The sequence below is a fragment of the Lissotriton helveticus genome, chromosome 12, assembly GCF_964261635.1.
Source record: "Lissotriton helveticus chromosome 12, aLisHel1.1, whole genome shotgun sequence".
In the NCBI taxonomy this organism is placed as follows: Eukaryota; Metazoa; Chordata; class Amphibia; order Caudata; family Salamandridae; genus Lissotriton; species Lissotriton helveticus.
In genome coordinates, this window is record NC_136073.1 from 558,547,013 (window position 1) to 559,645,767 (window position 1,098,755).

The window sequence follows — 1,098,755 nt, forward strand, 5'->3', positions numbered from 1 at the left end:
CAGCCATCAAAAGGCATGTCCATGAGAGTGCTCTGGACATCCCTTGAAAAGTTGGTGGACCTCTGCCAGGCATGATGACGAGTCGATACCGTCGTTGCAATCGCTCTGCCCAGCCCATCCGTGGTGTCAAGTCCACATCGAATAGAGTACTGTGCAGCATCCCGCCCCTCAGCAAGAGCCTGGGTGAGCTGTGTCTTGGCCTCCTCCGGACAATGGGGCAGCACGTCTGCCACCGCATCCCACAGAGAGTGGGTGTAACGGCCCAAAAGGCATGCAGTATTAATGGACCGCAACCCTAGACTGATAGAGGAAAACAGTTTCTTGCCAAACTATTCCAGCCTTTTGGATTCCCGGTCCCGGGGTGCGGTAGGGAATGCGGTTTGGGACATGGAGGCCTGGATAACCAGGCTCTCAGGGGTGGGGTGGGTGGACTGAAAGCAGGGGTCGCCCGGAGCTGGGTGGTGGCACCGGGCCACGTTCCGATCCACAGGAGGAACTGTGGTGGGCTTGGACCAAGTGCCCATCAGAACATCAGTGAGGGCCTCATTAAACTGCAGCAGAGGGTCCGAAGAGCTTACTGGTGGTTGAAGCACCTCGGTGAGGAGGTTAGTCCTCACGACCGCTGCAGGGAGCTCGAGGCCCAGGGCCTTGGCCGCCTTGCGCAGCACCACAGCATAAGTTGCCCCCTCCTCCGTAGCCATGGAAGGAGGAGAGAGAAAACCAGTGTCAGGCAAAGTGTCCAGAACACGGCCTCCCCTAGCTCCTCTGTCCAGTCCTGACTTAAATGGCACTGCTGTGCCAGAGGGTCCTCAGACCTTTCCCAGTCCTCCCCTTGGTCCATGTCCTGATAAACAGGCACAAATGATGGAGCCGGGGCATAGGTCAAAAGCTCACCAGTAGGCGCTCAGACGCCGAGCTGGGCTGGGGCTGAAACCAGGGACGGCTTCATCAGAGGACGGCACTGGAGGTGGCACAGAGGGGGTTGGTGCCAGCGGAGGAGTCGTAAGGTCAACTGGCACCAACCGGGATCCAGGCCTGGGGTGCTGCGGCGCTGGGACCGAAGTCGCCGGCGGCGCTGAGGACGAAGCCGCTGGCAACACAGGGCTAGAACCCCCAGTCGGACCCGCGGGCCCGAAGGCGCACCTGCGAGTCTCGATGATGGAAAGAGAGTCCTCATGGCCACGAGGAAGTCTTTGATCTGCTCTGGAGTCGCATCGAGTCCAGGGACTGGAGGGTGTGGGTCTGGATGCGACTGCGCAGGCCCAGCTCGAGCCGCATGGGAGGTGCCACCCGAACCCTCGTTCGAGTTGCATGACCTGTGAGGGGAAGTCGAAGAGCGACGATGCTACTTTGACTTTTTTTGCCATGCCTCAACTTACCCAAATGTGAAGACTTGGATCCAGACGATCGATGATGACTGCGGCCCCGCGACCGGTCCCTCGACCTCCTCCTCGACTGGGACCTCGAGAGGTGCAGATTCGACAGCCGGAGCTCAAGGAGCTTACAAGAACGCTCCCACCTAGCCTTCAACGTCAAGGCCCGGCAGTCGGGGCACAACTTTTCATGGTGCTCAGCCCGTAGACAGTAGAGAAACCGGCATTGGGGGTCGGTAACCGACATCAGTCGGTGACAGGCGTCACACGGCTTGAAACCGGGCATCCCTACTGGCACCAGGAGTCGAGAAGACTCGAAAAAGATAGACAAAAATGTCCAAAAAGTTAGTCAAAAAATGACTACGGGTAAGCTCTTCCCAGATCTGCGCTTGCTGGTGCGGAACAAAGAAGAACGGACGTCAGCGCACGAGGGCGGCGTCTAAGTACTCCAGCGACGTCAATCTGGTGATCACAATCCCGACGACGGCGGATGCGGAGCCGCAGGACGACGCCTACCGACGCGCAGGGGTACTGCCGACGAAAACTTTCCAGATCCAGTCTGACGCCTGGGGATATTCTAGGGTAAGGAATCTAACACTAACATGTTTCTTTCAGATTTTTATTATTTTAAAATAAATAAAAACTAATATTAAAATCAATACTGTACTGTTCCAAAAAAATAAAAAATATACCTTAACAAAAAACGCCTACCTAAATCACTTACCAAAATACTCATTGTAAAGGCATGTGTAGTAATAGCATATGCGTTGTCATAGCATGTGTTGTAATGGCATGCGTTGTAAAAGATGCATTGTAATGGTATTAGGTTGTAATGCTTGCGTTGTAATGGTAAATTCCCCAGCAGAATACATCTGTTTTCTACTCCCTGTCCAAGAGAACTGAAGGAAATATATTGCCTACCTGCCTACAAGAACAAGATGCCTGGATTACTCAGCCTTCAGGTCCCATTGTCACCTCGGTATGGATAAAGGTCTAAGGGTTCCAAATCTGTTCCAAAAAGGTAATGTATCTTTTATTTACATTCCTACTCTTAAAGGATCCTCTGTGCCTCTCTTCTTGACCTGTTCGGTGGCATTGTTTCAGCGCTGTGCCTGGCACAAGAGGTAGAAGTAGTGGTGGAGTTGGTTGACGTAGTGGCAGCCATGGCATACAAGGGTGCAGTGTGGTGTACCTCAAAGCCGGTCCAAGGGCAGAGGAGCCGGCATTGGTCCAGACAGAGTGGATCTGATCAGCCTCAGGGCCAGAGACTTGGACAGCAGGAAGGTGTACAGTGCTAAGTGGCCTGAAGGGGTGCCTGGGAGGTGCCGACACTCTGGATAGTGTTGAGAAACACCGCCAGGTCCATGCATTGTACTGTCACTCATAATTACACTCAAATTATAAGATGTCACGCATGGCAACCTGCAACTGGCAGTATGCGGACTGGCGCAAACACCCCTGCATCGGAGATAGGATCAATGCTGAACAAGTGAGTGTTCATGTTAAGTAAACCAATGCCATATTGAGCGGCCTTGGCGTGCCCCGTAGACAAAGTTAGCGCTAGCAAAGGTGGATTGTTCCCAAATGTTTTGTTTACATACGAATCGACGAATTTCTTTCATCATCTAATCTACTAAATTGTAGGCAGACATTCTTCCTGGCATGAAACTGCTACCCAGGCTGTACTTAAGCACACAAGCACTGTGTTACACCAGAGAATCCTTCATGGATCCACAAGTTTGGGCGGGCGATTAGGGGTGCAGCAAAATCGGCATGCCAAGCTTGTCCGGCAAACACGTCACCCTGAGTGGGGCTCTACAGGTGGTACGCAATACATGCCAGACACCCAGGCACTAGAACAAATGTACAGAGGCAGCCATGACGCTTGTGCAAGCGCAAAGGTAAAACAACACGTGAAAAATAGCATACGGTGTGTTCAGAGAGAAGTGGTTGGCATGCACCTAAGGGTAACAAACACAGGTACAAGGATGGCAAACACTTAAACTGAGAACTGGGAATGACATTGACGGTTATGGGCATCCGCTAGCCGGCCCTAACCAGTCACAAATAATTATCTTGCAGTGATCTGCCAGGACAATCACTGTCATGATTATTGATGCACCATGGCTCATGTAACCAAGGGCGCGTCTTAAGACCCGTTTAAGAAATTTCCATAAGTGGTGTGGCCGATGTGATTGAGAGCATCAGAACTATAGCAAGAAACCTTGATTGGCCGGGACGGATACGGTGGGAAATAGACTTTGATGAAGTGCACTAAACAGCAACCTAAGTAGCTAGTTGGTGGGGGGCTCTGTCATCGACGGGGGCCTCCTCCAGAGCTGTGGCGGAGTACAGGGCGATCTGGAAGCAGATGGACAGTAGGGGTACCTCTGCGGCAGAAGGATACAGTCAATACCTCTGCCTGGCACAGTAGGGGTGCCTGAGCCAAGAACCTGGAGCCGAGGGGGTTCCAGGAAACAGCGTCGGCGCCCCGTTAGTCCTTCGGGCGGTCGGGGGGCCTGAACCGACCGGGGGTGTGCCTCATCGCTCCGCCCTGACAGGGGGGGCGGGAGTAGATCGAAATAAAGTGATAATGTACTGCACCGTCAGAGCATCGACTCGCCGTGCAAGATGGCTCGTTAGGCATGCGGGTCAGCGAGGGGCTGCCGCATTGGATCGCCTGTAAGATGACCCACCTTATCTGCTACTTGTTGTGCGAAATAAACCTGCACCACTGCTTTCCCACAAATATGTCTCGTGAGTTTCCTTGGTATGTAAGTGTTATGGTGCACAATGTGGAGCGAGCGCTGGCGGTGTGGGCACTATGAAGAGCGAGTTCCAGATCTGTGTCGAAGACATGGAAGAAAAGGGAACCTACATGGTTGCACCAAGGTGGGTGCTATATGGGTTCGACAAAGTCATTTGTCTTCTGGTATCGACATGAAGCCAGCACTATAATAATAAAATACATTTAAAAAAGATATATATTTTAGTCCAAATGCCCTAACGCTCGAGAGTGCACTCGCCGCTTGTTCTTCCCCTCAGGGATTTGTCACCTCACAGCAGCTTTCCACCTTTTCGTCCTCAATTGTCACATGCTCGACGCGTTTAGAGGTACCCCGCCTCTTAATCATGAGCCAACATACAGGGCACAGCAAGGCTTTGCCTGTGTCTTCATTTTATTTATTGATTTGGACCGCCTTTAGTGGGCGTGGCATACCATGATAGTTCATTGCATGCTGGATATTGTAGTTTCACAGGTAGGTAAATTGTACTTCCTCTAGTAGGCTCCATGCCTCTGTATGGTCTTGACGCTTTAATTAAAACACCTTTAGTAGGAAAGGATTTCGGGGAAGGCGAGCTATTTTCATCCTGGAACAGTGTGCTTCTAGAAGGGAAACATTGTCCTACACAGCCCTTCCGATCTTTCAGGAGTGGTGCGCATCTCGTTAACGCGGCTCGGGCAGTCGCGTCATATGTTTAGTCCAAACGCCCTCACGCTATATATATATATATATATATATATCCTAACTTCTGTTACCGTCCTCATCAGGATGAAGGGTTGCTCATAATGAGGCCCTCACAGTATTACAGATGTGTCTATGGGCCACCTATTAGAATGGTTCAAGTGTTGCTGACTTATTAAGTGATGATCTCACAAGGAGGCCAAGAAGTAAAAGAAAGCACTAGGGATCTCTGAAGACCTATTTTATCGACAATGAAGTGCTATCTTATTTGTAACTTTTAAGAATAAATACAATTTTGTGAGGGAGTTTAGCCTTTTGATGTTTATTCTGATGGTGCACTAGCCTGTATATTTCTTAATGCATTAGTGAACTGAACTTTAATACAATGTTCATGTTCCCAGAGCCACTTATTTTTTGTTTATTAAATATCACTTATTATTGCCACTGAATATTTTGGTAACCCTGACTGCAACTGTCATCTACTTCAAAATAACTGTTATGCCCATGAAAAGCAATAACCTTTAAAAAAAAGCAGTTACTTACTACATTGTACTTGTAGTTAAAGAGACTGATGTGAAAATCAAAAAACCTTATTTCGATCACTATAGATCAAAAAAGTACTACACAGAACAAAGCACTTACAAACACAAATGATACAACATAAAACTTTTGAATACTCTTTGTCGGTCCATTACGCAATCTACAAATGCATCCATAACTACTCCTCATACCTGGCCTCAAAACCACACAGCCCACAAAGTGCCTGTGGGTTTGTCAGCTAATGTGGCTAAACCCAGATCTGTGACTGGGGGTGAATGTTTTACCATTGTGCAACATTCCGTCCATCATCTTGTGTGTTTTGCTTTTCACCCTATGTGGGAAGGGTATGTCCAGACGTGGGTCCCGTGCTCACTACACCACTGGAGTCAAGCTATCTTGGCTGATGAAGGCTGATAGCCAGAAACCGGTTCTAGGATGCTTGATTCCGGTCCAGGGAAGACATGGCTTGGCAGTTCAGTCTGGACTGTTCCGATGAGGCACAGGGTCAAGACTGATTTGCATATGGCCATGTCTGAACTGGGGTGGCTTGGTGAGCAAAATAACGATGGATTAAACCCAGATCTGTGACTGTGGTGAATGTTTTGCCATTGTGCAACATTCCGTCCATCTTGTGTGTTTAGCTAATGTGGCCAACCTGCTCCCGCGGACTGCACGTAGGGTGACCAACCGTCCATAAATTTCACAGACCATCCGTCATTTTGGTGTGATGTCCGTTATCCGTAATCATTCCTTTTACGGACGCCTTTTATCTGTAATTTTGGAGATTAATTACAGCGAGCTGTACTGTTCCCCTGCAAGAGGCCCCAAAAGATTAAAGGTTCTCAGGGGCCAGCTCCCACTTCTCCTTTGAACTCCAGAGGCTGCAGCAGCCCCTCACTGAGCTCGCACAGACGGTGGACAGGCCCATTGTTATTCTGACTGATGCTGATTATTCCCTTTCGAGTGACAATGCGCCATCTTCCTTTAGCATATCATGCGGGAGTGAGTGCATTGGAGGCCAGTGACTCACTTGGAGCCAGTAGATCGTAGTTAGTGATTACAGAGGAGCTTTCCCCAAACAAAGTACTGTAGGGGAACGTGTAACTTTGTGCAATTTGCCTATGTTGTTCATTGAGAGTGATGGGGCAGGAGCAGTGACGGGACAGGGAAGGCGACAGGGCAGGAGAGGTAATGGGGCAGGAGAGGTGACAGGGCAGGAGTGGTGACGGGGCAGGAGTGGTGAAGGGGCAGGAGAAGTGATGGGGCAAGACAAGTGATGGGGCAAGACAAGTGATGGGGCAAGACAAGTGACGGGGCAAGACAAGTGACGGGGCAGGAGCGGTGATTAGGCATGAGCAGGAGCGGTGAACGGGGCAGGAGTGGTGAACAGAGCAGGAGAAGAGACAGGGCAGGAGAAGAGACAGGGCAGGAGAAGTGACGGGGCAGGAGAAATGATGGGACAGGAGAAATGACGGGACAGGAGAAATGACGGGACAGGAGAAGTGACGGGACAGGAGAAGTGACGGGACAGGAGAAGTGACGGGACAGGAGTAGTGACGGGACAGGAGAAGTGACAGGGCAGGAGCGGTGACAGGGCAGGAGCGGTGATCGGGCATGAGCAGGAGTTCTGACCGTACAGGAGCAGTGAACGGGCAGGAGCGGTGAACGGGCAGGAGCGGTGAACGGGCAGGAGCGGTGAACGGGCAGGAGCGGTGACGGGGCAGGAGCGGTGACGGGGCAGGAGCGGTGAAGGGGCAGGAGCGTTGACAGGGCAGGCAGGAGCAGTTACGGGACAGGAGAAGTGACGGGGAAGGAGAAGTGACGAGGAAGGAGAAGTGACGAGGAAGGAGAAGTGGCGGGGCAGGAGAAGTGGCGGGGCAGGAGAAGTGGCGGGGCAGGAGAAGTGACGGGGCAGGAGAAGTGACGGGGCAGGAGAAGTGACGGGGCAAGAGAAGTGATGTGGCAGGTGACGTGATTAGGCATGAGGAGTGACCGGGAAGGAGCGGTGACCGGGAAGGAGCGGTGATCGGGCAGGAGGGGTGAGCGGGCAGGAGCAGTGAACGAGTAGGAGCAGTAAATGGGCAGGAGCAGTAACGGGGCAAGGGAAATGACAGGAAAGGAGCGGTGATCGGGTATGAGCAGGAGTGCGGACCGGACAGGAGTGGTGAACGGACAGGAGTGGTGAACGGGCAGAAAAGGTGATGGGGCGGTGACGGGGCAGGAGAAGTGAATTGCCAGAAATAGTGATATGGCAGGTGCTGTGATTAGGCAGGAGCAGTGACGGGGCAGGAGCAGTGACTGGGCAGGAGCAGTGACTGGGCAGGAGCAGTGACAGGGCAGGGGAAATGACAGGTAAGGAGTGGTGATTGGGCAGGAGAAGTGACCGGGCAGGAGGAAGTGACCGGGCAGGAGAAGTGACTTGCACTTATGTTCTTTACCTATTTATTTATATACTTTTGCATGACATCCACTGATGTGTCTTTAAAGCATACCTTTTGTTTCGACTTTTTGTCCTGAATTTTGACCTCCTGTCCTGAATTTTAGTCATGAATTTTGACCCTTTGTCCTGAATCTGCGCCCATGCCAGTTTGGCAACCCTAATTGCACCAGGCAGTCCAGATACGGTTCCTTCCTGTGGATTCACCTCGGTGATGTTTACAGAGTGGAAGGGACCCTGCTAAGAAACAGAAACTCCTCCTGCACAGCAGGCACGGCACATGACAGGCAGTTCATGGCCACACGTTAAAACGGAACAATGTTAACAGCTGAAACAAGATATTTAATTAAACAAAATGTTCATCGCCAATTGCGTAAATATGGACAATTAGCAGCGGTGAATGATATTTTCCTGAGCGGCATAAAACACGCGTAAATAAATGGAAAAACAATCAAGGGTATAATTAAAATTCGAAAACTGCACCAGGAGAAAGGTGCCAAGTAGAAGAACACAGAGAATTAATTAATATCAGTCACCGAGGAAGGATATGGGTTTATTTACATAAGATATCAGAGAGAAATCTGTGCAGGTGAAGAGAAGAGTGCAAGGTCTAAATTGAACCTTTTGGATAAATATGAAGACGTATAAAACACCTGGGAAAGAAAGTAAGTGTTAGGAAGACATCTGCACATATGTCGAGAAGGGAAGTGGTTGAATGTGAGACCCAAGAAAGCATATCCATCCTTCCTTGCTCCAGCACAACTGAAAATTCTCTATGAAAACCTCACCTTTGATCCCGTTTTAGAAGCCTTCTAGCAAAGCAACACGATGTAATACACCTCTCTTTCTTTACAATATTTAATAATACACTACACACTGGATAAAATAGTGCATAAAACAAACAAATAATTAAAAATTGACTGACAATGTTCCACAGTTATCTGTTGATGTAATGAAAATTGTTATTCTAAGACAGCACTTTACAATCCTGTGAAAATAGTTTGGTCCACTATTTTATCAGGTTGTTGAGAGGTTGTTTTCAGATGATGCTGCAAAATCGTTTGAATTGGAAAGATGAGGTACACAAAATGTTCTAGATCTAATCCACACTCACCCACAAGAGTTGCTCCTTGTTATCTGTCCCAGGGAAGGAAACCATGTACCAAGGAATGTCCTTCTTAGTTAAGCAGGTCTTGTGCGAAGGATGTGAGTCTGGAGGATGTGTTGAAAAGAGAGAAAGATGGTCATCACGTTAGACATGAAAAGAGGACTGGCTGTAAAAAGAAAGTATATTAAATTAGGCATTGGGTTCGTGTCATAGAGGGGATAGCACTACAGGAAAGAGGAGTATCCACTCCAAAGCGAGTGATCAAGGTTCAATAATAATTCTGTAGCGTAACAAGAAGGTAAGAAGAGGAATGTATGCATCCTGCCTCAATGTAGTGCTAACGAGGTACGTTGTGGTGCTAAGGAGGAACATTAAAGCGAGGAGCGACCTACAGGGAAGTCGGTACATGAAGAAGATACCCGGTACCCGAGGCACACGTCAATATTGAGAGAAAGAAGTCATGTGCCTTGTAAGTTATCTGATTTGAGGTCAGTAGTTAGTAGTATTTATGTATGCATTATTTAAGGTAATTGTTGTATTTGTTGCCATTATTTATGTTAAAATAAGCCATCTTGGTTTGTCCACGTTATTGTTTGTTTTATGCACTATTTTATCCAGTGTGTAGTGTATTATTAAATATTGTAAAGAAAGAGAGGTGTATTACATCGTGTTGCTTTGCTAGAAGGCTTCTAAACGGGATCAAAGGTGAGGTTTTCATAGAGAATTTTCAGTTGCGCTGGAGCAAGGAAGGATGGATATGTTTTCTTGGGTCTCACATTCAACCACTTCCCTTCTCGACATATGTGCAGATGTCTTCCTAACACTTACTTTCTTTCCCAGGTGTTTTATACGTCTTCATATTTATCCAAAAGGTTCAATTTAGACCTTGCACTCTTCTCTTCACCTGCACAGATTTCTCTCTGATATCTTATGTAAATAAACCCATATCCTTCCTCGGTGACTGATATTAATTAATTCTCTGTGTTCTTCTACTTGGCACCTTTCTCCTGGTGCAGTTTTCGAATTTTAATTATACCCTTGATTGTTTTTCCATTTATTTACGCGTGTTTTATGCCGCTCAGGAAAATATCATTCACCGCTGCTAATTGTCCATATTTACGCAATTGGCGATGAACATTTTGTTTAATTAAATATCTTGTTTCAGCTGTTAACATTGTTCCGTTTTAACGTGTGGCCATGAACTGCCTGTCATGTGCCGTGCCTGCTGTGCAGGAGGAGTTTCTGTTTCTTAGCAGGGTCCCTTCCACTCTGTAAACATCACCGAGGTGAATCCACACGAAGGAACCGTATCTGGACTGCCTGGTGCAATTAGGGTTGCCAAACTGGCATGGGCGCAGATTCAGGACAAAGGGTCAAAACTCATGACTAAAATTCAGGACAGGAGGTCAAAATTCAGGACAAAAAGTCGAAACAAAAGGTATGCTTTAAAGACACATCAGTGGATGTCATGCAAATGTATATAAATAAATAGGTAAAGAACATAAGTGCAAGTCACTTCTCCTGCCCGGTCACTTCCTCCTGCCCGGTCACTTCTCCTGCCCAATCACCACTCCTTACCTGTCATTTCCCCTGCCCTGTCACTGCTCCTGCCCAGTCACTGCTCCTGCCCAGTCACTGCTCCTGCCCCGTCACTGCTCCTGCCTAATCACAGCACCTGCCATATCACTATTTCTGGCAAGTCACTTCTCCTGCCCCGTCACCGCCCCATCACCTTTTCTGCCCGTTCACCACTCCTGTCCGTTCACCACTCCTGTCCGGTCCGCACTCCTGCTCATACCCAATCACCGCTCCTTTCCTGTCATTTCCCTTGCCCCGTTACTGCTCCTGCCCATTCACTGCTCCTACTCGTTCACTGCTCCTGCCCGCTCACCCCTCCTGCCCGATCACCGCTCCTTCCCGGTCACCGCTCCTTCCCGGTCACTCCTCATGCCTAATCACGTCACCTGCCACATCACTTCTCTTGCCCCGTCACTTCTCCTGCCCCGTCACTTCTCCTGCCCCGTCACTTCTCCTGCCCCGCCACTTCTCCTGCCCCGCCACTTCTCCTGCCCCGCCACTTCTCCTTCCTCGTCACTTCTCCTTCCTCGTCACTTCTCCTTCCCCGTCACTTCTCCTGTCCCGTAACTGCTCCTGCCTGCCCTGTCAACGCTCCTGCCTCTTCACCGCTCCTGCCCAGTCACCGCTCCTGCCCCGTCACCGCTCCTGCCCGTTCACCGCTCCTGCCCGTTCACCGCTCCTGCCCGTAGCCACTTGTTTCCAGCAGCAATTCACAAATGCTGGTGAAGTCCAGTGGTCCTGGGACTTCGGTCAGCTGGCAAGCTCTCTTCCAAGCCCTTGGAGATCTTTTGCACACGTTGAAAGTAAAGTCCACAAAGTTCTTTCTCCTCTCTTTGGCAGCCAGGCAACCACTGCAGGTCAATCCCCCAAGCAGCACTTCAGCTTGGGAATAGTCTCTCCTCAGTTTCTTCAGGTTCCTTCTCCTCAGCAGAGGTTTCGTCTTGTAAGTCCAGAAGTGATCTAATTTCTTGCGATCAGGGTCCAAAATCCTTTGTTCTCTGAGGGGAGAGGGGCCTGTGCCCAGTTCAAGTCAGTTCTGACGCACTCTGTTTACCAGACATCTCCTTCCGTTTCACAGCACAGGGCAGGCACATCAGACGCCCCACAGGAGGTGGAGCCAGCATTGTGGAAGGCAAGCACAGTCCAGGAGCACTTTGTGGACAGTCTTCCTTCTCTTCTTTCAGTGTGCAGGGCAGAGACATCAGATGCACCACAGGAGGTGGAGCCAGCTTTGTAGAGGGAAGGCCCAGCCCTATTCAGGTCCCAGGTGCAACTCCTCCCTCCCATCTAGAAGCAGATCTCCTATTCACCACCGGGCTGCCCCGTACTGTCTCCTGGAATTCCCCAGCCCTGTCACACGCAAACCCAGACAAGGAATACACAACCTCGCAGAGGCAGGCTCAAATGGTTAGGCAAGCAACTACCTACTTTCTAAAAGTGGTATTTGCAAACACAGAATATTAAAATAAACTTCACTAAAAGATGTATTTTATTATTCTGAGTCCAGGCATACTAAACTCGAAGTTCTACCATGTTCTCTGAGTCTGCTAGGATTATAAAGTGAAATAATTCTAACAGCCCATTCTGGCCTATGGAGAACAGGTAGCCTTGCAATAGTGAAAAACGAAAATGGCTGTAATTCACTATTAGGACATGCCACACACATCAGGGCTTGTCCTACCTTGTTCTTACAATGCACCCTGTCTGTGGGCCTACCATAGGGGTGACTAATATGAAGTCAAGGGAAGGTTTAGGTACTGGCAAGTGGGTACACTTGCCCAGTCAGCATGACAGTACCAGACTGCATGCAGGCTCTGCAATGGCAGACCTTAGACACATTTCACAAGGGTGGGTGGCACAACCAGTGCTGCAAGCCCACTAGCAGCATTTGGATTTACACGCCCTGGGCACACTCAGTGCACTGTAGTAGGGTCTGACGAGTAAACCAAATATCCAATCATGGAACCACTAATCAATACATCAACTTACAGTAGGGAGCACTCGCACTGTGGCACTGGACAGCAGTGGCACAGTGCCCAAAGCATCAAACGCCAGCAAAACACACGAGGCAGCAGCAAAAAATGGAAGGGAGACCCACACCAATGGTGCCAGGTCTAACACGTGTCCCCTCCAGCTGAAATGTGAGGAGAACTACCCTACCTCCTGGGAGTTCTCATCACTAAGGCGGAAAAATCTGGACAGACCATCGGGGTTGGCGTGTTCTGTACCAGGGCGGTGTTCCACCATAAAGTCCATACCCTGTAGGGAAATGGACCACCTCAACAGCTTTGGATTCTCACCCCTCATCTGCATCAACCATCTGAGGGGCCTGTAGTCTGTCTGAACCCGGAAGTGAGTCCCAAACAGGTATGATCTCAGCTTCTTCAGTGCCCAGACCACAGCAAATGTCTCACGCTCAATAGCACTCCACCTCTGTTCCCGTGGAAGTAACCTCCTGCTGATGAAGGCTACAGGTTGATCTAGGCCCTCTTCATTCATCTGTGACAAAACAGCCCCCACACCATGCTCTGAAGTGTCTGTTTGAACAATGAACTCTTTGGAGAAGTTGGGTGCCAGGAGCACGGCCGCCGTGCACATAGCTGCATTCAGGGCCTCAAAAGCTTTCTGACAGGTGTCAGTCCAAATCACTTTCTTGGGCTGCTTCCTGGAAGTCAGCTCTGTCAAGGGTGCAACAATGTTGCCATACCCCTTGACAAACTTCCTGTAGTACCCTGTGAGTCCTAAAAAGGCCCTCACCTCCATCTGGGTTTCGGGGGGCTCCCCAGCCAGGATGGTTTCAATTTTGGGTTGTAGGGGCACCACCTGGCCGCTCCCAACTTGTTGTCCCAAGTACACCACAGAACCCTGCCCGATCTGGCACTTACTCGCCTTGATCGTGAGGCCTGCTTTCCGCAGTGCCAACAACACTTCCCAGAGGTGGCGCAGATGTTCCTCCCAAGTGACACTGAACACTGCCATGTCATCCAGGTAGCGGCACTGAACTCATCGAGTCCAACCAACACCTGGTTGACCAACCTCTGAAAGGTGGCAGGGGCATTCTTCACCCCAAAGGGCATAACACGGAACTGAAAATGCCCATCTGGTGTGGATAATGCTGACCTCTCCTTTGCTGTTGGTCAAGGATTCCTTTCAAATGTAAAACACTACTTCTTGTATGATTCAATTCTTTTTTATTCAATATGTATTTTCATTTTCTTTATGAAATTACTTTCATTTCATGTCTTTTGTTTCATATGCATTCAATTGACATCATAGCTTCTTATTTGTCCAATGCATTTCGGGCATTGTTTGCCCTTCATCAGGGAGCATGTGCTAGAAAGATTAATCAAAAATATATTCACAAATATAGTAAACATAAAAAGTATACATAAAAAGATTCTAATTCACTCCATGAGTATATAACGTGCTCTCAGTGCTCGTGAATGTGTTGTGCCCAATGTTATCAGTGTTTATGGGGAGGTAAAAAAATGATACACACGAACGAGCGTAAACTTACATGTCAGGGGTGGAATAAACTTCCACCAAGTTAAAGGTATGGCGAATCACGAGAATTGATGGGACTGTAAAGTAAAAATGTGGTTATGAGCATTCTCATAGTAACTAGAGTGCCATGTCGTTGCGCGGACCCCAAAGGTCCGTTCTGTAACTTACTGTGAAGACGCGTGGCGTCTCTTCCTTCTCATCAGATTCACGTGTAAATGTTCCCGGAGTGTGTCTGCTATACTGATCTTTGTCTACTTCCTAGTAGCGAAGTGAAATAATTCTGATTGGCTGGCGAGTGCCGGTCACGTGATAATGAAAATGGAGGAAAGACTAATGGATCTGAAGTGGGTCACTCAGATCAAGATAATAAAACGATCGAACAAAAGAAAAAAAGTGGCGAGCAGTGAAAAAAATAATAAAGGAGTAATGTCAAAGTGTATGATCAATGTAAAAAAATGTAAAGAAAATGAATGTGAGTAACAGAAATTAAAAAAGCATGGTGATGAATATACCAAGCTTCGGAACAAGATCAAGGAGTATCGCAACAATTAATATTTAGTTGACATATCATGTTATAAATAACACGCAAATTCAATACGATCATTTAAACCGAACGGTTTACTTGAGTTCATAGTATAGATCCAACTGTTCTCTCTCAGGAGTAAGTGTTTGTTGTTGTCCAAACCTTCTCTCCTGCAAACATTCTCTAAGATGAGAAATTGTTGTTGTGACTCATTATGATGTTCTTCGGTGAAGTGGAGTGCTACTGATGATTTCTGATTGTGAGTTCTTATGTTGGATTTGTGTTCGTTAATCCTCGTTTCAATTTTCCACTCTGTCTTCCCGACGTATACTTTGCCGCACGGGCATTTCAACATATATATTGCATTTGAAGTGTCACAGGTTGCATTGACACGTAATTTGATGTTGTGTCCCTTCATTGGGTGAGTTATTGTGGTGCCTCTTATAATGTTATTGCAGTTGCCGCAATGTAAGCATGGTCTGGTTCCTCTGTATGTAGTGGATCTTAACGTTTGAGTTTTGAGAAGTTCACCTAGGTTTTTACCTCTGGTGTATGCGAAGAAAGGAGGGTCGTCAAAGATGGCATTGAAATCCGGTTCTGCTTTCAGATTCCCCCAATGGTTTTTGATGATTTTTTTGAAATTCATACTGGATGTAGAGTATTTGGACACAATGGCTGTTCTTGCCTCATCGGTTCTTGTGTGTGCTTTAAGTAGATCATTTCTTTTCATCTTGTTCACCCTTTGTTTGGCTGTAGTGATTATCTCGTCTGGATAACCTCTTTTTGCGAATCTTTCTCCCATCTCTTCAAGTCTTAAAGTTGCTTTGTTGGGGTCTGATGTGATCCTTTTTACTCTCATCATTTGTAAGAGGGGAAGATGTTGTTTGAGAGCTGTTTGATGAAAGCTACTGTAATGTAAGGTGTTGTTTTTATCATTAATCTTTCTGTAAATGTCAGTTTCAATACCTTTTGTGGATATGGTAATTTGAACGTCTAGGAATGTGATTGTTTTGTCAGAAATCTCCCATGTGAGTTGAATCATTTCATCAACTGTATTGAGATTTGTCAGCGCTTCTTCCAATTTTTCTTTTGAGTTGGTCCATATGATGAAGATATCATCAATGTATCTTACTAGCATTCTCAGGTTGGACGTCCAGTTTGGATTATTCAGAATGTTAGTCTCTTCATACGTCTTCATAAAGATGTTCGCATACACAGGGGCTGCGCAATTTCCCATGGACGTCCCCACGAGTTGCTGATACCATTTGTTGTCATATTTAAAATAGCTCTGGTATAGAGTGAAGACCATAAGTTCCATCAAGAAAGTTTGCATGGGTAAATCAAGATCTGTTAATATCGCTTGTTCTATGGCTTCCAATCCTGAGCCATGCGGAATGGAAGTGTATAGTGACTTCACGTCAGCTGTACACAGAATTAATTGTTCATCTTCTTTGACCTCTACCATGCTGAGTCTCGTTAAGAAATCTGTGGTGTCTTTGATATAGGTGGTCATTTGTTTGACCGTCGGTTGTAGATATTTGTCTATGAATTGGCCAATGGGTTCATGCAGACTACCTCTTGTGGAGACAATGGGTCTTAATGGTGGGTCCTCCAAGTTTTTATGTATTTTCGGCATCATGTAAAAGGTGGGACTCTTAGGATTTTGTTTTATTAAAAAATTCTTTGTCCTTTCATTTATAATACCGTTATCTTTGGCTCTGTTGATAATCTGTCAATGTCTTCATGTATTCATTGGTGGGATTATTCTCCAATGGTGCATACGTAGTGGAGTCTGATGTATGTTCCAAAATCTTCATTTCATACATGCTAGTGTTCATAATCACTAAGCCTCCTCCTTTGTCAGCTTTAACACAGGTGATGAGTTTATTGTTTGCCAATTTTTTAAGTATACTCAAATCTTTGTTGGTGATGTTTTTTCTAGTCTGCATGAACCCATTGGCCAATTCATAGGTAAGTTATCCCACACTCCTGCCACAGGGACTTCATATACTTGGAAATTAAGTTGGTGCCCCAGTCAGACACAACCTCTTGAGGTAATCCTACTCTTGAGAAAATTCCCATCAGTGCTCGTCCCACCACGGGGGCCGTCACTGTCCTCAGAGGTATGGCTTCCGGGTACCGGGTGGCATGGTCTTCCAAGACCAGGATGAACCTGTTGCCCATGGCTGTCTTGGGGTCCAGTGGCCCCACAAAGTCAATCCTCACCCGCTCAAATGGGGTACTGACCACAGGGAATGGCTGGAGAGGAGCCTTCTGCTTCCTCCCACTCTTTCCACTTGCCTGGCAAGTCTGACAGGTCCTGCGCATTTGGGGCCAATGAAAGTGGGTGACAAGCCTCTCAAAGGTCTTGTCCTGCCCCAAATGTCCTGCCAATGGCACATCATGAGCCAGCCCCAGTAAGAAGGCTCTGAAGCGCTGGGGTACCACCAGCACGCGGGCTGACCCAGGCTCAGCAACCTTAGGCTCACTATACAGGAGACCATTCTCCCAGTAGATCCAATGTGACTCAGACTGATCACCTGCTGCCTGGCTTGCAGCCTGTTGCCGCAAGCCCTCAAGAGAATGGCATTCTCTCTGCTCCCTGCAGAATTCTTCCCTGGAGGGGCCTCCTTCTTGCTGCCAATCGGTCAGCTCAGGCAGGTCCCCCAGTTCAGCTACCTGTTCCCCGGTAGGCTTCAGGGCATCCCCCTCAGGGTCTACCTCCTCCTGGGCCGTGGGAACTTCGGGGGCCGGTTTCCTGCACCCCTCCCTCTTCTCTCTAAGGCAGGTTCCTGGGCCTCCCTCTCAGGCTCCAGGTCCTCTTGAGCACCCCTAATGGCTGCCATTGACCGGGTGGTCCCGCACGCCCAGTCAGGCAGACCCACCATCCTCAGGTGAGTACTCTTCTCCACCTTCTCCCAAGGTGAGCTCTCCAAATCGTTCCCCAACAAACAGTCAACAGGCATGGCGGGCCTCACAGCTACCTGAAGAGTACCCCCGCCCCCCTCCCCCCCCACTCAAAGGCAACCTGAGTCATTGGACAATGGCTCTCTGTGTTGTCGGCGTTAACAACTCGGCAGAATGCATGTGGGACAACCTGCTCTTGAGACACCAGGTGACACCTGCCCATATTTCTTAGTGTTACTGGGCAGTTGGTTCTCTGGGACCACCTCACAGTCTCCTAAAGAGACAAGGGAGATTTCTGCTGGACCCCACCCACTTTGGACTTCAATCTCCTCCCCAAAGCCTACACTAGCCATCTGCCGGGGCGGAGCACCAGTGGGTGCTGGTTTTACAAATAGGCGGCACCTGGGATCACTCGCCTTGTGACCCGGCTCCCCACATTTGTAACATCTCAGGGATCCCTGTGGAACAGTATTACCTGTCGGGACCACTGGCTTTCTCTCAAGGGGAGACTGGGGACCTTTCCCTTGGTTCCCTTGTGAATTACTTTGGGGCTCTATGCAGAACTCCCTCTGTTTACCCTTGTCCCTCCCACTCTTCTGCTGGGGACTCTGCCCACCTTTGGCTGAGTCTACCAAGTGACCCTCCTGGACCCTGGTACTGACCCAGCGGTCCGCCTCCTCAGCAAGCTTTCTAGGGTTAGTCAGCTTGCTATCAATCAGGTGCTGGCTCAGCTCTGGAAAACAATTATCAGACAAGTGCTCCCATGCAATCAAATCCAAGAGACCTTGAAAATCATTAACTTTGCTGCCCTCACCCAACCATCCACTGCTCTGCAAAAGAAAGTGGCATACTCTACCCAGATACTATTTTCTATCTTCTTGCACTTCCTGAACCTCTGCCTATAGAGTTCAGGGGTCAAACCATACCAAGTCATGAGTGCCTCTTTCCCGTGGCTATAGGAATTATGGACTTCAGAAGGCAAGTCCAACAGTGTGTCACGCCCCTCACTAAGGAACCTTCCCCACAACCCCGCTCCCCAATCTCTCTCAGGGACTCGGTGGGAAGAAATGGCTACCTCATAGGCTCTGAACCACTGCCCAATATCATCATTCTTAAAAAACTCCTCTACCACATCTTTGGGGATGTACACTCTACCTTCCCCAGGTGCTGACGGCGTGCTGCTTCCAGAGGGAGTAATCTCTAGGCTCCAGGCTTTCAGATCCAACTCCTTCAAAACTTTGTCATGCTCCAATTGCAATCTCTTGTCCTCTAGAGCCATCAATTTGAGCTTGGCCATCTCCATTTCATGCATCCTGTTTTCCTTCCTGTCTGCCAACTCTTCTGGGGAAAGACCTTGGGCAGAAACACTGCTACCCACTGGGGAGGGGGAGGGCGCACCCCTCCTCTCAGGACCCAGTGGCCCACCAAGCTGCTCCTCGGCATCCTCATAATTCACTAAATCACCAGGGGCATTCCTTGACTCCACCCAGGCCTTCAGCGCCTTGTGGTATTGCTCCTTTTTGGTGATTCCGGCCGTGGAAATTTTAAACTTCCTGCAGAAGCTCTTGAGCTGCTTGTTGGTGTAGCTTTCTATTTTCTCCTCCTCCCAATCACGGTCAACAGATGCAACAGAGGCTGTCTCCTCCACGATGACTGAATCAGGCATGATTTAAAAAATGGAGATCTCGTGGCAAAAACAAGTATCAGAAGTACGTGGCTGCGTTATGGTCTGCACTCACTAAGTAGTGTTCACCAATCACTGTACATGAGTCACAAATGCAAATTCGGAATCCCTTCCGCTTGAATTCCAATGTTAGAATTGGGGGTCACTAGTTTGCACAGGTAGGTTCTTGTGTCAAATAGGGACCCTCTCCTCGAGTCAGAGTAAGAGGGATTACACTCCTAAAACAACCCCAGCTCACCCTCTAGGTAGCGTGGCGCAAGCAGTCAAGGCTTATTTCAGAGGCGGTGTAAGTTAAGCATTTATGACCATATACAGTAACCCAGTGACAACACTACAAATGGACACCACATAGGTTTTATATAAAAAAGAAGTTGTACTTTATATAGAGTTACCACAAGACCAATAAAAAACAAAAAGAATCCACAGTACTATCAGCTTTCAAGATTTCTGGTTAAAAGGCTTAAATCAAGGTTCCGTGCGAGTCGGTAGCCTTGTCCGGCTACAGCGTTGTTGAAAATAACAGAGTCTAGAAAATCCAGCGGACCGCGTCGGTACGGGCCCACTCAAATGTCGACAGACTCAGTCACAGTACCCTGTACTTGGGGGGGCCGGCACGGATGTGCGAGCTGGTTCCGGTGATCGTTACGGTGCAAAAAGGAAGCATTGCAGGATGTGTTGTCCCTCAATGCGGTGCGGGCAGTTGCCCGATGACAGCGTCAGTGGATCCAAGGCTTGCGTTGCAGGGCGAGACGGTGCTTCGATGCCGTGCTTGCAGCTTGCGGTGCGGCGAATGAGCCGAAGTTCGGAAGCTGGCGTCGATCAGTCCGGACAGTGGTGCAAGTCGGGCGGTGCATCGCAATGCGTGCGAGGCGGTGCCCAACTCCGGTGCGGTCACAGGACTCGAAGTCAGCAGCAGTGACCACGTCGGTCAGAGCAGTTCGATTTGGTGTAGCGAGGCGTTGCACGTCGCGGTGTCCTTACAGTCGCGGTGCAGGCTACGGCTCGTTGACGGAGTTGTTCGAGGCGGACGTTGCTTGGTGCGGTGCCTACAGGACACCGGGCCGGTCGTGAGAGTCGGTCACAGCTCCCTGCCTCTGTAGCCACTTGTTTCCAGCAGCAATTCACAAAGGCTGGTGAAGTCGCTGGTCCTGGGACTTCGGTCAGGGGCAACCTCTCTTCCAAGCCCTTGGAGATCTTTTGCACACGTTGAAAGTAAAGTCCACAAAGTTCGTTCTCCTCTCTTTGGCAGCCAGGCAACCACTGCAGGCCAATCCCCCAAGCAGCACTTCAGCTTCGGAATAGTCTCTCCTCAGTTTCTTCAGGTTCCTTCCCCTCAGCAGAGATTTTGTCTTGTAAGTACAGAAGTGATCTAATTTCTTGGGATCAGGGTCCAAAATCCTTTGTTCTCTGAGGGGAGAGGGCCCTGTGCCCAGTTCAAGCCAGTTCTGAGGCACTCTGTTTACCAGACTTCTCCTTCCCTTTCGCAACAAAGGGCAGGCACATCAGACGCCCTAAAGGAAGTGGAGCCAGCATTGTGGAAGGCAAGTACAGTCCTGGAGCACTTTGTTGACAGTCTTCCTTCTCTTCTTTCAGTGTGCAGGGCAGAGACATCAGACGCACCACAGGAGGTGGAGCCAGCATTGTAGAGGGAAGGCCCAGCCCTATTCAGGTCCAGGTGCAACTCCTCCCTCCCATCTAGAAGCAGATCTCCTATTCACCACCGGGCTGCCCCAGCCGGTCTCCTGGAATTCCCCAGCCCTGTCACACGTAAACCCAGACAAGGAATACACAACCTCGCAGAGGCAGGCTCAAATGGTTAGGCAAGCAACTACCTACTTTCTAAAAGTGGTATTTGCAAACACAGAATATTAAAATAAACTTCACTAAAAGATGTATTATATTATTCTGAGTCCAGGCATACTAAACTCGAATTTCTACCATGTTCTCTGAGTCTGCTAGGATTATAAAGTGAAATAATTCTAACAGCCCATTCTGGCCTATGGAGAACAGGTAGACTTGCAATAGTGAAAAACGAAAATGGCTGTAATTCACTATTAGGACATGCCACACACATCAGGGCTTGTCATACCTTGTTCTTACAATGCACCCTTCCTGTGGGCCTACCATGGGGGTGACTAATATGAAGTCAAGGGAAGGTTTAGGGACAGGCAAGTGGGTGCACTTGCCCAGTCAGCATGACAGTACCAGACTGCACGCAGACTCTGCAATGGCAGACCTTAGACACATTTCACAAAGCCGCTTCTGTGGGTGGCACAACCAGTGCTGCAAGCCCACTAGCAGCATTTGGATTTACACGCCCTGGGCACACTCAGTGCACTGTACTAGGGTCTGACAAGTAAACCAAATATCCAATCATGGAACCACTAATCAATACATCAATTTACAGTAGGGAGCACTCGCACTGTGGCACTGGACAACAGTGGCACAGTGCCCAAAGCATCAAACGCCAGCAAAACACATGAGGCAGCAGCAAAAAAAGGAAGGGAGACCCACACCAATGGTGCCAGGTCTAACACGTGTCCCCTCCAGCTGAAATGTGAGGAGAACTACCCTACCTCCTGGGAGTTCTCATCACTAAGGTGGAAAAATCTGGACAGACCATCAGGGTTGGCGTGTTCTGTACCAGGGCGGTGTTCCACCATAAAGTCCATACCCTGTAGGGAAATGGACCACCTCAACAGCTTTGGATTCTCACCCCTCATCTGCATCAACCATCTGAGGGGCCTGTAGTCTGTCTGAACCCGGAAGTGAGTCCCAAACAGGTATGATCTCAGCTTCTTCAGTGCCCAGACCACAGCAAATGCCTCACGCTCAATAGCACTCCACCTCTGTTCCCGTGGAAGTAACCTCCTGCTGATGAAGGCTACAGGTTGATCTAGGCCCTCTTCATTCATCTGTGACAAAACAGCCCCCACACCATGCTCTGAAGTGTCTGTTTGAACAATGAACTCTTTGGAGAAGTTGGGTGCCAGGAGCACGGCAGCCGTGCACATGGCTGCTTTCAGGGCCTCAAAAGCTTTCTGACAGGTGTCAGTCCAAATCACTAAAATATGTATTTTAATATTCTAAGTCCAGGCATACTAAACTCGAATTTCTACCATGTTCTCTGAGTCTGCTAGGATTATAAAGTGAAATAATTCTAACAGCACATTCTGGGCTATAGAGAACAGGTAGCCTTGCAATAGTGAAAAACAAAAATGGCTGTAATTCACTATTAGAACATGCCACACACATCAGGGCTTGTCCTACCTTGTTCTTACAATGCACCCTTCCTGTGGGCCTACCATGGGGGTGACTAATATGAAGTCAAGGGAAGGTTTAGGGACAGGCAAGTGGGTGCACTTGCCCAGTCAGCATGACAGTACCAGACTGCACGCAGACTCTGCAATGGCAGACCTTAGACACATTTCACAAAGCCGCTTCTGTGGGTGGCACAACCAGTGCTGCAAGCCCACTAGCAGCATTTGGATTTACACGCCCTGGGCACACTCAGTGCACTGTACTAGGGTCTGACAAGTAAACCAAATATCCAATCATGCAACCACTAATCAATACATCAATTTATAGTAGGGAGCACTCGCACTGTGGCACTGGACAACAGTGGCACAGTGCCCAAAGCATCAAACGCCAGCAAAACACATGAGGCAGCAGCAAAAAATGGAAGGGAGACCCACGCCAATGGTGCCAGGTCTAACACTTGCACTGCCTGCCAAGGTGAAGTTCCGTTAACTTGACCCTTCACACTACAGAATCAAACGCTCCTGAGGGGCGCCACCGCGACGCTCAGTTCTGACCGTTTGCAACAACAGGATCTTTGCGCTACAGTGACGACCGCCTGCAATGCTAGGCCTACTCTTCGAGCTACATCGACAACCGTTTGTGATGCTTTCTAGCTCCTTGCGGCCCCCTCCTTCATGAATGGGACTCTTTGGTTGGACTAAAAAGGTAACTTTTCAGCAGGACTAAACTGGTCCCTGTATCCAACCCACCCTTCATCAAGTTCGACCGGAAATTGTGACTGTCTCCTTGTAGTGCACGACCAGATTGCCGCGAGTGGCATTTTGGGCTTTTTAGTTCTATCTTCACTTAAATACCGAAAATGGATTTCTCCATTCTTCTGATTGGATCTTTGTCATTTTGGTCTTTTTTTTATTTTTTTATTTACTCTACATTTCTAAATTGATGTGCAAGTTTTCTTGTGTGGTGTTTTCCCTTTATGCGTGCTTGAAGTGCTGCATCAATACTTTACACACTACCTCTAAGTTAAGCCTGAATACTCTGTGCCAAGCAACCAGAGGATTGAGCACAGGTTAATATGGGGTTTGCTTGTGATTTCTGCCTGACAAGAATTGTGGTTGCTGCTTGAGTAGGGATTCACTCCTCCCAACCAGTAACCCAATTTCTCACACCGGGCATCTGACTTTGAATTTGAGGGATGGCACTCCATCCAGCAGGATGACAGATTACCTGATGGGCTACTATCTATCAAATTTAGAGATTACTGTTAACCCAGAAATCATCTCCGTACTCTGAAAGGACCAGCCACTATACTGTTTTTTTTTATTTCCAAAACATTTTGTGGACAGCTGTAGTCGGTTTTAACGGTTGTTCACCAAACCTTTAAAATCATTTTGGTTTTTCAGAAAGAAAATAATCCCAAAGTGGAAGTTTGTTGCAGAAATTGAAAAACTAATGACCCTCCATACTAAAGGAGTTTTCTCCCAGGGTGTTGGATTCCTTAATATTTTTACAGTCATTCACTACCAAATTTTCCTTGGTGGGACGGGAAGGAAAATAATTACACTGTGTACCCTAAATACGGCAGGTGATGTAATGCACTTCTACTGACGGCACCTAGTCTGGCGGAGGTTGATTTCATCAACACAACCAGTCTAGGCTCTGTGAATGAAAAACGTATGATGCTCCTGTCTCTAAATGAGTCAGGAAGACCGTTGGGTTGGCGGACCTGGTAATTCATCGCGTTTGTACAAATTAATTGAGACATAATTGCCTCTTCATTTCCAAGTTCTCCTGTACTTTGTCTTTCAACACACTTTTGTTAATAGCTCCCCCACAAGACTCTTTAACATTTGCTGCCAAACATTCCTCTTCCTAAATAACATCACCTTCTTCAAGGAGTAAACTAGGAAGGCCATGAACATTCACATTTTTACTGTCTGCACATATTTAATCACACGTGTGAATTTCTGCACATAAAATAACCACTTGGCTAATCTTGGTATGGATCTAGCTACTCCTTTTCTAGTAAACATATCTATCAATGCCTGATGACATGACCAAATCTCGAACTCAATGTCCCAAATAAATAGTTGCAAATGCTGTACCACCAACCAACATGCTAATGCTTCCTTTTCAATAACTGTATAAAAGCACTTGGCATCTTTAAATGTTCATGAAGCAAGACAGTATTCTCTCTTTACCCACTCTAACACTCAGACAGTAGGTACTAGCATTGTCCCTATTACAGGTTTTTTTCTGTAGGGTCACGCACATTTCAGAATAGATGGCTGTTCTATGTTTTTCTTGACACTCTGGAACATGTTCTCACATTCCTCTGACCAAGTATAAACTACATTCAACTAAAACAAATGTCATACTCCCTAAACTTATATGAGAAGTTTTCAATACATTTTGCATAGCAATTGGCTAGCCCTAAAAAAACAAAAAAAACTGTTTATGATAGATGGCCTTGTAGCCCCTCAATACTTTTCGTTTAACTCCTTCTCCTGAAATGGTATGACCAACACAATCAACCTCCAAAACTTCAATTTTGCATTTCTGCATGCTAATGGTTAATCCTGATTCCTGTAACTTGTCCAAAACCCTTCTTCATACTTTGCCACATCCCAATCTGTCTTTATATCACACTAGAATATCTTCTTGCAAATAAGTCAATTGTCCTTGCCCTTCAATTTCTACATAACCCTTTGAAAAAGAGTAGATGCTGATACACGACCATAAAGCATCCTCAAATACCTAAAGGCACTGTGGTATCGTCCACTTACTGTTGTTATGGTACTTCCCACCACCCTCCGGTTCCACTGTACGCATTGGAATACTCCGTGGTGATATCACTTCGAATGTCACCACTGCGAGCATTCCAAGGCGAGCGCCGGAGCTTTGACACGGGGAGTTGAGATGCCTGGTCAGCTGTGGCTGAGGGCGTCGTGTTCTCTACGTAAAGAACTCCACCAATAAAGACCTTTGCTGGTAATTACTTTGTCTCTCTATTCTATGAGGCAATGCTACACTGGCGACGAGGGTGAAAAGAAGAAAGGAAGAACACGACCTCAACACGCGAAAGTAAGCGGGAACAAAAAAGCTATTAGCAAGCAGTCACTACGTACAAAATCTCCAGCTGTCGAGTAAGCGGAAAGGAGGAGAAAGAAAACAGTCCCCTCACTGCAGCGCAAAAGGACTTAAATGGTGAGTGACATTGTGAGGCACAATGACAATAGCCTAAGCGTAAACTCAGGGTTTGCGGAGCACATTTGGACAATCGGACTTCGAAATAATACATCTGCAAAGGATTTTGGTGTATCCGTACTGCGCGTGGTAAATTGTAAACAGAGGAGGAATATATATTTAGCAAACCGCCTGCATGTGAGCACCATGACCATTCATCTGAGTCTATGAATAGAGGCTGGAGTATGGAAAAGTTAACGTAGAGTGCGGCATGGTGATTGTGTGATGGCGCGACCAGCAACAGAGGATTACAGCGCGGGAGGCGAGCAAGAATTTTGTCGAGTGAGCGAGTGACAGGATAGACCCAAAGGAGGTGGCAGAAACGTAAGAAGAGATTGTGGGCTCGCACACTACAGGAAAACAGCGAGGGTGAACCACGATTGCAAGACTGTGAGACGGAAAAACTATTTCGTGTACATTTTGATCAAGTCGGGGCTGTGGTGAAGCACGAGGAACTGATTTTTTTTTCTTCTTGTCGCTTTGCAATGACAGCCTGAGGTAACATGCAGCATTCACCTCATCATCTGGGGGCATTTCCGGTCACACGGTGAGCAGGAAAAGAACTGGTTTGCGATCTAAATGAACGAGACTCTGGCTGAAAGTGAACACAAAGAGTAACAGTGCCATCTTGTGGGCTCCAGAGTGCACTACCCCTATTTTCTACATTAGGGTGTGAATGTCCATTGGGTAATAGAGAGAACTGCTTGTTATTTCTCCTGTGTCATCACCCTGTGTCACACAAACGTATTTATTCGTGGATAGAGCTACTAGCAGAATACTGTGGGAAGCATGCAAAATGTAACGCCACCCCCTATGTTCCTATTGAGTCCAGGAGATCCTGCAATACAGTAGAAAAAATTGAATTTTTTTTATGAACTATGCAGTTGTATGCGGGCCAAATCTAGGGTTGGAAAGAAAAGTGGCTTTATTAGCGTATGATTTGGGGGCGGAGGGAGAAGAAGTGTTAGAGCATCTCCCAGAGCTAGGCGCACAAGAAGCTAGAGGGCTGAATGAATTTGAAATTAGCATAAAAAAACTAGATCTACACTACCTTCCAAAAACGAGCACTATAATGGAAAAATACCACTTTGGTAAAAGAGGACAGAAGGAAGGGGAATCAATAGAAGACTTCGTTTCTGATTTACGCACGCTAGCTGCGCCGTGCAAGTTTGGGGGTGCTAGTGAAGAAAGAATCAGGGACCAGTTTGTGTTAGCGTGCAGAACTGAACGTGTACGTGAGGAGTTGTGGTTAAAAGATGATCCACCACTAAGAGAGGTACTTATAGTTGCTAAGCAGGTGAAAAAGATGATGCAATGTGTAAGTGAAATAAAACAAGATACTGAAAGCAAAGCCAGCGAGGGCAAGGTTAAGGTGAGTGAAGTGGTGGCAGAAAGTGACAGTGTGTTGGAAGTCAAAGAACAGAAGGTGGGGCACAAAGAGCAGAAGGAGAGCAAAGCAGGATTGTCTTTCAAAGGCAATTGCTATAGGTGTGGGAAGCAAGGGCACATGGCGAATGATAAGGATTGCCCTGCGCTCAAGTACACATGTAGCAAGTGTGGTAGGAAGGGTCATTTTAGACAGTACTGCAGGAGTGGTCAAGGCTACAAGAAGCAAACTAGGGACAACGCAACCAGCGTGTGTGATGAAATCGTCCTGCAGGTTCAGAGTGGTCAAGTCAGCAATCCCAAAGACACCATAAAAATTGAGGAGACTGGTATAGAAGCTATGTTTGACTCATGCTCTAAACTTACGATCATCAATGCCAAAGAATTTGAAAGGGTGGCCAAAGGTAAAATCAGGTTGAGCAAAAAGGATGTTAGGCCGGGGGGCTATGGTGGACAACCCATTAGCATGAAGGGCTATTTCTGGGGCACGGTAGAATATAAAGATAGACTGACTGTGTCTAAGGTGTATGTGTCCTCCTCGGGAGACAACATGCTGGGATGGCAAGCCCAAAAGGAATTAGGTATATACCTTAACCCAAACAAAACCCCACAAATTTTTGTACAGGAGATGGATGGAACTTGGGACAGCATAGAGACAGAATTCAAAGAGGTGTTCAGTGGTGAATTGGGGTGCCTGAAGAATTACTCCCACAGGATAAAACTGAAAGAGCACGCAGTACCAGTTGCAGCCAAAGTTAGAAACCTTCCTATAGCAATACAGGAGGCAGTCAGAGCCGAACTAGAAAAGTTATGCAACCTTGGGGTCATAGAACCAGTGGAAGCAACAGAATGGCTGGCGCCGATCGTGGCAGCAAGAAAAAAAGATGGATCGGTTCGCCTATGCATCGACCTCAGGGCACTTAACAAGGAGGTCGTGGTCGACAAATCACACAAATGATGAGCATGTTGGAAGGAGCAAAAGTGTTCTCAACACTTGATCTGACATCGGCCTAATACTAAATCAAACTCCACGAAGACTCGCAGGAACTTACAGCGTGCGTGGCGCCAATGGGAGCGTTCAAGTTCAAGAGGATGCCCTTCGGGTTAGTCTCGGCTGCAGCCGTATTCCAAAGGATCATGGGCAGCATACTGAGAGACATTCCCGGCGTCTTGTGCTACCAAGACGATGTATTAGTGTTTGGCACAGACAACGAACAACACAAAGCAAGGTTGAGACAAGTGTTAGCGAGATTTAGAACACAAGGGCTCACTGTGAAGAGAGAAAAGTGTAAGATCGGTTGCAAAGAACTAGACTTTTTGGGACACAAGGTGACACCAGCAGGAACTTCGCGGGCAGGACATATGCCATACGCCGGTTGCTGAAGAAGGATGTAGAGTTTGTCTGGGACGAGGAGTGCCAGAAATAATTGGAGGATGTGAAGACAGCACTTGCAGTTGCACCTAGCCTCAAAGCATTCATACCCAGAAGAAAGACAGTAGTAACGACCGACGCGAGCTTGAAAGGGCTTGGAGCAGTACTGATATAAGTTGGGACGCATGGGGAGGAGACAATAGCCTTCGCATAGAGATCCCTGCGGAAGTCCGAGATAAACTACTCCGTAATCGAGAAAGAGGCCTTGGCGGTACACTGGGCCATGAATAAATTCAGGGATTTCATCTGGGGAACAAAGTTCATTTTGCGAACAGATCACAAGCCATTGGTCGAAATATTCAACAAAAAGGGACTCGACGCGATCTCGAGCAGAATCAGGCGTTGGGTCGTAAACCTCCAAGAATATACATTTTGCGTGGAATATGTGCCCGGGACAAAGAACCTAGCAGCAGACTGCCTCTTGCGACTAGTGGAAGGAAAAGAAGAGGATGAGTCCAGCGACAATAATGGTGAAGACAGGGAGGATTTCCAGAAAGAGAACGTCTGTGTGATTACTCAAGGGGCCATTGGAGAAGAATGTTGGAAAGAAGCCCTTAAGGAAGACGACTTACTCAGGGGAGTGTGCGAGAGAGTTAAAGGAAAGTGGAGACACAAAGATAAACAGGACGAAGCCCTACGCTCATTCTGGATGGTCAGGGACGAACTGTCCATTATTGACGAATGTCTATTCCGCGGAACAAGGCTTATTCCACCCAAAACTGTGTGAGAACATCTGGTGGACTTGGCCCATGACGGACACCTGGGCATCACCAAGACCAAGCAGAGGATGCGGGAGGACTACTGGTGGCCGTGTATGGACCATATAATTGAAAGGAAAGTAAGAGACTGTATTCCGTGTACTGTTAGTGACAAAGTCTTGAAACAGCATACCCCTCCCATGCTGTGCAGACCGCTCCCTACAGGGCTGTGGGATGAAGTGGCATTGGACATATTAGGCCCACTGACAGGAGAGATACGCACACCGTATATCCTGTGCTTATGGATCTATACTCGAGATGGCCAGAAGTAAAAGTGGTACCAGAGATCACCACGAAAGCAGTCATCGAGTTCCTACGGGAAATATTCTCCAGGGAAGGATTACCTTGCAGTCTGTTGACGGACAACGGTGTGCAATTGTGCTCAAAGGAAATGAGACTTCCTAGAGAAGTGCGGGATTGAACACAAATGTTGCGCGCTCTACCACCCAGAGACCAGTGGGATGGTCGAGCGGTTCAACAAGACACTCAAGGAAAGCATCCAGTTAGCGAAAACCAATGGACTGAACTGGAGGGAAGAAATTGCGAAGCGTCTGGAAGCTTACCGTTTGACTCCACACCAGACGACGGGGGCTACCCCGTTTGAACTGCTCCGGGCAAGAAGAGCCAATACTAAACATTCACCGGGGTGGATGGGTTGGCACAAAGGATGGACAGATAACTCTAGGGAATCCAAAATGCTAGACAGGCAGAACAAGGCCATGTTAGAGAGGAAAGAAAGGTTTGATAAATTGCACTCCACGCAAAAAGCAAGGTTCAAGGTATGAGATGATATCAAAATCAAGGCGCCCACAGGCAGAGCGAGTTGGTCTGAGTTCAGCGAACCCACTATGATCACCAAAATATTTAGAAATGCAGTGAAAACTCAGGAGGGGAAGATTTGGAATCTAGGAAGAGTAGTCAGGTACCACCCTCCTAACGAAGACACAAACCTTGAGGAGAGGAGGGTAGTCAAACCCCAGGTGAGAGGAGAAATGCCAGCCAGGGAGAGCTGTAGGACGCCCCACTCTGCCATCAGAACTAGCCAGAGAGTGGTTAGACGTCCCAGACACCTAGAGCAGTATGTAACGAAATAATTCGACCTTTGTACTGTTACTGTTTCAATGTTGCTTATTCTCTGTTTTGTGTAGGGAAGGGGGATGTGTGGTATTGTCCACTTACTGTTGTTATGGTACTTCCCACCACCCTCCGGTTCCACTGTACGTATTGGAATACTCCGTGGTGACATCACTTCGAATGTCACCACTGCGAGCATTCCAAGGCGAGCGCCGGAGCTTTGACACGGGGAGTTGAGATGCCTGGTCAGCTGTGGCTGAGGTCGTCATGTTCTCTACGTAAAGAACTCCACCAATAAAGACCTTTGTCTCTCTCTTCTATGAGGCAGTGCTACAGACACCTTCCGGTGTCACGAACGAGGTCAGATGTCATAATTGAAAGTGTAATTTCATCTGGTTCTGGAAAAATCTACTGGGGTAAAAAAGGTCAAGTTACTTAGCTTCGGTAACGCTTTATCTGGTAGCGGCATTATCTAGCCGTAGATTCCTTACAATTGAACTTCCAGGCGCCATGCTTTATCCAGAAACATTTTCTTAGCACTACCTCTGCGTGCCGGTAGGTGGTGTTGGTCAACTCTGCGTGACATTGCCTGGGTCGTGGTCGGCGTTGTTCTGACTTTTCACTACTTTCCACACCAGAAGCACGGAGCCATGAAGTGACTGACCATGGTGTGTTGAAAAAGAACAGCTAGGGCACTGAAGGGGAACATCCCTGACACTAAAAACAATACCGCAGTGTGGGGAGGATGGGTGTCGGTAAGGAATCTGCGGCTAGATCATGTCTCCATCAGATAAGGCATTACCGAAGGTAAGTAACTGGTCCATCTGAGAGAATCCTTACCTTTGACCAGATACCCCAGCAATACCTTCCCTGGAGGAGGGACTGTGTAAAAGTTTTATACCAGAAAATCCTTCAGAACAGAGTGGGCAAACAAGCCCTCCCTGTGACCCTGAGAATACAGGCAATAGTGTCTGGCAAACGTGTGCAGAGACGTCCACATGGCGACTTGACAGATATCAGCAATCGGAACCCCATGCTGGAGGGCCGTGGTGGCTGCCTTCGCCCCGGTGGAATGGGCTCTAAGGCCTTCAGGAGGCGTAACAGATTTTTATACAGAGGATGACCCAACGAGAGGCGGTCTTCTTTTGAACAGCACGCCCCTTCTTTGCTCTCACATATCCTATAAAGAGTTGGTCGTCCACCCGGAACTCTTTAGTGTGATAAAGATAGAATTATAATGATCTTTTTGGGTCCAGACGTTGGAGATGCTCCTCTTCCTTCGAAGGATGTGAAGCTACATAGAAAGTGGGCAGAGTAAATGACTGTCCCAGATGAAAGGGAGTTACAACCTTGGGCAAAAAGGACGCCCTGGTTCTTAGCTCCACATTTTACGAAAAGACTGTCAGGTAAGAAGGCTCTGATGACAGTGCTTGCAGTTCACTCACCCTCCTAGCAGAGGTGATTGACACTAAGAATGCTGTTTTGATGGTGAGCAACCGTAAAGGGCAGTTGTGCATCGGCTCAAACAGTGCGCACATCAAGAAGGTGAGGACCAAATTAAAGTCCTATTGTGGCATAAGAAATGGAGATGGGGGGGAACAAGTGGGTTAACCCCTTCAAAAACCTCTGCACCAGAGGGGACTTGTATATTGAAGGCTGATCTGGTAGCTGAAGAAAAGTTGAAAGGGCCGAAAGATAGCCATTCAAAGTGCCCAAGACAGAGAGCCCTGTTGGGCCAATCAAAGGATAAACAAAAGGATATCTGGCAGGGATGCAGACAAGGGGTCAATGAACTTTTCTGTACAAAATGTACAAAATGTGTTACATCTGAAGGCGTATACCGATTTCGTTGAGGTACGCCTGGCTGCCAGAATAACCTCAAGGACTTCAGGAGGGAGGTCAAAAGCTGTCAACTGTCACCGCTCAATCTCCACACAAGGTGGCGGAGAGTGGACAGGTTCGGTGGAGGAATCTCCCCTGCTGCTGTGACAGAAGATCCTCCCAAAAGGGCAACCTGATCGGAAGATCGATGCTCATGTCTGGAAGCTCAGGATACCACTCTCTTCATGACCAGTCCGGAGCCACAAGAATAACTTGTGCCCAGTCGCTCCTGATCTTCTTGAGCACTCTGGGCAGGAGTGGCATGGGCATAAAAGCATATAGGAGGCCTGAGCTTCACTCGCAGCGAAAAGTGTCGCTGAGCGAGAGCCACCTTGGAAACTCCAATGTGCCAAACTGCTGACAATGCACGTTCTCTTCGGAGGTGAACAGATCTAACCAATGATATCCCCACTGCTGAAAGAGTCCTGGTGCCACCTCAGAATGGAGACGCCACTCGTGAGCCGCAAGGCACCTTCGGCTGAGCTCGTCCGCCCTGGCGTTCAGAGAACCAGCCAGGTGTTGAACCACCAGGAAAATGCCCTGTTGTCAAGTCCAGAGACGCAGGGTCTCTTGACAAAGAGTCCACAACCCCACTCTACCCTGTTTGTTGCAGTACCACATGGCGGTAGTGTTGTCCGTGAACATCTTTATCAGCCTTTCCTTTATGGACGATAAAAATGCTTTCAGTGCCAGTCGGCTCACCGGAAGCTCCAACAAATTGGTATGGAGCCTGGCTTCCGCCAGAAACCAGATTCCTCTGATATCCACCTTTCCCAGATGGCCACCCTATCCGAGAAGTAAGGCATCTGTCACTACTGTGAGATCTGGGTGGGGAAGGGAGAGGGGTCTGCCCTTGATCCAATCGCAGTCTGTTAGCCACCTCTGCAGGTCTTTCCCAGTGCCCTCCGAAATCTGAACCAGGTTGGTGAGATTTCCTTGATGCTGTGCCCATTGAAACTGCAGGTCCCACTGCAGAGCCTGCATGTGCCACCGTACATGGTTCACTAGCTTCAGGAAGCCATGAGGCCTAACAGCCTCAGAATCATTCTCACCAATATCTAGGAGTGAGGCTGAAACATCCGTATGATAGCCTGAATATCCTGGACTTGCCGTTTGGGAGGATAAGCCCAAAACTGCATAGTGTCCAGAACAGCTCCAATGAAAAGGAGCATCTGAGAGGGGGTCTGGTGTGACTTCGGCATGTTGATATTAAACCCCAGCGAATGTAAGAGGTTCGCTGTAGTGTGGAGGTTGGAGACAACTGTTTGGGACGAGCCCTCCTTCAACAACCCTAGTAACAATTGGGGCCAGCTCTAATCAGTAAGGCTGAGCCAAATAGCTAAACAACAAAAGAAGGGTGCCAATACTGATACTTGATTTCCAAACAAATAAATTCCCAATGTAAAGATCACAATTCAATACAAGTGGATGCTAATGAATAGCTATTTATTTTGAATTTTTTTTGGGGGTTTATACACATTTTTTGAATTAATGCAGTAGTTCAAAGAAGCAATTATATAAGAACAATCGAGATAAGGACACAAAGAGTGAGATAAAAACCTCATACATACCATCACTCATAATTCTTCAAACATATCACAGTCAAACCTCTTACATTCCAACATTCAAACAATGTACTCAGCACAAACTGGAGGCTCAATAAACCAGTTGGTGAGGTACTAAGTCTGCTTATACAATTCCAAGGAACTTTCCTATAATTCTAAACAATACACTACAAACAATGCATTTTTAAACCATATAATTTAAATCACAATTATCAACATTAGAGTGTAAAGATGCAGGTCAGGATGCGAAACCATTAGGCACCCAGACTCAAAAAGCAGACCAACAGGCCTACACGTTTCGAATCCTTGAAGGTAACAGGATTCTCATCAGGGCCAATAAGCTCTGTGAACAGAAAAGAGACAAATGTCTAATTCTAATATTAAAGAATCAAGAATCGTGAAGGGTGCTACTACACCATGGTACCCAGCCAGCTTACCGATTAGTCCTTTTGCCAACAGATGTCCTATTTATAGAGATGGTCTCCTGCAAAAGCGGTGAGGGGAGACAGGAAAAAGCAACAGAAAAAGAAGAGGGGAGGGCAAGAATTAATTAAGCGCGCACTCGTTAAATGCCCTAGAGTCCTAAACGTGGACGCAAATTGAGGAATAATTGGTGGCTTACCTCAGGGCGAGAGCACCGTATTCTACAATTGCTGGGGTGTGGTCTTTAATTAGATGAAATGAATCTGGCGTATTGTAGAACCTGCAAAGGTAAACATTGTCGCCACAAGCATGATGTTTGGCGGCGACTAAAATGCCATAAGTATACAGGGCAAGCAGGGGGAAAGCAACGTGTTCTTACCAAATTGGTTGGGGATCGACCATGCGAGGAGAAACTGTGCTGAGCCGATAATTCCGGCGTAGTCAGCAAACGAGGTCACTGGAGCATAGCGCTAGGCGGAGAAACAAACACGTATTTGCAAAGTCCTTAGAGCCAATTTGAGGGTTGAACGGAAGGCGATGTTAAAAGAATGGGGAAAACGACACTTACCGGTAGCTATACCGGGAGGGCAGCCGGGTTCTAGATTCAATCAAAGTGGATCGTACTGCGCAAGCGTTCGCGCAGTCAATTCTGGGTAAAGTAGTCTCATAGCTCTGGAGGCTGCGCACGCACATACTGGTGTCGTGGTGGTCATGGGTGATGTAGTCTCCAAGGGTGGCGCTATGACGGGACTGAGATCCGCAATGTAATTATTGGCGGTCGAAATGATGTGTGGGTTTATTTCTACAGTGATGGCCATGTGGACTGATTCTTTTCTCTCGAAGCGGCAAAACGTAGGAATTGAAGTGAGGCATGTTTTATCGGGGGGCATTGGAAACGCAAGATGCGGAAAAGGGGGACACGCTTAGGGAAAGGGCCGGGATTGGCAGGATCTAGTCACAAGGCTGAAGCAGGGTATGGTGTCACATGAACCTGAAGAGATGTAGCGGGCTGGCAGGTCTAAGCTGCTGGTCCAATTCATTCAAGACTCTATAATTTATAGATCTCCGATAATTCGTTTAGGCCTGATACAGCCGAATCAAACTTGACGATCAGAAGTGCCTCCCTTTTTGATAGTTTTAGATCCTGATCACCTCCACGCGGATCTTTTTCAACTTTGGAGATAACTGTCCATTTTAGGTCACTAATCTGGTGTTTTAATCTTGTCCAGTGATTCACAAGGGGTGCTGTTTCCACTTTATTTTTAATTTTAGATTTATGTTGGGAAATTCGTTGGTGGATTTCCTGATTCGTCTTGCCAATGTAAAGAAGCCCACATGGACACAATACTCCATAGACAACGTATTTGGATTTGCAGTTGCTAAAGGCGTCATGTTTCCTTGAAATTCCTTTGTGTTGGAACAATGACCCTTCCATGGTGTGTTCGCAACTTACACAAGTACCGCATTTGTGGTGGCCCACGACAGGTCTTAGGCTCATTAAATGTCTCAATGTTGGTTGGACTTCCCTAGGTGCTGCAGCTCTTACTACATGATTAGCAATGTTACTCTCTTTTTTGAATGCAAAGAGAGGTGGTTCATGTAGGTTTTCCTCCAAATTTGTAATGAGATGCCAGTTTTGGCCAATGATTTTTTTTGAGTTTGTTGGCGTTGAGCAGAAAGTAGTCACGCAAACTTGACGTTTCATTTGAGGTTTAATTCTGCGTTCCAAAAGACACTCCCTTGGGGTCCATCTCGCTCGTTTCTTTGCATTTCGCACCAATTTTCTGGGATATCCGCGGTCGCATAATTTAGTTACCAAGTTCTCAGCATGCAGATCGTAGTCATCATTAAATGAACAATTCCTGCGAATACGCAAAAATTGGCAGAATGGCAGGTTTTCTTTCATGCTTCGAGGGTGGTTGCTTGAAAACATTAGTGCCTTATTCCTGTCCATTGCCTTCGTAAAGAGTGAAGTGGCTAATTTGCCTTCATCAGGGAACACCTCCACGTCTAGGAAGGATATTTTGTTGGCCGAGTGCAAAATACTGAACTGGATATCAACTGTCCTAGCATTTAGCCACTTGTAGAAGAGTAAAAGTTTCTCCTCGCCGCCTGTCCAAATCATAAAAACGTCATCAATGAAACGAAGCCATGTTCCAATGTATTCTTTGAATGGATTATTGTTGTGAACAAAAGTGTCTTCATACAAGGACATAAATAAAACCGCCAGCTCCGGGGCGAAAGGACACCGCATAGCCACCCCTTTCCTTTGGAAAAAGAATTCCTTGCCGAAACAAAAGTAATTCTTTCTAAGAGCAAAGGATGCCAAGTCTACTACAAACTGAGTTGGTACCTGGACTGGTCTAACTCTCAAGTCCAAATAGTGGGAAAGCACTGCCACTGCTTCATCCTGGGGAATTGAGGTATAGAGGGAAGTTACATCCATTGTGACTAGTAAATCATTCCCTCTGTTGGAATTGGCGTTATCAAGTTTGTTAATGAAATCAGTGGTGTCTTGTAAGTATGAGACCACAAGATTCATAAATTCCTTCAAGAAGCAATCAACATATTTGGCGATCGGTTCGAGGAGTGAATCGCAGCCTGCCACAATAGGTCTTCCCGGGGGCGTGGTTTAGTTTTTATGAATCTTGGGCAAGATGTAAAATATAGGTATCTTAGGATGTCTGTTTTGTAAAAATTCGTATTCTTTGGGGCCTAGGAAGCATTGTTCAAACCCTTCCTGTATAATGGAAAACAACTGGTTCTGCAGTTCGATGGTGGGATCTTTAGCAATTTTGCGATAACACGCAGGGTCATTGAGTTGCCTCATTACCTCAGGGGTGTATGCAATGGTATCCCAAACAACGATAGACCCGCCTTTATCCGCTTGCTTTATAGTAACTGTCGGATCATTCCGTAGAGTGGTTAAAGCAATAGTCTGTTCCTTAGAGATGTTGTGTTTGACATACTTTTTTTGTTTTTCCATCTCAGAAATAGCGGACAAAACAGTCTTTTCAAAGAAAATAATTTCTTTAGGTATTTTATTGCCTGGAGGGCAAAAGGTGGATTTTTTCCGTAGTCCAGTCACTTCAGATGGTATTATAGATGTGTTATCAGCAAAAAACATAATTAGTCGTAGTTTGCGACAGAATTCGATGCCACAACAACAACAGGGCTCAACTTCCAACTCTTTTTTAGGGAGAGGCCAATCCAGACCAAGAGCAAGGGTGAGGTATACACAGCCGTGGGAAATGACAACCCGCCGCCAACATTACAAAAATTTGCGGCGTCCCCCGATCTTCAATTTGTCCAAAAGAATTCTAACCAGTGCAGAAGAGAGTGTCCTCGCCAAAGGATTGTCATTTGTGCCATCCAAAAAAACTGATTTCGTAAAGATGAAAACAGTATTCATCATCGAATTCTGTCGCAAACTACGACTAATTATGTTTTTTGCTGATAACACATCTATAATACCATCTGAAGTGACTGGACTACGGAAAAAATCCACCTTTTGCCCTCCAGGCAATAAAATACCTAAAGAAATTATTTTGTTTGAAAAGACTGTTTTGTCCGCTATTTCTGAGATGGAAAAACAAAAAAAGTATGTCAAACACAACATTTCTAAGGAACAGACTATTGCTTTAACCACTCTACGGAGTGATCCGACAGTTACTATAAAGCAAGCGGATAAAGGCGGGTCTATCGTTGTTTGGGATACCATTGCATACACCGCTGAGGTAATGAGGCAACTCAATGACCCTGCGTGTTATCGCAAAATTGCTAAAGATCCCACCATCGAACTGCAGAACCAGTTGTTTTCCATTATACAGGAAGGGTTTGAACAAGGCTTCCTAGGCCCCAAAGAATATGAATTTTTACAAAACTGACATCCTAAGATACCTATGTTTTACATCTTGCCCAAGATTCATAAAAACCAAACCACGCCCCCGGGAAGACCTATTGTGGCAGGCTGCGATTCACTCCTCTAACTGATCGCCAAATATGTTGATTGCTTCTTGAAGGAATTTATGAATCTTGTGGTCTCATACTTACAAGACACCACTGATTTCATTAACAAACTTGATAACGCCAATTTCAACAGAGGGAATGATTTACTAGTCACAATGGATGTAACTTCCCTCTATACCTCAATTCCCCAGGATGAAGCAGTGGCAGTGTTTCCCACTAATTGGACTTAAGAGTTAGACCAGTCCAGGTACCAACTCAGTTTCTAGTAGACTTGGCATCCTTTGCTCTTAGAAATAATTACTTTTGTTTCGGCAAGCAATTCTTTTTCCAAAGGAAAGGGGTGGCTATGGGGTGTCATTTCGCCCTGGAGCTGGCGGTTTTGTTTATGTCCTTGTATGAAGACACTTTTGTTCACAACAATAATCCATTCAAAGAATACATTGGAACGTGGCTACGTTTCATTGATGACGTTTTTATGATTTGGACAGGCGGCGAGGAGAAACTTTTACTCTTCCACAAGTGGCTAAATGCTAGGACAGTTGATATCCAGTTCAGTATTTTGCACTCAGCCAACAAAATATCCTTCCTAGACGTGGAGGTGTTCCCCGCTGAAGGCAAATTAGCCACTTCACTCTTTACGAAGGCAACAGACAGGAATAAGGCACTAATGTTTTCAAGCAACCACCCTCGAAGCATGAAAGAAAACCTGCCATATTGGAGTTCTGGACTTTTTGGTTCCGTCCAGAGGTGTCAGGGATAACACCCGAAGACCCCGGAGTTCCACCTGTCTCGGTGCACAAAACAAACAGAAACACGGGCTTCTCGATGGTGGCGTCAAAGACCAAAGGTTTATTACTGCAGGGACACAGAAGTCACAGAAACTACACATGGGCAGTATCTAGGAGCCTGTTCAATTTGTACAAAGAGGGTTGCTCCTTATATACTAAATATTGGGCTTCAGGCAAATTCTTTACATGTTACCACAGTTCTAAACATTCGTGTCTTAAACAATAAATATTTGGCGTTGCACAGGAATCGTCAACAGTATCTGATGTCAAAACATTACGAATGAGGGGTTCCCACTAGTCCATCATAATCCCATGTCAATTCTTCATTCAAGACCCGGACCGCCTCATCGTAAATTTCGTTACCTCCCCCTAATAAAGGCCCAGAAGGAAAGGAGCAGAGCCAGGTGTGGAAGATAGAAAGACAGGATAAGAGATGTTTGTGGGTCGTAAATGGGCACGGTTACCAGCTTCGGCCGCTTAATCATGATCAGGCCAACGAACACAAGAACCAGTATAGCAGGACTGGCCTCAGGCTGGGGAGGCAGTTCTTGCCGAGTCATGCTGCCACAGCGTTGCTGGCCTAAGGTGCACGTGTCACTAGCAAGGTGAATCGCCGGTTAAAGCCTACGTGTCCTTAAATAAGAAGAAGTCATTGCGTGTCCATTGACTATGTGAGGGCAAGGAATACAAAATGGCTTCCGTGTTCTAAGATGGATGCCATGGGTAAATCACAAATGTGTTGGTAACAGGAGTGCTCTTGCTCGTAGCATAGCGAAAACACCAGGATATACTAAATGGATCATTTGCGGTTCACTGATACCAAAATTATGTATTTACGACAATGTTACAAACACGTATAAAATCGTCACGGAACCTCAGACCCTCCTTTTGCCCTTACATAGGCAATTACTCAGTCTATATCAGAGTCAGAGTCTAATTCTATGCTCATTAGGTCAGTGACATGTTGTTGTATCATCATCCTGTCTCGTGCCTTTTCTCCTAATGCAGGTGATTTTCTGAAACAGGCTGCAGCACAGAGACTACACAGAGCGGGACCACATTGGATAATAAGGCAGCACGAGAACAGAAATACTAGGATGACACCAATGACCATCAGAACCTTCCATCCCCACGCTGATACCAGAGTCCAAAACCACTCCATGAAGGACCAGTTTCCCTTATCTACGTGTATAGAGTCGGAAATCTTATGTAGCTTAGAGATTGCTTCATAGACTGTTGGAGCATTATTTGGAATAAAGACACAGCAGCTTGATTGGATCATTCTGCATACCCCACCTCGATCTGCAAGTATCACGTCTAGAACCATTCGGTTCTGTAACATCATGAGACGATCCGCCTGAAGCTCAGCTGTTAAGTTACTAAGGGCACCTGCAGTTTCTGTAATAGTAGATTCAACTACCCGTGTTAGTTGACGAAGATTTCTACTATTGGCCATAGGCCCCCAAAACGGAAGGAAACCTTTGAAAAAGTCTCCAGCTTCTTGACCAGCGGTATCTTCCTTGCTGAAGACACCTCTTGCTACTCTGGTTTTGTGAAAATCTGAAGAAGCAGTGTATGTCGGGGGTAACAATCGAGCAATATAACATGAACCTGAAAAGTCAGCAGGCAGCCATGTATATGCTCTGTCCTGACAAATGAAGTAGGTACCCCTAGCAGTCAGAAAGGCAGGGGAGGAGTTAGACGGAAATACGTAAGTCTCAACGCACTCACTCCTCCCTAGCTGAGCTCTCGGATTTCTCCCATTTCCTTGCAAACAGACCTGACCTCGGTGAGGCACGACCCAAACTGAAGTGGAGCTTTTACGCTTGCTTTCTCCCAAACTAAGGCGATACTCTGTAGAGTTCCAACTCAAATACACCCGTAATTCATCTCTAGGATAAGATGGAGTATTATTGACGTCTTTAATCATGTCAATAATTCCCTGGACTAACGCTTTGTTGGCTGAGTTGTATTTAGTGGACCGTGGTGGACGCGGAGGATAGGTTTCAAGGGCATATGAAAAAATGGTCTGAAAGGCCTGAAATGATCCATTATAGCTGAAAGGCAAGACTAGATAGGGAATGCCTTTATCCATAGTGTGGGGTATCAAGCCACACACCCAGCAGTCTGTAGTATTAACTATCAGTTGGTGTTGATGCAAGAGCTGTACAAATGTATTGTTAATAAATTCTGAGCGTCGAGCTTGTTCGTGTTCAGGAAATGAGTGAAAAGAATGCATAGAAGAAACCGTAGAAGTAGTAGGATCAAGGGGAGGTACTGTAGTTACTGGCATAAAAATCAAATGTACACCAAAGATGATTCCACCCACCAACGTTATCAAAACAATTAAAAATGTAACTGCACATTGCATTAGAAAGCATCTGCTGTGAAGTATTCTGTACAGTCTATTTCTGCGAACATAAATTACATTTTCTCGTTGTAGCTCAGGAAGCTCCATCTTCTACGACCGTTCGCGACCACTGATGATGTGTACGTAGATGAAAATGCCTCTATCAGCCCTGGGAGTTCCCAGAACTAACAGAAAGATCGACCTTGTGTCTGACCCCCGCAGATTCAACTAGGCACACAGCCACGACCCTACGGCTACCCAGACGGCAAGGCAATTTTAAAACAAAAAGAAACAATACAAAGTATTAGCAAACTTCCTGGCTGGAGGCAATGTATAGCAAATTCAAATCTGAAAATAGGCAGTTTCCTGCTTTATTTGTCCATATTGCGAGAACGTAAGTTGTATCTCAGTTTTGCAGGAGCTGTCTGATCTGGAAACAATGTATTTTCAGCTGACGTTGCAATGTTCACGTTCGCCGATGGCAAATGTTCATTGGGTGTGGATGACAAATGTTCAGGATTCAAAAGAGCAGTTTCAGGAGGAGAGTCAGAATTTGGTGAATCCGTGATTAGTTCTGCATCGCTGAAAGGTATGAACCTGGGGACTTGTTCCGTTTCAGAGGTACCGATTCCTTTCTTTACCCAGTTGTCGTAAGGAAGTGGCAGAGGCACACGTTTAGCATGTGTCGTATGGATCCAGTTTTTCCTTCCGGCCACACGAATAGCAGTTCTCGTTGCTAGCAGGACTTGGAAAGGGCCAATAAATCTGGGCTGAAGATTTTTTGTTCTTGCAAAATTTTTGATGACCACCTGATCACCTGGTTTCAGCTGATGGCCTGGACTCTCCGGTGGCTTTGGCAATGCATCGAAAACCTGTTGGTGAATAAGACTCAATTTAGCAGTCAAGTCGAAAAGGTAATCAATTAACATTGGGTATTCCAGCTGCTTAAATTCTTTCGGTCTAGGTACCCCCCAAACATTTGCAGGACGGCCAAAAACTATTTCATAAGGACTAAGCCCTACTCTAGAATGTACGGTTGCTCTTGTTGATAGCAAAGCCAAAGGCAATGCGTCTGGCCAGGACAAACCCGTGGATGCTTGTATCTTAGCAAGTTTCAGTTTAAGGGTGCCATTGTAACCCTCGACTAAACCCGCGGACTGGGGATGATTCGCACTATGAAACTTCTGTCTAATCCCTAGGCCGGCACACACACTCTGCATAACTTTCCCTACGAACTCACTTCCGTTATCTGACCATACAATCCGTGGCATTCCGTATCTGGGGAAGTATTCTTTAAGAAGAATTTTGGCAGTGGATAAGGCAGTATTGTCCTTCAGTGGGTATGCTTCGATCCATCTGGAGAAAGCACAAACTACCACTAGGACGTATTTCAGATTATTGCAACGATCCATGTGAATGAAGTCTAGTTGGATCACTTCAAAGGGGCAGGAAGGAGGAGCGAAGTGACCTGCAGGTGTGGGGATTCCCTTGCCAGGATTATGCATCAAGCATACCATACAATTTCTCACCACTCTCTCTGCACACTTACTAATCCCATCATTCTTCCAGACCGGAGCCAACATCTTACAAATCCCTTTTGAACTGATGTGTGCTGTTCCATGTGCCATCGTTACTACTGCAAGCACATACGCATCAGGCAACATCCAACGCTGTTGATCCGACAAATCAATCCAACACCCACTCGAGTCCAATTTACCCGTGCTCTCTCTCCATGCAAGTTTTTCCTCCTCCGTCGCCTCTTTCTGAATTTCTTTCACGCTTTCTACTGTGTCCTCACACATTCCAGACTCAGAAATCCATCTTGCAGACGTTGCAACATACATTCTACTCATCATATTTCTAGCTGTCTGTTTTGCAATCTCATCAGCAAAAGCATTCCCACGACCAACATCATCCGTGATTGCTTTATGAGCACTGCATTTCACAATTGCAACTTCAGTCAGCAAGGTTAGAGATTCCAACAAGTCATTAACTAGCTGACCATGTTGAATCTTAGTCCCATGGGACGTAATGAAACCTCTTTCTTTCCACAAACGGCCAAAACTATGGGCCACGCCGAACGCGTACTGACTATCTGTGAACACATTCACTCTCTTTCCCTTAGCTAAAACGCACGCTCTTGTTAGCGCGATCAACTCTGCAGCCTGGGCAGAATTCTGACTCACTCTTGCAGTCTCCACAATCGTACTCAAAGTCGTTACTGCATAAGCAGCAGTCATATCACCATTCTCCAATTTGAAGCAAGACCCGTCAACATACAACGTGCCATCTGGATCTGACAACGGAGTGTTTTTTAGATCAATTCGTCCTTTTGTTTCTTCCTCAGTTTTGAAACAACAGTCGTGTGGTTCGGAATCACTCGACTCTTGGCTAGTCGGCAACAATGTTGCTGGATTCAATACATTGCATCTTTTGATCTGAATATGACTAGCTAACAGTGTCAGTTCATAACCTGATAATCTAGCACTGGTAAGGTGTTGCGTCTTGGTTCGGTTCATGAGTGTATCCACAGCATGAGGAACCATAACTACTAGCATGTTGTTCATTACTAAACCAGCAGATTGTCGAATGGAAGCTGCAGCTGCGGCTGTAGCTCTCAAGCAACTAGGCAACGCTCTAGCTACTGGATCTAATGTTGATGAAAAATACGCACAAGGGCGTTGTTTATCACCAAATTTCTGCGTCAAAACACTCAATGCACAACCTTCTCTCTCGTGGACATAGAGCGTGAATGGCTTACTGTAGTCGGGTGTACCCAATACAGGTGCTGAACACAGTGCATTTCGTAATTCAGAAAAACTCTGCTGACATTCAGCAGACCATGGTACCGGACTCGGAACACCTTTCCCAGTCAAGGCTACCAATGGTTTTGCTAGAAGAGAAAAATTTGGGATCCATTGCCTACAATATGAGGTAATACCTAAAAAGGCACGTACTTCTCTCTGCGTGCTAGGAACATTCATCTGTGTAATTGCTTTTATTCTCTCTGGGGTCAACTTCCTTCCCTCCTTTGACAAGAGATGACCTAGGTAGGTCACTTCTTGGCAGCAGTATTGCATTTTTGAAGGTGACACCTTGTGATTCAAATCTGACAAGTGATGCAATAAAGAAATCGTAGCTGTTTTGCAAGTTTCCTTGTCATCGGCAGCCACTAGAAGATCATCGACATACTGTACTAAAGCAGAACCACGAGGAAGTACGAAGGAATCTAACTGGCTTTTTAATGCTTGACTGTAAATGGATGGGCTTTCACAATAGCCTTGTGGAGCGCGTTTAAACCTAAAGCTTCGTCCTCCTAGAGAGAAACCGAAGATATCTCTGCTTTCCTCGGCTATCGGAATGCTGAAAAAGGCATTTTTCAAGTCGACAACCGAAAACCATGCTGCTGTAGCAGGAATCAACGTTAACAATGCAGTAATGTCTGGAACCACAGGAAACTGTGGGATCACAATTTTATTAACCTCTCTAAGATCAATTACGAACCTATATACTGGAGGCTTTGTTGGGTCAGTTCGTTTCAAAATAGGCAGTACAGGACTATTACAGACATTACCTCTAGTTTCTTCTATAACGTCTTTCTTGATCAGGTCTTGTACTATCAGTAGGAGCGCACGCTCACCTTCACTAGAGATTCTATATTGTGGAATTCGTGGAAGTTTGACATTTGCTTTCAAAGTTACTACATAGGGTGGAATTTCCAATAGACCTACATCATTAGGACCAGTCGCCCAAAGAGTATCAGGGAGTGAACGCAGCTCTGGTGGGAGCGCATCCATCGACAAGTACATCGGGGAGATTATTCTTTTACCCAACGTAAGCTGTACTCCTGCTGGAGAACAGTACAAAGTCGTGTACAGGCGTTTTAACAAGTCTAAACCAAGCAGATTTTCGTTACAACCTGTCGTCAAAATCAGGGGTGCTTTCAATTGACGGGGTCCAACAGAAATAGACAAAGGACCAGAAACAGGGTTGTGAACAGGGGCGCCCGAAAAACCTACTGAAACGTTTGTTGAGCCAGACAAAGGTGCGCCAGGGAGTTTCGCATGTATGATAGAACTTTTTGCTGCACCAGTATCCAACAGAAACGGTTCGACTACACCTGATGTTGCTACTGCGACATAAGGCCCACTCTGATCTACTGGTACTGATACTACTCCCTCTCTTTGTCCATGGCTGTCCTAGTACTCACTTTGCTGAACTTCCTCACTAGTTTCATAATAGTCTTCAACATGATATTGTGGAGACCTATTCTGTTGGGCAGATTGTCCATTTCGCTGGTCGAAATAATTAGAGGGGCGATCACTCGTCTGCGGAGGCATAGTACCTCGTCCTCGACCTCTAGAGTTTTGCATAGAACTACCACGACCTCTCTGAGCTGCCGCAGCATTATTTTGCGTTCGAACTGGACACTCACTTTTGTAATGACCTTCCTTTTTGCAATAAGCACATTGATTCCATTGGTATTGTGGCCTTTGAAAATTATAATCCGTTCTTTGATATGACCCTTGCTGCATATTAGTCTGATTCGTGCGAGGCGGATAAGCTTGCTGTAAAAGTACTTTAGTTTTTAAATCTTTCGTCTTTTTATCTGATTTTTCCTTCTCTTCTTTATCCCTATTTTCATAGTACTGAGCAGTCGCAAGTATTTGCGCAGTCGTAGAGACAGCCCACGCACTTTCAGAATTCTTCAATTTACCACTAAGTTCTGGCAACAGATTGTGCACAAATTTATCAACAAATAATCTCTGGCCTCCTTCTGTGCTCATATCCTGACCACTATGATCCACGAACGTCTCTTCGAATCTTGTGAAAAAGTCGGAGACGCTTTCGTCTTTCTTCTGTTTGCACGCGGACAATTTGTCCCAGTTAACGCGCAATGCTGGCATCAAGGTTTTCATTAAATCGATTATTCTACCAGGCAAATTAGCAATTAAAGGTTCAGGTTTGGAACCACCTATTTGTTGACCATCCGCTGCAATTATAGCTGCCCAGTCACTACCTAGGGCAACTGGATGATTCTCTTTACGAATTTTAGCCCAAATTGGTTGCGGTACTACATTACCAAATAGCAGATCTATGTCAGCAAGATTCAATACACAAGCGTCAACCGTTTGAGCCAACTCTTTGTAGTACCCTGCAGGATTTTTACGCGGATCTGGCAAGGCCTGTTTTACTGCTAACACTTCAGCTCGCTTCCATGGAATATGTATCTATACTCTCTGGAATTGGGCCGGAGCGGCTGCAATACCAAGGTTTGCGTTAGCTTGCACAGCTTCACGCCAAATTGGTGGAACCTCTCTCATTGGGTATTGACGATTTTGTTTCGTACTACGTTTCCCTAACTCTCTTGGTGAACGAAGGGATGGGTCATTCCTGTAACTTAAAATCAGTTCCATCGCTTCTTTTATATTTTGTCCAACTATCATACCTGCAGCAAACTCTTTCTGAACATTAATTAATTCTCCTAGATTTGATTCAGGGTCATCCTCTTCCAATTCCTCACGTAGAAGGAAACACATTTCATCGAACACATATCGTTGTGTCGGTTCGTTCCATTGCATAAATGTATCTAATACATTTTGTACATTATATCTTCCAACTTTCGAAACCCATCTAAGAGCAGTGGAATCTAATATTCCTCTTTCTTCAGTACTGGGAAGCTGACTACGCCTCTGCACAGAGTCAGAGGTAGGAGTCTTAATCAGAGTTTTATAGAAGGGAGATAGAATATTGGAGACAGAATCAGTGATTCTTCGACGAACAGAAAGCGGAGTCATAATATTAGCAGAAGCAGTAAATAGAGTAGCAGTTGGAACAGATAGATCAGGAACAGTAGGAGTAGCAGGCAAAATAGCTTGTGAATTAGCAGGTGTTAGCGACACAGGCATAGGTAAAGAAGCCGGCAACCCTAGAAGAGGGGTTGTCGAAGGAACATTAATATTGACCACAGGAGGTACAGGAACTTGATTCAGGTGTGCGGGAACAGGGACACCAGGTTGTCCAGCAACCGGTAATTGAACATTCGGTATAGGTGGAGCCGTAGCACCCTGTGCATACGGTGGGGGTGATCGTAACAAGTAAGACAACAGGGGATCCTTTTCAGGGTCCTCTACTATCTTAGCCGTACTCGATGGCAAAGCAGGATAGCACTTGTCTATCGCTAAATTACGCTCTCTATCGGCCACCTCCATCGCTTTCTCAGACTCGTTGAGTTGCAGCTGCCTAGCAGACTGTTCTAAAGTCAACTCTTGCTCTTTCTGTTCTTTCTTCAACTTTTTAATTTCTCTCTGTTTAGATTCTTTTCGCCACTAACGGAAAGAATCAAACATTGCCGGCCGGGCTTTCTTCTTAAACAACCTTCTTTCTAGATTATCGAGAACTTCAGGTTCGAAACTACCATGTAGTGGCCAACTAAGGACACCATCTTTCTCTGTGTAGCGGATCCATATCTCGTTATAAGAGATAGGGCCCACACCAAATTTGCAATATAGATCATAAAGGGGAGTTCCAATCGGAGGAACCAAACACGAGTCCTCCAACTGGGAATCACTGTTGCAACTAAAACAAGACAACATACAATTTTTCCGACTTACCATTTTATAATCCGGCACACAAAACAAACAAGACACAAACAGAAAAAAAAAAATGCGCACTCGAACCAAGAACTTAGGCCTACCAGAACTGACAAATGTATCGATACCTGAACTGAACAGAATGATTATCGTAACCAGAATAACCAGTGATAATCTTACAGAACTGAACTGAACTGAGAACTAAAAGGATTATCCAAACAGGAGCAACCCTCACAAAATACTTAACTGAGGTACTGAAGACATCACCAAGGAGAAACCCGTCACGTTTCGCCGTACTGAGGACTGCACCTCGGGTCCAAGACAGGGCGACGGTCAAGGCAACGGACCACTGCAGCCGTCTGAACGGGAACCCTCGTGGAAGAGAACGTCGGGGCCACTTTTGCGATATGCCGGGATCGATGAAGTGGGGCGCCTCCCTCTGAAATCTTCACACGAAGCTCCTCGAACTCTTCAGGCTTTTGGACCGGTACCGAATGACGTCGCCCCACATTGGGCGCCAATTGGAGTTCTGGACTTTTTGGTTCCGTCCAGAGGTGTCAGGGATAACACCCGAAGACCCCGGAGTTCCACCTGTCTCGGTGCACAAAACAAACAGAAACACGGGCTTCTCGATGGTGGCGTCAAAGACCAAAGGTTTATTACTGCAGGGACACAGAAGTCACAGAAACTACACATGGGCAGTATCTAGGAGCCTGTTCAATTTGTACAAAGAGGGTTGCTCCTTATATACTAAATATTGGGCTTCAGGCAAATTCTTTACATGTTACCACAGTTCTAAACATTCGTGTCTTAAACAATAAATATTTGGCGTTGCACAGGAATCGTCAACAGTATCTGATGTCAAAACATTACGAATGAGGGGTTCCCACTAGTCCATCATAATCCCATGTCAATTCTTCATTCAAGACCCGGACCGCCTCATCGTAAATTTCGTTACCTCCCCCTAATAAAGGCCCAGAAGGAAAGGAGCAGAGCCAGGTGTGGAAGATAGAAAGACAGGATAAGAGATGTTTGTGGGTCGTAAATGGGCACGGTTACCAGCTTCGGCCGCTTAATCATGATCAGGCCAACGAACACAAGAACCAGTATAGCAGGACTGGCCTCAGGCTGGGGAGGCAGTTCTTGCCGAGTCATGCTGCCACAGCGTTGCTGGCCTAAGGTGCACGTGTCACTAGCAAGGTGAATCGCCGGTTAAAGCCTACGTGTCCTTAAATAAGAAGAAGTCATTGCGTGTCCATTGACTATGTGAGGGCAAGGAATACAAAATGGCTTCCGTGTTCTAAGATGGATGCCATGGGTAAATCACAAATGTGTTGGTAACAGGAGTGCTCTTGCTCGTAGCATAGCGAAAACACCAGGATATACTAAATGGATCATTTGCGGTTCACTGATACCAAAATTATGTATTTACGACAATGTTACAAACACGTATAAAATCGTCACGGAACCTCAATATGGCCAATTTTTGCGTATTCGCAGGAATTGTTCATTTAATGATGACTACGATCTGCATGCTGAGAACTTGGTAACTAAATTATGCGACCGCGGATATCCCAGAAAATTGGTGCGAAATGCAAAGAAACAAGCGAGATGGACCCCAAGGGAGTTTCTTTTGGAACGCAGAATTAAACCTCAAATGAAACGTCAAGTTTGCGTGACTACTTTCTGCCCCAACGGCAACAAACTCAAAAAAATCATTGGACAAAACTGGCATCTCATTAAAAATCTGCAAGGAAAGCCTACATGAACCACCTCACTTTGCATTCAAAAAAGAGAGTAACATTGCTAATCATGTAGTAAGAGCTGCAGCACCTAGGGAAGTCCAACCAACATTGAGACATTTAATGGGCCTAAGCCCTGTCGTGGGCCATCACAAATGCGGTACTTGTGTAAGTTGCGAACACACCATGGAAGGGTCATTGTTCCAACACAAAGGAATTTCATGGAAACATGACGCCTTTAGCAACTGCAAATCCAAATACGTTGTCTATGGAGTATTGTGTCCATGTGGGCTTCTTTACATTGGCAAGACGAATCAGGAAATCCGCCAACGAATTTCCCAACATAAATCTAAAATTAAAAATAAAGTGGAAACAGCACCCCTTGTGAATCACTGGACAAGATTAAAACACCAAATTAGTGACCTAAAATGGACAGTTATCTCCAAAGTTGAAAAAGATCCGCGTGGAGGTGATCAGGATCTAAAACTATCAAAAAGGGAGGCACTTCTGATCGTCAAGTTTGATTCGGCTGTATCAGGCCTAAACGAATTATCGGAGATCTATAAATTATAGAGTCTTGAATTAATTGGACCAGCAGCTTAGACCTGCCAGCCCGCTACATCTCTATAGGTTCATGTGACACCATACCCTGCTTCAGCCATGTGACTAGATCCTGCCAATCCCGGCCCTTCCCCTAAGCGTGTCCCCCTTTTCCGCATCTTGCGTTTCCAATGCCCCCCGATAAAACATGCCTCACTTCAATTCCTACGTTTGCCGCTTCGAGAGAAATTAATCAGTCCACATGGCCATCACTGTAGAAATAAACCCACACATCATTTCGACCGCCAATAATTACATCGCGGATCTCAGTCCCGTCATAGCGCCACCCTTGGAGACTAATTCACCCATGACCACCACGTACCAGTCTGTGCGTGCGCAGCCTCCAGAGCTACTGAGACTACTTTACCCAGAATTGACTGCGCGAACGCTTGCGCAGTACGATCCACTTTGATTGAATCTAGAACCCGGCTGCCCTCCCGGTATAGCTACCGGTAAGTGTCGTGTTCCCCATTCTTTTAACATCGCCTTCCGTTCAACCCTCAAATTGGCTCCAAGGACTTTGCAAATACGTGTTTGTTTCTCCGCCTAGCGCTATGCTCCAGTGACCTCGTTTGCTGACTACGCCGGAATTATCGGCTCAGCACAGTTTCTCCTCGCATGGTCGATTCCCGACCAATTTGGTAAGAACACGTTGCTTTCCCCCTGCTTGCCCTGTATACTTTTGGCATTTTAGTCGCCGCCAAACATCATGCTTATGGCGACAATGTTTACCTTTGCAGGTTCTACAATACGCCAGATTCATTTCATCTAATTAAAGACCACACACCAGCAATTGTAGAATACGGTGCTCTCGCCCTGAGGTCAGACACCAATTTTTCCTCAATTTGCGTCCACGTTTAGGACTCTAGGGCATTTAACGAGTGCGCTCGATTAATTCTTGCACTCCCCTCTTCTTTTTCTGTTGCTTTTTCCTTTCTCCCCTCACCTCTTTTGCAGGAGACCATCTCTATAAATAGGACATCTGTTGGCAAAAGAACTAATCGGTAAGCTGGCTGGGTACCATGGTGCAGTAGCGCCCTTCACGATTCTTGATTCTTTAATATTAGAGATTAGACATTTGTCTCTTTTCTGTTCACAGAGCTTATTGGCCCTGATGAGAATCATGTTACCTTCAAGGATTCTAAACGCGTAGGCCTGTTGGTCTGCTTTTTGAGTCTGGGTGCCTAATGGTTTCGCATCCTGACCTAAATCTTTACACTCTAATGTTGATAATTGTGATTTCAATTATATGATTTAAAAATGCATTGTTTGTAGTGTATTGTTTAGAATTATAGGAAAGTTCCTTGGAATTGTATAAGCAGACTTAGTACCTCACCAACTGGTTTATTGAGCCACCAGTTTGTGCTGAGTACATTGTTTGAATGTTGGAATGTAAGAGGTTTGACTGTGATATGTTTGAAGAATGAGTGATGGTATGTATGAGGTTTTTATCTCACTCTTTGTGTCCTTATCTCGATTGTTCTTATATAATTGCTTCTTTGAACTACTGCATTAATTAAAAAAATGTGTATAAACCCCCCAAAAAAATTCAAAATAAATAGCTATTCATTAGCATCCACTTGTATTGAATTGTGATCTTTACATTGGGAATTTATTTGTTTGGAAATCAAGTATCAATATTGGCACCCTTCTTTTGTTGTTTAGCTCCTTCAACAACCAGCGGTAGAGATAGGGGAAGACTGGAACCCCCAATCTCTGCAAATGGGCTGCGACCACTGCCAGCACCTCTGTGAACACCCGAGGGGTGCTGGTGAGGTCGAAGGGAAGCACTGCAAATTGAAAGAGCTCGTGGACCACCATAAACCGTAGGTAGCGACAATGGGCAGGCAGGACAGGGATATGAAAATAGGCACCCTGTAAGTCCAGCGCTACCATCCAGTCTCCCGGGTCCAGGGTAGACAAGACCTGAGCTAAGGTGAGCAACTTGAACTTCTCCATTTTGAGGAAGTAGTTGAGGGCTTTGAGGTCTAAGATAGGACAAAAGCCTCCGTCCTTCTTTGGGACCAGAACATGACGGGAATAACACCCACAGCCGATTTCTGGCCCAGGAACCCTATCTATAGCTCCCTTGGCCAAGAGAGTCTGGAGGCATAGATGGAGGGGTAGTCTCGGAGGGGAGGGAGTAGCCCTGTTGGACTATTTGCAACACCCACCTGTCCGTTGTGATGCTTCGCTAGTGGTGGAGATGATAGCATACTCTGCCACCGACTGGCTGTGAATGTTCTTGGGGTAACTAGAAAAGTTTTGCGGTGGAGGAGGGGATCGCGACTTGGCTAGATTTCTGGTCTCCTGACCAATGGGGTCGGGGTGAACTGTGTCCACAGAAACGTAGGGGTTGCTGAACTTGCCAGGCCCGCTGACCAGAATAAGGTTGGCGCTGTAGGTAGCCCCTTCCATAGCCACGAAAGGAGCGAAAAGCAGATGCGGGCTGGGAAGTTATGGTGAGGCCCAATGACTTGGCCATGGCCCACGAGTCCTTGAAACGCTCAAGGGCAACATCTGCTTTCTCTGCAAAGAGATGGGAGATATTGAAGAGCATGTGCAGGAGGTTAGCTTGGACATACCCCGAAAAACCAAATGTTCTCAGTCAGGCATGGCAACGTACAGCCACCATTGTGGAAATGCTCTGCCCAGTGAGTCTGTCATGTCCAAGCCACATCTGATGGTGAACTTTGCTGTATCTCACCCGTCTGAAATAGCTTGGGAAAGTAGAGCCTGCTCCTTCTCCAAGACCTGGGCAGCACCTGCGCACCGATGTCTCATATCGAATGGGAATAACAGCCCAAAGGCACGCAGTGTTCACCGATCGCATTGCGAGACTGGCGGAAGGAAATATTTTCTTTCCAAAACTTTCCAGTCTCCTGGATTCCCTGCCCGGGTGTGCGGAAGGGAACACGCCCCAGGAAGTGGAAGCCTGGAGCACCAAGCTTTGAGGGGTGAGCGGTGAGGAAAACTGGGTTGCCCGGTGCAGGGCGGTGGTGGCAGGCAATCGTCCTATTCATAGGAGCCCTTGTGCTGGGTTTGGACCAGGTGCCCAGAAGGACGTCCATTAAGGCCTCATTAAAAGGCAGTAGGGGTTCCAAGCGGGAGACTCCAGGATGCAAGACCTCTGACAAAACGCACCACCATAGCAAATGATGCCCCCTCCTCTGTAGCCAGGGTAGGCAGAGACAGAAAACCAGAGTCTGGGGAGGTGTCCAAACCACTGGCATCACCCAGTTCCTCGTACCAGTCCATAGCTTGTGGGTGTGGGATTTCTAAGGGATCCAGTTGCCCCCTCCCAATCGTCTTCATCCATCCCTAACACTTCAGACTAGGACAGGTTGAACTGCATGGAGCCATACGGCTCAGTCGGATCCGGTCTCGGCATTGGGGGATGCCCGACTGGCTCTGTGTCATCGGGAATGAGGATAGGGGAGGCGCCACCGGTGTGCATCAGCGAGGACCTCTGTACCACAGAAGGACGCTGTGGAGATGCGACTGGTGCCGGTCCGAACCCGGGAACGGGTCTAATCGGAGGCTGAGGCACTGGAGCCACAGGCGCGGAACCCAAAGGGACTCCTTAATCATCTGAACCTGCAGGGCCTAAAGGTGCGTCGGCAGGATCAGGCCGCCCAAATATGGCGCACATGGCATCATAGAACTCCTTAAGCTGGGGGGGTCACTCCCGGACTCGGGAAGGCAGGGAAATGCGGAGTCGACCCAGGTACCCGCTCCGCGAAGCGGGGCCTCGAAAGCAGAGGTTCCTCCACCATGCCGTGGGACAGGCAGAGTCAAGTCAAAGCACGCTTTGACTTCTTGTGTTTCTTGTGGTGCGTCTTACCGGACTTAGACGAAGAGTACTTCGATTCACCGGAGCGGTGCTCGGACCTTTCTCTCGACCGAGACCTGGACCAAAATCGAGATCGACAAGGCAACTGACGTGGTGCCGGATAAGGGGTCACGTGCAGATTTAGATGCTGCTCCCTCAATCCTTCTGCACCATGGCCCGGCAGTAGGTGCACAACTTCGAGTCATGGTCATGCTCCAGGCACCAGATACACACTAAGTTGGGGTCCATGACTGACATGGAACGGTTACAGGCACTGTACAGCATGAACCCCGAAGTCTTTTACTTGACATACTACACACCAAAAGAAGTCGGCAAATGTCGAAAAAATGACAGGGTTAGCTCTCTTGAACGGATCGGCACTGGCTGGCTCAGAAAGAAAAGAACTGACATCTGCGCGCATGAGTGTCAGTTATATTGACACGGACATCAGGACGCGGACGAACACGACGCCAACTATGTCACGTGGAGTCGACCAATGCCACCTACCAGCATGCAGGGGTACGCCTGGAATTTCAAAAGAAAGGAATCTGAGATTAGATGTCTCTATCAGAATCTTTCCTTTACTCACTGTTGACATTTAGTTGATAGTAGGTAGAAGGATGGTGATCAACCTAGATGTTTTTATTTAAATTGCATAGATCAACATACATCCTTACCTTGTCACATGATTTCCACACTGAGACTAGTGGGCTGAGCCACTAAGATGTTTCTTTGGGCTCTATTTCACCCTCTTCAGATCGGCTGGGTAACTCTGGTTTTAAATCTTCACACAATACCACTGGCACATTCCTCAACTCATGTACAATCAGAATAGTATTCTCCCTTTGAAGAATGCAATATGAAAATCCTCTCAAGCAACTCCACTTGTTAGAAAAAATGTTGGAGTATGGCCGTTATTAAATAGCAATGTCATTATTCAGTGTCAACAACACATGTTGAAGGTGAATGGGATTCGAAATCTGTCAGGCCACATTCAACCATTTAGGAGAGCATACACCTTAGCCATCGTCTTCCTGTTCTTAAAGAAAAAGTTCATAACTTTTGGTAACAATTTTTGGGTGGATACTCTATTTACCTGCAGATTCCTCATCTGTAGAATATAGGGCACTGACTCCGTATCAACGCCTGACGTGAAGGAGGGGGACCTCACCAAAACATATAGTTCTCATCCCAGCACAAGTAAGTCAATTTACATCCATTTTTCCAAATCTTCAAGGTGAGTGGATGGACTGGCATTGAGAATAGGTAGCGCTTTATAAATCTTGGATTGGGACCTTGCTAAACTTTTCCCTATGCCACACCCACTAAACGGGTAGATGATCAGGGACGAATCAGCAGGTAGATATTCACAAAAAATTATGTAACTGCAGGTAAGTAACTTTTCCTTCTGAGGGATACTTCTACCTGCAGATTCGTTACCTGTAGAATAGAATCCCAAACAGTGCCAGAGACCCTTACGGGTGATTGTGCGCTTTACAAATGTGGACTTTACTTTTTAGGTGGAGGACTGATAGATGATTAAATGAGGAAGTCCTGCAGGCCAGCCCTGAGGAAGTGGCCATCTCAATGTACTTCAGAATCAAGGCAGTAATGGCTTGCTTAAAGTGTGTAGGGATGTACACACATCAATTGATAAATGACAATTCTGGCATGTTGGAATGAACCCGGATTCCTTCTTGGGATCTATCTTGGACAAGGCATAGCATGTCTTGATGCAGAGAGTGATCCATCAGGACTGCATCTGCTTGGGGACCAATTTGCCTTTCTTGGGGAGCTTCCTTCCAGCTGGATGTCCTATGTCGTTAGTAATTTATAGATACAAGCTTACACTGCTATGAAGCTGCTCCTCCTCTATATGATGGGCATGGGAAGGAAGGTTGATAGCATGATGGATAAGTGAAAGGTTCTCACCAGTTTTGGCAGGAACGTTGCCTTGGTTTGCAACACTAATTTGTCAGCTAAAAATAGGGTGAATGGCAGACAGGAGCTTAACTTACCAACTCATCTTGCTCAGATCATTAACACCAAAAACACTGTTTTGAGGGGTTACATTCGCAACTGAAAGCTGTGAAGGGGTTTAAACAGAGACCCCATCAAAAATGTCCAAACAAGATTAAGGTCCCCTGGTGAACAACAAAGGGAGCTGGAGGGTACAATTTGGTAAATTCCTTAATATAAAGCATCACAATAAAGTTGTTGTCCACGCACCATGAAACAAAGCTGTTCTATCTCCCAGTGTAAACAGATTTTGCGGAGGGGCAAAGATCTGACAGGATTACGTTGACCACCTCCAGTGCCAGCTGAAAGGATCTTATCTCTCCTTGCTCAATCTCCATGCATGAAAGTGGAGGCCTCGGAGATTGCACCATTCACCCAACTGTTAAAGAAAGCCAGGTCCAGTATTCAATTCAATATTTATTCAAAATTCGGATCTCCAATGAGGTCCACATAAAATATACACACAATTATTACATAAAACACATTAAAATACCAACTCAATTCATTGCCATCGTGGGTAGAGTAAAATATTAAACAAATTCATTTCCAGTGAAATCGCTTCAAAATTCACTGAATCACAGAATTTATAACTACATAACAATGGCAGTTTTAGATTCAAAGCAGCCCATCATAAAGAAATCATGACCCTTCATAGCCATTTCTAAAATCTCCCTGACGTGGCAAAATAGAAAATTTACAAGCAAATGGAAACAATCAATGGCACCGGATGAGCAATGGAAAATAAGAGTATTCACCATTTGACAAAGGGCAAATTACAATACTAAAATTAAGTCCTTTACCACGACGATTAAGACATATTTAAATACATATACAATTTGTAAATACTGAGATACTATACAATAGCAGCTTCCAAATCCAAATTGAAAAAAGTGTATCATGTAGCAGCAAAGAGTTATAAACAGAAACAGATTCTAAGAAGATAACTAACACATTTGTGACTAACAACTACCTTTCTTTTGGCAGCAGTAAATAGCAGCAACATAAATTCCAATTTTGTGCTAAGAGCATTTAAGTAGCAACTATCAACAACTACTTTTTCCTTGGCAGCAATAAATAATAACAAACTAAATCCCAATTTTATGCTAAATGCATTTAAGTAGCAGCAAAGACATGTGTAAACATTAGAATAATATGTATAGCAGCTTCGTAAGGGGTCACATTTTTAAATAAAGTGCATCGTGTAGCAGCAGAAAATTGTTAACCGAAAGAGGTTGTAAGGAACAGACTAATAGATTTATAATTAACGTTTCAATTTCCCTTGACAACAATGGATAAAAGAAGCAGCTAAAAAAGGGACCAGCATAAGAAGGGGTAGTGAAAACTAAAATATATTAATATACTCCTTAAAAAAATGTACTAATATTGTACACACTATTTAATTTTTGGGATAAAAAGGAAATACACGCGCCGATGATACATTTTTGATACTATTTTGTAAAAACATTGATCGAAGCCATCGAGGACGAAACTCAAAATAGGATCAAGGTTCTGAATGCCCAGATTACATAAATTACAGGTTTTTCCAATTTTCACAGCAGGGTACCAGTTAGCTATTAGTTTGTTTATTGTCAAAAGATTCATACGGCATAATATAAGCCAATGTCGAATACCATGTTCTAAATTCCAGGATAGGAATCTCAGGGGGACCTTTGGTGTATTTGACATGGCTATTATCTTCAGCCTTTCTGTTGATCTGTAATACCTAAAATTTCTCTGAAAACTAACCATACAATTTGTGTTTTTTAAAAAGGATTTAAATTCGAAAAGAGTGAGAGAAGTCAATGACTGCTCCTTTATGCAAAAGTAATTCAGTGCTAAGGAGAAGTCGCGGGAGAAGGAACGTTTGTCTGTGGATCCTTCAAAGATTTCCTGACACATGAAACCCCTTAATGTGTATAACTCGCGATTCTTTAGCTGGTATTCACAACACAATATCCTGGCTAAGCCTTGAATAAATGAACTTATCAGACCAAATTCCAGTCTAATATTGGGACTAAAGTTTTAAAATTATATAGTTTACGTAAAATATGGCCTTCAGTCTTATCTAGAAAACGCCAGTCCTGTACTGGGATAGTTTCAATAGCATATAGCAAAGTGGGAAGGATTTTTGCTTTAAAAACTGTAAGCAGATGTAAAAAGTGCCTTCGACCCATTGTACTATAAAATATGCGGAGGCCATTTGCATGTGTTACCGCTTTACAAGAACTGTGTTCATTGTGTGGCTTATTCTTTGTGTTACCCGTTATTACTTCCCCATGATAAATAAAAGAATCTACCATCTCCAGCTTTTCGGGACCGATTTCCAATTAAAATTGCCACATTTTTTACTTCTGCTACATTTCATAATCAGGACTTCACTTTTAGAAACATTTATCGTCAGAAACTGTGCCATTGTATATTTCTGTAAAGATGCCAACTTTTTATTCAGCCCCTTAGGAGTCAAGTCCATGATTGCAATATCGTCTGCATACATAAGGCATGCAAAGGGACGGCCGCCTATCTTTGGGGCATCTCCTTCTAAAGGAAAGCATTAGGGTAAATTAGTTATATACAAAGAAAAAAGTAACGGGCTAATAGAGAGCCTTGCATCAGTCCATTTTCTGTGGATATTACTGTTGACAGGCCTTGATTTCCCCCGGTCTGAATGGCAGCTTGAGCGGTGTATATAGGGAGATGTACAGAAGGTCTGTATAGCACACACTCCTTGGCCAATCCTGGGAAATTAGAATCACTTGGCCCTGTTCTTGGAGAATTTACTACAGAAATCGAGGAATTGTGGGGAAACCGGAAATGCATCTAAGTTCCACCTTATACCCTTTCTATGATCTGAAGGACCCTCTGGGTGTGAAATAATTGCATTCCTAGCTGGCAGAAAGGAGCACATCTGCCCCGCCACACAGACTCTGTGGATTTGAAAACGCAAACTAGACGTGCTTTTCCGGTGGTCAGAGGGAGGAAGAGGAGGATGACGTTTAGAGTTGCTGGAGGGTTGTGCATTCCTTAATTCAGGCTCTATCCTTGTATTGCTTGATCATTGGATCCTGGGGTGGCCTAACCTGGGGCAGAAAGGGCTAACGTTGGCAGAGAGCCCTCAGAAGCCTTGATACTGGGGATAGTCCCAGGTCGGCAGGGGCTATTGGAGTCCCAGGACAGGGCTGTGGCCTGACTCATCTTGAAGGGTTCCAATGCCGAGTCAGCTGTGTCCCCAAACAGGTGTGCTCTGTTGAAAGGCACATCCGAAGAGAACCTGCAAGTTCGAAACCAGTAATGTCACCTCAGAGAGATGAGGTACTCATGGCATATGCCACATCATCTGTGAAGTCTAGGTCAGATTTTAGGATGTGAAGAGATGCATTTTGTCCATCTTTCACAAAACAACAGGTGGCATTGTTTTGTGCAAATTTGTGACGGCTGAAAATCTTTTTTTTCCCACATGCTTCCAAATATTTTGACTCCATGTCTGCAGAGACTGAAGGGAAAGTGGCGGCTGACTGTCCAGATGAGATGGATGCTTAAATAACCAAGTTTTCTGGCAGCAGGAGGCACAGAGAAAAGATGGATCCTCTGGTGCTGGATAGCAGAGCCATACCACCAGCCGATTGACCACCAGTGCAGAAGTGAGCTTCTCCCAGGCTGCCAATATTCAGTCCAGCAAAGCCTCGTTGAAGTCCAACAGGGGTTCTGACATTGGTACAGCTGGAAAGAGGACCATGGTGAAGAAATTTGTTTTGACATACATCATCTGGGAGCTGCAGCTCCAGCAGAGCAGCAAATTTCTTACTTAACCTTTGAGTGGAAGGAAGTCACTTCTGGAACAGAAGGCCCTGTAGAGAGCTCCATTTGTATCTCTAGGGGAGGCGTCCACTCCACTGGCCAATGAGAGACCTACCAGCTGGTTTGATCTCCACATCATCATCGCCGCAGGCATAAAGATTCAAAAGAATCAGAATCCGATCCAAAAAGGTCATGGATCAAGTGCCTGTACTCTTCCTCCTCCAAGAGTCTTTAGGCCTCCCTTCTCGACCTGTTTAGAGGTATAGTCTCAGGAAAAGGAGGAGCTGGCGCAGATGGATCCATGTCCAGTACCGGAGGTGGCAGTGACAGCAACTATGTAAATGGCTACAACGTACTGTAGTGGAACACCGCAGAGAAAGATGGAAGTACCAGATCTAAAAAAAAACAATTTTGAAAGTCAATAGGTCCAATGAGCAGCTGTCAATTGTCTCAAAGGTGGGGGCATGTGAAAAACATCAGGACCAAATTAAGATCCCACTGTGACGTCACAAACAGTTTGGGAGGAGACGTGTATCAAAACTGCACCACAACAGGTGATTTAAACAAGGACAATAAGTCTAGAAAATGCAGAAAGGCCAAAAGGGTCAACAAACAACCTAAATTAGCGCCCCTTGGAAGATTCTGCTGGACCATAGATAAAGCAAACAATAAAACATCCAACAGTTTGGCTTGTAAGAGATCTGTGTTGTGGACTCCACACTAGGCCACAACTTTGACCCAGTGCCTGGCCCAAATGGTCTTTGTGGGGGGAAGCCTTGCTGCAAAGATGACATCCAAAACCTCATGTGGTAGATTGAACGCCATCAAGAGCTGACTCAGCCTCCACTCATGGAGGTATGGAATGCACAGGTTCGAGTGGAGAACCCTGCCTTGCTGCTGCACCAGAAGATCCTCTTGAGGTGGCAGCTGGTCAGGAGACAGATGCTCATGTCCACAAGTTCTGGGTACCAGATTGTCCCAGAACAATCCCGACCCTCTAGGATGACATGGGCCCAGTTGTTCCTGATTGTTCCCAGCACTCACGGCGAGATAGGCAGTGGCAGAAAGGCAAATAGGAGTCCCGTGTTCCACTCTGGCCTAATTTAGTCTTCTTGAGATAGTGTTCTTGGGAACTCCAAAGTGCAGAGGTTTTTACACTGGACATTCTTGACTGCGGCGAAAAATCCAGACATGGTCCTCCCCACTGTTGGAAGATGCCCTGTGCCACATCGGGTCGCAACCGCCATTTGTGATCCACAAAGCGTTGCCAACTGAGCTTGTCTGCCCTGGCCTTTAAAAATACTGCCAGCGGATTCCCAATTAGGGAAAGGCCCTAACACTCAAACCAATACCAGAGGCAAAGCACCTCTTGGCACAGGAACAAGTACCCTACTCCATCCTGGTTGTTACAAACCATGATGGTGGTATTGTCCCTAAGTACCTGGACCAAGCTTCCCCTGGTGGACGGAAGGCCTCCAATGCCTGGAAAATGACCTGCAGCTTCAACAGATTTATTTAGAGACAGGTTTCTGTCAGAGACCAGAGCCCTCTGATCTCCACCTCTCCCAGATGACCTCTCCAAACCAACAAGGGTCTGCTGCTGGTCAGGTAGAGCTCGAGCAACCACAACTGCAAATCTTGTGCAGTCTCCTCTGAAACTTGGATGATATTTACCAGGTTCCTTTGGTACTGGGCCCGCAGAGACTTCAGATCCAACTGTTTGGCATGCATATCCCACCTGGAGAAGTAGAAGAGCTGCTCTCAATGAGATCCAGGACATTGAAACACTGCATTCATATCCCTTAACCTGAATGTACTGGACTCGATGCGGTGGTGAAAAGGCCATGAACTGCATCCTGCAAAAGGCAGTTCCTACAATAGTACATTTGCAAACAAGTCAGGTGTGACTTTGGCTCGTTGATCGATAACCCCAACTAAGTGATGAGGTCTATGACTGACTGTGGCAAGCCTGCCTTCAACAGCCAGTCGTCTGTGACATCTGGCCACTTGCCTGTTCACTTGTGGGAAAGAGCAAGACTTAGCCCAAGTGCCCATAAGGGTGTCAGTCAGGTCTTCATGAAATAGAAGTAAGGGCTATGCGTAAAAAACAAGGACCCCCTGAAAAAACGGATACTACAAGTCCTAGGTCAGGGATAAATAGCGTGTGAAATAACAACCATGGCACTTGAACCAAGAATAAATTCTAATCAGTTAAATAAATTAAAGAAGAGGTAGTAGGTCTGTACTAATTTATTATTGACCTTGTTAAAATTAACAGTCACAAGACATACATACTAACCATCAATATAGACAATATCAAAAATATTCATACATTCAATGGTACATAATCAGTATATATAAGAAATAAACAAATCACAATTTAAAAGGTGGCATAACAGTTAGTTCTCTACGCGCGTTTCGGCGACCAGCGCCTTCTTCTGGAGTAGCCACGTGTAACATATATTTGCACGCACTTAGTTGCAAAATAACCCCAAGCATAAATTATTGTCTGATAAAGCTGAGGGGGTGAAGCAGGATAAGCTGAATTAATATTGCCAAATCCGCTTCCTGTTTATGTTTTGCTAAAAATATCTAGTCTTGACACTCATTTCAGTTCTGATCTAAAAATGTTAACCATTCAGCCTCGCTTCACAGTTTATGTAGTTGATTGCCTGAGAGTCTACATCACCCATCTACGGTCTCGTCCGCCGTCCCAGCTGTCACATGTGGCAGTTTCAAGCTTCCAGCATCTGATCGACCATCGTCCTCTTCCAAAGACCCCCCGCCGATGTCCGTTCGCGCCGGAGAAGTGCCCCCTTCCGCTTGAGAGATAGCCATGACTGCCTGCAGAGCAGCTGACCTTTCCTTCTCCATTTGTGTCTCTGTCTGCTTCAGGGCCGCTGGTTGACGTCGCCGATTATGCCTCAGTCTGCGCGGGCGAGGTCCCTCCGCTCCAGCACCCACGCCACTCCCTGATTCTCCAATACCCGCTTTATACATCTCCAGCCAGTCCCAAGCCTCCTCCGGGCTGTCATGAAAGGGCATCTTGCCATCTACTGCAATCTTCAAACGCGCTGGGAACATCAGAGAGTATTGAATACCCTCATCCTGAAGTGCCCTCTTGATTGCCACAAACGACATTCTGTGGTGCTGAACCTCAAGCGTGTAGTCCGGGAACAATGTCACCTTACTATTGTCCACTGTGTATGGGCCCGCCATCTGTGCCTTGTTCAATAGGAGATCCCTATCTTTGTAGTGAAGAAGCCTGGCCACCACAGGCCTCGGTGGTCTCCCAGGGGCCAAGGGCCTGGCAGGCACTCTGTGGGCTCTCTCCAGAGTGAAGAAGGATGACAGTCCTTCCTGCGCGACAGCCTCTTTTAACCTAACTATTCCTCCAAGTAGTCCACCATGTTGGTTCCTTCCACCCCTTCGGGCAGCCCCACCATTCAGATGTTGTTTCTTCGGTTTCTCCCTTCGGCATCCTCTGCCCGCCTCTCCAGTGTCTGCAGCCTATTTTGAAAATCTGTCATCTGTGCTGCCATCGACTTCTGAGATGGTTCTAAAACTTCTATGGCCGTCCCTGTTTGTTTCACCCTATTGGCCAATTTGGCGTGGTCCGCCTGGAGCAGCCCCAGGCCCTGTGTCATGTGCAATGTCCAGCTGCAGGGCCTCCCTAGTGTCCGTTATGGCCTTTAGTATTTGGTCGACCTGTTGCTGGAGCATCCCCTCCTGATGCATTTGCGGACCCTGCTGCGCCTCTCCAGAGGCCACCTCCTCTTCCTGCTCCTCTGGCGCTCCCGCTTGCTTCCCTCTCTGCTTACCCATGTTCCCTCGGGTCACCAACTCTGCAGAGCCTCCGGATAGCCTCCTATTAGTCGCAGCTTCTCAGCAGGGTCTCAACTTGAGGCCACGCCTCGGGTGGAAATCAGCCCGCTTCTCGCCGCTTTTGCGCCGTCGTACAGAATCACACCCCGAATAGGGCCACCTTCCAAGCTCGGCCTGCCCCGCTGCCTCAGCCTCCGGATCTAACCACTCCCCAGCTGGGTGTAATTGGCTCACCTCCAATAATGGCCCCACTAAGGGTCATCTGATGTCAGCCACTGTGTCCGTCACGTCATAGGTTTCCACGGGCCCCAGCCTCAAGGGTCAAGGGCAGCAGACCTCCCCTCCAATGCAATGTCCACCCTTGCCAATCCTTCAGCGCGACAATGCTTCCGGGTCTACTGCCGGGATGCTCCGCCTGCTGTTCGTGCCAGCCCGTGTCCTCTCCTGTGGTCCTGCTCAGATTATCACCTACCGATGCCACACGCCGGTGGTTCTACTCGCGGCCTCCGTCAACCACTTGTACGCTTTTCCCCCTTCTAGGGCTTGCCAACTTGCCAGGTACCCTCATATTGTCAATCCTCCATGCTCAGTGGCAACAGCTGTCAGATCCCCCAGGAAAGGGGAGGGTAGGGGGACTCACCGGTAAGCACCCCTAGCTCCTCACAGTTATCAATTCCCTCCAGTCATTGGAGGCCCCGCTATGGCAGTACTGTCTTCAAGCGCTCCTCCTCCCCATGAGCAGCCTCAAGCACTTGCAGTCAGAGTGTCTTGCCGGTTCCACCACAAGGCTGGCACCTCTCATGCATCACACCTCCAGGATCTCACACAGCCGCTGCTCTCCCCACCCACTGACCTCCATCACCGTCATGGGTGCACGCAGTCCCAGGGCTCCAGCTCCTGTGTAGTCTCTCCAGGTTCCACCACCTGTTGCCACTTCAATTGCCCCCTGCGTCCGGTCGTCTCCAGGCCGCTCCAATTCACCGAAAGCAGGGCGCCTCCTCAGCTTATTCCGTCTGCCAGCTCCGCCGCAATCATCAGCCCGCAACTCAAGGCAGTTCTCTTGGAGCCCGCTGTCCTCTTTCCCTCCAGGGCCTCCGCAGTGCTGCTAGGCGTCCAGATCAGCCGCGGCACCTTCCGCGTCACTCACAGTCCGCCGGCGGGCCCAAGCGTCCCCCTGCTACATCTGCTGGTTTTCCCGGGTCACCGCGATGCCGCCAATTCCGCCCTCAGCGAGAGAGAGAGAGTGGAGGCGCCAGCCGCTAAGCGCTCTCCTCTCCCGGCCGCGCCACGGCCTGCCCCCACAGGCCCCCAGCAGGAGTCCCAATCGCCACAACGGCAGTGCCACCCACCAGCACCACTCGTGGCTTCAGATCGCCTCCGCCACGGATCTTTACCGGGCGCTCCCGCTACCATTTTGTTGCCTTGCACCCTTCGAGGTTGTCGGTGCCCCAGATGCTCTTAATTCCGGTGCACCCACTCTTCCCCCAGCAACGCTCACTCCGAACTTGCAAGAGGCTTGTCCTGCGTCCTCAATGGCCTCTATCAGTCCTCACTGGCCGCACCGCCCCCGCAACCAGCCGGAGCTCGGTGCCCTCGTACCACCATTTTAGGTCCGCTCTTCGGCTTGATTGCCTTTCCACAAACCCCCAGTCCGCACTACTGCAGGCTCAATTTTCGGGAAGCTGGTGCCTCCAAGCCCCCTCTGTGTCCTCCCGGGGATTTGGAGTGTTCGTTTACACCCCTGTGCAGGATAAATTATGGGGTTGGCGCGGAGCTCCCAGCTCACGCGTCCATTCCCATCAGCTTTGTGGCCACACACCCCCTCCTGAACACACCATGAGAAGTATCAAGCATCCCAATTATATTAATAGTAGTATCATATTAGGTTATCATTGGCTACCCTCAACACAACATAAGATGTCTTATTTATCACAATGTTGCAGTTCAGCCACAACATCGTCTAGTCAAGCCTATTTTCCTGTCAAAGCACTCAAATAAGCTATAGATACATCCAAATTTAGGCGTGGCTCTTAATATTGTGAAAAAGAATATCTACGAGGGAGTCTGTATCAATGAATATATTGAACTCTAGAAACAAGCAAAAACATCAAAAACAAAACACGCTGTCTCAAGGGCTGTCATCGGGACAAGTGTAGTACGGTCATGAGTCAACAAGGTGGCCTCAACAGAGTCAGTCGATTGTCTACCATTGTGGGGCCGCCGTGTCAGATCTCAAACCACCGTCTAGTCAGTAGGAAGAAAAGCGGTGGATGTGGGGTATAAGGACTGGACCTACAACAAAGCTCAGTTTCTGCGCTCGGGATGAAATGCGCCACCCTCAGATAGTACAGTCAGTCATACTACTACAGTGTGCATCTACCTCCTCCTCAGTGTCCCCAACGTTTTCATTCCCTGTCTCACCTTCTGAGTGCCCTGGGTCTCCTCCTCAATTTCTGTACCTTCTCCTGGGTGTTCCCAGGACTCCAGTATCTCGATCCACAGATACACAATTGCCCTTCATCAGCCCAGGCCATAAAATCCCTTACCCATAGCTCGACCCCCCCCCATGGCTGCCGCAGTTTTCTACTTCATTGTTATATGACTCCTGGCCAGAGTCAGCACTAAGTCTGCGAATCTAGAGCCCACTTACCATTTCTGGGGTCTGTGAAACAGTCCCAGCAGGCAGGTGCCCAAGGTGCATGCAATGGTGCGGCCCAGAACAGTCTGGAGAGTCTGCACCACCGTCTCTCAGAATGGCTGCAAGTGGGGGACAACTCCAGGTCATATGCCCAAAATCTGCATACTGGAGGGCACATCTGAGGCAGTTCCGAGGTTCCCCTCCATAAATTACCTGGAGTCTGTGGTGGGGTCGGGTATGTCATGTGGACATAATTAAATTGCTTGTGCTTAATCTCATGTTTCAAGAAACACTCTAGGGATAAACCAGGAATTTTCTCCGTTCTGAAACCGTAAGATCACTTCCCAACAGTATGTTCCACCTACCTCTGATGGACACCAGCGGTTTTCAAGACATACCCGACAGTGCCCTCTAAAACCATTTCACCAGGTGGCTTGCCGAGGCCATAGACAGCAGTAGCTGTAGGCCTGCTTGTGTCTTTGGTTCCTCTTAGCCTCTAGAACATAGTTCCCCAAAGGTGCAGGTCAGGAATTCATACATTAAGAACTGACCTGGGGGTAAGTCGTGGTGCACCACTAACTCATCTAGCGGAAGCAGTGTAACCCTCTGGTAGCAATCCCGTTACTAATCCAGAGTCTGTCCAAGCAGCCAAATGCACCTCTGTGAAAAGAGAGGGGGGCTCCCTGTGGGACTCCCATAATGATAGTGCCTGTACCTAAAGGGAAGTCCCTGCTGCCCTCTGCAGCACCTTCTCCAACATTTCATCACCACTGTCAGAAGGACACCAGGCTCCGGAATCTCCACTTCCTACAGAGCAGTTTTGCTAACAGGAGACCCTGATGGTCGGGCAGGCCCGCTGGGCCCAGCTCCTGTTGATGCACGCCATCAAGACACTGAGTGATGAGGGCTGCTAGGAAATAAAGTTCAGAACCAGGGGCACCCAAACCCCCATCGTCTGGAGGGCGTCTGAGGACCTCTGGAGAAACCCTATGGTGGTCTCCATCCCACATCAGCTCTCTAAGGAGACTGTCCAGTAGCTTAAACCAGGAACCCGACACCTTCACTGGGGGGTTAGTAAAAAAGTAGAACGTGTCGGGAACATGACCATATCGAATACCGACATCCAGTCCATGATGGGCAACTTCATTGACTACCAGAAGGGAACAATAGATGTAAGGGATCAAAGATCATTACCCAAGTTACCTTCCTGTAGCTCTTCAAGTCAGTGGAACACTCGGATCGCTAAGCACCGGAAGGCTTTTAGCGACCACGTCAGACCCAGTGGGAGGTACCCAGGTTTCTGCGCCCCTGAGGACATGAGAAACATGCAGTTCTTGGATATATTAACCCGGGGGCCTGAAAGCGTGTCAAATTCTTCCGGCAGACTCAATGTGTTTGGGGCTCCTATCGGACAGTCATCGAGGTAAAGCAGTAAGTCGTCTGCATATAGAGATATTATACCATTATCCCATAGCCCGCCCTTTCTGTCATAAATGTTTTGCCAGCCGCTCAATGGACAGGGCAAACAGGCTAAGAAGATAAACGGCATCCCTGCCTAGTACCCCTGCGGACCTTGCATTAGGCCAAGAAGATTTCCCCCTTTTGACCCGTACAGTGGGGATTGAATACAACAGTCGGACCCATCAGACCCGGCTTTCACCGAAACTCATCTTACGCACAAATTAAAAAACCCCAACCCCCAGCCCTCCCGGATCCCTCCCCCCCCGCACGGTATCAGCCAATGTCAGCAATTTGTATACACACATCTACCGGCACAGCACGCTGATACATCCAATGTCGGGTCCTGTTCTGGCGGAGGCTCGAGCCAAATGCCCCTGAAATCAGCCCAACATTTCCAGATCTTATAGTGTTTCCGAGGACAGCCCCGGGCGAAAAAGATGGGCTTCTCCATCCCCATAGAAAAATCTATCCCCCTCTTCAACGCTACCAATGTCGGAGCCCTCGGGTCCTTCCACGCCTGCGCTATATCTCGTTTGGCAACTGTAAGTCCCAGTAACAGTAAATGCCTCTTGTAGAGGTTTCCCCCCACTCCATCCAACAAATGCAACAGGCCCAGGCGAGGCGTGCAGGGGAGCACATTTTAAATATTTTGAATTATTACTTTTTATAAACTAGTAAATTAACAGAATTTAATTTAGAGCACTGTAACCAATTAAATGTGCACCACCATATTATATATATATATACCAACACGAAGCGCTCCTTCTGAAATCAGCGGATCCGTGTGGAAGTGGTGCGTGTGCCGGCAGAGCACACCGGCAGTCTCGATATCGATTTTTCGCTTCCGTATACACGCACTTTCAGAGTGTGTGTTTACGGAGGTGACGAATAAATAAATATATACACACACATACACTTAATGTTAAGGTTAGGGAAATTAAATCTTTAAGAAAGTAACTTACTTGCGAAGAAAAGCTAGCAAAACGTGCATGCCAGGTAATGACATCCAGTTTAACTCCTGGAATTTAATGACTCCTGAAGTATGGCTTTCGAAGTAATGATGGAAATATACCTTCATTAATGTTCTATCTGATGGATGGTTCGGCTCTTGCAAATTACTTACATGAATCTTCTTTCTATGCACCAGATTGGACTCCTAAAATGTATGAGCAGTAGCCGGTAACCATCACCCACGGACCCACAAGGACACCAGACTAAACATCAGCACTATATATTTTCTTTGTTGATGATTGAGATGCAGAGGAGGGAGATCTAATGATAGCCATGAGAGGTGTCAGGAGAAGTGTTTACTGCCAGGAGAGGTGGAGGTAGAGAATTAAGGAATCTGTGGGAGCTGAATCATCTATCAAAAGGATGTTGCCTAAGCAGGGTAACTTGGTCTTCTAAGGGATACTTTCTCTCACAGATTTCATACCTGAACCACTTCTCTACCATCCTTTCAGGAGGAGGGATTAGAATACTAAACGGCATTCTGAAAATCAGAGGACAACCCTATCAATTTAAGCAATAATATTTAGTCAAACGATGCAGAGAGGACCAAGTAGATGCGTTGTGTATCATCTGAACTAGAATATACTGTAATAAGGCTGATGTAAATGCCAGTGCTGTTTAAATTGGGCCCATAATCATTCTGGTTAGGACATGTCGTGAGATAGTAACAACGCTTCACCATCAGATATCCTTCTAGAAACGGTTTGTTTCATGACACACTTGTCCAGCTTACACTACTCCAATAAGATGAATAAGTCATTAAAATGAAAGTGCTGGATTCTATGGATGTAGTAGTTAAGAGCCCTTTCTCTTCTTTGTACAGATAAGGTGGAGAAAGAAGGAAGGCAAAAATGAATATGCTACTTACCAGTATGCATCTGTTCTTGGCATGTAGGGCTGCTGACATTCATATCTATAGCATAGATCGCCGCCTAGTGTTGGGTCCGGATGTTTGCACATTGTTGTCCTGGAAGAGTCTTCGAAGTATCACGAGATAGGTGGCTCCCTCCCCTGGACTACAGTGCGCATGGGCATCGACTCCATCCCCAGATTGTTTTTAGCCATTGTGGCGAAGATGGAGTGTAACAGTGTGAGCGATGACCATGCTAAGAGTAAGTGTAAATTCTGCAGCCGCTACAGGCGCCGGGGAGGAGGGTGGGCGATATGAATGTCAGCAGCCCTACATGCCAAGAACAGATGCATACTGGTAAGTAGCATATTCAGTTCGAGGCATGTGGGCTGCTGAATTCATGTCTATAGCATAGAATATATAGCAGTCCCTCCATTATCGGCGGCCACCTGTGCCAGCTGCAGACGTTTGAAAAAGTGTCTTTAGAACAGCCTGCCCTACAGCTGCCTGCTGTTTGGAGTGCACATCTACACAGTAGTGGTTCGTAAATGTGTGTGGGGTAGACCATGTGGCTGCTCTACAAATGTCTTCCAAAGGGATATTACCAAGGAAAGCCATGAAGGCCCCCAACTTGCGGGTGGAGTGGGCTCTGGGTGGGACCGTTAAAGTGCGCTTAGCCTTCTGATAGCAAATCTGAATACACTTAACGATCCACCTGGCTATACCTGCTTAGGAAATGGGGTTGCCTTTGTGCTGGGCAGAAAAGGCAACAAAGAGTTGTTTTGTCTTCCTAAAATCTTTGATCCTATCGATGTAGTACATCAAAGCTCGTTTGACGTCCAGAGTGTGGAGCATTCTTTCGGCTACTGTCTCTGGGTTTTGAAAGAACACAGGCAGTTCAATAGCCTGATTGACATGGAATTGTGAAACCACCTTAGGAAGAAATTTAGGGTAAGTGCGCAGCACCACCCTGTTTGAGTGAATTTGTATGAATGGCTCTTGCACGGTGAGCGCCTGGAGCTCACTAACACGTCGCAGAGACGTAATGGCTATTAGGAAAGCCACTTTCCAGGTTGAGAACTGAACCTCGCATGAATGCAAAGGCTCAAAAGGTGGGCCCATCAGCCTGGTGAGGACCACATTAAGGTTCCATACAGGAGCTGGCGGGGTCCTGGGAGGAATGACCCGTTTCAGTCCCTCTAGAAAAGCTTTAATGGCAGGTACTCTGAAAACCGAGAGGTGCTGCCTGTTTTGGAGATAAGCTGCTATGGCGGATAAGTGTATCCGAATGGAAGCATATGCTAGATTGCATTTGTAAAGATGTAACAGATAACAAATGATGTCTTGAGTAGATGCATCCAGCGGGTTGATGTCGTGTTCAGCACAGTAGACGACAAACCGCTTCCATTTTGCTGCATAGCAAGCTCTGGTGGTGGGCTTCCTCGCCTCCCGTATGATATCCATGCAGTCGGGAGGCAAGTTAAGGTAGCCAAATTCTAAGACTTCAGGAGCCAGATCGCCAGGTTGAGCTGTTGCGGATCTGGGTGCTGAATGTCGCCATGGCTCTGCGTCAAAAGTCTGGGTGTGAGATGCTGCCTTTGATGCGGTACCACGGAGAGTTCTAGAAACGTGGTGTACCATGGTTGGCGTGCCCACGTTGGAGCAACCAGGATGAGTGTCATCGAGTGTTGCTTTAGTTTTCGTGCCACCAGCGGTATGAGAGGTGCTGGGGGAAAAGCGTACGCAAATCTGCCTGACCAGTTCATCCATATCGCATTGCCTTGCGACTGTGGGTGAGGGAACCTGGCGGCAAAGCTTTGGCATTTTGCGTTTTCCCTTGTGGCAAACAGGTCTATCTCTGGATGACCCCACTGCTGGAAGTACGGGCGGAGTACTGATGGATGTATCTCCCACTCGTGCATTTGGTGGCTGTACCTGCTGAGCAGATCCGCCATCTGATTGTCCTTGCCCGGGAGGTGTTCCGCCATGAGGAAGATGTTCCTCTGAATGGCCCACTTCCAAATGCTCTGAGCCAGATGAGACAACTGTGGAGAGTGTGTACCTCCCAGCTTCTGAATGTAGTACATCGCCGTCATGTTGTCCGTCCGGATCAACACCACTTTGTTGCACAGATGTACCTTGAATGCCTTCATTGCCATGAAGATTGCCATCAGTTCTAGGTAGTTGATGTGCATCTTCTGTTGCTGTGTCGTCCATAGTCCCTGCACTGTGTAGTGGAGGACATGAGCTCCCCATCCCTGGAGAGATGCGTCCGTCGTCAGGATAATCTGTGGCACAGGCTCCCGGAACGGTCAGCCCTTGCAAAGGTTGTGTGGAGTCCACCAATGCAGAGAGCTGTATGCCCGACCGGTTACCAACACTAGGTCTTTTAACTGTCCGTGACCCTGATTCCACTGACGTGCCAAGCACTCCTGAAGCAGACGCATATGGAGTCTCGCGTGCGGGACTATGAAAATGCAGGAGGCCATCATGCCTATCAACTGCATGAACACTCTTGCTGGAAGCGAGTGTTGCGGTCTGAGCTTCTGGATTAGCGACTGAATGCTGTCGATCCTCACAGAATTGGGCTGAGCCGTGGCTGCCAGAGTATCTATAGTCGCGCCCAGATACTTCCGCACATGGGCTGGCTGAAGGTGCGACTTTGGATAATTGAGCGAGAATCCCAGACCGTGAAGAAGGTGAATGGTGTGGGACATGTTGGCAGTGCACTGCTGGGCCGACTTCGCTTGGACAAGCCAGTCGTCCAGATAAGGGTATACGTGAACGTTCTGCCTCCTGAGGTGCGCAGCCACTGTCGCCAGGCACTTTGTGAAGACCCTGGGCGCTGTGGTCACCCCGAAAGGGAGGACCTTGAATTGATAATGCTGATTCTGAATGGTGAATCTGAGGTATTTTCTGTGTGACGGATGTAGGGGAATGTGAAAATATGCATCCTTGAGATCCAAGGTTGCGAGGAAGTCTCCCTGATTGAGCAACGGAAGAACCTGCTGCAGCGTCAGCATGTGAAAGTGTTCCGATAGAATGTACTGGTTCAGGGGTCTGAGGTCCAGTATGGGTCTGAGGGACCCGTCCATTTTTGGGATTAAGAAGTACAGGGAGTACACCCCTGTGCCTTCTTCCTCCACCGGCACGAGCTCGATTGCCCCTTTTTGCAGCATGACAAGTACTTCCTGCTGCAATAAGTGCAAATGCTCTGTGGACATAGGACGGTGTTTTGGTGGTATGTTGGGTGGAGTGGATGTTCACTCCAGACAATAGCCGTACTGGCCAGAAAAAACAAATGGTTGGGGTTTTGACGTACCAGTAAATAATTGGGGTAGTAGTAGGGACGGATATGACCAACCATCACGACCATATCACACAGATCCCCATTATTTCAATATCCCCACTTCCAATAGGTATGATATTTTCTCTGTGGAGGGTGGGCTGGACGGGGTTGAATGACTACCAAAAGACGTAGGCATAGTGAATGTGAATACTTACAGTTCTGTATTTCCTACTAGTCCACCTGCAAGAGAGAACTTGAACGGAACACAATGTGGACGTCAAAAATGTGTGGAGGGACTTATATTGTTATCATGGAATATAGCTGGACTTTCTGATAAAATGATAAAATGCAAGATAAAGACTGGCTGCACTATGTTAAAAAATATTCTATAATATGTCTTCAAGAAACCTGGGTAGTAGGGAAAAACCTGTATATTGAGGGATATCAGAGCTTTATGATCCCGGCAATACCATCTGCAAGTGGAAGAGCTAAAGGGGGTTTGGCCATCTTTGTCAGTTTGTCGCTTATATGTCACAAAATTGAACACAAATCTGGTAATAATAACATACAGATTTTGGAATTCAGAAGGGGTAAAACTAATTTTGCACTGATTAATTTTTATAATTCTGTGAATCAGGCTGGAGATTGCAATATAGAAATTTTGCGTGGTCTGCTAGGGGCAATTGATAGTTCTCTGCCCTGCTCAAAAATTTTAGTAGGTGATTTTAACACACATTTATGTGGGAACCCAAGCGTGGAACCTGTTGGACAATTGGGTTGTAACAGTATGGAGGGAATACACTTCGAACACTCGCGGAGGGGTACAGGGTTAAATGAGTTAATGAATGAAAACAATCTATTCACGGTAATGTCGACAGTACCTGATCGAACTGTATTCCCAATCCCTACTTTTAAGGGCCATGCCACAGGTACATATATAGACCACATTCTCATTTCAGCTGACTTTGTTAATATCACCGAGGATTTTAGGATCCTCATGAGTATTTATAGCGACCACAACCCTTTATGCATCACTATGGGCATGAGTCTACTTGAAAAACGCAATCCCCGAGAGGACCGTGGCCACTTAAAATGCATTAATGGGAAGCGCCGCCTAAAATGGGCAATGGTGGATTGCGATCAATTTTATACCTCTATTAGTGCAGTTTGTAATCAAGAATTAATGATATGTACATCTCCTGAATCAGCTCCGTCGCAAATCTTGACATCATTTAAGGAGATAGCTAATAAGGTGGAGTTATTTCTAACGGTACCCAATAAGGGGAGAATAAATTTAAATTGCAATCCAAAATGGTTTGACAGTGATTGCTCAAAGGCTAGTCGCGAGCTAAAGAAAGCTATAAAAACAAATCCGAGAGATCCACTGATCATTAGGGGTTTGCGGAATGATTATAAGAAATCATTGGCTATTCGGAAGCGAGCAGTTAAAAAAAGTGTATGGGAGTCACTTCTAGAACCCGAGACTTTAAAAAATAGTTCGAAGTTTTGGGAGATAATCAACAAACCAATATTTGATTGCCCTACCATCCCAAACGTGGGCACAAATATATCAGAGGACGAATGGATAGATCATTTCAGTTCTATTTTTATAAATAATGAATCACAGGCAGAACACAACTCAGGTACAGGTAGAGATATCTCTCTATGTTTTACAAATGAGGAGATAGTTAAAGGAATTAAAGGTCTGTCAAATAATAAGGCCCCAGGTCCCGATGGACTTCCGCCCGACCTCTTTAAGTCACGCGAAGCACTATGGGCGCCGGTACTCACAGCAGTACTTAATGCAGCTGTGTTATGTGGATGCCCAAAATCATGGGGGGTATCTACAATAGTCCCCATATTTAAGAAAGGAGACCGTAGCAGCCCGGCCTGCTACAGACCGATATCGTTAATAAATTCTGTGGCAAAGGTGATAGGAGGAGTCATTTTAAATAGATTGACTAGTTGGTCAGAGGAAAATAATATATTATCTCCAATCCAGTATGGTTTTAGGCCTGGACATTCTACCATTTCCCAATGTCTGAATTTGTATCTCATTGTAGGGAAGTACACCAGGGCTCGAAGAGGAACGATCCATATGGCGTTTATGGATCTCTCTTCGGCCTTTGATTGTGTGAACCGTGGGAAGCTCTGGGGTGCCATGGAAAAAATGGGCGTGGACAAAAACCTAGTAAACTTCCTAGAAGATATACATTCAGATACTAAAGCGAATGTCAGATATACCCAGGACCTAAAAGTGACCAAAGATTTTGGAGTGTTTCGGGGCGTCCGGCAAGGATGTATTCTGGCCCCGTTCCTCTTCAATCTTTATATTAATGATCTGGAAGAGACCCTTTTAAGTACCAACACAGACTATCCATACATTCGTCGCAAAGGTCTGCCGGTTTTACTATACGCGGACGACGCAGTCCTTTTATCGAGAACGGCCAATGGACTCCAAATTTTACTAGATTCCTTTTACACATTTATGAAGACCAGAGATTTAAGTATTAATAACACTAAATCCTACATAATGAAGGTTGGTCAAGGATTTAAAAAACCAAACCACCTAAATGTAGCTGGAGTGGCAATACCTGTTACACACACATTCTCCTACCTCGGGGTCCTCTTTGACAGTCAACTTAAATGGGGACCCGTGATTCTGAAAAAGAAGGGAGATGTCTCAAGGGTAAACGCGGCTATATTGGATTTCTCAAAAAAACTGGGAAATAGCCCAGTTGCCGCTCTACTCCAACTATATAGGGCCAAAAGTGTAACCACAGCCTGTTACGGCAGTGAAATATGGGGATACGTTCCCTTGGACGTACTCCAGATAGTTGAAAATAATTTTTTAAAACAGATTTTAAGGGTTCCGAGGGGTACAGCAAACTATTCTGTGCATGAAGAACTGGGGGTTCCGTATGTTAGCGATAAAATTGCATTGAATCCCATGTTATGTTGGATGAACAGCTGGTTAAATGATAATATCCCCCTGACCAAGCTTATTCTAAGAGAAGCTCTTACATGGGATAACAGGTTGGAGGTTCCCTGGCTTAAATATTTATTTAAATGTTTTTCTGATTTAGGCCGTCCTGAACTTTTTTTATGCCCGGAATCCATCACTAAAATGGATCTTATTACGGTCAAAAATGCTTTCATTGACTCTAGACAACAGGAAAGGGAATCATGTGAACTAAAAAAGGAAAGTGTACGCAATCACATACTAATTAAAAGCACTTTGCTTATGGAACCCTACCTGACATGGCAAATGTCGAGTTACGACCGTTTTTTGTTAACAAGGTTCAGGTTCAACCTGTTTCATCTTTTGCTGGCGGTACCTAGGGGTTCTCATCGAGGTCAAGTGTTGCCGGCTTGCGGCTGCGACGATAAGTCTCCGCAAGACCTGGCACACTTTTTGTTTTTCTGCCCCTTTTATGCTGTACCAAGGAAGCTATGCTTGAAACCCTGTTTGAAAAAATTGAACTTCCAACAATTTCGTCCTGCACAATATTTTTTACAGCTGCTAAATTATGATTACACCTTGTTTATATGTAGTTTTTTAAGAATGGCGATCAAATTTAGAAACAGTATGGAAGGATAATAATACTGATACTGTCATTTATAATTGTTGTTAAAGGAATACTATTTTTTAAACGGTCTTCAATATCTTGATACAGTGCTGTATTTTTAATTCTGTGATTTTTATCTGCAATTGATTACGCTCTTTTAAGATTATGTGTATGTCATGTTATTATCTGTAATGTAAATACTTTTATGGTTGTCAAATCGAACAACCGAATAAAGTTACTTGACTTGACTTGACTTGAATAGCCGTACTGGATAAGTTGTGTGACCCACCTGTCTGTGGTGATGGATTTCCAGACTGGCAGGAACTGCTGGAGTCTCCCCCCGACAGGTGTTGTATGGTCGGGGGCAGTGACAAGGCGTCACTGTTTGTTGGTGGCGGAGGAGCGGGAGTTGTTGTTTCCACGACCTCTGCCCTTGGTGCCGTTGCCCCGATAGCCTCCTCTACCCTGCTTGTTGTAAGAGGATTGCGCCCCACCTTTAGTGTACTGTGTTTGCTGGGACATCTGGCCTCTGGAAACACCTCTATTACTTGAGCGACGAAAAGTGCTGCCCCTGAACTGCTGGGACTGGAGAGCTCCCATGGACTTAGCAGTCTCGGTATCTTTTTTGATTTTTTCCAGGGTGGTATCCACCTCAGGGCCAAATAATCGATCAGGGTTCACAGGCTGATTGAGGATGGTGGTCTGTATCTCCGGTTTGAACCCGGAGATCCTGAGCCAGGCCCGACGTCTCAACATCACACTTGTGTTAATGGCTCTGGCCGCTGTGTCCGCTACGTCCAGTGCACATTTAATAGAAGCGTTTGAAATGAGCTTCCCTTCCTGAATGAGCATCTTTGCTGCCTCTTTATACTGATCTGGCAAGTGTTGTACCAGGGTCTCTAGTGTATCATAGTGTGCCCTGTCGTATCTGGCCAAGAGCGCCTGAGTGTTTGAAATACGCCAGATATTGGCCGCTTGGGCCGCCACCCGCTTCCCTGATGCTTCTAGCACTTTAGATTCCTTGTCAGGGGGAGGAGCATCACCCGTTGTTTGTGAATTCGCCCTCTTCCGGGCATTAGAAACAACCAGAGAGTCCAATGGCAACTGGCCCTTGATGTAGGTAGGGTCGCCAGGTGCCGGCTTATACTTCTTCTCAATCCTAGGGTTTATAACCCTGGCACGTGTGGGTTCTTTAAAAATGTCAGCAGCATGTTTCAGAACCCCTTTTAGCATAGGGAGTGTCGTGACAGTTTTTTCAGAGGTGGAAAAGGTATCAAATAGAAAGTCCACTTCAATAGGGTCAGCATGTAGCTGGACGTCGTGGTTTTTAGCTGCCCTCTCAATTAGAGCATTAAATGCTGCCGAATCCTCAGTAGGAGAGGTCTTGACATTGTACACCTGAGTGTCCTGGGCAGTGTGTTGATCCCCAGGGTCCCCTGCATCTGCCCATGAGTCCTGGTTATCCTCCGGATCAGTGTCGGCAGGGAAGTTGTACTCCTCATCATGCCCTTCACCAGTGTCCACGTCTGAATAAGTGGGTGAGGGTGGTGCAATGGTTTGAGTCCGAGGATTGATTGGCTCAACCAGAACCGGGGAATCCGTAGAAGGCTTCTTGCGCTTCAAAGGAATAGTGTAGGACTCCATAGGCTGTGCCGGTGTGATCTTTCTCTTATAGAGGGTAAGTTTCCCGGTGTCGGCGTCAAAAAAATGTTCCGACTGCTCCTCCATCAGGGGTTGTCGATGCTTCGAGCTCAACAGCGGCTGGGAAGGCTTCGACCCCGTAGACACCTTTATGGGCGCTTCGTCGACCGATCTGGGTGCAAACGCCTTCGGCGCAACCTTCGGCGGCAGCGTGAACAAGAGGGGCGCTGAGGACTTTGGCGTCTTGGCAGCCTGCTTCGGGGTGGAAGTATCCTTCGGATCGACCGCGGAAGCCTTGTTCTTGATACGTTGCAACGAGTCTGACACCTGCTTCGTGAAGGATGCGGACGGTTTTGTCGACCCGACAGACGTTCTCGGTCCACCAGCATGTGCCGACTCGAGCGCCGATGTCTTGGCTTTGTCCGGCCGATGTGCAGGATCAGCCCCTTTCGGTGTGCCGTGTCCTTTTTCTGTGACGACGGCCTTCGGCGCCGACGGTTTCGGGTCGGCGGCCTTGACAATGGTTTTTGTTGCCCCAGTCTTCGGCTCGACGCCCTTGATGGACTTGGGCTCGACGCCTTTGGTGGACTTCGGCTCGACACCCTTGTGCGACTTCACCTGGTCGACACCCTTCTTCGGCTTTGGCTGCCCCGACATGTCGGAAGACGAGGAGGCGACCGGAGCGACAGACATCTTCTGTTTCGATGGAGTCTTTATCACTTTCGTTTTCGTCGACACCGAAGCCGTCACTTTCGGTTTCGGTTTGACCAACGGCGGCTCCGTATAAGTGTCCTTAGCCGGGCCCGTAGGCGAGGCCGTGGATCCAGGTGGAAGATCTTGGGTAAGGCCATGTGGCGATCCCTCGACCTGAGCCTTAGTGATCGTACGAACGGGGCATAGCTCTTCTCCTGAGCTATCTTCCATGGCCCCATAGGCCTCATTGTCGTCTCCTACCTCGTCGACGACTTCTTCTGTATCGAGCACTTCGACGGGTGCGTCGTAGTCATAGTCGATCGCCACCGCTGGAGTCGAAATCGGGTCTTGATCTTCTTGCTCGTCTGCTTCTTCCCACTCGAAAATGTCCACCGGTGCCGGGGCCGACTGCTGGGCCTCCTGGCGCGCCACGCGCCGAAGTCCAATCGTCTTCTTGGAGCGAAAACGGGAACAAGCCATACAGTTGGCTTCATCGTGATCCAGCAACAGGCACTTGTTGCACACAGGGTGAACGTCGATGTTGGGATACTTTGAGTTGCACACGGGACATCTCTTGAACGGGCTCCGTTCCATGATGTGTCATCGAAAGTCTGGTTGCGTTGACTGGGCCTCAAGCACCGAAGAGCCACGCGACTCCTCTGGATGTCCAACTCGGGAACTGAGCCGGAACAGAGCTGGGCACCGGAACGCAAGACAATACCGACGCTATAGGAAAAGGCCTTTGGGCCTTAAGGAAAGAGTATATAGATTCCGAACTGGAGATATCGAAAATGCATCCGAACCCAATGGCGGAAAAAAACAATCTGGGGATGGAGTGGATGCCCATGCGCACTGTAGTCCAGGGGAGGAGCCACCTATCTCGTGATACTTCGAAGACTCTTCCAGGACAACAATGTGCAATCATCCGGACCCAACACTAGGCGGCGATCTATGCTATAGATATGAATTCAGCAGCCCACATGCCTCGAACATCAGGTTTGGTATAACAATCTGAAGCCACTTTCAGGAGAAAATTAGGTTTGATCCTAAGACTTGCTTCATATCTTGAGCAGGTAGTGACGGTTGGAGAGGCTGAAAAGACTTATCAATCAAGGATGCTTCTGACGGACATCATTGTGAGCAAGATTGCCATTTTTCTCAACAGCACGTGTTGCAGCCAAGAATGCAACTGTTTCAATGCAAATCCCATCAAAAAAACAGAACCAGATGTATGTCTTATGAGGGGACTTACAAGGCTGTAGGTGGAAATGTACTCAGTAACTCTTTCAAAAATCTTGAAACTTTGTGAAGTTTAAATAACGAGCTTTGATCAAGCGAGAAAATGTAGACTGCTAAGTAGCCCTCATCTATGCTACACTTAGGCCTTTTTCCTCTAGCGAAGCAGTATATGAACAATATTTGCTTGACGGGGAACTGTGGACTCACTATGCCACCATAACACATAAACCTGCCACCTTCTTAGAGTGGTCTTGTCTAGTGCCACCTGGCCATGAGGAATACCTCAATTTACTTCTGTAGAGAGTTTATATGACAGTAAGACTAGCCTTTCACAGTCCAGGCGTGCAAGCCTTCCTCAACGGAAAATGATAGAGAAACAGAAATGCTCAACTCATTTAGGTAGGTCAGAGTACCATGGTTATCTGGACTTATCAGGGGCATGTGGTAAATAAATAATTAAATACCGGTACTATTTTTGAATATATTAACAATAACAGATAGCTCAATAAATAAGAGGCAGGATCCGATGTATCCGAGTTGAACAGGCTTTATTCAGGCAAAAGGGAAGGGACTGGATCGGGACAGCCTGAAATAAAATGGAGAGGCAGCTGCAGCGCACTTCATCAACAGTTCAACATATATATATATAGTGAAACATTTCAATTACATTACATACAGTAGGCGTAACTAGTGACAAGCGTAAGATAAGAAGACATGGGCGTGAAAAGAAGGCGTGCACAGGGCGTGCACGTAGACATGTGATGAGAATGTCACAGAAGTGTCATGAATGGGCGGAAACATGGAGGGGGCTACCTGAGCAGCTGGGACCTTTAACCTAGTGGTGCGCGCAAACGGACAATGACGTGTTACCGGGGAGAACTGGGGGCTATGACTTCTGCACTAGAAGAGGAGACGAAAGTCTGCGATGTCAGGACGACATGTACCTATAGCATATCTGGTATCTCGTGTTTGGAGTACTTGTTGATAGAATCTAAAAGTTTATCAGGGCAAAGGCTACTTGACACTAAGGCTGGTGCATGCATATATTCTACATGTATTGCGTGTGCTATGAATCTTCTATGAATATTAATACAGTAATTCTCTGACATGGAGACAGAAAGACTAGACTATAGCTGAAACTGTTTATGCGGTTCAGTAGCTTAGGAATGTGAAGAAGGAAAGCTGGACTGATAACTGGAAGCATAACATATTCTTTGGCAGACAGGCAGGCAGAGCCAGGCCGGGCACCGCGCTGCTTGGCAGGAAGTAAGTGAAGGGTCAGGGATGCAGGTGGGGGCTGTATCGCTCCTCGGAGTGGGTTCAGGAGACTGGAGCTTGAATCTGGTGTCCGGGCCCTTTTGAGGCCTAGAAACGGGGACAATGCGGGGAATATAACGTGCACACTGTAAAACGTGGCAACATAGGCCTAATACTCGTTGCTTTCACGAGAACTGGATACTGGCATACTAGAGTTGGACACAACTATAATTGCGTCTTTAATCGATCATAGGGGGATATATGCATATCGATCATGCACATATAACATAGGATGGGGAACACGTAGGCACATATGACAAGGCAAAATTCAATTTTCCACATTCCCTCCTTGTGCCCTACGTTTCCATCAGGAAACATCAATATTCATGATACCATCTATCTGTTCATATAGCATCATTTGCTCGTCTCGAATTGTCTGGGAACGGGACTTAGGACTAGGAATACAAGAGGTAGCACACAAGCCGCAAATCGCAGGGCCACATTGTAAACAGAGGCAGCAACTGAATATGATCATTACTGCTATACCTAGGAATGACAATACCTTCCATCCCCAGGCAGATATTATACTCCAGAGCCAACCGGACCATGTCCAGGTGCCTGGGCAATTTTATGAAGTCTGGTTATAGCTGAATAAACAGACGGCGCGTTATTAGGAATGAAAATGCAGCAACTAGATCCGATGACTCTACAAGCTCCTCCTCTATCGGCCAGTATGACGTCAAGAACGAGACGATTTTGGAGCACGACAAATCTCATAGCAGATTGTTCTTCAGTTAAGTTACCTAGAGCGGAAGTAGTCTCATTCACTACTGCTTCAAGGGTTCTGGTTAGCCTACGTATTAACTTACTATTCTGGACAGGACCTATAAAGAAAAAGAAACCTTTATTGAAGTCTTGATATTGTTCTAGAGCAGTTTCAGTTTGATCGACAATTGGGGACTCAGTCTCCCTAATATGTCTAACGTGTACTAGATGTGTGTTTCTGTGATAATCGGATGGGGCTAGAAAAACTGGTGGCAGTAGGAAGGCAATATAACATGTTCCATCCCAATCTAGGGGCAGACGAACATATGCGGTCTGACCACACACAAAATAAGAATGACGTGAGGCTTTGAAAATAGATTTCCCACTGGCACTATACTTGATTACAGTAGTACAATCACTATGTCCTACATGTGTGGAACCATTCTTTCTGACACATAATTCGCCTTTAAAGGGTAGAACTGAAATAGCAGGCAAATCTGGAGTAGTTTCGGACTGAACATTCAAAACCATGAAATTCGAGGAATAATTACCTAGATCATATACTTCATTTTCTAGATCTAACCCTGTTCTATGGGAAAGACCTTCCTTGTCTGGGAAACATGTTCTATTCAGAAGGGACATATCAGTTGAGGATGACGTTAACGTGGACCATGCTCCACACGAACCATTATGTGAGAATGGATAAGGAAAGAGTGGCAGAACTCCCTTCTGTGTCTGGAAAGGGGGGAGCCGACCACACACCCAACAATTAGTGGCATTGCTGGTCTGGTGTGAATAATGCAGCATTCGGATAAAAGTATTATTACGCATAGCAAGACGATAGGATAACTCGTGAGGAGGCAGGTCACTAAATGTGTGCTCTACTGTAACATTAGAAAACATATGTACATGTGAAATAGGAAAACATAAATGTAAAGCATAACTTATGCATGTAACCATAAGACTCAGAAATAATAGAAAGAACAGAGTAATGATACATCTCTTAGAGTTTTGACTAACTCTCTCACTGTGTGGGTCTATCTCATACATGTCAGGAACCTGTCTAACCGTTTCACTCGAGAGGGACTTAGACAATTAAACTGGCTGACTTACTAGACCTCAATTTCTGTTTATACTCCTGCTGCAGAGTTTTCTCTATCAGGGGAAGTTTAGATTCAGTGTCTGGGCAGTCCTTGAGAACGGGGCAGTCCTTAAGAAAAGTCTTTGGTTTGAGTCCATGAAACTTCTTTACATGGCTGGAGTGCAGCCATCCTTTTCTGTTTTCTACTTTCACTGCTGTCCGGGTGGTGAGAAGAACAAGGCGGAGCTCCTTCCAGCGGGGCTCCAGCGGACTTGAACGATCAAAGTTCCTAATCAAAACGAAGTCACCCGGAACGACCTCGTGCGGTTTCACTTCGGTATTGTCTGGAAAAGCAGCGGCAACCTGTGAACGACAAGATTGTAGTGCAGACATCAAGGAGGCAAGGTAATCTGTCAGCATATTACTGTCAACATCTGTAATTGTACGTGGTCTAGGTGTACCCCACATATTTGGGGGGCGACCGAACACTATCTCATACGGAGATAGACCTGAACGGGAATGAGCAACCATTCTCATATAAAAAAGGGCGACTGGCAGGGCTACCATCCAATCTACGCCTTTCTCTGCGCATACTTTGGCAATGCGGATTTTCAGAGTCTGATTATGTCTCTCTACGAGACCGGCTGCTTCAGGATGGCGTACACAATGGAACTTCCACTGGTACCCTAACAGAAGGGATACTTGTTTCATGAGCTCGGATGAGAATGGCTGGCCGTTATCTGAATACACGACCCTAGGTAATCCATAGCGGGGAAAATACTCGCGAACCAACTGCCTGGCAGTGGTCGCGGCTGTGTAATCTGGAACTGGATATGCTTCTGTCCACCTGGACAAAGCGCATACAACTACGAGAACATACTTGAAACCTCGACATCGCTCCATCTGAATATAATCCATCTGGAGGACTTCAAAAGGGTGGTCGGGAGGATGGAATCCACCTTGTTCCACCGGGACACCTTTACCTGGATTGAACTGACAACATATCATGCAGGTACGCACTTTCTGTTTGGCTGCTGCTCGTAAATGCTTGTTAAACCAGAGGTTCTGAATACTGTCTAACATGGCTTTTTCTCCTAAGTGTGCTGGACTATGTGCGGTGTTAATAATGACTTGAACCATAGAGTCGGGGAGAAACCATGTGGCTTTTCCCTTCGTCAACCATCCTTGATCTGTCTGGACCCCTCCTTGTTCGGACCATTTCTTGATTTCATCGGGAGTAGCATGTAACTGTATATCTATTACATCTTGTGTAGGGTCCTTAACTGTCATACAAGTAGTCTGATCTGAAATGAGTGTCTGTGTCGTGTTAACTGGAATGTCTGGAGTCTGAGCTGTAAGCTTGGCTGTTCGATCTGCTAGATCGTTACCCTGGGAAATGATATCAGTGGCTTTCGTATGTGCCTTGCACTTCATAATAGCGATAACTGTCGGTAAATGTATTGCATCTAACAGAGCTTGAATGAGGGGGCCATGCTGAATCTTGGTTCCATGAGAAGTCATAAAACCTCTTTCTTGCCAGAGCACTCCAAAGTCGTGTACGACTCCGAATGCATAACTTGAATCTGTGTATATATTTACTTTCAGGTTCTTCGCTCGTATGCAGGCTTGGGTCAGAGCGACAAGCTCTGCTGCTTGTGCAGACAGGGTATCAATACGATGTGTTTCTATAACTTCGGTGTCAGTAGTCACTGCATACGCGGCTACTAGTTCTCCTGTACTTGTTCTCATACATGGACTATCCACATAAAGTGTCAGGTCGGGATCAGGTAATGCAATGTCTGTCAAGTCTTGTCTTGGCTTTGTCATGGTGTTAACAACTTCCACACAGTCATGTGTGGCAGGATTTGAGGTAACTGATGGTAACAGTGTAGCTGGATTTAAAATGTTGCAGCGTCTGATTTCTATGTGTGGCTGAAACAGTGTCAGTTCATAACCTGTTAAACGTGCAATTGTCAAGTGCTGAGTCTGTGTTCGGTTTAAAAGAACTTCCACGGAGTGTGGAACTTGTACTGTCAGGGAGTGTCCTAACACTATGGAATCACTTTGTCTGATAGCTAGAGCTGTGGCTGCAACTGACTTGAGGCACGCAGGCAGAGCCTGGGCCACCGGATCTAATGTGCTAGAAAAATAAGCACAGGGCTTGTATTGTCCTGCTTGATCTTGTGTCAGAACAGATAATGCAGTACCATCACGTTCTGTAACAAAAAGTGTAAAAGGCTTACTGTAGTTCGGTGTTGCTAGAACAGGTGCTTGGCATAAAGCTTTCTTTAATTCATTAAAAACAAGTGTATGTTCTTGGGTCCAAGGGAGGACAGTCGATACGGCTGCCTCCTGTGTCGTTAACTGTATCAGTGGCTTGGCTAGAAATGCGTACTGAGGAATCCATTGTCTGCAGTAAGAAGTGAGGCCGATAAAAGCTCGTACCTCCTTCTGAGTCTTGGGCTGTGGAAGATGTGCTATTAACTGGATACGGTCTGGTGTCAACTGCCTACCCCTCTTGGACAGTAAGTGTCCAAGGTAGACCACTTGCTGGACACAGAATTGCAGTTTCGAAGGGGACACCTTGTGCCCCATCTCGGCCAGGAAATACAAAACTGTAAGTGACGCACGTTCGCAGTCACGTTCAGAACGGGCTGTGATCAATAGATCATCGACATACTGGAGCAGGGCAGTGTCAGTTGGCATGTGAATACTGTCTAGTTGTCTTTTAAGTGCTTGACTGTAAATGCTAGGACTTTCTGTGAAACCTTGAGGAGCTCGTGTAAATTTATAGCTTCTTCCATTTAAACAGAATCCGAAAAGGAACTGGCTGTCTGGATGAATGGGAACACTAAAGAATGCGTTCTTGAGATCGATAACTGTAAAGAACGTAGCTTCAGAATCAATTGCTGTCAATAGGGACGAAATATCTGGGACCACTGGGTACTGGGGTATAATACATTTATTAAGTTCTCGAAGGTCAATCACTAATCGATAAACTGGAGGTGCATTTGGATCAGTACGTTTCAGGATCGGAATGATAGGAGAATTACATACATTGGAGTCAGTTTCTACAACTACTCCTTGAACAATAAGCTCGTCAATAATTTTGGATAAGGCTGCTACAGCCTCAGGTGGCAATTTGTACTGTCGGATTCGTGGTAATACAACACCTTTCTTCAGAGTGACACGATGGGGTGTGATGTGCATACAACCTACATCAGTTGGACCTTGCGCCCATAAATGCTGTGGTACATTCAATAATCTTGGATCAGAATCACGTAATACATAATGACCTTTAAAATCACGCAGGAACAGTCGTACCCCTTCTGGGGAGCAGCATATTACTGCTCCTAATTCTTTCAGAGTTTTGATGCCTAATAAATTTTCTGGACATGATTTCGTGAGTAACAAGTCTGTAGTTCGGGACAATGGACCAACTTCTAGAGTAACTGGTTTCGATATTTCATTAACAATAGGCTTTCCTGAAAATCCAAGGGAAACATTTCTAGAGCCTGAGAGCGGAGCCCCTGGAACCTCGTCATGACTGATGGTAGTCCTACTTGCCCCTGTATCAATCAGAAACTTTCTGTCTCTCCCTAATACTTGACTGTGTACATAGGGACCCTCTTGATCTACAGGTATCTCGATGAGAGGCAAGCCAACCTCCCTCTCTAGGCTGTTTCATGAATACGGCTGATATTCTGGATACTCTGACTGTGCGTACTGGTACATCTGCTGTGTAACCTGTTGTGTTGCAGCTATAGGCTGCGGTACTGTAATTGTCTGTTGTGCATTCTGTGGTGGCTGGGAATTCTGTGAAACTTGCTCTTGCCTAGGCGGACGTGGTCTTTCTTTAGTTTTACCAGTAGCTATGTTGTGTTTCAGAACTGCACATTCGTTTATATAATGACCTGGCTGTTTACAGTAATTGCATGTCCCTTTAACGGGAGCTGCAGGATGACTGGCTTGATTCGGACCCCTCTTCTGACTGTCTTGCGGAACAGACTGTGCAACTAGTACTTTCATTTTCGTGTCTTTCATACGTCTCCTTTCATGTTCCTGCTCCTCCCTGATTCTGTTCTGGTGATACTGGAGCATCTGGAGCATCTGTGACGGAGTATTAGCTTGCCAGGTACTCTCGACTTTCAGTACTCGATTTTTAACTTGTGGACTTGAATTCTCGACTAGTTTGGTAACAAAAAGATGGGGATACGACTCACTACTTGTTTTCAGACCACTATTAATAATGAAACATTTCTCAAATCTAGAATAAAAATCACTAGTATCTTCGTCTTGTTTCTGTTTACAGGCTGAGATGGCATCCCAATCTTCCTTTTTCGTGGCTAGTAATCTTGGCAAAACTTGTATTAACAATTCGCAAGACGACTGACGCTGCATGACGTAGCGTTACAGCGTACGCCAAAAGTGACTACATACACAGATCTCAAGCGACTCCTTACTGACTGTATATATGATCCAGTTCCAGGCGAAGATCACATGGTATTATATTCAGTACGTTTAAGACGGGTTGCCAGCTTTCTGGCCACCCTGCCCGACATGAAGGAACATCTAGACAGAATATATCATTTCGTCCGTACAGGAGAGAATCCAGGAAGTATTCACGAAGCTATGTCACAAAGGAAAGCCGAGGTTCAACTTATGATTTTAAAGTTCTTGATTAACTGTTTAATAAGAGAGCAAGATTATCCAGATAAAGACCAAGACGAGATGAAAGCCCTGACCAGGTGGAGTGACAATATAGCCGAGGGAAAACACAAGACACAAGGTAGTGTAGAGAGTATGTACAAGAAAATTCGTAAGGAAATAATACGTATACACCAGAAAGAGGAAGCAAGAAGAGCAACCGAGAAAGAGAATGACTCTTCTAGTGAAGAGGTAGACAGCGAGAATCCCTCCAGAATAGCGTATGTAGGTAGAACTAGACTTTCCGACCGACATTCACGCCTAGATTACAAGAAAGCTTTTTCTCCTCCAGCACCAGAACAGTGTTCTCTTGAGCAAGTATTCCAGGCCACCGATCAAATTCTGAAATCACGAATAGGTTATAGCGAGCTTAGTACTATACATGAACAAGAACTAGCCCGATCAGCAGTCCGATGGACTAGTGATTCTGCCACGTTTCCAGATGAAATAGTGGCCCAGACGTTTCTGAAACTGCCCCCAGCCGAGCAACGTCTGGTGGGTATGTATATGATCCAGCACCTCATTACACTGTATGAGGAACAGCATTCTGATCCAGGTCCTTTATATGATGTATTGAGCGAGTTACTCCAAAACAGATGGAAAGGTCTAGGTACCGATTTAATTAGTGTCATATTAGAACAGCGCCACAAATACAGAACGTTTCTGAATCCACATTTTGTTCCCGTCTCACCCCCAGAAAGAAAATCATTCTCGTTCACCTTCTTCGATTAATTCCCTTTCTTGGGCTCTTTCTGAGGATTCCCTACTTGATTCTGTTTTTCTGAATTCTTTTTCGGTTCTTTTATGAGATTCTTTGCGCCATAACTCGATGGCATCTTTCTGGGACTGTCTGGCTTTCTTTTTCCATAATGCTTCTTCTACTCGCATGATGCACTCGGCATCCCATGTACCTGATACAGGCCATCTATATTTCTCTTCAAGATCTTTAGTATAATCCGCCCATAAATCTAGATACAATATGGCATCTAGGCCATGCTTGTGATACATAAAATGTCCAGGACTGTCCCTAGGGGGGACAGGAACTGCTTCTTCGAGTAACCCTTTTCTGGTCTTTAACTGACGTAATTTCGAGAACAGAGGCATTTCGGGAATCTACTTGCGAACACAATACACAAAAATCACATTAATGTAATGGCAAACAAATCACTCATACCACGACATAAAAACACATTAATAACAGTTCGAACAGAATACTACCTGATACACTGAAAACATAACACATGAATTTCTCGAGAATGCAGGGGCGGTGGGTGACATTTGAAAGTGGTGGGGCGCAAAGTGATTTGCATACAGCACCGTAGCGAGCGAGCGGAGCGAGCGAGGCCGAACCCCAAAAGGGGGATTTGGGGGGATAACCCCCCCCAAGAAAATTTTGAAAAAAAAGAAGAAAAATCGTGCATTTTCAAGCAAATTTAGGAAAGCAGGAAGGTTAATAAATCAATTGTGAAAGTGCAGTTATTACATTAATAGATGGCATAACATAGGTAGCTGCTTATTCAGTATAACCACAGAGCTTCATACATTCCGTCCTATTACGCTCAGGTGCTGAATTCAGACTGTAAGACTTTCATGAAAATCTCAGCTCTAAGAGTAGAAGAAGTTGCATCAGGTACATGTTTTTTGCAGCAGGCACATTAACCTTCTGTGCTGCCGCCTGCTGCTATTTCACTACTGGGACCACAAACATAGGCTAGCTCTGCCAGACTGCCAACGCACCTACATATATAGGCCAACAACTGATGTTTCTATTTTTTGTTTTATATAACGAACTTGACCCGAGACATCGGGTATCGGAGCACTTTACATGAGCACCAGTTTCGTTACATTACCATTAATGCCTAAATAAACCTTAGAATAAAGCTTAAAATACATGCTGGGGTAATTTGCCCCAACATTGTCCGGAACGTGAAAACCACCATTTCCACAGACCGACCAGTGCAAAAACAACATTTCTGCCGGTTGGTCAATATTGATGCAACGTCAGAACAGGAAGGTATGAAAAATGCTGGCATGCATCTCTGGACTTATAACAAAACCCCTGAAGGACCGGCTTTTTCAATGTTTTCCACCTTATAAGAAATAGCTGTGATTAAATTGTTCCACAAATTCTGCTGCATGCTGTATCCCCATTATTACCAGTCAATCATCTATAATGTTGTGTGACATATATTAAAGCAGATTGCTATTGCTGACCATAGAGGTTTTTGCTGATTCACAAAGTATCACCCCTGCAACGTTACTCTTAAGTTTGTGACATATTCCTGACTTTCTTGGAACTCACAAAGAATTCCAGGTGTAAGGCCCAGAAGCTGAGTACTCACATGCATAAATATTTACACATTCCGTAATATAACATGCATTTTTCTAAATGCTTACGATAAATTGCATCAATGTAATTGCTATTTTATTTTACATCTAGCCCACATGAAAACCATTTATTTAATACCACTTCTAGCAATTTCAACATGTTCCTCCCCTTTCTCACCCAGAAAACGTTTTTACTCCAATTTACTGCACTCCTTGACAGGAGTGAATCTGATTCTAATATTAAGGTGGGAAACTACCTGCAAATGGGTTCTGAATGGCCGCAAACTTGTGTTTAGTAATTTACCTCATTTTGCAAGGACATCCACCCCTTTAAAACCGTTCACTACTCAACCCTGTGAAGAAATTCACTTACATTGATAACATCATACTGATATTTACTGTGCACATGTGTGAAAACATTTACCAGTGCAAATGTGTGGTTTGTGATTCACAAATTCCCACTAGTAAAACATGTCATTTACGCACATCTGGTGTGCAAACAGCTCCGTGACACTGGCTTCTGGGCGGTAGGTAAAGAGATCCTCATGATAACGATAATGTGCAGATAGTAAATTTTGTTAACTCGGCCACCAGTTTGAAGTCAGCGGTCTATACCAAAGTTCTCCAAAGTTGGCCCTTGAGGGCTGGATCCATGCCAGATTTGAAAGATAACTACATTTATCTAAATGGGGATATGCTACAAAATCTGGCATGGATCCGACCTCCCAGGACTGACTTTGGAGGATCCTGGTCTATATTACAAGCTCGGTCTTATGTCTGGCTGATGAACATAACGTTTGAAAGGGGTGAGGTTACTTCTCTGTGGTAACTATTCGCTGCTAAAATCCTCTGGGTTTCCCTGCACAGTAAACAAATGTGGTGTGGTTTGAGTGTACGTTTCTTCCTGTATCTTACCCGAGTAGGTACGGTTGGAGGTGGACTCACATTCCAGATTGTAACCTCCAAAGCCTTTGACCAAGTGAACACTAGCCACCTCGCATTCTGCTACTCTGATCGTGATTCAGAATGGCTTTACCATGGGCATAAAGTCACAAGTAACCATTCCGACATGGCAAACAAAGGGTATCTGTGAACAGATAGCTTCTTCTGGAACAAAAACTGAAAAGTGCTGGTAGTGCTAATGGAAAGTTCTATTTTCTACCACTGGTTGCTTAATAGTCATATAGTGTGCCCATAAATCAAAACAGTGTGTGGTGCTGATATACAGGACCAGAGGGGATTATGAGAGTCATCTGTAACCAGACAATTTTCACCTAATGCCAAGGATTGTTTACTAAGCACTTTGAAGATTGTCTTGCACACCCAGTCAGCTTGCCCTCATTACGCAGTCTCTCTCCCAGCATTATGGCTGTTCAATATAGACAGTGTGGGTATCTGAGGTAAGTGCCTCTACACTCTACCAATGGGCTCTGTCTCTACTATGCACCGTTTCTCACAACCATAAGAACATTTCTAGCTCCAAGTCATTCTATTCTAGCCCTACATACATCTTGATTGACGAGAACTGGATAATTGCAGCCTCCCTGGTGACAAAGTGCAAAGAAAGTGTGGGACACCAGGACAAACCACATATCATAGAAACATACATAGACAAATCTGACTTATATCAGGTGGTGTGGCTTTCTGAGAGGCAAGGGATGCGATGAGTCTATGAGGGACAGTGTGTCCGCCTTAGAATAGGTTGTTGCTGTAGAATAATGAAAGCCCATCAGAGAGCAGAAGGTAGGGATGCAAGTATTGACACAGTCTCAGAGAGGGGTACTGCTACCACATTAATGTAAGACGTCACTTGCCAAAATGTCAGAGAGGGATCATAGAGAGATCTGGGCATAGAGGGACACTACTTTGGAACCACCTTCTCCGTTTATGTGGTCATTAGCACCTACTGGAGGTTATAGTACTGAGGTGGGTGTTAAATTGCTGTCGGTTTAGTGTGTGAAAATAGAATAATCATGGCATTTTGGGACACTGCACCACCTTAGGAAAAGTGGACACTGGAGTCTAGAAGCAGTAACTAATATTAACCACAGATCCAGAGTTGGTGACTTGGTGTGTGGGGGGGGCGGTAAGACGAGCAATGTCATGTGTTCATAGATTGAACTAGAGTGACTAGGACGGAGAAGTAGGCTGACCATCAAAGGAAACACTGGAAGACAACAAGACCATGGAGCCACCTTCTACTACAATGGAACCACATGATGGTCAGGAGCCCATCAGGCGCTGCTTTGGCCATGCCAGTACAGTCAAAGATAAATCCTTTAAGCCGAGGATCCCTATGTGTCCACTGTAAGCCATCATAGACAGAAGCACTGCACCCTTTCTTTGCCTCTTCGATGCCCCTTTGTCAAGAGTAAGGAGACTCCCTGATCAGTCTTCTCTATGAAAGATGCTAGATTCTTGGTAAATTAGCTTACCCTGGACTGCACTGGTACTAAAAACTGAGTGCCCGATTCGAAGAGCCTCGCACTCTGGATGATGAAGACCCTGTAGTCGTGGTGGTGAGCCCGCACTCATGGAAGTGGCCCACAAGAGGTGGGTTGATCCTCTATGACCAACAAGTGTCATGGATCCTCAGTAGGTGTTTCACGTAGAAGGCTGAAACGTGTCGATCACCAGTGAAGTTAAAAGACTCCCCAAATGTTTTAGTTCACCACCAGAACACCCCAATACATAATAACCAATCCTACCAAAATGTAATTTTAGCCCACTTCTGTGATTTCTTCACTTTATCTTTAATGTGAAAGTTAGGCGCAGTGTGTCCCAGGAATTTATGTCTCTTTGATAGTGTACCTCATTCTACATTCCATTAGTAGTAAAGTCACTTTATATTCCCACTAAAATAACTCCTGCATTATTAAGGTGAACCTACCATAGCATGTGACAGTACATGCGGGTGAGGTGGCAACATCCTCTCCTTACGGTAGGTGGGAATGGAGTTGTGCTTAATTGGTGAAACTTGTGGCAGAGAGGTACAAACTCACCAGTTTCCAAGTTTACTAAAATGAGATGCAAGTAGGTCCATGGAGAAAATGGCCATGACAGAAAGTTTAAAAACACACACACACACTTGAACATTTCAATAAACCCACACACCACACCCAACCAAACATTTAAAACGTGGAAATAAAAATGACTGACAAATTCATAGTTATTGTAGTAAGTCAGTGTTAAGAACGACACGGTAAGAACTGCTGAAGAGATATTGTGGAGACTTTTTATACATTTTGTGACTAACAAGCGCAAACCATTGTGCAGAACCTTCAGTTCTTCCAAAGCCCACGGGTTGTTAGTCATTCAAGAACAAGGAACCACCAGGACACGAACGCCTAGATTAAAAAGGCCTGAGGCAGCAGTTCCTTCTACAGATTGCAATGAACACAACCATTGCCTTGTAATTGGAAGCCAGCCGCGTACTTTGGAAGCACAATGTGTGCCAGGCCCGATTAACACACTGAACACGAAGGATGAGTACATGTGCACAGGAGGGCAGGTCTGCTTTCACGTCTTTGTGTTCACGTCTAGCGGAAGGGACTGACCACATACAGACTCCCGACCAAACCAGATTCTTACAGAACTAGACACAGAAACCGCCTTGTTCTCCCTGGCCAGGCAATTTTAAGTAACATTAACTCATCCTGCCACTGTAGAGAGTTTCAAAATGAAACAAAGATAAAGCACAGGAAAAATATACCTTCAGTAACTATTACTTTTTTTAAATTTTATGGAAGAATTGGCTCTCGCTCTCATAAAAAAAAATAATGCATAGTAACAAATGTGTTAAAGTTTATTCGTCATTAGCATACCGGAGGGACCAAACAAGCAGCGTTCCTTCATAATATTATTTAAGTCCAATGCACGCATGGTCAAACTTCATTTTGGACAAGCAGTTTAAAGTCATTGGACTCTTGTAGGAGATTGAGGGCTCTGCATTTAATTTATGAGAAGTCGTTTTAGCCCTCATAAAAAAATTTATAAAAAAGTATTAATCACCCTTTTCTGGCCCTGTGCACCATGTTAAAAACCATGGTATGTAATAGTAGGCCCGGGCCGCCGCCTACTAAGACTGATGCTGAGTTTTTAAATGCACTGATAGGAGTCAGAGCCACAGATATAACCGATTCAAAATCCTCCCACGCAGTTTAATACTTCAAAACCTGCCTCTGTGCTCAGCGTTGAACCATATGCATAATATCCAGCACTCAAATTACTTTCATGTTTCACTATACTAATTTACAACTAATCCTCTATGGGTCCCGGAGTAGCATGCTACTCGCCGAAAAAAGCGCTTTAACACCCCATCAGGGGTAACAAGCACTATATAAATGCAAACCTTTTTCCCTCTTTTATCTATCTCACCGCTATCCTTCTGAATCCAAATGACTGACTAACCTATCCACAACTCAAATTTCTTTCCTATTTCACTATACTAATTCAACACCAATCCTTTATGGGTTCCAGAGTAGCGTGCTACTTGCCAAAAAAGTGCTTTGACACCTCGTCAAGGGTAGTAAGCGCTATATAAATGCAATTACAATACAATATGCAAACTGCAGAGAGGTCTTACTAGCCTCTAGTACATGGCCTGTAATCAGGTTACCTGGCCAGTCTTTCATGAGGATGCTGCGCTCTAGTCGTTCTTGGTTTTTATTTCACATCCCAGTGCATTCTGCTGGAGACGCAGTCCTGGTACCCTGCAGTTGATCCAATGGAACTCAAACCCTATCTTGGTGAGGAGATTTCGAACAGTATATCCTTAGCAGTGATATGATTATTGTGTATTGGTCTGTTGAACTTTATTAATTTGTTTAATCAAAACTTGGACACTTAAAAACTATGGTTTGTTACCAAAGCGCCGAGGAATGGAGCGTTGCACTCTTGAAACTTCAAGCTATATGGCAGCCTTGGCTATCAGCTGGTGGCAAATTACATTTTTATTTAAGATATTTGGCTGCAGCGTGAGAAAGTGCTGGAGGAAGTGGTGGGTCTGCATACAGACGGAGAGTGTAATATGCAACTGTACATATTTTGAATGTATTTTTAAAGTCGTTTTATGTAGCGTAAAAGAGGCCCCTGTGGGCATCAGAGCACTATAATATGAATGGGCAGACGCACAAGGTATGTGAACCTAAATAGAACAGGAAAAACAGTCTGCCCTTTCTAATATATCTCAAGGCTCAACGCGAGTCCTTTATTTAAATACGCAGTGTTGGGCTCACTGAAACAAAAAAGACATTAAGACATCAACTCATTGGTAGAAGCGATTTTCGTAATTTATTTCATTCCTTTTTATAGTTATACAAATACAGTCGTTATCAATACACATTATACAATAGCATTAACAAATCAGGAAGAATTGAAAATCTTAACAAAAACGGTAAAAGTTCAATGACTTATTCGTGATCTGTGCTGTGGCCTTACCTGGTAGTGTAGTAGTAGGCGCAGTGGACTCGCAGACAGAGCACGTGACGAGTCACGATAACAGCAGTGACAGGCAGCAGGCAGGCACACTCAGCAGCACAGAAACTTTCAGGAAGTCGGGCGCCTCAGGCAGCAGGAGTCACGATCTGCCCACGAGGCGAGTCACTACAGGCAGGCTACAGAGGAGAGTAGCAGGGACTGACATCACAGGCAGGCTCACAGCGCCATGGCCAATCACTGCATGGCTTCACATGAAGTCACACAGTGATTGGCCATTGCAGGGCGGCATCCAATAATGGATTGCCTGCCCTGCTGCGTGGGTGGACCAGCCAATCCTGATTGGCTGGGGGGGCCCACTGACTCCTCGCCCTGGCACCTTTCTAAACCACGGGGCCCGGCTACAGCAGCACCCCTCCCCAGCTCCTTCATTCCCTCTGAGCATTTACCCTAACGCGCATGCTCGGGCTAGGTGCAGCCCGAAATTTCTATGCGCACCTAGTGTCTTCCAGGCCTGCTGCTGTGCTGACGTCTGCAGAGTGCAGACTGTCACTCAGCAGACCAGCCAGCCAGCCCCACCCCCTGCGCACTCCCTAGTCAATCGGGTGCGTCCCGCAACCCGGATTGAAGGGCTGCAGCTGAACATTATATTAATTGCTGCTTCTCTCGTGACTTGCGAGGTGCGTCCAGGGGTTAGAGGGGCTACGCCCCTACGCCCCAATGGACGCACCGCTGCTGCGAGAATGGACTTACTAGAATTACTGGATGCACTGCTAAAACAGTACAGAACATACCGGTCCCATAAAGAGACACGTCATACCGTATCCACCTAGGTGAATACTTCGGACTGGATCTGTGTACCCAAACCCAACGGACCAGGATCAAACTAATGACCCTGTCTAGATACTTCCCCCGCAACGGTACTCACCGGGAAGCAGAAACTGGAAGGCCTCGGACTGGACTGGACTGCTACGACGTCGGACTACGAACTTCGGACTTCAGAAACAGGTGGGCCTCCGGATACCTCGGACCTTGCTCTCTCGGCTTGGGCTCTGGTCGGGACGAACCGCATTCCACACCGCTTCGTCTGGATGCCGGACCGCAGTCTCCGTCTCCTCCGTGGGCCTGAGGGAGACTTGAAGCAGAAATATCTGCACGTGCACGGTATAGTTCCGTCACGGCTGCAGAGGGTCAGGGGACCTGCGTAACATCGCCAGCGCGTGAGGAAGGGGTAAGTCCCTATTCAGGCGCCATTATGTGGTAAATAAATAATTAAATACCGGTACTATTTTTGAATATATTAACAATAACAGATAGCTCAATAAATAAGAGGCAGGATCCGATGTATCCGAGTTGAACAGGCTTTATTCAGGCAAAAGGGAAGGGACTGGATCGGGACAGCCTGAAATAAAATGGAGAGGCAGCTGCAGCGCACTTCATCAACAGTTCAACATATATATATATAGTGAAACATTTCAATTACATTACATACAGTAGGCGTAACTAGTGACAAGCGTAAGATAAGAAGACATGGGCGTGAAAAGAAGGCGTGCACAGGGCGTGCACGTAGACATGTGATGAGAACGTCACAGAAGTGTCATGAATGGGCGGAAACATGGAGGGGGCTACCTGAGCAGCTGGGACCTTTAACCTAGTGGTGCGCGCAAACGGACAATGACGTGTTACCGGGGAGAACTGGGGGCTATGACTTCTGCACTAGAAGAGGAGACGAAAGTCTGCGATGTCAGGACGACATGTACCTATAGCATATCTGGTATCTCGTGTTTGGAGTACTTGTTGATAGAATCTAAAAGTTTATCAGGGCAAAGGCTACTTGACACTAAGGCTGGTGCATGCATATATTCTACATGTATTGCGTGTGCTATGAATCTTCTATGAATATTAATACAGTAATTCTCTGACATGGAGACAGAAAGACTAGACTATAGCTGAAACTGTTTATGCGGTTCAGTAGCTTAGGAATGTGAAGAAGGAAAGCTGGACTGATAACTGGAAGCATAACATATTCTTTGGCAGACAGGCAGGCAGAGCCAGGCCGGGCACCGCGCTGCTTGGCAGGAAGTAAGTGAAGGGTCAGGGATGCAGGTGGGGGCTGTATCGCTCCTCGGAGTGGGTTCAGGAGACTGGAGCTTGAATCTGGTGTCCGGGCCCTTTTGAGGCCTAGAAACGGGGACAATGCGGGGAATATAACGTGCACACTGTAAAACGTGGCAACATAGGCCTAATACTCGTTGCTTTCACGAGAACTGGATACTGGCATACTAGAGTTGGACACAACTATAATTGCGTCTTTAATCGATCATAGGGGGATATATGCATATCGATCATGCACATATAACATAGGATGGGGAACACGTAGGCACATATGACAAGGCAAAATTCAATTTTCCACAGGCAGAAAGAATCATCTGGGCCTTCTGACGTATCTTCTGAAAAAGGGGTGTGAGGAAATGCCTAAAGATGCTTTCAGAACCAATGTGGACCCTAGAGGTACATCTCCAAACAAGTCCTAATTGGGAGACCCAAGTTAACAGAAAAGACTGCATTACTTGTTTCGTTTGGTGGCCATGTAATTTATCTGTGCAATGCCCAAAAACTGGAACTACAGGTTTACCACTTCTTGCACTTCTCATTGTGATTGTGGGTGAAGAGATAACTGAGGAAGTCCTCTGTTATGTTCTCTCTCCCTCTAATATAAGCTGCCGACAGGTAGCCGCCTATGGCCATGTCCTACAGTTCTACTACTTCACTGCCTGGCTGTCATGTCTTCAGGTAAAACATTCCTTACTGGTATTTCTTAATTCTGTGGAATAGAGTATTTTTCAGGTGCAAAAAAAACTATATATGCTAGTTTAACTCCACTCCACTCCAATAACCTGGTGTAGTAAGTTGCACATTTAAGTGGCCAGAAGACATGGATGTCAGTTTCTCTTGATGGGCAACCCAGCACTGTACCAAAGCACCCAAGGCTATTGTAAGGAGATGTGAGGGAGGTCTAAAAGGTTGACCAACTAATTGATTTCTGCAACTATCAATCACTTCATCAGCTGCCACTGAAGGAATATCACATCATTTAGGAGCCTTTTAGAAGATGTTCTGTTGACTGTAAAACCACCATTGTTAGGATTTCGGCCGGGCGCAAGGAACTACGAAGAAGCATGAGAACATTAGCCCCAGGAGACATTACATGGCTTTCTCAGTTTTGTGAGGAGGACTTTTGAAGCCCGTTGTAGTGTAGTTCATACAAATTCCATATAATGAGGGAGATACACATGCAATTTCATTGTTCCTATGAACTTGATAGAGCAGAAATTACATCAAAAGGATTTTATGACAAAGAAATGATCTATGACACCTTTGCGCAAGAGAATAGTAAACGTGTGCAAACTACACGTAATGAGAAATTACACTATTATACAAAATATAGTTACTGCATCCTAAAAGCATGCAGAAAAAAGGTATATAATTAAATTATATCATATTTATTAACATGTGTTAGAAATATGTAAAATTGTAAATTCTCATGTTCCGGAGTTTATCGTTAAACAACTTGATATTCATATAGGAGTATGAACATTAATAGGATTACATTGAAATTAGTATGAATTAACTTGATTTTTGTGTGAAATATTAATGGGACATTTCATTTAATAACGTGTACATCAAAAATGACAAAATAAAAGTAGGCGTTGCACAATCAGTTGGACCTTGCTCTGTGCTGAGAGGGGTTAGTTAGATATTTGGGACAACTGACAGTTACCCGGTGAGGACCAGGAATGAGGCCTACATGAATTTAAGCTAATATATTAGCTTAAATTCATGTAGGCCTCATTCCTGGTCCTCACCGGGTAACTGTCAGTTGTCCCAAATATCTAACTAACCCCTCTCAGCACAGAGCAAGGTCCATTGGAGGACCAACTGATTTAGTAAAGTAAGTAAAGGGACCAGAAAATGCTATAGCAGTAATTCTGGTAGCATTTCGGATGGTTTACTGGTTGACGAAGTTAGGATATATGTGGGATGTCTATTGAGGTTTACTTCCCATAGGGCTGTCCCATGGCTCAAGTCCAGTAAAGGTGATCAAGTGCCTGCCCTAAAGAAGTACAACAAGATGATGAAAACTGTGGTATATTAATAAGGTTGCATGTTGCTGTTGCTTAAAGTTTAGATTTCGGTAATATGGTTATGCAAAGTTTTTAGTGCTTATGCTTGAGCTCGGTACCTTCTGTTGGTAAGTTGAAGTTGTTATTGGGTCCGAAGGGACCTAAGATCCCTGCATTTACACCTACGTGTGGTTTCAGTGTGGCATATGCTGAGTAAGACTGTCTGCTGTGGTTTGAGGGGGCTGCGCGCGAGACATCATCGGCAATACGACTAGAAAAGGGAACTTTGCGCGGGTGAGAAATTACAGCTATTGCAGTTGTTCTCAGTGCACAGAGAATAATTGTAAGGATTCAAGTGAGGTCGCGCTGGTCGAGGCTTTGCTGGGTTGTGTGGTAGATGAAGTTACTTTTGAGTGCCTGGAAGTCTATAAATTTCCTTTTAGTGGAGCAGACAAGAGTTTATTTGAAAGTTTGTCTCTGATACTGCTGCTTTGTACACCTCTTTGTGACATTATGCGTTGACCACAAATTTTTGGGGGAGAAGTGCGCGCTGCAGACATTGTAAAGGAGGGGCAACTGGCGCAAGGACGTGCAAGACGTCACAGTATTGCGCTACTATTGGTTGGTTGGTGTGAAGTCTCACTGGGATAGGCTGACAACATCACAATGAGCCACGCTGGTATTGGTTGTTTGAACGGAAACAAGGAAGCGTACTCTAGAGTTGTTCAGAGAGATATTTGTAAAGAACAATATCACATATTCTCGAGGGAAAATACATTTTTGGAAAAATATGAAAACTTGAATACAGGGAGAGTAGGGGTACCGATACCACCTTAGGGTACACCAGCTTTATACATGACTCAAGAGCGAGGTTATAATACATGTAAATGGTTAGCGAATTGGATAAAATACAAAGAAAAAAGACTTCCCTTTAGCATTTCCACAGTAAGGAACCTTGAATATTCAAATTCTTAAAAATTTGAAGAGGCATCTGTATGACATTCCCTCCACTAGCAAGGAAACTCTACCTCCAGGTATGGCACCTTACCTGTAAAATCATTCACTGAAAGATGGCATCAGGGAAATGGTCCATATAATGATCTGTATGCACGCTGTGAAGGATGTTCTGAATCGCTTACCCTTTTTCTGTTTTTTTGCCCCATCTATTAACGCATACGTGCAAAATGGACTGTTCCTTGTGCAAAAATGACAGTTGTAGGGAGTTCCAGGAATCATTTAGATTATTGGAATGTGACACTAGTCAGATCGTGGTTTTATGTCTAGCTATGTTTTTAACGGCATTTTGGATTAAGCGTGCAAAACGTGTACAGTCAGCTACTGATCTATGAAAAGTCTCCCTTGATGTGTGTGATGAAAAATGAGCTGCCTTCTGAAGTTTACTTTTGTTTAATGCAATTCCTTTGGAATGTAACTTATCATGCATAAGAAAGACCCAGAGTGACATTAACACCTTTATTTGGGCCTCCAAAGGTGTTAGGATAGCATGGAGTAAGCGTTGACAGAAGAATAACCGAGGAGGAATAGCTAGCCCAGATCTTATGAAGTATTATAAAGCTTTTCATTTTAAAAATGTAAGACATCTTTTTCGAAGTCATGGGACCTAGCCTGCCTATTGGAAGGCAATTACTAACCACAACCATTGCCACTACAAATTTGGCCATCAAAAGTACTTAAAAAAAATTAAGCTGAAGGTACCAAGAGCAGCGTTTAAACTATGGTCAGAGATAAGGAAGATATGGCACTTCCCATATTATAGTCTCCAAGCACCAATCTGGAACTCTCCTGGAACTCCTGAGCGTATGAAAGACTTATTAGCAGCTCCATTGAAAAAAGCAGGGATCGATAAATGGGGAGATCTTCTGGAAAATGGGAAGCTAATACCTTGGGACGTTCTAGCCAATAGAACCAACAACGAACTCTCTAGGTTCAAATACTACCAGTTGGTTAGTTGGTCAAGATCCCAAGAAACAACATCAGACCACATTGGGAACTTAGAGCAAGAAATTCATAAAGAGTCAATGCGTAAAGAAGTATCAAAGTGGTACTGGTCTCTCGTGGAGAAGAATGAAGAAGATTTCGAAACCTCAGACCTTATATGGAGGACGTTTTTTCCGGCTCAAGATTTGAAGCATCTCTGGCAAGTATCCTGCACTTTTTTATGGCACATTATAATTTCTGCAACCCTTAGGAAAAATCATTGGTTTACTTTGCACAGATCCTACTGGACGCCTGAAAAACTTTCAAAAATGAATAATCAGGAGATAAAAAAATAACCCTAAATATGGCGAGAGGAAGGCAAATGATATCTACATGTTTTATACATGCCCACACCTTGATGCATTTTGGAATGATGTTGGTAAGATAATCGATAAGACTTTAAATGTCAGCATCAAGGTAAGCGCCTTTGTTATTATTTTTGGTATAATGGTTGGTGATGATTCTAACACTATTTTAACTAAAAATCAGAAATATCTTTTATTCACATTTATGTTGCTTGCCAGACGTGAGGTGTGTATAAACTGGATCCTTCCATCTCCTCCAACAGTGGAGAACTGAGTTCGGGCAGTAGACAAGTTTAGGAATCTGGATAGGTCCAGAAGCGAGAGTAAGCGTACCAATAATTGGAAACTATGGGACAATAGTATTAGGTAGGGTAGGAAGGGACGTCCTATGATTTAAATTATGCGATGAATTAACTCTTGAGTCCCTATGTGCAGACATGTCACAAACTCAAAGAAAGTGTTGGTTTGTTAAGACATGGTCTCTACCTTTTCTCCACGGGGACCCCAAAATAAGAGGTGACCGTGTTGCTATAACCATTAAGATCACACAAATGAGGACAAAAATAAAAAATGTACAAAAAAATAAAAGTATTGCGCTACTATTGATTGGTTGGTGTGAAGTCGCACTGGGATAAGTTGACAACATCACAATGAGCCACGCTGGTATTGGTTGTTTGAACAGAAACAAGGAAGCGTACTCTAGAGTTGTTCAGAGAGATATTTGTAAAGGACAATATCAAATATTCTCGAGGGAAAATGCATTTTCGGAAAAATATGAAAACTTGAATACAGGGAGATGTGTCCGTACCCACAAGAGTAGGGGTACCGATACCACCTTAGGGTACACCAGCTTTATACATGACTCAAGAAAGAGGTTATCATACATGTACATGGTTAGATAATTGGATAAAATACAAAGAAAAAGACTTCCCTTTAGCATTTCCACAGTAAGGAACCTTGAACATTCAAATTCTTAACAAGCATTTACAATGCAATAGGTCTCCCAGCACTAAAGTTTGAGCTATTGGCATTGTATATTACAATGTGTTACATTAATTTGTTATCAAACTCTGAATTGTTGTATAAAAATCATTTGCAAACTGTCAAATGTTGCTGAATAGTAAGCAACGTTGTGAATAATATTGTTTGCTAGTCATCCTTGGGTACCAGAGTACTTCACTTGAGGCAGCTCACTACTCTGCACTCACTACTCTGCACTCACTACTCTGCACTCACTACTCTGCACTCACTACTCTGCACTCACTACTCACTACTTTGCACTCACTACTCTGCACTCACTGCTCTGCACTCACTGCACTCACTGCTCTGCACTCACTGCTCTGCACTCACTGCTCTGCACTCACTGCTCTGCACTCACTACTCTGCACTCACTACTCTGCACTCACTACTCTGCACTCACTACTCTGCACTCACTACTCTGCACTCACTACTCACTACTTTGCACTCACTACTCTGCACTCACTACTCACTACTCTGCACTCACTACTTTGCAATCACTACTCTGCACTCACTACTTTGCACTCACTACTCTGCATTCACTACTCACTACTCTGCACTCACTACTCACTACTTTGCACTCACTACTCTGCACTCACTACTCACTACTCTGCACTCACTACTCTGCACTCACTACTCTGCACTCACTACTCTGCACTCACTACTCACTACTCTGCACTCACTACTCTGCACTCACTACTCTGCACTCACTACTCACTACTTTGCACTCACTGCTCACTACTCTGCACTCACTGCTCACTACTCTGCACTCACTGCTCACTACTCTGCACTCACTACTCTGCACTCACTACTTTGCACTCACTACTCACTACTTTGCACTCACTACTCACTACTCTGCACTCACTACTCACTACTCTGCACTCACTACTTTGCACTCACTAATCACTACTCTGCACTCACTACTCACTACTATGCACTCACTACTCTTCACTCACTACTCACTATTCTGCACTCACTACTCACTATTCTGCACTCACTACTCTGCACTCACTACTCACTACTTTGCACTCACTACTCACTACTCTGCACTCACTACTCTGCACTCACTACTCACTACTCTGCACTCACTACTCACTACTCTGCACTCACTACTCTGCACTCACTACTCTGCACTCACTACTCTGCACTCACTACTCACTACTCTGCACTCACTGCTCTGCACTCACTACTCACTACTTTGCACTCACTGCTCTGCACTCACTGCTCTGCACTCACTGCTCTGCACTCACTGCTCTGCACTCACTGCTCTGCACTCACTGCTCTGCACTCACTACTCTGCACTCACTACTCTGCACTCACTACTCACTACTCTGCACTCACTACTCACTACTCTGCACTCACTACTCACTACTCTGCACTCACTACTCAGTACTCTGCACTCACTACTCTGCACTCACTACTCTGCACTCACTACTTTGCAGTCACTACTTTGCACTCACTACTCACTACTCTGCACTCACTTCTCACTACTCTGCACTCACTACTCACTACTTTGCACCCACTACTCTGCACTCATTACTCACTACTCTGCACTCACTACTCACTACTCTGCACTCACTACTCACTACTCTGCACTCACTACTCTGCACTCACTACTCTGCACTCACTACTCTGCACTCACTACTCACTACTTTGCACTCACTACTCACTACTTTGCACTCACTACTTTGCACTCACTACTCACTACTCTGCACTCACTACTTTGCACTCACTACTCACTACTTTGCACTCACTATTCACTACTTTGCACTCACTACTCTGCACTCACTACTCTGCACTCACTACTTTGCACTCACTACTCACTACTCTGCACTCACTACTCACTACTCTTCACTCACTACTCTGCACTCACTACTCACTACTCTGCACTCACTACTCTGCACTCACTACTCACTACTTTGCACTCACTACTCACTACTTTGCACTCACTACTTTGCACTCACTACTCACTACTTTGCACTCACTACTCTGCACTCACTACTCTGCACTCACTACTCTGCACTCACTACTTTGCACTCACTACTTACTACTTTGCACTCACTACTCACTACTTTGCACTCACTACTCTGCACTCACTACTCACTACTCTGCACTCACTACTCACTACTCTGCACTCACTACTCTGCACTCACTACTCTGCATTCACTACTCTACACTCACTACTCACTACTCTGCACTCACTACTCTGCACTCACTACTCACTACTCTGCACTCCCTGTAGTGTGCTGTCTCCCTGTAGTGTGCGGTCTCCCTGTAGTGTGCTGTCTCTCTGTAGTGTGCTGTCTCTAGTGTGCTGTCTCCCTATAGTGTGCTGTCTCCCTATAGTGTGCTGTCTCCCTATAGTGTGCTGTGTGTATGAGACTACAGTGAGTGTTGATGGGCTATGTAAAACGAGGAAGGGGCTAAACAATTGGATTCTGTAAAAGGACAAAGGTATATACTTTTACATTAGATCTTAAATAATTGTGCATATTATTTTTTGTGTGTTGGTTGTGATTATTATCATTAATGCTTATCTGTCGAGATGTGGCTATCACTTTTGTGTTTGTCTTTATATATGTAACAATAAAAGGACCAACCCGAGAGTTCACAGGATAATATAAGGTGTATGGGCCAACAATAAAGAATCTATCGAAGGGTAAAGAGGTAACTTCTTAGCAACTCGCATCCCAGAAATATTGGAGAGAACTTCATGAAAATTATTATGGTTTTGAAATACATATACCTACACCACCCTAATAACTCAGCTTTAATATGAGCGGCTTCCACTCGAGAAATCGTTTGTCTTCCCCAAACACACCACAGTAAGTCTGTTCGCCTGCCCCATCAAAAGCTGAGTATTCAGATTCAATAACATCTTCCTGTAACTTTCACTTCAAGCTTGTGCAGCTGGGTTACCCTGCCGAGAATGAGGAGAGATGTGTACTTTACTTCCTTCATGTTTTATATCACACGTATTGAATCTTCTCTATAGACTATTTTGCTCTCCTTAATGCTTCGGAAGACAGTGATGACTGTGAAACCATCACCGCTCCCCCTCTAGACCCTTTGGCGTGGACTAGGAAAGCTTTGGACGGTACTGTAATGTCTCGCGAGTGCCTTATTGAAAAGGAAGCGCCTGCTGTTATTCTACAACAAAACAGGCCTGCACTTTCTCCCAGCACTGGAAGTTCACATGTAGGTTTATTAGACAATAACAGACAACTCTCAATGACATCCAACAACCACAGCCGACTTCTGTACTATTTGAAACTCATCACTGCTATTAATTTGACATATGCTGACAATTTTACTCTTTGCCATGCAAATTAAAGCCGCTGGTTTACTCCGAGTTTTTGAAATCGTCATAAACCGGACATGTCGTTGGGCTACAGGTCTCCCAAGAGGATTACTCACAGCATCATAATTCAGCACAAACCTCCAGAAATGTTGGTATCATCAATGCTTTAGTGCAGTATCTCATCGTGTAACAGTAATGTACAAAGGACAGCGGAACGAGACGGGAGAAGCCCCGAGCTGCTGACACGGAGGACGACGCTACTGCGCGCGCACTCCTAAAAACGAAACCTATGGTGGGGGCGGGACTTCCGTTTTGTGAAGCCCGCGCCCACGGAGTGCCTGGAGGAGCAGTGGTGACGCGGGGCTCCCATGCCCGAGGGAGAGCCCCGCGGTCGGAGGCTGCAACCGTCCTGAGTGCCGGTGAGCGAGGAAGGGGGGGATGCCTGTATGTGTGCGTGTGTGTGTGTCTGTGTGTGCGACGGCGGAGGGGTGGGGGGGATGTCTCTCCGTGCGTGTATGTGTGCTTGTGTATGTGTGTGCGCATGCATGCAGTGGGAGGTGTGCCTGTGTATGTTTGCGCTTCCCAGGAGACAGCCACGGCGAGCGCGTTCGCGCGCGTGGCCTGCGCCGATCGCCTTTTGCGAAATGCGCGCGGCCAGGTGCTGTCTCCTGGGAAGCAGAGTCAGTAACAAAAGATCTCCTGGCAGACACAGCGCTGATGCGCTGTTAAACGCCAGGAGACCTAAAAATGGGAAGAGGCATCTGTATGACATTCCCTCCACTAGCAAGGAAACTCTACCTCCAGGTATGGCACCTTACCTGTAAAATCTTTCACTGAAAGATGGCATCAGGGAAATGGTCCATATAATGATCTGTGTGTAGGCTGTCAAGAATGTTCTGGATCGCTTAACCTTTTTCGGTTTTTTTGGCCCATCTATAAATGCATACGTGCAAATTGGAATGTTCCTTGTGCAAAAATCATGGTTGTAGGGAGTTTCAGGAATCATTTAGATTATTGGAATTTGACACTAGTCAGATCGTGGTTTTATGTCTAGCTATGTTTTTAACGGCATTTTGGATTAAGCGTGCAAAACTTGTACAGTCAGCTACTGATCTATAAAAAGTCTCACTCGATGTGTGTGATGCACTGTGGTGGGACATTTAATATTGCTGTAGATCTCAATCATGATTTCAGTATTCCTATGCTTTTATACAGTGGTTTGTGTTATGAAATTTGTGGTTTTATATTGTTCTTTTGATAAAATGCTAGCTGGATCTTTTTATATATTGATATAACCTTATTTATTGATATTTATATTTGCATTTGAATGCACTGTGGCTGTTTTGTTTGTCTATACTTTTATGATCCATAGAGATCGAAATAAAGTTCTCTGATGATGATGATATTAAACCACCCCGCAACCTATGCAATTCAAATTTCTCGGAGAATGGGAACATGTTGCCCATCAAAAAGATAAACAGAAATATCTGGGAAAGTACAAGAACACCTTAAATCGGTATGTTGAGGCCAGGTGGGATACACAAGAGAAAGCTTGGAGAACAGACATTGCAGAATGAAAACAAATGTATCCTGTATTGGTTGCAAAGAAGGGGAAAAGTGTAAGGAAAAGAAAAACATCCTGAGGATTCTGAAGCATTGACATTGACTGAAGAGAGTGAGACTGAAATAGATAATGACTTTTTGAATAAAGTATTGTTAAATTGCCCCTCCCCCTATAATTAGGACCAACCCAAGAGCATACCAAATTCATGTACATGAATAGCACCAGATGTACCTACTATGTCCATGAGTCCCAATCCACAAAATCCTTTTCTATCTGGAATGGGGACTCCAAGAGGAGCAGAGCACAACAATCCTATGACACTGAGTACTCCTGGTGCCCTTTCTGTCCCAGTAATGATAGGACCTGTAGTCCAAATTGATCAACCTGGGAGTTGAGGTTAACTTACACATTCATTGACCATCCCTATTGGGATGAGTGGAACAGGAGCCATTACTAGAGACTCAAGTGTAGGACAGATACATCTAACGCCAATGATTCCCAATTCTGATAAGGTTTTTAAAGATATGGGATCAAATGTGAATTTAGTTCACCCAAATAAATCAAATGGTCAATCAAGACCTAACCCAATTTCAGATTTGGTTAAGTTATGATAGGGAGAGCTCTACAGTTAGGCACACAAGACTTTGAATTGCCTTCTACCCCTTGTTCAGTAGGACGGAGTGGAGGATTGCAAAGGAATACATTGGAAAGACAGATAGAACCTACACCACAAGAACTTGATTGGATTACGGAAATAGCTCCATCTACACTTGATAAAAATGCAGGTGCTAAGGGAACAGTTCCAAGAGATCAAATGGTTAAGTCACTCGATGCAGCCAAACTTAAAGTAGAATGGAAGAAATGATCATGGGTATCATTAGTCCCGCTAGAATTATTGAACTATCAGGATGATGAATTGTTATTTTTATGCAAGGACATTACTTGACGAGCTAGAAATACCCATGATAAATTATCTGAATTGGCACAGACATATGGGTGGACATACTGAAATCTAAACCACGACGGAAAACTCAGACTAGATTTTAATGATAAGGACAATGAAAACATGAAGCCATCAGGGAAGAGATAACAGATTAAGGAATTGTTAACCACTTTCAGAAAGTGGGGTGAATTGGAAAAATGGGAAGGCAGATGGGCTAAAAAGAAGGAAGTGAATAAAATGGTAATGCTGATATATCCATTTGAAGAGGAAGAAAGATCAGGGGTGAAAGTGCTTCCTATGAGAGAGGTACCTGGAGGAGGGTATGTACATGTTTCATGGGCAACACCAGATATATTGTCTTTTACAAATGATTTCCCAAGATTCAAAGAAAAAACCTGTTAAATGGCACAAGCAAGTTGAGAGGTTTGGGAAGGTTTCGAACGTTTTATTGAAGGATTTGGATACATTATTTGATATTGTGGCTCCGAGTGATTTGTAGGCCGAGTTTTAAATTGATATTGATTGGCCTGAGACTGCACCTGCTAGACACCCACGAACTGGTGCACCATCACCTGAGATAATGAAAAAATACAATCAAGCAGTTACCTATTTGAAAGGAAAAATCTCTCCTAAGGAATTTGAATGGGTAAAGATCGACAGGACAACACAGGAATTGAAGGAGACAGTGCATGCATATTAGGAGAGACTTTTGCAGGCATTTAAGCAGTACAGTGGTATGGAGAATGTGACCGGAAAGAATATAGGACCTTTTGTATATCGGTTTGTATATGGTCTGGGACCTGAAATTAATCATATGATACAGCACTATTTAATCTTCTGGCAGACAAATCGATAGACAAAGTTCTCCGATATGCCAAATATTGTGGGGATGAATTAGAAACCAAACATAAGAGACTCACAGAAAAGTTGATGTTGGCTCGGATGAAGGATGCAAAGAGAGGTTACAGTGGTGCTGGTGGAAATGGCACAAATATAACAGGGAAATGTTTACGCAAATTTTGGAAAACGAGGAGCAGGAGGTGGAAAGCAAAAAGGTATGCAGATGCAAGGCAGAGGTAGAGGTGGGTCAATTGAACTGTTGAAAAAGATTAATCCATGTCACATTTGAGACAAGTTTGGGCATTGGAAGTGTGAATGTCAAATTAATCCTCTTAATCAAATGAATGGACAGACATCACAGGGTGGGAATGTACAGTCACAAGGGAATGATGTGATGCAGAACCTGCAGACTCAAAGACAGAAAAATCTAAACCTAAATGTGTCTCAAGCCCCGATGCCCCATATGAATGGTCAAGTTCAGAGATATAATGAAAATCAAAGATTCCACACGAATACTCAAGTTGATTCAAATTCCAATATTACCCAGGAATATTTGATTCAAGGCGATGACACAGACTCAGATTTGTCACAATGATGGTGCCTGAGAGAGGAGGAGGAATGCATGCTTGGTGCATGCTTGTGGTAGACCAGAGTGGTCCTTATGTGGATGGCAAGGTAAATGGGACTCCTGTCTCGTTTCTTGTTGACACTGGTGCTACCCGTTCCACTGTGTGAACAGCAGAAGTTCTAAACCTACCCCTCTCGGGAGAAAGAATCCAAGTATTAGGAGTTTCAAATCGACTACTGTCCAAACCAGTGACCAAATCCTTCACTGTACAGATTGGGTCTTTTAAAGACTTGCACAAGTTAGTAGTGTGTGACTCAAGTCCAGTAAATCTACAAGGTTGAGACTTTCGGTGCAAACACAATTGGCCCATTTATTGTACACCAAAGGAAATTGAATTTCACACCAATGATGAGGATGTTGTATTTAAATTGAATAAACACAATTCTGAAGCTGAAGGCTTATTTCCAATGCCGACAAGTGGTGATTTACCTTTGGAGTTGAGGGACACTGTGTCACCTGAGGTTTAGGATTTTACAGGAAAAGATATTGGGCTAATTAAAGGTGTTGCTCCAATATGAATCACAATAACCCCGAATGCAGAGTTTCCTTGTATCCCTCCATACAATCTGAGTCCAGAAACCACTGCAGGGATTACACCATTAATTGAGTCACTGATCGAACAAGGAATTTTAAAAGAAATCATGGGGAGTCCATGTAATTCTCCTACTATGGGAATTCAGAAGCCCAATGGCAAGTATCGAATATTGCAACATTTGCGCCGAATTAACCTGACTGTAATCCAAATCGAGCAGTGAGACTTTACCAGATTCCATGTGAAGCTAAATGGTTTTCTGTCAATGATTTGTGTCAAGATTTCTTTTCCATTCCCTTGCACCCGGAAAGTCTTGGTTAGTAAACCAGGTCTTGGCATGGTGCTGAGTTCCACAAGGGTATACAGAAAGCCCCTCAAGCTTCAATCAGATCCTGAAAAATAATTAGGAGTCATTAGTAATGCCTAATCACTCTGTTTAGGTTCAGTACATTGGCGACTTATTAGTAGCGTCAGGTACTCAGGAGGCTTGCATATTCAAAACCATTGCATTACTAAATCTTTTGGAAGTGAATGGACATAAGGTGTCACCATCAAAATTACAATTTTGCAAAAGAGAAGTCCTTTACCTGGGATATCACATAGAGAAAGGAGCCAGAAAAGTGTCACAAGATAGGATCACTGCAATTCTGCAGATGAATCCACCAAACACACAAAAGGAGGTTCACATGTTCCTGGGAATGGTTGGCTATTGTCGACAGTGGATTCCAAACTGCTCATTAACAGCCAAAACCAATTCAAAAGCTTACACACAAGGATGTATCAGATCCAGTCCCTTGGAATGATGAATGCATGCACTCTTATAATGAACTCCGGAAGAGTCTTTGTTGAGCTCCAGCATTGGGAATGCCAACTTTAACAAAAGCTTTACTCTGTTCTGCAGTGAGCGCGAAGGTTGCACATTATCAGCACTGATGCAGATGCATGGTACTGTACGGAGACCTGTTGCATATTTCTCAGCTACTTTTAATGCCCTAGCCACTGCTTTTCCTGGATGCCTTAAAGCTGTTGCTGCAACATTTGTGACCTAGGAATAGTGCAAATGAATTGTGATGGGTCATCTGTTGAAAATGCATGTGTCTCATTCAGCTGAGATATTGCTAACTCTTTCTCGAACACATCATCTCACTAGCAGTTGATTGACTAAGTATGAGCAGGTCATTTTGGGTGCTGGGAATGTGGCTGTAGTGCGATATACAAGTATGAATCCTGCTACTCTGATGCCTTTGCCTGGGAATGAAATTGTAATTGATTAAGCAAATCATGACTGCTTGGATGTGCCTGAATTATGCACTAAGCCTCGTCCAGATATCCTGGATTTCCCTTTGCCTGAATCGGATCATGTGCTGTGTATGGTTGGATCATGCTTACGAGACCATGGAGGAAACTTGAGAGCTGCGTATGACATCTGCACAGTTGTGGTTGTGGTGGAAGCTTCCTGGTTGCAGGGAGTGTATTCTGCACAGTTGGCGGAATTGATTGCCTTGACAAGGGCTTGCAGCATTACTGATCAATTGAGAGTTACTATCTTCACTGACAGCCAGTGCAGCTTTAGAGTCGTACATGACTTTGGGAGGTTGTGATCACAGTGGGTTTATGACCTTATCAGGTTCGCCCATTAGATATGAGCAAAGCGTGAGGAACCTACTGCTGTAATTACAACTGCCTGCCCAAACTGCTGTGGTTAAATGTTCTGCCTATCGACAAGGAAATGATTATGTAACAGTCAGCAACAGCTATGCAGATGAGACTGCGCGCTATTGCGCTCTAAATTTGGATATTTTCAAAGGAGATCCCTTGAGTGAAAAATCTGATGTGTCAGAATAAAGGCTGATGTTGTCAACGGTGGAGACTTGGGAGGAAGTATAAGCATTACAAGATGAGGTACCAGATGCAGAAAGACAGGATTGGATCAGAGCTGGGTGTACTCAGAGGCAACAAGATGAGGTCTTCATTTACGCAGATGGGAGACCAGTATAACCAGATAGTATGCTGTAGCCTATGGCACATCACTATCATGGTCCTGTACACGTTGGGAGAGATGCCATGTTGTGTCTCTTTCGTTAAACATGGTTCAATCAGAGTATTAGAGCTTTTGCAGAAGTGTTGTGTAAAGGTGCATGGTGTGTCAACAACAAAATGTGGGAAAGAAAATTCTGTTTACATGAGTTATGTAGATGCATCCAGAGGACCATTTAATCTGATGCAACTTGATTTTATCAAGATGCCTCCTGTAATGGTCTACAATATGCCCTTGTAATTGTGTGTATATTTTCCAATTGGGTTGATGTATACCCAACTAGGCGAAATGACCGCTTAACTGTGGCAAAGTGCTCCTTCGAGAACTCATACCACGTTTTGGGTTAGCGACTTCTTTGGAATCGGATAGAGGGACTCATTTTAATAATGAGGTACTAAAAATGTTATGTGCAGCATTACAGATTGAACAGAAACTACATCGTGCTTACCGACCAGAAGCATCTGTGTCTGGAACATAGCTGGCGTGGGCCATTCCAAGTGATTCTGGTAACTACAACTGCTGTTAAATGTGATGATCTTCCAAACTGGGTGCATATCGCCCATAGTCGCTGTGTCCTACATCCCCTTGGAGATGAGGTACCTGTAGCAGATGTGCCGGTGCTTACAGTGAGACACACGACTTTGGTCAGTCAAATAGTAGAGAGGGCTTAAGCTCCAGGGTCTCGAAGCACTGGTTCAAGAAAGGGTCCAAGAGAGCCAGCTCTTATAGGTATTGAGGGTCAAAGAGAGGAAGAGTTGACTAGGCGAGTAACTGACAAAATTGAAGAGAACAGTGCAGTTGAAACAGAGACCGTTGGCCCAAGAGAACAGGCCAATTGAGGCAAATTCTAACTTAAGACAAAGTACCTCCAACTGTTATCGAAGTCTGAACAAAGTGATACTGATGATGATAGACTGTCAGTAAGAAGGTTCTAATAGAGCCAAGGTACCAAATCGAAAACACGCTGCACCTGAGTGGACTTACTTTGCAGCAACAAACGACTGGGAGAAAGCATATCATGCTTTTTGTTTCAACAATCCAAGCTCAAATGAAACACCTTGAGGAACTGTTGTAAACAGACTGAATTATCAAAGCAGATTAAAGAAAAAAGGTCAACAACCCAAGAGATGAAAATACAGTCATCTATGCCATATAGGGACTAAACGTGCAAAGCTGTGAGTACCTGTGAACTGCAACATTGAAAAAAAAATGAAAAACACTTATATGTTTTAACGTAACTCTTGCTGCAAATGCCAATTAACATTGAATACAAATTTAAATAGAGTCATGAAGTCTAGTTCTGGAAAAGTCATGAACCCAAAACTGGTATCACTGAAACGCAAACAGATATGTGCATGTCTATTATTATTATATTTCTAGTTATTTTAAATCTACCTCAGCATATATATGTAGAAAGGCTTAAACCTACGTCTAATCCTAAACTGTCGTCAGGAAGAAATAATGAAATCGAGTTAAACATGATAGCTGACACAACTTTTCATGTAGATCAATCCACTAGGGATGGTTCCTTAAATGTTTTGTACTAAATTGCTTTACAAGTATGTGGAGTCAAGGGATGCTCGAAATTGTTATGTGCGCATGCAGTTAGCTACTTCTGTCTCTGAAGGGGTAGCATATACTCATTTACCTGTTACCTCCGACATTTCTTGCAATGTTATTGCCAGTCTGTTTTATTTCACAGGACAGTTTCTATTAGTCAGTCTTTTCTGAAGTGCCTGTTCGAAAACACATGAATGTTGTACCTGATACACAAACAGCTGAGATGATGGGTGAATTCTTCAAGCCCACTCAAAGCCTAGATATAGCTTATAACCATCGGTACAATGTAACCTGCCTCTTGCATATTGTAGAGAAAGAACTCATTAATTCAGTTGAGGACACAGAACTTTTAGCCCGTACAGAAGTGGGCCTCCAGCGGCTTCTAGACGCCTTCGGGACTTTTATGAACTCTTTGGATTTAATTGTGAACGGAAAGTCACATACTATGACAGTAGGTTGCAGAGTTAGGAAAACATTCTATTGTAATGGATTGGAAGTTTCTTCCGTGTCCACCTTTACTTATCTTGGAGTCCTTTTTGATGACAGGTCTTCCTGGGTTATGCAACAAAAAGTCAAAAAGAATGCAGTTATACGTGCTTCCTCATCTCTTTTAGGGTTTGCAAAGCGATTGGGGGCTAGACCGATAGAGGCTATCTTAAGGTTTATAAAGCCAAGTGTTTGGCTATTGCGGCATACGGATCCTCTATCTGGGGCTATAAAGAACAGGTTGGGATACAGAGAGCTGAAAACAAATTCCTACGAAGCCTCCTGTCTATTCCACAATCTACCCCATCGTATGCTATACACGAAGAGCTAGGGTTAGGCTACGTTACTGATACTTTGAACACAGCTCCGTTGCTCTGATGGCTCAAAACCTGGCTGAACCCCGATTTAACCCTGAATCATGGGATTTTACGGGACTGTTTGAAGTTAGATAAGTCCCTAAAAATCAAATGGCTCTCGTATGTTAAAAGCATGTTTATTAAAATAGGACGGCCAGAACTTTGAGGAACCGGAGAAGATCAGGAAGGAGGATGTGTTGTGGGTAAAATTGAATTGTAATAAGGTTTTGATGTTGGAACGGAAAGAACAACAGGGGTGTGGAATTTATTAAAAAATCTACTTGTCCATGGGGCAGGTTGCTTCATAAATCTACTTGTCCTGTAACAAAATCCACTTGTCCCTTTGGTGCCATGTAGTGCGGCGACAAATTATGGCAGCAATCTCATTATATAAGAGCTCTTCTATAGCCTCTCTGATTATGCAAGGGCTCATACCATGGTAGTGTTTGAATACTAGCAATTCCTTTATGTTGCCATGTTTCGGCAGATCTACATACTGGGCCTGAAGGTAGTGGTAAGCAATAGTTTCAGGGTTGGAATGCCCTTTTCAGTCTGTGCAAACCTACTAACCTGCATGTTTAAGGGTTTTCAACAACTCTTTTCTAATCTTGTCCCATACTGAGAAATGTTGGAAATGTACTCCTGATAATGGCAGACACAAACCTTCCAGAGTTAGGAAAAAAGTGGTTGGAGGGAAAATGAACTTGCAAACACTCAGGTTTTCGCATGAGCAAATCTACACATGCACATATTGCTCATGCTAAAATGCAGTTCACAAATATTTTCTAGGACTACAATTTCTTGTCCTACTTCTGTAAATTCTTGTGAATTCACGAAAACTATATATCTAAACATAATGCAAGTACATATACCAAGGGTGCACTTTTGAGACTTTCTTTAATAATTGGGCCCCTAATTTTGTCTGGCCTTAACCATGACCTTTTGGGTTTATTGAAATTCTCTCTCTCTCTCTCTCTCTCTCTCTCTCTCTCTCTCTGTATTTGCTGGCTTCACTGTGAGTGACAGCATTCTGCTCTTTCACAAGGAACTATATAGTTTTGTTCAGTGCCAATAACTAATTTTGCTTTTGGCAATGTTTGTTGTAATGGTGAGGGCCCGGCAGCTCTCACATCAATAGGGTTTTACAAAAACAATGCCAAAACAAGTCACGTATTTCTAAAACTAAAACACTGACTAGCAATTTCAGACCTACTGGCTTTGCCAATGCTTGTTTATTTTTATGTTTTCCATAATCTTATTGATACTGGTTACTCTGATTTTCCAATATGAATATCTTTGGGAAATACTAGCATGCATCAACACATTTTTACTAAATGATGCTGCAAAGAAATGGTACCTGAAATTTTACAGTAGTTTAGCAAAATGTTTTTTTCCCTACTTTCATTTAGGATCATTGTATATTGAAAGCTAAGAATCATTAATCTTGCTTTCAGGCTTCTGCAAATATTTGCATCTAATCATAGAGCATTCTGGGAGCATTATGCATAGCTTCATATTGCTAAACTTTGAAACTGTGTGTATACATTTTTATACTGGAACCACTGTCAGTAGTGCAGTCAGAATTTACATTTATTTAGAGTGTTCACCCTAATAATAAAGGCTTTAAATTAATGAACCATGAATACAAAGTTAAACAGCATTAACATATGCACACAAATATTAACTTGACTGCAGGCAGTGCCCTTCCCTGACCTTTAATGTGGTACTGCAAACTGGCAGCCAAAGGGTTTGTGCTGCAGGGGGTTGGGCCTACTTGTCCCAAAGACAAAATACACATTAAAACTTGTTGCCCTTGACCCCAAACAATATGTCCTGGGCGTCGGGCTATAGGAATTCCACATCCCTGGAACAAGAGCTACGTAAACCATTAGTTAGGGCCCATTATCTGGTAAAAACATCAATTAAATTGGAACCCTATTTAACAATAGTTAATAAACCTTACCATCGTTGGCTCCTAACTAGGTTCTTCTTCAATCTGATCCATTTCACATTGGGGGATTATCGGCAATGGTGTAATCCTGTTGATGCCGAACCCTGCAAATGTGATAATTTCTCATCCCAGGACACATTGCACTTCAGGATGTTTTGTGATTTTAATTCCAATATTCGTTCGAGATTTCTGGTCCCTATCCTGAGAGGCAGGGGTTTCACTCAGGTAAGACCGGCATTGGTCTTCCTACAGTCTTTGTGTAACCCTGGGGATATTTTTAATATTGCATCTTTTTTGGCAGCTGCTGTGAGGCTAAAGAAACAAATAAACCTAAAGATGTTTCCTCCCTAAGTAAGGTTGTAATTTTTATTGTAATTTTATGGGACAAGGGGTATGATCTTGTCTGTGCATTTTAATTTCAGTGTACAGAAATCTTGTCTGTGCATTTTAATTATAAAGTCAAATGTATTTGTTATATTGTCTATGTTTGTGGTTTGTCTTTTGTACTTTTATGATTTTAATTAATTGAATAACGTGGATTGACTGACTGACTGACTGACAGTTGAGGACAGACCAGGAGAAATAAAGAAAACATCAGAGAGTCATTCAAAGGCTCCTCCACCTTAGGCACATAAGGACAATTAAATTAAAAAGACTGATACACAAGCTGCAAAGCTCTAGATTGGCAATATAAAGGAAAGTTTTGAACATTGTGACGCAAAACTGAATATAACAGTAAATGTGTTGGTTCTATTGAATGTGACCACACCCTAGGTGGGTGGGCTTTGTACTTGGGAGGTCTAGATCCTGTTTTTACAGGGATTTATTACATTTATGGGAAAAATGATTATTAAAGGCTGCCGAAACAATGGTATGGATGCTGCTGCTATATGGGAATAGTGTTTCCAACAATTTACCATGTGGATCAATCAGATGGAACCAATGAAATAAAACACACATGCTTAAAAAGGGGTGCTACTGCTGCTGAAATATTAGGTGATATATTTGGTGCAATAATTCCGTCAGTTGGGGTAATTCTAAATTCGTACAAAATTTTAAAACTTTCAACTGTGGTTGATAGGTTATCAACCGTTACGGCTGGAGGATTCCTTGCAATAGATACTGAAATGGTTGCTACCCGATCTATGGTGCTTCAAAATCGCCTTGCATTAGACGTCCTGCTTGCAACAAAAAAAAAAGGTGGGTTTTGCTGGATGCTGAAAGTTAAACAATGTTGCTTGTATATTTCTGATCAAAGTAAAGATTTAGAAGGGTATATTACCAACAATACTCACCTGGAAAATGATTTGAGTGGACTGAGAGCTGATGGTGCTTGGGAATCAATTAGGAAGGGATTCTCTGTAGTGGAACAATTCTTCACTGGTTTGGGAAGTTGTTTAGTGGGGATAATACTAACTCCAGTACTAACAATTTCTATTTGCATACTAATGCTAATCATTTTTATTAAAATCTACAAACGCATGAAAACCAAGGAAGAGGCAAGGGGGGATGAAAAGAAAGACATCCGAAATAGAACTTGAAGACAGACAATGTGAATATTATGACAAATTAAAAGCTCTAGAACAAACTAGGCTAAAGCTTTAAAGAAGAACAGCACTACAACGTGACATCAGATGAGATAAAGATACAAGTGTGAAGGCTAGATTCACCATCAAAGGGGGACTTGATAGAGCAGAGATTACATCAAAAGGATTTATGACAAATAAATTATCGATGACACCTTTTTGCGAGAAAATATCAACCGTGTGCAAGTTACAGGTAATGAGAAATTACACTATTAAATGAAATATAGCAGCTGCATCGTAAAAGCATTCAGAAGAAAGGTAGATATAAGGTATTCATTCAAATAATATAGTTGTGATTTTATTAATGAAAATATATCATATTTATTAACATGTGTTAGAAATACGTAAAATGGTAAATTATCACGTGATGGAGTTTATCGTAAATCAACTTGATATTCATATAGGAGTATGAACATTAATCAGACTAAATTGAAATTAATAGGAATTACCTTGGTTTTAGTGGGAAAAATGTATGTAATGACATCATGTAATAAAGTCTTCACCGAAAATGACAAAAGAAAAGTAGGTGTTGCACAATCTTAAGTAAGCATGCTTTTATGAAACTTCTTTAGAATGTATTTCACATTTATATTAATGCTAAAGATTATAAACAAAAAAGTTTAGACAAAATATTAGTTATATGAACACGTTGCCATATTCACATTTTTGAGCACTCAATACTTACATGCATTAATTTCAAACATATTGAAATGATTATTAGCTCATCAAAGATATAATTGAACTTAGATGCTTTAATATTCTTTTAAATGTATGATTCACAATTAATATGACTTTGCTGTACATTAGCTCAAATTCATAAAGGCCTCATTCCTTAAGTGAAATTGCTGACTGCAATAACCAAATCGAACGAGAACATTCCACAATATTGCCAGGGTAATAATTGTTTCCTTTGACTTCTTCTGTACTGCGCAGGGCACTTGTTACAATCATTGCTACAATTCAGAGAAGCTGCCTGGAAAAGTGCCCTCCTGAACTTTCTATATCTTTTCCTCAATGTACCATTGTTCAATGTGCTGCATAATGAATAACTTAAGGAACTGCGTAATTGAAACAACTTTTCTTCGGGATTTTGTGTCTTCTTTACTGTCGCTTCACACTCATCCTATATAAACTGACCAATGGACTGAGTGGTTTGACAAACTGAAGTGATACGAGGAAGAGTAATCCTAGAACTGACCGAGTATAATTGCCTACCTTAAGGGATTTTTGTGGGCTTGAAGCAGATCCGAGCATGTGGAGTGAAGGGTCCCACTTGTGTTGCTGTGACCCTTGCTGTCAGATTTCTGCATTAACGGACTGGACTACAAGCCTTTGCGAAAGGTTTACCTGGCCACCTATTCATACCACCGCATACGCTGTATGTGCTTGGGGGTCTACCTTGGCTGAGGGAGACTGCCCCTCTCTGAATTTCCTTACCTTTCCTGAAATCCAGGGTTTTGGTATATAATTTCAAATTCTATGGTATCTAAATTCAAATCTGAATGCTAAATTGTTTCCATTTAATCTGATTAACTTGATTTGACTCTGCTATTCTGACTCATAGTTTCTTGTGAGCGTGCATTTGTTTTGGGCTACCGTATGACTAAATACAACTGCAAAGGGAAAGTTTCTGATCATCAGATCTTAATGCTATTATTCTTTATTGCTATAACGGAACTTTTGGACTGTATGATCCTTGCCCTCCTACGTTTCTTTAAGAGAATAGGGTTTGCACTGATCATATTTTATATCTATGGTATTTTCATGAGATTTAAATTGGAGTCTGTAAACAGTTATCCTATCCCTGGTCCTCATTGGGTAACTGCCAGTTCCCCCGAATATCCATCCCCTCTCAGCACAGAGCAAGGATCATTGGAGGACCAACTGATTTAGTAAAGTAAGTAGATGGCCCAGAAAATGCTACAGCAATCTACATATGCAGGCCTAGCTCCTTCTGAGAGGCACCATTGAGTTGGAGAAAAAGTGAGTGGCAGCCAAGAATCTATGCAAGGGGTAAATAAAAAGGACCTCACGGTGCAAATGTGACACCACCACTTGCTATCATCTTTGTGAAAACTCTTGCGGCTGAGGCCAGACAGCGAGGCTGGCCCATAAAATGCTAAAGTTCATCTCCCATTAGAAATCTGAGAAAGTTCCTTTACTATGTAGATATCGAAATAGTAAAGTAAGCAAGCTGGAAGTCAATTTATACTATCCAGTCTTGTCCCTGGATTGCTTTTAGAATCTGCTGAATTGTTAACATTTTAAACTTTCCTCACGGATCTCTGGAGGGGGAATTAGCTTGCAGGGGAAACTAGCTTGTTCACCTATTTTGACAACCAAAATATTCATCATTAAGATGTTTGCATGAAGAGGGAGAATTTAAAGTTCACATGGGGTTTCTTTCAGAAGAGAATAACCTTGAATCTGAATGACACATGTTCGAAGTTATTTCAGTTCGAGCCTAAAGAACTGGGCAGCATATGCCACAACTTGAGAACTTTGCATCAGAAACATCAAATCCTTGGTGAGTATATGTTCGTAACAGAGTTCACGAAGAAAAGGAGAGGGGTGAAAGAACTTGCCTAAATCCATCGCGTCTGCCAATACAAGGGGAAAGGTATGTAATGGAAGCGCCTCCAGTTTCAAGTTCGGGGTTGAATTCTCAGTTTCAGCTGTGATCTGGGAGATCAGGTCCTGCTCAATTAAGAAAGCAACTTTATTTGCAGCTTCAAATGAACTGGGATAGAAGATGACACAAAGACTGAAGTCATTGGTACCATAGCAGGCTCTGTAAAGGCAAAAGGGCTCATTTTCACCATGATGGCTCGAGAATCAAATATTACTAACATGGCTTTTCTTAAAACCACTTGGGTAAATGCAACACCAGAGCTGGTTCATAACAAGAACAGCACTCCTTGGACTACTTATGTACCTTTTGAGAAGATCTAGAAAAATGTGTTTTATTTTTTTATTGCAGTGGTGATATAGGGAGTGACTCCGGGAACGGTATGTGCAGCAAGGTTTCCTCCTAGATGGAGATTTTAAGTTTGACTTTTCTTTGATTATTTGTAGCATAAAAATACAATATACATACTTTCACAGATACATGGAGACAATCAACAGCTTTACTGCTGTCTCTCTGACTGCCTAACGGTGCATAACGTTTCCTAGGTTACGAGACAAGGTTTCATGAAACTTCCATAGGTACTAGAGATAGCCAGTGTGGGGATCATTACTTTATGGCAGTATTACATGGGTTGAAGACAGAAGATATAGGAGGAGGTATCCTGTTCAAATGAGAAAATAAAAAACCTTGGAAATTTTTGAAATCCAAGGAAAATTCAGACAGGGCTTCAGTATACATTCTGATGAAGGCACTTAAATAGGTACAGCTATCAATAGCAACCGTATAGCACATCTGACATCATTTCCAGGGTGCTCAAAGATCCACGCACAATATCACCAGTGACACCTACTGCCAGTGACCGGCTGGTACTGAAAAACTTCTGGCCCATTCTGGAGCCTGCAGAGAAGGTTCATGTACAGAATCTGTTAAAGCAAGCATCTATTAGAAAAGCCCAGTTGCCAATGGGACGCATAAACTATAAAAGTGAAGGGTCTCAAAAGGACACACAAGGTTTTATTTTTTTTAACCCGGTATGCAGGAAAGGTACCCCACAGGCACAAACGCTCCAGTATTCTTCTGTGTATGGGTGGCATCAACAATGGCAAAGTATTAGACCTCAAAAAACGAAATATGAGGTTTCAGGCAGAAATATCCCCTAAACAAATGACCTTTATAACTTGATCGAAGTGCGTTGTTCTCCACTTCTGTCCCAAAAGCTCAACAGCAGCATCATTCAATAACAGAGAATAAGTAGTAGCCAGAGACATGCAGTTCATGCCCTCTGTTGTTTAGGCACACCCAGACAATAAAGACAGTATAAATATTGCATCAGAAGCTGTTTAATGTTACATGTGGATAAATAATTTGAATATCTCCTACAGCTGACAGTCATTCTACTTTAAATGTTCCAGTTAACAGATCACTTAATTTTAAAAACAAATAAAAGACGTAGTAGCATGAAAACAAACATCCAAAATAACAAAATCTAAAATATAACAAATCCAACGTGAAAGCATCTCATACGTCAAAATGGACAATTCACTCAGTGTATATGTTGATAAGTTTTTGTTTTTGCAAATAAAACTTTAACCCTTATCAATGACAAGCCACTGGCAAGAACGTATGTTAGCCCCCACTACAACAACAGCAAGACTACGATTAGCCACGCTTTTAATCTATGATTGAACAGACATAAACCTATCTATGTTTTAATACCTCAATTAAGTTAGAATTTAGAGAACAGCAGCACAGGAGGTATCCAAACAATAAGGATCTAAAAATTAAAACATTAAAATAATTCTGGGAATAAAGAGAATGGCTGAGAACGTTTTTTAGTTAACTATGTAACACTGCATTGGGTTAATCAGTAAATCTCAGATTTGAGAAAATAGGTGCAACCATTTGTAGATGTTTATGATCACTCAACACGACGTTCTACACAATATATTAAATTACAAATTACTAAGGGCCAGATGTACGATGCTTGTTTGCATGTGAAAACAGGTTTGCGACCCGTTAGCGCATGCAAAAATCCCAATGGGTCATGTACAAACCCAATTTAGCGAGTGTAATTTATTTACGACTCACTAAATAGGATTTGCGACTCGCTATTAGGAAGGGGCGTTCCAAGGGCGTCCCTTCCTAATAGCAACTCACTACCCTATGTACGAATGGTTTGTGACTGCAATTGCGGCCCTCTTCAAGAGGGTGGTAAAGTACTTGCAAAAGGGAAGGCTTCCCCAGGGGACCCCTTCCCCTTTGTGAATGTAGGGGAAAATAAATTTATAAGGGGCAGGCATTGGTCCCAAGGACCAGTACCTGCCCTTAAAAAATGAAACAAAAACGTTTCAAGCTTCTTTTATTAAATGCATCCCATTTTCCTTTAAGGAAAACGGGCTGCCTTTAAAAAAAAACCTGCTTTATTTAAAAGCAGTCCCAGACATGGAGGACTGCTGAGCCCAGCAGGCCACCATACCTGGGAGGCCCAGCCATTCACAATCGGGTCGCAATTTGCGAGTGCCTCGTGAATTTTGATGAGACATGCAATTTGCGACCCTATTGGAAACGCAAACAATGTCTCTGACACTGCTGTACATTGGCATTAGCGACTGACTATTTTTTGCAATTTGCAAGACACTAATGCCAATGGTCGCACATCTGGCCTTAAATACGGTCTGCTCCAACTACAGAGGAGTACAGGGTTAATCTGGCACAACGTCGTTTTTAAAGGGAAGCACAAAACCTAATTGCCATATCTAAAGAAATAGTGGTGAGACTCCCACGTTCCGAAGTCATCACACTAACTTGACTTTATGCCTTAATGGATGATTGTTATTGAGAAATAGCCACACAATACTACAGAAATATGCCAATGCTTTGGTGCAAATATCTGGCAGGGATTTCATTGTATCGAACTAGTCCTAATACCTTAATATAAAGCATAATGCTGTTGGTTGGCCAATACATCATAAGGACCCCGGCAACTACAACAGTTTATGGCTATAAGACACACTTGTCCACATCTAGACTTTACATTTCACAGAAACAATGACGGTCTACGTCCGGCTGCTTGTAGCAGCACACTATTTTGACTGGGCAGCTTCACAAACAAGCCAATAGTATATACACACACACAATAAATTGCATTAGAACAAATCACCCAGTGACAAAGTTTTAGAAATATCCAGGCTGTAATTCAGAGAAATAATATTCTTAGATAAAGCAAATATTCTGATAAATTTAATTATTTTCCTTCATGAAAAGTAATTTAGCAATGACTCCAGTACTCCTACTGAGAAGGATCTCTCCTACACTTAAGTTGATGAAAAGGTTGTCACATGTGGTGGGAGTGAAAACTGCTTTTTAAGTTGTAGTTGAATTTTTATTTTTTACTAGCGCACATTTTTTGTGTTCACCATTTATGTCCCAATTTCTACACAATCTTCAGTTCCAGAAGTTGATATTACTTGAAGTTATGCAGCACAGACAGGGGTGGGTGTTGGCAAGATGCATAGCAGAGTCTGTGGACTAAAGACAGCATAATCGTTGTCCAGGAAACCTTTTATACTTTTACATCACCACTCTAATACAAACGTTTCAAAGTCATAATGAAACACAAATTTTGGGAGGTACCAGCATCAATGTTTAACGTCACTCTAAAACCAAACAAGTTACAACAGACGTCGGAAATCACCAAAAGAATTACTAGTGCTGAAAGCCTGTATGTCGCCCATATGGCTACCTCCAATATGCCAATAAAAAAACCATACATCTGCAGATCCACAAATGTTGTGCTGTCTCTGTTGTAAACAATGTGAATACCTGTTGGAAAAGGAGCTACTTCGATTTATTAGCAATATAAACAGTATGACATTAACAACGGTTCGACAGAGACCTTGGAAGCATGTCTGTCCGTGGCACTGCCATCATCTGTCATGTCTGAGTGGAGGTATACTATGCTCTTTACTATCAAACTAAAATTCAATGGCTTACACAGTTCACGACTGCTGTCATCCTGTAGGGCACGAGACCGAAGAAAGAGAATGAGTGGAGTGAATCTACAAATTTCCAATGAAAATCCAAGACAACCTTACCAATGAAGAGTATGACTGGTAATCTCAACTAGTCTTTGTAAAAGACTGTTTATGACCTAGAATCAGAGTTTGCCTGTAGCGCTCCAATCTTCCTATTAAATGTAATGGCTACTAAAGTCTTTGGCTTGCAGATAAAGGTCTTTACGCTGCTTGTAGTGAGGACTTTAAATATAATATTCAAATATGATTGCGAGCAAATCACATCAGAAGATCCAACAATGAGAAAAGTCTGCATTAGTATAACAAAATGATACTTTAACTATGAGATGACAAAACAGAATTATACAGAGTATTGTTGGAAGCCAAAAGCAGGTAGCATTGGAAGAGTTAATATGGTTGCCCTTTTCTGCTACATGACTTGTAAAGACCATAAGATTAAATCAAACAAGATTGTTAATCCGATGTTCAGTCCCCAATACAATAAACCTTTACTACATGCTGTTTCCGCTGAGCCAGAGTAGAATCTTCTGCATCTGCAGATCAGCTCCATGTATGATTGAAACATGTTTAGGTACCAGAGCCAATGCAGACTAGGACAGATTTAGACTTCATGATCAGCAATAGTAAAGAGAACTGTTGAATTAGTTCTTTCTATGAAAATAAATAGTTACCTCCTTTTGGAAATGCTCTTTCTGGTAGAGACACAATCTAGCTGCAGATTCCTCACCTTGTGAATATGCCCGAGGTGTCAGAAGTGAAGTGTGGGCCTACAAAGGTGATATTCCTGAAAGTTTAGGTCAGTTGCTTTTGAGACTGGTCACTTCTCCAGGCGTGGAGCCCCAAAAACATTTCTGAAGACAAGTGGGCATCTTCCTAGACATGGGATCCTATTAATTAATAGAGTCTAAACACAAAACAGGCAGGATGGGAGAGTCAGTGAGGTATCTGCGGCTAGAGTCTCTACCAGAAAGAGTGTTACCGAAGTTAAGTATCTTGTTCTTCTGATAGAGACTTCTATGAGCAGAATCCTTACCTTTTGAAAAGATACCAAAGTAGGACCTATTGAGAGGTGGGCTGTGTATAGACTCTTGCAGGACAGAGCAGGCAAAGTGCCCTTCTCGCCGGACCTGGCTATCCAGACAATAGTGCTTTGTGAACGTTTGGTGGGACTGCCTAGCAAATGTTTAGCACAGGCACTCCACATGCTAATGTAGTGGTAGCAGTTTTGGTCCTAGTGGAATGGGCTTGCATGCTCTGAGGCCGCCTCTTCGCCCAAAGTGTAGCAGATCTTAATGCAGAACACAATCCAGCATGAGATGCTATGCTTCTGAACAGTCTTGTTTTTCTTTGCAGCGGTGAACCCCCACAAAGAGCTAATTTGTTCACCCGGTGATCTTAGGTACAATCAATGTAGAAGCTGAGTGCTCTTTTGGGGTCCAAGCGATGGGAGTCTCTCCTCCTCCTTAGAGGGGTCATGCAGAGCATAGAACGACAGCAGGGAGATGGTATGACCAACGTGTACCAGCATAACAACTTTTTGTAGAAAAGATGCCCTAGTTTGCAAAACCAGCTTGCCAGGGAAAAAGATGGTATATAGTGGATGAACACACAGAGCCTTGATGCTGAGGTGATGGTAATGAGGAACACGATTTTGAGGGTGACGAGCCGGAGGTGCCAACTGTGGTGCGTCTAGCATGAAGTACAAATTAAGTAGGTAAGGATAAGATTGAGGTCCCATTTGGGTAACACAAAAGGAGAAGGCGGAAACAGATGCGCCAGCCCTTTCAAAAACCTCATCACCACAAAAGGAGAAGGAGGAAACAGATGCAACAGCCCTTTCAAAAACCTCATCACAACCAGTGATTTAAATAACAAATGCAGACCAGGCACTCGCAAGAAGGCTGAAAGGGCAGAAAGATAACCTTTAACATTTGCTCAAAGCAAGGCCTTGCCATACAAGGGATAGAACAAACAGCAGACAATTGGACTGCGCTGGAGGGGTAAAGTTTATATGCACCACACTGCACCACAAACTTGTCCCAGCGACAGGCGCATACAGTGTTTGTTGAGAGATGCTTGGCTGCCCACATGACATCAATTAACTCCAGGGGAGATCGAAGACATTCAGCTGGTGCTGCTTAATCTCCATGCATGAAGGTGGAGATTGTGAAGGCCTGGATGGGGAACACAACCTCTCTGCTGCGACATTAGAACCTCCCTGAAAGGCAACCTGGTCAGAGGGCAGAGCTGCTCAAGCTCAGGAGTTTTGGATACCATACTGTCTGTGGCCAGTCTGAAGCAACTAAGATGACTTGGGCCTGGTGGGTCCTGATCTTCCTGAGAACTCCTGAGCAGAAGTGGTATTGGTGAAAAGGCATACAAGAATCCTGCTCGAGGTGAAACGCATCTCCGAGTGAGCTGTACCTGTGCTGACATTGCACGTTTTCTGCAATGGGGAATAGATGGAGCCAGGGTTCCCCCCAATCTCGGAAGAGACCTTGCGCCACCTCCGGGTGTAAGCGCCACTCTTGATCCACATTCAGTGAGCCCGCCAAGTTGTTTGCAACCAGGAAGATTCCTGGATGGTCCAGCCAGTTCCAGAGGCAAAAGGCCTCTAGGCAGAGAGTCTGTGGATACCAGCTTGCCCAGTTGTTTACAGCACCACATGGTGGTGATGTCTTTAACACCTGTACCAGCCTTCCCTTGATGGATAACTCCAGAAGATTGATATAGAGCGGGGACTCCACCAGAAACCAAAGGCCTCTGATCTCCACCTCTCCCAAACGGTTGTCTGAGCCCAGAGAAGATGCATCGGTCACCACTGTTGGCTCTGGGTGGGGAAGCCAACCAGCAGGATGCAGGAGGTCATCAGTCCAAGCCGCCTAAGAGCCGACCTCACTAAAATCCAGGACAGAGACTGAATGATCGGGATCATAGCCTGAATATCCTTAACTCTCTTTCTGGGAGGAAGGCATGAAACCGTACCACGTCCAGAATGGCTCAGATGAAGAGGATCAACCAAGATGGAGTGAGGTGTGACTTTGGCAAGTTGATAGTGAACCCCAAAGATGACAGGAGGTTCACAGTAGTCTGGAGGCGGTTGACAACTAACTGGGGCGTGCCGGCCTACAACAGCCAGTCATCGAAGTAGGGGGAAGTCTGGCGCTCTAGACCTCCGAAGATGAGCTGCAAATACCACCATCACTTTCGTGAACACCCTGGGACACTGGTGAGACCATACAGGAGCCCAGCATACTGAAAATGCTGCTCTCCCATCACAAACTGTAGCGTCTTTGGGCCAGCTGGACGGGAATATGGAAATAGGCATTGCAGGTCCAATGCCACATCCAGTCTCCAGGGTCAAGAGCAGACAAGACCTGGGCCAGGGTGAGCATTTTGAATTTCTCCTTTTGGAGGAAAGCATTGAGAGGGTGCAGATCTAGAATAGGCAGAAGACCTCCGTCCTTCTAGGTCACCAGAAAGTAGCAGGAATAACAATCATGTCCTATTTCTGGTGCTGGCACCCTCACGACAGCCCCTTTGGCCAAAAGGGCTTGAACTTCCTGCTGCAAAATGGAGAGATGGTCCTCCATCAGGCACTTGGTGGGCGGTGGAAAATGCTGTGCAGCTAGGATGAAAGGAAAGGTAAGGCATAACTTTTGCGGATGAACTGCAGGACTCACAAGTCCAACATGATCGCTCGCCAACCCGGATAGAATGGGTGGGTTCTGCCTTCCACAAGGTGGCTGTGACACAGTAAGGGTACACTACAAAGGTTTGGTGAGTTGGGCTGCATGGAGGCCATGGTCTAAACAGCATGCTGATATTGGCCCTGTAGGCGATGGGCACCTCACTATCTCCCACAAAACTGCTGAGTTCCCTGCTGGGGTGAGACAGGGTACAGTCAGCCGTGCCCCAGAATAGGCGAGTCCCATCAAAGGGCATGTCCATCAGCGAGGTCTGGACTACACTCGAGAACCTAGTCAATCGTAGCCACACATCCCAGACCTGGTGTCTATAGCTTGCCAAAAGGAGTCAGTGGTGTCCAAGCCACACAAAGTGTGAACTTGGCCACATGCCAACCATCTTGAATCGCATGCAAAAGGGCAGGGCAAAGGTCTTCCAGTACACCAGGGAGGGCTTGTGCCACAGAGCACTAGAGGACATGAGTGCAATGGCTCATCAAACAGGTGGCGATAAAGGAATACAGGGTCAAACTTGTGGAGGAGAAGAGGCACTTCCCAAATTTCTCCACTCGCTTCGACGATTCCCTGTTGGGGGAGTGGTAGGAAAGTTGTTGTGGTTGGTCCGACCAGTGGAGCCCAGCACCACAAGGCTCTCCGGAGAAGGATGCTGCGACTAAGAGGCAGGGCCGCCCACAGCAGGGTGATGCTGCCTGGCAATTTGTCTGCTAACTGGGAGGGCCAGAGCAAGGCTTGGCCCAAGCCAATAGAAGGGTATCTGTCAGTGTCTCACTAAAAGGGAAGAGGGGCTCAGAAGCAGTCTTGCCCGGTTGGAGGAAATCAGTCAATACACTTTTGTTACCTCCATGGTTGGAAGCTGGAGGTCAAGGACTTCAACTGCCCTGTGCATTGCCATGGCATAGGAGGCAGATTCTTTTATAGTTAGGCCGGAAGGGAAGAAGAAGGTTGTCTCTGGGTCGGAATACAGTCCACTACCATCCTGCAAGCCCTCATACCAATTTTTTTTGCCATAGGGCTAAGCGAACTCATCAACCTGGTAATAGTCACTATGGCGGCCAGCCGTCGCAGACTATGGAAATCAATGCAGCGGTTGACGCTTTTAACACCTGGATGGCGAACGGCTCGGCAGTTTCCTTGCAGAATAATCGTATCTGCCGACCTCGCTTCTTGCCTTCCCAGCCCTGGTTTACCCATGGGTTACGGGAGCAGAAGTTGAAGTGTAAGAAACTGGAGAGGGCATGGAGGCTTGACTATTCGCCTGAGGCGAAGAAGCTGCTGCGCTGCTCCCAAAAGGAATACTACAATGAAATTAAGGCGGCCAAAAGTAGCTACTATGCTGGACGTATTGAAAAAGCCAGTAATAATAGTAAAGAAATTTTCCCCATAGTCCAGAGTTTTCTTTCTCCTAGAGCCGCGCTACCTACTCTACCTTCTTCCAATCAATGGTGCGAAGAGCTTTCAAATTTCTTCTCCGAAAAGATTCTGAAGATCCAGCAGGATCTCCAAACTGCTTTGAACAAGTCCCAGACATCCATTTCACTGCCTATATTGACAGCTGCTCCGACGGAGGGTTTGTTTACTTCCTTCTCCCCAGCTTCTGAATTGGATGTTCTGTCAATCCTGTCTGCCCTTAAATCTGGATCGCCCTCCGACCCCTGCCCTGCTAGAGTTCTGGGAGGGGTGTCGTCTATAGTCTGCCAGGAGGTAACTAGGATTGTTAATTTATCTCTTTGTTCGGCTTCCGTGCCTCTGAGTTGGAAGCAAGCCAAGCTCCTCCCGTTATTGAAAAAGTCCAGCCTGGATCCGGCTGTGCCCTCCAGCTATCGGCCCATATCTCTTCTGCCAGCTTTGGCGAAAACATGTGAAAAGATTGTTTTTAGACAACTTGAAGGGTTCATTGAGTCTTCTCACGCGCTCCATCCTGCCCAATCGGGGTTTAGAGCGGCCTATAGCACCGAAACTGCATTAATTGAGGTTTCAGAGGCTATTCGGGAGTGCCTGGATGGAGGTGGCAGGGCGGTTCTGATTTTACTAGACCTCTCTGCCGCCTTCGATACGGTGCCCCATTCGATGCTTCTGGCCAGATTGGGTGCCATCGGTATCTCAGGCTGTGCTCTGGACTGGGTGACCTCATTTTTGAAAGATAGATCACAGCAAGTGTGGATGCCCCCCTATGCATCCAAGGTTAAGGAACTAACCACAGGAGTTCCGCAGGGGTCTACCTTAAGCCCTTTACTTTTTAATGTTTATGTGACCCCCCTGGTCTATCTAGCTGAGCAGCTGGGTGCCAAAATAATGGCTTATGCTGACGATACCCAGCTGCTCTTCACTTGGCCAAAAAACCACTTAGACCCCTCGACCGTTCAGAGTTGTTTGTCGCGAGTTTTCCGTTGGCTGGCATTGGCCCAACTTAAATGTAACGAGGAGAAGACAGAGATCCTTCTCTATGGATCTTTCCCGGATAATTTCAGGGAACAAATCTGGCCCTCCGATCTACCCTGTCCGAACTCAACAGGAGACCCTGTAAAGAACCTAGGTGTCTGGTTCGGGCAGGATTTAAAGTTCGGGGAGCATATTAAGAAACTAACCGGTTCTTGCTATGCCACTCTGAAGACCCTCAGAAGGTTTTTCCCCCTCATTCCTGGTGAGGCTAGAGAGACTGTGCTAAGAGCGCTGATCTTGTCACGCTTGGACTATGCAAATGCACTCTTTAGCGGCCTACCAGACTATATGGTTCATCGACTCCAGGTGATTCAAAACTCGGCAGTCAGACTGATGTTTCAATTACCCAGGAGATCCAGTGTTCGTGGACATCTGCGTAGTCTCCATTGGCTACCTATTGCCAATCGAATTCTGTTTAAAATTCTGGTTTTGGCCTATCGTGCTATCCACCAGTTGGGTCCAGTATATCTGCGGAATAGATTTGCTCTTTATGTTCCTAAACGGGCTCTCCGCTCCGCCAACTTGTGCCAGATGGTCCAGCCTAAGTTTAAGCTTTCAAGAACAGGAGGCAAATCCATCTCTGTTAAGGCAGCCAGAGCATGGAATGCTCTTCCCTTGGCTCTTCGCACTGCTCCCTCACTTTCTCAGTTCAAGAAGGGACTCAAAACACATTTGTTTAATATCACTCTGTAATTTCTTTATTTGTTATGTTGGCTGCTCCGTTTTTTCTCACTTACTCACCGCGCCAGGATACTCCTGAGTAATAGAGCGCGTAATAAAAGGCTTTATAACATATAACATAACATTGGAGTGAGTCCCAAAAAGGGAATGTAAAGAATGTAGACACTTGCCAAAGTCAGACCAGAGTCGAATCGGCATTGAAGAGGACAATCCAGGCCACCTCTTCGGGCAGTGAGGTTTGTTTCAACATCAACGTTCCCCGGCCCAGCGTGGTTGTAGGAGTTGGCAATGTCGTTGGAACTGGAGCATGGGCAGAAGTGGCTTTGAAGGTTTGCTGGCGCCGCAGGTGATTACGCCAACAGTAGTCTAGGTGGAGGGCCTCTCTGCTCCGTGGGGCACAAAGGTGCACCAGAGGGAGCTGGCAGAGGTCGAAGAGAAGGAGCACAGCACCATGGAACTATTTAATCTGGTGCAGCATGGCGAAGGCCCCGAAAACTCAGGTTGTGCTGGAACCAACTGCAGAATCAGCTCCGAAGTCAGCCGACTTTGAGAGCTGGAACGTGACAGGATGGGCCCACGCACATCAGGGGAGTGGGAATGGCATGGATTGGGTGAACTCCACTTCAGCTTCTTGTGTTTTTTGTGCTTACCGGAGAACTTGGGTGAGATAAAAACTGCCTTCTAGAGCGGCTCGGAGGACTCCGGAAAGAGAGCAGGACCAGGATTTGGAGCGGTCCTGACGCTGCATCTTCTTGTGCTTGGCGACAACATTTTACCTTGTGTCCTTGATGAGCTTCGGGTTCATCATCGCGCAATCCCTGCATGCCTTGGAGTCGAGCTCCGACCCCAGGCACAACAGGCAAACCTGGTGGGACCTGTCAGACATCTGCTTGCGGCAGTCCTTACAGGGTTTAAAACCGGTCATCCTAGGGGGTGACATACCTTGCATTCTGTATCAATTTTTAAAGAAAACTAAAAGAAAAGTCTCTGGGAGGTGAGAGAAGCTCCAGATCAGAGTCTGGTGGCACAGAAAGAAAGTAAGGAACTAATTTCATTTTGTGGGAGTTTGGCAATTATAGACTCCAAATGTCACGTCCGGAAAAGAAAGTCAGCAGTGTGAAGTTGCACAGTGCCACCTTCCGGCACGCAGAGGTACAACGAAAATAAATTCCAGATCCAGTCTGACGCCTGGGGGATATTCAAAAGGCAAGGAATGTGTGGCACAAAGTCTCTATCAGAACATACTGTGGGCTATGACGTGCAAAAACTAATATATCAGAACTGGTATGTTTTTGGACTTGTTTCAAGGCGTCTGTGAAACTTTGTGTATCAATAAAAGAGGAAGACTATCAGAACATAGCTACCCTTTATGCGTTCATTCTCTGTGGCACTTTCCTCTTGTTTCTGAATGAGTTTCATCTGAAGCATACAAACTTCTTTTTCTGACAATTAACTGTGTTACTGAAATGCTTCTTTCAGATATCGACGTCAGTCGGAGAAAGTCAGGGTGAATGTAGCGATACTCATTTAGGTAGATAATCGACTGCAAGGATTTCAGTATATGGAATCCCTAAAAATTCAGACATGTAAAATTTTGCCTTCTTCGCAATAGAGCCAGTGCATGACAAGGGTGATGCAACGGCTTCAATACTAATCTCTATGAAGTTGATGGTGGTGAAGGCATGAGTGAATACATTCTGAAAGGGATACCTTTATGGAGATTTAAGGACAATGTCCATCAAGATAAACTTAAGTTACGCCTGCTAATATCAAAAGTCTTTTCTCCTTCTAATAGGTGATTTTGATTTGAACCATTCTTCTCAGAAGAGACAACATCTTATAGTATTATACAGACCACAGAAAATTCTTTAGCACATTCTACATCTGGCTTGCAAGCCACATGGGGTGGAACTCTTGTTGGCTGAGTACTATTTGTACAACAATACTGCAAATCGTAAATATACCCGAGTGTGAATAATGCTCATTCGATAACGCATTTGACGAAAACAGAAATAAGAACATATTTTCAAGGGTATTTTCAAAACCGTGTTATTTGTTCCAGAAAACTAGTATATCTTCAATTTTGGTGTGTATATTCATGAGAATATTTAAACAATCTTTTTATCAGCCTGGCATGAGGAACAACAGAAACGCAAGACCATGAAATGCAGAAATCCACCAAATGTATTTGTTGGGAACCAGAAAGCTGATCTTTGATTCCTAGATGGCCTTAAACCTCCTATGGTAGGGGAAGAGGAAGCAGATGTGAAGGCGAGTGTAGAGATTGAGGGATGGTTTTGTGCACCGCGATACCAACAAAGACTCATATGACTGCAGTGGTTTACAAGAGCACATCACACATTTTAGTGAGCTAGTGAAGAGTCCCAGCCTGAAGAAGGTAAGTGTATCAAAGGCTGAAGAGCACTGGCTTTGGAGAAGACCTCAGATTAGTTTTATACATATACATATAGCTACAGCCATGATTATGGGCAAGATGTTGGAGCCACAATAAATCTGAAGGGTGGGGATGTACTGCTAAAGCTGCCCCCTCCCACTAACTGGACATCTGGAAACTGAAAGGAATGTGGAAGTAAGTATTCTGTAAATGTACTACGAAAAACTGCATCCCCCGACATGTTGCATTTATTGCTTTCAATTAGATAACTGATAGAGGTGAGAGGTCTACAATCTTTTTATTTCCTGATGTACCAAGAGTAATGATCCTGCCACTAAAGTTCCACCAGCACCAATGTCGGTGGCACACCAAGAATAGCTTTTTGACATTTGACAATCACGAGGATTCATTTAGAAACTTGGTAGAGATGAGCGGAGTCCGGTGCAAGGTGGAAAGTGAAACTGGTTCTAAAATGACTACCCATGAAACCAATGGTTTCATTTTCCAAGTAATGGGAAAAAGGATAACAAATTATAAGAACTAAGATGAAGTGACAACCCCCATCAAAAGATCTGCTCCCCTGCTTTTTATTTAAATTTGATCTCACTATTCACTTTTTAGACTTCTAGATAATTTGAAGTTCACCCTACAGCAGATTTTTGATATGGTCAGCGATATCGCTGGTTAGCTGTACCTATAATAAAGCAGCTCAGAAGCTGGTCAGCTTGTCCAAATGCAACTAATAAAGCAGCTTCTCGAAACCTGTAACTACTCTACGACTTAATTTGATTGGAAGGAACCTATGACGAGATGTAGGGTGGTGGGCCGAGCTGATGACAGACGATTGGCATTGAGTAACAATGATGCTTCTTCCTGTTTTTGAAGAACTCCTTAGCCCTAACCTATGCAATTGAAACTCTGTGGGTAGGGACTTCCGAGTGGCTGCCAATAAGTTTGAAACTTGGTAGATACTCCAAATATAGTGTCACATTCTTTAGGATTAGGTATCTTTTTGTCTGTGTTTAATATTGATAAAGGTGGCCCTGGATGTTTCCTTTATTTTCTTGAGTATAGGAGGTTTTCTGTACCGAGCAGGCCATTGATAGTAAAAGCAAACCCTATCGACATTTGAATTCCACATAAGGCAGGCTTTTTCCCTGGCCAGAAACAGAGAATACTCTAGTGAGTACTCTGCACTGATCAGTTGCTTTAGTTTTAGTGCATTCGCCTTTCAGGTAAGCATTTTGTGAGCCGGGGGATGGGTTGAGCAAAAACTGAAACATGTTTTCTGCTACTTTACAATCGGGTGAGTAAAATGCTTAGAGAGGAAGTTGGGGCATGCATGAATCGTTAGGACTGGAAAGCTGCTTGTATGCCACCGCTCTCTGTGGGGAACGGGGAACATCCATAACAACGCGGTTGTTACACCGCGCTACCATTACAACGCGGGCAATACAACGCAAGTCGTTACCACGACTTGCGCTGGAGGGCGCTCTAGGCTAAGGAATAGTAGATTTACTATTCCAACACCTTCCCTACTGTACGTAGGCTGGTGTTGAAATAGTATATTTAACTATTCCTAAGTCCAGCACCCTACAGCGCAAGTCGTGGTAACGACTTGCATTGTAAAGCCCGCGTTGTAATGGTAGTGCGGTGTAACAACCGCGTTGTATTGACATACAACCGTGGGGAACAGGCAACACAGCAGATGAGGAGCACAACACTGGAGGGCAGAACCAGACAAACAGAATTTATTACACAATTTGGTTGTGTACTATTTAAAAAAGTTTAAAGGGTCCCACAATTTTGGAATGGCAGATATATGAAAGCAAGAGCTGAGTGGAGAGAAAGATTTCTAATTGCATCCATGGTTAACAACATTCAAAATGACCTCGCAGAAGTGGCAAAGTATCAAGAAAATAAAAGAGTGCCCGGGGGCACATGTGACACAACGTGAAAGGCTTATCCAGTTATTTGTCATGATTAATGTTAAATTGATTCACAAATACAGTATTGCAGCAATTCTCTGTGGTTCAGAAATTGCACAGGTGGAATTATTTTGAGGGTTTTCTTAAATGGGGTAGTTTCTTTAAGTAAATATCGAATAGAAAAGGGAGTATATTAACAGCAAAACCTAAGACCCTCCGGAAATTCTATAAATTCCTGAAATCGGAAGGTACGATAAATATAGATATCTTCCTGCCTTCTACTTTCACAAAAGAAAAGAAAACCGCTGTGACTCAACATAAATACACATTGTTAATTAAAATAAAAATAAAAAAGTACAATGAAATTGAGTCTTTTTTTCAAACAATGGATTTGAATTGCATGCCAATCTCTCCAGTCTTCGGGTTAAAACAAATAGAGTATGCAACCTCGCTGGGACAGGCCAGTTCCACCTCGGACTCAAGAACGGAATTGAAGAAATAGACAGCCTGCTTGCGGTGAGGACTCCATTGGCAATACCCCTGAAGAGAAGACAGAAAACAGTGAGCTGGTTCATTTAATTTTTACTATAATGATTTTTTTAAAGCAATAATCCAACCAATGGGTGCTCCCGATAGCGGTTATGAATTATAGTCATCCCAAACCTCATCTTACTACTATGATCTCCCAATAAACACTTCCTACACTCTTCCCTTTTCTATCCTCCAAGTATCCTTGTCAATCCAGCTAACAGACTCACATGTTCACCGCTCAAATTAACTCAAATTCTACTATACTAATCCACCACTAATCCTTTTTATGTTCCGGAGAAGCGCGTTACTCGCAAAAAAAAATGCTTTGATGCTTCGTCAGGGGTAGTAGGCGCTATATAAATACCATTTTAGAACAATACAATGAATGAGAAATTAAAAGCCTGCAGATTGTACAGAACCCGGCGGCCAGATTTGTTCTGGATGGCCCTAGACTTTCTTCTGCCACATTAGCCAGGAAGAGCTTGCACTGGCTACCCATCCAGGCTAGGATCTCTTTTAAGATACTCTGCCTTGTTCATGGGGCCCTGTATGGAGCAAGCTCTGAAGGCATAAGATCTCTGCTAGTTCCTTATTCTCCTAGCAGAGCCCTTCGCTCCTCCAACAAAAATCTTTTGTCTGTCCCCCGGGTTTTCAGAGCCAGGTGGGGAGGGAGGGCTTTCTCCTCTTTCGCCCCGATACTGTGGAACACGCTTCCTCCGGAAATGAAAGGGCAACCATCTGCCACGCTCTTCCGGAAATCTTTAAAACCCTGGCTCTTTGCAAAGGCTTATCTATAATCTGGCATCGGCTCATACCACAAACTATACCATCCTCTGGGCGCCTTGATGCCCTTAGGGGTTAAGTTGCGCGTTACAAGACTGTATTCATTCATTCATTCAAAAGGAACTTTCTGAAAATATGGTCGCTATCCATGGTCATCAATAGAGCTTGCAACACAAACATCCCTAGAGAACCCCTGAAAGAATACTTTTCAATTTATTTCATGCCAGGCCTTTTCAACGGAGACAAGATTGTTCTTATTACTGAGGCCGATGGAAGGCCATACTAACTAAAAGGTATGCAAAGAAAATCTAAGGGCAGCCAAGAAGAAGCTCCATTACTGTGGGACAGTTTGAACTGAACCCGCCCCCCCCTCACCGGCCATACTGTGTAGGTCATTACACAAAACATCAACCGATCATAAACGCATAACTAACTGTTTAAGAAAGGCACAGGAACTCAAGAAACGAAAATACAGTTTTTGGCGGGCTTCCTAGTGAGACAATCATCTTCTTCCCGTTACTTCATGAACATAGAGAAAATACAGATGCAGGATTGGAGTGGGGCAGAAAGTAGGAAGGTGGGTGGTTGGTTTCCAAGTAAAAACCGTGGTCCCTACATGACAACCATTTTAATTTCTGAGTCTTAAGAATGCACATACATTGATTATGCAATCACAAAGGAGCCAGGAAACATTCGAGGCAAAAGAAGAAAGATGAGTTTGTGAAATAGCAGTATGGTTCTAGTTACCTTTTGTAAATGTCGTATTTCCGGGCTTCAGCATTTTATTTATGACATTAAACGATGCACCAAAGAACAAAACATTTTAAGGGCTCTGTCTTTAAAAGGTCAGGAATAAACACTTACGGAGAAAAACAAAAATAAGAGGACGAATGTCATGAGCGGATTAAACAATTGCAAAGAATGTTCAAATAATCCGACATTCAAATACAATTTCCTGGTAAAGCATCTTTAAAGGATGTAGGTTAATTATACGGAAAATCTGGCATTACTACTATCAAGGTTTACCAGCACCATTTGTACTGCCCAATTATGCTCCACTTATACTTTTTGGTTGCTCAACCATATACTATGAATGGATTTTTCGAGGACTGTTAGCACGTTTTGATTTATAATTTTCTGCTATTTCTTGGTAACACTCCTCCACACTTTCTCTGTTCCTTCCCGGCAATCCATTTTACTAGCGGCATTTTTCCTTTGCTGTGGTCCACTCATTAACATGGCACCTCATTCCTACTGCCTGCTTTCCTTCCCATCAATAAGCAATTTCTAAGCAGCTGCTTGGCTTGATTCTTGGGAGGTACATTCTTTAATCAGTGGCCTTCAATTTTTGGGAAGATCCGACTACAGGTTTCAGGTTACACGTATGCTAGCTCATGTTCTTAATCTTTAATCAAGTTTTTCATTTGAAATGAGACTCTGAGTCATTGTAGTCACATTAACTCCATAACCACTATCTGCCTCAAGCTCCTCAAAACATTCACACGCTTGCTTGAGGGGTTACCTTGTCATAAGTACAAATTTGACATTCAGGCACTTAAAATGATCTAGTGCAGTGAAGTGGCCAGAAAATTAAAACAGCTCCCACTTTGAACTAAAGCGCTGATGTCTCCAAGCAAACAAAGCAAGTGAGTTGAAGCCTTCCTAGAACAGCTTCCTTGTCCTTCGATCCATGCATCTGTCTACTCATTTCCCCCTGCCATCCACCTACTGATATCCACTATTTCAAAGTAGCATTCTGTCATCCATTTATTCTTTCATCCACCGTTCAGTCTTTCCCCATTTCATCCATTCATCCACTCAGTATGCCATACATCCATCCACTCTGCCATGCCTCCATCCACTCTGCCACCCATCGGTCCATCCATTTTGACATCCATCCATCCTCTGGTATCTATCCATCCACTCTGCTATCCATCCATCCCTATAGTCTGCCATCCACCCATCTTTCCATCCACACTGCCATTCATCCATCCATCACGATTCATCCATCAACTCTGCAATACATCCATTCACTCTACCATAAATCCATCATCGATCCACTCCTCCATATATCCACGCATCACTTTTTCCATCCATCCATCCATCTACTCTGCCATTCACCCATCAATCCATCCACTCTGCTATCCAACCATTCATTTATCCACTCTGCCATGCATACATCCACTCGTCATCCATCCATTCTTCATCCATCTACTCTGCCATACACCCATCCTGTCATCAATTTGTCTACTCTGCTATATAATCATCCAATTATTCCGTCTGCCATCCATCCATTCAGTCTGCATCCATCCATTTATCTTGCCATCAATCCATTCCTTCTGCCATCCATCCAATGTACTATTCACCCATCCACTCTGCCATCCATAAACTCTAACCATGCCATCCATCACCAACCCGCTCTGCCATCTCTTCACTCATCTTTTCACTCACTCATCCCTTTACTCTGCCATCCTTTCACCTCTCCCTCCACCTATCCAATTCAATTCAGTTTACAGTTTTTTTTTTAAACGCATGGCTACCCGAAACGGGCTTCCCAGCGCTGCAAGCCCTTGAATGAGCAGAGATCGTTTAGGTGAACAGATAGGTTTTAAGTTGACATATAACATCAAACACTTTCTGAGAATGAACCATTGTAAACGTTTGCATTGTTTTCTAACACAGAATGGCAAATGACTACTTTGCAAATATTGTTTTACTGTGATCGCTAGTTTGCTTTATTGCTATCATGAGTTTTGCCACATATTTATTTTTTATAAAGAAAATTGTATTCAATGTTATCTTCTTATACAATGACATAACAGACCGGCATCATAATATGTAACAAGATTTTGGCTCAGGCTCTTTGTATTACTGGTCAGTCGGGAACCTTATGTGCCATCCATTTCCCCCATACCTTTCCATTCTTTTAGGGACATGCTTTTGACTTGTAAATTAGCTCTTCAAGTTCCGCGTATCAGTTCATTGCAGCCCTCCAGCTCGCTATCATGGAGGGCTGGGGGAGCGCCCGCATCTGGCTATGCCCCGCTTGGCTAGTACGATCCCAGTACCACGGAGAGTGAGATCCCCCTTCCGTCCAGCATAGTCCTCCAAGGTACCAAGCAGAGCTATTCTTGGAGAAGGCTCCACAGTATCTCCATACATCTCGATCTCCGCCAACACCCTTCACCTCTACCCCTGAATAATGGGACAGTTCTATGCAACGTGGTAAAATTTGGCCTCTGTACTTTGACAGTAATTACATATCGGTGAAGCCAGCTTGTCAGCCCGCCAGAGACGTACCGGTGTGAGATAGGTCATATGCAGATAGTTGCATTGGATGATCCAGAGTCCGGATAGGATCATCAAGACTCTCTGGGACATGCACGTGTCCCTCCAGTCCGGCTCATCAAGAGAACCCACCCAATGTTCCCATTTGACCTTTATATACTGAAGAGAGATAAAGGGGTTATTAATTAGGGGGTTGGTATATCCGAGAGATCCCTCCCCAAGCTGCAGGAATCATAAACTTGTGCCTGTATTCTGGTGCGGACTCTAGGAATATGCAATGGGGTGGAGTGCATGCTGCACCAGTGGATATTGGTAGAATTGAGAATAATGTAAGCAATATTCACCTTGGAGCTCGCTAAAAAATGTAAAATGTTCCGTAACCTATTCCGCCCACCTTGGTAATCCCGATGAGGTCCCATTTCTGAAACTCTTGCAATCGAGCAGTGTTGGGTAGCCAAGTACTTACCCATTGGGGTGTTTCAAGTGTAATTTTCTGGTCCCAGCCCATCCATTTCAGGCAGAGTGCTACAACTCAAGGACCACTCTGGTGGTGTTAGGTAGGGTCCGCAGGATTGAGCCAACATACAAAAAAAAGAATTGATCCTGACCAATTTGGACCACTCCAACCCGGACCGCCGGTCTTGCCATCCCCCACCCATTCAGCCAGTTGTTTATATATGAAGAAGTTAGGCAGCCTAGTAGTATAACAGGATCTCTCTCCCGCCCAACCCCACCATCGTAGGTAGACTGCACTTAGGTACCATATGCCACACAAAGGTCTATTCATCTACAGGAAGGAGTGGATCTTAGCTGTCGTTTTCTGGAACGAGGCCTGTGGAATTGGGTGGGTAAGTCTTGGATCATGTAAAGGATTGACAGGAGCATAATCATTTTGAATAATGCCTCCCTACCCAGTATGTTTAATGGGAGTTTAGACCGAGCGCAAGGGCCAATGATAGCTTAGACTCAAGAGGGGTCAAGTTCAGGCTTCATTGTAGGGTTGGCTCTAGGGAAATATGCACTCCTGAGTACTGAAAGCTTAACGGTCGAATCTGTAATTGCACCGCCAGTCCACAACACTCAAGTCGCCCTTCAGTGGAACCAGTAGAGACTCAGACCAATCCATCAGCATACCTCTCATACAGGGGCAGCATTTGAAGGAGGTGAGGCCCCATGAGGGATGGCTGTATGAGAATCAGGAGAACGTCATATTTGTAAAGTGCTATTCTATTCTCTACTACAAATCCCCATTCAAACTTCCATATCTAGGGCACTGTATCGGATCCACGTTGCCAGAAGCTCCATGGTTAACACAAACAAGAAAGCAGGCATATCTAGCAAGTACCCAGCCTGATCGGAAAGGGATATGAGAGAGTACTGTTGATTCTGACGTGCACCTTTGGGTGTGAATATAGGACCTTCACATAGAAGTGGATACTACCAGTGCCTGTCTAGTAGAGTGGGGCAGGGACCCTGAAGACAGCGCTGCTTTATACAAGCTCTCTAGAAGCGGCACCACAGAGTGTCCGAAAAAGTGGCAAAGAATTCGGCCGGGAGGCCATCTAAGCCTGGGGCCTTATTCCTGGGTAGGGCCCTGATGGCTGCCTTAACACCTTCGCTGCTTTGACTTTTCCCCTCCTGTGCTGAGGGTCAATACAAATGGGTGTGGTCATGACGAGCTCAGCTCGTCATGAGCACACGAGCACCGTGCCTCATGACGAGCTGAGCTCGTCATGAGCACCGAAGGGGTTAATTTCGGCCTTCATAATAGGGCCAGAGAGAGCATCCTGTGCTGATTTGTCCAATTGCAGGAACTGTACATCAGCTAAGAATACATCCAGAGCCTCTTCCACCAATAGCCCAATACAGGGCTTGATAATATTCACAGAAGGCCATATTAATTTTCTGCTGGGTGTTCACCGTGTCCCCACCGCTAGTGACAATTCCATGGATCGGGGAATGTGGGGGATCATCCCCGAGTATGCGTGCTAGTATGTCTGCATCGGCATGTTTCACGTGCGTATAGGCGGTATAGTCTATGTGCCTAAGCATGTCTAGCAACTCTGTATGTCGTATTCGGGCGTCTTGTAGAAGCAATTCTACTAAATTGGTAACAGTTATATTGGAGCGCACAGCGTGTATAAGTAAACGTAAATGCAAATAAAGTATAATTGGTGCTCAAAGTGGAAAAAGTAGGTTACCACTACTTAATTCAGCGTCAAATTGACTAAACATTAACAGTTATCCACCAAGCACTCTTCTTAAATTTGAGTAACACAGAATCAATGTTCATATATCTTTAATTTCATCTGTTCATCAGATTCGTCATCAGATATCTTCATCCAATGTATAACAGTGTAACAGCCAACACGTGTTTCGTCTAGTCAGTCTATGACATACAGACTTCTTCAGGGCTGTAATTAATACAGTAACCAAAATTACATAACATAAACCTTAACTTAATATTCACAGTTATATACACCGAGTAAGTGTATCCAGAAAAGTACAACAAGAAAGTCCTAGTCACCAAGAATAAAGCGAGAAATACCCAAAGTGAAACACTAATACGTTTAATGCCCAGAAAAGAGCACTCATTCACACTAGATTGAAGTATAAGGGGAAGAGTAACATACCTAACTTCAATCCAGATGTTGTCAAAATTAGTAATAATCATTAACCTGAAAGACCAAATGGGACACAGTCACCAACTATACCAACAGATAGGTCATCGTAATATATACAAATTGTAGAAGCATGCCCTTCGTGGGGTCAGTCGCTGCAGCCTGTTCGAGACTGTTCAGTGAGTTTTCTATCTCTTTCAAGTTATTATGTATTGCCTGCCGTGCTCCTGCTGTGGTGCTGATAGCAATCCCCCTGTTCACTGTCTTGAACGCATCCTGCTCCACCTGGGGTGTGGATGCGGAACCAGCGTTCTCTGCGAAGTAATGGTCTATGCCAGTCGCCAGTGCTTCCTGGAACACTGGGTCCTCAAGCATCAGGGGCCACAATTTCCAGGAAGGAACCGGAGTTGGGATTCTACCCCAGCTAAGGGAAACCTCCAGTGGGTTATGGTCAGAAAGAGTTTTACCGAGATATGTTGCATGCGTCACTTGGGTTGCGATGTGGTTGGAGCAAAGGATTCTATCTATGCGGATATGAAGTTGGTGCGGGTGGAAAAAAAATGTATATTCCCTACTGGTGGGGTTTTTCGCACGCCAGACATCGCCCAGACACCAGCCCTCCACCCATCTGCATAGTGCCTTAGTTTGTCGGATGGTGTTTGCTCCCCAAAGGGGTTTGAGATCTGTCAATAGATGGGTCCAATACAGCATTATAATCCCCTCCCAGTATCCATTGGCAGGTAGCCCACGGTTCCAAGATCCGATTGAGGCTTAAGAGGTATGCATCCTGCTCAAAGTTGGGCGAATATATACTGGCAAGGACAATCTGCGCGCCATCCAGTGTGGCCCTAACTAATACATATCTGCCCAAAGGATCTATCCGCTGCTCCAGCGCCTCAAAGGGGACCCTATTTCTGACCCATATGGACGCGCCCCTCGCAAATGCAGAGCAAGACGTGAAGATCTGACCCCTCCATTTTTTGCGAAGGTTAGTCGCCTCAATTGCTGTCAGGGGGGATTCTTGTAGAAATACTATGGGCGCATGCCGCCTGTTTAGCTGTGCATGTACCCTGTGCCGTTTGTGAACCGACCCAAGTCCCCTGACATTCCAGGTAATCACGTTGTAGCTATTCTGTATCTATATCTAAGTGACCATGTAGTGCCTACGCAGCAAAGTGGGAGAAACAGTTATCGGCAAGCACAAGTGGTGGGCCAGAATCTTAAAGTAACAGAACTCCCATCTACAATACTCTGGCCAGCTGTTGGAATTTTGCTGGCTAGACCCAATGCACAATTGTGAAAACTAAAAAAATTGGGCATGTTGCATTCGCTATGGGTGGGTGCATGCCTACAGCTAGTGCAGCTGAGCTAGAGCGTCACAGGCTTCATACAGCCCTGCCCGCCGTTGTTACCTTCTTGTGTCGCAGTTTCGGCACTAGAGGTATGGCATACTGCAGTCGAGTGCAAAACAGTAGGGGACGTGGTCAGTAGGTATCTCACCACCGCACAATACGGGAGCCACCATCACCCTAAATAACCATCAGCAGTCTGGGGTGTAATGTTGCTGAACAAATTAATACTGGATCCTGAGTCTGAGTGGTGTGATGCCTCATCGGAGGAGTCAGACAGAATTGGGTGGGCTTCATCCCTGAACCTGATGGCTGCCTCCAGTGCCTCAGCCTGGTCCCTTAAGGCCTGTTCCGGTGCGGGAACATGATTTCGATCCATTCTGCCACCTCATCAAGGGACTCAAAGAATTGTGTCTTGTGGTCATGAATCACTTTCAGCTTAGTGGGGAATAGCAGTGCATATTTGACATTCAGTGTCCTGAGCTTGGCCTTCAGATCCTGCTAGTGGGAGCGCTGGCGCTGGACCAGGGTAGTGTAGTCCGGGTATAGGGATATCCGCTGATTCTTATACTGTATGTGGGACAACTCCCTTGCCTTTTGTAACAGGACATCCGGTCTCTGAAGTTCAATACTTTGACGATCAGGGGCCGAGGGCGGGCTCTAGCCACTGGTCTACCTGTCGGCACCCTGTGCGCCTTTTCCACGCAAAAAAGATCTGAGAGGCCCTCCGGAGACACATGTTCCCTGAACCTCTTCTCCATGAATCCGGTAGCTTCAGAACCCTCGCATCGCTCAGGCAGACCTATGACGCGGACGTTATTGCGCCGGGCACGTCCTTTCCGCATTGTACGCCCTCTCCTGTAGACCCGCAACCGGTTTCTGGAGCACTGCAATCTGTGCACCATGTTCTTTGTGTTGTGGCACCACCTCTAATAGTGCAAGTTTGTATTCTTTGACAACCGCAGCAAGTTTATCGCGATCGGCTTTTAGGAGTGTGAACCCAGATGTCAGAGACCCAAGCTGTTTCTCAATGGCCTCAATGGCTTGCTGCGAAATGCAAACCTCCGCTAGGATAAGGTCCAGCTTGTCCGGGGGGGGGGGTCCCCAGGTCAGGGGGCGGGTCGCCAGTAGGTGGTTGCGGGGCGGGCATAGAGTCATCAATCTGCTGACTGTCACTAGCGCCAGTATCCCCTTGGCTCTGGGGCGGCCCATTGCGATGTATGGAGCTAGAGTGGTCCATGGGTCCAGGCAGGTCGGTGGTGCCGGTCACAGAGGCCAGTGAGTTCCCCAAGAATCGGCAAGGGCACCTTCCCCGCCAGTCACATGCAGACCAAGTGTGCGCAATGGACCACCATCAATGAGGAGGGACACCACGGGCCCAGGCAGAGTGACACCATCTACACCAGGCAGTACAGTGTGCAGACGAAGAGTGAGTGTAAGAATGAGAATGGGGGTTCCACGTCCTTTAGGAATCGCAGAGTCCTGTGTCCTCCATCCCTCATTGTGAAAGCCCCTGGGACCCACTACCCGAGCCCTGGGGTCCAGTGAAGTCCATCCCTGGGTCCACTACATCATTAACATTGTCGCCTATGACCATAATGCCTGGGGTAGCTCTAGAATCAGGTCTCCAAGTTTCACTAATTTATCATTACATAGGAGCGGATAGACATAAAGTCCCTCCAGTGCACCTCCACCACTACATAACCTAAATAGCTACCCGAGTATAATTCAAGAGACTACATATGGGAATGTTTTGTGTAAAAGAATCACTATCACCTGGGGTACTTATGTGTACCCAGCATGGAACACTCTATTGTATCTACAGCAGGCAAAGAGAAGGCATATGTTACCCAACAAGTGGGTTTCTCGTAACAGTAGAACCGCTGGGAATACCTTTTGACAAATTTTAGGACCACTGTGCGTTTAATATGTTGGATGTGGGGCCCCATAACCTCATCCTGCGGGTTGTAAGCAGGGAGCTAATAAGTGTGGTGCTCTGAGAGAGGGACAATGGTCGGTATAAGTTTAACACAAACAAAAGAGAAACATGTAATAAAGAACAGACTCAATTGTGTTAACACGAACAACCCCCTCCCAGAAGCATCTGTCGCCCCTTAAACAGAACTAGATATCTTAATCGAGTCTCCCCAGCATGGACCAGGCACTGGCATCTTATCAATGGCTATAGTGGTGCTGAAGACTAATTGCTATAGCATTCAATCTACTGCTTTCAAGTTTGTGGAGGTCTCCGAATCAGATAGGCGAGGGGTTGGCAACTCCGTTGGCAGTGCCGCATTATTCAGGGTCATAGTTCGGTCTAACTGGTTGTCATCTATCATGGGTTTTGTTAATTTTATGTCCTAAAACATGTACAGCTTGCTATTGTGATTGAGAGTCCCCAAGGGTTACAGGACTTGAGTTTGGCTGCAGTTAACGGAGAGGAAACACTTGTCAGCAAAGACTGGTGCAGTCCAGTGCATCCAGCTTCACATGTTTTAGATGAGGACTCCCTTCTTGTTAATGTATAATTCACTGTCAAATCAAAAACACAGCTGCACTTACATGCCATCGACTATTATCAGTTTTGAGACTCCAATTAATCATATATATGCATCAGACCAGTTCTCAGAACTGCCCTTCCCAGTTACACCTGTAAACACCCACAAACTATACAGGGATTTTGGTGTTCCATGGACGATAGAATTTTGCCACTGGAGTATTTCATCTTGATAAAACAAGAATTTTCTGGGTCTGATCTTGCTGTTTGGCTCCACCAGTGGTCGAACTGTAGAAATTATGCCTTTACTGCACCAACGGGATCCGCCCAATCGTCTTTACACATGCACTACTATTATTACTGATTGCTTTTGGCAATTCTCTTGATTGATTATTTATGTTTAACCTCTTCGGTGCTCAGGACAGCCCCCGGCCGTCTGACCTCACGGTGGGTGTGTGCTAAGGAAGGCCAGGGTCCGTGCGAATCCCGCCCACTTATTCATTCTCCTGCAGAACGGGAGAATTCGCGCAGCGCCGAAGGGGTTAAAACCACAATTAAAAACAATGGAGGACAATGCTCATAGTGTGATAAAAATAATTTCAATGCACTGAATACCACGGTTTTGATAACGAATGGGCCAGATGTAGGCAAATATCATTTACAGATTCTAAAATACCGAATTTTACCGATTCGGTATTTTAGAATGGTTAAATGGTATGTAGGTATTAATTCTGTAATTTATACCGAATCTGTAAAATTCGGTCGGAATTTTCCCAATCGGTATTCCCCATTTATTCCTATGGGCCTCCAGGCCCATAGGAATGAACGAATCCTTACAGGTGAAAAGCACTCACTTGAGTGCTTCCTACATTTCAGATTCGGTAATTTACCGAATCGGTATTTAAGAATTTGGTAATTTACCGAATTCTTAAATACCGATTTGGTAAATTACCGAATCTGAAATGTAGCCACCTAGGGCCCGATGTAGGTAAATCCCATTTACCGATTTTGAAATACCGAATCTTACCGATTCGGTATTTTAAAATCGGTAAATGGGATGTAGGTCCCAACATCTGGATTCGTTACCGAATCCTTAACAATTCATTAATTACCGATTCGGTAAATACCGAATCGGTAATGCCCATTCTTTCCTATGGGCTTTGAAGCCCATAGGAATGATTAGGCATTACCGATTCGGTATTTACCGAATCGGTATTTAAAGAATTCACAAGGGTGCAGGGGGTGTCACTTTGACACCCTCTAGCACCCCCAAAACGGCCATGTGTGCAATGTGGCACACAGACATGCCCTAAGGGCACGTCTGTCTGTCACATGGCACATGTGTACATGCACAGATGTGCATGTACACAGGAATCGGTTTTTTACCATGGATTTGTATTCCATGGTAAAATACCGATTCTGTAAGCCATGTGCTGCCGGAACATAGGCTACCTACATCACATTTTCGGTAAATTTACCGAATCGGTAATGATAACGAATCGGTAAAATTACCGAAAATGTGCCCCTACATCTCCATGGCCCTTTACCGATCGGAAACGGCCGAAAATCGGTATTTTCGGCCGATTCCGATCGGTAAAGGGCTACCTACATCGGGCCCCTACATCCCAAATGCCTAATACCGGTCGGTAACGGCCGAAATTCGGTAATTTCGGCCGTTACCCACCGGTATTAGGGTTCCTACATCTGGCCCATACTTACATAGGTTATGCTGACTGAAGAGCTGTCTATTGGAAAACAAATCCCTACATCTCACATTTGCCAATAACATTACGATAAACACATTAGGGCCAGATGTAGGTAATCTCGATTTACCTACTCTTAAATACCGATTCATACCGATTCGGTATTTAAGAGTAGGTAAATGGGATGTAGGTAATTTCTCTTTTTAAATTACCGAATCGGTAAGATTTGGTAATTACCGAAACGGTATTTACCGATTCGGTATTTGGGGGAAACATTGAAGGGTGGCAGGGTGTCACTTTGACACCCTGTTGCACCCCTCAATCGTGTATGGGTGCACATGTTGCAGACATACATGCCCTAAGGGCATGTATGTCTGCAACATGGCAGCGTTTGAAAAGCAAAAAAAATGCTTTTTCAAGGCTTTTCATTATTTACCACCAACTTCTAGTTGGTGGTAAATAACGAATTCTTAAAGCCCTTTAGCACTGATTACAGTGCTACCTACATCTCATAATACAGATTCGGTAATTTTAAAGAATCGGTAATTTTACCGAATCTGTAAAGTTACCGAATCTGTAAAGTTACAGAATCTGTATTTTAGGCTGCCCTACATCTCATTTTCCAAATACCGGTCGGTAACGGCCGAAATTACCGAATTTCGGCCGTTACCGACCGGTATTTGCCTACCTACATCTGGCCCATAAGAGAGAACCGATACCGGACCCCTACATTTTTGGCAAAGTTCCAGGAGAGCCAAATTTGATTAAGATGTTGAAATGATCAAAACTCCGAATATGCAAACAATGTGGATCCTGACTCCACGTCTGCCATGAAACAGATCTGGTGACAAGTTATAACCCAGACGTGGCTCTGGTTATCAATACTGTTGTAATCAGCCGCTTTGGCACAGTTTACAACTAGATTATCCAGCTGCCTGGAGGCACTTCTATTATTCTATTATGTACCACCTCTCTTTCACAGTAGCAATGGCAAGTTTACTTGAAACTACTTTCCCCAGAGGTTCTGCTTTGAAGCACTGCCCCAGGCGAATGATCTTCATTTAATTCAGCTTTCTATGCTGGGTTCTCATCTTTCTTTGCTGTTCTTCCTACACATTAAGCAACGACCCCCCTGGGTTGTCTTTTAGCAGTTTAGAGTGGATTAGATATGGTTTAATTTCGTAGCTAAGGTAGATAGGAAATGTTAATAGAGTGTGGTCATCATATTAGTAAATGCCTTTTTCCCGCTATACAATATCTGATGCACTAAAGTTAGTGTCACCTTGGCACAGTAAGAGTGAGCATATTTGTGGCCTTATACGCGGTACACTACCAGTGCGAAAGAAGTAAAAGTGTCCCCCCAAGTGTCGCTTGAATCAGCAAGAATGTAAGGAACCTGAACCAGGTGTTGAGACGATGAGAGCACAGTATTTATCACTGTGCACCAATCCCGGGTCATCCGTGGCTGGAGTAACAATTCCCATTCTACTTTTTGCAGATGACACCTTATTAGTGTCCCAAACACCAAGTGGGCTTTGCTCCATGTGTGGGTTAGTTGTCAACACATCTAAAACTAAGCACATGGCAATAACCCAACGTAAATCATACAAGGGAAAGATGACAATGGGAGGGGTTGTGCTGGTAAAAAGTTGATACCTTTGAATATCTAGGGATTAAGTTATTGAGTGAAATGTCATGGTAAATGTCTGTTGACAAAAGCGCTTTAAAACTCAAGAAAGTTGTGGGTGCCATATTGAAATACCATAATACATCTTACAGTAAGCAATCACCCCTGCTTTACAGAGTTACGATTCTGCTCTCTCTGCCACCGAGATCTGGGGCTATCACAATTCATCGGACATGGACAGAAAAAATAAATAAATTTGGAAGGCCTTTAGTGTCCCTCCCCTCAAGCACTCTACCCGCTAAACCTTTACATGGGGAGGAAATCGATTACAAAGAAAAAAACAGACCAGTCTAGTTCTGGAGGAGGCTAAGAGCCACCTGTCTATGCTGATCCTCTAAAAGACAGTAAAGCAAGACAGATTTCACAAAATAGACTGTTTCATTTAAACACTGAGGATATGCCCAGACCCACCTGGCCTCGGGAAGTGGCAGAAGGGAGTAGATTGGTGCGCAACCCAAGAGAAAACCCTGTGCGGCACGTGGATGCCCCAAGAAGTACCGTAGGGTGTGGGGAAATTGGTTGGGTACTGTCGAATGATTGTAACACCTGGTTCAGTAACCGTATCTGTGTATACCTTTGGAGGTCTGGACTCATGAGATGTTATGTACCTGTAAATGCTGATGATTTACTATTCTCCGTGTCTAATGCTGATTCGCTGCATGTTCTTCAAAACAATAAAAAGTTGATTATCAAAACAAAAAAAACTGAGGATAATTATTGTGTGGGGGTTCCACGAATTCGGTCAGAAAAATGCTTCAAACCGGTAGTGTGGTATCTCCCACCTTTGTTTCCCCCGGCGGCTCCGCGTGTAATGGAGCTGCTCGCGGTGACATCACTTCGAATGTCACCGCGACCAGCATTCCAGAGCGAGCGCCAGGGACTGTGTGAAGAGGATCCTGGCGAGAGGCTGTGGCTGAGGTCGACAGATTACTACTAAGCAAGGGCATCTTGCCAATGATAAAGTATGTCCCGCTTTGAGGTTCACATGTAACAAGTGTGGGAAGAAAGGTCATTTTAAGCAATATTGCAAGACTGGACAATTGTTCAACAGAAAGAGTAGGGACAGGACGAACGTAGTCTGTGATGAATTTGTGGTGCAGGTCAAAGAAACTCAGGCCAAATGCCAAAATGACACTGTGTGTGAAGAAATTGTAGTACAGGTTGAGGAGGGGCAGGTCAGTAGCCCCAAAGACACCATAAAAGTAGGGAACACTGAGTTAGAGGCGTTGTTCGATTCCTGCTCCAGAATAACAATTATTAATGCTAGGGAGTTCACCTGCGTGTCCAAAGGGAAGATAATCCTGAGGAGAATGGATATGAGACCCGGAGGGTATGCTGGGCGCCCCATCTCCATGAAAGGGTATTTCTGGGGCAAAATAGAATACAAGAACAGGTCAACAGTGTCCAAGGTGTACGTGTCCACTGTCGGAGACAACATTTTGGGGTGGCAGGCACAAAAGGAGTTGGGAGTATATCTCAATCCCAACAGCAAACCACAGATTTTAATACAGGAGATAATCTCACATAAAGATGATGTAGTGTCTGAGTTTAAAGAAGTATTCAGAGAAGGAATAGGATGCTTAAAGAATTACTGCCACAAAATCAAGTTGAAGGAAAACGCCAAGCCTGTTGTAGCCAAGGTCAGGAAGCTTCCTATTGCCATCCAAGAAGAGGTGAAATCTGAACTGGAGAGACTATGCAAAGCAGGGGTCATCGAACCAGTGGAAGCGACGGAATGGTTGGCACCCATTGTGGCCGCAAAGAAAAAGGATGGGTCGGTCCGGCTCTGCATTGATCTGAGAGCGCTCAACAGAGAGGTCGTGGTTGATCGATTCCCCCTTCCGAACATCGCCCAAATGATGAGCTTGCTTGAAGGGGCTAAGGTGTTCTCCACCCTCGACCTCACCTCTGCATACTTTCAGATCAAGCTGCATGAAGAGTCACAAGAACTCACGGCGTTTGTGACACCCATGGGCGCGTACAAGTTCAAAAGGATGCCTTTTGGATTGGTCTCGGCGGCCGCCGTGTTCCAGAGGCTCATGGGGAACATTTTGAAAGGCATCCCAGGCGTCATATGTTATCAAGACGACGTGCTGATATTCGCTAAAGACCACAAAGAACATGATGAGACTTTGAGACAAGTGCTAGGAAGGTTCAGGTCACAAGGGCTAACTCTAAAAGAAGAAAAATGCGTCTTTGGCTGCGCAGAATTGAATTTTTTGGGACACAAAGTGACAGCTGAAGGAATATGGCCTAAAGCAGAGCTCCAGAACACTATTGTGAGTTTGATGCCCCCCACAAGCAAGGATGAAATCAAGTCATTCATGGGTATGTTGGAGTTCTATGGGAAATTTATACGGAACCTTGCAGCAAGGACCTACGCCATCAGGTTGTTGTTGAAGAAAGAGTCAGAGTTCAACTGGAGTAAAGAGTGTCAAAGGGAGTTTGAAGATGTAAGAAAAGCACTGGCAGAAGCCCCCAGTTTGAAGTCCTACATACCCAACCGGGCGACAGTAGTCACCACCGATGCTAGTGCTAAAGGGCTGGGAGCGGTCCTCACACAAATGGGCAGTGGCGGAGAAGAAACCATTGCGTTCGCCTCTAGATCACTCCAGAAGTCCGAAAACAACTACTCAGTTATTGAAAAAGAGGCTCTGGCAGTTTCCTGGGCACTGGGCAAATTCAGAGACTTCCTGTGGGGCACACAATTCACACTGCGTACTGACCACAAGCCACTAGTCGAAGTCTTCAGCAAGAAGGGCCTAGATGCCATCTCCAGCAGGATCAGGCGATGGGTGGTCAGTCTTCAAGAGTATACCTTCTGCGTCGAGTATGTCCCTGGTACGCGCAATTTTGCAGCGGACTGCTTGTCAAGACTCGTGAATGAAGAGGAGGAGAAGGAGGCGGACGTTGAAGCGGATGAACACCAGATGGAGAATGTCTGCGCTATCCAGAGGGCAATAGGAGAAGAAACATGGAAAAACGCTATGAAATCTTGGAGAAGGTGTACAACAGAATAAAGAGCAGGTGGAAGCAAGAAGACAAAAAAGAGGAGAGTATGCGGCCGTACTGGATGGTCAAAGATGAGCTCTCCATGGTCGATGAATGCCTGTTCAGGGGAACAAGGTTGGTACCGCCTGCGTCGGTGAGAGAAAGCCTAGTCGAAATAGCCCATGAAGGCCACATGGGTATCACCAAGACGAAGCAAAGGCTGAGAGAGAACTATTGGTGGCCAAGTATGGACATTGCAATTGAAAGGAAAATTAGGGACTGCATTCCGTGCTGCAACAGTGACAAAGTCTTGAAGCAAATGACACCACCGATGGTATGTAGGCCACCCCCGTCAGGACCCTGGGAGGAGGTGGCACTGGACATTGTGGGTCCATTGACAGGAGAAGTACGCACCCCGTACATTCTAGTGCTCATGGACATGTATTCTAGGTGGCCGGAAGTGAGACTAGTGAGCGAGGTCACGACGAAAGTAGTCATTGAATTCATGCAAGAGTTATTTGTCAGAGAGGGGCTACCCAGCAGCCTACTCACAGACAATGGGGTGCAATTGTGTTCCAAAGAGATGGAAGACTTCCTGGAGGGAAGAGGTATCACACATAAACGTTGTGCCCTGTATCACCCTGAGACTAACGGCATGATCGAACGTTTCAATAAAACCCTCAAGGAAAGCATCCAACTCGCAAAAGCCAGTGGTCTGAGCTGGAAGGAAGAGATGTGGAGACGCGTGGAAGCATACAGGTTCACCCCGCATCAAACGACGGGGGTCACTCCTTTCGAGTTGCTCAGGGCAAGGGTACCCAACACCAAGCTATCCCCAGGATGGATGGGGTGGCACAAGGGATGGTCGGATCACTCAAAAGAAACTAAAAGCCTACAGAAACAAGAAGGAGCCATGAGGGAAAGGAAAGAAAGATACGACCGTCTCAAATCTACGCGGGAGGCTGAGTTCAAAGTAGGAGATAACATCAAGATCAGGACACCTACTGGTAGGGCAAGTTGGTCTGGATACAGTGGTCCAACCAAGATCACAAAACTGTTCAAGAACGCTGTGAAGACTCAGGAAGGGAAAATATGGAACTTGGGAAGAGTAGTGAGGTTTCACCCACCCGGAGAAGACTCCAATAGTGAGGGGGAGGAGAAAAGTGATGTGGGAGGTAACGATTGTCCCAATGCTAGGAAGCCGTTGCCGGTCTCACACCCAGGTGTTAGGTCTAGTAGGAGAGTGACCAGGCCCCCCAGACACTGGGATCAATATGTCATGATGTGATTCCCTGCATACTGGACTTAGGTCAATATGTCATGATGTTAATTCTGTACACTGTTGTTCTTCTTTTTATTCTCACTTTTCATTCCGCAGGGGAGGGGGATGTGTGGTATCTCCCACCTTTGTTTCCCCCGGCGGCTCCGCGTGTAATGGAGCTGCTCGCGGTGACATCACTTCGAATGTCACCGCGACCAGCATTCCAGAGCGAGCGCCAGGGACTGTGTGAAGAGGATCCTGGCGAGAGGCTGTGGCTGAGGTCGACAGATTACTACTAAAGTTTAATAAACAAGTTGGTACACTTCACGAACCGTCTTGTGTGTGTGTTTAAGCACATCTCCACAGGTAGGATCTACAATCAACCAAAAGCTCTGTATTATTCCCCCTTCCCCTTTTCTATCCAGACTAGTGAGGGCATTGATGCTTTTTCCTCCTCTGCAATCGTAAATTGGCCACTCTGCCTAATCCCCCATCAGAAAAGTCTGCTTCAGTGCTTCAAAAGAGAGGAAGCAGTCTCTGTGTCAGATAAAGTGCAGAAGGCCTTTCCTGGGGTCACAGGTTACTGTCATAAAAACCCAGACCACATTTTAATCTGAATGATTTACGCTTCAACCCTACCTGGTGGGAACACGTGCCAATTTGTCTATCAAGAATCCTATTGGTATTAGAAACATGGTACGCCAGATTTGACATCAAGGCCCTCAAAGATGCTGTACACCGAGTAAATACTGAAGTGCTGTATTTACAAGGTGTGTAATCTGTGCATTTCCCTAAATGTCAGATGGTAGAATAAGAGATAATATACGAACCGTGCATGCTTTCACCATTCTGAGGTGTGCAAAATCGGATTTCACAATTTTATCACACCATTTTTTCCAGTTTCTACTTGACATAAATCACGCAGGTTAAACACCTATGGCGTGTGCACTGAGTATTGAAATTTAAATCTTGATTCAGATGCAAACCCATGCTTGCAGATGATTCAACATTTGCACAACCATCAGAAGGAGGGGCCCTACTGGCAGCAGATACTAAAGGTTGAAGGAAACTCTTTATATCCCGCAAGAGACCGGAATATATCTATAATGGGAGTCAATTTGCATTAAAAACTTTTCAAGGCTTTCTTGAAGAGCAGTCAACGTACCACTCTCATGGCCGCCCACCTAAAGGAAGACCAAGAGGGCAAATCTGAAGGTGCGCACAGCACATCAGAGGGTACTGAAGGCCCAGGTCACATTGATGACGCTAGGTGTAACATTGACTGTTGGTGGGATCCTTCGGTAAAACAACTTTTACAACGCAAACCATTACAACGCATTGCGCTGGGGGGCGCTCTAGGATAGGGAATAGGTTTAATGTACTATCCAACACCTTCCCTACTATCCACGGGGACTGGATTTGGAATAGTAAATTAAACTATTCACTATCCAGCGCCCAAAAGCATTATGCGTTGTAATGGTATGCGTTGTAAAACTTACGATGTAAAGGTAGGCGTTGTAAAAGTATGCGTTGTAACGTCATACATCCAGCAATGGCAAGTTTACTTGAAACTACTTTCCCCAGAGGTTTTGCTTTGAAACACTGCCCCATGCAAATGATCTTCATTTAATTCAGCTTTCTATGCTGGGTTCTCATCTTTCTTTGCTGTTCTTCCTACACATTAAGCAACGACCCCCCTGGGTTGTCTTTTAGCAGTTTAGAGTGGATTAGATATGGTTTAATTTCGTAGCTAAGGTAGATAGGAAATGTTAATAGAGTGTGGTCATCATATTAGTATGCCTTTTTCCCGCTATACAAAATCTGATGCACTAAAGTTAGGGTCACCTTGGCACAGTAAGAGTGAGCATATTTGTGGCCTTATACGCGGTACACTACCAGTGCGAAAGAAGTAAAAGTGTCCCCCCAAGTGTCGCTTGAATCAGCAAGAATGTAAGGAACCTGAACCAGGTGTTGAGACGATGAGAGCACAGTATTTATCACTGTGCGCCAATCCCGGGTCATCCGTGGCTGGAGTAACAATTCCCATTCTACTTTTTGCAGATGACACCTTATTAGTGTCCCAAACACCAAGTGGGCTTTGCTCCATGTGTGGGTTAGTTGTCAACACATCTAAAACTAAGCACATGGCAATAACCCAACGTAAATCATACAAGGGAAAGATGACAATGGGAGGGGTTGTGCTGGTAAAAAGTTGATACCTTTGAATATCTAGGGATTACGTTATTGAGTGAAATGTCATGGTAAATGCCTGTTGACAAAAACTCTTTAAAACTCAAGAAAGTTGTGGGTGCCATATTGAAATACCATAATACATCTTACAGTAAGCAATCACCCCTGCTTTACAGAGTTACCATTCTGCTCTCTCTGGCACTGAGATCTGGGGCCATCACAATTCATCGGACATCGACAGAAATAGAAAATAAATTTGGAAGGCCTTTAGTGTCCCTCCCCTCAAGCACTCTACCCGCTAAACCTTTACATGGGGAGGAAATCGATTACAAAGAAAAAAACAGACCAGTCTAGTTCTGGAGGAGGCTAAGAGCCACCTGTCTATGCTGATCCTCTAAAAGACAGTAAAGCAAGACAGATTTCACAAAATAGACTGTTTAATTTAAAAACTGAGGATATGCCCACACCCACCTGGCCTCGGGAAGTGGCAGAAGGGAGTAGATTGGTGCGCAACCCAAGAGAAAACCCTGTATGCGGCACGTGGATGCCCCAAGAAGTACCGTAGGGTGTGGGGAAATTGGTTGGGTACTGTCGAATGATTGTAACACCTGGTTCAGTAACCGTATCTGTGTATACCTTTGGAGGTCGGGACTCATGAGATGTTATGTACCTGTAAATGCTGATGATTTACTATTCTCCGTGTCTAATGCTGATTCGCTGCATGTTCTTCAAAACAATAAAAAGTTGATTATCAAAACAAAAAAAACTGAGGATAATTATTGTGTGGGGGTTCCACGAATTGGGTCAGAAAAATGCTTCAAACCGGTAGGATCTACAATCAACCAAAAGCTCTGTATTATTCCCCCTTCCCTTTTTCTATGCAGACTATTGAGGGCATTGATGCTTTTTCCTCCTCTAAAATCGTAAATTGGCCACTCTGCCTAATCCCCCATCAGAAAAGTCTGCTTCAGTGCTTCAAAAGAGAGGAAGCAGTCTCTGTGTCAGATAAAGTGCAGAAGGCCTTTCCTGGGGTCACAGGTTACTGTCATAAAAACCCAGACCACATTTTAATCTGAATGATTTACGCTTCAACCCTACCTGGTGGGAACACGTGCCAATTTGTCTATCAAGAATCCTATTGGTATTAGAAACATGGTACGCCAGATTTGACATCAAGGCCCTCAAAGATGCTGTACACCGAGTAAATACTGAAGTGCTGTATTTACAAGGTGTGTAATCTGTGCATTTTCCTAAATGTCAGATGGTAGAATAAGAGATAATATACGAACCGTGCATGCTTTCACCATTCTGAGGTGTGCAAAATCGGATTTCACAATTTTATCACACCATTTTTTCCAGTTTCTACTTGACATAAATCAGGCAGGTTAAACACCTATGGCGTGTGCACTGAGTATTGAAATTTAAATCTTGATTCAGATGCAAACTCATGCTTGCAGATGATTCAACATTTGCACAACCATCAGAAGGAGGGGCCCTACTGGCAGCAGATACTAAAGGTTGAAGGAAACTCTTTATATCCCGCAAGAGACCGGAATATATCTATAATGGGAGTCAATTTGCATTAAAAACTTTTCAAGGCTTTCTTGAAGAGCAGTCAACGTACCACTCTCATGGCCGCCCACCTAAAGGAAGACCAAGAGGGCAAATCTGAAGGTGTGCACAGCACATCAGAGGGTACTGAAGGCCCAGGTCACATTGATGACGCTAGGTGTAACATTGACTGTTGGTGGGATCCTTCGGTAAAACAAGGCAGTGGCAGGGTGCTGGAGCTGCAGCACCAAGGCCACAACTGACCTTCCAGAATGGGAGAGGAGCTGAATATACCGTGTTGAATGACGAGAAGCTGAATACCCTTTGATGATTCTAGAGAACATGGTTAAACTCAGCTCTTTGAAATTGGTCCAGTTTTCTCATGTGGCAGAGTATTACTTTGAATTTAGCAGGTAAGTAACTGTTTTCGGCTTGAATGCCACAGGCATGATGTGCATAAGAGGAGGCCAGGCACCTTTGAAATAAATCCTCATAGGAGGCAATGAACAGATTATTGTTTGCTTGCTAGGATAAACTACTTTGTATGTCAAGCCCTGCAACAAGATTTGGGAACTGGCAGTAGAAAAGGCTTCAGGCACACGGATATATCCAGATATCCTGACTGGTAGGACCCAAAGGACAGCATGCCTTTTAGACAATGTCAACTGCACTATCTGTTCTGTGAGACACAAGGGCATACTGTTAAACATCAACTTGAAATTAGGTCAACTTGCTATCCTTCAAAGACTAAAGATAAGACATCTGAGGAAAGGTATGTCATGCACAGACAATGCCTCTGTGTTGCCAGAGGCCCTAATGGAGCTATAATGATGTCTGTTAATTATAAAAGCTAGAAATGGATAAGACATTCAGAATTACCCCACAGAGATATCATCTCTACTGTATCTTCAACAACTGGGGAACTTTAGAGTGTATAAACCTGTTCTCTAAACTCTTTAAACATACCAAAGCTATGTCTTACATGTACCAAGCACTCCCAGCGCAACAACATGTCACTATTATACGTTAGACTTAATCACTCCATATATAACTATCAAAACAATATTTATTTATGAGTTCCTGGTAGAAAACTGGTTTACAAGTTAGAGATCAATGGTTTGATGACTTGCCGGAGCCTCTTTGCCAGCCCAGACGTGAATAAAGTATAATTAATATTGCACTCTCTGCTTATCCATTTTTAGGATGTATTAGCTTTCCTTGCATAATAAAAAAATGAAGGAAAAAGAATATTGTAATTTGTGCCATAACTTAGCTGTGTGTAAATTCAAATTGTGTACGCGGAATGAAAGTACAGACGTCCCCTCAGCCACCCAAGAGTAGGTTAAACTTAAACGCCAATATAAATCTGTCGTGCAGATGAAAAAAGCAGCCGTTTACCTTAGTAAATGGGATGAGATGCAGGAAATCATATTATTAAATGATCAGCAAACATTCTGGACAAAGGTTAATGAGTTTAATGGCCAACACAGGGGCATTTGATTCCGGAAGCTCTGTGGGCTACTTATTTGACAGACTTATATAGGGGACCTTCTGATTCAGATGGACCTTCGAAAAATTTTGGGCAAACTCTTACAGTTAATATGGTTCTCAGTAAAGGAAGTAAAGGCTGCTATTGAGAGAGTAAAACTCTCCCAGGCCGCTAGCCCTGATAACGTCCCAGCAGCAATAATTAAACCAAATAGTGTCTGGCGGGCCACGATCTATTCTTCCTTGTTCAGTTGGATTGCTATGTCTGGCCTTTAACCTTCTTCCTGAAAAGGGTCTATAGTGAAACCAATTTTAAAAAAAGGGAGTGGTACATACCCTACTCACTATAGGCTTATTAGCCTCTTGGATATTTCACTAAAGATCTTTTCCAAGATTATCCTAGCTAAAATCGAACATTGGGCCATTGAAACTAAGAGAATCCCATTAGAACAGGGGGCTTTCGTGAGGGTCATTCCACCATAGACCACTGTTTTGCCCTATGGGCCATTATGCGAAAGGCTCTGGAGGAAAATCAAAGGCTATGCTGTTGCTTTGTTGATTTTCGGACAGCCTTTGATTCTGTGGACAAGGATATTCTGTGGGGAAAACTTGCACTTGGAACCTTCCACCAAACCTTCTTGGGGCACTTCAATCCTTGCATTCTGGTAATTGGCCCAGGTGGGGTTAGATTAGTCGGGTTGGTTATCACAAAGAATTTCTATTGACAGGGGCCTGGGTCAGGGGTGCATTTTAGCACCCGTGCTTTTTAGTCTATTTTCGGCCAACCTCCCAACCTTTATTCCCCAATGTAAATCCTTTTCGCCAAAAATTGGGAACCAGCATATCGCCTGTCTGCTTTATGCAGATGACTTGGTATTACTGGATTATACCCCAATTGCTCAATGGTTAGAGCGGCAGACCCTGATGCAGAAGTCTAGACCGGGACCAGGGTTCAATTCCCCGCCTCGGCGGGTCTTGGGCTCAAAATTCCACGGACCTGATCATTCTCGCCTCGGTGCCTATTCCAATCATTGAGTCCCACTCTGCAACTCTGGGCAATAGCTTGCTTAATCTCCACAACGGCCCCCACAACGCTAAGGATGCCTGGCCTCCACCTTGGGGGTGCCCAGGAGTGGACACCTCACAGGGAAAGCCAGGATGGGCTCCACATCGGTATTCGTACAAGCGCCTTGAGACCCTTGCGGGTGAGTAGTGTGCTAAACAAGTATCAATTTACGTGTACATTTCAATTTACAATTGGTCTGCAGAGGAAACTCAATGCCCTGGATATTTATAGTAAGCAGAACCAGCTCTGTATCAATCTGGAAAAGAACAATATCATGATCTTTGGTAAAAAAGTAAAGAGTTTTTCCTGGTATCTAGATATGCAGGTGGTGGAGAAAGTTGATCAATATAAATATCTGGGCTTCATTTTTAGGAGGAACCTGAATTGGGGTGTGCATTGGGATGCCGCTAAGCAGAAGGCCCTATTGCAGGCCAGCTGTCCGTCAAGATTCAATGGTAGGTTTGGGGGCTCTCATATACTCCATTATTAAAGGCTTATGAAGGGAAGATACCTCCGCTAGGCTTGTATGGGGGAGAGGTTTTCTCCCTCGATCGAACCTATGAATGGGATAGATTGGAAGGAGTAGTGCTTAAAAGACTCCAATCTCCCCCAAGGGACCATGGTTCAGGCCATAAGGAGAGAGTGCAATCTGGTCTCTTGGAATATGGTGGCCTCTACTCGGGCTCTAACATACTTTAACACATTGTTGGAGGATGATGAGGTGGTTAAAGTCTCCACATTGTGTTGGGAAGAGATCCGAAACAGTGAAAGGGTGTGGGCAAAGGCCGTAAGAACCAGAATAATTGCACTTTGAAACCGCCATTTAAATAGTGGTACAATTATATCTTGGCTCCCCTTTCCAGGCAAATGTGCATTGAGAGAATCTATTGCTATGGCGTCTGAATCGATTGACCTACTGTATCTAAGGATGAAATCATCCATTAGCTTCTTGATTGTTACACTGGGCAAGGATAATGTTTTTTCTTATGTATCACATTTACCAGACCCAGGCTTGAGAAATGAAATAATAAGGGCTAGGGTGGGATGCAATCCAATCTACGCATCGTGTCCACACAGGATTAGGGTGCAGAATAATAGTGCTCTCTGCCCCTGAAAGTTAAATGCTCCCTTACGCGTATTCTTATCGACGTCTTTTATAGTGCAAAATCGAATCAAGTTTTTAAGACCTCTGTTTTTTAAATATGATGGCTCAGGAAGAAAGCTGTGGAGCTATTGTCAGAAATGTGTTATTTAGATGTGGCAGTTGGAATCGCTTGGTTTTTATGATCTGTTATACAGAATTTTTAATAATGTAATGGGTTAGGGGGGCTGGGTAGCTAGGAGGGGGTTGCTTTTAAAGTGATTTAATTGTTAAGTAAGATTTTGTTTAGAACGTTTTATGGACAAATTGTCTAAATAAATGTATTTCTGAACCTCCTCCTATTCGAGTTAGATAAAATGAAGAGCAGAAAAATATGGCAAAGGTATCAATGTAACTTCTTGACTTGTATATTCTATGTGCCCTCAGAACTGAGCTAGGCTTTCTCTAGCGATTGTATCCAACTCTTTTTCCATTGTCGTAGATGTGTAACCCGGAAATACCTGTTCATCAGAGATCTGCAAAAGCCCTGTGCTGACAGTGATATCCTCTGTCAGATGGTACTCCATCCAAAGAACAGCTCCATGACATTTTCCATTCCTGTGAAGACACACATACTTTGAGTTATTCATCTACTCAACTAAAGCTCTAATCTCACACTAATATTGTTTTACAAACATTGTACAAATAATACTACTCATGTTGTATCTGACAAAATCACTATATAAGACAGTATGAAAACCCCTAAGTTTAAAACCTCATTAAAAGTTCTTAGTTCATCAGCAAGTCAAAGGGAAATCCCTGGAGTACGCTCGTTTGCTTAATGTATGTACACCATAGCAGTTACACTAGAGCATTTAACCAGCGAGTTGCTATACTCTACTATGCTATAGTGTCAGATTAATAATAATTTCCACAGAGAAATAAAATTTGTTAACACTCTATTTAAAAAAAAAAGGATATTTATTTTTCCATACAACAATACAAAGGACGTAATGTTTAAAATTTCAAAGCAATATTCTTTGAAAAGTAAAAAAGACATACAATCAATATCTCATGTGTACAATAATTAAAAATACAGAGCAAAAAAATACATATATCACACAATCGTAATTCATAGACAATAAGAAATATCACAAGAACACATTGTAAAGTAAAAAACCCCTATTATAACTGTGGCTCGTGGATGTTCTCGCCACTATAGATTTCTAGATCCTTAGTTCATCAGCTGCATATCTATTTACTCAAATGAATTATCGAAAGTCACAGTCAAACCTGGAGAACAAAATGCCCCACAAAGATGGAGACAGGAAGTGTTAATATTTTTCAATCGATGATCTGCGGTCCACAGCTGGTTTTGCCAAGTTTTTGGAATGACAGCTATTTGGTAAAATTGTCCTTTTTGCACTGTTTTTAATTTGCTTTGTGAAAGACAAGAATAAAAATAGGGTCTCTCATAACTCAATTTTAATCTTCACTTTTCACCTGTGCACTGCACTTAGTTCCCATACACTCCACTACTCTCATCTGATAGGAGTCACATAAAAACATCCTCGGGCTCCACTTCACTATGATAGGGTTGTAGCCCTTAGGGTCACCAGTGCGACTGTAAAGAGGAGACCCAGATGATGAAGCGTGTCACCATCTTGGTGAGTGATGGGAATTCGGAAAATTAGTTAATATTTCTCTAGTTTTTTCCTTTTAGTTGCGGCGAGTGTCTCAGTGATGTGTTGTCCCTACAGATCTGGCAGTATACTGTAGAGTTGTGTAGACCCGTGGATACTATTTGTATATAAGTTTTTGGAAGTGCCATAAACCTCTCTGTATCTAGAACTGTGGGTATTAATGGGGAAAGGCAAAATAATACAGCATAATCCTGAGTCACTGATCAGAAAGACATCCCATAGGGGCCATGACTCTTCCCCTATCAGGGGAAAAACCAATGCCACTTGTAGATCCCTATGACAACAAGGCTGAAGTGTGAACCTGAAGAAAGCCTCAAATACTGAGGAGTCGAGTGTGTCAAGCTCATACTCAAATGGATTTTGGTCACTTCAGTCCTCCATAGTTTCACTCCTGGTTGATGGACAGTATCAAACAAGATGTGTTCAATAGATAAAGGCTTTAGACTTGTAAATTTGAACTGCTTCCTAAAGCCTGAGTTCCTGGGCAAACCTGAAGGACCTAGGGTCTTGATAAAAGGTACATGCGCCAAGTGCAATTCATGCTTCATCAGTATTGGTCTCAGTGCACAGAGCCCAAGCTGGAACAATTGTAGTACAATTCTGCCACCCATATGAAAGCAAACATGTAGCAGAGGTGAGAAAAATAATTATCCCTGGGTATGGCTCCTCTTCCCTTTATCTGGAAATTATTTAGGTTAAATCGGTCAATGTTTCAACATTAAAAGGTGACCTGAAATTGAAGGTTTTTATTTGCTTTCTTTCCTATGACTATTTTAGGAGAATAACTGGTCACTCAAGTAACTTAATCGAAACTGGTGTATTTAAGGGAACATCACTGAACATAATCCTTTGTGCCTTGTGTATTTCTCTACTGCAAGTCTGACTATAAAAGGAAAAGATCACCAACAGATCATTTGTCTCTAACTAAAGAGGGCAGAGGACTTTCTGACAGCAGTTATAAACCATGGCTGACCGTCGACAATTCAAAATCCATTTCCACTGAAGTCAGAAAAGGAGACCTCAGTTCAACCTCCTTCCAAATCTGTCCAAACATCTTGATGGGTACAAGTTGCAGGTAGTGAACATAAAAATTATTAAAAAGAAGGGCATGAACAACTGACAGTATAGAAGTAGACAAGCGGTTCAGTTTTAAAGTTTCTCAGAAAATCTATGCTTTAAGTGTTGGAAAGGACAATAAATAGCCGTTCAATTTACACAGAATGGGTACTTTAGGTATTAGTTTACTTTTCCCTATACTGTATGGTTGGGTTTCCTATTGCCATCTCCACATTGTATTAGGAGTCCACTCATGTGCGTGCATTAGGTCACTAATTTGATCACTCACTGGTTACTCGTGTATTTATTTGCTTTGCTGCATGGTAACTAAGTGTTTTCTTTTAATCCGCAAGAATACATGTACCCTTGCTACTGAGGAGTGATTTGCAGTAACACGCCATGTCCAGGTAATGAAGCACCATTCCAGGCCACATTGCACTGATGTGTGAATTTGTCAAAACACTTAGGACGTTGAACCTTCTAGCACTCAAAATTTGCATCTCAGGTGTAGAATGCCTGCGGTCAGACAAGATGCATAATAAACTGTACATTTTTTCTCAATCTGCTTTAGATTTGCCTTTCTTTTGTCCTCGTCACCAATGTAGAGAGAAGTCATTGAACAGGATGTTACTTTTTTTATTCAGTAACATAAATGATCCACATGAGGATGGAAACAGGGAGCACATATGTTCTTGAATGTCTCCTATCAACCTCAAAACATGTGAAGTACGACCCTGAGTCTTTCCAGGTATTCTAGACTCCACCTCCTTTTCCCTCAGTAACAGAGCTGCACCACCCACTCGGGTACAAAAGGAACAACACAGGTACCAACTCTAACTTCAGTACAGCTTATCAATACACAGATAAAGTACAGAAACAAACGTTATCTAACAGAGCTAAACAGGACAACTGTTTTGGCACCGGGGCAGTGACGAGAGTGGTCAGAGTGGGCTGTTGGCCCTTGACCCGATGGCCATGTGACAAAATATATTTATATTATACAAAAAGGCTTTGGTAAAGTCGATAGATTCAGCCTTAGCTGGGATGGTGGCTACATTACTTTATTTATTTCTATTACAAGCATATGCCACAAAGGAAAAACAATAGGAAAATATGCTGCTGCCTTAATATGGCAGCCAAATGTTTGCAATAGAATTCTTAACTTAAAAACTAAAAAATAACCATTACGTATACGTTTAACAGAACAATGCAGGTACTTCCTAGCAGGAAGATGTACTTGGAATAGATACAGACCATTTTTAGTTTTATGTTACTTTTATGTGATGTTATATCCAATTTGCAAAGCGCAATAAACCACACCCGAAGAACATACCCCTCTTGTCAAGACTACATGACTTTTCATGGTCAATTTTTAAATCTAGGTTTTTTGCTGACTGGTGCAGGGGGCAATTCCCAATCCCGTGGGCCACCAGTCAGGGGACCAGAAAGGTGGCGCTTTACGAAACAGCAAAACCTTCTCTTCTCATTATTCAACTGAAGATAATTCCTGGACATCCAGGCAGTAATATCTCTCATACAATTTTGAAATACATGCCTAGTACCCTCAATGTCCTATCCTATAGAAATTATTAGGTGCGTATCATCGGCATACAAAATTACTGCGAAGCTGTTGGTTTTAACAATCTGCGCCAAGGAAGCAACATCGATATTAAACCATTTTGGGCTCAGTGAAGAGCCTTGGGGTACTCCATTGGTTAGAGGGACCGCCCAAAATTTAAAAGGGCACAGTGTGGTGATTTGGGGCGTATCTTCTAAAACATCAGCTAACTACTGCAGGACAGTAAAGCTGCCACCGATCTCATGCGGCCTGCTAATCAGAACTGCATGAGAAACTGTGTCAAAAACTAGCAAGAGATCCAGTAACACAAGCATGGCAGAGGCACGACCATCCAAAGAGAGACGGATGGAATCACTGACTGCCACTAGTACTACGAGCTGCTCTGAATCCAGATTGAGAGGGTTCAAGAATCGCATGATCGTCCAAAAAAACGACATTAGCTGTTTGTTTACATAACTTTCAAGTACTTTCCCTAGCAAAAGGCAGAAAAGAGACTGGGCGATAATTACCTACATTTTTGGGGTCTGCATTGGGTTTGTTCAGAGTGGGGAAATTAAAGCAGTCTTTCAAGCCATTGGAGCATTTGCAGATTCAAGAGATGGAGTGAATAAAAACAAAACCACAGGGGTTAACACCGCTGATAAAGTGTCTGCGGTTCTGGAGGCACAGATATCCACCAGGGAGCCTGATTTACATTTAATCAAAGATGTCGCAACTTGGTCTACAGTAAGAGGCTCAAACCTATCCCAAAGTGGCGGAGAGTTATTATAAGGCGACTTTGAAAGGATGGAATTGGTCTGCTCCTGATTAGTCGGACATTTTCTATAAATCACCTCAACATTGTCTTCAGTTTTTCCTTTTTATAGCTCAAATAAACATCACAGGAAAATATGATTCTATTGACACAAAGAAATGGTACTCTTTGATGTTTAAAAAAACAAGAGGGACTTAAAAAAAATAAAACCAGCATTGGCAAAGCCTTTAATGTCTTAGCTGTAAAAGGTAGGGTTATTTTCTTTATCAATCCTTTTTCCAAATGTGTGTGTGTGTATGCATGGCCTGCAATCGTGCAAAGTTTTTTTATTTATTTAAGCAAACCCATATCAAGATGGTAACCCATGCATGTCCTGTGATGTGACGTGTACAACAGCGGGCTCATGGCAGCAATTTTTTATTTACCATTCTGACATGGCAGATGGCCACATTAGAACGGTAAATTAAAATGTATGTAAAAATAAAAAAGAATTGCATATTACGCGAAAAAAAGTACCGAACAGTACAACTGCACTTTGCAACAGTGGGGCCCTCATAAAAAAGAAACACCGAAATAAAAAATAAATAAACGAAACATGTAATACAGCTAGTGGTAAGAAGTATGGGATTGGGAGAGGGGTAGGAAGCATCAGATGGTGGGAAGTAGTGAAAGAGAGGATGCGGGTGGCAGGGATAAAAAGGGAAAAGAGGAGACAGCAATGAAACACATTCACTTCTAAGAGTCCCTTAGGTATGCAGAAGATAAACCTCATCCAATCACACACTGTGAGAACAAAATACACCTTCCAAAGGCTAAAAACAAGACGAGGGAGGAAAGACACTGAATTCCAAGCATACGACTGTGGTAGAGGACAAAGTCATCTAATCACGAGGAAAGGAGTGACTCAAAACAACTCCAGGTTTATATTATGCATTGAAAATAACAGGTCTACCTACAGGCAGCCATATCTGTCCATAGCAGAGACTTAAAAAAGATTTTTTTTTAAAGTAAAAAAAAATATTGACCAATTAACCCACCAACCCACCCACCAACCCTGGAACTGAAGTACACTTCTTTTTAGGTGGTGTGCACATGCGATCAGATAAAATGCTCTGTTGGAAATGATCATCTTTTCATGGTGTACTCCCAGATTTTTGCCGTGACTGATATTGCAGGCTGCAGAACTCTGTGCACTTTACCCCGGCTAACCAGAGGTAAAGTGCCTGTGCTCCCCTTTTAAACTTGATGAAATTGCTTAGATTATGGGAGAGTCTCTCCATTGCCAGAATGTGCCACACTCTCATGAACCAATGAGCCACGGAGGGGGTGAAGTTTGTTTCCATGTGCATGCTATAAGCTGTCGCACTGCTAGAAGTAGATGGCTGATGAGGGCCAAGTCCGCCCGGGCATTGGCGCAAGGGTAGAGGGACGTATCCCTAGCATTGCCACGTGGTGCACGTGTGGAAGCGGGTATCCCACGACGCCCTTGATATGCCCCATGTCCTCCTTCCAAAAGGTGGCTTTCACCTGGCATGACCACCATATGTGATATAAAGTGCCTTCCTCTTTCTAACACCCCCAGCAGAGACTATATATATAGTATAGGTATATAGCAGTCAGGCGAGAGGGCGTATAGTGTCATTGAAATATTAGCTTATATGCAGTTTCACGGGAGGCTAGGCTACGGTATGTTTTGTGAATGTCTTGCCACAGCTTGTCCCACTGTTTGGGAGTGAGCCCCCCCGGGGTTGCGTCCTGCCAGGCAGTCTGATATTTGTCAGTATGAATCAGGATCGAGTGCTGCAACACCTGGTAGGTTGTAGAGATCAGTCCCCTAGTGCCCGCACCAATTTCTCGAAATAGAGTGAAGGGGCGTACCGCCGCTGCACGGAGCTCGGCATACCTGCAGGTATCTAATGTCAATGTCATCTCCTATAAATAGGTCGCAGATCGTCCGGTACTCTCCGTTGTCCCATCTACCGAATGCCTGTTTTGGTAGGCCCAGGCGGAATTCCGGATTGCATGCGATAGGGGTATTCGGGGACGGAAATGTGGTTAGCCCCTTTTTAACCGCTATTCTATCTCAAATATCAAGGACTTTTTTGTTTGGGGTCGCGACATATGCACTTCGGGGTCGGGCATGTTTAGGTAACCAGACAAGATCCCACATTAGCCGGCACACCATCACACGGTCCATGTGAAACAAATGCTTCTCACTTTCACGCACGACCCACTCCGAAATATATCTCAGATGGGCTGCCCAATAGTATTCCAATAGGTTTGGGCATGCCAGGGCTCCTCTATCCCGCGGGTGCATAAGTAGTGAGTGCGCTACCCGTGGTCGCTTACCATTCCACACGAAGGCGCGTAGGTCTTCCTGGAGACGCTGGATGTCCGCTTGTGGGATCGGGGTTGGCAGCGTCTGAAACAGATACAAGACCTGTGGCAAGATATTCATTTTAATAATGTTGATGCGTCCCAGCCAAGCAATGTGGAGGGGCTTCCATCTCTCAAAATCGGCTATCCCTGAGCAGCGGAGAGTTACCCAGTTAGCATTGGACCAGCTAGCGAGCATGGGGGTGATATGGCGCCCTAAATACTTGATGGAGTCCGCCGTCCATTGAAATAGGGTCAGGTCCTGCAGCACTCTAGCCTCTGGGGTCGGGATGTTAATGTTTAGGACAAATGATTTAGAAAGATTGATTTTGAAGCCGTAGACAGCTTCAAAGGCCTGCAGGCTTTCAACCACACATGGGAGCGAGAGTTCCAGTTGGGTCTGTGAAAGCAGGAGGTCGTTCGCAACAGATCGATATTGTGGATTTGGCCTCCAAAGGTCATGCCCTTAATCTCCCCTAGATCTCTCACCCGTATGGCCAGGGCGTCCACCGCTAACGTGAAGAGCAGGGGCGAGAGTGAACACCCCTGTCGAGTGCCCCCGATGCAGCGATATCGGCCTCGTATCCCGCCCATTCACTCGAACGCAAACTGATGGGGCCACATTTGATGCCATAATTTTTTAGATAAATTCACATCCCGGGCCTATTTTACTCAACATGGCGCGGAGATAGGACCAATATACCCTGTCAAATGCCTCCTCCACATCAAGCGAGAGAAGGCAAGTGGGGATATTTAAGCAATGCACTTTTTCGACAAGGTGGGCTATACGTCAGACACTGTACGCGCCCTGCCGGTGGTGAATAAATCCCACCTGGTTGGGACTAATGAGGCCAAAGAGATAGGGGTCGAGGCGTGTGGCTAATATTTTTGTAAAAAGCTTAGCATCTGTGTTGAGAAGGGCTAATGGGTGGTACGAAGAGCATTGTGCCAGGTCCTTGCCTGCCTTGGGGATAAGGGAGATCTTGGACATCGCCATGGTGGGGGTGGGGGTGAGGCCCATGTCTCCTGTAAAGGAATTAAACAGGAGCAGGAGGTGTTCTTGCATCTGAGGGAGAAAGGAATCGTATAGGAGAACAGGGAACCCATCTGGGCCTGGTGCTTTACCTAGGGGGAAACTCTTGACAGCTGCACATAATTAGAAAGCGTTTTCCCAGCATTGCACAGTATTCTACTCGCTCCCTTAGAAACGCTGCTTACTTTAGCTGATACTAGGAATTACCATCGTTTAAAATTGCATTTTAATCGCCGATTTTTAAAACTTTTAAAACTTGTCTAAATTGTTATTTCCACACTGTTAGCACTCAGCATACCTCCCCAGCTCCTTGCATTTATTTTACACCGTTTGTAGAAGGTGTCAGCTGACCTTAGGGCTGAAACTCGATCTTTAGGGATAACATCCCCTACGGCGGCCATCTTAGGTGGGAGGCGACAGCAGTGAGAGCGCTCTAGCTATCCACTACTTAAGGAGCCCCTAGGAAGCAGGCCCGTGATTTAGAAAGCGTTTTGCCAGCATTGCACAGTATTCTACTCGCTCCCTTAGAAACGCTGCTTACTTTAGCTGATACTAGGAATTACCATCGTTTAAAATTGCATTTTAATCGCCGATTTTTAAAACTTTTAAAACTTGTCTAAATAGTTATTTCCACACTGTTAGCACTCAGCATACCTCCCCAGCTCCTTGCATTTATTTTACACCGCTTGTAGAAGGTGTCAGCTGACCTTAGGGCTCTATAGGGATAACATCCTCTATAGGGATAATATCCCCTACGGCGGCCATCTTAGGTGGGAGGCGACAGCAGTGAGAGCGCTCTAGCTATCCACTACTTAAGAATACGGTCGCTCTCCACGCTAGCGCACGCGCTTTGCGGAAGCGCCTCGTTCAGCGCCGGAGTCACGCCTGAGTCAGCCCGTCTGCGCCCGTCCGCGCTACGGACGTGCAATAGGACCATGGCGTTCTCATCACCTATCAGTAAGGAACACTCGCAGGTATTGCATGTGGTGGAAGTAACTGCTAATACAAGCACTGCATATACATCTGACTATATGCAAACTCTACGATTTCCCAAGTCACCTCGGTGTACTCTGCTGAATCTAGGTCAAAGTGATGTATGTCAAAACTGCCCCCTTTATTCAAATCCAGTAAGAACAAAAGTGTTTGAAGCCAGATCTAGCAGTCAATCCACTGGAGACACTCCGACATTCTTTTCTAAGTTTGAATTGTCGCTCTCTTCCAGGACATAAGACAGAAATATTTAATCTGCTACTTGACGAGACGCCTGATGCCTTGTTTCTGACAGAGACATGGCTTCAGGACAGTTCGGGACCCGATATTGCAACAGCTCTCCCGGACACATACGCTATTATAAGACAGGATAGGCCAAAAAAATTAGGTGGTGGTATAGCTATCATTTTTAAGAAAAATTACAACTGTGAAATTAGCCCGCTCCCATGTTTAGGGTGTGAGGGTGCTATTTTTAAGCTTTTGCTAGCCCCCATTTATACCTTTTCAGGCGCCCTTGTCTACCGTCCGCCAGGGCCAGTATCTAACTGGCAAGCTGCCTTGTTGGATCTGCTTACCACGCTGGTAATGAAGGTGGCCAACTTTACAATCATTGGCGATCTAAATGTGCACTTGGATAATGCCAACTGTACAATCGCAACTGACTTTATCTCTGATTTTGCCTCCCTCAATTTAATCTTGAAAAATACTGGACCCACGCATCGTGCAGGGCACTTATTGGATCCCATTTTCTCCAATATCCTGGATATGATTACATTCCCTGCCCTTCCCATCCCATGGTCTGATCACTTCCTAGTAAAATTTTCCATTCGAACTAATTTAGGAAAAAACGAAAATATATCAACTATTGCTCAATATGTTAGGAAGTGGAAAAAACTGGACATTAATATTTTAAATACCTTTCTTGAAACTAATGGCCCATGTACAAAATCAGACATTAAAAGCCTTTCTTTTTCAGTACAGAATTGGCTCATGACAGCCATTGATTCTTGCCTACCTAAAACAAAATTAAGAGGCCATACCCGTCATCCTCCTGCCCCTTGGTTTAATGACACTCTAAAGGAAGAAAAAACTAAATGCAAAAGTGTGGAACGCAATTGGCGGAAAACCTATTCCCTGGAAGCAAAACAAACGTATAAATCTAAATTGACGCACTATCAGATGTTATGTAGAAGAGCAAAAACAGATTATGTCTGTATGACAATTACGGAGGCGTTAAACAAATCAAAAACATTGTTTAATGTTGTAAAAGAGCTTGCAGGATCTAACACTGTTCAAAAACCACCCGATTTAAACAAAAAACAGTGCGACCAGTTAGCTTCCTTCTTTGTCAACAAAGTGGACAAAATTCATAAGGGCATAGAGCTCGCACAAAAAGATCAACACCAGCTTAATACGATCATTTCTGGTGATCCAATTATGGAAGTTGGCGATGCTTCCAAAGAGTTGGACTCTTGTGCCATTGACAAAAGACATGCAACCTTAGAATGTTGGCCACCGCTAAATGCCGACATGGTTATCAATTTACTAAATACGATCAAATCCGGCTCACCAAAGGACCCCTTACCCTGCTCTGTCCTAAAACAATTGAATAGAAATGTATTGACGTTCATTACAGATCTACTTAATGCCTCTCTTCAGGAAGCATACGTTCCAGCAGAATGGAAGCATGCTATGGTCCACCCATTGTTGAAGAAGGCTGGAGCAGATCCAAATATGCCCTCCAACTTTAGACCAATATCTCTTCTGTCTATCTTTTCAAAAATTTTGGAAAAGCACGTGCATCAGGTGCTGTCGGAATTCATAAAAACACACGATCTCCTTCCTTTACAACAATCTGGATTCCGTGTAGGTTTTTCTACGGAAACGACGTTGCTTGGAGTGACAGAAAACATCCGCGCCATGATAGACAGAGGAGAAACTGTGGCACTCATATTATTAGACCTGAGTGCCGCGTTCGACACTGTTTCACATGTGGTGCTGTTACGAACACTCTCCTCCATAGGTATTCATGGCGCAGCCATAAATTGGATTGAGTCACTGTTAAGCAATCGTACGTTTCAAGTTTTTTCTCAGTCTGCCTGCTCTGAGACTTTACTTCTTAAACATGGAGTACCACAGGGCTCAATTTTAAGTCCACTGCTTTTTAATTTGTATATGAGTCCTCTTGCGAGATTAGTTGAGGAGACAGGTTTGAATATGTTTTCATATGCTGACGACTCACAGCTCCTTTTCTCTCTTTCTTCAGCCGAAAGTAACCATCCTTCCATGCTAAAATTAGGGTTAGGTAAGATCGCTGGATGGATGCAGGATAATTTTCTTAAGCTTAACGGCGAGAAAACGGAGCTAATTATTCTTGGAAAAAATAGAGAGGCCTGGGGACCACAACATTGGCCATCTGAAATGGGCCCTCCTCCTATACCTGTTTCACAGGCACGTAACTTGGGAGTCATCATTGACGAATCTTTAGATATGCACCAGCAAGCCGTTAAGACTTCTGCTACATGTTTTGCAGTCTTAAAATGGCTAAAGAAGATCTGCTGGATGCTCCCTGATGGCACCAAAAAAACTGTCATCAATGCCTTGATTACTTCAAGGCTAGATTATAGTAATGTGCTGTACCTAGGGGCAAAGAAAGCTACAATCAGAAGGCTGCAATTAGTACAAAACGCAGCGGCGAGACTTCTTTTCAAAATTCCTATGTCCTGCCCCACTACTAAATACATCCGTGACCTTCATTGGTTGAAAATTTAAAATAGGATTAGGTTCAAATCCCTATGCTTTATGCACAAAATTTCAACTGGAACTGCTCCTAAATATCTGAGGAACCTTGTGCATCCTTACTTACCTTCGAGAGTCCTTAGATCAGCAACCGCTAATAATTTAATTATTCCCAAAATCAAATTATCACGGATGGGGGGAAGATCCTTTGCCTTCTTAGGCCCATCCCTCTGGAACAAGATGCCTCATTCCTTACGTTCGGAAGTCAGCCATGTGAAGTTTAGGAAAGCATTAAAAACGTGGCTTTTTAACATCTGATATTGACTGGCAAAATACGCATTTCTGAATTACTAGCGCCGGGAAACCCCTTGGTGGGTAGCTGTAGCGCTATACAAATTAAATAAATAAATAAATAATAATTCCTCTGCTATAATGAGGCTATCTAAGAGAATTGTGTGATGCATAGACAGTGGCTCCCAATCACAGTCAGCAAGGTAGGAGTGAAGTCTTGTGGGAGAGGGGTCTTCCTAAGAGTAGAGTTGCTGGTAGTAATCTCGGAAAACCTCAGATTTGTCTTTGTCTGCTCTCACCCACGTAGCGGTACCTGTCTGGATTTTAGCAATGTGTGCTTTTGCCTGGCGCTGTTGCAGTTTACAGGCCAGACGCCTGCCCAACTTATCGCCTCCCTCATAGTATTTCTGCTGCAGGGCCATTAGCACATGCTCCGCCTTTACCGTGCGGCGGGCACGCAGTTGACCATGCAACAGGACTAATTACCTTTTAGTACGTCGAGCTGGGGCTTCTTTGTCCGAACGCTCTAGCAGCTTGATCTCTGCTGTGAGTTTAGATTCTACAAATGTTGCCTCCTTCCCTCTGGCAATGGACGTTATCATGCCCTGTATCATGGCTTTGAACCCATCCCACAGTGTGTGCAGGGAGATCTCGGGGGAGAATTTGAGTTGGAAGTACTCTGTGATACTCCTCCGTATCTCCTCCACATCTACCGGATCTCGCGACAAATGCGAGGACATCTGCCATTGGGGTCGACAGACAGGATGAGAGGCCCGTTGCAGCCATGTGAGTTCGAGATGAGCAGGGTCAGAGATGGAAATATCCGAGGCTCCGCTGAGCGCAGGCATGTATGGAGAGATGGTGTGACGAAAGTGCAGTCGATGTGCGAGTAGGAAGTGTGCACATGTGAATAGAGGGAAAAATCCCTCACGCCAGGATGTTTGTATCGCCATGCATCCACCAGGCCCCAATCTTCAATGTCCCTCTTAAGGTGTGCTGTCATTGCCCCAGTGTTTTGAAATGTCACGTTGCTTCTGTCTAGAGAAGGGTCCCTAACTAAGTTGAAATCTCCGCATACCACTATGTCCCCGTCCACCCCCTTAAGCTGTTCGCATAACACACGCCTGATGTAGGCATCATGAGCAGTGCCGGGGGCATAAACATTGAGTAGCGTCAACTGCTGCTTCCCCGTAGCAGCTGCAATCTCAAATATCGACTCTCCCCAGCCTGAGTCATCCGAGGGACGGAGGTGTAATAGTTGGCCTTACACAGCACTCCTATTCCCAGAGTTTTAGAGGTGGCATAGGCCCAGTAACTGTGGGGGTACTTTTGGTGTATCATGCGGTGCAAATCTGCCTCCATCAGGTGGGTCTCCTGCAGCATTATGACATTTGGGTCATGGTGAAGAATGTAGCGCCATATTTGCTTGTTTGTTAGGGGAGTTTAGTCCCGAACATTTAATAAGAGCAGTTTAGTGTCCCCCATGGGAGGTGAGTGACTAAGGGGGCATCCCCAGCGTATGTGTAGGGTCTAGCATCGAGAGGCTAAAATATGTTGTGTTGCAGGCTAGAGTCGCTGTCCCCATGTCCTGTGTTGGTTGTGCCCTGGGCCAACAGTGTCTTGGCCACTGTCAGCATATGTAGAGAGCAGCGCCTGCCCTCCCACTGTAACAGGAGCATGAAGGGATGGCCCCACTGGTATCAGATACCATGTGTGCGCAGTTTGTTGTAATAGGCTTAAAGTCTTGTCACTTGCGAAGGGTGACTGTGGAGAGGTCTTGATAAAGCTGAATAGTGTGTCCCAGAAACTTGATCTCCATCTTGTCGCGGGCCGCCTGCATGATCTCTTCTTTTTCAGTAAAGAAGTGCACCCTGGTTAGAATGTCCAGCCCGCTGCCCTTTCGAGCCGTTCCCGCAGAGACTCTGTGAGTGTGATCATCATCGCCTCTAACCACCTGCAAGAGCTCTGCTGTGAATGCCACAATGCCGGTGCCTTGGGCGCCTGCCGGGATCCACCGTATACGAATATTATTGCGTCGGCTCCTGTTTTCTAGGTCTTCCTGCTTGGTTTGGAGCTCAATGTGCCGGTCCTCCAGTGCGCTAAAGTGCTTGAGCAGCATCTCATGATCTTCTCATCTGTTATCGACTGTCCGCTCCAGGTCGTCCACCCTGTCTCCAATCTCAGTCACCTCTCTCCGGATGTCTCAGAGGCCCGACTTAAACTCCTCTTTGAGGGAGGAGATATCTGTCCATATCTTCTGCAGGAAACAATCTATGTATCGCTGCTTGATTGGCGCCAAGGGTTCCCCACCCATTGGCACCGGGGACTAAGCTGAGGACTGCATGGTCTCCTCCGGCTGTGGGGCCTTGTTCCACAAGAATGTCACTGGGTTGTATGTAATTGCCTTAGAGCGTGGCATAGCAAGGGTCTGGAGGCGCTAAGATATAGGGTTAATTACTGTCCTAGGAGCGTTGCCCGTCGGCCAGGGAAGCTGTCTTGTGGGTGGAGAGGGGGTGTCTGGATGGCCCTACCCTTTTGCTCTGGCTGCGCTGCCCGATCTCTGCGGATGCAGGCCCGCAGTGGTCCTCCAGATCACCCCAGGAGTCTCGTGTCACTCTGTCTGGTCGCCGCCTGGTAGTCCGTGGTTTCCTGTCTCGCCCCTGCGCGCTCTTCCTTCTTGTAGGTGCCCTACGATTCCACTCTCTAGAAGCTCTCTGTTCTGAGAGGGGATAGGTGTGAAAGGCCCAGGGAGTGCTCCAAGTCGCCCTCCGATTTGGGGCCTGGTGCAGGGGCCGGGTCAACTTCACTCTTGACAATACCAAGGGAGGTTCTGAGTCTACCTACACAAAGTCCCAGGCCACTAATCTGGGCCGCCGCTACCCGGCACCAAGCTGGCTCAGCAACACGCAAAGTCTATAAGGCCCTTCAGTTGCATGGCTGCCGAAGCGCGAAAGGCTCCTCTAGGAAGATGGCGGCCTCCTCTGTTCTTCGCCGGGTCAGCGGCCCGAGGGGTCCAGGTTCAATCACTCAAACCACTGCAGCGCCGAAGGGGCTCCGATCCTCGTCTCCCGGCAGCTGGCGGGATCTCGCATGCCCTCCCATGCAGTTCCAGTCCGTGGAAGCGGGGCAGTCCCCACCGGTCAAAATGACGGCCACTGCGCGCCTTAACTCGCTGAAAGTCTCGGCCCTGCAGCTTCCCGCAGCGAACACCACCGCTGCCCTAGGAGAATTCCAGCTTCCTCTGCGTGGAAGCAGCGGACCACAGCGGAGGTCCCCTCACCGTCGCAGGCTTTTTAGGCTCAGGAACCCAGTGGCTCCTCTCAGCAAGATAGCAGCCACCACCCCGCTTCTGGGGTTCCAGCCACGCCGTGCGCTGCAATCTGGCCCGCTCCGCCACCAGGTCGCAGGCGATCTCCAGAGACTCACGGGGGTAGGCAAAATCGTCCGCAGCGGCGGGAAGCTATGTGGCTGGCCCAGAGAGGATGGAGCTCAAGGACTATGCGTCCTACTCCATTGCCGCTCAGGCCACGCCCCCAATATTGCCATTTCCGCTTATGAAACTATTCACTCTTGCACTTAAAAAAAATATTTATTACAAACTCGATTCACTGATGAAGTTGTACTCGAAATACATATTTTAGACAGGTACTTTTAAAAGATTGCCTATTAACTGTCTAAGACATGAAGAAGCCCATTTGCATAAGCTTCCAACCGTCACCCAGGAGCAGAATAGCCCACTTAATGGAAAGGTGTTCTGTTTCTCTGGCAAGCTGACCCTTTGGCTGCGCCCAAGAAACTAAATAACTTCAAAGGGGCCTTCTCTTTCACAGCCACATATAACTAATACCTGGGACTGTCCCTTCCTTTGTCCCTCTAGCCAGTAAGGTACCAGGCCGAGTGGGAAAGGAGCTGACTATACGACACAGTTATTACAGTGGAGGGGCTGCTCATTTCCCTGCCCACACATCAAGGTTGGGCACAGGAGCTCTGCACAGAGAAAGAAAGGTTGTACTAAGTTGATTTTGGCAGAGAGTGGTACTGCAGCATTGTTTGTAGTAAACACACAGGAAGTGCTGCAAACTGTAGGTTCACTCCTGAAAAAGTTTTGCCCATTCGTTATGGAGTGACCAGGAGTTTACCCCACTCACAGTGTGGCACTGGGCATAAAAGTGACATACACAGCACCCTTCATAGATCACTTCTGGACATGTGGACAAATAGAAGAGGACTGGATATGTCATACGCCACCTACATGGATCCCAGATGATTCCAATTGAGCGGTGATGCTAGTTCCCGAATCCTTCCGAGACTTGCCCTTGGTTTCCAGGAAGAGACACTACTTTGGTGGCAAATATCAATGGAAAGGGAGTTGGGATGGGGAGGGTGTTGAGTCAAAGGAGTTGTGGCTCGTCTACTCCACAGCAATACTGCAGCAGGCATTCACACAAGTCTGATAAATTGTACCAGTAAACAAACAAGTAATAAGGCTTTGGTCTAGCATTAACTCCATCTCTTAAAGTATCACCTCACGAAAGCTTTTCAAATCTCAACCAACCTTTAGTTTTGTTGCTGTTTTGTTTTTATTTAGATTGTTCATAGAGGATCCTTATCAGAATTTTCGAAACTGTAGTGAGTATGATTACAGCATCAAACCCACAGGCAAATTTGGATGGGGTTAGCTTCACCCAAGTCCTCTGTGGCAGAGCCCTGCCAAAAGTATGTACAAGTTGAAGAAAAACACTAGTTACCTTTGTTTGCAGCCCAATCTTGCGACTGAGCTTAGCGTATAGTAATATCAAGTCTGTTAATGCATCGCTCCTTTTCTTCCCGATCTTTTTTCCATCGAGGTGCAAGACTAATGCGGGATGTTCTTTGGATGAGGTCGAAGCGGGACAATCAAGGGAGCCGGCAAGACAGAATCCTGTAAGCCGGGAATTAGGTAAGTGGCAGGCGAAGAGGCTAAGCAAAGGGAAGGAGTGTGAACGGTCTTTAAATAAGACTGCTTTAGAGCATTCATTAAGGTCACATTCTAATTGTTCGTAACAAGGAACAGGTGCAGATGATTAATTTGATGAGGCTGTCTTCTAGAAGGTGTTTTAGAATGTTCACAATGGTCGCGTTCTAATTGTTTATAGCAAGGAACAGGTGCAGGGGATTAATCTGAGGGTTGTCTTCCGGAAGGTTCACGTTGAGGTCATCTATGCAGATTGCTTGATGTTTATTCTGATGGATTTTCTGGATGGTTCTGTGGCACCTGAAACCTGACCTGGCATATGCTTGGTAAAACATTCGTAAAAACAATGAAGCCTTTTCAAACAAACCGGGGAACACCCGCTGCAGCTAGCTAATACCAACAGCATGTAATATGGTCAAAAGTCAGGGTACAAGACGTTTGTTCAAGTTTTGGAAGGAATGATATGGGTCATGCCAGTATATTGTGATAGTCAAGAGAGGTGGAATGTGGCAGAAATCCTGACAGGACCTGCTGTACGTGACTTCCTGCTTAGGCTACACGGGCACAAAAACCTTCAAGAGGCCTTCTTTCTGCATTACCAGCTGATCAGTTCCAAGTAGACCTGACCTGGACCCTGCTGCTGGCCTCTGCTGGAGTGAGTCTTGACCCTCAGGTGCTGCCCTTAAAATCCTGGACCTTTGGCTGGTGTCAAAGTGTACTGCTTCTATAAAGTCCTGGAACGTAGATACTTTTTGCCAACCTTTTGCTCTCAGAAACGGCAGGGGTCCGGAACAAACCTGCCAAGCCTATCAGATAAAGGTGAGTTACTGCTGGGACACAGATTCAGTTTCTTCCATTAAGTTCTTCTCCGCAGCAGCAAATTTGAATCAGCGAGAACTTGCGGAGACGGTAACTGGCCTCGTAGGCCTGCAACCTTGCACGTCTGGAAGAATCCATGCTCAAAAAAAATTCACATTTCTCCCACTCTGAACTTTCCGCCAAAAGTCAGCAGCTTCACTGAGACCTCATCCAGCAGCTATCTGACAAAGTGGCATTCTCTTTGGTCCCAACTGTCTTCCTTGCCCCGTTGAATTTTTTTGACTTCCATTTCAGAGTCTACGTCAGAAGGAAAACATTTTCACGAAGGCCAACCTGGTCTATGTATCTGACCTACAGTTCATTGCAGTCGGCCCTAAACCAAGCCCTTGACCTGAATCAAGTGCAAAAGAAATGACTGTGGTTGGCGCATAACACTTTTTGGCCCTACTTTGAACCATAAACTTTAATAAATAAAATGAAACCAGAACAACAGAAAGCTATTAATTATGAACGTTTACTCTATTTTTTAATTTGGCTTGGGATTTTCTTGTGTTGTGTTTTGACTTCATTATTGTTTGAGAACTGCATAAATATTTTACCCAGTGCTTCTGGGTTAGGCCTGTCTGCTCTATGCCGTATATACCATGGGGTTGAGCTCAGGTTAATCTAGTGATGAGAGAGTCCTTCCCGTATTCTGAAGTTGGAAAAGAAGTTTAGCCTAAACAGAAAGTTTTTAGAGATCTTTGAAATCAAGAGAGGAACGGAGACTCTGGGTATTTTTTCAGACAAACTAGCAGTCACCAGTCTTGGCAAACAAATGTATTTTTCCTTTCCATGTCCTCTTTAAGCAAATTCAACTTCTGGTAAGTACTGCATAATGGCGAATAATGCAAATTGCTCTCATTTTCACTGCCTTGAAGGCAGTAGAAGTTAAAACAATGTGGTCAGAACTCAAAGTAGCAGTTCTGTAGGTTTCAGAAATGCACAAGTTAACTGCCATAATTTGCATCTCTTACAATACACTTAAGCTTTGAGGGATCAATTTCACATAAAATTAATCTGAAGGTATTTTTCTCAAAAGCATTTCACTAAAAAATATTTTGTCAAAATAACATTTGTTCCAATCCCATAAGAGTCCAGCATCTGTACCAAGCTCCCTAAAAATAGTTGATGTTAGTGTAGAAGGACGAAGGAACATTAAAATGAAAGTAAAATAACACAGAAGCACTATAAATATAAAATACTAAGGATGATAAAACTAAAAAGGCAAATTCCCTTGGAAAAACTAAAGACATCTATGAATCTACTGGTGAACTAAAAGGCCAAAAAGCAATGAAGCACAGTAATATAAAAACAGTTTTCAGTTGTTTGTTCTATGGAAATTTGGCTTAATTGGGAGCAAAGAACAGACATCTATATTGGACACTTGGGGCAAAGAGGAGAGAAGAGACTGGGTTCATCGGAGAGCCTTCCATGTAGATTTGGGTGCAGTTAGTCAAGAAGGGGAGAGAAATAAAAAAAGAGGAGGAAATTAACTCACCTCAGTTGTGACAAGATGAGTGTGATGAAGTCAACGGACAAAAAGAACATCATATCAGATGGGATAGGAGATATAAAACGTTAAGTGTGTAGGGGTTTAGAAAGAGCTGAGTTTGCATATAGTTGTCAAGGTCAACAAAGTCAGTGTTCTGTTTGAGATGTGTTCCAGAAGAGAAAACATTCATACATACCATTTGGAGCTCCTCTAAGGTGAGTCCATACTGTGGGGTAATTATTCAAGAACTGGAATTCATAATTAATTAGATATCCGGAGTGGACATCCTTAAAAAGCAACTGCATGTTAGGCTTTAGTATTGCAAAAAAAGATGTGGCTAAAATGTGGGGGCAGGTGCAAACGTTGAGGCAGAAGAGGATTTGCAGGTGCATGGAGCCAGAGATAGTGGTGTATGAAGGCCGGGGATGTCCCCGAAAATTAGATAAGGTGTGAGGTAAGTGAAGAACATACTACTTACTGACTGAGCAGCAGTTCACCCATGTAGCGCTCAACTCTGCTGAGAGGAAGCGAAAATGGATTGGGTTTGAGAGAGAACCCGGAAGCGATCGTATCTATGCCGAGACAGCGGGACTGCCATGGTGGTGGTTGAAGAATCTCAAGGTGAGGTTGAATGTAAACTCATTTGACTGTTTTGTGTGCAATGTTTTGTGCCGAAAAACAAAAAACAAAAATGGAGTTAAAAAAACAACAAAGTCATTGTTCAGGAAGTCTTGAACACTGTTCTTAGAGCCTCAGGTCTAGAGTCAGTATGTGCCAAAGAAGACTGCTGTAGAAATTGATTGAATAATTAGAAGAGAGAATGAGCATAGGAGGGTTTGGTTAGAACATTAATGTGAAGGTGAGCAGAGCGCAGGGCTGGAATGGGAGGGTTTTTTCTGGATAATGTGTTAGACATAGATGGCAGGTTGGGTTAAGACATGAATCATGTAGATCACCACAATACTGGGCATAAATTGAGTTCTGCTGCTTGCAGCAAACCACGCTGTATGTGATGAAGAAGGTAGGACGTTTACAGTTAAGAAAGCATAGACTGTGGAGAATAAAATTAATCATTTTCTTTATGGATGAAAATAAACAAGTTACCTTCCTTTGGTAATGCCCTTTCAAGTGGATACTCTATCTTACCATAGATTCCTCATCTTGTGAGTATTCCCACGCGGCAGACTGAATCCAGTAGCTCATAAAGGAGTGCTCCTGTGTGCTGCCGATAGGTGGCACCGTGCTGAATTTTTTCCACTACAAAATTGACAAACGCAGATGGATAGAACCATGAATGCTGACATCCGTTTCTTTCAGCAATTATCTACACCCTCAGATACGAAACCAATCAGAATACTTGAAAGACCATGTACAGATTACTAAATTGGGACCTTTTTAGATGGAACAGGAGACCATTCCACAAACCAGATATGATGGAGAGCTCTGAGGAATCTGTGTTAAGATAAAATATCCACCAGAAAGAGATTTATTAAAGGTAAAAAACGTGTTCTTCTGACCGATACTTCAAACTGTAGATTCCTCACCTTGTGAATAGATACCAAAGCAGTATCTCCCAAGTTGGGGGGGTTTCAGAAATAGCTCGTATCAAAAGCTCAAGCAGAACTGAATGAGTAACATGCCTATGCCAACTGACATGACTGTTGAGGCAATAGTTTTTTTGAGTGTGTACACTAATGGTCAAGTAGCAGCCTGACAGATATTCAGGACAGACACGACACGCACCAATGCAGTGATAGCAGGCTTGGCTCTAGTGAAATGAGCTGTCGCCCTTCTGGAGGCTGCTTCTGAGCTAATGCGTAGCAGATCTTATTACAAAGGACTATCCAACATGTGATGGCCCGCTTCTGCACAGCCTTACCCTTCTTTGCTCCAAAGAATCCCCCAAACAGCTGACAGGCCACCTTATATTGCTTGGTGGAGCAGTAACACTGATCAACCCCCTTCACTGTCAAAGCTTAATGTGAGGACCTTGCTGACTTCTTTGTCAAGAAGGTGACAGACTGACGGGGGCATGGCGCTCCCCGATATCAAGCGATATTACTGGGCTTCCCAGTTGTCTGCTATTAATCACGTTATGTTTTCACCGGGTCGGAATCCTGCATTCGAGATGGATAGACTCTAGCTTCCGGATGGGGACTTTAATAGAGCGCTTTATTCTCGCTCGGCCGGGCGCCATCTTGTGGGCCCGTCCAGGACTGCAGTAACTGTGTGGCGAGCCGCGAATGTGAGTTTGGGATGGGAGGATCGCCTAACGCTGGCGACGCCGCTTTATGCCTCGGAACGTTTGGGCTGTCTCGGGTCTACCAAGGGTTTCGACCGATGGGATATGATTGGGATTTGTAAGGTGGGTGATGTGTGCTCGAAGGGTAGTGTGAAGTCCTTCCAGGCCCTCCAGGCGGAATATGGTTTGAATGGTAGGGAATTTTTTCGCTATCTGCAGGTCCGGCACGCCCTCGCCTCGGTTTTGGCTCCTGGAGAGGCCCCGCCTGAGTCCTCCCCCCTCGAAGACCGTGTCCTTGATGGGCATCTTCCTGACAGCACTATTTCCCTGATCTATAAAAAGCTGATCAATAATCGGGCAGACTTATTGGTCCGACTTCGGGAGGCTTGGGTCGGCGATGGGTTGGAACTGGACGATGAGGATTGGCAATCGGCACTCTCTTCTCCCAAAGAGGTTGCCATTCCTGCCCGTCTCCGTTTGGTTCAACTTAAGATCCTTCATCGAGTGTATGTCACGGGTCCGCGTCTGGTGGCGATGGGCTTTTCCTTGGATGGGCTATGTAAGCGTGGTTGTGGGTTGAGTGCTACCTTTTTACATATTCTTTGGGAGTGCCCGGCTGTGGCGGCTTACTGGACTGCTGTGCTTGAGGTGATGACTGCTGTGACTGGCGTGACCCTGCGGCCGGAGCCTCGACGATGTCTGCTGAATGTGTGGGAACCCACCGACTATTCTGTGGCCCAGACCAGATGGGCTACCCTGGGTTACATGATTGCGAAACGGGATGTTGCGCAACTCTGGGGCGCCTCCAGGCCCCCTGAGGTCTCGAAGTGGGAGGACAACATGGACTGGTCCATGTTTCGTGAGAAGACTGTTTATGTGGCCAGGGGCAGACCCAGGGCGTGGACGAAAATTTGGGGTCAGTGGAATGAATATCGTGGGGATATCTGTACTCCTCCCCTTGTGGGCACTGCCGAGGTTGTCCTGTCTCCCTAGGCGGGCGTTCCCGGAACCCTTTCATACTGGTTTTTTTGCATTTCCGGTTCTCCCCTCTGCTCCCCTCCCCCCCCCCACGACCTCGTTGGAGCCTCTGGGCTCTGAGTATGTTCTCCTGGTCGTGGACCATCCCCTCCGTCCTTTGGGCTGACCTTCCTTACCGTGCATTCGCCTTTTTAGTGTTTGTTTTTCTTTATGTATAAAAATAAAATTCAAAATGCTCTGAGATATGTGGGAAGTAATGCTTTGAGCTCGATTTGTGCCTGACCACGGGTGTATATTTTTAATTCACGCCTTGTGCATTATTATTAGCGGCCAGCCCGTGAGGTTGTAGGCCCATTCTTGTACTTTTCTATGCTTACTCTAATAAAGGTTTTTGGAAAAAAATATAAAAAAGAAGGTGACAGACATTCAGCTTATTCTAGCTACAGTGAGGACTGGTAAAACCTAATCAGTGAGCAATAGCTTAAATACCAGTTCCACTCAAGCTTCTATCAGTAAAGAAATTTGGGGCCAGTGTCCGGCAAGATTGCAGTCTCTGCTCCCCTTGGATTTTCCTCACCTTCTAGCGGTACTGCAGTCAACATTTGCCTTGCCACAAGACCCTATCCTCCCAGCCAAGCAGAGTACTTTGAGCTCAACCTTATGAAACTGTTGGTGGGACTCCGGAATTCCTCTCTAGATAAGGGGCATGTACTTAAAGCATTGAAGCATGCTATGGTTCTTCCCATGCTAACAAAAACCACTTGGAACCGGCCAACTGGTATAATTTTAGACCCATCTCTAGGCTGCCTATTCTCTCCAAGGTACTGGAGAAACATGTCAATGCCCAACTTACGAAATGAAGCAAGCCTTACAGCGAGTAAGGACAATTCCTGGGCACTCTGATAAGCACAAGGTGCGTAATTCAAATTATAGGCACTCCAAAAGTAAATGTAGTCATAGTAGTTTTTAATTTACTTCAATTGAATGTTATCCATGGTAGTGATAAAGTTCAGCATTTCAATCATATTCCGTCATATGATATTGTTGTATTTCAAACAAAGATCAAGAAGTCATAATAGTAATTTACAGTTCCTCAAAGATCTGACCAGCCTTCAACTTCTGGTGTACCCAGTGATCCCAGAACCAACTCTAGGAACCTCACAGAATCAACGTCTTTTTTAGAAGCAGGCCGAGCACCAACCGTAGACCCAGGAGGTCCCGCAGGACCCACCGACTTACCACCACCGGCCAAATCCACCAGGAGTCACAGAATCTAATAATTAACATCTCACAGACTCCACTAACCACCATCCAACAACAAGTTCTTCAAAAGGGCATGAATTTTGTACCTACATATTACACGAATGAGCTTGATACTACTATATCTTTCTACAAGTTCATGAGAACTTTACGCTTAAGACATTTCTTTACCAACATTTGTCCCCTTCAAACAACTCAAGAATCAGGGACACTTATGGGCTTAAGACCGAAAAGCACCTTTATCCCACCTACCAGTCACAAAGTGTTGGACACGTTCGAAATAGCCGTCCAACAAGACTTACACACTATCTTTAGAACTCCCCAAAAACACAGTTCAAATTTATCTACTAGTGAATACCAAGCACTGCGGCAACTTTCTTCCAACAGTGATTTAACAATCTGCAAAGCAGATAAAGGAGGAGCGTTAGTAGCTCTAGACACCTGTTATTACACTGAAAACCTAGACGCTCACCTCAATAATCCGGACCTCTACATGCCTTTGAGTACCGACCCTACCAACAACTTCAAGTAAACACTGGTTACCATTGTCAACAAGGCAGTCTCCACCGGTACAATTACAGAAATAGACAAAAGATTTCTTATCAAAGAATATCCACGGGTACCACACATCTACTTAGTGCCTAAAATTCATAAGCACGCCACTAAGCCACCTTTCAGACCTATTGTCAGCACCTGCGATTCTATCCACAAACCAACTGGAAAGTACATCGACAAACATTTACAAGCTTCTGTGACAAGTATGTCCACATACATTCAAGACACTACGGATTTCCTCATTAAGCTTCAAAGTATCATTGTTCCACCTGATCAGCCCGTTATCTTATGTACCATAGATGTGAACTCTTTATATACATCAATACCCCACATTTTGGGATTAGAAGCTTTGGAATCCGCCCTGGTACAAAGTGACAAACCTATAGACTTGAAAATTTTCATCATTGAATTGATGCAATTTACGTTGCATCACAGCTACTTCAAATCTCCTAAAAACGAATTTTACCAACAGTAATCTGGAGTCGCAATGGGAAACTGTGCAGCCCCAGCATATGCGAATTTATTCATGTACCAATTTGAGAATAAACACATTTTGAAGCACCAAGATTGGCAACCATTTTTACTGGCCTATTACCGATACATTGATGACATTTTCCTTGTTTGGAAAGGTAATGAAACCCAGCTGACGAACGCCATTCACCTTCTGAATTGTGTGGATGACCGCATCCAGTTCACATACAGCTTTGACACCACGACCATATCTTTTCTCGATGTACACATTTCATTATCTAACAATCAATTTGTCACCTCAATATACACTAAAACCACTGACCGCAACAATTATCTACATTACCGCAGCTTCCATCAACCTAGCCTGAAACGCCATTTACCATACTCACAACTTCTCCGAGCCAAAAGGATTGCATCCACACCGGACCTGTACACACAGAATAGCGCCACCATCATCACCAAATTCAGACAACGGGGCTACCCCAGAGAACTCACTCAAGCTGCTGAAGACAGAGTGTCGACTAAACCTAGACAAGAACTACTAAAACCTAGAGAAAAGCCTGCAGACAAATTTTCTAAGCAATCTACAAAAATCAAACAGTCCATTCGCAAGCACTGGCCAATGCTACAATTAGAAACAGATTTCAACAAAGTATTTGACAAACCACCTATCTTCGCATACCAACGTTCCAAAAACATTGCATCCATATTGAAACAACCCTCAACAACGGGGCACATCACCTTTAAAGGCACAATACCATGTCATAATTGCGGCCACTGTAGTAGCATTATTCCAGGTAATTGCCTATCTCACCCTACTCAAGGAACGCCCATACATCTTCGAGTAAATGCCACCTGCGATTCCATGAACGTTGTATATATGCTAAGATACCCTTGTGGCCTCCCATATGTGGGCAAAACTGAGCGCAAAATTAAAACAAGATTGACTGAACATCGCAGTAACATACGCACGAAAAACTTGAAGTCTTGTGTAGCGGCTTATTTCATCCAACACAGCCACAATCCCAGTCAAATTCGTTTCCTCATTCTAGAAGTGGTGGACAAATACCCTCACATTGACAATAATAAAAATCTGCTTCGTCGAGAATTGTATTGGATACACCGCCTTCATGCCATGCATCCGAAAGGATTAAATGACAGACTGGAATATAGTTGTCACTTATAAATTACTGCATTAGCCTTATATCAGCAATGTACTGCATAAATGTTTGATCTCTCTTAAGCTCATTTCCCTCCTGTTAATTCACCTCCCTTACCATCTAATTTCACTCCCTTTCCACCTCGTGTATTGTTGATACCTTCCTATTTCCACTGTCTGTACTTTCGTTTCCTCAGCTCTTACTGTTATGCTTTACCCCCTTGCCACTTTATTTCTGTACCTGTACAGCACGTTATAAGTATTTTTGTTTAGGAATGTTGATATTTTGTGAACATTTTTTGTACACATCTCTGGTTTATCAATTTTTTCCACTTAGGTCGTTACATTCTTATTTTTACTTTCCTCACGACATGTCACCTCACTCTTCGTTCCTTTCTGTTTTTATGCGCAGTCCGCTTTCTATGACCTCATTAGTTTCCCTTTCTTATCTTCGAGCATGTGCGCATGCTAAGCGTCTTCCGGGTCTTCGCTTACACGAACCGGAGTTTACCGTCGGAACCTTGTCGAATTAATTCCTAACGCCCATGGTCGGTAAGCGAGCACCTCACAGTATTCTTTCTTAACCTTCTCAGAATTCACTCGCACTGCATGCCTGTTTAGTATCACTATTCTACCGCGATGCACGGCATTATGCACCCGGTTCTTGCACATCGTCAACACAGTTCCCCACCCCGGACCACCGTTAGTTAGACCCTCACTATCACTTACAATAATTGAGGCACGCTTTCACCCGTATATTTTAGCTCTTGGTTTCTTTTCCGTATAAACATGTTGCTCCGCATTTTCATACCACGCCCAACACATGCATGTTTCCTAACTACCTGCAACTCGTCGTTATCAATTATTCTGTCATTCCCACCGCGAATAGTTCCTCTGATATTAATCCCACAGACCTCACCTTGCATGTATTTGCACTACAGTCTCCTGTATTTTTAGCGCCCTACATATTCTTTTTCTTTACCACACAGATTCCCCCTGAAGAAGTGCAATCTTTGCACGAAATGCATCGGGGATCATTTAACCATTGGAGTTAAATTACTATTATGACTTCATGATCTATGTTTGAAATACAACAATATCATATGACGGAATATGATCGAAATGCTGAACTTTATAACTACCATGGATAACATTCAATTGAAGTAAATTAAAAACTACTATGACTACATTTACTTTTGGAGTGCCTATAATTTGAATTACGCACCTTGTGCTTATCAGAGTGCCCAGGAATTGTCCTTACTCGCTGTAAGGCTTGCTTCATTTCTAGAGTTATTGCACCTTTTGGACCCAGAAGGTGACTTCCTGCGCACCTACTAACTTTGTACAGTATCTACCCTTGAATGACATTATCTACCCAGGAGTGCAGCGGCTTATAAACATTTACTCAATGCCCAACTTACCACATTCGTGGAGCCCCAGGGTGTCCTACACTCCTCCCAGTCAGGCTTTTGAGCGGGGCACAGCACAGTATCCGCCCTTCAAGGAGTTACAAAACATCTAAGACAGCTCCTTGAAATATGCGGTACAGCTGCACTGATCCTATTAGATCTCAGCTTAGCTTTCGACACCGTCTCATTAAACGCTTGCTTAACTGAGTCTCCAAGGCACGCGCAGCGCTTTCATGGCTGACCTTCTTGGCGGTTAGCACTTTTTAGGTCTTTTCGACTAATGCTGTGTCTGGCTCACACTCCCTTACCGTGGGAGTGCTAGGATGTATGATGGCACATCGCAAACTGTAACACCGCATGCCTTCACATCGCATTTTTTAGATCGCATGTCTCTTCACATCGCAAGTAATTGCAATGCACCCAATTACGTCGCATCCCAATTGCAAAGCATGTAAAACACATTCACACCGCATACAAACACCCCGCATGGTTCTAAATCGCATTTTTTACCCCAGTGCATATTTCCCCTGACCCTAAGGCCTAAACTAACACTACGACCCCCTAAAGCCTAAAAGTGTATCATTAACGACCCTTAACCCTAAGCCCTAACTATAAACCTTAAAACACTACGACATACGCCCCTTAACCCTAAGCCCTAATCCTAATGCCTAAAACAGTTCCAGATCCTACCCTTAACCCTAAGCCCTAAAAGCCCTAGCCCAAATGTCTAAAACACAACCACATCCGACCCTAACCCCTAAAAGCCCTAACCCAAATGTCTAAAACAGTACCATATCCGACCCTTAACCCTAAACCCTAAAAGCCCTAACCCTAAAAGCTAAAACACAACCATATCTGACCCTAAGCCCTAAAAGCCCAACCCCCTAAAACACAACCATATACTACTATTAACCCTAATCCCTAAAGCCTAACCCACCCCCCCCACTCCAATACAGTCCCCATCAACTACCTAAAAGCCTAAAAGACCTCGGGTACATCCGTCGTCCTTACCTGTCTTTTGTGGTTCCAGCGTTGTGTCCGTTGTAAGCGCCCGCGATCTAATGGCGCCTCCGATGTAATGGGGTGCGTAGTGAACGCATGCGTTGTAACGTCGCGTGCGTTGTGACGGCATGCGACGTAAACGCATTCGTTGTGACGCATGCGTTGCGATGGTTGTTCCCCGAGTGCTGTAGGGTTCGGCAGTCAGCCCTATGCTATTTAACATATACGTCTGCCCTCTAAAGGACTTGGTGGAAAGCTGCAATCTCATCCTGTTCTATGCAGACGACACCCAGATCATGTTTTCTCTGTCGGTCGAGAGAGAATTCAACTCGGAGAATTCAAACTCCTGCCTTGATGTTGTTTCCACCTGGATAAACACGAGTTCCCTAAAATTAAACAAATACAAGACCGAGGTAATGGTACTGGGCAAGAATCTCCAGTTCTGGGGACCCCAACAGTGGCCTGCCTCGTTAGGAGCGCTTCCTCAACCCACCCATAAGGTGAAGAACCATGGCTTAAAGCTGGACTCCACCCAGCCCATGAAACCACATGTGGCTAAAGTAGCTCCTACATGTTTCGTCATTATGAAATGGTGAAAAAGATCCTGCGGATGTTTCCTTTTTTGGCCCAAAGGACAGTCATCCAGGCCATGATCCTTCCTATCAATGCTAGATTATGGCAAAATCCTGTATCTAGGGGCTGATAGGGCCATCATAACACACCTCCAAGTGGTCCAGAATTCTTCTGCCGGGCTTCTGCTCCGGCTTCCCAAACACGCCTCTGTTTCTAGCCTCCTCCGCAACCTTCACTGGCTCACAGTGGAGAAGCTAATTAATTTCAAGTCACTCTGATTCTGGCATAAAATAAGCTGGAATTCTGGACCTGGGTACTTGTAAAAACTGGTGGTGCCCTACCATTCCCTGCACTTCGTTCTAAAGCAACCAATCCATTTATACAGTCCCAGGAGTCAGGACCAGATGGAAGGTTGGCCTTCCTTTGCCTTCCTGGGCCCCAAGCTATGGAACACCCTCCCCGAGGCCCTGAGAAGCTGTGCTTCCCCAACTACCTTCTGTAAGGAATTGAAAACGTGACAATTTTAGCTCTCCTGTCTAAGTTGCCCTACCTTCCCTTCTAAAGCGCTGGGAAACCCATGAAGTAGCTACACGCTATAAAATAACTCAATGGGGTCAAAGGGAGGAGGCGGAGCAAATACGTTTGTAAGGGTGATGACTTGCCTGTTATGAAAAGACGTCACAACCTTCAGCAGGAATGCAGTTCAAGTTCTTAACACCAGTTTGTCCTGAGAAAATGAGGCATAGGATGGCTGGACCAAGAGGACCTGAAGCTCACTTACACATGGTGCGGATGTTTTTGCAACCAGAAAGACCGTTTTTAAGGTCAGGAGGTATAATGGGCAACTGTGCGTTGGCTTGAAAGGAGTGCACATTAAGAAAGTGAGTACCCAATTTACATCCCACTCGGACACTTAAAAAAGGTATCACAACAAGTGACTTGAACAAGGAAAGCTCTTCGGGGAAACTCAAAAAGGTCGAGAAGGCTGACAAGTCAAATTTAAAATGCAGGACTAAAGATAAAACAAACAAGACATTTGTCAGCATGCTTGCAATAGGTCCTTCGGGGGGGGGGGGGGGGGGTGCACCAAACCACAAGCTTATTCCAGCGTCTGGCATATATTGATTTCAAAGAAGGGTATATGGCTGCCAGAATTACATCAATTACTTCAGGAGGCAGGTCAAATGAGATAAACTGCTTCTGCTCAATCTCCACGCACTGAGGTGCAGGTTGCTTAGACCTGAGTGCAAGACCTTGTCCTGTTGCTGATACAGAATATAATCCTGAGGCAGCCTGCTTGAAGGACAGATGCTCAGGCACAGGACGGAGGCTGTAACATCAGAATCATAGCCCAAATGTCCTGGACTCAGGGATCTGGAGGGAAGGAACAATAGTGCACCGTATCCACAATAGCACAGATAAATCTGCTAAGGAATCAAGTGTGATTTTGGCATGTTCATTGAGAACCTCAATTATGTCAGGAGGTTTGCTGCTGTCGAGAGGTGGTCTGTCTGCGTTTGACTGTAGAAAGCCTACCTTCACAGACAGTTCCAGAGGTAGGGGGGGGGGGAAACTCTGAATATGGGCAGTGATCTCCGCCATCACCTTTATGAACACTTGAGGGGCACTGGCGAGACCGAAAGTGAGCACTGCAAACTGAAAAAGCATGTGGCTAACCATGAACAACAGGCAGTGCCTGTGTGCTTGGTGGACAGGGATATGAAACATGTTTCCTGCATGTCCAACGCCACCAACCAGTCTCTGGCATCCAGGACAGACAGAACCAGGACCAGTGTGAGGATCTTAAACATGTCCTTTCACAAGAAGGTATTGAGAGGGTGAAGATCAAAAACAGGATGATGGTATCTGTCCTTCTTCGGCACAAGGAAGTAGCGGAAATAGAATCCAGTCCCTACTTCCGAGGCCGGTACCTTCTCTATGGCTCCTTTGGCCAAAAGAGCATGTGCCTCCTGGCGCAAAACTGAAAGCTGCTCTGATGTAGGCAGCAGGATCTGCGGGCTGAACAGCAATGGCAGGGTGTAGCCCCATTGTGCAATTTGAAGGATGCACCTGTTGGATGTGATACTCTGCCACCCCTGAAAGAAGTGGCTTACCCTGCATCCTAAAGGATGTCTTTGTGCTACAAATGGCGCACTAAAGACGTTTTTTTTTTTCGCTTTTTTAATTTCTTTTTAAGAAAACAGCAAAAAAGAAGCATCATCAGGTGACAATTTAACATTACAGGTATCAACGTTACTTACCATACATCAAAAAAGTACAGTACAGAATAGTGAGAATGGATCAAGGGGACTCGTGCACCTCTACCTCATCCTGGTGCATCAGTTGCACACAGATATCCCCACGGTAATGATTCCTTGACCCCCAAACTTTACCCTACTTTGCAGGACACCCTCTGCTTGCTGTACGCATTCAGATCTGTGGGTTCCCAAACATTCAGGATGCACCTGCGGGTCTCCGGCCTTAACACTACCCCCAGGACCTCTCGCATCTTCTCATGTATCTTCTCCCAGTACGTCTGCACCACCGTTCAGTGCCACAAGACATGCATGAACGTACCTAGTTCCACGCATCCCCTCCTGCACTCCCCACCCTCCGAGCGACCCATTCTGACCAGGCTCCGCCCCGTAACATATGATCTGTGCAAGATCTTTAATTGCACCAACCTGAGCCACATCTGTATCGCCACCACTCGAGGAGAGGATACCGCCTTCCGCCAATCTTCATCATCAAACTCCAGACCATCAGCATTCCAGTGTGATTTTATAAGTTCCAGTGGGTCATCCATAATATTTATGAGTTTCCTGTATACTAAGGAGGTAGTCTTTTCAAGGATGTGACCATCCAATACTCGGTCTTAAAGGGGGGAGGCGTCGGGAAGCATCGTATCTTTGGGAACATGTGCGAGCAACGCATGGCTAATCTGAAGGTAACGGTAGTGTTCACGGTTGTGAAGGTGGTATTGTTGCTGAAGAGAATGAAATGTGTGGACCGTGCCCCCTCCCCAGAAATCCTTAATCTGCGTGATCCCAATGAGGTCCCATTTGTCGAAGCCTTTAGACTTCCATAGACTTCCGGCAGCCCTATCCCTCCGTCGTATCAGGGAAGAGTGAGTTTAGTAAACGCAATATGGGGCTTACCGTCCCACAGAAGCTGCCTCTGTAGGGTCTCTATTTCTTTAAAGTAGGAGGCCAGAACCGGGTCCATCGCGTTTTGAAGTGCGTACAGAAACCGAGGAAGGGCTAACATTTTAAAAAGTACTTCTCTACCTAGCAGTGAGAGCGGAAGTGTCTTCCAGCCTGCCACATCGCCTTTAAATCGAGTCAGAGGGGGCCCCAGGTTGTTAGTAAAGCGCAGTTTCGGATCAAGCGTAACATAAATGCCGAGGTACTTAAACCCTACCGGTTCAATCGGTATTGGGTAGGCACACGGGATTACCGGCGGAGCCCCTCTGAGGACGAGAAGACTTTCATAGACTACCCAGTTTCTCCGAGTTCCACAACGGGGTGGGGAGCGTAAATCTTCCCTCCCACTTCAGATGCTTGGAGGCCGCATGCCACACCTGAACAGCGTGTGCTGTGGGTCCCGCCAGGGGGAACCGACCAGGCTTGGCATATAGCACTCTCGTAAAATCTCCCCCTGGCACTTGCCAGCGGTCCATGGCGTACCCCGGATCTCAGGGAGGACCGTAGATAGCGTGATTCACCCCGGCCATCTGCGAGGCCCAATAATATTTCTGTAGGTCCGGCAGCCCTATCCCTCCGTCGGATCAGGGAAGAGTGAGTTTAGTAAACGCAATATGGGGTTTACCGTCCCACAGAAGCTGCCTCTGTAGGGTCTCTATTTCTTTAAAGTAGAAGGCCAGAACCGGGTCCATCGCGTTTTGAAGTGCGTACAGAAACCGAGGAAGGGCTAACATTTTAAAAAGTACTGCTCTACCTAGCAGTGAGAGCGAAAGTGTCTTCCAGCGTGCCACATCTCCTTTAAATCGAGTCAGAGGGGGCCCCAGGTTGTTAGTAAAGCGCAGTTTCGGTTCAAGCGTAGCATAAATGCCGAGGTACTTAAACCCTACCGGTTCAATCCGTATTGGGCAGGCACACGGGATTACCGGCGGAGCCCCTCTGAGGACGAGAAGAACCGAATTTGACCAATTAATGGCAAAGCCCGAGTATCTCCCAAAGATAGCGACCACATCTTGGAAACATATTAGTGATCCCCTCGGATTCGTAAGAAAAAGCAAGATATCATCTGCATATAGCGAGATCTTATCTTCCCACTCCGGAGTCCAGCGCAAGCCACAAATCGACTGGTCCCATCGAACCCAAGCTGCGAGCGGCTCTAGGGCCAAGAAGGAGAGGAGCTAAAGAAGTTTTAAAATTGTTGCTGGAGGGCCAGAGGTTTGGACCAACACAGCTCTTAATGGCCTAGTTGTTGTCTGTAGGTGCCACAGCCTGAGATCAAAAGAGCTGGGAGGTAAGTTGTGCAGCAGGCAGGTCTTGGCACTGCTAAACTACCAAGCCCCGGGCATATCTCAGAAAAGGGCAAAACTGTTGGAGGGATTGCCAAACTGGTGCTGAAAAGCCCAAAGAGCGTGACACTCAAGGGCTAGGTCCACTTTCTTTTTTGCTGAACAAGAGTCAAATCAAATCAAATGTCGAAGGGCATGTACATTACGGATTCCTGGATATCCCTAGAGAAGCCTGTAGATCTCATCCATGTGTGGCGCCGAAGCAACATCCTTGTCTCAACAGCCCTACATAGACAAGCAGTGGCCGGATCTGATGTCAAATTTGAAATCTGAGGGAGATTGCATGAATTCATTACTAGCCGAGTATGATCTGGTTTCTACTTCAGCCTCTGATTTTGATACTTCCTGTGAAGGGTATATCCCTGGTTTCTCAGGACGAGATGCTAACAGTGTCATTGACTATTTTTTTCATTTCCCTCACCTGAATGATCTTTCAGTCAAATCTGAGGTCACCTTGAACATATTGAGTGATTATACCTCCCTATCACTCATTTTTCATTGGGATTCTAGCTGAAAGCGCCCAATTTATAACAGTAGCCTCTCCTCCTAAGGGTAGCACCTGAAATAGAGCACCGAGTTTCTTATAGCTTTCTTAGAGACTTACTTAGGAAATATCATTATGAGATTGACTTGTGTTTAAATGCTAACACTTTTGACACTGTTATTGTGAGCTCTTTTAATGTTATTTGCTGTCATATGCACTCCATGTTAACAAGCAAGAGTAACAACAAAACACTAATCCCTGTAAAGGGTTTGACTCCAATTAAACTAGAGTACATCGAGTTCTACTGCAGGCAGTCAAGGAAGTCCCTAGGGACTGTAAATGGGTTTCAATATGCCGTGCTAACTATAAGTGAACTATAGAGGAGCAGAAGAAATCACTGAGAGAACAAGCATGGGAACAGCTGTTGGATGCTAGCCATCTTAGTAATAGTGCCAAAGTTTGGGAAACTGTTTATCGCTTACTATTCAGGACAGCTTTTGAACCTGCTTTACATTCTATCATACCATCTAGTGTATGGGTCGAACACTTCGAATCTATGTATGATATGCAAATACCTACAAATACTCTTGGCTTCAACAATAACGCGTTCGCCCCTAACCACTAGATGAGGTTCATAATGCGATCAACGTGCTCCCGCAAATAAGGCTCCTGGTCCTGATGGGGTTCTGCTTGACTTTGCTTGACTTATATAAGTCAAACATATACATTTGGGTGCCTCTATTAACTTTATATTTATATTCAGCTGTTAAATTGTATATCCCTATAGCCTGGTTCACTTCTGTGATTGTACCTGTCTTCAAGAAAGGCAACTGTCTGGGCCTAAGTGCTATAGGCCCATTTCATTGATTAGCTCTACAGCCAAGATTGCAGGCCATATCTAATTGAACAGAGGCGCCAAAGTCAAAATCATTTATTTCAGTTAATTAAAACCATAATATTTTACACAGCTCAATAAATACAGAAATAACTCTCAGATTCATGAAGTGTAGGCAGCTTCTTTTTGGCATTAAATTGCATTTTGATAACTTTCAGTTAAAATGCCATAGCTAAAAAATATAAAAAGTGCATATTGGAATATTCATTACATTCTGCTCCAATGTAACAGCTTTATCGATTTGTTTGATATCCATTCATTTTTCCACCTTTTTTCTATTTTAAAGTGCATGTGTGTTTGTGCAAAATCAATTTAAGACAAAAAATAAAATCTTATTGTTTCGAAACACAATACGGCCCCTCCTATTTCACCTGATTCAAATTTCACTACTGATATGATCATACATAGTCTTTTAAAGTGCATTTGTGATAGTATTATAACCAGGGTACTACATCTACCAGTGCGGGCCTTCACATTTAAGTATTAATAGATTACATAATCTTCACCAATCCCTTTGCTGTCAGTAACTGATCCGCTTTAAGAGTTATTGAACAGAGTAGTGGACTGGGACACTGATCAGACTGTATTATCTGACATCCAATACAATTTCCGCCAGGGCCTAGGTACTACCGACCAGGGTCTCAATCTGAATTTGATTATAGCTAAATATACTATAGCTAAAAAAGGGGATTTACATCTTGCATTTATGGCTCTTAGTACAGCATTCCACAGGGTCAACAGGGAGAAAACTTTGGATTATCAGGTCCGAGATGGGGGTTTATCGCCAGTTAGTTTTTCTTTGCGTGACCTACATTTTAATCAGTCAGTGTCAGTGAGATTTAGTGCTGGGGTGAATGCACGGAGCACTTTCAGCTTAATCAGGGTGTTCGCCAAGGTTGTTTTCCTGGCCCTGTTTTAGTTCACATTATATATTAATAGCTTAAAAAGTCTCTGATTGAAGTTAGTAGGGATATGTCTAAAATTACTTCTCATTTGACTCCTATATTGCTTTACGCAGACAATGACTTTCTTATTTAAGGAACCGCCTTAGGTCTAGACACTTTGCTTAACCGATTTGTTACATTTGTGGATAGCCTTGATTTAGGTACCAATGTGACCAAGTCCCACGTTATGGTGAATGGTCCAAGGTCCACAAAGTCTAGATCGTACTGTGTTAAAGGCAATGCCCTTTGCTCCCTGTTTTCCGTTTAAACTGATTTTTACATATAAATACAGACGGAAAACTATTTTTCCTTTGTATTTATGACTTAGAAACGGGAAAATACTGACAAACAGTGTGTCGCAGCCTCACTCCTGCCGTTACCTCGCCACGCTCCTCTTACTAATCTACACCACTTAGGCCCCTTTAAGAGAACTGCTAAGGTAGAAGCACAAAGCAGCAGGCGGTAGTAGGTGTTGCATGTTAAAGATGTGGGAGACGCTATAAGAAATGCAAGTACTTGACCTTTAAAGCAGAACTGTGTCCATTCTAGTAATGCCTTATAGCCGAGCACAAGGTGTTAATGGGTGCATTAAGAGGCCCGGCTCACTGATAGAAATTTAGGCTGGGCCTGCTGGGGTCGGCGCTAATAAGCAACCCTGTGAATACAATCAGTGGTGGCAAGGCAGAGAGGCCTGTTAGCAGGTAGTGGTGTGCTCGACAGCAGGTGGCAGGCTTTGAGGAATAAAAAAATTAACATACTGCCAGTGTACAAACTTTATGGAGACCCCGTTTCAAGACAACACGAAATTCTCTTTTTTTGTGTGTTTTTTTTACTGTTTACACATGCAATGCCAGCTGCTTCTGTGCAATTAGCCATCTCCATCGATAGGTTTGGATCGCTGTCTCTTTCCTTTCTTAATGTTGCCCTTGCAAAAGTAATTTCCCATGCTTTCATGCATTCTTCATTCCTTTTCTAATCTTACTCATTAACGCTGCGCTTACTCTCTGCATCACAAAGGGTTACAACAGGTTGCAGTTAACTTTCAGGAGAGATGTTGCGCCACAATGCGTGTTTGCCATCAGAATAACAACTATTTCAAACATTGCCAAAAGAGAGGATGCATCCAACATCACTCCCTCTTAGAACGCGCTGTTTAACGATACCAGCTTAATCTGCCTCGGATGTCAGTACAATAAATGCACACTTTTTGTTTCAAATAGCATGTTCTGTCTTCCAGTGTGTTCAATTTTGTTTGGTAACCTTCTAAGTGCGTGTAGTCGTTACAATCTCTCCATAGCCCCTGTCGCATAAATGTGAACAAATACTAGCTGTAGCATCGTCATGTGCTTGTGACAAAAATACATGTGGATAAATACAGAAAAAATGACCAAAAAATAAATATGGATAAATACAGACGGAAATGGTAAAAAAATAAATACCATAAAACCGGAAGTCCTAAAATGTATAACCAGGGTACATCTGCCAGTGCGGGTGTCACATTTAAGTATTAATAGATTCCATAATCTTCACCAGTCCCTTTGCTGTCAGTAACTGATCCGCTTTAAGAGTTATTGAACAGATTAGAGGACTGGGACACTGATCAGACTGTATTATCTGACATCCAATACAATTTCCGCCAAGGCCTAGGTACTACCAAACAGGGCCTCAATCTGAATTTGATTATAGCTAAATATACTATCGCTAAAAAAGGGGATTTACATCTTGCATTTATGGCTCTTAGTACAGCATTCCACAGGGTCAACAGGGAAAAACTTTGGATTATCATGTCCGAGATCAGGGTTGATAGCCAGTTAGTTTTTCTTTGTGTGATCTACATTTTAATCTGTCAGTGTCAGTGAGGTTTAGTGTTCTATTGTTATGATCTATTTAATTTATACAGCGTGCAGCTACTCGAACGTGTCCCGGTGCTAACTGAAGGAAAGGGCCAGAATGAGCGCAAAACAGCGACTAGAAAAGCAATGTTTTCAATTTTTTTAAAGAGCAATGGGTCCTGGATACACCGAAGAGCCAAGGGCAACATGTTCCAAGCCATACTGGCTTTTCGCACAAACGAGTTACCACCCAGTCTTTGGCGGTTGAACCTAGGGGTCTGTAGCAGCTGCTGGGCGGACTAGCGCAGCTGTCTACCTGGAGTGTAAAAAACAAACCTCCTCTGCAAATAGATGGGACCAAGCCCATGGAGGGTCCTATGAGCGATAGTCAGCATCTTAAATTTCAAAAGCGAATCAACTGGAAGCCAGTGCAAGGAACGCAAATGAAGGCGCACACTGTGCCTTGATCTCAATTGAAAGAGCAGTCTACCCGCCGAATTTTGAACAACCTGGAGTTTCTTAATAAGGAAGCCCGGGCAGCCGACCAATAGGGCATTGGCATAGTCCAGACGGGACAAGCTGAGAGCCCGGACCCCAGTTTCTCTGGCACTGGCTGACACAAAAGGAAGAAACTTCCTCAAGATTTTCAAGGTGGCAAAGCATGTGCCCGCCAGGTTCCTTATTTGTGTAGAGAAATTCAGGTTGTCATCGAACTAGACGCCCAGATTTGTTGCAGCACTTTTTTCTGCCAAAGGACGGGGAAAGCCTGGCGGCCAAAGCCTTTCTTTAAAATCCAAAGTGAATGAGCCATAGAAGAGCACTTCCGATTTCCCCTCGTTACATTTCAGCTGGGCATTGGCCAGCCACTGGAAAACCGAAGACAAACAATGTTGGGCCGCCGCTACCGAATCATTCTCCTTGCTCCATAAGAACAAGAGCTGGGTGTCGTCAGCGTATGCCATCACTTTAGCCCCTAATGACTCTGCAAGATAAACCAGTGGAGTCATATAGATGTTAAAAAGTAAGGGGCTCAGTGATGACCCCTGCGGTACCCCGGTGGTTTCCTGCATCGGCTCAGAGGCACAGGGAGGGAGCCAGACCCGCTGTGTCCGGCCTTCCAGGAAGGACCTATTCCACCGCAGGGCTGAGCCAGAGCTGCCTATCTCTGTCAGATGATCAAGGAGCAGAGAGTGGGGCACAGTATTGAATGCACGGAGCACTTTCAGCTTAATCAGGGTGTTTGCCAAGGTTGTTTTCCTGGCCCTGTTTTAGTTTACATTATATATTAATAGCCTTAAAAAGTCTATGATTAAAGTTAGTAGGGATATGTCTAAAATTAATTCTCATTTGACCCCTATATTGCTTTACGCAGACAATGAATTTCTTATTTAAGGAACCGCCCTAGGTCTAGACACTTTGCTTAACCGATTTGTTACATTTGTGGATAGCCTTGATTTACGTACCAATTTGACCAAGTCCCACGTTATGGTGATTGGTCCAAGGTCCACTAAGTCTAGATCGTACTGTGTCAAAGGCAATGCCCTTTGCTCCCTGTTTTCCGTTTAAACAGATTTTTACATATAAATACAGACGGAAAACTATTTTTCCTTTGTATTTATGACTTCGAAACGGGAAAATACTGACAAACAGTGCGTCGCAGTCTCACTCCTGCCAAGGGTTACCTCGCCACGCTCCTCTTACTAATCTACACCACTTAGGCCCCTTTAAGAGAACTGCTAAGGTAGAAGCACAAAGCAGCAGGTGGTAGTAGGTGTTGCATGTTAAAGGGGTGGGGGACGCTATAAGAAATGCAAGTACTTGACCTTTAAAGCAGAACTGTGTCCATTCTAGTAATGCCTTATAGCCGAGCACAAGGTGTTAATGGGTGAATTAACCGATTCGTTAAATTTGTGGATAGCCTTGATTTAGGTACCAATTTGATCAAGTCCCACGTTATGGTGATTGGTCCAAGGTCCACAAGTCTAGATCGTACTGTGTCAAAGGAAATCCCCTTTGTCGTGTCCCTGTAGTCCCTTATATGGGAGTTATTTTGCTTCCTCTATATCTTGGCCTCCTTTGATAATGGCCAGAGGACATATGTTTTCTAGGAGCATAGTTTTTGTGTTTGGTTTAGCTTCTAGGCTGGGTCATAGGTCTATCAAGGCCATGATTGATATCTACCGAGCCAATTGTATTGCTATAAAGCTGTTTATGGCAGTGATATCTGTGGGTACATAAATGTGTCTTCACTTCATTCTCTCCCCCAGAGTACCTGCACCATAATTAGAATTAGAGATTGATTATCTAAAGGATCAACTGATGGTACAGCCCTTACTCATCGGGATTTCGGCGTGAGTACACCTTCCTAAGCACTTAAAGACTGTCTGGCTCTTGATCGAGCGACCAGAATCCAGTGGATTAGCAATATTAAGGTCTGTTTTCCTAAGCTTGGCGGTCCAGACATTTTTTTTTTATCACCCAGCGTGTGTAACAGTAGGGAAGGTGTTGGAATAGTAAATTATACTATTCTTTAGTTTAGCGCGCCCCCTACAGCAAGTCATAGAAACGACTTGCGATGTAATGATTTTCGCTGTAACGACCGTGTTGTAATCACATTTGTTGTAGCATATGCGACGTAAACGCTGTTTTCCCTCCCACAACAGAGATAGGACTCTAATAATCTAATAAACCTGTACAATTGTAACTTTCTACTAGGTGGATATTGGTTGATTCAGTCAATCAAGGGTTTGTAAAGCGTAACTGCTCACAAGAGAGGGTCTCAAGGTGCTGGGTGGGGGGGAGGGGGAAAGGCGGCGGCTCCGTTGTGTGCTGGGATCATCTGAAGAGACAGATCTTGAGGTTCTTCCTGAACTGGAGCAGTGTAGGACTATGCCAGAGGGGGGGAAGTTGTTTCAGGTCTAGGTAGGAGAAGTACTTTCACTCATTCTCGTCTTGAAGATGCGTGGGATGATGGCCAGGGAGAGGTCGGATGATCTCTTGGAGGCATGGAAGGAGAGGCAGTTGTTTAGGTATGCTGGTCCGATGTTGTGGAGGGCATTGTATGAGTGTGTGAAGAGCTTGAAGGTTATTCTTCTTTCGATGGTGAGCCAATGGAGATTGCGGAGGTGTTGGGTGATGTGGTTGTGCCGGTGAATGTCTAGCATTAGCCTTGCTGCATGCGTTCTGGTCGGTCTGGAGCTTGAGGTGGAGATTTTTGTTGATTTCAGCATAGAGTGCGTTGCCGTAGACTAGTCTGCTAGTGATGAGGGCATGCGTGATCGTTTTTAGGTCTCGCCTAGCGTGACTGTGCACATGCGCAGTTCGCTCGGTGAGATTTATTGTTAATGAGGAGTTTCAGTAGAGGGCTTGAAGCCCCGCCCCTCATTTCCATTGGCTGGCATCACTGTTTATGCTAAACGGTGGACTGCCATTGGACATGAGGGTTTTTGGTTCACGCCCTTTGGCCTCAGATCCGGACTCGGTGGCCTGCTTTCCCGCAGTTGCAAAGTAGTTTCTTATCTTTATGGGGCCATGTGTTTCTAAAAACACATGGCCCCATAAAGACAAGAAATCCCCATGCTCCGGCTGCAGTGCGGTCCTCTTTCACTTTCGGGACCGCGCTTGTTACTTGTGCAATGGCGATAGCTTTTTCTTCTTTCTGATCTGCCATTGTGGTGACCGGGTAGAAGATCTTCACCATGGTAAGTGAATCCGGCTTCCTCCGCTTGCATCCTGGAGGAAGGGACGTCGCAGCCTGGTGGGAAGACCCGTGGGAGACTGCCATAGACTTTGTGTTCTTTATTTTAAGGCCCAGGGCGGGAAAGTCTCGGGTTTGTGGTTGTTCGGAGTCCCCGCAGGGTGCAGTTGCTGCAGACTCCAGCGCAGGTTCGGGTCCCAGTTTAAGGTGACTCCCGTTGTGTAACTGCCGCGGCTCGTACTCTGGTCGGTGCCACTGTTCCTCCTCAGCTGGTGAAGTTGCGGTCCAAGCTTCCCGGGTGGTTTATGAAATGTTTTTGTTGTTGCAGACGGGGTTACTCGTGGGAGCGGTGCTGACTGATTTTTGTATTTCGTGAGTATTGTGCTAGTTACTTGTGCAATGGCGATAGCTTGTTCCTCTTACCGATCGGCCATTGTGGTGACAGGGTGGAAGATCTTCAGCATGGTAGGGGAATCTGGCTTCATCCGCTTGCACACTGGAGGGAGGGATATCGCAGCCTGGTGGGAAGACCCGTGGGAGACTGCCGTGGACTTTGTGTTCTTTATTTTAAAGCCCAGGGCGGGCAGGTCTTGGTTTGTGGTTGTTAGGAGTCCCCGCAGGGCTTAGTTGCTGCAGACTCTAGCGCAGGTTCGGGTTCCAGTTTAAGGCGACTCCCGTTGTGTAACTGCCGCGGCTCGTACTCTGGTCGGTGCCACTGTTCACCCTCAGCGGGTTTAGTCGCGGTCGCAGTCCAAGCTTCCCTTGTTCGTTTATGAAATGTTTTCGTGGATGCAGACGGGGTTACTCGTGGGAGCGGTGCTGATTGATTTTTGTATTTCATGAGAATCGTAAAACATCTCTATGTTCTTATTCTCTAACGATTTGATTTGTTATCCTGTTATAAAATATCACTACGATTTTGTTAATGAATGAACTGACCTACTAATTGGCACTGTTTTAAATGAACTGTTAAAATAACTTAGTTAACATTAGCTTTTCTGTTACCACCATCTGTGACTATTTCAGCCCAATCGTTGATGAGACTATCGAAAAATTAGAAGACCTGGCTTCAAGTTTTTAGGAATCATTAGCTTTAATGTTACAGAAGACCTTTAAATGCATCTGTTTGCACTGTTATTATCGTATGTATTTTAGCACAAAAGCAAGTTGCAATTACAGCGCTGCATCTTGTGATAGCGTTGCCATTAAGCCTGCTGAGAGTAAAGCTGTTAAAACAGTTCTCTGATTTCATTCATACATAGAAGAAACCGTTAGTTTTTAACATCTACAGAAATTCTTGACGCCGTCTTAACTTGCCCTTTCCTCAGGCGAGTGAAGAGAATCAGTACTAAGCTGGGATCCAGCTTCATCCTCTGAGTCAAAGGAGAACGGTGCCTCTAGGACACGGGGATTGACCTATATCTCATGAGCTGTGGATGCATCAACAGTAGGATATAAGGGGAGGAGCCTAGCTCGAGGACGTAATGGCCGCCTTTTAGCTCGGCTCCGTCGGCCCTCCGGCTAACCTCGACTATCCTGCAATATATCCTGCACTGCGACGCTACTTCAATACAGAATTTGAAATTTAAAGACCCACTCTTACTCACCGTCTGGTCCGGAGGTTCCTGTGTGCTGTGGGTCCGCAGCTGTGCCCTCGGTGAGACTGGGGCCTCCGGGCACTCGAGACCGGGACCTCGCCTGCGGGACTCGACCGGCGGAGAAGAGATTGCCGGCCCCGGCCGCGAGAGTGAACCACTGGTGGGAACCGTTGTGCGTGTGCCCCGGAGATCCTGAACCGGCCCCGATGACTGGGTCGTGCGGCTGGAGGGGGACGAGATGTGTTGGGGGCTGACCGTGTGAAGGGGTCCCTTCGCCTTTGTCCTGTCCGGCGGCCCTGAACCCCGCGCCTGGCTCTCGCCTGTGGGGCCTGCCACTGTTCGGAGGGGACCCCCCCCCCCCCCCCCCCATCGGGCGCTCGCCCATCCTGTGCCGGTGAGGCCGTTGTTGGGAGCCTCCGGAGGTCTGTAAAGTCCTACATTTGGGAACTGTTTGGGGGCCCACGGTGGAGTGTGGGGCGGCGAAACTCACAAGATGGCTACCGACAACGCGGGGGGTGCTCCGCTCTGCACCGACGCTCCTTACCGGCCGGATTGTGCGGAGGCCTGGGTGTGTACTCGAGCGCCCACGCCCGGAGATGTCCTGGACGCCTTGATGTCATTGTACGCTGTCTTGGCCCCCGGTGCCTCTACCGACCCCGTGCGGCTCGCCGCCATTTTGGGCCGCCGCTCTTTCATGCACCCCTGTCGTCCTGATGCCGCCATTGCTTCGCCCCCTTCGGCTGCGCCAGGAGTTGCTGTTGTTGTTCTTCGGCCGCTTGATGGGCCGGTGACTTTTGACCCTCTGCTTCCTCGCCGCCTGGATTTCGAGGACTTCCACACGACGCGGAGATCTGCTCCTTCCCGAGTACCTGGGACTTGTGGTGGGCCGCTGTTTGCTCCCGCTTCGTTGGATTCGAACTTTTGTTCTGGAGGGGTACCTTTGTATTGTCGAATTGCGCACCTGGACTCCGGCTCGCCTTTGCTTGCCCTGTCGTTACTGCTACAATTGACTTGCTTTATTGATTTTTTGTATTCCCTCCATACGAAGGCTCTCCCTGATTTATATCACTGCCGTGACTCTGGACAACATTACGATTATTTTGTGCTGGGTGGTCCGCTCCACATTATCCTTTATTGGGTTGGTTTCGTGGTTAGGAAGGGTTGGGGGTGAGTTGCACGACATGATAGTTTGCTGGTTTACCTGCCCGTTGCACTGATGTTTGTAATCCCGACACGGTGAAATGTTACGATCTCTTCCTCCTCCCCCTCCCTGTGGTTTTTGCTGTATGTGAAGGTGTAGTATTGATTTGATAGTCTTGTGAACGAACTCATTTAACCTTTGCAAATCCGATGCTCCATCTCCCAGTCGTACTTTCTGCTGTAAGGCTGCCAAGGGTGTGTTATTTGATCTGGAATCCCGATTGAGATGGGAGATATGGAAAAGTGAGGATTCCCTGTGCTCCCTGTGCTGAACGCGGTCAACTCTGTGTCTCTCCTGTGTTCCTGCCTGCTGTGTGCCGCCCCTCCTCGCCGGACCCGCTTCGCGGGTCCCGCTTCGCGGTTTCACAGCAGCAGCAGGTTTGTGACAAACGGGCTCCATCTGACCGGCAGGGCTGCGAGGGTAGAGCGGAGGACTCCACGGACCAGGAGTCCCCGCGCGCCCGTCTCCAGCTGGGCTCCTCTCCCTGCCGGCCCCGCCCCCAACACCGGGTGATTTAATCTGCAGCTGAGACTTTCGTCGTTGGATTCCCTGTGCTCCCTGTGCTGAACGCGGTCAACTCTGTGTCTCTCCTGTGTTCCTGCCTGCTGTGTGCCGCCCCTCCTCGCCGGACCCGCTTCGCGGGTCCCGCTTCGCGGTTTCACAGCAGCAGCAGGTTTGTGACAAACGGGCTCCATCTGACCGGCAGGGCTGCGAGGGTAGAGCAGAGGACTCCACGGACCAGGAGTCCCCGCGCGCCCGTCTCCAGCTGGGCTCCTCTCCCTGCCGGCCCCGCCCCCAACACCGGGTGATTTAATCTGCAGCTGAGACTTTCGTCGTTGGATTCCCTGTGCTCCCTGTGCTGAACGCGGTCAACTCTGTGTCTCTCCTGTGTTCCTGCCTGCTGTGTGCCGCCCCTCCTCGCCGGACCCGCTTCGCGGGTCCCGCTTCGCGGTTTCACAGCAGCAGCAGGTTTGTGACAAACGGGCTCCATCTGACCGGCAGGGCTGCGAGGGTAGAGCGGAGGACTCCACGGACCAGGAGTCCCCGCGCGCCCGTCTCCAGCTGGGCTCCTCTCCCTGCCGGCCCCGCCCCCTTGGTGTTCCCTACCCATCCCTTCAAAGAAGGAAAACCCTCCCGCGGCGCGGGAGCGCGCCGGGAGAAGCCCGGGACAAGGGCGGGACCGTCTGTGGCCGTCCGTGGTCGGACGTGGTTGGGTTGGGCCAGGAGTCCTGGTTCGTTTTACATCCTGTAAAACCCCACCCCACCTAGTCATACTCAGAGGTCTACTCATTAGTCTTAATACCATCTTTCTAAACATGCCATTAAGATCTGGTAAACAGCGCCTAGTGCACATACAAACCTCCAAGGGTGTTGTCTCAGGTCCCCTTGATGCATTCATCTCTAGAGCAACAGGAATTTTAGAAAAAGAAATAGAACAGGCAGAACATAGACTGTCCCTGGACTTAGTTACTGGGAAGCGCTCCTCTATAGGTGCCCTGGCCCATGCTAAAAGCCCCATAACGAACGCAGCATTCAACTGCATTTCAACCTCAGAATCAGAAGTCATAGTTCACGCTGATGGGGATGGTGCTACAACACCCACGGCCAATGTAAATATGGAATTGAATTCTGATACCAACCTGTCTAGCTCAGAAGTTGATAGTAATAATTTTGAGGATGACGAGAGTAGCACGGGTGGCTCCCCTCTATCAAAGGCCCCCATTTTACCCAGCATGCCAGCTCCGCAACAAGTCATTATCAATCACACCTCTCGGAAAAGAAAACATGCCTCAAGTCCACAGGGTGACAAGGAACAAAAACAACTTAAAATAGATCATGTCAATAGTACTAGCCACTCCCCCTTACAGATCAACCCCGAACCACCAGTAGTATATTGCCCCTCACTAGTTCATTCTGGGTCCTCAAATCCTTGTCCAACGTGCCTTAGCAGTGACGAGGTTTTGTTAGCTAAAATGGAAACAATGTTTCAAACCTTATTGCTCCCGGTCCTTGAAATAACAAGGATATTGTCCGCTAAAATCGATGTCTTGGAAGCGGCAGCTAACATCAATATGGACCTTCTGCACAAACTTACATCTTCCAGTTCCAGGACAGGGGGTTCTAATTCCGGAGGGAGTGCTAACCAAAAAGGTGGGATAGTCACAACATTACCCGTAGGGTCATCAACCAGCCACAACACCAAGAAGTCAAATCCGGGGGCAAAACCGGCAGCACCCACATCGATTACTGCCAGTAGAGCAAATAGCCAAGAAACATCGAAAGCCAAATACCCACTGGCCCCCAACAACGCGCCAGTAAAACAACACATAGCGAATGGCCCGTCACAACAAATCAATAACATCACAGTGCCAACTCCATTATTGGGTAAAGAGAAGAAAACCCCCCACCCAGAAAGGCATCTTAGGACTGTTAATAGCAACACACAACACCCTCCGAGAGGTAACTTACCCCCAGAAGCGGCACAATACACCATCGTTCTAACTGGGGTAGCCCCCTTAAGAGAGGGCACTAAAGAGTCACAAGGGGACCTACGGAACAAGGTCACTTTTTGGCTAAATAAACATCGTCCTCTCCCCCCATCATCCCCCACTGAAATCCTTTATGTAAGGAAAGTTGACTGGGTAGGAAAGGGTGAAAAAGATCTGGAAGGGGATTGTATTCTGATTTCCTTTAGAGACCCATGGGTGGTGGAAAAAATTCAGAGGAAAGCTAGATTCGCCCGTGTAGGTGACGTCCAGACCCTGCATCTTGGCTATTTTTACCCCCACATACATCATAACTATCCAATGGGCCCCAATCACTGGAAATTTCGTGGGGGGAGGCCTCGAGAGCATTTAATCCCCTACCCCCCTTATTACCCCCCACTCTTTAATCATTTTGAGGCACTGTCAGATTTGGAATGGGTTGACTGACTATGTGCATCGTCCCTGTCTCCAACTCTAGTAACAAGGATCGGGGAAGGAGTGCCCATTCCATCTAGCCCCACCTTGGACCCCACAAGGGTGCAACAGTCTTCGCCCCATAACAGAACTAGAATTCAGGGGGAACTATCGGGGGAAGAGGTCCCCGTCTCTAATGAAGAAGAAATTAGGCCAGCAAGGGCAATCCTATCGAGTTCCCTTTCCCCCCGACAGTTAGTAACATTTCTGAGGACTCGGACATGTTATCTTCATACATGGTGTCATGGAATGTTGCTGGAGTCAAGACACGTCTGGTTTCTGAGGACTGGTCGGAGTTTATAGGTAATTATCAGGTCGTGCTCCTGCAAGAAACTTGGGCCACTGCCCCGTTTTTTATGGTTGGTTATGTAAATTTTTTTAAACCTGCAATAAAAGGTACTAAAGGACGGGCGTCAGGGGGGTTGTCCATATGGGTCAAACAGGCCTGGTGTTATTCTGTTTCTGAAATTTTCGTGGACAACCCTGATATATTGGCCATAAGGTTGAGTAAAGCAGGGGGGCAGGACATGCTTATTATCAACATGTATTCTAGAGGCCTCCCGGGTGGACGATGTCCCAAGCTGATAGGTGCCTTAGACACTTTACTATCAGGTTGGAACAAAGGGTCATTCATAATGTTAGCAGGTGACATTAATTGTACCATTGAGCCACTGTACTTGCCAGAGGATAACTGGGGGTTTGCAGAAGACGTGACCTGGAAAATTCCGGATCTTTCAAACAAAAATCTAGTCAAAGTAACGGAGGCTGCCCTGAATTGGTCTGCTTTCTGCCTTTCTTGGGGACTAAGGGCTGTAAACGGCCGCACCAAATCGGACTTTGGCGCCAATTTCACCTTCGATAATGGTGTTAGAAAGAGTCGTATTGACTATATTTTCTTAGAAATGGAACATTGGTGCCTAATCGTCGATATGGAAATTGTCACGCGCCCTGAAAGCGACCACAACCCACTGTCCCTAAAAATTAAAATGCATGATCAGACAAGTTCAGCTGAATCTGTTCCAAGGGGCCAGGGGGTTGTAACCGTATCAAATGACCGGAGGAGACTGAAATGGTCAACCATATCAAACGATGTAGTGTTACAGGCTAATATAGAAAAGGTGGTGATGAATGCTTTAGACAATTTGAGGCACGTTGATGCTGAAAGGGGTAATACCTACTTAGATAAGACTATGGGCATACACGACAAATGTTTCTCTGAGCTTAACAACTTCCTCTCCAAACCATGTAAGCCAAACACCGGGAATCCAACTGCCTTAAGAGCTAAATGGTATAATAGAGAGTGCAGAGAGGCCCACTGCCATCTAATAGAGAAAGTCAAATCTAGAGACCTGAGTGAAGTAAAGGTGGCCAGGCAAAGGTACAAAATAGTGCAATGGGAAGCAAAGAGGGAATGGGAGGATGATTTCTGGGCGGTCCTCTTGGACGCCAGTAAATCAAACAATCAGACCAAATTCTGGGACATTGTTAGATGTGGAAAGGATGGTGACTTCCGTACACCATCTAACCATGTATCCCCGGAAGATTGGATAAATCATTATTCCACCCAATTTTGCCAAGAGGTGGTTGACCCAGCGATCTCATTGAACCTGCAACAAACAATATCTACTGGCAACACGATTATGACCTTTACCGAAAGGGAAACGGAGATTGCACTAGGTTTAACGAAGCGGGGGAAGGCTCCAGGTCTGGATGAAATCCCAGCAGACCTTTTTAAAGCAAATACAGGCCTTTGGGTACCCTATTTAACACGCATAGCAAACGCCATAGCAAGAGGTGCCCGCATCCCAAAGTCATGGAAGGGGGCGGAGATTCTCCCAATATACAAAAAGGGAGACAGATCAAACCCAGGGAACTACCGCCCGATTAGTTTAATTGATTGCTTTCAGAAAGTTTTTGCTCGCATACTCCTGGCGAGGGTACACGGGTGGATGGAATTAGAAGGAATACTGTCCCCATTACAGGCGGGATTCAGATATGGCACAAGTACCATTCACCAGGTTTTACGGCTATGCATGATTTTTTGGAAGGTCGTCTTACTTGGAGGGGGCACCATCTTTGCTGCTTTCATAGACTTGAAATCAGCTTTTGATTTGGTGCCGAGGGGAAAACTATGGCAAGTATTAAGGGACTTAGGTATGCCGGGGGATATGGTTGAAATGATCATTAGACTACACGAAGACAATTTTGCAAGGGTAAGATGGGGGGCCAAAGGGCAAACTACAGACTCATTTCCGGTCTCTCGAGGAGTTCGCCAGGGGTGTGTTCTTGCCCCTACCCTCTTCCTACTCTATATAGATCAGGTAGTCAAATTCTTCAGGGTGATTAACACCGATGCACCATCCCTGGCGGGAACGAAATTCCCAATGTTGATTTTCGCCGATGATACCCTCCTCTTGTCTAAGACCAGGGGAGGGTTACAGCAGGCTCTAAATCATTTTGAGGAATTCTGCAATAAAAATGGTCTCCAAATCAATGTGGGGAAAACCAAGTTTATGGTTTTTTCCAGGAAAAAACCATTACGTAGTAGCGTTCAACTAAACGGGGTCAACCTGGAACAAGTCGACAAAATGACGTACTTGGGGGTCACCCTGGATTCTCGATTGTCCTGGAAACCACAAATAGAGACCCAACAATTAAAACTCGCCCAAATGACTGGATGTCTTTTGCGCGAGCAAAAGAAAACTATCACGAAAAGGGTCGCCCCTGCCCTACAAATTTACGATGTTAAAATTAACACAGCTACACTCTACGGGGCAGAGCTCTGGGGTTTCATGGACCTTACAAGTTTATATAGAATACAGTGTAGATTCCTTCGTAATTTGGTGGGGTTGCCCTAATCAACCCCACTGATCCCACTCTGTCACGACATGGGTTGTCCACCAATAACTGATATGGCTAGATACAGAGTAGTGTCTCTGTGGAGGCGCCTATGGACATCCGAGGATTTGGTACCTTTCGCTAAGGAGCTAGCCGAGGTGAAGGCCATGGGGGGTTCGGAACGCATCCCATGGCTTCGCTCAGTGAAAACTAGCCTGTGCGATATGGGTCTTAGCCATCTATGGGTTTCTCCAGGCAATAACAATTTTCCCTCAAAAAAGGAATTTAAGTGTTTATTTTGGGCCTCAATCCGCCTGTCCTTGGCTCAAGCTTCTAGTTCGGTGAGTCTAACGGGTCGTTTTCTAAGCTTTAAACTGGACCCTGCCCGTGAAACATACTGGGACCTCATTACTAGACCATTGGACAAAAAATTATATCATCAATTTCGGGTGGGATCACTACCCTTGAATTCTTTTACCTCTTCCTGGGACAAATCCTTTTCTAATTCTTGTATACATTGTCCAGGTTGTAAGGAAACTGAGGGTCATTTTCTGTTTGCTTGTCCCCAATATAGTGTACCCCGATCCAAATGGCTAAATCCCATCTTTAAACGCCTGTCCTGTAGGAAAGCCTCGGAAGCCATACGGGCCTTAAAAACAAATACCTCCAATCTAACTGTGATATGTTTTGCCAAGTTTTTAGGGTGGGCGTGGGCAATAAGAGCTAGAAGGACTCCAACTGTCCCCCGACCATAATATATTATGTGCAAATCTTCTTTTAAATGTATTAGCTGTTCCTTCTTTTCTGATGAATATTACTTAATGTCTGGTTTTTCGAATACACAGTTTAATAATGTTTTAACTGGGGATATTTCGCCCTATTTTTACACTTTCATAATATACAGATATATTCTGTTTTTAACGACTTTGTAAAATTGTGGAGATTTCCTTGAACTGTTTTTGAATGTTGTGTCAAATTTGTCTTTTATGATTTTATTATCGAAATAAAGACATTAAAACCTGAAACCTGATACTTATTCATTCGTTGGTCGGGGAGGGTCGTAGCCGAATGTGTTTGCTCATATCCTCTGGCTCCTCCCTCACATTTTATTTTTGTTTCGTATTTCCTCTCCTCCTCTTTTTGTCTTCTTCCTCTACTTTCTTATTTCACTATATTTCGGGTTTCGGATTAGGGCGACAGGCACGCTGTTTGGAGGGTAGGCCGTAGCCTTCTGCAGGGGTGCGGGGTGGGACGGGTGGGCGGGGTCTTTCAGATGTTTTCTTTTGGTTCTATGGCCCTTTTCTATCCCTTTATAGCGGTGCCGCTTCTGTCCTCGCTTCTCAGGCATGAGTGGGTTGGGGTCTGTTACTATGCCACTTTTATCGATTTCGATGCTTCGTCGCGACTGCCATACCCTTCTTTTCGCCAGCTTCCACTCTCTTCTGTACTATTAGCCGCGGGTTGCCTGGCCCGGGGTGGCGCCCATCTTGCACGATTGTGTTTCTCCTTTATATTTCTTTTACTTTGTTCTTCTCCTCTCCTTTCCCCCCTTTTCTGTCCCTTTTTGGTTTCCTCCCCTTTGTCTCCCCCCTATTTTTTCCCCCCTTCCCTTCCCCTTTCTCCTTTCCCCCCCCCCCCTTCCCCCTCCCCTCCCCCTTTTTCCCAGGCTCGTATTGAGAGAAGTGGGTTCAGTTCATACAGTTTATCCGCTCCCTTTGCCTCTGTTAGCGTGTTATTGGGTGGGGGACATGAGATCTTGGTAGCACTTGTATGCTTCTCCACTATATTTTGCGTTTGTTTTGTGCTACGGTCGACTCGTGCCCTTATATCCTCCTCCCCCCCCACCCCCCCCCCCACCCCTCCTCTCGTTTTGGCATGGGTGTATTCCTGTTTCTGTGTTTTCCCGTATTTATGAGTCAGCCATGAGCCTTGTCCCCTTATTATAAAATAGACCTCATTGATCCTGATATTGGGCCGTTATTGCCGCTTATCGCATTTCTAGCATTGTTCAATTATGTTTGCTTGCCTGCCAACTGGCCTTGTGTCGCTTATTTTGATTCTTGATCGTCTTTGACTTGTGGCCGGCCGGATTGGTTGTAGGCCCACACATGTTTATCCTAATGATGCAAATAAAGGTCTTCAAAAAAAAAAAAAAAAAAAAAAAACAGTAGGATATAACATGTAAGTGATTACAGGTTTAGGATTAATGCTATTGCTGGAAGCCTCGTGTACAGCTGCTCTAGTAACACCCTTGTTTTGTGCCACAGAGTCAATCTCTTGGTTATTGGCTTCCATTGTATTGGTTAAAAATGGGCAATAGTGCAAGATAAAGGACACTCCTTACGGGTGGGAATTGTGTATTTCCTCTCAACCAAGATGCAATAAGTTAACACTGATCACTACCAAGTGGTGGACTACAAGACCCAGAGGGGTGGCCTGGCGTCTTTTGGGCTCTGACATGCACAGTAGATAGGTTGCGCTTGGCCCCCTCTGTGCCTGGACACAGCCCTGGCGTATCCTTGAGGAAAAAAAGCACGCTATATTCCGTGGGGCTTTCACCGGTATCCACCTCCCACCAAAAAGTGTCTCTGGGCTCTAGAGGTCTTCCCTCTTCCCATACCCTAAGGCAGCTTTAATTCAATTTCACAAAAGTTCTAAAGTCTGTTTTTGATTTTGATGATAAACCCATTAGCACTAACTCTGACTCTGCTCTACCCCAAGGGGCACAAAGCCTGCACTGAGAGATGTCTTTATGCTGGACCCAATCTCTTCTAGTGTAACCCCCAATCCAATTCCCAACCCAGATACGCCACCCCCTGCCGCACTCACCACAACTTGTTGACTTCCTGTTTGTTTTTTATCTTGATGTTTTGTTGGAATGAAAGTTGAATTATGGCTGGAATTTTTTTTACCTGTTTTTTTTCTTTTTTCGTGTAACCTGTGCAATGTGCTGGTCACTTTCAACACTACTTTTGTATGAGACTTACTGCTAGCATTTTGTGGGTGGCTATCTTCTTGCTTGATTGTGCTAGTGTGGAAACCAGATACCTGCACAGTGACCTGTTTAACTCCCTGTGGTTAGGTAATATTCAACAGCAGAAAATGTGAATCAGTTTAAACATAGTAGCGAGGTGCGCTTTCACATGTGCTCATTTTGAAATCTCCCATGGCGACACCCCAGGTTAAGTGTGTTGTTACTCGGTAGGCTTCAATTAGTCATAGCACTGTTTTCTAAAATAGTTTTGTCCTGCCTGCTGTTGCAGGCAAGACACGCTCTCTCCTAACACTAAAAAAAATTAGAGCACGCAATTGCAATTCAATAGGTCTCGCATTTGCAAAAGTTTGAGCTATTGGCATTGTTAATGGCAATGCCTTTTATCTGTTTTAAAAACCATGCATAAATAAAAGGCATTGTCATTCACAAAGCCGATAGCTCAAACTCTCGTAAATGCGAGACCTATTGCATTGCAAATGCTTGTTCTAGATTTGGCGGGGATCCATTTGAAGGTTTTTGGAATATGCGGGGGTGTTGAGGCAGTCCGAGGATACGGCGTTGATCTGGCGGTTCATAGTGAGAGAGTAAAGTCCAGTATGATGCGGAGATTTTTTTGCATGGTCAGTCGTGGGGGGGGGGGCGGGTCCGAGGGCAGGGACCACCAGGTGCCGCGCCCATGCTGAGGGGGTGGAGCCAAGGATGAGGACTTCTGTTTTCTCAGGATAGTATATGTGGCTGTTAATCTGGGCAGGTTCATGGTGATAGAAGAGTAGAGGCAAACTACTAAGAGCTGAAAGGCTGAGGCCAGAAATCTAGTGAAAAGAAAGATCCTGAAGAGCTTTCAAGGAAGAGGAAAGAGAGTTCAACATAGTGCAGGGAGAGACCGGGTGGATTCACAGCAGGAGATAAGCAGCAGTCTCTCAAAAGATGAGGTGATTGAGAGCCAAAACGATTAGGGCAGAAACGGGGCAAAAGCAAGGTTTCCTAGGTTCACCGAAAAGACCCTGAATAGCTTTTCCACCATCAATCATTCGCATTGTACTGCATTTCTGCACTTGCAAGTACAATTGGTCAAAATAAAATTCCAGCGGCCCTGACTCATTCTGTGAAACATGATCAGGTGATTTTACTTGCCGACTGCTTTTGTACACCTCAGTTGTTCTTGAGGAGCAATAGGCAAACATTATTAACTAATACTTTTTCCAATAAATAAAGGATTTTAAAAAAACACGCACGTTCCACTTTTAGAAAACCAAGTAACATGATGCTAACGGTACAGATGGGGTGACCAGACCGAGGTAGCAATTGATTCTTGGATTACATCGGCGCAGATGACACGTTTAGCTTTAGAAAGCAATCCCGGATCATCCAGATTGGATTCGTCGTGAGCAGGGATCGCAACGGTCACCGGCCAATAAATACCAATAAATAGGGCAGCAGTTCGTGGTTGCGCATTTGCCGAGAGTCTCTCTCGGTTTAGAGTTTTCCTTTCAGGGCGTGGTTCCGACGTGGTCGTTCGTGCTTGTCGCCGTTTACCAGACGGAAACACCGAGAAGGGGGGGGGGGGGGGGGGGTCAGGTACACAAGCAGAAAAAGACAAAGCAACAGGCAAAACAGACTTCGCTTCACATTTAAAGGTCAGGCGGCGTCCAACTTCGAAACAAAGGGGGGAGATGGCGAAAGGCGGCCGACAGTGGTTTCCAACACCCACAAAACGTGCCTTTTCATTTTTTTTATTATCTATAACTACTTATTAACCAGCAAAATTAAACAGGCACCGCTATAATTATGTCAGTTAATGAAAAGACCAGCCACCCTTATTTTAATTAGGAAACTCCTGCGATAGAGGTGAGATTCTTCGAAAATTGAATTTGTATATCTATGTTAGTTAGTGAAAAATAAAGAATTACCTAGAAATTCAGTTTCACTAATAAGATTGAAGCAATTTCAACCAGTGTGAAGAGGAGCTTTGACTGCAGAAGATAGCCTTCGACTGACTATGGGTAACTAAAGTAGGCGTTCAGAAGGCAATGAGAAGTTAAACATAAGGTGACGCGTGGTGAGAGCCTGGAGGACGCCTTGTTCTCCAGTGGTGGAACGTTTCGGTATACATTTTTTTTCGCACACAAAACGTGGTGCTGATAGGTCCACTTGGCCGCTAGGAATTCGATTACAAACATAACACTAAGTACATGATATACATGGACCATAAATAGGTTGGTCAAATTTTGAGAAGAAAAAAAAAGGGGCAGGTCAGACATAAAAGTAGGACTAAAGCCTTTTGTCGAACTTTTATATCTGGCCTGTCTCGCTTTTGTGGCTACTTGTATATGGCAAGATCGCCACCTTGCGCAGGCAGTGACCCTCCTCCTGTGCTGCCGGGCAGAAACTAATACATTCCTTCAATTATTTAAGACTTTAGAGGTGCATGTTTCGCAGGGTTGACCTGACCTTTGTCCCAAAAAACTGGGACATAAAGCGTCGGGGCAGACCCCTGAAAACCGGGACTGTGCGGGGGAATCTGGGACGCCTGGTCGCCGGAGCCATAAAGCACAAAACAACTAGGTGGAAGCCCAGAACTAACACTGCGTAGAACGTAATCTTTTTAAGTGCGGCCAACTGAGCTTATCCGGATCAATGAGTCGTACTCCGGTCAGTTTTGCTCTCCATAATCGGACAGTCCATGCCAAACAGATGTCGAGAACAATCTGGGTGCACTATATTTAGCGCAAATTCAACACTTTTATGCCTATTCGGTACGTTTTTTTTTATTTTGGTCCACTGCACAGCTGGATATAAGAAAAAAACACTCCAGAGGGCCCCTTTTAACACACATCACCGTCAGTGATTTCTCGTCACAATTCGAGGAAATAAACTAGTTGTATTCAATCAGTAACAACGTAAATATAGGAGCTAGAGCTACATACAACATCAAAAAACTAACAGTGGCGACGAGCCAGATTGGCACTGAAGTTGGTTGCTGATGGGTTGCACCACCAGTACAAGCAACAGCCTGGCCCTTATAGGACTGAATATGGAAGATGCCAGCCACAACCCAGAAGGGGGGGGGGGGGGGGTCAAATCCAGCTGGTCGCTACCCTTGACAAAACAGAGGAGAACGGTCCCAAACATACATGCTTAATTCCGAACTTCTGTATCATACAGCAAACTCCGAGAGGGAAATAGAGTCTTCAGGGCACAAAGGCATGATTTGGCGATATCCAGAGCTACAAATACAGGGCAAAAAGCCAGTGTAACAACGTCAAATGCTGAACGAGAGGAAGTATGGTGAGGGGTTTTCAATCAATCAATCATCAGGTGTTAGTTAACCATCCGACTCCCAAAAGCAGATTATAGGGCAGTAGCCCCACTCCTCTACCGGCATGGTACACTAGAGGTTCACTCTCTGTTCAGAAGAGTGCAGTACTCTACTGGGGACTTGAAGGTGGGTTCGGAGATGTCAAGGCAACAAAATTAAAAAGGTGGACAAAAAAATCTACAGAATAGCACATGTAAAAACTGTGCACTTGGAAGTCATTTTGGGGCCTCAATCGTTTCACTGTACAACTTCTGGCTGGAGTTTTTCTGGCCCTACATTATTGAACTAATGAAAACTCATAAAACCTTCCTTATTATCACAGAAAACATTTTAGTTTCTGAACGTGCACATACCGCAAAACAGTAAGTTCACAGCCCTAGATACAATAGAAAATATACTGTTGGTGACTGAACAGAACACATCTTTTAAAACCTCAACTGGCTGAAATACCAATAAGGAACTTATTGACTGTAGCGTAAAAAATCAAAACTCACCTGGGAAAAAACAAAGGTGCAGTGGAAACAACACATTTCAACAAAAGTTGGCATTTCACCAAACAACCGCATTCCATCTGATCTTGCTAGTACAAAGACGAAGCAAGAAAAAGCATGCAGCCGGTAGGGTTTATGACCATTTTTTGTGGGCAAGGATGGAGAGGGTAACTCAAGTGTATGTTAATAACTTAGAACTTGATGACAAGTACAAACTCAAGTATATTACATGACAGATGCTTGAAAAAGCCTCCCACACATGATGAGCAACATTAATAGTGTATTCAACTGTATCGCTATTGCTGCTATTATTATATGGTGCTTGTTTAGCGGACAATCTACCATTATAATGACACTACAGAACTTTTCGAAACTCGGGGGCAGAATCTTTCACAACGGTTCGGATATTTCCATCACAGGCTACTGACTGATCCGATTTGTGGAGATGTGTGGTCAGGATCTGTTCGTTTAGAACACAAAAGGGGGCTTTAATGTAGTACAACAACTGATAATGGTCCAGTTTTGGAACCATATATCATATTGCTCTCGCTTTCACGTCAGAACACTTAACCCAGGTCAGCGTCGAAAGAGGCAAAGGCCTGCTTGTTTACATAATTCTCTAACATAATGCTCTGTTGTTTCATATAAGGTATTAATGTCACAGGGGGTTTGCTCACGTATCGTTCTCGCCTTGCTCACGATGAAGCACGAGATGACAAGCCTGCAGGTTGCTCAGCAAAGAAGCACTAGTAAAGCCAATAGGTATCGCTATTTCATGAGTAAAAGATTTTTTATTGATTGGCTAGTGCGTGTGTGTTTAGTTGGCCAGGGTAATGAATGGAAGCCCAAACAGCTGAGTCAATTACGGAGTCTGATGATGTAAGAGGAGTGTGTGCATGGATGGATGGATGGATGGATGGATGGATCAAGGGGTGAGTGGGTGGATGGGCGCATGTAGACAGGCTGCATCAGGTCTCGGACAGCGAAGGTACTAACGTTAAAAGAGTAGCCAGTGCTACCATTATACCAGGGTGGGTACCACTGGGTCACGAATGCCTGTAATATATAACAAATTACCCCCAGTATGCCATGGCAACAAACATTACACCAGGGGAAGGCACTACTGTGTCTAGAATAAGTCAAGAATTACCACTATTATACCATTGCAAGCATTACACACTGTTAATTTGTGGAACAATCTCTGCTTGCTGATGAGTATATGTTATATGTTGTATGTTGTAAAAACAATAAAAACTATTTTGAAGAAAAAAAAAAGAAGTAGGTCTTCCTTTGGTTTCAGAACAGGGTGGGAAAGCAATCTGTACTTACTTTTGGGGGATGTGATTGAATGCGTAGGATTTGCTACGAGGAATAGAGTTGTATTGAGGTGATGGTGTGATTTTGCGTGTAATCCCGATCTTAGAAATCTCCACTTTTTTTGAAGAACACACATGTAATAAACCAGTGGGCTGGGTAACAATCACTTCCAAGTGCGCTATCTAGATACCTGCAGTGCTGTTGCTAGGTTCTAGAACTACTGTCCTCGGACAAACACATATTGGTAAGGATGGACTTACCATTGTGTATCGCTAGGCTTTGCCATAAGTCTGTCAATGTAGCTCATAACTCCTCATTGATCTGGGATAGGTTTTCACTCTTCTATCCACCTCATGTGTTTACACTGCTGCCCTACCTCAGTGCTGCCCTCCCCATTCTTAGAGCTCATACTGCAGTCTCTGCACCGATATAATACCATTACTTCTCTCAAACTGTCCACACGGAGAGGCCAACCAGCATTCCAGGGGTCTAATCAAAAATAACAATTTTCCTGCTGACTTTGAAAATCCTCCCTCAAGGAGACCCGGTGATCATGCCCCATAAAGGCTGTAGTAATAGAGTCATGCACAGTAACAGTGACAATTTTTAACCACTAAATCATCTACATTAATTACTTCTACAGTACACGGCAGGCAAACTTCAAGGTGGCTGCAGATGAGCGAGTAGAACTTTTGTGGTCTGTGTACCAGAGGTAAAGGGCCCTCCAGGCTGGCTATGCACTTCTGCAGGGTAAAGATCTTTTTAAGGAGGTGGAGGACGAGTCACAAATAGAATATAAAGTGCTGTCTGTCTGCCCTGTGATGGTGACATGCCATCTTGCTGATTTATAGAACCCTGGTATATAAACCCGCTGACTTGCTATAGAGGCTGAAGGCGAGATGGAAGAGAAATAAGTAGTCAGAATTGGGATGAGGCAGGAATGTACCAAAGAGAAGTGGTGATTTATTCTCGGTTTAGGCTAAGGCAGCCTAACATTTCACACGTGTGTATTATATGTACATACAACCATATACATTTGGAGAGCTCTTGGAGAAGGGAATAAGGGCAAGAACTGACCTTTTTCTATATCACATGGGACTTGCCCCAGGTCAGTACATTTCGGAACGGGGTAATAACATGCTTATATACCATTAAAGATTGTGCAATAGGTACTGACACAAAGGGGCAATGTTCGTTTTTTTTTGCAACAGGGCCAGGCCGAACAACATAAAAATCATAATTAATGTCGGATTGGTAGTTGCAAGACAAGACATTGCAGCAAATGGGGCAATCCACTGTTGCCACCTTTGGGGTTTATAGTGCAATAATGTTCAACAGTGAATGATATCCAAAAACAGTATATTTGAGTCAGGGTTGTTCAAAACATTTTGGTATGTTAAGGGGCCATACATAGAAGAGTTCTTATGGTATTAGAAAATGGCATGCTTAACTATGAAACACGTTGAGTAAAACCAAAATGCGGAATGAGGATGGTAGAAGAGGGGGTGGTTGTGGAGCACCTGATCTTATGCCCAATGGCCTTATTTAAAAGCCAGACCACCTGTCTCTCTTACCAACAGCACGCAGACCCTCGACAGACCCACTGCCCTACAACTAATCCCTAACGACCCGTACCCTCAACCTTATTCTTTTCTAAATACTCACAATCGTCTTTCAAATTCACAATAAAAATGCCCATTGCCAGCACACCCTAGACAAATTCTGTACCTGCAGGAGCATGGTGGGCGGTATGTTTCCTTCCACAAGCCATGGTAAAGAGGTACAAGTGAAAACCAGACATGCTGCAATTAGACCAGTTTATTCCTTAAAGTCAGCTTGCGCATGGCAGTACTCTAACCTGGGTGTGTTAGTCCCACACCAAGACCGCATACACTTCTAGGGTAGTAGTAAAGCAAATATAGCCAGAATGCTTTAGTCACCACTCCATGTGTCTCAAAGTCATGCACATGACATGTCCTCTTGGTACTTTCACAGGCGGTATAAAGTGCTGCGTGTCTGTGCAACAGGCAGTGGTGATGTGTGAGCCCATGCATACCTGTATAATTAATAACACTGAAAGATGCATAAATTAATGCTGAGATGGATTTAGGTCATCATATTACAAATATCTTGTTTTAAAGTCAAAGTAATTTGTACTCTCGACTGAACAGTGTAGTGTCATGTGAGTTAGCAATGACTGAACACTTTTGGTTCCTGATGAACTCTGTAGAACTGTGACACAAGTGTTAGAGCACAGTAAAGTGAATGCAGATTTAGTATGTGGAGTTCACAGTTACACTCAGATGAATAAAGACGTGTTACATTAAGCTACGTGTGACGTAGCCATTAGCGGGTACATAGGCTGGGGAGAAAGCTACAACTGGTGATGAAATAGGCGATAAGTGACCTGAAGATCGACAGTGCTCTCCCAGAGAGTTTGCAGTGGTCCAGCAAGCTGCTCATGCATGCCACGTGTGCCTCCGTTGAATTGTACAATTAACGTTTGCCGTATGTGGAGTCAAAGCACAACTCCAGCCAGAGTGAAGCATTTGAAGAGAGCAAAGTCTCACTCAAAAGTCTACACATCATTGACCAAGAACCTGCTGGGAAGCCAGTAAAGAAAGGTACCGCACTATTACCCACCTAAAGCTATACATTATATGGAGTGATAATGTTAAAGGAGAATACATCCAGGTTTTGAAAGAGCAGCAAATAGAGACAGCAAATTGCAAGATATTGCTGCGATCAGTAGTGCTGCGAGGCAGAGATCATCCAGGTGTCGGATGCCTAAAAGCAAAGCGATTCATAAACATCTGCTTACCAGAACTGAGTAGAGTCATCACATCACAGTGTTGGGGGAAGTGGCCCAGGATTGTGTTTACGGATCCTCCCATACGCGAAGGGGCACACCAACAAAGCTGCCGAGTGGGTCTGAGAACAACTCCTGAGGTCTTCGAAGATCAGAAAGCCGATAGCGGTGATCGGAATAGTGAGAGGTTGTTTTCCCAATGAAGACCAAGAAAGAGACAATGTTTTCTATAATTGTCACATATGACCTAGAGGCCAGCAAGTCGCAAGGCTTCAGAGATGGTTCGCATAAACAAGATCACAAAGCAGCGTCAGGAAGAACATTACTTTCCACATCAGTAAGTTGCACAAACAGTTATAATGCTGCTGCTTTCCTGAAACCCCCACCAACACCATTCGATATCATTAAAAAGCAGTAATATAGGCAACAAATGTATCCCTTGGATAGAGACATTTGATTATTTATTTGATGCGCTAAAAGAAACAGTTAACAAGAAGATTATCAAATGTCTTAAGAATCGTGATGGTGAAGGTGTAAAAGAAGTCAAAGATAATGCTGCGATCTGAAGAAATGATACAACTTTTATTCAAAGAAACCTTAAATCTCAAGTTCCATCCAATGCCAAATGCAGATTACGAAAAAGTTGGTCAAAGGGAGAGGTGTGGCGCCGCGGCCAGGGCGACTGACGCTGGAATCTGGGGATCACGGTTCGATCCCCGGCTCCGGCGGCAGGTTAGCCCAGCACCATGTGACTCTGGGCAATAGCTTGCCTAATCTTCCCGACGGCCCCCAGCGCCTAGAGACCCTTACGGGTCATTGTGCGCTTTACAAATGTGGATTATTATTATTATTATTATTATTATTATGGCTTGGAGAGTGAGGCAATGGCAGTGTAATTTTGCTGCTCCTGATGGGGTGGACCTGTAAAGGAGATTAAAATGCTCTATTTCGCCTGAAATTTAAAGCAAGTGGAATAACTGTGAGCAGGAGTTTTCTAGAGGGCAGCAACGCTTCACGCGCCTCATAAACAGCAAATTACAAGGTTTTTACTGCGTTGGTCAGTGCCCATATCTCTGCTCATCAACATGGCTGCCACTGTTCCTCCGATGAGATGCACAGGGGAAAGAAAATTTGCCGGTAACACCATAATGACAGCAATCAGGTACCAACCCTTTTCTCTACATTACTGCGGCATTGCGCAGCGTTGCACTCCCTCCTGCAGTGCCCTAATGGACAAGTTACATACCTTTGATTATGCCTTATCTGGTAGAGACATGATCTAGCAGCAGATTTTTTACCTGTGAACTTCCAGGCGTCAAGCTGGATCCAGAAGATTTTTCTTAGCAGTACCCCTGCATGCTGGTAGGTGGTGTCGGTCGACTTCACGTGACATCGTATGGAGTTGAGTTCGTTGTTGTGACGTTCGCGTCATCTATATAGGCGACACCTTGGCTTGCTGAAGTAAGTATTTTTCACGACTTTCCACGCAGAAGCACGGAGCCATGAAGTTAATGGACAGTGGTGTGTTTAAACAATTAGGGCCCTAAAGGAGAAGAGCCCTGACATGACAAACTGATCTGCAGTGTGGGGAAGATGGGTGGGTCGGAAAGGAATCTGCGGCTAGATCATGTCTCTACCAGGTAAGGCATTACTGAAGGTTAGTGTAGGAAAGTAGGATCTGCTTTCATGGTCACCCCCACTTTTTGCTGGTGTCATTATGTTTTTCCGACTAGTCTGACTGGGATCCTGCTAATCAGGACCCCAGTCTCTGCGCTTCGTCTCAAATTGGACATGGTGAGTACTAAGGTACACTCCAGATTGGCTACTCGTGTACCCTGATAAATCCCTAGTATATGGTACTAAGGTACCCTGGGCATAGGTACACCAGGGTTCTACCATGGGCTGAAGCATGTATTATGCCACCCATGAGAGACCACTGAAATTCTGACACCAGGCCTGCCAATGCAGCCTGTGTGAGCTGGTGCTAGCACCACTTACGACAGATATAGGTTTCCCTATATCCGAGGTCACTACAATTAAAACCTATAAGTCACCTCCAAGGCAGGCCTTTCAATCCTTAAGGCAGGGTGCTGGGTCCTAAGTGGGAGGGTGCCCCTGCATGAGCAGGGCACCCCTACAATCTTTGGAGTCCATTCTCCCGGGTTGTAAGTGCATCAGCCATTAAGACACATAGAGTGTCCATGTCTCATTGCACGATGACCATCTCTAAACTGCCTGTAACGAACCGTCATGTTTGGTATCAAACATGTTATAATCATACCCACACACCATACACGGTGTGGGAGGTATGACTCCTTGCATTATAAAGCTCCTCTGGGTGGACCTCAGTGTTCCTGGTACCAGTCTTCCAGAACCGGACAGCAAGATAGGGTTGCTGCTGACCAGAGACAGGGTTCTGCCCTCCTGCTGCTGAACGAAGCTCAAGCAGGGGAAGGCAGAACAATAGGTATCCTGTCACTGGGAGGTGTGACCACCTCCCAGACAGGGTTTAGTGTATTGGGGAAGGGTGTGGGCGCTTGTCAGCGACACTGAGACTGCTTGAAGGGCATCTTTGGTTCCCTTCTTGCACACTCCAGTTCAAACCAGTTCAAGGAGCCGTTAGCTCCCGCTCTGGCGCGAAACTGGACAAATGACATGGGAGTATTCTCCCCACTGTCCAACGCCTCCTCAGAGAGGGACCCCTGAATCGTCACAACCCTTTTCTAAGGATAATGAAGGGCTTACTTGTGGGTGGGTCCCTAGATTCATTGTGGGACAAGATTCGGACTACTTCAACTTCAACCCGCTGGGCACTCTGGACCTCACTGGACTGTGCGTTGGGAACCGAGACTGCAACTGGGAAGACTCCTGCTGCTCCTGGTCTCGTCGTCCTGCAAGTCTGCTGCAACGTCTGTGCTCCATACAGGTTCTTCACAGGGCCTGTGGATAGCCAAAGGAATTTTTCTTGGAATGAAGGAGTCACTCCCTGGCATCTGCAGGCACTGCAACGCTGCTGACTGGTCTGCAAATCCTGGGCTCCCACAGACTCTGAAAGGCTCCACAGCACAGGTGGTGGTTCTGCAACTCCCTCGAGGTCTGCACTGTCTTCTCACCCAGTTTTAGGCCAGAAACCTCCTTGGAACCCCTGGAACAGAAACCCTGTGCAAAACGTTGACTTGCCGTTGCCAAGGCTTATTGACTCTCTCCTCCATAGATCTTCGGAATCCAAAAATCTCCAACCTCAAGCAACTCCTGCAGGCAAGAACCTCACCCTCACCATTTCCTCTGCACAGTGGGCCTTCTTCATTGGTGAGCTGCTCGAGGTCCTCTTGTAACTCCTGGTCCTCCCACCCGTGGGTCCCCTTGAGGGTCTTTTTTGGCTCCAGTGGGCTCCCCTGCTTGCTCGGGGCCTGCTACGACTTATCTGCTCGTGGTGCGTTACTTGGACCGTGCTGGTCCAGACACTGCACCTTTTGCGTCGACTACATTGCTTGCCTCTGCCAAGGCTCGTTTGCGCCACCGCTGGACATTGACCCTCTGGCTCTCCACATCCGACGTGGGACAGCACTTGAACGGCTCCTAGTCTTCCACAGCATTGCCTGGTCCGCACAGCTGCAGCTTCAATGGTACTGTCAACTTCCCTGCATCTACTGACATCGGTGGGCATTCGTCTTCCGTGCCTCATGGCAACTCCTGAGTGGCATAGAATCTGTCCCTTCTGCTTGCAGGCTCTTCTCACCTTGAATCCACCTTTGGGTTCCACCGGACTCCTTTGTGTTCTTCTCCAACAGCATCTTTCCTGAAGTTCTCCATTGTGGTCTACAGCGGTTTCTAATGTCACCTGACACCTATGCAGCCGGCTTCCCTGGTGTAGGTATCCTGGTTCCTGGGGTATCCACGGGTGGAGTGACTCTCCAACCTTACATCTTCCACGGGGTATCTTCAGGGTCCGCTGGGAAGGGTCCTTTTTCCTTACAACTGCAACTGCGACGTACCTATTGACTAACATGGAGCACGCGGTCATTGTTCTCACTCTTCACACGACCTCTGTGGTATTCCTAGATACTCACCTTGGGTGGTTCCTTGGGTCCCAGGCTCTTCTATGTCTTGTGGGTCCACTCGTCTTGAGTTGTGGTTTGCAAACAACTAATTTAGTATATGGTTTGGTCTCCCCCTGGAGACCACTGGGTATTTGTGCTACTTGCGTGCTCTATTTCCCAAGTATTGTGTGTATTGTGTTTGCATCTCCGGGTAGGAGATAATACAATGTGTTAGTGAGAGTTTGTAATAAAATATCTATTTTTATAACTACATGGTGTGATTCTTTTTATGTTATTGATTTGTTATATTATTGATTTGTAAAGCGCATAGTTGCAGCAGTAAAAGGGGCGTTCCTACGCGGATCACAAAGCAAACAGTAGAACAGAGAAACCGCTGGAAAAGGAGAGCGAGTTATTTCGGAAAAAGATACGTTTCTATAGCCTTTAGTAAGGACACATGATCTTGGATGTTTCTGAAGTAAGCAGGGAGGGCATTCCAGAGTTTAGGAGCGAGGGCCGAAAGGAACGCCCTCCAGCCCGGACTTTCCTAACACAGGGAACGCACGCCTAGTGTTGACCAGTAGAGCGCAGCTGGTGAGTGGGTGTGTAGGGCGTGAGAAGATCGGCTAAAATATCGGCAACATGGGCATTCAGGATTCTGTGAGAAATGCAAAGGACTTTGAAATTAATTCTTTCCTCCACCGGGAGCCAGTGCAACATGCGCAAAAATCTAGAAGTGGAACAGGTTCTGGGCAGGTCGAAGAGCATCCGGGCGGCAGCATTTTGTGCCCTTTGGAGACTATGTATCTCTGCTTTATTGGCCCCAAGGTACAGAGAGCTGGCGTAATACAGACTCTTTAGTATAGTAGCCTGGATGATAACCTGGTGGGTGTTGGCGTCGAAGAATCCAAGCAGTGGTTTGTGTCCACGTAGAAGTCCAAAGCAAACTCCGGCTACAGACTTTGTTTGTGCCTGGTAGGTTAACGCAGAGTCGAACCACACACACAGATTCTTTACAGTCTGTTTGGGAGCAGGCGGGGGACCGAAGGTGGACGGCCACCAATGTTCGCTCCAAAGGTGAGTATTTTTGCCCACGAGGAGGATCTCAGATTTATTGCCATTCAGTTGTAGGCAGTTGGATGTCATCCAATCTGCGATGGCCGTCAAGTCTTTTTTAAATTTGATAGCATCCTGTACGGAGTTATCTGATAACGCGACCACTAACTGCGTGTCGTCCGCATAGGAGACCACAGTTAGACCCCTGTCCTCAGCCACTGCCGCTAAAGGTTGAATATAAACGTTGAATAGAGTAGGACTCAGAGCAGAGCCCTGTGGAACCCCTGACGCACAGCGTGTGTCCGAGAGTAGAAGGGGGCAATCACTTGGAAGGATCTCTCAGCTAGAAAGGAAGAGAACCAGTTCAAGGCCGCACCACCAATACTGAAATCTTTTAGGCACTGCAGAAGGGTCTGATGAGACACAGTATCAAATGCAGTGCTCAGATCGAGAAGGATCAGAGCTGAGGTGAGACCTTCATCCAGCGAGCTCTGAAGATGTTCCATAACTGCCAGAAGGGCACATTCAGTGCTATGCCGTGGGCCGAAGCCATGTTGAGAGGGGTCCAGCAGTTCATGAGCTTCTATAAAACTGGTAAGAGTGGAATTGATATGATATTCAGTGATTTTAGATACCAGAGGAAGAAGGGAGATGGGGCGGCAGTTCTCTGGCTTGGAATCATACAGTGTGGGTTTTTTAAGTAGTGGAATCACCTTGGCGTGCTTCCAAGAAATGGGGACTACGGCAGAGGACATAGACAAATTCATTAGGTCTCAAAAGGGAGAAAGAAGCTGGGGTAGGAATTTCTGAAACGGATCAAGATTTAATTTTATTGCAAATGATGCGCATTACTTCCTGGGAGAGCGTGGGGAAGGGTGCATTTTGTAGGATTGCTACTATTTTTGATTTTGTCTGCAAAATAGTTAGCTCTTGATTTCTGAATGGATTTATGGTAGTTCTTGATAGCCACTCAATATTGTATCTTCAGGGCTAGGTTGTATTGCCGTCTCCATGCCTGTTCCAGGTCTTTGCAGGTTTTCCTGGCCTGGGCCAGATTTTCAATTAACCACGGCCTGGACTGTGTGCTACGACTGTGGAACAATTTGGCAGGTATCGAGGGAGTGCATGAGCCAGTTGGATAGAACGCTGCCATTTCAGTGTTATCTGGGAGATTCGGCCTCTGACTGAGGATGAGGTTACTAAAGTGGCTTACATCTAGTTTATGCCATGGGTGTTTTAGGACGTGCTTCCGCAGGGAATCTGAGGAGGGCCTATGCCCTGTAGTGTCATAGACACAAGGTAGTGGTGGGACCAGCTCATTAGAAGGGGCTGACTGACTATAAGGGCGGATAAGTTAGAGAAAATGGGATCTAACAGATGCCCTGCCGAGTGAGTGCTGTTGGTGATGCGTTGTGTTAGTTGAAAAGCAGCAAGATCCGCCAGGAAATTGCCAATCTTCTTGTCTTGACTTGCTTCCAGGTGCAGATTGAGATCACTGATAATATTAAAATTAGCCGACCTGGTTACCAGTAAGCCAACCACAGTGGTTAAAGCTTCCCTGAAGTCTTTACAGTTACGTTACAGAAGTTACAGTAAAGGGCAATTTTAAAAAGTGCGCTTTCACAGTCCACATTATCCTCCATAGTAAAGATGCACGTATAGCAAGTTTTAAAAAGGATAGCAATGACTTCACCCGACCCACTCTGTTCCGTTTCTTTATAGTGTAACCCTGCGGCCGGGCCAATACTGGCTCAGCTTCCGTATCTTTGGTAAGCCATGTCTCAGTTAGGATGAGGATGTCAAGTACCTCATCCTGAATTAAATCAAACACCTCGGCAAAGTGTTTAACAAGTGAACTAGAATTTAAACTGAGGAATTTGAAGGCGGACGGGGGAGATAGTGTAGAGGTTTCAGCTGCTTTGGTTCTAAAACTGCAGTGTACGCAGTGAAAGGGGGCCATCGAATCGGGCCCATTTCTGATTTACACATTGACTGATCTCTATTCCAATGGAGACCACGTCGTGCCGCGAATAAGACTGTCTTTGGGGGTCCAAACAGGCAGCATGTCCGGCGTCTGGTGTTGTCCAGGCATGGACAGGTGCAGACGGGCTTGCCTTTGGTGCGCCAGTGGCGAGCCCACTGCGCGCGTCTGCACTATGGCCGGCATAAAGTAGCCGGGAGGCACAACTGGCTCCTCCTGGTCTAGCTCCTGATTGGTTAGCGACCGCCAAGCCTAGCCGTAACAAGAAGTGGGTAGTGAATATCAGCAAACAAAGAACTAAAACATCAGTTAACACACAGGAATTGTTAAAAATCTTTAAAAATGCTGGCGGGGCGCATCGGAGAATGGGCAGGTACAGTTAAACGATACGCAATTCAATTTGCGTGCCTGCGCTATGGCCGATATATAATAGCCAGGGGGCACAACTTGCTCCTCCCGGTCTAGCTCCCGATTGGTTAGCGACTGCTAATCAGCGCTGTGCCGAGCCGTAATGGGAAGCGGCAAGTGAATGTCAGCAAACAAACAACTAAAACATCACTCAACACACAGGAATGGTTAAAAATCTTTAAAAATGCTGATGGAGAGTATCACTTAACCTATACCATAAGAATAATAACTGGTAAAACAAGCTGCTTTACACTCCTTCTGGACTAAGTCTGCTACCACTTCGAGAGTTTTCTACGGTTGTCTAAGACCACTAAAATCACCATAAGGGTTGTCTGGATTAGTGCAGGGTGCTACACATACAAAAGTGAGCACCATTTACTAAGCCAGCCTCTCACAGTAAGTAACTTGTCCATCTGATAGAGACATCTATCCCGAGATTCCTTTCCTGTGAACAGATACCCAAGCAATACCATCCCTGGAGTAGGGACTTCGAAAAAGTCTTAAACCAGAAAGTCCAGTAGGACTGAATGGCCAAAAAGGCCCTCTCTATGGACCCGATTGTCCAGGCAAAAATGCTGAGCGAACACGTGCAGGCATGCCCACGTAGTCGCCTGGCAGATGTCAAGAACCCCGGGCTGGCTCTGGTGGAATGAGCTCTGAAGCCTTCAGGAGGGTGTTTCTTTGCCAGAGAGTAACAGATTTCAATCCAAAGGATAACCCATTGTGAGATGGTCCTCTTTTGTACAGCAGGTCCCTTATTTGCTAAAGATACCCCATAAAGAGTTGGTCGTCCACACAGAACTCTTTAGTGCAGTCAAGGTAGAACATTAACGCTCTTTTTGGGTCCAAACGGTGTAGATGTTCCTCTTCCCTAGAAGGATGCAGAGGAGCATAGAAGGTGGGCAAGATGACAGATTGCCCTAGGTGGAAAGGTGTCACAACTTTAGGCAAAAAAGAAGCCCTAGTAAAGAGCACTACTTTGTCTGGAAAGACGGTCAGGTAAGGAGGCTGATAGGAAAGCACCTACAACTCGCTCACCCTCCTGGCAGAGGTTATTGCCACTAAAAAGTCTGTCTTAACGGTGAGCAGCTGGAGGGGACCATTGTGCAGTGGCTCAAATGGTACACACATCAGAAAAGTGAGGACCAAATTAAGGTCCCACTGGGGCATGATGAAAGGTGAAGGGGGAAACAAATGTGTGAGCTCCTTCAGAAATCTATGTAAAATAGGGGACTTGAATAGTGACAGTTGGTCTGGTAATCGTAAAAAGGGAGAAAGGGCCAAAAGGTAACCCTTCAGAGTGCCCAGAGCAGAGCCCTGCTGGGCAAGAGACAGGATGAAAAGAAGAATGTCAGAGAGGGAGGCAGACGAAGGGTCGATAGACTGTTCTGTACAATATTTACAAAATGTTTGCCATCAGCAGGCGTATACCAACTTAGTGGAGGGGCGCCTGGCTGCCAAAATAACTTTGCACACTTCGGGAGGAAATTCAAAAGCTATCAGCTGCTGCTGCTCAATTTCCGTGCAAGAAGGTGCAGCGTTGACAGGTTTGGGTGGAGAATCCTCCCCTGCTGCTGCAAAAGAAGATCCTCCTGAAGGGGCATCCTGATTGGGGGATTGATACTCATTTGCATTAGTTCAGGATACCAGACTCTCCGTGTCACAGATGACTTGGGCCCGGTCGTTCCTGATCTTCTTGAGAAATCTGGGCAGGAGTGGTATGGGCAAAAGGCAAACAGGAGGCCTGAGCTCCACGAGACGAAAAGCGTCTCCGAGCGAGAGCTGCCTTGGAAACTCCAACACGCAAAACTGCTGACATTGCACGCTCTCTGCAGAGACAAACATTTCTAACCAAGGCTCTCCTCACTGCTGAAAGAGAAATTGTGCCACTTGCAGATGGAGACGCCACTCGTGATCTGCTAAGCATGAACGGCTGAGTTTGTCTGCCCTGGAGTTCAGGAAACCTGCGAGGTGTTGAGCCACCAGGGATATGCCCCGCTGGTTCCGCCATGTCCAGAGACATAGGGCCTCTTGACAAAGAGTCCACAACCCCACTCCGCATTGTGTTTGTTGCAGTACCACATGGTGGTGGTGTTGTCTGTGAAAACTTGAACTATGCTTACGTTGATGGAGGGTAGAAAAGCTACAATGCCAATCGGGTAGCTTGGAGCTCCACCATGTTGATATGGAGCCTGGATTCTGCCAGAGACCAGAGTCTTCTGATCTCCACCTCGCCCAAATGGCTACCCAATCCTAGAAGTGATGCATCTGTCACTACTGTGAGATCTGGTTGGGGAGGGGAGAGGGGTCTGCCACTGACCCAATCATGGCTAGTCAGTCATTATTGCGGTCTCATGTAGTTCCCTCGACATCTGGACCATGTCGGACCTGATGTTGCGTCCACTGGAACTTCAGGTACCACTGCAGAGCTTGCGTATGCTATCTGGCATGTGTCACCAGCAGGATGCAAGCGGCCATGAGTCTCAGCAGCCTCAGAGTCCTTCTCACTGAAAGAGAGTCATGACTTCCTCTTGGATTAAAAGTAAATGATCCTCTGTCAGCCGGTCAAAGGATGGAGGCATAGAGGGGGGAAGGAGTAGCCCCTTCGGATAATCTGGAGAACTCACTTGTCCGAGGGACTGTTTTACCAGTGGTGGAGGTAATGGTGGATCCTGCCACCAACTAGACACCCATGTTCTTGAAGGGCAAGACTGGGAAGGCTTGGAGGCTGAAGCTGCTGGGGGGAGGGCTTGATCGGAACCCTGGCTCCCCGACCCAGGGGGCCGGAAAGAACCGCGCCCTAGTCCGCACAGGGGTTGTGGAACTTGAGCGACCGTAGCCATGAAAGGAGCGAAAGGCACACTGCGGACAGGAGGCAGCTGAGAGGACCATGGACTTGGCCGTAACCCATGAGTCCTTAAAGCACTCAAGCGTTGTGTCTGCCTCGTCTCTGCAGAGAAGTGTGCCATCAAAGGGCATGTCCAAGAACTAAACCTGGATATCTCCTGAAAAGCCAGATGTTCTCAGCCAGACATTGCGTCTAACAGCCACCGTCGTCGACATCTCTCTGCCTAGCGAGTTGGTCGTGTCTAAGCTACAGCGAATGGTGATATTTAAAGCATCTCTCCCGTCTGTTAAAGCCTGGGAGAGGATGGTTATGGCCTTCTCTGGGACTTGTGGCAGCACTTGCACAACGGTTGCCCACAGAGAATGAAAATAACGAGCCAATGAGCATGCAGTGCTCATCGACCGCAATGCAAGGCTGACAGAAGAAATAATGTTCTTGCCCCAACTGTCCAGCCTCTTGGATTCCCTGTCCGGTGGAGCGGCACGGAACGCACCATGGAAAGTGGAGCTTGGACCACAAAGCTCTCTCGGGTAGGGTGGATAGTGATAAAGTTTGGGTCGCCTGGGGCAGGACGGTGGTGGGGGAGATCATCTTGTTCACAGGAGCTACTGTGCTGGTCTTGGACCATGTTGCCAGAAGGACGTACGTGAGGGCTTCATTGAATGGGAGCAAGGGTTCCGAAAAGGAAACTCCCATCTGTAGCACCCCTGTCAAGATGTTAGTCTTGACCGCCACTGTGGATAGCTGAAGGTCAAGGACCTCAGCTGCCCTGCGCACAACCATTTTATAAAATGCACCCTCCACCATAGCCACGGTAAGAGGAGTAAACATGCCAGTGTCCAGGGAGGTATCCAGACCACTAGCCTCACCCAATACCGCATACCAGTCCATTTCCTCACTCTTTCTTCTAAAGGGTCCAGCGACCCTTCCAATCTTCTCCCAATCCTAGCCCTCCAGATTAAGGCTCAGAAAACGACATAGGACCTGTTGGTCCTGTCGGCACCGCAATCGCCTTCTATCAATGCCGTTCAGACTCAGAGTCACCTGAAATCAGAATGGGGCTAGCACCTGGAGCATCAGCGTCAGGACAGGCATCAGGGAAGGTTGCAGTGGTACGATCAGCAGCAGTCCGGATCCAACACTGGATCCATTGGCATCGGAGCCACCAGCGGGGAACCCAATGGGCCCCCGACCCCGCGGGGACCGAAGGCGCGCCGTAAGGGTCAGGCAGCTCAAAAATGAGGCGCATGGGCTCATAAAATGCCATAAGTTGAGAGGGCGCCCCGCCAGCTCCCAGAAAAGCAGGGAGGGGGTGAAGTAGGCCCAGGCACTGGTTCCTGAGAACATGGCCTTACGATGTTCCTCCTGTTTGGTCGGCCAACAGATGGGGAGAAGTCGAAGTAAGCTTTGACTTCTTGTGTTTTTTGTACCTCTTACCTGGGTGCCCCGACAATCTTGAGTGGGACGAAGAGGACTTGGGACTCTTGGAGTGGTGCTGGGACCTTCCTCACAACCAGGACCATGATCTCTGAGGAGTCGGGTACGGCGTTGACTGCTGGGCCGCAAGAAACTTTAGGAACTGCACCCTCAAAGCCTTCAGTGCCATGGCCGGGCAGTTGGGGTATGACTTGAAGTTGTGATCATGCTCCAGACACTATAGACAGACCAAATGAAGGTTTGTTGCTGACATACACGATGACAGGTGCATGGCTTGAACCCCGAAGTCTTCCATGAGGACATTCTACACACCAAAAAGGTGTTGACAGAAGGTCAAAAACTCTTATCAAAAAGTGACAGGGGGTAAGCTCTCTTCACGGCTCAGCACTTGACTGGTGCGGAAAGTAAAGAACTAACGTCAGCGTACCAAGGTAGCGCCTATATAGGTGACTCGAAAGTCACTTCTGGCGCAGATGTTACGCGGAGCAGACCAACACTACCTACCAGTGGGCAGGGGCATTTCTCGAAAAAAATCTTCTGGATCCAGTCTGATGCCTGGGAAATTCAAAGGGAAGGAATCTGCGGCTAGATGTCTCTATCAGATAATATGAATATAACAGACTATTAAGTGAGCCGACAGAGATCTGCATTAACAAATTCAAAAGTCTACAACTCTGTGAGGCGAATAGAGCAGGGACAATGCTAGCATCCTATCTGAAACATAAACAAAACCAAAAACTAACAAATTACCTCCATCAAAGATAAATGGAATAACATACAAACAGACCCCCTAAAGATTCTGGACTTGTTTAAAGATTTCTACGAGTCTTTATACCAAGACAACTCTCAAATCTAGCCCGAGTCCTAGAAAACTGATTTGGACAAGCTAAATCTTCCTCATCTTACCCACGCAGAGGAGCGATGCTAAATTCACCCCTGAGTAGACGGGCAATACAACTAGCAATTAAATCCCTTAAACCAAACAAAGTCCCAGGCCCCGATGGCTTTACAGCAAATTTCGACAAAGTCTTTGTTCCCTCATCAATCCCTACAATGGTGGACCTTTTTCAAATCATTTTGCTGATTCTGGTTCGGCATCAGAACAGCAAGTGAAGCCATCATAGTTCTTATCTCAAAGGACAGCATAGACCTAAATCTAGCAAAAAAACTACAGGCCAATCTCCCTAATCAACTTAGATGGTAAAATATATGACAACATCTTATCCAAACAACTAGAACCTCTCCTACCTAAACTGATTAGTGTATCTCAAGTAGGCTTTATGAAAGGTTGAATGTTGAATGATAACACAAGGCTACTATGCCATGTACTAGAAAGAGCAAAATCACCGCCCTCTCAAACAGTGACCATCACACTAGACATCTAAAAAGAATTAAAAAAGGTCTCATGGGTCTCTCTCAAGAGGACCCTATCTAGATCTTGGGAATGACTTTATCAAGCTAATTATGACCCTGTACAGCACTCCCCGTGATAGGGTGAGATCAGGAGGCCTTGTTGCTTCATATTTTAAATTAGAGAAGGGCAATAGACAGGGGTGTCTTTTATCCCCCTCTTTATTCATCTTTGCCTTTGAGCCACTCCTCTACCATATCCAGAATAACAACTCCATATCCACTGTTAATTACAACAAGGTAATAGTTAAGGAAGCTGCGTACGCAGATGATATTTTGATTATGACAGAAAAGGCTCATCATTGAAGCACGTATTAATACTATCGAAAAGTATGCTGGGGTGGCAGGCTATAGCCTCAATAGAGACAAATCCATAGTGAAATGCCTCAATAACATTTGCTCTAAGGAAGTTATTGGAGACTCCGGATTGGCATGGCAAACGGGCTACCTCAAATATCCTGGGACAGAATCCGGTACAGACCTAATAGATACGTGTTAGACCTGTCGGCCCTTTGGGTGGTCCCTCCTATTATTTATTTATTTTTGTTCCCTTTCTGCCTCCTAACCTTTGTTTTTTTTTCATGACTACTGGAATTTTTAGGTGTTGTCCTAGGGGTTAGGTACTCCTTGACCATATAATTTTTTTAGGCCTAGATGCCTCCCTTTTATCTTGAAAATGTAGTCCTACAAAATGGTGGCCGGTAACTGCCACAACTGACTACCTCAGCGACTGGCCCATAGACTCAGATGGGGAATCTAGAACCTTCTGGCCTGTTCTGGACACTTGAGGCTAGGGGTATAAAAGGCCAACTGTAGGGCGGCCATTTTGTCATACAGAGAGAGCCAGCTGGAGTGCAGGCTGTGGCGCTAGGTGGGGTAGGACATTCAGAGGGTTGACTACTTTCTAAGGATTGCCTCCTTACTGCTATCACCACCCCCCTTTTCTACAGACGTGACCCTGCTAAATTGCGTTCCTGTTGTCCCTGGACAGAAGGTCCTCCCGAGTCAAGAAAGACTGTCCCCTAGCCTGAGGGGAATTGAAGTGACTTTAGGAGACTGAACTGAGAGGTAGTTCTGCCCCGTTGTCCAGTGAGTGAACACCTACTAGAACTTTTGAAAGCCCTGCCACGATAAGAGAGAGGACAGAAAGTGCGGATTTGATTCCCCCCTCCTTTCTTTTTCTTCCATATTTAATCCACGCTTTTCCCAACTATTCTCCCCCTCACCTGTGCTTAAAAGCGCTAACGTGTGATCGTTTTTCCCACGTGAGAGACCTGGTGGAAGGTAGCGGGACCCCTGTGGAGTGTACTGCCTGTCCCTCAGCCCTGAGACTGATTCCGTACTCTGGGACGGCGGTATTCACTGGATGTGAAGGAGGGGAAGGAATTAGTGGCAGAGACACTAGGAAGCCGTTGGCCGCTCTGAGGAAAAGGGCGGAGTGAGTGTCCGGGAGAATTGAGCCGGCGCGGTTCTGCGCAGGCCCTGTGTAGCGACCGCTGATCCCTGGGAGGGGGCGGAGTGGCAACAGGAGACCTGCCGCGTACGAGCAGGACCGGAGAAGAGCCCCTGATCTCCCGCGCCTGCTCATTGGAGCCGCTCACCCAGAAGACGACGGAGACGGCTTATCGAAGGGCGGTGAGAGAGACACTACCACTGATGGAGCAAGGATTCGCATATTACGCGACTTGCTTGGATTCATGAACCTCGAATAACCTGTAACAATGTAATTCAACCTGTCTGTCTTACTAATTTCCCTTTATTCTGACATTTGGGGTGTCCTAGTGACGCTTGCCTATGTGTTTACTAAGTCAATAATGCTCGTAACTAAACATGGCCGCTGCTTGGCGGGTTTTCTTTCTGCACATGCGTTAGTCACACTCACGTGACGTGACGTACTTGCAGTTCTGGTGGGAATCTTTGCGCTTGCGCATTGGCTTTTAAAATGGCTGTTGGTGTCCTCACATGGTGAAGCTTGCACTGATGTTTTATGTTATTGTCTGTTTGCACTAATCTCTCATGCCATAGTATATTTTAAGTAAAGGGGTATAGAGTAGCTATTCATGGTATACAGTGTATTCATTTATTTCTATATTTTAATTTGTTTTCGCTTACTTTTCATATACCGCGATATTGAGAGTCTGATGGGACACTCGAGAATCCATATTGAAATGCTGTTCTGCGCATGACAGTCTTCGGCCGGTGACATTGAATGGCTGCCAAGCAGAGGTCGCGGCCAAAACGTGCCTGGGAAGATGCACCATCACCCAGCCGAAGAAGCTGAAATGTTCTGCATTTGTAATGTTTTCCATTGTATTCTGTAGAATAGGTCATGGGAACCCCAAAATCACTAGGCGGTCCCAGAGTATGCAAAACTAGGCTTGTAGAAATCAAATGTGATTGGTGTGTTGACCTATCCTACTTGGGGACCAATCGAAATTGGGGATTCTGACACTTGCAACATTTGGGGGGTGGTACACTGACCCAAAAAAAAGTATAACTAGCCTAGGTTTAGCAAGAGAAATTGTCCGACTTGTCTGAATAGCTGACCTGTCACTGACCCAACGCACTCAATAGGTGACTGATACAGAGGGCTGCGGAGCACTCTGTCCGAAAAATTCCATAGACTCTGGATGTTTTACTAAACCTTAAGTGCTGGCGGAGCACTTTGCTGGAGAATTCGCTAACCCAATCGGGGTTCTGACTGTTAGCTGCAGAGAGGGTGGAGCGCCGGCGTTGCTTCCGATGCAGCTGGCCACCTCCTCTAAAATTAACAAAGCCCGTTGGGGTGGCCGCTCTTTTTCCCATTCGGCGACCAGACTCTGGAACGCCCTCCCCTTTGCCATCCGGGGTAACAGCAACCTCCTCTCGTTCAGAAAGGCCCTAAAAACGCATTTGTTTGCTAAATCTCGCTGATCTGCCCCGAGCCTGCGCTAAAACCATTTTATCTTCAAGCGCTGCGAGGCCCCAGGGCAGTTATGCGCTATACAAATGCAATTTTTCATTTCATTTCATTTCATTTCATCTGCGGGTGCTGGTCGTTCCTTGGTGGTCCTGTCCTTATCCTAATCTGGGTTTCCTGTCCTGTCCTGGGGTGTCCATTCTGCACCTGCTGTCCTGTCGATGACTGTCCTTCCTTGGGGTTTATCCTGTCCTTAACTGACCCGTGGCCAGGGTTGGTCTTCACACCATTCTAGGTAATTATAGTGCTGAAACTCTATACTGCACCTTCTATTTTTCTGTCTTTGCTTCAATAAAGACATACCTTTGCATATGTTAATTTTCCATGCTTTGCGCAATCTATTATATAAAAGTCATACATTATTTTTCTTAGCATGTTCCTATGTTACCCTTCCTTTATGCACCTTTCTCCATACTGTTTATGACATATACTGTGGTTTATAATGTTCTCCTGCAAAGCTGATTTGAAGTAATGTTGCTATAACTATAGCGTGTTCCCTTTTTCCCCTTCCTGTAGATGTATAGGATTTCCAAACTTTCATCCAACCTTTGAAGTATTTGCCAGAAGTGAAATTCTAGTATGTGCCAAAATTTGCCCCATCTATAGTCATTCATTCTTAAATTCCATTCTTTGAAAGTCTGATTTGTATGTTTTTTCGCAATCAAAGAGAGAGCAAGGGATTTTGTCCACTTGAAAGTGGACCCGAGATTACTCCTATTCCCCTGGGAGGAACTATGTGAAAACAAACAGAGGAGTATCCCCAACGAAGATATAGAAGAAAATTCTCTGGAGTTTCTTGGCAAGAAGGAGAACATTCATCCTTTTGTTTAAAACCCCTCACTCACCAGCCTAGTGGTGACATGCTTCATCATCGGGGTCCACCCTGGTGACCTAGCGCCACCAGGATGTGCTTCAACACCTGTAATACAGTGGAGCGGGTTGTGACTGTAAGTGCAAAAAGATGTTAAAAATTGTCATGGTTTGACTCAAAAATATGATTTTTATTATGGAGCAACTGAACAATATTAAAAACTTACTTGGCGAGATCCTGGTAGGAGAGTTACGACCAGAAGATCTCTATATGTGTTTGTGTGGATTGGTCAACATGTTTCTACCATATGGGCGATTGCCCGGTATTCCTCAGGACCAAAAAAACAGGAGGACGGAAGGTGTGGGCCCCCTACAAGGCGCACCCTGTCCTGATCCCCTGTGTACCTGCTGGTAAATGGCCAGTGGTATATAGGCTCAATCAAATAAATGAGCACATGAAAAAGTAAAAAAAGGGAGACTTAGTTATAAGCTCTAGGGTGCTTCAACGGGCAGGGTGTAGGCTCTTTCACGTAAGGGCAATATATTAGTTGCTGAGTGAAGGTACCGTTTGCAACCTACTGCTATCGTCCTCTGACTAGCCGAGCAGAGGACGATAGCAGTAGGGTGCAAACGGTACCTTCACTCAGCAACTAATATATTGCCCTTACGTGAAAGAGCCTACGCCCTGCCCGTTGAAGCACCCTAGAGCTTATAATTAAGTCTCCCTTTTTTTACTTTTTCACGTGCTCATTAATTTGATTGAGCCTATATACCACTGGCCATTTACCAGCAGGTACACAGGGGATCAGGACAGGGTGCACCTTGTAGGGGGCCCACACCTTCCGTCCTCCTGTTTTTTTGGTCCTGAGGAATACCGGGCAATCGCCTATATGGTAGAAACATGTTGACCAATCCACACAAACACATATAGAGATCTTCTGGTCGTAACTCTCCTACCAGGATCTCGCCAAGTAAGTTTTTAATATTGTTCAGTTGCTCCATAATAAAAATCATATTTTTGAGTGAAACCATGACAATTTCTTAACATCTTTTTGCACTTACAGTCACAACCCGCTCCACTGTATTACAGGTGTTGAAGCACATCCTGGTGGCGCTAGGTCACCAGGGTGGACCCCGATGATGAAGCATGTCACCACTAGGCTGGTGAGTGAGGGGTTTTAAACAAAAGGATGAATGTTCTCCTTCTTGCCAAGAAACTCCAGAGAATTTTCTTCTATATCTTCGTTGGGGATACTCCTCTGTTTGTTTTCACATGATTTGTATGTTTCCCTGTTCTTACCTTCCAATTTTGACTCATAAATGGTTAGCTTGGTTTGTTTCCTATATGGATATGTGCTCTTTATTATCTTGGTTATAGATTGTTTATTGATTGTAAACCTCATATTTTCTGAATCTGAAATCTAGATAAAGCTTTTAAAACTTCTTGAGTTTGTGGTTATTTAATGAATACGGAGAAATATAAAGTTGGTATTGTATTTGCCTGCCTTTCTTTTACAGCTAGCTCCCTGATCCGTTGTGATCATAGGTACCCGTAACGGTGGATTGGTAAGTCGGGTACAAGTAGAAATAAATAGGAAGGAAGAACTATTGTTACTTACCTGTAAACAGGTGGTTCTCCAGTATTGGTGTCTTTCATAGATTCACATGCTTGAATACTCCCCGTCGTCGAAGTGGGAGTCCCACGGTATATAAAAAATAGCAATAATGCTAATATAACATAAATGATAATATCATATAATAATAATAGAGATAATACACTGTAAAAACCTCTACCATGGTAACTTCCATAGGAAGACAGTATAAGAGAAAAAACTCATTTGTAACATATCAGTGTCATTATGTTGGTCCAAACTGCAGCCAATCAGGCTCACGCACCCTCTAGAACCTTCTCCTCAGAAGCTCAAGCCCTCAGATTTTCGTAGCACTAGTAATAATAGCGTATGAGGAGAAGAGAGCCTCTGAGGGGAGGAAGGGTGGGTCGCATGTGAATCTATGAAAGACACCAATACTGGAGAACCACCTGTTTACAGGTAAGTAACAATAGTTCTTCTCCAGTATTAGGGGTGTCTTTCATAGATTCACATGCTTGAATAGAATAGATAGCAGTAACTCCTTAGCACTGGGATTGCAAGCATCTTCACAAGAAGTAAACACATAGCTTAAAAGCATATAGCAATCACAGAAGAGAAAGGAGGAGGGAACAGAGGCTCACATTATTTAAAGAGATGGCGAAGCACTGCTTGCCCCACTGCGGTATCCGCCTCGTTGATGGAATCCAAACAGTAATGTCTGGTAAAGGTGTGCCTATTCGACCACGTTGCCGCCCGGCAAATCTGGTGTAGAGGCACTCCGGCAAACAAGGCGGTGGAGGACGCCATCGCTCTCGTCGAATGTGCCTTCACAGGACCCTGTAAAGGCTTGCCAGCTTGTTGGTGACAGTAGGATATGGCTGCTGAGAGCCATCTTGCAAGTGTCTGTTTTGTCACTGAATGTCCCCTTCGCATTCTTCCATATGCTACAAAAAGCTGATCCGATTTGCGGAAGGGGGCAGTTCTTGAAATGTAAAACTTTAGACAACGGCTGATGTCTAAGGAATGAAGGCGTTGTTCTGCCGGTGACTGTGGATTCGGAAAGAAAGTCTTCAAGAAGACAGGTTCGTTCAGATGGAAATCTGTAGGCACTTTTGGCAAAAAAGAGGGATTGGTCCGAAGAGACACCCCATCTGGTTTGAATTGCAAATAAGGAGGCTTGATTGTGAAAGCATGAAGATCGCTGACACGGCGAGAAGACGTTAGGGCCAAAAGCAAAACGACCTTCCAGGTAAGAAACTTGTTGTCTGCTCTGTGGATTGGCTCAAACGGAGGCTTCATGAGCTGTGACAATACCACGTTGAGCTGCCATGTCGGAGGCGGGCGTCTGATAGGAGGAAACTTCCTGAAGAGACCTTTAAAGAATTGTCTGATAATTCTGGATGAGCAGAGAGAGGTTGAGCCATCATGTCTGAAACGTGAAATAGCTGCCAGAAAGACCCTCAAGGTGGCATGAGAGAGGCCAGACTGAGCAAGGCTTAGAAAGAAGGGCAACAGCTGTTCTGGGGCAGAAGTGAGTGGGTGGACATTTGCTTCTGCGCACCAATGGCAAAACCGTTTCCACTTTAGTTTGTACGTTTGAACAGTTGAGGAAGCTCTAGCAGAAGCCAGAATCTCTCTGCATTCCTGGGGCATCTCTAAATTCGCGAATTCGAGGAATTCAGGTTCCATGCCCATAACTGAAGATTGGTCGGGTCTGGATGGCAGACTTGGCCCTCGTCCATGGACAGAAGATCTGGACGTGGATGCAGACGAATGGGCGTGCATTGGGACAACAGAAGAAGTTCCGAGAACCAAGCCTGTCTGGGCCAACGAGGTGCAATCAGTATCAAGTGGCAGGGTTGCCTGCGCATCTTCCACAACGTCCTCGGCACCAATGGTATGGGAGGAAACGCATAGGCGAACAGGCCGCTCCAGTCCATGAGAAGGGCGTTGCCGCTGGACCCCGGATGAGGATGCCAGCTCGCAAAGGCGGGGCACTTCCGATTCAGTGGAGTGGCAAAAAGGTCCATCAGGGGACGACCCCAACGGCGGAACACCATGTCCAGAGTTTGTTGATGAAGCTCCCACTCGTGGGTAGACGATGTGGACCTGCTCAACGAATCCGCTAGGATGTTTGAAACCCCCGGCAGATGGACCGCCGTCAGGGAGATTCGATGATGAAGAGCCCAGTTCCAGATCTTCTGAGCTAGCCGAGACAAGGGCTGAGATCTTGTGCCGCCCTGTTTGTTCATGTAGTGCATGCTGGTTGTGTTGTCCGTTTGAACCAGCACGGACTCTCCTTGCACTACTGGCAGAAAAGATCTGAGAGCAAGGAAGATCGCCAGCAGCTCCAATCTGTTGATATGCCATGTTCGTTGCGACGGTGTCCACTTCCCTTTGATTGAAAGGTCTAGGAGATGAGCTCCCCAACCCTCCATGGATGCATCTGTGGTCAGCGTTAGATCCGGAGGAAGGGCCAGAAAGGAAACTCCTTCGTTTAGGTTGGATGGTTCTCTCCACCAAAGGAGACTGTCTTTCATGCGAGACGAGACTCTCACTAGATCGTTGAAGGATCCTGACACTTGGCGCCATTGCAGGTCTAGTTCCTCCTGAATAGGGCGAGTGCGGAGCCTGCAGTTCGGAAGCAGAGCGATGCAGGACGACGCCATCCCCAGAAAGGACTTCAACATGCGCACAGAAACTGACTGTTTTGAACGGATGAGGGTGACCAGTCGTACTATTTTCACCTGTCGTTCTTGGGAAACGAAGGCTTTTGATAATTCCGTGTCGAGAATGGCACCCAGGAAGTTCCTTCGTTGTGATGGTGTTAAGTGTGACTTGTCCACGTTGATGGTCAACCCCAGCGACTCGAAAGTCCGCAGGCAGAGACTTGTGTCGTGAGCCAGCTGAAGAGGAGACGGAGATTTCAGAAGGCAATCGTCCAGATAAGGAAAAATCTGCACTCCTTGAAGACGTAGATAAGCCATGACTGGGGCCAGGACCTTCGTGAAAACACGAGGTGCCGAACGCAGGCCGAAAGGCAGCACCTTGAATTGGTAATGGACAGCGCCCACCTTGAACCTCAGAAATTGGCGATGTTGTTGCAGAATCGGCACATGAAAATAGGCGTCTTGCAGATCTATTGTGGACAGAAAATCTCCGCTGCAGAGAAGCCGCAAGACTTCTGACAATGTGAGCATGCGGAAAGACTGCTGTTTCAGAAAGAAATTGAGCGCTCTCAAATCCAGTATAGGCCGCCACTCTCCCGTCTTCTTGGCAATGAGGAAAAAACATGAGTAGAAACCTGTCCCTTGTTGTGATATAGGAACCACTTCGACTGCACCTTTTAGTATGAGAAGACGAACTTGATGTTGCAATTCTAGAAAATGGGGAGGTGGCGGGCCTGATGGCGGAGAATGAGGAGGAATCTCTGTGAACTCCAAGGCATGACCCTTGCGAACAATGTCCAATACCCATTGGTCCGATGTTATCAGAGACCATTGGGAATAAAACCGCGAGATTCTCCCTCCAACTCCTTGTGTGACATGAGAGTCACTGGCGTTTGTTGTTGGCACCCCTATAAGTAGGTTTTCCTTTATAGGGTCGTGACTGATTTTGGCGAGTAGACTGCTGAGAGGAGTAACGTTGATTGCCTTGGTTGAATTGGCGGTACTGAGTGTGTCCTCCTCGAAAATTCGTGGAAGACGAACCTCTTCCACGGGCGCCACGAAAGGGCTGCTTCTTAAATTGTAAGGAGACTAGCGATTTTGCTGTATCGGTGTCCTTTTTAATTGACTCAAGCGCCTCGTCAATGTGAGCGCCAAAAAGAGATTCACCGTCATAGGGCATGTCGAGTATCTTCGACTGGACTTCTTGCCGGAAAGAAGTGGATTTAAGCCAGCCCTGGCGGCGGAGAGCCGCAGCACTGGCGAGGATGCGAAATCCCGTACTCGCCACATCAATCGCGCAGTCAATCAGTTCCTCTGACGCCCTCATGCCATTCTGGAGAACTTGCTGGGCTTCCGCTCTGGACGCTTCTGGAATTAGAGAAACGAATGCGGAAATGTCCGACCACATTTGCCTGTCGAAGCGACCTAGAATGGCCAACGCATTTGCAGCGCGTACCGATGTAGAGGACATGGTGGAAAATTTCTTCCCAATGGCGTCCAAACGTCGACCCTCTCTATCAGGTGGAGTAGTGAGAGGAGTCGCCGGATTACGTGATCGTCGCTGTGCCGCCTGTGTGACAACCGAGTCCGGTTTGGGATGCGACAGCAAACAAGCAGGTGAACCCGCAGGAGCCTTGTATTTCTTTTCCAGGCGAGGGACTTGTGCCGGCAAGGAGTTAGGAGAATGCATAATTCTTATCCCTTCTTTCCATACAAATTCTATGATTGGTATGGTGTGAATTTGTTTGCATGGTTTGTTTTTGAAATCGTAGAGAAAGCAATCTTCTTGCCGTTGTTCTCTCGGCAATTTAAAGCGGTCCGCCGCTTTATTCATCAGCACATGGAAGCTTGCTGTATCAATGGTAGGCGCATCACCCGCCTCTGGCTGTTGCGGAGAAGGTGTCTGTATCCGATAGTCGTCGTAATCCGCCATATCTGGATCCTGATCATCGTCAGTATCCTGGTGTAATTCCCCTTCTTCACTGTCCGACTCATCCACCCCGTGCGCACCAGGTTGCGGAAGAAGAGGGGGGTGAGGGCGGGGAAGCTCTGTCAAAAGAGGCTGCTCCAAAGACTGTGGATGGGTGGCAGGGCCGGAGTCCTCCGCAGGAGCGTGGCTTGGAGTACCCTGAGGGGTAGGCGGAAACCTTCTGTTGTAGTCATCCAGCATATGCTGGAGGTTTGAAAATAAAGAAACTGGAAAAGATGCCATAGGCAACTGGACAAATTGGTCATCCGGTTGGACCACTTCCTCCACGTCCTCCTGGTCAGAACTGGAGTCTTGACATTTTATAATCAATTCTGATGGACTGTGAGCTTCATCGTCATCATCTTCCCCCATAGATCCAGTCTCGTGATCAGTTGCCATCAAAGGCGAGGGTAATTGGAGATCAGGAGGCGGCAGCTGCATAGAAGAATCCCTGCCAGAGGTCAAGGAAGGCAGTGGTACCAGAGGCATGGTGGCAAAAGAACCCGATCCTGACGAGGATCCTGAACATGCCGCTGAAGAAATCGCCATCGTCGACGAGGTAGGGCCCACTGAGGGATTCGTCGTCGACGGTATCGTCGTCGACGGAACGTGCGTCGACGGAGCCGTCTTTGCTGGAATCTGAGGAGACGGTGTCTTCGTCGACGGTATCTTCGTCGACGATACTTTCGTCGACGGTATCGTCGTCGACGGTACCTTCGTCGACGGTACCTTCGTCGACGGAACCGGCGTCGCTTTCTTCGACGACGACGCCGTCGTCATGGAGCTGGTCGACGGAGCACTCGACGTCGACGGGGCTCTCGTCGTCGGAACCATCGTTGCCTTCTTCGTCGACGATGCCGACCTCGACGAGGTGGTCGACGGAGAGGCTGACGTCGACGGGACCTTCGTCGACGAGGAATTCTTCGACGTCGAAGAGGTTTTCTTCGTCGACGGCAACTTCGTCGCCGACGAGACAATAGGGATCGTCGACGGGATCGTAGGAGTTCTCGTCGACGTCGAGGATGTCGACATCACCGTCGTCGACGACGAGGAAGCAGACGTCGTCGTCACAGAGGTCGTCGACGAAGACAGCAAAGCCAATCTTGTAGACGGAACGGTCGTCGACGAGCCCGTCGACGACCTGGGAGTCAGGACTGTCAGAATACTGATAGAGCCTGGACAAGACGCCTGAGAGCCAGGTCTCGTGGGCGTTGACACAGAAGGCATAGAATTTGAAGATTGTGCCACAGGCAAAGCCAGCTTTTTCTTTTTCTGAAGAAAAGGAGAAGGCAAGTTTTGAACACTCCCACGCTTGGAAGGAACAGTGGAACAGCCTGACTGAAGACTTACTGCGTCTGACAGAACATCTTCTTTATCTTGGAGGCGCTTCAACCATATAAGAAGGCGACCTTCCCTGTCTCTGAGAGTCTTAGAAGGAAGAGCTCTACAGATTTTACATTCATCCACCTTGTGGTCAGGGTACAGGCAGTAAATACACTTTTGGTGTGGGTCCTTCTCAAACAAACGCAGTTTCCCACATGAAGAGCAAGCTCTAAACAAGGACTTCTTACTTGACATTCTTGGAAAAATAATTTGAAGAGACAAACTTTGAAGAAAACTGAGCAGAGCTCAGGGAGACTCCCTTCACACGACGTGCGGTAGAAAATCTGAGGGCTTGAGCTTCTGAGGAGAAGGTTCTAGAGGGTGCGTGAGCCTGATTGGCTGCAGTTTGGACCAACATAATGACACTGATATGTTACAAATGAGTTTTTTCTCTTATACTGTCTTCCTATGGAAGTTACCATGGTAGAGGTTTTTACAGTGTATTATCTCTATTATTATTATATGATATTATCATTTATGTTATATTAGCATTATTGCTATTTTTTATATACCGTGGGACTCCCACTTCGACGACGGGGAGTATTCAAGCATGTGAATCTATGAAAGACACCCCTAATACTGGAGAACCAGGGTTACTGGTAGTAGAGTGTAAAGTCACCCGATTAATGTATATGATAAATTGAAGTTTATGGGCCCGATACGTATATGGTAAAATTGTTGGTTGGGTGACCTGCGCACTCTATCAGTAATTTTCTGGTAGCAGAGCTATGGTTAGGGACTAGTTAAAATTAGGTAGGACTAGTTAAGATAAACTAGGTAGGTCGGATGCTGCTAATCGTGAAAATATTGCTGCTATACTGTGAACATTTTTTTTAAATTGATCAATCACGTGAAATGTTTTGCTTTGAAAATTATGAAATGTTTTAAATTGTTTTTTCTGCTGATATACTGATAAAATGTACTTACCCACTCGTTAATAATTGTTACGTGTTGTCTGGAATCCCCGGGGAATTGAATAGCGGGTGGTGAGGAGAATCCACGCCGTGGTGAGGTCACTTACTCTAGGAAAATTGGTGCAGGTTAGGTAGAACTGGAAGCACTAATTAGGGTTTTCTGAATATATGTTTGAATAAATGATAGCAACGAGTTTGCTGGCAAAACTTCTATTGTGACATAACCTAGTAAGGAAGTACACAAGAAAAAGGTGGTCCGAGTTGGATAAATAACATTAAATTATTTCATGCTAATATACATACGAATTGTATCACACCACAATTATTCAACTGATACTTATGTATAGCGCAGTGAAAATAGAAATCTACAGTGTTCAAAACTTTTTTGAGTTTGTATTTATTTCATACATAGGTGCAGTCATTTTACTCATAGCTGCATACCATTTTTTCGAAATACCATCTGCATATCATTAAACGCAATTTATACAAATATTTAAACAAATGGTGCTCTCAGTGAGAATGGAAAGGAGGGAGTGAAAGGTGTGTGGGACGTGGTAAAGGTGGTGTGACAGTGTTGCATCACATTCAAATAATAACGCCTTTACAAATATGTTACTAGCAGTGTTCCCAAAATTCATCACACATAGGTAAGCATTAATCGTTCATTTATTCCTAAGGTGTGTCGGGTTTTGGCGCGGTCTACGTTTCGACCCCCAGTTGGAAGGGTTATTCTTCCCTCATGTTGGGGTCTTCATCAGGACGGAGTGGAGAGCCTAGAAGACAGGACATGGCCTTGTTTTAATTATCTATTGTGGTGGAGTAACATTGGGAATGTAGGTTAACTGGAGAGTTACCTACATGTTGTTGGGCGTAGACCGAATCATACGTCTCGTCTTGGGCTTGGGTGTGCTCCAGATAGGTTCAGATTCTAAAAGACATTATAAAAGGGTGGAGGAGTGTGGGCGGGAATGCTCGCCATATGCAAATGGTATTTCGAAAAAATGGTATGCAGCTATGAGTAAAATGACTGCACCTATGTATGAAATAAATACAAACTCAAAAAAGTTTTGAACACTGTAGATTTCTATTTTCACTGCGCTATACATAAGTATCAGTTGAATAATTGTGGTGTGATACAATTCGTATGTATATTAGCATGAAATAATTTAATGTTATTTATCCAACTCGGACCCCCTTTTTCTTGTGTACTTACTTACTGACCCAGGTCCATGAGTTACAAGGGCCACCCCTTTTACAACTCATAACCTAGTAAGGGTCACACCGGAAGGAGTTGCAGGTTCATCGGAGCTTGGGTGATAGCAAAGGGGTTCGCTGGTGAAACTTTAGACTTAGTATATATCCCGAAAAGAAGTGGATAAGTCAAAAGAAGTAACAGGTTCCCTAATGCTTGAGTGAAGGGTAGGCGGAAGAGATCTATCCGTAGTGCATGAAAAGTAGACTGAAGAGGTTTACTTGCAGTAATACGCATCTTTCCTTTCTAGGCACTTGAGTACAGTGGCGAATGTGTTTACGTTGTTAAATAACTAAAGCACTTGCACTTTAAAAGAGAAATCAAGTTTCCGTTACCTTGTAAAGGAGGGAGTCAGTTGCGGAGCTGGCCTGACGTCACTCTGTGCCGCACTGGTATTGGTCGAAACAGCGGGGGTGTAGCGGAGCTGGAATTGTAAAGGAGGGGTGAGTGCCGAAGCGTGAGAACTTGTCTCGCGCAAAGGCCGCGCACCCGTTGGTCGAGATTATTTGAAACCGTGCATTTGATTGGTCGCACGAAAATAAAAGACGCATGTGGATTGGGAGTGATTTTGTAAACGAAGTCGCTTGCAGGAAGTTATATGTGGCATACGTATAGACCACAGACTAGACCTGATCCAAGACAGTTAGGGTTTGAAAACGATCAGTGGAAAGGTCATAACACCAGCATTATGTACGGAAACAAGAGGAAATTGTCCCTTGTAAACAAAGTGAAGAATTATTTCAAAAAGGACAAACCTATCAAAACTAGAGAAGGTGTTGTCATTCCGCTACCTAATACTCCCGCATCTTTCATGATGTTCGATAAAGGGTACCACTCATGTGTATGGTTGGAAAATTGGGCGGAATACACAAAAGATGACGGAATTTTGGCTTTTCCGTTAGAAGGTACATTTAATGGCAGGATTCTATTTAATTTGAGAACCCGAATGAATGATTTGCATCCCAGACCTAGATTGACGCAGTACGAAGCATTAGAGGAATGGGAAATTGAAGCTTTTGAAAGAGATAAGCCCCGATTAGACAAAGGGTTAACAAAATGGTATCCGAAACTGAAACAAGAAACCCGAGATAAAAAGATGAAACAATGGAGACAGAATATGATAGTCGAGGGACTATATCCTATGATGTCAATGGGTGATTCTGTGGGGGAGAAAAAAGCAGAAAAGACCAAACACTGGGTAACTAGTGGGGAATCGGATGATGATTATTTGGAGGACCTGTTCATGAAGAATCCACCTCCTTATAACGAAGGACCCAGATCCTCTAGTGTAGGGGATGCTTCCCGAAGACCTCCTCCTCAGGAAGGGACTAGATCTGTAAATGTAGGAGACGGTTGTCAAATACCTCCCTATAATGAGGGCCTAGGACCCATAGGTGCTCGAGATACCTGTCCAAGACTACCATTTAGTGGAGATTCAAGATACTCCGGTGAAAGAGACTTCTGTCCCAGACCTCCATACGAGGGTGAGGCAAGACCCTCAAGCACAGGAAATCCGTTCTCAAGACCTAAATATGGCGAAGGACCAAGTATGACACACCCTACTGCCCCGAGTTATGCTCCAACTTTGACTCCACAGATACTGCATGAGAAATCCTTAGACAGGTTATTGGAGGAAAAGGAGTGAGAGGCTCTAGCTAAACAAAGAGCCGAGATAATTCAGAAAATCTCCCAGTTAAATACAAGCCCTGAGGCCTTGACAATCCCGGTAACTATTGGACCAGTTGTTCCGTTGTATGGGGATAGACAGGGGAGTCCAAAGGCTCCGGTTATTACCCCAGCTATAGTACAGCCGAGAAAAGAGACCTTAATTGTAGATGATCAAACGAGTGAATGTGAATCTGAGGTTTCATTGATGGATTTACCGATCAGGGAACTCGGAAGAAGTTCACAGAAAAGGCATAATCCTTTTAATACAGGAGAGATTCAAATTGAATCGACCTCAGGTACTAAAAGTGTCACAGTCGTGAGCCCTGAAGAGATTGAAAGATGGAGTCGAGAATTAGAAAGACAAACGCCTCAGTCAAAACCTTTAGATATCTACAAACTGAGAATAGAAATGGAAGAACTGATGGCAGGAAACGTAGGGTTAGACAGATTAAATACCTATTCTGAGGAAGAGCTGCTGTTCATCTGCAAGAGTCTTACCCGTAATACCAGAGTGCTCCATGAGAAATTAACAGACACTGCAGCTAGTATGGGAATAGATATTTCCAAATCAAAGCCATTACAGAAACCCTACAGAGCAGAATTCTCAGACAAAGATCTGGAGAATATGAATGTGTCAGGAAAAAAAGGTTCAGATCAAGGAATTATTGAACGTGTTGCAGAAATGGGGAGAATTAGAAAAATGGAAAGCCAGGTGGGCGAAGAAAAAGGATGAGGTTAGATCCAAACAGACGTCTTCTGAGTTCGTTCTAAAGGAAGCTGACAAGCCAGAGCAGTTATATCCTATGCGTGAAGTGCCAGGTGGAAAATACGTGCACGTTCCATGGTCCAGACAGGATATTGTGTCCTTTACCAATGACTTTCCAAAATTGCGAGAAAAGCCTGTGGACTGGTACAGGCAGGTGGAAAGGTTTGTAAAGGTGCAAAAATGCCTATGGAAAGACCTGGATGGGTTTTTCGACATAGTGGTTCCTGTTGATTTATGGACCGAATGCAAGATTGCCGTTGATTGGCCTAATAAAGAATACACGAGGGACCCTGCTACAGGCGCTCCCTCTGATGAGGTGATGAGAAAATACGACCAGGTCATGTTACACCTAAAGAAAAAGGTGCCTGCAAAGGAAACTGATTGGACCAAGATAGATAGAACCTCGCAGGAAAGGGATGAGACTGTGCACTCCTTTTATGAAAGACTGTTACAGGTGTTTAAAACGTACAGTGGTATAGATAACATCGAGATGAAGGATATGACCCACTTCATTTACAGGTTTGTAAACGGTTTAAGACCCGAAATTTGCCAGTGGATCAAAAACAATAAAATCTGCTGGCAGTCTAAGAAAATGGATGAGGTCTTACGGTACGCAAAGTACTGTGAAGACGAGATGGCTGATAAGCGAAAGGCTCTGAAGGAAAAGGTTATGTGGGCACAAGTAAAACTAGCGGAACAGCAGGAAAAGCAATTAGGTAAAATGAATAAGAATTCCCAAAATCAAGGTTTTGGGGGTGGAGGGAAGCCCAGAGTGAAAATGAGTCGAGAGGAAGCCAAAAAGAAATTTCCCTGTCACCAGTGCGGAGAAATAGGGCACTGGAGAGACGAGTGTCCATATGCACAGCATAATAACCCTCAAACCCCTGATTTAAATCCACAGACGCAGAATGAAAGGCCAAGAAAGACCCAGCAACAGGTAAAGGCGAGTCAGTTGCCCCGTGCTCCTAAACCGAATTATAAGGGAAAAACACCGCAGGGGGATGACATAGAAATCTGGGGAGGAAATGAGGATAGAAATGCAGCAACTTCGCAATTTTTGTTGAATGATACTTTTCTCTGTGACGATCAATACTGACGGGGCCTGAGAGGGGAGGACGAGGAGTGCGTGCTTGGCGCCTCCTTGCCGGTAGACCAGTCAGGGCCATACATTGAAGGAAAGGTTGAAGGCAATGATGTCACCTTTCTGTTGGACACTGGTGCTACCCGTTCTACTGTAAGAACAGCAGACGTTCCAAACCTACCCCTCTCGGGAGAAGAAATCCAAGTGGTGGGTGTATCTAATCAATTGATTAGTACCCCAGTTACTGAGCCCATGGAGATCACAATAGGGAATGTCAAAGAAATGCATAGATTTGTGGTTTGTGATACCAGTCCAGTAAACTTACTGGGACGTGATTTGTTGTGCAAAATGAACTGTACCATCTTTTGCACACCAAAGGGCGTTGAAATTCAGACCCCAGACGAAGCTGGCATATACAAATTAATGTTAATCAGACCAGACTCAGAAATTAAACAACTGACTATACAAGACTTACCCGAAGAACTCCAAAAGACAGTGAAACCAGAAGTATGGGACTTTACCGGAAAGGATGTAGGTTTAATGGCAAATGTAAACCCAATCAAAATAGCCATGAAGGAAAATGCAGTTTACCCCAATACCAAGCCATACAAAATGAGTGCAGAAGTAAGAGCAGGAGTTGCCATTGAAATAAAAAGATTGTTAGAAGCAAACATCATACAAGAAGTGATGAGTAGCCCATGTAATTCACCCATAATTGGAATCAAGAAACCTAGTGGCAAGTATAGGGTAGTGCAGGACCTGAGAAAGGTAAACAAAATTGTTGTCCCTTGTTGTCCTATTGTTCCGAACCCAGCAGTGATCCTGTATCAGATCCCCTGGGATGCTGAGTGGTTCACTGTGATTGACCTGTGTCATGCATTCTTTTCGATCCCATTGCATCCAGACAACAAATTTCTTTTCTCATTTGCATTCGACAGTCACGTGTTCATTTGGAATCGCGTCCCTCAAGGGTATACTGAAAGCCCCTATATCTTTATTCAGATTCTGAAAAAGTGCCTTGAATCTTTAGTCTTACCTGGAAAATCTGTTTTGGTGCAATATATAGACGACCTCTTGGTGGCGTCTAAAAGTCAGAAAGACTGTGTTGTTGACACCATTGCCTTACTGAACCATCTAGGTGAAGGAGGACACAAAGTATCACCTGACAAACTACAGTTCTGTACCAAATCAGTAAAATATCTGGGGCACCAGATAGAGAAGGGTATCAGGAAAGTTACTTCAGAAAGAATCAGAATAATTTGAAACATGCAATTGCCAAATACTCAGAAAGAAGTTAGAATGTTCCTTGGAGTCGTAGGTTACTGCAGGCAATGGATTGTGGGATTTGCAGTCCTAGCAAAGCCTTTGATAAAAATGACCAAGAAAGGAGCAAAGGACCCAGTGGAATGGGATGAGGAAAGCCTGACAGCATTCACGAAATTACGAGAATGCCTGTGTACAGCCCCTGCTTTGGGAATGCCTGACTATTCTAAAGAATTTTCATTGTTTTGTGATACACGAGACAATTGTGCACTGTCTGTCCTAACACAAGCCCATGGTTTGACTAGACGTCCAGTGGCATATTTTTCTGCTAATCTGGATCCAGTGGCTGCTGGATTACCAGGATGTCTGAAAGCAGTAGCTGCAACTTGCACGAGTCTAGAACAGAGTGAATCCATTGTTATGGGACATCCTGTAACTGTGTTTGTTCCACATGCAGTTGTAATTTTACTGACCAGAACTAAAACCCAGTATCTCACCCCTAGTCGGCTGACTAAGTATGAGAGGATTCTCGTAGGTGCTGCAAATGTAGTCATTACTCGGTGTAACATACTGAATCCAGCTACCCTATTACCAGACTCAATAATTGCAGAAGCAAAGGGAGAGGTCGAGCATGACTGCATTGACCTGACAGAATTCAGTACTAAACCACGCCCAGACATCAAGGAAACGCCCCTGCCTGTAGAAGATAGCGAGCTGTTTGTGGATGGCTCATGTCTGAGACACAAACTTGTAGGTCTAAGTGCTGCTTATGCTGTAGTCACGGTAAAACGCACTGTAGAAGCATCCTGTTTATTTGGAGTGAAGTCTGCACAAGTAGCCGCATTGGTTGCATTGACAAGAGCCTGTAAAATTGGAAAAAATAAAAGAATAAGAGTATATACTGACAGTCAGTACTGTTATGGGGTTGTGCATGACTTCGGCCAATTGTGGCTACAAAGAGAGTTTCTGACTTCTTCAGGTACTCCTATCAGAAATGGAAAAGTTGTACAAGAATTACTGGATGCAATCCAGTTACCAAAAGAATTGGCAGTGGTCAAGTGTGCTGCTCACAAATCTGGCACTGATCATGTGACAGTAGGAAATCGATATGCTGACGAAGTGGCCCAACATTGTGCCAGACATCGAATGTCTGTAAACATCAAATTGGGGGGATATGGAAACAGCTGCCAACTTATGGTGTTTGAGGATGTGCCTACATGGGAAGAATTGAGAGATTGGCAGCATGCTGTGACACCAAAGGAAAAAGAAAAATGGAGGAAACTTGGTTGTCGACAGAGAAGTGAGGATGGTATCATTGTGGGCCCTAATGGTATGCCTGTGTTGCCTAGACGTCTGCTTGCTTCAATGGCCAGACTGATACATGGAGATTCACACGTTGGTAGGGATGCCATGGTTCGGGTTTTCCAACAAACATGGTACAGCCCGAAGTTCAGGAAAGTAGCAGAGTCACTCTGCCAGAGGTGCTTGACATGTCAGCAGTTCAACGCTGGGAAAGGAACCGTAGTTGAATTGGGAAAAATTGGGAAATCGGGAGGTCCCTTTGTGAGATTACAGATAGACTTCATTCAGTTGCCCCTTTGTAAAGGAATGAGATACGTCCTTGTCATTGTCTGCCTGTTTTCAAAATGGGTGGAAGATTACCCAGCCAAAAAGAATGACGCCATGACTGTAGCCAAGTTATTACTACGAGAACTAATACCTAGGTACGGGGTTCCAGTCACAATTGAATCAGATAGAGGTGGGCCTTTCCAGAATGAGGTAATCGATCAGCTCTGTAAGGCATTCAAGATCACACAAAAGCTGCACTGTGCATATCGTCCAGAGGCTTCTGGAGTAGTGGAACAAGTAAATGGCACTATCAAGTCAAGATTAGGGAAGATGTGTGAATCTACTGGCATGAACTGGATAGAGGCTTTACCTCTTGTTCTGATGGGAATCCGAAGTATTCCAGACCGAAAAACAGGCCTGAGCCCCCATGAAATCCTGATGGGAAGAGTGATGAGACAAGCATGGGTACCAGGATACAAACTGATAAGCATTTCTGATGATTTGGTACTTGAATACTGCAAGCAACTGGGTGACCAAGTGCGTTCTATCTCTCGTCAGATTGGGGAAGACGCCGTCGCCAGTCCAACAACTCCAGTCCATAAATTGGTTCCAGGCGATTGGGTTGTACTCAAGAAGCATACTCGTTCAAATTGCCTTGCACCGAAGTGGGGATAACAACGCCAAGTGATACTGGTGACCACGACAGCGGTGAAGTGTGCAGGCGTTCCAAAGTGGATCCATGCCAGCCATACCAAGAAGGTGATCAGAGACGGGAAAACTGACGCTGAAGGTTGTCCAGCTGAGGGGTCTCCAGACGTTGGTCCTGAAGTAGCTGATGACGAACAACCGAGCACCAGTCAAGATGAGGGGATACCCATAATCGACCTGACTGATGACCCAATCGGAACAAGAAGTCAAACCTACGCAGACAGAGAGTGGAATAGTGAGGAAGAGACAGGAATAGGAGAAGACGATCAGATTATCGAAATCCATGTCAAATCTGAAGGAGAAGAAGATCAGATAGGGACAGAACAGGTGATTTACACACCTCCAAGAACTCCTGAGATTGAAAAGGGACAGATAGACATTAGGGCAAAGGTTCAAGCGGAAGAAAATCAAAGGTTTGAAGTGCTTGAACAGGACCAGATAGAATTAGAAGAACGTGTTCAGGACACAGAAATTGAAACGCCCAAAAGCCAAATCCAGTATACACCTGAACAAGGCCAGCTTAGTAACCAGGCAGAAGAAATAGATATAAGACCTGGGACTAGTCAGACAGGAAGGGAAGAAGCAGAAGCAGAAGTGCCACAAACAAACGAAAATAAAAGAGCGTTAGAAGAAAGCCAAACCACAGTGCCAGCTAAAAGACTCAAGAAAAAGAAACATAACGAACCAAGATTTATTAAGAGACTGAGACTAAAAACAGTAGAAGAAGAACTTGAGCAAAGAAGGAAAAGTTCTCGTATAGCAGAGCAAGCTGGAGAAAGCTCCAAAAGAAGAAGTGATCGAATAAAAAGACTGAACGAAAAATATCAAGATCCTGAATGGACTTATTTGATATTGGAGGAATTTGAGGATCTTGATATAACTGACGAAAGTGACGAAGAACAGACAGCTGATCAGTCTGCGGAAGAAGACGAACCAACCTGAAGATTGCTCAGTGTAAGCTACCTGTGCAAGGTTACAAAGAGGGGTTGGCAAACTTCTGTTAAGCAGAAATGTCTGATTCAAATGGGAATGGAAGGCCTAGACGCAATTGTTGTAAAACATGCTGCAAAGTATGTATATGTAGTGTAGCTATAGTAATAATATTATGGATAGGACTAACAGTTTTTATTCCTTATATGATGAGCAAAAATACTAATATTGACCCTACACAGACGGTGACAAAAGACACTGAAGAACTGACAACACGAAGTGTAGAAAGACGTGAGAAAGCACTTAGCATCAGACAAACAAAATCAGACTTAGAAGCACCAGATGAGGAAGGACTGCATTATCACGGAATTAAGAACCAGACTCATTTAAATGTATTTGCAAATCTGTTAGTGCATTATGTAGAGACCATGGAAATAGAAGACTGTTACGTGTGCATGAAGCTGCCTACTTCTGTAGCTGAGGGAGTGACCTACCATCACCTGCCACTGACATATGGAATTTCCTGTAGCATTTTAGCTAGCTTGTTCTACAAAAGAGGACCGTTACAGTACTATTACTCTAACTCAGACGTGATATTTTCTGAACTTCCTGTACGTGGAAATCTAAACCCTGTACATACTAAAAGTGACGTTACACGTTATATGGGAGAATACTTTCTGACTATAGGTACCATAGATTTAGGTGAAGCACACAGAGATAACTTGACCTGTTCATTACATGAACAAGAGAAAATGTTCCTAAACATGGCAGAGAAAAGAAGGGAAAGTTTCCAAAGAAAGGCAAATGATGAAAGACAGAAAACCCCTAAATGGGCTGAAAACATGGAAAGCACCTCAAATGGTGGGGCGGGTCCTGCTTTGTTGCTGGATTTCGAGAGGAAGGGAAAACGTTGTCTTCACCGCGAAAAGACTAGTTATTATAATAACATTTTCATTGGTTCCAGTCAATGTGAACACAATTACAAGGTAATTGGAGGATGGGGTTTCAAAAATGGGTCAGAACCTGTGTTTCCCGGAATTTATTATATATGTGGAAACAAGGCTTATTTCAAATTGCCGGATCACTGGTATGGAAGCTGCTACTTTGGCATTGTCTTCCCGAAAATATACCATGTGAATGAAGTTGCTGGAAGCAATGAAAACACTAATGGCTTAATGCGTAGTAAAAGGGAAAGCGTAGGTGAAATAATGGGTAGTATATTTAGTGCACTGATACCTGGAGTGGGAGTGGTTCTGAACACACACAGAATTTGCAAATTGGCAACAATAGTGGATCTGTTGTCTACCGACACAGCTCATGGATGTCTGTTGGTCAATATCGAAATGGTTGCGATCAGATCTATGGTTTTACAGAACAGACTTGCTCTTGATACCTTATTAGCAAAAGAGGGCGGAGTCTGCCAGATGTTGAAAGCGCAATATTGTTGCACTTACATACCGGACAAAAGTGTACAAATCAAAAAGTATGTGAGGAACATTACAAATTTGGAAAGAGAACTCAAACCACTGGAGGTTGATAGTGCCTGGAAGAGACTTACTGATGGTCTCTCCGCTGTAGGTCATTGGTTTTCTAATTTAGGTAAAAGTTTCTTGTTTAAGGTACTGATGCCAATTGGAGTAGTAGGTTTCATCATATTCTTTATATTTATCTGTTGCAAATGTCGCAAACACCAAAAGAAGTACACTGTGAATAAGAGAGGTGTGAAAAGGAGTGTGGATGAACTTGAATTGGAGGAACTGAATAATCAGATTTACAAAAGGGTGAAAAATTCTCACCCTAACAAAGAAGTTAAGGAAAAACTGAATCGAATGTTGGAAGAGATTGAAATGAACAAAGTGTGAAAAAGTTGGCATCTGATTCCATTAGTTTGTGATGATAGTAAATATCATCAAAGAGGGGATTGATGGAGCAAGGATTCGCATATTACGCGACTTGCTTGGATTCATGAACCTCGAATAACCTGTAACAATGTAATTCAACCTGTCTGTTTTACTAATTTCCCTTTATTCTGACATTTGGGGTGTCCTAGTGACGCTTGCCTATGTGTTTACTAACTCAATAACGCTCGTAACTAAAAATGGCCGCTGCTTGGCGGGTTTTCTTTCTGCGCATGCGTTAGTCACACTCATGTGACGTGACGTACTTGCAGTTCTGGTGGGAATCTATGCGCTTGCGCATTGGCTTTTAAAATGGCTGTTGGTGTCCTCACATGGTGAAGCTTGCACTGATGTTTTATGTTATTGTCTGTTTGCACTAATCTCTCATGCCATAGTATATTTTAAGTAAAGGGGTATAGAGTAGCTATTCATGGTATACAGTGTATTCATTTATTTCTATAATTAAATTTGTTTTCGCTTACTTTTCATATACCGCGATATTGAGAGTCTGATGGGACACTCGAGAATCCATATTGAAATGCTGTTCTGCGCATGACAGTCTTCGGCCGGAGACATTGAATGGCTGCCAACCAGAGGTCGCGGCCAAAACGTGCCTGGGAAGATGCACCTTCACCCAGCCGAAGAAGCTGAAATGTTCTGCATTTGCAAAATTTGTAATGTTTTCCATTGTATTCTGTAGAATAGGTCATGGGAACCCCAAAATCACTAGGCGGTCCCAGAGTATGCAAAACTAGGCTTGTAGAAATCAAATGTGATTGGTGTGTTGACCTATCCTACTTGGGGACCAATCGAAATTGGGGATTCTGACACTTGCAACATTTGGGGGGTGATACACTGACCCAAAAAACAGTATAACTAGCCTAGGTTTAGCTAGAGAAATTGTCCGACTTGTCTGAATAGCTGACCTGTCACTGACCCAACGCACTCAATAGGTGACTGATACAGAGGGCTGCGGAGCACTCTGTCCGAAAAATTCCATAGACTCTGGAGGTTTTACTAAACCTTAAGTGCTGGCGGAGCACTTTCCTGGAGAATTCGCTAACCCAATCGGGGTTCTGACTGTTAGCTGCAGAGAGGGTGGAGCGCCGGCGTTGCTTCCGATCTGCGAGTGCTGGTCGTTCCTTGGTGGTCCTGTCCTGATCCTAATCTGGGTTTCGTGTCCTGTCCTGGGGTGTCCATTCTGCACCTGCTGTCCTGTCGATGACTGTCCTTCCTTTGGGTTTATCCTGTCCTTAACTGACCCGTGGCCAGGGTTGGTCTTCACACCATTCTAGGTAATTATAGTGCTGAAACTCTATACTGCACCTTCTATTTTTCTGTCTTTGCTTCAATAAAGACATAGCTTTGCATATGTTAATTTTCCATGCTTTGCGCAATCTATTATATAAAAGTCATACATTATTTTTCTTAGCATGTTCCTATGTTACCCTTCCTTTATGCACCTTTCTCCATACTGTTTATGACATATAGATGTGGTTTATAATTTTCTCCTGCAAAGCTGATTTGAAGTAATGTTGCTATAACTATAGCGTGTTCCCTTTTTCCCCTTCCTGTAGATGTATAGGATTTCCAAACTTTCATCCAACCTTTGAAGTATTTGCCAGAAGTGAAATTCTAGTATGTGCCAAAATTTGCCCCATCTATAGTCATTCATTCTTAAATTCCATTCTTTGAAAGTCTGATTTGTATGTTTCCTTGTTCTTACCTTCCAATTTGACTCATAAATGGTTAGCTTGGTTTGTTTCCTATATGGATATGTGCTCTTTATTATCTTGGTTATAGATTGTTTATTGATTGTAAACCTCATATTTTCTGAATCTGAAATCTAGATAAAGCTTTTAAAACTTCTTGAGTTTGTGGTTATTTAATGAATACGGAGAAATATAAAGTTGGTATTGTATTTGCCTGCCTTTCTTTTACAGCTAGCTCCCTGATCCGTTGTGATCATAGGTACCCGTAACGGTGGATTGGTAAGTCGGGTACAAGTAGAAATAAATAGGAAGGAACAAGGGTTACTGGTAGTAGAGTGTAAAGTCACCCGATTAATGTATATGATAAATTGAAGTTTATGGGCCCGATACGTATATGGTAAAATTGTTGGTTGGGTGACCTGCGCACTCTATCACCACCGCTTCCATTCTTCCCACGCGACCATACCACGGTGTCAGCCTTGTGATCGATCGGCTTGACCTGCGGGGGAGGCGCTGTTGAGAGCAGATAGGGGCTGATTAAAAACCTCTGTCCACCCTCAGCTGACAGAGGCGGTGGAGACAAAATCTATTTACCTCAAGTAAGGAGAGAACTAGGGGCTGTGAGGGTCCGGGGATTAACATTGAAAGGTCCTGGAAGGGAGACCCTCCCCTCATTTGATTACTGGAAGCACTCAACTGGCCACTGGAACTCGTGCTAAAGGGAACAATTAAAGTAGAGAAGGGTGACAAAGCGGAATGAGACAATTGAACCCTTACAACGTTGATATTGTCTGAGATTGTTGCTTAACTTTTCTCTTTTAGGGGGGGGGAAGTGGAAGAAGACTCTGGCATCCCTTTGTTATACACCTGCATCAATCTAAATAAGTGGGTTGTAGTAGTTAATTCTCCATCTGGACCCATGTGAATAATCCCTTGTTCCTTTGTAGGTGACAGACTCTGCTTCTTAAAGTGCTAAGTCAATTTAACTAAGGAAATACCTTTATTATAGAATTCATAATGCCCGTGTTGACCCCATTGAGTTAAGAAACAATGTACTGTTGAATTGATTGGGGAAGAAATACTTAATGTGAGTAGTGACGAAATAGTCAGATGAAATAAGCGAAAGTATACAAAAACCTTTATAAAAGTGAAACGTATTTTTCTAAACTGGTGTAGTGTTATTTTTGAATGGATGCATGCTGAGTTACTGTTAGGGTGCGACGCCAGCTTAACACTTTTGCCTTTGGGTTAGACCTTCCCATTCTGTGCCAGGCTACCCTATGTGGACTGGTGACCCCAGGTCCAACATAATTGGTGTTCAGCGGTGGGAAAGAGCTTGTGCTTGCGTCCACTCAATAGTAATGCAGTGTGTACCACATGCCTACACCTGGAGTTTTCTCCAAGCGGACTTCCTAATTAAATTTTTGCTTTTCCAAATTTTCTCCTGGTGGTGGGTAGAAGTAGCTTCTAATTACCCTCTTAACTAATTTCTTCCGAGTGGCTGTCCCTGACTCTCATTGGCAAAATGGAATTTGCTCTGGAAGAATTGGAGACCTATACTGTGGTTATAAACAAAGATGTGTGGAGGGTCGGGGGGAATATTTAACGACCTGTCTGCTCGCTCCCCACTACTCAGAACAAATACACAAGAGAGCAGAGCAGGTCAAGAGATGGTGTGTGCCCATCACAAAGACTATGAGACAATAGGCCATATAAGTGAACCCAAACTTGTTGGAGGTTATTGGAAAACACAAAGCTAGTACAAGTCCCATCAGACCACCCATTGTGGTGGAGTTTACGTCATGTGGGAGTTTTCAGATCAATCCATGTCTCAACCGACCATATAGTGCCGGTGTAGAACAGGATGTCAGAAAACTAGCAAAACTGTTTGCCATGTAGTGGACTAAATAATGTGCAGTGCTCTAAATAAAGTGATAAAATAAAATTGACTACACGAACTCCGAAGGAGCATTTTGAACAGAAGTATGTGTGTCAAAGGATAAAAACCGCGCCAGGTAGAACGTCTACCTTATGGCGCTGTGTGCAGTGTGGTCGACATGTTTCAGCCATAAGGGGGCATTACCCCGGCATTCCTCAGGACCTATTGTAAATCAGCTACTGCAACCATAACTACAATTATTGTGATTAAGTGAAAAATAACAATCATATAACTAGTAGAAAGGTACATATCTACCAGGAACTTCAGCGATTTATACGTCCACTCAAGGGAAAGAAGCATGTCTTCTTCCTAGCAATAAATAAGATAATATTGCACAACAGCTTTAAATTACAAATACACCACCCATGTTCACAAAGACACTGTGTGGACAAACACACCTGCATGAATAATTTACATTCTGCATAATTGAAAACAGCATAATAGCTTTATCATTTCGAGGCTTTTCCTCAAAGTGATACTCACCCAGCATTATGTGGGTGAAGGCCTCACCTCACCCGGCAACCGCTCGGGAGTATAAGGCCCCGCTCTGTGGTGTAGAAAAAGGACACAGTAAATCCACAGTTACTCTGTGCCCAAGCCAATCGCTCTACACACAAACCCAACGTGCCTGCGATATGTCGTCACCTGTCACACTACGTTCAAACAAATCACAACCGCCCATGTGTCGCATCAAAGCTAGCATAGTGCAAACATTATAATAAGATTAGACAAAATCCATTGATGGTAAATTGATCTATAATTCAATTTTGTGTGTTTGAGACGTAATCAAAATCTTTATAAGCCTTGTAAAAACCAAACTAGTATAATGGCACTAGTAAGAAGGACTGGAACCAGTCCACACAAGACTATCAGGGCTATTCTCAAAATACATGCCCTTTCCGTGTCTAGGACTTTGGTTTATCAAGGAACCCTAATTGTATCCCCGTCCTATTCAAAACAAACGAAGACTCAAGTAAACTGCTTGTAGTCTCTCCTACTCAGACCAAGCCCATCTATGCCACTCTTTTCTGCACAGCCTGGTATACTGGGGACAGTTCAGAAGAACACTCACCTGTCCGTCGGTACCTTAAGATGTAGGCCAAGCGGAAGTGGAGGCACTCCTAGGACCGCTAACACCCCTTAAATAGCCACCAAATGGTAATCACTGTGGCTAACGCGTCAAAAACGCTCAAAAAGTCCAGACGCGAGCCCAGACCGGAGTACTACTCACTCGCGCATGCGCAGTTAGCGCAAGGCACGTGGATGAGGTTTGGTATTGCAAACCTTTTGCATCCTGCAATTTCGGGATATTAAAGTCCGTAGCTGTTAAAAAGCAGCGTTAGGGCGTTGTATGAAAAAACTTTGACTATCCTGCATTCATAAGTGCAAGCGCAAAAAGAGACACTGCTTACTCGCGCATGCGCGCATTGCTCCAAAACGTCAATCGCGCTTAAATTAATAGCAAACTGTATAATTAGTATCGCGGGCTGCTTAGCTCCCAACTATTAATAATCTTGACTGTAAATTGATCAGGTATGCGTCCCATCTCAAGCAAAACCGATCAAACGGTAGACTCGGCTCACTGTAGCATGCATCAGCCCAGTGGCACTCTAACAGGCTTATTTGGAAATAGAAATAAACATTGCAGATAGATTTACAGACACAAATCTTACACTCGAAAAAATCCTTTCAAGACGTAACAGACCATGTAAATAGAGGTCTCAAAACATAGGTCTAACAATAGAGAAACCACCCTGATGCAACATTGCTTATTTTATGATGGTCCCACCAGTAACGAACACACAAAGGGTTGTCCGGAAAATTGTTAGCAATCAAGTCACTTAAGGACGAAAACTATGATAATGACTAGATAGACAGGAGGGAGAACAAACACAGGCACGTTAGATGAGCTATTAGGATGCTACAACTGAGTTTGCATCCAAATTACTAGACCCGCAACTGAAAAGTTGCTCTAAATACTTATAAACAAAGATGTGTGGAGGGTCGGGGGGAATATTTAACGACCTGTCTGCTCGCTCCCCACTACTCAGAACAAATACACAAGAGAGCAGAGCAGGTCAAGAGATGGTGTGTGCCCATCACAAAGACTATGAGACAATAGGCCATATAAGTGAACCCAAACTTGTTGGAGGATATTGGAAAACACAAAGCTAGTACAAGTCCCATCAGACCACCCATTGTGGTGGAGTTTACGTCATGTGGGAGTTTGCAGATCAATCCATGTCTCAACCGACCATATAGTGCCGGTGTAGAACAGGATGTCAGAAAACTAGCAAAACTGTTTGCCATGTAGTGGACTAAATAATGTGCAGTGCTCTAAATAAAGTGATAAAATAAAATTGACTACACGAACTCCGAAGGAGCATTTTGAACAGAAGTATGTGTGTCAAAGGATAAAAACCGCGCCAGGTAGAACGTCTACCTTATGGCGCTGTGTGCAGTGTGGTCGACATGTTTCAGCCATAAGGGGGCATTACCCCGGCATTCCTCAGGACCTATTGTAAATCAGCTACTGCAACCATAACTACAATTGTTGTGATTAAGTGAAAAATAACAATCAGATAACTAGTAGAAAGAAGCATGTCTTCTTCCTAGCAATAAATAAGATAATATTGCACAACAGCTTTAAATTACAAATACACCACCCATGTTCACAAAGACACTGGTGGTGTATTTGTAATTTAAAGCTGTTGTGCAATATTATCTTATTTATTGCTAGGAAGAAGACATGCTTCTTTCCCTCGAGTGGACGTATAAATCGCTGAAGTTCCTGGTAGATATGTACCTTTCTACTAGTTATCTGATTGTTATTTTTCACTTAATCACAACAATTGTAGTTATGGTTGCAGTAGCTGATTTACAATAGGTCCTGAGGAATGCCGGGGTAATGCCCCCTTATGGCTGAAACATGTCGACCACACTGCACACAGCGCCATAAGGTAGACGTTCTACCTGGCGCGGTTTTTATCCTTTGACACACATACTTCTGTTCAAAATGCTCCTTCGGAGTTCGTGTAGTCAATTTTATTTTATCACTTTATTTAGAGCACTGCACATTATTTAGTCCACTACATGGCAAACAGTTTTGCTAGTTTTCTGACATCCTGTTCTACACCGGCACTATATGGTCGGTTGAGACATGGATTGATCTGCAAACTCCCACATGACGTAAACTCCACCACAATGGGTGGTCTGATGGGACTTGTACTAGCTTTGTGTTTTCCAATAACCTCCAACAAGTTTGGGTTCACTTATATGGCCTATTGTCTCATAGTCTTTGTGATGGGCACACACCATCTCTTGACCTGCTCTGCTCTCTTGTGTATTTGTTCTGAGTAGTGGGGAGCGAGCAGACAGGTCGTTAAATATTCCCCCCGACCCTCCACACATCTTTGTTTATAAGTATTTAGAGCAACTTTTCAGTTGCGGGTCTAGTAATTTGGATGCAAACTCAGTTGTAGCATCCTAATAGCTCATCTAACGTTCCTGTGTTTGTTCTCCCTCCTGTCTATCTAGTCATTATCATAGTTTTCGTCCTTAAGTGACTTGATTGCTAACAATTTTCCGGACAACCCTTTGTGTGTTCGTTACTGGTGGGACCATCATAAAATAAGCAATGTTGCATCAGAGTGGTTTCTCTATTGTTAGACCTATGTTTTGAGACCTCTATTTACATGGTCTGTTACGTCTTGAAAGGATTTTTTCGAGTGTAAGATTTGTGTCTGTAACTCTATCTGCAATGTTTATTTCTATTTCCAAATAAGCCTGTTAGAGTGCCACTGGGCTGATGCATGCTACAGTGAGCCGAGTCTACCGTTTGATCGGTTTTGCTTGAGATGGGACGCATACCTGATCAATTTACAGTCAAGATTATTAATAGTTGGGAGCTAAGCAGCCCGCGATACTAATTATACAGTTTGCTATTAATTTAAGCGCGATTGACGTTTTGGAGCAATGCGCGCATGCGCGAGTAAGCAGTGTCTCTTTTTGCGCTTGCACTTATGAATGCAGGATAGTCAAAGTTTTTTCATACAACGCCCTAACGCTGCTTTTTAACAGCTACGGACTTTAATATCCCGAAATTGCAGGATGCAAAAGGTTTGCAATACCAAACCTCATCCACGTGCCTTGCGCTAACTGCGCATGCGCGAGTGAGTAGTACTCCGGTCTGGGCTCGCGTCTGGACTTTTTGAGCGTTTTTGGCGCGTTAGCCACAGTGATTACCATTTGGTGGCTATTTAAGGGGTGTTAGCGGTCCTAGGAGTGCCTCCACTTCCGCTTGGCCTACATCTTAAGGCACCGACGGACAGGTGAGTGTTCTTCTGAACTGTCCCCAGTATACCAGGCTGTGCAGAAAAGAGTGGCATAGATGGGCTTGGTCTGAGTAGGAGAGACTACAAGCAGTTTACTTGAGTCTTCGTTTGTTTTGAATAGGACGGGGATACAATTAGGGTTCCTTGATAAACCAAAGTCCTAGACACGGAAAGGGCATGTATTTTGAGAATAGCCCTGATAGTCTTGTGTGGACTGGTTCCAGTCCTTCTTACTAGTGCCATTATACTAGTTTGGTTTTTACAAGGCTTATAAAGATTTTGATTACGTCTCAAACACACAAAATTGAATTATAGATCAATTTACCATCAATGGATTTTGTCTAATCTTATTATAATGTTTGCACTATGCTAGCTTTGATGCGACACATGGGCGGTTGTGATTTGTTTGAGCGTAGTGTGACAGGTGACGACATATCGCAGGCACGTTGGGTTTGTGTGTAGAGCGATTGGCTTGGGCACAGAGTAACTGTGGATTTACTGTGTCCTTTTTCTACACCACAGAGCGGGGCCTTATACTCCCGAGCGGTTGCCGGGTGAGGTGAGGCCTTCACCCACATAATGCTGGGTGAGTATCACTTTGAGGAAAAGCCTCGAAATGATAAAGCTATTATGCTGTTTTCAATTATGCAGAATGTAAATTATTCATGCAGGTGTGTTTGTCCACACAGTGTCTTTGTGAACATGGGTGGTGTATTTGTAATTTAAAGCTGTTGTGCAATATTATCTTATTTATTGCTAGGAAGAAGACATGCTTCTTTCCCTCGAGTGGACGTATAAATCGCTGAAGTTCCTGGTAGATATGTACCTTTCTACTAGTTATCTGATTGTTATTTTTCACTTAATCACAACAATTGTAGTTATGGTTGCAGTAGCTGATTTACAATAAGTCCTGAGGAATGCCGGGGTAATGCCCCCTTATGGCTGAAACATGTCGACCACACTGCACACAGCGCCATAAGGTAGACGTTCTACCTGGCGCGGTTTTTATCCTTTGACACACATACTTCTGTTCAAAATGCTCCTTCGGAGTTCGTGTAGTCAATTTTATTTTATCACTTTATTTAGAGCACTGCACATTATTTAGTCCACTACATGGCAAACAGTTTTGCTAGTTTTCTGACATCCTGTTCTACACCGGCACTATATGGTCGGTTGAGACATGGATTGATCTGCAAACTCCCACATGACGTAAACTCCACCACAATGGGTGGTCTGATGGGACTTGTACTAGCTTTGTGTTTTCCAATAACCTCCAACAAGTTTGGGTTCACTTATATGGCCTATTGTCTCATAGTCTTTGTGATGGGCACACACCATCTCTTGACCTGCTCTGCTCTCTTGTGTATTTGTTCTGAGTAGTAGGGAGCGAGCAGACAGGTCGTTAAATATTCCCCCCGACCCTCCACACATCTTTGTTTATAAGTATTTAGAGCAACTTTTCAGTTGCGGGTCTAGTAATTTGGATGCAAACTCAGTTGTAGCATCCTAATAGCTCATCTAACGTGCCTGTGTTTGCTCTCCCTCCTGTCTATCTAGTCATTATCATAGTTTTCGTCCTTAAGTGACTTGATTGCTAACAATTTTCCGGACAACCCTTTGTGTGTTCGTTACTGGTGGGACCATCATAAAATAAGCAATGTTGCATCAGGGTGGTTTCTCTATTGTTAGACCTATGTTTTGAGACCTCTATTTACATGGTCTGTTACGTCTTGAAAGGATTTTTTCGAGTGTAAGATTTGTGTCTGTAACTCTATCTGCAATGTTTATTTCTATTTCCAAATAAGCCTGTTAGAGTGCCACTGGGCTGATGCATGCTACAGTGAGCCGAGTCTACCGTTTGATCGGTTTTGCTTGAGATGGGACGCATACCTGATCAATTTACAGTCAAGATTATTAATAGTTGGGAGCTAAGCAGCCCGCGATACTAATTATACAGTTTGCTATTAATTTAAGCGCGATTGACGTTTTGGAGCAATGCGCGCATGCGCGAGTAAGCAGTGTCTCTTTTTGCGCTTGCACTTATGAATGCAGGATAGTCAAAGTTTTTTCATACAACGCCCTAACGCTGCTTTTTAACAGCTACGGACTTTAATATCCCGAAATTGCAGGATGCAAAAGGTTTGCAATACCAAACCTCATCCACGTGCCTTGCGCTAACTGCGCATGCGCGAGTGAGTAGTACTCCGGTCTGGGCTCGCGTCTGGACTTTTTGAGCGTTTTTGGCGCATTAGCCACAGTGATTACCATTTGGTGGCTATTTAAGGGGTGTTAGCGGTCCTAGGAGTGCCTCCACTTCCGCTTGGCCTACATCTTAAGGCACCGACGGACAGGTGAGTGTTCTTCTGAACTGTCCCCAGAATACCAGGCTGTGCAGAAAAGAGTGGCATAGATGGGCTTGGTCTGAGTAGGAGAGACTACAAGCAGTTTACTTGAGTCTTCGTTTGTTTTGAATAGGACGGGGATACAATTAGGGTTCCTTGATAAACCAAAGTCCTAGACACGGAAAGGGCATGTATTTTGAGAATAGCCCTGATAGTCTTGTGTGGACTGGTTCCAGTCCTTCTTACTAGTGCCATTATACTAGTTTGGTTTTTACAAGGCTTATAAAGATTTTGATTACGTCTCAAACACACAAAATTGAATTATAGATCAATTTACCATCAATGGATTTTGTCTAATCTTATTATAATGTTTGCACTATGCTAGCTTTGATGCGACACATGGGCGGTTGTGATTTGTTTGAACGTAGTGTGACAGGTGACGACATATCGCAGGCACGTTGGGTTTGTGTGTAGAGCGATTGGCTTGGGCACAGAGTAACTGTGGATTTACTGTGTCCTTTTTCTACACCACAGAGCGGGGCCTTATACTCCCGAGCGGTTGCCGGGTGAGGTGAGGCCTTCACCCACATAATGCTGGGTGAGTATCACTTTGAGGAAAAGCCTCGAAATGATAAAGCTATTATGCTGTTTTCAATTATGCAGAATGTAAATTATTCATGCAGGTGTGTTTGTCCACACAGTGTCTTTGTGAACATGGGTGGTGTATTTGTAATTTAAAGCTGTTGTGCAATATTATCTTATTTATTGCTAGGAAGAAGACATGCTTCTTTCCCTCGAGTGGACGTATAAATCGCTGAAGTTCCTGGTAGATATGTACCTTTCTACTAGTTATCTGATTGTTATTTTTCACTTAATCACAACAATTGTAGTTATGGTTGCAGTAGCTGATTTACAATAGGTCCTGAGGAATGCCGGGGTAATGCCCCCTTATGGCTGAAACATGTCGACCACACTGCACACAGCGCCATAAGGTAGACGTTCTACCTGGCGCGGTTTTTATCCTTTGACACACATACTTCTGTTCAAAATGCTCCTTCGGAGTTCGTGTAGTCAATTTTATTTTATCACTTTATTTAGAGCACTGCACATTATTTAGTCCACTACATGGCAAACAGTTTTGCTAGTTTTCTGACATCCTGTTCTACACCGGCACTATATGGTCGGTTGAGACATGGATTGATCTGCAAACTCCCACATGACGTAAACTCCACCACAATGGGTGGTCTGATGGGACTTGTACTAGCTTTGTGTTTTCCAATAACCTCCAACAAGTTTGGGTTCACTTATATGGCCTATTGTCTCATAGTCTTTGTGATGGGCACACACCATCTCTTGACCTGCTCTGCTCTCTTGTGTATTTGTTCTGAGTAGTAGGGAGCGAGCAGACAGGTCGTTAAATATTCCCCCCGACCCTCCACACATCTTTGTTTATAAGTATTTAGAGCAACTTTTCAGTTGCGGGTCTAGTAATTTGGATGCAAACTCAGTTGTAGCATCCTAATAGCTCATCTAACGTGCCTGTGTTTGCTCTCCCTCCTGTCTATCTAGTCATTATCATAGTTTTCGTCCTTAAGTGACTTGATTGCTAACAATTTTCCGGACAACCCTTTGTGTGTTCGTTACTGGTGGGACCATCATAAAATAAGCAATGTTGCATCAGGGTGGTTTCTCTATTGTTAGACCTATGTTTTGAGACCTCTATTTACATGGTCTGTTACGTCTTGAAAGGATTTTTTCGAGTGTAAGATTTGTGTCTGTAACTCTATCTGCAATGTTTATTTCTATTTCCAAATAAGCCTGTTAGAGTGCCACTGGGCTGATGCATGCTACAGTGAGCCGAGTCTACCGTTTGATCGGTTTTGCTTGAGATGGGACGCATACCTGATCAATTTACAGTCAAGATTATTAATAGTTGGGAGCTAAGCAGCCCGCGATACTAATTATACAGTTTGCTATTAATTTAAGCGCGATTGACGTTTTGGAGCAATGCGCGCATGCGCGAGTAAGCAGTGTCTCTTTTTGCGCTTGCACTTATGAATGCAGGATAGTCAAAGTTTTTTCATACAACGCCCTAACGCTGCTTTTTAACAGCTACGGACTTTAATATCCCGAAATTGCAGGATGCAAAAGGTTTGCAATACCAAACCTCATCCACGTGCCTTGCGCTAACTGCGCATGCGCGAGTGAGTAGTACTCCGGTCTGGGCTCGCGTCTGGACTTTTTGAGCGTTTTTGGCGCGTTAGCCACAGTGATTACCATTTGGTGGCTATTTAAGGGGTGTTAGCGGTCCTAGGAGTGCCTCCACTTCCGCTTGGCCTACATCTTAAGGCACCGACGGACAGGTGAGTGTTCTTCTGAACTGTCCCCAGAATACCAGGCTGTGCAGAAAAGAGTGGCATAGATGGGCTTGGTCTGAGTAGGAGAGACTACAAGCAGTTTACTTGAGTCTTCGTTTGTTTTGAATAGGACGGGGATACAATTAGGGTTCCTTGATAAACCAAAGTCCTAGACACGGAAAGGGCATGTATTTTGAGAATAGCCCTGATAGTCTTGTGTGGACTGGTTCCAGTCCTTCTTACTAGTGCCATTATACTACTTTGGTTTTTACAAGGCTTATAAAGATTTTGATTACGTCTCAAACACACAAAATTGAATTATAGATCAATTTACCATCAATGGATTTTGTCTAATCTTATTATAATGTTTGCACTATGCTAGCTTTGATGCGACACATGGGCGGTTGTGATTTGTTTGAACGTAGTGTGACAGGTGACGACATATCGCAGGCACGTTGGGTTTGTGTGTAGAGCGATTGGCTTGGGCACAGAGTAACTGTGGATTTACTGTGTCCTTTTTCTACACCACAGAGCGGGGCCTTATACTCCCGAGCGGTTGCCGGGTGAGGTGAGGCCTTCACCCACATAATGCTGGGTGAGTATCACTTTGAGGAAAAGCCTCGAAATGATTAAGCTATTATGCTGTTTTCAATTATGCAGAATGTAAATTATTCATGCAGGTGTGTTTGTCCACACAGTGTCTTTGTGAACATGGGTGGTGTATTTGTAATTTAAAGCTGTTGTGCAATATTATCTTATTTATTGCTAGGAAGAAGACATGCTTCTTTCCCTCGAGTGGACGTATAAATCGCTGAAGTTCCTGGTAGATATGTACCTTTCTACTAGTTATCTGATTGTTATTTTTCACTTAATCACAACAATTGTAGTTATGGTTGCAGTAGCTGATTTACAATAGGTCCTGAGGAATGCCGGGGTAATGCCCCCTTATGGCTGAAACATGTCGACCACACTGCACACAGCGCCATAAGGTAGACGTTCTACCTGGCGCGGTTTTTATCCTTTGACACACATACTTCTGTTCAAAATGCTCCTTCGGAGTTCGTGTAGTCAATTTTATTTTATCACTTTATTTAGAGCACTGCACATTATTTAGTCCACTACATGGCAAACAGTTTTGCTAGTTTTCTGACATCCTGTTCTACACCGGCACTATATGGTCGGTTGAGACATGGATTGATCTGCAAACTCCCACATGACGTAAACTCCACCACAATGGGTGGTCTGATGGGACTTGTACTAGCTTTGTGTTTTCCAATAACCTCCAACAAGTTTGGGTTCACTTATATGGCCTATTGTCTCATAGTCTTTGTGATGGGCACACACCATCTCTTGACCTGCTCTGCTCTCTTGTGTATTTGTTCTGAGTAGTAGGGAGCGAGCAGACAGGTCGTTAAATATTCCCCCCGACCCTCCACACATCTTTGTTTATAAGTATTTAGAGCAACTTTTCAGTTGCGGGTCTAGTAATTTGGATGCAAACTCAGTTGTAGCATCCTAATAGCTCATCTAACGTGCCTGTGTTTGCTCTCCCTCCTGTCTATCTAGTCATTATCATAGTTTTCGTCCTTAAGTGACTTGATTGCTAACAATTTTCCGGACAACCCTTTGTGTGTTCGTTACTGGTGGGACCATCATAAAATAAGCAATGTTGCATCAGGGTGGTTTCTCTATTGTTAGACCTATGTTTTGAGACCTCTATTTACATGGTCTGTTACGTCTTGAAAGGATTTTTTCGAGTGTAAGATTTGTGTCTGTAACTCTATCTGCAATGTTTATTTCTATTTCCAAATAAGCCTGTTAGAGTGCCACTGGGCTGATGCATGCTACAGTGAGCCGAGTCTACCGTTTGATCGGTTTTGCTTGAGATGGGACGCATACCTGATCAATTTACAGTCAAGATTATTAATAGTTGGGAGCTAAGCAGCCCGCGATACTAATTATACAGTTTGCTATTAATTTAAGCGCGATTGACGTTTTGGAGCAATGCGCGCATGCGCGAGTAAGCAGTGTCTCTTTTTGCGCTTGCACTTATGAATGCAGGATAGTCAAAGTTTTTTCATACAACGCCCTAACGCTGCTTTTTAACAGCTACGGACTTTAATATCCCGAAATTGCAGGATGCAAAAGGTTTGCAATACCAAACCTCATCCACGTGCCTTGCGCTAACTGCGCATGCGCGAGTGAGTAGTACTCCGGTCTGGGCTCGCGTCTGGACTTTTTGAGCGTTTTTGGCGCGTTAGCCACAGTGATTACCATTTGGTGGCTATTTAAGGGGTGTTAGCGGTCCTAGGAGTGCCTCCACTTCCGCTTGGCCTACATCTTAAGGCACCGACGGACAGGTGAGTGTTCTTCTGAACTGTCCCCAGAATACCAGGCTGTGCAGAAAAGAGTGGCATAGATGGGCTTGGTCTGAGTAGGAGAGACTACAAGCAGTTTACTTGAGTCTTCGTTTGTTTTGAATAGGACGGGGATACAATTAGGGTTCCTTGATAAACCAAAGTCCTAGACACGGAAAGGGCATGTATTTTGAGAATAGCCCTGATAGTCTTGTGTGGACTGGTTCCAGTCCTTCTTACTAGTGCCATTATACTACTTTGGTTTTTACAAGGCTTATAAAGATTTTGATTACGTCTCAAACACACAAAATTGAATTATAGATCAATTTACCATCAATGGATTTTGTCTAATCTTATTATAATGTTTGCACTATGCTAGCTTTGATGCGACACATGGGCGGTTGTGATTTGTTTGAACGTAGTGTGACAGGTGACGACATATCGCAGGCACGTTGGGTTTGTGTGTAGAGCGATTGGCTTGGGCACAGAGTAACTGTGGATTTACTGTGTCCTTTTTCTACACCACAGAGCGGGGCCTTATACTCCCGAGCGGTTGCCGGGTGAGGTGAGGCCTTCACCCACATAATGCTGGGTGAGTATCACTTTGAGGAAAAGCCTCGAAATGATTAAGCTATTATGCTGTTTTCAATTATGCAGAATGTAAATTATTCATGCAGGTGTGTTTGTCCACACAGTGTCTTTGTGAACATGGGTGGTGTATTTGTAATTTAAAGCTGTTGTGCAATATTATCTTATTTATTGCTAGGAAGAAGACATGCTTCTTTCCCTCGAGTGGACGTATAAATCGCTGAAGTTCCTGGTAGATATGTACCTTTCTACTAGTTATCTGATTGTTATTTTTCACTTAATCACAACAATTGTAGTTATGGTTGCAGTAGCTGATTTACAATAGGTCCTGAGGAATGCCGGGGTAATGCCCCCTTATGGCTGAAACATGTCGACCACACTGCACACAGCGCCATAAGGTAGACGTTCTACCTGGCGCGGTTTTTATCCTTTGACACACATACTTCTGTTCAAAATGCTCCTTCGGAGTTCGTGTAGTCAATTTTATTTTATCACTTTATTTAGAGCACTGCACATTATTTAGTCCACTACATGGCAAACAGTTTTGCTAGTTTTCTGACATCCTGTTCTACACCGGCACTATATGGTCGGTTGAGACATGGATTGATCTGCAAACTCCCACATGACGTAAACTCCACCACAATGGGTGGTCTGATGGGACTTGTACTAGCTTTGTGTTTTCCAATAACCTCCAACAAGTTTGGGTTCACTTATATGGCCTATTGTCTCATAGTCTTTGTGATGGGCACACACCATCTCTTGACCTGCTCTGCTCTCTTGTGTATTTGTTCTGAGTAGTAGGGAGCGAGCAGACAGGTCGTTAAATATTCCCCCCGACCCTCCACACATCTTTGTTTATAAGTATTTAGAGCAACTTTTCAGTTGCGGGTCTAGTAATTTGGATGCAAACTCAGTTGTAGCATCCTAATAGCTCATCTAACGTGCCTGTGTTTGTTCTCCCTCCTGTCTATCTAGTCATTATCATAGTTTTCGTCCTTAAGTGACTTGATTGCTAACAATTTTCCGGACAACCCTTTGTGTGTTCGTTACTGGTGGGACCATCATAAAATAAGCAATGTTGCATCAGGGTGGTTTCTCTATTGTTAGACCTATGTTTTGAGACCTCTATTTACATGGTCTGTTACGTCTTGAAAGGATTTTTTCGAGTGTAAGATTTGTGTCTGTAACTCTATCTGCAATGTTTATTTCTATTTCCAAATAAGCCTGTTAGAGTGCCACTGGGCTGATGCATGCTACAGTGAGCCGAGTCTACCGTTTGATCGGTTTTGCTTGAGATGGGACGCATACCTGATCAATTTACAGTCAAGATTATTAATAGTTGGGAGCTAAGCAGCCCGCGATACTAATTATACAGTTTGCTATTAATTTAAGCGCGATTGACGTTTTGGAGCAATGCGCGCATGCGCGAGTAAGCAGTGTCTCTTTTTGCGCTTGCACTTATGAATGCAGGATAGTCAAAGTTTTTTCATACAACGCCCTAACGCTGCTTTTTAACAGCTACGGACTTTAATATCCCGAAATTGCAGGATGCAAAAGGTTTGCAATACCAAACCTCATCCACGTGCCTTGCGCTAACTGCGCATGCGCGAGTGAGTAGTACTCCGGTCTGGGCTCGCGTCTGGACTTTTTGAGCGTTTTTGGCGCGTTAGCCACAGTGATTACCATTTGGTGGCTATTTAAGGGGTGTTAGCGGTCCTAGGAGTGCCTCCACTTCCGCTTGGCCTACATCTTAAGGCACCGACGGACAGGTGAGTGTTCTTCTGAACTGTCCCCAGTATACCAGGCTGTGCAGAAAAGAGTGGCATAGATGGGCTTGGTCTGAGTAGGAGAGACTACAAGCAGTTTACTTGAGTCTTCGTTTGTTTTGAATAGGACGGGGATACAATTAGGGTTCCTTGATAAACCAAAGTCCTAGACACGGAAAGGGCATGTATTTTGAGAATAGCCCTGATAGTCTTGTGTGGACTGGTTCCAGTCCTTCTTACTAGTGCCATTATACTAGTTTGGTTTTTACAAGGCTTATAAAGATTTTGATTACGTCTCAAACACACAAAATTGAATTATAGATCAATTTACCATCAATGGATTTTGTCTAATCTTATTATAATGTTTGCACTATGCTAGCTTTGATGCGACACATGGGCGGTTGTGATTTGTTTGAACGTAGTGTGACAGGTGACGACATATCGCAGGCACGTTGGGTTTGTGTGTAGAGCGATTGGCTTGGGCACAGAGTAACTGTGGATTTACTGTGTCCTTTTTCTACACCACAGAGCGGGGCCTTATACTCCCGAGCGGTTGCCGGGTGAGGTGAGGCCTTCACCCACATAATGCTGGGTGAGTATCACTTTGAGGAAAAGCCTCGAAATGATAAAGCTATTATGCTGTTTTCAATTATGCAGAATGTAAATTATTCATGCATGTGTGTTTGTCCACACAGTGTCTTTGTGAACATGGGTGGTGTATTTGTAATTTAAAGCTGTTGTGCAATATTATCTTATTTATTGCTAGGAAGAAGACATGCTTCTTTCCCTCGAGTGGACGTATAAATCGCTGAAGTTCCTGGTAGATATGTACCTTTCTACTAGTTATCTGATTGTTATTTTTCACTTAATCACAACAATTGTAGTTATGGTTGCAGTAGCTGATTTACAATAGGTCCTGAGGAATGCCGGGGTAATGCCCCCTTATGGCTGAAACATGTCGACCACACTGCACACAGCGCCATAAGGTAGACGTTCTACCTGGCGCGGTTTTTATCCTTTGACACACATACTTCTGTTCAAAATGCTCCTTCGGAGTTCGTGTAGTCAATTTTATTTTATCACTTTATTTAGAGCACTGCACATTATTTAGTCCACTACATGGCAAACAGTTTTGCTAGTTTTCTGACATCCTGTTCTACACCGGCACTATATGGTCGGTTGAGACATGGATTGATCTGCAAACTCCCACATGACGTAAACTCCACCACAATGGGTGGTCTGATGGGACTTGTACTAGCTTTGTGTTTTCCAATAACCTCCAACAAGTTTGGGTTCACTTATATGGCCTATTGTCTCATAGTCTTTGTGATGGGCACACACCATCTCTTGACCTGCTCTGCTCTCTTGTGTATTTGTTCTGAGTAGTGGGGAGCGAGCAGACAGGTCGTTAAATATTCCCCCCGACCCTCCACACATCTTTGTTTATAAGTATTTAGAGCAACTTTTCAGTTGCGGGTCTAGTAATTTGGATGCAAACTCAGTTGTAGCATCCTAATAGCTCATATAACGTGCCTGTGTTTGTTCTCCCTCCTGTCTATCTAGTCATTATCATAGTTTTCGTCCTTAAGTGACTTGATTGCTAACAATTTTCCGGACAACCCTTTGTGTGTTCGTTACTGGTGGGACCATCATAAAATAAGCAATGTTGCATCAGGGTGGTTTCTCTATTGTTAGACCTATGTTTTGAGACCTCTATTTACATGGTCTGTTACGTCTTGAAAGGATTTTTTCGAGTGTAAGATTTGTGTCTGTAACTCTATCTGCAATGTTTATTTCTATTTCCAAATAAGCCTGTTAGAGTGCCACTGGGCTGATGCATGCTACAGTGAGCCGAGTCTACCGTTTGATCGGTTTTGCTTGAGATGGGACGCATACCTGATCAATTTACAGTCAAGATTATTAATAGTTGGGAGCTAAGCAGCCCGCGATACTAATTATACAGTTTGCTATTAATTTAAGCGCGATTGACGTTTTGGAGCAATGCGCGCATGCGCGAGTAAGCAGTGTCTCTTTTTGCGCTTGCACTTATGAATGCAGGATAGTCAAAGTTTTTTCATACAACGCCCTAACGCTGCTTTTTAACAGCTACGGACTTTAATATCCCGAAATTGCAGGATGCAAAAGGTTTGCAATACCAAACCTCATCCACGTGCCTTGCGCTAACTGCGCATGCGCGAGTGAGTAGTACTCCGGTCTGGGCTCGCGTCTGGACTTTTTGAGCGTTTTTGGCGCGTTAGCCACAGTGATTACCATTTGGTGGCTATTTAAGGGGTGTTAGCGGTCCTAGGAGTGCCTCCACTTCCGCTTGGCCTACATCTTAAGGCACCGACGGACAGGTGAGTGTTCTTCTGAACTGTCCCCAGTATACCAGGCTGTGCAGAAAAGAGTGGCATAGATGGGCTTGGTCTGAGTAGGAGAGACTACAAGCAGTTTACTTGAGTCTTCGTTTGTTTTGAATAGGACGGGGATACAATTAGGGTTCCTTGATAAACCAAAGTCCTAGACACGGAAAGGGCATGTATTTTGAGAATAGCCCCGATAGTCTTGTGTGGACTGGTTCCAGTCCTTCTTACTAGTGCCATTATACTAGTTTGGTTTTTACAAGGCTTATAAAGATTTTGATTACGTCTCAAACACACAAAATTGAATTATAGATCAATTTACCATCAATGGATTTTGTCTAATCTTATTATAATGTTTGCACTATGCTAGCTTTGATGCGACACATGGGCGGTTGTGATTTGTTTGAACGTAGTGTGACAGGTGACGACATATCGCAGGCACGTTGGGTTTGTGTGTAGAGCGATTGGCTTGGGCACAGAGTAACTGTGGATTTACTGTGTCCTTTTTCTACACCACAGAGCGGGGCCTTATACTCCCGAGCGGTTGCCGGGTGAGGTGAGGCCTTCACCCACATAATGCTGGGTGAGTATCACTTTGAGGAAAAGCCTCGAAATGATAAAGCTATTATGCTGTTTTCAATTATGCAGAATGTAAATTATTCATGCAGGTGTGTTTGTCCACACAGTGTCTTTGTGAACATGGGTGGTGTATTTGTAATTTAAAGCTGTTGTGCAATATTATCTTATTTATTGCTAGGAAGAAGACATGCTTCTTTCCCTCGAGTGGACGTATAAATCGCTGAAGTTCCTGGTAGATATGTACCTTTCTACTAGTTATCTGATTGTTATTTTTCACTTAATCACAACAATTGTAGTTATGGTTGCAGTAGCTGATTTACAATAGGTCCTGAGGAATGCCGGGGTAATGCCCCCTTATGGCTGAAACATGTCGACCACACTGCACACAGCGCCATAAGGTAGACGTTCTACCTGGCGCGGTTTTTATCCTTTGACACACATACTTCTGTTCAAAATGCTCCTTCGGAGTTCGTGTAGTCAATTTTATTTTATCACTTTATTTAGAGCACTGCACATTATTTAGTCCACTACATGGCAAACAGTTTTGCTAGTTTTCTGACATCCTGTTCTACACCGGCACTATATGGTCGGTTGAGACATGGATTGATCTGCAAACTCCCACATGACGTAAACTCCACCACAATGGGTGGTCTGATGGGACTTGTACTAGCTTTGTGTTTTCCAATAACCTCCAACAAGTTTGGGTTCACTTATATGGCCTATTGTCTCATAGTCTTGGTGATGGGCACACACCATCTCTTGACCTGCTCTGCTCTCTTGTGTATTTGTTCTGAGTAGTAGGGAGCGAGCAGACAGGTCGTTAAATATTCCCCCCGACCCTCCACACATCTTTGTTTATAAGTATTTAGAGCAACTTTTCAGTTGCGGGTCTAGTAATTTGGATGCAAACTCAGTTGTAGCATCCTAATAGCTCATCTAACGTGCCTGTGTTTGCTCTCCCTCCTGTCTATCTAGTCATTATCATAGTTTTCGTCCTTAAGTGACTTGATTGCTAACAATTTTCCGGACAACCCTTTGTGTGTTCGTTACTGGTGGGACCATCATAAAATAAGCAATGTTGCATCAGGGTGGTTTCTCTATTGTTAGACCTATGTTTTGAGACCTCTATTTACATGGTCTGTTACGTCTTGAAAGGATTTTTTCGAGTGTAAGATTTGTGTCTGTAACTCTATCTGCAATGTTTATTTCTATTTCCAAATAAGCCTGTTAGAGTGCCACTGGGCTGATGCATGCTACAGTGAGCCGAGTCTACCGTTTGATCGGTTTTGCTTGAGATGGGACGCATACCTGATCAATTTACAGTCAAGATTATTAATAGTTGGGAGCTAAGCAGCCCGCGATACTAATTATACAGTTTGCTATTAATTTAAGCGCGATTGACGTTTTGGAGCAATGCGCGCATGCGCGAGTAAGCAGTGTCTCTTTTGCGCTTGCACTTATGAATGCAGGATAGTCAAAGTTTTTTCATACAACGCCCTAACGCTGCTTTTTAACAGCTACGGACTTTAATATCCCGAAATTGCAGGATGCAAAAGGTTTGCAATACCAAACCTCATCCACGTGCCTTGCGCTAACTGCGCATGCGCGAGTGAGTAGTACTCCGGTCTGGGCTCGCGTCTGGACTTTTTGAGCGTTTTTGGCGCGTTAGCCACAGTGATTACCATTTGGTGGCTATTTAAGGGGTGTTAGCGGTCCTAGGAGTGCCTCCACTTCCGCTTGGCCTACATCTTAAGGCACCGACGGACAGGTGAGTGTTCTTCTGAACTGTCCCCAGTATACCAGGCTGTGCAGAAAAGAGTGGCATAGATGGGCTTGGTCTGAGTAGGAGAGACTACAAGCAGTTTACTTGAGTCTTCGTTTGTTTTGAATAGGACGGGGATACAATTAGGGTTCCTTGATAAACCAAAGTCCTAGACACGGAAAGGGCATGTATTTTGAGAATAGCCCTGATAGTCTTGTGTGGACTGGTTCCAGTCCTTCTTACTAGTGCCATTATACTAGTTTGGTTTTTACAAGGCTTATAAAGATTTTGATTACGTCTCAAACACACAAAATTGAATTATAGATCAATTTACCATCAATGGATTTTGTCTAATCTTATTATAATGTTTGCACTATGCTAGCTTTGATGCGACACATGGGCGGTTGTGATTTGTTTGAACGTAGTGTGACAGGTGACGACATATCGCAGGCACGTTGGGTTTGTGTGTAGAGCGATTGGCTTGGGCACAGAGTAACTGTGGATTTACTGTGTCCTTTTTCTACACCACAGAGCGGGGCCTTATACTCCCGAGCGGTTGCCGGGTGAGGTGAGGCCTTCACCCACATAATGCTGGGTGAGTATCACTTTGAGGAAAAGCCTCGAAATGATAAAGCTATTATGCTGTTTTCAATTATGCAGAATGTAAATTATTCATGCAGGTGTGTTTGTCCACACAGTGTCTTTGTGAACATGGGTGGTGTATTTGTAATTTAAAGCTGTTGTGCAATATTATCTTATTTATTGCTAGGAAGAAGACATGCTTCTTTCCCTCGAGTGGACGTATAAATCGCTGAAGTTCCTGGTAGATATGTACCTTTCTACTAGTTATCTGATTGTTATTTTTCACTTAATCACAACAATTGTAGTTATGGTTGCAGTAGCTGATTTACAATAGGTCCTGAGGAATGCCGGGGTAATGCCCCCTTATGGCTGAAACATGTCGACCACACTGCACACAGCGCCATAAGGTAGACGTTCTACCTGGCGCGGTTTTTATCCTTTGACACACATACTTCTGTTCAAAATGCTCCTTCGGAGTTCGTGTAGTCAATTTTATTTTATCACTTTATTTAGAGCACTGCACATTATTTAGTCCACTACATGGCAAACAGTTTTGCTAGTTTTCTGACATCCTGTTCTACACCGGCACTATATGGTCGGTTGAGACATGGATTGATCTGCAAACTCCCACATGACGTAAACTCCACCACAATGGGTGGTCTGATGGGACTTGTACTAGCTTTGTGTTTTCCAATAACCTCCAACAAGTTTGGGTTCACTTATATGGCCTATTGTCTCATAGTCTTTGTGATGGGCACACACCATCTCTTGACCTGCTCTGCTCTCTTGTGTATTTGTTCTGAGTAGTGGGGAGCGAGCAGACAGGTCGTTAAATATTCCCCCCGACCCTCCACACATCTTTGTTTATAAGTATTTAGAGCAACTTTTCAGTTGCGGGTCTAGTAATTTGGATGCAAACTCAGTTGTAGCATCCTAATAGCTCATCTAACATGCCTGTGTTTGTTCTCCCTCCTGTCTATCTAGTCATTATCATAGTTTTCGTCCTTAAGTGACTTGATTGCTAACAATTTTCCGGACAACCCTTTGTGTGTTCGTTACTGGTGGGACCATCATAAAATAAGCAATGTTGCATCAGGGTGGTTTCTCTATTGTTAGACCTATGTTTTGAGACCTCTATTTACATGGTCTGTTACGTCTTGAAAGGATTTTTTCGAGTGTAAGATTTGTGTCTGTAACTCTATCTGCAATGTTTATTTCTATTTCCAAATAAGCCTGTTAGAGTGCCACTGGGCTGATGCATGCTACAGTGAGCCGAGTCTACCGTTTGATCGGTTTTGCTTGAGATGGGACGCATACCTGATCAATTTACAGTCAAGATTATTAATAGTTGGGAGCTAAGCAGCCCGCGATACTAATTATACAGTTTGCTATTAATTTAAGCGCGATTGACGTTTTGGAGCAATGCGCGCATGCGCGAGTAAGCAGTGTCTCTTTTTGCGCTTGCACTTATGAATGCAGGATAGTCAAAGTTTTTTCATACAACGCCCTAACGCTGCTTTTTGACAGCTACGGACTTTAATATCCCGAAATTGCAGGATGCAAAAGGTTTGCAATACCAAACCTCATCCACGTGCCTTGCGCTAACTGCGCATGCGCGAGTGAGTAGTACTCCGGTCTGGGCTCGCGTCTGGACTTTTTGAGCGTTTTTGGCGCGTTAGCCACAGTGATTACCATTTGGTGGCTATTTAAGGGGTGTTAGCGGTCCTAGGAGTGCCTCCACTTCCGCTTGGCCTACATCTTAAGGCACCGACGGACAGGTGAGTGTTCTTCTGAACTGTCCCCAGTATACCAGGCTGTGCAGAAAAGAGTGGCATAGATGGGCTTGGTCTGAGTAGGAGAGACTACAAGCAGTTTACTTGAGTCTTCGTTTGTTTTGAATAGGACGGGGATACAATTAGGGTTCCTTGATAAACCAAAGTCCTAGACACGGAAAGGGCATGTATTTTGAGAATAGCCCTGATAGTCTTGTGTGGACTGGTTCCAGTCCTTCTTACTAGTGCCATTATACTAGTTTGGTTTTTACAAGGCTTATAAAGATTTTGATTACGTCTCAAACACACAAAATTGAATTATAGATCAATTTACCATCAATGGATTTTGTCTAATCTTATTATAATGTTTGCACTATGCTAGCTTTGATGCGACACATGGGCGGTTGTGATTTGTTTGAACATAGTGTGACAGGTGACGACATATCGCAGGCACGTTGGGTTTGTGTGTAGAGCGATTGGCTTGGGCACAGAGTAACTGTGGATTTAATGTGTCCTTTTTCTACACCACAGAGCGGGGCCTTATACTCCCGAGCGGTTGCCGGGTGAGGTGAGGCCTTCACCCACATAATGCTGGGTGAGTATCACTTTGAGGAAAAGCCTCGAAATGATAAAGCTATTATGCTGTTTTCAATTATGCAGAATGTAAATTATTCATGCAGGTGTGTTTGTCCACACAGTGTCTTTGTGAACATGGGTGGTGTATTTGTAATTTAAAGCTGTTGTGCAATATTATCTTATTTATTGCTAGGAAGAAGACATGCTTCTTTCCCTCGAGTGGACGTATAAATCGCTGAAGTTCCTGGTAGATATGTACCTTTCTACTAGTTATCTGATTGTTATTTTTCACTTAATCACAACAATTGTAGTTATGGTTGCAGTAGCTGATTTACAATAGGTCCTGAGGAATGCCGGGGTAATGCCCCCTTATGGCTGAAACATGTCGACCACACTGCACACAGCGCCATAAGGTAGACGTTCTACCTGGCGCGGTTTTTATCCTTTGACACACATACTTCTGTTCAAAATGCTCCTTCGGAGTTCGTGTAGTCAATTTTATTTTATCACTTTATTTAGAGCACTGCACATTATTTAGTCCACTACATGGCAAACAGTTTTGCTAGTTTTCTGACATCCTGTTCTACACCGGCACTATATGGTCGGTTGAGACATGGATTGATCTGCAAACTCCCACATGACGTAAACTCCACCACAATGGGTGGTCTGATGGGACTTGTACTAGCTTTGTGTTTTCCAATAACCTCCAACAAGTTTGGGTTCACTTATATGGCCTATTGTCTCATAGTCTTTGTGATGGGCACACACCATCTCTTGACCTGCTCTGCTCTCTTGTGTATTTGTTCTGAGTAGTGGGGAGCGAGCAGACAGGTCGTTAAATATTCCCCCCGACCCTCCACACATCTTTGTTTATAAGTATTTAGAGCAACTTTTCAGTTGCGGGTCTAGTAATTTGGATGCAAACTCAGTTGTAGCATCCTAATAGCTCATCTAACATGCCTGTGTTTGTTCTCCCTCCTGTCTATCTAGTCATTATCATAGTTTTCGTCCTTAAGTGACTTGATTGCTAACAATTTTCCGGACAACCCTTTGTGTGTTCGTTACTGGTGGGACCATCATAAAATAAGCAATGTTGCATCAGGGTGGTTTCTCTATTGTTAGACCTATGTTTTGAGACCTCTATTTACATGGTCTGTTACGTCTTGAAAGGATTTTTTCGAGTGTAAGATTTGTGTCTGTAACTCTATCTGCAATGTTTATTTCTATTTCCAAATAAGCCTGTTAGAGTGCCACTGGGCTGATGCATGCTACAGTGAGCCGAGTCTACCGTTTGATCGGTTTTGCTTGAGATGGGACGCATACCTGATCAATTTACAGTCAAGATTATTAATAGTTGGGAGCTAAGCAGCCCGCGATACTAATTATACAGTTTGCTATTAATTTAAGCGCGATTGACGTTTTGGAGCAATGCGCGCATGCGCGAGTAAGCAGTGTCTCTTTTTGCGCTTGCACTTATGAATGCAGGATAGTCAAAGTTTTTTCATACAACGCCCTAACGCTGCTTTTTGACAGCTACGGACTTTAATATCCCGAAATTGCAGGATGCAAAAGGTTTGCAATACCAAACCTCATCCACGTGCCTTGCGCTAACTGCGCATGCGCGAGTGAGTAGTACTCCGGTCTGGGCTCGCGTCTGGACTTTTTGAGCGTTTTTGGCGCGTTAGCCACAGTGATTACCATTTGGTGGCTATTTAAGGGGTGTTAGCGGTCCTAGGAGTGCCTCCACTTCCGCTTGGCCTACATCTTAAGGCACCGACGGACAGGTGAGTGTTCTTCTGAACTGTCCCCAGTATACCAGGCTGTGCAGAAAAGAGTGGCATAGATGGGCTTGGTCTGAGTAGGAGAGACTACAAGCAGTTTACTTGAGTCTTCGTTTGTTTTGAATAGGACGGGGATACAATTAGGGTTCCTTGATAAACCAAAGTCCTAGACACGGAAAGGGCATGTATTTTGAGAATAGCCCTGATAGTCTTGTGTGGACTGGTTCCAGTCCTTCTTACTAGTGCCATTATACTAGTTTGGTTTTTACAAGGCTTATAAAGATTTTGATTACGTCTCAAACACACAAAATTGAATTATAGATCAATTTACCATCAATGGATTTTGTCTAATCTTATTATAATGTTTGCACTATGCTAGCTTTGATGCGACACATGGGCGGTTGTGATTTGTTTGAACATAGTGTGACAGGTGACGACATATCGCAGGCACGTTGGGTTTGTGTGTAGAGCGATTGGCTTGGGCACAGAGTAACTGTGGATTTAATGTGTCCTTTTTCTACACCACAGAGCGGGGCCTTATACTCCCGAGCGGTTGCCGGGTGAGGTGAGGCCTTCACCCACATAATGCTGGGTGAGTATCACTTTGAGGAAAAGCCTCGAAATGATAAAGCTATTATGCTGTTTTCAATTATGCAGAATGTAAATTATTCATGCAGGTGTGTTTGTCCACACAGTGTCTTTGTGAACATGGGTGGTGTATTTGTAATTTAAAGCTGTTGTGCAATATTATCTTATTTATTGCTAGGAAGAAGACATGCTTCTTTCCCTCGAGTGGACGTATAAATCGCTGAAGTTCCTGGTAGATATGTACCTTTCTACTAGTTATCTGATTGTTATTTTTCACTTAATCACAACAATTGTAGTTATGGTTGCAGTAGCTGATTTACAATAGGTCCTGAGGAATGCCGGGGTAATGCCCCCTTATGGCTGAAACATGTCGACCACACTGCACACAGCGCCATAAGGTAGACGTTCTACCTGGCGCGGTTTTTATCCTTTGACACACATACTTCTGTTCAAAATGCTCCTTCGGAGTTCGTGTAGTCAATTTTATTTTATCACTTTATTTAGAGCACTGCACATTATTTAGTCCACTACATGGCAAACAGTTTTGCTAGTTTTCTGACATCCTGTTCTACACCGGCACTATATGGTCGGTTGAGACATGGATTGATCTGCAAACTCCCACATGACGTAAACTCCACCACAATGGGTGGTCTGATGGGACTTGTACTAGCTTTGTGTTTTCCAATAACCTCCAACAAGTTTGGGTTCACTTATATGGCCTATTGTCTCATAGTCTTTGTGATGGGCACACACCATCTCTTGACCTGCTCTGCTCTCTTGTGTATTTGTTCTGAGTAGTGGGGAGCGAGCAGACAGGTCGTTAAATATTCCCCCCGACCCTCCACACATCTTTGTTTATAAGTATTTAGAGCAACTTTTCAGTTGCGGGTCTAGTAATTTGGATGCAAACTCAGTTGTAGCATCCTAATAGCTCATCTAACGTGCCTGTGTTTGTTCTCCCTCCTGTCTATCTAGTCATTATCATAGTTTTCGTCCTTAAGTGACTTGATTGCTAACAATTTTCCGGACAACCCTTTGTGTGTTCGTTACTGGTGGGACCATCATAAAATAAGCAATGTTGCATCAGGGTGGTTTCTCTATTGTTAGACCTATGTTTTGAGACCTCTATTTACATGGTCTGTTACGTCTTGAAAGGATTTTTTCGAGTGTAAGATTTGTGTCTGTAACTCTATCTGCAATGTTTATTTCTATTTCCAAATAAGCCTGTTAGAGTGCCACTGGGCTGATGCATGCTACAGTGAGCCGAGTCTACCGTTTGATCGGTTTTGCTTGAGATGGGACGCATACCTGATCAATTTACAGTCAAGATTATTAATAGTTGGGAGCTAAGCAGCCCGCGATACTAATTATACAGTTTGCTATTAATTTAAGCGCGATTGACGTTTTGGAGCAATGCGCGCATGCGCGAGTAAGCAGTGTCTCTTTTTGCGCTTGCACTTATGAATGCAGGATAGTCAAAGTTTTTTCATACAACGCCCTAACGCTGCTTTTTAACAGCTACGGACTTTAATATCCCGAAATTGCAGGATGCAAAAGGTTTGCAATACCAAACCTCATCCACGTGCCTTGCGCTAACTGCGCATGCGCGAGTGAGTAGTACTCCGGTCTGGGCTCGCGTCTGGACTTTTTGAGCGTTTTTGGCGCGTTAGCCACAGTGATTACCATTTGGTGGCTATTTAAGGGGTGTTAGCGGTCCTAGGAGTGCCTCCACTTCCGCTTGGCCTACATCTTAAGGCACCGACGGACAGGTGAGTGTTCTTCTGAACTGTCCCCAGTATACCAGGCTGTGCAGAAAAGAGTGGCATAGATGGGCTTGGTCTGAGTAGGAGAGACTACAAGCAGTTTACTTGAGTCTTCGTTTGTTTTGAATAGGACGGGGATACAATTAGGGTTCCTTGATAAACCAAAGTCCTAGACACGGAAAGGGCATGTATTTTGAGAATAGCCCTGATAGTCTTGTGTGGACTGGTTCCAGTCCTTCTTACTAGTGCCATTATACTAGTTTGGTTTTTACAAGGCTTATAAAGATTTTGATTACGTCTCAAACACACAAAATTGAATTATAGATCAATTTACCATCAATGGATTTTGTCTAATCTTATTATAATGTTTGCACTATGCTAGCTTTGATGCGACACATGGGCGGTTGTGATTTGTTTGAGCGTAGTGTGACAGGTGACGACATATCGCAGGCACGTTGGGTTTGTGTGTAGAGCGATTGGCTTGGGCACAGAGTAACTGTGGATTTACTGTGTCCTTTTTCTACACCACAGAGCGGGGCCTTATACTCCCGAGCGGTTGCCGGGTGAGGTGAGGCCTTCACCCACATAATGCTGGGTGAGTATCACTTTGAGGAAAAGCCTCGAAATGATAAAGCTATTATGCTGTTTTCAATTATGCAGAATGTAAATTATTCATGCAGGTGTGTTTGTCCACACAGTGTCTTTGTGAACATGGGTGGTGTATTTGTAATTTAAAGCTGTTGTGCAATATTATCTTATTTATTGCTAGGAAGAAGACATGCTTCTTTCCCTCGAGTGGACGTATAAATCGCTGAAGTTCCTGGTAGATATGTACCTTTCTACTAGTTATCTGATTGTTATTTTTCACTTAATCACAACAATTGTAGTTATGGTTGCAGTAGCTGATTTACAATAGGTCCTGAGGAATGCCGGGGTAATGCCCCCTTATGGCTGAAACATGTCGACCACACTGCACACAGCGCCATAAGGTAGACGTTCTACCTGGCGCGGTTTTTATCCTTTGACACACATACTTCTGTTCAAAATGCTCCTTCGGAGTTCGTGTAGTCAATTTTATTTTATCACTTTATTTAGAGCACTGCACATTATTTAGTCCACTACATGGCAAACAGTTTTGCTAGTTTTCTGACATCCTGTTCTACACTGGCACTATATGGTCGGTTGAGACATGGATTGATCTGCAAACTCCCACATGACGTAAACTCCACCACAATGGGTGGTCTGATGGGACTTGTACTAGCTTTGTGTTTTCCAATAACCTCCAACAAGTTTGGGTTCACTTATATGGCCTATTGTCTCATAGTCTTTGTGATGGGCACACACCATCTCTTGACCTGCTCTGCTCTCTTGTGTATTTGACCTATACTGTGGCCCAACTCAGAGAATTTTGCCAAAATATGGGAGTGTTCTTCAAGCGTGGTGCTAAAAAGGGGGAACTCCAGACCAGCTTGAGAGCGTGGGTGGCAGCTCACCCAGATGGGAAGGAGAAGGAAGAGGCCGACCGGGACACTGTCATCGGGGTAGATGTATTGTACCGCCCTGAGGGGGAGAACCTACTGACAGGTCCCAGAACACTCTCAAGGGAGGGCAGCAGTGTTTCTGTGAGGAGCCTAACTGAAGCTGAACTAGCGGACAGGAGGGAGGAGAGGCAGTTAAAATGGGAGTTGGCAAAATTAGAGAAGGAGAGGAGGCTAGCTCATAAGTTGAGTCTCAGAGAGTTAGACTTCAAGGCCCTGCAAGTAGGGACTCCCAGTAGTCCTAATGGTGGCAGCGAATCCAAAGATACAACCAGGGAACCCAGACCCTATTTACCAAAGGACATAGTCGCCAGCTACAGCGCAGGGGATGACATCGCCAAGTGGCTGGCTGCCTATGAGGTCTCCTTAAGAGCCCATGGGATTCTGGAGAAACACTGGGGGGGCGGCTTGTATAAATACATGCCTCCTGCAGGAAGGGATACATTATTCATTCCCTCTTTTTTTTTTTTTTTTAAACGGTTTTTATTTGCTTTTTTATCAAACCTGTACAGTGCAGTCATATCCATAATAGTGTACACTTTTACCCCCCCCCACTCCCGCCATCCCACCAATCAGCACCCATTCCGAAGCATATATGTCACATATGTACATGACCACAAGACGGACCCCCCACAATAGTATCCACAGGACTGACATCTCTAGACCTCTCTGGTCACCAGTGCGCAACCAACGTGACGACTCACTGTAGCCCAGCATCCAACCCGTGATAGCTTCTCCATTTCCCCCACACTTTTCGAAATTTCCTGGGACACCCCCTTGCTTTATAAGTGACTCTTTCCACCGCCATATACATATCTAGCCCTCTCCTCCAGTCTTCCAGACGCGGTGACTCCGGCACCCCCCAGTATTTCGCTATGTCCCTCTTGGCCACTACTAGGGCCAGTACCAGGAAGGTCAGCAGAGGGCGTGGAAGATCCAAATCAATAGTCATGCCCAATAGAGCCAGCTTGGGGTCCACCTGTAATTGGCTGTCCAAGACTGCAGACAGTTCCGTAAAGACATCCGACCAGTACCCCTGTATTGTAGAGCAGGACCACAAGACATGGAAGAAATCCCCCCTGGGGTCCTGACATCGTAAGCACTTAGCATCTGCTGTCTTTCCCATTTTCTGGAGCCTCACCCTATCAAAGTAGGTTCTATGTAATATGTTAAATTGGATAAGGCGGAGTCGGGATTTAACTGCCACCTCTCTGGGATGTGTTAAAACTAGCTCCCAGTCAATGTCCTCCATAACTCCCACATCCGCCTCCCATTGTCTCCTAAGCTTGACTAGGTCCCCCAGCATGTTGTTCGTAAGTGTCTTATAGGTTAGAGAGACCGCTTTCTGTTGGATGTGTTCCTGTAGGAGCCTGCCTTCGAGCGGGGCGAATTCTGCTAGATCTGCGGTGTCGATATTCTGGGCCCCCCATGCATGTTTCAATCTAGCATATTTGTAAGCCTGAGTGTGGTGCAGGCCAAATTCCGTTGTCAAGGCCGCAAACGATTTAAGTTGCCCTTTGGTGATTATATCTCCTAGTGTTGATATCCCTAGGTCGTCCCAGCCCCTATAGCCCGTCAGTTTGCGAGGCTCCGCCTGCCACGCGCAGTGCCAGATTGGCGTTTGTCGTGATGGCTTCCTGTCCCACCCCGTACGTTTCGTGGATGCCCTCCAGGCACGAAGTGTAATTTCAGTTGCCGGCAGAAGACATCTCCGTCCATTCCCCCCATATAAATAGGAGAGAATATGTCTGGGTGCTAGTTTGTGGCCCTCAAGTGCATATGAGGGATGGTCTGCCTACGCATGTATCTACTCGTTTATCGGGACCAAATGTTCCGCCCAGTAATATGCCTCCAGATTCGGGAGGGAAATCCCCCCACTGTACTGATGCCTCTGAAGGGTGGTCAGTGCCACCCTAGGTTGCTTACCCAGCCACACAAAAGCCCTCAAGTCCGCATGTATCCTGGGGAGGACCTTTGGGGGGAGGGGATAATATTCATTTTGAAGGGCATATAGGTATTTTGGGAGAACAATCATCTTGTACATCGCCGCTCGGCCTAGAAGAGTGAGAGGGAGGAGTCTCCAGTGGTTCATATCCGCAACGGAGTTCACCATAATGCGCTCAATGTTACGGGTGTACGAGGCATGTCTATCCAAGGTGAGATACACTCCCAGATATTGAAAGCCCTCGTGGTGGTGAGCAGCCTTCCCGGAAGGTTGGACCAGGTGCCCCTCCCCGTAGGGTCGTACAAGATCGACTTATGCCAGTTTATTCGATACCCGGCGTGGTTACCGTAGCGTTCCAGTTCATAAAATAACTGCGGGATCGACGACTCCGGTGAGGTGACATACAGAAGTACGTCGTCCGCATAAAGCGAGATTTTTTCCTCATTTGTGTCACCGTCAGTCCGCCGTAACCCCCTGACGACCGGATTATGGCGTATCTTAGCAGCCAGGACCTCTATTGTTAAGGCGAACAGGAGTAGAGAGAGGGGGCACCCCTGCCTGGTCCCCCTTCGTACTTGGAATTCTCGCGATACGACCCCGTTGACTCTCACCATGGCCCTTGGTTTGGTGTATAGCAGTTTCACCCACTCCAGGAACTTTGGTCCAAAGCCGAATTTTTGCAGAACGCCCTCAAGGAACGGCCAATGCACTGCGTCGAAGGCTTTTTCTGCATCGAGGGACAGGAACCAGTGTGGGTCCTCCCTGTCCCCAACCTCCTGCAGCCAGTTATGGGTGCGCCTGAGGTTCAGTCTGGTGGCCCTATCAGGTATAAAGCCAGTCTGATCAAGGTGTATCAGCTGCGATATCACCGAACGCAGTCTCATCGCCAGAATAGTGGCCAGCAGCTTCGTTTCCGTGTTCAACAATGATATCGGCCGATAGGACTCGCAGTGTTCCCTAGGTTTGCCCTCCTTGTGGATAGGGACGATGGTAGCTAGCAACAGGTCAGGGGGGAGCCTCCCGTCTTGCAGGGCATCTTCATAGAGGCCCTTTAAGTGTGTCGCTATGAGATCGGCCGTACGCTTAAAGAATTCGGCTGGGAAACCATTGGGTCCTGGCGCCTTCCCTGACCGTAGCTTGGCCAGAGCCTCAGATAGATCGTCAAGGGTGACATCAGAGTCCAACATTTTCGCGTCCTCAACGGACAGCGTCGGGAGGTCAGTTTGGTCCATGTATCGTAACGCCTCCTCCCGGGTCCCCAGGGCCCTGGCCTCATAGAAGTGTTCATAGTGGTCCGCGAACGCTTCAGCTATATGCGTGTCTGAGCGAAGTACTACCCCCTGGGGGTCTGTAATCTGTTCCACCCATCTCTCTGCGCGTTCTTTTTTGCTAAGCCACGCCAGGAGCTTACCTGACTTGTCCCCCACATCATATAGGCGGTGTAGGGTAGCTAGTGCTTGAGTTTTTGCCTCTCCAGTTACCAGTTCCCTATATTGCGTCTGTCGGTCCGCGAGTCTTTGAAGTGCCACTGGGTCTCGCGAGTTCTGGCCCTCCCGTTCCAAAGTCAGTATGTCCCGCTCAATGATGTCAGTGTCTGAGTGTAGCTTTCTGCGTTCCTCCGCTAACCTATGTTTTGCCCGGTCTCTCATGACTGTCTTTAAAGCCTCCCAAAAGACCACTTTCGAGGACACCGAGCCCTCATTTTCAGCCACATAGACCTTGACGTCCGCCCGAAGTCCCCGTACGACGTTCAGGTTCTGCAGATCCCATGCCGTCAAGTAGATTTGTCGCCTATCCCCCCGGCGTTCCGCCCTCTGGCTAATCAGCAGTGGCGAGTGGTCGGATATCCCTCTAGCCTGCCCCGTCCTGCATCGTCAGGTGCTGCCGGGCCATAAAGACATAGTCCAGTCTCGAGAAGGCCCGGTGAGCGCCCGAGAAGAACGAGTACACCCTCTCCCTGGGGTGTAACCACCTCCAGGCGTCCGTGAGGCCTAGACTGGTCGCCCATTGGGACAAGGGAGTTTGAGTCCCTACCCTCTGTGTCTGGCTTGCTCTATCCTGTGTGACATCCATGACATCATTGAAATCCCCCCCCACAATCTGGATAGTATCGGCCGTGTCCATCAGTAGATCTGCCACCGCCTTCAGTGTGGATGCCTGGAGCTTCGGCGGTGCATAAACTGAGACTATAGTGTAGGCACTTCTATTCCACATCCCCTTGACGGCAACATATGTCCCCTGGGGATCTGCCCAAGTCCGAGTTATGAGGAATGGAGTGGTCTTTCTCAGGATAATGGCGACTCCCCTGGAATCTGATGTGTATCCTGCATGCGCCAGTAACCTAAAACGACCTCTAGCCAGGAAGCCACATTTAGTACCTTTGAGGTGAGTTTCTTGTAGTAGCGTGATATCAGGACCTAGACGCTTCAAATACGAGTTGACCAGGCCCCTCTTAATCTTGCTTCCCAGACCATTGACATTCCAGGACAAGATGCTAACCCCTCCCTGTCCCCCCCCGGGCGTGTCGTGGTCATCTGACATGGTTTGGGCTGCGTATATCTAGGCGGATGTCCCCTAAGGGGGGCGGTGTCCCAGAAAGCTATGGAGCGTGTCTCGATGTGTACATGACCTAATCTAGTGATGTGGGAATGACTTAGTGTGGAGGTGCTGCACGATACACCAAATTGCTTGACTGCAGGTAACCAACTGGTCCCCCCTCCCCCCCAACCAAGAAACCCCCTGCAAAACAGTTGCAACTGCCCCCCCTCTGCCACCCCCCTCCCCACCTTTCCCCCCCATCCAGCCCATCCATGTAGCCATTAACAAACAGGACTTTCAGGCGGTAAAGGTCTGTCACCCACCCTCAGGACCCCAAATCAACCTACCCCCCAGGATTCAAACGTGAAGTCCATAAGGGTTATCGTCTCTGTGGGTGTACAGTGCACCGTGTCTCGACCTGTCAGGGGTGAGCAAGGCCACAGGACCCCCAACAGTATCCCATAAGCAACAATCTGAGTCAATGGAAAGAAAAGAAAGAAAGAAAGACGTTTACAACTTGCGCGGTACCAGCAGCAGCGTGCTGCTGCTACGGATGTTGGCCCAAAACCTCCTCACGAGTGCGAATCTTGCGTATCGATGATCCGCTCCCTGTTCCATCTCGCGGATCATATCAGCCAGCGGATGCTCCGAGCGGTCCGCCGAATCATCCACATCCGACAAAAGTTCATTGTCTAGTCCTCCCGTGTCCGTATCACGTAGACGAGCCAGTCCTCCGACTCTTGCCTCCTGATTCCCAGGGCCAGCGGAAGAAGTGTCTCGGCCCTCTCCCCCACGGCCAGACGTACGTGAATTCGGATAGGGTGATGGTTGCGAGCCTCGCCGCATTCTTGGGATTTGGGATCTTTGAGTTTTAGGCGAGTTTCTCCGGAAGTTTGCCGCCGCCAGCTCCGTGCGGATTCTGCGGCCCTCCTCCTCAGCTTCACGAAGCAGGGGTCTCTCTTCTAACCACTGCCAGGCCTCCTCCGGGCAGTTAAAGAAATGCGACTTGCCCTTGAACATCACTTTCAGTTTCGCCGGGAAGAGCAGCATATATGAGATGTGGAGATTCCGGAGTTTCGCCTTGACTGAGTCATAGGACCTCCTCTGCTTTTGGACATCCTGGCTGTAGTCAGGGAAAATCATTATGTTTGCGTTCTCGAATTTAAGTTCACCTGTCCTTCTGGCTTCACGGAGGATAAGGTCTCTATCGGCATAGTTTAAAAATCGCGCAATGATCGGCCGTGGCCGTGCCCCCTCCGGCGGTTTCGCCAGGAGCGCCCTATGCGCTCTTTCAATAATGAAACAGGCAGAAAACTGGGCCCGTGGGAACGTGGTGCGCAGCCAATCCTGCAGGAAGGCCGCTGTGTCCGCCTGCTCAATGCCTTCCCTAAAGCCTACGAAGCGGAGGTTGTTCCGTCTTGCCCTGTTTTCGGCGTTGTCCACTCTCCACAGCAGTTGCCTGTGGGACGCCTGCAGTTCCGCCATTTCTTTATGAAGGGTTGAGACAGTGTCTTCTGTTTCACTGATTCTGGATTCCGCTGTAGTCACCTGCTCAGTGAGGTTCCGGAAGTCTTGGCGCAGTAACAGAACCTCGGAGCCCACCTCGCCGATTTTGGTCTCTAGCGCCGCTCTGGAGTCCTTCATGTCAACCCTGGAGGCCTGGATCGCCTCCAGGAGCATGGCCGTGTCAGTTTGCGTTTCCGGGAGGTTCTGGGGCATCTCCCTCTGCGTCCTCCCCGTAGTATAGCTTTCAATGGACTCCTGCCTGGCTGCCCGTGCGGGCGGGTCTCTCTTCCCCATTTCGCCCCTCTTGGCAAGTTCGGTGGTCTAGGGGATATGCGGCACACTCCAATGGGGTCGGGCCTTGTGTCTCCCGCAGGGCGCGTCCGCCTCCCACCCAATAATAGCGACAGGGCGCCTCCAGATGATGCAGCAGGGTGATATCGGGGGGTGAGTCTCGAGTAGCCGAGGAGGGTCCCCTGCGGGCAGCCTCACTGCCAGGCCAGTCACATATACTAGAAGAGCACCAACATTCACAGTGCACAGGTGGTCTAAAGAGTTCTTCGGGCGTTGAACCTCAATTTTGGTTCAGGCTCCCACAGATGCAGCTGTCTCTGATTTAGATTGCTCCCCGAGGCAGGGGGCAGCTACGTGATCAGGCCAGCCCCGCTGCCTCGCAATGGAAGGGCCTCTATGCCTCCCCAATCCGATCTACCGCCGTCAGCCCCAGGGGGGGCGGGGAACGCGTCTCTTCGCGGCCCCGCCGCGGCCCCCACCGAATCCGCCCAGTCAGCACAGGCACTCCGTCCCGGGGTAAGGGCCTCCGGGAGTCTCCACCATCCGGCTCGGGAGCCGGTCTCCGGCACTCCCCAGGCAAGCACTCACCGGGTGCGTGGGCGCAGTGCGGGCGTCCGATACCTCCGCCGCCGTGTTCGCCCGCCTTCCGGCTCCGTGAGCTGGGGAGCCCCTCAGGTCGTGCCTCCGTATCCCGGGTTGAGTCAGTGCCGGGCCGTTGGCTTCTCCCCAGTCGCCATCTTGCCTCGGCAGCGCCGCTCCGTCCGTCTCCTCTTTTCTGCTGTTTGCCGGTCGCCGATCGGCAGGACACTCGGGTTCACCGCAGCCGAGGCACCAGCGCTAATGCAGGCTAAGGTTTTTGGGTCACGTGAGGAAGTTTGGGGCAAAAATGATCGTCGGATCTATGCAGCGGGCCGGGAGCTGAGCCGAGACACGTCTCACTCCTCCATGCCGCTAGCCACGCCCTCGGAAGGGATACATTATTGGCCCTAGAGCAGGGAGAGCAGACCCACTACCCCACCATGAAAGTGGCGCTGATAAGAAAGTTTGGACTGACTCCCGAAAAATACCGACAGAAGTTTAGGGATAGTCACAAACTAGGCACACAGAATTGGGTGGATTTCTTGGACTACGCAAAGAAGGCATTAGAGGGTTGGGTGCAAGGCAGCGAGGTGGGGGGACTATGAGGGGTTGTATGACCTTATCCTCAAGGAGCACCTACTCGAGAAATGTTTTCCCGAGCTGCGACAACACCTGGTGGACAGCAAGCTGACCAGCCCCCGGAAGCTTGCTAAGGAGGCGGACATCTGGGCTAGTACCCGGGTGTCCTCAAAGGGGACTGGAGGGGATTACCAAAGGACTGGACAGGGAGCCCCCCAGAAGAAAGAGGGGGGAGATAAATAGAGGGAGTTCTCAAAAGGCCCCCAAAACAGTTTCCAGGGAAAGGGAACAGGATTCACCCCTAAGGCTAACCCGCCCAGAAACCCTCATCCTGGCCAAAGTCAGCAGCCAAGGGTTGTCCACTGCTTTGAGTGTGGTGGCGTTGGACACTATAAGGGAAATGTCAAGTGCCCAAAGAGACCACCCCCTCCCACTGGAGGAAAAGCCCCGGGAGTAGCTAGTGTAGTGCTCGGGGAGGAGTTGACCTTAGGTAAGGGGGAGGAGTGGGCGGGTGTCACCTTAGTGTCCCTGGGAGATCGGGAGATGGTTCCTAAGATCCAGGTGCCCTCAAATACTACTAAGTATGGGCAATGGGTCACCATCAATGGCCAAAGAGGGGAGGCTCTGAGAGACACAGGAGCCAGTATGACTATGGTAAGGAGTCAACTGGTGTCTCCAGAGCAGGTGATTCCACATGTACTCCACCCCGCCGCGATGGCTGACGGCAGATTGGGCCACTACCCTGTGGCCGAGGTTCCATTTGAGTGGGAAGATGTTGCAGGGTCACTTCGAGTTGCCGTACGCCCTGCCGTGCCAGGGGATTGTCTGTTGGGGAATGATATGGAGCACAATGCTTGGAAGGAGGTGGAATACCGGACTCATTCTGAGATGCTGGGTACACCTGACTGGGCCTGTGCTAGCACAAGGTCCGCGACTACCCGGAGGTGGAGTTCGCTTGGGCTGGAGCCTGGAACAAAGGCACAGCCAGCTGCCAAAAAGGGAGGGAAGCAAGGTCAGGAGAAGCCTACCTCGGCATCCACGCCCCGTGAGACAGATAGGCCACCTGTGGTGGTGGACCAGGAGTACGCGGAGGGGGATGTTGTCTCCCTGGAGAACCTACCTATCCCTGCTGAGTGGCATGTAGAAGGAGGGCCTACCAGGGAGGAGTTTTGTAAGGGCCAGAAGGAGTGCCCTACCCTTGAGGGACTGAGGCGACAGGCCGAAGCCCAGGCAGCAGGGAACGTTACTGGGAATTACCATATTTACTGGGAGGATGGACTCCTCTACAGTGAACCTAAGGCAACCGTGCACGGTTCATTACGGGCCTTGGTTGTCCCTCAACGATACCGAGCCTTTCTTTTAGAATTGGCTCATGAAATATCCTTGGCAGGACACTTAGGGCAGGACACTTAGGGCAGGACAAGACCTTTGCCCGGCTTGTCCCCCACTTTTATTGGCCTCAGATGAGGGTGGCGTCCGACACATACTGTCGGACATGTGTGTCTTGCCAAGCCAGTGGGAAAACAGGGGTGAAGCTGAAAGCTCCCCTGGAACCACTTCCTGTCGTTAGCGCCCCCTTTGAAAGGGTGGGCATCGACATTGTGGGGCCATTGGATCCACCCACTACAGCTGGTCACAGGTTTATCCTGGTTCTGGTGGATCACGCCACACGGTACCCAGAGGCAATTCCTCTGAGGACCATTACTGCACCTGCACTGGCTAGGGCCCTGATGGGGATCTTTACCCGAGTGGGTTTTCCTAAGGAGGTTGTGTCCGACAGGGGGACCAACTTCATGTCAGCATACATGCGGGCTATGTGGAAGGAGTGTGGAGTTACCTACCGGTTTACCACTCCTTATCACCCACAGACCAATGGTCTGGTGGAAAGGTTCAACAAGACCTTGAAAGGCATGATAAGTAGTCTGCCTGAGAGCCTGCGGAGGAAATGGGACGTCCTCTTACCCTGTCTGTTGTTTTCCTACAGGGAAGTTCCACAGAAGGGAGTGGACTTCAGCCCCTTCAAGCTTCTGTATGGGCACCCTGTGCGTGGACCTCTCAGCCTGGTGAAAGATGGATGGGAAAAGACTCCCAGGAAGCTTCCCCAGGATGTGGTGAGCTACATGCTGGCCTTCTGGAGCCAAATGGGTAAGTTGTGGAAGCAAGCTTCAGACAACTTGGAAGCCAGCCAAGCAGTGATGAAGGAGTGGTATGACCACAACGCTCACCCTGTGGAGTTGGAGCCTGGCCAGAAAGTGTGGGTGATGGAACCTGGAGAGCTTAGTGCCCTCCAGGATCGCTGGACAGGCCCCTTTGAGGTGATGGAGAAAAAGGGTAAGGCCACTTACTTAGTGGATCTTAAGACCCCTAGGCAGCCCCTACGGGTGCTTCATGCCAATCGTCTCAAACCCCACCATGAGAGGCCCGAGGTCATCTTAATGATGGTGACTGATGGAGCAGAGGAAGCGGAAAGCGAGCCTCTCCCTGATCTCTTTTCGTCTCAGGAAAAGGATGGGTCGGTGGAGGGAGTGATTCTCTCACCATCCCTAACTCCTGAGTAGCGAGAGGACTGCCGCCAGGTCCTGGAGCAGTACTCCTCGTTGTTCTCCCTTGTCCCGGGAAGAACCCACCTGTGTACCCATGATGTGGACACAGGAGACAACCCACCTGTGAAGTCTAAGATCTAACGGCTGTCAGACAAGGTGATGGCCAGCATCCACAGTGAAGTCACTAAGATGCTGGAGCTAGGAGTAATTGAACCTTCTAGTAGCCCCTGGTCCAGTCCGGTGGTTCTGGTACCAAAAGCTGCCCCACCGGGCACCACTCCAGAACTAAGGTTCTGTGTGGATTACCGGGGACTGAATTCAGTGACCAAAACTGATGCACATCCGATCCCTAGGGCGGATGAACTAATTGACCGGCTGGGAGCTGCCCAATACTTGAGTACCTTTGACCTCACTTCAGGGTACTGGCAGATCTCCCTTACAGATGGGGCAAAGGAAAGGTCAGCCTTCTCCACGCCTGAGGGTCACTACCAGTTCTGCGTAATGCCCTTTGGGCTCAAGAACGCCCCTGCCACCTTTCAGCGGCTGGTGAACCAGGTCCTCTCTGGGATGGAGGCTTTCTCCGCTGCTTATCTGGATGACATTGCCGTCTTCAGCAGCAGTTGGGAGGACCATTTGTGTCACTTACAAGCTGTTCTCCAGGCCCTGAAGCAGGCTGGCTTGACAATCAAGGCTAGTAAATGTCAGATCGGAAGGGGTCGGTTGTGTACCTAGGCCACTTGGTGGGCATGGGAACGGTGCAGCCCCTCCAGGCAAAGATTGAGACTATCATGGCCTGGGAGCCCCCCAAGACCCAAACTGAGGTCCGAGACTTCTTGGGCCTCACAGGTTACTACCGTCGCTTTGTGAAGGGGTATGGCACTATTGTGGCACCCCTAACTGAGCTCACATCCAAGAAGCAACCTCGACGGGTAGTCTGGACGGAGGCTTGTCAGCAAGCCTTTGATAAGTTGAAACAAGCAATGTGTGCAGCACCGGTCCTAAGGGCCCCGGATTTTTCCAAAGAATTCATTGTCCAGACAGACGCATCAGAGCATGGCATTGGGGCAGTGTTATCGCAACTCAATGAAGAGGGTCTGGATCAACCTGTTGTCTTCCTGTCCAGGAGACTGCTTCCCCGGGCACAAAAGTGGAGTGCAATTGAGCGGGAAGCCTTTGCAGTGGTATGGGCTCTGAAGAAGTTGCGGCCATACCTGTTTGGCTCGCACTTCCTGGTTCAGACCGACCACCGACCCCTTCGTTGGCTGATGCAAATGAAGGGAGAGAATCCCAAGCTGTTGAGATGGTCCATCTCCCTACAGGGAATGGACTTCCGGGTGGAACATCGGCCAGGAGTGGACCACGCCAATGCAGACAGTCTCTCTAGGTATTTCCGCCTTAGTGATGAGAACTCCCAAGGGGTTAGGTAGCTCTCCCCACTTTCAGCTGGGGGGGACGCGTGTTAAACCTGTCAGCCCTTTGGGTGGTCCCTCCTATTTTTTATTTATTTTTGTTCCCTTTCTGCCTCCTAACCTTTGGGTTTTTTTTCATGTCCACTGGAATTTTTAGGTGTTGTCCTAGGGGTTAGGTACTCCTTGACCCTATAATTTTTTTAGGCCTAGATGCCTCCCTTTTATCTTGAAAATGTAGTCCTACAAAATGGTGGCCGGTAACTGCCACAACTGATTACCTCAAGGACTGGCCCATAGACTCAGATGGGGAATCTAGAACCTTCTGGCCTGTTCTGGACACTTGAGGCTAGGGGTATAAAAGGCCAACTGTAGGGCGGCCATTTTGTCATACAGAGAGAGTCAGCTGGAGTGCAGGCTGTGGCGCTAGGTGGGGTAGGACATTCAGAGGGTTGACTACTTTCTAAGGGTTGCCTCCTTACTGCTATCACCACCCCCCTTTTCTGCAGACCTGACCCTGCTAAATTGCGTTCCTGTTGTCCCTGGACAGAAGGTCCTCCCGAGTCAAGAAAGACTGTCCCCTAGCCTGAGGGGAATTTAAGTGACTTTAGGAGACTGAACTGAGAGGTAGTTCTGCCCCGTTGTCCAGTGAGTGAACACCTACTAGAACTTTTGAAAGCCCTGCCACGACAAGAGAGAGGACAGAAAGTGTGGATTTGATTCCCCCTCCTTTCTTTTTCATCCATATTTAATCCACGCTTTTCCCAACTGTTCTCCCCCTCACCTGTGCTTAAAAGCGCTAACGTGTGATCGTTTTTCCCACGTGAGAGACCTGGTGGAAGGTAGCGGGACCCCTGTGGAGTGTACTGCCTGTCCCTCAGCCCTGAGACTGGTTCCGTACTCTGGGACGGCGGTATTCACTGGATGTGAAGGAGGGGAAGGAATTAGTGGCAGCGACACTAGGAAGCCGTTGGCCGCTCTGAGGAAAAGGGCGGAGTAAGTGGCTGGGAGAATTGTGCCGGCGCGGTTCTGCGCAGGCCCTGTGTAGCGACCGCTGATCACTGGGAGGGGGCGGAGTGGCAACAGGAGACCTGCCGCGTACGAGCAGGACCGGAGAAGAGCCACTGATCTCCTGGTCCTGCTCATTGGAGCCGCTCACCCAGAAGACGACGGAGACGGCTTATCGAAGGGCGGTGAGAGAGACACTACCACCGCTTCCATTCTTCCCACGCGACCACCCCACGGTGTCAGCCTTGTGATCGATCGGCTTGACCTGCGGGGGAGGCGCTGTTGGGAGCAGATAGGGGCTGATTAAAAACCTCTGTCCACCCTCAGCTGACAGAGGCGGTGGAGACGAAATCTATTTACCTCAAGTAAGGAGAGAACTGGGGGCTGTGAGGGTCCGGGGATTAACATTGAAAGGTCCTGGAAGGGAGACCCTCCCCTCATTTGATTACTGGAAGCACTGAACTGGCCACTGGAACTCGTGCTAAAGGGAACAATTAAAGTAGAGAAGGGTGACAAAGCGGAATGAGACAATTGAACCCTTACAATGTTGATATTGTCTGAGATTGTTGCTTAACATTTCTCTTTTAGGGGGTGGGGGGAAGTGGAAGACTCTGGCATCCCTTTGTTATACACCTGCATCAATCTAAATAAGTGGGTTGTAGTAGTTAATTCTCCATCTGGACCCATGTGAATAATCCCTTGTTCCTTTGTAGGGGACAGACTCTGCTTCTTAAAGTGCTAAGTCAATTTAACTAAGGAAATACCTTTAATATAGAATTCATAATGCCCGTGTTGACCCCATTGAGTTAAGAAACAATGTACTGTTGAATTGATTGGGGAAGAAATACTTAATGTGAGTAGTGACGAAATAGTCAGATGAAATAAGCGAAAGTATACAAAAACCTTTATAAAAGTGATACGTATTTTTCTAAAAACACCCACTTTCCTTCAGAGAACTACAGATCCAATTCAAACTAGAAAACATGGAATTCTACGAGTTTCTTAAACTTAAGTCTTGTACATCCAAGGCCAACCCACCCTCCCAGAACCCTTCCCTTCCTAATTTGATTGTTGTTGCAAACACATGGGGCACCAGGTCCCAAGATACTATAAACTTTTACAACCAACCTCCACACGTCTCAACCTAGGCATGCAAGAAAAATGGGACCAGGATACTCCTATATCCCAACAGAATTGGAACTTGATTTGGAAATTGGTCGCTTATCGTAAAATCATACCAGCACTCTTGCAAACCAAGTTCTGGTTCCTACATAGAATTTCTTGGACCCACTCTCACCCACATACAGTTGGCCTTAAAGATGATCCAACATGTTGGAATTGTAATAAAGAAACTAGAGATTTACCACACTTACTTTTTCATGCAGTGCTATCAATATGTTTTGGGACAGTGTATTCAAGTTTCTCTCATCACTATTTGGCTTTCAGATTAAAAGCGAGTTTCAAACTCTCATCATGGGATTTCTTTATCATTGCCTACCCTCCCATAACGATGCCCTACTTCTAGATAATCTACTAGCGGCAGCTTGTAGATCCATCCTTATTAATTGGAAAAATACTGCTGCCACCTCATTCAATCCTGGATGAACTGGATTGCGCATATAAGAGGCGCTGACAACAAAACCTTAGAGCATTCTCCTTGGAAGTCACAACATAGACCCCTATGTGGGAAACTCAACACCTTCTTCACTAACAATAAGCCAACATGAGCCCTCATCCCCAATATGCTGGCTACTTCTCCCTTCACTTGTCAGCCAAATTGTCATTAGCTTTCACGACAACATCCCAAACGCAGTGTGCTCTCATACCTTTTGCTTCTACGATCCTGCGACACCTCAAGAACTGTGAGCCACTGTCTGTATATATTGTTGTTATACATTGCCTTAAACTACTTTTTATGTGACTGTGGTATAAGCTTAAGATTCCATGAACGTATGGTGCGTGGTCACTCGCCTAAGTCAAGTCGCACTGCCATAAAACATGAGTCATGCAGTTTAATCACAAGAGTCCAATACTTTAACAGTTTAGTCCATTTTAATCTGTGCTTTGTTCAAATATTCTTCAATACTTTCTGAATTCACAACGAGTCAACGTGATTCCAACCTTTGCATGCTTGAGCTATCCCTGATGACGGGTAGTCAGCCCGAAATACATTGGATGAATTTATGTATTGTTACCCCAGATGAACGGAGAGTTCCTACGTGCTGTAGAATAAGGCTTGATGGGCATCTCTCAAGCACTCAGAGGTTGGAATCACGTTGCCTCGTTGTGAATTCTGAAACTATTGAAGAATATTTTAACATAACACGGATTAAAATGGGCTAAACGTGATTAAACGGCATGACTCATATTTTATGGCAGTGCGACTTGACTTTGGTGCGAGACAACGCACCATAAATTAATGGAATCATATTTGTGCCATTGGAGAAGAGCACGCGTTAAGCCTAAACACTCAAAAATTGCCCCGGAGCATTCTTTAAATTGGTATTCTTTAAACTGGTTGACCTCGAGTGCAATAAGGTGTGCCTTCGCTCATTTGTCTGAGATTATATTTTTTCTGTACCACCAAACCATTTGCACTCTGCATTGAACATTGCAAAACAGATAAAAATAACATGACATCATTCTGAAGACCCTGCTTTGACACCACACTAACGCATTATCAGGGTCGAAACGTTGAGAATAACACATGGCTCAGTCTTAACAAATCTCTTGGTGCACACTGGGCGGTCCCGCCATAACCAGAGATATTGGCTTTGTTGTTGTTCTGACCATTATTCAACTTGTACATATTTGTGTATAGCTTCACTCTTGTATATATGGACTGCACCATCAGCACTGGGCACCCATTGTCACTTTGAAACACTTGTCACTTTACAATTATGCTTCACCTTGACAGCTCTTGAAAAATTTCTTTTCAATATGTTTTGTGAAAAACTAAACAAATCACATAATAATAATTTTTGCAAACACATTTGAATTTTTTTGTTGTACTGATGTGTTCCAGTATATTCACCTGGTTGCGTGCTGTGATTTAGTCCACTTTTACTCTTTGGCATATTGCTTAAGCAGTGAGTCATAAAATATTGGTAACAAGATTCATTGTCATTTGCAAAGTAATTGTTTTCTCCCGACAGAACCACTGTAGCTTTACTTATATATTTACCCAGGTCCTGAGGGGCACTGGGTTCCCCCATTGTATCTAAAAATCATTCTGGAGGCTTCACGTAAACATCGAGTTCATCAGAAAGAGCTAACTTTGTTATTGAAACATTGGAACCATCAGGAACCATCATTTCAAAGGATCTTTTGATGTCATTTATGTTCACCAATACATTTAAGTTAACATCATTTATGTTTTAGGGTTTGTTATCAGCATGCATATTTGTACATTTTCATGATTTAGTCTGTATAGGTATCGTTTGTTTAGAACATGATTTATTTATTCACATCTTTTTAGGAAGGGAAAAGGGCTGCATGTTAGGCTTGAGGCAAGTGATTCGCGTATTTATTTTATGTTTACTTTGGCTCTGCACTCACGATCACGTGGCATGTTTAATAAGATGGGTTTCACCCTGATGTTTCAAAGGGTTTTTGGTGTTTAGTTATTTAGTGCACAAGGCTGTTGGCTTTATGGATGCCAAATGGAGAGGTTACGCTGCTGGTTTCGGCATAGAGACACAGAAAATTTAAATGAGATTTTTACAGCACGTAAGATTATTATTTTGAGCATGTTTTGTTTTATGTAATAGTTATTTTCCAAAGTTAAATTGAGCACGGGGTGCACATTATTTATGACACATCATTATGACTGGATTTAAATACTCATTATTCTTGTGCAGGAATGTTTGGGCTTAATTGAACACAGTGTTTGTGACGTAAATGGTTAGAGAGTAATGTGGATTGGTGTTTTTGTGTATTCACATTATAAACTGCATGGTTTACATAGATTCACGGTTTCTTTTACTTTATGGTTTATGAAATCATTTGAGTTTACTGATGGTTCGTTTAATATTACAGTTATCCCTGACGAAGGGCGTGACGACGCACCATACATTCATGGAATCATATTTGTGCTATTGGGGTAAGAGCACGCGTCAAGCCTGCATGCCGACATTTTGCCATCGAGTATTTTTAAATTGGCATTCTTTAAACTGGTTGACCTCGAGTACAACAAGGTGTGCATTTGCTCATTTTTCGGAGGTTATACTCTTAAGATTGTCATATATAGTATTTGTACGTCTTACAACTGGAGCAATTTTTCAGTATTATGTCACATTATAGTCACCTGTACTGAATATGTTCTATCACATTCCAACCCTACTGTTCCGATGCTGCCAATGATGTTTTATGTTTACTTTTCTTTTTCCCTATATATGCATTTTTCTTTCTTTGTGTATTTGTAGACTTTATCAGACAACTCACGCAAAGTACATCTCATCTGTATTACCTTCAGTTTATCCTTTCTTTGGATTATGTTTGTTTCCTGCAAAACACTTCATAAAACTCTTTGAACATAAAAAAGAAAAACTTTGGTGAAACAATCAACACATTTGTTGATAGACTGGATACACTTATTACACACTATACGTCTCAGAGCTATTGACGGATGACTGTCAGATGCATTCAGATGATGAATGCTGGGAGAAAATCTTAGTCGGGAGCGAGTTCTCAAGGCTTCCAGAGCAGAACAATGCGCTGATCGAGGAAGCCACTGACATGGAGGCCGGAGGTGCCCAGAATGAGTCAGTCAAGAATATGAAAAGTAAGCCAAAGCACAAGGCAGAGGGACACAAAGTGATGTTTCCATGGAAAAAGAAGTTGTGGTTCAAGTGTGAATTTTGATTTCCACACAAAGGAACATTTTTCACCACTGGACAGCTTTGCAAAGACTGTGGGAAGGAGAACCGTTTTGTAACAGTTTGCAAAGAAGAAGTAAGTGCGTCACAGCGAGAAAACAAAATGGCCGCAAAAATGCTTCAGAAGCGATGTTCAACACCCACTCACAAGACCAAGCGACCACACCAGTTGAGGCAAATTGACACCAAACTATGTCGATCATTATCTAAATCATCGTCAAAAAGTTATTCAGAATCAACATCAAGTCAAAGTTAAGACAATGGTTGTGCAATCTCGATGTTTATCTTAGAAAAATGTGCGCATGGTGGACTGGCAACTTGTGAAGAAAAATACAAGTCAAAGAAAAATCGACATGAAAAAGCACCAAAGTCATTCAACCATTGTCCGGATATTACACTAAATGTAAACAGTTGCTCAGTACCTTATATTACTGACAGGGGTGTGTCGATAAACAGAATGCCTGAGGAGAAATACAATTAACTATTTCCATTGCCACAAATTAGGTAATCGAAAACTAAAATATATACACGGGCTGCATTAACGCTATTAAAAAATTAATGTTTATATGAAGCAATGATGATACACAAGAAAATTAAAGGACAAGCACCTACTCACGTCCTTCAAAGCACGGCGTCAAGTGCCTGTTTACTTATCTTCAGCATCGCTGCTGATATGGAACTGATATCAGTGAACTAGAACATGAATGCTCATCACGAAATAGAAAGTCAGTTCCCCGTGTTGTTTCAAGTACAATTGCACATTAATGAGGACGTCTATCCTGTTGCTCAAAGACACAGAAAATTTTAATTTAATTTACAGAGAGCTGTTGAAAATGAACTTGAATCACTACTCAAACATGATATCATTGAGTGTTCCACTGGCCCAACGCTATGGGTTTCTCCCATAAAGGACAGTGAAGGAGCTGTATGCATCTGCTTTGATATGGCTCAAGCGAACAAGGCAACTGAACGAGAACTACATCCAGGTCCATACATGGCTGACATTATAACACAGTTGAATGGTGCAAAGGTCTTCTCTTGCCTTGATTTGGTTAAAGGATATCATCAATTGGAACTCGAAGAGAATTGCAGGTACATTACAACCTTTTCTACACATATTGGTCTGTCCCATTATAAAAGACTATGTTTCGGTGTGTCATCAGCTGCAGAGCTTTTTCAAGATGTCATTCAACATATCATAGAGAATGTCATGAATGCTTTCACTTACAGTGATGACATTAGTTTTCAGTGCTAAACAGAAACAGCACAATAAAGCTCTCATGCAAGTGTGCCGTTTACTTGCTGATGCAGGTTAACTTTGAATGCTGAGAAATGTAAGTTCCATAAGACATACCTAAAATTCTTTGGTCATATCTTTTCTGATGGGGTCATGACATCAGATTCCGCTAATGTACAAGTGTTGTCAACTGCTAGTCCCCCACAAGATATTTCCATGTTACGTTTATTGTTTGGCATGGCCAGCTACTGTTTAAGATACATCCAAGACTTTGCCACTGTAAGTGCTCCATTGAGAGACTTGACGAAAAAGATAGTTTAATTTCATTGGTCATGGGAACGGGAGCAAAGTTTCAAGAGAATCAAACAAGCTATAAAAAATGCTACTGAAATGGCATGCTTTGATCCAAAGCTTCATATAGAGGTTGTTGTTGACGCTAGCCCAGTTGGGTTAGGCGCAATACTTGCACAGCACAGCGGGCACCAAAATGCTTGAAGACCTATTGTGGCATATGTAAGTAGAAGTTTGTCCCAAACTGAACGGGCTTAATCACAACCTAAGAAAGTAAGTTTAGCAGTGGTGTAGCCTTGTGAACATTTCCACGTATTCGTATATGGAAAGTCTTTCAGGCTTGTGAGGGATCATCAAGCCTTATTGACTATCTTTGGCAAACCCAAGGCCAAGATGCCTCCTCACATTAAAAGTTGGGGTCTATGATTACAAGAATACAACTGCACAATCATGCACTGTCCCAGGAAAGATCAAAACCATGCAGACTACTTCTTACGAGTACCTCTACAGTACCACGGTACCCCTTCCAAGACGGCTGAAGCCTGCATACATTTCATTGTGAAATCAAGCACACAAGCTGATATTTCGTTGGAGCAAATTGTCACTGCCACGAGTCAAGATAGTGACATGCTAAAACTAAAAGACATTATTACACTTCAGTCGAGGAACCAGCACACTTGACCTCTTACCAGTGACAGTGAATAACAGAGGTTTAAAAATGTCAAAACCGGACTACCCATTTATCAAGAAATCGTTATCCAGAGAGATTCTAGAATTGGTATTCTGGGGAGTCTGCAACAACAGATAATGGAAGTGGCCCATGAAGGACATCGTGGAATCATTGCCACAAAACAAGCTCTCCGAGACGGAGAGCCTCATTACGATCTTGGTGGACAGGGTTAGTCTATCATAAACGTGACGGATATCTCTTCCGCCAAACTACAATTCTGCGATATCCTATGAAACTTGTAATAAGGCGGGCAGGATATCTGTCATGTTTGTGACAGAGTTTCCCACCTGCCAAGTTCGTAATCAGGTCCTGAGTCTGGTTTCCTCATGTTGATGAGAGAGTTGAAAAAGAATTGAAGGCCTGTCATCTATGCAACTGCCTTTCATTGAAAGCCACTCAGCACACCTTAAACATCTAAGTTGCCAAAGCATGTATAAGAAAGTATTGCTGTTGACTTCTTCGGTCCTCTTGACAATGTACATCACCTAATGGTGATTGTTGATGAATACGCCCATTTTCCATTGATAGACAGTCTCTCATCCATCACTCAAGAAAGAGCCATTGAGAGATTAGACCGCATTTTCGCCACATGGGGTGTTCCTGCAATCTTAAAATCTGACAATGGACCACCTTTCAAACAGCAGAGAATTAAGAGACGTTCTCAGTCATCTTAATATGAAGTATCAGAAGAGCACTCCTCCTTGGCCACAGGCCAATGGCCTTGCTGAACGTTTCATGAGTACTCTTAAGAAAGCTGTTCAGAGCGCTGTAATGGAAAAGCTCAACCTTAAAACTGCCTTGAATTCTACTCTTCGAGCTTACTGTTTGACCCTTCAATCAACCGTGGGTGGAAGCCCTGCAACCTTGATGTTCAGGAGAGCCAGGACGACCAAGTTACCTCAATGGACCAACAGACGATCACATAATGAGGAAGAAACCTGTATAAAAGACTTTGATTGTTAAAGGAAAATTAAGGCCTATGCAGACAAGAACTGGCATGAAAAAGATGTTAAGTTCATTAAAGGCGATCAAGTGCTTGTCTGTCAGCCTAGAAGGCGGAAATCTGTGGAGCCATTTCATGTTGTGACCAGCAAAGGACACATGTGACTGGCAAATGTCCTGGGAAGTCCAATATGGGAGATGCCTCAGATTTCCGACATGTGGCTCATTGCTTGTTAGGCACTGATGTCGATGTAGAGACTGGGTCTGAAAGGACAATTAAAAACTCCCTGACTGCTGCTGTTCCTACGGCGCCAAGGACACTTTTACTGCCTGTCCCCAGTTTCCAACTATGCGATCAGGACATGTGATCAGAGCGTCTCGAAGACTTATCGAAGAGCTATGATTGTGTATATACTTGTAATTTTTTATTTTGTTATTTAACAAGGGGTGTGAGGCAAGTATTGGAGCGTACTGAAGCAAATGAAGGGTTAGAATGTGGAGTTTATGGTTACATACACACGAATAAAGACAAGTTATACTAAGCTCCATGTGTGGCGTAGTCATTAGCGGATTCCCAGGCTGGAGAGGATGCTACAAACAGGAGGATTCAACAGCATCATGAATCCCCTCTTGTCAAGACCATCAATTGTCATGTTAGAATTCACAGTCATTTCCTGATATTATGCTGGAAATTGCATGTCTGTGCCCATGGAGCTGGAAGATGAACTGGTGCAGTATTACCTGCAGACAGGCAGCTGCTGTTTGGTAGACACTAGTTGCTCAAGGCGGCCTCTGCAGATATTTACCAGCCCCTACCGAACAAGCTAAATGGGGAGACGTCGAAAGAGGGCAAACTGAGGTGATTAAGAATTGCCTGCGCACAGTCTCCTGTTGATGGGACCTTCCTAACCCCCATTAGAATGCAGAAAGCATCATGCATACCCCAAGTCGCTTGCTGAACACTTCCAGGTCATCATTTTCTTCAAAGCCAAGCACATCAGAGCACTTGAAAATAAAAGAATTGAATCATTAGCATGCACCATTGCTATTCAGTTGCAAGGAGGGTGCATACTGCTGTTGAAAGGATTTGAGACTCACTATTTCGTTGACAAATGAATATTTTGTCGTAAAACTACTTGTCACGTCAGGCCTGTTGCTTTCATCTTTGAAATTCAAACAGACTTAATATACAGCCAATAAAAACAGAAGGGCTTCTGCACATTCAAGTATAGTGCTGCATGTTTTACATAGCTTACCTTATAACCTTCATAGCTCCCTCTGAACTGATACTTTGTTCTGGCACAGTTTGTCTGAAGTCAAACCTCATTGCTTCCTTAGGTGCAGAGAGTGATTTGCAGGGGTATTCCCACAATGGATGAGGTTCTGCTTCCTGGGACTCCCTAAAGTTTAGAGAGTGCTGAAGGAAAGAGAAAAGAAAGAAAATATATTAGACAATACATTTTCTAGTTCTCTCTCTGAACAGTGACAGACTGCCTTGTTGATCCAAGAATTATTTACAAAGATAACACCAGCCCTGTGATGCCAAAGCGTTGTTCAAGGAGCTGTATATCCACCACTTGAAAACATTGATGTAGGTTTCTTAAAAACATGTCAAATCAACTGTAAAACTACTGCAAGGTATTTTGCACAACTATTTTCTTCTTGAAGTTCCCGAAAGAGACCCAATATCATAAAACAACAATTTCACATAAACTGTACTATGTGTATCTAATCCCTCTCAGGAAGTGACATGTAAGATGACTGCAATGTATGTGACAACGAACACAAAACGTTATAAAATAACGTTTAAAGTGAAGCTTATTCCTAGCGGAGTAGCAACAGACACACTACAATACCACATGAGGCACTATTCTAGGCCAACAACTCGAAGCCCACTATTCCTTTGTCTATACTTAAACTAAGGTAACATGCACTCTAACCCTTGGAAACTACTTTCTCCTACATTTGAAGGGTGTCTTTAAATCAGTGCTTAATTTAAAAAAAAAAAAAAAAAAAAAAGAAGTGCAGGTGCTGAACATTTTTCCAAGGAGGCCACAGCTCACTTCTTCCTCCGGTGAGCCCCACTTTCAAAACTCTCACTGCCTTAGGCTCTATCTTCTAACCTTGATCTGTTGTCTGTCCCCTACGTCTTTGCTCTAAGATTCTATCTTCTCACCTCTCTAATTGTTTTCTATCATCTTTGTCATACCTGGTGTGTTACCTTATTCCCTGCATTTCTGATTTGCGCTCTATTAATTCTACCCCTGCCCTTTTTCCTCTTCACTTTTATCCATGCTCTGCTCTCTCTCCCCTCGATCCTGGCTCTTTACGATCACTCTTCTAGCAGTGATTAGCTGTGTCTCTGTTTTATCATTTGTCTGCTTTTTTTCCTCTGTCCTGTCCTCTACATCCTTTCATTCTCTCTTCTCTCTTCTTAGTGCTCTTTTCTTCACATCATGGCTACTTTCTCTTTGTATCGGATTTGCTCTCCTTTTCTTCTACTTTTCTTAGCTCCGTCTGATCTCTCTCCTCTCCTGTTTCTTTCTCCTCTTTACTCCTGCTCTCTCTCTCTCATCTATAACACTGCTGCTGCCTGTGACCCCTGCTGTCAGCCTGTACATGTCCCTGCTATTTTGAACTCTGCGTTTTCCTGTTGTCTTTCCTAAAGAAGAGAAAGATGACATGTGTTTTACTTTCTTACCTACACCGAGTGCAAAAACAAAATGTACACCAAATGAAAATTCTTTTTTTGCATATATTAATCAGTGCAGTATAACTGGGTTATTTTCAGAACAGGTAGCTGCTCGAGCACAGCAGGTGATGTCACTACTAGTGCTGCCTGTAATTAGTAGGTCCAGGGAAGGCGACGGCATTGGCATCCACTGCTCAGCTTGCTGTGACCCTGACTGCTACAGCACAGGCATTGTCCCCAGCCGTAATGCTGCCAATGCCGGTAAGTATGGCTTTGGTGCCTACTGGACTCATGCACGCTCAGCAATTACCATGCTGGGGTGTAGCGCACAGATTCTACAGGTGATGCCATGGCACACAAAAGTTGTGTTGGGCCACAGCCGCATCAAGCACATTGAGGACAGCAGCAATGCAGATATGCTACTCTGGCCACACAGCAAGTGGAAAGTCCACACTAACTTTCGTTTATTCTTCCTCAAGAGCCCTCACTCCCAAGTTCCAAATGCGCTCTCTCAGCTTCCTTGCCTCAACTCCGTCTTGAGCCAGCCCCCAGCTACAATTATCCAATTGGAGGCTTAGGCTCAGGCAGGGACATGGTGCAGCAGACTCTGGGAATAGAATGCAAGACATAGTTTGTCGATGACTTCTTGGATTTGTGATCGGCGAGATGACATCATCACTAACTTGTTGATACACAATCATGCCTGTCTGGACAGGCGTATGCTGGCCTGTCTATGAACATTTACCAACCAGAAACCATCCAATGTGTTATTCTTTTTATTTTGAATTTGAACAATTAATATTGAGACCACCACCTGGCGGGTCAGAAATTGTAGACCTGGCCCTGTGAAAGAAGTGCAGGTGCTGAGCACCTGAAAGCTCCTGCTCAAATTAAGCACTGCTTTAAACTCACACCCTCATTCGTCCTACCTCACAACTGACTGCAACCTGATTTAATTAACTGATGCACTCATCCTACTGCAAGACAAAGTGTTATAATAACACATTTGCACACACAACATAACAGAGCTATTATTAAGAGGACCGGCCATTGACCGTAATGAAGTGTGTATTTACAATTCTAACTCCATGTGCGCTTTGATAGGAGTGTAGGTTATAAAGTGGACCGAGGCAAATATAACTACACTTTTAGGTTTGTTTGATATGCTTACTCAAACGTACCTACACACATTACCAGGACCAGTCCTCCTAAAGATACTGCTTGACTGATTCTGTCAGGGTTTACCCACGTGAAGAGAACTGGTCAAGGGACATGCAGACACACACACACCATTTTCAATGAGTAACAATGAAGAAGGGAGAGAAGCAGTTAGCAGAGCCATCAGAATAAGAGCTAAAAAGTGGAATAAGAAAATTAATTTTTTAATTCCTTTTCTAACTGATAATGCAGAACTTGAGAATTAATGCGTTTTAGAATAGGATATGAAGTTGGAATAAGAGAATTAAGTTTAGAATTTATTTTGGAATTAGAGTGTTGATTTGAAATGAGGGAATTAAGGGGCACATGCATCATTGGTTTTTGCATTCGCAAACGGTGTGAATCGCAAAAATCGTCCGTTTGCGAATGCAAAAACCATTTTTGGGATGCATCATTTTTTTTCATTTTTCGCAATTTAAGAAATCGCAATTATAGCGATTTCTTAAATTGCTATAGCATTTAAGAAATCGCAAATTATGCGATTTCTTAAATGCTATGCATGATTTTTTTTAAATTGCGAATTCGCAATTAGGAAGGGGAAAATTACCATGAAGTCAACCTTCATGGTAATTTGCAAAAAGTTTCAAAAATGCACAAAAGTGCATTTGTGAAACTTCTATTTTACACACACACATGCCCTTGGGACATGTGTGTGAGTAAAATGTACTTACGTGACATTTCAGGGGTGCAGGGGGGGTCCTTTGGACACCCCCCTGCACCCTTGAAATTGCATTCTCATTTTGCGATTCCTTAATTGCGAATTCGCAAAATGAGAATGCCTTGCCATTGATTCCTATGGGCCTCTAGGCCCATAGGAATCAATGTAATGCGATTCCTTAATTGCGATTCGCAATTAAGGAATCGCAAATACAGAAAATTAAGGAATCGCTAAAACTTTTGAAATATATTGATGCATAGGATTTTGCGATTCCTAAATTGCGATTCCTTAATTTTCGCAATTCAGGAATCGCAAATTCCTACAATGATGCATGTGCCCCTAAGGCTTGTATGAGATATTTATGTTAGCACTGAGTTGTGTGTGTTCTTTTATTCAGTGAGAAGCATGTATTTTAAATCTTAAACTTTAGATCATCCTCAATATAAATGTATGGTGTATGGCTTGGCTAATAGGAGGAAACCTCACACACTTACTTTAACTGCTCGTAATGTTTCAGGGATCTTTAGATGATCCTCAACGTTAACTTAAGTTGTATGGCCTGGGTAATAAGACAGATTCTCAAACTCTTTGTTTATCTTCTCGTACAGACTCAACCAAATTTGCAGATGGCCTGTTACCTAGACAACAAAGCATGAAACTCTTCATGGCCTGCAACAGATTTCCACTGGAGGTTCCTTGGAAGTCCTGGAAAGTCTGATAGAATTGAATTGCACCAGGTCTTAACACATAGAGGACAAAGATTGTCCACTATGTTTTAAGACATAAAGAAACTTGCTCCTACCCACTGTCCAGGGCTCGGATCGCTCTCTTTCGCGACAAATCGACATCTTGAGCAGCCCACTGCGTAAGAAACAATTCCTGCACCAGTCCACCTCCAATACTCTAAGGACTAGAGCTGTAGATCAGAGCATACAGTTCACAAGGGCGTTACAAAGGTACACATAGTGACTTTGCAGTGAAAGTGTATACATGCGCAATGTTTTTGTTTTAGGATCCATGTATTTTTGTCCTTCATAAGTGAAGAGTAGAAGCTAGCATTCACATGTGACATGAAATCAGAGCTGTAGTTTCTACAATGCAGAACACTGTGAATGATGTGTCACATATAATTGACAATAGGATATTTCTCATTGTGAGCTTTGTTTCAACTCTGTGGCCTAATCTTCCCACCCCTTCACGGTGCTTACCTGGCTTGCTCTTCATTAGATTCCTTTCCATTCTGTAACTAGTGGTTCCCTTTGCCCACCTGTTTGGTGCCCATACTGTCCAAGCTGAAGCAAAGCCTCTTTTTCCTCTGTGACCCATTTCTTTCTTCTTCCTCACCCTCTCTTCCTCTCCCCATCTTCCCCTTTATGGTCCAAACAAGATTGTTTTGCTTGTCATGAGCTTTTTTTCCAGCTCGTCTATTTACGTTTTCCGTCCACCCATTTTGGCCCGTGTGGGCCTTGTTCCAAGACAGTTTACTTTCTCCTGCTGATCCAAAACGTGAGTAGCCTAATTAACACATTCTCTCAAAATGTCACTTGCAGCATACATTACAGGGCATTGTGGCAAGCAATATCAAACTGTTTTTAGATGTGTCACAATTATTTTTTTATTGATCCCCTTGTTAATACCACATCAGGACTGATCTTAAACTAATGACCTGAGAGTCATAAAGTATAGCATCAGGTGCTTCTGGGGCAGGAGTTAACATACCTACTGTTCACATAGCACATCCAAGTATTTTTTAGTTGGAACCAAATATTGCTACAGATTTCTACACTCTACATCCATTGCAAATCACACCTCATCTACACTCACTGACACAATCCTCGAAACTGAATAATCTCTGCATCCTCTGCAAACCACACGTGAGTTAACAAAATAATTTACTTTTCACCACCCTTGCTTTTACATGTACCACCTTAGGAATTCTCAACTTTCAATTCAAACTACTATATTTGTTTGTAATCCAAATAAATGTCCGATTTGTAAGTAAACTCTGTTTTTAAAATTCTGGTGAAACCACTCAACTGACACACCAGCTCACATTTAAACCTGGAGCGGTGAAAGCAATTCATTCTTCAAAGAATACTAGAACTATCATTCATGTAGTCTCTGGACTTTTGCGAGGAAATTAGTTTTGCTTTGAATCACCTAGATTCTCATTGCCATTTGGGCCACAAGTCCTCATTCTTTAGGCATGGAGTCTCCAAGTTCTTCTCTCCCCGTTTCTCCACCTTCCTTTCCTAACATTGTTTTAATTGTTTTAGAAAATGTATACATAGGGCGTGTCACCTTACCTATGTGCTGCTGATTTTGTCAAAGGCGCTTGAATAATTTATCCTTCCAGACGACCCGCTAGGAGGTTTCAAGGATGTCTGCCGCTGTGTAACACTGTTTTTATCTACTGTTTTTTAATCCTATTCAGGCCAAGATTAACATTTGCCCTATGCTCAGATTAACCAGAATCCTTTCCTTATAAACTTGCCAAGTCATTATATTCTGTTTCTCCTGGACAACCCGGAGACTTTTCTGTTTATGATTTGTGTATGAATACATGAGCAATTAGGGTGGGACAGACATATATCTTCAAAAACTAACCAGGCATTTACTTGGGGAGGTGGCGGGAGAATATCTACAAATCTTTGTGTTTGAGGGTCTTTTGTGCATCTTCTCCAGAGAAAGGGAATTACATCTACTCTGAGGACTCCCTTATACAATTGGAGAATATTTGTGTGCTCTAGTCGGAGGTTCATTGGTCAAAAGGGTTGGTGCTGATGTGGTCACAACACCCTGGGTATTCGGTTAGGCTGTGTTAGATTAATTTTGCTTCCATTGTCACAGCATCTTCCCCAACCTTCCCCTAACTCTCCCCCAAGAGGTTTTGCCTAAACAGATTTGAGATTCCAAGGACGGTAGGATGTACTGGAGAACTGAGAGAAACAAACTAGAGGAATGCAACAGAGTGCAATGGAGTATTAATTAGGATTGCCCTTTCTTGGACTCCCTTAAGGCTCGTCTACTGGTTGCACAAGTTCATGTTTTTGCCTCTGCCAAGTCCAAAGGCAGCATCTCTGATATAATTTTTGTCTATGCAGAGCTGAAAACACACAATTCCACCTACCTTGCTCAAATACTACAAGCCTGTGTCAGAAACAAGGCAAGGGTGTAGCAGCCTATATATCCACTCAGCTACTATCTGCAATCAGGCCAGCAGATGCACAGCACAGGAAACGCCCACTGGAGACAGCCACAGCTTTAGCTAAGCTCAGGTCACCAGACACAGTCAAACCCCTGGCAGGCGCAGAGGTACACGTTGGGCACAGCAGCTTAACAGGGCAGCAGTAGACAAAATTAGAATGCAAAAAAATCACAAGATCTCTGACAAAGTGTGAGAGCAGAATCAGATGTAACCTCAGCAACCACTGTAGCCAACAGCAAAGAATGAACTCCAAGCAAGGAGCACACTGCAATTTCAAAGCACACACAAGGCTCTACAGAGAGCAATGACAGTTTTTCACCATATTGCAGACAAGGTTCCTACCATAATCAATCTAATTGGCCTTGCTTTCTTCACAAAGGTACTACCTTATACATAGCTATCAGGTGGCATTATCCGAGTGGGTAATTTGTATAGACAAATAGCAAGTACAACTAATTGGTCCACCAGATTGGGATTGGGAACAACGCTAACAACCTTGTCCCATAAAAAGCATGTGTTACGGGAATGGCAGCAAGAACCAATACATCTTCTGGGCATGGGGGAATTCCAGAGTGTCTGCATGAGAAACACATGACTGATAGTAGTCAAAGTTGCAAGGGAAGTACTGGCCGGATGACAGATGTTCAGCGTGTCAAGTGCAAAGCCAGAATCACATTTTGAAACATAGAGACTATGTATAACACAGGAAAGCTGGCTCAACTAACATCGGATATGAGGCACTACAACATACATATCCTGGGGGTCAGCTAAAGTTGATGGACTGGAGGTGGCAGAATGAAAACCGCCACACGAGAGGTGGTAATGGTCTCGGGAAGGGCCGATGGCCAACATCATGAAGGAATGGAAATCATCCTGAGCTGCCTACATGTTGCCATGTAGGCAGAGAAATGCCCAACTGAGTAGAAGACAGTCAACAGCAGACGAATGTCAGCCAGGTGAAAAGGTAGACACACAAACACCACAGTAGCAAGTGTTAAGGCCAAATGTTTTCCTTAGGTGGATAACATAGGAGCAGTCTTCTCCTAATGCTGTTGTCACCCTCTACAGAAGAACATCATTAAAAAACGAACGCATATAATTTGTAAACTCCCTTTTATGGCGTGTACTGTGTGCCATTACCCACTTGCTAGGTTGGTACTATAAATACAAACGGTACACACTCTGAATATTGTCATTTGTTTGATTAAGTAGAATTCCACATTTTTCCAGAGACTGATTTCAAGTTGCTCCTTGTTGGATGTAAGTAGTTTGTCCAGTCCACTGTTTTCTTACCTTCCGATTCTGAAAGTTCTGCATTTATGACTGAAAAAAAATATTCCAAGCACCAGAAATTGAAGAAAGCAGAACTAGTCAGATTAGTCGCCTTCTCTGGGACAAACTGAAAGATGCTACGTATACTGACAGGGGCATGATGTCTGATACCTTTGTAAATCAGATTATAGAAAGCAAAACAGTAATTTACTTGTTGGAGTAGTTTTGCATCTTTAAGAATTTTCTCAATTCACGTGCTGTGCATCATTCCACCATCTAATGGTCAAGTCCGGGATGTTTTTTTTTTAATTTTCTTTTACCCAGGCGGGTGTCATATCCTTCCCCTTGTTACTTCAGAAGGATGCCCCGAAAGTCTCGCTGTGTGGCCATAATGTTTAGATTCTTTTCCCCTTGGTGACTTGTACCATTGTTTTGGCATTTTATTTTATTATATATATACTTCCACTGTGCCGTATTTTCAAGCTTCCTCACTTCTGTTCGTTATCACATATAAGACCATTTTCAAATAATTGAGTCAGGATGTGTGCTGTACAAAAAAACTTTTCTTGTGTTTGATTTAATAGCTTATAAAGTCTAAAATAAGAATCTAGGCCACATTTCCTGCATATAACTGACTTGCCTCTTTGTTCACTTATAGCATGCTCATCAGTGCCCAGATAGGAAGGTTTTTCACGTCATGTTTAAAAACTCACACTTTTTAGAAATGCTTTGCAAATATACTGATGTGCTAAGGTGAAATGCCTCTGCGTGTTAAAGAAATACTCTTTCTTGAATCTCAAACACAACTTATTAACCTAACGTAATGTTTGTTGCACGATTTAGATGGCAAATATGTTCAGGGCTCGGCTCGTATAGCGGTTCTTAGAGTCAGAGTCGATCCTTGGCTCAGCTCTCCCTGTTAATTAGTTGGCTCCCCAACCTCTATTCACTACCCACTCTGCATTGGACTGCAGAAAGTTGTTCATTTGTTCTTAGCCCCCTTCTAGGGCACAGAGCGTCCACATTTCAGTCTGTTTCATGTGTCAAGAATATGTTAAAGTCAGAGGTGGAAGAGTGTACATAGCATTTATTGACTTCTCCACAGCATTTGATAAAGTAGATCGATTATTGCTGTGGGGAAAATTGTCGAACCTGGGTATGCCAGCCATCCTCTTGGAGTTAGTCCGTGCCCTCTACACAGATACCTGGTGTAGAGTCTTATTGGGAGGGGAAAGAGGTCTCTCCCAAATAATTCCCACTGTAAATGGCCTAAAACAGGGATGCTTATTGGCCCCCCTACTTTTCTCCCTTTATATCGCTGACCTTCCCTATGTTCTGTCTCAAAGTGAAGGCATTGCTCCATTATTGGGGGGGAAATCAATTGTTTGTTCACTTTATGCGGACGACATTCTAATATTGGATTTGACTCCGAGGGGATTAAATAGTCGTCTTCAGGTGCTCCATGAATATGCAGAGGCCCATTTTTTAAAGATAAATGTAACTAAAAGCAAAGTATTGTGCATGCATGGTAGAAAAAAGGTGAAGTATGGAAACTTCGTTTGGTCTATAGGTGGGCAAAAACTAGAACTTGTACAATCCTATGTCTTCTTGGTAAAAACGGTGTGTAGCAACTTAAGTGATAAAGCACACATAGAAAATAATATTCTTAAAGCAATTATACAGGGGAAAAGTTTGGGCTCTCTCTACAGGTCAACTAGAAGGAGACACTTTGGAATGCTATTGGAGGTCTTTCGTGCTAAAATTCCTGCCTCTTTGTTATATGGTAAGGAATTACTTGACCTAGGAAAATGGGGTTTCCTACATATAACAGAAGGCAACATTTTACGGAGCCTAGCCTCAGTTAACTCTGCTTGTCCCGTGGCCGCGTTAAGATTGGGTACAGGGACTTGCGGGGATAGTACGTTGGGTTATAAGTCTTGTAAAGGGTGAGATGGGTACAATAAGATGTTTTATCCAGAAAGAATTACTGGGAAGTCTAAATGAGCAATCTCTAATTGTTAAAAATTTTAGAGCTGCGGTAGACTTACTCCAGCTGGATGTAACCGCTCTTTTCACCCTAACACCATATCAATTAAAAGCCACTCTGAAACAGGCTACCTGGAAATTAAGTTTTTCGAGGGATAGGGAAGCCCACATCTTAAAGAGAGGCACCGATCCGTCTATTGACTCCTGTATGATAAACAAAGCACAGGCATATATTACTTGGAACCTTCCTCATGGAGTGCGCCGTTTTTGGTTATTATTGAGGCAAGGTTTACTCCCCTTAAACAACTTACTATCTAAATGGTATAGTTCCTCTCCAGCCTGTAATTTGTGCAATAATCCTGTCCAGGACATTATGCATGTACTATTTACTTGTCCTGCTCTACTATTATGTCGTCGTAAATGGATAAGGCCTATTTGTTTTTCTTTATCTATACTTTCTGCCTGGGCTCTGATAGATTCCATCTATGTACCACCAAATACAATATTTTGTCATAGAATTTTTAACTTTTAAAGTGTTTTTTAGATATTTATTGAAACATTTATATGTTGGGTATTTTAGTTAAAATTGGTTTTACTCTGATGTTTTTTATATTTATAACATTTGTATATCATAATTGAATGTTTCGAAAATGTACATTTCAAATTTTATGTGGATCTCTTTGGAGTTCCAAGATCATAAATAAAATAAATTGAAAAATTGATTGTGTCAAGAATGCTGCCAGCAAAAAAAGAAATCCTACTTGTCACCATGGATGGCTTTAAATAGGATGAAAAAGTGGGGAGTGTCCAAAAGGAGTGCAGCAAAAAGAAGTGTAACTGCTACTGGGGTTTGTTGAAGGAGAAGTGGTCTTTATAGTGTCACAATCACCTGCTCACCTGTAAGGACTGCATTTACTTTCACCTTGTTTAAAATGACACTTTTCATGACTATCTACGCATTACATAGTGACTTTTGCCCCTACTCCTCATCTTGTAGGATTTCACCCCACAATCAATTCACAAGTAGAGGCTGTGTCTTATGCAGACTGTGAATTAGAGACACCGAATTTTAGCTTCAAGGATTCCAAGCAAAGGTTCTCAATGTCACAATCTGAGGCCAGTACCCCTTTGAACTCGACTTTGATAGCCGGAGTCAAACAGTTCTCAAAATTGTTCAAAATCACAGACACTCTTTGCCTATTTGGTATTCACTAGTATGATGAGAAAAATATTTTCACTTGTGCTTCCAGCTTCATGGTGGATCAGCAGATAGCAATGCCACTGAGGAGAGTGGTAGAGTGGGTCGGTCCAGTAGTGATGGGGCGCTGATAATGTTGCTGGACAGATTTAGTGAGTAGATAATGTGAAGTTCAAAGTCCACAGAACTAACACCTGTGGAGTTCCTGGATTCTGTGAAGGAAAGCCTGGGAAGGGAAGCTCAGGGGCTGAAGGGGAAGAGACTTTGGTAGCAAGACAAGAAGGAGAACGTATAGCAGAAGAAAAACAACAGACGTCATGCGAAGAAAAACAACAGACGTCATGCCAAGACCCCATACTCCTACTGGGCCATGATCACCCTGATAATTCAGAGCCTCTAGGAGTGTCTTGCACCCTTGCAGGTAAGACGACCACACTCTCTTCGATAGTCACTTTTGACTTGTTCACCCTTAGGAGTGCTTTGGAGGATATTTTCTAATCATATGCTGCAACAAATACCACCTACCTCAACCGCCTCTTCTGGGTCCATAAAGGCTGCATTAACTAGCTCTAACCCTTTCAGGTCATTGTGCCCAGGCCACCACTTTATCTTCAGCAACATCTTATAATAGTCCTTTCCTTTTCTAAGCCTGGGGTGCAGGTGACACAAGGGTAAACAATACATGCCATGACTATGTGTATCGACATTACAAAACTGTCTCAAAACCTTATTAAATGAAGCTGTATATGTGAACTACACCTGTTTTTGATATTATTATAAACAAACGTTTGGACAGCTGATTGCTACAGATTTACATAGCTGAGCGCAGCACTTGCATGCATCATTGGATCCTTGGTGCACCTAGACTTGTCTGCTGTGCACAGAGGTCTTACACTGCCGCACACAGTGGAAAAAAATTAGAGGGAACATTGCTCCTGACCCGGATGTAATACACCACAATGTCATCTAGGGGAAAAAAGGCTATGAGGGATATGTTCCAACCCCGTCTTTGGCAGAGTCATTTTCTAGATCTTGCCACTCATCTTTTGTTGATTCTAGGTCGTGCAAATAGCCATGTATGAAGCAACCACCTCCTAGGTTTGTCCCTTCGCGATTGAGGATTTCCTCTTCCTCCTCATCTTAGGGCTCCTGTGTCCTTGAAGGCTCCAGCTTCTCGTACTCCTCCTCGTGGACCCTCTCCTCAGGGCATTAAAGGGATTCAAATTCCGCAGTTTTTCTTGTGGGGGATGGGGGTCCATCTGGGCCTTGAGTCAATGTTTTTGTTACAATGTTGAAAACTTTTTGCTCGCGTCAAGCATTGAGGCCGCCTTCTTTGTGGCTGAGGCATCCTTCTGATGAGGTTTTTTGTCCCGCCCTAAGTCTTACTTTCCTTAATGGGTTGAGGCCGGTTCTGATGGCTTACCACGAATTGTGTCTTTCGACTTCGACCCATGGGGTTCTCTGTTTTTATGCTTTCTCTCGATCCCTAGTGGTTTTGAGGTAGTGGCAGATTTCAAAGAATTCGAATCCAAGGGTTTTAGCTCAGTTTCAATGCGCCCCTGTGGTGTTACCGGAAGTTTCTTCCCCTCGCTCACCTTCGACGTCAACTTGGATGACTTTTTCCTCTCTCCTTTGATGAGTTTCTCAGTGTCAAAGCTTAGCCTTTTACTATTTCGTCTCCTCAGGGTTCTCTTCATCACTCGACAGCATTTGGCCTCTCAGCAAGTTTTTTTGCTGTGACGGCGGCATCATGGCGGAGTGTGCCAACCTCAGCTGCTACCATGTTTGCAGTGCTTGGGCAGGGCACTAGCACACATTACACGCTTCTGAGCTGTGGATTTTGAATACAAAGTTTGTGGCTCTCCTTATGGGCAAATTTGTGGTGTTTTTTTGGGCAGAACCTAACAGTGGTATGCTCCATCCCAGAAGTTTACTCTCCGCCAGTGTTGATGGCTTCACGTTGACATAAATGCCTGAAAATGTTTGTTTTCTTCGGTGTTACTTCAGTTCCATCAAGGTGATTTGTCCAATCTTTTGTCTTCTTTTAATTTTATGCTTTTCCTTTGTGATCTATATTTACAACAAGGGGTGGTGATGGACAGAGTCTCTGAATTAAGCAGAATACTCTCACCCAGTCAAGAGATCAGGGCTAGATCCAACACCGTTTTTTAGCTCATTGCACCATCCCAGTTTCAGAACCTGGCTGTATGCAAATTAGTCTGTCCCTGACCCAGTGCATCATGGGAACAGGGCAGACCAGACTACAAAAGCCAATTCTTACACTGGGAAGTAAACAAGCTTCCGGGGACCGGTTTCTGGCATTTCAGCCGTCTTCGGCCCGGCTTGCTTGAATCCTGATGGTGCAATGAGCAAGGGACTCACATCTGAGTATACCCTTCCACGCTTAGGGTGGACAAAAATATTTACGATCCTTTGTGATCAGCCAACGAAAACTTTGGTTTTAGTTACTCTACAGCTCCAAAACTCTTCACCGTTTCCAAACCCAATGGCGGAAAAAAGTATCAGAAGAGGTAACCATGCAGAGGGGGTTCGAGGGTGTGCATCAGACATCACAAGGAGTGGGGGTCAAGACACTAAATGGCAGATACTACCTAGGTTATTAGAAAAATAAGAGAAAAAAACAACAACATAGAGACAATTCTGAGCCCAACCACTAGACAGCGGAATAACACACAGCATGTGCATCTAGAACAGATTAATTCAGTAAAAATATGATTTTAAAATCACTTCAGATAAACAAAACCATACCAGTGCATATGAAGAGACTAGAGAACAGAGTTTTAATAAAGAACTAAAGTGCTAACATTCAACATAGACAGCAAAATAAAAGGGAAATCATAACTGAGGCAATCATGGACGTCATAATCCTGGACAGGACCTATTGAGTAAGATGCAGGGCATATGTCCCCCCTAATGTACGGAGGAGAACCCAAGGTGGCGTAATAAAATACATAAAATAAATGCAAAAATAAATATTGGAAATGTATTGATTTATGGCGCCTTAAAGTTTTAAATGGCTAAACTAAAGAATTTGCGGTTTCTCCACATCTAATATTACTGTTCAACAACTGTATTCTCAACCATTCTCTGTCTAGATTTTAAAACCTGCTTGCAGGAACACTTTGTAAGCCAAAGAAGGGTCTTTCAGACTTTCATGACATTGCACAGGGCAAGATTTTAAGATTTTAAGTGGGTTAGGTGACATTTATTGTAGGGAATGCCATGTTTATAATGAACAGCCATGTGTCTAATGAATGCACAGATCTTCCAAAAGAGGTGATACTGGTTGACATCTCGCATTCCCTTCCTTTTGAGACCCCAAGCATAAAAGTGCACTCTATATAAAGTGCAAGAACAGTAAGTATTTTTCAAAGGTCTACATTATTTCTAGATATATCTTTCCCCAATGCGGTGAATACATTCCTGCTTTCAAATTTAATTAAATACAACAACATTTTAAAATAAGTAATATAGATAGTCAAACAAAGTATTATGACAAACAGCAAAATCCCTTTTTTTCTCAGCTAAGTGAAGGGAAAAATAACCACAGCTTCAGCAGTTAAAAACTGTGGTGCTGTACATGAACTCACTGTTGCACAGTGCAGCATTTTGTTTAAGAAGTCAGTATGTCCTTTTTACCTACAAATTCTGCGTAATGACGAGAAATGTACAGGATTCTATGGCTGTTTCCTCCAGCAGAAGCAGTATGACATTCGCAGAAGACATGGCCTTTGTGTGAGTCTCGGGACATTCATGCATCAGCCCCCATGGCACTGCCAACGGCGTGCACCGCCTCCAACACATCCAATACACTTACTTCATTTATTTGATTAGACTTCTTAGTTCAATTTAGTATTGTTTTCAGGTTTATAAGGGACAGCGCAGAAACTGAGCAGCACTCTACAACCAAAACAACAGCAGTGTCACAAGAGAGATCCCAAATCCCTGCCAGATCAATGTAACTGACTGGCTGGGCTCTTACAGTGCCTGCTTACCAAGAATTGTCCTGTCCGTCCCGGGTAAGCAATCATAGAGTAGGACCAGACCACCAGTCTCTGGCTGCCCCTCTAGATGGGGTTGGCTTAATACCTCAGGGCCAGCGACACACCAGCCAGCATTGTACAGCTGTATTTGTGCAGGGGTGTTAGAGAGCACTTTAGGCGTCCACCGTAAGGGTGTTGGTGAGCATGTTTTGGCTTCAAGTAATCCATTAGGGGCCATGATCATCCTCACCGGAAGTGTGGCAGGACACAGGAGTCATATGATGCAACAGACCAGCAATATGCGGCAAAGGCTTCAACTGATTTTTTTAATTAAAAATTATGCATGCTTGCCATAACAACTTTGCAGTATGTTATATGTTATGTTATAAGGTTTATAAAGCGTGGAGATGCCCAAACGATGGTGCTTCCCAGCAGTGGACCCAGAAGACAAACAAGCTGAAACTGCCTACATCCGAAAGGTAGGAGACAAGAGGCTAGGAGGAGAAAAGCCATGTCTTACGAGCTTTCTGGAAAAGCCGATGGTTCTGGGTGTTCCTGATGGAGAGAGGAAGCGAGTTCCAGATAGCTAGGGCCAAGACTAGGAAGGTTCGACACCCGCCCTTACTCTCCTGAAATGAGGAACAATGGCTAGGTTACGGTCTGTGGAGTGCAAGTTCCACGAGGATCGGTAAGGAGATAGGAGGTTGGACAGAATGGGGACCCCATAGGAGTGAAGGGTCTTATGGGCGATGCACAGGGTCTTCTTAAAGTGATACGTTTATCCACAGTGAGACAATGCAGATTGTGAAGATGACTGAGGGAGGAGCATGCTTTAGGGAGGGAGAACAGCAGCCTAGCTTGGGCCTCAAATGCCAAGGTGTTATCCATTCAGACTTCTAGAATCTTGATGGAGGACTTGGGCTTGGTGGTGGGCCCAAGGGAGGAAGCCCACCCGCCCCAGGCGTGAGCATATTTGCCTAAAATACGCATTTTGTTTTATTAGAGTACAGGAGTAGATAGTTGTTATTTATCCACTCTGAAAGCAAAAGAACAAATGATGGATGGAATGCTGAATAATGCAAACATTCACCCCCAGTCACAAAGATCTTGGTTCAATCCATCGTTCTTTTGATCACCACCCCAGTTTGGATCCAGCTATATGCAAATCAGTCTTGGCCCTGTCCATCATGGGAACAGTTCAGCCCCAACTGCCAAGCCAGGTCCTCCCTGGTCCAGAAACAAGTGTCCAGGGATGGGTTTTGGGGCATCACCCCTCATCAGCCAGGCTAGCTTGAATCCAGTGGCACAGTGAGCACGGGACTCACGTCTGGGAATACCCTTCCGACTTAGGGCGACAAACGCAAAAGGAACAAATGATGGATGGAATGCTGAACAATGCAAAGATTCACCCCAGTCACAAAGATGTGGGCTTAACCCATCATTCTTTTGCTTACGCCACCCCAGTTTGACCCAGACATATTCAAATCAATCTTGGCTCTGTCCCTCATGGAAACAGTCCAGCCAGAACTGACAAGACAGAACCTCCCGGGACCAGAAACAAGCAACCTGTGACTGGTTTTGGGGCACTTTTGTTCTAATCTTGTCACATTTACAGTGCATTCGAAGACATAAGTCAAATGTCAGGCTCTGTCTTCCAAGGGAGCTTGATGTTTACTTTTCCCTTTGACTCTGTGTTTTTTTCCTTTTGATTCTGTGTAGGGTTTTCTCGTCTTTTTCATTTGCTCTCCCTGCCTCGGTCACAGCTTCTGGGTTTTTCTTGCACCTGTCACACCTTTGGGTACTGTGCACTCTGCAAATTCATTTTACTTACTTACTAAAGGTTTTTTTCTATCGCACATCAAAATTTAAATGTCTGTATATTTACTGTGCAAATATTTCATAATATATCAAACAATAGAAAAGCAAAAATGAAGCAAACTTTAATGTCATTCTGAAGTATGTCCGAAACAAATATTTGAATACAATCAAAACAAATCAATACACTAGGTGATGCTATTTCCACACATAATAATGTGTGCACTGTGTAGTTTTATCTGTAAAACTGTATGTCTGTGCAAATGTAATGGTCATTTCAATTGAAAACGTGTCGTCTGTAAGGACAATGCAATACCACACCATGCATTCTCCACTCTATACCACTCCACGCCATGCTACTCCATGCCAATTCACTCTACACCACTCTACTTTACATCACTCTATGTCATTCCCTCTAGGCCACTTTACTCCTGTCTATGGCACTCCACTTTATGGCAATGTATGACAGTTCACACTATGACACTCTTTGCCACTCCACTCTACTACACTTCATACCACTTTACTCCACCCTACTACACTCGATTTCACTTTATACCCCTCCACTATATGACATTGTACTCCACTCTACACCCCTCCATAATGTGACCCCCATGACACTCTACCTACTCCATTGTATGCCACTCTACTTTACGACACTTGACTCTATGATACTCCACTCTACGCACCTCCACTTCATGCCCCTCCACTCTACGCCAATCCACTCTACGACACTACACGGCACTCTATGCCACTCCACTGTACGCTTCTCTACCCTACAACACTTTACTCCACTTCACTCTAGGACACTCCACTCTACAATACTCTTTGCCCCTCCACTCTAAGACATTCCACTCTATACTGCTCTACTCCACTCTACACTGTAGTGTCTTGCGAGTTAGAAATTATGGAATCCTTTTAGCTCCTGATGGACTTCGTAGAACTGTGACGTAAGTGTCAGAGTATGATGCAATGAAGGCTAGTTTAGAATGTGGAGTTCACAGTTGCACACAGACGAATAAAGACGTGCAATACTGTGTGGTGTAGTGGCTGGCTGATACCCAGGCTGGGGAGGACGTTAGGGGATAAGTAACCCAAAGAATTGACAGTGTCCTCCAAGAGAGTTTGCCGTAGTCCAAGCAAACTGCTTGTGCATGCCATGTGTGTTGCAGTCAAAGTACGGAACCAACGCTCAATGAATGCATGTCGAATCAAAGCACAACTCCAGCCACAGTAAAGAAGTTAGAAACAACAAAAGCATTGCAAAGAAATCTAGATATTAGTGACCGAGAACCTACCATACATAGAGGTTCTGCGCTGCTATGCAATATACAGCCATATATAATGCGGAGCGATAACGCTAAAGGCGAATGCACCCAGGTTTTGAGAGAGCAGCAAATACCAATCACAAATTAACAGAACGTTGCGATCAGAAGCTCTGCGAGGCAGAGATCACCCGCACAAAGAGACGCCTAAAATCAGAGCTGAATAATGAGTAATTTTGTGTTTGAATTTGTTTATTAGTTTTATCAAAGTTTTAACGAAGTGGGCAAATAGCAAAGTCAGTTGTAATTACAAATGTCTTTTGGGATACAATGCATATTTGGCATCAGAAAATGTTACAAAGAGCAAACAGCCATACTATAGCTCACAAGTATCTTCTTGAATTGAACATCTTGTAATGTAATGTAATGTAAAGGACACTTTTATAGCGCTCCTATCACTCAGAGGAGTATCTTGGCGCTCACCCAACCCAGATGGAAGGGTTGGAGGGAAAAGAGATAGCTTACACTTTGCACTACACATTACACCAGCGCTCTGCAGGCAACATCAGTTAAAGAAAAGACCCAGGTTTTTAATGCTTTCCTGAATTGAGTTTCTTGGGACAATGATCGTAAGGAGGGCGGGAGCTTATTCCAGGCCTTGGCGCCCAGCACAAAAAGGGATTTGCCACCTTTTGTTGCCAGCTTGAATCGAGGGATTATGAGCAGATTCTGACTGGCAGACCTCAAACAGCATGTCGGGTGATATCTTCTGAACCCATTACATAGGTATTTTGGTCCTTGCTGTTGAAATGCCCTAAAGGTGATTATAAGAATCTTAAAGAGAATCCTTTTACCAATTGGTAGCCAATGGAGCGCATTGAGTGCTGCTGAGGCTGAAGACCTACGGGGCCAACGTAATACAAGGTGGGCCGCTGCATGTTGGACCATTTGTACCCTATGGAGTACGGCCTTATTAGCTCCAGCATATAAGCCATTACAGTAGCCCAACCTGGAATTTATTAGGGCCACTGCAACCGTTTTTCCGGCCGGCAACGGGAGAAGATCAAAGAACTTCCTCAAGGCTTTTATAATCTGGAAGCATGTCCCAGCGACGGCCACTGCTTGATGTTTGAAAGACAGTTGATCGTCGAACTTGATACCCAAGTTTCGAACAGATGTAATTGTGTTGGGGGGGGGCTTCTGCATCAGCAGGCCAACACATTTTTGGGGAAAACAGATTATGATTCCCAAACGGCAAGATTTCTGTCTTTCCAGCATTACATTTTAAATGATTGCCAGTCATCCATTTAAACGTTGCTGCTAGACACTCCTTAAGATCTTCCTCGGCACCAGGCCGTTCCCTGTCCAACACCAGAATGAGCTGGGTGTCGTCAGCATATGATATTGTACTGATCTGGAATGATGCGATCAGTTTCACTAGGGGTACCATATACAGGTTAAAAAGTATAGGACTAAGACTCGAGCCCTGAGGGACCCCGGAGCTGACGACCTTTGCTTCAGACTGGTATTGACCCAACACTGTGACTTGGCGTCTATTGCTGAGGAAGTTCCTGAGCCATGCCAAGGCCTGCCCTCCTACTCCTGCGGCAGCCAACCGGTCCACTAAGATGTTATGTGAGACCGTATCAAAGGCTGCCGACAGGTCAAGTAGGATTAGGACAGCCTTCTTTCCCTGGTCCATGGCCGTTCGTAGGGTCTCTGCTGTAAATAGCAGGGCCGACTCGGTAGAGTGTTTTGACCGAAACCCTGACTGGTTGGGATGTAGGATGTTATTTTTCTCCCAAAAGCTCGTCAGTTGACTATTGACGAACTTTTCCACCAGTTTGAAGAGCACCGGAAGCAGGGAGATAGGACGCAGGTTGGAAAGGGTGGTAGGGTCAGCTAGTGCCTTTTTCTGGAGAGGCTTGACAGCTGCAAGCTTCCAGTCATTAGGAATGTCTGCCGTAGCTAATGATGAATTAATAATCCTATTGATGATAGGATTAACCACCTCTACTAAGGTCTGTAGGACTAAAGGAGGACAAGGATCAAAAGGAGAACCAGATTTGCTGGCCAGAATAGCCTTGGAGGTCTCTTCGAGGGAGACCAGGGCAAATTCCTCCAAGCGTGCAGAGGTCCTCACCTCCTCTGTCTGTTCAGCAACTGCCGGCATAGCGGGTACTGGAGGGAAAGTCTTCACGATGTCGAGGATCTTATTGTCAAAATAATCAGATATCGCATTGCAGAGGTTTTGAGACGGAGGAATCTCCTGCGAAAGAGCTGATGGATTCATAAAATCCTTTACTATCTTGAAGATTTCCTTTTGTCCCTGGCCCGCCGTGGAGATGGCCTGTAGGTAATGGGCTTTCTTGGCTAACTTTATTCCAGCATGATACTTCCGTCTCGCTGATCTGTAGGCGTTGCGGGCGGTAGCATCGTAGGTCTCTTCGAGGGAGACCGGGGCAAATTCCTCCAAGCGTGCAGAGGTCCTCACCTCCTCTGTCTGTTCAGCAACTGCCGGCATAGCGGGTACTGGAGGGAAAGTCTTCACGATGTCGAGGATCTTATTGTCAAAATAATCAGATATCGCATTGCAGAGGTTTTGAGACGGAGGAATCTCCTGCGAAAGAGCTGATGGATTCATAAAATCCTTTACTATCTTGAAGATTTCCTTTTGTCCCTGGCCCGCCGTGGAGATGGCCTGTAGGTAATGGGCTTTCTTGGCTAACTTTATTCCAGCATGATACTTCCGTCTCGCTGATCTGTAGGCGTTGCGGGCGGTAGCATCGTAGTTCCTACGCCACCTCCGTTCCAAAACTCTCACTTGTCCCAGTTCCAATATCAAGGCCAATGAAAACCATGGGGCACTCTTTTTGGTCTTGGTGGCTCTTGGATTCTTATTGCCGGTTGGTCCCAACGAGGCACCTGCTCTGGCAATCCAATCACAAATGTTCTGCTTGTCAGCAGAAGTATGACCTGATAAAACCGGTATACTAGCTTTTAACTTTTCTACAACATCAGGTCTGCTGGGTAGTTCCTTCCAGTTAGGAGTGTATTTTTCCTCGGGACTATTAATACTTTTTATAGTGGTGACCATAGGTTTAGGATTTAGTGCAATATGAAAAGGAACAAAGAAATGATCGGACCAAATCTGAGGACTGGGGGGCTTAACTCTCAGCCTAGTGGAATTTGAGCAGATACAATCCAATAAATGTCCTGCTAGATGTGTGGGTTCGCGATTCAGACGAGTGAGTCCAAGCACGTCAATGATATTCATGAAGCAACCAACTCCTGGTTCATTAGGGGAGTATAAGTCCAGGTTTAAGTCACCGAGTACTGTAAAGTGGGATAATCTAAGCGCTAACTCGCTCAGTACATCTCCCACAGTTTCCAGAAACTTTGTTGGGGGTCCCGGAGGGCGATAGATGAGGGCACCAGAAAAGGTAAAAGAGTCATGGATGCCTAAAGAGAAGGCTAGCGCCTCTGCCCCTTTAATATCTGCCAATTCTTGAGTAGAACATTTAAGGGAATTACGGTAGATAATAGCCAAACCCCCTCCCCGTTGTCCAGGTCTATCCAAACGCTGGATAAGAAAATTCTGCGGGAGGCCAATGGCTAAGTCGGGATTACACCAGGGTTTTAGCCAAGTTTCTGTAACCAGGAGCCAGTCGAGGTTGGTCTCCACAATAAGATCGTGAATGTTCTGGGCGTTCTTGGAGAGTGATCAGGCGTTGATTAATCCTCCCCGTAGGACAGAAGAATGCGAGGGTGTTTTCAGGATAGGCTCTGGGGTCAGCGTAAGTTTACAATGACCACAGCAAACAGGGCCATACCATTTTCCAGGAATTAGAACGTCATGACAAAGTACGTGAGGTACATTACGGGAAAGCAAAAACTCCCTAGACATACCTGATTGTGAGTTTCGAAGGGCCAATGTCCGCACAGGGTCTCCCGCCTCAAACGCCTCCTTTGCGCTGACGGGCGCAGACGGGCAAGACTGCGCCCGTCTTGTTTTGGGGAGGCAACACAGTACGATCGGGTTGACCCTACTGAAGGACCTGTTACATATACTGCAAGGGGTAGGCGAGCGATTCCATTTTGATGAAATAGAAAAACTAGTTAAAGAAACTAAATAACAAAAGCCTAGATTGTAAACTCCTCCCGCATCCTGCACCCAATATGTTTAACCAGGAGAACACATTATTGTACCATTAACTTACAGGTTGAAAAATCTGGAAGAAAGCAACTTAGGGGTGGGGGGTGTTAGATAGCTGCAAATGTCATGTGGGGGGGTGTTAGATAGCTGCAAATGTCATGCGATCAGCAAGGGGTATGATCAGTTGCAATTCCCTTTCAGACTTCCAGTGGATCCACTCGAGTATCAGCCTCGTAGTGTGCAGAAGCCTTGAAGTCGATCAGGATAGTATCTCAGTTTGTGGCTACTGGGGGTTTGCACCATCTTCGACGATCTTCCCTATGCAGCGCAACGCATTCTGCCTGAGCTAATGTGAGGAAAGATTGAGTCCAAGCTACAAGTGTTGGTGGCTCGGGTGATTTCCACCAACAGCGTTTTGCCGTCAGTAATCTCAGATTGAGAAAACAAGAGGTAACTGTGTTTCTTGTCTCTGTGGTAGAGACCCAAGGGACATGTTTCCCATTTGTATAGTGCTGGATATTCTGTGCAAGTAGACCGTCTAGACGCGACACCTCGCCAGTAGTGTTGGAGAGATACTATCAATAAACATGTGCAGGGGGTCAAGGGGAAATATTTTAACGACCTGTCAACTCGTGCCCCTACTGTCAAGATACAAAAACACAAAACAGAGAAGACCAGGTCCAATGGGGTGTGCTGTCAACGAGGAAACTGAGGATCACGTGGTCACATGCGCAAAAACATATATTGAGTCACATATGGCTGAAAAATTCCCATCAGACCACCCTTGTGGCGGTTTTTCATCATGTGGGAGTAAGCAGTCAATCCAAACACCGCCCAAACCAAAGAGTGGCGGTGCGGAAGTTGAACATGACGCACTAGCCAAAGTGTTGCTCACAAAGTAGTACTGATGGAGTGCAGTGCTCAGGTGATAGTGCTCAATAAAAATGGCTACCTAGACTACAAAAATGTTTTGTAAGCAGGATTAGTCTAGGTGTCAAGATTAAAACCACGCCTAGTAATTGAAGAGTTAAACTACATTAAGGCGCTGTGTTAGAACGGTCGACATGTTTCAGCTTTATGGAGAAATACTCCAGCTTTCTTCAGGACCTAATGGATGGTTAGCTACTGCAACAAACTGTGATATATTGAAAAATAAATTTAACGTGCAATTATACTTCAAATAGTCGTGTATCTACCAGGAACTTGGAGCCCCAATGCCCACTGGAGACAGACACGTAATCATCTTCCTGTAGAAAGACAAAAATACACAACATATATTCGTTTTTACACAAACATCCACAAGATCACACGGTCACCACATAGACAAGCCACACCTGCGAGAACAATTTACGTTCCGCATTTACAATAAGCATATTAGCTCTATCACATAGAGGCATTTCCTCATAGTGATACTCACCCAGCTTTGTGTGGGTGATGGCCTCACCTCACCCGGCAACCGCTCGGGAAATTAAAGGCCCCGCTCTAATGTGTAGAAAATAAAAGGACACAGTTAGCGCACAGATCATCTGTGCCCAGCCAAATAGCTCTACACATATAACCCAAGAAACGTGTGATAGACAACCGTCTGCCCCACCAAAAACTAACTCCAAGGTTAACAAAAGGCATTCAAGATGGAGGATTTTCGGTAGGTCGTTCTGAGGTTTATTAAGTACTTCTCAGAATAGTATTGAAAGCTAATCAAAGCCACTTAAGACTACCTCTGCTGACCCCAAATGAATGAAAGCAGTCAAAACTTTAGGAGCCTTACCTATCCGTCGGTACCCAATGCTCACGGCCGAGCGGAAGTGGAGGTACCGGCGGGACCTCTCTCTATGCTTATATCCAGAGGATGATGGAATGATAGGCTCACCGCGATGTCCAATGAGCGGCAGTGCCACAGCATTCGAATAGTCTAGGCACACCTCAAAGGGGCCATATGTGCACCCCTTTGCATATAAATTACCAACTACTGAGAACGCGTTTAACTCAGCCGGCACACCATAGGGTACTAATCCCTCGCGCATGCGCCATTATACTTGGAACCACAGAGTAGGAGGCACTGTGCCGATGGGCATGCGCCGTGCTGCCAGCGAATCGCCATGAGGCCAAATGCGATATGAAAAAAAGTGGTTTATTCATAGATATACATCGCAAAATAGCTGTAGTTCATTGGCAGCGAGTTACAACAAGCCAACCCCATATATATTTCTACGAGCTCTCCAAACAATGTTTATTAATCCGCCATGTAAATGGTATTCACACAGCTAAGTGCGATATAATATTCGTACTGATGCAAAAAAGAAAACTACTAAAACTGGAGAGTTAGAAAATAGAGGGTTATATCCAGAAAACTGTAAGTTTGTAAATATTGCGTTGTTACAGATGTAGACAAAGCACATGTTCTGCGCGCAAGCCCGGGCTGGAGGTGGAGAACCCCCGAGCATGCGTGGAAAAACCAGCATCTAGAAACGTGACGGTGGCCTTAATCAGGTACCTCTGACAAGCTCAAGTGTATTAGATCTCAGGGAGGCACGCGTATAAAGATTTGGAGCCAGTGTTTGTAATAAGGCTTATAGAAACAACTGATCCTATTAACTCTATAATAGATTTCCAAGAGTGAATGAGATGGTAATTCCGGTAGTCCCTAGTGAAAACAGCAGTGCTAACTGTGTCCTTTTATTTTCTACACATTAGAGCGGGGCCTTTAATTTCCCGAGCGGTTGCCGGGTGAGGTGAGGCCATCACCCACACAAAGCTGGGTGAGTATCACTATGAGGAAATGCCTCTATGTGATAGAGCTAATATGCTTATAGTAAATGCGGAACGTAAATTGTTCTCGCAGGTGTGGCTTGTCTATGTGGTGACCGTGTGATCTTGTGGATGTTTGTGTAAAAACGAATATATGTTGTGTATTTTTGTCTTTCTACAGGAAGATGATTACGTGTCTGTCTCCAGTGGGCATTGGGGCTCCAAGTTCCTGGTAGATACACGACTATTTGAAGTATAATTGCACGTTAAATTTATTTTTCAATATATCACAGTTTGTTGCAGTAGCTAACCATCCATTAGGTCCTGAAGAAAGCTGGAGTATTTCTCCATAAAGCTGAAACATGTCGACCGTTCTAACACAGCGCCTTAATGTAGTTTAACTCTTCAATTACTAGGCGTGGTTTTAATCTTGACACCTAGACTAATCCTGCTTACAAAACATTTTTGTAGTCTAGGTAGCCATTTTTATTGAGCACTATCACCTGAGCACTGCACTCCATCAGTACTACTTTGTGAGCAACACTTTGGCTAGTGCGTCATGTTCAACTTCCGCACCGCCACTCATTGGTTTGGGCGGTGTTTGGATTGACTGCTTACTCCCACATGATGAAAAACCGCCACAAGGGTGGTCTGATGGGAATTTTTCAGCCATATGTGACTCAATATATGTTTTTGCGCATGTGACCACGTGATCCTCAGTTTCCTCGTTGACAGCACACCCCATTGGACCTGGTCTTCTCTGTTTTGTGTTTTTGTATCTTGACAGTAGGGGCACGAGTTGACAGGTCGTTAAAATATTTCCCCTTGACCCCCTGCACATGTTTTTTGATAGTATTTAGAGCAACTTCTTGTTGCGGGTCTATATAGATTGGGTGTAAACGGATTTTGTGTTTACATCATTAGCTCACCCAATACAATTGTGTGTGACTCCGTCTGCTTACCACTTCTGACTACTTGTGGTATGATAATTGATGAAGGAACATTCATCTTCATTCTTTTCCGCTATGCTGCGGTCTCCACACCAGGTCCTAGTACTTTATGTAGCCATTTCTGGTCCACTATGGATAGGAAATTCTCAATTGAGACTCAGCCACCTGAGGATTACCTTACAACTACACACAGCCCCAAGCATCGTCCCTCACAGCTGACCGACGAGACACTGCTGTTTTCACTAGGGACTACCGGAATTACCATCTCATTCACTCTTGGAAATCTATTATAGAGTTAATAGGATCAGTTGTTTCTATAAGCCTTATTACAAACACTGGCTCCAAATCTTTATACGCGTGCCTCCCTGAGATCTAATACACTTGAGCTTGTCAGAGGTACCTGATTAAGGCCACCGTCACGTTTCTAGATGCTGGTTTTTCCACGCATGCTCGGGGGTTCTCCACCTCCAGCCCGGGCTTGCGCGCAGAACGTGTGCTTTGTCTACATCTGTAACAACGCAATATTTACAAACTTACAGTTTTCTGGATATAACCCTCTATTTTCTAACTCTCCAGTTTTAGTAGTTTTCTTTTTTGCATCAGTACGAATATTATATCGCACTTAGCTATGTGAATACCATTTACATGGCGGATTAATAAACATTGTTTGGAGAGCTCGTAGAAATATATATGGGGTTGGCTTGTTGTAACTCGCTGCCAATGAACTACAGCTATTTTGCGATGTATATCTATGAATAAACCACTTTTTTTCATATCGCATTTGGCCTCATGGCGATTCGCCGGCAGCACGGCGCATGCCCATCGGCACAGTGCCTCCTACTCTGTGGTTCCAAGTATAATGGCGCATGCGCGAGGGATTAGTACCCTACGGTGTGCCGGCTGAGTTAAACGCGTTCTCAGTAGTTGGTAATTTATATGCAAAGGGGTGCACATATGGCCCCTTTGAGGTGTGCCTAGACTATTCGAATGCTGTGGCACTGCCGCTCATTGGACATCGCGGTGAGCCTATCATTCCATCATCCTCTGGATATAAGCATAGAGAGAGGTCCCGCCGGTACCTCCACTTCCGCTCGGCCGTGAGCATTGGGTACCGACGGATAGGTAAGGCTCCTAAAGTTTTGACTGCTTTCATTCATTTGGGGTCAGCAGAGGTAGTCTTAAGTGGCTTTGATTAGCTTTCAATACTATTCTGAGAAGTACTTAATAAACCTCAGAACGACCTACCGAAAATCCTCCATCTTGAATGCCTTTTGTTAACCTTGGAGTTAGTTTTTGGTGGGGCAGACGGTTGTCTATCACACGTTTCTTGGGTTATATGTGTAGAGCTATTTGGCTGGGCACAGATGATCTGTACGCTAACTGTGTCCTTTTATTTTCTACACATTAGAGCGGGGCCTTTAATTTCCCGAGCGGTTGCCGGGTGAGGTGAGGCCATCACCCACACAAAGCTGGGTGAGTATCACTATGAGGAAATGCCTCTATGTGATAGAGCTAATATGCTTATTGTAAATGCGGAACGTAAATTGTTCTCGCAGGTGTGGCTTGTCTATGTGGTGACCGTGTGATCTTGTGGATGTTTGTGTAAAAACGAATATATGTTGTGTATTTTTGTCTTTCTACAGGAAGATGATTACGTGTCTGTCTCCAGTGGGCATTGGGGCTCCAAGTTCCTGGTAGATACACGACTATTTGAAGTATAATTGCACGTTAAATTTATTTTTCAATATATCACAGTTTGTTGCAGTAGCTAACCATCCATTAGGTCCTGAAGAAAGCTGGAGTATTTCTCCATAAAGCTGAAACATGTCGACCGTTCTAACACAGCGCCTTAATGTAGTTTAACTCTTCAATTACTAGGCGTGGTTTTAATCTTGACACCTAGACTAATCCTGCTTACAAAACATTTTTGTAGTCTAGGTAGCCATTTTTATTGAGCACTATCACCTGAGCACTGCACTCCATCAGTACTACTTTGTGAGCAACACTTTGGCTAGTGCGTCATGTTCAACTTCCGCACCGCCACTCATTGGTTTGGGCGGTGTTTGGATTGACTGCTTACTCCCACATGATGAAAAACCGCCACAAGGGTGGTCTGATGGGAATTTTTCAGCCATATGTGACTCAATATATGTTTTTGCGCATGTGACCACGTGATCCTCAGGTTCCTCGTTGACAGCACACCCCATTGGACCTGGTCTTCTCTGTTTTGTGGTTTTGTGTTGGAGAGATAGACACACCCATAGCATGTGGAGCAGGTCTGCGTTGACCAAGCGACATCGGGCGCATGAAGCATCGTCACAGTGAAAGTAGTTATTGATATTGGCTGGGGTGAGGTAGTCCCTATGTGTAATTTAACTTGGATGAAGTGAAATAGAGTGTTGCATGGAATATATGTAGGGCTTTCCAATAAGGAAGCCCATTCCTTGCTCGTGCAGGGGTAGGCCAAGTCGCACTCCCTGTGTCATTCCAGGGCCGTAAGTGGCGGCACAGTATCAATTTGCAGTGGCTCCGTAAACCAGTAAATTAAGTGTAGGCTCATTCCCATAACATGTAGGTACTGTATGGTGAGATGGGTCGGATGTTCTTGTGTCATATCAGCACATGTGTTTGCCAATGATCTGAGTAGTGAGTTATGTAATAGTAATTGACAGGGTGATAAGCCTGTGTCCTGCCTTAGTATCTCACACGGAAGGAGGGCACCATTTTGGTAGTGCTCTCCCAAGGTATGCACACCAGTTGCATGTAAAGTCGGTGGCTCAGCTGTTAAGGTGAAGTTGCAGCTTCTAGGTGTATGTAATAGGGCTATGGCTGAAGCATTAGTGATTACTAACTGTGTGATATAGAGGTTCCGTCGATAGCAACGATATACCATTTCCAGCTGCACACAGTCAGGCGTATTTGTTTGGGTGCATGGGACAAACAGGTGAAGGATCTTGGGCAATATCCAGGCTGGTGATGTCGTGGGGTGTCAGCCAGTTGTAGGGCAGCTATTCATTTAGCCACCCACTGAAGTTGGGAGGCAAGGTAGTATTGTTCTAAGTGCGGTACAGCAAGCCCACCCTGATTTGTGGGCCCGGTCTGATTCGTGAGCAAGTAAAGCTTCTCAAGTGCCACCCTGCATTGCGATTTGTTCCGAATAAATTCCAATATGTGCTTTTTAAAAGAGCGAAAAAAAGGTGTTGGGAGATAAATGGGTAAGTCAACAAACTAATATAAGAGGCAGGGGAGAACCACTATTTTTAGGAAGGCTAAGCTTCCGCCCACTGATAGAGATAATGCATGCCAAAATGTTATCTGGGATCTTAGGGATGTGACGGCACATGTAAGGTTGCCATCGAGAAGGTCTATTGGTGAATGATATACTTGTATACCGAAAGACCTAAATGTATTGGGCTGCTACGGTATACGTGTGTTGTTTAGGGTGAAGTCTGGGTTTGGCAAATCAGGTGTAAATGGGAACAGACATGGTTTTGACCAGTTAACTGTTAAACCAGAAAGGGCAGCAAAGCGGTTGAGTGTCAGAGCGTTCATGTCAGGAATGCTGTGCAGGTCTCTGAAGTATAGTAGAAAATTGTTGGCATAAAGGGAGAAAGCAAGAATTCCATCTCCTAGAGGAACACCCCAGGCCTCGCCCTGATTCCGAATGACAATCGCAAGTGGTTCTATTGTCAAGGAAAAGAGTAGTGGGGATAATGGGCAACCTTGGCGGTACCTCTGTAAATGTGGACTGGTTCAGAAATGAGAGAGCCTGTCTTGACCGTGACCAGTGGTTGGGTATACAGTAACTTAACCAATCAGAGAAAACTATCTCCAACCCCCGTAATGTGGCAACGTGTCAAACAAGAAGGCCCCCTCTAGGAAGTCAAAGGCCTTCTCAAGGTCTAATTCCATGCACCCTGCCCGGGGCCAGCGATGCGGAGAATATTTCAGGACATGGAAAAGAAATCTCAAGTTTTAGGACATGTTTTACGTGCCGGAACTAACCCATTCTGATCCCGGACCAGGGGCACTAACTGGTCTGCAAAGATTTTGGGTAGGGCTTTGCAGTCTGTCTAAAGTACAGCCGGAGGCCTGTATGATCCTACCATGGTAGGGTCTCAGTGTGGTTTAGAGAGGGAGGTAATTAGTGCTTCACGCTTGCCTCCCACTGAAGTTGGGGTTCCTGGAAGGTAGGGTGCTGAAAGGGCCTCCTCATATAGAGTTCGTAGGCGGGGAGCAATGAGTGGGACATAAGCTTAATAGAATTTGGTAGGCAGGCCATCCGGACCCGGGATTCTGAATGTGGCAAGGGTTTGAATAGCTTCTTGTATTCTGAACAGTGTGAGGGGGTCGTCCACCTCAATTCGTTGTTCAGATGTAATGCAGAGTAGTGTTAGCGCAGAGAAAAAGGAATAAAGTTTGTTGGGATCTGCGTTGGATACAGATTGGTATAGTGATGCATAGTGTCGTTGGAGCTCATCATGTATTTCGCGATGGGTGTAAAGAAGTGTGTCGCAGGGGAGCGCAGGACTATGATAGGCTGTCTCGGCTGGTCTTGGCACATAAGCTTTGCCAGTAACAGTCCAGATTGGTTGGCAGTGGCGTGCAATCTGAGTGGGCAGCGTAATAAAGACAGCGCAATCTCTCTACTAATGAAGCGTGCTCGTAACATTTAACTGCTAGCTGGTGGCTTGGCTGGGTTGTGCCCCACTTGGGTTTCTCAATCAAGAAGAGTTTGTTCAATGTGGAAGATGCAACAGTCAAGTTGCCAGCGAATATGCCATTGTGTTCCCACATTTTGGCCTCTAATTATCACCTTAAACGCATTCCATTAGTCTTTTGGAGGCTGTGTTATTGTTTTGTTCAAAGCAGTCAGCAATGGCTGTACCAAGGGAGGTGCGGAAGGGGGGGGGCCTTCCAGTGCTACTGTCTGCAGACACGAAGTGGGGATGGTTGGAGGGTCTGCATCCCATGCGAGTTGTAAATATTGGGGTGAGTGGTCAGAGTGGGTTTGACCTAAATAGTCAGCATGGAGGACATATTGGAGCAAAATGGCTGAGCCAACCAACCTGTCAATCTGGACATGTAGGTGATGCGGTGAAGAGAAAAAGGAGTATACTCTCATGTTTGCATTGCGTAGCCGCCAAATGTCCGCTAGTTGCCAGTGCTGGAGACAATCACGCAGTGCCTGAGAGTTGGAGGTAGCTGGTGAGCGGGGTAGTGGGGGAAACGAACGGTCAAAATCAGTGCTGAGGATGCAGTTAAAATCACCCCTTATGAGCCATGGGATCCCTCTTCAGTGGGATAATGTGTTGGATAACCTTTGAAGAAATAAGGTCTGTTTCGCGTTAGTAGCATAGACAGAATTTGGCGACCGTCAATGTGGCCTTTCACAAACACATAGTGGCCTTCTGTACCTATGCTGACCTGGTCTGCTATGAAGGGGGTTCCTAGTTTAATCCAGATCTATATGCATCTGTCATTAGTGGAAAAAGATGAGACACCGATGTAGTAAGGATGAACGGGCATCAGCTTAGGCAAGTGGTTTACCATCAATATTAGGCATTGCAAGAGGTAGCGAGTTTACCTCACTGTTGCGCTGTGTATAACGGATGAGTACCTAATTATAGTTGTCACATTGCAACTGTAAAGGGAAAGTTGTTGAAAGAAACATAGACAGGTCAACATTAAGTGTCAGATTGCCAGTTTAGATGGCCGGCCATAGCAGGCACTTAGAAGTATGCCTCGGATGAGGTCATCTGCCGTTTTTGATGTCATATCAGGGGAGCAACAGAGTCCATCCTGGAAGGCCATGTACCCGAAGAACCATCATCACTGATGGATTTGGTGGAGTCGTTGCCAGATTCCGAGTTCTGTGTGGCTCCTCAGATTGCAGCAGCAATCTGCAGGGTCCAGAGCCTCTCCTGCATAACCTGCTCCAGGTCGCAAATGGCCTTAGGTTGTGGGGAGCAGTCTGAGTGGAGTCAGCGTCCGTGGCGGTGACTTGCGGGGAAGATCCCTCTCATCTCTTGTGCAGATTGGCTTGAGGTTGCCGGCCCAGACAAGTCCAGCCATTCCCAGGTGGCTTCAAGGGAGTCCAAAAAATGCATTGCCCCCTCCGCAACAACCCACAGGCATGCTGGGAACAGGAGCGAGTATCATAAGTCTAGGGCTACTAATCAACGTTTAACAGCTAAGAAGGAGTTTCTCTGCCTCAGCACCACCATAGTATAGTTCGGGAAGAGCATGATATGTATGTTTTCCACAGTAATGTCTCAAACGTTCTGTGCTTCTTGTAGGATAGACTTCCTGTTGCCAGAGTGTAGCAGCCGGAACAGTAGCGTTCTAGGGCTGGAGCCAGATAGGGGTTTGTGTGTAGTAACGTGGTGAGCACGCTCAACGGAAAAGATCTGCGAGAGTGCTGCTGTTGGGAGGAGGCCGCACAGCCAACGCTCCTCATAAGCGACCGTGGAACGTCCCTCCACTCCCTCCAGGAGACCAACCACACGGATGTTGTTTGTTCTGGAGCAGCAAACGGAATTTTTTGCCTTGCATATTAAAGATATGCACTAAGTCCACTAGCACCTGCAGTGAGGTTTCTATTTTGTGGGATTTTGGTGTAAGTTTGGAAAGAGTTTGTTCCACAGAATGAACTTTATCAGCTAATTTGCAGTTGTCGGCGCACAGGATGGTGGAGTTCCGCCACCACATTGTCAAGCTTGTTTTTTAGGGATAACCGAGTGTTCTCTAGGGAGGCTCCAATTCTTTCAACTGCTGCCAGCATAGTATCCAATTTGTTCCGTATGGACATAGAGGGGTAGGAGGGGTCCAGTATGTTCAGGATGCTAGTTGGCCGGTCAGTGGCGACAGGCAAGAGTGAAGACACATTATGGGTAATGGAACGAAGGTAGCTAATGATGGTGTGTTCTGAATACGAAGGTCCAGAGAAGGAGCATCAATTTGCTGTATTAAGGGGCCCGCTAGCCAACTCCCTACAATCCTGTGTGCTTTGCAGCACATGCAGCCCCACATGTCTGTCAGTAGCTGGATTGGAGCAGGCTGTTGGGAGAGTGCCAGTATGGAAGTGAGGAGGAGGGCTGAGGTGCTTAGTCCTCAGATTAGGCAGGAGGTACTAGGTTCGGGGGCTCAAGGTCCGTGCGGTTGTGCCGCAGCAGACATGCAGCAGTGATGAATAGCGGCGTCCACTGTAGGTCCCCAGGCGGAAGGGCCCTCTTGCTTGCACTTTTGGATGGAAGGTAGCGCAGCAGCACTGGAGCCAAGGCATCTGGGTATGCCATGAGTGCGCCAGTGTAGAGGGGCGGCTTATCTGGTGCCTCTGGCCAAAGCGGGGGAGCAAATAGAGGCAGGAACAACGGGCACAGTATCAATTTTAGCAGGTTTGTCCCAGCTGTACAGTGTGAGTATATGGGTCCTGGGAGGGCAGCCATGGGTGCATAAAGTAAAGCAGCCTTGCAGCAGTGGCGTGAGAGAACTTGTGCTGGCTGTTCCAGTTAATTCCAGCTGTTGTGTCCACGCATTCCTGAGGCTCTAGCACTAGAGTAGTTTACGGTGATGGGGTGGGAAGAGTGGAAGGGGCACAGGGCACCAATGAACTGTCAACTGCGTGGCAGTCCCCTTGACCGGCAGACCACCAGAGAGGACAGAGAGAGCAAGGCCCAAAAAGCAGGGGGCGCCAGGCCTAACAGTCTCAGGGTCAGTCAATAGCACAGGGGCTCTGTAACAGGGAGGTGAGCCAGGCCGTTCAGCCGGGGGACACCAGTCTATGTTAGCACCCACATGAATTTACCATCTGTGCTCCCAGACCCTCTAGCCAACAGCCGCTGCTACCGGAAATCCTCAGGGCGTCCGCTTCAGGGCTAGAGCTAAAGGCCTCCCATCTCGAACCCTCTGTCACTGCCTCTCAGATTTGAGCCGAGGGTCCCTGAGTGCAAGCAGCATGAGGGCATGTCTAGCACACAGGTCACCGCTCATCGCTGGTGCTATGCGACCTCACCCAACCGGCCTATGCTGCATCGGCCCACTCCCATGGCATCTGGCACCGCATAAAGGCGGCATTCTCCCTCATCCTTAGTCATCGCAGCAGCTCATGGGTAGGAAGCAAACTGCATTATCGATTGTAGGTGAGGTAAAGAGCGGGATGGGTGAAACGTTCGATGTGGATGGCAAACAGATAGCAAGATATGCCAAGAATATTCGGGGTTGTGCAGCAGAGCCTCCTCAGAGTGCGTTCGCAATCTTGACCGCGCAAGCAATCCCCCATGAATGAGAGTTATGCTACAGCGTTGAGCAGAGTAGCCCCAGAAGAACTGCTCGGGTTGTGTTTATGGAGCTATTCGTACCTGAAGCGGCACACCATCAAAGCTGCTGGGTGGTGCCTCAGAACAACTCCAGAGGTCTCCGGAAAAGTGAAGGGATCTCATGGAGACCAAGAGGTAGATCACAGTTTCATCGATCAGTCAAGATGACCCAGAGGCCAGAACAGCAAAGGGCCTTAGAGATGGTATGTATGAAGCAGGTAATAGCAGACAGTGTCAGAGAGACCTTAGCTGTCAGTGTCAGCCAATCACGCAAATGGTAATAATGCAGCTGTTTTCCTGGAACCACTACCACAATTCGATACCGCCAAAAAGAAAAATATTGGCAACCGATGGACTGTTTAGATAGAGACATTGGATGATTTCATTGATGCACTTAAAGAGACTGCTAAAAAAAAGATTCTGAAGTATCTCAAAAAATCTTGCTGGTGATGATGTAAAAGAAGCCAAAGAAAATGCAGCGAACTGATGAAGAAGTCACATATTGTCAGGTTGAAGAAGTGTTGAATCTCAACTTAAATCTAGTGCCGAATGTGGACTACGAAAGATATATCTTCATCCAAGACTGCCAGAAAATTGGTGAAACCATTGATGAATTTGAGGAGAGACTCAACACATCCATCCGACATTGTAAATTCAATTCATTTAATGATGAAGAAGCTATTCATCTGAAAGTTATTGACGGACGCTTGTCAGCTCATATAGATGATGAATGCTGAGAGAACTCTTAGGCTGGACAAGTGTTAATGGCTGCCACAGCTGAAGAGTGTGCTGATAGACAAGTTGCTGACATGGAGGCCGGAGGTGCCCAGAACAAATCCATTATGATTGTAAAAAGTAAGTCGAAACAAAAGACTGAAGGACACAGTTATGGCGACACGTAAAAAGAAGTTGTGATTTAGATGTGGATTTTCGTTTTCACATGAAGGTAAATGTACCGCTCTTGGACAGATATGTAAAACCTGTAGGAAGGAGAGACATTTTGTGATGGTTTGCAATGCAAAGGAAAAAGTTAGTGCATCACGGCACGATGACAAAAGTCCCGCCAGATCCAGACTGAACGAAGTTGATCACCATCTAAATCGTCGTCAAACAGTTCTTCTCTATCAAGTGAAAGTGATCAACATGGCACAATCATTTTCATGTTTACCTAAAAAAATGTACATGTTGTTTTGGCCGCTTGAGAAGGAAATTGTCAGTCAAAGAAAAATCGACATGCCAGAGCACCACAGCCATTCAAACATTGTCTGAAGATTACACAGAAAGTAAATGGTTGTTAGGTACCTTTTATTATCAACAGAGGTGCATCAATAAACATTATGCCCGAGGAGAAATACAATGAACTACCTCCATTACTGCAATTTACGCCATCAAAAACCAAGGTGTATAAATGGGAGAGTCAACGCCCTTAACAAGTCGAGGTTTATTTGTAGCGACAATGAAACACAAGAAAAACAAAGTGCAAGAACCCGTCCATTTGCTTCAAGACACTCATAGAAGTAGTACCTAACAAGCATTTACAATGCAATGTCAGGTTTACATACGGTTAGTGTTGTATCCGTAGTATTTATTCATTAGCAGTAATATGCCCCATGGTCCATCTGGGTGGAGGGGCCTGTAGACGTTTACTCGGCAGCCCTCCGTCCTGTTAAACCTGTTAGTCCCAGGCGCGACCGCATCGTGATGCATATTACTGCTAATGAATAAATACTACGGATACAACACTAACCGTATGTATACCTGACAGACACACACATTAGGTGTGTCTATTCATTTATTTCTCTACCTTAATCTAGGTTTAATCACAGGAGTGGCATACATGGGGCTGGACCTCATGTTGTCCTGAGGTAAAGGTGTAGGGGACACCTTGAAACATGTCGACAAGATATCAGGGACTTTGACCACATTATTGTTCTAATTCCTATATCTAACCCCTTTTTACTATACCAACTAGAGGCAAAAATAAATGTGTTGGCTTACTAGCTAGGTATTTTTAACATACACAAATCACCACTCCACCACCATACACCGCACCACACAGTCTCACAAAAATATTGCTCCTATGTATCCTTCGCAAGTCGCAGTACGCCCCAAGCAGTAGATGCTTGGGATGGCCCCAATGATGAAGCATGTCACCGGAGGGCAACCTCTGGTGAGTGAGGGGACTCAAGAAAAGAATTTTCTTTTCCAAAAAGGCGTACCCAAGTTGAGAAAACCTTTTACTACTTTTCCACAGGCTAGCTTCTCGCGATCCATTAAATATGGGTTATAGTGTTAAACTTTAGAATTCAAGAGGCCGAACCTAGCCGTAGCCTCTTTCTCCCTCCTTCTTTGATAAATATAATACCTTTCCGCCTAAAAAAAGCGCCTGCAAGATCAGAAGCAGAACTGATTAGAAGCCGCATGGATATATAAAAGTAATAATGCCTCCCACACCCCAGAGAATGTGAACAAAGTGAAACGGGTAGGAGTATAATCATCAGGCCATCGGAAGGAAATAAGTCTCCCAGTATGGTAAGGATGAACACTTGATAGTTACTCCAGTACACCCTATGGATGGCATGAGCATGATGCTCCTGTGTCAATCTTTAAGGGAAATTGTGGGGAAATATATTTAAAAAAAAAGAAAAAGCCTGAGACTAGTGACCGACTCACAGTGTTGAGGAAATCATTAAATAGCACTTGGAAAGAGAGTGAGAAGAATACAAAATATGACTCAATTATCTTAGACTCAGTACCGGACGTGGACCTTGATTTAGGAGTGGAAATGGTTGAAAATATGGGGGGGGATATCTTTATTGTAACCCAGGATTTTCTCGCCCGAGCCTCATGTCCTTTGGGTTAAAAAGCCCCATAGAAGACAGCGAGGCAGCATGTCATATGATGGAGGGGGCAGGCGAGGAGGGAGTGGAATGTGGGGAGAACATCTTATTCAAAGAGGTAGGAAAGGATACCAGTGGTGTACACTCTACCCCAGCCTCCCCCCTGATAGGCGCACAGTCCTCCCTAGGTTTAGATACAACAGCAACACCGGCCCTATCACTAGTAGAGGTAATGCTTTTAATGCAGAAATACATGGGATCACAGAATAATTAAAACAAATTAATAATTACGTTGCCTCCTTAGTGCTGCCAGTACTGGACAAAAGAGATAAGGAGGTATTGACACTGGTTGAAATCAGTGAATTAGAACACCCACAAAAGGTAAGTGCTCCAACTGTATATATCTCAAAATGTCCTCTATTGCTGAAAAGGAGGAGAAAACACTGGGGGTTAAAGGGCTATTTACCTCGGATCACAAGGACAAGTTACTTACCTTTGGTAACGCCTTATCTGGTAGAGACATAATCTAGCCGCAGATTCCTTACCTTTGAACTTCCAGGCGTCAGGCTGGATCCAGAAGATTTTTCGTAGCAGTACGGTAGGTGGCATCAGGTGACTCCACGTGACGTCATCGTGTCGCCTGTAAAGTCAATATAACCGCTACTCCGGCGCTCTGAAATCAGTACTTTTCACAACTTTTCATGCCAGAAGCAAGGAGCCATGAAGTGTCTGACCATGGTGTGCTAAAAAGAAAACTAAAGCCCTAAAGGTGAACAGCCCTGACACGAAAAACAATTCCGCAGTGCGGGTAGAATGGTTGAGTCGGTAAGAAATCTGCAGCTAGATAATGTCTCTACCAGATAAGACATTACCGAAGGTAAGCAACTCGTCCATCTAATAGAGACATCTAGCTGAAGATTCCTTACCTTTGAACAGACACCAAAGCAATACCTTCCCCAGCAGTGGGTTTGCGGAAAAGTTATAGAGCAGAAAATCCTGCAGAACATAGTGGCCAAACAGGCCCTCCCTGTAAACCTGAGAATCCAGGCAAGTGTCTGGTAAACGTGTCCAGAGACGCCCACGAGGCCGCTTGGCAGATATCAGCAATTGGAACCCCACGCTGGAGGGCTGTGGTGGCGGCCTTTGCCCTGGTGGAATGGGCCCTAAGGCCTGAAGAAGGCTGCTTCTTTGCCAAGGCTTAACAGATTTCTATACAGAGGATAACTCAACGAGAGCTGGCCCTCTTTTGAACAGCACACCCCTTTTTTGCTCCCACGTACCCTATAAAGAGTTGGCCATCCACCCGGAACTCTTTGGTGCGATTAAGGTAGACCGATAACACTCTTTTTGGGTCCAGACGGTGGAGATGCACCTCTTCTTTGGAAGGGTGTGGAGGTGCATAGAAACTGGGTAGAGTAACGGACTGTCTCAGATGTAAGGGAGTTACAACCTTGCACAAAAAGGATGCCCTAGTTCTTAGTACCACTTTGTCCTGAAAGACTGTCAGGTAAGGGGGCTGTGATGACAGTGCCTGCTGTTCGCTTACCCTCCTAGCAGAGGTAATTGCCACCAAAACAGCAGTTTTGATAGTGAGCAACCGTAGAGGGCAGTTTTGCAGCAGCTCAAACGGTGCGAACATCAAGAAAGTAAGGACCAAATTAAGGTCCCATTGTGGCATAAAGAAAGGAGAAGGGGAAAACAAGTCGGTTAACCCCTTCAAACACCTCTGCACCAAAGGGGACTTAAAAAGTGAAGCATGATCTGGCAGCCATAGAAAATAAGAGAGGGCCGAAAGGTAGCCCTCCAAAGTGTCCACAGCAGAGCCCTGCTGGGCCAAGGAAAGGATAAACAAATGAATATCTGCCAGGGAAGCAGCTAAGTGGTCAATAGACCGTTCTGTTCAATATATACAAAATGTGTTCCATTGGCAGGCGTATTTTGATTTTGTGGAGGGAAGCCTGGCTGCCAGAAGAATTTCGCAGACTTCGGGAGGAAGGTCAAAAGCTGTCAACTGTTGTCACTCAATCTCCATGCAAGGAGGCGGAGAATTGACAGGTTTGGGTGCAGTACCCTTCTCTGCTGCTGCAACAGAAAATCCTCCTGAAGGGGCAGCCTGATCGGAGGATCGATACTCATTGCCAGAAGCTTGAGATACCAAACTCTCCATGCCCAATCAGGAACCACAAAAATAACTTGAGCCAGGCGTGCTCTCCATGCCACTGGAGTCAAGCTATCCTGGCTACTGAGGGCTGAAAGCCCGAAACCGGTCCTAGGATGCTTGTTTCCAGTCCAGGGAGGACCTGGCCTGGCAGTTCGGGCTGGACTGTTCCCATTGGGCGCAGGGTCAAGACTGATTTGCATATGGCTAGGTCCAAACTGGAATGGCATGGTGAGCAAAAAACAATGGATTTAGGCCCGATCTCTGTACTGGGGTGAATGTATGACATTGTTCTGCATTCTGTCCATCAATTGTTCTTTTTGCAATAGATTAGCTTGGACATCCACCGAAAAACCAGACGTCCTCAGCCAGGCGTGGCGATGTACAGCCACAGTCGTGGAAATCGCTCTGCCCAGCGAGTCTATCGTGTCCAAGCCACATCGGATGGGGAACTTTGCTTCATCTCTCCCATCTGAAATGGCCTGGGAGAGTAGAGTCCTGTCCTACTCTGAGACTTTGGGCAGCACCTGCGCAACCGTGTCCCATATTGAATGGGAATAACAGCCAAAAGGCGTGCAGTGTTCACTGACTGCAATACTAGACTGGCGGAAGAACTTTTTTTCCCCCAAAAGCTTACTAGTCTCTTGGATTCCCTGTCTGGGGGTGTGGAAGGGAACACGCCACTGGCAGTGAAAGCTTGAACCCCCAAGCTTTGTGGGGTGGGCAATGAGGAAAGCTCGGTCGCCCGGTGCAGGGCGATTGCGGCGAGCAATCGTTCTATTCACAGGAGCCCCTGTGCTGGGCTTGGACCAGGTGCCCAGAAGAACATCCGGCAAGGCAGCAAGGATTACGAGCTGGAAACACCAGGCTGCAGGACCTCTATCAAGATGTTAGAATTTACTGCCACCGTAGTGAGCTGCAGATCCAAGACCTCTGCAGACTAACGCACCACCATAGCATATTGAAAGATGCCCCTCCTCTGTAGCCAGGTTAGGGGAAGACAGAATGCCAGAATCTGGGGAGGTGTCCAAGCCACTGGCATCACCCACTTCCTCATACCAGTCCATGTCCTGGGGTTGCAGGATTTCTAAGGAGTACTGCTCCCCCTCCCAAAAATATTGACACATACCTAACCTTTCAGAAAAGGGCAGGTTAAACGGGATCGAGCCCACAGCTACGGTCTCGGTGGATTCCAGACCGGCTCAGTGTCATCAGGAATGAGGATTGGGGAGGAGGTGCAGCTGACGGTGAGGACCTCGGCTGCAGATGAGACACTGAGGAAGGTTGCTGAGGAGGGGCAACTGACACCGGTCTGGAGCCAAGAACGGGACCCAAAGGCACAGAACCCACAGGAACTCCATCATCCAAGCCTGCGGAGTCTAAAGCCATGCCGGCAGGTTCATGCCGCCAAAATATGACGCACATGGCGTAGCAGAACTCCTTTAGTTAAGCTGGGGCCACTCCCGGCCTGGGAAGGGAGGGAAGCGTAGAGCCAACCCAGGACCCCCTCTGTGGACCAGGACCAAGGCCTCGGCCGATGAGGTTCCTCCGTCTCATCACGCGACGGACGTGGCGAAGTCGTAGCACACTTTGACTTCTTGTGTTTCTTGTGACACCTCTTACCTGACAACTTCAAAGAAGAGTACTTTGATTCTCCGGAGCGGTGCTTGGTCCTTCCTCTCGACTGAGACAGAGATCGTCGGGGTGGCCTTCGAGGCGACAGACGCCAGGCTGCAATTAGTTTTAGTGACTCCTCCCTCAAAACTCTCTTGAATGGATCTACGCTGGCTGGTGCGGAAAGTAAAGAACTGACGTCAGCGGCCACAGTGGCGGTTATATTGACTAAGTGGACATCACGATAACGAACACAACGCCGACTAAGTCACGCGGAGTCAACCAACGCCACCTACCAGCACGCAGGGGTACTGCTATGAAAACTTTTCTGGATTCAGCCCGGCACCTGGAAGTTCAAAGATAAGGAATCTGTGGTTCGATGTCCCTATCAGATAAGTAGGTAAACAACAGAAAAAGCTCAACAAGAAAGGTGTGGAAAAAATATGTAGCGGGAAAGGGCAGCATAGGGTCACAGGTACGGAGGGCGGGTCAAAGGTAGAAATGGGAAATGGATTGAGGTGTAGTGGGACCTCGAGAGGGGTCAGAGTTTCAAACAAAGGGGTCCCCCAGACACTACCTGGACGTATACAACTTTGATGGCCTGTGGGGCAGAAGGACAGGGGAATAATTTACATCGAAAGAGAGAAAGGAATAGTCAAGGGTGTAGAGCCTGATATGATCAAAATGTGCGACGCCTACATAGGAGGACTAAAAGTTCAACAGCAACCAGAAGCGAGATGTGCGGAGAAGGATCCAATGGAAGGGATAACCCTTGGGTATATTTGGAGTCCCGAGAGGGGGAATAGGGAGGAAGCATCAAAGGAAGTTAAAGCCTCTGAATCGATCAAAATTGCTACTAGTATTGACTAAATGCTTAAGTTTATGGGATATTACATCTGGGAATATAAAGCAGATAGGGTTTACAAAAAATCTGGATGGGAAAGAGCTGACAAAGGCCCTTTTCTTCTCAGAATGTATTAAACACACGGTGGTGAGGGCAGAGGAAGAACTAGGAAAGGTTGGTACAGACAAACGAATTGGGAGTAGAGGAGAGGTACCCTCGGGACCATAAAGTCCTGACCTGCCATGCATGTATATGGCCGGAGTAAGTACAGTATAGCCCTGCAAGGACCCAGCACAGAAGAACATTCATGGATAAAAGAGAGGGCAGTTTACCTGTAGCAAGTGCTGCCAAAGAATTGAAGCTGAGGAACCGTTTTGAGCTCCTATTTGAGCCAAGGTTAAGATGTAAAGTTAATAGCTGGGGGGAGATGAGTGATTTAGACTAGGGGTCGGATTGTTCGCACAACCTGTCTGTTTTAACTTGGAATGTAGGGGGTTATAAGAAACTCCAAGCCTATGATAATTTTAATAAGGCGTTGTGACGCTATGAGATCATGTGCTTACAGGAAACCTGGCTGCGTGAAGGACCCTAGCCTGTAGACAGATTTTTAATGCACTCCAAAAATGCTGTGCGCCTGGGCCCAGGTCGGCCCTTGGGAGGGCTGATTACTTTGGATTCCACAAAATTAGCTAATAAAATCATAAAGTTGAAAGTTAAATGTCGGTGATTACTGGCCAGTCAGATAGAGCTTTACAGTGGGCCCGGGAGGAAAGGGCAGTTAACTGTAGTGAATATATATATATATATATATATATCCACCAGTATAGTAGTCTATGAAATCTAGCTGGGATTGCTTGAACAAAATTTGGAGCCAATCAGCATAGCAGAGTCGAATCAGTTGGTAATGGTACTAGGGAATTTTAATCATTAACTAGAGCCACTTTTAAGTGATAAGATGTATAAAGATCTACTAGCTGTCGCACAGGTGCCTTTGGCAATCTTCCCTAGAGCAAGTGGTACAGTGCAAGATGATTCCCGTGTAAAATTCTTAGGGTCCATAGGAATGTTTTGTGCTAATGGTCAGGTAGAAACTGACCATCCCGCAAATCAGACCATCCAAGTGGGTAAGCAGACCTGCCCAATTGATTATGTTATAATAAAGGCATGGCATTTTAAGGAGGTGGAAGGATTTGAAGTGCTGAAAATGAAGAGTAGTGATCACTGGTCCCTACAGGTAACTTTAAGAGTAGAACAAAGAGGGCAGAGAGATAGTGTTGCTTCACTGCAGGCAGATTATACTCAAAGTGTCACCACCGGGATAATGGAGGCCAGTCTGAAATTGCTCAATGACCTAATGGTAGATTATACGCTGTTCAGTACTAACGTGGATTTAAATGATGTATTAAAAGGGTACGAACAGGTGGTGAACCAGGTAATAAACTGCCATAATGGTAAATCCTTAACCAGGGCCCGGGACCCCGGAAAGGGAACACGATAAGGAGGATATGAGGAACGGCTGGTTTAATAAGGAGTGTAGAAGTCTACATTTAAAGGTCCGAAAATGGGAAAGATTACTGAAGAAAAGACAGGTTAAGGGAACAAGGGAGAGAATAGGCCAGGTAAAACCAGAGTATAAAAATAAGCTGAGGGAAGTTAGAGTCAGCAAGTAAAAACTGGCAAGTTATGTTTGAAGTGATAGGCATAGATTATAATATCAGGAAATTCTGGAAGCTGGTGCATGAGGGGAACACGCAAGGTGAAATTAGGTGTTTAGTGGGGGAAGATGTCTGGATTAACCATCTACGTATACTGTATGACAGCAATAAGGCAGGTGGGAATTTGAAAAGTTCTGCCAAGGTTGATGCAGATATTAAGTCGTACTTCTCATTCCAAAAGATACAAAAATTATACAGTCCCTTAAATTAACCAAAGCAGAGGGCCCAGATAACCTACCTGCTGTTATAATAAAAAATAATGTGGACTGGTGGAAAAGTATCTTTTATGTCACCTTCCAAAATATCCTCGTATTTGGGTGTTCCCCAGAGATTTAGAAAGGGGCAATAGTTAGGCCACTACATAACTATTGCCAAATTAGTTTACTAGATGTAGGGGAGAAAGTATTCTTTTAAGTATTATTAGATTTAATAAAGTTGTGGGTAGAGCAAAACAATCTTATCCCAATGGAGCAAGGAGGCTTTAGGGAAGGCCACCCAACAATAGATCATTGTCTTAGTCTATGGGCAATGGCAAAGAAAACAATGGAGTCACGAGGTAGGTTATTCTGTTGCTTTGTTTATTTTCAGGGGGCTTTTGATTTAGTGGATCAGGATATACTTTGGGATATGCTAGAGTGACTAGGCATCAACAAAGCGTTGCTCTCAATTGACCAAGAATTGCACAGCGAGAACTGGGCTAGAGTAGTCTTAGATGTCCGTGGGACCTTATCAAAGAGAACCCAGATAAGGAATGGCTTACAGCAGGGCTGTGTCTTGGCCCCTTTATTGTTCTCCCTTTTCTTATCAGACATACCAAACACATTACATAAAGCTGGTGGTTTATGCCGAAAGGTGGCGGACACCCACATCTCTACCTTATTATATGCAGATGATCTGGCGATTAGTGGACTTGACAGAGTTGGAGCTCGAAAGGAAACTGGATTTCTTCAATGATTTCTGCTTACAGAAAAAATCTTATGGTTAATTTGGATAAAAGTAAAATGATGGTGCTTGGGAAAGGAAATGTGATTTTCAACTGGCGCCGGAAAGATGGGGGGGGGGGAATAAAGTTGATGTGGTCAATACACAGAAATACCTGGGTATGTGGTTTGATACCAAGTTAAACTGGAATGCCAACATAAGAGCATTAAAATCAAAGGCCTTGTGCACAGTGTAGGGCCTAAGACAGTTTAGCTGGAAATATGGAGGGCCGCCCATTCGCCCCACAGTACGCCCACAACTCCAGTAGTGGAAGTACTAACCCTAGGTGGCAAGCTGGACTGTAACTCCAAGGAGAGTAAATGTATGAAACGGCTACTTGCTCTTCCACTGTCAACCATGATACAGGCTTTAAGAGTGGAATGCCAGTTAATAGCCTGGAGCTAGCAGGGGCTGCAAGCTATGTTAACATTTTTACAGAGATTGAATGGGGAAGGTAATTCTAAAATATCATACCTCTGTAAAAAAGAGATAGAGAAAGTGAGCTGAACTGGGCCCTTCAAGTGAAACGTACATTAGGAAAGCTTTGCACTGAATTGTTACTGGTGCCAGATTGGTGCAAGAATGGGCAATCAAACCCCAAGCAGGAACTAGGTGCTATTACAAGGAACTGCACGAAAGAGGGGGACCTGCCTTATTGGGGGGAAACCATCTACCCAGTTTTTGTTTGTGGGTTGGAGAAATGAAGATGGATTTCCTTATATTGAGGCCCTGCCAAGCCGAAGTTAAGGAATGCTGTATTAAGAATTAGAGTCGGGATTGAGCCTTGTTACACGGATACAAAGATCACAGCAGTAATGAGAGATGAACAGGGTTTATGTACATGCGGACTGAAAGTAAAATGTAGTGGGCTTCGTATTTTCATAGATTGTTTGTGTTTTTTCAGATGAAAGGAAAAAGTTTCTAAAGCCATTTTTTACTAGCAATAGAATTATTAATCAAGATCAAACCATTAGCTTACTAGTTAATATGAATTACTTAAATGTGGTATGTGCAATAGGGAGATTCTTAATCGCAATAGGGGAGTCCTTAAAAGAAATTCCAACTAAAATGTAAGAGTTTAGGAGGGTGGTTTGAGTTTTTATCTATGGATTGTGGCAAATGGTATGTATAAAATGAGGTATTTTTAATCATTTTATGGGTAGATGTTTTAGAATGTAGTTTTGTATACACCTGAGTGCACTTTTTTTCTGTCATTTACACATTGCACTTGATCATATTACTGCTTTGGTTAGTAATACGTTTTTTAATCGTTAAAAAAAAAAAGAAAAAATCAGCCGAGTACTTGCAATATGGTTTACCCTGATGGACTTTTATTGTCCATAACCAATGAGATTCTATCAATGTGGGGAGTGGATATTTTTTTGTTTTTGTTGGCTATAAAGACCTGGTGTCTAGAAACAGTGAGGAGAGCTCTCTTTGCGGGTGGCAAAAGAAGAGCACTATGTGCTTTTAAAATACCCCTCACACACTATGAATCCCATAGTGTCATGCTTCATCATAGGGTCTTCCCGTCCCTCTACGGGGCGGGCGTGCTGCGACCTACAAACTACGCGGGAGCACTTCGTATAATGACGATAGGCTATGTGTGATGTGAGGATAGTGGTAAGTGATAGGGGGGTAGGGACCTACTTAAGTGTAGTGGTGATAAAAAATAAAAAATTCCCTGGCTAGTAGAAAAAATTATTTATTAACTTCTCTGGCTGGGAACAGTAAAAAAGGGGAATTAAGTAGAACGGAATGCGTTATCTACTTGGTCTTTTATTGTCGACATAACTAGTGTGCGGGATTGACAATGGAAGATATTTTTGTTTGTGGTTGTACTAACTTTTAAATCAGTACTTTTCCTCTTTTTGTCTTTGAGTATTTTAGTTGTTGGTTGAATACTGACAAGGTATCTTATGTAATGTATGTTTTAGTTTTTCCCTGCACTTTTATTGCCTTACGTAGAACGAATAAAGTAGTTCTTGACTTGACTTTAACTGTCCATGACTCGGGAAGGACTTGACTACGAGGGATGAGAATTCGGATTCCGGAGAGTTTGCAACAAAAAGTAATTTAAGTGGCCTATGTAGGACATCGTGGTATCGTTGCCACAAAGCGAGCTCTCTGAGAGCGAGTCTGGTTTCCTTATCCTAATGACAGGGTTGAAAAAGAATTAAAGACTTGTTATCTAAAATTCTTTTAAAATTCAAAAATCCTTTATTCGACTGTCTGCAATGCAGTCATAAAAGTACAAAGAAAAACATATGTATATTTTTCATTGTTAAAAAGTCAATTCATCAGAAATGGGAGATCACAAAGAAGCATATAATTTGTACAACCAATGAAAATATACTAACTATCATTGACATATTTTACAAGAGGGGGGGTAAGTTGTAGCAGTTAACCTTCCATACTTTTTCTAAGTTTCAGGGCTGTTTTTAAAAAATTACATAAGAATAAAGTGCTTTCACAGTGCAGCATTTGAAGATAAAATAATGCAGGCCTTATTTGTTTAAAATTCAGTTGTTTAAAAAAGGGTTTTAAAAACAGTTTTCGGGGAGATGTGTAATAGGAGCATACAAATAAAAAGTGTTCCAGATCTTGCGGAGACGCAGCCGCAAGCTGGTAACACTTGACCCTTGTGGGCCCCGCTGGGCACAGCTAGCATCAGATTAAATAAATCAAAACGAAATCTAGATAACAGAAAACGTTCATATCTAGAGATGGGCCAGGATAGGTAGGGTTCAATTAACAATGTTGTTTTTGTTAGAACATGTCTCCTCACACTGCCCTTTTTCATCTCTAACTCTTCTCTAGCAAACTGTCGTTTCAGCAAGAAAGTGTCTTTCACGTAGGTTATATCACGTTCAGTTACTTGCTGTGGGGTTAGGAAAAGTTCCAGCCGGCCTAAATCATGGAGACAGTTACTGATGTATCTTAACCAGGGTATCTTAAATTTCCCTTCCCAGTTACGCGCTTGTTATCTATGCAGTTGCATTTCTACAAAAACTATTAATCACACCTTGAACATGTCAGAACTCCCAAAGCATGCATGAGAGAGAATAGCCATTGACTTTTTCAGTCCACTCGACAATGAACATCACATGCTGGTGATTATGGATGAATACACACAATTTCAATTATTTGAAAATCTTTAATCTACTACTCAAGAAGGAGCTATTAAAAGATTAGATGACATCTTTGCGACATGGGCTGTTCCAGCCATAGTGAAGTCTGACAATGGCTCGCCTTTCAACAGTCAAGAGTTTAATGATTTTAAGAAGCATTCGAATATAAAGCATCAGAAGAGTACATCTTTGTGACCACAGGCCAATGGACTTGTTGAGCGTTTTATGAATACGCTTAAGAAATTAGTGCAGCTTCCTACTCTTGAGAAGCTCAATTTGAAAATTGTGTTGAATTCTACCATGAGAACTTATCGTTGAACATCCCATTTGACCACACATTAATGTCCACATTGATGTTCTGGAGTGCAAAGAACACCAAGTTACCTCAATGTGCCAATCCAAGAAAGAAAGATGAGATAGCAACTCATGAGAAAGACCTAGGGAACAAACAAAAGATGAAAACATATGCAGACCAAAGACGACGTGCGTAGAACATGGTATTTAAGAAAGGAGATCAAGTACACGCAAGACAAATACGGAGAAGAAAATCCGATGCTCCATTTAATGCAGAACCTTTTCAAGTGTTGTCTACTAAGGGACACATGGTGATTGCCGGCGCCCTGGGAAGTCTATTACAAGAGGCTCTTCTCACTTCAAGGACTTAACTAATCTTTCATCAGATCTACCTGTTGAAAGAGAGACTGGGACTGAAACATCAGTGACTGCTGTTGCCTATACACCGCTGATGCAGATCCTGGACATTGGTGTTGACAGTTCCCAGTTTCCGAGAACAAGATCAGGTTAAATACTTAAAGCGCCAAAAAGATTAATTGAAGAGATTTAATTGTATAAGTCTGTCTATCTATATGTTTTGTAAAAAAATGTAGTTTTTTATTTATAATAGTGGGAGAGATATAGTGTCTTGCGAGTTATAAATGATGGAACCCTTTTGGCTACTGATGGACTACGTAGAACTGTGATAAGTGTTAAGAGTGGAATCCAATGAAGGCTAGTTCAGAATGTGGAAGTCACACACAAACAAATAAAAACATGTAATACTAAGCTCTGTGTGGGGCGTAGTCATTGGCGGGTACCCAGGCTGGGGAGGATGTTATATATGCCACCCTACCCTACTCTACTTCACTCTACTAGATGACAAACTATGACCCGACACTCTACGACACTCTGCTCCACTCTACGACACTCTACAAAATTCTGCTCCACTCGATGCACTTCCACTCTACACCAATGCACACCACTCCATTTTACTGTACATCACTCCTCTTCACTCTTCTCCACTACACTCTATGATACTCCACTCTACGACAGTTCACTCTACTCCACAACACTGCATGACACTTCTCTTATTCTAAGCCACTCGATGCCCCTCCACAACACTCCACATCGCTACACGCCCCTCTATGCCACTCCACATCGCTACACGCCCCTCTATGCCACTCCACTCTATGAAACTCCATAGCACTCTTCTCTATACCACTAACCTTTAGCCATACTGAACAGAAACCACACTGGTGTACAATATGGCTACAACACACTGGCAAAGCCAATAGCTCTTGCATAGGCGAGATCTACTGGCTGTGCCAAAGCTTGCTTTCTGTACTTATAGGATGGTAAGGCTCTGCTAGTCATAACAAGTATCAAGGTCCATCCTTCAGAGGTAAAGCCAATGCTTAATTTGTGTAGGTGGTTGCAGTAAGCAGGCTCCGGCACTTATGCTTAAGCAGGGATTCATTTTTTATTATCACACATTTGACCACGAGCAAGAGAGAGAAAGGGGTGAAGAATATGAAAGAGAAAGATAGTAAACAGTGTAAAAGGGAGAAGCAGGGATGGAAAAGAACTAGGTGGCTTTGGGATTCCGCAACCGTGGCAGCGGACTCTTTTAAAAAAAGAAATATATATGTATACATATGGACCCATGCATTTATTTTTGTTTATCGTTTATTTATTTACAAATACATCCTTAGATGTTCTTGGCAGTGCCCATGCCTCCCTGCCATATAGTCCATGCATAAGTCATGAGAATGGAAGCACCCCTGAAAAAACAAACGTAACAATAAAGGAAAGAAAAGTGCAGAGGCAATGGATACTAGATATATTTTGAAACTGCGCTTATGTTAAGTGAGCATCGTTCTGACGACTCGTCTAACGTTAGAACCACTTTTTGGTAATATTTCGGACTGATTAGAGCTTGATGAGGAAAATCCTTCAACGGAAAGCTTATGTATAATGTGAACTCGAAATAGCATCATTGTTTAAAAAATATGCATCAACTGAAAAGCCACATTTTTATGCTTATCTGAATGACCTTGTGCAAGATACAGGGACAAACATGCTCTGCAGCTGGGACTATTTGCATAATCTGGCCTGCTGGTGTAGTAGGTGCCTGTCTCTTACCTTAATCATTTCATCCATCATGCTTACATCAAACCCTTCACAGCTCCCACAGGGGCTCCGGATCCGCCACAGGTCCTGAGGAAGAGTAAAATACCTGTCAGTAATGACCAGCACTAAGCCATTCAAACATGCAGGCATGCAGTTTAGATTCATATGCACTTAGGTCTTGATTGTAGCTGACCCGGTGTTTACGATTGCCGTGCAAACACCTATTTGAGAATTTATGACGTGTACAAATGCTGGGGCAATTACTGGGAAAGGTCTGCGCCACGTGTTAAATTTCGACCAGTCAAGATCCTGTTGAGATTTAATGGTGGGAAAAAGCTCATGAAATAGCAGAACGTGCAGAATTTGGTGTGTAAAGCACCTCAATCTACGCCTTATGCCCGATTTTCCGGGTAAACTCATAATTAGTGCTTTTTATCGGACCCAATAATTTCCAGACATCATGATATTGGGTTTTATCCGGTGTAAGGTTACACTTTAAAATGTATATTCACATTTTGATGCTCAGACATTATGCCAAGGGGAATACAATGAAAAGGGGGGGCGCAGGGAAACAAGACAATTTGCAGTCCTACATCTGTATATAGATACAAGATACATTACACGCAATATATATATATATACACATATATATATATATATATATATATATATATATATATGTGTGTGTGTGTATGTTAGGTCAGATATGTCATTGACAACATTAACGTTTTGAACTGAAAAAATATTACATCACTCATGACATGTTCTGTGACATCATTCATGACATCACCAATGACATCATACTCCTCTCCGAGCCTTGTTAGGCCCTGGGGACCCCATCCCCCAGGGCCATTTCTAAATTAAAGATGCTATTGCTCCCACTCAGAGGGAGTAGCTACTAATGCTGTTCCCTCCGAGCTGGAACACTATTTTGATCTATTTCACTGCCCGCTTCTGTGTGGGCAAAGAAACAGTACAAAAGTCTGCTCTCAGAAGGTGGGAGCATTTTTAAAGCTCCTGCTCACTGGGAGAAGACTTGAAGCTTGCTAACGCTTGGCGGGAAATTAAAAAACTCCAAGCGAGGGCTAGCGCAGGTTTCCTTGCCCGAGCCAATGCAGGCAGGGAACCAACTTGGTCCCTTGTCCCGGGGGTGCCTCTCCAAAACATAGATACTGGGTGGGACCCGGGGAATGGGGTTCCAAAGGCCATTAATGGCTCAGGGAGGAGGGTTGCACGGCCCTCCTCCATTAAAGTAATCAGCCCGGCGAGGGGGCTCTCCAGGGTATTTAATGGCTCACAGAGGGTGGCCGCATAGCCACCCCTCCCCATACAACGTAATTTTGGCCCCAGGGGTTGTTGCCACCAGGGTCCCTTGAGGCTAGGGGGACTGTGTGGCTTTCCTCCCCATATAAATTAATTTTGGCCCGGCAGGCGCCTCCGGAGTATCAGGGAGGGGGCAGCGAAGAACCGCTTTCCCCATGTAAACAATTTTGTCCACTGGGTGAATTTTCCCTTTGGCCTCTGGAGGCTGGGGGAGGGCACCACGCACCCCCTCTTCCCTTTATGAATTCAGCACAATGTATGACGTTACTTTGCATGCCATTACTTAGCATGCCTTTTCTACGAAGTTTTTACTTCGCAAATGCCTTTACTTAGCAGTTTTTTATTACGCATGCCATTACTTCGCAAAATTATTTAAAAGCATTAAATTGCCATTACTTCGCAGGATTTTACTAGGCATGAAGATTCTTTTTTTCATTTTTTTCCCTACACACCAACACTACCCTCCACGCCCCCTACACTTCCCAAAACCCTAAAACACTACCCTACACTACACATACACTACATCACTACCCTAAACCCTAAAACACTTCCCCTACACTACACATACACTACACTACGCTAAACCCTAAAACACTACCCCCTACACTACACATACACTACAACACTATCCTAAACCCTAAAACACTACCCCTACACTATACATACACTACAACACTACCCTAAACCCTAAAACACTACCCTACACTACAACACTACCCTAAACCCTAAAACACTACACCCTACACTACACATACACTACACTACCCTAAACCGTAAAACACTACCCTACACTACACATACACTACAACACTACCCTAAAATACTACCCCCTACACTACACATACACTACCCTAAAACACTACCCCCTACACTACAACACTACACTAAACCCTAAAACACTACCCTACACTACATGTACACTACCCTAAACCCTAATACACTACCCCCTACACTACACATACACTACAACACTACCCCAAACCCTAAAACACTACCCCTACACTACAACACTATCCTAAACCCTAAAACACTACCCCCTACACTACACATAAACTACAACAGTACTCTAAAACACTACCCCCTACACTATACATACACTACAACACTACCCTTAACCCTAAAACACTACCCCCTACACTACACATACACTACAACACTACCCTAAACCCTAAAATACTACACCTTATACTACAACACTACCCTAACTACACTGCTCCACTTACCTTTCTCTGCCCGTGGTCCCTCTCTTCACCTTCAACCATGGATCCACTCTTCTCCTCCAATGTAACGGCATATGCGAAGTAAAGGCATGCTAATTAAAAGCATGCGTAGTAAAAGACTATGCGAAGTAAAAAATGCTAAGTAAAGGAATAGCGAAGTAAAAGATGCTAAGTAATGGTTGTTTCCCATTCAGCACCAGGGTTTTGCTCCCTGAGGCATAAACAGTGAATGCAACCCCGCGCCATTTTATTTTTGGCAATTTGTTTTCCCTGTACCTGGGGGATGGGTGTGGGGGGGGGTCCTCTGAGTATAACACAAGGGACATAGGGGGGTCAGGGTATCCCAGCCTTGCTCTCTTATATTATTATTATTTTTTTAAACCTCATGAAAGGGGACTTAGTCCCAGAGTCCTGTAATGGTTCTAGCAACATTTTCTCATGTTGCTAGTAGCCAGATCGCTCGATCCTGCAGGAGTCTGACACCCACGGTAGCGAGATGGCCCAAGGGAAATAAAGCTTCATGGGCCAATCAGAACGCTCCATTTTTAAACTGCCACTCCCACCCAAGCATCCAGATATATAATTATATTTGGCCCTCAATTTCTCAAGAAACTACTAAATGGAGTTATACCAAATCACAAAAATCACAATCTGCAGACCAAGATCTTGCTTCCAGCCAAATTTGGTGTATTTCCGTCCCAAAGCGAGTTTTCCCTAGAACTTGGTCCAGAAAGAGTGCTTTTTGTATTTGTTATAAACCCATTCAGTAGCTTTTAAGCAATTAAGTCTCAAAAACGTTCTATATTTTATGCCAGGGCGGATCCGTGGGGTCGCAGCTCTCATTGCAAGGTTTGACTGGCTGCCACCACATCATCAAAGGATGTTCTGGCAGCCATCTTAGGACTCGCGAGTTCTTTAAAAGGGTTAGAAAAAAGACAAAAGAGGGCAGGGGATGGATACCCGCCCCTCCTAATCCTGGTGATGGGGTCAGAGCCTGCGGCAAAAACGTATTTTTTAAATTTAATTTTGCCGCAAATTCATAGAGGAGCTACACATCTGTGCCAAAAAAAGAAAAGTGGGCTCCGGCGCTCTTAAATCCCTCCCTACAGGTGGGCAAGGGCCAAGCGTGAAACATGTTTTGGGGACAGGGACACATGGCCCCCTGCCGGAAACTCAGGGAGGCCCCAGGGACCACATCTCCTGGTGCTGTCATGCACAATAAGGGACAGGGGGCGTGAAGCCCCCGAGCCCTATTAGTCCCCAGGGCCCTTATCCCTTGGGGACAAAACTCACAAATAAGGGGACGAAGCACGCTACCCCCTTCCAGAGCCTGTAAAAGGACTGGGGCAAGCTCAATTACTAGTGTCTCAGGGGCCCGCTCCTGGGACATAGTAGTTTCCCTGCTCGCTTTAGCACAGACAAGGAAATATATGCTTGCACTCAACTGGTGCAAGAATTTTTAAAGCTCCCGTCAGGTAGGAGCAGACGGGTTTTTGGAGAACACCATGCGACGTGAGAATACGGCGTCGAATCTATTTAACTGAGATGGGCTAACGCCATATATATCCTACTGGGAGCACGTATTACATTCGAATTCCCCAAATACAGGGTGAAGCACTTTTGGAAAACGCTGAGGTGGCCAATTTTTTGATATAGACCAGAGGATCGTATTGAAAAATATCTTTGAGCGTCTATCAAGTGTAGACAGCCTGTAGTACAGGGAGGACAACATTGGAAACGGATAAGTATTGTTCATAGGGGGCTGCCTTAAAAGAATATCATATAGTGTGAGAAGTGATTGAAGAACCAGCTAGTAATACAACAGATTATTACCTTTTGCCCTGAAGAAGTCCTTTTGGACGAAACTCGTTGGCTATGGTCGTGTGGAGAATATGAATAAAGAACATTTATAAAAAGACCTGCTGAATGGATTCTAATTTCTGCTATACTTGCTCATTATTGATTTTCTTCTGTGGAGTGCTGGATCGTTGTATTTTATTGTTAATTGTGGGAATTTCCCTTAGAAGCTTAGGGGTATTGAGCTTCAGGTCCTTAGCACCCGGATTTTTATGATCACTCAAACCAGATTATTGATAGGTGCAGTCATTATTGCCTTATGACCTGCTGAATTGATTCTAATTTCTGCTATACTTGCTCATTGTTGATTTTCTACTGTGGAGTGCTGGATCATTGTATTTTATTGTAAATTGTGGGAATTTCCCTTGGAAGCTTAGGGTTATTGAGCTTCAGGTCCTTAGCACCCGGATTTTTATGATCACTCAAACCAGATTATGGATAGGTGCAGTCATTATTGCCTTATACCCTGTGCTCCCTCTTGTTGGTTAGGTAGGAGCAGACATGCCTCCCTTTCCCACAAGAATGCGCACTTGAGGCAGGGAAATAAAGATTGGTAGAGGGAGAAAGGGCACACAAAAAACAGCAATGCCAACTCCTGCAACATGCATAGAGCAGAGTGGCCCCAGGGCTCCCCTTGTGGCCCCTACTTGCTGTTTGGTGGGTGCCCCAGGTGGGAACCAAGGCACCCACCTAGAATTAAGACAGGCTCTACGGGATGGGTTCCCCATGGACTATGAAGGCTCAGGTGGGGAGGCAGCATGCCCCCTCCCCTTATTAGAGGCAATCCCCAGGGATGTGCGCTCCATTTCCTTTAATGGGGGTGGGGATGGCAGTGCTTTGTGGTTTAAGGAGTGGGGCCACACTCGCCCTCTCCCCTTTTCAGCTATGTTTTGACTACTGGCTCAGGGAGGAGGGCTGAGTGATTCGTTCACATGAAAAAAAAAAATAGGCCCCAGGGTATAGAGTCTCCTGGGCCCAAAGTGGCTTGGGGATGGGGGCTGCGTCAAACGGTTGTTTCAGGACCTGGCCAGCAACCTACGCTGCGCGCAGTCTTTGTGGGGTTGAATATCTGTTGGGTGTTGGCAACAGAGCCAAAGGGTGTGTGCGGCGAGGGGTTGGCTGCAAGCCAGGCCCTGTGGCCAACACCTTCTGTGCATGGCCGAAGGGCATGCGGGGTTGAAGGATGGTTTTACGTATGGTAATAAAATATAACTTCATGTTAAAATAAACCTACAAATTTAGTAAGAGAAAAACAAAGATTAAAGTAACGTCTTAGGTGAAAATTTCAGTGACAACATATTGTTTTAAACATACAAAACTACTGAAATTCCCCATTCGTGCTCTCAGCATGCCCTACTAATTACCCCACAAATACATCACTTATGACCTCTTCTATTACATCATTGATAATATCACTGCAAAATTTGCAATTAAATTATTGATGAGAAAGCTATGCATGTGGGGGCGCTAGTTATAGTTAACTTAGGGCACGAGTTATAGTTACCCGGGATAACTATAACTGGTGAATTTCAGTGGTTTTGTACTTTTAAAATATGGGGTTGTCACTGAAATTCTCACCAATTACATCACTTTAACCTTTGGGGTTTTTCAGTGAAAATGTATATATATATATATGTGAAAATTTATATATATATATATATATATATATATATATATATATATATATATATATATATATATATACACACACACAGACACACACACACACATATATGTATAGACGTTCTTATAAAGCGCTAACACTGTCACCCGACGGGCATCCTGGCGCTTAGACTATTATGACACAGAGCAAGATTTTACCAGCTTCCGATCTATTTACATTGTTCTGGGGAAAAGGTGGGTCTTTAACTCTTTTTTAAAGGTGGAGAAATCTTCCAGGCCCCTAAGACCTAGCGGTAGAGAATTCCACTGCCGCGCTGCGGCAATCCTAAAGGATCGTCCGCCCATCCGGGACCTCCGGAACTTGGGTACTACGACCAAGTGAGCTGAGGCTGACCGGAAGGATCTTGAGGGAATATACCATGAAAAAAGATCCTACAAAGGGGCCGGACCTTGACTGTGTAAAGCTCTAAAAACAAAACATAGAGCCTTAAAGTTCACCCGTTGAAGAATTGGGAGCCAGTGGAGGTCCCTGAGTGCCTTAGCAGAAGAGTCCGAGCGACGTCGCGAAAGTGCCAGTTTGGCGGCAAAATTCTGTATTCGTTGGAGTTTTCCTAGCACAGTAGTTGGAGCCCCCAGTAGCAATGCATTGCAATAGTCGAGACGACTTAAAATTGTGCTCCGCACTACTTCTGGTCTTGCCTGTGCCGGAAGCAAGGGTAGGATCTTTCTCAAGGATCCAAGTAGAGCCATACACGTAGCCACCGTTTTATTTACTGATGTGTCCAGCTGTAGATCGGAACTGAACATTACCCCCAGATTCCGAACCGAATCAGCAGGCAGACTAGTGCCTTGGAAGTCGGGAGGCCAAAAACCCTGTGGTAGGGGTCTGGGGATCCGGTCCGTGGAACAGTGTAGTACCTCGGTTTTCGAGCTGTTAAATTGGAGGGAATTATTCCCCAACCATTCTGCCGTAGTACCCATGCATCGATGAAAAACCTCCTGTGACACCCCGCCCTTACCTTCAAACGAGAAGATAAGTTGGGTGTCGTCGGCATAGTTGGTAACTGTTATGCCAAACGACTTGATCAGCATGATCAAGGGGCGGAGGTACAGATTGAAAAGGATAGGGCTGATGGCTGAGCCCTGGGGTACTCCCTGTCCAACCCTCTTGATGTTTGATTGAAAGGGTGGTAGTGCAACTACCTGGTGCCTTTGCTCGAGATATGACACCAGCCATTCAAGGGCCAAGCCCGACACCCCCGCCTCTGTCAATCTCCTGATCAGAATAGCATGGTTGACCGTATCGAACGCGGCCGACATGTCAAGCAGCACTAGAAAGGCTGCGTGACCCTGGTCGGCCCGCGTCCGAAGGTCATCAAGAACAGTCACCAGAGCCGACTCTGTCCCATGTGCCGGTCGAAACCCAAACTGAGCCACATCCAAACGATCATTTGTCTCAAGAAAGTTGGAAAGATGTTTTGTGGCCAGTTTCTCTAAGATTTTGATAGGGAATGGCAAGAGGGAGATGGGCCTGAAGTTAGCTGGGCATGTGGGGTCCAGATTCTCCTTTTTAAGCAGTGGAGAGACCACCGCCAATTTCCAGCAGTCTGGCACCCGTGCCGAGGTGAGTGACTGGCAACAGATGGAGAACAATGGGGGAAACAGCTCCTCACGACAGAGTTTCCAGAATCTGGGTGGTAAAGGATCAGAGGGTGAGCCAGAAGACACCCCGTCAGCCAAAGCGCAAAAGTCCTCAAAGGATGGTAGAGGGAAGTTGCTCAGCTCACCTGCTTTAATACACTCCTTCCCATTTTCTGGCCAGATGGAATCGTATGTAGTGCTGCCAGTTGAGGGGGAGAGATTGTTTAAGATGTTGGTATATATATATACAATCAAACCTAAATAAATAAATATTTTTTTTTCTATGCTACCAGTAGCTTATGTTAAAAAAAAAATAATAATAAATCACTGGGAAAAAAACACAAAGCCTTAAGTGACCTTTTATTTAAGTGTTGAAATAAGGTTAAAAAACAAACGTGTAAAAACCAAAAGACCTCTGAAATTCAAAGCTTACTTAACAATTATAACTTGCACACCTGCCATGCACTGCTTATGACCTCACATAATGAATCACCTGTGACATGTTACGCAACATCACTGATGAAATTTCTGATGATATCTCAAATGACATAATCCAGTCATTAGGACAGCTTCCTATAGGGTGTGTATTGAAGACGCTACACCGGTGGACAATTTTCTACCTTTAATCACGTGATAATGAACATGACCTTTGACCACATGCTGGACACATAGCATATCTGTGAATCACCCACACAGGAGGAAGCCGCTGTACAAACTTCCACATCCTGGTACTCCTGCGTTACTTCATGGGAGGGTAGTGCTGGGTCCTGCGGGAGTACTGCAGTACTGGCCTTTCTGTGCTACCATGGGGTAGAAGCTTGTACAGCGGCTCCTGTGGTAACTCGCAGGAGGGGCTCACTGGGTCCCGCAGTACTAGCAGACTGATTTTTTAAATATTTTTCAAAAAATAGTGCTCGTTTGTCGTGGTGTCCCTACCTTGCCACTTATACCTTTTTTTAAAAAGTTTTTTTCAGGGCACGTGGAGCGAGACTCCAGGTTGTATAATGGCAGCCACAACATTGTCATTAAATCGTTCAGTAACTTTACTGTTGTACCAAAATGGGCGACAGGAGAAAAAGGTCACGTGGCCCATCAGAAGGCCCAACGTCCAGATATACCTAACTTTTTCTGAGCATTAACCCTTTCATGCCCAACCAGAGATTCTTTTTTTTTAAAAAGCAAACAGCTAAACAGATTTACATCAAATGACAAAAAGCACTCTTTCAGGGAAAAGTCTGAACTTTTTGCCAAATTTATTGTAATTCCTTTCAGCCATTTTTTCCAGTATTGGGGAGCAAAGTTTCCTAGGGTACTAACAGGAAAATCAACATTTTGGGATCCCTAGTCTCTTTTTCTTGGTCCCTGCTTGACTGATCGGCACAAAACTGTCCACGAAAGAGCTGAGGGGGATTAATATTTTAGGGGAAAGAGTTGTGCAGATGCATCAAACAGCACCAAGGTTATTAGTAAAAAACAAAACACAAAAAACTTTTTATAAAAACTCTGACCAACTATACACAGTGGCGTTTCACACTGTGTAATTAATATTACATACATGTTCGCATTTTAAACCAGTGAACATAATGTGGTTGTGAAATGAAAGTTCAGCATCTATTCTGGGCGGTATTGCCACACCGTAATGGAGTCAGAGGTGTTGGAGAAACAATGTGCATAGCCAAAGTGGAGAAATGCAAAAGTAGTGCACTATAACAGGCCTCTTACTTTAGTGGAGGCTGGCCAGGGTGCATAAAGTGGTTTGGAAGGCTACCCGGTGAAATGTTACACACTGGTGCCGCCAAGCGAGATGAAGGGACAGACTGAGACCTGCTGAAGTATTGTGGTTAAGCTTCTTTCATTATCATTATTTTATTATTCAGCTGCTTACACAGGCTCTCCATCTTTGCCTTGTCCTCCTCAAAAACAGCATTATTCGAAGGGAAGGGGGAAATTCTATGTTAAAGGTTTGTTTTAATTTTACAAGTCAGTTACAAATAAGATAGTTATTCTACATTTGGCTATGTACCATGGATGAGAACTCCAGAAGTGTAAAGTTAGCATACTGGGATGTCTGCCGCTGCGACCACTCAAATACATCTGCCAGTCCTTTTACTTAGCCATCACTACAATTACAACTGATGTTGCATACTTCTTAGGGAACTTGAGAAAGTGGTACCACCCTAGGTTCAACATAATAAGAGCCAGTATGGTTTACTGAACACCTTTTCAGCCTCGGTCCCCACAATTAGGGTTGGTATCCTTCCCTTCCTGGCATCTGAAATGGGACGAACAGCTGCCTAGTGTAATGATTGGGCCTACAGTTAATAAATTGTGGTTGGACAATGTAGTATTATACCTTCAAGCCTGAGAGTACAGATGTTGGTAAACGATTTTGAATCAGTGATGTTGATAAGTGACATATTAGTTGGAGCAAAAGTGTGAATTCTTATTGGATGTTAGAATCAATGAGATTTTGGTCTCCTTCATATGCCATTGTATTTTGTATCTTTTATGGATTTGTATTTAAATAAAAAACAAAGGTTTTTTTATTTGAAAAAAAGGGCGCTTCTGTTGCAAAATAGCAGAGTGCTAAATGTTGACTGTGCTGGTGGAGCCCGCTCATCAAGGCATATATAGAGAAATGGTCTTGGGTGTACTAGTTGGTTTGTAGACACCATACAGCTGGTTGCATGAGGAGGGTGCAGAGCAGTTGAACCCAACAATGATGCCACATCTTGCTGTGCTAAGATCTAAATATCTTCTTAAGCCGGCCGGACTGCAGGAGCATGTTAGGGTAAAAACATCACAGCTTTGAGTTCAAGCAAAATCACGAACAAAGGGAAATCGAAATGTTATTGTGACTGGATGTATTTGATGTTATAGACAATCCTCGTTCTGAATCATCGCTGTGGTGTTGGATTCATCTATCATAATCCAAGGATAGATTGGTAACCTTATAAGATGTCCCTCCGTGAATATTCAGTGTCTTGCTACCACAAAACAACAGACCTTGTTCACAACAACTCAAACCACTGTCAGGAGTGATCATTCATGGTGACACCCAATCCTGACCATTGTGAAAATGTGACAAATGTCTTACGAGATCTTTATCAGGCATGGACCGATTCCCGCACTCCAGTAGAGACTAAACAACAACCTACTCATGGGGCAGATGACTGCCACACTGACCCGATCACCACAGTGATGCCACCATGTAGTTGAGAGTATGCTCTGAATGACACAGAGACCAAACACCTACAAATCTACATAAATCACTTCTTGTCTATAGGCTCCACAGCTTTTTTTCAATTACCCTAGGCCTAACAACCTTTTTGTCCCAAAGAAGGGAGGGGAATGAATATGCTACTTACCAGTATGCATCTGTTCTTGGCATGTAGGGCTGCTAACATTCATATCTATTGCATAGATCGCCGCCTAGTGTTGGGTCCGGATGATTGCACATTGTTGTCCTGGAAGAGTCTTCGAAGTATCACGAGATAGGTGGCTCCTCCCCTGGACTACAGTGCGCATGGGCATCGGCTCCATCCCCAGATTGTTTTTAGCCATTGTGGCAGAGATGGAGTGAAATAGTGTAAAGGATGTCCATGCTAATGATGAATGCAAAAGAGTGTCTGCAGCCGCTACGGGCACCGGGGAGGAGGGCGGGCGATATGAATGTTAGCAGCCCTACATGCCAAGAACAGATGCATACTGGTAAGTAGCATATTCAGTTCGAGGCATGTGGGCTGCTAAATTCATATCTATTGCATAGAATACATAGCAGTCCCTCTATTAAGGGCGGTTGCCCGTGCCAGCTGCAGAAGCTTGAAAAAGTGTTTTGAGAACAGCCTGTCCTACAGCTGCTTGCTGTTTGGAATGCACATCTACACAGTAATGTTTGGTAAACGTGTGTGGTGTAGCCCAAGTGGCTGCTCTACAAATGTCTTCCAAGGGAATGTTCCCCAGGAACGCCATGGAGGCCCCCAATTTGCGTGTGGAGTGCGCCCTTGGGGGAATTGTTAAAGTGCGTTTAGCTTTTTGATAACAGATTTGAATGCACTTAACGATCCATCTGGCTATTCCTGCTCTGGAAATGGGGTTGCCTTTGTGCTGTGGTAAGAAGGCAACAAAAAGTTGTTGTGTCTTTCTAAAGTGTTGAGTTCTGTCAATGTAGTACATTAGCGCCCTCCTAACGTCTAATGTATGAAGCATTCTTTCTGCTACCGTTTGTGGGTTTTGGAAGAATGCAGGCAGGTCAATAGTTTGGTTGATATGAAACTGTGACACCACCTTTGGAAGGAATTTAGGGTTAGTGCGGAGCACTACCCTGTTGGAATGTATTTGGATGAATGGCTCTTGGATCGTGAGCGCTTGCAGCTCGCTAACACGTCTGAGCGATGTGATAGCAATGAGAAAAGCCACTTTCCACGTCAGAAATTGAATTTCGCAGGAGTGCAGTGGCTCGAAAGGTGGGCCCATGAGCCTAGTGAGGACTACATTGAGGTTCCACACTGGAGCTGGTGGTGTTCTTGGAGGAATGACTCGTTTCAGTCCCTCTAGGAAGGCTTTAATGGCAGGCACCCTGAAAACAGAGAGGTGCTGCCTATTCTGGAGATAAGCCGCTATGGCGGATAAATGTATCCGGATGGAGGCGTACGCTAGATTGCATTTGTAAAGATGTAACAAATAGCAGATGATGTTAGGAATGGATGCATCCAGCGGGTTGATATTGTTGTCAGTACAGTAGATGACAAACCGCTTCCATTTCGCTGCATAGCAAGCTCTGGTCGTGGGCTTCCTTGCCTCGCGGATGATGTCCATGCATTCTGGAGGCAGGTTGAGGTAGCCAAATTCTAAGACCTCAGGAGCCAGATCGCCAGATTGAGCTGTTGCGGATCTGGATGCTGAATGTCGCCATGGTTCTGCGTCAAGAGCCTGGATGTGAGATGCAGCCTTTGATGCGGTACCACGGAAAGTTCTAGAAACGTGGTGTACCATGGTTGGTGTGCCCATGTTGGAGCAACCAGGATGAGAGTCATCGAGTGTTGCTTTAGCTTTCTTGCCACCAGCGGAATGAGAGGCGCTGGGGGAAAAGCGTACGCAAATTTGCCTGACCAGTTCATCCATATCGCATTCCCTTGCGATTCCGGGTGAGGGAACCTGGCGGCAAAGCTTTGGCATTTTGCGTTTTCCCTTGTGGCAAATAGGTCTATCTCTGGATGACCCCACTGCTGGAAGTACGGGTGGAGAACTGATGGATGTATCTCCCACTCGTGCATTTGATGGCTGTATCTGCTGAGCAGATCCGCCATCTGATTGTCCTTGCCCGGGAGGTGTTCTGCCATGAGGAAGATGTTCCTCTGAATGGCCCACTTCCACATGCTCTGAGCCAGATGAGACAGCTGTGGCGAGTGAGTACCTCCCTGCTTCTGGATGTAGTACATGGCTGTCATGTTGTCCGTCCGGATCAACACGACCTTGTTGCACAGATGTACTTTGAAGGACTTGAGCGCCATGAAGATTGCCATTAATTCCAGGTAGTTGATGTGCAATCGTTGTTGCTGGGTTGACCACAGTCCCTGCACCGTGTAGTGGAGCACATGCGCTCCCCACCCTTGGAGAGATGCGTCCGTTGTTAGGACAATCTGTGGCACAGGCTCCTGGAACGGTCGTCCCTTGCAAAGGTTGTGTGGATTCCACCAATGCAGAGAGTTGTATGCCCGACCGGTCACCAACACTAGGTCTGTCAGTTGTCCCTGAGCCTGTGTCCATTGATTTGCTAAGCATTCTTGGAGGGGACGCATGTGCAACCTTGCGTGCGGGACTATGAAGATGCAGGAGGCCATCATGCCTATCAACTGCATGAACACTCTCGCTGGCAGGGAGTGTTGCGGTCTGAACCTCTGGATCAGCGACTGAATGCTGTTGATTCTGACTGTGTTTGGTTGAGCCATAGCAGTCAGGGTGTTTATTGTCGCGCCCAGGCTGTGAAGGAGTTGAATAGTGTGGGACATGTGTGAGGCGCACTGTCTTTCCGACTTTGCTTGAACGAGCCAGTCGTCGAGGTACAGGTAGACATGTATGTGTTGTCTCCTGAGGTGCGCTGCCACTGTCGCCAGACACTTTGTAAACACTCTGGGGGCAGTAGTCACCCCGAAGGGTAGGACTTTGAACTGATAGTGCTTGTTGAGAATGGTGAACCTGAGGTATTTTCTGTGGGACGGGTGGAGTGGGATGTGGAAGTAAGCATCCTTGAGGTCCAAGGTTGCTAGGAAATCCCCTTGGTTCAGAAGGGGAAGGATTTGTTGCAGTGTCAGCATGTGAAAATGTTCTGACAGTATATACATGTTGAGAGGGCGTAGATCCAGAATGGGTCTGAGGGATCCGTCCTTCTTTGGGATGAGGAAGTACAGGGAATAGACCCCTGTTCCTTCCTCCTCCACTGGCACGAGCTCGATTGCGCCTTTTTGCAGCATTACTAGTACCTCCTGCTGCAATAAGTGCAAGTGCTCTGCCGACATAGGACGGTGTTTTGGGGGAATATTGGGAGGAGTGGATATTAACTCCAAACAATAACCGTACTGAATTAGTGTTCTCACCCACCTGTCTGTGGTGATGGATGACCAGACTGGCAGGAACTGCTGGAGTCTTCCCCCGACAGGTGTTGGATGGTCGGGGGCAGTGACAGGGAGTCACTGTTTGTTTGTGGCAGAGGAACGTGAGTTGTTGTTTCCTCTGCCTCTGCCTTTGGCACTGTTACCTCTGTAACCCCCTCTACCTTGCTTGGGGTACGAGGATTGCGCACCACCTCTTGCGAATTGTGTTTGTTGTCCCAAGTGGCCTCTGGTAACACTACGCGCACCTGAGCGACGAAAAGTGTTGCCCCTGAACTGTTGTGATTGGAGAGCCCCCATGGACTTAGCAGTCTCGTTGTCCTTCTTAATCTTTTCAAGTGTGGTGTCTACATCAGGGCCAAACAGTCTGTCAGGATTGACGGGCTGGTTGAGGATTGTAGTTTGGATGTCAGGCTTAAAACCAGATATACGAAGCCAGGCCTGGCGCCTTAGCATGACGCTAGTGTTAATCCCCCTAGCCGCTCTGTCCGCGACATCAAGTGCACACTTAATTGCAGCATTTGATATAAGCTTTCCCTCCTGAATGAGCATTTCGCCTGCTTCTTTATACTCATCAGGTAGATGTTGAAGGAGCTGTTCTAGGGTGTCGTAATGCGCCCTATCGTAACACGCCAGTAGTGCTTGTGTGTTTGCTATACGCCATACATTGGCAGCCTGCGCAGCCACCCGCTTGCCAGAAGCCTCAAGCACTTTCGACTCCTTGTCTGGGGGAGGAGCTTCACCCGTTGTTTGGGAGTTGGCCCTTTTGCGGGCATTTGCGACCACCAATGAGTCCAAAGGCAACTGTCCCCGAATATATGCAGGGTCTCCAGGTGCTGGCCTGTACTTTTTCTCAATACGTGGGTTTACCACCCTAGCTCTTGTTGGTTCCTTAAAGATCTCTGGTGCATGTTTAAGGACACCTTTCAGCATGGGGAGTGTTTTGACTGTTCTTTCGGAGACAGAGAAAGTGTCAAACAGGAAATCTTCCTCCACCGGGTCAGAGTGCATGTCCACATTATGATTTGCAGCTGCCCGTTCTATTAAAGCAGTGAATGCTGCCGAGTCCTCAGTAGGTGACGTACGTGATCCAAAAACCTGAGGGTCCTGTACCACCTGATGGCTGTCCTGGTCCCCAGCGTCGTCATATGGGTCCTGGTGTACATCAGGGTCATTTCCAGCAGGGAAGTTATATTGGTCATTTTGTTCATCATCCTCACCCCCTGATTGGTGGGGGGAAGGTGTTGGACTCCTTCTTGGTGGAGGCTGAAGAGGTTCAGATGTGGAGTTATGTCCTGTGCTGGCCTTTTCTTTTTTAGTGGAATAACAAATGATTCCAATGGTTGGGAAGTGATCTTCCGTTTATAAAGTGTCAATGTCCCCGTGTGGGCATCGATGTAGTGCTCCGAATTGTCCCCCGACGCAGTTGGCCGAGGCAAATTGAGACTGGGCGTCGAATAATCCGGCGTTTCGGTGTTCTTTGAGACCGTTTTGGCCACAAACGCCTTCGGCGCCACTTTTGGTGGTAGAACGTAGAGAAGCTTGGAAGACGACTTTGCAGGTATGTCCACCGGTCTCGGATCCGACGGTGCGGTAGACGCCGACGTCAGGGCTTTCTCCCGAATTCTCTTGAGGGAGTCGGTGACCTGTTTTGTAAAGGAAGCCGAGGGTTTGGCACCCGATGCTTCATGTTCGTCCGCTTCGGAGGACTTCGGCGTAGCAGAAGTGGCCACCGATGAGTCCTGGCCTCCCACGGGACGCTGCCCTGTGGCAGTTTTAGGCGCCGACGCCGTTGATGCCGTTCCGGCATCCTTGTGCCGATGAGTAGTGGCTCCGGCCGTCGGATCCTGGGCCTTAGTGGACTTGGCTTCGACCGTGCGTTTGGTGTTAGACGCTGCAGACGTCGAGGTAGGATGGACGACCTTCTTGGAGGACGTGTCCTTGGTCACCGTTTGAGGCGCCGGTGAGTCGACAGTCTTCTTTGACTTCGTGGGGCCCGAAGGCGACGGAGTTGAAGACGGAGCAGGCTTCGATGGCTTGGATGGGACGTCGGCCATTTTAGATGTTGTCGAAGCCGTAGGTTTCGGTTTCGGTTTTGCCGAGTCGGCGCCCATTTCGGGAGCCGTGGAGACCGATGGTTTCGGTTTCGTTTTTGGCGTGATGTCGGCCATTTTAGGTGTTGTCGACAGCAACGGTTGCGGTTTCGGTTTCGATACGCGCAACGGTGGCTCCTCCGGTGTATCCGTGGCCGGGCCCGGAGGCGGGGCTGGGGATACCGGTGCAGGGTCGTGAGAAAGGCTGAATGGCGATCCCGTGACCGGAGCCTGAGTCGAGTAACTTTCGGGGCATAGCTCGTCCTCTGAGCTATCTTCCGCGGCCCCATAGACTTCTTCGTCGTCCCCTACCTCCTCGACGTATTCAAGGTCTTGGCTCTGTCCTTCGATGTATTCGTCCGGATCTGCCTCGACCTCCGTCGATGGTGGTGAGATTTGAAGATGATGGCTGTGGCCTTCTTCCGCGGGGTCGTCGAATATGTCGTCGGGTGCCGGGGCTGCGTGTAGGGCTTCAAGTCGCGCCGCGCGCCGATGCTTGAGCGTCTTCTTTGACCTGAATTTGGAGCAGGCCATGCAGTTGTCCTCGTCGTGTTCCGGCGATAGAAATTTATTACAGACTGGATGCACGTCGATGTGTGGGTATTTAGACCCACACACGGGGCAGCGCTTGAACGGACTCCGTTCCATGATGAAGTCACCGGAGTCTTGCTGCGAGTACAGGGCCTCGATGCGCGAAGAGTAAACCACTCCGCAGAAGTCCGACCCGAAGAGTCAGACGATGCTCGGACCGATCGCAAACAATACCGACGCGAATACCGAAGGCCTTTTGGCCTTAAGAAGTAAGTTTCTTTCGATTCCGACAAGGAGCCGTCGAAATCACATCCGAACCCAATGGCGGAAAAAAACAATCTGGGGATGGAGCCGATGCCCATGCGCACTGTAGTCCAGGGGAGGAGCCACCTATCTCGTGATACTTCGAAGACTCTTCCAGGACAACAATGTGCAATCATCCGGACCCAACACTAGGCGGCGATCTATGCAATAGATATGAATTTAGCAGCCCACATGCCTCGAACCTAAGGACCTCCGTTTACTACAGGGCTTCTGTGAACACCATCATTTCATTCCACTGAAATTGGTGGATCAGGGACTGCTCCCTGACACAAATTTGGCCTCTTCGAGTAACAGCCATGCAGACACTGCTTTTGTTTTGTGTGACACACCATACATTGAGTACAAAATAGGCATCTGGGGAAGCACTCACTTAATCAACTCTGTTATCGTAGTAGAAAAAAGAATTATACTAATATTCAGCTTAAAAATCCATGTAGATAAATTGTGGTGTCCTCTGAAACAAAATACATAGTTCATGTGTATCAGTCAACTACTATGAAGGTGATGAGTATGCCCCTGCGCTATTCCGATTTGTGTCAACTAAATGTTGACTGATTTCCTGGATATATTTTGAGCGATCTAACCAGACCCCCCTTTCTTCACAAAACAGGAGAGGTATAACGATAATGTCAAAACACAGACTTTTTTTCAGTTTTCTGGCGTGGGCATTGACCCCAAAATATATACAAACAAAAACTAGTTGTCCAATATCGAACACTTGTGCAAAACATGGTAAGGTTTGAACATTTTTATAAACGTCTTTCCCACTTTTCTGACATTATCACTAAATCAGCAGGTCTCATCAGCAAAGGCATTTTGGGGATTATGGCACCCTAAAGGCATTAGATACATTAAAAACAGATTTCACCATCGCCAGGTTCTTATGACATTCTGAGCCTTTACATCCCGAGCACAGGAAGGAGGCTGATGCACCTGATAACACGGACAACCCGGTTGATGTAAAATTGCTTTAGGAGAAAGAAATACACGATCACAAATGATGCATTTCCAGGAATGACAAATGCCTTTACTGAATGGCTGCCTCTCAATAATGCTACTAGGCTTAGGGTAATACAGCAACAATGTACAGAAACAGAAACCTACAGATTCTTCGGTCAACAGACTATTTAAATGGCACACTAGCTGCTGACTTTTATTCTCCCTAATATGATTTTATTATGACTTTTCAACCAGTCGCAAAGAAGAACAAACATTTGCAATGCAATAGGTCTCGCATTTGTGAGAGTTAGAGCTATTGGCGTTGTAAATGATAATATTTTTTACCCATTGGTTTGGAGTGTAGTGGATGTAGGTGGTGTGGAGTGGAATTGTAGGTTGAATTGATTTTGTTAGTTGTGGAATTCTGTGAGGGAGAATTGTGTGGGGTGGATTAGTGTAGTGGAATTATGTGGTATGGTGTACAGCGTTTTTTTTGTGGCTAATTGTGAGAAGTTGGCCTGATAGGTGCTGTTTCCAATTCTGGAACCACCTGTTATCAGACCAAACAATCCCTTATGGTGTCTGGTTGTAAGTCAACCTTATTAGACAAGCTATCCTAGGGGTAGCATGGACTAAGCAGCCTAAAGGCTTAACTTAAGAGGTCGTGTTAAGCGAGCTGTTTTACCACATACAATCCTGTAATATCAAATGAAAGGACACCACACAAGTATATATTATAAAAATATATGTATTTATTACTAAAAACAATCCCCAGTATTCTTTATGAATAAAGGGGCACAAGCGTTAAATCAAAAGCACAGTATAACATACAAAGTTGCACAAATATGGATGAGGGCGAGGGGCCACTCAGACCATATACTAAACAAGTGGTATACGAGATACCAATCGAACAGTGGTTAGGCCTAGGGCCTAGGGAATCTCTGGGAGCAGTCGGGACAAGCAATGCTGAAGTCAGGAAAAGCCCGCGGGATTCGGGTGCAGTGCAGAAAGTGCACGCATGCACCAATGTTAACCAATGGTGCGTAAAAGTTACAAAGTTAAAGTTTAAGGACACTTCCGCTGAACCTAGAGGAACAAAACTTAAGACACAGACCCTAGAGGTGTGTACCAGTGTGGGAACACCGGCGTTGCAATGTTACCTCACCCACAGGAAGCGGGTGCACAGGGTCGAAGTTGAGTCGGGTTTCGTCACGCAGGCTCTTGGTGCTTGGAGCTGAAAGGGCTGCAGGCAGGGTGAAAGAGAAGTGTCCGGTGGAGTCCAAGGGTGGACTCAAGTCGAAAAGTACCTGAAAGCAGAGGGGACAGAGTCTGGGTCACTCAGCAGTGATCAGGGTGGAACCAGGACGGAACCAGGCAATGTCGGGCGCAATCAGGTGGTTGTCGAGGAGCTTCTCTCCGCTGTCACGTGGGCTCTGGGGCATCTACGACGTCCAGGAGCGGGTCACGATCTGTCCCACGCAGGCTCTCGCCGTCTGCGCTGTCGGCTTCAAGATTGGAGCAAACAACACTTGGCAAAAGCAATCCACGCGGAACCGGGAGATTGCTTCTCACTCGAACCAGGAGGGTCAGAGTGGGGGCTCCTTTTCAGGGGAGCTGGTGCAGATCTGGAGCAACCAGAATTGCAAGTCGAATTTCAAGTTTCGTCGGCACAGGGGCCACAAGCCGGCTGGCAAGTGACCGGGCCAACGCGTTGAGCCAAAAGAAGCAGAAGGGCCCCACGCAGCACTCGTCGAGTGTGGAGGGCTGAACTTCGGTGCAAGAGTGGCTCAGGGTTGGGGCTTCTCAAACCCCGGTGTACAGCTTTGAGGGTCACTCGTGGGCTGCCCGGTCAGCGTCTCGTGGTCTTTCCAAGATGGCGTGCCCCACGCTTCCGGTCGCCTCCACGGGTCTCAGCTCTGCAGGGACTGTGGATCGGGCTGTTAGAAGGCAGGCAAGCTTGATCTCGTCGATCTCTGTCGCTCGAGTTCCGGCGGGAACTGCAACAAAGCAGACGTCGATGGCTGGATGGTGCCTGTTTGCACAGGGTGGTCACTCCTTGACCACAAGGGAGATTCTTCAGTCTTCTACGTTGAGTAGGATGTCGAAGGGTCCCGAGTTTCGTTTCTTATGTTTCATCAGGATAATCTGAAGTGCATTGGCACTGCTCCCAGTTTTATACTAATTTTGGGGGCTGGATTACCTGCTAGGTCCCCTCCTATGGGTGGGACCCAAGAAGTGGGTGGATACACCCCCTTCCTTTGATCCAGGCCGCCCTGGCACGAGGGCTGGAGTGCCCCAGAACCGGTTTGGCCGGATTATGCAAGGGGCAGCCTTGTGCTCCCCATGCAGTGTCTGGTTTCTTTCAAACCTCCCTGCTACAATCCACTATCTCCTGTCTGGGGGGGTGTAACACCTCCCTGCGACAGGAAACCCTTTGTCCAGGCCCCTTTGGCTGAGTTTCGGTCAGCTTCAGGGGGTCAGACTCGTGTCTGTGGCAGAGGCATCCATTTTGTGGATCCAAGGTCCTTTTAGAAATTAACCGCATTTAAGTAAAGTAACATGTCTTACCCCTCTAGAGGGGTGGAATGCTATCCCCGTCGCCAGAACTGGCGAGGGGATAGTATTCCAAATCATATGACACCTTACACGACATGTTTTGATAAAGCCAAACCAAAGTTGCTATATAACCGCGAGGATTATAATGCACTTAAGAGTATATGGTATGGCATTATCCTGAAACAGCTTAGGGATTTGCTCCCGACGGCTGCAGACAGGCTCAGCTCATGCTAGAGCTCCATCTCACATTAAACAACGCACTCTGCCTCCAGGATTGATAAGGCCTTCCATAGGAGTGGCTCACAGGTTTATATGTGTCCAGATATAGGTTTAGATATAGGTATACTATATCTAAGCAAGGGGTGATTACACCACCTTACCCCAGCTGAGTGATCAGCCAGTTGTGTCAATTTAAGAACCAGCCAGGGGTGGCAAAAGTTATGCTGCAGCCCCTGGTAGGCCTTGGTGGCACCTATGCCCTGGGCACCTATAGTGCATGGTACAGGGGCTGACAAGGAGTCCATTTCCAATTGTGGTATGTACCTAGGGTACATGGAATCTATTTTACAGAGAGAGCAGATGGCCTGGGGCCCTGGTTAGCAGGGAACCAGGTCAACTAAGTCAAAAACCAGCTAAACACAAGGCAAAAAATCTGGGGTAACCATAGTCAGGTAGCCACCTTCCTACATAACCCCCCCCCCCCCCCCCCCAAACGAAAGGAGATAAGGCTATCCTTGGCCAGGTAAGCCTATATTGCCTGAGTGGCCATATAAGGAAGTACCTGCACTAGCATGGGTACCCCCTGTCTCATGGTCCACTAAGCAGTCCCTCACCCTTGGGGTATTAGAGGGTCTCCACCATAGGGAATCACTACCTTGGGTGTGTTTACGCAAAGTTAAAGGCTGGTTTAGATATGGAGTATTGAAGTGAGGCTCCACTAATTTAGGGCTCAGCTTCCTCCAATTATCTTCCACCATGTGTGCCTTTCTTTCTTTAACTGAGTTGCACTGTGCTCTCAGGGTCAACCTCTGGCTACCTAAAGCTGGAGGCTGGGTCCCTCTGTTTGGCTTGCTGGAGGGACAGTTCAGGTTTGGGCCCTTTGGGTCCCAGGTTTGGCTGTGCCCAACAGTATCCACCTGTGGGAGGTCCCTAACTACTTTTAAGGGGGCTCCCTCAGGAGTTTTTAAAGTTTTCACCTCACTAGGGCTACTAGTTTTGGTGCCCCTAATCTGTTGATGGGGTGCTTTATTTGACAGGGGGCCCTCTGGGTCTCACTGTCCTTCTTGCCCTCTGCAGCCCTGGGCTGACTAAGGCAAGGTAGAGAGGGGCAGGTTACCTGCTCCAGACTGGGTCCCACCTGAGAAGGGTCCACTGACATCAGAGGCTCTGTCAGGCTAGGCCTAACCACCTCTGGGGCAGTTCCTTCATCAGGGGTAAGATCAGTTCCCTGAGGAGGCTGATCCTTTCCTAAAGTCTGGTGAGGGGGAGATTTCTCGTCCTCCTCTGTGCTCTCAGTTTGTGTGAAGTTATCCATCATTTCAGGTTTCACAACACACATATCAGTTTGAGTTTGGGCTGTGGCTATCACAGCCCCACCAACCTTTTCAGGAGGAGACTCAGTTTGGGTTTCTGCTGTTATCATAACAGCTTTGCTATTCTGTTCAGGAAGAGCTTTTGCTAAAGATGGGGCAGAGAGTTGCTCAGCCCTACCAACCTTTTCAGGAAGGACATCTTGAATTGGGGCTGTAGCCATTACAGCCCCACTAACCTTTCCATTGGAATTGACCATTCTAGAATGGGTTTCCTGTTCAACCTCAGCCCAGGCTGAGATTTCCAAATCATTACCAAGTAGGCAGTCTACAGGCAAGTTTTGTGACACTGCCACTCTCTTTGGGCCAGTGACACCTCCCCAGCTGAGACTTACTACTGCCATGGGATGATTTGTGTGGAGGCCATCAATGTTTGTTACCTGGTATGTTGCACCAGGTAAAAGTTGCTTAGAGGGGACTATACAATCAGCCACCATGGTGATGCTAGCCCCTGTGTCTCTAAAAGCTTCAACTTTCAAACCATTGATGATGGGTTCTTGTCTATATTTGCTCAAAGTATTTGGGCAATCAGAGAAGTTGGCAAACCCCATGCCAGTCTCATAAACAAGATTATTTGGGGATGGGGACCTGGATAGGCCAGGGTCCTCCTGGGCTCCAAAAGTAAACCCACCCAGATTCCTGGGTGTGCTCCCACTTCCTGGGGGATTACTGCTGACAGTAACAGGAGGTGCTGGAGCTGGCTTTGGAGGTATATTCTCCTTATTGCCATTCTTGGGACAACAGTTGTCTGTTTTGTAATGCCCAACCTGCTTACAGACATGGCAATAGGGCTTTTTCTCAGTTGAAGAAGTGTCTTGGGACCCACCCCATTCTTTGAGTTTTGGGGCCCTGGGGAAGTCTTTTCTTTACTTTTATCCCCACCCTTATCTTGAGGCTTGGTAGACTCCTTCTTCTGGTTACTGTCCTGATTCTTAGGCCTAATCCTGGTTCTGACCCATTTATCTGCCCTCTTTCCCAATTCTTGGGGAGAGGTCAAATCTGAGTCCACCAGGTGCTGGTGTAAGAGCTGGTTCTGACAATTACTTAGGATCTGCTCCCTCATAATCAAATTATACAATCCTGTGAAGTCATGTACTTTGCTGCCATTTAGCCAACCCTCCAGAGCCTTAGTAGCACAATCTACAAAATCAGTCCAGTCCTGTGTCTGTGTCTTCTGGGTGTCTCTGAACTTCAACCTGTACTGTTCAGTGGTTAAGCCAAACCCATCTATTAGGACACTCTTCAGGACTTTGTAATTGTTTGCATCCTCATGTCTAACAGTGAGGAGCTTATCTCTCCCTTTCTCTGAAAAGGAGTACCATAACATTGCTGCCCACTGTTCCTCAGGAACCTGCTGTACCATGCAGGCTCTCTCAAGAGCAGTTATCCACTTGTGGAGGTCATCCCCTTCCTTGTAGGGGGGCACAATCTTTGTCAGGTTTCTACTATCATGGGACCTGGGTTTTTCTCTAGGAATATTGCTGCCACCAGTGGCATCTAAGCCACACATTTTCTGTTCTCTTGCCAAGGCAAGTCTAGCTTGAGCCAGGGCTACCTCCTCCCTCTCTATCTGGAGTTTGACAGCCCTCATTCTTGCCTCATGCTCTTTTTTCTGAGAAGGGGTCATCCCTCTCTGAGATTCTCTTGAGGAACTAGAAATATGAGAGTCCCCTGCTGGATATCTCACTCTTCTGTTGCCTGGGAGAATGTTATAGGGTCTGGGGAGGTGCTGGCCCTCTCCATTCCCAACTAGGTTTAAGTTGGCCTGGCTAAGCCTGGCAACTATAACCTGGCTACCCCTCTGATCCTGATCTTCTAGGTCCTCTACATCTGAGTCCTCCTCCTCTTCTTCTTCTTCCTCTGGAGAGGTATCAGTTACGGGGGGTTCACTCCATCTCCTGACTCTAATGGAACTGTATTCGCCTTTTCTAAGTCATCCTGTTCTAGAATGGCTATCAGGGAAGGACTGGTGGGACTTCTGCCCCTTTTTAACCCTCTTGAGATGCATAAGGCAACCAAGTCTTTGTGGGTTAGTTTGTCATAACTGGAAGTTGCCTTGGTAAGGTCAACTGTCACAGGCAGAGAGCCTGAAGCTTCACCTGTGCCAGACATGACTGCTAGTGAGGTGTAAGTGGTGCACTTACCTACACTAAGTGTTTTCCTACTGTACCCTGCTAATGAGTTGTAGTCAGGGTGTGCTAATCCCTTTAATCTACAACTACTAAGTTCAGTAGAACTTAATATGCTAAGCTTTTGATTTATATGTACCTAGAGATACTTGATGTGATCTTTCAATTTGATAAAAGATTGCAATGTAAAACAACAGCAAGCTCAAATCCGCACCGCTGCTCACCAATGTGAGAAGTTGGCCTGATAGGTGATGTTTCCAATTCTGGAACCACCTGTTATCAGACCAAACAATCCCTTATGGTGTCTGGTTGTAAGTCAACCTTATTAGACAAGCTATCCTAGGGGTAGCATGGACTAAGCAGCCTAAAGGCTTAACTTAAGAGGTCGTGTTAAGCGAGCTGTTTTACCACATACAATCCTGTAATATCAAATGAAAGGACACCACACAAGTATATATCATAAAAATATATGTATTTATTACTAAAAACAATCCCCAGTATTCTTTATGAATAAAGGGGCACAAGCGTTAAATCAAAAGCACAGTATAACATACAAAGTTGCACAAATATGGATGAGGGCGAGGGGCCACTCAGACCATATACTAAACAAGTGGTATAAGAGATACCAATCGAACAGTGGTTAGGCCTAGGGCCTAGGGAATCGCTGGGAGCAGTCGGGACAAGCAATGCTGAAGTCGGGAAAAGCCCGCGGGATTCGGGTGCAGTGCAGAAAGTGCACGCATGCACCAATGTTAACCAATGGTGCGTAAAAGTTACAAAGTTAAAGTTTAAGGACACTTCCGCTGAACCTAGAGGAACAAAACTTAAGACACAGACCCTAGAGGTGTGTACCAGTGTGGGAACACCGGCGTTGCAATGTTACCTCACCCACAGGAAGCGGGTGCACATGGTCGAAGTTGAGTCGGGTTTCGTCACGCAGGCTCTTGGTGCTTGGAGCTGAAAGGGCTGCAGGCAGGGTGAAAGAGAAGTGTCCGGTGGAGTCCAAGGGTGGACTCAAGTCGAAAAGTACCTGAAAGCAGAGGGGACAGAGTCTGGGTCACTCAGCAGTGACCAGGGTGGAACCAGGACGGAACCAGGAAATGTCGGGGGCAATCAGGTGGTTGTCGAGGAGCTTCTCTCCGCTGTCACGTGGGCTCTGGGGCATCTACGACGTCCAGGAGCGGGTCACGATCTGTCCCACGCAGGCTCTCGCCGTCGGCGCTGTCGGCTTCAAGATTGGAGCAAACAACACTTGGCAAAAGCAATCCACGCGGAACCGGGAGATTGCTTCTCACTCGAACCAGGAGGGTCAGAGTGGGGGCTCCTTTTCAGGGGAGCTGGTGCAGATCTGGAGCAACCAGAATCGCAAGTCGAATTTCAAGTTTCGTCGGCACAGGGGCCACAAGCCGGCTGGCAAGTGACCGGGCCAACGCGTTGAGCCAAAAGAAGCAGAAGGGCCCCACGCAGCACTCGTCGAGTGTGGAGGGCTGAACTTCGGTGCAAGAGTGGCTCAGGGTTGGGGCTTCTCAAACCCCGGTGTACAGCTTCGAGGGTCACTCGTGGGCTGCACGGTCAGCGTCTCGTGGTCTTTCCAAGATGGCGTGCCCCACGCTTCCGGTCGCCTCCACGGGTCTCAGCTCTGCAGGGACTGTGGATCGGGCTGTTAGAAGGCAGGCAAGCTTGATCTCGTCGATCTCTGTCGCTCGAGTTCCGGCGGGAACTGCAACAAAGCAGACGTCGATGGCTGGATGGTGCCTTTTTGCACAGGGTGGTCACTCCTTGACCACAAGGGAGATTCTTCAGTCTTCTACGTTGAGTAGGATGTCGAAGGGTCCAGAGTTTCGGATTCTTATGTTTCATCAGGATAATCTGAAGTGCATTGGCACTGCTCCCAGTCTTATACTAATTTTGGGGGCTGGATTACCTGCTAGGTCCCCTCCTATGGGTGGGACCCAGGAAGTGGGTGGATATACCCCTTCCTTTGATCCAGGCCGCCCTGGCACGAGGGCTGGAGTGCCCCAGAACCGGTTTGGACGGATTATGCAAGGGGCAGCCTTGTGCTCCCCATGCAGTGTCTGGTTTCTTTCAAACCTCCCTGCTACAATCCACTATCTCCTGTCTGGGGGGGTGTAACATCTCCCTGCGACAGGAAACCCTTTGTCCAGGCCCCTTTGGCTGAGTTTCGGTCAGCTTCAGGGGGTCAGACTCGTGTCTGTGGCAGAGGCATCCATTTTGTGGATCCAAGGTCCTTTTAGAAATTAACCGCATTTAAGTAAAGTAACATGTCTTACCCCTCTAGAGGGGTGGAATGCTATCCCCGTCGCCAGAACTGGCGAGGGGATAGTATTCCAAATCGTATGACACCTTACACGACATGTTTTGATAAAGCCAAACCAAAGTTGCTATATAACCGTGAGGATTATAATGCACTTAAGAGTATATGGTATGGCATTATCCTGAAACAGCTTAGGGATTTGCTCCCGACGACTGCAGACAGGCTCAGCTCATGCTAGAGCTCCATCTCACATTAAACCACGCACTCTGCCTCCAGGATTGATAAGGCCTTCCATAGGAGTGGCTCACAGGTTTATATGTGTCCAGATATAGGTTTAAATATAGGTATACTATATCTAAGCAAGGGGTGATTACACCACCTTACCCCAGCTGAGTGATCAGCCAGTTGTGTCAATTTAAGAACCAGCCAGGGGTGGCAAAAGATATGCTGCAGCCCCTGGTAGGCCTTGGTGGCACCTATGCCCTGGGCACCTATAGTGCATGGTACAGGGGCTGACAAGGAGTCCATTTCCAATTGTGGTATGTACCTAGGGTACATGGAATCCATTTTACAGAGAGAGCAGATGGCCTGGGGCCCTGGTTAGCAGGGTACCAGGTCAACTAAGTCAAAAACCAGCTAAACACAAGGCAAAAAATCTGGGGTAACCATAGTCAGGTAGCCACCTTCCTACACTAATAAAGATGTGGTATTGAGTGCACTGGAATTATGTGGAGTGGCATTGTGCATTATGGAGTGTAAATATTTGGAATGGTATTTTGTGTTCGGGAGTGGTATGTAGAGGAGTTTAATTTTGTGGTGAGCTGTTTTTTTGTGGTGTGGAATTCTGTGGTATGGATTGAATGTATGTGGTGTGTTTAATTGTGTTGTTGATTTGAATGATGTGTTTTGCTGTTGAATTGTGTGGTGTGGAATGGAAATGTGAAGAGTTGAATTGTGTGGTGTGGAAGTGTGTAGCATTGGAGAAATTATGCTGATTGTATAGGGAAGAGAAGGGGGGTGGAGCACATAGTGGTGCGAGAATAAGCGCTAGAGATGAACGGGAAAAGGGAAGGGTGATGGTGGAGCGGTGAGAAATAGAAGGGATGCCGACTGCAGAAGGTGGGGGTAAAAACATAGAAGAAAGGTGGAATCTGTAAGGAGATTGGTGGAGCTAGAGGGGGAGGGAGTGGAAGAGGCGAAGGTAAGAGAAAAGTGGGAGATGATGGAGAGACCCTGTATGACGTGGACATGGGAGGGTGACCGAAGGAGGACGAGGAGGAAGAGAGGACAATGGAACTGGGAGACAGAAAAAAAGTTAAGAAATATTTAGAAGTAGAAGGCAGAGACCCAGGTGCGAGAATGAGGGAATGTGGGAAATAAGCAGGCGACGGTGGAAGAGTGGAGGTGGGAGAGAACCAGGCAATAAAAGTGGAGCAGAGGGAAACTGGGAAATAGGGGTAATGGCAAGAGTGAAAATGAGAGCAAGCAGTGGAGGCTAACTGTTTATATCAGTTAGAGTTAGAGTTTTTGGCACTGTTATACAATTTTGCTGAATGTGTTTGTTTGTTGTGTACTGAATGTATTTGCCAGATAAAGATATGCATGTATGTGTGGAGTAAGTATGTGTATTATAGCTTGCTAGACCTATTGCACTGCAAATGCTTGTTAACTGTTGCGGGGAGGGTGGGTGTGTAGAATCAGATGGGCTGATGCTGAAGATGGAGATGAATGCTACGCAAGTACCAAGACAGGGTTGTTGTGTTGGTGGTTTTTGAAGCAGTTGCTTGTGTGATTGGATTAGTAAGCAACTTCCACTGGAAGCATTATTCTCCATAATAGGACATGGCTAACAGCTATGAACATATTAGAGAAGGTCCGCAAAGCACTAAAAGTGGAAAGCAATTTAGAGACTGAAGTCACATGTACAGATGCAGTCGTACAACGACAACCACCATGACATACAAACAACCCAAAAACTACCACGCCAGACCAGGCCTTCTGGGACTGCCATATTCCCCTACAGATAGGGCCAATGGAATTATGTGTTTATGCAGCCTTGGCGTTTTGCGCATAATTATGATTTGCCGCATTTGCCACATAATGTCTCATCTGCTGCATAATCTGCAGTTTGTAAAAAACAAAAAAAAGTATTTCTAGCCGAAACGGGTTAAAAGTTACTAAAAACGCAGCAACATGTTGTCTTTGTAAAGGTTGACTGGTCACCTTTCTGTTGCTTTTTGCTATTTTTTGAGTCTTAAATTGGCATCAGGGAGGTGAAAACAATGTCCAGACAATGTTAACAAATAAAAAATTTACAAAATAACGAAGTAATACTATCACAAAATGTTCTGCGTATGCCTTATAATTTTCCTGGTCTTGCCTTATGATTTACTCGTCCTTGCTGCATATATTGGGCCACCTCTGCCATATAATTCCTGGGGCCCTGCCTATATACTAGGCTGACCTTGATAATCCCAATGGGCATCTTCCTCTTCGAGCTCCTTTGCTGGCCTTGGAGCGGCCCTTTCAGATCACCTTCCGCTCCCACTCAACCCCCTGCCCCGCTCCACAGACCCACCACACCTTCTACCCAGCAGCAAAATGTTTAACACCTCGTAATTTGAAAAGCCAGCCTTCCCCTTAGCCCGACACCTCCCCCTTACTGTTCGAAAGAGACTTATAAAGCAAAGCCTACAAAAACCAGAAATTACAAAATTAGATGGTTTTATCAGGCTCAACTGTTAATTCTGTAGGGTCATTTCAGACCAATAAAACCCACATGCTTTGCAGTAATTGGAACCTTTAACAAGCATTGGCATAGCCAATAGGTCTCAGCTTTGGGACCTTGTAAGTGGATGAAACTGTACAGAGGACATCATATCCCTGCCAACCCTGCAAACGTACAAAAAAATGACAAATACCCCACCATCCTTTCGTAAAGCCCACGGCAAACAAAAGCCACTCATCTGTGGACCTTCAGTTGTGTGAATTCAGAAACAACATATGGTTAGGGATGAGACATGCACGATGCAAAGCCTCAGTGCCTTGCACTTGCCAATTTTTAGAACCCCAAACAGATTTCAGATTAATAGTATCTTTCCACAGCTCATAGCCCCCTATAGCCAATTGGTCGATAAAGGACTTCAAATACAATAATTTCATGTGGGTAAGTCTAACTTTGGAAGAGGACTTCTCAGTCATCTTAAAATAAAATGCATCAGGATTGGATTGATTAAAATCAGCAAAGTAAGAAAACTTTTTCAAAAGAGTCTTGGAGCGGCCTTCAACAGGAGCGGGACAGTGTTCTCATTGTGTGTAATTAACCACATTTCTAAATGTGTTTGCTTTGTGCAGAAAGTGATTGCATAATGTTGGTAGCAAAATAAATCAGCATAATTCGCAGAATCTAAGTACAAATCTTCAACATCTAAGGCAGCATAATATTTCAAATCAGAAAACAGAGCCTCTACGGCTTGGACATCCTTATCATCAGATCATATATTTTGTTTAACCACATCCCCCATTAAAACACAAAGTACATTAGGGACATTGATAACGTCTGTGGGTGTGGTGGATTTGAAATTTAACAGCATCCCACACAATCCCATCCAACACAGGCCAAGCAGTGATATTCACAAAAGTCTGGTCCCTCTTCATTATGTGTGATGAGGAGTGTAGTTCTTTCTTTAACATAGTGTCCATTCACAAGACTGAAAAAATACACCACAAATCCAATGGACATGAACAAAAAAATTGAAAAGAGCACCAGCCAAATGTAAGTCCAAGGGGAATCAAAAAATGTTTTTTTAACCAAACCTCAAAAACCCAAACTTTCGAGAGGGACTTTGATGTGACAGAGTCAGTGTCAAATGAAAAACGTGATTGATTAGCCACACAGGTCTCTAAATCGGGCATAGATAAGTCAGTGAGATAAGTGTACTCGGTTTCATCAAAAAATCACCAGCCGGTGTATTCAATAAAGGATTTGTAACTGTATTCCTCTCAATGGCAACATCCGGCCTGGTGGTTGGTGCTGGAGCCAAAACGGAGATTCTCAGCATCGCTGGACAAGAGACCGCAGGTGTCATACTAAGAAGAATCGGCCACTCTGTGTAGTTTGACATAGTCAATGGAGATGTACCGGTTTTCCTTTCGACCAGGAAATGGAGGTAAAATTACTGTTCTTGTACCCTGCACGCCATGCACAGGAACTGGAGCACGATACGAGGGGCCGAATTCCTTCTTGTTCTCGACCTTCTCTTGGACCAGTTCACCAACTCGGGGTAGCCAGCCAACTACCGGAATCTGCAACGCAGCATCAGTTGTGGAGGGCAAGTGTTCCTTTGCAAGACTGTCACAGGTCTTTTGTAGATTCTGGAAAACAGCACAATGTTCATCTACATCAAAGGGAGCAGCAGACGCCACCTGGTCTAGACCCTCAAGGTCCGGAACATACATTTTGATGCCAAAGAGCATTTCATATGGGGTCCGCCCACCCAGAGACCTTCTAGGGAGATTATTTAGTGCAGGCTGCACGCTATTGAGGTGGGCTAGCCAGTTCCAGCCTGTACCTAAAACCCTAGCTGTCAAGGATTGCTTTAAGTTGCGGTTCATCCGCTCCACAACACTATTGCCCTCAGGCCGGTATGGAGACGAAAATTTGACTTGGACCCCAATGAAGGCATGCCATCCGAACGCTGGATACTGGTCCGAGTGGAAGGTACCACATGCAAAAATTCCCACAAAGACACACAAATCCCTTACGACAGTTCGAGAATCAGTACTCCTTTGGGGCCACACCCCCCACACAAAGCGCGTGCAAGAATCAACTGCAACACTGCAACTAAGATGTACTTATACGCAGTATCTGAGGAGAAAGAACCGCAGTGATCTAAATAAACACAACCAAGTGGTTTATTAGATATAAAGCGATACAAAAGGGGATGATGGACGGAGCGTTTGAACAAATCAAACACTCACCCCCAGTCAACTGATCTGGGTTTAATCCATCACCATTCTTTAGTTCACTCAGCCACCCCAGTTCAGACATGGCTATATGCAAATCAGTCTGACCCTGTGCCTCCTGGGAACAGTCCAGCCCGAACTGCCAAGCCATGTCTTCCCTGGACCGGAAACAAGCATCCTGGGACCGGTTTCGGATTCATAATCCTCATCAGCCAGGCTATCTTGAATCCAGTGGCCAAGTGAACAAGGGACTCACGTCTGAGCATACCCTGCCACACTTAGGGCGAACAAAGCGATACAAAAGGGGATGATGGACGGAGCGTTTGAACAAATCAAACACTCACCCCCAGTCAACTGATCTGGGTTTAATCCATCACCATTCTTTAGTTCACTCAGCCACCCCAGTTCAGACATGGCTATATGCAAATCAGTCTGACCCTGTGCCTCCTGGGAACAGTCCAGCCCGAACTGCCAAGCCAGGTCTTCCCTGGACCGGAAACAAGCAACCGGTCCCAGGATGCTTGTTTCCGGTCCAGGGAAGACATGGCTTGGCAGTTCGGGCTGGACTGTTCCCACGAGGCACAGGGTCAGATGGACGGAGTTTGAGTCACTTACGATAAGAGTAGTCACACTAGGATCAGCGTACTCCAATGCAAGCATTAGAGCACGGACCTCTGCTAATTGGGTGGTACAGTCCCCTAATGTCTGTGTATGCACGACATCGGACTTGAACTCTCCATTCATCATAGTACCAACCACTATTGCGCAGACTGAAGAATAAGCGTGCTTTGAATCCGTCGCCGGTAGCGCCGAACCGTCTGTGTAAATGATACAATGGAAATCCTCCAGCGGACGCATGGTCAGAGGAGCCGGATGAACAAATTCATACTGCAAGAACTCTTGAGTCTGCAAAGAGGAATCAAAGATGAACGTGACACCCGGAATAGTCAAGGACGTAGCCCATTGTATCCACCTTGGGTGCAAAGCTTTTGAATGTGGTACACTGGCTTTCGTCACTGCCTCCAGGGCAGGATACAGAGTAACAACCAAAATACGTTTTTCCTGCGATAGTGCACGTTCTTTCAGAATCACCATTTGCACTGCTGTCAAAACTTTTTCCACAGTGGAAAACCGCAGCTCAGCCGAAGTGTACAAGTGAGACTTGTAAGCGATAGGGACTGTGTCACCCTCATTAAAATCAGGTAAGTGAAACCCACCGCCCCAGGTATGATTCTTATCCCCAGGTTGGTGTGGTTATCACGAGTCAATAAGAATTTAGATTCTAGAAGATCAGCTTGCAAAGATTGCAAAATGGCTGAATGAGCCGGCAGCCAGCAAGATCTGGAAAAAGTAGGTTTACCAAGGCGTAAAGAGGCTTGATACGCTGGGCATATTCGGGAATGTAGGTACGTCCGAAATTCAAAAAGCCCAGTAAAGACTGAAGTTTCTTCAGCACTGCAGGAGTGTGCAGCTGTGCGCATTTCTCCAAGAAGTGAGGTGCTAAACCTCGACCTTCATTGTTGATCTCATAGCCCAGGAACAACATTGTGTACTCCGCAATGTGAGATTTAGCAAAGTTACATTTATAGCCAAAATCCACAAAACGGCAAATTATGCAGTCAACGCGACACAGATGCGGCCATAACTCGTCGTCTGCGAGATAAATGTCATCCACATACGAACATGCATCTTGGTCGAGTCCCTCCAAAAGAGTGACTATGTGGGCGGCAAAGATGCCTGGACTGTTCTTATAGCCCATAGCCAATGTTCTGAACTGGCGTTGTTTGCCACCACTGGTAAAAGCTGTCCATTGACTACTAATAGAGGACAGGTTGTGGGCGAAAAAGCCATTGGATATGTCAAGTGTGGTTTTAAACCTTTTTCCCACGAGACTATCCACAAGGGCTGTTTGTGTTTTGTACTGCGCACGTACGACAAGGGGAGTTTAAGTGCCGGTAATCCAATACCAAATGGTACGAGCCATCAGGCTTAGTCACAGCAAAAAGAGGATTATTCATTGGAGACGCACATGTTTCAATCACACCTTGATATTCCAATTGTTCAAGGATTTCTGCCACAGAAGCTTTTGCTTCACGCCGCATGGGGTATTGGGGTTGAGGCTGCGGCATAGACGGAAATGGTATCTCATGCCAGGGGGAAAATTTGTCCCATCCACAGTGAGTACGGTACAATGCCAGTGCAAGCACCTTAACCCACTCTTCTGCAAAATTCAGTGCCTTCTCCTTTGGCACTGTGTGTGCGAAAGCAGGGAGGACTACCTCCTCCCCTTGCGGAGCGGACAGAACGAAGGGTGGGGGCCAATCAGCCTCTGCTAACAAAATGTCATAGGTAGTAGTTAAATTCTCCCAAAATACCCCTTTTATAGTACGTTGTATGTCACCTTCAATTAAATCCAGCAAAAACAGGTCAAGAAGAGCCCGGAATGGACAAAGGACCTAATCGAACCGCTGTTAAAGAGGGGGGGAGGGCGCCATTAAACCAAATTCGGTGCTGCCAAGCTGAAATCGGAATCTCCTGTGTTCTATAAGGAGTGTAATCCATAGGCACGGCAGTGTGAGTGTAAACATGAAACACATTGGTATCTGCATTCACCACAGGGAATGTAACCCATGAGTAGAAAAGCTCAAACGGGTATTCAGCATGAGCACTCACCACAAAAACAACTGCCATGCCCTCCAAGGGGCCGGCATAAGCCTGCAAATGATTGCGGACCGCCATCCGGCTATGCTAAGGTATTTCAACATCACCCATAATGACACAGTAGAGAAAAGGACAATACTAAGTAACGTAGCACAACTGGGTAGTAATTCAATAGAAACCGTTTTAAATTATCAATCTTGAAAAGACCTATGTTACTATTGGTAGGTTTATCCGTCACCACTGTCAACTGGGAACAATAGCGAGGGTGCCGTGGACTGAAATAAGCACTACTCGAGAGTCTCAAAATAAGACCACTAAGTTGGGTGTACCATGTTGCAGGGATTCTGCTCAGACACAGAACTGTGCACGGAGACACAGGACCTCAGTGAATTGTGGGAAGCAAGAATACTCTTTCGTTATACTCTCATACCAGTCCACAACAAAAGTAAAAAAGAGACACGGGAAAGGTTAAAATTTTATTTCAACGATGTGATCTAAGATGCAGTATCTTTGCTAACAGAAGCAGACATATGATTAGAAATAATATGATCAGGATTGTTACAATTCCATAAAACACAACAGGAGAAATCATATTATAATGATAGTGAAAACAGGTCTTATAGCGCCTAGTATATCATCCTTCCTAGCTAGGAACTATGTTTTATAAAATATAGACGGTCTCTTAGGCTTGTCTGGGGGACCCAATACCTCTAAGATCAGCAGGAGTGAATCACATCAGGATCTGCAAAAGCTCTTTCTCTCTGGAAACTGAATTCTCCCAAGTGTCTGAAATCATGCTTAGACGCCAGAATCTCCGTTGGCTTGCGGCTCCACGTATGTTATGTCTAAAACGTGATCCGATCATCTCGAACAACAGCTACCTTGTTAGAACCTTGGAGGTTTTAGCACTCACTGTACAGACTAGGGTCGCGATGTAAGTCTAAGGATGCAGAAAACAAGGCTTTCTCATGTGAAGTCATTCACGCAGCCTAACTTACAACAACAGTTATATGTAGTGTCGTGTGGAAAAGCAGCAAAAGGTAAAATGGTATTTCAACTTTCTAAAAAGCCTGTGCTAACATAGCAATGTGCTATAAACAAGGCCCAGCCCTCACTACAGTTCCATGCAAGGGAAAACCCACCTCTTTAACATTTATGTTAAACCTATTTCAACAGTATGTTTAGGCCTAAGTACTGACAACCAACAGAAGTACTCAGTTCCCATACAGGTTTTGAAAAATGTAGGTCATTCATCTTGACATGCACCTTTAGTTCTCACACGGTTATTATATCCAACTGATCAGCAAGTTGAACGGGTAAACAAAGGATTGGCACAGTCGCTGCAATGTCATTCAACTGAAACTGAGGATTAGAAAGTGAATATGTTGATTCCCAAGGATGGTGTCTGAAGTTTGGGTTACTTGTAGGGAGGTTTGGGTCTGCCTTAGGTATGGGATTAAGAGAAAAACTGATTTGCCCAGATCTTCATTGCTCTTACATACTTTTACTCTATTTTCTTAGTACCTTAGAGGATAAGCTCAGCAGAGTTATAGCAATATGTGCTGGTTATGTGTGGCATTTCAGGGGCAGGAGGTTATGCTTCAGTTTTAATTTGTACTTGTCTTCTCTTCAGGGGCGTAGGAAGGGAGGTGCGGTGGGTGTGGATGTCATCACTGAGGGGGGTCACAAAATGGCAAAAATGTGTTGTGAAGCCGGGGATGAAAAGAAATTTTCCACACTGGGTACCACCTGCCCTTGCTATGCCACTGCTTCTCTTCTCCCATACTGAAACACCCTTGGAGCCGGATTACAAGCCTGGCCCTGCAGTATGCCTGTCGGGGATATTGCCCCACCTGATTCGGAGTTCACATGGGGCAGACGAGCGGAAACAGGGACAGTGTGCCCTATTGCAATGAATGCGCTGCCCCCAGAGCAGTCCCAAAATCACTTTTACCTGGGGAAGTGCATTCAGTTAAATATAGATTGTCTGCTTCAATGTCACTCCGTGTGTGCAACCCACCTGCACTTAAAAAAGGGATTAGAGATCCTCGTGTAGGCGGGTGCAGTGAGTGACTGGCCCTGCCCGCACAGTGCTGTCGGACGGGTGGGAGTTAGGGGGGTCCGAGGACCCCTCACCCCCCTCCAGAGGTGGGAAGAGTGACAGTGCCTCACTTTTTTGTGGTGCACTGTGAGTGTGCCTCCTAAGGACCTGTTTGCATCTGAGAAGACTGTGTTTATAATATGGTGCGGGCAAAGAGGTACATAGAATCCCTCATTTGCATGGGCCATACCCCCATGTAAATGAGGGCGTGCCCCCACATGATGGCGCGGTTGCTACATGTGCACAAGTGCTACTTGTATTACAGAAGGGGCCACACAAGGTGTCTGTGTAATGTCCTTTGCGTACCCGGGGCACAGCGTAAAATACAACCCCAGGTGTATACTCACACCCCCAGTTCCTTCTGGCTTACTGCATAGAAATCGGATCTACACATTCACTAAAGCGCCTGGTAATTCCATGTCCACATGTTTGTCCCCCTTCAGGGACCAAAACTTTCCAATTGCATGGAGTAAATGCCAATTAGAACTGGTAGTTCCAGCCGGGTATTCACACGCAGCCCTCCACCGTGCATCTTGTAATCAGGTCCTTGGTGTCACCGTCCTTGCTGAGATCCTGTATGGACCAGTGGCGTCACAAATGCCCCAGCAGCCCCTGCAGTGTGGGGAGCCCAGAGGTCCAGGGGGTCCCCTCAGCACATTACTCTGGCCTGACAACTCCTGAGTGAGTCCGGAGCTATACCGGGGTGCCCTCCCTTTACTTTGCAGGGGGGCCCTCAAGTTTCGTTACGCCACTGCCACTTAATGGACGCAAGTAAGTATGGGGGCTGTAGGTGCAGTCACAGGCTGCATTCATCCTAAACGGAGTCCCAGGGATTGTTTATAGGTGCTCCTACCCAATTAACGGTCACGGGAGACGGTACCTTTCTTGTCATGGACACACGGACGTGGCCTTCATGGTTCGCACGCCGTACACACGCACGTCTGTACAAACCAGGCCCACGTGCCCCTTCTATATTCCGGCGCCCGGACATTGCTAAAGGTTCTGCGAACAGCCCTTCTCACGAGGCGCGCTCCACAGCACCCGTCCCCGGTCCCCACTAGGTTATTTCTCCAGGAATTGAAAATAACTGCGCTCGGAGATAAGGGGAAGTTTGGCTTCTGCTTTTCAATTCCAGGTCCCGAATTACCGGACTCTCCGGCATTGAGAGAAGCGTGACTTCAGCCTCCAGAATGAAAGGACGCTCTCTGCTTCTCGATGTGATATACAGGTGAAATGTAAATTAAGGCTGACAGAGACTTATCAGTGTTTGCAACAATGCATCTTCGCTCCTTTAGAAATGCAAATTGAGTGCGCACGAGAATTGGTCAGGCTGACAGCAATGGAAGCTGCGTCAGAAATCGAGCGTTTGTCCAGAGTACAGGAAAGAGGAGCAGTGTGAAGGATTGTGTAAAACCTCTATTGTTGAGGAACTAACATCTTAATTAAAGGCACCCATAGAAAACAATAGGGTCGACCTACCAGTACAAAACCAAACAAGCACTGCCAAAGCCAAAAGGTTTAATCTTTGGGAAGTATTGGGTTTGGAAATAATTTTTCGTCACGCTGTACAGAGCTGTGGGCGAGCCCTCAAATTTACAGGGCCAAGGCCGAGCCAAGTGTCAGGCTCGGATCTTAAAGCCCGTGCACTAGCCGAGCCTTGAACATGTTTGTTATATTTATTATGCAACCAGCATAACTTACAATATTAATATATCTTTACAAAATTCAAAACAGTGTATTTCAACATGGAAGCTTTGACATTAATACATCACATTATAGCACTGCACTGAGAATGGGGTGACCAGATCTTGAGAACCAAAAACCGGGACATTTTGGAAAAATAGAAGGAGGACTACAATGTTTCACCCACAGAATGGCGCAGATTGACAGCTCTCATCAACATAGGGTCACAGAAGATACATTACGAAAATAAATAAAATGTAATTTCTACAAGCAACATCATACCTATTAATTAAATTGCTTACTTATAACAGCTGGTAACTAGTACAGCTTTAGAACAACACAAAAAAGTGCCTCTCTGTTTTCGATCAACCCCTCTAAAAACAGGGACATGAGCCAAAATTGCCAAAATCTGCCGGGACAGCTGGTAAAAACCAAGTACTGTCTGGGCAAACCCGGGACGTCTGGTCACCCCAACTGAGAAGTACGTTTTAAGTGCTTATTAAAAGTGAACGTTTTTAAACATGTATCATTAGCGAACTAAGAGGCAAAGCAGTTGTCATGTAAAACCTGTACGTGGCCCACATTATTATAGAGCAACATTATAGTTGATTAAATCAAATGCAATAGATTTTTGTACAACTGGTATTCTGAACTCACATATTTGAAAGTGCTTTCATATACTATAATGACTAAAAAGTAGTTTGGCACATAAAATATTTGCCGAACATCACACAATTGAAGCAGGGAAGCTGCGATATATCTAGGTTTTTTTGGTTTCACTTTGTAAAAATCCGCTATTAAAGGAAAGGGGGTGGGGGGTAGGGTCTACTTATTTTACCATATATTAAGGTTTTGTTTGTACCTCTTTGTGAATTTTTCTGCAGCTTTTACTTGACCCGAGATATTGGGGCAGTGTACATGAGCACCAGTTACATTACACAAGGTCACGTTCATTTTTAATAGGCAAGGGGAGATGAAGGGATTTGCCCATAATCACAGAATGTTGAGCCAACGCCCAGACTCAAACATGGTTCCCCAGTTCCAAAGTCAGCAGCTGTGGCTGTAACGCCGCATCCTGGAAACAGTGATGTAACAGGCAGAAGCCATGTGAAAGCTCGGCTCGTTAAGGGCTCGAGGTTTCAATAGTACCGCGAGCAAAGCCACAGCCGTCAGGAAAAGGCCTTTACAATGTGTGCATTTCCCCACAAGCATAATAACGCTTGCCTTAACCATGCATATGGGTGGTTAAGGCAGATATTGGTCTAGTGTCCAGATGGGCGGGAAGAGGAAGCTTTGGACACGGACAGGTGAGTGGGGCTGGGGCTGTGGGGGGGGGGGGGGGGGGGGGGGGGGTCGGGCAGTCTTTTTAAAAGGGGGCAGGGTTTTAGTGCTCTGGGTGGGGGAGGGGTAGTTTTAATTGCTGGGTTTGGGGGGAGTTTTTAGGGGTGGGGGTTGGCTTTGGGGCTCAGAGCAGTGGGGGTGGGGTAATTTTTTAAAAAAGAGGTATGGGTTGTTTTACGGGCAGTGCGGTGATAAGTTTTAGGGCTCAGGGCGGGGGGCGGGTGTCGTTTTTGGTAGGGGGCAGGGTTTTAGGCCTTAGGGAATGGGAAGGGGTAGTTTTAAGGCCAAGTTGGTGTAGGTTTTAAGCCTCAGGGCAGGGGGACGAGGTAGGGGGATAGGATTTTAGTGCTTAGGGCAGGGAATGGGGGTCTGGGTCGTGGCAATCTTTACCACGCATACATATCCCTTACCAATCAAGCCTTTACTACAAAATTGTGTGGTAAAGGCATGTGTGACAAAGGCATGCGTGGTAAAGGAATTCATGGTTAAGACACAATCATGGTTGGGTCTGCATTGTAAAGGCACGTGTGGTTCAGCCTTGCGTGCCTTTTGTCATACAAGTGAGCCAGGCATCAGGCTCGCGTCTGGCTTGAGCTTTCAGTGGTTCACCCACCTTTAGCTGTGCAGCATGACTAAATAGAGGGTGGGAGTGGCTGCGGAAGGAAAATGCCAACAGAGGGTGGGGAATGGAGAAGAACACAGTTCCTCAAGTGTGGGCAGGAGGAGATGGAAAGCACATGGACAATGGAGGGTGTGCGGGTGGGAATGGAGAAGCACACAAAGAACAAATGTTGGGCAGGCGAGGCTAGAGAAGCATACGGATAACGGAGGGCGATGGGAAAGCAAACAGAAAATAGAAGGTGTGTAAAATGAGCTGGGGGGGAAATGGACAAGAGGGTGGTGGGGAAGCAAGAAAAGGAGGGAGGGGAAGAAGCAAGAATGGCAACCAAGGGAGGGGGAGAAAGTGGATCACAAAGAGGGGAGAAGTACACAAGACAGACATTTGGAAAAAACACGCACTCTCACTGACTGTTTAACCAAAACCATGAGCAGTGAAAGGACACCATTCTCCAGGTGAAGGATAAACACAAGGAGAGGATGTAAAGCCTACGGAAGCTGACCAATAAGAAGCAAATGAAGATATACAACTAAGCCAATCAATGGTAATCAATGGGCAGGCTCAAAGCCCACTGTAAGTTAACAATATGTCTTGCAACAGCATGCGTTGTCTTTGGCAAGACCTAAACAGAACCAGGCCCGGCTCCAGGAATTTTTAATTGGGTGGGCCAAGGACGCATTTGGGTGGGCCACTGCGGGCTCGATTTGTCGCATATATGTCTAGGCAGGCCTGCTTCAGGGCCCTCCTTTACCTCTTCTTAGTCTTACAAGGCCCAGTAAAACTCACTCTTTTCCAAATCTCTTTTTAATGTTATCACTCACAAAAAGTGTTTTTTCTATGTAATGTTCCTTTGATGGAAGAGGAGGTTTCTGAGGTGGGAGTATCAGGCAAGTGACACTTCTCTGGCTCCCTCTGTGTGAGCCTTCAGGGAGAATCCCTCTTCATTACTACCTCCACCTGACCACGGACTCTTCAACGCACTCCCTTACAAGCTTGATTAGCCACTATTCCTCTCCAGTGCACCTTATCTCAAAGATGACCTTGGGCCCCGCCCCATGTCAGGCACCATCTCCCGGTAAAAACATTAGTAAAATCACCTTCATACTTAAAACATTGAATAGAGCAATAAATATAATTAGCATGCACTTTAAAGTATGTTCCACAGTGGCCCTTATGGCCCGACTGCTAATTAAATAAACAAAAACAGAAAGGCCATGACAGGGCCGGCTTCAGCGCTGATGCAAACGTTTTTTTTGGCGCTGCACCAAAAACCTCTTTCTCCATAAATACCTTTACTACCACCTTCCAACAGTGTACCTCATCCGTCCATGCCCCCCTATTGACCTCTTCCTCGGATTCCCTCACTGCCACACGCCACAAGTGCCCCTCATCTCCCCATAGCCCCTCCCCTTTATGACCTCCTCCTCGGATTCCCTCACTGCCACCCTCCCCCAATGCCCCTCGTCTCTCTGTAGCCCCTTCCCCTCATGACCTCCTCATCAGACTCCCTCAATACCACCATCCACCGGTGCCCCTCATCTCTCCCTAGCTTCCCCCTCCACCCCATGACCTCTTCCTCGGATTCCCTCACTGTCATCCTCCAACAGTGCCCCTCATCGCTCCATAGCCCCTCCCACTACCTCCTCCTCGGATTCCCTCACTGGCACCCTCCACCAGCGCACCTCATGTTTACGTATCCCCTCTCTCATATGCATTTAATTTGTTGTATAACGCTGCTCATATCAATGTAGTGTGTGTCAGTACTTTACACCACGCACACACTTAGAGACAATGAATCATGCAAGTATGTAAATCAGTCTACAGGGAATGTCACATAAGCCAATGAGGATTACAAGGTGTAGGAATCATAGGTCATCCATTCTGGTGTAGTATATTTTAAGAGGATTTGTTCTGGGGAAACACAACCATAGGATTTAAAGAGTATTCCATGGGGGTCAGCTTTACTGATAAAAATGTATATCTGCCCAAACATACTCATTTTAGCAACATTAGAATAATGAAAAGACTAGGGAAGTTCTAACTATATCACAAAACAAAAAAAGCGAAGTTCTAATTATACCATTCATGTTTGTTTGCAGCTCTTTGGTGGCAGTTCGTTGTTCACTGCCTTTTGTTAGGATTGTAACTTCTGAAGTAACACAAGGATCTCTGTGACAAAGGCAGTAACCCACTGAGCTATCCACATAAAATACATCTGCATCTAAAAAATACTAACAGACAAACGATTGCTTTAAAGCAGGATCATTAATCACCAACTTCATCTGGATATTGCCATTTTGTATTGTTTTATTGTTGACCAGCATCGGCTATGATGAAATGATAAAAACTGTTTAAATGAAGCACATACGAAGTATGCGTCCTGCTGGGCCTGTGCAGATTTTAAAAAGAATTTTTTTTTGTAACACATTCTCTTACCTACTCCATTAGTCATATTTTGTGTCACAGCCTTATGTGATAAGCAGCTGCAGGGGTCAGGGGGTGACTAGGAATAAACAGACCACTTTCCGCTGCGCTGCATAGAAAAAGAAATATCAACGCAGCAGGACAGTAGGCAAAGGTTACCAAAGGTTACCGTTGTCAAAGAAAGGATTTGTCCCCTTTCACCATGCAGAGATGAAGGGGTGAAAAAAGTAAACAAAGCCTAATTAACATGTTAATGGTCTTTTAAAGACCTGTTAAGTACTTTGGTGCGGCTGCGATAATCTTTAACTGTCTGTGTGTGTGTGCGCCCGGGAAGCTGTCTCCCCGGGCTGACACACACGACCTGCGCGTTGCGCCTGCCTTCAAGCCCTCACTGCGAGGGCCAAGGCTCCTGTTTGGGTGGGCCAGGCTCATCTTTGGGTGGGCCGGGCCCTCCCGGCCCACCCGCTAGAACCGGGCCTGAACAGAACCTTAGCGAAGACTTCCACTGAAACAATGAAATTCAACCTTTCACACAGTCTATCATAAAACAAACACGTTTAACAAAAGCATCCCACCATTTTTAAATTGTCATGGCAGAAACCTGTATTTCACGCTGCTCAACAGGGGATGAGGAGCAATGAGAACCGTTACGATGCTAGCGAGGGTGGTATCTATGAACCGTAAATGACGAGATTAATAGGTGTACGCATTTTCGATACGCTACTTAGAAGGGTTCGTCTTATTTACAGGTTTCTTCATTTTTACCCTCGGGTTCCATTTTAGATACGGCATCCATTTTGTTTCTTGCCCTCACGTAGTCAGCGAACAGGCAAATGTCCGCCTCATGACCCTGTGATTCCCAAGACTGGGGGATGACACGACAGAGACAGATGGCTCCGCAGCTGGGTAATCTTCCCACGTTGGCCTAATGTTTCAGCCTTGCATGCGCTCGGCTCGAATCCTTTGATCCTGGGATTACGCTTCCGATACTACCTCCACACTCCTTCTTCTTCTGTTGTCTGACTTTCTTGCACCTGTTCCTGTCTCTTACTCTCGTCCTTTTACAACTAGAGTGGAATGTGCATAGCAGCAGGATAATGTGCTTTTACAGTTGGGAACCGACAAATGTTACTGTGATTATGTTCCGGGTTTCCGACACCATGAATGAAGCCCTTTTAAGTTTATTGTGGGAACTGAGTTGTAACCTTTTGTTCGTTACATTATTGAATGCTGAAAATGTGTATAAAAGGAGCGATCCACATTTGCAATTTGAAGCAGGCTCTTGGAACCTACACTCTGTTGTACTTCCCATGACTTTTGCATCCCTGCAGTAATAAACGCTGATCTTTGACGCCGAAGGAAGTGTCCCGTGTCTCTGTCACTTGTGCGCCGAACAGGTATCCTACGAAGGTTTCAGGTGTTGTTCCCTGGCACCGCTGGTACTTAAAAGTCCAGTCCTTCAGTTGGCGCCCAACGTGGGGCGACATCAGCGGTACCGGTCCAAATCCTGACGATTGCGAGGAACTTCGTGTGAAATCTCCGAGGAAAAGGTGCACCCCGCTTCATCGATCCTGTTGTCGAAATAAGTGGTCCAAAGATTTTTCCCGCGAAGATTCCCGCCTCCTGACGGCTGCAACGGATCGATGCTCTGACTGTCGACCTGTTTTGGTGCCTGGCGTAGTCCTTTGTATGGCGAGACGATAGACGGGCCTTCCTGGTGACGCCATCGAGCTCTCAGTTAAGTATTTGTGGGTTGCTCCCAGTCCTTAGTTGTTGGTGCTTAGTTGTTTGCATGGTTCCATTGCATTTGTGGTGCTTAGTTGTTGGTCCTTAGTTGTTATTTGACAGTTGCAATTGCCAAAAACCGAGGGTTTTGTCTTTCACGAAGATTTAGTACTTTGGTAATCCTTGAAGTTTGATACTTGGTTAGTGTGCATGATGCCTAGCCGTAGTGGTTTCATTGGTTTCTTCAAATGTTGCAACAAGGATTCCCGGTTGGAGGACTCGTGTCCGATACCTCCAGTTGGAACTCCGATATATGAGCTCTATAGTCGACATGGTGTGGGCCCTATTATATATAGTGACTATTGGGTCCGTTATACGAGAAAGGATGGTGTCCTTAGTTGGCCACCACACTGAAGTTTTGAAATGGAGATTTTAGATAATCTAGAAACTAAATTATTTAAGAAGAAAGCTAGGCCAGCTATGTTTGATTCCCTTCGGTTGTGGCGTAAAGAGGCCAAACAGAAAGAAATCAAACAGCTTAAAAAGAATCGTAAAGAAGGTATCGTCCCGATAATGCAAGTTGTACAACAATGTCAGCGAGATAAAGAAGAAAAAGAAATAGAAGTTTCTACTAGACTACATCACATGAGAATAGACAAATGTTATCCGGTATTATCAACTAGTCTTGATAAGACAGAAGAGGACTCGAAGGAGGATCCTCTGTTAGCATATTTGATTAAATCGCCACCTCCTTATGCACAGGGTGCTACAGCCCCTGTAGTTCCTCTTGTAGTTCCTCCTGTAGTTCCTCCTGTAGTTCCAGCGGCTGCTGGTCAGCCTGTTGTTGGTCCTGTGTTTGTCCTACCACCTGGTCCTATTCCTACTGCTCCTTTGCCTGTACCTCCTCAGTCAATTGTTCCTGTTACCTCAGCCGTCCCGGCTACCTCTGCTGTCCCTACGTTCACTTCTAATGTTGTTGCTCCTGTTCTTTTTTCTCCTTCTGTTCGTAATCGTATCCCTAATACTGTCGCTACTCTTTACTCCCCACTTTCTGGATCGTTATTTCGACCCGATGTCTCTGAAACTCCTCAGAGGCGCAGTCAAATCCCTGGTGGAAGGGAGAGTGCCACGTTGGTAACTATGGCGCGTAGATGGATAAGACACCCTGCTAACTACCCGCCGCGCGTGGTCTTTGATACGTTTTCTCAGTTTAATGAGCCCACTCAGAGATTTGTGTTTGAAGAAATGTGTAACTTTTTGAGAGAAGAATGGTATAATGATGATTTAGATAATGTACCGCCCGATATGACTGAACTTCAGAGTCAATTTTCGAACGGCATGATTGTAGGTGGAGATGTACGACGTGCATTAGAGCGATTATTAGCCTTACGGTGCACAGTGTTTTCTCGAGTGTCGTTTGATGACGATTCCGATACTCAGAAAACGAACTCTGGTCAGTATCCTATGAGAGAGGTTCCGCCAGTATACATGCCAGGTGACCCGCAAGCTAATCCTGTGATTCTGCCATACTTTCAGACAGTTTGGATACACCTCCCATGGAAGCGATCAGAAGTTTTGCAGGTGAAACAATCTTTACCTGATCCACGCAAGAATCCGGCAGGTTATTATAAGGAGTTGTCTCAACTGGTAGACGCTACTATTATGAATCTTGCGGACATCGACATGCTGTTTGGCAATGTCGTACCACAACCGATTTGGGCGAAAATTCGCCAAGAGAATCATTTAGTTGAGTTAGGTGGTGACTGGGCTACACTAGTAGCGGCAGATGAACGACAAGTTGGTGGGGCTAAGCCTGAGCAGTTAATTACGGATCTGCCTCAGAAAATTATTACACTTATGAAAACGCTCATACCAGCGATGAAGGTAAATTGGGATAAATTAGCAGCTTGTAAGCAAAAGAAGGACGAGAGTGTCTCCGATTTCTTTACCAGATTCGAAGAGGCATTTGTCGATCATAGTGGTCAGGATATGGGCACCGAGGGAGGCCAACGGTTATTTGTTGATAAATTTGTATTGAATTTGTTGCCTGAGCTATGCAACAAATTGAAAAATTCAGAAAGTGCTTGGGCGGTTTCAACTACTGCTCAAATATTAGCGACAGCTCAATACTATGAGAATAGGGAAAAGGAAGAAAGTGATCGTTCAGACAAGAAAACGAAGGAGCTTAAAACGAAGGTTTTGTTACAGCAAGCGTATCCTCCACGTTCAAATCAAAATGATTCTCAACAGCAATATCGACCACAATTACAATCTTCCAGGATGCAGTCACGATCTGACTTCTCCGACTTTAGATCTACGCTTGGGTATAATCAGTGTGCATATTGTAGAAGAGAGGGCCATATAAAATATGATTGTCCAGCTTTGCGTGACCGGCTTAACGGTGTGTCGGCACGAGGGGGTCGTGGTGGTCCTCAACAAGCACCCCGAGGTAGAGGCCGCGGTGCCCCTCAAAATCAAAATCATGAGCGCCCTCATACCCCATCAGACGCGAATAATTATTTTGACCAACGAAATGTGAGGTCCGATAAATCAGCACAGTATCATGTGGACGATTATTACGTCGAACATGAGATTGATGCAGGTAACCACTACTAGGACAGCCACCGACAGAGAGAGGGAGTAGTATCAGTTCCGGTTGATCAGAGTGGGCCTTACGTCGCAGTTGCTACATCTGGCGTAGTTGAGCCTTTTCTGTTAGACACTGGTGCGACGAAAAGTTCCATCATGCATTCGAAACTCCCTGGCGCACCTTTGTCCGGCTTAACAAATGTTTCCATTGGATTCTCTGGCGCCCCTGTTAGCAATCCTGTCTCTAGCCCTTTGTCCCTTACGATTGGTCCTCATGAGCTAGAGGCCCCATTGATTTTATCTACTGGTTGTGGTGAGAATCTTTTGGGCTTGGATTTGTTAAAACGGTTATATGCGACTTTGTACTGCTCTCCTGCGGGAGTGGAGCTTACATTAGGTCAGAGAGCGATCTCTCCTATGTACTTATCAATTGATAAGTTCCCACCGGAATTGAGTTCCCTTCCTGCGTCGTTATGGGCTACGGGTCCCAATGATGTAGGCTTATGGAACATCCCACCTTATGTGGTTCAGTTGAAATCGAACGTGCGTTTCCCACGTATACCACAGTATCGTATCTCTTTTGATGGTGAGCGAGCACTATTAGCGATCATTTATGACCTGATCGAAAAGGATGTCATTGAAGAAACTCGAGGCAATGTGTGTAATAGTCCTGTGTTACCGATTTTGAAACGCACAGATCCAACTAAACCTCCTGTATACCGCTTTGTAATTGATTTACGAGAAGTAAATAAAATCGTGATTCCCCAGTTTCCTGTGGTGCCTGACATCACGGCTTTGTTGACCCTGATTCCGGCTTCTGCCTAATGGTTCACGGTAATCGATCTAAAGAATGCTTTCTTTAGTATTCCGATCGCTGAGGAAAGCAGAGACCTATTCGGATTTTCACTGGGTGGTCGCAGTTTTAGATTTAAACGCGCACCACAGGGCTACTGTGAGAGTCCATCGATCTATAGCCAAGCACTTAAAAGTCAGCTTGATGCATTTGTGTTGCCGACAGGCGCAGCCTTAGTTCAATACGTTGACGACCTATTAGTGGCAGCTGATACAGAGGCTATTTGCAAAACCGCTACAGTATCATTGTTACAGCACCTATGTGACTTACATCACAAGGTGTCACCTTCTAAGCTACAATATTGTTGTCAAGAAGTAACCTACTTAGGTCACTTACTGTCAAAGGATGGGAGAAGGTTGACCCCAGAGAGAATTGCAGCGATTGCTCGAATGACTGTGCCAAAGACTCAGAGAGATGTACGTGCCTTTCTAGGTATTACGTCATACTGCAGACAATGGATTCCAAATTTTTCATTGTCGGCGAAACCACTGATAGCCCTTACGTGCAAGGATGTTTCATCTCCTTTGCCATGGACTGAAGAGTGTCAGAAAAGTTTTTCTGAATTGCGTGATGCGTTGTGTTCGGCTCCTGTGTTGGGTACTCCTGATTACAATAAGCCGTTCACACTTTATGTTCACGAGAGGGACGGTTGTGCGTTGAGTGTTCTGACACAACAATTTGGCGACAAACAGCGTCCATGCGCATATTTTTTTTCGACCTTAGACCCAGTAGCTAGAGCCTTGCCGAGTTGTTTGAGAGCAACAGCGGCAGCTGCGGCGTCCATTCGACAGTCCGCAGGTCTGGTCATGGTTAATATGCTCACGGTGATGGTCCCGCATGCAGTCGACACTCTCTTGAACCGAACGAAAACTCAACATTTGACGAGCGCAAGGTTGTCTGGATATGAGTTGACGTTATTGGCAAGTCACATACGGATAAAACGGTGTAATGTGTTGAATCCAGCAACGTTGTTGCCGATCGAAATGGAATTAAGTGATGTAACACCACATGATTGCTATTTGAGAACTGAAGAGGAGACGAAGGGTCGTATTGACCTGAAAAACACTCCATTGGTAGATCCCGATGGTACCTTGTATGTGGATGGTTCATGTTTTAAGTTACCAAATGGTGATGTGACGACTGCGTATGCTGTAGTAACATTGAGTACGGTTGTGGAATCTGCGAGATTGAGTCAGAATTCGGCCCAAGCGGCTGAGTTGATCGCCTTGACGAGAGCGTGTGTGTTATCCAGAGGGAAGCGGGTGAATGTGTTTACAGACAGCCAGTATGCTTTTGGTGTGGCGCATAGTTTTGGTCGATTGTGGAGAGAAAGAGGATTTTTGACGTTGCATGGTACGAAGATTCAGCACGGACAGCTTGTGAATGACCTTTTGGACGCACATACATTGCCTAAAGAGGTGGCAATAATCAAATGTAGTGCGCATCGGAAGGTGACGGATGATGTTGGTCGCGGTAATGCGTTTGCGGATGAGATTGCGAAGGAGACGGCTAGAGATCTGACAAATCGAATGTACGTTGCGAGTTCAGTAAGATGGCCAGCGGAGACTAGTATGTGTGAGGACACAATTGAGAGTGTGAAGAAGATACAGGATGAAGCTACTGAGATGGAAAAGACTCAGTGGAAAGAAAGTACGGGAAAGTTAGACGAGAATGGATGTTGGGTTGATTTGTCGGAAAAGCAGAGATGGATGTTACCAGATGCATACGTGCTTGCTGTTGTTACTATGGCTCATGGTACATCACACATTAATACGAAAGGCATATGTAAGTTGCTGTCGCCCGTATGGAAGAATGATGGAATTACTAAATGTGCGGAGAGAGTGGTTAAAAATTGCATGGTATGTTTGATGTATAATCCTGGCAAGGGCACCCCCACTCCACGTGGTCATTTTGCTCCTCCCACATGTCCCTTTGAAATTATTCAGTTAGACTTTATCCACATGGAGAGATGCAATAATTTGAAGTTCGTCTTGGTTGTAGTTTGTGCGTTCTCCAGATGGATTGAGGCTTACCCCCTAAAGGATAATACTGCCCTGTCCACAGCAAAGGTTCTACTCAAAGAATATTTCCCCAGGTATGGAATGCCGCGGATTGTATGGTCAGATAACGGAAGTGAGTTTGTGGGAAGTGTAATGAAGAGTGTATGTCGTGGTCTTGGCATAAATCAGAAGTTTCATAGTGCTAATCATCCTCAGTCTGCGGGTTTAGTGGAAAGATATAATGGCACTCTGAAACTGAAACTTGCCAAAATCCAGGCAACGACTGGTCTATCATGGCCCGACGCTTTGCCTTTAGCTCTCTTATCGACCAGAGCGACTGTGCACTCTCGAGTAGGGCTCAGCCCATATGAGATTGTGTTCGGCCGTCGTGCGAACATTTGGGGAGTTCCGAGGCCTAAAGAATTTGACAGACTTGAATATCCAATGTTAATTGACTATCTCTATGATCTGACTGCTAAATTGAGTTTGATTCATCAACAGGTCTTTGAGGCTCTACCGACACAAACAGAGGGTCCTGGTCATCGGCTCCAACCAGGTGATTGGGTTCTTACCCGCAACTTTGGACGAAAACGAAATCTTGAGCCAAGGTTCGTGGGACCTTACCAGGTGTTGCTGGCAACGAGGACTGCGGTTCGGCTAGAAGGGAGAAAACATTGGGTGCATGCCACCCACACCAAGAAAATTCCGCTCCCATTGCCAGCAGATAGTTGGATCAGAAAAGGATTCGGCTCGTCTGAAACTTACGTCCCTCTAAATTACGTGCCGTTTAGTGACGCGCAGCTTGTAGGAGATAACACAGTAAGACCCGACACCCTTGTTGAACCATCCGGAGTTAACCCTCTTTCAGCAACATTGGAAAATTCAAGTTCTGAACAATTGCGTGGACAATCGAACACTCCTTTGCCGTCTGATCCACTGTTTGAAGAGCAGACTCGCCCCGGAAGAAGTCGATACTTTCTTCGACCGCGCTAACAGACTAATAAATTCTGTTTTTTTAATTTTTTTTGAATCTACATCACCTCTATTGTTGCCATAAAAATTGTGGACATTACATATATATATATATATATATATATTGTGTACCTTTTTTCCTTACAGCTAGGAGGCGTATATTGAATTCAATGAACTCAAAAACCTTTTCATCTGGGTTAACCGTAAGGCCGTGCGGGTACTTCCTCCTGTTTAGCAGGTATCTGACACTAGGTCGATTACTTTTGTCGATTTCTGGGAACTCCTGGGGATTGATAATCGCTACTCAGAACGAAGTGCGTCAAGAAAGTCACGGACGGTTTTTAGAAGATGGAGTCTTCTAAGCTGTTGGAAATTGAGAAAATGGTGGCGCAAAGATCCAAACTGCACAAGACATTTCGAAAAAAATGTTTTTTGTTACAGGTTTTTATGTTGTTCCTAACTGTTTCTATGCTGCTGGTGGGTGGAGTATATTTTGGTTTTCAATCATTGCTGCCTTCTACTTTGCCTACTCCTCCTTCTCTTGATTTGAATTCTGTTTCCACTGTGTCCCCACATTCCTTTCATCTTCTGCCCCAACATGAACAGGTCAGACGTGCGGAATTTATGAACAATTCTTTTGTTCAACTTCTACATCCGCATCAGTTGGTGATGAACACTACCAATTGTTGGGTATGTGGGTTAATGCCACATACCATGGATAAGGGTATCCCGTATTTTGTTCTTCCTTATAGCTCCCAGGGGTCAGCTCGAGCATTCCAGACCATGTTCCGTAGTGCACTAGATTCCTACCCCCATCGAGAGCCTCGCTCTGCAGACCTTGGTCCTGGCCCGTACCACAAGTCTTTGGCGATAGCAATTGCAGATTTAAATAGAGATATTTTTGACGCAACACTTATCCCAGAGGAAGAGGTGCGAGCTTATAAGGATCTGAGTGAGGTCGAGTATAGTACATCAGTGAATGATAGGCAGTTTAAAAGCTCATCTCCAATCTGGATCGTACCTCATCTCGGTCATTTCTGTCTGCAAGGTCTTGGTTGAAATCCGAGAGCTCAGCTTGGGAAGAGTGCTTGTGTTGATACTTACGTTTTACCAATGCTCTCTTCCCCTGTCTTTCTGACTGCCAAGGGTACCTATTTTGTATGTTATGATCGCGCATATACGTGGTTACCTCATGACTTCTCGGGTACCTGCTATATCGCGAATCTTTTGCCTCCGACTTTCACTGTTGCCTCAGATTATCACAAAACTAGAGTTGTGAGAGGTGTCATTAGTAAAGAAGATACTGCCGGTCAAGAAGCAGGAGATTTCTTTAAGGGTTTCCTACCGTTTTGGGGCCCTATGGTCAATAGCAGGAATCTGAGACAGTTAACTCGTGTAGTGGAAGCAACTGCTAACATAACTGCAAGCGCCCTTGGTAATCTGACAGCAGAGCTTCAAGCGGATAGGCTTATGACGCTACAGAACCGTATGGTTCTAGACGTAGTACTAGCAGACAGAGGTGGTGTGTGCAAGGTCATCCATTCGAGCTGCTGCATTTTCATACCTGATAACGCTCCAACGGTTTACCAAGCCATCTCGAAGTTGCATAAAATCTCAGAGTCCATACACGTGGACGAGGGAGATTGGACGCTTCTAGGATGGTTTTGGGGTCTGATGTCAACTTGGGGTTGGAAAATTCTGATGATTATAGGGGTTGTTGTGACGTTTCTGTTCACGTGTTGTCTTTGTGTGCAGTGTGGTCCTGCCTTATGTGGCCTTTGTGCTACAACGTGTATAAGAAGGCCATCTGTTACCGGCGAGACATTGATGAATAAGATGATGTTCCAGCAACACTTGAATGATCTGATGAATATCGAAATTGATTATGATTCCGACTAGTGCTTGCCTACATGAGGGCAAAAGGAGCGTCTGAGGAGCAATGAGAACCGTTACGATGCTAGAGAGGGTGGTATCTATGAACCGTAAATGACGAGATTAATAGGTGTACGCATTTTCGATACGCTACTTAGAAGGGTTCGTCTTATTTACAGGTTTCTTCATTTTTACCCTCGGGTTCCATTTTAGATACGGCATCCATTTTGTTTCTTGCCCTCACGTAGTCAGCGAACAGGCAAATGTCCGCCTCATGACCCTGTGATTCCCAAGACTGGGGGATGACACGACAGAGACAGATGGCTCCGCAGCTGGGTAATCTTCCCACGTTGGCCTATTGTTTCAGCCTTGCATGCGCTCGGCTCGAATCCTTTGATCCTGGGATTACGCTTCCGATACTACCTCCACACTCCTTCTTCTTCTGTTGTCTGACTTTCTTGCACCTGTTCCTGTCTCTTACTCTCGTCCTTTTACAACTAGAGTGGAATGTGCATAGCAGCAGGATAATGTGCTTTTACAGTTGGGAACCGACAAATGTTACTGTGATTATGTTCCGGGTTTCCGACACCATGAATGAAGCCCTTTTAAGTTTATTGTGGGAACTGAGTTGTAACCTTTTGTTCGTTACGTTATTGAATGCTGAAAATGTGTATAAAAGGAGCGATCCACATTTGCAATTTGAAGCAGGCTCTTGGAACCTACACTCTGTTGTACTTCCCATGACTTTTGCATCCCTGCAGTAATAAACGCTGATCTTTGACGCCGAAGGAAGTGTCCTGTGTCTCTGTCACTTGTGCGCCGAACAGGTATCCTACGAAGGTTTCAGGTGTTGTTCCCTGGCACCGCTGGTACTTAAAAGTCCAGTCCTTCAGGGAGAACGGCAACAGAAAATGTGCAAATGGTCACTTGTGTCCTCACGCAATGTAGTGCTGAGGAGAAACATATTAATAGGCTAAGGTGTCATTCTCAATGAAGGGGAAGGCTTAGATAGTTTGGCACCGAATAGTACATTTCTCAGGTGATTTTATTTGTTGCTTGAAAGGCATCATTCGCTGCTGTACGCCAAACCGTCCATGCCCTCCAGCATTTTGGTTCTTCAATGCTAAAAGACACCAACGAATAGGTGCTCCTCCCCACAACAAATGGTTTAGTTCAAGCCACAAAAGAAACACCTAATTGATTTACTTCTTTCTTATTTTTTTTGCCTCGCTTTGACTTATCTTTGTTTCTGGTCTAGCCACAGATGCTTGCAATAACATAGTGGCCAGTTTAGCAATTATATTCTAGACCACTGACCCGTTTCATTCATCCTTTTTCACTAAGTACCCTTGTCCTAAATGTCTGGTCCTGATGATGATGACTCTTTGAATTATTGATTGGTGGAAACATCAACTATCCTAGCTACTATACATTTTGATTGTGTTAAATCCAAAATATTTGATATTGCCTTGAATTGTTTGGGGCTGGTATTCAGGTCTTGTGCACACCTTTATTGTTCATGTGATACTACCTTTGTGTGAACACAAAATACATTGAGTATTTTTCTTACTTGTATTTGTAAATTAACTTTATCAACACTAAATACATTGATATTTTTAGTATATGGTGTTCAAAATAGTTGTTTCTATTCATAACTGCAATTTATTTTTGTTCGTAAATGAGAAATATTGATTATACTGCCTTCAACTGTAAACATCTTTAAAACTCACATGTTAACTGATTACCTCTTTGAAAAAGTGTTGTTTAGCTATTCAACACCAGATGTGAAACCAAACGCACAGGCAGCTAGCCCTCCAGTCACACGGCAACAATTTTGCGCACTTCATGTGTTGCCAGTGCACCACTCCTGTGTATAACTGGGAGTTAAAGGCCCTTTCTGCCAACCAGGGCAGTCCCAAGTGGTATTCTCTATCCCCTTTTTGTCTTCACCAACCCACAAGCTCTCAGCATACGGGATCAGACTTAGTGGAAGGTGGACTGCAGAAACTGTGGCCAACGAGGCGGAGATTGATGAATAAAGTGTACTCAAGTCAAACTGGGAGCACTGGAATTATGGTTTCCAATTGCTTGAACCTCTAGACAATACCCTACCCTGACAGAATTAACATGTAAGAGAGTAGAGGTGTAGCTGTTATTAGAGCAGCAGACGCAGCATCAGGGACCCAGGGCTCTAAGACGGCCCACTGCACCCGATTCCAGATTAATTTTACTACTAAAACCAGGGGATGGGAAGGCCACTTCTTTTACATGCATTAGGGTCTATTGACCCATGTTATGCCACTCTAAGAAACTTGGTATTTTACAGCTAATTTAATAACATGTGTATTTTAATTAATTACCATGTGTGAGAAATTAGGTTACTGGTTGACTGGGATGGGAGTCCTGGTCAAGTAGCGACCACAATCCCCGTCAGGGTAAGAAACAAGCAAACCCCAAATTAATCTTTGCTCAACTCCCTGGTAGCTTGGCATAGACCAGTCAGGGTTCACTTAGAGGCAATGTATAAAGCATTTGTGCAACTCTTCAAACCGTAAAATAGTGAAAACACCACACAAAAAAGGATCCCACACCAAGTTATAACGATAGAGCTGAATGTAATAAATAAAAGACCAAATCTACGATAATTAAATCAGTAGGACAGGAGCTATGAATTTTTAAAGAATAAAGTGTAAACTAGTGCCTAATAGCAGGAAAGTGCCAACCGCAGCTATCAGGTCACACAGGGCCGGGTCAAAGTCAAAGGTTCAGGACGACCGCAATGGAGTGTGGATCGGATACAGCCCCAGATTAGTCCTGCTGAAGTTTTACTTCTCAAGTTTGGTGGCAAGAGTCCCATTTGAATTGGAGGGGTTGCCGGGAGCATGGAGAGCATCGTAGGCAGCTGTCGGTGTGGCGTGAAGAGTAGGACGAGTGTCGCGGATGGGCTGGCTGGAGCTTCACAATGGCGGTTCAGTGCGGGCTGTCAATGCTGTGCAAAGAGACGAGCTGGCGGCGGCTCGCGCTGGATTTGGTGCAAGCGGCTCGGTGCGAATGGGTCCGCTTACAGTACGCAAAGAGCCCAAAAGCTTCATTTAGAAGCCTGTGAGGCACAACAGGGATCCAGGACCTGAAAGGCACCACTTGGGGATTAGGAACTTGCTGCAGCTGGGTCTTGGAGCTGGTTGGGGAGCCTTTTATGCCTCTGAGGCTCCAATCAGGAGACTAGCCCTTTGAGTCACTCTGGGGTCCTGGGTTCAAGATGAAGTTGCAGGTCCAGTTCTTCTTCCCCAGGCAAGAACGACAGCAGGTGAGCACAGCAGGGCAGCAGTCCCTTTACAGCAGCAGTCCAGCAGAGTGACATTCCTAGTAGCAGCAGAGCAATCCTTCTTCATGGCAGAGTATCCACAGGTCCAGAAGTATACTGAAGAGTTGGTGTCTAAGGTCTTTCTTTTATATACAGTTGTGTCTTTAAAGTGGGGAGACGCTTCTATACACGTCTTTGAAGTGCACAGATGCTCTGCTTTCCTGGTACTGTCTCCAGACTAACTAAAGGGGGTGTATGCAGTAATTTGTGCGAAGGCATGACACAGCCTAGTCAGGTGTAAGTGGCGATAGGCCCAGCTCCACCCGCCCATCCTCCCAGTGATGGCACATCCAGTGACACCTAAGCTCCCCATTGTGTGCGGCTGTCTAGGAGGAATACAGAAAGCCCATCTGTCACCTACACCCAGTCATGTGACCCAGAGACAGGCACAGGCAACAAATGGCTAAGGCAAGAGAATGCCAACTTTCTAAAATTGAGATATACAACAGCGGTGCTGCACTCAATTTTCTGATTGTGAACTTAATTTATCAATGAATCAAAACTTCTCAAAATTGGTGTGCGCCCTCTGTGGTGGTTTCACCACGCCACCCATTCAAAATTGAAATCACTAATCTAGGACTGAAAGTCTTAGACAGAGTGTGCAATACCTTGTGCACTCAAAATGAGTGCTTTAACACAATGTTAATCAACAGCTTTAAATAACAAGCATTACACAAATAGACAGGGTTATAAAATGCAGAAAAAGTTTCAAATTTACAAAAAAATGAAATAAAATGGCTTCATGTAGATTCAAGTCTTCAACTTCTGTCATTCACAGACTTTCTGAAAGGGGCATTTTTAGAATTGCAATTTAACATCCAACTTCACTATACGTTAGGATTTTAAATTGTGATTCCAGAGAAACCAAACATGAACTGGGCATCTCTTCCCATTCGGAAAGCACACTTTTAAAATGTAATAAGGTAACTCCAATGTTATCCTATGGGAGAGATGAGCCTTGCTGTAGTGAAAAACGAAATTAGGAGCTTTTCACTACCAGGACATGTAAAAAGTAAAAGTACATGTCCTACTCTTTAAATACATTGCACCCTACCCACTAGGCTGTCCAGGGCCTACCCTAGGGGTGACTTTTATGTATTACAAAGGAAGGTTTGGGCGTGGCAAATTTTATCAGGTTGAAAGGGCAGTTTCAAATTGCACACACAGGCTCTACAATGACAGGCCTGAGACATGTTTAAAGGGCTACTTAAGTTGGTGGCACAATCAGTGCTGCAGACCCACTACTAGCATTTAATTTACAGGCCCTGGGTACATGTAGTAGCACTTTAATAGGGAATTATAAGTAAATTAAAATGCCAATTGGGGATAAGCCAATATTACCATGATTAGAGGAGAGAGCACATGCACTTTAGCACTGGTTAGCAGTGGCAAAGTGCACAGAGTCCCAGGACATGCAAAAACAAATTCAGTAAAAATGAAGGAGTGAAAGCAAACAGTCTGGGGATAACCCTGCAGAGAGGGCTAAGTCCAACACCATGCAATTTTCAATTGCATAGTGCAGAAACGGCTGGAAAGTGGACATAGCTTTTCAGCTCTTACGCTATAAATAAACTGATAGCCCAATTCACACAATTTTTTCAAAGAAATTTCACCAGCAAAAGATAATGCTTCATGGAACATGATCTGCAATACAATATTTACGACCACCACATAATGACCTTAACATTACATAAAGTGTACAAGTGTGGGAGAACTTCCTCACTTGAAAGTTTAAGGTCATAGGAGGTAACATGGGTATTTCCAGGGGAGGGCCAGAAAGTCTCCTATGTGAATGTGGTGAATACTTTAAAAGCAGTACTGTGCAGAATATTTAGAAAAACATATCTGTGCATTCTCACATACATGGCTCTATGGTTTTTCAACCCCAATTGTATACTTACCTTTATTGGTAATACAGTGACTAATAAGTGTGCATATTGGGTGTGCGAAGATCTACAAACATGTTCTTATATTATGGAATGTACAGGAAGACATTTCTCCTTACGTCACAAAAGAAATAAAAAATCACTGCATTGAGGGTGGGGCCCACCAGTGGCAACAATGGCGGCTTTCATCAGAAGCTCCTGAATGAGGCCCGACCCATCGCAGATGGAACCTTCCACAGGGGTCTTTTGCTGTTACAGCATGAGTAGAGACCAGAGACACCAGTAGACACCGGTGCATAAGGTGGTTTGAAGCACAACCGGCTGAGAGGGCTGGGTCGGCGGAGCCTTCTGATGTGCTGCCACCGGTACGCTAACAGTGGCATGCAGGAGTACACATGTAAATGCATAGTCAATGGCAACCACATGGATAGCTGACTTGTGGGGTGAGAGCTCAAGCAGCTGAGGAGAGCTGACTTTAGTACTAGTGTTATAGCGCAGCGCCAATAAAGAACTAAATAATGGGCAGTCAGGACATAGCTCACTCTGGGTGATCGAACTCTTCTACAAACCATCAATGATATGTGTTCAGAAATTGTACAATGCCTAACACAGAGAGGTCTGTAAGGATGGGATGGACAAGATGGATGGTCTAGCAAACAGAATGATGGGTCTTGACAGATAGCAGGGTTCCATGGTGAGGAAGCTACAGTGAGTGGAGAGAAAAGATAGAGAATTCACCACTGCAGTGTGAGAGTTAGAGGTCTTAAAATTCAAGATAATGCCTGGATAACCTATGGAGTAGACACCAGATGAAATTATTAGGAGTCAGGAAGCTGATCCAAAATGAGAATCTGAAGAAAATCTACAAGGTACTGAATGAAATGTTTGACATGGGGCTGAAAATGCTGAGTCTGTTTCAAATGGTGATAAATTGCCCAAGAAATCCAAGGGAAACAACAGACACTTAGGAGGTACAGGCTTAGGGGAAATGGCACTGTAGCACGCAGCTCAGTTAAGACTGGGCTTTCGCAGGAAAAAGAATGGGCTTACCGAAGTGAACTTGGCCAGAAACTTTCAGGAACATTTTCTGTGTGATAGAAATAAGTAATGGAGCTATAATGAGGAGTGATTAGTGTGCAGGTATCACCACCCTATTTACAGGGCAGCAGATGGTGATCCGGAAACAAGTCAAGTCAAAATATATGTTTATTGTGACCATAGTCTTTAAACAATACAGTGAACGTAACGCAGAATGGAGTATGCACCATAAATTCATACACTTATTTTTAAAACTAGTCCATTAAAAGATCATACACACCGTTAACAAAGTACAAAAGTCTATAAAATTACAATTATCTTAAAACTTATTTTGTATATTAAAACCTATTCACATTCTTAATACTCCAACCATTTCATTCCGCTAAAATCCATACAGTACTACATGTTATTCTTTGGCTCTCAATACACTCTGGGCCACCTTTATAAATTTCCCGAGGGCAATTACAATATCGATGTAGGGGATTTCTGTTAGAAGGCTGGCCGTCTGCGACCTTGTCTTTACTTCATATTTTATAAAAACTGGGCGCAGCCAAAGTTTTCTTTGTTCTAGGAGTGTCAGACAATCTAACAGAATATGCAACAGGTCTCCCTTAGTTCCCAAATTACACCTGCAGCGACCTTCCTGATCTAACATTTTTGTTTTAAGGTCTCTGCTTATTAGCCATGGATTAATCCCAATTCGAAGCCTCAGGATCTCTTGCCTGAATCCGCGATTGGGTAATCTATCAAGGTAGGGGAACCAGTTTTCCTGGGACCAAGCGTTTAGCATATGCGCCACTGATTTTTTCTTTGTTAAGTATCCCATATCAAGCAATTTGGAAACTTCTTTCCCCCTTTGTTTCAGATCACCTTTGGTACTAGGGATTTGATATGTTCCCATGTCCAAATTGATCTCTAATGAGTTGCAGATTCCCTTCAATTTTTCCCTACTGGCCTTCGCCCATTTTAGCTCGCTTTTCTGGATTTCTTTGCGACACCAGTATGCTACTTTTTTGTTTTCAGGGTCTTCTAATCTCTTCCAGAATCTGATCACAGCCATCTGGGTTAGTATCACCCAGGACTTTGTGCCTATTTCTGTTCTGATGGCTTGAATCATTGCAGATTGAGGAAGTGATAGTAGCCTTTTTATACAATTCCCCTCTATCACGTCCCAAGATCCCTTACCGCTCAAATAAAGGATCTCTGCGCCATATAAGACTTGGGGGCGGATCATTGCTTCAAAAGCTCTAAGCATAGGTCGGTGTGACATCTCACCATAGTCCCCGTTGAACCTTTTTAGGCCACATATGGAGGAGAGTGCCTTTGCTTTTTGAGTTTCCAAATGGGTATTCCAATTTAGAGTCCTGTCGAACCATATACCCAAATATCGGTACTCATTCACTGTCTCCAATTTGAGATCACCTATGTACCAACTGAATCTGCTTAGTTTTTTCCCAAAGCATAGGGTTTTAGTTTTATCCAGGTTGATATTTAAAAATTTGCTGGCACAGTATGTATTGAAGGCATTAAGCTTCCTTTGGAGGCCCCTCTCGGTCTGATCTACTATTACCAGATCATCCGCGTACAATAGGCAGGGTATCTTATTTCCATCCATTTTTGGGCTGGCACTACCCTCCACCTCTAGATGTACCGGGAGATCTGACAGGAAGATCGAGAAAAGCTGGGGGGGCAGCACACAGCCCTGTCTTAATCCATTAGCAATGGGTATTTTTAAGGTCAAGGAGCCCACCGTATCTTTAATTACTTGTCCCCAGTTTTCCCTGTGTAGTTCTTTTATTATAGTAAGGAGGTCTTTTGGAATATTTAACCTCTTTAGGGTCTCCCATCCGGAAACCTTTACTGGGAGGGGCATGGATAGATGCTTCTATCTTACATTATGAGGAATACTGAAACAGGGTTTTGTTCTGCACCCTTACCTCCGTTAAAGCCTATTGGAGTGAGTAAGTTCTTTTTTTTCAATCCAGGACCAATTTTCCTTTAGTAAGGCAAATGCATAATTAATCAAAACTTGCTCCTGTCCATTGTCTACAGGAATAAATACAGGGCAGCAGGGAATTTATGACTGCTGTGGAATGTATTCCTGGGAATTTTCTGTGAGCGCCACAAAATCTGAATTCAAGGTAATCTTAAGTGGATGCTTTCAACATGTAGATTTCCGTACTGCTTTGTGGAAATGAAGAGTTGAGAGGCATGGAAGGTGTTGCGGCTTACCGTTTAAGTCCTTCATTATCTCCAAGCTGGGAAAGTCCCCTACCAGCCTAGAACAGGTAGACTTTCAGCAGGAGAACAAATCTGCTTCACATCCTCCGAAGGAGGGATGAACTGAATTATAAGATACCATCACAGAGGCCACATGCTGAAGGAATGAATCAGCAGAGAAATGTGTGCAAAAAAGGGTTTCTGCTTATCTAAACTTCACTGAAACACCAGGTAGTCCTGGGCTTTACTTCATTAACTACCAGGAAACAAGCCCTCATAGGTCTTGGTGAAGGTAGTAAAAGTTAATGAGACTCACTCAAAATTGTAATTTCACATAGAGAATGTCTCATGGGGCTGTGGTTTGGCGTCATGACACTTAAATGCCACAGAGCAAATTACAACAACATCAAGGTGCCTTCTCTAACCCTCTAAACACTCATTAACACCCTCTGTGTTTTCAGCTGCTTAAAGTATGCTTTCTTAGTGGCTTCAAGCAGAGATGCCATATGCACTGTCTGTTTTTAGAATAATATTTTTTATTCTCCATCACAAATGCTCAATAACCAATGGTTAAACATAAATTCTGTCTTAACGATCTGTATTATCAAGCTCAGACTTCATTGCAAAGGAAGCGTAATCCAATACCTTAATGTACAGAGCACTCAGTGCATTTCACACTTTAACAGCACTTCTCAGGCAGAGCCTCCACTATTTCTGGTGAAAATCAACTTTGAAGGTTTACTGTTTCAAGCCTTTGTATTCAGATTTCTCATTTCATTTGTAGAACTAATCTCTCTGGTTGATTATCAATTCCCTGCTGCTTTTCACCACTGCCCCAAATTCTGGGGAGTTAAAGTGCGAGTTACTAAGCTTCGGTAACGATGCATCTGGTAGAGAAGATTCTAGCCGCAGATTCCTTAACGTAGAATTATCCCCAGGCGTGAGACTGGATCCGGAAAACTTTTTGCCACAGCATCCCTGCGAGCCGGAGGGACGGCACCACGTGACTCTGCCCTCACGTCGTCCGCGTACGTGACGTCAGCGAGGATACATAAGTCCCACCCTGATGCACCTACGGCAGTTTTCTTTTGGATAACTTTTTCCACGCCACAACGCGGAGCCATCACAACAAAAACTGTGAGAATGCCGGAACAATGTGCGAAAAAATCAGGCAACAGAAAGGGAAAAAACGAATGGTGAGGAACAGCACCATCCAGAACAGTGCCAGGCACTATGGTACCAAAAGACATGGAATGAAAGAATACAACTCCTGCACAGCAAGCCTGCAAATAAATACAACAACCTCCCCAGGGCAGAAAACATGTGAAAAGTTGCACAGTAGACAAAGAAGTCTGCAACCATCGCCCAAATCCGAGAAGGGTGCCAAGGCCAGAACGGAAGAGTAAAAACCATTCATCCCCAGCCAACACCAGCAGGGAGAACATATTCTGAATAGGGGTAAAGGGCAGAGACCCAGCCAGGGACCTCGACCCCAAAGACTGCAAAGGAGTCAGAAATGTAAGCAATGAAAGGAAGAAGAACACGAGCAACCCCACACTGGAGACCAGGGTGCAGGGGCACCGATGTGCCCACGAAACCACCAACCATTCAACAGAAAGGAAGGAAGGAAGAGAGCAAACAACAACAAGACGAGCATCCCCCTTGGGAGGAAGTAAGAAAAGGTACTCGCAGAGGACAACCACCCGGAGGTAGTCGAGTGCCGAAGACCAAGAGAGGACCTTGCAGAATGGGGATGAAGGGCGGGTCGTGAAGAAATCTGCGGCTAGAATCGTCCCTACCCTGAAGGTAAGTAACTCGTACATCTGATAGAAACTACTAGCCGCAGATTCCTTAACGTAGAATAGATACCCTAGCTATACCCAGGAGGAAGGAGGGTCTGCGAGAGGACCTCTCCAGCTCGGATGAACATAAGACCCCAACAGGGGACAAGTCACAGGAACAGAGGAAAAAACCCAGGGTCCCCCCCAAGCAGTAGAGAACCTCAGCATCGCGGAAGAACACCAGCCCCACAGGGGATGTGTTATAACGACAAAAGAGGCAGCCCAGCCCTCACCAAGCAGGAGAAAGCAAGGGCAATACTCAAGGAGGCCAGTACAGCCCAAGCCCAGTCAATGTACATGGGGACCTCCACCGGAAGCCCCAGAGGTACAGGCAATGCAGAGGAAGAAGAGCAACCCACAGACTCCAAGGAGAAGGGGTAAAATCGAAAACAAGAGCCCTCTAACTGAAACACACCCAGTGAAGAGGGCAGCCGAATCCATCATAGCTGGAAGTCAACAGGCCAGACAGAACAGCGCCTCAGCAATAAGACAGGTGGGAGAAGAAAAACATAGTCTCACAAGGCTCCCACCAAACAAGAAGCAGGGGCGCCAATGTCCCTGGTCGTAGATCAGAAGAGCAGCTGGATGCTGACAAACATCCATGAAACTAAACGTCCAGACCAAATCGGCCAGGCGGGCGCAGCTGGAAGCTGACAAGAACCACGAAACTGAACGCCCAGACCACAGCGGTCCGCAACAAGGGCGAGGCCAGAAAAAATCCTAAACAACCAGCCGGAAGAGAAGAGGAGAAACAAGTAGGACAAACCAAGTCGCCAACAAAGGAAATTAACCCCTCTGGAACACCAGACAGAGGACCAGGCTCAACGGCAGACAAAGGGCAAAAACACTGCAGCACAACGCCATAGCTGGCCCACAAACCACACCTGCGGCATACAGCTACACCAGGAAGGGCGAGGAACCCACAAGGGGGAATCCACACCTGCCCAGCGGAAGATAGGGCTATACAATAGCTAAAAGTACCACACGTAGGGTAGGACACGTCCCAAGAAAGTATGGGAACCACTCTTAGGGGAGAAAATACAGTATCAGAGAACAAAACTACAAACCTGCAGCAGAAACCACAGAAGGCTTAGAAACCAGCCAAAAAGAATATTCTTGCCAAAAAGGGGTCAACCAGCAGCCAACTGAAGAGAGGGGCCAACCAAGGCACCCCGAGGGCACAGCAAAACCAACAAAGTATGAACAGCCACTCCAAACAGCAATACCGGTTACAAGTGGGATAACACCTCCCACCAAGTCCCGGAGTGTCAACGAACCCGCCTACTGAGGAGGAGGAGGAGGAGGATGGAGCCCTGCAAGAAGACGCTGAATGGCAGAGTCCGCATGAGTGTTAAACAGGAGGACCCCGTCAAAGGGTAGGCCAACCAGACGTTCCCTAATATTTTCAGGAAAAACAGCATCGCGTAGCCAAGCATGGCGATGGAGAGCCACAGAAGTGGCCATAGCACGGACGAGAGCATCGGCAACATCTAAAACTGCACAAAGAATAAACGCGGCCAACTCTCTACCATCCAATACATGGCCCCGCAGATCAGCACGGGCACCCTCATGAGAGACATGAGAAAGAAGAGACTCCACAGAGTCCCACAGGCGGGAAGTAGCCCTGGTCAACACACACAAAGTGTTAAGCGCCTGTAAGGCAGCACTGGAAGAAGCGAAGACATTACGCCCCCATGAATCTAACCACCGGGCCTCCTGAGACAGAGGAAACACCACCACAGGCAAGCACAGAAAGGCATTCTGCAGAAGAGCGCCTTGAGTAGAAGGATGGAAGGAAAGACAGACCCGGTCATGCGGAGCAGGACGGTACTGATGCAGGAGCGCCTGAGGCACCGGATCGAGTGTGGCAGGGTGCCCCCATAAGAGAATTATGGAGTGACGCTTCGAAAGGAAGGAATAACTCCCATCCACCAGAGCCCTGGTGGAGAACTTCCAAGAGGTTGTCTGTAGGACAGGTTCACCCATCCGCAGAATACCAGCATCTGTGGAAATAGCCCGAACAAAGGCCACACTGTCCTCAGCAGGGCGCCGCGAAGGAGAAAGCAATTCCTCCGTGGGCGACGGCTGCAGACTGAGCCGTCCGTTCCCAAGTCCAGCTGCAGGAGGAAGTGGCCAGCCTCGGAATAGTGGGGGGTCCACAGAAGATTGGGGAACCTGAGGGGCTCCAGGGGAAGGCGGAGAGGCCGGTGGAAAGGCCAGAGGACTGAGTGGGACTCGGGGTCAAGCCCGGAATCCCGGCGATCTCCAGCGATGCCACAGGGAGCCCTGTAGGGATTTGCGGCGAGGCAGGGACGTCAGGTGCCGAAGAAGGGGGCCCGAAGGACCACATCTCGACGACACCACCCTCCTACGACCTGAAACCGAAACCTTTGGGGCTTGAGACGCCAGCGACTCTGCGAAAGTCCCCGCGTGAGGCAAGGAATCCGCAGACGTCTCAGGAGTGGAGGAGGGGCCAAAGAAGCCTGCAGAGCGGCAGCGTAGGCTGTCATTTGGGCCCTAGTCGTCCCAACGCCGGGAAACGGTGGGTAAGAAGGCAACAGGCAGGGCGCATGTCCCGAGGGGTGCTGGCGCCCACCGCAGGAGGAGGACAGGGTCTCAGAGACAAGCTGAAGGATCTATCAGCCGGCGAACCACGCCCCTGGGGCCGTGGCGATGGACGATTTCGCAGACGAATCCAGCGGCTCCTTGCTTCTGAGGTAGGAGACGGACACTGGGAGGATTACACCGACCAGGACAAGCGCGCAGACAGCAGTTTCATACGGCGCTCCCGCCGTGATTTAGGCTTAAGGTGCTGACAGGCGTCGCAATCCGTCGAGTTGTGGTGCTCGCCCAGGCACCACATGCAGATCGGGTGAGAGTCTGTCACGACATGAGACGTGTACAAGAGGTACATGTCTTGAAGCCCGAAAGGCATTCGCACACTGTTCCACTACACCGAAGTGTGAAAAGGAATGGAAGGCCTGAAAACAGGCCAGGACACAATCGGAAAGAGAAAAAACTGTCGGACGACGTCAGGGTGGAGTCACGTGGTGCCGTCCCCCCGGCACGCAGGGATGCTGTGGCAAAAAGTTTTCCGGATCCAGTCTCACGCCTGGGGATAATTCTACGTTAAGGAATCTGCGGCTAGTAGTCTCTATCAGATGAAAAAAATAATTTGCAACTATTTTTTATTGTTCTGCGATGTTAACCATATTCTTTCTAAAAACCTTTTCTATCTTTTAATTTGTTTTTAACTCCACCATGGCTGATTCCCAAGCCTAGCTGCGAAAGGAGGAGGGTTATATGTGGGGCAAGCTACCCAAACATGTAAATAAATCCTAGCTACAGAAACATCAACCTAAAGACCAAAAGACATCCCAGCCTTGGGGAGAAAGGCATCTCCTTCACTGAGAGCTGCAACACCTTGTGGTGAAAGCCAGAGAATCCTGGAAGCCACAAAGCCGATCCACCTGCTTTCCGCCAAGACCATCACTATCACGACATAGAATGTGAGGACCATGCAAGGGAGCCCAAGTGGCAGCAGAGATGAAAAAATACACTTGCCCTGCTTGGCAACAGTAAGACCAGATGGACCCAGTCAGGACAGAAAAGACTGGCTCCAGGAGGAATGCTGATGTATTCTCGACACGAGGAAGAAAATGCTCCACATACTCGGTGATTAGCAATGTTGCTAACACGAGCAGCCAACCGAGCTCTGATTGGACGGGAAACCCAAGGTCCCAGAATCATCACAGCAATCTTATGCACAAAGAAAAAGAGCAGGAAAATGAATGTCATCCAGTGCGTTGCACCTACAAAAGACAGCGAACAACAAGAAAAAGAAAAGTTTTACAATAGAGTACAGTCCATCCTAGAGAAGTGCCTTGAGAGAGACATCATCATTCTGATGGGGGACCTCAATGCCAAGACTGGAAGCGGCAACACTGAGTAGGAACAAGTTATGGGAAATCATGGCCTTGGCGAAATAAATGAGAATGGTGAGAGGCTCGCAGATCTCTGTGCCTTGAACAGTCTGGTGATAGGTGGTAGTGCATTCGACACAAAAGAATACACAAGGCAACATGGGTGTCACAGACCATTCAACAGAGAATCCGATTGACTATGTCTGCATTGCCACGAGGTTTCTGAGGTCCCTGCAGGATGTGAGAGTGATGAGAGGAGTGGATGTGGCGTCAGACCATCACTTTATCATTGCCAGGCTAAAGCTGAAGAAAGCATGGATGGAACTGACAAACCAACGCCAGCGATATAACACCATCCTCCTCAAACATGTACAGAAACTGAGTGAATAATCAGTCACCCTCAGCAACAAGTTTCAAGTCCTGCAAGAACTATAGGATGACAGACACCCAGTAGAAAGTCAATAAGAGAAGATCAAAGAAACCGTGACAACCTGCCAAGAGGTACTGGGTCCCATGAATCACCAGCATTAAGAATGGATCTTCACCAAGACTCCTTGCAACATGCAAGACAGAAAGGAAAAGAAAGCTGCAGTCAACACCAGCCAAACAAGAAGAGAAAAAGCAAAAGCTCAAGGAGAATGCACCAAAACCAACAAGAAAGCAAAAGAAGCTTAAGAGCAGACAAGCGTAGATTCATCAATGGTCTAGCCACAGAAGCCCAGGAAGCAGCAAGCCATGGAAACTTGAAGAACTTTACGGCATTACAAGGAAACTCTTCGGTAGATACAGCAAGCCATAAAGATCTGTTATGGACAAAGCTGGGAAGACAATCAAGGCTAACAAAGGCCTACAACGTAGATGGGTGGAGCTCTTTGAAGAACTGCTGAACCAGACATACAGCCAGTTGACAAGGACTTGCCAATCAACTGTAAGAGACCAAGGAAGGAAGAAACACAGCAAGTCAAACATCTGAGAAATTGGGAGGCAGCAGGACCTGTCAACATTCCTGCAGAGGCACTGAAGGCAGACATTGAAACATCGGTAGACATGTTCTAGCACATGTTTGGAAGGAGCTAGGAAGAGGAAAAGGTGCAATCAGACTCGAAAGAGGGATTTCTCATCAAGATCCCAGGTAAGGTGACCTTAGTAAGTCAGCAACTTACAGAGGGATAACTCGTCTATCAACCTCAGGCAAAGTGTTCAACAGAGGCATCCTGAACAGAATGAAGAGATTAGCAGATGCTAAGCAGCGAGACCAGCAAGCTGGCTTCTGCAAAGTTAGATCCTGCACAGACAAAATTGCAACACTACGCATTATCATTGAGCAGTTGATGGAATGGAACCCCCATCCCCCACACTATGTCAATTTTATCGGCTGTGAGAAGGCATTCGACAGTGTGGACAGAGAAACCCTTTCGAAACTCCTCCACCACCATGATGTGCCACATAAACTCGTAAGAATCGTTAGGAAATCTTACGAGGGAATGACCTGCAAGACAGTCCATGGAGGACAACTCACAGAAGCCTTCCAAGTGAGGACCGGAGTCCGCTATGGTTGTTTGCTCTCGCTTTTTCTCTTCGTGCTGGTGATAGACTGGATCATGAAGACATCCACGGCAAGTAGAAGAAATGGGATCCAGTGGATATCTAGGATGCAGCTCGACAACCTGGACTTTGCAGATGACCAGGGTCTACTCTCCCATACCCATCAGCAGATGCTAGAGAAGACAGACAATGTGGCAACCACATCACCAAAACTTGGCCTCAACATCCACAGGGGAAAAACCAAGATCCTGAAGGCTGACATGGCCAGCACAACAGCAGTCATTCTTGCAGATGATGCACTGGAATAGGTTGAGATCTTCGCCTACCTGCGCAGTATCATAGACAAGCGGGGCAGCACAGACGCCGGTGTCAAAGCAATAATCGCAAAGCAAGGGCTGCTTTCATGCAGCTAAAGAAGATCTGGAGCTCCAAGGCCCTAATGCAGCAAACCAAGAATAGGCTTTTTAGCACCAATGTAAAATCATTCCTGTATGGAACAGAAACTTGGAGGGTAGTAGTAACCACCAACAACAAAGTCCAGAACTTCATCAACACCTGTCTGAGGAAAATCCTCTAAATATGTTGGCCAAACACCATCAGCAACCAAGACCTATGGCAGCAGACTTTTTAACTCCCTGCTCATGAAGAAATCTCGAATAGACGCTGGGCTGCAAAGGTCACACCTTCAACAAGCCTGCATCAAACACCACCAAACAAACCCTGACCTCGAACCCTTAAGGGAAAAGGAAAAAGAGGAAGGCTAAGAAATACCTTGCGCCGAGGCCTATAGGGTGGTTGCAAGGGGATGAGTTACACCTGGAGTCAGACTGAAAGAAAAGCCCAGGACAGAGATGACTGGTGAGTCCTGGTTGATGGCCTATACTCAAGGACAGATAGTAGGCATAAGTAAGTATAAGTAATTTGTTTTAATTGCATTGTTTTATTTTTGTAGTTTTTATGGATTTTACTGGAAGTAGTGTAACTCAACTGACTGCTATTCAAAGCATTGAAACAGAAATAGTACAAAGTCTATTTTCATCATAAATGGTGTATGAAGCAGATGAAGAAGCGCTTTTATAGTAATGAAGGTATTAATGAGTGCTGGTGGCAGTGGGGTAAGACATCTGGATGCTATTTTCTCTACTTGAGCCAATTTAACAAGGCACTTGGTGATTGGTACACCAATGATTGAATGAAAGCAACCAAAACTGCAGCCCCCTATACATTATTTTCTAACTAAAACGGCAGGATAAGAAACACAGTGTCCCAGTGGCATGTAGCCATCTGGTCAGAGAGGGGAAATAACAATGCCAGTGTATTAGAAATAGAAAATGGCAAGGACTGGGAGGATTAGAACAAGATTAAATGGAATCATTCATTAAAAGCAATGCAATGAATGCAAGTCCAACCTCAAAAGAATTGTTAATATTGACGGTGTACATATGACAACTACATCCTGAGACTACCCCTCCAGGACAAGTATTGTGAACAGGTTGAAAAAAAGCATCTTTAATTGTTTCTGCTTGAGTACTTTGACCAGTAGGAAGGCATTGGGAATACAAAGTACAGGGTGTTCTAAATTCCCACCTTCCGATATGTGTAGACACTGTGTCCTGGGAAACACACACCCTAGGAGTCATCAAGCCTAGGTTTCTAGTGGAGTATGGGACTAGGGACAGGCACCCCAGTGGGTGTAGTTGTAAATCAGGTCTACATCGTAGTAGAGTCAGAGCTGGGGATTAATTCAAATGGCCAGTTTAGTTGACTGGGGCGGTCTCTATATACTATGAGACTATTAACATTATTGTCTGCCTAGAAAGCAAAAGAATATGTGTTGCCTTCCCTACCCTTAGTTTATAAGGTTGTAACTTACTATGTTTTTTTGTTTGTTTCTGTAGCACAAAAGTGCTGCTTTTCAAAAGTAAAACATTTTATATTATTCTTAGCTCTGATTTTGCAGGATACAAATCAGATACAAAGATGTCTCAATCAACTTTCTATATTCAGGGACTAGACTTTTGAGACTGGAAGAAAAACTCAATATTTTAAAGTTAATAACATAATAAACATTTAAAAAACACATTAATGAAGATAAAACAAAGGAATTGTGTCTTCTAAACTAAAAACAGAGTGTCTCTTTCAGGAAGTTTTGCATTTAAATAAGCATCTCAATACACACTAAACTTCATTGCATGGCTGTGGTGTTTAACTGCGGCATACAGCTGATGTCCCTGAATCTGACCGTGTACAGAATGTTCCTAGAGCCTCGCGCACAGTGTTTGAAAATGGTATTTGGAAATGGCATACAAGTGAAATTTCAGGCTTGCAAAATGTTAAGTAAAGATTTTTGTTTTTTTAAATATGAAGATTGAGGTTGTTCTTAAACAGCCCTGAACTTTAGGTTATGGGATGCAAACAAGCCTGCAGCTAGTCCTTAAAAACTCAATTAGAAGCCTGGAGGGTTTGAGTTCCACCTCTTGCTCTGGTGTTAACATAGTGGCAATTACCAGAACCCCAACATTCCATATTCATTGGAAACTAGGGGGTCTTCGACTCACCCTTTGGCTCCTAGTCACTTCCCTACTGTTGCCGCGTAGTGCCTAGAGAAACTGAAACTTCAGATATCAAGGCAATCAGGAGAAACAACTTTCACAGAAAAGTATTGTGAATCCGTCCTGTGCCTGGACTTAAGAGGGGACCCACCAACTGAGAGAGGTCTATGCTCCCATGGGGGTGACAGCTTCAATGGCAGGCGATACACAGCTTCCTTAGCGTGGAGCACAACTTCTTAAGCCTATAAGAATTCCTAGACCAGTGGTTCTTAACCTTTTGAACTCTTTGGACCCCCACTTGACCAATACTGGAATCCGGGGTCCCCCCTGAATCATTAGTGGAGAGTGGGGTCTTCCACTGAGCCAGTCAGTCAGTCAAACACGTTATTTCCGACACTAGGACCATAAAAGCAGATGCATAAAATATATCATTATACATCGGCCATATGCTCAAAGTTAAAACAGCAAGGATATAAAAGCCACGGCATAACCCCCCTTATGGTAGCATACAGAGAACTTTTGCTTACCTACCCATGCATAAAGTGCATATCCAGTAAGGTATCACCGGTTAACCATGTTAATAAAGTGTAAGTGCAGTAAACAATTCTACATTTAAAACAACATAAAACACCTGGGACCAGGAAGATATAGGGTCAGATGTACCGACATTTCATTTTGCGAGTCTCTAATTGTGTTTTTTTGCAACTCACAATTAAAGACTCGCAAAATGAAATGTACTAATGCGTCGCGGACACATTAGCAATTTCCAAATGGGTCGCAAGGGAAATGCCTCATCAATATTCATGAGACAGGTCGCAATTTGCGACCCATTGGGATGGGGCAATAACACAAGGATGGTGGCCTGCCGGGGACAGCAGAGCACCATGTCTGTGTTTGCTTTTAAATAAAGCAACGTTTTTTGTTTTTTAAGGCAGTCTGTTTTACTTAAAGTAAAAGAGTATGCATTCCAAAAAGTAAAATGAAACGTTTCAGTTTCAATTTCTATGCAAAGCCAGTGGTCAATGGGGCCACTGCTTGCTCTTAAATACGTTTTTGCTACCATTCACAAAGTCGAAGGGGACCACTTCCTGCTAGCAACTGGCTTACCACCTACTTGAAGTAGGTAGTAAATTGAGGTTGTACATAGAAAAATTCATTTTTTGCATCGTACATCTGGCCCATATTCACAGCACTTTACAACAATCAGGAAACGTTCACGCATGCTAAAACCAGTTACCCTGGCCTTGCCCAGACCTTCCAGGCCAAGGTGGTAGAGGGTTACAGGTTCTCTCAATGCCACTTTTCTGGGACACGCATCTGCTAGAGCGGGAGTCCCCCGGTATTTCCTCGTCACTCCCACTGCTAATAGGAATCTGCTTAAGCAGCACACTGTTAGCCTGCTCGTATCAGAGCTGAATATACTGAGGACATGGGAATAATGGCAGAATCCTAGTTTCGGACAGATGGGTTTCAGCCACTTGCTTATAGCCCATTTGTACAACAGACAACTGAACAGAACATGCTCAATAGTTTCCACCAGATCAAGGCAAGCAGAACAATATTTGTTGCCCAGGCACTCCTCACTCCATTTGCATGCATAACTGTTGAGTGCCAGGTTACCAACCCGAAACTTAATAAAAAGTGTTCTGGCCCACAGAGACGGGGCAGGACGACCCAGAGGGACTGCGATTCCTGAGTGTGCAGTTGTAAAATGGATGGCAGTTTGGGACATGGGCGCAATCTGGGGGGAAGGGGGTGAGGGGGGTTTGTTATAATGTGATTTGTTTATGGTTCATAAAAGTCAAAGTCTAATAAATGTATATTTGATATGTGCAGTAACCTCTGGGGTAAAGAGCCCTGCAATCTATGTGGCGCTTGACCAATAAAATTTGTTAAAAAAAAAAAAAGAGTTCTGGCCCAGTAAGGATTAACCTCATTGAGGTATACTTCAAACTATGGATATGGCTTTTCAGTCAAAAACCTACTTGTAAGGCTATCTCTGTCCGAAACCCGATGGTATTTAGCTTTTGTAAACTCTTAGAGTAGTTTCTTCAAAAGTGAATTTGATGAGCAGTTGACAGAGACAGGGTTAGACCACAAGGCATCTAGCCCCACAATATGAAGCCATTTTTAGGTTTCGCCTGCACAGGTATCAGACCGCTTTACAAGAGCACCAGTTGCGTTATACAAGGACACGTTCATTTTTGTTAGGCATGGGGAGATTAAGGGATTTGCCCAGAATCACAGGCTGTTGAGCGTCATTGCGGAGACTCGAACCTGGTTCCCCAGATTTGGGATTTAACACCCTAGACGTTAGGCCACATCTATTGGTAATATAAATCTTAAAAGGGCTTACATCCCACCCCTTGCTTTTCTTTGGTTACTGTGCTTGCCACTCCCTTTTCCTCCCGTTCCATTTGCTGCAGCATACTATTTCATGTTGCTCCTAGTGTCTTTCTCTTGTCTTTCTCTTATCAGTCTCCTGTGACCAAAGTATTGTATTATTACGCTTTGTGGGACTCTTTTTAAAGCTTTTGCCTGCCCAGCACTCGTCCTCTGCTTTTTCTTTTTAACTAACTTCAGAGTGCATTACTCTATACAGTTCGTCTCTGGCCCTCATGGTGCTCCGCCACCCCTTTTCTCTCGCACCACTTCAATAACAACAACTCGACACATCCCGCCTCGGACTGCCGCCATCTTGGAGTTATTTGATAAGAACACAGAGTTGGGATCTAATCAGTAAGGCTGAGCCAAATCTCAAAAAACAACAACCAAATAGCCAGTACTGATAACTTCTTATAACAACAACTCATAGGTGAACAGACATTAATCAATGTCACCAAAGTATATTTTTATCCGTAATCCTTTTTTAGTTCAATTTCATAGGAAGGAACACATTTATTCTGCATTAAAATGTGGATCAATTGGATCAATCAATTTTTAGGACAACACATGCAAAACACACATTAATTTAACTTTGAAACAATACACAAAATCAATAAATGGACAACCTATTGAGAAAACCATCAATACCAAATTAATTTGACAACATTTAGACGTGGACTGAGACAACATAGAACAAATAACAGAACAAATAGACATTCATAACATAAACAGTGGTTGGATTATATATATTATTTATAGAATATCACAACTTGAGCAACAAACAGTGTGAATTTTTTGAGTAAATCTGTTTTTATTTTTCCATAGTAAGAACAATGATTGATAAATTGATAATTGATTGATAAAAATTTATAACGCGCAAAACAATAACCCGCAGGTATCAAGGCGCCTAACAATACGATCAGAAATTGAAGCAGACATCCTTACATATAGGCTTGCCGAAAGAGGCAAGTTTTGAGGGCACTACGGAATTTCTGTAGGGAGGGTAGGGATCTAAGGTCCAGAGGAAGGTCATTCCACCATTTGGGGGCCAGAGTGGAGAAGGCCCTGCCACCCCACTTAGCTCTTCGTATGCGGGGAGCTGTCAGAAGCGATTTCCCGGAGGAACGCAAGCTCCTTCCAGGAGTGTAGTGAGAGATGATGGAACCAACTCCCGTGTCGCTGTTTTTTGCAATGGCTCTATATGTCATGCATAAGACTTTGAACCGTAACAACAGAAGGGTCTAAATGTACACAGAGTTAAGCCCACAACCCTGAACAGGGCCAGCCATGTAATTCTAAATTGCCTCAGGGGGAGTCGGGGAGGCTTAGATGAGCATTTGAGACACAGCGTGTCGCCTACAACCCTTAATGGGCCGGCCGCGTGACACACAGAGCAGTAGAATACAATCGTGGGCAAATTCAAGACCCTAGAAAAGCAAACTTAATACCATATTAGAAAGAGAAACAGATAAGCGTAGACGAGAGACCTACAGGAAGATTACAGTGAAGAGTAGACATAGAAATGCCAGGATAGAGAAGAGAAAGTAGGGGGCAAGGAGGGCCCCCACGTCAGACAAGCCATAAAGTAACAACAGTGGAGTGTGCGGGCGAACGGGTTGAGAGGGCCAGAGGAACCAATGCTATGTGCTAGACCAAGAGTCCGAGTGTGTATTATGTGGGGTTGAGGGCAGTTGTGAGGGTCTGACAACGTACTAGTTGGCATAGTCTGAGAGGGGTGTGGTGGTGACTGTGAGAGCCAGCGTGCTCTGACAGCCCTCGCTGCTTTTGTTTGTGCGCGGAGGGAGGAGAACCATCCACAAAGACCAGACAAGTCAATGTTGGCTATTGTTCCCGGCATGCGCTTCCTTCCTGTAGCAGGCATGAAGCTTCAAGAAGCGCGGAAACTCAGGTCTTATGTTTTATTTACTTCGGAAATCACAAACACAGAAATCACAACATCCATTCTCTGGCAGACAATGCCTTCTCCATGATCAAAGGAGCAAAAGGATGGGGCATTCACAGTGAAGATCATGCTCACTCTGCAAGGGATATTTTGAATAGAATAACCCATTTAGCTGCAAGAAATGATCTGGCTAGTATCTTGGAATATGCATTTCAGTGAGAAGGACTCTGTTTGTCATTAAAAGATGCTTTCCGTTAACCCTTGCTCGCTGTCTGTGTTTGGCTGCATACTTTCTCAGCATATTTTCTCTTATGTTAATACACTTTTTTATTTATGGGTCATCGTAACTTCAACTGACCCTGCTTTACAGAACTGTGCCGCAGTTTATTATAGCAAGTACATTAGGCAAAATCACATCATTCATGTACACATTTTTAAAATACCCCTCATAAAGTTTACCAAACTGTTGCTTTCAGCAAGACATTCCAATAATTAATAAAGGTTCTAGTGGGTTTTACCTTTGAGAAAATGTCCCTCCACACTCGCTACGAGTATCTCCTTTAGCGCCACGTGCAGGCATTGATCTCATGGTATTTCCCACTACAATGGTCATTAACGCTACATTGAAGATGTGGTGACAATTTAAGAGGAATTTGGTCTCCTACAGCAAGGGCACATAATGCCTTTCGATGGTTCCTTTCATTGAGCCTCCTCTGACATGACAAAAAGCAATGAGAAGGCTGTTGTTCTCACAATGTTTTTTAATCTAACTGAAGAAACCACAGCGCGAGGATGGGACCGACATTGAAAAGCTGGTGCTTTTCGACAACACTGACAAAATCAGCTGATATTTGAAACAATAGCTCTCTGTGCCCTTCCTTCTCTCCCAGATGCATAATATTGGTTTATGTTGTTACATCCGTCTGCCTGGAAAGCAAAGAAAGTGAATTACGCTTTGGCCTCGGCTACTGTTTGTTGGCATCGAATAGACTTTGTCCTCCTCTGTGGAAGCTTAGGTGCCTGTGGTTGGCCTGACCGAGGAGAAATAAGCAATGTCCACAGACCAGCATTGTGAACTGCACCATTTGCCATAGGAGCGCTTTAGGGCTAATTTTTCTGGTCTGACTTAAAAGTGGCTTTAGGTGTTGTACCAGCCTCCTGTATGTTATCTTTTTAAATATAACCAAACCTCATAAATGCATAAACAAAATGTCTCTCAGTGAGCCGTATTCATCAATTGGCCTGTTCAATTGTCATTGACATTTACTTTCCACTTACCATTGAGATAGCATGGACAGTGTGCCAATACTCTTTATCCATTGGCTGCCTTCCACTGTGAGTTAACGCTTTTTGGCTGATCACGTACACACATGCATGAAAAAGAGTGCACTGTAGTTTCGGGACTTGTGCACCTGGGCCACTTCCTTTTATTTTTATAGATTTGCTATTGGATATTGGATACATTTTAGTAAAAAGATGCATTGTACGCTTGTCGGGCCAGACCTGTTGGCTTTGACAATATTTTTTATGTTTTTGCAGTGAAAAGGTATAACTTATTGTGTGTCACCTTATAGCTATTTGAAATTCCAAATATGAACATGTGAAATGCTTTACTACATATGGGTCAAGGGAGGGTACATGGGATAGTAGTTACTAAGTTGTTGGCAGGAGAAGCTGGTGTCCTGATCGAGTTCTTGTCCCAGCTTCTCTATTTCACCAATTTGCGTTAGGTCTATTCACAAAGTTTTTTGTGTACCTAACAGATAGAGGGAAAATGTTTTTTGAATGCACAAATGACAGATCCTTATGCAGTAAGTCAAGACCTGCAGAAATTTTCAAGCACTGACTAATTTTATGTTATTGATGTTTTAATAGGTGCTTAGGTTATTTCATAGCGCTCGATGTCACAAAACAACAGAAACAGGAGGAATAATAGAAATTGTGCCCAAGGGCATTAGAGTCGAGAGGATGCTTAGACCGTGTTTTTTTCATCACTTTCCAGTTGTTGGGTTTAGAGATTTAATTCTTGACCATTTCATTCAAGTCCATTGGAAAAGGTTTGGTTTGCAGGAGTTTCCTGAACTAAAGCTTGGGAGATGCTGCTCGGAGCCGAAGCAACCCATAGTCTAGGACACTGCACACTAGTGTCTCTTCCTCCTTGGTTCAGTCTTGTGAAGGGACGTTGCAGAATTAGATAAACTAGAGGAGACCGGAGGTTCTTTGGTGGCACCTAATAGGGAGCTAGTCTCTGGAGGTAGATAGGCCCTGTTTTCCTTTTTACACGTTATGCTTTGTGCAAAGTATTCTGTAATCGTTTTGGGCTTCCATGGGAGGCCAGTGGAGGGCTTTTGTCCTGACCATAAATGGTCTTGTAAAGAACTTAAAACTGTGAAAATATCGAGCAGGTGGTGTGCTGTTTCTGCAGCTGCAATTGGCGAGTATTGGCATTAACATGTGCTTATGGATATGAAACATGCGAGTGAGACGTATGGATAAGATATATGTGAGTAATTGTTTTACATGTAGTGAACATATGCAAAGCTGTAACATTTTGGGTAGTCTCAAAGTTTTTGAAAAGCACATATCCCCCTAAATGCATGTCTAAACATATACTGAAAAAGGCTAGGGTAAGTGTTGGGAAAAGCACATGGAAAACCCTGATGTTTTGTGGGGTTTTAGTGTTAAGTGATTTGTACAACTGAAAACGCTTTTCCCACTACCAAAAAAGAGAGCATTTGGGTTATCATTTGTGTCCGTCAGCCAACTGAGGTTTGCCTGGACTCTTGACACAATGTACCTCACTTTGGTCCACCACATAAAGAGCCAGCTTCCTACAGGTGGTTATTTGCGTAGGAAATCAATTAGCATACAAGGAGGCAGGTTCTGCTCTACACCATTTGCCAGAAAAGGAAGGTAGCAAGGGTGTGCATACAGCCAGACAAGTGAAGAATGGCTATATAGGACGTGCTATATGTGTTCAATGCTCCGATTTACTACCTTTGAAACAGCTTTCAGTCACACCATAGGTTGTCTATGGCAAAGACCCAGGAGGCAGCCTCACCTTACGGGGCAGGGTTGTTTGAGAGCAAGATGTGGGAGGAAGCAAGAAGTAAAGCTTTTATAAGAGATAGATTAGCGGTAAATAACATGAATTATTTCCAGGTAGTCTAATCAGAAATTTAAAAAAATGCATACAGTGTGTTTTTGGCTCTACTGTGATTGATTCGTTATAGTTCTGACACACATAGGCCAACAGACACAAGGATCACACCCCCAGAGCCCCCTCCCATGGCCACCGAGCCTTCCTTTATCAGATGTCCTTATAGCCGTTCCTCTGACAGCAGATGGCTCACCTTGAACTCCACGATCAGCATGTGGAGAGAGGCCGACTGAGGAAGGATAGTGGCGTTGTTGTGTAAGTGGCCTTCTACTGCAGTCCTTGCGTACCAGAAGTAGAGATTGTGCCAAGGCAAGAGGCTCGTGGTGAAAAATGGCTCGCCGATGAGAATGGACACCTGCACGACAAAATGGCAGCAAAATGACAAGGTGGCATCTTAGAAAGACTATTTACGAAGCTTCAATGCTTGCTCGTCAGTTTCTAATATGTTACAATGAGCATTCCTCGTGATAACTTCAACTTCAAAAACCACTTTATTCGATTTAGTTAAAAATCATAAAAGCATTCTACAATCAATTTAAATAGGGCAAATCGATTTCATGAAAAGTTACATACAGCAATAACAATTTTATACACAGTTTAAAAACAGCTAAATAAGAGGTAATTATTAGCTAAAAATTACAGGTACAAAAAAAAAAAAAAAACACATTTCATCCTCCAGAGCAAACCCCTATGTTACATTTGCATTCGCCTCCTCCTAATCCTAACAGCAGCAACAAGATAGTTAGCCACGCTAAACATAACTAAAGGTGAGTCCAACATTTGGAGATACAGGAGGGCTGGTTTTGCCTGATGAAAAGCTTTGTCCTTCAATAGAGGCACCAGATATTTCTGTCTGGGCATAATGTAAAAATGGCAGAACAGCATAAGGTGCATATTATCTTGCAGTGAAAAATTGTCACAGTTACACACAGGTGCATCCTCCTGCTTGTACCAGCCTTGGCTGTCACAAAGAACCGTATAAATCTGGTTGAACCGGAATTTTACCAGAATCCACCTATGAAAAGGGATGGTAACTATGGCAAGATACGGTTGTATAGCTAGGCAGGTAATAGTCAAAAAATGGGCTCTAACCGTGGGCTTTGTAAGTTGGCATTCCTCTCTCTCCAAGGTTTTCAATTTAGAGAAATTAAGCTTAACCCAATCTAAATCAAATTTCTTTAAACCCAGAGGGGCGGAAAAAATCTCGGGACGACCAAGTTCCAAAGAACACTTTTGAATGTATGACAGCCAAGCAATTTCTTTGAATTTGTCCAGTTTTAAACAGTCCCTCAGTATTTTATGATTTAAACCAAGGTTGTTATTGGTCCAAGTCCTAATCCATAAAAGAATAGGTGCCATTGAAAGGATATCGGTAATATACCCTAGACCCAGCTCCTGATGAACTGAGAACGTGGCTGTCGATTGGGGGAGCCCTAGTATAGATCGAAGGAACTTATTTTCTTCCCTTTGAATGGTTTCACTGTTCACATATCCCCACAGACCTGAACCGTACCTAGCTATTGCCACAGTTTTTGCCCTGTACAAGCTTAATAAAGCACCAGTCGGCTTCCCACCAAGTCTCCTAGAAAAACTTAAAATTGCATTTGCCGAGCTCCTAACCGCTTTAGTTTTGGCTGTAATTTGGGGAGCCACATAAGTTACTTGTATTCCCTTGAATATCACAGTCATTAAGTATTGTGACCAGAGGCATTAGGAAGTACTGCTCTCTGTTCAGACATACCTCTTTTTCTTCACAACAGACAGCCAATATGTGGTGTGCAATTTTTTTTATGCTAAAAGCTCCAATCCCTGCACATATCTTAAGAATGTACTAGAACGAGACACACACCTGAACCTCGAATATGTGTAAGTGCAGCTTGATTGGATACCTGAAGAGGGGTGAAAGACAAACTTTAGTACCTTATCGGCTCTGCAAACGTGTTTAGCTATGGTGCACGCAGCATGGTTGAGTTTTTTTTCTTAAAAAAGTGTTTTGACGGGGCCACTCAGTACTCTTAAAGCTTCGTTGAGTGTTACGAGGAGAGTATTAGAAGACACATGAGGAATTAAAATACTGATATTTTGTGTTCGGGATGGAGGACTGCAGGGAGATCCTGGGAGACTAGTTAGCGGCACATTGGCTGCTTTCTTCTTTATTTATTTTTTTAGTTCTGCTCCAGTGAAAAATGAATGGTCTTCTGCTGAGCTCACGTTTCTGGCCACAGTTTGATACTTCTTTTGTCTGGAGGAGGCGCTGATCTTTAGCAGGAGACCAGGGTAGTCTACTTGATCCAGTCTAAAATGGGAGGTGCAGAGGTCTCATGGATGTCGAGATCTATTTCTTCCTGCTGAATGTGTGTATGTGCAGCTTGATTGGATGGCTGTAGATGGGTGATCTTGGAAGAAGGCCTACAATGGGCAAGAGACTGCAATTCAAGCTTTAGTAGGACTGTAGTGAAGATGGAATTTAGTCATTGTGTTCCCATGGAATCCCGTGGAACTCGGCGAAATCTACTTTGGTAATACAACCCTATGAATAGTATTGGCAAAGCCAATGGGTATGTGAGCTGTTGGCATTGTCAAAGATTTTTGCCATGTTGCATAGCCGTGCGGGTGCCGCGCAGCATGGCTGAAGTTTAAAAAAAGTTTTAAAAATCCTTAAGGCTTTGTTGAGAGCTACTTCTTCCTCCTGGCCATGGCTCTGAGTATGAAAGGTGGAAGAGGAACTGAAGGGTATGTCAAATGCCAAGGCTCAACTGGAATCCAGCTGTGCCGGATAGCCTTTTTATTGCACAAACCTTTCCCCGGTGGGCTGGAGCCCTTGGAGGCCAGTTTTAAAAGCCTAGGGCCACTCTTGGTGCTTTTATCACTTTTCCAAGCTCCCCAACATTAATTGAAGGTGATGCAGGAAAACTTCAAGAGAGAGACAGAAAGATAGGGATGGAAGGAGATACTTTGCCTCTGCCCCGGCAACATATTGTATATGCAGAGGCAAAGAAGCCTTCAGGACTGTGTGCCACATTACCGTGGCACACAGTCACCGTGCACCCAGTGGGTCCCACTTCGGAAGGGGCAAAAGGGTTCCATGGACCCCAGAAATGCCCCTCTAGGAAGATGTAGTAACCTACTGCACCAGCTTGCAGGGGGATCTCACCCCCTTATTTGAAAGGCAGGCTGGTTGATGCTACACAGGGAAAGGTGGACTGCAAGCTTCAAACAGCCGGTTTGTCTTTCATTAATGCACTGTCCCCATGGCAGACACGACTTCGAGCCTGCAATGGGAACAGTGTATTCAGTGTAATAGGGTGCATTGTCCCGGCCTGCACCAATTGCTCCCAGTTAAACTTGTTCCGCAGTGAAGACGATGGCAGTGTGCTCTATTAATTATACAAGACCTGACTGCTCATCCATCTTTCCTCTTACCCTATTACTGCTTCAAAGTGGACTTAGGATAGCATAAATAGGGTATAATCAAACAATGGCATCATGTGAGACACTAAGTCTACCACATTGACAATGACACTTTCACAGAGGCACCAACAACGTCACAGGGGAACCGACAAATAGGCATCTACACTGTTACTGGCTAACTAACACAGGAGCACCAACACGCGCATGGGGACATTGACGTGGTTACAGTGACAAAGGAGCAGTGGCAGTAGGACACTTACAACGGGGCGCTCGCACTGGCACAGAGGCACTGTCACCAGGATACTGACACAGTCAAGCTGACATTAGGACACTTGTACTGGGAACACTGAAATCGCAGCATCGATAGAGGCGTGGCAGCATTGACACTGGAATGCTGACGTGGAGTGGGAAGACTAATGCAGGGGCAATTACACCAACTGTTTCACTAAGCCACTGAAATAGGGACAACAGGACACATGGATACTGAAACTAAGATAGTGACAATAAGATACAGTACCAGAACAGTAACACAGGGACACTGACTGGGGGCGGAAATCTAGTATACCGACATGTGGATACTGGCAATGGGCGTCGACACTGACGTGGAGCAAGCCACACCGACAATGGGACACAGACACCCGGTCAGTGACGCAGGAGCGAAGACGCTTAATTTGAGACAGTGACACTGGAACACAGAGTACAAACACTGATGCTCAGGCAATGGCACTCGTCAGTGACAGGGAAGACTGACAAAGAAATGCTGTGATACTGACACTGAGGTACTGATTTGGACACAACACCAGAACCGAAAACGACAAAGACTAACACAAGAGCAGTGACTGAGGGACACAGCACCTAGGTACTGACTTGGGTCACTGATACAAGGGGACGTACGTAAGAACCCTAACAATGACACACTGAGGTAAGGTAACAGGCTTTGATACTGACACACTAACATGGATTCCGAGCACTGTCACACAGCCTAGGGTCACCTTCAACAGCCACACAGCCCGAATACAGAAACAATGACACTGGAACAAGAGGACATTGACACAAAGAGCTTGAAACTAACATGGGGAGAGTGACATCAACATTGGATGTTGACATCTGCACATGGACCATATATAACATGGAATAACTAACATGGGAAAATTAACACTGGGACAGGACATTACCATTGGCCCACTGGAACACAATGGATGGGAAAATAGGAACAGCGACAGGGAGGAAATGACATTGATACTGACACTGAACTTCTAGCACAGACATTAGGACGGTCATTGCTGCCACTGGGACAGGTACCGGGGGATACTGGGACCGTTAAACTTATATGGGGACACAGATATTTGAATAGAGGCATTGTAACAAGGATTAGTATTCATAAAATACACTTCTAAAGATACAACCTAAAAGTGTCAAAAGGGGCTTAAATGTACTCGAGCCTAGCCTTGGAGTAAGGCAAGCACTACACAAGGATAACCACTAGTACTACGACACACTCCTATAGAAAACAATGGAGGCAGGGAATTAAAATACCACCACAAGGGCACGGTTTAATTAAATTTGTTTGATACAAATTTAAAAATATTATTTTACACACACGCAAACACATATATGCATGTAGGATATATAATGAGAATTTGTGTAATATAGTTTAATATTCCCATCTCAATATTCTGGTGATATCATAAACCACAAGGCTGAAAAAACAGAGTTATTTACAAATGTTCACACAACGCTGAGAGGGCAATGTGGGACCACTTTGCAGGTTACCCATTCTGTAGTTTTTTTATTTTATATATTTATTTTGGCGGTGTTAGTTTTCAAAGGCTGTTTTCTTCACAGTACTGCTTAAATGGGCACTTATTGTCACTACAATGTTTAGTTTTACCTTTCATGAATAAAATGTTGATAACATGGCTGCAGCGTTTTACCACATAATTATGGATTTTTATTTGCCACATAATTTTTCAGATTTCCAAAAAAACTCGTTTCTAGCTGAAACAAATGAAAATAATGTTGCCAGAACATGTGCCACACTTTTTGCTACATCATTTAGATAATCGTGCCATTATTTATTCTTCCATGCTTAAAGCTCTACAGCTACAAATCTTGGTGTTGAGTTTCCTCAAGGAGAAATGGTTTGAAGCGTGGCAGATATATATACATGTGAAAAAAAGTATGCATAATTATTTAAATAATGGGGTTTAAAATGTAATAATAAACTTAGAAATGAATTTAAACACTTTTATAAAGAACATTTTAAAAGTATGTAATTTGGTGGAGGGCCAATCTCTGTGGAAGATCCCTTTCCTTCCTAAACCTGCGCGCCCCAAAAGCTTGTATCTATCCCCCATCACAAGACACATACTAACTGCTAGGGACTCGATGGTGGAAAATAATGGATCACCCTCCTTCCCCTCCCCTTTAACACCTACTGTAGGCAACCCAGACTTTGCCCCTGGCCTTCTAGCTTGCCAGCACTGGAACCAGGGCGGCTACAGGTCCATAGGCAACTTACTCAGACAAAGAGGGAATTTGCTCCTTCGAGGATCTTTGTTCTGACCTAGCCCTGCCTGAACTGAACGCTTCCACTACAGTCAAATACGCCACTGGGTGTTGCACACTATGGTATGTCCTTAGGCACAACTGCATCTTACCCCCTATGAGAAATGGCTACTTTCTAAAACGTCAAACGTCCGCCTCATCACTGAGCTCTAGGGCCTACTTCGTCCAGTTGCTTCCCAGCACAAATCTTCCAGTCAGAGACTCCTGGGAATGCGAAATTGCCGCACTTTCACACAGCAGGAATGGAGGGGATATCTACAATCGCACGAGACACATGACTCGCAATGTCACCAGCATTGAAACAGCGACCAAAGTGGTTACCTATTGGTATCTCATACCTCCCCGGTTGCATAAAGGCAACCTAGCTCGGGGGCCGGAGTACAGGAGCAATTGTGGCTCACTGGGCACGCTCCCTCACCTGTTGTGGGACTGCCCTGAACTCACTTCTTATTGGACACAGGTGCTCGACGATCTAGGCACTCATTTCAACACACAACTACCCCCTTCTGCCCTGCTTACATTATCCTGGGACTACCCAAACGGCCTCACTTTCCCACTTAAGTCACGCAGATTGGTCTTCCGCTGGGGCGCGCTCTGCAACACATATTGTTCCAGAGGGGCACGGGCATATTCCTGGTGACACTGATTGTGGTATGTTCTTGACATGGAGCGCATATCCTTCTCCTTGTTGAATCAAGGGACCTCCTTACCAGACCTCTAGTGTTCATTCCTCTTGCTTCCGACTTTGGAATTGAATGAACTCACTTGCTCCAAATATCTCAGCCTTCTACATCTATGAGAGACTTCCTGTGGTTCTACCTGAGGGAGATGCCCACATGTCCTATGAAAATAAATGCTCTCTTGACTTACATGAATGGTTCCAGTGGGGGTTGTTTGACAGTTTGAACAATGCCATAGCTATTGGGCCATCCACCACTAATTACTTTATATTTGCAAAACTCAAAGAGATTTAAACCATAAAATTATGTAATTTTATTAGGTACAAAACATTTAAAAGTTTAACCAAGCAAACTAAACATTAAATAAAATTATAATATTAGTCCGGTGGATCATTTTTAATTATTGTTTAAAAATTAACAATTATAGATTAGTACATTTAAATGATATTATTCAAGACGTGATGCAATCAAAATCAATGTATGCTCATTTGTGTTTGAGCCAGGATATGAATAAAGTACTTTTAGGTTAATTTGGGGTCTTCCTGTTTTATTGTGACAGCCTGGCACACTCATGCTATTTTCAGCCCTGATGATTTAAAAATTACTGATGCCCTGATGATGACTGCCTGATTTTTTTATGAAGTTTAAACCCTGTTGATACATGGTGTTAATTAGATGCTAATTTAGCATATACAATTTAGAAAATTATATTATTAATTTGTCTCTTCATGTTTGCATTATCCAATTACTCTAATTATAAATACATATTTTTTCACCTCACAAAATATCATTATGTGATCACTTGATTACTGAATACGTTGGCATTATAGGTTTATCTTTTTTTCATATTTTCTTTTAACTATATAAAGCAGTTGATTGCAGAACCTGTCTTGTTGAGTTAAATGGCTGTAACATTTTATTTTATTAGTTGCAGGGTAATAGTGAATATTAAAAAAACCATTTATATTATACTTTAATATATACATATCAATCAATCGACCATTTGTAAAGCGCACGACTCACCCGTGAGGGTCTCAAGGCGCTGTAGGGAGGTCGGGGTGTAGCTACTGCTTGAACAGCTAGGTCTTGAGGAGTCTCCTTAAGGCCAGCAGGTCCTGGGTATGTCGTAGGCGGATGGGGAGGGTGTTCCGGGTTTCAGCGGCGAGGTGGGAAAACAATCTGCCACCGGCGGTCGCTTGACGGATGCGGAGAACGAGGGCGCGAACAGCGGAGCAAAGCTAGCGATTCGGGGTGTAGAAGGTGAGTCGTTCGTTGAGGTATGCTGGTCCGGTGTTGTGAAGAGCTTTGTGAGCGTGGGTGAGGAGCTTGAAGGTGATCCTCTTGTTGACAGGGAGCCAGTGAAGGTCTTTCAGGTGGGATGAGATGTGGCTGTGGATGTCCAGGATGAGGCGTGCAGAGGCGATCTGTATGCGTTGTAGTCGTTTCTGGAGTTTGGCTGATGTTCCTGCGTAGAGAGCGTTGCAGTAGTCCAGTCTGTTGCTGACGAGGACCTGGGTGACTGTCCTTCTGGTACCGGTGGGGATCCAACTGTAGATGTTGCGGAGCATGCGGAGGGCGTTGAAGCAGGAGGAGTAGACGGCGTTCACTTGCTCAGTCATTGACAGTGCGGAGTCCAGGATGACTCTCAGGTTGCGTGCATGGTTAGTGGGCGTCAGTTCAGCCCCCAGTGCAGCCGGCCACCATGATTAGTCCCAGGCGAAGTGGGTGGATCCAATGATGAGGACCTCCATCTTTTCCAAGTTCAGTTTCAGGCGGCTGATCGTCATCCATTCGGTGATAGCCTTCATTCCTTCGTGGAGGTTGGATTTGGCAGTGGTGGGGGCCTTGGTGAGGGAGAGGATCAGCTGGGTGTCGTTGGCATATGAGACTATGTTGAGGTCGTGTGATCTGGCGATGTTGGTGAGCGGGGCCATGTAGATGTTGAAGAGTGTCGGGCTGAGGGACGATCCTTGGAGTACGCCGCAGTTGATCTTCGTGTCTTTAGAGCGGAATGGGGGTTGCGGACACTCTGGGATCCGGTGAAGAAGGAGGTGATAAAGTGCAGTGCTTTGTTGCGGATCTCTGCGTTGTGGAGACGTGTGCGGAGGGTGTGGTGGCAGACGATGTTGAAGGTGGCCGAGAGGTCCAGGAGGATGAGGGCTGCAGTTTCTCCATTGTCCATCATGGCCCTGATGTCGTTGGTTGCGGCGATGAGGGCTGTTTCGGTGCTGTGGTTGCTGCGAAATCCGGATTGGGATGGGTCCAGGATGTTGTTCTTTTCGAGGAAGGAGGTCGGTTGACGATCTTCTCGATGACTTTCGCTGGGAACGGGAGGAGGGAGATGGGCCGGAAGTTCTTGAGGTCCTTGGGGTCCGCTTTGGGTTTCTTCAGTAGGGTGTTGATCTCGGCGTGCTTCCAGCTCTCCAGGAAGGTGGCGGTCTCGAAGGAGCTGTTGATGATCTTGCGGAGATGGGGTTTGATGGTAGAGCTTGCTTTGTTGAAGATGTGGTGCAGGCAGGAGTAGGATGGTGAGCCAGAGTGGATGGTGTTCATGATTTTGTTGGTGTCTTCGTCGTTGACGTGGGTCCAGGAGAGCAGGGGGTCGATGTTGATGTGGATGGGGGGGGGGGGTGTCTGAGGTGTCTGTGTCTGTCGGGGCACCTGGTTGCTGAAGCTGTATTGGATGTCTGCGACCATGCAGTGGAAGAAGGTGGCTAAGGAGTCACAGAGGTCTTGTGATGGCGGGATGTCTTTGGAGTTGGAGCTGGGGTTGGAGAGTTCCTTCACGATGTTGAAGAGCTCTTTGCTGTTGTGTGCGTTGTTGTCAATGCGCTCTTTGAAGGAGGTCCTTTTGGCGGTATGGATGCGTTGGTGGTGTCTGCGGATGGCGCTCTTGTAGCTATCTGGTGTCTGTTTGTGGTGCCACTTCTTCTTGAGCCTACGGCAGGCCTGCTTGGATGCCTGGAGGTCGGCGGTGAACCAGATGGCTTTTCTGTCGGTGCGCCTGTTCAAGAGTTTCTTGATCGGGGGGAGGCTGTCGGTGCAGTCGTCGATCCATTGCCTGAGGTTGCCGGCGGCGGAGTTTGTGTCGGTAGTGTCCTTGGTGGGTTTCGGGCGAGGGTGGTGACTAGATTGTCTTCAGTGACTTTTCTCCAGCTGCGGTGGGGGGTCCGTTGTGTGCGGTGGTGTGTGGTGGGCTTCTCGAAGGTGAAGTGGACGTAGCGGTGGTCAGTCCAGTGGAGTTCCGTGGTGTGGCTGAAGGTCAAATGGTTGCTGGCTGAGAAGATGGGGTCGAGCGTGTGTCCGGCAGAGTGGGTGGGAGTTGTGACGAGCTGCTGAGTACGAAATTGGCAAGGTTGTCTAGCAGGGTGGTTGCTGTTCTCAAGGTGGTAGTTCAGGTCTCCGAGGAGGATGTAGTGCGTGGACGCAAGGGCGTGCGTGCAGACAAAGTCGGCGATGGAGTCGCTAAACTGCGGCCGGGTGGTCTGTAGATGAGGGTTCCTCTGAGGGTAGTGTTGGGGACGGTGTGGATCTGGAAGTGCAGGTGTTCAGCGGTGATAAGCGTGTCGTCGGTGCTGGTCGAGATTCTGAGGGCGTTTCTGTGGACAATGGCGATTCCTCCTCCTGCTCCTCAGGAGAGCACTCCACAGGGACTACGGCAGTCATAAATTACTTTAATCCATGATTAACAGGGACATGCATAACATGACGCGTTTAGGCGATGCCTTAGTCGAATGTTTACTAAGGCATCGCCAAAATACGTCATGTTATGCATGTCCCTATTAATCATGGATTAAAGTAATTTATGACCGTCGTAGTCCATGTGGAGTGCTTTCCTGAGGCCAAGAAGGAGTAAGGAGTGAGCGCATATATATATATATATATATATATATATATATATATATATATATATATATATATATATATATATAAATATATATATATATATATATATATATATATATATATATAATGTTTAGGTCTGGTGTAAACACAACTTAGGTGTCTGCATAATCTCATGTAATGAAGCAACAGATACCACAAAGAGAGGGCCTCTAGATAAGCACCACTCAGCCATTGATTCTACAAGCATCATTCACATTTTTTGTCAGTCCACAGGACAGCATACTGAGCGAAGCAATGGACCAGTCCCCTTCAGCCACTGCTGTGCTGGAAGTAATCACATTTTGAATTATTCGACAGCACAGACATTTAGTGTTTGAAATGTCTTTCATTACAGGTGATGGCACTTTGCCTTATTAACCATCTGAGACCTCAAAGGTCGGAATAGCCACTCACTGGCAAATCAGTCTGCTGTAGAAAACAGCTTGCAGTTGCACTTAATGGCACAGCAACAAAGTCCGAGGAGGAGAAGAAAAGTGTTTCTTTGTGCAAAACAACTAAGAAGGTGCTGGCAGGCTGCTGAACTGGTGTAGTTCCCTAGGCATGATTGGCACTCAGGTATTCAGTGACTCATCCATCGATGCACTCACTTATTTAACTATTCAGCCATGCAAAACCTGACTATACATCATTTACGTTATCGGTCACTCATCCATCCAATCATTGACTAATTTTCACACGTAACCACCCACTGATCCACATGTAACAATTCACCAATCAATAAAGAAGCACTTTAACTTATAACAGAGACACACCTATTGGATTTGCCAATGGTTGCTCTCTTTTGCAACTAGGTCAGGTCTCTCACCTTTTTGTTCTCCAGGTCAGCTGTGTTGAGCAATTCAGGGCGCTTCTCAATGACTTTTATTGCATCTCCCAGGTGGTTGGCTTTGAAAATCTTAAAAACAATAGCAATTAAATTAATTGGATTAGCGGCTAATCCAAGACTTATACATGTTTATTCCAATTCACTAATCTACGCATGCAAATTATTAAAATTGGTGTGTGTTTTTGTGCACATGCACGGCCAAGCTTGCACTTGGAAAATAAAATGCTCAGGTTGCCACAGGCCCAACACACCACAGGCTGTGAGGGAAGGCCTCTTGAATATTTCCTATCACTATGCGGCAACGCTGTTCCAAAGAACTTGAGGGCAACTTTTTCACAATCTCCAACTTATCCAACATTCTTCCTTATGATAGTCAACAATGGTGTCAATGTTGTCTAAGGAATCAACTTTGTTTATTTTATCTTCCAAAGGTGTTTTCTGCAGGATCAGCATTTGGCTAACTTTGCAGAGGCTATCCAATCTCACAAGTACAAGAAAAGTTTCATCCAATCTTTGCGCATTACTACAGAATTAATCAATCTAAAAAGATACTTGCGAGTCAACATGAAACTCATCTGGAGGTCAAATGGATGGCAACTTGAACTTTTCCATTCTGGGATTCTTCCTAATCATTGCACCTTAACAGCTTCACTGCAAAGCAATGGAGGCCATATTGCTAGGGGCCTTGTATTACATAACTTGTAAAGCTAAAATGTGCAATGTTGTGCTTAGTTGCTATTCCATTTTCCTTTGAGGCTGCTGACAATTATTAAAAACAGGTAAATATTTGATCGAGCCTGCACACTGCCTGACTGGAGTCCCCAATGCTCTATCTATCTTTAACTCATGCCTTTCGACATATACTTTCTTTATTTCATTTCCTTAGTTGATTCTATTTGTTTTATGCAACTTTCCATTATAACAATTCCTATATGTACCTTCAGGCCACCAACTTAGATACAGCTATCTCTATAAATAATTGCTTCAAAGTGTTCAAGCAAACACAACCCTTGCACATAGTATCCAAACGCCCTTTCAGAAAAACATTCCTTTTCATCAACATCCCTTCGATATTGAGGTTCAACACTTGCACAATGTCTTTAATCAGAAACCTGGTATTTAAATAATGTAAACTTCCATACTTCCATTTAAAAAATAAATTAATACGATAACGGCGCTGCATTTTCTAAATGTTAAGGAAAACCGTATGTTATTCAACAAAGTAATCCAGAATTCCTAGTTCTCTTACTTGCAAATTTATGGATTACAGGTGCTGTCAGGTAAGATAACCAATACGGATTTTGATCAGCAATGAAATGATTACTTTCTGAAGTCCGGCCAGGCACAGTCTCATCTATGCCTGAGCCAACTTCTTTCCAGGCCATGTGACATATTGTTTAGATCCTCCTAGACTCATCTAAACAGACAGCACTAGTGATGTGGATGTCTAGTGAAAGTTTGAAGAAAATTAGGTGTTCAGGAGTCGCTATAGCCAGTACCTAAACGCTATGTCCATTTTCCCCATTTCACACTTGTAAGATTTTGTGGCATCCAAGGCAAATGTTGGTTACGGAAGCTCTGCCTACCGCATCGTTCACATGAGGGTACACATGAACCTTCTGAAGAAGTGAATCACTAATACAAAGTCATTTCTAAAACGACAGAGGAAAAGCAAAAGATGAATGCGAAATTTTATCCCTGGGTAGTTTCAGAGAGGGCCCACACAAAACATATTGCAGAGACAGTTCACAGCTTGTAGCAAATCATCCGGCCATAAAAGATCTATCAGCCGCATTTGATTGCGTGACTCCTAGTAAGTTATGGGATATCATGATCTCCATGGGAATTGATACCGAAATCATCAATTTTAATAGGCAGCTTTGTGCAGGGGCCACAGTAAGGTTTGGCAGAGCTGGGGAATGCACTAAACCCTTTGGCATCAAGAGTGGAGTGAGACAAGGATGAATGCTTGCCCCATTCTTGTTTTCCCTGTACACCAATAGGGTGGAGAATGCCCATGGAGAATGCCCTAGGTAAATGTACTAAGGATGGACCGTATATTGAAGGGAGTAATCATCCAATTCTCCTCTATGCAGAAGATGCAGGGCTCATGACCCGTACTTCAAGAGCACTGCAAAGTCACATAGAGGAATTTGCTAGGTTCATGCTTTCCCTGGACCTGCGTGTCAACCAGTCAAAATCTGTTAGATTAATCGCATCAAAGAAGTGCTCAGTTTTTTATCTTGCCCAGCACAGAGTGGATGCGGCTGACTCCTTACCATACCTTGGAGTTTTGTTTAAATGAGAGTTCTTCATGGAAGCATATGATGAGCAATAGTGCCCTATATCTGAAGAGAGATGTAGCAGCCGTCTTTAAGTTTTCAAAAAGGTGAGGAATAATCCTATTCCTGAAATGCTACAGATGTATTCCTCTAAAGCTATGGTGGCAGCCACTTATGTGGTGGCAGTGTGGGGAATACTAAACATAGATTCTTTACAATGCATAGAAGACGCCTTTGCTACTTTCCTTGCCTCAAAGTTGTTCCAATTTTGTATGCCATAATGAGTTTGGATTCTCTTATATTAATGATGCTGGTAAATTGGCCATTCTGTTGTTGTGGCGTTCTATTTGCAAGAGTGAGACATTGATTTTAAATCAAGCAGTATTGAGGGATTGCCTTAAATTAGATCATGCCAAAGCGATAACTTGGCTGATATACAAGAGCTCCACATTGGCAAGTATTGGACTGCACAAATAGTTTGACTCTACGTTAGTTTGTGTTACCTTCCCTAAAAAAAAACGGAAGCATATCTTTGTAGAAAATGCAGCCGCTATTAGACGGGAGGCTAACAAAAATGCATTTAGCGTATCTCTTTAGAATAGGGCACCCACACTAAGATGTGACGTTCAATCCTATTTAATCCTTGTACACAATTTGCAGCATTGTTTATTTTGGTTAGATTTCGCTTACAATTTATCCCACTCATAGTGGGCTTCCCAGCTAATACCCACACATGTAAAGATTTGTCTCGCTGTCAATGTGATGGTGTTTCACAACAAACAGCTCATCATTTACTCTTTTTTTGTTGATTTTACTTCCAACAAAGAAAATCAATACTGACTCCATATCTGCGTTCAACTAATTTTAGACAGTATAAATGAGCATTTCCAACGGCATTACAGCCCTTTAGTCCGCTGGGTCTAGGCTACTAATTTATGCGCTGTATATGTTTGCTGTTATTGGACATAGAGCACAGTGCTAGTGGTAGGGGGCTTTGCATCGTTTTAGCACTAAATGTTCTAACAATTTAATATAGAGGCTGATTAATTATTTATGTAATTTGTAGCCACTGTTGAAAAATGTTTTTATAACTGAATTGTATATGCTTTATCAGTAATATTTTAGTTAACTAACAAATGAAGTATGACTGACTGACTGAGTGGGAAGCTTTATCCTTGGGTAGTTTCTGTGAGGGCCCACACAAGACATATTGCAGAGACAACTCGCAGTTTGTATCAAATCATCCAGCCATAAAAAATACAACAGTAAATATACAGACACTTCAAAAGCTATATAATTCAATAAATAACAAGAATATTTTAAATTTACAAGATTAGGCAACTATAAGATAATGCATGTAAAATGAATGCAATTCTTCAGACTATATAATTTCTTTGGTATTCAAAATGTCAAGGTATCATATTATTATGTTTCTTCTCCTAAGTGAGTGTTTGATCAATTTCACACTGTAAACTGATAAATTCTGGTGCAAGTTGTTTAAGGATATTAACACAGGCCTATATGAGCTAAAATTCAGAAAGAAAAGTAGTGGTAACAAGAACCTTTTCCTTGACACCGTATAAAATGTACAGAACAAAACAAAATGCGTGGTAGATTGCTCTGAGACATCACAGAACAGTGCAGCAGGTTCATCCTTAAGCCCTTATCAGAAAAATAATTAGTACATGAACTAAGTTCAATGTGAAGGAAGTTAAAAGGAATCTATGATTGACATCTGTTATAAAAAGATACCGTTCACGAAAATTGGATTTAGCATTAGGATCACTGTTGCTTTCAATGACTCAACAGAAAACCCAATATCACATTTTCCATAGAACCACGATTTCAAATTGGACTTTGTGCAATAATTTTACAGTAGGGAATTTAGAAATGTCAAATTTGCCAATCTATTAAAACCTTTGCTTCACGTATATCAGATAGGGAAGCCAGACACAATCAAGCAATTAAATGAAGAATATTGTTTCGACCAAATTGACAGCCAACATAGGAGTGGTCGGAGTCTAATTTGATCCTCTAGAGTTCTGATTTCCAATTCAGCATAGCACATGAAAGATGATGTACTTTTCGGAACTGAAAGTAACCGGCGTAGATGATCCAGAGTTCGGATTTCCAATTCAGTATAGCACATGAAAGATGATGTACTTTTCGGAACTGAAAGTAACCGGTGTATATAAATATTCTCCGACAGTTGTATTCCCTTTAGTGGTATGTAAGCCAATAGTTCTGTATCATAAGTTACAACTGGTAAGCATTTAGTTTACATAGTGAGTAAATTTCTAACCGGTTTAGAACCTTATTTGGCAGAAAGGCTAAAGACTGCTCCTAAGGATTTTTCAAATTGTTGAACTCAAATTCTCCTTAGATGGGCCCTGTTATAACTAGAATCAAAAGAGATTCCCAAATACTGAAACAGGTGATGTTGTGTATGGGTGTGGAAACAATATAATGGGTATTGCTTTTGGTAGACATGAGACCCCGTAGCATGGTACACAATTTGGATAAATAGATCTTTAAATCAAGGTCTTTCATAAAGATAGCAAAAGGGTCCAACAATATTTAAAACTCAATGGGTGTGCGGGCCAATAGGGCCTCATTGTCCACATACAGAAGAACAGGGACCGTTTGTGACCCAATTCGGGCATGCTCTTCCCACTAATCCTTCAGTACCCCCTCAAGCTCATTTATGTGAAGTGTCATCAGAAAAGGGGCCAGGAAACACACCTGATCAACCCCCTTTCCGATCCAAAGCTTGAACGTTCTCCCACTGCATCATATCGAACTTGAGCTGAAGTATCAGAATGTAGTTGTTCAAGAAAATACAAAGAGTGCACGCCCAGGGTTAACATATTGAACCACAACTTGAATCTATTTACCACAAAAGCAGATGTTAAGTCCATTGAGACCAGGTACAAAGTCCCAGCCTTGGCCACTCTATATTTTGATGTCAATAAATAGAGGTTTAGTCATTACTCAATTGTTCCTAAACCTTGCCGTAAGCAATACTGGAACTCTGCCAGTATAGAATTTTCTTGTGCCCAGATGGCTAGTTTGGCTAAAAGGATCCTTCCGATAACAAGTGAATCTAGTAGAGATATCAGCCTTTAAGAGACAGGGTCTTCTTTATTCCTCTTTTTAAAATTCAGAACAATGATCAAGCCTGACCAAGAGCTTGGTAGTTTGGTCTTCAAGCAGGAACATTCGTTACTAGTGGTGACATAAGATCTAAATTAAGTTAAAAGTCAATTGGGACCCCATCTGGCTCTGGAGGTTTACCATTACAATGTTTGATTACAGCTGATCTCACTTCTGCCAATTTAAAAAGAATCAGTTTAGAACGTCTTTCCCAAACATTCTGGGTGATGACATTACCAGAGGTTTCATTCAGGCTTGAAGATATTACTAAAAGTGACCTACCCATTCATGTGCAGAAATAACAGTTGTAATGGTGGGTGTGATGTTATCTCTGGAATAGGGAGCATTAACCACCTGCCAAAATTCCTTGTTATCTTGTACATTACTATCTCACTGCAAAGAGGCCCAAGACTCTTCCTACACATGGCTTTCCTATGTTCAAGAGCAGTTTTCTATGCCAACCTACAAAGTCAGATGCAATACGGAACGTCTTAGTTAAGACAACACTAAGACTACTCACTATGAGCATTCCAACATGTTTTAACAAACCAAAAACAAGCCTTAGCTTTATTGCTATGAGCCGGATGCAACATCAAGTTGCTACATTTCTGGCAGATCACTCCAAACGAATATAAAATAGATAGAGGGTCATCATTATCCTTTAGGCTGCTCATCAAATAATCAGCTCTGTCCTGAATCAGCTCAGCAATGATTTTTGAGAAATGTAATTTGGTGCATTTAGTTAAGACACCCTTGTTCTTTAACTGAACCATGTTCCGTAGATTAATGATCTAATTATTCACTGAGCTCATGCTTCTGAGGCAGAGACTCAATGGGTGTTGGTCACTTGCATAATGTGGGAGTACTTTAAAGGGACAAAGGCTGTCTGGCAGGGCAATAAAATCTATATGAGAGGCACAGCCTCTGCCAGTGCATGTAGGAACACCAGATGACAAAGCGTGACACAAGTCTAAAGCAAAAAAGAGACTATATTCCACAAGAATGCTATTTAAAGTGTCACCCAGTGAGCCAGACTCAAAGTGAGCCATCTTGTTTCCTTTACAGTTAGTCAAACCACACATTCTGATTGATGGAAAAATGCAGAGACTAGCATTAAAGTACCCCAGCCAGATGAGTGACCACTCACCACTGGTCTGGACACAATTTTGACAAATCATGCGCGAGTGTGTGAATCACACCTAAGTCTGTAGAACTAAAAATTATTATTGTAATAGTTGACAAAAAAGCTTTTTTTCCAGGCCCACGCCCTCCACACAAACCAGGTCGTAATAAGGTGAATCAGTATTAAACACAAACACTGAATTTCAAAGATATACTTGTAAGAGGATGGCTAAGCCACCATTGGCCTGTCCTTTATTAGAGGAAGAGGCAGGGACTGTAAAAGTTGTATAACACCATGACTCCCTGAGTGGGCCCAGAATATGTTTGCTTGCTCTTTTTTGCTTATATTTAAACAAATAAAGTGTTGCTATCATAAAAAGAAAGTTGTATAACAATCAATAAAAAAGGTTTCCTTACCCATGTTTCCTGCTAACAGATGCATTCAAAATGTTTGATGAAAGAGACCTAATCAGGATTTAATAACTTTAACGCCAGACACATTTCAAAGAAATGAACTGTTGATTATTGGATAAAGGGGAGTAGTAAAACTATAAGCCTAATAAGCTTGCATCCTGATCTTCTCTTCTCAAAATACATAGTTCCCGTGGGAGGTGGAACTCTCGGACAACCACCCCCTCGCACTTAAGGATGCCTGGTCAATCATTATCTTCCTGTGACTCTAAGGGGCAAATTAATTTGATATGGGGACATTATAAGCGACACTAAGTTTGTTATAAGGACGAGGAGTCATATGCAAGCTGAAGCTAAACCTCTATAGAAATACCCCAGTAGTAGACTTTTAATGCAGCCTGGAAAGTACGAGAGAATGGAAAACCTACAAAAGGGCTGTGTGCGCAGTTGTAGGCTTTCTGAAGTCCACTACAATGTAGTCACTGCAGATTAACTTATGACCATTTCCTAACCAGGAAACACTCCTGGCCATTATAATGTCATCAAACGTACATGAGGAATAACCACCTGTTTCCCTTAGCCCGTGGAATACCTTGTTTCTAGCTTATAGCCACTGAGTTCTCTGGTCAGAAGGAGCACCAGCAAGTGCAACAATGTGGGTGCAGAGGACCAGCCTTGCCTAGGGTGGGATGTGCCACTGTTAGGTCTACTGGCGATAACCTATGTCTTCCTCAACTTTCCCTAGCTGCCTCGTTCAGGTCTTCTCAAATGACAATCTGTGTAGTAACAATTACGAGTACCATCAGACCTCATGGCCCCTAGTGCCCTTAAGCCACCTTCTCTCTGGACTTTCCTTAGACCACTGTCTTCCTGAACATACTCCATCTTAGCCCAATTCGGCCCTTCCCATCCCTTCTTGTTCCCCACTACCAACTTTGTAAGGTTTGCCAAGGAATGTTCCATGTCACACTGCCTGGAAAATACTATATCAAATAGGGACTTAACAAAAGTTTCTAGCTCAGTCAATTACCTGGAGTTTTATTGGTGATTGGAGTTTTAGGGCCAAGATTGGGCAATGTAGAAAGCCTTTCACAGTTGGTCACTGTCTCAGTGGAAGGTTGGACAACAGCTGTAATGGCAACTTAAGTACTGACTTAAGCATTTTTTTCTTTTGGCAGAGGTGTGCTAAGGAATGACATGACTAGAAGTGAGTCAATAGGCAGAGAAGCATTAAGTACACATGTATTTCCCTTGTGGCGGTCCGGCTGAGTAGAAGAAACCTCAGGTGAAGATCGACCTTGAGAGCTAAAACAGCAGGGGCCATAATAAGAGCTGAATGCGCTACAGTTTTTTTAGCAACCCCAGCCGTTCCTCTACTGAGGTAATTTCTTTGTTTAAAATACCCATGGCACTGCTCTCAAAGTTTCTAAATTGAAGGGTAAGGAATAATAGTCCTACCCTTCGAAATCTTAGCTGCCTTGTTTTTTCCATTGGTGTAATAAACACAAGCGAAGAGATGTGGGCCAGCCAAGCCTCCTCCAGCCTTTGACAGGCGTAGTCGAGCTCACCCTTGGCCTGGTCGCAGCCCGCACAGTGGGAGTCTCATTGGTGCTTTGTGGTGCTGAGTGTGCCTGCCTCCACCAAGTGATGATGCACACTGGCCTTGTGCAATGGTTTTTGTGACTTGAAGTCCACACACAGAGTCAATGGCATACCATATAGCCAGTCTTGTTGGTGCTTTGTGGAGCTGAGAGGGTCAATGGTTGTTGAGTAAAACATATCTGTGCCAAGACAACTACCCTGTAGAACTCCTCTGGAGAAACACGTTCAAGAGATGGTGGTCTAGGGCTGTACTTAAACAATGCAAACTCATTACATCGACTTATCACTACATAAACTCCAATCCCTTGACAAAGTTGGGATTAGCTGGTTGGGAAATGGTTAGAGTTAAGATAAGTTACTTCAACATAAGTTTGGAAATTCATAAAAGCAAAATCTTCTCGTCCAATGACGTAACAAATCAGGCAAATACAAAGCTATGATCTAAACAGACTCCGACTATACCATGTTTGATGTAAGCAGCCAAAGTTCATTAATGCCATCTTTCTGATTATACTACACTCCAAGAATGAAAGGGCTCTACTCACATCAGGTGTTTGTGGAGGCTCGTTTTATGTGGGTACTCAGTTTAGTCCACGATTTTGATCACAGACTCCAAATTAAAGTACTCTCGCTATAAAAGAGTTCTGATTATATCAGAATCATGGCTATCCCAGAGTTCTACTTACGTTGAGGGTCTTTCTTACCTTAGTTTTTCAGGAACAGTCAAACTGGTTTCTCAGGCAGCTGGAACGCATTTACTCTGTATATACGTATGCAGTATTTGTATAGTGCAAACCTAGATGAAAGGCAGTGGAGTACTGTAGAAGGTCAACAGCAAAGAAACAATCCGGGAGTGATTGGGCAGCAGCTGGGCTCAGAGAGAGGGGTTATACTATTATTTTGCTGAGTGCAGTTTTCTTTAAAGAAGTATGTATTTAGCACTTTCTTAAACTGGAGAATAGTTGGGGTGACCCCGATAGATAGGGCTGTTTTTTCAGAACCTTGGTGCAGAAACAGAGGAGTTCTCTGGTCTTGTTCTTTTGCTTTTTTCCCTTTTTCATCTTGAGAACGGTGCTGTCTTGACTGCGGATTTGCCAATAGCCAGTGGAAGTGGTGAGGTTGTCAACCAAGTAGGCAATGGTGCTGTTCATAATTGCTTGTTTAAATGATGCAGCAACCATAGAGGTTAAGTGTTTAGTTATACAAAGACTAAAGTGCACAGTAAGAGTACCACTAAGTCCTGCTTGGGAACATGGGTGTTTGTTACAAGTAGACCTAAACTATCCCTGAAAAAACATCCAATACCACCATAATCACTTAAATAGTCCACAGACCTAGTAGACTTGTCTAGAACTAAAAAGTTCCCCTTCTGAGCATGCCCATTTCAATGCATTGTGCCAAACAGTAGAGGAAGTTCCAGATGGACAGAAAGCAAAGACATCCAGCTACCACATTAAATGATTCCACAGACCATGCACTGACGGAATGAATGAACAATGAAACATGGAGAATAGGGGGTTGAAGACCTTAACTGGTCAGCTGAAATAAACAGCTGCCTGCTGCACTGATATTATTAAAGCTGGTGACCATTGGCATGTGCAGAAGACCATGGAACTGCCTTACCAAACCACAAAAAAGGTAATATGTACCAATGAAGGAGTGAGCAAGACACTCCATTCAAGGCTAGGCAAAACATGTCTAATTTCATCTGCACACGTAGAATGGACTGACCTTGGGACAGTGGAGTATGTTACTGAGGAGCGCCAGGGAAATATGCTTGGCAGTGCACATGCTCAACTTTCAAAATGTAATGATCCTGTACAGACATGTAAAAGTAGTAAAAGAAGTAGAGGGCAACAGAAGTATCTGAAAGATATTCTGCGTTATTTATATAGCATATACACAACAATGACCCAAGATGGCATAAAGGCAATGAAATCATTTTAAAGAGCTCCTGAAGTATTGCCTTAGAGGAGCAAAGGGAAAATGAGTGAAAGATTCCTGATTTCTGGTTGACCAATTGCATCGGCCCATCAATAATATACATCCCGCAAGTCAAAAGTAAAGCTGAATGGACACAGAAATGTCTATCGTGAATCCTGGAGCCAAAAGTAATCTTTTGGCACTATTGATCATATAATTGTATGAATTATTGCAAAACTCTTTACCCGAAATATATCGCACACATTTAAATAGCCTTTAAGAAATGCCAAACTCAAATGTTCTGACTCATAACTAATACTCTTGGGAGCACTTCTCACAAACCCTTAAGAACTGATCCCAAGTGAAGAGCACAAAGTGAAAGACCAGGTATTTTTTTTTTAAGTATGGACGAGCTTAAGACCTCCTTCCTACTAAACTTTATATCTTGAATAATGTCCTTTTATTCAGGAAAACGATCAATAGACAGGTAAGTTAGGCATCTCTTTCCTTCTACGTCCTGCTGTTCTCTAGGATAACAAGAAAGCAAGTAGTAATATCATCAAGTGCTACTTAAAAAGAAATTAAATAGCTATATGTAAAAAAGGTATTTTTTGTGCTAGAAAAACTGCAATTGATACAATAGTCTCTCTGTCACAAATAAAAGCCACCACTTACCTTTTCCATGAGGTGATGAGACACAGTAGAGTTTTCAACAGTAAATACCTGAAGAATATAAAAAAATAAGAGCCTTAAATAGTATACCAAATCCGAAACCGAATCCAACGTTTTGTACTAATAGTGTATTAGTTTTTATATATGCACATTCACTGAATACTTGGTCTCTTTGCACCTTGGTGCCGATCTTGTCTGTGGCTGTAGGTTTGCCCACCAGACGAGAGCTCCATGGAGGAATGCCCATGGACAGGACCGATCCCAATGAGTAAGTGTGGTGTGCAAGGTGTGTAGGGTCCAACCTGCGGATGGGATACGTGGTGGGAGGGCATTCATATTGTGTTCTCCCATACAGACTCATATTGAGAGAATGGATCTGTGTCCCTAGTTCAGGTGTATCTCTGTGCCAGGGTTCCTTCTATGCATCCTAAAACCACGGTTCACATGATTGTTCCCGGTTGAAGCATTTTTGGTCCAATTTGGTTTCTTTGTTAGGGTTCTTAATCCTGAAATCTTTCAATATTCTTTTTGTTACATGCACCCGTCCAAAACTGTTTTTCAAGTGTAATAGGAAACGAGTGAGGTAGGAATCTATTCAGTGGTGTGAAAGGTTATTCAGTCAGTAATATTTATTTCGGTATAAAAAAACATAAAAGATATACATACACACATTTATAAAAACATTTCAAAAGGTACCGATTGTCCACAAACTTTGCCAATGGTAATACATTACCAAAGGAGACCTTTCTTGGCAAGAAAGAATTAATAAATATATTTAAATAGCCTACAACGTTGAGGAGTTACAGTAGAAAGGTTACATATTTGGAATAAAAAAAGAGAGCAAGTAGTGGTAAATACAAAATCGACTATACTATTAATTCATTTTCCTCTAATAAAAAAACAAAATCAGTCTACATGGTGGTAACAATAAATTTCATATGGACAAGTTAAAGTGCAGCGCAAGACTAGATATAATTAATATGCTTTCCATTAAAATGTCATGCCTTCCCTCTTCCTTATTAGATTCACACCGAACAAATACCTACTCATGCTAAAAACTACAGGTTGAGATGTATCTGATCTCAATATTCTCTCTGAATCAATAGAGGATCTTATACCCAATAATCGGCAAATGGGTCTGATCCATTTCCTTCTATATTTTTGATATGCTGGGCAGAAGAATAGTAATTTAGAACTTGTATTTCCATTTTTTGAGACCATTTCAATGTGTTGACATTTAACTGTAACACACCATATCGAAATTTAAGATATAACGATTTTGCCAACTGTGGCTGAACTTCAACTAAAAATTGCTCAAAATTCCAAAATGGTTTCATTAAAAGAAACTGCATTGTCAAAGTGCCTATCACAGGACTATGTGATTGGCCATCTTGAATGTGAGCCCAAAATGCCTGTTTTAATGCTTTTTTAGAGGCAATAGTCAATTCTGCCGGACGTTCCCGAAAGTGTTTGAGTCCTAATTTATGGAACCAGCCTTAAATGTGTTTCAGCCACACTTGTACTTTGGTATTTGTGAACTTGAAAATGTCCTCTAGTCCTTCTCTGTATTGGGCAAGTTCAACTGTATACCACAGGCGAACCCAAAACAATAAGGGACGTAAACTCGCCTGGAGGTCTATACGGCGTATATTGAGATCCATTGCTATGGGAATTAGCGGTGTACACTTTGGAAGGTCAATAGCTTTCTAAAAAACTTAATTCTCCTCCACCCTGATGACATCCTTATTCAAAGGACCCCATAGTTCTGCTCCATATAAACACGCCGATTGTACCCTATATTTATACCCCTCAAGGACCGGGGAGACTGCTTTGGATATAGAGCTCTCATGCTTCTTAACAATTGGTATAGTATTTTGATATAGAATTGTCCTGCTCTTCTCAAACTGTGTTTTCAAATTCATGTTAGTATCCAGGGTAACGCCTAAATAGCTAGAATTATAAACATATTCCAATGTCAGATTTTTAACAGTTACATTCTTTTAAAAAGTTTTAATGCAGATTTATTGCCATATATTTAGTTTTACTCGAGTTGATCTCCAGGCTTTTAGACTCACAATAGATCCCAAAGGTATCTAATAATCTTTGCAGACCTTTGGGAGTTTGTGAAATTAAAATGTATCGTCAGCAAATAAAATAAAAGAGCCGGTCCTGGCACACCACACAGCTTGGGAGACTCTTGTTCGCAGCCCAACAAAAATTCTGGAATATCATTACCATATAGTGAAAATAAGGTGGATGCCAGTACACATGTCTGCCTTACGCCCCTGCTGATCTTAATGGGATCTGTAAGTTTATCCCCCGGTCCGCATCTGACCCTTGCAAAGTTGTCCTCCTGCAGTCTTATTATCTATGTGAGTATTTCTCCCGGTACACCTTGTTTTTTTTAGAGAATTCCACAGGAGATTTCTGGGGATGAGGTGGAAGGCGGCAAAGGCCGTGTACAAGTGTCCCTTCTGAAATATTGTATATTTCCAATTAATATAAAGGAATCTAAAAACCGGGTCAATCGTACTCGTGTTAGCTCTAAAGCCTGCCTGGTACCTTGATAAAATAATGTTCTCCTCAATCCATTCATTCAATTTACTTAAAATTTGTCAAGCATATATTTTCTGTAAAACATCTATTAAGCTGATCGGTCGGTAATTTGAAGGATTATATCATCACCTTTTTTTAAAATAGTTGTAATCTCAGCTTCTTTCCATGATTCGGGTATCGCTGCACCTGCAGCCACTGAGTTACATATACAATTATTATAGGGGCCCCAGACCTCCATGGAATGTTTCCGTAAGTCACCTGGAATCTTGTCTGGACCTGGCGCCTTCCTAGGTTTGATTGCATCTATTGCTGCTAGGGTTTCTTTCAAGCAAAAGTTTAATGGGACTAGGACTGTGGAATTTACATGTTCCATTGGACTAAGCTCTATATCGCATGCAGCTGTAGAGTAGAGGCTTGAAAAATGGTTCACGCATGTATTTGCATCTAAATATAAATATTTAGAGCGTCCTCCCTTTTTGCTGCCTTTAGATATTTGGCGCCAAAAACTTAGTTGGTCTTTCGCTTTTGCTGTGCTGATTAGCTCTGTCCATATATTATCATCCCAATTTTTCTTAGTTTGGGTTAATAACTTCTTATATATATTCCTTTTGTCCCTTAAAACCATAGCATTTTTAGGTATCGCGTGGCGTTATGCGCACATGCGCAGTCGAGCTAACGAGGTTTTATGTTTTTAGGAGAACTTCACTAGCGAGGGTTAAGCCCCGCCCCTCTTCTCCATTGGCTGGCTTCCTGGTGGCCAGCCATAGGAGAAGAGGTTCTAGTGTCGTTCTTCTTTCTCTTTAAGCCCCGTCCTTTTCAGATTGGGTTCCTTGACTTACTGCTGAAGTAAAAGGTTTCTTATCTTCTTTATGGGTCCAGATGGTCCCATAAAGAAGATAAGAAACATTTTACCCCAGCAGGAAGTCGGGGCGCCCAGTCTAAAAGGGACGGGCTAAAAGAGAAACTTCTTTGCCCCGCCCCTTACCGCAAAACTCCAAAGCCCCAAATGTATGTAACACCACCTGTCTCTTCTGTGCCTGCTACCTCGCAGTAAAACCCGCTCTATTTAATTGTTTTTTATTGCGCTGGTGCCCACCCCGCGACTTTGCCCGCATTTATATTATTAATTCCTAGCGGGTGCCCACCCCGCGTTATGGCCGCCTATTTTTGTTATTTTAATTACGGGTACTCACCCCGCTTTATATTTTGAATTAGAGGGAGCCTACCCCTCGTTTGCCTCGAGACTCACCGCCGCGGCCCATGTGTCCAAACCGGACGTCAGGCACCTCCTGCCCGTGACGTGGACGGGGCCTGAAATCCATCCGGAAGTGCAGGAGACGGCAGCTGGGAACCTCGCTGGCTCCACACTAAGTCCCGGTCCCGAGATGGGTGACCGGGTGACCGGGTGAAACGGGGCCCTGGCGAGGAGGGGCTCCCATGAGTAGGGAGAGCCCTGCAAGTGCAGCAGCCGATGGAGAGGTAACGTGGAGGGGGCACGAGGCACATTGTCGGTGCATGTCCCCGCCGCATGTCAGCCCCGCGTGCAGCCGCCCAAGAACCCAGATAGCGATTGAACCCCCACCGGAGGAGCAGCCTGAGGAGAGCCGGTGAGAGGGGCTCAACATAGTCCGTGTTGGGGAGGAAGAGTCAGAGCGGCCCCGTCTGGCAGCGGGCCGCTCCACCGCTGTTGGGCAGTTCCTGGAGTGCTCCACAGTCCTGTGCGGCCGGTTCTGTTCATGTGTGGGGCATTTGTTTTTAAGGGTCCCCCGAGTGGGGCTCACATGCACGGTGGTGCCCATTCTCCCGGAGACTTCCCAGCGGCACCGTTGGCCGCTGCAATGTGGGGGCATTTCTTCAGTGGGAGTCCCTAAGGGAGGGCTCCCCCAAGCTCCGTGGATACCCACACAAGTCTTTACAGCTGCCCCGCAGCTGCAACATTGGGCATACCTTTGCCTAGAGCCCCAGTGAGGCCCCAGCAGGCACAGTAGTGCCAGGTCCCATTATAGAGGCACAGCTGCGCCGCACCAGCGCGGGCAGCTGCACCGTTGATTTCATAAACTAATTCAGAGTCCCAGAGAGGGGCTCAGGAGGCACGCTGGTGCCAGGGCTCATTATACAGCCCAATGAAGACTACCACTCCCAGAATGCACTCCGTTCATTAAACATCATGTATTTCAGTGACATGGAGTTACCTACAAGCCACATCTATCGGCTTCATATATTTTCTGATATAGGTCATGACCAATCTATGGTCAAAGGTTCTTCATTCCCTTTTAAGCCGAGCACTCATTTACCAAAAAAAGTGTCCTCCCCCGCACACCTCTTTGTGGCATAATCTGCTAAAATGCTTTAAAATGTTTTCAGTGTGTGACAGAAAGGGCGGGCCTGGGAGTAGTGGGGCTTTTTTTTAGGTCTCTGGCGGCCTCGTGACGCATGGTGTTTACCTCAGCACCCAGTGATGGACCTCCGGGCGCACGGTAGCAATAAGCTGTCAGCACCTCCACGGTGCCCCGGATGCTTCTTCACAAGTAATTTTTAAACTACATTGGCTCTTGGAATTATGCTCTGGGGCTCTGTGTATGTGTGTGTGGCTCTATGTGTGTGTGGCTCTGTGTGTGTGTGGTTCTGTGTGTGTGTGGCTCTGTGTGTGTGTGGCTCTGTGTGTGTGTGGCTCTGTGTGTGTGTCTGGCTCTGTGTGTGTGTCTGGCTCTGTGTGTGTGTCTGGCTCTGTGTGTGTGTCTGGCTCTGTGTGTGTGTCTGGCTCTGTGTGTGTGTCTGGCTCTGTGTGTGTGTCTGGCTCTGTGTGTCTGGCTCTGTGTGCGTGTGTGTGGCTCTGTGTGTGGCTCCGTGTGTGTTCGTGGCTCTGTGTGTGTGGCTCTGTGTGTGTGTGTGTGTGTGTGTGGCTCTGTGTGTGTGTGTGTGTGTGTGTGGCTCTGTGTGTGTGTGTGTGTGTGGCTCTGTGTGTGTGTGTGGCTCTGTGTGTGTGGCTGTGTGTGTGTGTGTGTGTGTGTGGCTCTGTGTGTGTGTGTGTGTGTCTCTGTGTGTATGGCTCTGTGTGTGTGGCTATGTGTGTGTGTGTGGCTGTGTGTGTGTGTGTGTGTGTGGCTCTGTGTGTGTGTGTGGCTCTGTGTGTGTGTGTGTGGCTCTCTGTGTGTGTGTGTGTGTGTGTGTGTGTGTGTGTGTGTGTGTGTGTGTGTGTGTGTGTGTGTGTGCGTGTGTGTGTGTGTGTGTGTGTGGGTGCAAATGCAAGAGGTCTCGCATTTGCGAGAGATTAAGCTATTGGCATTGTAAATGACAATGCCATTTATTTATCTGTTTTCAAAACCAACACATAAATAAAAATGTTGTCATTTACAATGCCAGTAGCTCTAACTTTTGCAAAGGTGAGTCCGTTGCATTGTAAATGCTTGTTTCCTTTAGCTGCCAGAATAAGCTCTTTTTTGCTTCACGGCATTCTTTATTGTACCACAGGTTACCTGAATCGCTCACCTCTCTTGTTCTCTTTTTGCGTTTCTTTGGTATCTTACTTAAAATTGGTGTGAGGGACTCTACCAAGCATTGGTGTATGATCATTTGCTGGGATCTCTGTAACCGGTAGACCTATATACGGTGAGATAATTTCTACAAAGCTATCATAGATCTGCTTCATAGCCATCTCATTTCCCCCTATTGAAGGCCATTTCAGCGCTCTACGATTATTAGTTAGTAATGGTTCGATCACATCATCAACCTCATCATCGGCCCTTAAACTAGTTGGTTTAAAGAGATCGGCCTTAAGTGTCAGGCACAACGGGAAGTGGTCACTCTCAGATCTATCATCAATTTTAAAATCATAGAGAATAGATCAGAGTGCGATAGATACCAGAATATAATCTATACAGCTCTTAGAATTACCGTCTCTGCTACCGGGGCTCACTGCTGTATCTCCAGCTCCTTGACTCACGGCCGGGCTTGGCTCCGCCCCTCAAACACAACGAGCGACCGGCCGGGCTTGGCTCCGCCGGTCCCACGAAAGCCTACAATCCCCAGGATCCCTTGGGGTAAAACGCCGACGCCACCACTGAGCGCGCCAGGAGGCGCATAAAGCAGCGCCAGGGGCCGAGTTCCCTGAAGTTCACCGTCTCTGCTACCGGGGCTCACTGCTGTATCTCCAGCTCCTTGACTCACGGCCGGGCTTGGCTCTGCCCCTCAAACACAACGAACGACCGGCCTGCCTTGGCTCTGCCGGTCCCACGAAAGCCTGCAATCCCCAGGATCCCTTGGGGCAAAACGCCGACGCCACCACTGAACGCGCCAGGAGGCGCATAAAGCAGCGCCAGGTCCCTCGTCCCGCGAGGACGCGCGCGGGACGCGCTGGACGAAGCCCGGACAAAGGGCGGACAGTCTGTGACAGTCCGTGACTGACCATAACTGGGCTGGGCCAGGATCCCTGCTTGTTCCTGTCGCAGCCTATCATTGTTACCCCTCAAGTAAGAAGTATCTTTGCCAATATATCCCTGAGGTCCCTGTTTATCTATCTAATTGGTAAACGCTCCTTGTTTGCTTGGTTTTGGGGGTGATACTTCTAGTCGACTACTATCCAATTGTCTCCAATATGTCCAAGCAAAGGTCTTCATCTGTACCTAATACTATAGACAATTACCTGGTTCAGGTTGTGAGCAAAATAAATAGCACAAGACGAATATCGTTGGGCTTAAGCTCACCACCTGCCATCTTTACGCAGAGTTCTTTGCTAGATCCTACTGTGTTAGAAGTTCCGATACAGGTACATAGTAGCGATATTTCCATCACCGAGATAAGCCCGAATGTTAACCTTGATTTAAATATATCCTCTGCTGCTAATCTAGATAATGAACCAGGTGACCAGTCAAGCATGATTGAAGATGACCTCCCTTCCCCTGTGTCTGTGCCTGCAACTAGAGCTATTAGAGCATGCAGAAAGGGTCAGAGCAAACGGGGCGGGTTGCGCTCCAGTAGGAAAAGAACAGCGACTTCACCGAAAACTACAGCCATAATAGAAGCAAATGGGGAACAAGGTGAGAAGGAGAAGGAGATATTAGGTGATGAATTGATTAAAAAGCTAGTTTTGCATTAGCGATCACTGTTTACAATCCTCACACCAGGTGACCGGAAGTCAGGTGACCGGGGAGGAGCAGAGCGGAGATCGGAGATCGGAGCAAGTCACGGCGGCAAGTCACAGCGGCGAAAAAGAGGAGCCGGCGTGGGAAAGATCCGGGGGTTGAGTGGAGGACGTGTGGAGGACGTGTGGAGGACGAGCGGAGGAACGGAGGAGGCGGTGCCCAGGACAGGGTCGAGCAGGTTGGTTGGTGCGGCTCCCCTTCCTTGCCCCCGCTTCTCCCCACTCCCCCCAAGCAAATCGCAAACCGCAACGTGTACCTGCAACCCACATCCTGTTTCTCACGGTTGAGAGAAACCCTTGAAAGGGCACAAGTCCGTTCTAGCCTGACCTCCACTCGCTCCGCAAAGAAGCAGGGGAGGCAGGGGAGGAAGTTTAAACAGCGGGAAAAACGAGTGTGTAGCTTCAGCTGCACAGCATACAGCGCCTGTCAAGAGCCTGCTTTAGAGAGAGCCAGCGCAGCGCCGCCTGACCTTCACTCGTAGAGCAGCGTTGCCAGAGGCAAAACAGGCAAAACAGGCTTGACCCGATTCGACTCTGCACACGAGTCCTGGAGGAACAGGTTGCAGGCAGCAGGCAGGGAGAACCCAGGAGCTGCCAACCCTGCAGAGCTCCGGGAAAACGAGGATCAAGAGCAGCTGAGCAGGGGACAGTAGTGCCATTACACAGGGGACTTAGGGGTGACCTCAGGGGTTGAGAAGAAGCCCGAGGAACCCCCTTCCCAACAAAGAACTCCCATAAGACCTTCATCTCCATAAGTGACGGTGACCGTGATTGTATTCCTTACTTTTTGTACAGCTTTCGCACAGCATCTGCCGCACAAGAGGGAGCAACAAGTAAAACCGGACTAAGAAAGTGCGCACAAGGAGCGCACATATCCTACACACCCAGCAATCCATCAGCCCACTGGTCCATAACAACTTCCTATTAAAAACCCTCTTCCCCAACTGAGTTCAATAATCGCTAACGCAACGCAGCTAGCAGGTGGGGCTGAGGTGGGGCTGAGGGGCTGAGGAGGACAAAAGGGAAAGGTGCAGGACTTTTTAAAACATCAGCACTCCCCTCTCAGGTTGAGATCTGGGAAAATTAGAACAGACCCCACAAACAACCGGAGAAAAAGAAACCGACAGCATAGTAGCAACACAAGTGAAAGAAAAAACGACACCCGGGACGCAGACTCAACAAACGTTCAAGACAGTATTGACAGGACCCCCACCCGTACGATGCAACAGCCAATCTTAGGACTCCACAAGATTACAGACTTTCTCATTTCACCCGCATCCCCGGCGACCTCAGTGCTGCAAGCACACCATTCACAGTCTGTCACCAGCACCAAAAGAAAGTTCCAGTCAGTAGGCTCGTTATCAAAATCTAAACTGCCTCAGACCGACTCATCATGTGAGATTATTCGAAGTCCACCGAAAACTTTAACCAAAATGGCTAACAAATTAACGGTGCAAGTACAAATAAACACAAGGGAAGCAGCAAATAACGACCAAGCCGAGACAGAGACAGAAACCCTGCGCGCGAAAACACCGAACGCGTTAGAAATACGCTGATCCTTAAGCTTGGGCTCATACTTCGGCTCGATGGCTTTCGACCACGCGGGCGAAAATGTGGCAGACTATTTACCAGCACCAAGTATGGTCGTTAAGGACAAATCAAACAAGGACCATGTGGCTGATAATTCGCTAGCCTCAAGAATCGACACCACGCACAAATCGGACAAGGACCCTACAGACAAAGAAACTACGAAGCTGCAACAAGGGGGACAGAAAAATACCAATACCCATACACATCCGATGGGACCATCAAGCGTAGGGGCCTCTTTAAAGGATGAAATTATTTTAAAAGAGTCCGCAAAATGGCAACAAGGGGAACTGACGAAAGTGAATGCTCATAATCACTTGAAAGGATCTTTAAGCGAAGAGGCGCCATCAAAGGATGAAAATACATTAAAATGCCCTTCTGGCGCAGAAACACTTGACCACTCAAGTGAAAGCAGCCCATTATCTCTCCACGTGGCAAATAACCAACCATCGCATGGCCCGTCGGGGCTATTTCCCCTTCATTATACCATTTCTTCACCCATCAAAACAACACCCCCAAAGGGCCACGATCATAGGAAAAAAATGGAAAATCAAACCCCTTTAACAGGAACCCGCCAGGGTGGAGACCTACAAGTCTCAGCTCGGACCAAACCAGGGGATAAGGCTGAGACAAGTCCCCAAACCAGCCGCTATGATACTACCAATTTTTCTCCAGCACAGGCCCCGTTGTGGCCGCCTTTCATAAGTATCATGTAAACCATCTCTTCAGCTCTAATTCAACATTCCGATAAATTGGAATCACAAATAGACCTCCTACAAATCCTTGCATCTCACGTGGTGGGCATAGATAGAAAGATATTAGAGCTAAATTCCCTGATAGTACGGGTACAGAAAGACCCGCACACAATGTATCACGAATGCCAGTGCTTCGAAACAATGAACCTATTGAAAGGGCTACCGACCATCCTAACTGACATCTTGGAGGAAGTCCAAATCAACACAAAGGAGCGTCAAAAAATCACTGAAACCTCCGGCATGGAAACCCCTCATGAGTACTCGATAAGCTCAGTTAACGGTGACACATCAACTAGCGAGAACACAAAAGTGGACCCACTGGAAGCCAGCCCAACCAATCAACAGTCCATATACAAACTCCTGAAAATACTACAGCCCACCACAAAGGCTCAGACAATCTAGTCATCTCCGGGAAAGAACTTTCCGGCACACCAACTAACGGGCAACAAAACCAATCTAATCACTTAACAAAACGAGAACGGAAGAGAATGAGGAAAGCCAGACAAAAAAAATATCAAGCCAAAAAAACAATAGCGTTGCACATCAGGCACCTTGAACAAGATCCCTCAACGGCCAGAAATCCAAAGACAGATCTGACCTTAGTAACAACACCGCTACCACCAAAGGACAAAGACCCAAGCATGATGGATCAAAAAGACAAAGAAGACTCACGACGGGATCCCACACTCGTATCCCTGGCTCAGACAGTTATAGCAACCGATCACCCCAGCAGACAAACGGCTAACAACTTATTTGATGGTCACACAATCAAGCAATCGGCTGCTTGCTCACAGGCACAGAAACCACAAGCGGAACAAAAAAGCATCGTGCACTACTTCTCAAAAATGGTCAAGGGGCAAAAAGAAAATTCCTTGGTAAACAAGCTGCCACCAGGTGCTCCCTCTCAAGGCCTAGAGGGCCCAAAATGTCATCAGCTCGCAAGCAACACCGAGCCCATACCCCACCTTCCCAAAACAGGGCCACCAAGACAAGATACCCAAAAAAACACTCAAACTAAGTTCTCGGATCACAAAACAGAGACAGATCCAACTTACCCTCCAGGCTCATTAAAACACGAAATCATTCCGCTCTATATCTCAAGGGGGAAGCACGACATTCTTAACCGGAGTGCTATCCTAAAATTAACCAATTTGACTGAAACATTGAGATACGTGAATTCAACCCACATAGAAAGTATCGAATTCAAGCCAATACCGAATGTTGTTGGGAGAGAAATGACAGAGATCACATGGAAGGACCCCACGACAGCCAAAGAATTCTGGCTACAAAGAGAAAAATTCGCAAAATGGGGAATTGAAATCAGACCAGTAGAGGTAGAAAAATACCCTGCCCCGTTATCGCTGATCGCAGAGGAAAGTCGTCAACCAGAGGGTGGAATTCTTCGGGGTGCAGTAGGTCGCTCAGACAGCATTAGAGGAAGATGGACCAACTTACGCATTATCCACCAAGGGTCGTCAGGAGGAGTTAGCGAGACCCGGAAAATAGTATCAATAACGCCAAGCCCCCATGCTCGCATGACGGAGGAAGCATGAACACCGATCCTGAAAATATGTTCATGGAACATAAACGGACTGGGTGGCAAAACAAACGACGCAGACCTTCTAGAATTCTTTAAAAAATTTGACATCATTTTACTCCAAGAAACCTGGTCGACTTCATCTGATCATATAGACGGTTTCAAAGAAATCCAACAACACGCCACTAAAAGAGGCCTTTTAGGCAGGGCCGCCGGAGGCCTATCGATATATTTGAACACCAGCATCCCCTGGTCCTATGTCACCATCGACACGGGACAAACATGGATTCAGTGCATCAGAATCGAGCTACCACCAGACCAAAGTCCAGGACCACAGGGTGAACAAGAGGCACGGTCATTGATCATCTGTAACATATACATACATCCGGACCGCAAGAACAAATCAGAGAAAATCCTGACCGGGAAAGTACTTCTTAAATCCATACAACTTATTTACCCATTGGCAGGACTGATTGTGTCAGGTGACCTGAACATGATTTTACTTCAAAAGGACAACGCTCAGAACATCGTAGAAAACAAAGAGACGGGCAAATCCATTCCTCCACTAATAACAAACCATCGAAAAAAGGATAAGCATGGCCAGACGTGCGCTCAAATGTTTGCTGACATTGGAATGATCCCTTTGAACGGCCGATTTCCGCAAGACCAACCAGCATCCTCGACCAGAATCACCAAACAGGCACAAGCAGTACTAGATTACACCATAGGGGATCTAGAGGCACTAGAATCAATCGTTGCCTTTAGTATAATCCACAAATTGGAGAGCGACCACAGCCTGCAGTCAATCGAGCTCAGCTACCAACATACAAGGGTACCAACATGCAAAGCTTTGAGCGAACATCCGAGCCTCTACAATCTAAAACGACTGCAATGGAATGGAAAGAACATCGATGAAATTATGAAACATGCGAAAAAGGTGCACGAAGAAACTACGGGGATAAGCCCTACAGAATATCAGCGCAACTGGGAAAGGATGATCTTAAGCTTAACTGAAAGCTTTGGCTATCAAACTCATTGCAATAAAAGGAACGCAAGTAAAACTCACCAGGCGCTCCTGGGCTCAATAGCGTGCAAAAAAAGGTTACTAAATCGAGTAATCAGAAAGTTATTAGGAGAAGACAAGCTAAAGTGCGATGACACCAAGCGTCAAATTCACAACTTAAGGCAAAAATACAAAAAAGACGTTTGGTCAGAAAAGCTAAGACACCACACACTAATTTGGCAAAACCTACTAGAATCCAGTAAGTCGAATAATAATAGGAAATTTTGGGCAGAAATTAATAAAGTGGCAAACGGAGCGGCCCAGGCCTTCAACGCAAACATATTACAAGAAGACTGGACCCGGCACTTAGAGCTAACTCAAAAGAACAATCTCCAAGCATGGAAATCAGATCAACTATCCAACAAACAGTATGAAAGGCATGAAGCGGACCAAAACTCTGACAAAAATTGGGTCACTCCATTCCAGGTACAAATGGTCCTAAAAAAACTGAGGCCAAAAGGCGCACCAGGCCCAAACGGTTTGCCAAATGGGCTGTTCAAACACGACCAATCATTCTGGGCTGAATATCTAACCCCAATATTCAACTACGCCTTTCAAACAGGAAGCATACCTCCATCATGGAGAGGGAGCATTTTGCATCCAATCTTCAAAGCAGGGGCAAGAACTGACCCATCCAATTACAGGATGATAGCCCTCATCGACGTGGAAGCCAAAATATACGCATCAAATCTCCTGAAAGCACTGGAACACTGGGTCACCTCGAATAAGATTCTTCCAATCACCCAGACAGGTTTTAGGCCCGGAACCAACACGTCATGCAATCTGCTCACATTAAACCTCCTTGTCGACAGAGCAAAGGCAAAATCAACAAAACTGTATACCTGTTTTGTCGACCTAAAAGCGGCATTCGACACAGTCCCAAGGGAGATCTTATGGCAAAAGATGGCCAATTGGGGGACACCATCGAAGCTGCTAACGGCCATTATAAACTTATACACATCAACCTGGGTCAAAATAAAAATAGGTAATGGTGACAGAACAACAGCAAAAATCCCCACCCACGTGGGTCTGAAACAGGGATGCGTACAGGCCCCGACCCTTTTTAATATCTTTACTGCCGACCTTGATAAGTATATCTCCGAGATAGAAACTGATCCCCCGAAGTTGGCGCAACATAAAATAAGGAGTATACAGTACGCAGATGACATCGTACTTTGCAGCCAAACCCAAGTGGGTCTACAACGTTCCATCGCAAGGCTGCATGAATACATCAGTGCGCATGGACTGTTATTCAACTACAACAAAACGAAGATCGTCTGCTTCGGATCTCGGTCAGGGCGGAAATCATTCAAATGGCAAATAGCAGGCAACACCATACAGCAAAGCCTTTCCTACAAGTACCTGGGAGTAGTCGTTGATTCAAGGTGGACACTAAAAGAACACCAACAGCACAGGAAAGCCCAGTCTAATAAACTTCGGTTCGCTCTAAACTTATTAAAAACAAACCTGAAATGTCCATCCAACTCACACCTACTGAGGGTGATCGCGGCAAAGTTTTTACCATCCCTTACGTATGGCTCCGAACTATATAGAGGCAAAGACGCAAACTTTCTGAACTTACAACTTTCTGAACTTACAACAGTCAGAGCTGTTTAAATACATCTTTCAGATCCCGAGGTTTGCATCTCAAGCGCAGGTACGACTCGAATTTGGGTTACTAAATCAGCAACAAGTCAGACAAGCCGCCCTACTGAAATTGAGTTGGAAACTAAGAGCAGCACAAGAGGATACTCTGATGGCTTTTTGCTGGTCTGAAATAAACCACCAAACAAATACAAGAAAACCTTGGAAATTAGCACTTGAAGAAGCACTAACAAATCTCAATATGCAAGAGGCATGGAACAGCAACTACACATTTGCGGCTTTTAAAAAAGTAGTCAACAGTGCAGCAAAATTAAAATCCTGGACGATAGACAAAGCCGCCTTAGCTAAGAAAAAACATGGCTGGATGATGCTCGGTTCGTACGAGAAATGCGCACCGCAACCCTACTTAGTCACCCATATAACCCCAGCCGTCCAACAAACGCTCCTAAGAGTCCGGATGGGAACATACATTTCAAAAGATCAAACCCCTGCATGGAAGCAAACATGGCCGACATCACTCTGTAGACTCTGTGGCCAATCAGATGAAACATTGACTCATATACTGTGCATCTGCCCATCTTTGGCCAACCTGAGACGTCATTACTTATTGTATATATTTCGTTTATCCCAAATCAGATCATGTCGGCCCGCAGTCATGTTAGCACTGAACAGTGACCAGTTGCAGACAGCTTGCAGGGCCACCAGATTTTTACAGAAGGTGACCGTTCTAATACAGAAAATCGAACAAACTGTGACCAATGGCACAAAACAGAAGGCATGACCTACAATTAACGCCCAAGAACACAGACTAAGCAATATTTGCTTCTTATTTTTTTTCCTTTTTTTTTTTTCTTTTCTTTTAAAGTTTAAGGACATTACAGATGTAACCGCACTTTTTATTTTAAAAACAGTTTGAATTCGCTTTTAATACTTGCAATATTGTAAAGGTTTTGATTAACCACACACGATAAATTTGTTTACCTTACCTTGATTAAAAAGCTAGTGAGTATGATTGACACCAAGATGAAATCTATAATTAAACCTTTGGTAGCTAAAATTGACCGTTTAACAGCAGAAGTAAATAGATTAGGGGGCCTGATAAATAAGACAGTTGAGGAGGTGGGTAATATACCAACTTTAGTGACAAATTGAGTTGTATCATCTACAAGTATCCCTAGGGGTGGGTCAGGGGGTAGTGATGATGTGATACCAGAGCCGCCTCCTATTCAGCAGCCAGTAGACAAAGGTGCCCGGGTAATAGTCAATAGAGATCTACCACCAAATTCCTTAGGGATGAGTGTAGACAAAGGCCCGGTTCAACTTATTGTAGAGGCTTCTCCTCTTGTTCTGGTCTTGGCCAATCAACCTCCCCTAAAACGAGGTCAAGTAGAATCTACTTCTTCTTTGATTAGTAAAGCATATCCCTGGTTATGTAATAATACGATGATATCTCCGAGGGGAAAACAACAGCTAGCCGGGGAAATTACCATGGCAAGAAGGGTGGACTGGATAGGGAACAGCGTGAAAAAACTAAAAGGTGACTGTGTAGTTCTGCATTTCTTAAGCCCAGAAGTACTCCCCGAGCTTTTAAAATACATATTTCCCCCCCAACGTAAGAGTGCCGAGATTGTTCCGCTAACCTTAGATTTTTTCTATAGGAGAGGTAGTACAGTGAATCCAAGTATTTTAAAGACAAAATGGAACGCGGTAACAAATAACTAGGGTAGGGTTGTACAACCTAGCGAATGGGGAATCAGCACTGAAAATAGATTTGCAGCACTGTCAGACCTGAACAATTGTGATTGACTTGAGAGGGCAGGCAGTGTTGTGTTCAATGATCTGGCTGAGCTAAACATAGCCTATACTTTTATTGTCGAGGATTTTGGTTTTACAAATGTTACTTGCATGTCCCAAGGAAGATCAACAGGTGTCACAATTCCTCTAGTTGATAGCAAGAAGTATGAATTCACCAAACTACCGTTCTACTCCACTGCAAAGCCTGAGTTTGAACTGTGTGCTGTTGCTTCTACAGTGGGTACTAACTTTGAGAACACCTCTGTGAGGGTAGATGTTACTGATGATATCTGTCACGACGGCATGTTAGCTGGAACTGTACAGGAACTAATTGAGGATAATACTGCGAATCCTTCATTGACGGACCCAGATGGTATCGTGGACAATGTGGGGAAATTCTTTTCATGGAACATTGCAGGCTTGGGCACTAAAATGGACTCTGGAGAGTGGCTTTGATTTGTTAATTCTTTCGATCTATGTATATTTCAGGAGACCTGGTCATGTGAACCATCTTTTGCACAGGGATACTTGAACTATTCTGTGCCCGCGTTAAAAGGCCCAAAGGGAAGACCAATGGGCGGCAGTCCCTAAAACTAGATGTTAAAGTAAAAGAAACTAGCCATAGAGACATCCAACTAATCACAATGAATTCAGATATTCTGGGATCATTAGACATCTACAATGTATATGTGAGGAGAATTAGGGGTGGGAGGTCAGAGGTTTTAGCGGCCTTGGGCTCCCTCCTTGAAACCTACTCCCAAGGCAATCATATTGTCATTGCAGGTGACTTTAATCGAACATTTGAACCCTTAGCCACAGATGATGATTTCCTTGGGGATGAAGAGGATTGGCATTGGGGGGTCCCAAAACTAGAGTTGAAACCAGTTGTGCGCTGGGCCGAGGATGGGATTAGTATGAATGCCTTATGTTTTGAGAAAGGTCTAAGACCATTAAATGGAAGAACGCCAAGTGATAAAAATGGGTCTATGACATTTGACAATGGGCGGCACAAGAGCAGAATAGATTACGTACTTTGTAGTCTGAAACTATGGCCGGTGTTACGTGACATGGAGGTTGTGTGGAGGAGTGAGAGTGACCACAATCCTCTGTGTATAAAGCATAATTGGTGGTCATTTTCCAACAGGACCAGCAGCCTTACTGCCCTTGTCCCACCCCTAATTGTCCCCACAAACGATATGCGTAGGTTGAGATGGATAAATGTTGCAACTAATCAACAGGCCAGGGATAACATTATAATTGAAGCTGATAAAGCGATATCTGCCATAGAACATATTAATCCTTCCAGCTCTGAGCTGAGTAGCCTGGCTGTAATCCACGATACCCTTTTTTCTGTAATTAAAAACCACTTTTTGAAGCCTGTGAAGGGCAAGGGTGTGAGAGTTCCCAAGAACGCAAAATGGTATAATGCCCATTGTAGGGATGCACGAAACGCCCTAGGTACTGCTCTAAACAGTAGGGATACCATGGCCATTCAATTCGCTAGAAAGGAATATAAATCCAGTATAGCGAACGCAAAGAAAGCCTGGGATGAGCATCACTGGTCCGAATTAAAAAGAGCTAGTGATTAGAAAGATTCTAGACTGTTCTGGAGCATTGTTAAATGGGGTGGTGAGGGGAAACCTGAACCCCCAAATAACAATGTTCCGGAAGAAGAGTGGGTACAAATTTTTAGAACTCAGTATGCTGAGATAAAACAGGTTACATCTACAGCGGACATAAATTATACCCACTTTAAAGATAATTTTTTCAGTCTAAAAGAAATTCTGGTGGCTTTGAGTACCGTGAACAGCGGGCGTGCGCCAGGCATGGATGGTGTTCCTGCCGACATCTTTATTAATGATAAAGAACGTTGGTGTAAGTACACATGCCTCCTCATTAACAATATTGCTAAGGGTGCAGTGGTACCGATATCCTGGCAGGGAGCAATAATTATACCAGTGTTTAAGAAAGGTGACCGATCCCAGCCCGGCAATTACAGGTCGATTAGCCTTATTGATACCATACAAAAGATAATAGGGCGTGTGATTGTGAACAGGCTTCTTGACTGGGCTGAGGATAATGATGCTTTGTCACCGTTTCAAGCGGGATTCCGTAAGTCCACAAGTACTGTGGATCAGGTTTTCCGCTTTAACTTACTGCAATGGAAGACCGTGGTGCTGGGCGGGGGTAGCCTATATGCGGCTTTTGTCGACTTGCGGGCTGCCTTCGATCTAGTACCGCGGTCGAAGTTGTGGTCTGTTCTTAAGAACCTGGGTGTACCTGATGATTTATTGACTTTGATAATGCGGCTCCACGAAGCAACATTTGCTAGAATCGAGTGGGGGGGGACAGGGCTTGGTGACAGCGGACTTCCCGGTAGAGCGGGGCGTCCGGCAAGGCTGCTCAATGGCCCCCACTCTTTTTACACTGTTTATTAATGGTGTTGTATCCCGCATGGTATCGGCGGAGTTGGATGCTCCTTCATTAGCTGGCACAAAAATACCAATTTTAATGTTCGCGGATGATACGCTCATCCTATCAAAAACCCCAAGTGGCCTACAGCGTGCATTGGCTATTTTTGATCTCTTTTGTGGTGAGCATGGTCTGGAGGTCAATGTGACCAAAACAAAACTTATGATTTTTAATCCCCATCCTAGTTTTAAATCTAAAATCAATATGAATGGTCGGCCTTTAGAAGTGGTGAACATTTTTACTTTTCTGGGTTTTCATAATAAGAACGGATGGAACAAACATATAGATATAGCTACACTGAGACACAGGCAACTATCAGGTGCTATTAGTTCTGAGCATAGAAAGGCCCTGACAAAACCTATAAACCCTGCTTTGCAGGTATATGAGGCAAAGGCTCTTGGCTCTGCACTATATGGTGCTGAGTTATGGGGTTTTGAGAAGATGGCTGTTCTCCAAATCTCGGAAAATAAGTTCCTCCGGTCTATAACTGGTGTCCCGAAAAGTACTCCCTTACTGGCTCTCAGGTATGACTTGGGTAGAAAAGCGGTTACAGATCTGGTCAGACTTCGACCGATTCTGTATTGGAGAAGGCTCTGGACTACGCCTGAGCTTTCCCATTATGCTGAGGGGTTTTTAGATATTATTAAAATGGATATATTCCATAAAAACAGGTGGCTAAAATCCTTGAAAGCAATCTTGAACGAACTTGGAATGGGTTCGCTTTGGACAGACCTAGCTGGAACAGCATTCCCTACTAAAATTGCTTTAAAAAAAATTATTGGGAAAAGGTAGCCTCCCGGGGTTGGAGTAGCACTAACTTAGGATCTATGACTGAAGGATTCTTAGAGGCTAAGTTGTACCCTTCCCTGGAACCCTACTGGGATAGTATAACTAGGCCTGGAGACAGAAAACTTCTATTCCAATTGAGAGCAGGTGCATTACCCCTCAGATCTTGGACAGCTAAATGGGAAGGTGGCTTGAATGATAGCTGTCCTGTTTGTGGTTCCTCTAATGAAACTATGGGCCATTTCTTATTCTCTTGTACAGCCTACTTGGATCCAAGACGTGTATGGCTAAAACCGATGTGCAAGAATTTAGGGACTACCAGTAGCACAGTTGCCTTGCGTATTATATGCACTAGTAGCGAGATATGGATATTAATAGCAACTGCCAAATACCTTGGATGGGCATGGTCGATGAGACAGAGACTGCTAGTCACTTGACTATTCCCTGTCTGGGTAAACTGTATGGTTGAATAGACAGACACTGCTAGTCATTTGACTATTCTCTGTCTAGGCAAACTGCCTGTATAATCTACACATGTTTTCCTTTTAAGAACCTTGTTTGTCCTGGGTGTTCTTTTAACTCTTTTTAACTATTTTTATAATGTATAATTACTGATATATGACATTTCTAAATTTCGAACTGTATACTGAGTCATAAATTGTAAATATTATGCTTTATCTTTTTAACGTAATTGATTGATTATTTAATTGTATCTTTATATGTAGACTGTTCTTGCTTTTATGAGTGAAATCTCGAATAAAGCATATTTTGACTTGACTTGACTTAGAATTACCCTTTTAAATGTGGGGGCATTCGGGCTATCAGAGGGCAACCTACCATTACAAGGTCGAAGACCATGCCCCGAAATCACTCTGTTCAACTGCGCTACTGCAGTAATACAAGATACTGCCGGACTACTGTTTAGCAAAGGAGTGATTTTTGCCGCGTCTTCATCTTTGAAGATATTTCCTAATCTTGACACTGGTTCAAATTTACAGCTGAAGTCTCCACCCAGAATTACCTGAGCCATAGGAGTGACAGAAGCTAGGAATTGATCTAGTTGTTCAACAACCCTAGACTCCTTGCTTGCTACACCCGGTCTACTATAAATATTTATTAAATATAGATCTTTGTTCCTTGATGTTGAAATTTTTATCACCAGGAAATCCGGGGTTGGAAGTTTTAGTTGTGACTTTTGCCCAAATTACGAGGCCCCCTGAGGGCCTTACTCTAACTGACGGGATAGCAGCTGTACTAAAGGTTTTGTGCCATACCTTATGAGGGATTTCAACCATCCACGTTTCTTGGAGGAAAATTATTTCATTTTGGCCAATATACTCCTGCCATACCTCATCCCCCACATTTCTTTTAAGCCCTGCAATGTTCCATGAACTTAATCTTAACTCAGTTTGGCATTTCTTTATACTTAGTTTACCAAGTGGGGCATATTTTTCTTTACCTGGACTTGATATTCTCTGGGGTTCAACTATATTATTGCTGTTTATGCAATCATCATTACATATGTCAGTCCCATTGTTCTGCATAAGATATGGGGCAGCAATCATCACCCTAATATCCTCAGATACATGAATGACTGAAGTATTTAGAATGTCATTCATTCTGCCTTTGTCCCCGGCAATAGTGTCATCGTCAATTGAAATGCTACCCTCTATTTCTCCATTCACAAAAGCGGTCTTACATACATTTAAATCTTTAACAGTTAATATTGGCTTCCAAGGCAAAACTTTCTAGGTAAATGTCAGCTTTTGGTGCATTCCAGTTAGTTGTCAGTCCTGCTCATCCAGTCCTGACAATACCTGGAATCTGTTAGTCATTAAAATTGTGGGAGATCTATTTACAAAAGGGTCAACTTGTGGTTTGTAGAAATATCCCAAGGAGAGTGCGCAGATACTGGTATAAGATGATAGGTTTGGGTCATTACAGTTCAGTATATGGCGGACCAATTCTTTTCTACGGAAATTGATCATAACACAATCACCGTTGATGCACTTACTAGAACGTCCTAGCCACCCCACTGTCTGTACCATTAGGATCTCCCTTGTGTATAAAGGGTGAAACCCTTTATACTTTGTCAACCAGTCAACGGTCGTGTTACACAATTCACTCCATGTCTCCTTTTGACCTTCCTTAAGGGCCGGAACACCAGCCAGGATTACGAAGTATGGGCATGAGGCTGGGGGTAGGTTTAATATATTCGCATTGGATTTTAGGCCATTATTAATTAGGTCAGTTCTCACATTCTTATGAGTAATATTTAATTTAGGTCTTGCATCTACAACTGCATCTAGACCTGGTTTTTGTACACCTTGGGTATCTACTATCTTTGGTCTACTGCATATGCCATGTGTTACTCCTTTTATTTCATTTACTTTGGCATTAGTGGAACTCTGTCATCTCTTCCCTCACTGTTTTGGATTACATTAGGGAAGTTACTAGCCTGAATTCTAGAACCTGGTGTGCCTCTTGGATCTAATATGTCAACACAATTCAGCGGTTTATCCCCCTGATCACAACCAAGTTGTTTTATAGCAGTGTCTTTCTGGTTCAGTTTTTCCATAAAATTGTGAGATTTCTTTCAACTAAATCATGAACCCGAGATATCATCCCTCCAAATACCAGATTATCAGGGGCTACATTAGTTACATCCGTTTCGGTCGTAGCATTCACATTAACTACATCCCTTAGACAGGGAACGGCAATACCATCTCAGTTTGTGTGCCAACGGAGATGCACCTCAAAAAGTCACACTTCCCATTGGTCGCATTGTCCGTGCAATTAGACACCATAGGTCCCTTTGAAGGTTTTTTAGTTTGCCCAGCAGCTCCCCGTTTCCGTTTTGTTGCGGGTTCTACCACCGACTTCTTAGTGACGGGGTTCTTAGACGCTTGTGTCCTAGACCTACTGGGCTCATCTATCGGGACTGGAGCTTGAGCCTTTGGGGTAGGTGTCGGGGATTTGGTGGATGCAAAAGAGGAAAAAGGAATTGGCGAGGCATTCGTTAGGTCTACAGACAAAGGCGCTTCTATAAGGTCCTCCAAGTTAGTCTGACGATTGTCTAAAGATAAGCGCTTGGAAAGATTTGCCGGGTCCAGAGAGAGGCGCAGCTCTGTCAACTGTATTTCATGGGTCAATAACGATTCTGCTCTCACTAAAAAAGCATCCAATGTTCCCGCCACTACCTTTCGTTTATCCATTTAATCTCACTTGTGTCAACCAGAAAGATAGTAAATATTTAATGTATTGTTCACAGTACCTTTCCACGCGATGGGAGTGTTCCAGTTATGACCCGCGGGAGATTAAATCTCAGGGGGGTAGCCCAGCCCTGCCTCTTCCTGTCTCAGACAGGCTCGGACAGGCCCGCCATTGGCCCGGACACGGCCCAGGAACGCCTGGGCGCGTCCGTCCAGCGCTGCGGGAGTCCTGGCCCCCTTTTGAACGTCTCCTGGCGCTCAGAACCCGGTGCGCGGCGTGCGCGCCCCAAGGAATGGTGGGGGTTGTAGTCCCATGGCAGCGCCAGTCCAGCAGCGGTCTCGCGTGCCTCAAACTGCGGCCTGGAGCAGCGGCAGACTCGTGTGCCAAAGTGAGAGCAGGAACAGCAGGTAAGAATTATAGGCTATTTAGTGGTCCATGGAATAGTAAGTCATGGGGTGCTGGCTGTGGTCAGGATAATGTGATGAAAGGCGAGTAGTCAATCCTTTTGGAGCAAATCAAACTATGCAGGCAGAAAGAGGGTAAAAATTTAGTTCTAGAATCAAACCACCCAGATAGAAGAGATAATGCATTTAGAATGAATAGAGCATTATTTAGCAATGATATGCATTGTCTAATGAGTACTGTTGGCTTAAAGCAGTTGCTGCATATACTGTGCTCTACTGGAAGCGGGGCTATCCAAACTGAAAAAAATACAAACTGAGCCAATGAAGCAACCACACCCCACAAACACAAATTAGACAGTAAATTGACTCGCCTCAGTACATTACCATATAATGAGTCAAAGAAACCAGACGTGCAGTATCAAACAAACCTGATGACCAGGGAGCCAAAACGACTGTTCTCTGGAACTGTTGCTGTTTCAAAGCTCCTTTCCCACACATGTGATATATGAGTGTGCAGGGAGGATGTTAGCTAGCAAAGAAGTTCTTGAGGGGGAAGTGTGGCTGGCAGGGTGGATGGTAGCATGGGGAAGATCTGTGACTGGAAGAGGCAGTTTTAGTAGGTGGACGCGTTTAACTGTGTTGGCAGTGGTGTCTGAGCACATCTGTCGCTAGCAGTGAAGGCTTCCGTGAGGACAAGGGAGTGTTTATACTTCCCTTTGGGCTGGAGGTGCCTGAGAAGATTGAGTTAGTGGTTCAAAGCAGGGTCTGAGAGACAGTGGCTCAAAAAGAACCGTGTCATGGATGTATTTAATTGAAATATAGAAATGCCTGCTGAAGTGAGCCTGTGGTACGCTTAGGAACCATGAAGACCTTGCAGCCCAACGATTTTCAGGGAGGATTGGCAGGAGACATTTCAGGACTGCAAGTGTGATAAGCCTACACCACCCTAAACAAGCTTGTGCCGTCCAATACTTTGTTAAAGCACATTTAACCAGTTTATCGCCAAAGAGAGACCTGCTGTTTTTCACTTTAAGTTTGGTCAGTGTTCCATTAGCTAAGGCTAGCCGCTCTGTTTCTGGAATAGAGTGAACCATCATTTCTACACCTTATGGTTCCTGAAACATGACAGTTAAAGGATGTAACTAAACCCAAGACAAAATCCCGGTATCACAGTTGCAAATGGAAACTGTGGGTTTGTGTGGGTGCCAAGGCCAACTTTTGACCTTGACCAGCCATTCACATTCCTCTAACCTTTGGTCCCCCAAGGGATCTGCCTTGGAAATTAATTCCATTCCTAATAACAGGGTCCCACTAATTAAACACTGACAATTGAGATCAGTTGAAATTGTAACTGGTCTCCCATTTGAAATGTATCCAATTCCACCTCAACAGTGAATCGTGGAGTCCTGGTAGTAACCCTTTTCTAGCACTTTGGGAAACCCAGTTCCCTTTGGGGGGGGGGGAGGATTCTTAGGACCAACTTTTTTGGGCAATTTAGGTAGGTTCAGGGTGTGAAGATTTCATTATAAAAATAACTTTACTCTGATAATCCACTGCTGAAAAGGATTCAAACCGAGATATGGAAATTGGTCCAACATCTACTTGATAGAGTTTGCAGCTTATACAGATTTCTGACATCAGCAGCCTTTCAGCACTTTAAAATCCTCTTCAAAAAAGCCTCTAGCTGTTTAACCGTGACAAGGTTGACTGGTCATCACCTGCACATTAGTGTTCCTCTTTACAGCAAGGTCAGACAGGACAGATGTTTCCAGCTGGACTGGAGATCAGACACAGGCATGTAAAGGCAGTAATTACAGACATCATGGGAAAGAGGACATCAAGTCAGCCAATAGAAGAGGAAAGAGCTGGAAGAGAAATGTTTCAAAAGAAAGGTGGAAGATTGCAGGTGGCAGATTGGGAAGCCATAACATACGCAACCTGGACCACCCCGTAGTTACCAGTAGAGTTGATCCTAAAGCCCACAAAGAAGGTTGACTCTAGAGGAGAGAGACAGGCAGGATAACAATATCCACTGTGTTCCAGAGCTCAGCAGTCAAGTAGAGCTGGGTATTGTACCCTCTGCACCACACTGCAATCTTGAGGCCAAGAGTAGTGGAAGTTGTAGGGGAGTAAGGAGGTTCACTAGTCACAATGGTGATAAGGCACCATGGGTTCAACACCATGTTTGTGTTCATTATCACTCTGAAACCTGGGGTGAGATCAGGGTTTTCCTTTTCATAGGGAGATCCTGGCTGGTTTAATATTATAAAAAATAGACCTCAAACAGTGTAGTGCTAGAGACGCAGATATGCTACACCACTTCTATCACTCCTCCTAACAGACATATATTCTATTTTCTGAGGGAACATCAAGACTCTGCCAACAGATGCTATTCCACAGTGGCCACTCAAGAGCCCAAAAACATCAAAACAAAGATTCCTCACTGACTTGTTCAAACCCCATATCGAGCCAAACTGGGACTAATAGCAATAAAAAAGTATTACTCTTCAGAGTATGGTTACTGTATTTCTTGGCATTCTGTAACAGATGGTGTCACGTGTGGGATACTGTAAATACACCAGATCAAAATGCATAAAGTGAATCAACAACTAGGTGAAGAGAAATTACATCAACAGTTCTGGAGCAACAGGATGAACTTGACCAGACATACAGGGCTGTGTTTCATAAAGCTCTCATGGTACAAACTGAAAGGTTTTTGTGGGATACAAGATGCGCAATATTTAGGTTGACTCATGACATTGCCAGCTCAAGAGTACATCCAAATGTTCCCTCCTCCATGCTTCAAAGGTATCTGCTAGGCAGGCCTGGCCATTTTTCACAATCTCTGAAAGAGTAACACGCAAAGAAGCCTTGCAGAGAGGAGGATGGAGTCAATATGTGCCCCTGTTATTATCATGTAACTACAGGCTATTATCAGGCCCCCAACCCTATGTAGGCACACATGCCCATCCAAGGGTACAGTAGATAATATTAGAAAGGTTGGAATTTGACTCCAAGATAGACCGTAATATATTCTGAATGCAGAACTGTACTTGTCCCCTTTCTATGTACCTTCTATATTAACAGGCTTGATAAGTATCTTGCCAGTTTATGTCTGGATGTATCGAGAGCGTGCTTGAGTCATATCCCAGCCTGTCTGCATGCAGATGATGCTGTGCTGCTAGCTCAGACCTCGCCTGGCCTCCGGAGGCTTTTTGCCAGCTTTTGTCTCTTCTTGGAGGATCTAGACCTCACTATTAACCAGTCGAACACATGTATTGGTTCTATGTCTCAAGAAACATAAAATGTGACCTTTCTTTGTTAACTGCTGCAAAATCACAACTGTTCCTACTGTTCCATTTTTGGGGTTTTTGTTTATGATAAGGGCAATTGGAACTCTATATTTAGTAACAGGGCGGCTGTTTTTGAAAACTCTATCGAGGCCCAAGTCAAATTTGCCTCAAAATTGGGAAGGAGACCCCCAAAAGAACTGGTTGCAGTATATAAGGTGAAATGTGTACCCATTGCTATCTATGGGGCAGGGGTATTGGGTCTGAGGGAAGTAGATGCCATACAGAAGGTAGAAGATGGTTGTTTGAAAAGGTTGTTATCCATCCCTCAGAGGACCGCTAACTGTTCAGAGCGGAGTATAGATTACATCACTGATTATATTAAGCTACGGCCCAAAGGAAAGTGGCACCTTTCAACGACTTAGTATTTTGAGGTTGCTTAAGTACAGGCAATGCCTTGAAAATACACTGATTAGCATACATTAAGGAACACAGCCTTAAGTTGAATATGCCCAAGTTATATAGTGAACCTGAGTCTCTCTTGCCTCTGTATGCAAAGACACAGTTACATTAAAATTATTTGCCATGTGCCGGTAAGAGAGGGAGCATACAGAGACTCTGAAAAGTACAGTTTCAACTCATATGCTTATTCGGACATCTCTAGACATTGAGTAGTATCTTACTTGGGTCAGAAACAGACAGCATATGTCTCTGTTGATGCACCTCAGATTGAACATATTGCATCCTTTAGTTGTTTTTACAGTAGCTCCATCTTATATTAGGCAATTGCTGGTATGTCCATGTAACTCCCATTCCCAGAAAACAATGATTCACTTTTGATTCTTTTGTGCCCATAAGGAGAAGATACCTGAAACCCAAGCTAAAGAGTGCTAACTTTCGCTAATGCAGACAGATGCTGCTATACATTCAATTGTTGCCATCAGCACATGTGTGCTGGGCACTTCTGAAGTTTATGCAAACTGGGAAAAGAATGAGGAAGGATTTGTGATCTAGAATAACTTGCCTTTGAATTATATGGTTTACATCTGATGCTGCTATGGTTAGGTAGACCATTTTATTTATATCTATGACTTAGTATGGTTTTTAGTATATGTCAGAATGTCTTGTTTTTATGCTGGACATTTTTAATGTGTTATATATATATTTATGTATTTGTCTCTCTTTTGGTTAAAACTTTATGTATTTTTTTTCTGATTCAATGCAGACCTGAATACCAGGAGAGAGCACATGATCACTATATTACTGGTCACAAGAATGAACCATTAAGTGGTTACAACATCATCATTAAATAACATTTTGCTTTATGTATTTTTAGAACAGTTTAGTGAAGCTTTACCTCTCACTTTGCAGAGATGGATAAAACAACATCCCCACTTTAACATTACAGAAGGCATAGACAGGTCATGTGCTGACCCTTGATTTTATACCTACATTTATGTCGCAACCTGCACCACCTTTTCAGGCTCAGATAAAAGTTATTTTCCGACCCTCCCTGGAAACTAGTCTGCCTTAACAAAGAAAGCCAGGTTCCGTTTTTTGGTGGGACATTGATACATGATCACTGTTGCCTCAGGACCCAATGATATTAATGTAACAAATGGGACAACAGTGAGTGCCAATGTCTTCAGCACAATGCCCCAGAAACAAAGACCTCAACTATGCGTCAGGGGCCAATTGTTATATTGGGGAAGAAGGACTCCTGGTTTATAGCGCCCATATCCGACAATCATTGAGGCCTTAATGTCCTGATTGATCTGGGTAGTGGGCACATGGTGATTAAAGGAAATATGGTCTCCGTTACAATTTTATGACCAAGGACATGGATAGTAAGCATTCATGGAGACTTCACACATTACACCACATCCAATATCCCTATTCAAACAAAAGAGAAAACAGTTCATGTCCGGGTGGGGAAATTCCCACACTACCTGAATAAGAAGTTACTTACCTTTGGTACTGCTCTTTCTGATGGGTACTCTAGCGAACGGCATATTTCTCCCCTAACAATACTCCCTAGGTGTCAGACGTTCAGGAAACTTTCTCAGCAATGCTCCTGCACACCCCTGGGTGGTGCTGTGTAGCTCTTCTCTGCCCCGGAAGTTCCGAGTGGAGTTTAGTTGTTATACACTTAAAACCCTCAATTCAAGGGGTTCGCAAAGTATTTAGTCCATAAGCAAAGTGTTGGAAAGAAACACATTATTGTCCTACTTGTTATTTATAGCAGGTTTCCCAAACTGTGGGAAGTGAGCCGAGATTTGGTGGTTTGTGAAAGTCCAAATAACAAATAAAGATGCCTTTAAATTATGTATTTATCTTGTCACATTTACTGCACTTCAAAGACAGAGGTCAAATGTCAAACTATATCTTATGACAAATTACTGCTTATTCTTTTAACATGGGAATTATTGTTTACAAATACTCACATTGCAGTCAGAGAAAGAAAAGTAAAATGAATTATGTGACAATCTTGCTGAGTACACTGAGCGTGAAAGGAAAGGCTGTAGAATGTCTTTTTTGTAGCACAACAAAAAGTAAATAACTGTAACTGAACTGTACACATTCAGAAGTTAGGAAAGCAAAATCTCAGTAATTTTTTTTGTAATTTTGAATTGTGATAGAAACAAAGAGTTTAGTAGGATCAGAACAAATCAAGGCACTTTACTTAGGGGTTAACAAATGATAAATATTAACTGAAACCTGATATCATTTGTGTTCAATATAGCTTTATCAGTAAAACCGTATGTCTGTCCAAATTTAGTAGACATTTCAATGGGAAATGTACTGCCTGTAAATGACAATGCACTACCAAACGATGCTTCAGTTACATTAAAGAATGGTCTGCCTCATGTCTATTAACACCAAGTGGGTCACCAAAGTTTGTTGTTCTAAAAATTGGGCTGTGGTTCTAACATGTTTGAGAAGCACTGATTTAAATAGTTTCCATTTTTTTCTAAATCTACACGGTCGCGTAGTTTCGCCATTCAAACTGACAATATTTCTTCACAAGTGCTAATAGTCACTGAAAATGGATATGCCTATTTCTTGTGAGTTTACTTTAAAACTGTTTCCCGCACCATTCTGAAACTGGCTATGTGTCCGCTTAAATCACCACAACCATAGGGAGTTTTCAAGCAGGATCTTGGTCTGCAGTCAGGTCTTATACCAGTTCTAGACGACCTGAGACTGGATGCGGACCATGGAAGTATTAGTGCACTGGGTCTACTAGATTTGTTGGTGGCGTCTGATATGATAAATTAATATATATTATATTGTGTATAAAAACACCACTGAAAATGATAGCAGCGAAGTGCTACCAGTGAAATCAAACAAAGGGAGGAGCAAGCCCAGCCAACATTGAGTCAGCCTCAAGAAATGGTCAATTACTCAGGCTTTCTCTAGCTGTCGCAGAAAAGTCAAAATAATGTGATGCTGTGCCACAGTTCCTCATAGCCTCTGACCTCGTGTAGCCTCAATCTTGTCTATTCTTCACATAGTCAATGGATACAAAGGTTCTTTATCTTTTGAACAAAACATTCCTGGATCTTGTCACCTTCCTGGCTTGGGTAATATCAAAATAAGCATGTGACTACAGTGGATCCTAAGTTGGAAAATTCACTCTGACCTTTACCTTGCTGGTTCTTTTCTAGTAATGATAGTTAATGTTGAAGACTGGACAATATTAAAGAGACGACCACCAGGTATGTTTATGTGTATACCATGAGAATGTTAACACTCTACCCACCTGGCCTCTCAGAACCTTACTTAGGAAAAGAATTTAGGTCCCAGGGTGAAAACATCTTGCTACAACGTCGTGGGTAGGGTTAGTGACATCCCACTGCACCCACTCCCTCAGACACTGTTAAAAGCAAAGGGGTGAACAGATGAATGCTGCTGGAGTGGAGATGCTCCTACAACTATAAGGGAAGTGGCTTTCTGGAGTTGGGAGGGCAGCAACTTCACAGTTGGATTTGCCTGTCCACAGATCCAAAATTTGCTTTAAAGGTTCTGGTGGAGGTAAAATGAAACGCAAAACCTGAAATTAACCTGTAAAAAAACTACCAGTCTGCTGTTCGTGACTGTTAATCACTGTTAACTTACATAGTTGATTAATATTAACATGTTGAAACAGTATCACCCAGTCCTCAAGTATGAACACCTATGATTGTTATGAAACTCATGTTTCTGTTCAAAACATACAAGAGATCAATACAGAAATGGAAGGCTGGACGAGAAGGATAGCAGTACCTGCTCTGCCCCCAGGCAGTGAGCCAGCACAGGAAGCAAGCTGCCATCACTTAGACACAGACACACGCTGTCCGCTTTCAGCACCTGCGAAAACGAAAAAGAAAAGTTTTTACACCTGTCCCCAGATTGAGATGCTTCATAATGCACATTTTCAGAAGGAAATTTTAAGCATGCATAATGGAAGTGTTTTCTCAAAAGGAGAAATATGCAAAAATAATAAAGAGCCTATTGAATTCCGTCAAGCTACCCTCATCTGTTTTGCAAACACAAGTGCCACACACTCAACGCTTACAAGGTATGGAAAATATGTGAGAAACCTGGAAGACTTATTTCCTCTCCCAGCACTTTCCAAACCGGCCATCGCTCAAAAACTGATAAATGATTATTTTATGGTGCGCCCCAGAGTTTTATCGACACACTAAATCCCTTTATGTTTTAATCTTGATTGAATGGTTTTATTCTCAGAAGGGATATTGTGCAAGAATGCCTCTTATGAGTAATGATTTTATCTTAAATGTGGTGTCTAGTACGACTATTGTTCTTAAGGCTGTATCGAAGAAGCTATTACTGCAAGGGTTTTAAGTAACTGTGCAAAGAAATAATAATTGTTTATTTTTTTTCTCACTAGTGCCAGTCTGATAACATCCGTCTGCCCTTTTCTGTGGATTACTACAGACATTGCTGCATCAGTTGCATGATATTGTTATGATAAAATAAATGTGCATGCAGGTGTAATTTTAGCAGCAGCTACACTCAAAAAAGATTGAACTGGCATGCCCTATTTGTTTTCTTGTTGTGTAAGGATTGTTTCCTGGGCCAGGAAGGGGGAAAGGTGAGGAAGCCATGTCTGCCTGCTCTTGGTCAGGCTTGCCACTAAAGAATGTATTTATGTAAAACCTGTTCTTTGACTGAAGCAAGTAATGGTAGCTACCTCCTGATAGCACCATAAGCTGGAGCTACTTTTCTAAATAGCCTAATGGGCTTCTTTTTAAGGGGGTGCATGTGCTGCCGAAAAACACAGGGGGGCTTGCATGAAGTGTGGGACCTGGGCCCAACAAATTCCTCTGCAAGATCTTATTCTTACTCAATCAGTTGGCATTAAAGTAGTATTTACTTGAGCCTCTTGTGCTCTGTGTATTCCAGAGTTAGTCATAAGCTATGTAACTGCCAGCAGAATGACCTCTGGTGTTAGATACACTTAAACTAGCAGAAGCTGAACAAGATCTAACTACTTTGAAAAACAAAGGTTTTACATCTACAAAATTAATTTAGCTGCACGAATGAGCAATGATAAGCAGTTCAGGAGTCTGATCTTTAGGACTAAAAAGGCCCTGGTATTTTCTTGGCTTTGTGGTAAAATGTATACATTGCTTTTGTTGGTAAAAAGACTAAGCACAGAATGCATTCAATCTGAAACATTTAGAACTTGTAGTCAATGGAGTGGATGGGGGAGGTGACATGTTTATTTTGCTACTGAAATTCAAATTAGTGGAATAGCTATTGATTGAATACACAAAACAAGCAATATGTATCAGAAAAGAAATTGCATGTTATTACTTCAATGAGGAAAAAATGTCAGAAAATCATAGGAGTTGCACATAAACATAAAACACCTCTAAGGGAGTTGTACCTCACTTACAAGAGCTCTTCCTCCTAATTAGCTCAATCTTTCCTGAAAACTGGATTACTGGGTTCTGGTTTAGACTGTTAACAGCATGGTAAATAACAATGCTGGTGTACCTAGTAGTTGTGGGTCCTTACTGTCAAAGCCCAAAGTGGGAGAAAAGAAAACAATACTAAGTTGTTACAGGGGTCATGACATGCATTTGCAGCATGGAGGGGAATAGGAACATGGGACACTAGCATCACAATTGCCATCTTATCTATTTGTTCAGGCCCCAAGGCATAGCGTCTCTGCATAGAGTCTCTAACCCAAGTCGAAAATCCTCATCTCACATTGAATACATATCATCGAGTTATGGTTCAATAATCCCCTCATGTATGGCTCGCGTCACTACCCTCGAGAGTGACGTCCCTCCGGCGCACTCAAAAGTGTGTGTTCATAGGATTCATTCAAGAAAACAGTTTCCTTCAAGTTTTATTGCTATGCGATTTATTTTCTGTTGTATATTCATCTGTACATTATTTCTTCATAATGTTACGAAAACATGTATTTCATTTCGCCCAATGCATTTCGGGCATTTGCCCTTCTTCAGGGGACTTATTCCTACAAAATAATCAGTTATAACGCACATTTAATTCTGGTGTAAAAAAAATTTTTTAAGCGTTCAAACAACTATATCATCATGTCAGATACAAACACGCGGTGGACGTAAGTGGGGCAGGTAGGTGGATTTATATTAAAGACTAAAAAGAAAAAGCGGATGAAAGATGGTGATAGTGCCATACGATACAGTGGTAGTGATGGTCTTTTGGTTGGTTGGTGAACGAGACTGTTTTGGGTGGTGAAACTTAAAGAACGTGATCATGCTTTTATTTGGTAACAGAAGGTGCTGATGGAGGAACTGGTAATGCGGAATGTGCCCAACATGCAGGATGGTGCTCTAGGTATCGACGCATGAGGGAGCCGTGTTACGGTGTTGCATAATAGCGTGTCGTGTTATACGATCGGCTAACCTGTAATTAATGCGTCACTCTTCGTAACGTTTCATGTGTCGGTCCGGTCGACTCTCTAAAAGAAGAAGGTGAACCGTGTGTCAGTACTGTACTGACTGTACAAGTTAAACTCTAGTGAACTGTAAAAAAGTATCATGGCTGTGCTTACCGAAAGTTCGTGTGGGGTGAGCCGGATCGAAGTACTTTCTCGTGCTGCGTTATGCAGGCTGTGTTCCGAAATGATGTATTCGGTGCAATAATAGGGTAAACGAGGTCATGTGACACCTCACGCAGGTAAACTCTCTCTGAAAGGTGGTTACTAGGTGGTTCCTGTGTGCGGACGGTGGCAGTTTTTTTTACCAAGAAAAATAAACTTTATGTGAAGTAGTGCAATCTGGGTGACACTGGCGCGTAAAACGAGAAGTGTGTAAGGGAGTGCGTCCAGATACAAGTGTACCGTATGCTCGAATAGAAGGTGTGTCGGGGGACAATGTACCACGTGAACTATGCTATTCATAAATTATAAACGTGATGTGCAGATCAAAGAAGGCCAAAAGTAAGGGCAGAACAATCATCATAGGAGATTAAATCAAAACATTAATGATAAATATAACAAATAAAAAAAATTACAAAAAAGTTAATCTGTGTGTACAGTTCATAGGTAACAAGTGAATTCCAAACGTTCATTCAGCCCCTTGGGCTGTATCGAGGACAAACGGTGTATCCAATTTAGTTCTCGTCTCAGTAGGTGTTGCGCATTGTCTCTGCCAGGTAAAATGGGTACCATTTTTAAAATGCAGTATCTTAGTTGGCTGGGATTGTGGTTACGTTCTTGAAAGTGGGTTGCCACTATGGATTTGATTGATTTTAAGCGAATGTTACTCTTATGTTCCACTAGCCGTGCCTTTATTTTTCTGATCGTTTTGCCAACGTAAATTAAGCCGCACGGGCATTTTAACATGTAAACTAAATTCGTACTGTCACATGTTCCATTGACATTAAGTTTGACTTTAGTTCCGTGTAGTGGATGGTTGATTTCGTTGCCTCGTATGATGGAATTACAATTTCCACAATTGTGACAAGGTAGTGTTCCTTTAAATTCTTTTGTGGGAATGTTTGTTTTCCGATTGAGTAGTTCTTTAATGTTTTTTGTTCGTGTGGCATGGGGGTGTGGCCGAACACGGCAAGATGGCAGACGCAATCTAGTGCTGCTCCATGCCTCAACCCATTAACCTGCTGCCAGCAACCCGCATCCTAGAGATGGACTACCCCCATTGCAGCCTCAGTGGAGTGCGCAGAGCCCGAGGACCACAGGGGCTGCTTTGGGTGTCTGGAGGGCTGCTCTGGTCTGCCGCCCTACTCTGGACGGAAGGGCCCACGTGAAGGATCGGGCACAGGAACCGGCCTGGTGGGCCTAGAAGTGGGCCTGGGCGAAACTCCCCTAACGTACAGGGGCTGTAGCTGTAAGGGCATTATCCTGTGGCCGCTGCTGGCCCCATCCTACTTAGGAGGTAATCGCATGGGCCGTCGTCCCATCCCAGAGAAGATTGTGGGGTACTGTGGGGCCTAATGTTGGGCTGCTGAGCAGGCAGCCACGAATGGGGCCTGTGACTGGAGCAGTGTGGCCTGAAAGCCTGGAACCTGGGTGGCAGAGGTGAATGCAGGTGAGTGGTGGCTATGGGGGGACTGGGCGCCACCTATATCGCATCCCGGTTGGGGAGGCTGCCCACCCATTTTCCTCTTCTTTGGGCAAGGGAGAGGCATGGTCACCTTCAGGACACAGACTTTGCTGCAGGGGTGGGGCCTGATCAGCAGCCCCCCGCAACGAGGCGTTATTGCATAGGGGGCGCTGAGAGCGGGAGGCCGGCGGCACCTCCTTGGTGGAGAGCCTCGCTGGGCCTCAGCCATCTTCGCTGCCTGGAGGGGAGGCCCAGATCGCGTGTGCCACACGTCCTTGGCCCATCTTAAGAGGTGATTATTTACAACAAGGGGTGGTGAGGGACAGAGTCTCTGAATTAAGCAGAATACTCTCACCCAGTCAAGAGATCAGGGCTAGATCCAACACCGTTTTTTAGCTCACTGCACCATCCCAGTTTCAGAACCTGGCTGTATGCAAATTAGTCTGTTCCTGTCCCAGTGCATGATGGGAACAGGGCAAACCAAACTACAAAAGCCAATTCTTACACTGGGAAGGAAACAAGCTTCCGGGGACCGGTTTCTGGCATTACAGCCGTCTTCGGCCCGGCTTGCTTGAATCCTGATGGTGCAATGAGCAAGGGACTCATGTCTGAGTATACCCTTCCACGCTTAGGGTGGACAAAATTATTTACAACAAGGGGTGGTGAGGGACAGAGTCTCTGAATTAAGCAGAATACTCTCACCCAGTCAAGAGATCAGGGCTAGATCCAACACTGTTTTTTAGCTCACTGCACCATCCCAGTTTCAGAACCTGGCTGTATGCAAATTAGTCTGTTCCTGTCCCACTGCATCATGGGAACAGGGCAAACCAAACTACAAAAGCCAATTTTTACACTGGGAAGGAAACAAGCTTCCGGGGACCGGTTTCTGGCATTACAGCCGTCTTCGGCCCGGCTTGCTTGAATCCTGATGGTGCAATGAGCAAGGGACTCATGTCTGAGTATACCCTTCCACGCTTAGGGTGGACAAAATTATTTACAACAAGGGGTGGTGAGGGACAGAGTCTCTGAATTAAGCAGAATACTCTCACCCAGTCAAGAGATCAGGGCTAGATCCAACACCGTTTTTTAGCTCACTGCACCATCCCAGTTTCAGAACCTGGCTGTATGCAAATTAGTCTGTTCCTGTCCCAGTGCATGATGGGAACAGGGCAAACCAAACTACAAAAGCCAATTCTTACACTGGGAAGGAAACAAGCTTCCGGGGACCGGTTTCTGGCATTACAGCCGTCTTCGGCCCGGCTTGCTTGAATCCTGATGGTGCAATGAGCAAGGGACTCATGTCTGAGTATACCCTTCCACGCTTAGGGTGGACACAATTATTTACAACAAGGGGTGGTGAGGGACAGAGTCTCTGAATTAAGCAGAATACTCTCACCCAGTCAAGAGATCAGGGCTAGATCCAACACCGTTTTTTAGCTCACTGCACCATCCCAGTTTCAGAACCTGGCTGTATGCAAATTAGTCTGTTCCTGTCCCAGTGCATGATGGGAACAGGGCAAACCAAACTACAAAAGCCAATTCTTACACTGGGAAGGAAACAAGCTTCCGGGGACCGGTTTCTGGCATTACAGCCGTCTTCGGCCCGGCTTGCTTGAATCCTGATGGTGCAATGAGCAAGGGACTCATGTCTGAGTATACCCTTCCACGTTTAGGGTGGACAAAATTATTTACAACAAGGGGTGGTGAGGGACAGAGTCTCTGAATTAAGCAGAATACTCTCACCCAGTCAAGAGATCAGGGCTAGATCCAACACCGTTTTTTAGCTCACTGCACCATCCCAGTTTCAGAACCGGGCTGTATGCAAATTAGTCTGTTCCTTTTGTAGTCTGGTCTGCCCTGTTCCCATGATGCACTGGGCCAGGGACAGACTAATTTGCATACAGCCAGGTTCTGAAACTGGGATGGTGCAATGAGCTAAAAAACGGTGTTGGATCTAGCCCTGATCTCTTGACTGGGTGAGAGTACTCTGCTTAATTCAGAGACTCTGTCCATCACCACCCCTTGTTGTAAATAATTTTGTCCACCCTAAGCGTGGAAGGGTATACTCAGATGTGAGTCCCTTGCTCATTGCACCATCAGGATTCAAGCAAGCCGGGCCGAAGACGGCTGAAATGCCAGAAACCGGTCCCCGGAAGCTTGTTTCCTTCCCAGTGTAAGAATTGGCTTTTGTAGTCTGGTCTGCCCTGTTCCCATGATGCACTGGGCCAGGGACAGACTAATTTGCATACAGCCAGGTTCTGAAACTGGGATGGTGCAATGAGCTAAAAAACGGTGTTGGATCTAGCCCTGATCTCTTGACTGGGTGAGAGTACTCTGCTTAATTCAGAGACTCTGTCCATCACCACCCCTTGTTGTAAATAATTTTCTCCACCCTAAGCGTGGAAGGGTATACTCAGATGTGAGTCCCTTGCTCATTGCACCATCAGGATTCAAGCAAGCCGGGCCGAAGACGGCTGAAATGCCAAAAACCGGTCCCCGGAAGCTTGTTTCCTTCCCAGTGTAAGAATTGGCTTTTGTAGTCTGGTCTGCCCTGTTCCCATGATGCACTGGGCCAGGGACAGACTAATTTGCATACAGCCAGGTTCTGAAACTGGGATGGTGCAATGAGCTAAAAAACGGTGTTGGATCTAGCCCTGATCTCTTGACTGGGTGAGAGTACTCTGCTTAATTCAGAGACTCTGTCCATCACCACCCCTTGTTGTAAATAATTTTGTCCACCCTAAGCGTGGAAGGGTATACTCAGATGTGAGTCCCTTGCTCATTGCACCATCAGGATTCAAGCAAGCCGGGCCGAAGACGGCTGAAATGCCAGAAACCGGTCCCCGGAAGCTTGTTTCCTTCCCAGTGTAAGAATTGGCTTTTGTAGTCTGGTCTGCCCTGTTCCCATGATGCACTGGGCCAGGGACAGACTAATTTGCATACAGCCAGGTTCTGAAACTGGGATGGTGCAATGAGCTAAAAAACGGTGTTGGATCTAGCCCTGATCTCTTGACTGGGTGAGAGTACTCTGCTTAATTCAGAGACTCTGTCCATCACCACCCCTTGTTGTAAATAATTTTGTCCACCCTAAGCGTGGAAGGGTATACTCAGATGTGAGTCCCTTGCTCATTGCACCATCAGGATTCAAGCAAGCCGGGCCGAAGACGGCTGAAATGCCAGAAACCGGTCCCCGGAAGCTTGTTTCCTTCCCAGTGTAAGAATTGGCTTTTGTAGTCTGGTCTGCCCTGTTCCCATGATGCACTGGGCCAGGGACAGACTAATTTGCATACAGCCAGGTTCTGAAACTGGGATGGTGCAATGAGCTAAAAAACGGTGTTGGATCTAGCCCTGATCTCTTGACTGGGTGAGAGTACTCTGCTTAATTCAGAGACTCTGTCCATCACCACCCCTTGTTGTAAATAATTTTGTCCACCCTAAGCGTGGAAGGGTATACTCAGATGTGAGTCCCTTGCTCATTGCACCATCAGGATTCAAGCAAGCCGGGCCGAAGACGGCTGAAATGCCAGAAACCGGTCCCCGGAAGCTTGTTTCCTTCCCAGTGTAAGAATTGGCTTTTGTAGTCTGGTCTGCCCTGTTCCCATGATGCACTGGGCCAGGGACAGACTAATTTGCATACAGCCAGGTTCTGAAACTGGGATGGTGCAATGAGCTAAAAAACGGTGTTGGATCTAGCCCGGATCTCTTGACTGGGTGAGAGTACTCTGCTTAATTCAGAGACTCTGTCCATCACCACCCCTTGTTGTAAATCATCTTAAGAGGTGAGGCAGGTCCAGTAGTGGAGCTTCCCCTCCCCCCTGGATATTCTGCATCACCATGAGGGTCGGACTGATTTGCATATAGCCATGTCTGAACTGGGGTGGCAGAGTGGGCTAAAGAACGGTGATGGATTAAACATAGATCTCTTGACTGGGTGTGAGTGTTTGATTGATTCAGATGCTCCGTCCATCACCACCCCCTTTTGTACCGCTTTTGGCCGCCATAAGTGTGGCAGGGTATGCTCAGACGTGAGTCCCTTGCTCACTTTGCCACTGGATTCAAGCAAGCCGGGCTGAAGACGGCTGGAATGCCAGAAACCGGTCCTCTGAAGCTTGTTTCCGGTCCAGGGAAGACATGGCTTGGCAGTTCGGGCTGGACTGTTCCCATGAGGCACAGGGTCAGACTGATTTGCATATAGCCATGTCTGAACAGGGGTGGCAGAGTGGGCTAAAGTACGGTGATGGATTAAACCCAGATCTTTTGACTGGGTGTGAGTGTTTGATTGATTCAGATGCTCCATCCATCACCACCCCCTTTTGTATCACCATGAGGGTCCAGCATTATTGTTGATAACACTGTCCCTGCTCTACCCGATGTAAGTGGTGTGCCTCGAGAGAGGCTCTGCATGGTTCTGGACTGTTCATGCCCCTCTCATCACCAGCCACCCACATATTGAGGAGGTGAGGTGGGTCCTTTATTCTTGGTGACAGCTGGCATGTGGATTTTCCCATGCATGTAGTACTATACTTTGACTTCAGGACAAGGGTCAGTTTACCACCTACCCTGTACCGGCTAACCTCTGGATGGCAATTTGCAGGAGTGTATTGCATTGAGGTGACAACCCCCCCCTCATGTAACCTGCGCCATGCCTTTGCCTTGGAGCAGACCTTGGTGGCCTGCAGAGGCCCTTGAGCGCGAGGCAATTTCATTGCCCCTCTTTCCCTTCCCTGCTCTTGTTTGCCTGGGTGCATCTCCTGGGGCACCTGACTTGCAACCCTAAACTATGGGGAAGCATGGGGGCCAACAGCCCCATTTACGGGGTTGGTAGCGAGCAGAGTGCACAGGACAATGGTGACCCACCATCTCAAATGATAAATTTGACAAAATCATGGAAGCCATCGCGGAAACCTGTCAGGACCTGCACATCAGGGTTGACGCCGTGGCCATTGAGTTGGGCCTACAATGCAATGATCACAGGAGGCTATCGGGGTCAGTCACACAGGTGTAGAGCACACTCCACGAGCTGCGACCTGCGCTTATGGACCTTGAGACTCAGCTTCATACAATAATAACCAATGTGCAGAATTTGGAGGACAGGACGGAGCACTCCGAGGGATGCTCCTGTTGCAATAACCTCCAGGTAGTTGGTTTTCCTGAAGGGGCAGAGGACCAGGATTCAGTCTCCTTTTTCGAGCACTGACTTGCTCAGATCATCGCCCTACTGGCCCTTTCTGCCCACTACCAGGTGGAGCGAACACACAGGGTTCTGGCGAGGAGGCCGCCTTCGGGATCACCACCTAGAATGGTGGTCATTCACCTCCTGAACTTTCGCAACAAAGGGACTATCCTAAAGGACCCCGTACTGCAGAACCCATACATTATGACAATGCACACATTTTCCTCTTCCCAGATTACATGCACCTCGTGCAGTGTTGGGGGGGCTCCTTCCTGGGCGTTCAGAAGCGTCGGAGGCAGGTTGGCTTCACCTACTCTATATTGTACCTGGCAAAACTCAAGGTACTGGCCAACAAGACTAGTTATTTGAGCCTGCTGACGCCTGGGACTGGGTAGAGCAGCGGCGCTATATATCATCTACTCCGGCAACCCAGTTACGAGCATCTCACACAAAGGGATAGCTGCATGGGAGAAGAAGGCAGAACCAAGCCGAGCGGATGCCAAGCACGGATAAGGCTCCCTCCCCAACACAGGCAAGGGATCAGCAGTAATGTACGCTGGAGGCTGTGTCCAATCTGGCGGCGGAGCGTTTCTCCCCTCTTCTTCCACAATTCCTTGAAGAGTCACAGTCTGACGATAAATGTGAAGACTTCTTCGACAGCACCTTATCGATGGTCCTACCAATTGTTATCCCACAAACTGCTGATTTGTTGGCTTAGTTTCTCACTGTGGTTGTGACACATATATGTTAAAACAGTTGAGGCCTTCCTTTACTTTCACTGTTGTCACCCCTCCTGCAGGCTGCTTACCCCCTCACACTAAAGCTGGCACACACCTCAATTGTCCATTTCTGTTACAACACTGGGTCGAACAGGCCTAGAGGGGCAACTTCGCCTAGTGTTCTTCACCACTGCTCTCCCCTACTGAGAGTTTGGGTACTAATTTGCGCTACTGGTCGCCCCCCTCATTAGATAATTTTCCTCTTCTTTCGCGATGGAGACCCTGATGAGGCCCCGCTACTAGAGTTCCCACACTATGGATTAGTTTGTTTACCGTTTGAGTATTTGCAGTTTTGCGTTTGCCCTGGAAGGGGAGTTGGAGTTTATACTAACCTTGTGTTTGTGGTTTCTCATTTTGCAGGTCATGCATCACATGCCTATCGACACTGGGCTGAGCTTCCACCCTACACCTTTAATACACCATGACTAGGTTACAGGTACTTACTTGGAATGTTCAGAGAATGGGGATAGCGAGTAAACAACACCTAACTCACCAATACATGAGGCGGCACCACACTCGCTTTGCGTTTCATAGAAAACGCATCTGGCGTGAGGTAAATATGGTCGATTACACAGACGATGGCGAGGGCAATGTGATTGTACCACGTACTCTGGGTTTGTCCGAAGGGTGTTGATCTGGAACCATCCCGCTGTTCCCTTTAAATGCCTACCAACAGAACTTGACCCCGAGCAATGATACGTTTTTGTGGTGGGTCAACTTGATGGCCGGCCGCTTCTGACAGCATATATGCGGCCAATGTAGCCCAGCAGGCCTTCCTGGCCCACCTTTCGATTCTACTCACGAAATGGGCACACATTCAGTTTTTCATTGGTAGGGACTTCAACAATGTTCTTGCCCTGTCCTTAATCGTTCGCACCCCCAATGCCGGCCTCCCCTGTGGCTGCGACTCCGGCAGTGGCTCGCCCATTGCTCTCTACTGGAGAGCTGGAGCAGTTGTGCCCTGACATGAAGACCCACTTCTAATTCTCCCCATCCCATGATCTACATATGTGATTAGATTGAATTCTTTTCCACCCAGCGGTTCATGCGGGGTTAGTGACCGGAGAATACTTGTGGCAGTTTCAACCCACTTTATCGGAGCACAGTGTGTTTCAGGAGACTACCCAAGAGGGGATGATCAAATATATGTCAGAAAATTGAGGCAAAGCAACTTCCAGGCCCATAGGATGGGAGGCACTGAAGGTAGTGCTCCGGGGGCACTCCATTAATATGGTGGTGGGGGTGCGGGACGATTTGCACAGGGAAATAATGGCCCTGGAGCAGTCCTTGGGTGCATTGGATTGGGTTCTCATGGAGCCCTTGCGAGTCGCAACGCACTTGCAAATGCTCAACTGGTAGCCCAAATAAGATGCTTCGATTTTCGGCCTATCGGGCTAAGATACACGCTGAGGGAGACAAGTCAGGCCACTTTTGGGGCTGGCTTCTCCGCAGTGCATGCTCAATCATGCCTATCACTATGATTTGCCAACTCCTGACACACACTGTCAAAAGGCAATCGCAAATACACGCCACTTTCACAACCTACTATAGGGCGCTTTATGGCCCGCGGGCCACGGACCGGACGGATAGTATTTAGGTCTTCTTAGAGAATTTTGAGCTACCCACTATTGACCAATTGGTCGAAGAAGAACTGCAGCTACCCCTCACAGAGCAGGAGCTTAGGGGGGCCATAGGGTTCGGCTACATGTAAAACTCCCAGCCTGGAGAGTTTTCCGGTCGAGTTTTTTAAGGCATACAAAGGTGTCCTAGTTCCTAAATTACTGGAACTATATCAGGGTGCCTTGGAGGAAGGGAGATTACTCCCCACGCTCAGCGAGTCCCTTATAGTTTTTCTGCCAAAACCGGACAACGACACATTAGAGGTGACATCCTACCGTCCCTTATCGATGTTGTGCACGGACTATAAAATTCTCGCTAAAGTCATCGCTGGCTGCCTCTTGGAACATATGCCTCGGATGGTACACACTGACTAAAACAGCTTCATTCCTAATCGTTCAACTACCCTTAAAGTTTGCAGACTCCATAGAATATTACAACTGGCCCGGTCCCACTGGCCATATGCTGCTTGACTAGTGATATATCTGGAGAGGCGTTTGATACTGTTGACTGGACCTACATGTTTGCCGTGCTTTCCCGATTTGCCAACACAATCCCAGTGCGTTTGTTGCGCCTTATTCACTTGCTCTATTAGGCCCCCCCTCCCACCGCTCGAGTCCGATAGGCCAACTCATCTAGACCCCGACTGAGATCAGGAGGGGCACACATCAGGGCTGCCCACTGTTGCCGCTCTTTTTTGCAAAAAACACAGTTGATGGACAGAATGTAGAACAATGTCATACATTCACCCCAGTACAAGGATCTGGGCCTAAATCCATCGTTTTTTTGCACTCCACACCACCCTGGGTTAGACACTGGCTATATGCAAATCAGCTCTGACCCTGTGCCTCATGGGAACAGTCCAGTCCGAACTACCAAGCCATGTCTTTCCCAGACCGGAATCAAGCATCCAAGGACCGGTTTCTAGCTATCAGCCTTCATCAGCCTGGATAGCTTGACTCCAGTGGTGTGGAGAGCCTGGGACTCACGTCTGAGCATACCCAGCCCACTCGGGGTGAAAATTGCAAAAAACACAGTTGATGGACAGAATGTAGAACAATGTCATACATTCACCCCAGTACAAGGATCTGGGCCTAAATCCATCGTTTTTTTGCACTCCACACCACCCTGGGTTAGACACTGGCTATATGCAAATCAGCTCTGACCCTGTGCCTCATGGGAACAGTCCAGTCCGAACTACCAAGCCATGTCTTTCCCAGACCGGAATCAAGCATCCAAGGACCGGTTTCTGGCTATCAGCCTTCATCAGCCTGGATAGCTTGACTCCAGTGGTGTGGAGAGCCTGGGACTCACGTCTGAGCATACCCAGCCCACTCGGGGTGAAAATTGCAAAAAACACAGTTGATGGACAGAATGTAGAACAATGTCATACATTCACCCCAGTACAAGGATCTGGGCCGAAATCCATCTTTTTTTGCACTAGCAGTGGAGCCATTGGCTCAGCGACTGCGGCATTATGGGGAGGACTGGGGGAGGAATTACATGCTGTCTCCCTCTATGCGGGAGTTGTCCTCATTAATATCCGTGACATTGGACAGGCACTTGGGAGGATCGAGGCAGTCCTGACAGAATTTCGGGAGACATCGCACATTCTGATATCTTAGTGTCCGGATGTACCACAAGCCTCGAGATTTAATCTATGGTAACCTCACAAGGGCAATTGCCTGCCACAGACCGCAATTGGCGTTCTAGAGAACACTTCACCTAATGGTGCAGGGCTGGGTCTCATTATCAAAAATGGTGATGCTCCAAGTCTCCTTTATTATTTTCATAACCTGCTGGTTCACATCCAGAGAACCACATTCCGACCTTACATTGTTTGCTGGAGACCTTTATTTAGAACAAAGGACGTCAGCGTATTGCGTGTTGCTCTCTGGATGCTTCAACTCCCCCTTCACAGGGGAGGCCTCAGGGCTCCTAATTTTGTGCACTCTTATTGGCAGAGCTGCAGTGGCCGTCTCGATGGCTGGCGGGCGGGCATCGGACGGAAATAGGCCTCGCCATGCCAGACCGTGCACCCGTCTGGTCCACGAGTTCTTCCTACCAACTAGAAAACTCTTTTCACAATCCACTAAACTCCTGATCATTGCATACACCAGCTACTTTAGAAGCCTCCAGCTCACCACAATCCTGATGCTGTATTCTCCAGCGATACGCATTAGTTCCATATGCCACTTGTGGGACCTCCTCGGATGGGAGGAAATAGCGCTATGAGAGGCTCGGGGGTGGATACCTTGGACGCGTTGTTTCAGAACTCTGCCCTTGTGAACAGCTTAGTGCCGACCATAACCTACCGTGAGCCATTTCCTAGCCTACAAGGCTACAGTGTAATTGGCAGATCAGGAATACAGAGCCTGACACACACCTCCTAGTCCATGCGGTTCACATAATGGGGAACGGACAGCGATTAATTATGTGCTTCAAGCGTGCTGTGGCTCACACACCGCAAAAAAGGCTACTCCCTCTTTGACAGCTTTTGGAGCATGACATAGGACGTTCACGGACACAGAGTGAATGGGACAAGGTCCTTCTTTATCCGTGTAAGGTCTCTGGCAATGTGAAGTTCAAGTATAGACAGTATACAGTATATGCAGTGTAACATACTCCACAGAGCGTATCTTACACCTGCACATTTGCACAGAATGTACGGTAGCACATCCAGCAGTCCCAGATGTGACTCCCAAAACGCAGACATGGTGCACATCTTCTGGACCTGCCCGGAAGCACAACTATTGTGGGGGAGGGTCGCGGATGCCCGGACAATTGTCACGGGGAGGGCTGCCTTGTGCAGTATGGAAGAGCGCCTATTGGGGCTATTTAGGTAGAAAAAAACAGGAACCCTACGAATCGCTTTTTGGACTTAGCCCTGCTCATGACACGTACGGATACTGCCATGAAGTGAAAGAACGCTCACCTTGCTGGGCTGCCTTATTGGTTTGCTGTCTCGTTAAAGTGGGGCAGGGATTAGTTAGATGCCCTCCGTAGAGAGGAGGCTAGAGGCTTACGCAGGACGCCTATTGCGCTGGATTGGGACGCACTGCTGCATGTGTTGCAGGTACTCTTTGAAGAACTAGGGGATCGCGTGTTGGAGGCTAAGACCACTTTTTATTCTGTATGCAATCCTGTCATGAGCTTTCATCTCCATAATTGTATTACTGTTCTATGGCCTGCCTTTCAGAGTATTGCTTTTTGTACAATGCTGAGACTCCCTTTCCTCATGGTGTGGGGATTGCAATGCTCTATTCACCTAACCGCTCAGAGAAGCTATAACGGACGTCCCTTACTGAATCACTTGCCTGTCATTTATGCAGAGTTTTGGTCTGTGTGTCTGTTCTAACCAGCTAATTGTCTTTGGATTTATTAGAAGGTGTTGATAAGATACGAATTGAACCAAAGTCCCCTGACATGATTATTTATTATTTATAAGTTTTATATAGCGCTAGCTAGACCCGAAGTTATCAGAGCGCTTTACATATAATGCAGGGTCGTTCCATAGAAGTACATACAAGTATACGGATCAAAATAGAGGTACATAGTTGTACAGTCAAGATAGTTACAGGACATTGTAAAAGAACACGTTAATGGCGTGAATGACAAAGAGGAAGCTTAAACAATCAAATGCCCACTTTAAAGAGTCTAAAAGGATTGGGAGCATAGCTTAGTTTGTTTGAGTATTAAAGTATTAGTTGAGCAGAAGGTATTTAAGGTCCTGTTTAAGGCATGGAAAGGATGGGTTACAGCGGAGATCTCGAGGGAGCGCGTTCTAGATCCTAGGAGCATTTCCAGAGAATGAGCAAGTTTGTGAGGATTTATTTTTCAGTTTGGAAGGAAAAGGAGAAGAAGTGAGTTGGTGTTTCTGAGAGCCCTGGCTCTTCCTGCTTTCGAAAGTTTGGAACCTAGGTAGTTTGGGTTATGAGAGTGAAGGGCTCTGTGGGTGATGGAAGCAGTCTTCTAAATACATCTTCCTTCGATGGGATGCCAATTGAGGTTCTTGAGGGCCAGTAAAATGTGCTCAAATAATTTAACACCTGTTAGTAGCTGGGTAGCCATGTTGAGAACTGTTGTAAGGTGGGTTTTCGGAGTTCCTGTGAGGATGGCGTTGCCATAATCCAGTTTTGAGAGGACAAGAGATTGCACTATCGTCTTAAAATCATCAGGCGCAATAAAAAGTTTGATTTTCTTGATATTTTTAATAGTGTACAGCGCTCCTTTGGCTGAGTTGTTGCTGTCGCCTTTCATTGACATATGACACTCATTGTCATTTCTCTTGCTCATGATGTGCGACACCTTCGAGAACTTATACATTGCTGTAGATTTCATTATGAAATTGTAATAACTGCAATGTGTTCTGTACCACCAGAAAATCAATACAAATGGGTTAACACAAAAAATGGAGGATGTGGCATGCACCCAGGTGGCTACCTTAGAGGTTGCCCACACCTGCTTGCCCCTGCCTTTCCCGTGTTCTGGCTGCCAGCCTGCAGCTGCTGTCGCTAAGACAGGAATCTGACGCCGTGCCAGGAGCACATTTTAACTAACTGTACCTCAGAGAAGTTAGACCAGCATCTGGTAGATTCAGAGCTTTCTAGCCCTAGAGAGCTGGACAAGAAGGCTGATGAGAGGCTAAGGATAAGAGTACACAAGAAAACCCAGGGGGCAACCTCAGGAAAGGTGAATTAGGCCCGCCAAAGGAGAAATGAGGGAGATGGTAAGCCTGCCACAGAGACTCGCTCAAGACCCCATAAACCTAAAAAGGAGGAGATCCAAACCCATCCAATTCAGGCAAGCAGAGTAAGTGGGTCCCGGGGCTAAAGAATTCTCTTGGATATTAGACTTTTCTTTCACTGCCAAGAGGCAGGGCACGACAGTGGGGAAACAGCCTGCCCCAAAGGAAGGTCAGCACTGAGCTAGCCAGTGTAGCCTTTGGGGAGGACACCTTATTTGAGGAGGTCCTCCTAGCTTTTAACTGGGAGAAGGGTGCAGATGGTTAGCTGGTGATCCTGGAGGGTGGTAGTAAGCACTTCCACCCAATTCCAGTGAATTGGATCCCCACCACTGCCCTGAGAGAGACAGGTGGCAGTCATACAATAGTGGTTGACAGGTTAATGTCCCCAGATCAGAAAATACCAAGAGCTGCAGAGAAAGTAAGGGTACTCCCAGGGATGGTCACAAGCCGACATTTAGCCTTTGTGCCCCTAGAAAGGGGGGATACATTTAGCTGGCATAGGGTGATAGGCCTGACCTTACCCTAGATTGTATCCTAGGCAATGACCTCCCAGAGATGGGTCTGAACCCAGAAGGGGCGATCTAATAAGGCGCTCCCCCCCTCCAACCCAAGGATCCTGGAGTGGCCCTCCTTAAGTTTAGGAGACTTAGGCCCCCGCAAAAAATAAAAAGAGTAAGCAAAGTAAAGCCACTCAACTAGAGACCCAGTAATCCAAGGGCATTCTACCCCAATAAGGGAGAACTGAAAAGTTGGCATTGGTTAGGCCTTTCCTGATCCCCAAGAACTCTTAAAAAGTCAGGCAACTATACAGAATAAGAGTGTCATCCCAGAACTGGCAGAAAGAGGAGTGGTAGAAGGGTGCCTACTACAGGAGGTGGAAGCCCCCACTCTGAACAGGTAGGGAGAAAACAGGCCCTTTTTGCAGATGTCCCCTCACTTCTTGCCCCCATTTGGACTACTAGATGCTGGTCTTCGACTCTGACAGTGCACTGAAGCGTACTAACCAGGCTTCAGTGCCAGTGCTCTCTTCCTAAAACTTCTATATGTGAATTAGTAAACCCAATTGGCAATGTATTTAAACCTCTTATAACTTTCTAGTACATTATACCAGTGGTACCCAGGGCATGGGTTTTAAAGAGGTCACCAGGGCCTGAAGCACTGTTTGTGACCAAAGTAAATTGATGACAGCAGGCTTGCCATTGCAGACTGCAGGAGCAGTAAAAAACTGCTGTAACTCGACTTTGCCCTCACCATGTGTGGCAAAGTCAATGCACTATTTTTAATATATGCCAGCCACCCCTAAGGAAGGCCTTATGAGCTCAGGAGGCATGGTGCATTATATTAAAGGTATGGACATATAAGTGCTACCTTTTATGTTCCTATAGTGGCCTTTACCATTAAAGGCTACAGTAAGTGATAGGTTGTCCATAGCATAACATGGGCTGGCACCCTGGCAAACTCGAGTTCACCAGTTCCATTATGATCCTGCCGAAATATGTCATGTTTGGTATCAAACAATGGGTCTCCTTACCCATGACACTGTCACACGGCACCTACCGCAGCAGGGACTGAAATTGACTGGTGGTCCGCACCCTCTACTACTATGCCTTTTATTTCTCCACAGGAGGAGAGGAATTCCTATTCCTTCTCAGCACCAGAGGCAGACGCTGTAACTCCAGAGGTCGGGCCCTTTAAGAAAATCCCGAGCCAAGAACAGACTGCCCTCTGGTATGACTCAGGCGTCTCTTGGCCAACAAGAAAGAAGGACAGCCCTTCAAGGGTGTGTGACGTTTCCAGAAGGACCGATCGCGAGCCGCCATACAACGCCGACAGGAGAAGCGTGGAAGCCGCTTTGGAGAGAGGAGTCCAGAAAGGAACGAATGAACCAAAGCAGCCGAAGGGCTAACGTTCCCGCACAACATCCAGCCACGCTTCAGGAGAAGCGTGGCTAACCAAGGTACAGAGCAGGATTGCGGGGTTGGTCGGAACACTGGAAAAGCCGGATACGTAGAATGGTGTACTCTCTGCACTCTATCTCCCCTCTACGCTAACCCGTTCCCCGAGCACGAGCACTTTATTATTAGGATAGAAGGAGCACGCGTTAAACCCTCACTCCCTACCCCCCAATAGGGTGCACATACAGGACGCTGATTGTCGTTCCTCTTCTTTCTTTTGTTTCCTTCATGCCAGGGAGACCGTTGGACCAAAACCCGACCTATCCTGTCAACAACGCCCACAAAGAAGCCCCAGTGAACCGGACCAATCAGGAAGGACATTAATGTGTCTTAACTCTGGCTTCTGTAAGGAGCTGGCATATAATTAAAATAAAACCTGCATTGCCCAGACCTGGTCTCACGAGCCTTTTATCCACAAGCCCACAAGTGGTGGAGAATGCGGGCTACCCCTCCATTAGTACTACAATAATGAAGAATCTGTTACAGCAACTTATCCATGCACAAGAGAAACTAGGATGGGCTGTCGAAAGACAGATGTCCTCAGCACAGGCCGATCGCACGGTCTTCTCGGATTCAATAGGTCCCAAATGGAGAACATGCAAAAAATGATGGCTGACCACCTTGCTCTTCCCCAGACCACCGGACGTTCCCTGGACCAGCGGGAGTATCCCTACAGAAATATCAACCGGGAGAAGATCCCCACTCTTTTCTTTTACATTTTGAGAGGGCGGCTTGGGCATGTGGGTGGCCGGTAGAAAAGTGGCCACTTTTTCTTGCACCATTGTTAACCGGAGAGGCACAAGCTGCCTATCAGGTAGCTAATGCAGATGGGAATACCCCATATTCAACCATCAAAGAAATAATCCTGGACCAACTAGGTTTGGATGAAGAAGCCTTCAGATTGCGGTTCAGAAGGGAAAGGGGTGTACCAGGAGAAGACCCTAAGACCCTTTTCTTTAGACTTAAGGCGGCTGCCGATAAATGGTTAAAACCACGGGACAGTACTAAAGATGTATCATGGATAAAATCTATTTGGAGCAGTACCTAGAGGCCCTCCTTATAATACCCAGAGATGGCTAAAACAACACTCCAAATTGACTACTGAACAGGGTATCGAGGTGGCCACCACATTTGCACGTGCCCAACCAAGACCCATAAACGTGGAACATGAAAAAGCACGAAAAGCTCCTCTACCGAGAGCGGAGCCGAAAACATATCGACCCCCTCCAGCAGAAGCCTCCAGGCCCAAGCGCCTGAAACCTGAGGGCCCTACCCTTAAAGGACCGCTATGCTTTGGATGCAGAGAGTGAGGCCACATCGCCAGGACATCTCCCCAGAAAAAGCCAACCGAGGAGCCCATGGAAGTGAGGTATATTCCGAGCTCTGTTCTCTACAGCGCGGAACTGGGAGGCGCCTTTTACGTAAGTGTGGTGGTAAATCGGAGAACTGTAAGAGCCTTGTTAGACTAGGGGTGTAGACAATCAGTGATACACAAGGCTCTAGTGAAATCTATCCAGTATATCCCTGAGACAGTAGTACATATTAGGTGCGTACATGGTGATATTAAACGATATCCTGTAGCAAAGATCATACTCAACCGGGAAGGAGGGATCTCTTACACTGTAAAGGTTGGGGTTCTAGAAGAATTGCCAGAAGACCTCATCATAGGAACAGACAACCCCGGATTCTTGCAACTGTTCCTTAGGTCCATGCAAAGACCACTAGAGAAAAGAGAAAAAGACAAATCCTTCCCCGCATTAGTATCCCCTGACCCATGGGTCATGGACAGTTTTAAATTTGCTCAACTCAATGACTCCACTCCGCAAAACGCCTGGCAAGATGCTCGGTCCAAAAACCCCAACACCCCTCCGACATATCCACATTTCATTATTACAAACAATCTTTTGTATAGGGTGGGATCGCAGGGGGACGAACCTCAACTCGTGGTCCCTATGGCCTTCCGAGAGCAAATTCTTTTTTTTTCTCATTCTCACCTCACAGCAGGTCATGTAGGTGCGGAAAAGGTATCACAAAATGTGCTAAGACATTTCTTTTGGCCAGGGGTTTATCGAGAGATAAAAAGGTACTATCAGGAGTGCGAAATCTGTCAGAAGAAGACCACCTCTCACCGTCCACCGGTATCCCTGCAGTCACTCCCAATCATAGGGACTCCCTTTTCAAGGGTGGGTATGGACCTTATAGGACCCCTCCCCAAGACAAACAAAGGACATCAATATGCATTAGTCTTAGTAGACTATGCCACCAGATATCAGGAGGCCTTCCCCCTAAAAGCTCCCACCTCATCTAGTATAGCTGAGCGTCTGGTCGAGTTATTCTCGAGGGTGGGGTTTCCCAGAGAGATCTTAACGGATCAAGGGACCCCTTTTGTGTCCCTACTTATGAAAGAGGTTTGTAAAACCCTAAATATCCACCACTTAAAAACATCAGTGTACCACCCCCAAACTGATGGGTTGGTGGAACGATACAATGGGACTCTAAAATCGGTCCTCCAGAAGTTACTACAGAACCACGGGAAAGTATGGAATCAATTGCTTCCCCTAGCTCCATATGTGATACAAAGTCAGGTACAAAGGTCATTAGGATGTTCTTCTTTTGAGATGCTATACGGGAGACAACCCAGGTCTCTGCTGGAGATCACCAAGGAGGCCTGGGAAAGGGAGGAACCGGAGGAATCCCAGGGGTTTCTTGAATACACACAGAACCTGAAAAACAAGATAGGGAAACTCCAAGACTTGGCATACTCCCAATTAGAAAAGAAGCAGGCAAAACAAAAAGCACTATACGATAGAGGAAAGAAGTGGAGGAAGCTATATCCAGGAGACTGGGTCCTGGTACTCTTGCCCTCTTCAACCTGCAAATTTAAATCTGAATGGCTCGGACCGTACAAAGTCGTTGGAGCCGTTGGTAAAACGAGCTATAAAGTGCAAATAAGACCTGCCAGAACACAAACCTTTCATATAAATCTGCTCAAAAAGTGGCTAGGACCACTACCGGTGGATGCCCATCTAGTAGTATCCTCCCTACAACAATCTAAATACACACTAGAACAACTTGTAATCAATTCTGACCTAACAGAAGAACAGAAGAACTCCCTTGATGAGGTCTGAAGTCTTTTTCACCGACATTTTCAGACCTACCAGGCAAGACAGCATTAACAGAACACACCATAGAGACAGACCCAGGAAAAATCGTAAAGCTAAGACCCTAGAGAATACCCGCAGAAAAAAGAGGAGCCATACAAAGAGAAGTAGAGCAGATGCTAGAACTCGGGGTCATTCATCCATCTAGAAGTGAGTGATCTTTGCCCATAGTCATGGTGCCAAAACCGGACAGGTCCACTCGTTTCTGTATGGACTTCCGGGCATTGAACTCTATCTCTCGTTTTGACGCCTATCCCATACCACAGGTGGACAAACTCATAGATAAATTGGGTAATGCCACCTACATGACCACATTCGACCTCACCAAAGGATATTGGCAGGTCCCCCTTAAGGAATCTTATAGGAAAAAGACCGCATTTGTGACTCCTGATGGCCTTTACGAGTTTACGGTTCTCCCATTTGGCCTACACGGGGCGCCTGCCACTTTCCAGTGCCTCATGAACCTGGTATTGCGAAAACACCAACCATTCGCATCAGCGTACTTGGATGACATCGTAGTCTTTAGCCCCACTTGGGAGACGCATCTAAACCATCTCCAATCCGTTCTAACCTCTTTAAGGGATGCAGGCCTACACATCAACTCAAAGAAATCAAGGGTGGCTTTCCAACGGGTCAAATATCTGGGCTTTGTCCTGGTCATGGCGTGATTGCCCCACAGTCGGAGAACATACGAGCAATCTCAAACACCCTTCCCCAGGTCCAAAAGGGCCTTTTTTGGGCTTCTAGGCTATTATCGACGCTTCATTCCACACTACTCAGAAATTGCAACCCCACTAATGAACCTATTCCACAAAGACAGCAAGAACGAAGCCCTCCTCCAACCCAGCTAAGGGGATCTTAAGGCCTTCCATCAGTTAAAAAGGGCCATAACCTCCAGCTTGGTACTCGTATCACCTGATTTTTCCAAACCTTTCGTCCTGCACACAGATGCCTCAGAGTATGGCATAGGGGCTGTGTTAACGCAGAAAACCGCAGATGGTATCGAACACCCCCTACTTTTCATAAGCTGCAAACTATTCCCTCGTGAACTTAAATACCCTACGGTGGAAAAAGAATGCCTCGCCATCAAATGGGCGATTGATAAGTTACGCTATTATTTGGAAGGGCGCCCTTTCACTCTCGTCACAGATCATGCTCCCCTCCAATGGATGGCACGCAACAAGAGTAACAACCCCAGAGTGCTTAGGTGGTTCTTATCCCTGCAACCCTTTGTCTTTCGGGTGCAACACCAGAAAGGCTCAAACAATACTACTGCGGATTTCCTCTCACGAGTATTTCCTCTCCCCGATCGGGAGAATCTTAGGGGGGAGGAATGTCACACAGCATCTACAGCATCAGGGACTGAGATTGACTGTTGGTCCGCACCCTCTACTACTATGCCTTTTATTTCTCCACAGGAGGAGTGGAATTCCTATTCCTTCTCCGCACCAGAGGCAGACACGATAACTTGAGAGGTCGGGCCCTTTAAGAAAATCCCGAGCAAAGAACAGACTGCCCTCTGTTATGACGTAGGCATCTCTTGGCCAACAAGGAAGGAGGACAGCCCTTCGAGGGTGTGTGATGTTTACGGAAGGACTGATCGCGAGCCGCCATACAATGCCGACAGGAGCAGAGTGGAAGCCGCTTTGGAGAGAGGAGTCCAGGAAGCAACAAGTGAACCAAAGCAGCCGAAGGGTCAACTTCCCACGCAACATCCAGCCACGCTTCAGGAGAATTGTGGCTAACCAAGGTACAGGGCAGGATTGCGGGGTGGGTCGGAACACGGGAAAAGCCGGATACGTAGAGTGGTGTACTCTCTGCCATCTATCTCCCCTCTACGCTAACCCGTTCCCTGAGCACGAGCACGAGCACTTTATTATTAGGATAGAAGGAGCACGCGTGATTCCCTCACTTCCTACCCCCCAGTAGTGTGCATATACAGGACGCTGATTGTCGCCCCTCTTCTTTCTTTTGTTTCCTTCATGCCGGGGAGACCGTCGGACCAAGACCGGACCTATCCTGTCGACAACGCCCACAAAGAAGCCCAAGTCAGAGCGTCGGTGGAGGCGCAGCTACTGCCCCCTCTTGAGGGACCAATACAGGTCTCTTCTTACAAACTACAAGAAAGCCATTCTTTCAACCAAATCGGAATATTTCTCGGGAAAAATCCTAGTAGCAGCCAATAAATCCAAGGAGATTTTCTCCATTGTCCATACTCTGGCTGCATCAGACAGAGCCAACCTCAATCCCGCTCCCACCGAATCCCTCTGTCTTTCCTTGAATGACTTCTTCCTCGAGAAGATTGTTAATATTATGAAACAACAAAAGGGTAGACTAGGTCTGAGGGTAGTGTATCACCATACCAATAACTCTGAAACGATAGGATGTGTAGGTGTATCAATGTTGTTGGAGATTATTAAACACACACGGCTAGTATCAAGTCCCATCAGACCATCCTGCTGGTGGAATTTGCGTCATATGGGACTTGCTGATCAACCCTTACCACACTTAGCCATACAGTGCTATAGTGGAAGGGAATGCCAGCGATCCAGCCATGATGTTTATCATGAAGTGGACTATGTGAAGTGCAGTGCTCAAAAGAAATGTGGTAAATTAAAAATGGCTACACTGGCCCAGAGAGAATGTACATACTGGAGTCAGTGTGTCAATGGTTAAAAACACACCCGGTAGATAAAAATGAACTACCCTATGGCGTCGTGAAAAATCGGTCAACATGTTTCAGCCTCAGGGGAAATTCCCCAGCTTTCTTCAGGACCTTAAGTATATAATGGCTACTGTCACTACAACCACAAGTGATGACTTTAAACTATGAATGTTAAATACGTTTACTAATAGATAAAACAGATACATATCTACCAGGAACTAGAATGCTTGGACGTCCACTGGCGGGGGAGAAGCATCTCTTCTTCCTATCAATAGACACAAACATTTTTTGTTGTACAACAACATTGAATAAACGAAACAGACCGGCCTGAATCCAGAGTCACCGCATAGAAAAACACTTGCACGAATTAATTTACATTCTGCATACATAGGATAAAGCATACTAGCTTAATCACACAGAGGCATTTCCTCACGGTGATACTCACCCAGCCTTGTGTGGGTGAAGACCTCACCTCACCCGGCAACCGCTCGGGAGAATGAGGCCCCGCTCTATAGTGTAGAAAAAAGGACAGAGTAAGTGAAACCTCTACAATGTCCAAGCCAATTGCTCTACAACAATAACCCAACGAACGTGTGATAGGTACCTCACTGTCAGACACAAAACCACACCCATCTACCCCAATGGCACCTTATACATTGCACTTGCTACAAGTTGTATCATGTCACATAAATCAATGTAAACATTCAAGAGTGTCACTCAGCATTTCAGTGAAGGTTTATAATTTCCTCCACAGAGGGAGCTTTCTTTTGTACTTATTTGGACCCTCTCTTGTAAATTGCCAAAGGAACTAGTGGTAGCCCTGCTAGACTGCCCAGGTGTAGGGGTTCCTAAAAAAAGAGATTAGACTCCTCTTTCACTGTACAGTGGTACCAAAACCTCTTTCAAGACCTTCTATGCTAGGGAATCTTGTTTAATATGGAAAAGTAGCTAAAAATACACAGGGTCCGGGAGGACACTCACCTGTCCGTCGGTACCTCTGTAGTTTGCGCCGAGCGGAAGTGGAGGTGCTCACAGGTCCGCATTGATCCCTTAAATAACCACCGGATGAAAATCAACCCGGAAACGAGTAACAGGGCAAGCGTGGAATGAAACGCTGTCCCGTTGCGCATGCGCGCTCAAGTCCGCTCCGCCGGCACTGGTTTAGGCATTAAAGCAATTCCCTTCTGTCCGGTGTGATCAAGGCATGTGGGTATGTTAGATCGCCTAATGTTTCTCAGACCTCACCCATCCATCCAAAGCCTTGCCCGGTAATGCGCTGAGTCTGACGTGAGCTACCAAGGTACCGCGCATGGCTAAACGAGGGAACACTAATCCCTTTGTCATGCGCCCAACGTACTGCTGTAAGATCGATTTGTAATAGAAATGTACCTTAGAGACGTCTCTAGCGTTTGTGCCCAAATGGGAGAAATCTCTTTGTCCCATGAATGATACAGCTGTAAGAAAAGACTTGTAATAAATATACAACTTGAAGTAAATGGACGTCTCTGGCGTTTTGTGCCCAAGTGAGAGACATATCCATGTCCTAAACATCAAGTGGTATGAAAAGTGTTTTACTCGGAACGTGATTTTATATTCATCCTGGAACCGAGCACACTAGAGTAGGTGATTAATTGCTTAAATGCTGATGTATAATAGGCATCATAGCCAAATGTTTTCGCACCTAAATATTCATAGGGAAAGAGCTTTAAATACATCGGCGGCTCTATGTTAAGGGTCAAGGCCTTTAAGTCAGAAGAACACTTAGTTGATCAAAAATCACCCCGTGAAAGCTGATGATGTTGTCATGGAGTATTATCGCATATCCATGTGAGTTAAAAATGTGCAAATCAGGTGTCATTAGAGGGAGGATGCGATCAGTCAGACAGAAATGCAACACACACAATTAGGTTGGGTGAGCTAAAGAAAATGCAAACAAACAATGATTGCATTCGGTTAATAGACCCGCAACTGAAAAGTTGCTCTAAATACTCAAAAAAACTAAAGTGGGGAGGGTCAAGGGGATATTTAAAGACCTGTCTACTCGCTCCCCTGGTAAACTATGAAACAACAAAAGGGTAGACTAGGTCTGAGGGTAGTGTATCACCATACCAATGACTCTGAAACGATAGGATGTGTAGGTGTATCAATGTTGTTGGAGATTATTAAACACACACGGCTAGTATCAAGTCCCATCAGACCACCCTGCTGGTGGAATTTGCGTCATATGGGACTTGCTGATCAACCCTTACCACACTTAGCCATACAGTGCTATAGTGGAAGGGAATGCCAGCGATCCAGCCATGATGTTTATCATGAAGTGGACTATGTGAAGTGCAGTGCTCAAAAGAAATGTGGTAAATTAAAAATGGCTACACTGGCCCAGAGAGAATGTACATACTGGAGTCAGTGTGTCAATGGTTAAAAACACACCCGGTAGATAAAAATGAACTACCCTATGGCGTCGTGAAAAATCGGTCGACATGTTTCAGCCTCAGGGGAAATTCCCCAGCTTTCTTCAGGACCTTAAGTATATAATGGCTACTGGCACTACAACCACAAGTGATGACTTTAAACTATGAATGTTAAATACGTTTACTAATAGATAAAACAGATACATATCTACCAGGAACTAGAATGCTTGGACGTCCACTGGCGGGGGAGAAGCATCTCTTCTTCCTATCAATAGACACAAACATTTTTTGTTGTACAACAACATTGAATAAACGAAACACACCGGCCTGAATCCAGAGTCACCGCATAGAAAAACACTTGCACGAATTAATTTACATTCTGCATACATAGGATAAAGCATACTAGCTTAATCACACAGAGGCATTTCCTCACGGTGATACTCACCCAGCCTTGTGTGGGTGAAGACCTCACCTCACCCGGCAACCGCTCGGGAGAATGAGGCCCCGCTCTATAGTGTAGAAAAAAGGACAGAGTAAGTGAAACCTCTACAATGTCCAAGCCAATTGCTCTACAACAATAACCCAACGAACGTGTGATAGGTACCTCACTGTCAGACACAAAACCACACCCATCTACCCCAATGGCACCTTATACATTGCACTTGCTACAAGTTGTATCATGTCACATAAATCAATGTAAACATTCAAGAGTGTCACTCAGCATTTCAGTGAAGGTTTATAATTTCCTCCACAGAGGGAGCTTTCTTTTGTACTTATTTGGACCCTCTCTTGTAAATTGCCAAAGGCACTAGTGGTAGCCCTGCTAGACTGCCCAGGTGTAGGGGTTCCTAAAAAAAGAGATTAGACTCCTCTTTCACTGTACAGTGGTACCAAAACCTCTTTCAAGACCTTCTATGCTAGGGAATCTTGTTTAATATGGAAAAGTAGCTAAAAATACACAGGGTCCGGGAGGACACTCACCTGTCCGTCGGTACCTCTGTAGTTTGCGCCGAGCGGAAGTGGAGGTGCTCACAGGTCCGCATTGATCCCTTAAATAACCACCGGATAAAAATCAACCCAGAAACGAGTAACAGGGCAAGCGTGGAATGAAACGCTGTCCCGTTGCGCATGCGCGCTCAAGTCCGCCCCGCCGGCACTGGTTTAGGCATTAAAGCAATTCCCTTCTGTCCGGTGTGATCAAGGCATGTGGGTATGTTAGATCGCCTAATGTTTCTCAGACCTCACCCATCCATCCAAAGCCTCGCCCGGTAATGCGCTGAGTCTGACGTGAGCTACCAAGGTACCGCGCATGGCTAAACGAGGGAACACTAATCCCTTTGTCATGCGCCCAACGTACTGCTGTAAGATCGATTTGTAATAGAAATGTACCTTAGAGACGTCTCTAGCGTTTGTGCCCAAATGGGAGAAATCTCTTTGTCCCATGAATGATACAGCTGTAAGAAAAGACTTATAATAAATATACAACTTGAAGTAAATGGACGTCTCTGGCGTTTTGTGCCCAAGTGAGAGACATATCCATGTCCTAAACATCAAGTGGTATGAAAAGTGTTTTACTCGGAACGTGATTTTATATTCATCCTGGAACCGAGCACACTAGAGTAGGTGATTAATTGCTTAAATGCTGATGTATAATAGGCATCATAGCCAAATGTTTTCGCACCTAAATATTCATAGGGAAAGAGCTTTAAATACATCGGCGGCTCTATGTTAAGTGTCAAGGCCTTTAAGTCAGAAGAACACTTAGTTGATCAAAAATCACCCCGTGAAAGCTGATGATGTTGTCATGGAGTATTATCGCATATCCATGTGAGTTAAAAATGTGCAAATCAGGTGTCATTAGAGGGAGGATGCGATCAGTCAGACAGAAATGCAACACACACAATTAGGTTGGGTGAGCTAAAGAAAATGCAAACAAACAATGATTGCATTCGGTTAATAGACCCGCAACTGAAAAGTTGCTCTAAATACTCAAAAAAACTAATGTGGGGAGGGTCAAGGGGATATTTAAAGACCTGTCTACTCGCTCCCCTGGTAAACTATGAAACAACAAAAGGGTAGACTAGGTCTGAGGGTAGTCACACGTTCGTTGGGTTATTGTTGTAGAGCAATTGGCTTGGACATTGTAGAGGTTTCACTTACTCTGTCCTTTTTTCTACACTATAGAGCGGGGCCTCATTCTCCCGAGCGGTTGCCGGGTGAGGTGAGGTCTTCACCCACACAAGGCTGGGTGAGTATCACCGTGAGGAAATGCCTCTGTGTGATTTAAGCTAGTATGCTTTATCCTATGTATGCAGAATGTAAATTAATTCGTGCAAGTGTTTTTCTATGCGGTGACTCTGGATTCAGGCCGGTGTGTTTCGTTTATTCAATGTTGTTGTACAACAAAAAATGTTTGTGTCTATTGATAGGAAGAAGAGATGCTTCTCCCCCGCCAGTGGACGTCCAAGCATTCTAGTTCCTGGTAGATATGTATCTGTTTTATCTATTAGTAAACGTATTTAACATTCATAGTTTAAAGTCATCACTTGTGGTTGTAGTGACAGTAGCCATTATATACTTAAGGTCCTGAAGAAAGCTGGGGAATTTCCCCTGAGGCTGAAACATGTCGACCGATTTTTCACGACGCCATAGGGTAGTTCATTTTTATCTACCGGGTGTGTTTTTAACCATTGACACACTGACTCCAGTATGTACATTCTCTCTGGGCCAGTGTAGCCATTTTTAATTTACCACATTTCTTTTGAGCACTGCACTTCACATAGTCCACTTCATGATAAACATCATGGCTGGATCGCTGGCATTCCCTTCCACTATAGCACTGTATGGCTAAGTGTGGTAAGGGTTGATCAGCAAGTCCCATATGACGCAAATTCCACCAGCAGGGTGGTCTGATGGGACTTGATACTAGCCGTGTGTGTTTAATAATCTCCAACAACATTGATACACCTACACATCCTATCGTTTCAGAGTCATTGGTATGGTGATACACTACCCTCAGACCTAGTCTACCCTTTTGTTGTTTCATAGTTTACCAGGGGAGCGAGTAGACAGGTCTTTAAATATCCCCTTGACCCTCCCCACATTAGTTTTTTTGAGTATTTAGAGCAACTTTTCAGTTGCGGGTCTATTAACCGAATGCAATCATTGTTTGTTTGCATTTTCTTTAGCTCACCCAACCTAATTGTGTGTGTTGCATTTCTGTCTGACTGATCGCATCCTCCCTCTAATGACACCTGATTTGCACATTTTTAACTCACATGGATATGCGATAATACTCCATGACAACATCATCAGCTTTCACGGGGTGATTTTTGATCAACTAAGTGTTCTTCTGACTTAAAGGCCTTGACCCTTAACATAGAGCCGCCGATGTATTTAAAGCTCTTTCCCTATGAATATTTAGGTGCGAAAACATTTGGCTATGATGCCTATTATACATCAGCATTTAAGCAATTAATCACCTACTCTAGTGTGCTCGGTTCCAGGATGAATATAAAATCACGTTCCGAGTAAAACACTTTTCATACCACTTGATGTTTAGGACATGGATATGTCTCTCACTTGGGCACAAAACGCCAGAGACGTCCATTTACTTCAAGTTGTATATTTATTATAAGTCTTTTCTTACAGCTGTATCATTCATGGGACAAAGAGATTTCTCCCATTTGGGCACAAACGCTAGAGACGTCTCTAAGGTACATTTCTATTACAAATCGATCTTACAGCAGTACGTTGGGCGCATGACAAAGGGATTAGTGTTCCCTCGTTTAGCCATGCGCGGTACCTTGGTAGCTCACGTCAGACTCAGCGCATTACCGGGCGAGGCTTTGGATGGATGGGTGAGGTCTGAGAAACATTAGGCGATCTAACATACCCACATGCCTTGATCACACCGGACAGAAGGGAATTGCTTTAATGCCTAAACCAGTGCCGGCGGGGCGGACTTGAGCGCGCATGCGCAACGGGACAGAGTTTCATTCCACGCTTGCCCTGTTACTCGTTTCCGGGTTGATTTTCATCCGGTGGTTATTTAAGGGATCAATGCGGACCTGTGAGCACCTCCACTTCCGCTCGGCGCAAACTACAGAGGTACCGACGGACAGGTGAGTGTCCTCCCGGACCCTGTGTATTTTTAGCTACTTTTCCATATTAAACAAGATTCCCTAGCATAGAAGGTCTTGAAAGAGGTTTTGGTACCACTGTACAGTGAAAGAGGAGTCTAATCTCTTTTTTTAGGAACCCCTACACCTGGGCAGTCTAGCAGGGCTACCACTAGTGCCTTTGGCAATTTACAAGAGAGGGTCCAAATAAGTACAAAAGAAAGCTCCCTCTGTGGAGGAAATTATAAACCTTCACTGAAATGCTGAGTGACACTCTTGAATGTTTACATTGATTTATGTGACATGATACAACTTGTAGCAAGTGCAATGTATAAGGTGCCATTGGGGTAGATGGGTGTGGTTTTGTGTCTGACAGTGAGGTACCTATCACACGTTCGTTGGGTTATTGTTGTAGAGCAATTGGCTTGGACATTGTAGAGGTTTCACTTACTCTGTCCTTTTTTCTACACTATAGAGCGGGGCCTCATTCTCCCGAGCGGTTGCCGGGTGAGGTGAGGTCTTCACCCACACAAGGCTGGGTGAGTATCACCGTGAGGAAATGCCTCTGTGTGATTAAGCTAGTATGCTTTATCCTATGTATGCAGAATGTAAATTAATTCGTGCAAGTGTTTTTCTATGCGGTGACTCTGGATTCAGGCCGGTGTGTTTCGTTTATTCAATGTTGTTGTACAACAAAAAATGTTTGTGTCTATTGATAGGAAGAAGAGATGCTTCTCCCCCGCCAGTGGACGTCCAAGCATTCTAGTTCCTGGTAGATATGTATCTGTTTTATCTATTAGTAAACGTATTTAACATTCATAGTTTAAAGTCATCACTTGTGGTTGTAGTGACAGTAGCCATTATATACTTAAGGTCCTGAAGAAAGCTGGGGGATTTCCCCTGAGGCTGAAACATGTCGACCGATTTTTCAACACGCCATAGGGTAGTTCATTTTTATCTACCGGGTGTGTTTTTAACCATTGACACACTGACTCCAGTATGTACATTCTCTCTGGGCCAGTGTAGCCATTTTTAATTTACCACATTTCTTTTGAGCACTGCACTTCACATAGTCCACTTCATGATAAACATCATGGCTGGATCGCTGGCATTCCCTTCCACTATAGCACTGTATGGCTAAGTGTGGTAAGGGTTGATCAGCAAGTCCCATATGACGCAAATTCCACCAGCAGGGTGGTCTGATGGGACTTGATACTAGCCGTGTGTGTTTAATAATCTCCAACAACATTGATACACCTACACATCCTATCGTTTCAGAGTCATTGGTATGGTGATACACTACCCTCAGACCTAGTCTACCCTTTTGTTGTTTCATAGTTTACCAGGGGAGCGAGTAGACAGGTCTTTAAATATCCCCTTGACCCTCCCCACATTAGTTTTTTTGAGTATTTAGAGCAACTTTTCAGTTGCGGGTCTATTAACCGAATGCAATCATTGTTTGTTTGCATTTTCTTTAGCTCACCCAACCTAATTGTGTGTGTTGCATTTCTGTCTGACTGATCGCATCCTCCCTCTAATGACACCTGATTTGCACATTTTTAACTCACATGGATATGCGATAATACTCCATGACAACATCATCAGCTTTCACGGGGTGATTTTTGATCAACTAAGTGTTCTTCTGACTTAAAGGCCTTGACCCTTAACATAGAGCCGCCGATGTATTTAAAGCTCTTTCCCTATGAATATTTAGGTGCGAAAACATTTGGCTATGATGCCTATTATACATCAGCATTTAAGCAATTAATCACCTACTCTAGTGTGCTCGGTTCCAGGATGAATATAAAATCACGTTCCGAGTAAAACACTTTTCATACCACTTGATGTTTAGGACATGGATATGTCTCTCACTTGGGCACAAAACGCCAGAGACGTCCATTTACTTCAAGTTGTATATTTATTATAAGTCTTTTCTTACAGCTGTATCATTCATGGGACAAAGAGATTTCTCCCATTTGGGCACAAACGCTAGAGACGTCTCTAAGGTACATTTCTATTACAAATCGATCTTACAGCAGTACGTTGGGCGCATGACAAAGGGATTAGTGTTCCCTCGTTTAGCCATGCGCGGTACCTTGGTAGCTCACGTCAGACTCAGCGCATTACCGGGCAAGGCTTTGGATGGATGGGTGAGGTCTGAGAAACATTAGGCGATCTAACATACCCACATGCCTTGATCACACCGGACAGAAGGGAATTGCTTTAATGCCTAAACCAGTGCCGGCGGAGCGGACTTGAGCGCGCATGCGCAACGGGACAGCGTTTCATTCCACGCTTGCCCTGTTACTCGTTTCCGGGTTGATTTTCATCCGGTGGTTATTTAAGGGATCAATGCGGACCTGTGAGCACCTCCACTTCCGCTCGGCGCAAACTACAGAGGTACCGACGGACAGGTGAGTGTCCTCCCGGACCCTGTGTATTTTTAGCTACTTTTCCATATTAAACAAGATTCCCTAGCATAGAAGGTCTTGAAAGAGGTTTTGGTACCACTGTACAGTGAAAGAGGAGTCTAATCTCTTTTTTTAGGAACCCCTACACCTGGGCAGTCTAGCAGGGCTACCACTAGTGCCTTTGGCAATTTACAAGAGAGGGTCCAAATAAGTACAAAAGAAAGCTCCCTCTGTGGAGGAAATTATAAACCTTCACTGAAATGCTGAGTGACACTCTTGAATGTTTACATTGATTTATGTGACATGATACAACTTGTAGCAAGTGCAATGTATAAGGTGCCATTGGGGTAGATGGGTGTGGTTTTGTGTCTGACAGTGAGGTACCTATCACACGTTCGTTGGGTTATTGTTGTAGAGCAATTGGCTTGGACATTGTAGAGGTTTCACTTACTCTGTCCTTTTTTCTACACTATAGAGCGGGGCCTCATTCTCCCGAGCGGTTGCCGGGTGAGGTGAGGTCTTCACCCACACAAGGCTGGGTGAGTATCACCGTGAGGAAATGCCTCTGTGTGATCAAGCTAGTATGCTTTATCCTATGTATGCAGAATGTAAATTAATTCGTTCAAGTGTTTTTCTATGCGGTGACTCTGGATTCAGGCCGGTGTGTTTCGTTTATTCAATGTTGTTGTACAACAAAAAATGTTTGTGTCTATTGATAGGAAGAAGAGATGCTTCTCCCCCGCCAGTGGACGTCCAAGCATTCTAGTTCCTGGTAGATATGTATCTGTTTTATCTATTAGTAAACGTATTTAACATTCATAGTTTAAAGTCATCACTTGTGGTTGTAGTGACAGTAGCCATTATATACTTAAGGTCCTGAAGAAAGCTGGGGAATTTCCCCTGAGGCTGAAACATGTCGACCGATTTTTCAAGACGCCATAGGGTAGTTCATTTTTATCTACCGGGTGTGTTTTTAACCATTGACACACTGACTCCAGTATGTACATTCTCTCTGGGCCAGTGTAGCCATTTTTAATTTACCACATTTCTTTTGAGCACTGCACTTCACATAGTCCACTTCATGATAAACATCATGGCTGGATCGCTGGCATTCCCTTCCACTATAGCACTGTATGGCTAAGTGTGGTAAGGGTTGATCAGCAAGTCCCATATGACGCAAATTCCACCAGCAGGGTGGTCTGATGGGACTTGATACTAGCCGTGTGTGTTTAATAATCTCCAACAACATTGATACACCTACACATCCTATCGTTTCAGAGTCATTGGTATGGTGATACACTACCCTCAGACCTAGTCTACCCTTTTGTTGTTTCATAGTTTACCAGGGGAGCGAGTAGACAGGTCTTTAAATATCCCCTTGACCCTCCCCACATTAGTTTTTTTGAGTATTTAGAGCAACTTTTCAGTTGCGGGTCTATTAACCGAATGCAATCATTGTTTGTTTGCATTTTCTTTAGCTCACCCAACCTAATTGTGTGTGTTGCATTTCTGTCTGACTGATCGCATCCTCCCTCTAATGACACCTGATTTGCACATTTTTAACTCACATGGATATGCGATAATACTCCATGACAACATCATCAGCTTTCACGGGGTGATTTTTGATCAACTAAGTGTTCTTCTGACTTAAAGGCCTTGACCCTTAACATAGAGCCGCCGATGTATTTAAAGCTCTTTCCCTATGAATATTTAGGTGCGAAAACATTTGGCTATGATGCCTATTATACATCAGCATTTAAGCAATTAATCACCTACTCTAGTGTGCTCGGTTCCAGGATGAATATAAAATCACGTTCCGAGTAAAACACTTTTCATACCACTTGATGTTTAGGACATGGATATGTCTCTCACTTGGGCACAAAACGCCAGAGACGTCCATTTACTTCAAGTTGTATATTTATTATAAGTCTTTTCTTACAGCTGTATCATTCATGGGACAAAGAGATTTCTCCCATTTGGGCACAAACGCTAGAGACGTCTCTAAGGTACATTTCTATTACAAATCGATCTTACAGCAGTACGTTGGGCGCATGACAAAGGGATTAGTGTTCCCTCGTTTAGCCATGCGCGGTACCTTGGTAGCTCACGTCAGACTCAGCGCATTACCGGGCAAGGCTTTGGATGGATGGGTGAGGTCTGAGAAACATTAGGCGATCTAACATACCCACATGCCTTGATCACACCGGACAGAAGGGAATTGCTTTAATGCCTAAACCAGTGCCGGCGGAGCGGACTTGAGCGCGCATGCGCAACGGGACAGCGTTTCATTCCACGCTTGCCCTGTTACTCGTTTCCGGGTTGATTTTCATCCGGTGGTTATTTAAGGGATCAATGCGGACCTGTGAGCACCTCCACTTCCGCTCGGCGCAAACTACAGAGGTACCGACGGACAGGTGAGTGTCCTCCCGGACCCTGTGTATTTTTAGCTACTTTTCCATATTAAACAAGATTCCCTAGCATAGAAGGTCTTGAAAGAGGTTTTGGTACCACTGTACAGTGAAAGAGGAGTCTAATCTCTTTTTTTAGGAACCCCTACACCTGGGCAGTCTAGCAGGGCTACCACTAGTGCCTTTGGCAATTTACAAGAGAGGGTCCAAATAAGTACAAAAGAAAGCTCCCTCTGTGGAGGAAATTATAAACCTTCACTGAAATGCTGAGTGACACTCTTGAATGTTTACATTGATTTATGTGACATGATACAACTTGTAGCAAGTGCAATGTATAAGGTGCCATTGGGGTAGATGGGTGTGGTTTTGTGTCTGACAGTGAGGTACCTATCACACGTTCGTTGGGTTATTGTTGTAGAGCAATTGGCTTGGACATTGTAGAGGTTTCACTTACTCTGTCCTTTTTTCTACACTATAGAGCGGGGCCTCATTCTCCCGAGCGGTTGCCGGGTGAGGTGAGGTCTTCACCCACACAAGGCTGGGTGAGTATCACCGTGAGGAAATGCCTCTGTGTGATCAAGCTAGTATGCTTTATCCTATGTATGCAGAATGTAAATTAATTCGTTCAAGTGTTTTTCTATGCGGTGACTCTGGATTCAGGCTGGTGTGTTTCGTTTATTCAATGTTGTTGTACAACAAAAAATGTTTGTGTCTATTGATAGGAAGAAGAGATGCTTCTCCCCCGCCAGTGGACGTCCAAGCATTCTAGTTCCTGGTAGATATGTATCTGTTTTATCTATTAGTAAACGTATTTAACATTCATAGTTTAAAGTCATCACTTGTGGTTGTAGTGACAGTAGCCATTATATACTTAAGGTCCTGAAGAAAGCTGGGGAATTTCCCCTGAGGCTGAAACATGTCGACCAATTTTTCACGACGCCATAGGGTAGTTCATTTTTATCTACCGGGTGTGTTTTTAACCATTGACACACTGACTCCAGTATGTACATTCTCTCTGGGCCAGTGTAGCCATTTTTAATTTACCACATTTCTTTTGAGCACTGAACTTCACATAGTCCACTTCATGATAAACATCATGGCTGGATCGCTGGCATTCCCTTCCACTATAGCACTGTATGGCTAAGTGTGGTAAGGGTTGATCAGCAAGTCCCATATGACGCAAATTGCACCACCAGGGTGGTCTGATGGGACTTGATACTAGCCGTGTGTGTTTAATAATCTCCAACAACATTGATACACCTACACATCCTATCGTTTCAGAGTCATTGGTATGGTGATACACTACCCTCAGACCTAGTCTACCCTTTTGTTGTTTCATAGTTTACCAGGGGAGCGAGTAGACAGGTCTTTAAATATCCCCTTGACCCTCCCCACATTAGTTTTTTTGATTGTTAATATTAAACAGAACATCCTTCCCCCATCTTCCCCCCCTTCCCCTCGTTCCCCTCCCCCCCTTACTTTCTTCCCTTGCCCATTTTCCTCTCATCTCAATGGAATCTTTCCTGGTTCTGCTCGGGAAGGTCAAGTCAGGGTCCCCTACAGACTGTGCTCCGGCCCATATACTAAGGGAACTGTTCTCCGCCTGTCCTGATTCCCCTTTATCTCTGCTTAATGCATCCATTTCTCAAGGTACAGTTCCATCTTCATTTAAATCTGCTGTAGTCATCCCCATCCAAAAAAAACCTGGTTCCGACCCTTCCCTCCCTATTAATTTTAGACCCATTTCCCTCCTCCCTTACCTCAGTAAGATTCTAGAGAGTCACATTACTTCATGCCTGTCGACCTATATAGAGGAAAATCACCTTCTAGCTTCCCATCAAGCTGGCTTTCGCCCGGCCCATTCGACTGAATCGGTGGTTATCTCTGTTCTTGATGAGCTGAAAAGAAAGGCGGATTCTAACTCTCCCCAGGCCTTGGTGCTTCTCGATCTGTCCGCTGCCTTTGACACGGTCGACCATTCCATCCTTCTCGACCGTGTCAGGGCAGCGGGCATCCACGGCACCGCCTTCTCCTGGCTCTCCTCATTCCTCCAGGGCAGGACGCAGGCCGTTCGTCTCTCTGGTTTCTCCGCTCCCCCCCCGGCCATTACCCTGTGGGGTCCCCCAGGGTTCCTCTCTTTCCCCTCTTCTTTTTAATCTTTATATCTATCCCCTTATCATTTCTCTGCTTAGCATGGAGGTCTCTGTGTACAACTACGCAGATGACCTTCAGCTAGTTTTTGATCTTTCCCCTGGCCCTGATTCTTGCCTTAAATTCCAATCTGTACTTATTTTTATTTCCAAATGAATGAATCAAAATCATCTCAAGTTAAACCCCGACAAAACGGAGTTGGTCCTGACTGGGGGTGCCGCCAGTCTTTGGACTCCTGCCTTTTGGCCTTTCATCTTCGGCCCCCCCGGTCCCTTCGGGGACAGTTAGAACTCTGGGTATTAAAATCAATCAGGACCTTTCCATGCGTCCCCAGGTTAGCTCTGTTGTATCATCCTGCTTTCTTTCCCTTAGGATAATCCGTAAAATTTCTCGGTTTTTTTCTACTGATGCCCTTAAAATAATTGTTTTGGCTATGATTCTTTCACGGTTGGACTATGGGAATTGCCTGTATGTGGGCATCCCTGCTTATGAACTTCGGCGCCTCCAGATTATCCAGAATGAGGCTGCCCGCCTTATTCATCGGCTTCCCAGGTCCAACCATGCCACTCCCCTACTCAAATCCCTTCACTGGCTCCCCATCCTACAGAGAACTCTCTTCAAGATGGGATGTCTAGTTTTTAGGGCTCGGGCCTGTACTGCCCCCCTTTTCATCAATTCCTTGATTGCTCATTATCACCCTTGTCGTAACCTTCGTTCCTCCACTCAGGCACTCCTCACCATCCACAGCTTCCGCAAATCCAGAACTGGTGGCACTAGTTTTTCCATCCTCGCCGCCCGTTTCTGGAACAGTCTCCCACTTACCCTCAGATCCATAACTGATTATTTGCTTTTTCGTAAAGCGCTAAAAACCCATCTGTTTACCCAAGCCTTTACAAATTTGTAAACTCCTGGCTTCCTCCACCTTCTGACACTATCAACCCTAGCGCCAGGAAACCGCTTGGTCACAGTGTGCTTTACAAATACTTTCAACATCAACATCAAGTGAACCTAACCAATCAAGAAAGACTTTAATGTGTCTTAACTCTGGCTTCTGTAAGGAAGTTGCGTAGAATCAAAATAAAACCTGCATTGCCCAGACCTGGTCTCACGAGCCTTTTATCCACAAGCCCACAGGCACAAATCTCGTGTCGAGAAGGATGCGGCATGCACCCAGATGGCTAGCTTAGAGATTGCACCTCTGGTTGCCCAGCCTTTCCTGTGCCCTTTCTGCAAGCCCGCAGCTGCTGCCACCAAGACAGGAATCTGACGTCCTGCAAGGAGGTGTGAACTCTCTGAGGAGTCCAACACAATGGCCTGGACAGGACTGAGGTCACACCTCACTCCTTGACAGGATGGCTAGGGAAGTGGCACATCAAGGCAGTGAGCTTAAAAGCGCCTGTGATATGAAGCCAAAGGAGGAACATCGTTCTCCTTGCTTCCGGAAAGGTGTAAAATTAGGTATTCAGGAAGTGGGTTACTTGGTCTGTACTGCTGATGAAGACTTCTGCCTTTTTAAAAGCAGTAGAATAGTGTTCTGGTTAGAAAAGGTGACACACACCGCCCAATGTGGTCACCTCAGAGGCAAATTAGCCACTGGGGCTAGTAGCCCATTGGCCACTTGCACCCACACCCCTAAAGTCCCTAAATCTATCATTAAAAGGGCTACCTGTGACACCAGAACCTCAGTTCTGATTGGACTTGCAACAAAGGACACAAGAAGAGACCAGAGTCTGCGACAACAGTAGCTGCACAAACTAAAGCCGCAAAACTCTGCACCTGTGGCAACCTTCCTGGAACTTCACACCTGCGACTAATCCTGGACCAAAGCATGGTTCTCCCAGACAGAGGATCCCTTTGAGAGGCAAAGGCAACTCCAGACCACCTAGGACTAGTGGCACTAATCCCCTGCAAGTAAAAACATCTCGAAACCAAAGAATCGCCGGCCATTTGGCCCTCCGAGGGATCATCCAAGAGTAGATGGTCAGCTATTGTTTCCTTCCAGACGCCAAATGCCGAAAGAACTTTCTGTTGACCTTACTGCTGCCAGGGCTTGTTGGTCGCCAGGCCGGCAACCACCACCTCTACACAACGATGCACATAGAGGGAACTCCACAAAACCTTTATGCAACGACAGCAGTGGCTTAGTTGTTGACGTTTTGCAACAGTTCCCCACCAGCACAGTGAAAATGGCAAAACCAGCTCCCCCGCGGCTCCTGCTCCAGCACCAAGGACAGCCAGGACAACTCCACACCTTGGCTTCTCGAGCTAGGTAAAATCGAACTGACTGGCATGGCTTGGTCCTGGGACCCGTATCACCTTTACCCTGCTTGGGTTCCACACAACTCAATCTGCAAGTGACTGATAAGAACTAATGCTTTTTCCTATTGATCACAATAATAAAGTTATGAAGTATTATTTTGCACTGATTTAATTTTGCCCCTAAAATCCACAACTCTAGTTATACTTATCCTATTGACTTCATTTTGGTGTCTAAATTTACATAGAAATCAACGTTATTTTTATAAATTGATGTCGGATTTCTCACATGTCAATTACTTATCGTCCATGTTGGTACTATGAAATGCTTAACACATGTTCCTCTAGTAAAGCCTGACTGCTCTTTGCCACTCTACCAGGACTGAGCAAATGATTTATTATTGTGAATCCAAGGACCATCTTTGAGGTATTGTAAGAGTATTGCATGGTGAAGCTTAACCAGCATCACCACATAATACTCCGCCTTCCTACACTAAGGTTAAAAGATGCAGAGAAAAGATGGATGCCTGAAACACAGCAAACTGAGCAAGGCTAACAGATTTGCTTAAAAATATTCTTATCCAAGGGTAGGTTGATATACTCCAAATCCAGTTTATGTAATGTTCCGTACAGGGAAACAATCAATGTAAAAGCTGCAGAAAGTTTAAGACAGCAAAATATGCAAATAACACTGGGGCTTGAACAGAGAGGGGACTAAAACAATACATTAATTCGGACAAGGGTACCACCCACAAGGTCAATGGTCAAGTTTGAACTCTAGCACTGTTATTAGCGTAGCCAGAGGCACATGTAGAAGCTTCCTCAGAAAATTGTTCTCAGGAGACAAAATGGGCTTAAGTTTAACATAACACCACAGAAGCCTGCTACATTTAAAGCCACTGCCACAGCCTTTGCATGATATGCCTCAGGAGAACCTGCAACCAAAAGGCCAAGAAATATCCTTGAGAAAATTAAGAGTGCTCCAGAAGTAAAGGACATGGTCATAAGACTTGTAACCAACTGGGGGCCCTCAGGAATCTCTAGCTGAGAATCCTATGTCCAGTTCATCAAAATAGTCCACAAAGTCAAGAGGAGTCTGGTAAAACAGCAAAATGCACTGAAAAATCAGAAGTCCCCCACACTGAAGCCATCATTTATTTCTATTATGTTAATCACTAGCATTTATTGCCACAATAAACAGAAAATGCCTCAAATAGTAAAGAGCGTGTATAGGAACTTAGAGGGTTACAACCCATTTTTCGCAAACTAGAGTGAAAAGTTTAGTTAAGGTATATCTTTTGTGTATTTGACTGAGAGTGTCCCAAATACCCAGGGTTAAATTAAGTATAATCAGAAGTGGGACTGAAAAAGTATTCTGGGGAATTAAAACCCACTAAAAACTACTAATTCTGAGACAATTGACAGGTATAGCGGAGACACTTTTCCCTCAGTTGTTCCAAATGAGACAAATATGCAGTTGCAGGATTATGGTATTATAATAAACTTCACATTCTAGCGTAATATTTCACATTCAGAAGATTATGCTTAGTAGTAGGCTCGACAAAGAGGCATTGCATCCACAAGACTGTCTACTCTAGACACCTGCTTGAGTTCCACTTATTTATCTTCCATGTGGCTACGATGGCTAATAAGTTGTAGAAGATTGGGGTGAGACAGGTTTTAATCATACTTAGCATCATGAAAGTGGACTTAAAATTAGAAGTCTAGACACTAACAGATAATGGCACCAACAGTTCAACTACATCAAACTTTTGAACCGGTCATTAACTGTTGCTGTAACTGACCATCATTAGCAAATAGTTAATGACAGACTGAATAGTAAATCTGCGTCATTAACTATCAGAATCTACTTTTAATGTTTTTTTTTTGTTTTTTTTTTTAAAAGACCTTTATTGCACACTCAAATCAAGACACAGTTGAATGCCTACAACCTCTGGGGCCGGCCTCAAACATTTCAGCGACAATGATGGAAAGTGGAAATTTACACAGCCGTTCAGCCGGCATCCCTGAGGCCCGGCGGCAACCATTCTATGTGTGCATCTTTACGTTGGCAATTTTGTCGGAAGTCACAAAGGTCTGCATTTTAACCGTAGAACCAAACAATAGCAAACAACAAGAGCACAGCCATCAAATACGACCACAAAGTGTACCCAGAGGGTAGACAGATCCATAGGCGTCAGCAAATCATCCGAACAGTAGTGACGTAGTCCATGACCCCTCCCGGCTCCCCCCCTTTAAGCAACAGCAGGCGTCCACCAAGGCTAGCGAACTCATCAGCACACACTCCCTCGTTAGAATTCTAAAACTCAATCCGACAAACCCTCATCCAAATCTTCTACCGGAGGTTCGCAGATGTCTCCCCTGTACTTGTTCCACGCACCCCAGATCAGACCCCATTTCCTGGGGCAACCTCTCCGGACAAACACCGCCTTCTCCGCCACCATTGCGTCATCCATATCGCTGCACCAATCTCTCAGCCTGGGCACCACAGGTGATCCCCACAATTTAGCCACATTACGCTTCGCAACCATCAGGCCCAACACCACCCAGTCCCGCTGCCGATGGGTCAAGTCCGTGGCCTCCCAAATGTTCAGCAAGCAGCAGCGCGGGTCTAACCGCAGGGAAACATTCACAGTCTGAGAAATAGCAGGGAAACATTCACAGTCTGAGAAATAGTGCGGAACACTGCCGTCCAATACCCTGCCAGCCTCCCGCAATCCCAAATGGTGTGAAAGAATGTCCCCCGTTCTCCGCATCCGCGGAGGCAGTACTCCTGATCAGCCCTTCCTATTTTGTACAGAACCGTCCGGGTATAGTACGTACGGTGCAGGACTTTCAACGGCACCAGCTTAAGCCTGGACGGAATCGCCGATTCGCAAGGTGATGAGAGAGCCTCCTGCCACTCCGAGTCATCAAGGTCCCCTATGTCCGCTACCCAACTGGAGCGCAATTTGGACAACAAGTCAGGGAGATTGTTAACTAGTTTCCTGTATGTGTATGAAGTGGCTTTTTGGGGCATGTGCTCGGTCAGCAGGCGGTGCTCAAGAGGGGTAGACTCCTGCAGAGTTGCATTTGCCGGAATGGCCGCCCTCAGTGCGTGCCGTATCTGCATGAATCTGTATCGTTCGGACTCTCCCATACCATATTTGGCCTGCAAGAACCCAAAATCCACGATTCTGTGATTTTTCCAGAGGTCCCCCACCACTGAAATTCCAATGTCGTCCCATGCCTTAAACCCTTTGGTATTGCCCATGTAACCCAACCTGTGTGAGTCCCATAGGGGCGTCATCTGTGTAACAGTGTGTGCGCAGTGCAGGTGCCTGTGTGCTTTATACCAGAGTTGGATCGTGTGACGTGTCGGGCCCTGTAGCCCCGACGGGACGGTGCGGCTATAGAGGTTCCTCAGCAGACCTCTGGGTTCGATATTCTGCCTGTCCGCCATGTAGGCTGGGTCTGTGTGTGGGACATGTAACCAGTAGTTGATCTGTTTAAGGTGGGCAGCCCAGTAATACAGTTCAATACTAGGGAGCGCTATCCCCCCATCGTACCAGTCCCGCACCAGCTTGCTCTGCGCAATGCGGGCCGGCTTTCCATCCCAGAGCAGATTAGAAATTGCCGCCGAGATGGCCTTAAAGTAGGCGGGGGGCACAGGAAACGGCGTATTCTCCAGGAGGTACAAAAAACGAGGCAGAGCCATCATTTTGAAAAGGGCAGCTTTGCCCAAAAGAGTAAGTGGAAGGGAGCGCCACACCCTGACATCCCGAACAAACCGCTCCAGGGGGGGTCTCAGGTTCAAAGTGTGGAATACGTCCGGACTAGGAGTAATGTAGACCCCCAGATATTTAAAGGGGGCAGCAGTGTACGCTAACGGACAGCCCCTCGGAAGTGGGGGGGGGTGGCCAGCAAGAACGAACAGCACCGACTTCGCCCAGTTAATCCTATAGCCGGATACCCTCCAGAACTTCTCGCAGACATTGAGCAGTTCCGGGACAGATTTCCGCGGGGCGGTGAGGTAGAGCAGGACATCGTCGGCGTACAGCGATATCCGGTCTTCCCACGTTGGTGACCACTGGATACCCTTAATTGAGGGTTCCCATCTCACCCAAATCGCCAACGGCTCAAGGACTAACGTAAACAATAGAGGAGACAACGGACAACCTTGTCTCGTCCCACGCCCAAGCGGGAAGGTCCGAGAGATGTGGCCATTTGCCACAACCTGCGCGAGGGGGCTAGTATACAGAAGGCGGACCCATGCACAAAAGCGGGGCCCAAAGCCCATGCGTCGGAGCACCGCGAAGAGATAAGGCCACTCCACCGTATCGAACGCCATAGTGGCGTCCAGGGAGAGCAGTACCGCTGGTTCCCGTATACTCTCCCTGCGAGCCAGGACCGCCTGTAAACGCCGCAAATTATGCGAGGTATTGCGATTCTGCATGAAGCCTGACTGGTCCGGGTGAATTAGAGTGGCAAGGTGGGGGGTCAATCGCAACGCCAATAACTTGGCAAGTATCTTTGGCTCCGCGTTGAGCAGGGAAATGGGGCGGTAGGAAGTACATTCCTCCGCCGCCTTACCGGGTTTATGGATCGGGATGATAGCGGCCAGGCGCTGTTCACTCGGCAGCATTCCCAATTCTAGGCTGTCCTCGAGCATGGTAAGAAGATGGGGGGCCGTCGTCTGGGACGTTTGTTTGTACAATTCCACCGGGATGCCGTTGGGTCCCAGGGCTTTCCCAGACGCCAACGCCTCAGTCGCGTCCCTTACTTCCTGCACGGTAACATCGGCCTCCAACAAGAGTGCCTCTTCCGGCGAGAGACAGGGGATCGTCAGATCTTTGATGTAGTCATAAGCCTCCTCCGTCGTGAACCCCGCCTGAGGAGCGTAGATAGCTTCGTAATGATCCGCCAGCAGGTCGACAATAACCCCGGGGTCAGAGGTCGCCCGTCCGTCAGGCAGTGTCAGTTGGGCAATAACCCTGCCAGCCCTCTCCTTTTTATCGAGCCAGGCCAGCATCTTTCCCGCCTTATCGCCCAGTTCGTACACTCTATGGCGGGTGGCCTGGAGTGACGTCCTAACCGATTCCCGCTGGTACGCCATCCATTCTACTCGGCACAGCCGGACCGCCTGGGCAGCTCCCAGAGATGGATTGGATTCCTGTCTAGAGATGGCCACCGTGAGGGCCTCCTCCAGGGCGCTGAGTTCTTGCTGGTGTGTTCTCCTGTGTGCCGTCACCGACGCAATCGCTTGCCCCCGCAGCACTGTTTTAAACGCTTCCCACAAAGTACTCTGGGAGGCCACTGAGCCCACATTCTCCCGAAAATAGTGCTCGGCAGTAGTGGTGAGTGATTTTTTCAAAGGGGCATGTTGTAAATAACTTGCATGGATCGGGAACATACGACACCTGTGTGCGCGGCGACTCGTGTACGTGAGCAGGAGAGGGGAGTGGTCGGAGATACCTCTGGGGCAGATGGCCACTTCTCCGACCCCACCAAGCCCTTCACCGGACATGAGCACATGGTCAATCCGTGAGAGGCAATTATGTGTTGCCGAGTAGTATGTGTAATTTCTGTCGAGGGGGTGTTTGTAGCGCCAGCAGTCCGTCAGTCCCAAGGCGTCCAACAGGCCGGAGAGTCGCCCGCCTCCCCGCACCGTCGCAGCCTGAGGGTGTCTGTCAAGGGTATGGTCCACCACGTCATTGAAATCTCCCCCTACAACCAGTGTCGCTGTCGGCAATGCGAGGAGGAAGGAGGCTAGAGCAGTGTGAGCTTCGGTGTGTAAATTAGGCGGGATGTATACTGACACGAAATTAAAGAGCTGGCCTTCCCACTGTACCGTTACCGCTGCGAAGCGGCCCTGAGTGTCCACCCTCGTGTGTGTGCATACCAATGGGAAATTTTTCCGTATAAGGATTCCAGTCCCTCTAGAACCGGACGAGAAGTCCGCATGGGCGACGAATTTGTATCCCCACCTGTCCATCGCTCTAGAGGCCGTGCCCACTAAATGGGTCTCCTGCAGCATAACTATCGCTGGTTTACAGCGTTTCAAATATTGTAATACTAGGCCTCGCTCCACCTTATCACCCAATCCCCGAACATTCCATGTAAGTGCCGTCAGTGTCATAGAGCGGGAGGGGCTTGTCATGTGGAACTCAGGTGTATCCTGTGAGTGTGTCGCCATCTGTCAGGGTGAGGTATGAGCCCAAGAGGAAGGAACGTAGTGGAGCAACGTCACCTATGACCAGGTCACCCTCATTCAGTGCAGTGAAGCTTGTGCTGTGCCAAACATAACAACAAATAAACAAAAAACCTAGAGCCAAAACAACCATCCAATCCCCCCCACCCCCCTCCCTGCCTCCCTGCTGTACGGGTCTGAAACCGCCCGCCTCCCCCAACTTAGCAGAGCGCTTAGTCCCATCCCAACCCAGAGTACTTGCTTGTCGGGGGTGTGTAGCTCTGCAACCCGACGGCAGCTCCAAACGACCTCAGTCGCCCGGCCCTGTGCAGGGCCCAAGTGTCCACGGGCAATGCTTGATACACGAACGCCGGCCCTCACTCCTCGGAATACTCTCTCTCCTCCAGTCCCGGTTCAGCAAATAGGTCTTGGCTATGGCCCTGGGATGGCTCCTGGTCCGGTTGTTGCTGCGAGCCTCTGTCGCGATGAAATCTGCCATCTCGCCTAGGTGCCTCCACACGTCTCCATCCGTCCAGCCACTCCCTCGCCGCCTCAGGTGTGTCGAAGAACCATGCCCTGTGATTGTCTACGACCCTCAATCGTGCCGGAAATAACATAGAGTATGGTATGTCCTTGTCCCGCAGGCTCTTTTTGACATCGATAAATGTCTTACGTCTTCGGGCCACCTCAGCTGTGTAATCAGGGAAGAACGCTATAGTGGAGTTCAGCACCTTGATTGGGGCGGAATTTCTGGCCGACTGGAGTATGGCATCCCTGTCCCTATAGTTAAAGAGTCTAGCCAGCACTGGCCGAGGCGCCGCCCCAGGTTTCGGCGTCCCCCCCGGGACTCTATGCGCCCTTTCGACAGAGAAGAATCGGGAGAGGCCCTTCGGCTGCAGTTTCGTCGTGATGAGCTCCTCCACATATAGATCCATTGAGCGCTTGCCTTCAGATTCCGGAATGCCCAAGATACGGACGTTGTTCCGTCGTGACCGCCCTTCTTGATCATCCAGGCGGTCCTGTAGCTTCTTGGCAATCGTTTCCAATCGTTCAGTGGCCAGCTGCAGTTCAGAGGTGTCCTCTACCAGCGCTTTAGTGACTACTTCCACCTGGGCCACCCGTTCCGTCATTTTGTGGAAATCCGCCCTCAGCAGCCCAACGTCAGTAGAGATCGCCCCCACAGTCGCCTGCACACTCGTGAGCATCTTCATCAGGTCCTCCAACGTCACTTTCTTGGTGCCCTCACCCACCGGACTCTTGCCCCCCGAGGGACGACCCTCCGAGAGATTTGCGGCACTTTTTTCGAAGGCGTATTTTTCCAGCTTCGCCTGTGCAGCCGCGCTTCTGTTACCTCTGTTTGCCATAACTGCAGGTCTTCAGCCCGCGGGGGGGCCGCTCCAAAGGACCCTCGAGTCAGAAAATGGCGCCGAACTGAAAGCTCCCTCACTCCTCTGGGTAGACTACACAAGAACGCCGTCGGGTAGGGGGCAGCGGTCAGAGCGGCCTCCTCCGGCGTGCGAGGGCCCCACGAGGACCTCAAAACTCAGGCTCCTGTGTCGCTTTAGGTGGCAAACGGCGGCGCGGCCTTCTCCCCCACACGGCCAGAGTTACAGGTGCTGAAGCCTCGGGGACGCACCAAGTCCTGCGGCGCGGGTCAGAGGGTGCTGCTCTCGCGGCCAAAAGTTCGGGACTCCGGCTCAGCGCCAGGGACGGTCTTCACACACAGTCCTGGGGGTCAGGGGCCCCCCACGCACCTCCGTACTGCCAGGCAATTGCACCCTCCGTTGTAGGCAGTTTATGATGTAGGTATGGCAGTGCGCCCAGCGCCCACCGAGCACTCAGCCCCACCGCTCCTACAGTTAATGGCGCACTCCGCCCACGCTCTCCCTGTCCCGGCCTCGTACCTTCCGCCGGGATGGTCACAGCGCGCACACGGAGCCTCAACGCCCCCAGGCAGTATGGACGTTCAGGAGGGACACTCCGTCGCGAAACCCCCGCCCGTCACGGCTCTGCACCTTCAGGGACCATCAGACACTTCAGGGGAGGATCGCCGTCAACAGCGCCCACATCCGGCACAGCCGTCCGCCTCGCGGTCACTTCCGGGCGGGGAGCAGCAATACGTCAGGCCGGTGCTTTTTCACCCGGCAGGGCCGCCACCGGACCGCACTCGTCGCACCAGGTATCCGGGTCCAATTCCGACCGGGGAAGCGCCAGCCGGCGTCGCTGAAGAGTCACAAGTCGAATCCGTCGCCGGTGATACACTTAGCTCGGATTCTGTGGCGGATTATTGCGAAGGAGCTGCCTCGGTGTCAGAGCACTCTCACTACGCGGCCATCACGGTCGGCTCGTAGCCACGCCCCTAATTTTAATGTTTTAAGTCTACTTTTATGATACCAATTGTGGGGGAAAAAAAACTCTCTCACCCTTCTGCTTCCAATTACTGACTAGTCGTAGAACTGCCATACAAATCAAAACTGCTTGAACATATAGATCTTAATAGGCTAAATTCTATACCTATCTGATAACAACATTGTGATGTGAGAACACGTGGGGAGAGGTCTCTGGGGAATTTAAGTATATGAATGATGGTGCATGGCCTGGCAATTACCACGGCACCCCGTAAGTCTGCAGGAGTGGCCCACTCCGCCTAGACTGCCCAGATGCGGTGGTAAAAGGATTGTGTCCCCGGGCGAGGACAGCATGGAAGGCGTAACGGCACCGGAGTGAGCCCCAGGTGTAGGAGCGCCGGTGAGGTTAGGTCAGCCTGCAGTGCAGAGTAGGCCCCCCTTACTTCTTGGAGGTTGCACTGAACATTGGCAACAGGATCATGGGGCCCTAGAGTGCCGTGGCAGCGAGGTCGTAAGGACAGGATGCCTAGGGGACTATCTGGGACCTGGGCTCAAGTGAATGCAATGTTGGTCTTCTGCCACCTGCCCGGCTCCAGGGATGAAGAGGAGCTAGGATGTGAGCGCGGGTAGCCACTGACCTGTCTGCCAAATGGGGAAAAAGCAGGCAGTGAAAATTGGCACAGAAGAAGTGCAAGTCTGGAGCAGCGACAGTAGGGGGGAGAGCTGCCCGGTGAGACATAATGAGTAAAAGAAGGAAGGGACCCATCCCCCGACCACTCAGACAAAGGCCAGATTGTCGGCCTATTTGGGGGCTGTACTCTGCCCACAGTCTGAATGAGGACAGGACAAAAGGCACAATGAAGCTTAACGGAGATACGGGGAGAAGCCAAGAAGCAAGGAAGAAGGTGCCAACATGCGGTTTCACCAGAGGGGACCCATCTCGATCTCCTGACCTGAGAGAGACCTTAGTGGCAGCACTAGGGATTATTGTGTGGAAAACTGGTGCAGATGAGAGCAGTGACTGGAGCCATAGAAAACTGAGGAGGCTGCATAAAGAGAGACACATCGCAAGTGAGGAGTAGAGTGTCTGATCAGAGGGGAATTGCACTGGAAAAACGTGGTTTGGGGCTGGCCCTGTGGGATATGCCCAGCTGGGGGCCTGAGACAGCTGGCCTCTTGCGCAGAAGAAAATGCCGTGGACCACCGTACAGGGCGTGGACCACAATAGAGGAGCTGGCCATGGGCCAGGTAAGCCACCAGCCCATCCCAGAAGACTAAGATTGAACAATTTGCAGGAAGAGGAGTAGGAAACCAGGGCAGGCGAGTTGACAGAGGCGAGCAGGGGGAGATGGAGCCTGACTCAGAGTCTACTGGGGCCCAGACACCACAGGCCATCACAAAATTGTGCTGGCCTTGTAGTCCAAAACAGACACTATCTCAGTAGAGATCATCCAATTAGGAGCAGATCATGACAAGCAGACTGCAGCGGTGGAGAACACAGTGACAATGCTGAAAGCCAACATGATGGAGACACGCAGAGGGTGCAGAAATTGACCGATGAGATACAGCGACTGAAGATCGCACCATAAATACCTATGCTTGGTGGGATTCCCTGAGCGTGATGAGAGGGGGAACCCCAACATTTTCCTGGAGGCCTGGTTAAAAGAACAACAGGGTTTGTTCATTTTTCTGGCTACCTTGTGCTCCAGATAACTTCCTTACCAGGCATTGTCTCCTGAAGCCCTGTACGCTGCCCACAGCATTCTCTTGGGGAGACAGTTCCGCTGGTGGTGACGCGGACGGTCGAAAAACTACACCCCCCAGCATTCCCGACGCTCCTGTGGGCCACGGCTGATCGCAGCTGATCGGAATCATTCCTAAGCGACAGGAGGTGCTTAAAGTCACGCCGAGCCTCCCGCGGCGCGGGACGCGCGCGGGCGTGCCTGGGTGCTGCCTGGGCAAAGCCCGGGCCAAGGGCGGGCCCGTCCCGCGCCCGTCAGCGCCAAAAAGAGCCAGGGCAGGGCCACCCCTCTGAAATCTTCAGTCTTCTAGTTACTGGCGTCCCCGCACAAAGTGTGGTCTGATCTTAAGAACCTAGGAAGGTACTGTTTGCTTGCTATTGCTATTGCTTTTGCCAGTTGCCAGTTGAAAGCCTCCTTGTCACTTTTTGTGGACTTTTCAAGGACTAATAGTGCTGATTCTTATCATATAAAGTTCTTAAGTTTTAGTAAGTGTGGGGTCTACTGGTATGGGAAAGCGTAAATTAATGGAAGGGGGTGGGGGGTCTGGGACCGTTAACCCTTGTAAACAGGAAAATGGGAAGAAGGCTAGAAAGTCGATTAGACATGCTGCTTCTAACTGTGTCCTTGACCGTATTGATAGCCTTGTTGAAGAGTGTGAGGTGATTTTGACTACTGGAAACAGTGTACATGTGGGTGCGCCTGTTATCCAACAGAACACAGGTGGCTTGGGAATAGTAAGTGAGGATAATGTACCCCCCGTTATTTCTGCTATGTTCCTTTCAAAACAAAAAGGGTCAAATGGTAGTGATTTTCATGCTAGGAGGTCTTCATGTCCAATGAGAAAGATCATCTGTCCTAATGGCACTGAAAAATCTATTGTAGCTAATAGTAGCCATCCATCCGTGTGCGACCCACCAGTACCCTGTACTAATAGGTTTTCTGTCCTGGCGAATACACACAATGAGAGTACTGTTTTAGAAAAATCACAACCTATTGGAGCTGGTGTGGGTCCTGTTTTAAACTCTTTAGCAAGTCATGTTCCAGACCTCCAAATTTTATTAAGTGACAAGGATAGAAGTGATAGACAAGACATCCGTGATCTAACAAATTTAGTATCGCTCAAGGGACGAGATTGAGTCCATAAAAACCCTGATTGTAAATCTAACAGCTATGGTAGGATCTGCTCCTAACGGGGGGGCTCGCACTTTGTTTAATATCAGTGCAACTGACACTAATTCTATCCCTTTGAAACCTGGATTGACAAACCTGACGGTTACAGAAAAGATAGTGAGCGCGGGTGCAAAACTATTCCCTCTTATAGTGAGGTAGCCAAGGAAAATAGATCCATGTCATCCCGAAAGTCCAAAATAAACCACGTTTATCCTTAGCTAATAGGCTAGTGCCGAAGATTCTTAAGTGGGAGCGTTTGCCAGTTGGCACTAGCTGGAGCGCCAATGATAGGATGGCAAGTAATGAAAGAACCCCAATTAGAAGGGAGGGTCCGAATATAAGTGGAATACACGGGTTAGATAAAATCTATAAGACTAATGTTCATAAGTTAGCTCCGGGTAGAAATGTTGAGAGTGCCAATTCCCTAACAAATAAAGCCATTCATTGGCTACGACATGTCAGAGGGTGCCGCTCAGTAATTAAGGATGATATTATTAAGGCGAGAAGGCTAAGCTTTCCCTCTGAGCTATATGATTTAATTGAACTAACCCTACGGACAGACTTGTTGGCTGAAAAATTATTTGCCCTTGAATTTAGAACTAGTCCACCAGTACATTCATGTATCCAGTTAAGGAAGACTTGCCCTCCACTCCAGATTCCTTCGCTTCTTGGGCAAAGACAATGGGGAAGGCGGGAGGCTCTGGGTTGGAGAACATTGATTGACTCCATGCTCTACCCGCCTTAAGTTCCCCAAGTGTCACAACGGGGAACTATGGCAAGGGAGAAACTGTTATTTATACTTCTGACAAAATGTGTAGATCGAGCTATAGTGCTGAGGACCAATTTGATAGTGTCAGTACTCCTAGCAACACTTTGGGGGTGGCCCCTATTATTCTCCAGCCAAACAACCGCCCTAACTCAAGGTTAAAGAGCCAGCCCAGTACAAACTTGCCAAGCGAAGGAAATACCCCACCACCCATAGGTTACAATCTTAGGGGGGCACGCTAATTTCATGGAATGTAGCAGTCCTGGGTTCTAAAACACTACTGCCGGAATTGGCTCACATTTATTAATGAATTTGACGTTTGTGTCTTTCTAGAGACCTGGTGTGTGAGCCGCACTTTTGTCAGGGCTATTTAAACTTCTTTGTCCCTGCAATCAAAGGGGCTAAAGGGCGCCCAATGGGTGGTTTGAAAATTTGGGTTCACCAACATCTACCTTTTACTATTAAAGAATTATCCTCTACGAGTGATGCTATCCAGGTCATAAGATTAGATCTGGACACCTTGGGTTAGTAGGACATTTATAATGTCTACGTGAGGGAAACCGGGGGGGAAAGTCCCCGGTTATAGCGGCCTTGGATTCCCTGCTAGAACTCCACTCAGTAGACAGTAGTGTAATGGTCTTGGGTGATTTAACTACAACTTTTGAGCCCCAGGCTGACCCCAACTGGTACCTTATTGATGAGGAGCATAGCCAATGGGGGGTACCAAAATTAGATCTTAACTCCATAAAAAAGTGGACAGAGGCTGTCATTCAGATTAATGCTATCTGTTATGAAAGGGGACTGAGGGCGCTAAACGGCAGAACTCTAAAAGATAGGTCTGGGGCTAATACATTTGACAATGGGCGTAGTAAAAGCAGGATCAATTATGTCCTCTGCAGTTTAAAGTTCTGGCACACAATAGTGGACATGATGGTCAAGGACCGTATGGAAAGTAATGATAACCCCCTGTATGTTATGCACGTATGGTGGAAGTCAGAACAACCAGGGGTAGATGGGGCCGAGTTTTGTCCCCCTGAAATCATTCTAACTAATATAATGCGCCGGCTTAACTGGTCACATGTTATGTCCAACTCGAAGGCCCTGGATAACATAAGTAAGGAAGTTGATAAAGCCATATTGGACCTTGATCATGTAATTAGTACAGGGGGTGATTTGAGCCGGGTAACTCAACCGCATGACAGTCTTTTCGCGTGTATTAGTGTCCATTTCCTTAGGCTGATTAAAACTAAGAAGTTGATTGCCCTCAAACCACTGAAGTGGTATAATGATGACTGTGGACGAGCTAGAACTGCTCTGGGCATCGCCATCATGGGCGGGGGATTGGATACTGTCCGTTTAGCTAGACAGGAATATAAAAAAGCAATTTATAAAGCTAAGAAATTGTGGGACGAGCACTGATGGCAGGACCTCAAAGAGGCAAGCGATAAAAGGGATACTAGATTATTTTGGAATATTATCAAGTGGGGAGGGGGGCCAATCTGACCCGCCCAATAATCATGTCACACAAGAAGGCTGGGTAAATTACTTTAGACCGCAATATGTGCGTAAACCTCTAGATAATGAAATGGAAGATTTTAGATTTGTTTTTTAAACAGATAATGCTTTTAATGATGTGATAATAGCTCTTAACGCAGTGGTTGGAGGAAGAGCGCCGGGACCAGATGGGGTACCTGCAGATGTCTTCCTTTATGATAAGGTACGATGGGGCAGATACATTTTGTTGTTGGCTAATGCTATGGCTCAGGGTGCCCGATCTCGGTTTCCTGGAATGGGGCAGTAATAATTCCAGTGTACAAAAAGTGTGACAAAACGCAGCTGGGAAACTATAGGCCTATCAGTTTGATAGACACTACTCAAAAGGTAATTGGGAGGATGACCCTGAATAAAATCTTAGACTGGATGGAGGAAAATAATATCCTGTCCCCTTTTCAAGCTGGTTTTCGTAAATACATTCGCACCATCGATGAGGTCTTTCGTTTTATCTTACTTTACTGGAAGACTGTGACATTGGCCAAAGGCAGCCTCTATGCCGCATTTGTTGATCTACGTGCAGCCTTTGACCTTGTCCCCCGTTTACAACTATGGGTGGTGCTAAAAAAATTAGGCCTCTCTGATGAAATTTTAACTATGGTAATGAGGCTCCATGAAGCTAATTATGCCAAAATCCAATGGGGCGGACAGGGCAGGGTCACGCCCCAATTCCCGGTTGAGCGTGGTGTGCGGCAAGGCTGTGCAATGGCCCCCACATTATTTTCTTTGTACATTAATGGAGTAGTCGACCGTATGTCATTAGTAAATACAGATGCCCCCACTTTAGCTGGCGCTAAGACCCCGATTTTAATGTTTGCGGACAACACGTTAATTTAAAACTCCAAGTGGCCTAGAGCGTGCCCTAGTCATTTTTGAAGAGTTTTGTACTGACCGTGGCCTGGAAGTTAAGGTGACTAAAACTAAATTTATGGCTTTTAATCCGCATCACAGTTTTAAAGGAAAGGTTTTTATGAATGGTCAACCGCTTGAACAGGTCAAAGCTTTCACCTATTTGGGAATCCATTTAACAAGAGATCTCAAATGGGGCCTTCATATAGATATAGCCGCCCTAAAACAACGGCAATATGCAGGAGCTTTAAACTTGGAGTACAGAAAGTCATTAACAAAACTAATCAAGTCTGTTCTCCAAGTTTATGAATCAAAAGCTTTCAGTTGCGCACTTTACGGCGCTGAATTATGGGGGTTTGAGAAAACCTTGCCACTAACCCTCTCTGAAAATAAGTTCCTTCGCAGTATCACTGGTCTTCCTCAGAGTACCCCACTAAAGCCACTCAGATACGACCTGGGCAGGAAAGCAATTGGAGATGTAGCAAAGCTGAGCCCTATTTTGTACTGGCGTAGGCTTTGGACTACGCCGGAGCTCTCTCCCTATGCCGCAGGGTTCATTGAGGTCCTAAATCTGATGGTTTCCACAAGATTGGCTGGTTAAGGGATGTCAGAAATAGTCTGGTTGCCTTGGGCTTGCAAATGTTGTGGGGAAATCCTGCGGTAGCTCAGTTCCCATCTAAATATGTTTTAAAGGAGAAGTACTGGGAACTGGCGGCATATCATACTTGGAGTGGCACTCATTCTTCTTCTATGACGGGGGTCTTTTTAGGGGTAAAGCTTACCCCAAGGCTAGAATCATACTGGGACGTTATTACCAAGCCCGGGGATAGTAAGCTTTATTTCCAGCTTAGGGATGGATCTTTACCTCTTAAGTCACTGACCTCTAGGTGGGCTGGTGCAAGTAGTATTATCTGCCCTTCATGTGGGAGCCAAAAGGAAACTATTGCTCATCTTTTGTTCGTCTGCCCTGTATATGCAACCCCAAGGCGCGTTTGGCTTACCTCAATGTGCAAATTACTGGGCACAAATAGAAGCGCAGAAGCGGAAAGGCTTATATGCACCAGCACTTTGCCATTCATTTCAATAGCGGTAGCCAAATACTTGGGATGGGTGTGGGTGTTAAGGCAGAATCCAAAGCTGTGACAATTGATTATTTGTTTTTCTGTTTCTGAATGAAAATTGCGATTCGCTTAGTCTGACCATGTAGCATGTTGAACCAGAATTTGTTTTAACATTTTTTTCAACCAATATTTAATGAGTTTTATCTTATTCTAGTTGTCGAGATGAATTTTTATTCCTTCCATTTTGTTCAGGTTTTGCTTTTTATCTTAATTTATGTATGTGAATATCAATGTACTATTTTGTAAATTTGTATACATTGTGGAGGTTTTATCTCCTTGCTTTTATAAGTACATCTCGAATAAAGCTATTTTGACTGACAAAGAACAGCTGGGTCCCTCGGGGTTTGTGACCCCCCCCCCCCCCCGTTCATCATAGAGCGGGCACATAGTGCGCTCATCCCACCCCTGCCTCCAAGAGTGATAATCACCAAAATCGTCAATTATCGCGACAGAGACTGCACACTTCAGAAGGCAAAAAAGCTTGGTGAGATCACTATTGATAATTGTGCTAGCCGCATATTCCCTGACTACATGCAGGTGGTCCAGGCCACACACAAATCTTGCATTGCAGTCAAGCAAACATGACGAGAACTTGGTCTCTCTTACATGCAACTATCACCTACTAAATTAAGAGTACTGCATGATGGCAGAGCTCACTTGTTTACAGACCGTGCGGGTGTACTGGACTGGTTGCCGGTGTTTAGTGTGAACAGACCCCATGTTGGGGAGAGGGAGGCAGAAAACTGGCAGAGGAGGACGAGTAAGACTCCTAACACCATCACCCAGGCGGGATGAGAATAGGGTGGTGGTGGCGGCAGAAAGTACTTTTGCCTTGGAAAACCAGGAGGCGACTTTGGAGCATAGCCGAAGCAGAGAAGCAGTGTTAGATGGCGCTCAGGTTGTGTACTCCACAATAGAAACAGGAATAGCTCTTCAAGGGGCTTGGTCTTGAACTCTGGAAAACATGGAAATTGATGCTCAGACAGGCGGAACTGCACTAACTATCATCAGCCTAAATCCCTGTCTGAGTTTCAATTGGGGCCTAGCATGAATGCATAACTCTTACCTCCAATGTAAGATAGTGAAGACAAAGTGAACTACCCATGGTGACCGGATCCACAAAACGATATGATCCCTGGTGAAATTGGCGAGGCGGGGGTTGGAGGGACTTGCATAGTGGACGAGAGGCGACTGGCCACCCCACCCCCTTTTTTTCCTTGCCCTTCTTTTTTTCCTGCTAAATATATATTAGGAATTACTGAGACAGTACTTCTATTGCACACAGCTGGGGGGTGTGCGCTGGAAATGTGTGGTTTCTCCCACAATAGGAGGTGGCCGTCACCCAGTCGCAGCACCCCCCTCCCGCATAAGTCAGTTTAAATGTCTCCTATTTGTTTTTGCTTGTTTAAGTTTTAACATTCCTCAAAGGGGAACTGTGGGAGGAAGACATGAAGAGACACAAGTTTAACCATTCCATAGGTGTAGTCCCAGGTGGTGGAGGGTTGGGAAGGGTTTTGAACAGTTTGTGTTCAGACTGTTGGCATCATCACTGTCAGCTAGCGCTAAGTATATTTACATTAAAAATAACGAAGCACGGAAGAGATGGCTTTGCACTGTACACAGCAGTAAGAGGGGGAATTGTGCCCTGCACCCAGTCATTTTACCTGCCGAATGCCCGAGAATGCTACAAGGACCCCTCTCACACAGATGTTAATTAGTACATGATGGTCATATTTCTCACATGGAATGTTCACGGCTTTGAACAATTATACCAAGCGATACAGAGTTCACACTTTCCTTATGCCCTATTCGATGGATATAGTGTTCTTTAAAGGAAATGCACTTGACACACTCGGAGATACAAAAGCTTTACCAGAAGTGGAGGAGTCAGGTCTATTCTGCTATATACTCCTCCTACTCAAGAGGGCTCCTCATATGGGTGACCCTAGGAGTCTCATTCCAACACCATTACTCACATGCTGACGTGGAAAGGCACTATCTTCTAGTGCATGGCATGATGGACGGTACAGACGTGTCTAATGAATACCTCCACCTCCAACAATGTTAAGGCATACTTCCAAAACATACTGGACGTAGTCGCCCCCACTGCTGACATGTCACTGCTTTGGGGGGTAGGGGGTTGTTTTAACTGTGTGGTGGATGAGGAATCAGGCAGACACCTAATAGAATTCCTAGAGAGGGGGATGACTGACCTAAGATGCATGGGCATCTGGCGCCATAATTTCTGAGAGGCCCGGGAGTTCTCCTTTCCCTTACCCATGCATGGCTCGAATAGCAGACTGAACAGATTGTTCATCAAACGAAAGCTGGCCCTCAAGATAGTAGACACAAAGTACCTCTCCTGATTCCTGTCTGACCACTCCACCCTCCTGACCTATAAAGGGACACCCACACAAGCATGTGTTCTGATGTGGCAATTGTCAGCATAGGCCCTTCAGGAGCAGTAATTTACACCCAGCATAGGTGCGTCAATTGACTCCTACATGACCTGCAAATGACTGGGGCGATAGGGTGGGATGCCATGAAGACTGTACTGGGGCTGGGGAGGGGGGATGCATGAGCACACACTACGGACATAAATTACAGTTACAGCAGGACCTTCGCTGGGGAGATGCACATCTTGAAGTACACCAGCTGCAAGACCCCAGTCAGCAGTTGAGGGGGATGAGCTGGTGGAGGCTCAAAGGAGGGTGGGAGAAGCTCTGGAGGTACTTGATAAATGAGTACTACATGAATACAGACAGAGGCTACACACTGAGGGGGATAGACCAGGCAGAATGTTAGCATTGCGAATGAAAAGGGAGCAGCCGTTCACCACCATTCTCTCTTTGACCTACATGGGTATTACAGTGGTGAACACCCACGCGGGCATTATTACTGCGCTATTTCAATACCTGAAAACCCTGCTATAACAAAAACATTGCAGATGGACCAGGTAGTCTATCTAGTAGCAATAGACGTACCCAGGCTTACTAGAGATTTGGCAGAAGAGCAAGACCCGCAGCTCACCAGAGAGGAAATCCAGGCAGCCCTAGAGGATATGCTGTTGGGTAGGAAATCGGGACTAGATGGTCTCCCACCGGAGTTTTACTGCTGCTTTCGGGCTGACCTTACGGAAAAATTGATGGAAGTATTCGATGAGGCACACAACAAAGATAGACCCCTAGGTGAAGGAGGTCCTGGACCTGATGACACTAAAATAGAAAGAAACCTGAGAGACAGCAACTCAAGACATGGCTCTTTGTGCAGACGCTGGTGTAACCCCCCTCTTTCCCTCATGGGTTTAGTCTTTAGCACTGTTGGTTAGCGCCATGAAACCCTCGGGTGTACGTGCGCTGTACAAATTTTGGATAAGATAAGATAAGACCTAGGCTCATATAGACCTCTCTAGATGATAAACGCTGATGTCAAGGTGCTATCAAAGAATTTGGCAAACAGACTGACCCTGTGAGAAGTTCACTGGTCCATCCAGACCAGTGTGGCTATATCCCTGGCCACAGTATGCAAATGAAACTCAGCAGACTTCCCCACATCATGGACACGGTGACGGACACAGACCTGGAGGCAGAATTGGTGGCCCTGGATGTCGATAAAGCTTTGAACGCCTTAGACTGGAATTACATGCAAGCAGTATTATGACACATTGGACTTGACCATCAGTTCAGAGGGTGGATCAAACTGCTATACACAGATCCAGCTGCAAGATTGTGATCAGGCAGGCATATTTCAGAACAAAGGGTCATAGACAGGGGTAGAAGACTGCGTTGCCCCATTTCCCCACTGTTATTTGCCTTTGCGGTGGAACCAAAGGCTCTCAAACTCCATACCAGCATGAAAGACTGGGGGGGTCCATGTAGTATCAATGTATGCAGATGATACATTAATATACCTATCTCGCCTGGTGGAAGCGTTTTCAGTCGTAATGACTGAGCTGCGTTGCTTTGGGAGCCTGTCTGAGCTGCGGCTCAATGAACGCAAGACAGTTCTATTCAACCTGGAGGCATATGCCAGAGTGATATGAGAAGAACTGCCAAATGTGGGACTACAGTGGGAAACTGACAAATTCGGATACTTACGAATACAGATGATGCACACACCTGAGTGACAATACATCTATAATATGAGCAGGGTGCTCAAAGGCCTAGAGGGGGTCAGTACATTTTGGAAGAAACTACCAGTCTCAATAATGGGCCGAGTGGCATTGGATTGGCTTAAGCCATTCTATGACCCAGAGACTGTCCCTGGCACTGTGCCGAAAAGGGTGCTGTATCATGCTAGGTAATCTACAACTATCAGACTTATTTCTAACATTTGAGGCGGCGCATGAACCCTTTGGTGTTGGTCTGGACCAATTTCTACAATTGAGCAGCATGGCCTGAGAGATCTGGGCGGTGTTCTCAGACACCCACATCTCACACTGAAGACGTTGATAGTGGGCGGCAGGGGCAGTCATATTGTTTCTAGATTTTATAAAGCATTAAAGGAGGTCAGAATAAAAACATGGGGGCTCCTCTGCGGTGGGAGGATGACCTAAGGGAGTCCCTACAGGATAAGGAACAGGAAGCCGTATTTGTGCTAGTAAATACAATAGCCAGCAAACTCCGGTTTGAACAGACACATTTTTATGTACTACACCGGACCTATATGACTCCGGTGAGGTTGCATAAAATGTTCCAATTACAACCCACAACTTGTCCTAAATGCCATGCTTTGAGAAGCTGGCCTGGTATATGATGTCCACTAATTTAAGTGGGCACCTTGCACCAGTCCGGACAACCCTTATGGTGATTTAAGAGGTCTTAGACAACATTAGAAAGCTCTCCAAGTGGTAGATGTGGAGAGCAGCCTTCAGGCTTAGTCCAGGAGTGTAAAGCAGCTTGTTTTACCAGAATGCAATCTTATAGTATAGACTAAGTGAAAAAGAATCGCACCAAGTATTTAAAAAAATATGCATTTATTTTATAATACTCTCTAGTACGTTCCAATATCTCTAACGCTGAAATAAACACAATGTACACAAATCAAATCAAAAATAGCTTGATTCGATTTTGTTTCTTAAAAACCATAAAAGCACAATAAATAGAATAAAATATACCAAACATATTCACATGTACAATATTCTACCAAATCCTTCTTAAACCAAGATCATTGTTAAAAAATAAGAAGCTGGGTATATTATTTGCACAAGAATGTTGAACTTATTTAGTGAAGACTAGGGAATTAGTGCATTGCATTCCTATATCTAATAACAGTTTTTAAAAAAGACGATACAGCAAATATAATCAATTCATTCTCTAACATTTGAAGCCTCAAAAATGCCGTTTTATATTGTCGAAATTCCCACTTCTTTAAAATTGGTATTAAAAATCTCTTCCTGGGAGATCATAGAATTTACAGAAGAAGATACAGTGTAACATAGATTGAATGGAAACGTTGTCACACGGGCCTGGTAACAAGTTTTTGGACCATGAGTTTACCTCCGCGAAAGTAATCATTCTAAAAAAGGACCCACAGCGGAAACGAGTTAACAACATGCGTGGGTTGCATCCTTGAACCTGTACCAAGTAGGGCTGAATACCATTACACTGCAGCATCAAATGATTCTCCATAACGGAGGGCTTTTCTTTTTCAGAAAGCCAACGCTTGTTTTCTAGATAGTTTAATCATGTTAATTTCAGGTTCTTCCTCGATATACTTTCTAAACAAGTTGGAGAATCAAAGTATTTCGGGTGGCCGATGTCTTACGACAGTTCTTTTACGTATTTAATCCATAAAATCCTGGATACCCCTTCCAATTTGAGACAGACCTTAATCACATCTCTATTAAAACTGGGCTCATCGGAGGACCACACCTTGTGCCACAAAAGAAGGGGATTAACATCTGAAATATAAGACAGGCCCAGTTCCTTTTGACATGCAAATGTAGCAGTGGAACCCGGGACAGCTAGGAGGTAGCACAAGAATTCGTTCTCGCAACACTGGATTTTTTGGTCATTAGCTATACCACAAAGCCCCGCCCCGTATGTCGCGGTAGATACACATTTGGACTTATAAATATCCACCAACACAGGTACTGGTCAGCCGGCCAGTTTATTAGAAAAATTCCGTACTGCGCCTATCGCTCTAGAGAAACATAGTTTTCTTACATTTACAGCTGATGTCCACGAGCCCGATTTATCAAAATTAATGCCTAAATAAGAAAATCGGTCTGTGGTATCTATGTTCGTGTTATCAATAAATATTTTACATGTATTTCCTTTTTTCATCCCACAGCACATAGTAAAGGTTTTACCTTTGTTTATTTTCAGGCCTCTTTCCATCATATAAGTTGCAAATTTAGTAACTGCTCTTTGCAGGCCTTTCTGTGTCCGAGCCATGATGACTGCATCATCCGCATATAATAAAATGGGGACTGGTTCATTCTCAATCATAGGATAGTCCTGCCTGTCCCGGGCCAAAAATGAGCCTACATTATTTATGTAGAGGTTAAACAGGAACGGGGCGAGTATGCAACCTTGTCTCACTCCCTTATTAATATTAAATTTAGTTGTACACTCTCCCCGTTTCCCGTACCGGACCCTCGCCCCCGCACCCCTATATAGCTCCTTAATGAATAGCAGCAGGTTTGGATCAACACCCATCTCACTCAGGGTGCTCCAGAGTTTGTCATGACTTAAGCAGTCGAAAGCTGAACTTAAATCGACAAACGTTAAAAAAAGTTTTTCCCTTTTAGCTTATACATATTTACCTATAATTAGAGCTAAATGTAATCCATGTTCAATGGTTCCTAGTCCTGTCCTAAAGCTGTATTGGAACTTTGAAAGTAAACCTGTCTCTTCCACCCAGGATTGCAATTTATTTAAAATAACCCTCCCCGCCACTTTCATTAGCGAATCCAGTTAGGAAATAGGACGGTAACAGTTGGGTTTGTTTCTGTCACCCTTTTTAGGGCTCGCGCCTGTGATTGCAGGGGCAAAAGCCCCTGCTGTCGCAGAGCGAGTCTTTTGTAATCGTTTCAGGCTTTTTTGCTTTCAAGGACTAGGCAGAGCGGACAAGAGGCTGTTAAGCGCACGCAACCTGCCGGAATCGGATCAGGTCGCGCACATGAACACGCGCTCCGATTCCGGCAGGCTCTTCACAACACATGCACAACACACATACAGCCAACCCCCCCGCCGAGGATACACACACATACAGCTCCCCCCCCCCCGCCGAGCATACACACACGCACACACAGAACCCCCGGCGCTTACACACACACATGTCCTACCTCATCTCAGCGTGTCTTCTCGCTCCCTTGCCCCCGCTCCTCTGGTCCGCTCGCCGGCTCCTCTGTGGTGCAGTTCCGTGCTTGTTCTAATTATCCGCGGGGTGGGGAGCGGAGCGGAGCGGGGGGAGTTGCGGTTCAGGGTTCTCTCATCGTCGGGGCCCGCAGCGGCAGCAGCGTTAGGACCGGCTTTCCACGGAGTCCGTGTAGGGCGGGACTCCGCCACCAGGCCCCGCATCCGGTGCAGCGCCCACCCGGGGAAGAGGACGAACAACAGACTCCAGAGCATGCGGACCAGCAAATAGCGGACCACGAGGGCTGGGGGCAATGTTGCCAGATTCACTAACTCACACGAGCAGAAGGCAGCCATAGAGCGAGGTCTGGCATCCATCAATTGCCTGGCTCAGTCCTTGCTACATTCTTGCGTTATCTTATCTGTTGCTTGTCACTGTATTTCATTTGCACGGTACAGCGCGCATGTGCTGTGTGTGTGTGTGTGCACCGTGCAAATGAAATACAGTGACCAGCAATGTGGGGGTCCCCCAGGGCCATCATTCGTGTAGCTCGCGAAAACGCTACCAATGACGGCCCTGGACAGCAGTTGTTGGTCAGCCCCCGCAAGCTTCCCATATATGCGGGGGGCTGACCTCACCTCTCTCTCTTTCGGTGCGGGCGGACGGTCGGTGAAGTGACGGTGAACGGTGATGTTAGTGGTGGTGCCTGCGGCCGGCCGGTGACTGACAGACTGTCAACCCGGGCTGCTTGCTGGAGAGGAGCGGAGTTCGGGAGGACTTCTGAGTCACTCGTGACACTCGTCGAGTCACACTGCTCCTGCCGGCCGCTGCCGCCCACCCAGGCCCCACACCACCACAGTGAACTTGCGGCAGCGTCCCAGGCCCAGGCCCAGCCCCTTGAAGAGACACAGTGACGCGCACTTCAAAGGTAGGCAAACTGAGGCCGACACTAGCCTCTGCCCCAGGCCATGCCAGGCCCAGCCGGCCCATCCATATTTAATTTTTATTGCCCCCAAGTGTTCTTAAAGAGCTTGTTGTCTTGCCCCTTGTTATTGCAATGTCAGGGCCTTAAAAGATTGCGCCGCAGCACCTCTGCCTTGGGACTCTTTCTCTTGCAAGTTCGACAGCAGTGTACTGAGTGAGGAGTCATACCGGACTGCTCCTTACCGAACACGCGCAGAGTGGTTGGGACGCTTTGTTCTGCCCCCAAACCTTTAAGGTGGTCACTTTCTGGAAGCAGTTACCAGCCAGCGCATGTCAAGTGCTTTCTCTGTTCACGAGGGCCAGCGTGTGCTTCCTCTGTCCTGGGTACAGTGCGGACCACCAGTGTGCTTTCTGACCCCCTCCCCTCATTACCCCCCTCAGCACCTCCCTCTCCAGTGGGAGAGAGACCTCATCGGCGGTGCAGAGGAACTCCTCTTGAGTCAGGTTGGGGGCATGGCCCGACCACCAGAGGGATTGCATCGAGGCAGACACACCAGCTGAGTCCACTCTGGGTGCCGATGTTTCCTGCGGTTAGTCCCTGCGGAGGAGACACCTCCAGTCACCCAGTGCCACACTTCCTGCTCTGCTTGGACTGTAGCGCAGCTCTGGTAATGGGACTGTCCGCTCCTTGACAGCCGCCGAACTCCCCAACAAAGAGATCTCAGTGTGGTGCCAACTGTGAAGGGAGGCACTGTCGCACTCATCTCCTTGATGTGGAGCACCATGGCATTTTGATCGCCGCCTTGGTTCCCCCGACATGTACTGTGTATGGAGAATTGCAAAGGTTTAAAGGAGCCACTCTACATGGCCTCACAGGCATTTGGGCTCACCTGGAGGCTCCGGCCTCATCATCCGTAAACTCACCCAATAAAGTTTTTTGCAAGCAATGCTTGCCTAATTTCATAGTACCTTGTCAAGTTCCTAGGCAGAACGGTAAATTCCAAAATAGTAGCGCACTGGTCAAATTCCAGCAATGCATCAGAACAACGCTGGAAGCGCCAAAGTCCCTGGTGAGACCATAAACTCCTATATAGAAGCGCTCCGCTACTTCCAACGTGCACTGATAATATAAAACCTGTTGTTTTGCCACACATGCGCCTTCCTTTGTTTTGTCATTTGAACTTTTTGTTTGCACCTCTTGCACTGATTTTATAATTTGTATTATTTTGTAACACATGAGCCTTCCTTTCGGTCTTCATAATTTCTAAAGTATTTTTCAGTGCATATCGTTTTGGTCTTTCGTGCACAATATAGAAAGTTATTTTTATATAACCCTGTGTGCAGTCTCTTTTGTGTGGTTTATTCATTGTATTTCAGTGTCAGTGTGTTACACAAACGCTTTACACATCGCCTCTGATAAGCCTGCCTGCGCCACACTACCAGAGGGTGAGCACAGGTTATCTTTGGTGTGTAAATGACTTGCCCTGACTAGAGTAGTGGTTCCTGCCTGGCATAGGGACTTACCCCAGCCAACGAGAAACCCAATTTCTAACACCCCCCCCTCTTCCAGATTGATGATGCTCCCTGGCAGCCTGCACACAGACTTCACCAGTGTGAGAGTAGAACATTGTGGACTGCAAAAGCATGGTCAGTTTGGCGTCTGTATGCAGGGATTCTGCTGATTTACGGAACTAATCTTGGGACCATAGAACCTTAGTAGGCTAGGACACAGTCATCCTACCACCTTAGTACCCATGAGCCCGGGACCGACTTGCTAGAGTGTCTCACTTGCCTTCCTACTCCCTCACAGAAGAACACGCGATTAGATCCCTAGAACACTCCCGACCCTCTCGAGAATCGCGGTGACAGACACACCCTATCGCTCTCACACTGTTACTTGTCCACAATAGGATCAGACACACACAAGAAAAGTTTTAAATATTTATTATTACTATTGTGCTCTAGTATGCAGTATACATGCGACAATAAGGAAGAAGATTCCTAACACAAATACGGTCAGCATAGTATGTAATCCATAAATCATAAAAGGAGCTGTCATAATATTGATTCCGGGTAGACTGACCCCTCCCCACCTCCCCTTCTACTATTACTATTGTGCTCTAGTATGCAGTATACATGCGACAATAAGGAAGAAGATTCCTAACACAAATACGGTCAGCATAGTATGTAATCCATAAATCATAAAAGGAGCGGTCATAATATTTATTCCAGGTAGACTGACCCCTCCCCACCTCCCCTTCTACAGAAGCAAGGAGTTTATATAGCAAACCACCACCCCGGAGCTGCATGCAGCTCATGTATGAAACAAATACTGCCTCTTATGTGTGAAGGCACGCTGCATTAAAGCCCCAGTGAAGACATTGTTAAGGCATTGTCATTTACACCACAACATCACTCGGGGACACGACCCACTTCACCTTTCCACCGACTCAATTGCAATAACTTTTATTTAAGTATTAATTATTAAAAATATTAACAGCCATTATTATTGTTAATATCAATAAATCTAAGTCACGTAAGTACAACACATATTGCGTTACAAATGCTATAGGTGTCACATTTGCAAAAGTTATAACTATTGGCATTGTCATACACAATGCCAATAACTCAAGCTTTAATGCTCAGAGACCTATTGCATTGTAAATGCTTGTTAAAGATGGGAATCACGATAGCATCTGTCTGACCAAGTAGGAATAAATCTATATCTATTGCAGTTGTTAAATACCTTGGTTAAGAGCGGGGCCCATAGCTCAGTGTTAGACCTGTAGACATCTACTGGCACGCCATCCGGGCCTGGGGCTTTCCCTGGGGCACTCTTTAATCGCTGTTAGAACTTCTTCATAGGAGATATTAATGTTCAAAGGAAACGAACTAATATGAGCATTTTCATCTCCCTCCATAATGATAATTCCCTCACTCTGAGGTAAGACATCAGCTTTATAAAAATCCATCATCATAATAACTTTATTCGACAATTTAAGTCATAAAAGTATACATAAAATACACAATTTTAGATTCAAAATCCATAAAAACGTATACATAAATATTAAAAGGTATTAAACTACGTTGGACTATTGCCGAATATATTCTTACATTATTTCATAAATCCTAAAAACAAACTCATCAATATGCATTTGGTCCAGGGGAGTAATGCACAAAAGTTCATAAAAACAACCCTCAAAATATTACAAGTATAAATCAGCTTAATATTCATATGCCTGCCGCTATTTGTTTTATACGAATTACCCAGGCCCATTTAAAAAATTTAGCCATAGCAACAGCAATTAGAGGCGTCGGGTCAGTACATAAGATTCTTAGCGCCTCTTGATGTCTATGGATACCAAACAATTTGCATATAGGTTTAATCCACATCGATCTAGGGGCCGAATACAAAGGACAGAAGAAAAGGAAGTGACTTAGTGACTCTTGTTCCTCCCCACACTTAGGACATCTATCATTACCATTTTCTCCTGCCCATTTAGCTGTAAAAGACCTTACTGGAAGGGTACCTACTCTTAGTTGGAAATAGAGCTTACAGTCCTGCTGTTTCCCGATAGTGTCGCAATATAGTTCCAGCTTCGGTCAGGCTTTAATTTCCAAAAATCGGCCTGTTAAGTGCGAGGAGAGTCCCTTTGTCCTTGCTTCTGTAATCACCATCTCCCAATACTTTTCTTTTACAATTTTTTTGGAGGGGAATATAGCGTTTTACGGGTCATCCCAGAGTTCCCTCATTCCCATTTTGAAAAGTAAAGACCGAATGGCCTTCAGCCAAGGAATTTTCTGGCATGAATCCATAATCATTATTTCCCTCAGCACTTGGGCATAATGCCGTAGTTCTTCAGTGGACCATAGATGGTGCCAATACAGTAATGGCCGTAAGAAGGTAAGATCTTGCACCGTCTTTTTTCCAAGATCCCACATTAGTGGTGATAACGGGGTACTTATGGGAACGCTTGTAGCTTTCCGCAGAAATTCATTTTCTGCCAGCGTCAGCTTTCTTAAATCCTCGAATCCCCAAAGTTCAACGTCATAAAGTGCCGAACTTACCACCTTCATCCCGTATACTTCCAACAGTGGGCTAATGGGCTTTGTTATCGAAGAGGTAAATGTTTTTAAAAGAATGCCTGCCTGTTGGCGGTGTTTTAGCACTACAATATCTAACTGGCTAGACCACCCCAGATCTCTCTGGAGGGTAACCCCCAGGTATGTGAAGGCATCTACCCATTCCAACGGGGAACCATTCATATGTATCGACCCTCTAAAAGGTCTGGCAGATCCATGACTTTTACGGCCAGCAAGGACCATAAACTTGGTTTTTGCCGTGTTTATTTCTAAACCCCTATCTCGGCAAAAGTCTTCAAATCGTTTCAGTGCGAGCTGGAGCCCACTTGGTGTTTTTGAAATGAAGAGAGTGTCGTCCGCAAACATGAGGATCGGGACCCGCTCACCAGACATCGCAGGGGCATCGGTAGGGACCAGGGAGAGGAAGGCCGCAACCCCGTTCACAAAGAGCGAGAACAAGGTCGGCACCATGACGCAACCTTGCCTCACTCCCTGCTCCACCGGGAACGGCTCTGTAACCTCTCCCCGGCAACCCCACCGTACCCGAGAGAACATACCCTCATGCAAGCGGACGACCAAACTCAGCAGTTCAGGTGCCATCCCCAACCCCGCAAGGACTTGCCACAATATATTGCGTGGACCAAGTCGAAAGCCGCCCTTAAGTCCACAAAGACAGCATACAGGGTACCTTTTTCCAGGACTACGGTACGCCAATATAACATAATAAATCGGAAAACCTGGTCTATGGTACTTGTTTTTGGGCGAAATCCAGCCTGGAGGTGACTCAAGATATTATCATCATCCATCCAGGTCTGGATTCTACCCAAAACCAGCCGCCCCATGATCTTTTGTATACAGTCGATCAGGCTTATCGGCCTATAGTTTCCTGCTAATGCCTTGTCCCCTTTTTTGTATACCGGCACAATTTCTGCCCCTTTCCATGATTTAAGGACTTCCATCCCTTGGGCTATGGTGTTCGCCACATATAAAATATAAAACCGCCATCGCCCTCTATTGTTTAAGAATAGATCTGCGGGGACACAATCCATGCCGGTAGCACATCCCTCCGCGACTAGGTCCAGTGCCCTGTCCACTTCTCCCAGAGTAAAGACAGCCTCCTTATAGAAGGTGTGATCAAATGCTCCCACACTAATGCCAATCGCCCTGTTGGCAAATTGGGGCTTAAAAAAGTCAACCCATGAATTTCGGTCGACGTTGTTTTGGGGGCTCTCGTGGTGCCCTCCCCTGTCCCATTTAAAAATATCCCAGAAAAGTTTAGGATTCATTACATTGCACGCCACTTTAAGATCCTGCCACATGCCCACTTCCCAATCCCTTTTGGCTATATATTGCTTGAGCCTATAATTCGTTCGGGCCAATCTTATTGTGCCCATTTCTTTGGTCTTTAAGGCTTGGCCCAATTCTCTCCTAGCTTGGCGGCAAGAGCCGTCATACCAGCTCCCCGCTTTTTTTATTTGAGCTCTTCCGTTTCCTGAACTCGGTTTACAAAAGTATACTTTTAATTTAGTGAACAGCTTATTATGTGCCTCTAACAAAAGATTGAGGGGAGACCCATTCAGGGTGCCTTCCTCCATAGCCTCTAATGCCCCTTCCAAGTCTCGTTCAATGTTACCAATGATTTCCTGATGTTCTACCACTTGACGCCACTTAAGGTGGCGCTCGTCATTTGCCAAAACTAAATCTGGAAGAGTTGGTCCCCTAAAGTCCTCATCCCCATTATGTAGACCCAGGTTGAACATTGCAGTCAGGGGATTATGGTCACTCTCAATACGAGTGACCACCTCCATGTCCAATAGGGTGGACCACATCCGAAGGGGGACAAGTAAATAGTCAATGTTGCTTGCCCTGGCACCATTGTCGAAAGTTACCATTCCCATTTTATCAGACAATGTGCGTCCGTTGGCAGCCCTCAACTGGTTTCCCATGCAGAGGCCCTTTAACTGGATTGCAGCCTCGGCCCATTTTCTTATAGGTTTAGTGCTAAGTTGAGGAACTCCCCACCTAGCATCCTCATCCTCTGTTAAATGTGTATCATTCAAGCCAAGGGGTTCAAAAGTGGTGTTAAAGTCCCCTTCAATCAATGGCAATATGTTAGGAGGGGTAGCCTGCAGTAGTGTATCCAACTCTGCTACAACATCAGATTTCTTGCCACCTTGAAGCCCCCTAGCATATACATTGTAAATATCAATTTCTAAGTTAGCAGAGAAACTAAACCTAACCCCAAGAATATCGTTGCTTACAACAGGGAGGAGCTTGGTGGAACATTTTAAGGACTGCCTATCCCATATCACTAATCCCCCCATAGGTCGCCCCTGGCATTTTTTCACAGCAGGAACAAAATAATTATTATAAAGATCCTTACAGTAGTTGACCCATATATCTTCCGTGATTGCCACGTCAATAATATCAGTGTCCCTATCTACAAAAAAGGGCGCATTGACGGCCCTCCAAAAGCCTGTGTTATCCTTTGTCATGCAGGCCTGGTGTACACAATACTTTAGCAAATAAACACAGTAAATAGCACGAAATACACAGTGGCCCCAGGTGGAAACCAAACCGTATACTAAGAAAGTGATATTAGGACCACGACTTGGATCAAGACAGGGTCGAGAGGACGTAGAGTGCTGGGACCTCAAGGAACCACCCAAGGTGAGTAGATAGGGACCCCACGGACAGCGTGTGCAGTGTGTAAACACGACCGCGTGCTATGTACAAGTTGCAGTTGGATTTTTAAAGATTAAGGACCCTTCTCAGTGGACCCTGAAGAAACGCTGTGGAAGACAAAAGGTTGGAGAGCAACCCCACCCGTGGATAGCCTAGTACCCATGATACCTACACCAGGGAAGCTGGGTGCATAAGTGTGAAGTGATGTCGGAAACTACTGTCGAACTCAATGGAGGACTTCAGAAAAGTGCCACTGCTGGGAGAGGGGAAAGTGTCCGGAGGAATCGGAGGATAGATTCGGGATGAGAGGTACCTGCAAGCAGAGGGGACAGAGTCTATGTCACTTGGGAGTGACCAGGAGACTTAGAAGTCAAAGGCCCTCCGATGTCGGATGTTGAGGGATGGATGACGATGACCTTGACTGGACCAGGCGATGCTGAGGAGGACCAGGAGCTATGCATAAGATGTCCCACAAAGGATGCAGAGTGCTGAAGGATCGGTGTCCGGCGGGAGCACCTAACAAGTCTTGGCAAAGGCAAGCAAAGCAGGAATCAAAGAAGGAACAATGTCGGGACCAGCAAGTTCCAGGGGACCCACCACAAGCAGAGGAGTCAGAGCAGGCCCCGAGCAATCAGGGGTGCCCAAAAGAAACAAATGTGACCCTCAAGTGGACCCACAGGCCAGAGGCACAGGAGTTGCGAGAGGACCTCAAGCAGCTCACCAAAAGATGCAGGCCCCGATGCACACGATGCGGTGTGGCTGAAGATCCTGGTCACTGGAGGAGCTCGAGGTTCAGGCTACTTGGAGCTCGAAGATCTTCTTGCAAAGAAGCCAACAAACCTTTGCAACTGCAAGTTGGAAGCAGTGCACAGGGGCTTGGTTATTGCAACCCCCACAAGGGATACTGGCTCAAACTTGGTGAGAGGGCAGGGCAGGCCTCAGGAGCTATGGAAAACTACCACCTGTGTTGCAGAGCCCACGGAGTCTGACCGACCGGTCGACTTAGATACGGTGCCTGTGTATGCAGGAGAGTGACTCTTTCACTCCAAGGGATATTTCTTCAGGAGCCTTTGATGCTTCACAGGCCTTGGAAGGTACCTGTATGATGCACAGGCACAGACGATGAAGCAGACTGGAAGGGAGACGAAGTCAGGTTCAAACGAAGCCCATTGAAGTACATAGTGCCCAAACGGTAGAAGTGCAGTAGTGTCTCATCTGAATCTTATGCCACAGTGCATCTAGTTGTGGGGCAGTGGGCGTTACATATTTGACATATGCCAAACGAATAAAAAGTAAAAAAAGGTGATCATTGATGCTTTAATTAATTTTAGCTAGTGAAAAATACTCGGGCTGCATTCCAGTCCGTCATTTATTTCCCCAATATGGGGACAGTGGCCTGCCATATACAAACAAGTCTTGGTGCTGCTTCAATAGGACAGTCCATTCCAAAGTCATAGAAGACTACTTTAAGACAGAAACACATGAAACCCCAGTCTGGTGTCAGCCTTTTTAGCCCGGTAAGTCTGGCACACGGAGTCCAAAAGCACAGTATGCAAGTTTTGTTTATTGCCTAGGACTCTGATCTGCGCGGTGAAATAACACTCCAGGGGTGATTCACATGTGTAAGTTAAATTAACATAAGATAATATAAGCACAGGATCTACATCTTCGCATACCCATCGCACTTCGAGTGTGTCTCAATTAGAAAAACAAAAAAGCTGTAGGTGAAATGCCTGGATTAATCTCAGAATTGCAGTGGCTGGGAATTACTCGGGCCATATTTCAGTGAAACACAGACCAACCTCATGCATAACATTTCAGTTTCACTACATTACTACTAATGACAAAAATATGCTGAACTGCTCTACCAATCCTCTACTAGTCCAAGTTGTCTTTTAGACAGTCTCTTGCTCCAGACAACTGGTGGAGCCTCACCTTCTTTAGGGCCTGTATGTACTGGTCCATCCGCTGCTGGTCATTCAGTTCACCAAATCGTGGTCGGTTCCACAGCATGTGGGCCTCACACCTGCAGATTGGGCGCTCCAGACTTACATCCTTGACACCTTCTTCATTTCTAGAGGAGAACATGGAGTCAGTCAAACTCTGGAGCATATCACACTTTACAGTAAGCGAACAGGGAGGTCTTATGAAAAATGCGATTATACTGGTCTCTCATTACGTTTCCCAATGTGGTGTGGGCTGAAAAGAGGGGTAATCATCATCATGCACAATTATCTCTAAAACACACTTTGAAATCTGGCTCTATTTGACATGATATCCCCAAGATACAGCCTTTTTTATTCCAAAAGCGCAAATGCATTGCTCCACAAGAGACCTTGGCAGAGATACTTGATAGAAAGGAGTTAGGACAAACCTTGCGGTCAGAGATTAACTGTCATGGATTAGGCTATGAGTAGTAAACACAAACTATTCCTTAGACATAAAATTCACTTCGAGTAGAGGTTTGTGTAAGAAGACAGAAATGAATGTCCAGTATGGACAGCTGCAGAAGCAAGTGGGGAGATGGACTTGAGAGCTCCTAGAACGATTTTGAAATCCTAGACGAGTATAATTCACTATAGCAAAGTATTACTTTTCGGATCTATTGTATGTTCCACATTTTATAATGGGTTTAAAAAAGATAAAAAGTTTTAAGACAACGTGAAGCTGAGATTGCTTTAGAATGCTGCCAGTAAAGAGTTCACCTTCCTATGATGCCTCGGGACTCGGGTGTAACAACACACATTCAACTTCAGAAACACACACTACAGGCACTGTCCAGAGACATATAGGGGTGCAAAAAGATGACCATCAGACTCTTTATAGCGTAGTGGCTTATAAATACGTCACGGCGTGATCTGATGATGTGCAAAGGAATGGTCCCCTGAAACATTGGAGTAAGGGTGTCTGTCTGTAGCAGAGCAGTCTTATGACGAGCTGATATAGACTGGCATGGATGTGTACTTGACAACAGTTAAAAACAGCATCAGTGCAAGACTCGGTGGAGGTGCGCCAGAAGCTGCGTATAAAAATTAACGAGTTCTAGCTACGGAAGCTGCCAAGGCACACTACAGGGCCACATTCAGCAGAATCTACGGCGTGGGTGACAAGGCAGGCAAGTTATTAGCCTGATTAGAACGCAGGGACAGAGCACAGAGCTTTGTGGTTGAGACTGAAACTAACTCACAACCCTGCCTTACCGCACCACGAGAAATCGCGGAGGCCTTTGGCCAGTACTATTAGTCGCTTTACACATACCACAGGATGCACACGGAGGAGGAGGCTTCCTCTCTCCTATGCGATATCACAATGCCATTCCTCACTAAGGAGGAGTGCTCCAATCTCGATCTTGATATTACAGTGGCGGAAGTTGAAAAAGCCATACACCACCTGTGCGGAGGGGGAAAGCTTCGGACCCCAATGGGATCCCTATAGAATTGTTCAAACTTACGGCAAGCACGACTGCGCCCTCTCTCACCGAAATGTACAGAGAAAGCAGAAAAGAGGGTATCCTTCCTGAGGATCAAAGATTGGCTAACATTGTTGTCTTACATAAAGCGGGCAAGCCAGCTAACAAGTGTTCGTCCTATAGGTCCATTTCATTGCTCCACTGTGAAGCGAAAATTCTGGCGAAGGTCCTTGCCACTTGTGTGCTCCGGGTCCTAACCCGCTAGGTCTATCCAGATCAATCAGGGATTGAAGCCTGCGAGAAACACCTCCCTCAACCTGTGCAGACTCCACGGTGTGCTGTGCCGGGCGGTTACAATCAGAGAAGATGCTGTTGTGGTATCCTTGGATGCTGCCTCAGCATTTGACACTATCGAATGGCCCTACATGTTCGCTGTGCTCCGCAAATTGGCGTAGGGCCAGAGTTTATCAACTGGGTGTAACTTCTGTACCACCAACCACTCGTACAAGTCATTATCAACAATAGGAAATCCCCCGTTTTTCTGCTCGGCAGGGGCACCAGACAGGGCTGCTCCTTGTCGCCGCTTCTCTTTGCTTTGGCCCTGGAGCCTTTGGCGATGTGGGTCCAATAAGACCCCGCCATCAGGGGCCTTAGGTGGACATCAGGTTGGAAGGACCGCATATCGGAGACTGCTGAAGGCTTCAAATACCTGGGGATCTGGGTTTCTAAAGATCTGTCTAGCTTTAACGACAATAATCTCCTGCCACCGCAAGTGCGTCTTAAATCTGACGTACAACACTGGAGGTCGCTCGCGTTGACTCTTTTGGGGCATGCGGCCCTATTTAAGATGATGTCCCTTCCCAGACTTTTATATGCACTGCAGAACACCCCATTCCCGGTCGCTGCCTCGTACTTCAAGGAAGTCGACGGCGCTGTTCGGGACCTGCTGTGGGAGGGCAAACCACCCCATATCGCACCACACAAACTTACACTTAAACTTGATGGGGGCATTGGGCTCCCGGATCTTAAGAGGTACTATTGGGCCTCGCACCTCACAGCAATTAACCAATGCATATACAGAACGCAAGATGACCTGGCCTTTCGGCTCGACAAGTGGCTCCTCCCGGGGGACGGTTTCGAGGGTACGGTATATGCACGATCTTTGAGGCCTGCCTTGACCGGCCGGACCGGGCATGCCGTGCATGTGTGGAGGGAGGGTAAACTCACACAAGCCACACCACTTTGGCACTGTGAACAGTTGGGTAGACTGATCCGCTCGAAGGGCTTCAATAAATGGGACTTCATAGGCATTTTCAAGGTGGGGGATCTATGGAAATCAGGTGAGGTGGTTCCCTTTTCCCAACTGCAGCAAGACTACGAACTCGCCCAGTCCGAATATTTTCGATATCTTCAAATTAGGCATGCATTGCTCGCAGTTCTCCCCAGGGGTGGCACTCTCCCTAAAAGATTTAAGTTGCTTCTCTTGTCCTTCTTCCTAGATTTTCATCCCTGAGTACCGACATCATATCCATAGTAACTTCAGGACTGAATAGTTGATCCTCTCTCTACCCTTGCGCTCATCATTACCCTCTAAGTGCAGTTGATACAATGCTACATCGGAGTCTCTAGACCAGGGTTCTCCAAAGAGTATCTCCGGAGCTACTAACAGCTCTCCAGCAGGCTGCACCTATCTCCCCATGTGTAGCTAAACTACTTAATGAAAAACTTTGTTTGGATGAATTAGGTATATTTCCAAAATTAAAAAGGCTGTGTTTAAAAGTAAAAAATGTGTATTTTCAGAACTTATTAGGTAATGTTTGCAGAATAAAATACATTTAGGGCTGATATTTAATGGGTAATTCATGTGCACTAGAAATTCTTATCACTGATTTTCTTTCTTAGGTGCCAGGTGGCATTGCATATTTCCCAGCCATGACATTTAGAGGCATTCTAAATTGAAATTGATAAATCTTTGTTTACATTATTGCTGATGATCTTCCATGATGCACAGAGGTGGTCAGTGTTTGTAATCAGCATTCAATGGGCACTAATGATATCTTGTCTGAACTGATCATTATTGTAACACTGATAATTTGTGTTAGAGGCTCAGGAAGACTTTTACGCAACATAAGTAGCTCTAATTATAGAAAAGGCTGGTGATCCCTGCTCTAGACTGCAGTATCAGAGCCTCTAACGTTGAACATTACTGGCTTCTTTAACCTTCTTGCTTCTGATAGCCAGGAAGTTGAAGCTCAAGGGAATTCTACAGGATTGCCCAGGTGGTCTTCAGCACTCTTGGCCACCTCTGACTGAGGTAAATTACCAACTTCATCCAACTGCTATTAGCACACACCAGCAATTATTAGCCTTTTCCCTGCTCCAATGAAATCTACAAACTAGCCCACGAAAATAGAGCAAACATGAGGACTAAATCAAAAATATTTTGGGTGTTTGAAGTAGGCAAATTGTGCAGCAAAATACTAAACAAACAGAATTTATTATCAGGCTACAGAGAACTGTTTATTAGTCTATTTATAGGGAAAAACACATAAAAAATGTTGCATGGTCTTTTATACCCAAGCATCATGCATTTTAAGATAGTGTTGAACTCCATTCCACAATACATGTGCTAGTCGAAATGTTTAATGGAGGCTGTTCTACATAACGTAACACGACCATAGTGAGCTATTATTTTTCTGAATGGCCATCAACTGTCAAAGTATACAATATATGATAAATGATTTGGTGGATGACAACATTCCAGTATGAGCAAATTAATGTGCTGATTTATCCCTGACCCAAACAACCATATAGCATGTTTTAAAAACTAGGAGCTTGCATATGGGACTCCACACCTAAACCTAAAAAAACGTAATTCCTTCAAATGAAAGTTGAGTGCAAGATGATTCCATATGGAGAAAGAAAGTAATGCTCACGGAGAAGCGTAGCATTTTAAGCAGGTAAAAATATATTGTAATACTTTGGAATTGTTGGTATAAACTATGAAGTAGCTAATAGTTCACACGAAGGAGGAGATATATTTTTACTTTGAAGCCCTCTTCACATGAAGTAGTTGCAATTAAAAAAAAAAAACATACTGCTAATGATACTACTGATCAGAACATATCATTTCAAAGAAGTGCCTTAGAATACCCAGTATTATAATGTGTACTTACAAATTTGAGCCATATAAGGTGTGCTCCATAAATCATGAAAAGCACTTCAACACCTTATGGGAGACCTCATTTTCACTTTGAGAACCCACTAATAAATTAATAAACAAGCTGTTACTTGAAACAGCCATTAAAGAAATGGGGTGATCCAAACGGTACTGGACCTGGGTATTATATCGATATAAACAACAATGGTCCAAGACCTATATATTTCTGATTGAACAATGAATCCAAATTTCACAATTACAGAGCATATGTTATTTAAACAGCTCTACTCAATTAATGATAACCATATAAAAGACGGCAACAGCATCAATCTCCAAATACATACAATACTTTAATCTATTGTATCAATCAGAATTGTCATATTCAAAATTTTCAATTCAGTACATAATTTATATATACATTGCCCCGTATAAAACGTGCAGTATAGCAAAGGGTGTTAAAGAATGTGAAAGTGATGAAGATAAAGAGAAAAGAAATCACACAAAATTATAAATAAAACAGTTCCAATAATTTCCAAAACAATATCCGGCCCGCAAATGCCGGACCTGTACAGCCTGGCCACTTCAAATAGTCCAAAAATCTCTCTATTGTTGTTCTCAGACAGAGAATGTTATTAGTATCTGCACTGTATCATGGAGAGAAAATATATCTAGTGGTCCAGGTATTAGATAAATGTCGACGTTTCGACTCGTCTTGCGGCCTTGCGGTCGGTTATGCCTGGGCCATGCAAGTCTTCTTCAGGACATATTTAAGGGGCAACCCAGGGATCTTTTTGGTGACCCTGTAGAGAAAATAAAGGACCATAAAATTGGAGCCGTTGCCTAATCACTAAGCTGAGGACCCAAGCCCAAGCTTGCTTACCCTTCTCGGGGATCAGTGGTCGTGGTTCCCACTCCAATTGGATCAGTCAGTGTAATCCTAAAAAAGTCCTGTTGTACAAACTGGTATGATGACCAGGGTTCTGTAAGAACAATGAGGAGCCTATATAAGACTCTGTAGTACCAAACCAACGAACTCAAAAAACTCAGGCCAAGGTAAAGCAAAAAGTTACCTCATCAATGGTTTGGGTTCTCCTATCGTTGATAGATGTACACCTTGTTGCTCAATATCTTTTCAACAGGAAGCTGTAACATTATAACAGCAGTTGTAATAGTTGGACCAGACGGACGGAATTATAAATTACCTCTATGTAGAAAGGGCTCACCGTTTGTCAAAATCCAAAGCCCAATCTTGAGGTTTTTTCGTGACCTCTATGCGAAATTTTAAAGATGAATCGTCACGCTGTAAAAAATAAATAGAACCAACTGATGAGGACCCCTCCCAACAATGGGTTGTTCCGAGGTTAAGTCATTCGGATTGACATTAAAATCATTACCTCATGGGGTATATTCTTCTTTCCTCTTAGTGATGTCCACTCCACAAGTGGTCGCACCGACGTTTTTAATTCGCCAGGCGGCTGAAATGACACGAACCACATCGTAAACACCTACTCTTGTTAAATTAGTTTGTGTATCCGGTAGCCACGAGCCTCATAACCCCAGACACTTACCGTTTCACAACGGGAATTCAATTTCAAACACGCGTCTCAACGATCACCGCGGCACCTTCTCTAAAAAGTAACACGGCGTCTGACCAGCCCTGCGGGTCTAGTTGGACCGGTCGTCTTTTAATGTTGTACTTCCGAATGGTAGACAGCGGCAAAGGACTAAGCCGATCTTTGCTCACCTAGCCGCGTGTTACTAATTTACAAACACAACTTAACTTCAGAGGCGGTACCTCATCTCAAAATACTGAATATTACATTGTCAATTATTTCCCCAATGCTCGTAATTCAATTAGCCAAGCCCGCATATATTTTCTTATCCAGATCCGATCTCGAGTGTCAATTATAATTTGAAACAGAGATAAATGAAATTTGCAGCGGCCATCTTGGTTTGGGACCACAATTACAATTCCCGGTTTTCATCCCACAACTGTATTGGTGTACACAAATTAAAATGCAGCAGTTTTAACAACAATATTAACATATATACATATTTACATAGGATTTTTCGCATGCTTAACAAATTATACATACAACAAACATATATTAGTGTTTATCCAAAAAAGATACTTCATTCGGTCTTATGATCAATGGCTGGATGTAAAAAGTCAGAGAATTGCCACCTGTCTGTTTATTTCCTCCAATTCATTCAATCCCTTACTCGCTGTGTCAAGAAGGTATATCCAGCGACATTCCCTTCTACTCAGAATACTCTGGAGATCCCCTCCTCTTTGGTTTACTTCCACCTTTTCTATTACCCACCATTTGATACTCTCTGGTTCATGGGCAAATGTGGTGAAGTGTTGCACGAGAGGAGCTCCCACTGTTTTGCATCGTATGCGGCTAACATGTTGGAGGATCCTACATTTTATTTTCTGGATTGTCTGTCCAACGTACATAAAACCACAGGGGCACAAGATGGCATAAATCACCCCTGTAGTGTTGCAATTACTGTGTACCCTCAATGTGTGTACCTGGTTGTTGTGGGAGAAGGTAGAACATTCTACAGTCAAGGGACACGCTTTACAATTACCACACTTAGTGTGGCCCATTACTGGGGGTAAGCCCCATAGTGTGGTCTGAGTGGGCACTGTCATTACTGGAAGAAGTGATTTTATCAAATGGTCCCTGATGCTTCTTCCTTTTCTGAACGCGTGCAAAGGTGTCTGTAGTCCACCCACTTCCTCTTGCACCAGATGCCAATGCCGATTTATGGCTTTTTTAATTTGATTGCTTCTGGTGTTAAACGTTGTTACACACACTAACCTCTCTTCACTCTTACCCTTTTCTTGTACACTCAGTAATTGTTCTCGGTGGTTGTACCACGCTCGCTTGCGAGCCTTCTTAAGCAAGCGTATGGGGTAACCTCTCTCACTCAATCTAGCAATCAAAAGAGACGATTCATCAAAGAAATCCTCTTTCCTTGTGCAATTCCTGCGGATCCTCAGGAATTGCCCAAAGGGCAAATTATCCCTGAGGTTCCGCGGATGATGACTCGAATACATGAGGAGCGTATTACGCTCGCTGTTTTTTCTGTACAGACTGGTGTACAAGCACCAGAGGTCAGACTTTATTTGTATGTCCAGAACATTGATCGTCTGATTGTCACACTCCAATGTAAATTGGATGTCGGCTAGTCGTTGATTAAGCCACATATGGAATTGTGTCAGGGACAACTTGCTACCATTCCAAATAAGCAGGACATCGTCGATGTACCTGGCCCAGAGTTGGATTTGATCTCGGTAGGGATTATTTACATTCAGCACAAACATATGTTCATATTCACTCATGAATATTATGGCTAGATGTGGAACAGATCCTAACTACCAGACAGTATGTACAATACAACATGAGCAAGCAGGAAAAAACGGCCCTTTACAGCTTGAAAAATAACACCAATATTGTAGTGAAGCCTTCAGATAAGGGCGGGGCGATTGTAATCCAAAGTGTTGAGAAATATAAGAGTGAGATACTATCCCAATTACAGGTTGAGGGGAATTACAAGCTTCTTAAAAAAGATCCGACTAAGGTGATTAGTCAAACTGTCAGTGCTATAACCAGCTGTGCACTACAGGAGGGATATATCACTAAAAATGAATTTGATTTTCTCAACAACAGACACCCTCGTATGCCTACGATTTACACACTCCCAAAGGTGCATAAAAGCCTGGAGGATCCCCCGGGGAGACCCATTATTTCAGGGTGTGGTTCCGTGTTGGAACCATTGTGTAAATATATCGATATATTTCTAAAACCTATAGCGATTACGACCGCCACCTATCTACGAGACACCATGGCAACTATACAGTTAGTTGATGGACGCCAGTATGACCCTGAAACCTGCTTGCTTGCAACAATGGACATCACTGCCCTATACACAAACATTCCCCAACAGGCAGCATTAGATTGCATTGAAACTGTTTTGAACCGCAGACTGGCCCCACACAGGGTTCCAACTGAGTTTATTATCAAACTCTTAAACATAGCCATGACACAGAATTTCTTTATATTTCAGGGAAGATTCTATGTACAGACAAAGGGCGTGGCTATGGGGGCGAGCTTTGCACCTAATCTAGCCATAATATTCATGAGTGAATATGAACATATGTTTGTGCTGAATGTAAATAATCCCTACCGAGATCAAATCCAACTCTGGGCCAGGTACATCGACGAAGTCCTGCTTATTTGGAATGGTAGCAAGTTGTCCCTGACACAATTCCATATGTGGCTTAATCAACGACTAGCCGACATCCAATTTACATGGGAGTGTGACAATCAGACAATCAATTTTCTGGACATACAAATAAAGTCCGACCTCGGGTGCTTGTACACCAGTCTATACAGAAAAAACAGCGAGCGTAATACGCTCCTCAGGTATTCGAGTCATCATCCGCGGAACCTCAGGGATAATTTGCCCTTTGGGCAATTCCTGAGGATCCGCAGGAATTGCACAAGGAAAGAGGATTTCTTTGATGAATCGTCTTTTTTGATTGCTAGACTGAGTGAGAGAGGTTACCCCATACGCTTGCTTAAGATGGCTCGTAAGCGAGCGTGGTACAACCACCGAGAACAATTACTGAGTGTACAAGAAAAGGGTAAGAGTGAAGAGAGGTTAGTGTGTGTAACAACGTTTAACACCAGAAGCAATCAAATTAAAAAAGCCATAAATCGGCATTGGCATCTGATGCAAGAGGAAGTGGGTGGACTACAGACACCTTTGCACGCGTTCAGAAAAGGAAGAAGCATCAGGGACCATTTGATAAAATCACTTCTTCCAGTAATGACAGTGCCCACTCAGACCACACTATGGGGCTTACCCCCAGTAATGGGCCACACTAAGTGTGGTAATTGTAAAGCGTGTCCCTTGACTGTAGAATGTACTACCTTCTCCCACAACAACCAGGCACATACATTGAGGGTACACAGTAATTGCAACACTACAGGGGTGATTTATGCCATCTTGTGCCCCTGTGGTTTTATGTATGTTGGACAGACAATCCAGAAAAGAAAATGTAGGATCCTCCAACATGTTAGCCGCATACGATGCAAAACAGTGGGAGCTCCTCTCGTGCAACACTTCACCACATTTGCCCATGAACCAGAGAGTATCAAATGGTGGGTAATAGAAAAGGTGGAAGTAAACCAAAGAGGAGGGGATCTCCAGAGTATTCTGAGTAGAAGGGAATGTCGTTGGATATACCTTCTTGACACAGCGAGTAAGGGATTGAATGAATTGGAGGAAATAAACAGACAGGTGGCAATTCTCTGACTTTTTACATCCAGCCATTGATCATAAGACCGAATGAAGTATCTTTTTTGGATAAACACTAATATATGTTTGTTGTATGTATAATTTGTTAAGCATGCGAAAAATCCTATGTAAATATGTATATATGTTAATATTATTGTTAAAACTGCTGCATTTTAATTTGTGTACACCAATACAGTTGTGGGATGAAAACCGGGAATTGTAATTGTGGTCCCAAACCAAGATGGCCGCTGCAAATTTCATTTATCTCTGTTTCGAATTATAATTGACACTCGAGATCGGATCTGGATAAGAAAATATACGCGGGCTTGGCTAATTGAATTACGAGCATTGGGGAAATAATTGACAATGTAATATTCAGTATTTTGAGATGAGGTACCGCCTCTGAAGTTAAGTTGTGTTTGTAAATTAGTAACACGCTGCTAGGTGAGCAAAGATCGGCTTAGTCCTTTGCCGCTGTCTACCATTCGGAAGTACAACATTAAAAGACGACCGGTCCAACTAGACCCGCAGGGCTGGTCAGACGCCGTGTTACTTTTGAGAGAAGGTGCCGCGGTGATCGTTGAGACGCGTGTTTGAAATTGAATTCCCGTTGTGAAACGGTAAGCGTCTGGGGTTATGAGGCTCGTGGCTACCTGATACACAAACTAATTTAACAAGAGTAGGTGTTTACGATGTGCTTCGTGTCATTTCAGCCGCCTGGCGAATTAAAAATGTCGGTGCGACCACTTGTGGAGTGGACATCACTAAGAAGAAAGAAGAATATACCCCATGAGGTAATGATTTTAATGTCAATCCGAATTACTTAACCTCGGAACAACCCATTGTTGGGAGGGGTCCTCATCAGTTGGTTCTATTTATTTTTTACAGTGTGACGATTCATCTTTAAAATTTCGCATAGAGGTCACGAAAAAAACTCAAGATTGGGCTTTGGATTTTGACAAACGGTGAGCCCTTTGTACATAGAGGTAATTTATAATTCCGTCCGTCTGGTCCAACTATTACAACTGCTGTTATAATGTTACAGCTTCCTGTTGAAAAGATATTGAGCAACAAGGTGTACATCTATCAACGATAGGAGAACCCAAACCATTGATGAGGTAACTTTTTGCTTTACCTTGGCCTGAGTTTTTTGAGTTCGTTGGTTTGGTACTACAGAGTCTTATATAGGCTCCTCATTGTTCTTACAGAACCCTGGTCATCATACCAGTTTGTACAACAGGACTTTTTTAGGATTACACTGACTGATCCAATTGGAGTGGGAACCACGACCACTGATCCCCGAGAAGGGTAAGCAAGCTTGGGCTTGGGTCCTCAGCTTAGTGATTAGGCAACGGCTCCAATTTTATGGTCCTTTATTTTCTCTACAGGGTCACCAAAAAGATCCCTGGGTTGCCCCTTAAATATGTCCTGAAGAAGACTCGCATGGCCCAGGCATAACCGACCGCAAGGCCGCAAGACGAGTCGAAACGTCGACATTTATCTAATACCTGGACCACTAGATATATTTTCTCTCCATGATACAGTGCAGATACTAATAACATTCTCTGTCTGAGAACAACAATAGAGAGATTTTTGGACTATTTGAAGTGGCCAGGCTGTACAGGTCCGGCATTTGCGGGCCGGATATTGTTTTGGAAATTATTGGAACTGTTTTATTTATAATTTTGTGTGATTTCTTTTCTCTTTATCTTCATCACTTTCACATTCTTTAACACCCTTTGCTATACTGCACGTTTTATACGGGGCAATGTATATATAAATTATGTACTGAATTGAAAATTTTGAATATGACAATTCTGATTGATACAATAGATTAAAGTATTGTATGTATTTGGAGATTGATGCTGTTGCCGTCTTTTATATGGTTATCATTAATTGAGTAGAGCTGTTTAAATAACATATGCTCTGTAATTGTGAAATTTGGATTCATTGTTCAATCAGAAATATATAGGTCTTGGACCATTGTTGTTTTATATCGTGACTTGAAACAGGCAGTAGAGTACCCCTTATTCATTTGAATTCATATTCATTTTGGAGGCACTAATGACTTGATTTTTGGCTCTCACTTTACCAACTGGGCATCTTTTCTTCAGAAACAGGAAATATGGGCTTTAACAATGTCAGTAATTAGGTAGTAAGCAGGGGTGCTGGTGGAAGAGTTCGACTCACAAGATTTTGTCACAGTGAAGAAACATTTCTGAAGAAATACTATTATGAAAGTACTGCTATTAAGTTATAATAACTACTATTTTCCGTCAACTACAATGAAAATAAAAATACCATTAAAAGTGATCTGTGTAAATAGCATAAAAATAAATGGATACGGGTAGTCAAAATTCTAAGTGTTCCTAACAGAGACTGTTGTGACAGGAATGTCCTCTGTGTAACCCATCGGCATGAAATCTGGTATGCTGACATTTTTATTTTCACCTGCTGCGCACATCATGCGTGCTCACTGTTGCCTAGGTGACCCGGTAAGTTGTAAGACTCTGTGCCTGGAACTGTGGTTTGGAGTAGCACACTAAAAGTACACTGACAAGATTTCTGTCTATTTCCTGGAACATACACACTGATGGTGACAGTGTACCATATGTTTTTAAAATAACGGTCACAAACAACCTTTTTTAGGAAGAGCGTACTGCCCCCTGGCCCTACTCATGTAAAGTTCAACCTGAATGTAGTACCCAGACCCTGCGTTGACATCCAAATGCGCACAGGCGCTGTGTTTATGAAGTGCTGTTAATAGTGCTCCATGCAAAATGTGAGTGCATTCTTGACCAGTCCAGTGTGATTCAATATGCAAGGCCCATAGAACAGCACAGCACAAGATGGATGTTGCGGCTTCGCCTCCCCAGGCAAGGAATTATATATATTACTTGCATTTCTGGGTTGGAGGGAACAGCCCCAGACAAAGAAATGTGTGAGGCTGTTGACACTGTTTTCGAAATGCAGCGATAAGCAATTGGTGGAGGGCCTGCAAATTAACTCCCTCAAAGCACCGCCATGAGGCCTGATAGTGGGTATGGGGAGGAGTGTCAGCTGGGTTCTTTTAAAGTGTAAACCGAATCTTTCAGGCGGGCCTGCAATTTTGACTTTCTAAAGTGCTACTATGAAAAGGGTTGTTGACAGGCCTGTGCATAGCTTGACTATGCTGTCCTTGTGGGTGCTCTAGTTGAAGAGGCATCTTGTTACTACCTGCTAAGAAGAACTTCAGAGACAAAAACGATGTCTATTCCACAGAGTTGGAATACAAAAGTGGATTAACTACCCCAGTTCTAGACCTTGGATAACCCCTGTCTGGAAAATGACTATTAAACTGAAAGCCACACTTTCTGAGAAGATTCCAGGTCTTTCATTAAAGGGGAGGTGGGGGTACATTGCATAGTACTAGAAGACATCCTGAGTTTCAGGGCTGGGGTCTTGTTTAGCCAGTCTATTAGAGAGGAGAGTACACAACCGGAATCCAGTATGTTTGCAGACAAGAAGTCATGGGTGTGCTTGTGATCCTGGAGCTGCTGGACTACTGTGAGTAATGAAGAAGTGCATGACTCTTGCAAGGGAAAACTTCCAAAGAGAACCCCTGTTGCTGTGTCCAGAAACACTTGACCAGACACCTGAATCAGACAGTTAAAGGAAGTGTAACTTGTGCCGACCTGAGCTTGCAGTGGGTAGCCCAGCCTCTTCCATTTAACTTCAAGTCACCCATTCACTCTGCAAGAGGTGAGACCACTGCTGTGATAATTCAGCTGAGTGTTCTACCGCCACAAGTGGCAGCGACCCAAAGTATCTGGAACTGAGTGACAATTACCTAAGACAACAACAGTTCTGGGCAACTGCCTGAAACACCAACAGCTTCAAACAACTCTCCAATCCCCTCCAGAGCATGTCACTGGCAAGTGCCAAAGTATCTGGGGCTCAATGTCAACTGGCAAGTTCTCCACTTTACATGCTCACACAACAGCAGAGTTTCTAGGCAGATTTAAGGTGGCGCTGTCAGGTGCCAACCACTGCACTAAGGTTCTGATAAACAGCAACAAAAACAGGCCCACGCCTGCAACTAAATCAAGTACCTGGATATGCACTCATTACATCCAAGCCTCAGTATCCAGGTAAAATCTGGAACTATTGAACTCTCAAGAGTGCTTAATGCACTGAACTAAAGATGATTACAGCAACGCCACAAATATAAAGACTCAGTTATGGGACGTTTGTAGGGACAGATCTATGGACTCTTTATAAAGACAGTGGTCTCCAGACTGAAAATAAGTTATAGTCAATAAATATAGACTCAATCAGTACTATATTACAGAAATCTGTCCAGAAAGTAAACACGGAGCAGTTCAAGGAGGACATAGGCCTGCATCCAACTTTAGCAAGAAAAACATACAATATAAAGTAAGGGGTTCTGACAAGGGAAATTGTTTGTTTTCAACACATTTCTTATAGAACAAACCGACTATGCAGGAGACACCATTACACAAAAATTAGAACATTTTCAAAAAGCGTGTCGACGGCGTTTCGATCCCTTAAGAAAATGTTGGGATCATCTTCAGGACATTATAATAAGCATGCCTGTTTACATATGACTTTAATTGCTAGAACCATGGGAAAATTTGAAGGAAGGAAAAGAAGAAAGGAAATTGGAGTTAGTTTTCAGACAAGGGGAATTCGGCATTTAACAAAAGTGCTCGAGAGATTGCCTTTAGTGTGGTTTCTGGTTCGATGAGTGAGGCTCCTGTACGTGGAAACAGGCATGTGGAATTAACGTGCAGTGAAAATTTCTTTAAAAGGTGATGCGAAGAGATAGATAAATGGAGAAAGAGTGCAGACGATCAATATGGAGGCGAGATCTGGCGAAGGTGATGAAAGAGTCAAAATAACTACTTGTAGCTGTGTGGTAAGTGGCAAATACAAGGAAACTACAGAAATGCTGAAAGTTAAGAATGCGTTGTTATTTCATAACGCGTGTGTAAGGTATCGCATGGAGGACCTGGGAGGTAAGAGGAGGATAGTGGTAATGAGGTCGGCTTACCCTGGACAAATTGCCAGACTGTCTTAGGAAGCAAGACAGAAGAACACCGACGTGGGACCTTTAGAAATGATGGTCTTAGTATTGGTGCGAGGGAGTTCGCACTGGGAGTTCGCACTGGGAAGCAGAGACCTGCAGTGGGTGGAAAATAGAAGGAGGTGTATTGGTGGGGTGGCAAGGTAGATATAAACCTCGGCGTGCAAAGCGAAAGCGCTTACCGGTTAACGGAGTTCCAGTGTGAACATATTCCAATATGAAGCAACCCGCTTTTGGGGTCTCGAGCGGAGTTCCTGGGCCAATGCTGAAAGGAAGGAGCAAGGGAGTGGTTAAGGATAAGGGATGAGAAGGTGGAAAGGGACCGCGGCGTGTACGGCAAACGCTCTTACCGGTTAGGGGAGTTCCAATGTGAACATATTGCAATGTCAAGCCAGTATTGCGATCTCGATTCGAGTTCCGAGCCAATGCTAAAAGGAAGAAGTGAAGGAATGAATAAGGATATTGGAGCGTCAACTGTGATAAAGGAGAGAAGTGTACAAAGCAAGCGCGCTTACTGTATCTGGTCTTCAGTCTGTCACAACATGTGTGTTGCGGGTCACAGCACTGAGTGAACCAGGAGGGGGTATTATTTATGGGAACTTCCTATTGGAAGAAGTGGGTCAGGTGACCAGGGATAGTGAGAATGAAAGAGAGACTCGTAGTTGCCAAAATCGTGGCCATCTTAGAGTATGAAGGAATACGTGTGCATGGCTAAAAGTAGTTGAGAGACAGAATAAAAATTGGAATCAAAACAGTAAGAGAAGTTCTCAGAAGTGGCAGATCTAGTAACAAAGAAGCAAGACGAACCTCAGTACATTTCAACAGCGGCAAAATCAGTGATAAAGTTAAAAGGCACATTAGACATTAACAGCAGGACAAAACAGGGCAGTTAAAATAATAAATGTTTGTGATGAGTGCCAAACGCGCAAGAATACTCAAAAAAAGTCACAATTAGATTAATGTAGTCCAATCCTCCAGAAGATCTGACTGATCTATGGGTCACAAAGCAGGGAAGCTGCTTCCACATTGGATAGCGAGTCTGCACTTACAGTAAACCTGAGTTTCTGTGAAGAAATTCCTGTAGCACTGACCACTTGGCTACCGCTAAGGTTCGAGTGCTGAGGTGATGTACTTGGTGTTCAGGATAACAGTAGTTTATGCCCAGGTACAGCATAGGTAAGAAGCTTTAAACCATCATAGCTGGAGCCCAGTAAACCCTACTTGACTCAGGACCCGAACAGCTCCTGACAGGGACAGAGAAAGTACTGGGGCCAGCTGTAAAGTTAGTATTAGGTTAAGAGTTAGAGTCAAAGGCAGGGTTAGGGAAACAAGAATGTTACGAATTAGGATTAAGGTTAAAATACAGTTTCTTTACTGACAAATTTGTTATAGAAGACTTGCCAATGTTGTAAAAGTATTGTTAAAGTTTTGTTTTTAACAATTTGTCACTGTGTTTCCGTCGATTGCATTCGCTCATCTGCCCTTACCAACTACTTACCGATTGGTTATTACCTGTTATTCTGGATGCTGAACCACAGGCAGTAGTCATCATGGTGGACGGTCAGGCTCACGCACTCCCCCTGCTCAACAGACTCTTCGTCTGGGAGGAAGTACACGCACTGCATCCAGTGGTCTCTCCACTGTAACAGGACAAGAACAAAAATGTTCAATCAGAAAACAAACGTATATGACCTATTGATTTACTGCATCCTAACAACCCTGTAAATGTAAAAAAAAAAACCCTGCGCCCCTCCAGCCTACAAGTAAGTTACATGTGTCAAATCCAAGAAATGTGAACTTAAGCATGCCACATGATTAAGCTGTCTGACCACACTGTTACCATTTAACAGAAGGCGGACAACATGGAAACACACTATACCATGAGACAGTTTAATGGACATACAATAAGTCCTGAACATAAACGCAGTGCACTGTAAAAGCAGCTCATTATACAGTGGTCTAGAAGACAATAGACGTGGCACACAGTGGAACATCAAACAGCAGCCTACCCATAAGAGAAGTCAAAGAGACTGCAGCGTTGCTGCAAACGGGGACATGAGATAGCTGCCACATTACACCGTCAACCAACGTACAGCAACCTGGTCACAAAGTAAAACATCAGGAAGCTGCTTGATCACACAGTGAACCATTGCACAATGGTTTGGTCATACATTTAAACTCAAATTTGTTTTATTAAGTTCATGAGCAAAGACAGGCAATACATTGCAATAGGAAGGCATCATGTAAATGAAACATTCGAGACAGACAGAAAAGTCTTCTCCACAAAGCGACAAGTAGGCAAGATACGTGAGCCTGGTCCACCCCCCTCCAACCCCCCCCCCCACCCCCCAGCCAGTGTGCATGTCAGGAAAGCAATCGCCAAGCCGCCCGTAAGTGGTATAACACGCCGCTTCAGGAGTTCATGTAGGGTCATGAGGGACCTCTGTGAGGCGCAATAGGCGGAGATATCTGGGGCATGTGATCTCATTGAATTCAGTGGAGAGGAGGGACAGCAGTGGTAGCCTTACCTTACGAAATGTGGCTGAGGATTGTGCGAGTGTAGCGTGAATGCACTCCATGCCCAGTGTAAACCAGATTTTATGCAGCCATCCCGTGTGGGTGGGTTTGGTAGTGGATCCCAGAGTGACAAAATATGTTGTGTCGCCGCTTCTACAGCGATACCCATTTGACGTCCTCGGATTGACTTCAGAGGGAAGGTGAGAGCATTGGGAAGGCAGAGGGTGGCATAGGCAGGGAACCGCGGGATTTCAGTATCGAAAGTTTTATCTATATCATCTAAGACCACTGTCCAATAGTCCCTGACCTCCCGGCAGTCCCAAAGGAGATAAGTCATGGTGCCCCGTTCCCCGCACCCCCTCCAACAGAGTGCACTACGAGCTGGATTCCCTTTGTTGAGCCTAACAGGGGTGAGGTGCCAATGAAGGGCCAATTTCACTGCTGCCTCCCTGCCCGCTGTGTTGCGAGTAGTGTGGGAAGCCCTAAAGTAAATGGAGCTCCATTCCCGGGCCGTTATGGTCCTCCCTAGCTCCGCCTCCCACAGCCTCTGTCCCGCCGCTCGACTCGGCGCACCAGGAGTTGCGAGCATCATGTAGAGGTCCGAGATAAGATGTTTATCCGATTCTTTCCTCACCAGCCACTGCTCAAAACTAGTCATTCGTCTGCCCACCAGAGGAGCATAATCTGGGTGCGTGAACCAGTGTCGGAGTTGAAAGTATTGGAACAGGTGGGGGGAAACAATATCATATCCTTCCGACAGATCGGAGAGGGAGAGAAATCCCTGCAGATCGAAAAGATGACCTGCCGACCTGCAACTCGTACCACGCCATTGCGAGAAGGCACAGGGGTCAGCGCCCGGTGGAAATTCGGAGTTGTCTAGAAGGGGGGTGAGCGGGGAGGGAAAGGTCGTCAGACCTCTCCTAATGGCAACCGAGTCCCAGACGCGCAGAATAGTGCAGGTGATGGGAGACTTCTGGATATATTTCGGCCGGTCATGTCGGCGAAGGAATGGAATTTTCCAAAGGGATGTCTGGGCCATCGCCCTATCCTATAACCATCTTTTTTCAGATTCGGGTCTATACCACTCCACCAGATAGCGGAGTTGGGAAGCCTGAAAATATTCCTGGAGATTGGGGATCCCCAGGCCACCCTCGTCCAAGCCGCGATAGGCCAGTTGTTTGTGCAATCGCGGGCGCTTCCTCCCCCCCCCCCAGATGAATTGGTGAAAGGCAGTCTGCAGACCCGCGAGGGCGCCAGCTGGGGGCATCACCGGAATGGTTTGAAAGATATACAGAATCTTGGGCAAGGCCGACATTTTCACTGCTGCAACGCGCCCCAACAGGGAGATCGGTTGTTTGGACCAACGCGTAAGGTCGGCTCGAATCTGAGAAGCGAGGGTCGCATAGTTGAGGGCGACCGTCGAATCTGTGGAGGAAGTGAGCGTAATGCCCAGGTAGGGGAGTCGCGTCGCCATCTGTAGGCCTCCTCCATACAGTGGCGCACCCTCCAGTAAACGGGCATTCCTGCCCAAGGGCAATATCAATGACTTCCCCCTATTAATTTTGAAGCCAGATAGGGCGCCAAAGGTAACAATTTCCTCCAACAATGCAGGAATCGAGTGTTCCGGGCGGTCGAGAGCAGCTATGATGTCGTCGGCATAAAGGCCGATCTTGTGGGGCTTCCCACCAAAAGTGATGCCATGGATGTTGGGGTTATCGCAAATCTTTTGTGCCAGCGGCTCCACATAGAGAGCAAATAAAAGGGCTGAGAGTGGGCACCCTTGCCGTGTGCCCCGTTGGATTTCGAAGGGGCTGGAACGGAAGCCGCCCAAGCGAACCCGTGCGAAAGGGCGATGGTAGCAGCTCGCGATCCAGGATTGGAAGCGATCCCTGAGTTGGAATCGAGCCAGGACCCGCTGCAAAAAGGTCCAATCGACCCGGTCATACGCTTTTTCAGCGTCGATGGCGACGAGGACCGAGTCCGATTGTTGGAAGTGGGCCTTGTTGACTAGGTGGAGGATCCGCTTGGTGTTGTTGCTACACTGGCGACTCGGGACAAAACCCGATTGGTCGGGTTCCAGAATCCCAGGCAGGCATGGCCCGAGACGTGCAGCCAGCACTCCGGTAAAAAGTGTCAAGTCTAAATTGAGGAGAGAGATGGGACGGAACGCCGAGCAGTGTGTGGGGTCCTTGCCAGGTTTAGGCAGCACCACGATTTCAGCCACTAGCATATCCGGAGGGATGGAACCCGGGCCAGTGAAGGAGTTGGAGAGCCGAGTGAGGATAGGAGCGAGTAGTGGGCTAAAGGTCTTATAAAAACCAGCCGAAAAGCCGTCAGGCCCCGGGGACTTGAGAGGGCGGAGGCGAGAAATAGCCGCTACCACCTCTTTCAAACAGATGGGAGCCTCCAGAGCATCCACATTATCCGGGGAGAGCGCAGTAAGCTTGGCCGTTTCCAGATAACCATCTATATCTGTGTCCGTAACAGTGTCAGCACGGTATAATGAGGCATAGAAGTCCCAGAACATTTCGGCGACCTTCGCCTCCCCCTCGACGGTAATGCCGTCGTCATCCTTTAGGCCGGAGATCTTGGAGCGCTGGGATTTGGCTTTTAGTGCGCTGGCTAAGAGGCGGCCAGTCCTGTTCCCCCCGACGTAATAAGAGTGACGCAGGCGGAGAGCGGCGAACTCTGCCCTGTCCGTGTCTAGGCTGGCCAATTGGGCCCTAGCGGCCCTCAGCTGCTACCACACCCGTGGAGCTCCGGTGCGACTGTGAACTCTCTCGAGCTCAGAAACCTGGGTGGAGAGGTCCTCTCATTTCGTCTTACGAATCTTAGCCTCCGCTGCCGCTATCGCGATAAGTTTGCCGCGGGCAACTGACTTCAGAGCCCCCCACAATGCCGAGACCGACGTCTCAGGTAGGTCGTTAATGGCCAGATAGTCGGTAATACACGTACGGAGTTGCTTAGTGACCTCTGGGCGTTGCAACAGAGTTTTGTGCAGTCTCCACGCCCCGGGAGGACGGTTGGGGCTAGGGATCGCGAGTAGTAGCTCCACAGCGTCATGGTTGGATAGGGCTGCAGGGACAATGCTAGCGTCCGCAAGGGCAGTGGCGAGATCAGAGGAGCCGAGGAAGTAGTCAAGCCTGGCATAAGTGCGGTGCACAGGGGAATAAAAAGTGAATTGGGACGCACTAGGGTGTTTGGCCCTCCATAAGTCCACTAGACCCCGTTTGTGTAGCCAAGCCTTACCGGCGGTGGAAAGGGTACCCGTGTACCCGTATCTATGCCCGGATCTATCCATATGAGTGTCCATCACCAGATTAAGGTCCCCCAAGAAGCAAGAGAGAGTCAGGGGATTGGAGCATCTCTGAAATGGCACCTTTCATAAAGGGTTCCTGACCCGTGTTAGGAGCATAAAGGGAACCAATGGTTAGACATTGGTCGCCAATGGAGAAGCTATAAGCAAGGAGCCTGCCTTTAATTTCCCCGACTTTATCCCCCACCCGCCCCTGAAAGCGCCTAGAAACCAGGATGGCCACCCCGCCTTCTTTGATGGGAGCGAGGAAAAAAACTGCTGGGGAAAGGCGCGGGAGCGCAGCCTATGCCAGTCTTTCGCAAGCAGATGGGTCTCCTGGAGTAAACAAACCTCTGCCCCTGAGTTTTCCAGATACGAGATCACTGCCCTCTGCTTGATGGGATTGTTCAAGCCCTTGTGTGTATATACAACCAGAGAGAAAGGGTATATCGGGCTACTCTTTAACCCCTTAATTAGCAATTTACAACAACAAAAGAGAGCCTAATGCTGTGAATTCGCAAGTGACATTGTTCCTATTTATAAGAGTGTAACTAGACTAAATAAACACGTGCGGTCAAAGGACTGGAAAGAAGGAAAACCTATTTCCTGAAAGAACCCTCACTCACCCTAGTGGTGACATGCTTCATCATGGGGTTCCCACAGGAGGGACCGAGTATCCCTCCTGTGTGCTTCAACGCCTGCAACTGCAGCGGAGCAGGTATTTCCAAAGTGTGGGGTGATGTAAGTGATAAGTGGTGAAAAGTGATCGCTAAAAGATCACAGCTGGACCAAAAAAAACTTTATTAAGGGACCAGTTGCTCACATTAAATTCAAGTGAGGCCACTTGTTGGTTTGTATTAGAACCCCAGTGACCCAGTGTGTGTGGTGGTCAACATGTTTCTGCTGGTTCATGCGTATTATGTATTTGCTTGCGCTGCTCCCTTGAGAACCGCGTCTCCCCAGAGCACTCAAATTTTGTTTCAATAAAGTTTCAATGCTTGTAATCAAAGTTCATTGTGTTTTTATTCAGATTTTCATTTTTTCTTTTTTACACTTAATATTGATCTTCTATTTCATAGTAACCCATGTGGCCCAATGCATTTCGGGCACTAGCCCTTCCTCAGGGGCCATGTAATTCCTGTAAAGTGATTCAGGAGGACGAAAGTCCAAGCACAAGTACAGGTTCAACAACTGCTAACATCAAGCAACTCATTTATATGTCCAAACGCATTGTAAATCAACGTTTACACGCAAGTACCTTAATAAAATACCACAAAGCGCAGCGAATCCCACGAGGCCTACGGATATCCCTGAAATCTACCTTGTGTAAAAACAATACACGGTTCACAGAAAAGTGGTTCGCAATACTAAATAAATGTTCCCTTGATTTAATCCTACTAATCATCGAGGAATTGGCAAAACTCATTGAAGATTTAAACAAGGAAACAGCAGTACTCAAGGATGAATTAAACACCATGTTATCTACAGAAGATTGGAAAGAAGTACTCAGAGATCTGGACCAACAGTTGGATGTATACACCAAGGAAATAAATGAGCGAAAAATAAGAAAATTCAAAAGAGATTCTACAGACTACCGCACAGGGGAAGTGTATAATTGGGCAGACATTTATGCACGCAGACGCCAACAGAAACCTCAATACAAATCATCAGATGAAACAGCATCAGATGATTCTCAAGCAAATAAAAGGAACTTCTCAAATCCAAGGAACAGTCAAAGATCGAGAGATGAATCTCAAATACCAAATTCCAATGGACAACAAGCGAGCTCTTCAACAACTACAACTTCTTCACAGTCTTCGTCTTTTTTAGAGAGAAGCCATGGACCCTCAAAAGAACCAGGAGGGGGAGGAGCCGAACAAAGAGGAGAGCAACCAGTGGAGAACATAGCTCAAAATACCAGGAGTCGCAGGACTTAGTAATTAACATTTCCAACCAAAGTATTAGCAAATTCCAGCTACAGACATTACAAAAAGGAACATCTTTCGTTCCAACATATCATTCAAACCTACTAGAAACCCAGATCGCTGTCTACAAATTTGAGAAATTTACGTTTAAGACACTTTTTTTCAAATATTGTAGAAAGACCCATTACCAACATCGAACCCGACAAACTCAAGGGATTAAGGAATCCAAGTAAGTTTATACCACCGGTGAGTCACAAGGTATTAGACGCCTTCGAGAAACTAGTGAACCATGACGTCACAAAAATCTTTAAATCTCCAAGACCCAAAAGAACCAACATCACTCAAAAGGAGAAACAAGCCATTCAAAATCTGGCAGAAAACACCAAAGTAACAATACGACAAGCAGATAAGGGCGGCGCCCTTATCATTATGGATACAGACTTTTATGAAAGAAACGTGAATGAGCATGTCAATGACATGAATACATATATGAAACTCAATGGAGACCCAACAAACGAATACAAAAAAGTACTAATAATGATCATTCAAAAAGCAATTGACACTGGAACCATTGGCAACAAAGAAAAACAGTTTTTAATCAAGGACAACCCGGCAGTACCATATATCTACATGATACCCAAAATACACAAGCACCCAACAATACCACCATTTCGCCCAATTGTGTCCACTATCAATTCCATCCATGAGCCTGTAGGAAAATTCATTGATAGACATTTGCAACCACTAGTACAACTAATTCCCAGTTACATAAAAGACACCACCCACTTTTTGAACATTTTGGAAGAAAAGAAAGGATCATTCACCACCGATATGATACTAACAAGTATAGACGTAAAGTCACTGTATACCTCCATCCCCCATGACATAGGGTTAACAGCATTGGAGAACATTCTACTCAATAGTGATCTAGAAGAAGATTTGAAATTATTCATCATGGAACTAATGCATTTTACGCTATTTCATAGCTATTTTGAGTGGAAAAATGACTTTTTTGCCCAGTGCAACGGAACCAGCATGGGAAATTGCGCCGCACCGGCGTACGCAAATATCTTCATGCACTATTTCGAAACTGAGTACATTCTGACCAAACCACAATGGAAGGAGAATCTTATCTTGTATGGAAGGTACATAGACGATATTTTCCTACTATGGAAAGGACCAATGGAACAATTGATTACATCCATTGAAGAACTAAACAACGTAAATGATAGAATCCAGTTTACGCACAGTGTCAATGAAAAACAATTGTCCTTTTTGGATGTATTGATCATTAAAGAACAAAATACACTAACTACTACCGTATTCCAAAAGACAACCGACAAAAATAATCTCTTGCACTACAAGAGTTTCCATCAAGAATCCTTAAAAAAGCACTTGCCATTCTCACAGCTTTTACGTGTCAAACGTATAACATCGTCTCAGAGTCTATATGACGAACAAAAAGCCCACATGTTGAAGAAAGTCAAAGATCGAGGATATCCAGAAGCTGTATTGGAACTCGCTGTAGACAGAATATCTTCGATGAACAGACAGAAGCTACTCACTCAATCAACTAAAAGGGAAGAGCAGAGATCCGTATTCATTTCCAAATTCTCTACAAGGAGTCAGAACATCAAGAAAATCGTTTTAAAACATTGGCAACTACTAGCCCTTGAAGATGATTTTAAAGGAATTTTCGCTTTGAACCCAAGATTCGCATATGAAAGGACCAGAAATCTCAAAGAACTTTTAAAATCCAAACCAGTGGTTTCACCAACAACTTACAGGGGCACATTAGCTTGTCACAATTGCGGAAATTGTAATTCAATAATCAAAGGCAATGAAATAAATCATCCATCAAGCGGCGCAAAAATCAAATTAAAGGTGAACGGTACATGTGACAGCACTAATTTGGTCTACATGCTCAAATGCCCATGTGGGCTCCCATATGTGGGTAAAACATCCAGAAAGATTAAAACTCGCCTAACAGAACATCGTTCTAACATTCGATTAAAATCTGCCAAATCTACGGTAGCCACACATTTTAATGACCATCAGCACAATCTCAGTCAACTGAAATACTGCATTTTGGAAATTGTACCGGTCCTACCAGGAAGAGACAATGAACAACATCTCTTAAAAAGAGAACTGTACTGGATCAATAGACTATCCTCCACAGCCCCGAGAGGGCTCAATGAACGTTTGGAATATAGTTGTCATTTATAATCCCTTTGTAGAGTCTTACCATCAGCATTTGCTACACATTTGAATGTAACATATTCACTGTATCCGATATCACATATATTTTGTAAATGTCTTGATAATTTACTGTTAACATAATGGGTAATATTGCATATTTTACCAGGGTCCGCATTTGTTATCAAACGCATTTGTTACCAAATGCAATACACTTATAATATTCTTTTTTCAGTTGCACTACCGCATGCCGGCAATGTTTACACACGTGACACCAATACAACCTATCAGAAGTTCTGACACACACATCTGACAATCCCAACCTATCACACTCCGCTATCCACTCGCACGACCCACGTGACTTCAGAACGTCCTTTTAATACGCGGGACTTCTGATCATGCCTAACGCCGGTAAACGAGGAGTATTGAACGCGCCATTGAACTTCTTTATGGTAAGTCCCGTCTTCGGGCCACATAGTCTTAGACCAATATCGCAAGCTTGAAACATTCAGTTACAAGCGGTTGACAATGTTTTTTCTCGCGCAGACTCGTCTACACGCACGTTAACCGTCTACTAAAATAACCCAACCCGTCAGACAAGGTCAGAACTTTTTTCCTCTATACGTACAAACATATTGTATCGCTAGCAACTAACATTGTTTAAGAACAGGATTCAGAGGCAACACAGTTACACTATATTGTTTTGTTTGATATTATTTGGTGATTGGCACAATGTGCACACTCAATATGACAAAATTCATTGCCTTATATTGTTTTATATGGTCACATACAGGTTATATATGCAAATTGAAATACGTGATCTCTCTCAAATTGTATGTTTATGAAATGCGTCAGTTGAACCTTATGTATATACATGAGTCTGAATAGATGGGACAGTGAATTGAAACTGTACTTGTTTACTTTACAGGAATTACATGGCCCCTGAGGAAGGGCTAGTGCCCGAAATGCATTGGGCCACATGGGTTACTATGAAATAGAAGATCAATATTAAGTGTAAAAAAGAAAAAATGAAAATCTGAATAAAAACACAATGAACTTTGATTACAAGCATTGAAACTTTATTGAAACAAAATTTGAGTGCTCTGGGGAGACGCGGTTCTCAAGGGAGCAGCGCAAGCAAATACAGTTGTATCGCAATCCTAGTACAGGGGTTTTACCCCACGGGCACCACCTACCAAAAAAGATATTTTGAACAAACATTAAGCGAAGAGTGCGTATCCCAAACTCCGCTTTGGTTCTAAATCATGCGTATTATGCTCAGCTTTCTTCAGGACCAAAAATATAAAAAGGTAGTCCTCCGGGGGTCCACGCTCGCTAAGGCGTGCCCACTCCGTGGGGACTGGAAAAGGAAAGAAATCAAGATATGACTCCCTCCTTAATTCACTTACGGTTTTTACCCGCAGCCAGTACTCCTGCAATTAGCCTGGAGATGCTTTGATTCAGCAAGTAAGCGTGCCACATGGACTCTCAGTGTGGCAAAATCTTCACGCTATGTTCTACTTGGTACATAATGGCTCGCCGCCCGGAACCTACAACTCTGTTCCAGTGGAACATAGCGTGAAGATTTTGCCACACCGAGGAGAATTAAGACCAGAAAGAACAATGTCTGGCATTTTTTTAATAACGCAAACTAATAAGTAACATTAATTAAAGAGTTTCAACTTTAATGTACTGCTTTACTTGAACATAAACATTCAATGTGTCACAACGCTACATCAGTAAGCAGAATTAAAAAAACTCTTCGTCGCTTCTTATTTTACTTTCAAACTGCCATCAAACCTGCTGGTGGGATGGCAAAGAACTACAGTGCATAATCAAATTGTCAGCGTCTTCTCCACAGAATGTAAACACTTCGTCGTGATGCCCCAGCCCGGAAAGGCAGAGCCAGCACGTGCCACGCCTCATCTGTCAGGTGAACGTTTTTAATGAGCGAACGACATTCACAGTTTTCTCTTTCACAAATACGCGGCCACACATTTGGAACTTGGAAATAGCCAATACAGAAGCCATTCGCATATGCACCGATCAGCCACTAGATGGGAATATTGAGCTGCTTTGGATTCAACACCAGGTAATAAATACCAACCTTCACGCATTTCTGGCTACTATTGATGGACCCTGCTGCTCACGTTGTCTCGACTTAACTACCAGCAAGTCCCTGTTGCTAATCACTAGTTTATTTTATTTCCAGTTCTCTTTGGTCGCCACCAATCGCTTCCGGTTTTAAAACAGAGGTCTCCAATGTTCTTCTGTTCAATCCTGTTGTGTTGTGTGGTTACCAGGAATGATGTTCTTAGGAGCAGGAAGACACTGGGCGGGGAAGCGGTCTCCTTCCGTGCTCTTCAGAAGCCAATACATATATGTTCTGCTGCATCTGTGTTTATTCACGACAAATCTGTTCTCGGCAGAAATGTCCCAAGCAGATTTAATTCCCAGTCTATGCAACAGACTTCAGCATTTACACCCACCGCTATCTGGGCTAGATACCTGCCAGTGTGGAATGGACTACTCCTTTTGCACAGTGCCAAAGCGGATCTGCATATCATCGGTACCCTTCTGTCACGTCACAGGCGGGCGGCACTAAAACATCAGAATTGCCATCGAAAGAATGTCCATAGGTTCAAACTGATTCATATGCACAGTGATGTGCTGGTGCTCCTCTGCACAGCACGCACCTTAGCGGTTGGGTTGGGCTGCGCTGCCACTTTTAGGCCAAAAACTGTTTGGAATATAGTGTTTTAGGCCCCCTGCTTCTTAGTTTATTTCTAGCTGAGCGCCCGACTTTCATATCCCACACAAAGCTCTTGTCTCCTAAAGTCGGGGATCAGCACACTGCCTGTCTGCTTTATGCAGATGACCTGGTGCTGCTGGACTGCACCCCAATTGGGTACTGCCCGCCCTCAAAACACATAGTAAGCAGAACCAGTTGAAAATGAATCTAGAGACGACTAAGGTGTTGGTCTTTGTCAAAAAGTTAAAAAAAAATGTAGCTGGTGTTTATACGCCCAGTAGGTGGAGTCAGTTGACTCCTATAAATATTTAGGCTTGATTTTTAAGAGGAGCTTAAAATGGGACACACATTGGGATAGTAATCAGCAGAAGTCGTTGCTGCAAGTTAGTTGTCCAGATTTAATTGGAAACATGAAGGGTTGTCTATTGTTCCTTTATTGAAGGCCTACAAAGGAAAAATATCCCCCCTGGGTTTGCACAATCAATCAATCAGAGTACTTGTAGAGCGCGCTACTTACCCATGAGGGTCTCAAGGCGCTGAGGGGAGGGGGGGGGGTGCTGCTACTATTCGAAGAGCCAGGTCTTGAGGAGTCTTCTGAAGGCGAGTAGGTCTTGGGTCTGCCGTATGTGGGTAGGGAGGGTGGTTCTAGGTCTTGGCGGCGAGGTAGGAAAAGGATCTGCAGTCAGACGTTGGATGCAGGGGACAGCCGCGAGAGCGAGGCTGGTGGAGCTTAGCTGGCGGGTGTGGAAGCTGAGTCTGCTGTTCAGGTAGGCTGGTTCGGCGTTGTGGAGTGCTTTGTGTGCGTGGGTGAGGAGCTTGAAGGTGATCCTCTTATCGACGGGGAGCCAGTGTAGGTCTCTTAGGTGGGGGGTGATGTGGCTGCGGCGGGGGACTATGACGATCAGTCGGGCGGAAGCGTTCTGGATGCGTTGTAGTCGTCGTAGGTGTTTGGCTGGGATTCCTGCGTAGAGTGCGTTGCAGTATTCCAGTCTGCTGCTGACGAGGGCCTGTGTCACCGTTCTTCTTGTTTCGGTCGAGATCTACTTGTAGATCCTGTGGAGGGTGTTGTAGCAGGAGGAGGAGATGGCGTAGACCTGCTTGGACATGGAGAGGGAGGAGTCGAGGACGAATCCTAGGTTGCGTGCATGGTCGGTGGGTGTTGGTGCTGTTCGCAGTGTGGTCGGCAACCAGGAGTCGTCCCAGGCTGAGGGGGGTGGGTCCGAGGATGAGGACCTCCGTCTTGTCCGAGTTCAGCTTCAGACGGCTGCTCCTCATCCAGTCGGCGACGGCCTTCATTCCCTCGTGGAGGTTGGTTTTGGCGGTGTGTGGGTCCTTGGTGAGGGAGAGGATGAGCTGGGCATCGTCGGCGTAGGAGATGATGTTGAGGTTGTAGTGGCGGGCCACTTGTGTGAGGGGGGCCATGTAGATGTTGAACAGCGTCGGACTGAGGGATGAGCCCTGGGGGACACCGCAGATGATATCGGTGGCTTCGGATCGGAAGGGTGGGAGGTGGACTCTCTGGGTTCTGCCTGAGAGGAATGACGTGGTCCAGTCAAGGGCCTTCTCTTGGATTCCGGCTTCTAGGAGGCGGGTCTTTAGAGTGCGATGGCAGACCGTGTCGAAGGCGGTTGACAGGTCCAGGAGGATGAGGGCTGATGTTTCGCCGTTGGCTAGTTGGCGCCTGATGTCGTCTGTGGAGGCGATGAGTGCTGTCTCGGTGCTGTGGTTGAGTCTGAATCCGGACTGGGACGGGTCCAAGATGTTGTTGTCTTCCAGGTGGCGGGCTAATTCCATGTTGACGATTTTTTGGATGACCTTTGCCGGGAACGGGAGCAGGAAGATGGGCCGGAAGTTCTTGAGGTCCGCTTTGGGCTTCTAGAGGAGGGCGTTGATTTCGGCGTGCTTCCAGCTTTCCGGGAAAGTCGCTGCTTCGAAGGAGATGTTGATGACCTTCCACAGTTGGGGTGCAATGGCTGCGTCAGCTTTGTTGAATATGTGGTGTGGGCACGGGTTTGATGGAGATCATGTGTGGATGGAGTTCATGACCTTGCGAGTCTCATCGTCATTGACGTTGGACCAGGGGGTCAGGCGGTTGGCGCTGGTGGTGTTGACAGGAGAGGTGGAGTCTGGCGTGGTCAGGGCGGTCGTAATGTTGAAGCTGTCATGGATGTCAGTGATCTTGCGGTGGAAGAAGATGGCTAGTGAGCCGCACAGTTCTTGTGAGGGCGGGATGTCGTTGGAGTTGGCGCTGGGGTTGGAGAGTTCCTTTACAATGCTGAAGAGCTCTTTGCTGTTGTGTGCATTATCCAAGCGGTCTTTGAGGAGGATCTCTTGGCAAATCTGATGAGGTGGTGATGTCTGCGGGTGGCGTCCTTGTGGGCTGCGTGGTTGTCCGGTGTGCGTTCGTGGAGCCATATCTTCTCCCGTTTCCGGTATGTGCGTTTGGAGGTCTGGAGCTCGTCGGTGAACCAGGTGGCTCTCTTGCTGGCATGGCTGTTGGAGGGTTTTTTGAGTGGGGCGATGGTGTTGGCGCAGTCGTCGATCCACTGTCTGAGCTTGCGGGCTGCGGCATCTGGGTTGATGGGGTCGGTGGGTGTGTTCTGGGCGAGGGTGGTGATCAGCTGGTCTTCAGTGACTTTGCTCCAGCAGCGGCGAGGCAACTGTTGGGTGCAGTGGTGCGTGGTTGGTTTCTTGAAGGTGAAATGGATGCAGTGGTCGTCGGTCCAGTGGAGTTCGGTGGTGTGGTCGAAGGTGACGTGGGAGCCTGTGGAGAAGACAGGGTCCAGAGTGTGGCAGGCGGCGTGAGTGGGTGTGGTGACGAGTTGTCTGAGGCCGAGGTTGTCGATCAGGGTGGCAGAGTTGGCGTAGTTGTTGTTCTCGAGGTGGAAGTTCAGGTCCATGAGGAGGATATAGTCCGTGGAGGCGAGTGCGTGGGTGCTGGCGAGGTCAGCGATGGAGTCGCTGAACTGAGCCCGGGATCCGGGGGGGATCTGTAGATGAGTGTTCCTCTGAGGGTGGTGTTGGGGTCGGTGTGGATCCGGAAGTGCAGTTGTTCGGCGGTGTTGAGAGTGTCGTCTGCGTGGGTGGCGACCTTGAGGGTGGACTTGTGGACGATGGCTATTCCTCCTCGGATTCCGTTGGTGCGATCCCTGTGGGTGATCTTGTAGCCGTCCGGGATGGCTATGGCGATGTTGGGCGCGAAGAGTCGTTCCACCAGGTCTCGGTCATGAAGGCCACGTCTGGGGTGGAGGTGTCGATCAGATCCCAGAGCTCGATGGCATGTTTGCGTGCGGAGCGGGTGTTGAAGATTATGCAGCGGAGGTGGTTGGGTCCAGTCCTAGGAGGTTTGGTGGTTCTGTCGCAGGTGAAGCTGCAGGTGCGGCAGGAGAAGGGTCCGTGGGTCAGTTTCGGGGCGGCCTGGAAGCAGGCGTGGTTTCGGCCGGTGTTGAGTGCGAGGAGGGTGGCGGCGTCGTATCGGAGTCTGGTGGCGTGGAGTTTGCGGGGTCCAGGGGTTCTGGCGCTGAGCGCGGTCCAGGCGCAGACGGGCTTGCCTCTGGCGCGCCTCCGGCATGCCAGCAGTGCGTCCGAGCAGCCACCATTTAAGGCGAGGAGGGAGGGAGGAGCAGCTGGGAGCGGGCGGCGAATGAGATAGCGAGGGGGCTGGGCCGCAGGGGAGCAGTGGCGGGAATGGGACGGCTGGGATACAGAAGAAAAAAGGGGGGAGAAAAACAGTGTCAAGGAAGGCAGAAACGGTACACAAAAGAGGCGGAAAACAGTATCACAGAAGGCAAAACGGGGCACAAGAGAGGGAGATGAGCAGACGTACGAGCGAGTCCTGAGCAGCGGCAGCTGGGGCAGAGGCACACAGGCGGAGCTGTGCGGAGGGGGAGCGACCTACCAGGAGGGTCAGGAGTCGCTCTCCTCACCGCGCAGCGTCTGGCATATATGCGGCGGTGGGTGGGAGGCGGAGCAGCGAATGGGCAGTGGGCAGTCAGGGGGCACAGAGGCGGGGGAACGAGTGGCACAGGAAGCAAAATGGGGCACAAAAGAGGGGGGAAACTGTCACAGAAGGCAAAAGCAGGGCACAAGAGAGGGGGAAAACTGTCACAGAAGGCAAAAACGGGGCACAAAAGAGGGGGAAAACAGTGTCACAGAAGGCAAAAACAGGGCACAAGAGAGGGGGAAAACAGTGTCACAGAAGGCTAAAACGGGGCACACGAGAGGGGGAAAACAGTGTCACAGAGGGTGGAAACTGTCACAGAAGGCAAAAACAGGGCACAAGAGAGGGGGAAAACAGTGTCGCAGAAGGCAAAAACGGGGCACAAGACAGGGGGAAAACATGGTCACAGAAGGAAAAAACGTGGCACAAAAGGGGAAACGGTGTCACAGAAGGCAAAAACGGGGCACAAGAGAGGGGGGTGAGCTGACTTACGAGCGAGTCCACAGCAGCAGCAGCTGGGGCAGAGGCACACAGGCGGAGCTGTGCTGAGAGGGAGCGACCTACCAGGAGGGTCAGGGGTCGTGCACAGCGCTGAGGTCTTTTCCTTTGACCCTCCTGTGAGTGGGACCGGTTAGAGAGGGGCGGTCCTTAGAAGGCTTCTGTCGCTTCCATCAGGAACCATGGTCCAGGGCATAAGGAGGGAGCTGAACATTACTTCCTGGAATTTTTTGGCTTTTTCCCGGGCTTTAAGATTTTTTAACAAGCTCTCGGAGGAAGGTGACGTGGTAAATGTCTCTAAGCTCTGCTGGGATATGCGCCAAAGTAGCAAAAGAAGGTGGCCAAGGGAAGTAAGAAATAGATTAAGAGACATTAAGAACCTCCATTCTGAGTGTAGTATAATTATGTCATGGTCCCCTTTTCCAGGTAAACAAGAATTAAAAGAGTCTGCGGCAAAGGTGGCCGGGATTCTTAATCTAGCCTACCTGAGTCAGAAACCTTCAATTTGTTTTTCAATACTCTCTATGTCTGGATACAGTTTTCCCCTACCTGGCGCAGGAACCTGAACCCGGCCTGCGGAATGAAATTATTGCAAGAGTGGGATACAATCTAATCTACTCATCCCTCTCCTGTTGGGCCAGGGTCCAGGATAATAATGGTCTTTGTCCCTGCCCCCGGAATGTAAAATGCTCTTTGCTGCATATATTTATGGACTGTGCTTCTTGTAAGTTCCTAAGACCTTCGTTTTTTAACTACAGAACAGTACAAAGGGTGAAGGCTGTAGAGTTGCTGTCAGAAATGTGTTACCTAGATATGGCAGTAGAAATTGCTCCGTTTTTACGTTCAGTTTAAACAGAATTTTAATGATGGGTTACAGCACGGTGGGGGTGATGAGTAGGTCTGATGTGTTTTATGTCAATTTTAATTTGCAACTGCTGTAATGTATTGTTTAGAATGTTGTAGGAAGCAGGCTCTGTTTATACTATACCAAAGTAAGCTATAGTGTGTACAGAGTCCAGTGGATCCCCACAGGTATAGCAGAAGCTAAAGTAGATAATGCCTTACTCTCTTTTGTGGTAGTGTGGTTGAGCAGTCAGGCTTATCAGAGGGTAGGGTTAAGCATTTGTTGTACACACTCAGGCAAGAAATTATGTCACTCATTCAAAGACTGATTCCAGACCAATTGTTTATATAAAAAGTTGTTACTTTGGTATTTGTATTACTAGAACCAAATATTTACTCAGTAGCAGGTAACTGATATTTACAATACAAGTATATTCTTCAAGATATAGTGTATACTGGTTTTATAGAAGCATACACATTACTTTGCAGTATAAGAAATGGATGTAGGCACTTTAGAGTAATTATAATTACTTTAGATTACTTTCTAGTTCATTTGCAGTTACTTTTCTAGTTTAGAGTGAAACAAACTAATAATAATCTAAGCATCACAGGATACCAGTAAGCACGTTGACTCTTTTGAAGACACTAAGTTGCTTTGTTGCAGAACAAAACAGGATTAACACAGAACATGTTTCAGAGAAAAACCCACCATACAATCCTATGCAGGTAAGTAAACGGTTTTGGGGGTAGAACCAAGGTTCAGGTTGCCACTCAAGGTGCACCACCAGAAGCATTAGGGTGGTCGGGTGCTTATAAGAAAGACAGTAGCGATGGGTTAGACACAAGGTGGGTGTTCTCAAATTAACTATTTATTGGATTAACACGTGTTTGAATGGTCGGTGGCAGAAGAACTAAATATGATCAAAACACAAAATGACCGAATGTAGACAAGGATTTAGACACAAGGACAGTAATAATAAGATAAGTGTCACCCTCTTTGGATGATTAACCAACTTAGAAAATGGTGGGGGGAGAAAAACATAAGATTTGGGTCTTCTTTGCCATTCTGTAATATTTTTTAACATGTAAAGGCAGGGAATGTTCGTAAAAAAACAGGACGTTAGTAACAATATGCAAAAATAATCATAGTAAAGCTCTGAATGTATGTCTGTAAAGACCCTGGTGGGATAGGACCACGCTGTTTGTTACTGTGAGATGTATTGTTGTGCTAGTTTAGAAGAGAAGCCACAAAACTATTACAAAGTTGTCTAAAAAAAAATCACCAATCTAAATAAACTTTCTTCTAACCTCATCATAGTAACCTTCACTAACTCAACCAACACCTCCCTCCATGACTTTAACTTCCCATGAAAGTGGTCTATAAAGACCACAAAATATGGCTTTGTAAAACGTCTGGGTGTACTAACAATAAGCAAGATATCTTTAAGCAATATCACTAGAAGGGCAATGTACTGGACCTTGTCTGGAGCTCAACAACCAGGATACACTGCTACACTATGGAAAAGCTGGCCTGGGCTACCCTGTTCCTATTGATTTGAACCATTTTGCTTTGACACACCTAGACAACAAGAGCCAAGAAATACCATGTGCCAAGCCTTCAAAAACATGCCTGAAGATGTCCTTGAAAACAGTTTTTTTGGTCATCCAAACACCTTAAAAACCCCAGCAAAGACCTCCAAATCCTCCTTCAGTACTTCAGAAGGACGTTCCAATTAACAGTAGATAAAAATGCCTAGCTGAAGCTTTCAACATTAAAATAGAAAGTATTCGTCCAATGGTACAGTCTGAAACTCATCAAAACCAAAAACAAAATTAGATGACAGGAAAATAAGTAAAGCTTCACACTGCAGGTCAATGAATTCACTACCCTACAGCAACTCTACACTGTCCCAAGGCAGCTGATCATCAAAGCAAAGGTTGCATATTATTATAACATCTTCTGCGAGGCCTCCAACATCAAATAGCCCTCCAAAGCTATTAACCACTGTACGAACCCTTCAATTGGACCCCAGATCATCCGATTCAGAGATATGTGTTCTCTACCATCAACACAATTTTTAAAGATAAAATCTGACAGCACATCAACTAGCAATGGACACCCAAAATACATTTCACCAACCAGGGTACCTATGTGGATAACTCACAACCTCTACAGACAATTCACAAGCTTTTTCAAGTTGCCGGAGGCTACATCCTATGCATATGATATTCCCCATCATCAAAAGTAGGGAAATTAATAGAAAGTGACAATATAGATCATCAGTGAATCCCTTCTAATAGACACCTTCCCAGATACCTGCAAATTCGGACCAACCCAAATCCCCCCATCTTCACCAACCACAGCCCAATGAAGATATCAACATTTCTCTGAAAGATCAAGGGAAAACAACTGTTGCCAACCAGCTCTATATCAAATCACCAAATACAGCACCATTTTAGGGGCCTACCAGTTTGACTTCAGACCACAATGTAGAATGAGAGGTTCTCCTATCCAAGTGATGGATTTTGCTCTGCAGATCACAAGCAGTGACTCATTCCTTCCTGTCCTAGTCAGCCTCTTTGCAGTAATCAACATAACTGACCACAAAACTCTGCTATATATATATATATCTTTACACATCAAAAAGAGTGACAAGGCAGAGCCCGACAAAGATTCATATAATATCTATGGAACAAAGTGCAGCTGGTCCAGATAAGCTCCTCCAGATCACAGGAGGTTTCGGAAACAAGCAGCTTCCCACTTGGCTACATCCTGTCACAATTAACTTTCAACCTTTACAAAGAATCCAGAATGAGTCCTTTGGGAAGTGCTGGATGTAGTTACAGAGTTACAGATATTACATCAGTGATCTACTACACTGACTCTTCAAGAATTTGGATTCAACGCAGTTCGTGAATTTCCTAGGGGGCTAATCTGAAGCCCTACAAAGACTTTTGGTTTGCCCCATTCTGTCCTAATGAAGACCCGCACGGCCAAGGTCTAACTTACCTACATGGCCCCAAGACGGGTCGAAAGGTCGACGCCCCTTTAAAACGCACCGCCTGGACCCCCATCCTGCGTACCTAATGTGCCACATGGGAATGTATATCCCGATGTACAGAATTGTGTGAAAATACCACGTAAACTGCATTTGTGGCCAGGCCAATAAGGACGGTGATTGAGAACCAGTCCGCATTTTAGAACTGTATTATTTTTATGTCATTACCCTAAATACCCTTCCTTTCCCTCACCACTACACACTAGAGCACTCTTCCTCTTCGCACGTTCCTCTTTTGGGGCACCCATTTCTTACGTAATAACAATTACTGTAAAGTAGGTTTATTTTTACCATTTGCAATGAAAATAAATTGCCGGTGGATCTAGAATCTGGTTGTTGCTTTTCTCCCCTTTTGCTTAAATGATGTATTGATTACCTTGAGCAGACTTGGGTTCCCTGTGCATGCTCGTAAATTGATGTACTAAATGAACTTAGTATTTCGATTAATTTGGCACTTAAAAAAGAGTTAGGACCATTGCTTATTGTACCATTTTTCCTTCTGAAGCACAGCTGAACAGAAGCCTCTAAACCTTTGACAAAACCACTTTTACATTGGGATATAGTGAGTGGCTCTCATTGCCAGCTTACATGCTGGTGAAAACTTGCTGCATCATCTATAAGTCAATAATTTTCTGAGGAGCTACATGTATGCCACATGATTCCACATAAATAGACACATATATAAATAATCACCTATGCATCTGAAATTGTTTGAATAGTTAGGGTCAACGCTCATCAACTCACCAAATGGTAGGTCTGTCACACTCTAAGAAATGGGACAGAGTCTCACAGCACTGGTAATTCAGACATAAATTAACCCAAAAGAGTTCTTTATGAGGTAAAGCAGTGGGTCATTTAGGATTTGGGAAAGCTGGAAAAGCATGTGAACCTCAGTAAATTTGCTGTTTTCCACTCTGCAATATTCACAGTCAGTCTCCATCTCATGTGGAGGTGGGAGAACCACCAGGTTTATGAGGTTGAAGGCTCAGCCGGTTCTGCCATTGGAACCCTTCACCCGCTAGCTCATTCAAAACAGAGTCCTCCAGCCCACATATTATTGTAATTCCCATCCTGTTTAGGGTACAGCTTCTGATGATGAGTTTGTCCAGAAAAAAATCCAAAAAGTCTAGGGAGAAACACTTTTCTTACCAGAATTATTTAAATGTTGTTCTGAAGAAAGAACCTCTAACTTGGAGGTTTCTTTCTGCAGGACAAAAATATGCAACGCGGGCTGCCATGACATGGTAGTCAGCCCACATTCATTTTTACCTAAACTGCTCCTGTCACATTGGTGGAAGTACTTTTGGCAGATACGATGCCCACCAAACCGGCTTGGATTTTTTAATATGCGGTGTGCACTTCTCTGCAAAAGGGCTGAAGTAGGGCACCCACAGCACTATCCAGTCGCAGGCCAATCATCAAATTACCCACTTGGTTAATCTGACAAAACTTGGCATTAGGCAAGAAGGATTAAACCTTCCTTGCTGGAACACAAAAAGGAATGCTATGTAAATTCGTTGATAACATAGAAGAGGTTTTAGAGATCCAACAAGAGCCACATGATGGTGTGCTACCACCCTTTGCTCGTGGACAATAAAGGTCCAATCCTCATGATGCGTGTTTGCACGGTTTATCTGAAGTACCAGTGAGATCAATTATTTTGAATGAATGAAGTAGTAAAAGTTTCCCTGTCCGCAAGTCATTATCTCCCTGGACGGCAAACCTGGTACTGAATATGTTAAATAGGGTTGCGGTTAATATTACACTTGGAAAGCAATAAGTGTGTTGGCCGTCTTAAACAAAACATACTGGAGAAATTCAGGCACTGGACACAGCAGTGGTGAGGAGAATCCATATTTCTGTTTTGCAAGAGCACAGGTTGTTACTGCTCCCAGCGATCATGACTTTAATATTTACTATTAAGAAGCCACTTTAATAGCTATTTATGCTTAATGGCTAGCCTAATTAAGGAGGCTATACAACACCAATATATCAGTCAGCAAAGGTTCTTGCTCCGGAGAGCATTAATGCTGCATTAATGAGCAGCAATTCATTAGTCGCATTTCTCCTCCTAAATTCCTACATTTAAGGTTAAGTGAGGACAACCGGGGGTGTCTTGTCTCACACAGTCTTAGGGAACTCACTCTCCTATGAGATCTTAACCCAACCACTGCGGATGTTGTTGGCAAGAAATTAAAAAGCGTTCACCACGTTGCCTCCTGAAACCAAACACAATTTCTTTGCACAAAGAACAACTGACATTCACAAGTTTCTATCTTATTGTGTGTCCATTTTAGGGTCTTCCTTTACCTCGCCCTTTTCCCACAACCTTCAAACACATTATTTTGCCAGCGTTCTGTCTCAGCACCTGGCAGATTTGGTGATAAGGAACTCACTCATGAGGTTTTATCAGCGCTTTACGAAACAAATACACTATTACATTCCAAAGTGATATGTCAGACATTAATCAGAAGAACCCGAAGGGGGACATTTTTTTAAATCTTTCCGCCAAACAGATCAGTGCCTTAGAAACACTTCATATTCTAACCTGTGTAAGGTGGCAGCATGCTTCGGGCGAGTGTCCTCTCTTGGATGAAAGATATGAAAGGCATGAAAGGCACCCTGACCAGCTGAGGAACAAGGTCTCCCACGAGGGGTGTTTCAAATAAGACTCAGAAACAATTTTTTGGTTCAACCTCAAATCCCTCTTTGGCTGTCCTTTAGATTATCAGGCTACCCTCCCTGTGCACTCATCTTTCTTTGCCAAAAGCATCAGTGGTTATGAAGACAGGGGCACAGATTCAAGTGGCAAAGCAGATAAGGAGGCTGCTTTCTTTTTGACAATGGTGAGAGAGAGTGAAAGGAAATCACCTGTGCTGTGCCTTTTGGTGTGGTCTACACAGCTTCAAATCAGAGAAGGCGGCTTCATAATTTGTAAGTTTGGAACTGCCAAAAGCTGAATGTCAGCAGAACAATGTTTTATTTTAATTGTCTTCAGAAACTTGCACAAAATGTGTAATTAACAGGCTATAGTTATACAAATTATGATCTCAGCGCCTGTTACCAGACATAATTCGATATATAAATTATTCAGAATTTAAATAAACTTTGCTGACATTTAATAAAACAAAAATGTTAGCTATTTAAAAAACAAAACATGCATCCATACCGGAACATCTTGAGGTGATTGCTGTATCCAGTGTGGTTCCATGGTGCATTTGATTGTGCCTTCTGGATCCATGTCGATATCCCACCAGGAGAGGATCACCTGTGCCTTGCCCGATGTCACAGGTTCAAAGTGCACTGTGTGGGATGCGGGGCTGCTGCTCACGGCTTTACTGAAATCGACCCTGAAAAGCATTTAAAGGCTGGTGAACTTCTCATCCAGAAAGCTCAGTTTGAAATGACATCATGCATAAGGGTCTCAGAGCAGATAATTGATGACATCAAGTAGCTCTCACAATCCAATGTCCCTCAACATAGTATACAGAATCATTAGGAACCTAGTTTAAAAGATGGAAGGTGACTTCAAATAATATGGTGAGGAAGGAAGGGTTATTTAGTCATAACAATAGTTCATCACCAAGGATATTCTCTGCATATTCATATAATTAGAAAGATGGAATCCAGAAACGTCTTAAACTAATGTTTTCTCTACTTTTCTTTACATTTCAGAAAGCAAATGAGAAAAAAAACCTCTTATATCAGGTACCATTAAGAGGTCAATTCTTTTTAATTTTATGCAGACTGAGGAACTTACAATATGGCCACCTGTTCTGGGTCGCTGTAATTTTAGCATCTATCAGTGCCACCAGACTCTAGGTCTGAGGTACAAGCTAAATTAGCCATTGCTGTGTGAGACAAGGGCCTGCCTTGTAGGACTGCTGGTTGTCAGTTGAACATTGCAAGCCACATGACATAAGATTTTGAATATAGGCATAATTTATCTGTCTGGTCAGTACTATAACTGTCTTAGATGCAAAAAGTCAGGATTGCCAGCAAATGTATTTCTGTGTTGCCATTCAATGGGTTCATTATTAAAAATCGGACTCTCCTAGTGGCAAGAAGTGCCACTCCAGTTCTCCAAGTGGAGACAATTACAAATAAGCACTGGTAAATCCAATAATGTTATGTTATGTTAGAAAGATTTATAATCCGGCCATTTTAAAAGTCGTAGTACTTGCTCATTGATTGGGGAGTGTGTGTATGGCAGTGTGAGTGGGTGAATGTGAGAATGGGTCAACATTCAGAATAATGAGTAAGTGCACTGATGGATTAATGAATACGTTTGTCACGTTGCAGGCTAGGCTATATGCCCCGTGGAGGCAGATCGGTGAAGACAGGAATACACTGTACTGCCAGGGTTTCCTTGGCAGAAAAAAGTTAAATACGTTGCTCTGTCTATAAAAAAAGGGTTGTTTGGACAGAAAGTACAAAATTAATATTAACGGTGTGTAGCATACTTGTGAAATTCAAACATCTATGCAACATCTATGCAACCCACATCTATGAAGCATTCTAATGAAACAAAGAGACCTTCTGGTAACTTCAGGATGAGTTTATTATACACCCACCAGACAGTCCAAACCAGCAGCCGGACGCTACAGTTAACACTCACCATCTGAGGTTTATGCGTTCCGCTGCTGACATGGTTAACATTCTTAAAGTGAACTAGAGATTAAAGGGCAAGTTACAACACATCTTCCCTTTATAATGCAAATTAACAGAGAAAGATGAAAAGAAAAGGAAAGGTGTGAGGGCAGATAAGTGGCAAAGCAAATAGTGTGTTAGGAATAAAGAAAGTACAAGGAAAACACAAAAATAAGCTCAGCATAAGGTAAAGTCTTTACCTAAGAACATAATCCTGGTGACGTAAAGGTGGCCTCCTAGCTCCAATGGAACGCACAGGGGAATCGACTTAAGCCATACTATCACAACTCCGGAAATGTCCAGCACCACTCTGGGAGTGCCTGGTCTGGGGTTGAAAACCCATACTACCATCCTTAGTCCCACATTTAGAAAGGCTGGACATGCTCCAGACATCGCCATCAGTGAGCATGACAACATTCTTCATAACTTTAATGATACACTTTGGACCAAAGAATCTGGTCTCACCTTTGGGAGACCAAACCACCTTTTTCACAAAAACAAGATCACCCATCTTCCAATCACACTTGTGTGCTCCCGTTTTGGTATCAAACCTTTGTTTGCAACCCTCCTGATACCTTCTGAGTCTCCAATCATTAACAAAATTGTTCCTGTTTTTAACACCCAACCACACAGGGTGAAGCTTAGAACCTGCTGCTCTGCCCCTAAGTTTTTTTAATGGGGAACAACCTGTAATACTGTTGGGAGTGTTCCAATGTGCCCATATTTTCTCTCTAAGGACACCTCTAAGGGGGGAACCTGTATTGACAGCAGTTTGGGCACAGGCTCTCACACGCCTGTTCATGCTCTCTCCTAGGCCATTTGCTTGCTGTGAGTAGAGGGCCGTGCGATGATGGGCGAGGGAAAGATCTTTTAGGAAATCGGTCATGTCCTGAGAGGTAAACTGCACCGTGTTGTCGGAAACCAAAATGTCGGGTATTCCTTCACAAGTGAACACATCTTTTAGAAATTCAATAATATTTTTTGTAACAACAGAGCTCATGCAGCATGCAGAGATCCATTTGGAAGTGTAGTCAACCAGAACGACTACAAATCTTTCCGTGGGAGCCAGAACATCAAATGGTCCAACAATGTCGATGGCAAGCTTGGACCAAGGGCGTTCAGGAAGAGCCACAGGAGAGAGCGGTGCCGTGTTGATTTTCCTGGACTTGTCATTACCGGCACAAATGGTGCAATACATGACCGCCTCCTCAAGGTGTTTGTCAACCTCTGGCCACCAGTAGGATTCTCTGACCCTTGCTTTGGTCAAACTGCGTCCCAGATGACCTTCGTGTGCTAGATTGGTTCCTCCTCATTCTGTGAGAGGAAAAATTATCAATCTATCTCCTCTAAAAAACTCTCCCTGCACAATGTTTAACTCATCACGAACATTCCAGAATGCCTTGGCAACACTAGGAACATCAGAAAGAGGAGGCCGACCATTAACAAAAAACTCCATTACTGGTCCCCTAGAGTCATCGCATTCAGCACTGGCTTTCCACTCCTCTCTGTTAAGAGCACCTTCCCTCACCCAAGACACAACACAGTCAGAGGAGTTCAACACATTTTTCTCAAGCGGCATCTTAGAAAGAAAATCGACCGGGATATTTCTGAGACCAGGTAGGTACTCAATTGTAAAGTTATACACCTAGAGTCCTTCAACCCATCTTTTGATTCTGGGAGTAGTGCTTTCACCTTTCTTGCAATACAGAAAAGGGGGTGGTGATGAACAGAGTGTCTGAATTAAGCAGACCACTCTTACCCAGTCCAAAGATCAGGGCTTGATCCATCACCGTTATTTATCTCACTGCCCCATCCCAGCTCAGAACCTGGCTATATGCAAATTAGTCTGTCCCTGGCCCAGTGCATCATGGGAACAGGGCAGACCAAACTACCAAGCCAATTCTTCACCAGAAAGGAGACAAGCTACCGGGGACCGGTTTCTGGCATTTCAGCCTCTTCGGCCCGGCTTGCTTGAATCCTGATGGAGCAGTGAGAAAGGGACTCATGTCTGAGTATACCCTGCCACGCCTATAGTGGCCAAAAACGATACAGAAAAGGGGGTGGTGATGAACAGAGTGTCTGAATTAAGCAGACCACTCTTACCCAGTCCAAAGATCAGGGCTTGATCCATCACCGTTATTTATCTCACTGCCCCATCCCAGCTCAGAACCTGGCTATATGCAAATTAGTCTGTCCCTGGCCCAGTGCATCATGGGAACAGGGCAGACCAAACTACCAAGCCAATTCTTCACCAGAAAGGAGACAAGCTACCGGGGACCGGTTTCTGGCATTTCAGCCTCTTCGGCCCGGCTTGCTTGAATCCTGATGGAGCAGTGAGAAAGGGACTCATGTCTGAGTATACCCTGCCACGCCTATAGTGGCCAAAAACGATACAGAAAAGGGGGTGGTGATGAACAGAGTGTCTGAATTAAGCAGACCACTCTTACCCAGTCCAAAGATCAGGGCTTGATCCATCACCGTTATTTATCTCACTGCCCCATCCCAGCTCAGAACCTGGCTATATGCAAATTAGTCTGTCCCTGGCCCAGTGCATCATGGGAACAGGGCAGACCAAACTACCAAGCCAATTCTTCACCAGAAAGGAGACAAGCTACCGGGGACCGGTTTCTGGCATTTCAGCCTCTTCGGCCCGGCTTGCTTGAATCCTGATGGAGCAGTGAGAAAGGGACTCATGTCTGAGTATACCCTGCCACGCCTATAGTGGCCAAAAACGATACAGAAAAGGGGGTGGTGATGAACAGAGTGTCTGAATTAAGCAGACCACTCTTACCCAGTCCAAAGATCAGGGCTTGATCCATCACCGTTATTTATCTCACTGCCCCATCCCAGCTCAGAACCTGGCTATATGCAAATTAGTCTGTCCCTGGCCCAGTGCATCATGGGAACAGGGCAGACCAAACTACCAAGCCAATTCTTCACCAGAAAGGAGACAAGCTACCGGGGACCGGTTTCTGGCATTTCAGCCTCTTCGGCCCGGCTTGCTTGAATCCTGATGGAGCAGTGAGAAAGGGACTCATGTCTGAGTATACCCTGCCACGCCTATAGTGGCCAAAAACGATACAGAAAAGGGGGTGGTGATGAACAGAGTGTCTGAATTAAGCAGACCACTCTTACCCAGTCCAAAGATCAGGGCTTGATCCATCACCGTTATTTATCTCACTGCCCCATCCCAGCTCAGAACCTGGCTATATGCAAATTAGTCTGTCCCTGGCCCAGTGCATCATGGGAACAGGGCAGACCAAACTACCAAGCCAATTCTTCACCAGAAAGGAGACAAGCTACCGGGGACCGGTTTCTGGCATTTCAGCCTCTTCGGCCCGGCTTGCTTGAATCCTGATGGAGCAGTGAGAAAGGGACTCATGTCTGAGTATACCCTGCCACGCCTATAGTGGCCAAAAACGATACAGAAAAGGGGGTGGTGATGAACAGAGTGTCTGAATTAAGCAGACCACTCTTACCCAGTCCAAAGATCAGGGCTTGATCCATCACCGTTATTTATCTCACTGCCCCATCCCAGCTCAGAACCTGGCTATATGCAAATTAGTCTGTCCCTGGCCCAGTGCATCATGGGAACAGGGCAGACCAAACTACCAAGCCAATTCTTCACCAGAAAGGAGACAAGCTACCGGGGACCGGTTTCTGGCATTTCAGCCTCTTCGGCCCGGCTTGCTTGAATCCTGATGGAGCAGTGAGAAAGGGACTCATGTCTGAGTATACCCTGCCACGCCTATAGTGGCCAAAAACGATACAGAAAAGGGGGTGGTGATGAACAGAGTGTCTGAATTAAGCAGACCACTCTTACCCAGTCCAAAGATCAGGGCTTGATCCATCACCGTTATTTATCTCACTGCCCCATCCCAGCTCAGAACCTGGCTATATGCAAATTAGTCTGTCCCTGGCCCAGTGCATCATGGGAACAGGGCAGACCAAACTACCAAGCCAATTCTTCACCAGAAAGGAGACAAGCTACCGGGGACCGGTTTCTGGCATTTCAGCCTCTTCGGCCCGGCTTGCTTGAATCCTGATGGAGCAGTGAGAAAGGGACTCATGTCTGAGTATACCCTGCCACGCCTATAGTGGCCAAAAACGATACAGAAAAGGGGGTGGTGATGAACAGAGTGTCTGAATTAAGCAGACCACTCTTACCCAGTCCAAAGATCAGGGCTTGATCCATCACCGTTATTTATCTCACTGCCCCATCCCAGCTCAGAACCTGGCTATATGCAAATTAGTCTGTCCCTGGCCCAGTGCATCATGGGAACAGGGCAGACCAAACTACCAAGCCAATTCTTCACCAGAAAGGAGACAAGCTACCGGGGACCGGTTTCTGGCATTTCAGCCTCTTCGGCCCGGCTTGCTTGAATCCTGATGGAGCAGTGAGAAAGGGACTCATGTCCGAGTATACCCTGCCACGCCTATAGTGGCCAAAAACGATACAGAAAAGGGGGTGGTGATGAACAGAGTGTCTGAATTAAGCAGACCACTCTTACCCAGTCCAAAGATCAGGGCTTGATCCATCACCGTTATTTATCTCACTGCCCCATCCCAGCTCAGAACCTGGCTATATGCAAATTAGTCTGTCCCTGGCCCAGTGCATCATGGGAACAGGGCAGACCAAACTACCAAGCCAATTCTTCACCAGAAAGGAGACAAGCTACCGGGGACCGGTTTCTGGCATTTCAGCCTCTTCGGCCCGGCTTGCTTGAATCCTGATGGAGCAGTGAGAAAGGGACTCATGTCTGAGTATACCCTGCCACGCCTATAGTGGCCAAAAACGATACAGAAAAGGGGGTGGTGATGAACAGAGTGTCTGAATTAAGCAGACCACTCTTACCCAGTCCAAAGATCAGGGCTTGATCCATCACCGTTATTTATCTCACTGCCCCATCCCAGCTCAGAACCTGGCTATATGCAAATTAGTCTGTCCCTGGCCCAGTGCATCATGGGAACACGGCTGTAATGCCAGAAACCGGTCCCCGGAAGCTTGTTTCCTTTCTGGTAAAGAATTGGCTTGGTAGTTTGGTCTGCCCTGTTCCCATGATGCACTGGGCCAGGGACAGACTAATTTGCATATAGCCAGGTTCTGAACTGGGATGGTGCAGTGAGCTAAAAAACGGTGATGGATCAAGCCCTGATCTGTGGACTGGGTAGGAGTGTTCTGCTTAATTCAGAATACTCTGTCCATCACCACCCCCTTGTAAATAATTTTGGCCACCATAAGCGTGGAAGGGTATACTCGGATGCGAGTCCCTTGCCCACTGCACCATCAGGATTCAAGCAAGCCGGGCCGAAGACGGCTGTAATGCCAGAAACCGGTCCCCGGAAGCTTGTTTCCTTTCTGGTAAAGAATTGGCTTGGTAGTTTGGTCTGCCCTGTTCCCATGATGCACTGGGCCAGGGACAGACTAATTTGCATATAGCCAGGTTCTGAACTGGGATGGTGCAGTGAGCTAAAAAACGGTGATGGATCAAGCCCTGATCTGTGGACTGGGTAGGAGTGTTCTGCTTAATTCAGAATACTCTGTCCATCACCACCCCCTTGTAAATAATTTTGGCCACCATAAGCGTGGAAGGGTATACTCGGATGCGAGTCCCTTGCCCACTGCACCATCAGGATTCAAGCAAGCCGGGCCGAAGACGGCTGTAATGCCAGAAACCGGTCCCCGGAAGCTTGTTTCCTTTCTGGTAAAGAATTGGCTTGGTAGTTTGGTCTGCCCTGTTCCCATGATGCACTGGGCCAGGGACAGACTAATTTGCATATAGCCAGGTTCTGAACTGGGATGGTGCAGTGAGCTAAAAAACGGTGATGGATCAAGCCCTGATCTGTGGACTGGGTAGGAGTGTTCTGCTTAATTCAGAATACTCTGTCCATCACCACCCCCTTGTAAATAATTTTGGCCACCATAAGCGTGGAAGGGTATACTCGGATGCGAGTCCCTTGCCCACTGCACCATCAGGATTCAAGCAAGCCGGGCCGAAGACGGCTGTAATGCCAGAAACCGGTCCCCGGAAGCTTGTTTCCTTTCTGGTAAAGAATTGGCTTGGTAGTTTGGTCTGCCCTGTTCCCATGATGCACTGGGCCAGGGACAGACTAATTTGCATATAGCCAGGTTCTGAACTGGGATGGTGCAGTGAGCTAAAAAACGGTGATGGATCAAGCCCTGATCTGTGGACTGGGTAGGAGTGTTCTGCTTAATTCAGAATACTCTGTCCATCACCACCCCCTTGTAAATAATTTTGGCCACCATAAGCGTGGAAGGGTATACTCGGATGCGAGTCCCTTGCCCACTGCACCATCAGGATTCAAGCAAGCCGGGCCGAAGACGGCTGTAATGCCAGAAACCGGTCCCCGGAAGCTTGTTTCCTTTCTGGTAAAGAATTGGCTTGGTAGTTTGGTCTGCCCTGTTCCCATGATGCACTGGGCCAGGGACAGACTAATTTGCATATAGCCAGGTTCTGAACTGGGATGGTGCAGTGAGCTAAAAAACGGTGATGGATCAAGCCCTGATCTGTGGACTGGGTAGGAGTGTTCTGCTTAATTCAGAATACTCTGTCCATCACCACCCCCTTGTAAATAATTTTGGCCACCATAAGCGTGGAAGGGTATACTCGGATGCGAGTCCCTTGCCCACTGCACCATCAGGATTCAAGCAAGCCGGGCCGAAGACGGCTGTAATGCCAGAAACCGGTCCCCGGAAGCTTGTTTCCTTTCTGGTAAAGAATTGGCTTGGTAGTTTGGTCTGCCCTGTTCCCATGATGCACTGGGCCAGGGACAGACTAATTTGCATATAGCCAGGTTCTGAACTGGGATGGTGCAGTGAGCTAAAAAACGGTGATGGATCAAGCCCTGATCTGTGGACTGGGTAGGAGTGTTCTGCTTAATTCAGAATACTCTGTCCATCACCACCCCCTTGTAAATAATTTTGGCCACCATAAGCGTGGAAGGGTATACTCGGATGCGAGTCCCTTGCCCACTGCACCATCAGGATTCAAGCAAGCCGGGCCGAAGACGGCTGTAATGCCAGAAACCGGTCCCCGGAAGCTTGTTTCCTTTCTGGTAAAGAATTGGCTTGGTAGTTTGGTCTGCCCTGTTCCCATGATGCACTGGGCCAGGGACAGACTAATTTGCATATAGCCAGGTTCTGAACTGGGATGGTGCAGTGAGCTAAAAAACGGTGATGGATCAAGCCCTGATCTGTGGACTGGGTAGGAGTGTTCTGCTTAATTCAGAATACTCTGTCCATCACCACCCCCTTGTAAATAATTTTCACCTTTCTTGCAGGCAAACATGTGTACTAGGGGTTTGTGGTCAGTTCGTACCAGAAATGGTAAACCCCACAAGTAGTACCTGAAATGGTTGAGGGCACACAAGCAAGCTAACGCCTCACGCTCAATCACTGAGTAGCGCTCTTCAGCTCCCTTTAGTGAACGCAAGGCGAAGCCAATGACTTTTTCGTTACCATCAACCATTTGGGAGAGAACAGCACCCAAACCCCGTAAACTGGTATCAGTGGTGGGGATGGTCTTCTTAAGCACATCAAAATGGCCTAGGGATGGCATGCGTGCAATCTCACTTTTGACCTTTCTCAAAGCAGTTTCACAGTCTTTAGACCACTTGAAATCAACCCCTTTTTTAAGTAGTAGCCTTAAAGGTTGCACTACACAGGCAAAATTGTAGATAAACTTCGAGTAATACTCGGACAAACCAAGGAAAGACTTTACTTGGTCCTTGTTCGAGGGACCTGGAGCCTGTAAAATTGCTTCCACCAGGTCAATTTGTGGGCTGATACCCTCGCTTGAAAAAGAGTGTCCAATATATGGTACAGAACTGACTCTGAATTTACATTTCTCACTCTTGAGAGTGAGGCCACATTCTTGAAGTCTGGATAGCACTTTAAATAACACTACATCATGCTTGTCTCTATTCTGTCCAAAGACCAGTATATCATCTTGAAAGAATAGGACCAAGTCAATCCCTGTTAACACATCCTTCACGACTCTTTGGAAACATGCAGCAGCACTTGCTAACCCAAAAGGCATTCTAACAACCCTATAGGCACCCAGGGGTGTTATAAATGAAGTTAGGGCCTTAGAGTCCTCGTGCAGCAGGACCTGATGGTAGGCCGACGATAAGTCCATGACACTGAAAAGTCAGGCACCTCCTAACTTAGTCAGGGCTTCGTTGATGTTTGGTAATGGCTGTCTGTCAACCCAAATACAATTATTTAGACTTCTCAACTCGACACACTTCCTAATTTTCGTGCCTTTGTCCTTTGGGGCTAAAACAGTGGGGGCCAACCACACTGAAGATTCAATCTCTTCTATGACACCCAAATCAAGCAACCTTTTGAGTGCCTCTTGAAGCTGTTTCAACATGAGATTTGGTACCTTCCTCACTTTATGTATAAGATTATTCTGTGTTTGAAACCTTTAGGAAGTCCTAATTTTTTACAAAAAACCTCAGGATACTTCACTATAATATCCTGATGATCACTATGAGATGTTACCAGGATTACTTGGTTGGGAGCATCCGGATTCAAAATGATCCCAAGGTCTCGTTGGTTTCGCCAGCCTAAGAGATTATCTCCACGCCTAGCAACATGGACCATGCCAACAGTCTCTCTGCTTTTAAACACAATGGTTTGGATGAAAAACCCAACAAGGTTGATGCTCTGTCCACCATAACCTACTGGGTTGATGTCAGGTGGCAAAAGTTTTACTTCCATGAATGCGGGAGTGGAATCCCAAAAATTGTCACCTAGTAAGGTATATGGCGAGCCAGAACCAGCAAGAACAGGAACTGTTATATTACCAACAGTTATGTCACATTTTGGCATAGAAACATTACCAGTGTCAACAACTTTAACATCATGTGCAGAATGGTCAATACTATCTGTGATGCAGTAGATAGTTTGCTGTGAAAATGCTTCTTCGTCATTAATCAGGTTTACCTTCACATTCCTGCACATGCGGGCATAATGTCCCTTTTTTTCATAGTTTCTGCAATTGGTACCCCTAGCAAAGCAATTGGGAAAGTTGGGCCCATGGTTCAAACTTCCACATCTTGGGCATTTACTCTTGCCATCTCTGTTCCAACTGGAATTGAATTTCGGTTTGTCGACTTTGGTGAACCCTTTCTCTAATTTTACGTTGGGCTTAGATACAGTGGTGATTGCGGCCTCAGAAGATGGATTGTCTAGGTCGCTTCTTATTCAGTTGCTGCTAACATCAGTGCCAACATAAGTATTACGCATTTCCTTTACTCAGTGAGAAGTGTGTACAATACTTTCCAGAATGGCGATTGCCTCTTTGAGATTGGGATTCTTGGATAGTAGTTTCTCCTGGATCTTGGTGCAACGCACTAGTTCGTCACTGATAAGGGAATCTGATAACTGCTCAAATTCACAAGTCTGAGCCAAGGATTTTAAAGCCACCACATAGTTGCAGACTCTCTCTCCCTTAGCCTGGGTGTGCCTAAAAAACATATGCCGCTCCATTACAACATTTAGTTGTGGCCCTAAGTGAGTTTGTAAAAGTAATACACTCATTTCATAAACGTCATTGAGTTCACCTGCTTCTCTGCCTATCGGTATGGGATCTAGGCTATCATAGATGTTTCTTCCTTCGATGCCAAGATCGTGGAGTAGAACTGCCTGCTTCCTTGTTGCACAGAATCTTTCCCCACCAATGGCTATGAGGTAGGAGTTGAAAAGTGGTTTCCATTTCTTCCAGGGTAGAATTGGTTCGCCGGGCTCAGATAAAAACTGAGGTGGTTGACTCATACCGCTGGACGTCAACATCCTGAAAGAAAAGTAACTAAACAAACCAACAAAACAGGCTAATATAACAACAGTCTAAAATAAGGCAAAATACCAAGACAACATAAATGCTTTTCTTTTTTAAGATCCCAAGAGTGAGTAGAACTGGTGCTAATTGCAAAATAACCATAACTAACATAAACAATCAAAATAATTAACTTATCTCAGTTGAGAGACCTTACGGTTAACAGCATGGAGCCATAGCTGTCTTCATTTTGCATGTGGAAACGTCATTCGGTGCAGACACTGTGTCCTCAATCCACACGCAGCAAAGGAAAGTGGAAGAGAAAGCTGCCTCCTCAATCCACACGCTGCAGAGGACTGCGGTAGAAAAGGTATTCCTGTATGTGATGTCACAGTAGTGAGCGTGTCTTCGGAAGTTGCTGTTCCAGCTTCTTGCTGAGGTCAACACGTCAAAGTGTATGCGTGAAGCTCTGCATCCACAGATTCATCACTGTGCTGGCTCAGGAGGACACGCACTTTTCCCTACGCGCTTGAACAATGCTGGCGGCCTACTATGAGTTAATTTTTTTTTTTTAACGCTGCTCGAGCGCTAAACGGCAGGCAGGTTAGTGCGCAGTCCACTACTGAAATCACAGTCAATCTTGATATACGGTTAGACACAGCTGTCCACATTCAAGCCCCAAATGCTCCGCAAGTCGTTTTTAGTGCCATATGCAAGTCCCGGCACTCTAAAACACAAAAGGCAAAAGCCGACCAACCTTGTCCCTAGAAATCAGGATCAGCTCAACAGGATAAAAACTCACGCTGGGTTCTTCGGTGGGTGTTTATTCTTTCGAAACAAAGAGACCTTCAGGTATCTTCAGGATGAGTTTATTATATACCCACCAGACAGTCCACACCAGCAGCCAGACGCTACAGTTAACACTCACATATGAGGTTTATGCGTTCCGCTGCTGACATGGTTAACATTCTTAAAGGGAAATAGAGATTAAAGGGCAGGTTACAACATATTCCCTTTAAACTATATGAGAGCTGCCGTAATTCCTTTTGGTGCTGAGTGGAAAATCCTGACTCAATAGCAAAATTGCAGTGGTTTAGAGGTTAACCGCGCCTGACCAGGGCACAGCATCATTTTAGCTCCAATAAGGTTGCAGGTTAACCTTCATCCGTAGTACTCAAGACTAGTGTGATTTATCTAGTACTGTGGGTCCCAATAAAAGGTCCCGTTGACCAGCCAAAGGCATTGCTTTCCATCAGGCATTTGACGCGCCCCAAGCTTGATATCACTTAAATGAAATATAGCTGCATATAAAATTCTGTCAACATGCTTTCACAATATGTGGATCAATCAGAGGAAAGAAAATATGTATCTTCACATCAAATAGAGCCCCTAATGGATACTTGTTTTTATGACTTTACAAGGACCCTATTTGTAACCGGCTGCTCGAAATACACAAACACACTTGTGAGAAATGTAAACCAATTCATTAAAGGAAGTTTGGAAGTACAAGACTGCATTGAAATCTGAGCATCTCCTTGAATGTCTGATTCACTAGCATGCTGTTTTAAGTCATAGAGAGGCAGCTCTTTTGATCTCCCCAAAGACGGCAAACTGCTTTTTGGTAGTTTGGCAGGTCCCTGTGTGAGTTCCCCGCTGCCTCTGCCTAGCTGTGATCCCTCACTTGAGACCTGGCTGCTCTTGCCACCTTATACTTTGTTTCCTACTCAATTCTGCGGTTTGTTGTTGCCTTGTTTATTGTGCAGTTTTTTTGTACATTGTCTCTTGCTCCGCTCCTCTGACTGGTTGGTGCCTTATTTATTGTGCAATGTTTTAATACGTTGTGTCTTGGTCCGTACACTCTGTTGTTGTCTGGTTTGTGGTACACTGTTTTAATAAATGATATTCTTACTCTATTCTGCTGTCCGTTGTTGCCTTATTTATTTTGCACTGTTGTTATCTTTTATCTAATTTCTTTTCGTCCAGACGTTTTTTTTGGGGCCCGCTGTTTTCCCTTATTGCTGCAGTTTCTCGCCTCCCGCTCCTTGCTAACCTTGCCTCGCGCCCCTTCCCCCACTTCCAGGTCCTATTAATGGAGGCCGCCGAGCGGCTGTTCAGCGGAAGTATGCAGTGGGCGTGCTAGGACCACATCCAGCACCAGGAACCCTGGTTCTTCCACCCGCACAGCTACATCGCCACAGAACTCAGAGCCCTGGATCCTGGGCGCATCAACAACTGTTGCTGCACATCTCCATTCACCAGCAAAGGAGCACTCTCCTGTCAGCCCTTTTGCTTCACCTGTAACACAAAAGAAACCAACAACGCCAGAGACCCACAAACACAACTGCATCCACCACCCCGGCTGAGACCGCCATGGCACAACTCCAGTGCATTCTACTCAATGTACACTCAGCAGACACAACACAGAGATCAGGCACACAGTCGCATCCCTCACCCCGAATGTCATCTTCCTCACAGAGACTTAGCTGAACCGCACCTCCACGTCAGACCCGAAGGCTACAAGATAACACACTGAGACCGAATCAACAAACATGGAGGTGGAATTGCCATCATCCACAAGGACACCATACGCTGCACAACCTCCTCAGATGACTCAACCCCGATAATGGAGCATCTAAAATTCCAACGTCACACACATGGGAAAGCACCATCACCATCGACTACAAGCACTAAATCTTCCTACAGCATTTTAACTTCCACCTGGATGACCCCAGCGACATCAACACAACTGACCTCCAGGAAAGCATAAGCAACATCGGCCTCAAATCACTTGTCACTGACCCTACCCACATCGCAGGACACATGCTCGGCCCCATTTTTATGTCCAGTGACAGAGTCAAGTACAACCACATCTCGCAGCATACCTGGACCAACCACTACAGCGTCCATTTCGTCATCTCCAGTTCTACCAACACTCACACCTCACCCTCCAGCTCCACGTGCAGAAACTGTAAAAAGATATCAGAAGACCAGTTGAACAACGCTCTCAACTTCCACCTCCTAGACACAACATCTGACCTGGAACAGGTTGCGAATAACTTCTCCCAGTGGATCATGGAGTATGCTGACACAATCATTCCCGCCAAGCCAGCCAAACCCAAACTACCTGCCAGAAGAGCCAGGTGGTTCACCACAGAGCTAAAATCCACCAAACACAACTGCCAGCAACTAGAAATGAAGTGGCGCATTAGCAAAAAGACAGCAGACCCCAACACCTTCAAGAAAGAACTCTACCAGTACCACCACCTCCTGAAAGAAACAACGAAGAATGCTCTAGCCAGACCCTCCAGCTTATCGCGATTTGCAAAAAAATCGCGAAATCGGCCGATCGCGGGAAATGCCGCGATATTTGCAAAAAGCCCGCGAAATTTGGCGTTTCCGCCCGTTCGCCGTCTTTCCGCCCGTTTCCGCATAAAAGGAGGCGCGAGGCACCCATTTTTTCTCATTGCGTCGAAGAGGATTGGGATATTGCGGGCGAGGAGGTCAGGAGGTCGGCGGCCGAGCGAGGGAGAAGACGAAGACCAGACACACACGAAGATTCCAGGGCTCGGCGGAGCAGAACACAGGTACGTCCGTCCTGCTGGTGGGGGCCCGCACATAGGGGAGAGGGAGAGTGTTGCCCGGGGCTTGTTCGGTGGCCTTTGAGCGGCCCAGTGCGCAGCGGATGGGGAAGTGGCGGCTTTTCATGGTAGGTGCGGTGATGCTGCGCTCCGTGAGCTTCTGGGCCTCGGCCATGTGTGTCTTCCGGATTACATAACACAGCGGCGCTGCCCGTCTCTGGAGGCGAGCCGTGCCCTCTTGTGCTTTGCCAGCACACATTCCTCTCTTGGCAGCGTAAAGGGCCTTTCTGAGGCTTTCGCAGGTGCCCCAGTTTTCTAGCTGCTGCAGGAGGCTTATACTTGTGCCTTTACCTCTGTTTTACCGCGCTGCTTCGGTTTTAATGTGATGGTGTCATGTTCACGTTAGTTTGACGTGTGTGTTATCAGCGACCTAGTTTCTATTTTGTTCCAGGAGGGAATGTGTCCCAGCTGCTGTGCTGGAATGAGGTTTGTGTACGTTTCAGCCAGCAGCACGTCACCCCTACACTGCCCCTGTGCCCAGTTGATGTGGGTGATGTAGAACTGTGGCAGCAATACCATATCCACCAAGAAGAGGCAAGAACATCAATCGTTCTCCCTGGCTAGTCACAAAACACGCAAATATTGATGAGGTATCATGGGTTTTCCACCCTTTGGAATGATCCCACGTTTATTTTAAGAAATCCCCTCACCTGCTTGTTGTGGCATACGACAACACCAGACGTATGGTTGTACGTAACAGGGTGGAGCTAGATGGAGAATCAAGATTTTATATTTTGGGATCAGATGCCGGCTAAAACTGCCTAGATAGGATATCCTATAGATGTAATTTTTTTGCGGGTGACTTCTGCAGGGTTAAAATCGAGTTTGATGGTTTTACAGCATGGGTACTTGCAAACATTTCCCCCAGGGCCACCAAGTACTGTCTGTAGCATGCCCGAGGGCCACACCGATGCCAGCAAGTAAGTGTTTGAGCTCTCAAAATATCCACTATGTAACTGCCCAGTAAGCCCAAACATCTTCGTTTTTGAAAACTTGTGAAGCAGTCTCATGGATTCTAAATTAACTGAACCCCAAACTTGAGGGGTTTGGCAGAGCATACCTCTTAACCTTCTGATTCTCGAAGGAGGGTACATCCAAACATCACTCAATACATCTCATAGATATTGGTAAAATAGGAAGCAGAAAAATAGCCCTGGTCTTGATGCTGAGAAAGCATGTGACAGGACTGACTGACACTTTATGTGCGATACCCAGCATGCCATGGTCATAGGGGAATAATCCCTCAGATGGGTAAACAAAATGTACATAGCTCCATGTTGTCAAATAACTCAAACAGTAAGATATCTGTGTTTGGTGTTGCAAAAACCACAAAATAAAATGCCGCTAAATGCCGCTAAATTTCCATTTTTGTGCCGCTAAATTTTCGTTTTTGTGCCGCTAAATTTGCCAATCCATGCCGCTATATCCTGGGGGGTCTGGACTAGCAGACTACATAAAAGCCAGCACAAACCACAGCAAGGAGATCTTCCCAATCATGAAGGAACTGTCCAAGCCCACAACCCCGGGAACAAAATCACCCAGTGGGATTCTGTTTTTTTTTTGCAGCAGCAGCAACACCCTGCACACTTTTTGCCTGGTTTTTGATGCAGCTTTGACTGAGGTGTACTGGGTTCCTGCTAACCAGGTTCCCAGTACCAGTATTTTTTCACTAAAACTGTACCACAATCGCACAGCTTCAGCAACACCTGTAAGTCCCTAGTAAATGGTACTCCTGGTACCTAGGGCATCGGGACTGGAGAGGGTACACTACGGCTGCAGCACCAATTGTGCCCCCCTAGGGACCCCTTGTCAAGGCAATGCAAACTTCCATTGCTGGATGTATGTATTGGTGCAGAAAAAACTGAACAGTAGACATGGCACCAATTGCTGTATGCCATGCCCACAGACACTGCATAAGGTATAGCTAAGTCACCCTAATGCAGACCTTTCAGCCCTAAGGCACGGTGCACTATATCCCATCTGTGAACATATCTGCATAAGCAGATATGACCCTATAATACCGTAGTCAATTCTTGGATATTGTAAGTGCACAGGGAACCCTTAGAGGGTACATGGGCTGGATACTTGTCATCATGTGTTCCCTAGCTCCATGATGGCTTCATTGTACCCTAGATGTTTGGTACCAAACATTGTGTCTTAATAAATCCTCACTGATGCCAGTGTTGAATTTATTTATATTAATAAATGTACACAGGAGACACCTTAGAGGGTCCCCTGAAAACCTACCTAGCACTGGTGTGGTCTCTGACTAGTCTTAGCCAGCCTGCCACCACGAGACAAGTTTCTGATCTCATGGGGTGAGTCAGCGCTCTCAAAGGTCAGGAACAAAGCCTGCTCTGGGTGGAGGTGCTTCACACCTCGCGAGGCCAGGATGGCCTTCCAGAGCGGGAAGCTTCAAAGGCAATGTCAGCTAGTGGAGGGTGCCATACCGCCTGTTCTACTCCACATTTTGCGGGAGGACAGACAGGAAAATAAGTTAAATTAGGAGGTAGGTCCCCATTCAGCCAGCACCACCCCTAAGGTGGGGCATATGATGTGAAGCCTGCTTTCAATTTCCCTCCATCTATTTTTGACAGGAAAATTTGCCAATTAGGGTCAGGTTAGTGCCCCTTCCCACTGGAAGTGGTCACTTAGAGGGTAAAGACACCCTAAAGGTAGGCAGCCCATTGACTTCTGTCACCCCCTTTAACGCCCCTATATTTAAGTATTTAGGTGGCATCCCTGGACCCTGAACTTTAAATTCAAAGGACACAAAGAAGATTAAGACAAAGAACTGCTGACCCCAGAACAGAAAACCTGCTGCAGAATTACAGTGCGAAACCCTGCTTGCTGCTTCCAGTATTCAACAATCATGGTGTGCTGTCTCATCCTGCTGCTATGAGGACACCAGGAACCCCGGAGCACCCCCAACCCTTACCCAATTGCCAGAGAACTCCCTTGGGGTAGAGGAATTACTCCCCTGCAATCCGTGTGCACCAAACCCACAAAGTTTGGTTTACCGATATGCTGCTCCCCGGTGACTCCGATGCGGCATCCAAGCAAAAAGCGGTACATCAGCCCTGGAGGGTCAGATCAGTCTTCCCAATAAGTTTTGGAGACACCAGGACCTACCATAGCCGTGCCACACCAATACATGGGGTACTGGACCCCCTGCAACCTACACCGAGATGAAGAGTACATTCCGGACTCCAACTGGCCAGAAAGCAAGCACCTGTTAAAGGGACGTCAAGACCCACTTTGTAAGTGGCCCAACTGTCCCAGAATCACCTCTACAATCTGCCTGCCCTGAACGCGAGGGCATCTTGACGCACGCCATCCAGCTGACCTATCTACTCTGCACAAAGCCCGACCAGCCTGGGTACCAACGAACCAGCTATGCTCTTGTGGTTCCAAGGTTCTTGCAACCTGCTCCCTTGAGTACGACCCTTCGGATTTACTTTTAAGTCCCCTTGTGCAGTGTATTTTCAGACAGCCCCCTTTTTTTGTAGTGCACCTGATACCAACGGCCTCAGCACCCTGCTCCCGGCCGAATCTGGGACGCTCCCGGGAATCCGCTGGTTGAACATTTGACCTGGCCTTGCTACTTACCTAAATCGCAACAGCGAACCTCGAAATCCAACTGTATGATTTTATATGTATTTTTCTATTTTCTCCCATTGACTGCAATGCTGTGTAACTGCACACAAAAGTGATTTATTTTGCAAACTTGAAAATCTATCTCGAAAAGTACTTACTGTAGAACAAAGATCTTGATCTGAAAACTTATATTAAAATCTGTTGTTTTTGTAAATCGTTCTGATTTATTCTTGAGTGTGTGTATTATTTATTGCCTCTGTGAGTACAACAAATGCTTAGCACTACCCTCTGGTAAGCCTAACTGCTTGCCCACCCTACTACAAATAGAGCATTCATATTATTTACGTTTGCCTCTGTATACTACTCTGGGTCTCACTGGACTCTCTGCACAGTGTACTTCATTTTAGTGCACTATATAAAGAGCGCGATTTCTACACACTCCCTCCCAAGAACTGTGTGACACCCTGGCGGATTTCTTCCATGACAAGATCTTAGCCATCTACGAGAACTTCAAACCCCAACCTCCTGCCGCTGACGGCATCAGCCTACTCACACCCTTGAACACCTGATCACCAGTTAGGAACCTCTCACAACTCAAGCCACAAACTCCATCATGAACTCTGTACGCTCAGGAGCAGCCATGGACCCATGTCCCCACCACATCTTCAATCACTGGAGCAAGACAATTAGCAACGAGCTCAAGAAAGTCCTGAACGCCTCTATCACCATTGCCTCCTTCCCTAAGCGCCTGGAAACATGCTGAAGCGAGGCCCCTCCAGAAGAAATCATCCTCTGATCCAGCACAACCAAAGAGCTACCAGCCCATCTCCCTGCTCCCGTTTCCGGCGAAGGTTTTCGAAAAGGCAATCAATGAGCAACTCCCCGAACACCTGGAACACTACAACCTCCTGGACCCCCTCTAAATTTAGATTCCAAGCCAAACACAGTACCAAGACAACCCTGATCGCAGCCACCGATGACACTAGGGCCCTCCTGGACCGCTGCAAAACAGCAGCCCTCATCCTCCTGGACTGGTCAGCCACCTCTGACACGGACTTCCACCACATCTTGATCAACAGCTCCACCAAATCAGAATCCAGTGAGACGTCCTCAAATGGATCACCTCATACCTCACCAGAAGAACCCAGAGAATCGGTCTCCCACCGTTGACCTCTGAACCCAAGATCATCTGCGGCGTCCCACAAGGGTCGTCCCTCAGCCCCACTCTCTTCAACACGTACATAACCCCCCAGGCCACCACTGTCACATCGCTCAGACTCAACATCATCTCCTACGCCAACAACACCTAGATTATCCTCTCATTGTCAGAAGACCCCTCCACAACCAGAGCCAACATCCACAGATGTATGATGAACGTCGCCATTAGAACGAAGGACAAATCTCTAAAGCTCAACACAGACAAGAGGGATGTCCTCATGTTTGGGAACAACACCTCGCCATGGAACTACACTTGATGGCCTGCTTAACTCTGCCCTTCCTCCCCTGCAACAGACCACGCCGGAAAACTCGGATCATCTTGGACAGTAAGTTATCTATGCAGAAACATGTAAACACAATCTGACCCACCTGCTTCCACACCCTATGTATGCTCCATAAGATTTTCAGATAGCTCCCAATCAACATCAGAAGACCGTCACTTAAGCCCTCATCACCAGCAGGTTGGACTACGGGAACACTCTACGTAGGAATCACTGCACACCTCCTGAAGAGACTACAGACAATACAAAACTCAGCGGCAAGACTCATCCTTGACTTCCCCAGATGGGACTCACATCACTCTGCACCTCAAGAACCTATAGTGGTTCACGATCCAGAAAAGATGGCAGTTCAAGATTTTGACCCATACACAGAAAGCCCTTCACAACAAAAGACCAACATACATCAACAAACGAGTGATCTTCCACCAACCGACCAGACACCTGCCATCCGCCTCCCTCGTCCTTGAAGACACCCGGTTGGATCCGCCAAGCTAACAGCAGATGATGCTCCTTCTCTCCCCTGGCGACCAAAGCCTCGAACGACTTTCCCCTGCACCTTAGGACCGCCTCACCGCTCCAGAAATTCAAGAAACGGCTCAAGATCTGGCTGTTTGAATGAACAGAGCACTGCGAAGCAGCTAGGAATTCAAGTGCCTCGAGACCCTCACTGATATCTTGCTGTGCTTTATAACTGGTTGATGGCATCAGAAACATGACCATTGTGAAAAATAATCACTTGAAGGGCAGGTCCTCATACAGCTTTGTACATGCCTATTGAATTACTGCTTTTCATCATGGGGCCAGTATATCAATGTGTCCTGCTAATGAAAAAACGTGAATCTTCTTTGCTGAATGTTTATCCGTTTTAAAGTTACCACCAAATGATGAGCGAATTAAGCCTTGGGATACAGCTGAGTGTAAGCCGTTCCGTGGAAAAATGGCCATGCATTTAGCCATTCCACCCAGGTGTCCTAGATGAAGGCTGTTCAGAGCACTTGAGACTCACCATATATAAGGCAAAAAGGCATGCAGCCTAGAGAATGACACACTTTTAACTTTAAGTATTGTAAAATATAAAATTCTTAAAAAGTAAACAATAAAACCATCTCTGGCACAGAATTAAATTATGTCTTAAGCAAATGCATATATGTGCACAAATAAAATATTTTTACTCACAGTGCAAAAAAGCCAATGGTCAAAATGGGCCCAACCCATGTTGTACAGTGTGGTGGGCGGAAACAAAATATAAATGACAGCTGAACAGACTAACCGGTGAAGACAACCTGCCAAAAGCCCCTTTATGTAAATTTTTTGTGTGTATATTTTTTACAATGATGATTTTGGGAGGGGGCGGAGCTTGCCGGCGCCGATGGTGGACGCCTGAGCGCTGAGCTCCGCTACATCGCCAACCACTATCCGGTATTTATCCTCCTGCAACGGGTTTGGTCGACCGCCGCGGGCAGCCATTCACCCCCTGACACCACTGAGGCAATCGGGGCTTGGAGCGGTGAAGCTTGGACCTTCGCAGCGCGGGCGGCGGCCTCTCCAACATTTGGCAGCGGAGGCCGCGCAGCCCCAGACTGGAGTGGTGCGGCGCCTGGCCTGCGTCACCTGACGTGCGGCGTGGGATGGTCCTGGGAGCCCGGTGCCACCGCGGACCGGACAACAAAATGTATCTGTCTGACACCTGACGACCGGATTGAGGAGACGGAGGTGAGCTGGCTCCTGTGCGTGGCTGGCACAGAGGGCAGATCCTGCATTAGACATTTCGGCCCAGGCGGGGGACGAATTACGTGCGTGGAGCTGACCTGGTGAGGCTGCTGACCGGGACCTTGCTGTGCTAGCGCCTCGCCCGGGGGTCTCCCGATTTCCCGCACAGAAGTATCAGACGCTGCCTGGGGAGCGGGCTGCTGGGTGCCCCCGGTGCAATCATACGGACATTGCTTGCGGCGTGCGCCCGAGCGACGCCCTGCGACGCCATTTTGGACCTTTAACGGCGCTGTGAGAAGGTGCCCGAGGACGCCGTGTGTGGCGGCGGGCACCGGCTAAGACATCTGGCGACCTCCTGAGGTGCCTTGGACTTACCCCGCCCGGACCGGCGCTTCGGAGAGCCTGGGGTGCTCGCTGACGTAGCTGAGTGAGTGGGCTGCCATTTACCGCTGGGGACATTGTTTGGACACTGCCTGAGCCGCGCACTTGCAGAGCACCGACGCTTTGGTCTCATGACGCCGATGTGAGAAGACGGGGGCGGCGAGGGGGGACACCGCGTGATTGTGGCGGCGCTCTTCGGCCTGACCATTCTGCGCCCACTGTGACCTCCGGGAGTGGCCTGCGACCCGCCCTATTTGACCGGCCTCGCGTCCATCTGCACATTGGCAGTATTGTAGCTGCCCTGACTGCGGCACAGGGTGGGCCCACATTGCCTTGGCCTGCGACCAGTGAACACTGGAGACATAGCTGGCTGCTGGAGCCAGGCGAACATTTTGGCCTCCCCATTCTCACTTCCCCCCCCCCCCCAGTGCCGGACCGCGGGCCATTGTAGAGGTCTTGACCTGCAAGATGGGGAAAGGCGACAAGACCCAAACGAAACTCCCTTTTGAACAGCGGCGTACGAAGGCACCCGACGCACAGGAACCGGACACTGGGAGGCAGCCCGGCGCTCAGGATCAATCGATCTATTCAGACATTAAGGAACTTCTCCTCCCCATGGAAAAGGGATTGCAGGACAGCATGGCGCAGATAGGGACGAAGATCGATGCTCTTTCCTATCGCATGGACAGGATGTCCGAGAGAGTTGACAAACATGCAGAACGCCTCGATATGTCGGAAAGGCGCCTGACTGAGGTCGAGGAGGGTCAGATGGAACTGGACAAGGACCGCAAGCAAATAAGCAAGCTTCTACAGGTGATAAAAGACAAGTCGGAGGATTTGGAGGCCCGCTCCAGAAGATCTAATATACGCATCACGGGCGTCCCGGAGTCTACCCAGACGGGCAAAATGGAGCTATTTGTAGAGAAGCTCCTGAACACTCTGCTGGGCGCAGACGTCTTCTCGCCGGTATTTATTGTTGAGAGGGCGCACCGTACTTTGGGACCTCAACCCAGCCCGGGGGCCCCTCCGAGGCCAATAATAGCCAAACTACTAAACTATAGGGATAGAGACGCGGCGCTCCGAGTCGCCCGTGAGAGGGGACAGCTGCAATACGAAGGATAAAACGTTTCCTTGTACCCGGACTTCATTGCGAGAGTGCAGGAGGAGCGTCGGCATTTTGCCCCTTACAAACCACAACTTCGCGCTTTGGGCTTAGACTACGCAATGCTGTACCCTGCGAAGCTCAGGATAAACCGGCAGGGGCATTCCCACTTCTTCACTGACCCGAAGGCCCTCCAAAAAGCGCTCAAGACTTGGACAAAGGAGCAACGGACTAGCCCTAGGGGTCAGCAAGACAACCGGGACTCTCCCAGCCAATTGGATGAGCAGGAATGACCACGCTGCCACACTGCACTGCCTGATCTATGGATGACTTGACCAGGGTCTGGGAGACATTTAGGATACTTGAGGAAGTACTGCTGGCCTTTTGTTGCAACTCGCGGCGGAGGATGGGATCTTCGGATGCTGCACAGGTGGACTCTGCGACGCCGGATGGCGGTGAGACTATTCCAGGGTGTTTCCGCGCAGCTTAATACTTGTAATTACCTTTGGTTGTTGCTGTCCTCCGATACATACATTGGGCCTGTGATGGGGGGCTGAGCTATTGCTGATCTGAAGTTTAGGGAGGAACCGTAGCGAGAGCCGCCCACCGATTGCTATTCACTGTTATGTGGCGGCTGGCTGCCGTTGTAGGACATACAATGGGCGATGGGGCCTGGAGCAAGCTTTGATAACTGTTTAACTGCAACTTTCTCTTGATCCACAGCTAGCGACCTCTGCCCTAGCGCTATTAGCACTGTGAGTTCCCTCGGGGACTGGTATGGGTTACTTGGGGAATTCTGGGGAGGGAAGTGATTTCAGACTAGGCCGAGTTGGGGATGGTCTACTGTGGGAGGGGGGGGCTGTTCATGTTTGGGGAAAAGTTGGAAAGAGATTACAGCATTTCGATGGCTGCACTCGACATCTAGCGCCAACAAGCACACATTACACGACACTTGGAATAGCCAGTGACAGATACACAAGCGAGGCGCGGATGTGCCGCGAGTGCATCCTGCACCTTGCGCAGGCACGCCCGTCAGGTACTGCACGATGGCGACTGACATAGGTATAGAACACACTGATAAGATCACGGCCCTTACGTGGAATGTGCGAGGCCTCAATGATCACCGGAAAGTGCGCAAAGTAGTGAGCTACCTGCAGCGACACAACATAGACTTGGCCTTGCTACAGGAGACGCACCTTGCCTTGGACAGTAGCATATTGCGACATAGGGGGCTGGAGGGTAATGTGGCAACTGCCGGGCACACCTCACATTCCAGAGGCGTAATGACTTGGGTCAACCCCAGATCTAAACTAACACTGCAACTCCTCGAGGCAGACCCTGAGGGCCGATATGTTATCTCTAAATGCAAGGGGCGAGGGGTGTCTTTCGTAGAGGTAAATACGTATGGTCCTAACTTTGACTCCCCAGAGTTTTACAAGGAACTGGCGCGTAAACTGCCCCCCTACGACGCTGATGACCTCTGGTGGGGGGGGGATATGAACCTCATCCTAGACCCAACACTAGATAGATCTGCTGGCCCGCACCGCAAGCCGGCGGCGCTGGAGCTACTGGGGATCATGACGAGGTTGGGGCTGGAGGATGCCTGGCGCGCGCGCAACCCGACGCAGGGGGGCTACACACACTACTCTGCATTTCACAACATACACACAAGGATAGATTATTGGCTGGTCTCTGCTCCCAGAATAGAGGCGATTACCAACTGCAAAGTGCTGCCTAGAACTCTGTCAGACCACTCTCCTGTGCTCCTTGAGATACTAACACGCAAACCACCGACTCCCCCGTTCACTTGGCGATTTCTGCCCGACTCACTATTAGATCCGGTGTTCAGGGAAGAGCTGGCATCGGCCATTGATCTATACTTTGAAACTAACATAGGCTCAGTGGAAAGCTTTCAGACAGTCTGGGAGGCATTCAAAGTATATATACGGGGGGTGGCAATTTCCAAACACTCGGGTGTACTGAAATCGATCCGTACACGTCTCAGTGACATCGAGAAGCAACTAGCCGTTTTGGAGACAAGGCAGAGGGATGGGGTTGAAGGCGCTGTAGGTGGTGAGATTAAGACCCTACTGGAGGAATACCATGAGGAAGCAGACAGGGAGGTAAAACATATGGGAAAATACGCCACGGCTAGGGTGTATGGCGAGCGAGATAGACCAGGCGCGCTGTTAGCGAGGATAATTGGAGGCGGGAGGAAGAGTCAGATAATCACAGAACTCAACTCAAGCACAGGCGATTCCCTTACTGACACAGCAGACATCGCCCAAGAATTTAAATCTTATTACGCGACTCTTTACACGGCGCAAGGGGGGGGATTAGACGATGACATCGAGGACTACCTGTAGCATATAGAACTCCCCTTCCTACCAAACTCTGACAGGGAATACCTCATGCACCCGATAGAAAGGGACGAGATATCGGACGCGTTAATGAGCATGAGGTCGGGTAGTGCCCCTGGCACAGATGGCCTCACTGCGGGGTTCTATAAAGCTTTTAAAGATCAGCTGGTCCCACACCTGTCGACCCTCTTTGATGACATATGCGTGGAGGGGAAGATGCCGGACTCGATGAGAGAGGCGCTCTTAGTTGCTATTCCGAAACCCCAGAGAGGAATGTGGCTCGTACAGGCCTCTGTCACTGCTCAACGTTGATGCGAAGCTATTCGCTAAGGTCCTTGCCACCAGATTGGCACTACTGGCCCCTAAGCTGGTGGCCCCGGAACAGGCCGGCTTCATCCCGAGCAGGAACTTGACGTATAATATACGCACTGTACTAGGCGCAATGCAACACACGCGACAGGATAGGGCAGCACTAGCAGTCTTCCTTGACATGGAGAAGGCATTTGACTCTGTGGAGTGGCCATTCATGAGGAGGGTGCTGCAACGCATGGGCCTGGGCACTCCTTTTTTACAGATGATTGGAGCACTTTACCATAAGCCGTGCGCTAGGGTACGCATTAACGACCTAGTGACAGATCCTTTCCCGATCACCAGAGGAACACGGCAGGGCTGTCCCTTGTCCCCCCTGTTGTACGCTTTAGTGGCTGAGCCGCTGGCCTGCGCTCTCCGAGAATACCATAGCAATGAGGGCATCTGCTTCCCGAACTACAAGATAGTTGTCTCGATGTATGCGGATGACACCTTACTATATATCAGAGACCCGGCCAACAATTTGGCATCGGTATAGAGGGAGGTAGTACGTTTTGGCGTATTATCAGGACTACGAGTTAACTGGTCCAAATCACTAGAGTTCCCTCTGACACCTGTCACTAGCCCCGTGACTATGGAATACCCCCTCACCTGGACTACGGACACAGTTCGGTACCTCGGGGTTCAATTACCCACTGATCCAGAGACTCTCTTCAGAGCTAATTACGGCACAGCGTTCAGTAGGCTGGAGGACGACGTGACCGCGTGGTGCAAACTCCCGCTTTCCCTCATCGGGCGGATTGCCATCATGAAAATGGTGGTGCTCCCCAGATTCCTTTTCCTATTCATGTCCATTCCGATGGTGCTCCCCAAAATTTTCTTTAATAGACTACAGCAGGAATTCACTAGGCTTGCATGGGCGGGCGGGCGGGCAGCCACGGGCGAAGTGGTCGCTCCTCACACTACCATACAGTATGGGGGGGCTGGGGGCTCCAGACATCGAATTATACTACAGGGTAGCGCAGGCGGCACATCTCCACACATGGGTGCACGGGCATAAAGATATACCACACGTGAAAATGGAGACACTGTTTGCCCAACCACTCTCCCTCCCACACACGATATTTGAGCCTGTGGATCGCCGCACGGGAATTCTAGACTCGCTGGCGGCCACGACACATGCATGGCACAACCTCTTGCAGCGACAGGATGGTGTATTACTATACTCCCCTAGCATGCCCATTGGGTGGACGCGGTGGCTGCCCCCTCTATGTGAGAAAGGGGTATTGGAGGCTGTGCGGACACTAGGGATTGAGACAGCAGGAGACTTGTTTGCTGACGGGGTGGTCAAAACTTGGGAACAGGCACAGGCTGGTCTGGAAGACTTGTCGTTGCTGACGAGATTCCATTTTTTCCGTGTGCGGCACGCCTGTCTGGGACTGTTGGGAAGTGACATGGCGGAACCACCAGAGGTGAAAGAACTCACATACGTCATTAAGGCCACTTCACCTCGGAAGCTTCTTATGCATCTTTACGCCTTGTCACAATCCCATAGGGAGCATACGTACACTACAGCGAGACTGGCCTGGCAAGTAGATCTGCAGAAGACATTAGACGACAGCACTTGGACATACTATTGCACCAACACTAGAAAGCTCTCTCTGAACGGATGACATAGGCTTGTTCACTTTAAATTCCTTAACAGTGTATACTACACACCATCCAGACTCTTTAGATATGGGCTCCGACCTGATGCGGAGTGCGAGAGGTGTCATTCCCCCAATGCTGATTTTCTCCATCTTGCATGGTCTTGCCCAGGCATTGCCGATTTCTGGATTAAAATTTTTGCAGAACTTAGTGGTATTACCGAAACTGCGATTTCCCCATATCCTACGATGGCGCTCATAGGGTACACCAAGCCTTTGCCGAAAGCCATCCGGAGACTGGTCGACATGGGGCTGTTAATGGCGCGTAGAGTAGTGGCCTGCTGCTGGATGAGGGGTCCGACACCGACCCTTAAGAGGTGGGCGAACGATCTGCAGTACTGCTGCACGCAATCTGAGATTGACAGTGAACTGTTGCCCCCCACTAGCAGACCGAAGAATTTCTGGGGGCTGTACCAGACCTACTTGAATGCCGGGGCGGACAGGGAACAACCTTTGGAGGTGCCGGAGTCTCGGGAAGAGACTGTGTGATACACGATACGAACTAGACACTAGGCCTTCATGCGGGTGCGTCCACTGGGGTAGCGAGTATTGAAATTACCAATTCAATCCCTGACGTGCTAAACTACTGTGCTCTTGTAACGCCGCCTGCCCCATTTATGGGGTTGTTGGCTAACTGGCGATGTATCTCCTTGAAAGGAACGTGGGTGTGTGCTTGAAGTTATACAGACTTGATATTTTATGGCGGGAGGCAGGTGGGTGGGGCTTGATGCATTGACTTAACTTGTTCTTAAAACCTTAAAATAAAATAATTTTAAAAAAATGATGATTTTGGGAAACACACAAGGCTGGTGATACAGCTAGATTTGTCTTTCGGTCAGACCTAAAAAGGGAAAAAAAGCTTGAAGATGTTGGGAAACATTAAATCCATAAAAGAAAGCACTCCGACATGAGGAGGAACTTCTAATAAAATGAGGTAGAATTTCAAGATCCTTCTCAAAAGCGCAGGGAAAAAAAGAACTATTCTTTCTATTTGTAAGTGCTGAGCAGTCTGGGATTGTGACCAACAAATTGCTTTTAGCCCAATGTAAAGAAGAATGCTTTTAGGAAGCCTACTATAAAATGTTACCTTTTTTGCTTGTATTTTTAAAAAGAAAATAGGAATTACATTGGTGATGCTGAATTACTGGCAAGGCCACTGGAAATAGTATTCTAAAGATATGATTCTTAGGCAGACCTTTTGCTGAAGTACAGTGGGTAAAGTTAAGTAATCTTTAAATGACCTTTTAGTCATTCAGTCAATTTGTTGTTTCGAAGAGAGTACCAATCTGTATAACAGGTTAGTATTGATAGTTAGCTTTTGTTACATAAATGTGAATCAAAAACCCTTTGCAACAACCAATTATACATTTGACAGTCTAGAATCTTACTGCATATAAGATGTGTAACAAATACAATTTCTAAAAGGAAAGCCAAAAACCTAGCAATGTGCTATGCCAACCATCCTGCTCTTCTACCAGATCTACAGGTTGTGATGTTTATGACGGTCTGGCTCATGCAGAGGAATTATTTAGTGAAGGTCACCAGGCTGTTAGTATATACACATGACAACTGTAACACAGTCTAAATTTTAAGCAGCAAAAGCTGAGGCCCACAAAATGCAAACAATACAGAATTAGGCTGCAAGTTCATAACTTAGTTTAAACACATCATACCGCACAAATCCAACTCTGAAAGCACTATATTGACCCCAGTGTGAATTATCAAAGTTAAATCTCTATGGACAGAGTAAATGAGTGATTAACTTGGAAAGTGGGGGCTCTTACACACCCTAGTTAGGTCTCAACACAAGTCTCAATAAATCTAAGCTTAAACCCTGGTAACTATGGGGCAAGAAGCAAGCAATTCCCCCAGAGAAATAAGTGTTAAATTAAAAAAGTACCAACAATTTTAAAGTCAAGAAACAGCACAATAAAATTCCTAATCCAAATAAACTAATAATAAAAAGCAAGTGGCAATGTAATGATTCACTTCACAGATGGTTGTGACCTTAGCACGATTTCAGGCTGCCCCTGATGGACCGGAGTTCAGATACACAAAGTGAGTTGCCACAGTCAAGGTTTTTACCTTCTGATTTAGTCTACTTTTGGAAGTCCAAGTCCTCCAATGTGACAAGGTCCGAGGCTGAAATTGGCAAGGGCCACTTCAAGTCAAATGTGTCATCAACCTCCAGCTGAAGCAGTCGGTTTTGGCGCCAAAAGGCCAGAGGGGGCAAAGCTGGATTTCAAAGCTGCTTTGGTTGCTTCACGGCTTGGAACCGTTTTGCTGGCTCACCTGAATTCAAGGTTTTACCTTCAACCTTAGTGACTTTTTTCATTCTCAAAATTAACCAGCTAAGCCATTCTGGAAGCTGTGGCAGGGCTCCCCGAGGCAGATACCTTTTCCAAGTGTTCTCACTGAAACAGTTTTCTGGGCAGGAAAAAGGTACTAATGGGACAAGCTTGGTTTTCTTGCATGCGTTCGAAGCGCCTTCCCTAGGCAAGCTTCAGCACCATACTTCAGTCCTCTATAAGTGGGAAAACATTACTAAGTCCTACTTTTCTCAACTTGCTGGAAACGTTTTTTCTGGTTACTGTTGCAGCACTCAGATCCTCCGGGCAGGCTTCAAGACACCAGCAGGGTCCAGCTGAGGCCTCTTGAGTCAGGAGTCCTGCTTTTTATGACCCTTTGGAAGCAGTTACAGTCCCTGGGTGCCAGGGGGAGTCAGGAATCCTCAAGTCTTTTTCTTCTAGCAGGGCCTTCTTTTTAAGATTCAGTCTTCCTTGGTCTAGGAATGTTCTGTGCAAGACCAGACTGGGCATTTTTCTTATCTGGCATTTTCTTGGAGAGCTGGAGCCATTGGAGACCATCTTCAAAAGGACAACCATTACTCGCCAGTGCCTCTGGGTTTCTTGTGGCAGACACCACTAGGGCATAAGCAGAGAGAGGAAGGGAGCAGGGTTGGTTTGAACATTTCTGTCAGGGCTGCTTTAGTTTTCAAGACTGCTCTTGGCTCCAAGGAGGTGGAGATGAGATACCAGTGTTACACCTTGCATTAGTCTACGATAGGATTGTGTGAGGACTTTATTTCCCTATACCCATCTCTTTTTTTTTTACAGCACTTCCTCTTTGCTTTAATGTAAACAAACAAAACCACAGAAGCTCTACATTCACAACCACTTCTTCCAACAGAAGCAGCTCAGGCTCCCCCTAAACTACACCCTTATAAAGTTGAAATCTTTGTCAAAAACTGGTCATTGCGCCTTTGGGTCTGGTGCGAGAATGTTTAAGGGGCCCGGGGAATGAATGCAAAGCAGATGCTGACAGCCCAATTTGGCATCTCCAAATCCATAGAGGTAGTGTACTCCTCCAACTGTTCCTGCCAGGATCCCAGGTGGCTAATCTATGCTATATGACCAGTTGTTGACAACACCCATGCCTTCTTAGACCCATAGAGTTATAACAACAAATAGGTCAATCAGTAGCAAAAGCCTAAAGCCAAAAAATTAATTAACCCTCCTGCAAGGGTTATTTTACTCTCATTTATTGTTCGTTTATGTAATTTTGTCAAGTATTCTTTGTTAAAATATTTATGTTGTGTTACGATGTATGAAAAAGAAACCTTGTCCTATAGTGAAGAATATATAGCTAAGCTTATACAGGAACAAGGTGCCTCTAATTTTCTCTGAGGAACAGATAGATTACCAAATGATGCAGGACTGAGTGAAAAATTATCAAAGATTAAAAGATTAGAGAAAACACTTATTAGATCACACCTACATGGGCATGTTCTGACGAAGTATTTGGAATCAAATATAATACCAAAAGGATTGCAGGTTCGCAACGAGCCCGCAATTTTTATAGACATCCCTAAGTTTAGGGAAGGGTTTAGCTACGTGGCCAATAATTGCTCCAGGCACTGGATGGTGCTTGGGGTGGAGACAGCCATAGAGTACGTGAGAAAACTGACACAAGAGATTGCCGACTTGAAGAGAGAGATACTGGGGGATACCGCTCTGACAAATGCAAAGGAAGCACTAGAGCGCGCAGAAAAGGCCCTAGCAGAGTTCAATACCATCACACTTAACAGGAAGCTAGATAAACTAAGTAAGGACGTAAGGAATTACGATAAGAAGATAACGTATCCTGGGCGTGGCTAAGGCGCCGATGGCGGAGGTCGCCTGAACGCTCGGCTCCGCGATCGAGCCGCAATTAATCCTGCCTTAGAAGCTCCAAGGGCTCCCCGATCCTCCACCGGTTGACAGAGTGGGGACGCTGGGCTGAGGGCCGTGAAAGGAAGGCTGCGACGACGCGGGAAGGGGGAGAGCGGAGACTGCTCGGGCGGTCACGGAGTGAGCGGCGCTGAATCCAACATGGCGCCCGCTCCGGCCCGGAGTTGCTAGAGTGCCCGGCAGCCCTCGAAGGTCGGAGATCCTGAGACGACCTGCTCTCTGCTCCCCAACCCTGGCAGTGCACAGCGGGAGCCGGCCGCCTGAGTTCCCGGCAGCCCCGTTCGCTCCCAGGGCGATACCGATCGAGGTGGCCACCCGCCGGGACCCCCGGGGCACTGTGAGGCGGAGGAGCTAGAAGAGTGCTGCTACGGCCCCCGTCGAACCTGGGATAGCTCCGGCCCGTCGCCCGGGACCCTGTGCCCGCTGAGGTACTAAGGACCGGGCCTAGGTTGGAGGACCGTGGAGGAGAGCGTGGAGGGTTCGAGCTGGTCGCCAGGTGAACGTGGGCCGGCGTGGCTGGGGAAGGAGGCCTGCGGCCTAGGATGGCGGCGGAAGTAGCTTGAGGGGGCTGTAGTGCCCGACGGCGCATGGAGACCTGAGAGAGGCCCGTCTCCCCTTCTCAGCTTTATCTTACCTCGGTGGGAGCGGGATTCTGCCCCCCGCCGGGCCAGCTGCGGCGGAATCCGATTAATGAACGGATACGGAGAGCCCTGCGCCACGTGGCCATAGCGGTGGATTCATTCTTGGCGCTCCTGCAGAGGCCGGTTGATGGCGGGTCACCTACCCCGGACACTGAGACCCGAACAGGACACCCACTGATTATACGACCTGAGATAGAGAACGACCATACCACTCTTCACTGTTGCGCAGAGCGCTGGTTGGCGGTTCGCGCCGGTGTCGGTCCTGAGACGGGAGCCGGCGGGGTGCTGGACGACGCCCCTCATCGAGGTACTTGTCTGTCTCGCAGCTGGTGCCTGCGGCCGCCATGGGGAAACCGAGAGGCGCTAAGGGGAATGCGCAGGCCACCTCAGACACGGAACTATCGGACAAGGGGGACCAGCTTGACCCGGAGATACCAACAGACCCACACCTACAGCGACAATTGGACAAGATCTTGGCAGCAATAACGGATACGAGGTCAGCACTCCAACAGGACATTGCCCAGGTGGTGACGGGCCTGGGCTTGCTCAGGGCTGACCATGGCAAGCTCTCGGACAGGGTCAAGGAAGTGGAGAACTCGGTTGGAACCCTAGAACCGGCGCAAAAGACATTGGCCATCGTCATGAAGGACGCCTTGACTCGGATAGACGCAGTGGAGAGGAGGGCAGAGGACGCGGAAGGGCGCAACAGAAGGAACAACATCCGCGTAGTGGGCCTACCGGAAAAAGTTGAGGATGGCGACATGATGACTTATCTAGAAAACTGGCTCAAGACGGAAGTGGCGCCCGAGGGGCTCTCCTCCTTCTACACTTTGGAGCGGGCGCACAGGGTCCCGTCCAGACTGCCGCAACAGGGCCGCCCTCCGCGCCCGGTAGTGGCGAGATTGCTGCACTTCCGTGACAGGGACCTGCTCCTCAATAATGCCAGAAGGAACGGGCCATATCAGGTGGGCAACAGCAAGGTGAATATTTTCCCGGACTACACCTATGAGACTCAGCGCCAGCGGACCTCTTTCTTGGCAATTAAACGCGAACTGCGAAACGAGAGTATTCAATATTCATTGCTCTTCCCAGCGAGGCTCCGCATCATCCTTGATGGCAAGACTAAATTCTTTGGCACCCCTGACGATGCGTGTAGCTGGTTGGAACTATATAGAGCTGGCAAAGATGGATCCGGCTCTTCTTTCCCGGCTGTCTCGGAGGTTGGACTACAGCGGAGGTCTAAGAGGATCCGCAATCGCCGGGGCGGATTTGGCCGTCCCTCGACTGTGGTGACTACAGCGGAGCGGCGGGGTGTGTTGGAAATGCTATCCAGTATATCGGGTTCTCAGGGTGGAACAGTGACCGAAGAATCAGAGACTGGAGGTGGTGGAGGACATACGGAAACGGAGGACTCTGAGGCTGATAGTGTGACCCTCCCTGTGGTCACCCCAAATACGGCGGAAGAACTGCTTGATGGCCGAGGGTGATCTTGGGTGAGTCATTCCTGACGGGGATGGGAGCGCTGTTGGGGATAAAGACCCCTGCTGAGACTGTTGGACAATTGGATGATCCATGGGTTGGGGACAAGCCCGGGGTTTGCTCATGTAACTTGTGGCTTGATCGCTACTAGGCGGCCTGAGTGAGGGAAGGCCCTCCTGTCGGTGCTTGGCCCCTCCTTTGCCCCTAAGGCATACCTGCGGTGGCTACCGTCAGGATAGTTTTCTAGTTTTTGGGTACGGTTTGGATGGGAACTGGGTGGCAATCTCTGGGTCCTGTTCTGGGGGGGAGGGAGGGGAAGTCACGGTTGGGGGTTCAATTGTTATGGTTAGAGGGGAGGGACGCCATTGGTGCAGAGCGATTACTGCTTATCTTATTTGAGCGAGCTGGGGAGGGACATACTGAAACGCAATGGGACAATGGCTGAACTGTCTAATTTGAAATGCATTACTTGGAACGTGAGCGGGCTGCACACTATGTCCAGGCGTCACAAAGTTCACGCTTACCTGAAGCGTAGGGGAATACAGATTGCGTTATTGCAGGAAACGCACCTCACGAAGGCGGAGGGTTTGGCCCTACAGCGTAGATGGAGGGGACTGATCTATAACACCACATACTCGGCTTATGCTAGGGGCGCGCTAATTTGGGTGCGAGCCGGGGTTCCCCTGCAGGTGACGAAACACACGGTGGACCCTGAGGGAAGGTTTGTTGCTATTGCAGGTAAATTAGGGGGAAGAGAGCTGATCATTTGTAGCATTTATGCGCCCAATGTGGACCAACTAGCCTTCTTCGCGGCGCTGCGCTCTCGGGATCACTGGCCCATTACCTGGCGGGGCCGCTTTTGATCGGGGGTGACTTCAATTCGGTGGTGGATGTGGATCTCGATAGATCTCATCCTCCCCTAGTGAATTCACCAACGTGCCGAGTAGCCAAGGGTAGACTGGACTGGCATACTCAGTGGGGGCTGACGGATATATGGCGGGCCCAACACCCATATGCCCGGGACTATTCCCACTTCTCTGGAATGCATGAGCTGCACGTGCGGCTGGATGCTCTGTTAGGGTCGGTGGATGTGATGTCTGCGGCTGTGAGATCCGAGTATTTGGCAAGAACTATCTCCGACCACAACCCTCTACTGGCTGACCTCGGGTGGTTCCCGGGTACCCCCTGCGTCCTAACGTGGAGGTTGCAGCCCGAGCTGCTGGAGGACCAGGTGTTTTTCGGACTGAACTGGAGGACAGGATCACAACCTATTTCGCGGAAAATGAGGGCACGGCTGGAGCTAGGGTCATCGAATGGGACGCCTTCAAGGTAGTTATGAGGGGCTACTGCATAGCTAAGAAAGTGGGGATACGTCCTTTTAGAAGACCTAGGCAAAGCAGATCAGAAACTTCGCGAGCTGGAACTGCGGCGCCCTGGCCGACCGGAGCTCCAGCAGCGGACAGCAGCCGCGAGAGAGGCGGTAGCTGTGGAGGTTGAAAGGTTGCGCAGTTTTGATTACAAAGCCTATCTCACTAGATCGCTCGTGGAGGGGGACAAATCGGGGGCGCTCTTGGCCTGGCTGTCTAACCCCATGAGACGTACCTCTCCCACCGTAGCCATGCGCGACGCAGTGGGAGTGGAGGTCTATACCCAGCCGGAAATCCTGGAATGCTTCACAACCTACTATGAGGATTTATATCTGAGTAGAGCGGATGGGGATGCTACTCCCATTGACACCTTCCTACAGGACTTGCCTATCCCTACCCTAGGGGCCGAGCACGCCAAAGAGTTGGGGAGAGAGGTGAAGCTGGGGAAGATCCGCAGCGCCATCAAGCGCATGGCACGCAACAAAACTCCGGGTCTCGATGGCCTCCCGGTAGAGTTTTACGCCACCTATGTGGACCTCCTGGCCCCGCGCCTGTTGCTGATCTACAGAGAGGCAAGGCACCTGGAATACCTCCCGGGCTCGATGCGCGAGGCCCTAGTGGCCCCCCTGGTCAAACCGGATAGAGAGGCTAGTGATCCGGCGTCCTATAGGCCGCTTTCGATGCTCACGGTAGATTATAAGATATTGAGCAGCATTCTAGCGTCGAGATTGCTGGGGCACATAGGCTCCTTGGTGCATAGAGACCAAGCAGGGTTTATTCCCAAGCGTAACACCACAATGAACATCCGTCGCCTGCTTCGCCTGCTAGAGGATAGCCATGAAGAGGCTTCCCAACCCATGATTCTATCGATCGACCTGGAGAAGGCTTTTGATAGCTTGGAGTGGGAATACCTCTATAGAGTGCTTGGTTCGTTAGGGCTGGGGGAAGGTTTCTTGCACTGGACCGCGGTGCTCTATGCCTCGGCGGTAGCGAGAGTAAGATCGGGTCCGTTGATCTCCCGGCAATACTCAGTGGAGCGCGGCACGAGACAGGGTTGCTCGCTGTCTCCTCTACTATTTGCGCTGGCAGTGGAACCCCTGGCACTGTCGGTTCGCACCGGGGCCCACTACAGAGGATTGCGGACCTTATTGGGGCAACAGTTCATCTCCCTCTATGCTGATGACCTGCTGTTGTTCCTGGAGGATGCTGGGGAGGCACTGGCCGCTGCCGATGCAGTACTCACGTCCTTTGGTGCGATATCAGGCCTTAAAGTGAACTGGTCGAAGACTTGCTTGTTCCCGGTTCGCAGTGGGGAACCCCAGCCTGATACGACTAGGGCGATTCGTTGGGCGCCATGTTGCTTTAAATACCTGGGAGTCTATATTTACCACTCCCCCACCGCTGTCCTGGAGGGCAACATATCTCGTTACGTCCGGGCATTAAAGGGTAGCATGTCATTCTGGGCTACTTTGCCACTGTCGGTAGCGGGACGCATAGCGCTGCTCAAGATGGTGGCGCTTCCCCGACTCCTTTATTATTTCAGAACGTTACCGATATGGATTCCACCGGCTGAATTTCGGAACTTGAAATCGCTCATAGTTGCGTTCCTCTGGGGATCAGGCCGCCGCAGGGTGGCACTTCAGACCCTTATGAGACCAAAGGCGGAGGGTGGGTTGGCAGTTCCAGATTTCGAGACGTACTATCTAGCTGCCCAACTACAGATTTACACTCAGGAGGTGGCACGGGAATACCGGGGACCGGAGGAGGAGAGGGGGCTGGGTATTCCCCGGCACGTTCTCTCTTACATCGCGTTACGGCAGAGGATAGCAGTGAGGGACCTCACGCAGGAGAAACGCACCATTAGATCGTGCTGGAATCGTGCTCAGCGCAAGCTGGGAATAGGCCACCCATACGCCCCCGAGATCCCATTGGGTATGCTCACTGCTCTCCCCCATGGTGGAGATTGGTCCCAATTGCATACCTGGGAAGAAGCGGGTATACAGGTCTTGGGAGACCTGTATGAGGATGGAGTGCTCTTGCCCTTCCAGACAATATTGGATCGCTTTGACGTCTCCCGAGGCGACTTCCTGCTGCACGCGGTGGTCACGAGAGCGCTGCAGACGCATTGGCGGACTGGTCTTGAGGAACCGCCGTTGTCCCTGACGTGCCAATATGTGATGATGGCAGCCGGAACGGTTAAAGCCGTAACATGCTTATACAATAGGATGACTCAGGAGCAGTTAACCCCACTGGAGACACTTACGGTCAAATGGGAGACGGACATAGGGAGGATCATCCCGGAGACCACATGGGCCCAGCTGATGCGCCGGGCCTGGAAGAGCACGCGCAATGCTCGGTTCCAATTGGTCCACTTTTATATTCTGCACCGAGCATATCTAACCCCGGAAAAGATACAGAAGTACTTTGCCTCTGACACCGCGGCTTGCCCGAGATGCCGGACAATCGGAGCGGACCTGGCCCACATGCTATGGTCCTGCTCCGCCCTGTCCTCTTTCTGGACAATGGTGGGGGACACCCTTAACGAGGTAACGGAGCGAACCCTCCAGTTTGACATCGCAGTGGCGCTTCTGCACTGGTTCCCACACACCCCCAAGACACGGGTGACTAGCAAATTTATCGACATGGGACTACTTTTGGCGAAACGGGAAATAACGCGGCGCTGGAAGGCACGAGTTGGTCTAACGGGCACTAAATGGCGCACTGAATTCCTCAAATGGGCTGAGGGAGAGAGTACCCTGCGCTACCAACTAGCGAGGCGGCAGCAAAATGAAAAAGCACTGGACTCTGCACAGGCGTGGGAAACATTAGTACAAGCCCTGCGCGATCACAACTCCCCTAGCGACACGGACAGCGATGCTGCTGAACTTCCTGCGTCCCTGTAATGCGATAGATTTCTTACATACTTCTACACACTATGGATAGTTTCCTCCTACACGCTCACAGATGAACTGCTACTGCACTGATGAAGGGGGGGGGGTTGGTGGGCGGACAACACATACAAATTACCGCACGAACGTTCGATCCTATGTCTCAGTTGTCTAGCCTACAGTTCGATGGGTGAGTTTTGCTGCAATGGGGGAGGGGGAGGGTTTTTTTTTTTATGTTTTTCTTTCTTGATCAAGGTTTTCTTTATTTACGACTAAAGCAAAAGCAGAGCTGAGATATAGCAGGATGATTGTCTGTGTCGGGCTTCTTGCTGAGCCTGTGTACATACGTCGTTTACAATTTGCCGCCCGACCTCCGGGTTGTGGGCTGAATGGCCGTGTATCAGTTCTGCAATAAAAATACATAAAAAAAAAAAAAAGAAGATAACGTATCCTTACCTTACAGACGACTACTACCAACAAGATAAATAAGTTTTTCTCAAACAGGGGTAGGCAAGGCCCAAGAAGGTTTTATACTTTCTCAAACTCCTCCGTAGGAAGTAGCTCAGAATCTGAGACAGAGAGACCCTCAACAAGCAACCAAGAATATCAGGGGCCTCATTTTTTAGGAGACAGCTACACCAGGGGCAACAGAGGCGGGAGGAGACAGCAGAACTGGGAGCGACCAAGGAGATGGGGCAGGGGAAGGAATACACAGGGAACATCAAGGGTCCGGTTCTACCAGCTAGAAACACATGTAGAGATCTCCACGAGGAGACAAACATACAGATGGTAGACACATATCTGACACAAGGCACATCCATCCTTCGTTACACGGCACCACAGGTAGGAACACGAGCACCTAGCAATAGAGTTCAGACGGTGTCTACAATAACTCAAGGACACCATACTACAATAACAATGGATGCCCTTGATCCAAACACTGTAATTACAAGCGAAACACTTTCATTGATAACGAGCAATGGAGTTGAAACAGTGTCTTTAATAACGCCAGTCCACCAAGCTGCAATTACAAGTGATGCCACTCCAGTGACAAGTGTAGCACAATCACTGACAACTAGTAACAGAGTTAATACAGTGCCTATAATAACCCCTGGACACCAGACTACAACAACAATTGATATACTTGATCCCATAATCAACCTATCCAATTACATCCTGACACCCGCAGCGAAGGATATCCTGTCAAAGGGGTTGTCCTTTGTACCAACGTCTGTACCAGATTCCTTTCAAGTGAAACTTGAACTACATCGTTTCTTTAGAAAGATAAGACTCAAATATTATTTTTGAAAAAACACTTTCGCCTTCACAAGCTGCAACCACTTTTAGACCACCATCTACATTTACACCTGCGGCATTCATGATGTCTGACAGAATATTGGCTTTTGAAAAAATTGTTTTAGAGGCTACCATGCAGCTACTGGAAGAGGAAATATATCAGATATAACACGACTAAGACTGAAACTGGCCTTGACTACACTTGGGAAGAATGAATCCATAGTGATCAAACCAGCGGACAAAGGGGGTGCGATTGTGGTCCACAGGACTACATCTGTGAGATCGAACAGCAACTACAAGTCCAGGAGAGCATACCGAAAATCGGGAAAGACCCCACACAAGACATCAAGCAACTGATAGAGGAGACCACAAAAAGAGGAATGGAGGAGGGGTACCTAAGTCAACAGGAGCGTGATTTCTTGAACCAATGTGAACCAAGGATCCCGACCCTCTACACGCTACCTAAGGTACACAAGAGACTGGAGAAACCACCGGGAAGACCCATAGTATCGGGTGTGGTTCGGTTCTGGAACCGCTAAATCAATTTATTGATTACTTTTTGCAACCCTGGGTCCTTGAAACCAAATCATATGTAAGGGATAGTATGAATATAATTCAACTGTTAGAAGGTCAACCATTTGATGAAAGAAATCAAATAATGGTCACCCTTGACGTGTGCTCCCTGTATACCTCTATCCCTCAGGATGAAGCAGTGGATGTGATGAGGACGACATTGGAGTTAAGACCAAGACCTCATTGCATCCCAACTACCTTCGTGATCTCACTTCTGGAAACTGCCATGAAAAGGAATTACTTCATATTTAAGAGACAGTTCTACTACCAATGCAAGGGAGTGGCCATGGGCGCAACATAAGCCCCAAGTCTGGCGAATCTGTTCATGGATAGCTATGAGGAGAAACACTTGTACAACCAACAGAATCCATACCTCAGTAAAATTGAATGCTGGAAAAGATACATCGATGATGTTATAATGATTTGGTCCAGAACAGAGAGTGACTTGATGGAGTTCCACTCGTGGCTGAACAACAGAAACAGAGACATACAATTCACAATGGCCCACAGCAGTGCATCTATTGATTTCCTGGATCTCACCTTCAGGGCAGAGGGAGGACAGCTATATTGTGATCTATATCGAAAACCGATGGAGAGGAACACCCTGTTGATGTACGATTCACATCATTACCGCAATCTGAGGGACAACTTGCCGTATGGGCAGTATCTGAGGTTAAGAAGAAACTTCTCACAAAGGAAGGATTTCTTTAAGGAATCTGAGATACTGACGACGCGCTTACGGGAAAGGGGTTACCCTAAAGGCCTGCTGAAACGAGCCAAAAAACGAGCATGGTACTGCCATCGGGAACAGCTGCTTACGACTAAAGAAAAAACTAAGGAGATAGACAAGATTGTATGTGTAACAACATTCAACACCAGGAGTAATGATATCAAGAAAATCGTATGCAAATATTGGAATTTGGTGGCAGGGGAACTACGGATGGAACAAAAACCCCTCTTTGCTTTCAAAAGGGGTAAGAACGTGAAAGACACTGTGGTAAAAGCATTTCTGGATCCACCAAAACAACCGGACCTGAGAAATCTCTTGGGACTCCCGCCAGTTATTGGGCACCGCAAATGTGGTGGCTGTAAGGCCTGTGATTTTTGCCTGGAAGGGATTAACTTTACTCACAACCACAGAACTTTTCAACTCAAACATTTCACGAATTGTAACACTACATGCGTAATTTACGCTATTTTCTGCCCCTGCCAACGAGTGTACATTGGACAGACAACACAGAGAGTAAAGAAGAGGATTTTACAGCACGAGTAGAATCGGGTGCAGAACAATAGGAGCCCCTCTAGTGGAACACTACAGCACATACAATCACACACCTGAGGACATCGGGTGGCTGGTAGTAGAGAAAATCATCCCCAGTGCCAGGGGAGGTTCCATCACTAAATCTCTTAACTACAAAGAATGCACGTGGATACACCTTCTGAACTCAGTACAGGAAGGGCTTAACGAGAAGGAGGAAACCGCAAAACAGATGGGAGAGCTGTATGGTACACTTTCCTCCAGGTCTATTACAATTGATCAAGCGATATACACCGAATTAAGTTTTTTAACGGCCATATGTAAATACACCATGTAATTTACTGTAAATGTGGTTACGTTTGTATAGAACTAAAGTGATCCCCTGTACCAGGTCCAATGCTTCCCCAAGCCTGTTGCGATATGGGAGCTAAATGTCCTCCCTTCAATTTGTAAATACACGGACGCATAAATGTCCATACTGTTGTTGTGAATATACAAGTGTGAGATATCAGTGTCGCACAGATATCATCAAACGAAGTGGCTCTCCTAGCTGGAATAATACCTATGACAAGCTATTGACTCATGACTTTCATTGCAGCACTAGTGTCACTAGAATTTGCAGAACTGTACTAGTGGGAATATGAACCTTGATGTAATCTGAAGCAATACCATGTCACCCTGCCACCCTTATTGATGGAGCACTTTGTTGTAATGTTTAGTCAGCATGCCACTAAGCACAATGCCACGTACATGGTTTTCGCGATATAATCATTGTATATATGAACATGCCTAAATACCCACACTTCAGCCACAATCGGCGTTAGTGGTGTTAAAACTGTGAACATTTTCTTCAAGAGAACGCATTTGAATATACTACAAGTTTAGACCGATAGTTCCAAACCACCATAGTATGATCGCGCGCTGCTCCACATACCGGAGGTTGCCTAGCAACCGAAGCGCGTCGAGCACGGCACGTCCTCGCGCTCCCCGAACCAGTTAATACTGGCCGGGAGCAACACCGCAAATCCTTTTCTGTAAGGAAAATCGGCAGAGACGCACGGATGAAATAACCCGGCGCCCCGTTTTCTTAACTACTTGAATGAAACTAGGTAAGCGCTGCTTGCTGTGTCACCTTGCGTGGGGCTCCAACTTTGTCGAGACGCTGTGGCTTCTCGGGTTATGGAAGTAGCTTCCATTTAACCTTAAGCCCCTAAACGATAGACACCAGTTTCTTTGAGATGGTAACGGAAGGATGTCTCACATTGGCGCTTTATCGTATATTTGAGTAACTTTAACCGACAGCCCAGAGACTTTAGTCAAATCGTTTCTTTGATTTCTTAGCAGAGCGCAACCACGTAGCTCATAGACTGTATAATATAGGAGCAGATGAGTGTCTCATATAAGCGCCAATGCGTTAATACTATGTAATCTGCCTTAAAGTTAACAAGGTCCACGTTCTAGCATTAAGTAGGCACAGTCAGAGGGTTTTGGGAAGGTAACTAATGGAGGGCATTTTCTCTCCCCCAGAGTAACGCCTTACTGAGACCTTCCGATTTATATCGTTTTCGAAGCTTGCTGTATTAAACCATGTAACAGCAGGTGAGTGATAAGCGACAATGAGGCTTCTTTGATAACCTAAAGATATAGACGGGTCACTAAATCCATTACCCGTTTTCTTATAGAACTACACTAAGAGGAATTAATTCCACTGACCTCCTTACAAGACAAAGGACTTGTCAACACCCTGGGAGGACCCGCCTGGGCACCCAGAAGTAAGTACACTCTTGCCAGCCTAGCCATACTAGCAACTAAACAATATCTAATCCAGACCTTAATTCCAATCTTGTCCAAACAGGCGGCCTATACGACTCCACCCTCCTGCCCCACAGTCCTGATGAAGACCCGCAGTGACCCACAACTAGGGCCATAATTGGGTTGAAACGTCGACGAATAATTTGGATCAGCTTTAGAAACTCTGTGTAACAGTCAATGGATGTGGCCCACGGTACAAATTATTGAATGAAGACTTGTCTGACCAAAAAACCTTTCCCCCCCCTTACCTCACTGTATATAAGTCACGATTCTATCACTGCATGATACATCACTGCGCACCAGAACCTCACTGTTCTCACAACTGATGCGCCGTTTATAATTGTTTTCCAATGCAAATAGGGTATTTATGAATGCAAATAATTCATATAAAAATAGCCTGTTATACCCGATATGGTTTGGATCTATTTATTTAATTAATTAATTTTGGGGCTTTAGGCTTTTGCTACTGATTGACCTATTTTTAAAGAAATTAAATGTTAATTATTCAGTAGAATGTGATGCAAAACTTGTTCGATCCCGACAGGACCATTGTTGTTATAACTCAACCCCCCTTTTATCTAGGTCCTGAAGAAAGCCAGCATAGACATAAGGCACTGGCTGAAACATGTTGACCCATTGGATGTGAGAGGTCGTAACTCGCCTCTTACATCCTCCAGCCTTATTTTTTAACCGCTGACGGAGGCCCAGGTATTAAAGTCTAATCCTACCCTCGGGTACTGGGACCCCCGCCAAGCCGTTTTAACATCACTTTCTTAACCATCTTCACTGCACACTCAGCAAAATACCAGCTCCGCTGTAATCAGGCGTTGAAGCACACCCGGGGCACGCTAGGTGCTACTGGGTGGGCCCGATGATGAAGCATGCCACCAACTAGGTTGGTGGGTGAGGGCTTTATGAACATACTCACCAGGTGTTCCCACTCTATGACGAAACATACCAGAGTCTTTTTCTTGTTTTTAGTAATCTAATATAAATATGAGCTAGTCTCTTTTTGATTAAATCACATAACTCAACGTTGCCCAGGTTCTGAGGGATACTGGGTTACCCCATTGTGATTTACTATATTCTTAGACCCATAGGCCAAACTACTGATCTTTGTAGAGCAGAGTTGTTACCTCTAGCCAGGAATATGTATTTAGCCTATGGAGGCTAGATGAGTGGAAAACTGATGTAAACCCAGCGCCAGCTCAGGCAGCGCAAAGTATATTTTTTATAAATGTATTCTTTCCACTAAAGTTACCCAAAGTCTAATTTCATCATGACATTTGTTTTTTAAAATTGAGTGGAATATAACCTTGAATACTTTTTCTAGCTTTTTCCCAAGCACAGACACCACTGCAGAAGCAGAGAGAGGAAGAGTCCTAATACCAGCACAAATTGGCTCCAGATAAAGGAAAAACAATATTCACGGTGACCACACAGAAAAAGTGCTACTCCCCAGAGAGAAGGATCACATTTAAAACGTTATGTATAGCCTACAAAGATTGTGTACTATCTGTGCCACTTAGAAGTTTGAACAGTGGCCTCTCACTTCTATCTGAGGCATAACCTATCATTAGGAAGCCTGAAACTAGGCTGGTAAAACATGCTGTATTCAAAAGGGAAAAAAACAGGAAAAAACAGAAATGCAATGGAAATCTCAGCTGAAGACCATACACATTGCAGTGTCAGCATTCTTCAGAAAAGGCTCTAAATGCGGGCATTTTCTATAAAGTTTTTCTCAAACACCCTACTGGTGCCAGGAGCACCTGCATCCCATCTACGGAATACATTGGCTTTTTTTCATGGCTTTCTGAGTCATGCTGTATTTCAACTCATTGCACCCATCAGCCAAGAGACAACTGTGACAGTCTACTACTTCGATGAAGCACTCCACCCATGAAATAATTGTGGCTAACTAGAAGAATGGGCATAATGCCAAAGATTTCAAAGTCTCTGCTGAACATTGTGCTCTAAAATACCAACAAAACAGTATGTGGGGAAGCACCCAATAAACACATGAATTAACAGAAAGTTACCTTTCTTCAAAGCGCTTTTATTTGAGCAAGGTAACAATAGATTGTCTATGTGTGTGTATATATATATATGTGTATATTGTGTTTGTAATATTTGCCAATTTGCACATTTAGATCAGAAGGTATTTATACCAGTATGATATAGGCGTGCTACCAAAGCTATTTTGCACAATGTGAGCTTCACAAAAAACGTATAAACTAAGTATGTTTGGCTACTGCTAAAAGAATTGTTATATGCATTTTATGTATACCGTACACATTTACAGAAATTAATTGAAAAACGCATGTTTATATTTGGGCTTACTAATTTGTTGGCACTGTCACTTTAAATGAGGGCAAACATGTATCATACGATAAATTCAGTCCCTTACCTGAACATGCTAAGCACTTCACTGAGCGGCTTGAAGTCGCCCTGTGCCACCTGGTTAAGTTGGATGTCATGAACGCAAGGAGCACCCGGGCACAACTCCATCTCTGGGAATGGCACAATGTTTTTCTCACAGTTCCCCGCCTCAGTTTGGACAGAAAACGGAAGCAGCTTGTTCCAAGACCACATTCTCACGGACTCCACCACTTGGGCATAAACTGTTGCTCTGTGAGGAACGGCCTCCCACTTTTCCTAAATCATCAAACAGAAAGACACATAGGTCAAAAGACAAAAGGAATGAAAATAAAACAGAGTATTTAAAAGGGAAGAACAATGCCAAGCTCTATCATTACTTTACTAATCAAATAGTCCTCAAACAAACAAAAATGTACATTGATAGCCCTAAAACATTTTAATGCAACACACACCCCATTCCCTCCCCAAATATCAAGTGTGCCCCCATGCTACAATCACACACACCCTCACTACACTACAGGCGCACCTCGCTTCCCTCACATCATCCTCATATTAGAATGGGCTATGTGCACAGAAACTAAACTGCCTCATCAATGCCCAATCCATGATTAAATACTGACTAAATATCTAAGATTTGATGTAAGAATCATCGTTACTTGGATCTACTTTTGATAACTGGAATGGGGTCCAGCGATGATGCTGCCCAACCTGTTAGGAAGCCTTCCCTCAGAATATGGCTAATCTGCAGCACTTGCCCTAAAATAGAAGGTACAAATGCTGTCGTCTTTAAGATTTCTTCATGACCAAAAGTGATATTATGTTGAGAAAATTCATCAACACTTTTTCCCTGTACATTTCTTCTTACATTCAGAACACCTCCAGTTTATGTTTCATTGATGTCTAAATTGATGGCATGGAGGAGAGAGGCTACATGAAACCTTATCAACCAATGTGACCATGGAGACATGAACAACTAGTTTGACTGCCTAGATAAAACACAAACCAAATCCATCAAAGCTGGCTCACTGGCAACCACCTCAGGCTCAACACCTCCAAAACGGAATTCCTAATCATCTCTCCCCCTAACCAACGCCCAAGAACGACCTCTAGTTGAAGCATCTAACAGCCTTCAACTGTTCTCCTCACATTATTGAGCCCTCTAAACCCCTGGAAATAATATTAGACAAACACTTGGATATGCATAATCATATCAGTAATGCCACCAAAGGAACTAATAACCAGATGAGTATCCTAAGGAAACGTAAACCCTTCCTACCACAGACCAACGTAAAGCTGGTGGTCAAAGCTCACATATCCCTGGCCCTAAAAGCCCTGAACTGGCACCCCTACGAGGCAAGAATACAGCTAAAGATTACCTGTATGTCTCATAAAGCCCTTCATTTCAAGACCCCAGAAATGTGGCACAAAAGCTAGAGTTGTAAGGGGGATGCAGATCTTCAAGCAGTACGAACTCACTGCTACTGAAACCACAGAGTTTCCACAAAAAGAGAACGTGCTACACAGCCTTCTCGGGAATCGCATAAAAATATGAACTCTCTGCAGCCGGATGTCCGCCGAATCTCATCTACCTCCTCCTTCAAAAAAGAAATGAAAACTCTTCTAATGAACAAGTTCACGCCCTAAGATTATCACCTTATGATCTATTTATAACACATTATGTCCTATTGACTACATACCTGCCTACAACTCCGCTAAGGTGTCCAATTACTTCATTGATGAACCTCAATGCTACGTTCATATATTTGACGAGTTTTTGTTTTTTCAACTGTATCCTGCCTTCATCTAATGTAAAGCGCTGGGATACCCTCTAGGGTCATGTTCGCACTATACAAAACTTTATGAATAAAAAAATAAATAAAATCATGTCCAACCTTGAGGCTACCACTTTCCCCAAGTCTAAAGAGAGAAATTCCTACAGCTGGACACACATTGGTTTTACTAGTCATTCCATCCACTCACATTTACATCCTTCCTCCACACAGTGGAGTAGTGTGGCTCACTGGTTAGAGGCGGCAGGCCTGAGAGCAGAAGTCAGCCTGGGACCAGGGTTCAATTCCCGACGCGGCAGGGTCGTGGACCTTGGTCAGCGGACTCGATAATTCTCGCTTCGGTGCTTACTCTAATCAGGGGTTCCACTCGGCAACTCTGGGCATTAGCTTGCCTAATCTCCACAACGGCCCCACCAATTCCGGGGATGCCTGGCTCCACCTTGGGGACTCCCAGCAAGGGACCATCCCACAGGGAAAGCCAGGACGGTTCCCCAGAGTTATACAGCGCCGGGACGCCCCGTTGCTGGGGCAGCTGTGCGCTTTACAAGTATACTACATACAAGTATACTACAGGACATGCAGCAGTAACAGGAATTTCCCAACTAAACTGAAGTATCCACCACCTCATCTCTTCCAAGATCAACTCCCAGCCAAAGAAACAGCAATAAAGGTGAACCAGAATAACAATAACAACCACAAAGGAAACAACTGAAGCTTGAAATACTTGATTTTCAACTCGTCCAACAACCAATCACTAGAGGTTACTACCTACCACAAATGAGTCACTAATGCCATGGACAAATAGGTACCACTGAAGACCTCTAAAAGGACTAAACTCAAGAAAAGAACCCATGGATTAATGATAGGATCAAGACACTGAAAACAAAACTCTAAGCTTTATAACAAATGGAGTAAATCTGCAACAAGAACAATAACAATATTCTGCTATGCCAGAACAGGGCATACAAATCAAATCAGCAACACAAACATACAAAGAGAGACCATTACTTTATGAGAATAATTAATGCAGTATAACCCTTCTATGAAAGTACAGAAATGAACCACTTCTGTGATCCACATCCACAAGCAATCTGTGATGCAACCTCCAATGAGCTTTCTTCCAAAAATAAGGAACTAAAAGACCACCTAAGCAACAAAGAATCGAGCCTCAAATTCAGGAAGAAAGTAAATGAGTTGGATATTCCAAACAGCCTGATTAAGCATCAGACTAGAATCTCAATCACCACATAACTTCCCAAAGATATTAATTGGAATCATATAAATAAATAGCACCCGTTGCTCAAGAATAACTAAGAAGTCTCCATAAAGCCAATCTATGATCTTCTTCAGGCTGACTGGATTCCATAGAAATAGTGGCTTCAAAATAATCAGCAATCACCACAACACAGCCACCCGTGAAAGGTACTAATGGCATAACTTTTATACATATTAATTGGTCTTGATTAAGGATCTATAATACCATAACTGATTGTAATGAGTACAGGTTGTATAACAAAGTTCACTAGCCAACTGTCTTGAAATAGCACACATAACAACCCTGACCTACTACAAGACATGTTATAATATAGAAACCCAATATCCATCCACCTTAAACCACTCAGTACCAAAATGGGAAGACACTTGATAGCCAAAAGAGATCTACCACATATAGCTAGCACCCAGCAGGACTATAACACAATCCCTTCCCATGGGTCCCAACTATTGCCTTATCACTTATCCTAATCAATAGTAGATACCACAGTTCTAATCACACAGAAGATGTGTGCACTGCAGATTATCCCATTAGATAGACTTGTCTCTCTCCCTTTTCCCTCACACTGCCTGTCCATCCATCCTAGATTCCTTAGACTCAAGAGTGGGTTCATCAACTGCTGTTGTCAGCATCAGAATTAGACTGAAAGCATACAGAAAAACCATAAACCTAATAAAAGACCTGCAACAACTGCCGACAAATTGAAATCACAATGTGCATATGTCTCTTTCATACATCTTTCCTCTAGTACTAAACGCAATAAACATGGACAACATAAAAGCACTTCTCCTGTCAGTCACACCCAACACAAAAAGATTTACAGTTAGTGCCACAACAAATACAAATCTCTTGCAACCACACACTTCCCCAAAGTGAAGAATGCTACCCTTACAAGAACCTGCTTTGATGCTGAGAAAAGGGCTATAAAGTGCTGTCTAAATTGGCAATTCAATACAAATATGTCAAAATGGATTTTCCTTGTCTCATACCATAATAATAATGTATTATCAAATACAAAACAATTCAAACTAAAGAGTGCCACTGTACAACATAAACCGGTTTATGCGTAAAAATATTTTGTATCGGAAGATAAATAGAGTAGACACCACCAAGCTTAGTTAGCAGTTGTGCTCCATGAAACTTCTAATGGTAGGTTGGCTGTTTCTTCTATTAACTTTTGCTATCACATACCTAGTCTATGTTTTGAGATACATTCCAAGGGGGTCATTTCAGAATATGGATGGACAATAGATTCCCTGTGTAATTGAGGGGTAAGGTATTGTGTCCTTTGCTTCTTTATGCACTCCTCTTGCCTCTTTCTTCACCTCTGTTGCTTCTTTCTGCACTTCTTTTTTTCTGTAACTCTCTTGCTTCTTTCTGTATCCCTCTTGCCTCTTTCTACACCCCACTTCCCCCTTTCTGCATCACTGTTGCTTCTTTCTGCACTCCTCTAGCTTCTTTCTACACCTCTCTTGCTTCTTTCTTCACCACATGTGCTTCTTTCTGCACCCCTCTTTCCTCTTTTTGTACCCCTCTGGCCTCTTTCTGCACCTCTGTCCCTTCTTTCTGTACTTCTTTTGTTTCTTTCTGCACCCCTCTTGCCACTTTCTCCACCCGTTCCCCCTTTTTGCATCTCTGTTGCTTCTTCCTGCACTTCTCTTGCCTCTTTCTCCACCCCTAATTCATCTTTCTGCAACTATATTGCTTCTTTCGGCACTTCTCTTTCTTCTTTCTGCACCTCTGTCCCTTCGTTCTGCAACCCTTGTGCTTCTTTCTGCACCCTTCATGCCTCTATCGGCACCCCTCTTGCTTCTTTCTGCACCTGTCCCTTCTTTCTGCACTTCGTTTGTTTCTTTCTGCAACTCTCTTGTTTCTTTCTGCTCTCCTTGTGCCTCTTTCACACCCCTCTTCCCTCGTTCTGCACTCCTCTTGCCTCTTTCTGCACTTCTTTTATTTCTTTCTGCACCTCTCGTTTCTTTCTGTATCACTTTCCTCTTTCTCTACCCCACTTCCCCCTTTATGCAGCGCTGTTGCTTCTTTCTGCATACCTCTTGCTTCTTTCTACACCTCTCTTGCTTATTTCAGCACCACTCGTGCTTTCTGCACCCCTGTTCCCTCTTTCAGCACCCCTCTTGCCTCTTTCTGCACCTCTGTTCCTTCTTTCTGATCCTCTTTTGTTTCTTTCTGCACCTCACTTGCTTCTTTCTGCAACGCTGTTGCCACTTTCTCTACTCCTGTTCCACCTTTTTGCATCCGTTGCTTCATTCTGCACTCCTGTTGCCTCTTTCTCCACCCCTCATCTCTCTTTCTGCACCAGTTTCTTTTATTTTTGCACTACTCTTGTTGCATTCTGCACCTCGTTGCTTCTTTCTGCACCCCTGTTGCCACTTTCTCCACCCGTTCCCCCTTTTTGCATCTCTGCTGCTTCTTTCTGCACTTCTCTTGCCTCTTTCTCCATCCCTCATCCCCCTTCTGCACCTGTTGCTTGTTTCTGCATTTCTCTTGCTTCTTTCTAAACCTCTGCCCCTTTTTTCTGTACCCCTCTTACCTCTTTCTGCACCTCAGTTCCTTCTTTCTGCTATTTGTTCTTTCTGTATCCCTCTTTTCTCATTCTGCACCCCTTATCCCTCTTTCTGCACTCCTGTTGCCTCTTTCTGCACCTGTTGCTTCTTTCTGCACTTCTTTTGTTTCTTTCTGTAACTCTCTTGCTTCTTTCTGTATCCCTCTTGCCTCTTTCTCCACCCCACTTCCCCCTTTCTGCATCTCTTGCTTCTTTCTGCACTCCTCTTGCTTCTTTCTACACCGCTCTTGCCTCTTTCTGCACCACACATGCTTCTTTCTGCACCTCTGTTCCTTCTTTCTGCACTTCTTTTGTTTCTTTCTACACCACTCTTGCCACCTTCTCCACTTGCTCCCCCTTTTCTGCATCTGTTGCTTCTTTCTGCACTTCTCTTGCCTTTTTCTACCCCTCTTTCTGCACCTCTATTGCTTCTTTCTGCACTTCTTTCTTCTTTCTGCACCTATGTCCCTTCTTTCTGCAACCCTTGTGCCTCTTTCTGCACTCCTCTTCCCTCTTTCACACCCCTCTTCTCTCTTTCTGCACCTCTATTCCTTCTTTCTGCATTTCTTTTGTTTATTTCTGCACCTCTTGTTTCTTTCTGTAGCCCTCTTGCCTCTTTCTCTATCCCTCTTCCCCCTTTCTGCATCTGTTTGTTCTTTCTGCACACCTATTGCTTCTTTCTACACAGCTCTTGCCTCTTTCTCCAACCCTCATCCCTCTTTTCTCTTTCGGCACCCCTCTTGCTTCTTTCTGCACCTCTATTCCTTCTTTCTGCTCCTCTTTTCTTTCTTTCTGCACCTCTCTTGCTTCTTTCTGCACGGCTCTTGCCTCTTTCTCCAACCCTCATCCCTCTTTCTGCACCTCTGTTGCTTATTTCTGTACTACTCTTGCTTCTTTCTGCACTTATTTGATTCTTTCTGCACCCCTTTTCACTTTGTGCACCCAACTTGCCTCTTTCTGCACCCGTTACTTCTTTCTGCTCTTCGTTTGCTACTTTCTCCACCCGTTCCCCCTTTTTGCATCTCTGTTGCTTCTTTTTGCACCTCTGTCCCTTCTTTCTGCAACCCTTGTGCCTCTTTCTGCACCCCTCTTGCCTCTTTCTGTACCTCTGTTCCTTCTTTCTGCATTTCTTTTGTTTCTTTCTGTAACTCTTTCTTCTTTCTGCAAGCCTCTTGCTTCTTTCTGCACCCCTCTTCCCTTTCTGCACCTCTCTTGCATCTTTCTGCACCTGTTCTTTCTTCACTTCTTTTCTTTCTGCACCTCTCTTGCCTCTTTCTCCACCCCACTTCCCCCTTTCTGCATCTCTCTTGCTTCTTTCTGCATTTCTCTTGCTTCTTTCTGCATCTCTCTTGCGTCTTTCTGCACCCCTCATGCCTCTTTATGCACTCCTCTTACCTCTTTCTGCACCTCTGTTGCTTCTTTCTGCACTGCTTTTGTTTCTTTCTGCAACTCTCTTGCTTCTTTCTGTATCCCTCTTGCCTCTTTCTCCATCCCACTTCCCCCTTTCTGCATCTATGTTGCTTCTTTCTGCAGCTCCCTGCTGGTAATCTCCCTCCTCTTCTCCGCAAGATTGTGCGATTTAGGTTGTTTTCTCGATAAGTTATAAATTGGAACAAATCTGAAATATTTCCATTAACAGATGTTTCGGCCCAGTTCACATCAGACTTCCCCCTGCGCTGGTGCGATGAGCCCTCTCGCTATTTAGGTGTCCTTCTACACCGCACTGCATCCGAGATCATTCGCCTCAACTATGGTCCAGCCATTGACCGACTATCGACTCAAATAGATAGATGGATCAAGCTCCCACTCTCCACTGCTGGTAGGATTACCACTATAAAGATGGTTGTACTAACCCTGTTTCTGTATCTCTTTCTTAACATCCCTATCCCACTCACTTCTAAATTCTTCAATACACTTCGGGGGATGCTCATTAGATTGGTTTTGGCTGGTGGTCAAGCACGTATCAAGTGGCAGACGTTGACGATACCCTATCGGGCTAGGGGAATTGGTGTTCCGGACTTTTATTCCTACTATCTAGTGGCGCAGGCGCACTATGCATATCATTGGTATCACTGGACGCGAGACTGCAGTACCTAAAACCTGAGTGGTCGCAGGCTACTCACTGTTCGCTTTCTACCGTTATTCTGCATGGCCTTTCCAGAATGCCCACAGAAATTCAGACACTTCAGACTACATATTGGGCCTGGAAGATGCTGCATCGCTATTTGAACACGGGGCTCCTCTACTCCCCGCATTTGCCACTCCATGACGTCTCCCGCCATGGAAACATCAAAAAAAGGACTCTGACTCGATATGCGTTACATACCATGTGGGATCTGTTCCCTGATGCTCAGTTGTGAACAGCCATCAAGCTAGCGAAGGAGCAAAATGTGCACTATATGGATAAGTCCCTATTGCATAGAACACGCACCTCCATGTACACTGCGCTTCACTCCTCCGCAGCCGAGCCTGCAGATTTTTGCCATTATCTCTGGTCATCACATCTGCAAAAGGTGCTCACATGACTTTCTTTCTTATGTAGCTTGGCCCAGGCGCTCCGACCTCCGGAGGGGGTAGGAGCGTGCACAGCATGGGAGGAAGATTTCAGGCACCCGCTATCGGATGAGACATGGACTTTTTGCTGCGAACAGACCCGCTGTATCTCTGGTAATCATAGACATAAATAAGCGCCTTCATTACAAATACTTACATAGAACACATATTACACCCAAACTGATCGCAAGGACGGACCCTACCCAATCTCATACCTCCCCTAGGTGTGTGATGGAACAAGCGAGGTTCACTCAGTTGGCGTAGAATTGCGCGCCCAGAGGTACTGGCAGGAGGTTTTCAGGTATCTTGCTCTAATGACTGACACTGACTTAAGCCCTTCCCCACTGCTCGCTTTATTGGGATGCGTTAAAACATTGGGTACTGGGTTTTCTCGATTTATTGCCATTACCCTGCTTCTTGCCAGGAGGCAGATTTCTAAACACTGGTGTGCCCCACGGTCCCCACAGCTAAGGCCTGGGTACGGGATTTGATATACTGTAAAACCACTAGTGATATATATGCTACACTACAGCCACCCTCGTCCAGACCTAAAAATATTTGGCAATCACTCTTTCCTATTGCTTCATCCAGAAAAGACGTAGTGAACAGGGACTGTTGGACCGATATTTGGGGCTGTGTGTTTTAACCACTGGGGATTATGATGGGCGGGCATAGATCCCAACTGTAACAATGGCATTGTCTGATATGATTTTATTATGTCATTGTGTCTTGTTCTTTCTTCTCTCGTTATTTTTCTTTTTCCTCCCTGAGACTGAAATGCCTAATTGGTTCTTATTTCTCTCTCTGCTGGACTCGTTCCAAATATTGGACATGTTGCATCATCCTTGGGAATGATGCTGTAGCTGATCTCTCACTGTACTATTATCAAATACTTCTGTATGAACCTCACTCCCTTGTGAACATATGCATACTGTGTGTTCTCCTGTGTACTGTATTGTGTTGGATTATAATTGCTGAAAATCTCAATAAAAAGTATATATAAATAAAATTGAACGAACATTGATTCACATTTCAAGTGTCCTAGCCAAAGTTAAAAGCTTTTTGTCTTGTCATGTTTGTCCACCCGAGCGGTTGCTTAGATATGTGGGTGTTGGGGAATTCACACCTTCAATTGCTTGTGAAGATAACAATAAGTTTTGTTACATTTCATCTCTATGTACTGTGATTATTTACATGAAACTGTAAGAGTATCTGCAGTCTCTTGTCGTAAAAGGTAAACATTATAACAATTGAAGACAAGTTTAAAAGATATTGCTGTACATATGAGTTTTAATGAAAGTTCATTGTTTTTGGAAGCAGAAGCCAGGCACATCTTCATAAAGAGTGAAACCTGAGGTGGCAAAAATAGTAGACCGCGGTGTAAAAAGATATGTATATTGTGCTAATTTCTCTGTATTTCAAACGAAGAATTAAACTGTCTACTGATAAGCTGTTTTCTTTTAAAAACAAAAAGCTAAGGAGCAGTCCTCCCTCCTTTTAACAAGCAATCTTGTCTCTTCACATTCTCCTTTTCCCCAGGCATTCCTTGCTACCCATTTTAGAAAGTGGCACACAGGAATGCAGGAGAATAGGTGTGAATGTTCAACAGAGTTCCTGGTACCACTGCAAAGAAGTTAAGTAATTATGTGACATAGTCTGTGTGCAGGAGTGGCTATAATTACCCTTGTTTGTACTGAGGGATAACTATTTTTTGTACATCAGGAAGAACAACAAAACGAAAATTACACTTGAGAAGATGCAATTTTCATTGTGATTCATACTGTGCTCTCTTCTGGCTCCAACACCCAATCAATTCCATCTTAGTTATCTAGATAGCTTTTAATCATCTTTATATGGGTAGAGTTTCTTTGTAAATGTAATAGGTATTCTAAGAGATACAAAGTAACAATTGTAACAAAGAGGAAATGCTATAATAAAAAGCAATAATTCACTCTGTTTAGACATTACAGTACAGCACCGACTCCAGCTTTGGTCCTTACTCACCTGCACAAGATGCATGTGAGCATGTTCGTAGCTCGGCAATGCTCCTTCCCCAATTAATTCTGTATCAAACAACTCTGTGATTAGGATGTTTGCTCTGCAGTGCATATCTCCTTCTACAACATACAATAGAGTTTTCCTCAGTCAGTTGATGAGCACTAAACATAATTTTCCTACGTTATTTATTCAGTCTTGTCAAATGTACGTCTGCATAGGTTTCACAACCCACCGCTATCAATTATCCTCGCATTTCACAATTCTATTAAGTACTGGAATAACTGTAAATAAAAATTTAAACATCATGCTTTTTATTGCAAGAGTACTTGCATTCAGACAAGTAGTAAATCCCATGCAAGCCTTATCTGAACACGTTTACCATAAATAGTGTATCTATAAATCATATGTTCATCAAGAAAGGTTACTTGGCACTAAATAACAGATGTTTATTTTTATCCAACTCAATGTCAGTCATTTTATCAACCTTGGAAGGACAAAAGGTCGAGTGGACCCGCTGGGATTTGAAACTATGACGGTAGGTCAAACACAGGTCTCTGTGGTGAATGCATTAGAGCACTGCGCCATCAGAGCTGGCATCTAATATTTGTGCATATTCATCTTTCAAATAATATAAAATCATTAAGTTACCTGAGGCAAATTTGTTTAATTATTTAATGCACATCACAGAGTAACGCAACGTAATGAGTTCATACAGTAGTGTCCTTCCCACATCGCCTATACGAGTGCAGTGTTCAATTTGATTACTCGTCTCCTTTTCCTTTTCAATCCCAACTATAAATATTTAGCCTTCACTCTTTCCACTATAATCCATCATAATTCGTTGTCAACATTCCCTTTTTGTCCAGTTTCAAGTTTACCTTTCATCCCTCCAAATGTCTGCGCATTTAAAGTTTCTTGTGATTCCCTTTCAACTTTACAATAAAGAACATTATAATCAAACTAATTTTGCCTAGTGTAAAGTCTCTGCCATTATCTCTTTTGCCTAGACCCTTTTGTCCTGGATCCTTTTGTAATTCTACCATCTTTAGTAAAATGTTATCAATCAACTTTTAACCATGTGACAGAATCAACATCAACATAAAAAATATAGTTATCAAAGGGCAAAGTACACGAGGCATGATAATCTTTTAATACATAAGTGGAAACTAGGAACCGTTATGAAAAAATAAATAGTCCAAGTAACTTACCAGGACCAACTGTGACCTCTGTAGAGTGTTTATTAATAATTTTAATTTTCGCACTGAAGCCATTTTTCTCCACTATCTTCTCGGCAACATCGGCCATTGGCTTAAAAACCTAGAAAATAAACAGTAATATGAACATTTACACAACACATTATCCGTGATAGAAGACATACAAGAATGTTAGTCCAGTGCCCCTTTCAGTTGAAAAAAATAACACATAGGAGAAAGAAAAGTTAGTTGTAATCCCAATCCCAGTTATCCATGATGAAAATGTTCTCTCAATTTAACAGTGAGAAATCAACACATCTTGGAACACATTTTTTAATTGTGTGAGTTTCAGTTTTGTGAGTATTTTAATACCAAAACATGGCTCTGAGTCAACACTTTAGGTCTTTTTTTTGCCAAGCTGTCCTTCAAAGAAAAACAAGCAGCAAGTGCTGACACGTTAACCCCTGCTTCTTTAAGGATTCTAGAAGCTCGTCTGTCCCATTATGGCTCTGTCATTTAATTTTTTGTGTAATGGAATGGACAAGGATGTCTCCTACAATGTCTTTTCTAGTCTCCTGGATGACAAGAAGGAGGCAGGATGCTTATGCATTCAAAGAAAACATGCACAATGGTACACTAGGATGACAAGAAAGCTGGCTTTTTTTTCCCCCATCAAGGAATTCTCTTCAATACTCAAACTGCATAGAGTATCAGGCCCATTCAAAGAAAGATGGAGGAAAATCAGGATAAAAGAAAAAAGAAAACTTCTAGCATCAGACTCTACAAAATAATACCTGTCAACGGTGTGCACTGACCTCTAGGATGGTATTTTATATATTTAAAAGCAATACATTCCTATACATTACTCAACAAGCATTTACAATGCAATGGTCTCGTCTTTGTTAAAGTTAGAGCTATTGGCATTGCAAATTTCATTTTTTTAATTTATTGTTTTTTTCTTTAAACCGATAAATATATGGTATTGTCATTTACAATGGCAATAGGTAAGCATTAGAGAGTAGTAGAGCATAATAGCTTAATCTCTCGCAAATGCGAAACCTTTTGCATTTGCACCCACACACACACACACACACAGAGCCACACACACACACAGAGCCCCACACATACACTCACAGAGCCACACACACACACACACACACAGAGCCACACACACACACACAGAGCCACACACACACACACACACACAGAGCCACACACACACACACACAGAGCCCCCCCCCCACACACACACACACAGAGCCCCACAGACACACACACACAGAGCCCCACACACACACACACAGAGCCCCACACACACACACACACACAGCCCCCCCCCCACACACACACACACACAGAGAGCCCCACACACACACACAGAGAGCCCCACACACACACAGAGAGCCCCACACACACAGAGCCCCACACACACAGAGCCCCACACACACAGAGCCCCACACACACACAGAGAGCCCCACACACACACAGAGAGCCCCACACACACACAGAGAGCCCCACACACACAGAGCCCCACACACACAGAGCCCCACACACACAGAGCCCCACACACAGAGCCCCACACACAGAGCCCCACACACACACAGCACCACACACACACACATACAGCCCCCCCACACACACACAGCCCCCCACACACACACAGAGCCCCACACACACACAGAGCCCCACACACAGAGCCCCACACACACACAGCCAGACACACACACAGCCAGACACACACAGAGCCCCACACACACAGAGCCCCACACACACACAGAGCCCCACACACACACAGAGCCCCACACACACACAGAGCCACACACACACAGTGACACACACACACAGTGACACACACACACAGTGACACACACACACAGTGACACACACACACAGTGACACACACACACACACAGTGACACACACACACACACAGAGCCACACACACACACAGAGCCACACACACACAGAGCCACACACACACACAGAGCCACCCACACACACACAGAGCCACACACACACACACACACAGAGCCACACACAGAGCCACACACACAGAGCCACACACACACACAGAGCCACACACACACACAGAGCCACACACACACACAGACCACACACACACACACACACACACATAGAGCCATACACACACACACACAGATCCACACACACACACACACACAGCCACACACACACAGAGCCACACACACACACACACACACACACAGAGCCACACACACACACACACAGAGCCACACACACACACACACACACACAGAGCCACACACACACACACAGAGCCAAACAGCAATACGTATCTGCTCTGGAGAATGACATAGCTAGGGATTGGAGACTACAAGGAAATACAAACCTATAGCGAAAGTAGTACTTACAGGATAATCCTACATATGAGGAAAAATGTGTCATGTTCATTGACCTGAAATGTGCGGGAACTTAAGTTATTTGGGATAGGTAACGTAGGTTAAACTTGCATTACCATCAAATAAACTGCCTACACCATGCTACTCGTGGCTTTTTAGACAGCATAAATTAAATTCAGAGACTTGCAAATCTGGTTTAAATAAACAAACTTCAAAAAACCCACCCGTTGAGCAGATCCTGATCTTACGTGATTATTTCATGAGGTTTGCCTTTAGTCTAAGATTGGGCCATACAACAGCACATATATACACTTTGTTTAATAAATAAGATCCAGCTATGTTTTCCAAAACAACTGAGATGTATCTTCTGGTCCAGTCTATGCATAACATATACTAATTATTAACAGTGAGCGCCTGTCCACTTTTAACTACCAACATTCATCCCTTCACACTTAACGCTTTGTCAGTCCTCAACATCCCCACCTCTCAATCGACACCAAGCCCACACATTGCCACCTACCACACTGCACCCACACTTATCACCAACCACTTGCTAACAGCCCAATCGCCATCACTTAAGTAGACTTCTAAGCATATTTGTCAGTGCCAACTTCCGTTACTTTATGCCACTGTTCTTTACGTTAACCATCTATTACTAAGTAATGTACCCATCTGACACTCGCCGCAATTGCTCTTAATGCCTAAACCAACAAACCCTTACACATAACATTTTCCAGCTAGGCTGCATGCACACTTGTGACCTCAAAACTGCAAGGTCCTCTGCACCCACAGGTCAAGACTACGAGGGCACCTGCACCCACAAGACTGCCAGGGCACCCTTTTACCCACAAGTCACGATTGTAAGGTCCCCTTTACCCACAAGTCACGACTGCCTGGGCCCCTGCACCCACAAGTCACAACTGCCTGGGACCCGGCACCCACAAGTCACAACTGCCTGGGACCCTGCACCCACAAGTCACAACTGCCTGGGACCCGGCACCCACAAGTCACAACTGCCTGGGACCCGGCACTCACAAGTTAGTATTGCTGGGGCCCCTTCACCTACAAGTCACAGACTGCCTGGGCCCCTGCACCCGTAAACTACGACTGACAGATTCTCGGTCCACCGCCTGCCAGACCAGCAGCACCCCGCGTCTAGGCCACCCTCCACCACTCTCTTGTGTCACTCACTGCCGGGGTACCTGCAGGGCGGGCGCCCCCACCGCTGGAAGGCCTCTGTGTCGCCGGTGGTTGGGGATGCCCGCTGCTGTTGCCGGTAGGTGCGCTGCGCTCCTGCAATGGATTGTTGGCTGGTTCACAGGTCGTGCCTGGGAAGAAAGGGGCTGTGGCAGGGGTTGCAGCAGGCATTTGAATGCCACTGGGTAGGTCTGACGTTGGTCTGTGCGTGGCACTCACTCCAGGCAGAGAGATACTGGCACTGCGGCCACTGACAGTCTGTCCCAATAACATGTATCTCCCAGAGGTTCTGGGGTGAGTGCTGGTCCCCGGGTCTGTCTGCCCGCATGTGGGTCTCTTGGCCTCCTCTAGGAGGTCTTGCGCTGTCTCTCCACGCTACAGAACGCACTTTCACAACTTCCCTTAAAATTTCTGGACTCGGAGACGAGTCGGGTTTTAGTGGTCCCGCGGAGGCATTCACACACTGGGGTCTCCTTTCCTGGGGACGGGGTCTATTATGGGTTGTCCGTGGGGGCTTGGAGGAACGGGGGTGCAAAGAAGAGCAATATTTCAGCGGAGGGGAAGCGGGGGTTCAATACCGCATTTAAAACAAAAAAAAACGGAGCAAGGTTAACTTGAAGGAGCGTGGGTAGGGAGGCCAGTTAAAAAGATGTATATCGGTGGATGCACCCTTGACGAAGCGCTCCGCTTGTGCCCCCTGCACGATATGCGTGTAAGCATTCTTCAGCCGCTCAGCTGTTTCCAACCCTGTCCTCCAATTCACCCCACAACCTGAAGGTAGCTGGGTTAGCCTCAGGTTCCACCCACCCAAGTTATACTCCATTTTTTCTCCCTCAAAGTATCTCCAGCCCCCTAACCCCGTACCTGGCTGGGGGGACTCCGTCTCCATGGTGTGCGGTGGGGGCTCCCCCCCGGCATTGCCTGGCGTCCCCGCGCTCTTCCCCGGGCGGGCTAGGTCCGGGCCTGGGAAGAGTTTTTTGGACTGCGCCGGGCTCTCCTCTTCCTCACCAGCAGAGCCCGGTGACGTCTAATCCCTCCTCCCACTGCCTCTCCTCCTCTCGCTCTCCATCCATCCTCTCTCTGCCCGAGGGCTTTCCGAGACCGGCTGGAGGGGGAGGGAGGGCAGCAAGAATTAACCTGAGATGAGGGGGCGTGACATGAAAGGACGAAGGAGCCGGAAAAGACTCACGCAAGAGACAGTGCACGTTTCCCTTCACTGCTGGCAGCCTGAAATTTGTATTGATGGGCATCAAGAAAAAAGTCTAATAACAAGAACCTCAACTTACGTCTCTCCGATAACACTTCCGGTCAGTCTCAGTCCAGGCTCGCATCCGCCCTCAATCTTCCTTAGGCTGGTGTGGCCCCGCCTTCGGGTGCTTGTCGAAGCAGCCAGAAGCAGTGAGGTTGGATGGTCCGGTTGGACCTGCAGCCTGTATTAACAGCTGCCCGAGCCGGCGAATTTAGCCCCCTCCCTTTCCTGGGTCTCTTACCACAGCTCCAGCCTCTTACTAACAAGAGAGGAAAACGAAGGACACAGAAGTGAAAGGACAGGGGACAAGGAAAAGAACTAGCGATGGGGTGGCGTGACTGACGCTGCAGGATTACAGCCAGCCCCGATGTTTTGTAAAGAAGCCACGGAAGGCTTAACAAACTATGGAGGTGGGCAGGGGAGTGAAATAGGCAGTAGAGCCAATGCGCGGCTAAATAATTAAAGAAAGAAGCCACAGAAGGCTTAACAAGTGCCACCATGTTCCTCCGAGGCGAGGCAGAAATGCCTCGGAGAATTGCGCCACCATTTTGAGACTGGGGGGCGTGTTTTTCTTTCTCTCCTCTTCCCATTGGCTGGAATGTAAAATTCAAGCCAACGGGAAGAGGAGAGAAAGAACCTAAAAAACACACCCCGAATCCAGGCTTGAACGGAGTGATGCCCCTCTCCTCACATGGCTGGCCTCCGTTTAGGAAGCCAGCCAATGGAGAAGAGGGGCGGGTTCAAGCCCCCATACTGAAAGACAAAATTTCTCGCCAGCGAGACTGCGCAAGCGCAGCCTACGCAGGCCGAGACCTAAAAAGGCTGATGTGCTTGTACTACCACAGTTGAGTTTCACCAGTGCAGGAAACTATGCACTTTGGGATACATTGCATCGATGATGCCATGCTAGAGAAGTAGCATTATTACCGTTTTAAAGTATTTTATCCTTATCCACTTAGCGTTTATCTCTCAGAGCAGCTTTGCAATACCAGCCAGTCTTCTACAAACTTCAGATCGGACAAAAGAGTAGCAGGGTGCACAAATACTTTCTGATCCCTGGAGTGTCTGCCATAAAATCAAAGTTGAAACAAAAACGTGTTACTGGACGTTGATGTGTGCTCCAAAATCTCAAAATGTAAGAGTCGTATGGCATGGTTTGCTGTCCACACAACTTACATTGCAAAAACCATTCAGAAACTCAGATAAAAACATTTCGAAGTATACATATTTTGCAATTGAACAGCACTTTGGCACAGTCTAAACACATAAGATTATACGTTTTTACTCTATGACTTTTCAATCTTGAGTTTAAATCCACTTGATCAATGATCAATGACTTATTTTTACTTCAGGAGGCTGGCTCTCTTGGAATGCTGCCTCTCCTTTTGTCAGATCTGGCAGGAGAGAGATGTGTCTGCAGCCAACCACCGCGGGCCCCCAACAGCACAAACCCATCTCTACTTTTACCTCTGGGTGCAGAGAGCAGGATAATAACATGGCGATCTCACCAGCTTCTTCAAGTGTGTAACAGTAGAGAGGAGGGTGCAAAGATAGTCATTTCAGAGCTTGTATCAACTAAACAGTGAAACAGTCCGTTATTATCGACGGTAGGTGGTGGATCTTATAAAAGAACAGGTAAGATGCATTTTTGTTAAACTAGGTAATCAAAAGTCACAAACAAGTTCATTAATATGTATCTGTGCTCTTCGGAGGATTTAAATCAACTTCCAATTTTAAATACATTGTCAGTTTCAATCAGTGTGAGAAAAAAAAAAAGTAGTAATCCATACCGCCTAAGGCTGCTTTCACCTTCTGATCGTATACTAGGTTTTGAAGGGAGCAGATCTGCTTTAAAGGAATGTTGTGAGCTCTCTATGCCGACTATGGACCTTTCCTGGGCAAACTGATAGAAAGAGCAGCGTTCGCCCAGATGTCACAACTCATTGAAGAGAATGACATACTTTCAGATTTTCAAACAGGATTCCGTCCGAGAAGAGGCACTGAAACTGCCCTACTTGCCATCTGGGATGACCTAAAGAATACAGTTGACCGCAATGGGGTTGCTGCGCTACTCCTCTTGGACCTCTCAGCTGCCTTTAACACGGTTGACCATGACACTCTGAAACAAAGACTTCATGAAGCCGGCATAGAGGGAACTGTTCTAGACTGGATCGCGTCCTACCTTTGAAACAGAACTAATGTCATCCATACCCCACCTTTCTCGTCCAAACCGTACTCCACAAAAGCAGGGGTCCCTCAAGGTTCTATTATCTTGCCCATGCTTTTCAACATCTACATGAAGTCTTTACCAGTACTGATTAATACATTTCACCTCACGTGCTACAACTATGCAGATGACATTGGAAAATCACCAATTTTCAGCTGTCTCAGAGCCGTGGATCAGCGGATGACTTGGAGCCATCTCAAATTGAATGCTTCAAAAACTGAAATACTCACGTGTGGCGATTGGAAAAATTACAACCCGCTTGCCGCATGGCCTGATGAACTGGGATCACTGCCTAAAGTATCAAAGGATGTAAGAAACTTCGGAATGACCTTTGACTCCAAGCTGCCGATGAATGCCCAAGTGGATAAACTAGCAAGATCAAGCTTTGCTACTATAAAAACGCTGCGACAAATTTTCCCTCATTTGGGATTTCCACACAAGGTCCGAGCTACCATCTCCCTTGTTCTATCCAAACTCGATTACGCCAATAGCCTCTACCACGGATCACCTTTAACGACCATGAAAAGACTACAACGGATTCAGAACTCGGCTGCCAGACTACTCTTGCATATCAAACCGCGAGACCACATCTCCCTTGCCTTGAAAGCCCTGCATTGGTTACCGGTTGCCAGAAGATCCACCTTCAAGCTGCTTTGCATTACCCACAAAGCAATACATGGAATAGGACCACTCTTCATCAGGAATAAAATCACCAAACACATTCAACAAAGGAACCTCCGCTCTAAAGGAGCATTTCGCCTCAAAATCCCACCATACAAGAAAAAAACCAAGGGTGGCACATCCTTCTCTGTTCAAGCAGCCAAATTATGGAATTCTTTACCCCAACATACGATCCACCGACAACCACCTTATCTTCAGAAAACTACTCAAGATTTGGCTCTTACGCAGATATGCACCATACGGAAACCGAAATGTATAGCATATCCCTCTGTATATAAGCATTTGTTTTCACTATAGATATGTACCTATCTTTGTGTATTACTTTATAAAACATGTAAAAAAATTATGTTAAGAGAAAAGAAAAAAATAATAATAATAATAATATTAATCAATTGATAAAAATCATCTTTGGTCTACATGTACATACTTCCATTGTGCATCTATGTATCTTCCATGTACTTGGATCTGTGTGTCTGTTACTTTTCTCCTGAAAAAGCATATCCAATGCACTACCCTATTTCTCATCCTGTGCCTCTCTCAATATATTTAATCTAAATATACTTACTTCCTTTATGTATCTATATACGTTCAATGTACTTATGAATCTATATATTTATCACTTTCTTCTAATTTAGCATTTCCAATGCACTAGCCTATTTCTCAGCCTATACTTCGCTCAATATATCTTCTAGCCCAACCTTCTGACTCATCTCAAACTTCTTTCTACTACTCCTTCCAATGCACTACCCTATCTCTCATCCTATACATCTATCAATATATCCTCTACATCCACTCTATCATTTTTATTTTTTTTTTAAATAATTTTTATTGTAGTCACGCATGTACAGGTCGATACATGTAGTAGTTGCTTCATAAAATCGAGCAGATACACAATATACTTCGTCAAACAGTACACAGCCGTCATGCCCACAACCCGGGGGTTGGGCGGCGATGTTGTCTCAGCTCTTCCATGCCTGACGTTCCAGAATGAGGAGTGGTTAGTGTCCGGAATGTGTGCATAACTACTTTTAGAGTCCTACCAAACTACGCGCTAATCCCCAACTCCCATCCCCTGCGCAATACCTAAAACTCCCCTCCCTATCCCGTCCCTCGCACCACCCCCCGCCTAAGGCCACGTTACAGTCATTACTGGATTGCTGGCGCCAGCCCCCCTGCATACCTGTTGCTCCTCGGGCCTCAGCCTGCTTCCTCCGCCCCAGCCGCCCCGGGGATCCCCTCCTCGTCCTCAGCTTCGCTGTCCCTGAGCGCCTGCACCATTACTTCCCATGAGGTCGCGGTGTCAGCTGCTGTCTGGCTAGGGGTCCTGCGCGCAAGCTGGTACCTATGCGTGCTGTCAGACGTAGCCCATTTTAGAAATTCCTGCCGCCACCTCCGCGGAGTAGGCCCCACTGTCGACTTCCAGTTTCTAGTGATCTCCCTCTTAGCCACCATCAGTCCCATGTCGATAAACTTACTCGTAAGTTTGTTTTTAGGGGTATGAGGAAACCAGTGCAAAAGACATTCCGCCGGACCATAGTCTATGGATCTGTCAGTCACCTCATTCAGCACCTCCCCAACTTCTTGCCAATAATTCCGCAGGGCTGGGCATGCCCACAACATGTGCACCAGCTCGGCCCCCTCTGCCGGGCATCGGGGACAGGTCGCCGTCTCATCGCCAAAATACCACCTAATCCTACCCGGGGTCATGTACGCCCTATGCAACACATAGTAGTGGATCAACTGAAACCTAGCGTTTCTCGTGCTGTTGCGAGCCCTACGGACGAGCTGTGCCCACGTCGTGTCAGGTACGTCCCTTCCCAGGTCCGCCTCCCACTTGGCTTTTAGGGATGTGAGAGGAGGGATATTCTCTCTAATCATTCGACCATAGAGGCACGTTACCGCCTTGATCGTGCCCGCCGCCATCATGGTGTACTGGCACGCCGCTGCCGTCCCAGGTTCCTCAAGTCCCGCACCCCAGTGGGCCTGCATCGCCCTGGTTACTGCTGCATGAAGCAGAAATCCCCCTCTCGGGATGCCGAAGCGTTCCGTTAGCTCCTGGAACGGGAGCAATGCGCCGTTCTCAAAGAGGTCTCCAACCATCTGTATTCCTGCTTCCTCCCACTCCAGGAGGCGCGACCAGTCGCCGCCATGTGGTAAGGCCGTTAGCATGCCCAGGGGGATCTCAGGCGCATATGGGCGCTGGACACCCGCCCTCCTGTGGGCCCGGTTCCAGCATTGACGGTACGTGCGCTGCTCCAGCGACAGATCCCGACTGTCCAACCGCTGCCGGAGGACTATATATGCCAGGACGTGTCTGGGCGTCCCCCGCAGGCTGGCATCCTCTGGGCCCCGAAACACCCTCGCTACCTCCTGCGTGAAAGCTTGCAGTTGGGCCGCTAGGTAATAAAGCTCAAAGTCCGGCACCGCCAGACCCCCCTCATCTTTCGGGCGAGAAAGCGTGGCCAGCGCCACTCTGCACCGTCCCGCACCCCAAATGAACGTCGTAATTTGAGATTTAAATAGTCTAAAGAAGGAGCTAGGTAGCCAAATTGGGAGCGTCCGAAAATAGTACAATAATCTCGGTAGGGCAACCATCTTCAATAGGGAGATCCGGCCCGCTACCGACAGTGGCAACGTGGCCCAGAAGGCCATGCAGCCCTTCAATCCGCGTACGCAGCGCTCCAGGTTGCCCTCAAGCAAGTCCTCCTGTCTATGGTAAATATGGACCCCCAGGTATTTAATACAGGTAGGGTTCCAGGCCACCTCCGACCGGTGCAGCGGCTGGGCAGCGCCCTCCAGCAGTGGGAACAAACTCGTCTTGGGCCAGTTGACCCGTAGGCCCGAAATCTCCCCGAAGCTCTCCAGTAGGGCCTCCGCTCTCTGCAAGTCCTCAACACCGTCGCAGAGGAATAGTAGTAAATCATCGGCATATAGCGAGATGAAATGTTGCCCGTCTCGGGCCCGCACTCCGCGGATGTGCCGCCCCGTGCGGGCCGCAGCCGCCAGCGGCTCAATAGCCAGCACAAATAGAAGCGGCGAGAGGGAGCAGCCCTGTCGAGTGCCTCGCTCCACCGGGTAGCGTATGGACACCGTCGGTCCCACCCTCACCCTTGCTATCGCCCCCGCATATAGGACCTTCGTCCAATGAATGTAGCCAGCTCCCAGCCCAAAGCGCTCCATGACAGCATAGAGGTAGTCCCACTCGAGGCTGTCGAAGGCCTTTTCAATGTCGACCGAGAGCACCAGTTCCGTCCCTGCCCCGCCGTCCAGCCCGTTCATGAGACGGACAAGCCTTCTGATGTTAATTGTGGTGTTGCGCGTTGGTATAAAACCGTTCTGGTCGTCGTGCACAAGCCCCGCCATGTGAGGTAGGAGCCTCGCCGCTAGTATGGAGCTGAGGATCTTATAGTCCGCGGTGAGCATAGAGAGTGGTCGATAGGACGCTGGGTCGCTACCCTCCCTGCCGGGCTTCAGTAGCGGGACCACCAACGCCTCCCGCATCGACTGTGGTAGTCGGCCCGTCGCCTTGGCCTCCTTGTAGACGGTCAGGAGTCGTGGTGCCAGTGCGTCCAGATATTTGCTATAGAATTCTATGGGGAGCCCGTCTATTCCCGGCGATTTGTTCCTTGCCATGCGCCGCACCGCCGATCGTATCTCCCCCACAGCAATGTCCGACCCCAAGTCTTTCGCCTGCTCATCTCCCAGCCGGTGTAGGGGTAGGTCAGCCAGGAAGGGTTCTACCAGCCCCATCCTGTCCCCTGGGGCACTCTTGTACAGGCCCTCGTAATATTTCCGGAAGCCGTCGACTATGCCCAGTTGAGTGTGTTGTAGCACGCCCGCCGCATCCCTCAGTTGAAGTATGGGAGCGCATCGTCTTGTGGGGTTCGATAGCCATGCCAGGAGGGTGCCCGCTTTATCGCCATCAACATGGGAGCGCAGCACATATCGCTTGTAGTCAAAGGCCCGGAGCCTCTCCACTTCAACAGCTACCGCCTCCCTAGCCGCACAAAGTATCTCCTGGAGTTCTGGGTGTCCAGGCCGCCCCCTTTCCGCCTCCCTCAGCTTTACATCCGCCTTAGCCAAATCGCCCAACAACACTTTCCGCACACCTACATAATCCTTGATACAGATACCCCTCACCACTACCTTAAAGGCGTCCCATTCCGTCGCCCTAGAGGCCGCCGTCCCTTCATTCTCCGTGAAATAGAAGGCCACACCCTCCGCCAGGGCCTCCCCGAAGAGGGGATCCTCCAGGGTCTCAGGCCGCAGGTTCCAGAGCGGAACCCTGGGCCTCTCTGCTATCCACGCCAGTCGAACCAGGAGTGGATTATGGTCCGATATCGTCCTTGACAGGTACTCCGATCCAGTGACGCATGGTAGCACCCCCCGGGAACAGAGTATCGTGTCCAACCGACCATGCAGATCATGCAGGCCAGAGAAAAAGGAATAATCCCTGTCAGTCGGGTGCTGCCCTCTCCAGACATCCATAAGCCCCCAGCTCTCCTGCCAGTCCCTCCTACCTCTAGATAGCCTGTAAACTGGAGAGTCACGTAGAGGGGGGTGGGACCTATCCAGCAAGGGGTCGGCAATGGAATTAAAGTCGCCCCCCAGCAGGACCGGGCCCGCCAGGGAGTGGGCCAGCGTCCCTGAAAGCGTCGCGAGGAAAGCCAACTGGTCCGTGTTCGGGGCATATATACTAGCTAGCACTATATCTCTACCTTCCAGCTTCCCCTCCGCCACCACATACCTCCCGTCCTGGTCAACCCATTGACGCGTGAGCTGGAAAGGTGTGCCTGCTCTAACCCAAATGAGTACTCCCCGCGCATAGGCCGAGTAGCTTGTGTAAAAAACCTGTCCCCGCCACCTCCTTTGCAGCGCCGCCCCCTCTTGTCGTGTAAGATGCGTCTCCTGCAGCATCGCAATGTGTACCCCCTGCGCACTAAAAAGGCATGCACTTTGTGTCTGCGCTGCATAGTATGTAGGCCTCGGACATTCCAAGTAATACAGGTCAACCCATTCACATTAGCCATTGTCCCAGCAATCCGGTCGAAACACTCCCTCCAGCTCCAGCCCGTCGACGGTGGTGGTGCCCCCCCTGAACAGAACAAAACTTCTCAACAGCCCTTCCCATGGTACACCCAGGGTCAACAATTTCGAAAAAAGTAAACAATCCCCAACTGTGGAGCCCCCCCCCCTCCCCCAGAACAGGCCCCAATATCGAGATATCAGTCCCCATCCAAACTCCCACACCTGATGACCCAGGTCTCAACTACACAGCCGTAGCTGTGGGTGCCTTAAGGGCCTACGGAGCGCGGCTTCGTCCAAAGGGGGGCCACGCCGCCCAGCTCCCCGCCTCCTCCCCAATTCCCAAGAACCACTCAGCCCTGAACCCCTTGGTGTGCCCCGACCCCCGCTATGTACATAGGCAATGGTTCCCCTCGCAGCCCTTCAAACATTACCCACACAGCAATGCCAGCAGTTCATATATTCAGGATCTCGTCCGCCGTCTGCGGTGTCACCAGTGGTCCCTCCGTGCGGTGAGTCCCCGAAAGATCCGACTCCGAGCCAGAGGCCGATACAAGAGTGTCCGAGTCCGTGGCCCCTCTAGACCCGGGGCCCTCCGCCCGTCCGAGCTTCTCCACTTCCAGCAGCGCGGCCTGCCGTTCCGCTTCAGTTTGGGAGGTTGTCGGACCCAGCTTCCCCCGCCCTCGATTCCACAGTCTCCTCGATTTCCTCAGCCGTTTGGGCGAGCGTTCCCTCTCCTTCTCCCGCTCTTCTCTCGCCTTGGCGCCGTCAGTCCCGGCCTTGTATGATTCCCACCAGTCCCAGGCTTCCGCCGACGTTGCAAAGAATATCGCCTTGTCGTCCACTACCACTCTTAGCCTGGCTGGGAAAAGCAAGGAGTAGGCCAATCCTTCACTGCGCAGCTCCTTCTTGATTGTGAGGAAGGAGGCCCGTTGCTTCTGCGTCTCAAAGGTGAAGTCCGGGAAAAGCGTGACTCTACTGTTCGCTATCTGGAAAGGGCCATCCTCTCGAGCTTTCCGCAGGAGCAAATCTCTGTCCTTGTGGTGCAGTAACTTGGCTATGATCGGTCTGGGTGGGAGCCCAGGCTTGGGAGGTCCCGAGGGGACTCTATGGGCACGCTCCAGGGTGAAGAATGGCGAAAGCCCTTCCGGGGCCACCACTGTTTTCAGCCATTCCTCCATGTAGGCCACCATGTCCCCCGTCCCCTCCGTCTCTGGCACGCCTACGATCCGCACATTACCGCGTCGGCTTCTATTTTCTGCGTCCTCCGCCCGCCGCTCCAGGGTACGTATGCGGTCTAGGGCCTCAGTCAGCTTACTCTCCATCGCCTTGTGTGCCGGCGCCAGGTCGTTGAGCACCACCTCCGCATCCTTGACCCTGTCCTTCAGCTTGTCGTGGTCCGCCCGGAGCAAGCCCAGCCCCGTCGCCACCTGCGCTATATCGTCATGCAGCGCGTTTCTAGTGGCCGTTATGGCGTCCAATATCCTGTCCTGCAATCGCTGCAGGTCAGTCTGCTCAGCGGGGCCCCCTTCTGCTGCATCCGATTTCGCCACTTCCACCACCTTGGTTCCTGGCTTCCCCATAGTAGCCGGCCTCTCCGCCCACGCCTTATGCGGCTGCCTCCTGTCTCCGGGCCTCCTCTACGTGGCTAGCTTCTGCGTGCTATGGGGCCCTGCCGTATCCACACTGCGCCCCAGAGGTAGCGCCCGCCGTGGTGCACAATCCCTGAGTACTGTGGAGGAATGGTCACTCTGCTCCTGAGCGGCGTGGTGGGTTGGTCACTCCACCGGGAGTCCGGCGCCGCCAAAGGCCCTTCTCCGGCCCACAGGCTCCACCGTTATGCCCCCTTGTGCTCCGCGGGCCTCCGTTGCAGGGGCGAGCCCAAACTACACAGCGCCGTGCTCCGCCCCCCGTGAGCCCCCTCTCCGGGCGTCCCCCGCTCACCTGCCGGCTCTCGTGGCGCTCAGGGCTGGGTCGGAGATCCGGGTCCCACCTCCTCAGCAAAGGAGTCTGGCCGCAAGCTTCGCCCGCAGCGGCTCACCCGGGTAGTCTTCCCCGCCCGCTCTTGCGACCGCTGCTCACCGCAGCCGGGGTCCGAGGATCGTCCCTCGCTGTGTGGGGTCCGTCGCTGGCGGCAACCGCGCCTCCTCTGTGTGCACCGGCAGTGCGTTCTGCGGCACAGCCCACCGTTCTTCAGGGCTCCGCCGCGGCAGCCATCTTGCGCGGCGCCTTCCTACTCTCCGCTCCAGCGGCCGCAACGGTCGGCTGTCGTACACGGCGCTGTGACGTCGCTGGCCGCCCAAACCTCGTCCAGCTGGTCACCGCCGGTCACTCTATCGGCGCCGGGGCACACACGGACTCTTCGGCCCTCCTTTCAGGATTCTCGTGGGGAAGACGCACGGAGCTCCGAGCTCACGCCGCCATCTCCCTCGGCGCTCAAGCCACGCCCCCATCAACATCCACTCTCTCATATATCCCAAACCCCATACCACTACTATGATTGCCAAAATAACCCTTTTTAGACTCTCTAGACTCTCTCCTGCTCTACCCCTCCTTGCATCATCTGACACCTCTTTTTACTAAACCGATCCCCTAAAACAAACCTTTCTAAACTCTAACCTAGTAGTATGTTTATCTAGGGACCTGTATCGATACTCCTATTTCTGACCCTTGTCCGGTTATTATTCACTAATATCCATACAACGGCGCAGAAACCCGTCTTCAGATTAAGTCATAGCGCATGCTGCCACATGGAGCAAGCACTACTCCTCCAGCCCCCTAGGAAGCACACCGAGTTCTCTAAACAAACCAAGCCTCCAGCAAACCTGGGAAATCCCCGCTGCTATTGTTTTGATTTCGTTCGAGAACTCCTGTAAAGAATGTAAGAACGACCAGTTCTTAATGACATCTCTTATTGACGTCTTATGTCCATCCTTACGTCAAACCCGGCACCTTTCAGGTATAAATATACCGACGCTGCCCTAAGCAGAGACACGGTGATGATGAGCTTGGAGCAGCGATACTTGCCGGAGAGCCCAGCTGATGCAAAGAGCCCACGGACTCTGCCCCTCCCTTTTGACGGGCTGAGAAAGACGCTGTCTTTTCTCTTGCCGAGAAATCCACCCTCCAGCGTTTCCAGCTTGCCCTCTTGGGTAACTGGGATACCGAGTCCTGAGACAGAGATACCAGCCCTCCTGCCTTCTAAATCCCAGGTACTGAACTGACTAACCCCTTACAGATAATTCTTGAGTCAGACTCTTGGCAAAACAAACTTAACTTAAACTGCTACTTACTTACTCCCTCCCACGTATTAGGCTTAGGTCAGGTACATCGGGATAGGCGTAGTTAGAAGCACCAGTTGAGCACGATTAGTCAATGTATATATGTATGTATATCTTTTATCCATTTTAAAGTATCATATGGCTAAGAAACCATATCAATGCTTTTACAGTATTATTTTATAATCCTGCTTTTACTGTATGCACTTTACTTAACTATAAGTATTGCAATTGTAGCAATTCATTTCTCTTGTATGAGAAAAGAGACTGATCAATAAATAACACCTTCTATTGAACACGCCCGTCTCTTCCTTTTCTCTACAATCTGGTGAAACTAAGTATGCACGTACTGACTGAGTAAAATAGTTGTCTTTTGTTTTCACACGACTCTAGAGATATACTCTTGATCAGGGAGAGCAAAATTGTCATGTTCTATGGTTGTCAGAAACTAAATCCCTTCTTGTCTATCCAGGGAGGTTAAACTCCTCCTCGCCTATTCGAGAAAGTTTCTAGTGAACTCTGAGCTAGCTGGCACACAAAACTTAAGTCTAATATCGTCAGTAGAAGACCTAGTTAACCTCTGTCCTACGTCTATACTATTGAAGATATTATTCCAATGCGCAGAGCCTATTGGGATAATAGGAACTACACTACATGGCGCCCAACGGTTTGGTAAGGCGATAAATCTAACGCAAGACATTAGAGTAACTCAGTCGTGCTTTTTCACACAGACCCTTTCTCCCGTAAATACTCCAAAGACGTCTGGAGTGGGTCAAAGGTTAAAATCCGCCGGTACTTAGTGGAAAGAGATTTCTATGTATAGTTTTTGGTCTATTCAACGTTGAAGGATACACTGTTCCAAAAATATTGTGCACCTAATCTTTGTTTCCGTAGAAACTTGATCTGCAACAAAAACAAAAAACCTTGCTGTCAGTAAAATGTCGGACAGCGAGGGAGAAAGGGAGCCAGCTAGAATAGCAGCTCAACTCCTAGCAGATGACACAAGTCTCCTGCAAACTGACCCGGGTGCAATACTCATCCCGGTCAGCATAAGGAAAACTATAACTCTTAAGCTAATAGAAAATGGACTGACATCAAGAGGTGGTACAGTCATATTCGTAATTGAGGCACATGAATATCGGCAGACAGAGGTATTCTATTCATGGATAAACTTTCCAGCAGCAAACGCTGTAACAAAGGAATTCCACTATTACAAAATAGAGGAACCACCGGATGAGTACACTCCTTTCAAGGAGGTGGAAATACCACTAAAATACCAAGAGCATCTCCTCTGGTTTAAAGGCGCCCTAAAACATAATGATCACATCACCAGGCTCGGTCCACTAGGTAGACCAGGAGCAACATGGCCGGTTCTAGCCGGATACACACCACATCCAGACATCGAAAAAATGTCGATACCAGATCTTTTAGCACAGCTAAAACAGCTGATTAAAATACACAGACAATTAGTCCAATATGTAATGCGGACTTCAACAGTCCAAACAGCTATTAAAATTCCACAGCTGACCCCTCATCAGGGGAACACAAATAAAATCACACCACAGAACATACAGTCCTGTCTAGGTAAAGTACCCATTAAACGGGAACAAATTCCATTCTGGTTAGCACAAAAAATCACTCAAATAGAGGCGGTATTTCCTGATACTACCCCTGTTGAGAAACACAGAATTCTGACTATCTGTCTTCCAATGGGGATCGCACCACATGTGGAGGACTGTGACACTTGGGGCACAGTCTTTGCTTCCATTTACACAAAAACACATGGTGTTCCGTCCATGGCGGTAATACCAGATGTGCTAAAACAGATTCAAAATGAATACGGTCCAGAACCTGCTTTAACTCTGGGTATGAAATTACTGAAAGACTTCAAGCAGGTCTCGGCAATATTACTAGCCAACATAAAGGGGGAAGCAGCATCTGTGGCGATCCGCCAGAGACTGAAAGAAACAGATATAGCAGAACAGCCGTTTGAACTTGCCAGAATCATAGAAAAATCCTATGAAGAACTAGGAAGAGATAGTTTGGGTGGGAAACCAGTGAAACCCCAAGTAACTGAAAATACTGAAAAGGTATTTATTAAAAATAATCTTAACACTCCAAAAAAGAGCTGGGATGGAAACAAACAATCCACTCCCAAAGAAAAAAGATTCCAGTCCAGAGGAAGGTCTCCTCGGTGGAGAGAAAGATCTCCGGACCAAGGACACAAATCTCCCCAGAGGGAGCCCTCTGAGAAAAGATACAACCTTAGAAATAGGGATAATTTAAAGAAACCTGATAGATCAAGATATTGATACACGTCCCTCTCGATCTTTTCAGACTTCCTCGCAGAAATCGGAAAGAAGAGGACGGTCAGAACACAGGGAAGAGCAGGTCAAGTCCAAAGACAAGGAACCTGCTCATCAAAATAAAAAGTTACAATTTCCAAAGAAGAAGGTAGCCAGTATCAAAGTAATCAAACATGCCGAGGATACGGAGGACACAGCTGAAAAACGGAGAATGGGCTCAGACAATGCTAGACAGCGCAGCAGAAGTGAGCATAGCTCGCAAGATCCTGATGAATCATCTGGAGACAGTGGACACGAATGAATACATTCAGGTGGAAACTGCAGATACCAGAGTTAGCAAACCTCATAAAATATATGAAATAACATTGCGTATAGAGGGAGATAAGACTAGGAAAATAAGGGGTCTATTTTGGGATAATCTCTCCAAAGGCTATGACATCCTTCTAGCTGAAAAAGACTGGCCACCGGAGTTTGTCAGGGAGTGCCCTCATGGCGAAGAAATGATTATGCCTGCCTTCTCAAATCACATTCCAATACATAAAAAATATACACTTGCAAGAAAGTGGGCAATAGCCCAAGCTCCTGCATTATATAAAAACCATATGGGATGGGATGAGGACTCACCTCCTCACAAAATCCAGTTAAAATCACAACCAACTGCACAGAGGCAGTACCCAATTAAGCAAAAAGCTAAAAAACAGGTCAGGGAGATCTTAGATCAACTTGAATACCAAGGGGTGATTGAAACTTGCACCTCACAAATGAACAATCCTTTGTTTCCTGTCTCCAAATCAGATGACTCATATCGTCTAGTTTTGGACTACAGACACCTAAACTTATGTTGCAAAACTTTTGCAGTACAAAACTCACACAGTGCAGCACTAATGAATAGCACAGTGCGCAAAAAATACAAAACAACATTAGACATCTCCAATGGATTCTTTTGTCAAAATATAGCACTTGAAAGCAGATATTTGACCGCTTTCTCAATAAATGGCTGGCATGAAATTTCTGTCGTTTGCCACAGGGGTTCAAGAACAGCACAGGATTATTCTCAGCGAGAGCAACAGAGTTACTACAAATATATGATGATGAGGCATTATCTTAGGTCGATGACATCTATCTAACAGATGATGACTTGGATACTCACTTGAAAAGAGTGAACACCATAATACTTTGGTTCGCAGCAGAGGGTTACAAATTCAACTTCAAAAAGTCAAGAATTGCCCATCTAACTGTCCTGTTTTTAGGATATGAATTATCAAGTGAAGGCAAAAGCCTGGCAGACAATTTCCTAGAGAAATGTGCTGTAATCCAAACACCAAGAACGCTGAAAAACTTACAATCAATTCTAGGTTTCCTGAATTTCGGAAGAACTTACATTCTAAATTATGCAGAGAGGGTTAAACCACTCTGTGAGCTAATAAGACCAGATTTTAAAACAATCAATTGGACTCAAAAACACACAGAAATTTTGAGATCATTGCAAACAGACATGTTAGCTAAAACAAAATAGCAAACACGCAATAACACACGCAACCTTGTAATCCGAGTCATCCCAGGAAGATGCGGATTCACATACCTAACCTCTAATGAGGGAGAAACGGTACCAATAACATACAAATCACATTTGTACACAGAAGCTGAAAAAACATTCAGCATTAAGGAAAACATTGTTCATGCGGTTCAAACAGCTGTAGCAAGAGAAAGAGACCAAGCTGACGGCAGACGGATTACAGTCAGAACAGCAGAATCAGCCTTTGAGGCATTTACAAGCCCATGTAATTTACCTAGTATGGCATTAAATCCAAAATGGATACAATGGGAAAATTCTCTTGCTACAGACAGAGTGAAATACTACTTTGACCCAGAAATGAAAAAATAAAAAAATCTAGAATATGAAAGAGAATACCCTCTGCCAATCGACATTCTGCCCATACGACAGTACGCCTGTGTAATATATACAGACGGACATGCTCAACCCTCAGTTTGGGGAAAGCAAGCCTATAACGCCACATGCGAGATTGTAAAAAACGTGTGGCGCGGAGGGAAATTGAGACCTCTGTTAACGAAAACACACTCAGTGGAAGATAATTCAGAACAACAGACTGAAATAGTAGCGTTAAAAATGGCGCTAGATAATGCCGATTGCGAATTCCCGACACTAATAGTGTGCGATTCGTATTACTGCGCCAAATCATACAATAACGATTTACAGAAATGGTTTCAAAACGGTTACAAAGATGACACAGGTGCCACAATCAAGCAAAAATCGCTTTGGGAACCAGTAGTTCTTTTAAAAGAAGAACTACTAGAGACTCACGTGATACACTCACTGAGTCATCAACGTGATGGCGTTCACGTTGCAGGGAATTCATTGGCTGAGACAGCCACAGCGGAAGCAACTAAATCGGCTTCCATAGCTACAAAAAAGCGTTCAGAAAAATACACTGACGGGGAAACAATGCTAGCGGTGAAAACGTCATCAAAAGGCGACTGCTCAGCGCTACCCATCAACTATCCACTCAATTATACATACATAATCGATGCAAACTCCGTTCCTTTTGCTGAAATCCCTGGAGTGGGGGATAGAGTAATTCCAAACACGAACAGGAGAGTCTTGTTAATAGCAGACGCACATATGGGTGAGGGTCTTAGACACCTTAAGCTTAAGGATTCTCTGGAAGAATTACAATCAATATACTGGTGGCCAGGAATGAACCTGGAACATCACATATTTGTAAAAAACTGCCCAGACTGCAACAGAGATCGCAGTGGCGACCGAGACGGTATACTACCATGGCGTTTCGCTCCAGATTGGATTAAACAATAAAAAATTTTTTTTTTTAAACCCAGTATGAATAATGCGTCATATTAATATATAGAGACTATTTTTCACTTATAATGTAGACCCCAGCACTCGGCTGATGCCAGAACTGTTATAAAAGATTTGCGAGTCTATAATGGCATATACGCTAGGAGCATGCTACGTTCTGACCAATGTCTTGCTTTTAGCTCTCGAGCTTATAGGGGGGCATGGCCAGCATGGGCATTGCATTGCGGGACTCTTCTCACCTCCTTCCTGAGGGAAACTGGATGGTGTAAAGAAAAAACCAAGGCATAGAGCAATCTATAATGGCAAAGGTATTAGGTTCGGGAGCTGGGTGGGTCAAACATTTAATAAGTGTCCAACGTAGTCTTAATAATCTGCCAAGAAATTCTCTGAGAGGTCTCAGTCCGTACGAACTATTGCTTGGGACTAGAATGTTGATCCAGGACCTCGATAGTCAAACTTCAGTGGTGAAAGAAAAATGCTTTGATATCAAAGATCGTTTGGCTATTTTACAGGACTTAAACGAAAAAAGAAAAGACCGGAGCAACAGTTGAAACAACAGCCAACAACCACTGAAGAGAAACCACCTGTCCCAGCAAGGCCTGTCTGGATTCCAAAAATCGGGGATCTGGTCAGAGAGAAGATTGCGGTAAAGAAGGAATTTGGGCCTTCTTACAGAAAAGCAGTACCTGTCTTGTCTATCAACGGGACAAGATCGGTAGTATTACCGCCCCTTGCTGGTAAAAAGAAGAACCGAGTTGTATCCATCGACCTGGTTAAACCACAATCATGTTGCCGATAACAAGTAGTAGGCCAAGTGGACTCCCAAGAAGTAGTAGAACACCAAAGTTTGCTACAGATACAGAGGTTCAAACTGAGAGACTAATCACATTTGATAAACCTACAGTGAATCAACAAGGACTATGCAACAAAGCCATGGAACTTAAACCTCTTAAAACCCAAATCAAAATCCTACATCAAGAAACACCAATCTACAATGATGTAACCACAGACTATACTAATGAAGCAAAGCAAATTCCAAAAGCAAAAAGGAATCCAGAAGCAATTGAAACAATTGACAGAACAGCATCAGGCTACTTCATCAACTTTGATGATTTTTCTGAGGATCCAAGTGAACCTGAGGAACAGCCAACAACAACAAAACCTTTTAAAGACAAAGCAAAAGAACTCTTTCATCAACTACATGAAACCTATCTGATTTCTCCATGGATTGAATTTTGGGTGGCACAAGGTGTATTTGTCCTCATACTTTGGCTCATCATGGTAATATGCTTGGGACATTTCATTGAGGGAAAATATGTTACAATGGACATAGCAAGTCAGAAAATCAACTTGGTCCTAAAACCACACAAGTCTTCAGACATCGAGAAAAGAGAACTTTCTTCAGTAAACTTCACAGCCAATCCTATACCTGGTGGGGTAGCAAGGGACAAAACTGATTACGAAATCTATGGCCCGGTCGAGCTCCTGAAGTATCCTCATCAATTCAAGATTTCATTAAGTGACTTTGTAAAACCAAGCACATTCGCTGATGATTGGGACTTTGAAAGTATTAATGATATGATGTCAGATCTAGTGATGTCAGCTAAATTTACAGAACATGATTATTTACAGGGTTCATCTAATTATGACCAGATGTATTGTTATAACCCTATGGTCACCATTATCTGCATAAATCTGCTCAACCTAGATATGTTTTAAATTATAACCAATGGGAACATTGTGCAACTCCACCAAAAGGCAGTTCAAAAACATTTTATGAAAAATTCTCATACTTCTCAGGGTTCAACACAAGCGATGCAGAAACATTTTATTTCAAATTGTTAAATAAGACAGGAATGAAAACCATGCTTACAAACACAAAATTAATCTATTCAGAGACATTTTTTGAAAAAATGAAAACATTCGGTTTTGATTTCTGTAATAAAAATATTGAAACGAAAACAATTTGGGGTACAAAAGATTGGCAAGTGCAAGGTATAGAATCATTATATAGAGCCTGCATGATCCCAGAACAAATTATATTTTTGAATGATACAATTCAACAGACAACCTGTCTTGGCCTAGCCAAAATTAAAGACTTGAACAAACCGTCTATTCCAAAACCAACTCCTGACAGTAATAGAACTACAGATGTTGAGATAGACGTATCCCATATTTTAAACCAAAACAGAACACATCCTGATTGGAAAAAATGGTTGATCTGGCCCACAGACACAAATAACTGTCAAGATAGATTCCTGAACAAAATACAGGGGTTCACATTGACCAGGCCAGACCCTAGATACTCCCAGAGACAACATCCAGGGATTGTAACTACTTACAGTGTAGGGAAACTCTGCCTCGAATGGCTACATACATCCACACTGGTTGAAATTAAGCAACACTTGACTTTACTTAAAGAAGGTGCTGACTTGCTTGATTTCATTATGGGACCACGCAAACAGCGTCAAAAACGTTTCATAGCGGCCTCTATATATGCAGCTTACAACGAAGCTTGGAAAGAAACTCAAATTGAGACAGCAGAGAAAATACGGGAAATTGACCGTGTTAATTTGGAAAAATCACTTTCTGTTGTGGACAATGGGTTAATGACACTGTCTTCCAGAATATACTCACTGGACAGTATTGTATCATCCGCAATCGTTATAATAATAGAGCAAGACTTACTGATGTTGCAACACGGTCAGTCCCAATTACGTTCTATTGTACAGCTTGGCTGGACGTTACAAAATCTGCGTTCAGGCTACGTGCCTTGGCGTCTAATCAACACAACGTCATTATTCAGTATCTTTAACCTTACTGATACAAAAATCAGCTTGGCACAAAAAGGTGCAGATTATACAATTCTGAGCATTGAAAAACTTGAGAGATTACCATTGACAATGTCAGAACGACCTGTCATTGAATGGATAATACACGGAATCATAACTATTCCAATAACAACTTTCCAGTTTCGATACTGCCAAACATATATACAGGCAGGCCAGTATGAAAGGTTGGGTAAAGGATACATTAAGTCAACATGGAACTTACCTTATACACACACATGTTACAGTAATAAAGGACAGAGTGTATTTCTTAGTGGTAATAACTGTGCAAAATCACTGAGTGGTATACTTCTGTGTCAGGGTATAAGTTTACATGGGGCCTGTGAGGGGACTTCAAATAACCTTTCATGTCACCAGCTCGGCACACCTGCAACGCAAATAGAACCATTCTTTTGAAGGCTTTCTAACGGGAGCTACATTCTAATTGTGGATCACAGATGTTGTGGCTTGCTGCCAGGAAAACCTTATCTAGTAAGCGTGAGCTCCATGGTCACTTGTTGTGAGAGAGTATTGTTTCCGAATGACACTCCAGACAGGGAGGGAAAAATTTGGCCCAGTTTGAATATCTCTTCTATTCGAATTGATACTTTAAGCAGAATGAAGACTGTGCTCCTACAGACGCCAATTCACTTGACGTCATCAAAAGAAACGCATGATCTCCAAGTTGCAAGGACAACGACAGAGATACATGCATTGTTATCAACAAATTGCCCCCTACACTTCGCAGAAATGCTAAGCGAAATCTTAAATATTTCTGATACAAATGGTATCGCGAGTGTATTTAAGACCGTTTTTTCGGGACTGTTAACACCATTCAAAGCAGTCCTGGGTATTTTTCCTAATTTCGTCCATTCCATCTTTGGCGGACTTCCACACCTGTTGGGACTCGTAGCAGGCATTTTATTTTTGCTACTCCTGCTTCGTTATGGCAAGCCATGTCACAGACAAGACTCCAGCAACAATGGAAGAAACGATCCTAGCTATACGCTATCGGGACCGCATAACTAAAGTCCTTGGATTAGCCCGGCTAAGAGATCTGAATATGACCTGGTTTCTTTCGTTCAGACCCATATGGCAGAATTGTGTTATACCTGTATTGAGGTGCATGCTATGCGGCGAAGAATGCGTGTTGGACACCTGTCTTACACTACAATCAGAAGTACCATTGGATGCAGATACTTTGTTGAGTCCAGTAAAGGCTCATGCATTGTGCTGTCCCCAGCGGCTACCTATCCTGATGATGGCATTCGTGGAGACTTCTCCACTACGATTGGAGGGTAGTGAAGTTCAAGATGAAAGCAGCATCAACCAGGTACGACCATCTGTTAGCAATGCTGATCGAAACATCACTGAAAGCGAACATGCGCATGACTGCATGATAGCGACATTTTCCAACTTGGTCGAACTATCACCCGAGGCGGTAGACTGTTTTTTCGAGAATCTGTCTGAAATGATGTTTTCACCCGAACAGAGAGAATAACTTTAAACAAACGTGCACACAGCGTTCCCTGAACTCTGAATTTGGCCTTCAGCTTTAGAAAACAAAGCTAATGAGAACTATTTTTCTCTTGCCCTAAAAAAGAAAACTTTTTGTCCAAAATCCAAAATATTTACCTTTTTTGGCACTTATCTTCTGCTTAAAGTAGAACTATTCTTAGAGAACAGAGCTTCTATTTTTAGGAACTCTAGAGACAATACGTTACCTCAACCTCTAGCTTATTTACAAGTCATTGTATTTATATGTGATGAAGTGGTCTCGCACTTATTTTTCTGTATTAAGAGCCATTTCATGTGTAATTTCGCAAATCATTCATGCTGATATATATATGCATCTCTTTTTGAATGATTACACTGCTTGAATGCATACAGTACCTATACTCATTTTCGTGTATTTCAAATATTCCATTTTTCAAATGCAGAAAAATGTATTTTGGGGTGGTTCGGTATACACATGCACTATTGGTTATGTTTACGATTGCTTAGTTAGTAAATATGGACATAAAAGCATGGAGTGGGTGTAATATGTTTATCTAGGGACCTGTATCGATACTCCTATTTCTGACCCTTGTCCGGTTATTATTCACTAATATCCATACAACGGCGCAGAAACTCGTCTTCAGATTAAGTCATAGCGCATGCTGCCACATTGAGCAAGCACTATTCCTCCAGCCCCCTAGAAAGCACACCGAGTTCTCTAAACAAACCAAGCCTCCAGCAAACCTGGGAAATCCCCGCTGCTATTGTTTTGATTTCGTTCGAGAAGTCCTGTAAAGAATGTAAGAACGACCAGTTCTTAATGACATCTCTTATTGACGTCTTATGTCCATCCTTACGTCAAACCCGGCACCTTTCAGGTATAAATATACCGACGCTGCCCTAAGCAGAGACACAGTGGTGATGAGCTTGGAGCAGCGATACTTGCCGGAGAGCCCAGCTGATGCAAAGAGCCCACGGACGCTGCCCCTCCCTTTTGACGCGCTGAGAAAGACGCTATCTTTTCTCTTGCCGAGAAATCCAGCCTCCAGCGTTTCCAGCTTGCCCTCTTGGGTAACTGGGATACCGAGTCCTGAGACAGCGATACCAGCCCTCCTGCTTTCTAAATCCCAGGTACTGAACTGACTAACCCCTTACAGAGAATTCTTGAGTCAGACTCTTGGCAAAACAAACTTAACTTAAACTGCTACTTACTTACTCCCTCTCACGTATTAGGCTTAGGTCAGGTACATCGGGGTAGGCGTAGTTAGAAGCACCAGTTGAGTACGATTAGTCAATGTATATATGTATGTATATCTTTTATCCATTTTAAAGTATCATATGGCTAAGAAACCATATCAATGCTTTTACAGTATTATTTTATAATCCTGCTTTTACTGTATGCACTTTACTTAACTATAAGTATTGCAATCGTAACGATTCATTTCTCTTGTATGAGAAAAGAGACTGATCAATAAATAACACCTTTTATTGAACACGCCCGTCTCTTCCTTTTCTCTACAATCTGGTGAAACTAAGTATGCACGTACTGACTGAGTAAAATAGTTGTCTTTTGTTTTCACACGACTCTAGAGATATACTCTTGATCAGGGAGAGCAAAGTGTTCATGTTCTATGGTTGTCAGAAACTAAATCCCTTCTTGTCTATCCAGGGAGGTTAAACTCCTCCTCGCCTATTCGAGGAAGTTTCTAGTGAACTCTGAGCTAGCTGGCACACAAAACTTAAGTCTAATATCGTCAGTAGAAGACCTAGTTAACCTCTGTCCTACGTCTATACTATTGAAGATATTATTCCAATGCGCAGAGCCTATTGGGATAATAGGAACTACACTACACCCTCTGACTCCTCCCCTCCAAAACTCCTTTTTACTAATCCAAAAGCCTCTTCCTACTGCTAAAACCTAAAAAAAATCCTTCACTCTTTTATCCCTCCACTATCCTTTTCAATCAAAATGAACAGACTAACATGTTCACTTCTCAAATTCCATATTCAACTATACTAATACACTGCCCAAATAACTGAATAACATATCTACTACTCAAATGACTTCATATTTATACTATACTAATTTTCAACACTAATCCTTTATGGGCTACTCGCCAGAAAAGCGCTTCAAAACCCATCAGGGGTAACAAGTGCTATATGAATGCTAATCTTTCTTCCCCTTTTATCCCTCCAATATCCTTCTCACTCCAAGTAACAGACTAATATCCACCACTGAAATTACCTCATGCTTCACCATATTAATTCACCACTAATCCTTTATAAGCTTCCTGAATAGCGTGCGTCAACAAGCGATAAATACATAAAAACCTTTGTCCTCCTCTATCCTTCTGCTATCATTCCATATCCAAATTACTGACTACCCTATCCACCACTTAAAATGTACTTGCATGTTTCACTATACTAATTCAACACTAATCCTCTATGGGTCCCGGAGTAGCGTGCTACCCGCCGAAAAAGCGCTTCAACGCCTCGTATGGGGTAGTAAGCGCTATATAAATGCAATTACAATACAATTCTGCTAAATATGCATTGGAAATTGCCAGAATTTAAAATATATACATATAACTGCAAGATGGCAAGTTCTGCAGAAGGAGTGTCAGGGTCTGTGAAAAAATACAGAGTAAAAGTATAGGTTATGTTTGAGAACTGTCAGTATTCAGTCGCACCCCAAATTAATGGTATTCTCAGCTTATACATTTCTTTCACACAGTACTGAAAACATTTGGAAGAAAACAGTGGAAACGTGGAATAGATACTGAGCTCCAAAAATAGGATAACAACTCTGGTGGGAAATAGCCGAATTATTAATTTTGTGTGAGCCAGGGAAATGAGCATTTTCATTATAAAAATGAAGTAGATGATCATAGATGCCCTAGTTAGTAAAGACTTGTTTAGAAATGCACAGACCAGGCAGCCTTAACAAAGACAGACGAAAAAATCAATGAGGTGATCTCTGTAAGGATGGAGGATCCAAGAGATCCTGATAATTTGAGTACAAAAGGTGTTCATAGCGCACTTGTGACCGGGGCACCATTGCCTGCTTACAATACCTCTCACATACCTCCTATTTTTAACATAGCATATAACATACATATTCACAATCACAGACCTTGTTGATAGTATTCTATGTATAAAACAAAGGGTGACACTAATGAGGGGTAGGGAAGAGTTTGTGGTCCCTGTAATAGGGGTTTAAAGCCCACAAAACCATATGACTGATGCAGTCAGTATAATTTCAACAGAATTTTGAGCCATAATATTTTATACTGCACTTCGAACTAGGAAATGATCCACTTTTCCACTATGGGAAAGTGACCCACATCCCCGATTGTGATAACCAGAGTATGAAAAGTATTTTTTTTTAATCGGTTTCCGGTTTCAATGTTTTTATGAGAAATTACCCAATGGGCAGCACCAAAAGAAAAAAAAAGTATTGTGTACAAAAAATGTTTTATGACATCAGGCTATGCAGCATTAAAATGATGCCAACTCATGTAACCCCTCACCTCAATGGCATAGCAGAAATCTGCCCCCGCTGTGAGTGCCATCATAGACAGAAGTCCAGTGCCTGTCCCGATATCCAGGACAATAGCCTGCTCTCCCCTTTCCTTCACTCTGTCTACAGCAGCTCGGATTCCTTGGTAGTATTTCTCATTCTACGAAGACAAAACAATAACATGATTCAGCACAGTAACCACTCATAATCTAAAAGCAAAGACTTCTAAATTTGGACCTAGAATGAATAATTCCACTGAACTATGGTTTTTTTCTTCTTCCATATTATTAGTTAAATTAAAGAAATGCAAATAACAGATGAGCAGAGATACCAAATTAAACACTATGTACAATGGGAGTTGGTCGGACTGCCAACCACCATCGTATCGGAAAGGTGACCGTCCGACAATGAGTCGGTGGTCCTACCTGCCCTATTAGAATAGAACCGCCGTGCAGGCAGTCATAAAATGTTTTTTTCAACTGCAGCTTGCATGCGGCCCAAGTAAAGAGCAGCAGCACAAGCCGCAGTAGAAAAAGGCACTTTGTGTCCATGCATGCACTGTGTGGCAGGCACCATGTGGTGCCTGGCACACGGGGCATGGATATGTGGAGGGGCACTACATGTGCCCCCGGTGCCTCTTAACAGTGTCCTACAGGGCACGGATGCCCTGCTTGGGACCCTCAAAGTCTTTCTTCCTGCCTTTCCCTAAACAGGCAGTCCTAAAGGGCTATCCTAAACCCTACGGTGGTGCCTTTGCAGGCACCATCACCATCTCCAGTGTAGAGTTAGGATTCTGACCACAATCCCGACAGGATCCTTGATCTTTGTCGGAAGTCCTAACCCCCGACCTCCGCAGTCCAACCGGCTGCATTGTAATGCAGCAGTAGGACAGACGCCCTAAATGGCGGGTGAACCAACACAGATGGCCTGTCAGTGGCGGTCCACCCACCACCGTAATTGGGGCCTTAGGGTGTAGTCCAAAATCCTCAAACTTTAGTACTATTTAATTTGGTTTACTCCATTTTCATATACATCTTGTCCATTATTCCCAAACATCTAACACCATCAAGGGTCCTGAAGGGGGCTAAGAGACAGAGAAGGGGGTAGGGGCAATGGAGCTTGGAGCTCTCACTTAAAGGGTCAATTCCTACCTCTGATAAGGCTTGCTTTCAACTCAAGCTGCTTTGACTATGGCGACTCAAAGGATATCTGCACTGTTAATACTGCAATTAAAACACTGCATGCAGCACAAGTAAGAATGAAATCAGTTCTAATGATGCAACCTTATGGTACATTATTCAAAAACTACTATCATCCCGCTGTCTTGATGAATACAATGTTCCCCTGGCTTAGAAACACAAGTCTACCCCCAAAAAATACTTGAACATCCATTGAGACTTTCTTTGTTCTTATCTCAAAGAAATGGTATGTGCCCTTTGCGGACTACATAGCTGCTTTCACCAAAACCACTATAACACTACTCCTCCTAACTGTTTTCCTTAAATGACCTACTTTCTTAGTCTCAGGCCATCTTGTCAGTACTCTAAGATTTTATAATCTCTAAAGGGCATCAGCAATGGAATTTGAATTCACCCAACTCAGTCCCCGCTCCCTTCGTGTGTCCCATCAGAGCTGTTTAGCCTGCAAACCAAGAAATGCTAATGCTCTGTCAATTTCTTCTACACCGGCCTTCTTTAGTACGCCTTACACCTAATCTGAAAATGTCCACGTGGAAAGAGGATTCTACAATCCATGGACATTATGCCATCTATCGCAATGCTATTGTCAAATATGAAAAGCTCTGCTGTGGTATCTGTTTTTTACATTTATGTTCATTGCTTTGGAATAAAAAGGCAAAACCATAAAAGTTAATTAATCAGAGCAGGCTCAATAAAGTGTTTTCTTATATCGAGCTTGAAGCAGCACCTTTGCTCTTCTAAGGCCCTGATTCCGAGTCCTGCAGAACTCGGGCGGGTATTAACTATGAATTGTAATCCGTGATTACCCAGGGTGAGGTATCTACCAGGTCCAGTAAACAACTCCAATTCCACATTTCGCCAGAGAAAAATAGGGAACTGCATGCGGATAGAGGGGCATCTTTCACCCATTTATGTATGTATTAAACTTTTCCTCATTGATGATCGCTAATACATTTCGACAGGATCAACCTACACCAATTTAGCAATAGAAAATTATGGGAATGTGTACAACGATGCACAACTCATCATTTCGTACCCAGTGCAGACTTCTGTTTGAACACCGATAAGAGTTATCACCAAAAGAGGAAAACAGAGCCCAGGTACTGGCAGTAAAAGGTTTTACTATCACGCAGCCTGATGGCACTTTTGTTAATTATGAAAGCTTGAGTTGGCAATGCCAGAAAAGGAATTTCTGAAATGAGGATCAGAGCAGACTGGGAAATATAACAATGATATTCAACATTGACAACTAACAGCCAGTACCAAACCCCAAGGCTTTCCATCTCTTCAGCACACAATTGTTGCTATAAGAATGTGTCTTTTCTTCCGTGTATACACATACTTACTCGGTCTTTGTCATGTAGCATGTCTGCATAAGAGGATCTAGAAGAAGAAAGAAAAAAAGAGGACTTTTGAAACTTTCATGCAAGCAAAATCAGAACCTTCAAATGTTTAAAATGTCTTCTTAGCTGGTAGTCCATTCTTGACTGAAGAGAAGTATTATGTGTGGCACAGACTGCCAAGCAGCGCTGGATGAATAACTGAGCTCTCGCCGATGTTGCACGTCTCTGTGCTTATCAGCCAAATTAGTATTACTTGTGGTAAAATCTTATACTGTTAAAGGAAATCCTAAGAACACATTTGATAATAATCTAGTATTATCCATTTATGTGTTTCAGTTTTACTTAGTACATCTATGCTGAAAGCCACACTTGAGCAAAGTTAACTTGCCTTTAAAGTTCTCATGAATGTAGTCTGAGAGGTTATTACAAGAACCTATTAGACACTGTAATAAATACATATTAGAGAGGATATGCAGTATTCCAGTTCAATCTAATACATTGGTAAAAACATGCCGAAGAAGATGCTGTGTCCCACATGTCTTTGTCTTTGTATCTGTTTGGTTAGCATTTGTCTTTCGTGTTTGTAACCGAATCAAGCTACATCATTGCTGCATGCACCTCCATACAAACTAGATAGTAAACAGTAAGACATTAATCCGGTATTAGTTTGTCAAGTTTAGTAAATTATTTTTCTAATTTTTTCTAAATTGCTAACAGGATACTTGTAAGAACCCACCTAAAAAATTAATCACAATCCTGGTCAGGGTGAACCACAGGAAGTCACTAAATAAACCTGTGCTTAACCCTCTGGTAGTCTTGCACAAAAGCAGCCAGGTTTCACTTGAAAGCAATGTGTAAAGTATTTATGAAGTACTCAAACATAACGTGAAAACACAACACAAGAAAAATCCTCAAAACAATTACGAAAAATAGAGCACATTTTAATGAATACAATTTCACAAAAACAATACAAATCCAATAAATAGAACCAGAGATATACATTTTAAAATTGTAAAGTCAAATAATAGCACCAAAAATATCAAAGCACCAACCGCAGTTATCTGGTCGTGCTAGACAAGGGCAAAGTCAAAAGTTAAGGCCTACCGTGGTGGAGCGCATGTTGGATACAGGGACCAGTTTCATCTCGGTGCACAGTTTACTTTAGGACGTAGAAACTTTTATGGAGATAAGTGGTTGTGGGCAGGGCATGCTAGGATCTGAAGCAGGGCTCGACGACGGCGGATTGCTGAAGAGTATGGTTGCTTTTCAGTTGTCAACGAGACAGGAAAGATCCAAGCAAGCGAAGTCTGTGCCAAGCAAGGCTGCAACATCAATGGGTTGCTGTTCAGCATCTGTCCCAATGAAGCCCTCTATTTTCGGACTTAGAAACTTTTCTGGAATTCAGATCTATTTTAGTGGGGCAAACAAACAAGTTGACTCCAGCTAGCGACTTGAAGTCAGTCCAGGTCTACCGTCGGATCCCTAGAGGAAAGGTTGACAAAAAGTTTCTAAGTCCCAGCATTTGCAATGTGGGCAAGAGGAGTACACTCTAACATCTGGGACCTGAGGGGCACCAGTCTGGGGCTAGAACTCATTCCAGCAGAAGCCAATAGCAGGGTCAAGAGCAAGTCCAGTTGGGACTGGTCAGCTGCGCACTTACTGGCCCACCCCCTAGTAATTCCCTGAAATTAGGCACCTCCATAACTCTATTAAACACCAGATCGGCAGTCGCGCATCAGCAGGAGATATTTAATCTCCTTGACAGCGACAGCCCTGATATATTGTGCCTAACCGAGACATGGTATCGCCCTGATTCCCAACCCAGTGTTTTGGCGGCTCTTCCCCCTTCTTACTCCATCTTACGAGCTGACCGCCCTGATGGCAAAACGGGTGGTGGGGTTGCCTTAATTTTCCGCAACAACCTTAGGTTTCAAATATTGACATCTCCGGCTTTACCTGTGGCGGACTGTTTGGTCGCACGTTTTGTTTCATCGAAATCTCCTGTAACCTGTGTGTTGGTCTACCGTCCTCCCCAAACCCCCTCTCAGTTTATTCTTGCGTTCCAGGAGCTGCTGGCCCCTCTGGTGATTAACAACGCCACTGTACTTGTGCTTGGTGATTTTAATTTTTGGCCCAGCGACCCTGCAGAAGACACTATTTCCAAGGATTTTACCTCATTGCTATCGAGTTTAAATTTCATCCAGCATGTCCAAGCCCCTACACATACCCGGGGACGTATCCTAGATCAAATATGGACCCTCAATCTACCCACTACCAATTTGTCCATTGTTCCCTGCGTATGGTCCGATCATCATTTACTGTCCTTTTCCTTGGACCTGCACTTGCGAAATGCTTCTCGCTGCTCCAAAACGTTATGGGCCAGAAGTTGGAGCCGTGTTGACGTCCCCGCATTCTGCGACTCATTAACTGCCACCTGCCCTGATCTTATTGATATACCATCTCAACTTCAGCTGGCCACTTTGGACAGCTGGTTAATTCATCTTCGCGATGAAAAGGCCCCTTTAAAGAAGGTTACCATTAATCACCATCACCACGCTAACAAGTGGTTTACTCCTGCACTGAAGGTACTTAAATTAGCGGTCCGCCAAGCTGAACGGGCTTGGAGGTCAAAATACAGCCCGATCAGTAAAGTTAATTATACCACCCTACTATCTGAGTACAAAATAGCCATCCAAGAGGCCAAGAAAGCTTTCTTCTCACAACGTATACTGACAGCAGAATGCCAGCCTCGTGAAATCTTTGCAACTGTCCATGAACTAGCTATGTCAGATAGGCCCTCACCCGCGATTATTCCCTCCCAGTCATTGTGCAACTCACTGAATGAATTTTTCATTGACAAAGTTGCACAAATAAAAGCACATATTCCGTCCCCGTCAAATCCTTTCTTAGATTGTTCTTCGCCACAAAATACCCAGTCCATCACCTACATTCCTGAGTTAACTAGCGAATCTTTGTTTCCGCTTCTTAAGCGCATAAAATCTGGGTCTCCGTCAGATGTGTGTCCTGCCCACATTCTGGCTCAGGTGTTTTTGGCTTGTCCTGCCCCTGCCCTCACAGTCATAAATGATATTTTCTCTAAAGGCCTGGTTCCTACTGTGTTTAAATCTGCCACCATCATCCCTATCTTGAAGAAGCCTGGGGCTGATCCCTCTTCCCCAATCAATTACCGCCCCATATCCCTGCTACCTTACCTGGGAAAGGTGGCTGAGGCGCATGTCTCCCAGGTGTTGAGCTCCTTTATTGAGGACAGTAATTACCTAGCCCCATGTCAAGCTGGCTTCCGACCACGACATTCAACCGAGAAGGTGGTGATCTCGGTCATGGACCAACTTAGGGAGGGACTCGACGCCAACGCCCCCAAAATATTGGTCTTATTAGACCTATCCGCCGCCTTTGACACTGTGGACCATGACATCTTGTTATCACGTGTCAGGGCGGCAGGGATAGGGGGTTGGCACTAGCCTGGGTCGAGTCTTTCCTGATGAATCGCACTCAGACAGTTCATCTAGGCACCTTTTCAGCTCCTCAGCGCAATGTCAACTGTGGTGTTCCCCAGGGGTCTGCTCTTTCTCCTCTATTATTTAATCTTTATATCTTTCCACTGGTGTTTGCTTTACAGAATATGGAGGTCACTGTATACAATTATGCAGATGATCTACAACTCATTTTTGATCTCTCTTCTCCCTCAGGAGTTGGCAGTTTCCAGTCCGTCATGCTATTTATCCGAGACTGGATGAACATCAATCAGTTAAAACTTAATCCGGATAAAACAGAACTGGTGATGACGGGCGGTGCTGCCAACCCCTGGTCCCCTTCTTTTTGGCCCCCTTCACTTGGGTCCCCCCCTCTTCCTTCTTGTTCAGTTAAAACACTTGGGATTATGCTTAATAACCAATTAACACTCCATTCACACATTAATTCGGTGGTTTCCTCTTGTTTCTTTACACTCCGAGTGATTCGGAAGGTCGCCAGGTTCTTTTCTGCTTCTGCATTAAAACTCATCTTAATGGCCATGGTCCTGTCAAAGATTGACTATGGCAACATTATCTACAATGGAGCCCCGGCTTATGCTGTGCAGCGGTTGCAGTTGATACAGAACCAGGCTGCTCGACTGGTCTTTGGATTATCAAGGTCCCATCATTCGACCCCGCTACTCAGGAGCCTTCATTGGCTCCCTATGAAACAACTAGCCAAGTTCAAATTGGGGTGTTTAACTTTTCAAGCAAGAGCGGGTACTGCCCCTGCTTTTATCAATTCGGCAATCTCCTCTTATGTTCCCACTAGAGACCTTCGCTCCTCGAGCCTGGCCTTACTAACTATGCCCCGTTTTAAAAAGAAGCGGGCGGGGGGGCAGAAGTTTGCTGTACTTGCGCCTTCTTTTTGGAATGACCTCCCCCTACCGTTAAGACTCTCCTCCTCCTATATGGAGTTTCGGAGGTCACTAAAAACATTATTATTTCAGCAGGCTTTTGGCATTTAGCTCTCTCTTTTGTTCTCTTTTAGGGACCTCACCAGCGCCATGAAACTGACTCAGTGTACGTGCGCTTTACAAGTGTTTTTAAATTCAAATTCAAATTCAGGCCTGCCCATTGAAGGGCCTGAAGCACTTACTGGAGAAGATGCAGGTGGTCATCCCTGCTGGATCTGAAAACAGCTAAATTGTCCAGGTAGGCAGCACTGACGCTTTCCAGTCTAGCCAAGCCCTGGTCGACCAGCTTCTAGAAGGTGGGAAGGTGCATACTCTAGTCCAAAGGGCATTGCTCTGAACTGAATATAGAACTCTGGAGTGAAGAACCGCTCCTTGACACCGCAGTTAAGGCAATCTGCCACTATCCCGGCTGTTGAATTACAGGTATTGAGGAACTTGGCAGCCCGAACCAATCAATCTGCTCCGGGGATAGGTGAAGCATCAGTCTTGGTGACTGAATAGAGGCACCTGTAATCCATACAGAACCGGAGTTTTGCAGTAGTGCCTAGTAGGGCAGTCTTGAGTACCAATACCACTGGACTGGACCAGGGACTATAGGAGGGCTTAATTATACCCCAAATCAAACATTTTGGATGCCCCATCCTTTGTGCTGGCTCTCACTTTGTAAGGCAGCCTGTACATTTTGTTTTTGACAGGCATGCTGTCCCCGCGTCTTTATAATGGGTACACTAATCAGTGAGCCTTGAAGTAAGTGATAATATGGGACAAACTGCCCCAACAAATGGCAAGGGTCCATCTGGGGGAGGGGGGGTTCGGAGTGGGGGAGAAGACAATTCTTTCCACTGTCTGACAGTGTTCCTTGGAAGACAGCCTGTCGGGGAGGGGTTCACTCTCCACCTCTCACTATTATCTATCATCAAGAGCATGGTTACTTCGGTTCTCTTGAAGTTGCACTTGCAGTCATTCACATGCAAGACCTTTAGGGGTTCCTAGATATTTTGAGGTCTACCAGGTAGGTGACCTCCCGTTTCTTCTCTTTCACCTCCGGTCCAACATTTCTTCAAGGCCCGAGGCTCCACAGGCTGCATATTTCACCAGTGTTGCATTCTAGTCATACCAGTGTTTCATAACTCCATGGCTGGCATCTAAATTCTCAGTGGCCTCTTTCCAGACGTGCTTTATCTGAGACCAGGTTGCCAACATGTAGCTCACTACATCTTGGGGGTTTTCTTGGGAGCTTGCTCAAACCTCTTCTTTACGTGATTGAGAGGTCCACACACAGGGTGATCAAACCAAAGTTTAAAGGGACTGAACCCCACTCCTTTCTGAAACACTTCCCTGTAGGCAAATAGTAGGAATGGCAAGAAGACTTCCCACTTACACCTCAGATAGGCCCATAACCACGAATCTCTGATCAAGCCCATTGGTCTCTCAGTGGATGGTGAACATGTATGTTGCCCCACTCATATCCCTCTGAGACTTTGTGTAAACAGACCCTGTTAGACACAACCTCCTTGGGGAAATCCACATGGATAAATATCCCCATCGGCGCCCTGGCCACCGCAGATGCACTTACTAATCCCAGTGGAAGGCCTCAGAGTACCGGCGTGGTCCAGCAAGAACCTTTTACCTAGGGCAGTCTTGGGGTTCAGAGGCCCAGTGATATCAACACTCACCCTCTCAAAGGGTGTTCCCACTACAGAGAATGGAAGCGGGGGGGGGCTTCGAAGTTTGCCCTTAACTTACCACTGGCCTGGCAGGTAATATAAAATTTGCAGAAGGCATCAGACTGCAGCTGCATCTGCAGGCAACAGAAAGGGGTGGCCAGGCTGCCAAATGTTTTGGCTTGTCCCAGATGTCCTGCCAGGGAAATATGATGAACGAGCCCCAGTAGGAAGGCCTCGTAGCACTAGGGACCACCAACATAGGGTTGACTCAGAGACCTTAGGCTGACTATACAGAAAACCATTCACCCAATAAATGAGGTGATCACCTGAGGAGTCCCCAGCTGCCTGAGCCACAGCCTGCTGCCTTAGGCTCTTATGAGTAGGACACTCCATCTGTGCTTTGCAGAACTCTGCATGGGAGCCCCCCCCTTTAATTTACCACCCGAGAAACTCAGGTAAGTGGTTCCAGGGCATCACTGTCAGGATCAGCTTTCTACCAGACAGTGGGACCTTCTAGGGCAGGTTTCCCAAGGCAGCTGCCATTTTTCTTCTTGGCAGGCACCTGGGCCGTTTTCCCAGGCTCCAGTCATTCGGACTCCCCCAGTTGGGCCACCATGGACCATATAGAAAGGCACAACCACTCAGACAATCTCAATATCTCCACTTAAGAACTCAGCTCCACCTCTTTCCAGACGATGCGCTCCAGATCATTCCCTAGCAGACAGTCAAAGGGCATGGCTGATTCACAGCCACCTTTAAAGAACCCAAGTCTGTCCTGTTTAACTTAGTGGACTGCACTGGGGACTACCGGCTCTGAGGACACCAGATGACACTTAATAGTAGTCATATAGGCTCCTGTCTCTCGCAGAGGCTCCGCCCTCTGCCCATTGATGGTACCCCACTGCCTTTACTTTTGGGTATTGTCAAGCATGTGAGCCTTTGAAACTATCTCCTTGTCACCCAGGGACACTAAGGTAATCTCTACACTCCCCGAAAATGAACTGGGATAAACTTCTCCCCAGCACCACACTGGCCATTTCCAGGGTATACTCACCAGAGGCAGGTTGCTTCCTGCAGGGGCAGATGGCATCCCCCTAAAGTGCCCATAATGGCAACATTCTTGGTACTTATGGCAGAAGAAGCCACAGGACTTCTTCCCATTTAAAGTTCCCTTCTTTTGCTCAGGATTGGAATGAGATCACTTCCCTGGAAAACTCTTTTGGAAGCCATTGGATATCTCCTTTGGTTTTTCTGGTGGGGACTTAGTCCACCCATCTGGTGATCCCCCAAGTACCTTTTTTGAGACCCTGGTACTAATCCAGAGGTCAGCCTCCTTCGCTCGCTGGGCACATTGAGCTTTAAATCAATCATGTGTTGATGGAGCTCTGTAAAGCAATTACTTAACACATGCTCTTTCAGAAATAGATTGTACAGTCCATCATTCCCTATGCTGTCCTTTATCCCTCCTTTTAGTGCCTTCCTAGAGTACTTCATGAAATCCACCCAAGACTGGTGAGATGATTTCTGGCTGTCCTTAAACTTTAAGTGGTACTTCTCTGGGGTCAGCCCATATTTAACAAGAAGAGCTTCTTTCATGAGGGTATACTTCATTCAGTCACTCTTTCCTGGGGCCAATAAGCTATCCCTACTTGATGTGGGCATATGCTTGCAAAGACTCACAACCAACCCTCCTTGCATTGAAAAGGCTACCTCATAGGCCTCAAACAACTTGTCAAATCATTCCCCATCACAAAGCTCCAGGTCTCTGGGAACATGGATTTTGTTACCTCCTCTATGCACCTCTGTGTCACTCTGACCATCTTCACTGGACTCTGTGACTCTCCTGGCTTTCATCTCTAGCAGTTATTTCTGGCTCTTCTCATGAGCCAGCAGAATTTTCTTCTCCTTCAGAGCCAGCCACTTTTCCACTAAGGCTTTCTCAGCCTCTGCTCTCTTCAGCAGCAAGTTTCAGCTTGGCTAGTTAAAGTTTCAGGTGTCTCTGAGCCTGCCTGTCCGCTAAATCTGATTGGTTCAGGTTGGTGGAGGACACATGGCTCCTAGTCGGAGACACTGCAGGTGATCTCATCCCTACGGGAATCCCATCTTCCTCTTCTGGGTTTATTTCTGGGCCTGCAGCTACGTCATTTTCTTCCTCATCCTTCTCTTCATCCTCATTCCTCCAGGTTATTGCCCTCGTGCTCCTGTGTTGCAGCTTTTATCAGGCATACCTCCTCATAGGCTCTGAGCAGTATCTGATAGTCTACCTTTATAGACCTTTTTTCCAAGTGTATCTCCCCCTTTCCATTGCAGAGTTTCTTCAGTTCCGCCACTTTGAAGTTCTCAATGTTACTGAGATCTATCTCCATCCTTGCAAATAACCGGTGCATATTTATGAGGCAGGAATTAAATTACGGAAAATCTGAATAAAACAACCAATTAAAAATAAAGAATTTAAACAAGCATTTGCAGTACAATAGGTCTAGCATTTACACAAGTTTAAGCTATTGGCATTGTAAATGACAATGAGCTTTTATTTATGTTTTAAAAACCAAAACATAAATAAAAAGCATTGTCATTTACAATGCCAATAGCTCAAACTTGGGTAAATGCGAGACCTATTGCAAATGGTAGGCGTCATGGACAACGGGAGTGAGGAAGGGGAGGGGCACAGACAATGGGAGAGAGGGCGGTAATGACAATGACACAAGTCAATGGCAAATATGGGTGGAGCTTGTATTCCCTACTCCACTACAACAGAGTGCCAGAGCAGCATATGCATGCTGGCTCAGGCTCTACCTAAGGAATGTGTCCTTGTGTAACGTAACTGGTGCTCATGTAAAGTGCTCCAAAACCTTTGGGTCGAGTTTGCTCTATATAAATCTGCAAAAAAAAAAAAAAACAGTTACCAGACAGATGAACCTCGGCAACCGTACTATATTCCCTCTGTGGTAAGAGCTCAGGCTAAGCAAGAGCAGCATTTGTGGCGGGACTCCGGCGGGAATCGCTAAAGGTTCGAAAACACTATTAGAAACAGTACCACAGAAGTAGGACTACAATAGCAAGTTTTGTAGACGACCATCTGGAGTCGGTCATATTGGAAGAGGAGCACTTTGACCTTGATGGCAGTGAAGTGAGGTTTAAGAAATTGAATGTATCAAATGGCTGGGTTTGTACCTGCCTAAGTGGCGAAAAGCATTAAAACAAGACGTTTTCTATTTTTCCTTACCACACTTACTGTTCCACCTGGTGACCTACATTATCCAGAGGAAGCCCACACAAGACGGTCTTCCTATGGAATGCTTAGCCTTTGGAAATGGAAATATTCTGCCAGTTACGGGAAGGCAGCGGTTAATATCTAGTCGGCACAGACACTTTGAACTTGGAGGAAATACAACTAAGTGATTAGTGTCTGTTATTTTCAAAAGAGTCTTTTATGCAGGCAAACCCACGGACAATGGAGGGAGGGAGAGACGGGGAGAAGGCACGGACAGCGGGGGGGGAGAAGACAACAACGGGAGAGAGGGCGGGGGGCAAAGAAGGCACGGACAACGGGAGGGAGGGTGGGGTTGTAAAGAAGGCACCAAAGCAAGTTGTGCCTGCAGTAAGAGGAACTGGATAAAGAAAATAGCTCTTACAGTCTAACTAACACGTACCGTGTAACAACCGAAGTAAAGGGGCCAGTTGCCATTGGAGGTGACAAATGAAGAGGAGGCAGTACTAAGGAGGGACTAAAAAGCCTATTTACGAATCAGAAGCCAGCATTTAGGACGGGCAATGACACAAGCCAATGGCAAATATGGGCGGAGCTTCTATTCCCTACTCCACTACAGCAGATAGCCAGAGCAGTGCATGAGCGCTGGCTCAGGCTCAACCTAAAAACCTCATTTTATCATTAAGGAATTATTGTTTTTTTACAAATCACTGAGTGGCACTGCAAAAACACAGGTACTGAGTTCCACTACTAAACACCAATGGTTAGAAATTAGTGTTAGTTGATTGGGGTGAGAACACACCTCAAATAATATTCACAATCCTTGTCAGGGTAAACCACAAAAAATAAGGTAAAATAAGGCAAATAAACCTGGGCTTAACCCTCTTGCAGCTTGGTACAAAAGCGGTCAAGCTTAATTTAGAGGCACTGTGATAAGTATTTATGCAAAACACAAACACTAATACAGTGAAAACCCAACACAAGAAAAATCACACCAATTTAGAAAAGTAGAGTAGATGTTAAGAAATAAATTAACACCAAAATGACAAACATTCAATAAGTAGAACTGATTATACACATTTTTACAGTTTAGAAGTGAAAAAAGCACCAAAAGAGAACAAAGCACCAACCGCAGTAAACTGGTCACACTAGACGGGGTCAAAGTCAAAAGTTAGGGTTGACAGCGATGAAACGCGGGTTGGCTAGAGGGACATTGTTTGTCCCAGTGGAACATTTACATTCAGACTTAGAACATTTTATGTAGAAAAGTGGTTGTCAAAGGGTCGTTGGTGGGGTGGGCTGCAAGCTTGTTCTCAAGTAGGGCTCAGCAATAGTGGGTGTTGGAGGCTGGGGTTCTGGTACAGTTATCAACCGAAGGTGAGAAAGCTCGAAGCAGGCAAAGTCTGAAGTCTGTCTCCATGAAGACCTCAACAGGTTGCTGTTTGGCATCAGTCCCGATGAAGCCCTCTACGTTCGGACTTAGAAACTTTACTGGAAGTCATATCTCCTTCAGTAGCGGAAACCAGAGTCACTACTAGAGTGTTAGGACTCACTCTAGCAGAGGCCAGCAGCAGGGTCCATGGCAGTCCAGTTGGGACAAGCCGACTGTGCATTTGCAAGGACAGAGGCCTCTGGAGGCTTGTAGTGTCCCTGTAGCTGAAACAGGAGGTCAGCCATTTGACCTTTGGAGTCACTTCTGGAGTCCTGGTTTCAAGGCAATCACGTAAATTCTTCCTTAAGGTTCTTCAAACAGTAGAACTGTCTTCCTTCTGATCCACACAGGCTCAGATGTGTTCCGAGAAGGTGTCTGTGGGGTCCACTTTTAATGCCCCATGACAGCCTATGAGTCGGAGGCAAGCTTTTGTCCACCCTCTAAAGCAGCTGTGTTCAGTTCTTCTACCCCAACTGGGTTTTGTGCCAGTCTGAATAGACAGACAAAGGGGAGGCAGGCCTCAGTGTCAACTTCATCAGCCAGTGTCCACAATAGTAATATAAAATCTAACTTTACCATTAAGTTGGATTTTTTATTATTGTTAAAATGGGTCATTGAATCAGTTTTACACATTCCCAAACTAAAGTTAAGCTTTATAAAATGTTCTAATGTGGTTAACCCAGTCTTTCCTATGAAAGAGTCTGCCTTGCTATAGTGAAAAACAACCGCTGCAGCTTTTTCCACTGCCAAGACATGTAAAACTTTAAATATACATGCTGTACTTTTTAAATACCATGCACCCTGCACTGTGGCCATTTAGGGCCTAGGTTAGGAGTGACTTATAAGTAATAATAACAAGCATTTGCAATGCAATAGGTCTCGCATTATTAAAGTTAGAGCTATTGGCATTGTAAATGGCAATGCCTTTTATTTATGTTTTTGTTTTTAAACATCTACAATGCTAATAGCTTAGCCCCTTCGCTGCGGGGGTAATGTTTGGCGCTATATAAAACGTGCAAGTATAGAAGAGTGAGCATAGAGAGTGCAAAGAAGTTGCAAACACCGCATGAAGCGCCCTGCGTGACCTCCTCGTCCCTTCACTCACCTGCAGACACCCGCCAGTGCTGGGACCGCGCTCGTGTTTTGGGAGGGGGCCCGGGTGAAGACCAGCGGGGAGACTGCGGGACCCCCAAGCCTAAGGGGAGAGCCCCGCATCTTGCAGGCATGGCAGAGCAGCTCGAGTGCTCTGCGAGGCTCCCGAGAAGCCCGAAGCCCGGTTAGGTAAGAGAAAGGAGGGGAGAGGGGGTTGCCTGTCTGGGTGCCTGCGTGTGTGTGTCTGTGTGTGTGTGTGTGTGTGTAAGTAAGTGTAAGTGCGTGTGCGCGCGTGTGTGTGTCTGTGTGCATGCATGCGCGTTAGGCTGACTTGCTGGGAGTATGGGAGGGAAGTGCACGGCGCGGCGCGGGACGGAACGTGCGCGTTCGCGCACCCAAATCCGGCTTTCAAGCTCGTAACACCCTCTTGTCCTTCCTTCCCCCGAGACAGGCAACTATAAGTCTCCAGCCTGGACGCATCCTTCGGATGCTAATTCCAGGCGAGACCTAAAAAGGAAGGTTTAGGCCTGGCAAACGCTAAAACTCCTTACCCAGGCTGCACAGGCAGTCCAGAAGCCATGTTTTGCAGTGCTACTTTAGTGGGTGGCACAATATGTGCTGCAGCCCACTAGTAACATTAAAGGCCCGGGTACATGTAGGACTATAAATCAAGGACTAATAAGCAAATTAACTGTGTCAACTTGGTGTATGCCAAAGGGAGAGCACAAGCACTGTATCACTGGTTAGCAGAAGTAAAGTATGCAATACTATGGGCAACAAAATGCGTTCAGCTAAAGAAGGTAAACATCTGGGGACATACCACATAAAAGATGATCCTTTCCAACACATTTTAGACCAATGCATGAGTTAATGGCTGGTGTAAAAATATGTTTTCTGATCAACCACACCAGCATGCAGAAAGTAGACTCTATGGTCCACATGTACTAACACATTTTCCCATAGAATCCGACTTGGAAAATCCTTTTGATTCATTAGGCCCCACACCCCATTGAACTTACAGTGAAGTGTTCTTATCCTGCAGGTGATTGATTACCTGGCAGAACAAAGAGCATTCCTAACTTTCTCTCAGCACTCCTTTATTGCAGAAACTACAACATCCGGTGAATCTGCAGTAAGTTTCCATGGTGTTGTAGCCAAGAAGTAATTTTTTTTTTACTAGGCCTTAGCCTGCACAGTAACCCATTTCAAAGAGGGCGAAACACATTCTTTTTTTTCACCAGGAACTTTAAAACTTTTCATGTTTTTTTTCTATTTAACATCTCAAATGTCTGCAAGTTAAAATACAGCTCATTCTTAAGCATTTCTCCATATTTGCAAACAAAATCCATTATCAGGAGGTGTTAAATGCGGTCATGTTCATGTGTGCCCCATTTTTATATTCATTTGAAGGACCATGAGCCTAGTAATGATAATGTGCTTTACTGATCAAGCTTTGGTTTTCTCAAACCAGTACAACCCATCACAACACTATTTAAATAAATAAAATAGATTGAAAAGCTAATAGTTGCCGATCGTTTCTACACCGAGTCTGTCAGGTTAAAAATTTTGAAGTGGCAGAGCCAGTTAGGCACCAGGATGGCCACCATTCCTCAGAGCTATTGCGCAGTTCCCTTCTCAGGCTGGATTATGACAGGGATCAGGCTCGAGTTTGTCATTCTCCTTGATGGATTCTGATGTCAGGAGTCAAGCGCCTGATAGAAATAAGAGGAAGTTTATGTATCTCCCCAAATCTTATCTCCCACTGCTCTTGATGATGACAAGGTGTTTTAAAAGCCGGAATTCCCTCTGAGGAGCTTATGTGATGAGGACCAGAAGCAGATCCAGTGACCCTCTGCTGTGCAGGCCGCAAGGGGCAGCCAAGACCTGCTGGTACGGTCCACCATGTGATGAAAGGGAATCTAACATTTCAGGGGTGAGGTGAGAAACAAGCCTATTGATAAAGTGACTGCTCCATCATTTTGCATTTGGAGACATTCTGTTATTGGTAAGATCACTGTTTATACTCATCGGCAAAGCAGGCGAAAGAAAAACGGAAGACTTCGGAGTTTACTTGGATCTAACGAGTTTGGCAGGGAGGAGTCTGCCGGTAATAGTGGCAGAACTACTAATCTATTATGAGGTGACACCATTTTAATAGACATGATTTTGAAGTTACAGCAGACTAAAAATAGCATAAAGAACAAGACGGAAGATTTGAAAGACCGATAACAAAATTACCAAGTGATGGGCAAGCTGGAACAATGTTAATTTCAATTGAATTTTATAATGCAACTTTCATATAAAGGTCTGGTGGTGCGCTAAGAATTTGAAAAGAAAATGATGTGTAACCTGAAAGGATTAATTGAAAGGATGTTTTTCAGTTTTTTACTCAATTGTAAATGAGAGGAAGTCGTTCTAAGTTCTAGTGATAAATTATTCTAAAGGTAGGGAAGCTATGGTGAAAAAAGCATTTCCTTCAAAAGTAGACTGTCGATAGGAGGTTGATTGAAAAAGTGCATAGAAGATAGCTGACGGAGAGGAGGAGCCTAAAACCTGATTTTGTTTTTTAAAGCCCTCATGAGTCACTATGGATGTATTTATCGATTAGACATAATTACCTTAAATGAGATTCGGCTTGGTAACCAATAAAGGTTAGCTAAAAGGGATTTGGGTGAAGAGAAACAAGGAGCCATGGTGACCAATCCGGCATCCTTGCTCTGGATTACTTGTAACATAGAAATGAGTTTCTTAGAAGGTTTCAAACACAGGGGTGCAAGATATTGGGTTATTAGTTGCGAAGGACGAGAGTCCTTCACAAGTAAAAGGTCCACATGTTGTGTGTATTGGGAACCTTACTGTAGCACTTGACTCTCTGAGGGGAGCGTAGCAGAGCACTCCAATGCCTAATCATGGTGGACTAGTAACCCCAGCTCACTGGTACACAACAACAAGATTCAATAAATCATTGTACATAGTCAGTGTTTCTTTATAAAAAGGTAAAGTATATTTATTACAAACACTACTACATACTACAAATTAATTACAAATATTTGCAATCGGGTGGATGGAAATACCTTTGGTGACAACCAAATAACCTGTTACATACATAATGGCTCCTAAACCCTACAACCATACTACCCCTCACCTACATTAGATGCAATAGAAGAGTGTATTATCAAAAAAGCAGGCCTTCTTGCTTTGTTGGGTTGTTGCCACATTAGTAAAAGCAGCAGCATCCACTACTGAAGTCAATGGGGATAGTAACAACATTCATTACTGTTCATTATAATATGAAACCTGGCATTATCAATAATCAACATTACCAATAAAGCATTCTTTTGAATACCAGGTCTCTCAGACTTATTGTTACGATTCTGCTACTGCAGCTTTAAAAAGTGTTCTCCGCACTGTTATGAGCAAATGTTCCAGCTCAAGTCGTTCTTAAAACAATGGAAGTCTTTACTGGGGTCATGGATTCAATCTTCAGAAGACTTAAGCCTACTTTTTAGTAAAACTCTTCTGGAGGCTGCTGCACTGCAAGTAGCCCCCAAATACTCTAGAAACAATGATGGTGGTGCCCTTGCCCTTTACAGAGCACCACAAAAAATATGCGAATTCAAAAGACGGTGCAAAGATGTATGGGACGCCCCATTGCCACAAGGTTTGAATATTTAAGCAGTGCCACCTACATGGATGTCTTTGTTCTGCGGCGTATACACAGCACAATATGGGCTCAGATTCCCTCCTACCCTATTGCTCCCGGAAGAGTTCACCCTACTGAGGTTAGTGATAACAGACAGCAAAGGGGCCAACCTAGTCTCCAAGCTATACCACGCACTCCAGTATTGGCCTTGTGCCTCTGTGGGATGAGAAGCTCTGGGAGACTTGGGCACGGGAGCTGGGGGACAGACAGACAGACAGGCAGACAGACAGACAGACAGACAGACAGACAGACACACACACACACACACACACACACACACACAGCTCGACCAAAATAGGTTATACTCTGGCTACATTGAGCTCTATTGGGCTGTCCATTTGCTTTAAATTATCTATGAAAATCTGCAAAAACATCAGTTCATTATTATTAATTATTTTTGTTATCAAGTTTTTCAATCTTTTTTCAATTGCATTTTTTAAATGGTAATAAAACACCATAGGTTTTTTCTGTGTCCATATGTATAATACAAATCATAAATAATGCAACATTGATATAGTTCTTGTTAAATATACAAATTTAACATAATAATGCAATAAATACATACATATTAACAATCTTAAATGTGGGCCCATACTATTGTCACATTTACACTCACCTCACATACACTCATTGCATACCACACATACTCTTACACACTTCACATCACATTCATTGTTTTCCAGCTATAAAATGGCTTGCAACAGAAAACTCGTGGTGAGAATTCTTCATTAATATTCATTGTTATGCCGCCAGCTGGAAAAGGAACAGGCCGATGCACGTTTCAGTGGATACATATAATTCAATCCACCTTCATCAGGACTGCTTGCTTTCTTTCATTTAATGCAGCGGAGGTTGAATGGGGGATCTAAAAGTAAAAAGGGATTCAAATCATTTATAGCGCCCAAAATTTGTTTCCTTTAAGGGAAAATTATTGGTTTCTACTGCTCTATAGTTAATGATATAATGGATATAGGAAAGATTTCCAAACCAGAAATACCACACCATGCATCTAGAAAGAGGAAAGTAAAGAAGTGAATGAATAGATACCCTACTGTGAAGTGAGGCGATATATTGATATAAGGCCTAGGTATCTCATAATATCCTTTATGTAAGAAGATTTGTTTAGTGAGCTAGTGTGTTACCTTATGACCCTCATATTTATTTGCTGCATTCATAATATTATGACTAACCAATTAGTCTGTATCTGGCAGTTTTCCTTTGCCCAGTGGCACGTTCATATGTCCTTCAAATATTTCCCATTGGTAATTGGCTGTCCTTTGGTTACACTATAGCTGGGCCATCCCGACTGATGAAGTCTGGCACTACTGCTGCACCCAAACTCAGCTTGACTCTGCAAATCACAAAAACATACACTATAAGTATCTTCTTAGAGCATACACCACACCTAGTGCACTGGCTCGGATCGAACCTTCGAGACCTGCCAATTGCCCTAAGTGTCACGCAGACAGTGCAGGCTTTGCACACCTGACATGGACATGTAATTATATGGGGGGTTCAGGAGCGATTTATTTTTCCCGGCTCTCCTTAAAGGGAGGGTCCACACTAGATCCTGACATGCTCCTGGATCCTCTCGGCTATGTATATGATATTGCTAAAGGGGTCCATAGATTCACAGCAATTGCCTTACTATTGGCAAAATGGAAGATTGCCCTACAATGGGGTAGCAAACGTTCCTTGACCACTGCTGCTTGGCTACGTAGTCTGATCCATTGTGATACCACCAGCAAGATATATGCTATACTAGGCTATAGGCCCAATCTTCCTGCCCTAAAGATATCTGGCATCCATTCCGTGCATACTTGTTGATGAAGGAGAACAACGACTTGGACTGATCTGGGTATATGTATGTGCCACCTAATGTATTTGCATTTCCTGTATAAGTAATGTTGCCCTCAAACACTTGCCTCGTTCACAGTCTCCCCCCTTCTTTTACACTGTTCTCTTTTCCCACATTACCCTGCTTCTGGAGTTAGCAATGGGCCCTGGCTCTGTGGTCCTTCTGATTTTTTTGAATGTATAATGTCATACTTTATTTTAACCTTCACTACTTGGTTTATGTATGTTTTCTGTTGTTTATCAAAAACTGATAAAAGAGGAAAACACGCATTGGCATAGCCAATAGGTCTCGCCTTTGGGAACTTATAAGTATTTAATTATGCAGCACAATCTCCTTGGTGCAACATCAACTGTTGCATGGCTGAACACTTCTAATGTCCCAAAGGCGAGACCTATTGGCTATGCCAACGCTTGTTCTTGCTTGCACCAAGGCCTTTGGCATTGTTGCTACCTACGGTACTGTTTCTCAGCCTGCACTGTATGAGGATGACTGTGTGTGTCCGGTGAGTCAGTCTCTCACTGGAAACTGAAGCTGGATGATCCCAACTTCTTATCAGAAGGTTATTTTGAATTGAAGTGTGCTGTTTAATCCTAGCTCATCCACTTGACGTAATGTATCATCGTTGACAGAATGAATGATTTGACTAAAGGTTTTTGAGAGCAGTTGAAAGCAGGGTGAAATGCAGGTAATGCTGTCAGTTGAAGCCAAAGCCCTCGGGGAACGAGATGGGTCAGATTTATGGACTCCCATCAACGGATAGCAGCCCACTTTCTCCACAGACAATAGACCAGATTGCCAGCCGACACCCGACTTTCACAAGACTGTCAATGCCTACACACATAAGGAGCATTGTATGTTATACAAAGAGATTATTTTTGAAAATATTTCCATTACATGGATGGAACTGTTTTGTTCTACCTATACTAAAGTGTCACTCCGAGTGTCACACAAAGAGCATCTAAATGTCACACATAAGAGCACAGAGGCCATGGAAATTTCACACGCAAGTACACTGAAAACTGGGTAGCTAGGGATCCATGGCAGTCAATATGTTCAGAAGACATGGTTATAGCCTTTAAAGCTTTTTCTTTCAAAGGGCTATGATGTTCTTTCCTTGTTCAGCGTAAATGTTATTTTATCATTTGACAACGTTGCAAAGAAAAAGACGCTAATATAGTGACAAGGACTTATAAAGAACCAAGAGCATCATGTGAGGAGAGGATCATGGGCAAAGTAGTTATTTTTTTTAAGTTAAAATGTTTATTTTGATTGGCTGCTGTGAAAAGGGTGATAATAAATAATGAAGAAAGAGAAGCATAATCCTCGCCTCCGAGTCCTTTAATTGAATTTGGAAATTTAAGACGGGTATGCTCGTAAAAGTTTTAGTCTGTGAGAAGTTGTTCAAATTTAACATGTCCGGATTGTAATTTGTTATAATTACACAGTCTGTTGCCAGGGTCAGGAACACAGACTAAATGTGTTGTCCCATACAAAGATGGTCGCCGCATTACGTACTGCTACGCTCCGGGTTGCAATTTTTTTACTCTGTCTACTACGATGAGACATTCTCCGGAAGGCTGACTGGGTGATTGGAACTGGGAGGGGCTCGGGCTCTCACGGGAAGCGGCCCATCCCGGATCAGCAGTCTCCGGAAGGTGGATGTGTCGTCAGAGACCGGATGTGTCGCCTGAGGTGTCAGAGACAGGAAGTAGCCACAGGAACAGCAGTAGCCTGAAAATCGGAGGAGCCGTCTGAGGAGAAGCCATGAACCCCGAATAGTAAGAATGAGTGGACAGAGTGAACGGCGGTTTCAGTGAAGTGGCGGGTATGGTGATACTGCGAGGAATTAAGCTGGGACTGCAGTGGGGAGGAGTAGAGATGCAATTGTGCATAAGAGGGGTACAGCGAACAAGGGGTGTAGCTTCAGTGAGAGTTCTCATGTAAATACTACGTATGGGTGGGTTCTAACTCTTCCTTGATAATACATAGAGAGTAGGGCGGAAGGCTCGGATAAAGGTGGTCAGTGGATGATGTGAGGTTCAAGTAAGGAAAGGTAAGTGAGTGGCGATCTGGAGGAGAGACTCAAAAGGAAGAATGTAAAATGGGATTGCACAGTCAGACTTAAATAATAGGAAAAAGAGAAGATCCTTTGAGTGCAAGGAGAAACTGAGGTCAGTACCGATGTATAGATGCGAGTTTTACTCGAACAGTTGTGTTATGTATATGATAGTTCCTAGATTATTCAGGAAAACCACACTGCGTCGAGCCACTAGGCTACTGGTTGAGACGAATAACTGGGACTGACGGTGGGGTCAGGGCTAGTGCTGTGGGACTGACAGTGCGGCTCTGACAGACGGACAGGGTGGAGCGAGTGGGCGCGGGGGCCTGCAAAAGTGAAAGCAGCTGCAGAGTCCACACGTTTAATAACCCGTGAAAGACAGATGGCAGCTGCGCGCGTACACGCTCACGTGAACGCAAGCGCTAGGCCAGCCAAAGCGAGGGGTAGCACTTTGAAAACCCACCTACAAAATGTCTCGCAGAGCAGCACATGCGCTGGCTCAGTGAGACCTAAAAAACATATTTAAGTAGCGGATTTGTTCCTTGTTGTAGAAAGTGGCTTCACAACCCAGACCCCACTCATTTGTTTTTGCATTTCTGGCTTCTTGAAGGGCACTTGTGTGTCAGCGGAGTCAAGGGCCAGTCCACAAAAATCTCAGCTAAACCCTCTAGGATCCCCCCCAGCAGGCCAATTTCCCCAACTGTTACTCAAAGGGCATAAAGGGGCCAGCCCCACTGGCCCTGGAAAGGATGGCCCTTGCAAGGGCACCAGGTGGCTTCTACTTCCAGCAGGACATTAATTTGCCTTTGTGGCTCCCAGATCCAGTATCTTCTGAATAGTCTCTCCCTTCTGCAGGGGTTTCAATGTGGGTTTTTGAAAGTTCTAGAAGCCAAGCACCCCCAGCCTATACTAGGTACCATATCATCACTCCAACCCAGTCCCAGCCCTCCTGAACAGCATTCTGGAACATTTCCACATGGCGACTTCACTCCATCCTTCACTGACACAGATGCCTGATCTCTTCCAACCAAAAATTTAAAGGGGAGCCCTCATGTGTTTGGCTCTAGAGGTCTGACCTTCCTCCTTTGATTCTGTGAGACTTGTAAGCCCAGGAGCTGTATAAGGTGTTAATTAGTAGATGTAGATTTCCTCCCCACCTCTTCCTTTTCCAGGAACCGGATCAAGCACTTTAATGGCTCAATTGAATGGAGATGGATTTGATCCTTCCTGCTGGCCAGCAAAGTAATTAACTATGGCCAGTGGGTGGACAAAGGGCTGCAATCTTATTATGAGTTAAACCACGGAAATATGAACATCAAATTCAATGGTTCATATTTGGACGTAACATCCTTAAAAACACTCATTAAATTACAATTACTCCATCCATACTAGTTCTTAAAATGCTCAGCACTTTTTCACATTGTCTGAGCCCTAAGAGGAAGCACACTGGTTTAACCTATTTCTTCCATGGAGCTTCATAAGCACGGTCCCAAAAAAAAGGTGATGTAAGATTTTGATCTCAATTCTACATGCCGAGCACCCATTACTAAAACAGTATTTCTCGCCCCACCTTATGCAAAACGAATTGGTGGGCAAGATCTCATGTCTGAGTTTAATATGTAGCTGCTTCGCTATAGGGCATTCAATATTATTGAGCAATGGTTTAAATAATGGGATAGAATTGTAGTCCAAATGTTGATATTTACGGAGTTCCTCTTCCCATAAAAAAGTCTTACGTTTCTCTTTATAAACCAGCTTAGACACCCAATGTGCATCAGCAGGAGTCTACCAAAGAGCAGCCAGATCTAAACTGTAAAGCATGTCTTTGACGTACACTAGTAATGGAATACTCATATAACCATTTGAGCGCATTATTTTCTTAAGGGGTAGCCTATATGGGTGTAGCTCCTCGGTTAGTCACAATCTTCGCCCAAAAAAATAGAGGTCTTTATTTAACTGCTGGTGATCAGGTACATACCTAAATCAATTAATTGAGGTAAATAAGGAGCATTCTGTGTAAGATCTAATAAAGACCGCATACATGTATTTACGGCCACCACTAGCCTAATATTCTTTACCTTTCCCCAGAACTCAGATCCATATAGGGCTGTCCCCTTAGAATTATATATATTTCTCAGGCTGGTGAAAGAATTATTGTTTTTGTTCTCTTGTATAATTTTTTAATTGCCATGTATTCCTGCTGTGGTCTTAATGCCCTCTTATTAATCTGCTGCATCCAAGCAGTGTTACTTATCAATCTAACACCTAGATAATCAAAATCTAGGACTTGCTCGAGTATTTAATTGTTCACTTTTATATAAACCTTTATAGATTCATAGGGGTTGAAAGGAAAAAAACGTTTTTTTAGTATTTAGCTCCAAGCCCCGTTCCATGGAAAATATTAAGAAACAATCAATCAAAGCCTGCAGCCCAGCAGGAGTTTTGGAAGTAAGAAGCGTGTTGTCTGCTAACAATAGTGCTGGCACTCGTAAAGCTCCTATTTTTGGGGCATCATTACCTGGGAAATCTACACATTTTGTGGGAGCATACATGCCATATTGAGCAACTGTTCTTCATGTTGTGTCATTACTATTATTTCATGAACCCTGCAGCTGTACAAACACTGGCTTTTGCATTTCGGCCAACCAAGGTAAAAGTCCATGAACTGTTTTTTCTTCTTAGCTTTCCCTTTGTTTTCAAGAACTGAGGGATCGGGTAGATAAGAAAGGACAATAAACAGATGTCAAAACCACACCTTTCCTCAGCACGGTGAGAATGTGTTGATGCTAGGATAAGATTCCTGTTAGCGTTCGGCTTGAGCTTAACTTGCAAAATCTATTATGTGTACACATCTCAGCTATGTCAATGAAGTTCAAATGGTTTAAAAAGATTGCACCAGCTGCATCTGGCAGAGCATACTTGGAAGGCGACTGCTTTGTATCTCTCAAGTTTAAGCTTAAATAAATGTACCGCCACAACTGTGTTTGATTGCTGTCTTTTATTAACAGACGTGAGTACCTGATTTGTGTGTTCCCAATTTGAGAATATAGATAAATGTGAGCTGTGGCCAGGACGCAGCCCTATCAAACTCCCTTTTCTAATTTAATACGGCTGGTCAGCTCTTTCTTGCTGCCTCATTTCACTCGGGCATTACTGGTCTCATGTAGTCTTTTAAGAACAGATAAAAAATTCCAGGAACTCCAATAGCACCCAGGACACTCAAGAGCTTGTAGGGTGCAATAAGATCAAAATCTGACTTAAGATCAACAAATGCCACATACAGATGGCCCTTCTCCAAAATCACAGCTTTCCAGTGTATTGCACACAGTCAAACTATCTGGTCGATTGTGATAATTTTCACGAGACACCCTGCTTCTTAGTCTGATAGAATATTATTATCATCAGTCTACTCTATGAATTTCCCCAATATTTGTCAGCTTCTGGAGGCTATCAATCAGGCTAATTGGCCTGAAATTGTGGGGGGTCTTCTTGGCTGGCCTTTTTATAAATAAGTACAATCACATCTTCATGCCACGGTTTGGGTAACTCGCCACCCTTCAGAATACAATTTGTAAACTTATTGAGGTATGGGCCCCAGACAAGGGGTTCAGAGGCGTACAGATCTCTCAGTATACAATCAGGCCCGGGGCCTTCTCAGAGACTATCCCATTAAGAGTGACAAATAACTCCGTGATTGCCATCAGTAATGGACTTAGCGTTTCATTTCGCATAAGTAGATTCATATCCGAACACCTACAAGACAGCTGGTCGCTTCCAGATATAAGCCTTCAAAGTGATTGACCCAGGCTTGGGGCTGGACGTGGAAGTCAATTTTGGTCATTGAATGACGGCTTCCAGGGGCTACTATATTCCAAAATATTTTGTTATCCACCACTCTGGCTTCAGCCGCCAAATCATGCCATACACTTCAGTCTCCCATTTGGACCAGCTATACTTAGCACATGCTTGCAATTTTTTCTGGCAAAATATATTTGTTCCCAATCTTTAGCTTTGATATAGTTAATTAAGGCCACCTTAGTTATGCCACACTGTTTGTTATACCATAGATGTTTGGTCTCTTTTTAGATAGTACTTTACACTTTCTCGTAAATGTTTAATAATTGAGCATGGCTTCATGGGCCTTCGGCGTGTATGTAACTCCTTCACCTTTTCTTCTCCTAGTTTCCATTTGCTCAAGCGTCCCTGCAACTTTGTTATATGAACATTCTTAAAGTGCCATAAGGAGTGTAGATATGATGAAAGGAACTGTGGATCTACACCCGGGATGCATGTTTACACTATGACTGATATCTCACTGGACCCTGAAGGTCTAAGTGGGGCTAAACTGTACTTGGGTGAATGTCCACTCACATTATAAGGCCTATCTCAGGTCATTACTAATCCTTGAAGCGTTTTTTTTGCAAAAGATTACCTGTCAGCAGATACCGGGAAGCACAGGGCTATAACCTTACATACACAGCTGGCACACTTGCACACACAACCTCCTACAGTTATATCAAAACTGTGTGTCTCAAATAAAACGCCTTCCATACTCCAACAGCCCATGTGCTAAATCACAATTCGCTATGTTGACCTGTGATTAGATAGCATTACTCTTTGCACACAAAGATTGTCAGTTAAAAAGAGAGAGAGGAGATTGGCAGGTTTGTCTTTCTACTCAAATAGAACAACAGATATGTCTGCCTGTTAGTCAAAGAGTATCCCTGCCTGATACACAGCAAAGCATCTGCCCATCTGCATCAGTTGTGCCATGGTGAACAAACATTCAAGAGCAGTGTTAAAACCAGTATTAATACTAAATAAAACAAAAGAGTGTACATAGAACATTGCCGCCTCACAGTAGGGTGCAGCTTACACAGCACATCATTTGTCAATTAAAATACTTCAACTGTTCCCTTTAGTAAAATTCCGCCCACAAAAACATGAAGGACATGCCCCTTTTGCTTAACCGGGGATTTACATACTTTGGCTTGAGAGCCTATTATGGTATGGGAATTAATTAGGTCACCATAGTGAACACCTTCTGCTGTACAATTAATACGTATTTACTGAATAAAAGAAAAAAATGTTGTGGAGAGCCCACAGCAAGCAACTGTTCGTTTGAAACCTCCCACCATAACATTTTTAGAATTCACAATGTGGTTCCAAAGTTCCGGAACAGCTCTCAAAAAGGTAGCTACCTTATACACATTCCCTTTTCCTATCATCAAAAACAATACACGTTTATCAGAATATACTAGATTATAAATATGCTTCATGTGAACACATAATCCTTCGTCCAAAACTGCCTTTTAATAATCCAAATTTACAGAATTAATCAGACCCACTATAATAATCAGTTTCTTTTTCACGGTGCTAGAAACAACACACACCTCTGGGCACAATATATTCTGGTGAACATCTTTATGACATTCCAGAAGCTAATACTGGCCAATTCAACCACATTTATGCACTCTTCATACCCCCAACGGTGCAGGGAATCTTAAAAAAACTATTTCTTACTCTACCTGCTTAAAATAACCTTCAAGATTTTTATCTATATTCTTATCACGCTTTTCAATATCCACCCCTCCTTTGGAGCTTGCTTCCAACTCTTCCTACACTGTACTCACCAACAACCAACTCTACTTAAGCCCTCAATTGAACTCTCTACACCTCAGCAGTTTATATAGTGTTTCCCCCATTGCCAAACTAAGGGTTTTTCAATACGCCCACAACGTCTTCACACCAATCTCCGATCATGCCGCCATCACACAATGCCAGCTGTAACCCACCTTGGAGTACCCTGTTCCACCTTTATACCAACCCATTTCTTTTAGGATTTTGCAACCAAGGCCCTTGTATGCCCAGTACCTAACCTATTCAAGAAATTTCTCACTATACACCAAGTATCCACCACTGAACTCTGTAGCCCACTAGTAGTTCAGGTGGCACATCGTCTCTGTCAAACAATTCCTCCAAAAACTCCCAAAATTTTAATCATTTACACACGTGACAAACACCTCAGTTCCGAACAACGTGAAAAATTAATCAATAGAAACCTAAAGACACATCTACCCTTATCCTAAAATACGGAATGGACCCTCAATATCAAGTAGAATTTTCTACCATGTTATGCTGTGGATTCCGCGGGCAAATACACCACAGTCTTCTATGATTAACTGATTCTAGGCATAAATGCCAAATGCTGTCTTACCATATTCTCTAAATGTTTATTCAACACCAGCCACCAGAAATACGTTCTAACAAACCTTTGGTTTGTACTCATTCCACTGTGTTACTTGTGCGCCATTCCAAGATTATTTTCTTCAAACACTTGGGTGCCACCAATACATCTTTCCTTCTCAATACTCTATCTTGCAGTAACAACCAGTTATTGAAAAATCTACTCGCCCACCACCTATGGTGGGTCAGATTTCATTAGATTGAGCTATTCATTGGGCGTACTGGCTCGTTCTAGCAAGAGAGCTGAGGTTGGCAAAGGACAGGTGTTCTGTTCCTTCAGAAAGTAAATAAGCAATAAAGAGGTCTTTAAATCATGTTTTTATCTTGTCACATTTGCTGGGCGTTCTAAGACAGAGGTCAAATATCAGCTCATGTATTCTTACAAAATGCTGCTTATTTCATACTGAATATTGATGCTTTCTGTTCTTTCTCTAACTGCAAAGTTAGAGAACTTTCGAAAGTGAACTGCCTGGCAATGGTGCTGGGTATAGGAAGTGTAAAATGAAAGGCTGTAGGAAGTCAGTTGTTTTTCTAACACACCACAATTGAATAGCTTGTAGAAGAAGAGTAAAAATGTTTCAAAAATATATCAGCAGTTAGGAAAGCACATTGTTTTTGTAATTCAGAACTGTGAAGGGAACAAAGATTTTAATAGGATCAAAACCAATCAGAAAACTTTGCTTGCTGATGTGCAAATGATAATTATATATAATATATATAATAAATTACTAAATATTATGCTGAATCCCAATTTTCAAACATTATTGTTTATAAGCTCTATATAGTTTTATCAGTAAAACTTCTGTGGCCATTTCAATGGAAAATGTGCTGCCTGTAAATGACAGTGCGCTATCACATCATGTTTTACTGATATATTTTTTTTAGGTGAGAGTTTAAGAAACATTCGTCTCCCAGTCATGACAATGCTATTGGTCAACTAAGAGGCAAGTCGGGGTCATGTTTATCCTATGTGTGAGCTAGATTCTTATTATACATGAAGCAAACATTTAGACAAATAAATCAAACAAAAGAGCTTTTTGTATATCAGGAATTATTAAATCACATATTTTTGAACGTGATCTCATATGTGATAAAAAAGGAAAAATGAAGCTCAGTGGAATAAAATATTTGCCCAGGATCACACAATTTGAGACTGGGTTATGAGTACAATTATGTTGAGTGGATTATTAAAGTCACTAAACATGCACGTTTGATAAAAGGATTATTATTTTTCGAGGGATCCTCCACAGCAACTTGTTCACACACTATCGCCTTATCAGCCAGTACATTTTTAGAACATTTTGATTGTAAACATTTTATCACGTTGTTCGATACTGCATCTTCCTTGACAGATTTTACCCATTCATGAACTTCAAACGTACACCTCAGAGTCCCTTGTACTACCACACTCTACTTGCCAAAGTCATCTTACTCTAACTTGCCCCCAATTAGAATCCAGGGCATCAGTCAACTTTCTTTAAATTCTTTACTCCAAGAACATACTCTACTTTGATCATACTTCTGTAACCTAAATAACAAGTAAGTGATACAAGCACTTGTTCGTTCAGCTTCATTTGTAGTAAAAAAAAAGGTTTATTAATCACTACTGCTCTGAAAGCATGAGAAAACCAGGTTTCACCAAACATATGGCTTAAGATATGTCATCCCGCAAGAAAGCTAATAGATCTTTTTTGAATAAGCACAACTTTAACTTCGGTTCTCTCAGAGCCCTGGAAGCATAAGCCACAGAGACATACCCTACCGTTATTATTATTTTTTTGCAAACTCTTACTTGTAATTACTTGCAACAGATATAATAGCCAAATGACCATGCATATCATATGGTGTCATACTACACAAATGTTTCCATATTCACGGTCTACGTATTAGTAACTTTAACAAATTTGAGAATAAACTTTGCATAATAAACTGCCAGACCAAGAAGCAAGCGTAACTGTTCCTATTTCTTTGAATAGAAGCATCTGTAAATTTCTTTACCAAACATTCCTTTTACCCAATTCCATTCTGTATGCCCCAATGATCAAAACTGCAAGTGTCCAGTTTACACTTTTCTCCCTTGATTTTAAGGCCACTCTCAATCCCGAGTCTCAAATTTGTTTTGATACTTGTCACAAATCAAAATGTGATCTTGGACGTAAGTAGCACGGTTAACAACCTTGAAAACCAGGTGCATTGCCCTGGGGAATACTGCAGACATGGATGGTTCTAAGTGATGAAAGGAGGTTGTGAGCTTGGAAATTTCCTCCATTGCGATTTGATATCATGCAGAGAACAGACCTCAAGTGGAGCACATGGTTGCACCTTTCAAAGTTTTCAACATCTCTGTGTTTCGCAAGCAATGCCGAGCCACCCAAATGTTTACACAGAGAGCCATAAACAATTATGGTCTACTCTCAAAACAAATGGCACCAGCCACTCCAAATGCACCTTGTGAAATGTCCCTTCACGTTACATAATCCTTTGCTTAAATTGCTTAAATTGTTTTTTAGCAGGCACATCTCATCACCTAATACTCCTGGGTACCTTCTTTTCTACTTGTCATTTACTCCTTGCTAGTCTATACTCCCCAAGCTTAACATCTGCTCAGAATGATTGAGCTTGTGTTATTTATTTATATCACTGGTTGTTGAGGTCTTCATTATAAACATCTCCCATTCTTGGATACATATACCTTTGCACGTATACACCTCCCTTTAAAATCAATTTCTGCCTCAAAATTCCCAATAACATATAGTCTTTTTCCCTTCATATACCAGTAATTTGAGGTCATATTCTTTAAATACATCAAGTTGAAATTCATATAACTTATCCTCTCTGGTCAGGTTATATCTTGCACCAGAATCAGCCATAACTTTGACTGCCTTTCAATTTAATCTCACAGAAAGGGGCATTTTGTTCCAAATCATCCCCACACATCTGAAAGACGTATCCTTCATTAGCTGTCACAGCAATATTGTCATCCTCACCTTTTTTTTAACCCATTGCATTCACCAAACTCCTCCACTGCTCATCCTAACCTTGGCTCTGCAGACCTTTTAACTGTTTTTGCACTATTTTCCACTCAAATAAATTATATTCAACCACAATGGGATTCCCTGATGGTGAGAAGGGTACACTGAAACTCCGACCGGACAGCAGACTCCAAAGGAAAGAGGGTGAGGACAGCCCAACAGTGGTCCCCCACTCCAGTGCTTATATGGAAAGTTCCAGGAGTGTTTTAAGCCATGAAAAGCCTTTCCTGAGTCGTGGATTCAATTTCACAGGAGACTTAAAGCAACTTTATTAAAAAAAAAAAAAAAAGCAGCCCTAAGTCTTGCCACGTTTAGCTGAGATCCTAGATGGCTGCTGCATTCCCAGATGGCAGAGAACTACCCGCGGAGGCGGAGTCAGAGGTTAGGCGGGAGATACATTCCCATGAGTAGTAGGAGCGGCCCTGAGGTAGAGCAGAGGATGGGGAGATGCAGCAGGAGCACAGATTCCGCACGCACATCCTTCGCAGGGGGGCTAGCGCACAACTTCAGGAGGCTGACTAGATGGCAGCGGGGGCGAGAACTGGATGAGGGCCTGGGCCAGCAGCACACCATCATAACCACACTGAGGAATGCGCCAGAGGAGGAGAATCATCAGCAGAAAGTGAGAGTGGAGGGGTTCTAAATAAACAAGGTAGCAAGCACCTACCCAGGAAAGCAGAAGAGAGCCCCTGGATAAGCAGGGCCAGCATCTGAAGGTAAAGAGATATTGAGAAAACTGTGCCTTCCCCCTCTATAATTAGACAGCAGTGAAATGATGGCCAAATTGCATACACCCCACTGAGGACACCAAGCTTTATAAATTACCCTGAACACACGCAGCCAGTAAGGAGTGGGCCAGGCCAGTACTCAAAGCCATCTGGGAGTTAAAAAGAGCCATCCATTGATGATGTGGGGACCAGGGCAAGGGGTCTGACAGACTAAGAAGTGGTAATGCAGGGGCAATAGGATCCTCGACTACAGGGATCAGGCAGTGGCAGACCCTGAGGCAGAGCACAATATCCTCACTGGAGCGGACCAGTGAACACCCAAAATCATGGGGAGAGAGACAGACCCACCAGACCATCCAACAAACCACATAGACCAGTAGAGTGGAAGGCACCAGAAGCGACAAAACCAGAGGAGGTGTGGCCAAGGAGCCAATAATGGCAGACGCGTGAGCTCGGAGCTTCGCGCTGGCCCACTATTTATCTGCTGAAATCACCGGTGCCCGGAATCGGGGAACGTTCCCAGGCTGGTCTGGTGGTGCCAAGACAGCGAGGAACTGGTTCCAGCAGTCCCATCGGCTTCCGTGCGAAAAGGGAGAGTCCGTGTTCTCAACGGTCGCCGGAACTGTGAGAAGGCAAGATGGCGGGCGAGGACTGATCGGTGACCGTGAGTTGCGACCGAGCCTGAGGCTTGCCGGGGCTTGTACCCCGAATGAAGGCTCGATGACAGCTGTCTGGCCTGTGCTGCGAAGCATAGAGAGGCCCGGCAGAATATAGCGGCGGCGATGGCGTCACCGTAAAGGAGAAGAACACACTACTCTACTGTTTACGGAGGTGAGGAGCAGGGCGGGGCATGTAATCGGAGCCCGGGTCGGGCTTGAGGACCTGAGTGCGGGCTCTGCCATCGGCCCTTGCGGCGAGGGAGCACCCGTCGTCCCTTCTATCAACAAGGGAGTGTGGGTGGTGCCACGCGCTTCATGGAGACACCACTGGAGCCAGAGGGCTGATGTGGGGGAGCTGCTGAGAGGACTGTGGCCTCCCTGGGGATGAGCACTGCCTGAGGGATGTCCCTGGGAACTGGACTTGGGCCTGCAGTGCCTTACCGGTGGCATTGGGACTTGTCCGGTGTAAGAGCAGCTGCGGCCATTCTGGTGACCGACCTATGCCCTGGGGTAAAGAGGGGGCCCGAGTCTGGCATGTCCACACCCCTTCGGACATATTGGTGGAGGCGCGGATTTCATCAGGATTAACATGCAAGGGTAGCGGTCACAGTGACTCCTTTGTGGATTGGCTGAGATGCAGGTATTTCACGGTGCGGTCCCTAGCGTCTTGATTGGGTGTATCGCCCTGAACCTTTGCAGGCCTCCCTGCGGAGCGCTTAGACAGCATAAGGAGGTGCGCCCGGACCCCTGCACGAGTGGCTGAGGGCAAATTGTCGCCGGGGACTCTGTAGATTGCCCTGATTTCTAACGCAGGTGGTGGCCTGGGTGAGAGCTCGGCCCTTGGGACTGGATCGCGACACACAGGACAGTGAGCCTTCCAACAGACCTTGGGGGTTGAAGTGCTGGAACCCTCTCAAGTGCCACAGGCCTGCATCATAGTGCGTGGGTCGGAGCCGCTGAACTAATTGCTGGGTTGCCTTCCCTCCCCAGCGGGACCCAGCAGCTGGACAAGATACTGGAGGCCATAGTGGACACGAAGGCCACTCTCCATCATGACATCAGCACGGTTGCGGTGGGGCTCGGCCTACTGCAAGAGGAACAGAAGAAGCTCTCTAAGAGAGTGTAGGAGACAGAGTCCAGCATTACTGAAATAGCTCCTGCCCAAAAGGCCTTGGAACAGCAGAGGGTGCCCTCACGCACAGGTTGAGCGTGCTGGAGCAACTGGCCAAAGATGCAGAGGGGCGCAAAAGGCGGAATAACATTAGAGTCCTGGGCCTGCCAGTAGGAGCAGAGGGTGGCGACATGGTGTCCTACTTGGACTAGTGGCTGAGAAGCGGGGTGGCACCCGAGTGCCTGTCCACCTTCTATATTCTTAAAAGGGCCTCCAGAGTCCCGGCTAGGCTGCTGCCACCGAGGCGTCCTCCGTGACCAGTGGTGGCTCGGTCGCTCCATTTCCAAGACAGATGTACTCCTGCAGAAGGCGCGTGCAGAGGGCCCCTACACCGTTAATAATAGCAAAGTTTCCCTCTTCCCGGATTACACTCTGTAAGTGCAGAGATGGCGGGCCTTGTTCATGGAGGTTAAGAAGGCACTGAGGGTGCAATATGTTCCATGAGGCGCGAGAGACTGGACAGCTGCCAAGGTACTTACGGCAGGCACCGATCGTAGTGATCCATAAGGCCAGTAAGCCGCAGGGGGAATGCAGCTCCTACAGACCTATCTCCCTCCTCAACTATGAGACGATGGTTCTCGGGAAGATCCTGGCCACGTGCCTGGGTGCGGTGGTACAAGCACTGGTCCATCCGGACCAGTCGGGCTTTATGCCCCATAGAAGCACGCGACTCAACCTGCGACGCCTGTTTGGGGTCCTGCAAGCAGTAACTAAGAGACCGGGAGTGCCGGCGGCACTGCTATCTCTTGATGCCCATATGGCTTTCGATGGCATTGAATGGGGTTACCTCTATGCAGTTTTGGAGAAGCTCGGATTTGGTGACATCTTCTGTGCATGGGTGAAGCTCCTCTACACAGAGCCACTGGCGAGAGTCCGGGTTAATGGGGCTATGTCACGAGAATTCCAACTGGGGCGCGGCACGAGGCAGGGCTGCCCCCTTTCCCCAACTCTCTTTGCCCTAGCGCTGGAGCCACTGGCGCATTGGGTTCGAACGGACCCTGGGGTATGGGGCATAGACCTGGGGAGTGGATGGGAGGAACGCATATCATTATATGCCGACGATATTTTGCAGTATGCCCAGAGACCGTCTGAATCCATACAAAGGTTGATGGCCATACTGCGCACATTTGGGGAATACTCCGGATATCGCATCAACTGGAGCAAATCCCTGGGCTATGTCCTGGTGGGGCCCCAGCCTCAAATTATGGAAGACTGCGAGGGCCTAATCTGGCGTACAGAGTTCCGGTACTTGGGAATATGGGTCACACCATCTGACACCGAATTCCTCAGTTTAAATGTGCAGACGCAACTGGAACGCCTTCACAGTGACATGATGCACTGGAGGACACTCCCGATCTCCCTGATGGGCCGTGCCGTCTTATTCAAAATGATGGCCCTGCCTCGGTTGCTCTATGCACTGCAGAGCTCGCCCTTCCCGATCCCGGAGCACATATTTAAAACAGTAGAGTCAGAGCAACGCTCATTATTGTGGAGTGGAGGGTGTCCGAGAATAGCACTTAAAAAACTGCAGCGGGAACTGTATGAGGGAGGGTTGGCAGTGCCAGACATCCGTCTCTACTACTGGGCGACACAGCTGGTCAACATAAATGGTTGGGTGTTTGCCCCACAGGAGGAACCCGCGTATCGGGTGGATCGCATGGCCCTGGGGGAGGGCTCCTACTTGCGACCTTATACTGTAAAACCAGACATAGTCAGACCTTGCCTCCCCAGACAGCGGTGGTGGTAGAGGTGTGGAAACGGGCAACGAAGTCACTGGGGTGGGAGGCGAAACTTACAGACCATACACCTTTATGGAAAGGCGACTTCCTTCGGGAGGTTGTGAAGCTGCGAGACCTGCGCCAGTGGAGCATGATAGGCATAGACACGCTGGGGGACATATGGCAGAGGGGAAAATTGGTAGATTTCACGACTCTACAGACAGAGTTCCACATGGGTGATGGGGAATTCCTTACTACCAACAACTCAAACACGCCATACATGCACATCTGACGCAGGGGGAACAACTACCTGAATATGCCCCACTTGAGGATAGGCTACTCCTATATCCTATGATTGACAAAGCTATCTCCCTTACCTATAAAAAGCTCGTTAATAACCTTCCGGACACACTGGGACCATTGAGGGAAAAATGGGAGTCGGATCTTGGCCTATTGGAAGACGATGACTGGAACGAGGCCTTGCAGTGCCCTAGAGAGGTTGCGATCCGGGCTAGATTCAGACTGGTTCAGCTGCGTGTCCTCCATAGGTCCTACACCCCACGGACAGTGCAATATAAGATGGGGTTTGCAGCTTCGCAAATCTGCTTAAGGGGTTGCGGGGAGGAGGGCACCTTCTTTCACATTCTATGGGATTGTCCCAAAATCCGCACGCATTGGCTTTGATTGCAGGAAATTATGGAAGAAGTGATTGGGGCTGAGGTGCCGCTGGAGGCCAGATGGCATGTTCTGGGGGTGACAAGTGACGTTACCTGGCCCAAGGGGGACAAGATATGGCTAGCCCTTGCCAGTATGCTGGCCAAGAGGAACATAGCTCGCCCTGGGGGAGTGACCTGTCACCAACGGTGGAGGAATGGGGGCAGGACCTGGACTGGTAGCAGGGCAGAGAAAGTTATTTATAATAGCCGGGGGTGCCCCCAAAAATGGGAGAAGATATGGTTGGCATGGAGACAATACAGGGGGAACTGGTTGAATACCCCAGACAGATCACCACTGGGTTGAGTGAGGCCCTTATTGGAATTTACCCTCTAATCGGCACGCTTTACGAGCACTTACTGAACCCTACTGTCTGAGGGACCACCCTTCAACAGTCGCAAGAGGGAATGGTCACGAAGCGGAGGGGGGGGGAGGAGGGAGGGGTAAGGACATTGCACAGGGGGGAGGGGGTCTGGGCAGTGAGGGTGCCTAAACACAGTATTTTGAATTTCGTAAGGGGTAAGCTATGGGGGTAGGCCAACATGGATCTCGCCAAGTGATTTTTATATTTGTGTGATGTAACTGTACCAATGCACTTCCACTGCTATCTGATGTGTATTATTTTAATGGAACTGTTATGTTTCAATAAAAAGATTTAAAAAAAAAAAAAAAGGCACTGAGGGAGGAGGGCCTCTAGTACTCCTTGATGTTCCCGGCCCGACTGCGGATTTTCCTGGATGGTGATACCCATTTTTGTGGCAGTCCGAAAACGGCCTGGGATTGAATCGAGGCCTACAAGAGTAGGGGCCCACGGGTCCCAAACCTCAGTCGGGGAATAAAGCGGAGCTTGGGCAGCGCTCCAGAAGGCGCTCTCGCAGGGGAGCCACTAAGAAACCAGCGTCATCACAAACAGAGAGGGCTGAAGCACTGCAGGCGGTGGCTGCGCTCATGCGGGGCAGGAGCCCTTCCACAGAGGTGGAGGTCCATTCTTCGAAGGACACTGGGGACAATGATTCTGACACCTCCCGTAGTGACAGCGTAAAGTTGCCGGTGGTGACTCCGAAGATGTCGGATTGTTGTGATTCTATCTAGGACCCTAATTCGATATTCCCGATTTATGCCCTTATGTGGTTATAACAAATAATATCCTTTTAAAGGCATAAGAATCATATCCATATTTAGTAATAGCCAATGCGGTCCAAATACGGCAAGGCTATCCCATAGACTCCTAGAAAGTACAACGCGTTCTTTAAACAAACCAAGCCTCCAGTAGCCCGGGAAATCCCCCTGCTTTTGTTTTGATTTGCACAAGAACTCCTGGAGTCCAGAAAGAACTGTTAGTTCTTAGTGACGTCTTATGTCCAACCTTACGTCAAACCCGGCACCTTTCAGGTATAAATATACCAACGTTGCCTTAAGCAAACACACGGTGGTTTGGAGCAGAGCGGCTATCTACTTGCCTGAAGCCCAGCTGATGCGAGAGCCGAAGGAAGCCGCCCCTCCCTTTTGACGCACTGAGAAAGACGCTGTCTTTTTCTCCAGCCGAGAAAATCCAGCTCCGGTGTTTCCAGTCACCCTTGCGGGTTGCTGGGAGATCGAGTCCTGAGAAAGAGATACAAGACCTCCTTCATTCTAGAACCAAGGTACGGAGCTGACTAAACCCTTAAGAGAATTCTTGATTCAGATTCCTTGGCAAAAAACAACTTAACTTAAACTGCAACTTACTTACTCCTTCCCACGTATTAGGCTTAGGTCAGGTACACCGGGGTAGGCGTATCTTAGAAGCACCAGTTGAGTACGTTAGTCAATGTTTTTATGTATGTATATATTTTATCCGTTTTAAAGTATCATATGGCTAAGAAACCATATCAATGCTTTTACAGTATTATTTCATAATACTACTTTTACTGTACGCACTTTACTTCATGATAAGTATTGCAATTGTGGCAATTCATTTCTCTTGCATGAGAAAGAAGACTGCTCAATAAATAACACCTTTTATTGAAAACGCCTGTCTCTCTATTTCTCTGCACTCTGGTGAAACTAAGTATGCACGATTGACTGAGTGAAATAGCTGTCTATTGTTTTCACACGACTCTAGAGATATACTCTTTATTCTGAGGGAGCAAAGTTGTCATGTTTATGCGGTTGTCAGAAACGAATCCCTTCTTGTCTAATCAGGAGAGTTAACTCCTTCCTGAACATTCAAGAAAGTTTCTAGTGACCTCTGAGCTAGCTGGCAAAACTAATTAAGTCTAATATAGTCAGTAGAGACCTAGATGACCTCAGTCCTACTTCTACACTGCTGTTTATATTATTCCAATGCTCAGAGCCTATTGGGAATATAGGAACTACACTACATGGCGCCCAACGTTTGGTAAGGCGATAATCTAACGCAAGACATTAGAGTAACTCAGTCGTGCTTTTTCACACAGACCCTTTTCCCGTAAAAACTTCAAAAGACGTCTGGAGTGGGTAAAAGGTTATCCGCCGGAACTTAGTAGGAAGAGATTCCTATGTATTAGTTTTTGGTTTAGTCAACGTTGAAGGATACAGTGTTCCAAAATATTGTGCACCTAATCTTTGTTTCCTTGGAAACCTGCTCTGCAAACTTTCATTAAAACAATGTCAACTAACGGCGACAGCAACGAAACCGGTGGAGCTGCAGTAGAGGCGAATCAACCAAGTTTCGATGTTACAGGGTTTAATGAAAATGAACCGGATGCAATTATCATCCCGGCAAATGTAAGAAGAACTCTAACTCTTAAACTTATAGAAAATGGACTATCACCAAGAGGTGGTACAGTCATATTTGTGGTAGAGGCTCATGAATATCGGCAGACAGAGGTATTCTATTCATGGATACACTTTCCAGCAGCAAACGCTGTAACACAAGACTTCCACTATTACAAAATAGAGGAACCTCCGGATGAATACACTCCTTGGAGGACGTTGAAATCCCACTAACTTACCAAGAGCACCTGCTCTGGTTTAAAGGCGCCCTAAAACATAAAAATCACATCACCAGGCTCGGTCCACTAGTTAGACCAGGAGCCACGTTGCCGGTTCTAGCCAGCCACACACCAGAATCAGACATAGAAAAAATGTCAAGCGAAGTACTTTTAGTTAAAATAAAAGAATTGACAAAGGCATATAGAGAATTAGTTCAATTGGCAATGGACGACATAACATACCTGCAGTAATTGAAAGAAACAGATATAGCAGAACAACCATTTGAACTTGCCAGAATCATAGAAAAATCCTATGAAGAACTAGGTAGAGATAGTTTGGGTGGGAAACCAATAAAACCCCAACTAACTGAAAATCCTGAAAAAAACCTTTATTAAAAATAATCTAAACACTCCAAAAAAGAGTTGGGATGGTAATAAACAATCCACTCCCAGAGAAAAACGATTTCAGTCCAGAGGAAGGTCTCCTCAATGGAGAGAAAGATCTCCGGACCGAGGAAACAAGTCTCCCAAGAGGGAGCCCTCTGAAAAAAGATACAACCTTAGAGATAGGGATACATTGAGAAAACCTGATAGATATCAAGATATTGATACACGTCCCTCTCGATCTTTTCAGACTTCCTCACAGAAATCGGAAAGAAGAGGACGGTCAGAACACAAGGAAGAGCACGTCAAGCCCAAAGACAAGGAGCCTGCTCATCAAAGTAAAAATTACATTTTCAAAAAAAGAAGGTAGCAAGTATTAGAATAAAACATGCAGAGAATATTGAGGACACAACTGAAAAAGGGAGAGTGGGCCCAGACAATGCTAGACAGCGCAGCAGAAGTGACCATAGCTCGCAAGATCCTGATGAATCTTCTGGAGACAGTGGACACGAATGAATACATTCAGGTGGAAACTGCAGACACCAGAGTTAGCAAACCCCATAAATTATACGAAATGACATTACGTATAGAGGGGGACAAGACTAGGAAAGTAAGGGGTCTCTTTTGGGATAACCTTTCGAAAGGCTATGACATCCTGTTAGCTGAGAAAGACTGGCCACCAGAGTTTGTCAGGGAGTGCCCACATGGCGAAGAAATGATTATGCCTGCCTTCTCAAATCATATTCCAATTTATAAAAAATATACATTTGCAAGAAAATGGGCAGTAGCCCAAAGCTCCTGCATTATACAAAAATCATGTAGGATGGGATGAGGATTCTCCTCACCACAAAATCCAGTTAAAAAGTCAACTCACTGCACAAAGGCAGTAAGTACCCAGTTAAGCAAGAAGCTAAAAAGCAAGTCAGGGAGATCTTAGATCAACTTGAATACCAGGGGGTGATTGAAACATGCACCTCCCGAATGAACAATCCTTTGTTTCCTGTCTCCAAGCCAGACGATTCATATCGTCTAGTTTTGGACTACAGACAGCTAAATTCCTGTTGCAAAACATTTGCAGTACAAAACTCACACAGTGCAGCACTAATGAATAACATCGTGCGCAAAAAATATAAAACGACATTAGATATCTCTAATGGATTCTTTTGTCAAAACATAGCACCTGAAAGCAGGTATTTGACCGCTTTCTCAATAATGGGGTGACAAAAAAATTCTGTCGACTCCCACAGGGATTCAAGAATAGCCCAGGATTATTCTCAGCAAGGGTAACAGAGTTACTACAAATATATGATGATGAGGCATTATCCTATGTCGATGACATCTATCTCACAGATGACGACCTGGAGACACACTTGAAAAGAGTGAACACCATAATACATGGGTTCGCAGCTGAAGGGTACAAATTCAACTTTAAAAAGTCACAAATTGCTCACCTAACTGTCCTGTTTTTAGGATATGAATTATCAAGTGAAGTCAAAAGCCTAGCAGACAACTTCTTAGAGAAGTGTGCTCTACTCCAAGCTCCAAAAACGCTGAAGAATTTACAATCAATACTAGGTTTCCTGAATTTCGGAAGAACATACATTCTAAATTATGCAGAGAGGGTTAAACCTCTCTATGAATTAATAAAACCTGATTTCAAACCAATAAATTGGACTCAGAAACACACAGAAATTTTAAGATTATTACAGACAGACATGTTAACTAAAACAAAATTGCAAACACGCGAAAACGTACGCAACCTTGTAATCCGAGTCATCCCAGGAAGATGCGGATTCACGTAACTGACCTCTAATGAGGGAGAAACGGTACCAATAGCTTACAAATCACACTTGTAACACAAGGGATTGTACAGAGTTCCCCTAGTAAAGGTCTATAAAGGAGTCTCGCTCTCAGTGAAGGTGGTGGAGAGGAGGGAGCCAAAGGGTCCCTTTTCGGAACTAAGAAACCTCATACAACTGCAAGGCTGGATGACATATTTCATTCAGCCCTTTGTGATGTTGTTTGCATCATCGGCTTCCTGCTCCTGCGTCAAGCCGGCGCTGCAATGCCTGACGGGTAACACTATGTGTTACTCTCTGTCGGAGTTCTTTTGTTCCTTGCCGTGATGTTTTGGTTTGTGAGGTACAAAAAATAGGTGAAGTAGTGAGCGGAATGTGGGTTAAAATAAGTTAGGTAGTCCACTAAGAAAACTTTAATGGTGTGGCTAGCTACTTTGTTAAAAAGTGAAAAGAGGGGTATAGAGGACCAAGGTAACCATTAGTATGGCCTCATTTCAACCCTCCAACATGGTCAACATGTTTCATGCCCACAGGGGGCAATTCTTCAGGACCAAAAATTGTGCTCATATACTTAAAAAGTACCCTTGGGAGAACCTCAAGAGTACGGGTAATACAACCTTGTTAGGTCAATGCCCGGAGTTCAGCCAAAAAAGTACTGTCACACCGTCGGACCTAGGGATACAAACAGGAAACAACAGAATCGTCTTTCATTAATTGCTCAGAAACTAAGCTATTTTAATTGTCCCCGAATAAACATCAAACTAAAAAGGTAACACCCAAGCCATAGTGATTCAATCGATCGCAGGACCGTTGGGTTTGTGCAGGGCGTGTGCGAGAGAACGAGAGAGAGACTCTTTATAACCAAGTGGTCCCAGGAAGGAAATTTAATTGGGATCAAGGCGCCTTTGGTGTAATTATACAAAGACAACCAGTTAAAAAACAAACAAAATACAGGGAATGTTGATATTTACAAGAGGAATCATACAAAGAAGTAATAGCGCCTCTAGTGTCAACCGCGCATAGGTAGTTAACATTGAACAATGTAAAGAAACTCTCCAACAAGGGGGGGAAGGGGAGGGAGAGCACAATAGAGAGTTTCTATATGCTGAGTGCATCTAAATTGTGCTTAGCAGGTGGTTTATTTCGCACTGGTGCTCGCTGTAGATATGGACTTACCAATCTCAAGGTTGTCTCTATCTGCGCGGCTGGTTCCAGTGGGGCGTGTGCTAGAGGGGTTGACCTGTAGAGGCAATCAGCATCAAAACAATATATAGGATTAACCTCTCTGACCCAACTGGATGATGAGTTGATTATAAGGGTGGACGGGGTCACTAGAGGACCGTTAAAGGTAACTTCCCGTCAGGCCATGCTGGTCGGAATGGCCGAGTCCCAGCCACAGTCCGCGGTACCGCTCGCTGCAGCCCGTCCGCGCCACCCAAGGGAGCCTCAGAACGGATGGGCGGAGAGCTGTCAGGCAGCCCCGTTTGTAGTAGGAAAGTGCCTGCGAGGTGGCGGGCCCGGGCCGCGAGGCAGGCGTGACCGCTAGACCCGGCGGGGGCTGTTACCACTGACCGCAGGCGGGCGGAGAAATCCGCCTCGAGCGGTCCCCTAGGGGGCCGTCAGAAGAGTACTGAAAAGACCCATGGGAAGGGGTCCTATAAGCTTACCTTAGCCACAGCGGGACAGTGCCGATAGAAACCTACCCCCACTCGCAGCGGCGTGTGGTGAAAACGCGAACCAGCCGGTACTGCGCAGGAGTCCACACGCCGGTTAAATGTCAGAGTGGAGAAAGTAGGGAGGGCGGGCGGCGGGGTGTGTCCCATGACGTGTGGGGCAGGGAACCATTCAGGGCCATCTCAGGGAGGAGATAGAGGTGTTGCTGCATGTAAGGGAACGTGAGCAAAGAGGTGTAGGGTTTAGGAAAAGGCACGTTTCTCATCAGTGCGAAGCCTCAGTCACCCGCTATCACCCGCCAGGTGAAACCCAGTGGGTGAGTTTGCACACGGCCCTGGGGGTGAAAAAGGAACCAATGTTGGTGGAGGCGGTGATAGTGGGCGGCCCCTCGTTTTTTTCAGGGGGGGAGAGAGAGCGGGGGTAGAGAGAGCGGGGGTAGAGAGGGGACCCATAATAGCGCAGGGCGAGCGGTGCCCCACGTGGTAGCCTGGCCCCAATGGAGGTAAGGGGGTGACGGGCTGGGGAGAGTATAATGGATGGAACATTGGATATAGGCACATGACCAAGCAAGTCAGTCCACGGGGCAGATACCAAGGAGGCCAAACAAGGCGGGCCCCAGAGGTTATTATTAGTTGGAAGAGTTATGGTTGTCGGTGATGCCATCGAGGGGTGCGTGGACCTAGCCCATCCATTCAAAGGGAGGTGCAAGGGTACACCAGACATGCTCATATGGGTACAGACAAGGTGTCTGCATACACTGTCTGGCAGTGACGTCAATCTTAGTCAAGGTGAGAGGGACAGGTCAGAGGGTTAGTTGGCTAGTTGATTCCAAGGGACGGAGTCATTCAATCCGCAAGAGTCTAACTGTAGACGGTGCACCCACCTCTGTTCCAGTCTATACAGAGATTGTTGACTGATGGATGGGTGGCATTCCAACACTACCCATTGCATGTTATCTGCTGAATGTCCGGCTTTCTTACAATGTTCATATAGCCTTGTGTGGGTCTTGGCACAGCGAATGTTGCTGTTGTGTTCAATTATCCTTGTTTTCACAGGGCGCATTGTCATGCCAATATATCGGAGGCCGCATGGGCAAGAGAGCATGTAAATACAACGACTGCTGTTGCAATTGGTGTGTTTGGTCATACGCCACGTGAAGGATTGGGACAAAGTCAACTCTTTGCTCTGTATGGACTGAGGGCAGACAATACAGCTGCCACATCTAAAGTGGCCCACAACAGGTGGGAGGCCCCAGAGTGTATTCAAGTGGTTGGCGCTAGATTTCTTAGGTCGAGTGTGGGTAAGAGCATCTTTAAGATTAGCAGTTCTTTTGAAGGCAAAGCGTGGACGTGGAATGTCCAAGCCTGCCAAATTCAGAGTACCCCAATGCGAGTTGATGGTCTTCTTGATGAAGTTAGAGTTCTTCGTGTAAGTTGTTACACAAGTGATGACGTCATCTACTGGCTTTGGATGTGTTTCCAACAAGGCTTCCCGATTGTTATTGAGAGCTCGTTTGGCTGATTGTTTTAGAAGTCTAGTTGGATACCCCCTCTCTTGGAGTTTGTGTTGTAAGATAGAGGCCTCGCGCTGGTAGTCTGTGACTGACGTACAGTTTCTGCGGATCCGCAGGAACTGCCCGAAGGGCAGATTGTCCCTTAGGGCCCTGGTATGGTGACTCTGGTATGGAAGGAGACTGTTCCTGTCGGTCTCTTTCTTGTAGAGGGTGGTAGTAATCTCCGTAGGGTCTAGTCTGATGGTTAAGTCCAGGAAGGGTAATGATACCTCAGAGATGGTTCCTGTGAATTTCAGGTGTGGGTTTTGGAGATTAATCCATGTGAGAAAGGCCTCACAGCTCGTCCGGTCCCCTTTCCAAAGGATCAGGATGTCGTCGATGTAGCGACGCCAGAGGGACAGATGTTCAAGGAATGGGTTTGTGTTGGCTTGGTAGATGTGGTGCTCACACTTGTACACACAAGCTGAAATGAAATTCAGTTCTACTGAAAAGATTCTAATAGCGGTTCAAACTGCTGTAGCAAAAGAAAGAGCCCAAGCCCAAGGCAGGAGGATATCTGTTTTAACAGCAGAATCAGCCCTTGAGGCATTAACAAGCCCACGCAATCTGAATGCAGTGGCATTGATCCAAAATGGATACAATGGGAAAATTACCTTGCTGCAGAAGACGTGAAGCACTATTTTGACCCGAAAATGAAAAAACTAGAAGATCTAGAATACGAACAAGAATATCCTCTGCCAATCGAAATTCTGCCCTCTCGAACAGTACACATGTGTAATCTACATGGACAGATTTGCACAACACTACGATGTAGAGAAAAAATCCTACAACGCAGCGTGCACGATTGTTAAAGGTCGCTGGCGCTTTGGTAAATTCAGACCAATAATCACAAAAACTGAATCACTCAGAAACTATACAGCTCAGCGAGCTGAAATAAGATCTTTAAAGATGGCGCTTGAAAATGCCGATCGTGAATTCCCGACACTGATAGTGTGCGATTCGCATTTCTGTGTCAAGTCTTACAATAATGACATGCAGACATGGATCAAAAACGATTACAAAGATGACACAGGTGCCACAATAAAGCATAAAAAGCTCTGGGAACAAAACTACTGAAAACATTTTGAACTATTTTTCCCTGAAAGCGAAATTATTTTTTTTCACTTCCAAAATATTTACCTTTTTTCTGGCACATGGTACTCTGCTTAAAGGGGCGTGGCTTCGGAGCCGATGGGGATGGCGGCGTGAGCTCGGAGCTCCGAGCCTGGCCCAGCAATTATCCTGTTTTAAAATCACACTGGACCCAGGAAAGTGACCCATCGCAGACCGGAGCATCGGAGAACGGAGTCAGTGACCTGAGTGCGGTCGAGGCCCGTCTGAAACCGACAGGAGCGGCGAATAGGGCATTGGCGATTCCTCGGAGAGGCCGAGAGTAATGGCGACCGCCACTGCTGTGGCGGAGAAGACGGCCGACGTGTGACCAGCGATTGCGCCGGATATGGAGGCGGCTCCTGGGGTCCCATACCAGCGGCCTGTGGGGCCTTTACTCGAGGAGCTGAGGATGTGGCGACTGGGGTGAAGACTGCTACCCCTGGGAAGCGGAGCTGCACCGGGAGCCCGGCTCTCATGATGGCGGGGCTCGAGACGTAAGCACGACCGCTGGAGAGGAGGCGACCTTGCTGAGGACACCGCCGGAGCTTGGCCGTGGGGGAGCGGGGAGCCGGACCTACTGCGATGAGGACCGGCGGTCTCGTGGCGTAAGGCTGGATGCGGAGGAGCTGGCCGGGAAGTGCTGGTGGTGAGCGCAGCTGAGAGGAGCCGTCGCTTGGGGACTAGGAGGTGCCTGGCTGTCCGTGCACCGCTGTGGAGAAGAAGTGTAGCGGGAGAGCGGCTGGAGTGCACAGACTGCGGAGTACCGGTGAGTGGGGTGCGGCTGGCTTGAACCCTCTGATGTGGTGGTGGGAGCGGGGGGCCAGCGGGCCGCGCCCTGCGAGCCGGGGGAAGTGGCCTGAGGTTCCTAGGGGCCTAGGGGGGCCTCCAACTCGACCTAGGCCGCAGTCAAGGGTGGCCTGACACGGCCGGGTGGCCACCGTACAGCAGTGAGGCCTGGGGCGCCATCGATCACACGGGAGACATTACTGAGGCCACCGTAGGGCGGAGGAACCAGCAGCTGAGCCTGCGGGCAGGACTTCGCGGATAGCGGGCCTAACCTGCCTCCTAGCGCTAGTCGGGGCAGCTGTGTGGGGTGGCCTGCGGAGTGGGGAGCGGATATCTCGGGGCCAGACTGAGCCACTGAACAGACTGCAGGCACCAGGCTGCGGGTGGTAGACCACTGGACATTGAGTGGGGATCAGTTGTAACGGCCGCAATATCGAGGGCCACCGGACAGGGGCACTCGATTTTGGAAAGGCGCAGGGGAGCAGGTTGGCGCAGCTCGCTGTGGCCACTGGCGCATAAACGAAAGAGGAAAGCGGATCAGAGGCTGGACATTGGCGTGGGTTGCTCACGGCGGGAGCACTGGTGTGGGGAGTCCAATTGGTGGTCGTGGCCTCACTCAACACGGCCGTAATACCGGAAGCCTTGTGAGATTGGGGCGCAAGAGAGGGACACTGCGAGGAATATTGCCGGTCACCAGCTTAAAGGACACAGCCCCATCAGAACGGGGATAGGCACACGCCCAGGTAACCATGGGCAAGACCAATGGGAAGCAGGAGGGGGCTGCGGACCCGGAAACGCAGGAACAGATAACACAGGGGCCTGCGGACTTGCAACAGCAGCTGGACCGCATCCTGGAGGCCATCTCTGCGACGCGAGACACGTTAAGGCAAGACATTGCCCAGGTGGCGACAGGACTAGGGTTGTTACGAGCGGACCACGCCAAACTAACAGATAGAGTGAAAGCCAATGAGGTCACGCTGCAGGAATTGGCACCGGCTCATGCAGCTTTGGAGGGCAAGGAGGCGACCGCTCTGGAGCGGATACAGACCCTGGAGAAAAGGGCAGAGGAGGCGGAGGGAAGGAATAGGCGCAACAATATAAGCGTGGTGGGGCTACCCGAAAAAATAGAAGGAGGCGACATGATAGGCTACTTGGAACCATGGCTACGGACAATGGTGGCACCTGAGGGCCTCACCACCTTCTTCACACTTGAGCGAGCTCATCGTGTCCCTGCGCGACCCCCGCAACCGGGTTGCCCACCGAGGCCAGTGGTGGCACGGCTCCTGCACTACAAGGACAGAGACCTCTTGCTTCAAAGGGCCCGCCGAGATAGACCATTTGAAGTGGATAACAGTAAAGTAACCATATTTCCGGACTACACCTATGAGACTCAGCGGCTTAGAGCGTCCTTTCTCTCTGTTAAGCGCGAACTCAGAGCTGAAGGAATACAATATTCCTTGCTATTTCCTGCCAAGTTGCGGGTCATACTGGATGGCACCACGCATTTCTTTGGAACGCCTGCAGACGCATGGGAGTGGCTGGAAACCTATAAAGCGGGGACAGATCGTACGGAGCGCAATGCTGCAGAGCAACATAAGACTACGCAAGTCCGAAAGTCACAGCGCATACGCCAACGGCGACAAGGCTCGTGGAAACCTTCGACTTCCCAAACAGGCGAAGAGAGGCAAGCGGCTCTGCACGCAGTGAGGGCGCTCTCGGGGACTCAACAAAGTACATCACAGCGGGGAACCGAATCTGAAGGGCACAAAACGTGTTCTGAGACTGAACTGTCAGAGGCAGACAGTATCCAGGGCCCGAAGATCACCCCGCACACAGCAGACGTGGTGCTGGATACCTGAACTGGAGTAGTGCAAGTCGACTGATGGCGGCTGGGGCTCCCAGCTGTAATAGGGCACCGACCCTCTGTTATTACCCATAGGGGTCGGATACTTCGGACTACCACTAAGGGGCCAGGGCGGAGGGCTGGCGTAGCTGCCTGTTGGTCCGGAGTTGCACCCTACCGGCCCTTAAGGCACATCTGCAGTGGCTACTGTGGAAAGTTGTTGAATGTTGGGTTTGTTTGATTGTGTTTGGATGGGGGCTGATACCTTGCTGTTAGGTCCTGTTCTGGGGGGGGGGAGGGAGGGGAGGGCTGGATATGTTGATTCACGGGGTGGACTGCTTGGTGTGGGTGTGTGCATGACACTGAGTGGAGGGGGCAGGTCAATTAGCGATGGGGGCATTACCTGAATTGCTTTGCATCTCCTGGAATGTGCGCGGCCTGCATACAATGACAAGGAGACACAAGGTCCATGCGTATTTGGTTAGGAGGGGGGTTCAGATCGCCTTCCTCCAGGAGACCCATCTTACCGCAACAGAGGGGCAGGCACTGCAACGCAGGTGGAGGGGACAGGCCTACTACACGTCATATTCAGCATACGCGAGAGGTACATTAATATGGATCCGGGCTGGGGTTCCTTTTCAGGTCACGCGACAACTAGTGGATCCGGGGGGTAGATACGTGGCGGTGGAGGGCCGGCTATACGGAAGAGACATCACACTATGTAGCCTTTAAGCACCAAACACTGACCAGGCTCACTTCTTTGAACACATATCGGGGTCCCTGGCCCACTGTTTCACTAACCCTACATTGGTGGGCGGTGATTTTAATTCCCTGACGGATGTTGACCTGGATAGATCTCACCCTCCGCTAATGGACTCACCAGTGCGCAGATTGACTAAGTCTAGGGTGACTTGGCAAGATAGGTGGGTATTGGTGGACATTTGGCGTAGTCAGCACCCCCGCGACCGGGACTACTCCTTTTTTTCAGCTCTCCATGAGCTCCACGTGCGCATAGACGCAATACTGTGCTCGGGGTCGGTGGGGCTCTCAGAATATCTTACCAGGACGTTATCAGACCACAATCCGTTGCTGATCTCTCTTAACTGGGAGTTGGCAACATCGTCCATTCCGACATGGCGGCTGCGCCCGGAAGCTCTGGAGGACCAGGCCTACCAAACTGCAATACGAGAAGGCGTAGAACAATTCTTTGCAGTCAATGCGGGCACGGCGTCGATCAGAGCAGTGGAATGGGACGCCTTTAAGGTTGTGACCCGAGGGCTATGTATTAGCAAGTCTGCAGGGATGCGGAAGGCATTACTGGATGACATAGTCAAGGCAGAAGGGAAACTGAGGGTGTTGGAACAGCAGAGACCTGGACAACAGACGCTGCATACACAACTATTGGCGGCTAAAGAACAGGTGGCAGTGGAGGTAGAAAGGCTACGCAGCTTTGATTACAAAAAGTACAGTGAGAAGACCCACGCGGAGGGAGACAAGGCGGGGCGCTATTGGCATGGCTGGTGGACCCGAGGCCACGAGGGGGTCCCATCTTGGGGATGGAGACGGAACCGGACACTGTGGTGTATACCCAACATGGGATCATGAAATGCTTTCGGGACTATTATGAGGTGCTGTATGAAAGCGGCTTGCAGGAAAACAGCGACGGGCTAGTGGAGTACCTGGAGGAATGCCAGGTTCCACGAGTGGAGGAAGACCAGGCTAAGGTACTAGGAGGGGACATTACAATGGCTGAAGTGCGCAGTGCCATCAAGCACATGGCTCGGAATAAAACTCCGGGGGCGGATGGGCTCCCAGTAGAGTTTTATGCACAATACATAGATCTTATTGCCCCACGACTCCTAGAGGTCTATAGGGAAGCTAAAGAACTGGGTCATCTACCTTCATCTATGAGGGAAGCGCTGATTATTCCTCTCCTGAAGCCGGGCAGGAGCAGCGTGAATGTCACATCTTATAGGCCGTTATCTATGTTGACGACGGACTAGAAGATCCTGAGCAAGATTTTGGCGAATAGGCTCCTGCCATACATGACCACCCTTGTGCATCCGGATCAGGCCGGATTTATCCCGACCAGAAACACTTCCACGAATATACGCCGGCTTCTGGGAATGTTGGGTGCGGACCATCGTGGGTTGGATACCCCAGCAGTGCTTTCTGTTGATATAGAAAAGGCCTTCGATAGCCTAGAATGGCACTATCTTTATGCAGTGCTGGACAAGTTTGGTCTGGGCCCGCACTTTGGGACTTGGGTCAAAGTTCTCTACACATCGGCGGTGGCGAGAGTGCGGCTTGGGCGACTGATATCAGACCGATATCCGGTCGAGAGAGGGACGAGGCAGGGGTGCTCGCTGTCCCCGCTGCTGTCTGCTTTGGCAATAGAACCCCTGTCTATACAAGCGAGGTCGGGACGATGCTTTGATGGGCTTTGGCGGAATGCTATGCCGCACCGCATCTCGTGGTACGCCGATGATCTCCTACTATATCTGGAGAACACGGGAGCAGCACTGCGAGAGGCAGTCACACTGCTGGCCCGGTTTGGAGACCTGTCGGGGCTCAAGGTGAACTGGACGAAGACGTGCCTTCTGCCAGTCCACCCGAGTACAGAGATCCCAACTCTCCCCCGGGAGATACGGTGGGAACCAAGCTGCATTACATATCTAGGAGTTCGGATCTACCATGAGGCCGCGAATGTCTTGGAGGGGAACGTGGGACGGTGCGTACGAGCCTTGAAGGGTAGTTTGGCGTTCTGGTCCACACTGCCGTTGTCAGTACTGGGAAGGGTAGCCTTACTTAAAATGGTGGCGTTGCAGCGGCTCCTTTACTACTTCCGGACACTTCCGGTATGGATTCCGCCAACAGTGTTCAGAGAGCTGAGATCAATGGTCGTGGGCTTTCTGTGGGGTGCAGGCAGGAGACGGATTGCCCTGGACAAATTGCTACGACCTAAACTGGAAGGGGGGCTGGCGGTCCCGGACTTTGAAAATTACTACCTGGCGGCGCAGCTGCAGGTTCTTACACAGGCGGTCGCCATGGAGTTCCGGGGCCCTGACCGAGTACGAGGCACAGGGATACAGAGACATGTTCTCTCGTATATAATACTGCAGCAAGCGCTTCACCCTAGGGACCTATCCCTAGAGGAAACCACGTTGAGGGCGTGCTGGAACAGCAGTCAACGCAAGGCGGGAGTGCAGCAGCCGTACGCGCCGGAGATACCGTTGGGGATGCTGACTGCGCTTCCTCACGGGAGTGACTGGTCGGTTCTGGAGGACTGGGAGAAGCTGGGCATCTAGATGGTGGGGGATCTGTATGAAGAGGGTGAATTACTGACGTTTGAGGCATTGCTAGACAGATATGGCCTGTCGCTGGGCGACTTTCTAGTTCATGCTGCGGTGGTGGCGGCGATCAGAAAGCATTGGAGGGGGGGCCACACTGAACCAACAACGACGCTGGCATGTCAATATGTAGTGATGGCAGCGGGGACTGTGAAGGCCGCCACCTGCCTCCACTCCAGGATACTACGAGAGGGGCTGCAGCCACTGACAGATTTAAAAACTAAATGGGAGGAGGGGATAGGCAAACCCATACCAGACACGACATGGGGGAGTATAATCCAACGAACATGGAAAGGTACGCGGAACGCGAGACTGCAATTGATAAATTTTTTTATCCTGCACCGGGCGTACCTGACGCCAGGCAGAATTCAGAAATACTTCCAGGTGCACGATGCGGCATGCCCCAGGTGCTTGGAAGGGGGGGGCGGACCTAGAGCATATGCTCTGGCATTACCCGAGATTGAGAGATTACTGGAAACAAGTCGGCGAGCTGCTGAACGAAGTCACCAGTAGGGAGCTCACTTATGATATGGCCACGTGTTTACTGCTTTGGTTCCCCCATACACCTAAGACAAAAATAACTAGTAAATTTATAGATTTGGGGCTCATCTTAGCGAAGAGAGAGATAACATTACACTGGAAGTCGAAGGAGGGCCCGTCCTACCAGCGATGGAAGGCGGACCTTCTTAAATGGGCGAAGTGTGAGAGCGCGGTCAGGTTGAGGCAAGCGCAACGTTCAGGACAGGAAAAGATTTTGGAACATGCGAGGGCATGGGAGTTGTTAACGCAGATAGTAGCTGCTCCGCTACATGAAGATGATGATTAGGAATAGCGAAGCGCGCATCCCACTTGCGGTCACCCTCAAGAGGCTGTCCCGCGGCTGTTGACCACGCAACACTTGATGTATCCGCATGACTATGCACACTCACACCACAGGGGGGGAGGGAGGGGAACATAACTGTTGGGGTTTGTTGGCATACTGTTGAATGGGCAAGTATTGATTGAGTGTACAGAATGCCACGGTCCTGCTGTATGATGATTGTAACTTTCATGGCCATGGGATTGCGGGGCTATTGGGGAGAAAATAGAAAAGACTGTAAACTTTTGATATTGCATATAACTGTACTGTGATACTATAATTTCTCCGCAGTCGCTAATAGACAGTTGTTTTTTAAAAATGGTACTCTGCTTAAAGTAGAACTATTCTTAGAGAACAGAGCTTCTATTTTTAGAGATACTAGAGAATATTTTACCTCAGCCTCTAGCACATGTACAGTATTGTATAAAATATGTGATGAAATGGTCTTGACCTTTTCTGTATTCGGAGCCATTTCATGTGTAATTTTCGCAATTCATTCAGCTGATATATATATATGCATTTAACTGAATGGCACCACTGCTTGAAAAACGTACAGTACCAATACTCATTTTTGTGTATATGCCATACACCATTTCAAATGCAATTTGTGTATTTTGGGGTGGGTTGGAAAACACATGCATCGTTAATATGTTTAATATTGCTTAGTAATTAGTAATGATAGACATTAATACGTGGAGTGGCTGTTGTGATTCTATCTAGGACCCTAATTCGATATTCCCGATTTATGCCCTTATGTGGTTATAACACAAAATATCCTTATAAAGGCATAAGAATCATATCCATATTTAGTAATAGCCAATGCGGTCCAAATACAGCAAGGCTACTCCCATAGACTCCTAGAAAGTACAACGCGTTCTTTACGCAGCGCATTCCATCCTGCTACAGTGTCTAAACAAAGCAGGTGTCACTGAGTCAGCGCTAGGCTGGTTGAAAGCGTTCCTCACAGACCGCAGCTTTCCGGTTCAACTGGGCTTTTTTAAATCATATGCTATAGCCTTAGAACAAGAGGTGCCTCAGGGCTTGGCCCTGAGCCCTACTTTGTTCAACTTATATATGGCCCCCTTAGCAGAGGTGGTGCAAGCGTACGGTGTGGAGTTAGTCTCCTACGCTGACGACACCCAACTGCTGATTTCCCTGTACCAAGCACCTTCAACAGCGGCATCTAACTTCAAGGCCTGTATGCAGGCCCTGGCAGGTTGGATGAACTCTCACTGCTTGAAGCTTAACGGCTCCAAGACTGAGGTTATGGTGATTGGAGGGAACAACTCTACCTGGACGGCTGGCCAGCTTGTTTGGGCCCAACGCCCATTCCCTGTAAAGAGGCAAAGAACCTGGGAGTGTGGGTTGATCCCAAACTATCTTATGAGGGCCATATTCACCGCCTAGTGGGAAAGTGCTTTGGGGTGTTAAAAACTCTCAACCACACCCTAGATTTACTTCCGCTGGAGGCCAGGCGCACCATGACTCAAGCATTGGTAACTTCCCGTATGGATTACGGAAATGTTCTACTCTTAGGTGCCACAGCAAAAAGCATGGGGCGCCTGCAGGTTCTTCAAAATACGGCCGCCCGCCTGGTCTTGAGACTCCCAAAAAGAGCAGCTTCTAAACCTGCTCTTGCGGCTCTACACTGGCTACCGGTCAGAAAGAGAGTCATGTATAAAGCGCTCTTAATATGCCACAGGATTATATGGCATAAAGCTCCATCCTATCTCCAGGACATTGTACACACATATGAGCCAAACAGAGTACTACGCTCAGTAGGGACGGGCCTATTGAGGGTTCCCAGTGTAAAAAAGAGCAAAACTGGGAGGCCGCTCATTCAGACTGTTAGCGGCAAGCAACTGGAATCGGCACCCGGTTGGCCTCAGACAGGAAGAATCAGAGACTAAGTTCAGAAAACTCTTAAAAACTCACCTGTTTAATCTTTAAACACTCTGCTGGGCGGAGGAGCCTACCACAACCACTATACTTATCTTATCTCCATAGCGCGGGGACACGCCGAGATGGCGTCGCCAGGCGCTTTATAAATTTCTTTATTATTATTATTTAAACAAACCAAGCCTCCAGCAGCCCGGGTAATCCCCCTGCTTTTGTTTTGATTTACACAAGAACTCCTGGAGTCCAGAAAGAACTGTTAGTTCTTAGTGACGTCTTATGTCCAACCTTAAGTCAAACCCGGCACCTTTCAGGTATAAATATACCAACGTTGCCTTAAGCAAACACATGGTGGTTTGGAGCAGAGCGGCTATCTACTTGCCCGAAGCCCAGCTGATGCAAGAGCCGAAGGAAGCCGCCCCTCCCTTTTGACGCACTGAGAAAGACGCTGTCTTTTTCTCCAGCCGAGAAAATCCAGCTCCGGTGTTTCCAGTCACCCTTGCGGGTTGCTGGGAGATCGAGTCCTGAGAAAGAGATACAAGACCTCCTTCATTCTAGAACCAAGGTACGGAGCTGACTAAACCCTTAAGAGAATTCTTGATTCAGATTCCTTGGCAAAAACCAACTTAACTTAAACTGCAACTTATTTACTCCTTCCCACGTATTAGGCTTAGGTCAGGTACACCGGGGTAGGTGTATCTTAGAAGCACCAGTTGAGTACGTTAGTCAATGTTTTTATGTATGTATATATTTTATCCGTTTTAAAGTATCATATGGCTAAGAAACCATATCAATGCTTTTACAGTATTATTTCATAATACTACTTTTACTGTACGCACTTTACTTCATGATAAGTATTGCAATTGTGGCAATTCATTTCTCTTGCATGAGAAAGAAGACTGCTCAATAAATAACACCTTTTATTGAAAACGTCCGTCTCTCTATTTCTCTGCACTCTGGTGAAACTAAGTATGCACGATTGACTGAGTGAAATAGCTGTCTATTGTTTTCACATGACTCTAGATATATACTCTTTATTCTGAGGGAGCAAAGTGGTCATGTTTATGCGGTTGTCAGAAACTAATCCCTTCTTGTCTAATCAGGAGAGTTAACTCCTTCCTGAACATTCGAGAACGTTTCTAGTGACCTCTGAGCTAGCTGGCAAAACTAATTAAGTCTAATATAGTCAGTAGAGACCTAGATGACCTCAGTCCTACGTCTACACTGCTGTTTATATTATTCCAATGCGCAGAGCCTATTGGGAATATAGGAACTACACTACATGATGAAGTCATCTGATGCTGCTTGAACACTGAGGCGCTCCTGGTCTGTTACCGAACTGTTGGTGGAGGACCCTGGTCTCGAGCTGACCTATTCCTTGAGGGGCCAGCGCACACCAGACGGTTTGTGCATCAGAACTAGGTCTTTATCGGTCACCCCCCCCCCCCCCCCCCCCCCCGCTGAGTGCCTTACTGGGTTAGGGCCTCATTAAGGACTGTGTTTCACATGCTGTTTGGGCGACTGACAGTTGTCAGGCTGGGCTGGGGAGTTGTTCGACATGGGGGTTAATTTGTTTGAATTTTCTGTTTTATTGTTTGCAGAGGAGGGCGGCTGGGCATGAAGGTGGGAGTGGGCGGGGAGGGGTCCCCCTCATGTTTATGTGGGGTGTGTTCCTACAGACATGGCAAGTACACCTAACACTGTAAGGTTCCTAACATGGATCATTCGAGGTATGGGTACAATGCCAAACGGCATAACATGTATTCCTATTTGCGGCGCAGGGACGAGCACATTGCGTTCCTCAAAGAGACTCAACTTAACAAGGAGGAGGCCGAGAAGTTGAAGAGGAGGTGGAGGGGTCAGACCTTTGCGACCACCTTCTCGGCCTTAGCCAGGGGGGCGTTGATCTGGGTGAAACCTGGGGTCCCCTTCGCCCTTGAACACTTATGGCTTGACACGGAGGGGCGGTATGCCCTGCTCACAGGTAGATTAGTGGGCAGTAGGTGACGCTAAGCAATGTATATGCACCAAATCAGGACATGGTCGGCTTCATGGAGTCTTTCTCCGCCTCCCTGGCTCATTGTTTGAACGGTCACCTAATCTTGAGGGACGGCTTTAACTGTGTTGCGAATATTGTAGTTGACCGTTCCCACCCTCCCCTACTGGGGACTCAGCCGCACCGTACAACATTGGGATTCCGTACCTGGATATCCCACTGGGGCCTTGAGGATACCTAGAGACGGCAACATGCTGGGGACAGGGAGTACTCCTTTTCGCCGGTTCACAAAGTACATACTAGGCTTGATACATTACTTTGCTCCCCGGACTTTTATGGATCCATTTTCCTTTTTTTTTTTTTTTTTTAACAGTTCCAACTACTTTATTTTACAGCAGAACATGTTATGTGGGGGTTGTGCCAGGAACAGCTGCTGCTTGGGTGTTCTGCACAGACACTCTGGTGTGCGTCTTGGCCAAGTGATCGGTGTATTCCCGGTATGAAGACTTGGTAAAGACTATCTCCTTCCAGAGATCTAGGGTCAAGTAGCTGTAGGTCTTTGAGATAGCATCAAAGGTGGCCTTTGCAAAGTTGAACAGTGTGGCTGTGCAGCCCCTAGCTGAGGTGTAACAGTCATCGATACCAGCCATCATCAGCAGCTTCTTGGGGACTGGCGCAGACACAATGCCAGTACCGCGGGGTGCAGGAATCAGACGCACAAGAACAACGGCACCCACTCTTTTTCATCTGCCTTCCCGCGGGCCCGGCGGCCTCGCTCACGGCCCCGTCTTCTTCCATGGCCGCGGCCCCTGCCGCCAAAGCCGCCTCGGAAGCCTCCCGTTTTCACCGGCGTTGTCCGCCATTTGGTGATCTTTAATAAGATCCATTCCGAAAACCTGGGGCATACTTTATCGGACCATATAGCCCATTATTAATGTCATATCAACCACCGGAGCGGCGTCCTCCGATCCCCACATGGAAATTGAACCGGTCGTTGCTCAACTATGTCCCCCTTCCGGGCCTCACTACTGGCACTCATATATACATACTTTCCCATTAATGCTAACACAGCCTCCTCACCTCAGGTGGAGTGGGAGGCATGCCTCCCACTCCACCTGAGGTGAGGAGGCTGTGTTAGCATTAATGGGAAAGTATGTATATATGAGTGCCAGTAGTGAGGCCCAGAAGGGGGACATAGTTGAGCAACGACCGGTTCAATTTCCATGTGGGGATCGGAGGACGCCACTCCTGTGGTTGATATGACATTAATAATGGTGGTTATACTGGGCCACTGTATGCGTCAGGCGTGCAGGGCTCATAGAGAGCTTCGCCGGGAACTCTTGGAGGGGACTATCCACAGACTAAACAATCTACAGGGTGCGGATGATGTGGCCCAGGTGACACTACAGGAAACGCGTGCACGTTATGACGACGTGATAGGCAGGCTGAGGTGCTACAATTACACAGATTACCTGGATAGAGTGCAGAGGGAGAAGGGGAAGGAGGGTCGACTGTTGGCAAGGCTAATCAAACCTGAACTGGGGGGAGCCCCCATTACACAACTTAGCTTGGACTCAGGGGACGTGGTGCACGACGGACGCAATTAATGATTCCTTCTTGACGAATTACGAACAGTTGTATGAGGCTCCTGCCGCGGCCCCCTTGTCGGATATTCAACGATTTTTTGGGCCCTCTCCAGCTCTGTACGCTGGAGGCGGAAGCACAGGAGGAGCTGGGGTACCCGGTCACCTTGCAGGAAGTTAGGGCCGCCATTGCGTCGCTGGCGCCTGGTAAGACGCCGGGCCTGATGGCCTTCCGGCCTAATTTTATCAGCGCTTTGCTGACACCATAGCCCTGCATCGTGTCACGTTATTTGCAGAGGCGTTTGAAGGCGGAGGGGGTTGCTGGACTCCACCCAGAAGGCGCTCATGATCCCTCTCCCTAAGTCCAAGAGGCTGGGAGTTGGAGTTGGGGATTACAGGCCTCTCTCCATGCTCAACTTGGACATTAAGATCCTGAGCAAGTTGTTGGCGGGTAGGCTTCTCCCACATATGAAGTCCCTGATCCACCCTGACCAGAATATGTTTATCCCCTCTAGCTGCACTTCCTATAACCTTCACAGGCTTTACTCCATACTTTACCATGCAGAGGCTCCAGCCCTCCGACAGGCGGTGGTCCTATCAGTCGACTTAGAGAAGGCTTTCCACACGGTGAGCTGGGAGTACCTATTTGAGGTGATGCGGCGAATGGGTCTGGGGAGTCTGGGGGAGGACTGGGTGTGGTGGGTGTGGCTTCTTTATGCCTCGCCCACTGCAAGAGTCAAGATGGGAAGAACCATTTCCAGGCTGTATAGGATCTCTCAGGGGTCGCGGCAGGGGTGTCCCCTTTCCCCACTCTCCTTTGCCCTGCAGGCGGCGATACCACGTCTCTTTGTACGCGGATGATCTGATGGTATACCTGAAGGAGGCAGTTCAGGGTGCCTCCGAGGCTCTACATATCTTGGACGACTTCGATCTGCTCTCAGGCCTCAGGTTCAATAAATCCAAGACACATCTGTTTCCAATAGCAGGGCCATTGCCCAGACCTGTGATGTTGCCGACCGACACACTCTGGGCTCAGCGCACTTTTAAAGGTCTGGGCATTCACGTCTTCCACGCTTTAGATGACCTAAAAGATGGGAATTTGGGAGGGGCGTTGCGTTCCCTTTGCTCTTGGGTACATTTTTGTAGCACGTTACGATTACCCATTATGGCCCGGATTACCCTGTCCAAAATGGTTATGCTGCCCCGGCTGTTGTCCTTTTTTCGTAAATCTCCCAGTGTTGATGCCGAGCAGCTGGTTCCGCCCCCTGAATGCTCTATTGCAGAATTTGGTGTGGGGAGATGGTGCCCACGGGTGTCTCTGAAAACTCTACAGCACCCTATGTCGGACGGAGGACTCGGGTGGAATGAGTAAACGAGGAGGGAACGGGTCTGTCAGACCCGGCGTCCAGTCCCAAATTGGTGACGGTGAAGCTGCTGCTACCGGCTACGGCTACTCCTTACTGCAAAGTACAGCCTTTCAGAAGTGGAGAAGATTTCACAAAGTAGGGCAGCAATCCACCAAGTATTCACCCATGTTGCCTCTTGTGGGGCTACCGCATGGTGACCCACAATCTATACTCACGAGTGACCAACTGGCTCGCTGGTCAGAGGCTGGGCTGGATAATGTTGGGGACTGCTATTTAGATAAGGCACTGATTCCATTTGCAGAGCTGGTTGATAGCTGTGGGCTCCCCTGGGTCAGTTCCTGCAGTACAAGGCGATGACACGCCCCTTTGCGTGCTTATAGGGCGGCGGGAGGGAAGAAACTGACAACACACTGGATCCTTCATGCCTTATTCACTCTTGGCTCAGCTGGACACTTGGTGAATTGGCTTTATACCACACTACTAGAAGCTTCCGTCAGCCCTCTGGATGAGTTGCGGGCACGATGGGACAGGATTGGGGCAGAGTCCTTACAGACTGAGCGGCGCAAGGTCTTCCAATATCCCCCAAAAATTTCCCGGAACACCAGTTTGAAATATATTCAACTCAATTATACGCATATGACCTACATGATGCACCACCGGCTCAACGTGACCTATGGAGGGGAGGTGCGACTATGCCCCAGATGTGCCCACCCAGATACTGATTTTGGCCATATGACCTGGGAGTGCCAAAGGTTACGTTCTTTCTGGGAGGCTGTGTTGGGTAAGGTCGGAGACGCATTGGGACAGGTGTTGGCTCCCACGATGCAGACGTGTCTGCTGGCCTTTTTCCCAGGCTGCTTAAGGGCAAGGTAGGGAACAGGTTGATAGACTTGGCGCTGGGCCTCGCTAAGCGCAGGATAGCGTTGGAGTGGAAATCTGCGAGGGGCCACAGTTTGCAGCTTGGAACAGGGATGTAATCACATGGGTTGGAGGAGAGGGCATAGTATTAAGTTGGTAGGAGGCTAAGGGAACGAGAAAGCGTCCAATTACCAAAGTTTTAGAGAGGCATTGGCCAAGTGGGAGAAACCGGCGGGCTCTAGTAGGGAGAAGGGTGGGCTAGGTCACGGACCCCAACCCGGTGCCACTATACAGGCTGCTCTTCCACAGTCCCCCGACGCTCCAGGGGTTTGATTTGCGCTGGGGCTGTGCATGGATTTTGGGGCTGTGCATGGATTTTGGTTTGCTTGGGTCTCATTAGCCAGATGCGGGCGCGGTGCCTACTGGGGGTGTGAGGGGGGGGCTCCCTTACGGACCCATTTGTGGGTCGTTTCTGCTGTCACTTCCCTTGGGTTTTTAGTGCTTCTACATATCCATACCACTCATCTGCACAAGTTACTTTTTCCTTCTTCCTTTCCTTCTATTCCTTTCTTTTCCATCATTTGAATTTCGTTATTAGTATGATGTTACCATGAATATGAGTGGTGTATGTGTACATTAGACTGACGTTGGAAGGCTGCCCACATAATCGATGTAATATATCTGTAATGGTGGAGCAAGCACTAGCGTATGTTACCATTATTTGATGATGCAAGTATCCTCCTGTGATAGGCGTATTGAATGCCGAGATGGGCACCTGGTGAGTAGAATATCAGTTTCATTGTACCAAAAGTGCTTATGATCGCTGGGAGTGCCAGTGGAGAACAGTCTGTATTTCTTTGCTGCATAATCTGGACCCATTTGATATTTTGTCTGCCTTCTTTTCCTTTTTCCGTCCTGTGTGATAATTTGTATATAATACCATAAATATATCTTTATAAAAAAACAAAAAACAGAGAAGGCTTTGAGAGCAGCTGTGATGCATCAACACTACTGGAATCAATAGGGGCCCAACTCCTGCCAATAACAGAGCAATCGAAGTTTGCATTAAAGAACAAGATAGCAGCACGATAGTGAACGTGAACCTTGTGCCGGCTGATCTCAGCAAAGTCAGCACAAGGTCCCTTGAAACAGAGAAATTTGAGCAACACCTCACAGTAAAGGTAGCTAGGCTAAAAGCTACGGTATGTTTGAGCTCAGATCAGGCTCACCTATTGGGAGGGTAGACTTGTAGACATAGAGGGAAGCCAAGGAGTAATAATATCTGATTTGTGGGGTCCCCAGAAAGGACAAAGGGGGATAGACAGCCTGGAGAACTTTCTGGAGCAATGAGTTAAGAACACTCTACAACCCATGTCTTACACCATTTCTTGGGCTAGAAAGAGCTCATAGGGTATTGTCCCTACCATCGCCTCCTGGTGCAGCCACAAGGCCAATATTCACCAAAATCCTCAATTATCATATTAGGATGCGATCCCGAGAAAAATTCAGAGCAAAGGAGACCAATATAAAGCTCAAACAATTAGGAATATTCCCTGACTACACAAAAGAGGTCCAAAAACTGTGTAAAACCTTTGTGGGTGTGAAGCGCAAACTCAAAGCTATAAACCTGAAGTACATACTATTCCTGACCAAGCTGAGGGTCATCCATGAAGGCAAATACTGCTACTTTAGCTCTTCAGAATAGGTCTGGGAGTAGTTTGAGATGGACAGCAGAAAGGGGTCAATTTCAACATCTGACAGAGCAGGAAGTTCTTGCAGGGGAGAGTACCAAAGAGAAGGGCCCCATAAGGGAAAACGTAGATGCAGTGGATCACCAGGTTATGATGGGTGAACTGTGTTCCATCGAGATGGAATGCTGGACACTGGCAACCTGGATGGTGAAGGAGTGATAGACACTATCCCAAACAGAAACGTTGGGGGAAGGATAGTACTGCGGAAGACTGAGGCAGCGGAACAAAGGCAGCTGGAACATCAATGCAGAGTATAGATACAAACGTTACTTGGAGAAAAGTGCATGGACACCTATGGTGCTAAATCATATGATCAGTATAACATGAGATGTGATGTGTAGAATATATGGAGGGGGGGAAAAGTGGAGTAAAAACATGGATCAGAAGAATGAAACCAAACAAGAGGGAAGGGGGCCCAAAGAGACAACTAAACTGTGAAAAAGGGACCCCGACCAGGAGAGAGCCCTGTGATCAAGAGTAAAAGATTAGAGGATATGAACAGTGGAGTCCGTGGCTTGAGAGGGAGTGGTTTAGCCATTGCATAGGGTACTCGAGAGCCTGACTCTCCGGGGAGAAGATCAGCTAGCCCTTTAGGCAAGGGTTGGTTGGATCATACAAATGGGCTTAAGACTGAACTATAGGTCAAAGCATAAACTGACATTGGTACGCATTGCTTATACATACTGATGCCCCAGAGATGGGGGTGATCTGGGACCTATATAAGTAAATATTACCCTGGGAGGTCGCTTGACAGACTACAATGCACTCACAACCTGGCACTGAGATGATGAGCACTGAGACTAGTTTTATCAAAATATCCACATGGAATGCTAAAGGACTGAATGGATTTGCAAAAAGATATCGGGCACACACCTACCTTAGGCTACACAATATAGGAATTGCCCTTTTTCAAGGGATGCATCTGGCAGATGAGGAAGCACATAAAATGAAGAAGAAATGGAGGGGTCAGATGCTATTCTTTACATATTACTCTTAAAGCAGAGGTTAGCAATATGGCTGGCACTGGTGTGCCCTTCGAGCACAGGCATTCACAGGCTGATGGAGAGGAATATATGCTATTGTACGGACTTCTGGTTGGGGTTGAAATTTGCTTTCTGAACTCATGTGCCCCAAATGCAGAAGACAGAACCTACTACTGGACTCTAGTGAACCTTACACTCCCCTACATTGATCTTGCCTTGATCTGGATAGGGAACTGTAATTGAGTTTTAGACGGGATATCAATGAACATCCTCCCACGCACCATACAAAGCCACATAGAAAAGGTGCATTAACGGAAGTTATGGAAAGAGTGGAGTCCATTAATATCTGGAGAACTATGCACCTGACACACAGGCAATACTTGTGCCGGATGACACATAGTACACATTGCAGATTGGGCCGCATCTTGAAATAAAGAGATTTTAGCATTATGGTACAGAGTGCACAGTACTTGAACAGGTTTCCCTTTGAACACATTCCACTTATGATAGAGTATAAAGGGGGAGGCAGCAGGAGCAGACTATGGTCTGGCGGTTAAACCCAGATGCTCCGGGAGAGGCAGCTTTGCATACAGGTATATGGGTGTTGTTGAAAGCCTACCTGGAAAATAACTGGGTGGTCAACAGATACCAGAGCAATAGAATGGGAGGCCTTGAAAGCAATAAGCGAGAAATGCACATGTAAAATATACAACACAAATTGACAATTACAGCGTAATTTGACCCAAAAGAAGGAAGGCTAGCACAACTACAGGCGGAAGAAGCCATAAGTTCAGCACATGTGAGAGAAAGATTGGAAGCTAGACAAGATACAGAGAAGACCTCAGTACAGTAGACAGGGACACCTGACAGAATTCCGAAAACATTACACTGCGAGGGAGATATGTATCCATGAGAATTTTTGCCAGGCTGTTAAAAAAGAGGGGGCACACCCCTTTAATACTTACCCTAAACAAGCCATAGAAAATGGTGGCAGTGATATGAATCAGTATTAATGACACTCTCTCGAAGTATCTGGCTCACCTGTATAGCAAACAAGCATTGTACTGTAGATCATGGACGGAAGCGTTCCTGGAGAAGGTTGATCTTCTGAGGTTCAACAAGAAAGAGAGAAAAGCTACGCTAGATAGCACAAGAAAGGAGACTGGGGCAGCTGTATGTGGGCTACCTTCTAAAGAAACCCCAAGAGCAGATGGCCTTCCCTCCGAGTTTAATCAAGTCCTTGGGATGTAGTCCCAGACAGACTCCTGGAAAATAATGTGGACGCTAAGGAATGAGGGACATTACCTGAGACCACAAGGGAAGCTGTTACAGTCACGGAGCCCAAACACAAGGACTCAGCAGAGTCAAGCTCGTGTGGACCATTATCACACTAAATGTGAATACAAGAGTGCTCTCTAAAATACTTACAAATAGACTACTGAGGATCGGTGGGAACCTAGTACACAAGGCCCAGTATGGATTTATCCGAGATCGTAGCACGGTAATGAACCTAAGGCGCTTCAGTCATTTAATACACACCAAAGAGAATGAACAAATGGAATGTGGCCTGGGGAAACTTGATTTTGAAGGTGTTTGACAACTTTATCGGGCATATATGATCATGGTCCTCATTAGAATGGGCTTTGGACCAAAGCATTTGGGCTATTCAACTGCTGTATCAGGAATCCATGGCAAGGGTCACATCTGGTGGCTTGATTTCCGATAGATAAAGCATAGAGAGGGGCACCAGGTATGGATGCCCCGTATTATCATTATTATTTTTCACCTCAGCATTTGAACCACTGGTGGTCTGGCTGAGCGTAATAATGCAGCCCTTGGGATTCACAACTACATATACATACTAAGTTTAGTGGCAATGTCTGTAGATGAAATGTTAACATACTTAAGCCACCATAAGGACTTGGTCACCCTTCTCCTGTATGAAATATACAATTTTATGGAAGCCTCCGGACTGGGTAATAAGAGGAATAAAAGTGTTCTCCGTCCGCTGACTGCCTTGGTAGAGAAAACCAAGGAGAAGCTGCCCAGGACAGGAATACAATGGGAGCTGCCGGGGTTCCAACAACTGGGGATTTGGGTGGCTCGCAGGGCAGAACTACAAACGTAACATTATATGGGAAGGGTAATGCACAGGCTAAAAGCATAAATCCACTCCTGATATTCCATCCCACTCTGCATTATGGAAAGAGTAGCTGCGCCAAAATGGAGCCCCTCCCACGTTGCCTGTAGATGCTATTAAACACTATGAGCTCAATCCCCGATCAACATTTACAGAAATAGTCAGTCTTCTGATCTCACTGGTGTGGGTTGGGTAAAGAAAAAAAGCCAAGCTTGACGTCTTAAAATTGTAAAGGGAGTGGGGAGGGCTCGACTTTCCAGACCTTGCACTCTATTATATAGCTACACAGCTCCAACACACAGCAACGTGCTGTGAAGAAGGAGAGGCTTAAGGAAAAAGTTGCTCAAGAGCCTAGAGAGGAGAGGACACTGCCAATCTGTCTAATTCTAAGCAAGAACCAACTGCCTCATGTATTGTACAGCAGGTTGAAACAGCATGGGAGGCCATGGTCAAAAGAGTCCCTCATTCAGTATATCGCTGCAGATAGGGTGGTTGCAGCCATTTAAAAAAATATGTTAACAATATGTCATTAACAGCCTGGAGGGAGGGAGGATGCCAAAGGAAGGGTGATCTGTAAGCAGGGGGCAGGTTTATAACTTTAGAGGAGGCCCTTGAGTCATTTGTTGATTGACCGGGACAGTTCCTCTAGTTCGCCAAGCTAACCCAAACAGTCAGAGGGATATGGACAGGGGCAGCGTTTCAGTAAATAACAGGAAGATGAGGCTAGGGGAAATGCTTGGATAAACACAGGAATTGGAAAAGGAGAATGACAAGTCCATGAGGAGAGATTAATAACAAGATATTGTAGTTGTTAAATAATCAGGAGAAAGTGAGAAAAACTATTTGCACAACAGATAACTAATTTGAAAGAACAAACATGACATTTAACAAATTGTGTGTACTAGTTCATTGTAGGGAAAGCAAGTTCTTGCAATGGTTAACTACTGGAAAACATAAATAAAAATCTGAAAGGAAAGGGAAAAAAAGGCACTCATCTTAGACGTTCATAGCAGAGTGTCCTATAAATAGATAAAATGAAGGGGAAACGCTTCATTAAGGTGATAAGTGGATTCTGGCGGTCTTACCAGGAAGCACTCCCATGTCAGGAGATGCCTCCTTGCTCTCTGCCCACAACTCAGACAGTAAGACATCAAATGCAGTCTCTTAGTACATGGCACAATAATTATCATCATTACAGAGAAGACATCGGAGTACGCAGGCCCAGAAAAAAAAGTATTGGACTCAATGGACACGACTTAAAATGAAACCGCATCTTCCTACCCCCAAAACGACAGAGACTGAGCTCTCCGCTCACCCAAAAGGCTCCACAACCCTTGCAAGGTTGCAGGAGACAAAGAGCGGCAAGTGCGGAGACATATGGACAAGGAAGCCTGCACCACATCTTTGATGCATTAAGTAAAGGTAGGGAAAAATCTAGGTTACTGTTGAAGGAATCCCAGACCACCGATGTCTATTCCGTAGGCCCTGCTTCCCGAATCTTGAGTAATCTTTGCCACCAAGGAAGGATTGGCTGCCTAACCCTGCTTAAGAGTATGTGCTCATAGAATCCCCTATAATTGCTCCTGGTTGCAGCTGATGGATAGATCTCTGAGAATTGCTCGGGTTCAATACTTCTGAAAGGTCTCTTCGATTCCCTTACTCTTTTGGGCTCACAATCCTATGTCTTGTGACACACTCAGATCCTTTTTCTCCAGTACCTCACACTCAAAGGGATCTGTTCAAAAGGAAAAGGGGGTAGACTCCCCTGGCACACACCTCCGTGCCCTTCTAGTGCAATTCTGGCATATATATTAGAGCATCTGGTATGCACTGGCCATGCTGGGAGCAGAAAGGTATTGCCTACCTAAAGCAGCTTCTCGCAACCAGCAAAGCCTGTGATGCCTTATGAACGGAATTCTCACTACCAGAGACATTCCATTGGCATACCCTTCAATTGACTTACTGCCTACATGGCAGGTTTGGGGGCTGAAATGTGACACTAGTGGAATGATCAATCTTAGCTACATTAATAAATTGAGAGACGTAGCATCAGGCTTATACTTTGTTGTGATTGACCACCTCTTCTCTAGACAGACAGTGTCAAATACCAGATCGTTTTGGCAGATGGCTCTGAATAGGGCTTACTGAGAGGAGGACTGTTTGTCCCTATTGGAAACCCAAAAGAGATCTTAGGGAAGTAAAGTTGATTTGTTGTTTTTTTTTTACTTCAAATGTGTTCCACAACTGCTACTGGTCCACCTTGTAAATTGTGTAGGGCACCCTTTCTACCTCACTCCAACTTCTAGAGCTATAACACACAACAATGCAACCTGCTTCACGGACTCTGGCCCTGCCCTAGATGGTCTCAGTATTGGGCCAGGACATGGGGAGGCCCCCACTATGACACAAGCGATATGACGGGTATAACAAATCACAAATATGTTTGGTAATATCCCTGAGAGTACCCGAGTTGTGCATCTTATGCCACTGGAGACCGCAGTTGGTTACCACAATACCCGTTTGGCATGCTGAGATTACATGGGTTGCTACTTGTGAGTGGGAAGTGTACAAACTCCATGCCTGATTGAATAAATTTGTCAGTGTCTGGGTACACTTTCTTGACTGTTGCCACTACCTTAAATACCCATTGGGTTTAACAACATTTGACACTCACCTCCCCCCCCCATACCTCCACCCCCCCACCACATTGCCTTTCCTTTGAGACTAAATGTCAGGTAACACTTAGAATGTTGCAGAAAGCTTTCCCAGACTACTTAACCTGAACATAGTACCCTTGTTTCTGCCCTCCCCACTTCACCTCCTTCCTCCCCCAGATTGATATCCTTGTCTAAATGACATGGTCTCCCTTCCCCATACCCCATACTTTGCCATGGTATGCTTGCATGATATGTAATGCTGTACTTCCATTCAGGAACTGCAATCTAAGCAAGTTTGTTAGTGACAGAATTAAAAGTTACCACCTAAAGAGAAGAAATAAACAAATAATGCTCTGTTGCTAGTTATTCTCCATAGCCATAATTCTTTACCTTGCAATTTCTTGGTGATAATCATAGTTCTCATCTTCTTCCACCCATTCAACTGCTCCTGTAGTGGGATTTGCCCTACCGCAGAAAACCTTCATGTCAAAAATGAGTCAGACTCTGGTGACAATAACGGACAACTTCTTTGTGGATTAGAGCTTGCTTCTTTCCCTTGGTATGCTTTACTCCAGTTAAGACGCTACAAAAAAATAAGCAAGTGCATTAGAGGAGAATTTAGATACAGACCCTACAGTCTAACATGGCACATGCAACACAACTGAAAGTATCCTTGAGCAAAGCATCTTTTTAACATTGTCTCATTTTCGCTAGTGGTATGTTATACAGTATTATTGTAGTGACGAAGCTACATAATGCTATAAATTACAAATCATACTTCTGACTCGCACCAGTACTGATACTAACAATAGTTTTATCTCAAAGCATTCTTCCAAATTCAGATCAATGAAAACCCCACTTTAGGATGATTCTAAAAAACGGAATACACGAAAATGAACAATCACACTACATAATGTCATAGGACCAACGCCCAGGAAAAGACAGTGACATTGGCTTTCATATCTTCCTTTTAAGGATAATACCATAACAGACATGTTTTCAATAGATAAAACGGACACAGTGTATGGAGCCCTAGTCACAGGCTGAGGCACCTAACACTCACAATAAAGTCATTCCTGACAGTTATAGAGTTATATGGGGATGGTTTGGAAACTAAAGATGCACAATTAGGTCCTTTATGCCAAGCATCCCAGAAACATCCAAGCTTAGAATATATTTCAAAGTCTCATTTAAGACCAACCTATCTATTGATATGTAGCAATGTATTTTAGAGCGGTGTACTCACCAGGCAAACCTGACTACTTCTGGTACTATTTACTCAAAGAACCAAACAGAATTTCTGTGGTGGGATGGATTTTTGTCAGTTTCAGATTCATCCTATGCTGTAAGCTATTAACAGGTATGAAATACATTCTGGTTTGAATAATCCTTTAAATATCAAAAACCTATTAAACATAGTGCTGCGATTTTAAATTAACCAAGCCTGTTAATAACAAATGTGGAGGAGTGTGGCTCACTGATTAGAGCGGCAGACCCTGATGCAGAGGTCTGGCCCGGGACCAGGGTTCAATTCCCGACGCGGCAGGGCCTGAGCCCAAATATGTCCACGGACTCGATAATTCTCGCCTCGGTGCCTATTCTAATCATGGGGTCCCACGCTGCAACTCTGGGCAATAGTTGCTTAATCTCCACTACGGCGGCCCACCCGCTGCGGGATGCCTGGCTTTCACCCTGGGGATACCCAGTAGGGGTTATCTCACAGGGAAAAAGCCAGGAGGGGTTCCCAAGGCAAGCGCCTTGATGCCTTCGGGTGATACGTGCGCTATATAAGTCGCAATACATTTACAATGTGGGTGAAAGACCAAACCAATAAGACTATCAAATATATATCAAGGAAATTAGGCGGATATGCTGGTGTGTTCTAATATAACCCAATTGCATTAAAAAAATTATAGATAACCCCACAAAATGGTTCAGTAATGACACTTAAATACTAAAGACTTAAGTATAAGGTGGAACTGTGATAACTCACAAATGACTGTGCAGCCTATAATTTTTGTTTCGATTAAACTTAGAATGTGTACTGAAGCACCAAGGATAGACAATCACAGAGGCACTCTGCCAAGAGCCCAAAAGCTGCTGAACGGTTCTCAAATAAGTGTCTGTATCAGGCCCTTTAGGATTAACATTTTTTATTGAGAGATAAAAGAAATAACATCAAAGTATAAAAACACAACTTACAACCTTCATTTCAGCAATATAAAATAAACTTCACTTCTGCTTGATATGATTACAGGTATCAAATTTAATTATATCAAAGGTTAGTTAACTCACCCCGTGGGGCTCATTCACTAAACAGAGAAAGGGGCGGTCAGAGGAAAGGGGAATCTCCAGCAAAACAGTGTTGTATAAGTAAAATGCCTCACCAGCTTCAATCGCAAAAGCCAGAAATACTTTCAATATATAAAAAATATTGAAAGGTCTCCAATGCCTTTAAATGTGGCTAGAAATTGGACATGCAAAATACAATTTCCAACTTGCGGTTAGCTAATTCACCCTTGGTTTTGCGAGTCATTTGAAATCTTTTTTGGAACTCAGAAAGATTTCTCGCCACCTCTATTTGAACTGAAACGTTTTACCCCCATCATGAACACTGCCTTGCTGGAAATCCCAGACGAATTTGCCTGTGGCTAGCAACTCATTTTTTGAAAACCTGATTATCCGGTCTCTTCATGAAAGTTGCGTGGCTTTGATCTACGAAATTGACCATCTCCAAACTTATCTTCCCTGGCTTCAGTCTACTTAACACTTACTGTGAAACCCTGACTGTTGACAGCCACCCTTCTTAATGGTCATAGTCTCCATATGGTGTTTCAGTCTCTAGGTGCCACCTCTTTTCAGTAATCAGGTCTTTTGGGTGAGTGTTTATGCAGTGTGTGCAATGATGAGGGGTTGACGATGGCAGGAGAAGCACAACTGCGCTCAGTCCGAACACGGGGGATAATATTACATAAATAGTAGTAGCACTTCTTAAAACAATTGAGATTCTTTCCACGTGGGTTAAGCTAGAGGTTTGCCTAAGCAAGTCAGGATACTCAGGAGAATTATTTCACAGACACATGTTTTTTAATACAGTACTAAAGAAGTAGAATGTGTCTTCCAACTATTACCTCATTTAACCATCTAAAAGCCTTACTTGAGAGCCGCAGAGTGGGACATTTGCCAAAAAGTGGCAGATGTCCCATCTGCTTTATTTCTAGTGCCAACGAAATCAGTGCACATTTAATACAGAAAATTAGATAATTGTCAATTTTGATAGATGTCCCGCATCCTTCCAATTCTAAATAAGTCACACATGGTCAATGAGCAGAGCAATTTTGCGGTTGCAAAACCTGCAGTTCTCAAAATCAAAGAGTTTGTGACCGCAAAATGACTTTTATGTACTAAACTCACAATGAATCGCTATTTGAAAGGGGCATGTTTAGGGCATCCCTTCCAAATAGCGATTCGTTAAGTATGTATCAATTTTTTGCAATTGAAATCCAATAGCAAAACACAAATTTTACCAACACCTCAAAGGAGAAGTTAATTCCTTCCCAAATGGGAAGGGGTTCCTCTGGTAGACGTTAATCCCTTCGCAAATGGGAAAGGGTCCTCTGGGACCTCTTTCTCTTTATGAATGGTAAAAAAGTTTGTTGTGGAGTAGGCAGTGGTCCACTGCCAACTCACAAAGAGACAAACAAAAAATTAAGTATTTGTTTTCTTTAATGTAACCATTTTCCTTTAAGGAAAACAGATTCCAATTAAATAAAAGTTGATTTTATTTCAAATCAGATCACAGACGTGGTTGGCTGACCCCAGCAGGCTGCATCCCTGTGATTGCATCCAATCACAGCAAATCACAATTTCCCACTTACCTCATCAATATAGTTGAGGTAGGCCGGACTGCAACCCACCATGATTCCGAATTTTGTGAACAGACTTATTAGTATATATATGTCGGTTCGCAAAATTACTTTCCATTCACAAAACATAGAGGCACAATTTGCAACTACTTTTTGTGAATGGAAATTTCATACACCAGGCCCTAGGTATTTTAGCATTATAATTGTGAGTACAGGTCATTTTTAAACTTTTAACACTGGACTTTAAATCAATTTGCAAAAGAACCAATGAATAAAGATGAAATTAATCATCTAAATAGAGATCAATAAACTTAACTGAAATAACATATTCATGATAGCTAGCTATCCACTAACGCGAGTTTCAAAGATTGTATCTTCGGAAAATTAGTCTTCACAAACAAATGGTTACTGTTTTGGTGTAACAAAGTGAGTGTTCGTAAATTAAAGTAATTCAGAACATAGCTTCCAAGTATAAGTATTTCCAATCAACAAAATGTATGGTTAATGTTTAGGAGGCATCATCAAAGCAGGATATTTGAAAAGAAAACCAATTAACCAGAAGTAGCTGTTGCTTCAATATGTTTCAAATAGGTTGTACAGTAGTCACAGGTAAAACCCCAAATTATTTCCACTTCTATTAAGCCAAATTAGATTGACCTGTTTAATTGTCTGTTAGCCTCTGAAAACCAGAATGATTATTCATTATACTTTTGACCTTTATGCTGCATTGTAAAGAACTGTAAAGTTTGACTCATTGCGTATGTTCCAGTGCTATCTCCCACATTATGGAAGCAGGGGTTACTGGTTCATTGTATATTGCGAGCATCAATACATTGAAGGGCTGAAAGAATTTAATAAACTATTTGATTATGACAGGGGATAACTGAAGTACTTTAATGGTGACTTGAGAATTTCAACTCTAACGCCTAAGGCACAGAGGAATCAGGATGGATGTTACATTTTAAATTCATAAAAGCTCCCATTGTATTTCCTAGAAAGATGGTTTGAGAAGTATTGACCATCTTTCCAATATAAGAAGCATTACTTATTTCTTTCACCACCAGATATACAACGCTTTCTTCAATTCTAACCCCATCATTTCTATCACAATCTTTACACTCGTTCACCAAAATTTTTAACATCTATTAAAATATGTTTCTTCCTGCAACCCTCATATCTGGGGCATACATCTTACTTCCATGTAAAGCAGTGTGCTGCACTCCAGGACACCCATTACAAATTATGCCTAAAATTGAAAATCAAACACCAACTTGTTACCACATACAAATATGGACGCTGTCTAAAATGTTGATCCTGCTCACTACTGTACTGAATGTTGAGTGTCTTCAATGAAATTTGCTTTTCAATTAAGGCGATTCACTGTAAATCTTCAATTGACTAGCAGATGGTTCAAATTACATGCCTTCTGGCTTACAGCAGATGTAAAAGAAGACACTTCTTTCATTCAATACCAAAATTTGGCTCTGGCAAAAATAAACAAGCATTTACAATGCAACGGTTTCGCCTTTGGAAAAGTTAGAGCTATTGGCATTGTAAATGACTAAATTTGTATTTATGTGTTGGTTTTGAAAACAGATAAATAAATGGCATTGTCATTTACATTGCTAATAGCTTAATCTCTCGCAAATGTGAGACCTATTGTACCCTACGGACGAGCTCAGCAGACAGCAATTACTACCACACACACACCAAGAGCCACACACACACACCCAGAGCCACACACACACACCCAGAGCCAGCCACACACACCCAGAGCCACACACACACACACACACACACCCTGAGCCACACACACACACACACAACCAGAGCCACACACACACACACACACCCAGAGCCACACACACACACACACACCCAGAGCCACACACACACACACACCCAGAGCCACACACACACACACACACCCAGATCCACACAAACACACACACAACCAGAGACACACACACACAACCAGAGCCACACACACACACACCCAGAGCCACACACAGACACACCCAGAGCCACCCACACACACCCACACACACACCCAGAGCCAGCCACCCACACACACCCAGGCAGCAAGCAGCACCGCCTCATATGCAAAGAACGTGAAGTAAAAGCACAGCCTAGCCTACTTGCCACCAAGCACCGCCCCGGCCCCTACTTCCGGAGATGCGGTATAGTACAAACCTACCCAATGTCGTTTCCCGAGGGCGGGATAGATATTGAATGGAATCCATTCTAAGATCAGACATGAAGAACGCTGCTAAAAAGCCGATGCAGTTAAATAATTATCGTGTTATAGTCGAGGTATGAATAAAAACGCGTGGTTTGCAATTAAACAAAAGAGTATTTGGTTATGAATTCTTAATTCATAACTATTTTAATGAATATTATAGAATAATACGCTTAAGAATGGGAAACGTTAAAGCATACCACTTCTTATGATTGCAACGAAAAGTGTGTATTGGAAAACGTGGCTAGTTTGACTCCAGTGCTCACAATCTGTCGGCGGATTCACGCTTATTGAGAAGCTATACATCCTCTGGATCAGGGGTCGCCAACTGGTCGATCGCGAGCTACCGGTAGCTCGCAGAGGCCCTGTGAGTAGCTCGCGCCGCTAGCTGCTCAATTTAATAGCCCTTCAGTGTTGTTTGGGCTCTTTAGGCTGTTTTGATGCTCCGTTGCCCGCTCTCTCCCAAACCAGCTGCTCAGATTGGCTTTGAGTTTAGCTGGGGTGGGGCAGGCCGACGAGGATGACGTCGTTGGTCATGATGAGTGTCTCGTGACCATTCTATGCGCCCCCTGCCTTTCCCTTATTAGCACCACACTGCATTGTTGTGTGTCACGAGTGCGAAGGCAGGGTGCTAATGTGTCGTAGCTGCAGCAGGTGTGGCTGGGCAGAGCTGCAGTTTTCAGCAGCAGCACAGCCTGCCACCTAATTTTCATCAATATCCAGAGCAGCAGGTAAGCCATGGGTGCACGCCCGGCCTGGGGACTAGACGGGCGAGAACAGCAGCGTAAGTCACCACTTGTGAGCACAATTACACGCGTGTGCACCGTTGGATGTTGGAATAGTTGGCGCTAGAGGTGGGAATACTGTCAAAACTGTGAGCGGTAATAGTGCGAGCACAATTAGTGGCAAAATCAATTAGAGGTGCGAGCACAATTAGAGCTGCGAGCACCATTGGATGTTGGAATAGTTGGCGCTAGAAGAGTAAATACTATCAAGCTGCGAGTGCTAGTACTGTGAGCACAATTAGAGGTGTGAGCACTACTGGATGTTGGTGAGCATAATTAGAGGCGCGAATACTGTTGGATGTTGGAATAGGTAGCACTAGAGCTGTGACCGCCGTTACTGTGAACACTACTGGATGTCAGTGGGCGCTAGAGGTGTGGACACAATTAGAAGCGTGAGCACTATTGGGCGTGAGAATAGTGAGCAGTAGTACATCCTATCAGAGCTGTGAGCGCTAGAGGAGTTAAGACACTTGGATGCTTGAGCTCTATTGGGCGTGAGAATAGTGAGGAGTAGTACATCATATCAGAGCTGTGAGCGCTAGAGGAGTTAAGACACTCCGAGACTTGAGCGCTGATGGGCGTGAAAATAGTGAGCGGTAGTACATCCTATCAGAGCTGTGCGCGCTAGGGGTGTGGACACAATTCGAAGAGTGAGTGCTACTAGATGGTAGTATGGTGAGCATTAGAGGCGTGAGCAGTATGTTTGGTGGGGGTCTGAGCGCCATAGGTGTGCGTATTATTAGTGGTGTACGTACTACTGGATGTTGAAGATCTGAGAACCATCACAGCTGTTAATGCTTTAGATGTGAGTAATATTAGAGTTTCAAGTGCTATTGGATAGTAGACCCGCGAGTGAGCACTAGAGGTATTAGTACAATTACAGCTGCAAGTGCTAGAGATGTGTGCATTCTCAGTCGTCTTGGTGATAGTGGTGTGAGCTGTTAGTAGTGTAAGCAGTATGGCATGTAAAACTGAGTGCTAGAGATGCGAGCACTATTACAACTATTCGTGCTATTGGTGTGAGGTCTGTTAGTAGTGTAAGCACAATGGCATGTTAAAACAGAGCTAGAGATGTGAGCAGGGGTTTGAGTGGTAGGCTTGTGAATGACAGCTCTGTGAGTGAAAGTGCTAATGAAAGCTAGAAGTGAGTGCTAGAGACGGGAGCGCAAACTAGACCTGAAGGTATCAGAGCGCTTTACATGAGCACTAGTTACGTTACAAACAGACACATTAATTTTTGTTAGGCACTGCGAGATTAAGTGATTTGCCCAGCCCCAGAATCACAGAACGTTGAGCGCCCATGCTGAGAATCGAACCTGTTTCCCCACCTCAGAGTTCGCCCGCCCTAGCCATTAGGCCACATTCTCTCCCCATCTTTAAAATGGCTACACTTGATATCTTGTATTGTCTGGTTCTGGTTATTAGTAGGTGTGTGCAAAATACACATAATTTCCATTCATGCAATTAGGTGACATTGTGGAAAAACTTACTAGGTCCAGTCAAGCAAAATGCTTAAACGCCAAATTAATTAAGAAGCGCTCTATAGTACTTTATTCTGGGGGGCATATTTAGCAAACGTTCACACAGCATAGCAGCCACCTTGCTGCGCTAATATAAAGGGCAGGAATGGACAGGCATTTAAGAGGGTAATCCCAAGAGAATGGATAATTAATATTGTTTAGGAAGGTGATAGTGTGTGGTGTGGGTGATATCATCACCATAAGCCTGAGGTCACAGGGCTATGTCACAAAAGTCTGCAGCTGTCATGGAATATTACCTGGAGTAGTTTTGAAAGCTTGTGTTAATTAGAAAAGAGCCCAATGTTTGCTACAAAATGTAGGAGCACCCAATCAAATTTGTATTTGCAAAACCTTCTTATTTGTGAATTTGGCGCTTGGTGAGTGTGGTACAATTTTAAGTCCTCTTCCTATTTATAGAAGACTACTAAAGACCATACAAGCCAATAACCATGCTTTGGTCAACATTATTCAAATCGCAGGTCATTTGTGAAAAGCAGTCGTCCTGTGTTCATAATTAAACATAGCTAAGGTGAGTTAGTTATCTCACTTTCCAACTGTGCTGTTTCATTTACCAGCATGGCTTCTACTCACAAATTGTCTGCAATACAACATTATTAAAGGTGTCCACGTGGTATTCTTGCCTGTTATGGATTGGGGATGTTGACACATGCAAAGTCTTTTCTTTCAGTGTTATTGTGTTCAAACCACAGTATGGGCTCTGAAGAAATAGGCTTAACGTCAATGAAACTGGGTGGGGGAGGTCTCTCGGAAAAATGTGCGAGTTGCTTGGGGTTTAGTAGCTCACGACGATTTTCACTGACCAGAAGTAGCTCTCACTACACAAAAGGTTGGAGACACCTGCTCTGGATCATTCCAGGAGCCGCTTAAACAGACAAAACGTGGACAATAGTTATTCTATTAATAGCTGCTATGCGCTCATTCTTAGGAAGAGTTGGGTAAGAAAACCTGTCCACCTCGGGCTTGGCAACAGCATCAGCCAATGACAAAATTAAAACGTCGCCTTGGCAACGCACAAACAAATGTGCTCCGCCAATCCACAAGAAGGAAGGGGCGGAGAACGCGTGGTGAGATCAGGGCAAAGATAGTGTGAGAAGCAGTGACGTTGAAATAAAACCCTACGTTGCAAACAACTCGACCCTTCAGTGCCAGTTTAATGAGCCGATAGTAAGTGCAAGAAATCAAACCAGAGCCGGAATAGATCCCATCCCCCGAATGTACCCAGTAATCAATTTAAGTTGGTTTGAAACCACGCGAGAAGAAAACTGAAAGTTCCATTCCGATCATCAAACAGTAGTAAATGGGAATCATCATTCTTCGCAAACACGAATTAATAGTACAATGTAACTTTGATCAGTATTAATAAATGCAACTTAAGACTTGTATGTCGCTGTCTTATGGAACACTCCTGGAGAGGTCAGCAACACATGACGCTTCCAGCCAATGTAAGGCAGAGGCGCAGCAGCCCCCACCCCCCAGTCTGCACACCAACCACTGGTCCCAAACAGGATTGAATCGCTTCTAACAAAGGGTAGAAACTTGAGAACAAGCATTTACAAGTGGGGCCGGAGACACGGACAGCGGGAGGGGGGGGGGGCGGGAACGGGCAAATCAGGTTTTCTTCCTGTGCTTACGAAACAAGCTTAATGCACTACTGAGGGACACATAAGAAACCTGGGCATTCACATCTCATCTGACCCTTGGAGAGCTTGTAACAGCACATCCATGTTTTTTTTAAATACTGTAAACTCACTTTTTAGGGCACGGCCTACGTCACCACTTCGTCAGAAGTGGGGCGGTGCTCCGAGCCGTATTGTTAAGGGGCTCAGAATAGTGAAGTAAAAATTTTCGTGGTGTTCTGTGGCATCTGCATGGCAATTGGTCCTCTCACGTCTGTGTTTTTGTAAGGCTTCACGCAATAGGCCCTAGGAATTTTGCTCTCCCTGCTTCCTGCATATTCCGTGCTAACACGCGCATGAGAATGCCATAAATTCCCAATTACCAGATGTCAGGGTCCGTTCGCGCATTCACGACTCTGTATATAGTTTTCTTGAGCTGTAAGTGCGCGCATGCTGTCTCCCCGTCCTGGAGAATGCCATAAATTCTCAATTAGCAGCTGTCAGAGGTGCCGGTAATTGAAGGCAGATGCCAGGCTTATCGCGATTTTGTGCCATTGGGAAAGCATCGTTTTTCATCACGAGGACAAGTATTATCCACTTGTCTTTCTTTGCTGCGTGAAGGCTAGGTTTTAGGTGCTCCTTAAATGAAGAGACAGTCAAAAATAATTTGCTGTCAGAATATGAACAATAGGTCACTCATGAGAATTTTGTTTTAAGGCACGGTAAGTCGGCCTAATAGATTGCCCCTTGATTGAATTTCTTAGTCATTGCTTAAACAACGTAGTTCAGATTGAAGGTATTTCAACAGTTTGTTCCATTCCTAATGTTTTGATGTTGTGCAGAAGGTCATGCCTCTTACACACGGATCGGCAACAGGCGCAACACCCACCGAGGCAGCAGACTCCGATGTCTATCACAGGCGCGTTGACCCGCTGCGCTGCCTCATCACTGGTGGTGCCTGTGACCAAACGCCTCTGACACACAGATCGGCAGCAGGCGCTACACCCACCGAGGCAGCAGACTCCGACCTCTGCCACTGGCGCTTTGACCCGCTGAACTGCCTCACCACTGGTGGGGCCTGTGGCCAAGCCCCTCTGACACACTGCAGCAGGCGCTACGCCCACCGAGGCAGCCTCCAGGCCTCGGATAGACTGAGTTGGGGGGGGGGGACGCTTCCGGTTTTGAAATCTTGGGTGAGATGAGTTTAGTGCCTGTATAGATGGATCCCAGCTCAATGTTATTTCAACACTAGCCAAATCACTACAGAAGAATAAATTGCCTTCATTCCAGAAAGCGGGTCTAAATTAGGCCTCAGGACAGAAGATGCAACCGGAATCACTTCAGCCATGTACACATTTGTTCCCGGAATCAGCAGTAATGGTTGTAATGATTAGGGAATCTCAATAAAGCGTTCGACATGTTGTGCAACGAGAAGCTGTTAACTTTTCTGGATTCCATGACAGCTTGTTGTTGAACAATAGTCCAAAGTAGTGATAATAGTTTGTTGGAGAAAGACCTATTTTGGTCAGCATCTAAAAGCCCTTACAATATACTTTACTAAACATGATGAGTTTGCTTTCATCATACATAAATGTTAACTTTTTGCTGGCCTTCGAGGACGTGCACACAGTGCTCTGCAGGGTACAGAGAGATCTCAGCAGCAGGGGCATCAAACGCTGAGCTATCTCGCTCACTCGCACTCAAGGTACCTGCAGACTTCAACCAGACGCAGAGAGAGAGCGCCATCAGAGCAGCTGTCGCATTAACACCACGAACTATATCTAGGACTGGAGCCTGTGCATGGAGCCCTCTGCAGGAGGAGCACGAACCGACCCAGCTAGGTTACTTACCGAGGACTTATTTATTTATGCGTTTTTATATAGCGCGGACTTTACCCGAAGGTGTCAGAGCGCTTCACAATAGGAACAGAACTAATACATGAGAACATTACAAGTGCACAAAATACAAAAGCAAACGTTACATTAAATGAAGCAAAAATGACAATCGTGAGCCAACAAAATACAAGAGGTAGCAAACGGTGCATTACAAAAGTGACAATAGTGAACCAACAAAATACGCTATTGCGCATGCGTGTTACCCAATCAGCCCCCTCTGCCGTAGGTGCATTAACCAACCGAGTCAGCTTACTGGGAACTGTGCAAACACAGGTCTGTGCTGCAGGAGCAGCAGCCGAGTGAGCTGTCCTATTCCAATCTGCAGAGGTAATTCACGCATCTGCAGACTACACCCACCGAGACCAAGTGCCTCTTACACACGGATCGGCAACAGGCGCAACACCCACCGAGGCAGCAGACTCCGATCTCTGCCACAGGCGCTTTGACACGCTGAGCTGCCTCATCACTGGTGGCGCCTGTGACCAAGTGCCTCTGACACACAGATAGGCAGCCGGCACTACACCCACCGAGGCAGCAGACTCTGATGTCTGTCACAGGTGCGTTGACCCGCTGCGCTGCCTCACCACTGGTGGGGCCTGTGACCAAGCCCCTCTGACACACTGTAGCAGGCGCTACGCCCACCGAGGCAGCCTCCAGGCCCCGGATAGACTGAGCTTTGGGGGGGGGGAGGGTAGGGACGCTTCCAGGTTTTGAATTCTTGGGTGAGATGAGTTTAGTGCACAAAAAAGGGGAACACATGAAGATTACAGACCAGGCGCCAGCGAGAGGCCAGTGGCCACGTCACTTCCGTGCTTTAGATCTTGGTCAGACCCGGATGTCCGAGGGCCCCTCCCGGGGACACTGAAGTCAGGCAGGGAGGGGGCCCGGTGAGGGCAATATCCGGAAGGGGTATTTTAAACCCACCGCAGCAGGGAGGTCTTCGCTTCTGTTTTTTTTTTTTTTAAAGGTTTTATTGAAGAAAACAAGAGAAATTTACATATATCGGGTGTCATGCATAAAATACAATATTGCGATAGGTGAGCGAATGAATCAATATGGAAAATAAAATTCAAAGGAGTATGCAATATCAACTTAGTACGGTACATCAATAAGGAGAAGTGCGATCAACGATCATGCAAAGTAGCAGCCAGCAAGGCTCTCCCACCCATAGTTCAGGATAATCGGACACCTCGATACATAAGAAAATCGAACAGGATTATCAACCCATCTCTCGTAAAAGAAAAAAGGAAAGAAAAAAAGGCCATAGAACTAAACTAAGGCAAAATAACAAACCCCCCCCCAATCCCCCCACCCTGCACCCCTGCAATGGCAACGGCCCATCCCCACTGGCAGTGTGCCTGTCGCCCCGGAACTAGACCTAAAAGAAGGAAAAAGAAAGAAAGAGTGGAGAAGGAAATATCAAACAGGCCCCCGGTCTCCCTTACCCCCGCCAGTAGCAACCCGCCCCTACACGTATCCAGAATAATATAATGCAACGATTAGAATCAGACGGGGGGAGCTTGTAAGAACCACCCAGCTCCCGTGCTAGTATAGGTTACAAATCCCGTATCGAGTTAAGTCATTGTTCAAACCCATCCAATCAAAGTCAACCCTGACCACTGCGATTTTTCATGCAAGCCCTGTCCGCTCGATCCGCCATCCCAATGAGAGTATCAAAGCGTTGAGAAAGTTCAAAGTCAGTACGGAAGGATTGAGGCCAGGAAAATAGTACACAAAGTCTAAGAGTTAAACGATGTCCGTTGTCCACCAAAGATAAATCGCTAGAGCGTATTTGAACCATCCAGGAGAAAAAGAGCGAGGTAACAATACTGCAGTCACTGGAGCACTCGCTCTGAGATATAAGATCATCCATGTCCATCTGGGGCGGAATCGACACCGGGCATGATGTAGATCAGATAGTCTTGCTCCGCGGGTAAAACAGCTTGTTCCAGAACCAACAAAGGGTCGGAGTCCGGTCTCCGGCAGATGATATCGACCGTTACGACCATGCTCTGGATGGTGGCAGTGACCTGTGAATGGAGCTCCCCAATGGCGGCCATTACAGTATGCAGCGACGGAATACATTCCACCCGCTCCATCGCCCTTCACGAAGCGACCAAGCAGGTCTCTGAACCCCGGAGGTCGACTACTCGGGGGCACCAGGCACAGGCAAATCCGATGACAACTGTGGGCACTCTCAAAAGCGCAATCTCAACACCGTCGCCGCCAGCGAGGAACCAAGCCCATCAACCCCGGGCGCTCAACGGGGCCTCCGGGCAGCAGCTCCCCGACCACAGCAACCGATGCGTAACGCCGCCGTAGCTGAGTGAGAAGACTGCCACCGAACCACCATCCAAAACAGACAAGAAACACTCCACTTCGGGAGACCGGACGCTACCCACGTCCCGCGGCCGATGTTATTCGATTCCAACCCGGCTGGGTTAGAAATCGAGGCCCCGGCTTCAACTCTGGGCTAGGCCGAGAATGGAACACGGCGTATCTTCGTTATTCAAGCAGCTAGAAATTCCAGGATTGCACCTTTAGAGTCAGGAACACATCCGTGGCACGGGAGGCCAGTGAGAAATCAGGATAACCGTCACGATTTGTGAGCAACTGGCGGAGGTCGGCGGAGCCGGGAGTTTATGCGGCCATCTTGGTTGCTAGCGTAGCTCCTCCTCTTCGCTTCTGTTTTTGAACAGTGATTTACCACGGGTCTCACGCCCCCGGGAGACCGCTTTAGTCCATGGGTTTCCCCTTGCATTCTGTGTCTTGTAGTCCTGGTCTTATAATGGGAGAAACAGGACTACAGACCCCAGAATGCAACGAGAAACCCTGGCCCTGAGCATCCATTTCGTTTATAATCTGTTGTACTTTGACCAAATTTGCTTTGTGATGGTGCAGAGTGGCAAAATGCCATTTATTTAACGATTACGCTATTGGCAATGTAAATGACAATGCCATTTATTTATGATTTTTAAAAAAATGTCATGAGCAATGCCAATAGCTCTACCTTTAATAATGCCGAGAACATTGCATTGTAAATGCTTGTTTATGCAAGTGATCCTTGTATTTTTATACGAATATCCATATTATTCCAATGTAGTACCTCAACATTATGATGTTCTCTCTTTTTGTCTTAAATATAAAGAATTGTTGTTCCTGTAATGCACCTCAGTAAGCGGTTTGGTGTAACGGCTGAGAAACTAATTCTAATCTCGGCATAAAAAGGTCACCTCAAACGTGTGATCCTGGGCAAACCGCTTTGCACACGTGATGTTTTTTTTTCCTTAGCTGCCTAAACGTGGAAGTGCTTGGAAACAGACAGACCATCAGCATTGGGCGCTATAGTGTAATGAACAGGGAAGACCATTGTGTTCAGATTGGAAGCGCCAGGAGGTGCCCGTGGTGCTGCATCCAAGCCCTCGCACTCACTCTCCACCCCCGGCCGGGGCTCAGATGAGGCCCTGCTGGCCCCGGCACTTCTTGCAGGCGCAGGCCACGGCGGACAGCAGGTAGAGCAGGCAGCAGAGGCAGACGAAGAAGGAGGCGGCCAGGTAGATGTGGTAGAGGCAGTCTTGTGGATCATGATGCCGGCGGTGGCGGCCTGCAGGCCGGCGGCCAGGGCGTCGTGGGCGGCGTTGGTGGTCAGCCAGCGCTCGCCGCCCAGAAGAGGCACCAGGTCCTGCTTGTCCAGCAGGGTCAGCAGGTAGAGGGAGATGGTCAGCAGCCAGAAGAGCACGGCCACGAAGAGGGCGAAGTGGATGGCGCCCTCGTACTTCTTGCAGGCGATGGTGATCCAGAGGGCGGCCCCGGCCAGCAGCTGCAGCACCCGCAGCACCCCCAGGAAGCTGCGCAGGAAGGCCCGGTTCGCCCGCAGGGAGCCCCGCGCCGCCTGCGGGGGTGGGTGTGCGGGCGGGGGCGCTGGAGGGGGTGGGTAGGGTGGAGGGGGCATAGCAGGCAGCGAGAGGTCAGGATCCTGGCAGGGAACATCTAAAGAGACAGCCCGGCGAAGATCTCCTGAGGAAAGAATTCTGTCCGAGACCAAAGTTTCAGAGAAGAGAGCACCGCGCCAACAGCACCAAATCTGGACAAGTTGTCTCTGCAAACAGCCACACGGACAGCGGGAGGGGGGGCGGGAACGGGCACACGGACAGCGGGAGGGGAGGGGAGCACTCACCTGGACTTCTTCCGGCGGCGGTCGGCCTGGAGGAATGACAACAAAAAAACTCTGAAGAAAAAAAAAAATAAACAACCGCCCACCGCCGCATGACGTACGAAAAGAGGCGGAGAGCGAAAAAAATCGCCGGAACGCCCACGAATCTGCTCCCACAATGACTGACGCCTCTCTGTTCCAATGGCTAGCCTCCATTTATGGAGCTAGCCAATGGAACAGAGAGGCGAGACAAAGCCCCAGACTGCTTCTCAAAAGATTTCGCCTGCGCGAACGCTGCTGTGCAGCGGACGCCAAGCGAAACCTAAAAATAAACTAATAACAATCTTTCTACCATTTCTTAAGACTTTCCCAAGTTTGCAAAGCAAAATGTGGGAGGAACTACAATATATATATATATATAAGAGAAAGAAACACCGAACACAAACAAATATAGAGCATCGAACATTGTGGAACACACTCCCAGTCACACTGTAAACACTCCTGCACATATCAAACGAGAGCCATGTAGGCTCAATTGTATAATCACTGGTCTATACCTTGGTGCTCGAACAGACACACCATTAGTTCGCAAACGTGGTTCACTAATCACCATTCCATGGCAGTATACGCATAGCTAGAATCTCAACATGTGAGCTGACAATTGCATATACTTTCCCTGCAAAGACAAAAGTCCAGAGAGAGAGAACTGAACGAGGGGCATGACCATACATAATATTATTTTATATATAATTAAAAACCACTCTTCTGGCATTTCCAAACACTACAAATAACAGACATTAATATGAGACACTTTATGGTGCTCAATTTAATCACCTTGAAAGGGCGGAATGAATTAGTCGTTTTGCAAGGATTCGCACTAATGACCTCCAGATGGAGCATTTATGAACAATGAACTTTGAATTCACTGAGCCATTCAGGATCCCAGAATGCATCCACACCCACTAAATCGACTATTAGAAAACAAATCAACTATAAGAACAGTGCGAGTTTCAGACTTGTGGGGCGCTAGCAATCTGATGAGTTGTAAAGCAGTAGAGTGCTACACATGCAAAGTATTGGTTCACTGTGTAGATCTTACTCATATGAATTCAAGTTTCTGCGCCCCTATGAGGCACACATACAATAACAGCGTTAAGCATTGCCAGGTCGATGGCTAATTAAAACAAAGCATTGCCATATTTCACTGAATGTGCACTTGCCCAACAATGCTCTCTAGGACAAGATGTGAACAATGTACACACCTCAGCTATGTTGTTTGACAAAGAAATATGGAATTCTGAGAAAACGTTATGGGCATATATTACAACTTGAAGTTTCTGACAACATTTGACACAATAAAGCTTTAGACCCAAACATCAATAAGCATGCAAGCTGTAGATAAGAGTTATGGATACAGGATAGGTGCCCTGTAGGAAAAATCTGAAATAAATGGCGACACCAGATAAGGTTGTGGAGAACCAACTCTGCTGAAACATACCAAGGGTTAAACAGGAGAGCTGTCTGTGGGGTTCTTTGAAGACCCTCTTCAAAATGCAGAAAAGCATTTTCACACAAATACCTTAAACATCCAAAAAGGTCATGGAAAAATAAATGTACAGAAAAATATCTAATCTGTAGAAAAAAAACAATTCCACAAGCAAATCGGCATCCCTACTTATAAACTATTTTGAGAAATTAGCTTATTGGAACATAACACCTACGCCTGTACGTTTGCTTCTCTCCATCTATTCTTCAAAATGTTGATCCACTGTGTATTTACCAGCGTGCTGTAATGAAAGGCATGCCTGCAAACTCTGTGTGCTATATTTTGTTCATAGATACATATCAAATAGCTTTAAAAAAAAAAGCACAAGGGCAGGATTGTATTTTTGCTTTGCTTGAAGTTATCATTTGACTGCCAACTGAGATAAAAGTACAGAAGCTATTTCTAATCTAATCAATATGGTGGGAATCAATTATAAGAACGAGGTAAATATGTGCCTAGTATGGTGCACAACGTTTTCAGCATTAAAAGCTGGAACCCTTCCACTCAACTAATTACTTCTTGTGGCAAAAATGTGATAGATCGGTTAGCTGGAAATACTATTGGTTAGCTGGAAATACTATCTGAATGCGCTACCTATGCTAATTTAATTTAATGTAGAGCTCGAATCACCTGGTGGCATCTCGACGCTGCACACCATAGCAGACATAATGAATAGCTCATTGAAAGAGTAAAGCTTTCAATAGTTTCCTAAATTGGCAATATTTCAAACAACCATGAATGTGCACAGGGAGTCTGTTCCAGAAGACCGGAGCCAGGTAAGAAAAAAGATCTCCCTCCACATCTAGACAAGTGGATGCGGGGGGACACAGCCAGTTTTTGTCCATGGATCTTAAATTCTGGTGGGAGCATACAGTTTAACTTTCTTTTAGAGATAGCCAGGGCCATTGCCCCTTATCGCCTTGTGTGTAAGGCAACAGATCTTAAAGACGCTCCTTTTCTTCACTGGTAGCCAGTGAAGCGACTTCAGTGAAGGAGCGGTCAGAGTATCTGACGGAAGATTGTAAATGAGTCTAGCTGCCGTATTCTGACCACTTGGAGTTTAGCCACTAGCGTTTCATTAGCTGCTGCCAAAAGAGAATCCCCATAATCTAGTTGGCCGACTACTAAGGTGTGAACTAAAATTCTTCTCGAAGAGAGCGGTAGAGAAGGAATAGATTCTGCAGAGGAGTCGCATATTATGGAAACACCTACCTGTGGTATACAAAATATGGGCTTTTATAGAGAGGGCTTGATCAATTTTTATACAGTCAGCATCACAAGTGAGAGTCAGCTGCGCATTGCCTCCATAGAATATGATTCAAAAACCAAAGGGCTCCACAGTCTTTGCAAGGGGTGCCATATACATGTTGAACAAAGTAGGGCTCAAGCATGAGCCTTTTGGCACACCCTTACCCCAACACGTCTTTCCGGAGGTGTAGGGGCCCAGAAGGATAGTTTGGGCTCTATCGTTCAGGAACTTATGGAGCCATTTGAGTGCAGTCCCCTAGATGCCAATGTTCCCTGCAGCATCTTAAGTAGTCTAGTTTGAGAATCTATTTCAAAAGCTACTTAAAAGAACAAAAGTACTTAACAGTACACTTGCAAAACAAACAGGCCAAAATTATGCGTGTGTAGCAATACAAAATAGTATCGAGAGTAAACGTTGTCCTTGAGGGTAGGAATTATAAAAAAAAGTGAAAGTGAGCAACGTTAAAAATTGCAATTCGTCAAAATATTTTAACGGCAGAACCTAAACACTCACCATCCGATTTAACGGATATCTGTGCTTCCTTTTAAATTCAGACAATTCGCGCTTCTTAGTATGAAAGAAATTCAGATCCCACCTTCATGCTTCAGAATGCCCACATATTAGTAACCCAAGAAGCATAAGAGGTCCCAAAGATTGACGAACAATGCCCGCACGTCACGTGTGTAACAACAGATATAGTTTGCCTTTAACAGAATCACGTCTTTAATTAAACCACAAAATCTGCTTACTTGTAAAGTGCGACTATTTACAGCACAATACTGTAATATAGCAATAACACAAACTCACCGACTATAGTGAATTGGCAAGCCCAGCATACTCAACCAGGAGTCAGATGTTATAGGTAACACGCGCGCACAGGCAACTAAATACCCCAAACCCCATAACCCAAAAAGTAAGGCAATGTTTGGGAAACTGCCTTTAAAACATGTTTGTTTGTTTTTTGACCGAAAAAAATGTTATGAGACAAAACAGGGAAAATTACAGATACGCGCGTAATTATGGTATTACTACCTAAATTAGTGGCGAGTATACAGACACATGGCACTTCTACATAAACCTGTCAACTATTGAAAACGTACGAATCACCTATCAAGCAGTTCAAGCTCCACACAGCGTTGAGTACATGGGAGCGGCCATGTTCCTAGCATGCACTGCGGCAAAACACTTCGTTCGCGTTCCTATGCGAGAAAAGAGCCTTTGGAGCGGCCATCTTAAAGCGGCATAACATTTCCCCAAGAGACGATGAAAATAGAATTTAGGTTATTTTTGCGAAAAAAATACTCAAGCGATTTTACATTTCCAAAAGTCTATTAGGAATTATTACCCTTTCCCGAAACAGATAATGAAATGTAATACATATTAACTCGTTTTAAAACTATATCCAAATAAAATGAGATTTAAATGGAGTCTAAATCAGTTGTACATAGTCTTTAAAAATACTTATTTTTAAACAAAATGTGGCCTGCAACTAGCAGCCCAGGTCAGACGTACTGAAGCCTTTCTACCAGTCAGCCTTTGCCTCAATATCCCGCGATAACACAATGCTCAACTAGCTACCTGTCTCGTACACAGAAGGTAATAGACATAGAAAGAGGCGCTGCTGTCGTAGATATTCATGGAGGGTGTTGTTGTCCTCCCTGTCTCCCAAGCTGTACTCCGGGTGAAGCGAAAACGGGGTGCTGATCCTGTTGAGGCTCTAGTTTTAGCTTGCAAGCGGTCTCGCTTGGGTTCAGACACAAGTCCTGACCAGCCGCTGCCAGCTGCGGATCAGATCGAAAAGACTGTCTTCAAGCTTGCAGCCACCGTTTGCTCTCAGGTGAGCGTAAAACTAGCGAAGTTATTAAAGATGTTAGCCCCGTTTTGGGACTGCCGTCCTGCATCGTATATTTGTATATTTTGTTTGTACGATTTGGTTGCCTGTCACCAACTTATACAAACATTGGGGCGTAGAAGCCTCTGTACTTACGTTCTCTTGTCATTCACCTGTGATTTATTTATTTTATTTAATGCGATTTTATATAGCGCGAACCTTATCCAAAGGTGTCAGAGCGCTCTACAAAAGAACCAGTGCGCTTTACAAAAGAACCAGTTGCGTTACATAAGGACTTTGGATTATGTGGGTTACATAAGAGATACAAACAGAAAAAAATTGCAAATGTACAAGTTGTTAAGTCACTCAGGAAGAGATACTAAGAGATACACTCTAAAGCTCACATAGGAATGGTAGTAAGTACAAAGGTCTACTACATATACTAGTGGTTTGAGTTATATACAAATTGCAAATTCACTCAGGATTACATTTAACAGCGATTAGGCTTGGGCAAATATATATTACATATTTACAGAGCAGGAAATTCTTGCCATCGTTGAGCCAGGTGTTCAGGTGGTGTGGCACTAAAGGGTGGTGGTCTTGGGTCTGGAGGGATCCCTGAGTTGGAGATGTCCATAGGGATAGACGTCCGGAAGGTGGTGGGGGAAGCAGCACGCTGGATCCCCGGGCCGATCCCGAGGTCATGCTGGGCTCCATCCCATGTTAGACGTGCGTATCTCGCACCGACCGTGAACAGAGCTGCGGTCACTGTTTCTCGATCGGCTGCCATGTTAGGGTCAGGCAGGCAGTCGGGCAGGTATACTTTGGCCGAAATCAGTGGTTAGCAGTTAGAAATCAGATCCATTTAACCTATTTAATAGCAGATCGCGGTGATCTTTAGTTTTAGCTGAAGTAACTGGCTTTCCGCGTATGGCCGCACTTCTAGGGATCTCGATCAGCCGCCATGTTAGGGTCAGTCAAGCAGATACGCGCTGGCCGCAATTAGCAAAGTCATCAGCCCGTATTTTCCAGACTAGTGCGCCTTACTTGTGTGAAGATTATGAAAAAAATAAAACGCAGCCCTTTGATCCCATCACGCCGAAGCAGGGTGTCCCCACCTCATCAGTTGCACAGAGTGCGCCATCCCAGGGGTCACATGTGCGCAGCAAAGACCCTCCACTAGCTCCTCCGGTCACGGGCTGCAGCTGCTCTGGTGTGATGCAAAACCTCCCGCACCCCGCTTCTATAGAGGTCAGGGTAAGAGCGTGAACGCCTCAAGTCCTTCCCTTCTGCTCTGGTAAGGTGCCTGGGCATCAGCGGCTCCACCATCCCCTGGAAAGAAGAATATGCGCTCAGGACACTGGCGCAGACCGGGAGCCGAGATGGAGCACGTCCACTCGGCTCCCTCACTTCCGCATCACTCCGTGATCTCCACTGCCACTCTTGAGACCTGAAAGTTGTATGCCTTTTCATACTTCGCCAAAAACTTTGGATAGGACGCAGACCCTTGTCCTTCTTGGATACCAGAAAGTAGTGGGAATAGCGACCACAACCTACTTCTGGGGCAGGAATGCGCTCAATGGCTCTCTTGGGCAAGATAGCCAAAACTTCCTGTTGGAGAAGTGGCAGGTGATCCTCCGACATGCGGTGGTATTGAGGTGGCATGGCTGGAGGGGTAGCCTCGAAGGGGAGGGAGTAGCCACTGTAGACTATTTGCAAATCCCACCTGTCTGACGTGATGGTGTGCCAGTGGGGGAGGTGATGGCGAACCCTGCCACCCACTGGCGTTTGATGGGCCCAAAATGTCGGACTAGGAGGGTTTGGCGGCTGCTGCAGAGGCGAGGGTTGGGTTGGTGGACTGGCCCGCCGAACCACGGCGTTGGTATCCCTGTCCCCGCGAAGGTTAGGAAACTTGCTGCTGCTTGTGACTCTGGGCGGAATGTAGTGGGGCACCCCTTCAGTAGCCACGAAAAGGGCGAAAAGCAGACTGCGCTGGGCAGCTGGAGAGTCCAAAGGACTTGGCCCTAGCCCGTGAGTCCTTGAAACGCTCTAGAGCATTGTCCGCTTTGTCGACAAAAAGCGACGGCCATCAAAGGGCATATCCATAAAGGTGTTCTGGACATCCCCCGAAAAGCCAGTCGATCTCATCCAGGCGTAGCGACGAAGGGCTACAGACTTGGAAATCGTCCTGCCTAGATAGGCGGCGGTATCCAGCCCACAACGGATGGTAAACGTAGCTGCATCCCTCCCGGAAGCGACAGCCTGGGAGAGCACTGTCCGGGCCTCATCCTGACACATAGGCAGCGCCTGCGTAACCGGATGCCACACAGAGTGGGAATTACGGCCCAATAGACATGTAGTGTTTACCGACCGCAGTCCCAAGCTGGCGGAAGAGAACATTTTCTTCCCACGATGGTCCAGCTTCTTGGATTCCCTTTCTGGTGGAGCGATAGGGAATGCGCATTTGGAAGTGGAGGCTTCGACCACCAAGCTCTCCGGGGTGGGGTGTTGGGAGAGGAAAGTGGGGTCGCCTGGAGCCGGGCGGTGGCCTCGGGCAATCATCCTAACCAAGGGCGCCCCCGTATTGGGCCTGGACCACGTGCCCGAAAGGACGTCAGTAAGGGCCTTATTAAACGGCAGCAGGGGCTCCGAAGAGCCCGCTGCCGACTGAAGCACCTCTGTCAGGAGGTTAGCCCTGACTGCCACTGTAGGAAGCTCGAGGTTGAGGGCCTCGGCCGCCCTATGCAACACCACTGCATATGACGCTGCCTCCGCCGTAGCCGACGTAGAAGGAGACAACATGCCAAGGTCATGCGATGTGTCAAGACCACTGGCATCCCCCAGTTCCTCTCTCCAGTCCTGCTCAGACGCCATCTGATCAGTTAACGGGTCACCTGACCCCTCACAGTCTTCCTCCTCACCCTCCGGTTGCCAATCTGGCCGAAAAGGGACCCCAGGAGTGAACAAGGGCACAAAAACCCCTCTCTACGCCCATCCGGCTCCTGGTCCACATCGGAATGGAGGCCAGGGTCGACGTCGGCCGGGGACACAACTGGCGTCGGTTGCGGTGCTGGCGGAAGCGGCGCCGGTGGAGGTGTAATGAGGTCAACTGGCGCCGATCCAGATCCAGGCCTGGATCCAAGGGGGCCTGCAGCGCCGTGGCTGGAGCCGACGGCGGAGAAGGCCTAGTCCCCCCCCCCCCCCCCCAACCGAGTCCGCGGGGCCCGAAGGTGCGCCCTCTGGTTGGGCTGCCCAAAGATGGCATGCATTACCTCGTAAAATTTACGAAGTTGAGCGGGAGTCACTCCGGGTCCCAGAAAGGGAGGGAAGCCCGGAGTCGACTCTTCGGGCTCCTCGCGCGGAGCTGCGGGAGAGGCACCGCCCGCATCCCTCGTCGCGTCAGCCGACCGGGGAGAAGTCTAAGAGCGACGATGCTTCTTCGACTTCTTTTTGTGCTTCGAACTACTGGACCCCGAGTGCGAAGACTTCGATGACTTGGATGAGTGGTGAAAGCTCAGCGACTAGTCCCCCGACCTTCCTCGCAACCGGGACCTCGAACGAACCAGAGCCAACTGCTGGCATCCAAGCAGCTTTCAGACCCACTCCAGCAAGTCTTCGGCACCATCAACTGGCAATCGGAGCACGACTTGGGGTCGTGTTCGCACTTCAGGCAAAAGAGGCGCACGCGGTGCATATCCGTGACCGACATCTGTCGGTTCCAGGCATCACTAGTGTACAAGGAGTCGATGGACTCAAAAATGAAGTCGAGAAAAAGTCAGTGAAAAAGTGACTGGAGGTATCTCTCTCTCCGGATCTGTGCTGGCTACCGCGGAAAAAGAAAAAACAGACGTCGGCACGGCGTCTAAGTAGCTACCGTGATGTCATTCCGGCGACCATGACACCAACGACGGACACGGAGCCGACCGTTTCCACCTTCCGACGCGCAGAGATACTGCTGACGAAAAAACTTTCCGATCCAGTCTGACGCCCGGGGGTAATTCTAAGGTAAGGAATCTATAACTTACCTCTTTCTTTCAGATATTTTCTTTCTGCCCACTGCAGCATGGGGCACTAGGTCAGCCAACTTTAGCCATTGGAACTCTTTCCATTAGTTTGTATTTTTTTAGCCATCCCTGATTGTTTAAACTGTCTTAAAGTTACACCAATCCAAAGTCAGTAATGAATTTACTTTGCACCAATAACAACCATTTATTTGTGTAACTGGAATTAAAACAAAAGTTGGTCTCTCTATCTGTTTTAAGTACATCTGTCTATTGGAAACATACTTACTGGTTCATTAAAATTACATTCAATGCTTTTTAAAAAGATTATTTAACATTTGTATTGCCCCATATGGATGCCAAATGTTGAAAGCACCAGGTTTGCTTGTTCCTACCTTTTAATTGTTGTGGAATTTGCATACAATAAAAGATAAAACCAAAATAACAATTACACTAACTTGTCAAGCTCAGAACTGTTTACTTTGCCAGTGCTTGTTTGTAGTCTGGAAGTAATCTGTGTGCCTGAATAGCATTCATGTTTACCAGTGAAATTGTGGATGATTTACTGTTTGCATTATGCCCGTTGTTTGCCTCTTGCATTTTGCTCTCTGTCCCTTAGACAGAAGATGCAGTTGTTTAAATCTTGTGTTTTCTCTCGCTCTTTCATGTTTACATGATCCATTTTGTGCTTTGATTTTAAAATTTTGGACTTCTGCATTTTGTTTGTTGGTGTTCATCATTTACCAGCTACTTGGGAAGAGAGTCACCTATATAGTGGTGGTAATATTAAAAATCTGAACCTTAATCTCGAAATGCAGTAATTAATTAGTTTACATTTTAGCTCATGTCCGTGTTATGTGAATTGTAATTTTTCTTACTGTTTTTCATTCCAAGAATGAACCTATTCAGAAGTATGTGCAAGAAGCTATTTCCCGAGACAAAACTACTCAGTTACTTCGACCATCATTGGGAAGCACACAAAGAATTCGTAAGGACCTGAGAAACTCAAAGCTGGTTAACCAGCAAGAAAGCCGCTATCGTCTAGTCTCTACTCACCGGCCCAACTTTGAAGGGGAAACAGAAAATGTTTCAAATGGGCGTGATTCAAAGCAAAATGTTAACAAGGACATGGGAGAGGAAACGGAAACTGCAGAAAGTATGAAAGAAAGTAATGCCATTTCACACAGTCCTGAGGGATGTGGAGGCATCCAGCTATTTGACATAGTACAGGAGGAAACTGAAAAATCACTTGATGCACCTACAGCTGACACATTAGAGGTACGTAATGGAGAGGTCTGCAATGATAGCCTTCATGTAAGAGGCAATGCATACTACCCAAGACTGTCAAATGGTAATACTTGTTAAAAAACACAGTCTGAAGAAGTGAGCTTGATGAATCTGCTTGTTTATACCTACCTGGAATTCGAATTTTAATGCTGGGTTGTAGTGTACGTATCTCCAGTGTGTCCTTCTGCTTCCACTGGGTTTGTGTCAACAATACAGCTTTAAGAATTTGTATTTAACATCCACTTTGAATCTTTACAAGACAGAAGCCAGGTTGTTTTTGAACCCCCCTTTTTCGCTTTTTCTGACCTCCGTTCAGAAGTTGCTGTTTGTCGACTGGGTCTCAGATGGGGAGTTTTCTTTGCTTGTACAAACGCTGCTTTATGCAGGATCCGAATTTTGCATTTAAATTGAGCATACTCCGCAACTACTCTTAGAAGTTAGTGGGAATCATTAATTGAATGTCTGTATCTATTTCCAGAAGGTTTATAGCTTTTTGTTTTTAAGTACTGAATTTTCTCAAAGTTTACAATTTGTATTTGGAACCTTATTTCATCGTTTACTGCCATAATTGTATGAATGAAAAATCCTCGTTTCGATGTATCTGTGGGATCACCCTCCTTTTATAATCTTGACCGCACTGCCTTTCACAAATCCATGCTCACTTATAACACATATACACTGCAGCCATAGTTCTGTCTACAGGTAGCATTTTGGTAGTGTTTCGATGTTTTTTTAAAAATTATGTGAATTTCCGCACCTAAACAGAGCATACAGGTTCCAATTTAATCTTAGGTTGTTCTAATCAGTTCTAGTTACTGGGTCGGTAGAAATTCCATGGGTCATAACGTCTGTTTTACTAAAATAATTGTATTAATTTACTTAATGAGTTTGTTTTAGGATCTTTTATCACAAGCAATAAGTTTTAGAGAATTTTGTGGATGACAATTGTGGATGATAATAATCCATCCAAATCTGTGCGCTTAAAACCGAAGACTACTGCACAAATCCAGTAACAGAAAATCACTGAAAAGGAAGTACCTGAAGTTACATTTAAATCTCTCTCAGCAGCTTTGTACAGACTATTGTTCTTACCCCCTCCCCCCCCCCCCCCCCCAGCCTACCACCTTTTGAAAATCAGTCTCTTGCTGTGAGACAGAGTGTTCTGGGTTAAAACGGTGCATAAGAATGCACTGATGTCCTTTGCTTCATTGTTTTTCCATCAGAAGTGGAAATTGCATTTATTGATGGTGTGGTGGTGTCCCCCTCCTGCCCACCCCATGTATTTGAACTATAAGATCCTTTTGCCATTCAGCTCACCCTTACCTGGGTTATTTTTTGATTCCACCACCCGGTAGCAAGGTTGCGATACATCTTAAAATGGCTACATCAGAAATGATGAATAAAATATTTGCTTTGTTTTGCCTTTCATTTGTTCATTTGTCGTTCTAAAAAACTTTCTTATATTTTATCCATCCTATAGAGGCAATCCTTGTATTGTTATTATGCCTTTCTTTCTGTGTTGTGTGCAACATTCCAAAGTATGTTGCCAAGTAAAGGTTATTAACACTTCAAGAGCAGTATTAAAATAAAATTCATACAAAAATAACAGCCCCTTAAGCTACTTTACAGAGCTTGTTCTAGTAGTCCATATAATAATGTGACATGTAACAAAGTAGTATCCTTTCAGCATTTCTGTTTCTATCTCCTTCTTGTATAATCATTCATAGAGCATACCTTTGCGTGCAGTGGGTGGGTGTCTGGTCCATTCTTAGAGGAGAGGAGACAATCCCATTCCCAGTTGGTCATTTAAGACCAGCTTCTCTGGCTAGATTTTGTATCTTTTGAGTCTGGGTTCTTCTTGGAATACTGGAGGTTAAGAAACATGTGAAGTTGACACTAGGGAAGCAGCTAGCCCTTCCAGAGGTATGAGCCTTGTTGTTTGTATTTTAACCCCGTGTGTGATGTTTTAAACATCCTATAAATAAGATAACATTGTCTCACTCTACAGCAATCAAGTGATCCAGATGTGATTCTTTGCAACTCCGTGAAGATGATTCGAGAGCGCCTAACTGTGTCAGATAATTCAGAAGGAGCACAGCATCGAGAGATTAACGACTATGTGTATGATATTTACTACATGGAGGCTGCTGCCCAGGGATGGATTCAGGACATCCTTTCAGTGAAACCCTATGTCCAGGAGTGTGAACTGGTAAGGATAGTTTTCAAATTTGGACAAGTAAAGAAAGTTAGTTGGTGTTCTGTTTTTTGCTGGCTCCCAATGACACTTGGTACAATTCATGGTTCTGGCAGCGGTTCATAACAACTAATGTTTCTGTAAATTCAGCAAACCTAATCAGCTAAAAAGCCCTGCATTTTGTAGAATGATGGGCCAATGGAGTTGACTAATCTGCTAGGAAAGCAGACTGATAAGCTGGTCTGCCATTTTCAAACAACATTGTCATAGTTTGTTGTTTGGAAATCAAAAGGACTTAAAAGTCTTGATCTAGTCTCCCACTGATGATTAGTTTCAGAATAAATGTGTTGAAAATGGCCCGCCCTACTTTACATTCCTATTTGACAATGTCCTAGATCGGACATCGCAAATCTTAATCAAAAGCCCCATTGTCAGTTTCCTCTATTCATCAACTGATAGCACTTTTATGGAGTTTGAAAAAATATACGCAAAGTGTTTGTGGTTTGCCGCTTGCTAAATTCCATTTTTACTATTAGTGGCGGTGCTGGAGAATAAGCAATTTATTGTCAACAGGAAAGTTGTGAATCCAAACACAATGGACTCCTTCAAAGCCTATTGTTTCCCACTGAACACCAGGTCAGGTTTTTGTTCTTGATTTTTCATATTTTCATTAAGAAAATTCCAGACTCTTCCGTCCTTTTGATTTTTTTCAGGTTGCAGCGTTAAATAAATCCCTGTTGAATTTAGTGACTAGAAGCTTTTTTTATGGGATTCTAAATTGTTTGACTGTCATATGCAAGCGGTCAAAACCTTTGGATGTGAATATATATAAACATCTGGGGCCATTGTTGGTGACAGGTAAACTAATACGTTTAGTAATTTTAGGGCAGAAATATTATTGGAAAATTTCAGTTTTCAAATTCCAGCAGCTTCAACACTGCTTGAAACAAATAGCATCTACTAAAAATAAGACCAAACTTGTGTAGTTTGAAAGGATATTATCTGATCCCGCCCACTGTTTTGGACAGTAGGAGATGTGTATCTACAGTGCTGTATGGTATAAGTTATTGAGTTGAGATGGCTGCTTAAATTATTAACAACTGTACATTTTATGAAATTTTATTTTATAATTTATACACCTCACCAAGTAAACCAACCACATCTTCCTCGGAACACAAATATATTCCATCTGTGACCAAATAAAAGCAGATGTGCATAAGGTGGTAGCTTGAATGTTAATAAAAAATGTATTACCATAAGTGCGGTGCTTTTATAAAATCACAAGGATGAATGTCCAGGTAAGCCTGCCTCAATTTATTTTGGGCAGAGGCATTGCAATCACATGATGAACAATTACTCTTGTGCTAAGTAACATTTACACAATTAACAAGAGTTAAACATTTGCTTACTAATGGCTCACCAGTGGTAGACTAGTATTTGACAGAAATGTAATGAGTGAAGACACGTTATACCTCCGTACTGAGAGCCAAGGTTTTAGAAGCTGAACACATTGGCTTGTGTCCACTCATCCGGCAGTTTAATAGTGCATGTAGTATAAATTAGGTTAACCCTGTGCCGCTTAAAAGCACAAACTGATTGACCCTTGAAGCTTCTTATTTGATAGTTTTTGTATATTGTTTTCCTCTTCCTCTATTTATATGTAATTGTTAGAGGTACATTTTTTTCCCTCAAGGAGTTTTCAGTTTGTGTCCAACTGATTATTAAAGGTACTACAAGCCTTACATATAAAGCGTAACCCATTAGAAAGGCTCTTTAGCTGAACCAGAGCATCCTGTCTAACCCCAAACCCTCTCCCACCAGATTTTTTTTAAATCTCATTCTCCCTTTTATTTTTGGCATAAGGGTTCTTCAATGCCACCAGAAGCAAATTATTCCTTTGGTTGTCTGTATCTGCAAAGGAACCTATTGCTGTTATGTTAACCAGATATGTAGAGCACACTATCACTCTGTAGAATATCGTGATGCTGAGCAGGTGTCTAGACACACCTAGGTCCTGATGGTACTACTCAAAAAGCCATGTCTTCAGTTTATTGCAGAATATAAGAAGTGAGGAGAAGGTTCTTAAGTGTAGCAGCAGGTCATTCCATGCTTAAAAGGATCTGTAGGAGAAGGCTCTGTGACATATTTGGTTTTCTGCATGCATGTGATTTGTGCAAGTAGGAGCCCGTATGAGTTGAGGTGTCAGGAAGGTTTTGTGAAAGCAGATGCGATTGTTGAGGTATGCTGGGCCAGTGTTGTGTAGTTCTTTGAAAGTGTGGGTGAGGAGTTTGAATTGTGTTGGTTTGTGAATGTGGAGCCAGAGACCTCCTTCAGGTTTGGTGTGGTGTGAGAGGTTGAGGGTGATTCTTGCCACCAAGTTCTGAATGGTCTGCAGCCTTCTGATACATTTTTGTTGATCCCAGCCTAGAGGGTATTCCTATAGTCCAGCCTGCTTGTGAACAAGGTGTGCATGAAGGTTTTATGGGTGCTAAATGGAAGCCATTTGAAAATCTTCTTCAGCTTCTTCATCGTATGGAAGCACGATGTAGTGACGGTATTGACTTGGGCGCCATGTCGAGTTTGCTGTAGATGATGATCCTGAGATTCTTGGGGTGGTGGTGAGAGTGGGTTTCAATCCTAGCTCTGTTGGCCACCAGATGGAGTTCCCGAAGACCACAATTTCGGTCTTCCCAGTATTGAGCTTTAGACAGTTCTTCATCCAGTAGGCGATTTCAGTCATGCAGGGATGCTGGAACTTGATCCGCGTAATGAGTGCCTGGTCGATGAGGGAGAGACTGAGTTGCATGTCATAAGCGTGTGAGAGAACGTTGATAATCGTGTGAGCGGATGATGCTGGTTAGAGGAATCATATATGCATTGAAGAGGGTTGGACTCAGGGAGGATCCTTGGTGAAGTCCGCAGATGAGGTGGCTGGACAGCCTGACTGACTGGGTTCTTCCCGGCAGGAAGGAGCAGATCCATCGGAGTCCGTGACTTCGGATTTTGATGTTTAGGCGTTGAATGAGGATGGGGTGGGAGACTGTCAGATGCTGCAGAGAGGTCTAGGGGGATGAGAGCTGCCGTGTCTCCTCTGTCCATAGTCTAGCAGATGTCATATGTGACGGCGATGAAGACAGTTTCCGCTCTGTGGTTGGGTCTGCAGTCGGACTGAGAGGTGTCAAGGAGTTGGTGGTCGTTGAGGTATTCGGTGATGTATCTGTTGATGATTTTCTCTAAGACCGTGGTCGGGAATGGTAACGGGAGATCAGGCTTTAGTTGGCAAGTGTTGAAGGGTCCGCAGAGGGTTTCTTCAGCAATGGGAGGACAGTTGCGTGTTTCCAAGCATCTGGGAAGTTTGCAGAATAGGTAGAGGCATTTAGAATGGGTATTGCAGGCTTCTGAAGTAGGCATGGTGGGAGCAGGGATTCAATAGGGGATGACCTGAGTGGATATACATCATGGTGGCAGCGTTTTTTCTAGGATGATAATGGGTCATGTGGTTTGTATTGGTTCTTTGGAAAAGATCATCAGGCATTTGGAGAGGTCTGTCACTGTAAAGGGCGGTGATTTTGTTGCTGAAGAATTGAAGGAGATTTTTGCAGAGGTCCTGTGAGGTGGGGATTGAGTTGGAGGCGGCAATGCTGAGGTGAAATCTTTCTCAGTAGAGAAGATTTCTTTGCTTCAGTTGCTGCTGGCATCGATGCAGTCCTCCAGAGTAGAGCGTTTGGTGGTCCGGATAAATTGGTGGCACTTGGTATTTGGTGGTGCTGTACTCCATGGTATACAACATAGCTGTGTAAACAATGCACACTCATCCAGTTTAACGAGAGATGAAGGATATTGTCACGCTTCCTGAGCAGATACAAAAGGATACACTGTTCCCCAAAAGTGGGTGAGAATAGAAGAACCAAGCTAAAGGTGGGAAAGGGAGGGGAATCCCCCTTTCGGAACTAACACCCTCACACACCCAGCAAGCTAGGTGTCATGCTTCATCATCTGGGTTTTGCTCCTCGAAAGACTGGCTGTGCAATATCTGACGGGCACCCATAAAGGGGCTCTTTATCGGAGATCTTTTGTTCCTGCCAGTTGGTGCATGTGGGTGTGAGGGCTTTGGGGGAAGTGTAGACGTAAGAGGTAGATGATAATTTAAAAAAGCTTAGGTAATCCACAAAGTATTTTTAATAGTGTGGTTAACTACCTTAATAAAACAGTGAGGAGAAAATACACACTGGTGCAATGATCCAGTGATGTATGTTCTACCTAGTGGTCTACATGTTTCATGCTCTCACAGCAATTCATCAGGACCTAGAAAAGAAAAACGGTGCTACACGAAGTGGTAGGGGCAAATACTACCTTCCACAGGAAACTTAGGGGCAGGCCGCGAGGTCCTGCTGTATCCTGGGGGACCCTACTAAGATCAATAGCTGGCATCAACGGTCTTCTCCCGTGTATTGGCACCCTGATTGTAGGTACCCTGTCCGCAGGATGGACATGGACCGGAGACCTACCCACACGTGTTTGGGAGGAAAGAGAAGCCATAGCCGCTTCCTGTAGCATCAGTAATTAATGTGTCTTGGAAAAGACTGTCTGCATAGGCGATCATTCTTCCCAAGCATGCAAAAGTTTATATGCAAACTACGTTTATGACTAAAGCCGCAAAGGTGGGCAAAATTCTTCAGTGAAATTAGCACATGGAATGCTCAGGAACTCACATTATAAATTCAGAGAAACAGATTTTTTTTTGGCAATAGTAACTAGACAAAGACACAGCCTCCTCCCCACAGATCGAATGGGACGCTTTCAAGGTTGAGATTTGGGGACACTGCTTGAGCACACAGGGACGCATGCAGAGACAGATAGAGGGAGAATTGACACAGGTGGAGACTGACCTGCTAGCACGGGTACAGGGCACAATAGGCGGCACAGACGAACCTCTGTTGGCTGCGCGCGCAGAACACTCGCGGTTATTGAAACGGCTGTGTAACCTTAATTACGCAGCTCATTCAGCGTGCACGCATCACCTCAGCGACAAACCAGGCAGGCTGCTAGCCTGGCTAATTAAACAGGAAGACCGTGCAGCGCCAGTGTCAGCGATAAACACTGATAGGGATGGGGTAGTCTACATGCAGAGCAAGATACACGAAGCCTTCACAGGACACTACAAAGCACTGTACCGCTCCCGACTACGAATCCCCCATGCTGATATCATGGAATATCTATCGGACATACACGTACCAAGATTGACTGGCGCACAGCAGGGAGAACTCTGAGCACCGCTCACATCTGAAGAGCTGCGCACGGCCATTTTCGATTTATCTAATGGCAAAACCCCAGGCCCGGATGGGCTGCCCGCTGAATTTTATTAGGCCTGCACAGACATTCTAGTTCCCAAACTGCTAAAGGTGTACGTGGCAGCTGCAGAAGACTCCTCCCTCCCTCCCACGCTTAATGAAGCCAACCTCATTTCCATCTTAAAACCTGGCAGAGAAGGCACACATATAGGCTCCTACTGCCCCATAGCCCTTCTAAATACGGATTACAAAATACTTGCTTCCACTCTAGCCCAGCGGCTGGCCCCTTTAGTCCCGACGCTAATACACCATGACCAAAATGGCTTTGTACCCACGCGTAGTACATCTCATAACATCCGCAAGCTATTTCGAATACAAGAATATGCCACTCATCAATGGCCGAGATCGGGGTGCCTAGTACTGGACCTCGAAAATGCATTTGATTCAGTGGAATGGCCTTACCTAGCGGCGGTGATGAAAGCAAACTACCTAGGGGACGGTTACACTGATATGGTTGACTTACTATATCAAAGACCTACTGTGCGAGTACGCACGGGCAGGCTCCTCTCAGACGCCATCAGAGTACAAAGGGGCACTAGACAGGGCTGCCCTCTGTCCCCCTTGCTGTTCTCTATGGCCATAGAACCCCTTGCCATTATATTACGAACGCGAGGAGAAGAGTGGAGAATCCCAATGGCGGATGGTATACACACAGTCCCGCTTTACGCGGATGACCTGATTTTATATCTCACGGATTTGACCTGTATCCCGGAGTCTCTATCTGACATATTCCGGACCTTTGAGGCCATGCCGGGCCTAAGAGTCAACTGGGCCAAATTGGGAGCATATCCCTTTAGCCCGGATACGCCTGAGAGTGATGTCCGCATTGGTGGCGAAAAACTTACTTGGCACCACACTACGTTCAGGTACCTGGGAATACATATATATAGGAACCCACCAGACATACTGGAAGGGAACCTGATGAGAGCGATCTCCTCTTTAAGCGCACAAATGACCTTCTGGAAATCCCTACCCCTGAATGTACCAAGTCGCATGGCACTGACAAAAATGATAGTCCTACCACGACTTTTATACTACTATGCCAATATCCCATGCTACGTCCCCGCCCGAGTGTTTCGCGAACTGGAAACCCTAATCCGAAACCTAATCTGGAACATGGAAAGACCCTGTGTAGCATTAGCAAAACTGTACACGCCCACTGAAGCGGGAGGCCTTGCGGTCCCCAACCTGGAGCTGTATTATCTGGCAGCACAGCTACAATGGGTGTCGGGATGGCTGTGCGGCAGGAATTTGGGAGATACTGCCACAGATACCACCATCTGGACCCACACAAAAATCTGCACGTTGTTCCATCCCCTGACTAAAGCACCATACCCTTCACAAATACACTTAATGGTAGCGCGCAGGTGTTTCATACGCAGCTTTAAACTAACTCGGGTAGTGAGATCATACGCCCCGGTACTCCCACTGCTGGGTACTCCCAGAGAAGGCGGCGTGGTAACGGAGGCCGTGCTGGAGAGCTGGGCGCAAGCGGGAGTGAAGAGACTAGGAGACCTATATGCTGACGGAGCTTTGCTCCCTTTTGAAGAGCTCACAGAGAACACGGGCCTACCGGCGGGGCAGTTTCTCCTACATGCGTCACTGACACGCACAATGACAGATACCTGGGGAGACATGTCTGAGGAACCACAAATGCATCACTTCATGCAGTACCTACATGTCATGGGTAATGGCTCCCACGTAATACACTGGGTAGCGCAGGCCCGCCTGGTGCATACACAGCACCCAAACACACAATTACGAGACAAGTGGGCGGGGGATAGAGGAAGGGACTGGACGGACAAAGAATGGACAATGGTATTGAATATCCCCGTTCATATCCCGCGCAATGCCCGCTTCAAGATCATACAATTTTACATCCTGCATCGTGCATACCTATCGCCTGATAAGGTTAACAGATATTTCTTGATCACCACCACTGCATGTCCGAGATGCTCCCTGGTTGGAGCGGAACTCTTACACATGATCTGGTCGTGCCCCAAGATCCAAACGTACTGGGACGCAGTTACAACACTGCTGACGCACAGCACTGACGAGGACATACCACGCACGTGGGAAGCCTGCATCCTGGCACTATACAAGAGGACAAAACTAAATAAAGTACCGGCTAGGTTCTGGGACCTGGGACTTGTTACGGCCAAAAGCCTACTCACCAAGCGCTGGAAAAAAAGCGAACCTCCACAGGCTAGGCACTGGTATGCCTCTTTCACTAATTGGGCAAGAGCGGAAGGCACAATATTGCAACGGGAGGAAACGGCAGGGTTGAGAAAATTCCCTATTGCACAGCTCTGGGATACTACCCTGAAGGCCTTCCAGCAGGCAAGCATGGGACAGGGACTCACTTGAAATGCGCCCCCCTTTCAGAGCTGACCATAGTAGTGAAATGTGACAGACGACCCCACACATCCACCGTCCCCTACCCTGCTAGTACCAGAAAGCAAGGCGCACCACATGAGCTTGCAATGAGGCAGCACCGCGGAGACATAATACGGAGTTTGCAGGGAGCCCCCACGCCCCGTAGCACTATCATGAACACTGACACGTTAAAGCGCACTGACACGTTAAATAGTCATTGACCGGCGTCCTCGCCACGGCCCACAAGGCCTGTCCTCTCGACCATGCACGGGTATTCCTCATACCTCATTAGCACCTACACCTCATTTCAATTGTCCTCCAACCCTATTTTTCTTTATGACCCTCCCCCACCCCCGACCTGCTTGAGAGCCTGAAGGGGTTTTCTCCGCTTATCTCCCTATTCATTCCCTGGTTTTATTATACCCCCCTGCTTCTACCATAGTTACGTTACGAAGACAGGGTATTTTCACAGTTGATATGACTTTCTTAAGGTTGCATGTATAACATTGGTTGCTGTACTCCATTTGGCGCTCAGCACTCTTCATGCGTGACACTATCACATGACACGTCGCAAAATGACTGTAGGGAATGGCCAGGGTCTAATGTGCCCTAGCGGAAGCATGCTGCCCCACGCTACAACACATCGTCATGTTCTTCACCACAATATCATCAATGCCAGAAGGCACTACACTCGTCAGGACTTAGACTCCAACACACATTACTCCGACACTTTCCCTGGAAGAACAATGCTGGGAATACACCGTCTTATCCTGTGTCATCACTAAACCATGTTGTAACCATAATAACGTGTGGACTGTAAGTGATGTTCCTCCATCCAATCGTATGCTGTAATGATGTGTACTGAATATCGATGTTATAAACAAGAAATGTTAATAAAATACATTCAAAATAGTGGCTAGACAAAAATTGATAATTCAAGAAAAGCATGGGACTGACATAAAAGCACAAGGTCTGCAAAAACAAGGGCAGTGATTTACTGTAGGGTGGTAATGGTAGGCAATAAAAACTCCAGATTGGATGATATTGGTCATCCTGGTTTGCTGTCAGATTTTAAGTTTCTTTCTAACTGAACCATTCTTGTTGGGAATTTATTGACCTTTCTTTTTAATTTATTTATGCTGAAAGGCGATGACAGATTTCTAAAGAAGGACTAATTCTTTGGTTTTCCAGTACAAATAAGCCTGACTCCAAAGTTTCCTTTCCTCAACCACCACCTATCCCCAAAGGTTTCTGCACACAGACGCAATCTCGCCATTACATTTGTTTGTTATATATTTGTTTTCTATATTCTTTTTAACTTTATTCCCGGGGAGGAGAATCTTAGATGGTTATATAGCTGTGCTTAAGTCTTCATATCCTCTGGCACCATCTTCTGAGGCTTCAGGTGGGACCTCATCATGCCAATATCATCCTCTACCCTAATTGCCTTAAAAGTATGGAAGGGATATTGAGCAATTTAAGAGGCATGTGACAGTTGGACTGAGTGGACGGGGTTACATGGACCCAGATCCTGAAATAGTCTGTCCTTAATCACTTTTTTTTTTTTTACAATGTAGCTACCCTCCACAGATGACATTGGGAAGGGATTTGTAGAAGGATGAAGGGAGAAAATCCTAGAGGACAAGCATGGAAAAATTAAACGTGACACTTTTATTAAAGTTTTAATACAGTCCCAAAGCACCTTGTGGTATTGTAAATATATAGGATATAATGCAGTGTGTCCCTAGACAAGTTGGACTACACATTCTTATTAAATCACGGGAGAACCATAACCAACCAAGTGTTAATTGGCTTATTTTATTATAATATATATCTCCTGACGCACATATCCATCATTTACAGTGACACTAATTGATGGAATTCTTTTCACTTTAAAAGATAACGTAGGAGCATGATTTTAATGTCTTCGTATTGTTTGTGATATTTGTTTTTATGTTGTAGCAGTATCTTTTCATTAAAAATACATATATTTTTATTAACAATGCATCCTAAATATGACATTTTAGATATTCCTGTGTTTGTTTTTTCACAGTGTCCTCATAATATAGCTTTATTGCGTTATTAATATAGGATTTGAGTGTTTTTGTTCTAATGAGGTGGGTATCTTAACCTAGGGGAATAATTATTCTGTTTTAATTATATTAGAAACACTTTTGGAAAGACTACACTTCCCTCGTCCACAATTTTGTGGCATCTTTTATCATTGGGTTTATCTTCATCCACAACATTATAGGGTCAGGATGGGCTCTTCCAAAAACACCAGGAGCTCTTCATATTATATGTAGGGATCCTAATCAATTAATTTAATGGAAGAGTATACAAACATTGTCTAGAGCAGAGGTTTTCAAACTGTGTACCCCCGCCCCCCAAGGGAGGGGGGGTTAGCATTCCCGAGAAGGGCACAAATGGTTGTGCAAGGAATTGTATATGAAGGTGGCCTGGAAAAGAGACTGTGTTTAGCTAGCAGGTTTCCAGGCTGTCTTCATTTATGTGCGGAGATTGCATTAAAATTGTGGAATTGTAATCCTGTGTCCCCTGGGCACAGACAGTGAGAAGGGTGGCAATATCAAAGATGTGGCCAAAAACCTCAAAATATTCAGTAAGTATTTTGTTGTTTTTTCACCTTCCGGTAATTGCATATAAAAAAAAACACACACACACCTTAAATGTAAAATAAATGCAAATTAACCTAATCGGTGAAAAATTTACTCTTTTACATTATGAAATCTCAGTTCGCTAATTTATCAGTGCAGATGTCTGTGCGTGTCCAGAGAGTAACATAATTGAATCCTGGTTGGCACAATGGTTTATGGTGCCACAAGGTCCCAGCTTGTGGCAAAAAGGACTGTTCATTTGCAAATTATTTATATCAATATATTTCAGTAATCCGGCTATACCTATAAGCATTTTTAGAAGTGTCCGTTAAAAGGTCACACTACAGATCTCAACTCGTAATCCTTACATAACCTCTCAAAAATAATTAATCTTTGTCTATAGAGGAGCTCCAAGCGACTTAATCCGTGCAAGCCTATACTAGCAGCCTTTATGTTTGGTGCTTAACCAATTACACAGGGTCGAGCGGTATTAGGGGCAACTAAAGCCAGGGCTACTGGAATTATGCGGCTGGGTGGAGCAAATCATGTGGCATATTTGATTAAATTATGCTGCAAAGAAAGGTAAATTATTCTGCCTAATGCAGCATATTTCTTTTATAGTATTACTTCATTATTTTGTCATTTTTACATTAGTTATTAAGTCTGGGCATAGATTTCACCTTCTTGGTACCAATTTATTATCCAAATATAACACTAAGCAACAGAAAAGTGACCAGTCAACCTTTGCGAATGGCGTTTTACTGTGCTCAACACATGTTGCAGTGTATTCAGTAAGTTCTGATCTATTTGAGCTATAAACCAATTTTTGTTTTGTAATCTATCGATTATGCAGTAGATGATGGATTATGTGGAAAATACAAGAAATCCCGAAAACATATTGGCCGTACAATTGCGTAACTCCTGTGGCCCTGACTAAGCTCCAATTGTGGCTATTTAATGTTCCTTCCTTCCTTGCTTGCATGAGGCAAGTGCACAGTTTGTGTGCTACTGTTGCTTTGGGCTTGAGAACACTTGAGGGGGTAATAGAAGCAGAGAAGACACCTTGGTTTGGGCATCAGAGCGATGGCAGCGAGGGGGATGTGGCACGATGGGAGCCCATGTTTTTCACAAAGGGCAGAGCAAACCACCCGTAAGGCAGTAGCTATTGTTAGTGAAGTAGGTACAGCCGCACTGGGGTCCAGGGTTCTGAGGAACATACTGGATCACAATATTGACTGTCTTTCTCTAAAAAAAAATGACACGGGTTACATTTTCTTTGTAGCATTAGGGCTGGGGCGATTTGCCACAAAATGGGGGAGGGCAATATGTGGGAGCTAATTTTCTTTCTAAAAGGGGGAAGTTGTGGCCTAATGACGAGGACTGCGGACTTTGGAATTGGGGATCCAAGTTCAAGTCCCGGCGCTCGCTTAGCATTCTGTGATTCTGGATAAATACCTTACTCTCCATGTACCTTAACAAATTTTTTTTATCTGACCATGTGTAATGTAACTGATGCTTATGTCAAGTGTTAAAATGACCTTTGTCCAAGTCCAGGCTATATAAAACTCCATAAGAAAAAAAAAGCCAGAGAGCCTCTTTCAAGATTGGAGTGTTGATCAGACATGGTGGGGAAGGTATGAAAGAGGCAGAGGAGATAGACTGCTACTCAGGGCCGTAGCTATCATTGGTGCTGTAGGTGCAGTTGCATTGGGGCCTAGGAGTGCCTGTGGTTCACACCCAAATAATGGGGTGCACAGTTTTTTCATCAGTTACGGTTTTTGATTAAGGAGTTTGTCCTAATAAAAGTCTCACATTTATTGTGGATTATGAGCCACCCATTAAATCATCTATTGAGCTCCACCCCTGTGTTGAGCCCTGCCCCTTCTGCCTTCCCAATCCTTGTCATAAAAGTTTTTTTGGGGGGGGAGGGTGGATGGGGGCGACTTGTAAAACATTTTACCTTGGGTTGCTAAGAGCAAAAAAGTTTGAAGATCTCTGTTCTAGAGTAACCAAAGTAACAGTTTATTTGCGATTACTCTAACAAGAGTAAAAACCTCTATAAGAGTGGATAGTTGCAGAAGAAAAATATCTTACCTTCATGTTTTTCCATTCAACTTGTTTGAGCATAAAGAAAGAGTCCTGTGGGTCAGCAGGCCTTCGTCAGGCTGAAAGATCCGTGCTTATTTTCCTAACTCACTATTCTAAATTATTCATGTATATGTATGTGCGTGGAGAAATAAACACAAAACGTGCAACTGACATTTGCTCACTGTAGGAGAGTAGGGTCTGCAATCCTATGATCACCCAGATTTTTGCTTTTTGCTGCACTGGTTTACGACTTTCCCTGGCTGTGGGCCTGCTAATCAGACCCACAGCCTAGCTGTTCTCTCTATCCAAATTGTACCCAGGTACTGAATTGGCACTGGGCCCTCTCCAAGTCCCTGTACCCAGGGCTGAGGTGCACCCAGAAGTCTCCCAGGGGCTGAAGCACGTATTGTGCCACCCCTGGATTGACTAACTAAAACTGACACAACTGGCTGCACGACAGCTGGGGCAAGGTGGTGTACTCACCCTTTGCTTTAGATATAGTATACCTATATCTAACCCTAAAATGGACACACAGATCTCCTATCAGTCACTCCTATGGCAGGCCTTAACAATCCTGAAGGCAGAGTGCTTGGAATCATGTGAGATGGTGCTCTGGCATGAGCTGAGCCTGTCTGCGGCTTTCGGGATCCATCCCTTAGCCGTTTCCATGATATCGCATACCATATACTCTTAAGTGCATTATAATCCTCGCGGTTATGTGCCAACTCTGGTATCGCTTTATCAAAACATGTCGAGTAAGGTGTCATACGAATTGGAATACTAACCCCTCGCCAATTCTGGCGACGGGGTTAGCATTCCACCCTTCTAGAGGGACACGACATGCCTGTAACCTATAACCCGGTTAAAAGTCAGACAGAGCCTTAGCATCCACAAAATGGATGCTGCCACCGAGACACAAGTCTGCCCTCCTGCTGCTGGGAGTCCTCCCAGAGCAGGAGACAAGGACAAAGGGTTTCCTGCCAGGGGCGGTGCCAGCACCGTCCCAGACAGGGTTTTGTGTATTGTAGGTAGGCAGGGCTTTAGAGGAAGGTGACTGCAAGTAGCACCCCGGTGCTCACTGTGCATAGGCCGGCTTGAACCAGTTCCAGGGTCACTCCAGACCCTGTGCTGGGGAAAAGCCCGCCAAGGAAGTGGGTGTAACCACCCCCCTCCTAGTCCCACCCATAGGGCAGGACTTAGTCGCGTGCCAGCCCCTTTTTACAGGATAAAGGTAGAGACTGGCCCCCTTCCAAATCAGATCATCTTTGAATCCTGAAACTACTTTCTGCGAAAGGAACTCAAGACTTCTTCCTAAGATTTCTCCCTTGTGACTAAGGAGTAGTCACCCTGCATCCGCAGGCACCATCTAAGAACACTGCGGTCTGCTGTAAGTCCTTCCTCCGGAATCCGACTGCCCAGCTCGACGAGAACCGGCTTCCCTGGCACCTCTGACCTCTACCCACCTCTACAGCCCAGCTGAGAACCGTGGGTGCGACGAGACCTCAAGGGACCGGCCATCTGCAAGACTGCACGACTTCTTTCCAGCAAGCCCGCCGAGTAATCTACTGGTGAGTGCTTTGGGGTCCGAGAAGCCCCGACTCTGAGCAGCTCCAGCTCCGAAGTGCAGCCCCCCAGCATCTCCACGATCTGCGTGGGGCCCTTCTGCTTTCCGCTGCTCACCGCGTTGTTTGGCTACTAGCCCGTTGGCTTGTGGCCTTCCTGACGACGCCCGACGACATTTCTGCTGCTGGTCTGGTTGCTCCAGACTGGCCCTTGCTCCCTCCAAGAAGAGGAGCACCCTGGACCCTCCTGGTCCACTCAAGACGCCATTTTGAGTCCACCGCGTGGGCTTGAATTAGCCAAGGCTTGTTGCCCAATCCTGGGTAACTTCGACGCCAACGACTTCATCCTCCGTGGGACAGCTCGCACCTCCATCCTGGTCGCCGACAACGCCTCCTGGTCCGAGAGACTGCAGAGCCCAGCAGCGCCCACTCACCTGACTGCGGTGACTTCGCCCGGTGCCATCCTGGTGCCCACTTAATCACTGGCTAGTGATTCAAGAACTTGGTCCCCTCTGCTTTCAGGTTTCTTCTTCCTTGATCCAGGCTTGGATCCATCGAACTTTCCTTCACTGGTCGCCTGCCAGCAACTTCTTCCTTCCAGGCTCCTGGTCCGGCAACGAGATCCCCGACGTCTTTTCAGACCTATGCAGCTGCAGCCCCTGGGCTAGGTAACTTCGGCACTCCGGTGTCCCAGCATAGCCTCACTATCCAAGGGTCAGGATCCACTGTCATTTTCTCCCTACCAGGTCGGGTTCGCCCGTGAACACTAACTTTGTGAATTCTAGCTTCCATAGACTTTGTCCCGCATCCCGCGTGAGAGTGCACACTCTGCACCCGAGTCCCCTAGGCCTCCTAGTAGTAATCTAACGATTCCCTAGTCCAGTCCTAGCGATTCCAAAGCCTATTAGAACTGTTACTTACCTGCTAGTAATTCGCATTCCACTTTGAAAGTATATGGTTTTTCGTGCCCCTCGGGCATTTGTGTAACGTGCTAACTTAAAAGTATTTTCGTAAGAGTTTTGTTGTGTGCTTAGCACCCTGTCCTCATAAAGAGTACAGGGTTGTTGTGATTCTAATAAATACATTGTTTATTTTCATAACACTTGTGTGGTGTCCTTTCACTGGGTATTCAAGGGGTAATGTGATGGTAAAACAGCTGGCTTAACACGCCCTCTAGAGTCTTAGCCTTAGACTGCTCGTATCCATGCTACTAGGATAGCTGGTCTATAAGGTTGACTTACAACCAATCATCAATAAGGGTTGTTTGGACTGATATATAGTGATCACTAGAATAGTGAGCACTGCACATCAGGCCAACTTCTCACATTGGTGGCAGCGGTGGGATTTGAGCTTGCTGTTGTTTTACCACACATGCCCTAAGAATATCTTGTGAAAGATCACATAAGTACTAAAGGTACATATAACTTAGCTTAGAATACTCTGAGTTCTACTGAACCAGCTGTTGTAGCTCCTAGGGCCTAGCACACCCTAAACTACAACTCTAGCAAGGGATCAGTAGGCAAACATATAGTGTAGGTAAGTGCACCACTTACACCTCACTAGAAAGGCATGTCGACTCAGGGGGACTCTACTGAGACTCCCCTGGTCAGTGTTGACCCTCCACAGGTCACTTCAAGATATGCAGCTCTCAATTTTCAGGAGATGAGGCAACTCTGTGTCTCCAGGAAACTGAAACAGGGGTCTAACCCCACCCTACCCTTTCTGATAGGTCTCTTAGAGACATATGATGCCAGAAAGCTCTCTCAGTTACATGAGAGCATGCCAGCCTTAGAGGGAACCTCTGGGGATCCAGACCTCCCCAACACTGATTCAGCAGTTGAGGAGGAGGATGAGGAGGTACTCTCTGGGGATGAGGTAGACAAGGGTCTTGAGGTAGTCAGAAGGCTAACTAGGACCAACTTAGACTTACTTGGGCTAGGATCTGGGGGCCCCCCAGTACTAACCCGAAGTGGGCCTAACCTTGGAGTTAGGAGAGATAGATCTCTTTCTAGGGACTCCAATAGATCTCTGCACTCTAATGCCTCTTCTCAGGGGAGAAGGAATCCTCCACAGAGGAGATTTACTTCCCCTCAGAGAAAGGAGCATGAAGCTAGGATGAGACAAGCTGAACTGAGGATTGAAAGGGAAGAAATTGCCCTGGCCAAAGAGAAGCTTGCCCTGGCAAGAGAGCAGCAGATGAGTGGGCTAGCTCCCACTGGTGGCAGCAATCTCCCAAGAGATAGAGAGAAGGGTTTAGATACTAAACACCTGACTAAAATAGTGCCCCCCTTTAAGCAAGGGGATGACATCCAGAAATGGATGGCTGCTCTGGAGAGGGCCTGCACTGTGCAGAACATTCCCCAGAGTCAGTGGGCAGCTATACTGTGGCTCTCCTTTGATGGTAAAGGTAGAGATAAGCTCCTCACTACAAGAGTGGAGGATGCTAACAATTACCAGGTCCTGAAGAATACACTGGTTGATGGGTTTGGTTTAACCACTGAGCAGTACAGGTTGCTGTTCAGAGACACCCAGAAAACTCAGTCTCAGGACTGGTCTGATTTTGTGGATTGTGCCACTAAGGCTTTGGAGGGCTGGTTGCTGGGTAGCAAGGTTACAGATTACACAGGATTGTATAATCTAATGATGAGAGAACAAATTTTGAACAATTGTCAGAACCAGTTGCTGCACCAGCACCTTGTTGATTCAGATCTGACCTCTCCCCAAGAATTGGGAAAGAAGGCAGACAAATGGGTCAGGACAAGGATCAAGCAGAACCAGAACCAGAACCAGGGTGGTCAGAAGAAAGCAGACCAGAAGGGTAATGTTAAGAATGAGCAAAATGACCAGAAGTCTTCACCAGGTCCCCAACAAACCAAAGAGGGTGGGGGTCAGGCTTCCCAGAAGAAGAAGACTCAAGAAGGCCAGTCAAAAAGGTGGTGCCAGTACTGCAAAAGTAAATCTCACTGGTTTAGTGAGTGCACCAAAAGAGGAGGAGGACAAACTCCTGCCACTACAGCTCCTAAAGCAACTGCACCCCCTAGTACAGTCAGTAGTGGTAGTGTCACTCCCAAGGCATTAGTTGGGTTAACCTTGGGTACTGAGGGGTCTGACAACTTAGTTGGCACACTCACTCAGGCTGTCCTTGTCTGTACAGGGGATATGGATATGTCCCCTGAAATAAGTCCCAATACTTTGGGCAAATACAGGCAGACACCTTTGATTAATGGCAAGATGGCTCAGGCCTATAGGGACACTTGTGCCAGTGTCACCATGGTGACACCTAACTTTGTGGACCCTGGACAGATCATGCCAGGTACTGATTTCCTGGTGACCAATGCCAGCAATGTCACTACTAGTCATAGTGTGGCAATTGTAGCTTTCTCCTGGGGTGGAGTGAAGGGACAAAAGAAAGTTGTAGTCAGTTCAGACCTCCCAGTTGATTGTTTGTTGGGCAATGATTTGGAGTCATCACAATGGTCAGAAGTGGAGCAGAGGACTCACATGGAGATGTTAGGCTTGCCAGCACATGTGCTTGCTGTGACTAGGTCACAGGCCAGAAGATGCCCCACTGAACAGGTGCTGGATCCTGAAATTATGGACCAGACACCTCCCAAGAAGAAGAGCAGTAAGGGTAAGGCTTTGCCTTCCCCCTTGCCCCAGGTTGAGGATCAAGTCTCTGAGGAGGCTGATCTAGCAGAGCTGAGGGAAACTGAGCCTAAAGAGCTTGAACTTGATCAAGTTGAGTTTCTGGGCTCAGGGGGACCCTCCAGAGCAGACCTGGGGAAGGAACAGTTGAGCTGCCCTTCCCTTGAACCCCTCAGACAGCAGGCTGCTGCTGAGGCTGCAGGGAATGCCACAGGTGCCCACAGGGTATACTGGGAAGATGGACTCCTGTACTCTGAGTCAAGAGACCCCAAGCCTGGTGCAACCAGGAGGCTGGTCATCCCCTTGTCTCTGAGAGGTTTCCTTCTCACCTTGGCCCATGAGATTCCCCTTGCAGGTCATTTAGGTCAGACAAAGACTTGGGACAGGCTTGTCTCACACTTTCACTGGCCCCATATGAATGAGAATACCAAGGAGTTTTGTCGCTCATGTGTCACTTGCCAAGCCAGTGGTAAGTCAGGTGGCACAACAAAGGCCCCCCTCATACCACTACCTGTGGTGGGGGTTCCCTTTGAAAGAGTGGGGATTGACATTGTTGGTCCAATGGAACCCCAGACAGCATCAGGACACAAGTTTATACTGGTGGTGGTGGACCATGCCACCAGGTATCCTGAGGCTATTCCCCTTAGGACCACTACAGCCCCTGTAGTGGCAAGAGCCCTAGTTGGAGTGTTCTCCAGAGTGGGTTTCCCTAAGGAGGTCGTTTCTGACAGAGGTACAAACTTCATGTCAGGATATCTGACTGCCATGTGGAAAGAGTGTGGTGTGAACTACAAGTTCACCACACCCTATCATCCACAATGCAATGGGCTTGTTGAGAGATTCAACAGGACCCTGAAAGGGATGATACATGGACTACCTGAACCTCTTAGAAGAAGATGGGATGTCCTGATCCCCTGCCTCTTGTTTGCTTACAGAGAGGTCCCACAGAAGGGGGTTGGCTACAGCCCTTTTGAGCTTCTGTATGGGCATCCTGTAAGAGGACCCCTGTGTTTGGTGAAGGAAGGATGGGAGAGACCTCTCAAAAAGCCTGCAACCAACATAGTGGACTATGTACTTGGTCTCCGCTCCAGGATGGCTGAGTATATGGAAAAGGCATCTAAAAACCTTGAGGCCAGCCAGGAACTTCAAAAAGCTTGGCATGACCAAAAGGCTGTACTGACTGTGTACCAGCCAGGACAGAAGGTGTGGGTGCTGGAGCCAGTGGCCCCAGCAGCTCTGAAAGACAAATGGTCTGGGCCCCACACCATCATTGAGCAAAAGGGAGAGGTTACCTACTTGGTGGACCTTGGAACTCCCAGGAGCCCTCTCAGAGTGCTCCATGTTAACAGGCTCAAAGCATATGTTGACAGGAAGGACATGAGCTTGCTCATGGCCACAGATGAGGGACAGGAGGAAGAGAGTGACCCTCTCCCAGACCTGCTCACTCAGAATCCTGATGATGGGTCAGTTGATGGTGTTGTCTTTTGTGGCAGCCTCACTGAACATCAGCAACAGGATTGCAGGCAAGTTCTGCAATCCTTTCGACATATGTTCTCTCTGACACCCAGCCAAACTGATTGGTGTACCCATGATGTTGACACTGGAGACAGTCTGCCTGTCAAGAGTAAAATCTACAGACAGCCTGATCATGTTAGAGACTGCATAAAAACTGAAGTGCAGAAAATGTTGGAACTGGGAGTCATTGAGCCCTCAGATAGCCCTTGGGCTAGCCCAGTAGTTCTAGTGCCAAAGCCTCACACCCAGGGTGGTAAGAGAGAGATGAGGTTTTGCGTAGACTACAGAGGCCTCAATGCAGTCACTAAGACTGATGCCCACCCAATACCAAGAGCAGATGAGCTTATAGATAGATTGGCTTCTGCCAACTTCTTAAGCACATTTGATTTGACAGCTGGGTATTGGCAAATCAGGTTAGCTGAGGAAGCCAAACCTAAGACAGCATTTTCTACCCCTGGAGGGCATTATCAATTTGTGGTAATGCCCTTTGGACTGAAAAATGCACCTGCCACCTTCCAAAGGTTGGTGAATCAAGTCCTCACTGGGCTGGATGACTTCTGTGCAGCTTATCTTGACGATATTGCTGTCTTTAGCTCCACCTGGGAGGATCACCTGGTCCACCTGAGGAAAGTGTTAGAGGCCCTGCAAAAGGCAGGCCTCACTATCAAGGCCACAAAGTGCCAGATAGGGCAGTCACAGGTTGTATACCTGGGCCACCTTGTAGGTGGAGGCCAGGTTCAGCCACTGGAGAGTAAGATACAGGCCATCAAGGACTGGACTCCTCCAATCACCCAGACTCAGGTTCGAGCTTTCTTGGGCCTGACTGGGTACTATAGGAAGTTTGTCAGAAATTATGGGTCCATAGTGACCCCCCTTAATGACCTGACAAGCAAGAAGATGCCAAAGAAAGTTCAGTGGACAGCAAGCTGTCAGAAAGCATTCAATGACCTAAAGCAGGCCATGTGCACAGCACCTATCCTCAAGAGTCCAGATTACTCCAAGCCATTCATTGTCCAAACAGATGCTTCTGAGTTGGGTGTGGGAGCTGTTCTGTCTCAACTGAATTTTGATGGTAATGATCAGCCTATTGCTTTCATTAGTAGGAGGTTGACACCCAGAGAGAAAAATTGGTCAGCTATTGAGAGGGAGGCCTTTGCTGTGGTCTGGGCCCTGAAGAAGCTGAGGGCCTACTTGTTTGGCACTCACTTCACCATTCAGACAGACCATAAGCCCCTCTTGTGGCTAAATCAGATGAAGGGTGAAAACCCCAAACTGCTTAGGTGGTCCATTTCCCTACAGGGGATGGATTTTACAGTGGAGCATAGACCTGGGACTGATCACAGCAATGCTGATGGGCTCTCCAGGTATTTCCACTTAGAGCAAGAAGACTCACCTGGTCAAGGTTAGTTTATTGTCCCAAAGTTTGGGGGGGGGTCATGTAGGAGAGTAGGGTCTATAAGGTTGACTTACAACCAATCATCAATAAGGGTTGTTTGGACTGATATATAGTGATCACTAGAATAGTGAGCACTGCACATCAGGCCAACTTCTCACACTCACATTCACAGTGCTTTTCTGTAAAGGCAAGAAACGTTCCTACCGAAGCAGAAATGTTAGTTATGTATGTCTCCTACCGAGTATGTGACTGCAGGGAGATGTCCAGTGACGCATTTATACATTTTAGCCAGTAGGCATTGCTTGTCATTATTAACCAAAGTCTTGATTCTTCGGACAAAGGTACAACATTTTTCCAGTATGGACAGCAGTTGATCATCTAGTATTGAGGCTAGCTCGTCCCTTGCATGAAATAAGGGAGGCACTTCTTTCACCCACCTTGCTTACTAGAGAAATGGACGATTCCTTCTTGTAGACGTGGTGCTGGTATACACTGATTTCCATGTTAAAGCAACAAGTGCCTCCAATGAAGGCCACAAAAATAGAGGAACCCCCTAAAGGCACAAAAGAACTCCAGGGCTCAAGGAATGGGACAAAAGCAAGATACAAACAAACAGGTAGGAGCCAGGCATACATCCTACACTGTCAAGGGACAAGGCAGAATAGAACCCCCATCTGAACGGCGTTAAGTTTGATGAACAAAAAGCCCAGAACAAGGAAAAATCTGTGACAAAAAATAGTTTCCTAGTGGACATGCTGTCAAAAAGTTACCAGAAGCATTTGAGACACTCTACTATAGGCAGTGACTTCGTAACCTTTTCCATGCTAATGACAAGGTGAACTCGTCATGAGGCACACTGGAGCTGTGCTCATGACAAGGTCAACTCGTCATGTATAATGGTAAATATCAAAACTCAGCGCAGGAGGGAAAACCCCTTAGCAGCCAAGGTGTTAAATGGGAATAAACCAATTATCTACAGGAAGTGTGGGGCCATGATGGATTGGGATAGGTTTCATTGCAGCATAATTAAGGGAGGCAATCTTGGCAGATATAAGATTATGGTGTCCGCTCACCTTCTCATAGGGAACCATTGACAGTGTATGGCACCTACTGATAGCACATGGCACAAGGCTGTTCAGCATTACTTGCCTGACTTTTGCCCTGAGAGGTGGAATACAGGTGATGGAGGTAATGATAGATTGTTACGTAAGCATTCAGGTTTGACTTGGAAAAGAAAACTGATCTCGTGGGTGAGCCGCCTTGAGCACATGCCAATACACTGCCCTAAAATGCTGTGCTGGCACATAGAAGGAAGTCCTCTTCGGGTGTAGCTGTCTTGAGCAGTGGAAAGAACTGCATTGGTTGCAGCCTAAATAAGGGATAGAAACAGCTGGCCACAAATCACCAGGGAGACATGCTTAGTCTAGCTGTGTTCTCCTGAAAACAAGTGTACCACAAGGCTGCAGTTTGCCAGCTGCTCACCTACCTGGTTTAGAAGGTAATTTCGTTTTAGGATTTTGGTGGTGGATAATTGGGCCTAAAGCCATCCATCCAAGCTTGTGAATAACCTCATTGGTTAAGGCGGAAGACCATTCTTATCCTCCTACTAAAAGGAAATTTGAAATGACTACTGAGACGTAAAATGGACGAGATGAGGTAATGGAACTTGAGCTTTTATAGCAGCCACATGGTACCCAAAAGGTATTATTAAAATACTCCTGCCTAGATATAGATGACCACATGCAACTACACAGGTTGGCTGCACTGTGTTTTATTTGAAATGCATCCTAATAAAAATGTTGAATTTGTTTTGTTTTAGCTTTATCGAATTCCTTTTCACAAATTGTAATGCTAAACGTATCCAAAATGATCTTAGTAGTTACATATTTTTTAACTTTAGTTATAAGGCTTCCACTTGCCTCCTGATACATTTTCGTTTTTTACTTAAACCATGGTTGTTGTTTTTCTTGATCAGCAGTCCTACTAAAGCATGTGCTTTTCTGAGACCTACAGGTAGAAGCTGAAGATGGTGAACCTGAGGAAACCTTCGAGGATGAGGATGATGAAAATGAGGAGAATAACTGGCGCAATGAATATCCTGATGAAGATGAGTTTCACGATGATGAAGAAAACAGTGACTGGGAAGCGTCAAATGGAGGTATTTGCTTGCATAAAAGCTGAGTGGAAGCCTGTTGAAATTAAGTACTCTGGCAGCTGGCATGGTCCATGACATTATCTGGTATATGCTTATCATCTGAGTTAGCAAACACCCTAAATTAAACCCAGATCTCTTTACTGGAGGTGAGTGGATGAAATGTTTCAGCACTCCGTCCATCATCTTGTGTTTTCTATGTTCGCTCTATGTGACCAAGGGTATGCCCAGACATGGGTCCCTTGCTTGCTGTGCCACTGGAATCAAGCCATCCTGGCTGATTAGGGGTGATCTCTCGAAACCGGTCCCAGGATGCTTGTTTCCGGTCCAGGGAGGACCTGGCTTAGCAGTTCGAGCTGGACTGTTTCTATGAGGAACAACCACACTTAAATATATAGGATCTATCCTGCCTGTAAAGTACTTTAATGGGTGGAATCACCAGCCATGATAACAGCGCTCAAAATGAGTCAAACAATGAGCCCAGGACACTGCATTAACTGCACACGCGACTAAGGTAAATACGTATATATTTGAAAAATTATCGTGCAATGAACACACATGTATTAAACAATGAAAAAATAAAAAAATATATTCTCATATTTGTTATAGGTATGAAATATCAGGGGCTTGAATATTCTGTGATCACATCAATAAATATTTCTATATACATAAAGGAAACGAAATATAAGAAAACAACACCAAGACAAAGAATAAGAATATCAGCATCTCTGATAACCAACTTCCACACATACCGCATTCATGCAGCATTCAGTTAACGCATTCTAAAAACAACAGAAGATGCATAAAGATCTGGGAAGACCAGACCACTATAATATACAAACAGAAGCCTTAAGTCATGGGGTCTGCTTCTATAGGAATAAATCAATCTCGGTATCTTTGGAGAATCCCTGCTGTCTAAAATAGTTATACTGGATATCCATATTAGTATCTGGATGTCACAATGACTGGGGTGCGCTCCTAGCTCGGATGACGTGACTGATGACCCCCCATGGTTTTGACTGGGAGCCAGAAATTCTCTGCCCAACCACCTTTTCTTTGTTTTCTGCCTATACTCAAGGTCATACAATTCGAAAAGGACACCTGTAGTCTCTCCCCTTCACGATTGACCCAGAACTGGAAAACAGAGGATCCTGGCGGGGATTGGACGCAACAGGAAATCAAAATGGAACGCGGTCCCTTTAACTATGAAATCCAGGCCGATTGAGAGCACGATTGGGTGGAAGATGGAGAAGACGCTGGCGCGACCCAACGGAGAAATATCAAGACTATCTACAGGTCCCAGAGCGGTGAAGAAATCGAGAGCCTGATGGGTCCCCGAACGAGACTGAACCCAGGGAGGACCGTCCTCGGTGGAACGGAGGATATAGAGTAGCCAGGAGGCCACCGTCATCCTGTATCTCCCCACCACGTTCCTAGAGGAGCATGGCTATCTCGGGTATAGGCTTGTCTCCTGAGTGGTCACAGGAGGGGGGTGGAGAAAGAGACTGAGCACTAAGCTCTCCATGCACAGATGACAAGGGTGTTTGTAGAGCTGTTGGTAAACGACTCGGTTTCCCGTATTGAACGTCAGTATAGTAGTGACAGAATATAAGTCGAAATTCGTTGCAGATGTGAGGTTTCTTGACAGCGTGAACAGCACAAAGGCATTCCGGCTCTATACTAGAAGCATTAAGAATTTCCTCTCCGACTGCTACTGCCATTCACGGAAACTCCTTACAATTGGGCTTGAATGCTGAGTTTTTGGGATAACTTTGGGTCATCGCCCGTGTACTCTGTCTCTAGAACATACTTGCTGTACGTAGCGCACATATAGCCTGCAATATCCGGTTTGAAGGTTTTCGCCCCTGAAGAAGGGAACAGGGCTTCCCGAAATACATAGGGCGACGTTTCTTCGCAAGTGTAGTTATTGAGAAATGAAATTAGGCAACTGTGCTTAGGATGTATATAGGGAAATTATGAGTCACGCTTTAATTTGAACTTTAAAGGAGGAAACTGACCTGGGGCTGCCCTCTTCATCTTCCCTCATGGTTCCCTGTTGCTGCCGCCACTTCTCGCCGCTTCGAGGCTCCAGGTGGGAGCTGACCTGAAATCTCATCTCAGGACCGAGTACGAGTCGAGGAGCTCCAGCATCAGCTCCAGGGGTGGTGCGCGGCAGGGACTCAGTTGCCCAGGAGTCCCTGCATAGCCACGATCATCTCGGCCGTGCCCCCTGGTAGCCACGCCCCCCGCTTGCGACGCTCTCCTATATCAACAGTCAGTTCAACGCTCAGCGGGACGCCAGACGAAGCCCGGACAAAGGGCGGACAGTCCGAGGCTGACCGTGACTGGGCTGGGCCAGGATCCTTGCTTGTTGTTGCTGTGGACCATTTGTGGTATCCCTCTAGTAAGACTTATTTTTGTCAACACTCTTTTGGAACCCTTGTGTTTCTATTTTACTGGCAACCTTTATTTATTGCTTGCCTAAGGGTTACCAGTGCTAGCTTACTACCTTCTCACTGTGTGTAACATGTCCAAGCAAAGGTCTTCTTCTGTATCTAATACCATGGACAATTACCTAGTGCAGGTAGTGAGTAAAATCAATAGCACAAGAAGGATATCGCTGGGCTTGAGCTCACCACCTATAACCCCCATACAGAGTTCTCTCCCAGAACCCACTGTGGTAGAAGTCCCGATACAGGTGCATTGCAGTGATGCCCCAGATATTGAGTTCCCCCTGATGTCAATCTAGATCAAAACATACCTACTGTTGTTAACCTAGACAATGATCCAGCCGACCAGTCAAACACGATAGAAGATAATTCCCCCTCCCCTGTGTCTGTGCCTGCAACTAGACCAGTTAGAACTTGCAGAAAAGGCCAGAGCAAACGTGGTGGGTTACGCTCTAGCAGGAAAAGGACCGCCTCTCCACCTAAAAATATGGCTACAATAGAGGCTAATAGGGAGCATGGTGGGAAGGAGTTATTAGAGGATGATCTAATTAAAAAGCTAGTGAGTATGATCGATTCCAAGATTAAATTTATAATTAAACCATTGGTAGCCAAAATTGACCAGCTAACCGCTGAGGTAAACAGGCTAGGGGGACTGATAAATAAGACAGTGGAGGAGGTGGGTAATATACCCACTCTAGTTTTAAATAGAGTCGAATCAACTGAGAATATTCTTGGGGATGGGACAGGGGGTAAGGATAAAGTGATATCAAATCCACCCTCTATTCAGCACCCAGTAGCCAAAGATGTTCAGGAAACGGCCAATGAAGAATTTCTATCAAAATCCACAGGGACGGGTTTAGAGAAAGGCCCGGTTCAACTCATTGTAGAGGCCTCCCCCCTTGTTCTGGTCCTGGCCAATGTACCTCCCCTAAAACCAGGTCAAGTGGAATCTACTTCTTCCTTGATCAGCAAAGCATTCCACTGGTTATCTAATAACATGTTGATATCTCCAAGGGGTAAACAGCAACTAGCTGGGGAAATTACCATGGCAAGAAGGGTGGACTGGATTGGGAACAGTGTGAAAAAACTTAAAGGAGATTGCGTAGTTCTGCATTTTTTAAGTCCTGAAGTACTCCCTGATGTCTTGAGAAACATATTTCCCCAACAACGTAGGAGCACTGACATTATCCCGCTAACTTTGGATTTTTTCTACCGTAGAGGTAGTACAGTGAATCCAAGTATATTAAGGACAAAGTGGAACTCGGTGCCAAATAAGAGGATAACTATGCCAACCCTCTATTAAAGGACCTGGATGGTATCGTGGACAATGTGGGGAAACTGTTTTCATGGAACATTGCAGGGCTGTGCTCTAAACTGGACTCTGGAGAGTGGCTTCGTTTTGTTAACTCTTTTGATCTATGTATATTTCAGGAGACTTGGTTATGTGAACCATCCTTTGCGCAGGGATACTTGAACTACTCTGTGCCTGCATTAAAAGGCCCAAAGGGGAGACCAATGGGTGGCCTAACCAAATGGGTCGGTCAGTCCCTAAAATTAGATGTTAAGGTAATAGAGACCGGCCACAGAGACATTCAAATAATCAGAATGAACTCAGACATTTTGGGATCGCTCGACATCTACACACATCTACAATGTCTATGTGAGGAGTAGCAAGGGCGGGAGGTCAGAGGTTTTAGCGGCCTTAGGTTCCCTCCTTGATACTTACTCTCAAGATAATAATATTGTCATTGCAGGTGATTTTAAGCGAACATTTGAACCCTTAGCCATAGACGGCGATTTCCCTGGGGACGAAGAGGATTGGCATTGGAGAGTCCCAAAATTAGAGCTGAAACCAGTTGTACGCTGGACCGAGGATGTGATTAGTATGAATGCCTTATGTTTTGAAAAAGGTTTAAGAGCACTAAACGGAAGGACATTAAGTGACAAAAGTGGGTCTATGACATTTGACAATGGGCGGCATAAAAGTAGAATAGATTATGTACTCTGTAGCTTGAAACTATGGCCGTTGGTATGTGACATGGAGGTTGTGTGGAGGAGCGAGAGTGACCACAACCCTCTGTGTACAGAGCACAAATGGTGGTCACCTACCAACGGGCCCAGTGGCCTTACTGCCCTTGTTCCACCCTTAACTGTCCCCGCAAACGACATGCGTAGGTTGAGATGGGTAAACGTAGCGACCAACCAACAGGCCATTGCTAACATCAACACTGAAGCCGATAAAGCGATATTAGCCATGGAACACATTAATTCTTCTAGTTCTGGGTTGAGTAGCCTGGTTGAAATTCATGATACTCTCTTTTGCGCAATCAAAAACCACTTCTTGAAGCCTGTGAAGGGCAAGGGTGTGAGAGTCCCTAAGCATGCAAAATGGTACAATGCCCACTGCGGAGACGCACGAAATGCCCTAGGTACCGCTTTAAAGGGTAGGGAGACCATGGCTATCCAAACTGCTAGAAAGGAATATAAAGCTAGTATAGCGAATGCAAAGAAAGTCTGGGATGAGCATCACTGGTCCGAATTAAAAAGAGCTAGTGATAAGAAAGATTCTAGACTGTTTTGGAGCATTGTTAAGTGGGGTGGTGAGGGGATACCTGAACCCCCAAATAACAATGTTCCGGAAGAAGAGTGGGTAAAATTCTTTAGAACACAGTATGCCGAGGCAAAACAGGTTACATCTCCAGCGGACATACGACAAACCCACTTAAAAGATAATTCCTTCAGTCCCCAAGATATTCTGGTGGCCTTGAGCTCCGTGAATAGCGGGCGCGCCCCTGGCCTAGACGGTGTTCCTGCCGACGTTTTTATTAATGACAGAGAACGTTGGTGTAAGTACATTCACCTTCTTATTAACAATATTGCTAAGGGTGCTGAGGTACCGACATCCTGGCAGGGAGCAGTAATTATACCAGTGTTTAAGAAAGGTGACCGATCCCAGCCCGGCAACTACAGGCCGATAAGCCTTATTGATACCATTCAAAAGATAGTAGGGCGTGTGATTGTGAACAGGCTTCTTGACTGGGCTGAGGATAATGACGCTCTGTCACTGTTTCAAGCGGGATTCCGTAGGTCCACAAGTACCGTGGATCAGGTATTCCGCTTTAACTTGCTGCAATGGAGGACCGCGGTGCTGGGCGGGGGTAGCCTATATGCGGCTTTTGTCGACTTACGGGCTGCCTTCGATCGAGTACCACGGTCGAAGCTGTGGTCTGTTCTCAAGAACCTGGGTGTACCAGATGATCTATTCACACTGATAATGCGGCTCCATGAAGTAACCTTTGCTAGAATCCAGTGGGGGGGCCAGGGCATGGTGACAGCGGATTTCCCGGTTGAGCGGGGCGTCCAGCAAGGTTGTTCAATGGCTCCCACTCTCTTTACACTGTTTATTAACGGTGTCGTATCCCGCATGTTATCTGCGAAGTTGGACGCTCCTTCATTAGCTGGTATAAAAATACCTATTTTAATGTTCGCAGACGACACGCTTATCCTATCGAAGACCCCAAGTGGCTTACAGCGTGCATTGTCTATCTTTGACCTATTTTGCGGGGAGCATGGCCTAGAGGTAAATGTGGCCAAATCAAAACTTATGATTTTTAATCCCCACCGCAGTTTTAAATCTAAAATTATCATGAATGGTCGTACTTTAGAGGTGGTGAACACTTTTACGTATCTGGGTATCCACATCACAAATAAGAGCAGATGGTGCCAACATATAGATATTGCTACATTGAGGCATAGGCAACTATCAGGTGCTATTAGCTCTGAGCATAGAAAGTCCCTGACGAAACCTGTAAAGCCTGCCCTCCAGGTATATGAAGCAAAGGCTCTTGGCTCCGCACTTTACGGTGCTGAGCTATGGGGCTTTGAGAAGGTGGCTGCTCTACAAACTTCGGAAAATAAGTTCTTCCGGGCAATAACTGGTGTCCCTAAAAGTACTCCCTTGCTGCCCCTTAGGTACGATCTGGGCAGAAAAGCGGTCACAGATTTGGCCAGGCTTCGACCGATTCTGTATTGGAGAAGGCTCTGGACCACGCCTGAGCTTTCCCATTATGCTGAGGGGTTTTTAGATACCATTAAAGCGGATATATTCCATAAAATCGGGTGGCTCAAATCGCTGAAAGCAATTTTGATTGAGCTTGGAATGAGTTCGCTTTGGATAGACCCAGCTGGAGAAACATTCCCCACTAAAAGTGCTCTAAAAGAAATTTATTGGGAAAGGGTAGCCTCTCGGGGTTGGAGTAGCTCTAGTACAGGATCTATGACCGAAGGATTCTTAGAGGCTAAGTTATATCCTTCTTTGGAACCCTACTGGGATATCATAACTAGATCTGGCAATAGAAAACTTTTCTTCCAATTGAGAGCAGGTTCACTCCCCCTTAGATTCTTGACAGCTAAATGGGAAGGTGGGTCGAGCGATAGTTGCCCTGCTTGTGGTTCCACTAAAGAAACAACGGGCCATTTTTTATTTTCTTGTACAGCCTATTCGGACCCAAGGCGTGTATGGTTAAAACCGATGTGCAAGAATCTAGGGACTACCAGTAGTACAGTTGCCTTGCGCATTATATGCACTAGCACTGAGATATGGATATCAATAGCCACTGCCAAATATCTTGGATGGGCATGGTCGATTAGACAGAGACTGCTAGTCACTTGACTATTCTCTGTCTGGATAAACTGTCAGCATGTTTTATCTACGTTTTTATTACAAATTTGTTTTATTTAGGTGTTTTTTAATCTTTTATTGTTTTTAAAAATGGCTAACTTTGCATTGTATGAAAACTTCAAAATTGGAACTGTATATCGAGTCATAAATTGTAAATATTATGCTTTAGTTTTTAATATAATTGATTGTAAATTTAATTGTACTTTTAAATTTAGAATGTTCTTGCTTTCATGAGTGAAATCTCGAATAAAGCATACTTTGACTTGACTTGACTAATTATTTGTTTGGCCGAGTGGGCCTTTGGTTTTCTTTCTCCTTATGTGTTGGCACCTGCAAACCTATCGATATTAAATGTTAATTCACCTCCACGAGAGCAAAATGCGCATGGCAAAGGGTATGTACATGGTGACGGAGCACTTTTCCAGCATGAAGCCATGGCTATAGAGCCCCCACAACTGATACCCAAATATTTTACGTACTTTAATACAAAATCTGACCTGAGCCTTTCTTCTTCTTTTGAGGGGAATACTTCAGGATGTTGGTTCCAACTTCCAACCAACTTAACAAGGGAGGAACGGAAGACCTCGGATGTTAGGAGCCAAACCTATTCTTTAAACAAGGTTGCTGAAATAAAAGTTGTAAAACAGGCTTCCCAAGTAGTGTCCTTGCACAGCCTAGCCACAATAAGCGCTCCACCCATATCCCCCCCCCCCCTCGATCCATCATAGCGATCAGCCCACACAATACAAACTCTTCCACACCTCCCGATGGGGCGGAGTCACACCCACAGAATCACCAAACCAATCTGCGCCCACACATCACTGCTACAACAAGGGTCACAGAGTTACACAGCAACGCAAATATCTCTACTAGCCCGACTCTACCCTTTAAGATAAGTTTATCTTACCTATGACCCAATTGCCTCTTTCCAACAAGTTTCCGATCTTTACACCTTGACACCATAATCCTAAAACCATCTCCATCCAGACCCCCCCCCCCCCCCACCAATTCTCTCAGACCAGCACCATTCCAACTACACAATCTAGAGCACCTCCCGGCCCTCTGTCCCAAATCAAGACCACCTGCTCCTATGTCTCAATAGAATCTAGACTTGACAAAATTACACAAGACCTACATCAACTCGATTCTGACCTTATCTTTGTGCACAACCTTGACCTATTATTCCTAACAGAAACAAGTCTAAATGACCCCTCTGCACCAATCCTTGACATATTTGTCCCACCTAGCTATGACATTATATGATCAGACAGACTTCACAGACCAGGTGGAGGCATTGCCTGCAAACACTGCAATAACCTTGCGGTGAATCGGTTACAAACCATCCTATCCTCTTGTGAATACCTATGCCTAAACATTGTGTGTAACAAAAGACCACCATGCAAATTGCACGTGATCTACCACCCAACAGGTGGCAATCTCTCATTCATCGAACAAATTATGGAAATCATCACAACCTATGTAGGGCAACACTGCACCCAGATCTTCCTTGGAGATTTCAACTTTCATTGGATCAACCCGAATGACCCCTCAGTTAACAGCCTAAAAATCTTCCTAGCAGACCTCAATCTGAACCAAATCTGTGAGCCCTACGAACAACCTGGGTGCGACCTTTGATCTAGTCATTGCTAAGATAAACTCCAACATTGAACTATCGTCCCTTGCGACTGGACAACCACTGCATCACCTTCCTCATCACTGAATCAGTGAGGACACATTAACCTCAACTTAAGAAACCCAGGCACTGGAAAAGGATCACTTGTGACATAAACCTTAATGATCTGACATCCCTGAGCAATAACACCTTGCCTCCTTCGGTGGACATGTCAGATGACCATGACCTTAGAAACCACTACTACAACTCCATGATGATCATTCTTGACACAATTGTGCCATTACAGCTAAAAAGACTGTCCACTAAAGACTCCAAACCATTGTACAATTGGGGCCTAAGTGAAGAAAGACGCAATCTGAGACAAGCTGAATGAGCATGTGTGAGAAAGTGCCCTTTCTTGCATGGTATGCCCCCCCTTTGTGCTGAATTGCTGATGTGCTTTGACTGAGTGTGCCCTGGCCTCCTGCCAGTCAGGTACCCAGGGCCTGTGTTCCTTCCCTAAAACTGCATTGAAGCCTAAACCAAATTGGCATCTCTGGCCACAGGTCAGCCCCTGGTAAATGGTACCACAGGTACCCAGGGCAATGTGACCAGAGAAGCCCCCTAAGGGCTGCAGTACTTATTGTGCCCCCCTTAGAGGCCCTGTACCCTGACACTCGCACACTGCTGCCTTTGCAGGCTGCGTGTCTTGGTGCAGAACAAAGTGAAGAGTCGACATTGCACACATCCCTGTGTGCCATGCCCACAGACCACTGCCCTTTCATCAATCAGTCACCCCTCTAGCTGGGTGCCCTATGCCAGTGGTGAGGGTAAAGGGGCATGATCCCTGTACCCCTACAGTACCCAGGTCCATTCCTGGGCACTGTAAGTGCAGTGCTGCCATTAAGAGTATATGGTGCTGGGAGTTTGTCATCATGAACTCCACAGCACCCTAATGGCTACACTGAAGACTGGGAAGTTTGGTATCAAACTTCTCAGCTCTTTAAACCCACACTGATGCCAGTGTGGGATTTAATGTAAAATGCTACACAGAGGGCATTTTAGAGATGCCCCCTGAAACTCGACCAACCTCCAGTGACCTGACTGAGTGGCTGCCGTTGTCAGGGGCCTGAAACAATGCACATCCTGGGACGACGTGCCAAGCCTCCTCCTCCCCCCCCCCGCCCCCCCAGTATGGGCAGGGTTCACGAAGGAGACGCTTTAAAGGCATACTGCCTTTGTGAGCCTCTCCAGACCACTTGCTGCTCTCAGCAACTGGTCCCCACTGGTTCTACCCCCCCACTTTGGGCGGGTGAACCGGCGGGAAAAAAAAGTGCCTGCCAACTCCACCCATAAGGTGGAGGAGGCAAGTGAAGCACAGCCTCCAGTCCCCGCCATCTTGATGATGGGGGAACCCAGCCAACCAAGGGAGAGTGGCAGAATAGGGGGAGTACCCACCCAGGGAAGGAACTCATTGGTCCCTGCCCTTCACCTACCTGTAACGCCTCTAAATGTAGTATTTCGGGGCACCCTGAACCTTCCTTCCTTCCTTAGATCCAGCAACCACAAGAAAAGAAGAGAAGAAGGACGAGAAGCCGTGCAGAGCTAACAAGAGGACGACACCCACTGACTTGGCCCCATCCCTACAGACCTGTGTCCCCTCGAACCTGCTCCTACAAAACCCCGGCATGTCCCGCGGCCAGCAACCTCAAAAACCCCAGAGGACATGCCTGCCTTCACTTTCCAAGCTGCTTCTCCAGTGAACACCGGACATGTTTGAACTGCAGCTTCTGGTGCCAACCAGGAACCGCAAATCCAGCCCACTCTGCACCCGCCAAACCCAGCCTGAGCTAGAGTGGAAAAATACCACGAGGAGGCCCCCCGGGCAATCCTGACCCGGGATCCAGCGACCCCTGACCTGCCTCAAGCCTCCAGACAATGCCTGTAGCCTCAATCCAAAGCTCTTTTTCCTCCTAGAATAACATTGACACTTTTTCTCCCAAAAAGTTTCGAAGTGTCGACTTTTGAAAACTGAGAATATTCCTTAAAAATCACCCGATTAACCAAAACTCATTTTCTCAACTGTTTTCTGGAAATGTCCCAGTTCTGAATCTAGGTATCCAGCACTGAGTAAGAAAAGTATCGTTAAAGTAACTTACCTGCTAAGTGAGTTTCCTACAATGAGATAATATTGGTGATTCTGTGTGAAAAAGGTTCGAAGTGTCAACTTTTTATATACAATAATATTCTTTAAAAATCGTACCTCTAACTAAAACACATTTACTCACCTATTTTCAGGAAATGTCCCAGTGCTGAATCTAGGATCCAGCACTGTGTTAGCATAAGTAATCTGAAAAATAATTAAACGCATTTTACTTAAAAAGCCCATTCATTTGACTGTACTATACCTGCAAAGTGTTGCAAACTGCTTACCTAAACTATAACCAAAACCAGTACAAGTTATACTGGAATTTTGAACTGTGTTCACACAAGTAATTTACTAGTGCAAAGTATTTTTATGCTTACCTGTGCCAGGCTTGCTTGGTTCTAGAAATAAACAACCGTATATTTTTTTATACAAAAACAATTGGCCTAGTTTTCAGATCTTGAGTGTGTGAATTCATTTGCTGACTGAGTGTGTACATCAAATGCTTAACACTGTCCTCTGATACTGCCTTACTGCTCGACCAAGCTACCACTTTAGAGAGTAAGGTTCTATCTAACTTTGACCTCTGGAGACCCTTGGGCTCTATGCACACTGTACCTCACTTTGGCACAGTATATATAGAGCCAGTTTCTTACAGCATGGAGATCCTCACCGTCCCTAGAACACCTGAAGCACTTGAGATCACTGAGGAGCACCTACAACAAACACATCAGAAACTCAAAAACAAATTTCTTTACAGTTCAACTAGACAAAGACCGAAATCTCCCCAAAAAACGTTTTGAATTTGTCAAACATCAATCCATTCAACAACCTAACCCCTCCATAATAGGATCTAATCTGCAGCCAAACTGAAATAAATTTGCCTCTCTTCCTTGGAAAGACATAAAAGATTTCAAGGGATTTCCATACAGCAATTGAGCACCTCCTGATGATGCCTTTAAATAGCCCCTGTCCTCCTTTGATCGTTCAGCCTCAAGACCTACCTGGACTCACCCTCAAAAACAACACGTTGTGGAACACATTCAAAACCTTTGATGAAAATGCCATTCTTAATATCTTAACATTACTTAAACTGTCAAACCACTTCTGCGACCCGCTACCATCTAACTTCTTCAATGAGATTAAAACGTCTTTACTCCCGCTCTGGACCAAGATAGCGAATGCTTCACTACTTCAAGGGGCTATACCAGACTACCTAAAATCGAGGCAGGTAACCCCCATTCTAAGAAAAGACACAGCAGATCATACAAAGCCGAATAACTTTCGTCCAATCTCCACCATTCCTTCTCTGGCAAAGCTCCTTGAGAAATGCATCCATACCCAACTATGCAATCACATTGCTCAGTTCCACCTTATTGACCAATTCCAATCCGGCTTCCGTCAGGGGCACAGCACGGAAACAGTCTGTACACACATTGTTGATGACGCACTTAAAATGCTACATTAGAACAAAACTTGCCTCCTAATCCTCCTAGACTTCTCCTCAGACTTTGATACGGTCAAACATGATAGCCTCCTTGACTTGCTTGAACGCCGAATGGGGTTGTCAAGGGTCGTTCTAAACTGTTTCACCTTGTTTCTTTACAACAGAACTCAAAGAATCGAGGTTAACCAGCCCATGTCCAAAACCACTCTGGTCACGTTAGGGGTCCACCATATCACCTACCCTCTTCAACCTGTTCATGACGCCTTAAACCAAAAATATGAAATTCTTCAACGTCCAATACCATATGTATGCAGATGACGCCCAACTGTACCAAAAATCTCCTTCCCTGAAGATATCTGTTTACTCAACACAACTTTGCACAAAACCCAAAACTGGCTGACCAAAAACAACCTCAAACTAAACTCGCTCAAAAACAAATTCCTCTTAATGGCCCTACCAAAATGATCCCTCGACATCGAAGATTGGATGTAGCATTTAACAGCCATCAATTGCCTTCCACACGTTATAGATTCCACAAGATCACTGGGCATAACACTTGACAGGAATCTTAACATGCAGGAACACATCCGCTCAGCCAGAAAAAGAGCAAACTTTCAAATAAACTTTCGAAGAAAATTAAAACCTTTCCTCACGATGGATGACCTCAAATCAGCTGTGCAAGCTCTAATGATCCCCAGGTTAGACTATAGGAGTGCAACCCTATGTGGTCTGCTGAGATCCAAGCAGGCTCCACTAAGGGCATCACTTAATTCTGCTGCAAGGCTCATCACTGGATCCAAAAGAAACAGCCACATCACTCCTGATCTGAAGGCACTAAACTGGCTCCCTTATGAGGCAAGGATACAGCTGAAAATTGCTTGCCTGACCCATAAAGCCCTACACTTCAACACACCAAAGTACCTAGCTGATAAAATGGAGCTGTCTGGTGGCTGCAGATTCTCTAGAAGCACCAGCACCTTATTGCTGAAACCTCAGAAATTTCGGAAAAAGAAAACCTACAGCCGAGCTCTCTCCGGAATTGCCTCTAGAATCAGGAGCTCCCTGCCCCTTGAAATCGGACTCAACCCTTCAATCACATCATTCTAAAAAGAAATCAAATTGCTTTTGATGAACAAAACTCTACCCTAGAACCCTCTGACTAATTTATCTGGATATTGATTTGATGCAGTGTCTTCAACCTGATTTTTCACTTGCCATCTACGTCCTGGTTTGTAACTCACAGACCTTCTCTCGATTTGCAATCCGGTATTGTCAGTGTTTGTTTCTTGGTTGTCCTGTTTTACTTCTTGCCGAACTACTTTTAAAGCGCTTTGATACCCTTCTAGGGGCAAGTTATTGCTATATAAAACATTATATATATACACACACACACACACACGTACACACACATATGGATATGCTCACCCCTTGATAAAGCCAATGGGCTCATTTTTTATATTTTGGTGTTGCAAAAGTCCATGCCGAGAGTTGGCTGCTCGTGAGCCAGGCCCTGCAGCCCACCTCAAGCCACGTACAGGGGGTTGCGTGCCCTCATGGGGCCGGACGCAGGGCCTGGCCAGAGGCTGCTCATGACCAAAAGCTGTGCACGGTGGCCGATTGGCTTTCTGGACGGTAATAAAATATTACTTTTCGTCAAAAAAAAAAAACCTATTAAAATTCATTGAAAGAAACAACGGTTCCAGTGACTTCGTAGTTAGGTGAAAAGGTTGTGTACTTAGGAGCAGGCGTGCTTTTGAAAGGTGGGCCGGGGGAGTTTTATACTTTATTTTTGGACATTTTCTATACATAGTACATACATTTATCATCCGGGTTTACCGCCGTTGGCATAGAACATGGTATAATTCATGGCGGGTCACACTCTAGCGCAATTTACTTTTGGTACTGCTTTAATTTTAGTGGTAAAACACTTTCAGCTAAGAGGTACATTATTTTCTCCTGGTTCCATATTACATCAGAGGGGGGAGCTGTTGCTCTTGTGAATGAAGAATTGCTCGGTAGAGGCACCCGTCGTTCCTGTCTATTTAGTCTCAGAAATTTACAGTTTATTTCCACCCTAGCTCATGCCTTAGGAAGCATGTACAGTTTGGTTGAAAGAAAATAGTCATTACATTTTAATTCTGTCAGTTCGTTCTCTGTGTACTTCCCGTTCAAGGACCTAAATCTACCTACTTCCTCTGTTTAAATCGGGGACTGTCCGTTTCACAGCCAAAGTTTTTGGGTTACTGTCTCTAGGGATTAATTTGTTACATGAAGTCACCGTCATCGGGCTTACGGGTAAAAGGTGCCAAGTGAAAGTTTGATATCCTGATGCAATACATCTCTATTTAGGCAGGGGATCAGTGAGCCAAAGCTGCTGGCCTTTAATTCGAAATTAGTACATTGGAATAAGTCAGCTGTATTACAGGCTCTAGCATTTTCTGCGAGACAGACACTGCTGAGTTTACTAAGAAATAAATTGTCGAAAATAAAGAATAAAAGTGTTCTTGGACCATGCCGCTGGCTGCCTCTAACATCTGCCAAAAAGAACGCCGTATTATCTCATCAAGGCAGGCTTCTTGACTTTGGTAACCAGTCATTTTTACCTATACATCAGAACGTTCTCACTTGTTAGTATTTATTTTTAAGGCTTAATTCAAACCTCGTAATGAGTACTACCAGTGGTCATGATCTGGAAAGTGAAACAGTTTGGAATAGTTTTCCCTTTTTCCAAAAGTCTCGAAATGAAGTTGAGTTTGGCGCTAGAAAGAATTCTGTGTAGGAGGGTATTAATATAAAACAGAGAGCATGACTGGAATTAACATTTCAGCTTCGTACTATAGCCACAGAAAAATGTTAACTTTCTATACCCTTAAAGGAAGAAATTGTTAGGAAGGTCTACAAAAAAATAACAGCAATCCAACTCAAATGTGAAACTAGCATTGGCGAAACCAATTTAAGTCTGCATTTAGTGCAAACGCATGGAAACACAGGCAGGCACAAATGCAGTTTGCATGCATTAGCACATTGTGAACCAGCGCATCATTAAACTCGGCACACCTATTGCAAATACACTTTAAAACTTTGTGGCGGAACAAGTACAATTGTATTGAGTGTTTGTTTCCATGCTGCAGTCTTCTTCGATAATGTTGAAACTTAACTGCACATGCCAAAAACAGGCGTGAAAAGAACAGGCATGCCACGAGACCGCCTCTAAAATTGGCATGTTTCTTTTTCTTTCCTTGAATATTACAGAGAAAAGATCTGCAGATTGAAAGGAGTATTTGCTTAGACAAAACGTTTTTCAGACAAAATGGCAAATAAGGGAATCACCCCAGAGAATGATGGCATACATGCCAACCCTCCCGATTCAGGCGTGAGACTACCGATTTCAAGGCTAGTCTCCCGCCTCCCTATTCCTGCAAGCAAAAACACGATTCCTCGGTGGTTTCAGCTGACAGGGCTTGGTATTGTGTAACCTGTTATTTCTTCCAGCAGTAGTCAGAGTGGCGATGCAGGGGCTCTATAAGGGGGGGGGGACCAACAAAGCCTCATTAACAAGCGAATGGTCTATTAAAGACCTGTGAAGTACTCGGGGGCGGCTGTGTGTGTGCCCGGAAAGCTGTTTCAGCCCGGGCTGCCAGGAGGGGGGGGGGGGGTGTATGCACTGCCAGCAACCTGCCAGGCCCATGCACAACACTTGCATCACCCTCTCTCTTCCTGCCATTGCACTCCATGCTTCGGAAAGGTAAGAAAAAAACGTGAATTTGCGTTTCAAATGTCCGACCCTGCAGCTGCACACTTCCAAAGCCCATACATGACAGTAACCCGATTTAAAGCCCCATTCACCCGATTTTTTTTTTTTTTAATCTCCCAATTTGCTCTACTGAAATGTTGATTTGTATGCGATGGTTGTAACCAAATACAAAAAGCCTATGACGTACTTACGCCCAACCGTCTCCCCTGTGCATCGCAAAGTATATTAGCATTTCAAAGCGTGTTTTCTACCACCTGCTTTGCGATCAAGGGAAATGAGGACGGGAGGATATGCAACGGTTTGTGATCCCATCTGCGTCACGTCCTCAACAGTAATGCAGCACAGACGCTGCTGATCACTGCTGTACACACCACTCCTGCTGTGTGGCAACATGGAAAACAACCCACAGGCAAGGCAGAAGTCGGTTTTGGCACATATCTTTGCCAGGTGAACCCACTGAGAAGTTCCAGTTGCACTGCTGCTTTTACCTTAAAGCAAGTAAGACTTGAAAAAAAAAAAGCATTGGCAGAGCCAGTAGTTCTCTTCTTTAGAACCTATTGACTTTGCCAGTGCGATTCCCAATGCTTTTTCCTGCCACATTGTGAAAAATAAAGTGTGTGATGACGGGCCTGATACTGGCTCTGAGAGCTCATGTATGCATCAAAAAGCATGCAGGTGCCATTTGCTTTATTGTTGTATTTACAAATCCCAGATGGCAGATGCCAGTTGGATCAGCAAGTCAAAATAAGTTATGTTATATTGGAATTTATGTAAGCGCACGCTCACCTACAGGTCTCTTGGCGCTGATGAGTCTGAGCAGAAAGGAAGGGAAAACCGATAGAGGATCAGCTAATTATAGGCCAGGGAGAACAGCCAGGTTTTTAGAGATTTCCAGAACTTCATGTAGTCAATCTCCAGCCTAATAGATGTAGGCAATGAATTCCAAAGCTTCGGGCCAGATAAGAAAACCGGGTCCCTCCAATGCGTTTCCGTCTAATTCTAGGCACCGTCAAAAGATTCAGATGCTTCGATCTCAGATTACGCTGAGGCAGGTGCTTACTGATGCACGAGAGAATGAAACTTGGACCAGTTTCTTGAATGGCTTTAAAGAGAATACAGACAATTTTAAGCACGACACGATGATCCACTGGAAGACAGTGGAGATCTTTAAGTAGTGGGGTAATGTGACATCTTCTATCCTTAAGATGGATGATTCTAGCTGCTTGATTCTGAATCATCTGAAGACGGTATCTCAGATATAATGGAATGCCAAGGTAGAGGGCTTTTCCATAATCTATTTTCGATAGGATAAGGGCAATCACAATTTGAATACTGGCCTCTTTACTAAAGAAGCGTCCGATCTTACGCAGTTTACAAAGTTGGACAAAGCAGGCTGAAGTAACTGCACCAATTTGGGCAGTCATAGAGAGGTCAGAGTCAATCTGAAGACCCAAACTCTTAATCGCTGTTTTGGGAGTTAAGGCCGCACCTAACTCACGGGGCCAGTAGGAGAGTGTCCAGTGAGTAAGTTTATTGCTCGGGATGATTATCTTATTTTTTTCCGAGTTGAGTTTTAGTTGGTTCTAATCCATCCAGGTTTTTACATACGTCAGAGAATTCCTAACAAAATCTTTGCATTCAGTGGAGTTCTCCAAAGTGAAAATCAGCTGCATGTCGTCAGAACAGCTAAGATTAGGGGACGTATGTAAATGTTAAAAAGGATCGGTGAAAGGGAAGAGCCCTGTGGGACTCCACAGCTCATTTCAACAGTGTTGGATTTGTAGGGAGAGAGCCACACCGATTGTTTCCGGTCCTCTAAAAAGGACCCAAACCAATCCAGTGCTGAGCCCCCAAGACCCGCTGCGGCAATGCGGTCCAACAAAAGTTTGTGGTTCACTGTGTCTAATGCCACAGACAGGTCAAGGAGGATCAAAGCCTGAGTGTGATCAATGTCAGCCTGTCCTTAAAGATTGTCCAAGACGGATAGGATCAAAGATTCGGTGGGATGCACAGGGCAAAAGCCCGCCTGATGAGTGTCCAAAAACTTGGATGCTTCTAAAAACGAACTGAGACAGGATGCAACATGAGTTTAAGTGGAATGACTACTGCTTCCTTAAAGGCTGACGGTACAATTTTATGGGACAGGGAGAGATTGAGAAGCTCAAGGATGGTATTGGGGAAGGCCCGATAGATTGCTTTCTTTATACTAATGGGGCATTCCTCCTTAGGGGAGCCAGATTATTTAAATTAAATGTATATAAATATATATTTTTTTTATCTAGTGCTAAAGTGCTAATAAAACAAAAAGGGACCATGTGTTTGAGAGCAACACAAGAGCAGGTGGGGTTGAGGAGCGGAGAAGCTTTGCACCGAGGGAGGGAGACCCCAGGGGCGTGAACACAATAGCACATAGGTTGAGGAACGCAGTGCAGGAAATAGAAGAACACTGAGGGCCTGATTATAAGTTTGACGGTGTGGGAGCAGACCACCATTCCGGCGGCCCGCTCCCGCACCGCAAAACCCATGGTTGGGCCACCCGCCTGCCAGATTACAAGTGTTTCTTGTGTCTGGAGGGCTTTTTTGGCAGTGTCTCTGAACATGGGCACTGCAATGGGAATGCCGAAAAAAGTTCCTGCACGGCATGGAAAGGAAAGTCCATGCCGTGCAGGAACTGTGGTCCGTGCACCTGCAAGCACCACAGGGCCCAGAGGCACTCCACCGTATTTTTCATGGCGGAGGAACCGCCATGAAAACCGTGGCAGAAACTTCAAATATGCTTGGCTGGACCGCAGCGGTCCTGCCAAGCATACTGCTGCCTCTACACCGCCACGCCACCACCAGGGAACGTCGGTTCCCTGGCAGGATCCGTGCAGCAATGGTGGTCCGACCGCCCTAATTGTAATAGAGTGGTCAGAGCAGCTGTGGCTGGACCGCCACCGCCGCAAGTCTGGTGGACCTCAGACTGCTATACTCGTAATCGGGCCCTAAGTGAATGGTCGGGTGAAGCACAGGCGACAGAGAATCACACAAAAGTGTTGCCTCAATGGGAGTGGGGGGAGAAGCACATGAGGGCGAGAACAACACAGTCTGTAAGGGGAGGACAGGGGGCGGGTAAGAAATACCCAAGAGAGAAGAAAGGGTGGGCGTTTACAAAAGAGGCATGGGCAGTTACGGGGAACACACACAGGAGATAGTTGGAAAGCATAGGCATTCTCATGGGGGGTATAATGAAAAAGTATTTGAGTGACTGATCGAGTCCCATAAATAGTGTGCTAATTACCATAATCAAAAATAGCAGAAGTTAACTGTAGTGAAAGTACTACCAGCAATTGGGTGGACATAAAACATGAGAGACCATAAAGGCTGGCCATTGGCTGTTGGTACATTACAAACTGATAAAGTAACCTTGGAAGACCCGCAGCATTAAAAGCAGTACCAGGAAAAAAGTAAATGTTTATTTGGAGTAGGGTAAGCAGAAGTATGCAAACATGCTGTCATATTGGCAGGGTTATTATACAATCATTTATTTTTTATTTGTGATGTCTCGTTGTTTTTGTAGACAAATACATTATTTTCTTTAAAAAGGGACCTGAAAGTATTGTAGAGCATTTACATGCTTGTGTGGATCTTGCTTCAAGGAGGTATTTTGGTTCATGTGTGTATTTCAGTTGAGGAAGCAGTTTTTTAGGCTGGCTTCGATGTTCATATAATAGTCCTTGCACAGTTGCTGCTGCTCCCCCTGAAAACAATGCACCTCATGCGTTACAATGGACGCACTCCCTAGGAGATGGCATAATGCACTGAACAGCGTGCAGCATGACAGTGAGAAAGCAATACTGTTCGGAAACCCTCTCAATGTATATTTAGAAATGCAACAACAAGAAAATCCGGCCAGTAGCTAAAGCGGTCTCTATAGAGGTCTAAAACGAGGTCAGTCAAATGAAAAAACGCTTTGAGGGCTTGGTACCTTATAATCATGAGCTACAATAGTAAGTTTTTGAGTAAGTAAAAGTGAAGAGTTAATAAATGTATATATCACATCTCAGTTTGTTGTAGAAGCACCTACATTGGCCCACACTTTCTCCCAAACCAATCTACACCTGAGAAACAGCTTTACTAAAACAGTCTTTAAAGATGTCTCTCTACTACTGATGGCAATAGCTCCTTACTTAAAAGGGACAATCCACCAACTAAGCTTGTAAGAATTTCCCAGATGCAATCAAATGGCGATGCCCAGTTCTGGAAAAATGTGGCTTTTATGTTGGTTACCTGCATATCTCGAATGTCCATGTCTTTGAACTACAACGAACCTTCTTACTAATTTGGTATTTGGAAATCACTTCCAATCTATTTAGTTTCAGGAGAACAGTTCAACTTCATTTGATGCTGTGTTTGTTACTGTTGCTGTCTCAAAGATATCAACGTGCCTAGGTCCTGCTGGGAGGTCAGGAAGGAGAGGCAGTTAGTGATAAACCTACATAAAAATGTACATTGAAGATGCAATCGGTTAGAAAAATGGTTGATCTTATATGGAACCTGGCGACTTCTCCTTTATTCTGAACAAATCATGTTCTCTCTGTCGCAGATTTTGACTCCGTACAATGTAAATGGGTAAAAATGAATTGCACTTTTGCCACCTAATTCTGCCCCGGTTAGGGGTTCCTTTCATTTTCCACCACTGGTTCCATCCCCAACATCCTAGTTAGTCTTTGTTCGAGATGTTTCCGTTAAACTAAATGTTATTTGTAAAGTACTCTACTGCTTCATAAAGCTAGGCCAGTGCTAATTTTACTTCTTCTCTAAAATGTATACCCCTTTTACTCTAGGTTACAGATATATGAGCAGCGAAGTCTCAAGAGGGAGCGCATGGGACAAATATCGCCAAGAAGTCTTCAAAGAGTTTGGCTACGATGGTGTACCGGACATGGATTCCGATTAATTCTGCCACCGACGGACGCAGCTATGTCCTCATTCATCCGACTGAGGGTCTTCGCTTTCTATTTTAGATGCCCACTTCCTTTACAGGTTGCCCGGATTATATCGGTGATGGATTTATTTCAACACAGTTGCACCAAGCACTGAAGAAAGCCTATTTTAGTGACTACTTAAAGATATTAAGGTTCAGAACAAACCAAGTCTACATTACAGTTGGTGTGCTGTTTTTGTTTTACTTGGGTTTAGTTTGCAAATACAGTTATAAATATAATCCCAAATATCATATGATTTTCCATGATTCTTTTTCTAGGTTGTTGGTTGATAGCCGTATTTATCAGCAGTGTTAAATCAGTGCTGGGTGTGCCAGTATCACACATTTTTGGTGACTTATTGTTGAACATATCTTTATTCTTCTTAGTCCTGCATTTATTCGTCTGATCCTTCGTGAATCGCCAGTCATGTTGAGTGTTAAACCTCAGTGTCACAAGTGTACTTGCGGCCTCTTTTTACAGAAGGCTACTCATGAATAGATTTTAGTTTCCTTAGCAATCTGATACCATCTGGCACAGACTGTGAAATGTTAGCTAAATTAAGGCTGATGTAACTGCTAAATCCGTATCATAACTGTACATCTGTTTGTGTCAAACAGGAACTACTTCTAATCAGATGAACTTTAATATTTCGAGATTTCATTATGTATTTCTGCATGGAAAGCCGTCGTATGACTTGGTCCCATTGTCTGCATGAGACACTTCCATTACAAGGCCTGCCTTCGGTTTCTAGCCTTCCAGCCATTTCCTAGCTTAGTAACATGAAGTCATTGTACAAACAGAGCCAATGTGCTTTTGGGATGGGTCCATCAACCGTCGCCAGCAGCTTCTGGAGTCTGGCTAAAACTGCCTCTCCCTTCAGGAAGGCTTCAACCAACAAGCAAGCTATGGCTATCAAGAGAACATTATCCTTTTAGGCCCAGTTCTAGCAGGAGTAAAATGCTGCATTGTTTTGTCAGCTAGCAACCCCTTGTCTTTTTATTTTTTCTGATTGGTTATCATCTGTGCAAGGGTGGCCAATAGGGGAATCTGCAAACCTAGAAATGTGTCAGTTTCAATAAAAGAGCATGCTGACGGATGATGATTAAATTGAGACAGGCTCTTTAAAACCATTTGGACCTCGAAAAGAATCTAACCCATAAAATAGAACACATAATTTCTGGTTTTAAAGGCAACATTTTGTATCTAAAAAAAATTTTTCTCCATAAAATACTTTAAGTGTAGGTTGGAAAACAGAAGCAGGGGAGAATCGAGAGACAAGGCTGCAGACCTTCAAAACAAGTTGAGTGATTTTACTTTTCAAACCACACTCTACATTACAACACTGTAGACAATTCTTGTAAATTCATTTAATTTACGTAGCCTTTAATGCTAGTCAAGACTTTCAAGTAGTTCACAAATGTCTAACAGTAACTGTGCCTCAGGCTACAGAAAGCAGAGGAAGTCTTAAACCATTCTGCAATTCAAAACATGTAGTTTTCCATATGTCTCCTAGGGACAATGTCTTTGACAATACAGCCTACTTCCATTTGCCACCTCTGGGATATTTTTATTCTTTTCTTTTCCAGCAGCTTTTGTTCTCTTAAGGTTTTTTTTTCTTTGTTTAAGCCAATGTTGTTCAGGACAAAGTAGTGTTGGCCAGTTTTCTAAATGATCATCGCTTCCAAAGGAACTGTAAGAGGAAAAAAAAATTAATCGTGAGGTCCGGCAGGCAGAAGAAGGTTTTTTTATTCTTTCCTCCTATGGAGTACTTCTATGTAACGTTCCTGCAGTGTTAAAATCGTCGTAAAACAGCGAATCAATATTCTGCTTTGGATATGGAATGACTTGTTCTTGCAGCTTGTTGGTTTAGCATAACATGTTTTTTTCCCATGGAAATTGAAACTTGCATTATTGTATATTAGAATGTAGTGTCGTAAAATATTGTCCAACACAACTGTCCTCTCTTAATCAAGATTTCCTGATTGAGCAGATGCCATTGTGATAGAATTCCGACATGTTTAGAGAAACCGCTGATCAATTCTGTTCACTTTAGAAGTTTTGAATAAACATGTTCTGCTGTTTGAAGCCTTGGTAAGAATGTTATGCTTAATTATTCTTGGAGATAGTCATTCATGTGCATGCTCTGTGCAGTTTGCGTGGCGAACAAGTTGGGTTCACACTACATCCTTGTTTGTGTTCATTAGATGTTTGCTTCTAAGGTTGTTTCACGTAGTCATTGCTGCTCTTAGTATTTTCAGTCAGGCCTTGCCCAGCCTCAAACCCAAGCTACTATATGCACATTGAGCTAGTCCTTACATCTTTGTTACTTCTTTTCAATCAAGATATTGGCTTGTTATGATTAGCTCTCTCATCTAAGATTAGTCCTGCTGGAGATGATCAGGCATAGGCGTTTAATGCTACATGGTGTGTGGATGTCGAGTAGAAGACCATTTAAGTAGAGAATATACTGAAGAGAGCACACACTCTTACTTTTGGGTTGAATTAACACATTTGTATTTATATTTTTTCTAAACGGTAGAAAACATTTGAAACCATCCAGTTTATCTAATCTACATACCTCTGGTTGGAAGGATAAAATGATCAGTCAGACGAAATTTGACATGCACTTTGTGAAGCTCATACATTGAACGTGTAGTTTGTAGATACCAGATTTTAACTTTGCACTACATTGATCCAATAGTTACTCAACGGCCCATATTTGTTAGTTACCAGCAGAGACACATTTATTTTAGTTTTCACTGTGCCCACTTTTGACGAGATTAAACGGAATAGAGTACATACTACTTTCCCAGCCAGAGGTGAACATTTGATTTTGGTTTGGCTGGGTTTTAGTAATGGTACCTGGCTGCATAAATGATCATCAGTTTAACCAGCTGAGTAGGGGCCTACAGTGCCAGGGTTGTAAATGTGAAATGAAAGAAGAGCTTAGCAATCTGATGGGGCTTTATAGATGGGGAATTTATATATCTTGTTTTTTTATTATGTACATATTTTCTGTATATGTAAGGCTAGCACAGCTAATTTAAAATGTTTATTATTGTGAATCCAAAGCACTGAACAAATAAAGCTTGATATAAAATTCGTAGCAGTTTTCTTCTTTGTATAATATTTTGTGATTTTATTGGGTCCATTGTGTATTAATGTTTTGCATTAAACTATTTAACCACGTTAGAGAATTTGTCCCTGATTCATTTGGACCGATTTTCATTTGTCTTGGTAACATCCCGGAGGGTACAGGAAACCCCAATCTCAGATTGGTCTTTTTCTGGTGACCTCGGAGGAGCACTCACAACTGTTGTCTATCCCACAGCTTTCAAGTTGGCCACAATTCCTTGAATGTGCTTTGTCCATGTGTTGAAAAGGACTTCAGCTTGATTTTAGGCATTGCGTTTAGAAAACGTTATAAATTCTGCCACAGTTGCCTGGAGATAGTGTTTTTTCCCCTCAAATATGTAGCCAGCGGGGAAGACGTTGGTCAGAAATGGCGTTAAAGACTCGAAGACATATTCTAGTAAGAGCCAGTTGCTTTGGGATTTGAATGTAAAATCTTTAGTGTTCACTATGTTCTTCAATGTTGGTGTTGGGGGAGGATGTTTGATTAGGTGTGTTGCGTAAGTTACGACTTTAGCTTATCTGTACAAGGTGTTCTTTTCCACCCACGGGTGTCACAAGTGGACTTGGTTTAATGCAGCAGTGGTGAATGTGAAAGACAAGTTATTGTGGCCCCACAAGACACTATTTAATGTGTAATTCATATAGAAGTATTGCTTTTGGGTTACTAACAATTCCATAAAGGGACCAGGGGAACCGTGAAAACAGCAATACATATTACTTTGTTAGGCACAGTATCACACACACTGTACTAAGAATAATGAACACTTTTAATCTAAAATTGTTTATTACTACAGGAATAATCGTTTCCCAGTACATCCAAAACAGCTACACAGAATATTATGAAAACAGCAACAAGACATTATAAATAACAAAAATAGAATGCACAGTTCCAGCATTGCTAAAATACAATTTAAGATGCTCTCTAGAACCTAACACCCTAATGCCTTCTTCTATGCGCAGTACTGTGAGAGAATGAAAGGCAGGGCAACTTGTAGTCTGGAGTTTCTTAGGGAGAAGAGACTCACTGCAAACTTTGTTGACAGCTAAGGCTGTCTTGGTCAGATGAGGTATGAAGACAGTGTTCCCAGCAGGAGCTAAAACCTCCTGCAGTAGCCTTTAACTGCCTGTCATCGATCAGGGAGCTCGCTGCTTAATCCCTGCAACGTGCTTGCTGTGTAATTACCCCGGTCAAACGCCTTTAACTGCCTGCCATCGATCAGGGAGCTCGCTGCTTAATCCCTGCAACGTACTTGCTGTGTAATTACCCCGGTCACTCCAGGACCTCGCGGTACCCGCTGCGCGGGTCCCGCATCGCCCGTTTTTGCTGGACGTTTGCACCGACGAGGAGTGGGACTCTCGACTGGGATCTTGCCCGTACCACAGGGCGGGAGGAGAACTGCATTTCAGGGCTGCGAGCGCCAGGTGAGGGACAGGGACTCCATTTCCCAGGAGTCCCTGTGTTGCCATCACCTGCACCTGGACGCTCTCCCTGGTTGCCCCGCCCCGACCACCACAGTAAAAGTGCAGTCTGACTCGAGAACGTGGGAAACGCCTTTAACTGCCTGTCATCGATCAGGGAGCTCGCTGCTTAATCCCTGCAACGTGCTTGCTGTGTAATTACCCCGGTCAAACGCCTTTAACTGCCTGCCATCGATCAGGGAGCTCGCTGCTTAATCCCTGCAACGTACTTGCTGTGTAATTACCCCGGTCACGCCAGGACCTCGCGGTACCCGCTGCGCGGGTCCCGCATCGCCCGTTTTTGCTGGACGTTTGCACCGACGAGGAGTGGGACTCTCGACTGGGATCTTGCCCGTACCACAGGGCGGGAGGAGAACTGCATTTCAGGGCTGCGAGCGCCAGGTGAGGGACAGGGACTCCATTTCCCAGGAGTCCCTGTGTTTCCATCACCTGCACCTGGACGCTCTCCCTGGTTGCCCCGCCCCGACCACCACAGTAAAAGTGCAGTCTGACTCGAGAACGTGGGAAACGCCTTTAACTGCCTGTCATCGATCAGGGAGCTCGCTGCTTAATCCCTGCAAAGTGCTTGCTGTGTAATTACCCCGGTCAAACGCCTTTAACTGCCTGCCATCGATCAGGGAGCTCGCTGCTTAATCCCTGCAACGTACTTGCTGTGTAATTACCCCGGTCACTCCAGGACCTCGCGGTACCCGCTGCGCGGGTCCCGCATCGCCCGTTTTTGCTGGACGTTTGCACCGACGAGGAGTGGGACTCTTGACTGGGATCTTGCCCGTACCACAGGGCGGGAGGAGAACTGCATTTCAGGGCTGCGAGCGCCAGGTGAGGGACAGGGACTCCCATTTCCCAGGAGTCCCTGTGTTGCCATCACCTGCACCTGGACGCTCTCCCTGGTTGCCCCGCCCCCGACCATACCATCCGCTCATTAGGAACAGCTGATTCCCGCTACGCGGGACGCCCGGGGCTAAGCCCGGGCAAAGGGCGGGCCCTCTACGGCCAGAAGAGGCTGGCTGGGCCTGAGGGTTTGGACCTCTGTCTGAGTAAGTAGCGATCCATTTACCACTATAGAGCTAACACCTCTATCTTTGCATGATGGCCACAGCTGCTATTAGCCCTGCTATTGCTGGATTGGACAAAAATGGGGGAACGTTAAACCGAACCCTGGATGACTACTTTCCTAAAATTGCTACTGAGGGCAACAAAGAACTGCTGCTAGCTGAGCGGCGGGCAGATCGCCGCCGTTCAATTGAACGTATTAAAAACAGGACCCTGTCCGAACCCATTATGTCTGTTACCTTGGATGATGACTTAAACACCTTACTGTCAGGCAATATATCACCAACTACTAGTGTGCCCCTATTACTTAAAGAATGTTTAGCCCCTGCTGTGTCACCAACACAATCACAATCAGACCAACCAACTGTGACACATGATCCTCCTAGCACACCTAAAACTTCGATCATTATGCTCTCGCCTACTATTAGGCCAGGCAAGGTAGTAAGAGGCAAAAATATGAGGCCATTGCCACCTAAAATACACGGGCCTCCACCTGCCAAAAGGAGACGGAAAAAAACTGATATAAACAAGCCTAAATTAAGTCACACCGAATTTGGGAAGAAGGTGAACCCTGCTATTACCACGACTATGGGAGAACCTGCTACCAAGCAAGTAATAACGCCTGCTCCAACCAGCCCAACACTCGTAATATCATCGTCTCAAGCAGCCATAGAGCCTGACATTACATATATCCCAATGGAAGAAGGTCCGCAAACAGCCTCTCATAAGACCCTCTTGGACAACATAGAACTGATTGTGCGAAGCTATATGCTTGCCTTAGCCGAAAGATTTAGGGGAATGGAAATAAGGTTGGGGAAAATAGAGGGAGATCTGACAACACTTGGGGATTCTGTCAGGTCATTAGGGCCCCTGAAAGTGCCACACCCTCAAAAAACCTTAACACCACAGCCCACCCTCTTAAAAGATCCAGTGGTTGCAATACCCTCTACCTCCAACATTGGTAACAACCAGACAGCAGCTATCCCAGCTGCTTCTAACCAATTGCCCACAGGTGTATTATCATCTGTTAGCAAACCTTCTGACAAACCCAAGCCAAAACAGTTAATAACATCCATGGGTAGACCAAATATAACATCAATTAGTAATACTGATACCCCAGCCAATATACAGGTAAGGGAACCAAGTATCCCCTCAAACAGACCCTTAAGATCAGAAGTGAACGAGATGAGTTACGCAAGAGGGGGACAGGACAGGAGACCACCTATGGAACTCCCGCCGGAAGCCCTACCGTATGTGATTGTACTTACCGGGGTTCCTGAATTGCCAAGTGGTAAACGGGAAGGTTATTCTCAATTAAAAAATAAAATAATGCACTGGCTATCATTGTATAGACCCAAAATTAATCAGGTAAATGGTGAAATAGTCCATGTTCGTCGCTTGTCTTGGCTGGGTGGAAGAACAAAGGATATAGGGGGTGATATTGTAGTTGTAAACTTCAGGGATAGAAAAGCAGTTCAATACATTCTGAATTGGCCCTTTGGCAATGAAAATAATTGTATTGTACCCCGTCCTTTGACCTATTTCTACCCAAGATCCACAGTATTTCCCCCCCAACATTTAACCAATAACATCCATTTCACCAACCATTATTTTAATATGGAGACTGCTAGGAACCCCGCATACATGCATCAATTAGCTCCAACTCCAGCGATGCATGGGTGGAACACCATACCGATAAGCCGCAATATAGGAGAAAGTGGAAACATGACTCATTTGGTGCCATTTACTCCCTTAGAGTTATCAAATAGGTTTGAGGCATTCAGTGGTATGGAGGAATGTGATTGATGTTTAAAGAACACAGAGGATGTTGGGGGGATTGAAAATGTCCTATGCACCACGGGGTGTTACGAAGAAAAGGGAACTAATCATCTAAGGATAGGGCCACGTACAGTTGCAATATGTGATGATGCGAATAGTAGTTTGCCTGTTGTTTCACCTGCAGTGCCTCTTGGGACAAACGAGGGATCCTCATTGCTTATCCCAGCCATAAGGCTAGAAAGTAGAGCTGACGCAAGGGGAAATGTCAATGTTTCTTGTATAGTGAGATATAATGAAGGAAAAGGGACTAGTGGCCCTATGAAGGTCTCACGTGCTGTTGTTTCAGGCAATGATGAAGCTAATAGTAATTTGTCTGTTGTTTTACCTGTAGTGTCTCATGGTTCCAATGAGGGACCCCCCTTGCTTTCACTTGTTTCATGGAACATAGCAGGGGTGCGTGCGAAATTATGTGATCCTGATTGGAATGAATACATGAACACTTTTGATATCTGTGTATTACAGGAAACACGGGCCACAGTACAGATGCATAGGGTTGGCTATAAAACTTATCAAATAGAGGCTGTGCCCTCAACAAGAGGTCGCGCATCTGGAGGTCTGTTAATATGGATCAGTGTTTCCATTAAAATAGGCATAAAAATGCTTAACACTGATTCGCCAGACATTCTTGGTCTGGAAGTAACCACATCAGACAATAGGGTGATTTACCTTTTTAATGCGTATAACAGCCCCCAGTCTTCCCACAAGGAATCAACATGTATAGGGAAGCTGGAGTCACTTATGGATTCATTAAAAATAGGTGCAAGCATTATCTTATGTGGGGATTTGAATTGTAATTTCGAACCAATCACAGACATAGTTCATTTGTTTGAAGACGAGGACACCGCCAATGGAATACCAGCCCTGAACGAAAATAGAATGGTGACTGGTACTGCATTGGCCCTGCAGATCACAAAGTTGCTAACTTCTCATGGCCTGAGAGCATGTAACGGGCGTATGCCATCTGACAGCCCGAAAGCCCCTACTTTTAAAAGACGTGAGTATGAAAGCAAATTAGATTATGTTATAGTTTCTTTAGACCTATGGCAATTCACAGAAGACTTAAAAGTCAAAAAGAGATATGAAAGTGACCATTTCCCTCTTGAAACGAGCTTCCAACAAAGCATGTTAAAGGGGATGGGAGCCACGGAGGGAGGCCATAGCCAAGTATCCTCATCTATAAAAGATAACATCGTCCTTAGTAACAATCGCAGGGCGGTTAGATGGGCTTATGTATTGGATACAGAGGATCTATTGGCCAATATATATTGCACCTTTGCAGACACCCTAAACTTATACTGTCCCTATAGCTGCGAACCCAAAGAATTTATTAAATTGCATAAATCCCTTTTCAGCAAACTATTAGAACTTCTTACAAAAATTCCCAAAAAAGGTGCAGGAATGACTAATGTAAAAGCTACAGGCAAACCCTGGTACAACAAGGAATGCCGCCTTGCCAAAACTGCACTGCTTAGTGCTGTTAAAAGGGAAGGTCCACTAGAAATTAGAGCCAAAAGGAAGGCTTACAATAAAACAATAGTAAGAGCGAAATCCTCCTGGGATGAGGAAATATGGCTCAGTATGCTAACAGCCGCCAAAAACAAGGACCAGAGACAATTTTGGGAATTAGCAGCTAAGGGAAACAATCGTGAGACAGGTTCTAGGGAGGTCTACTTAGATGAGGATACTTGGGTCAAACATTTTACATCACTATATGCAGCCAAAATTCCAACTGATGCTGCTGCATCAGACGTACTTACCGTCACAATACCAGCAAACGCCCATCCGGTAGTGTTTAATATACATGAAACTGAGACAGCGATAGCCACGGTAAAGAAAGGGAAGGCACCTGGCCTAGACAAAATCCCGGGCGATCTCTATTTGTCTAACATTGATGTTTGGGCACCCTACCTGAACCACTTATTTAACATAGTTGCGGCTACTGACCATATTCCGGACACATGGAATGGCGCAGAAATCATTACTATTTTTAAAAAAGGGGATCGTGGCGACCCAGCTAATTATCGCCCCATTAGTCTTTTAGACATAACGCAGAAGATCTATGCTAGACATATTTTAAATCGGATAAACACATGGTTGGAGGATGAGTCAGTTTTATCCAAATACCAGGCGGGATTTAGGAATAAAACAGGTACTATAGATCAGGTATTTAGGCTATGCTGTTTGTACTGGAAATATGTTATTATCCGCAAAGGTCACTTGTATGTGACCTTTGTAGATCTGCGAGCAGCATTTGACCTAATTCCCCGCGATCTACTCTGGAAAACACTGAATAGGCAAGGGCTGCCAGGTGAATTGCTAAAACTCGTGATGGGCTTGCATCAGGAGAACTATGCCAAGGTTAGGTGGGGCCCAAATGGGGAACTTACAGACCCAATCCCCATAAAACGGGGAGTACGTCAGGGATGCGTACTGGCCCCCACACTTTTCTCCCTCTATGTAAACGACATAGCAGCCTATATGGAAAATTGTGATAACGACTCGCCCCGATTGGGAGGGGAACGTGTTGCGTCCCTCCTTTTCGCGGATGACACTATTTTAATCTCGCAAACACCACGCGGCCTACAGACCCTTTTAGATAGGTTTCAACAGTACTGTTCCTCAAAAGGACTAGAAATCAATATAAAAAAAACAAAATATATGGCACTAAACCCGCATAAAACTTTTAAAAGGAATTTAATGTTAAACGGACAGAAACTGGACTACGAACACAGTTTTACATATTTGGGAGTCCTGATTGACACTCTAATGGGATGGGGCCCACAACTAGAGAAATCAAAACTGGTGTTCAAACAAAACTGTTTCCCAATATTGCAGAGACACAATAAAAGTGTGAATAAGGCGGTCTCCCCAGCAGTAGAGCTTTTTAGATACAAGGTTCAATCAGCCTCACTGTACGGGGCGGAAATTTGGGGGCCAGTGTGTAAGAAAGCCTTTGAAGCTCTTGAGAATAAATTTATCAGGGGTCTTTTAAAAGTTCCCATTAATACCCCACTGATACCCTTATTTCTTGATCTAAATATCAAACATACAGACCACCATGCAATATTGAGACCTGTATTGTTGTGGGTAAGACTTTGGACAACCATCGAACTATCTGATTACAAAAATGGCTTGAAAGAAGTCCTTGAGCTCGATAGCGATAGGAAATTTTTTTGGTTCAAGCACGTTAAAACCTGGCTAACGAAGCTCGGATTAACACATTTTTGGAACGAGCCTGGTTCTTTAAACTCAGTCTCTAAGAAAATACTCAAATTATCTTTTTGGTCATACGTGAGCTACGATTCCGTGTATACAAGAACACACGGTCCTCTTACAGAAACATTTCTTATGGTAAAAAATGAGGCATCCTTTGAACAATTTCTTGATGAAATCGAGCCACCACTGGCCAAATCTCTGTACATAAAATTCAGATATGGAACGCTGAGGTCCAAGGTAACAGAGAAAAGTTGGGGAAAAATAGACAACGACTATTGCAGTTTGTGCACTATTAAACAAAGGGAGGACATTTATCACATATTGTTTTTCTGCACTAGCTACGCTAAGGCAAGGAAAAGATGGATAGTCCCCTTGTGTCGTAATATTGGTTCTATTTCCCATAGGGAAGCTGGTAGGATCCTAAGTACGGACACCAGCCAAGTAATTGTGTTCGGAATCAGTAAATTTTTACTGTCCGTTTATCTCATTAGACGGAAACTAAACCTTTCATTTTAAATGAGGAAAACTACCATCCTGAAATCTTGTAAATCATGATTTGTGTCTAGCTATTGTGTCTTCCTAAATTTCCGGCTGTTATAACCAATTTAAAGTTTTTTTTAATTTGATTCTGAAAATATTTTAACATATTTATTCATTCTCTGTGCCAAACACAAATTATAATCTTGTGTGTCCAAATATGATGAAATATAGATTCATAACAGGGTGCTCAACTACAATGAATTGTAAGTTCCATATGTGTTGAATTTTATTTTGTTTTGTTATATTTTATTGTATCTTTTATGTTGCAAGTCAACGAAATAAAGATTAAACAACATTCCTGCAGTAGCAGTCAGTTGGGCGTCCTCCAGGACTTGGCTTTATCAGGTTCAGGCGAGATGTGCTGGCAACAGGTTAGACCTTCTCTGGCAGAATCTTTGGTGATAATCTGAGCGAAGGACTTCTCCTGACAAGTGCTGAAATGGCAGACCTTATATAATAATTCTTATCAGAAATTAGAAATTCTGACACAAGTTTAGTAATGTCAGACATAGATTATGTTCATCATGGTATGCGTCCTAGACGTTTCCCTATGAAAATAAAAGGGGAAAGGATGTCCGTTCAGACTACATTATTTTGGTTATATGTTTGTATGTGTTCTTATTTAACATTGAGATGGGGAGGAGGAGACATTTGACCCAGACGAAAGTTACATTAGATGTATCTATGTGGGGGTGTGTGGCTTGGTGCCGATGTAGATGGCCGCCTCGTTGCGAGCTCCGCCGGAGAAGCAGCTTAATTCCCCCGCACATTATCCGGCAAGATGCACAGCTATGAGGCGTGAAGAGGATTGCGGGTGTGAGCGGCGCCAAAATCTACGCCTTTGAGGCTCTGTACGCCCCCGATACTGCTGTGATCCTGGCAACGCTAAGGAGACGGCCTGAAGGGGGCAAATGGCCCGGAGATAGAAAATCCCAATGCACGATCCAGCCTGCGATTGTGGCCGGTGGAGGTGCCTGCTTGTGGGGAGGAGTCGGAGCGAAGGAACCCTATTGCCCCCCACCACAGCGACGCGGGAGGGACGTGTGGCCTTTGGCACTGCAGAGGGAAAGAGCACAACCTGCAACAAGGCCTGAGGACTACTGCTGGGTAGAGGACGCATCGGCGGCCACGCGCGGACCTCCTTTCACTGTACATCGGTGGTGGCTGGCTCGACGCGGAGCCAATTGGTGGAGGTACTCGTCCTTGTGCCCCAGCGACCGGTGACCTGACGGGTTATCCTGGAGAGGGTAGAGGCCCCTGCATATTCTAGGCAGGGTGAGCTACGACCTGCTGCGGGCCCCCGTTGACCCCAACATTGGAAGACACTGGTGCAGAGGTGAGGAGGAGTGACGAGTCGCCTGCGGCATGGTGAGGGACCGGGGATTCGCCTAGAAGTGACGGTTGGTGGCTATATGGGAATCTGAGCGCGCACCCCCCGTGGTGGACAGGGACACACGCAATAAACATCCGTTACCCCTCCTGGCAGGCCCCGGTGTGAACTGGGGGCCAGTGGCCGAGAAAGGAGACCGGGCCGGAGAGTGACGCACGCTCGTGACTGCGGTGTGGTGGCCTGTGAAACTGCCAAGACAAGTGGACGAAGAACCTGTCGGATAGCGTAAGGGGCAGTGGAGTGATGCGACACAGTGCCACTGAGAAGTTATAGGACGACTGGAAGATCGCTGTCAGTGCCCGCCTGTGGAACGCCCGACCTCTGTAAAGCCCGGCTGGCAGCACCCAGACGAGGGACTCAGCAACATGAAGCCTAAGGGGGCTGCGGCTGCTCAAACGAACAAGCTCGACAAGTACACAGTCCCGTTATCGCCCCCCCCCCCCCCAGACCGAGGGAACAGCGGGGGCCAATCTGCGCAGGCTGAGCCATCCCTGGCCTCAATAATGGCGGTCATACAAAATCTGGGGACCACGCTTGAGACGAAGATTGACAAGATGTCCATTGAAATGAATCTGATACGGGCTGATCTTAACAAGACATTGGATAAAGCTAGGACCAATGAGACGAAATCAGGGAGCTTCAGGCCTCCTCTAAGAAGCTCGAGCAGAGGGTTAACGAACTTGTGCACCAGCACCACCAGGTGGCCTTGAAACTCGAGGACCAGGAAGGGAGGGCCCGACGGAACAACATTCGGGTGGTGGGCGTTCCGGAGGATTCAGAAGGGCCTAGTATGGACCTCTTCCTGGAAGATGTGATCCTTAATCACTTGACGCCAAAACGGCTCTCTACTATATTCACCATTGAGAGAGCACACCGTGTGCCAATTACAAAGCCCAAACCAGGGGTCCCACCAAGGACCATCATAGTGAAAATCCTCAACTACAGAGACCGGGACGCCATCTTACAGACCACCAGGCAGAAGGGAGACCAACAATACGAGAAAGCGGGACCGGCGCTCCTTTGATGGGGTGAAAGCGGCACTTCGTGAAAGAGGTATTAAGTACATGATGTTCTTCCCTGCCAAACTCAAGATCTTTGCAGGCGGCAAGTCCCTATTCTTCACAACGCCTTCGGAGGTGCAGGACTGGCTCGACAGAGGCGTGCCGCAGATGTCGACTACCGCGACAGGTGATGGATGGAGGGACACTCGGGCCTAGTCACCGGGTTCACTGGATGGCAGATCGGACACTGACAGAACGAATCAGCGCTCATGGCGATCGAGATCTCACAGCCCGGACATGGGAGGTGCTCAGAGACGCTAGTGACTGGCATGGGCTGGAGAGACTACGTTGATGGACCTCAGCAGCTTGTACTGTAATGTATAAATCTCACTTCTGTTACCGGGGGTGGGCTCCCTGGGGCGGGGCCGACTAGGAGGGCGCAGTACACTCCATGCCAGGTAAGGGCATAGTTGCTCATGGGGGGGCCGGACTTACTTCCTGACTTCATTATTTACACTTCACGAGCAGAGTGCCCGGCCGGCAAATGGACATTGCTAAATGCACTTGGCAGGGGGCGGGATGGAACTGAAGGTGCCGCTTGGCTCTATTCGACACGTATGTGCATAGGCTTGATAAGCTACTGAATGTATGGGGAAAGCTTTCAGCGGCTGGAGTTGGTGCCAGCGCATTTCTCCACTTAATGGTTTGAGGGGGAGGGTTCTCTCTCTCTTTTTGGGGGGGTGACAGGCGCTCTGCTAGTTGGGGATGTGGGTCATTGTAAACCTACATGGCAGGGTAGCAGGGTGGGGGGGCGAAAGTTTCACTGTTTTTTATTGTTGGGTGGTGACGCCTGGGGGAGGGGGGTGAGGGGTTGAGTTGGTCATGCAGGAAATGTGCTTATGCAATGGTGCGGTGGTGCAGCAGCTACAGATTGCTTGTTAGGATAGCTTTCAGTGATGACCACAGGGTGGGATAAAAGTCTCAAACTTCTTAGTTTGAACGTCAATGGGTTGGGGGACAAGCTCAAGAGGAGTATGGTTCTCCAATTTGTAAAGTGACACCTCCCAGACGTTGTCCTCTTGCAGGAAACACACCTCATTGGTAACACATGTCATGCACTTAACCGATAAGGCTATACACTTGCGACACATGCCGGCTTTACGTCAGGTTCCCGCGGGGTTGGCATTTTGTTGCGTCGTAACTTTCCATTTGTCCTTGAGCATTCAGAGACTGACCCGCTGGGGCGCTATGCGGTGCTCTCGGGGAGGTGGGAGGGACGCATGCTCAACCTGGTAACTGTCTATATCCCGCCGGGTCTCCAAACCCAATCATACCAGGATTTGGGTAGGCTGCTCATCTCCCTTCCTGGCGGGCAGCTTCTCATTGGGGGAGACTTCAACGCGGTAGTGTCTGGAGGACTTGATAGACACCCCCCTCGGGAAATTGCGGCGGGACACATGTGGCTCTCCGACCTCCTGGAGGCGTGTGGATTAGTGGACCTCTGGCGTATGCGTCCCCCAAACCTACAGCAGTACACATTCTTCTCGGGACCACACCACATGTTCTCTAGGTTAGACTATATCCTTGCACCTGCGCACCTTGACACTATCATTCAAGAGATCACACATCTACCAAGAAGTATATCCGATCACTCCCCTGTATGGGCCCACCTTACTATAGGGGAACAAAGGGTAGGCTGTGTTGCGCCTATAAACCCCTGGGTTTTACACAACCCTGAGGCAAAGAAGATCTCCCGCTTGATAGACCAATACTTCCAGGAAAACGTGGGGACGGTGGAATCCCCAGCAGTCCTTTGGGAAGCATTTAAGACCGTACTGAGGGGTGAAGCCCTCTCCATAATTGCCAGACAGCGCAAAGAGAAGGAGGCACAAATGCACACCATCGAGCGTGACCTCGCTTTGGAGAGGGAAGAGCACATTACTGGGAATCCAGGGGCTCAGCATTAGATGCAGCTTAAAGCGACCGAATACAAGGAACTAGCCACAGACGCAGCTAGGAGCCTAGCAAGAGACAGAGAAGGCAGATTGTATGATCAAGGGGACAAAGCGAGCAAATTAATAGCTTGGCTAGATAAAAAGCAGGAAGTGCAGAGGGTGGTGGCTGAGCTCCGAACTGAGAGGGTGTGATGTATTCCTATAGGTTCTGTATCGATCCCCCTATTCCTGACCCTATTCTGGTTAACAAACTAACAAGTTAACTAGCAGCCATCCCATGTGGCAGAAAACCCCCATGATGCAGGAACCGTTATCTGATAAAGCCACACTACGGCACAGGAAGGTGTTATCTGATTAGGTCATAACGCTTGCCATCTAATTAGACAAGCGATATTCCTCCAGCCCCTGATAAGGCATACGGAGTTCTCAAAACAAATCAAACCCATGACAGACCTGGGAAAAACCCTGCGGCCATTGTTTTGATTTCACCGAGAACTTCAGCAAAAGAATGTGCTAACGACCTGGTCGTATGACATCTTTATTGACGTATCTATGTCCATCCTTACGTCAATCTCGGCACCTTAAAGGTATAAATATTACCGATATTGCCCTATGCAAACACACGCGGTGGTGACGAGATCGGAGCAGCCAGATTTGCCGAAGCCCAGAGCAGAGCAGACCCCGCTGGCGCAGCCCCGCCTTCCTGACGCGCTGAGAACGAGCAGCTGCCTATTTCTCCTGCCGAGAAATCCAGCACCGGCGCTTCCGGGTAGCCCTCGCAGGCAGCCTGGAATATCGAGACCAGAGACGAGAGATACCATCCCTCATCCATCCTAGATTCCAGGTACAGAGCTGAATAACCCCTCGCAGAGAATTCTTTAGTCAGTCACTTGGCAAAAACAAACTTAACTTAAACTGTAACTTTCTATTCCCGCCCACGTATTAGGCTTAGGTCAGGTACACGGGGTAGGCGTAGCTAGAAACACCAGTTGAGTACGATTAGTCAAATGTAAATGTGTATGTATACATTTTATTCATTTTAAACCATCATATGGCTTAGAAACCATATCAATGTTTTTACAGTATTATTTTATACTTCTGCTTTTAATGTATGCACTTTACTTAACCATAAGTATTGCAATAATATCGATCCATTTCTCTTGTATGAGAAAAGAGACTGATCAATAAATAACATCTTTTATTGAACACGCCCGTCTCTTCCTTTTCTCTACAATCTGATGAGACTAAGAATGCACGTACTGACTGAGTAAAATAAATTGCCTTTTGTTCACACGACTCTCGAGATACACTCTTGATTAGGGGAGAGCAAAGTTGTCATGTTCTATGGTTGTCAGAAACTAAATCCCTTCTTGTCTATCCAGGGAGGTTCAACTCCTCCTTGCCTATTCGAGAAAGTTTCTAGTGAACTCTGAGCTAGCTGGCAAACCCAAAACTTTAAGTCTAATATCGACAGTAGTAGACCTAGTTAACGTCTGGTCTAGGCCCATACTATTGAAGGTATTATTCCAATGCGCAGAGCCTATTGGGATAATAGGAACTACACTACATGGCGCCCAACGCATTTGGAAGGGCGATAAAACTAACGTAAGACATTTAGAGTAACTCAGTCGTGCTTTCTCACTCAGACCCCTTCTCCCATAATACTCCAAAGACGTCTGGAGTGGGTGAAAGGTAATATCCGCCAGACCTCGCAGGAGGGAACTCCTATGTATGGTTCTTGGTATAGTCAACGTTAAAGGATACACCGTTCCAAAATATTGTGCATCTAATCTTTGTTTCCATAAGAAACCTAATCTGCAAACAAAAGAAATAACCATCCTGTCGGTAAAATGGTAGACAGTGATGATGAAAGAGAGGCAGTTAGATTAGCAGCGGAAATAGTAGCAGCTGATACTGCACTGCAAGAAGCAGACCAGGATATAATACTCATCCCGGTCATCAAAAGGAAATCTATAACCTTAAAACTTATAGAAAATGGACTGACACCTAGAGGTGGTACAGTCATATTCGTAATTGAGGCACACGAATATCGGCAGACAGAGGTATACTATTCATGGATAAATTTTCCAGCAGCAAATGCTGTAACAAAGTACTTCCACTATTACAAAATAGAGGAACCTCCTGAAATGTACACTCCTTTCGAGGAGGTGGAAGTACCACTTAAATTTTAAGAGCATTTGCTCTTATTTAATGGCGCCCTAAAACGTAATAATCACATCACCAGGCTCGGTCCTTTAGGTAGACCAGGAGCAACGTGGCCGGTCCTAGCCGGATACACACCACATCCAGACTTCGAAAAAAATGTCTGCAGCAGATCTTTTAGTACAACTAAAACAATTAATAAAAATACATAGACAATTAGTCCAGTATGTGATGCGGACTTCAACAATTCAGCCAGCAATTAAAATTCCACAGCTGACCCCTCACCAGGGGAACACAAATAAAATTACACCACAGAACATACAATCCTGCCTAGGTAAAGTACCAGCTAAACGGGAACAAATACCATTCTGGTTAGCACAAAAAATCACCCAAATAGAGGCTGTGTTTCCAGACACCACCCCGTTAGAAAAACACAGGATTCTGACTATCTGTCTTCCAATGGGAATCGCACCACACATTGAGGACTGTGACACTTGGGGTACAGTCTTTGCTTCCATTTACACAAACACGCACGGTGTTCCATCCATTTCGGTAATACCAGATGTGCTAAAACAAATTCAAGATGAATATGGTCCAGAACCCGCTTTAACTCTTGGTATGAAACTACTAAAAGACTTCAAGCAGGTCTCGGCTATATTATTAGCCAACATAAAGGGAGAAGCAGCAAACGTGGCGATCCGCCAGAGGTTAAAGGAGACAGATATAGCAGACCAACCAGCTGAAATTGGCAGAATCATAGAAAAATCATATGAGGAACTAGGTAGAGATAGTTTAGGTGGAATACCAGTAAAACCACAACTGATTGAAAGTCCTGAAAAAATATTTTTTAATAATAATTCAACATCACAAAAAAAGAGCTGGGATGGAAACAAACAATCCAATCCTAAAGAAAAGAAATTCCCGTCCAGAGGAAGGTCTCCTCGGCGGAGAGAAAGATCTCCGAACCAAAGGCACAGGTCACCCCAGAGTGACCCCTCTGGGAAAAGATATAACCTTAGAAATAGGGATAATATAAAGAAGCCTGATAGATATCAAGACATTGATACACGTCCCTCTCAATCTTTTCAGACTTCCTCGCAGAAATCGGAAAGAAGAGGATGATCAGAACAAAGAGAAGAGCACGCCAAGTCCAAAGACAAGGAACCTGCTCAGCTAAAAAAGAAATTACAATTTCCAAAAAAGAAGGTAGCCAGTATCAAGGTAGTTAACAATGCCGAGAATACTGAGGACACAACTGAAAAACGGAGAATGGGCTCAGACAATGCTAGACAGCGCAGCAGAAGTGAGCATAGCTCGCAAAGTCCTTATGAATCATCTGGAGACAGTGGACACGAATGAATATCTTCAAGTGGAAACTGCAGACACCAGAGTTAGCAAACCTCATAAAATATATGAAATAACTTTACGTATAGAAGGGGATAAGACTAGAAAAATAAGGGGACTATTTTGGGATAATCTCTCCAAGGGCTATGCCATCCTTCTAGCTGAAAAAGACTGGCCACCAGAGTTTGTCAGGGAGTGCCCTCATGGCGAAGAAATAATTATGCCTGCCTTCTCAAATCATATCCCAATTCATAAAAAATACACACTTGCTAGAAAGTGGGCAGTAGCTCTAGCTCCTGCTTTATATAAAAATAATGTAGGATGGGATGAGGACTCTCCTCCTCACAAAATCCAGTTAAAATCACAACCTACTGCACAAAGGCAGTACCCAACTAAGCAAGAAGCTAAAAAACAGGTAAAAGAAATACTAGATCAGCTAGAATACCAGGGGGTGATTGAAACTTGCACCTCACAAATGAACAACCCTTTGTTTCCGGTCTCCAAACCAGACAATTCATATCGTCTAGTTTTGGATTACCGACACCTTAACTCATGTTGCAAAACTTTTGCAGTGCAAAATTCGCATAGTGCTGCACTAATGAATAACATAGTGCGCAAAAAATACAAAACAACCTTAGACATCTCTAATGGATTCTTTTGTCAAAACATAGCACCAGAGAGCAGATATTTGTCTGCATTCTCAATAAATGGCACTCAAAAACAATTCTGTCGGTTAGCCCAGGGGTACAAGAACAGCCCGGGAGTATTCTCAGCGAGAGTAACAGAATTACTACAAACATATGATGACGAAGCATTATCGTATGTCGACGACATATACTTAACAGATGATGACTTGGAGACTCACTTGAAGAGAGTGAACACCATAATACTTGGGTTCGCAGCAGAGGGTTACAAATTCAACTTTAAAAAATCCATAATTGCCCATCTGACAGTCCTGTTCTTAGGATCTGAATTATCAAGTGAAGGCAAAAGCCTGGCTGACCATTTTCTAGAAAAATGTGCCGTACTCCAAGCACCTAGAACACTAAAAAACCTACAGTCAATTCTATGCTTCCTAAATTTCGGAAGAACATACAATGCAAATTACGCAGAAAGGGTCAAACCCCTTTATGATCTAATAAAACCGGATTTTAAAAGAACCAATTGGACTCAAATACACACAGAAATTCTGAGATCATTACAAACAGACATGTTAATTAAAACAAAATTAGAAACACGTGATAACACACGCAATCTTGTGATTCGAGTCATCCCAGGAAGATGCGGATTCACATACCTGACCTCTAATGAGGGAGAAAAGGTACCAATTGCATTCAAATCACACTTGTACACAGAAGCTGAACAGAAATTCAGCAACAAAGAAAAAATTGTTCATGCAGTTCAAACCGCAATAGCTAGAGAAAAAGATCAAGCTGACGGTAGACATATCACAGTCAGAACAGCAGAATCAGCCTTTGAGGCACTAACAACACCGTGTAATTTACCAACAACAACATTGAATCCGGAATGGATACAATGGGTGAATTCAATTACAACGGACAAAGTATACTATTACTTTGATCCAGAACTAGAAGAAATGGAAAATTTAGAATATGAAAAAACATACCCTCTGCCAATCGACATTCTGCCCTTACGACAATACGCTTGTGTAATCTATACAGACGGACATGCTCAACCCTCCGTTTGGGGAGAACAAGCATACAACCCCACATGTGAGATTACAAAAGAAGTGTGGCGCGGAGGTAAACTAAGACCTCTATTAACAAAAACACACTCAGTAGAAACTAATTCAGAACAACAGACTGAAATAATAGCATTGAAAATGGCGCTAGATAATGCGGATCGCGAATTCCCGACACTTATAGTGTCCGATTCATATTACTGCGTCAAATCATATAACAACGATTTGCAGACATGGATTCAAAACGGTTACAAAGATGACACAGATGCGACAATAAAGCAGAAACTGCTTTGGGAACAAATAGCTCTTTTACAAAAAGAACTACCAAAGACTCACGTGACACACTCACTGAGTCATCAGCGTGATGGCGTTCACGTTGCAGGGAACTCATTGGCTGAGACAGCTACAGCGGTAGCAACTAAATCGGCTTCCGTAGCTAGAAAAAAGCGTACAGCGAAGTATATTGACGGTGAAACAGTGCTGGCAGTGAAAACGTCATCAAAAGGCGACTGCTCAGCGCTACCGATCAACTATCCACTCAATTATACATACATAATCGATACAAACTCCGTCCCTTTTGCTCGAATCCCTGGAGTGGGGGATAGAGTGATTCCAAACATGGACAGGAGAAACTTGTTAATCGCAGACGCGCATATGGGTGAGGGTCTCAGACACCTCAAACTAAAAGATTCTCTGGAAGAATTACAATCAAGGTACTGGTGGCCAGGCATGAGCCTGCATCACACCATGTTTGTAAAAAACTGCCCAAACTGCAACAGGAATCGCAGTGGTGAGAGAAACGGTGTAATACCGTGTCGTTCCACTCCAGAAAAAATCAACAGTAAAAAGCAAGGCTTGCGATTAACATATACAGGCTAGTTTCCACTTATAATGTAGATCCCCAGCACTCGGCTGACGTCTGAACTGTTATACAGAGATTCGCGAGTCTAAATGGCATATACGCTAGGAGCATGCTACGTTTGACCGATGTTTTCACTTTAGCTTTTAAGCCTGAGGGGAAACATGGCCAAATGAGCATAGCATAGCGGGACTCTTCTCACTTCCTTCCTGAGGGATACGGGATGGTGTAAAGAAAAAACCAAGGCAGAAAGCAATCTATAACGGGAAGGATATTAGGTTCGGGAGCTGGGTGGGTCAAACATCTAATAAGTGTCCAACGTAGTCTAAATAACTTGCCAAGAAATTCTCTGAAGGGATTCAGTCCGTACGAATTATTATTTGGAACTAGGATGTTAATCTCTGACCTTGACAGTCAGACTTCAGTGGTAAAGGAAAAAAGCTTTGATATCAAAGACCGTTTGGCTATTTTGCAGGACTTAAATGAAACAAGAAAATACCTGAGCAACATAAAGTTGAAACAGCAGCCAACAACCACTGAAGGACCACCACCTGTCCCAGCAAGACCTGTCTGGATTCCAAAAGTCGGGGATCTAGTCAGAGAAAAGATCGCGGTAAAGAAGGAATTTGGGCCTTCTTACAGAAAAGCAGTTCCTGTCTTGTCTATCAACGGGACAAGATCAGTTGTACTACCGCCGCTTGCTGGTAAAAAGGAGAACTGAGTTGTATCCATCGACCTGGTAAAACCACAATCATGTGGCCGATAACAAATAGTAGGCCAAGTGGACTCCCAATAAGTAGTAGAACACCAAGGTTTGCTACCAGTACAGAGGTCCTAACAAAGAGGCTAATCACATTCGAAACGCCTACAGAAGAACAACAAGGACTATGCAACAATGCAATGGAACTTAGACCTCTGAAAACCCAAATAAAAACATTTAGCAGAGACACACCAATCTATAATGAAGTAACAAACGACTATGCAAGAAACAGTAATCCTGAAGCAATTGGAACAATTGACAGAACTGCATCCGGCTACTTCATAAACTTCGATGATTCCTCTGAAGGCTTCAGTGAATCAAAGACACAGCCATCATCAAAAACCTTTAAAGATAAAGCTAAAGAACTTTCGAAACAACTGAAAGAAACATATCTAATTTCTCCATGGATCGAATTTTGGGTGGGTTTTGGTGCATTTATCCTCATACTTTGGCTCATCATGATACTAACTTTGGGACGCTTCATTGAGGGAAAATATGCTAAAATGGACACAGCTAGTCAGAAAATCAACTTGATCCTCAAACCACACACATCTTCACACGTCGAGAAAAGAGAACTTTCTTCAGTCAACTTCACAGCCAATCCTATACCGGGTGGGGTAGCATGGGACAACACTGACTACGAAATCTATGGTCCGGTTGAAATCCTGAAATATCCACACCAAATTAAGATCTCGTTGAGTGACTTTGTAAAACCAAGCTCATTTGCTGATGATTGGGACTTCGAAAGTATAAACAATATGATGTCTGACTTAGTGATGTCTGCTAAATTTACCAAACATGATTATTTGCAGGGTTCTACAAATTATGATAGTATGTACTGTTATAACCACTATGGTAACCAGTTTCTACATAGATCTGCACAACCTAGAAATGTTTTAAATTATAATCAATGGGAACATTGTGCAACCCCTCCAAAAGGAAGCTCAAGAACCGTTTATGACAAATATTCATACTTTTCAGGTTTTAACACAAGTAATGCTGAAACATTTCATTTCAAATTGTCAAATAAGACAGGGACAAAGACCATGATAACAAACACGAAATTGATATATTCAGACTCATTCTTTGAACAAATGAATACTTTTGGTTTTGATTATTGGGACAAAAATGTTGAATTGAAAAGTGTTTGGGGCACAAAAGAATGGCAAGTACAGGGTATAGAATCTTTGTTTAGAGCCTGCATGATCCCAGAACAAATTATATTTTTAAATGACACTGTCCAACAAACTACCTGTCTTGGCCTAGCCAAAATCAAAGACTTAAATAAACCGTCTATTCCAAAACCAACAATGAACAGAAATAGTTCTACAGATGAAGAGATGGACGTAAATTATGTATTAAACCAAAACAGAACACATCCAGATTGGAAACAGTGGTTGATCTGGCCCACAGATACTAATAACTGTCAAAACAGATTCCTGAACAAAACACAGGGGTTCAAAATGACCAGGCCAGACCCTAGATATCCCCAAAGACAACACCCAGGGATAATAACCACCTACAGTGTGGGCAAATTATGCCTTCAATGGCTACGAACTTCCACACTGGCAGAAATTAAGCAACACCTAACTTTACTTACTGATGGTGCTGACTTGCGTGATTTCACTATGGGACCACGCAAACGGCGTCAAAAGCGTTTCATAGCAGCCTCTGTATATGCAGCATACAACGAGGCCTGGAAGGTTACTCAAATTGAGACAGCAGAAAGGATACGGGAAATTGACCGTATTCATTTGGAAAAATCACTTTCTGTAGTGGACAATGGGTTAATGACTCTGTCCTCCAGAATTCTTTCTCTGGACAGCATTGTGTCTTCAGCAATCGACATATTATCGCAAGACTTACTGTTATTACAACACGGTCAGTCCCAATTGCGCTCTATAGTACAGCTTGGCTGGACGTTACAAAATCTGCGTTCAGGCTATGTGCCTTGGCGTTTAATCAACACAACGTCACTATTCCATATCTTTAACCTTACTGATAGACAAATCAGTATGGCACAAAAGGGTGCTGATTATACAATCCTGAGCATTGAGAAACTCGAAAGATTACCAGTGACAATGTCAGAACGACCTGTCAGTGAATGGATAATACATGGGATAATTAATATTCCAATATCAACCTTCAGGTTTCAATACTGCCAAAAATATATACAGGCTGGCATGTATGAAAAATTGGGAAAAGGGTACATTAAAACAACATGGAACTTGCCCTATTCACATGCATGTGTCAGTAATAAAGGACAGAAAGTGTTTCTTAGTGGCAATAATTGTGCAATGTCACTAAGCGGTACACTTCTGTGTAACGGAATTAGTTTGCATGGAGCCTGTGAAGGGAACTCAAATAACCTTTCATGTCACCAGCAAGGCGCACCTGCAACAGAGATAGAACCATTCTTTCAAAGACTCTATAATGGGAGTTACATTCTAATTGTAGATCGCAGATGTTGTAGTCTTATGCCCGGGACTCCTTATCTCGTAACTACGACTGCGAAGGTCAAGTGCTGTGGACACTCATTGTTCCCCAGCTCCTTTCCAGACAGGGAGGCAAGGGCATGGCCCAACTTGAAAATTACTTCTATTCGAATAGATACTTTAACCCCTTCAGTGCTAATGACAAGGGTAACTCGTCATGGAGTTTCCATTGATTTCAATGGAAAGTCAATGGGAAGAGGGGGATGTACCTTAGCAGCCAAGTGGTTAAGCAGAATGAAAACAGTGCTTCTTCAGACACCGACAAGGCTCACGTCATCAAAAGAAACGTATGATCTCCAAGTCGCAAGGACGACTGCAGAGATACATTCATTGTTATCAACTAATTCCCCCATACATTTCGCAGAAATCCTGAATGAAATCTTAAATATTTCTGATACCAGTGGAGTCTCAAGAGTATTTAAGACAGTATTTTCGATGGCATTAACACCATTCAAAGCCATACTTGGTATTTTTCCAGATTTCGTCCATTCGATTTTTGGCGGACTTCCCCTCATTTTGGGACTAATTGCAGGAATCCTATTCTTAGTCCTTATATTTCGTTATGGCAAACCATGTCACAGACAAAACACCTGCGACAAGGGAAGAAACAATCCTAGCCATTGGATACCGGGACCGGATATCAAAAATCCTGGGACTATCCCGGCTTAGAGACCTGAACATGACTTGGTTTCTATCATTTCGACCAATGTGGCAACGATGTGTTTTACCTGTATTAAGGTGCCTGCTATGCGGAGAAGAATGCGTGTTAGACACCTGTCTGACGCTACAATCGGATGCGCCAATGGATGCAGAAACATTGTTGAGTCCAATAAAGGCTCATGCTTTGTGCTGCCCTCTAAGGCTACCAATCCTGATGACGGCATTCGTGGAAGCTTCACCACTACGATTAAGGGGTAGTGAAGTTCAAGATGAAAGCAGCATCGATCAGGTACGACCTTCTGTCAGCGACATTAATCAGAATGTCAATGGAGACAATCATGCGCACGAATGCATGGTTACACCTATTTCCGAGTTAGTGGAACTCTCCCAGGAAGCTGTTGACAACTTTTTCGAGAGTCTGAATGATATGATGTTCTCACCAGAGCAGAAATAGAGACTTTTGAGCAAGCTCGTACACGGCGTTCCCTGAATTTGACCTTCAACTAGAAAAGCAAAATACCATGAACAATTTTCCCTCCAGTTCACGGACAGCAATTTTTTCAGCAGCCCCAAAATATTTTTCGAATTTTTCGGGACACTATCTTCTGCTTAAAGTAAGAACTATTCTTAGAGAACTAAAATTTCTAATTTTAGATAGCTTATAGACATTAGCTGCCCGCTGGTGTGTTCATAATTATTTTATTCTGTGATGGAATGGTCTCGGACCTTTTTTCTGTATTAAGAGCCATTTCATGTGTAAATTCTCATATACAAATTAGTGATAATGTATAGATATGCGTGATTACTTTAGCATTATTCTACAGCTTGAGTGCATATGTTACATATGACTGTTTTTTCCGTATATTTGATAATTTCAAAATGCATTTATGTATTTTGGGGTGGTAAGGTATACACGATACTCTACAGTATGTTTTACTATGCATAGATTAGTAAATATGTCCATAGTTAGCGTGGAGTGGGTGTGATGTATTCCTATAGGTTCTGTATCGACCCCCCTATTCCTGACCCTATTCTGGTTAACAAACTAACAAGTTAACTAGCAGCCATCCCATGAGGCAGAAAACCCCCATGATGCAGGAACCGTTATCTGATAAAGCCACACTACAGCACAGGAACGTGTTATCTGATTAGGTCATAACGCTTGCCATCTAATTAGACAAGCGATATTCCTCCAGCCCCTGATAAGGCATACGGAGTTCTCAAAACAAATCAAACCCATGACAGACCTGGGAAAAACCCTGCGGCCATTGTTTTGATTTCACCGAGAACTTCAGCAAAAGAATGTGCTAACGACCTGGTCGTATGACATCTTTATTGACGTATCTATGTCCATCCTTACGTCAATCTCGGCACCTTAAAGGTATAAATATTACCGATATTGCCCTATGCAAACACACGCGGTGGTGACGAGATCGGAGCAGCCAGACTTGCCGAAGCCCAGAGCAGAGCAGACCCCGCTGGCGCAGCCCCGCCTTCCTGACGCGCTGAGAACGAGCAGCTGCCTATTTCTCCTGCCGAGAAATCCAGCACCGGCGCTTCCGGGTAGCCCTCGCAGGCAGCCTGGAATATCGAGACCAGAGACGAGAGATACCATCCCTCATCCATCCTAGATTCCAGGTACAGAGCTGAATAACCCCTCGCAGAGAATTCTATAGTCAGTCACTTGGCAAAAACAAACTTAACTTAAACTGTAACTTTCTATTCCCACCCACGTATTAGGCTTAGGTCAGGTACACGGGGTAGGCGTAGCTAGAAACACCAGTTGAGTACGATTAGTCAAATGTAAATGTGTATGTATACATTTTATTCATTTTAAACCATCTTATGGCTTAGAAACCATATCAATGTTTTTACAGTATTATTTTATACTTCTGCTTTTAATGTATGCACTTTACTTAACCATAAGTATTGCAATAATATCGATCCATTTCTCTTGTATGAGAAAAGAGACTGATCAATAAATAACATCTTTTATTGAACACGCCGGTCTCTTCCTTTTCTCTACAATCTGATGAGACTAAGAATGCACGTACTGACTGAGTAAAATAAATTGCCTTTTGTTCACACGACTCTCGAGATACACTCTTGATTAGGGGAGAGCAAAGTTGTCATGTTCTATGGTTGTCAGAAACTACATCCCTTCTTGTCTATCCAGGGAGGTTCAACTCCTCCTTGCCTATTCGAGAAAGTTTCTAGTGAACTCTGAGCTAGCTGGCAAACCCAAAACTTTAAGTCTAAAATCGACAGTAGTAGACCTAGTTAACGTCTGGTCTAGGCCCATACTATTGAAGGTATTATTCCAATGCGCAGAGCCTATTGGGATAATAGGAACTACACTACAAGGGATACCCCCCTGACTGAACCTCAGGACATGGTTAGAGATTTTGCAGCTCATTTTAAAAGAGTGTACAGCAGGGGGCCGGAACGGCCGGAGGAGGATTCCGCCACGCTTTTGGTCGACATTAAGCTACCCACCCTCTCTGATGATAACCGGGAGACTCTGGATGGCGAACTTGCCACGGAGGAGCTGGCCAAGGCGATCAATGACCTTCGACCGGGGGAAAGCCCCGGGGCCTAATGGTCTCCCTATCGAACTGTACAAACTCAAGCCCGATTGCCCGGGTCATCACCTTAAGAATACGTTTGAAGAAAGTAGGGTTCTTGGGAAGCTTCTGAGAGATCAACGCATCGCCACTCTGGTGTCCATCCCTAAAGATGGGAAACCCAGAGAGCTGTGCACCTCTTATAGGCCGATATCGTTATTAAACACTGAACCGAAAATCCTCGCAAAACTCCTCGCAAATAGGATAAAGCCGATAATTTGTAAACTGATCCACCCGGACCAATCAGGCTTTATGCTGCACAGAAATACTTCGCTCAACCTGCGTCGACTCCACGGAGTATTAGGACGCTGCCACACGATCCAGGAAGACGCGGTAGTGGTCTCGTTGGATGCTGCTATGGCATTCGACACGCTTGAATGGCCTTATATGATGGCGGTTCTTAAGAAGATGAGCTTCGGTCCTAACTTTATTGGGTGGGTGCGCCTCCTCTACACTGAGCCATTGGCCCAGGTGGTTGTTAATAACAAGATCTCAGAGATATTTACACTAGAAAGAGGGACACGACAGGGCTGCCCCCTCTACCCCCTGCTGTTCGCCCTCTCGTGGCCTTGATACGTCAGGACCTTTCATTACGGGGGCTCAGATGGGCAGAGGGGTGGGAGGACCGGATTTCGCTATATGCAGATGATATCCTCCTGTACCTCGCCTCCCCCTACAGGTCCCTAAGAGTTGCCCTAGACATCTTCACCAGTTTTGGGAAAAATTCAGGCTACAGCGTCAACTGGGGGAAATCACTACTATGCGCCGAATACGGCGCCCCCCCCCATCAATACCACGTGACTGCCCGATAGGGATCGCCACGGAGGGGTTCAAATATCTTGGAATTTTTATCTCAAGGGACGAGGCGATTCGATATGAGAAGAATCTCCTACCACCCCTGCAGAGATTCAAACGAGACACCGCCGTTTGGAAACGGCTCCCGCTGTCCCTACTGGGTCAGGCAGCTTTATTTAAGATGATGGAGCTTCCACGGTTTTTGTATGCCCTCCAGAACTACCCAGACTTAGTTCCCCATAAATATTTTACAGAGATTGAAGCAACTCAGAGAGACTTGTTGTGGGATGGAACACCGCGCATATCGCTCCAGAAACTTACACTGGGGTGGTACGACAGGGGTATAGCACTCCCAGTCATCCAAAAGTACTACTGGGCAGCACACCTCGCGGCCATTAATCAGGGCTTTACAGTGGTGGAGATGATCCCGGTTATGGGATGGACAGGTGGCTCCTCCCGGGAGGGAATTTTGAGGCTGCGCTCTACTCTAAACCTAACAAATCTCCCCTCACAGGACCGACAAGGCACTCTGTTCAATTATGGCATATTGTCAGCCGTAAACTGAGGTGGGCAGACAAACTCACGTTGGCTACCCTGCTCTGGGTTTCCAAAAAACTGGGCACACTGGGACGTACAAAGGGATCTCCAGTATAAAAGACCTATGGGGACCCAAGGGAATGGTGACATTTGCCTCACTACAGCAAACCTACAACTTAGCGCACACTGAGTACTTTCGCTATATACAGGTCAGACACTCACTCCAGTCCAACATTTCACCTGGAATGACACTCCCGGACGCCTCCCCTCTAGAGGACAGACTGCTAGATGGCCATCTGCGGGAGAGGGCCATCTCCCTCACATATAAAAAACTTGTACACCACACACCTGACCCCCTGATGACACTTAGGAGCAAGTGGGAGACTGACTGTCTGGAGATTGACAATGAGGAATGGAGGGAGGCACTTTCCTCCCCCAAGGAAGTAGCGATATCAGCAAAACTAAGGCTGATACAACTTAAAATAATGCACCGGACTTACATCTCGGGTACACGGCTAGTACTAATGGGCAGGAGCTAGGACAGGCTCTGTAGGAGACAGTGTGGGGAGGTGGGTACGTTACTTCACATATTATGGGAATGCCCCCTGATACAACACTATTGGAAGCGGGTACACAACTGTATTCGTACTGTCTGAGGGGTCAAATTGCGACCCGAAGTTAAGAGGTGTATCTTGAACATTTGGGAGCCCACTGACTTGTCCGCAAAAGGTAGAATATGGGTGACGCTTGGACAGGTAATTGCTAAACGCAACAAAGCACGTCTATGGGGAGCAGCTACACCTCCAAAGATAAGTGCATGGAAGAAAGACATGGACTGGTGCATGTTGCAAGAGAAGACAGTCTATGTGGCTTGGGGGTGTCCTAGGAAGTGGGTGGCAATATGGTCAAAATGGAACTAATACCATGGGAACTTGTGTGAACTCCCTGAGATCCCCTCCCTTGAGGAACCTTTAACGCCGTAATGATCCATGTACCATTACCAGCTTATATATGATGATATCTGGAAAAGTATACTTGTATAGAAATCTGTGAATGCAACACTGTAATGACTGTGAATCTAGGTGTGTAATGGCCAACTTTTTCTTTTTTGCAAATAAAGAGTTATAAAAAAAAGATATATTTATGTGATTAATTGAAGATGATATAGTTCCTAGAAAGATAAGATCCGACAACATCTGTATTAATAAGGCAGACGTCAAAATTATTCTGCATAAATCAGGGAATATGGCTGCTTCCATTGCCTAAGTTAAAGCAGTTTGCAGCCTACATGGACTAAGATGTAGTTTAGGCCTACCTAAGATGGCGTCAGTCTTTACGTTGGGTGGATTGTTCATAAGGGCAGCAGCAGGGCATAAAAGTTGGGGTCTGATAAGCTAACACTTTTAAGAGTAAGTAAGCATCAGAAGAGGGACCACACAAGTAGGACCTTGCAAGAAAATGCGAGTTCGCAGTAAAAATCAAACCAGTTGATCATCTACTGAAGGAGATGTGTGGGCTGCTCTTTGTAGTTGTGGCTTTCGTGGTAGGACTGAGGCTGTATGAGCTGGCTGATTGGCATAGTAATTTCTCAAAGTGGGCATGGAAGCCATGTTTTCAGATGGTGAAAGGGGAGGGTGTAAAGTTGATTGGCAGTAAAGGCTACAAGCACCAGGGGAATGTGAATATGGGTGCTTGCATTCTTTTGTATTTGAGGGGCATTATCTAGTGACAGTGACTGACTGGCCTGTGCATCTTGGGGAAGTTCTGATAAAGGTGAATGTGGACTTCATGGATAGTGATCCACATAAGCATGTACTACAATAGCTGGAAATCCTTTTTTTCTTGGCTCCAGTTAAACATGTTTTAGAAAAAGATATCCAAAAATACCAAAATGAATTTGAAAGTTTCAGCAGTAGTTTTAGAATAGTTATAAATATTGTGAGAGGCTGGCCTGGTATATGATATCCACTAATTTAAGTGGGCACTCTGCACCAGTCCAGAAAACCCTTATGGTGATTTAAGAGGTTTCAGACAAGCTTAAAAAACTCTTAAGTGGGAGCTGTGGAGAGCAGCCTTCAGGCTTAGTCCAGAAGGAGTATAAAGCAGCTTGCTTTACCAGAATGCAATCTTATATGTATAGATTAAAGGAAAAAGAACCACACAAGGTATTTATAAAAATATGTATTTATTATATAATGCTCGCGAACACGTTTAGATACCTCCTACCCAGAGATAAACACAACGCACACATACTTTGTTAAATATCTCTCTGCATTGTTAAATTCCGAGCATTATAATAAAAAAAAAATGTTTACATCCTCACAATGCACACAATACTTTGCATAGAAATCAAATAAATAGCACAGAATACACAGTGGACTCCAGGGGAAACCAATCCATCTACTAAGAGAGTGGTATAGGAACCACAACTCGTGTCAAGACAATGTCCAGTGGGCATAGAAGTGCTGGGGACCCAAGGAACCACCCAAGGTGAGAGACTAGGAGCCCCACGGAGATCGTATGCAGTGTGAGAACACGACCCAGTTCTCCCTACAAATCAACATGTAAATCGCAGTTGCAATTTTAAAGATTAAGGACCCTTCCCAGTGGACCCTGAAGAAACCCAGTGGAAGACAGAAGGTTGGAGAGACACCCCACCCGTGGATACCCTAGTACCCACGTTACCTACACCAGGGAAGCCGGGTGCATAGGTGTGAAGTAGTGTCGGAAACCGCTGACTAACCCAATGGAGGACTTCAGGAAAGTGCCACTGCTGGAGAAGGAGAAAGTGTCGGGTGAAATCCGAAAGTGGATTCAGGATGAGAAGTACCTGCAAGCAGAGGGGACAGAGTCTGTCACTCAGGAGTGACCCGGAGACCTGGAAGACGAATGCCCACCGATGGGTGTTGCAGGAGAGTTGACGGTGACCTTGACTCTGCAGCTGTTAGGACCAGGCAACGCTGAGGAAGACCAGGAGCCGTGCACGAGCCGTCCCACGTTGGATGTCAAGTGCTAGGGGGTCAGTGTCTGTCGGAAGCACCAAGAAGCCTTGGCAACTGCAAACCACGTGGAAGTCGAAGAAGGTGCAATGTCGGGACCAGCAAGGTCCGGGGAGCTCACCACAAGCGGGGAAGTCAGGACAGGTCTGAGCAATTGGGGGAGCCCAAAAGAAACAATGGTGACCCTCAACAGGACCCACAGGCCGGAGGCACTGGAATCTGAAGATTACCTCGAGCAGCTCACAAAAAGATGCACACCATGGTGCAAGCAATGCCACATGGAGCCAGAAGATCTTGGTGGAAGGAAGCCAACGTGCCTCTGCAACAGCAAGTCGACACGGTGCACAGGGGTTCGGTTTCTGCGGCTCCCACGAGGGATACTGGCCTCAAACTTGGTGAGAGGGCATGGCAGGTGTTGTTGAACCTTTCGGAGGCCGTGGGAGCTCAGGATCAGCAGACCGGTCAGCTTAATTGCGGTGCCTGCAGATGCAGGGAAGTGACTCCTTCACTTAAAGGGAGATTCCTTCAAGTGACTTGGATGCCCACAGGCCTTGGAAGGTTCCTGTATGGTGCACAGACGATGCAGCAGACTGAAAGGGGGACGAAGTCGAGCCCAAACGAAGTCCAGAGTGCCCAGATGATAGAAGTTGAAGTGGTGTCTGAATTGAATCGCATCCCACGGCGAATCTAGGGACTCACCCACAGGTAAGCCCTTAAGTACCCTTAGGAAAGGGTTGGGATGATTCAGGGTGCCCACCCAGGGGAGGGACTGGACAGTGGAGAGGATACTCCCATGTCCTTTGTCCAGTTTTGCACCAAAGCAGGAGCCAATGGCTCCCACAGCTAGTTTTGAACTGGACTATGCAAGAAGGCACCAAATGTGTCCCTCATGCAGACTGAGTGGCGCTGGAAAGCACACCCACCTGGCCCCAATACACTAAGTCCTGTCTGGGAGGTTGTCACACCTCCCTGTGACAGGATACTTATTGTTCTGCCTTACCCTGCTTGAGCTTGGATCAGCAGCAGGAGGGCAGAATCATGTCTCTGGTCAGCAGCAGCCATATTGTGCTGTCTGGGTCTAGAAGACTGGTACGAGGATCACTGAGAGCCTAACTGAGGGCTCTTCCAGTGCTTGGAATCATACCTCCTACGTTGTGGCGGTATGATTCCAACATATTTGATACCAAACATGATAGGATTCGTTGCAGCCGATTTCGAGAAGGTCATCGTGTAATTACGCAGTTCCCCTCTAGAAGGTATATGGCTGCTTCACTTACAACCAGGGAGAATGGACTCCGTAGGCTGTAGGGGTGTCCTGCTCATGCAGGGGCACCCTCGCACTTAGAACAAATCACCCTGCCCTCAGGATTGTGAAGGCCTGCTATGGGGTGACTCATAGGTTTAAAGTGCAGTGACCATAGATATAGGAAACCTATACCTTTAGTAAGTGGTGCAAGCACCAGCTCACACAGGCTGCAATGGCAGGCCTGTAGTTGCAGTTAGAATGGCCTCCCATGGGTGGAATAATACATACTTCAGCCCATGGGGGACCTCTGCGATACCTATGCCCTGGGTACCTTAGTACCATATACTTGGGACGGATATCCAATCTGGGATGTATCTAAGTACTGAACATAACAATTTAGGGGATAAAGCAGAGAGACGGGGGTCCTGATTAGCAGGAACCCAGTCAGGCTAGTCAAAAACAGCTTGGCACCAGGCAAAAAGTGGGGGTAACCATAAAAGCAGATCCTACTTTCCTACATATATTATCCCAAATATCATATGATTCTAGACTGCATATTGCAGTGTTGTGGAGATTATGTATTTACTCGTGGTTTTCATATAGCAAATGTTCCTTTTCGTAGTTTCTTCCCAGTGCACCAGGCAAATGTAACCCGACAAGTGTGTGCAGTCTAGATTGTTGAGGTTGTTTCTGGCACCACTAGACATCGGTAACAGAATTCCTCACTTGAAGCTTGTTGTAAAGGGGCTAGACTTTCTTTGAATCACTTGCATCTAGCTGGTTGTACAGCTAGTTTGTTCTAGAAGGTCAATGTAGAGTGTTGGCCTGGCATTTTCGGGGAATGTAGACCTTGGTGTGGCCTTTCTGCACTGTTCCAAGCATTGTCTTATGTACCAAGCACAGTACCGTAAGCGAGTTCTTTCATAGTAATTACCTTCATCAGAGTAATAGTTTCTTAAATCTAACTCTTAAAAAAATATTGAAAAAGACCTCGAATAAAGACCATTTTAAATCCTTTGCATTGAGTAATTTCAACATTAGACTTGCATACCAGGACAGTGTAAAAACTAGGCTCACTTTCAGGTATTGATGCAGTCAAACCCAAAGCATGGTTTTACTATCTGTTCACTATATTTGATTTATGTCCACGAATACTTGTGAATTATAGTATAGGCGAAACCGAATAAAGAGTCCTGTAATGCATTGGTGCGATGCTGCTTACTTTCAAAACGAGTCCCAAGTAAAACTTTGTGGGACAGGGGTCCATGGCCACTGCAAGATAAACCAATTTTGCAGATAAGAGCGAATTTTGCCATTATAGAAATTCTGCAAAACTCTAGGCCCAAGTCCACTGGAACATAAAAGAAAACAAGCATTTGCAATGCAATAGGTCTCGCAGTTGTTAGACTTTGAGCCATTGGCATTGTGAATTGCACTGCATTTGATTTATGTGTTGGTTTTTAAAACGTAAATAAAAGGCATTATCAATTACAATGCCGATAGGTTAAACTCTCGCAAATGCGAGACCTATTGCATTGCAAATACTTGATTATCTTGAAAGAGCAGCACAGTACTCCTAATTACAGCAAAGGCACCGCAACACTAACTTGATGTATTAGAACGAATATGTGTATGTGCCTGAGGAGCAGTGAACCCCCCACTTAAGCAGCTAAAGTGTCGAGGACTGGCCCTCTGCCCCGTGGCAGGAGATTTGGGTACCACTAAAACATTAGCTAGTTGTTTATGGGCGTTTTCTGTCTGCAGCTCTGCAGACAAAAAGCTCATAAATAACACTGTTCACTGTTAGGGGATGCCATGACAGAGAGGCGTCGGAGGTGGGCTGGCATGTACAGGGGAGGAAACATACATTACCATTTTTTTCAAATTACAAGAGAACGGGAAAACACAGAGGGGGTGAACAAAAACAAACAAGGCGATTTTGTTAAGGAACGAAAATACCTCTAGAAGTGTGAACACGGATATTAGCATTACAATCTGCCACACAAAAACTAATCGCACATGGGTCATCATCCATCATGACTGTGTTCTCTTTTGCAGTTTACTTTAGGCAACTAGTAAGCACGTTGTTGCGACCTGTATGTACGATAGCTGAAGACAGCTCACATCCTTCATTCAGTACAGATAACATGACCCTTCAAGGCCAACTAGGGTTCGAGCAATATAGTTAAATAAATTAATTTAACACTTTGTATAATACGCCCTAACAAAAGTGGTATTAGTGTGCTTGATGGAGCGCGGGGCTGACGCAGTTATTCATACAGCTCTAATGATGCACCTCGGGCACGGAACTGACGTACTTATTCACACAGCTCTGATAATGCACCTCGGGCACAGAGCTGACGTAGCTAATAACACAGCTCTAATGATGCACCTCAAGCACGAGACTGACACAGTTATTCACACAGCTCTGATGATGCACCTCAAGCATGAGGCCAACACCGTTATTTATACAGCTCTGATGATGCACCTCGAGCACGGGGCTGACACAGTTTTTCACACAGCTCTGATGATGGAATCTCATTTACATTTAGCAGCAGTTTCATTGCATTACCATCATGCTTAATACAAAATCAAATGCCTTAGTCAATGTACTTGCATTCTATAGCCTGCAATATCTCACTAAGGTCATGGGAAGCTTATCTCACCTTTCTGTCTTAAATATAGCTGCCTCTGTACTAGAAAATCCACAGCCTAATTACCAAATGAAGAATTATTTAAGTTCAAGCTGCAGGCAAAATTACTTTTTGGCTTAGACAGAGAACAGCAGCTGGCATAAGTTTGATGATATCACTAGATAGTTTCATAAATATATTCTCTTCTGCACTGTGGTGTTGCCTCGAATACCCAGTATTATCTTTTTTTCTAATGTCAAAGGCTCCAGTAAAGCTTCTGTTATGTGTGTGTGCTGTATGTGTGTAAAGTTGCATTTGTGGTTGAGTGTTAAATGTGTATAGCGTTTTTCCTTATGAACAAAATGGCGTCTAGTATGTCCTGTAATGCTAATTATGTTGTTTGGCGATGCGGTTTAGTTTTTTTCTTGCTGTGTGTGTACTTTTCAATGGACGTATGCTACAGCCAATGAAATTGCAGCGTTTTATTACGTAGCGTAACAATTAGTGCGCGTCAAATATTCAGATTGTAACTGCAGAGTTCGAGGAAGAAGTGTCGACTTAGCTGTGCGTCTGATCGGTAAGTGTTTTTTTAACATCGGTATTCATTTCCTGGTATGTATGTGTTTATGTATTGTTTATGTATTAATAGGAGTGTTTTTTTATGCGGCCAATTTTGACTGTACACTTTTTTAACTTTCCGATATTTGGATACATGGCATAATTACTCACATAATAATTCGTATTGTGCTTTATTGTGTGCTATATATTTTAATCTAATACTTGTATGTAAAATTTACTTACATCCGTAATGTGTATGCATGCAAGTTTTTCTTTCGACACTAAAGCACACTGTAATAATGTCAATGCTCTTTCTATGCATGGCTAATAGTTAAAGGAGCTATGCAAAATCGTTGATGCAAGCGCAAAAAATGCAAATGTAATTGTACTTTTACTAATATTGCTATGTGAAACTCATACTATGTGCTTTGTAAATTTCTGTGCAGTTTATGGGTATTTATAGTAATAATTGCATAAAGCGGTTTCTTTTTTCTGCTTTAGCTTGGTGGCAAGTACATTTTTTACCAATCCTTGTAAATATGTATAGTATGCAACTATTAACAAAGCTTCTAGCATAATGGCTTGCATGCATATGTACTTACTTCATTGTTGCATCCTATGTTCAAACGTAATTATACAAATAGCAATGTATTAGATTAGCAATGGCATTTAACGGGCTGTTCTAATGGTAGCAGTTTGATTTACTTTCGCGGCACGTGTACCTTTGAATAATTTCTGTAAACATGTTTTTTATGTAATTAGCAATTATTGTAAAGTTGCGCTTTTAAAAATGGGTAAACATGTCAAAAAGCTCATAAATAACACTGTTCACTGTTAGGGGGTGCCATGACAGAGAGGCGTCGGAGGTGGGCTGGCATGTACAGGGGAGGAAACATACATTACCATTTTTTTCAAATTACAAGAGAACGGGAAAACACAGAGGGGGTGAACAAAAACAAACAAGGCGATTTTGTTAAGGAACGAAAATACCTCTAGAAGTGTGAACACGGATATTAGCATTACAATCTGCCACACAAAAACTAATCGCACATGGGTCATCATCCATCATGACTGTGTTCTCTTTTGCAGTTTACTTTAGGCAACTAGTAAGCACGTTGTTGCGACCTGTATGTACGATAGCTGAAGACAGCTCACATCCTTCATTCAGTACAGATAACATGACCCTTCAAGGCCAACTAGAGTTCGAGCAATATAGTTAAATAAATTAATTTAACACTTTGTATAATACGCCCTAACAAAAGTGGTATTAGTGTGCTTGATGGAGCGCGGGGCTGACGCAGTTATTCATACAGCTCTAATGATGCACCTCGGGCACGGAACTGACGTACTTATTCACACAGCTCTGATAATGCACCTCGGGCACAGAGCTGACGTAGCTAATAACACAGCTCTAATGATGCACCTCAAGCACGAGACTGACACAGTTATTCACATAGCTCTGATGATGCACCTCAAGCATGAGGCCAACACCGTTATTTATACAGCTCTGATGATGCACCTCGAGCACGGGGCTGACACAGTTTTTCACACAGCTCTGATGATGGAATCTCATTTACATTTAGCAGCAGTTTCATTGCATTACCATCATGCTTAATACAAAATCAAATGCCTTAGTCAATGTACTTGCATTCTATAGCCTGCAATATCTCACTAAGGTCATGGGAAGCTTATCTCACCTTTCTGTCTTAAATATAGCTGCCTCTGTACTAGAAAATCCACAGCCTAATTACCAAATGAAGAATTATTTAAGTTCAAGCTGCAGGCAAAATTACTTTTTGGCTTAGACTGAGAACAGCAGCTGGCATAAGTTTGATGATATCACTAGATAGTTTCATAAATATATTCTCTTCTGCACTGTGGTGTTGCCTCGAATACCCAGTATTATCTTTTTTTCTAATGTCAAAGGCTCCAGTAAAGCTTCTGTTATGTGTGTGTGCTGTATGTGTGTAAAGTTGCATTTGTGGTTGAGTGTTAAATGTGTATAGCGTTTTTCCTTATGAACAAAATGGCGTCTAGTATGTCCTGTAATGCTAATTATGTTGTTTGGCGATGCGGTTTAGTTTTTTTCTTGCTGTGTGTGTACTTTTCAATGGACGTATGCTACAGCCAATGAAATTGCAGCGTTTTATTACGTAGCGTAACAATTAGTGCGCGTCAAATATTCAGATTGTAACTGCAGAGTTCGAGGAAGAAGTGTCGACTTAGCTGTGCGTCTGATCGGTAGGTGTTTTTTTAACATCGGTATTCATTTCCTGGTATGTATGTGTTTATGTATTGTTTATGTATTAATAGGAGTGTTTTTTTATGCGGGCCAATTTTGACTGTACACTTTTTTAACTTTCCGATATTTGGATACATGGCATAATTACTCACATAATAATTCGTATTGTGCTTTATTGTGTGCTATATATTTTAATCTAATACTTGTATGTAAAATTTACTTACATCCGTAATGTGTATGCATGCAAGTTTTTCTTTCGACACTAAAGCACACTGTAATAATGTCAATGCTCTTTCTATGCATGGCTAATAGTTAAAGGAGCTATGCAAAATCGTTGATGCAAGCGCAAAAAATGCAAATGTAATTGTACTTTTACTAATATTGCTATGTGAAACTCATACTATGTGCTTTGTAAATTTCTGTGCAGTTTATGGGTATTTATAGTAATAATTGCATAAAGCGGTTACTTTTTTCTGCTTTAGCTTGGTGGCAAGTACATTTTTTACCAATCCTTGTAAATATGTATAGTATGCAACTATTAACAAAGCTTCTAGCATAATGGCTTGCATGCATATGTACTTACTTCATTGTTGCATCCTATGTTCAAACGTAATTATACAAATAGCAATGTATTAGATTAGCAATGGCATTTAACGGGCTGTTCTAATGGTAGCAGTTTGATTTGCTTTCGCGGCACGTGTACCTTTGAATAATTTCTGTAAACATGTTTTTTATGTAATTAGCAATTATTGTAAAGTTGCGCTTTTAAAAATGGGTAAACATGTTTTTTATGCAATTAGCAACTATTGTAAAGTTGCGTTTAGCTTACAATTATATGTTGTAAGCGCTATATAGATCTTTCTGCTTAACTTTAGCGGCAAGTATATTTTTTTGCAAACCCTCATAAATATGCATAATATGCAACTATTATCAAAGCTTGTAGTATAATCTCTTAATTCATGTGTTCTTATTTGTTATATTTTAAATTTCAACGCAATTATACAAACACCAAAATAAAAGCTACGTGCTGCAGTACGCTCTATATATGGTTGTATAAGTGTATTAGTAATGGCGTTGAAAGCATTCTTAGAACGCTAGCACTCTGCTGTACCTTTTGAAAAAGTCTGTAAATATGTATCTTATGTAATTAGCAACAATTGACAAACGCTATAACTTTATTTGTTCGTATGATTTCGACATGTATTTTATTACATATTTTTATGCAATGCAAAATACAGCGAAATAGAAGTAGGGTAACACTGCGCTTGGCATATAGTTTGAGAGTGGGTGAAAGGTACAGAGAAGGTCAAAGGTACAGAGTGGGTGAAAGGTACAGAGTGGGTGAAAGGTGCAGAGTGGGTGAAAGGTGCAGAGTGGGCGAAAGGTACAGAGTGGGTGAAAGGTACAGAGTGGGTGAAAGGTACAGAGTGGGTGAAAGGTACAGAGTGGGTGAAAGGTACGGAGTGGGTGAAAGGTACAGAGTGGGTGAAAAGTGAAGAGTGGGTGAAAGGTACAGAGTGGGTGAAAGGTACAGAGTGGGTGAAAGGTACAGAGTGGGTGAAAGGTACAGAGAAGGTGAAAGGTACAGAGAAGGTGAAAGGTACAGAGTGGGTGAAAGGTACAGAGTGGGTGAAAGGTACAGAGTGGGTGAAAGATGCATAGTGGGTGAAAGATGCAGAGTGGGTGAAAGATGCAGAGTGGGTGAAAGATGCAGAGTGGGTGAAAGATGCAGAGTGGGTGAAAGATGCAGAGTGGGTGAAAGATGCAGAGTGGGTGAAAGATGCAGAGTGGGTGAAAGATGCAGAGTGGGTGAAAGATGCAGAGTGGGTGACTGAATCAGAGTGGGTGAATGAAGCAGAGTGGGTGAATGAAGCAGAGTGGGTGACTGAAGCAGAGTGGGTGACTGAAGCAGAGTGGGTGACTGAAGCAGAGTGGGTGACTGAAGCAGAGTGGGTGACTGAAGCAGAGTGGGTGACTGAAGCAGAGTGGGTGACTGAAGCAGAGTGGGTGAATGAAGCAGAGTGGGTGAATGAAGCAGAGTGGGTGAATGAAGCAGAGTGGGTGACTGAAGCAGAGTGGGTGACTGAAGCAGAGTGGGTGACTGAAGCAGAGTGGGTGACTGAAGCAGAGTGGGTGAATATATATGTCTGATGCTTGTGGATGTCTGATGCTTGCATGTCTGCTGGGGTGACAGCGTCAGTACAAGTCAAGCTCTAAGTTGGTGTGTGTCAGAACTGGTTGCCTCGGGGAAAAATAAAAGTTCTCCCTGTAAATAAAGAAAGAGGAGGTGAGAAAGGAGGGTCCGGCTTGGAGCTGGGAAAGAGGCTGAAAGGGAGGGGAGAATGCATGGAGCGCATTCCAATGAAGTCTGTTGCGAGGCGTGGGGGGCAGCCTTTGATGTGCGAGAGAGCTGCCGTGAAAGAAGTAAACAGCAGGCATGTAATTAGGGGGGAGGAGAAGTCGCGCTGGGGTGAATACCTGAGGCCAAGCTGCCCGCGGGAGGGAGGCTGATGGCTGTGATGTGGACGCGCGTCGTGAACTAGCCTCTTGTTGCCTGTGGGAGGGAAGACGGAGGGAAGGCAGAGAAGGGGAGGGGGGATGAATGCGACACGGCGGGCAGGGGAGGGGGCGGAGCGGGGAGAGCGGCATGAGGGTGTGAAAGCAGCAGGGGCCTGGAGTGCGGCTAAGGGAACTGAAGAAATGCGACACGGCAGGCAGGGGAGGGGGCGGAGCGGGGGTGTGGGAGGAGTGCGGCTGAGGGAAAATACATGCAAGCAGGCGGCTGGGGGCATGTGCACGCGCTTTTAAGCTCAATGCACATGCGCATTAAGCTTGAATTTCACGGGCACTGCAAGGAATCGCCACGATTCCTTGCAAGTTGGTTAAAGACTGTTTAAGCCCCAATAGTCTAGCAAGCTCGATGCGCATGCACATCGACAGGCGAGACCTAAAAATGAACACAACTTTGGTAATGTGAATATGGTAGCACTTTTCTTACAGAATAGCCTAGTGACCAGGGTGGGGTCTAGGAGCATTTTGCAAGTTGAAATATGGTTAGAACTATAATTTGTGTCACAGTAGTACCAGCCTATAGTGTCAACACCTTAGAGTAGTGAATCTTAACCTGTAGTCTGCAGACCCCTGGGTGTCCGTGACAGAAAACAAAAGTGCTATGTGGTTGGGCCCCAGGCTCTGGGACACTTCACTTTAAAATATCATACGGGGTTGAAGGCACATGCTGCAGAGTTCCTTGTGCGACCTGCAATTTCAGGCGATACTTCAAATATCAAGTTAACTGTGGGGAATGATACACTTCCTGAAGAGGTCTGAGTTTTTGTCTAGTGGAAGCTTTGACATATCAGACATTCCCTGGCTTACTAGTGTTGAACTTGGCCTCCGTTCTGTTAGTTTACAGCGGGTTTTTACTGACCCCACTACAAACAGCTCCGGCAGCCCCTTTAGGACCTGGCCGCTTCTAAAAGAATGCTTTTGGAGAGCCGTAAGGCGAGTGTGGCCGCATATGTGGTGTTCGCGCCAAAAGGCAAAACTCCTGGGCATTTGATCAGATCAGGGGGGCGATGGGAACAGTCTTTGGTTTCGTCATAGGGCCGGCACAATGAAATACCTTTTGTGTTTCCCATTGGGTTTTAATATTAACCTTGTTTCTATGCCATGCCCCTGTAATGGGAATTCTGGGTAAAGAATGTTGCATTTTACGTTCTTTTGTGGATTTTATGTCATTTACTCAAAGTACTTTTTGATCCCATTTTCCAAGAAAACGTCGCATTAACAACCTGAAAGCTGCCCTGGACATACTTTTTCAATTCACGGGTGAGGAGGAGATTATCCACTTGGGCGCTTTTCTGAAAGCAGCAGTGAGAGCCTGCGGCACCATGACTATATAGACTTGCTGCACTGATTATGCACCTTTTGTCGGTGGTTTGCGATTTTAATATATTTTATGTGTTTACTCGTGCACTGTCTCTTAAATATTTATATGTATTTTCATTGCAGTGTACTTTCTAATAAAGTTTTGAATTGAATGTGACTCATCACAAACAAATGGGGTAAATTCACCTACTGCAAAGCACAACGTTTAACATGCAGATCACAGATTTGTATTTCAGGTAGAGAGCCAATGATTTTGTCTTGGAAAACCTTTTCTTACTTGCATAAAACACAATGACCAGCATCAAGCAGCAAACACAAAAGTCAAGGCATTGTTTTTTTATTATTTAATCTTCTATTCTGAGGTTGCTAAAAAGGGTGCTATTGTGTAGTAATATTTTTTTTACAAGAGCAGGCAACCCCAACCACTGCGTTACATTTAAAATTCTGACTCTGTGTTACCCTAGCTCATGCACTCTAAACATACCGAGGCAGATTTATCGACATGTTGCATTGGCGTTGTCCCACACAAGGGGGTGCATTGCCATGCAAAACCTAAGTGCGATTTATCAGTCTAAGCAAGGCCAACTTGCGCGGGCCTGCATGGCTTGATAAAGCGAGAGTAAGTGCAAATCGCTTCCTTGCGTTACTGTGCCCCAGGGAGGCGTTCCTCCCCGGGGCACGGTCCTTTCCTGCACAAAAACAATCCTGCCTACAACACAGGCACCCTTGACGCAAAGGTGCAAGCATTGGCGCTAGGCAGCCAAAAGTGTGCCCGCACTAAGAAAGGACCGATAATGTTAATTAAGGCGCATTCCTGCTCTTTCACGCTGCACAACAAGGCTGCTTGAAAAAAAAAGGTAAATATGGGCCTCAATACCTACCAGTATGATTCTAGGAAACCCATGCACACTGTAGCCCTCATTTCCTGTACATTGATTTTTTTTTTTGCGTCTGTCCATGGCGGACATAGTTCGCAGGTGGCAGGGCAGATGCAGGCACGGGGGGAGGGCGGAGGGGGTGAGTGTGAAATGGTGCGCAATTAAAAAAAAATTACAACTAAAAAACACTTACCTTGCTGTGCTGGATCCTGTGTCTCTGTTCCTGATCTCCTCATTAGACTGTTTTGACAGTCCTGGTTCAACGCTGAACGAGGGAATGGGGGCTTGGGCTTGTCCTCCGAGCAGGCTGTAATGCAGCCTGCATGGACAACAGGGAAAGTGCGCATATCTGGTTCGGGCGGCCCGAGTGGGCCGACCAAACAGTCATTGCACACGTAGGAGTGAGCAAACCGCTCCTCCCCTGCCTTGCCCTGCTCCGAGAGCAGAGCAGCCCCGCCTGCCCTCCCTCAAAGCAGCAGGAAACATTAAATGATAATAACTCCAAGTTATTATCATTTTATGTTTCCTTTACTTTGCAGTGCACTGCTTAAAAGCAGTGGGGCAATGCTCCTCCGCCATAGTGTAGGAGCCGCACCTGCTGTCTGTCTGTCTCTCAGACACCCTATATTGGGAAGTGTTGCACTATTAAAATAAATTCAGTCAAAGGGACAATAGAGAGAAAAAGGGCACTTTTGGTGGCTGGTAGGGAGGAAATCCATGGAATATAAAGTAATTGTAGCTGTGTCAACAAAGATTGCTGCACCAGGCGCCATCAACACTGAAATGATAAAGTATATACACACAGCAAAGCAAAATCGAACATTTTAAAATGCTTTGTAAATGTGAAGGAATTTAAAAGTGGAGGCTAAAAAGTAAGTTGCTATCCTTAGCTTGATTTGCGGGAGTAGTAAAAGTTTGTCAAACAGCAGTATGGATTATTTAGTGGCCTCAATTGAAGCACTAGGAAGCTCTGACAAAAAGACAGGATGCATTAATGCCAAAAAAGGACAAAGTATATGGTGGATCATAGCATACAGCTTTGTCATTTAGAAATAAGCCCAAATTCTGAAAAGCTCTAACTGTCCAATTGTGAATTAAAGACAATATTTGCCATATGCATGTTTCTTTGGGTTTTTTAAGGTGTGGTGTGGTGTGTGGGGGGACATCCTGGAAATTGTTTAGGAAGGGGTCCTTGGATTCCACTGGTGATTCAGTGGGGTGGGGTGGTCGAAGGAGGTCAAAAGGTTAAGAACTACAGAACTGCTGCCTTAGAGAATCATCTCTCTTGACAGTGTTGCAAAGATGTGAAAAACTAATTGGTGCATGGGTTTCCACTCCCGCTGCAAAAATCATGTTGGGGGGTTATTTCCCACAAAACCTTTCAACAAAAAATATTATGAAGTAAAAATTACCCGCCAGATTGGTCCAGGTGGGGTAGGGTGGCATGGAGGTCGACACCAAGAATCCTCTTTAAAAAAACCTGAACATTTGGAAATGGAAATCACCCATCACATTGATACAAAGCAAATGGGTTTCACAGATCACTACAAGGAGGTTTCAAGGGGTTTAGGGATTAACCCTAATGAATTCAAATGTGTCTATAAAGCTGCATCTTTGGGTAGAAATCTTCCAACACATTGGTTCGGAGTAGAGAGACTTCACAAACAACTACACATGGGAGCTCTAAGGTTGCAAAGAACCAGAAATCACGCACTACATTCCACCGCAGAACTCTGAGACTCCTCAACCTTGATCTCCTACACCCAGCAGTTACAGGACAATGCAAGCTTGGCCCACACACAGAAAACAACCAGCACGGGAAAGGGTACAGTGAGCTCCGTACACAAGAAGAGCAAGTACAGCAAATCATTGTAGCACACTCGGGACAGGTCCAACACAAGTAGCAGAGGTGAGGCAGCAAACAGTCTGGATTCCGACTGACTGCTTGCCAAGGACCTCGAGGCAGAGAAACTAAGCCAAAAGGAAGTATCTGTGCTAGTTAGCGGCTAGCAGCAAAACTGAAGAGGAAGGAGATGACGTGGGAGGAAAACCTCCACTGGCTGGTACCTTTAGAATTATGTCCAAACAAGACAGACCCATATTTATAACAAGCTCTGTCAATGCCAACAGATCTGGCCTCCAAATGAAAGTGTATTTTCAGTCATTGATGCTTTAAGGCATGCAATGGGTCAGCACACATAATCTATACCCATCCTTGCATTCATCCACTAATTTAACTACCCACTGACTCATTCCTGCATCACCCACTTCAACAACCACATAAAACGCACATAAACCCAGCAACCTATGCAAGATAAATTAACAGAATACAAGAAAAAAAATAAGCATGCTGCCACCTAAACATCCCTTGCTCACTTTGCCACTGGATTCAAGCAAGCCGGGCTGAAGACGGTTGTAATGCCAGAAACCGGTCCTCGGAAGCTTGTTTCCAGTCCAGGGAAGGCATGGCTTGGCAGTTCGGGCTGGACTGTTCCCATGAGGCACAGGGTCAGACTGATTTGCATATAGCCATGTCTGAACTGGGGTGGCAGAGTGGGCTAAAGAACGGCGATGGGTCAAACCCAGATCTTTTGACTGGGTGTGAGTGTTTGATTGGTTCAGATGCTCCTTCCATCACCACCCCCTTTTGTACCGCCACCTAAACATGGCAGGCAAATGTCTGCAATAACAAATTAATCTAAACATAGAAGGGTGTTGTCAACTGTAATCTATTTGTGCATAGTGCATCATTATTTCAAAATTCCAGCTGGTCTGCCAGATTTAGAACCAAGATGTTGGGGCCATTTTTGGTAAGACAATGCTGTAACCTCAACAATACTATTCTGTGATGATTGACTGGTTTAGAGGCCATGGCCAGACACGATGAGAAGCACTGGGGTGGGGGGGGATTGGGGTGTATGTATATACACACACACATATATATATATTTTGTTTGTGTGTGTGTAGCTATTTTTATTATTTGTTTTGCTCTCTCAAGAGAATGGTAGACCACGAAGCCTGTCAGACCTTCCATAGGGTTGCTAGCAAGAAATACTGTAGTGCAAATCTTCTACATTTAATGGACTATTTACGAGAATGTCATGCAATGCAGTAAGTCACCTTGCTGTGCTGCACTGTGTGGCAGAGAAAGGGCTGAAATGCATTATATTTAAGGCAATATGGTGCGTTCCTGCCTTTACCCCTGAGCTGGCAGCCGTTTAGCAGCCTAGTGTCAACACAGGCACCCTTGCACCATGGTGCACATGGTATCTGCGTTGCATGCAGGATTGTTCTTGCACAGGAAGGGAAACTTTCCTGCACAAAAACAACACTGAGAGCACATTCCTCTTTCTATGTGTGCTGCAGCACAGAAAGAGAAAGTAACAAGGAGAAATAAAGGTATTTCTCCTTGTTACGCCTCACCTGAGACAGCTTATTTTTCTGGTACATTCGCAGGTCTACCAGTTCAGGTAAATCTGGGAATGCATCAAAAACCATGGGAGTTACGTGGGTACACCTACGCAACACCCATTGAATGCCTTCCCTGGGGAGGCGATGCAGTGATGCACAAGTTACTTACCTTCGGTAACGATATATCTGTAAGAAAGAGTAGTTAGTGTTAGATTCCTTACCTTAGAATATCCCCAGGCGTCAGACTAAATTCAGAAAGTTTTGCGTAGCAGTACCCCTGCGCGTCGGTTAGGCGTCGTCTGCGGCTCCGTGTCCGTCGTTGGCGCCGAGATGACGTCGCCAGAGTACTTAGACGCCGCTCTTGCGTGCTGACGTCAGTTCTTATTCACAGCTTTTCCACGCCAGGAACGCAGAGCCATAATAAAAACCGACACTGGTGCCATAAAACTAGGGCCCTCAAAGGGATGTACCGTAACCCTAGATATCGGTTCGCATAACGGGGAGAATGGGTGGGGCGGTAAGGAATCTAACACTAACTACTGTTTCTTACAGATATATTGTTACCAAAGGTAAGTAACTTGTGCATCTGAAAGAAATAGGTTAGTGTTAGAATCCTTACCTTAGAATAGATACCCCAGCAATACCAATCCCGGTGGTGGGTCTGCGAACCAATAATCACACCAGAAAGTCCTGGAGAACGGATCGGCCGAAAAAGCTGTCTCTCCGGGCTTGACTGTCCAGGCAGTAGTGTCTAGCAAACGTGTGCAGCGAGGCCCACGTAGCTGCCTGACAGATGTCCTGCAAGGGGACTCCCCGACCCAGGGCAGTAGTAGCTGCCGTGGCCTGAGTGGAATGGGCCCTCAGTCCAACAGGGGGCTCCTTTTTAGCCAAAGAGTAGCATACCTTGGTGCACAACACGACCCACCGAGAGATGGTCCGTTTGTGCACTGCCCGTCCCTTCTTAGCGCCCACGTAACCAACAAAGAGCTGGTTGTCCATCCAGAACTGGCGTGTGCGGTCCAGATAGAATGAGAGCGCACGTTTTGGGTCCAGACGGTGGAGCCTCTCTTCCTCTTCCGAGGGATGCAGAGGCGGAAAGAAGGTGGGCAAGGTGAAGGACTGCGCGATGTGGAAGGCTGTGACTACCTTGGGCAGGAAAGGGACGCGTTCTCAAGACAACTTTGTCCGGATGGACAGAGAGGAAAGGAGGTTTGGAAGAAAGAGCCTGGAGCTCACTCACTCTCCTGGCAGATGTGAGGGCAACCACCAAGGCAGTCTTAAGAGTGAGAAAACAAAGAGGGCAATTGTGAAGTGGCTCGAAAGGAGCGCACATCAAATAAGTAAGAACAAGGTTCAAGTCCCACTGAGGCATCACGAAAGGAACAGGAGAAAACATGTGAGTAATGCCCTTCAAGAATCTATTTACAACAGGGGACTTGAAAAGAGAAGGCTGATCAGGTAGCCTTAAAAAGGCTGAACTGGCAGAGAGGTAGCCCTTCATAGTGCCCAGAGCAGAGCCCTGCTGGGCAAGAGAAAGAAGAAAGAGGAGAACCTCTGAAAGGGGGGCAGAAAGAGGATTCACAGCCTTTGTTGTGCACAATGCCACAAATGTATTCCACCTGTAGGCGTATACCGATTTTGTGGAGGGACGCCTGGCTGCCAGAATTACATCACATACTTCAGGAGGCAGTCAAATGGCCTCAACTGTCGCCGCTCAATCTCCACGCATGGAGGTGGAGATTGGACAGGTTCGGGTGGAGGACGTCCCCTGCTGCTGCGACAGAAGGTCCTCCTGAAGAGGCAGACAAATCGGGGGGATCAACTGACATGCTGAGTAGCTTGGGATACCAGTATCTTCATGCCCAGTCCGTAGCCACAAGGATGACTTCGGCCCGGTCGCGCCTGATCTTCTTCAGCACTCTGGGCAGAAGTGGTATAGGCGGAAAGGCGTACAATAGACCGCAGCTCCACTCGTGACGAAAAGCGTCTCCGAGCGAGTGCCGCCTTGGAAATTGCAACGCGCAGAACTGATGACATTGCGCGTTCTCTTCTGTGGCGAATAGATCTAACCAAGGCTCTCCCCACTGCTGAAAGAGACCTTGCGCCACGTCTGATTTCAGACGCAAATCGTGATCCATCATGCACCGACAGCGGAGTTTGTCCGCCCTGGTGTTCAGGGAACCTGCCAGGTGTTGAACCACCAGGGTCACCCCCCTGATGTTCCAGCCATTGCCAGAGGCGCAGAGCCTCCTGACACAGGGTCCACGACCCCACCCCGCACTGTTTGTTGCAGTACCACATGGCGGTGGTGTTGTCCGTGAACACCTGCACTACACTCCCCCGGACAGAGGGGAGGAATGCTTTCAGTGCAAGTCGGATCGCCCGCAGCTCCAGAAGGTTGATGTGGAGCCGGGACTCCGCCGGAGAACAGAGGCCTCTGATCTTCGCCTCTCCCATGTGGCCCCCCCAGCCCAGGAGGGACGCATCCATCACAACTACGTGCTCCGGTTGGGGTACGGAGAGGGATCTGTCGCTGACCCAATCGCGGTCCGTGAGCCACCACTGCAACTGTCTTGCAGTGCCCTCCGAGATCAGGACGTTGTCGGACAGGTTGCCTTGATGCTGGGCCCACTGAAACTTCAGGTCCCACTGCAGAGCCCGCATCCGCCACCGGGCGTGATGCACCAGAAGGATGCAGGAGGCCATCAGTCCCAGAAACCGCAGCGTCAACCTGACGGAGACTCGGGATAAAGGCTGAAAGATCAGAATCAGAGCTTGAATATCCCGAACCCGCTGTTGGGGAAGATAAACCCGAAACCGCGCAGAGTCTAGAACAGCTCTGATGAAGAGGAGCTTCTGAGAGGGACACAGGTGTGACTTTGGCACATTGATGGAGAACCCCAGCAGGTGCAGGCGGTCGGCCGTAGTCTGAAGGTGGCTGACGACTGTCTGGGGCGAGCCCGCCTTCAACAACCAGTCGTCGAGATAGGGGAAGACTGGCCCCCCCCAATCTGCGCAGATGAGCTGCGACCACCGCCATCACTTTCGTGAACACCGGAGGGGCGCTGGTAAGGCCGAAGGGGAGCACGGTAAACTGAAAGTGCTCGTGGCCTACTGTGAACCGCAGGTAGCGCTGGTGGTCCGGCAGGACGGGGATGTGAAAATAAGCGTCCTGCAAGTCCAACGCTACCATCCAGTCTCCAGGGTCTAGGGAAGCTAAGACCTGAGCCAAAGTCAGCATCTTGAACTTCTCCTTCCGGAGGAAGCCGTTGACGCTCCTCAGGTCCAAGATAGGACGTAGGCCCCTTTTGTCCTTCTTGGGAACCAGAAAGTAGTAGGAGTAACAACCACACCCTACTTCTGTCCGAGGAACGCGCTCGATGGCCCCCTTGGCCAAGAGGGCCGAAACTTCCTCTTGCAGAAGTTGCAAGTGATCCCCTGACACGCGGTGGTATTGCGGTGGCATGGCTGGAGGGGTCGCATCGAAGGGTAGGGAGTAGCCCCTTCGGACGATTTGCAGCACCCACCTGTCCGATGTGATGGTGCGCCAGTGGAGGAGGTGATGGCGAACCCTGCCCCCCACTGGCGTTGAATGGGCCTGAAAGCTCTGACTAGGAAGGCTTTGAGGCGAATGCTGCGGGGGTGGATGTGGACTGGCCTCGCTGCTGTCCCATGGCACCGCCACGGCAGTTACCACGTCCGCCGCCGCGCTGGATATTAGTCTGCGGCCCGTGGCTGGCAGGATGTGAGGGGGCGCCCCTTCCTTGGCCGCGAAAGGCAGAGGTTTGCGGACGCTGGCCCAACAGGCCCAAGGACTTGGCCGTAGCCCTGGAGTCCTTTAAACGCTCAAGAGCACGGTCTGCCTTGTCGCCAAAGAGGCGACGGCCATCAAACGGCATGTCCATGAGTGGGTGGACCTCAGCCAGGCAAGGTGGTGAATCGCCACGTCGTGGAAATCGCCCTGCCCAGCGAGTCCATGGTATCCAGCCCACATGGGATAGAATACCGTGCTGCATCTCGCCATTCCGCAAGGGCTTGAGCGAGTTTGACCCGGGCCTCCTCCGGGCAACCTGCCAGCACTTCCGCGACCGTGTCCCACAGAGAGTGGGTATAACGGCCGAAAAGGCAAGCGGTGTTGACCGACCGCAACCCCAAACTGAGTGAGGAGAACAGCTTCTTACCGAACTGCTCATACCGTTTGGATTCCCGATCAGGTGGAGCAGTCGGGAATGCGGTCTGGGAGTTAGAGGCCTGGATAACCAGGCTCTCGGGGTGGGGTGGGTGGACAGGAAGCTAGGGTCGCCCGGGCATTGGCGTCTGGCCACGTTACGATCTACAGGGGGACCTGTAGCGGGCCTGGACCAAGTGCCCAGCAGAACGTCAGTAAGGGCCTCATTAAACGGCAGTAGAGACTCCGAAGAGCTTGCCTGTGGTTTAAGGACCTCGGTGAGGAGGTTAGTCCTCACAGCCGCGACGGGGAGTTCAAGAGCCAAGGCCTTGGCCGCCCTCGTCAGCACCACGCTGTAAGCAGCCCCCTCCTCCATAGCCACGGTAGGAGGGGAGACAAAGCCAGTGTCGGGAGAAGTGTCCAAACCACTGGCCTCCCCTAGATCCACTGCCCAGTCCTGATACGACTGACACTCTTGTGCCAGAGGGTCCTCAGACCACTCCCAATACCCCTCGCCTCCCACCTCCTGATAATCAGGGTCAAAGGATGGGGCCGGATCATATAAGAATTGCTCTTCTCTTGGCGTCGAATGCGGCGTTGAACGACGCCGGATCCAGACCGAGGGAAGGACCGGACGGCATCGGGGGCGATAACCTGGGAGTTGTCGCCGGCGGAGGGGTCGTAAGGTCGACCAGCGGCGACCCGGATCCAGAGCCGGATCCGGTGGGGCCCTGCGGCATCGGGACCGAAGTCGTCGACGGCGTTGGGACTAAAGTCATCGACGGCGCCGGAGGCCGAAGCACCCGGCCCGCTTGAGCACCCAGCCGGGACCGCGGGGCCCAAAGGCGTCACAGCGGGACCCGGCGGAGGAGAGAGCGACCTCATGGCCATGAGGAAGGCATCGATCACCTCCGGCGTCGCGTTCAGCCCAGGGACTGGCGGGTATGGAGCTGGCAGCAGCGCCTGCAGAGTCGCCCGAACCCCCGGCCGCATTGTACGAGTGTCGGGGGGAGTCGGAAGAGCGATGTCGCCTCTTCGACTTCTTATGCCTCTTACCTGAGGATATGGAGCCCGACGAATGGTGTCGACTCGCCGAGCTTCGATGACTGTGGCCCCGCGACCAGTCCTTCGACCTCCTCCTTGACCTGGACTGTGAACGGTGCGGGGCAGACTGCTGGAGCTCGAAGCGCTTACGGGACCGCTCCCGCCTAGCCTTCGACGTCAAGTCCCGGCAGTCGGGGCATGACTTGACATCATGGTCAGCCCCAAGGCAATACAGGCACCGGTGATGGGGGTCGGTAACCGACATCAGTCGGTTGCAATCGGCACAGGGCTTGAACCCGGGGCATCCCTACCGGCACCGATAGTCTTACGACTCAAAACAGGATCAAAAAGATCGAAAAAGTTAGTCAAAAAGTGACTAAGGAGTACTGCTTTTTCCGGATCTGCGCTTGCTGGCGTGGAAAAAAAGAAGAACTGGCGTCAGCGTGCGAGGGCGGCATCTAAGTACTCCGGCGAAGTCATCCCGGCACCAACGACGCCGACGACGGACGCGGAGCCGCAGATGACGCCAACCGACGCGCAGCCGTACTGTTACGCAAAACTTTGCAGATCCAGTCTGACGCCTGGGGATATTCTAAGGTAAGGAATCTAACACTAACCTGTTTCTTTCAGATTTTCCCTGTGTTGCCGTACTCCAGATTTAGTGAGCCAGTAAGGGTCATGCAAAGTGGCCTTGCGTGGCTTCGTAAATCACCTGTACGTTTTTATCGCTCTTGCACCTCTTTGCATGGTGCAAGAGCGATGCAAATCAGCTCATGAATAGGCCCCTTAGGGCTTTGTCCTCACTACAAAGGTAATCTGTCACATTTCAGAGAAAATAAACAACATGTTTGCAGGCTTTAACAAAGTGCAATAACAAGCCATAATTCAAGGCCTATTGGCTTTAACATGTACATTTCATAAAAAATAAATCAGGCCTATTGGCTTTGTTGTAACATTTAATCATAAACAGTTCAGACCTGTAGCGTCCTTTAGAACAAATCGGCATTTATCGTTGACATGTCTTTGTAACCTTATCAGATCTCTGTATGGAGCATAAGCATTACAACAAGGTGACCATCAAGTATTATGTAAGAAAATTACAAACGTACAAAGTTACATTTGTTAGACCACTAAACAAATCAAACTTATAGAATCTGTCATAACTTTTCCTAATCGACCATTAAGGGCTATAAAGGTTTTACCGTTAGCTTGAAACTAAACCCATGCTTTCTGGCATGCATCATGCATAAAACTCTAAAATTACAAATATGCACACAATTTTAGTTTGCAAAACAATACAGAGATTCTCCCAAAGAGTCTAGGAAGTATTTTCACAGTGAACTTTTTGTTCCACAATGGTTTGTTAGAGGAGTTGACCACTACCGAAACCTTTACCAACTACAATCATCTGTTAGATTTTGTGTAACAAACTAAAACATATGCAGACTGGAGCAGATTTCTAACAATCTACTGTTTATGGAATATTCGCTTTAGCAGATTTGTTTTTCACAATAATAGTAAATAGTAATCATGTTCAACATTGGCTTGTCACAATAACCAATTTAGGACAAGAATATTGACCATAAGATTTCCCACTGGGCAACCATCAAGCAGATACTACTAGAAGTGCAAATGTGTACAAAATTACATTTGACTAAGCAAAATATGCCTCCTTGGAGGCATGTCAGTGATTATGACAGTCCAAATCTTCTATCCCCATGGTTTGTCAGATGGGGTTACCAAAATCCTTGGCTACTACAGTAATCTGTTAACAGGACACCTCTCTACATGCTTGAATGCACAGTAAATACAATTCACCCTTAAAGGCCTATTACTTTTAACATGATTTTCACAACCAATACACTGGCTTACTATCTTCATTGTAGCTTTTCATAATAAACATATCGGGCCTATAACCTTAAACAATGGCTGGCCACGATAACCACTGCAGTACTTATTCTGTTCAACATAAGCTTTTACATAAGGCAAGAAGTGCAGTAGAAACACTCTTTTGCAGCGGAAGTACACAACTTCTGCCCAATGGAATGCTGTGCTCAAGTGAACCAACAAATGGGTGGAGCTTAAGCCCCTCTCTTCGTAATATTTCTGAAAGCTGTTTTTAGTTGATCATATATGATCTGATGAGAGTTGTGCTGTGAATCCAGATGAAAGATGTTATGGACATGCAAACTGCTATCAATTGGATCTATTTCTTTACAGTCACCCAGTGAGGAAAAATATAGGGAGGATGATAACATGCAGTTTATTACATAGATAAACAAGATTCTTTTTTACTGCAATGTTCCTAGTCACTAGGAGTAGGGCGTTTACAGACCCCCGGTGGCATTAAGAAAACAGCCATCATACTGAAACTTGTGGAGTTCATCTTCATCCTACTGCACAATCACATAATTTTTCTATCTATAGTTTTTAGGGTCAAGATCATTATTATCTGTTCTCATTGTGATAACTATTAAAGATTATCCGTAATGTCATTGAGAAGCATGTTCTTTTGGCCCTGAGGAAGCAACATGTTGTTCTGAAACACGTGTTGGTCTATGGGAAAATATGAGAATTAAAACAAATCTTACATTTATGATGTATCCATAATTTTGACCACCGAGTATCAAATTGTGTTAAGCTCCAAGACCTCAAACTACAGTCTGTGTTTATCTAAATTACATACAAGCCTGGAGGAGTGCTGTCCTGTTATATATTTGTTTAGTTTAGTGTCAAACCTATTAGAAAGCCTCTGCTTCCCTCCCCCTCGCTGTGAAAAACTAGGAGCAGTTGGTTGAGGACTGTGAGCTGAACATAAACCCATTTGCCAGAATATGATCTTGACTGCAAATGAGGGACAGAGAGACAAGGCAGAATCTGCTTTGATAATATAAGTTGAAATAAGCAGTTTTTGATGACTGCTGAAATGTGTGGCGCCAAAGACATGTCGTTATGCACAAGATTACTCCAGTTTCTCACCACTGTAATTTGAGTGCATCAAAATTCCATGGATGGCACCTACAAATGGGATTCCCTTGAGGGAGAGGGAAATATTCCTCTTTATGGCGCTGAAGAGTGTGCACCCATGCACTCAAATCACCATAGCAAGCTTTAGCTTCTTGTGTTTTGCTTCAGCAAACGTGAAGGGTTTATAAGCTGGAGTTATTTTTGCAACATGGATTGAGACACAGAGCCAGGCTCTGTGTGTGGACAGAGGGACACGTCATGTTCATCCTTGTTGGATGAACATGACTACTGTCAGCTCACTGGGATGTAGAGAACTAGACAGTGGTGGTAGCCTTCATGGGAAAATGGCCTAACGACCTTTCCAGTGTTTAAATGAATCTGCCAGTGCCTTGCAACCGGGGTCTTCACTTATCCATGCGAGACATGGATTTTGTGTGTGTGTACATTATAGTGGGTGTATATGAATGTCTGAGACAAGTGGCCACTGTCATATTGGTATCCAAAACGGGCACCTAACAGACTATGGTAGAGAGGAACTATCTCCCTCCTTAAGAGGATTTTCCATGGTAATATTAAAATTGGTATGGTAACCAATTGGGACAACATGATTTAACAGCTTGCCATGGTTGAGCTCATGTAAAGGGCTAGATAGACATGGTTGACATAGGGGTGTAAAAGAAATGGCGTGAGGAGCCTCCTGGGCAGTGATCTGGCTGCACCCAGCCTGGAGCCAGGATTGAAGGTCTCTATGGTCTGGATAACACCAGCTGTGCTGGCCAGAGTTCAGGCTGCATGTTGGCCTCAGGAGGAGGCTCTGGTCACTCCCAGGGTGGAAGAATCTGAGAGAATTGTTTAGTGCAAACCAGAGCAGGCTCTGAGAAGATGCCAGCTTATGTGGCTACTGCCTCTGCTCCAGACCAAGAGGCTAATGAGGCCCATGCGGGAGCCACTATGTTGGAGCCTGAACTACTGTCAGAGCTGCTGGAGTTAGACGCTGGAGGACTTTCCTTGGAAGTGTTTTGCAAGCCACTGGATAGGTTTCCTTCTCTAGTGGGCCTGCACAAGGTAGTCCAGAAACATGTCGGGTCGCAGTGGTTGGCAAACACAGTATGGGGTGACAGGCTGCTGTATAGTGACCCTGTGGATCCAGAGCCAGCATGTCAAGTTGTGCACTCCGCAGGATCGATGTGACGTGATAAAGCTCCACCTCCGGACCTCCCAAACACCCTGAATATGAATGCACAGGGTGTTCAAGTGATACGGCGAGGGAAAAAACCCCTAAAAGGGGAAACCCGGGAAAGGAAAGGAAGGGAGCAGCTGGGAAAGGGAAGCTGTGAAAAGAAAGGTGCACAGGTTAATACAGTTCACAAACCCTACTCTCTTTCAATTCTCGCTGAAACAATAGACTAGATGCCACCTGCCTTTTGCTGCCCTTTGAGCGTCCAGCCAACATGCACTCCTTCTTCTCTCCTTCCCTGTACAACGTGAATGCCAGCATTAGTATTTGTGCATGAAGCAGTGACTATCGTGTATACATCTGTAAGGAAAGAAACCTACCCCTGGGGGAGTAACCACCCGCTCTAAACAATATCCTAGTACATAGCAGACCAGCAAAGTGGATTCCTTCATCCACAAACCCTGGCCAGTTCCTGATAGCAGTTGCAGTTATAAATCACCCCAAACACGGCAGGGCGTAGTTCCTGCACTACCGCCGTCCGCTTTGGTACCTGTAATCCTCAAACACACGTATAGGCAGCAACCCCAAACACGGCAGAGCGTAGTTCCTGCACTACCGCCCTCCGCTTTGGTACCTGTAATCCACAAACGAATAGTACAATCCTAAAGTCATGAGTTCATGACGGCAATGTGAAGGAGTGCCCCCCCCCGACATTCCGCCACTAGACGTGTCCAAAGTACACCAAGTTACAGCTGGTAAGTGAGTAGCCACTCACTTCCTCCACAGTCCTAAGTCCAGAACGCAATAGTCAATTTGCTAAGCCTGATTCATGTGAGATGGGGCTCACAAGCAAACAACACAGGAGCGCCTTAATGAAAAGGCGCGGTACCATACCAGAACGCTGTATCCCAGCCGGTAATACAGTCAGAGTTCTTCCCAATCCTAGCAGGACACTGAAGAGCGAGCCGCCAGCGCGTCCGCGGGAAAGCAGGAAGAATCAAGTACACCCGCGCCATAGTCCAGTCGCGCTATAACCACTGCGCCGCAAAGGATCATGGGAGATGTAGTTCGGTAGGCGCAAGGTCAGTACCTGACACAGCAAGAGGTGGGTGGTTCTGCAAGCAAACAAACTTCCTGTTGGTAGCTCATGAGGTACCTTAATCAGGGAACCTTGGCAACGAGAAGACCTAGGACAGATTAGATCTTCGGATCCACTGGTCAGATCTACCCTTGGGTGGTCTGAAAGCAATGGCATAGACATTCTATTTGGTCCTCCTATGCTTCAGGCAACCTGTATATTTTGGTTGTTTTGGACCATGGCACCAGATATATTGACACCGATCCCTTGAGGAGCATCATTGCCAAGGTAATGGTAAGATTCATCCTTGCAATCTTCGGTAGAATCTTGTCTGCAGTCCACTGACCCTGTGCGAGATTGCTGGGAAGGTACTCCTGTGTCACCAAATCATGATGTGTGCAGGATTGTTCTGGTCTTCAGGAAATTGATGTACACTGGGTAGAAGAACCCACAGGCGAGTGAGGAGCAGGTGAGTAATCGGGCCAAAAAGCAACGCAAACTAAGTACCAAGATGGTCTGGAGTTATTGGTACTCAAGCAAATTTGCCCTCTACCTTGAGAGATTATTCCACTATGTGTAGAAAATCCATGGGCCACAGTCTTCTGAGGTGCAATCTAATCCCATTCATGGGAGACATCTGCTCTCCTTGCCACCTTAATTTTACTTCTGCCACAAACATCACTAATAACACAAGATGTCGATGACGGCTGAAGGGAACTTGTAAAGCCTGTATTCTATAAAGAAACCTAGGTCTTTTCAGTCGCAGGCGTTTGTGTGTACAGACTCCATGAAATGACATGTGGAAATACATTCATTTGAATGGGGTCGTGCCCCCCCTGAAAATTGTTTTTTTGCCTGTGTGTATGATTTATATTATTGAATTTGTGGATTGGAAATATCCAGGCCAGAATATCGACTGGTCACATTATCATGACCAAACTATTGAGGGACCAAATATTGAAAGGCAAGTTTGTATCGATTTTCTATACCTAACTCCACATATACGTATGGTGGTGATGTATATCTTCAAAGAATGGAGATATGGAGTTAGGAACCGATACTTTCTTCGATACTTTTACCTCTGATATTGTGACAAGTCGATATTCTGGTAACGATATTGTGACAAGTCAATATTCTGGCTTTGTGTTGCCTACCCACAATCAATATTTAATCATGTACACAGACCTAAAGACCTTTGGGGATTTATATTGTATGACATAGCATCGTTTGTGCAATATACATACTGTTAGACCTGGCGTTCTTGGTGTAGGTTTCCCCTGTATTTTTTTGCCTTTGCCTCCTGTGTTTTTCCTGTGTGTTGGACTTCGTTTTTGCTGGTCTAGATGCTTTGGGCACTTTGCCACTGCTGTTCAGTGCCAAAGTGCAAGTGCTCCCTCTGTAAATTGTCATGGATTAGAGTTTCCATAATTGGCTTATTTGATTTATACTAAGTCCCTAGTACAGTGCACCATGTGTGCCCAGGGCCTGTAAACCAAATGCTGCTAGTGGGCTTGTAGCACTGATTGTGCTGCCCACACAAGCAGCCTTGTAAAAGGGTCTCAGGCCTGCCATTTCAGTGTCTGTGTGCAGTCTAGTACTGCCATGTCGACCTGACAAGTACACCCACTTGCGAGGCCCCAACTTTCCCTTTTCATACATGTGAATCCCACCTAAGGTAGGCCCAAGGTACCCCTGTGGGCAGGGTGCAGTGTATTTTAAAGGTGGGACATGTCCTGATGTGTGTGGCATGTCCTGATAGTGAAATACTGCCAAATACATTTTTCACTATTAAAAGGCTATCTGTCCCATAGGATAGAATGGGGAGTTTACTTATAACGACCTATAAGTGTACGTGCCCATGGGAACAAGAGAGGAAAGTTGATTTAGTATGCCTAAACTCAGAATCTAAAGATGCATTTTTTAGTAAGGATGATTTTTACATTCTGAGTTTGAAAATACCACTTTTAGAAAATAGGGATTTTCTTATTTAGCCATCCAGTGTTCCTCTGCTAGGTTTGTGTATTCACTGTCTGGCTTTGGAGTGACAGGGGCTGGGGGTGTGCATTCTATTCAGACAGCCACTTGGGGTGGGAGGGGGGGTGAGGTGTGTGCTGCCTTTCCAAGTTGAGTTGGGCTGATTAGACCTGGGCTGCATTCAGAGTAGGGGGAGGAGATTTCTTCCACACCTGAATGGGCCTGCTCTGCCTTGGACAATGCGGTCTCCACCTCCTGTCAGGAAGCTTTACCAGAAAGGACAGAACTTGTTTTGGCTGGGCAAAGAGCTTCTCAGCCACCAGAGAACAAAGGATTTTGTGCTATAAAAAGCGGGGCCCAGACTTTTAGATCACTTTTGGAATTCAAGGGGAACCTCTGCCAAGGAGAAGAGCTAGGAAAGCTGGATGAGAAGTACTGCCCCTTTGCTGTGTGCTGTCTGGGGTTGGCCTGCAGTAGCTGTTTCTGCCAAGGAGAGGAACTGTGTGCGTATCCTGCTTGACAAAGTATCTCCAAGGGCTTGAGGTAGAGCTTGCCCCCTGTTCAAGAAATCTCAGGAACATCAAAGACTTCACCATCCTTCTGGGCACCGTCTCAGGGACCACTGGTTTCAGTCCCCACAGAAGAAAAGAGCGGCCAAATCTGTCACCTAGTCCGTCGCAGGTTCTGTGTCCTGAAGGCAATGCACAAGGGACCGCCGCACTTCGCACAGCATCCTCGGTCTCACCGACGCCACTGGGTGACTATCACTGAGCCGTTACTTGCACTGCGTCCTGTGGGCACTGTACTCCGCGCCGTTCACTCTGCTCAGACGTCACTGACACCGTCACTGCCTGATCCGAACATCGATCGGCTCTGTCGCCTGCACCGTGCCCTGTCAACACTGCATCGAGCACCGCCTCACTCTGAATCATAAACCATGGACTCACCGATGCCTTTGGATGACCGCCACCGAGCTGCTGCCTGCACCACGCCATGAGGTACCGCCCGCTGTACAGTTTCCACTTCACATCGGTTGCCCCAACCATCCTGCACCAATGTGTCAGCCGCAATGAGAAAGGTACTGTCTACGAGTCTGTTGACGCTTTAGCTGACCCGTACTGACACGGTTGGCTGGAACTGTTATACTCTGTCATTTTTTTTAGCATCGCGGTAGCCCCAGACGGAGCTACCGACTCGGAAGAACTGTGTTTTCAAGTTATTTTTGCAATTTGAAGGTTATTTTGATAAATACCTATTTATACAGTATTGTATGTTGGATTTTTTGTTGTATTTCGTCTTGTAGGTTTAGATAAAGTTTTGCTTATTTTGCTAAACTGGTGTGGTGCCCATTTGTAGTGTTTTCACTCTGTTACTGTATGCATGCACAAATGTTTTACACACTGCCTCTGAGATACGCCTTTCTGCTCCTGCCAAGCTACTAAGGGGGTGAGCAGGGCTTATTTTTCTAAGTGTATCCCCCTTTACCCTGACTGGGAAGAATGGTCCCTACTTGGACAAAGGTGCACACCATTGCCAACTAGAGACCCCATTTCTAACATTGGGGGTCAGTCGTGAGGATCGGGACTTGCATTTGTACATACAGTAATTGGCGTACGCTACCAGTATAGTATAGACCATTACGCAACCACATTCTATTGGTGACTTTTTTTTCTTTTTTAATTTTATGCAACTTGGGAACTGCCAATATTCTCATCATGACCAAGCCAGCATCAATTGCATCTATTGACATCGAATTTGAAGAGGATAGGGTGGAAACCCACACTGTGTCTCAGCTTAAAGCCATCTGCAAAAAAAATTAAAATCTCTGTAAGAGGCCTCACCAGAAAGGAGACATACCAAAAAGCACTGAGGGCCTGGTTGGAATCCAGAAATGCCAGTGGGCAGGAGGAGTATCCTATGGTGAAGGCAGATAATTTGGATGGGTTGCAGGGGGCTGTTCAACCTGCCAGGGGGGAGGGTAGCTGCCAGGGAGGGCAGCAGTTTGTCTTCAAGAGGTCTGTCTCCAGAGGAGCTGCAGGATAGAGAAAGAAATAGAATGCATACGTTGGAGCTCACGAAACTCAAGTTGGGCAAGAAGGATAAGGAATTGGAGTTGGAAAGGCAGAAATTGTCTCTAGGGGAAAAGAGGATGCTCTTAGAGCATGAAAGAGGTGAACATAAAAGCCAAGAATGCAGATTTCAGTTCCAATGGTGGCAGCTTGTCATCAGTGCCTGGAGAAGGGAGAGTGTACATCCCCAAGGAAGTAATCAAGGATTACATGATGAGTGATGACATTGGTAAGCTGTTTAGGGGGTATGAGGTAGCAATGATCTACCACAGAATTCTTAAGAGAGACTGGGGAGCGGGGTTGTGGAGCCGCTTCCTAACAGAAGGAGGGAAACTTTGCTAGCCTTACCAGGCGAGGAGCAGGTGTCTTATGCTCCTATGAAAGAAGCCTTGATGAGGAGACATGGCTTGACTCCAGAACTGCAAAGGCAGAAGTTTAGGACCTGTAAGAAGCTTGAGTCAAGCACTTGGGTGGATTATATTTCCTATTTTTGCAGATGGTTGGGTGAAGGGTAGCCAGGTAAATGAATTTCAGGGGGCTCGATGATTTGATGGCATGGGACCACTTGTCTGCAAATTGTTTTCCAGAGCTACGTCAGCATTTGATTGACAGTAAGCTAACTGACACAAGGAAGCTTGCTGTGGAGACGGAACGCTGGGTCAGTACCAGGGTCCACAAAGGTCATGTGGGATTCTCCGCCAAGAGTGTGCAGGGTCCCCAGCAGAAGAGTGGGGGGGGGGGCATGGGTAAACAGAAGGAGTTCCAAAAAGGGCCCCAAAGTAATTCATAAGTGAACCAAGGGAAAGGTTCCCAGCGCCACGGTGGTAAGAAGGCATGGGTCTCTTCAGGTAAGCCTGCAGAGAAGGGTCCCCGTAAGTGTTATGCTTGTGTTCAGGTGGGCCACTTCATAGGGGATCCTAAATGTCCCAAAACCACTACTGTACCCAATGGTGCACCTGCCCGTGGATTGACTAGTGTAGCCTTGGGAGAGGAGATGGGTCCCAGGAGGGGTGGGAGCCAGCAGAGTTGACCCACCTGCCTGCTAACACTAAGAAATACGGGCAGTGGGTGACCATAAATGGCCATAGGGTGCAGGCTCCAAGAGACACTGGAGCCTGTGTGACAGCTGCCAGTTGTCGGCTGGTGTCTGAAGTTCAGGTCGTCCCCAACATACTTTGCCCAGTAGTTGCAGCTGACAACTCAGAGTGCCTCTGCAAAGTGGCACAGGTTCCCTTTGAGTGGGGGGAGGGGTCTCCGGTACCTTGAAAGTAGTTGTGAGGCCAGCCATGCCTGTTGACTGTCTGCTAGGTAACGATCTGGAAAGTTCCCTTTGGGAGAAGGTGCAACGTAGATCTCCTTTGGAGATGTTGGGTCTGCCCGAGTGGGCGTGGGTGACCACTCAGTCTATGGCAGCCGGTATGGGCAACCAAGAGGACCTGGAGTCTGAAAGAATGGCCAAGGCGCCTGCCAAAAGAGAGGAGAGAGGAGGCAGGGGGCGTGGGAAACTGGCCAACAAATTTCCCATGGTCCAGGAGGAGGCAAACCTAGGGGGGAGGCCCTGGAGCCTAAAGGGGAGCAAGTGGCTGAGCTGGGGCACCTGCCTGAGCTGACCCATTTGCAGCAGGAAGGGGCCCCTCCAGGGAGGAATTCTGCAAGGAGCAGAAGGAATGCTCCTGTGTGTTGGTTTGCAGCAGAAGGCTGAAAGCAGGCAACAGGTGATCAGTCTGTGTCAAACTGGATTTACTGGGAGAATGGTCTCCTGTATAGTGAGCCTAAAGTTGCCGAGCCTAGGTCAGTCCATATGCTGGTGGGACCCCAGAGTTTCAGAGCCACGAGCTGCTACCTACACTGCGCCGTGAGGGAACCGCATGCTGCACTGATTCCACTGCGCATCGCAACTGCGACGGTTGCGACGGTTGCCCCGAACGGCCTGCACCAACGTGTCGGACGCAACGAGAAAGGTACAGTCTACGAGCCTGTCGATGCTTTAGCTGACTCGTACCGTCGCTGTCGTTTTCTGCATTGTAGTAGCCCCGGACAGAGCTACCGACTCGCAAGAGTTGTGTTTTCAAGTTATGTTTGTAATTTGAAGGTTATGTTGCAAAGTACCTATTTTTATAGTATTGTATATTGGATTTTTTGTCGTATTTGGTCTTGTTGGTTTAGATAAAGCCTTGCTTAATTTTCTAAACTGGTGTGGTGTCCATTTGTAGTGTTTTCACTGTGTTACTGTATGCATGCACAAATGCTTTACACACTGCCTCAGAGATAAACCTGGCCACTCGCGCCAAGTTACCTAGGGGCTGAGCAGGGGTTGTTTTAGAAGTGTATCCCCCTAACCGGGAAGAAGGGTCCCTACATGGACAACGGTGCAAACCATTGCCAACTAGAGACCCCCATTTCTAACACATACCATACAAATGTAAACAATATAATGGTAAAACAAATAGCCCATCAATGAAAATAGAATAGAACAGCCGGCACTAACACCAACCACCAACCCTGAACTTAACCCTAGCGCTAAACCTTACTCAATACATACCTTCCACTTACTCCACGATATGAATGCAGACAGTATTATCACTCATAACATGTATGACATTTTAGTAGGACGATAGTCAACCTTGAATAATTTTAGCGATGCTCCGGCAAACTGTATTTCCGCCACCCCACATTCCAATCTGACGAGCGACAGTCATTTAGTTTCTCATATTTGCCCTGGTAGGAGAATTGGAGCCCCGTGAACGGATGGGGGCCCCGCAGAAGTCAATGGGGGCCCCGCAGAAGCCAATCTGTGTGTCTGGATATCGAGCAATACATTTCTGTTCCTACTTATGCAGCTAACAGGTGCAACAGTACATGGCATGTCTTTTTCCATTCATCCCCTGGATTGCTGGCTTGTTTTCACGTTAACCCTTTTTATGGGCTAACGGAGAATTTAGCTTTATTGTGACCCCCTCCCCCCCCCCGAGCCACCACAACGACGTAACTGGGCTAGCTTTATTTTACATTGATGCTTTTGCAAAACTCACCATACCGGAAATAAACCAGTGACTATCCGACTAAAGTCCATCGAAATCGGGAACGTTAGTTATTTGAATTGGCATAGTATGCATTTCAAATGAATGTTTTTAACCACGAGCCATCAATGTTGTTTTCCCTTCTCAGAAAACTACTTAGGGAGGTACCTTTAAAGGGTCACGGGGTTACCGGTGTAGATGTCTGCTAAACTAACTAGAGCTGTTTACGTTGGGTGATCCCGCTATAAAAATAAAAGTGATGACGCGCCAGTGCTATATTTAGCTGTTTGTGTTGCTACAAACTGTCTCTAGCAGCCCTCTCTCGTTTCAGAGTTCTCTAAAATGGGCTCAGCCGGATTGAGGCCACGATACTGAGAGAAAATATAAAATGTGCTGCCTGGAATTTCAGCTTCAAAAGCACACGCACGAACATAAAGCATGGAGAGTGAGCACTGTTGTCCATGCAGACACATTGCAGGTGTTTCCACTATTTTGTGACTGACATCTGTTTTTCATTGACCAGCTCCAAGGTAAAACAAAAAAAAATCCGTATTTTCCTGTATGGAACATTAACACCGTAAGAGAAAATCATCCCAATTCATTCATTCACAATTCTGAAGTGGAATCAAAGACGTTATTATGTGTAGACTAATGAGCAGGTGCTAAATGAAAGCAGAATAATCTGGATTCATGCTCGCAGCATGTAACTGACGCAACTACAGAGAGCGCTGTTGCAGGACGCTGTGCGGCTTTAATTTGTGTTTGTGTGTGATCCGAGTGATTTTTAAAGACTTGCTCACCAGTGTTTGTGCTTTCCTGTCCCACCCTATTTTCGCCTATTTTTAGCCTTTTAACTTGTGAGAGAGCACAAGTTTGAAAAAAATGTATAAGTACGCCATATTTACAAGCACGTAGTTAGTTTAAACATGTTTTGCACACGAGTGTTTTATATTCAATAGCGAAATGTATAGAATGTTAAGTAGAGTAACCATAATTATAACGGTGTGAGATTAAATGTAGAAATGTTGGAGTATATGTGAAAACCTCATGGTTCTCTCATGTTAAAAAGAGTCATGTCCGAATTAAATGTAATTTTGGATTCCAGTATTTTGTGTAGGCCTTAGGGCAATTCACAGCAAACCTGAACGTGCTGCTAAAATAATGTGAGATAAAGTTGACATGGTTCTTTCAAAATGTACTATTGAATTTAGGGTTAAAAGTATATGCTTTATAGATGTGTTATTTTAGAAACGTATGCTAGTTAAGAATGTTTGCTGTTTAAATCAAGTTAACGTTTTAAGAGTGCAGGAACCTGCTGCATGTAAATCAAGTAGGCCAGAACAGATAATGTCATGTAGTTTAAATCGTCATGTGCTCGTTAGAGGAGAGGTCGTGAGGTGTCCAGTATGGAGCTCTGAGAGTGTTTTATGGCCTAAGATATGGTGAAGTCTGGAATTTGAGGCCCACTGCAGGACGAGCTGTATGCAGGTGCGAGGGTCCTAATCAGCTCGAATGAAAGGGACTTTGTTCAGTGGCGCCTTGCGCAGGCCTGTAGGAGTTTCCAGGAATTTCAGGGGGTATCAGCGCACGGAAGAAGGAGCCTGGGAACCAAGGTCAACTATAACGAGGGTCTTCAAGAGTACCATCATGGAGTTTTACCGCGCAAAGATGTACCACGTGAGGGGCGTCCCAAGGGGCGTTTCTATTGGAAATGTGATTTGGTATTAGGGAAAGTGACCCGGGAGGAGAGCAGAGGAGATGATTTTGGGAGCCTAAGGAAGCGGATGGGTAGGCAGATAGGCTGATCAGGAGAGACCCATTATCAGAGAAGAGACAAAGAGAAGTGCGTGATCTTCTTAGGAAGTCACCACGGCTGACACCTAGAGGGTTAAGATCTTGCTAAGTAGGGATGTCATTTAGTATAGTGTAGGGACAGACTAACCTTAATTTTTCTTTTCTGTAATGACTTTGAGGTTGCAACTTGTATTCATTTTAGCAACCCTGATGTTATTAGAGCTTGTACTTATTATTCTGTTCTTCAGACTCAGATTATTCAAAAAGTTCATGTTCATAGTGATACCGATTTACCTTCTTAATCTCATTTTGAGAAGTTTGTATCTTCAGTTATCTTTGACTTTATATTAAATCTTTAAAACTTAATTTTGGTCAGTGGTCATTTAGAGTGGTGTAAGTTCTTAAATTGATTGTTTACTGCGAGATTACCTTTTACTCAAGACAGGTACCAACGATTCAGTCGACAGGAAATGGGATTTGGTAAGATAATTAGTAACCAGTAATCCCGCGTTAGCAGTTGGTAGCAGAGTGAGGATGGTTATCTTCTTGAGGAAGGTAATCTAGAGAGGTTAGTTTACCCCAAGGCCCGAGACGTCGAGAGACGAGCAGCGGAAGAATCGTGTGCCGAAAGGTGCAGACGGTGCGAGAAAAGCAGCAGTATCGGAGAGTGAGTATAAAAAGGGTCATGCGTGAACAGATTGCGGTGTTTTGTGTTGTATTTGTATTGTAATGTCTTGCGGAGTTGAATGCCTGTAGTGTGAAAGAGAGAAGGTTGTGAGCGCGCGCAACCTGGTAAACTGGTAACCTGGTAAACGGGTGAACTGGTGAAATCTTAAGTTCAGGCCAGAGCTTAAGTGGTTTTGGGTGTATCGAACATCCAGGGTAGTTGTCGACCATAGTACGGAGGTCACGAGGTACCATTGACCGCCGTGGATCCAAGATAGGGGGAGTGTAAGAGTGAGTGTATGAGTAACGGACGCTGGTCGAAAGTTACTGTGTGTGAGTAACCTATCGGAGAAGGCGATTGTCTGGAAGTAATCGGAAAGACATTTCGCCAAGTTAAGGTGACAACTACAGAAAGACTGTGGGCGTACAGTCAAAGAAAGGTGATCGCTTGGACGGAAGTAATCATTTTTCAGAGTATGAATGGGATGCGTGCATGACCGAGGAGACGAGCTGAGAAAGGAGGGGAACTGCTGCGAAGGGGGACGGGTGACGTCGGCTAGAGCCGCGCTGTGATTGAGCGGTTGGTGTGACGTTAGCTAGAGCCGCGTTCTGGTTGGGCGGCTAGAGTGACGTCGGAGGAAAGCCGCGTACGGATAGGCCAGTTAGTGAGAACGGCGCTGAGATTGGTGGAATATCATCAGGAAGTAAACAAACGCGGAGAAAAGAGAAATCATGAAGTGTTTTAAGTGTTTGAAAGGGATTTTTAAACGTAAACGAAGTGAACATTATTACGGGGAAGAGGCTCCCCCAGAGGGTACGCCAGCTCATTATATGGCAACGAATGTGGGGCTGCATACGATATTGTGGATTGGGGCTTGGAATAAGCTTACGGAAGGAAATGAGGAAATGCAGTTCCCGAAGTATGGAACGTTTAAGTTAGAGGTGTTACATCGGCTAAAAGCAACCATGTCCTCATTGAAACCCTCACCTAGACCAACACAGTTTGAGGCTCTTAATGCATGGATTAAGGCTGCACACGACCGAAATTTGAACAGGCGTCAACAAAGGCTGACGCGATCGGTAAGGGCAGTGCGAGATTCCAAATGGGATGAAGAGGAAAAGCGTTGGAGGGTACAGACTATTGAGGTGGAGAAGATGTATCCGATGAGGGAGGTGTCAGGAGGAGGAAACCTCATGGAAGAAGACGAGGAAAGCGAGTCGGAGGACAATCTGATAAACAGATTGTTAATGGATAGACCACCTCCGAGAGTGGGATTGATAGAAGATAGAGGGCTCGCAAGGGAAGATGGGAATGAGATAGAGGGATATACACCACTCCCTATATCGGAATGGACACCTAACAAAGGCGGAGAAACACCTCCAAACAACACTGTACAGAGTGTAGTGGGAAGGTTTGTGGTGCAGAAAACGCCAACCACAGAAAGGGTTGAGTCTGTGGGATTGCCAGACGCTCTTCAAGTGCCTGTTACCATAGGACCCATAGTTTCGATCTATAATTCTGAGAGAGATAGAGGGGAACAACAAAGGCAATTGGATAGGGAAAGGATTGAGATGGAAAGGAGGAATAATGTGACGAATGCATGGAAACAATTACCAGGTTCGGTAACGTGGAACACCCCATTAGACACAACTGTCGGTCCCAATTCAGAACAGGGAGGTCCGAGAGGACCAATGGATCTAAGGGGACCGCGGCCAAGATCTTTTTCAGAGTTAAGAGCTGATTTGAGGGAATGGGACGGGTCCATAGTATCTCCGAGTAACAGGACAAGAACGGAACCAGAGTGGGAAAGCAGGGGAAACGGGACAGTATCTCATTGTGGGGCCAGCGAGAGTAGTCAGAGCCGGGAAGGCCAAAGTCAAGAGAATAGAGGGGATGCATGTCCTACAAATCAGAGAGAACAGCCGGAACAAAATACTAAGATTGTAGAATGTGAGGAAATGTCCCGTCTCTGGGGGAACGGAGGAGATGAGGCGGTACGGGCTTTTCAGAATAGGTTTAGGTGCCTTCATCATACACTTGGGGAAGACATTCAACATTGGAGAAAGGAGAACAGCGATAGGTCCCGCCACGCCTCGAATAATCGGGAATCACAGGGAAGTAGGGAAGAAAGAGGGAGTAATAGAACCTCTTACCCTCTATCCCGTGAAACTAGCCAGGATGGAGAGAGAGAGGCTGGGAGGCATGAAGGAGTGTTTCACCACCCACCCCGAGAAGATGGAAAGACATGGGACTTAGAGAGATGGGAACAGGGGAGGACTCCCTATAATTCACCAATACCTAAACGTAGATCTCGGAGCTGGGATGGGAGAGATGCGGATGGAGGAGCTAAATTGAGTGTCTTGAAAGCTGAAATAAAGGCAAAAAGGCTTGATGTTACCAGTTTAAAATCAGATGTTGATGAGATAATAGATGGAACATTGCCTTTGGAAAGGATAGAATTGTACGAACAGGATGAGTTATTGTTCATGGCAAAGGATATTACTAGGAAAGCTAGAGCGTTTCATGAAAAACTGACTGATTTGGCAGACAAGTATGCCGTGGATTTGTCTAGGACAAGGGCATTGCAGAGCAACCACAGATTACAGTACGCAGACCAAGATCTAGATGAGAAGAGAACTACTGGATTAAAAACACACATAAGAGAGTTGGTAACAGGGATAAGAGTGTGGAGAGAACTGGATAAATGGGAAGAAAGGTGGTCGAAAAAGGGCACAGTTAGGCGAAGTACGAATGTGATGACCCCTGAGGGAAGGGTAATGCAGATGGAGGCATTCCCTTTGCGAGAAATATCAAATGGAAATTATGTACATGTGCCCTGGAGTAGAGGAGACTTAGCCGCATTTACCAACTCATTTCCGAAGTTGCGGGACAATCCAGTCGAATGGTATAAGCAGGTAGAGAGGTTCGTTAAAATCTCGAAAGTACTGTGGATAGATTTGAACACGTTGTTTGACATCGTGGTCCCATCTGATCTATGGACCCCTTGTAAGACTAGTGTCGAATGGCCAAATGCTGAACCATTGAGGGATGCTCGAACAAATGGACCATCTGAGATTGTCATGCGAAAGTATGAAAGGGTAATAGCATGGCTGAAAGATAAGGTACCACCACAGGATATAGATTGGGTAAAAATAGACCGAACAAGGCAGGAACCCAAGGAGACAGTTCACGAGTTTTATGAAAGATTGCTGAAAACATTCAAGCAATACAGTGGACTAGATGTAATGGATCCCAAAGATATAGGGCAGTTCGTGTCAAAGTTTGTATTGGGGTTGAGACCTGATATTTGTTTGATGATACAGCAACATTTAATCTGTTGGCAGAACAAACCACTAGATGAGATTTTACGCTATGCGAGGTACTGCAGTGACGAGATAGATTCTAAAGCCAAGAATCTAAAGGAGAAATTGATGGTGGTGCAAATGCAGTCCGCTGGGAAGGGTGGCCAGCAGAAGCAGGGGATGGGACGAAAACCAAATGGTCAGAGCAAAGATAATGAAGAAGGGCAGAGACCTAGGATAGACTTTGCCACTTTAAAGAAAACGACAAAGTGTCATCTGTGTCATCAGGTGGGGCATTGGCGACGCGAGTGTCCCTTTAACCCTGAAAACGGAGAGCTAGAAGTAGAAGAGCAGGTCCAAGAAGACCCAGTGCAAAAAGTGACAGTCCCAAGCAGTAAGGTGGCCAAAGGGGGGACTTCGGCTCCACGGGCCCAATTCCCACAGCCACCGAAGATAACAGCTGGAGGAAAGGTCTTTAAACAAATGCCTCTGTTTATCGAGGAAGAAAAATGTTATTACATTGATCCATTGACAGGACAACGGGTGAGCAGTGAAGAAGACTGTACCCTCGGGGCAGTTCTAGAAGTGGATCAGAGAGGGCCATTTGTTGAGGCAGAAGTGGCAGGGTGTCCCACTACGTTCTTAGTGGACACTGGGGCTACTCGTTCGACTCTGAGATCAGCGGTAGTTCCAGACTTGCCGATGTCAGGGGAAACAATTCAGGTGGTAGGAGTCGCAAATAAGAGAATGACTAGTCCGTTGACAGAACCAGTATCTGTGAAAATAGGCAATCATATGAACGAACATCAGTTTGTGGTTTGTGACTCGAGTCCGGTATGTCTGTTAGGAAGGGATTTGTTATGCAAATTGAACTGCACCATATACTGCACCCCGCAAGGAGTGGAGGTACAGACTACCGACGATGATGCTACCTTTAAGGTGGCCAATTCAAAATTCTGTGTAGAACTATATCCTACTCTGACTGTAGAAGATCTTCCACAAGACTTAAGAGATGCAGTGGCGTCAGAGGTGTGGGATTTCACAGGAGAAGATATAGGATTGATTAAAGGGGTAGAACCGGTAAAAATTCTGGTAAAACCAAATGTTGAGTTTCCAAGAACGCCTCAATACAAATTGTCCCAGGAAACGATTGCAGGAATAAAGCCTGTGATCGAGTCAATGATACAGCAGGGAATACTGAAGGAAATCGTGGGCAGTCCTTGTAACTCCCCGATTATGGGTTTGCAGAAACCTAGCGGGAAGTTTAGGATAGTTCAGGATTTACGAAAAATTAACAACATAGTCGTTTCATGTTGTCCCGTGGTACCGAATCCATCAGTAATATTGTTTCAAATACCATGTCAAGCAGAATGGTTCACAGTGATAGATCTTTGTCAGGCTTTCTTTTCAATCCCATTGGATGAAGAGAGCAGGTACCTTTTCGCGTTTAAAATGGAAGATCGCGTTTTAACATGGTGTCGAATCCCACAAGGATTCACCGACAGTCCATCCATCTTTAATCAGTTGTTGAAAAAGAATCTTGAGAATCTAGTACTGCCACAGAACTCGGTTCTGGTACAGTACATAGATGACCTACTTGTTGCGTCAGAAACAGAGGAAGCTTGTAAAGTAGATTCAATTGCCTTACTGAATCATTTAGCTGAAAATGGACATAAGGTATCTCCGAGCAAGTTGCAGTATTGTTTGACAGAAGTACAGTATCTAGGGCACAGGTTAGAAAAAGGGAAACGTAAGGTGTCCCCGGAGAGGATTGAGGCGATAATGAAAATGAATGCGCCTACAACTCAGAGAGAGGTTAGAATGTTCCTAGGAATGGTGGGTTACTGCCGACAGTGGATAGTTAACTTTTCACTGAAAGCAAAGCCCTTACAGAAACTGACGCACAAGGAGGTGAGTGATCCGGTACCATGGGATGAAGAATGTCTGGTGGCGTTTTTACAGCTGAGAGACGATTTATGTCGTGCTCCGGCTCTGGGAATGCCAGATTATGAAAAGTCGTTTTCACTCTATTGCTGTGAGAGAGAGGGATGTGCTTTGTCAGTCTTGGCACAGACCCACGGTAATGCCCGTAGACCAGTTGCATATTTTTCGGCTACATTAGATCCAGTAGCCGCAGCGTTGCCCGGATGTCTCAAATCCGTTGCTGCAACGGGTGTCAGCATTGAAAGGAGCGAAAGTATTGTAATGGGACATCCAGTGGTGGTGTATGTACCGCATTCAGTTGAATTGTTAATGACCAGGACGAAGACGCAGCATCTGACCAATAGCAGGCTCACGCGTTATGAGCAAGTTATACTTGCCGCAGAGAATGTGACTCTCAGGAGATGCTCTGTCTTGAATCCTGCTACTTTGATGCCATTACCTACTGTAATAGAAGGCGAAGGATGTGAAGACCACGATTGCCTTGATGTGACTGAACTATGCACGAAACCCAGACCAGATATTGTGGATGAGCCATTGTCTGACCCCGATGAAATTTATTTTGTTGATGGCTCATGTTTAAGAGACGATACTGGTCGGTTGAGAGCAGCTTATGCTGTTTGTACCATTACTGGAGTTGTGGAAGCCGCTTGCCTGGAAGGAGTACATTCCGCACAGGTAGCAGAGATTATTGCCCTAACTCGTGCCTGCATAGCAGGAAATGGAAAGAGAGTCACCATCTACACGGACAGCCAATATGGTTTCGGTGTGGTTCATGATTTCGGGCAGTTGTGGTCTCAGAGGGGTTACATGACTTCCTCTGGTTCGCCCATTCGAAATGGAGAATTTGTGCGATTGCTGATAGAAGCATTACAAGGTCCTGTTGACATTGCAGTAGTGAAGTGTGTAGCACATACTAAGAATACAGATTTTGTGTCACAAGGTAATAGATATGCTGATGAAGTCGCACGCTATTGTGCGGAACAAAGTTATTCTTTCTCAAAGGTGGAAATAGAAGGTGCAGAAGAAAAGACTGAATTAAGTATGATGTTAGAAACTGTAGACACTTGGGAGGATTTAAGAATAATGCAGGAGAACGCACCTGAAACAGAGAAAAAGGCATGGGAAATAGCAGGCTGTGTGCGAAGTGAAATGGATTTTTGGGTTTCAGCAGATGGGAGAGCTGTGTTACCTGAAGAATTAGCTAATCCCATGGCGAGAGAAATACATGGTCCAGTACATCTGGGAAGGGATGCTATGATGAGAGTTTTTAGGCAGACTTGGTATTGCCCGAAATTCAGAATAGCAGCAGAATCAGTATGTAAGCGATGTGTTACCTGCCAACAACTGAACGTAGGCAAACGAACACCAGTCACACTGAGTCACATTGGGAGGTCGGGGGGGCCTTTCAATAGAATGCAACTAGATTTCATTGAAATGCCAAGAGTCAATCGCCTTCGGTATGTGTTGGTGATTGTATGCGTATTTTCCAGATGGGTTGAAGCGTACCCTACACGTAGGTGCGATACACTCACAGTGGCTAAATTGTTGCTCAGGGAGTTGATACCGCGCTTCGGGGTGCCTGCCTCTTTGGAATCGGACAGAGGAAAACATTTTAACAGCGAAATAGTGAAGATGTTGTGCTCCACACTGAATATCGATCAAAAGCTGCATTGTAGTTATCGACCAGAAGCTTCAGGAATTGTGGAACAAGTGAATGGCACTTTGAAGAATAGATTGGCTAAAGTAGTGGCATCCACATCCTTGAGTTGGCCAGATGCTCTTCCATTGGTGCTCATGAGCATGCGCAGCACACCTGATAGGAGGACAGGTCTCTCTCCCCACGAGATCCTGATGGGGAGGGCCATGAGACTTCCTACAGTTCCAACTACTGCTCTATTGAATATTACAGATGATCTGATCTTGGATTATTGTAAAGGACTGTCTGACGCCATCCATTCTGTGTCCCTTCAGGTGCATGCGGCTGAAGTTCCAGCAGCGAGGAACCTGTGTCATGACCTGAACCCAGGGGACTGGGTCTTGGTTAAAAAGCACGTCCGGAAGAACTGCCTAGATGTTCGCTGGCGTGGGCCCTTTCAGGTAATCCTGATCACGAACACCGCGGTGAAGTGCGGGGGGCTGCCAAATTGGATCCATGCATCCCATACTAGAAGAGTTCCAGCACCTCTAGAAGGAACAGCTCCCATCCCAGACGAAAGCCCGGAAGTGGAAGAAGAGTCGCAAGAAGGGATTGAGGCAGCTGAGGAGGTGTCGGAAGAAGTTGGGAACGCATCGGATTCAGAAGAAGAGCGAAGGCAGGACGGCAGTGAGACAGAAGACGCAACTGAAGGAGAGAGCAGAAGTGAATACGACTCAGACTCAGATCCGTATCGGAGCGATCAAGAACCAAGTGGGAGGACAAGGAATAGGAGAATAAGGCTTGGAGCTGCCACTTGGCCAACAAGGAGAAGAAGGCTAAGTTTGAGGTCGGCCCAGGAAGAAACGCTTACTCCTATATCCGAAGACTCAGATCCAGAAGAAGATATCCAGGATCAAGCCGAGGAGGGTCTTAGAAGATCAAGTAGGGTGCGAGTGCCTAGCAGAAGATACTCTACTCCCGACTGGACCTACCTTGTTGCAGATGTCTGGGAGACACAGAACAGGGAGGATCAGGGAAGTGGAACTGATCAGAACTGACCCGATCATCACAGTGCAAATAAAGTTTCTACTGCCAGGAGCGGAGACCGAAAGGTTGCTGACACTCAACATCGTTCATCCTGCTCTCCTGAGTGGAATAAGAAAATTGCTTTTAGAGACAGTTGAGTTTCCAGTTTGCTGTTCACGATATCCAATATTGGAGGGAACTCTTCTTCGTTTGGAAATGCTTGAGCGAGTAGTAGAAATGCTAGGAGCGCTTATTGTTGTGGACTAATACCATATTGTGAATGTCTTCAAAGGGGCGCAGAACTGGAAAGGTGAAGAAAGTGATCTTGATTAGAACGGACCCCTTTGTAACTGTGGATGTAGAACTGATAGTACCAGGAGTGGAGATTGAAAAGACATTAACTCTTCATTTTGTTCGTCCCCTGGTCCAGAGTGAAATAAGGAGAATAATCCTAGAAAAGGTTGACTTTCCATGTTGTGGTACGAACTGTCCAGAACCTGAGGGAATGATACTTCGGATGGACATTTATGAAGAAGTAGTGTCACTCCTTGAACCATACATAACTTCAGACGAAAATAAGACTGTTGCAAAGAAATTGTAAACTTGTTGCAAGATAACCTAGCGCCGAGTGGAAGAAGAAAAGTGATAGGGGTTTCATTTTAGTGGATGGAGAAGGGCTAGGGTTGTCTATTTTCTACTGGACTTTGAATTGTTTTGCGGAAATAAATTGTCAAGCTTCCAAGTGTTCCAAGAAAGACATTGCAAGAGAGAAAGACTTTGTTTGAAAAGAAGAGGAAGTGAATGCTGGAAGATAGTCGAAAACTATACTGTTTGAGAACATGGAGGCTGGCAACCCGAACCGCAGGGCAAAATGTATAGCTGTTACATTTTTAGGAGTAGTGGTTTCTCTTACAGTCGTAGATAGGCTATCTGCCAGTACTGCAAGATCCTTGATGCTGATAGAAGGGGAGATGCAATCGATTAGGGCAATGGTTCTTCAGAACCGACTTGCTTTAGATGTTCTGTTAGCAAAAGAGGGAGGAGTCTGTAGGGCCTTGAAGGTACAGGAATGCTGTACTTACATTCCAGACAATTCAAAGCCTCTAGAGAAGTATATACAAAACATCACTGCCATACACTACGAAATTGAGGACCTGGCAAAGGTAAATGTGTGGGAAAAAGTAGGTCATGGAATGGGTAAAGTTGGAAGTTGGTTTGCCAACTTAGGAAAGGGTATCGTTTGGTACATATTGAAGCCCATCATCATAGTAGTGATTTGTGTAATCACTTTGTGGGGATTGGTGCGTTTGTATCAATGGTATAGAGCAAATAGGTTACAGAGAGCTATGAAGAAACAGGAAGAAGAGTTGACAGCGATGCAGGACACTCAATATAAGAGTCTGAAAGCATTAGAGAGTATGAAAAGAAGTGGTACTGCCCTGTCTTCACTTTAAAGGTTCTACATTTTAGTGTCATGGTAATGATGACCCCTGAAGGTCATCAAAGGGGGGACTGAGAGAGCACAAGTTTGAAAAAAATGTATAAGTACGCCATATTTACAAGCACGTAGTTAGTTTAAACATGTTTTGCACACGAGTGTTTTATATTCAATAGCGAAATGTATAGAATGTTAAGTAGAGTAACCATAATTATAACGGTGTGAGATTAAATGTAGAAATGTTGGAGTATATGTGAAAACCTCATGGTTCTCTCATGTTAAAAAGAGTCATGTCCGAATTAAATGTAATTTTGGATTCCAGTATTTTGTGTAGGCCTTAGGCAATTCACAGCAAACCTGAACGTGCTGCTAAAATAATGTGAGATAAAGTTGACATGGTTCTTTCAAAATGTACTATTGAATTTAGGGTTAAAAGTATATGCTTTATAGATGTGTTATTTTAGAAACGTATGCTAGTTAAGAATGTTTGCTGTTTAAATCAAGTTAACGTTTTAAGAGTGCAGGAACCTGCTGCATGTAAATCAAGTAGGCCAGAACAGATAATGTCATGTAGTTTAAATCGTCATGTGCTCGTTAGAGGAGAGGTCGTGAGGTGTCCAGTATGGAGCTCTGAGAGTGTTTTATGGCCTAAGATATGGTGAAGTCTGGAATTTGAGGCCCACTGCAGGACGAGCTGTATGCAGGTGCGAGGGTCCTAATCAGCTCGAATGAAAGGGACTTTGTTCAGTGGCGCCTTGCGCAGGCCTGTAGGAGTTTCCAGGAATTTCAGGGGGTATCAGCGCACGGAAGAAGGAGCCTGGGAACCAAGGTCAACTATAACAAGAGTACCATCATGGAGTTTTACCGCGCAAAGATGTACCACGTGAGGGGCGTCCCAAGGGGCGTTTCTATTGGAAATGTGATTTGGTATTAGGGAAAGTGACCCGGGAGGAGAGCAGAGGAGATGATTTTGGGAGCCTAAGGAAGCGGATGGGTAGGCAGATAGGCTGATCAGGAGAGACCCATTATCAGAGAAGAGACAAAGAGAAGTGCGTGATCTTCTTAGGAAGTCACCACGGCTGACACCTAGAGGGTTAAGATCTTGCTAAGTAGGGATGTCATTTAGTATAGTGTAGGGACAGACTAACCTTAATTTTTCTTTTCTGTAATGACTTTGAGGTTGCAACTTGTATTCATTTTAGCAACCCTGATGTTATTAGAGCTTGTACTTATTATTCTGTTCTTCAGACTCAGATTATTCAAAAAGTTCATGTTCATAGTGATACCGATTTACCTTCTTAATCTCATTTTGAGAAGTTTGTATCTTCAGTTATCTTTGACTTTATATTAAATCTTTAAAACTTAATTTTGGTCAGTGGTCATTTAGAGTGGTGTAAGTTCTTAAATTGATTGTTTACTGCGAGATTACCTTTTACTCAAGACAGGTACCAACGATTCAGTCGACAGGAAATGGGATTTGGTAAGATAATTAGTAACCAGTAATCCCGCGTTAGCACTTGCGCAACTGCACTTTACACTGCCTGCTCTTTTGAACTCACCGTATTTGGGACTTAAAACCCACCAGTCCCACCGGTCCACCACCAGCCATTAGCCGGCTGTTTGTGTGCAGGGAGTCGAGACTGGCGGGGACCCACTTCCGGTGTGCCGTGCTCCTCCGCCATTTTGGGTGAGGAGACGGTGTAGCGGTTGAAAACCTCGCACCAGCCCAGTGAAAAGGGGCCGATGGCGCTGAAGTGTGCAGCGGGCGCGCCGGCAGTGCGCCAAAGGCAAGCCCATCTGCACCCGTCCGCGCCAGTTCGTCGCCAGACACGCTGCTGCCCCCGCTAGAGACAGGCTTTCTTACACCCGCAATGACCTTCTCATAATCAGGAGTGCGGTGAGGAATTCTCAAACAGTCTTGTGGGGATATAATTGGGGGCCCTTTTTGTTGTACTCAGTGCGGCTTTAGTACTGCACTTGCCCCGTCTCCTGGCTGCCACCTCCCGCGTCCTAGCAAGCATATCAGCATTCTCAATTTGAACTGTCGCTCCTTAGCTAAACACCTTGCTGATGTCCTTGACTTACTAGAGGACACCGCCCCCGATGTTCTCTTCCTCACAGAGACATGGCTCTCAGATGCCATGACTGCCGAGCCAGTTCTTGCGCTTCCCTTTGGCTACTGCATCCTTACTTTGAACAGGAAGTCCAGAGGAGGGGGAATTGCGGTTATTTTAAAAGCTTGTTACCCCTGTACCTTTATAAAACAGGCTGTAACAGCTTGTGAATGCGCACACTTGAAGATTACCCTGAGCCCTAATTACAGGATGTCAGGTCTCCTGGTATATTGGCCCCCTGGCCCATCTAGAGACTTCAAGACCGCCCTTGCAGAGACGGTCAGTGCACTAGTGGTTAACGCGGCTAACTTTACCGTTACCGGGGATTTTAATCTCCATTTGGATAATCACGAAGACACAGGCATGGTTAACTTTGTAGAGGACCTAGCGGCCTGCCAGCTTGTGCAACTGGTATCAGGCCCTACACACATTGCCGGTCACCTCTTGGACCCAGTCTTCACGACAATACCCTCACTGACTGTGCACATGCCCATCCCCATGGGATGGTCAGATCATTATCTTGCCCCAATGTCACTCCAGAGTCTTTCTCCATCACAGAGTGAGGATCGGTCGACCTCGCTCAAACGCCCATGGCACAAATTGAACTGGGAACATCGCAACGCTTGCCTCACGGCCACCTGCCCTAGTCTTCCGATAGATACCAACGAGGCTTATAGGGTGCTCTCCAATTAGATTAGCCAGCCATTAGATAGATTAATTCTAGAGAAATGGTCCTCCAATCAGAAATCCAAAACCAGACCATGGTACAAAGATGAGCTGGCAAAGACCAGCAAAAACTGTAAAAGGTTGGAGCGAGTATGGAGACGGGATTGTGATCCCGCCGCAAAGGCCATCTACCGGATGGCGATTAAGAAATACCACAGGGCCATTCAATTGGCCCGTGCGACTTATTTCGCCAAACAAATCCATGAAAGTGACAACCTCGCAAAAAGCGTGTTCTCACTACTGTCTAGCCTTCAAACCCAGCAGTCTAATGAGAAGTGTGAGGACCTGGCCACCTTCTCTGTCAGTAAGGTGGATATCATCTACAGGTCCTTCCCTTTGACTCTTAGCAACATACACACGGCCTGGGGTTCTCCTAATGTTAAAATCCTGGATAACTTTCCACCTATTCCCGCCGAACAGCTGCAAACACTGTGCAACAAAGTCAAGTCTGGTTCCCCTTTAGACCCGCTCACACCTGACCAATTTAGGAAAATGCTTCCTACCATTCTACCATCCATGGGTCAAGTGATAAACGGGTCGCTTTCCACAGCCACTGTGCCCAGGGCATGGAAACAGGCCATGAAGGTACCCTTGTTAAAAAAAACCCTCGATTCTGCCAAGCCAGAGAATTATCGCCCTATCTCTCTGCTTCCCTGGGCGGCAAAGATTACTGAGGCCTATTTCAACTCCCTCCTGTCGGATTTCCTGACCAGGAATAACCTGCTAGACCCCTCCCAGAATGGCTTCCAACCGGGTCACAGCATGGAATCTGCCCTCCTGGCTGTGACAGAACATCTCTGGTCTGCCCTTGACGCCGGCCAAACGTCGGCGCTGATCCTGTTGGATCTGAGCGCCGCGTTTGACACGGTGTCCCATGCCATTCTACTGCACTGTCTGGAAGAGCCCGGCATCACTGGACCAGCATTGGAGTGGCTCGCCTCCTTCCTCCGGGAGAGGTCATTTGTGGTGACAGTTCCCCCGTTCACCTCAGGCGTACACCACATCAAACAAGGGGTGCCACAGGGCTCTTCTCTCAGTCCTCTGCTATTTAATCTCTACGTGCAACCTCTAGCTGCTGTAGCCAAGAGCAGAGGACTGACCATGGTCTCCTACGCCGACGATACCCAGTTGGTGGTGGCACTCTCCAATAACACAAAGCAGGACGCCCTTAAGTTTCAGGGCGACCTAGCGGCAGTCGCCGAGTGGATGACCGCCAACTGTCTCCAACTTAATGCCAGCAAGTCGGAAGTGCTACTGGTGGGGAAGGACCATGGTCAGTGGAGTGTCCGGTGGTGGCCTGCAAGCCTAGGCTGTGCTCTCCCTCCTAAGGAGATTGTAAAAAATCTGGGAGTGTGGCTTGACTCATCCCTCAACTACCGAGTCCAAACCAAAAAAGTGGCAGGTATCTGCTTTTGACTACTGCCGGGCTTGGACCTCTTTTGGGTTTGTTTGACACCCCTACTCGCCAGATCATCATTCAGGCATCTGTTTTATCCAGACTAGACTATGCCTCCTCGTAATATCTTGGGTCTAATAAGGCAGAAATCCTGAGGCTTCAAAGGGTACAGAACGTGGCAGCAAGAACCCTTCTAGGTCTGCGCAGGTCCTGCTCTGTGTCTAGCGCCATCCGGCGCTTACATTGGCTGCCTGTGGTCAGGAGTATTGAATTTAAGGCTCTCTGTATCGCCTTTAAAGCCTTGAAACTGTCTTCTCCCAACATCCTGGCACAACTTCTCCTGCCCTATGTTCCCTCACGCCATCTTCGCTCACACGGTCAACATCTGGTAGTTGTTCCCCGAACACAGAGAGTCCGTGCTTGAGGCCGCTCATTCCGTAGTAGAGCTGCCCTTCTTTGGAATACACTCCCAGCCCACGTCCGGGGCCTCAACAGCTATCTAGAATTTAGGAAGGCCATTAAAACCCACCTTTTTCCTGCACCATAGTCTTTTCCTTTGCCCCATCCGTCACGTCAGTTGCTTTGCTGTCAGCGACGGGATGCCCCTTCGCTGGGTCAGCTGTTTGCACTTTACAAGTCATGTTAACATAACATAACGTACAGAAGTTCCAGATGTTCAGAGAATAGAAGGAGAACCCAACACATCTTTCCCCTTTAACAATGAGGAAAACCAAACTTGAAAACAAAGAACAAATAAATACTAAGAGCAAAGACAAAAATGTCCACAGCAAGATTTCATAAAAGTAATTGCAAAATATAATCATGAAACGTGGAAGGCAACTTGATGGTCCTGGAATGGGAAGTAGAATTGGTGTCAGTACTAACATCAGCACAAAGAGATTCATTTGGTTGAACACACAAACCTGTTTTAGACACAACAATCTTCCCCTTGTTCCACCACCTACTATCATCCAATTTGACAGCGCCTTTTTCAACTTTTACCACCTTCTTAAGAACTGACATTTTTGACTCCCCTTTAGGTAAAATCCTAGCACACTTCACTCTCACCATGTCCCCCACACAAACATTCAAGTGCTTGGGGGCAGGTTTGGACTGCGTTTGATCATATCTATTTTGTGCCTCAACACGCTTTCTGGCAACATCATCAATCTTAGCCTTGGGCAAAACGAACCTCTTGTCACCCATCCATCTTCTCAAAAGTTTAGAGGTAGGTACACTACCTCTTAATAAGACAAACGGAGACATGCTAGTATCAGAATTGGCAGTGGTGCGAACAGCCCACAGAACGTTTTCAATTTCTACCTTGCATTTCAGACCACTAGCTTTCGCTAACTGCACATTCTGTTTAATGACCCTGTTAAAACGTTCTACAAGGCCATTGCTTTTAGGATGATAAAGAGAAGTTTTAATATGTTTTTTTAAAAACATATTTTATTTGTCCAAAGCACATAGAGCAGAGCTCTGTAACCCAGAGGTTTCCGTAGCATCAACATACATTATCATGACTTTGACACTTTTACTTATATATGGCAAAAAATATTGTAAAGACTTGCAATTTAAATCAAGACAACACCCCCTCGCACTGCTAACCAAGCATGATCCGTATTTACAGTCAGAGCAACAATCCTACGATCACAACAATATATTTCTAAAAAGGCTCTATCCCACCAGATGTATACAAAGAAGAAAATAAACACACCCCAATGAAGGGGGAGAAGATTAGAGACGGTCCGAGCCCCGAACTGGGACAGGCTCCAATTCCAGTCCCCGATAGTCAGCCCAGCGCTTCCATATTTTATAATGTTTCCGAGGACACCCTCTCGCCAGAAAGATAGGAGCCTCCAAGCCCACACAGAAGTCTAGACCTGTCTTCCGAAACGGAGGGTGCTACTGTCGCTTTCCAGGCTCTCACAATGTCGCGCTTGACCAGGGTAAAACCTAGGAGCATAAGGTGACGTTTATATACGTTGCCCCCAATATTGTCCATGACGTGCAGATGAACCAGCTTAGGTAAACGAGGGAGGTCCCAACCTAAAACCTCCAACAGGCAGGCCATTACTCCCCGCCAAAACCGCACCAGCGCAAAGAAATCCCATGTGGTATGGAGTAAGGTACCCTCTTCATAAATGCAGCGAAGACACACCGGGGAGGCCACCAATCCCGCCCTGTACAGCCTGTCTTTAGTAAAATACACCATAAGGAGGTATTTAAACTGGACAAGCATGAGGCTCATTGCAATGGCTTCCCCACGAGGGGAGGCAAAGGCCTCCGTCCAGTCCTCCTCTTCCAGCGAGCCCACATCACTGTCCCAGGCCTCCCGGAGACGCTGCAGGGAAGGGGAACTATGTGTGACCAGGGACTGATAGATTTTAGAGATCTTGTGGACCTGCAAATCACCCATGAAAACTTTCGCCTCCACCGGACTGAAGTCGTCCAGCGCCTCCAATCCCGCTAAACTAGGTGAAATAGCATGTCGAAATTGCAGATATGTAAAAAATTGGGTACGTGGCATTAGAAATTCTTTCTGTAAGCCCTGAAATGACTTCAAAACGGGCCCCCGCCTAACGTCGCCTAAAGCAGAGATCCCAATCGCGTCCCAATCGCGGAATCCAAGCAAGGCCGCCAACTGCGGCAGACTTCCATTGTGCCACAGTGGGGTCTCCTGGGTCAGATGGTTCCACCAACCCATCCTCCTCAACGCCTGCCTCCTGATCCGAAAGAGAAGCTGTGTGACAGCCGGCAAAGAACGTCGCAAAGGCGCAGAATAAAGAAGCGTATGCAGCGAGTGATCACCCATAAACCGGCGTTCTACGGCATAAGCCGGATCCAACCTATCCCCATACCACCATTTGTTAAGGGACCAACAAGTGCGAAGCCATATAGTACAAAAGAATGCCGGAAGTCACAAGCCCCCAACAATAAGTAGACTGAAAACAGGTACGGAGAGCCACCCTGCCTACCCTACCCCCCATAAAAACTGACCCAAGACTGTATTGATCCGGCGGAACCATCCTAGAGGGATAGGATATGGATGATTTTGTAGCTGATATAATAAACGTGGAAGAGAGACCATCTTAAAAATGGCAGAGTGACCATTATAGACATGGGCCTATGGGACCACGTCTTAATATCCTCGCACACCCTGTTCCACACCGGCACCAGGTTCCTGTCCCATGCGATCGGCTGTGAATCGGAGAGGAGCACACCGAGATATTTCAGCCCCCGTGACAACCCGTACCGTGGAGGCAAATTCACCAAGATTATCCACTACGCCCAAGACCCAAAGGGTGGAATTTCGCTCGTTCATATAGAGGCCGGAGATCTCACCCAACACTTGCATAATGCGCAGCAGCCGCGGGCTGGTCCTGTCCAAATTGGTAAGAAAAAACAATACGTCATCGGTGTACAGGGCTATGCGATCCGACAACGCATCGGCCCATTCGAGAGCAGTCACTTGCGCGTCCACGCGCACCCAGGCAGCAAGGGGCTCGATGGCCAAGGCGAACAGATATGGAGACAATGGGCACCCTTGCTTGGTGCCTCGACCAATAATAAAGACCGACGAGATAGAGCCAGCCACGCGTACAGACGCCGTTATATAAGAATAGAGTAGGGTTAAATAAGACAAGAAGCGAGGCCCCAAATTCCACCTGCGCAAGAGTGCAAATAGATATTACCAGCTCAATGAATCAAAGGCACAGTCCTTGTCCGCAAGCTACAGCGCCGCACGCACCCCCAAGCCCCTGACTGCTGCAATAGCTACGTGTGCCCTGCAAATATTATGGCGGGTTACCCGCTGGGTCATAAACCCGGCTTGATCCGAATGAACTAAAGAAGAGATATGGGGCCGGAGACGTTTGGCCAATGCTTAAGCCAGGACCTTGGCCTCGGCATTGAGGAGGGAAATGGGGCGATAGGACGCGTGATGTTTGGGAGGTCTACTGGGTTTATGAAAGACCACCACCTCCGCGTGCCGCCAGTCACTGGGCAGAAGATCATGCTCCCTGGCTTCCTCCACCACATTGTGGTAGTGAGGGCCGAGTTGTAGGAAATATTGTTTAAAAAATTAATTCGGAAAAACGTTGGGACCTGGGACCCTCCCGGGGTGCAACTCCCGAAGGGCGGCACCCAGTTTGTCTTCTGTGAGTGGATGGTCCAGCTCCGCACTGACCTCGTCCGACAGGGCTTTAGGCGGGAGATCATCCAAAAAATGGCCTATTACCTCGGATGGCAGGCATTCCCTAGGGGTATACAGGTCCGCATAGTATGTAGCAAAGCTCTCTGCGATGTCCGACAGGTCTAATATGGACCGCTGAAAGATAAGTGTATCCCTGGGTAGTACCATGCAATCTGCGCCATGAGTCATCCCAATCCTGGGCCATAACCGGGCAGTGGAGCTTGGTGGGGTGGCGAGCCATGGGGCCCAGCCAGGCCTCCACCTCCAACTAAGGCTACATCCACCACATCATTCCAGTCCCCGCCAACCACCGCCAGGCCCTCTGGGATATCTGCCCATATGGCCACAAGTTTCTCTACGAACCCCCAGGATAGTGGCGGTGAGGCATATATACTTCCCAATATCACAGACTCGCCTCCCACCATGCCCTGGAGGAAAAGGTACCTGCCCTGCGTGTCGCCCCATGTCTTGGTGTGAGTGTAAGGGACCTGTCGGTGTATCAGGACTGCGACTCCTCTGGAACCCTGCACAAAGCCCGAATGAAACACTTCTATGTACCCAAAGCATTGAAAACAGAGCGCCTTTGTCCCCATGAGGTGTGTCTCCTGCAACATCAAAATATCAGCGCTGGCGCGCTTTGCTTGTTTAAGAATTGACCCCCGCTTCATCTTATCCAACGCCCTCCTGACATTCCAGCTCTGCACGCGCAGGGACCCCAAAGAATATAGTGGTCTACCCAACAGAGCAGCCTTGGAAGGACTTCATGTATATGGAAAACATTGGTGGCCCAAGAAGGGTACCGTAGCAAGACTCCGACATACAATAGATCAGTGTGATGAAGAAAAAAAAAAGCAACAACTCCCCCGAACAACCCAACAAACCCCCCTGCCCCCACCCTATACCTCAATAACAGTGAAGTATCTGTCGCGGCAGGTAGAGCAGGCTGACCCCAACAGGAGGTACCACCCCTCACCCGCCAATGGATCCCCAACTGACAGCCCATCGTTCTCTGGTCCCTATCACTATCTGTGAGTGCCCAGCTGTGATACCGGCCATCTTCTGTCTCCTCCGGCCAATTCTAAGCTCCTGAGGACTTTAAGTGTATGAACACAAAATTGATGAATCAGCTGGTGCCACTTTTCTTGAGGCAGAACCCGCACGTGACAGGGCATCACCGGACTTGGACCGCCTTCTGGACCTAGAGCGTCAGACCCCTTCCCCTTCCCCTTGACAATAGGCAAATTCTGAATCACCCCACTCGAGGACGAGTCAGAGTCTCTCCCGGGCAGCGAATGAGGGCGCAGCCGCACCGTCTCATCCGTCCACCGGAACACCTCCTCCGGGGAATCGAAAAATTCAGTTCGAGAGCGATAAACGACCCGCAACAGGGCCGGATAGAGCAATGCTTAGGGAAGCTTGAGTTCTCTCGGAGGCGGGCCTTGGCCACAAGGAATGACTGCCGCTGCTGTTGGACCAATTTCGTATATTCAGGGAATATCAGGATGCAGGCATTATCATACAGCAGGGGTTCTTTGGCCCTGGCCTGTTTCAGGATATGGTCCCGGTTGTGATAGTTAAGCAGGTTTGCAATCACTGGCCTTGGGCGAGCTCCCGGCGGGGGTTTCTGCATCAGGGCCCTGTGGGCACGCTCAACGACAAAGCACTTGGACAAGGAGTCTGGAGGTAGCCAACTCTCCAGCCACTGGGTAAGGACCCTCTCCATATCTCCAGACTCACACCCCTCCGGAAAAACAACAAAGGGGAGATTGCTGCATCATGCCCGTCCTTCCACCCTCGACGCCAGGCCCCGCTGAGTACTCTCCAAGGACGTCACTCGTTGTTGCAGGGTGGCAACCACGTCCTCCACCCCGAGATTCTCATTTCAGTCTCAGTGACACAAGCCACAGCATTCCCCAGGTCCTGGCGCAGCAGCATAACATCGAATCACATCGCCCCATTTTTTACATCAAAGCTGCCAGGAGGGCTGCATTGTCTGGCACAGCACCCTGGGCCCCTCCCGATGCCGCCGCAGCCAGAGCCGGCAAATGTACCCAATGTGCTCTGCTTGGTTGAGCCCCCACTGGTCCTGTCTCTTGTCATGGTGGGCCAAGTGTTTCCTCACAACACCAATACCAAGTGATCGGGCACAGGCGTACCCGTCCCCCATCAGCGGGTAATACAGGTGGTGCAGAGGCAGCCGAGGCCCACACGGCCCGATCCAGCAGCGGAATTGATCAGGGCAAAGACGGGGCCCAACACACACACCATGGGGCCACCACCAAATGGGCAAGCGACACTGTCTACACTAAAAGGGAACCCCCGCGGCCCGGCTGTCCTCCAAAAAGGGGGAACGGGGAAGCCCCGCCAGCCCCCGCGCCCGCGGAGAGATGCGCAGGTTGGCACGCACGTCCGTCCGGGCTCCAATATTCCAGATGTCACATCTCCAAACTCCCAGGCAGTGTCCTCCAGGCAGGCGAGCCAACCGCATGGGGGAGGTCTATGGAGGGCCCCCAAATGTCAAGAAGCAAGGCACAAAGTCAATGTATCGGGCCTCTCGGCACCATGACCATCGACTGCAGGCCCGATAACGGGAAACAAGGAACACCCCCCCAACAAATGCAGGCCCACCCAGAGGCACCCCTAAAGTCACCAGGGAAAGCAGAGTACTTGTCGCACAACGGTCGCCAATCAGCAACCCCACGCAGCCCGAAAAAGCCATAAAACCCCCATACAAACCTGCGGAGGGGGGGACAAAATGAGTCCCACACCGGGCGCCGGTCCGCACAAAGGTGCGGGCTCCCAACGGCCCCCAATGCACCAGCAGGGCTCACCAAAGGAGAAATCACAAACTGAAGGGAGGTCACTCAACCCGCTCCCAAGGGCATCATGGACATGCCAGCGATCTCCAAAGCTTCCCCAAGCGCCCAAAGCACCTTCCCAATGGCCCAATCTGACCGCCGACTGGGAGGATCAGCCCCGTGATACAAAAGGCAGGGGACTAAGGATGAGCTCCGTGGACGTGCGAGGTCCCGTGTAGCACTTCCCAAAAGGCAGAACAATCGCCGCAGCTCCACTCACCCCGGGACACGCTATGGGGGCCGCACACAAGGTCGCGGTCTCCTTGCCATCTTCAGGCCTCAGCAGAGGACATCACCGCACCGCCGCCCCAACACACCGCTCAGGGCGTGCCCTGGTGCACGCACTAGAACAGGTCCTCGAGGGCTCCAAACAGAACCGCCGGGAGGCCAAGAATCCCGCAGCCGGATGGGGCGCACGCGGGATATAGGATCAACTGGCATAAGTCGGTCCTATATGACCCTAGGGGCCAGGAGCAGTGGCCGAACCTCCCAGACAGGTTGCAGACGACGACAGAGGGCTTTACATACCTGGGAGTGTTTATGACACTGGATAAGACCACCTCGTACGATAGGAATGTCGGACGGATCATACGAAATTTCGTGGAGGACGCGACTAGGTGGCGGCTCCTACCCCTCGCGCTTTTAGGTCGAGCGGCCATGTTCAAGATGATGATGCTGCCCAAGCTCCTGTATGCATTCCAGAACAAATATTACTCTCTTCCCCGAAGGGTGTTCCGGGACATAAATTCAGAAATCTGCACATATCTTTGGCTTGGTAAGCAGCCTCGGGTAGCACTGTCGACCCTACAGAGGCACCAATATAGCAGGGGGATTTCTCTTCCCAGCGTCGAAGCCTACTATTGGGCTGAACACTTGGTAGTCGTTAATAACTGGTTTCATGCCCCGGCTGCGCATCCCACGTACGCCCTAGAGCGACACGCTATGGGTACCCGCTCATAAAACTACTACCTATACAGAGGCAGGGGGAGGGGGAAATTGATGCCCGCCACTAGGCTCACATTGGTGCTATGGCACAGAGCAAACAGGAGCCTGGGCTGGGAAAAGAGGCCCACCAGACAAACACCCCTGTGGCACTGCACTTGGCTGCCGGAACTGAATAAATTGAAAGGATTCAAGAGGTGGGACGCCATCGGGATCTCAACGGTAGGAGACGTGATTGCGAAAGGGGAACTGAAGTTGTTCTCAGCCCTAAAGGCGGAATTTGGACTGCTCCCCCCGCAATACTTTAAATATATGCAGCTGAGACATACGTGGAGGGCAGAGGAGATCTCTGTGGATGTGCTCCCAGAGTATGCGCCTCTAGAGGGCCGCCTGTTGCAAGAACAAATACCTGAGAGAGCAGTGTCACTCACATATAGGACTCTTATGAATAACATGCCAGGTGACCTAGGGACCCTTAGACGTAAATGGGAGACGGATGTGGGCGACATGAACGAAGTAGATTGGAACACTGTACTCATGCATCCACGAGAGGTAGCAATTAAATCCAGGTTGAGGCTTATACAATTTAATGTCCTTCACAGGACCTATTTTGATAGGGAACGCCTGTATAAAATCGGAAAGATAGGAGACACGAACTGCCTGAGATGCGGCCGCGAAGGGGGGACTTCTTCCACACACTATGGGCATGTCTGCAGATCCAGGTATGCTGGGGGGAGATTCTGAGAGAATTGGGGAGGTACTGAAGGCTCCCCTGCCAGCGGATCCAAAAATGGTTCTACTGGGTATGACCAACGATGTAGATCTTGACCGCCCACTGCTAATCTTTTTGGTCCTGGCCTTAGTGGTAGCGAAAAGAGATGTAGCTAAGTATTGGGGACGGCTACGACATCACAGTTAGAGGAATGGAGGTGAGGCCTAGACCTTTATATGGCTGCTGAAAGGGTTACATACAAGGCGCGGGGCTGCCCTAAAAAATTTGGGAGAGTGTGGGGTAAATGGAGGAAATATCGGGGCCTTGATGGGGGTCTGTGAGGAGAAATGCGGGACGAAGGCCCAAATACAATTCTGGGGGTGCAGAGGGCATTCTGGTAAGGTATGGCAGATATGGACACAGTCAATGCTAGGTGAATGGAGGGGGATGATCACTGTAATAATGTTTGTACTGGTACGGCTCGGGGGTGGAGGGTTGGAGGGTTGGAAGGCGGGATAAGTTGACCTGTGATGACATGAATGTTTTGTTGCCATGTGATAAAATGAAAATAAAAAGATTTAAAAAAAAAAAAGAATCCCGCAGCCGGGGCGTCACAAAATGGCGATGTCTGTATCCACCCACTCCCGGACCTCCCCCACACTCCTCCGCGGTCCGATCCGACCGCCAAACGGGGGGGGGGGTCCCGCACTGCAGGCAGACAGGAGCGCAAGAAAGGACAGCCTCCAGCGGGGATATGAAGGTCACGCACAGCACCACTCGAACGGACAGACCACCCGTCGCAGCTCCACCCACTCTTGAGATCGTCAACAGGGCGGTACGCAAAGCCGCGGTCCCAGTACCGTCTCCAGGCCCCAGGGGCGATCGTCGCCACCACCCCGCCACAGGATATGTTGCGGGTCTGAAATCGCCCAGACAAGCAGCACCGAGTCACCACACCTCCAAGACAGCTGTGCTGAGGGTATTTGCAGCCGGAGGAGCAGGATCAATGGAGGATGATATGTAGGGCTGGACGGAGCTTACTTAGCACACGTCCGTCATGCTGGCTTGCTAAGCCACGCCCCCAAGTTTTAACATGTTTAATACCAACAGAACGTAGAAAAACTTCAAATTGAATTGAAACAAATTGGGGTCCGTTATCAGTAAGGAGTTCCCCAGGAACACCCTCTCTTGCAAAAAGTGATTTTACTGACAGAGGTGGAATCAGCAGTTCTTACCCACTTGATCTCTGGCCAACGACTACGACAATCCATGAGAACAATGCCATACTCAGGTAAGTTAGCAGACAAATACAAAGGGCCAATTATGTCAATAGCAACCTTAAACCAGGGTTTGTCAGGAACCTCTATGGCTTCAACAAGAGAGGAGAAGGTTACTTGTGATTTGCCACTGATGGAGCATTCCATGCAATCCCTAACAAAATGCTCCACCTGTCTGTCCGAAGCCAGCCACCACAAATTTTCTCTTCCCCTTCTTTTCATGGTACGCATACCTGTGGCCTTCATGAGCTAACGTAAGAACCTTGTTCCTCATGGCCTCAGGAACAACTTATAGTGATGATCTGTACAGCAGACTGTTCACCGTGGATAACTCATCGAAAACATGCTTGTACTTGTAGGCATAATTGTGTTCCTCAATGTTGTGAGACCATACTTGATTTAAAATTTTCAAAATTTCCTTAAATTCCTGTTCACATTCAGAAGCTTCTCCACTCTCTCTCTGAAATGACATCCTCAGATTGACCTATAACACAACAAGCTGATCCTCTCCCTCACCAAGGACCCCCACACCGCCAAAACCAACCTCCACGAAGGAATGAAGGCCGTCGCCGACTGAAGCTGAACTCGGACAACACAGGGGTCCTCATACTCGATCCACCCCCTCGGCCTGGGACGACTCCTGGTGGCCGACTGCACTAGGAACACCCCCAACATCCACCGACCACGCACGCAACCTTGGGGTCATCCTCGACTCTACCCTCTCCTTGACAAAGCAGGTAAACGCCGTCTCCTCCTCCTGCTTCAACACCCTCCGCATGCTTCGCAGGATCTACTAGTGGATCCGCACCGAAACGAGAAGGACGGTCACCCAGGCCCTAGTCAGCAGTAGACTAGACTACGAGAACGCCCTCTACGCAGGAGCCTCAGCCAAACGCCTGAAATGGCTCCAACGCATCCAGGACGCCTCCACGCGCCTGATCCTCGACATCCTTTGCCGCAGCCACATCACACCCCACCTGAGAGACCTGCACTGGCTCCCTGTCAACAAGAGGATAACCTTCAAACTCCTCATCCACGCACACAAGGCACTACACAACACCGGACCAGCGTACCTCAACAGCCGACTCAGCCTCTACACCCACACCCGCCAGCTCCGCTCCGCAGACCGTTCCCTCGCCACCCTCCCCTCATCTGAAGAGTGACCGCCGGCGGCAGATCATTCTCCCACCTCGCCGCCACGACATGGAACACCCCCCCCATCCGCCTACTTCAGACCGAAGACCTTCTGACCTTCAGAAGACTTCTCAAGACCTGGCTCTTCGAACAGTAGCAGCTTCCCCCCCTAGCGCCTTGAGACCCTCACGGGTATGTAGTGTATTTTACAAATGCTATGATTGATTGATTGATTGATTGCTTGAACATACCAATTCAAAATCATCATGATCATCCTTCGCTTCAACAATCTTGTTGCTGACTGAAGGTAACCGAGATAAACAATCAGCAAGGAGATTTCTTTTGCCTGGTACATACTCAATGCTAAAGTTGTGTTCCATAAGTCTGAATTGCCATCTCGCAATTCTAGAGATAGCTTTCCCTCCCCCTTTAGTGGTAAACAGGTCAATAAGGGGTTTATGGTCAACACGTCCCAAAGTTTGAACCATACAAGTAATGCTTGAAAAGAGTGATGCCTCACCAACATGCAAGAACTTCGCGATCAATCATGGAGTAAGAAGGCTCAGCTCCATGCAAACTCCTCGAGGAAAATGCAATGACCTCATCTTTGCCATCTCTATTTTGCAAAAGGTCGGCACCTAAACCTTTTTGGCTGGCATCAGTCATGATTATGGTTTTGTCACAAGGATCAAACGCTTTACGGGGAAGAGCATGAGCTGCTTCATGTTTGATTAAATTAAATTCCTTAGTGCATGCATCATTCCAAGAAAAACGGACGTACTCCCTGAGAAGAGATCTAATGTTGTAAGTTTAAAATGCAAAATTGGGAATAAAACGGGAATAAAATTCCATGAGGCCCATAAAAGACCTTAATTGATCCATGTAGCTTGGAATGCCAAAGTCTTCAATGGCTTTAACCAGGCTGTGTTTGGGTTGCACACCATCAGAAGATAACATACCCCTGTTGTATAGCATTTTAGGACACTAGTGTAATTTTCTTGATTCATGCCCTTATATAGGTATAAATCACCATGTCCTTATATAGGCATAGAAATCATAACCATATTAAGACATAGCTCTTGCAGTCCAAATACGGCATGGCTACTTCCAAAAAATCCACAACGATTTCTTGGAAAACTCGGCTTCAGCAGTAAGGGACTTCCCCTTGCTTGAATATTGATTTGTCCAAGAAGTCATGGAGTTTTCAAAGAACTGAGACTCTTTGATGACGTTATTGTGTCCACCTTTACGTCAAACTCGACACCTTCAAGGTATAAATATGCCCACACTTGCCATAGCAAACACACAGTGGTTTGGAGCAGTTCGACTATCTACTTGCCCGTTGCATCTCGCTACAGCAAGTGCTGAAGGAAGCCGACCCTCCAGCAGACGCACTGAGAGAGACGCTGTCTTTTCTCTTGCCGAGAAATCCAGCTCCAGTGTTTCCAAGCTCCCCTTGTGGGTTGTTGGGAAATCGAGTCCCGAGACTGACCTCCTTCATTCTAAACCAAGGTACGGAGCGGATTAGACCCTAAGAGAAATCTTGGATATATTCTTGGCAAAAGAATACTAAACTTATGCTACACCACACTTACTTCTTCCCTCGTACTAGACTTAGGTTAGGTACATCGGGGAAGGCGTATTTTAGAAGCACCAGTTGAGAATTTTTAGTCTTTATTTATTTATGTATGTATTTTATGGCTTAGAAACCATACCATGCTTTTACAGTATTATTTTATAATACTCTTCTTGCTGTATGCATTATACTTTACAGCCAGTATCTCGATTGTAGCAGTTCATTTCTTCTGCATGAGAAAGAAGACTGTTCAATAAATACTTTTATTGAAAATGCCAGATGTAGAACTGTTAGCTTAGCTAAAACAATTAATTAAAATACATAGACAATTGGTACAATATGTCATGTGGACTCTAACAGTCCAACCGACTATCAGGATTCCACAGCAAACCCGTCATCAAGGGAACACAAATAAAATTACACCACGGCTATACAATCAGTCATTGGTAAATTACCCACACAAAAAGGGAACAAATTCCATTCTGGTTAGCTCAAAAAATTACTCAGATCGAGGCAGTATTTCCCGATAGTACACCTCATGAGAAACACAGGATTCTAACAATCTGTTTACAAATGGGTATCGCACCACACCAGGAGGACTGTGACACTTGGGGTACTGTCTTTGCTGCAATCTATACAAAAACACATGGTGTTCCATCCATGGTGGTAATACCAGACGTCCTGAAACAGATTAAAAATGAATACGGGGCAGAGCCTGCTTTAAATCTCGGTATGAAGTTACTGAAGGATTTCAAACAGGTCTCAGCTATAATATTAGCTAATATTAAAGGTGAAGCAGCATCCGTGGCAATCTGCCAAAAACTAAAAGAACTTGATGTAACTGAGAAACCATAGGAACTGGCCAGAATAATCGAAAAATCCTATGAAGAACTAGGTAGAGATAGTTTGGGAGGGAAACCACTAAAGCCCAAACTGACAGAAAATCCTGAAAAAGTTTTTATTAAAAATACACTCACTACTCCTAAAAGGAAGTGGGAAAATACTAGATAGACTCTTCCTAAAGAGAAGCATTCTCAATCCAGAGGTAGGTCTCCTCAAAAGGAGCCCTCTGAAAAGAGGTATAACCTCAGAAACAGGGATAATTTGAGAAAACCTGATAGATATCAAGATACCAATACACTTTCCTCTCGTACCTTTCAGACTTCCTCGCAGAAATCCGAAAGAAGAGGACGATCAGAACACAAGGACGAACGCGTGAAGTCCAAAGACGATCAACACGTTCCAAAAAATAAGAAAACTCAATTCACCAAGAAGAAGGTAGCAAGTCCAAAAATCAGACATGCCGAGGATCTTGAGGACACAACTCAAGAATGGGGAGTGGGCCCAGACAATGCTGGACAGCGCAGCAGAAGTTGCCAAAGCTCGCAAGATCCTGAAGGATCATCTGGAGACAGTGGACCTGAATGAACACATTCAGGTTGAAACTGCCGATACCAGGGTTAGTGTACCCCATAAGTTATATGAAGTAACGCTACGGATATAGGGGGACATAACTAGAAAAATAAAAGCACTCTACTGGGAAAAACTATCTAAGGGTTATGACATCCTTCTGGCTGAAAAAGACTGACCACCTGAATTTGTCAGGGAGTGCCCACATGGCGAAGAGATCATTATGCCAGCTTTCTCCAACCACATTCCAATTCATTTAAAATATACTTATGCCAGGAAATGTTTTTGTATCCAAATTTTCAACCAAAAGTCATCTAATCAAAAAGTCTATCATCACTCACTGGCAGATACTTCAATTGGAATCCGACTTCAATACCAATTTCAATGAATTGCCAATTTTTGCGTACCAACGTGCAAAAAATTTACGAACAATGATAAAACCTCGCACCATTCATCCTACTGTTTACAAAGGAACAATCCCTTGTCATAACTGTCAAAATTGTCACAACATAATCCCAGGGAACAGTATCACTCATCCCAGCAAAGGCACGCAAATTTTGTTACAAGTTAATGCTACATGTGATACCACGAACGTTGTGTATTTATTGAAGTCTCCCTGCGGACTACCCTACGTGGGGAAAACTGAACGCAAGATCAAAACCAGACTAAATGAACACCGGAGTAACATCAGAAATAAAAATTTGAAATCTTGTGTTTCTGCTCACTTCACACAACAGAATCATAACATCAGCCAAATTCGTTTCCTGATTCTAGAGACAGTCAACAAACCGGAGGGCATAGACCCAAGAAAACATCTCCTCCAGAGAGAATTGTATTGGATATTCAAATTGGGCTCAGCCCACCCCAAAGGACTCAATGAACGTCTGAAATTCAGCAGTTTCCTTTAACTTGCATCTTCAGTCTTGTCTACTTTATCTCGTTGGTTCCTCTTTCTGTCTGCATTCTCATACTCCATCCACATTCCTTCGTTTTACATTCGCTCTCCCTTTCACTACTACATATTTTCCCTTCCTTTTCATCTTGAATTCCACTCACATCTATCTTCACTCTATCCTATCAATTTCTTAATTTACACCTAATTGCCTGCACTTTTCAGTTGCATTTTTTACATTGTACTTTTTCCAACTTTATTACTCTGGTTCCAGTTTCCTTCATCTCTTTCCTATTTTTTCACACTTAATTTTTTCATTAATTACTCTGCCTTTTCTTTTTTCTTATCTTCATTCCTATACACTTTTCTTCCCCTTTTTTAAATTTTTTTTTTACTGTTTTTACTGCTTTGATATTGTTTGCTGTTTATGAGACACTTCATCCCACAGGTACATCACTCCATGTATAGGATTTATTTGTATGACCACGTTGCTCATTGCATACAATCATAGTATTTCTTTTTAATATTGCTCATTCATTTTTTTTCATAAAGTTTCTTCATTGATCGCATATTCGTTCATCACCCTCCGGACCCACCATCACAGTCCACTTTCTATTTCCTATGTTTATGACTTCATGCGCATGCACCAAGTTCCTTATCACTTCCGCACTCCCAGGGCGGCAATTCACTGTGTTTGCAGCTATTAAACTCACGCGCCTACCGCGTTTCACTTGAGGTAAGCTTTACCGGCACGATACATATTATCTTTTAAATGACACACCCGGCGTCGCTTTTATCACGTTTGCAGCCTTTGAACCTTCACGTTCACCGTGTCACACTTTGGGCCAGTTTTACCGGCATGCTACGTTTTCACCACATCGAATATTGGGTTACTCACGCGCACTTTTCAGTGATTTCACTCGTTAAACTCCATTCATTGCTCAGATGCCACATTATCGATTTTCTTCCTAGTACTGCATGGCATAATCACCTCACGCGTGGGGCTTTTCAACTGCACCTTTTAATTTCGAGAATTCTAATGTGCTCTTTTCACTATTATCTACTTTTCTTGCACCAACCTTAGACCGTAATTTTGAACCCCACGTTCACCTTATTGTTTGTAACCATAAGCTGTCTCCATTTTTTTAGATTACTCTTAATTCACTCGGGCCCTGATTAGTAAACATCGCATTTTCCTCCTTTTTCATAGAACACACTGACCCCCTGAAGAAGAGCTTTCAAGCTCGAAATGCATCGGGGATATTGACTCATGTTGTTCTCAATCATGATATATTGAACTTTTGTGACCATGGAAGCATTACGCTACGTTTAATTTGAGATATCCTTATCTAAGGGATTACTTTTAATTTGGAAGGATGAATTATACACATCATACCACGAAGTGAATAAAAGTTTGAACTTTTTGAATATCTTTGTTTAACTTGCATTTATCCAGCACATAGGAGTGCTCAGGTTCTTCACCTTACGCCTGTAAGGTCGTTCTAGTTACATTGATCTTTTTCCCCACCCGGAAAGATGGGGTTCATCCTGAGCACCCTGAATGATTGAACACTATTGATTACCTTTAGGACTATCATAGTTACTGTGGAGTGCAGCGGACCTCATTTATTTGCGAAGAGATCATTATGCCAGCCTTCTCCAATCATATTCCTATTCATAAAAAATACACTTATGCCAGAAAATGGGCTGTAGCACAGGCTCCAGCACTATATAAAAATCATGTGGGATGGGATGAGGACTCTCCTCACCACAAGATCCAGTTAAAAATCAACCTACTGCTCAGAGGCTGTATCCAGTTAAGCAAGAAGCTAAGAAACAGGTCAGGTAGATCTTAGATCAACTTGAATACCAAGGGGTGATTGAAACATGCACCTCGTCCATGAACAATCCTTTGTTTCCTGTGTCCAAACCAGACAATACATATCGTCTAGTTTTGGACTACAGACATTTAAATTATTGTTGCAAAACTTTTGCAGTACAAAATGCACACAGTGCAGCACTGATGAATAACATTGTGCGCAAAAAATATAAAACAACATTAGATATTTCAAACGGTTTCTTCTGTCAAAATATCGCACCTGAAAGCAGGTACTTGACCGCTTTCTCAATTATGGGGACACGGATCACTTCTGACGTCTCCCACAGGGATTCACGAATAGTCCAGGGTTATTTTCAGCTAGAGTAACAGAGTTACTACAAACGTATGATGATGAGGCATTATCTTATGTCGATGACATCTATCTTACAGACGATGATTTGGACAGGCACTTGAACAGGGTAATTACCATAATACATGGCTTCGCCTCTGAAGGGTACAAATTCAATTTTAAGAAATCAAGAATTGCCCACCTCAATGTCCTATTCCTAGGATACGAACTTTCAAGTGAAGGCAAAAGCCTGGCAGCAAACTTTTTAGAAAAATGTGCGCTGCTGCAACCTCCAAAAACACTGAAAAACCTACAGTCAGTTCTAGGATTCCTGAATTTGGGAAGAACTTAAATTCTGAACTAGGCAGAAAGGGTTAAACCTCTCTACGAACGAATCAAACCTGATTTCAAACAAACTAATTGGACTCAAAAACATACAGAAATGTTGCGTTCTGTGCAATCAGACATGTTAGCAAAAACCCATTTACAGACACGCGTAAACTAATGTAACCTTGTAATCCGAATCATCCCAGGGAGATGCGGATTCACATACCTAACCTTTAATGGAGGTGAAAAGGTACCAATAGCTAACAAATCACACTTGTACACACAAGCTAAAATGAAATTCACTTCAACTGAAAAAATTCTGACAGCGGTTCAAACTGCAGTAGCAAAAGAGAGAGCCCTCGCGCAGGGAAAATGCATAAAGGTCATTAGTCCTGTACCTGCCTTAGAGGCAGTGACAAAAGCGAGCATTCCAAATGCAAAAGTTTTACATCCGAGATGGATACAATGGGTTAATTCTCTTACTGCAACAGACGTTGAATACGTTTTTGACCCCTACTTGAAAACTCAAGAATTTCTACAATATGAACAAGAATCTCCTCTCCCCACTGAGATTCTGCCTCTAGAACATTACGGATGTATAATTTATACAGACGGATCAGCGCAACCCGCAATTGGGGGAATACAAGCTTATAGTGCAGCGTGTGCGATTGTTTAAGGTCGCTGGTGTGATGGTAAGTTCAGACCTATGGTCACAAAAACTCAATCCCTCAGAGACTGTACAGCTCAGCGAGATGAACTACAGGCTTTCAAGATGGCGCTTGGAAGTAACAATTGCGTATTCCCCACACTCATAGTGTGCGATTCGTATTACTGCGTTCAGTCTTACAATGAATACTTGCAGAACTGGGTTCAAAACAGCTTCAAAGATGCAAAAGGTGGCACAATCAAGCATAAGTTGCTTTGGGAAGAAGTAGTTCTGTTACAGAAAGAACTACAAAAGACTCACGTGATCCATACACTGAGTCATCAGCGTGATGGCGTTCACGTTGCAGGGAATTAATGGCTGATGAAGCCGCAAAGGCAGCTGTGCAAACGGCTTCCGTAGCTGCAATCACTCGTTCAAAAAAAAAAAAAACAGTGAAACAATGTTAGCTGTCAATGCCAAAAGCGAAGGCGGCGGAGCTGCGTTACCTCTAAACTATCTACTCGAATATTCATACATAATTGATGCCAACTCCGTTCCCTTTGCTCGAATCCCTGGAGTGGGGATAGGGTAATTCCAAACAGGAATCGGAGAGGTGCTTTGATTCAAGAAGCACATATGGGAGAGGGTCTGATACATCAAGGGATCTCAAAATCTCTACTAGAATTAAAAGAGATGTACTGGTGGCCAGGGATGAGCGCCCACATTTATGAATTTGGAATTAATTGCGATGTCTGTTACAGAGATCACAGCTTAGAGCGCCGCCAGATTCCTGACTACAGTGTAGCCAGCCCAGTACAGACACCAATCTTAGATAGCATTAGACTATCCACGCTAAGACGTCCATATGGACAAAAGCGGTCCCACAACTATTAGGACAAGATTCTTTTGGATATGGCCTCAGCGCTCGGCGGACGCCCGAACTGTTATAAAAGATTTGTGAGTTTTTATCGGCACATACGCAATCGGCACGCTACATTCTGACCAGCGTTTAGCTCTCAAGCTTACAGGGAGGCCATGGCCAGCTTGGGCGTTGCATTGCGGTACCCTAGTCCATTCCATCCTGAGGGAAATCTGATTGTGGAAAGAAAAAACTGTGACATAAAGCAATCTATAACAGCTAGGGTATTAGGCTTGGGTGACGGGTGGGTCAAACATCTAATAAGTGTCCAACGTAGTCTTAACAACCTGCCAAGAAATTCTCTGGGTGGAATCACTCCATATGAAATCCTTTTTGGTACTAGAATGATGGTCGAAGACCTCGATTGTCATACTTCAGTGGTAGAACAAAAACCCTTTGATATCAAAGACCGTTTGGCTGTTTTACAGGACTTAAATGAAAGAAGAAGAAGTCTAAGCAACACCATACAGAAGCCAACGACCACTGAAGAAAAACCACCTGTCCCAGCAAGACCTGTACGGATTCCAAAAATTGGGGATCTGGTCAGAGAGAAAATAGCGGATAAGAAGGAATTTGGGCCTTCTTACAGAAAACCAGTACCTGTACTAGCAGTCTACGGATCAAGAACAGTGTTACTGCCGCCCCTTGCTGGAAGAAAGGAGAACCGGTCCGTATCAATTGACCTGGTAAAACCACACCATGTGGCCGATAATAAGTAGTAGGCCCAGTGGACTCCAAAGATGTAGCAGACGACCAAATCTTGCTACTATCCAAGAGGTTCAAACTGAAAGACTCATCACCTTTGAAGAATCTGCAGTAAGAAAAGAAGGACTATGCAACAAAGCCATGGAACTTGTGCCTCTTGAGAACCAAATAACAGTTCGTCAAGAAACTTCCGTCTACAATGATGTAGCATCTGACTATACTAATATGCCAAGGGAACAAGCAGCTCCAGCGATTTCAAATAATCCGGATGCGATACCAACAATTGACAGAACTGCCTCTGGCTATTTCATTAATTTTGATACGTTTTCTGAGGATCCCAGTGAGCCCGAAACAACGACAGCAAATAAAACTTTCAAGGAACAAGTAACAGAACTTTTTCACCAGCTTGCAAATACATATCTGGTTTCACCATGGGTTGAATTTTGGATTGTGTTAGGTGTACTTTTTCTCCAACTATGGCTCATTCTTGTTTTAAGTTTGGGAAAGCTGATAGATGGGAAATATAGTAAAATGGACACAGCAAGTAAGAACATCAACTTGCTCCTGAAGCCACACAAATAATCTCATCGTGAACAAAGAGACCTGTCATCAGTGAACATCACAGCCGTTCCTCTACCTGGTGGTATAGCATGGGACAGAACTGATTATGACATTTATGGTCCTGTCGAGCTGCTGAAGATTCCACACCAATTTAAGGTTTCCTTGAGGGATTTTGTTTCACCCAGTACATTTTCTGATGAATGGGACTTTGAGACTGTTATACCGTTAACCGCGGCCAAGTTTTTTCGCGGCAGTGTGGCCGTTTTAAAGAGCGGGCGGGGCTGCGTCGGCAGTTGAACGTGCGCAGCAACAGCCAGGTAGTGCTCCGAACGTTCAAACACCGACGGCAGCACTTAACGGGTTAATAACATGATGGCAGACTTAGAAATGTCAGCAAAATTTGCAAAACATGAATACTTAGAAGGTTCATCAGATTATGAACAAATGTATTGTTTTAACCATTTTGGTCACCATTATTTGCACAAATCTGCAAACCCTAGAAATGTTTTAACTTATAATCAATGGGAACATTGTGCAACGCCACCAAAGGGTAGCTCAAAAACATTTTATGAAAAATGTACCCACTTCTCAGGTTTTAATGTCACAAATCCAGAAACATTTTACTTCAAAAATGTTAATAAGACAGGCATGAAAAGTATGTTGACTAATACTAAGCAAATTTATTCTGCGGCCTTTATGCTCAATTGTCCACATTAGGTTTTGACTTTTAGAAAGACAACATTGAGACAAAAACTGTCTGGGGCACAAAAGACTGGCAGGTGCAAGGGTTAGAAGCCTTATATAGAGCGTGCATCATCCCAGAACAAATTCTGTTTTTAAATGAAACTGTTCAACAGACATATTGTCTTGGCCTGGCTAAGATAAAAGACTTAAACAAACCGTTCATACCTAAACCCACACCTGATAGTAATCGAACTACAGATGAGGAGGTAGACGTAAATTATATTTTACAACAATCCTGATTGGATAAAATGGTTAATCTGGCCCACAGACACGAATAACTGTCAATATAGATTCCTGAACATGACACAAGGGTTTACAGTAACTAGGCCAGATCCAAGATATATCCAGAGACAGCATCCAGAGATAATAACAACTTACAGTGTAGGAAAACTGTGCCTTGAGTGGCTACAAAAATCTGCATTCCCAGATATAAAACAACACTAATTTTTACTTAAAGATGGCATTGATTTGAGAGAATTCTTACTAGGACCTCGCAAACAACGTCATAAACGTTTCATAAACGTTTCATATACGCCGGTATTTACGATGCTTATAATGAAGCATGAAAAGTCACGCAAATGGAAACTGCAGAACGAATACAAGAAATTGATCGTATTAATTTAGAGAAAGCTCTCTCTGTAGTTGACAATGGGTTAACAACTCTGTCATCCAGAATGTATTCTTTGGACAGCATTGTTTACTGGATTTAACCTTACAGATAAACAAATCTCTTTGGCACAGAGGGGAGCAGACTATACGGTGCTGAGCATAGAAAAACTGGAAAGATTACCATTAACCGTTTCTGAGAAACCAGCCGTTGAATGGATAATACATGGCACCATCACAATACCAGTGATGATTTCCAGTTTCAGTTTTGCTTGAAACACATACCAGCAGGCCTATATGAAAGGTTGGGTAAAGAAGACATACAGTCGACCTGGGATTTACCATACACACACAAATGTTGCAGTGGGGAAAAGGAGGTATTTCTTAGTGGTAAAAATTAGAAAACCACATTGAGCTGTACACTTCTATGTCAGGGCATTCATTTACATGGAGCCTGTGATGGTTCCTCAGGCAACTTTATCATGCCACCTGCAGGGTTACCCGGCAGCAGTGATAGATCCAATTTTTAGGCAGCTTTCCAATGGGAGCTACATAATGTTGAATGATCACAACTGTTGTGGAATGATGCCAGGAATAGCCTATCTTGTTAGTGTGTCAGCCAGGGTCACTTGCTGTCTGCAAGTATTGTTTCCTAAAACTAAGGCAGATGGGGAGTCGCCGCTATGGCCTTCACTGAACATCTCTTCTATACGAAATGATACTTTAAGCAGAATGAAAGCCATTATTTTACAAAAAACTGTGCCACTGACCTCGACCAGAGAGACGTATGATCTGCAAGTTGCAAGGTCCTCTGCAGAGATACATGCCTTATTATCAACAAACTGCCCCATACATTTCGCAGAAATGTTAGGTCATATCTTAAACATGTCTGATACCAGTGGTATTGTACATGTATTTAAGGCGAATTGTTCTGGACTGTTAGCACCCTTTGAAGCAGTCCTAGGCATTTTCCCAAACTTCGTGCACTCTGTGTTCGGCGGTCTGCCTCTCATCTTAGGACTCGTAGCAGGGATACTATTTTTTTCCTTCTGCTCCGTTATGGCAAGTCCAGTCACTGGCGATACCCTGATTACCATGGAGAACACTCTACTGGCAATGCAGTATCGTGAACGCATAACAGATTCTTGGCTTGGCTCGTTTGAGAGATCTGAATACCACGTGGTTCCTATCGTTCAGACCAATCTGGCAAGATTGCATCTTACCTGTTCTACGATGCCTGCTGTGTGGAGAGGAATGCGTGTTGCATATATGTCTAACACTTCCATCAGCTCTGCCAAAGGATAATAATAATAATAATAATCCACATTTGTAAAGCGCACAATCACCCGTAAGGGTCTCTAGGCGCTAGGGGCCGTCGGGAAGATTAAGCAAGCTATTGCCCAGAGTCACATGGAGCTGGGCTAACCTGCCGCCGGAGCCGGGGATCGAACCGTGAGCCCCAGATTCCAGCGTCAGTCGCCCTGGCCGCGGCGCCACACCTCTTGTTGACGCTTTGCTTGGTTCGGTAACGGTTCATGCATTGTGTTGCCCCCAACGGCTACCAATCCTGATGACGGCATTCATTGAGGTCTCACCGGCAATTCCAGCTGAGAGTGAGATACGTGGACCAACAGGCACACAGGTACTATCTACTGCGAACATTGCTAATGCGACGGACGCTGACGGCGATGCTTCTCATCTGTGTACGATTGATCTACTTAATGAAGTGGTTCAACTTTTACCTACTGTGGTAGACGATTTCTTAGCCAGCTTAGAAGATTTAATGTTTTCTCCTGACACCGAGAATAACTTTTGAAATTAGCACACAGCGTTCCATCAACTTTGAATTTGACCTTCGTTTTTCAAAACAAAAAACTCCTAACTTTGGAACTCTATTTTTCTACGATTTGATTTGACTTTTTTCCAAAGATGAACTTTGGCACAAAGTAATCTGCTTAAAGTAGAACTATTCTTAGAGAACAAGAATTCTTTGAATACTTCCTAGAAGCAATATTTACCTTATCCACAAACCAAAACAGCTTACATATTCTGCTATGGGATGGTCTCTATCGTTTTCTTCTGTATTTAGTGCCATTTCATAAATGTAATTTTTTATGATTCATTCAGTTAGCATATTTTATGCTTACAATGAAATCATTGCTTTTATATGCATACAGTATTAATGCTCATTTTCGTGTGCAACCATTTAAAATGCATTTCTACTTGCCCGACGCATCTCGCTACAGCAAGTGCCGAAGGAAGCCGACCCACCAGCAGACGCACTGAGAGAGACGCTGTCTTTTCTCTTGCCGAGAAATCCAGCTCCAGTGTTTCCAAGCTCCCCTTGCGGGTTGTTGGGAAATCGAGTCCCAAGACTAACCTCCTTCATTCTAAACCAAGGTACGGAGCTGATTAGACCCTAAGAGAAATCTTGGATAGATTTTTGGCAAAAGAATACTAAACTTATGCTACACCACACTTACTTCTTCCCTTGTACTAGACTTAGATTAGGTACATCGGGGTAGGCGTATTTTAGAAGCACCAGTTGAGTCCTTTTTAGTCTTTATTTATTTATGTATGTGTTTTATGGCTTAGAAACCATACCATGCTTTTACAGTATTATTTTATAATACTCTTCTTGCTGTATGCATTATACTTTACAGCCAGTATCGCGATTGTAGCAGTTCATTTCTTCTGCATGAGAAAGAAGACTGTTCAATAAATACTTTTATTGAAAATGCCAGATGTAGAACTGTTAGCTTAGCTAAAACAATTAATTAAAATACATAGACAATTGGTACAATATGTCATGTGGACTCAAACAGTCCAATCGACTATCAGGATTCCACAGCAAACCCTTCATCAAGGGAACACAAATAAAATTACACCACAGGCTGTACAATCAGTCATTGGTAAATTACCCACAAAAAGGGAACAAATTCCATTCTGGTTAGCTCAAAAAATTACTCAGATCGAGGCAGTATTTCCCGATAGTACACCTCATGAGAAACACAGGATTCTAACAATCTGTTTACCAATGGGTATCGCACCACACCTGGAGGACTGTGACACTTGGGGTACTTCTTTGCTGCAATCTACACAAAAACACATGGTATTCCATCTATGGTGGTAATACCAGACGTCCTAAAACAGATTAAAAATGAATACGGGGCAGAGCCTGCTTTAAATCTCGGTATGAAGTTACTGAAGGATTTCAAACAGGTCTCAGCTATAATATTAGCTAATATTAAAGGTGAAGCAGCATCCATGGCAATCTGCCAAAAACTAAAAGAACTTGATGTAACTGAGCAACCAAAGGAACTGGCCAGAATAATAGAAAAATCCTATGAAGAACTAGGTAGAGATAGTTTGGGAGGGAAACCACTAAAGCCCGAACTGACAGAAAATCCTGAAAAAGTTTTTATTAAAAATACACTCACTACTCCTAAAAGGAAATGGGAAAATACTAGACAGACTCTTCCTAAAGAGAAGCATTCTCAATCCAGAGGTAGGTCTCCTCAAAAGGAGCCCTCTGAAAAGAGGTATAACCTCAGAAACAGGGATAATTTGAGAAAACCTGATAGATATCAAGATACTGATACACGTTCCTCTCGTACCTTTCAGGCTTCCTCGCAGAAATCCGAAAGAAGAGGACGATCAGAACACAAGGACGAACGCGTGAAGTCCAAAGAAGATCAACACGTTCCAAAAATTAAGAAAACTCAATTCACCAAGAAGAAGGTAGCAAGTCCAAAAATCACACATGCCGAGGATCTTGAGGACACAACTCAAGAACGGGGAGTGGGCCCAGACAATGCTGGACAGCGCAGCAGAAGTTACCAAAGCTCGCAAGATCCTGAAGGATCATCTGGAGACAGTGGACCTGAATGAACACATTCAGGTTGAAACTGCCGATACCAGGGTTAGTGTACCCCATAAGTTATATGAAGTAACGCTACGGATATAGGGGGACATAACTAGAAAAATAAAAGTACTCTTTTGTGAAAAACTATCTAAGGGTTATGACATCCTTCTGGCTGAAAAAGACTGACCACCTGAATTTGTCAGGGAGTGCCCACATGGCAAAGAGATCATTATGCCAGCTTCCTCCAACCACATTCCAATTCATTTAAAATATACTTATGCCAGGAAATGTTTTTGTATCCAATTTTTCAGCCAAAAGTCATCTAATCAAAAAGTCTATCATCACTGACTGGCAGATACTTCAATTGGAATCCGACTTCAATACCATTTTCAATGAATTGTCAATTTTTGCGTACCAACGGGCAAAAAATGTACGAACAATGATAAAACCTCGCACCATTCATCCTACTGTTTACAAAGGAACAATCCCTTGTCATAACTGTCAAAATTGTCACAACATAATCCCAGGGAACAGTATCACTCATCCCAGCAAAGGCACGCACATTTTGTTACAAGTTAATGCTACGTGTGATACCACGAACGTTGTGTATTTATTGAAGTGTCCCTGCGGACTACCCTACGTGGGGAAAACTGAACGCAAGATCAAAACCAGACTAAATGAACACCGGAGTAACATCAGAAATAAAAATTTTAAATCTTGTGTTTCTGCTCACTTCACACAACAGAATCATAACATCAGCCAAATTCGTTGCCTGATCCTAGAGACAGTCAACAAACCGGCGGGCATAGACCCAAGAAAACATCTCCTCCAGAGAGAATTGTATTGGATATTCAAATTGGGCTCAGCCCACCCTAAAGGACTCAATGAACGTCTGGAATTCAGCAGTTTCCTTTAACTTGCATCTTCAGTCTTGTCTACTTTATCTCGTTGGTTCCTCTTTCTGTCTGCATTCTCATACTCCATCCACATTCCTTCGTTTTACATTCGCTCTCCCTGTCACTACTACACATTTTCCCTTTTTTTCATCTTGAATTCCACTCACATCTATCTTCACTCTATCCTCTCAATTTCTTCATTTACACCTGATTGCCTGCACTTTTCAGTTGCATTTTTTACATTGTACTTTTTCCAACTTTATGACTCTGGTTACAGTTTCCTTCATCTCTTTCCTATTTTTTCACACTTTATTTTTTCATTAATTACTCTCCCTTTTCTTTTTTCTCATCTTCATTCCTACACACTTTTCTTACCCTTTTTAATTTTTTTTTACTGTTTTTACTGCTTTGATATTGTTTGCTGTTTATGAGACACTTCATCCCACAGATACATCACTCCATGTATAGGATTTATTTGTATGACCACTTTGCTCATTGCATCCAATCATAGTATTTCTTTATAATATTGCTCATTCATTTTTTTTCATAAAGTTTCTTCATTGATCGCATATTCATTCATCACCCTCCGGACCCACCATCACAGTCCACTTTCTATTTCCTATGTTTATGACTTCATGCGCATGCACCAAGTTCCTTATCACTTCCGCACTCCCAGGGCGGTGATTCACTGTGTTTGCAGCTATTAAACTCACGTGCCTACCGCGTTTCACTTGAGGTAAGCTTTACCGGCACGATACGTATTATCTTTTAAATGACACACCCGGCGTCGCTTTTATCACGTTTGCAGCCTTTGAACCTTCACGTTCACGTGTCACACTTTGGGCCAGTTTTACCGGCATGCTACGTTTTCACCACATCGAATATTGGGTTACTCACGCGCACTTTTCATTGATTTCACTCGTTAAACTCCATTCATTGCTCAGATGCCACATTATCGATTTTCTTCCTAGTACTGCATGGCATAATTACCTCACACGTGGGGCTTTTCAACGGCACCTTTTAATTTCGAGAATTCTAATGTGCTCTTTTCACTATTATCTACTTTTCTTGCACCAACCTTAGACCGTAATTTTTAACCCCACGTTCACCTTATTGTTTGTAACCATAAGCTGTCTCCATTTTTTTAGATTACTCTTAATTCACTCGGGCCCTGATTAGTAAACATCGCATTTTCCTCCTTTTTCCTAGAACACACTGACCCCCTGAAGAAGAGCTTTCAAGCTCGAAATGCATCGGGGATATTGACTCATGTTGTTCTCAATCATGATATATTGAACTTTTGTGACCATGGAAGCATTACGCTACGTTTAATTTGAGATATCCTTATCTAAGGGATTACTTTTGATTTGGAAGGATGAATTATACACATCTTACCACGAAGTGAATAAAACTTTGAACTTTTTGAATATCTTTGTTTAACTTGCATTTATCCAGCACATAGGAGTGCTCAGGTTCTTCACCTTACGCCTGTAAGGTCCTTCCACTTACATTGATCTTTTGCCCCACCCGGACAGATGGGGTTCACCCTGAGCACCCTGAATGATTGAACACTATTGATTACCTTTAAGACTATCATAGGTACTTTGGAGTGCAGCCGACCTCATTTATTTGCGAAGAGATCATTATGCCAGCCTTCTCCAATCATATTCCTATTCATAAAAAATACACTTATGCCAGAAAATGGGCTGTAGCACAGGCTCCAGCACTATATAAAAATCATGTGGGATGGGATGAGGACTCTCCTCACCACAAGATCCAGTTAAAAATCAACCTACTGCTCAGAGGCTGTATCCAGTTAAGCAAGAAGCTAAGAAACAGGTCAGGTAGATCTTAAATCAACTTGAATACCAAGGGGTGATTGAAACATGCACCTCGTCCATGAACAATCCTTTGTTTCCTGTGTCCAAACCAGACACTACATATCGTCTAGTTTTGGACTACAGACATTTAAATTATTGTTGCAAAACTTTTGCAGTACAAAATGCACACAGTGCAGCACTGATGAATAACATTGTGCGCAAAAAATATAAAACAACATTAGATATTTCAAACGGTTTCTTCTGTCAAAATATCACACCTGAAAGCAGGTACTTGACTGCTTTCTCAATTATGGGGACACACCGTCACTTCTAGCGTCTCCCACAGGGATTCACGAATAGACCAGGGTTATTTTCAGCTAGAGTAACAGAGTTACTACAAACGTATGATGATGAGGCATTATCTTATGTCGATGACATCTATCTTACAGACGATGATTTGGACAGGCACTTGAACAGGGTGATTACCATAATACTTGGCTTCGCCTCTGAAGAGTACAAATTCAATTTTAAGAAATCGAGAATTGCCCACCTCAATGTCCTATTCCTAGGATACGAACTTTCAATTGAAGGCAAAAGCCTGGCTTCAAACTTTTTAGAAAAATGTGCGCTGCTGCAACCTCCAAAAACACTGAAAAACCTACAGTCAGTTCTAGGATTCCTGAATTTGGGAAGAACTTAAATTCTGAACTACGCAGAAAGGGTTAAACCTCTCTACGAACGAATCAAACCTGATTTCAAACAAACTAATTGGACTCAAAAACACACAGAAATTTTGCGTTCTGTGCAAACAGACATGTTAGCAAAAACCCATTTACAGACACGCGTAAACTAATGTAACCTTGTAATCCGAATCATCCCAGGGAGATGCGGATTCACATACCTAACCTTTAATGAAGGTGAAAAGGTACCAATAGCTAACAAATCACACTTGTACACACAAGCTGAAATGAAATTCACTTCAACTGAAAAAATTCTGACAGCGGTTCAAACTGCAGTAGCAAAAGAGAGAGCCCTCGCGCAGGGAAAACGTATAAAGGTCATTAGTCCTGTACCTGCCTTAGAGGCAAAGACAAAAGCGAGCATTCCGAATGCTAAAGTTTTACATCCGAGATGGATACAATGGGTTAATTCTCTTACTGCAACATACGTTGAATAAGTTTTTGACCCCTACTTGAAAACTCAAGAATTTCTACAATATGAACAAGAATGTCCTCTGCCTCTAGAACATTACGGATGTATAATTTATACCGACGGTTCAGCGCAACCCGCAATTGGGGGAATACAAGCTTATAGTGCAGCGTGTGCGATTGTTAAAGGTCGCTGGTGTGATGGTAAGTTCAGACCTATGGTCACAAAAACTCAATCCCTCAGAGTCTGTACAGCTCAGCGAGATGAACTACAGGCTTTCAAGATGGCGCTTGAAAATAACGATCGCGAATTCCCCACACTCATAGTGTGCGATTCGTATTACTGCGTTCAATCTTACAATGAATACTTGCAGAACTGGGTTCAGAACAGCTTCAAAGATGCAAAATGTGGCACAATCAAGCATAAGTTGCTTTGGGAAGAAGTAGTTCTTTACAGAAAGAACTACAAAAGACTCACGTGATCCATACACTGAGTCATCAGCGTGATGGCGTTCACGTTGCAGGGAATTAATGGCTGATGAAGCCGCGAAGGCAGCTGTGCGAACGGCTTCCGTAGCTGCAATCACTCGTTCAAAAAAAAAAAAATAGACGGTGAAACAATGTTAGCTATCAATGCCAAAAGCGAAGGCGGCTGAGCTGCGTTACCTCTAAACTATCTACTCGAATATTCGTACATAATTGATGCCAACTCCGTTCCCTTTGCTCGAATCCCTGGAGTGGGGGATAGGGTAATTCCAAACAGGAATCGGAGAGGTGCTTTGATTCAAGAAGCACACATGGGAGAGGGTCCGATACATCAAGGGATCTCAAAATCTCTACTAGAATTAAAAGAGATGTACTGGTGGCCAGGGATGAGCGCCCACATTTATGAATTTGGAATTAATTGCGATGTCTGTTACAGAGATCACAGCTTAGAGCGCCGCCAGATTCCTGACTACAGTGTAGCCAGCCCAGTACAGACACCATTGTTAGATAGCATTAGACTATCCACGCTAAGACGTCCATATGGATGGACAAAAGCGGTCCCACAACTATTAGGACAAGATTCATTTGGATATGGCCTCAGCGCTCGGCGGACGCCCGAACTGTTATCAAAGATTTGCGAGTTTTTATCGGCACATACGTAATCGGCACGCTACATTCTGACCAGCGTTTAGCTCTCGAGCTTACAGGGAGGCCATGGCCAGCTTGGGCGTTGCATTGCGGTACCCTAGTCCATTCCATCCTGAGGGAAATCCAATTGTGGAAAGAAAAAACTGTGACATAGAGCAATCTATAACTGCTAGGGTATTAGGCTCGGGTGACGGGTGGGTCAAACATCTAATAAGTGTCCAACGTAGTCTTAACAACCTGCCAAGGAAATCTCTGGGTGGAATCACTCCATATGAAATCCTTTTTGGTACTAGAATGATGGTCGAAGACCTCGATTGTCATACTTCAGTGGTAGAACAAAAACCCTTTGATATCAAAGACCGTTTGGCTGTTTTACAGGACTTAAATGAAACAAGAAGAAGTCTAAGCAACACCATACAGAAGCCAACGACCACTGAAGAAAAACCACCTGTCCCAGCAAGACCTGTATGGATTCCAAAAATTGGGGATCTGGTCAGAGAGAAAATAGCGGATAAGAAGGAATTTGGGCCTTCTTACAGAAAACCAGTACCTGTACTAGCAGTCTGCGGATCAAGAACAGTGTTACTGCCGCCCCTTGCTGGAAGAAAGGAGAACCGGTCCGTATCAATTGACCTGGTAAAACCACACCATGTGGCCGATAATAAGTAGTAGGCCCAGTGGACTCCAAAGATGTAGCAGACGACCAAATCTTGCTACTATCCAAGAGGTTCAAACTGAAAGACTCATCAACTTTGAAGAATCTGCAGTAAGAAAAGAAGGACTATGCAACAAAGCCATGGAACTTGTGCCTCTTGAGAACCAAATAACAGTTTGTCAAGAAACTTCCGTCTACAATGATGTAGCATCTGACTATACTAATATGTCAAGGGAACAAGCAGCTCCAGCGATTTCAAATAATCCGGATGCGATACCAACAACTGACAGAACTGCCTCTGGCTATTTCATTAATTTTGATACGTTTTCTGAGGATCCCAGTGAGCCCGAAACAACGACAGCAAATAAAACTTTCAAGGAACAAGTAACAGAACTTTTTCACCAGCTTGCAAATACATATCTGGTTTCACCATGGGTTGAATTTTGGATTGTGTTAGGTGTACTTTTTCTCCAACTATGGCTCATTCTTGTTTTAAGTTTGGGAAAGCTGATAGATGGGAAATATAGTAAAATGGACACAGCAAGTAAGAACATCAACTTGCTCCTGAAGCCACACAAATAATCTCATCGTGAACAAAGAGACCTGTCATCAGTGAACATCACAGCCGTTCCTCTACCTGGTGGTATAGCATGGGACAGAACTGATTATGACATTTATGGTCCTGTCGAGCTGCTGAAGATTCCACACCAATTTAAGGTTTCCTTGAGGGATTTTGCTTCACCCAGTACATTTTCTGATGATTGGGACTTTGAGACTGTTAACCCGTTAACCGCGGCCATTTTTTCGCGGCAGTGCGGCCGTTTTAAAGAGCGGGCGGGGCTGCGTCGGCAGTTGAACGTGCGCAGCACCAGCCAGGTAGTGCTCCGAACGTTCAACGGCCGACGGCAGCACTTAACGGGTTAATAACATGATGGCAGAGTTAGAAATGTCAGCAAAATTTGCAAAACATGAATACTTAGAAGGTTCATCAGATTATGAACAAATGTATTGTTTTAACCATTTTGGTCTCCATTATTTGCACAAATCTGCAAACCCTAGAAATGTTTTAACTTATAATCAATGGGAACATTGTGCGACGTTCAAAAACATTTTATGAAAAATGTACCCACTTCTCAGGTTTTAATGTCACAAATCCAGAAACATTTTACTTCAAAAATGTTAATAAGACAGGCATGAAAAGTATGTTGACTAATACTAAGCAAATTTATTCTGCGGCCTTTATGCTCAATTGTCCACATTAGGTTTTGACTTTTAGAAAGACAACATTGAGACAAAAACTGTCTGGGGCACAAAAGACTGGCAGGTGCAAGGGTTAGAAGCCTTATATAGAGCCTGCATCATCCCAGAACAAATTCTGTTTTTAAATGAAACTGTTCAACAGACATCTTGTCTTGGCCTGGCTAAGATAAAAGACTTAAACAAACCGTTCATACCTAAACCCACACCTGATAGTAATCGAACTACAGATGAGGAGGTAGACGTAAATTATATTTTACAACAATCCTGATTGGATAAAATGGTTAATCTGGCCCACAGACACGAATAACTGTCAATATAGATACCTGAACATGACACAAGGGTTTACAGTAACTAGGCCAGATCCAAGATTTATCCAGAGACAGCATCCAGAGATAATAACAACTTACAGTGTAGGAAAACTGTGCCTTGAGTGGCTACTAAAAATCCGCATTCCCAGATATAAAACAACACTAAACTTTACTTAAAGATGGCATTGATTTGAGAGAATTCTTACTAGGACCTCGCAAACAACGTCATAAACGTTTCATAAACGTTACATAAACGTTTCATATACGCCGGTATTTACGAGGCTTATAATGAAGCATGGAAAGTCACGCAAATGGAAACTGCAGAACGAATACAAGAAATTGATCGTATTAATTTAGAGAAAGCTCTCTCTGTAGTTGACAATGGGTTAACAACTCTGTCATCCAGAATGTATTCTTTGGACAGCATTGTATCCTCTGCCATAGACATAATGGAACAAGACTTGCTCATGTTACAACATGGACAGTCTCAATTACGTTCTATAATGCTGCTAGGCTGGACGTTACAAAATCTTCATTCAGGCTATGTGCCTTGGCGTGTAATCAACACCACGTCATTGTTTACTGGATTTAACCTTACAGATAAACAAATCTCTTTGGCACAGAGGGGAGCAGACTATACGGTGCTGAGCATTGAAAAACTGGAAAGATTACCATTAACCGTTTCTGAGAAACCAGCCGTTGAATGGATAATACATGGCACCATCACAATACCAGTGATGATTTCCAGTTTCAGTTTTGCTTGAAACACATACCAGCAGGCCTGTATGAAAGGTTGGGTAAAGAAGACATACAGTCGACCTGGGATTTACCATACACACACAAATGTTGCAGTGGGGAAAAGGAGGTATTTCTTAGTGGTAAAAATTACAAAACCACATTGAGCTGTACACTTCTATGTCAGGGCATTCATTTACATGGAGCCTGTGATGGTTCCTCAGGCAACTTATCATCCCACCTGCTGGGTTACCCGGCAGCAGTGATAGATCCAATTTTTAGGCAGCTTTCCAATGGAAGCTACATAATGTTGAATGATCACAACTGTTGTGGAATGATGCCAGGAATAGCCTATCTTGTTAGTGTGTCAGCCAGGGTCACTTGCTGTCTACAAGTATTGTTTCCTAAAACTAAGGCAGATGGGGAGTCGCCGCTATGGCCTTCACTGAACATCTCTTCTATACGAAATGATACTTTAAGCAGAATGAAAGCCATTATTTTACAAAAAACTGTGCCACTGACCTCGACCAGAGAGACGTATGATCTGCAAGTTGCAAGGTCCTCTGCAGAGATTCATGCCTTATTATCAACAAACTGCCCCATACATTTCGCAGAAATGTTAGGTCATATCTTAAACATGTCTGATACCAGTGGTATTGTACATGTATTTAAGGCGAATTGTTCTGGACTGTTAGCACCCTTTGAGGCAGTCCTAGGCATTTTCCCAAACTTCGTGCACTCTGTGTTCGGCGGCCTGCCTCTCATCTTGGGACTCGTAGCAGGGATACTATTTTTGTTCCTTCTGCTCCGTTATGGCAAGTCCAGTCACTGGCGATACCCAGATTACCATGGAGAACACTCTACTGGCAATGCAGTATCGTGAACGCATAACAGATTCTTGGCTTGGCTCGTTTGAGAGATCTGAATACCACGTGGTTCCTATCGTTCAGACCAATCTGGCAAGATTGCATCTTACCTGTTCTACGATGCCTGCTTTGTGGAGAGGAATGCGTGTTGCATATATGTCTAACACTTCCATCAGCTCTGCCAAAGGATGTTGACACTTTGCTTGGTTCGGTAACGGCTCATGCATTGTGTTGCCCCCAACGGCTACCAATCCTGATGACGGCATTCATTGAGGTCTCACCGGCAATTCCAGCTGAGGGTGAGATACGTGGACCAACAGGCACACAGGTACTTTCTACTGCGAACATTGCTAATGCGATGGACGGTGACGGCGATGCTTCTCATCTGTGTACGATTGATCTACTTTTAATGAAGTGGTTCAACTTTTACCTACTGTGGTAAACGATTTCTTAGCCAGCTTAGAAGATTTAATGTTTTCTCCTGACACCGAGAATAACTTTTGAAATTAGCACACAGCGTTCCATCAACTTTGAATTTGACCTTCGTTTTTCAAAACAAAAAACTCCTAACTTTGGAACTCTATTTTTCTACGATTTGATTTGACTTTTTTCCAAAAATGAACTTTGGCACAAAGTAATCTGCTTAAAGTAGAACTATTCTTAGAGAACAAGAATTCTTTGAATACTTCCTAGAAACAATATTTACCTTATCCACAAACCAAAACAGCTTACATATTTTGCTATGGGATGGTCTCTATCGGTTTCTTCTGTATTTAGAGCCATTTCATAAATGTAATTTTTTATGATTCATTCAGTTAGCATATTTTATGCTTACAATGAAATCATTGCTTTTATATGCGTACAGTATTAATGCTCATTTTCGTGTGCAACCATTTAAAATGCATTTCTACTTGCCCGACGCATCTCGCTACAGCAAGTGCCGAAGGAAGCCGACCCACCAGCAGACGTACTGAGAGAGACGCTGTCTTTTCTCTTGCCGAGAAATCCAGCTCCAGTGTTTCCAAGCTCCCCTAGCGGGTTGTTGGGAAATCGAGTCCCAAGACTAACCTCCTTCATTCTAAACCAAGGTACGGAGCTGATTAGACCCTAAGAGAAATCTTGGATAGATTTTTGGCAAAAGAATACTAAACTTATGCTACACCACACTTACTTCTTCCCTTGTACTAGACTCAGGTTAGGTACATCGGGGTAGGTGTATTTTAGAAGCACCAGTTGAGTACTTTTTAGTCTTTATTTATTTATGTATGTATTTTATGGCTTAGAAACCATACGATGATTTTACAGTATTATTTTATAATACTCTTCTTGCTCTATGCATTATACTGTACAGCCAGTATCGCAATTGTAGCAGTTCATTTCTTCTGCATGAGAAAGAAGACTGTTCAATAAATACTTTTATGGAAAACACCCGTCTCTCTATTTCTCTGCACCTCTGATGAAACGAAGCATGCACGAATGACTGAGTAAAATATCTATCTATTGTTTCCACGACTCTGAAGATCAGTTTTATCTTGGGGAAACAAAAGTTGTCATGTTTATGCGGTTGTCAGAAACTAAACCCTTCTTGTGAATTCGAGAACATTTCTAGTGACCTCTGAGCTAGCTGGCACTCACAATTAAGTTTAATATATTCGATAGAGACCTAGTAGACATAAGTCCTACGTCACATCTATAGGATATATTATTCCAATGCGCAAATCCTATTGGGAATATAGGAACTACCCTACACCCCAAGAAGTCCACAGTAGTGCAATTAAGTTTACATTTGTCAATGCTAAGGGTAACACCCTTTAGTTTTAACAAAGACAATGCCTGGCACAATCTGTTATTGTGTTGACTTTGATCCTCACCATACACCAAAACATCATCTTGAAAGGCCATAACCCCAGGCTTACCTTTAAACATACTTTCAACCACTCTCTGAAAGACGGCAGATGCAGAGGCCAGACCAAAGGGCATGCGCTTAAATTAGAAAAGGCCATCAGGATGATGAAAGCAGTTAGATGCTTTGATTCAGTGTGTAATTCAATTTGATGATATGCAGATGACATTTTTAAAGAAACTGAAGAACTTGCCAGCTTTGAGAGTATATGTAATCTGCGTAATATTGGGAAGAGGATGCTGATCAATCCATATGTTCTTATTCTAATCACGTAAATCTACACACATGCATAGATTGCCATTAGCCTTTTTGGCCAGAACCACTGGAGACACCCAATCAGAAGATTCAATAGGTTCTATTACATCACTTGAACACAATCTATGTAATTATTTCTTTAAGTCAGATTGTAAAGCTAGGGGTACCCTCCCGACCTTGTGTGTCACAGGTTGAGAACTATTTGATAATTTAATCATGTGCTTGAAACCCTTGAAAAGACCCAATTCTTTTTTAAACACTTCTAGATATAACAAATCCCAAGAGCTTGGTTGAACAGTTTGTACTTGGAAGAAATCTTTCTTCAACATCACCTTTCGAGTGTTATTGGGATTAAGGATGATACCAAGATTACCTTGGTCTTTCCACCCAAGAAGACATGCCTCACCCCTTGCTACGTATATGATTCCCTTGGATTTACTGTCCCTGAATTCAAAATCAGCATTAAATTCACCAACATCAATGATTTTTCCACCATAACCAATGGGATGTACACAAGACAGATTCAAAGTTTGCTATGGAAAGGATTGTTTCCAGAGCAATTCGCTTATCAAAGTGAAAGGAGACCCAGAATCATCCAACATTTGTACATTAACACCATTCACAATAATTGTACACAGAGGTCTCTTCAGTCTTTGAGGATTGACACCCCAAATACCATTGGAACAATGCATGGCCACAATAGTGAGAATTTAATCTTCTTTACTGGATGAAAAGTTTTCCTCCATTAAAGACTCAACATTGTGTACTTTCTTGAATGGTCCATTTCTTTTAGACTTGCATACAGCGGAAAAATAACCTTTCTTGGAGCACTTAACACATATTTTGTCAATGGCAGGGCACGACACAGCATTGGCAAGATGATTGGTACTGCTGCATCTGTAACACACCTGTACTTTCCCGGATGCAGTGTTAGTATTTTTTTAATCTGGTTTTGCCTTTAAGTCATTAGGGGCAGATGTATGAAGCTCAAATGGGTTTGCAAATGCCGAAATTCGCAGAATTTCGGCGTTTGCGAACTCATTTTCGCTAAATGGTATGTATGTAGCAAATTTGAGTGCAAAATAAGGAATCGCAAATTTGCGATTCCTTATTTTGCGATTGCATTTAAGGAATTGCAAATTTTGTGAATCCTTAAATGCAATGTATGAAGCACCCAAGTTGTGCGATTTCTCATTAAGAAATCGCAAATTACCACCAACTTGAAGTTGGTGGTAATTTGCAATTTCTTTCACAAAAGCACTTTTTTGCATTTGTGAAGGTGCCATGTGGCGCACATACATGCCCTTAGGGCATGTATGTGCGCCGTATGCGCACACATGTGAATTTCAGGGGTGCATCAGGGTGTCCTTATGACACCCTTGCACCCTTGAAATTATTCTCAATTTGCGATTCGCAAATTGAGAATAACTTGACATTCATTCCTATGGGCCTCCTGGCCCATAGAAATGAATGGGAAATTATTCCTTAATTGCGATTCGCAATTTGCTAATCGCAATTAAGGAATTTTAAGAAATCGCAAAAGAATGTGATTTTCTACATACATACCAATTTGCAAATCTCAAACAGCGATTTCTAAAAAATCGCTATTTGAGATTCGCAAATCTGGATGTTGATACATCTGCCCCTAGATCACTCATATTTAGATTTGATTGCACACACATTTTGATTATTGGTGTCAGTTGAAGACATTTGCTCCATATATGAACAAGTGCTTTCAATCCTTGTAGCAATATCTAATGCTTTTTGTAAAGTTAGGTTAGGTTTAGATAGAAGTGCCTCTTGAACCTTTTTGCTGTCGGTCTTTTCAACTAATTGATCTTTAATCATTTCTTCTACAAATGCTTTGTATTCGTAGGAAGAAGCAAGAATGTGCAAAGCGCCAACGTAAGTTGAAGCTGATTACCTTGCAATTGAAATCTCTTGTGAAATTTGTGTCTTGCGAAGGGTACATTTTTACAAGCCTTGAAACGATTGTTTAATGCCTTGATGGCAGTAGCATATTTGTCTACTACATTGTCACAATCACCAATGATGACAATATCTTTAGGAATATGTTTTAATATGTTGCGGCCTTCTGGACCTAAACAATGTCTCTGAACAGCATATTTCTTTTTACAAGTAAAAGACTCTCCATCAAGAGCTTCGAGATACGCTTCAAATCCTTCTTTCAGTTTTTCCCAATCTATTTCTGGAGAAGCTGAATTGGGTAGAAAATGTGCAGGTGGAGAAATGGATTGGAACATAGCTAAAATGATGTAAAATAATGCTATGTGAAACTGTAAAATTGTATGCACATTCAGAACACAAAATAAGTAATTATTAAATATGTGCAATGTAAAAAATTAAGTTCAAATTTGGTGTGCAAACACTGAAGAAAAGAGAAAAACACTCAATAATGAATTGAATCAAAATGAATGGTGTGCAGATCACCAAGATCAGCACATGTAGATATTTCAATTGAAAAATGGTGTGCAGATCACGGAGATCGGCATAAACAAAAAGTATGCCTGACTTGAAAATGTCCACAACAAAGAAACCGATGCAGGCTAGGGAATGGTGCCTGATTTAAAGATGGCCGCAGGGCGTATGTGTGATGACGTATTGATGTTAGGACGTGGTGTGCGGGTCACTGTGAATCACACTTGGAAATGTAATGATGGCTGAAGCGCTGAAACAGAACATTCACACTCTGGAAGAAAGAGTGCTCGCGCACTGCAGTGATGGCGGTTTCCTGGAGGAAATAAAACCCTGGCAGAAATGGCAAAAAGCTCAGGGTGACTATTCGCTTCGACACGCCTTACTGGAAAGTAGAAGGTTGTCCAGAACACTAGCAGAAACAAAGGCAGGAATCTCCGGCAATATAGGAAACAGGATGCACAGACTAATCGTTGGTGGCAAGACGATGCACCCGTGGAGGTCCTGTTGACTGGCAGCCCGTCGCCAGTGTAAGGAAGTGCAAACACAGGTGAGTAGATAAAAGGCATTTTCATTTGAAGGTTAACAAGACAGCAGAAAACGATCCGTCTTCAAGCCCAACTTCTCCCAACTGTCCCCAGAACCCCAGCACCCCAGCACCACAAGGTTCCTTCTATTCTCTTGACGTGCAGACATTCCAGACATCCAGAGAATCGAAGGAGAACCCAACACATACCTTTTAGTCAATTTCTATGGCTACGTAGAAACTGTAAGAACATTGATGATTTCACGATACATGCTGAAACTCTCAAGGAAAAATGTCTAGCGAGCGGTTATCTTAAAAGGTTGATCTGTGAGTCAATTAAAAGGGCTAAAGGTTGATCTGTGAGTCAATTAAAGGGGGTAAATACTATAATAGCGAAATCATGTTTGAAGCAAGTACTCTGCAGACAGTGAACACGCTATTCTGTGTTACGTGCCACTCTTCATTGAACCAAAAATATAACACTGTCAGTCAATTCACCATGGCATCTATTGAACTTAAACAAGGAAAAAGCTAAATTGCCCAAACCTTTGTTTGCCTTCAAGAAGAACCAGAATCTAAGGAGTCTTCTACTGAGAGCTAGACCCTTTCAACAAGAGCATTATGTTCAGAAACCTATCACTGGGATGAATCCTGTTCAGGGTAACCATAGATGTGGCTCTTATCAAGCTTGTGATAATGTTATTACCTTAGAACAAACGAAGGTGGGCGATAAGACTATTCAACTACGAGGCATGACAAATTGTAGGACTTCAAATGTATATCTAATTCTATCACCCTGTGGCCTGGGCTACGTCAGAGAGATGGTCAGGGAAATAGGAATTAGGGATGTATGACATTACAACGCATGCTTTTACATCGCATGCCTTTACAACGCTGTTTTTACAACGCATGCCTTTACAACGCATAGTGCTTTTGGGCGCTGGATAGTGAATAGTTTAATTTACTATTCCAACTCCAGTCCCCGTGGATAGTAGGGAAGGTGTTGGATAGTAAATTAAACCTATTCCCTATCCTAGAGCGCCCCGCAGCGCAATGCGTTGTAATGGTTTGCGTTGTAAAAGTTGCGTTGTAAAGGCACTGCGTGGTAAAAGTTGCGTTGTAAAGGATGTATACCAGGAATTAGAATTGGAGAACATAAATCCAATATCTGCAACCAGAGGGAGGGTGCACCTTTAGTTCGGCACTGGCATGAGCAAGGGCACTCTGAGAAAGAACTGAGATGGACTCTCATGGAGAAGATTGTACCACCTAGAGGGATGGATGACATAAGACACTGTAAAAAAGAGAGGTCTTCTAGATTTTCTTTTTAGATACTTTCAGAAAGGGGTTGAATGAGAGTATACCATGGGAGAATGCGGTGTAATCTGTTTGTAATCCAGGCTTTTGTACTGACATCTTGCATTCTCTAAGTCTGGTGCACCCCTTTCTAAGATGGCAGCCGGATTATACCTTGGGCTATTTGCCCTGCAAGGCTAGCCTGATTCTGGTTACCCTTAATATATTTTTTGCAATGAAGCGAGGTCGTTCCTCCACTTGACATTCGTTAATTTCAGTTTAGATGGCTACTCCTTCTGAGAGGAAAAACTTCTTTGGACTTCCATCTAAGTTGATACTATTGAGGGGCGAGATGTGTTACGTTTACTGGTCCCATGTTTGATTTATTCTATCCCCTTCAAGATGTCGGCCATGTTTCTGTGGACTAGCGATTTAGATATAATCTTTTGTCCTATGTTGATTCCTGTGCTGCATCAAGCGTTTCTGAACCGGCTTCAATCCGGCCGCTATGACGCAAAATGTAGCTATTTGTGCTGTGTTCCTGTGAAAGCTGGGCTCAGAATGCCGATTCGCTTGCTGGTGAGTTTAATCGTTCAATCTTTTCATTGTGCGCAGCATTCTTACGAACTTTCATATGCAGCTATGCGCTTTCCGCATGTTGGACGTCTGGCTGGTACATATATAAACTCTTGGTCAAAAGCACTATTTTAATGCCGGTATGGTTTTGTTAAACAATGGATAATTCAGCTAAGTTGTGTGTTTTTATTAATTATTCCTTTTTGAGCTAGCTATCTGATTGATATATGTCACCATGCTGAGCTTAATCCCTATCTATATCTCTTTTTGGTCTCTCCTTTTCAGCATCGCTTGAGAGGATTTATCGCCTGATGCCTAGAAGAGCTCTATAATTTTGATTACTTATTGGCCGGATTTCGAACCCTTGTGTACCAGGAAGTTCCTAAATACTGGATGAATTTTGGTTATATTTTGAGGTAGGGTCCCGCTTGTAGTATCTAAATTGTTAGAGACCAGGATTTCGAGTATAACTGTATGTGTTGATTATGGACATTTTAACTTCCCCCTCTTCCTTAGGATCGAGGGACCCTGCTTGGCCGGGTGCCTCTCAGAATTGACATTTAGATATAGATGTAGAACCCTCGTAAACAAAGGCACACGTAAGCGATAATTGGTTTGTGGTTTGGTATGTCTATTTGTGTGGCGTACAGGCCTATCTATCACTTTAAGATAGTATAGCATGCCCACTGGGTGTACGTGGTATTCATGTGAGATATATGTTTGTTTATTCTTTGGTGCTTGGGCAGTTTCTGCTTGTTATTTGTGTTTTCGCATCACAGATGTGGTGTGGCGTATTGATGTGCTTATAATTTTGTCTAATTTTGTGGCTATTGTTGCACAAGGGACAAGAGGTACAGAGATCTGTCCTGTTTCCCGGTCATGCGATATGATCTCCTATTGATGGTATGTTTATTTATTTATTAACATAGATATATCTTTGACCTAGCTATTATTTTTTGTGGGACTAGTGTGCTGTTCTCCTTCTCCTCCCCCACTTCAAACCCTGTTGAAGTCAAGAAGATCTGATTTTAGCACCCTGAAGAAGGTGTTACCCATATTGTGGTGGTCACTGAAATGTGCGTCGGCCCTGACTATAGCAGGAACACTAGGATATTATGACTAGATTAATGAAACTTTTCTAGGATATATAATTTTGGAAAGAAAGATACGCTGACAGATATCTATTAGCATTGTATTTCCTGGTGAATTGAATGTTATGTAGTTTCTTCTTTTGTGTATATATGTGAAGAAATTGCCTTTTTGATTATAGAATATATGTACTTTTATATTGAATTATTAGCTGTCTAAATTTTAGGTGCTACCTTTTGTTCCTGTGGATGCAACCTTTTTATATATGTATTTCGGTATGTTGGATGATAGAGGTATGTGTATGAATGGAGAGACTTTGGAGATAACTGGATGATCATTTTTTGACTGTTGGGGGTTGTGAGATTTAGATTTGTTTTCTTCTTCTTTGGCCATTTATTTTTGTATTGAAAAAGTGTGACGTATATATAATAATTTAAGTTGTGATTAATAACCCATGTATAAGCAATCTTAATTATATCTTCTTATTAAATATATTTATACCTGGTTTGATGTATGGTGTTCATATAATTGGCTGGGTCAAATATGGGGAATGATTATCCCAGATAAAGGTGCCTCATTTATGAGCTTGGGCAGGGTGTTCGTTTGTATTTTGTATTGACACATACAGTTCAGGTCTTCTCCTACATACTATTACGCCTACTACTCGTCTACGTTTAGTTTGGGAGCAAATCAACAGATGCGCACTCCACGGCCCAGTGACTGACTAGATTACTAAGACCTTTACCTTTCCTAAAGGTAGTGTCAGAAGAAATGATACTTAAGAACAATGAAGGATAAGAAACACCCCTGGATGGGTTTAGTACTCAATCATTCACTCCAGGAGGCAGCCGTAGTCGGTAAAAACACCAGGAACAGACTAAAGATTAAATCTCTGTAGCCAATAGGAATTTTTCCAATGTGTTTAGTAAGACTGGGGCTGGTACATTACCTTTGCATTACCTCTGCATTGTGAGTAAGATTGTGTTAATGACTTAACACCAAAAGCTGCTATTCAACATGGAACTTCTATCCTTTATTGTTAAAGCAGGATGAAAGTCTCAGATAATACTAAACAGAATGCTGTCGCAGATTTTATCCAACATTTCCCCTCACCTGTAGGAGCCCCTATATTTTTAATTCCAAAGGCTTCTGGTGAATACAGATCATGTACTCACAAGCTCAGACTGCTTTTGAGTCGTCATAAAAAATAGACTTCTTCAGGTGAGTATTGATCTGAGGTGACGTTTTTTCTAAACATAGGGTATTTATAAGTTAAGGCCAACACGTAATTCATGATTACATCTCGCTTCATCAGGGCCACGTGATAATCCTATAGAAAGATGTTAATAAGGCTGATTAAGTCAAGGTTATATGGGCTGTAGTGATGAAAGAAGTAATCATAAATTTTGTTATTCAGACAGAATATTGAGTTGGTAATGTCGACTTATACAAATATCGAGATGGAAATATCGTGACATAGAAATATTGTGGTCAAGAATATCGAATTTAAGGTAAAAAATATTGATTTTAAAAATATAGAAGGCATTAATATCGCTTTCAAAAATATTGTTTTTAAAATATATATTTTTTAATTAGTGTTAAGTATTTTAGTTTATATTTTGAATATATCGGATGTATGTTTTTTGTATAAGCATTGTTTATATTTTTTAATATATGTGTTAAATATTTTGTAGTTAGCAATTTTATTTTAATTAGATTTTGCATTTTTTAGTTCCATATTGGGTTGTGGGTTTATAGGGGAATAGGGTGGGAAGTAATTGATCATTTTTTATTTATTAATATTTATTCAATGGAGATTTTATAGTGTTAACTGTGGGAAGTCATTTTTTGTAATTACTTATTAATTGGTTGTTAATTAATATTACATTAATTGATAATTAATTAGGGAATTTGTGTAATTGATTTCAGGAATGTGGGTTGTCTGGTTTTATATGGGTAAAGGGTGGGATGTAATTTATGTTTAATTATGTAAAATCTGTTAATGTTTATGAATTGATTGTAAATTAATTATGGAAATTGTGTAATAATTCTAGGTGAGGGTTGTGGGGTTTATAGGGGTAGAGCATGGGAAGTTATTTATGTTTAATTATTAACTAGATCTTAATATTAATTGCAAATGAAATATGGAAATTGTGTAATCAATTTTAGGTGTGGGTTGTGGGGTACATAGGCTTAAAGGGTGGGAAGTAATTTATGTTTAAATAATTAATAATTAGTTGATAATTCATATTAATCGATATTTAATTAGGGTAATTGTATATATTTTGTTGTGTGTGAATTTTACTTCAAATGGGGTAAAGGGTGGAGAGTAAATACATTTTACTTTCTTTATAATTAGTTGTTAAATACTATTTTCTTTTAATTGAAAATACGTTTTTAATTGTGTACATAATTTTTTTACAGTTTAATTTTAGCTGTGGTTTGTAGGGTTTATAGGGGTAAAGTGTGGGAAGTTTATTCATTTTTATGAGTTAATTTGCTTTTTATTAATATTTCTTTAATTGGTAATTAATTATGTTAATTATGTAGGTAAATTTTTTTAATTTAGTGTGGGTTGTGAATTGTGTGGTGTTATAGGGTAGGAAATAAAAAAAAAGTTAATTCATGTCATAATTAATGTTTTTGTTTCTAAATCATTTCTAATTAAAATATTTATTTGAAAATTATTTTTTATTTTATTGAATATATTTGTAGGTATTTGGCATATGCATTTTACATTATACTATGTTTTTTTACTTTGTAATATTAAATGTATTTGTATTTTAATTTTTAACATATTTCTATATTTTTTAATTTATTTGGTTTTTAAAATATTTTTCTTGTTGTTAATATAGACTGGAGTGAGAATATTAATTGTTATTCCTCCACTATCTAACACTTTCCCTACTGTTGCAATGACTGGAGTGGGAATAGTACATTTTGTTCCTCCGCTATCCGACACTTTCCCTACTGTTGCACTCTCTGGAGTGGGAATAGTAGTTTTTACCCCTCCGCTATCCAACACTTTCCCTACTGTTGCACTCATTGGAGTGGGAATAGTAGTTTTTACCCCTCCGCTATCCAACACTTCCCTTATTGTTTCACTGGCTGGAGTGGTAAATTTAAGTTTGAAGATATTTAAATAGTTTAATGAATTAATTTATAATAAAATGTTTTTTTAATAGATTTCATGTTATTGGTATATATTTGTACATTTTTTAAGTAAAATAAATAACATTAATAGTTTAATAATTGTTTTAAAGTATATATATTATGTATGTGTTTAACTGTTTTAATTAAGTTTATTTGTTATATTTGTTAAAATGTATATTAAATCTACTTTATATTTTTTATATATATAAATCGATATTTTGTACAACTATATTTTTAACATCAATACTTATTTCTCAATATTTTTGTACTTACCTGTTTAAGTATAGGGAGTCGATATTTTTGCATTCTATATTTTTTTTCATCTATATTTTTGACATTGATATTCTGTCAGTGAACCTAAATTTCCACAAATAAGAAGTATCCAGTGTGTGTTGATATTATATATTCTTATTTAACTCAAAATATAATATTCACTGATAAGAGAAGTGTGATGGTCGATGTCTACATGAAGTCTGGGGATCATGTACTGATTGTCAAGAGGTAAAACTCGAAACTAGTACCCTCTTACACTCATTTCAATGTTTAAAACAGTCAAGATCACCATCAAGGGGGGGCGTGGTCTGGCCACGAAGGAAGATGGCCGCCTGAGCATGAGGCTTCACTGCGAGACGGACCCTTGACGGAGCCGGCACACTTTACACCTCAGCTAGGATCACCCCTGTGACAGCTATGCATTCCTACAGCAGTGCTTTTACTTGTGGCTGAATTTCAGAGTCGAACAACCCTTTTTAGGGTTAATTCTGACTGGAATACTTTCTGCTCCGGCAAGCACGTCCTGGGCCTCACACCTTGTCAAGGCCTCGGCTCTTTCGTAACCGGAGAGCCTCTCTGGCTGCATTCCTGGGAGGGTTTTATTACCGCGCATAGCAGGAACAGGCTCTCTTCCTTCAGAGCTTCAATATTTCTCAGCTGGTAAGAAGTATCTTTGCCTTATGCTTCTGTGATTAATAGCCTGCAACGAATTGACCCTTTTCAAGGTTCTCCCTGACTGGAACAATTATTCTTTCAACAAATACTTCTGAAGTGTCGGATCTCAGCTGTTCTATTGAAACCTCACAGACAACCTTTTGCGCTTCAATTAATGTGTCACACACAACCTTTTGCGCTTCAATTAATGTGTGGAATGTTAAAGTTCTTCACTGTATTTTCTATTTTTTTATATATTCTCCAACCTTCGACTGCCAACACCTACAGATAGTAAAATTCAAGAATGGAGTTCACAGGTCAACTAATACTTTTTTCTCTCCTGTGGCATATTCATTTCCAACATGCTTTCAGATACTCTTCATTTCAAAGCGCCGTTTCATGTTGGTGATGCGCAATATCTTCACTGAATACCACCTCATTCTATACTGAAAATATCTTTCCGCCTATGAAGTATTATTTAGTTGGAATTTCTATGGCATACTATGCACGTTTCGCTCAATGATCTGAACACACTGTCCGTTTTACATTGCATGTTATGAAGGTTTATTAAGTTTTACACAATGCAGTAAAAGACTGAGCTCTTTTTTCTTATAATTTGTATCTTACTAGTTTCTTATGCTGATGTTGTTTTTTAGTGACAAACGCTAAATATTTTATGTCATAGGATGCCATATATTCTCATTTGTGACTGACTATTTTTGTCATTTAACGGTAAGAGACTAGAATATTTATTTACGAGAGCCTGCAGGATTAAGTGTGATAAGTTTACTCTTTCACTCTCATATTAACCCCTAACTGCTAATTGTTCACATCCAATTGTTAATCGTTTCATTTGTGTCTGGGTTTTTTCAACACTCTGCAGACACATTTTACAGATGTCTAATCACAAAAATTCTAAATTGTCTCCTCCTGTAGACACACATAAGCAATCGCGCACTATGCTTACTAAAGGTTCACCCCCAACTTCATATTTGGTCAACTCAACCGCTGAGTCAGCAGCAACTATGAACCGTATTTTGCAGGAAATTTCAACTATCAGCTGCCGTCTGACAGAAATGGATAATAACATTTCTTCCCTCACGACAGAAACCAAATCCATTAGAGCAGATATTGCGCAATTTCATAAAAAAACTGATGGGCTGGATCGACGATTAACTGTAGTGGAAAACAGGCTTGACTCAGTACAAAACAAGGACCAGGATCTTCTACTTCTTTGCAGTAAGCTTGTTGAATTGGAAGATCGCAATACAAGAGACAATGTTCACTTATTTGAATTTCCGGAGAAAATTGAAGGCCAAAATGCTCGGTTATTTCTATGTAAAATTCTTCCAAAATTACTACTTTTGACCCATCATTGGAAATCCAACGTGCTCATCGTATTGGTCCTCCACGGACAAACAAGGATTCTCGACCAAGGCCTCTAACTGCTTGTTTTCTGAGACATGAGCAAGTCAGACAGATACTAATATTAGCTCGCACACAAAGATCTTACATCTATGATGGTCATCAAATACATATGGCAACTGACTTCTCGAGAGAAACGAACGAAAGAAGGAAACTATTCTTAGCTATGCGACCACAACTGCGGAAGTTGGATATCAAGTATGGTCTGTTTAACCCAGCTCGCTTCCGCCTTACTAAAAATGGTGAATCACAAGACTTCTACAACTCTGAAGACTTACAGCATTTTCTAGACAGTTTATCAGTTCAGGACATGGATGTACAACATATTTCTCACGAGCAGTCTGGTTAAAGTTCTACACAACCTCAACAGTCGACAGATGATAGGCGTTGCAACCTTGGGGATGTGCGTCCTCGAGGTAGAGACACAGAGCGATCTTTTTGTACACACAAGGATCAAACGTCCGCCTTGCAATCTGTAGTTACTTTCACACAAGATCAACGTAGAGATAAGTCAAGATCTCCGTTAAAATCTGCTTCAGATGGCGAATGAGTTGAGTCGCTATTTATTGTCCGCATAGTTACGGTCTTAGTTAATATCGTTTTATCAACTTACCTGACTCTTTAAGTTCAGGTAATGCTTACTCCTTGTGTTTACTTACATCTTGCTCTTCAGTCAGAAAGATGAGTTCTACTTATATTTATTTGATTATAATATATTACTGAGTGCTTTTCCTTATGGATATACTTACTATGTATTTTAATATGTTTCTTATTTCAGCCCCTTTATCAAACGAATTTTATTCTAAACATTATTTAATAATTTTATTTCACATTGTTCATCTGTTATACACTATATATGTGCTTTTAATCAATTACTATCTCACTTTTTAAGAACAGGTTCTTTATCCATCTTTACATTGCTGATATTCTTTCTTAAATAATACTAATGCTTTTTCTTATAGTTATTTATAAATGTAAGTTATCAAATGTTGTTTATTATGTCAATACTATGAGAATTGTATTTATGAATGATAATTTTAATAGTTTACTTTAACTTCTGGAATTCATTCTCATTCATGTATTGCTTTTAAACCCGTTTAATGCTTATCTATGTTTCTTAATGAAATGTGCTTATCCTCCAAATGCATACTATTATATGTATTTGGGTCACAGGAGTTTTCACTCTCTTTACAGCTTTTCTAATTTATTGTCCTGGCTGATATTCATATCAATTATTTACCCTCATAAAGGGGTTAGTACTCGTAGTGGTGCTCCAGTGAGCCCAGACCCGCGGTTAAAAGTTGTAGGTAACGGATCTGTAGCAATTTTATTTATTCTCTTTTATATTTTAACAGCCAGATATATACTGCTTACATAGAACAGTTTGATTTCGCTAATATCAATAGGAACCTTCTTTTACATGTTCTTATATCTTTGTCTATTGTTCTATACAATACTTTGCTATATTATTTCTTTGCTTCTTCATCACGTTTCTCCTCCATAAGTCTTTTTCTTTACATATGCTAAACTTTTTTAACCTGTAAAACTCTTATTTTCTTACTTTTATATTTCTTATCAACCAGAGTACTCTCCCTTCCCATACAGCCCTATTCCCTCCCATTGTATTCCTACCTTTTCTTTTTCCCTCTTTGACTAATACATTGATTCCCAATTCCTTTTGATTGTATCCCATCATGGCTAATATCCATCCTTTATCTACCATTACTTGGAATGTCCATGGCCTCACTCATTACATTAAACGAAAGAAGGTACTTTCTTATCTACAGTCCAAACATGTAGACATAGCTTTATTACAAGAAACACTCCTTGATGAGATTAAATCTGACAAACTTTACAAAGATTGGGTGGAGAAGGTCATTCACAGCAGCATTCACAAAAATGACCCTACAGATACTAACCCTGTCCGCAAATGTGGAGTTGCAATTCTAATCCACAGATCACTTCCAGTCACGATTTCCAAGACCTGGTCAGATCCTGATGGTCGATATGGAATCACCAAATTACGTATCGGGAATTCTTACATTTGTCTTGGGTCCATTTATGCTACGATCGGCACTAAAAAGTATTTTTTCCTTCAATTGAATCGCCTTCTTACAGAGATTGATGCCTCGCAATACCTCATTGGCGGGGATTGGAATTTGGTAGATAAAACTGGTTCGTTTGATAAGGTCAATGCAGCGGATAGAGCGGTATTAAATGACATATTTTCCGACAATGGTTTGGTTGATCATTGGCATCTCAGTCATCCACAAGACAAAGAATACATGTTCTTCACATGGTACATTTCCCCGCTTAGACTATTTCATGATATCACACAAAGCAGTTCATTTAGTCACGGAATCTCGTATCCTAGAAGCAGCCTTGTCTGATCATTCTCCTGTCCTTTTATCTTTAGATTTAGGTCTATCTCGACCAGGGCGTAAACCATGGCGTATGAACATTCAAAGACAAAGGCCGCCCAAGGGTAAAGTCCGGTTACAATCCCATCTACAGGATTATCTCTCTATTAACCAGGGTTCTGTCACTTCCAGCAGGACTGTTTGGGCGGCGGCTAAAGCCAATATTAGAGGGCAACTAATGCACGATGCAGCACTCGCTAATAAGAATAATATTGCAAAGCAGACAGAATTAGAACGAGTTATTCAACTCTATTCCTGTTTATTTATGTCGGATCCTACCTTACATAATCGCAAGTTATTGGAGCAAGCACGTATGTCTCTTAATAGTCTCTTTACATCCAAAGCTCAATTTGTTTTACAAAGGATGAAAGGAAGATATTACGAGCAAGGGGAGAAGGCCCGAAGGTTGTTAGCTGCACAATTACGTCAAAGAGAAGCAGAAATGGCTATTCCAGCTATTTGATCGACTCAAGGTGACATACTTACAAGGCCCCAAGAGATAGTTAATGAATTTGCCTCCTTTTATCAATCGTTATATACCCCAGGTAGTCAAAAAGACCTAGGTAAAATGACCTCTTTTTTAGAGGTGAGTCTTCTGCGTCTTTTGATGATGGTAGAGCTCTGCTTGATGGTGAAAACACAAGAGATGAGATCTCTAAGGCTATTGCTGCTCTGCCTTATCATAATGCTCCTGGGGAAGATGGCTTCCCTGCTGAATTTTATAGATGGGCAGGTCATAGTATGATTGATACGTTACATGCTGCATTTCTTGAGGCTGATAAAGAATCATCATTGTACCCTCTCTCTAATAAGGCAGTTATAGCTGTACTACCTAAAACTGATAAAGACCCTCTTTTTTGCGGTAGCTATCGTCCCATTTCTTTATTAAATTGTGATATTAAAATCTTGGCTAGCATCTTGGCGTCTCGACTCCGCAAAGTACTGCCTTCTTTAATACATTTCACCCAAGTAGGTTTTGTACCGGGGCGTTCTTCTCGGAACCATCTCCGCACTCTGGCCCACACCTTGTGGTCTGCTAGACATCTTTCAGAAGATACCTTGGCTCTTTCGCTTAATGCAGAAAAAGCGTTTGACCGCATTGAGTGGGAATACCTTTTTACTATTATGCATAGATTTGGTTTGGGTGATCAATTCATCAATAAAGTGTGTTTATTATATGACAACCAGTCAGCTCGGGTTAGTTGCTGTGGTTTTTTGTCCAATGCATTCCCAATTCGGAGGGGAACACGTCAGGGTTGCCCGTTGTCCCCCCCTTCTTTTTCTTCTAGTTATGGAACCACTTGCTGCTGCTGTCCGTCAATCTGATGATATTATAAGTGTACCTCTCCCAATTGGACATTCTAAAATCTATTTATATGCAGATGATATTCTTCTTACTCTTACTAATCTTCCTCAATCTCTTCCATCCCTTCTTCAAATTATTTATGATCTCTCCGCCTTTTTGGGTTATAAAATAAATTGGGACAAAAGCGAAGCGATACCCATTTCTAATGGCACTACAAGGGCTGTGATTCATGGATTCCCTTTTCATTGGCTGTCCTCACATCTTAAATATCTAGGATTTTTGGTCAACAAAGGTTTGGAAAATATGGTTGCAGATAACTTAGCTCGTTTACTTTCTCAAATGCAAAGGGATTTTGATAAGTGGAAAGCTCTGGGTTTATCTCTTTGGGGTAGAGTACAAGCTATCAAAATGGTCACCCTTCCGCGTTTTATCTGTTTTAGGCATGCTGCCCCTCCAGATTCCTTTACCTACCCTTAGATTAATAGGTTCCAAGATTAAGATTTTCATACGGGGCTTAGTTAAACCACGTCTTTCTATAACAAAATTAAAGGCCCATCAGTTATATGGAGGTATGTGTCTTCCATCCAACAAACACTGTTCCCTGCTCTACACATCTCCCAATTTTCTTATTTTTTGCCATGAACTAAAGATGTTCCACAATGGGTTTCCATTGAGTGTCATCTTTTATCCAAAGACTTAGATCTTTCTCTTTTATATGGTAGTGGCACTAGTTCTTCTGACCCCAAGAATCTGATCCTATCAGCCATGCACAAATCTTGGCGAAGGGGGCATCGTATACTGGGCTCAAACGCGCGTATTCATGTTAATGCTCCTCTTTGGATTAATTTAGCTATCCATATCAATGGTTGCACTTTATCATGGCCTTTATGGCAAGCAGCTGGTATCTACTCCCCAGATCAACTTCTTCATGATGGAAATTTTAAATCCTTTTCTAAATTATGTGAGTAATTTAATCTTCCTATACAACACTTATCTAGATACTCTTAACTTTAACAATGTCTGAGAAAACACTTGGGACCTCCCCCTTGGGTGTTGCAGGTGTCCCCAATACTATCTTACCTAAATATGTGGGGAAAGTTTAGAGGAGTGACCTCTGGTCTTTATAAAACCTTTATGCTTCCTTTATTTTCACAATCTCTCTCCCATGCTCTTCAAAATAAATGGCAATCTCGTTTATCTATTTCATATACGGCTTCTGAATGGGACAAGATACTGGAGGGATTACATAAAGGCGTTCGTGAAGCACGGCTTACATTTTGTATATTTAAAATCCTTCATGAATGGCACTGGTCACCAACTAAGTTACATAAAGCTGGATTGCACTCACACACTAATTGCTGGAGATGTTCCACCTCTGGTTGTGACATAGTTCATATCATTTGCGATTGCCAAGTAACGAGGTCCTTTTGGTCCTTTGTTGGCACACTTTACATTCCAAAATGCCATTATCTTTACCATTTACGCCTGCCACAATCCTTTTGCATGATTTTCGACACTTTCCAAAACACAAATTCGTCCACTACACACTTCACTGGCTACAGCTAAAATCTATATTTTGCGTCATTGGAAGTCTCCTTCTCCACCCTCTCAGGAAGAATGGCTGGTGGCAATGATGCAGACAGCCCTACATGAGCGTACAATGTATAACCTTCACGATCAAGTTGATGTATTTCTCCAGACTTGGTCTTCTTTTCTAAAAACTGAAATTAACAATGATGCCAACTCCACTCTCTCTCCTAATGCAAACACTTGAATTAACTAATTCATTATTTTATATTGTGTATTTCTTTTCTTTTTCCTTTATTCTTCATCATTTCCTTTACCCTACTCCCGTCTTCCCTCCCTTACTCTGGTTCTACTATCTCTCACAGTTCTCTCATTCTCTTCATTACAGTTTATCTCTTTTCTCTTCTTTCTTCCACTTTTCATATCAATTTTCTACTCTTTTTAACATGTTTGTGCTCTGATATTATTATTCTACTTATCTTGTACAAAGCCATTCTCTTTTTTATATTTATATTTATTCATAGTGTATATATTATAATATGTATGATATCAAATTCTTATTCATGTTCTTTATACTATATATCTACTCACTTATTTATTCATTTTACAATTTATATCTAATATGATTCCTTATTTATTGTATGTATTCGTTCATATTTATCACCAACATATGTATTTAATATTATCAATATTTCATTGTTTTATTATTTCCGTGTTACTCTGTATTTCATGATAAAATTCAATAAAAAATGTCAACACAAAAAAAAAAGATCACCATCAAATAAGACCTACAAGAGCCTTCAACCTTGTCTGCATACATGTAGGGGACGAGTGGAAAACTGCCTTTAACCCCTTCCATGCGGCCGTCGGCCGTTGGCCGACGGCAGCACTACCTGCCATCGGCCAATGGCCGAAGCGACCGCACCCGTTTTTTAAAACGTCTGCACTGCCGCAAAAAAGCGGAAGCAGCCAACAGGTTAATACAAGGTATGGACACTATGAATTTTTGGTTATGCCATTGGGTTTGCGGAATGCTCCTGCAGGGTTACACAATCTATGAAATATGATTTTTAGAGATCTGTTGGATACTTTTCTGGTGGTGTACTTCAACGACTTCTTGATTTTTTTCCAACTTTCTACCACATTGAAACCATGTAAAAGTCTCATCCCACCTGAAAAAACATTCCCTCTATATTAAGCTTGAAAATGTGTATTCAAAGTACACCACATCACCTTTTTAGTTTTTTAGTGAGGGTGTTGGTCTGAATACAACTAAAGTGAAATAATTTCTTGATTGCCCCAGACCCGCCTACATCACGGAAATAGAGATTCATAGGATCCTGTAATTTTCATCATCAATCCAAACAACACGCTTCCTCTCTGGTGGATCTCGTTTCAATGGGGTGAAGAACAAGGCCTAGTGTTTAACAACTGAAGTCAGTATTCACATTGGCACCAATCCTTCTAAATCCTGATGTATAGTTACCATTCACTGTAGAGACACATGCTTCATTATATACCACTGGTGCTGTCTTCTCAAAGACATGTGGAAGGCAAAGTCCTTCATCAAGAAGCTTTTTATTATAAACAGTAACAAGCACCAAAAGAAACAATGTCATTTATGTTCATGAACCATTTACTATAAAGGATGCATTTACTCACTGGCAGAACTATCTAGTAAAGGGCTCTTCGTTATATCACTCTCTGGACTACAAGAACTTGTTAGGCCCACCATCAACGAAGTGTTCCAATGCATGACATGCTTGTTGGTCTCTGTTTCAGCTCTGCTTTCATTATACACTGCTTATAGAATAGAATAGACATGGAAAGGCTGATGCTTTATCCAGACCAGTAGATGAGGTTTGTTTGATGGAACCACACATGCCTTTACCATGCATCATGCCTTTAAAACGTGTCTAATACAACACATCTTTACCACAATTTCTTTACCCACATATGCCTTTATTGTGAAACAGGTAAGTATAGAACATATATATATATATATATATATGAAAAGTTGTCACCACCATTTGCTGGCCTTTTTGAAGTAAAACGTGTCTAATACAACACATCTTTACCACAATTTCTTTACCCACATATGCCTTTATTGTGAAACAGGTAAGTATAGAACATATATGTATATATATATGAAAAGTTGTCACCACCATTTGCTGGCCTTTTTGAAGTAAAAATGAAGAAGAGTAGACCCAAAATTTGCTGGTGCAAGTATTAGAGTGTCTTTATTGTGCCCAGCGCGTCCACCATGACGCGTTTCGCTTCCCTCTGAAGCTTGAAGATCTGACATCACGCTGCCACAGGTGCCATCCCGCGCCAGCTCACTGTAGTTTAACTGTGCAAGACTACAGATTCCAGAAGGCCGTGTGGCGGCCACACCCACTGAGGACTGCATATCATTAGTCATAGTAGTGGCACCTGTGGCAGCGTGATGTCGCCTCTGAGGAAGTGATTTATTCATGAAACGCGTCAGGCTCCTAACACTGCTGTTTCCCCGGATGGTTTCTATCTGCTGCAGCAATCGTGAATAAAGGTTGAGGAATACGTACCTGTGCGAGGTTTCTTCTTTAAAGGCAACTTTTTCGATGGGATTTAAACGGTTAGCCTAGCCGTGGAGGAAACCCGCTGTGTAACCACGGACCCCTGCAATGCCATACAGAGGTAAGCATAAGTGGGCAGGTGCTCAATCACGGTGGCAGTGAAGTGCAGCAGGCTATGAGACGTAAGGGTGAAGCAACCCACTGTGGTAACATTTTTAAAAATAGACTGCATCCCGCGCCAGCTCACTGGAGTTTAACTGTGCAAGACTACATATTCCAGAAGACCGTGTGGCGGCCACACCCACTGAGGACTGGATATCATTAATCATAGTAGTGGCACCTGTGGCAGCGCGATGTTAGCCAATTGAGCCTCTGAGGAAGTGATTTATTCATGAAACGCATCAGGCTTCTAACACTGCTGTTTCCCCGGATTGGTTCTATCTGCTGCAGCAATCGTGAATAAAGGTTGAGGAATACGTACCTGTGCGAGGTTTCTTATTTAAAGGCAACTTTTTAGATGGGATATATATATATATATATATATATATATATATATGCTGAGAAAAACACCAGGCCTAACATCGAGAGAAGGAGCAGCCAAATTGAGACTAATTACTAACTACTCCTCTGCAGCCAACAAAATAAGGGGTATAATGCGTAGGAATTGGAACATTTTGAAATCAGATAACATAGGAAAGGAACTCTCCGAGTATGCTTTAGTAACATTCAGAAAATCAAGGTGCTTAAAAGACAAACTTGTACAAAGCCATCTTATGAGAGAAAGGCCGACCACAGGACTGCAAAGCCTTCATGGCTCATTCCCGTGTGGGAAATGTAAAGCGTGCAGTTCAAGTAAAAAGGTCCTAAAGTTCCAAATCCCAGATAAGAAATTTCATACCAAAATCTCAAAATGTATGACCTGCTCCACAACCTATGTAGTATAGTGTCTTGAATGCCCTTGTGACTACCGCTACATAGGCAGCACAGTAAATGCAGTTAAAAAATGTATACTGGAACACCAGAGGGCAATTGCAAACAGAGATGAGAATTACCCGGCAGCCCAACATTTTGCTAGCCATCATAACAGCGACAGAAATCTTCTACAATTTTTCTGCTTAGACTGTATCCCTTTTAACATCAGGGGAGGTGACAAAGAGAAAAGTTTACGACGTTTGGAGTCTAGGTATATCATCGAACTCCAAACTAAGTCACCAAAGGGTTTGAATGCAGGAGAAGAACTTGTAAATCACTTATAGTCCAGGATTGAGTCAAAACGAACAACACATGCATCAAGGATAGAAGAGGACTGACAATCATATGGGTATAACTTGATTGGGTTTGAGTATGATTCAGGAATGGAGTAAAATGAGTAGGTTTATAAGGAGGCTATAATTTGGACTCAGAAGGTATTAACCAAGAAGAGGTACTCACTGTGAAATCCAAAGCCAGCCCATCCAGGGCTTAATCAACTAACCGACTGTAAATATATTTTTGTATGAATTGAATCATACTGACTCCGAATGAACTTGAACCATGATTAATTATTTTGGAAGAATGGATGTTGGTTTCGTTTAAAAATGATTTATTAATGAAATGGGCAAAGCATTTGAATCATTAACACGTTTCAATATGCCGACCATAAATGTACATAGAATGCATTGGAGCAAAGAAATGAGTACGTTAAGTGAATTTGATTCCGCCCTTAAGGGATCCAGCAACTTAACTAACATTTGTTACCTTGTAAATATGTATAGTCTATGTAAATATTGTGAATACGTGTATTTACCGAAGAAATTAAGTGAATGCATTGCCTTATTATGATTTGGTTACTCCAACATGGTGATCGTGATTGAATTTCAAGTCCGTCTTCTATTTTGATGTAAATATGTGAATATTAACTTCCACTGCTGGTCCTTCTGTTTTTCAACAGTGGAGCTTCCCATATATATATATATATATATATATATATATATATATATATATATATATATATATATATATATATATATATATATATATATATACACCTTCAAAAGTCTCTGTTTTTCTTGCCACTTATGACCGCGAACTCGCAGCGGGGTGGCAAACCCCTTCAATAATGCCAAAAGTGATCTCTCCTCATACGTCCTTTCAAATAGTGAGCAAGGAGCAGTCGGGCTTCCTCCTAGCTGGATCTGTCAAACAGCTCTGGTTTGCAGAAAGCAGAGAATTAAAAATTTGCAATCATTCGTGACAAGAATTTCAATTCTATTAAGGACACGGAGGCGAGGATTATGCTTTCTCGATTTCTTTACTACCAACAGCAGCCAATAGAAACTTAGTAAAGAAAAACAGCAAACTACAACTCCCATGAGCCCTTAGGCAACCATAGAGACTACATGCTATATAAGGCACCATAGAGGACACCACTTCCTCTTTCTTTGTCCAGGAAAGTATAACAGTCAAAAGTCATTGAAGAAAAAGTACCGCCGACCATCCTGAAGGAAAAGTCTGAAGGCGAACCGCACAAGAGGCCAACAGGAAACAGGCAACCATCCAAAAGCGAAGAAGGTGCATCAGGAAACATAGCAGATCCAGCCTCCAAGGAGCGGAAAAAACAGTGCAGAAGACCAAGATGAAGGATTACTTCTGGTCCGAACCTGAAAGAAAAACAGAGCCGTAACACATATCCCCAAAACCTTGAAAAGGGAACATCACATAGGGTGGGGAAAAAATCAATGCAAGAAACATTGCAGTTCATAGCAAAGCAAAGATGCAACATAAACAATGCAGTAGAATACAAATGGGTGGGATAATCCTCGCCTCCGTGTCCTTAATAGAATTGAAAATTCTTGTCACGAATGTTTGCAAATTTTTAATTCTATGGCAGGACAGGAGGCTCAGATTATGCTTGTTCAAAGCTGTTCCACCACAACAGAGGCAATATTCGCTATGGGTTTGAAATAATATGTCTTAACAGTATCAGAAGACCAATCAGCCGTCTTCACAATGTCTTGCAAACTTACACCAACATGAAAAGCCTTAGAGGCCATGGCACCCCTCGCGGAATGAGCTCCAAAAATGGAAACATCAATTCCTGCCTCGGACATAAGCCAGCGTACCCAACGAGCCAGAGTAGCTGGCGCCACAGGCTTAAAAGGCTTTTGCAAAGCAATCAATAACTGTCCAGACAAATCCTGACGAAAAGGAGCAGTACTCACCTCATAATCTTTTATGCATCGGACCACACACAATTGCGGATTGTGAGGAAACGTTGGGTAAGTGACAGTAGACAGATTAGTCTTGGTGCGCCTGGAAACCGTAAACGTAACGCCTTCGGGGGAAAAAGAACGACCCGCGAGATCTAACGCGCGGACATCCGAAACACGCTTACAAGATACTAAGCATAAAAGCATTGTCAATTTCGCAGACAATTGCTTACGAGACAGAGAAGCGTTGGGAGGCCAGGCTTCCAGAAAACGTAACACAACGGAGACATCCCATAGAGCGACATATTTCGGACATGGCGGCTTAGCCATCCGAACTCCACGCAGTAAAGTAGAGATGAGAGGATGTTCCCCAACAGGTTTGCCATCGACCAAAACATGGCCCACAGAGAGAGCGGAGCGAAAAGAATTGACAGTCCTGTAAGCAGAACCAGAAGAAGCGATGGAAGCAAGAAAATTAACAACTAGAGAGACATCTGCTGAAGCGGGATCCAGGTGTCGTTCAGAACACCAATCACACCACCGACGCCAAGCTGACGCATAACGCTTGCGCGTGTTGGGGGCCCAAGCTTCACTGATAAATCTCTCAGCGTCTCCAGATAAGCCAGGGACTTTCCAGCGTTCCCCCGAAAGACGCCACGCCACAAGACGGAGCTGGCCCGACAGAACTAGAGGATGTGGATGGAGCAGAGGATCCAACAGCAAGTTCCACTTCGTTGGAAGCAGGAATGGAGTCGAGCAACTCATTTCCAGAAGGTCCGGAAACCACCCTGGAGCTCTCCAAAGAGGAGTGATCAGAATGATCTCCGAGAGAAACTGCTTCGTTCTGGCCAAGACTCGCGGAATCATCGCGAACGGGGGAAAAGCATAGCAAAGTTGAGGAGGCCAAGTCTGGAGAAAGGCATCCGTTGCCAGAGCCTCCGGATCCGGACGCCAGCTGTAAAACCTGGGCAGTTGAGCATTGAGGCGAGAGGCGAAGAGGTCGATCCAAGGACGACCCCAAAGGCGAGACAGGGTTCGAAAGACCCGAGGGTGAAGGCGCCAGTCGCTGAAGTCCAGCAGATGACGAGAGTTCCAGTCGGCCACCTGATTCTGGCGACCTGGGAGATACTCTGCAATAAGAGTGATCTTCCTCTGAAGGCAGAAATGCCAGAAATCCTTCGCAATCTCTGCTAACAAGTTCGACCGTGTCCCCCCCAGTTTGTTCACATATCGCACCGCTGAGATGTTGTCCATGCGGAGCAAAATGCAACAGCTGGTGACCTGAGGAGCAAGGCTGCGGATAGCAAATGACCCCGCCAGGAGCTCGAGGCAATTGATGTGAAGGGCTAACTCGTCTTGAGACCAACGGCCGCCCGTCGTCAAGTCCCCGCAACGGGCTCCCCAGCCCCATAGACTCGCATCCGACTCCAAAACCAAATCCGGAGTGGAGCCGAACAGGGCTTTCCCGTTCCAGGCTTCCATGTGATGGAGCCACCACAGCATTTCCGACTTCGCATCCTGGGACAGAGGAACAAGGTCGGAATAACGAAGACCCTTCTGCAAGTGTCTGATCTTGAGACGCTGCAGGGCCCGATAATGTAGGGGACCCAGAAAAATCGCCTGAATGGAAGAGGCTAATAGACCGACAACTCGAGCGATCGACCGTAACGACACGTTCGGTGCAGACAACAGTGACTTCAACTCCCTCTTGATAGACCTGACCTTCTGGGCAGGCAAAAGAAGTTGGCAAGAGACCGAATCCACCAGGAAACCCAGAAACTCTATCGATTGAGTGGGTTGCAAATGAGATTTCTGAGGATTCACTAGAAATCCGAGAGACTGAAGCAGATCGATCGTCCAAGATAAATGGGAACGTAGTTGCAGCGGGCACTGAGCCATCAAAAGAATGTCGTCCAGATACATTATTAGCCGCACCCCTCGTGCACGCAGCGATTCCATAACCGGCCTCAAGAGCTTCGTGAAGCACCACGGGGCGGACGAGAGACCGAACGGGAGAACCGTGTACTCGAACCACTCCCCGACCATTGGAACTGCAGAAAACGGCGATGAGGCGGGAAGATGGGAACGGACAAGTAAGCGTCCTTCAAATCCAGGCGAGCCATTCAGTCGCCCTTGCGAAGAAGATCCCTGAGAAGATGGATGCCCTCCATCTTGAAGTGGCGATAGACCACCCCGTTGTTGAACTCCTTGAGATTGAGCACAAGGCGAGACCCTCCCCCTTTCTTCTCCACCAGAAACACATTGCTGACGAACCCTTGTGGATGGTGGTTTGTGCGCACAATGGCCCCTTTGAGAAGAAGAGAAGCTATTTCCTCGGAGATCACCTCTTGATCTCGTTGGGAAAAAACAAGGGGTAAAGGGACTGGACCCTGCAGGGGAGGCTGATAAAATTCGATGTGGTACCCTTGAACTGTCTGCAAGATCCATGCATCGTTGGAGATCGCGCGCCAATTCTGCAGAAAATATTGCACCCTGCCCCCCAGAACAACACTGTTGTAAGGAATCAAGCTCACCTGTTGAGGAGAAATCCTGGCGGCCTCCCTGGTTGCCACCGTATCCTCCCTTGTTGCCTTGACCACGACCTTTACGGGAGGGGTAGAAGGTCGTTTTGGAGCCGGAGTAGGAGGACTGTTGCTGCTGACGCTGTCCGCCACCTCCCTGATGGGACTGCTGGCCACGCTGCTGACCAGAACCTCGGCCGAACGAACGTCCCCCAGAACGTCCGGCCCTGGCAAAAACCGGGCGGAACGCCCTGCGCAAAGAAGACTGCGCCTTGTCGAGGCCACTAAAGGTGGCAACGAATTTCGTTAATTCCTTCAAAAATGGCTGGCCAAACAGGAGACCCTGGGCCAATGGGCCAGACTCAGATGTCGCCAATTCAGACAACCATGGATCCATTTTCAATAGTATCGAACGCCTACGTTCGGTGGACAGGGCACAGTTCGCGTTCCCGAGGAAACAAATAGCCCTTTGGGCCCAACCAATAAGTTCATCTGGGTCGATGCCTGACGCCGACCCTTGTGCTTGGTAACCCAAATCCAGGATCTTCGTTAGGGGGCCAAGAAGATCAAGAAGTTTATCCTGACAAAGGCGCCAAGAGCGATCAATTCCTTTCTTCGGGTCTTTGGTGAATTTCTTGAGGTACGTCAAGATAGTAGGATCGACCTCCGGGGTGTCAGCCAATTTATCCTCTAACTCCGGGCGAGGGCACTCCGAACGTAACCGGGAGCGCACTTCCTGATCAAAGGAATCACGAATGTGAGCCTGGATATAATCTGCAACCTCCGGAGCAGGGGACCAAACCTTGGAGTTTGGATGGATGATATCCGAAGGCTCAAAGGTCAGGACCGGTGGATGGGAAGACGCGTCAACAAAGTGCTCTTTGCGTGACCTTTTAGCAGGGGGAGGACCAGAGGGACCTGAAGGCGAAGAGGAGGAGGAGTCCTCCGTGTCCGGGGGAGGAGCACGGGACCTCTTAGAGACAGTAGGGGCAGACAAGGAATGAGCCAACTTCATAAAGTCAGAGGAATGAGGGTTCTTAGGTGACTTCGAGGAGTGTTTGGCAGACGAGGAAGGAATCCAGCCCTGCTGCTGAGCGTAATCCGTCAAATGGCGCTTCAGAGGGCCGATTGCGTGGACTAGCGCAGTATTGACAGAATGTCGGACTCCCTGGTCAAGGGCATCGACTAAGTCGTACTCAAAAGACTCCTCGGGCTCTCCATCATAAAGATATTCATCTGCATCCTCATATTCAGCCATGGTGGATGAAAAAGAAAAAATACACACCACAGAGGAAGTATATATAGAAATATAAAGATACGAATATCAAAAAGCCCACAAATGTGTAAGTAAGAAGGGTCAAGGCGGGAACCAGGCGACCCAGTCAGGGGGGGTGACAGCCCCAAGCAAGCCTAACAGGTAGAGTAACCAACTCGACCAAATTTCATGTAAATTCAAAAGTGGAGGGACAGGCTTGCACAATAGACACCCTAGGCAACGCCTCTAAATATTATACAGCCCATAACCCTATCCTGAGGGAAAAAGGCGTCGTGAGGGGCTCTCCGGCAGGCGGTGGGCTGAGGCGCTGAAAGCAACGCCGCCTCCGAGCGTGTACAGGCTCCGTGAACAACACGGAACATAAACAAAGCCAACGCGCATGCGCGAAGGCGTGCCTGAAGGTCCGGAAGAGGAGCGACGCGCGACACTAGCGCGCGAGCTCCCGAGCCCCAGTCCCGCTCCACAACCACAGAGGACACACGGGCACAACGCGCCCGCAGCTCCAGAGAGGCGACACGCGCTCTCAAAAGGCAATAACAAAAGAAGCCACACACGCCGAAATAACGACCGCCAACGGCGACAAAGTACACGGCGAAACGAGCACAAATAGCTACTGAAAAGCGGCATACAAAGCGTGAGTAAACGCACTAAGCAAATTACAATACAATGCAAGAGTAAACATGTCCTGTGTAAGAATAATAGAAAAGGACTTAACTGGCTGCGAAGCAGCAAAGAAAGAGGAAGTGGTGTCCTCTATGGTGCCTTATATAGCATGTAGTCTCTATGGTTGCCTAAGGGCTCATGGGAGTTGTAGTTTGCTGTTTTTCTTTACTAAGTTTCTATTGGCTGCTGTTGGTAGTAAAGAAATCGAGAAAGCATAATCTGAGCCTCCTGTCCTGCCATAGAATTAATCTGCTTCTCTGCACACTAATATGGCTGCAGGGAAACAGATGAAAAATTGCTCTGACAGACATGGAGCTGCTGATCAGCAGCCCCCTGACTGTCAGAGCAATGCGGGCTCTGCAGGAGGCGGGAAGCCAGCTGGCCTTGAGTAGGGGTGGGCGGTGAACTCCACTCTGCTGGAGGAGTTCACAGAGTTTTTGGCACTGCATGAAGCGCCGAGTTCAGCAAAAAACTTGATGACCCAGCAATCTGTCAGACTTCCCCGGAATAGGAATGTTCCATTGAGAATGCATCAGGGGAGCACTCCCCTCACATGTCTGCAGTTTCCTTCATTTGTAGTGAAAGAGTTGAGTGAGGCCATATTGCACAGGGGAGGGAGGGGCCACCAAGAGGCTCTGCTATGCTCACAGGGTGTGCACAAAGAGGTGGACACCACATGACCTAGGCCTGGAGGCCCACATCCCCCCTACCCGGAATGGCCTCATTTAAGCAGTCCTCAGTGGAATCATTTCACATTGTGGGGAGCTCGAAACCGTTTCCGTATTTGGAGAGTCCAGCACTGGGCAGTGTGTGGGGCCACTCCTCAAGTCCTCCTAAGCCCACTTTTGCCGTCCACCAGGAAACAAATGCAACATCACAGCCCAGCCGACAGGAATCTTTAATCTGAGTGTCTGCCTTCCACTTTACCTGGTCACAGCAACAGGCACTGCCCTCAGGGAAAGTAAGAAGACATGCATGGATTAGGAATAAGACCACAAAAAAGAGATGGCTTGGAGGCTGAGGCACATAAAGAAGTGGATAATTTTGCAGACTGTGGAATGCGGCTACACTGATTTCCTTGATCAAATTGTGTCACCCCAGGCACATCGATTCAGCTCTTTTAAAATCCTAATGGGAAAGAGGCAGCAGTTGCTAGCAAATGCGAGCTTTGCCTTTGAGTCGTTTATGTTGCACAGTGGACATGAGTGTGTTTTGCTGCTGAATTCAGTCATTCTTTTCCACATTTGGGAACAGCTATTTCACTCATTACATATGGCAACTCATGAAGACAGCCAAAAAATAAATTGATGGTTAGAAATAATGTGAACCTGGTATTGTTATTGTGCATTACGACCTTTGTTCTTCTAACAAATCTGTGTTGATGGAAAATTTGAGCTGCGTGCCTGCGATGTTTGCAATGCATTCACAGCACACAAAGTGTTAAGAAAGAGACCCGAATGTTCCCCCTATTTCACAAAACAACAGGGATGGTCCTATATAGGGAACTCCTCTCGCCTGCGGAACTCTGTGGAATCACAAAGAGTTTTTTTATGCTTCTGTGGAATTCCACAAAGTGAAACTCCGCAAGCTCCAGCCAGGCCTAGCCTAACCTAGAAAATGAGTTATACTTTTCTTTTGTCTTTTGAACAGAAACTATGTCTTTCCTTGCAGTAAGATTTGATTAATTAGAACTTCAGCTGCCTTTTGTTAAATTCAATTACTGCTGGTCATACAACTATCATAGGGATCTTTTCATCTCATAAAGGATTCTAGATAGATCATTTATGTCACTCAACTCATACTATTTATTGCAGCATGAAAGATTCAAGATACTTTGAGGATTAATACCCCCTCGACTGTGGGACCAGTTGCGCCTATCAATTGGTATGTATTACATACATACTTGTTTAGGCACCTTAATTGTACTGCAAAATGTTTAAATGCTTCCCTGTTTTGATATAAGTTTGTTTACTTCTAGCTCCTATGTATTTTTAGTCCTGATTATGACCCCGTTTTGAACAATACTTATTTAGGAGGTTGAAACGTCGACAAAATGACTTATGTGAACTGTGTTTTAATATATTAATTGTAAATAGCAACACTCACTTCACGGGTGCTAACTGAAAAATCCTACTATCCCTATTAGCCACATATGTATATGTTTCTGTACATAGCACATATGCACTTTTTGCACCAATAGTCACTTTCACTGCACCGTCACTCTCTAGGAGCACCTCATAATTGTTTTAAGTCAAATGATTTGAATTGCATATGTCAAAGAATACATTGAATTAAATGAATATACAACTTTGAGCTAATTGTGTTAGAGGTGTTTGTACCCTGATCCTAACACTCTGCCGTGGAAGTCAAGGGCTACACTTTCCCAAAAGGGACCACTGTTTTGTGAAATACAGCCTAGCTTTGAGGCTCCCACCATGGTCCCATTACACAGGGGAAAAAAGCAGAAAAAGGTAGAATAAGAATAAAGGTAAAAAAACTAGCAGAAAGAGGCAGAATAGAGGTCAGAAACGAGCAGAAATAGGGATGATAAAGGTGAGAAAGTAGCAGAAAGAGCAAAGTAAAGGTCAGCAACAAGCAGAAAGAGGCAAAAAAAAACCAGGTGAGATGAGCAGAAAGTGGGTGAATAAAGGTGAGAAACTCGCAGAAAGAGGCATGATAAATGTGAGAAACGAGCAGAAAGAGGCATGATAAAGGTGAGAAACGAGCAGTAACAGGCAGAACAAAGGTCAGAAACGAGCAGAAAGAGGCAAAACAAAGCTCAGAAACAAGCTTGCTGAGAATTACTGAGTCCTCGTCAGAGGCCCCGCCTCCTTTCTCAAGCACTCTGCACAGGGGCCCCTGGCACAATACTGGTCAGGGATGTAGTCCCCTGGGCTTCTGAAGGACGTTGGGGGCCAAGAACCCCTATGGTTGCCACAAGTGAGTCACCCACAGCGGGATTGCTGAGATGTCGTTGGAGGCCCGCCTGCTTTCTCAACCACTCTACACAGGACCCTCCTGGTGCACTACTGGTTAGGGGATGAAGTCCTGTTTGGTTGCTGAGGGTCGTTGGGGCCAAGAACCCCTATTGTTGCCACAGGTAAGTCCCCCAATAGCCGGACTGCTGAGACACCATCGAAGGCCTGCCCCCCTTTTTCAACCACTCTGCACAGGGGTCCTCTGGTGTACTACTGGTCGGGGGATGAAGTCCCCTTGGCTGATGAAGGTTGTCGGAGGGGGGGGGGCAAGAACCCCTATTGTTGCGATAAGTAAATCCCCCACAGCCAGATTGCTACAACGTCATCGGATGCCCCACCCTCTTTCTCAGCCACTCTGCACAGGGGCCTCCTGGCACATATGTGCTTTTTCCGATGGGGTTTACCAACTAGAAAAAATACCATGTGGAAGATCGAGTGGGGTAAAATCATACACAGTAAAACCGTTACCACAAGATCTGCAAAATACTCATAACTAAGCAAGTTTTACAGGTCGAAAGTATAATTTTTATGACTGAAACTGTAAAATTGGGTGCAATTTTTCGGTACCTGATTTTCCATCCAACTTTTAATCTGGGCCTTGTTGCAATCAACTTTCTACTGTGCCCTGTCCTCTCCCAGAAGTGCCTCTCTACTCTTCTGAGGTATGCAGGACATAGTTTGCCCAGAATGCCTCCTCTTTATCTCTTATAGAGTGAATGAGCAATGCCATCGTAGTCTACACTAAAAATAGTAAATAGCAGAAAAGGCTGAGAAGCTATAGGGCCCGGCTGGAGGCTGTTTGACAACACATTTTTAACCTCCAGGGTGGGGGAGCTGGAGGTCAATGAATCTCCTTGTCCGGTGTCACTAGATTTGCCACATGTGTTGAAATTCCAGGAATCGGTGTAGACCGTGGTGCCGGAGAAGGAATCGAGGGGTCAGCAAGGAGCGTTGGAGAAGGGCCTCACCAAATCCTATGATCCATTTAGGCATGGTGAATGACCCCAGAAACTCTGGTTGTACCCAAACCAATTGTGGGATCGGCTCCGAAACAGATGGACTCCGTGAACAACACCCATAATGCTGTTTCTGCATCTTCTCAGGTGAATGAGAGTGGAGAGAGGGGGCAAAATCGCGCTTCGATTTCCTATGTTTCTTTTGATACTTACAAGACATTTGGATCTCAAAGACCTACCTAGGAATAGCTGTTGACTTCTGGTGGGAGAACATGACCAAACTTTCTAGTTGGCACACGGCTTGGACTAGTCTCATCACGGAGTCTTCTAATGCTTGGTGATGTAGTGTTTCACCTTATGGTCTTGGATGGCCTTTGGATTCATCTATGCAGTTGCTGCAGGTCTTAGAGTTGTAAATTGACCCCAGATACCTACCGGGGGAACTGTCAGACATTTGTTTGCAACAGTCCCTACAGGGCTTAAAATCTATAATTTTTGGGGGTGACATTCCCTTGCACACTCTGAATTATCAGTAGAGAAATTATGAGGTAAATGTCTCAGACTAGAGGAAGCTTCAGATCCCAGTCGAGTGGCACAGATTGAAAGGAACTGACAGCATCCTGGAGTGGCACCTATATATGCTCCGCACCTCATTTCTGGAGCCTAATGACATCAGTGAGTATTTCTACAGTGCCATCTACAGGTGTGCAGAGGTACTGCTGAAAATTTCCAGGTCCACTCTGACACCAGGGAATGTTCAAAAGGTGAGGAATCTGTGTCTAGAAGTCTCTATCAGAAGTTTATGGTGGACAAAATGGTAACAGCTCAATTGCTTACGAGTAATCTTCATTCATCTGAGTTACTTTCCTTTAAAAGGCCTCGCTGACAATTATCATTATAAGTGAACTAACACTTGGTATTTGAAAGGTTTGTGAAATGTGTAATTTAATGTTATTAAAATGTATGTACTATGTAGTTTGTATGCATTATTTTAGATTCTTTTTGTTGGGTAAATCACTGTAAAAGTATCTTACATATAAATGTGATTATGTTTGCACCTGGGTGTTTAAATATGTGTCAATTATTAAAATTGTTAAATATAATATTCGAATTTGCTAAGTACGCATAAGTGAAAATGTGGATTCCATTTAGATGGTTTCAAACTGAATTTATTTCATGTCTATTAAGAACTGTTCCATTTTGAGAATGACTGGAGTATTGAATGTGATGGGTTTGGTATTATAGGGTTATCTTTATGTTCCAACTTGATTTCTGTATGAATAATGATGCTAGTAAAATACATATGGATGAATAAAGTATGGTTTCTCTAAATAATTATACATGGCTAGTACTATCACAATGTACTTGAGTATTAAGGTATGTTGTGAAATGTGATGCTGGGCCTGCTGGATTATTTGGGTCTTAGCCCATCCGACAGGTACTTTATGGGCTTTGGGACTCTGCTTACTAAGCAGGAGATTGCCCAGAACTGGAGGTCTGCTTCTCCCTAGGATTTGAAAGCCTGACATGGGGCTATGGACTGCTGTGTCAAGATAGAGAAGCATGGGTACGCAGCACGCTGCTGCCCCAAGAAAACACTAAGATCTGGAGTATGGAATGGGAGGGAGTTTAGTTTAAGTGATTATCTTGATAGTGAAAGCGAGGGCAGGCGAATATCAAATTTGAATTTACTGCCTTTTTAGTTTTTGTGGCATAGCCACTGTCTACATATTAGTCAAGCTTAACTCCCTTCTAACATTAGCTACATTAAAAAAATAGTCCGCTTGCTTCTATTATTTTCAGGCTAAGATTATGTTAAATATTTTCATTTTTCTGAATATTGAAAGTATATGCTTGCGTGGTGTTAACGGAGTTAATGTCCCAACTGCCTACTAAATTTGATTCTATATAGTCATGCCCCACCAGGATTCCCAATGTGCAGCTGCTACTGACGTCTGGGTTGCGGGATCCAGCCACTGAATCTTTCCTTCAACACTGTATGTTTCCTGTTGTGCTCGTTATCTTTCCCTGACCAATGCCCAGCCTCCCAGAGCATGCCCTGTGCAGATCTGCTCATACCTGGGCATCCCAAATGTTCCTGTTCCCATCTCTGGAGATTCCAAGTAACAGATCAGGTGTGTGAAAATATGATGGTTGGAGTTTGGGGGCCTCAGACAGGTCTCGTTTGGTGGTATGTTAGTCTGGCCACGTAATTGTAGGATGTCTGATGGTGGATGTCGTAAAGAGGCACTGAGTAAATTGGCATAGAGTGGAGTGGCCCAGAGTGTCATAGAGTGAAGTAGAGTGGAATAGAGTCTCAGAGTGAAGTGTTGTTGAATGTTGTAGTGTGGAGTGGCCTAAAGTGGAGTGCCAAAGTGTCATACAGTTGAGTGGCAGAGTATAAAAGCGGTGTAGCGTCGGGGGGGGATTAGTGTCGTAGTGTGACATGGCGTAGGGTACCACTGAGTGGAGTGGCTTAGAGTGGAGAGGCTTAGAATGGAGGGTCTCAGTGTGGAGTGGGATAGAGTGGCGCAGAGACAAGTGGCATGGAGTGATATGGCATAGAGTGGCGAGAGGGGAGTGGCAGAGTTTGGTATCCAGAGCTTCTGTAGATGAGCATCCATCCTCCAATCAGGCTGCCTCTTTTGGAGGATCTTCTGTCGCAGCAGGGGAGGGTCGTCCACCCGAACCAGTCAACCCTCTTCCTCCTTGCATGGAGATTGAGCGGCGACAGCTGATGGTATTCGACCTTCCTCCCGAAGGGTGCTAAGTTATTTTGTCAGCTAGACGTCCCTCCACTCAGTCGGTATACGCCTGCAGATGCCAATATTTTTATAAATATTGTACAGACCGGGCCATCCACCCCTTGTCTACCTCCCTCAATTGCATTCTTCTTTTCATCCTGTCTCTTGCCCAGCAGGGCACTGCTCTGGGCACTTTAAAAGGTTCCCATTCAAACCTTTCTGTCTTTTTATGGTTGCCTGACCAACCATAACTATTCAAGTCCCCTATTGCACATAGATTTCTGAAGGGGCTTACACATTTGTTTCCCCCTTCACCTTTAATCATGCCTCAGTGGGATCCTAAATCGGCCCTCACTTATCTTAGGTGTGAACCACTCGAGCCGTTACACAATTGCTCCCTCTAGCTTATCACCATTAAGACAGCCTTCTTAGTGGCAATAACTTTTGCCAGGAGGATTAGCGAACTCCAAGCACTTTCACATCAGCCTCCTTATCTGACCGTCTTTCCAGACAAGGTAGTGCTCCGCTTTAGGGCTTCTTATTTGCTTAAAGTTGTAACACTTTTCCACCTAGAACAATATGTCCACTTGCCCACTTCTATGCTCCTCCGCATCCCTTTAAGGAAGAGGAAAGTCTCCAATATCTGGACTTAAAAAGAGCATTATCGTTTTACCTTAACCGCACTAAAGAGTTCCGGGTGGACGATCAACACCTTTTGGGGTACGTTGGAGCAATGAAGAGACATGCTGTACAAAAGAGGACCATCTTACGATGGGTTATCTTCTGTATTAAAATCTGTTCCGTTACGCTCTGGCAAAGAAACAGCGTCCTAAAGTCCTCAGAGCTCATTCCACCAGAGCTAAGGCAGCCATCACGGCTCTCCAGTGTCGTGTCCGGTTTTTTAACATCTGCCAGGGGCCTACGTGTGCACTCCTGCAAACATTTGCCAACCGTTATTGCCTGGACAGTCAGGTCCGTAGGGAGGGCCTCTTCGGCCTTCAGTCCTGTAGCACTTTCTGGTTTAAACTTTTCTGCAGTCCTTCCTCCGGGGATGGAATTGCTTGGTTATCTGTTCACAGGTTAGGAATCTAATGTTAGATGTCTTTATCAGATGGACAAGTTACTTACCTTCGGTAACACCTTATCCAGTAGACACATGATCTAGCCTTAGATTTCTTACCGGCCCACCCTTCCTCTCCGCACTACAGATCAGTGCTTCATTTCAGGGCTGTTCCCTTTCAGGGCCCTAGTTGTCTAAACACAGCACTGTCAGTTAACTTCATGGTTCCGTGCTTCAGGCTTGGAAAGTCGTGAAAAGTACTGACGTCAGCGCGCCAAGGTGGAGCTTATATAGACAATGAGGACATCACAATGACAAACTCAACACCATATTACGTCACACAGAGTCGACCGGCACGCAGGGGTACTGCTAAGAAAAATCTTCCAGATCCAGCCTGACGCCTAGAAGTTCACAGGTAAGGAATCTGCGGCTAGATGTCTCTCACAGATTATTTGCAAAGTTAATTTACAGACATTAAAATGTTGTATGGAAAAAAAAACGATTTGCCACCCCCAGTAACTAGGAAGATTGTGACATAAATCATCTCACTATTATGTCAGAGAAACTAAATTAAACACTAAGGGCTAGATGTAGGTAACTCTAATTTACCGACTCATAAATACCGAATTTTACCGATTCGGTATTTTACCGACTCTGTATATTTACCGAATCGGTAAAATTACCGATTCTGTAAATCAATGGCCCCCTACATTTCAATTCCCAATTACCGGTCGGTAACGGCCGAAATCGGTATGCTCCCTGAGAGGGACAGAGACATGCTGGGCAGCTTAAAACAAATAAAGCCAGCAAATAGAAAGCAAACAACTGTAAGTTAGTTACAAAACACAACGCCAATTATAAGCAATAAGTAAAAGGCATTTTCAGAGACGGTTTCAGAATGTTCACAATAAGTCTTTCTTTCACAACCAGACAGCTGTGCAGTCTGCTAGGCTTCAACCTAAAAAGAGGTGCTTTCTCTTCCCCCTCAGCCTTGTACAATACTGGGTGGTCTTTTCCATCATTAACCCTTTGTGCCTTTCTCAAGGGCAGAGATAACAGTTTTTACAGACCATCACCTTGCGCAAGGGCTGAGGTGGTGTAGTTTAACCCATGGCTTGCCAAAGGCCAGATGTTTGGTTTTTAGAAACCCCTGTTTTGGTCCAGGGACCCAAACACTGCCCCCATCACACTTTCTTGCAGTCTATAAGTGCATCTATAAACGGGAAATTCAAAAGTCTGTTTTGCACTCTCAAATATGAAGGATATCAGATTAGGCATGGGTAATGACTGGTCAAAAATAACTGCTCCTATAGTTGCATAGAGCAGTGATTGGTCTTAAAGAAAAAGGTTCAAAGCCCGAAAAACTCAGAGAGCAATGCTCATCATAATTTAAAGCTCCAGTCCTGGAATGTCACACAAAAAAAATTTCACAACTTAGGGACATTTAAAAACTCCCACATAGGAAGAGCTTCGCGGGCATCCAAGATGGTCGCGTGAGCACAGAGCTCCCGGGACCCTCGCCGCCCTTCACAACTATCCTGACATCTATCCTGATTTCGCAGATGGGCTTTTGAAGATGTGCTTTGGCTGATCTCAATATTCTTTTAAAAATTTCATTCGGACGTCAGGAACCGCTGCTACATCGACTTTAACTTCTGCGGCCTGCCCCGGGACTTGGCCGTGGGCTCGATTCGCCAGCAACCGTGGAGTAGTTGAACAACATCGGCCAGAGGGATCTCCCCCAGGCGGCCTCATCCCAACTTTCGGTTACGTTTTCCTACTCCGGGCCTCGTTTGATTGGAGAACGATTCAGATCCATCCTTGGTCCGGCTTGGCTTGCCCTTTCCCTAAGTGTTTCCTCTGTGAGCTTTTTGCCTTCGATCTCCCTGGCATTTATCTCATCTCGACTCACTTTTATTGACTTTTGGCCTCTCCATCACCGGCCATTTTCACCAGGTCTCGCGGGCCCCTTCGGGGCACCTTATTCAATATGGCCACCAGACCTGACCCTGAAAAGCGCAAGACTAAAACACCTCTCCGAGGATTCAAACTAATGTTATGGATCGTTATACCCTTCCTAAGGGGTCACCCGGTGGTACCGGCCGCACTCCTGAGGTTCCGAGTGCTGAATCTGCCGCTTCTTCTGAACTTTCCCTTCAGGATGTTATGAGCGCTATCGCCGGCGTGCAGGCAATACGAGGCCCTTGCATCAAAGATCGATACGGTGGCCATCGACATTACTTTGATCAGAGCGGACCTGGCGAAAACAAATGAGAGGGTCAAGTCCCTGGATTTGAAGACCTCCAGCCTGACCACTGACGTCTCCGACATACAGACTGAAGTCGGCAATCTACGTGCCTCGAACGACTTGATGGCACACTGGCTCGAGGATTTTGAAAATAGGGCACGGCGTAATAATGTACGCATTATTGGAGTTCCTGAGAACCATGAATACGCTTCCGTCGATCTCCTGGTGGAAGATCTTGTTTTAAATCATCTTGCCCCTTCCGGGCTCAGCAAATTATTCGCCGTTGAGAGAGCGCATCGAATTCCGGGTGGAAGACCGAAAGTAGGTGCCCCCCCGAGGCCTATCATCGCAAATGTATTTCAATTTTGTGATGAAGACGCTATCCTGCAGGCCTCTCGGGTGAGTGGCCCGGTTAAGTTTGAGAACACATCTGTCTCCTTCTACCCTGACTTCACCCAGTTGGTTCAAAGACAGAGAATGGGTTTCCAGGGTGTTAAGCGGAGGTTGCATGACTTGGGTCTCAAGTATGCCATGCTGTTCCCAACTAGACTCCTTATCGAATATGAGGATCGTACGATTTTCTTCGATCGCCCTGAGAGTGTCAGTGACTGGCTTGACTCTTTACCTAAAAGGGACGATCGATCCGAGCACCCTGGTGGTGCGGAGGGAGGCTTGCCGGATCAGGAGTGACACTGTGGTTCCTGATGTCTGAACTTTTCATTAGTATTTCAACTGAGTTTAATAGTTTGGTCTTTTTTTGTCTTGTTATATTGAGCCGGGGTGGCGGGGGGGTGAATCGGGGTTCTTTCCTCCTCCTGGGTTTCTTTGTTTAGATTAGTTTAATGGCTGGGCGACAGGCACACTGCAAGTTGGGGTGGCTATTGAGTTTCACGCAGGGGTGCAGGGTGGGGGGAGTTGTAACGCGTTCCTGTTGGGGGGTGGTGGGGGGGTGTTTGTCTGTTTGTTCATTTTCGCAAGGCATCGCATTGTATTCTTTCTTATTTCGAGTAATGTGTTCTGTGTGGAGTGTGCTCTGTAGTCTTCTCGGGAATGGGGGGTAGTGAGTTGAGACTGTTGTCTTGGAATGTCAACGGGTTGGGGGACGGGATAAAACGAGGGGTTGTGCTGCAGTTTTTGAGACGCCATGCTCCTGATTTCGTCCTCCTGCAAGAGACACACTTAATTGGTAATGTGTGCCACGCCATGAATAGACGAGGTACCGCTTGGTTGCTCATTCCGGATTCACTTCAGGCTCTAGGGGGGTGGGTATTCTGGTCCGAGCTTCCCTTCCCTTTGAGATTGATGATGTATTACTTGATGATAGGGGGCGCTATGTCGCGCTCACAGGTAGATGGGAGGGGAAGACGCTCTCTATACTCTCTATTTATGTCCCCCCTGGCCTACAGACTCTCACTTTTGCTGATGTTGGAAGGGTGGTTCTAGGGCTTCCTGAAGGTCTCCTCATCTTGGGTGGGGACTTTAACTCTGTTGTCTCTGATACTTTGGATCGCTACCCACCCAGAGATTTGACCAGCTCTCAGTCATGGATGAGTGGGTTTTTAGACACTTTCGGACTGGTGGTTAGTTGGAGGTTGATGCACCCCGTACAGTTACAATTTACCTTACATTCAGGTGTCCATGGGAGCCTCTCCAGGCTTGATTATTTCTTAATGCCGGCGGCCCAGTCCTCCTCCATCAGGGAAATTCGGCACCTCCCCAGGGGCATATCAGATCATTCCCCCTTGTGGCTCTGTGTGGAAGCTGGAGTGCGCAGCGTGGGTAGAATCGCTCCTATCAACCCTTGGTATCTCCGGAATCCTAAAATTTGCTCGGAGCTGATAAAATCCATTGATCATTATTTCCTCGATAATGTGGGATCTGTTTCCTCATCTGTGTCATTGTGGGAGGCTTTTAAGACTGTCATACGTGGACATTCATTGTCATTAATCACTGGCGTCAAGAAGGCTAAATGTGAGGAACTGGTCCGCATTGAAGCTGAAATAACTGTGCTCGAGAGTGCCCTCGAGGCGGGTGTCACCCGTGCTAAACTTCACTCCCTCAGCTTGAAACAATCTGACTATAAAGCCCTGTTGACCGACGCTGCTAAGGTTATGAACAGAGAGCATCAGGGTAGACTGTATGATGTGGGTGACAAGGCTGGTGAACTGCTTGCTTGGCTGGATAAGAAAGAAAGAGCGGGTCGTGTGGTTCCTATGATTGAAAGGTCGGATGGAGTATGTGTGACTGACCCGACTGGTATCATTGATTGTTTTGTGGATCATTTCCGTACTGTGTATTCTCCAGTTTGTGATAGGGATGAGGAGGATTCTCATTTGTTACTGCGTGACATTGCATTGCCCTGTTTCTCTGATGTGGATATGGAGTTCATGGACGCACCGCTTTCGACAGACGAGATAGCGGTTGCCATCGCTCCCTTCGCTCTGGCAAGGCTATGGGCCCTAATGGCTTGCCTATTGAGTTGTACAAATTGCGGCCCGACAAAATGGCGCCCTATTTGAGGGAAATGTTCCTTGAGGCGCTGGAGTCTGGTTCCCTCCCTGTTGATCAACGGCTGGCCTCCATCGTGGTAATACACAAGGAGGGTAAGCCGAGAGACCGTTGCGCCTCTTATAGGCCCATCTCCCTTTTAAACGCCGAACCCAAAATTTTAGCCAAATTGTTGGCTAACCGCTTGGTTAAGGTGATCGGTGACTTGATCCATCCGGATCAATCCGGTTTTATCCCTCATCGCAATACTGCCCTTAACCTCCGACGACTACATGGAGTTCTCGCGAGAGCCGCGACCCTCTCTGAGCCGGCCATTTTGGCTTCCTTGGATGCCACTATGGCCTTTGATACTATCGAATGGCCTTATCTCTGGGCGGCCCTCGCCAAATTTGGTTTTGGCCCTGCATTCCTCGCATGGGTGAAACTTCTTTATGAGAAACCCTTGGCTCAGGTGGTGGTCAATGGGAAGGCATCTGGCGTTTTCACTCTTGGACGAGGTACTCGGCAGGGTTGCCCGCTGTCTCCCTTACTTTTTGCCCTTGCGCTCGAACCACTAGCTGCGTGGCTCCGTTGGGAACCCTCGATAAAGGGCATCAGATGGACTCCTGACTTCGAAGATCGTATTTCGTTATATGCGGATGACATTCTTCTATACCTCACATCGCCCCAGAAATCCCTGAATGTGCTCTTCGATGTTTTGACTTCATTTGGGAAGAACTCAGGACTCGTTATTAACTGGACGAAATCCTGTGTTTATGTATTGGCAGGAGGGTTCCCCGCGCTGCCTCGCAGATTCCCGATCCAGCTCTCCGAGTCAGGATTCAAGTATTTGGGGATTTATATCTCCCTGGATCCTGTGGTTCGCTACGAGCGCAACTTACTTCCCCCGCTTCAACAACTGAAACTTGATGTCTCGCGCTGGTGTCGGTTGCCGTTGTCACCACTAGGGCGTGCAGCTTTGTTTAAAATGATGCCGCTGCCGAGATTTTTGTACGCTTTGCAAAACTCCTTTGACCCTATTCCCTCCGTATTTTTTCGGGAGGTGGAGAGCCTACAGCGTCGTTTGTTTTGGGACGGACGTGCTCGTATTGCTCTCCCCAAGCTCACGCTTCCCTGGTACGACGGAGGCATTGCTCTCCCCGACATTAAGCGTTACTATTGGGCCTCTCAACTGAGTGCGATTAATCATGCTACTTACTCACCGGGTCCTTCGCCGGCCTTTGATATGGATAAACACCTTTTACCGGGCGGGACCTTCTCTAGGGCGCTTTATTCAAGGAGTATTGGTAGGACATTAACTGGGCCCACTAAGATTGCTGTGCGTATTTGGCATGATGCAAATGTTGCTTTGGGATGGGGTGATAGATTGACTCGTGCTGCTCCATTGTATGCCTCTGAAAGATTGGGTTGTTTGTGGAGAACGAAAGGGTTTGAAAAATGGGACATAATTGACATCAGTAGAGTGGGTGACCTCTGGTCCAAGGGTAATGTCAAAACCTACGAGGAGCTGCGGACTGAATATGAGCTCGGAGACACAGAATTTTTCAGATACGTTCAAGTGCGCCATGCTTTGTTGTCGGTTTTCACTGTGGGCACTGATGTCTCCGAGTCCTCCCCTCTGGAGGACCGTATATTGGACGGTTATGTTCCTGACAGCACGATTTCATTGATTTATAAAAAATTGATCAACAATCGTGCTGATTTACTTGTGCGTCTCAGAGCGGTCTGGACCGAGGATGGGTTGGAATTAGATGACGAAGACTGGCAATCCGCATTGTCATCCCCCAAGGAGGTTGCCATTCCTGCCCGTCTCCGATTCGTCCAACTTAAGATCCTTCACCGTATCTATGTTACTGGTCCGAGTCTGTTGCGAATGGGCTACTCTCTGGATGGGTTGTGTAAGCGTGGTTGCGGCATGCCTGGAACTTTCCTCCATATTCTCTGGGAATGTTCGGCGGTGGAGACGTTTTGGACGCGAGTGCATGCGGTGATGGAACGAGTTACAGGAGTGTCTTTGCTCCCTGAAGCTAGGCGCTGCCTCCTGAATGTATGGGAACCGAATGATTATACTGTGGCTCAGATCCGCTGGGCGACCCTCGGTAACATGATAGCTAAGAGAGACATCGCACAGCTGTGGGGTTCCCAGAGGTCGCCCACGGTCTCGGTATGGAAGGAGGGCATGGACTGGTGCATGTTCAGGGAGAAAACGGTGTATCTGGCCAGTGGAAGACCTGGGCAATGGAATAGGGTTTGGTCTCACTGGAATGCATATCGTGGGAATATTTGCACTCCCCCACCAGACTTACTGCCTGATACCCCCTTGACCCCATAAATGGCGTTCCACGTATTGTTTGATATTGTGATTGCTGCATTCTTTTCCCACTGCCCCCCTCACCCCCTGACGCATTGTTTGTGTATAACTTAACCTGACCAATAGAGTAATGCTCTCTGCGGACACATTAACATCTGTACTGTATCCTAAATGCCTTGACTGTTGTTATTATGTTTTATTGTTAATAAAAGTTAAAAAAAACAACAACAAAAAATCCCACATAGAACAAGACATAAGCAGATATCTCGTTTTTTGTTGTGCACAGAGAGACGCGATGCAGTCCGTTTTTTTGTGAACTTTAAAGCAATCTGATCCACTGCTGACAAAATAAGCTGCGTAACAGCCTCGAACAAAATATCCGACATCGCCGGCATGGCAAAAGTAAGTGTTGCCTGTAACTTATAAAGCAACATTGTGCCATATTACCGTATATGCAATTCAATGACGTGTCGCTCATTTCCATTCATAGATCGCCCCATGAAAGCTCAACTAACCTTCCATTTACCGTCAACAAGCATAACTAATGTATTGGTAGAAATATCGCCTGATTTGCGCAAGTAAGTGCCCCTTCTTTTTTCCTTCCAGCCATAAAATAATGAAAACCACTAAAACCCATCATGTGACTGATGGTAGATCCCTTCTTATTTTAGGTCATGATACTTACATTTTAACTTGCATCTTTTCGCCTGCAACACGGCAATTGCTTACTCAAATCGATCAGGTACTTATAAAACATTACTTTGTAGTTTGAGTAAATTGGAAGTGTAGAGCCCCTTCACAGGTTCAATGTATGCCCCCTTTGTGTTTTAGATAAAGCAGTCCACGTCTTGAAGAGAATCCCATCAGCCACCCTGGGAATCGAAACATGTCAGCATTGCACAACACAGGACTGTTGTATTTGATTAAATGTATCCTCCCAGTGGAAATGCTTTTTGAATTGTCTCACTACTGGGTGTGATTGTTTTGTTCCCCGTGATAGCAGCCACTTAACTCAGTTATACAATGTGGATGTTAAAGGATATCCAAGTAGCTGCTTTGTTTGTGAATTAAGACTGGTGACAATGTGTGTATCATTTGTTGTTTTGTATCACTTGTTCATGTATTGTTGTTTTACATCACACTACTTCACCACGAAGTTTGTATGTTTTTGTTTGACCTGTGGCATAAATAAGTGTAATTTGTTATAGACTAAAACTTATCTAACTTCTCTGACCCATTATTTAAATGTGGAGTAAAGTTCATAGAAATGAGAATGCCTCGAGCCAATATCAATTACATTTTTGGTTCATAGTCTGTTAAATTAATGTAGCAGCATTTGAAAGGTGACGGCTAGGCCACTTCTTGCTCTTAGTTTAATATGGCCCCGTCCAGACGCCTAGGGCCAAACCCCTTGTTGCTATTACAAGTGCCAGCAAAGCATTCCTAAGAAACACTATTGTCTCAAACCAATGAACTCTGAAACATGTTGATGGGTTGACTTATATTGTATTGCAGCATTTGCACAGTGATTCATGTATGTCGCAAGGCCATGATGAGTTCTTAGTGTTGTAGTAAGTCTACTCAGTTTGCTGTGCAGGTTAGTAGAGTGTCAAGCTATGCGCGAAGCCCGGGGTCTTTATTGTATGTGATGCTCAGACTGCTGCCTGAATCATGTCATGGCAGATTTGTGGCTGCATTTAACCATGTGTTTAACACAGATAGTCATGTTCGTACAAATTATGTTTTTGCGGTTTTGGAAGAGAATTTTTATGCTTCACTGGTCTGGTTTTGGCTTTGTAGCATAGCCTGTATGGAAAGCCATTGGTGTTGTAGGTGAGGTTTGGATTAGTGCTCCAGTCATGACAGGGCATACATGTAGCTGCACGTGTGCATGGAGTGTGGCAAAAAAAAGTATAAGATGGAGCCATTCTTGCAGAAAGAACAAACCAATCCTGTTAAATAATCCACAGGAGCTGGGTATGATTGGTGAGGTTTATTCACAGCACAGCAACACAGCAAGCAGTTTCCAGGTCCACAGGAACAGTGCAACTGACCTGAAACCTGGAGGACAGTAGTGTTCTAAGAACACTTAAAGAATAACAAAGGGAACTTAAAGGTACAGGTGAAGTTATAATAACATGAAATGTAACACATCTCCCTTCAATGCAAATGAAAGAACAACAGAAGATCATGTCACATAATCATTAAATTTAGCAGGAGCCAATCTAGAGCGATCAGAAAACTTGACTCTTGAAGCAATGGAATAATTGGTATCTATTTGAGAACATGGAGAAGAAACCAATTGTGAGGTGGGACACTTTGCAACCCGCCTAATGTTCCAGAGTCTACCATATTGGGTAATAACACTGTTGCTATAAACTTTAACTATTTTCATGGGTTTACCAAACTTATTGGAACATTTCGGAATTAAACCTGGTTTCTTAATTCTAACAACATCTCCCACAGCAAAATTTGAAGACTTAACATTCCACTTTTTATCATACCATAACTTAGTCTTAGCTTGTTTTTCTTCAACTTTCTGTGCAGCTAAGTCAACTAAATCGTCAGAGAAAGATCTATTGGCACACTTATCTCTGAACCACCAAGGACAAATGGATGAAACAGGATCACGTCCTTTGAGCAAACGAAAGTCACATCTTGGCCCCTACATGTTTTAGCATTGTCATCTTGCTAACAATTCAGTTCCTTCTCCATCCTAGTGTGTGGTTTGAGTGTGGTATGATTGTTAACACGTGAGTATGTTGAGAGATATAGTTGTTGCCAAGGGGTAATTTTAATTATTATCTTCTTTGTAGATATTTATGATTCCAATGTATTTGTTTCTGAGTTTTTTGATATGAATTGAGAATAATTCTCTGGTGAATTTTGATTGATAACAGTTGATATGAACTAAAAGAAAAAAGATAATAAAAATTTATATGTTTGGAATAAATTTAGTATATTATTTATTTTTGTCACCCGTTTGTTACATTTATAGACATAATTGCTTACTTGAAGTAGAAGGCCACTGTAGGAACGTCTCCACATTGTAATAGCAGAGATATTACCATCCTCAAAAATCTCACCCAACATAACAGGATCTTCTGCGCGAGGATTAAGTATTATACCAAATCTCCATTGATCCATCCAACCAATAACATTCACCCCTCTTTCTGCAATATATAAACAAATTTGAACACACCTGGATCTAAAAGTAATCTTGACTACAAAATGGCCTAAAATTTCTACTCTTGACCCGTTGAAACTGACTGCACGAATACCAGAAGGAAGAATGTCATTTAAACTTAACACATGTCTTAACCGTTCATCAAAATATTCCTTGGTGATAATGGTCCAAGGTGACCCTGAATCAGCCATTAAGTTGAGACTAACACCCAAAACAAACATTTCACAAATGGGTTTCTTAATATTTTGACCTTCTGAACTAATCAAAGAAATTTCTTCATCCAAATAAACTACAAAACCTTTATTGGGTGAAGAAACATTCTCTGTGCTCTCACAAACACAACTGCAGTTTTTTTGTATATCTTCCGTAACAACAGCAACTTTAACATTTGGATTTTGTACAAATTTCCCTGAATCTCTACACATATTTGAAAAATGTCCTAACCTTCCACACTTCCTACATTCTTTATTGATGGCAGGACATCTAGCAAACGAAGCAACATGCATTCTACTGCCACATTTGTAGCAAATAACAGATTTTTCAAATTTTTTATAATTTCCCGTGTTATTAAATCTGTTGTTGTTTGTATTAGGGCGTAAGTTTTCATTATGTCTTTCACCATGTTTGATCAAACAAACCTCATCATGGGAATCTGACTTACTATTGGAATGTTTCTGTACAGTAAGCATCCATTTTTCAGATTGTTCTAGTGATTTGGCTATCGAAATTGCCTCTGATAGCTTTGGATCACCTAATTCCCATAAGCGTTCTTGTGTTTTTTTATTCTTAACATGGACAATAATCTGATCTCTTAACAACTCATCACAAATAGTACCAAAATTACAATGAATGGCTAAAGATCTCAAAGCAGTTATAAATTCATCAAACGATTCTGAATCTAGTTGTGCACGAGTGTAAAACTTATACCTATTAAGAGCTATGTTAGAAACTGGTTTAAATCTTTTCTCAATTCTAAGAAGTGCTTCTTTATACACATTTGTAGATTCCCATCCTCGTCGCCAAATTTGTTAAATAATCCACAGGAGCTGGGTATAATTGGTGAGGTTTATTCACAGCACAGCAACACAGCAAGCAGTTTCCAGGCCACAGGAACAGTGCAACTGACCTGAAACCTGGAGGACAGTAGTGTTCTAAGAACACTTAAAGAATAACAAAGGGAACTTAAAGGTACAGGTGAAGTTATGATAACATGAAATGTAACAAATACCTAATCGGACCCACGGATGAGAACGTAATCTCTTGGAGAACCCTAAAGTCTTCATAATTTAAGATGGTAATGGATTATTTTTAGTCTTACTGGGTTGTAGAGCTTGGATGCCTCTACACAGAAGTACCTTCAGCATACGTTTTTTCTGAAGGAAGAGGTAACTAAGAGAAGGACCAGGAAAGAAATGTCAATTTTTGGGAGAATGGTCATAACTGGAGAAAACTAGGACCAATGTATGGTTGCACTATCTGGCAAACAGGAAGCCTTGAAATAGCTGCATCTAGCCACAGGCAGCCAGAGGAGGGCCCACATGACTGATGAGATGTGGTAGATGAAGATAACTGACAGCGGTATTCTGGATTGTTTGGGGACTTTGCAGTAAGCAAAGAAAGGGATCAAGCTGTGTGGCATGATTATATACATGTGGGAGGCAGGCCCAACACAATGGCAGCTAAAACCCAATGGGGAGTCCTAAATGTGTGAAGATATGTCAGAGTTTGGTCACATAGAATGTATTTGTGGAGCCTGATACAGGTTGTAGACCAAACTTATTCCTTTCGAATGTCTAGTGGGAGTACTTGTACTGGGGGCCAGACCGAAGTGGAATGAAACTTTGTGTTGTTTATATAGGTGAGAATTTGTTTTTCACGAGATGAACTTAGTAGCATCCCGTGATTCACTGAATGGAGGTGCTGACCCAACGGCAAGAGTGGAGGTCGAAGGGACATTGATTTAGAAAGGTGTGTCTGTGGTCGATGTAGTTCTAGCAATTAAGGTTTTCAGATTGGATGAGGGCTGGTAGTGGACCCAGTAATACTTTGAAGAGGAGAGGAGAAAAAGTGGAACCTTTTAGGATGTTGGTGTAATGGTTGAAAGGAGCCAAGAAAAAGGAAGGAATCTGGTGATATTGGATCTTCGAGAGACAGGAGGAAATCCAGTCCAAGAACAGTCCAATCAATATTGTGTTTGCGTGGTTTAAGCCGGAGAAGGCCACTTTGACTGCGAGCTCCATAGCATCATGTCACCTGAAGCTTGATAAACCTGGACATTTGCTTACAAACATTCAAATAAATGATGCCCTTATCGCAGCACACATTCGAGGTATAGGTGACAGCTCTACATCTTGCACTCGGAGCTCACTCAAGTGAGTACTACCAATATAACCAGGTCTAATGGCTAATAACCACCCCCATACTAAGCCTGACCTTAAGATGGCAGCCGACCTTTGATACCTCTGAAAGGCTGGGGATATCCAATCTATACTCCCACACCTGACATGAAAGAAATCTTGTTACTGACTTCTATTTATGAATCAGAATTCTCCAGGCCACGACTTACTCAGGGTATAAGCATGACAATAACAAGCAACCCAACTTACTTAAAACAAACTTCAGGTGGACACAATGCGTATTTACACTGGTGTGAATATTCATATTACTTTGTGTGACTTATTTAACCACTGGCTCCTTAAGACACTCTAAGGCCCACATGCATCAAAAAAAGTATTTGCGATTCAGTAATAGCGAAAAATAAGGAATCGCTATTATGTAATCGCAAAACCGAATGCAGCAATGAAATCGGAAATTATTTACGATTCGGTAAAAATCGCAAATATCATTACCGAATCTGTAATTGCGAATTCGCTATTACAGAATCGGATATTGCGAATTACCCATATTGCTGCATTTCGATGAGATAACAACCAGGAAGTTTTTCACTGATTTAACACACCTGTACCCAGGGAGAGGAGGAGGAGGAAGACTGGTGGAGCACACCCTAGAGGAACTGTTTCTGAACAGGAGCTGTGAGAAAAACACACCATGGCCACTGAAAAAGCACAAAGAGAAGGAGAAGGCAGGAAGAGAAAGATCAAGTTTAGTGACAAGAAACTTGAAATCCTCACTGAGGAAGTTGTCCAGAGACATGACCAGCTGTTTGGGAAACAATCCCTGCATGTTACAGTCAGTGTACACAAATATTTGGCTTGGGATACAAGCCAAGGTAAATGCTGTGGGGGTGACACACCGTGACATACCAAACCTGCAGAAGAGTGGTATGACCTGCGCAGACGAGCAAAAGAGAGGGTGGCAGACAGGCTAGCCGCAGCAAAAAAAAACTGGAGGGGGACCATCCAGTGAGCGTCCAAACACCCCACTGGAGGACATGGTGGAATCCACTTTGCAGCCAGAGGCAGTTGTTGGTGTGACACAGATCGACACCTCAGGACATGCAGGCACCTCCCAAGGTAAGAGCACAGCTAAACATGTGTGTTTGTCAAATGTAATCACAATCTGCCCCAAATGCATACCTTGTGTAGTGTAACACACCTGAATCCATTCCACCTTTTACTTGCAACACCCTAGTGCATTGTGGGAGTTGTTTGCAGACAAATGTAAGGGCAAGGCACGGAGGGACTAACAGAGCTCTAGTGCAGCAGAGTACAGTAAGGAAGTGACAACAGTAGACTATTTACAGTACATAAGTAGATTTAATATGACTGTGCAGGCGCAATGTTACAAACAAGTGCAAAATAAAATTAACTGAACTTGCACTGTTCCAATCACAGATGCAGCATAGGACAGTGACGTGGCTGACGACCATGAGTCTGAGGGACACATGAAACAGCATGATGAGGGACAAGACATGTCAGCATCCTCACCCATACCTGCTCCCACTCACCGCAGGAGAAGAGTACAACCACTCCCTGATTTGAAGAGTGATGAGGACAGCAACACAGGAGCCCGCACACAGCAGCCTGCACATTCACCACAATCACCACCACCACAGTCAACAATGAGGCGCAGTTCTGCAGGCAAAGGCCCAAGGCACTCCTCAGGCATGCTGAGGACGATGGCGAAACCACTGCAAGTGTCTGGAGTGGCTGAGGGTCCAGCTCCTGCAAGGGAAGAACATCCGTATCATGCAGGGCCAACTTGGAACAATGTCAAGACACATGGGTGGTATTCATGACTGCCTGAGGGAGCAAACTACTGCAATAGTTGAAGAGCACAGGGCCAACAGCTAGAGACTAGACTGTGTTGCGACTGCTATTGAGGATATGTGTAGGGTCATGCAGGCTGAGCATCTCTCAAATGGCAGGAGGCAACAGAATTCCATGGGGCGCATGCAAAGTTACACCAGGGCCATTAATAGGCTGAGTCATACCACAGCTCAGCTTTCAAGGCGTACAGTCAGCATGCAGGTGGAGATGGCCCACAGCTGCGGGGATGTGGCCAGGGGCCTCATCCAGGTCACCACAGCTGTGGAAGGACTACAGACTGCAGCAGCTAGTTGAAACCTCATACGTGCAGGGTGTGACAGTGAGGAGGGCTCCAGCCTGAGCAGCCTACTGGTACCCGTGTCACATGGCAGGAGGCGCAGTATCAGGGGTCACGCGGGCACAGAGGGGTCACTGTTGGGGGTAGCAGAGCCCACTGACAGGGCTACAGGAGTGTGTGGCAGGAGGAAGTAGAGAATTGTACATGAACCAATCTGGTGACGTAACCACAAATATGTTTCCTGTCCACACAGATAAAACAGTGCCAAGACAATGAGATTTGTTTATCTTCACCCACACTGCACTTGACTGACAATGGTATGTGTGCATCAACACAACTACCCACGTGACAAAATAAACCTTCATGAAAATACTGTGTTGTGATTACTCACCTTAGAAGTAATGTTGTGTGATTTCTGCCCGTCTCTGTCGCCCCTCTGCTGCATTTGGACCGTGTGCTGCTTGGTGTGGTTGTCTTGGCTGGATATCTTGTTTTGGCTCGCTATCAGAGACTTCCATGGGAATGCCCCTATTAGTGGCAACGTTGTGCAACACTGCACATGTAGCAACAATTTTACAGCATGTCTCAGGCCTATACTGTAAAGCCCCACCGGTTTTGTGCAGGATGCGAAACCTAGATTTGAGTACACCAAATGTCCTCTCAATCACATTGCGTGTCGCAATGTGTGCATGATTGTATCGCTGCTCCCTTTGTGTCGCAGAATTCAGATAGGGAGTGAGGATGAAAGACCTCACAGCGTATGCACTACCACCTACAGGATGTGAAAAATAGATATACATTAGTTACTGCTAAGTGTCACCATGGCGGACAGGTGGGCAAGACAGTATTACATCTGTTTACCCAGCAAATAGCCTTCTCCAAATTCACCCGCCAGCAGACGTCTGTGTATGCCACTATGCCTGAAGATGTAGGAGTCATGTGCACTGCCAGGGTAACTTGCCACTATGTCTGTGATTATTGTTTTAGAATTGCAGATTACTTGAATGTTCAGTGAATGGTATCATTTCTGGTTCTGGTAGATGTGCTCATTCACTGAGGGGGGACATATGGGTACATGTGTCCCATCAATAGAACCAATAACATCAACCTGATCAAAATCTAATTTAGTTTGCATCAATTCCTGTGGTGTTGTGGGGAACCTAATGTGGTGGTGTATCCTCTGCAACATGGCCTTGAGGAAAGCGTTGAAAAAGCGCGATAGGGAACTTTGAGAGACACCGCCAGCTGCTGCAATTACTCCTTGGAAGGTCCCTGAAGCTAGGAGATGCAGAGAGCATAGGACCTGCATATGGGTGGGGATGGCATGTGTCCTGCAAGTCTGACGATGCAGTATTGGGTCCAACTCAGCAATGAGATCTAAGATTGTGGCAGCATTCAGCCTATATTTATCATAAATTTCTTTCTCCGTCTGCCCTAGCAAAGTGACGCGCACTCTGAAGATTCTCTACTGTATCCTCCTTCTCTGTGCTCTGCTCTTAGCCTCATCCTCCTCGCCATGGTGTAGAGCGCTGCCATTGTGAGACACTCTGATGCATTCTGGGACTGTTTAAGTAGGTTGCTGATGATTCACACCTGATTTGTTGCATGTGAGATTTTTACCACCTGGTATGATTTGTTCTCATTTATTAGATGCAATTTGCGATTCTTGATTAATTCTGTATTTGCGAATTCTTGTTGCACAGGAGATTGCGATTTCTTATTTGCGATTCCATGTTATAGAATCGCTAATCAGATTTGGTGAATTAGAAATCGCAAAATTTGCGAAAAGTAAGGTTTTCTGCGAATATGCTTCATGAATTGGAAGAAGCTATTTTGCGATCGCCAGCTGCCTTTTTTTTAGATTCGCAATGTTTGCGATCGCAAATTTGCTTGGTGCATGTGGGCCATAGGCACTAAAAAGGGCAGACTCTAAACATGACCAAAAGGAGCTGTGGAAGCCGTTTTTAGGGCTCGGCTGAAACGCGCGGAAGCGCGTCTCCGCCGAGAACTTATTGTGGCCGTGTCTCCTTTCAAGGAGACATTCCTGGCCACGCGCATCGCCTTGGAGGCGATTCGAAAGGAGCACGCGCACGCGAATGCGCTCGCTGCATTCACAGGGCTCGGCTGAACGCGCGGAAGGAACGGGGACTGTAATGCTTGTCATTATTGCTGCAGTTTTCATTTAAATTAATATTGCTCTTTTTTGGGAGGGGGTGTCGGGTAATTGCTGAAGTTTGCTGCCTGTACATTTTCTTCTGTTCTGCTTCTTTTGTTGTGCTTATTTGTGTTGCTTTTTCTTTTGTACCGAGGTTGACTGACAGCTCACGGGGGTTGAGGGCGCAGGGGGGCGGCTGAGAATAAAACCTTTTTATTTTTAGTGCTGGATTTACATAAACAGTGTCTAGTTTTGCGTAATCTGCCGGCTCCTTTTCTCCTTTATGGGCATGAAGCCTGCCTAAGTGGTGGAGCCGTATTAATTGCTGTTCATGTGAAGTGCTGGGCGGAGGGGGCGTCTTTCTTGCAGGCTCTCTCTCCCTCCGCCGGCGGTGGCAGACGCTTTCACGGCGTTGCTCTCTGCGTCCACAGCTCTTGTTCGCCGTGCGTGGCCTGCGAATGCTGATGATCCAGGGCTTGGGAAATGCCTATTGACGTTTACACAGCGCTCCAAAACCAACCAGCCTTTGAGATTTGTACAGACAACAAAGTAGATGCCGCAAACAGTAATTACGTTCCTGAACTTCTCAGGCGTGCAAGAATGGAGCCTGGTGTGCTCCTAATCACGTTAATGATACGTCTGCCGGGTCTGTTTTCCCTGCACAGCGCTCTCGATTTCGGTCTGTGTTGTCAACCACCAAAGAGAATTCCAGCGCTTCGTTCCTCACTTGGCGCCAGTTCTCTTACATTTTATACCTCCAAAGTGATGTTCAGCCGGTCTACAGCCCACTTACTTTCCTCCCTTGGCGCTATTTCTGTTAGCGTTGTATAGCGCCATCCTTGGGCCATATCAGTATTCGGCCATGTCCTTCTCCCCTTTGGTGCTGTTGGTGTTTGTCCGGAGATCCGCTCAGTGCGCCTCTACGAGGCTTGTGCTCGTAGGTTCACCTTCTTCACTCTATTTGTTTCCCGACGATTATATTGTATGCCACAGGGCCTTCCATTGCGTCCTTACTCTGCACTACTTGGGATCCTGGCTCAGTTTTGTGCCAAGAAAACGCCCTGTACTGCTATTTTCATTGCATAATTTAGCTAAGTTACACAGCGCCCACAGGAGTGTCCTTCCCATGCGTGCTTCCCTTTTTAGGGCTCGAGTGAGTGCAGAGTAGTGAGTGCAGAGTAGTGAGTGCAGAGTAGTGAGTGCAGAGTAGTGAGTGCACATCATCAGAGCTGTATGAATTATAACTGTATCAGCCCCGTGCGTGAGGTGCATCATCCACATTGCTCAGGCCACCCAAATTCCTGCACTCTCTACCACACTGCTTTCAAGAACAGCATACTCTTGCACACACACTCACTGCTCACCAATTCAAAGTTTGCTAAACATTTTATGCAACGCATTGTCATACACAATGCCAATAACTCAAACTTTAATGCTGCGAGCCCTATTGCATTGTAAATGCTTGTTATAATTATTTTCTAACCTAAATGGGCTGCCTACTTTTTGATACCAAATATATACTTTAAAAGCCTGTAGAACGTGCACACAAAAAAATTAAATTAATGCTTCTACAGTTGCTGAATGTAAGCTGCTCTCGTAACACAAGGCTTGCTCAAGAATCACATTCAGACCGTAAATAATGCTAGCTTGGCAACAGGGCCTGGGACACACCATAATTAGAAGCGCCACAGTCTACGTGTCCTTCATTGTAACTGATGTTGCAAATCATTTCTTTAGAAAATACAGTTATTAGTACGTTGCATTAGCTTGGAAAGTTCCAAAATGTCACACGCAGGGAACACGTGGGTAGGAACAGCTCCACCACCTCAGACCATGCAGGTATCACACAATGTTTCCTCTTCTGAATGGTGCAACTTGCTGAGGCTACGGATGGGCAGGAGCCGCCCCTTTACTTAATTTCTGAAGAAATTGTAGTGTAGTTCCTATTATCCCAATAGGCTCTGCGCATTGGAATAATACCTTCAATAGTATAGGCCTAGACAGACGTTAACTAGGTCTACTACTGTCGATATTAGACTTAAAGTTTTGGGTTTGCCAGCTAGCTCAGAGTTCACTAGAAACTTTCTCGAATGTTCAGGAAGGAGTTAACTTCCCAGATTAGACAAGAAGGGATTTAGTTTCTGACAACCATAGAACATGACAACTTTGCTCTCCCCTAATCAAGAGTGTATCTCGAGAGTCGTGTGAACAAAAGGCAATTTATTTTACTCAGTCAGTACGTGCATTCTTAGTCTCATCAGATTGTAGAGAAAAGGAAGAGACGGGCGTGTTCAATAAAAGATGTTATTTATTGATCAGTCTCTTTTCTCATACAAGAGAAATGGATCGATATTATTGCAATACTTATAGTTAAGTAAAGTGCATACATTAAAAGCAGAAGTATAAAATAATACTGTAAAAACATTGATATGGTTTCTAAGTCATATGAAGGTTTAAAATGAATAAAATATATTACATACACATATACATTTGACTAAACGTACTCAACTGGTGTTTCTAGATACGCCTACCCCGTGTACCTGACCTAAGCCTAATACGTGGGCGGGAATAGAAAGTTACAGTTTAAGTTAAGTTTGTTTTTGCCAAGTGACTGACTAAAGAATTCTCTGCGAGGGGTTATTCAGTTCTGTACCTGGAAGTTAGGATGAATGAGGGATGGTATCTCTCTTCTCTGCTCTCGATATTCCAGGCTGCCTGCGAGGGCTACCCGGAAACGCCGGTGCTGGATTTCTCGGCAGGAGAAAGCAGCGCGTCTCGTTCTCAGCGCGTCAGGAAGGCGGGGCTGCGCCAGCGGGGTCTGCTCTGCTCTGGGCTTCGGCAAGTATGGCTGCTCCGTCTCGTCACCACCGCGTGTGTTTGCATAGGGCAATATCGGTAATATTTATACCTTTAAGGTGCCGAGATTGACGTAAGGATGGACATAGATACGTCAATAAGGATGTCATACGACCAGGTTGTTAGCACATTCTTTTGCTGAAGTTCTCGGTGAAATCAAAACAATGGCCGCAGGGTTTTTCCCAGGTTGTCATAGGTTTGATTTGTTATGAGAACTCCGTATGCCTTATCAGGGGCTGGAGGAATATCGCTTGTCTAATTAGATCACAAGCGTTATGACCTAATCAGATAACACGTTCCTGTGCCGTAGTGTGGCTTCGTCAGATAACGGTATCTGCATCATGGGGGTTTGCTGCCTCATGGGCTGACTGCTAGTTAACTTGTTGGTTTGTTAACCAGAATAGGGTCAGGAATAGGGGGATCGATTCAGAACCTATAGGAATACATCACACCCACTCCACGCTAACTATGGTCATATTTACTAATCTATGCATAGTACAACATAGTGCAACATACTATAGAGTAGTGTGTATACCTTACCACCCCAAAATACATAAATGCATTTTGAAATTTACAAATATACGGAAAAATTGCAGTCATATGTATTGTATGCACTCAAGCTGTAGAATAATGCTAAAGTAATCACGCATTGGTATACAATATTGCTATTCGGTATATGAGAATTTACACATGAAATGGCTCTTAATACAGAAAAAAAGTTCGAGACCATTTCATCACAGAATAAAATATTCATGAACATGCCAGCGGGCAGCTAAAGTTTATAAGCTATAAGTCTATAAGCTATCTAAGTTTAGAAATCTTAGTTCTCCAAGAATAGTTCTTACTTTAAGCAGAAGATAGTGTCCCGAAAAATATGCAAAAATATTTTGGGGCTGCTGAAAAAGTTGCTGTCCGTGAACTGGAGGGAAAATTGTTCATGTGACTTTATTATTAAAGTTGAAGGCCAAATTCAGGGAACGCCGTGTACGAGTTTGTTCAAAAGTCTCTATTTCTGTTCTGGTGAGAACATCATATCATTTAGACTCTCGAAAAAGTTGTCAACAGCTTCCTGGGAGAGTTCCACTAACTCGGAAATAGGTGTAACCATGCATTCATGCGCATGATTGTCTCCATTGACATTCTGATTTGGATTGCTGACAGAAGGTCGTACCTGATCGATGCTGCTTTCATCTTGAACTTCACTACCCCTTAATCGTAGTGGTGAAGCTTCCACGAATGCCGTCATCAGGATTGGTAGCCTTTGAGGGCAGCACAAAGCATGAACCTTGATTGGGCTCAACAATGTTTCTGCATCCATTGGCGCATCCGATTGTAGCGTCAGACAGGTGTCTAACACGCATTCTTCTCCGCATAGCAGGCACCTTAATACAGGTAAAACACATCGTTGCCACATAGGTCGAAATGATAGAAACCAAGTCATGTTCAGGTCTCTAAGCCGGGATAGTCCCAGGATTCTTGATATCCGGTCCCGGTATCCAATGGCTAGGATCGTTTCTTCCCTTGTCGCAGGTGTTTTGTCTGTGACATGGTTTGCCATAACGAAAAATAAGGACTAGGAATAGGATTCCTGCAATCAGTCCTAAAATGAGGGGAAGTCCGCCAAAAATCGAATGGACGAAGTCTGGAAAAATACCCAGTATGGCTTTGAATGGTGTTAATGCCATCGAAAATACTGTCTTAAATACTTTTGAGACACCGCTGGTATCTGAAATATTTAAGATTTCATTCAGGATTTCTGCGAAATGTATGGGGGAATTAGTTGATAACAATGAATGTATCTCTGCAGTCGTCCTTGCGACTTGTAGATCATACGTTTCTTTTGATGACGTGAGCCGTGTAGGCGTCTGAAGAAGCACTGTTTTCATTCTGCTTAAAGTATCTATTCGAATAGAAGTAATTTTCAAGTTGGGCCATGCCCATGCCTCCCTGTCTGGAAAGGAGCTGGGGAACAATGAGTGTCCACAGCACTTGACCTTCGCAGTCGTAGTTACGAGATAAGGAGTCCCGGGCATAAGACTACAGCATCTGCGGTCTACAATTAGAATGTAACTCCCATTATAGAGTCTTTGAAAGAATGGTTCTATCTCTGTTGCAGGTGCGCCTTGCTGGTGACATGAAAGGTTATTTGAGTTCCCTTCACAGGCTCCATGCAAACTAATTCCGTTACAAAGAAGTGTACCGCTTAGTGACATTGCACAATTATTGCCACTAAGAAACACTTTCTGTCCTTTATTACTGACACATGCATGTGAATAGGGCAGGTTCCATGTTGTTTTTATGTACCCTTTTCCCAATTTCTCGTACATGCCAGCCTGTATATATTTTTGGCAGTATTGAAACCTGAAGGTTGAAATTGGAATATTTATTATTCCATGTATTATCCATTCACTGACAGGTCGTTCTGACATTGTCACTGGTAATCTCTCAAGTTTCTCAATGCTCAGGATTGTATAATCAGCTCCCTTTTGGGCCATACTGATTTGTCTATCAGTAAGGTTAAAGATATAGAATAGTGACGTTGTGTTGATTAAACGCCAAGGCACATAGCCTGAACGCAGATTTTGTAACGTCCAGCCAAGCTGTACAATAGAACGCAATTGGGACTGACCGTGTTGTAATAACAGTAAGTCTTGCGATAATATGTCGATTGCTGAAGACACAATGCTGTCCAAAGAAAAAATTCTGGAGGACAGAGTCATTAACCCATTGTCCACTACAGAAAGTGATTTTTCCAAATTAATACGGTCAATTTCCCGTATTCTCTCTGCTGTTTCAATTTGAGTAACCTTCCAGGCCTCATTGTATGCTGCATATACAGAGGCTGCTATGAAACGCTTTTGACGCTGTTTGCGTGGTCCCATAGGGAAATCACGCAAGTCAGCACCATCAGTAAGTAAAGTTAGGTGTTGCTTAATTTCTGCCAGTGTGGAAGTTTGTAGCCATTGAAGGCATAATTTGCCCACACTGTAGGTGGTTATTATCCCTGGGTGATGTATTTGAGGATATCTAGGGTCTGGCCTGGTCATTTTGAACCCCTGTGTTTTGTTCAGGAATCTGTCTTGACAGTTATTAGTATCTGTGGGCCAGATCAACCACTGTTTCCAATCAGGATGTGTTCTGTTTTGGTTTAATACATAATTTACGTCTATCTCTTCTTCTGTGGAGCTATTGCTGAACATTGTTGGCTTTGGAATAGACGGTTTATTTGAGTCTTTGATTTTGGCTAAGCCAAGACAGGTGGTTTGTTGAACAGTGTCATTTAAAAATATAATTTGTTCTGGGATCATGCAGGCTCTAAACAAAGATTCTATACCCTGTACTTGCCATTCTTTTGTGCCCCAAACACTTTTCAATTCAACATTTTTGTCCCAATAATCAAAACCAAAAGTATTCATTTGTTCAAAGAATGAGTCCGAATATATCAATTTTGTGTTTGTTATCATGGTCTTTGTCCCTGTCTTATTTGACAATTTGAAATAAAATGTTTCAGCATTACTTATGTTAAAACCTGAAAAGTATTAATATTTGTCGTAAACGGTTCTTGAGCTCCCTTTTGGAGGTGTTGCACAATGTTCCCATTGATTATAATTTAAAACATTTCTAGGTTGTGCAGATCTATGTAGAAAATGGTTACCATAATGGTTATAACAGTACATACTATCATAATTTGTAGAACCCTGCAAATAATCATGTTTGGTAAATTTAGCAGACATTACTAAGTCAGACATCATACTATTAATGCTTTCGAAGTCCCAATCATCAGCAAATGAGCTTGGTTTTACAAAGTCACTCAATGAGATCTTAATTTGGTGTGGATATTTCAGGATTTCGACCGGACCATAAATTTCATAGTCAGTGTTGTCCCATGCTACCCCACCCGGTATAGGATTGGCTGTGAAGTTGGCTGAAGAAAGTTCTCTTTTCTCGACGGGTGAAGATGTGTGTGGTTTGAGGATCAAGTTGATTTTCTGACTTGCTGTGTCCATTTTAGCATATTTTCCCTCAATGAAGCGTCCCAAAGTTAGTACCATGATGAGCCAAAGTATGAGGATAAATGCACCAAAACCCACCCAAAATTCAAGCCATGGAGAAATCAGATATGTTTCTTTCAGTTGTTTCAAAAGGTCTTTAGCTTTATCTTTAAAGGTTTTTGATGATGGCTGTGTCTTTGATTCACTGAAGCCTTCAGAGGAATCATCGAAGTTTATGAAGTAGCCGGATGCAGTTCTGTCAATAGTTCCAATTGGTTCAGGATTACTGTTTCTTGCATTTGCACTTGGTACTTCATTATAGATTGGTGTGTCTCTGCTAAATGTTTTTATTTGGGTTTTCAGAGGTCTAAGTTCCATTGCATTGTTGCATAGTCCTTGTTGTTCTTCTGTAGGCGTTTCGAATGTAATGAGCCTCTTAGTTAGGACCTCTGTACTGGTAGCAAACCTTGGTGTTCTGCTACTTATTGGGAGTCCACTTGGCCTACTATTTGTTATCGGCCACATGATTGTGGTTTTACCAGGTCGATGGATACAACTCGGTTCTCCTTTTTACCAGCAAGTGGCGGTAGTACAACTGATCTTGTCCCGTTGACAGACAAGACAGGAACTGCTTTTCTGTAAGAAGGCCCAAATTCCTTCTTTACCGCGATCTTTTCTCTGACTAGATCCCCGACTTTTGGAATCCAGACAGGTCTTGCTGGAACAGGTGGTGGTTCTTCAGTGGTTGTTGGCTGTTGTTTCAACTTTATGTTGCTCAGGTCTTTTCTTGTTTTGTTTAAGTCCTGCAAAATAGCCAAACGGTCTTTGATATCAAAGCTTTTTTCTTTCACCACTGAAGTCTGACTATCAAGGTCAGAGATCAACATCCTAGTTCCAAATAATAATTCGTACGGACTGAATCCCTTCAGAGAATTTCTTGGCAAGTTATTTAGACTACGTTGGACACTTATTAGATGTTTGACCCACCCAGCTCCCGAACCTAATACCTTTGCCGTTATAGATTGCTTTATGTCACGTTTTTTTCTTTCAACAATTCCGTTCCCCTCAGGGTGAAATGGACAAGAGTACCGCAATGCCACGCCCATGCTGACCATGGCCTCCTTATAAGCTCTAGAGCTAAAAGCAGGACCGTGGTCTGAATGCAGCATGCCAATTGCGTATGTGCCGATAAAGACTCGCAAATCTTTTATAACAGTTCTGGCGTCAGCCGTTCGCTGGGGCCACATCCATATGAATCTCGTACATGAGTCCACTGCAACCAAGATATATTTATAGTTACCATCCCTTTGTAAGGGACCACAGTGGTCTAGGTAAACACAGGCTAACGGTTTATCCGAGATTAGAAGGGGCGTCTGCGCTGGACGTCTCACCGTTGATACTTTCATTCTTTGACATATTTCACATTCTAAAACATAATTCCTTGTTTGTCTTCTCATTTGTGGCCACCAGTATCTCTGTTTTAATAATGATACTGTGGCTGAGACGCCAGCATGTATAGAAGCAAGCCCTTCGTGTGCCGCTATTATAAGTCCTAACCTATGTTCCATGTTTGGAATTGCCCTATCCCCCACTCCAGGGATTTGAGCAAAAGGAACATTGTTTGTATCAGTTAGGTATGCGTATTTTACAGGAAAGCCTTTCGGGAGTGTTTCTATCGAATCCTTTTCTGAAGCGCTGACAGCTTGTAATATTTCGCTGTCTATTTTTGTTTTTGACCGGGTGATGGCAGCTACGGAAGCCGTTTGCACAGCTGCCTTCGCGGCCTCATCAGCCAATGAATTCCCTGCAACGTGAACGCCATCATGTTGATGACTCAGTGTATGTATCACGTGAGTCTTTGGTAGTTCTTTTTGCAAAAGAACTACTTGTTCCCAGAGCATTTTATGCTTGATTGTGCCTCCTTTTGCATCCTTAAAACCATTTTGAAGCCAGATCTGCAAGTATTCATTATAAGACTGAACGCAATAATACGAATCGCACACTATGAGTGTGGGGAATTCTCGATCGGTATTTTCAAGCGCCATCTTGAACGCCAGTAGTTCAGCTCGCTGAGCTGTACAATCTCCTAAAGATTGTGTTTTAGTGATTGCTGGTTTAAATCTTCCTTCGTGCCAGCGACCTTTAACGATCGCGCACGCAGCACTGTAAGCTTGCTTACCCCCCACTGCGGGTTGTGCTGATCGGTCTGTATATATTATACAGCCGTAGTGTTCTAGAGGCAGAATTTCGGTCGGCGGAGGGCATTCAAATTCATATTGGAGAAATTCTTGTGTTTTTAAGTAAGGATCAAATTCGTACGCCACGTCTGTTGCAGCAAGAGAATTAGCCCATTGTATCCATCTCGGATGGAGCGCTTTAGCATTTGGAATGCTTGCTTTTGTTACAGCCTCTAAGGCTGGTATCGGTGTCACGATTATTATTCGTTTACCTTGTGCCAGGGCTCGTTCTTTTGCTATAGCTGTCTGTGTTGCGGTAAGAATTTTTTCCGTTGGGCTAAATTTCATTTCAGCCTTAGTGTATAAGTGTGATTTGAATGCAATTGGTACCTTTTCTCCCTCATTAGAGGTCAGGTATGTGAATCCGCATCTCCCTGGGATGACTCGAATCACAAGATTGCGTGTGTTATCACGTGTTTCTAATTTTGTTTTAATTAGCATGTCTGTTTGTAAGGATCTCAAAATTTCTGTGTGTATTTGAGTCCAATTGGATCTTTTAAAATCTGGTTTTATCAGATCATAAAGGGGTTTGACCCTTTCTGCGTAATTTGCAATGTATGTTCTTCCGAAATTTAGGAAGCCTAGAATTGACTGTAGGTTTTTTAGTGTTCTAGGTGCTTGGAGTACGGCACATTTTTCTAGAAAATTGTCAGCCAGGCTTTTGCCTTCACTTGATAATTCATATCCTAAGAACAGGACTGTCAGATGGGCAATTCTGGATTTTTTAAAGTTGAATTTGTAACCCTCTGCTGCGAACCCAAGTATTATGGTGTTCACTCTCTTCAAGTGAGTCTCCAAGTCATCATCTGTTAAGTATATGTCGTCGACATACGATAATGCTTCGTCGTCATATATTTGTAGTAATTCTGTTACTCTCGCTGAGAATACTCCCGGGCTGTTCTTGTACCCCTGGGCTAACCGACAGAATTGCTTTTGAGTGCCATTTATTGAGAATGCAGACAAATATCTGCTCTCTGGTGCTATGTTTTGACAAAAGAATCCATTAGAGATGTCTAAGGTTGTTTTGTATTTTTTGCGCACTATGTTATTCATTAGTGCAGCACTATGCGAGTTTTGCACTGCAAAAGTTTTGCAACATGAGTTAAGGTGTCGGTAATCCAAAACTAGACGATATGAATTGTCTGGTTTGAAGACCGGAAACAAAGGGTTGTTCATTTGTGAGGTGCAAGTTTCAATCACGCCCTGGTAATCTAGCTGATCTAGGATTTCTTTTACCTGTTTTTTAGCTTCTTGCTTAATTGGGTACTGCCTTTGTGCAGTAGGTTGTGATTTTAACTGGATTTTGTGAGGAGGAGAGTCCTCATCCCATCCTACGTGATTTTTATATAAAGCAGGAGCTAGAGCTACTGCCCACTTTCTAGCAAGTGTGTATTTTTTATGAATTGGGATGTGATTTGAGAAGGCAGGCATAATTATTTCTTCGCCATGAGGGCACTCCCTGACAAACTCTGGTGGCCAGTCTTTCTCAGCTAGAAGAATGTCATAGCCCTTGGAGAGATTATCCCAAAATAGTCCCCTTATTTTTCTAGTCTTATCCCCCTCTATACGTAATGTTATTTCGTATATTTTGTGAGGTTTGCTAACTCTGGTGTCTGCAGTTTCCACTTGAAGATATTCATTCGTGTCCACTGTCTCCAGATGATTCATAAGGACTTTGCGAGCTATGCTCACTTCTGCTGCGCTGTCTAGCATTTTCTGAGCCCATTCTCCGTTTTTCAGTTGTGTCCTCAGTATTCTCGGCATTGTTAACTACCTTGATACTGGCTACCTTCTTTTTTGGAAATTGTAATTTCTTTTTTAGCTGAGCAGGTTCCTTGTCTTTGGACTTGGCGTGCTCTTCTCTTTGTTCTGATCGTCCTCTTCTTTCCGATTTCTGCGAGGAAGTCTGAAAAGATTGAGAGGGACGTGTATCAATGTCTTGATATCTATCAGGCTTTTTTATATTATCCCTATTTCTAAGGTTATATCTTTTCCCAGAGGGGTCACTCTGGGGTGACCTGTGTCTTTGGTTCGGAGATTTTTCTCTTCGCCTAGGAGACCTTCCTCTGGACTGGAATTTCTTTTCTTTAGGATTGGATTGTTTGTTTCCATCCCAGCTCTTTTTCTGTGATGTTGAATTATTATTAAAAAATATTTTTTCAGGACTTTCAATCAGTTGTGGTTTTACTGGTATTCCACCTAAACTATCTCTGCCTAGTTCCTCATAGGATTTTTCTATGATTCTGGCAATTTCAGCTGGTTGGTCTGCTATATCTGTCTCCTTTAACCTCTGGCGGATCGCCACGTTTGCTGCTTCTCCCTTTATGTTGGCTAATAATATAGCTGAGACCTGCTTGAAGTCTTTTAGTAATTTCATACCAAGAGTTAAAGCGGGTTCTGGACCATATTCGTCTTGAATTTGTTTTAGCACATCTGGTATTACCGAAATGGATGGAACACCGTGCGTTTTTGTGTAGATGGAAGCGAAGACTGTACCCCAAGTGTCACAGTCCTCAATGTGTGGTGCGATTCCCATTGGAAGACAGATAGTCAGAATCCTGTGTTTTTCTAATGGGGTGGTGTCAGGAAACACCGCCTCTATTTGGGTGATTTTCTGTGCCAACCAGAATGGTATTTGTTCCCGTTTAGCCGGTACTTTACCTAGGCAGGATTGTATGTTCTGTGGTGTAATTTTATTTGTGTTCCCCTGGTGAGGGGTCAGCTGTGGAATTTTAATCGCTGGCTGAATTGTTGAAGTCCGCATCACATACTGGACTAATTGTCTGTGTATTTTTATTAGTTGTTTTAGCTGTGTTAAAAGGTTTGCTGCAGACATCCCATCGATGTCTGGATGTGGTGTGTATCCGGCTAGGACCGGCCACGTTGCTCCTGGTCTACCTAAAGGACCGAGCCTGGTGATGTGATTATTATGTTTTAGGGCGCCATCAAATAAGAGCAGGTGCTCTTGAAATTTGAGTGGTACTTCCACCTCCTCGAAAGGAGTGTACGTTTCAGGAGGTTCCTCTATTTTGTAATAATGGAAGTACTTTGTTACAGCATTTGCTGCTGGAAAATGTATCCATGAATAGTATACCTCTGTCTGCCGATATTCGTGTGCCTCAATTACGAATATGACTGTACCACCTCTAGGTGTCAGTCCATTTTCTATAAGTTTTAAGGTTATAGATTTCCTTTTGATGACCGGGATGAGTATTATCTCCGGGTCTGCATTTTGTAGTGCAGTATCAGCTTCTGCTATGTCAGCTGCTAATCTAACTGCCTCTCTTTCTTCATCACTGTCTACCATTTTACCGACAGGATGGTTATTTTTTTTGTTTGCAGATCAGGTTTCTTATGGAAACGAAAGATTAGATGCACAATATTTTGGAACTGTTTTATCCTTCAACGTTGACTAAACCAAGTACCATACATAGGAGTTTCCTCCTGCGAGGTTTGGCGGATATTACCTTTTACCCACTCCAAACGTCTTTGGAGTATTATGGGAGAAAGGGGTCTGAGTGAGAAAGCACGACTGAGTTACTTTAAATGTCTTACGTTAGTTTTATCGCCCTTTCCAAACGCGTTGGGCGCCATGTAGTGTAGTTCCTATTATCCCAATAGGCTCTGCGCATTGGAATAATACCTTCAATAGTATAGGCCTAGACAGACGTTAACTAGGTCTACTACTGTCGATATTAGACTTAAAGTTTTGGGTTTGCCAGCTAGCTCAGAGTTCACTAGAAACTTTCTCGAATGTTCAGGAAGGAGTTAACTTCCCTGATTAGACAAGAAGGGATTTAGTTTCTGACAACCATAGAACATGACAACTTTGCTCTCCCCTAATCAAGAGTGTATCTCGAGAGTCGTGTGAACAAAAGGCAATTTATTTTACTCAGTCAGTACGTGCATTCTTAGTCTCATCAGATTGTAGAGAAAAGGAAGAGACGGGCGTGTTCAATAAAAGATGTTATTTATTGATCAGTCTCTTTTCTCATACAAGAGAAATGGATCGATATTATTGCAATACTTATAGTTAAGTAAAGTGCATACATTAAAAGCAGAAGTATAAAATAATACTGTAAAAACATTGATATGGTTTCTAAGCCATATGAAGGTTTAAAATGAATAAAATATATTACATACACATATACATTTGACTAAACGTACTCAACTGGTGTTTCTAGATACGCCTACCCCGTGTACCTGACCTAAGCCTAATACGTGGGCGGGAATAGAAAGTTACAGTTTAAGTTAAGTTTGTTTTTGCCAAGTGACTGACTAAAGAATTCTCTGCGAGGGGTTATTCAGTTCTGTACCTGGAAGTTAGGATGAATGAGGGATGGTATCTCTCTTCTCTGCTCTCGATATTCCAGGCTGCCTGCGAGGGCTACCCGGAAACGCCGGTGCTGGATTTCTCGGCAGGAGAAAGCAGCGCGTCTCGTTCTCAGCGCGTCAGGAAGGCGGGGCTGCGCCAGCGGGGTCTGCTCTGCTCTGGGCTTCGGCAAGTATGGCTGCTCCGTCTCGTCACCACCGCGTGTGTTTGCATAGGGCAATATCGGTAATATTTATACCTTTAAGGTGCCGAGATTGACGTAAGGATGGACATAGGTACGTCAATAAGGATGTCATACGACCAGGTCGTTAGCACATTCTTTTGCTGAAGTTCTCGGTGAAATCAAAACAATGGCCGCAGGGTTTTTCCCAGGTTGTCATAGGTTTGATTTGTTATGAGAACTCCGTATGCCTTATCAGGGGCTGGAGGAATATCGCTTGTCTAATTAGATCACAAGCGTTATGACCTAATCAGATAACACGTTCCTGTGCCGTAGTGTGGCTTCGTCAGATAACGGTATCTGCATCATGGGGGTTTGCTGCCTCATGGGCTGACTGCTAGTTAACTTGTTGGTTTGTTAACCAGAATAGGGGGATCGATTCAGAACCTATAGGAATACATCACAAAATGTCTTAATCTTGGTCTTCTACTGAACATATATTGCATTAATGATGAAGTTTTTCCTTTGTGGTTTGCACCAATAAAAGGATTTGGAAGACTTCTCCTTGTTGGACATGCAGACGCTTTGCTGTGTGTCACCGTGCTGCACGTACTACTGTATTATATCTGGTCCTGTAATAAATTCTCTTTTTTATCATATGGGCTGACAGGCTGGTATTTCTTGAGTAGCCTTCTACACTTGGTGGTTAATGAGGCTCCGTAATCCCCGACTTCTGCTGTAACCAGGCAGCTCCCTTCACCCTCATCCAGAGGTTTGAGCTCTGACCATGACGCTTTCCGGCCCTCCATATCTCTCTCGCTCCCTCCGTTCTGGGGCTGAAGGCCACTGGCTGCAAGTAGTTATCACGCCTCTGGCTGCTCTTGCTCACCATTTCCACAGGTTTCTCTCAGCACATACTGATGGGTGTTGTATCGCTTTTATCATATGAGCTGACAGACTGGTATTTCCTGACTAGGCTTCAACATTTGATAGATAATCTGACAGATTGCACTTGATGGGTTTTGTTACTATTATCCTATCTCTCGTTTCTGTTGGCTTTGTCCTCCCCTATGCAGTTCTTGGCTGTTTTTACCGCTGTCTTGGTCTCTTTTATTTGCCTGTTTTTTGTGTCTTTGGTAATATATTTTTTGGTATGTCAGCATACTGCTCCCTGGTACACTGAGGATCTTAAATTAGAAAAGACTAAATGTAAGGCACTTGAACGGAAATGGCGCAAACACTATGACCCTCTAAAAAAAGAGATCTACCGTAAGGTCAGAAACCTTTATCACTCGGCCTGTACGAGAGCCAAAGCCTGTTATGTAACGGAAACCATTAACACTGCTGCTAATAAAGCACAGACTCTCTTTAATACTGTTAAAGAACTAGCTGGAGCAAACTCTATGGCTGCTGCATGCCCCCTTACCACCCAAAAATGTCAAGACCTTGCCACCTATTTTGTGGAAAAGATTGAGACCATCATTGCCAATATCAATCCTCCTACGAGGGATGGCAGAGAGGATCCGCCTCCAGTTAGGTCAGCAGGGTGCCGGCTTGATTCCTGGCCACCTATTACTTTGGAAACTTTGAAATCCCTAGCTACCTCTATTAAGTCAGGCTCCCCATGTGACCCTCTCCCTATCAGCATTCTAAGCCAACTGGATGACTCTGCTCTGAATATTATTTCCGAGACATTAAATGCCTCTATTCATCTGGCAAAAGTTCCAGCGTCCTGGAAACACGCCATGGTCAGCCCTCTGCTGAAGAAGCCTTCTGCTGATCCTGAGGTGTTGGCCAACTACCACCCCATCTCCCTGCTGCCTGCTTTCTCAAAAATTCTGGAGAAACATATTCACGGTGTACTTACCACATTTACGGAGAACAACAACTTGCTCCATTTCTCCCAGTCAGGTTTCAGGGCTGGCCATTCCACCGAATCCGCCCTCCTGGGAGTCACCGAGAAGATTAGGGGGCTCATGGACGATGGGCAAACGGTTGCACTTGTCCTACTCGATCTGAGTGCGGCCTTCGACACCATCTCACATGACAGACTGCTTACCAGACTGAGTGAGGATGGTGTCGGAGGGGCAGCGCTGGACTGGATTGAATCCTATTTGTGCAACCGGACGTTTCAGATCTCGTCTTCACAGGCCCAGTCAGACACCTTTTGATCGCCCCATGGCGTGCCTCAGGGCTCAATTTTGAGTCCGTTATTTTTTAATCTGTATCTCCGCCCTCTCGCCGATCTAGCGGAGCGAGTTGGTCTAGAACTAATGACCTATGCGGACGATTCGCAGATTATTTTTTCTCTTACTAATTCGGATCCTTCATCCCCTTCTGCGCTGAAACTAGGTCTTCATGAAGTCTTCAGCTGGATGTCAACGAACCAGCTGAAGCTCAATGGGGAGAAGACTGAGATCCTTCTCTTAGGTAAAAACAGAGACCTTTGGCAGGATACTCACTGGCCGCCATCCCTGGGCGCTTTCCCTATTCCAGCTACCCAGGTCAGAAACTTAGGGGTGCACATCGATGACACACTATCGATGAAACAACAGGTCAACAAAGTGGCTGGTACTTGCTTCACTATCCTCAAATGGCTGCGGAAGATTATCTGGATGTTGCCTGCTGATACCCAGAAGACCGTGGTCAATGCCCTCATTACATCTCGGCTTGACTACGGTAACATCCTTTACCTGGGTTCCAACTTAGCCGCGATCAGACGGCTTCAGCTTGTCCAGAACTCCGCAGCCAGGTTGCTGTGTAAAATCCCCAGGACAGCGAGGATTTCTAAGTACCTTAAGGACCTGCATTGGCTCAGGGTGGAGAACCGGGTTCGGTTCAAAGCCCTGAGCTATATGTTCAAAATAAAGGCAGGAACCGCACCAAAGTATTTGGAAAAATTAGTCAGGCCCTACTTTCCTGCACGTAATCTCCGCTCTCTAAATGCAGCAAACTTTGCGGTACCCAGATTTAAACTGGCCAGAGTGGGAGGGAGATCCTTTTCCTATCTGGGACTAGTCCTCTGGAACTCCCTTCCCCCAGCTATACGAAAGGAGGAAAACTTTGCCAGCTTTAAGAAAAGCGTTAAAACCTGGCTTTTCAATAAATAATTTGGTCTCTGGCCGTCTTGTTTTCTGTGCTGTTTGGTTCTTAGTCCTGGCGCCGGGAAACCCTTTGTGGGTATCTGCGCGCATTACAAATGCAAAAAATAAATAAATAAATAAATAAATACTGTTGAGAACTGCGTTGGTTGATGCTAGGCACTTGCTCAAAAATAGCTCTTGCTATCTTCCTCGCTCTCTCTGTGGTTGTCACTTGACGACTGGATTATGGTTCTGACCTCCAGTGCTGTTCTCTCCAGCTATGGTGCCTGACTGTGCTTTTGTCACTCGTGTGCATCTGAATTAAAAATGTCCTAGCTATCGTAAAGGAAAGTTTCAATTCTATTAAGGACACGGAGGCGAAGATTAGGTTTATTCTATCTTCACTTGATTATCCATATAAAACTCCAGCAGCCATTTTATGAAAACACATAGTCAGTAAAAAACAACATTTCCCATGAACAGTAGGGAAATCGATAAACGCAGAGACCATCCAATCATGCGTCACTCCATTGTATAACGTCCCGTGTAACCCTTCTAGCCTCCTCTTTCTTTCTGCAACGGCAGTTTCTATAGACAAAGAGATACATTTTACTTGCCACGGTAATAGAACCTCAGCAGCATCAGTAACATGAGTCGACATTATGACATCCATCACTGTATAATCAATTCTTGCATTCATAACCAGTCATTTATTAAACGTCACAAACATTTTCTCAGTAACTGGGAAAGGGAGATATTTGCAGAAAATTTTAGGGTGGGCTAATCCTCACCTCTGTGTCCTTAATAGAACTGAAACTTTCCTTTACGAGAGCTAGGACATTTTTCATTCTATGGCAGGATGAGGAGGCGAGGATTAGGCTAGTTCAAAGCTCATCCACCACCACGCTTGCCAGAGAGGGAACCGGTCTGAAATAAAACGTCTTAAAGGTGGAGTATTTTGACCAATCTGCCATGTTGAGAATATCCTCAAGGGGAGCATTAAGACAGAAGGCTTTTGAGGCCAGAGCCCCTCTCACTGAGTGGGCTACGAAATGGGAAGTATCAATCCCTGCTTCTTGCATGAACCCCCTGACCCAACTGGCAATCAGTGGGGACGAAACCTCTTTGTGAGTGCGATTAGAAATTGCTTCTCCCCGTGTGGGTGGAGTTCTTCAGTCATAGCTTCATATGCTTTAACGGTGCGAACTATACACAACTTAGGACTTTGTCGAAGGATGGGTAAGACACAAATCTAGAATTACACTTTGTTCTACGAGAAATATGAAACAACACCCCATCTGGGGTAAAGACTCTACCTGTTATATCCAGGGCCCGGACATCCGAGACTCGGCGGCATGATAAACACAGTAGCATTGCCAACTTTGCAGAGCGCTGTTTCCTGGATAGGTACTTATTGTGAGGCCAGGACTGAAATAAGGATAGAACCTTGTTAATGTCCCATAGAGATGTGTACTTGGGTGCAGGAGGGACTGAGATTCTGACGCCCTTCAACAATTTCCTAACTAACGGATGCTCCTCAGCGGGTGACAGTCCACTGGCAGGTGCCCTGCCGAGATCGCCGATCTGTAGGATTTAATGGATCGATACGCGAAGCCCTGAGAGGCCAAGTTTGCCAGACACTCCCCACGTGGACAATGTCCGCACCCAAGGGATCAATTTGGCGTTGGTGACACCAAGCCAACCATCTTGACCAGGCAGAATTGTATCGCTTGCTCGTATTGTCTGCCCAGGCTCTAGCGAGCAAGCAGGAAGCCTAGGACTTTCCAGCATCACCTGTATCCCTCGAGGCCATGAGGCGGAGCAACCCTGCTAGGAATAGAGTGTAGGGATTGCCCTGGCGATCCTGGAGAAAATCGGGCACTAGGGGTAGAGGGATTGGAAAATCCAAAGAAAGTTCCATCATTGCTGGAAACCAGGCTTGAGATCTCCAAAACTACTACTTCTGCCCTTTGTCTGCGTACCTGCGCCGTCAACCTGGTTATCATGGCGAAGGGAGAAAGGCATAAGGTTGCTCCTTGCTCCAATCTTGGAGGAAGGCATCCTGGGCTGTGGCATGCGGGTCCGGTCTCCAACTGCAATACCTGTTGGGTTGGAAGTCCAGCCGGGATGCAAAGAGATCCATGGAAAAAGGACCCCACCAGGCGTCTTGGATCTGCTGAAAGATCTGGGGATTCAGTTTCCATAAGCTGTCATCTCACCATTGGCAAGAGTGCCAATCGGCTACTTGGTTGGACCTTCCCGGGGGATGTTCAGCTGACAGTGAAATCTGGTTGGCTAAACAATACTCCCAAAGGGTCTGGGCGGGATCTGACAACGTCTTCGATTTCGTCACTCCTAGGTGATTGACGTAGCGGACTGCCGCCACATTGTCCATCTTGAGAAGGACTGAGAATTTCACATTCTCTTTGGTCCAATAACGGATGGTGAATGACCCTGCCATCAATTCCAGGCAGTTGATATGCAGAGAACACTCTGTGGAGGACCGATTTCCGCCAGTGGAGAACTCCCCACATCGCGCGCCCCATCCAGCCGCTGGCGTCTGACTCGACTACAAGGTCGGGCTGGGAACCTAACATCTCTCTGCCATTCCAAGCCTCAATGAGGGGTAGCCACCAATTAATCTCCTCTTTTGCTTCTATCGAGAGAGGAATCATTTGTGAATATTAAAGGCCTTTCCAGAGATGCTCGATATTTAAACGTTGCAGAGTCCTGTAATGAAGAGGACACGGGAAAATCGAATGGATGGAGGACGAGAGGCGTCTCACAATCTGTGCCAATTGATGGAGCGATATGTAGGATTTGGAGGTGGTTCTCCGCAATTCGTGTCGGATTTTGGTCAGTTTCCAAGAGGGCAAACTGAGGGTCGCCTCGGTCGAATTTACCACGAATCCCAAGAATTCCATTGATTGGGATGGGATCAAGGTTAATTTCCCTTCGTTGACCACAAACCCTAAAGATTCTAGCAGGTCTCTCGCTATCTGAAAATGCATGGGAAGCCGCACCGGGCATTGATCCATGAGCAGGTTATCGTTGAGGTAGACGATAAGTCGGATTCCTCGAGCCCGTAAATGTTTGATGACCGCCTCATCAGTTTGGTGAAACACCATGGAGCCGAAGAGAGACCGAAAGGAAGGGCGGTGAACTCTAATACCAGGAAGTCCCACAAGAACTGCAGGAAGTGGGAGTGTGGGAGGAAAATCGGTACCGTCAGGTAAGCATCCTTTAGGTCCAGGTGGACCCTCCAATCGGATACCTGGAGCAGGTCCCGCAGGAGGTGGGTCCCCCACATCTTGAAGTGACAGTAGAGTAGCCAGGAATTCAATTCCCTGAGGTTGATGTCCGGTCGTTGCCCACTATACCTCTTTTCCACCAGGAAAAGGTTGCTGATCAAACCCCAGGGGTGAATTTTTGACCTTACTATTGCCTTTTTCTGTAATAGGCTGTCTATTTCTTGACTCACCAATGCTCTCTGCTCGGGTGGAAAGGTTAAAGGAGTGGGCGGATGGGGTTGGGTTGGGGTCCCATTAAATTCGATGCGGAAACCCCCCACCATTTGCAACATCCATGCGTCTGAGGATAACTTTTTCCAATTCGATTGAAAAAGGGCCAGTCATCCCCGAATGGAAATACCTGCCGGGTCTTCCAACCTCGTACAAAAACTGCATCATGGGGTGACAAGCGCTTCATCGTTGCCACAGCAAAACTTTGGAACTCCCTCCCAATTGATATTAAAGCCAGCCAGTCTTTACTTGCTTTTCGAAAATTGACAAAAACATAGTTGTTTAATCAATAAGTTCTTCTGTTGTCTGGTGCATGCTCGTTGTCCCCAGCACCGAGACACCAACGGGAATTTGCGCGCTTTACAAATCGCATAAATAAATAAATAAACCTTACCTTGGTTGTTGTTGAAGTTGCCTCTTTGACCGCCCCTGCTTCCACGGCAGCGGGGATATGATTTTGTCTGGTAGAAATTACCACACTTGCCAGGGTCTTGCCATTGACACGTCTTGAGTCGTTACCCTTGGAGGCTGCTTGAAAAGGACAGACGGACGAGCGCCCCCTACCTCGACCTGCTGCTGCAAAAACAAGGGGGTAAAGATTCTTTTGATTGAGAATTGTGCCTTATCAAGGGAATTAAACGTATTTACGAATTTCCCTAATTGTTTTATAAACGGGTCTCCAAACAGGTTCCCCTGGGCTATTGTCCCTGACTCCGATGTAGAAAGTTCTCCTAATTTTGGGTCAATTTTAAGATTAGTGACTTATGCCTCTCTGTAAAGATCGCACAGTCTGTGTTCCCCAAGAAGATGATGGCTCTTTGCGCCCAGTTGAAAAGCACCTCTGGAGATATGAGGGACCCGGAGGCCATGGCATCCTCTGCCATATCCATAATCTTGGCTAGAGGACCGGCGGTGTCCAGGAGTTTATCCTGGCAAGAACCCCAGGATCGGTCAATGCTCTTTTTGGGGTCGCGTAAAAACTTGGCGAGTAAAGTGGCCATTTTAGGGTGTGGTAGCCACTTTCCCCTCCAAGGAGGACAGGGGGCATTCTGCCTTAAGATAGCCCCTCACTTGCTTGTCTAAGGGTTTCCTTAGAAAGCTGGCCATGTAGGGTACCACCTTGGGTGCAGGGAACCACTCTGCGGATCACAGGTGTAAGATTCAGCAAATTCCCTTGTGACACAAGACTAGTGTCTGCAGGGAGGTCCGACCCTCCCAGGGGGTTGGCCGTTGGGCGCCACGGTCTAGAACTGTCCCCGTCCCCATCTGATGTGTTAAGGGGAATCATCGTCCTCCCCTTGGTCCGCTCGTGGTGGTGTGAGCGGATCTATCTCTGAGGAACCTGGTGTCTGGGAATCTAGAATAGGCTGGTCATCCAAAAAAGCCTTCTTGAGGCAGGCAAAAGCACCAAGATCGACTCGGGGTCGTCTGGGGAGGGGTAACCGGTGGGAATAGCCGACTGGTCTGGAGGTAGGGGGGCCAGAGGCCCATTGAAATATTTCCTCGATTTGAGGAGATGCTGGCACTGCACCTGGAGTGCCACCAGTCTCTTCTCCAGGGGGGCAACCACCTGCGACACAGCTCTGAGGATGGATGCATCCATCACTTTGCAGAACTTGTAGTCTATGAGGAGGTAGGTAACCTCTTCCTCCATGTACTCTCCAGTCTCTTCATTATCCATGGAATCCATCTAGATAAGGGGACAGACCTCCCACTGTAACTAGAGGGATAATGGTTGATAATACCAAATACACCACTGTGATTGCCCTCTGGGTTCTGTATGGATAATCAAGTGCCTGGGGTGTCCCTTGTTCAATAAAACCTTACCCCGCAGGGTGTTATCCTTTCCGGCACCAGCACGCAGAAAGAATGAATCCCCCTTTGTTCTGTCACTAACGAGCAGAAAAAAGCCTAGTTTGCTGACTCGCATGCAGAAGGGGCAAAAAATAACTTCGCTCACTCGTTCACCGAAGACCTCTAAACCTCCAAGCGCAACTGTCGAAAACTGGAAAAGAACTGGCTCCGCGAGCGAACACCAAACAGCTACATGGCCCACAAGAACGCCACCCGCAGACACCACCAACTCATCAGGACCGCCAAGAGGACCGCTTTCAAGGACTGCCTAGACAACAACGCACACAACAGCAAAGAGCTCTTCAACATCGAGAAAGAACTCTCCAACCCCAGCTCCAACACTAACGACATTTCCCCCTCTCAAGACCTGTGCGACTCGCTGGCCAACTTCTTCCACCGCAAGATCACCGACATCCACAACAGCTTCAACACCACGACCTCCAAATCCACAGCCGAGCCCACCACCCCTGCGACCACCATGCGCACCAGCCGCCTGATCGCCTGGTCCAAAGTCAGCGACGAAGACACCATCAAGACCATGAACTCCATCCACTCCGGATCCCTGTCTGACCCATGCCCACACCACATTTTCAACAAAGCCAGCACGGCCATCGCCCCCCATCTCTGGAAAACGATCAACATCTCCTTCGAGACAGCTACCTTCCCGGAAAGCTGGAAGCACGCCGAGATCAACGCCTTACTGAAGAAACCCAAGGCGGACCCCAAGGACCTCAAGAATTTCCAGCCCATCTCCCTGCTCCCATTCCCGGCGAAAGTCATAGAGAAAATCGTCAACAGACAACTGACCCGATACCTCGAAGACAACATCCTGGACCCATCCCAGTCCGGCTTCCGCAGCAACCATAGCACCGAAACTTCCCTCATCGCCGCCACCAACGACATCAGGACCCTAATGGACAAAGGAGAAACAGACGCCCTCATTCTCCTGGGCCTCTCAGCTGCCTTCGACACGGTCTGCCACCGCACCCTAACAGCGCGCCTCCACAACGCCGGAATCCAAGAAGAGGCCCTGGCCTGGACCACTTCCTTCCTCTCCGGGAAGGAACCCAGAGTGTCCGCCTCCCACCCTGCAGTTCCAAGACCACCGAGATCATCTGCGGTGTACTGCAAGGATCCTCTCTCAGCCCAACGCTGTTCAATATCTACATGGCTCCACTCGCCCACGACGCCCACCAGCACAGCCTCAACATCGTCTCCTACGCAGACGACAGCCAGCTGATCATCTCCCTCACCAAAGACCCTCTCACCACCAAAGCCAACCTCCACAGGGGAATGATGGCCGTCGCCGAATGGATGAAGGACAGCAGGCTGAAGCTGAATTCTGACAAGACGGAGGTCCTCATCCTCGGCTCCACCCCCTCAGCCTGGGACGACTCCTGGTGGCCTACCTCGCTGGGAACATTCCCGGCACCCACCAACCACGCACGCAACCTGGGGGTCATCCTCGACTCCACCCTCTCCATGACCAAGCAGGTCAACGCCGTCCCATCATCCTGCTTCAACACCCTCCGAATGCTCCGCAGGATCTTCAAGTGGATCCCCTCCGAAACGAGAAAAACCGTCTCCCAGGCCCTCGTCACCAGCAGGCTGGACTACAGAAACGCCCTCTACGCAGGAACAACAACCAAGCTCCTGAGATGGCTGCAACGCATCCAGAACGCCTCGGCACAACTGGTCCTCGACATCCCCCAACGCAGCCACATCACTCCCCACCTGAGAGACCTACACTGGCTCCCCATCAACAAGAGGATAACCTTCAAACTCCTCATCCACGCACACAAAGCCCTACACAACGCTGGACCAGCATACCTCAATGGACGACTCAGCTTCTACACCCCCACCCGCAGCCTCCGCTCAGCCAGCCTCGCCCTCGCCACGGTCCCACGCATCCAGAAAACGACTGCCGGCGGCAGATCCTTCTCCCACCTCGCCGCCAAGACCTTGAACACCCTCCCCACCAACCTGCGACAGACCCAAGACCTGCTCACCTTCAGAAGACTTCTTAAGACCTGGCTCTTCTTTGATCAGTAGCGGCTTGCTCCCCTCCCAGCGCCTTGAGACCCTCACGGGTATGTAGTGCGCTTTACAAATTCCTTCCTTGATTGATTGATTGACTCAAGCATTAATTAACAGAGCTTCCCCCGTGTCAGTTACCGCAGCCAGAATACTTAGCAATGTCAGTTAGAGAAACTGCTGTGTTCCGGCTGCCGTTGGGGATGCGCACGTAATTAAACAAAGCACGAGCCTTCTATCGGTCGGAAGACCGCACTGCGTCACGAGCGAGCCTAGATTGCTGCGGCCACGTAGGAGCAAAGGCTTCTGTGGCGCTAACCAAACAAAGCAAACAATTAGGGTAACAAGGGCTACCACGAAGGAGCGGAGAGCTCCCACGGCGCCCGCAATAAATGTTAAAAGATATTGGAAAATAACCAAGCACTTATCTGTTCTGCTGCTGGAGCAGCAAAGAAAGAGGAGGCTAGAAGGGCTATACAGGACGTTATACAGTGGAGTGAAGCATGATTGGATGGACTCTGTGTTTATCGATTTCCCTACTGTTCATGGGAAATGTAGTTTTTTACTGACTGTGTGTTTTCAAAAAATGGATGCTGGAGTTTTATATGGATAATAAAGAGAAGAGAGAATAAGCCTAATCCTCGTTTTGATTTTAGTTGCTGAGCTGGAGCATTCCCCCCTGCCTACGGCATCCATCTGCATTTTCCCTTGCCAGAAGCAACTCCCTGACACTATGCAGTACCTCTCTGACGTTGTGCCAGGCAGTACGAATTTCTGCAGTTCCCTGTCTTGCCTGCAGAGTCTCCCTGGCCAGGGACCAAACTCTTCAGCCTGTGAGTACCACAGAGGCAAGTGAGCATTACCGGATGGTACACCACTAGGTGAGTACTGAGAGAGGCACTTCCTCGTCAGGGTTGGGCTGTAGCAGGTATCGCTCCTTAGTTAAAGGGTGGTAGCAGGAGTCGCTCCCCTTGATTGGCACAGGTATTGAGTGCCAGATGATATCACAGGGGTGGTAGCAGGTAGTGCTCCTCCTTTGTTGCAACAGGTAAATTCTTCAGTGTAGCCAGAGGGCGGTCAGCTCTGGGACACTGCCTCCTGCTGGACACCAGGGGAGGTCACCAGATGAGACTAGGTGTCTACCTACTCACAACAGGGAGGGGGGTTGGTATTGTATTCTTTGCAGTTATTAGTATTACTGTTATTTTGATGTGCTGTTCTCCAATTGTAACATGGTGTTTTCCGATTCATTGAGATTAGTATTTTGGGGTATTACCGGCATTTTGTGATTGACTTTTCATATACTGCTATATCTCAAATGACTCATCACCAACAGCCTTACTACAAATGTTATTATAAAATGTCAATGCTATGTTAATACATGACGGACTGACGAGCAGAACTCCTGACGTTTACTTTGTATTGTACGTTACCCTACACCTGTGTGGTACTAATTATCACACTTGACACCCCCATTTTTCTCCTGCTGTTCCTACTATTTCTCTATTGAGACTAGGATCCTTGGGTATATTCTACCATAGAACACAGTGCAGAGATAGCATTCCCCGAGTTTATATTTAATGTGCATGGATGGATTGAATGCAGAGTTTACCACTTTTGCACTATAACGCTGAATGGTACCCCGACAACGAGATTCAAATACTGCCTCTTTCTCACTTTTCTGTCTTCTTTCCTCTGACTGCATATGGACATCAATACCAGCTCCTTTCGCTCCTTTTTCTATACTATTCTCACCTGTGAATGCACCGTGGTGAACTTGTAGCAAATTAACTGTTGTTATGCCTGGTGCATTGCACTCTGCTTTAATTAACAGACGCGGATGGCTGATGGAAGGCAGAGTGTGATACTGAATGTATTGTCTGTTTTCCTTTACCTTACCCCTGGGTAGCGGCTTCGTTTGTGTCACTAAAATGAAGTATGTTTGAACATTTATAGCTAGTATAGGGTCAGCTGCTTGCATCCAGCGTCATGGGAAGTCCACTGGGACACAAGCGATTTTGAACAGTAGCCACCCAGCCCAACTTAGCATGGCATGCTTTGACAGCCAACAGACTAGACATACAGTTTCCATCAACAGACAGATATGATACAGCATTGTTGTCATATTTGTGACAGGTATTAGTTCTATACACGGGTACTCAAACAACTGCTGGGGTGAGGACGTTTTCCTGTGGAAGTGTACAATTGCAGGACATACATCAGGTGCCAGTGCTGGGAAACATACAGGTTAGAGACATACCGATGACCACTTCCTAAAACAAAGATCTTCAATACTCTGCCTCCGCCATAGAACACACACAGTTAGCTAATACAAGAGAGATTTTGAAACTGCGGCTTTCAAATGAACAAGTGATCGACACTGCATCGACAGCAATGGAAATATCAGAGCAGTTGGTGAACATTAGACAGAAGAGAGGAATTAGAGAAACCAGACTGTTCTCTCGATTTCAAGTGCACAGAACTCTGGATTAAATATAAGAGCAATAGTTTTACAATTAACGAGAACGGAACTGGCCTCCTCTGATTTCCTGTTTTTAATGCATAGGGATACACTGGACCATGTGACGAACACTTATCAAGCTCTACATTATGTTATTTGCCAGTGTTCGCAGGAAGGGGTAGAGGTTCTGTTGTGGATAACACATATTATTTGCTGGCCTCAAAGATTCAATGACACATATCCCCTATCCACAGCAACGGCCCCTACACTTCATAATATCATCTTGGAAATGGTTGCTAAAGTGCGACAATGGCGTACATACAAATATGGTTTAATGAAAATTCTGGATTAGAATAGGGACAACAGGCAGGACCAGAATCCAGCCCCAATACAGTAGCCCACAGCAACAGGTGCAATTGCATCTACAATGTTGTTAGACAAGTTCACAGATCCGCAAGTCGCAATGTCTGACTGGCCCCAATGTGTAGATTCACAACATCAGATAACAGAACTACTATGCCTTGCATGTGATTGCATGGCAGAGGTCTCATGTCTATTCTGTGGCCTTCATGAGCAATACACTAGAAGATCAGGCGTATTGTTTGGGGTTAGCCTGGGAGACCACAACGTGCATGATACATATAACGCACAACAGGATCAGCTCTATTTCAATGCTAGCGAAATGTGCAATTTTGATTCAGCACAAATAATGCGTAACCTTCAACAGGTCATAGCCCAAATATGGACATTTAAGAAGTGTATTCAAGAACTTAATGGCCATTTATTTCCGTTACAAATACAAGTATTAACATCTCCTGAGACTCCTGATCATTCTATTCACTGGGGAAAGTCAGATGACAGTCACTGAGAAACGTTCTGTTCAGCAAGGCTTTTGATATTATGATATGAAGAATGGTTAAGGACTACTGTTTTGGGCTGCCTTTGTATTGACGCTCCTGGCTGGCCACATAGACTAGGCATTGAGCCCCGACCAAAACCACATAATGCAATAAGTTTCCTGTGGTTATGAACAGCACAGAAACATATAGTTGGTATTGTCAGTTTAAACACATTCTTTGTAGTGGATAATGGAAAGTAATGCAAATACTTAATGTATTTTAATAAAATAGGATTGAATCATCTTACAATTTGTAGTTTGTATAAAGTTCATAAATGATAGACGAAGAGAAGTGTAATTATGTATATCTGTACTTTAATAAGTTTGGTGCAAAAGTTTGTTTCCTAACACTTATTTTCAGGTGCAAGAATGTCAGAGGAGATGTTTGTTTTTTCATACATGTCTGTTTATGTTTTGTTTCGTGGAGTACTTGCCATCAGCTGATACCCCTTTTCAGCGCGGGGGGGGGGGGTGACACATTGAGCAGGGTTCCCGAATGATGGCATTTCAAGGTTCCCCAGCCCTGCCAGCTACCTCTTAGTGTCCCTTATAACAGTAGGCATTTATTGTTTTAAATAATGACAGATCGCATTGGACTGCGCTAAAAGCTACTAAATTACAAAGTGGGGCAAATTGTTTAGGAAGCAAAACTGCGAGCGTGTGTGATAGACCACACCACTGATACCTAAAGACCGGCCTGGAAGCCACATGCAGCCGTCTTGGTCTTCACATGCGGCCCCTGGTCAACAGCATTCTGCTGTCCACCAGACTAAGCACTAACATTAAAAGAAGTTAAACAATAAGAAAAATATTTACTTACGGTTACGGTTATGTAATAGTTTTCAAGCATGAATTTTGAGATATTCACTCTTCACCACCTTGACAGAAATGTCTACACTGAACTAAGAGCTAAGCCAGTTGTTATGTGCATCCCCTGGGTGGCCTGGGTTTAAGTTATAAATGAACAATGTTATAATTTGTTAAACACACGGAAGGGTATTTGAAGAACGTATCCTGTGGCCCTATAATTCGAGGTCCTCTTATATGTAATAATAAAGGAAAAGGAGAGAAAGCAAAATAAATTGCCTAGGATCACACAATTTGGTAAAATGGGGAAGCCAGGATTAAATACCGGTTTTCTGGCTTCACATTGTGCAGTTCAGTCACGGACTATATATGCTGCGCTTCCCCTTATGCCCACTCTACCACAAACACCCTCCTGCTCGGCCACCTCTTGGCTGATATCAATTCAAGGCACTGTGCTGGGTTCGGTGCGGGCTAGTTTCGTGGGTTGAGGATTCAGCCTGCTAGAGTAGTACGACAGACTTCCCTTGCCCCAGGTTGCAAATTAGACCTCTCTCCAATTAGATTCCAGGGTCCACTTTACGATCTTTGACGAGTGCCAGAATGAGTGACACGCTACAGTACTTAAGAAATGAGATAGTGTAAGAACGCACAAGTTACTACTTGTGTAACGATATATCTGTAAGAGACATTAGTTAGTGATAGATTCCTTACCTTAGAATATCCCCAGGCGTCAGACTGGATCCGGAAAATTTTGCGTAGCAATACCCCTGCGCGCCGGCAGGCGTCGTCCGCGGCTCCGCGTCCGTCGTCGTTAGCGCCGGAATGACGTCGCCGGAGTACTTAGACGCTGCCCTTGCGCGCTGACTTCAGTTCTGATACACAGCTTTTCCTCGCCAGATACACAGAGCCATGATAGAACCAACACTGGTGCCATGAAACTAGGGCCCTGAAAGGGGATGACCTTGACCCTAGATATCGGTTCGCAGAACGGGGAGGATGGGTGGGTTGGTAAGGAATCTATCACTAACTAATGTCTCTTACAGATATATCGTTACACAATTAGTAACTTGTGCATCTGAAAGAGACACGTTAGTGATAGATTCCTTACCTTAGAATAGATACCCCAGCAATACAAACCCGGTGGTGGGTCAGCGGACCAATAATCACACCAGAAAGTCCTGGAAGACGGAACGGCCAAAGAAGCCATCCCTCCGGACTTGGCAGTCCAGGCAGTAGTGTCTCGCAAACGTGTGCTGCGAGGCCCACGTAGCTGCGTGACAAATGTCCTGCAAGGGCACTCCTCGGCCCAGGGCAGTCGTAGTCGCCGTGGCCCGAGTGGAATGAGCCCTCAGCCCAACGGGAGGTTCCTTCTTGGCCAAGGAGTAACACGCCTGGATCCACGAGAGATGGTCCGGTTGTGCACCGCCCGTCCCTTCTTAGCGCCCACGTAACCAACAAAGAGTTGGTCATCCACCCGGAACTGGCGTGTACGTTCCAGATAGTATGAGAGCACACGTTTTGGGTCCAGACGGTGGAGCCTCTCCTCCTCTTTCGAGGGATGCGGAGGTGGAAAGAAGGTGGGCAAGGTGATGGAATGCCCGATGTGGAAGGCCGTGACAACCTTGGGCAGGAAAGAGGGTCTCGTTCGCAACACAACCTTGTCCGGATGGACAGAGAGGAAAGGAGGTGTGGAAGAAAGAGACTGGAGCTCCCTCACTCTCCTGGCAGAGGTGATGGCAACCAGGGAAGCAGTCTTCAAAGTAAGAAGACAGAGAGGACAGTTATGGAGCGGCTCAAAAGGAGCACACATTAGATAAGTAAGTACCAAGGTTCAAGTCCCACTGGGGCATCACGAAAGGAACAGGAGGAAACATGTGTGTGATGCCCTTCAAAAACCTATTTACAATTGGGGACTTGAACAAAGATGGCTGATCAGGTAGCCTTAAGAAGGCGGAAAGGGCAGAAAGGTAGCCCTTGATAGTGCCCAGAGCAGAGCCCTGCTTGGCAAGAGAAAGAAGGAAGAGGAGAACCTCCGAAAGGGGGACAGAGAGTGGATCCACAGCCTTTGCTGTGCACCATGCCACAAATCTGTTCCACCTGCAGGCGTATACCGACTTTGTGGAGGGACGCCTGGCTGCCAGAATGACATTACAGACTTCAGGAGGCAAGTCAAATGGCCTCAACTGTCGCCGCTCAATCTCCAAGCTTGTAGGTGGAGACTGGACAGGTTCGGGTGGAGGACCGTCCCCTGCTGCTGCGACAGAAGGTCCTCCTGAAGAGGCAGACGAATCGGGGGATCGACAGACATGCTGAGTAGCTCTGGATACCAATATCTTCGTGCCCAGTCCGGAGCCACAAGGATAACCTGGGCCCGGTTGCGCCTGATCTTCTTCAGCACTCTGGGCAGAAGTGGTGTAGGCAGAAAGGCGTACAATAGACCACAACTCCACTCGCGACGAAAAGCGTCTCAGAGCGAGTGCCGCCTTGGAAATTCCAACGCGCAAAACTGATGACATTGCGCGTGCTCTTCTGTGGCGAATAGATCTAACCAAGGCTCTCCCCACTGCTGAAAGAGACCTTGCGCCACGTCCGAGTTCAGACGCCATACGTGATCCATCATGCACCGACGGCTGAGTTCGTCCGCCCTGGCGTTCTGCCAGGTGTTGAACCACCAGGGTCACGCCCTGATGTTCCTGCCACTGCCAGAGGCGCAGAGCCTCCTGGCATAGGGTCCACGACCCCACCCCGCCCTGTTTGTTGCAGTACCACATGGCGGTGGTGTTGTCCGTGAACACCTGCACTACACTCTCCCTGACAGAGGGGAGGAATGCTTTCAGTGCAAGTCGGATCACCCACAGCTCCAGAAGGTTGATGTGGAGCTGGGAGTACGCCAGAGACCAGAGGCCTCTGATCTCCGCCTCTCCCATGTGGCCCCCCCCAGCCCTGGAGGGACGCATCCGTCACAACTACGTGCTCCGGTTGGGGTAGGGAGAGGGATCTGCCGCTGACCCAATCGCGGTTCGTGAGCCACCACTACAACTGTCCTGCAGTGCCCTCCGAGATCAAGACATGGTCGGACAAGTTGCCCTGATGCTGGGCCCACTGAAACTTCAGGTCCCACTGCAGAGCCCGCATCCGCCACCGGGCGTGATGCACCAGAAGGATGCAGGAGGCCATCAGCCCCAGAAGCCGCAGCGTCAACCTGACCAAGACTCGGGATAAAGGCTGAAAGATCGGAATCAGAGCCTGAATATCCCGAACCCGCTGTTCGGGAGGATAAACCCAAAACTGCGCCGAGTCTAGAACCGCTCCGATGAAGAGGAGCTTCTGAGAGGGACACAGGTGTGACTTCGGCACATTGATGGAGAACCCCAGCAGGTGCAGGAGATCGGCCGTAGTCTGGAGGTGGCTGACGACTGTCTGGGGCGAGCCCGCCTTCAACAACCAGTCGTCGAGGTAGGGGAAGACTGAAACCCCTAACCTGCGCAGATGAGCTGCGACCACCGCCATCACTTTCGTGAACACCTGTGGGGTGCTGGTAAGGCCAAAGGGGAGCACGGTAAGCTGAAAGTGCTCGTGGCCTACCGTGAACCGCAGGTAACGCCGGTGGGCCGGCAAAACGGGTATGTGGAAGTAGGCGTCCTGCAAGTCCAACGCTACCATCCAGTCTCCTGGGTCCAGGGCAGCTAAGACCTGAGCCAAAGTCAGCATCTTGAACTTCTCCTCCCGGAGGAAGCCGTTGACGTTCCGTAGGTCCAAGATAGGGCGTAGGCCCCCTTTGCCTTTCTTGGGTACCAGAAAGTAGTGGGAGTAACAACCACACCCTACTTCTGGCCCAGGAACACGCTCGATGGCCCCCTTGGCCAAGAGGGCCATAACTTCCTCTTGCAGAAGTCGCAAGTGATCCCCCGACACGCGGTGGTATTGCGGTGGCATGGCTGGAGGGGTCGTCTCGAAGGGGAGGGAGTAGCCCCTTCGGACGATTTGCAGCACCCACCTATCTGACGTGACAGTGCGCCAGTGGAAGAGGAGATGGCGAACCCTGCCCCCCACTGGCGTCACATGGGCCTGAAAGCACGGACTAGGAGGGTTTTGAGGCGGGTGCTGCAGGGGAAGGTGTGGACTGGCCTGGCCTTTGTCCCCGACGTCCGCCACGGCGGTTTCCACAACCGCCACCGCGCTGTGTAGCATTCTGCGGTGCCTGGCTGGCAGCACGTGTGGGAGCGCCCCTTCCTTGGCCACGAAAGGAGCAAAAGGCACACGTTTGCTGGCGTGGGGCCGAGAGGCCCAAGGACTTGGCCGTTGCCCTGGAGTCCTTAAAACGCTCAAGCGCATGGTCTGCCTTGTCGCCAGAGAGGAGACGGCCATCAAACGGCATGTCTAGAAGTGTGGCCTGGACATCGGCCGAAAAGTTGGCGGACCTCAACCAGGCGTGGCGCCACCGTAGTTCCCATCGCTCTGACCAGTGAGTCCGTGGTATCCAGCCCACACCGGATGGAATAGCGTGCTGCATCTCGACCCTCCGCAAGGGCTTGGACGAGTTTAGTCCGGGCCTCCTCCGGACATTGTGGCAGCACGTCCGTGACCGTGTCCCACAGGGTGTGGGTGTAGCGACCCAAGAGGCATGCGGTATTGACTGACCGCAGTCCCAAACTCAGGGACGAGAACAATTTCTTTCCGAATTGCTCATACCTCTTGGATTCCCGACCGGGTGGAGCCGTCGGGAATGCGGTCTGGGAAGTTGAGGCCTGGATGACCAGGCTCTCGGGGGTGGGATGGGTGGACAAAAAGCAAGAGTCGCCCGGGGCCGGGCGGTAGCGTCTGGCCACGTTCCTATCCACAGGCTGACCTGTAGCGGGCTTGGACCAAGTGCCCAAAAGAACGTCACACAAAGCCTCATTAAACGGCAGCAGAGGCTCAGTGGAGCATGCCTACGGTTTAAGGACCTCAGTGAGGAGGTTAGTCCTCACGGCTGCGATGGGGAGCGTCAGGCCAAGGCCTTGGCCGCCCGCGTCAACACTACACTGTAGGCAGCCCCCTCCTCCGTAGCCACGGTGAGAGGGGAGACGAATCCAGTGTCTGGTGAAGTGTCAATTCCACTGGCCTCCCCAAGCTCATATGTCCAGTCCTGTTGAGACTGGCACTCCTGTGCCGGAGGGTCCACAGACCCCTCCCAACCACCCTTGTCACCCATCTCCTGTAAGTCAGGCTCAACAGATGGGGCCGGTTCGTGGAAATAGAAATCTCCACACGATGTCGAGAGCGGCGCCCAGCGGCGCCGCTCCGGCGTCGGAACCGAATCGAGGGCAGGATCGGGGACGGCGCCCGTAGGGTCGGCGCTGGTGAGGTCGTGAGGTCGACCGGCGACGACCCGGAACTGGATTCAGCGAGGGCCTGCGGCGCCGGAACCGAAGTCGCCGGCAGCGCCAGGGCCGGAGCACCCGACGGCGTCGGAGCCGAAGCAACCGACCCGCTAGGCCCTCCAGCCGGGACCGTTGGGCCCGGAGGCGCCACGGGACCCGGCAGAGGAGGGAGGGACCTCATGGCCATGAGGTACCGCTCGACCTCCTCTGGCGTCGCACCGTGCCCAGGGACCGGAAAGTATGGGGCAGGTGGCGACGCGTGCGACTCCGTCGGAGCCGCGTGGGTGGTGTCACCCGAACCCCCGGCCGCGTCGCACGAGCGTCGGGGTGGGTCGGAAGAACGATGACGTCTCTCCGACCTCTCATGCCTCTTACCTGAGGACCTGGATCCTGAAGACCGATGCCGACTCCCGGAGCTACGAAGGCTCCGACCCCGCGACCGGTCCCTCGACCTCCTGTGGGACCGGGACCTGGAACGGCACGGGCCGACTGCCGGAGCTCCAGCCGCTTGCGGGACCGCTCACGCCTAGCCTTAGACGTCAGGGCCCGGCAGTCGGAGCAGGTGCGGTCGTCGTGGTTGAGGCCTAGACACTGAAGACACCGGCAATGGGGGTCGGTAACCGACATCAGTTGGCTGCACTTGGAGCAGGGTTTGAACCCGGGCATCCCTACCGGCACCGTAGGAGTCGAGAGATTAGAGAGAAAAATGATCAAAAAGATCAAAAAGTTTAGTCAAAAAATGGCTAAGGGGTAGAGCTTCTCCGGATCTCCGCTAGCTGGCGCGGAAAAAAGAAGAACGGACGTCAGCGCGCGAGGGCGGCTTCGAAGTACTCCGGCGACGTCATTCCAGCGCCAACGACGCGGAGCCGCGGACGACGCTTGCCGGCGCGCAGCAGTATTGCTACGCAAAATTTTCCGGATCCAGTCTGACGCCTGGGGATATTCTAAGGTAAGGAATCTATCACTAACGTGTCTCTTTCAGATTTGTGGAGTTTGCGGCAGAAATAGGAAGTCAAATAAGTGATTATGTCACTATGTGAAATATCACCGGTATCACCACTGCTTTGAAGAAAAAGCCAGTTAAGCATATATACAAACATGTCTTACAGTGACATATTTTGCAGAGTATAACCAAGAAGGGTGGCAGACTACGGCAGGACAGGATCTTGTCCAAGTGACGTGATCGGGACATCCCTATATGGATTCACTGTTGTTCTAGATTGTGACACATAAGAGGACTGATTAACCCAGAGGCAGAATGAGTGTGGCTGTGGGGCAGGAGGGAGTGAATAGTTATGGGATATGTGCAGTTCTATGCAGCATACAATACATGATACAGCGGCACAGGGTACAACGATTCAGGAGCCACCAGAGGTCTGAAGGAATAGCTTACCACGGACCGCCACCACACCCACCACACTGGCTTGCCTCACACATGCCCCAGTGACCATGAAAATGCCTTTGACAAACTAGGGTTCTTTTCATTAGATTTGTATTATTCCAGAATTACACACACAAAAACAGAATAGTACTAGGAATATTGACTTGTATATGTATGTAATTATGTGTATGCATATTAATGTTTTCTTTTTCTAGGGTCGTCAGGCTTGCAAACAATATTCTTCTAAAAACATTGTCAAGAAGGATGCGCTAAAATGCATTTTGTTGGAGTGCATTCGTTAGGGACTACAAAGAATGGATGAGTGGTCATGTTATGTTTATGTTGATGTAATAGTTAGAAAAAATAAAAAGGTGTATTTAAATGTAGAAGTACAATATGCATTGAATAACTATGCTTCATGTTGTAATATTTTCTGAATTAAATGTGTACAGATTTAAAATACATTTAAGACTGCAGTTGCAGACTTTAGGGGTGGTTGCAAATATTTTCCAAGTATTTGGAAAGGGATTGGCACAGTTCAACCACTCTTGAGTCTTTTGATTTCCAAATGTGTTACTGTGAAGGAGATTCTCATATGTGCCTTGCTTTTGGGAGCAATCATAGTACAATGTTTTGGTTCTTCCTTTGCTTTCACAGCTAATAGATGTTTTGTGGGTTTGCACACTGATGGAAATATTTTAGATTCTTTCCATCGTCTCCTTACGCAGTGTAATAGGTGCTCCTGCTTTCCAAACATTTGCGTGCACATGCCCCCTGATAACGTTTCCACCCTCTCATGCCTGGTTAGGAGTTCCACTGGTGCAAATGAGTTTTACATTGCTAGAAATTGTGTCCACACATTTACACAATTACTGTCTTCACACCTAACCATAGGTCACCGACAGGGAGTGTTTGATGAGGAGTAGGCTACACGTGTTACAACGGGTGGACCAGGTGTGCACAAAGGGGAGGAGCCATGTAACTGATTTCTTTTAACCCCTCCCATGCTGGTGACGAACCCCAGCCGTCCCCGCGGTGGGCGTGTGCTGATGACGGCTGGGGTTTGTCACGGCCCCGCCCTGTTCTTTTGTTTACCGCACAGCGGAAAAATCGCGGCCGCAGCGAAGGGGTTAACTGATTTCCCTCATACGATTTTGGATTGTTTTTATCACAGACTGTCGTTCTCTAATGAGAGACTTATCAACCCTGTGGTTTAGCTTAGTTCATCTTTCCGAGGCTCTTGCAATGAACTAGAGACAGCGCAGTTAAAGCAACTCAAATCTACTACTACAAAGCAGTGTGCCCACAAGCTGGCGGCAGACAAAGAAGGTCTGGTGGGATGCTATTTTGTTGTCTATCATAAGCATGCATGGCTGGGTCTTCATTATCCAGTGCTGCAGTCTTCTTGTCAAGTTTCCTCCAAACGCCCACATCAGACAACACTGCCTGGCCAGCTGCCAAGGGTGAGGAGCTGATCTCCTGGACCCACAGCCCTCACACCACAGAAGCACCAGAGCCGGAAGGAGCATGAACGTCACGGTGCCACCTGCACCATCCAGGGGCATCCTGCAGGTACAACCTTCGCTCCAACAAAGCAGCAACAGCAAGCAGGAGCTAAAAGAGGCCGTTCCTGCTGCACACCATCCCAGAATCAGAAGAGTGCAAGCAGGCCTGGCCTTCGGATACCTACCTTTCAAGGATCTTCATGTGTTTTCCCTTTAAGTGCTCTGTGAACAGTCAAGTACTGGTGACCTCCGATGTTACACGAGGGGGGCACAAACGGCGTTTTGAAACAAAGTTTCTGGCGTCCGCCTCAATAGGAGAGTGGGGCCTGTTAGGAAGCTGCAAGTATTCATCGCCTTCATCATCTGCGGTTCTGGCTGAAAGATTCTGCTGGAGCGTCCTTTCTAGAGCACCTCACCTTAGTTTTAAAGTATCTTATGCTCAAGTACTGGTGACCTCTGATGCAAAAAAAAAAAGGTACAGGATTGACCATTTGAAAGGTTTCATTTGCAATTCTTTAAGGCACCTTTGCAAAGACGGCCAAGATATGGATATGAGAACCAACATTTATTTGTGCTACCGTAATGCTCATTGTGCATGCGGATTCATCTAAAGTCCTTCCACTAGGAACATTGAAGGACACTGAGACTTTCAACCTTTACCACTGATTTGGAAATGCCACAGAGAATAATAAAAATGTACAACATGCGTTGAAGGAAGCAGACTATATTGACTGAGTAGAAAGAAAATAATGAAACGTTACATGTATTGACTCATCAAGTATTTGTGCACACCTGCTCCAACAGTGCCTAGTAGAAAATAACTTTGCAGAGTAATAGGGCACATCACATTTTATCTTCTACACTACAGAGTAAACAGCATCAAGGACATGGGAGTTCCATTAACTAGTGAGTGAGTGACTACGCTTCGTTATAATGACCGCGTTGTGACAGCATGCGGGGTCACGGATGCGGGGTGAAGTTGCTTTACCATCACACAGGGTTGGCCTCTTCTGATTGGCCTAGTGTTCTGTACTTCTCTAACGCGCTGAGGCTACTGATGGGCAGAAGCTGTCCCTTGGCTTAATTTCTAAAGAAATGTCTTAATTATGTACTTCTACTGAACATATATTGCATAATTAATTACGTTTTCCTTGGTGGATTGCATCAATAAAAGGCTTTGGAAGTATTCTCCTTGTTGGATATTTAGCCGCTTTGCTGTCTGTCTCCGTGCTGCACGTACTATTGTATGATATCTTGTCTTGTAATAAATTCTCTCTTTTATCATACGTGTTGACAGACTGGTATTTCCAGAGTAGGCTTCTACAGAGCCAAAAAACACATATCATAAAGAAGTTAAGGTAGGTCAAAAATTTACTAAATCAGAAATTCCAAATCATGACTTCCCCATTAAGGGCAAATCGGACATCACCGCTTTTTTGGATTTGATTATACAAAAACTTGATGCCCCACATATTCTCGCTCAATCAACGAAATCAAGCAGACAAATCCGGCTTTAAAACAGATCTTCACATATTACTTGGGAGGGTTGTGGAAAATTAGTGCGTTTTGGTGAACATTATCTGCGCCATCTTGCCTCTTCCCCTGATGCCACACTTTTGTCGTGCGCGCCCGCCATTTTAAGATGCCCCGATCAGAACAAACCCTTTTGCATGCCGCTGGCCCCTGACATAGCCCTTTGCCTTCGCTAAGCCTGCACGCTGACCACCCCCTGCTTGCACCTGCCTTGAGTCATAAACCCCTCTTCGGCGCTGCTCTGCCCCAGGCCCTCATCCTGTTCCCAGCGCGACACCTCCCTGCTTTCCTTTCATGATCTCCGGCCCTTAGATGCAAACCCCTTTTTCCCCGTGTGCCCGTTTTTCCTCCCCGTTCCCAAGCCGACACCCAGCTCTGCCGATACCATCCTTGCCCCTCCCCGTACAATAGAAAGCTTCCCCCATCAAAGAAATCCCCGGGTTGATCAAAGCCCCCACCCCATGAGATCCAATCAAACTCCCCACATTCCGTGAATCGGCGGATTATCCAGCTGCGCGATGCTCATCACCAGTTGTGATTAGGGTGGGGACTTCAACTGTAAATGTGTGTGGGAACGGGCCCCAAAGGGGGATTCCGGGTATGTCTTTCCGTATATCAAAGCTTTGTCACATGTATGTAAACTGTAATAAAAACCATAAACACTGTATATAAGGGGCCAGGCCTCAAACGTAAGTTAGAGCACCTCAGAACGATACCTTCTGTCCGTTTCGTTGTGTTCTCCTCCGGAGAGAATAAAAAAAACCTTGTTTCCTGCTTTCCAGTCTCCAGCGCCTGCCTCTTCATTGATTTAAATAACTAGAGGGTCACAGAGGCAATACCGCCGGGCAAATATCGATTGTCCCCGACCCGATTGAACTTTTTACAATTGGCGTCCCAAGCGTGGGGCCCATCAGCGACTCGTGGATCCAGTGGGAGAGGTCCCGACGACAGAGTGAACGACTGCAACGATCGGGAGAGCTCTTGCCCAATAGACCCTCGTCTGGCAGCCGATCATCCGAACTTCACTAGTTCCGAACAGACCTCTCTCGAGTGATCTACGGTCCTGACTGGGAACCATCAGGAGTGCCGTGAGAAATACGAGAAAAAGAGGACGATCGGGCGCTGGATTCGGAAGACAAGAAACTGTCCACATGGTCCGGGTAAGGTCGTGTTGCCACGACAAGTTGCGAAATTTGTTTTGATTGCTTGATTGTTCAAAATACTAGTATTGCCTTGTTTATTTTTATTTGGAGATTCACTGTCTGCAAACGGAGAAGCAACAGGCTCTCTCTCCCTTTGCAAGCAGTGGAGGATAGGTAGGGTAGCAGCCGTGCTTGTCCTTTTTCTCCCCCACTCAATAATTGCTTGAAACTGAACTGTTGTTCACAAACTATTGTTTCCTGGAGATTCTCTGTCTGCAAGCAGGGAAGAGACCACCCTGTTTGCAGATAGTGAAAAGGGTAGGTAACGCAGATCTTTGCGGTCCTACTCATTCTCCCCATTGTTATTTTGTTGGTCTTTTGGGTTTTTTTGGATCCATGAGGTATTCACTACCTGCAAACAACGTAGAATAGAAATATTCTGTCTAGTCTTTGCACCTAGTGATAAGATAGGCAGTGCTGACTTTTTAGTCCCTCGTTACGAGCCGTCATGTCTGTCTTCTCCCCATTGATGAATAGCCTGTTTAGCCCGGACCGGGTGTTAGAGGTGGACCATATAGCTCCACTAGAAGGCACCCCTAATAAGGACATGTTCATAAACTATGGGTTAGTCACCATAGCTTATAATAAATTATGGCACAGGTATACCGAAGATAGCCAAGACAAACAGTGGCCACTGGCAGGATCCTTTGACCTTGATAAAATAGAAACGTTAGAAATAGCCCTTCGAAATAATAAGACGACGCCAATTATGCTCGACAGTCTCGGTATGTGGCGCAGAGAGGCTACGAAACGACAGAGAAAAGACGAGGATAAACCAAGTAGGGAAATATACCGACAGGACAACCCCAGGACACCGCTACCCACAACTTATCCCCCGACACTATGCAAAGGACGACCAGACTTAGGGTCAGACCAATGCGCTTTTTGTAGGTATGTCGGACACTGGAAAGCCCAATGCCCGACTCTACTGAGCGTGAGTAAAGGCAAAGGGCCGACAAGAACGACAGACCGACACTACGAGAAAAGGCGCGAGACAGAGAAGAACCCGACTTACATAGACAGACCAGACAGAACCACCACGTTTGATTATGCCCGATGGCACAGATTTCGCCAGGAAAATCTCAGCGGCATGATCAAGTTCTCCTAGGTCGGGCAATGTCAAGACGGGAACCCAGCCTCGTTTAAAATTCACAGACGGAAAGAGATAATTATGACCAATAACTGTTTTTATATTTGTCTTGGGTCTTTGTATGTCGTACTTGTACTGTCCCCCGTCTGAGTTTGTGTGTATGTAATGTACAAATCTGCGTCATCCCTCTATACGTGTTTCCGTGTTACTCGACCCCTGTTAGCAGAAACTTAGCATAAAAGCAACCTGGAAAGAAAGAAATGATAAAACAAAATCCGTAGACCACTAATAAACTTGAACTTTTAATTTAACACAACAAACAAGGAATAATAACGATAAACTGTAGAAAATGAAAGTCAAACAGAACATTCGCCCCCCCCCATTCTGGAACCTTCCAAAGTAGGGCAGGGTTACGGCTACGCCCAACCAACGGCAACCCATATAAGGCGAGCCCCGCCGCCAACTCTTGGTCAGGAAATCTTAACGTATGGGGGAGCCGGAGGAGAGGCAGGAGCCCGCAGCCTGGGCATTTGCAGGTAGTCCCGCCACATGTCTCCTTGGCCGGCCGCAACGGGCCTGGAAAGACTAAGGTAGTCCCGCCACATGTCAAGAGGAGAACGAGGCACCTCTTCCTTTTCTCTTCCGTCACAGCCGCAGCAGTCCTGGACGGCGGGATGTCCTGCACGTACCTCCACAACAATCTGTCCAAGTTGGGCTGGGAGGGAGAGGCGACGCGGACGAGCCTCTCCCACCTCCACCGGTAGGAGGTTCCCCAGCCCCCCAGTCCGACGCCGAACACCCCCAGTCAGGCGATGGTGCCCATACTTCCACAGCACCGGACACACCATGGTGGCACCCCAGTACTTGCGCAGCACCGAATGTACAATGGTGGCACCCCAGTATTTGCGCAGCACCGAACGTACCATGGTGGCACTTGGGGAACACCGGATGTGGAGAGGCCTTCATGCGGGGCGATGAAAAGGAGCGGCATGGAGTGCACCGGGAGAAGGAGACGATGTGAACGAGTCTCCCTCGCCCCCCCCCCCAGGTGGGGGCATCACAGCTGCACCCCAGCTGAACGTCCCGCTCTCACAAAACAGGGACCTCTTCCTTTCACTCCGAAGGGTCTCTTCCATTCTTGCAAACTCGACGAGAGTGGCCCCTGTAGGGCCTCAAAATGGCGTCTGGATCCGCTGGAAGGCGGGCCCCGGCCACTAGAGTAACTTTGGCCAGCCATACAACTCGAACATTTGCCCGCTGGAGCACGAGCCCCCATCTCCGACAGCATCTCCGCAGCCTTGAAGATCATACAAAGGTCCCCGGCGGAACCTTCGGCCTTTGCAGGTTTCCGGTAAGGGACGGCTGCCTTGGTCGCCAACGAAACAAACATGACGTTGCCACACCTTCTGTTAGCGTGAATTCTAGAACTGCCGAAAAGGACTCTGGTCCAAACTGCCAGTAATGGAAACATTTCCCCCTGATGCTGCTTCCGGACTGTGCCGGCCCCGCCCAAAATGGCGCTGGTATCAATCGGAACTTACGAACACCTCGTGGTGTTCCTTCGCACTAATATAAACTTGATGTTCTGAGATTTTATACGATCCTTTGTACACTTGGCTAGAAAAGACAACGAGAACTCACTCGACGAACAGTATGAAAAGATCCCCGTTACAAATGTTGATTACAAATGTACAATGTATTATATTTTTATAACTGATGTAAACCTCATTTACGACGCACACGTACGGTATGCATATAGGAAATCTGATTACAACTATTATGATTATGCTTCTAAATTATGAAAATATATGCCCCCGAACCCCCAGCCAATTAATAGACGTTTTAGTCTCTTACAAATGAATGAGTAAAACTTTCCGATGTTTTTATTGTTGCAAACGACACCCCCCACTGTACGCACTTTAGCCGTTGCCACGACCGACCAAATACTACCACACCCTCCTAATCCATATGCTGAAATGAATTTGCAAAATAAAGTCTTTGAAACTATGGACGGGTATTGCATGCTTTATTTTAAAACAATATGGGATGGGTAGGAAAGTTCTTTTTCTGTGCACCCTACTCTGCTCTCTCTTTAAGGCTAAAGGAAGATGGTTGCCCAGCCCTGGAGGACGGATCGGATCGACAACACGACACTCCGCCTTCAAAGTACGCGACTGACCCATGAACTCTCGCGCAGAGGAAGACCTTGACTTCCAAGGATGGGTAAAACGAATGGTGTAAATGAGGGAATGTAAAAGGAGGGTGAAATAAAATAATGTAAATATTGTAAAGTACAACGTTCCAAAGTAGCAGGGACCCAAGAACCGAAGAACTTTAGAACGCCACGGCGTTGAAAGAGGTTTAAGGATCCCGATAGTGAGATATATCCTTTGACTAGATACCTCGCACTAGGCACCTCTGGTTTCCTTTTTATGTTTCCCCGCACACGCCCTACATGAACACACTACCCCCCCTCGACTCCGAAAACCATATCCCCGGGGACCCTGCTCCAAGGAGGAAAGACGAGTAAGAGGTAAGTAAAGGACTTATGAATCCATGTATTTGAATGCGCGCGAATGCTGTCTCCCCCACCCCCCCCCCTTTTTTTCCTTCCTCTGCAGGTTACATCAGAGATTACAGCCAAGGTGTGGCGAAGATCTGAGACCTTGCCATGCCTAAATACACGAAACGGACTAGCGCCGCAGGGTGGTGTCTAAGCACGCCTGCAAACTACTCACGTATCGAACAAATCCGAAAAATTAGCACAACCTGATAAAAAGTGATCACCCTTAAACCAGACCGAACGAATGAACCCATGTCACGTATGATGCGAAACTGTGAGGGAATGTGTGTGTGTGACCGAGGCGTTGACCCAACTGGTCAAAGGACCGAGAATGCGAGAAAGTGCGACAAAATGGTACCCCCTTTTTTCCTTCTTTCCTTTTCTCAAAGCACGTCCCCTCTACCCTGTCTAATGCTCAAACTGCATGATTACAAGATTCTAACGCGGACTCGTGAATACCCTTTACTGTGTAATGCACTAAATAGCCTTTCTTGAATGCACTGCCGCCCTCTCTGTTGCACGTGTACTATTTAGCCTGCCGTTGCACCCCCTCTCCCTCTCTCTCTCTCTCTCTCTCTCTCTCTCTCTCTCTCTCTCTCTCACTCTCTCTCTCTCTCTCTCCCTCTCTCTATTTTTGCACTACCACTCTTCCGAGTGGTTAGCCCCGAAATTGGCAGATTGCCACCCCTAGCACACCACCTAATTGGCTTCAAATACCGTCAGTATTTGCACAAACGCTTGTCTTTAATACAATCACCCTGAGGCCGCGTCATTACCTCTCCTTTTCCGCTAGAAGTCAATGAACCCAGGTTGGGCCGTAAGGGAAAGGACAGGTAAGACGACAGAGGTTCCCTAATCTGGCCCGAAATAAGGGAACTACATGTCAACGGCTCCTATAGTATAAAACAAGGACCTCAGAATACGCGACCCTCCCCTCCCCGAATCGTCGCAATACCCAAACCAGAAAAACGATCACCCCCGTTACCTCCCCTGTCTATGTCCCTGGTTGTTTCCCATAAAACCCCTGTCCTTCCTAGTTAAGTAGCCGGGCTGTAAAAGGTTACGTAGGACCCAGAATGATGTTTTACAAGGTTAACAGACTAGACCAAGGTAAAGAAATCATCAAAATGAACCCCGCAGTAGTTGAAAAGCAGGATGCACCAATAGAAAGGAAATGTTTAGCCATGTTCGTCTCTCAGCAAAATACCTGTGTAGTACCATGTTGACGACTCACTGTACCCTTTTGTAAATGTAAAACTCTAGAGAACGGCATATCTTTGCCAGATTTGTCTCCCGAAGGTGGGTTACCATCAGATGAACTGTCATGCCTGTAATAAATAATTATGAAGGAAAGTCATAGTAAATCCAACAGGTCCTCCACCGGTCATTCATACGCCAGTTGCGAACATTAAATATAACGGACATTTTCATTCTTTGCCTGGAGCTGGGAGAGAAATAGACTTTTTGATTATCTCCATCTGCAAATTTTCTAAAGACTGTCTTTTTCAAACTTGTTTAAGGGTACTGCTGTTGGAGGAGAGAAGGACCGGATGTGGGAGCACGAGGCCTGACTGCAGACTAAGGAACACCTGCGACATTAGCCAAGGCGAGACCACGACTGAAAAGAGCTGCAGGACGAGGCACTGTTTCTGACAACATGAGAAGAAAGGGTCGACCTGATGCCCCTGCTCGATGTCCAGTACTTGTCGACAAGTCCCCGCTCTCTGAATTCGGTCACATGCTCGCCTATTTGAAGTCTCTCGTTCTCCTAGTTTGTTCCTAATTTGGCCTTGCTCCATCCCCCTTTTCCTCTGACCTACCCTACGGACTGTTTTGTACTCTCTTCTTCCATCCGAACTCTCTGACAATCACCTCAAAGGACACAGGGCGAAAAGGACCTTTTCGACCGGAAACGCGAGGAAAGGGTCGTGCCCTGCAACGCAGAACTTAGAACAGAGCTGGACTTGTAGCTCCACCGCCGGTGCTCAACAGCGCCAACGAAAGACCACAAAGAACAATGAGAACTCGTAAACTTCGAACATTTGACATCCTCAACCACCGTTTTTTCTACGCCTCATTTCTCTCCCAGCCACCATTGTATTGATCCTGCTCCAATCCGAATCCGAAATATGTATTAACCTGCCAGTTCACGTTATGATATGTACTTGCTGCTCGCCGTTTTTGTATTTCATTCCTATGACTTTCCTGCTGAACAAATTTATCAAAGTTATCAAATAGGTGCACCTCCTAAAAACTGGAAACCTCAAAATGTATTGTTTACAACTCTTTTCCATCTTGGGTTCCTACCGTTTTCTTTCTCATGCTCACCACAGTAGAACCGAATAGAAAATGAACCAGCAAGATGTCTTGAATATGTTAAAGGGAGGACTGTGGAAAATTAGTGCGTTTTGGTGAACATTATCTGCGCCATCTTGCCTCTTCCCCTGATGCCACACTTTTGTCGTGCGCGCCCGCCATTTTAAGATGCCCCGATCAGAACAAACCCTTTTGCATGCCGCTGGCCCCTGACATAGCCCTTTGCCTTCGCTAAGCCTGCACGCTGACCACCCCCTGCTTGCACCTGCCTTGAGTCATAAACCCCTCTTCGGCGCTGCTCTGCCCCAGGCCCTCATCCTGTTCCCAGCGCGACACCTCCCTGCTTTCCTTTCATGATCTCCGGCCCTTAGATGCAAACCCCTTTTTCCCCGTGTGCCCGTTTTTCCTCCCCGTTCCCAAGCCGACACCCAGCTCTGCCGATACCATCCTTGCCCCTCCCCGTACAATAGAAAGCTTCCCCCATCAAAGAAATCCCCGGGTTGATCAAAGCCCCCACCCCATGAGATCCAATCAAACTCCCCACATTCCGTGAATCGGCGGATTATCCAGCTGCGCGATGCTCATCACCTGTTGTGATTAGGGTGGGGACTTCAACTGTAAATGTGTGTGGGAACGGGCCCCAAAGGGGGATTCCGGGTATGTCTTTCCGTATATCAAAGCTTTGTCACATGTATGTAAACTGTAATAAAAACCATAAACACTGTATATAAGGGGCCAGGCCTCAAACGTAAGTTAGAGCACCTCAGAACGATACCTTCTGTCCGTTTCGTTGTGTTCTCCTCCGGAGAGAATAAAAAAAACCTTGTTTCCTGCTTTCCAGTCTCCAGCGCCTGCCTCTTCATTGATTTAAATAACTAGAGGGTCACAGAGGCAATACCGCCGGGCAAATATCGATTGTCCCCGACCCGATTGAACTTTTTACAATGTGACAGAAATGTAATCCCACTTCAGCTCCTTGGAAGGCAACCACTTGACACATGCTAAAAACCTAGCTCAAAGTGAACAAAGACGACAGCCATAGAACAAACTTGAAGACTGCAACAGCAGAGGAAATCTGTGCATTTTTGGTTTGGGCCACATCTTGCAGGAAATGTTTGGAACAATGGCTACCTCAGACACTGGACTTCAACTTTGTAAGGGACTTCAAAATCTCAAGGGCTCACAGAATCCCTAACTTCTGATCAAAATCTCTGAAATTCTCAAGAGCGCTCATCTTTTGACCCGTACGATATGCTCATGCATGAATGGTAATTGCCTGCCCATAAGAAAAAGGCTCAGGAAATCACTTGGGAAGGAGCATCACTCTAAAGATACTGTTAAAAAAGGAAATGCATTTTCTCTCTCTCTCTATTCAATTCTCCTTCCTCATATCATCAAAACTGTGAACAAGCGTCAATGGAAAACATAACATTTTTGATGATTCGGTGGATTTAGACAAGTTTATATCTGAAATCTACTCACAAATGGTTACCTGAACTATACCTTCAGACTATGCTCGAATCACACAGATTTTGTCTTGAAACGAACCTCATGCAACATCTGTTTGACATCACTTCTTGAAGCAGAGATCCCCTGCTAACTTTAGAAACTCCATAACTCACAACAAAAATCTCAATTAAAGCACCCGCAAGGCCATAAGGATTAGTTACTTACCTGTAATCCTAGAATAGCAAGCCTCACCTCATCCACCTGCGGGCAAAGGAACATAACGGTAAATTAACCAATCAGCTTAGATAACCAAGCCTGGACAGATAGATCACCATCCGAAAAGATGCCTCAAGGAGGCCTGGCCCAATTGAGTATCAGCCCTGGAATCGGATTCTAGACAGTAATGCCTTGTGAAGGTGTGAACCGATCTCCAGGTTGCAGCCTTGCAAATCTCTGACATTGGAACATCATGCAAGAAAGCTACTGTGGCCGCTTTTCCCCTAGTGGAGTGTGCTTTAGGAGACAACAACAGGCGTTTATGAGCCAGCTGTTAAGCCAATTTTAAACTGGACACTATCCATCTTGAAATGGATCTTTTAGAGGCTGGGGAGCCTGTTCTCACTGCACCATAATTTAAAAACAATTGATCCGATTTTCTTATGCCCTTGGTACCCTCTAGATAGAATTCAAGCACTCTTTTGAGGTCCAAGGAATGTAGCGACCTCTCCGCAGGAGTCGCGGGGTTTGAAAAAAAGGACGGTAGGGAGATTGACTGATTAATATGAACATCAGATACAACTTTAGGCAAAAAGGAAGGGTGAGCCCTTAATACTACCCTGTTGTGGTGAAAAACGGTACAAGGCTCTTTTGCACACATTGCTTGGTTTTCACTTACTCTGCGCGCTGATGTTATCGCTACCAGAAAAGCGGCCTTCCACGTCAGGTGCTGTAAAGAGGCTTTGTGAATGGGCTAAAATGGGGGACCCATTAATTTGGACAGCACCAGATTCAATCCCATGGAGGAGAAGGGTTTCGAACACGGGGATATACTTTCTTCAACCCCTGTAAGAAGTCCTTAACCACCTGCATTTGGAAAAAGGAAGGTTGGCTGTGTGACTTTCTGTACGCCGTAATGGCTGACAAATGAACCCTGATTGAGGCATATTTCAAACCCGCTTTAGCTAGATACAGAAGGTAAGGAAGAATGACATCCTCCTGCCCCTTCGTAGGGTCAAAGTGATTTTCAACACACCATAGGAAGAACCTCTTCCACTTGAACGCATATGACGCTCTTGTGGAGGGCCTCTTAGCCTCTTTCAAAATGTGCATGCAGTCCTGCGGCAGTTTCAAGTGTCCGTATTGTAGGACCTCAGGAGCCATGCTGCCAAGTTCAGTGAGGAAAGGCTGGGATGGAGAATCCTCCGGTCCATCTTGGTCAGCAGGTCCACTCTGTAAGGCAGCCTCCTGTGTGGGAGCACCAATAGCTGAAAAAGGTCCGAGTACCACCACTGCCGCGGCCAGTCTGGAGCTATCAGAATCATCTACATGTTGGATCTGATGAGCTTGGACACCACCTTCGGGATCAGAGGCAGGGTAGGAAAGGCGTAGGCAAATGTCCCTGACCAATCCATCAAAAGTGCATTCCCCCTTGTCCCTGGACGGTGGAATCTGGATGCGAAGGCGTGGCATTTTTTGTTTTTGTCTGCAAACAAATCTATTGATGGACGACCCCAATGATGGAAAAGATCTGCCACCACTTCGTCGTGTAGCACCCAGTCGGGCTGATCTTCCAAGTGGCGACTGAAAGGTCTGCTTTGGCATTCTGCTCTCCCGGAAGGTGCACTGCTACTATGGAGAGGTTTCGAGCTAGTAGCCAGTGCCAGATCGCTTGAGCCTCCAGGGAGAGAGGGCGAGAGCGTGTACCACCCTGTTTGTGTAGATAAAACATGGTGGTCATGTTGTCTGTTTGGATCAGGACCGAGTTGGACTTGATCAAAGGCAGAAAAGCTTTCAGAGCAAGATGGACTGCTCGTAGCTCCAACATGTTTATGTGGTAGGACTGTTCCTTTGTGGACCACCGGCCCTGCATTTGAAGGCCCCCCATCCCTGAAGAGATGCATCCGTTTCCAACAATTGCGAAGGAACTGGCTGGTGAAAAGGGACTCCCACCAACAGATTCTGAGGCCGAGTCCACCACTTGATGGAGGATTTCGCTGCTTGGGAGAGCACAATCCGATCTTCCCAGCAACCCGTTGCTTGATCCCATTTGTCTTCTAGATCTTGAAGCAACGGTCGCATTCTCAGCCTGGCGTTGGGGATGAGAAATATGCAGGAGGCCATTGATCCTAGCAGAGATGCAACTTGTCGGACCGCTGGACGTTCTGTCTGGAGTAGAATCCTGCACTTCTGCTGCATTAAAGAAAGTCTCCCCTCCGAAGGAAACGCTCTTCCTTTGTTTGTATCCAGAGTCGATCCTAGATAGTGGATCGTCTGGGTGGGCTGCTGCACTGACTTCATGTTGACATGAAGGTCCAGATCATGCAACTGCTGCAGACAAACTTGGAAGTCGCTCCCTACTTGTCGAGGAGATGGCCCTTTGAGAAGCCAATCGTCCAAGTAAGGGTAGACAAACAGACCTCTTCTGTGTAGGGCGGCTGTCACCACTGCCATGCACTTGGTAAAGACTTGTGGGGCAGATTTCAGCCCGAAGGGTAAGACCTTGTACTGATAGTGTTTGTGTCCGACCACAAACCGCAGATACTTGCGATGACGTGGAGCAATGGGTATGTGGAAGTACGCATCTTGGAGGTCCACCGAACACATCCAATCTCCTAGTTGCAGATGTAGACATATTTGATGAAGAGCCAACATGCGAAACTTCTCCTTCACGATGACTCTGTTCAGTAGGCGAAGATCCAGGATAGGTCTGAACTTGTGCTCCTGATCTCTTTTGGGCACAAGAAAGTACCTGGAGTAGACTCCCTTTCCCCGCTGTGCGGAAGGAACCTCTTCTATGGCTTGCTTTTGTAGAAGGGTTTTCACTTCCTGTCGGAGCAACTTTAGTTGGTGAGGACAAGATCTTTTTGGAGGAATGTCCTTTGGAAGCACACGGAAACGTAGTGTGTATCCATTGCGCAGTATATTGAGCACCCAACAATCTTTTGTGATGCTGCACCACTCTGCCAGATGATGTGAAGCACTTCCTCCCACTAGAGTGGGCAACGGCGCCAGAGGAAGCCACTGCTCATGGTTTTCCTCCTGATCTAGCCGTGGTAGAGGACTGTTGCTGGTGACCATCTCTACCTCTGTTCGATTTACGGCCCTGATATTGCAACTTGCCTTGGTTTTTCCCTTGGGACCATTGAGGGGTTTGAACCCTCTGTTGGTATCCCTTGCGCTGGTTGGGCCTGTATTGGCTTTTGTTCTCCTTTTTCTCCAAGCCCACGGCTTTGAGGTTATCAAGTTCCGCCTTCTTCCTGCCCATTTCTTCATCTGTATAGGTGCCAAACAGAGATGAGCAGAAAACGGGAGATTTAGGATTCTCTGCTGTGCATCTGGTTTGAGTGCTGTTAGCCTCAACCAGGAGGATCTCCTGGCGCAAACCACATGGGCATAACATAAGAATGCGCCGATAGTGTAGCGCCGTCCGCTGCCGTGCTGATCATTTGGTTGGCAACAAGCGAACCCTCTGTGATGATCTCCTCAAAGTCATTCTGATCCTCTTTTGGAAGCTTTTCTTTGAAGCGGTCCAAGGAGTCCCACAAGGCCCTGTCATAGCGACTTAATAAGGCTGCTGCACTGGAGACTTTTACTGATGAAGCCGCCGAGCTGCAAACCTTACGTCCCCAAGAGTCCTGGGACATGCATTCCTTGTCCGGGGGAACCGATGAGGACGCCGCGACAGCATGAGTCTTCCTCGCTGCCAAAATGATCACTGATTGCGCAGGAGTGTCTGTCTTCAAGAAGACAGGGTCTGAGAAAGCCGGCTTTTATTTTTCCTGGATTCGAGCTGGTGTGGCCTTGATTGTAGCTGGGGTCAGGAAGATATCCATAACGGGTACCAGAAGCCCAGGGACCAAGGGAAGCAATGGACGAGACACTGCCCTCTGATGCAGAGTCTCAAAGATCACAGTTGTTGCCACCTGAGGGGCAGACATCTCAATGTTCAGCTTCTGAGCTCCTCTCTGAAGCACATCATGGTAGGTGTTGAAGTCATCTATCGGAGACACTCTCGATACAGGGCTGTCCGATAGGGTAGGGGAATAACCCCTCTTCGATGATCGGGTGGAAGAAGAAGACCACGTCGGTGCCCTTCTTCTGCAATAGGAATTGTATCTTCGTTCCCGCTACCTGCCCGTGCGTTCCTCCTGTCTAGGGGAAAGCGATCTGTCCCGCGATCTGCCCCTGCGTACCTCTCGCCTGGGGGAGCACGATCTGTCCACTTCCTGCACCAACCTTTGCAGGGGTGACCTATGGATGGGACTGGCATATTCTTGCATCCGCTGAGTCGCTCCAAAATCTTTCCAGTGATGCAAGGGGAGGAGGCACCTCGGGGACACGTGCCAAGCAGGAGAAGTCTCCCTGTGTTGTGATGGAGACTGATGAGCAGGTCTGCTGGCTTCTGGAGAGGCTGTTCTCACAGAAGGATGTCTGGAGGAACGAGAGGACGAATGGTGCAACGCTGATTCCGTTACTAGAACCACCGATTCTTCTCTAGACCTCACAGAGGAGGGTCTTGACGTCAGGCGTGTGCCCCTCAATGTCGAACCGGACCTCCACCTCGACATCAATCTCCGGTGTGATGCTGAAACCGGTCTCGGCGCTTCTCTGCTCCTCGACGTGGATCCCTTGCAGCCGACGCCTGGACATCCTTTCATCTCAACGTTGAACGTCGACTCAACAGCGAACGCCGTCGTTCAGATCCAGATGAAGGGGCTCTGCTCCTCGACGCTGAACGTCGCCTGGATGACTACGTTGGAGGGCTCCTCTTCCTCGACGTCGATCGTCGTCGAGACAACGGTGGAGGGGTGTCGCTCCTCGACGCCGAACGTCGTCGAGACGATGGCGGAGGAGACCCTATCCTCGATGCCGATCGTCGCCGGGTTGACGACGGCAGAGGACTCCTGCCCCTCAACGTCGATCGCCGATGAAGTGATGACGACGGAGGCGAACCTACTCTCGACGCCGAACGTCGTGCTGACGACGGCGGAGGGCTGATACTCCTCGACGCCGATCTTCGCTGAGTTGGCGATGGCTTCTGTTCCTAGACGCCGATGGGTTGACGACGGCGGAGGGTCACGATTCTGACGTCGATGACGTACCTGAATGTCGATGTCTTCTCGACGGCGGCCGTCGTCGATGGCCTTTTCTTAGACAAATGACCTATAGGTGGTGGATTTTTCAGCGCTGAGCCCGATGCTGAGGTAGAAGGGTGAGGGATCTTGCTTCTTGGTCGAGATCTAGCCCTCTTGGAACCCTTCTTCACCGGTGATCTTCCTCTTGAAGACTTCTCTGCCAGCCCATATAGACAAATTATTTCTCTGTCCTTTAGAGTCTTTTTGGACAGGGTCTGGCAATGAGGACAGGGCTTAGGGTCATGGTCTTTAGGCACACAAAGGATACAGACCTCATGAGAGTCTGACTTCCGCCTTTTTAACACAAGAAGGGCAGGGTTCAAAAAGAGATGGCATTTTGAGTGGAAAAAAATGCCCAAATCTGTCAAAAAAAAGACTGAACCTTACTTCACAAGGTGGAAGACGTCGAAGTAAGTTAAAAATCTTTTGATAAGTGCAGATTATTTCTGACTAAAATAAGAAGGAAGTGGAGGTGAGTAACCAGGATCCTTCCTGAAGGAGCCGGAAAGAACAGCTGACCTAACGGTCACCCCTTAGGCATGATGGGAAGCTGGGGGTCATGACTGCCTTAAAGCCACGGCGCCAGTTTGTCTCTATGTTGCTATGAGTTAGCTTTTCAGTCTTTTTAGACTGTTTTGCAATGCAGCCTGGGAGCTGTATATGCTTCAGTCCTATGTGAGAGTTTTCTACTGACTGCTGAACATTAAAACAGTTTCAAAACATGTTTTGCTGTTGTTTTCTCCTGTTTCTTATGCTTGTTTTATGATATAATGGGGAGTTCTTACAGCATTATACAGCTCTGGTGTTGATAAGGCTGCAATTGCTTATTTTTATATATATATTGAAGGCGACAAGCAAAATAAATATTTAAGAAGAACCGAATTCTGGTCCGTGCTTTGATTTCTGGTCGCGTCCGCCGGTGCCATTGCAGCGCGTAGAAAACTGAGGTGAAGGCATATATATATATATTACCTACTGGCGGTCGCCAGTAGGTAGTTATAGTTAGGACCTAGCTACCATAGGAAATCCGCAACATTCTATTGGGAATAACTCTGGCACCGGTTGAGGAATTTGCGTGTAATTTTCCAAAATTTTGGCCAGCTCCGCTCTGCTCCTTCCCTGAAAGTTTCGGGGGGATTCGTGAAGTGGGGGCTGAGAAAAAAGGGAGGTCCCAAAACGTGTTTTCCCCATGTTCATTTCCATAGGACGGTCTGACAAGTCTACAGCCCGAACCGCTGAATAGAATTACGCCAAACTTGGCAAAATTGTAGGGACTGGTACGCAGATGTGCCTTTGCTATATTTGGTGAAAATTGCTCCAGTGGTTTTTTTGAAAATTAACTTCAAAAACACATATATATCTATAGGCGCGCTCCGAGCGCTCACCGGTACGCGTACTGGGGAGCGCACCGGCGCGCTACGGGAGTGCGCGAGCGGAAAGCTGATTGGCTGGCGGGTGCCTGTCAACATTCTAAACAGTCCGGAGAGTCCGCCATCTTGTGTCTCGGTAGAATCGAGACACAAGAGGTGAAAAAGAAAGGGGGAAATAATTAAAAGGGGGCAGAGTAGACACCCCCTGACCCCCTAGGTTTTCTGATGGGGGTCTAGAAGGACCCTGAAGGGCAAAAAAACTTTTTTTTTATTTTAAATTCTCGCGGGGTAAGCGCTGGGTGCGTTCCCAGGTGCGCTCTCCGGTACGCGCACCCTGAGCGCACCACGGGGAAAAACAGTGTAAAAAATTATCGTAAAAAAATGATTTAGAGTGTTTAGAGGTAGGGTAGATCTGAAAAGAGCTTTTGTGTTATGTGGGTGTTTTTTGGACTACAAGTAGGTACCAATGCAGAGTCCTATATTCAAGAGGAAAACTCTTTTCCCCTCATCTGTAAAATGCACACCATCTCTCCTATAGATGTCTTGCATGTTGTAACGCAAGTTGTTGTGGTAAATGGAACCCATACCATAGTCTCTGAGGAAAGCAGAAACAGATTTATTCACATATTTCCTTGCTTTCTCAATCTGTGGACAAAATTGGTTGGACCAGTTACATTTTTGCCTTTGGCATATATTAGAAAATACCAAAGCAGTTTTTGGAACAAGTGACATCAATTACCCAAAGATGTCCTTTAACCCCTTCAGTGCTAATGACAAGGGTAACTCGTCATGGAGTTTCCATTGATTTCAATGGAAATTACATTGATTTGCAGGTACCACCCTTAGCATCCAAGTGGTTAAAAGCATTTCCAGACCTACCCCAGTCAAAGGGCCCAGGTCATTGCCACCACAGTGCACAATTATGAGGTCAGGGTGTGGTAGATGCATAAAGGATTTTACCAATGGTATCAATTGGTGACTTCTCAATCCTCTCTGTCCAACCCATACAATGTCCACATTTGGTAAATCAAGGTTGTAAATACCTCTGTTAGCTGCGTATTTTTGACTCCAGTGGACAAAGCTATGACCCACAAACCAGACTTTTGGCATCTTGAAGGTAGATGTGCTTGTATTCAGACGAGTTGTGGAAATGAAATGGCAGTTTGAAAGTAGGAGTTATGTAAAAAAGTGGTTGGAGATTCAGTGCACTTGAAAAACAAAAAATTATTGGTGCTTTCTAAAAATTCAGCACTGAAAATTAGGGTGCATGCTTTCTTTTGAAAGAAGTCATTTCAATGGTTGAGGAAAAGTCATTTCAAGAAACATTGCACATGATTAGCTGGTACATTGAGTGGTCAAACACCCTTGCTGCATTTTTTTGCAACATAGTATGATGAACTTCTGAACTGTGTGCTGGATGAGGAGGGAGTTACCATGGTAACAGGGGAATGAGCACTGGGGGGGATGGGTGAATGTTATGTGACTTTCAAAGAGTTTAAAAGTACAACCAATTAAAATGTGCAGTTTCTTACTCCACTTCATTAACTCCTTCTCTTTCTTCCTCTGTCCTCTTTGTTCTACACTCCCCTTCGGTCATTCTCTTTCTGTTAGTCTCATTCTCTCCGTCCCCTTAGTCTCTCACTCCTCTTCTGTCACGCTCACTGCCTATAACTCAGCCATACTCCTACACTCACCTTCTTTCAGACCTTTTCCTTTACTTTCCTTCCTCTCTCTTCCCATCCTTCACTCCTTCACTCTTTTACCTTCCTTTACTCCCCTTACTCCACTTCAGTAACTTCTTCTCTCAATCCCTCTGTCCTCTAACTTACTCACTCCCCTTCTCTCACTCTCTCTCTGTTACCCCCATTCTCTCCGTCCTCTTAGTCTCTCACTCCTCTTCTATCACACTCACTCCCTATAACTGAGCCATACTCCCACACTCACCTTCTTTCAGACCTTCTCCTTTACTTTCTTTCCTCTCTCTTCCATTCCTTCACTGTTTTCCCTTCCCTAACTCTCCTTACTCCACTTCACTAATTCCTTCTCTTACTCCCTCTGTCCTCTTACTTCTACACTCCCCTTCCCTCATTCTCTCTCTGTTAGCCTCATTCTCTCCGTCCCTTTAGTCTCTCACTCCTCTTCTGTCACGCTCACTCCCTATAACTCAGCCATACTCCCCCAGTCACCTTCTTTCAAACCTTCTCCTTTACTACCCTTCCTCTCTCTTCCCTTCCTTCGCTCCTTCACTCTTTTCTCTTCCCTTACTCTCCTTACTCCACTTCACTAACTCCTTCTCTTACTCACTCTGTCCTCTTACTTCTACACTCCACTTCCCTCATTCTCTCTCTGTTAGCCTCATTCTCTCTGACCCCTTAGTCTGTCACTCCTCTTCTATCACGCTCACTCCTTATAACACAGCCACACTCCCTCACTTATGTTTCTTTCCTCCCTCACTCAGTCCTCTACTCTCACTTTTTCTTTCACTTTCTCTGTCTCTTCACTCCCTTACTCACCTTGTCTCACACTCACTTGCCTTTATCCAGTCTGTATCTCCACTCTTTCCTCAACATCACTGCTCTTTTCTTACCCTTCCACACCCCCGTTCCTTTACTACATTTTGTTCACTTATCCTCATTCCCCATGTTCACTCTCCTTCTCCTCACTCACCTCCCACACTCACCTTCTTTCAGTCCCCCTACTTCACTTCCCTTCCCCTCTCGTCCCTTTCTTTGCTTTCTCACTCATTTTCCTTTCCTCTCTCACTGCACTCCACTTCAGTTACTCTTTTTGATTTTTTTAAGAATACAGCTCTTTTTTGAGAATTGGAGGTAGTTCTAAAAAGAACTTTTTTTTTTCTTCTTTTTTCGTTTTTTTCTCAACAAAAACAAAAACAGGGAATGTCAAACTGCTCAACAGGAGCAAAAAAAAAAGAGTAAAAATTAGGGGTGGGGACGGCAGCGGTGGTTTTCTCTTGTTCGGACAATGTTCATAATACTTTGTTCACCGTAACAAAGTAGTTTGTCACAGTCTTTACATTTGATGGTGATGCCATCAAAAACAGGCTGAATATTAGGAATCAGCTGTTCAGGTCACCCCCTCACCGATGATGCAGTTGGTCCTCCAGTCGAAGTCGAAGCACCATCCCTTGGAGCATCTCGTGCCAGAGCTCTGACATTCTCCCGGGCATAGTTCTGGGGGTGCCTCCTCTGAACGTGCCGAATCATGGTCGAATTTCCAAAACTGTATTTCCTTGTAGGGTCACCCCGTGAAAGGACAGTATTGCAAATTTTGCACTCCACCTTTGGAGCATTCACTTTTTTTTATCTGCTGGTATTGTGAAAAACTTCCAAATGAAGTGCTCCTTTACCCTAGGCTGAGGAGCCTCTTCTTCTACGAACCCATCCGAGTCCTCACTGCTACTGGTGGGTCTAGCAGCCATTATAATCCCAAAAAGGTTGAGCAGAAAAAAACAGGTCTTGCAGTCACAAAAGTGAAAGAAGAAGTGAAGGAAATGGGTGAGGTTTTCATTCTTTGTAAAAAAAACTGTTAGCAACCAATGAAAATTGTTGTTTTAAGGTCACATGACTTGACGCGCTTACACTGCGCGCACCGGAGCGCTTCCGCAGCACGAACGTGGGCGCTTACGCAGCGCGCCTAAATGACATTTTGCTAGCTTTACGGAAATGCAAAATCATTTCCATTCTGAAAATCAAAAATACTACTTTTATAAGTATGGTACTGAATGTCTTGCATTATTATTTAGTTTTCATACATATTTTTTTTTACGAACGCAGAAATAGCTCTCTCGCTGCGCTCTCGGGAGAGCTTACCGGTGTGCGCACCCTGAGCGCTCCAAGACAAAATGATATGGGTAAGCTTACCGGTGCGCGCACCCTGAGCGCCCCAGGACAAAATGATAACAAAAAAAACCATGAAAAATACATTAAAAAAATAATTTTTGAAAAAAATAATAATTAATAGTTATAAAAAACAGCTAATAACAAAAAAAACTTTAAAAATCGTAGGTTACAAACTCGATATATAAAGGAATTAGCTTTTAAAAAACCTTTGAAATTCACTGAAAAAACCATAGGTTTCACAATCGTTATAGTTAGGAATTTTCATTTAAAAAACCTTTGAAATTCACTGAAAAAACCATAGGTTTCACACCAGTTATAGTTAGCTGGACATTTTACTCATACAAAACCATTGAAATTCCCACGTTATAGTTAGTTGGACTCACTATAACTCGCGCGCCCGCAATCCACTGCTGATGATGTCACATATTACATCATTCATGACATGGTCAGTGACATCACTGATGACATCTCAAATGACATCACTGATGACATCACTGATGACATCTCAAATGACATCACTTATGACATCACTGATGTGATAATACGATGCACCTCCTCACACTCTAATCTAATTTTTGATACACCCAGTGTTAAATACAGACTACCATTCCAGAAACCATTGACACACCAATACCAGTTACTACATACGCACTCACTGATTCCTAAGTCTACACACACATTCACTCATACAATCACTCATACATACAGTCACTCATCAATACAACACTATTATATGCAGTCATACACCTATACAGACACTCACACACTGCCACTCATTGATGGAGTTACTCACACACCTAGTCAGTCATGCAAAGAATCAATCACACTCCCATTTCCTCATCTATACAGTTATACACACAAAACCTTACTTACTCAAACATAGACTAACACATACTTACTCTCTTTTACAATCACTGATACAATTACACATTGATCCATACAGTCACTTACGCAATCACAGGCTCTCATGTATAGTCATTTATATATGCCAACTCTCACATGCACTGTGTTTTACATATGTACTTACTTGGACATGCAGCACTGAGATATCCATTCACTCACCAACACCCCATGCACACAGTCAACCACTCATACAGCTCTTTCCACATGCACTCTTGAACCCATATACCATCTGAATCAACTGCTCACACATCTATGCACAGAGTCACACACCTCCCAGCCACCCACACACACACTCACCCTCACAAATACTTGTGCAACCAATCAATAACCCATATAGCCACTCATATAGCTACTGATCAACACATGCAGCAGCTTACACAACAACAGACATACTGATGCACACATTCAAACAGATTAGTCACTAACCAATGCATTCAGTAAGACACATTTAATCACTCACTCATACAGTCAGTCACGCACCTACTAAATCCTTCATCCAGACACTCATACATCCACTCATTCTTCAATACGTAAAACATATTTAAACGTTTCAGAAACACACATTCACTGGATGATGTCATCAGTGATGTCATCAGTGATGTCATTTGAGATGTCATCAGTGATGTCACTGACCATGTCATGAATGATGTAATATGTGACATCATCAGCAGTGGATTGCGGGCGCGCGAGTTATAGTGAGTCCAACTAACTATAACGTGGGAATTTCAATGGTTTTGTATGAGTAAAATGTCCAGCTACCTATAACTGGTGTGAAACCTATGGTTTTTTCAGTGAATTTCAAAGGTTTTTTAAATGCTAATTCCTAACTATAACGAGTGTTAAACCCATGGTTTTTTCAGTGAATTTCAAAGGTTTTTTAAATGAAAATTCCTAACTACAACGATTGTGAAACCTATGGTTTTTTCAGTGAATATATATATATATCTGAATGACCGAAGAAGCGTAGCTGTCCCTTTTCATCCAGAATTCAAATTGATAAGGCAATCGTGGCTCAGAGGCGGGAAGAACAAGCCTCCAGAGGCAGGGAAAGGAGAACAAGGAGATCAGGGGGCGGCGGCAAAAGGAAGAGGAAAGGGCAAAGGAGGAACCGTCGCAGCAGAAAGAAGAATTAATGGTCACTGAGGATAGCAGGCCTGCTGCCCTTACTGTGGTGAACCTCACAAATAAACACTTAACGGATACCGAACGGGAACTTTTGGAATTGGGCTTAACATTCTGCCCGAGTAACAATATGGAGTATACCCAAACAAAAATTGATCTCTTCCGTTTCACGAGAAAATTGAAACTTCACAAGTACTTTAAACTGAGATCACATATGAAAGACACATCTAAGCAGGGGACTAGATTGACAGCCACAGATGTACTGAGTGGCAGGGATCTGCCAGGATTGGAGGCTATGGAACATTTGAGAATGGAGCAAGAAGGAAGTTCGCGTAATATTACGAATGTGGACATGGTACAATGAGCCCTACTACAGGGTATAGAACAAGAAAGAGAAGAAAGCCATTTTAAGCCGAAGTCCATTTTCGTCCCTCAATCACCATGGGACGCAATTGATGCTTTCACAGAGGCCATGATCATGGATTTGATCAACTATAGGAAGACAACTCCTATTAGTCATAACATCACGGAGCCTCAAAGAAAAGCCTTGCGTGACCTCATGGGGGATAACAAGATCGTAATAAAGCCCTCTGATAAGGGGGGCAACGTGGTACTGCTAACCAGCGAATACTACCAGAATGAGGCAGCTGTCTGACCCCAAGTATTATTCTTTAACTACTAGCAAGGCTTATGAGGAGAGCATCAACGAGTACGACGAACTGATTCGGAAATGGTATAACTTGCATATGTTGGGGAAGGATGAACACCTCTTTCTACGGAGCAATAACCCCATGACTCCGACGTTCTACCATCTTCCTAAGCTCCATAAGAACTCTACATTTCCTCCAGGCCGTCCCATCGTTGCCTCCATCTATGGACTTACTGAAAATATGTCTAAGTTCGTGGACTCTGTTCTTTTTCCCCTTGTCACCAGCCTGGACTCATACATCCAGGATACAAAAGATTTCCTGAATATAATTGCAGATATGAGCTGGGAGTCTGACTATTTACTGATGGTGATGGATATCACCAGTCTTTACACCAACATTGACCAGCAACATGGTTTGAACGCTGTCAGGCACTATCTAGATAAACGTCAACTACGCTTTGTACAGCATAATACCATGATTCTCGATTTTGTGCAGTTCTGCTTAAATAACAACATATTTTTGTTTGGAGAACAGCTTTACAGGCAAACCTCTGGTACGGCGATGGGCACCTGCTTCGCTCCCAGCTATGCAAACTTGTTCGTTGGCTGGTGGGAGGAGCAGGTGCCCAGGAGCTGGAAGATGGGTCAGGAGCATGGTAGGGTGGTACATTGGTACCGCTACATTGATGATCTTTTCATCGTGTGGCAGGGTATGACTGCCAGCACGGAAAAGTATATTGAGGGTTTGAATAACAACTGCTACAATCTGCATCTTTCGGGAACAATTAGCCGAGTGGCAGTCGACTACTTGGACCTGAGGGTGTGTAGTGTAGTTCCTATTATCCCAATAGGCTCTGCGCATTGGAATAATACCTTCAATAGTATAGGCCTTGACCAGACGTTAACTAGGTCTTCTATTGTCGATATTAGACTTACAGTTTTGGGTTTGCCAGCTAGCTCAGAGTTCACTAGAAACTTTCTCGAATAGGCAAGGAGGAGTTGAACCTCCCTGGATAGACAAGAAGGGATTTAGTTTCTGACAACCATAGAACATGACAACTTTGCTCTCCCCTAATCAAGAGTGTATCTCTAGAGTCGTGTGAAAACAAAAGACAACTTATTTTACTCAGTCAGTACGTGCATTCTTAGTCTCACCAGATTGTAGAGAAAAGGAAGAGACGGGCGTGTTCAATAAAAGATGGTATTTATTGATCAGTCTCTTTTCTCATACAAGAGAAATGGATTGATATCGCAATACTTATGGTTAAGTAAAGTGCATACAATAAAAGCAGAAGTATAAAATAATACTGTAAAAACATTTATATGGTTTCTAAGCCATAAGGTGTTTTAAAATGGATAAAATAGATACATACACATATACATTTGACTAATCGTACTCAACTGGTGTTTCTAACTACGCCTACCCCAGTGTACCTGACCTAAGCCTAATACGTGGGCGGGAATAGAAAGTAGCAGTTTAAGTTAAGTTTGTTTTTGCCAAGTGACTGACTCAAGAATTCTCTGCAAGGGGTTATTCAGTTCTGTACCTGGAATCTAGGATGGTTGAGGGATGGTATCTCTCGTCTCTGGTCTCGATATTCCAGGCTGCCTGCGAGGGCTACCCGGAAGCGCCGGAGCTGGATTTCTCGGCAGGAGAAAGCAGCGTCTCGTTCTCAGCGTGTCAGGAAGGCGGGGCTGCGCCAGCGGGGTCTGCTCTGCTCTGGGCTTCGGCAAGTCTGGCTGCTCCGATCTCGTCACCACCGCGTGTGTTTGCTTAAGGCAATACCGGTAATATTTATACCTGTAAGGTGCCGAGATTGACGTAAGGATGGACATAGATACGTCAATAAGGATGTCATACGAGCTGGTCGTTAGCACATTCTTTTGCTAAAGTTCTCGGTGAAATCAAAACAATGGCCGCAGGGTTTTTCCCAGGTTGTCATAGGTTTGATTTGTTTTGAGAACTCCGTATGCCTTATCAGGGGCTGGAGGAATATTGCTTGTCTAATTAGATGGCAAGCATTATGACCTAATCAGATAACACGTTCCTGTGCCGTGGTGTGGCTTCATCAGATAACGGTTTCTGCATCATGGGATGGCTGCTAGTTAACTTGTTAACCAGAACAGGGTCAGGAATAGGGGGATCGATACAGAACCTATAGGAATACATCACAGGTGTATATTGATGAGGGCCAGGTACATACCTCATTATATAGAAAAGAAACGGCAGGGAACTCAATTCTATTTGCGAAGAGCAGTCACCCACCCAAACTCATCAGGAGTATCCCGTATGGGGAACTCCTTAGACTCCGTAGAAACAGCACACAGGAACGGGAGTTTGAGAGGGCAGCCCTTGAGTGCCTGGTACGCTTCCGACTTAGAGGATATGATGATTCCCTACTGCAGACCACACTTAGGAGAGTCAGGAAAATTTCACGGGCTGAATTGCTCAAAAAGAAAGAGAAGGAACAGCCAACTATGAATGCTACTACAGAAAAGAGTACATTCAGGATGATCACACCCTATTCCTCTGGAGCCAATCACCTTAAGGCCATGATGCGTAAGAACTGGCACATCTTGCACACAGACAGTATGCTGAGGGAGGATTTGCCCCCATACCCTCTGGTGACCTTCAGTAAAAGTAGATCATTAGGGGATATGCTGGTACGTAGCCATTTCGATAAACCCACTGTCAGGCCCAATACACTTAGGGACATGAGTGGGTTTTACCCATGTGGCCTCTGCAAAGCCTGCGCAGCCAGTAAGAGAGTCCTCCGGTATGAAAAGAAGGTGACAGGTAGATCCATGGTAATCCAGAAATTCTTGACTTGCAGTACTGTTTATGCAGTGTATTGTTTGGTGTGCCCGTGTGGCCTTCGCTACATCGGGAGCACCATCAATCAACTGAAATTGAGGGTGTTAGAACATCTTAGGGCCATTGATAAGGTAGATCCTTCCTACCCAGTAGCCCGGCATTTTGCTGAGTACCATAATAAAGACCGTAGCAAACTGCAATACTTTGGGCTGGACTGTATACCTAGTAATATCAGAGGTGGAGATAAGTTAAGACGACTCAGACGGCTGGAATCGAGGTACATCATCGATTTAGCTACTAAACATCCTGGGGGTCTTAACAGTGGGGAGGAAATGGCCGTCAACTTAGGGAAGTAATTTACTCAGGGAAATTGCAGTATGGCTGTTGAAGCTCATGTTTGGTGTTTAGGATAAATCTGTAAGACGACCTTGGTGTAATGAATTAGGATGTTTCATGATGATGATTTTTTGTAATGACCACACACAGTTTACTTTTTTAATAATTGTGTATATATATATATATATATATATATATATTGAATTATTATTTCCATCTCTTCCATTGTTTCTTTCTATCTTTTTTTCTCCCCCCCTGCCTTTTTACTTACCCCCTCTTTTTTACTTTATCTTTTTTACATGGATGAGATGGATGCAGGGGTATATCGATTAACCCGGTCATGGTTATGATGTGGTATGTAATGGTCATCACATTTTTGTTGGCTCCTAGGAGCACAGGATGTAGAAATATCAGAGTTAGGATGGCCATTCATCATATTTTTATATATGCATATTTATGTATTTGTTCTTAATGATTGTCTCGCTGATCCATGCTTTACTCCTACAGGGACAGACTGATTGTCAAAGGACTCATGCCGATCCCCGGCAAGATGTTGTTACATTATATTTTGTATATTTATCATTTTATGCCCCTACCTCTTGTTTTTTCACCGATGTACGGTATTAGTTTCTTGCATGGGGTGCAGATACATATGTTATGTATTGCACTCTATCCGTTACAAGATGGCATTTACATTTAACTTTTGGCTAGTCCTTTGCTTATGTCTGTGACCGTGAACGAGCTTTAAAATTGAGTCATGTGCTTAGTGTCATTGACACTGACGAAGGCTAGCGCCGAAACGCGTTTGTTGACTTTTCATTAAAGACCGCTGTGATTTTCACCCCCCCCCCGGAGTGCTGTTGTTCCTTTATTGAGGGAAGAGGACTTTGAGCGTTATATATATCTATATATAGATACATGTATGTGGGGCACATATATGAATGTGTTTCCGGGGTCCAGCGCATGGGTGGGAATATTTTAGTGCTCATGACTATTGATGAGGATCCCCTGGAAGAGAAATGGGTCCTTATGGAGTTTCTGCCTCAACACAAGGCTGATACATCTCTCAATTCACTTAAAACTTTCTCTACTACACAAGAAATTCCTCGGAGTTACACCTACGCCATACTAACTCACTAACCAAAATAAACCTCCCTTCATCTGAAACCTCATAAATGATACTTTACTCAAAAGGCATGCACACCTGTCATATCAATCAGACTTCAAGACACCTCAAATACTTAATACTTACCACTTAGTAGTAATCCTTCCAGACTACAATGTTGAGAGCAGGTGTGGAAGACTCATTGTATAGCGTTATATAGACTGGTCAGCCTTAGCTTATACTAACAATGTAAAACATCTGACAATATACAACTTAAATACAGATAATCTTGAAGGCTCCAACAATGTTTAAACTGATAAGCTCACATTTTTATTGTTCCATCAGATCCATTAAACTTGCCTTCAATTCACTATACATTCATTTATGGCTTTTATAGTGTGACCCAGCCATATACTCTAGGGTTTCTGCACATGTTCACTTGTATATCTACATATGTTACTCTTAAGCATACTGTTATTCTTAACAATTGTTATTTACAACCTTAAATATGGTGCAACCTTGTGGTTCCAAAGTGAGTAACTCATGGTCTCTATTGTCTTAGCGCATTCCTGGGGGTGAGTTGGGTGGGCAGAGGTTCTTCAGATTTAACTTATGGCTTCTCTCTTTCTTTTCCCTATCCTTACCCTTATTCTCTTTACCTTTCATGACCATGGTAATTTAATTCACTATTCAATCACTCTACCAATCGTCAACCCAGAACACCAAAGGAGTACTCATAAAAAACTAATTTAAGTACACCTGTATCTTATCTCATACTTAGTGTGCATACTCTAGACACACAATTACGAAGCAGAATATTAAAATAATATCGCTCAATACAAACAGCCTCAATCACCCTGTTAAAAGACCAACAAACTAGACTACTGTCACAAACTAAAATTAGACATTGTGCTCCATCAAGAAATGAAAATAGGGATGAGGGAAGTTATTTTATTATGTAAAGGGTGGGTTAATGATGTTGCCTGTGATCCAGCAATCAGGAAAAAGAATGGTCTAGTAACATTTATATCCAAAAATTCAAACTGTCCAATCATATCCCTAGGATCTGATGATAACGAGACATGGCTACTTAGTAGACTACAAAAGGATCACACTGAAACTTACATGATGAATATATATGCTCCCACACCTGACAGCTCTGCGTTTTGGATACAACTAACCAAAAAATTGTCTCCGACGACTCATAAATCCAAAATAATTGTTGGGCATGACTTCAATATCCTCTGGGATGGAACTACTAAAAGAATGTCCAGATGTATCCTCTGATCTAATAAGTCACATAAACAAGATTTTAACCTATCCAACACACAGACTTAAGGCGCACAACTAAGCCTACTGGGAAGGACTTTACATTTTCTCCCATGCTCATAATTAATTCTCAAGAATAGACTACCTATTAGTGTTTGAGGATAGCGTATGTACTTCCTTCAACCCTACTACTTTACCAATCTTGATATCTGATGATTATGCCTGCATAACTAGATAATATTATCGCTCACAATCTGCTCCACCTCCCAAAATCTGGAGAATTAAAAATATTCTTGCTGAAAACCCCAAGCTTATAGAAATAATTAACTGAGAAGCAGAACCATGATCCAAATTATGGTCAGAAAAAACAGAGGACAACATTAAACCATTGAACCTAGAGGTGTACATCAAAAACACTGAAAAGAATGTATTTGGAATCGGTCTAAACAAACACTGGACAATTGAAATTTAAGAAAATATTAAGCAACAGGTTTCACCTCCTCATCCCAAAAACCAAAGTCCTCAACTTCTGTTGCCGCAAAAAATCTTGAAACTTATCTTCTTTCCAGGAACAAAACCAATCAAACCCCAAAATTACAACCATTAGCACCAACGAAGGGCAAATCTCCACTAAGGAGTTAGATAATGTATCTTTCTACGAATTCAATCTTAAAAGCGACTCCAAAAGCAATCATGCAACATAAGAGGAAGGCGTACAGTTTCCTAAAGAATTACTGATCACTTAAATTGATGATCACAGAAGAGAACAAGCCAATTTCCTATCAAGAGATTGTTAAAGCCACTTCTTTTAAATTACACATCGGAAACGTGTCTGGCCCGGACGGCTTCCCCACTACTTTTTACCAGACTTGGCGACCATCTCAAATGCATTCTCTTACGAATCTTTTCAATCACTTTGCTCACACAGGTGCACTCACAGATATACTGTTAGATGAAACTATTATACTCATTCCAAAAGAAGTCAAAGCCCCTAAACTACCGAAATACTCTTGCCCAATATCTCTTACAAACACAGACTAGAAAAAGCATGCAGAAATGTTAGCACTCAGACTGGAACCAATTCGTAAATTAATTATACACCCCTCACAAACTGGCTTTATAAAAGGCAGATTCAGTGCAGACATTAGATTATTCAGCCATGCTATGGAAAAAGCAAATACCCTGGACAACCCTTCCGTGGCCATAACACTTGACACAGAAAACATGTACGATAAAGTTACGTGGAATTTCCAGAGACAATTCTAAACACAATTTAGGACACATCTTTGCTAAAAAGCTCTATCTTTATGCGATCATCCTGCGGCTAAAATAAATATCAATGGTCAATTAACTAACAGCTTCAGCCTTCAATAATACGCCAGACAGGGTAGCCCTTCTTCACCCCTACTGTTTTTATTAGTTTTAGAACCACTTCTTATTAGTCTAAGAATAAATAAAAATATTCCGGGAATACCGTTCACAGCAAGCCCCCAAAACCTAGCAGGACATCCGGTAACGCACTGATATTTACAGAACAAGTCCTGACAGCCATACCAGCTATCCTAGGCACAATACACGATTATGCACAGGTATCCATATATGCCCTCAATAAAGAAAAGAAGGAAATTCTCCCACTTAATTGCCACTGCAACAGATCAATAACTAGCGATAGAAGGCTAAAATGGTAGCAAAAAAGAATTAGTTAAGTATTTGATTAAAAAAGTATCCAAGATCATCCATTAGATATAGCAAACATTAAACACTTCTACATATCAAACATTTATCAGACAAATGGTCTCCCAAATACATTACATGGTGGCTTTGCATAGAAACCACCAAAATGATGATCTTACTGTTGATCAACTTCCTCATAAGCATGCCCCCCTTCCTCTGCCAATGATTGTTTCAAAAAGGTTGACAATATTATAAATTACATCTTATGGTCTTCCAAAAGACAGAGGATAGCACTTACCCCAGTATTGGAACTTTCATAGATTCCCATGCTTTTGTATCATTCCCCGTCGTCGGACTGGGAGTCTTGGTAATAAAAAAAATACCATAGTAGTTCAATTCAATTCAATTCAATTCAATTAATTTATATAGCGCGCTACATACCCAGAGGGTCTCAAGGCGCTTGAGGAGGGGTGGGGAACTACTTGTCGAATATCCATGTTTTAAGTTGCTTTCTGAAGTCTAGGTGGTTCTGAGTGAGGCAAAGGTGAATGGGAAGTGAGTTCCAGGTTTTAGCCGCCAGGTAGGAGAAGGATCTTCCTCCCATGGTGGTTTTGTTGATGCGAGGTACAACAGCAAGGGCTTGGTTGGAAGAACGTAGCTGGCGGGAGGGGGTGTAGAAGGAAAGTCGTGTGTTGAGGCATTCGGCTCCAAGTTCGTAAAGTGCTTTGTGTGCGTGGGTTAGGAGGCGGAATGTTATCCTCTTATTGACGGGGAGCCAGTGGAGGTTTTTCAGGTGGCCAGAAATGTGGTCTTTACCCGGGATGTCTAGTATGAGTCTGGCTGATGCGTTCTGGATGCGTTGGAGTTTTTTCTGAAGTTTTGCGGTGGTACCGGCGTATAGGGTGTTTCCGTAGTCCAGGCGGCTTGTAACCAGTGCGTGGGTGACCGTTTTTCTAGTTTCGGTGGGGATCCAGCGAAATGTTTTTTTGAGCATGCGGAGAATGTTGAAGCAGGATGATGAGACGGCGTTGACTTGTCTGGTCATCGATAGTGAGGAGTCCAGGATGACGCCCAGGTTCCGTGCGTGGTCCGTCGGGATGGGTGCTTTTCCAAGGGCCTCTGGCCACCAAGAGTCGTCCCAGGCGGAGGGGGAGGTACCTAAGATAAGGACTTCTGTTTTGTCTGAATTCAGTTTCAGACGGCTGTGCTTCATCCACTCGGCTACATCTTTCATTCCTTCATGTAGGTTTGTTTTGGCGGCGTTAGGGTCTTTGGTGAGTGAGAGGATCAGTTGAGTGTCATCAGCGTAGGAGATGATGTTGAGGTTGTGTTGGCGTGCGATGGCCGCGAGGGGGCTCATGTATACGTTGAAGAGGGTGGGGCTGAGTGAAGATCCTTGTGGCACGCCGCAAATGACTTCAGTGGCCTCTGACTTGAATGGTGGGAGGCGGACTCTCTGAGTTCTTCCGGCAAGGAACGAGGTGATCCATTCCAGTGCTTTTCCTTGGATTCCGATGTTTGAGGCGTTGTAACAAGGTGCTATGGCAGACTGTGTCGAAGGCTGCGGAGAGGTCGAGGAGGATGAGGTCGACTGTGTCTCCATTGTCCAGTAGAGTTCGAATGTCGTCTGTTGCTGCGATGAGTGCGGTCTCAGTGCTGTGTTTGGCTCGGAAGCCGGACTGTGAGGAGTCAAGGGATTTGTTGGTTTCGAGGAAGGCGGCGAGCTGGTTGTTGACAGCTTTCTCGATGACTTTGGCCGGGAATGGAAGGAGCGAGATGGGGCGGTAGTTTTTGAGTTCGGTGGGGTCTGCTGTAGGTTTTTTCAGAAGGGCGCTGAGTTCGGCGTGTTTCCAGCTTTCCGGGAAGGTGGCGGAGTTGAGGGAGCAGTTGATGACGTCTTGGAGGTGTGGTGCTATGATGGAATCTACTTTGTTGAAGATGTGGTGAGGGCATGGGTCTGTGGGGGATCCTGAGTGGATGGAGTTCATCAGGCGGATGGTGTCCTCAGTGGAGATTGGGTTCCAGTCATTAAGGATGTTCAAGGGGGGTGAAGGTACGGCAGAAGGTTGGGTGGGTTGGTTTCCGGGTTGGTTGTGGAAGCTGTTGTGGATGTCTGCGATTTTGTCGTGGAAGAACGAAGCTAGGGAGTCGCAAAGGGTTTGAGAAGGAGTGATGTTGTTAGAGTTGGCAGTGGGGTTGGTAAACTCTTTGACGATGTTGAATAATTCCTTGCTGTTGTGGGCGTTGTTGTCTAGTCGGTCTTTGAATGCGGCTTTCTTGGCAGTTCGGATCATTTGGTGGTGTATGCGGTTGGCGTTTTTGAAGGCGTCCCTGGTGCTGGTGTTTGGGTCTTTTTTCCAGGCCTTCACAAGGGAGCGACAGAGTTTCTTGGATTTCTTAAGATCATCGTTGAACCAGGGGGCGTTTTTGTTGCCTAGTTTGATTTGACGTTTTTTCAAGGGTGCTAGGTTGTCGGTGCTGTTGGTTAGCCATTGAGTGAGGTTGATGGCTGCTTGGTTGGCGTTCGAAGAGTGGGCAGGGGGGTTTTGAAGAAGCGATGAGGAGATCTGGTCGATGGTGATTTTGTTCCAGTTTCTTTGCAGAGTAGGTTGAGGATGGTTGTGGGTTATGGTCTTTTTGTAGATAAAATGAACGCAGCTGTGGTCTGTCCAATGGAGAGCTGTGGTGTGACTGAAGGAGATATGTTTGCTGGAGGTGAAGATAGGGTCGAGTGTGTGACCTGCGTAGTGAGTGGGGGTATTAACAAGTTGTTTGAGTCCGAGGTTGGCAAGATTATCCAGAAGGGTGGTAGTGTTTCTGTCGTAGCTTTTTTCCAGGTGAAAATTGAGGTCTCCCAGTAGAATGTAGTCCTCGGAGGGGAGGGCGTGTGGGGTAATAAAGTCAGTGATGTCTTCACTGAATTGAGCACGGGGTCCTGGTGGTCTGTAGAGGAGGGTGCCTCTGAGTGTGATCTTGGGGTCGGTGTGGATCTGGAAGTGAAGGTGTTCGGCGCTAGCGAGGATGGCGTCTGAGCTGGTTGAGATGCGGATGGAATTCTTATGGACGATGGCGATGCCTCCTCCTGTTTGCTTGGTGCGGTCCTTACGGATGATCTTGTAGCCTTCTGGGATGGCAATGGTGATGTCTGGGGCTGAGGAGGCGTTCATCCATGTTTCTGTTAGGAAGGCGACGTCCGGAGAGATGGTGTCTAGTAGATTCCAAAGGTCGATGGTGTGTCTGTGGACCGAGCGGGTGTTGAGCAGGATGCATTTTAGGTGGTTGGGGTCAGGTCTCTGTTTGGTGTTCGTGGATGAGGAGTTGGTCTTGGTGCCGTCATACTTGCAGGAGATGCATGTGAAGGGTCCATGGATGTGTCCAGGAGCGGCTTGGGCGCAGTTGGGGAGTCGGCCAGGGTTAAGGGCTAAGAGGGTGGAGGCGTCGTATGTAATGCGGGTGGTGTGGGGGCCAGGGGGTCTGGCTCTGGGCGCGGTCCAGGCGCGGACGGGCGTAGACGGGCTTACCTTTGGCGCACCTTCAGCGCGGCCGCAGCGCGTGGACGCTGCGCGTTGGGACATCTGTCATAAGTGGATAGTGGAGGGGGCGGAGCGTGGGAGGGGCAGCTGGGAGGCGGGGAGCGGGGAGGAGGCACGGTCCACGAGTGACCACACTCAAAATGGACGGAGTGGAAACGAAACTGGGACCACAAAGGAGCAGACCAAATAAACACACAAACAGGCAATGCAGCGCAATATAGTGTGCTGAGAAATGAAAACCAACGATACCAGGCGCTATGGTCGCTTCTAGGCACTCAGCATATGCAGGCTGCTACCGATCGCGTTCACCCAGGCAGGCACAGGGTGTCAGGCGCAGTAACTGGGGCAGGCAAGCGGCAGTATGGGCGAGCTCTGCACAGAGAGCAATCAGGTGAGCAATCAGGTGAGCAATCAGCCAGGAGATCGTGGCGGGGAGCGTGGGGGAGCGACCGCTATGGAGCTAGTCCAGCTGGTCACAGGGGAGTGTAGGGAGGATCGGGCTACTTTGCTTGTGGGGGGGAGAGGCAGCTGGGAGGCGGGGAGCGGGGAGGAGGCACGGTCCACGAGTGACCACACTCAAAATGGACGGAGTGGAAACGAAACTGGGACCACAAAGGAGCAGACCAAATAAACACACAAACAGGCAATGCAGCGCAATATAGTGTGCTGAGAAATGAAAACCAACGATATCAGGCGCTATGGTCGCTCCTAGGCACTCAGCCTATGCAGGCTGCTACCGATCGCGTTCACCCAGGCAGGCACAGGGTGTCAGGCGCAGTAACTGGGGCAGGCAAGCGGCAGTATGGGCGAGCTCTGCACAGAGAGCAATCAGGTGAGCAATCAGCCAGGAGATCGTGGCGGGGAGCGTGGGGGAGCGACCGCTATGGAGCTAGTCCAGCTGGTCACAGGGGAGTGTAGGGAGGATCGGGCTACTTTGCTTGTGGGTGGGAGGGGCAGCTGGGAGGCAGGGAGCAGGGAGGAGGCACAGTCCACGAGTGACCACACTCAAAATGGACGGAGTGGAAACGAAACTGGGACCACAAAGGAGCAGACCAAATAAACACACAAACAGGCAATGCAGCGCAATATAGTGTGCTGAGAAATGAAAACCAACGATATCAGGCGCTATGGTCGCTTCTAGGCACTCAGCATATGCAGGCTGCTACCGATCGCGTTCACCCAGGCAGGCACAGAGTGTCAGGCGCAGTAACTGGGGCAGGCAAGCGGCAGTATGGGCGAGCTCTGCACAGAGAGCAATCAGGTGAGCAATCAGGTGAGCAATCAGCCAGGAGATCGTGGCGGGGAGCGTGGGGGAGCGACCGCTATGGAGCTAGTCCAGCTGGTCACAGGGGAGTGTAGGGAGGATCGGGCTACTTTGCTTGTGGGTGGGAGGGGCAGCTGGGAGGCGGGGAGCGGGGAGGAGGCACGGTCCACGAGTGACCACACTCAAAATGGACGGAGTGGAAACGAAACTGGGACCACAAAGGAGCAGACCAAATAAACACACAAACAGGCAATGCAGCGCAATATAGTGTGCTGAGAAATGAAAACCAACGATACCAGGCGCTATGGTCGCTTCTAGGCACTCAGCATATGCAGGCTGCTACCGATCGCGTTCACCCAGGCAGGCACAGGGTGTCAGGCGCAGTAACTGGGGCAGGCAAGCGGCAGTATGGGCGAGCTCTGCACAGAGAGCAATCAGGTGAGCAATCAGGTGAGCAATCAGCCAGGAGATCGTGGCGGGGAGCGTGGGGGAGCGACCGCTATGGAGCTAGTCCAGCTGGTCACAGGGGAGTTAAGGGAGGATCGGGCTACCTTGCTTGTGGGTGGGAGGGGCAGCTGGGAGGCGGGGAGCGGGGAGGAGGCACGGTCCACGAGTGACCACACTCAAAATGGACGGAGTGGAAACGAAACTGGGACCACAAAGGAGCAGACCAAATAAACACACAAACAGGCAATGCAGCGCAATATAGTGTGCTGAGAAATGAAAACCAACGATATCAGGCGCTATGGTCGCTTCTAGGCACTCAGCATATGCAGGCTGCTACCGATCGCGTTCACCCAGGCAGGCACAGGGTGTCAGGCGCAGTAACTGGGGCAGGCAAGCGGCAGTATGGGCGAGCTCTGCACAGAGAGCAATCAGGTGAGCAATCAGGTGAGCAATCAGCCAGGAGATCGTGGCGGGGAGCGTGGGGGAGCGACCGCTATGGAGCTAGTCCAGCTGGTCACAGGGGAGTGTAGGGAGGATCGGGCTACTTTGCTTGTGGGTGGGAGGGGCAGCTGGGAGGCGGGGAGCGGGGAGGAGGCACGGTCCACGAGTGACCACACTCAAAATGGACGGAGTGGAAACGAAACTGGGACCACAAAGGAGCAGACCAAATAAACACACAAACAGGCAATGCAGCGCAACATAGTGTGCTGAGAAATGAAAACCAACGATACCAGGCGCTATGGTCGCTTCTAGGCACTCAGCATATGCAGGCTGCTACCGATCGCGTTCACCCAGGCAGGCACAGGGTGTCAGGCGCAGTAACTGGGGCAGGCAAGCGGCAGTATGGGCGAGCTCTGCACAGAGAGCAATCAGGTGAGCAATCAGGTGAGCAATCAGCCAGGAGATCGTGGCGGGGAGCGTGGGGGAGCGACCGCTATGGAGCTAGTCCAGCTGGTCACAGGGGAGTGTAGGGAGGATCGGGCTACTTTGCTTGTGGGGGGGAGAGGCAGCTGGGAGGCGGGGAGCGGGGAGGAGGCACGGTCCACGAGTGACCACACTCAAAATGGACGGAGTGGAAACGAAACTGGGACCACAAAGGAGCAGACCAAATAAACACACAAACAGGCAATGCAGCGCAATATAGTGTGCTGAGAAATGAAAACCAACGATATCAGGCGCTATGGTCGCTCCTAGGCACTCAGCCTATGCAGGCTGCTACCGATCGCGTTCACCCAGGCAGGCACAGGGTGTCAGGCGCAGTAACTGGGGCAGGCAAGCGGCAGTATGGGCGAGCTCTGCACAGAGAGCAATCAGGTGAGCAATCAGCCAGGAGATCGTGGCGGGGAGCGTGGGGGAGCGACCGCTATGGAGCTAGTCCAGCTGGTCACAGGGGAGTGTAGGGAGGATCGGGCTACTTTGCTTGTGGGTGGGAGGGGCAGCTGGGAGGCAGGGAGCAGGGAGGAGGCACAGTCCACGAGTGACCACACTCAAAATGGACGGAGTGGAAACGAAACTGGGACCACAAAGGAGCAGACCAAATAAACACACAAACAGGCAATGCAGCGCAATATAGTGTGCTGAGAAATGAAAACCAACGATATCAGGCGCTATGGTCGCTTCTAGGCACTCAGCATATGCAGGCTGCTACCGATCGCGTTCACCCAGGCAGGCACAGAGTGTCAGGCGCAGTAACTGGGGCAGGCAAGCGGCAGTATGGGCGAGCTCTGCACAGAGAGCAATCAGGTGAGCAATCAGGTGAGCAATCAGCCAGGAGATCGTGGCGGGGAGCGTGGGGGAGCGACCGCTATGGAGCTAGTCCAGCTGGTCACAGGGGAGTGTAGGGAGGATCGGGCTACTTTGCTTGTGGGTGGGAGGGGCAGCTGGGAGGCGGGGAGCGGGGAGGAGGCACGGTCCACGAGTGACCACACTCAAAATGGACGGAGTGGAAACGAAACTGGGACCACAAAGGAGCAGACCAAATAAACACACAAACAGGCAATGCAGCGCAATATAGTGTGCTGAGAAATGAAAACCAACGATACCAGGCGCTATGGTCGCTTCTAGGCACTCAGCATATGCAGGCTGCTACCGATCGCGTTCACCCAGGCAGGCACAGGGTGTCAGGCGCAGTAACTGGGGCAGGCAAGCGGCAGTATGGGCGAGCTCTGCACAGAGAGCAATCAGGTGAGCAATCAGGTGAGCAATCAGCCAGGAGATCGTGGCGGGGAGCGTGGGGGAGCGACCGCTATGGAGCTAGTCCAGCTGGTCACAGGGGAGTTAAGGGAGGATCGGGCTACCTTGCTTGTGGGTGGGAGGGGCAGCTGGGAGGCGGGGAGCGGGGAGGAGGCACGGTCCACGAGTGACCACACTCAAAATGGACGGAGTGGAAACGAAACTGGGACCACAAAGGAGCAGACCAAATAAACACACAAACAGGCAATGCAGCGCAATATAGTGTGCTGAGAAATGAAAACCAACGATATCAGGCGCTATGGTCGCTTCTAGGCACTCAGCATATGCAGGCTGCTACCGATCGCGTTCACCCAGGCAGGCACAGGGTGTCAGGCGCAGTAACTGGGGCAGGCAAGCGGCAGTATGGGCGAGCTCTGCACAGAGAGCAATCAGGTGAGCAATCAGCCAGGAGATCGTGGCGGGGAGCGTGGGGGAGCGACCGCTATGGAGCTAGTCCAGCTGGTCACAGGGGAGTGTAGGGAGGATCGGGCTACTTTGCTTGTGGGTGGGAGGGGCAGCTGGGAGGCGGGGAGCGGGGAGGAGGCACGGTCCACGAGTGACCACACTCAAAATGGACGGAGTGGAAACGAAACTGGGACCACAAAGGAGCAGACCAAATAAACACACAAACAGGCAATGCAGCGCAATATAGTGTGCTGAGAAATGAAAACCAACGATACCAGGCGCTATGGTCGCTTCTAGGCACTCAGCATATGCAGGCTGCTACCGATCGCGTTCACCCAGGCAGGCACAGGGTGTCAGGCGCAGTAACTGGGGCAGGCAAGCGGCAGTATGGGCAAGCTCTGCACAGAGAGCAATCAGGTGAGCAATCAGGTGAGCAATCAGCCAGGAGATCGTGGCGGGGAGTGTGGGGGAGCGACCGCTATGGAGCTAGTCCAGCTGGTCACAGGGGAGTGTAGGGAGGATCGGGCTACTTTGCTTGTGGGTGGGAGGGGCAGCTGGGAGGCGGGGAGCGGGGAGGAGGCACGGTCCACGAGTGACCACACTCAAAATGGACGGAGTGGAAACGAAACTGGGACCACAAAGGAGCAGACCAAATAAACACACAAACAGGCAATGCAGCGCAATATAGTGTGCTGAGAAATGAAAACCAACGATACCAGGCGCTATGGTCGCTTCTAGGCACTCAGCATATGCAGGCTGCTACCAATCGCGTTCACCCAGGCAGGCACAGGGTGTCAGGCGCAGTAACTGGGGCAGGCAAGCGGCAGTATGGGCGAGCTCTGCACAGAGAGCAATCAGGTGAGCAATCAGGTGAGCAATCAGCCAGGAGATCGTGGCGGGGAGCGTGGGGGAGCGACCGCTATGGAGCTAGTCCAGCTGGTCACAGGGGAGTGTAGGGAGGATCGGGCTACTTTGCTTGTGGGTGGGAGGGGCAGCTGGGAGGCGGGGAGCGGGGAGGAGGCACGGTCCACGAGTGACCACACTCAAAATGGACGGAGTGGAAACGAAACTGGGACCACAAAGGAGCAGACCAAATAAACACACAAACAGGCAATGCAGCGCAATATAGTGTGCTGAGAAATGAAAACCAACGATATCAGGCGCTATGGTCGCTTCTAGGCACTCAGCATATGCAGGCTGCTACCGATCGCGTTCACCCAGGCAGGCACAGGGTGTCAGGCGCAGTAACTGGGGCAGGCAAGCGGCAGTATGGGCGAGCTCTGCACAGAGAGCAATCAGGTGAGCAATCAGCCAGGAGATCGTGGCGGGGAGCGTGGGGGAGCGACCGCTATGGAGCTAGTCAAGCTGGTCACAGGGGAGTGTAGGGAGGATCGGGCTACTTTGCTTGTGGGTGGGAGGGGCAGCTGGGAGGCGGGGAGCGGGGAGGAGGCACGGTCCACGAGTGACCACACTCAAAATGGACGGAGTGGAAACGAAACTGGGACCACAAAGGAGCAGACCAAATAAACACACAAACAGGCAATGCAGCGCAATATAGTGTGCTGAGAAATGAAAACCAACGATACCAGGCGCTATGGTCGCTTCTAGGCACTCAGCATATGCAGGCTGCTACCAATCGCGTTCACCCAGGCAGGCACAGGGTGTCAGGCGCAGTAACTGGGGCAGGCAAGCGGCAGTATGGGCGAGCTCTGCACAGAGAGCAATCAGGTGAGCAATCAGGTGAGCAATCAGCCAGGAGATCGTGGCGGGGAGCGTGGGGGAGCGACCGCTATGGAGCTAGTCCAGCTGGTCACAGGGGAGTGTAGGGAGGATCGGGCTACTTTGCTTGTGGGTGGGAGGGGCAGCTGGGAGGCGGGGAGCGGGGAGGAGGCACGGTCCACGAGTGACCACACTCAAAATGGACGGAGTGGAAACGAAACTGGGACCACAAAGGAGCAGACCAAATAAACACACAAACAGGCAATGCAGCGCAATATAGTGTGCTGAGAAATGAAAACCAACGATATCAGGCGCTATGGTCGCTTCTAGGCACTCAGCATATGCAGGCTGCTACCGATCGCGTTCACCCAGGCAGGCACAGGGTGTCAGGCGCAGTAACTGGGGCAGGCAAGCGGCAGTATGGGCGAGCTCTGCACAGAGAGCAATCAGGTGAGCAATCAGGTGAGCAATCAGCCAGGAGATCGTGGCGGGGAGCGTGGGGGAGCGACCGCTATGGAGCTAGTCCAGCTGGTCAGTAGGTACAAAAGAGAAAGGAAAGGCCTAGGCCTCATTCCCTTTTGTAGCATATCAGCCTCTTTTTGTAAAAGAGACCAAACTCTAGGCATCAGCCAATCAGAAGAGCCTCACCCTTAGAACCTTCCTGAAGGAACCTCAGAGCCTCAGATTTTCTACTGCACGTTGTGCTAGGGAGTCTCCATTGAGCTCTGCTCTATTTTCAACTCTTTCTAAAACATTTCTACAGTTATTTCTTCAGGATTTTCTTCAGATTACTTCAGCAAACTCTCTTTCTTCAAGATGTCTGAGGTTTAGAAGAAGAAGGCCCTTTTCAAGCCCTGTTCCACCTGTGGGAAGAAAAGGCTTTTTGTGGAGGATAAACACAAAGATTGCATCTACTGCCTTTATCCAGATCACAAGGCAGAGGACTGTAAGATTTGCCGCACTCTCTCCACCAAGACCTTGCGAGATCGTGCTGGAAGACTTCTTGCATGGTTGCAGAGGCAGAAGGAAAGGAAACATGGAGTTTCCAGTGATGAGGAAGAATCTGCGTCATCTGCTTCCTCCAGAAGGTCAGTGAAAAGGGGTAGAAGTTCCCCATCTTCCTCTGTGGGGCGCCCCTTAAAGGCTTCAAAGAAAACCCCCAGGGAATCTGATGGCCGGGGTTCAGGAAGTTCCCCTCACCACAGTGGGACTGACAAGGCAGAACTGGTTTCGCCTCCTAAGGGTGAGAAGACAGACCCAGCCTTCAAAAAACCCTCTTCACATTCTTCAGAGAGGAGTTCCAAGTCATCTACGACGAAGACTTCGTCGACGGTGGCTCCGTCGACGATGAAAATGAAGCCCAAGATACAATTGGCCCCGTCGACGGGCTCATCGACGGGAGCGTCGACGACGAAACCTGCGTCGTCGTCGAAGAACAGCTCGTCGACGGCAGGGTCGACGGAGAGTGTACCAACGACATCGTCGTCGAAGACATCGTCGACGAAGAAACCATCATCGTCGACGGCGATGGCGACGACGGCAGTGTCGTCGACGACGGCAGTGTCGTCGACGGCGGTATCGACGACGGTCATGTCGTCGACGAGTGCATCGACGACGACGACCATATCTACATCGACGGCGGGCTCGTCGTCGAGGGCGTCGACGACGACATCTGTGATTCCTATATCGTCGACGAGAATTTCTCCTGCGCCGACGGAACAACCGACGATACTGGCTGCGGAGAGACGGGTGACGATTTCTTTGACAAGAATCACGCCTGAGATGACGTCCCCGGGAAGGGTGTCTTCTTTGCCGCCCACAGTGCTGTTTGACCAGGATGATTCTGAGGGAGACGGACAGGATAGTTTTGAATATGCCAATAGTCCATCTCAGTCAGGACACGGATTCAGAGGAGGCATATGTACAAGGCGGGGGCGAATATCAACAGACGGCCCACTCTAGGAACTATGAGCCACAAGACATGGTTTCAGTTCCGACAACATTCCTGTATGACCTGCACAAGATGCTGCAGGACTACAAGTCGAAGGCTGACAGACCAATACCACGTAGGTCTGCTCCATCATCACCAGTGAGGAGCCAATCATCTGTGGTGCCTCCAATCCACCCGATACTGATTCCTCCTCAACCGCAGCGGCCAGTGCCTCAGGCTACGTCGGAGCCAACCGATGATCCGGATGGGGATCAAAACGATGATAATGATGTGTCATCAGAAGATCGTCACGACTCAGATCAGGACGGTGATGAATACAATGATTACATCATCCCGGATCCAGCTTCGCCTCATCAGGATTTAGGTGATTCTCCTCCCGCTGACATCGGCAGTTTTCATCAGCTGATGGAACGAGCAGCTGGAAGATTTAAATTGGTAATGCCAGCTCAAACGACGGACTGTTTCTTATACGATTTTAAAGAAACTCACCGTAAAACTACGAGGTCGATTCCGATTGTGGATCATTTATGGGAGGAAGGTGTGAAAACAATGAAAAACCCAGCGACGGTGGTCCTTGTGCTACCGCGCCTAGATAAGAAGTATAAGGCACCAGAAGATGGACCTGCAGCGCTAACAGGGCATCCTAAGCCTGACTCTGTAATCTCGCAGGCGGCGCAAAGGAAGTCACGGAACCCTTCTGCTCCATTGACGGCCCCTCCTGACAAGGATGGGCGACGGCTGGATAACACGGGCAAGCGGTTCTCATCAATAGCTAGCCTTCTGATTCGCGCCGCCAATGCTTTGGCAATATTGGGACGATATGATCGCCAGTTATGGTGCGATGTAGCTCCATATTTGGAACCACTTCCACCAGAGTCGGGGCTAGAAGCGAAGAAGACTTTGCAAGAAGGTGAGGCAGTTTCTATGGAGATCATAGACTGTGCCATGGACATTGCCACAACGTCCTTTCGGGCTTTGGCAGGAGCGGCAGTGTTGAGACGCCAAGGATGGCTGAAGGCGACTTGGTTCAGACCAGAAATCCAAAACAAGGTCCTTGATCTGCCTTTTGATGGCGAGGCCCTCTTCGGTAAATTGATCGATGATACTCTTCAGGAGATCAAGAAAGATACGGAGACAGCTAAATCGCTGGGAACCCTCCAGTATCGCAAAACTCCGTTTCGAGGTGCGAGAAGAGGCAGAGGAGGTGGTTACAGAGGTTCATACCAGCAGCAGCAGCAGCGTTATTCTTCGAACAGCTCTGGATACCAGCCAAACCGCCAGTCATACCAGCAAAGACAAGGGCAATCTTCAGGTTACTCAAGACCTTACAACAAGGGCAAGCAGGCTGCCCGTGGACGGGACTCGTCCAAACGCCAATAGCGGCCTCCTGGCTCTGCCTACTGTTCCCTCCTCCAAGAGATCTTCAGTTGGAGGCAGGGTATCAAAATTCCTTCAGAACTGGTCCCAAATTACATCGGACCGTTGGGTGCTCAACATCATAAGACGAGGACATACTCTGGAATTTATGGAAGTACCTCCACCCAGGCCCCCGGCAGTAATTCCATCAAAACATCTGCGTCTCTTAAGACTCGAAGCCCAACAAAAGCTCCGCAAAGGGGCGATAGAGCCGGTCCCCTCCAACCAACTGGGCCAGGGATTCTATTCCAGATTCTTCCTGGTAAGAAAGACGCTGGAAACATGGCGCCCCATCCTGGACCTCAGGGAGCTAAATACCTATCTCATCTCCCTGTCCTTCCGGATGGTGTCCTTGCAGGACGTTTTCAAGATGGTCAGCCCGGGGGACTTCATGGCCACGCTCGATCTGGAGGATGCGTACTTTCATGTCCCGATTCACCCAGCACACAGAATTTTCCTACGCTTCACAGTAGCCAAGAGCCATTTTCAATTCAGAGTTCTGCCGTTCGGCCTTCGCTCTGCCCCAAGGATTTTTACGAAGGTGCTGGCACCGGTGGCAGCATTTCTGCGAAAGAACCACTTCCAGGTCTTCCCTTACCTGGACGATTGGTTGCTAAAGGCCCCGACCAAAGCATTGGCGCAGGACGCGGTGCAGGCTTGCACCAATCTGTTCCAAAATCTGGGTCTCACCTTGAACAGAGACAAATCCATGCTGGTGCCCTCAAGGAGAGCACGGTTCCTAGGAGCAGTGTTGGATTCAAGGCTCTCGAGGGCATTTCCTACTCGAGAAAGGATACTGAAACTACGACTATTGGCACAAAGCCTTCGAAGAAAAAGGTGTCTTTCTGTACGCAGCTACAAGTCGCTGGGTGATGTCATCATGTATTCCCCTGATTCCACACTGCAGATTGAGGATGCGTCCCCTGCAGGAACAACTAGACCTCCAGTGGCAGCAAGTCCACGGATCGTTCGACGACAAAGTGATTGTCACTCGAGAGATGAAAGAGGCAGTACTTTGGTGGTCGCATCAAGACAATTTATGCCAAGGTCTATCCTTCGCAAGCGTTCCATCACCTCACATACTGACGACGGATGCGTCATTGGAGGTATGGGGAGCAGTGATGCAGGATCTGCAGATCAGCGGCCATTGGTCTCCGCGCGACCAAAAGCTACACATCAACCTGTTGGAGCTGAGAGCGATCAGGCTAGCGCTTCAAGCCTTTCTTCCGCGTCTCCAGGGTTCACAGGTGCTAGTCAGGACGGACAACACCACGGCTATGCATTATGTGAACAAGGAAGGAGGTACGAGGTCACTTCCCTTGTCGCGAGAGGCTCAACAGATTCTGGAATGGACAATCCTTCACGGAATTTCTCTAAAGGCGGAACACTTACCAGGGGCGCTAAACGAGGGCGCCGACAGACTGAGCAGACTCACTTCTGTCAGTCACGAGTGGGAGCTGAAACAACAGGTTCTGGATCGGCTCTTTCAAACATGGGGCACACCAGAGGTGGACCTATTTGCGACGCCAACCAACAAGAAGTGCCGAGCCGACGCCAGCAGGTTCCACCATCAAAGCTCGTTGGGCAATGCCCTATCAATACCCTGGACGGGGAGTTTTCTTTATGCGTTTCCACCAATTCCCCTGATTCCACGCCTCATCAGGAAAATGAAGACGGAGCCATGCAAGCTGATCCTTATAGCCCCGGCATGGCCGAGACAGTTTTGGTACACCGAACTCCATCTGCTATCGTTAGTTCCTCCAAGAGGTCTGGAGGCTGTTCCGGATCTCCTGACAATGTCCGAAGGTCAGGTTTGGCACCCGGATCCAAGGTCATTACACCTGACGGCATGGCTCCTGACCAGCGAGAATACATGAATGTCCCTCTTTCCAAGGAGATCAAGGACATCCTTTCCCAGGCAAGGGCGCCTTCCACAAACATGACATACAGACTTAAATGGAAAAGGTTCTGTATTTGGTGCAAACAAGAAAAGGTTGATCCGTTCACCTCAAAACCTCATCAACTCCTGCCTTACCTACTCTCGCTAGCTAAGTCTAATCTGTCCCATTCTACAATCAAGGTCCACTTGGCGGCAATTTCGAGATTCAGAATATCTGATTCTGGTCCTTCGCTATGGTCCTCAAGAATTGTCAAGCAATTCCTCAAGGGCCTGTTCAGGGTCTATCCGCCAGTGAGATCTCCTCCTCCGACGTGGCATTTGAACTTATTCCTGGCTCAACTGAAGAAGGGTCCTTTTGAGCCGATTCACCGCTCAGACCTGAAATTCTTGTCATGGAAGCTAGCTTTGCTCTTGGCCCTCACTTCCGCGAGGCGAGTGGGGGAGTTGCAGGCCCTTACTGTCCAAGAACCGTTTTTGCAGTTCAAAAAGAACACAGTCATTTTGCGGACGAACCCCAGGTTCATTCCTAAAGTTCCTACAGACTTTTTTTTTTTTTGCAAAAACAATTTTTATTGGCATTTCAGATTAAGACAGTCAGGACAACGGTCATTGCTTGCACTCACATTGAAGTGTACAGGAATATAAGTCTTTTCTGAAAACACACCATTTGTAAAAACAAACCCACAACCAGTCCCTCCCTGGATCCCACCCCCCTTGTCAGTGCGCCAGTGTCCTCTTTTCAACAGCTAATGCTCAACAATCCCGCCCTCCTTCCGGACAGTTGAAGGGGGAGGTAGGTGATGCTTCCCATTGGAGGGCCTTAACCCTCACAAACTTTGTCGTTATTTATGTCAGGTGTGTGTTGTATCCGGAACAAGTTCCTACAGACTTTCACCTAAATGAGCCAGTGATTCTAAAGACATTTTTTCTGAACCCAGTCACTCCAGCGGAAAAAACATTACACACTCTGGATTTACAACGATGTCTCAAATTCTACATTGACCGGACCAAGGACTTTCGAAAGTCTACGCAGTTGTTCATTGCCTTCGGCGGTCCGAATAGAGGTCTTCCTCTGTCCAAACAGGGGATCTCGAGATGGATTTCAAGTGCTATTCTGCATTGCCACAAGATAGCAGGAAAACCTCTGGTGGGCAGGATCCGTGCTCACTCAACGAGATCAGTGGCATCTTCTACAGCCCTCTTTGCGGGGGTGCATATCAAGGACATTTGCAGGGCTGCTACCTGGAGCAGCGTGCACACGTTCACTAAGCATTACTGCTTAGAGTCATTGCAGCAGGATGACGCAGCAGTGGGCCAGGCTGTCCTGAGAAACCTCTTCAAGTGATTGGTGAGCTTTCCTTTCTATCCCACCTTCCATGGGTAACACATTTTGTTCTTTCATTTCTAATGTTATGATGTACTTATTTACAAAATGTGTTTATGATGGTTTACTGCTTGCTATTCTGATACAAAAGCATGGGAATCTATGAAAGTTCCAATACTGGGGTAAGAAAACAAGTTACTTACCTGTAACTTTGGTTCCCCAGTATTGGTAACTTTCATAGATTCCCATGCGCCCACCCACCTCCCCGGGGAAAGCTCAGCCTTCAGCAAGTAGGGTGTCTAGCACACAACGGCTACGAAAATCTGAGGCTCTGAGGTTCCTTCAGGAAGGTTCTAAGGGTGAGGTCTTCTGATTGGCTGATGCCTAGAGTTTGGTCTCTTTTACAAAAAGAGGCCGATATGCTACAAAAGGGAATGAGGCCTAGGCCTTTCCTTTCTCTTTTGTACCTACTACTATGGTATTTTTTTATTACCGAGACTCCCAGTCCGACGACGGGGAATGATACAAAAGCATGGGAATCTATGAAAGTTACCAATACTGGGGAACCAAAGTTACAGGTAAGTAACTTGTTTTCATCTGAAACTCAGACTAACAAAACCCTTTGGTGGCCTTCACTTACCAGATTATAGCAGATACCAAACGGCATTTCTGGCTGGGCTAGGCATGCACTGGTTCAACCTGTCTTTCACACATGAACCAACTTGGCTGTCCATTGAACTAAACTTCATATACCTTCTAACCCATATCTCTACACTAACAAAAAAGTTATTACCAACCACTCTGCCTCATTACTTTTAGGCATAGCTCATGCTATTCAGAAACTTGATAAACTGAATCAAAAAATATCCAACTCCACATTTCCTTCCCTTTGACATAATCCTAAACTCAAGATTGAATGCACAACAATCTTTTATAACGCATGAGCAGAAAAGGGCATAGTCCTTATAAAAGACCTCAGCCCTTCATCTGATCCCCTTCCCTTCTCAACCATTAAATGTAACCATTGCAACTTTTTCATTTCTTTCAAATTGTTTACACATCAAAGCCCTAGGGCCAGATGTGGGTCGGTCGGTAACGGCCGAAAATCGGTATTTTCGGCCGTTACCGACCGGTATTACAGATTTGGCATGTAGGGGCACTTTTTTACAGAATCGGTAAATTTACTGATTCTGTAAATTTACCGATTCTGTAAAATACCGAATCGGTATTTTTACCGATTCGGTAAATCTGAGATGTAGGTGGGACTCTTCTGAGTCCCAAAAGCCTTACCGAATCGGTATTTTACCATCAAATCCAATTTGATGGTAAAATACTGATTCCGGCGTGCATGCACATGTGTGCATGCACACCTATGCCATATGACAGGCAGACCTGCCCTTAGGGCATGTATGCCTGCCACATGGCACCCGAGCCTGTTTTGGGGGGGCCAGAGGGTGTCAAAGTGACACCCCCTGCACCCTTGTGAAATTCGGTATTTACCGATTCGGTAAATACCGAATCGGTAATGCCCATTCATTCCTATGGGCTTCAAAGCCCATAGGAATGAATGGGCATTACCGATTCGGTATTTACCGAATCGGTAAATACCGAATTTTTCAGATTCGGTATTCCAGCACATCTGGAATACCTACATATCCACCCCTCAGATTTACTGATTCTTAATTACCGAATCGGTAAAATTCGGTAATTAAGAATCAGTAAATCCATTCTACCTACATCTGGCCCCTAATTTCTAAACTCAAACCTCCTCACGAACTCAACATATTATCTGTTCTATATAAATGAAACACTAGAGGACATGTAGCATCTAAAATATACTCATCACTCATACCCAAAACCTCGAAACTGTTAATCCCCGTACAAGAAAAATGGAAATGGTTATTTTCCACCACATCTGATCCCTCTCCCTCAGATACTAACTGGGACGAAAAATGGATTAACACTCTCTTGTATAGTGTAGATTTCAAACAGCTCACATGTCACACTGGACTCCTGCGAAACTTCATAAACTGGGCCTAGCCAACTCCGATCTATGCTGGAGTTGTGAAGACAGAATAGGCGAGCTTAAAAACATATGATTATAGAAAGTAATCTGATCAAAAACTTCTGGAATGACAAGCTCATTTCTTCAACAAATACTAAACATCATATGGACACCTGATCGCCCTTCCATCGCCCTTGGTATATTACCCCCAATGATAACGAACACTCTTCAAAAAAGGTGACGTTTCGCTTCTTGCAATCCTTATCACAATATGCCTTAAATCCATCCTTCCTGAACAGAAAGACTTTAGACAATTATCGGTACACACCAGGTGGACTTGGAAACAATTTATAATAAGTATCAACAATTCTCTCAACACATTTCTCTGTTTAAAGACTCCCTCAAACATTAAAATTTGTAGGAACCTACATGATTACATGTTATCACACAAGCCCCCATAAACATCTCACCAACACCCGTACTTGGCCAAATTTCTCACACCAACGTTCATCGTTCTTCATTAAATCAATAAACTGACATTACTCACTACATCTATCTCAAGTCACCACACCCAGAGCTGTCCTTCCCTTAAAGTCCCTTGCCTCTCTTCCTTCTCTCTATATGGGTACGTTTTACTTTCTGAACTTTTTATGTTCCCACTTTCATTATCAATTTGGCCATCACACATGCAATCGTAGTAGGCACCATATTATTCTATACTTAACAAGGAAATATGTAAATGTTTAATATGAGACTAGCTAGATATGTTTGTGTGCTATATTTGTGATACCCTGTACCACCACTTAATGTAGAAAATGTAATAAAAAGTATTTGAACATAAAACAAATACTGTGTTTGCTCTGTCTCTGCAGTAAGGTGGAGTAAAGCAACCTTCCAAAAGCAGAAAAAGCTTCAGCGGCAGCTGTGAGATTGTTCAACTTATCTGCAGCCCATCAGTTCTCAACCTGTGGTCCGGAGGGGGCGGGGAATAGTCGCCAGCCTACTTTGTAGGGGACTCGTGACTGCTTAAAAAATTAAATAGTATGAACAGATTAATAAAGTGTATAAGAATAAACAAGCAGAGTGTAAAAATGACAATTTTAACACATTCAGTTAATTCAAAGGAATTTAAAATTGGAGGCTAAACATTAACTTGGTATCCTAAGTCTGATTTGTGGGAGCAGGCCAAGTTCATTAAACAATATGTAGTATAGACAACTGGTGACCCCAATTGAATTTAGAAAGGCTCTAACGCTTCGATTCACACTGATTCTTTTAAATCAGTATTTGTTTAAGAATTTAAAAAAATATATCTGAATTTGTGCATTTGTTTGATGAATGCTTGTTTCTGTTTTTTGTGTACTGTTGAGGTTCAAATCATTGAAGTTGCTTAGGCCGATATGACTGAACTAACCCTCATTCCAAAACCAGAGATTGCATTATTGGGATATGTGGTTAACTTCCTAAATAAATCTGGGGAGTTGCCGCTCTTAGTTTGCTGCTAGCCAAAAGATAAATAGCACTACACTGGGGCCGGACAAAGTGCCCACAGTGAAATATACTTCTCTATGCTGCCCCGATCATCACGTCTCAAAGATATATGGGGGCCATTCAGGGCTCATACGGAGGCCGCCTGCCGAACCATCGCTTCACAGCTGGAGCAGGGCATTGTCCCGGCTGGGGTAGGATAGTTGCCCGGGGCATCACAACCACCAGTTCAAAATAACATCCATGCTCATCATTTCCGTGGTGGGTTTACTTGGCTGAGTGCATATGTCTGGGTTTGTTTCTCTTGACGGGAGGGTTAGGTGGTGGGTTGATGGAGGTAGCCTCTAAAGGGCACATCTGGACACTGTGCTTATATTTACAATCATTAACCACTGATTTTTCCTTCCCTTCTTTGTTTTTTTCCTTATTTCCTGACATTATTACACTGATATGGTAGACTCTCTTGTTATACCCATTCAAATCTATCACTGACAGTGAGCCCTTATGTTTGTACTGCAACTACATGCTGAAATGGTAAATAAAGTTAAAAAAAAATAAAAATAAAGTTGCTTAGGCCGAGGTCTACAACTTCCAAGTAATGACTTCAGTGGGGGTTCCTGGATTCCCATAAAGATTCATTGGTAGTACATAGATTCCAGTAATGAGTAGGCGGGTGTCCACAGAAGTCAAAAGGTTAAGAACCCCTGTTGTACACAATACCCAGAAAGATTAGCCTACTTGGATGCCATCACAGACAATGCCATGAATATCAATGGCCTCTGAATTTTGGGTGACCTGAACATGCCTTCTTCTGTTGAAATCTAGGTCCCTATTTTGGTGTGCAGGTTTTGGTTGCTTACAATCACTTATAGATGACCCTCGAAACAGTTTACAGAGATTAATCAGATAGGAAATAACATTTGATAAGACAGATGTTAATTCTGGCGCAGGATTTATTTGGCTCGCCTCCAGATTGTCCTTCAAATGTCGATCCAGATTAACTGCTAGTCCAGTGACTACTTATACCTGGCTGGCTGTATAGGTTTACATTTCTTAAACATTAACTATCCTGTTACAGTCACTAAACAGCAAAAATGGACACTGGTAATCATGCACATTGCCATCTCCAGAGATCAGAACCACGCCATGCATCTCTTCAATGAAATCTGTACAACCAGATCTTACAAAGGCCTAATCACTTCTCAATACACATGGTTGGGAGCCCATCTGTTGTGCGGGTGTCCTGTGACTACACCACTCATCAGAAGCATGGTGGGAGCTGTCTCTCTACAGCCAGACCAATGTCTCAAATTCTCCTGTGTGGTCATGCTGCATGGCATTGATCCCAGATATAAGCTGGTCTACTCCGATATGTCGATATACCCATTGGCCAAATGTATCACAATATGAAAAACTACCTAATGCTGGAAGTTTTAAGCCCTTTCCTTCGTATCTACCATTTGCTAAGTCACTTCATCCAGTTGGTGTACAAGAAAGAACTCTCCCAGTTCGGTCTGATAAGCTAGAAGATCATCAAACACAGGTTCTCACCATCCTGGTAAATAATTCATACAGTTCTAAATTAAAAAGGATTAAAGGAAAGAAAGCAAGCCTATAATTCTCTCCTACAACTCAGGACACTTCTGAACAGAGAGGGAAATTTCTGAATGTGGTCAGCCTAGCTTTCTGAGCCAGGAATAGTAGAGGAGGACTGGGTTGTGTAGTAAATTCTGAAGCTAGCTTGCCACTTCAAAAAGTTACTCAATTTTACCATAGAAATAATTAATTTGTTCATTAGATTCAACTTAACAGTGGATTAGTATTTTATTTACAAAATAACTGTTTTAACAAGCAACGCAGCACATAGCAAAAACAGTACAGAAGTACTTTGACAGTGAATGAATAACATGGGGTAGTTATGAGTGAGATCGCGACAGGTAAATCTATGTTACATACATGTTTTAGTAGTTTAGTGCGTACAAAATACTATACGCTTTGTTAAGATCAGGGCCAGAAGCCGGGTTGGGGAAGAGATAGCTTTTAATGTGACCTTTACCATTCTACAAGTTTAAGGTACACTTCTATTGCAATGTATTTATGCAAAAAGAAAAGTGATGCACACAAAGGTTTGGTGTTATATGTAATTTATTGCAACAATTCATTTTAAATAAAAAATAAACCTTATAAAGCATGGAGACCTTATATTTAGTTGAACATAGGAAAAGAAACACCCTACATAAATCCATCTTCTGGGAAATCACATATTAGCAAAACCTCTTCATGTTCCTGACATCGGAAGTTTTTGTGGAGTGAGTGTTACATGTCAAAACCATGCGGAAACATACTTTTTGAAACAGAAATCTGCATTTTCCAAACTTTCAGCTCTAAATCACACACAACAAACAAGGAGTTAAAGCTGCAGATACAGTTCATTAAACCTAGTTGCAAAAATGTATTTCCAACACGTTTTAGGTACTTCTAGCTGCTTTTCATATTAAATATGTACAGTGCTGCCCAACAACATTTTATACAAACAAAATAATTGCATATGAGAAAAGTATGGCAACCAGAAATTCAATTTGTTCTCTTCCCTCTGGCTAGTTCCTTGGCTGTCTTCATGTTTCTCTGGCACAGGTATTTGTGACCACATACTTCTTTACAATATAAAAACACAGATTAGGGCAACAATCAAACAAAGCAGCAAAACACGGTGTTTGCACTCTACACCTTGACTTATCACTATGGACGCACATTAAAAAAAATGACACCAAATTATGGCAAAAAGACGCTAACAAACGTACGAATCGCATCGATCTTTTTTATATGCATACAATAATATTCTTAAATCAATGTACATTCCAGAAGTATCTGCTTAAGTATAGCTCCAGCATACATCTGTGTCAGCAGAAAACAGCAGCTGCGTAAAATAAATGCAATGCAAAGTGCCTCGTAACTCCTCTGGGTACTTCGTTTGTTTGCAACAGTTGTATAAGCTAAAACCTAAACTGTAGGAACGTAATCATTGGCTTTCACCATCATTTCATTAAAAGAAAATAAACAATAAGAAAACACGCAAGGAAAAGTAATGTGCAACATTCAATGAAGAGAAAAAATTACAAATATCTTAAAATGCCCAGAAAAAGTTCTCCCTGAAAAGACAGGGTTGCAGCCCTTGTTGCAGAGGTAGTCTATAGAGTACAGAGGTCAGTGAATGGGCAGTAACTGCCTTAGAACATCCTACATGCTTGCTTTGGACAATCAACGTTTTAGGAATGCACAGCAAAATAATGGCAGCAATTCCATTTCTATGTATTAACTCATCTTCATTTACACTGGATTTCACAGAGGCACAACTAAGTATCTGTACACATGACGCCATATTTGGAGTGCAATATATTTGTAATAAAACATATTTTAGTAAACCAACACGAGACCGCTCTACATTTGTGTGCTACATTTGTGTGTGGGCCTAATAAATACAATCCAATCTCGTATACTACGTTTTTTGTAACCTTAAATGCAAATATTTCAACGCGAGAATAGTTTATCAATCCACCCCTGTGCTGGCTGTGCCCTTTTTATATTCATATAGATAACACATGTAATGCAAACCATTTGAAATACTTACAAGCTTGTTCCGAGTCCTGTGAAACATTGCTGCAGCAACCACACCCGCCATTTGAGATACTGCAGTGTGCGCTATTGGAGAGGGTGCACAATTACCGCACCCTGCAGAGTTTTGTATCACAGAATTAGAGATTCTAGTCTGTATGCGCCTCCTCCCTAACCAAGGTGCTCAAAATCAGAATGTGCTGTGTACAATAGTGCTCTCGCTACTACAAAAAAGTATCACAAACAGTACAATGACTGATGAGTATTTAAGGAGACAGAAGCAGATTCTTTGGTGTGTTCTTGATACAGCAAGAAGATGGTTTATTCTCTCCAGACTCAAGAAATGTTATGCAAAGCCGACACGTGTTTCGTCGTGTACAGTTGAGTCAACACGACTCTTCAGGGCTTGGAGATTGGTATGTTCGTGGTACTTGGCATTAGGTCTGGGCTAATATCCATGTATTGGACGTTACTTGTCGGAGAGAGACACAATTCAAATGTGACTACACAGAAACGGTCTGTCCCTTTAGGATAGTCACATAGAAAGTACTAATGAAATGGCAATCTGCCGTTTAGAATGTCAGAAATCTTCGTGTTTCTCCACTCTGACTCCTATGATACCAAAACTTAGCGCACCGCCTTTTTAGAGACGCACCCGTCTCTAGCAAGCCCAATACAAGACGGATCCCCTCCCGGCTACCTCCTGATACACCAGGAGTCAGATATTAGCCCAGACCTAATGCCAAGTACCACGAACACACCAAAGAATCTGCTTCTGTCTCCTTAAATACTCATCAGTCATTGTACTGTTTGTGATACTTTTTTGTAGTAGCGAGAGCACTATTGTATATATTTGTTTAGTCCCTTGACTTTTTAGACGGTTAAGGGTGTTTTTCCGCCTGCTCTTCACGCACTACATTGCAAACTGTCAGTTTACACTCTGTAACGTATAACCGAGGTAGTGCGCCTGAGAGATCTGAATTTCTAAAAACCCCACTGAAGTGTTTCAGAATGTGCTGTGATCACCCTCTGGATATGGGTCGCTTTTTTCCTCCCTCAAACTATGTGGTCAAACACCCTGCGAGTATGCAAAAGCAAAATACATAGCCGTTTACAAGCCTGCGTTTGCCACGAACCCTGGATTTGTGTCGGGGTCTGAGCCTCTTACTTTGATGAATTAAATAAAGAACAAAACCAGTGATATTGAATCCATCTTTGACATGACCAGAAGCTGCTTTGACCAGTAGACTGCAAATCATGCACTCTGCATCCCTCCCAACCGCACACTGTTCCTACCGCCTGTGCAACACACTATCCAGCAGAAGATGCCGTGTGAAATGGTGGCGTAGACCAGGCAAGATTTCAAGTGAATGGAGTTTATATGTTCACAGATTAATTGATTATGATCAACCCTCTATTCTGTATCTGGAGTGTAAGGCGGCAGTCTCCAAGCGAAGGGAAACAGCCTCTACTACACAGGAACTACCAGGCAATTAAAAAAAAAAAGCATATGCCTTTACCACGCATGGTAAGTATTGTTAAGATAAGTGTGTGTGTGTGTGTGTATATATATATATATATATATATATATATATATATATATATATATATATATATATATATATATATATATATATATATATATATATATCTCATACCAGTTCCACCAGCTGGTGCTCCACACATCGCGGGTGCGCTCTCCATGAGGGTGGATTCACGGAACAAATTGGAAATGTTGCGGTTACATCACTACGGCAAAATAAGTAGAGCGCACTATGAAGCTTATTATCAATTGTGTTAATGCATTAACAATTCATTTAAATAAAGATTACAAAAAAATCATTCAGGAATTTCAGCGAAACAGAGGAGGGTTAATATATCATGTGGGTGTAAGTTTCTGTGGCGGCCATCTTTAAACATGTTAATTTGTCCATTCATTTAATTAAAGTGTTTAACAACTTCTATACACTGATATCAAGATTTCAAAAGACAGTTGAAAGGGATATGAAACAGGACTACTTCTCTCACTTTATCACAGAAAATGATTCACTCATATTCCACCTCGTTCCCACGATTGTGCCCTGAATAGGCAGCCATCTTTCAACTTGCACATTTATCTATTATCATCATTAGAGTGCTTGTCGACCTGAGTGAGGTAGCAAACAGTTTCTAAGAGAGATATGTTTCCAAACTTAATTCATAAATACATCAAAATTCATAAAAACAATACTTTCGCTTTCTGAATTGAGCCCTGAATGGGCCTACTGTCTATTATGTCTTATATGTATGGTCGCCATATTTTCTTTTTTTCCCCTCTAAACATTAATTTTGATTGCATGTTTATTTCATATGTGTTGCCCTGTGCTGACAAATTATCATGAATCCATCCCTCATAACTCAAACTCTTCATTATCCCTCATCCTATGCGAATCCACATCTCAATTTCATTATTCAATCCTTTCGGGGCCTTACTCTGCAACTGTATTATATAACTGGACTTCAGGCTAATAAAAAGTTAAAAAAAATAATAACTGGACTCCAGGGTCTTGAGTTTCCTCACTCAGGCCCCTACTCTCTCCTTTTCTATCTTGATCTAAACAGAAAAATTTCAGGAGACTGCTGTTACTGTTATGCTCCTGTTCAAAGTGGTGAGGCATAGGTTGTGTATGATCTATGTTTGTAATTGCCCTCATGTGCACTGTTATTCTTTTTTGGTGGAATGTGTAGTGCTTCCCATATATTGTCTCCCACAAGGACATACCAGACAATATACTGAGAAATCAGAGTTACAAGTGAGAAACTTGTTAATCTGCACCTTCGATTCTTTTATTTGAGACTGTATATTCCCGTACTTTTTGGCTGTTCTTGCATGCTTTGCAGCATGTAAATGGAAATAATTCCTTTATTGGGTCCTTTTTTCAGGCTTTGTCTATGAAATGGCTCCATATTAAATGGTCTTTTAAGGATGATCCTCTTCTGTAAGAGATAAGCAGTGACTTTGATAAGGTCTTCCCAATGAGGTTATCAGATTTTACAATGTTCCAATTTCTTCTAAAAATGTGATACATTTCTGATGCACTCTGTGATCATTGATCATTCTTACGGTTCTCTTATTTTGGGTTTCTTCAAGTTTATCCTTTTTTTGGGCTCCCTATCTAGAAGTAATTGTCCCCTGGGCATCAACTTAGTCTTCTTTTCTGCTTTAACCAACACTCCTTTGGAGTATCCTCTCTCTCGAAACCTACTTATTGCTCTCGTCTTTGCTTTGTTGTATTCACTAGGTGAGGAGCAGTTCCGTTTTATACGTAATAGATCTCCACATGGAATGTTATCAATCAATCACACTCCGCGGATGAGAACTTCCTGCATGGAGTATGGAGTTCCTTGCCGTTGGTTTGCGGTATAGAGTTGTATGTAGTGTGATGTTTTCTATGTATACTGTGTCAGATCTAAGTACACTACATGTGTCGCACTGATGCAGCTCGTGGACTGTAAGTTCAGATCATTCTCATTTAGAGCCAATATGTATTTTTCTGCCTGATTACAGGGGCCCCACCAGATGATAAACAAATCGTCTATGTAGAAAGCCCATAGGGACACGCTACATATCCAATCTTCATTGCCCCCTGCCCAGGACACATGCTTTTCACACCAGCCCATGAAACGGTTCTCGTAGCTGGGAGCGAAGCACGTGCCCATAAGTAGTACCTTGTTTTTGTAGATACAGTTGTCCAGCAAAAAAATAATATATTATTATTTAAGCAGAAAGACATTAATTCAAGCAACGTCCGATTGTGTCCCTGGTACTTCAATGCTCTTTCTTCTAGAAAAAATGTATTGCAGGGAGACCATTCTCATGTGTTATACACGTATACAAGCTTGTAAAATCTAGAGTAATCAGCAACATGTCTTCCCACTGTATGCCTTCAATAACTGTAAGGAAGTCTTTAGCATCCCTTACATAAGAGCTCAGGTCCTTCACTAGTAGGCAAAGGAAACAATCTATATATGTCGAAGCATTCTCCCAAAAACTATTTTTAGAAGAGACAATTGGATGACCCGGGGGATACTTTGTGTCCTTCTGTACTTTGGGTAGGTGATAAAAAGGTCAGTAACTCAGGGTAGTCACAATACATGAATCGATAGTCATCCAATTCCAACACTCCTTTGTCCCACAATTTTTCCAATGATTAAAAAGGAAAATACTTTTTTCACACTGTATCCATGAAATTGGTACAAAGCAATCCTTTACTGAAAGTTATTTCAATGCTTCATTTCAATACTGCTCTTTGTTTAGTAGGACTAGATTTCCTCTCTTCACCGAGGGCTTGATTAATATTGAATCATCCTGTTTCAAATTCATGATTGCCTCCCATTGTGATTTGGAAATATTTTGTTATATCCTTCATAGTGCTCTGCTTGTATTTTTTAAGTTCCTCAATCACAATTTCTTGAAAAATGTTGATGGTGTCGAGAGGAGTTTGTGGAATAAATCTTGATTTTGTTCTTAGATTATGGACACCGCTTTTTTGCGATATCCCAGCTTGTTCTAACAGATCCACTATATTACATTCTACTCCTTGTGATTAGGGAACAGAACCTCCACCTAGTTCTTGTAATAACAAAAAGTTTCCAAGTCTGTCCCTGGGAGAAGGTCCTTTTCCTCGGTTGGTCCTGGGATCTGGCAATCCACTTTTTTGGGGTGTTGGAGGTGTACCTTCATTGATTTCAGCTTTCTAATGTATTTAAACAAGTCAATCCGTGTCTGTGTATAATTAAATTGCATGGTTGGACAAAAGCTCAAACCCCGTTCCAATACTTTAGTTTCATCAAATGTCAAAATTCTATTTGATAGATTTATCACAGTTTTTCTTGGTTGTTCCATTTCCCTCCATGTTTGCGCTGTGTAATTCCCTGTTCCAGGAGGTCTCCCCCGTCCCTTCCTCCCCTTCTTATCTTCCTTGTCTTCTCCCTGCGGGGGTGGGGGGTGGTGCTTTGTTTGAGGTGGTCGTCGATGGGTTTCCCTTATTAGTTCGTACTCATGAAAATAAGTAGGCTTGGTTACAGACTCCTTTTCTCCTGTTCTTGTTAGTTGTGCTCCCTCCGAAGTCTCCACCTCAGATTCTGATGTTTCTCTTTGTGTTGCTGTTAAGCGATTCAATGCCTGATTTAATTCTTTTCTTGGTGCATCAAACTTTTTGGCAAATGTCAGAATGCGTCCAGACTCATTGTAACATTCATCTCTCAGAAATTTTGTTTGTTTCCTATGTCCGATTGACCCCTCATAGCCCATCAGGCGTTTCGTCATTCATTGTCTGAGGTCTTCACTTAGAACAACATCCTTATCTAGATTTATTCATGTCTCCAGCTGTTTAACTTCTTCTAGGAGTTTGCCCCCTTCACTCCATGCATATTTGATCAAAATCTTGACTATTCCTTTGGATACATCCATTGTATATTCTGCTGACTCTTGTAGTAACGCTGGAACTGGGTTCTCATATGAGAACACAGTGAATATTCGTAGACCCCTTTAAATGCGGTTTACATCAAGGTATTTCTGCAGACTAGTGGCTTCCCCCCACTTCCTGATCTCTTTTTCGTATGTCTTTTCCAGACTGTTATAAAGAGTCCTCAAGGTACTTTGAGTTGCTTTGCTACCCGTACTTCCTTTAGATGCATTAGTCACACTGCTTTGGTCTCTCCTGAAGATATTAGCCACTGCCTCCTCTCTCTCTGTATCGCTAAACATTCCTGATTTAGCGTGTGGTAAACAGAATCTTTTTGTATTCAGTGCTCCTACGCGGCTGCCGACATGCAATAGACTGAATGGGGCACTCACCACCTTTGCCTCTTTGGTTCTCCCGGCTCGAGGTTTTAAGCTTCCGCTCAGGCTGTGAGGCATCCTCGTCTCATGCTTCAGAATGCGCTCTACTAAATTGCGGTAGGGATGTAACCACAACATTAAATATTATATATATATATATATATATATATATATACATATACAAAAATACATACACAGCTACATGAATGGGGTTTTGCACCCCTAATAACTTTGTGCCCATGGGAAACGCCCATGTTGCCCCGCCCACGCTACACCACTGGGTATAAGGCGATACAGGCTGGTTTAGGGGTGGTTAAGAGTATTGGATTGTAAGGGCATTTTTTGGGTTTAGGTGTTGGTAGGGGTATATGGAGGTATGGGTATGTTAGAGTTTAGGGGTAGGTAAGGGCATAGGGCAGTAAGGGATATTTTGAAGTTCAGGGTGGAGAGGAGTATAGGGTGATAGGGGTGGTTAAGAGTATTAGGTTGTAAGGGTGTTTTTAGGGTTTAGGAGTTGGTCGGGGTATAGGGTTGTAAGAGTGCTTTTAGAATTTAAGGGTGGATAAGGGTACTGGGTGATAAGGGCATTTTTAAGAGTTTGGTGTGGGAAGGGGCATAGGGTGGCAAAAGTATTTTTAGAGTTTAGGGGTGGGTATGGGGCATTGGGCGGTAAGCATAATTAATGAAGGAAGGTTTGAGGTGGTTTCACCCCATAAAAAAAATACAATCCAAGCAAACTTGGAATTAACTTAATTTGTGCATTGACTGACTGAAAATATTAAATCACTTCTTTGTAATATGGTACTCGTGTAGTAGTACACCAGAGTAATGACAGCTTATATAGGACTATGTTCTTTGCCAGCCTTGCTCAACATGGTGAAGGAAGGTATGGCGTGTGAGGTCTCTTCTTCCTGTAACAGTTTGGAAGTAGAGAGGGCGGAACCTTTTCAAGGACTTAACCTCAGAAGCACATGGGGCTTCTCATAACATTACAATGCTGTTTTAAGGTGCTTGTAAACCTTGACAGCCATGAGATGCAAAATGCCACCAGATCTATTGACACCAAACCATCACACTCCTTAAGCAGGATAGGTGCACCAATCTGCTTAATCTTCATAAAAACCTCAGAGAACCAATACAGACCCATAAGAATAATCTAGCATACGCCCGGTAAAACATAGAACACTTTGGGTACCTTTTTGGCATTGCCACTTTTTGCTGGTATTAGTGCTCAGAACAAGGTTTGGATTCAATTCAGTCCTACAGAACAGAGGGAATGTCTTGTATACCTAATGATGTGCTACTTGTGAACACAGGCGGGTTTCCCATGAAATAGTGTA

General features: G+C 45.5%; 2 protein-coding genes, 1 long non-coding RNA gene, 1 other non-coding gene and 1 pseudogene across 5 annotated transcripts; 3 read left to right on the forward strand and 2 right to left on the reverse strand.

Moving 5' to 3' along the window:
- Window positions 1-135,018: 135,018 nt before the first annotated feature.
- PRMT7 (protein arginine methyltransferase 7) lies at window positions 135,019-780,324 on the reverse strand. The gene is made up of 18 exons (XM_078670716.1): window positions 780,235-780,324; window positions 760,628-760,820; window positions 694,959-694,995; window positions 692,424-692,573; window positions 663,404-663,512; window positions 662,202-662,314; window positions 652,050-652,297; window positions 606,514-606,694; window positions 583,832-583,959; window positions 567,287-567,425; window positions 494,471-494,554; window positions 464,006-464,053; window positions 452,817-452,906; window positions 441,640-441,801; window positions 363,126-363,200; window positions 313,196-313,356; window positions 163,276-163,372; window positions 135,019-137,207 (listed from the first exon to the last, which is right to left on the reverse strand). Exons 2-18 carry the CDS (start codon window positions 760,720-760,722, stop codon window positions 137,046-137,048), a joined length of 2,079 nt encoding a protein of 692 aa, XP_078526842.1. The 5' UTR covers window positions 760,723-760,820; window positions 780,235-780,324; the 3' UTR covers window positions 135,019-137,045.
- On the forward strand, window positions 205,789-205,922 carry LOC144801106 (small nucleolar RNA SNORA69). The gene has a single exon (XR_013604982.1). It is a non-coding gene; the product is annotated as a small nucleolar RNA SNORA69 (small nucleolar RNA).
- On the reverse strand, window positions 775,632-776,131 carry LOC144799106 (MARVEL domain-containing protein 1-like; annotated as a pseudogene).
- Window positions 780,325-780,720: 396 nt separating the features above from the next.
- On the forward strand, window positions 780,721-835,297 carry SLC7A6OS (solute carrier family 7 member 6 opposite strand). Of its 2 annotated transcripts, none has more exons than XM_078670879.1 (5): window positions 780,721-780,964; window positions 785,854-786,237; window positions 788,255-788,455; window positions 811,006-811,146; window positions 832,057-835,297. In XM_078670879.1, the coding sequence occupies exons 1-5, from the start codon at window positions 780,764-780,766 to the stop codon at window positions 832,069-832,071; spliced, it is 942 nt and encodes a 313-aa protein (XP_078527005.1). In that variant the 5' UTR covers window positions 780,721-780,763; the 3' UTR covers window positions 832,072-835,297. The 2 variants fall into 2 exon arrangements, with proteins under 2 accessions (XP_078527005.1, XP_078527003.1); XM_078670877.1 differs by having other exon boundaries at window positions 780,722-780,964; window positions 811,002-811,146.
- A 143,094-nt stretch (window positions 835,298-978,391) lies between these two features.
- Window positions 978,392-991,925, forward strand: LOC144798553 (uncharacterized). The gene is made up of 3 exons (XR_013603564.1): window positions 978,392-978,431; window positions 991,639-991,754; window positions 991,843-991,925. It is a non-coding gene; the product is annotated as an uncharacterized LOC144798553 (long non-coding RNA).
- Window positions 991,926-1,098,755: the final 106,830 nt, after the last annotated feature.

Coding starts and splice junctions, on each gene's coding strand:
- PRMT7 (XM_078670716.1), bottom strand. CDS start 760,722: ATGAAGGTTTTCTGCGGTAGGGCAAATCCCACTACAGGAGCAGTTGAA. Junction 694,996..760,627: donor TATCACCAAGAAATTGCAAG/GTAAAGAATTAT, acceptor TTCTTCTTCTAG/ATCCTCTTATGCAGACATGC. Junction 363,201..441,639: donor TGCTGATCGTGGAGTTCAAG/GTGAGCCATCTG, acceptor ACTCTTCCTCAG/GACCTGTGGCGGATCCGGAG.
- SLC7A6OS (XM_078670877.1), top strand. CDS start 780,764: ATGGAGGGTGTTGTTGTCCTCCCTGTCTCCCAAGCTGTACTCCGGGTG. Junction 780,965..785,853: donor CAGCCACCGTTTGCTCTCAG/GTGAGCGTAAAA, acceptor TTTCATTCCAAG/AATGAACCTATTCAGAAGTA. Junction 811,147..832,056: donor CTGGGAAGCGTCAAATGGAG/GTATTTGCTTGC, acceptor CTTTTACTCTAG/GTTACAGATATATGAGCAGC.